General features: G+C 43.9%; 4 protein-coding genes and 1 pseudogene across 40 annotated transcripts; 2 read left to right on the top strand and 3 right to left on the bottom strand.

Annotated features, from left to right (window-relative positions):
* Nucleotides 1-40,760: 40,760 nt before the first annotated feature.
* Kcnma1 (potassium calcium-activated channel subfamily M alpha 1) lies at nucleotides 40,761-736,103 on the bottom strand. 32 transcript variants are annotated; one of them, XM_060382116.1, is made up of 32 exons: nucleotides 734,583-735,704; nucleotides 531,986-532,147; nucleotides 391,417-391,478; nucleotides 342,057-342,080; nucleotides 328,386-328,479; nucleotides 327,475-327,586; nucleotides 278,153-278,228; nucleotides 268,984-269,059; nucleotides 267,500-267,670; nucleotides 265,915-266,006; nucleotides 249,686-249,796; nucleotides 247,730-247,835; nucleotides 245,871-245,953; nucleotides 241,914-241,983; nucleotides 235,418-235,573; nucleotides 206,262-206,371; nucleotides 194,250-194,318; nucleotides 191,885-191,896; nucleotides 184,529-184,615; nucleotides 177,559-177,635; nucleotides 136,733-136,826; nucleotides 123,922-124,045; nucleotides 118,548-118,772; nucleotides 114,970-115,162; nucleotides 83,710-83,823; nucleotides 82,852-82,932; nucleotides 77,818-77,948; nucleotides 60,879-61,073; nucleotides 58,479-58,597; nucleotides 56,588-56,812; nucleotides 54,216-54,244; nucleotides 40,761-47,890 (listed from the first exon to the last, which is right to left on the bottom strand). In XM_060382116.1, the coding sequence occupies exons 1-32, from the start codon at nucleotides 734,961-734,963 to the stop codon at nucleotides 47,739-47,741; spliced, it is 3,813 nt and encodes a 1,270-aa protein (XP_060238099.1). In that variant the 5' UTR covers nucleotides 734,964-735,704; the 3' UTR covers nucleotides 40,761-47,738. The 32 variants fall into 32 exon arrangements, with proteins under 32 accessions (XP_060238099.1, XP_060238097.1, XP_060238105.1 ...); XM_060382114.1 differs by having other exon boundaries at nucleotides 40,761-47,893; nucleotides 734,583-735,703; XM_060382122.1 differs by lacking the exon at nucleotides 82,852-82,932 and having other exon boundaries at nucleotides 734,583-735,706.
* A 108,694-nt stretch (nucleotides 736,104-844,797) lies between these two features.
* Dlg5 (discs large MAGUK scaffold protein 5) lies at nucleotides 844,798-956,097 on the bottom strand. 5 transcript variants are annotated; one of them, XM_060382151.1, is made up of 33 exons: nucleotides 955,309-956,055; nucleotides 914,384-914,452; nucleotides 907,206-907,368; nucleotides 905,613-905,756; nucleotides 904,680-904,863; nucleotides 891,429-891,688; nucleotides 890,053-890,365; nucleotides 885,232-885,416; nucleotides 883,570-883,695; nucleotides 878,863-878,995; nucleotides 877,985-878,112; nucleotides 877,160-877,335; nucleotides 876,789-876,892; nucleotides 872,870-872,962; nucleotides 870,368-871,375; nucleotides 869,177-869,300; nucleotides 868,705-868,849; nucleotides 867,313-867,425; nucleotides 866,611-866,700; nucleotides 866,241-866,391; nucleotides 863,501-863,560; nucleotides 862,705-862,867; nucleotides 862,435-862,568; nucleotides 861,675-861,824; nucleotides 859,947-860,130; nucleotides 858,848-858,996; nucleotides 858,016-858,186; nucleotides 856,069-856,262; nucleotides 849,665-849,808; nucleotides 849,312-849,439; nucleotides 848,211-848,320; nucleotides 847,594-847,703; nucleotides 844,798-846,522 (listed from the first exon to the last, which is right to left on the bottom strand). In XM_060382151.1, exons 1-33 carry the CDS (start codon nucleotides 955,610-955,612, stop codon nucleotides 846,419-846,421), a joined length of 5,814 nt encoding a protein of 1,937 aa, XP_060238134.1. In that variant the 5' UTR covers nucleotides 955,613-956,055; the 3' UTR covers nucleotides 844,798-846,418. The 5 variants fall into 5 exon arrangements, with proteins under 5 accessions (XP_060238134.1, XP_060238133.1, XP_060238135.1 ...); XM_060382150.1 differs by having other exon boundaries at nucleotides 870,368-871,387; nucleotides 955,309-956,054; XM_060382152.1 differs by lacking the exon at nucleotides 863,501-863,560 and having other exon boundaries at nucleotides 870,368-871,387; nucleotides 955,309-956,097.
* A 125,715-nt stretch (nucleotides 956,098-1,081,812) lies between these two features.
* LOC110556872 (galectin-3-like) lies at nucleotides 1,081,813-1,095,995 on the top strand. The gene is made up of 6 exons (XM_021650841.2): nucleotides 1,081,813-1,082,030; nucleotides 1,088,933-1,088,954; nucleotides 1,090,878-1,091,159; nucleotides 1,092,192-1,092,280; nucleotides 1,094,643-1,094,808; nucleotides 1,095,736-1,095,995. Exons 1-6 carry the CDS (start codon nucleotides 1,081,828-1,081,830, stop codon nucleotides 1,095,889-1,095,891), a joined length of 918 nt encoding a protein of 305 aa, XP_021506516.2. The 5' UTR covers nucleotides 1,081,813-1,081,827; the 3' UTR covers nucleotides 1,095,892-1,095,995.
* Nucleotides 1,089,288-1,090,714, top strand: LOC110556874 (Y-box-binding protein 1-like; annotated as a pseudogene).
* A 135-nt stretch (nucleotides 1,095,996-1,096,130) lies between the features above and the next one.
* Nucleotides 1,096,131-1,135,118, bottom strand: Dlgap5 (DLG associated protein 5). Of its 2 annotated transcripts, none has more exons than XM_021650850.2 (17): nucleotides 1,135,025-1,135,118; nucleotides 1,132,695-1,132,930; nucleotides 1,129,841-1,130,034; nucleotides 1,129,563-1,129,625; nucleotides 1,128,033-1,128,117; nucleotides 1,127,820-1,127,942; nucleotides 1,125,893-1,125,963; nucleotides 1,122,170-1,122,444; nucleotides 1,119,687-1,119,778; nucleotides 1,119,011-1,119,128; nucleotides 1,113,938-1,114,023; nucleotides 1,112,369-1,112,529; nucleotides 1,110,503-1,110,592; nucleotides 1,106,595-1,106,814; nucleotides 1,103,820-1,104,000; nucleotides 1,100,983-1,101,043; nucleotides 1,096,131-1,098,470 (listed from the first exon to the last, which is right to left on the bottom strand). In XM_021650850.2, exons 2-17 carry the CDS (start codon nucleotides 1,132,927-1,132,929, stop codon nucleotides 1,098,330-1,098,332), a joined length of 2,196 nt encoding a protein of 731 aa, XP_021506525.1. In that variant the 5' UTR covers nucleotide 1,132,930; nucleotides 1,135,025-1,135,118; the 3' UTR covers nucleotides 1,096,131-1,098,329. The 2 variants fall into 2 exon arrangements, with proteins under 2 accessions (XP_021506525.1, XP_021506524.1); XM_021650849.2 differs by having other exon boundaries at nucleotides 1,119,687-1,119,781.
* Between the last annotated feature and the right edge of the window lie 18,315 nt (nucleotides 1,135,119-1,153,433).

The following is a 1,153,433-nucleotide window of genomic DNA, read 5'->3' on the forward strand; positions in this document are numbered from 1 at the left end:
CCTGGGGAAAGCCAGCCCACAGCTTAAATAGCCTCTGGGTAGCCAACCCCAGCGTGCCACGTGGGCAATGTAGATAGGTACACATACATGGAAGCAAGTCAGATCCTCAGCCTTAGCCAAAAGTGGAGTTGTTTGTGACAGAGAGCACTCACCATCCGGAAGGCAGAAGGCGGAAACCAGCTCCATCTTTAAGGCGTGGCATTACGCAGCTCTCTACAGTTCCCCCTTTTTGTTTTAGACACATCAGGCAAGAGTAGAGGTCTGATCTCTGATATTAGAAATAAATTGGGACTTTGTACCGATGTTCATTTAGGTGTCATCCACCCAAAGAGCATCAGAGAGGCAGGACCTGGGGCATCAACCTGCATGCAATCAGACTTGCTCTTCTCTGGGTCGAAAGCAGTGCTTAGCCTCGCATCCTGAGCATAACATTTTAGCTTTTTATGGTAGCCAACCATGCTTGGGGAGACTGTCCTGCTTCAATGGCTGTAAAGGCCTGAATGATCATGGCTGCATTACTCTGTTGTGAGACTCTAATCTTGCATATATACCACAGGCAAACCAAGGAGACCAACACCAGAAGGCCTGCTAACGCTCCCATGCCCGCCCATTCCTTCAGATGATTCATGGCTGCAGCAGTCCATGATGATAATCATGTGGCTAGTCCTGCGTCTGTGACAATGGCCACTCTCAGCTGCTCCATCGTAGTATCGAATCCTCCAGTCCAATTACCTAAAATATAGCTAGACAATTGTTTAGACAGATTTGCAGCACAGAAAAAATTCTCATGTTGTATGCTAGTGACACAAAGTCCAGCATACTTTCATTGACAGCCAAGTTGAGCGATTTGCCATAGGGTATCAGTTTGCTCCTGCACGAGGTCAATCCTCTGATTGAACACCATCAAGCCTCCTTTTAGTTGAGCATTAATTCCTTTTTGTACATCTAAGGCATGAGCTACATTGGCTAAAAGATTATTCAGGGTCTGAGCACAGGGAAGGAAGAAACCGTGCTGCTGGGGTCACCTAGGGAAAGTCCAATTTTTTATTTTGAAGTAATTTCAAACTCATAAGAATGTTCAGGAGCATGGCAAAGCATTCCAACATAAATTGTGGCCAGAGCCCACAGATGCCAACAATATAATCAACAAAATCCAGAAACTAAAACTTATGGAATAGTACCAGCAAGTATATAGGCCTTAGGAGATTTTTTTTTTATTTTGTTTTTGGAGACAGGGTTTCTCTGTGTAGCCTTGGCTGTCCTGGACTCACTTTGTAGACCAGGCTGGCCTTGAACTCACAGAGATCCACCTACCTTTGCATCCCCAAGTGCTGGGATTACAGGTGTGTGCCACCACAACCTGACCACCTTAAGAGAATTTTACCAATTTGCTCACCTATGTCCATTTTTGGGGGCAGGATCCGACTTAATGTATACTACATTTAGGGACTTTGACTATAAATAGCCATTAATCAGAAAAACTTCATCAATCCTTGTATTTCGTGGTTCAGCTTGTTTAAAGAAACATGGCCAGTGATTTTATGAAATATCTCTCAACTTGGTCTTATCTAATTTTTCATACAATTGTACACACATATACATTTATATGTATATATAGTATATACATATATATGTATATATACATATATATATACATACATATATATTCCAAGTATATATACATATATATATATATGTATATATGCATATATGTATAATGTACACAAACACAAATGACTCTTATCCAATAATATCATTTCTGTGGTGTTTATAGTGCTTTTCTGTTTCCACTATTTTTGCATATTTATGAAAATATAATCTTGAGGCAGCACAGTCTTCCCCATTTTTAATTCATTTCATTGATTATAATTCTATGGAATGGCAATTCCTATTTTATTCTCTAAATTCTAAATCAACCTTTCCTTATCCATTATGCAATTAGTGTGTTTTGCTATTTTTCTTTTATATAATTCATGTGTTTTGCTATTTTTCTTTTAAGAAAAATGTAGTACAATATGGAAACTTTGTAAATAAATCTTTGCTTCAGATAAACTTTTTTACTTTTTAATTTTAATTTTTTATATTAATTATAGTTTATTCACTTTGTATCCCAGCTGTAGTCCCTCCCTCATTCCCTCCCAATCACACCCTCCCTCCCTCATCTCCTCTCATGGCCCTCTCCAAGTCCACTGATAGGGGAGGTCCTATTCCCCTTCCATCTGACCTTAGCCTATCAGTTCTCATCAGCACTGGCTGCATTGTCTTCTTCTGTGGCCTGGCAAAGCTGCTTCCCACTCAGGGGGAGGTGATCCAAGAGCCAGCCACTGAGTTCATGTCAGAGACAGTCCCTGGTTCCCTTACTAGGGAACCCACTTGGACAATGAGCTGCCATAAGCTACATCTGTGCAGGAGTTCTAGGTTATCTCCATGCATGGTCCTTGGTTAGAGTCTCAGAAAAGACCCCTGGCCCAGATTTCTTGGTTCTGTTGCTCTCTTTGTGGAGCTTCTGTCCCCTCCAGGTCTTTTTATCTCCCTCTTTTTTCATAAAATTCCCTGCACTTTGCCCCGAGTTTTGCTATGAGTCTCAGCATCTGCTGCAATACCCTGCTGAGTAGAGTCTTTCAGAGGCCCTTTGTGGTGGTCTCCTGTCCTGTTCCCTGATTTCTCCCTCTTCCGATGTCCATCCCTTTTGCCTTTCTGAGTGAGGATTGATCATCTTGCTCAGAGTCCTCCTTCTTGCTTATCTTCTTTAGGTGTACAAATTTTATTATGTTTATCCTATATTATATGTCTAATATCCACTAATAAGTGAATATATACCGTGTGTGTCTTTCTGCTTCTGGGATACCTCACTCAGGATGATCTTTTCTAGATCCCACCATTTGCCTGCAAATTTCATGATTTCCTTGTTTTAATTGCTGGGTACTATTCCATTGTGTAAATGTACCACAATTTCTGTATCCTTTCCTCAGCTGAGGGGCATCTGGGTTGTTTCCAAGTTCTGGCTATTATGAAAAAGCTGCTGCAAACATGGTTGAACAAATGTCCTTGTTGTGTAATTGAGCATATTATGCCTACGAGTGGCATAGCTGGATCTTGAGAAAGCCCTATTCCTAATAGTCTGAGAAAGCACCAGGTTGATTTCCAAAGTAGGTGTACAAATTTACATTCCTACCAGCAATGGAGGAAGGTTACCCTTTCTCCACATCCTCTCTAGCATGTATTGTCACTTGAGTTTTTGTTCTTGGCCATTCTGATGGGTGTAAGATGAAGTCTCAGAGTTGTTTTGATTTACATTTCTCTGATGACTAAGGATGTTGAACATTTATTTAAGTGTTTCTCTGCTTTTCTATAGTGCTCTACAGAGAATTCTCTGTTTAGCTCTGTACCCCCTTTTTAAATTGGGTTACTTGACTTGTTGCTGTTCAACTTCTTAAGTTCTTTATATATTCTGGATATTAGCCCTCTGTCAGGTATAGGGTTGGTGAAGATCTTTTCTCAGTCTGTAGGCTCAGATAAACTCTTAAGTTTATTCTTGTGCATGGTGTGAAATATGGGATTAAGGTGATCTTTCTTGAATTGGCTACTCATTGTTCCTGTAATTTATCCATAGGTCCATTTTGATTTAAGATATGGTCCCTTGACTAAAAGCATTTAGTTTTTCAGACACAGCCTCACTAAATAGCCAAGGCTATCCACAGGCTCCTGATTTTACTGCTTTTGCTTTCTGAGCACTGAGATATCAGGAATATGCCATCATACCCAGATGACTGATTTTTTTTAATTGTGTGTGCATGTTTGTGTATGTTTGCGTGTATGTGGGGGTATGTATGTGGGGGAGATTTCTTTGTTGGTTGCTACCTTAACTCTCTGAGACTGAGTCACTCTCTGGACCTGGAGCTCACTGATTGGCTACACTTGGTGGCCACTGAACTCCAGGGATCTTCCAGTCTCTGCTCTCAAAGACTAAGATTACAGAAGTGTGATCTGGTACCTGGCATTTTAAATGCATGCTGAAGACCCAAGTTTATGTACTTATGCTTGTCTCACAAGCACTTTATCCACTGAGCCATCTCTCCAGTCCTGGGAGATAGCTGGCTTATGAGTCAGCCTGGCACATTGAATTATTAAGGCCCTCTATAGAGTTAAACGCCTGGTAAAATGCCTTTTACTTCTAAAGGTGTCTGGAGATTTAAGTGTCTGGTAGAGTTAACTACTGCCTCTATTACTACCCCATATGTTGTCCTCTATGCTTGTTTCCTTGGCTCTGCTACCATGTCTGATTTTCAACATTAACTTTAAGATAAACAAGCATAACTTTGTGTCAAATTTCTATTGCTCTTTTCAGAACAATTGCAGGTTAGCAGCCCCCATTTTGGTGGAAAGTTGAGTCTTTTTATTTGAGAAAAAGAATGACATCTTTTCAAGTATACTTTTTATCTTTCAAAAGTCTTCCTAAATCTTTGTTTATAAACATTGTGCATATTTCTCGTTCAGCTTAGTCTTAGCAACATAGTCTTAATTTTGATTTGCTATTGTAAATGGAGTTTCTCTATCTTCTAACTGGCTGTTATTTGTGAATTTAAGAACTGTCGATTCTCAAGCATTGCTGTGATAGTTAAATTGCTGGTCAACTTAACTAGATTAAGAAACCCCCTGTAGGTAACATCCATCTCTAGGTATGTCTATGAAGGAAGTCTCCAAAGGCAATTAGATCGTGAGGACAATGATGTGAGAAATAGATATACTGATGGGTTCATTCCATGATGTATCATTGGGAGGTGATGAAAGATAGGAGTTAGAACCTAGTTGAAGAACGTAGGTCACTGGATTAGTATGGGAAAGGGAGGAAGCCCTTAGTGTAAGAAGTCCTGAGCATGTGTATATTGTTGATCTGAGCCAGCCTTGTCAAGACCCAAAGACCCATGGGAAATTGGCAAAGCTTTTTTCCAAAGGTGAACCTCCAAAGGATGGTAAGGCCTTCCTCTGGACTAGGAGTGGATGCTGATAGAGCAGGTAGAAAAATGTCTACTGTTCTCCCTCTGATATTTACAGCCTTTAGGCTTCTCCCTTATAGAGACTGCTCCTACTGATATTAGCTGAAGCTGCCTTCTTGTTCAACTTTATGCAATAACCCCATCTCTCTGTTCAACTGTCTATAAAAAACATGCTGAGCTACCCAGTGCTGGTAGCTCACCACCAGAGGGCCCAGTCCACATGCTTCCAGGGTCTCTATATAAACATGACTTTGTCTCTTTTATTAGCATATCATCTGCAAGATGAGAGGTTGGTTCATTCTTTATCTTTTTTTGTTTCCTCTTCAATATTGGTCATTGAACCTAGATCATTACAGAAGTCAGGCAAGTTTTCTAATTACTTAGATATTAGCCTTTAAGATTTAGCCCTTTGGAGGTTTGTTTGTTTTGAGATAAGAGTTTTACCAACTTGCATAATCTGGCTCTAACTCACTCTGTAGTATAAGCAAGCCTTGAACCTTCAATCTTCCTGGCTTTACTCTCCAATTACAGATCTGCATGACTACATGTGGCTCTGCTTTATGATTAGCATGCTTCTAATTTCTTTTTCTTGCTTTATTGCATTGGCTTGTGTTCTTAATAAGTGGTTGTGTAGTGGAGATAGAGGGATTGCTTGCTTCGTTCCTATTATCATGGCAAATCGCTCTAGTGCTTTGTCAAAGAGAGAATGTGAATTTATAGTAAGAATTTACACTTCTTATAATTAGAGTCAGTCAACTTAATCAGGAGTGAGTGATGAATTTGTCATCTGCAGAGACACAACATATCCTGAGACTTCCTAATGTAGCATGATAAATTAATTGATTTACTATTGAGTCAAGTTTGCATTCCTGTAATGTATGCCATTTGGCTATGATGTTTTATCTCTCCACAGCGAAACACTGTATTTTCATGGCTAATATTTTATTCCATTATTTTTCTTATGTTTAAGTTAATTCCTTTATATCAGTACTTGTAGGCAGTGTTGGGCTGTAATTTCTTAGTTGCAATGTTTTCCTCCTGCGTGTATATCACTGTGACATTTGCATTATAAAAACAAATTTTTCTTTCATTTTGAATGCTTTGCAGCAATATATGGAGCACGAGGACCATTTGATCTTTGAAGGTCTGAGAAAATTTGCTGTAATACCATCTGCCACACTATCAATGATGCCATCTGTGTGGATTCCTGCTTCTGAGGTAATTTCTTGATAACCTCTTTCTTTGGAAATTGGACTCTTTTTAAAAACATGTTCCATCTCTAATAGTGTCAATTTTGCTAATTCTATTTCATTAGAAAATTTCTATCATCTCATCTTTGGGCTTGTTTGAAAATCATGGTATTTTTTTCCTTCTTTATTCTATAAACTAGTGGTTTATATATTTTAATTTTTAAGGTAGGTCTTTGATCTATTAGTTACAGCCACACTTTTTCTATTTTCAATGCATTCATTATATGCCTAATACCTTCTTTTTTAAAAATTATTTTTCTTACATTGTTTTTATTTTGCTAATTTTATTTTTTTAACTTAGGATTTAATTTACCAGTCCTCATTCTGTTATTTAATTCTCCTTTCAACAAAAGGTTTTAAAAATCTTGTTTTTAAAAGTCTTTAATGCAAATTAGAACTATTTTGAGATTTAATCTCATTCTACTCATAATGATTAACAACAACAACAAAACAAACAAATAAATAAATAGCAATAAATTCTGGTAAGGACCTTAGAGTAAAAGTAACCTTTATTCAATGCTGATGGTACTTTATTGTGGTACAGCCACTATGGGAGTTTCTTAAAAAGAAGAAAAATGAGGTCAAAGATGAGTAGGTCTCTTACAATATTTTCTAATTCCAGCTCCATGGGATCCACCATTATCTTCAGGGTTCTATGGTCACATACCTCAGCATTTACACACACACACACACACATACACACACACACACACACACACACACACACACACTTTAAAATAGATCTTAAAAATAAGGCTGGCTATATTTAGTCCACAGCCATGATTTATAGACCTCTGGTCTAAATGAAAAGTCTAAAGATCAGTAAAACCTAGGCCCAAACTTAGGACTTCTCAAGAAATAATCAATGCATTCATTTCTCTATGATCTACTGACAGGGATCACATCAGAGTGCTAGAGAGTATAGACACTAGAGCCACATTGCTCAACTCAAACCTGATCTGACGCGTGGGAGCTTTTTGACTATGGACAAGTCCCCATGCTCTCTTCATGCTAACCTCTTCCACTAGGATGGAGAGAAGAGCATACATTCAGCACTATTGAGCATTACAGGAGACAGTCTTTGTGACGGTCTGAAAGAGAGTCTTGGTATAGGGCAAGTGCCAGGCCTATGTTGGAAAATAATAAGCTCTAAAAAGAAAGCATAATATTTTTTCTCTTATCCAATATCCACACAAAATGAAAGTAACCAACATACATCAGCTTTAGCACAGGTTTCATAAAATGACTGACAATTCCTTGGCAATCTTCTTGTCAAAAAGAAGAACCCCCTCTTCTTGAAGTTCCATGGGTTAAAGTCTGTATTGGTTAATAGAGAATAATGAAAAACTAGGTGACTCCCAAGTCCAGATCATAAATAATCACTCAGTGTTTGCCTTGCTTACAGACATTCGCATAGTACTCTAATACTCTGTGAAGTCTACAAGAAGCTCTTGCACAGGCTGGAGGTAGGGCTCATGCAGCAGTTATGCCCCTTGCTATTCTTACAGAGGACCCAAATTCACAGCTCACAGACATCCATAAATCCAGTTCCAGAGCACTCAGTGATAATCTCAACCTCCCTTCACAGGCACTGCATGTATTGTGGTAGACATACATAAAATACAGGCAAAATACTCATACACAGAAAATAAAAAGAAATATTTTTAAGGCCAAGTACTCTGAAGTTGCCCTGATGAGAGGAAGCACAACATACTTTTAGAAAGGGGGGTATTTAAGTCAGTGATCTCATCAAAGACCAGGCTCGCAGTGAGACATGAGAGTGAAAGTCTCACAAGAGTCCAATCCCGGCTGCGGAGTCCCTCACAGCCACTTCCCTCCCCCCACAGGAGGCCCTCGACACCACAGGGAACAGATAGGCCATAATCATTGATTCAGTCTGTATTCTGCATCCACAGACTCCACAAGCATAAGAAGGTGCTCAGGGCCCTATGGAAACAGGATTCTGTATTTGTTAAGCATAGACAATTAGGCAGCTTCTTCCCAGACCTTCCTAAGCTCGGATTACAATTCAGTTTATCAATGCTGGCCTTCCTTCATTTCTCCACGGTCTTCTTTTGCCACTCCCCTGGAAGCCTTTGTAATCATCCAGCGACAGAAGAAGCTGCACTCTGAGCCCAGGAAGTGCTGCTGAAGTCATCTCTAGGAGAGCACCTTAGGCTCGCCATTGCATGTCCATGGATTACTTCCATCTCCTAGGCTGGTGAGCAGAACTTACTCTGAAAGCAAGCTTGCCAATGAGAATCAAATGGCACAGTGGGCACACAACAAATGGAATTTATACTCTATTTATTTGGCAAGAGATATGGGGCAGAGACTAGTTTTCATCTCCCTTGTGTTCTAGTCTTGAGAAGTGTATTTGTTCAAAGAAATCTATCGTGTTGATTTTTCAGTCAGCAAAGGGGCTTTTTAAGTTTGTATGTGTTCTGCCTACATGCCTGCATACTCAAGTGTATGTAATTTAAGAGCAGTGGACCTGCCTGGTGACTTTGAAACAACTCAAGTGCCTGACATGAGAGCAAGTGACAGTACTTGGAACAAGGGAAGCACACTGAAAATCATTAAGTTGTGCCGTTGAGGGACTCCTCGTAACCATATTTATTTCTTAAGCGTAGTTTCCAGCAAGTCTTTCATAGGATTCATGACGGTGACCGACCTCTGTTATATTCTTGCTTCCGTAGCGTCTTCCTGTTCACCTCAAATATGGCCTGGGCTTACAGGGCACTTGCTACAAACACTGAAAGGGTTCTGATGGGACTCCCTAGAGCAACTTTTCAATTCTGCCTCCCACAGAGTCTAAGATATGGATTCTTACCAGTATAGCTTCCCGTGCACTTGGGGGTTGCTGTTGCCCATTGGGAACTAGTAGAAGACAGCTGGGGAAACATTTCCAAAGTAACTCTTCTGACCAGAGGACTCAGGACCCTGGCACAGCCTTTCCCATTTCGTTTTCCACTGCCTTGATGCGAGCAACAGTAGTAGCTAATCATAACCATGAGGGGGCGCTCCGGAGTAGGGTCCTGTCTGATACTGACTAAACCTGTCTCTGTAGAGGAAAGTGATTCTTCCACATGTATTGAACACTACAGGTTTTTTGTTTTTGTTTTTGTTTTTGTTTTTTATCATGGCTAGGAAAAGTTCTACATGCTATCACATTTCAAGAAGCAGTGGGTATCATTGGCAGGTGAACCCTAAGAGCAGAAGAATTTTATTTCCCTGACCTTTACAAAGCTTGCAAAAATAACAAAAGCCTTGAGCAGAAAATCACTTGAGAGCCCGGGCGTGCTTTACTCCCTCTAGAGAATGGTGTGATGTCATAGGCACTTCCTACACATCTCCCTGTAGCTTTGACCTGCTGCTAGCTTAGAACACAATCTTCTGCCCAGATCTCCACCACAACTCTCTGCTTGTCACTTTCTGTCACACACATACCACACTGAAACACAGAAATACACAGTGTACAGGAAGCCTCCTCCCTGCAGACTATTGTAGGATGCTGCTGTGAAAGCAATCACTAACCCTATGAACCACAATGGCTGGCCTGGTAAGAGATCACCGATGACACAATGATTGCACTTTCATTTGGGGGCAGGGGAAGGTAACCAAGAACTGTCTACTTAGAATTGAGGCCCACTCAAAAAGAGAAAACTCATAGTACTGCAAACCTAGACATGAACTGTATTCTTGAACCACAGATTCCATGAACATAAGAACACCCTTGGCGCTTTATGTAAGGATTCTGTAATTTGTTAAGCATAGACAATCAGGCAGCTTCTTCCCAGACCTTCCTAAGCTATAATTATAATTCATCTTGTCAATGCTGGCCTTTCTTCATTTCTTCATGGTTTTGTTGTGTCGTTTGAGCTGTAGCTGGAACAGTCATAGACTCTGGAAGTGAGACCACTAGTCCGTTTTCGTAAACTAATGCAGATTCTAACTATCCTACATGATTATCCTCATTTATTTATTTATTATATTAATTACAGTTTATTCATTTTGTATCCCAGCTGTAGTTCCTTCCCTCATTCCCTCCCATTCATACCCTCCCTCCCTCATCTCCTCCCATGCTCCTCTCCAATTCCACTGATAGCAGAGATCCTCCTCCTACTCCATCTGACCCAAGCCTATAAGATATCATCAGGACTGGCTGCATTCTTCTTCTGTGGCCTGGCAAGGCTGCTTCCCACTCAGGGGGAGGTGATCCAAGAGCCAACCACTGAGTTCATGTCAGAGACAGTCCTGACTTACTAGGGAACCCACTTGGACAATGAGCTGCCACAGACTACATTTGTGCAGGGGTTCTAGGTTACCTCCATGCATGGTCCTTGGTTGGAGTATCAGTCTCAGAAAAGACCCTGGCCCAGATTTCTTGGTTCTGTTGCTCTCCTTGTGGAGCTCCTGTCCCCTCCAGGTCTTTCTATCTCTACCTTTTTTCATAAAATTCCCTGCACTCTCCCCAGAGTTTTGCTATGAGTCTCAGCATCTGCTGTGATACCCTGATCAGTAGAGTCTTTCAGAGGCCCTCTGTGGTAGTCTCCTGTCCTGTTCCCTGTTTTCTCCATCTTCCGATGTCCATCCCTTTTGCCTTTCTGAGTGAGGACTGATCATCTTGCACAGGGTCCTCTTTCTTGCTTAGCTTCTTTAGGTGTACAGATTTTAGTATGTTATCCTATATTAAATATTATATATACCCACAGGTAAGTATGGTTCTCATCCTCATCAGTTGCTTTATTCAGGGGATGGAGACTATTACAAAGATCTACAACTGGCAACCATGAATGGTCCTACCTGCAGTCGGTACATCTACAACTCAACCTCTAACCAAAGAGTCAGAAAAATATCAGGTAAAGGGACAGAAAGATTTTAAAGCCAGAGAACCAGGAAGCCTGATACTATATAGTGTCTTCTAGACACGAGAGAGAAGCTGCTCCATGAAATCTCAACAAAAAGGCTATCTAAAGAAGACCTAAACAGTGACAATGCCGGTTGAGTCAGGGAAATATCATTACCCCACATCCCTAGATGAAGCGCTATAGGCAATAAATGGTTGCTGAGATGGATCAGTTTCTCCAGGAACAAGCCCCTCTGAAAGATTTTTGAACCCAAGTGTAACTCCTAAATAAATTTACATATAAGCAACACTAAGTCCGCTCTGTAGGTTGCACGTACACATACACACACACACACACACACACACGTGTGTGTATGTGCATGCATGTGTGTGTGAGTGTAACAAATAGAGAATAAGAAGAGGTCATGAATTTGAGATGAAGTTCAAGGTGGAAAGGTAGAAATGATGTAAATACAATATCATTTATGGCTTTAAAAATTTTTTTAATTAAAAGAAAAGTAGTGTCATGTGCATCTGAGTGCAAAGCATGAGTGTGTTCTCCTTGTCATATTCCAGTGCTTAGAGAAGAGCCTAGCATGAGAGAAAGGAGCCAGAGGGAAAGAGGAGGAAGGGAAGAAAGGGGGGATGAGAGGAGAGGGAATGGAAGAAAAAGGAAGAAAAAAAAGATAGGAAGAGAAGAAGGGAAGGGAAGAAAATGGAAGAAAGAAAGGAAGGGAAAGGAACAGAAGGGATTAAAGATGAACCAAGCTATGGTTCGGTGGTAGAGCAGTTGTCTAGCAAGTATGAGGCCCTGGGTTCACCAGCACTGTTTTAAAAATACAGGTCAGTGGAAGGAAGGAAGGAAGGAAGGAAGGAAGGAAGGAAGGAAGGAAGGAAGGAGGAAAGGAAGGAAGGAAGGAAGGAAGGAAGAAAGGAAGGAAGCAAGGAAGGAAAGAAGGAAAAAAGAAAGAAAGAAAGAAAGAAAGAAAGGAAGGAAGGAAGGAAGGAAGGAAGGAAGAAAGAAAGAAAGAAAGAAAGAAAGAAAGAAAGAAAGAAAGAAAGAAAGAAAGGGTGAAAGTAAGGAAGGTAGACAAGAAGACCAGAAGATTCTAGTTACCTCCTGTTGGTTGGTCCTGTGATTATGGAAAGAGAGACTCTGCCACAAACAACAATCAATGGTTGAATGCATAGCTCCTGATGGAATAGACACAATAAAATGTAGTTTGATAGTCACAGGCACTCACAATCAGAGGTGGACTGCACTACAGGCCAGTCAGGATCACATGCAGGTCACATGAAAGAAGAAAGCCAGCAGGAGTTCTGTGGGTGTTGGGCTTTACAGGGAGGGACATGGTAAGTAAGGTAACCCCTTATTTACCAGGGAGCATATGTTGCTTGTTTGACTGAGGGCAACTTTCCAAGTGAGGACCAGATAGCTTGCAGGAAGTTTGCTTTCTCTCTTGAGAGTGGGAGTGGAAAACGTTTCTGGCAGTTACCAGGAGCTCAGAGTTCACAGCAAGGTCCTGGATGCCCTGTAAGGGACAAAGATGCTGACATCTCTCTTAACTTTACTAGATTTTACAATATGGAGACTGGGGTGAAAGCCAGAAAGAAGAGGGAGAGAAGGATAGTGGAGTCCATACCTTGGTCTCTCACTTTCTCTAAGCAATGATCTCACTGGAAAACTGATCACCCTCAAAAGTTAGAAAGTGTAACATGACCAAGTGGGATGATCATTAGTGATTGGATGAGGTAATTTCTACACCAATCCTCCTTTTCCTCCTCCTCTTTCCACTCAGGCCTTTCATATAGCATAGTTGGCTAACAGTGCATACTGGAAACTGTTGCATTCTTTACTGATTTAGCTCCCCTTTCTCCTTAATTCTCCTTCTGTGTTCCTTCTGGGATACAGACTTGTCACTAACACTGCAGCCATCATCTCTGCACTCATCAGAGACGGGCAAGACAATCCTACTTACCAGCAACAAATCAGATAGCTTGTCTCTTACAGCGCCACTTTCCGAGGACTTCTTACACAGTTCAGTACCACTTTCTTTTCATCCACAGTTTCACAGGAATATTTTCATCTGCCATGCAATATTCTCTGTAAGCACTACTTAGATGGTGCACAGGCTATTACTTGGAATAAATGCCACAGTGGTGCATAGACCATAGACAGTGCACAAAACTGTCTTTCTGCTTTATGACTGTTTTTTTCCATTGTATTATTTAAACTGAAGATGTTCAGGGTTCCAAATAGCTATGTACTATTATATGTGGTAGTTGGAGATTGGTAGTTGAATCTACCCTAATCTGAATTCCCTCTGGGTTTTAGAGAAGATAGATGCTGTGTATGAAGCTTGTGATATTTTGTGCAACAACAACAACAACCCCCCCCAAAAAAAAAGCAAAAACAAAAACAAAGATAGATGTCCAAGTCTTTCTTATAAGTCTTAGGATTAAAAAAAAAAAAAGTGAAACCAGAAGAAATTGTCTGTGTGTGACAAGAATCAGACCTAGAGAGAGCTGGGTTGAACTAAATTGGAAAAGGTGTCACCTGAGGAAATCCAGGGCATCAGAGCCAGGGCAACAACAGAAAAATTCTTGAAGAGTCAATTGGTCGCCAAATGGTGGAACTGAATGGACGGTGAAAGGATTAGAACTGGGAAGCACACCATGAAGTTGCAATCCGGACCCAAGGCCACAGACACCCAGTAGACATGGGATCATGTGTACGATGACTGACTCCTGAGATGGAGGTGGACAGATAAGCTATGTAGCCACATTAGCTAGAAAATTATACTCTTTATTCTTCCTAGCATCTTAAGAATAAAGCTTAATTTCAAAAATGTTTCTGAAAATCACCATAAAATTTTTTGTCAATTGAGGCAAAAGGAAACCCTGTTTCTACAGTCTCCCCTAGAATGGTCAGTGGTGTCAAGGAAACACAGACCATTGTACATGATTCCTGTAAGCAAAGCAGCATCGCAGCCTGCTCTAATAATAGCATGACCACCTGCTAAGCAAAAATTCCCATGGGTGCACATTCATGGAACTTTGGTCCATAATTATCAGATCATTAGGTTTGCTTTATGAACAGGAACACTGAGATTCATAGCACCATCATTGCTTCATCCTCACCCCTGTGCTATGCCTCAAACCATTCTTAGAATCATGTTCTCAACTTGAGTGCACCTTCAGATTTTCCAAGGACATAGGGAAGGCATATGTGAAATCACCATGGGACGCTCTCTTCTACAAGACCAATGATGGTTATAAGTCCAATGAGAGTTGGAAATTAGAGGTGAAGGAAAAGAAGACACATGATTGTTACGGTGCCCAGTTTCTGTTGAACACATGCTGAGTAGCATGGGAAATACTCTGTCCCTCATCTCAAGTGTGGTGAAACACTTTTCTTAAATCATCTTGACACACTGAATCCTATGCTTGAGGCACCTCCACTCTATGGGATACATCTTCACTCTCTTTGGCTCACTAGTCAGTCTCTTAGGCATGTCTCTCCTTTCTTAGTCACCCTCATTTTCCCTACAAAGCTTCTAGTCTACTTTTGTGAAGAAGAACTTTCACCTACATTGTTCTTCCCCTGGACTCAGTTTGTAACTCATATTTTGCTTCTCACCCAGGTTGGGAATGTCCAACCAATGCCTGACCCAACCTGAGACTCACCCAATGGGAGAGAAGCAACCCACTGAGACTATTAACAACACTCTGCTATGCTTGCAGATGGGTGCCAAGCAAAACTGTCCTCTGAGAGGTTCCACCCAGCAGCGGATTGAAACAGATAATGACACTCACAGCAAAACATTGGGCAAGCACAGGGATTCTTGTGGAAAAGTGTGTATGGGGGTGGTGGTGAAAGGACATGGAGGGGACAGGAGCTTCATAGGAAGACCAACAGAGCCAACTAACCATGGCACAGAGGTGCTTGTGGAGACAGAGGCACCCAACCAAGGGCCATGCATGGACTGGACATAGGCCCCCTACACAGATGTAACCACTGGGCAGTTGGGCTTCATGTGGGTTCCCTGGTAAGGGGAATGGTAGCTGTCTCTTAAATGGACTCTATTGCCTGCTTTCTGATCACTTACCCCTGGTAGGGCTGCCTCTCCAGACCACAGAGGAAGAGGATTTGCTCAGTCTTGATGCAACTTGATGAGCAGGGGTGGGTTGGTATCTCCCCTTTTCTGAGGAATAGAGGAGGGGAAATGGGGGAAGAGAGAGGGAAAGGTGGAACCAAGAGTAGAGAAAGGAGGGGGCTACAATTGGGATATAAAAATAAATAATAATTTTAATTAAAATGTGAAAAAAAAGAAATTGTTTTTGTAAGAACAAAGCCAAAGATAGAGATTCCTAGGATAATGGGCAAAAGAAGAAATTCTACCAATCAAATAAAAAACACAAAAATGGAACACAAAGCATGTATTACAGATACAATTTGTCTTCCCTAAAGGGGAAGACAAATTCACAGGGTCTGGGTAAGCCAGGCTGAGGCTCACAGGGAAACCTGAACTTAGATTGGACCCTAAAGCCACTAAACTTCTGGGGATTACAGTACACTCAACTCTGTGTCAAATAAGTTGCTGTGCAAAGTTCCTTCATTCTCACCGTCACCCAAAGTAACAAATTATTATTGTACATATTTTGTACATCAGAAAATGAAGCTCAGAGGTATTAACAACCTCAAAAACATCACAGAATTTGAATTCTCAGCCATCTACTGTCAAGGATTTACCAATTCCAGAACACTGGCTTATCATTAATGAGTAAATAAAAAAAAATGAAGCAAACGAAAAATCTGGTGTGTTGTAACATGGATTACACAACCACAATGGAGAAGACCTGGTCAGATGGTAGAAACTTGTGGTAGAACACAGATATTGAATTACTGAAATTTATTCAATGTCTATTCAGTGCTCAGCTAAACAGCAAATTCTGTAACACTTCAACACAATCCTTTTGAAGTCAAAAGAAATATACTGAGAACTAGACATTCGGGATGCCCCATACAGGGCCTTGGGGATGGCAGCAAACACTCACAGCCCAAATGCAAGACAGGGAATGACTTCACACCACGGGCAGGATATCCAGTTTAACTTAGCTACTGCCTACTCAGCCTTTTAAACTATGAGCAATCCATCCTAAGTTAGATGTCTCTGGTCCTAAAGATTTGAAGTGATCAACGGGCTCAGAATATAGTAGGAATCCATAGCTCCTTTTTAGGTTCTTACAAATCCCCCATCGTGGACTCCCATATAGTGTGAGCAATTTACAATAGAATAAATTTGTTTTATTCTGGCTCAGTCTGGGTCTTGCAGCCCTTGCCTGTCTCCCTGTTGTTTTATTTACTCCTCAACCGTTCTCCTGTTTGTAGCTATTCCCTTTAGCTTTCCTTTTAAAGCAGGTCATTCTAAGGACATATATTGCGACGGCTGAGATGAGCTGTGAACAAGTACAAGACAGGTGTGGTTGGTGATTCTCTCTCTTCTTTGGGGCCTTTCTGAAATCTGACCCATAAAGAAAAACATCACAAGCTCAAGATTTAGGGCCCAAATTCTGATTCTGAGGTTGGTGTCATTCAGATGTATATCCCTGAGCAAGGCACAACAAAGCAGTTACTGAGTGAGATAAAGTGATTCAGAGTCAGCCTCGGTGAGCAGTAACTCACTAGGGGTGGGGGGAGACATTTTTGTAACCACTAAAATGTGTAAGGCCAGCCTCGGCCCTATATATTGCTGTTTCCCACAATGGCTGTTTCTAGGAAAATTCATCACCTTCACCATGGGGTGCTCAGGGCATTGAAAATTAGTCAGTTTGTTATATTGGTCTTGTTAACACATGTGGCAGAACATTAATACCAGATAATAGTAATCACACTGGTGTTAAATATTTGCAGCATGAGGGCAGTAGCTCTGACTCTCCCCCCAGTATATCTCATTGGTAGTGATACTAGTGGTGGCACCAAAAAAGATGAACTCTTTCGTCTGCAGATAGCACAAACACTCCAATACTGTGCTCATAGTTTCTATGTGAATACAATTAATTATATCTAGTACATGCTCTTTACTGCCAGGGGCTTCAAGTCACAGTGGTCAGAAGATAATAGCATATCAAAACAGGTTACAACATCCCCCAAGGAATCCTTGATGGGCGTAAAAATAGTTTTCTCTCCAATTGATTGACACTGTGGCAGCTGAAAATGATGGTCAAGCTTCTAGCTGTCCATTAAAAGATCTTAAATCAAGGAAGATGCAGCTTCAATTATTAGCTTCACATTTAGGGACTCTGATCAGCTGGACTGTGGATGGCATTTGGGGATGGTAAACTACAGGACCTTGGGGATCCTTTCAGCCGAATCCCTCAGAATAAGTACCTTGAGAAATTCTCCAAAATTTTCAGTATCTCCCAGTCAACTCCTTACAAGGACATAAATTGGAAAGAAATGTTTAAAGTAAAACAGCAGAATAAACTCTGGGTGGAAAAGAACATCCTCTAATGAGAAGCATTTGTCCCTGTCTTTATGTTAGACAAGGGAGAAAAAGTCCCTTAAAAACTGGACCATCTAGTTCATCCATTCATTGGGAAAAAAAGCAAGTGTTGGGTCTAATGAACTACTTCCTATTGTCTTCTAAAGCTCTGTACTGTGAGGAAAAGCTGCCTTGGCCTTGACTATCTCCTCCACTACTGTCGCTTCTGTGTTACTGCCCTAGTTTAGGCACAGTCTTCAAAGGTATGAATTTTCTCTTGAGTGTCAAAGTTTGGGAAACGAGATCTTGAGTTACTAACTGACACTCCATGAGACAGCCCTGGTAGACAAGGGTCTGCATTCTCCCTGCAGAAAGAACAGTGAACAAACACAAGGATTTATTATGAGGTGAAGGTCGCTCTACCATACCGTAAAAGGCAGTCCCCATGTTTTCTCATCCCCTCCCCCTGAAGGGGCAGACAGCCTTGCCAGGCCACAGAGGAAGACAGTGCAGCCAGTCCTGATGAGACCTGATAGGCTAGGGTCAGATGGAAGGGGAAGAGGACCTCCCCTATCAGTGGACTGGGGGAGGGGCGTGGGAGGAGAGGAGGGAGGGAGGGCAGGATTGGGAGGAGATGAGGAAGGGGGCTACAGCTGGGATACAAGGTGAGTAGATTATAATAAATAATTTTTAAAAAAAATTAAATTCACATATTTCTGTACAATACATGTGATGAGTTGACAGTTCTGTTTTCTTGCTTCTAAGTGTCCTATTTAACCAAAGGTTGAGGGAGAGGGGAGGGGCTGAAAAGTGCCTGTGATGAGTGCTGGAGTCCACAAAGAAAGGTTCGGCACTGTGTATTGGAATAATGTAGAATAGCCAATTGCCAACGCACCTGCAAACCACACTCTCAAAGTGGTACAGGAAGAAACACACTGGGACACATGATTATCAGTGTTGTGAAGACTTCTTGGAGGAGCTCATGTTTGCTCCAGGCTTGAAACATTTAAGTGATTCTGCATGGTGGAAGACATGAGCAAATGGGTGCAGAAAAGCCAGTGTGAGCAACTGGGAGCCTAATGAAGTGATAGCATATGATCATCATCCAATAGGAATACCTCAGCAAAGCAGAAAGGACACAACATCAAATTCTTTACTTCTTCAGTGACTTTTAAAATAATTCCTCTTCCAAGGAGCTGGAGAAATGATTCAGCAGTCGAAGAGTGCATACTGCTCTTCCTGAGGACCCAAGTTTGGTTCTCAGGACCCACTTTGGGTGGCTCATAACCACCTGCAACTATAGCTTCTGGATGATCTAAAACCTTTGGCTGCCATATGCATGTGCACATGCGTGCACATACAAATACCCCCCCCACACACACACACAGAAGGGAGAATTAAAGTAATAAAAATAAATCTAGGAAACTATGCAGTGAAGTCCATGACGTGGCGAGGATAAAGATTCTTTCTCGTTCACCTCCCTCCCTATATATGTATGCAACATGGTTTAAGGAACATGCTCTACAGACGTAAATTCTAAACCTCTAGTATTTTAGTGGTAATGGTGTTTAGGATAGCAATGTCATGTTTGTAGTGAAAATTTTGCAATTTTGGTTTCTTTAAAAAACACAGTTCTTACAAGAGTTTGTTTTCATCTTAATCCCAGGTGTGGGGATACGGGGTTGCTTCATAGCAGCTGACTGTGATTTGCCTCATGCTCATGGGTGATTTTGCCAGCTGCAAATAGTTTCTGTGATTGTGTGATTCTGGGAGCTTTTCAGAGGTTATATTACTGCTGGGGCATTGAGAGATTGAGAGGTATGTGTGGATAGGTGTCGGTTGTTGTTGGTCATTACTGATCACAGTAGATAGTGCAAAAAAGAAGCAACAACAAGAAGAAATTAGGTATCTCTATGGCAAAGATCTGTGGGCATTCCTGGCAAGGGGCCATCGGGTCTCACAGCCTGGGGTGACTTCCGCTGACATGACTGCGGAAGTAGTCGGGTGGAAGGTGTATGGTCTAATGTTGGGGAGCCTGCCCAGAGACCAACAACCAATGGCAGGCTCAGAGATGGTCGGGAGGAGCTTGATTGATCGCCCAAAGGAACATGATGTCCTAATTAGCAGGAAGTAGTCTAACGATAATGTTTTTCCCTTTTTGACCCCTTATTGTTTTTCGGGGTTCTCTTTCCTTGACTCACTCTTTTTTATCTCTTATCTAGTGTTAGGAGGTTGAAAGGGTGGAAGAAAATGGGTGGAGAATGGTGGAAGAAAGAAGAACCCGTAAAGTAGCAAAGAGAAGATACACATGTCACAGCTGAACATGATCTCAAGTACATTTTAATAACCTCAGTACTAAGCATTGATTAGGAATGTAGATAAAGAACACAGATGGAGAAGGAAGATGAGGAGGAAGAGGGTAAGAACAGCAACCTAGGCCTTTGAGCAACATTTCCTGAAGGAAATGAAGTTTGTTGTGAGTACTTGTGGTGGGAGGATTACATGTTCCCATTGGAGTTTTAGAAATAGAAAATTGCTAGTGAGACCTGGGGCATCAACCCGCATGCAATCAGACATGCTCTTCTCTGGGTCCAAAGCGGCTGACCCTGAGTGCAGTGCTTAGCCTCGCATCCTGAGCGTATCATTTTAGCTTTTTATGGTATCCAACCATGCTTGGGGAGAATGTCCTGCTTCAATGGCTGTAAAGGCCTGAATGATCATGGCTGCATCACACTGTTGTGAGACTCTAATCTTGCATATATACCACAGGCAAACCAAGGAGACCAACACCAGAAGGCCTGCTAATACTCCCATGCCTGCCCATTCCTTCAGATGATTCATGGCTGCAGCAATCCATGTTGATAATCCTGTGGTGAGTGCTCTCTGTCACGAACAACTCCACATTTGGCTAAGGCCGAGGATCTGGCTTGCTTTCATGTATGTGGACCTATCTGCATTGCCCCCGTGGCAGGCCTGGGTTGGCTACCCAGAGGCTATTTAAGCTGTGGGCTGGCTTTCCCCGGGGTCCGAGGATTGTTCAATGTTCCTGAATAAACTGCATTGAAAAAAAAAAAAAGAAAGAAAATTGCTAGTGAATACTCAACGGACAGAAAAAAAAAGGCGGGGCGAGAAAGGAGATTGATGAGGAGAGTAGGATGTAAAGCATGGAGTGCTGAGGAGAGTGGATGAAACTGAGCCAGGCATCTCTCAGGTTCTGTCCTATGCAAAGGTGTAAAGACTGTGCTCCTACTGATCTACGAAGTCAACAAAGAATTACAGATTTGGAATATAATATGGATGTTGTTCTTGATGTGGGAACATTGGGTGTCTGCACATTTAGGAGGATGGTGAAAAGGTTTTCAGAGGAGCTAGGTCCACAGCCACATTGATTAGGTTTGCTTGCCGCATGAGTGCAAGGGCTGGATCCCTGGCACCAACAGCTGAGTGTGGAGATAGGAGCTTATGTTGAGTGCTGAAGGTGAAGACAGCGGAGGATCCCTGGGCTTTACTGTCCAGTCCGTCTTGCTGAATCTGTGAGCTCTAGATAAAGTGACAGACCATCTCAGAAAGGAGATGGATGGGGCAGAGGTTATCTGAGTCTTCCCTTTGGCCTCCACAGATGTGTGCACATATCAAACAGGTGCATCTTACCTGTATATACACACACACAGAGAGACATGCAGAGACATGCAGAGAACGAGAGACTCATGCACACTCATGCATATAAATGTTTTTTTAATCTTTTCAGAGATGAAGACACAACAATGTAAAAGTCAAGCTACTTGATATAAGGAACAGATAAGGAAGAAAATCCATGAAGGAAAAAGGCAGAGAAAAGTCAGTAAGGAAATGGGATTATCTAGTGTCTATTTAAACCAAACACTGCTAAAAATTTCACTCCTCTCATGGCATTTATGCTTCATCATAAGCCTGAAATAATTTTATCCCACTTCATACATGTGATTGTGAGGCTCTGAAATAACAGTTGACATTTTCCTGGAAATTCTTTGTATCCTCTGGCCTGTTCCCATGTGGCATCCATGTGAGCACCGAACAGATGTTGAAAGAAAATGGCTTTTGATTTTAAAGAGCTTAGACTTTTAATTTTCAAAAATAAATAGCATTGGGAAATTTGAGAGCAAAGAAGTTTGTGCCTCTCCTCAGAGCCTGGGGAGGTTGGAAGGGCTGAGATATAAACGACACAATGTGTGCCCAGGGTGATGGGCCATAATGTTCCAGCAAGATGCGAGAGGAGGAGGGTTTAGGTAGAGCTGAGAAAGATCTTAATGAGCCCCACCCTCTAAAGCTGGGAGCATCTGGCTGACTCTTGTTCAATTTATAAATGCACGGAAATAGCTCAGACAGGGGCGTGTTGAGACCTTGGGCTCAGGGATGAGGGATGGCTCAGAGGAACAGACATAAACCAATGATAAAAGACCAGATGAGGACGGGCATTTTAGCAGGTAATCGTCTAAATGGATTCTGACTTATCGGGATCAGAAATCCTTAATTAAAACCTTAGAACTGTGTGAATCCCTAAGAACAAAGAAATAGCAACGAAACCAGAGGTGACTGGAATGGACCAAGGTTGGGTTAGGGATTCAACTCAGTAATGGGTGTTTGCCTAGCATAGAAAGGTTGTCACTCAGTCCCCAGCACCATGAAAAGTGAAACTCAATGCCAAGTACTTGCCTGGCAATGGAGGAGGCTTTGTATACTGGAGGAAAATAGAAGTTATATCCATCATACCTTTGACTTTTGTGGTCTCAAGTTTGCATCTGTAATTATCAGTAAGGCTTCAGGTCAGAGAGAAAAGGAAGCTGATTCAATAGCGCATGTGGCTAGGAAGTGATGGAGATTATCAAGAGGCAACGGTCTGCCTGCCTTTATTTGGGTTGCATACCCTCACTTCCTAGAATCAATGAGATGGTTAATACCACTTTTAAGTCTATCCAGGGAGTAGTCCTTAAGCCCAGTGGTTCTCAACCTTCCTGATGCTGCTTCCCTTCATACAGTTCCTCAGGTTGTGGTGACCCCCAAACATAAAATTATTTTTGTTGCTCCTTCATAACTGTAACTTTGCTACTGTTATGAACTGTAATGTAAACACTTGTGTTTTCCAATGGTCTTAGGTGACCCCTTTGAAAGGATCACTTGACTCACAAAGTGGTTGTGACCCACAGGTTGAGAACCTTCTCCCAAGCACTTTCTGTTCAGTTTTTTACCCCAATGCTAAGGGAGGGCAATAGCCCAAGCCATATGAGCTCCTGACCACAGGCCTCATCTGTACCCTGCCCTTCTTTTCCATCTGGGTAGCAGCCAAGTCATTACTTGGGATAGTTAGGAATGGAGACAGTAGTGAATGTGGCAAACCTTTGGTAACATCTTGTAGATATATTGAAAGAGAAGCAAAAGGCATCTCCACCCTGAGCATATCAAGATAGCAGGACATGTAAGGGAAAAGTCAAATGGAAGGTGATGTTGAGAAGACTAAGAGGCAGCTGCTGAGAGTATTGGTGACTCAACTAAGGTGACCCAAGAGGCAAAGTAGAAACAATCCAGGCAGTGGGGAGGGGACCAATGAGGAGAGGCTTTTGAATAAGAGATTTGAGGTTGCAATTTGCCCTGGGAAATATCAGGAGAGGTAGAACTCAGAATAGTCAGATAAAGATGTGATGGTCCAAGTATGTTTCTAAAATGGGCAGAAACAAAACTGTGGACCTCTTCTCTGTTTCACAACAGAGTCTATGTTTTCCTGAGTTGTTATTGGTTTTATATCATGAAAGGGATCCAGCCACTCCAAGTCTGGAAACAAATTACAGAGGAAAACAGAGAAGCAATGCCTCTCTCATCATTTTTTAATTGCTTTCATTCCACCATGGTCAATCTTCTATCCTGCTTTTCCCTGAATGTGAATAAATCTGAAATCTCATTCCATCTCCATATTTGTGAATTCAAATGAGGTATCAGGCTATGCACAAAACCACCTTCCTCCCCCCTTGTCTACCCAGAGAAATCATTTGACTCATGTGTGATGCGTTAGGCCACTGTCATTAACAATACTGTTGTCATTTTGATGTTCTCTGTGAGGCAGTAGGCTCTTTGAAGTTGAAAGCTAGAACAGACTTGGATAAATACTACTCCAAGCAGACTGCCATTGCACCATTATTGCAAGCAATTATTTCTCAGAGTGACACATCTGATAAAAAGTCAGCCACCTTCTTCTAGGAAGTTCTCAGTATATACAACTAGGAACTTCTGTCTTATTTCTTCTCTTTTAAATGGACAGAAGCTTGTTCCCCCTTCTCTCTTTTTCTTCTCTCTCTCTTCCTCCATCCCTCCCTCCCTCTCTTTCCCTTATTTTTCTTCCCTTTCCCTCCCTCACTCTTCCTCCATCAAGCCCTCCCTTCATCAATCCATTCATCCATCCATCCATCCATCCATCCATCCATCCATCCCTCTTTTTATCCATCTATCCATCTACCCATCCCTTCCTCCCCCTAGAGCCTACTTTGACCCAATTTAGGGCTCTGTGTCCATTTTGTGAATGGAATGGAGATTCCAGCTAGATGGGACTGTCTTCTGCGATGGGTTGTAGAGAAGCTGTTTCATTAGTCCCATTCAGATTGATTTGTGCTCATGCCCTCTCCAGCCTGTCATTATCCTGGACATAGTTTTCCTTTTTTGGTATTGAGAATAGAGACATGATATAGAAAAACTGAGCAGCTGCATGCAGAGAAGATTTAATGGTAGCTGAGCTGTTACTAATGTCATTATTTCCCATCAACACAGCACCTTGTGTGAGGCAGTTCTGTAAACATAATGACTAGTATTCCAACCACTCCATCTCCATCATAATGACCTCAGCTTCCATTATTATCATTGCTGCTTTTTTCTCTCTCTCTCAAATAGTAACACCACGAAACAGAAGTAAATCAGAGGCTTCATGGCTAATGTATTTGCAGAGCAGGACTGACACCAAGGAGACTGCCTTCCTGGCTATACACTGGAGGTCCAGGCAGCAGTACTAGATTCCAGAACTGGACAATTTTTAATGTCAGGCTAGATGTGGCTGCACGTGGTGGGGAGACTGAGTGTGCACACTGATGGAGAGGTAGTCCTAGGGCCAGGGGTAGAATAAAGTCCCATATCTAAATGAGATAGTCATGAAAAGGGATCTGTCGAATGGGGTGAAATAGATCTGAGAAACATGATTTTGTGTCAGAGAGCTACTAACTGCCATAATTTGGAGTTGACTATCAAGTGCTTGGCTCTAACATAACATAATAGCTAGTCTTTTCTGGTACAGTGTATAGATGCTTTACTCTACAAGGGAAGGTTTTCTGACATCTTCCCATCTCTGTCTCCAAAGATGATGTCACAGGAATTACAGGCATACGAGACACATACCTGCATTTTTTTCCCTAAAATATATGTTTCCTTGGTAAACTTCTTACTGTCAGTAGTGTATCAGGACCTGAAAATATTGTCTGTGCTTGATCTCATGACATGACTGAAGAACTTCCATTTAATCAGGTGATAGCAACCACAGCTGAAGCTGGAAACTGTGGCTTATATGGCATTTTAGAATGTTGATATTTCATACATGTGAAATTGTAAAGATATAAATACTTAAATATATGTGAACATAAAAATAAACATGCCATCAATGCATTTGAAGCCCATTTTGTGCCCTTCCCAAGACACATTTTGTCTTTTCTGAACCCACTACCCATGATTTGGTACCTGCCATTCCATTGCACATCATTATACTTTTACAGCCACTTTGATGATTCATACATGTGAGAATAGCATTGTTAAATATGTTTAAAGCTTTACATAAAATATATGGATTCTTCTAAAATTTTTCTCTTTATTTTTTCAATCTCATACTTCTGCTATGAGAATCATCAAAGTTGATTTATGTTGCTATGGTTCATTAACTTTTATTGCTCTATTGAAATGTATTTGACGAATATAACACAATCTGTCTATTCCCCTGTTGATGGATACTGAAGTTGCTTCCATTTTTCGCACACAAAAATATGGTCTGCCCTGAAAATATTTTGCCTGTTTTTTGTGCACTTCTGTAAGATTACCTGAATGTACAGCATCAACAAGTGGCAGAATGGCTTCCCTGCAAGTTACACACCTTCAAATACAATAGAGATTGCTATTCTGTCTCAGTGAATCAATTTCCCTTCTTCCCCAAAGCTCTGAGTGGCAGGTGCTGCAAATTCATGCTAAGAGTTGGTGTTGTCAAAAATACTAAAGCATTTAAATGGAAACCTTTTAAGCATTACAAAATAGAAATATGATACTGTAGCAATGGCTCATCTGTTAAAAATGTATACTGTTCTTCCAGAAGACCCAAGTTTCTGTTCCCAGCATCCACACTGGGCTCACAGACACCTGTCACTCCAGCATGAAAGGATCTGACACTCTCTTCTTGAACAAGAGTTACATACAAACAGACACACACACATAAATACAAATAAAACTTTATTAAAGAAGAAACTAGAAGTATAGTATAATGGGCCCTCTACTTTCTATCAATCATTTAACATCAAGAATTGTCACTTCTCAGCCAATGACATTTCATTTGCATTGTATCTACCTCCCCAACCTATAACTTTTTCCATCTTTTTAAAATATTTTATTACAATTTATTCAATTTGTATCCCTGCTGTGACCCCCCCCCCTCATCTCCTGCCATTCCACCCTCCATCCCTCTTCTCACCCACATCCCTCCCCTAGTCCACTGATAGGGGAAGTCCTCCTCCCCTTCCATCATCAGGAAGTCTCATCAGGACTGGCTACATTGTCTTCCTCTGTGGCCTGGCAAGGCTGCACCTCCCCTCTGGGGGAGGTGATCAGAGATCCTGCCACTGAGTTCATGCCAGAGAAAGTCCCTGCTCCTCTTACTAGAGATCCCACTTAGTGACTGAGTCTATGGGCTACATCTGAGCCAGGGTTTTAGGTCCTCTCCATGCATTGTCCTTGGTTGGGGTATCAGTCTCTTCAGGGCCCCCAGGGCTCAGTTTTTATGGCTCTGTTGATCTCCTTTTGGAGCTCCTGTCCCCTCAAGGTCTTTCAATCTCCCCCTTCTTTCATAAGATTCCCTGTACTCTGCCCAAAGTTTGGCTATAAGTCTCAGCCTCTACTTCTATACCTCGATCAGTAGAGTCTTTTAGAGACTGTCTTCAATAGATCAGGAGAAGACAGGGAACAGGACAGGAGCCATCCTATAACTTTTAAGCAAACTGTAGACATAAAAGTCACCATTTAATCCCTAATTCTTTAATTATTTTATAACTTTTAAAAGATTTTTATCTTTTTCCTTTAACAACTATAGTTTTATTTATTGAGAATTTCATATATGTATACAATATATTTTGTTCATATCCATCCTCTTTTTCACTTCCAACTCCTACTGATTCTCTCCTCTAAATCATGTGCCTCCTAACTTCATATCCTTAAGGAAAATCTACTAAATCTAATTATGTGCATAGGCACGGGTCTATCCAATGAAGCACTGACAATGTACCAGGAGCCACACTCATGAAGAAAATTTACTCTTCCTTCTTCAGTGGCAATCAAACTGCTAATAGCTCTTTAGCTAGGGATGGAGCCTTGTGTGCCTTTCACACACTCACACAGCAACGCTGCTTGGCTTGGTCTTGTGCAGGTAACCACAGCTACTGTGAATTTGTGAGTGAAATGGCTCAGCCATGGCCAGAAAACAAAGACAGAAGTCCTCCATGATCTGTGGTTCTTACGAACTTTCTACCTCCTCTTTCTGTATGATTGATCCTTGAGGTGTGGGAAAGCATAGCTGTTCCCTTAGGGTTAGGGTATGAGGTGATTTTAGTAAATGACCTTAATGTTATTACTTATTATTTGAATAAGTAATATCTTAATAGCAAACTGTGGTCCTCATCAGCTTTGTTGTTGTTATTGCTGTTTGGAGACAAACTCTTGTTATGTTGCTAAGGCCAGCCACGACATTTCAGTCCTCTGATTAGTTGTCTTAGTACTGGGATTACAAGTGTGTGCCACTACATCTGTCATGAACATGAACAATAATATACTTTAACTAGCATTGTGATGGTTTGAATAAAAATGGCCCCCATAACACAATGAAGGCAGTGCTAAGAGGAAAGTTCATAGCACTAAGTGCCTTCAAGAAGAAATATGAGACAGTGCATTCAAGCAACTTAATGGCTCACTTAAAAACCCTAGAAAAAGAAGAAGCAGACACACCAAGAAGGAGCAGACGGCTGGAAATAATCAAACTCAGGGCTGAAATCAATCAATTAGAAACAAATAAAACAATTCAAAGAATCAATGAAACCAAGAGCTGGTTCTTTGAGAAAAATCAACAAGATAGACAAACCCTTAGACAAGCTAACTAAAAGGCAGAGAGACACCATCCAAATCAACAAAATCAGAAATGAAAAGGGGGACATAACTACAGACACTGAGGAAATCCAAGCAATCATTAACACTTACTTCAAAAGACTATACGCAACAAAATTTGAAAATTTAAATGAAATGGACAATTTTCTTGATCGATTCCACTTACCAAAGCTAAATCAGGACCAGGTAAATCACTTAAATAGTCCTATATCCCCCAAGGAAATAGAAGCAGTCAGCGAAAGTCTCCCATCCAAAAAGAAGCCCAGGACCTGATGGTTTCAGCGCAGAATTCTACCAGACATTCAAAAAAGAGCTAACTCCAGTTCTCTTCAAACTATTCCATAAAATCGAAACAGAAGCAACATTACCAAACTCATTCTATGAAGCCACAGTCACCTTAGTACCTAAACCTCACAAAGACCCAACCAAAAAAGAGAACTTCAGGCCAATCTCCCTCATGAACATTGATGCAAAAATACTCAACAAAATACTCGCAAACCGAATACAAGAACACATCAAAGATATCATCCACCATGACCAAGTAGGCTTTATCCCAGGTATGCAGGGGTGGTTCAATATACGGAAATCCATCAATGTGATCCACCATATTAACAAATTGAAAGAAAAAAAACCACATGATAATCTCCCTAGATGCTGAAAAAGCATTTGACAAAATCCAATATCCATTCATGTTTAAAGTATTGGAGAGATCAGGGATACAAGGCACATATCTAAACATAGTAAAGGCAATATACAGCAAACCTATAGCCAACATCAAACTGAACGGAGAAAAACTTAAAGCAATTCCACTGAAATCAGGGACAAGACAAGGCTGCCCACTCTCTCCATATCTCTTCAAAATAGTTCTGGAAGTCCTTGCTAGAGCAATAAGACAGTTGAAGAAGATCAAGGGGATACAAATTGGAAAGGAAGAAGTCAAATTATCACTATTTGCAGATGATATGATAGTATACGCGAGTGACCCCAAAAACTCTACCAGGGAACTCCTACAGCTGATAAACACCTTCAGCAAAGTGGCCTGATACAAAATTAACTCAAAAAAATCAGTAGCCCTCCTGTATACAAAAGACAAAAGGGCTGAGAAAGAAATTAGAGAAACAACACCCTTCACAATAGCCACAAATGACATAAGGTACCTCGGAGTAACCCTAACCAAGGAAGTCAAAGACTTGTATGAAAAAAATTTCAAATCTCTGAAGAAAGAATTAGAAGAAGATCTGAGAAGTTAGAAAGATCTCCCATGCTCATGGCTTGGCAGGATTAACATAGTAAAAATGGCCATCTTACCAAAAGCAATCTACAGATTCAATGCAATGCCCATCAAATTACCAACACAATTCTTTACAGACCTGGAAAGAAAAATTCTCAACTTCATATGGAATAACAAGAAACCCAGAATTGCTAAAACAATCCTCTACAATAAAAGATCTTCTGGAGGTATCTCCATCCCTGATCTTAAGTTGTAGTTTTAAAAACTGCATGGTACTGGCATAGAAACAGAATGGTGGATCAATGGAACCAAACAGAGGACCCAGAAATAAAGCCACACACTTATGGACACCTGATCTTTGACAAAGACGCCAAAACCATACAATGGAAAAAAGATAGCATCTTCAACAAATGGTGCTGGTCCAACTGGATGTCTACATGTAGAAAAATGAAAATAGATCCATACTTATCACCCTGCACAAAACTGAAGTCCAAGTGGATCAAAGACCTCAACATAAAACCAGACACATTAAATCAGCTTGAAAAAAAGTGGGGAATACCATAGAACTCACTGGTACAGGAGAAAACTTCCTGAACAGAACACTAACAGCACAGGCTCTAAGAACAACAATCAATAAATGGGACCTCATGAAACTGAAAAGCTTCTGCAAAGCAAAGGACACCATCATCAAAACAAAGCAACTGCCTACAGATTGGGAAAGAATCTTCACCAACCCTTTATCTGACAGAGGACTCATATCCAGTATATATAAAGAACTAAAGAAGCTGAAAAGCAGCAAACCAAGTAACCCACTTAAAAAATGGGGAACAGAGCTAAACAGAGAATTCTCAACAGAAGAATATGGAATGGCAGAGAAGCACTTAAAGAAATGCTCAACCTCATTAGCCATTAGAGAAATGCAAATCAAAACAACCCTTAGATTTCACCTTACACCCATCAGAATGGCCAAGATGAAAAACTCAAGTGACAACACATGCTGGAGAGGTTGTAGAGAAAGGGGAACCCTTCTCCACTGCTGGTGGGAATGTAAACTTGTACAACCACTCTGGAAATCAATTTGGCGCTTTCTTAGACAACTAAGAATAGCGATTCCTCAAGATCCAGCCATACCACTCCTGGGCATATATCCAAAAGAGGCTCAAGTACACGAAAAGGACATTTGCTCAACCATGTTTGTAGCAGCTTTATTTGTAATAGCCAGAAGCTGGAAACAACCCAGATGCCCCTCAACTGAAGAATGGATGCAGAAATTGTGGTACATCTATACAATGGAATATTACTCAGCAATGAAAAATAAGGAAATCATGAAATTTGCAGGTAAATGGTGGGACCTGGAAAGGATCATCCTGAGTGAGTTGTCCCAGAAGCAAAAAGACACACACTGTATATACTCACTCATAGAAACATACAACATAGGACAAACCCACTAAAATCTGTGAATCTAAAGAAACTAAGCAAGAGAGAGGACCCTACCTAAAACGGTCAATCCCCATCCTGAAAGGCAAAGAGGATGGACAGCAGAAAAAGAAGAAAACAGGAAACAACCTAGAAACCTACCACAGAGGGCCTCTGAAAGCCTCTGCCCTACAGACTATCAAAGCAGATGCTGAGCCTGATGGGCAACTGTTGGGCAGAGGGAAGGGAATTTTAGGTAAGAACTGGGAAATAGTAAGAGCTGGAGAGGACAGGGCCTCCACAAAGAGAGCAACAGAACAAGAAAATTTGAACACAGGGAACTTCCCAGAGACTCATACTCCAACCAAGGACTATTCATGGAGATTATCTAGAACCCCTGCACAGATGTAGCCCAGGGCAGCTCAGAGTCCAATTGGGTTACATAGTAATGTGAAGAGGGACTGCCTCTGACATAATCTGATTGGCCTGCTCTTTGATCACCTCCCCTTGGGGTGGAGCAGCCTTACCAGGCCATAATAGAGGACAATGCAGCCACTTTTGATGTGAACTGATAGACTAAGACCAGAAAGGAGAGGAGAACCTCCCCTATCAGTGGACTTGGGGAGTGGCATGCAAGCAGAAAGGAGAGGGAGGGTGGGATTGGGAGGGGAGGAGAGAGGGGCTTATGGGGGTATGCAGAATGAATAAAGTGTAATTGATGAAAAATTTAAAAAAAGAAAAAAAAAGAAAAGGTAATTTAAGAACCTTAAATGACTTTCAAAAGTGGAGGAAAACATGGAGTTAGTCAATTTACATGGAGCACGTCTCGCCCCTGGGGGCAATGGTCTCCTGAACCTACTCAGACCTCGGACACCACCACTGCTAGTTCTAGAACTGATGCAGGATGTTCCAACGAGGGGGTTAAGGCTTCTCATAATATTTCCTATAAGTCCACACCTGTTTGTTTATAACCCCCATTTTTATTCATTGTTAGCCAGATAGAGCCAAGTAATTGTGGTAATGATACTTGCTTTTTTGCCCAATGCTGGAATGCTAGTGAATTTAGGTATGCCCTGGTTACTCGCATGCCTCGCTGGGTGCCTGTGCCCGTTGATGCCCCTCACGCTATGTCTCTCCTCAGACAGAAAAGGGATCTTGGAACTACAGCAGCCATTGTTACTGCCATCTCATTGGCGGCTGTTGGAGCTACCACCGTGGCATTAGCCATGAGTCATAATGTGCAGACTGCTCAGACCCTGAATAATCTTTTAGCCAATGTAGCTCATGCCTTAGATGTACAAAAAGGAATTAATGCTCAACTAAAAGGAAGCTTGATGGTGTTCAATCAGAGGATTGACCTCGTGCAGGAGCAAATTGATACCCTATGGCAAATTGCTCAACTTGGCTGTCAATGAAAGTATGCTGGACTTTGTGTCACTAGCATACAACATGAGAATTTTTCCTGTGCTGCAAATCTGTCTAAACAATTGTCTAGCTATATTTTAGGTATTGGACTGGAGAATTCGATACTATGATGGAGCAGCTGAGAGTGGCCATTGTCACTGTAAATTCTACCAGAGTGGGCGCAGGACTAGCCACAGGATTATCATCATGGATTGCTGCAGCCATGAATCATCTGAAGGAATGGGCGGGCATGGGAGCGTTAGCAGGCCTTCTGGTGTTAGTCTCCTTGGTTTGCCTGTGGTGTATATGCAAGATTAGAGTCTCACAACAGAGTAATGCAGCCATGATCATTCAGGCCTTTACAGCCATTGAAGCAGGACAGTCTCCCCAAGCATGGTTGGCTACCATAAAAAGCTGAAATGTTACGCTCAGGATGCGAGGCTAAGCACTGCACTCAGGGTCAGCTGCTTTCGACCCAGAGAAGAGCATGTCTGATTGCATGTGGGTTGATGCCCCAGGTCCTGCCTCTGAGAAAAAGGTATCAGACGGGTCTGATGCTCTTTGAGTGGATGACACCTAAATGAACAACAGTACAAAGTCCCAATTTATTTCTAATATCAGAGATCAGACCTCTACTCTTGCCTGATGTGTCCAAAACAAAAAGGGGGAACTGTAGAGAGCTGCGTAATGCTGTGCCTTAAAGATGGAGCTGGTTTCCGCCTTCCACCTTCCCGATGGTGAGTGCTCTCTGTCACAAACAACTCCACTTTTGGCTAAGGCTGAGGATCTGGCTTGCTTCCATGTATGTGGACCTATCTGCATTGCCCACATGGCACGCTGGGGTTGGCTACCCAGAGGCTATTTAAGCTGTGGTCTGGCTTTCCCCAGGGTCAGATGATTGTTCAAGGTTCCCGAATAAACTGCATTGAAAAAAAATAAATAAATAAAATAAAATAAAATAATGAAACTTTTGCTTGGAGGACTCAAGGGTAGATTTTAATTGACAGAAGAAACTTCAAATTTGAAAATACATTGGTAAATATTATATGTGCAAGGGACAGAGGAAGAAGAAAGATGAACATGGGGCTAGAGAAATAGTTCAGAGTTTAAAAGCCCTTGCTGTCTTGTAGAGGTTCAGAGTTCAGTCCTATAGTCCCTACCTACAGTGGGGTGCTCACCATCATGTGTAACTCCAGGCCCATGAGTTTAAAGGTCCCCTACTGTCCCCCATGGGTACTTGTACACATTTGTGCATGTATACACAGGCACACAAACATAAATGCAAATAAAATAAATGTTTTTTTAAATTACAAGTTTCATAGAAATGGTGGCTAGATGCTAACACAGAAAACATAGTCATCAATCTTACTAAGCTTGTGAATATGAGAGTTACAATAATGACAGGCCTGGCCCACTGGAGCAATGGTGGCATAAACATTATGGGAGTAAACAACCACTTTCTGATTAGATTTAAGTACTGTTTTGCCAGAAAAAAACCCATACCTGACGCCATGCCTGAGCCAAAAGCCTATAGTTACTAGGGGAATGAAGAATCTGCAACTATTATTTTGATAAATGGACATGGCATTAAACTAATTCCTAATGACTTATTGTTGTAATCATAGATGAATTCTTCTCTAACTCTCATCAGGGAAGCTTCTGTTTGCAATAGAAGATGACTATTATAGCTGGCAAAGAAAATAAGAGACTGCAGAATGTTCAGCTAAAAGTATAACGTAAGTACTGCACCCCTTCTCCCAAGGCTCGGGGATCACTACGGAAAAGGAAAGAGAAAGACTATAAGAGCAAGAGGCCAGAGTTGACTGCATGGTGACAGTATATTTTCAGGACACAGCAGGGCAGCTTCACATGTGAACTCACAGTGGTCATAACAGCACGCATACCTTTGAAAGACCCAGCGATACCACATTCCCCTGTGGAGACAGGAGTTTTCGGAAATCCCACCCTGAGCCATAGAGCTATTATCTGATGTCAGTTACTGGGAGATGAAAGGGGAGTTTTCTCTAAGAGAGTAGACTCTAGTTAGTCAACCATGCTCTGGTGGAAGGCCACACACCCAAGAATATTTGGGCAACACAAAGAAATCTTGATGAGTAAACAAAAGGAGTCAGGACAAAGAGTTGGGTGGATAGAGCAAGGGTGGTCATGAAAGAGTTAAAACACATTGTATGAAATTAAGGAATTAAAAATTATTTTAAAACAATAAAATTTTAAATAATTAAAGTGTTAGAATAAAAAATGTTCAGTGTACTACAAAGGAAAGTAGTAAGGAAGATACAGAAGAAAATTAAGACAACATAAAATGGAAAAAATGTGATATATATTTCTTTCCTATTGCTGTGATGAAACACAATGATGAAGAGCAACTAACAGGGGAAAGAGTTTATGTTCGCTTACTTTTCCAGAGGCTTAAGAGTTCATTATGATTGAGATGCATGGCAGCAAGTGGCAGGTAGTGGAGGCAGAAAGCTGAGAGGCTACACCTCAGCTACAACCAGTAAGCAGAAAGAGTGAACTGGAAGTAGGATGCAGCTACATGCTCCCATTTCCTGCCCCAGGCGGCATACTGCCTTCAGCAAGACCACACCTCCTAAAGCTTCCCAAGGTATGCTACTGACAAGGGACCAAGTATTCAAACCTCTGGGTCTAAGGGGGATGTTTCATTTACACTGCCACAATGTAAATTAACTTAAATTGATTAAGGGCCCAAATGAAGAAGTTGCAATTGTAAATCTCTTAGGAAAAAAAGAGGAGATAAGCCTTCATGATTTTGGCTAGATTCTTTTAAAAATAGCATAAAAAAAAACATAAACAAGTAAAATAATAATAGAAAAAATTACTTCTTTAAATATTGGAAATCAAATATTAGCATTCGATTTTCCTCTCTCATTTTGGAAGACCATTCTCCTTTTTATTGGCATAATTTATTCCTAAAATGTAAAGGCTTATACACATACACCCTCTAAAGTTAGAATGGATCACATGAGTATCAATTTTATTAACTGTATTATTCCTAGTTCAATATTTTCTTCTTTCTTAAATCAGTTTTAAGTAGCTTTTGTTAAGATTTTAACTACACATAAAATTTCAGATTTGTTGGCTTAAATGGTTTATACAAGCTTTATTGTTTTAATTATTTTTTTACTTTTTTAATTTTTCAAATATTCGTTACAGTTTATTAACTGTGTATCCCAGCTGTATCCCTCCCCCTCACTCCCTCCCAGTCCCGCCCTCCCGCATCTCCTTGTTTTAATTCTTAACTACATAGATAACTATGCTAGTGTTAGCCTGACATGTTCTTGTTCTTTTTTAGTTAGCTAATATGTGTTGGGGGTTGGTCTCATGCTTGTATTTTGATTCTGATTACTGACCTTTAAGATCTCTGGTTACTGCCTCATACACCTATCCTTGTTGGGTAAACCTGCCTAAGACATTCTTCCTGACCGGTTGATTAAAAGGCCTAAAACCTGGGCAGGGCAGAATGGGGTTCAAGAGAATCACAGGAGACAGACAGACGGGAAAAGAGGAGGAAGGAGTATGTCAGGATGGGTTAGAGTGGGGAAGAATCCACATGGGCCTGGAGTAAGGACTCCAATAAAGGCATGGACAGGCCCAGATGAAGAATAACAGCAAATATTTCTAAGATTATGGATGGAAAATAGCCTAGATGAGGCTGGTTAAGGAGGACTGCATTGGATCACGGCTGGAAAATGGATGTTGATGTTACTGAGACAGTGTAGGCAGAGTATCTACCTGGCCCAAGGCAAATAAGGCAATTAGAAAATCTACCAGGTGTCTGTGTTTTATTTTATTGTGAAAGTGAGTTAAATAATACCACTGTACTCATTATAGCCTAATAATAAATAGTTGTTAGGACATACCTTTTTAATTTACAACAACAAAAATGAATTTGCATAGTTTCTTACTCCCAACTATTCTAAATTGTTTTCATCAATGATACTTTTGTACACCTTAATTTCAGGTTTTACTTTTAGAGCATAGGACTTTTTATAAGAAAACAATAAGGTAATAAGGTTAGCCCTTCTTTTTCATTGTTGGAATGAAGGGCTTCCCACATGCTCTGTGTGTATTCCAGCACTGAGATCCCCTCATGCATGTCACTTCTCTGTATAATATGCTCCATCTCATACTTTGCTTCATGTTCTCTACTCCTTCTATCTTACAATCTTTTCTTAATGTTAACCTCTTGTTATACGTCTGTGTTTGTTTGCTTTGTATTAAATGTGTTCTTTCTGAACTTTCAAAAGGAAGATACTCCACTTTAAGTACCTCAGCATCAATATCTCTTCATAACTTATTTCCCCCTACTCTGGTAAATTATTTAGTTTGTGAGGAACAGGGAAACAACTATGGTCCACAGATCACAATTCTTGGGGCTTTTAGCTTTGGCCTCATTCTTGATTCTACTCAAGCGCTAACATATTCATCTACAGGGAAGTAGTGATCCTATCCATTAAACAGAACAGCTCCAAAAGTTAGGAAAGCGTGGGAAGCAATCTGAATGTCCTAAAAGGTACATGTATGTATTCATATACATATGCATGTATACATTTACACACATATACATATATATGCATATGATATATAAAACAATATAACACATTCTAGAATATCATATTAACACTAGATGTGTTTCATTATTGTAGTTTAACACGCCTACTTTATTGTTTTTAATGGTCATGTTCTAGTTTGCTTTGTTACTGTGACAAACACCATGACCATAAGGCATTTACAGAACACACACAGCTTGTACTGTAGGTGAAGACTGCCACTGTCCTTGGTGGTCATCCAATGGTCCTGCTATCTCCTAGCATGTCCTTGGTGGTCATCCAGCGGTCCTGGGGTCTTGACTGAAGCTGAGGCTGCACATTCATCAATGGCCTCTCCTGACATCCCATGGTATCAGGCCTCTGCTGCTCTCTACAGCTCTCTCCACAATCCCTTCATGCTTTCAAAACCAGTTACTATAGGAGAGACTCTCACACATCTCAAAGTTCAGCTTCCAGTTTTGGATGAAGCCTTGGCCCTCTGTAGACCATAGTTTCTGTGTGCTGACTCTACCCAACACTTCCCGGAAAATTTCTCCACAATGATGCTGGCTGCCTATTAATTACAACTCATTTTTTTAAACCCAGCTAACTTGCACAGATTGTCCCAGTAAAGCAAATGTTTCACTTCCACAGATTCTTAACAGAAATACAATCGAACAACAAACCCTGGCCAGGATCAAAAGCCAGGCCTCCACCATTTTCTCTTCATTGTACTCTGGACTGTCATTGAAGTTCCCACAACAGCTCATTAAGATCTTAGCACTCAATGGCTTGTCCAGCCTAAAGCTCCCAAATCCTCCACCTTCCCTCAACATAAAATACATAGTCATACATAGTCATACATAGTCAGGTCCATCACAGCAAAACCTCCCATTCCTGGTATGAGCTTCTTTCCTAGTCTGCTATGACAAAACTCTGACCAAAAGCCCGCTGGCTGGTTCTCACCCTGTTTTCTTATACCAGCAGTAAATCCAGCACAGAAGTGGCACTATCCACAGGGTGCTGAGGCACTCTACATTATTTAGCAGTGAAGAAAATGACCTCAAAATATGTGTACAGGCCAATCTAATGAGACAATTCCCCTTGAGAGCCTCTTTCCTCGTTGTGTCAAGTTGACAACAAAGATCAGCTATCACACTCATTATGCTGAGTAAATGAGATCTATGTGTATTAGTCTAGGAAGTGTTTTTGTTTTTAATTTTGAAAAGCATGTAACAAATTCATTTTTGTAGTGAGAGTGCTCGCCTTGCCTGCGCACCTTTTCTGGATAGTGGGTTCCTTGTGTTCCCCACCTTCGCCTGCATTGGGAGCCTTAGCAGATCTGTAAGTATGAGATTTCATCATTCCTCTGGTGGCCCCGCCCCAGTACCATTCAAAACAGTGTTATGCCCAATGTTTGCATTTTGATCTTAGCCTCCTTTTATCCCTTTAGCCATCTATTCTATCTGCTGTATGATTTCCTTCCAGACAGAATCTTTACCATCTGACATTGAGAAGTAGTTGATATTGATCTTGGTGAATGGTCTCCTTTGTTTTTGCTATAGAGATCTCTGTACAAATCCACCTATATTTTGTTTCCTTACCAAATGGAAAAAATATGTTCCACAGTCATTGTGCCCTGTTGGCCAGGCCTACTGTTTTGTAACTCACTGTCTCATCTCCTTCATTTGGCTTCTCTGTCAGTGTAGATCTTTTCCTAATATTTCATCCTTTATGCACACCCCTTCACTGGAGCTGACTTGGCAGTGGAGTTTGACTAACTAAGGAGACCGACCATATGCTCTGCAATTACATCTCCCCAACAACATTCAGATTTGTTAGCAAATATTGAGAAGACAAGTTGAGACTCTGGAACGCAAAGAGCTGTGAGGAACTGGCACATTGTAAGAGGTAATTCTGCAGTTTCTCACTCCTGGAAATGAGATCTAGTTGGGTCTGCTTTTGTTTGAGGTACTGCCTCGGCTTTCTGTTCTATTGCTTTGATAAAACATTGACCAAAAGCAAATTTGGGGAGAATGGGGGTTTTCCTCCTTTTCCTTCCTTCCTTCCTTCCTTCCTTCCTTCCTTCCTTCCTTCCTTTCCTTCTTTCTTTCTTTCTTCCTTTCTTTCCTTCTTTCTATTTTTTGGGGGAGGGAACATGGAAGCAGGAACTGAAGCACAGACCACTGTGCTTACTGGCCTGCTCAGCTTGCTTTTTTATCCAGTCCAGGCCCACCTGCCCAAGAGTTGTACTGCCCGCCATGGGCTGAGCCCTCCCACATCAATCATTAATCAAGAAAATATTCCACAGACATGCCCACAGGCCAAACTGTTGTAGGCAATTCTCAACTGAGGTTCCCTCTCCCCAGATGACTCTAGTCTGTGTCAACTTAGCAAAGACTAACAGGCATAGGTATCCAGAGATTTGGTTTTCAAAGTATCAGTCAATTAGCTTATCCTGCAAATAGCTTAGCAAACCTTTTGTGTCTTCACAATGGCATACTGCACTCTCTCCCACAGGTGATCTGATAATTGATTGCTTCTACCCCTCCCCAGATGATAGATCCAGAATTATACTATTTTATATTATAGTGTTACCAGATGCCAATAAAAGAGTGTAAGCATTAATGCTTGGCTAATGAAGGTTACAATCTCTAATGATATTAATTATCAGCAGGCTCTATACAATGTATCCATGGAACCTTCTCCCTAGCTTCTTCTTTTCCCAGAAGCAAGGTCAGTCTTAGACTAAAAGGGCCGGTGTCCTAAAGAGACTTTAAATTCACAAGATTCTGAAGATCTAAAGCATGGACTCAAATTGCAACATTGTTATTGGATGTTGTTGACTTGGAAATGAAGTTTCAGCTATGGCCTTCGGGAATAAGAAGGCCCAACCCATTAGCAAGCTTTACCCACTAGGTTTTTATAAGAAAGGTGGGGAGACTTTGCTTGTCTATACAGACAGCAAGGAAGGAGAGCTGGCTTGAGGACAGGGTACAAGTGAACCCATGCTCCCTTGTCAAGGTTATATAGCATATAGCCCATGTCTTTAGAGCCCTACATTCTGGAGCCCTCTGTAGCAGTATATGACTCTAGCCCAGTGTGGCCCAGCATGACCTTAAACTTTTTTTTAAATTTATTTATCTTTTATATTAATCACAGGTTATTTACTTTGCCCAGCTGTAGCCTGCTCCCTCATTTCCTCCCAATCCCACCCTGCCTCCCTCATCTCCTCCCTGCCCCTTTCCAAGTCCGCTAACAGGGGAGGACCTCCTCCCCTTCCATCTGACCCTACCTTATCAAGTCTCTTCAGGACTGGCTGCAATGTCCTCTTCTGCTGGCCTAGCAAAGCTGCTCCTCCCTCGGGAGGGGAGGTGGGGGTCAAAGAGCTTGACTTTAAGCTTTTTAACAATACCAGTAGCCATTCTTCCCCAGCGCTGCTCATGGAAGTGCTGGGCAGCATCCTAGCTCACACTTGCAGCTGGAGAGGCAAGTTGGCCGCGGCTGCTGGTCCACAATTTTACCTTCACGGGAGAGTGGGGGTTAAATAGGAACTTGACTAACCCTCCCCACACCCTATGTGACAGTTACAAAGACACAAACACTCCTTGTTTTAGAACACAAATACATAAATTTTTAATCTGCGAAAAATACAAAATGAAACCATGTACAAGTTATGTACAAACCTTTTTTACAAGACAAGAGAGTTATCACTGGTTGTTACAGATGACAGAGTTGGGTAGGTCATTTCAGAGCACCAGCATTTATTCTCTTCTCCAGTTCCTGTCTGGTCACATAATTCATCATAGCCACAGTCACCATGCCAGCAATCAAAGTGTGAGAGACAGATAAATAAACCACGCTCTTTTCCCTTAATGAACATGTTGTAGGCTGACCTATGCATATGTGTACTTATGAATTGGTTTGTTTTGTTTTGTTTTTCCTTTGTCCCCTGATGAAATTCCAAATGAAGGTTTTGGTGTTAAGTGGGGGAAAAGGCTCTTTTTAGCATCTGCATGGTGGGATGTGAGCCAAATACTTTAGGCAGGATGTGATTGTACCACCTGGGAATGGAGCATTTTTAATTAGGATTTCCAGGCAGATCTGGGTTTATGTTTGAAATGTTGCAGTTCTGGTTAAATGTGTACACAGCGGAAGGAAAAGAAGAACTGAGGTACTGGAGTGGGGAAAGGATCTGGTTTAGTGTAGACCTGGGGTTTGATTTGTCTCAGTGGAGGGGCTCCCTTCCCTGATGACTACCTCATCAAACTGACCCTAGATCTCAAGGGCAGGAAGCTCTGTGTTGCTTTGGCAGGCACATGTGATGTGTGTGTACATGTTCATCTAAGACTCTAAACAGCAGGGCTGGTGCTGTTTCCTAAGACAGACTCTGGAGAGCTTGAGGGTCAGCTTTGGAGAACAAGAAGAAATGCAGAAATTCCTCAGGGGATAAACAGATCTGGGGAAAATTCTTTTCAATTTAACATTCAGCCTAGAAATAAAATCCATTTTCACCTGGCCAAAAGGCTCTCCTGTTTACCCTGGCCCAGAAAAGCTGTCAGAAGATGGTGACCTTTGCATTTTGTGTATTAAGATTTTTGTAACTACAAGAGCCTGGGTGTACTGTGCATGAGAGATGAAGAAGAGTGGGATGATGTGAACTGATGAAAGGAGAGACCAGCTCAAGACTCCTCTTTTCATAAACACTTCAGAAGGCATGCTGATAACCTAGATGCCCTGTGTAACCTCCATTTTCCATGGTGTAAAAACTGACAGAGTGGCCTGCTAGTTTCCCATCCAATCCAGTCCTCATGGCAACAGAAGATAAAGACAAAGGGAAAATTGGTCCTTCCAGTCTGCCTCATTACTTCCGAGTCACCATTTCAGATACTGTTCATCTCAACTCTCATGGATGCCTCTTTCTCTCTAACTTTGCATCCCTCTTTCTGTTTCCCAGTCTCCCTTACTGAATAGATCTTCTGTCCTAATGGCATCAGCTTGGTTTGCTCCATTGAGCCCCTGTTAACTTGGCTATAGCCTCAGACACTTCTACTGACCCATCATCTAAGCCTATGCTTTCTCCTTTATGAACTCAGCCAGGCTTCTCCTTTTATACTTATCTCATGCATTTGTATGGGGGATGGAAGAGGTGGCTTTTCCTAGGGCCAGGGCCTGCCAGAGCATCTTCTCAGCTCTCTCTGTATTCCCAGCCCAGGACACCTTCATGGTGGGAAAGGAACTCTCCCCTCTTAAATCAGAAAGAAGGCAGCCCATTTCTTAACTGTGAGAATTCTGCTGACATGCTTCATCTTCTCCTTTTTCCTGTCCCTCTGTACTGCTCTGTCCTCCGGGTCTGCAGTAAACATTCCCTTTATATAGAACCTGTCAAACTCACACCCAACCCTAAAACCTAAGTCAAACTGTCATAGTGCCCCATCCAATAGGAAGTCTTTACTGAATGACAGTTTTACATAACATGTCTTCTGTTCCCAGGAAGGGGCAGAAGCTGTCCAGCAGCAAGTACATGGCGACTACTTGATCAACTAATGAAATCATTGATCCATCCATATTCCAAAATGAGCTGGGATGGTGGCTCTCAGCTTTCCTAACTCTGAAACCCCATCTGTTCACAAAGCTTACCTAACTGCTTCAAACCATAACACTGCTCATTCCTTTAACTCCTGCTCGCTGGAAGACACTGTTACATACATGCTTACTCTTTCTCTACTGGCTCTTTAGGGCTCCCCCTTTCAACTGATTTTATATTTACTGCAAGCAAGACTGTGTTATACTCCTCCAGCTGGATACATTCATCTGACAAACGTGTTGGTGCTGTCTACTGAGTTCCTGACAGGAGACCTTTGTAATGCTAGCTAAAAAGTTAAAAGCCCTGCATTCTTGATTATGCTATGATTTGTCTGCCTGCTATTATTATTATTTTAATGTCTGTATAATAGTAGAGCCAGCAGGTTTCTTTAAAAAAAAAATCTGAAAATATATCCTTCCCTTTAATTTAGGCAGTGGATCCATGGCTACTTTAGCAACTGAGTACTGAAGGGGTGCCCTCTGCGTGGTAGGGAGAAAATGTGTGCGGAAAGTAGGGGTTCTGCATGGTGAGCTGTTGCTGAGTGCAACCCACAGGACTTCGCACTGCTGAGAGAATGTTCAGCTAAAGAGCTGACATTCCAGAAAGAACTGGACATCTCAAAAGCTTCAAGTTCTAAACAGTACAGTCACTACTTTCCATGACCCTTTGTTCAGATCTTTCAGTGACTCTTTATGGCTTTCTAAATCAGTGTGCCACTTTTAATGTGGCTCTTCAACTACCTACTTTCTAGCTTCTTCCATGAAGTCTTGTAATGGACACAAACTTACTACTGAAGGTAAGTTGCTATTTCTATCAAAAGCACCTTGATAACAGTAAATCATAGCTCCTTAAGGCCATTGGAAAGTCCTCATGATCCTTGTGCCTCCAGTCAAACCAATTATTTCCTACTGGAAAGTCTTCACAGCCCAGCCAATACTGGGCTCCTATCATTTTTCCCATTCATGGTTCAAGAGAGCCTTTTTTTCCCCATTCCCAGGAATCAGCTCAAGCCAGGGCTACTTCCAGCATTGCAACTGCCTCGTTTTGTTCTCTCTAACTTTTTGATGTACACTCTGAGATATCCATTTTCAGGCCCATTATAATTTTCATGCTTAAAAGCACAGTTTAAAAGGATGGTCTAGAACAGAGAGTCTAAAGGAGAATAATTTCTCCATCAAACCATTTGAGACTGGACTAGCAGGGAGATCCTAACTCTTGTAGGACTAAGGGCCTTTCTCCACATGGGTCCCTTTCCTAGTTTTTTTTTTTAAATCACTCTCACCATAGGTATTTAAAAAATGAAATTAAAATGTCCTCTACATTCCCTTATTTTAGCGATAATTTTGGATAAATAACTGGCCATGCATGGACAACAACCAGTTAAGATAAACTTGGCTTAATAACCAAAATAAGTCCAAAGGGATTCCTCATTTCATCAAGTGATCATGAGATTTAAGTGAGAAACCATAATTATAATGGAAAAACAATCATTAAGAACATGGGGTAAACAGCAGAGGCAGAAAGAAAATCTAATAGGGTTGAAAGTAATATTTTAGTCTCTTTAAGTTTTAAAAATGATGGATAAATCCTTAAGTAATAAGGGCCATTGTATCCACTACTTTACCACCATTCAAAAAATCACGAAATATGAATTAAAAAAAGAAAAAACAAACAAAAAACAAAAATCAGGCAGATCTTGGGCTGCCACTCAGTGTTGAGTGAATTTGTGTGATCTCTTCATAGTCAAGATGACTCCAAGTCACTTATCTGATACTTTTCTTTATAATTTTTTGCCTCTTTTTATCCTTCTTTCAACAAGGTTCTCCTTGATGATGAAAATGATAGATCAAAATTACACTAATGTATGTAAGCAGCAAAACACATCGTGTTAATGAAAGCAAACCAAAGAAACTGGAAATGAAATGAGAAGTAAGGGGGACTGTACATTGGAGGACATTAATGGGAATAACAACAGGAGAGTAGGAGTGTCCAGATTCTCTCTATGCACTATTAGAATTGTGCTCTAGAGATGAAGAGACTATACAAAGCTGTGCTGCACCGAGATTTAAAGAGAGACCAGAATGAACAAAACTGGCTCATCAGTAAGGGGAGTGAATCTGAATGGAAACCTTTGCATCTTGACTGTAAGACTTTCCAAGCTGAAAAGCATAGGAATGAACTTGACAGTTCTATGTCCAGAGCAGAGAGTGGATACTCTGTTCAGCTCAGAAATGCTATGTGGGTGACATGGACAGAACAGACAGCTCTGAAAAAGATTGTCTCCAAGGGGTTGGCTGAGGCAAGGCAGCTACTGCCTTTGTCAGTCTGACAGGGACCTGAGCCATCTCAACAAGCCAGCCTCATGTTTAAGTCATTAAGACTTGAGGATTTAAAGAATATTTTCATAGTTAGTAGCCAATTGTGTAAGAGTGCCTTTGAACCTTAAAATCAGGCACCGTTCAACAGTTTTTGTTTTCCATACAAAAGAGTTCTAATTTTATGCATTTTCTCTTTCTCTACTTCCAACTCAACCCAAACCATCTAATTCATTGATTAAAGTCTATCAACACTTAAAAACAACAACAAAAACAAAATATAACTTGTAGAAAGATGGCTGTTCTTCCAGATGACTTAGTCACAATCTCTTTTTAAACATAAAACACCTGAAGTGGATGTCTTCAGTTGGTTATAGCAAGGAAGGATATTTCCAAATATAGTTGCTTATACGGAAGCACATTGCCTCCATGAGAAAAATGGTGATGGGAATGATGTACTCATACACAGGTAGATTCTGTTTTTCAAATGATCTGATTTCCAAAGCACCCAAGCATCATTAGTTTGCCAAGATAGCAATTCTGGACCTCAGCCAAGGACTGGAGATCAGCGCCTTCTAATGTGGAATATTCCAGAGAGGACCACCACTGGCCTAAGGAGAATGTGGTTGGGAAGACTTGGAAAGATGATGTTTTATTCTACACAGGATTCAGAACTCAACAAATGAAAACAAACTGGAAACTTTGGGTGTTGTCTTGAGCCCTGCAGTTATTTTAACAAATGTTATTTCTGCTTTGCCTGATATGCTGTGCATTTTTGCAAATGGGGCCACCATATGGTCATTTTCCATACCACCTTTGAATCATGCTTGATTTGTTCCTCATATATTGCTCTCTCTATCTTAGAAGGAAATGGATTTCTACTATGTTGGGTGTAGAAAGCTGCTTGGTGAACTGAGGGAGCCCCTTACTATAGAAACTATCATTGTAGCCATTGTGGTTAAGAAGTAGACTTAGATTTCAATCTCTAGCTGTGGTGGGAAATGAGGATTATGCCTCTGCTTTCCTGCCTTGCATGGAGTGGAGTGCTGAGAACACTATTCTTCCAATGGAAGATTATTTAGGGAAACAACATTGGTTGCCATAGGAGACTAAAGAACTAAGACAAATTCAGACATGGTTAGTGAGGATGAGTGTGAGGAAGAGCCTACTCTGGTTCAGAAGGAAATAAGAGCGTGGATTGACATGAATGTACTTAGGTAACCCCAATGCAAAATCATGATGCTCAAGGAAGTCTTAGCTTTCAGGAATGCTGTCAATATCCTGGCAGTGAATTCTCCCCACCAGCACATTTGAGTTCTGTTGGAAACCAAGAAATGCTTATAAGCCTGAATATAGACTGCTGACGTCCATTTTAGCCTGAGTAGACTAGTGATTGATTATAAATATTTTTGTGTTAACAATCCAATCGGACACACATTATTCACAATACTTTTATAGAACTAATTCTACAAAACGTGACAACAGAGTAACCACAGTCCGACAAGTCACTGCAGGACAATGCCTACAAGGTGGAAGCACTACTACAGTGGCTCTGCAGGGAGCAGACGGAGGTGGAAGCTCAGCTTTGCCTACACTGGTAAGTGGGGTCCTTACGGACATATGTTTTCATGGTGATCGCATTGCTTTGCTCTGATCTGATTTGTACTATCATAGCTAGGTACCACAGAGTCATGGCCTAAAAAGTTAATGGAAGAGATGTCACAGGAGTTCAGGGGCTATTTTGGTTAGTTTGGAAAAGTGTCCACATTTTACATTTTTAAAGAAAAAAAAATCACAGTCACACCCATGCTTCTCCAGAGACCCTGATGATCATATCAAAGGTTGATCGCTGTGAAGTTGAAAGACCTTTTGAGTCATTGGAGTGAAACAGTTGCTGAGGTGACTATACACTGGGCATGCATGGGACAGCAGAGCTGAGACATCACAATTGAATCTGAAGACTAGGAAAATCTTTTGACCACAGATTGAAGTGGCTGATACATTTATTTCACTGCTGGTAATTTTCAAAGGCCTTTTTCTAACAGTCTATGTTAAGAGCATGACTTACTTTCCTTTTGGTTGTTATTGTTTTTAGAAAGTATTTTAGTGAGTTTGAATGTTTAGTCCCAGCTACTCAACCAAGGAAAGCCAGCAAATGAAAATTTGAGCAAAAGTCATTTCCTTGACAGTAGACATTGTCTGACTTCTAAACAAACAATTCCTGATAAGCATGAGTTCTTCTTAGATCCCATTGTTGTGTAAAATTATTCATTCATGTTCACAGACTTTCAGGCTAAAAGCTCTGAGTGGGGAAAAGAACTCAACAGATCCTCCCACAGAACTTGCTTGGGTGACTTAGAAGTATGAAATGAGGAGCATAACAGCATGGAAGAGGCCCCACTGTAAGAAGGCCTGCCCTTGGGCGCCTCTGGTTCACAACTCTCACATTCTAGGTGTGCCTATAACCCTCCCCCATATCTTGAGCTGGCTGCTGAAACCTGATCTGGCAGCTGCAGAAAAGTTGCAAGGAGCTCTTTCCTCTAAATATATAAACAAAGGATAAGAGATGCTGGAGGAAAACTGAAACTACAAAGATAGGACTTTCAACTGTGGAGATTAATAAGTTTGATTTGTTAAAAGCTGGTGACAATGCAGAGCAAAACACACGCCAATCGAGGGGAGAGGTAAATATTCATTTCTGTTCTTTTTTTTTTTTTTTAGATTTCTAAAATATGTGTGTACATTTTTGTCCATCTTAAATCTGATTTTTAGTAATCCATTTCCATTAGTTACAAATTGGGGTGGTGACCATCATTCTCCTCAAAGAAAAAGAGAAAGAAGAGAAATGTGCATCCAGGAATCTGGCCACTCACTCATTTTGACTTTGCATTGCTGTGATATATGGAAGATATCTGGCAATGAAAAAAAAAAGAAAAATATATTTTCTTTCTAATAAATAAAAATAATTTAGAACACTAGAAGCTATACATGACTATTTAGTATGTTCATTTATAAATGAAATCATTTTCTTTTCCAAAATACATGGAAGCAATATTCAAGGCAAAGAGAAAGATCTGTCTAACTTTATTTTTCTTGCAATTCTTGCTTATTCTAGTGTTTCCACCAGTGATTCAGCATGTAAGAGGAAGAAAAGTCACGTCACCATTTATGAAGTTTGTCAGGCTTTAAAAAAATAGTTCTGGTCTCCTGGGAGTCAACATTCATCTTCAACTTCTCTGATTGGAGGGATCAGGCTGCTTGTGGACTTATATTGGTTGATCTGGTTAACCGTGTGGGTGCTCATGGGCTTGATTTGAATGTTTCTCGGATAGGCATTATCCGGCTCATCTGTAAACCATTTCTTTTCTGCTAAAGGGCAAAATGGATAGAGAACAAGAAGGAGAAACGAGAAGCTTAATTAGTCCTAGGCTGAGCTTCTGGAAAGTTCATTGAAAATGCATAAAGGTAATCAATAGAAGCTGACAGTGAGTAATTGCTAAGACAGTGCAGTGTATAGAAGCCCCCGGAACCTGAACCATGCCTCTCTTTCCTGTAGCAAGGGAAGAGCAAAATGAATGTGCTCCTGGAAGGCACTAGGAGTAGACCACCCTCAGGGAGTAGGTTGGAGTAGATGGACACCATCCGGACTGCAGAATAAGCTGTCCAGATTCTTTTTGCAGTTTCACCTCTTCCCAGCCTTTTCTCGACTTTGTTACAAGTAGACTCAAAGGCAGATGTCAACTGTACCACTTCTGTCCTGTCTTCATCCTTTTCATGGTTTTGGGGAGGCAGCATCTTAAAGGAATCCCACAGGATTTGCTGGCCAATGAGAGTGATAATAAGAACAGGAAACTGTTCTGAAACAGAGTTTTGATGTGGCTTTTATATAAAGAAAGAGAACTCTGTGGGTGTGGAGTCATGGAAAGAGTTCCAGGAGGCAGGATCTCAGCTGACTATAACAATGCAAGCTGCGAGCAGAGAGCTCATGGAAGCTTGCCATTTTCCTTTCCACCCTAAATACACAAATGGCTGAGAGAGAATGCTCGGGGCCTTTGGGGTCATTGCAGAGGGCAGCCTCTTGGCTGAGCTATGCTATTCACAAGGTTCAACTCTAATCTATGCCCCTTTCTAGGAATGAACTCTACTGAAAAATTACCCATGTGTACAGATAGGAAACAACTGGGAAGTAGAACTTCTAGCTCAGGGGACTGTAGGCTTCATTACAGTGACTTCGGGAAAGGAGAGGGCAAGAAAGACAGCTTTCAAACACATTCACTGCTCTAGAGACAATGGTCCCTCTGGCTTCCATTTTTATTGAGTATGGAGCAATTTACATCTGCCTTGTGTCTGGTTGTAGAACTACCCATTAAAATGATTGCCTAGCTGGCTCTCGTGTTCTCTCTCTCTCTCTCTCTCTCTCTCTCTCTCTCTCTCTCTCTCTCTCTGGGATGCATGTGTGTGTGTGTCTGTCTGTGTGTGTGTGTTGGCTCACAAATGAAGCATCTGTAATTAGCGCATGATCACTTTGCTTTTTCCTTCTTGTTCTATATTACAACCACTTCCTGTTTCTTGGCTCCTCAGTGTGGCTACCTCTGGGGCTAGGGAAAAGCCTAAGAAAGGTTCAGGAGTTCCATTTAGCCCTCAGGACACTTGCTTCCTCTCATGTACCTCATTCTCCCTATGATCTCTCCTGCTCTGGCTCACTCACCTATTATAATTAAGTTCACTTTGATTTGAACAGATTGGACGATAGGAATTCATAATGCTACATCCTCACAGTGAAACTAACTGATTAAGTGCTTTAAATTATTCCCCCTGACAGAATGATAAAGTTACAATCTGTTCTGAGATGATCTACAGCTTGCCAGCCTCCTACAGCTTCTTTCTACATTCATTTATCTTTTTGTCAAGCAGAGGTTTTTTTTTTTTTCCTTTCCCTAAGCTTCAATTCCATAGATCTTTTAAAGTCATCAGCACATCTGAATTATTAATGAGGCTTTAGAGGCAAGACTCCTGATGGGCTGGTTAAAAAAGGTTGTATAGAAATCTGGGACTGTGTACACATCAAAATAATTTCAGCTCCATTTAAAAAACCATTTAGTTCAAGTGTGACATAGATGAACCATTATGCATTTGTGGAAACCAATTTTTTGTGATCTACGATTAAACTAACCTTTCAGAGAAGAGTAAAGTGTGATGGTTATCAGGCTTTAAAACCATTGCCAGGTCTCTGAAACAATTCCCAACTACGACTTTCTCAAACAGCTTATGTGCAGAGACGGCACTGAGAGAGGAGCCTGGTGTTCCTGCTCTTTGCCCAAGCTGCCCTTGGCACTGGCTGCACAGTTACGCTGAATTATTTTGCTGAAGGGATTTAGCGCTAGGTTGTGTGTGCCAGGTAGGAAGAGTAAGTCTTGCTGATGAAAAGGAGGATGTGTTTTGCGTGAAAGACCAAACAGCTACAATTTGCTGAAAATTTTACAACTGCTGCAGTGAATAATTGTTGAGAATTTAGTATTTACAGTTCAATTCAAAGGGGGCAATTTGACCTTTCACCACGGAGAGGATATCAATTTCCTCCAGCTGTCTCTAAAAGAGACAGCATTATTGGCCGTATTTAAGCTTCTTTCTCTTTAAATTTCTTGCCAAAAAAGAAAGTATAGGCAGTCTTGCCCCTGTGGTTTGAGACTGCAGCTTCAAGCAAGGAAAGGATTGAAGGGTTGAAATGTGGTTCTCACTGTTCCTGAGAAGATGCTGTTTAATTCCAGCGTCTCCTGAGCTCTAAATACCTATGATGTGTGAGGCGTGATCAAGTAAGATGTTGAGGAAATCAAACTAGCCACTACAAAACTGGGCACTAGAAAGAGGATTCAAAGCAGGAATTCAAATAAGTATGGAAGTGGCTAATGGAACCCCACTCTAATGCATAACTTATCTCAGTGTTCGATGTGTTCTTCTTTCACACCTGAGAGAAAAAGTTTTGTGATCTGTGGGGGACTTCTTGGCACCAGACCAAACAAACAAACAAAACAAAACCTAAACCTTATCTGTGTTTGTTCCTAAACTTCCTGTGGGTGATATATTCACGGAACCCTCATTCTGGGGACACTGTGTGACCTGTCAGGAACTTTTTTCATAAGGCAGTTAGCGTTAGGGAGAGAGTGACATGTTGCTACATGTGTTAAGCTGCTATAACAAAGCGAAGCTGAGAAAATAACTGGAGATAACGTGACTGCTGCACTATGGAGAGTATCGTGGTTACAGACCAACTAAGCCTCTGTGTACACTGTGGACAGTGTGGAGGAGGCCAGTGAGGCGGCGCCAGCTTGCGGGTCAGAGTCAAGTGAACCTGCTTCTCTCCCACACTCTCTGTCCTGCAAAGCTTATGGAATGTATCGTATTGTCATTCATCTTTTATAGACTAGGGCTGGAAAAAAAAAAAAAACATTCCTAATCATTTTGGCCATGTCAACAGAACAGGTATCAGTGACTCACTACACATTCAGCATCTGTCATATGAGAGTTAAATGTGTTTACATCTGTGCTTGCTGAGTAGACTGGCTGTAATGATTGCCTAGGCATTAGCTTTAAGATTAGCACTGATGTGAGTATGATGCAGGCATGGGTTGTACCTCCTGAATGTTATGTTTACAAATGAAGTTCTTCAATGGAGAAGCCAGAGGCAGAGGCCTAGGGTGTATAAACTGAGGGCTGGCCTGAAGAATGTAGATTGTGGCAATAGAGATGGCATTGGGGGAACTTGTAGGTAGTCTTCATCTGGAAAGTGAATGAGAGGAAGGGATAATATGATGTTATGCTGTGGAGTTCAGGACTAGGACGGAGTGGGTCTTTGTTTCTGAAGTCAGTTTTCACCAGTGGGATGTCCTGCCCCTTGGAGAACCACCTGAGTCTTCCATTGCTAGTATAAGGAAATGACAGGGTTTAGAGAAAGGGTTTAGACTTCTTCTGAGAGGGCTGAGTTACCCAAAGCTCCACAAGCAGAGGGAGAAACAGCTACACTGTGAACTCAGAGCTTCTGCTGACTCTGGGTTGTCAGTGCTGTGGGCTTTCGACTTTCCACACAACTACTCCCCAGAGAAGACTGCTAAAAGGGAAACTGATAACACAGTAAAGGCACTTGGGAGAGCTGGCTTCTCTGTAGCACCACACACTGAGGCTTTGAGAGCAAAGGCATGGATTGAAAAGATCCCATTTGGATAGAGAGGACAGTGAGACAGCAGTGGCTACAAAGACCTCCAACCTTCAAGGGCAACTCCATGTTGTTTCCTGAATTATATTTCTATGGTATGTTTCCTGTGGTCACAAAACCCTGATGCCTCCCAGGCAAAACTATGCATCCCATCTCTTCCTCTTCTGTCTAAGCAAAACACAGCCATTACATAGACGTAAGCATAGTTTCTACCAGACTCAGACAAGTTTCCTTTGATCTCACTTCTCTATAGTGTACCATGATGAGTGTCCGTTTCTGCATCCTTACATCCAGCCAAACCCTGAGGAGACTTTCCCCTTGGGTAGCAGGAATTTCTCTTGCTCGCTTCCACGCTAAGTCTCCTTATGGAGTATACTCAACCAGCTTAGTGGCAGGTATCCACAGCTACTTCTTTATCGTATTATCACAAAGCAGGGATTGTCTGGTGGAAGCTGGTGGAGAAATTGATTCGTACCCTGTCTTATCTTCCTCTCCCGGAAGTTTCTGTACTTTCTTGTTCATTAAGGAGCCTGTTGCTATAGGAACCTGGAAAGTTGCTATAATTGTTTCTATTGGGATATAGACACCTTTAAGGCATTCCCTATGCTGAAACACAGTCAGTCAAAGGTTCCTCTGGTCACCTAGGATCTCGATAACGCTGCCAACAGGCATAGTCAGTCTCTCTAGTCACTAGTCTCACAAGGCTTGTCCCCTGGCTTGGAGGCAGAATCTGGCTCCAAGAGCCTGACACCAGCAAATAAGCTATATCAACACCTCAGGCATTAATTTCCAGTTTTCCAAGAATAAACCAAGGGAATGCAGATAAATTATAAAATAGTTTTAAAATGTAAAAACGATTTCAAATACATATTGTGTATACCTACTTTAACATCCGGAATTATGAAGGCTTAATTTCATAATGGAATTTGAAACATCTCCATACTATGGAAACTGGAAAGTGCAAGGGTTCATTTGAACTGGATTTGAGAAGGACCCCAGTAGCAGCTTTTAGGAATGTTGACACTTCCAGTTATAAGACAGCTGGTGCAAAGCTTTTCCTCCTGCTTTACCAACTCACTTCATCTGTCAGCCCTTTCCTAAGCCTGGGTAAGTCAGACCGAATGGCTCACAAACTGCTTAGTTTTCAGAATTGGAACTATCACAGACTCCTGAGCTGTGATTCTTATTAAATGTGCGTAATTTTTTCTCTTCACAGTGTTCTCTCACTTTCTACTATTTCTTGTTTGTTTCTAGTTTGGGTGAGGGGAAAGTAGGGGAGAGAAAACATATGAAGAACCCATATGCCTCCTTCCTAAGGGAGCTTCTGTTTTCCTAAAAGAGGGAGTTTGGAGTCAAATGAAAAATGGTGGAGGAGAATCTTCACTCTATTAAGAAAAGTATAATACAGAAGTTTCAGCTGGTAAAAAAAAAGTCATGATACCTTTGCCACCATCAAATATATCAGTAGTCACCTCTCAATGATGTGCAATTACCCAGTGGGGATTACGTGCCCAAAGACCGGGGAAAACTCTGAAATTTCATCTCAGGTCATAGTCTGTTCCCATTCCAGTCAATTCCAGTCTGGTTTACTGGGGCCAAGAACCAATTCCATTAAAAAGACACTTTGAATTTACTTCTGTCTGCCCCATTTGTGGTTGGAATTTAACAAACATCTGAAAGGCAGGTGGCAGGAGACATATAAGTATTGTCTAGACTGAATCATCAGTCCCTTCATAACTGGCCATGCGCTCTCAAGTTGATTCACACAGCTCAACAGCTTTGACTTTCGTTCATACTGAGTACACAGGAAAATAGACCAATGCATTTGCCATTAATAACCCTCCTACTGAAGATGAAAGGAGGGTCAACTATTAACAGAAAAGCACATTCGCCAAATGGAATAGCTGTGAATACTTTACAGAAACATTTATCAACTGGCATCATTGCTTGATTTGGTAGGTCTTGCCAAGATCAACACAGAGATGTGAACAGACCAGTGGGGACGGGTTTGGGCAGTGGTGGTGGGGGAAGTGGAGGAAGCTGGGTTTCTCAATGGGAAAATGCTTTTGGACTTGGGACAAGGTGCCAAGGTGGGCAGGGAGGCCACGTGCAGAGTTGAAGGCCAGCCAGACGTAGAGAGGTTACCCCCGATTACCCTACCCCAACCCAAGAGCACCAACACATACTCTAAGGGGTCTAGCCATAGCAGCAGCACAGCCTCATTGCGCTGAGCAATTGAGAAAGTAGAGGAAGAAAAAGAAGAAGGAAGGGAGAAAAGAAGAGGAGGAGGGGAAGGGAAGGGTGGAGAAGCAAAACAAAATAAATAGAACCACAAACAGAACAATTTAAATAAAAATAAACAATAACAGAATAAAATTTGTAACTCCTTTTTTTTAATTCCACAAAAGTTTCACAAGGACAACGTTATAGAAGAAAACCCCCAGCAGTGGCTAGGTCATGCAGAACCATTAATTGTCATACCTTGGCCCATTCTAGTCATCCTTGTCGCACTTTAGAGAGAGAAGTAAGCTATGTGAGTTTTACAATGCTTTTAAACTGTCATATTTCCTGTTGAGCACTTTAACTGGCACATTCTTATAGTTATAAATGTTCTGAGGGCATAACTTCATAACCTCCTTTGCAAAGAATGCATGAAGATCTCTCACGATCCAAAACTAGGGTATATGTATATATATAGTTATATATATAGTTATATATATATAGTTATATATAAAGCGATAGTTATATGTCATATGTAAATCAAAATACATACGGACAAAAATAATTTGAAAAAAAATACTTCGACTCACAAGACTTTTGAATTTACATGTATACAATGACTCCCCACCCATTGCTGGTTGGAGTACTGCACTGCCCCTGCCTTTGGTATGGGGGGAGGTGGAGGTTTGGACAGAGTCTCACCATTTCTGTCAGTAAAAGTGCTTGTCAATCACACAGCAAGCAAATCTCCAAAACCATCATGCTGGAGGGGACAGGGGATTCAAAATCTAAACCCAAACATTCACCATAAAAACACCTTTAAGAAAGAGATGCTAAAGCTGTGACAGACTTCTCCCCCTCCTTCCTACCCCCTAGTCTATCAACAGATTCCTAAGTAAATGTCTCAAATAGGTTCATATGAACACAAGGCTAATCTACCCATACCAGAATTTGGTTATGGTAAAGTTGGCCAATTCTTCAGAACTCCTATGTTCCTAAAACATAATTTGCATGCATAAAATAATGATAATTGCATATTGGGGAAAAGGTATCTGTCTACCTTCCCTCTCTTGTTGACTAGCAGTTTAAAAAAGAAAGAAAGAAAGCAACAAAAGAAAAAATAATTACTGAAATGTGTTTGGCTCACTGTTGCTGCCACCTAATTCCCATCTTGAAAATGGCAGGGAGAAGCTCTCTCTCTCTCTCTCCTGTCACTTGCCTACCTATGTGAATTGGCTGTATGTTAAAGAGGTTGCTATGCTGAACTTTTCCTGCCAGCCTTTTGCTTTGGGACAGAGCATCATATAGCTGTGCCAGCAATTTAACTGTGGTTGCTAGCTTTTGTCTTTGTTGAGTCAACTTTGGCTCCATCCTCCTACATCCTGCTTTATCTAGCACGTCAGCTCCTACAAAACAACAAAAAAAAAAAAAAAAAAAAAAAAAAAACCATTATCTGCCACTGGGTCTGTCTCCCTCTTGCTCCACCAAAGCCCCAGCCTGAATTCTATCTGAAATTGGGGCCCTCGTTAGTCAAACAAAGGGGAGTAAAAAGGTCCCTTGAGAATGCATGGAAAAATACTTGCTCTTTTCTGAGCGCTATTTATTCTGTACATAAGGTAAGAGATTCACCTTTTAAAGGATGTAAAAGTCCCAGGAAGACAGTTCTTAATGACTTACATCTGATATTTATGATACATATGGCTTTTCATCCCAAATGTCAAAAGGGAAAGAAAAAAAAAAAAAAGAACAACAACAACAAAAAAAAAAAAACAACTAGCTATCCCTATGGCAGCATAAGGAGACAGAATAACAATTTAATATGCAACCAAACCTCTTTTCAGGTAAATGAAATGACTAAGATTTGATACATCTAGAAGTGGAAACCTGTTTTCTTTTTTTCTTCTGTGTTAAAATTAGAAACATTAGCTTGAACTCCTGAAAGAAGCTGGCTCTGAGACAAAAAGGCTTTGGTGAATAAGTAAAAAAAAAAAAAAAAAATCTCTGATGCTCTCTCACAAAGTGGAAACTTAATCATCTTTTGTGCACACTTTGAAAGCTTTTCAAATGTTTTGTGAAACTTCAGCCCAGAGTGTAAATAATCAATGCATTTTCATTACTTTTGGTTGCTGGTTTTAAATGATCATATGCTAACTTATTCTGTGTGTGTATAAAAACAGAGAGAAAAGAAATAACAAAAATCAAAAAATCAAAACCCAAAGCATTCTGATGATCTGGATAAATCAGAAAAAATCTGCTGTGCCTGACTGACCCTGACCCCAGGTGCTCCCTTCTAACCTGTGAACTCATTCCTGCAGTGAGCTATTTATGTCTGGAGGATGCTTTTGGGTTATATTCCCCCTAGAATCATAAATAACTTTTTGGTCCGTCTGCTTATTTGCTGCTGTGCTCAAGGGTTTTATGGTGGTGAAATAAAAATGACAACCACATGCACACTATCATACATATGCAAATGTGTAAAAATAAAAAAAAAGAAAAGAAAAGAAAAAAGAGGGGGCTCTAGGGAACAGGAAAGTTACTCTGCTGGAATACCAACTGGGGAAATGAGTAGCAGATACAGTTTCACACACGGTGCCGGCGGGTACACATATCAAAGCCGCTCTTCCTGAACGTACTTCTGTTTATCGCGGGACTCCCTGGACTTGGGCCGGTTGGGTCGATTTGCTGTGGACGGGATGGAGTGGACGGAGGAGCTCTTCTTACTGGAGGACTGTGAGGAGTGGGAGGAATGAGACAGGCTGGCTCGGGATTGGCCAGCGTTGTGGTCAAACTGCATCAGGCAGAAGATCAGGTCTGTCGGTACGAGCTCAAACTCGTAGGGGGGATTGGTGATGACATACCTGGACAGAGAAAGCGAAGGTGTCACGGGCTGAGTTGAGTAGACACATGACTTAACTCTTCCTGAACTTCAAAGAACTAAATGCCTGGCCGCTTCATCTATGTGAGGAACTGAATGATGTACTCGGTATAGTAGCTTCAAATTCTCTTCCAAATTAAAGTAAATCTTCATGTTTAGCTCAACAAGGCAGCCAGAAGCCCAGGCAAAGGTGACAGGTTAGAACTGGTAACGAAAAAGCCATACCATAACTCACATGGGCCATATGCATGTTCCCGTACAAGGGTCAAGTTCATGACAAATAATGACCTCACTTCACTGTAACTTCTATTCTCCAATGTCCTGCCAGTCACAGACACAATCTCCCTGGTTAATGAGGCCTTAACCCCTTCTCTCCATTAGATCAAGCTTTCTCTGGCTGACACCAGCCACAACTACAGCCATCACCACATTGCTTCTGTAGCAGTGGATGGCAAAGTACGGTCTCAGAGGCCCCCACGGACTTCGGGAAAATGCAGTTGTTGGTCTAGGGATGTAGCCCAGTGGGCGAGCATTTGCCATGCATGCAAGAGCCCTGGGTCCAGTCCCTAGCACTGAAAAGGAGGAAGAAAGGAACAAATGAACAAATTGGAAACAAAAGGAAAAAGTTTTAGCAGCCTCACCCTGTACTACTGAATCACAAGCCCCAGAGTAGGGCTCAGTAATTCAATCTTTGGAAACTCTGCAGGTAAATCTCATACTTACTGTAACACAGGAATGTATTACTCAGCAACAACTTTTTTACTTATTTTTATTTCATGCGCATTAGTGTTTTGCCTGCATGTATGTCTGTGTGAAGATGTCAGATCCCATGTAGAACTGGAATGAGAGAGAGTGGTGAGCTGCCAAGTGCGTGCAGGGGATTGAACCTGGGTCCTCTGGAGGAGCAGCCAGTGCTCTTGACCAGTGAGCCATCTCTCTATCTAGTCTGCAACAATTTTTAACTCTGGCTAGGCATTATAACCCTCAAGCATTAAATAAATAAACATTTTTATATAATTTTATGTATTAAAATTGTTACATATAATTGATACATAATTTTAAATATGCATGTATATTTTTCCCTTTTATACAACTAAAACTAGTGTAATCACAGTATTTATTTAAATCCTCAGATGATTGCAATTTATAGATAAGAAAAACACCTCTATAGCACTGTTTCTTAGAGTACACTATACAAACTTGTGGATTTCAGTAATTCTAGAATATACTGTCAATGTTTTGCCTGCTATGAGTTTAATTAAAGCATATCAGAAATAAAATATACAACTAGGATACCCAAACTGTCAAATATTTTTGTTTAAGGTGATAATATAAAACGTTTCTTAAAAATAAATATTTGAAAGAAAGTGAGTCAATTACAAAACCTATGAAGCAAAAATACCATCAGTGTGAAGTATCTTCACACTGGAACCAAAGACAACTCCTCGTCAGTACAGCAGTTAGTCGGCCGCCTGTCACATGAGGAACCAAGGAACCCATGCAAGGAACCAGAGCTTGGGATTCTAACTCCTGTAATGTAGGCACTGTGTTGAAAGCATGCACATAGAGGCCCTTGCCTGCAGGAGACAAGAGATATCATTGATGCCATTTCTTTCAGATGAGATGGCCAAGAGGTAGGACATACTGACCTTTTTGTACACTGGCTGGGGGTGCTGAGGTGGGCATCTCTCAGCCGGTAAATTCCAAAACAAAGCATATTATATGTTTTCAGAGCTTTGCAGAACAGATCGCCATAACAACCACCATCCTAGGAGATAACAAAGAGACCAAGAGAAACATCAGTTTTTATTTGCCTGGGAATCAAGGACCAAGGGGGTAAAAAAGAACCTTTTCATAAAAGCTTGTTTTCCTATCTCTGGAGCAGGAGGATTGTGCCAAGAAACTGTAGCTGAAGACATCAGCATGTAACAGCCTGGACTCAGTACATTTGACTGTTGGGCTCTAACAACCATCACAGGAGCTTCTGCATCCACACAGTTCTAGCCACAGCTCAAACAAGCTTCTCTCTTCCCTCCATCTAGGTGGAAGTTGTGACATTGGAAGGTCTCAGTGTATAGCTAGAAAGAAGAAAGGAACCTTGCAAAGCAAGGATTATATACCCCCCACCACCACTCCAGCTCAGCTGTGTCCACTGTGATGGGACCTTGTTGTCAAATCTGCCCAAGTGATAATGAAAATCACTGCAAGAATAAAAGAGCACCCCACAAATCCTATAGTGATGACTCTTTCTGATAAGGACTGTATGAAAAGCATAATTTGCAGACCTCTGAGATGTCTAGGGAGAAGCAGATGTAGGTATCTGCAGGTAAGATAACTGGGACTCAAGGTACTTATCAGTTCATAACCACACCCCAAGTTCTGGGACTTGACCCAGAAGATGAAAACAATGTTTTGTTGGAAAATGTAACGAAAACTCTGGGCTTCATACAGACATGTGACTCCAGGTAGACTTTATGACAGAGTGGCATGACAGAGTGGATCCATTAGACACAGAGGGACTATATTTGTCTTTGTTATCACTGGAATTTCGATGATAGGCATCATATTAGACAACAAATGGTCCCACACTTTACAATTATTGAATACAATAATTCGACTCAAATGTATTGGTAAAGAAGTGATTAAAAAAAAAAAAAGAGTCACTGATTGTGGATGTCGCCTTTCAAAACAGCCCCAGACTAATGGAGGTCCTGGAACACATGCAGGCATCGATGTGTTACAAAACAAGGCATTTTTCAAATTGGGACATTCTGGACATCACTATTTTTGTGCAATAGGTATAAATATCCCCAAGACACATGGTTCTGCTTCCTAAACACATCTATGAAGGTGAGTTTGGAATAAAGGTCAAGGTGGCACACTTTGTGGCACACTTTATGGCATACAAAGTGCCAGACATAAACAAGTACTGAAAATCCAAAGGGGAGCTTGGGGAAGTGTGACTGGGTCCAGATTCAGAAATCCTAAGACCAAGGTTTTTAATTAGAGCTATCAAGACTTTGACGGTGCCAGTTGAGACCCCACCATTTTGGCTAATAGTTCTGGATACTCATGGCAGTTTTGATGCTTCAAAACCCACCAGTACCTGGATGGTACTGTGAACAATAACTGCAAAGAAGCTGTGTCCATAGAGACCAACTGACTGACTAGAACTGCAATACTGTGGTGAGATTAGAATCCCACAAGCCTAGAAGCTCATTTCCTTATATCAGGCTAGTTCTAGCCCTCTAGAACAGCCATTCTCTGCCTATCTCCTTGTCAAAACATCTTGTAAGTAATAGAAACCTTTCAAAATCTATTAACTTAACAGACCACTAGCTTCTTCCAGCCCAAAAGCTAAGTATGTATTCAGATAGCATCTGAAGTTTATATGAAAGCTTCCCCCATCTTGCTGTATCTTCCTATCATGTGCCCACCAGTGTATTTTAAAGTTGCCTCAATTATGGCTTTCTTGTTTTATAAACCTATATGAGTTCATGAAACTGTTTCCATGTGGAATTCAGAGTGCTGAAGTCTGTGTTCCTGAGCCAAGGTCCCTCAAAATGGCTCCAGAATAAACTATCTCTTAGTCCTTTTTAAGATGAGAACTATAATTTTTGTGTCAAGAGTATACAAATACTAAACTCTTGACAGCAGGTTTGGGGCCCAGCATCCCATGCTCACGCTGAATCAAAGCTGAGAAGCTCTGAGCTATGAAGACCCTGCTAGAATCCTTTTCAAGCTTAGTTATATGTTCTCAGCACCTGCCCCTTTCGTTTCTGGGAAGAAAAGACCCTCAGCTCCAAAGCCAAGATGCCTTGGTGTAAATGTCCATACCTCAGTTGCCAGAGAGCAACACATCAAAGATTTGGTAGGAGACTTTGTAGGAATATGTGAAGTATGAGGCCTGGCAAATAGGATCCCATAAATTCTATCTCTTTAGTCTATTTAGCATCAGAGAAACACAGATACCTAGCTTGTCACCATCTGACACAGTTCATTCAGATCACGCTTGCTGGGCTCAAGAGTTATCTAAGCTTCAGACTCACCCCCAAGTCTGCAAAAGGCCCATCCAACAGGGCTAACTGGGCCACTCGGCAACGGTCCCTGTTGGCCAGTGTCTGGGGAGTGCTATAGCCTCCTCGAAGTGCATTCTCCTCAGCAATCAGAGCTTCAAGCTCTGGTGTGGCTCCTCCTGTCACCAGGGTCCTTATCAGGGTGAGGATATTGTCATTGAAGTATGTCTGTGGGAGGAAGGTAAACAAGAAGCATTCTTAAGCAAATACCCGAACATCACCACAGCTGACGTCCAAATTACAACTTCTCTTGGTATCTCCCATGTTAAAGTTCTGGCCTGTCTCCTCAAATAATTTTCTGTGGGAAGGGAAAAGGCAGCAGCCTCTTTTCTCCATTCCTTTCTCTCCCACTTGGTTTTGCTATGGAATCCTTACTTAAAATAAAATTTGGAGGATTCTTCTTTAAAGGGTGGCACCAAACAAACAAACAAAAACTGGTATTGATAAGTATGCAAGTACTGCTTTGCCTCTGTAAGCCTAAACATCAACTTTGACATAATAAAATGCAGCCTGTCTGGGCTGCTACCCAAAAGAGGGCAGCCTCTGAGAGCCTGTCACCCATATGTTAGGAGGCCACCCACAAATGGCACAACTCCTTTCTGTTTGGAATCAGATGCCAAGAGAACCTTGAATGCCACACACTCAACAGTTTATCGTAGACTTTGATAATGATTGGACCCAAATGTCCTCACCAATAAATCATATGAGCTGAGTGTCTTGCGTGTATGTTTTGGTTTTTGCAAATAGCCTCAGCTGTCTGTTGAGGCAAATAGAGCTGATTAAAGAACTTTCCTCTATATGAACATTTCCCTCCCACCTGTTTGGAAGGAGGCAACAGGGCTTTAAAAAAAAATCAATACAATGTCTATGAAAAGAACTTAAAACGATGTGCATTGCCTAGCTGAGTTTGAGAAAATACCAGTTAAAGGTGGTATGTTCCATTTTCCTGCATGAGGTGAGGGCAAAGCATCTAAATAAACACAAACCCATCATGGCTGTGGCTTTTGAAGATCTATGTGTCTCTGGGGTAGATTAGTAAAGACAGGTATGTTCTTATTTGCAACTTCTTTGAGAGTGTACCTGGCAGTGCATCATAGGGACCAAAGCAGACATGGATGAGTCCTCATTCCACATTGTCATTAGCTCTGTGTTTTCCTGAGCATCAGAGTTTACAGTCATTAAAACCAGCATGGTTATTAAGATCAAGTTTATATGCAAAGAACTCCACACGTGCTTCTAGGTCAAGAAGATGGTGCTGAGGGGCCTGGATTTCATATTGCTTAATGAAACACTCAACCAAAGAATACAGAGAATTTCATCTGCAAAGAATCCTGGGGAAGTCACACAAAGGCTATCCTGCTGAGAATTTATTCTCAATTCAGCTGTTCCCTGAGGTGGACAAACAGAACTGAGGACACCCAAGGGAGTACATGCAGGGAGGGGGTAGGCAGGGGCTAGGGTCAGGCTGAGAGTTTAATGTTGATTTCTTTCAGAAGCTGTGTGGCCTTGGAACACTACAAAACTTTTTTGGTCTCAGTCATCACCTATAAAATGGAACATCAAAGTAGTTATAGGATTCCTGATTATTAGCACCCTCAGGGACTGAGAAGAAGCTCAGGGCCTGGGAAGCACTGGTAAAGATGTCTGATTGTCGTGATCACTGTGGAGGAAGGGACTGTTGTGGATGATGGACAACAGAAACTCTCATCCCCCAAAATCCCTTGATTGTTCTCTTTCCTGTTTGAGATTTTGTCCTAGAAGCTGGTAGGCCATTATTGTCCTTCCTCTTGGAACAACTTATTTCTCATTCAGTCTCAGTGCCCAAGCTCCCTCTAGACCAGTGGTTCTCAACCTTCCTAATGCTGCGGCCCTTTAATATAGTTCTTCATGTTGTGGTGACTAAGTCATAACTGTAGTTTTGCTACTGTTATGAATCATAATGTAGATATCTGTTATGCAATATATCTTATATCTTATATATCATATATCTTATATATGTTAAAGGGTCATTGGACTCCAAAGGGATCATGACACACAAGTTGAGAACCACTGCTCTAGACTATGGAAGAAAAGAGTGAAGGTCCTTTCCTGCGGACGACATCCTGGAGACTGATTACACTGATTAAAAGTACAGGGCTTTCAGAGACTGAAGCACTAATCAAACAAGCATGTATGGAACTTAGGCCCCCGACACATATGTAATGGATGGGCAGCTTGGTATTCATGTGTGTTCACTAGCAAGGGGAGCAGTGGCTGTTTCTGACATGGACTCAGTTGCCCGTTTTAGATCACTTGTGTGTATTTGGGCAGCCTTGTTTGGCTTCAGTGGAAGAGGATTCACTTAGTCCTGACGCAACTGGATGTGCCAGGTGGGTTGGCAATGGAGGGACTCCCCTTTCTGAGGAGAAATGGACGGGAGAAGAGGGTAGGACTGGGAGCAGAAGACGGAGGGATGTGTTTGGAATAAAAAGTGAATAAATAAATAAATTTTAAAAGTTAATTAAATAAATTAAAAGGGCACACAGATATTTCCCGATGTTTTCCCTGTGGTCATATAAGCCTTTCTTAGAGGCAGGGGAATATCCTACCAAGGCTTGTCTACCATATTGAAAAGGGAGACCTGGACACAGAAGGGACAAGTGCCTTTGTATTCCAGTTACATTCTAGACTAATGGCTGTAGATAATAAGTAGATGGCAAACATTCATGACCCTATTTGCTGAAACACTTAGTACTCCTTGCCAAATTATAAAGAAATGAGGTACATTTTTCTTTCAAAAGGAAATCCTTTTTCAAGATAAAATGCAGAAGAATCTTTTTCACTGCGTAAGTAGTCAGTAGAAAATATAACCAGCCAAAGCATAGAGATTAAGTGATAGAAAGTGATTGGCGCCAACTAGCCAGCTATAACATTCCTTCCAAGGCTCAGGGAACATCCCACAAGAGAGGGCAGAAATAAAAGAATACAGGAGGTGTGGAAATATAAACCAAAAAGAGATTTTCTGGACATGACATAGCCAGTGTACATATTGACTATGGCTATGGTCATCTGCACAAGAAACAACAGAACAAAACTGGACTAACTAATATTTCATCATGGATAGGGGAGGAGCCAGGGAGGCTTTACCTCTCCTCGAGGAACTATTGGTAATACCTCAACAAAAACAAAAAAATACAAAACAAGACACAAAACACCCATCTGGGTCCTAGCTGAGCATCATGCACACTGTTGATTCCAGCACTCTGGAGGCAGAGGCAAGTGAATCTCTTGTGAGTTCAGCTTGCCTACACAAAGAGTTCCAGGACAGCCAGGGCTACATAGAAAGACTCTGTCTCAAAAAGAAAAACAAAACAACAAAACTCAAATTTGATTGATGACACTTGTCATATTGGTAAAGCATACTTTATTCAGGACTCTTCACTTAGATATGGGGACTAATGGAGCAAGATGTTCCATTGAGAGAGAGAGATTAGATTCTGAATTTTTTTTAAAAAAGGAAAGAAGTTGGATGTGCAGCTAAGGGACTTGTAGAAACAAAGATGGTATCATTGGATAGACAATTACTGAAGGAGTCAGTGTTAGGGTTTGAACGTTTCCCACAAAATTCATGTGTTAAAACTCTGCTTCTTAGAGGTAAAGTATTGAAGTTGAATGTTTATACTTTGATTAATACCATTACTGTGGGAGTGGGGTATTTTTAGGGAGTGGGATTCTGATAAAAACATGAGTTTCGGCACTTCTTTCTCTGGTGTAATCTCACCCTATAATAACTTTGGACTTCCTAATCTCTATACCTGTGTAAATAAATACTTTCCTGAGGTCTTTACATATTTTTTACACCTAGAGCTATGATAGATAGCTCGAGGAAGAGCTATCTATCATTATCTTCAGTGATGTACCCACTGAAAAGTTTCCTTGCTCCAGGAAATATCCTCCTACCCAAGCTTAGGCAAGACACTCTACTTAAACTCAGTGGACCGCATACAAAATGAACATGGAAAAGTAAAAGTGAGACATACTTAGATAAAGAGTTTCAGTGGGACAGGGAAAGGAGAAGAGGGAATAAAACTGACTAAAATTCATTTAAATATAAATGAGTGAAACTGTCAAACAAGGAAAAATGTAATAAGGAGCTTCTAGAAAAATTCAACAATTTATACATAATATTTTAAAGTAGATGGGCAGAAAAAGGAATCATTATCATGACATTTCTTGACATGACATTGCAGTGTAGAGTCTAGTCAGTTAGGAAGAAATACAAACATTCATATTGGAAAGGAGCAAAGAATATCTGTACTCAAAGGTGGCATGACCCTGTATAAAGAAAATCCCAAGGAACCTACTGACATGATCATAAGTAATTAGGGTTCAGTAAGACTTCAGAATACAAAACCAACATGCAAATATCAAATATTTTTAGGAATTCTCAATAAACAAGAAAAATTTAAGAAAGCAACACTATGTAACATGATTAAAAATAATAAAATACTTAAGGAGGTATTTGTTCAAGTTCTAGTGCAGGTATATACTGAGAGCTTTACAACATTATAAAAAGAGATAAATGAAATCCAAATAAAAGGGAAAGATATCCCATGTTCATGGATTGGAAGATAAGACTAAAATATAAATAAAACCCTTACACATTATACAGATTCAAAACATTCCTAACAAAATTAGAGATATTTTTTAGGAAAAAAAAAAAAAGGAAAGTGAGTTCAGAATTTTAGGAGACATAAAATGTTACATTGATCATAAAAAAAAAAAAGCAACGAGAACTAAAACTAAAATTGGAGGATTCCCAACCTCTGATTTAACATATACTAACATACTGGCATAATAACCAACATATCAGCCAATGAAACAGATTCGAGCATCTATAAATAAACAAACAGAGCTGCTGTGAACTGACTTTCGATGAGGATATCAAGAAGCTTCATTAAGAAGGAATTGTCAGCCACATGCGATAGCGAATGCCCATAATCCTGACAATTGGTCAGGCGGAGGCCAGTGGATCTCTGTGACTTTGAGGCCAGCCTGGTCTACAAAGCAAGTACAGGACAGAAACTCTATCTTAAAAAACAAACAAAAGAATTGTCTATTAAATAAAGTGTTGCATCCATATGGAAGAAAAATGTTGGACCTAATCCTCACAACATGTATAAAACTTAACATGAATCAAAGACCTAAATGTTTCACCTAAAACTATACATTGCTCAGAAGAAAAAGTAGTGGAAAATCCTTATGATTTTTACATTGATACTATCTTAGATAAGACATCAAAATCATAGGGTACACAAGAAAACTTGATAATTTGTATCTCATAGCATTTAAAAGTTATGCATTGGAAGACATGTAGAAAGTGAAATTTTTCTGTAGAATTATATAAAATATTGCAGAATAATGTATCTTATAAGGGTGAAGTATCAAGTGTTTGAAATCCTCCAATAACACAACAACCAAAAGGCAATAAACTTGAAAATTAGAAAAAGGATGAGGCTTCAAAACAAGGTAGACAAGTGATCAAAAGCCATAAAGAGGCTCAGTATCAGTAGGCATAAGGGAAACGTAAGTCAAAATTGTAGCGAGAGATCATCTTTACCCTCTGGGATGTCTGTGATAAAACAAGTGCAGATAAACAGCAAGAACTGGTGAGGATATGGAGAAATGGGAGCCCTTACAAACTTCCAGGAGGACTTTAAGTGACCCAACCATTGGAAAGCAGTCTCCAGTTTCCTTGGTGGGTAAACGCTACCTGATTATACACAAGAGAAATGAAATAAACATCAGAACAAAACCTCATACAGAGAAATTCACAATGGCATCATTTGCCATGGTCAAAAGTACTGGAAACAAATACAATGTCAATCAGCTAGTGAATGCGTCACAGAGTGTTATAACCGAGGAATCAATATTGTTTGTGCATAAAAGAAATAGAGTGCAGCCAGGTGCCTTAGTGCACACCTGCAATCCCTGCACTCAGGCTCAGAGAGGCAGAGGCAGGTGGATCTCGGAGAGGCTGAGGCCAGACTGGTCTACAGAGCAAGTCTGGGAACAATGAGGCTACACAGAAAAGCCCTGTCTTCACACAAAGAGAAGAGGAGGAGGAGGAGGAGAAAGGAAGGAAGGAAGAAAGGAAGAAAGGAAGGAAGGAAGGAAGGAAGGAAGGGAGGGAGGGAGGGAGGGAGGGGGGAGGGAGGGAGGGAACAAAGGAAGACAAAAGGAAGGAAGGAAGAAAGGAAGGAAGGCAGGAAGGAAGGAAGGAAGAAAGGAAGGAAGGAAGGAAGGAAGGAAGGAAGGAAGGAAGGAAGGAAGGAAGGAAGGAAGGAAGGAAGGGAGAGAGGGAGGGAACAAAGGAAGACAAAAGGAAGGAAGGAAGGAAGGAAGGGAGGGAGGGAGGGAGGGAGGGAGGGAGGGAGGGAGGGAGGCAGGCAAGAAGGAAGGAAGGGAGGGAGGAAAAAGGGAAAGAAAGAAAAAAGGAACAATGGAAGGAAAGAAGAAAGAAAAAGAGAGTAACTAACACATGCTACAACATGGATGAACCATAAAAATAAAGTAAGATTTCCTTTATATGAAACACCCAGAAGAGGCAATTCTGGAAAGACGGGTATAAATAGCAGTGGATTCTCAGGGCTGAGTGGCTAAAGCTGTAAAGGAAATGAGGATAGATTTCTCTTGAAAGTTATAAAAATGTGCTAAAAGGACTCCTTGGGGATGTTTATATATGCTAAAAAAAACTCATAAAATTGTATACTTGGGTGAATTTTATGGTCTATTAATATTCCAATAAAACACTTCTTAAAAGAACTGGTTAAAAGATAATTACATGGTTAAAAGATAATTATGTTTGTAATGGCTAAAGTCTTGTGTGTGGAGTTGTAAGCTGTGTAAGTACACACACATGCACACGTGCACACATGCACCCACATACACACCGTGTGCATGCACATATTTGTTCACACATGTTTGCATATAAGCACGTGCACATGCATATGCATACGTTCACCTGTAAACACATACACATGTACACAATGCACATATATAGCAGCGCACACACATACATGTACACATAGAAATGCACATACATATATGCACCACCAGTACACACACGAACACACACATGCTCATACACACACAGAATCAGTAATGTGGAGCACATGTTTTATTGTTAAAAAAAACCCAGAATCTAATAAATTCTGAAGACAGAGATGGACATGATAAACAGTAGTGTCCACATGTTAGAGGTTCAAAACAATTCAAGACGCTATGACAAGAAAGCACTTCACATTAGAGCAACCCATCCTGAAGCATAACGTGAATCCAAGGGCTTCACCAAGATAGAAGACAAAGCCAAGCCCTGTGCCCAGCGGATATTTGACTTTAAATTATTAAACAGTGATTGAACATCTTAGCCAGAGTCCTCCTTCTTGGTTTCTTTAAATGTACAGATTTTAGTATGTTTATCCTATGTTTTCTATCTAATATCCACTTTTGCATGAGGTGAGTATATACCCTATGTGTCTTTCTGCTTCTAGGATAGCTCACTCAGGATGAGCTTTTCAAGTTCCCACCATTTGCCTGCAAATTTCATGATTTCCTTGTTTTTATTGCTGAGTAATATTCCACTGTGTAGATGTTCCACAATTTCTGTATCCATTCCTCAACTGAGGGGCATGTGGGTTGTTTCCAGCTTCTGGCTATTACAAATAAAGCTGCTACAAACATGGTTGAGCAAACGTCCTTGTTGTGTACTTGAGCATATTTTGGATATATGCCTAGAAGTGGTATAGCTGGATCTTGAGGAAGCACTATTCCTATTTGTCAGAGAAAATGCCAGATTGATTTCCAAAGTGGCTGTACAAGTTTATATTCCCACCAGCAGTGAAGGAGGGTTCTCCTTTCTCCACATCCTCTCCAGCATGTGTTGTCACTTGAGTTTTTGATTGTTTTGATTTATATCCATGATGACTAAGGATGTTGAGAATTTCTTTAAGTGTTTCTCTGCCATTCAATGTTCCTCTATTGAGAATTTTGTTTATCTCTGTACCCCATTTTTTAATTGGATTAGCTGATTTGTTGCTGTTTAACGTCTTTTGTTCTTTATATATTCTGGATATTAGTCCTCTGGATATCAGAAGAAGGAGAAAACAGGGAATAGCACAGGAACCTACCATAGAGGGCCTCTGAAAGGCTTTACGCTGCAGGGTATCAGAGCAGATGCTGAGACTTAGCCAAACTTTGGGCTGAGTGCAGGGAATCTTATGAAAGAAGGGGGAGATAGTAAGACCTGGAGAGGACAGGAGCTCCACAAGGAGAGCAACAGAACCAAAAAATCTGGGCACAGGGTCTCTTCTGAGACTGATACTTCAACCAAGGACCATTCATGGAGATAACTTAGAACCCCTGCACTTCTGTAGCCCATGGCATTTCAGTGTCCAAATGGGTTCCATAGTAATGGGAACTGATTGGCCTACTCTTTGATCACCTCTTCCTGAGGACAGAGCAGCCTTACCAGGCCACAGAGGAAGACAATGCAGCCTCTTCTGATGAGACCTGACAGACTAGGATCAGAAGGAAGGGGAGGAGGACCTCCCCTATCAGTGGACTTGGGGAGGGGCATGGGTGGAGAAGGGTAAGGGAGGGTGGGATTGGAAGGGGAGGACAGAGGGAGCCACAGGGGGGATACAAAGTGAATAAACTGTAATTAATAAAATGAAAAATGAAAAAAATAAAAAATTGTTAAACGGTGAAGGAGGTGACCAGCAACACTCATGTCAGAAAGAAGGTACAAAATTAGGTAAACTGAGACTTCTCTAACAAACATAAAAGACATGTCACCTAAGTTTGAAATGATACTTTTGTTTTGAGAATTCTATAGGATAGAAAACTGCCAGTTTAATCTGTGAAAAATAGGAATGTTTCTGGATCTGTGAGTACTAACGAATTTATTCACTTCCGTTTTAAAGGTTTTATTTTAAATCATGTGGGGGGGGGTGTGCAGGAAGTGGTCTGTGGAGGCCATGACAGGGTGCCTAAGCCCTGGAGCTAGAGTATCAGGCACTTCTGAGCTGTTTCACTAGGGTGCTAGGAACCAAGCATGTTCCCAGAGAATTATGGTATGGTAAGAGTACATATTAGTAAAGAGAAATTTTAAGTAGAATCTAAAAAGCACTGGGACTCAAAATCATGTTAAAAACACAGACTCAAACTGACAGATACATCTGTATTTTGTGAAAAACAAATTCTTGACCTGAAATTTTTTCTATTTTATTTATTTCATAGATTTTTTTTACTGTGAAAATATTTATTTTAAGTTATAAAAGAGGAAAGGAAGTATAAAATAATTACATTAAAACACAGCTAAATTATTCATCTCTTTTGATAGTCACTTCTACACAAGAAGTATTTGAGAATTCTAACTGTGAAATTGTCAAAATAAAATAAAATATATTTATATGACTACCTACATATTAAAACATATACATTTAAAACTATCATAACACAGTTAAATGTCCTGCTAGGGAAAACGACAACACAGAACACCACAGTATATGAGACGGCATTTGCACACTCATAATGGAATTGTGTGGGCATACTTGCTCCTGGGTTATATTCAGGAAAATATGATCATGAGCTTTACAAAGGTTCATATCTGCTAAAAACCCAGAGGGTTTGCCTCAAAAAAATGGACTGTTACTTGTTCCAAGATTCAAGTCAAAATGCTTGATCCTGTGTGCTACAGTTCTAGATGAGGTCTCTCCAGCTTGGTGCTATTGAAAGGTTGTAGAACCCTCAAAAGGTGGAACCTGGAAGAAAGTCTGGTCATTGAGAACACAAAGGATTGTGGAATTTTAGCCGCTCCTTTCTGTCTCAGCTGTCAGAACCATGAGGGAAACAGTTTTGTTCCACTACAGCATGTACTATAATGCACTGCTTCAAAAATGGCCCGTGGCAGTCAGGCCAACCAGTCATGAGCTGACAGCTCCAAAACCATGAGCCTAAACCAATCTTTCTCTTACCTAAATTGACTATTTCAAGTATCTATTACAGTGACTCAAAGCTGAGACAAAGGGGTGTTATTGTAGCAAAATATTTTGAAGTATCCAACAATAGAGTAAAAGATTAATAGAGTAAAAGTAATAGAGTAAAAAAGATCCTAAAAGAGAGTATCATAAAATCCTGTAGAAGCTTTGCAAATTGTGACATTTAAAAATACAACATGATAAATTCACACAACAAAATATTAACTAAAAAGAAAGAATTAACCAAGATTTAAAAGTTCTATCTGTCTGTCTGTCTATCTATCTATCTATCTATCTATCTATCTATCTATCTATCTACCTACCTACCTACCTACCTACCTATTCACCCATCCACCTATCTACCTATAAAAACATATACATATATACACCTAGTTAAAAAAGAATCAAAATAGTAAACACTTTTCCTTGATCTTGGGAATAGAGACCTCTTAACTATTTTTCTATGTTCTTGTGCCTCCTAAAATTTCCAAAAGGAACATAGCTATCTTTCTCTATATGAAACTGCAGTCCATTTACTTTAAATAATGAGTATGATAGAGTTACCTGCTGGAATACACAAATAAAGTCAAGGTGGAAGGATATAATCTGGTTGAATTGTTAGGATTTTAACTCAACACGTATACCTTTCAGTATCGAAATGATTTATACAGAAATACTGGAGTGGCCTGCGTTTGTATGCAGTTCAGAGAGAGAGTCTCAAAATTGTCCATCAGTGGTTCCACTTGAAAGCAAGAGACAGGGTTTCACAGTTGATTGAACATTCAGAATCTTTGATCAAGCACTGTTTCAGGGCTTTGTTCAGAGGAAGGGTCTGTTTCAGTATCTCAGGGCAAAACAAACACTAGGGCTACAAATGTCAACTATCAAAGACTATCCTTGTAGATGGTAAAGCAGCCAGAATTCACAATTATGTTATAGATTAACAAAAATTCTGGCACAGAGGATTTACTGAGTGTGGAGTGAGATTATAAAGGGCAGGCATGGACTTCTGTCTCTCACATTCTTCTGCTCCTCCAGACTTTGCCATGCCCTACCATGTCCACAGCAGATGTACTGGGAGCCTTAGGAGGGACTTGTGTGTGAAACCTATAGACCAAAAGGAATTAGTCCAGAGACATCCTGCCCAATCCTGTGTCATCTTGTTGGTGGGTTGCAAAAGAGGGATGAGTTAGAGTTTTGTTTGGTGCCTGCAATCAGAAAACCTGTGCAGTCTAAAGAATTCATAGGCATCTTCTTACCGTGAAGACAGGGTCAGCACTTTCTCAGGAAGGCTTTCTTTGTAGTAGAGCAAGCCAGCATTCTGATTGTGAGTTTTTAATTTCTTATTATATTTGTTTGTGTGATAGTGTTGGGCTATGGTGTGTTTGCGGAAGGCAGAGAATAACTTTGGGGGTGTTAATTTTCTCTTTCGTGTGAGTCCTAATCAAATTCTCATGTTTAACAGACAGGACATTTGCCTCTAGCCCACCTCACTTGTCCCCTATGATACAGTCTTTAATCCTTTCTTGGCTACTCAATAGCTATGGGAATGGGAAAATTACAGAAGTTTTCCAGAGGCTTGGACCCCTCATCCACATTAATGGAGAAGAAAAAGAAAAATCACAATTTTATAGACTAGTGTTAAACACGAAAATTTGTGTAATTTCCCATATGTAACTAGTTCTCAATGAACTGTAGCTTATAAAAAAAGAACAGTCACCTCTTAATGCAGCCAATTTAGAATACACCCCCCTGTCTGCCCCTGTGTTCTCATTCTAATAAGGAAGGCTGCCTTCAATAGTACGTGAAGTTCCCTTGACCTCTAGTGTTGGGTCCCTGGGTCATGAAGGGCTGGAACAAGGGTCAAGGAATTGCGGAAGAAAATGCTAAATCCGCAGCGCCGCCTAGCCTACTGTGCGCTGGCCTCTGTGGGCACCACTCCACCTCACCAGCGCATCTTCCTGCTATTTTTTTTTTAAGTATAATTACTGGAGCTTATGTTTCACAGTTAATGCTGTCAAGCCTTTTAAACTAATTGGTCTTTTATAGAAAATTTAACTGAAAATTAACACATCTTTTAATAACATTGCCTTAACTTTAATGGCACTCTGCCTTTCGTCTATAATTGCACTAAAATTGTCATTTTCCATGTCATATCTGCCATATTTTATATTTGCTAGTTTTCTTGGTGTGGATTTTTATTTTTAGTATTTTTTTTTCCTCTCATGAGCAATGAGCACTATTTCAATTATTTTCTCCTGGATCTGCCTTGCCTGGTGTAGCAGCAGGGGGTATGTTCTTGGGTCCAGTACAACAACCTGCTGTTTGCTGCTCAGACACAATACTGCTGTTAGACCATCTGCCTTGGCTGCGCCTGTGGACTGTGTCTGCCTGTGAGAGAAGGAATGGAGGCTCTTGGATGGAGGAGAAGAGATGAGTCATGAACAATAAATTGCTGGCGTCTCTAGAATGGCACTAGAATGGTTTATCCTAGACTGACAGCTGAGCCTTCAACATAAGGCTCATCCAGGGTTTGGCCCCTCAGGAAGTTACAGTACAGACAGAAGGCCAGGTGGACTACACCCATGGTACCCAGTCCTGCTAACACAAATCTAGTTATTTCTGACATCAAGAGGCCAGGTCCTATAAGACATGAAAATACAGAACATCTCTCCTGTAGACTTCTGACTCATCTATCCATAAAGTTTCTGAGTCTTATCTTTCTAAAGCAATGGTTCTCAGCTTGTCCAATGCTATGACCCTTTAATACAGTTCCTCACTGTGTGATTCGAAACCATAAAATTATTTTCATTGCAACTCCTTAACTGTAATCTTATCATTGCTGTGAATTGTAGCGTAAATATCTGTGTTTCCCGATAGTTTTAGGCAACTCCTCTGATAGGGTCGTTTGATCCCCAAAGCAGTCTTGACCCAAAGGTTGAGAACGACCTTTTAAAGTATGTGTGTATGAATGTGTACAGGAGACAGAATAAGTAAGCAGACACAGCCATATATATGTGCATGTAAATAACAAATCTTTGGCTTTGTTTTCATACATGTCTGCTCAATGAAAGACCTTCACATCCCTGTGTCCTTATCCAGTTACCACAAAGGCACACAGAGTTGTTCACAGCACACTTAATTAACAGTTGGTCTCAACTGAATTCCAGATGATAGGGGTGCAGGGAGAGAAGCAATCTGGGATCATCCTGAAAACTTCATTTCTCAATTGAGTTGTTCTCCTTAAAGAAGAATTATCCATAAGGATAATTATTCCTCCCATCATGGGGTTTCTGTTGTCAGCCTGTTGAATAGAGCCAAAAGGATACTTCTGACATAGCCCTATCAATTACAGGAAGGTCCACAATGAACCAAAAGCATTATTCTTTTAGCAAAGTAGGAAGCCAGTAGGAGTTGAGTGATGAGAAGTGATTATCAGGGAATGTTGATTCCTTGAATGAATGGCAACGTAGGGAGTAGTGCTGGGAAAAGGAGTTCACTAACATCCAGGGAGATCTGTGTGGGTGCTGTGATGGTGCCTGTGTATAGATGTTGGTGTTTGCAGGAGCCTCGTTTTAGCCCTTCCTAGCATCAGTCTTGTTAATTGAGATCTAAATTTTTTTTCATAAATGAGGTTAGGGTGGACTACAAAGAAATCCCAGGTATTATTTTGGCTAAAATTTTGATCGGTGACTTGAAAAGTTACTGTAAGTGGGCCTGTTAATATGCCTTGCTCCAATGTTTAAACCTGACTTGTTCACACTATGGTCTGAGAGATCAGACCACATTGCTTAAGTGTGTCACACAGCTCCTGGCCCTCAATAACTAATGTCACTGATGATAAGTATGAGGAATAAGTGCGAGGTTTCAGGAACCCTTTTCTCTAGGCTAGAATGTAAAAGAAATGCTGCTTCCAGGCTATCATATCTATATGGCCCAAGCCACTTTGTCCCAAGCACTTCAATTTGGTATTAAAAGAGGTTGGGGATGACCTTTGAAAATAATTTTTAGAAGTCAGTTCATCTCTTATCTGTGTTTCTGAGAACTGAGTCTCTAGTGATGCTATCAGTGGTTAGTCTGCAACTCACACCCAGGTGTGCCCTGCCTCCACTGCCCTATGGCCATCTCAATGCTGTTAGTGATGCTATCAGTGGTTAGTCTGCAACTCACACCCAGGTGTGCCCTGCCTCCACTGCCCTATGGCCATCTCAGTGCTGTTAGTGATGCTATCAGTGGTTAGTCTGCAACTCACACCCAGGTGTACCCTGCCTCCACTGCCCTATGGCCATCTCAATGCTGTTAGTCACATTCCCCTTTGACTATGTAGAAGTTTCAGTTGCATCACTTCTAATTAGCAGCTTCATGAGTGTTTGGCTTGCCCATCTGCACAGCTTCACTATTAGAAAATCCTCAGTAATTTATGAAAACATACCCTTAATAAATGATATATCTGGTCCAACTTGGAGCACATTGACCTTCTGTGCATAAACATAAATGTTATGAATTTGAGTTTTAGGGCTGGGGACATGGCTCAGTGGTTAAGAGCACTGCCTGCTCTTCCAGAGGACCTGAGTTCGATTCTCAGCACTCACAATTGTCTGTAACTCCAGTACCAAGGAATTTAACACTCTCATACAGATGAATACACGCAAAATACCAATGCATGAAAAATAAAATTAAATTGAAAAATTACAAAAATAAAATTGAGATTAAAAAAACTCTTCCAGTATTTTATAGTTCTGAAAAACAAAACAAAATTAACATATATATGTTAATTATATATACATATCTATACATATATAAATATACATATCTATACATATATAAATATACATCTATATACCATTAACAGCATACTTGCCTTTCAGTAAGATCAGTGTTCTAAAATCTCTGGAACTAGGATCAGAAAAGTGACATTTCTAAAGAGACACGATCTGGCTCCTCACAGAGAACCTGGTTTATACTGACCATGTCATGCAGTGTCTACTGTCCTCCCCAGCCTGCTCAGGAGTTTCTGTGAACTGACAACCTCACCAGCAGCTCTAGGGTCAATCACAGCATCTCGGGAAACCGGGGGGGCCTCCGTAGGGCCCACTGGTTCTTCCCATTGGCTTAAAAAGCCACAGTCAACCTTCATCCAGATGAAGGTTATAATTATTTTAAACCATAATTCTGACATTTCATTAAGATATGCATACATTTGTACCACATTTGGTAATATAGAATAACCTAAATTTGTCTCTGAAAGCCCCATGTCTTCCTCTTTCCTCACACAGTAATCCTTTTGGGATTAGTTTTAATGAATAGATGATAATAATGCATAATTAGCATATAGGTTGCTTAACACGATAAAGAGAACAAACTTCTTTAGCAATGTGAGAATATATGTATGGAAAAACACCCTCAGAGCTATGTTTACAGTTTAGTGTGCTCGATAAAACTCTGTTCCATGGGTTCTACAAAGGTCAGTTTTTATCCAGCCCACACCCCCATTTTCACAGTTTGCCAATTTGACTATTGCAAAATGAAGAGCATCTTCTATCTGGTAAAGAAAGACACTATTGAGAACAATTTCCAGTACCTGTCGTGGCTCATTCTAAATGTCTGCTGTCATCTGTTGCAGTGAATGATACTTCCACTATGCTGAAATCCACTCTTAATTATTAATTATTGGGGGATTACAAAAAAAAAACAACAGGAAAACAAATGGCTTGACCATTTGATACCTACCGAGTTAATAACTTGATAATATCAACATTAATATTATCAAAATATATTGATCATCATCAAATAATATTAATATTGATATCTAAGTCAACAACCCCTTTTCTTTATTTTTCATTCTTTATTTTTATCATTTATTACAATTTATTTACTTTGTAACCCAGCTTTAGCATCCTCCCTCATCTTCTCCCAGTCTCACCTTCCCTCCATCTTTCCCCCCTATGTCCACTCATAGGAGAGGTCCTCCTCCCCTACTATCTGACCCTAGCCTATCAAGTCTCATGAGGACTATCTGGATCCTCTTCTTCTGTGCCCTAGTGAGGCCACCTCGCTGGGGGGAGGTGATCAAGGAGCAGGCAACTGAGTTAATGCCAGTAACTACACCTGTTCCCCTTACTAGGGAACCCACTTGGGGACTGGGCTGCCCATGGGCTACATCTGAGCAGGAGAAACAACCCCTTTTCTTTACCATCATTCTGTGCCTGCCTTTCAGCAGAGAAGAGATCTGTGCCTGGCTCCTACCCAAGGACCACTTATTAGTGACAGGCAGGGACTTTGGTGTCACCCTTGGTATACTGTCCTTTTTACTATTCACATTCAGGCTATTCTAAATGTTCCCAGTTTTGCCAGTGAATACTTAAACCCACCTACCTACCTGTATCACTGTCAGCACTGTCCTCCCTCCAGCTAGAAGCCATGCTTATATAGATACCACCCCCAATCTTGCCTGTCCAAGACATCTCCACCTAGCCGACAAAGCAACTACTTTCAGACATGAACCTGACCATATCACTCTTCAAGCATGAAGTGGACTCAAACCATGAACATGACTTCAATATCTTCCCTGTCCCTTCTTCATTGTGGCTTGGTTTGTTTTGTCTTTCTTAAAAGAGCCTCACATCTTGGTATAAAATATTTATTTCCTTAAGGAGTGTTTCTCTTATCCAAGCCATAGCTCTCCCTGTCTTCCCTGAATGTTGAGGAATTTATAATCAACATTTATTTAAGTGATTGATAAGTATTGGTATCTTTTTTAGAGAGTAAAGTTCATGAACTTCTGCTCTTTCCCATGCGCAGCTCAAGATCTTGCCAGTGTCTCCTACCTTGGATATGGTCCATGGGTGTGTATCCCATCCCTTGAGTGGAGAAAAAGAAGCTAGACAACTCACCGCACTCATGAGTGAGTCCAGGACGCTGACGGCAAACGCTGTCCCACATGCAAAGGGCTGTGTGAGGTACAGCTCTGTGTCAGGGTCATCGTCATCATCTTGGTCCAAAAACTGAACATTAGTATCATTCACTAGAAAAGGCATAAAATAAGAATTAGCACTGAAGACTATACATGGGTTAGTGAAGCCAGAGAGATACTAAGTGGCCGGGTGAGAGACACCAAAGTACTGCAAAAGAAACAAGCATGGCAGAAGCTGTTGATGGCTCCTGGGTTTGGCCAGCACTGGACTCAATGGTCTGCTCCTACAATATTGCTTTAACTTCTAAGACCTGGAAAGCAATGAGGTCAAGCAGACTTGCTCCATGCCAACTGCTAAGGACTGGCAAAAACAGGTTTGCTCCACGGCAACTGCTGACAACTACCAAAATGATGGTGTTGACCAGTCCTTTGTTATCATGACCAAGAAACACCCTAGGGCATTTTTTGGTAGCCAAGTCCTTTGAGAGATGGACATAATTTGATGATGAGTAGGCATGCTGAGATGGTAAGGTTAGCCGCAAAGAAAAGAAAGCAACTTATTCAGAAGGAAAAGCAATGGACCAGAAACACAGCAAGGGCAAACGGCAAGAAATTTAGCCTCAGACAGAACTCACATCTAATGGCAAGGATGGGCCTGGGTAGTACCTGGTGTGCCCAGCCTCTGAATAAGGCCCAGTGAATCCTACTGAACAATCAGGAATGGATCCTAAATGCCTCCTGCTGTTTTCTGACTTTCTACGCAAACCTGCCAGCACTCTCTTTCCCTTTCTAAACAGCTCTGTCTTCTCTATGTTCTAGAAGACATGGTCAGGGCGAGACACCTTCCTTCACTGTCATTTGAGAAGCCCCCAAGGACTCTTCTCCCATACACCCACAGACTAATGAGTTGTGTTCCTCAGATGTCTTTAACTTATAAAAAAACTAAATTATAAATTAACTTGTATTCCTGTCTTGGCTTGAGAAAGTGATGGGGGAAGTGTGGAGAGTTGGGGAGAGGTATACTTGTGATATCAGAATAATTAATGTAGTTGTAGGAAGAGAACAAATGAGGTTTCCTTTCTCCAACTTTTTTCTGAATCTATCTGCAGCTAATTGGCTTTCAGAGAGTTATTGTTTTAAATTTTTAAAGGAACTTTCTTGACAACTTTCCTTAAAACAACAACAAAAACTCCTTTTGTTTACTGTATGAGTCAGAATAAATTATAATAGGATAAAAGGCTAGGTGTGGGATTATTTTTAAATTGACACCACCTTCTGCCCTCCCCCCAGGACAATGACTCTGATCGAAGCAAATCTCTGCTGTGATTTTTCCAAATTTGATCATGTTTGGGTTCTAGTTGTCTCAGTAGCAAGTGACTTACAGGATAGCGGGTGAAAGCGTCCAGGCTGATTTCGTCACCAACTTCTTTGGCAAAGCATTTCATGATTCTGCCTACAGCTAAGTTGCTCTCACTGGACAATGGGAAAAGTATGCATTCTCTCAAAGACTCCTAAAAGACCAGATTTGGTGAGTTTGATCCAGGACCTAGGGCATGCCATGCGCTGAATAAATGGAAGGTGCTATCACAATTACCTATCAATTAATTACATTATGAAAATGTCCAGCCTGTCTCTGCTCCTCTCAGAAAGACTAGAGGCTTACTTAAGAACCCACCAAATGGTTCTGTTAAACTGAATTATGGTAAGTCCTAAGCTGCCTCCATGCTTATTTCATGTTCAACTTTTAGTTGAACATGTCGTGAACTGTAGCCTTACTCCATGTGTAAATTACCTTATGTAATAGGTAGCTTGGAATCAGCCAATCACAAGTGGCTTAGTGTTCAAACTGGATTCAAGTAAGACAGGTTTCAAGACTGTCCAAGCCTCATTTTTCTCTCTCATCTTTTGCTTCCTTTTCTCTGGATATATATCCTGTTCTTATAGTGGGCCAAATATGAGGAACCATTTTGTTATTGGCCCATGCCCTACTCTAGAATTATAAGTAAAACAGATAAGATTTCTAAACCAGGCAGGGTCGAGATGGCTCCAAGATTAAGACCACTTGGCTGTCCTTGAAAGGACTCTGCTAACTTTCTAGCTCCAGGGAACCCAACATACTGCAAACACTCATCCACATACAAGAGAAATATTTTTTTTAAGATATCAAAAACCAGGTTTGTTATAATTTTGCCTTACCTTTTTCCTGTCTCTGTTTCTCTTTGCCTCTGTCTATCTCCATGTTTCTCTTACTTTGTCTGTCTGTCTCCCTTCTCATCAGTGTCATATATCCTAGGTTAGCTTCAAACTCACTCTGTAGTGGAAGATTAGGGTAAACTTTGGATACTTTCCTTCTACCTCTATAGTGCAGGGATTATGGGTGTGGACTATCACATCCAGTTTATGAAGTGCTAGGGATTGAACCCAGAGCTTTGTTAAAGTTAAGCAAGCATTCTACATCAACTAACTAAATCCCAACTCCTTAAGTTTGTCTTCTGATATTCTAAAAGTATGTTGTAAGGATCACAGTATTTCTACTCTGGGAATCAGAAAATGTAAGCCTAGAGCTCAGATGCATTAGAATAAGGTTTTATTTCTTCACAACAGCAGCTGATGATGTTTGTACCATCATTCCAACTGGAACAGTATCTCTTCCTTCTGTATAATGATACGGGGAAGAGATGGCATGACATTCGTGTGGCCCCAAGTAGAAGAAGCAACTCTGGATATTCAGCAATCTAACAGTATAGGCTACTGAAAGAAGATGTCAAGGTAAGAGCCAAGTTTCAGCGAAGAGCTTGCCTGCTGTTCTGGGATTCCCAATTGTGGAAAGGTAACAGCTGGAATCCATGCCCATTTCCCAGAATAGCAACTACATGGGTAATAAGAAGTAGCAAAGACATTTCCCCAAAAATGGAGGTAATCAAATATAGTTGGAAAATAGTGTGTTAAATAGCTTCAAACACAGTTCTTTCTCATGGAAACTTCAGGAGTCTTTGTCATTGGGAGTACTGGGATGGATGAGAATTGGAATGTTACAGTCTTAGCATAGATTTGGCTTTGGTTGCCTCTATGTCTTTGTATGTGTTCATGCACATGTGTATTTATGTCTGTGTTCATGTGGAAAGTAGAGGTTAACATTAGTCCTCTTCCTCTGTCACTTTCTACATTACTTTCTGAGGCAGGGTCTCTCAACTAAATCTGGAGCTTACTAATTCAGCTAGACTACCTGGCCAGCAAGCCTCAGGGATCCTTCCATCACTGTCCCAAGGGCTGGAATTACAAGATACACACTGCCATGCTCAGCTTGGATATGCATGCTGGGGGTCAGCACTTAGGTCCTCATGGTAGCACAGCAAACACTTTACCCCATGCCAGTCTCTTCAATCCTGTCTCTGAATCACTTAACAGGCATGTTTGTAGCAATGTAACAGAGCACACATCTTAGGGCAGGTGACAAAGACTGAATATTTGCAGGGGTAAAATTAGAGAAGGAGTGATATGAGGATAGTGGTGTGACTATGAGAGAAACTAGCCTTAAGATTAGAAGGAAAAGTGGCCCAAGCTCTAAACACAAAGGAAAAAAATCTGGCAAGAAAGAGCACCGGGGGACCTGATAACCAAACTGCTGCCTTGTATCCTGAGCCCCAAAGCTTTTTGCTTTCCTTTTCCACTAATCAAATATCAGGATGCTCTAGTCAATTAATAGCACGTGGATTCCAAATGAAAAAAAGAAATTTTTGGCTTGACTGTTTTAGGAAAACTGCTGTAGGTATCTGTACCAGGGACATTTGGGTGAATTTTCCATACAGTATTCTGGGGTACATGAGCTTACTTGGTCTTTTGTGGTCCTATGGTCCTAAGAAGAGCAATGGAGAAAACCAGGCTTTTAGCCAACAGCACTAAACATGAAAAAGACACCTCTCCTGTTGTTGGAAACAGAAAATAGTGTGATATTCCTTAACCTGAGTGAATGTGCCCTGACAAATAGCTCTGTCCGACAACAACGCAGGGCTACATGGTGGACAATTTATTCCTTCTTTTCTAGACACCTCACAAGCAAGATTACTGGGTTAAAAGCCTCCTCTCTTATTTTGAAATATATTTGGGGGCCAAGAAACTAGAGTGTTCATTTCATTTGTGAGTCCTATGAAGACAGGTGCTCCCCACTCCTCCTCCTACATCTCTGCCAAGAAGTCCTTTGTTGTGTCTATTTAGAAGATCAATCTCCAGTTCTGAGAGCCACTGCTGATGGGTGCCCTTCGTGGGTTATTAACCAAGTCATGGGGAACCATGGAAGAGCCTGACAACTGCAGTCATGACCAGGGGCCTTTATCTTCAAGATAAATCTGCTGTGAGCCTCCCAGGGAGGGCTTTGGGCCAGCAGGGCGGGGCTCAGAATGTAGGGCCTGTTCTGTACCCTTCTTGTAATCTGGCTTTAGTAAGAAAAGATCTCCTGGGAACCAGCTGCTTTTTATGGCTTCAGAAGAACTTCTGAGAAAGGGCCTAGTAGGGGGAAAAAGGCAAATAAAGTCAGAATAAAGAAAAATAAACAGCTGGAGGGAAGGCACTCTCTAGGATTTCTTATCTTAAAATTTTTATATTTCTCCTTTGACTTCCTCTGAGAGCTGTGAAGACATGTCAGTCAAACTGACAGCATGTTGGAAGAGGAATATAGGGAGGAGGCAGGGGAGAGGGAGCACTTGTGGGATTTTAAAGAGAGAGAGAAAGGCTTGGGCCACAGAAGATGAATTAGAGCAGAGGTGCTTTGGCAGCTACCGTCAGGTGAGGTGGGTGTGATCAAAGGTTTACTGATGCTGTGTGGGGAAAAAAATCATTAAGAAAGGCCAGAACGAGACAGTCGATTCCAACCAGAGCCACAAATAAAACACATTCAAAGCAGTGCCATGGGGTAGCCTTTCTGTTACAGCCAGTGAAATGAAGCCAATGAGAGTTGGAAACACCGAGATCACAACAAAAGAAAATACTGATGTCAAGAAAGGCAAGCACTTCTTACCCAACTCCGTTATCATTAGAATGTGCGTCCCACTGTTTTTTTCCTGATTGACTGATACCAAAGGCAACTTGCCCGGTTTAGCTAATTGGATATGGCATTTAAGGATCGGGGAAAGGGAGTGGAGGAAAGTACAGAGAAAAAGAAAAGAGTGAGGGAACAACAGAGGAAGCATTCTCAAGCTAAGACAATAGGGAGTCTGTATTGTCTCAGGGTCAAGAGCCATTCAGGAGTTTTATAACTTCACACAAGCTGCGAGAGAATGGCATGGGGAGGGCAGAAGTTGGATTCTATTGGCCACAGATTATAGCGCTCAAACCTCCATTCATACTTCTGCCATTCATTGAAAATTATCTTTGGCGAGAATCTCAACTAAGACAGGGTCAAGATGGAGTTGATACATAGCAGAGCAAACACACATTTGACCCAGTTCTCAAAGGGGATCCATTCTCAGATGGAATCTGCTTTGACCTGAGGTTCTGAGCAGAGTTTCAACTGTAGGAGCCTCTGAAACAGAACACTCAGAAGAGGCACCTTCAGGAAGAAGCCGCTAAAAGAACTTTTGCCTCTTCCCACCCTCCTTCCCAAATAGATGCCCCGAATTCAAAGCCATTCTCATGCTCCTTTGAAAACAGTAGCCAGCAGGAAGGAAACTGTCTATTTGTCTCTTAAGAAAGATAGAGCAGTTTCTCCTTCAAATAACCTGCCATATCTATACTTACGCTTCATCTTTGCTCTTTTACCCCAAGTCCCATAGCAACCTATGATGCCTAAAAGGCTAAAGGACAGGACAACTTCCTTATATTCTCCATGGTCTGACAGACAAAACACCCACCCTCCGAGCTGACAATGCCCCCCTACCGAGTTCTGTGATGATGGGGATGTTGACTCCTGTTGTGATGGAAGGCTGGCGTAACATCCCATGAACTGGGCTGTTGTCAGGCGATGATCTGTCCATTCCAGGAGGTGTGAATCCTAGTGGGGAGAAATTCAGAGAAGTGGAATTTCTGGAAATGATAAAAGTACGGCAATCTACAGATTCAATGCAATGCCCATCAAATTACCAACACAATTCTTTACAGACCTGGAAAGAAAAATTCTCAACTTCATATGGAATAACAAGAAACCCAGAATTGCTAAAACAATCCTCTACAATAAAAGATCTTCTGGAGGTATCTCCATCCCTGATCTTAAGTTGTACTATAGAGCAACAGTTTTAAAAACTGCATGGTACTGGCATAGAAACAGAATGGTGGATCAATGGAACCGAACAGAGGACCCAGAAATAAACCCACACACTTATGGACACCTGATCTTTGACAAAGACGCCAAAACCATTCAATGGAAAAAAGATAGCATCTTCAACAAATGGTGCTGGTCCAACTGGATGTCTACATGTAGAAAAATGAAAATAGATCCATACTTATCACACTGCATAAAACTGAAGTCCAAGTGGATCAAAGACCTCAACATAAAACCAGACACATTAAATTGGCTTGAAAAAAAGTGGGAAATACCCTAGAACTCATTGTTACAGGAGAAAACTTCCTGAACAGAATACCAACAGCACAGGCTCTAAGAGCAACAATCAATAAATGGGACCTCATGAAACTGAAAAGCTTCTGCAAAGCAAAGGAGACCATCACCAAAACAAAGCAACTGCCTACAGATTGGGAAAGAATCTTCACCAACCCTTTATCTGACAGAGGACTCATATCCAGTATATATAAAGAACTAAAGAAGCTGAAAAGCAGCAAACCAAGTAATCCACTTAAAAAATGGGGAACAGAGCTAAACAGAGAATTCTCGACAGAGGAATACCGAATGGCAGAAAAGCACTTAAAGAAATGCTCAGCCTCACTAGCCATTAGGGAAATGCAAATCAAAACAACCCTGAGATTTCACCTTATGCCCATGAGAATGGCCAAGATCAAAAACTCAAGTGACAACACATGCTGGAGAGGTTGTGGAGAAAGGGGAACCCTTCTGCACTGCTGGTGGGAATGTAAACTTGTACAACCACTCTGGAAATCAATCTGGCGCTTTCTCAGACAACTAGGAATAGTGCTTCCTCAAGATCCAGCCATACCACTCCTGGGCATATATCCAAAAGAGGCTCAAGTACACAAAAAGGACATTTGCTCAACCATGTTTGTAGCAGCTTTATTTGTAATAGCCAGAAGCTGGAAACAACCCAGATGCCCCTCAACTGAAGAATGGATGCAGAAATTGTGGTACATCTACATAATGGAATATTACTCAGCAATGAAAAATAAAGAAATCATGAAATTTGCAGGTAAATGGTGGGATCTGGAAAGGATCATCCTGAGTGAGTGTCCCAGAAGCATAAAGACACACATGGTATATACTCGCTCATATAGACATACAACATAGGACAAACCCACTAAAACCGGTGCATCTAAAGAAACTAAGCAAGAGAGAGGACCCTAACTAAAATGTCCAATCCCCATCTGGAAAGGCAAAGAGGATGGACATCAGAAGAAGAAGAAAACAGGAAACAACCTAGGAACCTACCACAAAGAGCCTCTGAAAGCCTCTGCTCTACAGACTATCAAAGCAGATGCTGAGCCTGATGGGCAACTGTTGGGCAGAGGGAAGGGAATTTTAGGTAAGAACTGGGAAATAGTAAGAGCTGGAGAGGACAGGGTCTCCACAAGGAGAGCAACAGAACAAGAAAATTTGAACACAGGGAACTTCCCAGAGACTCATACTCCAACCAAGGACTATTCATAGAGATAACCCAGAACCCCTGCACAGATGTAGCCCAGGGCAGTTCAGAGTCCAATTGGGTTACATAGTAATGGGAAGAGGGACTGCCTCTGACATAATCTGATTGGCCTGCTCTTTGATCACCTCCCCCTGGGGGGGAGCAGCCTTACCAGGCCATAGTAGAGGACAATGCAGCCACTTTTGATGTGAACTGATAGACTAAGATCAGAAAGGAGAGGAGAACCTCCCCTATCAGTGGACTTGGGGAATGGCATGCATGCAGAGGGAGGAGGGAGGGTGGGATCGGGAGGGGAGGAGGGAGGGGCTTATGGGGGGATGCAGAATGAATAAAGTGTAATTGATGAAAAAGTAAAAAAAGTACGGCATACATACAAAACCCTCATATGTTATTGATAGGTCATCAAGTATCAGGATGAACTCTGAGGAGTAATTTTTAGGACATTATAGGAAACCACTTAAAGCCATTCTAACTTACTCTGACACCTTCTTAAAAATCCAGATCAGTATTCCATTGTGTATATGTACCACACCTTCTGTATCTATTCTTCAGTTGAGGGACATCTAGGTTGTTTCCAGATTCTGGCTATTACAAATAAAGCTACTATGGACATAGTTAAACAAATGCCTGTATCGTATGGTTGAGTGTCTTTTGGATATATGCCCAGGTGTGTTATAGTTGGATCTGGAGGTAGCACTATTCCCAGTTTCTAAGAAAGCACCAGATTGATTTCCAAAGTGGTTGTACAAGTTTGTACTCTCACCAGCAGTGGAGGAGAGTTCCCCTTTTTCTACATCCTCTCCAGCATGTGTTGTCACTTGAGTTTTTGATCTTAGATATTCTGATGGGTGTGAGATGGAATCTCAGAGTTCTTTTGATTTGCATTTCCCTGAAGACTAAGGATGTTGGGGATTTTTTGTTGTTGTTGTTGTTGTTTCTCCACCATTCAATATTCCTCTGTTCAGAAGTCAGTTTATCTCTGAATCCTATTTTTTTAATTGGATTATTTGGTTTATTGTTGTTTAATTTGTTACATTCTTTATATATTCTGAAATACTACTCAGCTATTAAAACAAGAAAATTATGAAATTTGCAGGCAAATTGATGGAACTAGAAAAGATCATCCTAAGTGAGGTATCCCAAGAAGCAAAAAATAAGCATGGTATATATTCACTTATAAGTGAATATTAGCAATATAATATAGGATAACCATGCTAAAATCTACAGACCTAAAGAAATTAAACAACAAGGAGAACCCTAGGGAAGACACTTAATTCTCATTCAGAATGGCACACAGGATAGACACTGGAAGGGATACAAGAGAGGGAACAGGATGGGAGCCTACCACAGATATCCTCTGAAAGACTCCAACCAGCAGGGTACTGAAGCAGATGGAAGGACTCCTGGCCAAAATTTAGACAGAGTGCAGGGGGTCTTATAGAAGAAAGGGGATAGAGAAGCCCCACAAGGAGGCCAACAAAGTAAAAAAGTTGGGGCCAGCTGGGGGTTGGGGGACTGCAGAGACTGATACATCAACCAAAGACCTTATATAGAGAGGGTCTAGAACTCCTGCACAGATATAGTCCATAGATAGCTCAGTATCCATGTGGGTTCCCTAGTAAGGGGAGAAGAGACAGTTTCTCTTGGTTGCCTGCTCCTTGATCACTTCTCCCTGGTGGGGTGACCTCGTCAGCCCACAGAGGGAGAGGATCCAGATAGTCCTGATGGGACCTGATAGGCTACAGTCAGAAGGTAGGGGAGGAGGACTTCCCCTATCAGTGGACTAGGGAAGAGGGATGGGGGAAGAGGGAGGGAGGTTAGGTTGGAGAGGAGTTAAGGGAAGGAGCTACAACAGAGATACAGAATGAATAAATTGTCAATAATAATACTAATAAATCCAGACCACTTCAATATTTATCCTGCTTATAGTTTCCCCTCTCCTGTCAAATAGTTAGCACTGTGTCTAGTTGCCCCTAGTCAGGAAGGACTATATGACATACAAAAGACTCTTGCATGTGAAAATCGAGCAAAGAAACGCATTACTTCTGGTAACTGGCTTTCTCTTGTCCTTCTCTTGCCCTTCTCTTTCCAAATGACATCTACTCTGAAGACATGGGTCGCTATGGAGATGGAGTCCAAATAGCCATCTCGGACAGCTGCCTTGACCCATAAAACATTCTGAATGGAAAAGAATGATGGTTGTTTAAAACCATTGAAATGTTTTGTTTGTTTGTTACCCCCTAACTCATTCTGCCAATTCTCTTTAGCCAGCTGATTGCATCTCCTACTTGGTGAGGAACTTAGGCCTGGGATTTCACATAGTTCCTGCTGTGAGATGTGAGAGTGAGTCTGCTCAGAGACTCAGAGAAATCCCCCCCCAGCATTGTTTTATAGGCTTACAGTTCCAAGACACATGACATCTATCTTCCAAGTAGGTTGAACATCCATAGAATAGAATAACTTGCTGAGACTGTCTGAACTGAGAAATAGAACTATCCTTGAATTCCTGAAGTAACCGACCTGGCACTACCAAAAACTCATGAGATTTATGAAAAAAGTAAGATTTGTGGTATCAAGTTTAGTAAGACACCATCTGAAGCACACAGCAACAGAAGCTGTCAGCTCTGTGCTAGCATTCATTTTGGTTTGGTTTTAATTTTCATTTTTTTAATTGAAATAAATATTTTTGGAAATAAGGTCTTTACTATGTGGTCATGGTTACTCTGAAACTCATTGTGTAGAGCAGGCTGACCTTGAACATGCATCAATCCACCTGCCTCTGTCTCCTGAGTACTGGGATTAGAGGTATCTGTCACCACACCTAAATCTTTGTTTCTCATCTCTATATGGGCTTAACAGTGAATGAGGGATTTAAAGGCATAAGGACACTTGGCTTGGTTTCCAAATCAAAATTCCAAATTGATCAAAGACTATATTTTACAGATTGTCACCACTTAGCAATGGGACAAGGTTGGGCTGAGTCTGACATTTGGGAATGTCTGGTGTTCAATAATTGTCTATCCTTTGGGAGGTTCATAAGCACAAAATGCCACAGACATATAAGGGGCTTTCTCATTTTCTCTTCTTTATATAAATAATCTATCAAGTGCGATGCTCTCAGGAAGAACACAAAGTATTACTTAGTATCCATTTCCTGATTGCACTTAATTTTTTCATAATATGATTACAGCTCAAACAGACCAAGTCACTTTGAATGAGTTAGTGTCCATTCTTCCTAAATTTTGGAATGTGTCTGTTTTCCAGCCAACCGCATAACTAGGAGCATGTATTTTAAATGTTAGCTGTTTCCCCCCCCTTCAAACAGTGAAGGGGAAGAAATAAGCTGTTTTCATCAGAAGTTGCATTCAGAAGCATGAAAAATTGCAAGTGACAGCTGTGCGGATTCGGTGGGTGTGACGTTCTTGAATTTCTTCAACTTGACAAGCCAACACCTTCCATCGGCAATGCTAGATGCATAATACATGGCCTGTATTTGACATCCATCATCAGATGCTGACTTGAGAAAATATGGCTGTGTTCCTCAAGGAGTAGCACCCATAAAGCAGGCAGAGATGCAGGTCCTACGGTGTTAGGAAAGCCATATTTTGTTGCAGAACCTGCCACAAGCCAATACATCCTTTTATTTTAGCTTATTTAAAGATTCCATTTTCAGCTGTGAAAGACTCAATTCCTTTGCATGAAACCATCACTTAGAAATGGGGTGCTTGCTTCCTAGGCCTCTTACATGTTGCTTTCATATTCCATTTCCTTCAGTCATCTCCAAGGCTGCTTCCATCAGCATCTGCAACTGACAGACTGCGATGGGTAGCCAGACACTCCTCCACTGAAAGTCTGTCCCTCCTTCATGAGTGACCCACAACAGGATATTAATGTCGACAAGAGAGCTTCCAACATATCACACCTCTTCCTATTTTGCTATTTTTCTGCACTCACACTTTAAGAGAGGAGGGCAAAATTTTAAAAGTGTAGATTTTCCTCCCTTCTCTCTTATAGCTGTATTAACGATGATCACCCTTGATTAACATTGTTTTCTCTCTTAGGAGCTCTAAGACAGAAAAACTATGGTCTGGAGTGCCAGGGTGATACAGACTCCCTAAATGACCTTGAAGAGAAGAGGAACCCAGGTGTATTCCATCTGAGGGAATGAGGCAGGGGCTGACTTAGATGTCATCCCAACAATGTTCAGGTCTTTTATTGTTGGATTCACTTTATATCTTTACATTTAACAACACTGGTGTTCGTTTGTGCAGGCCTGGATATGTGGTACATACAACAGGGATCTGCAGCCAGAGAGCAGAAAACATGGGAAATGCTCCAACATGAAAGACAATCCTTCATTTTGCCAAATAGAAATTATTAATAATGTGACTGTTAGAGAGCTAGAATGGGAGACCTCACTTAGAAAAGATCCAAGTTGAATTGTGGACTGCCAAAGTGCTTGTGTAGGTTCTTGATTCTTTAATATGTTAAGGCTGCTCTCCATGGAGCTAGAAAGGACTTCCCCGGCCTACTGCCTTTCCTTCCAGGGAAGCCCTGTCATTGCTATCCACTGAGCACTGAGCCCCACCACCTTGACCGACACTGTCTTGGGCCAGACATTCTCATTTCACGTGCAGTGGGAGAGAAGTAGGCCAGAATATTTCCTGCTTGGGAAGACTTCCAACTTATGTAGAACAGGCCTGACTTGTAGAGAAAAAAGATAAATTAAAGGGACTTTTTAAGAACATAGTCTTGAAGCCAGATATCATAGATTCAAATTCTTGTACTTCTCTTTCCAAAGTCTGTTAAATTTTAAAAAATATTTTTACTGAGTTATTTTGCTATCTGGGTATTTCATGCTATTACTTTTACCAGTACCATTTCTTATCTCTCTTCCATCCTTCTCCATCTTTTTCTAGGATTCATAACTTTTGGTTTTATTTTGTAACCCATTTAGTTTAATTGGAGCCACCTGTGTGACTATCTTTTGGAGCTTTGAGGGATTACCAGGAGTTACCATGACTAAAGGCAATGTTTCTCCTCATTGAATCAACCAGGAGTGGGTAATTCAGTAGAGGCCAGAGTCCCTCCTCCATCCATGCCTGACTGTTGGCCACTCCATTCTTGTACAGACTCAGCAAAGGCATCTGCGGCTGTTGTGCCTCTAGAACTGTACTAGCCATGCTTTGTAGAGATGTGAGTTCAGTCATTCTCATTTTCAGACTCTTCCATTCTCTCTGTCCCTTCTTTCACAATGCCTCCTAAGCCTTACAGAGGATGATATACACGACTTGCACTAGCCTTGTAGATACAAGCACAAAATAGCCAATACTCCCTCCAAGTCTCGGATTCTTCATCTAAAGCCATGTCTAAATGTGCCATGTCTAGGATGACTGAAGCAAGCACTCAAAGGTACTGTCTACCAATGCCAATATTATACTAGGTACTAAACAAATACTGGTAGAGCGTCCCATTAAGACCCTTTCCACTATGGAAAGAACTGAAAAGCATTTGATAGATTTTCTTTAAAAGATTTCACAAAGAAAATATCTTAGAAAATTAATAAGAAGAATCATATTGATGTATTTGCTATAAATAGACCAGTCCAACAATAATAATAATAATAATAATAATAATGATGATAGGAATGATGATGATAATAATAAAAAACAACAACAATAACAACAACAATAATAATAACAACAATAATAATTAAGCCAGAACTATCTTAAGAAGGAATCTGGATAGTAAGAAGGCTGGGGATTTTTTAGGGTTATAAGAATCTGGTAGCCAGCCTTCACACATGAAAAGCTCTTAATTCCAAATAGCAACTATTGACTTCTTCTAGAACCTTCTGTTTTCTAGATCGAATCTCTGTTCCCATTAAGTAGTTGTAAATCATTTGCTTCTTGGATTCCTGAAATCATCTGTGTCCGTGCCTCCCTCCCCCACTTCGGCATCTGTGCTCCAGCCGCATCATCCCTGCTGGACCAAACTGAAAAGGGTCACCTGCAGATGATCTTTTCTGGATGTTGGTTGTTTCACAGACTGAACAACAACAACAACAAAGGTTTCAGCCAGGGAGAGGAAAGGGAGGTGAAACATCAGTTAGTGAAAAGTTCAGAGCATTATTCTTTAGTAAGGGTGGCTTGGAACAAAAGAATTTGACATAAGCACTTGGATGGCTCCTGCCAAGAACTAGGAGAAAAGACAGCAAAAGGTAACATTAGCAAGGTTTTCATTCATTAAAAAAAAAGTTTCTTCCTGCACCTAAGGCCCAGGGAGTATTGTGGAAGAAGGGGTAGAAAGACTGTAAGAACTAGAGGATCAGGGAGTTTGCTGTGAGATTGTGTCTCCTAGTAATGTCAGAAGCTACACCCATGAAGTCTTGCCAACATGTTTTCCCAAATGTGAACTGAACAAGGATAGCCTCAATGGACAAGCCAAACTATATGGAAACAAGCCCACAAGGCCTCATTCCTATGTAAAGAACTATAGGCAACTAAAGAAAGCTGGTAGTGACAGGTCTGAGAGCCACAGACAGAGTTTGACCTAGGAGTCCAAGCTGTGTGTTCCGTGTCCTGGCTGTGTATATCTTATCCTTTCCCTTTTCGCCATCCCCCTCTTCCAAGCCCTGCCAGGGAAGCTTGAGACACAAGTCAGTCTAACTTTCTAATTATTGTTTTTACTTTTAAACAATAGCATGCAACAACTGGGGCCCGTTACATTCAGGCTTAACCTGCTTTGGTATAGCAGCCTGCACAGCTCAGTGTGTATAATAAATGCTTTATTACAGTACTTTTCCATGGGGGCAACACAAAGTACTTTCTAAATCTTCCCTAGTTAAATCCCCAAGCCTTCCCAGGGAGAGAGGGAGATGGAAATTCTTATCAATCACCTCCCCTAGAATAGATGGAGAAATGAAGGTAAGTGCTTCTCACACCCCCATAGATTTAACATAAAGAAATTGGCTCAAAGGGTGAGCCAAATTATCTTTTATTGTGTGCATATAAATGATGGTTAGAAATCCATATGCTACGTTAAACTAGGGAAATAAATTAGGCCCAGTCATCAAGGTTCGCTGAGACAGGTATTCAATATGAAGTTGTAAAAGGAAAGATCACCGTTAAAAATGATCTATAAAGACATGTTAAAAAATCGAGAGAAACATCTCATGTTACATCATCTAGGAGATGAATTAGATTTCCTGTTAATGCCAGCAAGGAAAAAAAAAGCCCAAACCAAATGTCAGATGAAGTGAGGATCAATAAAAATATTTTGATAAGTAAATGCAACAGTGCTATTTAACACATGATTGGCAACTGCTGAAACATCAATTATCCAAATTTCCCATTGCTGCTTATGGGAAAATTATGCAGATTAGAACTTGATTAGGCTTATATCATGAGACTCAATTTAGACTTTTAATCTATTAAGCTCCAATAAATGAGGCATCTGAATAGCTCCCCTGAGCAACTACAGTAATAGCCACAGCAGTCATTCCTGCAGTATGTACGCCAACAAATTTATCAGCCGCCCAAGTAAAGAAAACTCCACATTGGAGAGGGGCAATTGCTTTCTAACTTGGAGGGGCAGAAATAATACATGCCTATAAGGTTGGTGTGGGTAAGAGATTTTTGAGAAAAGAAAAATCCTGACAAAGAGAAGAACCTTACATTAACCTTGTGATAGACAAATTTTCCACAGGTTTTTCAATGGTGTCCAATCTTGGAATCTGGTGTCAAGGACTTATGCAATTAAAAAGTTTTTTAAAGAGATCATTTACTGACATGCATATTCTCCTGGCATTGCTCAAAGGAGACTGCAGCTGACTACTTTCTGGTCTGCAGCCCCATGTGGCCCCAACCTTCAAAGGAAGCTAGAGGTAAAGGTCTAGGAATAAAGAGGGAAGCTCTCCTGCCAGTGTTTGACTTCATGTCTTTCTGTTTTGTGCCGTAAACCTCTGTGTTTTGCATAGAGGTTAGAGCTTGCAACTCTCCTATCCAGAGCAGAGCAATGGAGCTTGGCTTGAAAACCATAGAGATGATCCTCTGAGACCAAAGTCAGCACACTACCCAGCAGTGATGCTCCACCAGTCATTCTATGCTAGAGATACAAGAGTTCAGATGAAGAAAGGGAGATTCAGGACAGAGACATTATTGGATCCAAGGTCACGGATCCAGTTACTGGCTGACCGAAGGCAGACAATACATGTCTGTTGCCCTTTGCACTCTTCAGCTCTTTCATCATATGAGGATCCCATTCTACAGCAGTTGTTCATAGTGTGGAGATATGAAGGTGTGCAAATTTGTTCTCCTTTTGGACAGTGAAAACAGGAATCAGCTAGATCTCTGACGTTATGAGACTCACAAGAGGTACCCTTGGTAGTCTGACTTCATCATCAAACGTTTGTGCTCTCCAACTTAAGGCCTTCTATCTTCCCTTAGGAACTCTGGTAGAAGATGCTAAAGACAGTGAAACTGGATCATGGTACCCTGGCTCAGAGGATAGTGTTTTACACACAAACATAAGGATTAGAATCCAGATTCCCAAAGAGACAGAGATCCTCCTGGCAAACCGGCTAGCTAAACTAGTCAAATTGGCAGAATCAGTCGGCTCCAGATATCTTCTGTGAGAGTTCTTGCCTTCATAAGTTAAAATAAAGAGCAACTGAGACAAGCACCTAGCATCAACCTCTGACAGCCTCACTCAGGGGCACACATATAGAAATATGCATACCTACGCATATGGATAACACACACATGATACACACAGGTATATGTATACATGTACACTCACCCACATACACGCACAGGTGCATGCACACATGCATCGATAACACACAAACATACATACACACACAATACTCAGATGAACACACTCACATACATGTGTGCACACACACTCACACATACATATACATGTGCACACACACACATGCGTACACACATACACAGATGCATGGATATCACACACAAGCATACAGACACACAGACCCACATACACACTTAGAGTACATGGCCAGAGGACTGTAAACTGGGGCTACAATACTAACTAGTATTCACTAGTTCACCTTGTGATGAGTTAGATAAGGAAAGTTAATCAGGAGGTGAAAAATGAAAAATCAAGCAAATCCCTGACATCTCACTACTTACATGTGTGTTACTGATTTTCCCTTTTTTTAACGTATTACTAATTACATGTATGTGTGTCTTCTTGTATGAGTAAGATCATCTGTGCCTGAGGAGCCAAAGATGAAATCAGATCTCCTGGAACTGGAGTTATAGGTATCTGTGAACTAGGAACCAGACTTAGGTCCTCTGAAAGAACAGAAAAGCACTGAGCCACTGAGTCATCTTTCTAGCCCGTGTTGCAGGTTCTTTTGGCAAGCATATGACTTCTTCAGTCAGTTCCACACATGCTCATGAGTACTGACCGGTGACACAACCTGAGTTAGTATCCCTTCCCCAATTGTTTTTACTTGCAGTAAATGCCACTGGTGTTTTTCATGATGTGATTTTTGTAGAGACTGTATTTCACTGGCACTTTGGGGAGACAATGCCACCCAATGCAAAAAGTGTCATGTCCTTTTTCCACTTTGCCTCTGGGATCTGATTCAAAGCACAGCCCATGAAACCAACCAATCAAATGACCTTCTCTGAAGCTGTTTGCCTAGTGTTCTTTGTAAGATTCATTCGGCCCTCAGAAATCGCACTCACATGAAACAAATTCATTGTCAAGAGGCACCCCTTAAGAAGTCTTTCTTGTTAAAGAATGTATGCACTAATATTTGTTTCTGAATGGCCAGGGACAAAAGGAAGAAAGGAAGGAAGAAAGAAAGGGAAGAAAGTGGGAGAGAGGGAAAGAAGCAGGACAAATTAGGCAGGATCCAAACATAACTAAAAGCACAGGTTTGGGGGAAGCCTGCTGTCTCCCCAGCCAGCTGCCCTCATTCACGCAGGCAGAGAGTCATGTGGGTCTCTTCTGTTCATCTACTGATTTTTACTTCCTCCTCATTTGTTTTTTAACTTTAAAGCAAGATATACTTTGTCGATATGAATCAGAGGACTTAAAATTTTACCTGCTCTTTGTTCTAAACTATTTTGCTTTGGAAAAATATGTATATAGCAATTATTCCCCTACATTAATTACATGGTATAGTGTGTGTGTGTGTGTGGGGGTTCTTCACAGTTCCTGAATAACCCTGAACAAGAAACAACATATGTGTCAAGCTTTAGGAAATCAACTGTGTTAAGGATTCATCCAATAGACATGTTACAAAAAAAAAAAACAAAAAAAACAAAACACCACTCAAGGACATTATAAACTAATGTATAATCCAAAGTTAAAATGTATTTTTATCTATAGGAGCAACAATGTGTCAAATTCCTTATGTTTGAGCAGTGAATTGGGATCCTCAGCTAGGGACATGGCGCAGGCAGGAAAATGAGTCAAACATCTGACTTGGAAACAAGAGCTGATTCTAATCCCTAGAACTCCTGTAAAATATTTGGGTGTGGTGACACACATTTGTAAAATCAGTGCTGGAGATGAGCAGATCTCCAGGGCTTACAAACCAGCTAGTTTAGCCTTCTTGGAGAGTTCTAGGCCAGTGAGAAAATCCATCTCAAAAATAAAAAAAAGTAACAATGGACAGTGCCTGAGGAAGCAAGAGGCTGCTCTCTGGATTCCATACGCATGTGCACATAGGTGTCCACACACATGCGCACACATGAATCACACATATAATACACATAGAAAAGTTGTAAGTATACTGTGTCTTCCTAAGATTTTCTTATATGAGCTCTTAAATTTTTTAAAAGGAGTACCCCTCATTTAGGTAATAAGAGACAATTTAAAAATTACAAATCAACCAAAGGCAAAAAAAAAAACAAAAAACAAAAAAAAACCCCATGATCCCAAAGCCTCGTGTGTGGACTTTATGGGCTGAGAGTAATACTGTTGACATGGCAACTGATGCTCTGTAGGATTCACAATATCATTTTGAGAAACTGAAGTTTCAAAAGGAGCCTGGCCAGACTGAGGCTATACCAGTAAAGAGGCTTGAGACAAGAGCCGAGGCAATACCAGCTTCCCAGGCTTGTTGTTTCAAACATCCCACTACTTTGTCTGAGCCACCAAATCTCAAAGCCTTGGAGTGGCTAACCCACTTCAAACTTGCTGTCTCCTCCCTTCCTTTTTGAGCCAGCTTTTCAGTCACTTCCTCTGGGAAGCCTCAAAGACATTCTGCCCCTGCACTGAGTTGCTCTGCACAGCTGTCTTCTGAATGCCACCGTGCCCTTTCCATCACTGTTTCAAGATGCACAAATTACTACTGATCACATGGTGCTTACTACAGGCTAACGTTTATACATGCTTTTTCCATCTTATCCTCTTCCTTGTCACCTACCTAGTGGACCCCTCATTTCAATATGGCAGAGACCAAGTCCAACTTTTCCCCATTATTAGCTAACTCTTCATTCCTGCTCTGGGCAGCTCTTCATCTTACTGCCACCATAATAGGATGAAGGATGTTTGGCTACTAACATAAGATCTCATCTTTCATGATAGATTGCATTTCCAGTAAACTGGAGGTTTGCTATGTCAGGGAACAAGCAGACATATACATTTGCAAGAGGGTGATGTGACGTGGGTGCTAATAAAACACATAGAAATCCACCCCCTGCCTGTTCCCAAGATTATATAGCATTTTGTTTCCATTACATCAATTTTTTTCTTCCCCTTTTGTGAGCATTAATCAAAGAAATACAAAGAGCTCGTTAAAGTGATAGATTGACTGGGAATGTAACCACCTTTTCATTATAAACAGTCCCTTTGCATTCTCAGGGCTGTAGGCTTTGTTTCCCAGCATTTGTCATGTAGTTCAAATGTCCTTTTACATTTAAAACTACCAAATGCCAAATGGGCCCCAGTTGTTTTGTTTAGTGTGAACCAATAGCCAAGCCAACGTAGAAAAGCCACACAAGAAAACTCAAACAACCAACTATATCTTAAAGACAAAGAGTTAAGTGGCAATGAAAGATGGGGTTACCAGGTAGACAGTGGATTGACCACATAATTCAGAAAACAGAATCACATCACTGACAACCCTCCAGCAGCTGTATCTGAAAGGTCCTAGAGCAGTGGGTCACAACCCCTTTGGGGGTTGAATGACCCTTTTACAGGGGTCACCTAAGACGATCCTGCATATCAGATATTTACATTATGATTCATAGCAGTAGCAAAATCATGGTTATGAAGTAGCAGTGAAATGATTTTATGGTTGGGGGTCACCTCAACATGAGGAACTGTATTAAAGGGTCACAACATTAGGAAGATTGAGGACCACTGTCCTAGAGAAAGGGTGTGTTGGACAAGAAAGATACCAAGGTGCCAAGCATTTAACAGACCTTTAAATAAAAATATTTATTTATTTTATCTTCTAGAGGCTAAAAGATATTCTGTATATATAGTTATGCTGGAAGACAGATGTACAACTGATGTTTTGGATCTCGAAAGAACAGAGGTGTGCCGGCATACACACAGTATTTACCACAAGAGGGTATGAAGGGTACCAGCTTCATCCTCTGAATCCTCTCTGAATGCCCCCATGTATGGCATAAGCACTAACTACACTTTGACCCTAACCCACAATCAGAAATGAACTCTAACAGACTTATTCTTGAGCTTTGCCTTTTTCAGTTTCTAATTATGTGAGCTTGGGCAATTTAATTTCTATGTCTCAGTCACTTCATCTGTAAATGGAATAGTAATATGCTATGAAACTTTTAACTTTTAACACAATACTAAGTACTTCTAAATTCTAACTTCTTGCATGTGTATGTATATGTGTGTATGTTTGTGCATGTATATGTGTGTGTGCATGTGTGTGCATGTGTATATATTGGCTATAGGTCAATTACAAGTGTCTTTCTTCAAGATGCCATCTACATTGTTTTATTTGATTCATGGTCTCTCACTGACCTAGAATTCACTAATTAAGCTAGGCTGGCCAACTAGCAAGCTCTGGGATCCACTGTTTCTAATTCAATAGTGATAGAATTATAAACACTCACTGCATGGCTGGATTCTTTACATGGGTTTTTGGTATTGAGCTCAGGTGCTCATGCTTGCAATACAAGCAGTTTACTGACTAAGCTATTTCCCAGCCTCTTTAACTGCTTATTATTATTAACCACTCATTATTCATCAACAATTGGTTATTGATCTGACAGAGAAAACCAAAGGCATGGATTTTAGCTCAAATAAACCTCTCACTCTTAGGAAACCCATACAGGTATTCAACACATAGATTATTCTTGTTTTTTTTTCATATTTAAAACTCTGAGTATGAGTGCCACATAATATATAACATTGGAAAATTTTAAGTCTTAGTTTGGTCACTCAATAGTCATGAATTAGCTCTCACTGGAGTTGCTTTCCTGTTTGTTTGTTTTTTTAAGTATTCTTTAGGATTCTATCAACAAACATAATAACACCTACATCTAAGACACACATTGTCCCATGACAGCCAAGCAGCTGGCAAATCACAGACCTGGGCACAAAACCATATTATCTTCCAGGAGTAGCCCTCAGGCATGGTCCCCTCTTCCCTCCGGAAGTCCTGCATTCATTCCACTAACAAAGCATGTTCACTTGCTGCCATGTGGTTATAATTGTGGAAGTTGTGATGGCCCCAGGTCCTTCATTTATGGGAATGACTCTGGAGCCCCTCTCAGCTCTCAGGTACAGGTCTCTTTCAGAAATCCATGCACCCACAGAATAAGCTAGCCTGTGAACCGGCTCTCCTAGGATGCTTTCACAAATTCTCATGCCCAGACTTTTTTTTTCTATTCAGTTTTTTTAATTAATTTTTTTATTTATTATAATTTATTCACTTTGTATCCCAGATGTAGCTCCCTCCCTTGTCTCCCCAAATCCTGCCTGCCCTCCCTCCCCGCTTCTCCTCCCATGCAGCTCCTGCAGTCCACTGATAGGAGAGGTCCTCCTCCCCTTCCATCTGATCCTATTTATCCCCTTGCTCAGTGCCCAGACCTATGAAAAGAATGTACTTTCTTAGAAGTTTCTCTAATGGCCAAAAAGGCCATAAATAACCATTTATTAAACAAACAGTATGGGCTAAAGAAAGAGAAACTGCCACAATTAGGCCCCCGAGGCCTCCTAGCACAGCAGCTCATGGCTGTAGGACTCACCTAATCCTGGCCATACATCAAGAGCCCCTGAAGTTCCTGAAGTTATCTTCATAATCAAGATGCTATTCTAGCCATCGAGGGCTTTCAAACTATTTTTAATTTTAATTTAAAGAGCAATTAAAGAAAGACAATGGATACGAGGGATAATAAAGTAAGTGATTAGCAGCATGCAAACGACAAAGGCTTAATGATAATATGGCGTTAGTCTCCAAAGGGCTTGTTGAGAGAGAGCCCTTTCTACATGTGGCTGTTCAGCTAATGCATCTCAACCCACAATTACAACATTGCTGACACCATTAGCCAGCAAAACAACATCACTTGGTGAAATCCTTGTTGTCTCATTAAAATGGAAAGGGTCAGGTAATTTACCAGCCTTGTATGTCTAGTTTTGTTGTTGGTAATTAGCAAACATTACCCAGCATGGACTCCCGCTGGGAGCTGGAGAAACTTTGTAAAATATTAAAGACGAAAGTCTTTGTATTTCACTGGAAAATTGAAAAGAGATGCAGTCACACACCACGTGCCACTCCCTTGCATGAACGGAAAGGGGAGGAAACAAAACAAACAAGAAAACCCAAAGCCAAAAGAAACCCGGCCCACCAGGAACTCTTTAACTTAGAGAGGACTATTGAGAACGCATCAGGAAGCCGTGGCCCTAATCAACACCCGAGGCAACTGCTGTGTCCTGGTCACCAACATCCTCACTCCGCTAAAGGGTTGTTGAGGAAGGGAGAATAGGATTACTTCATCTTGACTCTCCCCTCCTCAGGTCTTCTGAATGAGCCTATCAGAAGCAGAAGGAACAATTATTTTAAAAGTTTTGTTCTTCAGCTAAGCATGGTAGTGTATACCTATAAATCCTAGTGCTTGGGAAATGGAGGCAGGATCAAGGTAGTTCAGAGTCAGCCTGTACTACAACAGAACACTATCTCAAAAAAAATATTTTTGTTTTTCTCTTTTTGTTCTTTGAGATGCTATATAAGCCAAAAGTGTTTGCTCAAACAATATTAGATGAATATTTTTAAGCTTGGAGATTGAGGAAATATGTCTTTAGGGCCTGACTTCCTGTCTCCCAGCTTCTTGGGGAGAAGCCTCCTCACAGGGGGACTGAGGCCCCACCCCAAATGCTGGCCAATGCTGGGTGTGCTGTCAGGGAGCAGAACGGGATCTTATTTTTTAAATGGGATTTTTGGAACATAAAACACATTCCAATAAATGTGAACTGAAAATTATGAATTCATTAAACGACTTTGGTATCTTGTGCTATATATAATATTTATACTCCGACTACTGTAAAATATGCTTTAATATCTTTAGGCAACTATAAGGACTTAAATATTTATAAAATGGCTAAAGATAAAGTATGGCCCTCTTATTCCTACATACAGATGATGTAAGGCTTGCAATCAAAGACAATAACCCTCTCTGCCCATTTGTCATCTTAAAGGAGCCGATCAACCTCCTCCCTCGTGCACCATCTACATAAGAGCTGTTTCCAATGGAGACGACTCTAGAGGAGTTTGTGCCTTAAAAACTACCTAGAGTGCTATACTTCACAGAAAACAGGGCTTTCTGAAAATAGAGACAAAACAATAAATTTGCAAGCAAAACAGCTCCAAGAGGGGCCTCAAAATACTGCTGTATTTATCTCTGGGACATGTGAGAATGGGAGGCATTTTGATTTAATATTTCATAACATAGACACAATTGCTTCTTTGCATGGCATATAATTAATGCCCCTTGCAAAGAGTTGTTTTTCCCCTTTAATCCCCAGTATCCTAAATACAAATAAATAGATGAGAAATACTCTTGTGATAGTAATGTCTTTCTTCAGCAGTGTAGAATTGTCCTCCCATAATCACAATAAAAAGAAAGCCACCGTGAATTTATAATCACCTGGAGGCCTATTAAAGGTAGGTTTAAGTGTGAAACCTCAACCATGATGCTCTCATCATTTAACCCTCTTGCTTGCTTTTAGTCCTGTGGTCTGACTAATTTTCAGAATTCTTTCCATTCCTATGCCAATCGGGTATTCAAAGAACGTCTTGTGCCCATCTGTGTGGGTCTCCCAAGTGGCTACTTCCCTGGTTGCTTTTTTGTGCTCTCTTTGATCAGTATGTGTAGGGTGGACTGGGAGCCATGCAGAAGTTTGTAATTCCAAGTTTAGGTCTCATTATACCTGCATTTTAATGAGGTCTGTTACATGCCATCCAAACTTCCCAGCGATCATCTTCACAAGGCTTCCAGTTCTATGGAGAGCAAGCTTTCATGAATCATCAATTAGGTTATGAGGTTTGGAAACAGCGACTGTGAGAAAGCAAGGGACTGGATCAGTGCTTCTCAATCTGACTTCCCGTGGGAGTCACTGAAGGATGCACCTTATCACCCAGTACCTGATTATATTGTTGTGGGATGCAGCCTGAACATCTCACGAATTCTTACAGATCGCTGAGATAGCCACACTGTGCATTCAGAAACAAATCCAGCCATACATGCCTGACTAACCTGTAAGCAAGGCACCAAGAAAACCTCATGGGGAGGGGACAGTCTCTTCAATAAACGCAGAGAGAAAACTGATTCCCAATTGAAAAAAAAAGAAAAAAGAAAAGAAAGAATGAATAAAAGAAAGAAATTGGATCATTTTCCTGTACTACATAAAAAAAAAAAATTAACCCAAAGTTGTTTAAAGACTTGCATATAAGACCTAAAGTATGAACTTTTAGCAGAAAAGATAGGGAAACAACGCTTCAATGTGGATTTCAGCAATTTTTGGTTTTAAATAAAACAGCAAATCCCTGGAAACAAAAGTAAAAATAAACAAGTGGAATTGGTCTAAAACTAAAAAGCTTCCATTTAAGCAAGGGAAACCATCAAGCAAATGAAAAATCACTGCACAAAGTGAGGAAAATTGCTTGATAACCAGTTATGTGGCAAGCAGTCAATAACCCAAATAAATAAGGAGCCAGTGATAAACAACTGACCTGAGTCAATTCAACACGTAAAAATATCTTGACCAAAAAAAAAAAAAAAAATAACCTTATTTTTAAAGGTACTGTGTGGATAATACAAAGGCCCAGACATTGTTTACAATCTGGTAGCAACCTGATCCAAAGGCGAGTAGAATCCTCCATGAGAAAAATAAGACAGAGAAATTGAAGAGTTTGTCTGGGCCTAATAGGTGACAGAGATAGATTCAAACCCAAGTTATCTGTCCAAAAGTAACCAACTCATGCAATGATTAAAACTGATGGCTGCCCAAAGCAGTCTCATGACATATCACATGACACCATGCCATGTGCATGGCCTTAAATATATAGTAGACAATATTTACTAGATACATGTAACAAGATGCTCATTGATAAATATACCGGTCTAAAAATAAGGAGATAATTTTTCTCTAGAACATTCCATAAAATAAATTGAAGCATTTACGGCTCAATGATATCTTCAAAGTGCTTTAAAAGGCCCCAAACTAAGTCATTTGTAAATTAGATATCTTCTTTGCAGGGTTACTTAGGAAAACATGGTTTGAGAACTTCACATGAGTTTTGGCTGGTAGAAGGAGAGATAGAGGCAAAAATATATTGGATGGTTGGCAAGGCTCTCTTGCTAGCTTGAGGTACACATGCTATTTTCAACATGTGGATTAAATCATGTCTCAGGAAGCTACAAATGGCTCACATTAGGAACTTTACAGGGTGCTCTGGAATGTCCCAAACCCTACATCATTAACTATGTGCATCCAAATGATGCCATTCAGCTTATTGTACATGTCTCTGTCACTTCTGTCTACAGAGATACCATTAGTTTCATCTGACAGGAACAGAGACGTTAACCTCAAGTGTAAAGGAATTGTTCATTGATCCACAATCCTTCCTTATCCAGAATTTCATTGCTAGAGAGAAGAGAGGGAGGGTGAGAGAGAGAAAAGCATAGGGAGGGAGGTGGGTGGGAGAGAAGGAGGAAAGCACTGAAAGAGAGGAGGGAGGGAGAAAGAGAAAGAGGGGGCAGAACAGAGACAGAATCTATAGGGTGACAGAATTCCTCTGTCTTCTTTGACTATATAACTGTGCATGGATTCCATATTACTATGAATCTGGACCATTTTGGGAGCTGAATAAGGGGGCTCCGGCGAATAGAAGCTTGTGTTCATTTTCACCTGATGCTTTTCTACTGAACCTTCTACCTGGGAAGCAGAATCAGTAGATAAGCCTGAAAATATTTTTGAACATTTCTCTGTAAAAGATAGTAAGAGTCAGCATCAAATGTTCCATAGTAGTCATCTTTGGAACTGCCATTTCCATAGTCAATCCACACTGAGTGTGCACATGCATGCATGGGTGTGTTCATGGTCAGTAAGGTGGGCATGTGTGTGTGCACATGATGTGTGTGGAGACCAGAGACCAACCTAAACTGTCTTTCTTTAAGACCCATCAACTTGGTTATTGAGCAGGGCCCATTGACTGGCTTGAAGTTCATTGACAAGGCTAGGTTGGCTAGCTGGCTAGCCTCATGGACCCACTTTTCTCTGCCTCCTAGCACTAGAAGTACAAATGCATTCTACTAATCTGTCTATTTTACATAGGTCTGGGATCAAACTTCATGATTGCATGATTACATGACTTATTAAGCCAACTCCATAGCTCATTCAACCCATATAAACAGGAGAATAAAACAGCTCAGATAAATCTATTGTTCATGAAGAGTCAGCCCAACATTTTGCATTTCTTCCCACTCTGCTCTGGTCTGCAAAAGACTCAACTCAAAAGATTCCCAGTGTCTACTGTTGTGGTAGAAAGAGCCAGTAACCCTTATCCCACAAAAGATTCATTAAGACAAAAAAATAAAGCTTTAAGACAAACTTCAACCCTTTGGCACAAAGATAATTTAGGGGCAAGGCAACATATTTCGGGTACTTTCTTCCCTGTAATGTTTATCCTCAAAGATAGGCCAGAAACGTAGGCATACAGAGTCAAAGCCCTTTCTCATCAGAACACAGTTAACACTGGTCTTAATTGGAGCAGGTTCGTGTGGTCAGAAAAATATCTTCTTTACAATTATACTGTCTGGGGCCCAGCTCCATGTGTTCTTGACTAACTCAGATGTTGGAAGAGATGCTTACTTTTCTGAGCCCTACTTTTTCATCTTTAAGATGAAGAATGTAACTTCTGCCTCAGCAGGTTTCCAGGGAGATTATAAAACATTGTATGTAAAAGTGGGGGTGCATAGCTCACCTGAACAAGCTAGAAAGAAATTCCAATTTTAAAAAGCGGCATGGACAAGGCATGCACATCTGGAGGAGCCAGCCAACATGCGACAGCCTGGCGTTTAGGTGATGAGGTGAGGCCACTCCCAACACTATGCCACATCTGCTTTCTGTCTCCAAAGCTAAGATTCCCTTTCCCTCTATTGTTCCAGGCTGGGTAATAATCTGCGTGGAGATGTCAGCTGCTCTGCATACAGTTGGGGAAAGAAAGATAATTTTTTAAACTTCATTTTCCCATTTTCATCCCCCAAGAAAACATTTGGAATGGGGAAGATGGCTCCACTGGTAACGTGCTTAATAAGCATAAAGACCTGATTTCAGATTCATGGCACCCAAGTTAGCAACAAGCAAACAAACAAACAAACAAGCAAGCAAACAAACAAATCCAGGGTTCACACTCGGTTCAATGAGATACCATGGCTCAAAATCAAAGATGTAGAACAATTTAGGAAGATAACTGATGTTGCCATTTCCTCTCCTCGCACATGCCCCTCCTGGTACATGTACGCCTACCTGCATGTTCACATGCACACAACACACACTCACTCAATACCATCACGTTTGGAAGCATCCACTATGGGTCAGAAGGGAGTTCCTACTTCCCAATCTCATGTTACAATGGCTTTTGTCAGTCCCTATTTCTCTCATTGGAAATATTATCACCAGAACAGTAAGTGGTGGTCTTAGGTCTTATGTGACAAAATACGCTATATAGAAAAAATTCTTCTCACTTGAGGCCATTTACAGAATAGCTGCAACTGCTGTGTCACCAAACATATCAGCACCAGTGGGCTGAGATTCATCTTGTAAAGTCTACAGAAGAAATGTAACAGAGCAGGCTCCTCTCTGTACTTGAGATCCTCTCAGAGCCCTAAGCCAGACTTTTTTTATTGTTTAGTAAGCTTCTTTAATGAAATGTACTACTCTTATTATAGAGGATTCCAAATAGGATCTAAATCACAAACCAATAAAAGAAAATTATTGGGCTGGGTATCTAAAGTTACTACCTAGAGGCTACTCCAGTGTGGTATGTATAAATCTCTAAACAGTTAAGTAGAATTGTCTTTCTGGTTTTTGGGATGGTAGCCAACAGCCATTTCAGTTACAACGGAAGGAAAATATTTTAGTGCTGAGCTTTGTTCGTTCTGTGGGAATAAAGAGAAATGGCGCTCCTCCACTGCCATTTCAGAATTGAGAGAGAATATTGTGGTAATGAAATGCTGTATAGGAACAGCTAAAAAAAAATGTTCCTCTGATTTCAGGGAGGGAAACTGGATAGGAGGAAATGTGCATAGGTGTGCCTACAATCTTCATGTGCAGAAGCCAGGCCCAGAGCAGTAGAAGAGCAGAAAGTGGGAAGGGCAGATGTTGAAGAGTGACACGGGAGTTAGGGATAGGGTGGTCCGTCGCTCTAATGGAAACACCAGATGTGTAGATGCTCACCCTGCTCTGGCCACACTGTGCCTTTAGACACAAAGACAGACCATTCAGGAAGGATGTGAACACTTCCACTAAGAGACCCATGACCCCAGTCCTGCCAAACACCACAGCTCTCCCTCGGGAGCGGAGTTACAGACATATAAAATGCAGAACTCTGTATAATAAAAACCAAGAAAATTCCAGAGACCCTCAGTTATAAAGGACCAGAGGGCTCATCTCTTTCAGTCTGCCTCTCATCACAGAGATCATGGTGGCCGGTAACCTTCCTTTAGTACATGATGCTAGGATTCTCACAATCTCTGCAGACCCAGTTCTGTTGCCCGGGAATGACTTCCTTATGTCAGGTGAAAAGAAAAGACTAGTTCTTTCCTTATTAGCTGCTGGCCCTGCTCTTCGCGCAATGGAACACAAGATACAAAAGACTGTTTAATTTGTTTATCTCAGCCATTTGGTAAGTGGCTCATTCACGCATTCCTCATTCTGGCTATCCTTTTCACACAATTATTTTGTTTGTCCCTTGTCCCCCTTCAACTTGTCATGGCTTTTGATATATCCTTCTATTGGCCAGGACAAAATGACCACTGCTTCCTGTAAACTATACTTTCACCAGCAAGACTACTGAAGCATCTCCTTAGGGAGAGCTTGCAAATGAACAGACACCACCTTGGATTCCTTCCTGTGAGCTCTGTGCCTGAGTTCCAGCCTGGGAAAGTACTCAAGAAGTTTGCTTTTGTCATCCAGTGAGGTATAGGTCCTAATCCACAGCATCTCTCACAAAGGGGAAATAGAAGAAGTCACTATAGCTTTAGATAGTGGAAGGCTGGAGAAACAGGCGTGCTTGTGTGCATGTGTGCCTACATGTGTGTGTGTGTGTGTGTGTGTGTGTGTGTGTGTATGTGTGACAGAAGTAAGAGACTTTTAGATACATATTGCGTTTCAGACCAGACTGGATACATAAGACCCTGTCTCAAAAAAAAAAAAAAAATAGTGGGAAAAAAATTAACATCTGGGGTTTGATTTTTGTGCCCCTTCCCTGGCATGTAAGGGTCTGGCCTCAGCTTATGATTCCCCAGATGCAACCAAAGTGCCTTTGGCTTCCTCTCTATAAGGTGGTCTTCAGACCCTGCTCTTTCACTATTCCCACTCCTTCTCTCATATATTCATCATTCTAGAGCATGGTAAGAGCTTCTCCTGAATTCGAGGTCATGTCCTCGCATCAGTTTTCAGCCCCACCTAGATTTCCCATCAGGTTCCTGAGGGACCTAAACCTGCCTGAAAACAAACCCTCCCATGCTGCTTCCCCCACAGCCCTGTACACCCAGGAAGTCTCTGAGGGACTAGCATCACTGACCTCAACTAGAATGTTAGGGAGGAAACTCATCCTTGCAGTGCTTCTTGCTACAACCTTCCTTCTTCTTCCACTTCAAAACCCTAGTCTTCTGTCTAGATAAACACATCCTTCCCAGTGTCCCTGAATTCTCTTTCATTTTTGTCCTAACCAGTGCTTTACGTGGCTGCCAGATCAAACTCCTGAAAGCACAATTCCAATCCCATTACTCTCTTGCCCTGAAACTATCTGTACCTCCCCAGTGCCTACTGAATCATCTATGGTTTTCTAGCTCAAAAACACTTGCAAAATTGTTTACTGTCTCTTAATCCAAAAATGAAGAATAAATTACTTAAAAGCACCACCTCCATTTTAGTCTTATCACTCTCTGTCATTATACATACTCCATACTCTAGGCAAGTCCTGCTTCTCAGTATCCCCCCAAAGGCATCCTCCTGTACCTCAGCTCCTCTTCCCTTCCTCTCTCTGTCTCTGTCTCTGTCTCATGTTTTTTGTCTCTACCTGCTGAAATCTGTTTTTCTAAGTGTCTCTCTTTCCTCATCAATCATAATTCTATATTTGTATAGGAAGGAACCAGACTAGACATTCGTGTTCATCATATCACCAACAAGGCCTACCACACAGTCTGGCCACACATGTTTGTGGTATTGTATAGACACATATAGGACATGAAGCACATAAATACAGAGCCTACAACAGGGTAGAGGCAAGGAAGGCCCTTTAAAACTAGTATTCAAAGTGGCCAGGAGTGGTGGTAAATGCCTGTAATCCCAGCACTCAGGGAGGCAGATCTCTGTGAGTTCAAGGCCAGCCTGGTCTACAAAGTGAGTCCAGGACAGCCAAGGCTACACAGAGAAACCCTGTCTGGAAAAACCAAAAACCATAAAACAACCAAACAAGTAAACAAAACCCAAGATTCAAACAGCCCAGGCATTGAAATACAAAGAGGAAGTTTCTTCCTACAGAGACTCAGCTTGCCTCAAGGACAGGCCCCTGCTGGCTTTGGGATATACAACAAGACAGTGTTGGTTCTCAGCTGTGTCACCTCCCAAAGTTATGTGCTGGGTAACTAACACCTGTGCTTATCACTTAGAGATGGTGACAGAAGCAAGGTTGGCGAGCAGAGCCAGTGGGTAGAAAACACAGCTTGATGTGCCCACATTATTCCCCTGCCACTTTTCCTCCACTTGAAGATTTTCAAGTTCAGAGAAGGCTAATATGATTCAAAAATATGCAAGGAAAAGAGAGATCATCAAACTGCTGCAAATGTGTTCGTCAGGCTAGTTGGCCCAGGAACTTCTCGCTGCTTCTGCCATCTCTGCCTCTCACCTCACCATTGGAGTGCTGGGATCACAGGCATGAGCCATTGTATCCAGCTGTTGAAGAAGGTTCTGGATCAAACTCACGTCACCAAGGCTTGTGCTGTGAGTAGTTTTATTTTGTTTTGTTTTGTTTATTGGTTTTGCTAGAGGAGTCTTCTTCATGGCCTGAGGTATGCTATTTCAACTCTGCTGGGTCTGCTGGGATATAACTCCAGTTACCTTATTGTTTTTGTTTTGGTCTTTTTGTTATTTTGTCTTTTTTTTTTTCCAGAGCTGAGGACCAAACCCAGGGCCTTGCGCTTGCCAGGCAAGCGCTCTAGCACTGAGCGAAATCCCCAACCCCTATAACTCCAGTATAAGTGAAAAAGCATCTGCATCCAGGCAAAGAATGGAGCCCTTTGCTTCTTATAAACCTCCATCCAAAGCCAAAGAACCCTCCATCTTCACATCAGCACTGAGGTAATGCTGCAGCCTGTGCAGGCTAGCCTCATGGTTCCTCATGGTCCTCACTAATTCAAAGTGATGAGGAATAAATTCTTTCCTGCCTTCCCTAACCCACATCTTCTCCTTAGTCCTCTCTTCTTCCTCAGATTGCATGGCCATCAGCTAGCAGCCCACTTCAAAGCCCATTCCCAGCTCCTTATCCATTGTCTCCTTGTCATCCACTGTCCTCAGCAACCATCTCTTCTGTACTTCAGATCCACCTCCATATATGCCTCGCTTCACTCTGATACCACAAAGCTGCACAGCGATCCCCATCTCATTTCCCAGGAATCCTTTTCCACAACACATGCCTGCATCCCTTCCTCCCTTTAGCCAATGCCAAGCTATATTTTTCAAAGATGAATTTATAACTGCCCTGATCTGACAAACGTTGGTGGCTTTCCCCAAATCCATATCCTTGGCAAGGCATAATATTATCTTCTCAGACTAAGAATTTCAGTTATATAACCGCTAGCCATATAAAACCATGTCTTGTCATTTAAGGGTGAAATGCCCCACAGCTTAGGCTCATGTGTTTACTCTCCTGTCCCCTTAATGATGACCCTGCTTGTAAAGGCCGTGGAACCGTTAGGAGGTAAAGCCTTGCTGGGGGAAGATCACTGTGGGTGGACCCTGAAGTTCTATAGCCTGGTTGCACTTCCTTCAGTCTTTGCTTCTGGACTGCAGGTGCTATGTGACCCATTGGCCTCTTATTCCTGTCACCATGCCTTCGCAACCATGATGGAGTATCTACCCATGAACTCTGAACCAGAGCAACCCCTTCCTCCCCTTGCTTCTTGCCCATTATCTTCTCTAGCAATGAGAAGAGCAGCTAATGATACTGAGGTTTTACTCAATTAAAATGAAGTAGAAGAGAACATTCAGTCCCTCTGTCACATTCACACCAGACCCCCATCAAGAGCTCAAGAGCCACATGCATTCAACTCATGCTCAGCTGTCACCTCTTTGGGGAAGGCTTCTAAAGACTTGAAAACAAATAAAATAAGGCCCCTCTCTGTGTTCCTCTCCTGCAAACCTGGCCCTCTTTACTTTGTACTGCCATTGTCCTCTAGACACTGAGATCCTTGGTGCTAGTGAAAGGCTGAATCCAAGCCATTTGTGTCCTGTAGAGTGGCTGGTGCATAGGGGACACATATTTATCCCTTTTCTTAAGAGAAGCCTTGACTGGAAGCAAAAATAAGGTGCAATATGCTCATTTCACATTTTTATATTAAAAAGAAAAAATAAAAGAGCCACTCCACCACAGTCTTTCATTTTAGGTACCATCCCAGAGGCTCTCCAAGAATGAACTCTGCCTCTGCTCTTCCCAAGGATCAGACCTCCTTCTTGTCTTTTAGAACCACAGGGAAATGGGCTGGCAAGAGGCACTATTGTACCAGCTGATTTAAATGGAAGTGTTTTCCCCAGATAAATGTGTGCTAAATAATACACCAGCTCTCCAGCCAAAGGGAAGTGACAGCACTCTGCAAATAAAGGCACTTAGTTGCTGGTAAAGAGCTGTAAAGTGGTTCTGAGCTGATGTTTGCTGACCAGCAAGAAGCAGCTTCACCTGCTTTATGTAATTGTCACTGCAGTTTTGCCTGCTGTATATTAAAACTGCATCTCATAGACCCAAATGTCACATCGAATATACCATCCCACATGGAATATGCTACCTTTTGCTGTAATTGTTTGTGACAACCAGCCATCACATCTCTCTTCTCAGAAAGTGTCTGGTCCAGAATCCCTAGGCTGGGTCAGTTCTGACACCATGTGGGCTAGAAAAGTGACACTAAATGGAAAGGTGAAGAGAAGCAAAAGAAGAGGAGACCCAATAACATGCTGTGGCAAGTACACAGACACAAATCCTTCCCATGGAGGCTGGACTTTGTCAATGTTAATGTGCCCTTTTCCTGTTCAGTTGTAGCACATTAGAACAACTTTTCCATTGGCTACATGAGTACTCAGCCACAAGAGCACAGCAGGTGTCCTCAGGCCACATTTCTGGACCCAGCTGGATTTTGGAAAAACAAAACAAAACAAAAAAAAAATGGCTCATGTATAGGTAAAGGTAGTTGTAGGGGTTTATTGAGGACCACAGGATACATCATGATGAAATTGGCCTGGCAAGTGTGAGAAATCTAATGATTGTCACTCAGGGGACTTGAGATATATTTCCCAAAATACAAAGAACAACACAATGCCTTTATTGCCTGTAATGCCAGCCTATCTTGGAGTATGGACTGTCCAAATGCCTGGATGGAGAAGAATATCTGAACACACCAACTGGGCACACCAGCTAGTCAGAGAAGGCCTAGACAGAGGAAAGAGCAGGGACATTCCCCTCCCCTCCCCAGCCCATGGGAAGAAGGGACTCAAAGAACTGGTACAGGGTAAGTTCTAGAGTACAGAAGAGCCACTTCTTGGCTTTGAGAATTACAACGGACCATTGCCTTTGGAATACCAGAGTGATGCCAGAGGGTGATGCAGATGCCAGTGCCAGGGCAGAAGAGAGGGTGAGAAAGAAAAGTGAAATAAAGGTTTGCCTACCAAGAGCTTCAATATTGTCCTTACAAGCAGAGTTGACTGCTGGGCTCCAGGGCTACCTGCTGAATTCCACTGCTGACCTGAGGCTAGGAGAAATGCTGCCTGTCCTCATCCTCTAGTGCCCTCTGTTCTTGGCATAGCTTCATTCATTCAGGCTACTAGACAAATACTATATGTTCACTGTTGGCTGTTGACAACATATGGCTCCTTCTTGCTATTCAGGATGCTGAGACATCCCAGATCAAGGCTTTCTGATTTATAAATGGAACCCTCTCCCTATGGCAGTGGGGTTGTTACATCTTTCTAAGGTCTCTTATATACAGGTACCAATTCTTCAAGAGAGCACTCTCTTCATGACCTAGTTGCCTCCTCAGGTAGCCACCCCCCCAGACCATCCTATTTAGGGTTAGCATTTCAACAAACAGCTGAGGTTCAAACATTCAGACTGCTACAGCACATGCAGTTTAACATGTAAAAGAACAGTCATTCCTTCTTTTAAGAGAAAAAAAGAATGCCTCTTCTCACTTTATATCTCGTGCTAAAATGTACTCCCTTTGATTATTGCTAATTTTCTTAATATCAAGGCCTTTGAGAATAGGGGAAAGGGAGTATTTTGTCAACCTGGACATGATACAGATCTTGAGGGGGGATAATGTTTAAATGAAATCAAGTGCAACTCCTATGTCAAGTGTACATATAACATATAACTACACATTGGTAGACCTTGAAGTCATGTTTGATCAAGAGGATACAGACAGGCAAGGGAAAGGGAGGGCTTTCTGCTTTCTCCCACTCTCCATATCTCTACCCAAGGGGAGAACTGTTCCTTCCAAATCTTTTGACCCCCCTTGCTATTCCCTCCCCAGGACAGGAGGCATGTCTGAACGAGTTGATCAGCATGTTCAGTGTGCTGGGTTTGTTCGTATGAAGCTTCCTTCTGCTTTAGAGGAACCTATACCAGTCACCCAGGGATCTCATTAGAATGCAGAACTGACAGGTAGCATAAGGCAGGCCATGGAAAGATGCATCTCCAACTAGCTGCCCCGGGTGATGCTCACACCAGGGTGAAGGTGGGGAAGCCAAACTAAAGATTAGGGGCTTAAAGGCAGATACCACACACCAGCCTGCTGCGTCCAACGCCTGAAAGGTGAGCTTACTGTCTTTCTACATCTGCTCTCCCCAGTGCTCCCTAGGCAAGTTGGGCAGGAGGCAAGCTCTTTTCCTGTGTGTGCAGCTTGGGTGTTTCTTAGGGCTTTGGCATGTTGTTGTCTTGCATGGCTGCACCAAGATTTACATTTGGGAATACCAGGTAGGATGGTGGGATGGAGAGACCAAAGTTAGGCCTGAGGTAGAATTATGTCAGAAGAAAAAAAAATGGAAGCTGGAAGTGACTCAGTTAGAAGTAGAGATCGATGTGGAACCTTCAGAAAGGTTGCAGAAGCACAAGTCAGGGAGGCCCTGATTCACTGCTCCACAGGCGGCAAGTGGTGTTACGGCCTGACCTAAAGCTGCTGTGAATCTCAAGACCCCCAGGGGAGGGCTCTGCCTCTTCTCCCAGTCCCCAGCAGCAAGGTCTCTGACTCTCAGAGCACCGGATCCTCAGCAGGCTCTCAGGACACGCCCCCAGAGTGGCTTTGATCCTCACAGCTGCCCAGGCTCCACTGCAAAGCTGTAAGGCCTCTCCCTTTCTTTGACTTCCCCAGTCCCACCCTGGGCCTTCTGTTTCCCCAGCCAGCTCTTCACAAGGGCCAGTGCAAGGAAGAAAACCTGCAGCACAGAATTTTCAGGTACTGTGGTGTTTGGGTTTTGTTCCAATGCCGAGTAATGTTGGGTCATTCAAAGATAGCAGAGCATGGGGGTCTGAGCTCCCTGATCCAGTCAAGCTCTCAGAAATGCCTGCATGTGGATCTGCCAATAAGGAGCTTCCTAACTCATGGGCTTTGCTTCTTGAAATGATGGGAGTGAGGCCCCTGATTCAGTAACCACACCCACCCAATAAGCCTGGCATGACCCACATGAGCTGTCATTCAGAGAAAAATGTTTCATCCCCAGTCCTTCCCTATCCTGATTTCCAAGGTCATTCCTTATGGGGTTACTTGCTGTGCCACTTCCCTGAGACTACAAGATGATGACTTTACTTGTAACCACCTATCCAGGATCCCAGAGTAAATGACAGGGAAGATTGGAGCCAAGAGAGAAGGCAGCTGTGTGCCATTTCAGGCCTCAGTGCCTCCTCTAGGAAAATGCACAGGCTAGCAAGCATCATTCCTTGCTTCATAACTACAAGTCTCTGTACCATATCTTTAGACATCTCCACCCTTATGTCAGCAGAGTCTTGGATGTGACCCTAACCAGAGCAAAGCTTCACACTCTTTCCAGCTCAATGAAAAAGGACTCACTGGGAAGGGGCAGAAGATCGTAAAAATGGTATTTGTACAGTGTCTGGCACTTAGGTAGTGACTTTGGCCATAAAACCCATTGTTTGCAAAGGCTGAGTGGGTAACCATTTAAAAGCTCTTCTATTGCCTCAAAAGGCAACCATCCGGGGGAAGGAGACATACATCAGGGTTCAGGTTTGCATCTTCAGATGGCAGGAAGAACAGATACTTCTCTGTAAGCCATTGTGGCGACCAGAGGCTTCATTGCCAGACAGGCTGATGTGAGCCTCTTTGAATTACTGAGTGAAGGATATCCCTCTTGCCAGGCCCTGTCCCCCATAGGCACAGCAGAGAAGTATTGCAGTCTGTCCTTACCTTGGGAATTAGCCTGCAAGACCCCGATGCTGTCATCAAACTGCATAGATTTGATGTTGAGTGACGCCAAGATGCATTCCTTGTCCTGAAGCGAAGTATCATCAATATTATTCTGATTGGCTGACAGGATAACGCACATGTCACAGAGGTTGATGTTGACAGCCCTTAAATCAGCCCGACTTAATGGCGTACCCTTTGGCATGGGGGGAGTGGAGAGAGAGAGAGAGAGAGAGAGAGAGAGAGACAGAAAGAGAGAGAGAGGGAGGGAGGGAGGGAGAGAGAGAGAGAGGGAGAGAGGAGGGAGAGAGAAGGAAAAAATAAAAACAAATTAAAGATTGAGCAGGAGCTTTGGGACATTATTTAACAACTATCTTTTTTATGTCTTGACATTAAGCTGGCCTAACTACATTTCAGGGGATAAGGGCTGCACGCTAATCTAAAGGGTAGCCGGTGCTGATGGCAGCATTTCAGGCCAGTTCTCAATACTCAATCAAGCTATTACTAACAAACGCGAGACGAATAATGCCAGGGTCTACGTCTTTTCCCTGCCTGGAAATTGTCTTGATTTAAGTAACTGTCCTGTGGCAACCTCTGCCTTTCAGAACATAACAAGGGGGTGGGTTTCAAATGCCTGTTTATTTAATAGCAGGTCACTTCCATCTCTGGAAACAGACAGCATAGCCAACTAAAATTTCTAAAGCAGCCATGGGGAAATCAGGAAAGCAGGGTGTGATGAGGTGGGGCTCACGGCTCTGCGCAGTTGGGAGGCTGCGGGAGCCAGTGGAATTAGTGTGCATCTTGCAGAGGGGAGAGAAAAAGGGCAAGCTTTGGGCCATAAAATTTTATTGCATATTTTTTAGTAAGAAAAAAATGCCAAGGAAATAACATAATTATCCAGCAACATAAGAGAGGCTAAATATATTTTAGACATGTATACAGTAGGCAAGTTCTATCACAAGTACAGCAAGAGCCAGCCTTCCACACACTCACTGGGCTGGAATAATCTCTAACCTAAAGTAAGTGGTGAGGAAGTAGGGATCTTGAACAATTTAAAAAGTACAGCTCCATTTCTTTGGAATAAATGTAGCTACTTGAAGTAAAAATTATATATTTATAAATATATGTAAATTCAAAAAGAAAACTCAGGAAAAACTATACACTAAAGTAATAACAGTAATTACCTCTGGGAGAGCAAAGGATGAAGTGGAAAGTTTGCCTCTGATTTCATATACTTCGATATTGTTTAAATATTTTATAACAAGAACAGATTTGTATATTACTGGTACAATTAAAAATAAATAAGCCAGTAAACAGAGTTTTTAAAAATCCCACAACAATGTGAGACAGTAGAAAAACCTTTGTAGATCCAAGGTCCATGACAGAGTACACCATGGATATGATAGGATGGGCACTCTCACACACCCTCCTCCCAAGGAGGATCTAGAAGAACTACCTGGGCATCCCCTGTCAGAGCTCCCAGAAGCCACACAGCATTATTCTGGGGGCCCCATTCAGCCATAAGCATCCCTGATTCTCGAGGTTGACTTCAGCTTGTGTATATGGATACCCAAGTTGCCTTCAACTTATAGCCTGTATCAGCCAAGTGTTTGCCAGCTCTGCATACATCTCCTCTTGTTCCTACCAGTTTATGGGCTTTGGGAAAAAAGATCTGGATGAGAAGCATAGAGCCCATCAACTCTTCTTTGTGACTTAGTGGAAGTCATGGTTCCATTTAAGCATTCCTAAATATTGCTCTAAAGTGGAGCCATAGAGAAAGGTATGTAGGGCCATAGGCTGGTCTAGGCACTGGGGCAGTATCTTGGGAGAAGGAGTAAAATGTCATCTTTTATGATCTCTTGGTACACGATTAGGTGTGACCAACTTTCTGTATCATACTGCCAGTGTATAAACAGCAGCTGTCTATATCCATGTTCCTTTAATTTTCACCTTGTAGGAAGCCCAACAACAATTGTGACCTAAAGGAACCTATGTCCAGTTGTAGACATGTGATTTCACACCACAAGAAACACCGAAGGCATATATAGAAAGGTTTTGTGTTTCTCTGGGATGCCCTTATATGAATGACACAGTTTTAGACAATGAAGACACAGGTCAAGGCTTAGCATGTACAACTTTGCTGTGCTTAAGTGTGCTGAATTTGGGTGGATTTGTAAAGACTCTGCAAATATAGGACTCATCTGAATTTCAGAGGCAGGTAACTAAACGTGGAAACACACATAATATGCACAAGTACCGAGGTATCCGCTCGTGCACCTACAAAGCAGTTCAGTTTTTACAGAGCTACATTCAGAGTCAAGGGATTATGTGATATAGCATAATCAAATTGATCAGATATCTGAATTTAGCAGTGTACATACAGTATACGTGTATGCTTCTCTAGTGAGTGAATTGTAACGGGTGATCATCTTTAACTCCTGGTATACTTTAAAGTAGTCAGAGTTTGGTCCTGTGTCCATAGGTGATCTGTCTAATGTTTTTTGCACTTTTAGATATGTATGGATGACTTGTTGGACCAGGCATTATGGAAGATAGATAGTGGCTGCACAAGGGTGCTGACTGTGGATAGCTCCTTATATATCTTTTACATTATATTGCTTGGCTCCTGTGGTTGCATTTCTAAGCCTCTGGAAGCTGATAAAAAGTAGAGGAAAAACAGACCCCTTGACAGCTAAGAGGCTGCATAGTCCTCAATTTTAGGTATGAATTGATAATAAAAATAGCTGGAGGATAGGTAATATTTTCCTGAATTTCTGACATAGACAGCCACATAAAATTTTGAAAAGAATTAATATTCTATAAGTCTATAATTCTGTGGAGAATATATGATAATTAGAAAGTGGTCAGCTATGTGACTTTTAAATCAGTCATCCCACATCTTTATACTAAATTGTAGAGTCCCAAATTGTCTTTTGTAGATTGCTATCATAGTGATCACTGTAAATAAATAAATATATATATATATACACACACACATATACACATGTATATATATATGTACATACATATATATGTTTTTACATGTATGCAAAGTCATGGAAAACATTTCTGGTTATCTAAACAAAGGGTGAGCAAATACTGGCCCACAGAAGAGGTGTGGAATTCCACACAGTAGAGATAATTCTGCTCTTTATTTATTTGGTCAATATCAGAAGGAAGATAAGGAAGTTCAGAATTTCTCCAAGCATTAACTATCCCAAATTAAAATGCCAACAATAATTTTATATGTAAATTCTTGGTGCATATACCAGAATAGAGCAGCAATATAAATTTCACCTCAGAAGAAAGTTCAGACAGTGGCATATTAGTGCATGTGGTGGTAGCTCAACCTTGCCCCCGACAAAGGGATGAACTTGGCTGAAAATTCTTTTTAATAAGGCCTCCCAGGGTTTTCACTTTCTTAGCAGAGCACAGAGGAAGGACTGCTACATCCTCAGGCCTGTAACCGCACAAAGGAACAGAGACATGATCAAAGCTCCAACAATTAAAGCCACCTGGGATTTCCTCTTGTGAATGTAAAGATAAAGAGCAAAACATCAAATAGTGTGACCTTGACTCACAGGCAATATGGACACTTTGGGAAAGTTGTGCAGGGTTTCCCACTCTCGCTTGAGGTACTCGATGGAGCCCACAAACACGATGTGTTTGAGCTCATGATAGTGAAAATTGCTAGCACGAAGTGGCATCACCAGGTTCCGGAGGCCAATCAGGGCCGAGCTGACATCCCCGAAGATGCAGACTACGACATGGCCACTCAGGACGGTCATGGCAGCTTCGCTTCGAGTCTGTGACAGAGAGAAGCACAAGAGAATCAGAGAGAAGTGTTCACAACACTGGCATCAGGAAAGCATCACCCCTCCAAAGGAGAAGGCCAACGTTCTTTGGACACTTACTGTGTGCCAGTGCTGTAATTTACGTGTTGGCCACGTGTCCCCCAAGGTCCAACTGTGATTAATGTTTTTTGCCTCCAGAGTAGAATTTGCATGGTGGAGTTTTGTTGAGTTGAAGCCTTGTTGAGGTCTTTAGATTATTTATTGGGAGGGTGGGACAGTTCATGTGCAACTGTCTGAGAGTTTTCATGTGACTCCTTGAGTTCCAAAGACAATCAGTATGGAAAGAGCAAACTGGAGATACCCATCTCCTTTCTCTCTGCTCATGTTTGCTTCTTTACCCTCTTTCTAAGGTCATCTACCACCTCACCAGAGATCAGGCAAATGGGGCAGCCTGGCATTATACTTTGAATCTCTTAAACTGTGAGGTACCTTTTCTCTTTATGAGTTAGCTGTCTCAGGTATTTTATTATAATACCACAAAAGCACCCAATACAGCTATTATTTGTACTGCAGTAAGACAAGTGTTTGATTTTAATTCATAATAATAGAGAATAAGTAATTCTTCAATATCATATTTAAAATTTCACAAGGCACCTGTTCTAATAGACAAAAGTATATCAGGAGATGTGGGGAGGTAGGTAAAAAAGTAAAACTCAGGTTACCATGTGGCTGTTTGACAACACCATTTTTTAGGCAATCAAAAGCTGGTTTAAAACTCCCTATCCATCATGTTAGAGAACATATAATCTTTCTACTAATTTTAGTGCATACATTAAGTATACATGTGGAGAAAGCACTGTTTTTTCCTTCTCAATTGTATTTATTATACCAGAAAGCTTACAAGACAGCCATTCTTTTCACTTTGTCATTACATGCATGTTATACACTCATCTCTACTTTGTACAAGGACACATATTATATTTATGTCATAAACTCCTAAAAACATACATCTACACATTACTATCTTTTTGAACAATAGGAAGGATACACTACATAGACTTGTAAGCAAGAGACAGTGCATAGTACTCCTTAGGAGAAGAAAGAGAAGAAAAGCAGATGTTATGTATGTGGGAAGAAAGGGCGTGTTAGTGTTCATGAAATGGGTGATAAACTGTGAGGTGGTGATGCACACCTTTGATCCGAGCACTCAGGAAGCAGAGGCAGAAGGATCTCTGAGTTCAAGGCCAGACTGCACTACAGAGTAAGCTTTAGGACAGACCTTGTCTTGAAAAACCAAAGAAAAGAAAAAGAGAAAGAGAAAGATAAATAATAATAAAATGAGATACTTTTAGGCCCTTTTGCTAAGATGATGATTAAATGTTCTAATTCATTGTTTGGTCACAGATGAAATTTGAGGTTCTCTTCCGATGTTTTAGTAAGGTGGCCTAGCCTATCACTGTCTCAGTAGATAGGTAGAATGTGTTATCTGAAGCCAAAGGATGTCTGCTGCAATCTGTAGCCTCGATCTGGAAATAACAGCCTATTAGCTTCTATGTGTGCACTGAGCTAAAACTGGTTTTTAAAATTCACAATGACTAAAAAGAAAATCAAAATTAGGAATGTCATTATAAGTGATAATAATATAAAACTTACATTCTACTAAAGTTTTATTGGGACAGATCTAACTCATAATATTTAGGTATTTTCCCTGGCTGCTTTCATGGAAAACAGGGTTGTCAGTTGTGATGGAGATAATATGCCCTATGAGACTTAAATCACTGATATGTCCTTCAATGGAAAATGTATGCTGACCCCATGTTCAGACTTTGGGGTTTTCTGAATCATTGCTGGAAGGGCTTGACATATAAAAACCCACAAATAGTCATTTTAACAGTCCAGAGGCCAATCAGTAAAGACACAGGCCAGTGTATTTCCTCGGCCCCAGATCTGTATCTACAAAGATGACAAAGGAAGAAATATGCTTTTGTTGTGGAGGACCCCATTTGCCCAGGAAATGCAAATTGTTATCTGTCCATTGCTGTTCTTTTGTTCATCCTATAGATGAAAAGGACAACAGAATGAGGTCACGATGGGGTGGATATTTGTCTCTCCTTCTAGTCAACACCTTCATCATGCCTGCTATCTTTCTTGATCCTCATCACATGCTCATAAGGCCCCGTGGGGTTCACAATGCTTTGGGGGAGGCATATTAATGTCCACTGCACATACCAACCTCTGCTTGATTTAATCCCTAGCACCGACCAGTGTATTGATTGCTTAAATGCCAATATTGCAATTCACGACAATGTCAGGGTTATTACAGTAACTCCTGGGAAAGGAAGGAGCTAACTTTCATTTCCTGGTCATTAGAATAAAGCAGGAGCTATCACCATTGCTGGCTTTCCAGAGTCAAGGGAAACCTGAAATACAAGCTCTAGGAAATGTCTTATAAAAGATGACCAAAGAGGCTCTCTGGGAGCTCCCATTGTTTCTCACCACTTTGTGAGGTAGAAAATATTATCCAAGCTGCATGGAAGTACTAGTCCCTAGAGCCAGAACAGAAAGATAAGCCCTCTTGCCCTCTTAGGTGCACTGTGATTGGGGCTCCTAAATATTTTCCATTGGCCTGGTCACCTAAGAAGCTAGTTCCACTCCATAGAGAAGTACTAATGGGGGTGAAGGATGGAAACTGGAAATCGAAGAATGCAAAAATGAGCTCTGTACCATGGGCAGAATGGCCCAGAGACAGAAGCTAAACTTAGGAGCTTAGACCTGGGCCAAATATCTATTCTCAAACATGCCAGAGCTATATCCCCTGAGGGTGTGTGGAAAGCTCCAGTCCTGCACCTCAAAGCTGGAAAGCCTGACTTTTCCATGCTTGAGACCCAACAGGAAAACATTTCCAGAGTTTCTCTGTGCACCCTTCAGTTCAGAACCTATTTGTACTTGATGGGACTCCCTGGCTGCTTTAAACCTAGACTGAAATTTATTCCACAGGTCTGAAGAAGACTACAAAGTCTTCTTCTACAGCACTCAGACTAAAAAATATTGTTTTGTGCTTCAATTTTATATCTCCGTTCCAATTAGAGAACTGTTCCTTCTATATCCAAATCACCATTTGATTCCTATATCCAAAGGCCATTTGATTCCTGAACTCAGTGACAATTCCATAAGCATCTTCCATAAGTGCTTCCAAATCTCCCCCAGACCCCTGTTCTTCTCATCTACTCATCGGATTAAAACTTCATCTACTCATTATGGTAGAGGGGTCTCCTTGGATTCTGCTGCGTCAGTCTAGACTCTGTCCTTTCCAAGATCCTGCTTTATTTTCTTCACAAAACCCTTGGTTCACACCTAAATCATTCTCATAGACTCATTCACCTCCCCCCGGTCTTCCTTCTGCCCCACTAGAATACAAGGCTTGCCCTTTGTGTCTCAGATCAAGAACAATACTTAACACATTCTATATTTGTTATCAGTGTTTCCTTAATTGATGTTGTTTTTTTAGATGAACTCATCTCCCTAAATTTCTTCCTCCTATAAGGGGATATTGATCACATGTCAATAGCACGCTCTATGCAGAATGTTGAGTTGAAGCACCAGCATATAAACAAACCATAGGTGACCAACCACAGAGCATCTAAGTGGTTAGAATCGTCTCCTCTCCTGGAAATCACATAGTGGCTGTTGACTGGGCATTTTGACTTAGTGCTGGCAGTTTTAACAAATCTGAAATATCTCCTAGCACAAGGCTGTATTGGCTCATAATGCTCATTTATAATTAATTTGAAAACACACACACTATTTAAAACACAGTGGGGAAATCTAGTGGACTAGTGTACAAATCACAGTGAGGATCTGTGTGGTCCTTCCTAAGGAAAAGAGGACCTGAAATAGCAAATGATAGGAGTTTTCCTAGCTGAAAAGAGGGCAGGCTCAAGGCCATCTAGGGATTAGAGGCACAAGAGCCCTGTCTGATTGGCCTTCCTGACTACTAACCCACTTTTTGTGGATTAGCAAGACAACAGACTCTAGGGAAGCCAGTGTAGGCATAAAACCCCAAAGCTGTTAACAGGACAAATGCAGGGGAATGGATTGCTCTCTGTACTGACTTTCCTGGGACAGAGTGAGGGAAGCCTGCTATTTCCAGAGCCATCTCTGAAACTATCCCTGAAGTGAGTCAGGCTCTGAGCCACTTCATGACAGTGGACCATGGTCCTACAATGTCATCCTAAGCAGATGCATTTGCCTATCTGTACCACATGCTAGGTTTGACTGAAATGTGTTAGGGTAAGAACTACTACTATAGGTCTGGAGAGATGGTTCAGTTGATAAAGAACTTGTTGTGTAAGCATGACCTGAGTTTGATTCCTGGTGTCCACATTAAAAAAAAAAAAAAGCTGGATGTAGTGGATCTCCAGAATTCTAGGGCTAGGAAGGTGCCCCTTGAGACTCAGTGGCCCACTGGCCTAGCTGAACCAGTGAGTTCTGGGTTCAGTGAGAGGCCCTCAACTCAAAGAGAAAGTAGAGAGTGATGAAGAAATATACCTGACGTTGGACTCTGGTTTATACACAAGTACACATACAACACAACAAAACAAAATATATAACAGATAACAAAGTAGGTAATATTCCTATTTCTTCATGGAATTTACAAATAATCATGATGATAACAGCAGGTTAGCAAAAGGTACAGCTGTGGAGTCTTGTGTTAGATTTTCACCACAATTTTATGAAGTTAGGGTCATTCTCGTCCCATCTTCATACAGATGAGGTAATTAAAATGCAGTGTCCAAGAATTGGCCTAAGGCCATGCAACTACCAGATGGCAGGGCCAGGCTCTGACCCCAGAGTCACCTGAGGATCAGGAATTATGTGCATCCTACCTCCCACAAAACCTTGCCACAGCACACAATCACTGTGTTCTGATAAAAATACAGATATAGAAGGTTCTGCTCTCAGGAGAGAAAAAAATATCTGCTCTAAGCCCATCTTCTGCTCAGAGATCTAGCTGTTTCAGTCTCTGGTCAGAATTTTAGTCATCAGAAATAGCTAGTGCAAGTGACAGTGTCCTCTACTATTCAGTTAGAAAAATCTTCATTCTGAGCAAAAGTCACTCTGAACAAAGGAAAAGGAGACCTATCCCATGACCCTCACTCACCAGAATGACTTTCTCAATCTCCTTGGGTGCACACCAGTGAAACATCCCAGTAGAGTCGTACTTTTTCACATTGGAATCCATATTGTCAATCTGATCATTGCCAGGAATTAACAAGGGGTCATGCCTGAAGAGGAAAGACAGGAAAACCTAAGTGGAAAATGTGATAAATTATAAATGCAAAGGGTCCCCCGAGTTACATCTCAGAGGGGATGACAGATGCCAAGGAAGACATTGTCACCAATGGCCATTTTATCTTTTACAGAGTATATCCTTTGAAAGACAGCTGTCCAAACCATGTACCCTTCTGGAAGGGTACTTGACTTTGTCAGGTAGTAATTCTGCCTTTTTCCTGCCCATTTTGCAAATGGGCTTCATGCCATTTTGTGGGTTAAGCTTCTTTTTTTATGACTATCTCATTCCTTGTTGTCTCATTTTACCAGCACACATTTTCCCCAACACACACACACACAAACACACACACAAATACACACACACACACACACACACACACACACACACACACGCACACACCCCAAAGGTTTGCTATTAGCATTGGCAATGAAGAGGAAGGAATAGGAATAGAGCCTCACGCTGGCTGACTGGCATCAGGATGGAAAGCCAATTACTTGCTCTTTCTGACTACAACTTCTGACGCGATGCTCTTCGCAGTAAAAGCTTTAACAGGCTGCACTTTAAATATTTTAGCAATTTGCCCAATCAGATTTTGCTCTCCCCGGCTGAAGCCCTTTAAAGATTCAGCAGCGTGTCACTTCAGAGCAGATTGACTACCAAATGCCCACATCTGGAATACATGATTTCAATACTAAACAACACCCTCTCTCTTCGCCTTGACAACTGTATCTGTGCTTAACTGTCCAATGACAGGCCCCTCATCCCCACCCTCATTCCTTGGATGAGAGCCTTGAGCTCAGATGTATCTTAATAAACTTGTTTCAAATTCTCAAGGCTACATCCACTCCTTCTGGAAGGATGGCTGTAGAGAGGCCTTCCCTCCCATGGGTTGGCCCGGTCTAACTGACAACCTGAGGAATTACAATAAAATCAGGCAGATCTACCATGCCCATAGTATAAGAAGCAAGCCCCAGAGCTCAGGAAATACTCATTGTCTGTGGCTCTGTCTCTGATATGGTCATCAGGCAAGTGTGTGGGAAGTCCTTGCTGACCTCTACAACATTGACCACATATTACTAAGACATTATCCCAGGCAGACCTATACTGCAACAAATTATCTTCCTTAATCAAACTGTCAACCAACAACAGAAAACAGAAATAAATTAAAATTTCAAAATTGTATAGTGATGTTACCTTTAAAATGATTTATTTCAAGCATTTATTTATGTTTTAATAATTTGCCCTGACAATTTCTCATTGCTCTGACTATCGAGAGTAGGGCAGCAATCTCTCTAATTAAGTTTCTGGATATCTAGCATGACTTGTCTGTTTTGCTTTCCACACACAGAGAAGATAGGAGACCCACTGTCTATATTTTTATTCTCAGCAATTTGCTTTGAGGCCACAGCAAATGACAAATGTCATGTGATACGATCCTGTGGAGTCATCTTCAAGGAGCATGCTAGATTACTGCAGAAACTGTCACATCTGATCTTTAAAGGAGGAGAACAACCCAATTCAGAGTAGCATCTCGGTGGCCCAGTTGTTGACAGGTCTTGAGGGGCTATAAACTACCAGGACACCTCACGAATATAAAGCTGAGTCCAAACATGCTAAAATAAGAGTCACTGAAATGGATTGGCGGGTAAAGGTGCTTTCTGTGCAAGCCCTGACATTTGAGTGTGATCCCTAGAAGTCGTGTAAGGTGTTAAGAAAAATTGACTCTTTGTGGTTGTCTTTTGACTTACACACACACTCAGTTTAGTAAATGAGGGATTTTCTTATTCAACTTTGACAAATCTTTAATAGTTCCATAGCTATCTAGCATCTGTCGTAGGTAGGTAGACAAAAGCTATGATAGAGAAGTGGCTTAAGAAAAACAGTCTCTTCTCAAGCCTTGAAGAGCACGATTTAGGGTACAACAAAATCTTTGCCCTGCCATGAAGATAGAGTCAAGTTCAAATTCTCTTGCCCTTGTTTGTTGTTCAGAAAGGTGTTAACTTCCAAATGCCTGGGACCTATTCCCAGTACATTAAGGTCTTAAAAGGTATTATAACTATATTCACATCTTACCAGCTGGATGCCAAAAATTTGTTTTTAAAAATATATGTCTTGGAAGAGAGGTGGTGTGTTTTGGTGAGGAACATTTGGTTCTTTCTAAAAAGTATTATGTCTTAGTAAGAGTGGCCTATAACTATCCTAGAAAAGAAGAAAGATGGATGGTCAACTGCCCATCATTGTGAGGAAAAAGGTAACAGTGAATGATAATTATACACTAAGGCTGAGGTGTAAAGAAAGAGCAGCTATACCATGAGTCTAGGGATCTGAGCCATGATTTATGATCTAACATGCAGAATCGTGCAGCAAGTCTCAGAGGAGCTCCACGTATACTCTATCTCCCACACAGACCTCTGAATCTGGCCTGGATGATTTCAGTATACACCATCTAGGCTTTCTCACAAAGGGTCTGATCTGAGAAACATGAAAAACCTCCCTGAATGCAGACATTTACTTTGAAGACCAGACATGACACCTGAACGTCCAACTTCTTTTCTTAAATCAAGTTATCAATAAACATGAGACCCTCCCCCATTCTGAGCCAGAAAAGGAGGCTGTAGTAATGTCAAATGGAGGTTCACCTGTAGCAGAAAAAAGAAAACATAGGTCAAATGTCATAGTACACTAGGGTGTGTGCTATAGAAAATTAGCATGCAGGGCAACATGAAGGCTTCAAGAAAAGACTGTTTATTCCCCATTGGTGTGTGATCACAGAATTTTTGATGGAAGCAAAAGCAAGAGTTGACCCTTTGAGAAGAGGACCATAGGAATAACTGACAAAGCTGTGAAGTTTTGAAGTTGTCCCACCAGCAGCTATTAGAATCTACTCAAAGAAATGAGGTCTAAGTAGCCACAAAATGGTATCTAAAAGTGATGGCTAGAGATGTCTAGTATTCTATTGTTTAAAGTAAGCCACAGAAGACTTTAAGCAATTGTAGGAGAGATTCTCAGATGGGAACTGGAAGTCAATAGAGTATGAGCCAAATGACGCATACAGAAATCAGGTAAATCAGCATCATGCCTCCAGAAACAAAATATGTTATATAAAATAAAAAATGAGGGGGTTTGTTTGGTTAAGGTACAAGAACTGGTACTATTAGGAGTGACTTAGCTACAAATGTTAGTGAGCCGAGAAGACCTTCAGATTTGAAGCAGTGTGTTCTCCTTGGGGAGAAAAATAGGTGAATTTTGAAAGGATTAGGCCACTGTTGGACTGTGAAAGACTAGAAGGTAGTGAATTGGTAAAGAGTGGTTGTTGGAGAGTGAAATTAGGAGCATTGAAGTCTTATGAATTTACAGTTCCATTAAAGGCCATGTTTACCAGATTCTGCTCTGAGGGGGAAGTGGTGCTTGGACTGTGAATATTCCTAGTGTCATGAGAATATGTGATTACTTTGGGCCAAACAGGATGGATTTCTTTACCACGTCAGTTCCTGTAGCAATATCAAGTGCCCTTCACTGGCTTATGCTGTCATGAGACCCTTGGCACAGGTAGAAAAAAAGGGGTAAGTGTCTCCAGGTTTTTCTGCCTCTTAAAATAGGTATTCTCCAAATTGTCCTTCTAGAAAAGAGCCCTATGCATTTGCCATTGAGCACACCAATCAACACTGCTGTGGTCCAGGGAGATGAGGAGGAACCAAGCAGGTTGCTTTGCATGGGAAGGAAGATCAGGGGAAACATCTCTGAGCAAAGCATCCCAGCATCTCCAACTTGCAGGATAATGATGATTGCAGGTCTACTTGCAAAAGCCTCAAATAAGCTCTAGAAGACCTAGCAGAGCTGATGACCAGCACTAGCTCCTACTAGTCCCTTTCCCATATTGACTGGGTATTTCTTCAACCCACACAGCAATCCACAACTCTCCTAAGATGCTCCATAATTAATTTACGTCCCACTTGTCACTTATGACTTGCCAGAGCCCTTGTTTTTTTTTTAAGATTTATTTATTATTTATACAACATTCTACCTGTACACTAGATCTTACTCTAGATGGTTATGAGCCACCATGTGGCTGCTGGGAATTGAACTCAGGACCTTTGGAAGAACAGCGTTTATTCTTAACCTCTGAGCCATCTCTCCAGCCCCACCCTTGTTATTTTTTAAAGGGACAGAAAATGAATGTGGTGGATTACAGCTATAGCTGCTATTTCACTGTTATGGGCTAGAGTATGCCATCTGTATGTTGAGATCCTCATTCTTAGTACCCCAGAATATGACCATATTTTGGGTGATACTATTTATAAAACTAAGATCACTGGGGTGGTCCTAAATTTGTTTTCTTCCATGTACAGAGTGGAAATCTGACATTGACAGAACAGGAGCCACAGTAATGTCAAGAAAGAAGAAAGATCTGCAGGTTATGAAGAGAGTCTAAAATGGGTCCTTCTCCAGGACCTCAGAAATAACGAGCCCTTCTGAAGTCTTAACTTTGAACTTTTAGGCTCCAAAACTGTGAGAAATAAATTTCCTGCTGCTAATTACAGGGCTCTACTTGAGTGGTAATGTTCACAGAACGTTAACTGGCACTGGAGGACAGTAAAGATGGCAGCCTTACCTAGAGAAAAGATGAAGCCTGGTCAAGAGCTAGTTAGTCTGCTTGCTCAGCTGAACTAAGAGTGGTTTTTTTTCTCGGTGGTGTTTAGTGATTGATACCAATAAAGGAAAGAAGCCACCTATTTCCTCTAGGCAATTCATGTGGTGAATTGGTTACAGACTCTAACCTCAGAGGAAAAATGCCTGACTTCAAACCTTGGCTTGCTCCATACTTCGCAAGTTGTACCCTGCCTTGATTTCTCAATCTGTTTTAGAATGTTAAATACAATCATTAAACCATAGATTCAATTTAGGGACTGTATAAGCAAAGGCACATTGTGCATAGGACTGATTGTCAGCAAGCTTTTAAGGCTACCATCCCTACTGTAGTATGCTGTTGGCTTCGCATCTAGTCCTGCTTTGGTGGCTCTGATTATGGTCAAAGGAAGAAAGTAAAGTACAGAAGGCCAACGATAAAGATATAGCACTGCTTCTGTTGGTTCTCCTACTGCCGTGACAAAGAGTTCCCGTATGTTGAAACCTTATAAACGTCACCATGCTAAAATTTTTCCCCACATATTGTCATTTGGCCATCATACTAATACTCATAGGCATTTTCTGTTATTAAAAGCCCATGAGTATAGATGGGAAATAGTCTAGTGGGGGGTGGGTGGAGCATAGCCCCAGCAGCACTGTGAGGGAGCAGAGGGACAGCCTTTGAAAGACCAGAGCCAGGCCTGCTGGTCTCCCCCACCCTCAATCCCTCCTCTAGGAGGCAGCTATGTCTTGTCCTCTCCCCTGCAGCCCGATCCTCAAAGCCGTAAAGAGGGCAACAACATGAGGGGCGTGCATGAAGTGCGCAGCTTGCTTGAACCCTCAGTGGAAAATTACCCCGTGAGCCCTGTCAAGACAACGTGCTGAGGAGAGGCTCAAAAATCAATTAAGGCTTGTGTGAGTCCTTGTCATGTGCCAAAGATCTGAGGGCTGGTTTAGGAATGCCCACTATTTATAACACAGCAGCCCCAGAGAGCTGGGTTCCTTTTGTCCTCTGCTCCTCGCCTCTCAATTCCTACCTCCAATGTCCACAGCTAGAAATTAAGCATGCCTGACTTCAAGAGGAGAATAAAAGATCTTTGTTTTGAGGGTATGCAGAGCGAGGAATGCCACTTGCCATCAATTAATCTCAGGAAGTGAACTAAATGCCCCGCCACAGCAGAAACACAAAAAGCTTGCCTGGAAGACAAGAGCCTAAAGCTAAACCGCAAATCCCTTCCCAAGCAAACCTGCTGTGATGAAGTCGAATTATATTTTAAAGAGTAGAGTTCCCCTTACAGCCAAATACAGCAAAGCCCAGTTTACTGTGCAGCTTTGACTTCAACACTGGGCTTCAGAAACTTACATTAAAACCCAAGGAACCCAACAAAGCTCAACAAAGGGAAGTTCCTAGATGTTTTTAGAATTTTACCCTTCTCCCTGGTTAACTTTTTAGGACCTAGGGTTTAATCACATGGGAAGGCCTTTTACATTACCACAAACATCCCCCACAGATAGAGACTAACCCCATCCTGCAGTGGCCTTCCAGAAATGGGCAGCAGGGTGAAATGTGAGCATAGCACCCCACCCCAACAAACCTTCCATCTAAATGACAGGTGCTTCCCCTACAGAGTATATCTGGTATCAGATTCCACAGTTGCAGGGTGTTAGACTTCATCTTCTGCTCAAATATTTGTCCTCTGCTTTAGCATCTGTGATTCTTTCCCTGACAGAAGTGTGAGCTGTTCTCTCAGGTAAAAGAATTTGTGTCTGTTTCATTAGATGGTGAATTTTAGTAGGACCAGATCTTGCATTTTTCTCCCCCATGCATTTTTAGCAACCAGTAGAGGACACAGTGGATGTTCAATAAGCAACCAGAACTACAAGAACTAGTCAAAAAGTTCTGCTCTTTGAGCATCCCTAGACCTACATGCATTCCAGAATGGATGTGCAGCAAGAGTCTGTTTCTTTTGTTGTCTTATAATGACTTGTTCTGGACTTCCCTAATATTTCTCAGATATAGACAGTGTATTTGAGTTAAGACAGATTATATGCCATTAAGAAAGGCAACATGGTGGGAAGGAAGACTATAAAGTTTGTCTTTAAGCAATCAAGGCTTCCTGGAGTTTGCCTGGAGCCAGCTGCCCTAACTGCACAGCAGGTGAGGATCAGGTGTAATGTCCTTAGTGGTTCAGACAGATACTATTAATAAGGGAATTACTTAGGGCTCCAATGCAAAATATGAAAACTTCTGAAGGACGTGTTGTATCATGTGAAGTTTCTCTAATTTCTCTGTTTTTAGTAAGAAGATGGTTTTAGCCTGACTTGTCCCACTCCTTTTAGCTCTTGGTAAATAAATAACATTTTCCCTTCTGTTACGAGGATCCTAATTTGTATAATCTGGCACCTGCCAGAAACCTTCAACTCTGCATCAACCCTCTTGACAGCCATCATTGCCTCCGAGATGTGGGCTTTTCTACGACTCAGCAGTTACTGTCTTCCTCCAGGTGGACAATCATGGAGCCACCTGGGAAAACATGGGCCCCTCTCTAATTGCATCAGTGTTTCCCATTTCCATCGAATTCAGCATCTCTTACTAGGCTCAGATGAAAAGAATGGAAGTTACTGTTCCACTGTGGAGATGGCTTAGGAGCTTGGTTCTGTATGATGCCTCTGAAGTGACAGGACAGGATAATGACCTTCTGCTGAGCACTAACTTGTCCTGATTCCCGTGTCAAGTCCATCCAAACCTTGGAATCACGACACCCATGATTTTTTTTTCTTCTTTGGTCCCATGGGGGACTGTCACATGCTGTTAGTTTGTGCATTAGGGGAAGAGTTTATTTAGCTAACCTGTCCCTGCCTTCCTTCTTTTTCTGCCCAGTGGAAAAATTGTGATGGTGGCATTCTATCCCCAACCCCGAGTGGGCTCCAGGCCATTTTGCCATTTCCTATTATTAGAATCTGTCACACAGGCAGGGTCTGATGTGAGAGAATCTAACAAAAGGGCCCCATGAAAGGTATGAGTCAAAAGAGAAGGGATATGATTTAACAAGTAGATGACTTCATTTCACCTAATGATCAGTCAGTGCCCAAGAGGATAATGCATTCCCTCCCATCGTAGTCCCTTCCCTCTCAGGAAACTGAGGTCTAATGCTTCCTGGGTCTCCAGACATGAAGCGTTCCTCAAAGTGCTCCATGTCTCTGCTTTGGGCATCATCAATTATCTGTGCCAGCTTGAGTAAGAGCTATCTTTTTTTTTTTATAAATTGTCTACCTGACACAAACCACATAAATAAATCTTCATGTCTGTGTTTCTCTGTTTTGCTCCAGATCTCAGGACTGATATCAGAAATCCTACATGACCTTCTCACTGCCTAATTTGGGCCTATCTACAGTTCAACAGCAAGCTCTGAGTCTCCTGATACCCAGAAAACACTGACAAAGGGTAGAATGGGGCTCCCTCTTATACAATCCCTCCACAATTTATGGTCACAGAAAGGCCCTGATGGGGGACTCCACAGTTACCCTTATACCATAACCAATGATCTTCCCACACCCAACTTAGGGTGTAAGGGTTTCCTGATACCTACAAATGGCAAGATCCTCCATGATTGGGAGACCAGAATACACACACATTTTCAATTCCAGTGATGTTACTCCATCACTGCAGGCATCCTAAGCCATGTACAGTGGTCTGAGCACTGTCACTGTTCCTTTCTGATGATGTGAGACTTCCCCAGATTTGAGAGCCTTCACCTTCCTATGCCCCAGATTCTTGATGTGTCATACAGGAGAGCTATATTTGCTCAGAGCGCTACATTATCAATGAGTTTACATGCTCAGCACTCTTGAAATAATACCTGAGCAACCATGAACAAGGAGGTAGTAACATCAGAAGAGGAGCTCCTCTAAGCAAACTAGACTTCCTTCATCCTTCACAAATCAGCTTGGCTATACAGAGGGACAACAGTGTTCACAGACATGATAAGCCATTCTTACTCGTTTGTGTGGCATGGGCTTGCCTATCTCATTTTGAAGAATGGAACTCCCTCTACCCCACCATACTTTAGATCCCTCAAAGACTTCCCACAACACTTTAAACACAGTAGGTCCTCATGGAACATTTTTGTGGGATGAGAATCTGGGAGGTGAACAGTCACCTGAGGGACACAGCCTTTCAGGGTTCCCTTTTAGAATATGAGTGAATGAGTGAATGCCCAGCTATGAATTCTTATCAGCTAAGAAAGAACAACTTCTTGAATGTGTGTGTGGACAACTGAAGGGGGTTCAGCTGGAGATTCTGTGTGTGTGTGTGTGTGTGTGTGTGTGTGTGTGTGTGTGTGTGTGTGTTGGGGAGGAGGTGGGGGAGGTTCATATACACATGGCTCTGCCTTAACTGTTCATCACATAGCAGACTGACTTGCTTTCCTAACTTTCTAGACAGCTTTCAGTGAAAAGGGATTTATGAGGTTCTAAGTTAAAAACCTTTGGCTGAGCTGTTCAGAGACAAAATTCTTGCCCTCCTGCAATTTACAAAGCAGAAACCCACAAGTAAGGGAGAACTAGGCAACAGGTGTGGTGATCTGGGCAGAAACTACAAGTTCTTCCAGGGACTCCAAGAATCTAGCACTGAAGGGGCATGGCAGAGAGGCAGAGAGCACAAGGGACTCAGGGAACACTGTGGCTCCCTTCTCAGTGGCAAAGGTTGTCTGTCATTGCGCATCCCTCCTTGCTGCTAATGGCTCTGGCTGGCTGTGAGGGCTGTTTCTGTCAGACTGACTAAAATATGTACTACTTTCATATTGACCACACACACACACACACACACACACACGGCTGTTCATGAAATGATCATACAGAGAATGAAGTGCCACTAAAACACCAGGGTTAGCCTGGCACCGGAACAAATGGAGAACCATTAGTGGAGAGTTCCCCTCTTTCTCCAGGCAGACAATTTGGAGGAAGGCCTCATACAAGAGGCTGTTTTATCTGTAGGAGCCAGGGTAGTAAATTACAGGCCATTTCAGGCCATTCTGGGCTCTGGGTTTCTCTCAAGCTGTCTGTATCACCACCCATAGGCCACTAAAATCTGCCCACATTCAGAATGATTAATTCTGCTCAAAAGTGAGGCACAGAACCATGCTGGAAAGCTCACTTCAAATAAGTCATTAGCCTCTTTATGGATTTTGCGGGAGGGAGGCTGCCATAAGGAATAGGACCTGGGAGTCTCATCTCTTGAAGAGTAGAAAAGAGGATGTTTGAAAAGGTAGGAGGGAATAGGAAAGAATGAAGGCTCTAGAAAGCTCAGGACTCAGGATCCTCATTGGCAAGGCTATGCTTCCCCCCCCAAGGTCAACCAGAAGGCCCTTTGGTTGGATCCTTCATTGCTAGTCTAGATGTGCAGGAAAACGGAGTAAACTCAGCAGAGATCTTGTCCCTGTTTCTCTGACATTAGATGAAGGATGTTAACCACTTGGGGGGTGGGAAATAAAGTCAAAAACAAAGTGGGGTATTTCAGATACCCTGACTTGCATGGGCTGGTGTGCCTCTGCTTTAAGCCATGATGAAGACCATTGTGAGCAGGTGAGATAGCGCATCAGATGACTGTACCTTTGGTGGAATCAGCAGCCCACAGGCATCAACATGAGAAGCCTGAGTTCTGTAGCTCGGCAAGTTTGGGCTCACCACCTGACCCCCGTTTAGCTATTCTGATGTACTACGAAGTAGACAGCTCTGGCCTGGGATGACTGTCTCCCTCAGCCCCTCTCAGGCAGGCAATGAAAGCAAGATCCACTTTGAAAATTCTCCCCCATCATGCAAACTGACATGGGCATGCTTTTCAAAAACCCACAGCCAATCTGTTGATCATTACTTATTTACAAAGGCCTTCAGGCAGAAAGTCCTGTAAAAACCGTACTTGATACGGTATACATTAGCTTTTTCTGCTTATGGAAAAAAGTCCCCCCCAAGGCTACCTCAAACCATCACTTTCTATTGCACATAAAATGTAGCACGTAACACTAAAGTATTTAATATATATGGTATAATATATCTACAGGAAAGGCATTTGTGTAGAAGTATGTTACCCTGGATTTGGTAATTTGATGTTTTGCTGAAGGCTACGACTTTAAACAGCCTCCACCTCTTACAGGAGACCTGTCATCTTGGTACCCAAGAGCCAACAGAATAAAGAAGTACCCTTAAGCAGCGAAACTTTGACACAGCTTTGAAGCATATGAAAACAGTGTAACTCCTCAGAATTATTATTACTCAAGATCAAAGCAAGGAGTCATATTTTACATAGCAAACAGGGACAGGGAATTTGGCTCCCAAGGTTTCACATTTCTCAGATTCTTCTTTATTTATTTATTTGCTTCTCTAAATTTAGGCAAAAGAAAGCACTTGGGCTTTTTCTTCTTTAAATGGGGAAAACTATTAGCATTAGATAAGCCAATGACCTAAAGGTGAGTAAATAGGACTTGAATGTGAGGCTGACAACTGTTGTCATAAAACCCAGTGGCTTGGCAGTTGGTGTTTTTTATTCCTTCTCATAAGCTGTAAACATGTGTGTAAATCAGTAGAGCACCAGCAAGGCTGCACAGAAGAGGCACAGGACACTGAAGCCTTTCATAGGAGCAGAGAAGTGTATGTGTGTATGTAGGGAGAGAAAGGGCCAGGAAGATCTACCACTGGAAATCCATGTTCCCAGTGCCGAGACCCCATCTGTGTCCCAGTGTCTCGGTGGACACAGAGGAAGCAAAAATGCAGTGAGGAAGTAGGGAGCTGAAATCAGCGTCTCTCTCTCTCTCATACACACACATACAGATATATGGAGATCAGAGGTCAACCTCAGGTGTCATTCCTCAGGCACCTTCCAACTTTTCTTTTGAGACATAATCTCATTGTTGTAGAACTAACCAAGCAGTCTAGGGTGACTGGCCATCAAGCCCCATAAATCCATTGGTCTCCCTCTCTCCAGTCTGAAGATTACCCGTCAGCCTATCTACCTAGCTCCTTCCCAGTACCTGTGGATTGTGGGGATCAAAGTCAGGTCTGTATGTTTGTAAGGCAAGTACTTTACTCTTTGAACTATCTTCATAGGTCCTGGAATCATTCTTTGCCATTAAAGTGTTGGAGAGTTAGAAGGTCTGAGAAAACAGATGGTGGGAGTGGGAGACAATCAAAGAAACAAGGGCGACACAGGATGAATTTGCCCTAACAGAAAGTGGTAGAGTTGTACTGAAATTCTGTTTCATTTGCTATTTCTTAGATGACATCATAGTTTAGAAATGGGAGGAGGAGGAAGGGAAGGTGAGATAGATGGAGAAAGAGAGGAAGGACGAAGAAAGGAAGGAAAGAAATGAAGGAAGGAAGGAAGGAAGGAAGGAAGGAAGGAAGGAAGGAAGGAAGGAAGGAAGGAGAGAGCAAGCACACCCAGTTCCATAATTAATATTGCTTTTAACCTGAGCAGAACTGGATTACTTTTGAACTTTGCTTTGGCAAGACCACGGGATTATTAAACTTTTTTTTTCTCAGTCAAAATCAATTAACAGAAATTTGATTTCCATGGACAGGATAAAAGGAAGGTAATCTTCAGGTTCATTTTTGATTGTGATGATACATCTCACATATGGCCTTAAGTACAGAAACCAGTCCTCAGAGAGACTCCAGCAGAAAGAGTCTTGCCGCAGGCAAACTAACCACAGGGTCCCTCTGATTGGTTCCCAGTGTCATTAGTGCCACTGCTGTTTAGTAACTACACACAGACAGGACATGGTGACAGCTAAGACTTTAAAGCCTATGTATTTTTCAAACAGCTTTTCAAACTGTTTTTCGTGACAGAATTTTTTCAGCTCTATCATTAACTGCTGACAAGCTGACAGAATAAATACTCCAGCCTTTAAGAAGCCATCTAAGGATCTCGCTCCCCTCCCCCATGGAGCAGACTGGGAAGGGAGTTCTGGGCCTGGGCTTGGTCAGGTGGGGAGGCCAGGGAGGGAGCTGGGAAAGTGAGCATGCTGGGGTTGGGTGGGGGGTGGCGAGATCTGCTTACCTCATCAGCTTCGGGGAGGAGTTGGGTGAGTTCCTCATGCCCCCATTACGTTGTTTTTTTTTTGGTGACAGTGTTGGCGGCTGCTCATCTTCAACTGCAAATACAGGCAGCTTGTGAGATTATGAACAGTTTGAGGGCAGACTTTGAAACACAGGCAAGATATCAAAGGACACACATTCAAGGCTCAGTCACTCACTAGAGAGTCACAGCTGTCTTTAGAGGCCCCCATGACAAAGACCGGACGTGTTAGTCAGAGAGGCCAGCTGAGAGAAGATTGAAGCAATATGGCTTTGTGCATCAACCCTTGAGCATGCACTATGAGCACACTAGAACAATCTATAACTGCCCTGGCATAAGAAAAGTTAGAATAGTGATTTCTCTACACATGAAAATACATGTCATTATTCTTGCATTAATTTTGGTTAAGAGTTAATACTTTACTTGGTTGAATAATCAAAATAATTTTTCTTGTAACCAAAATGAGAAATAGAGTTGTATTTGAGGTAGCAGATTAACTGCCAGCCTGCTGCTTCCCAGAGTGAACCAAGTTAATTGGCTCCCAATCCTTTCACCCACAGCAAGAGCCTTAAAGAGAGGCAGGGATTCCAGGCCTTAGCCGCCATGTTTCACTCACATGTTTCACAATGGGCTGGGAACGCTAGTGCATGTAGGCTCAAGAGTCCCCAGCCCAGCTCAGCTCTCTTCCTTGCAGCTGCACCAGAGAGGGTTGCTGGTGCTGGTGAAAAGCACTGGAATGAAGGAGGAGGTTGCCACTGAATGACACCTCTTAATGATGTGGTGGCAGCTGGGCACAGAGGATAGCAGAGAAGCCAGAAACCATAGACTGCTCTCCAAATGTTTAAACCACACAGACCACTGAACAACGCGAAGCTTAAATCACATTCACTCACAGACAACACAGCGCACTGCACTCTGATGCTTTTGCCCAAAGATACCAACTAATAAGCATTGGAGATGGGTTAGCCTGCACCATGCTTTTTTTTTTTTTTGAGAGAAAGCTGCTGGATAATTAACAGATACTTGCCCAGCCTGTCACCCAACAAAATTCTAGCCCTGCTCTCCCCAGCCCCACACAGTCCAGGCTAAAGCTGTAATGTTGAGAAGGAAATTTAGGATCCTCGGATTCTTAGAGCTGATTGTCATACAGAGTAGGAGGAAACAGCCCTGAAACTCAGAATGCATGTAAGTTACCTTAAAGCTAAGAAGAGAAGTATTAGTAATGACAACATCAAAAGAAGCCTGGTCTATGTTATATGTATATGGTATATGAGCCTCAGATGGGGGAGAGCAGCCAGCTCAGCCACTCGCTATTGTCCAGGAGACCCATAAGAGAGCATGCATCCTACAGTACTTCCCTGAAAACCCTACATAAACATAGGCAGTTAGGACACACAGCACCAAAGGGATTCGAACATTCTAACCACCCTCCAAATTTGCTTTATATGCCCCTCTGTTCTACTGTCAGTTACCTCATTCTGACTGACCCAAGGCAAAGGACAAATGAATGGTGTGACAAGGTGAGGGAAGCACAGATGGAATCAAGGCCAGGAAGAACCTGAAAAGCCTCACAACCCATTCCCTCTCCCACCTGCTCCCTCCTCCACTCCCACCCCCACCCTAGGCTCCACTCAGACTGAGACCCTATCAGTCACTTAGTGCTCCAGGCTGAAACTATGTGGCTGGGAGGATATCACATCTTATCAGAAATGAGTATCCACAGCAAATCACACTGAGACTAAACAGCACTTAAAAGATTAAAGGAAATAAATACAAGCCACATAAATGGTATTGAAAAAGAATCACTTAGACTTGATATGCATCTCTCAGCCAGCAAACAGGCACTCTGGGTTTGACCTGAATTCATCTTCCTTTCAGAGGACAGGGGGCAGGCATCCAAAGCAATTCAAAGTGTGAGTGTGTGTACGTGCTCACACACACGCCTAAGTTCACTTTTACATTTCCTGGCTTAGGCTGTAGAAGGAAGCCTCGTGTTGATTCTTAGCATAACACAAGGCCACCTTTTAGTGCTGGCCACTGTTAAACTGCACCAGGGTGACCTGGATGCTTGCTAGCACACTACTTACCTAAGTTATGTTTGAGTACATGAGTATGTTTATCGGGGGTACAAATTGTTCTCCTTTCACAAGCTTACAGTGCTAACACCCGAAAAGGTCTTTATCTAGCCGAGTTGACAATGGCTAGCTTTACTCAAGATCACTACATTACCATGGCTGTGGCCAATTATGGAAAGAGTCTCTATTAGTCACTTTCACTGGCTTTTCTGCTGGATTCTCTACTTCACCTTTCCTTCCCCATTGGTTCTGGGCCTCCAGTAAAGTATCCTCTTTGATTAAACACCCACTTCCTTTTTCCTGTCACCTCTGTTTGCTGGCACTGCTCTTCAGGTGGGAGATCTGCAAGTTAATATGTGTTAGCTAGCTCTGGGGAGACACCTCATCGTGGAAAGAGTGTTATGCATGCTTCGATGCAAGGAAACTATTTATTTTCATTGTGACTCTGAGAGATCATCCATCATAATCATCGTGCATTTAAGCTTGGATTTAGTCACTTCAGTGGAACCATGTTCCAAGCTTCACTCGGAGCCTGGAAATCTGTTCCCTAAAGAGCTGGGATGGAAAATGTCCTCAGCTTAAATATACGAATGCTGTGTAATAGAGAACATGACACACGGCATAGGTCTCACAAGAGGATCAGAGATAAGTTCTCTTTACTATGTAGGATATAAAACATATTTAATTATTATCTTTTCTTTGGATTCCACCAATTTCTGCATATTTACAGAAAGTAGATCTGGAAGAACTTTTAGCTGAGCTCTAAGATATAATTCTTACCTCATAGCTTCTATGACTACGTGAGAGAAACAAAAATGGAATTAAAACAAAGACTTCTGTTTACTCACTTTCATGAGAGACAAACATGCTCAAAGTAGCTCAAGTGCATGGATACTCACAGGCTTCTGTTTAATCTGCTCTCTAGCTAATTGCAATATACCTTTCTAGCATCTTTCCTCGCCTCCATGAAGAGAAAGCTGAATGAAGACAGGCTCCTTTAAAGAAACCTGAATTACCAGCTTCTTTAAAACACAAACAAGTTCGGGAATCTAATGTGGAATTTTTATAGGAGCCAAACTCTCCCAGTCTTCAAGCCCTCATAAAATTCAAGGGCTTGTTTTTGCACATCCCTGAATATAACACTTAATGTTCTGCTGTAACTTCCCAGTGCTTTCCTGTCTAATAGGCCCTGAATCTAACAGTTTTACAGTTTGGGGAGAAGAGTCAGCGTTAGGAAAATGCCAGGCAGGTCTAATGAGGCTTCAGATCCTCTGGTTTGCACCGGAGTTTAATTTAAACTTACAATGATGTTTTAACATGTTTGCGTTTTCTTGACTAAAGAGGATTCATTATTTCGGTGACATAACCTCCAGACAATGCTCTGGGAATTGATTTAAGATGTGGTGGTAATTCCAACAGCCGTAATGCAGGGCTGAACATCTGTAACAACATTTCATTCCACTTTTCATCAGCATTCTGTTTTTAAGCAAGAGCAAAGCAACATCTTTCAGAAACACTGGCCAGGGTCCTGGGCTTACTTCAAAATGATCACATATCTTACTCAATTTTTCAAAAAGAAATCCCTGCTTTTTTCTTCCTTTCCAGGCTACAAGTATTATGCCAGAGTCCACTGGTGTCTCTTGTAGAGGTCCTTGACGTGAATGGGCAAATGGACAATGACCACAACTTTCAGGTTGCCCCAGTAGCCTGATACTTACATGGGATGAATCCACCAGTCCCCTCCAGCCTGGGGCATTTTCTCTCTTGCCTGCTTTCCCCATGAGATTAAGGAGGGGGTGGTGAAATGAAGCTCTGAGATTTAAAGGTGAGTTTGTTGGCTGGAGTTAAAAAAAATAGCTCAAAGCAAATAAACTCAGAAAAGTAATAAAAGGCAACAACTCATAAACATGAGTCAAACAGCTATCTCCATTACGTTATTAATCACCACATCTGGAGTAACCCACATCTGCACACACTTAGCAGATCATTAGTAATGTCATATTCACACTGGAGTCACTCAGAATCAATGGCATGCATAGTGGCTTGAACACAAAGGCATCAAGCTGAAGGGGCTTCCTACTGAAGTCAGGGCTCAAGCTTGTAGTGGGGGAGTGGGGTTGCTTTAATGATTAGCCATTGTTTTTTATGGCTTTTCTGTTTCAAATTTCATGGCCCAAACAAGCTAAATGCATGCCGAAAGCCACAGTAGTCCTCTCTCTTCTTCAGCTGAGCTTAGTGTGTTACAGTGAAGGTCAGAGGGGTCCCAGGCAGTTATTAAACAATGGGACAAAGCCCAGCACTCCTTCACCTGACTTGGGCACATGTTGAGAGTTAGGAGTTGCATTCTTGTGCACAAATAGGTCTTTTTGATAGTGTGCTCTAGCTTCAGCCTTGACTGCCAAACAATAAGGAGAGAAGAAAATTGACATTAATCCCTAGTGAAATCGTTCATTACAAAAGTTACCAACTGATTTTTAACACTAAATACAACCATCATTTTGTATTAGAATGGAGGTTTCTCCGTCATGGCTAAACAGCAGGGTCTTTTCTTTCTCTCCCCCAAGCCTGCCCCATGACTTCCTAAAATAATTTCTGAAGGGGTGACATCCAAAACTTTAGAAGACATTCTCCTTTGTGTAGAGACTTCCAAAAATAAAGGGTCCCACTTTTCCCCCAACAACACACATGGACACACAAACCAAAACAAGTTTCACAGCAGCATTGGGGCTATTACTTTCTGGCTAGTGCTGGAGAGAGTCCTGCTCAATACTGCTTACATTTCAAGTATTTGTGTCTCATTGTTAAACTTGCTTTTCATCCCAGACTGTCGGCCTGATCAGCCATGTTGGTTTTGATATCATTGCTTCACTTGGTCTAAATCTAAATGCCATGCACTGGACACCCAGAAAGAGTACTGCAGAGGGTTTAGGGGTAGAGCTCACAGGTACAGTGCTTGCTTAGCATGTGTGATGTCCTGGTTTCCATCCCCTGCATCAATCCCTCAATAAAGATAACAAATAAAAAAGGAGAGGAAATGATGTGTCACACTTCTCATCTGTGACATCAGAGAAACGCAGGTACTTTCTAGAGTAGTCTTGTTTGGTATACAGCTGCTCTCTGACTAACACTCAGGGTAAACAGCAAAAGCACAAGTGCTAGGGTAGAGTTTAACAAGAGTATACTTCCTTTTTTTTCCTCTAAAACATACCACAGAGGCCCCAGTAACATTGTCATACTGCGAAGAGGTCACTGTGGACAAAAGGTCCCTGGCTGACTGGATTCCATGAATTCAATAGATGCCTGAATTAAAAAGAAGTCTGAACTAATTAACACACAAGGCTTTATAATATGGATGCAAGAAAAAAACGGATATTAAATGACAGAAGGGTGCTTCACCACTGGCAGCTCGTCATATACGCAGGAGGTGGGTGTTTCCTTAAGAAATGACAGAAAAGCAATGATAATAAACCCCAGACATATGATAGCCCATGGTGTGGGTGATCCAAACTAGCAGCTGACTGCTGATGCAAGATGAAGCCTGTAGTTAGGAATTTCCATGAATTCATCACTAAGCATGGCTAAGATAGACATGCCAAGAAGGGCAGTGGGCAGCTCAAAAATCAGAGCACAGAGGTCTTAGAGAAGTCATCCTTAGAGTAAGACCTTCTGATCTGTCAAGGGACAGAGCATCAAGAACTCTTCACAGTACTTCTACTAAAATCAACCTAGGAAAGTAGTTGTGAAAGATCATTGCAAAACATCAATATGCAAATAACGAAATGATAAAGCCTTACTGTCTCAAACATACAACACTCTAAAATTGAACAGCCACATCTTCCTGTACATTAATCCAGGTGGGCAATCTCACAACCTGTAGCTGAAAAAATAGGAAACAGATTTATTTGGAAAACTCGGAGGGGGTAAGTTATTAAAAAAAATCTGTCATTACATAAAATGAAAATGGGAGGCTTCATTGCGCTAACGGCACAGGGAACACCCACCCATGGAGAGCTGGGAGGGCAGCGAGGGGAGGGTTTGTTGGTGCTTTGCCATTTCTGGCTCTTGTAGAGCTAATAGAGAATGGGAAGGGAGACTTTAGGGAACAATAGGTTCCGCAGAAGTTAATCACAGGGTAGATTTCCGCCTCTATTCACTGCCTAGGAAACCTGAATTGTGTAAGTTTGAGTCCATCAATATAGAATTAATGAAGGAATTCAGCTCCTACATGGGAGAGAGAAAAAATACTACATGAATATGTTAACAGAATCCATGTGACCTTCACTGTAATTTCTTTATACAAATAGGAATAATGGGTCTTCTAGAATCAAACTAGATAGACTGTGTATACCTATTGTATCCACAAGTCCCAGGCCAATCGGATCTCTCAGGGAACAGGCCTCTGCCTCCTTCGAACCATGGTAGGAGAGCAGTGTTCCTTGGAGAGCCTTGCATCCAGAATCTCAGGTCATATATGTCCCCTGAACTCCAACCCTGCTATAATTATTTGCCCATTGCTCTGCCCTGTTCAGCATTCAGCAGAAAATCCCTTTCAGAGATCTGGCCGCCTTTGGCCCCTTTCTTTCTTAGAACAGGCTGTCTTCTTGCCTCAAGCACAAAGAAGCCTCAGGTGGAGATCATTGTAAATTAGCCTCTCAGCAACAAGACGCAGAACAAGGGAGTTGGAGGAGGAAGCAATTGAACAAGGAAATGCAAGACTATCCCTGAGTGACTCCAGTGGAATCCAGATACTGGGAAGGCTATAGGAGCAAGAATTTGATTTGTTTGAACCAAACAGGGGCAGGACTGGCACAAAACTCAACAAAACAGCTTAACCCTAATGCCCTTTCTTCCCTTTTCTGCATCTTGCTCCTCAAACCAACCAGATAGGAAGGCCTTCAGGCCAAAGGCAGATTTGATTCTTGTCTGTAGCCCTGATGTGTGGTGTTTGTGTCTGGTGGGTCATTTAGAGCATAGATGAAGGCTGCTCAGTTCCCAGCACCAATGGCTGCCTTCTTCTTGCCCCTCTCATAACCAAAGGCAACTGTTAGATGACTGGGGAAAACTATAAGGATAATATTTACTAAAATATTAAAAATATTCTAGCTAGGCATGGGAGTGTATGTGCCTGTAATCTCAGCACTCGATAGTCTGAGGCAATAGGGTCATGGGTTTGAGGACAGCATGGACTCTTGAGAGTACCAAAACCAAAACAAAACAAAATCCCAATTTTAGTCTCTATAAATAAAATTGTATGTGACCAGAGCCGCCGTCATTTGTTTACCTGTTGTCCATAGCTTCTCTCCCTCTATAACTGTGTTCAGAACTACATGACTTCAATAGAGGCCACATGGCTACAAAGCTCCAGACATTAACTAGCTGACCCTTCTCACAAAAACTGTGTTGAAGCGTGCAGCAGGCTCCTCCGCACATCTGTCCAGCTTCCTACCTTTCCAAAGGACACTGTCCTTTCCCACATGCACAAATAAACAAGCAATAAGATAAGGGTCAATGTCTATTTAAAGCACACAATCTGAGGACTTCGAGACATAGAGGTCATTTGGTGACACTATTGTCCTTATGACAACCCTCTATAGGCCCTGCTAGTCCCCTCATGCTTGAAGGACTTGAGTCAGGTGAGTTCCACCTTTTTCAATAAAGCTAACTTAGATTCATCCACCAGGTACTCTGAGAGTCAAGGCGAAAGCCCGTCTGCTGTGAGTAATTCCTCGAAGCTGTCAGGATGTGCTGCCAGTCCACCCTGTGAGAGCCCGTACAAGACAACAGATTAACCATTAGAGTAGATATGTTGAAAATATACAGCTTCAACCTTTCCCCGGCTAGCTCAGAGCGATATACAGATGATTATTTCAACCGTCAGCTGCCGCATAGATTTAAAGCCCTGCACGGTAACTCCTGGGTTCATCTGCCCCTTGTCAAGCTGGCACAGCGCTAGTTGGAGGCTACATGGTATGGCAGTTTCACTGCGAAGCCAGAATGATCCAGACGGCTGCTGTCTCTTTGTTAACAGGAAGCCAAACTGATGAGTTTGTAATGCATTTCTTATCAAAGGTAGTTTCAGAGAAGAAAATGCACCCCATCCGTTTGGCAAGTATTTCACAGAGGCTGGATTATAGGCTTTAATCAGGGCATCTCCATTATTTTCTTGAAGAAATAGACAACCCAGCATCCATTCCATTAAAATCATTTCATGCCAATGAATTATGTATTTATGAATTTATAATTACCCTTGGTTCTCTCCTTCCTGCCGCATCCTTAATAAAATCATCATCTGGAGCCTACAGAGCCATGGTGCTTAATATATGAGCATCTTTATTTGTTTGTTTGTTTTTAAGGTTAGTGCTAATATTTTTGAGCCTCGTATCTAAAATTATCATTGTGAATAACAGGATTGCAATTCTCAGCTCCTATGTTTAACAAAGACACAATAAAATGTAATGGAATGTGTGGTATCCAAAATCAGACTTCCTTCAATATGGCTCATTATTGTGTAAGTTTGATTTTACCATGGATCACAACAGGGCCCTCTCATATTATCATGAGTAATATCCCTGTTATGAGGTCAGACATTGTTCTTGGCACACTGGAAGGGCTCACATGAGTGGGCAAAGCTGCTAGCTTACTGCTGGCCATTTTGTTTTCCTCCCTGTTAGATTCCATGGCTAAACACTGGCATTACACCATTATTCATTAGGCCATCCTTAAAAAGATAAGATTTTCTTTGTCATGGATATTCCTCTATTTTGATTATTTAAAGATATTACATTATATTCCTGACTCCTGAGATTTTGGATATGCTCTTAAACTTTCACCCTCTTCCCATCCTGGCCCAGCCCATTTCTCAAGGGCATTTGAGCTGCTGTTTCCACTGCCCCACAGAACTGTACAAGGCAGACACAACCAGTGTGTTATTTTTTTGGATCACTTCACGCTGTGTGCATGAGATTGCTAAGGACAGCCTTTGCAACACAGGCTTCCTCCTGGGTTTACAAATTGTCAGATTTCCAAAGGAGTGGGGAAAGGATCGTGCTGCCCAGGAACCTGAGATTTGCCACCTGCCCAGGGTGAGAAACAGAGAAGAGAGATGGGGTTAGGCCTCCTGCAGACGTCATGCAACCCCACGTCAAACTCTCCCAGCTACCGCTATGCTGGTTTACATTTTCACTTTGGGTTGCAAGTTTTTATTAGCTTGTGTGTTTTGACTGGTATCTCACCTTCTTTCTGTTTTCTCCCCTCCCCCTAAACAACTTCAAATTAACACGATGGGCAGAAGATGTCAATCATGTTTTCATTTCCACTTTCACTTTGCTGCTTATGTTTTTAAAATTAATGCTTGCCTCACTGGCTCTGCCTTCTAAAGACTAGCCTCAAATCCAACTGTGTCGACATGAAGTTGTTTTCTAACCCATATATTATACAAATAAAGATCATTAATATTACCATTATCAGCTCATCTATAAACACCATATCTGCCATGGAGTCCATTGTATCAAGAGCCCCTAGAATCCTAATATGTATTCCAGATGGTTACATGATATTTCTCTGAAACTCAGATAAAAGCATAATGCATAGATTTTTAGTGCAATTCAGGTACCCAATGACGAATGTCCTGACAGAACCTTTTAGAAATATGGTATGTTTTTAACCTTGGGAGGCAAAGAACAGTTGGGACTGTGATTTTACACTGAATACAACATTTAGTATGTTTCCTAGGGACAATTCACCTTCTGAAGACACTGCTGAACAGTCAGATCATAATCCGCTTCTGCTACAACATGTTGTCAGGACACAGCCTGCACAGCATTTTAGAAATACAAGTGGGTGGCTAGCCTCTTCTTTCTCAGCACACAGTGAGGACAAGGTTTGGAGGACAGAGGCAGGGCTGGAAGGGTTCCAGATGTGCTCTGGTCTCATCTCCTTTGGGCTCAAGACTACACTAAAATAAAAAACATCAAAGCCAAAAGCAGAGCTTGGGTCTGCCTAGTGTAACTCAAACCATCAGTCACCAGAACCCTGCCCATCAAATGAGCTTGAGGATAGGGGATCTTGGAATTATGTTACTTGTCTAAATGACAGATCTGACCCTCGGTGTGTGTTTATCTGTCTGTATGTGTTTGTCTGTGTGTCTTGTGTGTCTGCATGCATGCTCTCATGCTCATATCTGGAGGCCAGAGGGCAACATCAGATATCTCTTTCAATCTCTCTCACCTTAGTTTTGGGGACAAGGTCTCTCACTAAACCTGGAGTTCAATGATGTGGCTAGACTAAGCTGGCCAGCAAGCTCCAGGGACTCTCCGCTTCTGTCACCGCAATACTGGGATTGAAGGTACACTGTCACACCCAACTTCTCAGGCAGTTGCTTGGGAGTGAACTTCTGTCCTCATGCTAGCAGAGCAGGAACTCTACTAACAAGCCGTCTCCACAGCACTCTGAGCCTCTTTGAAATTCCAGTCTCAGAATAGTTACTCAGCATTATAAGCTCTACTGTCTTCCTTGGCAGAGATCTGAGAGCCAGGATACTCTGTAACAGCAGAGGTCACGAGGCAATAGACAGCATGAGAGCAAACAGTCACTGGGGTGCTCTGCCTAGCCCCACCCTGCTCATCTATCAAACTTTGTAGAAAGACAACTTTTTTCAGCCAGAAATTTACCCACAAAACCATGGATTTAAAAATCTTGCAGGAAATGAAGTATCCACCCTAGGAAAACCTCTGTCTTATAGGGCAGGGATTCAGTAACTGGACAAATACCTCACTGCTGTGTAAGGTAACCCCACACCCGAGCAAGGGAGACAGTCTTCGCTGTCATTTCTTTAATTGCAACATCACCAAGAAAGGTCGGTCTAAACGCCAGCTGGTGTTGAGTGGCAGGAAGGTTAGGAGCTATGTGTAAGGAACTGAAGCCACCCGACTGGGTCCAAACCTACTCCAGTTGGCTTTTCTATGCAATGTGAACAGTTCAGGTACCTAGGCCCTAGGGATATTCTGAGAATAAACAGAAAGTGTGAAAAGCGCATTTGACTAGCTCTTGACTTGCTACACTCCCACTAAGCTTTCTCCATTACTGTTTCCTTGGCTTGAGGGATAACTTGGAAGTCTGTTATGAGAGCCTCCACATTGTGTGTCTATTGGCTTTCAATGGCACAGCACTCCATTTAAATGGGCTCACACTTTCTCAGCACCTCCCCACAGGCAACTGATTCTTTGTTCAACTCGAAGAATGAGTCGGATAAGAATGAGTCCTGTATCAGCCCCATCCTTTGTATTACATTCAACTGTCACCTTTGAACCATGTTTACACGGCCCCAGTGAACTGCTTGGACCAAATAATTAGGTTTGCCAAGTGTCATAAAACAAAGCAAGGCAGAAAACTTTTAAATGTGCTCACCTGGAGGAGGCTGTGACAAATGAAATTCAGATGGAAACATGGAGAAACCCCACTGTTTCCTGTAAAGTACAGGAAACTGGTGCTGCCTGAGTGTGAGGGGCTCTCTCCTGGATGTCTGGTGGGGGACCATGGATGGACACATGGTGGCAGGGCAGGCAAATGATGGGATAGGGGAGGTGCTTCTTCTTCCCCACTGTATCCTCCCAGTCTACCCCCTTCCAGGGACAGGCTACACTTGCCCTTTCCAAGAAATGTCCCTGTATAATATAGAGCCTGCCTTTCTTTAGGACTTTCTTGGCTCTTCTCATCTTATTCCTTGTCATCTCCTTATTTAGTCCTGTTATTCATTTGTTTCCTGTTCTAAGGTGTCCTAGACTTTGAAGTCCCTCTAAAGTCATTTACAAGTCTCTGAATCTCCCACAGGATTGAACCCCTGGTGAGGTTTACTAGTACATTGATCCTAGTGGCTAGAGCCAGCATGGCAGAGGGAAGGAACACAGTCTCACAGTCAGGAGCCCTGGCTTTTTGTTCCAAGGCCTAGATCTTATATGTGGCATCGACAAGACACTTCCCATTCTAGGGGATTGGAGTTCACTAACTCTAAGACTTGTCCAGCTCTGCATAGTGAGGACTTGAGCCCGAATGGTGTCTCCCATTATGTAGGTAATATGAATGGAGCCAGCCATGGACTAAAGGCCACATAATAACTCTCCAACACTTCCTACCATACTCAAACTACAGAAGAGGAAAACAAAGATTGCTGTGCCAAGGAAAACCTGATTTGCCTTGATGATTAGAGACGCCTGGCTTCCAAGGAAGCGAATCAGGGAGCTTCACTGAATACAAATGCTTGAGTCTCCTGCCTGTCTAGTCAATCAAAACTGTCTAGTCAACCAAAATATTGGACTGAAGATATAGTTCAAAAGTAGAACAAATATCAGGCAAACACAAGTTTCTAGGTTCAATCCCCAGCACTACCGAAAGAAAGAAAGAAAGAAAGAAAGAAAGAAAGAAAGAAAGAAAGAAAGAAAAAGAAAGAAAGAATTGAAGCAAACAAACCCTTGTGGCATTGCTTTTTCTTGTATTTCTTTAAAATCTTTTAAAAGAAATTCAATAAGAGAGAACCACAAGTTTAGCTGGAGAAACAAGCCAGTTTCATCCAAAAATATGAAATATACAAGTTATATAAAAATAGCCATACAAAAATGTTGTTCAATAACATCACACCAGAGCTCAACAAACACCCTAGACAATAAGTGCTACAGAGTGGGATATTTGTGGAAAATTAAGATTGGAAACAAGAATGGGATGGGAGTGAGTGTCAGCCTAGTTTTCTGTGTACCCCAGGGCTGAGGGTCCCCTGGGGATGCACACCATACGTGGAAATAATGTATAAAGTGGCAATAATGTGTGGGGAAGCAGGTGGGTAGAGGCAAAGACTTGAGTAAGCAAAGACAGGGAACTGAAAGAAGACCAGTGTGACTAGAGCAGCCAGGGTGTCTGAGCACATAGCTAAGGGGACATGGATACATACCACAAAACTCCACATCCCAGGTGACAGACTTGAAAGAGTATCTGGGCAATCCAGATCTCATTAAAGGTTCTTCTCCTTTATCCTAACTGCTCGGACTGGAAGTGGCTGGGAAGCAAATACCATTGAGAAAACTATAAAAACCTACTCAGCTCAGCCTGCTCTCCTCCAGGCTGCTTCAAAGTTACAAGGGATCAGAATAAGACATAGGTAAGTGTGCACAGCCTAACTAACTGCAGAGGTCTGATTCTACAGTGGACACTCCAGTTTATCCTGATCAGGGGAACTGACAGCAAAATAAATGGCTGAGCCCCTTGGAGAAGGGTCCTGCGGGTTACAGGGAGCTGACACCTTACCGAGCGAGCGGTCAACCTAACCTTGACTCTGAGGTGGTTATCTCCTGTCTTCAGCTTTGAGTTGATCCTGTCCTCTGGACAGAGGTCTGGAAGGGACTTGTTTTTCCTGAAAGCTGATGACAATTGTTTCCTCAAAACCCGTCAACAAAACCAGTTCTTGAAACAGTCGTAGACAGGGACCTGCTTCCCTAGCTTTCTGCCTTGTGGTTTGTTTGGATCAATAACACTTTGTGATGGGTTCTGTCAAACCACATGGGCAGGTCAAAGGCTGTACGGCACTGGCCAGCACCTACCACACCTCCCTCGCCTGCCTGAAAGTTTTAAAAGATCAATACAGAAAGCTCTAATGGCCACTCAAAAAAAGTATGTATTTCAAGTTTCTAACAGGTAGAATAATGGAGAATAGTTAATTGGTCATTCTACGTTACGTTTAAATGTTCCTTTTTTATAACCTTAATAAAATGCCTGTCTCCAAAATAGGTCAGTGTTATGCAGATGCTGTAGTTTTCTTTTCTTTTCTTTCATTTTTTAAAAGATGTAGCTATTGTTTAAAAAATAAATTTTAAAATAGTAAATATATGTGTATATATGGATAAAAATTAAATCGCTGCTTTTTCTTTATTCTTTATTTTTTAGTCATGTTTGGCTCACTAATAATATCCAGGTTGGAAAACCAACCAACTTTCTTATAAATAACTTTACTAAAATCTAAAACAAGATGTAATAATAAACCCTTATCCTATTTGTCAAGATTTAGTTCTGGCCCCAGAGAGAAAAGCAACACCCTTTGGTGAACAACACCCTTTGCTAATTCTCTGTGAAAAAAAATCAAGTTAGACTTATTTTCATTAGAATATTAATCCAGTACATTGATTATAAATACACCCTTCACATCCTGATGTGCACTGTGGGAATCAATCCAAAGAAGTAAATAGATGAAAGACGAAACCATTCCTCAGAAGAGCAATGAGATGGTGGAGGTGAGGCAATCTGAGGGTGAAACTGGTTTTTGTGTCTTTTGTCTTTTGGAAATATAGTGAATGTTTATTTTACTGGAACGCAAGTGGGCATTCTACTAGGCATCCTGGATTTAAAGAAATGTTGTAAGTTGAGAGGTGTTGTTTTAATGGAGGTATATCTCTTACAAAAAAGAGTTTCAGATATTAATCTTATAGAAATAAAGGCGAGAATCCAGAGAAAGAAAAAAGCCGGGAAGTGAAGCAGAGGATAAGTTGATACTATCTGGGAGGGAGTGGTTCATTTATAGGGATCCACCGCCACCTTCTGGTCAATTCTCATTTCAAGTCCCTCTGATTTGAGGGCATCTATCTCATAATCTAAGCATAAATGTGCAGCTGTATTTCTCAAATGCTGTTATATGTAAGAATTTTATTGCCCGTCAGCAGATTTCTAACACACTGGTTGAGGCTTAATAATCTTCTATTACCTGAAGTATGGGTTATATAAAAACCCAGCATGCTAATTGTTGACAAACCAATTCTAATATATAAAGCACTATAACTCACCCAGTAAATACCCACATATATCAGCAGAGAGACTTTCTTTTTGTTCTAACTGTGTTATTAATACAAGTTGATCACTTAACATGTGACTCAGCTCATGCATTTCAATGAATAAAGAAATAAGAGGCAAGACATTCCCCTTATTAACTCAGCCCCTTCCTTTATTTACAATGGAGAAAGAAGAATCATTTCCTCCCTTTATGGAGAACGGGTACCTCAACCACAAAGACATCCAAGAAATTTGTTCATATAGCAAAGCCTGAGCTATAAAAACCTAAGATCACAACTATAAGATGTTATATTGTTTTACATGGCAGTAGGAAATTTGTGGAGAATATATGTCACGGATACTGTGGGCAGAGAAACACTACCTGTCATTTTTCAGGGGGTGGGAAAAGATCACACAGATGTGCTAGCAAAGGAACACAGTAAGGAGAAGAAACGGGGATGTGATAGTATGTCTGATTATATCTGCAAAGGAAACTGTGAAATAAATTAACACCCGAGTCCCCATGAGATGCGGCTGGTGGCTCCATGGCCAGCAGTCAGTGTGAGGTAGGGAAGGCTTTCTGCTCAGTAATAAGAGAACTAAAGTGCAGGCTGTGAATTTGGTGGTGATAACTAATGGCCATGCCACTTAAGACTCTGATTAAATCTCTAACAGGGAGAAAAAAAAATAAGAATAACAAAAGACTCTAAAGGACAGAAGAATGCAATGGGGTTTGTATTTTCACTAGGAAAACAAAAACCCAAATGGGATCAAAGGCCCCCAGGAAATAAAAAATGACAATTCCTCTGTTGCCCTGATCTGATCTCAAGCCAAGCTATCATGTGATAATGGCGTGGAGCTTTAGGAAATGGTACAGCTGTTCCTGGTGCGAAGGAAGGACGGGAATGAGATGGCTCACTCAGCTGAGGGAGACACTCTAATTTCAAAAAGTGATTGAGATTTAATCTCTAACAATTTCAAACTAGCTCAGGCAACAATCAAAAAGGTGTTTTTTAAAGACACGGATGCAACTGTGATTGTGTAAAATCTCTTCATATTCTCCCGCTATCTGGGTCAGGCATGGATATAGAGACTCAAATATCAGAGGACTCTATTTGAGCATGTAGTCACTCCCACCAAGGACACAGAGAAATTGTCCAAGAAGGCCATAAACATAGGCAAATGGTGGCATCTGTCTGCCACGTGCCGGGGACCCAGAGTTGCCAGGTGAGTTACCGGCAGAGGGTGAAGATCTGGCAAGGTGTGTATGGGGGGGCTGAGTGTGGTGGGGGTTCCTTCTAGAGGACTCCTGAGCTCTCAGGATCTAAGCTTCGAGTTGATTCTTACTTAGTAAGTGTGTTAAGCCAGTAAGGTAGGTATAGTCTAGGCAACTGGCTGTTGCTAGAGTGATTACAAGAGCAAGACTTTCCTCAGGAGAAAACTGAGTAAGTGCAAATCCATGAGGAATAAGAGGTAGATTAAAAACAATGTGTTTGCGTTAGAAAACTGAAGTCTGGATTCAAAGGACCTCAAAATGACATCATCCAGGAAGTAGTGAAATCTTGCCTTTCCAATACACACCTCTACCCACAAAGACTCTGGTAACCCAGTGACATAAGAAAGGCACACAGCAGCATCTTCAGATCAACCACAGAGTCCAAACACCACATGATTGTCAGCAGAGAGAATCAAAGAGAGGTGTCTCCTTTACAGAAAGCAGAAATCAGTTCTAGAGTGATCCATCTAAGAGTTTTCCAGCAGTCCAAGGAACTAGCTATTCAACTACAAATACACTGTTCAAGTCAACGTAAGGAAATATGAACTAACATATACTCAATAAGCCATGAAGACACATTCTTGGTAGTTTCTGTGTCATTCCCAAAATATCTGCTGCATTCCTATCACATTCTTGGCTACTGCATTGCAGAAGGCCCAGAGTTCAAGGGCCAATGTAGCAGTTCTCATGTGTTGGTAGTACTTGAATCTACATTCGTCTACTCATGAGGGTTACCCTACATGGGGATTATGTGGACTGTTACAGGCCTTCAGAGGAGACTCAACTAATTCTGACTAATTCTGACTTGAGGTTTGGGTATAGCCATCCAAGATTGCTTGCCAGAGTTGGCAATACTCAAAAACTGAACCGTGAAAGCAGAGTCAGCAAATGTTTCCCTGAACAAGTTAGATGGTAAACATTTTGGTTTTCAGGAGCCAAATCTCTGTTGGAACTACTCCATTTTGCTGTGAACCCCAAATGCAGCCAGGAACAAAAGGCAAATGAATGAGTGTGACTGTGTTACAGTCAATCTTCACTTAGGAATGCAGGCTGAAGGCAAGATTTGGTCTAAGGCCTCAGTTTACTAAAGGATAAGCTTTAATTACCTTGAAGAGGCCAGGAAAAGAACAAGGAAAAGGGAAATATCACACCAATGTGTAAGTCAGAAGGACTGTCATGGAAGATATCCAAAGAAAACTTATGTAAAAACTGTAACTGCGAAAGCTAGCTGAGATCAAACCATAAAGGAGTCCCAGTGCCATGTTGCTAAGTGAAAGCTAGAGATTATCCTAATGTGACAGATTATGACTGGTTGTCAAAAAGAGCCAGCAATATATATATATATATATATATATATATATATATTATATATATAAAATAACTGGGCCTGGTGACTCACTTATAATTCCCAGGATCTCAAAGGCTAAGGCAAGGGGATTGCTAAGACTAGAAGGCCAGTCTGAGCTACATAGTGAGTTTTGGAACCCTGAAAACAACCCTAAAATTCTATCTTATCCCTCTTTAAAATAAGATAACAACAGTTAAAGGTTTGTGCTTTAAAACAATATGATTAGGGGATAGGCATTTAGCTTGGGGCTAGAGCACTTGCCCAACGTAAATTAGGCCCTAGGTTCAATTCCAAGCACAACAGCCATAGTAAATTAATAAATGCTGTGCACCTACTCAGAAGTGGGCTGGGGTGAGGGAGACTATTTGGAGAGACATAGTGGTAGATCAAGCAAGAAAGACTGAGCTCCTGAGGTTGTTGGCACTCACTGCCCCCAACAGTGGTAACAGTTTTCAAGTATGGCTGAGAGGCCAAATTAGCTATTGCTAGAATAGATGAGAGATCAAAACTGTGCATGGATACTCACTCAACTACCAGCCCTGTCCTTATGTTAGATCTACTTAAATAGAATAGTGTAAGGCATAGATAGGTCTAGCTTGGCTTGCTCATAGTACTAATGTCCCTACCCCAAGAAATCCAACAAGGGGCAGAGACAGAGAAAACCACAGGAAAGTGGTGGCATGATGCCTCTATACCAACTGTTATCACAATTTCATGGAGGCAAAAAAGAAACATCATGAAAATGAACTCTGAGAATCAGAAAGCAAAGATAGAGCCTGTCCTGTCTGTTCTCCTTGGCTTTCTCCTCCAGCCTCTTCCATCCTTTTCCAAAAGCATACTGAATTCACTGATTCTCCAGGACCATCTTAGAAGTGGAAAAACCACAAAGATAGGACTCCACTATGACCAAAATGATCATATATCTCTGTGTATATATGTATGTATGATCATCATCTGTATGACCATACAAATGGGGAAGATAAGAAAAAGAGACATTCTGGAAACTATGTGGAGACCTTGGGCTGAAACAGAGGATGCCTACTCTAGAGCTGCCCAGATGAAATATCAATGCCTTAAGAAGTGTGATGTTTCATATCTCATAAAGCACCAGTCTTACAGCAGCAATCAGTATCCACTAAGTGTCCACGTGATGACCATATCAAACCAGGACCACATGGGACTTACTTCAAACCCTCCACCCCACAAAACAAATCCCCAGAGATTGTGCCCCTCCTCTATCCTCCCTGCTCTAAGGTTCCTCCTACTCACACTTTCCTGAACAACATTCAAGCGCCTAAACATTCCCTGCTAGACTCCCAGAAACTGGGCTAAACAAAGCACTTATCAGGCACATACCATCCAGTCTACTTTTGGTCTGAAGATGTGTGTCCTTGTTTTCACCCCCACACTGTACAAATTATGTTCCCGAACACCAGCAAGAAACAAAATAAGGCACAACTAGCATGGCTAGTTTGGGACAGTTGGTGGCTGTCATTCATAAGGTAAAGGTTGGGTATCATTTGAGTGGTATGACTATTGATAATACTCAAATCACTAGGACTCAGATAAACAAATGGTGGGGATGGACATCCTCTGTCAAGTTTTCTCCTCAAGGGGGAAAAAATGACGCAAGGCTTTAGAATAAGTTCATCACAAAGAGCAGTCCTCTGAGCTTTCTCAGTCTTGCCCAGCCGAGGAGTCACAACCTAAGAACAACACCAGCAAAGGTTCAGTCTTTCCCTACTCAGAGAATTTCATTCTTTTTTCTTTGGAGGATTCACTAGAATCCTGGGCAGACTTCAGAACTTTGAAAGATTTATAACAGCAATATTGAAATTAAAAAACAAACCCAAAAACTTTTGGGCTCTATTCAATGAGAAAAATAAAGAGAATAGAAGTTCCAGGATTTCAAGGGACATTAGAGATAGCATCTTTCAGTTCCTTTATTTTACAGATATTTGACAAAGATTTCTGGGTATTCAAGATAGGAAGCAACTTCCTAGGAAGATTGTAGCTGCTTCGTGCAGCTTTTGTAAGCCTATTTCTGTTGAGACTATGATTCCTTGATCTGAAAATTAAGTAAATTGATTCTATTTTAATTTTATAGCCTGGCATGCTAAGCTTTTCAACTCTCCCAGCCTCCACCCACAGGCTGTCTCTGCCTCTAATTGATTTGTCCTTTCATAAAGCTAGCTGGACAAGACTCCATCATATGAAAAGGAAACACATTAGCTATAGTCAAAGTGGCTACTTATCATTATTCCCATCAATATCGTGAGGGATGGAGTTCTTTCCATCTAGGGATCACTCACTATGTGATTTTGGTCAAGTTCATCTTTTCATGTGTTAATGAGTGATGATAATAACAATAATAGAACATAATGCTTAACATGTGCAAGGCAATCATGTAACAAAGGGTAAGACAGGGAGAGAAAGAGAGAGAGAGCACACCTTCTGAGCCTGTGTGTTTATTTCCTTACAAACCCTGAGATAAGTTCTAGTATTATACAGATAGGGAAGATAAGGTAGAGACACGAGAGATTAGAGACGCTGGGCAGAAGTAGATGTTGCCTACTCTGAAGCTGCCCAGATGAAATGTTTTGAAAATTATGATGTTCCATATCCTCATAAAGCACCAGTCTTACTGCAGCAATCAGTATCCACTAAGTGTCTACCTGATGACCATATCAAACCAGGACCACAATGGGACTTACTTCAAAGCCCTGCACCCCACAAGACAAAACCCATCATCTATCTTCCCCTGCTCCAAGGTTACTTCTAGGATTTCAATTTTCAGTTGCCAGTGAGATAAGTTAGCTTACTGAATTGCGAAGAGCTCCCGGATTTCCCTCTTATACAGACATGAGAAAATATAAAAGATGTCTGTTTACATGATGCTCACCATATCACAACTCCTTTTTCCCTGTGTACATTATAGAATACTACACATCTCCATTTCCACCCTGTTTCTTCATGGAAGGTCACCATCCCTCCTTTGTCAGCAACACCTGTTTATGGTTCTAACTTTGAAGCATCCATAGTGGAGGTCTTGTCTCAGTCCTATGTGTAACATGTTCTGTGTGGAAATGTGTGCTCTTCTGCATTGAAAGAATGGCCAGCGCAACCTTGACTAAATACAGAGAGGATCTCAGAACTGCAAGAAGATAAGTGTGGTTGGTGTTAGCTGAGGAAACTCTGAGAACAAGCCAGGAAGCTGAGAGTCCCTTCCTTGTCTTGAGTAGAATGAGCCAAATAACAGCTTTTACAGAAAGTAGGTATAAACACCTGGCTTTTGGAGTCTCTAAAGTGGGAAAAAGTGTCACCTATGTGCGGCTGGCGAATTAGATCTGCCTACCTCCCTTGGAGCCATGAAGAGCCCTAAATGTTCCTTCCTTTAGGTAGATGTAGGTGAAGATGGTGACACCTTTCCCCAGTAATCCCCTGTTCTTATTCTGGTCCTACCTGTTGCTTCATTTTGTCCATTCTGACTCCCATGAAAAATATTCAGATCCACTGAAATTAGTAAACGTAAGTGGAATATCAAAACTCTCTGATATTCTAGAATGAATGCTGTGTAGGATCCTCACCTTTCTTGATTAAAAAAAAAATAACTGGATCTTTGCCTGTACAATTTTTTTCCTATACACCATTTGCAGATTTTCTCTTCCAGGGTTTGTTCTCCACAAAGAATGATGACCGTATGTACACGCTGATAACTTTCAAGTTATGTCATTTGTTCCTTACTCCATTTCCCCTATTAAGATTCTTGGGCATTCCAGCTCTTGCATGTACATAGACATATTCTATGGTAAGCTGCTTAGAGAGCTTTAGAACTTCATGGATCTGTGGTGAGTCTGCTCCTACACCTATGCCTTCAAGGGTGAAGAATCCCTTCATTTATTCATTCTTTTTCTCATCAAATATTTACTGAACTGGAATCCTTCAGGCCATGTTCTACACAAGTGTTCCTGCCAGTACACGATGCCAAGTTATGGTACCAGCATGCTAGATTTCTGACTGACCATGGAGGGAAACAAGGCAGCTCCTATGCCTATCCTTGATTGAATGAACTCTAACTCTAACGGGTTTCAGCCCAGGGTATGTCCATCTGGCTAATGTTGTCCAAAACAAAGAGCACTGTAATGCGAGGAGTCCACACTGCTCCCAGAAGGTGGCTCATGTGCCTTGGTCTACAGATGCCCCTGTCACCATTTACACATCTGGCATAGCTCTGGCCACTCTTTTATCACCCACATATCTGGGATGGTTCTGGGTCTAAAGCTGTAATCTTGTTATGTCATTTGAAAGTCTGAAAGGTGGTCAGTCCTGAGCTAAATGGACCTTAAGAGTTCACTTTGAGTTTGTGCAGTATCTCTACTGAAGTTTAGGGGATGCTTGGTACTCATTTTGTGTTTGAAGGGGCTAGGACAGGGTCTTCCTAGTTAACTAGAAGAGTCCAAAGGAGTTTTCTTGTACTGTTGCATTTGGATGTGAAAGAAATGCATCTACCAATGATGTTCAAATGAGATGGTCAAAGAAAAAGGAGGAGGAAAAAGAAGAAAAGGAAAGTAGGTAGGTGGGGAGGGGTAACTTTCATTTAGAGCTCATCTAACCTGATCATAAGAAACCTGTTTCCTAACAACAAGACTCTATATACACGTAAGCAATCTTACTTCAGAACAAGCACTGCCCAGGCACATGAAGAGGTCTCTTCAGTCCCCATTGTTTAGAAAACGGCTGCCTTCATTCTGTCTGTCTTTGTAGACTTTATATAGAGGGAAGCAGAACCCTTGTAGCAAATGGAGGATTGTCTGGCTCAGCATACTGGTTAAAGGCGAAACCCTAGAGAGGGGAGGCTAGCAGGAAGCTGGCTGGTGGAGTCCAATCAGCCACATTCCACTTCCAGAAGTTGGCATCTTTAGCACGCACAGCCTATCACTGTGGAGAAATTCAAGGCACAAATACTTTTCCAAGCTGTTTTTTAATGATTCTTTAGGGTCAATGGTGCACACAAATGTGAAAAAAAAAAAAGTTATAGACACAGACATAGAGACATGAAGAACACAGAAAAAAAAAGGTCTTATGCACAAAGAAATAAAATGGAAAAGAAAATTGTGCCATGATCCTTAGAAACGTCACATGCTGTCCAGGATTTTGTGTGGCAGTACTGCTGAGGGAAATGTGTTTTGTATTTCCACTGGAGTAGGGCAAGTGGTTGAAAACTGCAGTGGATTTTCAGTGAACAGGATGTGAAGTGCTTATTATTTTCCCCTCTGAAGATGTAAGGAGACATGCTGTCTCCCAGAGAAAGATGGGAGGAGAAAAGCCTCCCTGCCATACTAGGAGATTTTCAAAAATAATTTCCATGATCTGGAACTGAAGCTACCACATGCAGCTGCAGCCAGGACCCTTAGGGGTTGGTCATGTGGCCCAGCTGGTGGCCCCATTTGTCCGCTGCTCTGCCTGAGCCAATACTGTCACATCAGCCTTTGAGCTGCCCACCTCTGTCACCTTCAACAAGCTCAAGGTTTATTCAACTGGAGAGAATGGTATGTGGAGGAAGAAATGCTGGGTAAGAAAAGGAAATAGATGGAGTAGGGCCAGGTAGGCCTCCAGTCCTTGCCAAAGTTAAATAAATGCCCTATCAGAAAGAAAACTCCAAAAAGCTCAAATAGGAACACCAAGGGCTACTAGTCAGTTGGGGAGAATCAGGCTTAAGAAATTTCACTAATAAATGGAATTCAACTGCTCCAGAGCCATCAATTTGGTTGTTTTTAAAGAGACTACAACTTATTGAACTAGTATTTGGATAATGGCCTTCATCTGAACCTGCTGGCTCTCTACAAAACCTCCCCTTTCAGAGCCTCCTTAGAATACCACTTTCCCTCTTCCCGTTAGAGTCCCTGGGCTTTCCCCTTCTCTTGTTTGGAGTGGGAGGGTTTCTCAGTTGTCTCTTATGGAAGCCACTACTGTGCCCCTGTTGGTTCATTTCCATGATCTGACATCTGTAGTGAGAGTTCTGGTTTCTTTTAAGAATCCAGTTATGTTATGTAAACATGTTTTTGTTTTAATCCCAGGTGTGGGAAATGGGGCTGCTTTAGATTGTCAATAGCAGCTGACTATTTGCCCCATGCGTGCTCTAGCAGGGCTGATATTCTGCCAGCTGAAGATAGTTTAATTCTGGGGACTCTAGAGAGGATATAAAAAGACCAGAACCCCAAGAGAAGAGGCATGACTCTTTCTCCTGCTGGTTTCTGATCCTGCTGCTGTTGTTGCTAGTTTGTCAAGTGAGTGGTCATGAGAAAAGAGATAATAAGAAGAAATTAGAGATAGCCTGATAAGAAAAAGATTGGACTTGCTCCAAGGAACTCAACACCCCTAAACAGCAGGAAGTATTCTAAAAAGATATCAACCACCCCCTCCTTTCCCCACTAACCTTCTGTCTTTCTTACCTAATGTTGGGATGTTGGGAAGGATTGGGGTAGAGAAGGGTGGTAGATATAAAAATCAAATAAAATAGATAAAAATATGCCTACAGACGTCTTAGTTACTTCCTATTGCACTGCAAATGAAGAATAGCACTCTTGGCTTGGTCTCTACCAAAGCCTATTTTACCCTTCCTTTCTCCTCTCCGCAAACTCTAAAGAATGAATCCCAAGACTTATGGGTGGCCACTTGCCTTGCAAGGAGCTCTAACATTGCCCACATCTATTTTCATCACTGCCATCTGTATCTCCTTTTCATCCCTACAGAGATGAATTGACTTTATTCAGTAGTGAAAAGATCTAAGTGCCTCAACTTTCCCATACCATACCATACCAACATGTTTTCAAAAGCCCAGCTTTACCACTGCTTCCTTATGAAATGATTGAAACTATACAAATGAGGTGCTTTACAGATGCCTCAGTTTACAGCTGCAGCAGCCAGCAGTGAGTGCCAACTACCTGTGACAGAGGCAAATTGGTATCTGTCGGCTGCAGTAGCATCTGCAAGGCAGGAAACAAAGACCATATACATTTTAAATTAAAAAACAGACCTGCTCAATCTTGCTCTCTTGGCAGAGTACCTTGTATATAGCAACATGGAGACAGTATTGTCTAATCCTAACAATGATCCAAGTTAACCAAGTAGCCATGCCCTAGTATCATATTAACAAGCCTAGTCCTGTTACGTACAGAATTAAAGATATGTGGGTCCATGCTCACATAAAGTAAGGGCACCATTGTCGTTTCAAATTGGGAAAGGAAATTCTCACCAAATTTCCCTATGCCTTTTCTTGTCAACAAACATGACCTGTCTATTCAGCTACTCTGTACTTCTGGGCTTGGGTGGAATCAAAGATGCCAAAGATGAACATCTTTACTACAAGTGCCACAGAAAATATCCTAATTGTACCAAGCCAGATGATAAGTGCTTATCTCAGATGATAAACTAAACAGCTAAAATGATAGGCACCGTATAAGGAAGGAGCCTCTCAGTGTGTGATGGAGAACAGAGGTGCCACACATAGACTGCTGGTTCCCCTGTGGGTGGTATCTAACAGAAGGATGCCTAGAAGCCTGTGTAGCAGCCCACAGTGTCTCCTGGCTGGCTTTATACAACTGTTGGTCTAATGCTAAATTGAGATAATGCCCAGTCACATCACGACAAATTAGCCACAGACACGTCATAGCAATCAACTGGAGAAGGAGGTATCCTGAATGGAGGCTGGGGGATTCCTGGCTCCATAGCTGCATGCTCCCACAGATGTCTCTAAAAGCCTCTTCCCAGAGGCCCATTTAGAGAGAAATTAAATCCAACTTTGACTTAATTAACGTTTTAAATGATAATGAATACAATGTAGATTCATAGGAGGCATTTACATTGTGTTGTAAAATTGATAAAAATTTAATAACTCTTTGTTAATAAGTTATGTCTCCCCAGACCCATAAAGCCTAAGGCACTGCAAACTACAGACTTGGTCTAATCCATGCTCCTGGTGTAGGTAGGAGGGAGAGAGATAGACTTGACATTTGCTCCAAGCCTGTTCTAATTCAACCTCTGCTTGTTCATCAGCAGTTTATTTCATCAAATAAAGGTCAGGATTTGGGCTGAAGGCGGTGCCTTGACAAGAAGGTTCAAATGAGGAGCAGGCTGGCCCTGGCATCTTTCGCCCACTATAGTGGAGGAGGAGGAGAAGGAGGAATGAAGCACTAGCTAGCTACATCTGTCTTCCACCATGGAGGTAAGAAGAATCCTTTGCTTTCTGGTAAGAGCTGTCAAGGCCAGTATCCCAACAGCCAGCCACTGCCTTAAAATTTAAAAAAAAAAAAAAAAAAAGCAAATATAATTTCCATGTCACCTTGCATAAGGACCTCTGTCTGGTGTACATGTGGTATTTCTTCATTTGTCTTTAAAGGGCCAGAGTCATTTATTATAGCACAGAGCTCCCAGAAAGCAAAGAGTCTAAGTGACAGGGTACATAGAAAGGGCCCTTTCTTCTTCCCTCATTCTGGCCTTTTTACTTCCTGTCTCTGTCTCCTGTCAAAGGATGTCCTTTAAAACTCTGACTACTTTGCCTACTGTGACATTCCCTTCCATCTGAACACAGTGCACTGCCATACATTATTTGCTTTAAGGGATTCAACAACCTGTCTGGGGGCAAAGTGGATCTCTTACTGCAAATCAGCTACTTCCCCTGAGGTTGGACTTGCAAATACCAACATCACATACTGGGTGAGCACTGAGCTTTGTTTGGTGTTCTTTGCAGACAATCAATTTTAGGAGTTATTTTCCAAGGAAGTTCCTCACAAAGGTTGGTTTCTGCCTCAAACATTACTGACTCCAGAAGCTGACAACTGTGCATCAGGTAACACATTTCCTGAAGGAAAACATCTTTCTCTACCCAATGTGCATACACACATACACATGATGCAAAAGTCATGCACAATTTAAAGTTAGCTTCAGTAGTTTTCTCATGTTCTGTGGAACTTTGCAGGTAAATGACTGGTGGGTGAAAGGTGGCCAGAGGGATCACAGGTGTGCTTAAGCTAACCCTAGTTCCCAGTGCAAACCCAAAGGCCAGCTTTTCTTTTCCTGCTTGATTAATTTGCTTATAGCAGCATTACTGACAGACTGTCACCGGAATCATGTCAGGCAGGTCCAGGCAGGTCCAGATCAATAGGGCCTTTCACTGTCACTACATCATAATTTTAATTGTCCCTTTCTATTATACTTAGCAACCAGACACCAGGCAAGACTGGAATAAGAATAAACTTCCACAGAGAGAAAATGTCCACTCCACAAAGTTATATTAGACAGAGCAGAACTGATTAGAACCTACATCAGTATTGATGTATGTGAGATTTTGTTATGAGAGACATTCTTTTTTCTGTACTAGAACAGAGACTTGTAGAGAAGTTAAATGCTCACAATCCTGGTATCTTTGAAGGGAGCTGACATACTGCCAAGACCATCTGAAATACAAATAAAATCTACATAATCAGAAAATAATGCTGTAATTCTAAACTTTAATACTGAACACTAATTCTAGATTTCAGTGTTGAGCCCTGTTCTAGACTGTAATAATGAATACTCAGCCTAGATTTAAATATTGAACAATTCTGCCTATGTACCCTCTATGGTCAGTATTTATCCTAGTTTTTATTTTTATTTTTTATGTGGGGTGTGGGTGAGTGGTTGGTGTGAGGGGTATGTATGAGTGAGACAGGGTCTCTCATTAAATCTGAAGATAATTAATTTGGCTAGGCTGAATGACAATGAGGCTCAGGAATTTGCCTGTGTTTTTACCCATTAGCCTACAGTAAGTGCGGAGTTACGGTCATGAACCCCCACGCCTGGCTTTTAAAGTGGGTTCTGGGGATCCGAACTCAAGATTCTCAGATTCTCGTGCTCGCACAGCAGGTCCAACTGAGCTATCTCCCCAGGCTCCTGACACTTAAAAACAAAAATCTTTATAAAATTAGCCTGTCCTCTCCGAAGGTCTTATATCCATGGCTTGGCCCCCATCTCCTTGTGAGGGCAACAGAAGACAAGTGGTCTCCTAGCACCAGCCTTCACAAGGACTGGTCCTCGGTCGCAAGCCATGCCTCCAAGGAGAGTTGTTAGTTGTGTCAAACAGCACCTAGAAGACAGGTCTTCAAAACCTTGTGAACACTTTTAATATATTATTACCACCTCTGGGAAACAGCTACTTCCCTTTCCACTTCAGAAAACATGTAATGGGGCTTTGTGTTTCAATTGAAAGTCCCTTAAAACGGAAATCCTTTCCTTTATAAGTTAAAAAAAAAATGCACAGAGGGAAAGACAAGGCAAGAGAGGAGAGAATTAGGCAGTCTCCGAAACACAACTGGCTCAACTGGAAACCAGGCGACCAAAGCAAGCTCCATAATAATGTAATGACCTTTAATGAGTGTCTTGGGAAACAATACAGCCCTGATGTAAAAGACAAAGGGCAAAACCCATCATGGTTCTGCTGACACTAATTTAAAATGATCTTCAGAACAACTAAAGAATGTAAGAGAAGTAATCTGATCTGCCCATGTGACCTCACTTTGATTCCAGGGCCCTTCTCCTGCCATTTCTAATTGTGAAACCCTCTCCATTTCACGTCTGCTCATATTTAATGAAAAGCCCACTCTCACCACTGCTCTAAGAGTCAATTTACTCTGTCAAACAGACACCCCCCAAGCCACCACCCGAGTGGGGTGCCCGGACATTGCTGTGGCACTCTGCCAGGGTGATTCAGCAGACAGAAGTATTTTTTTTAATTGAAGAAGAAGGGCTGACATGGGACTAAAAAGGGTTCAAGTTGGAATGGATTTTTCTAACTTATTATTAGTGGTCAAAGGTGAGTGGTCTCACACAGGGTCGGATGAAATCTGCCTTTGTGTGATGAAGTGAAGACGGTGAAACAGAGAAGGCAAGCCACCACTAGTGCTGTCAATACCATTTAAGGCCTGAATCCTGTTGTCTTTCACAGTGGGGGTTGGTAATGGAGGGGCAGGAAGGATGGCAGTATTGTGAACAGGATCTTTCTGAGAGGATGGGATATTCTCACCCCAAGATTTTCTTCTCCTGGCCTCCATCAACGTCTGGATTAAATTGCGGAGCCAAGAAATCCCTCTAATTATAGGTTTTCTTAAGAAAGATGGAAATTGCACACAATGGACACCATGAGCCTCAAACGGGGACACAGATTTTTACTGTGATTGCAGCAGATGGCCAGTGTGCCAAGACATGACCACAGGACCTTAGCCCAGAGCCAGATTGGCTCCTTAATTTTTCCACCAAGTCTGTGGCCAAGGTTTTAGAGAGTAGCAGTTACTTAAGAAAAGAAGTTATGCCGTAGGCCGAAGAGGACTGCCAGTCACAGAGATGTGTCCCAGGGGTGCCACCACAGCTTACCCCATTTTCTTCCTAACCAGCTTGTGTTTGAACCGGAGGTCATGTTGGACATATAGGCAAGTTCTTTGTATAGTTGTAACATGGGTCACCTAGGCTACATAGCATATGAATAAGAAAAAAAATTCTTGCAGGAAAAAAATAAAAGGATATAGACTTAAACTGAGCATCTGTAAAAACAAATTAAAACTAAACCAAATCAATCCAAAAGTCCTTTCTAAAATTTTAGGCCAATATGGTTGGCGCAGCCCATAATACCACTCAGTACCCCCATTAAGTCAACTTTTAAGTCAGTTTGGTCCATCAGCACATCTCAAGAAGCAATGCATTGTGGATCAGAGAAGATGACTCCCTGGTCTCAGAACTAGCTTCTAAATGCCTTCAACACACAGCTTACAGACTTCAGACTTAAACTGAATGTTGGCTTTGAATGTCAGCACCCGTCATGGCCGCACACTCTATCCAGTGAAATTAGTACTCTCTCCTGCTAGATAGCCCCTGTGGTCACAAGTATACCGTGTTAGGACTATCTTCAACACAGACACTGGTGACTTGCCCATGTGCAATTGTCATGTGCTCAAAAACTAAATGTTCCTCTTCCTTGTGGTAAGTGTGAACCACCACAAGAAAAAGAAGCTCAAGCACTTTTGATTATTTAGAAGAGGAAATGCATAGAAGGCCAATGTAGCACCAAGAACTGTGCTGGGTCCCTTAAAGAGAAATGGATGAAGCAAGCAGCGAGAGAATCATCATCTCTTCTTTCCTATGCTGTCATAAACAAGAGTTCATATTTCAAGAGCATCCAGGTCCTCATGCAGAATTCAAGCTCTTCTGCCAGTGGACATCTTAATATTTCAAGCCAAAGCGTTCCGTAACATCACCTACCAACTGTGCCAGCCAAATGAAAGCAGGAATGAGGGTGATCACAGGAATTTGGTTCATCAGACTGAGCAGCTGTCAAACACATGACTGTTACAGCTTCTTGCACAGGGAGAAGCCTGGCAGTGACAAAGGCCTAAGCTATAAAGGGAAGAAAATCCTGGAGATTCAGGATTTAAATCTTTGTTATTTAGATTCATGACTGCTGCACAATGCCTTGGTTAAGTGGGACTAAATTGTTGGGGAAATATGAGATGTTAATGAGTGTCTCAGGAGCCTCCTTTGAACAAACTAACTTTTTGAAAAGAAGCACTAGAAATTAGCAGTCTATGGAAGTTGGCATATTTAAAAATAAATATTCTCTTAAAGAACTGAAGACATCTGGTACTGAGTAATGAGACTCAGGTGAGAAATACACAGGACAAAATTATATGTGTGTGTGTATGTGTGTGTGTGCATGTATTTGTTTATATATGTATATATGTAGGTAGGTAGGTAGGTTCATATATGCAAACATCGGCATCTAGATGATATTGTATTTTTAGCTGCTAGCAAGCCTTTTCTCCCTATTCCTTTTCTCTATTCTTTTGATCCGCCCCAATTAATAGTCACTTCTAAGCCCAAATTTGTGCCTTTTTACATATCTTCTACTAAAACAGTGCTTGCTGTCATGACTCTTTACTTTCTATTTTCATCTATTTAGACAAGAGAGAGGAAGGCTATCAACGGCTGTCACATGCCAGTCTTGTTCACTATCATAAGAAGCACAAAGGTCAGAAGGGAAAGCCTTCTCATCACATACACAGTTACATAGGTGGCATGTCATCACATACAGGACCACAGTAGGAAGGCAACACACTAGCTCAGAAGACTCACAGGATCACAGGGCACAACACAAGACAGGGCCGATACCACAGACAAGCACAGACATGGAACTGTGTGTGTTGAGGTTAAACTTACAGGCACGGAAACTGGTGGAGCAATCATTAACAGAGACAGAAGAAAGCGGGAAGGCTCTCTCAAGGGTGTCCACGTTACCACGCACACGGCCTGACATGCACGAGCAGTCACGCTCAGAACGTCCGCAATCAAAACAACATGCTCGTCTCATTCTCTTGTAGATGGACATCTTGGCTATAACCATGTAGTTGGATGGGAGGAGAGGAAGATCAGCAGTTAATGGCAAGGTCACATACAGCAAGGCAGCTGGAAGGGCACTGGAGGATTGAACACAGGTCTTAGTTCATGTTAACAGTCTTGACCCAGAAAAAAATGCAGTGATTGTTGGTGACAGTTTGGTTGTACATCAAAAAAGCAGTGAAAATATAAATTGCCTTTATCGTCCCCCAAGGCTGTTGCATATTATTTTTGTCCCCTCGATGGAGCGGTGACCACAGGAAGAAGGCATGGCTGAACACATCCCAGTTCTTGGATGAAAAAAAAAGAGCAAATTACAGACAGCAAAAAAAATGCAATCACCATTCACCCCCTGGCACAATTAACGCAGGAGGACAAAAGAGACATACAGCCAATCAGTTAAATGAATTGCTTATTTGATACAATAACTGGTTTTTGTAGGATGCAAACGTATCTCTATGTAGGCTTTCTCATTTCCATCATTTCTGGGCATTAGGCAGAGCCTGGGACAAGCTCCCATCAAATTAAATGTGAAACGATTACATGTTAATATCAGATGTGAGGATGCTTTTGCTGAACTTCCTGGGAGTGAGTTTACATGATAGCTACAGGAATTTAAATTTACTCTTGACAGAACAAATATCCAAATCTGTCCATATAAGAAATGCCGCTACTCAAGGCTAACGCTGCATAAAGGAAGTTCACAAATTAAAAAAAAAAAAAAAAATCACCCAAAGCAAAGTGAGATGTTGGTCTCTTGGAATGCTTTTAGCTATTTGTGGGTGTATCATCCATGAGAGCTGCCTTTTCCTCCCTGCCCACCGGAAAATCAGAAGGCTTAAGCATACTACTGATTTGAGCATACTATTTTCCTTATGCAGAAAACATCAGCCAAGAAACATTAAACACATGAAATATTTGCCATGTGAAATATCTTACTGGCATTTTCGGGAACCCTCAGTGGTTCTTTTAAGACCCTAGCATAGTGTGAAGGTTAGCTACTGACCCAGTAGCCACCTCAAATACTTCAAATACCGATGCGCAAACTTTGTTAATGTCCCCCATTGTTTCCTGTTTACCCTGTGGTCAATTTATATTTCAGTACAAGAGAAGCCATTGTACTTCATTTTGATGGTACAACAGGCAAACAAACATGTTTCCTTCTCACTTGGCAGGAACCCCCCTCCTCCTCGCATAGGGCAGCAGAAGAACTTACAGATCTTTCAAGCATCACAGCCAAGCCCTGAACTTGACCAGGGTGGCTTTGTCTCCACACCCACCCTTCCTCTACACACTCTCTCTCTCATTTCCTCTGTAGGGAACAGTCCTCTTAAAATATAGCTTCTGTTTCTCCCTCTTTGGATGTTAGTGTCACCAGGAAAGGGGTTCAATCTCCCAAATGGGTCAAGCCCTGTTCTAAGACCTTCATGACTTGCCATACAGTGGGCTTGTCAAGCAAGGGGAACATTATGGATGTGGAGAGCAGGCACTGGGGGGAGATGAATGAGAGGCCTCCAGTGGCATCTCCATTCCTGTGAACAGGCTCACGGTCCCAGTGACGTGGTCCTTTTGCATCTTAACTAAGGCTGCTCTTCAGATTAACATGCAACCCCAGTGCTGTTCAACTTGCAGTATGTTATTCTTTTGAGCTTAGCTTTTTACCAAAAAATTAAAAGCAAAAATCTGCTATAGCATTTGAGTCAGAGGAACTGGCAGGCATGTTGCCAATGTCCAGGCCACCCCAATCAACAACAGTGGCTAAAGTCAAAAATGGGAGAACAAAAATCTTCAGTAGAAGACATGAAAATGAATTTAGCTGAATCTAATCCAGATCTGGTATACAACACGGAAAAACCAATCTCTTGCTTTTTCTTTCTTAACACTTTAGCTGGACATATTGACTTGTTACTTACAAAAAAGGAGAAAAGTGGAGATGATTTTGTTTCATTTTGTTTGTTTGTTGTTTCACTGTACATAAATTATTTTGAAAGTTTTTTTTCTTTTTTAAATCAAATGCTGTAGCAGAGAATCTCATCAAACTCAAAAATGCGATGTTTCTCATTAGCAACAGTCCCTGGTTTTCATTTTCAGACTGCCATTTCGGGTTCATGCATGGTAATAGAATGTGACACATTTATGGGGAAAGAAAGTTCATATATATATACATATACTTATATATATGGAAGGGTAATAGGTAACTTAGGAATCTTTTTTTTTCCCATAGAGGTCAACCCATCACAAGGGCAGTGGAAGCCTCCCACTTCCAAAAGGTTCAGAAAGGAGCATGACATCAAACCAGTGGCTTTCAGGGACTGTTTGCAACTGTCACGGTTGGCTGTTCTGGAGACCATGCACTGTTGTAAAATTTCATATTGTTAGCATGCAGTAACAGGCTGCAACTGGTAACCGAGGCAGCAGAAACCCATTTGCTATAAGAAGATTAACTGTTAATTATGAGCAGTCACATTCCAAAGCGGCATATGCATAAAACAGGAAACATGCTATTACTCGTCACTCTTCCCCAGTCATTTCACACTCTCCCCAAATGCAAAAGAAAAATCTCAAAAGACAAAGAGCCTACACACACACACACACGCACACACACACACACACACACACACACACACACAGAGAGAGAAACACACACAGCAGCAGCAAGAATGATCAACATGAGGCTCAGACATAAGACACAAACAATTAAAAATGATTGAGCCCCACATATTGACAAACCTTCATGAACTACAACATCTAGAGTAAAGATGGCCAGTTAAGAGTGTGTCCTTTTCCCCACCACTCCAGTCAGGTATGTTGTTGCCTATATACTTCTGGGTCCATTTTCTAAGAAGGGAGGGGTGATTCTGACCTTCCATCCCAAAGGAGTGATCCACCAGGCCTAAGGGATGGATTCACAGTTAAAAGATTTTCCTCTGGGCCATTATTACTCATGGACAAGGTCAGCAATGAAGACCTAAGATCTGCATCCCTTGGGGCAGGTGTTCCAGAAAGTGTGGGCATTCTATTCTTGGGTTATAAAATAAAATTATACAGGTAGTATATCACAGACTTCCTACCTTGGGAGTTAATTCTCCATCACCTTCCCCAACTCCACAGATCCCTAACCCTTTGCTTTGGTTTCAGTGAATTACAGATTCCCAGAACCTTCTTGGTGACTGTTTTCTTTTCTACAGCCAATTCAGGTTAGATGATTCATTTCATGTATCAGAAAGGCACTTAAAACCTCTGAGGTTGAGTTTCACAACCTACTTGGAACATTTCAGTATCTATTTAAAACACGTTTCTCATCTACTCCTGGTCATAAAAGTGTCTCCTCTCCATTGGTGTTTGCTGAGTTCCTTTCTTAGCAGCCATCCATTGCTCTTTTTAGTCACAAGGAAAAAAAAAAAAAAGGTTCGCTATAGTGTGAAGGCAAAGCAAAGTAGGTCTGTGAGGACATCTAGTGGATCACTGTGGGAGAGCAACTCATTAAGGAGGAGTGATGGAGATCTTGCTGGAAGGAGAAGTGGGCCTTGCTGTCCCTAAGCATTGACATGCTTGTGGTGCTATTTTAATTCAATGGCTGCTCCAATGTGTGGATGTTTAGGGGCAATGAGGACAAGTGGATGAAGGTTCCTGGAAGAGGATGCTAGGGCAGTCACAGTGGTCACTTGCAAGCACATTGGTTTTACTGAACTTGCTGATGGGTCTCCACGAAGCAGCTTTGCTGTAGCCTCTTGAGAGAGGAACTGGGCAAGAGTGCATCCCTGAAGGTACAAATGGCGTGGCTACTTGTCACTCTGTCTTGGGGTTCTTGGAAGTTTATGCTCTGTGAATTGCCCCCAAAGGCCAACTTAAGTCTGGGAAAGAAGAAATATAAGCCTCCTGGGACTTCGTTTTCTCTTTGGCCCACAAAATGTTCTTGTTCTTGGACCAGTACCAATGACTTGAAGAGGTCATGTCAGTGCCAAGAATCTGATCTTGGGTCTCACCTTCCTCTAAAAAAAAAAAAAAATCTATGTTTGAGCAGTCTCATCACTTCAGAAGAAAGCTTTTATGTGCTTTTCTTCACAATAAAATGAATATTCAGCCAATATTTCCATTATGACTTCCTAGTAGTATTTAATGGAAATCATCAAAGCTATCTGTTTACTCTTGAATGTTTAAAATGGAAAGCTTTCTCAGACACACTTGCACAACTTTTCCTCTATTTTGAAGTCCACGATGATGAGAAATTAAACCTGCTGCAGATGTAGCACCGTCACTTCTTTTTCCTTGGGACACACTGATACAATCAGGTGTCAGGCCTTAGGTCCTCTGCTGGTTGGCCCTTCTGAGTCAAGTCTGGAATGGAAGGAAGGGTTGCAGCCCATGCTGTCTGTAGTACCATCTGCCTCCAGCATCAGAAACCAAGTGGCCAGCCAAGTTACAATTGCAGAATCTTAATTTGGGGGGTGGATTGGAAGGGAGAGGAAAAGCAGCCTTGCTCAAGAAGCCCAGATGGAGGTTTCCAGCTGTTAGAGGAAAAATAATTTAGGTCTCCAAGGGAGCAAATGTAAGAGGAGACCAGTGTGAAAGAAAGAAAGCAAGAAAAAGGCCATTAAATTAAGTCACACTTCTCAGATCACAGCCTCACTTTTTAAATCAGTTCAACGAAGGGAAGCATTGTTTCTTAGCACAATGTTTAAAGCTATTCTTCAAGGGCTCAGTAGCAACCAAAATTATATGCAAAACCCTCTACAGAAGAAAAACCCACTGAGGTTTTTGTTTGAGGTATATTGTTAGATGTAACGCTAGGAATCACAGGTTCTTTCAAATCCTGTAGATGAGAAATGATGTCTTCACTTAACACACTTCCTCCTGTTACCTTCTGGAGAAAAACAAAAGTCTTACACATGGCTTTTCACATTCAGAAAAAGGGAAGGACAGAGCTTAAAGCCACCTGGAGCATACACTCAGCTGGCTGATTCTGCTCACAACAATCTCTCTGGAGCTGGGAAATGTGGGACAGCTTGTCACTGGATCTGTGTGTTGATTGGCATAAGTAGCCCTCTAGTTCTCAAAGAGTGCTAGAGTATGAAGTTCTGAGAGTGTAGAAGTAATGCTTTCCCATACTTCTGCAGAGCCAATTTGGGTAGAACTGTGTGCTGTATTGAAGAAGGTCATTTTTGTTTTGTTTTGTTTTGGCATTACCCAGAACATTATAAAATTTCCAAACAATGAAGACTACCAGAACTCAGGTGGTAAACTTGCTTCTTCTTCTGCAAAGGAATATGAGAGGCCTGGGCACTGAAACAACTCCATATTCCAGAGCCAATGAACTCAATGGGTTGTAGACTGGGTCTCCTTTCTGTTTCCATGGAGTCTTGTGTTAGTAAGCCAAGACCCAAAGCTGTAGCCTGGTATCCAGAAAAGCACTATAGCTGTAGGTCACATATAGAAATATTGGCCTTAGAAACCACATCTGGTTGAAGATGAGGACCCTATGCCTTGAGTAACCTAGAGAGGTCTAGAAACTTTTTAAGATTCCTACATGGCTCATTGATGGAAAATAGTATTATCCTTGAATTAACTAACAGGTTTTTTTTTCTTCCTGAAATAAGCACATGGATTCTCCATGATGTCTAACATTCCAGAGAAACTACACAGGAACCTCTGTGTATTGGCAAAAGGAGAAGTTGTATTTGAAAGCAAGAAAAGTTCATAGACTCAAGGAAATAATTACCACTGGTCTCCAGGAAGGCAGATACTTACAGTCTCAAAGGAGTATTCAATTAAATCTCCAGCAAGCACCTTCTTGTACAGAGAGGCATATATAATGTGATCAATGCATTCCTCTCTCTATGGAATATCTTTATGATTATATATAAAAATACACATTTTTACATATAAACTACTGGTGCATATCATATATATATCACAACTCAGGAATATATATGTAGCCTATGTTTTTCCTTCAGGAGAGGAATTCAAGCTCCATAGCAGGGGAAAACAAGTATAGTTTATCAAAGGCAAGCATGACCATGACCCCAATGGAGAAAGCATCTAAAGCTAGAGTGGTAATTACTCCAGCATAATCAGTGTCCCTTAAAAGTCCTAAGGAAAGGCCTTCAAGAGAAACATACTGTTGTCAGGGTCTTATTTTCGAATGGAAAAATAAGACTATGTCCAGAGCTTACAGGAGGCTGGGGGATGGGTGGATGCGTGGAGAGTGGGCTCTGGGCACTCTCCAGCTCCTGGCTACTCTACAAGGACTGTGTAGGGGCATGAGCGAGTCGGGGCATGATGTCACTGCTACATGCAACACAAATACCAAAAGGAAAATGAAACTAAAATCGTACAGAACAAAAAGTATCTCATCTAGAGAAAGAGCAGGAGAACTAGACTCTGGGCTGCTAGGAACCCATTTACTCACAATAGATTACTACCAGGGTGCAGTTAAAATAGAGTAGGGGCCGTATTCCAAGGCAGCAAAGAGGAAACAAAATAAATCAAAGATATGTCAATGATTATAAATTAAAGGAAATTCCTTCACACACATCAATCTAGACATGACTTGTCCCCTAGGAGTCTACCCTTGACTACATTTGAGAGGGCAGGAGGGAAAGAATAAATCATTAGACAAGGTTTGCGACACAGAAAAAGAAAATGAGTAAATGGTTGCATCTGAGTGCTTGCTCCTTGGCTAGACATCTGGGTTGGACTTGCTTCCTGGATGGATGGAGCGCTATGAAGACAGGGAAAGAAATGCAGAGGTTAAACTATACTACCACCACAGGGTCTCCACAAATGGAATGTCCGTACTCCATATGTCTTTGATAGAGGACATGAAACATTGAAGGTTACTGAACGAGAAGTAAGGAAGAGGGTAGGGAGGGACTAGGAAATAGAAACTGGGTAGGGGCAGGAAGGTTAGTAACAGAGTCTGGAGACTGTCATTAGTTTTGTTCTCATGAAGTTGTATCATACCATGATGAATTATTAATTGCTGCACTAATAGGTTTGGATGAATAACTGGGTGGGTCAACTGTCCTTTCCAGTTTTGAACACCAAAAAAATGCCTGGCCAGTGGCTTAGCATTTCTCCATATGCTATTAACAATGCTAAGTATTTCTTATTTAAGTTTCTTTGCAGGAAAACATATCTTCTCTGATTTCTTCAATGCCTGACCTACATGAAGAAGGTTCATATTTAATTATTCATTTTATTCTAACCCAGCCATACATATCTGCATCCTGCCCTCCAGGATATGGCCTTTTAATTGGGAATAACAACATTTAGACAATTCTGATTATTATCAAATATTAACCACACAGCCCATGGCCTTGTCACACTTAACAGTAGCTTGGCAGAAGCAATCCTTTTGCAGCAATTGTGCTGTGCATGATGGGAGATCATACATTTCACCAGCTTAACCTACTGTAAGGGAAATAAAGGGAATAAAGTTATTGTAAATAATTGTGTGCTTTTCACAACAAAATGGAACTAAAAGTTCACTGTTGTTTGCCTAACTGGAATAAAGATAGGGAAGTCAAGCCCTTATTTGTAAGAACTTTAAAAGGGGTATGCTATAAGGTACTATGGCGTCCTATGAAGGAGATTCTAATTACAGGGAGAGTGAATCAGAGAAGTTCTCTCCTTGTATTTTCTCTTCCATTCTGTCTTCCTGAGTGAATCCCGCATCCAGCCACAAAGGAGATTTTTTAAATTGAGACCTGGTGATGCTATCTGCTTTCTCGAAATCACCTGGTATCTTTTGGGCATAGGACTAAAATCCAGCTTCCTGGCACCATCTCTGACTTCTTGTATGATCTCACTTTGTACCTCTCTCTCCCCAATGCCATAGACCCCATTCACCCTCTAAAGAAAATGGCTTTCTGATGCTAAGCCAATTCCCTTGCTTTTCCTACCAGTGCATCTCACTTCCACTATCATCTCCCAATGGAGCTGCCAAGCTATGAAGCAGTAGTCATCCTAGAAGAACCCTCACATCCTCAGATAGTCTTTTTCTCTTTTCTTAGCATGTGGCTATCTATGAATTTATATATTTGATAACATGATACGCTAGATGGAAGGTTTGGAAGGGACCTTATACACCATTCCATCACTGGCACCAAGAAGAGACCCTGTATGAATAGGTTATTCAAAAGCATGTGAATGGCTGCTCAATTAGTAGCCCAGAGTCTTGCCACTTCACTAAGGCTCCCCAGGGATTAATTTGCTTATAAAAACATGCTTCCATGGATTATTGACTTCAACATTCTCCTACCCATTTTGCCCCCATCACCACTCTGAGAATTTCTTACTATGGAGAGCTTGCTTTGGAGTTCTTTCTTGTCCACTTCTATTCTCAGGATGACATAGTCCTTTTGATAGAAATGACTGTGACGATGCCTGCTGTGTTTCAAAATTCCCAGGTACATGGTGAGAAGAGTGGGTGATGTCTAGAGCCTGGGGGTTGACAAGATGGTGGCCTTTCTTCTTTACCTTAAACTCATTCAGATGCTGCTCTTTTTTGAGGGTTGAAAGAATCAGGAAATTCTTCTGAGTATGGTAACAGAGTTTGGGGAAGCAAACCATGTATGTTAACAAGCTGGCCTCAGCTGGTGTGCAGAAGGGAGTCTGAGAGGATGTCCACAGAAACTCCTCTAGACCAAAGACTGCCCATTGGTATTTCCCAAGAGACCAAATTATCAATCAATGTTCGGCAGCACCATCTTTACATCTTACGGGCCTAACACGTGTCCCTCAAGCAGCACAGTGACAGGACCCTTGGGCGGCGTACCCCAGGTTTGACCAGTTTATGCTTGGAAGAATGTATCTGTTTTATAAGGGTGAACTTTCGTGACCCTCTTGACCCTCATTTAAGCTAAGGTTATCCTTCCCCCTGCTTGAAAAACCAGGACGCTGAGAACATAGCACTAAGAGAGGTCTCATAGGTCTTGAATGTATGAATGCTGGCTGCATGGCTCTCAGCAATTTCAGCCTCTCGCTAAACTTGGAAGGGTCATTGTTTCTTTAACAAGATTAAATATATGCCTGCTAATGGTACTGGATTATGGTTAGGACTAAAGCAGCCAACATGAGGAGCTTTTAGAACCTCAAGTCACCAGGGAAGGGAGAGTATCATTGCATTCATTTTTTCTCTAGGGTTCAGAACAATGTATATTGGGCTGTATGGTCTAATTGCTGCAAAAGGTTGGGCCTCCCCAAAGCAAAGACCAGTTTATAGCATGGTATCTGTGGAGATCATCAGCCAGTGTTCTTGAGTCACAACTGAGGGTCAATAGGAAAGCTGTGGTTGAAAACAATTGAGACAGATTATACTGTAAGCTTTTGAGCCCTGTCCAGTTCGCCCCATAAAGCAATGCACTTGGGGACAGCCTTTAGGACATTGGTGGATGATGGCCACTAGTTTGGTCCTTAGGGTGATTGAAGTGTGAACCTTACAAGAATTCCAACTGAAAGGTAGTCCACTCCTTTTATTTTGAGAATGTGTTCCTTCTAGGACTATATGTAATGTTTATATAGGGACCACCTATGATACTGGAAATTCTTATATAAAAAGCATTCCCACTTCCACAGTTAAAGGTATCCTCCATTTTACCCATGATGCTTCACTCTGTAGGCCAGAGATGTCTACATCTAGAGAAGGGAGCAGTAGGTACTAGATTCCCACCTGGGCACTGACTCATTTATTTTCATCTTCTGCTCAAAGCAAGGACAGCTATTTGTTTCATATTTCTTTAAACTGCTGGGTGAAGTATAGAATAAACATATTCAAGAGAACACTTGGTGTTTGATGTTCCTCTAATAAGTAAAGGAGAAGGAAAAAGGAATTGAGGGAAGAGGAAGGAGAGTATGAGGGGAGGGAGAAAGAAACACTACTTACGCCGCCTGCAGCCACATTTCTTAATTCTTTTGGGATCTGTGACGTCATCATGACAGGCCTTGCAGTAAAAAAATGCCCTGGAGAAAGAGAATGGAAAAACTGACACATCTCATAATCCACCCAAGTAAAATGAGTACCATGTTTCCCCGAGGTGGTGCCAAATTAATGAAACATGCCAGCTCTAATTTCCTTTCATCTTTTGAAAAGTTTAGACATTTGCAGACAGAAATGTTTGTTGTAAGACCATTCATTTCAAACGCAGGATTCTGTGATTGGAGTTGGTGCTTCTTTTTATAAACTTTCATTTGCAAAGAAATGGGGTGGAAAGGTCTTGTTGGTGTGACATACCAGGTCTGTGACTGTCATTTCTAAGAAGAGCACTGAGTACTGGTCTTTGGAATACATGGGCAATCATCCCTAAGTCTTTGGAGTGTAATTTAAATAAAATTCTGAAATCCTAATGGTCTAGTCAAATATATATTAAAGGGGAAAAAGGATGACAACATTCAATCAAAAATAACTATACCTTTGTTATTTCAAAAGTACCTTTCTTTATTATCCAGAGATGGCTGAGAGTCAGTGGAGGTAGGAGGGACTATAAAGACAACTAATGCAGTAGTTCCTATCAAACTCTCTCCTGATATTAAAAGCCCACTTTATTCCAAAGCTGGCTAGATCCATTCCCACTGTGTCTTGTCCAAGCATATACAATAGATAGAGTTTTGTTCTCTCCATGGAGTCTGACTCAGCTGGATACCGGATTGGAATGGGGTGTGGAATGGTTGGGTTGAATGAGCCCCAAGAAGAGGTAATCAACAATAACAACATCCCCTAATCTGACTTAAGTGTCAGTCTGGGAAGCTAAAATGAACTGGTTGTGCCAAAGATGATTTGAATGAGAAGAACTAAAATGATCTGAGCACAACTCAACATCAGTGTCAAAAGGAATAACATGGGGACCTGGATGGCTGTGCTATGCCTTTCCAAGTTGAGATGCTACAGAAGCACGGGCATACAAGCACTCTGCTATTAATTTCGGCATGGGAGTCAGTCAATAAGTGACAGGAGATACTCAGCTTTTTGTGACTATATTAAACATGCTTTTTGTTAGACAGTTCCACCCAGTTATAGGCTGATGGGAAGTGCTTGACCATATTAGGCAGTCTGGGCGAAGGTCTGAGCTTCGGTAGGTTGCAAGCATTTCTGGCAAAAGCTCTTTTCAGATTATGATCGTTAATTGGGATGTAACCCCATCATAAGTAGAGACGCATCTGTACTTGGGAGGTAATAAAATTTACTGGAACAACCTTCCAGCCCTCTGGATCCAGGAACTAACAAAATCCTGGGCTTAACGCCTTTACCACTCCCAACATGAAATTGAGTGCCAGAAATAAACAGGACTATTTCTCGATGGAGGCCAAAGAAATAAACACAATTCTAGGTTCTTTTATGTTTTCTACAGGGTTTAAATTCTACATCAAGTCCAATGCTCCTTCAATTCAAGGGGCTCCTTCAGCATTTTTTAAAATGTCAGATGTCATCATCTTTGCAAAAACGGAATGAGCAGCTGTTTGCCCTGTACAGCACTTTGGTTAGGAAATCAATAGATGGTCACCTGCCTTGAAACAGGAGGGACAAGAAGAAGCGTCCACTTACTTGGGGCAAGTAAGTTCATATCCACTTCCTCTGGCCAACTTCTTCCCCATTAGATGCTCTCATGGGTAATAATGATGCCACAACACTAATAGCTAACACTTAAGGGGGCACAAACTATAGGTCTAGCATTGCTCTAAACATTTAAAAAGCATTAATATATTTGGTCTTCAAACAACCCTTTGAAAGAGGCTTAATTATTACCTCCACTTTACAGATAAGGAACTAAGACAGGGAGAGATTAACTGGCCTATTAACTAGCAGAGTCTGGATTCAAATCCAGGAGTCAAAAGTCTTGAATATGTTCCTCTGAAGAGATGGAGAGATGAACCTGAATGAACTAAAGCTCAATTCTTTATATCTAACATTTGATTTTAACTGACAAAACTATATATATTTGTGAAATACAATGTGATGTTTTGAAGTATGTGTAGGTTATAGAATGGCTAAACCAAGCAAAAACAAAACAAAACAAAAAAAAAACGCATTCTTTCAACTACTTGTTACTTTGTATGTGAAGGGAGACCATTTAAAATGTACCCTAAAAGAAAAATTGCTAAAAGCAATTTGCATGAATACAATACATTGTTTTTAAAACAACAACCTATGGGCCAGGGAGATGGCTCAGCAGGTAACAGCACTGGATGCCAAAACTGACAACTTGAGTTTGATCCCTGAGTCCCATGTGGTAGAAGGAGAAAAGCTGTTCTCTCACCTTCCTTCAAGGTGATTAAATTTTCACATCTATTCAACACAAAGAAATAAGTAATTGCAAAAATAACCTATTTTAAACGAACTATAGTCATGACATTGTGCAGTGATCTCTTACATTTATCCTCTTGCTTAAATTAATGTTTTATGTCCCTTGACCCTCATCTCCCCAGATGCCCCTGACCCAGCATTTAGTAACCAGCATTCTATCCTGTACTTCTATGAACTTGAATTTTTAAGGTTTCACATATAAGTGATACTGTGCAGTGCTTGTCCTGCTGTGCCTAGCTCCTTTCACTTAGCTAAATAGTTGTTTCAGTCACACTGAGGAGGCTAATGAGGGAGATGAGCCAAGGACTAAAGGTATTCATGATGACATGAAGACATCTGCTACAGATGAAGGAGGCAGATTCTTTAAACTTCAAGACGATTTTTTGCACAAGTGGCCATTCTTTGGGAGCTGCCCCGCCCATGGAAGCCTTCATCACATTCTCCTGGCAATGTCCTTCCTTTATAGTTACCCTTGTAAACTCAGTGATACTGAGAACAAAACCCCACTGATCTTGGTTTAAAGCCATGACTAGAGATTACAGGGGCCTTTCCCCACTCTTGGTGTTTTCTCTGTTCTTCTGGTGCTTGTCTTTTCATTCAAAACAAAACAAAACAAAAATTCAAACCCTACCATTCTCTTTTTCCCCTCAGCTCACACACCAACAGAAAGACCCCCTCCCCATCCTGTTAGGCTAGCCTTAGGGTCTCCTTGTCCTCTGTTCTGCTGCGCTTAGCTAGGAAAAGTAGGCAGGCAACTGGAGGCGGGAAAGGATGAGTTTGCTTTCTGGTAGGCTGTAGACTGGCAGCAGAAACTTTTTTCACTGGAATGCAGAGCTCCCACTGAGCAGCTGTCAGTCCTACGCCACTGCCTCTACTCTCCCAAGCTTCCACCAAGCCTTTTTCTCTTTGTCCCTGCACTTCCACGCTGAAAGCTGTTCTCATCTGCAGCTGCCTGTCAGATGCTTTGCTGTCTCTCATTGACTTTGATAGTCTTGCTGTCCACAAGCTTATATGTCCCCCTTTACAAACTTTTGCTCTTATTTCCCACTTAAGTGGGTCATCTATTCTGCCCTACTGATGTGGGCCCATATTGATATATCCAGCTCTCTTTTCTCTAGAACTCCAGACTCTTGGGTTGACCTGCCTTTATGATGATACTATGGTATGTTTAGGACCAATCTTCCATTCAAGCCCAGATAGAATTCTTCATTTCTCCCTACCTCCATTTTCCTCTAGTTTTTTCTCCATCTCAGCAAGAGGGATCATTATCACTATCATTCTCATGCTTCATGCCCCAGGTCTAGGCTTCAATCTTGGTTCCTACTCCTCCTTCACGTCTATGCAGTTCAGGAGTGCACATTATAGGTTACCCAGAGTAGTCTACATGGGCGTCACGTGCCTCCTCCGTCTCCTCTTCCTCCATAAATGGCCAGCACCTCCCTACATTATTTGAATATCTTTGAATATCTTCCCTCCTCTCCTGCCCCATCAGAGGCATGGAGAGTGACCTTTGAGAACATAGGTCTGATCACACCTCAACTACATCCAAAGCATTTACATTTTATTCTATAACGAAGCCATCCTCTTTGTAAGTGTCCAAAGAACCAGATGCAACCTTCCCTCTGACCTCTCACCATTTCCATCCTCTGGTACTCTCCAGGCCAAGCTGTGTCAGGTTGTCTACAGACAATGAAATCACCATTATCTCCTTTTCCCTTCTGCTCTTTGCATAAAAGACAACTTCCCTTCATTTCTATTTATGTTTAGATGCCACCTTCTTGGAAGTGCAGCCTTTACCAACACCCAATTGAAACTCTTTCTTTTCTTTTGAATTTTCTAAAACACTGAAATTCTCTCTTTTATAGAATGTGAACTTCAGAACAGCAAATAGGTCTGTTCAAGACAATGGTTTTCTTAGGGAAGCCCCATTATTAAGACTCCTTGATCTAAAACAGTCACTGGCTATAGGTAATGCTTTGAAAATAGCTTAATGGTGCCAAATTTAGAAGTGGGTCTTACTGGAACCTCCCAAACATTAGCCAATGTGTAGATATCTGATAAATAAATAAAATTAATTAATTAACTAATTAATTAGTTGATTAATTAGCGAATGCTTCCCAGTTTGGAGTATTCCATGTTTTTAAAAGAAACCAGAAGTCGAAATTTTAACATAAAAGTAAACAACTTTTATTAACTCAGCAACCAATCATTTTTAATTATGACTCAAACAAAATATGCATCTTTAAGAGAGGTAAGAGAGCCACTGTACTGCATTCTAAAGTTATTTAAGAAGGGAAATATTTAGGGACAGTAAATAAAAACATATGATCAAACTCATCTCAAAGTAACCTCTTTATGCAATTGGATGGGTTCACCTCTCTTTGTCTAAGCATTGCACCTTGAACTTCACACAATTCAGACTCCACTAACTTCTCTTGTATGTCTTTTTTTGTTTTGTTTTGTTTTTGCAGCCACAGCAGAGGGTAAAAACCCAACAAGAGAGCATCATAATCTAATTTTCCATTTTTTTTTCAAAACTTGTTTAGTTTCATTCAAATTTCCAACATCCTTCTTGCAGTTTTCTGCACTTTTCATCCAGTTGAAATCCCCTAACAGACAGTATTTGCTCTGACACATCACACACCATGGAAAATTACAGGCTAGAGTTGTAGCTGATGGTGTCAGCATGTATTTGTGAATATCATAAAGCATGGAAACGAGACATATTACATTCCCTAATATAGGACTTAATTTGTTTCCTGGACTGCCTGGTATTTGTGACATTCATTAGTGAAAGAGGCAATAGGAAACAGAATTACACAAATGGGAGCTCAGGTTGAATTTGCTGTTTGGGAGGTGTGCCTGATGTATGGTTAGCTGTGTACCCAGTCTACTGTGCTTAAAGCTGAGATGCTGCTTCAGGCTTTTGCACTTCATATCTGGATAAGGACAGAACTATTCCAGAGCCCCTGGAGGTGCAGCTCACCAAGACACTCCACTTTCTTTTCTCATCTGAACTTCCATGTAGGATAGTCCTGATGAATTCCGGTCTCAGGATACCAGATAGAGGTGCATCTGGATTTAACAATGTCAATCATCCTCCAATTTCCAGAAGTAAATTATTATTGGAGAGCTCAGTTATTTAAAAAAAAAAACTTTCTCAACCCCATGTGTTCTTTCCCCTGGAAGCTTTTAAAGCCAGCCTGGCCCATTTACTATAGTCGAATGGGAAGAAAGAAAAGCCTGACTTTGTCAAACATCATTGTTTGTCAAATAAAGATCGGCATAGCAAGACTTTGCAAATACATTCTGTTATTTCTCATTAGCACTATGACTGCACAAACTGGTCAACCAGGCCATGCTTTAGTTCCTTCCTAGACAAAAAAGAAACTTATAAAGTGATGGCTTAGCAGTTAGGAGCACTGGCTGTTCTTCCACAGGACCTTGGTTCAATTCCCAGCACCCACAGGGCAGCTCACAACTGTTTCTAACTCCAGCTCCAAGGGATCCAACAGCCTCACACAGACATCCATATAGAAAAACCACAAATTCACATAAAAATAAATAAGTTAAAAAAATAAGAAACTTGTAGGGCTACAGGTGACTGGATGATGTCATAAACACAAAGAAACCCATTAGTATCCAAAGCAGTGATTGACAATGGTGCACAGTAGGCTCTCATAGGGTGTGTTGGCCTTTTACAGATAAGAAAGCCAAAGTTCTAAGCATTTTTTTAGACTGACTTTTATTCCAGGGTTATTTTAGAGGATTAGCATAAGGAATAAAACACACACCTAGCAAAGGCCTGGCCATGAATGGGAACTCATTGGAAGACAATGGGACTCCATAGAGAATTGCCAACCATCATCATCAGTATTTACTTAAAAGATGTAACACAACTGTTTAGCTGAGTGACCTGTCGGGCTTACTTGTTTCATATTTTCTGAGAGCAAAAGTTTTGCAGAGGGCAGAATAGAGTCATATTTAAGAAGAGTCTATACTGATATGCAAAGTCCTATGATTCCCTAAGCAACTTAAACAGGAATAAAGACACTAATAAAAATTTCATGAGACGCTGAGCCTGGTGTCAGCCTCACACCAAACCCAGAGAGGTTCAAATTTTAGCCACTGCTTAGAAAGTTGCAAACACCAATAGGGGAAGTTTAATGTTCCATCTGAAATTAATCCAAACTATTGGAAATTCTACTTGGCACTTACAGCAGGAGATCTGTAATATACAAGGACGTTTACCCAGACACTAGTAAGAAAGTAACCTCAGACAAGGGTCCAGATGTCCTGTAGATCCCATTCAGAGCAGGCAAGAATCAGAGTGACCTGAAGCCACTTCTACTTTCCAGGCCTCGGTTTCCTTCCTTGTAAGATGAGGGAGTGGGTAACTAGGTTTTCCCGATTCTGACTGCGGGAAGACATAGCCAAGGAAGCAGCTGCAATAGTTCCAGAGTTAGAGCCTTGGACATATGGAAGCACATGGGCCTTGGTAGATCAAAGTTTTTGTGGCTGGATCAGAAAGGAAGGAAGGTGAAAAAACGCTTACCTTTTAACTTCTTTGGCATCACTTGCGATGAAAAATCCTAAAGTACCTTCTTGGATCTTAAGGTGGTTCCCAGGGTTAATTAATATTCTGCTCAGTGAACAGAAACAAACAAAGAAGACACAAGAATGAGCTCATGTTCAGGATAAAACCTAGATGGTAACACTAGCCTATCGTTATGATGGGGCCCCACTGGTCTAATGCTTGCCCCAAAGATTATTTTCTTCAAGCCTGATTTTTACTGGCCCGAACATCTAGTTCAATCATGCCATCATTTAGCTCCAGGTTGCATACTCCAAGTCAGGGACATCAAAGCAGATCTTGGCCTTAGAGTCTGAGTTTGCTTAACAGAGTTATTTTGCTGCCTTCAGGGGCACCTGAATAGAAGAACAGTTCTTCAGGATGCACCCCATTTTGAAACCGATTTTGATGGCCAATATTGAAACACTGTCAGCCTAATGAAGCTCTATGTATACCCATTCTTTCTTAGATGATTAGCATTAATGGGACCCCTATATGGATACAGAAACATACATATATACATACCATATATTTCCATGGGGAATGGTACAAGACACCTGTATTATATTTAATGCAGAAAGAAACTTTACATTTTTGGAACTTTGATAAGGACATGGAAGTAGGCTCCATGAAAAACCTGATCTACACAGTGGTAAAGAGAGCTACCTTTCCTTGGCTACCTGCAATGATTCCAGACTGCTTTTAATAACAATGCACAGGTTGTGTGAATAAGATCTAAAAGTAGCATTCCTTCACTGGGTCATGCCGACAAATGAAAATTCTCCCTTAAAAAACAAACAAGCAAGCTAAACAACTACCTTGCCTTGCAGGGATGTGTGAATGGAAAAATACACTGTCTTACTTCTATGTGCTAGAAATAGCTTATCTGACCATGTTATGTTTGGGGTGGCAGTAGGGATAAATAGATCCTAATCTAATAGACGGAAGAAACAAACACATTTTTGCAGATCAAAAGCAGAATACTAGACTGCCTTGTGCAAAAATAGTGATGAGGCTTTGAACTTAACAAGTGTCAAATTTAGCACTTGAAGCAAAAGACAATGGCAGCAATCTCTGAAAAGCTACTGATTAAGGTAAGAGATATTCGGAAGAGATATTAGCTGCCCAAAACAAAATGGAGGTAGAAAGTAACATGTGATCTTTGTCTAGTGGTGAGACCATTCCAGAAAAACCACTGTTGTCAAAGGAGTCCTCTACCTGCAGCAAAACAGGAAGGACCCGGGAAAACTTCTTTTCTGTTGGGTGAACCATGATAGATCATTACTGTAGAAATCACTGTTTGTGGTTGCAAGCGCATCCACCATTACCTGTAACAAGACAGGACAGCAGGAAATGGGGCTTGTATCATTGCTGTTATTAACTCTAATTAATAGCAGAGTGGGAAGAGTTCACTGCTCTGCCCCAGGTCTCCCAGCAGCAAAGAGAGTCCTTCCAAATCAGAAGCCATCAGCCTGCTCTGATGGCCCAGCAGACCAGCCTAATGACACCCTGCAAAAAGCAGGGGCTTTATAAAGAGACCTTATAATTAATGTCTCCTCAGCTAACCCCCGCACTCATATCAAAAGCCCTGAGTTGGCAATTATGAGGGGAAGAAGTAGGAGATTATACAGCATTTTTAAATAGATAAATAAATGTAAAATTTTGTGTGTTTGTGTTTGTCAGAGTGTGAGACTATACAGTTTATATTGATTTCTTTTTCAAGTCAATTAAATAAGGCATTTTAAATTACAGGGTTCTAGACCTTGTAAATGTTTGGTCCCTCTCTCCTGAAAGGCAGTTCCTATGTGACTGCCTCTATAATCAGAAGTGGGGTTCATATTCTAGCTCCCAGGTGGTCAACATTAGGCAAGTCCCTAACCCTCCCTAGAACTCAATTCTCCTATGAGAAGAGTATTAACACATAGTTCATTGTCAAAGAACTAAGTAAGATAATATCTAAATGGTTCAATACTTTTTGCTTATAGTTATTTTTATATTTTTTAATTTTTATTTTTACTAATTCCATTTATTCACTTTGTATCCCCCCTGTAGCTCCCTCCCTCCTTCCCTCCTAATCCCACTCTCCCTTCCCCTTCTCCACCCATGCTCCTCCCCAAGTCCAATGATAGGGGAGGTCTTCCTCGCATTCCTTCTGATCCTAGTCTATCAGGTCTCATCAGGAGTGACTTCAATGTCTTCCTCTGGCTTATGGTTATTTTTATCATTTTACTCTTTCAAAAATGCACAAGTATATTGCATTTCATCAAAGGTCTCCTGGCTTGATGGACTGGAACAATGTGCTTCTTATCAAAAAATAAAAATCCTGTGAGATGAAGGATTAAAAAAATACTATATATGACATAATAACTCACGAGTTCATCTATTAAAAACATTCCCACACATTTCTGGAGCCTTAAAAGTATATTCCTAAAAGTTGGGAAAGTCTCCATTTTGCTAATACAAACCGAATAAACTGTAATTAATATAAAAAATAAAATTTAATAAAAAATAATTCGCATAAGAATGCAAGAAAGGCTCCCAAGTTTGGAGCAAATGGGTGAGTCCTATCAAAATTTGAACAACAGAATATGAAAGGTAAAATTTGACACACATTGATTGTCTTGGTAAAATGTTTGCCCAAAGAGCTGCGTTTCCTTCCCTTACGGTTTGTGCAGCATTATCTGTACCCCATAAATGCAGCTACTGTGTCACTGTGAACCACAGTGATCTCAAGTTTCCTATCAAGAGACTTATTTTCATTTCCTCCAGTTTCTATCTGCACTGAACAAGAACTGGCCTACAGTGAGATCCAGAGATTGGCAGTCTAGACAATGCAGGTTAAGGAAATTTACTACAGTCTTCAAGTATCTTTCAAGTGAGTCAATGTGCTGGAGCACAGTGGCTTGGTGATGGCAGAGGGCACTCTGGTGTGCAAGTCTTAGGTTCCCTAAATGTTAGCAAAGTACTTAGGTGTGTGCATCAGCCCTAACCATTGGGTCCTGGCTCTGGGCATTTGGAGGCTGCTAAGCGTCACTCTCCTAATCTATAAAATGCAGTATGTAATCCCTGGCTGACAGTGTTTCTAAGAGAATAAAGGAATATACTCTATGCACTAAGGATACATTATGTCCTTAATTTTTGGCCTCTATAAGTATAAGGTTGGTGATTAAAAAAGTAAGTGTAAACAAATCCTTGCAGCCCCACTGGCCTGCTCTCCATTTTTTCTTTGATGTTAACTTGTGAAGCGGTGGTTTCTGTGCAACATGTAGAAATGAGCTACTATACAGTCACTTTGAGCTACACATAGTCACTCCCAGTCCTTGAGTTTTATCATGATGTATAAGATATAGATGGCTTATTGCCCCTAAAGCTCTTTGTGATCCTCAAATGTCCTCATGTTCTCAGTGCACAGGGTAAGAAGATTATATATATATGTCAGTATGAAGTCTGAGATGGGTATGAAGATTAGGCTAAGACAGGCGTAGGGAGGTGAAGGATTCAAAAGAATGAGCCTAGCTCTTGAGATAAAAGAAGGAAGTTCATGATTATGAGGTACTCCATGCCAAATAAGCTAGATGCATTTCTAAGGGTGGGGAGGAACAGGCCTCTGATTCCAGGGGCCCACATATAGGAAGCTTCCTCTATGGAAGTTTCCTGTATAAGTTGCAAGCTTCAAAGATTCTTCATAGAAATACATTCCTGATTTTAGCATTTCAGATAAAATAACTGTTATCTACACTCCAAATGCAGAACATTCAAATAAAATGCTAGGCCCCCTCTTCTTGGAAAAGTAAATAGATAAGAATTTTAGGCAGGAATAACTTTTTCCTCACCCTAAAAAATGATGCCTAGATTTAAAGTTTGCTATTGCCTTTGTACTGAGAATATGTTAATTTTTTTTCCAGATATCTCTGATCTTTTTAAAGAGACTATTCAATGTCAAGTTTGTTTTATTCTTATGGGCTGCCAAAAGTCCTCCTCCCCAAGCACCACTTTTAATCAGTTCTCTGGCTCCAATTTGGTCTAAGTCATGAGCTTATCAGAGATAAAACACAAGATGTGTCATAGAGAGAATCAAGGAAATCTCTAAGAGAAAACTCCTATCAAGAGAGGCTTCTTTCCCCAGATATCCATTAGCAAAATTCCAACAAGGACATCTTGGCAGGAGGAGACATTTCCCCATTTTGAGGAAGACATAAATTATCCTCTTTTTTTTTTTTCTTTTTTTTTTTTTTTTTACCATGACCTTGCTTATTTTAGTTGAAAATGCTTTGTGACAGTTGGCAGCACAGGGCTTGTGTGGTCCCTTCTCTAAGAGTTTTCCCTCATTGCTTCTTACAGTTCTGCAGATAGTCTTATTCTTTGTCTCTATGCCCTCCTTAAGAGCAAAACATACATTTTCTATAAGGAACCACTGTTTATTGGAAGACTGAGAAACAGGATCCCTCCATTTATGTTTGAGTTTTTCATAGTAGAGCGTGGAGTCCTATATACTATAGGTATTTTGCAGAACTATAGAATGAATGAAAAACCTATGTCATTGGCTTCACTTCTCAAAGTTTCTCTTTTCTTCTCCAGTAATGAAATCAGCAACTTTATTCCTTCAAAAACTCAAACTGTAGTTCTCATCAGTCAGGATATCAAAGGAGTGACCACAAGTATTCTTGTGGATTGGCCACCAAGCTAAAGAGTTCCCACAGGCAATATGTATAAAAATGCAAATATGCAAATATGTAGACAGTGAATCATTTATGTAGATGGAGCAGTTGGTTTCAACACTGAAAGCACAACTCGGTACAAAAATCCATGTTTCTGAATGCAGAATATATCCACATGGAATGGGCTCTACCCAACAGCAAATATCTGTATCAGGACTCTATGGGAGATACTACCTTACATTTTATTTTTCTGGCCATCTCATGTTTGAACTTGGGGCAGTTTAGACAATCAGGACTAGGTTAGGGAGAAATCTTCTTTTTCCTCTGTCTAACATTTAAGGTGCAACAGTTGCAGATTATTTTGTTATCCTTCCTTCAGTCCTCCTAAACCTTACTTACTGTTTGAGAAGACTGCCAATACTTTAACTAAAACATATCTTAAAGCAGAATTTCATCCACCATGGACAAATAGAATAGGTGTGTGTGTGTGTATGTGTGTGTGTGTCCCATCTTCCTACCCACTTCAGGCATCATGTACCATTCCCCAAGCAATTAAGAAAATATCACAACTTCTGTGGGGGTAGTTTATACTTGAAAACACTATAGTCAGTTGTGTCTAACCAGATGATGGGACTTCATTAAATAGAGTAAGCAAGTCAGACCCATTGAGGAGTTCAGTTCATGCTACGCCCAGACGAATCACACCACTGAGAAGATGTCTTTCTGATCACTCAAGTTCATATACAATTACTGTCAGCAGGAACATCATTTGAACCAATCTGTGTCCCCTCTCAGGAAGCCCAACTGCATTGCAGTTTGTACTGTGTTATGATACATCTTAGGGGAAAAAAAAACCCAAATCTCAAACCTCATCACCTCTCTGGAATTTTCCATTTCTTCTGGGCTTTACAATAAGAGCTGCTAGAGTCCAATACAACTAGACACATGCATTTACATTAGAATATGTGTAGAAGACACAGTTGTGTATTCCATGCTTTAATATGCATAGGCCCAGTTCACTTACATACACAGACACCATAATTAAGGTTGCTCCCAGTTGGCCAGACTCAAATGACCACCACTGTGGTCCACTACAATACCGGCGATATCTGGCTTAGCCTGAGTACACATCAATAATCTTAAAAGTAAAAGTTTAAAATTTTTACATTATACAAAAGACTGGCTACATGAGAGAAGATAGAGAGGGCTGATCTAGGAAGGATCACACTGGATCTGTGGTTCTGGGAGCAAGCCATACTTTCTGGTATACTTTAAGACAAGTCATGCCTACATCACAACATGCCTTCACCACAAAGTAAAAGGACCAAAGGCCAAAAGCCAACAGCAGAGGTGCAACCACTGTGGACCTTTGAAGATGCATAGTGTTGCAATAACTTCTCGCAGTTGGATCATATCAATAATACCAAACTGACAGGAAGCCACCTCTATTTATTCACATCTACTCAAAAAAAAATCACAAAAGATCAGACATTGGATAGAGTCCCAGACAACACAAACATAAAGCACACACACACACACACACACACACACACAAGTATAAACACAAACACATGACAATGACTATAACCATAGACAACACAAACATACAGCACACACACAAGTATAAACACAAACACATGACAGTGACTATAACCATAGAGAAAAACATGAACATGTTGGCATTGTAGTAGTCTTTTTTCAACAGTGCTGTCTTAAGAGAATGCATTACTGAAAAAAAAAACTATGCTGAAAAATGTAACAACAACAAAACAATCACCCCAACCCCAAATCCTGAAAATGCCATTGATGATAATTCAGTCATGCTCCATGCAACACAAAACAGCGGCAAAACAGGATGAAGTTGCATGGTAAAAACTTAGATACTTTTAGATACTTTCTATTAACAATTATGTCCAAACACACAAGGAGAAAAAGCCATAAATTTGTTCCAACAAACAATGCTTAGGGTAGAAAACGAATGTGATACCTAGGCAGTTCAGTATCGCACTGCTCAAAAAAAATTAGATAATCAAAAAGAAGTCAGCCCAGACAAGTTCAAGAAAAGGAAGAGGTACAAGGGCTTGGCCTCTGCTTTGTGGGTAAAGGACAGAAACTCTGATCTACAAAGTGAAAACTCAACAGAGGGAGGAGGAGGTCACAGGGAATGTGGATATGAGATGAAGACAAAGGGGCACCCGCATCTGATGGACACCAGGACAACATCGGGACGATACAGATAACAGACACAGAGGGCTGGAGAGAAGCGTCCTCCTTTTCAACATTAATCCGATTTGTTCCCATCATTGTATCTATGATCAAAGACAGGATTATGCCTTTCCATTTATTTATTTATTCGTTCATTCATTCTTTTTTATTTTAGTTTTTCTGCAAAGAAGTTAGTGCATCAACCAAAATAATCAACAAATCAAACAAGGACAGCAGCAAGCTACTTTTAGGTATTCTAGTTGGAGATGGGTGACATATATATGTATACATATATGGATATATATGTATATGTATAGATATAGATATACTATATATATACTAGACAAGGAAATGAGATTATATATCTACATATATAATCCCTCTCTTCTTGAGTTCTTGGCAAATGGTTAGTCCTGTGGTTAGGAGTGAAGACAGAGGGTGGAGGTTGGAAGGAAAGTTAACGAAGAATGCATACCGCTTTCGGCTTCTGCAAAAACGACAAGAAAAGAATTTCAAATCAAACAATTTGATAATAAACTGACTGACACCAGGAGGAAGGAAGGAATAAAACCTTTGTTTCAAATCATTTGGAGAATTTGAGTGAAAACAAGGTTTATCAGCAAAGCATGGAAACAGTATCATGGGTAGAACCAACAACAGAGAACGTCCTTTAACACAGGTCAGAGGTAGGAAGGTGGAAAGAAAAGTGGCTCCTCTCCATTTTTATACCTGGTCCATTACAAAATTTGAGAGGAACAGGATTAAGTTTCTCACAAGGATTAAAAAAAAAAAAAAAAAAAAGGATGGTTTTGGATTTAAGATGTTCTGTTGGCTGAGTCCTGTGTTTTCTTGGTATGATCCACATTCCCTGAAGCACGCCTTTTCCACAAGCACTCACGTGCTTCCACACTGAGACCAAGCCACACTGAGGATTAATGCTGGCAACTGCACACAGAAAGCCAATACAAAGCCAAACAAATTCTCTCTCTCTCTCTCTCTCTCTCTCTCTCTCTCTCTCTCTCTCTCTTCCCTTTTCTGAGACACTGGGGTGAAAACAAAATCCACAGCTTATATTTCTAGACATGGCTTTGTTGAAAACAGCTCAGGTTTATAAATCAGTGAGGTGAGAGGGCCTATCAGAGGGAAGATGGTGCCTTCCTGGAACCTGGAATCTTAGAATGCTGCCTGATTGGAGAGGTGCCCTCTCTTTCCCTGCAACCAGAGGGAGCTTGCTGGCTGGCTGGCTGGTGCTCGTGGCTTGGTGCAGACCTCTCCTCCATAAATAATTCCAAAAGGTTCAGAAAGCACTCATTGACATTAGCACCACCTACATGGTGACACAAACTTTTTATTTATTTATGTTTTGAGAGAGATGGACAAAAGCGATAAAGAGAGAACACCCAGATCCACAAAGGTGTACTGACTTGGCATCACAAACATTACCATTTGTAATGCCCCCTCAAAAAAAATCAAGGACTCCACAAACATGGGTCCAGGTGAGGTTTGGTATAAAGAGAAGCAAAGAGTAACCTCAGGAAATTCCACTTTAATTTCTGAAAAGCAAATGTTGACAGAACTTCTCTTGAGTTCAAATAATACTCCAATATTAATTCCTTTGCCAACATGAAAAAGAACAATGTATCCTTTCATACATATTTTTTAAATTGCTACCACCATGTTCTACACATGGCCACCAAATCTACCATTTTATCATCCTCTGCCTGGTTGATTTGGATTTTCCAAGTAAGGAAGCATTTGATCAGATTGACTATGGACAATCTGATCTTATGGTTAAGAGACAACACAGCATCCACTTGCCTATGATCTAGCATTTGTTTTGTGTCATAGACACAGACTTGGAAATGTGCAGTGTGTGTGTGTGTGTGTGTGTGTGTGTGTGTGTGTGTGTGTGGTCATTCATCAAGATCATGAAAACTCCTTAAATGATGCTAGCAGAACCTGGCAAGTGTTGCCCTGCATTCTGCTCAGTTATGAAAGTGGGTGTTGGGATAGGCTGCCCTCTGCCCTTGTGAACATGCAGGGGCAAAGTCATTACTAGAGCAGAGACAGCACTTGGTTACATCATTTCAGAGAACAAAAGCCAGGCTATCTTTCAACCAGCTCTCTTTCTTCCAAAATTATGACTAAGAGTCAAGGATCAAAGACCACCTATGTTATCAATAATGCATGTAGGATCCCCTCAACCAGATTCCTTGCTCCTACAACGCTCCCATCAACCAGCAGTAAGGTCATGTATTGACTAGGGTGTTATCTATTTCAACCAGACCCTGTCCCTCATCGGTCTGATTTGCACATCATTAAGGGAAAAATAAATAAATAACGAGAGCTCCTGCCTCAGAGCTCTTCTCTCCTGGCTAATTTACATGAAGCTGATATTCTGCCACCTGGATATCGGCTGCAATGGGAGAAACACATATGGTACACAATAGACTGCTTGCAATTCAGCTATTGAGTGAGCTGGCACCTTCCCTCACGGCTCTGCTGCAGGCTGCTATAAAGAAGGCCAGGAGCCACCTGCTTTTTGCTTACAGCAGTAAAAGGAGCTTCAAGAGGGGGTCCGATCCTGCCTTCTTGTGGAGAAGGCATAGCATAGTGGGTGGAGCTACTGATAAGGCCTTCCTCCTCTCCTTCAGGGAAATTGTTTCAGCATGCCCAGGAGGGCATGGGATGACAGGCTGGTCTGGGATAGAAGCTTCAGTGTCTTGAAATGCATTGCAGGGGTGCTGCATTGAGTTCCAAGCAAATAAATCATACGTAAGAAAGAAGAAGTGGATGAACCTTCCCAGAATACACACTTCCAACACAAATTATCAACTTACCGGCTCTCCCGATTGGCAGACTTGTACTCAATGGCTATCATCAGGAGCTTAAGCTTCACAAAACAGAGCCTGCAATGAGATGGAGAGGCCTCTCAGTAAGTGCTCGCCGACAGCAGAGTCTCATAACAAACACCTTATGAACTTCCAGTCTCCTGACATGGTCATTATCCAGGGGATCTTCAGTCTACCACCAGGTGCCAAAGGCAGGGTCAGTAAAGTGATGCCTCCCCATCTTCCCTATTAAACCTTATTTCCCACAAGTGATAAGGTACTGGATGTTCAAAGTGCAAATTGGGCTCTGGTCTGGATGTCTAGACACAGACCCCAAGCAGAGATTTGTGCCTGGGGATTTGCACCAGCCAGATTCATTAGTTACTCAGTCGGGTAGTAAAATGTTAACTACAGGGGGAGGCAGAGACTTGGAGCAGGGCAACCTGTTATTTGGATTCCATTTCGGTCTTTTGTACAAATGGCTTATATTGTTGTTCAGAGCAGACCCCTGTGTGCTTGGAATGATGGTAATAATACTTAGCCTCCGTCTAAGTGCCCAGCACATGACTCCAGCTTTGTCACTCCTGGCTCCATCCAAGCTGTCTCACCTCATCTGCCCAGAGCTCTGGGCTGCAGACCAGACTGCTCTCTGCTGGCTTGTTCCCACCTTGCTGCTTTAAGTCCTGTACCCCCTCTGTACCCCCAGTGTCTTCTCTTCTCTTCCTAGCCATCTTCCCAGGTCACATGTAATCTAATTTCCAACTCTAAACTATTGTTCTCTTCGCAGATTTTATTTCCAAAACCTCTCAAACTCCTTGCCTATATACTTATCCTTCAGCTTGCAACTGAGTTTCCACTGGCTGTGACCGCTTCTCATAGTTTTGGGTATCTGAGGATTCTCTACGTCACCACAAAAACATCATCATGATGTTTGGAATTTCCCCACAGTGAAACAGGGTGAATGGAGTCACTAACATAGAGAGACTAAAAAAAATTCTAATCACTGTGTCTCAGCTCCAAAAAGTGTGTGTGTGTGTGTGTGTGTGTGTGTGTGTGTGTGTATGTGTGTATAAAGAGATATCATAACATGTTGGAATATAAAGGGCTTCAAGGTTGTGCTTTTCATGTGCAGTAGAACATTCAAATCAAAGCTTAAATGAAATACATTACAAGGTGGCCTAATTCAAAACGAGCTTTGAAAAATGTTTTAAGATGTGAGGGCCACAAAGAATAAGATATAAAGCTGAAAATGATATAGTACAGTTTAGATTAAGATGTGCACTGACTGTTCAAAGAGACAAGAGCTAACATGCAGAAGAAATGAACCATCTATGTGATGCATCACAGGTTTCTACAATAAACAGCACTGTATATTTTAGGAGATTTTAAAGAATGAAACATTACTCAAGTGACAATGAAGAAAATGAGCTCTAGTTATTTAGTCTCAGCACTGTAGAGAGGAAGAAGCATTAGGTCAAAGGGTAAGGTCTTCCTTCTAACCATCATCCTAAGCAGGAGACACTATCCCTCTATCAATAGCTCTGTTTGTTTAGTGATAAAGCTAAGACCCAGATTATTCACACAGTCCAACTGGTGGTTAAGAAGAGGGCTCGGCTGACACCTGGAGGGAGATACATCTTTTCTGTGTCTTTTTCTATTGGGAAAGAACAATTATAAGTCAATATATCAGTGAATCAATAATGAATTTCTAGCTCATGCTCAATCCTATGTAGAAATAAAACAAGTTGTGAGGATAAAGAGTAACTGGAAAATGGGAGTGTCAGTTCAAGAGGAACACCCTGCAGAGAGAACTGGAGATGAGGAAATGGGAATGAGAAGGCATGGTGAAAGGGATCCCTGGAGGGTAGAAATGGCAAAAGCAAAGCCCCGAGACAGGAGAAGGGTCTAATTGTTTGAGAACCAGACACAGAGCCTTCAAAGCTGGCATTGAAAGAACAAGTCAAAGCAAGCCACGAGTGGGTCGGAAAGCAAGGTGGGTGAAAGGGCATAAGAACTCTGCTTGCCCCTACAAAGCACATTCTGCTTCTTCTAAGTGAATGAGAGACATGGAGTTGACTTGACTTTGTATGTGGACACATGTGAGTGAAGGGTGCATGTGCACACTGGGGAGGCCAGGGGTCTACTTGAGTGGTGCTCCTCAGACATTATTTTATGAGACAGGGTCTCTCACTGACAGATGGAGATCACTGATTCTGCCCATCTGTCTGGCTGGTGAGCTTCATGGATCTTCCTATCTCAGCCTCCCCAGCACTAGGATTACAAATGCACATGCCCAAACCTGGCTTTTTACAAGGATGCTAGTGACCGGGCTCAGATCTTCATGTTTGCACACTGTGCATTTTACCACCTAAAGCATCTCCTCGTCTCCTGTAGTTAGTTTTAAATGAAAAAAACGACTTAAGATATGGTAGTCATAGAGATGTGCTTTTTTCTTGCATGGGAGGTTCTAGCTCCTTAGTATTGTCTCCAGCGGATAGTCATATTTCAGAGGAACACTTCCATGCAATGCATCTGGGCTCTGCCTGTGATGTGAAGGCTTTGTGCTTCCTGCCAGTGGCCTAATAACCTGGACTTTGGGGTGGTTATACAGATCAGTTTTGAAACATCAATGCGAGTAGCACCAACTATAGCAGGGAAAAGCTCTTAGTTTTCATTCCATAGCACTCTACTAACTCGTCATGCAGCTCTTCTTTCTGGGGTTTAAATTGTTTGAAAAAATTGTATAACTTAAGTATTGTTTGTTGAAGCAAATTACCAGGTTAAGTACACACTATTGAATGTAAACAGTAGTCAAAAAATAAAAATCAGTAAGAGAGCTGAACTCAGCAGGGATCATGCAAAATTAATTTGCTCATGTCCTATGGAAAATTGTCATTCTCACTTAGGACTCTAGTAGTTCATGGGATCAAAGATCTTAATTGGATTAATTGGATTGGTGTGGATTTAACCCTACTGGTGGGAAGGAAAGAATGGTTCCTAGTAAGAGTGCAGGCAATTGCCTTGGGGCATTCAGCTAATATCTAATGCAGTAAGTGTGAATGTCTTCGTTCCTAATCATCACAGCACAGAGCCATTTACCAGCTGAACATAAGAAGTAAGAATCTTGTCAATCCAATCTAGGCAATCTTATACACTGAGTTACAGAGGATCATGAGTTGTCATGTGGGTACTGAGATTTGAACCCAGGTCCTCCAGAAGACCAAGCATCTCTCCAGCCCCGCCTCTTCATCTTATATAGAAGACAAACTTAATTCCAAGGAGAGAAAATCCACATGCTCAAGGTCAAATGGCTTTTGCATTGAAAAAAAAAAACAAAAACAATAAGTGAAGATGCAGTCTCCATGTGATGTGTGCTGATGTTCCTCATATGAACAGAGAAAGCCACATGAAGCCCAACATGTAGTTGGCCCATGCTGTTTGACACAGTATTCTTTCAGAGGCGGGAAAGAGACACTAACATGTAATTTTATATAAAAATAAAACTGCTTTTTCAGCTTTTCTTTCTTCCCATCAAATACGGTCACACTAAAGCCATCCCTCATGTAGCTAAAAGGGACCCCTCACGAGGTACACTTTTTCCAGTGTCCCATGGCACCCATCTCTTCCTACCACTCAGACTTCCTCCCTCTTCAACTTTATTGATGTCTGCCTCTTTATATGCCTCTACATTTTAAATATTGCTCAATCGGGTATCCCTTCAATATTAGCAAACTATACTGAAAATAAACCATCAATTACCCTGAAAACAAAAGTATGACTCTCTTGGAGTGTTCAAATAATATTTTCTGTTAGATCCTGCCACGGAGAGCTGGCTTAAGTACATAGCAGGGGTGTGGAGTCTGATGGGAGTTTCAAGGGTGGTGGTGGAGATAAAGCCTACACAAGCAAAATGGGGGAGCTGATATAGCACTCATGTGAATACTTGCACCTCCCCACACACATGTGCTAAACTTCTCTAGCATATAGGGCACATGCTTTGCCTCCCTGGCATTCTGCAGGTGTAAAGAACCAGCTTTTGATGGAGGTCGAATAAGCAAATGGAATGAAGAGACAGGAGATGCACAGGAATGGCTAGAACAAAGGAAAAGAAGCAGAATAGAGATCAGAGCAGGGAGGTGTGGTGCAGAATCCTAAAAATCTCATCTTGCTTGTTAGATGCCAACAGACTGGGAAAGGTGCAAATGGAAAGAACAATAGATAATAATCACGATAAGCTCTGGGAATGTAATGTTTGCCTTCCAACCATTAGGCCATGGTGTGAATCTAATTTGAAAATACAGAGAGCTGTTTATTCTTGACCTCTTCTAGAGCTTGTGTTACAGGAGGGCACACGCCTCAGAATGTGTGGGCAAATGATCCAGAGTTGATGTCCTTTGGGTGAACACTAACTCACACTGTTTTCTTTTGGTAAAGCAGAATGGCGCATAGGCTACCTAACATGATCTTTATTCCTCTGGCTGCACTCTTCAGACTGTAGCATATATAGAACTGATGTAGAATCAGGAAGCACAGTCATGGTTAAGGAAAGAACAACAACAACAAAAAAGCCAGAAAGCCTCACAGTGTAATAAATAAGACAAACCTAGCCATAATTTAGTGAGAGTTTAATTCTTTGTTTCTAAATAGAAATTTTCCAATACGTCCAGTGTTAGAAGTTGTCACTAGTTGCAAAAATTACAGGGGAATAAAAATCACCTTTTTTTGCCTCTAAGAGGGGGGAAAATGCCACATGTCACAAAAAGGTCTTAAACCAGAAATCTGCAATAAAACTGTTGTAATAACAAGTTAGATTGCTTTCCTGATAATTATTAAGTAGAGGTCTACCAAATTTGACAATGCCATTATACAAAGCCCTCTTTCTTTTATTGCCAGCATCATCTGTTAACTATAGTATTTTCAGCCCAGATGTTCCTGAACAAAGGCTCTTAAGAATTAGAGTCCAGCTGTCTCTAACTACCCAGAGAGAAATATATTGTCCCTGCCATCAAATCAGTCCCCTTGACTAGAAAGATTACTTGCTGGTGTGAATTAAGCATGGAAAGCTGTCATAGAGTTTGCACCTTCCAGTGGGCTTACAAAGTGGATATAAAGACGGGGCTGAGAGCAAAGGACTCTACCATCAGGAAAGTGGCAGACAACAGAAACAACAGCTTCTAAACTGTCTAAAACCATCAAGCCTTCTAAGTCCAGCTCTCCCTAAAAGCAGCGAAATCACAGTGGAAGTGATGCAAACACTGTGTACTGGTAAACAAGGGCTTTGGGAATGTGAGGCTAGAGTGAAAAATAACCATATTCAACTTGAATTGGAAAGGGTAGTTTCTAGAGATGAGACTATCCACTTACAATATATGTTCTAAACAGCAAGACTTGTAACACTAAGTACCAGGAAAGTAGAGGCGGTTTGGCCTGTTAGTGGACATGATATCATTATCCATTTCTTTGTAGCTTCAATAATGGTGGATGGGAAGGTTACACCTATTCTCTAATACAGGTATATCCACACATGTCTACAACATAGAAACGCACACACACAGTATCTTTCTTCCCTAAAAGACATTTAAATTCAAAATAATTTAATTCTTTGATTTGGGAAGTTAGCATTTTCCTAAAGTGCTAACAAATGCCCTGTAGGGGAAGTTTTACTGACCTTCTTCCCCTGAAACAAACACCATAGGCTGTAGCTTACTCTGCACCCTCAGCTACCTGGTGAGATCCTAACAGCTAAATTCTTTGCCTGATGCCTTGTTTGAGAAGTCCAGACCTGCTTCAGCTTCTACAGCTGTGCAGGATTTCAGCAGGGTTTGTTGCTGGTGCTTTATCTGATTGTACAGGAAGAACTGCCTGCCACTCTCTCAGTTCCTGTAGTGGACATAGTTAGCAAAATTACACTCACTTCTGTGGTCATGTATGTTCAGTCCTATTTACAGAACTCCCAGCATAAGGGACTAGATAGCACCATATCTGACAGGAAATATATATATATATATATATATATATATATATATGCCTTAAGTTTTTATATAAGTTCTGTTGGCACATGCCTTTCTGAAGTCAGGTTACAGGAGTTTACCATGGCCTTGTTTGCCCCTTTTGAGACTGGAAGGTCCTTTTTAAATAGTCAATAGAATTTTGTAACCCAAGTGGGCACTGGCCAAGGGGTCCTTCTTTGTCTGAGCTATACCAGTTTTAACTTTCCTTGTGTGTAGTTCTTTTGAAATATTTGTCCATGCAAGATGACACAGGCAAAGAGTCCAATTTTCTGAATTCCAGGCACATGGAAGGCAGGTGGATAAGCGAGGAAATAGAAAATCCCTTCCGGAGTCTTCCCTGCTGGAGCCAGTACAGGAGCATCCACACTTTGCAGTTGGGCTTGAGGGCTGGGCTGTCCTTCAGCACAGCCTACTGAATTCCCCCAAGTTACCCAAGCACTAAATGCTCAGCATCAAAGCTGAATCTTAACTGCTCCATCAGCTGCACAGAGACAGAGAGACACGTCGTATTTTAAATACATTTCTTGTCCTAATCCCCTCTGAGCTGTAAAATCTCATACAATTAAGCTTTTATATTTTGCAAGTGATGAATGACTGACTAATAGGCTCGCTGTGAGACCTGGGACCTGGAACTCTCTGTTCTTGCCAACCTGATTGCTGAACCTGCTTTCTTCCAGGTCATCCTGCCCACCTTCTTCTCCCACCCCCACCTACCTGGGCATCCTCACCTTTGCTAGCTCCCACAATGAAACTACCATCACTATTGCCCCACAAAGCACCACATGTCAAACTGTAGCTGATTTGCCTCTTTTTTCCCATCTACAAGGTTCTGATTAGAAAACCTCAAAGGAGCATGTGTGTTGAGAAAACTCCCTATGGTACTGTGCATTTCAGCTTCTCTATTCCCTTGGGGATGTTCCCCTTTCCCATCAACAGAACCCAAGTTTCTTACAGGATCAGTTTGCATCAAAAGGCATCTCCTCCAGGAATCCATCCTTGGCGTACAGCAAGCCTCCCCAAGAGCCCTAACACTGACACTCTAGCTGCATGAATTCCCGCATGCTCCCCGAGGATGGGCATGAGCTCCCTCAGCCCCACTTTCAAACTCTAAAGTTACCACTGAAGGGTAAACAAATTCTTTACTTGGTATTCAAAAGAACTGTCATCAACTTTCCATGCTTAACAGTTAATCAAATCTAAGGCAACAAAACTGACACAATGGTAAAACTATTCCAATTCATTGAGTTTTTGCCCTATTGACTTGCAACTAATAACTGCAGAATTTACTAAACAGTAAAAGTAAAAAAAGCTGAAACTGCCACAGTGTCTATTCCCCCATTCCTCCCTCCCTCCCTTCCTTCATGTTAATATTTGATGGGAATAGGGTAGAGGGAAAGCAGAGGCAAGAGATAGGAAAGATACTGAGTGATGAGGAACCTCATCGTGTGCGCCACATCTAAGGACAGACGCCTGGTGTTATCACAGAAGTACACAGAGACGAAGACTCTTAACCCAACAAGTGGTTAGCCTGGGGCCTGACCTCAGTCTTTGGTGGCTTCATCCCATGAACTGGACAGTGCCATCTTGTGTGAATTGCTCAAGAATAAGGCCTTTTTTAAGGGCAAATATGGTTTTAAAATTCTAACCTTCCTGAAGGCTTGTCATTGCCCATCTGATTTTTACAGGCACTTGCTGAGGAAGGAGAGGAGTAAGAAGGGAAGGAAGCAGGTGGTTGCTGGTCTTCAGATCCCAAAACTGTGGCTAAGAAGGAAGCTGATGCAAAAGCTCTGATATTTTTAAAAACTGTATGTATATGTGAACATATATAGATACGGTGTAGGTACCACCTACCAAGGAAGAAGAGGGCATTAGACTCCTTGGAGCTAGACATTTTTGAGGCGGTTGTGAGCTGCTTGAGTGGATGCTGAGAACTGAACTTGGGTCTTTGGAAAGAGTAGACACCAGATATCAGTCCTTAGACTTGGTGTACACTATGAGGTTCCTCATTCCTCAGCCTCACTGCTGAGTCACTTTTCCAGCTCCAAAGACCCAGATCTTAACATAAGCTTGCAAGATGTGAGCCCACCTGCAAGTCTATGATTTGCCTCTATGACGGGGCTCAAAGCAGGATACAGAAGCTACTAGAGTGTAGGGTGGTGTGCTGGAAGGATAGGGCAGTTTCACGTGCTCAGATTTCAGATAAGGGTCACCTCACTTGTTCATTTAAAAAATAATAATGCACATTTTAAAGCCTTACTCCAGATTTTAACATCTGGAGATGAAGCATGGATAGCATTTTATAAGTTCTCAGAAAAGCATTAATGAGCCAGCCTTCAACTGTCACCTACTCCAAGCTGTTCTCAGTTGCACAAGACCAGAGGAGCATTAGAACCATGGTTCTGTCCTTTGTTTTCTAAGTGGTTTTGGAAAGGTACCACCAGGTCATCTGAGTCTCAAAATTTCAAGCTAAGGGGACTCTTTTGTACAGAATGCCATATTTATACTATTCTAATACCCTGCTTTGTCAATATAAATATTACTCATTTTGGGAGTTATCTGGGAGACAACACAGATGGAAGGTTGGGAATGATTGTAAATTTTGTCTTAATTAGCATCTGGTTTCAGAACAATGCCCCACCTTTTGGTGACACAGAGGGTGGAATCAAAGAGTTGCCCCCATGGCTGGAATCTCATTTTGCACACAGGAGACTCCTCAGCCTGAAATATTGAAGAACTTGCTTTCAGGGGCCTCTGTCTCTCTGGCAGCACCCCAACCCTTTCTGTTTTCTTCAGAGATGACCTTTAGTTTCACCTGCGCACCTGCTACCTTCTCTTTTCACCAAAGGTCTACCCTGCCTAACTTCTGAGAAAACTCCAAGTTCTCTCCAGCAATGATCTCACCGGCTGAGTGGCCTACGAGAAGAGCAAATTTATTTATTTCCATGCTTTGCAACATCATCAGTTGCATATTGTTTTAGTGTGGTACATAATTATGGAAACCACTCTGAAAATCTGTATATTTTATCTGTGCTTTATTATACCCAGAATATTCTCCGATTATTTTCCATTTCCACAAACCAGCTTAAAATATATTTGGGTGTCCTTTATGTCATCTTGAAATTGAATAGCCAATTCTTACAGTAATGAAAACACTTAGGCGGCAGCCTGGTGATATACAACACTACACTCTAATTACGGCTGCGCTTTAATTAACCTGAATTGAAGAGTGTTATCATTAAACTGCTGGTAACTTTGAGTTATGGCTTTTCTTTAATTTAAAGTAGAAAACACAGATAATTAAGCCTCAAGATAATCAAATGCTTGAAGAGAGCTTCAATGTTTTGGGTTGTTCCTAAATCTCATTAAATGTCCTTTCTTTATTGATTAGTCCCACCTCTGCCGAATTGCTGCATTAAAGGAATAATAGCACCAGGCTGAACACATTCTCACTCACATCAGAAGTTGCATTTTTTTTTTCCACTCAGAAGCTTTACTGAACAAATAGTAAATTCTCTGACAACAAGGTAGGTCTAAGAGATCTTTACCCTCATTAGAACATGCTCTAAAGACAAAAATCAATCAAGGGAAATAATTCATATTTTACTAGTGTTGTGCCTGACAAGAGCACTTCCAAGGAAGCTGTCTCGGCATTCCTGGCTGCCCCACCCTCCTCTTCCTCTTTTAAAGACGGTGGGCGAGAACTGCTCCTCTAGAGGCTGGAACTGGTATACATAGCCTCGGCATGCCAGGCTCTTTCACGTGGTTGGAAAGGCAGTGGGCTGACCTGGGCTGTTGTCACTCCATTCTGCTTTAGGAGACAGCATACACAGCAACTTCATTAAACAAGTGGGAGCCAGTTAGTGTTTGGCAGAAATATGGATGCTGTGTGGCCAACTTTGATTTTAAAGAGAGTATAGAGATCCAGGTTTTGTTTTCTTTATTTTGTTTTGTTGTTTTTGTGAAATACTGTGGTACAGAGATACTGGGAACTTGAACAAATTAAACAATGCCAACCCATGGGTCCAGTGCACCCTCTGAGTACCCACCCCAGCTATTGCTTTTAGGGGGAGAATTCCTTGACCTTAGTATTAAAAAAAAAAAGGGACTCTTTCCAGAGGCAAAGGAAGAGGGGGGTAGAAATGCTGGAAGTGACAGAGAGCTTCCCTGGGCATGCTCCTGCCAGGCACAACACTAGTTAAGCCAGAAAAATTAACAGCCAAGGAGGAGAGCTTTGAAACTTCCCAGCTAGCATCCCTAACATCATAGAGCCTCTCTGGGTGCTGCCAACACAGCCTGGATGCTCAGACCACCCCTGTATTGACCACAGAGGACTTCCAAGGGCCTTCTTAAAGAGTCAGCTGCTTCTGCTCTCATTGGCAGTTCTGACTTCTCTAGACTTCCTATGGAAGCAGGCTATGTAGCTGACTACAGAAGAGAATCATCTCCCAGCATCTCTAAATGGTTAACTTTGTCCAGCACAGAAAGAGAAATCACTCTAAGGGAAAGGTGCTTACGGGAGTTACAACAGGGCTTCCATTTCCAGAAAAGAACTCCTTCTGAATCAATTACCTATTCACTTTTCCAGTCCATTTAGCATTTAAACTATCACTTAGAGACAGTGTGAGAAATTTCTGTAAACAACCAAACCATTTTGGAGTGCTTGGGGGTTTGGGCCCAGAGACTGGCAGAGAATACCTGCTGTGTTCCCTGACAGGAATCTCCATTCCTCCCTTCTGCACACAGAACAGAACAGAAGTCCCAAGGCCCCTGGCTTTCTTTTACTATGAAGGGTTCTCAGGTTTGATTTAGACTTCCTGGTCTAGAATACCAGTTGGTACATTTAGCTGGCAAGCAGAAAGCACAAAGATGGGGTCTTGTCCCTCAGCTCAGATCCACCTGTTAGCAGTTTTTATCAGTGAGAACATAGATTCGCTTCTGCAAAGGATTCAGGTAGTAGTGGGTCAGGCTTAGGGGTCCACCACTTTTAGAGTTTGTATTCTCATAGGGAATATGCCCCTTGTTTGATTTTACTTCAATTCATACATGATAAGTGGTGAATCTGGGGCTATCGTCATGCCTCAAGGTATACTCTAAAATTCCCAAGACCAGGGCAACAGTTCTTCCAGGGGACTCAGGGTAAGGCCTGCTGCAAGTGCTCTGGGAACTAGTTCAGGTTCTTACTATTTGAGTATGGTAGCTGTTTCAGTGCCCAAAACGACCTTTTGTTAAAAAAAATTAATTTTAATTTTATTAATTACAGTTTATTCACTTTGTATCCTAGCTGTAGCCTCCTCCCCCATCCTCTCCCAATCCCACCCTCCCTCCCTATTCTTCTCCTATGCCTCTCCTCCAGTCCAATGATAGGGGTCTATCTGACCCAAAAAAGACCTTTTTAAGGCCTCATTCTGTACTCTTGGCAACATAGTTCCTCAGTAAGTAGGAAAAGCACTTTTAATGTCTTGGTTAGGAAAATATTAAAATTCCTTTTATTGTGGAACTGGTAAGATTTGATTTTTCTCTATAAAAAGCAGATAAGGGCTGAGAGTGAGGCCCTCGGTTCATTCCCTAGCACGATAGATAGATAAATAGATAGATAGATAGATAGATAGATAGATAGATAGATAGATAGACAGACATAGATAAATGAATAAACTGAAATGAAACAAAATAAAACCAGGGCCACATGAGTTCTTGTCACCTTTCAAAGGCTTCTAACTCACAGTAGTGTTACTTAAGATGTGCAGACAAACTGTAAAAATTGTAAGTTTGTATAAATCAGAGATTCAATCTCAAGATTTTAGGACCTAGAGGATAAATTAGAGCCAGCATAAAACTTGAAGGCAGGAACCTTGTCAAGAAATGTTTGCTGTCCACAAACAGGACTGAGCCCACAGGGACCCCTCACTGAGCGTCAAGTGTCCCAAACAGTGTGAGCAGAGGTGGGAGGCTGTCCTCCAGACCCACCACACATCCCTGAGAGGCAAAGGTCATCCAGTTAACAGTCACTTACTCACAAACAGTAGGGAAGGACAGACCCACGAAGGCACTGGAGAGATATTCTGTGTACATTTCATTGGAGACTCCTTCCAAGTAGTATTTCTGCCATGTGTCCTCCTCAATCTAAGAGAAAAAGGCACAGGAAGAGAGTTTAAAGTACAGCCACAAAGTGACAGAGGGGAGCTGGAGTTACAGCCTTCGTTAAACAAGTAAGTGCAATAGTGACACAATGACCTTCCTGGTGGATAACCTTCTCAGCAGCTAGGAACAAACCCACAGCACCCACTCGAAGCTTCCAATGACCCCAAAGGTACGGAGTTCAGGTAGATTTCCTTGAAAGCACTGCCTTGCTTTAAAAAATATTTAAGTGTGTGTGTGTGTGTGTGTGTGTGTGTGTGTGCATGCATATGTGTGTATAAAACGCCGTGTGACTCTGTGTGTGTGTATGCATGTGTATGAGTGTTTTTTTGTCTATGTCTATGTGAGAGTACGGACATGTGTGTATGTGGGTGTGTATGCCAGAAAGGGTGTTGGATACTGCAGTACTGGAGTTACAGGCAGGTTACCTAGTTTGCTATGCGAGTCCTAGGACCAAACTCTGGTCCTCTTGATTTTGGAGCAGACACTCTGAATGACCGAGACAGGTCTCCAGCCCCTTGATTTGCTTTGAGCCTGCATGATTTCTAAGGCTTATGGGGACATGAGATCCCTCTACAATAATGTTGGACAAGTTGTGGACTGACCCGAATTTCTGGAAAGCAATTTTGCAGGCTTTTTTAAAATTCATGAAACCATATACTCTTTTATACAGGTCTCCCAGGTCAAATATCCACAGTAAAGAAACAAATACTTAGGTAAGATAAAGGTGGAGTTGTGGGCTTGTGCCACCCTTGAAACATGTTTCTACATCACAAGCACATATACATACCTTTTCTATCCATGAAATATTAAAAATAACCATAGGTCACATGGAATTTTAAAAATCAACGAGGAAGCACAATGAAATTTTTCTGTTCTTTTATTGATGTATATCTGCATGTGTGAGTGAATGCCACATGGATGTGGGTACCAGTGGAGACCAGAAGAAGCATCAGATCTGCTGGAGTTACAAGCAGTTGTGAGCCACCCAATGTGGGTCCTGGGAACAGAACTCAAGTCCTTTGGAAGGGTAGCAAGGGCTCTTAACCACGCATTCCTCTGTCCCAGCCTGTGATTTTGTTTTTAAAAGTTCTCTCTGGTTTGATATTTATAGGGCCATATAAAAAGTCTAGAGATATTTATAGCGTAATAGTTTCAATTATTTCTGAGTGGTAGAATACTATTTGTTAAAATAGATTATGTATTGACTGACGACTTTTATACAAGCACCTACACACACATACATGCATTATACTGTATCCACATATTTTTACTTTGGGGGGAAAAACAAGATGTTTTTCTCACCCTACTTAGAATATCACAATAACCAAAGTATAGTTTCTGAAGACACCTAATAAATCAGTATCAGATGGAAGGGGAGGAAGTTCTGCCTTATCAGTGGACTTGGAAAGGGGTAAGGAGGAGATGAAGGAGGGAGGGTGGGTTTGGGAGGGAAAGAGGGAGTGGGATACAGCAGGGAAACAAAGCTAACAAACTGTAACTAATATTAAAAAAATAAAAATTAAAAAAAAAAAACAAAGCCCATTAGCGGCACAAACAGAATTTACAGTTCATGCCCTGAATTACCCCACACAAATATCTCCTGCTAAGAGACAATGTGGTAGGTTGTACATGAACAGAGAGGGTTTGTTATATACAAGTACCCAGTATGGGAACTGCAACCCAGCCCTTCATCAAGGACTCAGAGCTCAAACACGAATGCATTCATGTGAGCAGGCAGCAAAGAGAACCACTGATGTTGAGCTCAGCTGGGAGGGGAGTTCAGAGCAGAAATCATCGCTTCTATTATAGAAAGTAGAAATGTCCCAGGCTACATCTTCTTTCTGTAAATAGTACATGCTGCTCCCCACATTTGTATCCTCACCGTATTTTTAACTGTAATGTACAGACACATTTCCCAGGAGAAAAATGAAGGAATGGGACCAAAAGGACTTAAGGAAAAGGTACCAAAATTAATTTTCTAATCACTCAGCAATCAGTCAACGGCAAAGCATTTCCTGAGGCAACAATTTATCCCCTGGCTGTCACATCAAATGCCAGCTGTCTCCGAAGAGCTCCTAGCAAGATGAGCAGGTGATGTGCTGTAGGTCCTTATTCATCAAACACACAGAGAACCCTCAGTGAGAAAAGAGAATGAGCCACTGGGCTAGCTTGTCTACAGCTCTTATGGTTTTATTTATCCCCCCTTCATGATCTAATTTTTCAACCAGTCTAGTTGAACCTCCCAAGCAAATGGTTTTACACCAAGCCATGGGCAGACAGCCTCACTATCAATGTGCCTTCCAACCAGAACCACGAGCCGTGGCTCCCAGCAAAGTCACTCCTCCCTGATCCCAATTCTGCATGTGTTACTAATGATAGGTCAGGAATGACACCTTTTATTTTTTGTGTTTCCCCTGATTAGAAAGAAACTGTGTTTCTCTAATACTAACAGCTCAGTGTTTAATGTGAAAAATTCAATTCTCCTGGCTGGGGTGTATAACAGCCATGGTGATTTCTGTTCCCAGTGAATTAATGTGCCAATAAGAGCCAAATAATTTTGCAAAAACTACACCCTTACCTTGGGAGCCATACAAATGACCCTGTATGGACATTATCAAATGTCCATCCTTATTTAATTGAAAATAAGTATACTGTCTTCCTTCAAATAGATGCTATTTTATATACCTCAAAAATAAAGAACTGCTTATTATGTTAATAGCTGCAATAAGATGAGATAAGCCATAACATCTACACACTAATATTGCCCCACAGAAGGTAGAAGGTTAGTGTAGCAACTCTCTACTTACTATTTGCCAAAGTCTATCTGAATTCTCAGTGAATACTCCTTCTCTGGTAAGATGCCATTTTAAATCATAGAAATATATAATCAAAACTGGTTAGTAATGTGTGAATGAACACTTGCACATGGATATTACACAGTATGCTGTCCCTGTCAGTTTACAGTGTGTTTTTCTACAACGTTGTGGTGCCATGAACTGACCAACACTATCTTAGACCCCCTAAAAACATATTTATTCTGACAAAAAAGGAAACAGCACACACAGAACATGTCAAACGTTTTACTACAATAATAAACATGAAATCAGAATGTATGGGTGCTTGGCTGACTTGTATGTCGAGTTGTTACTAAAATAACTAGAGTCATTTATACTCATTCCTTAAGAGTGTTGTCACTAGGGAATAGTTGATGGAGTTCTACATGCTCTCAGTTCTAGCTGAAAAGAACAATGTTGAGGTGGTAACAGGACCCCATCATTGGGGTTCTGATTCTCCTCTATTTCCCTCAATGTTCATTGCCCATGGACATATTCTAGTGTTGCTTAAAAGGGCATATGGGTCGGGCATGGTGGTGCACACCTTTAATCCTAACACTCAGGGAGGCAGAGGCAGGCAGATTGCCCTTAGTTTGAGGCCAGCCTGGTCTACAAAGTGAGTCCAGGACAGTGAAGGCTACACAGAGAAATCTTGTCTGGAAAAAAAATGGGGGTGGGAAGGCATATGGGCATGTGGACATTTCATCTCCATTCCTTCTAGCTCTAGTATAATTACAGATCCTTAAAACAACTCACTGAATTAAAAAGCCAAAGGAGAGACGAGCTAGGCCCGCAGGATGCCAACTCACAAAATGGCTGCTTGTGCAGAGTTGTAGGGTGGATACGCTGGTGATAAAGTGAGAGCCAGAGGAAAAAAAGCAGAGACAAAGGATGATTCGCCTTTCCAAAATGTTCTTCCTTCTGGCCAAATGTCTATCAGAGCCATACTCTTTGGATAGTGATGGGGTCAGCAGCCTTTCTGGGAGCTATGCTGGATTTCAAGGTCATCACAATTTGGCATTCTGTTTTTATGGCCTATTTCAGGGCATGATTTCCAGAATGAGGAAACAGAATGAAAGAACCTCAGATTTTTCCAAAGGCTTCAGAGTGATGCAAATTAAAACACATTTTTTGAGATTTGAAGGAATGGCAGGTAAGTGGTTGCTTTGACCTCGAATGAGTAAATAAACAACCCTAAAGATTAACTTGAGATGCACTTGGGCAAGATTTTTTTTATTTATAGATAGAGTAAATTTTATAATCTTAGACATTATAAACGACAACCCATACAAGGCATGCAGAGAAGAATTAATATTAATCACATGCAAAAGCATTTCAATACTTATTATTTCCCCCTATTTTGTTACCCAAGCACAGATTATTTCTGGGGGAGCATGAAGTGCCAAAGAGTTTGAAGGTAAAAGATTTAATAGAAATACTGACATGGAACTTTTTCAAAAGAATAACTATGTAGAAATTACTTAAGATACTATTATCTCTATGACATGAAGCTGGTAATATTTCTGGTATGTAGGATTTTCTTTCTCTCTTGTTTTCCTCTCCAACATAGCAAAGGTGCTTTTGTTTAAGACACATCAAACCATTTTAAAGACTGGCCTATTCATTATCCACCCAAATAGGAATTTGGTTTTGCAATCTTGCTAACAGTTCATAACATCTTCTGCTCCAAATAATAATGTTCTTAAAATCGCACTCGAAATCACTCTAATTGGAGTAGAGGAGCAAGAAGTGATAATTCCCATGAACTGTTGCCCCAGCCACCAGCCTTAGCCCAGCAGGTAAGCCTAGCACCTAGGACTTTCGAAGGAGCCGTTCTCAACACATCTGATGGAAAAGAACCAGAGCTTTGTTTTCATTTCCGAGATGTGTTATTTTGGTAGATCTGAATGTTAAAAAAAATTTTTTTTTTTGAGTAAAAGTGAATTACAAGAGGTAAAAAATGAGAAGGTAAGACACACGTCAAGTAAGGGACCAAAATCTAAAATCACTAGATCCGACTAACATAATCAATCAAACTGTTTCCAGATTCTTACTTCATTTTCTGTCTTATCTCCTGTCAAGTAAGCTACAAACATCTCACAGCACTTGCCCATGGACCATAGGCTGTATTTGAAATTCTACTGGCCCATAATACTGCAACTTCTTATCTTTACTTTCCACACACAACTTCCCTGAAGTTAAAAAGGTGGAGGGGGGGTACATTCAGCTGAGATTACAAGGTGAACTGAACAGAACTTACTACAAGGTATTACTTGGAACCAAGGTGAAGGGTGAGGACATTTTCTGGTAGGCTCTTTTGAAGAAAACATTTTTGTCTTGAGTCTCTACTGCCTGGGACTGTGCATGGTACATAGAAACAGTTTGGTGATATTTTTGAATGAATAAAAAATTGTAGAGTACAGGATTTAACAAAACTAACTTTTTAATTAAATTTGAAACTTTCTGTTTTTATTGTAACATTTCTTAGAATATTTAACTACTAATACGAACTATAAATGTCAAAGAGAGAAACGCTCTCTGTAGCCACAGAACCCTCTATTTCAAGGAATAGGCTGTGGGGATGGAAAATGCTAAGCTAAATGCTTCGCTCTGGTCCCCACGCTGGCACAGTGTCTTCTTCCATCTTCTATCACAACCATATCTCCCTATGGCCATTTTTCATTGTTAAGCTTCTCCCTTACCTGCTGAATTATATGCCACCTTGATTTTTCTTATGTTTCCTGTTATTTCACCTGCTATCATGGACAGTTACAGTCCCTACCATGTGAAAGCAAGTCATGAGCACTAGATAATCCATATCTAATACCTGCATGGTACGTGGTACATAGCAGGTGCTCAGGTTATGTTAGTTGGCCTCTCAGATCATGTGATCCATCAGACATCTGACCAGAGCAGCAATGAAGTGTAAGAGGAACACAAGGCTCTCCCTTGTTAGCTAGCTCCTTACAGAAGGGAAAGGCTGTCTCATTAACTCTGTCATTCGTTAGTAGGGCAAGCAGCATGGTAGTATGCAGCTTGGAAGTGCTCAGTTAGTATTGCTGAGTTGATCTAAGTATGAGAAAACCAGAGAAAGAGACAGAAAGTAGCAGGCACAATTTTTCCAGATGTCTAAGCATAAGTAAGCATGGATAACTTTGTATCATTTAGTGTTGGAGCATGAAATGAACCAATTTTGGCCTCTTGATGCTGTAAAATTCTGCAGTCTTAGGCTTTAGCAAGGAGGTATGTGTAATGGGGTCATTTTGAAACTTCCCAGGAAACTTCTTACCATGAGCAATTATTTTCCAGGAAATGCTGTCATTACACAACTTCTTGGGCTACTTAGCAAGTAGCTTATGGTCTCTAAATCCTAAGATCCAGTGATTTAGAGGCTTGGGGTTGAGAGAAGGAAGGCTCCAGAACCGGTGTTTTAACTGTCCTTCCTTCCTTCTGTGTGTCCTACTTCATTTCTTTGAAGAGAAGTACCACCCTCCTTGCCTCAGCCTATGCCATCTTCCCCAGGGGACTAAGTCCTCTTTGCCTCTCACTGTTCATATTCCAATGTTAACTTGAGCAAAAATTCAAGAGCAACAGACTTATCCCAGGGGAAACTATATTTGGCAATCTCATCACTCCTAAGTTCTGAAAATGAGTTTGCCCCCCCATGCATCTTTAAAAAAAAAAAACTGAGATAAAAGGAAGTTGGACAGAATGAGGCACTTTAATTGGTGTTGGAATTATGATCTTACTTCTGTGTGTTTGTATGTTGTCTACATGTGTTTGAGCACATGTGCAGATGTGCATGAGTGTGCTATGTATGTAGAGCTCAAAGACTGTTGATAACTTGTATCTTCTAAGTCAGTCTCCATGTTATTTTTTTGAGGTTAGATCTCTCCCTGAACCTGGTAGTCATCAATATAGCTAGGCTGGCTGGCCAATGAACTCCAAGGATGTTCTTATATCCACACCTCCATCACTGGGGTTACAAGTGTTCATGATCATACATGGCTGTATTTATCTGTATGTGTGTGTTTGTTTATGTATTTAATGTAAGTCCTAGAAATTAAAACTTGTGTTCTCAGGCTTGTGTGGAAAGCATGCTACTGAATGAGACAGTTCCCTATCCCCTAAGCTTACTTTTGGTGACACAAACCTTTGGTGTGTTTTCTAGGTCATTGAGAAATCTTTTAGTAATTTAGACACTATGATGAAAATCCACTGCTTTTAAGAACAATTTCTTAGCAATGGGTATACCTGGTGTTTTACTTCAAATCTCCTGAGAGACAACCCCCACCCGCACCAAGTCCAGTACTTCCCAAACTCTGATATGCATGTGTCTTGCTCAAGGAATCTTGACAGAATGTAGTTGCAAATGTCACAGTCCCGAGATAAGCTGCTAGGTGATGCTGATGCATAGAGATCACGTTAAGTGGCAAAGTATTATTCTCATAAGCAGAGAAAGAACAAGGGACCAGGAGTCTCCATAATGCCTTTGTGGACTAGAGATAAAAGAGACTCCATTTGCAGCCTACAGGGTTTGAGTTAAAGACAGGAAAAAAATGATACCCATAAAATACGATTGGAGGCAGTTACAGGGAAAGCTTGTACATAATCAGGCACAAGATGGGCCTCCAAGTGTTTGCGTTGTTGTGATAATTAGTCTAAACATTATTTCCAGGGTCCAGATTCATCTAGTTAGTCTCTTGCAATTGATCCGATGACCTCACTAATAGCTCAGTTTCCATCTGTATATGTGCTGTACAGATTCAACAGCAACATAGATGTCTATATTTAATTCAATTAAAAATAAAGTTTCAGAAAATGGCCCTGATTTGCATCCCTAATTTCTATTCAACTTTTCCATTTTAGGACACAGTGTTGAACGTGAGGACAAGGACGCTTGCCAACCCAGTCCCATTTTAGTGACAGCAGGTTCTGGATACTTATGTCTCCTATCGCTATACAATATGGCCTAATAAAGTCGAGCCAAAGAGACTAGATTTCATTTCAGAGCAAAGGGTTTGGTCGTAAAGTTTTGCTTTCTGGCTGAACAGAGCCATTGCAGCCTCAAGCATAAATTGCACTGGTTTTAGGTATCAGGGTGATGGGGAAGCCAAATGGGTTATTTGTGAGCCAGGTATCAAAGGCAGAGTCATCCGGCTTATCATGTACTTGTAATCTGGACCATCTCTTGCCAGTTAGAGAATATTTTCAGAGGAAGATAGAAGTGACTACTAATCAGCCTCACCGTGTAGGCATCTGATTCAGAGAGTGGACATGGGCAGTATACAAATTACTGAAGTATTTAGCTGGCCTTAGCTATTTTCTTTTGGAAGAAAGGTAGCCATAATTCTAAGTGTCCACTGATTGGAGTAATGGAATGGGGATGTGCTTAAGCCTGGGAAAACCCTGGCTTTGAATCCCAGCCTCACTGTTCCTTGGCCAAACTGTATAACCTTTCTTACCTACAAAATGACAGTAGAGCTAGTGCTTGCCCCTACAAAGGCCATTCAAATGAGGTGATACATACAGTGCACCAAGCCTGGCAAATGCATGTGGCATAGTGACAGTGTGTCATTTACTGTCCCTTTGTAGATGTTCTATAAATGTCAGTGGTCATTGTGGATGATCAGTCATAGTGGCACTGGTGGTGGTGATAGGATTATGAAGATCTTCCCGTTGTTCAAATGAACATAAGCTGGGCCTGTGATTCATGACTTTCTATTACTTGGCTGTTGCTAGAGAGGGCTGGACTGTCACTGTTCACTGAATGGATCCTCTGGATTAAGAAGAAACACATTAAACTCTGCAGAAGTGCATCTCACCCTCTGTAGAGTTTCCTAATGGCTACAAGGACACATGATGATGAGAGAGGAGTGATATACTTGGAAAAGGTGACAGACAACCTCCCCAACAGGAGGCATGGCATGGTGGGTGGCCCCGATAAAAGAACACAAGATGGCCTAACCTGGCCTTCGCTGGCATGGATGGTAACCAGGCTAGACTGGCCTAGACTTCCAAAGGGAGCCTAGGTCTAACACGACCTTGCTGGCCTGAATTAAATAGGATGAAGCTGGGTTGAGAGATGATGCTTGCCATCGATTTCAACAGATGCTTCTTCTGCTTCATTTTTATCCCTCATCTCCCTATTAAATGGCCTTAGTCCTTACATCCAGCCTTACTTCCTGGGTTTATGTTAAACTGATACCTGAAAAATCTTCACCCCACATGATGGGCTTGCTAATAAACCAGCAAATTTTCAAACACGGTGGGTGTGTGTATGTATGTGAAGTATGTATGTATGTATGTATGTATGTATGTATGTATATACGTATGTATGTGTGCATGCACATGTGTGTATAAATGTGTATGTGTACATGCATGTGGAGACAAGGAGATAACCTTGGGCATTGTTCCTCAGGTGTGATCTACATTTATTTTGAGACATAGTCTCCCAGTGGCCTGGGACTCACCAAGTGTCTAACTGGCTGGCTGCCAGGCCCAAGTGTCTCCAGGGGTTAGGGCTTTTGTGCCTAGCTAATTTCCCAAGAACCTTAAGCTTTTTCTTTTATTTTGCCAGACAGGTAAAGATCAGAAGCAGAATAATGTACCTAAAATTTCACAGACAAATGCATCTTTGTGCCCATCTTTTGTACCTTGTCTTGCACACCATCCAAATGGCCCACATTTCACAGCAGAAAGGATGTGGGCTGTGGTGATAAACTTGGATACCACCCTCATCTGCAGATACATATTCATGGAGAAACAGGTGTAGACGCACCGAGACCTGTGGGTGATCCATTTTTTTACCAGAAGTCGGTGGCTACCTAACTCCATTCTGAAAAAGGCGTCAGGATTCCTCCTTTGCTGGATCTTTCCTTACTAATCTAATTAGTTACCTTGTTTGTTTGTTTTTGTTTTTTGTTTTGTTTTGTTGTTTTGGTCTTTTTGTTATTTTGTGTTTTTTTTTTTTTGTTTTTTTGTTTTTTTTTTTCCAGAGCTGAGGACCGAACCCAGGGCCTTGCGCTTGCTAGGCAAGCACTCTACCACTGAGTTAAATCCCTAACCCCCTTACTAATCTAATAAAGGAAAATGAAACTGGCCTTCTCATTGGCAAATAAATGTTAGCTGAAACAAGAAAGCAAAGCAAACCCCTTAGGAAATAAAAAAAAAGAGAGAATGAAAAGGAGTGGACCCACTACCCTAAAGACAAATGCTATAAATGTAGAAGCTAGCAATAAACACAGACATATGTAGGAGGACTGTATGAATATGAAATAGCACCCCACTCTCGTGCTGACAAACACCTATTTCCCAGTTGTTGAGGAGGTTTGGGGAGGTTGTTAAAATTTTGAGCTGTGAGGTCTGTCTGAAGTAGGATGTCACTAGGGGAAGGCCCTTGAGAGAGTACCATCCATACCTAGTTCTTGTCAGCCATGCAGTGAACACTTCCCCATAGCATCTTTCTCTACAATTAAGTCCTGCCTGCATACACAGAACTAAGCTATTAGGGACTGAACTCTCAGAAGCCATAAGCCAAAAATCTTAACTTGTTTCTGTTGGATATTCAGTTACAGTGATGGGAAAGGAACCAGCATGCAGAGTGAACTCTAAGACTTCTTACATAGCAGATTTAGTGGGCACAGACATGTGCTCTTTCTCACAGGGTCAGAAATGGCTTGTTTATAAACATGATACGGCAAAAATAAGAAGAAGTATTTCCAACTCACACAATTAATTCCATCTACTTTCCACGCCCTAGTGAGCACAGACTGCAGTCCTCAAGACAGGACAGCAGTATCTCTGTGAACTTGAAACACCTACCAAGGGGACTTGTTGCAGTGAAATACATGTGGCGGTTAATAGTAAAAACTACAAAAAATATCCCCAGTTGAAAAGTTTTATAGAGTGCCGTTTTTCAGCATGGCAGATGGAAGCTTAAATTGATCTCAGCACCTTTTTTACTGATGTCCCAACACTTCTCTAAATCATCCAAAGGGTTTTGCAGCTGAAATAGCCATCTCACATAGTTCTACCAGGAGATATCTTGCTGCCACCTGTCCAGAAGCTTGTCAAGCTTTGATAGACACAGTTTGACCAAAGGAGGTTTAGTTCAAGGGTTCCCCAAAGAGAATGATTATTGACATGCTGCAATGGGTGGTGTTGATAACAATGCAAAAGAGGCAATGTTCTTTTTCTTTTAAAGATGGGGCAAGCAAGAACAGTTTCTAAAGAGTTCCTAGGTTTGGGTGAACTGTTGTAAACACAGTCTACCTGAACTAAGTGCCATAAGTCCCGGACAGAATACTTTTGCAGCTATTTTAAGTGTCTGAAAAATACATAGTAACAAAAAGGCCAAGGAACAAGACTACAGCTGGAAATACCACCAAAGCAACAATGCATTTGTCATTGATTTCCCTGGTATCCTCTGGACTGGCCTCAAAGCAATTCAAACCTGAAAGTGGCCAACATACTGTGAACAGAGAAAGCTCAAGAAGTCTCTATACTGACTCTGGGAACAGGAAAGGAAATGACTCAAACTCGGAGGGAATGAGGGAAATCGGTGTTGTTTTTCCATTCTTTCCAGCCACTTATATTTAAAAAAATATAATTTATTCGCTTTACATCCTAAGTGTAGACTCCTCCTCATCACCTCCTGGTCCCATCCTCCTTTCCTCCTTCCCCACATTCTCCTCCCCTAGTCCTCAGAAATGGATAGCCCTCCTCCTCTATCATCTGACTCCAGCCTATGAAGTCTCATTAAGACTGTCTTCATCCTCTTCCTCTGTGGCCTGGCAAGGTCCCACCATCACCACCAGGGGGAAGTGATCAAAGAACAGGCAACAGAGTCCATGTCAGTGATAGCCCACATAAAGACTAAATTGCCTATTGGCTACATCTGAGCAGGAAGTCTAGGTCCTCTTCATGCATGGCCCTTGGTTGGTGTATCAGTCTCTGCAGGCCTGCATGGACCCAAAATTTTTGGCTATGTTGGTCTTCAAAATTCTTGGCTATGTTGGACAGAGCTCCTGTCCCCTCTAGTTTCTTTTATTCCCCAACTCTTTCCTATGACTCCCTGCACTCTACCCAAAGTTTAGCTAAGAGCCTTAGCATCTGCTTCAATACCCTGATAGGTGGAGTCTTTCAAAGGACATTTATGGTAGGCTCCCATCCTGTTTCCTCTCTCCAACCACTTCCAGTGTCCATTCTATTTGCCCTTCTGAATGAGAATTAAGCTTCCTTCCTAAGGTCCTCCCTGTTATTTAGCTTCTTTAGGTCTGTGGATTTTAGTATGGTTATCCTGTATTATATGGCTAATATCCTCTTACAAGTGGATATTTCCATGGGTGCCTTTCTGGGTTCTGGGATACCTCACTCAGAATGATGTTTTCTAGTTCCATCCATTTGCCTACAAATTTCATGATTTTCTTGTTTTTAAAATCTGAGTGGTAGTCCATTGTGTAAATGTACCTCAATTTCTGTATCCATTCTTCAGTTGAGGAGCATCTAGGTTGTTTCCAAATTCTGGATATTAAGAGTAAAGCTGTTATGAACATAGCTGAGCAAATGTCCTTGCTGTATGATGGAATGTTTTCAGGTCTATGCCCAGAAGTGTTACAGGTGGGTCTTGAGGTAGCACTATTTCCAATTGTCTGAAAAAGCTCCAGATTTATTTCCAAAGTGGTTGTACAATTTTGCACTCCTACCAGCAGTGGAGGAGTGCTCCCTTTTCTCTACACCCTCACCAGCATGTGCTGTCACTTGAGTTTTTTGTCATTCTGATAGGTGTAAGATAGTGTAAGAGTCATTTTGATTTTCCAGCTACTTATTTTTGTGCCCTGAACCCAGGCTATTCAAAGGAGACAGTAGCATTTGTGGAAAAAACAAAAACAAAAAGCAAAAAACAAGCCAGAAGAAGGTTAAATGAGATAGAAGGGTCGTTCATGAGACCTTGGTCTCAGTAGAGTGAAAATGAAGCCCTGTTGCTTCTTGTTGCTCCCTCTCTTTCTATTAGTGAACCCCAAATGTAGAAAGTCTGCAACACAATGAAATATCTAAAATCTCACCTGTTTCCTGGGTAGAGAATAAAAGAAGGAAGGACCCATAGAATCTGAAGATGCTGCAGCGATTAAAGAGAAAGATCTCAGAAAAGCAGCCCCACAGAACTACTTATGAGCTTGCAGTTCACTCTGTCTTACACCAGGAGACCCTCAGTGGATATAGACTTGAGAAAGAAAGCATCACCCCGAGTCTGACAGGCAAATCCAAACAGTACATCTAAGCCTTTAAGATAAAAAACAAAACAAACAAACAAACAAAAAACAGGAATTCACAACACACAGAATTCTGAGAAACACTTGTAGCCTAAATCAAACTCAATTAGATGTTGACCAAGATTAACAAGAATCTTAACAAGATTCAGAGATTGATAATAAAATAATACAAATATCTAGGATACAATAAAAAGTAAGAATAACCAAGAAAAATTGTAACCAAGCTATCATGGGAAGACAATTGGCAAGTGTCAATATTTCCATGCCAAAAAAGCACTGGAATGAGCTGATAACTCATCACTCACAGAAATGTTCTAAAGGAGATTATATTTGTAAAATGATGATGATGATAAAAAGGCAAAAAAAAAACACCTTAGTAAAGAAAGAAGTGTGGGATGAAGAAAAGGGTCACAAGTTAAGAGTGCTTGCTATATAATCATAAAGACTAGAGTTCAGGTTCCAGCACCATGAAACAAGCTGAACATTACAAATGAGATAGCAGAAAGGGACAGAGACAAGAGGATCACTGGGGCTTGCTTCATTCCAGCCTACCCAAAAATATAAGTTCCAGGTTAAGGAAGAGACTATATCTGAAAGAAAATAGGTAGAGAGTGACAGAGAAGAACACTCAGTGCCATGTCTGGTCTTTGCTTGTATTTACAGGCTTGTGCATATATTCATATATATATTCATAAATAATGAATAAATAAATAAATAAGCAAATATTAAATGCTCATAAAGAATAGAATAGAAAATTCAGAATTGAAAAACACCATCACTAAAATATTAACTGGATGGATTTGACAGCATGAAGATGGTAGACGGTATCAATTAATTTAAATATAAATTTTGTAGTTTGAGCAACAGAAAAAAAGTATTTGAAAAATTCAAACAGAAAGTTTAAGTCTTGTGGAACATAAAAAAAAGAAAAGATAAGCTCCATCCTTCTCGACCTGGGTGTGCTAAGAGCCAGAGAGGGATGGTACAGGGAAGAGCGACCAACACCAAGTTTCACCAAAAGAGAACCGCAAGAAGAAGGAGCTAGAAGAATATGCCCAGACACATTAGAAAGACAACAGAAACTTGGAGAAAAGAGGGACCTGAATGGATTCACAGGCTAAGAAGTAGTAGAGGACTAGGGACTTCTCACCACAAACCAAAGAAACAAGAAGAACATTTCTTAAAGACCTGGAAGATAAAAACTAGAGAATTCTACCTTCACCAAAAATGTTCTCTGGGAATGTAGCTGACCTAAAGGCCCTCTCAGGAAAAGGAGGACAGAGCCCGCTGCTCAGAGAGGCTCTAACAGAACTCACTGTCAATGCTGATGGAATGGGAATGACAGCAGAAGAGTTGGGCCACCAGCAAAATACAGAAGCATGGAGATCATAAGCTTTGGGATGAATCCAGAAGGCTGCAATCCAAAAGACTTGATGAATGATATAACATCACTCAAGCAGGTAACACCGATGCATAATGCACAAAACTAATAGAGATGATGAGGGTTAGGACTGATAAAGTTTTATACTACATGTGAACAGGTACATGTAAGTAGGCTAGGTATGTGAGAGAAAACACTGACAAAATACAGCATTAAAATTCTGGACTAAAAACAGTCACTAATAATTGTAGGGCTGATCTATATAATGGCTACATAAGATGTGTAATGTTTATGTGTGCCATTATTAAAAATGGGTACACATTCTCATATTTATTCACTGTATTAATAAATAGTTAATTAAAATAACCTTTAAGACAGTGTCCAAATAACCTCAAATAGAGGAGGAGCACTAAAACACAGGAACTAATCAGAAAGCAACTAATAAAGTATTCAGAACAAATCCAAAAATACTACTTTAAAGTTATAAATAAATGGATTAACACCACCCATGGATAAACAAAGATTTAGAGAATGGGCTTTGTAAAAAATAATCTACCTATGGGGTGTATAAGATAAAATAACTTAGAATTTATTGATGTAGTTGGGTTAAAATGAAATCAAAAGGGAAAAGATATGCATTTGGGCATGAGAGAATGCAGTTCACAGGTGGAACATTTACCTGGCATGTTTTAGAACATCAATCCAAAAAGAGAGAGGAGAAAGACATTTTCAACCAAGCACTCGAGAATAAAAGGTTTTGTGCCTACAGGAACTAATATCTGAAGTATTCTTCAAAACAAAATTAACAAGAATAAATGGAGACAAAGTTTTATGAGGAAACAGAAAGTTCATCAAAACAACCCAAGTTAAATGTCCCTAAACTGGAAACTCCCAAGTGCTCCAAAATCTGAAAGATATGACATTATGGGAAGAAAAATGAAATCTACCCCATGAAATTCTTTCCTGTCCAGAATCAACTGACAACTAAATTAAATTGCCTTTGTGTCATATGTGTAAAATACATGTCAAACATAAGTGAATTCTATGATTTCATTTGAATCTCACCACCAAGATATTTCACCATGTATGTACTAGTATTCTAAAATCTGGGGGTTGGGGGTGGGGATGCAGTGCTCTTTTGACACCACACTGGAAAATAAGCAATGAACTTCTAAATGTCTCATGAACCAAACTGTACTAGGGTGAGTATGTACCTGTATTAGTTGTTTTCTCATGGGTGTGACAGAAATCCTGGCCAAAGCAACCTGAAGAAGGACAGGTTGACTTGGGCTTAAGGTATGAGGAGATATAAGTGGTGTAGACATTTTGAATAACGATTGGCAATTTCCTGTAAAGCCAAACAGAAACTTGCCCTTATAACCAGCAATCCCATTCCTGTGCATTTACTCAGACAAAGTTCTATACAAATATTTATGTCAACTCTTGTTATGACCCCCTTCCCCACCAGAAAAAAAAAAAAACAAACTAGTAATAGCTAGTTGCTGTCCCTGTCCCCTAAATAAATTGATAAACAAACCCGGGTACATCCATAAAAATGTCATATCAGTAATCAAAAGGGAATGAAGCATTGATACCTGTAACAACTTGGATGGAGCTAAATAAAAACAACTCTGAAAGAAAAGAACCCCATTGCATGTCACTCTCATAAAACTCACTGGAAAACAGAGGACTGCAGTGAAAGATAGTGGATCCCTGGTCATCAGAGGCTAAGGGTTTATGGAGTCTTAATTTGTGACCCAAAGTGAGAGTGAAATAAGGAAGCACGGGGCTTTGAAACTATTCTATGTTCTGTTGTGAGGTGATATGTGGCCCTCCACATATGTGTGAAAATATGTGGCACAGGACTTGGATGAGAGCAGTCATTCCAGAGTCTTGGTGGGACCACATAATTACGGATTTTCCTTTAATGGAAAACAGCCAAAGAAATGCTGGATCTAGAAAGCAGATTTCTCCACGAACACTGGGGATTTCTTTCTTCACAGACTCACCCCCTACACCCCAAATTGTTTGAGTCACTTGAATTCTTTTATTGTGATTAGAAGAGGTTGGAGAGGATTAGGGCTGGACATAATTTTTCTTCCAGAAAATTTCAGTTTTGCTTTTTGTTACACTAGTTAACCCTTCAGGGTCTGGCTTCCCCTTTCTTGATGTCTTCTGTGTGCTGGATGCCCTCTGCACTGCACTCTGGCACACTCACCCATCCTTCAGATGGTCAGGACTAAGTGATCTTCCCTTCACATCCCCCACCTCTAACAAATATATTAGAAAACCCCTTTCCTGCTCAGTTAAAGTGAAACTGTAGGTAAAGATATTTCTGAGCTGCCTCGTATGAGTGCTAGAAATTGAACCCAGGTCCTCTGAAAGAGCAGCATGTGCTCTTAAATGCTATGCCATCTCTCTACCTCAGGAAACCATTTTAGTTTTCATGCTGCATAGTTTGACAGAGTTCATAGAAAATCTAACATACTACTTTTACAAATATTTCAAAGTAGTTTCTGTTCTTAGAAACTATTGATTTGAGTATACAAATGAGCAGTGTTTGCAGCTCAGACACTTTTCTAGGGGAAGAGGTATATACTCCTGAGTAGGAAAGTGAGCTAGCACCATTTGGTGAATTGCTAGCCCTGGCCTTGCCATTCCCCAACCAGCTGGACAGAATAAAGTGAGGATCTTTAGTAACTCCTTGTTCTCAAGATGGCCAACCCCGAGTCACTTTCTTTTGGTCAGAGAGCTTTGCTATTTCGTACTTATCCAATTTTCCAGGTGTTGTTAAAAAAAAAAAAAAAGCTTAATTTTCTGGTCAAATAAAAATTAATTTGAGTAAAAATGCTTGCAGTGTCAGAGGAGGGATGGATAGCTCAGAGTTTAAAAGCACTAGCTGCTCTTGCAGAGGACCTACACTTAGTTTTCAGTACCTATTTTGGGGGAAAAACTCCACAGGCACCTGTAACTCCAACTCCAGAGATCTATCTGATGCCCTCCTCTGTCTATGCCTGTGTGCACTGCATGCACACGGTACAATCGCCATCAGGCATACACACAAAATTTTAAAAACAAAAAAGATAAAAATGGATAATAAAAAAATGTACAACTTATAACCCCAAAAGGACTAAGCAAACTGAGGGGACTCATAAATTTAAAGTTCATGACAAAATACCCCACGTATTATTATTTTTTCCTTTCCAAGACAGGGTTTCTCTGTGCTGTCCTAAACTCACTTTGTAGACCAGGCTGGCCTCAAACTCACAGAGATCTGCTCACCTCTGCTTCCTTGAGTGCTGAAATCAAAGGCATGCAGCACCACGCCTGGCTCCAACACAGTAATTCAATGTTTACTCCTGGGTTTGGACTCCCAGATACATAGAACAGTTAACTGAAAGCCCTAGATTCCACTTCATTCTTCTGCATGGACCCACACTTGGTGTGACTGTGTCACTAGCCAGCAGAATAAGTGAATCTGAGGTTATAGTCCATATGGCTTATATAGCGTTTGGAGGTTTCTCACTTGAATTATTGCTGACAGTGAGGGTGAGGGAAGAAGGAGGAAGAGAATAGCAAGAGGCAGCTGGAAGATCAGGAAGGCCAGGTGGATAAAGCCTGTGGCATACATAGGAACATAGGCAATTAATTAATCGTTTTGGAAAGGGTTCAGTTTAATGTCAACAGGCTCGATCAAGGAAATGGTCTTCATTGCACATCAATGACAACATCCTGGTAGATCATGGGGACCAGAGAGAGCCACAGCTTCTCCTGAGTTGTCACATTAAGCCCTGACTATTGTGGCTTTCATGGCTCCACACTCCCTGAGCACGAACTCTGTGTGTGTTATATAATTTCTCTGCCCTGCCTTCCCCTTTGTTCAGTCCATGCCAAAAGCTGAATAAAAGATTCCATATGCGATTACAGCTATAAAACCAAAAGGAAAATATTAGATGAAAATATAACATTTTGGGGTTTCTGAGTTTGTTTTACCTTTAATGCTAGGCAGACAGTTTACACAAATCATTTTGCTGCAAAGTAAAGAATAATGAGTTAAATGTGTTCCCTGTCACCGTCAATCATGTAGGTTTGCTTTTGACTGACCGAGCACATGAGACACATGAAATGACTTTCTAATCATGTTAGATGGAGGGAGTTGGGGAAGATGGAGAGAGAGCTGAAGCTTCTTTATTTTATTCAGAAGTTCCATTGACATTTTCTGGCAATCTTCTTACATGCGGCACGGCCTTCTCTTTGCTAATAATGTTTGCCTTGAGAATTTGTAAAGGTCTGAGAACTCCTTAATTCAATGTTCTAGAAATTACTGGGGCCATGGGGGAACGGAATCCCTGTTAATAGCTCATGGATTACTTCTCTCTTTATTTGAAATAGTTTGCATGGAAGTTACTCAGCTTTAAGTTGGGCATGAGAGATCGTGGGCAGTGAATGGTGATGCCAGCGAGGGCAGCATCTGTGGCAAGGCCTCTAATCTAATGAGACTAAAGTAGGAAGGGGAAAAATGCATGATCATGCTGGCCCAAATGGGATACTGAGATTTAGCAAATATATTTCATTTTGGGGGTGTTTATTTTGATCTGTGAATTTAAACAACAAACTGACTATATTTTTTGGCAGTCAAGATGGTTTATAACCAAACCTAACCAGCTTCTTTGCAAGCCTTGCCAAGGATTATGAAGCTTTGCATTTCAAGCTTCTATGCTGAGCTGAAGATCTTTAATTGGGCCACTGAACCGCACACAGTAGCAGAAGAAAATGTTTCAGAACCCAAATCATACCAAATTCTAAGTCTCTGTTAGTCTGGTCTCCACACCCAGCTATTGGTAACACAGGCTGGGTAGGCTAAGCTGAAGTCCATTCATTCTAATTCATTCATTCATTCATTCGTCCATTCAAGATGTATTATTGAGCACCTGATACCAGTTGATAGCTAGCTACAGAGGCCCTGGCTTTCCATTGCCTCCATTTCACAAAGGAAAGGAGAAATAAACAAAAACAATGACATGAGAAAGGAGCAGACCAATACATAAAGCCAGCAGAACACCTGTCTCTCTGTAGTGTGCAGGCTAGGGTCATGGGAATTCCTAAAACACAATTCCGCTGCTTTACCACATAGAAAATTATCACTCCAGAAAGAGAAGAATGTCTATATCCCTCCTAGAGAACAGGAGCACATGTGACATTTGCCCTCTAAGAAGCCCTCGGGGGCCCAGAAAACCTTCTAAACTTAGTTTCTTCTTGATATTTCTACAATTTGCCAGAAATGCAACTGAAATATTAAATGTTCCTTCATAGATGGTGTGCCATTGGGGATGAGGCTTATGCTTGTAATCTTGGCACTTAGGAAGTAGAGGCAGAAAATCATATGTTGGAGATGAACCCAAACTACATAGTAAGACTCTCTCAAAAAAAGAAGACACACACACACACACACACACACAAAACAAAACAGAACACAGACATGGCAGAATGCCTACTGAGCATGTGCAAGGTCTTAGGTTAGAGCTAGAGTGTGTGACACAGAAGAGGTGACATACAATCTTCATAGATTGAAGACTTCAATATTGTAGAATATAAATTTTCCAAAGGTGATTCAGAGAGAAACAAAGCCAAATATCTGACTTAGAAAATAAATTAGAATTCTTAGGGTACCAATAATATTGTTTCTTACTTTGGGCCCTGAATACACGGGAGTATTGAGCTGATGAATATTTAACAAATTAAACATTTATTACAAATATCCTTTTCTGTTTTCATACTATAATTAAAAAGTTTTTTTTAATCCCTTCACAAAAAACTACCCTGTTCTTAAAGATAGCCTCAACTGAGAAATTTTACTTTGAGCAGAGACAGAAGGGATTGACAGAAGTCAAGCCTCTACTTAGGGGAAGAACATTCTAGATAGAGGGAATGCAGCAAGAATAAATCCTAAACCAGGAAAGGGAATGTGAGGGACACAGGTACAGGACAGCACTCGGGACACTGGGGCCAGTGAGATCACATGAACCTGGCAGACAATGCTACCAATTTCTTGGTTTTGAGGAGTTTGGATAAAAAGGATAGGCTTACACAAAAGGCTGAAATGGTCTCATGCATATTTGAGAAGATTGTTGAGAAAACATACCGAACCTATACCTGAGCATCTAGAAGGCTGATGTCTACAGAAAAGATTGGATCTAGCAGTATAACCTAGAACCCCTGCTCAGATATAGCCCATGGCAGCTCAGTATCCAAGTGGGTTCCCCAGTAATAGGAACAGGGACTGTCTCTGACATCAACTCAGTGGCTGGCTCTTTGACACACACACACACACCCCCGCCGCCCCATGAGGAGGGAGCTGCCTTGTTAGGCCACAGAAGAAGACAATGCAGCCAGTCCTGAGGAGACCTGATAAGCTAGGGTCAGATGGAAGGGGAGGAGGACCTCCCCTATCAGTGGACTTGGAGAGGGGCATGAGAGATGAGGGAGAGAGGGTGGGACTGGGAGGGAATTAAGGAGGGGGTTACAGCTGGGATACAAAATGAATAAACTGTAATTAATTTTAAATAAATAAATAGGAAAAAAAAGAATGAAGTTGGTAGGAGGTACTCAGATTCTGGGTCTAGTTTCAAAATCCAATCAGGGTGTTAGGCTGATTTGAATCTGGTGCTTGAGAGTTGGCGTGGAGAATCCAGAATGACTCTAAAGGTTAGTATTGGGAAGGATGGCATTGTTGTTTTTAGATGGTGACATGTAACTGGCAGGCTCATGGACAAGAACAGGGCTTCAGTTCTGGAAATGCCAAATTTGAGAGGAGATGCTGCATTCAAAAGGGAATGCTGAGTGACAGTTGCATCAATACTGCTGAGCTGTGGCTACAGGCAAAATCTGAGAGTCATCTGTATATCTAAACAATATGAAAATATTTTATATTCCCAAAGAAGCAAGAGCAGCTGTATTGGGAACTATTTTCTCAGGTACGAGTCTGCAAAAGCACCCCATTCTCAGGATGCCATTTGTGCTTTGAGCAGTATCAGCCATAGCTTGTGGAGTGAAGAACATTTGTAGATTACAATCTTCTCTGTGGGTCTACATTCTGAGGCGTACTATTTCTTAGCATTTTCTCCATGATCCCAGCCTTATCTGTTGCAAATCTAGCCTGACTAGAGATCCTGAAAATCCCCACATTCCCAGATGAAGATGAGCTATGCTTCTGGCATGCTGTCCTAGACATAGATTGTAAAGTTTATGTCCATCAAAGAGATAAGAGTGGGTGGTCGTGATAGTTAATTTTATGTGTTAACTTGACTGGGTCATGAACTTCCCAGGTATTTAGTTACTGTTCTAGATATAGCTGTGAAGGCATTTCTGGTTGCAATTGATATCTGTGAGGTGGTGGCATAAAAGAGAGTATCTTTCTGCTGTGGGTGGGTATATCCAGACATGCAGAAGCTATAACGGAACACAAATTAGGAGTTACTAAAAAATTTGTTCTCTCTACTTTACAGTCTTGGACTAGGGCATGTGTCTCTTCCTGAGTTTATATGTGGACTGAAATCTATACTAGGTCTTATTCTCAGATCTTCAACCTTATTGACACTATCTCTATAGCTCTCCAGCAGCTCCAGTGCAGACATTGTGACTCAGCTCTCATGCCAAGTGTATCAACTTGTTGTAACCAATATCTCCCTGTCTTGATTACAAACAGGTAGATGATAGAGGCATGCATTGATTAGTGATGGGGACACATCTGAAATAAGGCTCTAGTGGATATTTTCATCGTGTAAACATCAAAGTATGTTCATATACAAACCAAAATAAGACTGAACATCACAGAAGCTTTTCAGTTTCATGAGGTCCCATTTATGGATTATTGATCTTGGAGCCTGTGCTGTAGGTATTCTGTTCAGGAAGTTGTCTCCTATGCCAAAGAGTTCAAGGCTTTTCCCCACTTCTTCTTCTAACAGGTTTAGTGTGTCTGGCTTTATATTGAGGTCTTTGATCCACTTGGACTTTAGTTTTGTGCAGGGTGATAAGTATGGATCTATTTGCATTTTTCTACATGTAGACATCCAGGTAGACCAGCACCATTTGTTGAAGATGCTATCTTTTTTCCATTAAATGGTTTTGGCATCTTTGTCAAAAATCAGGTGTCCATAAGTGTGTGAATTTATTTCAGGGTCTTCTATTTGATTCCATTGATCCATCAGTTGGTTTCAATGCCAGTACCATGCAGTTTTTATTACTGTTGCTCTATAGTACTGCTTGAGATCAGGGATGGAGATACCCCAAGAAAGCAAAGGACACTCCAGAACAAAATGACTGCCTACAGATTGGGAAAGGATCTTCACCAACCCTATATCTGAAAGAACTAATATCCAGAATACATAAAGAACTCAAGAATTTAAACAGCAGCAAATCAATTAATCAATTAAAATGGGGTACAGAGCTAAACAGACAATTCTCAACAGAGGAATATCAAATGGCAGAGAAACAGTTAAAGAAATGGTCAATGTCCTTAGTCATCAGAAAAATGCAAATCAAAATGACCCTGACATTTCTTTTCACCTTACACCCATCAAAATGGCTAAGATCAAAAACTCAAGTAACAATACATGCTAGAGAGGATGTGGAGAAAGGAGAACCCTACTCCACTGCTGGTGGGAATGTAAACTTGTACAACCACTTTAGAAATCAATCTGGTGCTTTCTCAGACAATTAGGAATAGCACTTCCTCAAGATCCAGCCATACCACTCCTAGGCATATATCCAAAAGATGCTCAAGTATACAACAAGGATATTTGCTTAACCATGTGTGTAGAAGCTTTATTTGTAATAGCCAGAAGCTGGAAACAACCCAGATGCCCCTCTGTTGAAGAATGGATACAGAAATTGTGGTACATTTACACACAATGAAATATTACTCAGCAATAAAAAACAAGGAAATCATGAAATTTGTAGGCAAATGGTGAGAACTGGAAAAGATCATCCTGAGTGAGGTATTCCAGAAGCAGAAAGATACACAGGGTATATACTCACTCATAAGTGGATATTAGATATATAATATAAGATAAACATACTAAAATCAGTACACATAAAGAAACTAATCAATCCCCATTTAGAAGGGCAAAGAGGATGGACATCAGAAGAGGGAGAAAACAGGAAACAGGACAAGGGCCTGCCACAGAGAGCCTCTGAAAGGCTCTACCCTTCAGGGTATCAAGGCAGATGGTGAGACTTATATTCAAACTTTGGGCAGAGTGCAGGGAATCTTATGAAAGAAGGGGGAGATAGAAAGACCTGGAAGGGACAGGATCTCTACAAGGAGAACAACAGAACCAAAAAATCTGGGCACAGGGGTCTTTTCTGAGACTCATACTCCAACCAAGTATCATGCATGGATATAACCTAGAACCCCTGCACAGATGTAGCCCATGGCAGCTCAGTGTCCAAGTGGGTTCCATAGTAATGGGAACAGGGACTATCTCTGACATGAACTGATTGGCCTGCTCTTTGATCACCTCCCCCTGAGGGGGGAGCAACCTTACCAGGCCATAAAGGAAGACAATGCAGCCACTTCTGATGAGACCTGATAGGCTAGGATCAGAAGGAAGGAGAGGAAGACCTCCCCTATCAATGGACTTGGGGAGGGGCATGGGTGGAGAAGAGGAAGAGAGGGTGGGATTGGGAGGGGAGGAGGGAAGGAGCTACAGGGGGGATACAAAGTGAATAAACTGTAATTAATAAAAATGAAATAATACAAAAAAGAATGAACAGCACCACACTATATGTGACTCCTGTTGTATATACAGTCTGCCACTGAATGAAATGCCATTATATGACACATGTTTACACATACATACATACACATTCAGACATCACATACACAAATGGTTTGGTTTTGCCAGAGAGCCCTGATTCACTTGCCTTCTCCCAGGACAACCTCCTGAAGCTTGTTTTCTTGAGAGCCTGGTCCATTCTTGATCGTGTGACAGGCTAACCTAAGTGAATGTCTCATCTGTCTGATGCAGTAACTCTGGCCCTAACAGAGCTGGCCAGAGAGAAAGATAAATAAGACCCCTTGACAGGGCTATGTGAACATGTGCCCAGCCATACCCCACCAGAACAGAAGCTTTCTGAATCTTACCAGGGCCATAAGCCTATGGCTGTATTATGCATGCTGCCTGAAATAGGTCAGGATATATGTGCCTCTGGAATCTCTAATGAATCAATGGTCTCCATAACATGAAGCCCATAAAGTAAGCCTCATACTAAGGTGGTTATACTTGTTAAGAAACTGTCTCATCCTTTATTTTCTTTATGTTCTCAGGGACACACCTGGAACTGAGCCCTTGGGTTTGTCAGTTGTAAGCAGGTGTCTGCAGTTCTTTCAGTGCACAGTGTTAACGTGTTCGTCCCCATAAAGTGAAGCTAATGGCTGTGCCACATGTAGGTGGGGCATTAGGAGAGTAAAATAAAATAATATAGAGAATTTTGTTCAAGGCTTTAAAAGTAGTTAGAAGTCAGTATATGTGGGCAATTATTCAAAGGTCTTTATCTTTCCAGATTCTAAACCAGTTTATTTTTATACATAAACTTATACAAACACCCACCAATATAATTCCAACTAAAGATAATAAAATTATTCTCTTTATTTGGGCATGTCTATGACAGAATATCATAATCAAGATGAGTTATAAAAGGGAGCATTTATTTGGTTTACAGTGTCAGAGGGAAAATCCATCATGATGGAGAGCCATGGCAACAAGAGGTAGGCATGGCAGCCAGAGCTGGAAGCCGAGAGATCACATCTTTAACCACAAGCATGAAACAGAGATGGCAAATCAGAGTAAGTAAAGCTATGAACTCTCAGAACTCACCCCTGGTGACATTATTCCTCCAGCACGGCTGCACCGCTTTTAACCTTCCCAAACACTGCCACCAACTGAAGACCAAGTGTTCAAATATCAGAGCCCCTGGAGTATATATTCTCCTTTAGACCACCACGCTAACATTACAAATTGTCTGCATTCTCATAACTGACTTCTTTTACAAAGAAACTGCAGATTGTTTGCCATGCTGCAGTGTATTCTCTCTCTCGCCTGTGTATGTGTGTGCATGCGTGTGTGTATAAAAAAATGAAAAATGAGCAGTGTTAAAATAACTGGCAATTTCGAGACCTATTTTAAATGTGCTTAACTGGAAATTTCAATGTTGAATGAGAAGCAATTTTAAGAGTCAGTCAGTTTCATAGAGAAGCAAGCACATACACAAATACACAATTTGCTGTGTCCAAGAACAGTTTCTTCCAGTAAGAGTAATAGCTCAATTCATAAAAATGGAAGGTCAATGCCCAACTTGAAACTCTACAGGCCGACCAGGAAGTTAAAACTACATAGATTGAAAAACAAAAACAACCCCCCAAAAATCAACAGCATGAAAGTATGGCCCACTTATTAAGGGCTGAGGTGATGGCAGATAGGCTAAACAAGTCCATTGTCTTGGTCTTTCCAGAAGACATTAAGGAGACTCTCCCTGTAATCTGAAAGGCCAGTGGAAGGACATCAGAGAGTGTGGAGTAAACAGGATGTCCTAGGCCACGAGATAAGTACAGTCACCAGAACATCTGCTGGCTCTGATTATGGGACATCCAGGGTAAAAATGAATCCTTGCTGGTGAAAAAAAAAATGCTTAGCTTGCCCTGCAAACAGCCACAGAGCTATAGGACCCCTGGGTACCAACTTGGTCCTCTTTCAGAAAGGTATCAGATGCAAGGTTAGTATGGATTTATAAATACCAGCCCATCTTAACAGTAGAAGAAATGCATTGAAGCATAAATGGAATAAATCAAGGATGAATAACCATGGGGGGAAAAACAAAAAGCAAAAATTTCTACAGTTATCACCAAAGTTAAAGAATTCATTACTCCTAAAAAGGTAGTTTAAAATATCAATCAATTCCAAAATATTTAGGTTCATTCAGAGGTAACATATCCAAATGAGGACTATGTTTTAGAAGGTATTGTTTTTTTTTTTTTTTTTTTTTTTGGTGGGGAAGCCTAGGTTGGAGCCATTGAGAGTGACTGGTAGAGGGAAAAGTAATTATCCTCATATCCTAATATGCTCATCTCTAGTCCGGGCCATTTTTGCAAATTCTATATTCTAGTGTCAGCTCTTCTGTTAAACCTCACTGTCTTCAGTTTTGGCCTTGGATGTTTAGTCTCCTGTGCAATAAAAGGCCCCGATGATACGCTGTTAAGAATCTTGCCCATCACATCCCTTTGAGCAGAAGCAGAGTATCCTATGTTCTGCAGAACGAGGAAACAGACACAACCTTTCTGGGTCCAGGGAGAATTTAACTCACATCTTCCTTTGGCTTCTAGAGACACTAAGCATTCCCAAAGGATAAAGTGCTGCCAAAGCTTCCTCCAGGTGAAAAGGCTGATGAATTCTCTGCCATAGGATATAGGGGCGTTGGGGAAGGAAGTGATTTCTGTAAACAAGAATCCATTGACAGATTCCCTTCCCCACCTGCACTCATCCCAAGCAAAAACATGCAAATGCTTTACAATAACACAGAAAACACACCAAGAATAAGATAACAGTCTGATTTCCGTAAAGGCCTAAGAAGGACGAAGGCTCCAGGATTGAGGGGTAAGCATACATAGATGACAATATAGAATGTGGAATGCATTAAATCAGACTGCTCTTACTCTAAATTTTAAAATGTAGGAAAGGAAATCATGTTATTTGTAGGCTATGTCCTTAGCAAATCTTAACACAAAGACCACCTCGGTGTCAAAAGGTCATATCCAGAGAGTTGCCTCGAAGCATGGGAGAGCTGGCCCGGGACAGAAATAATGCAGTAATATAACCCTGGGAGGGAAATGTGTTTTCAGTTATACCAGGGCCCAGTCCAGCCTTTCCCACAGGCTCTTCCTAAATAGAAACTTGGCAATGGGATTAGTGAAGCTGGAAGAAACATCGCTGGCTTTAGAGGTGAGGCCCGTCAGGGTCCCGAGGAGAGTCGGGCAGAAGTTCTCTCTGCTGGTAATAACACTGAAGAATCAGTGTCACATCCATTTTATTAATTTTCTTGACAGGCAGATCTAGTTACCATGCAGGCACCACAAAATCAAAACATACGCATGTCAAGTGGCCCCATCTGTGGTGGGGCTCTGCCAAGGCCCATGTCACATCAGCACAAGGAAGCAGAACTCAGTTCCTCAGACCATGTACTGGGTCCTGTGAGCAAGCCTCTGCTGGACGGAAACCACCCGAGCGCCACTGAAAGAGCCAGGGGGGTTCTCTTGGTGACAGTTCCTTACCCTAGGTCTGGACTCGTTGGACTGAACAGACAAGTCTTGGGAGACACAGGGCTATATCTGGCTTTGGTGCTCCATCTCTAGTCACAACCACACAGATCTCCCTGCTACTTTCATTTTTGCCTGCATTCAGTTTCATCTAGGCAGGACAAAAGCAGCCTGGATTAAAGAAGACATTTAGAGGCACATAGTGACTTTTTTTGTAAGTGGGTTTGAGTGAAGCTTTGTTAAGCTGAGGCCTTTTGGGCACAGAATAAGTACAAGAGAACCTATTTTAAGTCAAGATGTCATTCGCTATGAGCACTGCTACAGTGCTGGAAGCAGGGTCCAACACAAGTTATTCTTTAAGTCAAACTATGAGAAGTACCTATTGGTTAAATAATGCCAATGCCAATGCCAATGCTGTAGGTACAAAAGGTTAAGACCTGGCACATTCCAGCTCTGAGCAGCACAATCCACAGATACGGTGTCCCACCTTGACGGCCTTCGTCTACATTCGAGGAGCTTGCTTTTTCAGGCGCCTAGGCTCAGAGGCACTCAAGGCCCTGGGCCCTGGAAAGCAGAGTGGGTCCATTCTCTCTCCCTGAGTTGGTCCAGCAGCCATCTGGAGACGGGGAGAGGCTGCCCAGTGAGCTTTGACAGGGAGATGAACACACCCAGACTGCATGTCTCTTGGGGTAAAGACTCAGTTCATCTTTTCTTTCTCCATTCAAATAGCCATGGCATGTCAGCCTTGCTGGCCTCCTTGATTGTGCAGAAGTAAATAAATGAATTATGTTGTTGGGGTTTGGGCTTCAGCACAAACACATGGTCTGCATTTATCCACACAGTGAGAGGTCCACCAGCCACTTGATATAAAAGAGGAAAATGATAATTCTTTTCTTTAGGCACTCTGGTGCCATATGGAATGTATATAAATCATATTTTTGTTTTAACAGCGGAGGCTTTGTTGATAGATAAACATGTGGTTTATCTAAAAAAAAAAAAAAGAGAGGACTGTGCTTTGAACAATCATTTAATGGCCACGGATGTGCCAAATAAAAATAAAAACATAATTTTGAAAGGAGCTGGCCTCGTTCCCAAATCTGTAACAAGGAATTTCTCCTCAACCAGAGAAGTTAAAGCCCGTCGATCTGTTTTGAGTTTAAGCTGTGCTCTACTCAACCCCACGACAAACGGAATCCTAGGCTAATGTGCTCTAATAAGACAAGACGTTACCTTTATGAATGACCTCATAGAGAAGAGGTTGGCAAGCATTGTGGAGAGGCCTTGAGCCAGACAGCTCTGGGCTATGAAACCCAACTTGAGCTCTGCGAGGCATATTGCGTCATCACCTTCTTTCCAATTCCAGCTGGGGATGTTAAGCAGATGGGCCTGCGGGGAGAAGAAGAGGTATGAGACCCTGTTCTGCTCCGTGTCTGAGTGTCTGAAATCTCTCCTGGGAACTGCTGCATTGTCCAAGGACACTGGGTCATCCAAACTCATCCCTTCTTCCCTCTGCCTGTTGTGGGGCTCCACACTTCTGTTAAGAGACTGGAGCCTCTTGGCAACATTGCTCTACACTCACCAGGCCCACATCCTCCTCTCAAGTTTGCCAGATTCAACCCAGAGAGGAATTTTTCTCTTGTGAGGCATACCAGTCCCCAGTATTAAGAAGTCTAGTTAGCTTGTTTTCAAAGTGGCTCTCAAGTAGTATCAGACTGCCAGATGTCTGTGTGTCTGTGTGCACTTGAATTTTTTTCTGTATTCTCAATACACCAGATCAGCAACACCCCAAACTTGAATAGGTACCTGCCTACCTTGCAGTGTGTATGAAACCACAGTTGTTGGCCCTACTGTGCTAAGTTTCCACCTGAGCAGATTTGAGGTGGAGCTGGAAGACTTGTAACATGACATGTGGGAAGTAATGCTGCTTCCCTGGAGGCTGCTGTGCTGCACAGACACAGACATCCTGCAATGTCTGGTGCATCGTGCTATGCCACAGTCAGGTCAGACCCCAACTCACAGGGCCAGAGGCATGATCACACCATTATCTGTTAGCGGCATGTGGCAGAGGGCTGACCATGACGGTGCAAGCAAAAAAGCTGAGACTCAGGAGGTCCTCTAGTATTTGGGGATGTACAAATACCAACAGAAGAGAAGGACAAGACCTGAATGTCAGGGTCAACAGTCATGTGCAGACACATTAATTATATAAATTTAAAACAAGAAGCCAGATATAAGAAAGTGTCAGAGAGAGAGAGAGAGAAAGAAAAAGAGGACGGGGTATAGCATTTACATGTGTAGGTAACTAAAACCTCAATTAGAGGCCGTGGGATCTGTGAAATGGAAAGCCAAAATCTGCTTGTTACAAACTGTCTTCAGAGCAAAGGAAATAAACTCTTTATTCCTATAGGAACAGGCCACATTCCTTCCACAGGTTATGATCCAGTTTTAACAAGGAAATGATCAACTGAATAATGGCCAGAGAAAAATGATGACAACAAGAAGAGGTGAGTGTTTTGTAAAAGTTCTTTTAAGAAACTGTAAGAAGAGACCAAAATGCCCAAGATGCAGAGAGACAGCACCCTCAGGAAGACTGGATGGTCATCACATCTGACTTCCTCAGGTACTGCTGTATCTATATTAGCTCTGCCCTACTCTGTTGTTGAAGCCAGAATTAGGAGTGGCCTGGTATATATTAAAGAAAGAAAAGGGTTTTGGCTTGTTTGAAAACGGAACTTTGTAAGGATGAAATTTGTCTAATAAATAGAGAAGGCTACTAAAAAAAAAAAAAAAAAAAAAAAAAAGTACAAGGTCTTTATCCCCAAGACTTAGCAGTTTTCCAAACTGCTAGAGTAAATCATGCTTTGTAGAGGAAGTTGAGCCAGAGCCCTTCTAAGTCCCTGTCCATGCCAAGACTCTATAGTTCTGACATTATCTTTGCACACACACCAGCAAATGGGGAGCAGCAGCAGAAGTTTCTCTTTGCTTTCAGAACAACAGAGGCCAACTGCAATAGAAGGATGGAAGACTCCATTGCAGAAACAAAGAGCAGAGCCCAGACTTCTTTGCTCTGCTTGGAGAAACCCTACTCCTATGAAATGCCTGCTTGCAAAACCCACTTCCGTGACAGTCTCCAGTCCCAAGCCAGCAGTGCTTACTGCTGGAAGAATGACTGCTTGCTTTCTACCCGGAGTATGGGTAAAACATGCCTGTGTGTGGCCACAGAGGAGTGTGATATGTGTGGAGCTGAATAACAGAGGCTCTCTGCACATCACACACTCATTGCCAACAGATAGCCCCACCTTCTTGCCCACGTCTCTCTTCATTCTTCCTTGGATTAAGAAGTCAGCTTTTTCATTTTACATCCCTGGCATGGTATAAAAGACATCCATCCATGTGGAGAAATACTCATATGAGAAAAATGATAAATTACATCCAAGTAATGAACATGTGTGTGACAAGAAATTTGGGTGGTCTGTTGTCTATAGACACCACATAATCTCCATGCCATCTGCAAAGTAAGAATCAAAACCTTGGTGAAAGTCTATCAAATCTCCATGCCATCCAATATATGCAGTTTTGGCATGTAAGCCTTGGGTCCCTTACACCCCATGTAAAAAGTCATGTTCATTTCAAAGTTACTGTGTCTCCTTTCATAGTATTTTCATTGTATTTTTTTTTCTAGCCATAGGGTAGGAAGTGAGGCTGAAGTGGCAATGTCCAAGAGGGAAGGCTATGTGCAAGAACCAGAAACAGGATATTGACACAGGGATTCAAATTCTTTGCTTTTGGAAACTTCACCCTCTTTCATTTGAGGGAAGTTGGGTCTGGTGCAAAATGCCAGCATTTACACACAGGAATCTAGAGACAAATTCTTTCTAACTTGGCAAAGAGAAAAGGCGAGGTTCAACATTAACCACACCCTCTCTCCACTTACGCAACTGGACCATCCTTCATTTCACAGAGGAGGACTGTGAAAATATGCTGTTCCAAGACATCACATAAATGCTGGGCACATTGCCTTCTCTTATTACATATTCAGCCTTGGAGAAATACTGTGAAAAACAATAAAGTCGAACAACAATAGTACTCTGTGGTCTGCATCTTCAGTCAATGTCCACAAAAGGACCATGTACCAAGAGCTTCATCCCCAGTGTGATGCTCTATTAAGAGGAAATGGAGCCAATGGGAGTCAGAGTTTACTAGGGTCTTTCGGTCACTGAGAGAATTGCCTTCTGAGAGACTAGCAGCACATCAGTCAGCCCTACCTTTTTGGTATGTAGATATGAATTGATCCATTGTCTTCCATCAGTCTCTCCCAAAATGGTGTGTTGCCTTATCACATGCCTAACAAAACAAGACCAACTCATCATGGCCCTCAGCCTCCAAAAGTTTTACTTTGTGTATTTGTTAGAGTGACAGAAAGCTGCCCATGATGATTTGTGCTGTCAACTTGTCAGCATCTAGGATCATCTGGGAGACAGGCCTCTGGGCATGCCCGTGAAGGATTATCTTCATCCTGTTAACAGAAGTTGGATGATCCACCCACTGAGGGTGGCACCATTCCCTGGCTGGAATCCTGGACAGTATAAGTGAATAAGCGGAGCTGAGCAACTATCATGCATTCATCTCTCTGCTTCCCAATTGTGGATGTAACATAACCAGTTACTTCAAACTCCTGAGCCTTGAGCTGTGAGCTGAAACAAAGCTCTCCTTCATTTCGGTGCTTTTGTCAGAGTATGTTATCACAGATACAGAAAAGTTACGAAGGCACTGATTAACACAACTATGTCCAACATGCCAGCATAGACAATGAGGATGTTCAAAGAACTGTCATCTGTACTGGGGACTTGGTGTCCAAATCAGAGACAAGAGCCTCTTTTATTGGATTCTTTTGTGGAAAGAAGAACTCCATTAACAGGTGAGTTATTAGGACTAACACTTTTCCCAGTGTGTCATACATTACCCTGTGTTTGAAGAGCTTTAAACCATGTACCTGCATGTCAGCTGATACAGTCTCTTTCCTTCGCATTCACAGATGGCCAGATTTTAAAAGTTCTCTCTATGTAACTTAGTTACTATAAAGAGATCCGTTTTGGAGAATACCATCCTTCTTCCAGGAACCTCTGTTTGGTTCTGTGGAGTACTGTCCCATTTAAATAGAAGGTGGCAGTTGGCCATTCTGCCTAGTTTGCTGGCTTTTGAGTGACCCTGATAACAATTGGGCTCACCAGAGTTGATTGGCCTAGAATAGAGCTTTGATTCCTGCTAGTCTAAAGTAACACTGGGATGCTAAAACGCACAGATGGCCCAATGAGGACTAAATGAGATAATGGATGTCAAAGCTCTTTTAAAACCATAAAACAGGACACAAATGTCTGCAATTATTATGATGACAAACTCAAGGCCAGCAGTTTTCCTCCATCCCTCTAGGCTTTAGAATATCACCCTTGCTACATCATAGTGGTTTGACATTGTTTTTATTTCAAGCCCTATGTCCAATTGTGGGAGCAATTACTCCCTCCAGAATATGCTCTTAGTGGCATATTTTTCACACATACATCAAGTCTTCCCTAAGTGCACGCAAAAGTGGGTGGCATTCTATGTGCATCTTGCATCTAGGATGGGTACAGAGAAAAAGGCCACAAGAAGAAAACGTTGGAAGAGAAGAAGAGTGTGTGAAAAGGGTAGGTGGTAGCATCTCAGGAAACTGCAAAATTGTGAAGTGGTGGGGGGAACTGTCTACTCAAAGCAGACTAAGAATAGTCTAAAAAATAAAGACAAGAGGACTTCTCACTCTAAAGGGGAGATGTGAAAGGAAAGGAAAATGCCATTTGTCAAAGTTACTCTATCTCTGTATCCTTACTAATCTAACAGTGTTCTGAAAATGATTTTGCCTAACCCAGAAACCCAAGTAGCCTGGGGTGTTTCTAAACAAGATGTGTCTTAAGAAAATAATCATGGGATTGTTGATGTCTTCATCACAGTGTCTGAATGCTTGTACTGGAGATTGTGTCCAAGACAGTTGGTTGACTGTGCTCAGGTACCAGCTTGCTCTGAGGCCAATCAAGTTTCTTTGAGTTTGACAAGAACTACACAGTTGAAATGCTCTTTAATTTCTTGAAGATGCTACATCAGCACCCATTGGAAAGAGAAGAAAAGGAACTGACATCTCTTTCTAAACATACAACATTAATTTTCCTATTCAGTCTAAATTCAGCCAAAAATCTAAACAATCGCTTAAAGCACTCCCACACTAAATGAAATTTCAAATCACAAATGAAAGAAGGAGTGTTCCTTGCAGCAGGAGCTGTCACCAGTCATAGCCTCGCTAATAAAATCCACCTCCACCTACAGGGGCTGCCGTCAAGAGCTTCTCCGGGTTGATGGCTGTGAGTTACTGATAGTCCCCTTATCTCATCCGTGAGTTTTCAGGGACAAACCAGGCAGTTGCCTTCAGTGCCCACCACCAAAATCCACTGCCTGGAGAGTAGCAGAATTTCCAATAGAGCCACCTGCTGAGGGCCGGGCAATGGTCGGCACTGGGCAGCAGTTCCAAGCAGTGGGCCAGTTGCTGACAGCAGGACCTACTCAGCAATGGCCTCTGATGGGCCTCCACACAGCAGAATGGGCCAGCACTTGCCAGCAATTAAGAAGTAATGGCATGGTGCTGGTGGCATTTGGCAGAGTGGGGTTTTCTCTGGGTTACCTGATGGCTTGTTTTGTAGAGAATATGGCCTAAAAGATGGGGCATGCTGTCACACATAACCCTGCAGGGAGTTATTTCTGTTCAGACAGGATGCCTGGCCTCAGGTGCTGAGATGCCACCAGTTTCTAAGCTCCATTAAGAAGACAACTGGTCCCAGATCAAGTAGAACAAGATGCCACCTTCCCTCCTCCAAAGCTGTCCATAGTGTGCAACCACAAGCTGAGTGAAGGAGTGCTGTCTGTAGCTAAGAGACCTTCAACTCAGATTCAGTGGGAGACAATCCAAGGGTAGCCACACTAACCCTCATGTTTGTGTTCTTTCTGACTAGCCCCCACTGTAAGCTGTAACACTGGGAAAGTTTTTAAATTATAATCTTTAGATAAACTACTACTTCCCCAAGTGTAACTGGGCAGAGTCCCATTCTAAATTGGAGGATGATGCCATGTTCTGCTTTCTCTACCCAACTGTGTTATGTTCCTTCAAGTGCCCCTGGTCACACATAGAGAAATCCTATAGTTTATCTGGTACACTGTCTACACCTTGCTTCATTAGTCTCTAAGGACACAAGATCAGATTTTATCTTCACAGTTACCTACCCTCTGAGTAGCGGCAGGAAGAATGTTAATTACAGAATAGATATTCAATAGATATTGACTGAATGACTATAGGACATAGAAATGCAAGTTGTTGTAACTTAGGTATGGACAGGATCTAAGGACATGTCAATATTTCTGAACCAAAGGGTTCAATGGCTTCTTCCTGAATGAGTGAATTTAGTACAAGAAGGCAACAGAGGCACTTCCTCCCAATGACCCCACCACAAATAACAAGTTGATTGACGTGAAAAAATGTCCTAGGGAGACATCCTAACTCTTGTATTTCTTTGCCAGGCCTCAGGGCATGTGTACAAGTGTGTTTAAATGAGTATATGTGTATGTGAGTCTGTATAGGGAGGCAGAAGGTATTGGGATCCAAGCTCTGAGGATGCCTTCAGGCCTCCTGAAGAGTCTCACCACCTACCTTGTTATGATACTGCAGCATCTGAGTGATGATTCTGATTTTCGGGTGGTAGTTCTTTATGGAGATCACTCTGAAAGAGAGAGAACCAGAACTGAATCAGGCTCTGTATAACCCAGAGTATGATGGAGGGTTCATTTGATTAGGTGACTCAGGTTAAATCAGCAACCAGGGCCATCCATGGGGCTTTGGGTACCAGTCCAGAGAGAAATGTCTTCTCCTCACCATAGCCAGTAATAACATGAAAAAGAAATGGCAAAGTAGTCATTGGTGTATGTTCTAGGAATTACAAATGAACCCTGTAACCATGTGATGGATAGAGGCTGATAATCAGGACTCTACAGCCAGACTTGACTATAGAGCAAGTTCAAAGCTAGCCTGGGCTACATGGTACTGCCTTAAAAATAAACATGAGGGAAAAAGATGAGGGACTCCTGTGATGCCTAGGAAGTGGAGTAGGAACTTGAATGGACTGCAGATGGGTAGTTTTGATGCTTATACACAGGTAATGCAAACCCAGACCTTATGTTCTGAGGGTCTGTAGTCTCCCACTCCCCAACCTAAAACCTCTGCTCTGCATCCAGTTAACAACTTGAGACAATGATGACAACTCAAACAGGCCACCTGACAAATGGCTCTGATTATCACAGATCCTTTGGACAGTTTCATAAATGTGATTTTCAAGCAGATCTCTTGGGATATGATCAAGGACCCTTCCTTGGCACAATGATGACTTAAAACATCAGCACCCTAGAGACAGTGATCTGGTGGGCAATCCCCTCTGATTGTCCTCAGTCCTTTGCTGAGTCTGGATGATTCCACCAGCCAACCTTCCCTGGCATCCCTTCTCCAATCAGTCACACTACCGCAGGGCAGAAGTAAGGAAAGACATGAATGGAAACACCTGGCTTCCAGCTCCGCTATTGTGCTAATGAACCTGGTGGCCCTCGGAAATCCCTGGGCTCTGTGTTCCTGCCTTCTCTTCTGGACACTGGGGTGACGGTACCGGTGTTGCTCACTTCACAGGCTTGGTATGAGGAGCAAATAGGAGACCAGATGTTAAAATGCTTTGAAATCATTAACAACCCTCTCCATGTGTAAGTTATGGTTTTTGTCATTACCAACCCTGTCAGAGGTGACATTGTACATTTCCTTCTGTGACAAGGAAGGCTAAAGAATGGAATTCAAGAGAAAGGCCCACCTCCTAAGCCTCATCAGGAATGCAACTGCAATTATCATACCGCCCCCACAAACTTCCCACCAAGCTCAACTCTTCACTTTGCCACCTTTTCTGCAAAACTGGAGAAAAGGCAAACAGTTGCGTCATCTGAAAAAAACTGTAGCCACTGAAGTTGGAAGATGTTCCTGAGAAAGCCTCTCTCTGTGCACATCCACCCTGGGCTTTGCACTAGAAGGACTTCCTCTCTTACTTTTGAGAGCGTGTCTTGTTGGCCTCTGCTTATAACCCAAGGCTTCTGAGCCTCTGTCAGACTCTCCTTGCAGTCTACAGCGCCAGCCAGCTCTCTGCATTAGCTCATTTCAAATGGCTCTTTGACATTTTAATTTCAAAAGCAGCAGATTGGTCTCATTAAGCTAAGGAGGAATATACAAATAAAAGAAAAGCTAAACCCAAGTTTAACCCTGAGCTTCCTGCTCCTTTTTGGGTCTTCCTCCTGATTCTCCTTAGTGGATGGCTTAGTTACTTTCCTGACCCAGTGAGTTCTATACCTTGACATCCTGCCATTCTCCCTGGAACAACATATGTGTTCTCATATTAACCCTTCATACTCAGAGTTTGAATAAAGCACTCCAGTTATGAGAAATACCCATTTCAAAATTATTCATTTCTATTTGTCACCACTGAAAAGAAATAAAGTATGCATGCTAAGAACTTTTCTGCATGGTTAAATCCATGAGCTATATTCTCCTGATTTTTGTTTGTTTGTTTGCAATAAAGGAAAAAGATGGAACCTTGTGCCTTAAAGGGCTACATTTTTATGAATTCAAGTGACAGAAAAAAAAATGTGTCAAAGGGTGGAAATGCTAGTTAGTTCAGAAAATGACAAGGGGCACTTTCTAGACTGAAGTTGACCTGCCCCTTTTTTATCCTCTTCGCAGCCTGGCAAACCAAGTCTTTCTGGACTTTATGCACAGATTTCCTTTGGCAATGGGAACAGAGCCATTGCCAAAGGGAAGTAAGTGGAAGAGAGAAGATGGTGTCATATGGCCCCTTCTAGACCTAAGATGCTGAAGGGAGGACTTGAGCAACCTAAGTGCACCAGCGGAATTCCTCGGCCTCAATGATGGGAAAGTGCATGCAACTACTGAACACTAATTATAGCCAAGATGAAGGAGTCACAAGTACTGTAAAGACCCAAAGGCAACTTCCCAAGCCTCACCTTTAGGTAAATCCAAAATAGCAAGCTGGAAGCAGCATTTAGACCAGGTCTGGTCCCAAGGATTGATGTTCACTATTGAGTAAGTGTTGTTGGAAGTGCAGTGGAATGAAGTATTTCCTTTAGTCCATGCTATCTCCAGAAGAGTCTCTTTGTTATCCTCACCTACCTCAAGTGACTATTCTGAAATTTACACCCAGAAAAGACAAATTCTAAAAGGATTTTAGCTAATGAGAATAAAATGTTTGGAGGTCTTTTTTTTTTTTTTTTTTTTTGGTCATTTTATAGATACAGAACAGGATGACAAATCTGGGTGGGAAGAACAATAGCTAAAGAAAAAAATTTTTTTTTCTGAAACAAATAGTACATTTAGGCATTAGAGTCGGGGTTAAAATTAAACTGAGAGGACTAGTTCACCCATGTGCAGAAAAGGCACAACCTTAATGGTGTTCTAGGTTATTTTCTCGCCAGAGCACCATGATCTGTTAGGGGAAGGAGGAGAAGGAGAAAGAAAAGAAGGAAGTCAAGGCAGGGGAGGAAGAGAAAATGAGGAGGAACTTCAATCCAAATAGGATAAAGAAATTATATAATTCAGTATCTTGGAGATTCTTGCTAATCTTAAAACCACTGAAGAACACTCATCTGGGAAAACTGAAACAGGCTAATTGACCACTAGCTTTCAGGATAATAACCTGATATAGAGATCCTGGGGAGGGACTACCAAGGGGTTTCTCGGCCTCAGCTATTGAAATTTTGGGTTAGATAGTCTTCTAGATAGGGACTGAGCTATGCATTCTGGGAAGCTTGGCAGTGTCCTTGGCCTCTATCCACAAGATTCCAGCAATACCATCTGATAGTTGTATCAAATGCAAAGTTCTCCACATATTGCAAAATACCTTCTGGAGATAAGACCCTTCTCTAGTGAAGATATCTTGGGTCCAATTCCTTTCAGATCACACAATTTTTAAGATACATATAAAAAAACGAAGGTTTCATGGGTATGCATCTACATGTGTGGTATAAGTCCACAGGAGGCAGAAGCCAGTGGTGTGTGGTGCTCCTGAGATGTGGACCGCCTTGGCGTTTTCAGACAGGTCTCTCAGTGACCTGGAATTCATCTAATTAGGCTAAGCAAGTTGGCCTGTGAGGCCCAGGAATTTGCTTATCTCTACTTCCTAGTACTCATGTATGCCACTGTGATTCATTAAAAAAAAAATTTAACAACTGAGCCATGCCTCCAACCCTGTGAGGATAGCACTTTGATTCAGACCTGCACCCATCTTTCCTTTTCTGTTCTTTCTCTAGGAATCTGAAAACCAAGAGCAGCTATGAGCACTGGACATGCTATCTATGAAGTCTGAACCTCCTGTCAGTGCTGTCCTGTATGTCAACACTCTCTCCAGCTCTATCAGCTCCGTACAGGAGCCACTGTTGGGTAGTTCACGAAGAAAAGATGGTCCACCGAGACAGTCCTCTGCAGACCCCCTTCCCCCTTAAAAGGCTGCATGCAGGCTACTGGGAGACTAGCCCAGGGCCTTCCCCAGCACCTGACACCCTTAGTTACCTCATGATGTTGGAGGCATCTTCTGCATCCGGGTCAGCGCAGTACTTATTGGCAAGGATCAGGCACGCATCTGCTGACTCTATCTGAGAGACCAAAAGGAAAAGTCATAACAAACACAAATATATAAATAGCTACACACAATTGCAGCCTTTCTTTGTGAATATCATTTGGAGAACTTGGTATTTTGAAAGGAAAGGAAAAAATCCTGAAAAATTATAGTTTTGTCAGAAATATAGATTGTAGGTCAGGTTCTTGTTAAAAGATAGATTCCAGCATGAACCTGAGTAATTATGCTCTTCATTTGGCCTAGCTGCTTCCAGACATGTTTGCCAAATTTCCTCATATTTACTTAATTAAGCCTTTCAATCTCATCCCCACTTCCTCTCTTAACTCTCTTGTGCCATCGTCCTAATTTTTCCAACCAGGAAATGGAGGTTGGTGGGTTGAACTCTTTCCCTCAGGTTATCATGTGCACAAAATAGTTGCAGATTCAGCAACATAGACGGAATCATCAAGGGGCTAGAGAGGGGGCTCAGTTATTAAGAACACTTGTGGCTCTTGCGGAAGTTATAAGTTCAGTTCCCAGCACCTACATGGTAGCTGGAAATCATTGATAACTCCATTTCCAGGGTATCTGACTCCCTCTTCTGATCTGTAGGCTTCAGGCAGTAGGCAGTACACATACATACATGGAGACAAAACAGTCATTCACACAAAGCTAAAATGAGTAAATCTTTTTTTTTAAATCCTTTATCTAATCTTGTGCACATTTTCATTATATGTGTCCTGATAGGAAATCAGAGCCTTAAATAGAAAACAGCTCTAGGCTGTTTGTTGTTGTTGTAGTAGTTGCTCATTACTACTCAGGTATTCAAAAGACAAATAATTTACATAAATGAAATGATAAGTTACAGATGGATCCAAAAGGCAACCTACTGACTTATCTTGATGTTAGCCAAAGGGGGGAGGGGTTGTTCTGTAGAGGGACCGTGAGTTTGATGTGCTAATAATTGCTTGTGTTTAAATGAGGCCTGTGAACAAAAGCCATTTTCTCTGAACTTATGACTTGGGTCATGTCTGGATAATATTAAGATGAACCAGTCTACATAAGCATGAGTATTCTCATGCTAACCTGGGTCTGCAGCCTCTCCTGCTCATAATGTTATTCTTACTAAATTGTTCCAGCATTTGTTAGGAGAGTCATGGTTCCCTCCATGGCATGTCACACATTGTCTCTTGATTTCTTTAATAATGTAAAGATTTATACAAATCCTTTCAGGTTTTCTATGTTTGCTGCTACCACAACTACAGAACTCTTTGGTGAACACAGTCAGCATTTAGACTTCCATGGGTTCACATAATATTAATGAACTACCAATGGCATGCAAATGTTGAACACACAACAACTGCATTAAGCGGATAGAGTAGCAGAGGTCACTTCATTGTGTCCCTTCCTCTTCTAAAGCCTGGCATGTGCATTAAAGCAAGAGGACAGTTTGTAGGAGTTGGTTCTCTCGTCCCATCAAATAGATCCTGGAGATTTAATTCAGGCTGTCAGGCTTTGCAGGGTAACATTCCCACTGGACCACTGGGATGAGATGGTCCAGACTGAACATTTGAGTCTTACTTTGGGAGTAGCTGGTCTTGAAGAAAACAGAATAGTAATTTCTATGTGAAAATTAACCTGAGTGAGGAGTCCACTGTGAGTCAGCAGAAGAGCAAGGTCCAGAGGCCAATGAAAGAGTGAACCAGGGTTTGTAACATCTGAGTAATCTCATTAACAGTTAAGGAGCTCTAACCCTGGCTACTGAGAATCATAGCCCATTCCTGAAGGAGTAAAAACATTTATTTCTCCTTACCTTGACTCTGGCAAGATCATGTGGATTGAGGACGGAACCCTGATAAAATTCCACCTGAGTAAAATGCCGTTTGAACAGAGCCTCAAGCTCAAGGTTAGGGGAGATACTGTGCAGACAGAAAAGAAACAGAAGTTGAAACAACAGAGTGGGGATCTCAGACTCCAAAGCTTCCTTCATTTTAATTTCCATGTAAAGACCTGAACAAAGGCCCTGACCTTCAGAGATGCCTCCTTCACTGCCCTAAAAGAAAGTCTCATATTTAAAAGAAGTAAACCACTCACTCCACTAAAAATCAACCCAGAGGTGTCTGGGTTACAAATTTTTGGGACAATGTGATAAAGCACCTTCCTCTTTGTTAACACTGGCAAAACCAAAGCTGTGGCATCAGTTTGATTGGTCATTATATGTGTCAACTTGACCGGCCCACCTTGGAAGGCCTAGATTAAAGTGATTTCCAGCCATGTCTACGAGGGCTCTTTCCATGAGAATCACCTTTGGGTCAGTGAACTTGGGTAAGCAGAGCTCCTTCCTCCACTCGAGTGGAGGAAGCAAGGATCTAACAAAAGGGCAGAAAAAGGCCACAATTGTCTTTTGCTTCCTGACTGCCTATATACAGCATGGCATCTCAGCCCTTGCATTCTTCTCTGTGGACTGCAACTTCACATCACTGGTTCCCTTTCCCTAAGGTCTTCAAGCTCTAGACTGAGTCATAATATGAGTGGGGTTTTCAAGTTGTAGGTATGGGAATTCTCAGCCCTCAGAATTGGGTGAGCTTATGTCTTACCAAGGGTCTTTCTCATAAATGGTGGGAACTACTCACGGGCAAATATATCTATATTGAGGGCTGTATCCTTAAGTCAACTATATAGCCCAATCAGGCTTTCTTTCACAATAACAGATGACTTGTCTTGAGCATTCCCTGGAAGGCTAACTGGGCTCTGCACACTTCACATGGATTAATTTAATTCTTACTGCAATCATCCAAGGAGGTAGAATTATATCTTCTCTTCAGAGATGTGGGATCTGAGCCACAGGGAAGTAAACTAACTTGCCCAGCCATTCATTGGTTAAGTCAGGATTCAGACTAAAGATGTGCTGGGCACTGACTGTGTCTATGGATTACATGAAAATCCATCTACACAGAACCAGCCTTGGGTACCACATAGAGACTCAGAGGAACAACAGTGTTAATACACCTAATATGCTGTGTAATAGTTAATACTGTCAACTGGACGGGATCCAGAATCATCTAGAGGACAAGCTTCTAAGCATTTATGTGAAGGACTGTCTAGATTGGCAGCGCCACCCTGTAAGCTGGGCTCCCACACTAGACACAAAAGAAGAAAGCAAACTGAGCCCCCGAGCCTCCCTCTCTGCTTCCCGGGCACAGAAGCAATGTGAGCAGCTGCCTCACACTCTCACCCTGGACTTTCAAACTACAAGCTAAAACAAATCTTTCTTTCTTTCTTCCAGCTACTTTTTTCAGGCGTCTTGTCACAGCAATGTAAAAAGTAACCCTGCTTCTTCTCCTGTCCTGCTTGGTCCCTTTTCAATAGTGATTAACTATCCACACAATTTTATTAATTATCCTACACCAGCTCTGCAGACACATCTGATTGCACAGCTCCACACTGATGAAGGCACAAGAGAGGTGACGTGAACCACCAGCGAATTCTGCTGTTAACTCTTTCAGAAAGAAACTCAGCCATGGTCCCAGACCATGTTACTGGAGTCTGTTCCAACCCTGGACTAGGGTGTTGAATCACCATCCAAGTGTTCTAAACCAACATCCCCATTCTTGTGGAAGACTACCCCTTACCTAAGGAGCGAGTGGTGATCATGGCTTAGTCAATCCTGTCCCATTTTCAGCCACCCCCATCTCTACTACACCCACAGGCACTCAGAGAGAAGCTTGTGATTAGACAGAGGGATTTAGTGAGAGCAATTGGTTCTTACTTGTGAAGAAAGACAATCTCCACGTTGACATCATCCCGGTCCTTGTGCAGAAAGTCCTTCAGGAAGTTAGAAACACTCTCCAGAGTAATGTGTCCACAGACCACAATATGCCTGCACAGGAGAGGCCTGTTAGTGCTGGCCAGACCCAGCAACATGACCCTACATCCCAGTTCCTGACAAGGCAGAGGAAGTGAAGCAGCTGCAAGGGCAACATCCATTGCCATCCTCAGCCCCAGCAAACCCAGCGCCCATCCCCAGAGGGTCATGAGGCAAAGCAATGACGCTAACAGTTATTCAGAGGCTCTGGGACAGAAAAAAAAAACCCACAAGAAACATATGGCTGCTCACCTGATGCTTCACGAAATCCTATTAAAAGCCTAGCCACTTGGCCAAGTGGTTTTATGCATTTAACAATAAGTGGCATTATGCTTGTGCTTAAATGCTACATTATCAAGTCCCTTGCAGATTCCTATCTCTCCCTTTCTGCCCACAAAGCATCCTCCTGGGAGATTTACTGCAGCAGTCTTGGTTTATGACATACAGCTTATCAGGTAATGAGATAACAAATCTTGCTGAAACGATGATTTTGTGTGTAAGAAAGCGGACTTTTATCAGGGTGGCTAATGCGTGGCTTGACACGTTATAGGCTCGGCTGGCCATAAGCAGTAAAAAGGAAATTTTGCATTTTTCCACCATAACTTCTCCAACAATGGGGGCATGTAACACTTTACAGTAAGTGAGCATTACTCAGGGCTAAATGGAGATGGGACGCCCACGGAATAGAAGATGAAGCTGCATGCCATGACTGTGTCCCCAGAGGGCTGCTGCCTCAGGGTGCTTGGGACTTTCACAAGAGCCAAACTAATTCAGCTGAAGACCCTTCTGTTAGGCAGAGGCCAGGGAGACATGAATGTGAAGATGCTGGCTTTGTCCTAGGGTAGTTTGAACTTCTGTTTCTAGAAATATAGGCTTATCCTGAGGAAGTGAGATCCTTTCCCAGAGCCTTTAAGACCTGCAATCACTCCAATAACTTTTCTTCCTGAACCAGTGTGACCTTAACATCAGTCTATCCTTGGCTCACTTAGATTTGCTTCATGATGCTCAATCACAAGACTATGATCCAAGAACTTGCCCTAAGACCAAAGAACTGTGGCTCAGCTATGAAGCTACAAGCATTGGCTTCTATCAAAGAAACTGAGCTGAATGGCTCAACGCAGACTCCTCCACTCACTACATGCTGTCAGTAGTGGAAGGTCGACCTCTAGTGCCGGTTAAGACTTACTTGGCCAGGCAGTGAACATGCAGTAAGGCAATTTCCCAGGAAAAATTCAGAATAGCCAGGTCCTTTGCCCTTTATAATTGCTCTGTTCACATTGTAATACAGTAGAAAACTCATTGGCTGCAGGCAGCTAATAATAGGGGGCAGCAATGATGGTTTATGCGATGTCCCATTAGACATCATTACCAGAGCCTGCCCTGTGTGGTAATTCAGTGCTTGACTAAGTATGTGAGAATGATGCAGTAAACTCACTGGGGAAAGGATAATGGTGCAGAACAAAGAGCAAATCAATAATATGCATGATGCAGTTAATAATATTACCATTATGGACTGTTATTGTTACAGTAGAGCACTTAGCTATCAGGCAAGCCTCGGCCATGAAGGGGAACAAAGAATGACAGTGGGGTGCTTCAGAAGAGACATCCTAGCATGATCATATCATCTTGTCAACAGCATTGGCCAAGTTAAGAACATCACTTAGCCACTCACACAAATTCCATGCCCAACGCCTTGTATCACTGATCCCTTCTGACTATATGGCTGTAAAATATATCTGAACTCATAAGATAAACAAACAATTTGGAATTTTACAATTTTTATTATATCTTAAAATATTTTTATGGCATAGGCATATATATGGGCAAAGAGTAGGTAAGTAGGCACATTTCAAATAAGATTTATGATTCTGAGTTGAATCTGAAAAGTGTGGCTGGACAGTGACCAAGACGAGATTTCCCTTCTGATGTGAACTCTGCACAAATGACAGCGAGGTTACCTGGTACCTTCTAATATCCTGCACAAAGACACTAGGATGAAGAAATCTAACTTGAAGACGTCTCTGCAGTTGAGGCTGTGGTTTGGATGACAGGATCAGCCAGGTAGGCAAGAACTCCAGTTCCCTGTTTTGATGGCATGGGGAGGATATCCCAGATGAGCTACTTCTTCCAGTCCATACAAGGAGAAGCTGAAAGGTCGAGCCCACCTTGCCAGGCTCTGCCTCAGATACTGCAAACTTTAGGGCACTACACAGACTTACCCCTGGTTATTATTTCAAGTCACACTCAGATGAATGGTGGCTTGACACAGCTGAACATTTGCCCTTCCTGTCCTGTACACAAAAAACGGAGTGAATACCTAACAGCCCCCCCCACACACACACACGCTGCTCTGAAATCATTCATCCTAAGAAAGATACATGTGAAGTGAAAGGGGAGGAGATGAGCCCCACCCCAACACATCGTCTTTGGATCAAGGTTCAGATGGCTGATTTATTCAGCCTTAGAAAAAGTCAGGGTTCTATTATTTGAAAGTGTGCCGGGTACATATAAAATATATTCCAATGCAATCAATATTATCCCTTAAGCCTTTAATTAGCTTTCACTTCTCTTAAGAAGTAAGTAGACAAATGCTGGCAGGAGAGAGGAAGGGGAAAAAAGATTGACTTTTTTTTTTTCATTTGGTGCTAGCTGTCCAATACCGTGCTAGACAACTGAAAAAATATATCTTTTAGCTACAGCATGATTTCTGGGATGGAAGGCAGTCCTTATCAAAAAAGGAAGAAAAAGATCTTCCTTCAACATAATTGGTATTTTTGCTAAAAAAAAAAAAGGGGGGGGTTCAAGGGGAGGGGATTGATTGAAAGCAGATTGCCTTTTTGCCCAGGGAGAGTTATTAGGTACATTATCATGGCAACCTTGAAGAAGCCATATTGTTCCAATCTGTCCTGTATCTGATTTGAAGATTTACAGCCTTCTCCCTTTTGTGCCAATAATCATTTCCCCCCATTTTGATTTCCATACAATGGAAGTTATCAGGGAGCCCACATATTGAAAATGTTTGAATGTCGTCAGAACTGATGGATGGTGAGATGATGCCTCTCTAGCCCTGTATCAGCCTTGGAAGATGAGATCTGGCAGCCCATGTCTGAGAAGTGCCAGACACCCTATTTGGGGAAAGGATGGCAAATAGAGAAAACACTTGAAAATCACATCCCACACGCAGTATTTTGGGGAGGGCTAGTGTTTCAAAAAGAAACACAGTATTTATTATCCCATCCATTCAAAATATGATTGAAAATATTTTATAATTGAGAGCAGAGTATGGGCTTCTTGGAGGCAGCGAATATTTATAGGGTATGATTTAAGGAAGGCCAAAGATTCTTGTCCAAAATGATCTCTGCTGACTTCCACAACACCAACACACCTGCTAGGTGAGATTCATATTCTGATGTCAGACACTAATTAATTAAATAGTCTTAGACAGGTCTCACCAATTTTTCATCTTAGGAGCAACAATTCAGAACTTTAGAGGCACTGTAAAGATTGCTTGGTTCATGGGGTTGTCTCTAAGATTTACTTAGAGAGATAATACATGGATGCTCTAGCAGAGGAGCCTATTGTCAGCATTCTAAAATGGTAGGGACCCTGTGACATCTTTACACCAATACAAAGCATGTGGCCCATATAATTCCTTCTAATCCTCAAACAACTGCATGTTCTTTCCATCTGCAAATCTCTGGGTATTTCCCCTAAAGCTGCTTCTCTGAGATGCATCTTTGATGTTCACAGGAAGTAAAAGTAGCTGACCTAAGATGCAGTCCAGGTTTAGACTCCAGTGCTCAAGGAGATGAAGCTGATAGGCATGGGATTGTACCTTTCATCTTCTGCTCCCTCCAGACAGGCAGGGATGGCCAATGCATAGAAGAGGAGGTATTGCAGGAGTTCTTAGAGGTTCTGAGGATTATTATGAAAATGAGGTGGACAGAGATGAAATTCCCTTCACACACCACAATTTCTCAGTATCTCTAAATTAGGCTACACCTGATCAATTGGCCCAGAAGACTCACAGAAACAGTAAGGAAGGAACACAGAAATCATCAAGCCACTCTTCATAGACTCTAAACCAAACTTTCACTTTAGTCATACACTCTGACAATTCAAGGAGCTACAAAAGTAATGTAATCATCTGGCTTAGACTTTGCTCTCCTGTGGAGGAGAGGACTCTCTCACCAGCCCAGGAATCTAAAGGCTAACACAGAGATGACCCACTTACAGCAGGAGTTATTTAAGTGGGTCATACTGAGAGTTACTAAAGCAATTCTCTTCTGTGGCTCTGATGGTAGCCTCTTTGAACCCAATGTTACTCTTCATACCTGGATTCCAGGTGGCTTGAGCTCTTGGACTTGTGAAGATAGACAACAAATCTAAATCAATGACCATTTCTATTCTAATCTGATGAGATTTGTGGGTGTAACAAATCGAGTTTGGTGAACAGATATTTCTGAGGCAAAGCTAACATAAATGTTAGCTAATAATAAGGGCTTAGATAGACAATCCATCTAAATGTACAAGGAAGTGTCTTAAATATTAACACAATTGGAGCAAATGGAAGTTGGTGGAAGGAAGTTGTTCATCCCGTGTTGGTGCAGAGTAAGGGCCCCAGACAGCGGGTTAATTAGGGATAGGAAGCATCTGTACGATGCAGAACAACAAAAGCATCTTGCGGTTGAGTGTGATTGCGTAGTAGTAAAAGACCAATGAATGACTATACTGAACTCTCTCAGGGGCACCTAGGAAAGTGCCACTCGCTTATGTTAATCATCCCCATATATTTATGACTGCCCTCCTCTTCCTCCTCTCAGCCACTTCCACCTCTAGAATGTGGTCACATATGTTCTTCTCAGTTGCCCTATTTTTGCTGTTTGGGTGGGCCAGAAAGGCCAACATTCCTAAGTTAAGTGCCAACCTGTTTCTGAAGTCAATTCCATGCATGTGTTTTAGGGTGGACTTAGGACAGAAGGTGTAAGAAGAGGACAGGGCTTTTCAAGGCTCCAGGAATGGGGCACCAGGGAATCATTGGAGTCAGTTTAGCTTGATGAGAATGAAAAATCTACACACTTTCTACACACAGCTGGCAGTATTTCTGAGCACAAACCATTTTTACAACATTCCACATTTCACCATGACAGGGTGTTGGCAATAGGACCCCACTCACATTTCCAGGTGTATCTTAACTTCAGAGTATCTGTGGCTCATACTTCCTCTACATACTTTACATTCACGCCTATGCCCATTCCATAAGAAAGCAGGTTTAGCCATTTGGGATAGGTGAGTACACACCAAGGGCAGAACAACCCTCTCTATTTGATGCCTTCTAAAAAGAAGAAGCATCAAATGTTGTGGAAAGGACCCCAGCTAGAGATTAAGAGACCAGGGAGTAGGCCAGCAGGACCTGGAACCATTCACCATAAAGGAAGAGGCTGGCAGGACCTCATCCACCAGACCCTTACGAATCCCTATGGAGTGCTAGCTCCCAGCCTTTACTCTTGTTCTTGTCATCATCTTATCTTGTCTAGACGTCTGTGATTGCTTCCTGATTGATTTCCCTGTTTACTCTCCCCACCTTTCCCAAACTCCCAAAAGCCGAAGAGCAAAGACTAAGGCAAATCTGACCACAATCAGGTCTTCCAAGGTCAGGGAGGTCTTAGATCTCTCCTTAGCCAGGCGGATAGTGTAAAATGCATGGTTCTGGGCTGTTTATTTTTAAAGATACTATATCCATTTTTACTGGAACACGTATAAAGAACTTAAAAAACCCATAGCTATCCTGTCACAATAAATCATATAGAGTAAATTGAAAATCCTATACAGCTTTTTCTGAATACATTGCACTCACTTTGTCAAAGAGGTAGATGAAATGTGGCATGTATTGATCTAGATGTCTCTGTGAAACTATAATATTTATATCAAATCCATATGCTGGACTCTCTTCTGTCTTTCTGCTGAGCCTTCTAATCATATCTCTCTCATCCCGTCTCTCCCCAGCACCTCTCACCATTAGTAGCCCCCGATGTGAGGTGATGGGGTTTTAAGGAGTACTTGGCAAGGAGAATGGGTAGCATTTTATCTTACAGAAGTAGGGCAGTTAGAGGCCCATCAGATAGCCACATGGTGGCCAGTACTCACAGCTCATGTTTGCCCTCCTATATTGAACTTGAACTTTCCTCACGCAAGCTGGACTTTACCTCCTAAGTCACCCAGCAATATCTTTCTGGCTTTTTGTCCTATGGCAACTGGCCCTGAGTTGAGTTGTGCCTTCAGAACAGCTTCCCTTTAGTTCTCTCCTTTGGACTCCTGATCCCATTGCCAAATAAAAAGTAAATTGTCTTCAAACTTCTTTCTATTTTCTTTACTGAAAATCTGTTCCCAAGTTGGTCTTCACTGTGGAGAAAGGTTGTCACCAACAATCAAAGCAAACTTATTCCAGCCTGTTGTTCGTATCTTCCAGGATCTAGCCCTAGTGCGGCATGCACACAGGCACACAGACACACACCATTTGCTTTCAAGACCTATTTGCTGGAAAAAAAAATATGCTTGGCTTGGACACGAAGCCAGAGGAAACACAGTCAACATTTAACAGTAAACTGCAAGAATGGCTGCCCAATTCAGCCTCCTGGAATCTTCTCCCAAGTCCATAAAGGAACAAAAATGAAAACAAAACAACAGACAGTACTTATGCCAACAATCCCAAAGCTGACTATAACTATTTCCTGTTAAGAGAAAGAAGGAAAGAAAGAAAGAAAAAAGGAAGAAAGAGGAAAAAGGAAAGAAAAGAGGGAGGGGTTAACAAGAAGGCTTAAGGCAAAAATAATCTACTCTTGGCCACATCTACTACTTTGCTAATGAGAAAGGAAGGGAATGTGATCTGCCCCCTGGTGAGGAAGAGAACGGAGCAATCATCTCATGCAGATGTCAACAGGAGTATTCTGGAAGAGGCAGTCTGTTTTAGTGCTTTACTAAATGGAGCTAACAAACCCAAAGAGCTCAGCAAAGGCACCTTCATGAAGCAGAGCCCAAAGGTCAGGCAGCAGAGCATTGGATGACCCAGCAAAGGAAGCTAGGGAGCCCTTTCCCAGAACTTGCTACACTAAACTGATGCATTTTGTCATTTGTAGCTAAGCACTAAACCAGCCTAGAGAATCCACCTTTCCAAACCATAATAAGCTCTCCATAATCAGACAGTACACAGGATCAGAGTCAGGCTCTGGGTAAAGAATGACCACATATCGTTGTAGCTGGTAGCCTCCATGGAGTATGAGTCCAAGACTTGATCAGTTCAGAGAACCTCAGCATAGGATGCTTCCACCTGTCGGGCACACACCATTCCTTCTGTCAACAATATCTCATTTTCAATTACAGAGGGCTTTGTTATCTCTAATCAAGTTTCTATATCCAAGCAAGCCTAATCACTGCTCAAGTTAACAGTAGGAGTTGAACCATGCTGGCTGCAAAATCCTGTAATGAGTAGCCAGAAATTTCTGCTTCCTGAATCACAGACTGTCATGTCTGGCTGCTTTCTGTCCTTTCTGAGAGCTTGCCCTTCAGATTTCCTCTGGACAAGGCACTCCAACATTAAAAAAAAAAAAAAAGAAGAAGAAGAAGAAGAAGGAAAAAGAAAAGGAAAGAAGGAAGGAAGGAAGGAAGGAAGGAAGGAAGGAAGGAAGGAAAGAAAGAAAAAGAAAGAAAGAAAGAAAGAAAGAAAGAAAGAAAGAAAGAAAGAAAGAAAGAAAGAAAGAACTTAGAAAAAACATTTCTGTTGCTTACAACCATAGAACCATAAGGGGTAGATTTGTTGACCTTTGCTTCAGTTTTTTTCATTTAATTCCTTTCTTTCCTTTCAGAGAGAGGAGTTTGTACATGTATATGTTTTTGTGGGCACATGTGCATGTGGAAGCCAGAGGTTGGCATCAGAAATCTTCCTCACTCACTCTCCACCTTATTTTCTGAGTCAAGGTCCCGCATGAACCTGGAACTCACAGGTTTGGTTAGGCTAGATAACTAGTGAATTTAAGGGGTCTGCCTCTTCCTGACTCCCCAGCTCTGGGACTAGAGATATGTGCCCCTGTGTCTGGATTTTAAAATACAGGTTCCAGAGATCCAGCTCAGGGTCTTCTGATTACACAGCTAGCCCTCCCACAACTGGATCATCATCTCACAATTGTGAAGCTGTCTCAAGTTACATTGATCTTCCATGGGTCTCCTTAACACACTCAGCCCTCTTTCATTCATCTTATCACCTGGGACTCAGCGACCCTTAGCCCTTTTAAATAAAGCCAGCTACCTTTGACCTGACCTTTCCCATCTTAGACAGTTTCCTTTTCTGATAAGCATGTTTCTCCCTTTAGATCAAAGATGCTTTGCCTGTCTCTACCTGCTGCTGCTGCACCTGGACAAATACAGAGAAGACTGATCCAGACAGGCCAGCCTTACCCTTCAGGAGAGAAGGTTGACTAGAAAAAAGAATGACTCCAAACATGTAAATAATATACTTTTTTTTTCCTTTGGGAAGGGTTTTGATTTACAAGGCGAGCCCTATTCCTATTCCTACCTCTCATACTACTGGGACTGGCTTACTTACAGTGATAACTTGATACATCCTCCTCTTATCTCCCATTACCCCCAAAGGGTTGGGTATCCTCTCTGAGGATATTCAAACTACATACAGATGGTTCCCCCCAAAAGGGCAGGGTCCATTTAGAAGTTTTCTACTTGACTGAAGCCAAAGGCTACTTGTAAAATCATTCTGTTCAATTTCAACCGACAATAAACAAATTTCATGGGTTATCTATTTTTTTAATGACGTTTCTATGTTAGACAACCTTGCCCACCTGCAGGCTAATGAAAGCGCCTGAGGTCGGCAGGTCTAAACTAGCATGCTCACCATGTTAAGTGTTTCAAGTGAGTTTTATGTATGTCTGGGCAATTTTCCAATTACAATGGGCTTTTCAGGAATAACACCATCTGAAGTTGAAGAGCATCTCTATGGGCATTAGCCTCTATAAAATAACAGGATCTGCAACTCCTTGGGGACTTGGAAGGAGCCAAAGACTCAAAATCCTGTTGATGCATGACACATCACAGCAGGATGCTTGTAGAGCCTTGGAAAAAGCAGAGTTCCTAATATCATCCCCAGGTCCTTGGCCCTTGGCCCTTGGCCTCTCCATACCTCCCCACCACCTCTTCCTGGGTTCCTTATTAGATCTGTAAGATGTTAGGCACACTGGCTTTCTCTTGTCACCTTTGCCCTAAACAGATCCAGTGAGCACATTCTACAATCTGAGTTGTCACATGCTGTTAGGAATATTCTCTTTAATGTGCTTCCTGCCTTCATGATTATTTCACACCTTCATGATTTTATTGTACCAAATTCCTGCCAAAAGAACATTTCACTGGGATGATGTCCCTACATAATCAAGCCCCCATTTAGCTGCCACTGGCTCCTTTGATAGTTCTGATTGGACAAAGGCTCACATACTCTCCAGGAGAGCAACAATCATGAATTCTCTCACTCATTCTTTTAGCCACAGAGCCCAGCAGAGAGCCCTGGCTCACAGTAGGCTCTGGATAATTGTTAAGCCAATGTGTTGGAATGGGTGTTTTCCTAAATGTTTTATATGTGAGCTGGCATGACCCTTTGGCATCAGAAAAAGCATCATAAAACTTCTCAGAACGGCATACATGTATCTCTGATATGCCTTCACATCTCCTTATTGGAATGGCACAGAGTAGGAAGAGGAGATGACTTTTATTGACGACTGGTACTCACATTCAGAACAAGTCTCCATGGTGGTGGGGGAAGGAGCAGGTCATTGCCATGCAATATCAGTGCTGTGTGGAGGCTCAAGCCTGACAGCAACAGAATCAGATTTCCACAACTTTCACACTGCATTGGCTCCTATAATATTTTAATACAAAGAGACACTGGTCTTGGCCAGTTAGAAAGTTTGCTGTTTTATTTTCAGAGCATGGTGACTCTTGGTGGAATGAACCCCAAGTCTACGAGGAACTGCTTGTCACAGCGCTGGAAAGACTTCTATCAGAATGAATGGCATGGCAGAATGACAAAAAATAGGGTGTCATTTAGTCTCGGATGCTTGCATTTGTTCCTGGGATTCTAAATCTACCCAGCAAGGACTCACTCCATCAAATGTGAGACTGAGCAGAAAGAATCTTTGGGGATTATAATTAGAAAAGTCATAATCAGAATTTCTTTGTAAATGGAAGCAAGAATATTTGAAAGCAAAAGTCTAGGTTTGAATTTTTTTTTCAAGGTTCCCAGTTCATCTCCCACCTATATTTCTATTCTTGTTTGGAGAACAATAGGTGGAACATTTTGATAAGTGTGTGGAAGGGAAGAAAGACAGCAGGGAAGGAGGGCAGAGGGTAAGCATTCATCCCATGAGCACTATCAGAAGATTGATTGACTATGCAGCCAAATCTCTTTTCAGGAGATGTTCAAGTTTGAAAAGGACTAAGGATGTGGCTTACAAGGACCCAAAGCACATGCCAAGGTGGAAGTATCCACATCCACACCCACCAAGACTCCTGACATTGGGAAGGACTATCTGGGAACTATATTATGTGAGACATCTGATGACAAATGCTTTCGGATTTGCCCCTCAAGTTACCCAATTTCAGAAGTCATCAGGGGTCATTTTCCCAAAGTATGAGGGCAATCTCATTTTTTTTTCCATTTTTTCCCCTTTCCCTAAAAGTTTAATGCTAATCAAAGCAGAATCCTTAATCAGTTCAAGATGGTCTGTCAACTTGAATTATCTATTTGTCTTCCTATTTACTGTATCTGTCTGTCTACAATTCTTTGTATCTTTGTGAAAATCAGTTATTAGGGCCCATGTTTCCTTCTGACTAGAATCGCTACCAGATGAACCTTCTTGGTGATATGTTGATGATTTGCTAATTTATGGTTTTTAAAATTTAGGAATCCTGAGATATTGCTGGAGAGTCACGTGGGCTACAAGAGGAGAGTGCTGAACGGCTTTCTTGACAAGAGATCAAAGATTGTATAAAATACAAGACTTCAGCCCCATTTCAACCTGAGCTATGTCTGAGACAGAGAAATCGTAAACGACATCTTATAGGAAACATCCCTCCCAAGAGCAGTCCAGCCCTCGCAACCCAGGGAGAAGCGAGAGCGAGCGTCACCCGAGCTCCACATAAACAGGAAAGCAGGCCTGTGGTATCAAGCCAAGATGACAGCACATGAATCAGCCCAAATCCCACTCCTGTACATGGGAGGCCAGGTCCTGAGAGCAGCAATAGCATCGCAGGAAGATTCGCTGGGATCCCAGGCAGGTTTAAATAAACTTTCAAGCTGAACTTCCCAAACACTTAGCTGGTCAAACAGCACAGGCTCTAGAGAGAGCAGTGGTACCTGTGGAAGGTTTAATAGGTGTGCTGGAATGTATCTGTGCCTGACGCCTGGCATTGAGCAGGCACTCAATAAACACATGTGGAATGGATAAACATGAAGGTGTGACACGTGGTGATGCTCTTTAGACCACAGAGAGGGTAAATTGAAAGAATCTTTGTAAGGAAATAATGATATTCTGGCCTTTTCAATGCTCAGCTTTTTAAAAAATGGCCTGAAACCACTGTAGGTAAAAACTGAGGGTAGGGAGGAGATGGAGGGGGACTTCATGCTGATCCAAGGTAATAAGTTGGAAAAACGAAACACAGAGCAGAGTATGAGAAAGGGAGAGAGCACATACGTGAAAAGAGCAGTCTGGTTTTGAATAAGAGGAAGGACACAGCTAAACTAAGACCTAGTCATAAGAAACCAGACAGAGGCATACAGTCCTGTGCCTAGTGGGCAGAGAGCAATGCCCAAGCAAGTTGGAGATTTTGAAGACAATTTAATTCTTCTCTGCACCCTTGGAACATTGGGTCCAGATGTGGGTAGAAAATGGACCTCTTTAAATAAATTCACCGTTATCTCTTGGAAGTTGTGAATGGCCACAACCACTCAATATCAACCTACAAATGGCAGAATTTTCCTACGTAAAACATTATGGGTTTTCTACATACATGACCAACATTGAAGCTCCAGAGGTGGCTTTCTTGTACTAGGTTTGACGGTAATTACCACTCCCCATTCTAGACTGGGGATGTCCCCATGGAAATTTTTCTTCCATGCTAATTGTACTCAGTTTCCTACTCTCCTTTGTATACCCCTTGTCTTTTATTATTCATATCTCTCCATAGGTTCTCTCAGCCTTTGGCTCCCAAATATCTACAGAGCCCTCTAAACCCATCCTCTTGGTGTCCCAAATACCTGGACCAGGACTACCTCAGTTTGGGGCCACTGAAGCCAAATACAAGGCTTGGGAAACACAAGGTCTGGATGGCTCCTCAGCTGTACTGTCTCTATCCAGGGGGCTACAGCTGATAGATTCCTCTCTGTAGCCAATTATTTTCCATGGCCCTTGGCCATATGACCTTGGACCATGATCTTGTCAGTTCTCATAAACTAACCAGGAGTAGAATGAATTACACTCAAAGGAGAAACCTCTGGGGGAACTGTAAGAGGCTGTGGGGGGAAAGGGACAGTAAACTAAGGATCCCAAGGCCATGGGAGTCTCAGTGTCCCCCATGCCTCACCACCTCTGAGCGGCTTTCATTGTACATGAAGGGAAGAAGGCAGAGTCAAAGGCCTTGGGAGGCAAGCTGAGCTATAGGAGGGCTACTATACTGAATAAGATTTAGAGTCTCAGCCCAAGAGGCTAATTGTCCCCAATACTTCAAACTTGGATAATTTTCTGATTGAACCTTTTATTAACATTCAAGTCTCTAGTACTGATAAATGAAGGGACATTGCAGCTGGTACCTGCACCTACTGCTGGGCTGAATGACCTGAGATGTGATGACTAATGAAAAGGTTGAAGTAGGCCTCAGCAGGCCTCACCTCACCTTGATTCTATCTAGGCAGGGATGAAGTTTTGGGACTGTAGCAGCAAATAGTTACATTATGCCAAACACATTGATTAAAACTCACAAGGAAGTGCCAAGAAAACCTCCATCATCTCCAATATTTAGATGTAGCTGTTGTATCATTCAAGCCCTAAATTCTCTATCATTCCTATTTTTAATTTGAATAATTTTTGGATTTCAAATTTTTTGTGTCTCTGCAGTTTATAGGTCCTAAGTTACTTTCAGTTGTCTGACAAGTTAATGTCTTATTATAAGTGGTTACTTCTGAATAAAATATGCACATACAAAAAGATCCTCTTAACTATGTATACATTCATGTTGTTTTCTAGGCATTTGCTGAAGTCAGTTCTGGGGGGCAGCATGTGTACATGTGTGGACGGGAAGAGTGCATGCATTTTTGCATGTACAAAAACTCAGAAGTGCTGCCTGCTATTTTAAGAGTCTAAACTCCAGCTCTCAACAAAGTTAAGCCCCTTTCCTTTTGCAAATGCATTTAATTTTATCTGGAAACTTTTTGACGTTCGAAATAGAACAACTGTAGTTTCTCATTATGTTTGCTGCCAGAATCCATGCTTCGTTGCTCAAGTAAAGACCTTATATTGCTAATTACTACCACATGCCCATATCCCAAGCGAAAGGAAACTTATTGATTCTGACAGCCCATTCTCTCAACACTGAATTCCAAATGAAAACTCAAATTTTGGCCAAACATAACATTTCATCAATCTTGTTCTACTGACTGGAAAAACAACATCAAACAAAGGGTGCTAATGGCCCTTTATTACCGTTCCTTTCCCAAGCTTATATTTTCTGATGAAAGATCTAAGTGACCAAGGGCTTCTTTAAACTACTTGGTAATTAGCTTTTGAACCAGGAAACAATGCATAAAGTAAAGGGAACAGCCCTGGTGTTGATGACAGGACAGACACTATATACTACAGAGTCCAGGGACATTGGAGACCCAAAAGAGAACATTAAAAGCAAAATGCATTTTCATAAAGGGACAAGAAAAAAAGAGAGAGATGGGGAGAGAAACCAGGCTAAAAGTGGTGATAAAAGATTACAGAGCCAGAACGAAACTGGAGGAGACTGTGATCTAAAGTCCTCAGCAGGTGGGGCTTTAGGGGGACAGGCTGGACTTTAAACCTGACCAGATCAGACCAGGGTGGGCCAGTGAGAGCCAGTCTCAGAGCCTCATTCTGGGCCACCCATCAACAAAATCTGTCAGTCAACAGCCCACCCATATTGGCCCACAAAATTACTGAAGAAAAAAAAAATCCCACCTGGGAATGAGAGTCAAGAAATACTTTCAACTTAGATTTCAAAGCAATTGATTTTATTGACGTCACTGGGGACAGGGATAAGGATATGCTGGCTGAAACCGATGGGCTGGGACAGCTGTAATGAGGGCCTGGGACTCTCGGGATGCCCTCTGCTTTACAGAGACCTGCCCATATCTTAAAGGAGCACTGAATTAGGAAGCTGTTTTCCTGCTGGCTTGAGATAAATGACGGAGGGAAATCTTTGGGCTCATTTGGCCTTTTGGAAGCAACCGATGGCCCAGACATCAGAACAGCTTGGTTCTAACCTCATCCAGGGTTGTTAAGATAATAGGAAGGGGAGAGGCCTATGGGAGGAGATGGAAAGACATGCTGCCTTACTGAGAAGACGCCAACTGGCCACTTTTCCCACTGTCCTTTGTGTCTATGAAAGGAAACTGCTGTCCTGTGGGTAGTTCAAGGAAATGAGCCCTTTCTCCACCTCCTCATTTTCTAAACAGAGGGCTGGACACCTGAGCTCAGGATGTGTTGGACTCAATAATCAGAGAGAGGCTCCCTGGGCTTTGTCCAGCAGGGCCAACTGTCAAGATGGGAGGCACAGCCGTCAGGGAGGAAAGACATTTCCTTCAGTCCAAGTTCTTGTTTTCTTAAACTAAGGTAATCATTTGGCAATCAGTGAGAATAAGTAACAAGATAAAAGAGTTTCATGATGAGGAACAGGAGATGGGCATGAATGCCACAGTTTTCTACATTTTGATAGAGATGTGGGTGTCTGTGCTTGGTCTGTGTGTCAGTCCACATCCTTCTAGGCATACACAGAGATGTGGCCATTGATTCTACACACATTGTACCCTGAAACAAGAACACAGCTGAATGCCTCCTGAATGCTTTCAAAGCAAGTATTTACTGACTTTTGAAGATGGTTGAAGGCGGCCCATCCTCCCACCAACGCTCCTCTGTTAAGATGGCCCTCTCTCTGGCAGAGGACCGTGAGAATAAGGTTCCAGCATCAGCATCAAAATAAAACTTCTGGTCCCCGTTGGACTCATGCCCTGATATTGATGCTGATAAAGTGACCTGAGCACAAATTGAAATAGTTCCCAAGAAGAAAACCTTCATGTTTGAGAAATCAAACAAAACACACATCACCAATTGCCTGTGGCACCCTGACAGCATAGCTGTAATACTTCCTGCCCAGCAGGCATTTCCACTGTGTAATGAGACCCTTTAATGACAAGGTGGGGAGCTTACTGGCTCAGAGAAGAACGGTCTCCTTGTGGCCACAGACATTTCTGGTAGGAAGGATGGCCAGGCCTTGCCTTGTGCTGCAGTCTGGCCCACTTTAGTGCATGTGCCAAACCTACCAGGGGTAACGAGGTGAGGAACCAGAACTTGATCGTATCACTGGCTCATGAAATGAGCCTGGTTTGTCTGCTAAGGAGGAGGGTAGAAAACACGGTTCCAGATACACACACACCCCTTTAAATAAATTCACTGTTATCTCTTGGAAATCGTAAATGGCCACAAGACCTCTCAAGATGGTCCAGCCATCTCCCATACTCTGAAACCATGCCCCTGTAGAACACGCTCCCTCCCTCAGGGTGGGCCGGGTGGAGGGAGGGGCGTGAGTCAATGCCGCTGCTGCAGGGACTCCTCAAGTAACTCAAGCGCAAGTCCTCAGGTGCGACTGACTTACTTTCTGCCTCCATGTTTGTTAAAAGTCCCGCCGAATTTATTCCGATTCAGGATGAGAGCAGCAATTTCAGGCACGTAGCGGGCAAACATTGCCTACATGCATGAGACAAAGAAACAAGAGCCGAACAGAAATGGCATGCAGAGAGGCTCCTATGTCGCGGAGGCCGCGAAAGCTCTTGGCATACTTACTTTCTTCCACTAACCGCGCTATAGGAGCCCCCGTATTTCTTGCGGTTTCCTATTAACTCTATGATTTCAGGGACGTAGCTGGCAAACATGGCCTAAGGAGAAGAGGGGAGACAGAAGAGAGACTAAAAAAGACAGGCCAAAGAAAGGGTGACCGTTTCAGAAGGGGAATACTAAGATCTGAAAACACAAAAGGATTAGACCTGTGAAGGTGTGCGCTCTGTGTTGGATTACACAACAATAACAGGACAAAGGGGAAGCTCCTGAAAAATACACAGAATGGAACAAACAGGAGTTGACCTAGACGACTAGAAAACGACAAATATAATGGAGACAAGAGTAAGTGAGCTGACATCTTCTTCCTGAAGAAAAGTAGGTAAGAGGCTTATAGAACTGGTGAAAGCACACACACACACACACACACACACACACACGCACACACGCACACACACACACACACACGCACACACGCACACATGCACACACACACGCATGCACACCCACATACACACATTGTTTGTCGAAAGTTCCTTCCAAATAACACTCAAAGAAGAATATTTTTATGAATGGCTAAAGGCACTAAACACTAAAAGAGTCTTAAAAATAAACATTTCCCTTTACAATGACTAAAAAGCACAGGAAGTCAATTTTGGAAATCATACAAGAGGAAAGGATAGCAAGGGGACACGAAACTGCCATGTTTTGCCCAACAAAGACTGTCCTGTGGCTGGATGAAGAGGTCTCCTTAACTGCGGGCCCTGCAGGAATGCTGGTAATGTCCACCCCCACACACGTTTATATACATTTTCAAAATGTGTGTGTCCTATGCATACAAGGCAGACAGAAATGTATGCATCACTTCATATAAATGTGTGCGAGGCGCACATTTGTGACAGCTGTCTGTGACTGAGATTTTAGTCACTTACCTCACACCACCCCCCACCCCCCAAAATCATACTTCATTATGAGCTACACTCAAAGACAAAACGCATCACTTGCCTGGAAGCTCCCTGCACTTACGTCATATGCAGTGGTCTCTTTCTACATAGGGACCAGTGAAACCAGTCACAAGCAGAGGCATGGAGTGGGTTTTGGACAGGGTCATTTATATCTATAGTGATGTTTCCTAGACGAGGGGACTCTGATCTCGAGGGCGGGACCAGCCACAGTGTTTGTTGGAAGTTTGAGGAGGGACATAAAGGGAGGGGGGACTCTTGAAACCGCCAACTGTCTACCAAGTCTAGACAGCATCTAGCAGTCAGCAGCAGCAACTGCGTGGAATGCTGAACCCCCTACCAAAGGGCCCGCTCAGGTATTAACGGCCTGCTCTCTTACGATGAGCAGGTTTGTTCTGAGCTCTGCAGCTGTCCTCAATGAGGACAATGTGCCTGGGTCTGCGGAACAAGCATCAACATTACACAAATGCACAACATCACCAAGGTGTTTGGATTTAGTTTGCCTGGTTGCATTAGGCAGTTACTTGCTTCCAGTGCAGAACACATAAAAACACAAAGTTGAAGGAAGTGGGTAGTAGCAAATGTTAACAACCATTAAAAGGGAAACAATAAATAAGAGGGTTTTTTTTTACCAGTCCCCCGAGGATGAAGAAGACCATGAAGAGGCGTCCAAGCGTGGTTTTTGCATAAACATCCCCGTAGCCCACTGTAGACATTGTGACCATGAGTAAGTAGACACATTCCCAGTAAGTAAGTGCCTGGTTGTTTTGGAAGTTTTCCCATGGGTCCCCTGAATTCTCCACCTACAGCAAAAGGAGAAGGGGGGGCGGAGAGAGAAAAGAAATCTGTCAGATAGCCATACCTACGGTATATGTGAAGCAGGAACCCTTAGAGCTCCAGAGGGTATTTTTACATAAGCTTCTTATTTGCGGTACAGAATAGGTGATTCTCACTAAGGCCAGATGCCTCAGAAACCCTCAGCAGGTACCAGAGAAGAGGAAGTAGATATAGCAAGAGGGACTGCCCTCAGCCTGACCTGACAGGGTGGGGGAGGAGAGAGCAGGGATGGGGAGAAACATCCCTGGCACGCTTTCCTGCAGAATGGCGATGTTCCTATGCTTGCCGCCCCTTTACGCCATTCCCTTGCAGGTGTGAGATGTCTCTTTCTGCCTTCCTCTTGGAAACTCCTGCTTATATGTTAGACCTTCAGCAAAGGGTTCCGCACTGCTCATCATCTTAACTAAAGACACCACACCCAACTCCACATCTTCTGCCTGAACCCCAAATGCCATCTCCACGACTGGGACTGCTTGACTCTCTTGGATGAAGCCCACTAGCAAGTCTCTTCCAGCTTGAGAAACTTCTCTCGAACAGGAAGAGAGACCTCTTGAGAGCGGCAGCCACACAAGCTCTAGACTATAGGGCCTGCAGACTTATTCAGTTAAGGGCCATTGAGTCAATGGTTTCAGCCAGGGCTGCAGAGTTCCTGAGGTTTGCACTGCTGCTCAGCTCTTTGAGTTACGCTCTCTGAAGGCAGGCAAGGGAAATCTGCCTTGGAGGGGCAAGAAAGGTTTGGCTTAGTAATAGCTTTCAAACAGTCATTGATTAAAACAAAACAAAACAACAACAACAAAAAAAAACATTTGGGAGGTTTGACACAACTTGACAAATCATCACGAAAGACAGTCAAAGGCAACATTTGTGGGAGAGGAGGAGGAACAGATGCAGGGATCTGTATTTGTTGTTTACAAAGAGCCTTGTGGTTCAGAAAGCACAGGGCCAGACTTTTTCTGAGCATTTGCTGTGGAGGCACTGCCATCTTGTGGCCGTTTGAAGTTATTGCATTCAGAGTAAAAAAAATTAAAGTCTCCCTGAAGCAACACAGGTAAAGCTGAAAAATGCAGGTTGATACTGTGAACATTACTCACCATCTGGAACGAGGGTGGGGGTGGGGTGGTAAAGAATAGGGAATCTTGAAATTTTTGTGGTTTGTCCCTCTTTCCTATATCTACAACTAACTAAATTTGTCTCTCTCCAAATAAACAAATATTAAGTAATAAAACAATTTAGCAAGGGCTTGCTCAAGACCAGTCAGGACAGCTTCACAGCTACTTACCAAGTGGATGAATCCAGCTGCAGTCAGCCACGTGCTGATAAATATGGACAGCAGATTCACCAGCTTGATGGAATTACTGTGCAAAGGAGACAAGAAGAGTCCCAAAGTTACAGAGAAGACACATTTGGAACTGCCTGGTGGTGTCATGTGGTCCTCTGGGGAGAGACAGGCTGCTATCATCATAACGGAGTCTGGCTCAAGGAAGGTGAGATACAGTGGTCAGGAATGAGGGTCTCAACAGGCCCTCTAGTACAATCATAGCCAGGCCTCGCAGTAACCCCTCAAACTGTGTTAAAACCTAACTTGTCTGAAGCAAAACTCTTCCAATACATGTGTATGTGCAGCACACACACACACACACACACACACACACACACACACAAAACCAGAAAGAAGAGTACATAAATTTGTATGTTCTCTACCTGTATATCTAAATATTCTGACTCATTTTCCTCAATGTGTTTCTTCTTTCTGATTGTATTGATGTTTTGTTTGTGCCACTGTGTGTGGACACCACAGCAGAACCTTTAATCACTGGACCATTCAGCTCCTAAGCAGGACACTATACATAGAATCATTATGCTGCTGTGTTGAATGAAGCAATGGGACCTAACACACGATCTTTATTTAAATGCCTCTATTTGTTCTGAAATTCTGTTTAGAATTGTTCCCATCATTTTCACCAGGTAGAAAATAATCTCCCACCTCTTCTTCTCCCATTACTGGCCCAACACAGCTCCTGGGGACAGTAGCACTTCGCTGCCCTCTTTCTGACCATTTCTTTCTCTTGGGTAACATATTATTTACATTTCAATAGCTTGGGAGGTTAATATGGTGACACCTGAGACTTTCGAAGTATGTACACAGCAGTAACTCATGCTGCGTGTTTGATGTATACTGACTAAAAAATCCTCACACGGCTGTTCAAGATCATCTGGCAGTTAGGACACTCACCAGCTGTACTCAGCAGGCCACACAGTTGGAAATGGAACTGGGGCCATTTCAGCCACTATCAGATCTATTCTACCAAAGTCAATAGCGTAGTCCCAATGAGACTACCTTCATCAACGGCTGACGGTGTTTGGATCCTGAGTGTACCTGAAAGACCAGGATGGAGGCCTATGGGTCAGCCGAGGATTTTGACGGAATGTCTCCCAACAAAGGCTGTCATCACTTGTCCTGGGTGAAGTTTACACTTACATAACTGAAGAGAGGAATCCACGGTCTCTGTTTGTCCAGAGTTGATTCAGACAGCACAAGACAAGGATGAGTAAACACTTCCAAAGCTGGGGGTGAGACCGGCCTTTTGAGATGTGTGGGATGAGACCCTGCTCGTCTGACCATGTGCCAGAAAAGCAACAGACTGTCCATTCTTGGTCCTTTCCAGAAATACCATTGTGTAGTCCCTGCTGACTGCTGAAGCTTTGATGTACCAAGCACGATCCTGAGTCCTTTTCTCTTTTCAGAGCCTCATCCTTCACTCTAATGCAGGTGGTTGGCTCTGACATTGCTGTCACCACCTAAGAAACTGAGGCTTGTTCTGCCCAGTTCACGAACCCCAAAAGACCAGGAATAACTAGACTCCACTGTAAATACACGAGGTTCTTTTTTATTGTAAATTACAAGCTGCAGCTTGGGCCTACACAGCCCGACCGCCAAAGCGGTGGGAGCTGAGCACGCTGCACCCAGGTTAATTGGGTGATATATAGATTCTGGTCCCTCCCAGCATGCCCAAGGCAGGGGCAATTCCTGCCTGGCAAGCATCTATTGGTCAAGATGCTACATTTTGAATTGATTGGCTATAGGAAGGTTCCCAGACCCTTAATGATCTGGTGTCCCTCCCTAGGGGGATGGTCCAGTTTCCTAGCAACTGTATCTCTAGTGGGTGGGGAAAGAATGCAGTGAGGTGGCTCTTCCCCTCAGGGCATTACTAAACTTCTTTACAGTACCTACTTTAGGTCTTAATAATAGCTGCTACTTTATCTTTTGGTCTCTCATTTCCCCCTTACCCATGATCATTTGATGACCCAATCTTGGGTCTTCCAGATATGACCCCTTGTATCTCATAGATTTACCTTTTTATAATGGGATCTGAGTACCATTGACCATGACTACAGGTGTCCCTCCCTAGGGGGGGAGGGTCCAGTTTCCTAGCAACTGTAATAATAGCTGCTACTTTATCTTTTGGTCTCTCAGGCTTAGGGAGCCTATGGCTGCCTGGGAAATCATAGTGGCTAAGTGGTAGGCCACATGTAAGTAACTTGAGGAAACAGAATAAGAAGCCACAGGGACTTTGTTTTCATCCTGTGATTGTCCATCATCTCTTCCTAAGGGCCTATCTTCCCACAGCTCCTGGGATGGATACTGGGGTGTCAATCAGGAGCTCCTCCCTTTACTAAGCAGTCCCAAAGAATGTGGCCAGTAAAAGCCCTTACCAAGAGATAGGCCTATTAGACATACCTTTCAGGAATTACATGAAAGAGCACTCTAGTCCTTTTCAAAACAGGTGGAGAGAGATTGAATCCCCAGAAGGGAAGCTGAACGGCTGAGTGCAGATATGCTGTAGGTTAGCCAATTCCCCCGAGGCCCCGTCATTCCTATACATGACAGAAATGGCTCACATCCACAGTGTTCACTAAGAACATACTAACTGGCGGTGTGCCTCCACTGTGGCCTGCTGTTGTAGTTAGCCCCTGGCTCTAGGTGCTGCGGTTCAAAGTCGGCACTCCTGAGGGCGAGCATGGCTGTGCCAAATCCTGACCTTCAAACCTTTTCCAGATATCTCAGGGGTCACTCTACCCTTTGCTTTCTCTCAAACTAAGCTCTGTAGGTAGGAATGGAGTAACCAACTAACAAAATAATGTGTTTAACAGTTTCTGTCTTCACCTCTCTCCACAGCTGAGGCAAACTGAGACCCTTGCCTCTTTGTTTCATGGACCCATCTGGAGTCCTCTTTCTTGGCTTCCAGAGTCCTCTTTATCGGAAGGATAGTTCCATGAATCAGAGATGAGCAGGGTGGAAATGAGACAAGCAGTGCCTATTGAATGTCATATGAAGTAACCCTGGCAAGCTCGCCCTGTCTCATCAGCTGGGTTATCACTACATGCTGCTCCCAGGAAATTTCTCAATGGAAAACCAGAGCAGTTAACCCAATTTCCTGTCTCTACCTTTCAAGCCCCCTAAACGCAACCTGATATTGAAGAGGAAGAAGGAGGAGAACAAGGTAGCCTGTGGCAAAGGGAGAGGGGCTGTGTGCTGCTTTCATTTTCCCAGGGGAGAACTCAACACCTAATTGAGTGACTTGCCCACTCCCAAATCCTTGGGGCCTGAAAGAGCACCGAGCCATCAACAACCATGTGGAGTCCTTTCAAGATATTAAATCTGTTGACATCTCTTGGTGCTTTGTGAAAATGGCCTAAATATGGTGATTATTAATCTCTTAATGACTGTCACTGGGATATTAATGGTACTTAAGGGAGCTCTTGCTGTGTGCAGAACATTTAATCATGGTTGCTGAAACAGATCAGGCTCACTGCTGAAATCTGATTATTTGTACAACATTAGCATTATCAGAGATTGCTCATATGAGGAAGTAGACTTTCAGATTGAACACTACATCCAAGTTAATATGTGAAAGCTATGTGCGAAATCTGCAAGGTTAACCCTGATGAATGCTCTCTGCCTTAACTGATGTGGACTTTGTCATCTTGAAGACAAAGAGGGAGGAATTGCCAGGTGAATGTTGTGTGTTTGTAGCAAAAGAGTAATTGGATGTGGCTATGTGCAGCCTGCATGGCTAAGCCCAAAGGCCTGGAGAGAACATGAAATCATCAGGAGATACAACGGTGTAGACCCTGCAAAGTATAGTTCCTTGCCTTGAAGGAAAGATTGTGATCCTATCATGAAAACCTAGGGCCCTCTTTTTTTAAAAAAGTCATTTTTGTGTTTCCATGGAAACTTCTGAGTTCCTATGCAAGGTTGTTCTGATTTGGTCTATGGCTTAGCTTCTTTTCTATTGCAAAGATAAGACATCAGGACTAAGTCAACTTGTATGAAAGAAAAAAAACCCTGTTTTTTGAGGGCAAGTCTGTAACCATCATGGTGGAAAAGTAGGCATGGCACAAGAGCAAAAGCGGGGAGCATTCATCCCTATTAGCAAATAGGAGGCAGAGAGAGATAACAGGGAATGATGTGAGCTTTTGAAACTTTGAAGCCCACCTCCAGTGACATACCTTCTCCAACAAGGCCACACCCAGTAATCCTTCCCAAACAGTTCCACCAAACTGGGAACAAGTATTCAAGTATATGACACTCTAGGAGTCATTCTCACTCACATCACACAGTAGGAAATGACTCTCAAGGGCATATATGTTAAAAGGACTTGGTCCCTAAATGGTGGCACTATTTTGGGAGGTTCTGAAAACTTTAGAAAACAGGGTGTAGGTGGAATAAGTATGTTAAAAGATGTACATTTATGGTGGCTTGTCTCTGATGCCTTCTTCCACTCTCTACTTCCTTATCCTCTCTCTCTCCAGGTAGCTATGAGGTGACCAACTTTGCTTTCTCAGGATGCTCCACCTCACCACCATGTAGGAGCAACAAAGCCAGCTGACCATGGACCAAAACCTCTGAAACTCTGAATTCAAATAACTCTTTCCTCCCTAAGTTATTTACTTTGGACCTTTGGCACAGTAATGAAAATCTGACTAACACGGAACTCTAATCATAGACTTAAGTAGACACAGTGAATTGTCAGTGGGCAGGCAGGAGTGTGCTGGGAGTGAGAGTCTGACTCCTAAGATTACAGCAGGTAAAGCCAAAGCTGCCAAGGGTTCATCTGGGCACTTACAGAACATAAAACACATTCTGGTAAACTCTGAAAATGTCTAGCCACTTTGAAAAAAGAAGCAACAATTTACCCCTGTCCCTGTCTTTCACCTGGTTTCTGGTTGAGGGAACAGCCACGTGCCAACATAGTTTGTTGTTGTTGTTTTGTTTTCCCTTTTTCTTTTCAGTACAATATTTGCTGAGTAGCCACAAATGTCCTGAACTGGAGAGTTGACTAGACTAGGCCACACTGAGATTAATAAACTTTGAGATAAAAAAAGAATGAAGCAAAATCATGTGTCAGGCCTGTCCCTTAATGATCTCCTTGTCCATCTTCCCTTGTCCCATCTGTACTGCTCTGAGGCCAGGCACTCAGGCCTTCCCTGGACTTTCGTTCTTTTCTGGTCTTAAGAGCTATAGAATCTTAGATACTTCAAACCAACTCAATACAACTAGTGGAATCATAGATGTTTAAGAATGTTGAGTGTTCATCTCTCCTAATTAGAACCCTTCAACATCGACATCTTGTTGTTCAAATAACCCGTCAACCTAAGCAACCTCATAGTGTGTCCTCTACCTCACACCCCCTGTAATCTCCATAGCAAATGTCCTGCTCCATAAACTGCCTTGGAGCGATTTCTGAAGTTATCTACGTACTAAAGGTAATTTCAAAAGGGCTTCCTGCATGGTTTGCTTAGGTGACTAGTAGTGGGTGTGCATATGGGCTCTGCAGGGGATGACACTGGCATGGAAGAGAGCCTCGGCTGCCTGAGCACACCAGAGACGGGGTGTTGTACTTCCCCTTTACACTCTTCCACATGGTACGAATGCTCAAGGGGAGCATGTGCCACTTAACAGTTAGAGGAAACAATAAGGCAGTTTTCATCGTGGGAAAACATGTACTAGGTAATTCATGTTTTAATAAACATTATTGATCCTGTTCAACAAGATGTGGGATTAAAGCCCTTAAGCAGATTGCACTTGGCTCTCCTAGGGGAGAAAATGACCCAACAGCACTGAATATTGACCCACCAGCTTGGAGGATGATTGAGGAACTTCTGAAAGCTCCTGTGAATGACCCAGAAACTCTAGTCTACCTTTATGGGTTATCTTGGGATAACTGCTGACTTATAGTTGGAGGACCTGCCCTGATGCTGGCTATGCAGTCCCGTGACTGTCCTCCTGCTCACCCTGGTTCCTTCTGCTGTTCTCCTCATTTTTCACCCCTGTCCACTTCACACTTACTATTGTGTCCAGTTTCTTTCACTTCTCAGCTGGATGGAGCAATGGAAGAATAGAAAATATAACCACAATTTTCAAAGCATTGTTTTCATCACATCTGATGTCTCTCTCCTTACCTAATACCACGGACTGGCGGAGGACTGACGGAGGACTGACACAGGAGAAAGCTAGACAAAAATCCCCTAACAATGGTGACACAGCTTCCCTGCACCACCTGCTGCCATAAAGCCACCATGAGTACACAGGACTCACAAGAGAATCGTCCCAAGCTCTAGAAACCTGTGGCTTCATGTCTTGTATGGAGCTTTGAGAAACTGAAGGAAGAAGCAAAGCACAGCTGGTCACCCCAAGGGTAGGGTACCCCAACATGTCTAGAGTTCCCACAGCTGAAGGAGGTGCTTCCCTGGACCCGGACCTGGACACCTGGCCTTTGCCTACTTACCCTAAACTTACCCTCCTTTTGTCACCCACAGAATGCTCAGGACCATGACATGGTCAATAAATATCTTGATTGAACTCAGCCTGCCTTCCCTACCCTTCCTGTGACCATCTTCTGCTCTCCCCTGCTCCACCAGAATGATAGATGCCTAATTTTTCTCCTTGGAAAGACGCTTCCTACTGCACAACATCTGCCAGGCCTAGCACAGTGACTCAGGCCTACCACAAATACCTCACAGGCCTGGGCTCACTCCTGTTCTAATACCTACCATTCTGACAGCACATCTGGTTTTGAGTTCTCACTCCCACAAGACCTTTGGCCACAAGATTTGTTGGAAGACTTGCCATACACATTAACTTTTGTATACATAGATGCTCATTTTAGACTCAGGGCCCATACAGCCACCTGATTCTAACTTCGAACAACATGGACCCAGGACATCCACAGCGTAGGGTTTTGAAGAAAGACTTTGTCTGAGAGTAGAAATCTGCCTCAGTGGGAAGTGGGGGTGTAGAGGGCTAGGACTGCAGACACCAAAGTACTGCTGCCCTGCTGGAGCACTGTGGCCCCACCCGCAGCGGCACAGTCCCCTCTTCCCTCAGCCAGCTGCTTCCCCTTTCTTCAGCCTTCACTTAGAAAGTGAGCATTAACTCCACAGCTACGAAGAGGCTCTCCAGGGCAGCCAGGCACAACTTCCAAATCTAAAAGAAAGGCCATCTTTGCTGAGGGGTGGGAGATGGGTGAGTGCTCTCGCACAAGGCTAGTGAAGGACTTTGATGGCACTGAACAGTGATGCAGAGAGATGTACATGGACATGAGGAGGCCTGGAGCACCATTCTCTCTGCTTTACTGCTCAGAGGGCTAGAATATTCCCAGAATCCCAGTGTCATAGAATACAAGCCACATTCATTTATGAGGTAAACGACAAGTAGAAGACAGAGACTGAGAACCTCGGAGGGCCTGTGAGAGCATGTACATGGTTTTGTTCTAATGCCACCCTACTCCCACCCTGCTAGAACATGAATCTTCAAGTCAAGGCCCCAAGTTTGATACTGGGCACTCACCAACTCTCCCTGGGGTGGGGAACATGTGACATGTGAATTGTGTCTTCATGTGACTCAATTCGGTATATATTAATACTAGATATGCTAGGTTTTGTTTTGTTTTGTTTTGCTTCACTTTGCTTTGTTTTGAGACAAGGTCTCATATGTGGCCCTGGATGACCTGGAACTCATTGTATAGATCTAGCTAGCCTCAAATTTGCAGAGATCCACTTGCCTCTGCCTCCTTAGTGCTGGGATTAAAGGTCCTAGTTAGGTATTCTAGCTTTGTTAATCATTTCTAGTTCAAAAGCAATATAAGAGTATTGCACAAAAGATCTATAAAAAAGTTAAAACTTAAGTCTACTGTCACTCATAGAAAATTTTAAAAATTACTATTTAATAATGATATCATAAAGCAAAAGTAGAGAAGCAATAAATTTTTACCTCAGACAATAAAATATATAGGGACAGGGCATACCTTAAGAGTACTTCATGGCCCTTTTTACATTTTGACCTGCCTATAGAAAGTGAATTTTATCTCTTTTTTATACAGATGAATAGTTGGAAAAGGGGATAATTTGGGATTAAAGTAAGGAACAATAACAAAATGAAAGCAGACTTGTTGGATATATCAAATTCAAGAAGCTGGGTACCAGGTTTCATGACTAGGAAACCAACATTGTGTTCAAGCCCTCAAATGACAGGTACATTAATAGTACATGACACAAGACAGAGGTGTCCTGATTTTTGTCACTCATCAGACACTTTAAGGCCAACAAAAGAGGAAATGGAGCATTAGAGGGTCTTCTTAAAATGTCATTTCCGAGTGGGGGAATTTATGAGCTGTACTCACTCCCCATTAGCGTGCCTCTGACCCTCTTAGCGTGTTCATCAGCGCAGGCCAGGTTTCAGACCAGCGCTGGGCACTGAGAGGTCATCAGGCAGGAGATCCCTTGGGGAACTTCTGCCCCATCCTGGCTGTGTTTTCCAGATTATAACGTAGTTAGCAGAAGCTGTCATTGTGTATCTGACTGGAGGTTTTTAGGGTTTCCCCCACAAGGCAATTTACAGAGCACACCCCAAGGGCTCCATGGATATAAAGTGAAACAGCTCAAATAGACTTAGAAATGAAATGATTTTCTGTTTGCCATATGAGGTTTGTGATTGCCTGTCAAAAAGCATTGCTTCTTTTGCCTTTATAGCCAAGTTCAATTTCTTATTTAGTGGTAACTAAAGGGGCATTTAGGACCCAGCAGCAAGGACTTCCCAATCAATGAGCAAATCCATCCCTCATCCACTATGTACCTCTCCCAGGATGCTTATGTTGCAACCTCACTTGGTGCTCAGATACCAGTCATGTGACCTTGCCAGACTGTATGTATCCTCTTCCCCGCACAAATCTCCACATCTCCCCCTTTCTCTCATTTCTCCCTGGCCCTGCAGAAGAGAATACTGCAAGCTCTACCTTAGCAGCTTAGCTCTCCAGCTCTGTGATATATCACTCTTCCTGTGAAGAATGTAACTCTATCGTTTTAACACAATAAGAGCAAATGCCCTTGATATTTACAACCCGGCCCTAGGGAACCAGATGGGCAGAGGACAAGAATGAATATCTTACCTTGTCTTAAGGATATTCAGAAACTGCAAAATTTCTGAAAACTGTATCAGTCTGAGAGCTCTTAAAAACCTCAAGCCTGGAAAGAGAAAGGAAACAGAGGTGTTATTTCCAATGCTTGGTTGTCATGCTTATGGCCTGCTGTCTGAGTTACGGCCACTCGGGTCTGCTGAAAAGCTGTGGAGGCCTTGCAAAAGATGAATGTTCCAGTACCTTGGACCTGCTGCTTCATTTTGGTTTTCCACAGATTTAATCTTAGCTGGGAAATGGGCTTTCTTTTTAAACGTGAGCTGTTTGAAACCGCGTTAAGGATCGAGCTAGGTGAGAGGGTCCACATTAAAGATTGTCTTCCCTGGTAAGCTCTGATGTACTAAAGCCCCATCTGAGCTCCCCAGTGGTCTAGCAGAATTTGGGTCTCTGAAATATCCTGGGAACTGTGATCACTCAGGGTAACCCTTGTGCTTAGGAACAGATTAAGAATAAATCGGATCACCTATATCTTTGAGAATTTTTTTTAATCTTTATTTTTAGCCCTGACAGAAAAGAGACTACAGCCCAGAAAGTTACCTGTGTTCTATAATATTTATACTAAAATAGAAATAGAAATAATAAAATAAAATAAAACAAAATAAAATGGAAGAAATAAAATAAACACAAGTTGGTAAGAGCCCATGCTTCACAACTTCAGGGTCCCAAACATTACTAGTTCCGTTCTCACTGATGCCAGCCAATCATTTTTATATCCATAGCCTCTCTTGAACAGAAGAGTTACAGCTTCCAAGTGGAGAGGGACAACAACCAATGAATTGTTTTAGATTCTGTTAGTAACAGGGTACCATGTAGCCAGGCTGGTCATAAAAATTATTCTGTAGTAAAGGCTGGCCTTGAACTCCTGATCCTCCAGCTTCTATCTGCCAAATGCCAGGATTGCAGCAGCACTCCACCACACCCAGCTTTTTCTTTTGTCTCTTCTTTTTTTTTTTTTTTCTTCTTCAAGGGCCACTCTAGTTCTATCTAAGTAAAAGCCATGTGACAAAAATATTCTGAATCAGCCATGGACCCTAACACCATGTATGCCTTTACCACCACTCTGCAGAAGGACTCCCCAGATGCCGTCAGCCATCAGCAGGCTTTGGGGTACCCGTGCCCATGGGATGTGCTCTCTCAGGCTTTCAAAAGCACCTCAAGTGCCAGGGGTGCTGCTGAGTACAGGGAGTGAGTGCACAGCTGAATACATAGCAGGAGAGCTTATTCTGTTCCCCTCCAAGGAGGCAGGGAAGGAAGGCTCCTCTCTGCTGTGAAATGAGGCCATGAGATGAACCATGAGATTCACTCACTACTCCAGAGTGAAGCCTGGGGACCTTGTCCTTGAACAAAAAGTGTTCTAACTGGCCCATTGTAGAACTGTTTTGTTGTTGTTGTTGTTGTTTTTAATTATACTTTATTTACTTTTCCCCCCTCTAGTTCCCTCCCTTCTCCCCTCCCAATCCATCCCTTTCTCCCCCTCATCCACACACTCCCCTCTCCAAGTCCACTGGTAGGGGAGGGTTTCTTTTTCTTCCTTCTGATCGAAGACTGTTAAGTCTCATCAGGACTGGCTGCATTGTCTTCCTCTGTGGCCTGGTAAGGCTGCACCTCAGGGGGAGGTGATCAAAGAGCAGGCCAATCAGTTCCACAAGGAGAACAACAGAACCAAAAAAATTGAGCACAGGGGTCTTTCCTGAGACTCATACTCCAACCAAGTACCATGCATGGAGATAACCTAGAACCCCTGCACAGAGGTAGCCCATGGCAGTTCAGTGTCCAAATGGGTTCCATAGTAATGGGGACAGGGACTGCTTCTGACATGAGCTGTTTTGATAATAAGTAAAAATGAGCCTACAATCCAGAGGTGAGAGTGCCAGGCTCACAAAGGATGAAGGAGAACATAATAATGGTTCAAAGGGAGCATTTCTCATCTGAGGAGAATTAATCACTGTGAACAAAGATGATTTTTAGGAAGCATGCTCCTACTTTGCAAAAGAGTATTTACATAGTTTTTATTAACCAGAACAGGCAGACATGAGAATCTAGGTAGGTGAAATGAAAGAGGTTTGGAAAGCTGAAAACGCAGTCTTACCAGACTAATGGAAGGTTGCCTAACACTGCTGAAACCTGAATCTGAACAGAAACTGATTCAAAAAAGTGAAAAAGACATAAAATGTGAGTAAACACAATGGGGGTCACAGAGACCCAACAGAGGCATGAAAGGGAAGTACAGACAACTCCAATGTCAGAAGATAACAGAAAATAATTGCCTAGAAATGAAAAAAGAGTCAAGACGTATCTTCCTTTTGTTGTTGTTGCTGCTGTTTTCAAGTTTCGAGTATAGTAATCAAATAAAAAACACTGATTATAAAGCATCAGTGCTGGAGGATACATTAAAACAAGAAGTGCCAAATGCTGGCATCTGAATCTTAAGTGTCCCTCTAAGTTTCACACATGCTCAGATGAGAAAACTTGGCCCCTGGCTGTGGCACCAGTGGAAAGCAGGCCTCTGAGAGATGGGGCCTTACAGATGGAAGCCAGGCCATTAGGGGAATGTTCTAAAAGGAGATATTGGAACCCCAGCCCCCTCTTCTCTCTTTTCTGCTTCCCAGTCTCCATGAGATGAGCAGCTTCAAGCTACCACACACTGTGCACCATGGCACTGAATCTGAAGCAATGGCCAAATGACCATGCACTGAGACCTCCCAAAGCACGAGCCCAGATCCATCTTTCCTGTCTCTCGATTGTTGGAGGTATTTGGGCACAGATGGAAAGCTAACACAAACACTCAGAAATTCTTGACAAACAGTTTTTAACCTAAGGTTTTGGTAACCACTCAAATAGTGCTGCAAGACTGAAACCAACAGCAATGAAAACAGTTTTTACTTTATTTTGTTTTTCACAATTTATTATTTTTTTATTCATTTTTCATCCTGGTTGTAGCCTCATCTCTCTTCCCCTCTCAGTCCTGTTCTCCCTCACTCCCCCTTTTCCCCTCGCCTCTTTCTTCAGAAAGCGGGAGCTCCCTTTCCCATCCACCCCAGCTCGTCAAGTTGCATCAGGAATATAAAGCATCAACAGCATGTGCTGTTCCCCTGTGGCCTGGTAAGGCAGCCCTGCCAGGAGAAAGCGATCAAGAAGCTAGCAAATGAGTCTTCATCTGATACACTCCACACTTCCCTTACTGGATGACCCACATGAAACCTAAGCTGCCCATCTGCTACATCTTTGTAGAGGGCCTAGGTCTTTCATGCATGGCCCTTGGTTGATGCTTCAGTCTCAGCAAGCCCCTCTGGGCCCTGGTGGTCTTCTTGAGGAGCTCCTTGCACCTTCAACTCCTTTTCTCTTTCCTCCCACTTTTCCACAAGACTCCCTAAGAATCACCCAATGGTTGGCTGTGAGTCTCAGCATCTGTTTTCAGAGCTGGGTCAGGCTCTAAGATCAACAATTAATGAGACCTCTTAAAACTGAAAAGCTTCTGTAAGGCAATAGAAGGAAACAACACGGTCAATAGAAGGAAACAACAATCTACAGATTGGGAAAAGATCTTCACCAGTCCTACATCTGACAAAGGACTAATATCCAAAATATACAATCAACTCAATAAATAAGATACCAATAAACAAAATAACCCAATTAAAAAATGGGGTACAGAACTAAACAGAGAATTTGTAACAAAGGAATCTCAAATGGCAGAGAAGCACTTAAAGAAATACTCAACTTCCTTAGTCATCAGGGAAATGCAAATCAAAATGACTCTGAGATTCCTTCTCACACCGGTCAGAATGGCTAAGGTCCACATCTCAAGTGACAGCTTATTCTGGCAAGGGTGTGGAGAAAGAGGAACCCTCCTCCATTGCTGGTGGGAGTGTAAACTTGTACAGCCACATTGGAAATCAATCTGGCGCTTTCTCAGAAAAATGGGAATAGTGCTACCTCAAGACCCAGTTATGCCATTCATGGGCATATATCCAAAATATGCTCCACCATACAACAAGGACACTTGCTCAGCTATGTTCATAGCAGTTTTATTTGTAATAGCCAGAATCTGGAAACAACCCAGCTATCCCTCAACAGAAAAATGAATAAAGAAACTGTGGCACATTTACATAATGAAATACTACTCAGCTATTAAAACAAAGAAATTATGAAGTTTGCAGGCAAATGAATGGAATTAGAAAAGAACATCCTGAGGAAACCCAGACCCAGACCCAGACCCAAACACACACACACACACACACACACACACACACACACACACACGGTATGTGTGTTTTTCACATATAAGGGGATTTTAGCCATATAGTACAAGATAAGCATGCTATGAGTCATAGACCCAAAGAGGATAAATAACAAGGAGGATCCAAGACAGGATATATAAATCTTACCTGGAAAAGGAGATAGGATAGACAGACGTAATGGCTGAAGAGAGGGAACAAGGTAGGAGAGAGGGCACAGAGAGTTAAGTGGGTGGAGAACAGACCTGGGGAGAGCAAGGTGAGCAGGCAGAAGGAGTGTGGAAAATGGAGACATGGAGGGTGGGATCTCTGTGACGAGCAGGAGACCTAAGTCAGGGTAGGCTCCTGGGAGGATATGATGGAGACTCAAGCAGAGGCTCCTGGTAGCAGAGACCGTAGAGACTGAAGAGGATACTTTTTAACTACATTAGCTTCCCAGGAGAGGGAGTGGAATTTCAAACCACCCACAAAAACATCAATCCCAAATTTACCCCCTGCGTAAAAGATGCTCAGGGATAAAGACAGGATAGAGCAGAGATTGAGGGAATGCCCAACCAATGCCTGGCCCAACCAAAACCCACCCTCTGGAGAGTGCCAACACCTGACACTCTGAACAATACTCTGCTAAGCTTGCAGAGCCTGACAGTTTTCCTCTGAGAGGCTATAAGCAGCAGCACCTCAAAACAAAAAACATTTTTAAATATCCTATCTTTGTTTTCTCAGGTTGTGCAAAGCAGTCAATTAACCAATCAACCAATAAATCAAAGACATTAAATTAGGTCAGAGGTAAAGGGTTGGAGAGTAAGTTTCAGACTTTAAGCTACCCAGTGACCTCACAGTGCCATATGATGAAGTGACCAACACAGAGCATGAAGTAGCCAGCTGGGATAGACTCACAGTGACACGGCAGCTGTTTCCAGCTTAGCTTCACACAATGTTTGTGTGCACACATGGATATGCATATGAATGTACATATATATGGAACCAAAAGTACAATACTGCTGCCCTAAACTTTGAACTGAACTTTTTCTTTTTATTCCTAAATGCTGGATCGCCACATATCATTGACTTACAAACATATGATACAATAAAGGATTTTGTTCAGTGGAGGTAGGTAAGTATGAAGCTAGGAATATAAGGAATGGAGGGGGCACAGAGCCTACCTAGATCATGGTTAGCTTTAACTGTCAACTTGACAAAGTTAACAAAGTTAACAAAGTTCTCCTCTGAGAAGGGGGAACTCAGCTGAAGAATTGCCCAGATCAGACTGGCCTAGTGCCATATCTGTGAGGCATTCTGTTAATTGTCGATTGGTGTAGAAAGGACCAGTCCACTGTGGGCAGTACAATCCCTAGGCAGGTGGGCCGGGGCTGTATAAGAAAGCAGGCTAAGCAAGCCAGAGACAGGTAAGCCAGGAAGCAGCATTCTTCCATGGCTACTGCTTAAAGCTCCTTCAAGTTTCTGCCTTGACTTCCATGAATGATGGCTATAAAGTATGAATCTTTCCTTAAATTTCTTTTGCTCATGGTGTTTATGACAACAGAAAGCAAACTAGGACAACCTATACCCTTGTTAGAGAAGCCTGCTCAGCCAGCTCTGAGAGTCTTCCTAACAGAAGCTATCCAGGAGATAGTGCATAACAAAGAGAAGTTACGGAATTGTGGGGGTGGGGACACTTGGGCTCTCAAGAACGTTTTCGTGGAGTGGAAAGTATAGGAAGGCATGTCCCTGCCAGGGGAAACCCAGGTACTGTGAGACCAAGATTCTTGGGAGCTGAAGAGAGAATGGCTTGTTTCTCTGAGGCCTCTAGAGGTCACTGTCTTAGCATTGAGTCTCACTAACAAACAGAAAAAGTCCTATGTGGGATATAAACATCAGACCTTGGTCCACAACCTAAACCCACAGTTCACAACAATCCCCTAGTGGCATCTTAATCTGGAGCTCTTGGGGTCTCTGCTCAAAATTCTCTCTTCACACAGAGAAAAGTCAAAGGCCTGTGGACACCTAAAGTAATGCCATGCTATGATTTTAAACAAGAAATGTCCCACACAGGCTCATGTATTTGAACATGATCCCCAGTTGGTAGTGTTGTTTGGGGAGGTTATTAGCCTTTAGGTTAGAGCCTTGCTTGAAGAAATATGTCAACAGGGGCAGATTTTGGAGGTTTATAACCTCACCTGATTTCCTGTTCTTATTCTCATTCTCTCTGTCTCTGCCTCTCTTTGTCTCTCTGTATCTTTCTCTGTGTTTGTCTCTGTCTCTCTCTCTGTCTCTGTGTGTCTCTCTCCAGCCACCATGCTTTCCTTGTCTGTCTACATTATAATGGACTCCATGGCTCCAGAACCCTCTCGCCTTCTCTAAGTTGCTTCTGGTCATGGCATTTTACCACAGCAGCAGCATGGTAACTAGTACACACCCCTCTTGAACTGAAAACTCCTACTTTCATCATTTATTTGTTTTGGTCTTTCTATATGCATACATGTTTGTATGGTGAATGTATGTGTGTGTCATGTGTGGGATCCCTGTGGCTTGCTGCCAAATCTAGCCAAATCTATTAGAGTCAGATTCAGTGACAGACCTTGTCTCAAAAAATAAGGGAGACAGCAAACTAGAAAGACATTAAACATCAACCTCTGCCTCTACATACGCGTGCATAGATATGAATACCTATGCACATGCACACACACACATACACACACACACACCTGACATATAGTTATACTATCATTTTTAACTATTAGTAAAATAATTATGTTGAAAATAAAGCAAATTTGTATTATTGATCACCTATTTTTAATTACTTTCTCTATAAAAGCCTTGTCTTTAAAATCTCTGCAACAGACGAGAAGAGCTAAGGATATATACTACACGTGTGTACATCATACATATATGTGAAAACAATAGGGCCAGGTTTTATACCCAAATATGTCAAATTGCACCCAAATCCCAGACTTGTGGCCACTGACCTGAACAGACATCAGCAGACCATTTCAGCTCCAAACTGGGCTTAAGGAAGCTGTGTCGGTTTTTACTATTGTAGCAAAACATCATAGAGAAAATCAATGTTATAAAGAAAAGGCTTATTTTGGTTCTGTTCCAGATGTGTAACCACCTGGTTCTTGGCCTGTAGTGAGCTAGTTCAACATCATGGGGTATGTGTGGTAGAAGAAGCCAATTCAGATTACTATGTGTGTTATAGTGTATGCATGCACATGTCTACGGAGGTCAAAGGTAGATAAATGTATTAGTTTCTGTTCATGGACTCCATGTTGCTGTAAATAACTTGTAAACATGCAGGTATGGCTTCATTGCTTTGAAATTCTGTTCCTGTGGATAGAACATGGAGATTTAGTTGGCTATATAAATTTGGAGGCATTCCAGGCTCTTCCAGTCAACACAGGAATCCCCTGGACTTTGTAGATGCTCACACCCAGACTAAGTGAGTCTGAGAGGGGCTGACACCGCGTGCTCTGAAGCAGCTCTCTGCTGAGGTAGGGCTGCTGGTCAGAAGATCACATGGGGACAAGACCCTATAGGATAGCAGCTCCCACCCCAGACTACTGCATCCACAGGGTGAAGAAGAAAAGCCAGTGCTGAGTGCGTCACCAGCCCAAGATACTCTGACTTAATATTAGTCAGAGTATAGTTTGGGAACAGAACATTTTAAAGTTCATATTCTAACATGTAACCATGTTTGGGAACCTCTGGTTAAGGGTACCTTTTTCTTTGTAAACCTTCAATTTATCACTCCATATTGGCATTTATTTATGCTGCCTAAAGAAGCATGCTTTGTTTCCACACCTCCCTCACAGCAAACTCCTGTGTATCTGAGTAATTGCTGAGTCACGCAAAAGCCAATAATTCACCCACTCAGCACACTACCTGCACATATAAACTCAGGTTTGAGGAACGTGCTATTTAGCTGCCAGTTAAAAGAAAAGAACAGAGTAATGTGTTATTGCTTATAGCATAGAACGCTCAGCATTTCGCAGAGATTCGGTGGGGGATAGTTTTAATGGCATGAATAGCATTTATTATTTCATGTTGTGATTAAATATCAGAACAGCAATATGGATTAACAGTGATAAAAATTCTGAGTCATTTTATGAAGGCAAGTCATAGCAAAGAAAACAAACAAAATTAAGACCACAAAACTGAAAAATATACTAGTGGGCTGGTTCTAAACTTTGGAACTTCAGGCTAACAAAGAAAACCATTATAGGTGAATAACTGAGAAATAAAATGAAAAATACAGTGATCACTTCCTACTCAAAGATCCCATACTCATTTAATTTGTTGTCTTTTAATTTAAAAACACATTTCTTACCAATAGAGGCAAGAAAGCAGAGGACAGAACCCTTCACGGTTCTCAGAAGAAATTACTTTTGCCAAGTAATAGAGATACTGAGTTGAACAGAACAAAAATAATTCCAGCAGAAATGGGATAGAAGAACCAGTAAGAGAAAACATAAAAGCAACTGATTGTCTCTATGTGCAATGAGGTTTTTTTTAAATAATAAATAACAGTAATCTAAAGTTAAAATCTCTAGGGCTAAATGGAAAATGCAGAAAGAGAGAAGCCAATAGAACAAAGAAAGAGGTGCCAACATTTGTGTCTTACTTCAAAGGAAGGTATCATGGGACATCTGTTTACCTTCACATATATTCACACTCATTACTCAATAAACTATTCTTTAATAACAACTATTGAACAATTACCAAATCTGACCACATTATGAGGCTACAAGGAAATCTCACTAAATGCAAACCACGCTAACCATCTAAGTTAGATTTACTACAAATTATGAGAAAATAATGAAAGAATAAGAAAAATGAGTAAACAGAGCTGGAAATTGTGACATGTACCTTTAAGCCCGGTACTTGGGGGGCAGAGGCAGGCAAGTCTCCATGAGCAAGGGTCCAGCCTGTTCTACACAGAGAGTTCCAGGTCCGCCAGGGCTACACAGAGAAATCCTGCCTTAAAAAAGAAAGACGAAAGGAAGAAGAAAAGAAGGATTGAATGAAGGGGGAAAGAAAGAGATAAAAGATGAGTAAACTGTAGAGAAATATTCTATTATATAATATACGAATTTAGTGTGAGATAAAGAAGTAATCACAAATCAAGTGTGAAGTTAATTTTCAGGATAACTGGTCAACAGTGGGAAGGAAATTCAGTCAGTTTGTATAATAATTAAAAATGCCTCAAGTTTAAAAAAATATAAATAATAACACACACACACAAAACCTAAAGAATACTTTCCTTGCATGCTTACTAGATCATCTAAAACAAGTGATGAAAAGAATGAGAAAACTTGTGAAATATCAGGTTTACAATTATGAAATAAGATCAAATTTCTGCAAGTTTTAAAACAAAGATTCCCAGATAAAAATTATACAGTAGTGAAAACAGTGCAACAAGGATAATTTCTGAATTAGGGTTACAGTTCAACAGTAGAACACATACGCAGCATGTGCAAGGCCCTTGGCTAAATCCTTACTACTCCAAACAAGTTATTTGTTAAAAATAATTTCTTTGAATGTAAAAAGTACTCTCTACCCAAAATATGGAAACAGAAGATCATAGAACAGAAAATAGAACTAGGAAAAAACTATTGAATCAATTATATTTGATGGAAGGGAAAGACATTGTAACCCATGTAAAACTCAAATCAAAACATACCAAAGACTTAAATGTAGAGCCAAGATAAGAACCACCCACGTTCTAGTGTGGGTGGGTAGATTTTAAGGAGGTCCATGTACACTGTGGAATAGAATGTAGACAGAGCAGTGGAAGAAAAGCCTGTTTCCAACAATACGGATGAACTGGGAGGATATGAAGATAACCCAGATGAGAAGAGATAAATATTGCCTGGTCTCACTCATTCACTGAACCTGAAAAAGTCAATCTCATAGAACTGGAGAGTAGACAGATGGTTCCGGGGATGGGGCAGCTGATTGAGAAGCAACTGGTATTATGCAGCCCTCGGATGTAAAATTTCAGCTAGACAAGAGGAATCAGTTCAAAAGACACATCGTACAATGTGCTGACTACAATCAATACGTCTGCTGTAAAGATGCTTTTGAAAGTTTAAAGAATAAAGGGAATGGAAACTATTCAAAATGCAGTAACTGCTATATTTATTACACATCACAACTAGCAATACACGAGTTTTCATTGGGGAGATGAATCTGCAATGACATACATAGTCTTATAATTTGAGGGTAGAATTACAAATTGAAAAAAAAACTTTTTTAGAAGTAATTTGATACTATGAACCAAACGAAATCCATTTCTGGTAACGAAGACCAAAATGTTATAACAAATACTATAGGAGCAAAGATGTTCGTTGCAAAATTATGCATTAAGGAAAACAGAAAGCATCTTAGCATTACAAGTAGGCCTCTTTAAGTATAGCATAACTTCTTTACAGACATTATACATGCATAAGCATGTAACAAGAAACATGACTGTAGTGTTAAGTTGCAGGAGGACATAGAAATCAGAATGGCAGGTCCCAGGATCTAGGGAGGGCAAAATCAGGAACTGTGCGATTTCTACCTGCACTTGAAATACTGAGCCTTACACCCACAGGCAAGTGCAGGTCTCGGCCCTCATCAAAGAAGCTCTCTTTGCAGCAGACAGAGAACCACAACCAGTCAAACTGCAGAGAACAACCAATCATGGGGTTCCTGCGACCAATGCATACAACATAATTCCTGCACTCAAGGCTCACTCAGAGGAAACCACAGAAAAGGAGGTGGAAAAATTGTAAGAGCTGGAGGACCCAGGAAGTCTGCTGTGATATTATGCTTCTTAGCTTCTTATGTTTCTACACCCGTTATGCCTCAACAATATGGATTTCTAAACAGAGCATGAACCAACAATAACAGTAGACATGCTAACGAGGACTGGGGAATCCCAAGGGGCCCCACATGAAGAACTACAGGCAGCCAATGACCGCTGAGAAAGGGAAAATTAGTCTTCCAAGTGATAAGCCCTGGAATCATAATCACACAAGTTACACTGAGTGCACTGACTCATCAGGCATTTATATGTTTATGCATTTGTGCATATAAGCAACAATAGCAATAAAAGAAAAAGAGGCTGTGAAAGGGGGCAGGGGGAGGTAAGTGGAAGGGCCTAGACTGAGAAAGGGATGGGGGAAAATGTTGTGATTGTATCTTAATAAAATATATCAAAAAGAATTTAATCTTTGGAAGACATTCTAGATGCCTGTTGGTAACAATGCAAAGCACTACTGAACTAACCATACACTTAGAAGTGGTTAAGGTTGTCGGATTTTAAGTTCTATGTTCTTTAGCACCACAAGTTTTCAAGGGGTCGGGGAAATGACTCAGTGGGTAAAAAGGGTTGCTGGGCAAACATGAGTACCCACGTGAAAAGCCAGCCGTGGCCACACTCGGGCTCCTGGAAGCACAGTGCTGTGGGAGGCAGAGACAGGAGGCTCTCTGGGGCTGGTCAGCCTGGCCAGTCTCAGCGAGGGATCTCTCTCAAAAGTAGAAGGCGGAGAGCAGTAGCATAGGATACTTGACACCCTCCCCTGGCCTCCTGTGAGCACCTCCCACCTGCACGTGCATACCTCACACACACACATAAACCACACATACAAACGTGTGTTTAAACTTAACTTTGAAAGGTTCATTTTTATTTTTAATTATGTGTAAGTAATGTGTGTGTCTGCATGTAGGTATGTTCAAATGAGTGCAGCAACCAGAGAAAGTCAGAAGAGGGCGACAGACCTTCTGGAGCTGGAGTTCAAGGCAGCTGTGGTTCACCAGGTGACCCACATAGGTGCTGGGAACTAAATTTTGGTCTGCTGCAAGAGCGGTACATGCTCTTCTGAGCCATCTCTCCAGACGCTTAATCAATTAATTTTAAAAAAGCTTTTTGAAGTAACAATTTGGACATGTTTTTTTCAAGAAGACAAAAATGTGAACACAAACACATATTTCCTAAGTAAAACTACATAATATAAATGTATAAAAATTAAAAGTTACATAAAATGAAAATCATTATTTTGTATTGGTTATATAGGTAATAGGTTGTATTACCTATTACCTGTACAAGATTGGGTGTAGGATTTTTGTTTGGGATTTTGATTTTGGTTTTGGTTTTTAGATTTTACATTTTCTAATGTTTTAAATAACAGTAACATTAAGCTTTTAGATGATATTTACTTTGTGGTAGTGTTCTGATGTCATGGCAGGTCAGGACTGCACCCCAGGTTTTCTTGGCTCTGAGTCCTGTGCCTGTACCCAAGATTTAGTCAGTTGAGGCCACTGGCTGTGGGTAAGGGGGGACCCCAGTCAGTGCTATACTCTCAAAGGGTTAAACTTGATGACCCAGGCATGACCCCAGGTTAGAATCACCTGAGAACTAGAGCTATAGGACCTCAGTAATAACTGAGGACAGATCAAGAGATTTAAGTACATTTTCCTAGCTGAGGAATTTGCAGAAATAAACAGATAAATGGGTAATTGATTTGATCATTCATTGTCGGGGTCCCTGGTATCTCAGAAGTTCTGTAATTGTGAGGTCCTGAGAGAATGCAGAGCAGAAATCGCGTGAACAAGCACATCTGGCCTGAGGCAGAAAGCCTGTCCTGGCTTTGCAATTTGCTCTTTCCCTTTCACTCCTTAATCTTTAAATCCAAAGCTGGAAGCTTCTAATAAACCTCTGTCATTTCCAATCCCTGCAGCCCCATGCAAATCCCAGAGAGTAATTATTTTTGTGGTATCTGACAAGGTCACTGTCATCTGGCCTTGCAGACCAGGGAAGGGTAAATCAAAATTAAGAGCATTAAAATGAAAAGGGCTGCACAATGCACAACAAGGCTTCTCCAGGGTGCTCCCACACACTTAGCCATCACACCTCCACCTTGTAGCCTCAGCTCGGGTGCTGCTGGGGCTGACTGCTCTTTAGTCCCAACCTAGACTTAAACTCATGCCTCTCCATCCTTGGTAGAGGGGTGGCACCTGTGTTTCTTGCTTCCAAACCTTCCTAGACCTTCATTCCTCTGGCTAGAAAAGGTGTATGTAAACACTCCTTGCCTGTGAAACATTCTAATCTTTTCCCAGGGTGATAGCACAGGCTGCTTTGATCCCTACCTTGTTTCAACCCTGACTCCCGTCTGACAGATATTAAACATCAGGCCACATTCAGAGCGGGATCGACACCTTCCCATTGATCCATTCAGTGACTCATACATTCGCCCACATATGCCTGCTGATTTCCTGCCCTGTACCAACCACTAGTCACTGCACTAGTCACTGATGGCTCAAGGATGGTGTGCCTGCCTCTGGAATTTTCTGTGGAAATAGATGAGCCAAGAAGAAGGGATGTCATTTTTGAAAAAGAACAGTCATAAGTTTACCACTTAAACACATGCAAAAATGGCTTCTTCCTCCCTACGGCTAGAACCATGATCCGAGGTACTGTGACCTTTAACTGGGCCAAGAGTTGGGAAGCTGGTCTTCCTGTTTCACTTTGCTCCTCAAACCAGCAGGCTCCTCTGAGACCTTGCAGAAACAATACAGCTTTTCTGATACCAATACTGTACAGAGCACAAGGCTCCTGGCCAAGAACCCTCACACGGCTTCCATCTCACTGATGTTCATCCTCCCACCCCTTAGGTCACACTAGAAGGGTCTCTGCAGCCTGTTCTTTGTTCGTGTATTTCTCGCCACCGCCCTTCACTCTCTCTCTCTGCGCCACCAGCATCCCACAGTTCATTTTCAGCACAGGGCCTCCCCTTCTGCTTTTTCTCTGTGGGGTGTTCTTTTCCCAGATCACGGTAGGGTGAATCCCAGAGCTCATCTGGTGAATCCCTCAATTCCATTACTCTATTTATCTTCACAGTATTTATCTCCATCTAGTTTACTTTCATAATTGATTTGTGGACCATTTCCTACTTATTCCTATGAACCATAGTTTCTCAATGGGAACAGGTGCCCATTCATCTCCAGCTCGTCATCGTCTAGAACAATGGCCCCCTGAGAAAGAATGAACACATTCACGAAAAAAAAATCCTCTCAAGGAAAAGTCAAAAGGGTGCAGGATAGTAAGTTAAACCCATAGGTTTAATCCATTACTAACTATTCCTCAGGCTACAGTGTCTTTTCTCTTGAATGTGCCATTCCTTGTACCTCTCTTGCTAGCTACTTTCACACTGGTCCTTACCAATGCTGCTTGTTCCAAAGCTCACATCAATTCTTTGCAATAAAGGAAGAAGGAATAAAACAAGCCAATAGACACAGTCACATGAATATTTCGACTCCAGATAGTTCATCTGAAAGACGTCCTTTTTGTCATTGCTAATAAAAAAGATTGACTAGACTCACCCATCACTTGCTCACTAATTGGAATTTTGCTGGGCATAATTAGATTATGCAGGGTTATTTGAGCTGAGCCTATCCACATCAGAATTCTAAGCTAGTTTCAAGGGGACAATATTTCATTTTAAAGAAGCTTCCGGTACTGCTGATATTCTTGAAATAGAGCTAAGACTGGGATTTTTTTTGTCTGAAAATGTAAATTTAAGCCATTTATTTAAAACTGTTATGCATTATAGATGGCCAGACTAAACCAAATCCCTATTATTGGAAGGTAGTTGAGAAAGGAATCTCTGCCTAAAGGTTTGGCTCCTGCTGAGTACAGATAATGAAGCATCACACAAGGCAGGCAGGACCACATTGCCATAGTCCCACAAAAGGATGGAAGAAAGTAAACTGCAGCTCTTATTGCTTCTCTGGAAAAAAAATCATCCATAGCTTAAATGCTTCTTCAGGAAACACTGATCCACTAAAAATTACTGCCACTTACTAAAAGAAGACAGCTCCAGGCACCTGCCAAACTTTCCCAAGCGCTCTTTTTAAAAGCACAATAACATTCAGGAGAACTAGAGGCGAGTCCAATCCATCTAAGAAGAAAGGCAGAAATTTCACCCTTGCCTGGCACATTTTGGTATGGCAGCAAAACAGGAAAAAGAGGTGGTTCCAAGCCTACCCCAACACACACAGCACAGTACTTCCTTACATGCCACGCCATGGAATGGCATTGCCTCTGGAAGTATGGAATACTTTGGGAGAACGACTATAGTTAGGAAGAACCTTACCCCAAGAAGCACAAACCCTGCTGCAGGCCACCAGAGACTGCCACAAGTTCTCTGGTTCTTCCTTCTCAGGAGCCGCTGGCCCAGACCTCACTCTGTAGCCCTTGTGGAACAAGTCGCCCAGAGACTTCCTGCGACGCCTGCTGGGAGTGTGCACCTCGGTGGTGGTGCCGCTGGGTGGGTGGTGGTACACCAGAATCTTACTGGGGATCATGGTAGAGGGAGAGGAAGGCTGAGCTGTAGACTCCCGTTGGTTCTGTTTGCGCTCAAGCTGATGTTCTAGAAAGATCTAGGAGTTTGTGCTCCTCTGGCCTGTGCTGCAGACAAGTTGTTTTGCCCATGCAAGGTGTTTCAACAGCAATCTGGGTCCTCTCCTACCACCAACGTCCTTGCAAGTGGACTCAGATACACCAGCCATATCAGGAAGGCTAGAGAGGGGCAGGGGAATACTCAGACACATTATGTCCTACAAGCCGATCCATCAGTTTCACCCTGGGAATTACCATGTAAGCTCCTTTGGACATGGCTTAGGGGATGGGACGAGAAAAGGCTATAATCCCCCAAATCAGTTGTTACAGAACAGGATGTGAGAGGGTCTGCAATTTGGGACCCAACAAGTCACATTTTTACGTTAGTGGTCTTACTTGATAATTGGGGGTTCATAGAAAGGACTTCTTTTTAAAATGTAATACATAGTTAGAAAAACTGAAAGACTCCATTTCTTCTGTCACGCCATCCTCTACCAACATAACTCAATTATGAAAATCCTCTTCTACAAACTGGTAGGCCAGAGAAGCACTCCGCTTTGCAGAGGAAGGTGGGCTGCGATCCTACCATCTGTGCTCCTACCCTCCCCCCACTCCCTCTGTCCTCAGCATCTACTATCATTCCTAGCCTAGCCTTGGTTTTGCTCTCTCTCCCTTAAACTTACTGCTCAAGCTCATGGCAGCATTTACAGATACAGGCTTTCAGAAGAGAATTGGGTTTAGGTGAGTCCATGAAGGCTGAGCCTCCCTGATGCAACCAGCATTCTTTTAAGAAGGTAACAGCAAAGGAGTTCCTTCCTTCTTTCTATTACTTCAGCACTCTGTGAGAAGCCCTTAGCCTGTTGCCCTGATTTCAGAATCCAGCCTCGAGAACTGTGAACAAATAAATCTGTGCTCTTTGAGGCAGCCAGTCCAGGGTGCTATGGCAACCAAAGAGACTGAGTCTCTATCTCCAGACCAATGTGTACACAGAAATACCGCAGCCAGAGCAAGAGGAAAAACACTAAAAATATAAACAAGGACATACTTAGGTTCTGTAGGTTACCATAACTTGTCCCTATCACTGTTTGCAGACCTCTAAGAGAATTAGAATAGCCAGGCAGAATATTCAACCTAGGCATAGCTCTTCACCAAACCACTGTGGATAAAGCATGGGTAACACATGGAGCATTAGGTTGGACACTGAGTGCCTCTGCAATCTAACAGGAACATTCAAGTCCATGAGAGGTCAAATTACTATGGGAGAGAAGAGAATAGAAAGGTTCTCTGACAGTGTAGTTACTTAATTATTTGGAAAAAAATCTCCTTTCTACATGCTACATATATGTGTCTGAGCATGGAACATGCTGTGATGTACCTACCAGAAAAGGCTTCACAGTGCTTCTGAATCATAATGACTGAGTAGCAGGGAGGCAGTTGAACATAAACGGCAAATTAAGAATGGTGTCACACTGGCTTGCTTCCATGTATGTGGACCTATCTGCATTGCCCACGTAGCACGCCTGGGTTGGCTACCCAGAGGCTATTTAAGCTGTGGGCTGGCTTTCCCCAGGGCCCGAGGATTGTTCAAGGTTCCTGAATAAACTGCATTGAAAAAAAAAAAAAAAAAAGAGTTGCCTTGGAGCCAGTCTTGAAAATACCTGACAAAAGGGAGTCATATGAAAGGGGAGGAGGTCCTCCCCTACTAGTGGACTTGGAAAGGGGCAGGGAGGAGATGAGGGAGGGAGGGTGGGATTGGGGAGGGAATGAGGGATAGAGCTGGGATACAGAATTACAAAATGTAACTGAGAAAAATAAAATTATGGAAAAGAAAAAAAAAAGAAAGTCAGAAAAAAAAAAGAAAACAATCCAATCAAAAATTGGCACAAATAAAGAATTCTCAAATTTTGAAATACAAAAAAAAAAAAAAAAAAAAGAATGGTGTCACAGGCCTTTAATTCCAGCACTCAAGACAGAGACAGAGGCAGAAGCTCTGTGAGTTCAAGGCCATCTTGGTCTTGATAGTAAGTTCCAGGCCAGCCAAAGACACACAATAAGACCTTGTCTTACACTCCACCAAGGACCATGTATGGATATAACCTAGAACCTCTGCTCGGATGAAGCCCGTGGTAGCTCAGTAACCAATTGGTTTCCCATAGTAAGGGGAACAGGGATTATTTCTGACAGAAACTCAATGGTGGGCTCTTTGACCTCCCCACCCCCCAAGAGAGGAGCAGTCCTCCTAGGCCACAGAGGACTTTGCAGCCAGTCCTGAATATACCTGATAAAACAGGGTCAGATGAAAGGGGAGGAGGTCCTCCCCAATCAGTGGACTTGGAAAGGGGCAGGGAGGAGATGAGGGAGGGTGTGGGAGGGAATGAGGGAGTGAGATACAGCTGGGATACAGAGTTAATAAAATGTAACTAATAATAAAAAAATAAATAAAAAATAAAAGCAGGTACTGACAGAGATGGTAATTTCTAAAAGTTGAGACAACAGTATAACAAATGCCTTGAAGATGGAAGAAATGGCCTTGTTTTGGCTTGAAGAAAAAAATCTCACTGTGTTTAAGACAGAAATAAACATGACAGGAAGCTAACTCTGCAATACAATGTTGTCAGAAATGATGGATAGAAATACAGGTCCTATGGGCACTAAGGGAATAATAGGAAAATATGAAGAATATTATAATACAATTTTGACAACCAAATGAAAGGATTGTGTTCCATTAAAGTACAACTTTCTCAGACTGATATAAAAAGAATTAGAAAACATAAACATAAGTATTTTTGCTTTTTTAAAAAAATCCAAATTTCAATTAGAAGCATACTCACAAAGAAAGTTTCAGATTGACTTGGTTTCTATTGAAGACATCTCTCAATACTTATGGAGAAAATTATACCAGTCTTACTTTTTTTTTTTTCAGAGAACAGAGGAAAACACTTCACAACTTGTTTCATGTGGACAGAAAAAGCAGAATATCAAAACCTGGTGAGGGCATTATTTATTGATAAGATATATTGACCTGCATTTTAAATAAAATTCAAAACTTGTTAAACTACAAACCACAAGAAAACATTTATAATAAACTGATATATATAATAGCTTATCAAACTATAGATCAAAACTAGATAGCTACTACTAGCAAATCATTATAACAGCTAAAATTAGTTTAAAAATACATTAAATGTTTTTATTGTGGAGGTACCAGAGATCAATAACCTAAGACTTTGCAGTAGACAAGCACTCTACCACTGAAGCACAGCCACAGCCCCCATGCAAGTTAAATAAATGAGAACTCCCAACCCAGGAATTTGATCTTGTACTTTCTCCTCCATCCCAAGGCTCTCCGGTCTAGCTAGACTACCCCATGTGCTGTGCGTAGAAGCTCTGTCACAACAGGACAATATGGTGCTCTGATATCAGCAACACAAGTTCCTCGCATCCCCATGAAATATGTTTTGGGCTTCTTCGTAAATTCCAACAGTATGGGGATGACACTGACACATGGGCCTGCTAGTGCTGTGTGGATCTTGATGCCTCCTTTGAGGAACCATGGTACTAGGTCTGGAAAAGTTATTCAAACCTAGTCTCAGCTCCCTGATTCTAAAAAATAAAATCTCCCTGATGAATTTGAGTTTCTTGAGACTTTTAAAAGGGAAATCCCAGAGGGAGAAGCCAGCTATCCCAGTTGTAAGGAGACTGAGGCAGGAGGATCATGAATTTGAGGTCAACCTGGCCAGCATCATGAGTTCATGGTCAGCTTGAGCAACCTGTCTCAAAAAAAATTATAAACAATCAAATAACCAAATGTATGAATATTTAAAAGAAAGTCCTCTGTTCTATACATATATACAAGAAGTGATGGCTCTTCTCTCTGAACGTGTGTCTACCGAGGGAAAAAACAACAATGGCAGAGGAACCAAAACCCCAAACTCTGTCCTATACACATACTTTGCACTCCTCCTCCCAGCCTTTTGCAAGTGCTTCCCAGCATCCTTTGCCCCAAGGACTACCAGGAGGCTTTATTTCTGAAAGTATTCAGTTGCCAACATGCAGTGGTGACTTTCATCCACAGACTTTGTGTTGAAAGCCTTGGTATTTCCCTTCTGCACCAGATTTGTTTCTATCAGAGAGAGATAGTCAAGACAAAAGAACAGGAGGGAATTCATTCATTCATTCATTCATTCATTCATTCACTGAAAAATACTGATGAAACAATAGATTCGGATATGGTTGACCGGCTCAATGAAGTCATTCTTATCTCTCCAGACCCTGTGATAGTACATTCATTCAACCACAGATTCTTATTAAGCTCCTATTCAAAGAAAAGAAAAGAAAAAGGATTTAAGATCTGGGTTAAGGAATTTCAAAATAGTTCAGTTTCCCTGACTATAAAATGAGAATAGAAATATTAACCTGATGTATAGAACTGCTGTACAGGACAAACAAATAAATCTTTATCTGTTACAGTTGTCCCTGGCACATAACACAAGTGTTCCAGATACACTATTAGTAATATGAGGCAGATATGGGGCCAGGCAAATAGGAGATACAAATGTGAGTTGCTCTCAATTACTTATTTCTCAAGGAACTTGCCATCTTGTAGACAGCATTAAAAGCTATCATTGCACTTAGCTAGGTTAGTGCTATAGTTTGGATGTCAGATTTCCCCAAAGATCCACTTATTAAAATCTTGGTCCAAGATGGCACTAATGGGGCAGTGGGACCTTTAAGAGGTGGGATCTAGTGATGGTGGGGTCTTTAGGTCACTGGGGATAAATGGGGAGAGCAGGACATGGGCTGGGTTCTTTTTCTTCCTTGTGGTTCCTAGCCATGAAGAGAATGGCTTTACCATGTGCTCCTGCCACAGTATGCTGCTGCCTTTTCACAGACCCAAGAGCAATGGGTCATGGACTGAGTCCCCAAACCGTGAACTAGAAATAAAGCTAATGATCAGGTACCTTTAAAGATGATGGCCTGAAGTTTTATTTTAAGGGAATACCCAGAAGACCCTTTAGCTCACTTTTCTTGCATGTTCACTGGGACTAGACAAAAGTACTGAATCCTAGCTCTGCTCTTCTGTGAGAATGCAGGCTGGGTCCATTATACCTCCAAGCCTCCTACTGCTAAAGACAGCATCCTCCTCCTAAGGATAAGACTGTGACAACTAGTGGACCTCATGTGTGTTTTCACCATGTAGAACATACCATGTTCTCTAAGGCCCTTGTGCTTGGCCCCTTTTTCCTTGGGTCTAATGGATTGTTTCCCAATTAAAACAAACATCTGAGAATTGCTGATCTCACAGAGGAGAGGAATCAAGGGAGGAAAACTATAAGGGGCAGGGCTGGTGCTGAAGCCAGAAGTAAGCAGATGCCTATATCTACTGTTGGCAACTGTGAGTTCTATATTTAGCCAAGTAAAGACTCACCCAATGTCTGCGATCTGAAAAGCCAACAGCACAAGTGTAGGGCTGAATCTACTATAGTCGAGCCCATATGATTTATTTATTATTTGTGCTCTTAAAAGGATTTGTGCTACGATTTATTATTAGAGCTCCAGACTAGTCAAATTCAATGCCTTTGTGTCAACCTCTTTTGTCTCTCACTAAAACCTGGGACGAAGAGCCTGTCTTGTTTGCTTAATTCTCAAGATACAAGGGAAAAATGCTTCTCTTTGGTCTTTGAACTACTCAGTAAACTTTTGGCCAGTGACGCCAGGCCAACAGCCCTCCTCTCCTTCTCCCTTCTCTACCCATCCCCCCTCCTGAGTACTAACTACCTTGATTAACTAGGTAGGAGTGAGGAATCATATTCAGCGTACTCCTCATCTCCTCCTCTTCATCAGCTGGCAATGAGCATCACCAACTTGCTGGTCCCCAGCGTTTCTGCTATCTCCAAGGAAATGGTCTCAGAGGCATTGTGGGTGTTGGCAAAATATGTGTGATATTGGGGACAAAAGAATCCAGACTCATCTAATCTTCTTTCCTCTTCCCCAAGAGATCAAGAAGAGGAGTGGAATAATCCTCTCTAATCCAACTCCTGTAGGGAGCCCCAACTGGGAAGCTGACACATGGCCCTGGGCTTCCTCCCTGACTAACATTTTGACCTATAAGTGACAGATGGCCATCTGAGGCCACTGAAGTACCCATAGATTTGATCTTTGAGATCTGTACTTCAGCCTACCGCAGGATCCAATTCCACCTACATGGTTTAAAACAAACAATAACAACAATAAAATAGCATGTCTGGAAAATACAGAAGGATAAACCCTAGACTTTCTAAATGTAGTAGGGCTAGACATTACATTACTGCATTCCTCAGAACCAGGAAGAGAGTGAGAAGGCACCTGAAGTCAAAATTTAAGGAGGCATTCCTTTTTGCAGGCTGACTCTATACTTGAATAATCTTGAGAATGGGAGCCTCCTTAATGCTTGCATTTAGGCCTTTCTCTTGCTCTACCCTGGCCTCACCCTGCCTCAGCAATGAGTCTACAGTGGAAGTTCATCTCTGAAATGGACTTGTACCTCCTGTCACCTGTAGCAAGGAAGAAGCATATCGGTTATAATAATCACGAACAGAAAAGGCCTACGATCAACCTTATCCTAAAATTAAATTCAAGCAGAGTGTCTGTGCCAGAGGCTTTGAATAAAGACTGAGTGGCTAGGTGAATTATGGCTTCAATTACAGTTTACAAAGAACAGAAGTGATTCTTCCAAATGGGAACTCTTGATTTAGCTCTATTAAAAAAAAAAAAAGTCAGAAAGCAGAACACTGAAGAAGCATTTCACAAGAGCCTGAGATTATTGTAGGATTAAGCTATGTTTAATTCTGATGCTAAAAATTAATGTTAGGTGAACTTGGGAAATGGACATAGCACAATCTGTTGAAGGAGGACACTGATTTGACAGAAGGTGTTGCTCCGCTGTTGTGTTCCAATGCTCTGCATTAACACCATCCATCAACCTAGAAAATTCAAACCAGTGACACCACTGGTTTAAAATATTCTTTTAGGCAGCATCATTCCCTGTTAGGATAATGTGTTCAAACCCACTTAGCACCATCTCTGAAAATATCCATCTCCAATCACACCCTGCATCCTGTATCCCAGTTGGCCCCTGGATACAAGAAAGTCAGGAATCTCAATGTGAATGGCAGGCTTCATTAACCTACAAATCTGTCTGCCTCACCCATTCAGCGAGTGACAAGAGGACGGAGACTGACATTTCCATTCTTTAATGGAACCAAGAGCGTCATCCTCCTGGTCACGTGGAAACAAATGACACCCTAGATATCCTCATAGCGTATCACCTCCCTGATGAAGATGGATCTCTCTTTAGTACTGGCTCTTGATTCTTGTGCACAGTCCACACATGACAGGAGGAATCTCACATATAAGAGAAACTCCAGCAACCTGGGCTCGAACTATGAAAATGCCTGCCAACTCATGATTTATGTGGAGATAAATAAGGTGCATTTACCACTTTATCAGTAGCAATAAGTGGAGTCTCCCCACCACCGTGGAACCGTGAGTGTAAATGTATGTCATACTCATGTTGTGGTTTAGACTGCTTTTGTTTTGTTACCAACAGCCTGTGGTGTAGGCTTGCAAATCAAATCAAACCACCATTATTCTGGACTGATTATCCAATTAGGGAATGAAATAGGCCATCCTTTTCTTCTTCTTCCATCACATGCCTGCCTGGTAGTCATTGTGCTGACTGCACGGAGGACCCATGGAGGAAATAAACAAGTGTGTATTTCAAACCCAGTGAGAAAAGGGGGAGGATATGTAGAGCTGGAAGAAATGAACTGATCAGCAGTAAGCTGCAACATCCACATTACACGTTAAGTTCTTTCTGGAGAGCTTCTCAGTCAGAAACACTGTAAGGCATTGTGCTGTCTCTCAAGTAGCATAAATAGTAACCCCCCCCCAAGCAAATAATAATAATCAGTAACTAATTGGAACACCCTTTACGTTTTAAGAGTGCTCAAAACCTGCAGATACTGCAAAAACACCCAGTAGCTGGCAATTTAAATTTCTTTCCATGAAAATTCTTTGATCAGCACTGCCAAGAGAAATAAAAAGACAATCAAGAGTAAACTCGAGGTCACTAGTGACTGCGGCAACTTGAAGAAGTGAGTGGCCTCTACTCTCAGGAGTGCTTCTGCTCACTCACAGTGTAGCCTTCAACAAGCCACAGTCACCCTTTGTGATTAGGTTTCAGAGTCAGGAAGGACCTGAGAGTGTTGGTAATAGATGGTCTTAAAATGTCCCTTCCAGATTTGTTGTAGCTTGGATCTGGAATATACCTTAAAATCTCCTGTGGTTGAGAAGCTGGCCAGTGAATGTCAGGGGTCTGTTTGTCTTCTATCCCCCAGCACTGAGGTTACAGGTGTGCACTACCACACCGGCTTTAGCACCGCTGCTGGGGACCCACACTAGGTCCTCAAGCTTGTGCAGCACCACTTTCCTGACTGACTGAGACATCCCCCAGCACCAAGGCTAAAGGCTAAGCTGCCAACATGTGGCATTACTGGGAAGTGAGGAAGCCTTTGGTGACTGAGGCAACAAGGGAAGACTGTTTGATCCTTGAGATTGTGCCTATGAAGGAGCTATTGAGACCTAACTCCTTCCTGTTCCCCTCATTTCCCAGTCACCAAAAGGTGAGCGGTTTTGCCTTGTTGAATGCTCCTACAGAACCAATAGTAACAGAAGCAGCAGGCCATGCACTGAGACCTCTGAACTGAGCCAAATAGCCTTTCTGCCTTTAAGTTGCTTATGTTAGGTATTTTGTCAAAGTAATAAAAAGCTAATACAAGATCAAGTTTCTCCACTCATGTGGCTTTCTACTTCAGAAGGTCATTCAACCCACAAAGAAATATTGGTGCTAAACAAAGCAAGGGAGAAAAAGAATGAAAACGACCCCCATAAACCTGCACTCTCGATGGTTCCTTTGCAACCAGGAACAAACAGGAGCACAGAATCTGTCCTGGAAACTTGTTCCTGGCTGCTGCAGTCTCTGCCCTCCCAGCTGGACCGGATACAGTTGAAGGCCAGGGCACTTGGCTCATTAGAATTCCTAATTCCTGAATGATCCCACTCACACCGGCACCACAGCATTAGAAACAAGATGCTACATCTCAGCACATTCACCTTGCGGATAGATTGCTTTTTATAAATGCTAATTGTACTTGCTAATTAAGAGAGATTTTTATTATCCCAGGCAGCAAAATCATTGAATTGGCAAATCTTGCCATTCTTCTTCTGCATGTTTCACAAAACAGATCTGGTTCAAAATCGATCTGCTGACTTGCTTTCTTGGGGTTTTAGAGGCCACAGAGGAGCTGATTGTCACAGTTCTGCATATGGAGGTCAGTCCAAGTCTGATCAAGAAAGGTATCTTCCGATTTAAAGGGGATCAAATTCCCATCGTGGGAGAGTTTGTGGAACTGTGTGATTACTGTGGCTAAGGGCAGGGATTGTGAAGAGAGGTCCGAACTTATTTATTTCTGCATATTGCTAAAGATACAGGGTTCAAGACTGTCTTTTACCTCTTGTCATATTATCACCTAGTATAACAAAAAGTCATGTAATACGGACTTGATTGCTGTGCTGATTAAATTGAAATCTTGGTTCTGCCATTTATATACAGAGACCTAGTAAGCCTTCTGGAATTTCTCTCTTCCTCTCAGTGTGTGAGTGTGAGGATTTTTAGCTGTTGTTTTAGAAAATGAGATGTCACACTTTGTACCCCCAACCTGCCAAGCCAAGCCTGAAAAATGGATCTAATTATGAATGGTTTATTTGCGAGTTGGTCTCAGGAGGCACCAGGAAGGGAAGAAGGGACAGGATGGATGGGAAAGTAGCAATAAGGAATTTGTTAGCAATCAAACATCATCATAAGCAACAAAGCAAAATGCTCCCAGGAACTCTAGCAGCCAGTTTCTGCACATAATTGTTCATGGACATATGTATGGCAGAGCTTTCCCACTGAGCAGTGCATGAGCCAGAGTGTTAGCCAATCCCTGACCACCTTTATCCAGACCTTGCTTGAGGAGACCTGTAGGAGCCCATGGCTTGGAGGAGGCCCACAGGTAACATTTGATGACTGCACAAAGGATACAAAGAAGAGCCTATGGCCACCATGTGAAGCCCAGCACATGAATGAAGAATAAGAGCCAACTTCTACTGTGGCTAAACCCTTCTACAATCAGCTTTTAAAAGTTCCTTTTATCCCCACAACGTCTTATGAGAGGAGGTTTACATCAGCTTAGAGGAGGAGCAGAGAAAGGGTGGACAATTTTCTTAGTTACCTGGGCATCTGGGGATAAAGAAGAGATCCAAGGTGACACAGTCCAGCTCCAGAGGCTGTTTGTTAGACATCCTCTGCCATGTTCTAAGCATTCTCACTTACTGCCCAGGCTATCTCTCCTATCCTGTTCCAGAAACGTCAAACTTCATGACCCTGAACTTCAAGACAAGCACCTTTGTCCCCAGGGAAGAGCTGAATAGAATTAGTAGATGCTGTAGGAAACACAGCTGGCTTGAATGTTGGATACTTAAAAATACTTTGCTAAGACCAAATAAAATTGGGAATCGCAGAACCAGAAAGGAAGGTTATAGAACCCTGACAAAATAAAGAAGTCAGCATGACTAACAAGTGAGGGAAAGGAGCTAGAAGGAAGGCGAATATGGTCATATTCTCTTCATTCACAGCCAAAAGACAGTCCACATCATAGCACATCAAACACTAAACTTAAAGGATAACACAGCTCTGTTGTATTGCTTTCCTATACCCATACTAGCAATTCTTAAGAACTAAAGCTACCAATTCCCATTTCTCCATTTTTTTCTATGGTCAAGTAAACTTAAATTTAGCAGTTTTACCTTTAAAAACAGGCATACTAGAGCCAGGCTTGGTGGTGGATGACTATAATCCCAGCCCTCATGGAGGCAGAGGCAGGAAGGTCATTTAAGGTCACCCTGATCTATAAAAAGAGTCCAAGACAGCCAAGGCTACACAGAGAAACCCTGTCTTGAAAACAAAACAAAACAAAGCATACAAACAAAAAAATAGGCATACTATAAGATCATTTTATATAACTTTTTGTTTGTTTAATTTTTTAGCTGAGAAAGGGTTTCATACAGTCAAGGTTCAACACCCAATCCATCTGCCTCCAACCCCTAACTGCTAGGATTATGGGCATGGGCCATCATGCCTAGTTTGTTTAGCTTCTTCCTCTTTCTACATCTACAATGATCTTCAAGGAATGGAGTCAAATTTTTTATTTTTATTTTTTTCTTATCAGTTACATTTTATTAACTCTGTATCCCGCTCCCTCATTCCCTCCTAATCCCACCCTCCCTCCCTCATCTCCACCATGCCCCTTTCCAAGTCCACTGATGGGGGGGCTCCTCCCCATTCATCTGATCTTGTTTTATCAGGTATCTTCAGGACTGGCTGCAAAGTCCTCCTCTGTGGCCTAACAGGACTACTCCTCCCTTGTTTGTTGTAACTACTTCCATTTCTTTTTTAAAGTAAAGTATATGAAAGTATATTGAAAATACATATTGAAGATGCCCTATAAATATTGAAAAGCCCTACAAGGCTTTTTATTCAACCCTATAAAATAAAAGCCTCAGAACAAAATAAGAGATCCCTTAACTTGGGCTAAGTAGAACTGGATTCATTTTATGAATAAAGCAAAACACTTGACCCTTTGTCCTTCCCTTGAGGGGAAGCGAAGATCCATAGCTCAGTGGTCACCAAGGAGCTCCCAAGTACAAGGTTGTGGTGTCTCCAAGCTCTATTGCCTTTAATGGGAACAATACTCTGGGGCCTGTTCCAAGATGGCTGGGGCCCTGGTCACTGCATCACAAACACATTTCTCCTTCTCTGTTCCAAGCTGCAGTTCTTATCATCACTTCTGGCACTCACAGGGCAGGGGCAGACAAGGACAGAGCTGACAGGATCAAGAATCAGATGTAGAACCATGTAGCCTTGTCATGGAGGAGGTTGGAGTGCAAACAGGAATGGAAACCAGTTTCTAAAAGGAGGAACCAAAGGAGAATGACTGCAAAGACAGAAGGGAGATCAGACAAAATAGGTTGCGGGAAAAGGAAGTCTGAGTCAGGTCACTGTCCTTAAGCTTTATTGGGGTACAGTCAATGGCAGGAAGAATAAACAGGGAGTGTAAGAGAAAAAAGGTGAGTCTGGTCACTGATCAAGGTTAAAAACTGTAACACTTCCTTTGAGCCTAACAATAATCTCCTTAAGTAGCAAAGACAAAAAGCTTTTCTTTATTATAGTGAGGGTAGCAGGCTTACAGAGTTCTGCTTTGCTGTCCAAGGTCATTCCAGAGTAGTCACACTGTAGCCTGGGCCTCAAGGAAGTTCCCATCCCAAGCCCAGGACTTTTCTCTCCTGATTGCATGGCCAAAAACTCTCTTCTCTGCTCTTCCACCTTCTCAAAGAAAGGAAATACACTCAGAATTCCTTCTCCAGCAGTCCTGGCTTGCTCCTAGTTGCTTTCCTCTCCAGCTGTATAACTGGAGTCAATGACAAACTAATGTTGCAAGGAGCTTGGTATTTGTAACTTCTAACATGTCTTGTTGTTTGCTAAGGAAGTTAAGCTTTTGTTGTGGTTAAGCCTGCCTTAAGGCCAAGCTTAGGGGGCTGCCCAGGTTTCCTATCAAGGGGAGGATTTTTAAAGTGACACTTCTCTCTGGGTGACAAAGACAAGCAAAGAGAGCCTGAGTACTCTAAATACAGCAGCCCAATCTGCAAAGATGGATATGGTATTAGAATTCCATACCACCCCATCCCATTTCACAGAAACCTCAGTAATGACTGACCAACAAGAAACCCTTCTTAAACAACGTAAGTTTAAGCCAAGGATATTTTACACTAAAATAGCACTACTTTATAAACTGTGTGTTATGTGAGACTTCCTCCTATTTGTTTTCAACGGACCTGCCTATGTACATAAATTATACTGTGGGCTAGAAAACATGACAAAGTGTGAATTACAAGGTCATAATTTTACTAGCAATTTCAGATGAGACTATAAACCATCCAAAGTCTGAAGGTGTTCTTATACACTTTTCTTTTTCTCCTAAGCTCCCAGAATAAAATCTCAAACCAGTTATTGAAAGGTAGTTCATTTTTTGCTTCTGTTTTAGAAAAACAATAGTACCAAAACACCATCAGCTTTTTCCTTCTGCAGTGTATTATGGTCATTTTACTTTCATTTAAAATAACTGGGCACCTAGTCTTGGATAGATGTTTCCTCAGCCTTCTGAGAAGGATGGGCTTTGTGTTGGCCTTGGACTTGGAAAGCTTCCCAGAGCTTCATCATTCCTGCCCAGGGCTCACCTTGGCAGATGTAGAGATGACCTTGGACCAAATGGTCCTCTTCTGTCTGACATGGAAACATTTCTCCTGTGCCTTCTGCCCTTACCTTCCTCCTCCCCTCAACCTCAGTTGTGCCTATTTTCTTGTTTCCTCATCATTTTTATGTCTTTTGGTTCACTGGAAGGCATTAATCTTTGGTTCGATCTGCATGTTCTCTCTTTCTCTAGCTAGCAAAGTCCAATCTTAGAATCTATGAGCCCATACACCCAAATACTGCCTTTCCTTGCACATCCTTTCCTTTGGACTCTGGCTGTCTCTTTTGTGCTTGCTCCATAGCTCTGTTCTGCCATACACTGAAACTGTTATGGAATCCCTTCTTTTTTTTTTTTTTTTGTTCTTTCATTCCTGTGTGAATTCACCAAACTTGAGTAAGGGCTTTCCTGTTAATAGTTACCTAAGACTTAATGCAGAGCTGGGGACAAAGTATGGATATAATAAGTGCCTACTGAGTGGACCATGATGATGTGAAATGAAGTGTTGGGTGTGAGGACAGGTAGGAGAGTTCAACCGCTAGATATCTATAGGAGGGATTACAAGAGAAGAATTTAACAAGGTCTCAGCCTCCATTATTCCAGTGATTGTCACCAGACTAGAGCCATACACTCCTGCTCCTGGCAATAATATTGCAGCTCTATCAGCTACCTCCATATAGGTTCTTGGGAATATGTAGATTAAGCTACTCACTGGACTTCCTAGATAATCTGAGAATTTTCTCCCATCTATACTTTTTCTCTTATGGAGCCATGTCCTCCCTTGCCCCTCCATTTCATCTGGACAAACTCTACCCATGTTTTAAGGCTCAATTCAACTCTAGCTCTCCCAGAAGTCCCCACAGCCACAGGTACATCCACATATTCTCTACTTCCAACACACAGTTTCCATGGCACCAAAGCAGATAATAACTCATTCCACTAGAAGGTGAGCTTACCACTTCCTGGAAGAGCAGGAGTATCCTCTAGCTCTTCTGCCTTATTAAGAAGGTCACCAGTTTACCAAGCTCTTAATGATGGACCTGGTTATGCTATTTACTAGTTGGATAATTTCCTGGACTAATCACCTCTTAAAACATCCTTGTCCATATCTGCCAAATCACGGGTAACAATGAAACTCACTTCAAAATGCCAATCAAATTATAATGGCTTTCCCAGAATGTTTTCTCAATGGACCGTCTGTGTAGATGTTGTGTGCTTTATAAATGTGCCTCAGTAAACTCAAGCAGCCCTAATGATCCCTGATTTCTATTGGTCATCAAGGCCACTCAAGCTTGGCACCAAGCCTCCTTTCAAATTAACAATTGAAGAGATCCAAGCAGGAGACCCAATAACCCCTAATTTAGGACTGCATTCACTCTCACCAGGAAATACAGGCAGGGAGCTGACCCCCGGCTTGTGATTTATGAGCCTAGTTTTCAGCATTGTCCAGTCTCCACACGGTGCTTTCATTCACTGAATATGATCAGGTACTGCTCCTGCCAGAAACAGTACAGCTCTATCAACCCCCTCCCTACCCATACTCACAAATACACAAATATCTAGACAAAGCTACTCACTCCATCCTCTAGGTAGCCTAAGAACATTTTTCAACTGTCTAGCCCCTTATCTGGGCATGTCCTCCCTTGTACCTCTTTGAGGGAAACATTGTCTGCCTGCTCCATGACCCATACCTGCATGATGACCTTCAAGAGTCTGAGATAAGAAAACAAATAACAGCAATTTTACCATTTTATCTGTATTTTTTATTCAGAGCTTGGTGAGCAAGACAGGTAAGATTTTCTCATTTGGATTCTTATAGCTGGTTGGTTTAATATTGATTATCTCATTGTGTCAATCACTTTATGATCTGAGAAAGAGTCAAGCACATAGCTCCAACATCCAGTTACTATTCTACCAAGCTGGACACCATTGTGTGCGTGAATAGGTGACCAACATATGGCTGATATTCAAAGCAAACATATGTCTGCATTTAAATGCATTATCTTCTCCTGTGTGGTTTCGGTGCTACTACTGAACACTTCATCATTTCTCTGTTATATTTACTCACCAGATGTTACATTCCCATTGTAGACATGATAGTTTGATTTCTCATATCCATAACTAGATCAGCCTACTCCTGGCTGAACAGTGTCTTACATTTCACAGTGCACACAAACACAGAGCTGTGATCAATATTGATCTGTTGGATGAATCATTTATTAATCCCAAATTATATCGCTAAATCCTGTCCTTTTCTCCCTGACTTCTTTTCCAGCTCTCAAGAGACACAGGTTCTGCTTACATTGTTATTACTTTGCACTGTGATAAAGGCACCCAAAATTGGCACTCTAGGTGGCTCAGATCCAAGCATCCTTTTATGTAGAAAAAAACTGCAATCCAATGAGCAAGGAACTATAAAATTGATGCAGCTAAGGGAATTATTCCCCATACAGATAATGCTGTGGACCAAACTGTTCTAATAAGCAAATAAAATCTCTCAGACAATTAAGCTCCTGTTTAAGGCCATTTTGCCTTAGGATTCCCTAAAGGATTTGGGAGGATTGCAAAGTTGCTGGTGACAGAGGAAGAAATTGCTAGCTGGAGCTCATGCTGCATAGATTATTGAATTAAGGCAGGCCCAAAGCAGACAAGCAGGAAAAATGTGATGCAAAATTTTTCAAGGCTCCAATCTTACTTCTGCTTTATTTAATAATTTTCTAAGCTATTTTTATTTTCAGGAAATGAAATAGACAAGACCAAAAAACAAAAAACAAAAAAAAACAAAAAACAAAAAACAAACAAACAAACAAACAAACAAAAAACCCGAAAAACAACTTCACTGTTTTCTGGCTGAAATCCAGAGAGAGCATTTGTTTTCATCTCTGGTTTTGATCAAGGTAGAGAATGGGAAGAATAGGGTCAAATGAGGAGAGAGAGGATTTTTTCCCTAACTCTTCCTGATCTTTAAGGGGAGTTGTCTGAAAACACACCAGAACTCTCCAATGAGCAACAAATGTACTAGAACACGTGGCAAGCTGTTAGGCATCAAACCAAATTAGAGGGCACGAGGAAATCACCCCATGGCCACTTTGTTTCCAACCTGTAAATAAGGAATGGCTGAAAGACACTGATGGCACATGGAAGGCCTAAGTGTCCTCTTGTGCATTCACTGGGCAGACCTATGGGTTCTTGTTTACCACAACGTTGTGACTCCCTTCAGAGCCTGAACTGTCAAAGATAAGGACCTCTTCCACAAGTTGGTGACTAACCAGAAGTCTGTTGGTACATCCAGTGCCTAGGACAGAGTGTGGCGTACAACAAGTGCTCAATAAAACTTGAGTGGATGAATGAGTTTACTAAAGCTTCATAAAATCTCTGCCCTAACCCTGGAGCGCAGCCTTCCGCAGAAGAGCAGGTAAACTGTGTCATGCAAGCACACTGGGATCATCACCAGCTTTTGTACAGCACAAGAGCTAAGAACGTGTTTTTCATATTTTTAAGTAGTTAAAAAAATAATGTTTTATAAACCTTAGGATTATATAAATTTCCTATTTAAATGTCCATGAACAAGTTTTTTTTAATTGTCATTGTACATATTTATTGTATATGGTATACTTTCACATACGGACATTTTTATGTAATTATACACTTCCCATTGGCCATTCAGTCCATAGTGTATGAAGCTGATTCCAGGCCACCGTGAAAGGTTGAACAGTAGTAACGGTAACTGGATATTCCAGAAAGCAGAAGATATTCAGTACCTGGGAAGTCACAGACACTTTCGCTGACCTCTTTCCTGTGGAGCAGGAAGTAGGCAGCCTGACTATCTGGCCACTCCATTGTCCTTTCAATGCATCTCATTCAAAATCTCTCATGTGTCCCAGTACACCACCAGTTGGGAGACTAACACGGAGGTGCTTGATATGATGGAACCTGAGGCAGGAGCAGCAGATTACCTCACAAGCCCTCTGTGACTGCATCCGTGGTGACGCACTCTAGCGCTGCATAGAGGGCCACTCTCTGATACATGCCGAATTGTTAAAATCACCACAGAGACTAAACTGCAGAGTGCTGAGGCGGATTTCTTTGACCCAGCTCTCGTTTATGCCTCTGAGGACATTTTCATTCTGTTGGCTTTCTCTTTGGGATTAAGTTGTAACAAAACACTTTTAGATCCTCATCCTCTTTCTGATCAATAGCACCTAGAAAAAGGCTCTAAACACAGTAAGGGCACCACAGCTGAGTAAACCCAAGAATTGATTTCTACAAGAGAAATTCCTTAACACCCGAGGCCCTGGTGTTTTCGTGAATAAGAGAGGTTTACTGTTTCTAGGCCCATCCTATCCAGTGCTCTGTGACTCCTCATATCCCAAGAGCTGGCCCTCAGTTTGGCTTTCTGATTTGTCACCTCTGCAGACATAAGGCAGCCTCCCTCTGACTTGTCAGCCTGAGGGATCCTCTCCTAGGTAACACATGAACCCCGCCCAAGGCAAGGTAGCCCACACCAGTCCAGCCAACAATGAACAAAGAATAAACCTTGGGGGTTTAGGGAAGGTTGCTCAAGGTCTTTGGGATGAATGGTGGACAGGCTGAAGCCCGGAAGCAGGGAAATCAGATCCTACTGACTTCGGTGATCAGCCCGTCATAGGTAAGCATCAGAAGACTTCCACTTGTATCTCTGAGTTGTTATTTCAACAGGAATGGCTACTTCAAAACACATTCCCCACCCATGAACACCACCCTCTTCCTTTTTCTCCCATGTACATGTGACTGATTACTTTTGTAAAGATTCCAGAATATCAGGAGCCCCTAAGGCTGCTTTCAGTAATCCTTCATCACCCCTGTGTTCTGGAAAAACTGGCTTCTCTTTGCCATCCAGCCCTTAGAAAAGTGGTTTTGCTGATGTTTCCCTTGCTCTGGTATGTTCTGGGTCCTGCAGCCATCCCAACTGTGCTCCCAAGAACAACCACACCATGATGCCTGCCAGTCCTGGAATAAGGAAGCCAACTACTCTAGTATGTTTCCCTGGAAAACAAAACAAACATGAAGTTCCCATATAACAGCAAGGAATCTGGAAGATTCTACTTCTTCTTGGGTCATGGCTCTGACCCTCTGCCACAAAGTGAACACTTCTTTTTCCATCTTGAATGCATTCCTTTGTACCAGTCAGGGAGTCAAAGAAACCAATAGAAATGCAAGGTCAGGCACTGAGAGGGAGGAACAGTCAGTATGAGGAGATGGCTTAGCAGGGAAAGTACTCGCCTTGCAAGCAGGGAGGTCTGAGTTCAATCCCCAGAACAGTCTTTTAAAAAGCTGGGTGCTGGGGAGGAGTTGACAGGAGATGGATAGATACCTAACACATCCTTGCACACTGAGAGTTATTGGTCAGTAACAGACAATTACAAAAAAAAATAAAAATAAAAAGGCGAGCTTAAACCAAAGTACGTGTGTGTGTGTGTGTATGTGTGTGTATCTGTGTGTGTATGTGTTGTATTCGAGAGAGAAGGAGAGAGAATAAAACAGAAAAAGGTTTCTTCTATAAACAAGTTTATAGGAGCAATGACAACTCGGGGTAAGAATATTCAGAACTTTTTTTTTTTGCCTCTTGTATTATACAGCATCCGTTTGTTTACCATATAAGAAGTATCATTATCTTCCACAAAAGACACCTTTGGGACTGACCAAATGGTACTCAAAGGAATACCACACTAACACGCCTTCCAGCAAGAACGTCTGAAATAATAACACTTATGAAAATACAAATCCATCCTAGTACTGTAGTTATGGCTCATAAAAACTGTCCTACTCTACTGGGGTACAAACACTGTGACTAAACTCAGGGTTTTTATTGCTGTTTTTTAAAAGTTCCTATGTCTGCCTATTCTTTTGCATTTCAGTTTTTGTTTTTTTGGTTTGTTTGTTTGTTTGTTTGTTTTTTTGGTGCTGATAATTTGACATGTGAAAAGTAGTGACAGACGTGTTACTATTTCTTTCAAACTCAAAACCAGTTTTGTCAAAGGACAGAAGAAAGACTTAAACCTGAACAAACCTGGGCAAGAGCACTCTACTGTAGTAAAACCAAGTGTGAACTTTACGCAGGAATCAGGCTAGATTGCCCTTGCCCTGCCCTTTGTCAATTTAGACAAAGATGGGGGTGGGTCTGTGGGGCGCCAGTGTGTGTACAGCATGAGCATATAGGCCAACTTAAACTCACATTCTGTCTGTATTTCTTTTCTCTGGATTCTTCTTGTAGACTGGGGGGTCTTCTGCATTGACTTGTAAAATTTAAAAGTTAGGGGCCTAATTTCATCTGAGGTTTCAAGGAGACAGACTTCTGAGGATGCCATTCCCGTGTTCTGTCACTAGGTGGCAGAACGGCTTAACAGATGCAGTGGTGTGGAAAAATGCACTGCAGCTGAAGCGGGGGACCAGGAACAGCCTGGGCTGCAGGAAGAGGAGGCTCCCCTGGAGGTCTGGTCAGTGCGCAAGAGGACTAATGCCTCCCGTGTCTTCCATGAGACCTCCAGGAGTCTGCTGGAGCCAAGCTTTTTCTTACCGCCTACATGGGTACTGGTCCTTGTGAAAGGAGGACGGCAGTTGGATAAAATAAACAGAAACCTATTTTGTTAAGCCAGGAATAAGCAGTCTCAGACAATATGCCCTTAGCTTATAACACTTGAAAAAAAGATTTCTGACCCTGTTTCTAAAGTCAGTGGAAAGGCTCACTCATCCTACTAAGAATGCTTGTTGGTTTAATTATATGTAAGGTGATATAATGTGAGGTGGCTGACACTGCCAGCAGGTACCAGATTATAGGCTTGGTAGTAGATTCTGGGCAGCCAATATGGTAAGAAGGAAAACAAGCACTATCCAGAGGACACCAGGATGTCACATGTCTTGAGCAGATAAACAATGCTGCAGCCTACACCAATTCCCAAAGGTAAGTCCTGAGGACAGGAAAACTGACAAGGAGAAGAAAGAAAGGAGTAGGGTATGTGGGAACTGAGGAAATGGCTCAGGAGTTAAGAGCCATTGCTGTTCTTGCAGAGGACCAGAATTCAGTTCCCAATACCTACATCTTGCAGCTCATATGGCAAGTATCTTTAGCTCCCGGGCATCCAACATCCTCTTCTGTCCTCCACAGTCAACCTGCATGCATAAGCACTCTCTAACAAGCACACACACAACATGTACACAAGTGTGCGGTGCGCACACACAGCAGCCTTTAAAAGAAGTAAGGAAATGGAAAAGATTGATAGCTAATATACATTGAAAAAATGTCAGTATGGGAAAAGATCACTGAACAACCCTTTAAGAAATATTCCCCTATCCCCCAACATCCACTAGAGAGACTGGCTTCTTTAGATCATGACCCAAACCCTTGTTATCTCCCTTTCCCTATGACTACTTGGGTTTGTAGCTTGAGTTTACCAATTTCTCTCTCACAATAGGGAAATCATATTCACACCTTAAACTCAAGCCTAGTTAAGCAACCAATACATTATAACTATACCTTCTTTAAAGTCTGCTATCACCAGAATATGATGTCAATGTCATAGCTATGTAGAGTTTTAAAACCAGGGTTTACACTACCATTAATTAAGTGAAACACCCCCCAAAATGAGGCTTGAGCCCTTCCTGCTGGGGCCCCTTGCTGTCATCGTGTCTCAGCCTTTATTATGCTTGCTTGGTTTCCGTGTCTTATCTCACTGAAGTGGATTTTTCAAGATACCTGTTTCTCAACATTTATGGAGGCTAGGACTGATCAATGTATTTCAACTAATAATTCAAAATTTAGGCTATGAGATCACGAAGAGCTCAGTCCACATTTTTGCGGTGTCAATGTCTTAGCAAATAAGACAGCTACCTTCTCCAGGTTCTCCACTTACCTTTAGAGCTTGTAGGAGGAGCACTAAAGGAAACAGACAGATAAAGATCTTATTCTGATATCTACCATATAATACACAATAGTATAACAACAGCGGCCAAACAAGTTTTTTTTAACCACTATTACAGTTCCAGTGATCTCAGAGGAAAGTTCATGCTGCATTTATCAAAACTGATTTGTAGCTATTATGAGTAAAACTCTGTGCCAGCCATTTAGAGGAACACAAAAGAATACATAATGGATCTGTTCTCAATAGGCTTTTTGTAAAGAACAAGGCAGTAAATGGTAGTGACCCTAGTTCTCCATATTGCCAAAGACAATATGTAAATGAATGAGTGAGGCCGTGATTTAATAGAAAACCTATTTCCAAAAATAAACAATGAAGAGCTGGGAAGTTCGCTCAGTGCCTCACTGTGGATAGAGCAAGAGGACCTGAGTTCAATTCCCTGCACCCACATAAAAAATTCTGGGCACAGTGCCTCCTAACAGTGTGGAGACTGAGACACAGTAGTCTCTGGGAATTGCTAGCCAGACAACCTAGCCCAACTAGTGAGCCCAGGTCCTAGTGACTCTATAAACTAGGTGGATGGTTCTTGAATAATGAACCATCAACGAGAGGTTAACTCCACATTCATTCTCTCTCCTTCTCTCCTCCCACTACCCCCCAACACACACAGCAGGCCAGTTGTGGTCCAGGACATGCACACATCACTTGTAGAAATGCAGCCTCATCAGAGATGATTCACAATGAGTAAGGGTGAATGGCTGCCAAGATGGTGAAATGTGGAAGTCACAGGTATGAAGTATTTGGACAAGCAGAAGTATGTGGACAAGCAGCTTAGTGGCTGGTAACGCCTTACCAGCTAGCTAGAATCCAAAACAAGATCTATAAAAATGCAAATCATAAAGTTCAAGGGTGGACAGTGCAAGACAAAGGCTGGAATTTTGACAATAAGGGCTCAGTCAAGCCTGGTTATGGTCATGCTGCAATTGCAGCTACTCTAGGAACAGAAGCAGGAAGATCACAAGCTCAAAGACTGTCTGGGCTTAATGAGTTCACAGTCAGTCTGGACAACTTAGTAAATGCCTGTCTCAAAATCAGAAGTAAAAAGGGCAACTGTGGCTCTACCTCAATGGGGAAACAAGAGTGTGCAGTAACCGAGGTTCAGTGCCCAGTATTAAAGGAGAAGAGGAGGAGTGGTAGAGGGCAAGAAAGGGGAAAGGGAGAAGTAGGGAGAATGGGAAATAAGGGTTAAGGGGGAGAAAGGCAAAGAGAAGGAAGAATAATTGTTTTCTGCTGTACTTCCAATCTGGCCAGGAAATACTATTTTCTGTGTTCCAGGAAATAGCAAGTTAATTTTACCCTTTGTCAGACAAGCTGATACACTGTTATTTTACTTGAGAGAGAGACAGACAGACAGAGAGAGAGAGAGGCTGAACTCTGTGATTGTGTATATATAATCAGAGTCACTTATTTCTATATAATTCAGTTAATAAGAAATACATCTTAGGAAAAGGGAGATACTTATCATGCACCACGTAGCTCTATGCCCAGGCCTACACATCTCCAGGGAAAATGAACAGGAAAGAAGAAAGCTAGTTAAAATGAGTTATCCTAAGGGAAAGAAGGGATTGGGCCCTAGAAGAGCTCTTCCTTAGACTAGAAGCCTAAGGAGCTCTATCCTTGACAAAGGAGACATGTCAGATCCCAGAGAATGGAAGACACATGAGTCTGGACTCTCCCTCCTCAGTCTTCCCTCCATAATCTTCAAACATGCCATAAACTGGCCCTCACCCAATCTTAGGAGTTTGGGAGGAAGAACATCAACTAAACTTGCTCTGGAGATCACAGAAAGGAATATGAGCCAGGGATCCCCTCTCCCTGGAACCCTGGACTTGGAGGACCTTTAAAGGGAACTCCACAGAGGGGATCAAAAGACTTTCTAAAAGGGCTCCTCTGGTCAAATTGAAGTTGTAACGTGGGATATAATATGCTAGGCATATCTCAAGATGTGAATGCTTCTGCTTTAATCCCCAAAGCACTTGAAATAAGGGATTTCAGTAAAACCTGACATTTGGGGGCATAAAACAGCAATGTTGGAAGTATGAGAATTTTGATGCCTCTAGCATTGCGGGCACTGCTAAAAGTCAAGTTCAACTTCATGGTAAGATGGACCCACAGACCTTAAAGCACAGTTCCCAGACCATTAGCCCCGGAATCTAGTAGGAAATTCCTAGGCCTCCACCCTTACACACCACCTCCAAAGCACTGAATCCTAAACTCAAGATTGTAAACCCAAACCTGTGGTTGAACCAGATCTCTGGGCGGTTCTGATAGGCACTGAGGTTTGAGAAACAGTACTCTAGAATATTCATCTATGGTCATCCACGCTCTGTAGAAGTGCTCATTACTTGTCTCTAGAGAGCCTGACAGGAGATTTTAGAGGGGAATATTCTTTTTCTAAGGTTACATATATGTCTCTCACTTAAGAACCATCAAGTGAGGGATTTCTCAATGCCGGTTACATACTGGACTTCCTTAGGGAATTTGAAAACATTCTGGTGGCTTAAATCAGGATATACTCGGGCTGAGGTACCGTCTGGCCTCAGCAGAAGGAGGGCTCTGTGTTCTCTAGGACTCTCTAGAATTCTTCCAAGGTCCCTTGACCCTGCATAAGAAGCACCTAGACAGTTTGCAAAAGCATCCTTTCATTTCTCTCTTAGGAAGGCAGGTTTGAAGGTTTGGGTTGATAGTTTTCGTTTCTAAGTCTCCAGGTCTGCAGGCTCAGAGGTGGTACCTTCAATACTAATCCCCTAGGAGGAAACCAATCGCCTTTAGAGCCTTGTAACCCACTCTGCACTGGGATCATCAGCTCTCCTTCACATTCCTATACCATATCATTATGAGTACATTTGGATAAATCACTGGCATCTCACAAGGCAAGATGCACACTTCCATGGTGAGCTCATGTGTACCAGTTGAATAAGAGCAAGTATGCCTGTGAGCTCCTAAGCAGTATTCAGTTCTCAGTTCCTCAGTTCTTGATTCGTTTTCTAGGGCAAACCATCAGGCTTAGCTCTCAGAAAAGAATTGAGACCTTTATTATTGCTTTTTAAAAAAAGATACTGCAAAGGTAAATATGTCCAGTCTCAGAGATTTAGATTGCCTGAGGAGGTTGTTCAAATAACACCCCCAGTGAAGCAGAACCATCTGAAGAGATGCTGGAATCCGTGAAAACCTCCTACTGAATTCATTCCTTGAAGACATTCATTTTAGGAAGTTATTTTCAATTTGGCATATAACAACCATGCAAGTCAATGAGGATTTAGAATCCCCGCTCTCTATGGAGGGCATCTTATTTAAAGCACATCCCTGACAAAACAATATCAAGGGGGCACAACTGGAAATCTCTTTGAGAGGTGTAATTTCTCCAGAAGCAGATTTAGCAAGTACAGCAGCTACCAGAATGGCAATCAGACTTCTGAAATTCATCCAAACTTTCTCTGGCCTGTTTCACCGGGAACAGAGCTTAGCAGCAAGCTGGTTTATCTCACCACACTTCAGTGACTTCAGTCACACTTTGGTCTCCATGCTATTCCTAAGGTTCACGGAATTCCCTCTCTCTCAAAAAAAAAAAAAAAAATCAAACAAAGAGTATGTGTGTCTCCATGTCTTGGCCCCTTTAGGCATCTACCACAAAATACCTTTGGCTGGGGAACTTATAACAACATAGATGTATTTCCCACAATTCTGGAGGCTGAAGTTTCACCAGGTCAAGGTACCAACGCAAGCAGAACCTGGTAAAAGCTTGTCTTAAAGGAGAGATAATACCATTCTGGGTGCCTCATTTTCATGACCTAATCACCTTCTAGATTCCACTGCTAACACCGCTGGACCAGGGTTAGGCTTCCACACATGGATTTGGCAGCACCAATATTCGGAACACAATAGCACATGTCTCTAAATGACGCCCTTGCAAGTCAGGCTAGCAGCAACAGCATTAACTACTTTTTTATTAATTTGGGGATGAATTTAAAAGGAACCTTGCTTCTCCCTCTACAAGGCCAATGGTGAAGAGAAGAAACAGTAAAAAGCCAGCTTAGTCAAAGAAATAGAATTAGCTCAAATTAAAAACAAACAAAACAAACAACAAAAAACAAACAAACAAAACATTGAGTCACTTTCCAGCTCTTCTTCCTTACTTTTCCCTCTCAGCTGGGACCATGAGAGACACCGTGTCAGAAGGTCCCTCTGGTTTTGTTAGAGCACTGGAACAAGGGGAGGCTGCGTGTCATAGGCAGTTTGGTTGGATGGTACCCCCTTTGTGCGGAACTATAACAGATGGGGGTGTTTGAGGGGCAGCACGGTATCACGCTGAGGAACCTGGACTTTGGGGGTGTTGGCTTGACCACTTAACTTTGTGATTCTCAGCAAGCGACTTAACATTTACAAGTCTTGGTTTTCTCAAATGGACCTAAAATGACATGCATTTAAGACTTGTTTGGCAGAGTGCTTGAGCCAGTAATGCATATGCACAACTACAAATACACCCAGTTGTATTTTGTTTACAGAAGCACATTTTCTTTAGAGTTGTAAATTTCATCCTTTTTTCTCCTTCCTCCCTAAAGACAGGTACACATGATAGGAAGAAAGGAAGCCATACTCGTTCCTTTCCCCTATGTATTATCATTGCTAGTGCGTTGTTTTGCTTTTGTTTGTTTTGAGTTTTTTTTTCTTTGAGTTTGTTTCTTTTTTTTTTTTGAGACAGGGCCTGACTATGTAGCTCTGGCTGTCCGGGAACTCACTTTGTAGACCAAGCCAGCCTCAACATCACAGAGATCTACCTGCCTCTGTCTCCCAGGTGCTAGGATTAAAGCTGTGTACTACTACTCTAGGCCTCCTACCGTTGGGATGACAAATGTTGGTCCCTAGGACGCACCTATTTTATTTTTAAATAAAGCTACATGCTAAAGGGAGGGGGTTACTTGGAAAGTTTGGGCTGAGAAACTGAATTTAGTAAAGAAGGAAGTTGGGCCACATTGGTAGGTGGTGCAGGTGACCTTGGGGGCTCTGGAGACTGCCCTTCCAGAACTGGGAACTCTTGATGGAGGTAGAGGAGATGGCAGATCACAGTGGGAGTTTAAGATAAACCCGGTTCTCATGAACCAAAGCCCACTAGCCTACTATTAGCCTACTACTTACTGGCAATACAGAATTCCAGAGCCATCCTCTAGGGGGAACCAGAGACCTTTCCTTTGTTCTTCCCTGCATTTAAAGGGCCATTTTACAGCAGAGCAAGAAGCCTGAGAGGCTGAGGCTCAGAGTCAGGCCCAAGGCTTCTCATATATGCATACATACATGTATATATAAGTGTATGTATGTACATGTATATACATGTGTGTGTATATGTATACATATACATACATATATGATGCCAAAGTCTTAAATGTACTTGATTTAATTTGGGCATTGGAAGATGGTGGTTCCTTAACAATGATTTTTACCTAATGCTCTCTCAATCATCTATTCAAGAAAGTTTTGTTGTTATTGTTTTGGGTTTCTTTGGTGATGGTTTTCTTTTTCTTTATTTCTTCCTTTCCTTTCCTCTTTCCTTTCCCTTTCCTTTTCTTTCCTTTTTCTTCTTTCCTTTCTTTCTCTTTTTCTTTCTTTCCTTCATTTGAGACAGGGTTTCTCTGTGTAGCCCTGGTGTCCTGGAACTCACTCAAAGATCCACCTGCCTCTGCCTCCCATATCTTATTAAAGATACACCACCACCACCCAGCTAGGAAAGTGTTTTAGAAATTACCATTTTAAATTGCATGTGTGTCAGCCTGCATGTCTGTCTGTCTGTGCATGCACACTTACTCTTCCTCCCTGTGCAGAGACCAAAAGACAACTTGTGGAAATCGTTTCTCTCACCCCACCCATGAGTGTCAGGGTACCTGCTTACCCTTCATTGGTCCCAGAACAACTGTCTAATTCTTTTAAAAATAAACTGCAACCAGGGGTTACTGTTAAGTTTCAAACCTGTGGAAAATGGCTGAGATGCTTATTAAAATATCAAAGCAGTCTCTGGCCTCCAGGTTTTCCCAGCATAAGCCCCTCCCATTCCTACATCGCAGGGTATGGATGGCAAAACCTCACCCCCGCACCCTGAACTGCATCTCTTCCCCCAGAGGCTCTTTCCTATATAACCCACCTGTCCCTCCCCTGCTTTTGGCCTCCTGGCTGCTGTGCCTGGTTCCTTCCTCTCCCCTCTCTCCCTACCCCTCTCCCACTCTCCCAACATGGCTCAGGGGTGTGATCACTCTGGACTCTTCCAGATGTGTCTACTTCTGACTATACTCTCATAAATACCTGCAATAATAATTTTCTCCTCCACCATACCTAGGAGCAGTCATGTCCTTTCTTTCCTTTTTATTTCCATTTTTGTTCAATTCCCTAAAAATCAATTCAAACTTTTGTTGAATTCCTTTGTATGTAAAAATTTCCTGCATATACAAAAGTGAAAAATCATGGTACTTCCCCATCATGGACCCATATTCTAGCATCTTGAGTCAACAGAACTTTCTAGAATGATGAAACACTTTATATGTACAATTTAAAGTATTATAATCACTAGTGAGAGGGAATATTGAAATGTTAGTAACATTGTTGAAGAACCGTATTTTGTTGTTGTTGTTGTTGTTGTTGTTGTTTGTTTTGTTTTTTCGAGACAGGGCTTCTTCATGTAGCCTTGGCCATCCAAGAACTCACTCTGTAGACCAGGCTGGCCTGGAACTCACAGAGATCTACCTCCCTCCACCTCTGCCTTCCTAGTGTTGGAATTAAAGGCATGCAACACCCTCTCCTGGTGAAGAACTGAGTTTTAATTTTATCTAGTTAAAATCTACAATGACACTTGTCTTGGTTGGAATTTTTTATTATTTTTATTTTTGTCAACTTGACAAAAGCTAGAGAGTCATTTGAGAAGTGAAACTCTCAGTTGAGAAAAACAATGCCTCCATAACATTGCCCTATAGGTAAGCCTGTTAGCCTTTCTTTTGCTTTTTTATGATTGATGTGGAAGGGCCCATTCTGCCACCCTTGAGCTGTATAAGAAAGCAGACTGAACAAGCAAGGAGGAATAAGCCAGTACGTAGCACTCCTCCATGCATGGCCTCTGCTTTAGTTCCAGACTCAACCTCACTGAATCTGGTAGGGGAAAGAGCTATGAGCCAAGGACTAGGAGAGCTGTAGAAAAAAGAAAACCATGGTTTTTTCCCTGGAGTTCTATAGAGCCTTGAGAAAGAAGCCAGACACTGAAGACATGTATGTGTCTATATGTGTGAGTGTGTGTGTGTATGTGTGTGTTTGTGTGTGTATGTGCATGCCTGCATGTGTGTCTATATGTAAGGGGTACACATATAGAGTGTTTGTGCATGTGTATACATCGATGTGTATACATGAATGGAGGCAGAGGACAACCTCCATATCATTCTTCAGCTGTCATCACCTTAAAACAAAACAAAAACAACAAACTAGGGTCTTTCACTGTTTTAGGCTGGGCTGGTTGCCTTCTGCTTGGCCAGGGCTCCACCTGTCTCTGTTCCCCCAGTGCTGGGATTACAAGCATACACCACCATGCCCAGCCTTATAAATGGGTGCTAGGGAATGAACTCAAGTCCCCATGCTCATGGGGAAAGCATTGTTTACTAATGGAGCCATCTTCCCAGCCCTTAAAGATACCCTTGCCTTACCCTAGCCAGACCCAAGTTGGACTTCCAGGTTGAAGAACAATGACATAAGGCACAGAGGTTGTCCTGAGGCACACCATTGTGATGATGGGTCTCTATGGCAGCAGTAAAGAGCTGCAGCCATCCCCCTGGGGAGGAGAGGCTGATCTGGCCCAAAAGAGAGACAGATCAATGATACTATCTTCCATGAGCACATGCTGCTCTCTCCCCTCAGTGGCTTCACTTCCTCTTCCCTGCCCACCTCTGCCCTGCACTTCCTGCCTCAGCTGAGACCCAGAGTTCCACTGAGTCCTCTGCATACCAGAGACACACATGAACACAGTAGCATGCAAACAAGCATGTGCACACACGCACATATACAGACACACTCAGATGCTCACGTACACACATGCTCATGTGCGCACGGTGCAGCTCTTACTCCTCTGAACTCCCACAGGCTTTCTGCTGTACCTGGCAATTCTGGACTTAATTACACAGTAGCTAATGTTACCTACTGTCATTTCATGTCTGTTTATCTTGTTTCCAAAATAAGATTGAACCTCAGTCTCCAAACAGGAACTATGTTTCATCCTATCTTGTTTTCAAGGACTTATATGCGTGCTTGCGCACACACACACACACACACACACACACACACACACACACACTGTTTTTAATCACCTTGTCACAAAAAAGAACACTTAAGCCTATATTTCTATGTAAATATCTTCAGTTTTTTTAATCCTGTGACGAACTCATTTTTCTTTTTTGTACTAGAGTGCTCTGTTTTCTGACGGATTTTGTTGAAGGTGTTAAGGTCTACGGTTGGACCCTGTGTGGATATGACAGGGTTATAATTTTGCACTCACAGTTCCAGTCAATATGGCCCCAACCATGTCCCCCATTCTGTCGGTCTGAGGACAGGGGTAAAATCTGTTTGAAATCACAGTGCAACTAACAAAGTGGGAGGCTGTGTCTGTGACACTCATAACCCGGTGCTAAGCACATAACTGATGCTCAATAAAATGAGTTAGGCAGGGCTGCAACTGTGACTCAGTGGGAAAGCACTTGTGTAGCAGAGCTGAAGCTCAGGGTTTCACCTCCAGCACTAAAATAATAAAAGGCACATCAGACAACTGGCCAGTGAGTAAGCGTCTCCTAGTCCGTTTCTCTAACCACAGGAGCCAACCATCCACACAAACATCTCTGCTCACAAAGGAGGCACAGCTGACATCTTCTGCGGGTAGAGTTCCTAAAAGAACTGGCGGCTGAGTTGTCTCCAGAACATGTTGTCCATGTCTCAAAATAAGATCCACCTCTCATTTCGGGGTGCATTAATTTTAGTGGTCAGGGCAAGGATTTCATAAAGGAAACAATGAATGAGCCCAAATATGGGAACAGGAATTAAAATTAGCAGTGCCTTGCCATCTGCAGATGACACAGATGCCTCCCCGTCCTGCTGCCTTTTGTGGGGTTCCACTCTGCTCTGTCTGCTCCTTTGGTGCTTTAAAATGTGGAGGGCAGGTTAGTGAGTGAGGCTGGGATAGCTACTGGCCTGCTAGCAAAGTTTGCACTATGCTCATACTGTGTAACTACCATGAAAACCCTGTTGTAACCCTATGAGGGGGCTGCCATTTTACAACCTTTTACAGGGAATAACACTGAGAAAGCAGGAGTGGGAATAGGTGAGGTGATCTTGCACAAAGGGACCCAATGGCTGAGGAGAAGCCAATTGAGCTGGGACAAAACAGAGAGCTGGGTTCTGATCTATTTCTCTCTGCTGACTGAGTTCACACGGAAGCCCTTGGTCCTCTGCAAGATCCACAAGCTGCTATAGCCATAGAACTTGGCACGTACCCTGCCAGCTCTGAGTACTTCTCTGGTCCTTGTGACATTTCTAGAAACTGGAGGTGGAAAAGGAGGAGTGTGAAAGAAGCGATATGGGGATGCGTACTCTTAAATAAGATCTCGCCCTGTCCTCCCTTCCTGCCTCGCAGGATGAGTAAGTAGAGATGGAGGGATGCCAACAACAAGCAGGAGTAGGCACAGCCTTTCCCAACTTGGTCCTCAAAACTCCCAGTCTTTCAAGGTTAAGGACAGGAGCCCAATACCAGAAAAAGAGTGTAGGCATCATGTCCGACTCGGGTAAATTGACCATTCAGGCTGTGTGAACTCAGGAGAGACAACGAGCTTCAGATGTCTGACCTGTAACATCGAGTGATTAACAATTGCTACTTTATAGGTCCCATCTGAAGATGGAGCTGAGAGGCTTGGCAGTGGGTCCCACACCGAAGCATTTGAATGCCCACCATCGATGTGTTGACATGGTACTGTTGAGCGTCTTAGGCCAGTATATGCAAATGACATATACACATTCCTGTACTGACATTTAGAACGGCAACATGGTATGGGTTGTGAACTGGAAAAAGACAGAGGCCAGGCCACTGGCATTCACTCTTGTTTTTATCACCATGGTTCCAGCAATACCATCTGTCTCCACCCTCAAAAGTTTGTATAGCATTGGTGCAGGCTTATTTGTAGTATCTTATCCCAAATCCCAGACAGTGAAGGCAGTGTTCCTCCACTTTCACACCTAATGGTCCTTTTCCTTCTTTGTAGAACTGTTTCCTGAGAATGTTCATTTGTTTCTATGGTGGCTCATCAGTTCAATGGTTGTTTCCCAGGGTAGTAACATACATATTAAATCAGATAGAGGAACTTTCTGGTTTAGGCTGAAGGACTCCTACATAATAGGCAGGAAGGTTTGGGATCTCACTCAAGGGCAAGAGTGGACAGGTTCTTTTCATTGTTGTGGTTGTTGCTATTATTATTAATCTCATAGTCCAACATGCTATTGTTCTGCTTTCAGTTTCAGCATTGATGTCTCCCATCAGACTGCATCATTTACTGATTTCTTAGGTCCACAGTTTCCTACCCCTCTCAGAAATATAAGGCAGGGCTCTCTATGTACTTCACAGGCTGAGTGACAAAACGAGAGACTCAGGTCACAAAACCAGTCAGCAGCTCAGCCGAGAAGGTAGAAGTCACAGTTCATGGACACACTCAGGACATATCTGCATGTGGCTCTGATGATCTGGACACACTAACCAGACACCATTTTCAGCAAGCACATCTCAGAGCTGAGAAGAAGACTTTTCCACTCAGCAGTAAGTGGTTATAATTAAAATGAGAACCCGGGGTGAGGGTAGGGGTGGGAGGAGTGGGATCTAACAAAGGACATGCACACACAGACATGTGCACTTACACACATACATAGAGTGTGTAGGTGATCACTCTATGTTATATATTAGAGACGCTTATGTTCTAAAAATATGACAGTTGTTTTCAAACCCAGGGCTTTGCACGATCCAAGTACATCTTCACACAACATTTTTAGAACATTACCTAACAATGTCTACAAAATAAATTATTCATGCTCTTTTACTCGGCAGTTCCTCTTCTGGTAATATGGAAATATCTATAGAAATGGAATTTCACAAAAACACGGATAACGGTGTTTATGAAAATATTGTTCATGGTAGCAAGGAAAGCATCTAGGTATTCCATTAGCTCCTATGGCTGGGTCCACTATAAAACAAGCAGATAAGGGAATCTTTCTGAAATGGCTAGCTGAAGGGATGGCCACTATAAGAGCTAAATTGCAGTGAACTGTAGTCATTTAAAACAATTTCTTATAGGAACATCACCACTCCTCTCATGTGTGGCTGTAAGTGCACGTCAGTTTACTTGTGTGTCATGGATGAGTTTGCAGATGTGTTATGTAGCTTGTTAACACTTGGCATCTAGGGTTGGGGGTGGAGACCCATGGACAAAAGGAGAGGTGCCTCCTTCTTTCTTTGTTGGTATTTGAAAGTTTTCAGTGGTTATAGTAAGCATATGTAATTTTATGAAAAATATGAAGTTATCCCTCGTGACCGTCAAACAATAACCAAAACAGAAAACCTGAAAGGATAGTATTTATTGGAGTACTCAATAAGTACTCCAAACTCTATTTCAGCCTGTTCTTCAGTCAACATGATGGAGGTGGAATTCTTTTTATGTTGATTAATATGTCGACACTGCCTCAAAGGAGGAACTTGGGCTTGTCAATAAAATGTTCTCTGAGCTCGTTAGTTTCTGTGACTAGTCTTGATCTGGGAAGTGTCCTGCTGAGCCTAGTACCAAGGAACGTTCTCCCCTACATAAAGAGGGAGTTAAGTAGCCTGTGATGCCAGAGTGACTTGAGATATTTCATCTGGTCCTGCCTCATCCCAAAAATTTAACTATAAATAGATCCCCACCAGGAGACAGAACCTAACTGTGGCAGGTAGGTCTTCTGGAGCACCAGAGCCTGTCACTCTGAAGGTTGGCCTCATTCCGATGGGCTTCTTTAACCAGTCCTGACTTTCAACTCCTGAATGACAAGTGACAGATCCATGAACTGCAGAAGTCCTAGCTGTGACAGTGATGACTGTGGGACTTCAACAATGATAAAACTGTATTGTCTAAAGCACCAACTCAGCAGATCTTTCTGGGCTGTCACCATCCATTTCTGAAACTCCACTGTCCACGGCCACACATGAAACTTTCCTTGTATAGCAACATCCCAGCACAAGGGCCCTTCCTAGACCCTATGTTCTTAATCCATCCTGCCTTAAGAGCCAGTGAAAATGCAAAGGAGACTGACTTACCAAGCCAACTTCTGTTTAAGTACACAGACACAAACACTGGAGGGACTGTGAAGAAATCTACTACAGAATTCACTTCCAGCCAGAACCACAGCTTATCATTGGCTGCAATAAACTGGGGGAAAAGAAAAATAAGACAGAGAAACAAAATGAGAAGCACGATGTCAGAATTTAATGTATGTCCTTTTGTCAAAGGATAAATGTTGGGTTTCTTGGGGGTCTAGAGGGTGACACTCTGCTCTTCTCATATTATTCTGAACATCAATCACTAGCTTGCTTTGGAAAATCCATAGCCTTTTATAGGAAGTGACAACATGCCACATTAGCGTTAGAAAATGATCAGGCAATATAATTTTCTATGGTTTCCAACAACCTCACTGAGAAGGTTTGAATAATCACACCTTCCTTGTCCTTTCTGATGTAAATATAACTTGAAGAAAGCACATATATATGCATTCACACTTAGATGCACAATTCAAATTTGATAGCAAGCTCTCCATAACCACAATCAAGTATAGATTCCTAAATCCCACCAACCTTCACTCCTGGTTGACCCTGATAACTGTAATCTCAACACTGTTAAATATAAATTTGTGAGCTTGAGAATTTTTTCAGTTTACTTTGTAAAAACACATTCATGTTTGAATAGAGAGCTGAGAAATACTGGATCAGTGAAGGTATCATTGTTTCAAACCCCTTCCTTGAACCCAAATGAATACATTATACAGAAAATTCTCAGCTATGCAAAGAGCTTTCCCACAGACCCAAAACTAGAATGCAGGCATCCACCTGCATGTTCATCTACATGTCCACCAAGGAGACCCTGACAGACCTTGTCTGGGGGAGCAGTTATCCTTGAGTTTCCAATGCTCATGCCCCACTGTGGTAGCACTGGGAGATGCTGCCAAACTTACCCGCAAGCCAAAGTAGAGAAGGAAGAACACGTTGAAAGCCATGTCGATCTGTAATGTGAAATCTTTGTAGAAATTCTGGCAGGATTCTATTGGGCTATTAGACAGGAAGAAGAAAAAGCAATAGGTAAATAAAAGACAAAGGAATCTTATCACAGCTTTCCACAATGCTGAGAAACAGTGTGTGGGGTAGAGGACAAAATGAATGTTGGCTGAATAAGACATTTGGTCTTTCTACCCCCTGTGACCATCAAGCAAGCATTGCCAACGGGCTTTCCATTCAACCATTCAGTGTTTTGTTCCTTGATTTGCTTGGGGTGGTGGTGGTAATTTTATATATTGCTTTTTTTTTGTAATCATCATTCAAGAGTTGATCTAAGATTCTAAAGAGGATCATGCAGACACCTTGGAGGAAGGACAAGCAGGAAAGGCTTCCAAATTCCTTGATCTCATATTAACCCTTAAAGAACTGATTTCATCAATTCAAAGGACTCATAATAAGGCTAAAACAGCAGGTCCTATATCCTCCAGCCCATTAGGAGTGGAGCCCATTTTCCAGCAGCCACATCTGGATCTTATAAAAGACATTAGTAGACTGATAAAGGACCCGGGAGGAGCATCTCAAGAAAGCCTTGGAGGAGAGGATCCTTGTTACTGTTCTGGCTAGACTAAGCATGGACTTCCTGTGTGGTACTCTGCAGTGGGGAAGGGAACAATGTTCAACAATAAAAATTCAAGGCCATAAATTAATGTATGGGAGCAGTACTCTAAGGGTTAATTTTATTTGTTGTTGGAGTTGGCATGCAGGTTAATGGGCTTCGTGTATGTGCCAAGCAGCCAATGCGCACCCCCAGCACACTCTACTTTGTCCAAGAGTTGGCAGTTCCAAAGAGTACTACTATACAAACTGGTTCATGGCTTCCATGAGACTTCCCACAGCAAACTGATTGGAGAATCAGTATGTGGACAGTCCCAAAGTTTGGGCCAGGTGGAAAGCAGCAAAGCCTTACAGACATCTCAAAACTACAAAAGAAATTCCAGTATATTGCTGTCTGTAAGCAAAGGGAAGCACCCAGGCCAGGAATAGAAAGACAGTGAGGTGAGGAAAAGGAAGAGAGTATGGAAAGAACCCCAAATCCTTCTTTAGATGGGAAGCAACATGGACCTCTCCTCCCAGGAGAAAGGGAGCTGGAGAGGTGCAGCAGGAAAGGTTGCTGAGCAGCGATGCCACCATAGACATCATTGCATAAGATACCAGTTAGTATAGTTGTACTTCAACAAGGGTAATGCTTGGCTGTTCAACAGGCAAGAATCAGTGCAGCCCAGGAATGCAGGGCCCACTCTGAGGCACGATAGGTCAGTCTATGGGAACCTTCAGTCACGTGACATGCACTGGCTTTCTCCATTCTTCATTGGGATTACAAATCAAACATGCCCTTGTCATGTCCCAAAGCACCAATATGTGTTAACCCTACACACACACAGGAAGAATAACCTATTCTTGCATTTACAAAGTAAGGAAACTGAAGAAAAGCAATAGAACATAGTTCTTTTACAAAGGAAATGACAACTGCCGAGTTCTCACTAAGGTGGGGAAGTGAGAGGAGAGACAGAATGGAATCTGGTTAGTTTAGTGCTGAAAGGAGGCAGGAACTAAAGCTTACAAAAAACAGTCTACCCTTGTTCATTGCTTGTTCCCCACCCCCTACACACACAGAAGCATGCACTTAAGTGAAAACTAGGGCTTGCAGTTAACAAGGGACAGGTCTACAATTCTTAAGCTATGGTGTAGTATAAGAAATAGCAAGAGAACAGTACATTCCTAAGATACACATGAAGGTTGACAGGGTAAGATCTCTTGCAGATCCCAAGGACCTGAGTGGACAGTATGCTTCTCTGTGCTAAGGGAGCCACTGGCAATATACACTACTGAAAATTAAGTGGTGTGTGCGTGTGTGTGTGTGTGTGTGTGTGTGTGTGTGTGTGTAAGAGAACAATTGAGTGAGTCTGTGAGAGATTTGTAGATAAGCATTGCATTCATGTGCTCAACTGTGCTATCAGAAACTTGGTTTCTACATTAAACATATATATTTCCTATTTTGTTGTGTACACTGTCAAGAGAACCAAAGGAAAGCCTTGGGTCCAACTCTATGAAGGAAAAACCAAAACTACTTGACTAAGTCCAAGCAATAACTTTAATATTGCCTTTCCAATAACACTTGATAGAGACATTGGCAGCATTTGAGGGATCTCATGAGTTCTATGAGCCCTATTAATTTTATGAGTTTGTGGGTTCATTTGGGAGTTTCCTTGGGAGATTTTTCTGGACTGTGGTAGAGAGATGGCAGTTTGGTGTCACTGAGGTTATATTTTTGTTCAACATAAGTAGGATTAGATATTCGAAAAAAGTGTAAGCAATCAAGCTATTTTTCTCCATTGTTCCTTGATTTCCTGGTCATGTCCTTATGAAAAGGACTATTGTCCAGTGTTTAGGCACACAACAATGAAAGGACTTTAATCCACAGGATGGCATGTTGAAAACCATGTTTTCAAACCTGAGCACCACACCCCCATTTACAGAAGATAGTACAGAAAACAGACAATGACCTTGTCATTGGTTATTTAAAAGTTTAGAACTGATTTCATCATTACCATTCACCTCCTCACCATCTACTGAGTTCTGCATTTTGAGCTAAAACAATAAAACAGAAGTTGTGCTGCTGTTTTGAATGGCTGTTCCTCTGGCTAAGGTATGATATAACAGGAACACACCCTGAGGACAAGGTTGGAATGAGGGGCAAGAGATGGGAAATTCTTACAGGAAAACTGAACTGAGCCTCAAAATGCAGGTGGAATCAAAGCATTTCCAGGATATATTTTATGACCCCTTTAGCAACTTCTTCCTGCCACAAGAGTATCAGGAACAACACCCTGCGTGGTTTTTAAAGTGCCAACAGATTTATCAGGATCCCTTCTGAGATAAATCCTCTGAGCGCCTATAGTTCATGCTTTCACACAATCAGAGACCACAGAGTGGAGGTACCAAAGGCCCATTATTTTGCTCCCTAAATGGAAACAGTCCATGCATTTCATTGATCTTTCAAAAAAGAAAAGCCATAACTCAACAACCAAAAGGTTGGCCCATCAGTATTTGTTTATCTCCCCAAGAGACTTTCTCTTAGTGATTAATACTCATTGCAGGAGGAAACTGAAACGGAAGCGTCTCTTCTGTCTCATATAAAGCATCAGAGTTTCCTTGTCTACATCCGCAGATGGCAGCAGGGAAACAGTTCTTCTATTTAAAACTACAAAAGAAAGTGACTCTGAGTCACATTCTTAAATTTAGATTGCCATTCTGATGAGGCATGCCCACATCAGAATAGGCTTTAGGTGAACACACGATGCCAGTTGGGGGAGGGATTAAGAAAAGAGTCCAGTTCTAACTCTGGTAGAAGCAATCTGGCCAACCCTAACTCATTCCTGGTTGACAGGTCACTAGGTAAGAAAGAGGATGTAATACTTGGAAGATGGTGGACTTCTCACTCCTTAGTTCCCACAGTCTATACAGATCGGGGGTGATACTGAAGCCTTGGGAACATTTGGTGTGTTAACCAATAGTCAAAGATTGAGGACCTTTGCAAGGAGTCCCCACAAAAAGGTTCTTTCTGATAGGACATGCGCAATATAGGAGGACACTGACTGAAATATGAACTTTTTAAAATAATTTTTAATTTTTATTTGTGTGTGCATTGGTGTTTTGCCTATGTGTATATCTGTGTGAGGGTGTCAGATCTTGGAGTTACAGACAGTTGTAAACTGCCATGTGGGAACTGAACCTGGGCCCTCTGGAAGAGCAGTCAGTGCTCTAAATTGCTGAGCCATCCCTCTAGCCCCCAAATACGAACTCCTTGAAAGCACATGCTTAGCATATAATTGTCTCCAGAGGAAATGAGACACTCTGTGTGGAAAAAATGTCTCTTTCTACATCTACTAAACAATACAACTTTCTGTAAATACCCTTGAGAATGAAGATGCAATAGAATTTTCTGGACTTGGCCTGGAAACTTGTCAAAGCACAAGGTGAGGGCTTTCCTGGGTTTTCTTTCCAAAGTCTATTTTTTGGAGTCCTGTGTCTTCTCAAAGAGAGGTACTGACCCTTCTCCTTCTGTTTTTCTACCTCATGCCTTTGGGTGGCCAACACCATGAAGATATTTTTCCCAGACTGTGGTTCTCAAACTTTGGCTTCCACCTGGAGAGCTTTGCCAAAGCTTGCTAGGCCTTAGCTCCAGAGTTTCTGAGTTACTACTCTGGATTAGGGGTCTAAGGTTTTTGTTTTGTTTTGTTTTTGTTGTTGTTTTGTGTTTTTTTAGTTTTTTTTTTTTGTTGTTGTTGTTGCCCAGAACCTCACTTTGAGAACCACTACTTCTGAAGAGTTTTCCAGCAACTGTGCACTAATTAGAGCTGCCATTGCTCACGAAGACTCCAATTCAGAAAAGAAAAGAGATGATTAAGCATTTGAGCCCGCCCTCAGATAACCAGCTGCATGCCACTTCACTAATTGCTAAGATCAAGGCTTTGAGCAGATATTTTCAGTTTCAGATATGGACAAGAAGGAAAGAATTAAAAACATACAGGGACATAATTATAACATCACCTTACATGCTTTGACAGTGGATGTTCCAATTAACAATCAGAGAGCACCTGCTGGGCACAGTCTCAGTTCTAGATTCTAAGGGAAAAATGATGAAGTCTGGATGCCAAGGGGTGATGGGGACAGTAGTTTACAGGAAATAAGGAAATGCCAAGTAGCTTTGGAACGCAACAACAAGCATCCGAGATGATGTAATAGGGAAGGGACTGGTTGAGAAACAAAATAGCACTTTGTGCAATCATTTCTAACATTCAAATTCTTTCCACTCTTGAAGGCTAGCCTCTTTTAAAATTGAATGGGGGCCCTTTCCACCCCTGACAGGATTATGGCCCACCAGAGGTCACATTCAAGACACTGGAGACATGAATCAAGTCAATAAACTTGATGATGGCAGACTCTACTCCTCTGGCTCACCTCTGCAATGTTTTTAGATTAATCTAATTAAAAGATGTCACTCATGGAGCATTAGGGACCATTCTGTCTCAGATATGAAGTCTGAAACTGGCTATGAGGAAACTCTAAAACCCATCTCATTCTGAAGTTCTTACTCTATAATTTCTTTTTTCTTTAGGTCAAACTCTTCATTACCACAAGCTGGTGCCTTTGCTCCTTCAGGAATATGACCTGAATATTTCCAGCTCTAAATCTCTGCTTGTGCTGTGACCTCTCCAAGTATTCTCAGCTCTATGTTCAAACTTTAGACAGCTTTCAAGGCCAGCTTAAAAGTTTGACTTGTGTGTCTTTACAGATCTTCTTTCATCTATGAGTTTCTTTCATTTTAAGTGGATACTGGAGCATACACTTAAGAAAGATTTAATAATTTTTATTTTGTCTATGGGTATTTTGCCTACATGCGTATCTGTGTACCATGTGCATACACTGCCTGTAGAGGCTAGATGATGACATCAGATCTCCTGAAACTAGAATCACAGATGTTTATTAGCTGCCATGTGGGTGCTGAAAATTGAACCCAGGTCCCCTGGAAAAGCAGCCAGTGCTCCTAACCACTGTACCATCTCTCCGGGCCTTCACAGGTGAATTTATACAGCTTCAGGAATGAAGAATGACTCAGTTCATACTCAAGTCTTCTTGAATTCAACCGTATAGCATTTACACATAATAATGAATTTGATCCTTACAAAAGAGTTAGATAAAATACATATTTTGTTAAAAATCTTTGATTTGCTGGGCAATGTGGTACAGACCTATAATCCCAGAACTCAGGGAAGCAGAGGAAGGTGGATCTCTGTGAATTCAAGGCCAGCCTGATCTACAAAGCAAGTCAAGGATAGCCAAGGCTTCACAGAAAAACCTTGTCTTGAAAAACAACAAATAAAAAAAAATTTCATTTGCAAACAGAAAATGAGAGGCTCTAATATCTACCCAAGTTCATATGACTGAGTTGTTTAAGTTGGGATGAAGCCCAAGTAACCTTATTGTAAATTCACATGACCCTTCCAGATGGGATTCTATGTCCTTGGAAAGGATGTATTAAGACACAGTATCTAGTATCAACAGAACATCCAAAGAGGCTCATGTAAAAACAAGGAGGTACACTGCGAGGCCAAACTGCCCTAGCAAGGCTTCATGTGTTTGTCAGGTTGTCTGGGAAAATCCAAGGGAAGCTGGCCTGTCTGAAATTCTTCCCACCATTGTTCTGTCAAGATGAACATATGGGATGTTAGTCACCCCAAGAAATTCTCCTTGGGATCTGATTGTTTATGGTGTTCCATCTATAGAGAAAACACCCTCACACTTACACACTTACATAGGACAAGTTTCTAGTTATCGTCCTGGAAAAAAAAACCTATTCCAATTCATAGTCTCTCTCTTTTCTCTCCCTCCCTCCTTTCCTCCCCCTTCCTCTCTTTCTTTCATATACCTGTAACCCCAAATGTGACAAGAAGATCAAAATTTGGAAGTCATCTTTGGGTACTTGGTGAATTAGAGGACTCCTTGAGCTACAGGAGACCCTGTCAAAACAAAACAAAACAAAACAAAACAAAACAAAAACAAGCAAAACGAGTATCATAAAAGCTGATAATATTTGAACCATTGTACACTCACTTTTAACTATGGACTGGTGAGATTAATAAATCTTGCATGCCATTTATCTAATAAAAGTAAAAGAAAAGATGATATCAACTCATCTATAGCCACTGGCCAGTATAGATCTCAGTAATGTGAAAGGCTTTTTTTTTTCCTCAGTAATGTGAAAGGCTTTTTTTTCTTATATTCGTTAAAATGAGTGCCTCACTTTACCTGTATATTAGGATGAAATGTACCTGAATATCTAGACTATCAAGACTAATTTTAAAAGAGAAGAATGTCTTTGCAGTGCACCTGAAACTATAAAATAGTGTTATTATTCACATAACTTCAGGTCTCAAAAAATGTCTTGTGAATGCATAACAATAGTGGAGCTAGTATGAGTGACAGGATGCTAATTAATCATTGAGACAGCTTAAATCTCCAAGCAGACCATTGCCTTCTAAGCTGGACAGCATCCAGGGCATGGAAGAACCCAAGTTGTACCTGTCTTTGTATCTTTTTACTTTCCTAATGCCAACTTTTAAGCACCTGCTCAGAGTTACACACTCATGAATTTATCTTTCAGGGTTGGAGAGATGACTTGGCAGTTAACAACATTTGTTGCTGTCTCAGAAGACAGGGGTTCAGTTCCCAGAACCCACATGGTGGCTAACAACTGCCTGTAACTCCAGTTCCAGAGGATCAAACCCTTCTCTGGTCTTTGCCATCACTGCATGCATCCATGTGGGCACAGACATGCATGCAGGCAACATACCCAGACACATAAAGTAAAAGTAACCAAATCTAAAATTAAAAAGTCTACCTTTCTATTACCAGGGTTGGGCATATGTTCAAAGAGTACTGTTGTTTATATTTCTTTTCTAGCATACAGAATCAAGTCTCTTCTGTCTATTATATTAGGACTTTATCCCAGAACATCTTCTAAGCTTCTACCTTTGACAAGTGGGTTGTAATAAGTGCTTGATCAAAGCTAATGATAATTATAACAAACAGGCTCTTTGTTTATTTAAAAATCTTAAAGCATTTTTCCTAGACATTGGACTTGTTTTGCATTCCTCTTAAAGAACATTGCAGTTGTTTTAATGTAAATAGAAAGTACTCTTTATCACTCTATAGTATAGATGTACCATAATCCTAGGCCCACTTGTTAAATGGCTTTATCGGGAAGTCCTTTGCTATGGTCTGTGCTGATAATTTGTTTATCTTCCTGACAGCAGCTTTTAATTATGCTCAATGATAAAATGGGACTCGAGAGCAATAAACACATATATCATCCTGACTGTGCAAAAGGATGACATGTGAACCTTCACTGCTCTGTGGACTCCTTATGTGCTCTGTAAACTTAGCTTTGAGCAATAATGACAGCAGTGGATCTCAGAGCATTTGCATGGCACAGGGTATCTATCTTGGTAATTAGTCCTAAGAATAAAGCATTCTTCTAGGAGACAAAGAAAATGACACAGATTGCTGATGAAGAGACAAAACATGTCAGTTCTTTATGCACTGGAATTCTCAATGAAATACACAGATAACTTGTTATCACAAAATAAGGTAATAAGAGCCTTGCTATGTTCCTATAGCACCTTTTAAATTCTCTCTAAGAATTTAGTATCTGTGCTGGTTAGTTTTTGTCAACGTGATACAAATGAAGATGTATCTGGGAAGGGAATCCCAGTTGAGGAACTGCCTCCATCAGATTGGCCTATGGGTGTGCCATGGAGACATTGTCTAAATTACCAATTCACGTAGGCAAGTCCAGCCCACTGCAGGGAGTGCAGGGGGGCCTGAGCTGTGTAAGAACGGTTGATGAGCAGGCCAAGGGAAGCAAGTCAGTAAGCAGCCTTCCTCCATGCTCTCTGCTTCAGTTCTTGCCTCCAGGGTCCTGTTTGAGCCTTTGCCCTGGCTTCCCTTCATGGTGAATTATAATTTGTAAGGTGAAACAAACCCTTTCCTCCCTAAGCTTCATTTTGGTTGGTAGAAAGAAAGAAAGAAAGAAAGAGAGAGAGAGAGAGAGAGAGAGAGAGAGGAAGGAAGGAAGGAAGGAAGGAAGGAAGGAAGGAAGGAAGGAAGGAAGGAAGGAAGAAGGAAAGAAAGAAAGAAAGAAAGAAAGAAAGAAAGAAAGAAAGAAAGGAAGGAAGAAAGAGAGAAAGAAAGAGAGAAAGAAAGGAAGGAAGGAAGGAAGGAAGGAAGGAAGGAAGAAAGAAAGAAAGAAAGAAAGAAAGAAAGAAAGAAAGAAAGAAAGAAAGAAAGAAAACTAGAACAATGTCTTATCTGTGTCTATATTTACCCTCATTCTATACACACATGCACCTGAACCTTTTAAAGGCAGGACATAGGAATTACAAGTCAACCTCACCAGCAATGGGCAATGGATTGTTTTAAAGTTGGGTAGATGACTCAAAATCCTAGATTTATCATCTATCACCTGTATTGTGTTGTAGAAGTAACATGACCTCTCCAAGCCTTGGTTTTCTCGTCTGTAAATTGGGGATGAAGAGACAAAATTTAAAGGCTTCCATAAGGAGAAAATCATGGATACATTGGTATTCAATCAATAATATGTATTTACAATGAATGGTGGTGATGACAGTAGCAACTACCAAGGGAAAATGCCCCCACAGGCAATGATCCCCAATGAATGAAAACTGAGAGGATTAGTAAGTTGTATGCTCTATTTCCCCACTTATGTCTACACTGCTGAGTCCTTATAAAAGACTCTGATGGTATGCAGCAAGCTTTTGATTGGAGATCTCACTACCACACAGTGACAGTCAGATATCAGGATAATAATTTTGGATAAAATTAAAGAAGAAACACAGGGAAATGATATTCCCAGGAAGACAGCCATACTGTGTCATAAATGTTAAATAATTAACCAAGATTTCTTAACAGTGAAAAGCATGAGTCACTTTAATGAGTGGCTCCTGGGAGGCTGGCCACTCTTCTTCCCAGGTCTTTGGCTCCGTTTCCCCTCTGTTGGCTTACTGTGTAGGAGAGGCAGAGAAATGAACCAGTCAAACCATTCCTACATAATCTCTTCTAGCCAGACTCCCATAAATGTATTCTTCACTGTTAGAACCCTGGAATGATGTCCAAGACAACCTACCCACTAATGCTTATTTTCTCTAGCTTGACTACAGACTGCAATTATTTCAATCACAGTTGTTACCAGAGTGGAATTAGTGTTCATATTTGCCAGCAACTTTTATGTAATAAATCAGAGTTAAGCTATTATATAAAAAAGTCTTGCCAAACAAGAGCTGCTTGCTGCAATTTTTACTAAATTGTCAGTGAAATTGCAATGGATGCACTGCAGTCACTGACTTCTCTGTCTCCATGCATTCTAGCCATTTCCCCTTTAGCACACTCTCATTTATCAGAAGGGAGGAGATAGAAAAGAGATTATTTAATTAGTACTAAATGCATCTTCACTGAGATGTATGTTCCAGATACAGATGAGGAGGGCTTCAAGAGCAGGGCTCAAGGGTCATATGTAGGTATGGGGGTAGCAGGCACACACACATACACACACACAAAAGGCATGTGCATATATGCGTCCAGAGTCCTGCAACACAGACATATGATCTGGCCCAACCCCAATTCCACCTTTTTGGTCTCTCTGCCAAATGGGATAGCTTAGGTGGGTCAATTAGCTAAAATAAATTAGAAACAGGCCAGAAAAAAGTCCCAGGTTAGGACAAAGAGCTGGGGACTCTGGCATACAGCCTGGCATGTGATTGTGACACGGGCCCACAGACTACTCTTCTTGTTATACCTGCCTTGTGCAAGAGGTACCTTGACCAGGGCAAGAGGATACATCAAACCACTGTGCTTTCTGCTTATATGTCTTCTCTCTGGACATTAAGCATCACACATGCATTAAGAGGTTCAGAGACAATCATTTCTAAACATCGCTAACCTACAGGCAGCCACAACTACACACTGGTAAGCAACGATCCAGGTCCTCATTCATGAAGAAACAGCCTAAAAAAGGAGTTTTAAAATAGCTGGTGTCAGTGCTTCTCGATAAGTGCTCACACATATGTAAAAGTGGAAGGGGCTGTTGTGGAAGGAAAGCATGAGCCCTTTGCATACCCAAAACAGCCTGGGAGGGTGACTTGGACCATGTGTGCTGGCATTTCATCCCATAATAAGCTTTCAAATAACCATGACTTCCAGCTGTTATAGACAGTGATCAAAAAATGTAGATCAAACAATTCTTTGTGAGCCTTCTCCAGATGTTAGACTTTTACACATGGCGGTCACTCACTGGTTTGTGGCTTAGGTCCTCTCCCATGGCCCTGATACCTTGCCTTTGGAACTGTAACCTCACTCTAGTTTTACCTACGAGGACTTACAGAGGGAAGATCAACTCACTCACACCCTCACTCACTCCATAATTCATTTTCTGACACCTCCCAACCATGTCTCTCTTGGAGCAGTCCACTCGAGGTCTACAACAACAGCCACTTTTAGTGCTGATATTAGGAGCCCTGATAGCATCAGGAGTTGGTGACAGCAGTTCCCTTTATCTGTTGCTTTTCTTTGAAGCCTAAAAAGTGATAACCAGTAACACATACACTCAGCCTGGGATGAATTCTATGACAGTAATGGCTGGTAATAGCTTTGTTTGTGGTACCCTGGGGTTGTTTGTTACTGGGAATTCTTTTTAAGACACTGGGAGAGACCTGGCAACAGTCTTGTTGACATCTAGCATAGAAAACAATTATACATTTATTGCACAAGGAAATAAAATAGCTTTGCTTTAGCTCCATCTTTGGCTGACAGCAGAGGCGTGAATGTTTTGTTAAGTATTCCTATTTAGGAGTTTTTACAGAGCCTGCAGCATCACAGCCAGAAAGGACAGTCTGAGATGTTGTGATTAGCCATCATGAATCTGCTGATCACAATGGAGGGAGAGACATTTCTTAGGAATGTCATAAAGCAACCTGGGCAGTAAAGAACAAAACTATGGGGATCAACGGGGCAAGTTACCTTCAGAATAAAAGTGTCCCTGTTAACAGGGCCAAGAGAATTGCTTACTAAACCCTGTACTCATACAATCACATTTCCAAGCATATGCTATCTTTATTTACCTCATGGAATCAATATCTTAGCTCAGAGAAGACTTATTTTCCTTCATTTTTCCCCCTCTTGCTGCTGGTTCACACTGGAAGTCATTTATTTATAAAAATCCATTTTATCTCTTCAGGCCGTAGAGATAACTCTTACCAAGTTCTCAATGGTGTCCACTCGGCCTCTGAATCTAAATTTGGAGAGTATTGTAAGGTAAAAGCAGCAAGTTTCATCCTGCTGCTGCTCCTTGCAGTGCTATTGCTGCCTCTGATTTCTCTCAAGTGTTGTTTTCTATATCCCTGTGAAAGCACAGCAGTGTCATCTGAGGGTGCCCCAGGAGCTGATTTCTCAGGACTGTCTCCTCTGCCACTGTGAATGGACCCTCTCGTACCTACTCTGTCTCCCTGCAGCTATCACATCATTGTAGCAGGAAGCAATGTGTGTTTCCAGGAACAAAAAGAACTATTTCTTTTCTGAAGAGCCTCTCAGCGAGACTCAGAGGGTTCCTTTCCCAGAGGCCTAGATAGCAGCTCTCCTCATGGTGAGTGCTGGGTCAGAATCACCTGCCTGAGCACAGCTGTCCTCTAATTCCATCCAGGCTCCTTTCACAAAGGAAAACACACTCAAAGAACCTCTTTAGTGGTTGCCCAAACATGTTTGAAATTCTAAGCAAAGTCCCCTCTTTCAGTGCGGTGAATAGGATATGTCAATGAAATAGAGTGTAGAAGGGGCTTAACAGTGCTAAGCCCCTGGATATAAGAAATTGAAAATTCAAAGGGGGAAGGGGAGGCAAGAGGCCTCCAGTTTTGTTTTAGTCTAACCGTTGGATTGCATAGTTTTAGTCTATGTGTGCCTGGCAAGCTACTACTATGGAGCTTTCCTCTCCCACTGTGGGATGATCAGAGCCAGGTGACAATCCACTTTTATTTTCCTAAGTTCACAGCTTGTTTGTCTGCAACTTAAAACACCTACTTATGTGAAATGACACCAGTCATGGATCCAGCAAGATTGTCCCAGCCGTCAGATTTCACAAAAGTCCATACCGAGAATACAAGACAGAAAGACAAAGTAGACATTTCATAATAATGATGAAAAAGAATTAAAAGAGCATTTAAAGAAAGCCATCACTGGCCCTCTAGTAAAAGATGTATTCAATGAGGACAGAAAACAATAACTATTATTAACCAATAATGCTGAATAAAGTGCTGACGTGCTTCAGTGAATATAAATATCCTTTATAGTACTAACCTTTTATATATTTTGAATTTGAATTAGTGGTATTGCTAGGTTAAGTAAGCTATGTGCAAGGTAAATAAGTGTATTTCTTGGGGGAATTTATCTTACAAGGTAGATTTTATCAAGTTGATGTATTTATCAGATCTAAGAAAACACAACTAGGAAACATTGTTCAGGAAGCCATGAGAAGAGGTGGGGACCAGGCACTGTGAGCACATCCATGCTTAGTTGGGAAGGCACAGAACTGACCACCAGGTAAGCTGCTACTCAGAAACAGACCTTAGCTTCCAAATCTCTGGTCAGGGGCCGTATTGGCATCAGCCTAACATGAGACTTAGTTAACTCTTTCGCAATGCTCCAGTCTTGAATTTTCATGGCATGGAGTGGCTTTGGAGAGTAGCAATGATTTGAGGGCTCCCGAGGATGTCTAAGAGGAAGCGTATATCCCAGTCCTTCAATGTGTCAGAATTCTTGCTGCTTCAATTCCATGCATGCGTCCAGTGCTTGCTACATTCAGAGCTCCCAAGAAAAGCATGTCGCATGCATGGGCAGTGCGGGGAAAGGACCTGGTTAACCTGGAGGCAACAACCAAAAGGGTGAGGTTTCAGCATGCAATGAGAACCACACTTGGTCTTAGCCGCCATGCAGAGAAGACCTACATCAGAGAGTCTGCTGTGCGGCTCCTGGGCAAGAGTCGACATGAGAGAGGCGAGTTACTTCAGCAGTGACAGACACGGGCAGAAAAAGGTTCAAACCACTCTAAACAGAACACTGTACAGAGCACTGGCATTTCACACGAGAAGAGGCAGCTTGGGGCCCACAAGGGGAGAGACAGGGAGGGGAGGACAGAACAGCGTCCCTCTGATTATATGGTTTCCTTGTTAGCCCTTCATATGCATGTGTTTTTATACAGTGTCTTTTGATTTGATTTGATTTGGCAAATAACCTCATGACATCTGCCATAATTGTTTAGATATTTTGGATATTTGAGAGGAGCAAGGTATTGGTGACATAAAGATACACACCATGATTTCCTGTTGGGATACTTTATTTCAAAAGCAGTGCTGAGGTTAGGTAGATAAGTAACAGACAGTCAAGTGCCAACATCCTTCACATTGTGGTTTCAGAGTTCATGGGAGTCTCCAGGCCGATTGTGTTGAGAACCCAAAGCTTGTTGAAAGGCAACATCACCCCTAAAAGACACCTATCCCTGGTAACTTCACTCCCACTGAAGCCATTTCTTTTTCTTATACCATACATGGGGAATGGAACCTTAGATAGAAGTGACATGCCTTGATACATTGTTTTAATTAAAAGTGACCAAGCAGCAAATAAGTATTTGAAACGTTTAGGTTCTTCTCTCTGTCTCTGCCGCTCTGTCTCTGCCTGTCTCTGTGTACACTTGTACGTCCTCTGCTGTGGAGGCCAGAGGACAAACCTGGGTGTTGTCTCTCAGTGACTGCCCACCTTTTGAGAGAGGATCTCTCTCTTGTCTACAGCTCACTCCTTGGATTATAAATGCAGGACACTGAGGACACTTTTTAAAAAGTTGGTTCATGGAGATCATTTTCAAGCACTTACATTTTTTTTTTCTTTGAAATAGGAAAGCAGCAGCATTTGAGGAAGGGCCCCGAGCTCCCTTCAAATGTCAACGCCATAGCTGCTGGCTGAAGAATGCTGTCAACCAAACTGCCTGCCCCACAGAATCTTGGTCTTTCCCCCTGCCTGTGCTGCCTTCTGGGACCTCAAACATATTGGGCACAACTCATGGAGGTCTGCACTGTAATCCTAGCAGTGCAATCCTCTCCCACAGCTCTCTCCAGCTGGAAGAAGAGGGAGGAACTCAGTTTAGTTGTCAATTACTCCTTTTAATATGCTTTTCTGTTGCTCATAGCGTATGTGGACCATGATGGCAGCTGTGATAAAGACCTGGACACCCTGTGAACAGACAGGACACAGTATCCATCTGCTCACAGAGAGCAGAACACCCTCTCAGACCTGAGTTCCACCCAAACATAAAGATAAATGCATCCAAACAGAACACACAAAACTATTCATTTAACAGGTATCTCCAGAGTTCTTTAGAGACAGGCATTCCACTCATTGGAAAGATACAGAATTTAAGGAAACACAGTTGACTCTCCAGAATAGTATATTCAAGAGGGACTTGGTTCAAAGTTCTACATTTTCTGGCTGCAGACAATCTGTGTATCTCTCTTGGCTTCGAAGTCCTCACTAACATGTAAATACAACTCATCAGAAATAGACACATAAATGTTAAGTGCTGTGACAGTGGCCAGCTATGGTGAATGTTATGTCAGCGGAAACTATTGTGATCTCTAAAAGTCAAATCCAAGAAATGAACTCGAGGTCTCTGTAATGAGAGGACCATCTCTGGCTGAGTTGAGATAAAGTTTAAGTAATGAATAGAATAATGAATAAAAAATAGATCTGAGAGAGAAGGTGGGTGGAGGCACAGGAATGGAGGGCTAAGTGTGGCCAGAGGTTTGGATGTACAACAGGACACAGAACCTCACTATTCTGGAGCTTAGTGGCCTGTAGGACTGGCAAAAATTAAGGGTAGGCAGAAGATGGTGAAGCATTTATATGCCCAATCATAGGCCTGACCTTCATCCTGGAGAAAGCAGGAACCTGAAAGCTTAAATGTGGAGGAATAGCCAGTTTATCAAATTAAATTCCAGAAGAAAAAAGTTACTTTGCATGTTTTTAAAGTTCTGTGTATGAATGTTTGCCTGCATGCATATATGTATGTGTATCAGAAGGCTAGAAGAAGGGATCAGATCCCAGAACTGGAGTTACCGTCAGTTGTGAGCTGCCATGTAGATGCTAAGAAGCAAACCCAGGTCCTCTGTGAGAGCAGTCAGTGCTGTTAACCTTTACTCCATCTTTTCAGCCCCGACCTATGCAAATCCTAAGGTGTAATTCTTTGCTATGGGCAACCAATGCCACCTTGTGGAGTGGCTTTCTTCAGAGACTGGCACTGTCAGAGTTTCTTTAGTGGCAGGATCATACTATCACCAAAGCAGGTACCTGAACCACAGTGGCCCTCCATGTCTATTTCTGGGGTCTTTGTGTCACAAAGAAAGGAAAATGCATGGCCCTTTATCTTTTGGAAGAAACTACATTACTAAGAAGCTACTATAAGTGAAATGTTTAAATGACAGAAAAGTATTCAAGACAGGCATACTTTGAACAGGGACAGCTGTGTAAATAGACACATATCTATAATGATAGGCACACTGTGTGTGGTCATACTCAAGTATATGGAGAAGGTATGGCTAGCATTTTCTCTGCATCCACAGCTTATTTCCTAAAGAACCTTATACCACTAGAACATTAAAGGTTACTTATAGACTGGAAACCAACTGCTAATCATAACCCAGGTCCTTTTGGGGTTTGGTCATTTCAGCTCCCAGAAGGATACTTGAAATATTCATTCTTAGAGTGAGGCTTTCTTTTGGTCAGATGAGTAAGAAGGAAGATGGCATTTTCAAAGTGAATTTTCTTTAAAGGGCAACCAAGTATGTTTATGACCATTTATGCTCAACTTTCAAGTGTGACCATGATAGAACTCTACCCCCTTATCTCATAAAACAGAAACAGGAGAGTGTTGACTCCCTGTTGTCAAGACTATGTGATCACAGTTTGCTAGATTGATTTACCTTCATCCTAAGTCCCTCTGTCTGTAGCCTTAGAGAGTAGAAGCCATGATGCCCTGAAGTCACCATGGAAACAGAACGAGATTCCTCATATCCACAGCCACTATGGTGCTCAGTAGCCATTCGGTCCGGGATTGCTCAAAAGGAAGGAACACTGTTGGAGAATGGTTTTGGGTGGTCTTTTGTCTCTACCCACCCAGGACACTGTAACAGTGGTCTCGAGTTTTGGATTGGAATCCCTTTGGGGGTCAAATGATACTTTCCCAGGGGTCTCCTAAGACTACCAGAAAATACAGATATTTACATTATGATTAATAAAAGTAGCACAATTACAGTTATGAAGTAGCAACGAAGTAATTTTGTGGTTGGGGATTACCACAACATGAGAAACTGTATTAAAAGGTTGCAGCATTAGGAAGGTTGAAAATCACTGCTATAACAGATCTTAAGTTGAAAAGATCCAGTCTTTGTAGCTGCCAACTCCAAAGGATGGAGGAAGGCTGGGCATTATCCTGGGCTGCCTGGTGCCTGCTCCCTTCTCTCCCAAATGAATAAAAGTAGGAAAACCTAACAAACTCCTCTGCTGGCCTGTCACATACAAACTTATACACAGTTACCAAATGGAAAAATATAAAATAACATCAGAGTACTGTCACCTTCCCCCAAGTGACAATGGTATTTCTGGGATAGAAATTGTAACCATATGCTGAGATGCATAGCCAAACTTTGGGCAGAGTGCAGGGAATCTTATGAAAGAACGGGAGATAGAAAGACCTGGAGGGAACAGGAGATCCACAAAGGGAGCAATAGAACCAAAAAATATGAGTACAGGTGTCTTTTCTGAGACAGATACTCAAAACAAGGACCATTCATGGAGATAACTTAGAACCCCTGCACAGAAGTAGCCCAAGGCAGCTCAGTATCCAAGAGGGTTCTCCAATAATAGGATTAGGAACCATATCTGACATGAATTCATGGGCTGGCTCTAGGATCACCTCCACCTGAGATGGGAGCAGCCTTACCAGTCCACAGAGGAAGACAAAGAAACCAGTTCTGATGAGACCTGATAGACTAGGGTCAGATGGAAAGGGAGGAAAACCTCCTTATCACTGGACTGGGGGAGGGCACGGAAGAAGAAGAGGGAGAGAGGGTGAGATTTGGAGGGAGTGGGGGAGAGGGTACAGCTGGGATACAGAGTGAATAAACTCTAATTAATAATAATAATAATAATAATAATAATAATAATAAGCTCCTACCTGTATGCTCCAGCAATGCCATCAACAGAAACAGCTCAGGCTCTGTCTTCCCTACCATCCCACTGTGAACATAAGGACCTCCACACACCCACATTTCTTAGGAATTTCAGATAAGTACATATCAAAGAGGAGGCACTCCTCCATAGATAATGGCTTAATACAGATTAACTGAAATCAGCAAGGGTTCAAGGGCGCTTTTATTGTGCATGGTTTGGTAAAGTAAAAATACGTGTTTTGTTTTGTTTAATTTAAAACCTATAATCCTATGCTTAAAAGCAGTTGTCTGAATAACAATCATTTTCTTGTTGTTGAATTTTAAACATCTTGAAATTTGCACTATTTTAAAAAATCTACTAGTGACTTAATGTTAACATTAGTGTATCTTTTTTAAAGTTGTTTCTCTTATTTCAAATTCAGTTTCTCAGAAGAGAGGTACTTTGTGCTGCCAAGAGAATTTTGTTTGCCGACTGAGGAGTTAGTGACACAAATCAACAAGGGACAAAATGCATCAATCTATATGGCAAGCAAGCATAGTATACAGCTGGCAAAATCCCCTCATGTTATCGGCATGTGCCATGACTCCCCGTTGGGACAATAAACTTTTGCTATGTAACAGAAGTATTGGAGATGTGGTGGTGCACCCAGAAATTCTGTACAGCTTTCATGATCCTCTTGTAGGTATTAAGCTATTGTGAAATAAGATTTTCATTTCGCATGTTTACTCTTGCACAGTGCATGGATTCAGTTCCTAGAAGCTCACAACTGTCTGCAATGACAATTCTAGAAGATCTGATGCCCTCTTCTGGTCTCCATAGGCACTGTACAGGCAGAGTACACAAGCATACACAAGGCAAAACGCATTTTAAAAAATCTGTCCTTTACTTGTTTGGCTTTAATGTATCAAAGAGCCAATATAATGTTTATTTGTGGTTTAAAGAGCAGGAAAGATCTGCAAATGAGGTTCTTTAGAGAACCTATATTGAGCACCTGTTGCATGTACGGTAGCATATAGAAAATATACAAAAGAGGTGAAGGAAGCTACAGAGATACATGCCAGCATCAACTGTCTCAAAAGGACATCGATTTAAATAAAAGCATCATTTACTTACCACATGGATTTTCAGAGACAATCCCTCAAGACAAAATCAACTGTCAATAAGCAAAGTCATTAACATAATATGAGAAGCTAACTCATGGGATGAAGAAGTCATAGGAATTTGTTCAGGTAAACAGACGCTGGGCAGCATTGGGCTGAACAATGCTGTTACCATCACTTCCCCATAAAACTTCCAACACTTGCTATTTCAGTTTATCTTTTTCTTGCCTAAAACTCTATGCTAACCTTACTTACAAGCCAAAAACTGATGTCCACTTAAGATGCAAGAAGATATGAGGGTCTACCCTTACGAGGAGTAACAATTAAAAAGAGATCCAACCAGGAATATCAATCATGGAATCACAGAGAAGTGACAAGGTAAAAGGAGAGACAGGTGACCTTTAGAGTTCAGGCATCTATAACACCTTCTCCCATCGCCCATGGGTGGCATCTACTCTCCCTACACTTGTTCTGGCCAATGCTGTTAGAAGTAAATTCAGGGCACAAAAGGAAGCCATAAAGACAAATCCTTAGACACCAAAGTTTTTGCAAAGAATGTGGCCATGGATTTCCCATCTTTCTGTGAGAGATGACGAAAAACAGAGAAATGTGCAAAGCCTAAGAAGCTCCTGGAACTGAACACCTAGCAGATGAGCAACCAGAAAGAGCAGATCCAGCCCTTCCTGAAATAGAAATGTCCCACTGCGGCTGGCCACCTGGAACTTCACCTGCTTGGGATCCTAAAAAGCCAGGAGCTTCCGCTTCTCTGTTTAAATAATGAGCAACCAGAACAGCTCGACCTGGGAACAAACTAGTTCGTTATCCAAAGCATTCCCCAAAGAGCTAGGAAACATCTGCTGTGAAGAAGGGGTCTTTCCAAATTATAATTACTTTTTAAAGGAATGTCTTAACCACCGAATAAGAGAAGGGTCCCAGGGATCTAGCAAGCTACAAGAATACACACCAGCTAAGGACTGGTGGCTGCTCCGCCCCAGTTTGAATGCATTTGGGTCTGAGCACTTAGCTCAGCGGTTACCACCTCCTGGAAGTCTTTCTGCATCCTCACCTCCCTTAGAATTCATTGAGCCCCTTTCTGAGTTCTCTCTCTCTCTTCACCAGTGAATCTTAGCCTCCATCACCGATACAGAGGTAATTTGTGTTTGTTTGTCTCTCCCTTCCCTGCTGCACCTGGTGCTCTTTGCTAGGGTTGTAGGAGGCTGCACAGTAGGCCTTAATAAGGGTTTTAAGAGGAGGAGAGAAATTAAAGGACAGAGGAAGAAAATAGAAAGACTCTAGAAAGCAGATAATCTGTGAGCTACTATACCCAGTAAAAAAAAAAAAAATCGCATCTTCCAAAGTGATTCTCCAGAAACCCCAAATCAAGTATAGATCAAAATCTAAATCATGTGACGTTTGTGTTAGCCACATTAATGCCACCACCAGATGCCATAAGAACCTCAGGAGATTGATTTATGGACTCCTTCTGTGCCCCAGGGAAAGTAAGGGTTCTTTTACCTAACACACAACACATTTGAGGATAAAATGGGAGAATGTCCTTCTTGTAGGTAGCCACATTCATCACCCAGTAAGTTTACTTGTTCTTTTTAGCCAAGAAATGCCAAAGTCCTGAACTGTCCTGCCAGATTTGAATACTATATTAGGAGGGTCTGTTCCAACAGGTTTGGAATCTGTTTCATTAGCTATCACAATACTAAATTAATTTCTTAAATCAATAGATAGCCATTTCCTCTTTATCTAAACAGATTTAAAACAAGCAACCCAAAATTTGAAAAAAACACACAAAAAAAGAAAATACATCTCCCTTTATTTAAATTAAAATTACTTTTTGTATATTTGTGCTTTAGTTTAGAAAGCTGAACTCAAACTTGAAATTAAGCAGGCTAGAAGCATGAGCTAAAAATCTAGAGGTGTATATACATAGGAAGTTAGGAAATCATCTTGGGTCTATCCCACTGGTCTACTTCTTCAGGCATCCAACACAAAGAGACAAGCAACAGTCAGAAAACACACTAAAAAACAAGAAAGAATTTTAGATGAGGTTTTGGATATTTAGGGTCTCTGTGAGAAGATACTAAACTTATTAGATATAAACTAACACATTCTAACTATTCAAGTTAAGTTGACTATGATGTACTCTAGCCTACAAAAATAACAGAATCTATGTAATCTTAAACATAGATGAAGAAAGCACCTAGCATACTCCTTTTTGCACACAAAATGAAGAAGGTTCTACTAGAGAAAGCATGGGCTTCAATCATTATATATTGGCTATTTTGTTTGTCTTCTCAACTCAGCCTTGATTTTGATGGATAGTTTCTTTTGGTTACTACTTTTTTTTTTTTTAGTGTGTGTGTGTGTGTGTGTGTGTGTGTGTGTGTGTGTGTGAATGTGAACTCACACAATCTCTTGCCCATGTTTGAGGTCAGGGGACAGCCACAGTGGTCAGGCCCCCTTCCTTGTTTGAGACAGGATCTATATGAGTTTTCTCTCCTGCACATGCTGGCTTATAATTTTACTGTTTCTTCCTTCCATTTGTCAGGAAGAACTCTGGGAATACAAATGCTCATGCTACATACCCAGGTTTTTGGGCTCTTAGGATTTGAATTCAGAGTCTCATGTTTATGTAGCAAAACTTTTTACTCCCTGAGCCTTCTTCTTAGTCCATCATCACTTTTTCCAAGTTTCATATGTATAAATCAGGATTATTTTGCAAAATTACTATAAAAGTTATAAAGTTGTCACTAGCTCCTGAAACAGTGTACTATCAATAGGCAATTACAAAAACTATTTGTAATTATTGTGAGTAGAGAACTAACAATGTTGCCCTGACTTCTTGAGTAAATGGAGTCCTATTCAGGAAATTCTTAATTATAGTTACATGTCATCAGCAACCACAAGATGGTATGAATTCATACACCACTTTTGTTCAAATGAAACATGACACCGTGGCATAAATATAAGGTAGCTCTGCTCAGAGTTATTTGCCAAAGAATAAAGATTCACCATAAGGAGGGAGACTGCATGGTTTTAGTTAAATCTTAAGAATAATCATAGTGAATAAAATCCTTTTCCTCAGCTTAAAATGTTATCTATTAGCACTAAGGCAAATTAGGATAACTTCATTCCTGTGTGAAGCTGAAAACAAACTTTTTCATCTCCTCATGCCCTAAAATTCACTTTTTGCTCAATTAAATGAGGTCTCAAATTATCCACATGACATGAAATTCTTTCTGTTGTCTTGGTAGAGACAGTTTAAAATTCACTGAGTATGGTTATTTGAAATGATGCAGACTATGGCAAATTCTGGGACAGGGTTCCTAGAAAGGGTTCATTTATTGTCAGCTACTTGTCATCACTGTTGAACATAAAGCTTCTACCTGCTCTGGGGAAGGTCTAGGTAGAGAGCACAACTCTTGACTCTATGAGTTTCCACACCAAATCTACACCTTTCCTACAAAGCTCCAAATACAGTGACCCTCCATAATTTTCTCCAGACCCCAAATTTTGATTATGTCTACTGAAATGCAGGAACCTTTCACCCAGGCCTAGATGAGCCTTCTAACTAGTATACACTCTGTAAACAACCCTAAACAAATAAACTGACAAAGGGCAAAGAAGAAGGAATCCTGGAAAAGATTGAATGTTAAAGTCCTCAACCAATTTTACTAAGCTAAGTAAGTACTAGTTTGCAAGTACTTTCCCTGTCAGGTCTCAGTACTAGCATGCGGCTGTACTAACCCCAACTCCTATCTATATATAACTTTTGTACCCACATAAAAGGAGTTTCATCTCTTTTATACTAACAGGAGTCATTTGATAACTTAATCGTCTCTATTACACACTTTGAAAGGCATCTGACATCTAATTTTGAATTATAACTAACTATTACTCCCAAGCTCACTTCAAAGTAAAACAGAATTATCTCTTTGTCAATTGCTTATCTAGGTTAGGCAAAGAAAACAGTGATAGTCTGGCCCATGTTCCAAGTTCCAACTAATTGAAGAGTGCCATCACTTCAGTGTTTAAACTTAAAGTGTGCTTATGACGATGGACATTGGTCTGAGTTCCACAGATACTGGACTCTAGGTGCAATCTGCTATCCCAGGATTAGGATCTCCTCTCATCCAGTTCAGGGGCTCAATTTCCAGTCTCAATTACTACCCACAAGACCTTAACAACTTAGGATCACTTTCTACTTTGATGAAGGAAATCACAGTGATGTTACTGGATGGGATGGTAAAGGCAGATCGGCAATAGAGTAAATTCCCAGTAGCTAGAGACACAGCCTTTATGCCTACAGAGAGAAGCTTATGGAACCAGAATTCCCAGTGGCTGACAGCTAGGTGGGAACCTGACTAGTGATCAGGTGATAGACACCTACTCTGTGAATGGCCACAGTGGCCATGGTTGGTGTTGGTCATGTGGCAGTTGCTTTACCCCTCTTTACTGATGCTTATGCAGAATCTGCTGCGATTCCTACACAAGCACCAGGCATTTTGTAGACTCTTGCCTTGGGCCTATGAAAACCAGGCTTACAGGCATACCATAATGCTTAAGTGGGACAGGTCCAAGATAGATTTCAGAGCTCTGTTCTACAGCACACACGACTCTAACCTTCTGTTGAGAAAAGCTAGCCAAGAATGTCCAGCTCCAAGCTGAGAATGAGGAATGCAGATTGTATCTTCCTGGGAAGTTCACTGTCTGCGTATGAGCAGTTATCACTTTGCTGGCCTTTAGAACATGGCTGAGGTTGCCTCATCCCAGGCATCAGTCTGTCTTCATTCCCAGTTCCTAACAAAGTGAACTACCGACCACCAGCCTGTTGAAATCCTACTGACAAGAATCAGTTTCTCCTTCTTGGTTCTGGTGCCATTTCTGAAGATGAGGAAAGACCTGTGAGCTGTGCCATCCCAGTCCAATTTCCTTCCCAAGTTCCAGTTTTCCAGGATTTGCTTTCTAGGATTTCTGTTACCACAGTACTTCCTCACGCTGGGTGTCATCTTCTTGAGCTGTATGCTGACCTCTCCCTGGGCAAATCTACATGCGAGACTGAAAACCTTCTTTCTGTGAGATAGCAAAGCCAAGTGACAGCATTCCGGAGCACTGCAGAAACCAAAGGGCAGATGGAAATATCTGGAGAAAAAGTCACTGAGCTTCCATGGTTCACTTCAGAGGTATACATGAACAAACATGCAGGAGAATGAAATGGACACACAGGCCTCTAACTGAGATCTAAAAGCAGAGTCCCCCCTCACACAGCTGCAGTGACTGCAGCTCTACAGCTTGTTAATTTTTCATTCATGCATGACCTGGGTACACTGTAACCGCACTGTGACCCAAAACAGCACGGGGCCTTATTTCTGCAGCAGTGTTGAGTGCACAGTAGATATTATGTGTACTTTTATACCAATCCAGATCCTGACAACCTTTGTGAAGATCCTAGGGCAGAAGCTGAGCAACTCTGGTGCTCAGTGGTTTGCAGCACTCAGCCAAGCTCAGTGGATAATTTTCCCTAAGTCTATATGTGCTTACGTGGTACCTACCAATTGTATTTTCTTGGTAGAGGGCAATTGTAGCGTGCCTACTATTCCAGATGTGTTCCTAACCATCACCTTTCTCCTTTGATGCAGGAGCAGCAGGCGGCAAGGGCTCTTTATCCGGCTGAGGGCACAGAGGGCAGTAGTCACTCTTCGTTAACATGTATCAGCTGCACACACTCATAGTGTACAGCGTGCAGGGTGCTGTAATTAGCATTTTCTCGTCTTGGTCATTTCTCTATGTTGGGAGCCTTTGAACTCCACTCCTGTAGATCACCACAGGTTACTCCACTATGCAGTGGGACACCAGAACTTATTCATCCTATCTGTCTGTTTCCGTATCTGCCCTCTTTTTATTTCTCTCACTCCCCTTCCTCCCTGCCCAGCCTCTAGCAATCATAGTTTGTCACTGAATCAACTTTTAGCCTCCATATGCACAAACATGTGATATTGGACCAAATATCAAGTTTCCTGACTATTCAAATTTTGTCTCACAAATTATACTCAAAGACGTCCTAAGAGGATACTGGTCTTAGAGTCTTAACTTGGAAATGACACCTTCCTGCCCAGTTTGTATGGATTTGGAATACTGGGTAGTCAACCTCAGCATCTATACTTGGACTTTCTAGGTGTGTGTGTGTGTGTGTGTGTGTGTGTGTGTGTGTGTGTGTGTGTTTGGATAAACTGAACGTGAAGCAAAGAAGAAGTCATAAATACTAGAAATAGTTAGGCAAACAGGGCTAAGGGTCAATTTATCAATTTGATTGCTCTGCCTCAAAATACACTGTACACATTTAACCAATAATTGTCACACTTGTTCTATCCCCATTCTCCATTCCACTCCACCTTCTATGCAGACATCTCTGCTTCTGTCCTCATTCTTGCTGTTTCTTTCTACCATTCTCAGTAAGCTATGCAGGAAATGGAATTAATCATGGCAAGGGGGATGTGACATCCTTCACTCAGTTGGTACTCTCCATATTTTCTTGGTAAAAAATATGATTTTTCTTAAAAAAAAAACTTCCTAATGAGTTGATTTCCTGCCATTATCCTTGAAGATCTACTAAGATGATATAATTCCTTCCACTTAAATATTGGTTTCAAAAGCCTTCTTCTGTTTTCTATTCTTGTTTGTGGGCAACTGCCGACATATGCACAATTCTGGATTTTATTTTAAGTAGTTTGTAGTTGACTATAGTTTATTTGTGCAATTGGTATAATTAAATCTAATTATATAATTGGTGAAAGACTGAGTAATCACATAATTAGAATGTGCAATAATAACTGTTTCAATCCCATTGTTATGACGTGCAATGATACAGTTATGATGTAGAACAGTGAGATAACATTCACAGGGTACCCTGCAAAGAAAGGACCCTCTTGGCCTCTTGGTACTCAGCAAAGGCTGAAGCCCTGGGCAGCGGCTGTCAGTATCTCAACTCGGACTTCGTCTTCATCACCATCTGCTAGTTTAACCCTGGAGAGTGACACTCTGAACAGCACTCTGGAGGAGTGCTCATGGTCAGACACTCTGAGACCCAAACTACCAACCTGCTGTACCTGAAGCTCAGAATGGACCGCAAGTTCCCAAAACTGTCATTTCACAGCTGTACTAAATTTTAAAAATTCATTGAGGCCCAAGAAATTGGGCAGCAAAGTACTTCATGATTATACACACTATCACAAGTGGTCTTAGGGAGGATGGCAGGGATAGGGGTGACACTCCGGGTTCGGTCTTTCTTAGGCATAGGAGCACTTGTCACCTTCTCAAAAGAGGGCATGGAGATAGAGCACCAGAACGGTGCTAGCTCAGCCTTGACTCTTAGTTGGTGGAGAGCTATAACTTCCCTGCAGCCTATCTTCCCCTTCCAGGTCCCCAGGCTGGATCAGGTGAGCAGCAGCAACTGTGACATCTTCTGCTCACTCTTCAGCACTGCTAAGCCCTCCTGTTCATGTCCTCCACTTGATAGAGCTCAGAGAACTCCACAAGCCCTAGGTCCCCCAGCTGGCAGCCCTCCGCTCTGAGCCTTATTTCACAGTCCTCACTGCATTTCTGCAGCCCACCAACCTTTCCTCCGTGCTACCTGGTTGCTGCAAACCTTTAGGTGAGGCTACATGACTGGTTTCTCTTTCAGTTTGTTCTTCATAACTAATAATGGTAAAACTGCCTTTTTTCTCAGATTAGTTTGCTTCCCAAGTTTCCAAGGCTACTACCTCAGTTTTTGTTTTCTTTCTTTGCACTTAGTCTGTTTTCTTTTACTATAAGAAAAAGCCTGAGTCTGGGTACTTTATAAAAATCAACTTTTTTTTTTATTGTAAAGGGGAATTTATTTTCTTATAAAGGTTGGAAATTAATTGTGTTTTAAAAATTTACTCAATATGTTATAATTTCAGTTTTTTAATTAAATTTTTTTTTTACATAAATTACATTTTATTCATTTTGTATCCCAGCTGTAACCTCCTCCTTCATTCCCTCCCAATCCCACCCTCCCTCTCTCATCTCCTCCCATGCCCCTCTCCAAGTCCGCTCATAGGGGAGGTCATCATCCCCTTCCATCTGACCCTAGCTTATCAGACCTCATCAGGACTGGCTGCAATGTCCTCTCCTGTGGCCTGGCAAGGCTGCTCCTCCCTCAGGGGGTATGGCCAAAGAACTAGCCACTGAGTTCATTTCAGAGACAGTCTCTGTTCCCCTTACTAGGATACTCACTTGGATACTGAGCTGCCATGGGCTACATATGAGCAGGGATTCTAGGTTATATCCATGAATTGACCTTGGTGTGGTTGGAGTATCAGTCTCAGAAAAGACAACCCCTGTGCCCACAGTTTTTGGTTCTGTTGCTCTCTTTGTGGAGCTCCTGTCCTCTCCAGGTCTTACTAACTCCCCCTTCTTTCATATGATTCCCTGCACTCTGCCCAAAGTTTGGTTATGAGTCTCAGCATCTGCTTTGATACACTGGAGCTAAACAGAGAATTCTCTGTAGAGGAATATAGAATGGCAGAGAAATACCTAAAGAAATGCTCAATGTCCTTAGCCATCAGGGAGATACAAATCAAAATGACCCTGAGATTGCACCTTACACCCATCAGAATAGCTAAGATCAAAAACTCAATACATACTGGAGAGGATATGGAAAAATGGGAACCCTCCTCCACTGATGGTGGTGGGAATGTAAACTTGTAAAACCACTTTAGAAATCAACCTGGTGCTTTCTCAGACAATTAGGAATAGCACTTCCTCAAGATCCAGCTATACCACTCCTAGATATATATGCTCAAGTTCACAAGGACATTTGTTCAACCATGTTCATAGCAGCTTTATTTGTAATGGCCAGAACCTGGAAACAACCCAGATGTCCCTCAATGGAGGAATCGAAATAGAAATTGTGGTACATTTACACAATGGAATACTAGTAGGCAATTAAAAACAAGGAAATCCTGAAATTTGCAGGCAAATGGTGGGATCTAGAAAAGATCATCCTGAGTGAGGTATCCCAGAAGCAGAAAGACACACATGGTATATAGTCACTTATATTAGACATATAACATAGGATAAACATACTAAAATCTATGTACCTAAAGAAGCTAAAAAAGAAGGAGTATCCTGGGTAAGATGATCAACCCTCACTTAGAAAGACAAATGGGATGGGCATTGGAAGAAGGAGAAAACAAAAAGCAGGTCAGAAGCCTACCACAGAGGGCCTCTGAAAGACTCTACCCAGCAAAGATCAGCTATTTAACTTGTAGTTCAAGAGGGTCCAGGTACCATTCTGGCATCACCCCCATTCTGGTAAGGGCCCTAAGGAGAATGGTATCATGATAGTGAAAGAACATCTGCAGAGGGATCAAGGTAGAAAGCCAGAGCATTGGAAAAACTCCAACTTGTAACCTCTGACTTGGCCACACCTCTGAAAGGTCTCACCCGTTCTCAGCATCATCACACTAAAGATCAAACTCCCAACGAAGGAATCACAGGTAACAAACCACATGTAAATATAGAATGTCTCTCCTGGTCCCTTCCTGTATCAGCTGAGCACCCAGAAAGTCATGCCCAAAACGGGACCAAGCTTCACTGCTTTCTTCCCACTAGCAGCCCACCTACCCAGCACCCATACATTTGTAAGTACCATCTTTTATCCTTCCTTCTTCTCATAATATACTATGCCCACCTAAATAAACTTTCATCCTGCACTGTCAGAATTGCTGCGGCAATGATCCCGGTGCCAATGCACAACATGGCTTCCTTCCAGAAAACTGTCACAGGCTCCTGGACTCAGCCTGCCTGGCAGCACTCACCTTGTCATGCACTAACTCTTCACTTGTCTGAGATGCTGACCATATCCATGTGGCAACTCCACAGGGAATTCTGAGTTCCTGTCTTCCCTGCCTTCAGACAGTGGCTGCCTCCTCCTCCCTGAAGCAGTCTCTTGCCTGGTGTCCTTCTGAGTATCCTGCTCTTTCTCAGTTATGCTCTTCCTCAGTTTCCCATCCAGGTTCCTCCTGCTTTATTCTGCCTTTAAATGTTGGTAAATCTCTCATGATCATCCTCAGACACTATCTCTTAAACCTTTCAATGTAAAATGTTCCTCACAGTCTTGTGTCCCAAGCTGGCTGTTTTGGGAGGTTGTGGCACCTTTGGAGAGGGAGGCATGGTAAGCAAAGATGGGTTACTAGGTGAAGACACTGAAGGTACTGTACTGGCTGGTTTTGCATGTCAAGTTGATACAAGCTAGAGCCATCAGACAGGAAGGAGCCTCAGTTGAGAAAATGCCTCCATGAGATCCAACTGTAAGACATTGTCTTCATTAGTGATTGATGAGGGAGGGCTCAGCCCATGATGGGTGGTGCCATACTTAGGCAAATGGTCCTGAGTTCTATAAGAAAGCAGGCTGAGCAAGCTGTGAGGAGTAAGCCAGTAAGTAGACCCCACCATGGCCTTTGTATCAGCTCCTGTTTCCAGGTTCCTGGCCTGCTTGAGTTCCTGTCCTGACTTCTTACAATGATGGACTATGATCTGGAAGTAGAAGACAAAGAAACCCTTTCCTCCTTTTGGTCATGGTGTTTCATCACAGCAATAGAAACCCTAACTAAAGCAGTTCCCTTATCTCACTTCCTGCATTTATCTGATTACTTCCTGTTTGTTGCCCAGTGTGATCAGCTGGGTAACAAACATAGGTTTGGCCACATCGGCCAGGATGCTTTCCCTGTCCTGCCACTGTGAGCTCAAATAAATATCTGGGTTGCTTGTGTCAGGCACAGTCTCCATTATGAGAAAAGTGAGCCAAAAGAAGAAGAAGGAGGAGGAGGCAGAGGCAGAGAAATGGGAAGGAGACTTGCTGAGAAGAACAGTTCCACCAGGAGAGATATGGAGGAAGAGAGGGGGAGGTACAGGATGTGTAAAAATGTACCATGATATAAATATATGATGCTATCAAATATATCAATCAATTAATCAATCAATCAACCATCCAACCAACCAACCAATATCAGAGCCCAATCAGGGGATAGAGAAAAGGAAGAGGACTGGGTAAGGGGTTAAGATTGAAGCCCAGAACCTGACTTCCAATCAGGCAATTTTCCAACACTTTACAATCCCTTGAAACATCATTACTAAGTTTCACAGTTGTGAAAACGTGGCAGTTTCCTTTTAAGAGGTTTGGTGATAATGTCAGCTACCTAGTAAAAGCCAACATGTGTCTCTTTGTTAAGTGCATCATGTAAGATGGCTTCAGGCCAAGTTTGGTGTTTTTTTTTTTTTAAATAATGCCCAAAGAATGACAAGCAAGTAATATATGACCATCTACTCAGCTTTGAGGAATGTAAATTACTCAATTACTCAATGAAGTTAGCACTAACCAAAAAAATGAGCCATTATTTTATGTATCACCAAGAAAAAAAAACATTGGCAGCTCAGGCTGCAAGAAGACACTCATCATAAGAGATTTATTTATTTCTTTATTTTACATATTCACTTATAAGAGGCTATGTCTCTTTATACTTCCCGGGCCAGCCTAAAGTTCTTGGGTTCACAAGCTCTTCCTGTCTCAACTCACCCTGTAGCTAGAACTACAAGTGCATGCCACCACACCTAATTCCTTTGATTGCTTTAAATTTAATTAATTTATTTTTGAAAGAATATTTTTGGCTACCTCTGAATTCTCTACCTTTTGTAAGTGAGTTCTGTTCTCTAAAACAGCTGCTAAGAATGAAAACATGGATACACTTCATGATGACCTACCATAAAATGGGAACGAAAAAAGAAAAAAAGAAACACATATACACCTAGGGAGATAATGCAGGCTTTTATGCTGCATATGTTTCTATAGATATAATATACAGATCAAAATTATTTACAAACTAACTCCTATTTTAAACTCAACAAAGAGTGTTGTGATGGAGCCTTGCTGTGCTAACTTTTAAACAGGGGAAAAAAACAACTGAGAAGTGCCAGTTCCCAATCTCTGTTTTAAACTTAGTTCTTTTTCTCTTTTACGTGACACCCACCTATACAGACTCACTCCATACCCATCTGGTGCTCCTGGTGTGTAGGCATATCACGGGCACCAAAGTGTTTCATAAATAGTTACCAATTTTACCTATCTCCCCTGCATATAATGGGCATCTTCATAAATCCTTAAATATATTCCTGAACTCAAAAGAAGTATCAAAAAATTGCTTTCTAGAAGAGAGAGAGAAAAAAAAAGATAAAGCCAGTAATGGAATTTGTGGTTGGCAGAAGCTGTGGGATTTGGGGTGAGGAACTTAGAGATAAATAGCCTATGTTTTGGGCCACCAAAGCTCTGCTTTGATGCCAGGCTGCCTTGCTCCAAGCTCTTCCTTGATCAAGGCCAGACCTAGGAGTCCACCAACTGTCAGAGCCATCTCCCCCCTGGCTCTCTGTAGCTTTAAGTCTCTTCTGCAGTGTCTCCAGGAACTGGCCAACAGGATCTGGGATGGAAGGGCTGCCTTCCTTAGAACTAGGCCGGAGAAAATGTTTTCTCTTTAACTTACTTCCAAGATTTCAGGGCATTAAATGGGAAACTTGTATTGGAGGAGAGGGGAAAGGAATGCAGGTCATCCTGTGCATCTCAAGGGGCCACTGTAAGATACTTTCTCATCACACAAAATGATGGAGGATAACAGTTAACCTGCACTGTCAATTTGACTGGGTTTGGAACCATCTAGAAGTCACATCTCCACACTTTTGTGAGGCATTTCCAAAGATGTCTGACTTGGGAAGGAAGAGTCATTCTGGATACAGGCAGCACCATCGCATGAAGAAGGACATCACAGGCCTGAATAAACCAAAAGAAAGCAAAGGGCACACAGCACTCCAGCCTGCTTTGTTTCCTGTTCCTGCTTATGGACTAGACTCAATATGATCAGCTGCCTTGCACTCCAGCCACCATTCCTTCTCTGTCCCAAGAGATACAACAGATAGTATCTCTTGAAGCACAGACCCAAAATAAATCCTTCTTTCTTTAAGTTGTTCTTCCAGGTCTTTTTTTATAGCAATGAGAAAAATACTAAATAAATGAGGTTGATTGTGTCTCTCTCTTCCCTTCTTGGTGGGATAGAAAGTCTGCAAACCTAACATCAACCAAGCTCTTATATATGATATTTTTTTTAACGAACTAGGCAAACCTTCCAATGTCTGCCAATTAGTCTTGCTCTGGGCGTGTATGACTTCCATACTCATAAGGCCACCTGCTTTCCTTTCCCTAGAAACTAGAGAATTGGGGACTTTGGCATCACTGACAGGCCACTAGCAAGTAGGTGGTACCCAAAAAGGCCAGTTGAAGCTCAATGAAGTCATCAATCTCTCTCCCACATGCACTGATTTTAATAGGCTTATCAATGAAGATGAATCACCAGGTTCACAGGAAACAGTAAACTCGGGACTTGAAAAGGAATTCCTGGAGGATGGCACTTAAACCAGGAGGCCTGCACAACTGTAACTATTCACAGTGTGAGCAGTGTTTACTCCTTGTTACATGCTCGGCAGCCTGTCTTTGCCTCTGTCCTTCTCCCCACTGTCCTTGTCATCCTCCTCTCCCGTCATCACTGCTTAGTTCTCTCTTCCTGAAGATCCCAAAGGAAATTTCTCAAAAATAGCCGCTCAAACACTCAATTAAAAAATAAATAAATAAAAGAGTCTTTTCCCAAACGTGTGATCCAGAAACATCTTTGAGTCTAATTAAAGGCACAGATGAGCCTCAGGGGCCCCATAGACTTCATGAAAGGCATGAGAAACTGTAAGTTGGGGTGCTTCCCTTCTATATACATACCCAGAATTTAAGATTTTCATTAAATTTTCAGAATCCAACATCTCCCCTACAGATGTGTTAGGGTGGTGGTGCTTCAGGCCTTTAATCCCAGCACTCAGGGACCCAAAGACAGATGGATCTCTGTAAGTTCAAAACCAGCCTGGTCTACAGTGAGAGTTCCAGAACAGCTAGGGCAACACAGAAAAAGTCCTGTCTCAAAAACAAACAAACAAAAAACCAAACAAACAACAAGAAGAGGAAGAAGAAGAGGAGGAGAAGAAGAGAAAGAAAGAAAAAGACAAAAGAAAGACTATTAAGCTTCAAAGGACTAACCTGTGCCTTCTTAACTCTGCATCTAAGAATATTCATGGTACCGCATGAAAGAGCCTGGGCTTTGCAGACTAAAAAACCCAGAGTTCTAATTCCAGCTCTGATACTTCTAAGTTGTGTGAATTGAGACAAATGTCATAAAGTCTCTGAGCTAGAGTTCTGCTGATGATGATCATGACCTCCACAGACCATTGGATTGACAGAAAGAGGCAGCTCTTGACTCTGAGAAGAAAAGATGCCTTGTCTGTGAAGGTGCAGCAAAGGCTCTGTGAAAGATTCAGGTCCCTGTGCTATAAACGACAGCTGCTAAAACCACCAAGAAATCCATGAAAATAATAAAAAGAAGACTCAGCCTTGAACACCACTGTGAACTAAATACCATCTATAGATTTTATGGTGATAGAGCGAGCTAAAATAAGTCTCTAACCCTCTACTTTTTCCTTACCCTGAATCTCCTCACAAAATGTGTGACAAAATGAAGTCTGGCCATTTCAATCAGGTAAACTGTGACACTGCACTGGGAAGCACTGAGAGGACCCAGGAAAGCCTGTGTAACCAGGTGCCAGGGCCCTGCTACAAGACCCAGCTGATCCAGTGTCAGCAGCCAGCTTGACTCCAGCTTGGCCAGTTGGCTGTCTAATGTGAGTGGGAAAGTTCTAGATCCTCTAGTGACCTGCCAGCACAGATGCAATGATTCCAGGAGCATCCTCATAAACTGGCTCTTGCCTTATTGACCAGGACTCAGATTCAGAGAGATTGGGCCAGGAGAAAACTGAGACCAGAGTGTTCCCATTCCATCCTTGACATTTCTATCGCTAGAGGTAAAGTCCTACCCTCTCCCAGAAAAAATGAGCATTGGTCTTAGGAGCTGAGATGAGGGAGAACAGTGAGGAGACATGCTGTACCTTATGAGCTAGCGGGTGAGGCATGTTATTGAAAGGCTTAGGAACAGTGAAACAATGCTAGGATTTCTCTTTCTCTTATAGAATTATCATCTGGAAACTATATATAGTGGGTGTGGGTGGGTGTTTATTTTTTAAATCTCATCATGTAAACTAGAATATGCTACCTTTTCAGATGGCACTAACTACTGTCCCTTGCTCATTTGGATGCTACCAAAATGATTCTTGAACATCTAGGTTTTCAGCTTTAAACTCCTTATCAAGAGTCCCAGTCCTCAGCTACAGAAGCTGTCAGTGTTACAAAAGTAAGTTGAAAAGTGCAGGAAGGTGGGGATGTGGCTAGACTCAACCAAAAGTGAGACTCTCAGGACAGTGGGAGCCTCTAGAGATACTTCCTTGATTAGCCACATAGATATTAGGACTGGAAACTCAGGAGCCAAGGGTCTGAGGACTAAGACACAAGGAGTCACAAGGCAAATGCTACTCATGAGATCATGTTCTCAGATATGGATCCTTTGCCCTCCCTCTCACTTCAACTGGCATGAGCTCCCTTCGTTTGAGGTGTCAATCAGCAAATCAAGGAGAGCTTTATAAGTAACACAGCACAAAAAAGAGTACATTGGCACCAAACAGATGTCATAATACAAAGGTTATGGAGGGGGCACAAGTCCTGGTCATATGGGTTCACTTGCTGGAGAGCCATTAAGTGGCTGTGGGGTACCTTCACAAGTTAGTGTATCTTCCCACCATCCCAAAATATCTGTTAGAGAGAATTCCTATAGCAGGTGGCCAGCACAAGCCTGAAGGCCCCAGAAGGCTGCAAGCATTTATCCACCATGTGGCTTCTATGTGTTTGCTACTTAAGTTCAGACCCAAGGACATGATTGCCTTCCATTAGCCAGTCAAACTTACCCACTCTTCTCCCTCCATATTTGCTGTATTGTGCATGTAGTATGGACCCAGACAGGAAACCAGGACACTTTGCAATGATAATAGTCTTTGGGCTCACTCCCACACAAGGCTGACACAGATTGACATTGAGTCCCTGAAGCATGGGTTCCCATGATACAGATTCGGAGGATGTCCTTCATCTTTTGTGTGGTTCTGGTTTTAGTTTCCCTCACCAGACCTTTTCACCTAGAACATTCTGATTATGACAGAACCACCTCATGGGCTTAGGGTGAGGTTTTATGAATTAATAAGAAAACAAGATGTGGATGAGAACATGCTCGAACACAGTGCAAGAGTCAGCATCTCTTCATTGCTATTGTATCATGGCTACCACCTGTCAAGCTCCAGGTGAAAATGTGAACAGCTTGATGGCAGAGAAATTTGCATATTCTCTTCAGTGACCCCAGGACTGTCTGATATATGCTCAGGCTCAGTAAATGAATGATGGGTGGATGGACAAATGAGCCAATGCAAATAGGCACTGAATTATTTACGTAGAGCATTGCAAGGCTGTGGAAGCCTTCAGAAGCTCCTCTTCATGGTACCCTGAGACAGAGGAGGGCAACAACTAGTGTCATGCTGCACAAGGAGGAACAAAGCAATGTGAGGATGGACAAAGGGAAATGGATGTTGTGTCAAAGGAAATATGGCTACTTTTCCAGAAAGAAAATGTGGGAGGCAGAGCATTGACCACCTATCTTTAGTGGCTCAAGCAGATTTCCCCATGCAAGAGAAGGAAGTAGTAAGCTCTCAGGAGGCCCTGTTACAAAAACCATAGTAAAAGCCAATTCTAATGTCCCCAGTAATCCTCTAGGGAAGGCTAGTGGGTCTTCCTCTCCTATCTGGCAGCCTCCATCTCTCAGCAAAGGTTTGAGTATGGCAGCGAAGTCACCCTGCCTCTCTGGGCCTAGCCTCAGGCAAGGTTACAGGAGAGAGTGCACCACAGAGTAAGCATCATTAGGATTTGTCCTTCCTTGGGTCTCAGGAAATGGTGGGGACCAAGGACTGGCAGGCACCAGACATCATTGAGATACAGGTAGTATGCAAAGGAATGTACCAACTTCGAACCTGGCACAGCCAAAGTCCCTCTGATAGCACTATGGTCCCCTCTTATAGGACCAGGGCCCTGACATAACAACACCATGATGGCACCAACTCTGAGCCCAGATTCTACAGGTATTAACATGACAGTGTCCCAGGGTCTTTGTTGCCAAGTGATATGCAACATGTAGCACGTGATGGTTGCTGCAACATGCTCCTCACCTCCCAAGAAGTCGAAGAGGAAGAAGGACCCTGTTTAGCTGGAAAAGGCAAATTCTAACAGTCGCTCATGATTTTAGATGTGGTATTTTAATCTCTTTTGAAATGCCAAATAATATTAAAGGAGGGCATTCTATTTTTACAGTGGTTCAGAAAGGGTCACAGACTAATGACAGGTTGAGAACATTGCCTGGGGGTTCTTGCCCTGGCTATGTGTACGCATCCTGTTCTATTCATAGCTGACATTAGTTGCTGTGCTCCTACACAGTCATACGTGGAAATACCACCATCCAGAAGAGAGAGGCAAATGCAGCCTTCCCCTCTGAGATCTTGAACATTCTGAACTGCGCTTGTTTCTCAGCCATAGCTGATAGGAGCTGTTCAAACACACATGCCAAAAAACCAAATCCCCTGCCTCTTTTTGTCTTTACCCACAAGACCATCCTGGCCTCAGATCTCAGCCACTGCCCCTCATCCCCCAAGCCTGAGACAGTAATAGCAGCGTTCTCTACAGCCACAAACATTTGTCAGCATGATTGGGTGAGGTTTAGCAGAAAAGCAATTTCTTTCTGGGAAAATCCTTTATCATGGACAGTCTGTCGAAAACAGTCTCATTGCAAACCCTTCTCTGGGAGAAAAGAACGGACAACTGGCACTAAGTGATCTGCAGCATGGCCACGGGGAGTCATTCATCTTTTGCTTGCCCAGCCCAAGAATGGACGTGTTCAGCATTGGAGAGAAATCAGTTATAGCTGCCCCAAAGGAACTTCAGGTAAAAGGTGAGGGGCTCCTGGGACCACCCATACTTCAGGATGTACAATGAGAGACTGACTCTGCTCTCCATTCTACTCATGGCCTGAGTTCAGAAGTGGAAAGGCACAAGTCACCAGTGGAGGTTCATCCTCCCCACTCCAAAACAGGCTCCTTTGGCACTGTCTGTTTAGCTTAGAAGCCAGACTTCTTCTTGGTGTGTAAGTAAGAAAAGGCTTATTGCTTTTCATAATTCAACTTTTCCTCTGCCTGCGGCACATTTTCCTTGCCAAACTATAGAATGGCATTTATAGCATATTAGATAATTACTATGTGTGTGCTGTTTCCACTGACGTCAATGCTCTAGAAACAGAATACAAGGCAATCTGAGGTCCATGGAGACAAGAAGCAGAGAGATTTCCCCACTATATTCTTGCCTTTTGTGGGGGAGAGAATTGTTTACAAATAGAAAAAAAGTTACACAACTCATTCATTACTGAATATCTGCCCAAACTCAGGTTCTAGTTTATGGGTCTAGTAAGTTCTAGAAGATGTTTGTGGGCTCCATGGTTTTGTGGTTTTAAAATGTTGGCATCAGGCAGGGGCTTGGAAGGAGCTGTCAGTGCAAGTTATGATGTAAAGGATGAACTATCTTAGAACCGAATTAAGACAGTCTTCTTCATGGATGTGTACTTCCTACCCAGCACATCACACATGGCTATGCAGCCATACTATACAAGTTTTGGGTCAATAATAAATCACCAAGTTTGGTGCATGAGATGTTTTCAGATGAAACTCTCCTCCAATTGATTTTATTTTGTTATTTTCTTTTTTTTGTGTGTAATGATGCCACCTCTTTTTTTTTTATTAATTACAGTTTATTCATTTTGTATCCCAGCTGTAGCTCCCTTCCTCATTCCCTCCCAGTCCTACTCTCCCTACCTCATTTCTTCCCATGCCTCTCCCCAAGTCAACTGATAGGAGAGGTCCTCCTCCCTGTCCCTCTGACCCTAGCCTATCAGGTCTCATCAGGACTGGCTGTATTGTCTTCCTCTGTGGCCTGATAGGGCTGCTCTCCTTCAGGGGGAGGTGATCAAAGAGCCAGCCACTGAGTTCATGCCAGAGAAATTCTCTGTTCCCATTACTAGGGAATCCATTGGGAGACTGAGCTGCCATGGGCTACATCTGTGCACAGGCTCTAGGTTATCTCCATGCATGGTCCACTTTTTATAGCATTTTTCAGAGATGTTTCCAAAATATTTGGAGATTGTTTCTATTGCTTTCATTTATAACATTTCGAAGACCAGGGAAACATACTGTTAAATTGTTTTTCATACAAAATATACTGGTCAGGCATTACAGATTGAAGACTTGCATTCTCAAGCACATCTAAATAGGCAATTTCCCTGTTCTCTTGTCTTAATTTTTTTTTTTTTCAGTGCAGTTTATTCAGGAACCTTGAACAATCTTCTGACCCTGGGGAAAGCCAGCCCACAGCTTAAATAGCCTCTGGGTAGCCAACCCAGGCGTGCCACGTGGGCAATGCAGATAGGTCCACATACATGGAAGCAAGCCAGATCCTCAGCCTTAGCCAAATGTGGAATTGTTCATGACAGAGAGCACTCACCATCAGAAAGGTGGAAGGCGGAAACCAGCTCCATCTTTAAGGCATAGCATTCCACAGCTCTCTACAGTTCCCCCTTTTTTGTTTTAGACGCATCAGGCAAGAGTAGAGGTCTGATCTCTGATATTAGAAATAAATTAGGACTTTGTACCGATGTTCATTTAGGTGTCATCCACCCAAAGAGCATCAGACCCGTCTGATACCTTTTTCTCAGAGGCGGACCTGGGGCATCAACTCACATGCAATCAGACATGCTCTTCTCTGGGTCGAAAGCGGCTGACCCTGAGTGCAGTGCTTAGCCTCGCATCCTGAGCGTAACATTTTGGCTTTTTATGGTATTCAACCATGCTTGGGGAGAATGTCCTGCTTCAATGGCTGTAAAGGCCTGAATGATCATGGCTGCATCACACTGTTGTGAGACTCTAATCTTGCATATACACCACAGGCAAACCAAGGAGACCAACACCAGAAGGCCTGCTAACACTCCCATGCCCGCCCATTCCTTCAGATGATTCATGGCTGCAGCAATCCATGTTGATGATCCTGTGGCTAGTCCTGCGTCCACTCTGGTAGAATTTACTGTGACAATGGCCACTCTCAGCTGCTCCATCGTAGTATCGAATTCTCCAGTCCAATTACCTAAAATATAGCTCGACAATTGTTTAGACAGATTTGCAGCACAGGAAAAATTCTCATGTTATATGCTAGTGACTCAAAGTCCAGCATATTTTCATTGACAGCCAAGTTGAGCGATTTGCCATAGGGTATCAATTTGCTCCTGCACGAGGTCAATCCTCTGATTGAACACCATCAAGCTTCCTTTTAGTTGAGCATTAATTCCTTTATGTACAACTAAGGCATGAACTACATTGACTAAATGATTATTCAGGGTCTGAGCAGTCTGCCCAGTATGACTCATGGCTAATGCCCGGGTGGTAGCTCCAACAGCCGCCAATGAGATGGTAGTAACAATGGTGGCTGTAGTTCCAAGATCCCTTTTCTGTCTGAAGAGAGTCATAGCGTGAGGGGCATCAACGGGCACAGGCACCCAGTGAAGCATGCGAGTAAACAGGGGATACCTAAATTTACTAGCATTCCAGCATTGGGCAAAAAAGCAAGTATCATTACCACAATTACTTGGCTCTATCTGGCTAATAATGAATAAAAATGGGGGATATAGACAAACAGGTGTGGGCTTATAGGAAATATTATGAGAAGCCTTATCCCCCTCGTTGGAACATCCTGCTTCAGTTCTAGAACTAGCAGTGGTGGTGTCCGAGGTCTGAGTAGGTTCAGGAGACCATTGCCCCCAGAGGCGAGATGTGCTCCATGCCAATTGACTAACTCCATGTTTTCCTCCACTTTTGAAAGTCATTTAAGGTTCTTAAATTATTTTTCCCTTTTTTTAAATTTTTCATCAATTACACTTTATGTGAAATTCTGAGTTTAAAAGAAATAAATGATTATAGCCCACCTACATGTAGAGATTAAAGTTTGAATTCGATCTTGTACCTCTTGCTACCAGTTTAAAAGACCATGCTAGTCTAACCTCCTTGTGCCTCAGTTTCCTTATCTGTGGAATACAAATGACATTCATATTTATTTTCCAGTCTGTTATGAAGCTCAAAGGAAAAGATATTTATGATAGGCTCTTAGTATGGAGCATGCCACAATGAAAGCATCTTGAGAATTATTCCAGAAAATTTTCTGCTAGTGATAACTGAGGGACATACCACTTTTGCCACCTGATCTAGAGTTTCTAGAGTTGATGGAAAAGGTGCCCAAGAGATTAGTGGAGAAGGGAAAAGGTGAAAAAAATCGAACTGCAAGATTGGAATCAGAAGAGCACTCAGAGGAGCTACCCATGAGAGTAAGAAAATAGGAATGAAAGATTCTAAGACCAGAAGAAAGTCTCTGAACTGCTAGGAATCTATCAGGACCTCTTAATGGCTTTATGCAACAGATTTCTTCTCCCATTCTTTCCCCACGTCAAGTATAGCCTATGCTAAACAAAATTCTCTTAAAAGATTTATTTTTTTAACTGTGTATATTATGAATATACACATGTACACATGAGTGCAGATGCTCCTGGAAGCCAGAGGAGGGTACCAATGCCCTGGAGCTGGAGTTAGAAGTGGCTATGGGCCACCCAGCAAGGGTGATAGAAAATGAACTCAGATCTTCTGCAAAAGCAACATATGCTCTTGATTACTGAGCCTTCTCTCCATCACCAACAAACATCTAATAAATATGGAAACAATACCAATTTGTAGATATGCAAAACTATTAGCCTGTCCAAGTGTCATCTTATTCAATAACATGCGAAGTTCCCTGGGCACCAGGTCAAAGCACCCTTATTGCTTTGCTTACTCCTCCAATTTTTCATCCACTGTGGGGGCTCAAAATTTCCACCCAAGGCCTTTGTCCACAACATTCATTTCCTTTATTATTACCTATGTGACTGCAATACCCAACTCTTGCAGATCTTCATGACCTTTTCAACTACCCTTAGGAAAGTTTGATTTCTCATACTCTATTGGAAGATCCACATGCTTAAACAAAGAAAAGCATAACTCACCGCAGAAGTGACTTCTCTGGGATTTAGCAGATGGCTACAAGTCATGGCTAGGGATGAATGCATAAAACACAAATAATATATATACCATTGACTTCTCCAAAGAAAGTGCTGTCGCCAAGAGATTTTGTGTTTTCCAATGAATAAGAAGTCTGTGTTTGGGAAAGAACGTGAGCAGCAATAATAACCACAGACAAGATGAAAAGTAAACAAAGGGGGCAACCCATGTAGGAATAGCATGAAACTGCTTAGCTTTGGGATCCCTCAGCTATCACTGTTTCTTTCAAAAACTCCAACTTCAGCATACAGTAAATATATTAAAAATTAATTAACCATGATTTGGTATGAGAATCCATTGCAAAGAATATACTTTTTGATGAGGTTTGAAAGCTGACAGACCCATGCCTTCTCTCTTACTGGTGTGCACAATTTCTTCAGAGTGGGAAAACACCGAAAAGCCTGCTTTGCAATGTCTGGGCTGTACTGCATATTTCTTGGATGAGAATGAGCCATGTACTTCTCTACATTCAACCAGGAGTTATCCAGATTTGTTGGAACTGTCATGGTTAAAAATCAGTCCATTGTCTTTTTTTTTTTTTTTTTTAAGGGACTGGCACACAGGCTCCCCAGGGGAGCAGGACTTGAAAAGGAGAATGGCATTGAGGAAAATAAATCATCCAGCTCCACTGGGAGCCATCCAGGTTCTGTCTCTTTGGCTCTGGGCTCAAGTACAGGGAAACCCCCCTCCCTCCCACCCATTCCTGAAGAAGGATTCTGACTGGCGATCACCCCTGGTGCTACCAGTCCTGTATTTCCTGCCTTCAGAGTGGGTTAGATCTGTGGCCTCTGGAGATGAAGCAGATGACCTCAATTTACAATTGGATTACTTTTTAAATTTCTAAAGCTCCTTCATTGTGAAAGCCCAGCTCTGCCTACTACACCAAGTGATTCAATTTGACACACCTTAGATGGAGAAGTCAGCAAGGCTGGGCTTCCCTACGGGACCCACAGGCGGAGAAGACAGGACTACTCTCTCCATTATTCTGCAGACCATCTAAGTCCCACTGTGGCCGTGCAAAGCACGTTCCTCCCTTTACTATTTATACATGCAGCTGGGAAAACTATTTGGGGAACACATCTTAGGAACATGAGTTGAAGTTGAGTCTTTCCTGGTTAAGTGGAGATCTGCTCCCACTGAACAAAGCTAAGCACAAACATGAAAAGTCACAGCGTTGGGGTGAAGGCAGGACCATGGTTTTTCCCTTGATTCTGATTTCTGCTTTTTATACCGTCATTGTGTGTAGATGAACACACATGTAAACATATGTATGAATGTGTATCCAGATTCACATTCTGTGGCTTTACCTATTAGATGATACAGTGAAATCAGTTATCTAAATAGCTCCTAACATAGCTCTCCCAGGGCTGCTGCTGTTTAAGTCAGCTTCTAGTTCTTCTGTGTTAAATTTCCATTGCTTTAACAAAATACCCGAGATAGACAACTTAATAAGAAGAAATATAGGGCCAACAAAATGGGTTAATGAGTAAAGATGTTTGCTGGAAAAAACAAAGACTTGGGTTCAATCCCTGAGACCTCTGGTAGAAAAAAACAAAGCTGACTCTCACATATTGTCTTCTGACACACCTCCATAGGTGTACTGTAGCATGCAACTATCTCCACACATACACATACCCCCCCCAAAAAAAAACTAAATAAGTGTAAGTTTACAAAAATTAAAGAAGAAATGTTTATTTGGCTTATAGCTCCAGAGCCTTCAGTCTCTCTCTCTCTGGATCCTTTCACTTTTAGCAGAAAGTGCATTGCAGCTGGTGTAGGAGCTGAACTCCCTTCATGGCAGCAGGGAAGCATGTGCCAGTGTTTCCATACCTTCTTCAAAGACATGCCCATAAGACCCAACTCCTAAAGGATTAACCACCTCCCGATAGCTCCTCAGCCTATCAACTCTTTAACATGGGCCTCAGACAGTTTGGCTTATAACCGTAGCACTCTTGATACTTCTACAGAGTGTAACTGTGACTCAGGCCTTCTGAGAGAAAACTATCAGCTGATGAACTCAACAGCCTGCGAGTCCCTCTTTTTCCCTTAATTTCTATCTAAAAGGAAGTTAGTAATGGAACTATCAATCTCTCATCGAAGACTAATGAGACAGCTTTCCAAATATTTTTACCTTTTCATTTCCCCCAGCCAGAATTTTACCTTATAACAATCTTATTGAGTTATAACTCATGTATCATATAATCATGTACTAAGGTACATGATTCAATTGTTTTTAGCAGATGCAGACTTGTATAAACATCCATAAAACCAATTGTAGAATACTTTCCTGACCTTAAAAATAAACACTGCAGCATTCCACTATCAACCCTGCTGTGCCTGCTAACCCTGTCCCTGAAGCCCTAAGCCAGAACAAATATATTCTTGTTTCCATACAGTCCCCTGTTCTTGACGGTCAATATCAATGGAGTCACATATGAAAGATCTTTCCTCACTCTTCCACATTAGTAATCAATGGTTTCTAGGTTCATTCATGCTGTGAAATATGTGGAAACTTCTTTATTTTTTATAACAGAATCATATTTCATTGCTTGGACATATCACATCCTCTTAATCCAATCACCCATTGATGGATATTGATGGCACTTCTCACCATTTAACTATTATGAATAATTATAAACACTCTGTATAAATTTTGTGTGGACAAATGTTTTTGGTGCTCTCAGGTAAAGACTTGGATAGAAAGATTATTTCTGAGAAATGTTCTAGAGCTTTTATGTCATCTTAACAGCAACACACAAGGATTGCAATTTGTCCATATCCTTGCTGGTGTTTGTTCTGAGCTTTTTTATTGTAGGCGTCCTAGTAAATGTGAAATGGTATCTTGTGGTTTTGATTTGCATTTCCTTGATGACTAAAAGCTGAAAATGTCTTGATTTTCCTTCATATGCTTGTTGGTCATATGTGCATCTTCTTTGGAGAAAGATCTATTCATTAGCTCTTCCCATTTTAAAATTAGGTTATCTTTTCATTGCTGAGAAAGAAAAGCTCTTTATGTAGCCCAGATTAAATACATGTCCTGTAAATATTTTCTCCAGCTCTGTGGGTTGTAGCCTTCTTCACTGGATCCTCGGACACACACAAAAAAAAAACTTTCACTCTTACTGATGTATCTATTTTGTGGTTATTGCTGCTTCTGCTTATGGTATTATGTTCAAGATTAATTTTCAAATCTAATGTCACAAAATCTCAACCCTTTGTATTAGCTTTGATCTAGTAGGGAAAACTCTAGTCCTCTGTGAGTTAATTTTGCTATGGTATTGAGTTAGTTACATGTGGATATACAGGCTATCCCATTACTACTCAATAACAGGTTACTCTTTACTACATTGAAGGAGCCTGTTGCCTTTGTCAAAAATTTATTCAACTATAGCAATATGGATTCATGTCTAGATTTTTAAGTCTAGTTCATTGATCCTTATATCTAGAATAAACTTTAAAAGGCAGAAATCATTTTATTCATATGTCTGAAGCCAGAATTCAAACTATACCATGAAGAGCACAATAGTCTTTGGGTTCTTGACCTTGGCCACAGAGCAGCAGTCTGTAGAGTTTGTTTATGGAATCCTCAAACTTGAATGAGAAAAATGACATCTTTATTTTCATAGCCTCTAATTCAAATCTGGGGTTTTCTCTCATTAAAAATGGAGGCAACCAATGGAAACTGAATGACTTTGATAACAGTAGAATCACAGATATCATTTACAGATGAGATTACAAATGTGGCATAACTCTTCAAACATATTAATCCTGCTGATGACTTACATTGGTGTGTTATGTGGATAGCTACTGATAAAAATGTCTTCATCAAGAATTAAGCATACCAAAGCATAATTTGTTTCTTAGATTCTAATAACTGCATCTAAATTTCCTTGTAATTCAATGTTTTATGATAGGTTTTTATAAGTTAAAAATATTCTGACAAGGGAGTCATAGATTTCATTAGATCACTAAAGGAATCCCAAACATACACACACACACACACACACACACACACACTTGCGCACACACACACACACAATGAAGAAATCTAGCTTCCTTCTTTTCTGAGACTGATACTCCAACCAAGGACCGTGAATGGAGATAACCTAGAACCCCTGCTCAGATGTAGCCCATGGCAGCTCAGTATCCAAGTGGGTACCCTAGTAAAGAGAACAGGGACTGTCTCTGACATGAACTCAGTGGCTGACTCTTTGACTACCCCCCCCAAGGGGGAAGCAGCCTTGCCAATACTTGCCAATACAGAGGAGGACAATGCAGCCAGTCCTCATGAGACCTGATAAGCTAGGGTCAGAGGGAAGAGGAGGAGGACCTCTCCTATTATTGGACTTGGAGAGGGGCAGGGAGGAGATAAGGGAGGGAGTGTGGGATTGGGAGGGATAGGGGAGGGGGCTACAGCTGGTATACAAAGTGAATGAACTATAATTAATATAAAAAAATAAAAATTTAATTATAAAAGAAAAAGAAATCTAGCTTCCCTCATTATCAGTATTATTTTCTTCTCCATAGTTATCATCAATGAAATCATCACATTTATTTATTTGTCAATTTGTGAATTTGTCTCCCCTTTGACACTAGAATATAAGGTCTGAGAGCTTCTAATAATGCCTGGCACATAATAGCTATTCAATAAACATGAGATACAAAGTTATCAATCATTTTGAAACAAGAGCTAAACCACTGGCTTAATGAAAATGAGGATTAATGAGGTCAAACTACTGATGTGCAATTCATTGTGAAAATGATTTCATGTTTGAGCCACCATTTTCATCTAGTTTAGTAAACACCAGTGTGTCCTATGCCCAGTAGCAAGTACCTGCAGTAATTATTATCCATGTTGACAGCTGAGGAAACCATGAGTCAGAGAAGTTTAGACCAACACAAGATCTCCCAGTTAGCAAATCACAAAGGGATGATCCATAGCCAGTCTATCCACACTTCGCTACAATGTGATGCATCTCATGGGGGCGTGGAATAGTAATGTTAGAGACAGGAAAAAAACTTGCTTATTGTTCAACCAAGAAAGCTAAGATCCCATGAAGTTTTAAAAAAAATGCCCTAGAATGCAAAGTTCAGCAGATGTTTCCAACAAAACGTTCTTTCTGCTCTCAGGTTTAAGGACCATGGCAGAAAAATGCCTGAGCAGAAACACAGAAGAACCAGATACTTACAGGTCACTCCACGTGAGAGGACACGTTTGAGCCACCATTGTCACCCTGTTTAATAAACACTAGTACACCCCATGCCCAGAAGTAAATATTTAGGGTACCATGTGCCCAGTAGTAAGTGCCTTGCATTCATTAATAAATTATTGTCTGTGTTGGCAGTTGAGGACACCAAAAGTCAGAGGAGTTAACATCAACACATGCTCACTCAGCTAATGAATTACAAAGTAATGATCTGGGCCCATTCTACCTGCCTGAGCAGAAAAGCTTGCCCCTTCAAACACAATGAATACCAATAAGCATTATCCAAAGCCTGTTCACTCCTCTCCTGGTGTCAGTTTGCATCTCTAAATATTAAGATGTGGCTTCATCAGGTGAAACATTAAGGATTTTATTAAGCTGAATTTCAATTGTCCCTGGTTAATGGTCAGGTTACAAAGAGACAGTATGGCCCAATGGCAGGCTAGATTTGCTTTTTTATTCCCTAGCTGAAGGTCTCAGAGTTATATGACTTTGACTTTATCTAGCCTTACAGGTATGGAAGTTAATACCTGTGGAGAGACAGGTATTATCCTTTAAGGCCATTGAGAGTTACTGGAGAACCATCTATCAGGTCTGCATAGAAACAAGACATAAGCAATGTCCTTATCACCCCAGAGCAACAGCAAAAGGATTGGAAGCAAAGAATTCCTATGACAAGGGAACTCTCTGCCTCTAGAGCATGCATTCAGCCCATACCTCCTGGCCAATCTCCTGATTCAGGCTTACCTTACTGATAATACAGTCTACAGGTATATAGGTTTAAAGAGCTAGATTAAGACATATATGTTTCCAACAGTGATGGTGTCCACATGAACAAAACCTGTGGGAATTAAAGTTCAGCAAGTTGGGTTTCCCTCATTTCTGCTTTTTGCATCGGTGGTAGAAGAAGCCAATTGCAGACTTTCCTGGAAAAGGCTGTACACTGGCCTTACTGCATGTCTTACATAGAGGTTTTGTTTGCTTAAAGGAAACTCCAACCTTTGAGTCTGGCTTCTAGGAGGCATTTTTCTAAGGCTTTGGAATGCCATATCTGGTAAAAACTGTCTTCACCTGGGTGTTGGGCCAACCAGATAGGCGTGGTTTGATTCTGGAATGTTTAACAGTGTGATTTGAGAAAGCAGTGTGGAGAGGCTAGCTAGCCATGGGCATAAACACCCAGATTTATGTGATTATGCCCAGTTAAACTGGGCTCTGAGGCTGATGTGGGCTCCCAGTTTGCATGTGTGCATGGCATGTGGGCACATGTGAATAATGCAACCACCATGTACCTATGTGTGGAACCTTCTCAGGCTCTGCTCTGTGCACATCTTCCCTTGGCCAATTTAATCTTGGTCCTTTCCCTGTAATAAACTGTCACCATGAATGCCTTTACTTTTTTGAATTCTGGGGTCCCCTCTAGTGAATGCTGAAAGTGGTTTGGGGCATGCCCTTCCACCTAATTATCAATGGAGGTGAAAGCTGAGAACAGTCTTGGGCTGTGCACCTTACCCCGACTTCTGTATTAGGTGGTTGCTTTGGACCCAATGCTAGCCTGCCTGCCTTCTTCCCCAAGGTCCCTTAAATCCCTGGAGTCCAGAAGGCACACACTCTTAGAGACTCCAACCTGGTGGTTCTCAAGCTACATTTAGCCAATATGCTCAGAAATGTTTTACATTACAAATCAGAACATAGGGTCAATGCATCTAACTCCATAACTGAAGCAAAGGTACATAATATTATCCCACACTCCTGTCTGGATCTGGGTCTTCCCTGGCTCAGTCTCACTTTGTGAAACAGCTGCATCTTTGAAGACCTGTTGCTGTCAGGAGCCATACATGAATTGAGATCTGCCATTTCAGAAGCCTTGTAGTATTCACTACCCCATAATTGACCACTGCACCACCTTCTAATATGCATTGTTTTCTTTCTTGGTTTTGGTCTCTTGATACCTTTCCCTAGTAAGACCAGTTAAAAGCCTCAAAACAAACCTTTAAAAGACAATGCTAATGACATCTGATGTCCCGAGCTACACTCATGCTTAGTTCTGTGCCGAGTGCTTTCTCGTGCATCCTTATTGCTATTCCTCATCACTACAGTCACCCCATTTTACAAAGGAAAAAGCTTACATCTTAGAAATATTAACTAGTTTGTTCAAGGATGCACAACACAAAGCAGAATAGAATTAAACCAGGAAAGAGTTCAATCCTGCCGTGAATCCACAAGGCGGCATCTTTTGCATCAATCTTCCTTTCTGCAGAGAGCCTCTCAGCATAGTGCCTGCTTCCTCAGTGGAGAGGGGCACTGGGAAAGCAATGGGAATGCACAGCACTAGCCCCACCAGTCTTAGAAGGAAGAGGTTGGACAACCATTCCTATTGCAGAGGAGCCAGAATCCCTGACCTGCCAGTACACAGCTCTCTCAGGCCTGTCCGTCACGGTTCCGTGCCCTCATCCCAGAGGAGTCTCCTTCTTCCAGAACACTGGTCAACCCTGCATGCTTCCTACTGCCTCCCCTTCCCCACACCAATTAAAGTGTCACAGCTGGCTGGCTTAGAGACAGGTGAGGACGGGAAGGAATCTGGAAGAGACAGAGAATTCAGGGAAGAGGGGGCCTCTCACAGCCACAGCTGCTCTTCTGCTTTCTGTCAAATTGGTCTGAAGCCTGGAGGATGAACCAACAGGGGTCCCCAGTGACTCCACAAACTGAATCTTCCTCCTTCAGGCTGGTCAGTAGATACATCTAGATGGAGAAATAGCAGCTATTTATATCTGTTTGAGTTCAGTGGTGCCTGGGCCCTGGCACAGCATGTGGAGTCTCAGGTGACAGGACCAGCTGCTAATTGCTTGCACCCCCAAATCTCAGCTAAAGGAAGATCCTTTCCTCAATTAACAGGTAGAAGCTCATAACCATGAGAGAAGCAGAAAGCAAAGAGCTCTTAGATTGATCCACCAGTATGCACACTTTATCTTGGCTCTTTTCTATGCTGCCTCACGGTAGTAGGGGACACCAGGAAATCCAAGGCCTCCCTCAGTTGGTTATTTGAACTCTGTCTCTTCATGACCAAGTTCCCAATCATTAGGGTATAAGAGCAGAGTGAACAACACTTGGACTTGATGTGCAGATAGAAGGGACAGGGGTTTCCAATTAATCTCTGTTCAACCTTTAGGATTCTGTATACCCACAGGATGCCTATGTTAGAAGAAACTGCCAGGAACTAGCAAAAGAAAATAGATTTGATAGAGCAGAAGCCATCGGTGTGGGATCCAGGGACCAATTTTAGGGTCCCTGGAAAAGAAAAGATTCTGTAGCATCTGTCTACTTCCCAAAGAAGGGTGAGCTTGACCCACAAACCATCATATTCATTCTATTCAATAAGCTACACACATTGCCTTCCATGTTTTCACTCACTGAAGCGCTAACTGCTCTCACTCACACCTGCTCCAAGCCTGTGTGCATGCTTGCACACATGTGCACAGCCTCCCTTCCTACTTCCCCAGCCTCATCCATGTCTGGTAACAGATTGTGTTTGAAGGCCCCAGCAGGCTGCCTGGCTGCCTGGCACATGTCTCAATTATTGATGTAGCTCTGACAAAACTTGCTTGATTATTCTTGCCTATGCTATTATGAAGAGGGCATGGCCCATAATGCACTCCTGGCTTGCTTCCCCCTGCTGCTCGAGGAAAAGCACAGGTGGAGACTCCTAATTGCATCCATGTTCTTTTCACCTTTCTCTGCATCCTGTCTCTGCAGTTCCTCCAGATATCAATATCAAGTGGATCTCAAAATGAGCTATGGGTTTCTCTCTGCATTTTCTGGCAAGGGGTGAGGGTGGAGGTTATAGAAAGCCATCGCTTCTCTTCTATCATTGTGTGGGCTCAGAACACAGGACAGAGTGTTCTCATGAAGGATAAAATGAATCCCAATACTAATTGTCTTGTGCTCTTTCTACAACTTGGTCCTCTGTGTGAGGACTGGTGAAAGAAAGCTTGGGTGTTTTTTTTTTTTCCCATGCAGAAACCAGCCTGATGGAATGGCTGGAGAGAAATCAAAGATACCATAAGATTATCAATAGTTTGCCTAGCTCGGAAGATATCTGAATACCAGGCTCCATGTTCAAACAAAGTCTGTTGTTACACTAACCTGAACTGCCAAGTTTCTATTCAAAACACAAAAGTTCCATGACTGAAGTGAAGCTTGCATTGGGTATTTTATCTGGAGAGCAAGTTCCCAGACATACTTTCATTGTGTTTGAAGAGACAACACCTTAAAATTTACCAGGAAATATTTAATGCAATACTCAGAAAATTGTTATTTTTAGGCTGAGGAAAATTGTGGTTATGATTTATCTATGCCAATTTGTACTTTCTATCTATTTTGTTAGAAATAAAGCCTAGTTTGGTATAAAGTGTCCATTTAGCAAAATAAATCAGAAAAGCCTCTAATGGTCATTGACACTCACACATTTAGTATCATCAAGTCTGTTCTGGTCAAGATAATCCACTAGCAGAATAGACAGATTTGGGCTTCTCATAAAGAATTTGACAATTGAAGGGGGTTATGTTCACTTCCATTTATGTCCTGGAAAATACTCCCTGGTGACTTAGCAACCATGTTTAAAAGCTCTTGCAGTCCTTAAACAAACAAAGGAGTATGTTTATGGGGTTCTAAAGACGTTATTTTCAGAGATGACGTAGGGGTTATGATATGTAGCTTTGGGGCTTTACAGTAAGTCACAGCTGATTTATTACTGTGGCATACAGTACTTGCTTAGGGGAAACTGAGAATTTAATTAAGCACTATTTAAAAATGTGTTTTATGAGAAATAACCCCTGGGCACATAGAGACCTAAGTTTCTCCATCTTGGAGGGAGAAAGGACCATTTTGGGGGAGGGATGAAGGAGCAAGAGTTAAGAACATTTCTTGGCACCCCTGGAGCTGAGCTAATTCAAGAACAGAAAGAGAGAGTTTAGAGTAGAGGTTGAAAACAAAATCTGGCCTGCAGAGGTGTTTTGCTTGGCTTGCTGGCACTGTGAGAGTTTTATGGCAGTGGCCAGTGTTCTTAAATTGAAGATACAATTTGTAAGGCCAGTTTTCTCCCTTCCCTTTGAACTATCACAAGACCTGACCACATGATTCTGTATTTCTGCTTGAGAAAAATTGGCAGCAGTTGGTTCTACTTTAGGAGATACCCCAGAACCCAGCACCTCATGTTTCTCATCAGCTCTCCCCCAACCATTTCTAACAGCTCTAAATAATTGTCTATCTGAACTTGAAGACGTCCCATGAAGACTTCTCATGATGGCATAGACTTGATCTAGAACTACCTCTAGGCATGCTGCCAAGTATTATCTACAGCAGGTTAAGTGAGATAAGAAGACTCTGCTGTGACTAGGACCATTCTTTTGGTTGGGCACCTGGACTATATAATATGGAAAAAGAAGATGAGTACTTGCATTCATTGCTGTTTCTCAATTGTGGATGTGTTCCAAGTTCCTGCCACAATTGACTGTCCCAAAAAATAGTGAAATAAACCCTTTCTCCCTTGAGTCACCTTTTCAGTGTATTTTTATTATAACAGGGAAAGAAACAAAGACACCTCTTAAGCCAGGAAGGCTCATTTTCATATACAAAGATTGAAAAGCACACTCTTGCCTAAAAATCAGCAGGAAAACAGGATTGTTAAATTTTCTTAAAATTTTGATACATACATTGACCCACTGATGTTAATGTTGCGTTGTTGCAATTGGAATGTCATGAAGTCACAAGACAAAGCTGGAGGCAGAGGCAGAGGCAGAGGCAGGAGGATCTCTGTGAGTTTGAGGCCAGCCTCATCTACAGAAAAAGTTTCAGGACAGCCAAGACTACACAGAGAAACCCTGTCTCAAAAAAACAAAAAGAAAAAAACTTGGAAATAGAAGATTTTTTTTATCTTATCTGCAATAACTATGACATTGGGATGAATATGATACAGGACATCTTTCTTGGAGAATATTTGCTTCACCATGAAAACTTCTAGAAGGGTGGGAAGGACAGGGTGGAGAAAGCATAGTCAAATTTTCCATCAGACATGCCAAAGACCTATAGTACATCCTAATGTTCATTCCCTTAATATCAGATAGAGGAAATAAAACCAAATAACAAGTATTTTAAATACTGATAATTAATACAACTTAGATTCATTACACTTGTCTTAGATCAAAGCAATGGTAAAATATAACAGTTAATATTCTTTATAAAAAAGAGGACTCTACAAGCAAGAGCACCTAGAGTAACAGGAGAGTCACCAGGGGTGTCTGACAAACATTGAGACAAATGCCACATCTTGGATGTGGAAGTCAGAAGACAGCTCATGGGACTTGTTTCTGTCTTTCAAACATGTATATCCTGGGAAACAAATTCAGTCATCAAGATGCTTGCAAACATCTTTACCTTCTAAGCCACCTCACTAGCCCTCTTCTGGTTTTTGAGAATGTCTCATGTTGCCTAAGCTGCTCTGGAACTCACTATGTAGCTGAAGCTTGTCTTGAACTCCTGCTCTTTTTGCCTGTACATTCTAAGGACTGGGATTACAGCCATGTACCACCACTGTCTGTCTAAAGCCAACCACTGCCCTAAGAGGCTGATTTTAAGACAGAGTTTTGTTTCATTTACTAGAGATAAAAATCATGAGGCCAATGTGAAGACCATAGTTCGAGTCTACTCTTAGGGGTTTTTGAAAGAGTTTCTGTCTCAATTAAAAATCTCCCTGAAAGTCAAACATCCCATTGTAACAGGTCAGTCTTTCAGATAGCTCATCAGCCTTCAGTATTTACTGTCACTGAGTAGCAGTTGAGAATATATTGCCTGATGAAATCTTTTTGTTAGTTGGTTTGATCCCTTTTGAACTTTGTACTGCCTAACTTTTATGAAAAAAAATAATATATATATATATATATATATATATATATATATATATACAATTTAAACATCATGATAAGAAAAACCTGTACTTACCCATGGTAGTCAATGCTTCCTAATGTCAAACATGGTTGGCACTCAGTTAACTGACTATTTAAGACTCCCGGTACATAAAGCCTAGCCTGTCTGGTACTGCGATGAGCTGGGGCCAATGTCCCATGCTCTGCTACTACTCTATTAGATTTTTACATTACTAGTACTAATATGTGCACAAGTGACTGTGCACACACACACACACACACACACACACACACACACACAAATAACTACCTCCCAAATATTTTGAAAAAGGACATCAAAAAGTCCCAAGGGCATTCTTGCTGCAAAGGATTCTATTTTTAAATCACAAATGACTCATCACTGGTCAGGGTCTTCCCAAAGTGACAATTTGTCATGGTGTTAGGACAGAGGACAAGGGCTAAAAGAGAAGTCACACATCCTGCAGCTCATAAAACCCAAGTTGAAGCTGTAACAGCTGCTGCCACCTAGTGCCACCCTGGCTGGCTTTGTTGTCATGAGCACTGCCCTTCTGTTTGGATTACAGCATTCTGAGCCAGTGTTTCCCTCCAGCTGGCTCACGCTCTGGCTTACAGCTATTTTTTAATGCATGTCTGCTGTGACTTTGGGGACAGCACTAGAGCCAAGATGTCACTTCGGGGGAAGACCCAGAAGCTTGTGACATAAACTCAAATTAATTACAGAATACAAAGTAAGTTTGGAACCTAAAGGGATGTGTTCCTTCACTTGTCCTCAAACAAAACCATCTCTTAAAAAGTTACCAAAGTGCTAAGAGAGTGCTGGGTCATCCAAAACATTCTTTTTAAATCCTGGAGAGCAGTGAGAAGGGCAGAAAACATTCATTCTAATTTTTAAGGGTGGGGTAAATACAGATTTATAGTCATAGTTAGGAGAGTATTTGCACAGGGAAAACAAACGAGCCATTGGGCACAGTGTTCTTAAAAGTAATGCTTAGCAAATGCCAGAGACAAAGCCAATGGAGCCTGCCTTGTCAACTTTCCACAACAAGCTGGATGCTTACTTCTCTAGAACTCTGAAATGGGGTTGAGAGGTAGGCAAGGGAAAACAGACAGAGGGACAGGAGGACAGGCAGATAGGACATACTGGCAAGATAGAGAAGTGTGGTCAAAAAGGATCAATCTTTTCCACCTAGGATTATCTCTTTTTTTTTCTGTACTGAAAGTCTACACCATGATGAAGACCCACAAGCCTAGAATTGGCACAAAAGATCAATATGCTTTGCTTTTCAGTAGGCAGTAAATCATGAGGCATCTTTGCTCATGACTTAAATTTGGTAGAAAGGACCCAAGAGATCGAGGAGAAAGGGGTCTGAGGTTGAAGAGCTCTAATTTCAGACTGTAGCACTCTCCCTGTCTGGTTCAGTGACCTTGAGCAGATGACTTAACTTTTAGTCACCTCTAGAAGGTAAGGAGAGAAATTCTGAGAGACAAACTCAATTTAATGTTACACAACCAAAGAACAGACCTCGTCCTCTAAATCTACCCACATGGAAGTAGACATGTCAATAAGTTGTCTCCATCCCCCTGCATCTTCTCCACCTATCTTTTCTACCAAATTTACCACTAATTAAAGAAGAGGATTCTGGGATTCCAAGTGGTACCAAATATTTTTAAGATGTGGCATCATATGTTCCTTGAATGAAGAACTGGTTTAAGGGGTCCCTATGAATACTAAAATCCGCATATGTTCAAGTTGCTTATTTGAAACTCTAGGACATTTGCATACATCCTTCTATACACTATATAATCTCTAGATTCTATATAATACTTAATACAATGTCAATGTTCTATTGGTAGTAGTGTTGTATAGGGAATAATGAAAAGCAAAGTATGTCTGTGTATGTTCTATAAAACTGGAATTGGCTCAAACACTATTTTCAATCCACAGCTGGTTGAATTCTCAGATATAGAAGCTAACTCTGTTTCTAAGTTGTCATTGCTATCAAACCTGAAAGCTTTCTCTGATTCATTTCTCCTACTCCCAAGAGAGTCCCCTATACTTGCTAATAAGCTGCCTGAGATACACTCATACTCTTGATACTTGAAGATGCCCTTTTACATGGTACCCATGGGACTACTTGCACAGTGAGGAGTGAGGATGCAGAGATTATCTCAGCACTGTGAAAGGTAGAAGGAGGAACTCTTGAGAAACAAATAAAGTCAATCCACTGTTCCAGAACCAAAGAAGAGACCCTGTGCCCTAAATGTACCTATATGGAAACAGAGTTTTCAAGAAGTTGCCTGCTCTACCCCTCTATGTCCTCTCTTCCTGTCTTTGCTACCATGTTTATCTCTACTAATGAGAGAATGGCAACATGAAAAACTAGATGATGAAGAAAGGTTGGGTCAGGGCTCCTTACACATCACAGAATTCAAAGGTGCCATAGGAGGTTAGATTCTGACAGGGAATGAAGACTCCCATTGGGAGTTATTTATGGCATCTACCCTAAAGGCGTACCCGCTTTCCCATCTCTCAGAGGCAGACCTCCTCCACCATCTGACGCTTTTTTCAACAGCTGCTGGCTTTCCTGTTGTATTCTCCCTCACAGATGTGCAGTGCTGCTCTGAACACCCTGCCCTTGAACTTTCCCTACCCATAATTTTCCAACCCAAAGCCTGGCAATAAAGATGTCACTGAGGGAGGGTGAACTTTGGTGGGGGGTATTGTTGAAAAGAAAAGAAAGAGATGTTTCGTGTGCATGGTGATTTGTGTTGACTTCTGGAACAAAGGTTAAGTGCATGTCGCGCCTTTTCAAATAGAGGAAGAAGGTGGAGTACAGGAGCTAATTATTCAGAATACTACCCAGAATGACCCGATTCATTAGAGGAAGTGAGAGCTAAGATATTCCTAGGCACTCTTCCTTTCCCTATGCCTGCCTTAGCTACCCAGCTGGCCATGTTGAAATGCTACATAAAGTTGAAAAGGAAAGCTACCGCTGATCATTCTGAAATCTACCAAGGGAACCCATGACCTATGCTGCCCTCACATCCCTGCCAAGTGGTTGGCCAAGAGGTGGGGCACATTGGAGGCACCAAGTCAACATCTGTGTATGATGATTTTGAACAAAAGTAATGAAAGAAGCAGGATACATACTTTTTTAACCATTTTAAGACCTTCCAACAAAACGTTTTGAAAGCCAACTTTCCCTATAATCTGTTAGTTTAATAATACTAACTTTATATGTGAATCTCATGCAGCATAATGCAAAACTGTAAAAGATTAAGCCTTGTAACTCTGTAAAGGATATATTCAATTAAGGAGAAAAGGCATCTCTCGTACCTACTTCAATGTGTCAAATAATATGCACAGCAAAGTAGGTGTGGGTGGGGTGGGAAGAATCCTTCCTTGGAAGGGGTCCTCTGGGTATGAGGAGCCCTGAGAAATGGCCATCAGCTTCCCTGTGATCCACAGCAGATAAAAGGGGAAGGCCGGTGACAAAACTTTCCCAAGAGCTGTCTGCTATAGACTTGGCTCTTGGGATGAGAATGGGGATACAGAAGATAAAGAAAAGAAGATGAATGACTTGACAAGGCAAGGTGAAGCAGTTCCCACTCTTACAACATCTGCCTTGAGCTCTTCCTATAACTTCTCTAACCTGGAAGTTCATTCCTTGACAACTGCAAGCGACAGTGGGGTTGGGGAAGTCGTCAGGGCTTTAAAATGGGATCCTGGCTCCACTGCTTGCTAGCTTTGTGGCTTGAAGCAAATGTTGGAGTTCCAGACCTTTAACTAGTAAAGTGGGGATGATAATGCTCCACTTAGGGTATTAGATGAAGCCATTGAAATCATGTGTAATGTGCTTAGTTCTCTAATTCACATACAGCACTGTGATGGGAATCCAAATTCTCTTCACCCTTTTATTATTTTTCAAATTTGTTCGTATGTACGTGGTTACATGCATATGTCTGAATGGGCATATGCATGCAGATGTGTGTGTACATGTGTTCACAGCATGTGGAGGCCAGAGATTGAAATCAGGTATGTTTCTCAATTGCTTCCTGAGATAGAATTAGCCACTAAACCTGGTGCTCACAAATATGGATAGGATAGCTAAGGGCCCCCCTCAACTCAGCTACCCCTTAGCACTGGGACTATAGACACATGGTACCTCACAATGGTATTGACAATCTGAACTCAGGCTCTCATGCTTCCGTGGCAAGCATTTCCCAATTTCCTGATTCTCACCTTTAGAAAGAAGATTTGGGGCTAGAGAGATGATTCAGTGGTTAAGAGCACTGGCTGTTCTTCCACACACACACACACACACACACACACACACACACACACACACACACACATATATATATGCATGCATGTAGAAAACTAATTTTATGTACATAAAATTTTAAAAAGAGAAAAAATTTATCAGATAAAGAAGAGATTAGTATTTATTTGAAGAGGAGTGGCAGGTAAAACTGTAAAACCATGAACAGGTTGGGCTAAAGCTCTAGGTATCTGAATTGTAATAACAGGATCAGTTATGTTTCCAGAGACTAGGGAAACAGTCTGGTCAGTTTCTATAGCAAATGTGCTTACAGTTATCTGTAACCATACTTAACCACAAGCACTGCCACTACATGGAAAGTATTTAAGATTTTCACATTGAAGCTGTAAAAGTGAATGAATGAATGAATGAATGAATATAAAGTGAACAAATAAATAAAATTGATGAAGACCAAGAAGAGGCAATGAAGCAGTTGGATAGGATATGCTACAAAATTTGTGCTGTGGTTTCCTTCACCCTCCAATGTCCATCTCACTCAAATAGAAGGGCTTAGACCAGAAGCCAAGAGCGAAAGCTGGCAAAGCCAGCAGGCACCCCCATGGTGCCCCAGGCATTTTGGTGCAGATAGAGTCATTAAGGAGATTTTAACAATGCATAACCTTTCTGCTTCACTCTGCTAACAGCAGGTGGTATGCCTTTCAGAATCCAGGCTGCTTTGAAGTCGCCAGTGAGCAGGACCTGACCTTCATTTCCAGTATATGCTGCATTAAATATTCATAATCCGTGTAACTGAAGCATAAGAAGGAGCAGCATTTAAGCATGAATCAAAGGAATAAATATCTCCCCACATGTGAGTCATCCTTTCCCAGAATACTACTGGAAAAAAGCAAATGCACAGAGCTTTGAGAGCTGCTGTGTCTTCCTACATTCTCTTAAAATTATGGAAAGGAGCAGCAACAGCTGCTGCCTTCTGCCATATACGAGTCCTGACCCTCCTGCTGACATTTTGAGGTCTCTCCACCTCTTACTTATTCCATGCCTATTTGGTCTGGAGTCAGGCAAGCAACACTGACATTAACACCATAGGACATTGAGGGTCACATATGAATTGGTTGCACAATTAAAATATATGGAATGTGTATATATATGTGATATATATGTATGTACATATATTTTGTGTATGTAAGTATGGGCATATATATGCCACAGTACAGGTGTAGGGGTCAGAAGGAAAGTTTCAGGAGCATGTTCTCACCTGGTACTACGTTGAGGCATAGTCCCTCTTGTTTCTGACGCTGGACTGTGGACTCCAGGCCAACTGGCTCATGTGCTTCTAAAGGATTCTCCTCTCTTTGTCTCCCATCTGGCCACAGGAGTGTTAGATTTACAGAATGACATCACTACTTCCACCTTTTAAATGTAGGTTCCAGGGATTAAATTCTCGTAGTCAGCCATATGGAACAGATGCCTTTACATGCTGAGACACCACTCTGGCCCCTGGTTTTATATATATATATTATTTTTAATATATTATTAATTATTTTAATAATATATATATATTATTTTTAGTTTTTGCTTAATAGAAATCAGGGTGGATAGGGAAAGTTTCTGCAGAATCAGGGTCAGAATTAGGAGGCGGGGAATTTAGAGAGCATGGATCTTTGAAGGGATTGCAGGTCTCATAAGGTATTGAAATTACACCTGTCCCAACCAAATCTTACTATAACATTTCCCTTTGTTTGAATCTTCCCAGCATTTTCCACTGGAATGATGGAGCACCATTTGAACTGATTTAATTGTGACTTTCTTTATCTGTTGGCTCTAGGAGAATCTTTCCCAGCTAGATGGTAATCACAGGAGCTGACCCAAATGATTCTTCTCATAGAGATTACATTAAAAAAAAATGAAGACCCAAAGGAGGACTTCTCAAACACATCACTGAAAAAGACCTAGTGGGGACCTGTCTGTCTTGGACTAAGAATTGAAGAGCAAAGATGTGTGGATATACTGTAGTCAAATAAATTTTGAAAGGTGAGGAAGACCACCAATTACAATCACTCGTGCTAATCACAAGGTTAACCTGAGCTTTCTTGCCTTTCTGCTGACTCACTGAGGTAGAATAATCATCCACTTGGCTTGCCCATGTGCATAGTCTAAATCAGCCTCTCTGAGAGCAGCTGGTTGAGTCTACCCCTGGGACCTGTATCATACGGTCATCTGCATCCTTTGCAGTTCTCTTTTTAAATCTTTTACATCATTTCTCTGTGTGTGGCATATGCATGTGTGGTACATGTGCAATCAGAGATCAGTAGAGAATGGTAAGTGTACTGCTTTCTCACCCTTGGACTTATTCCTTTAAGGCAGGGTCTCTCACTAAGTCCAGAGCTAAAATGGCTACCAAACAATCCCAGTGGTCCTCCTGTCTTCATCCCCAAAGATCTAGAGTTACAGGCACACAGGACCATGCCCAGCTTTTTAGGAATGTCTTAGTGACTTGATCTTGGGTCTTCGTGCTTGCTCAGCAGATGCTCTTACAAATCCAGGTCATCTCCCTAACGCCTCTTTGCACTTCCCAAAGGGCCAGGTACAGAAAGCTTTGCATCTTGAGCTTTCCTAACTGGGAGATGTCCAATCTACCAAGTGCGTGAAGACAGCTCTGGTTAAGTGTACCAACAGAACAACTTTATAAACCATGTCATTCCAGGGACAATCACTCAAATGTATTTATTTCCACTAATACAAATTCATCTCAAGAATTCCAGGCTTTTTTCCTCTGGGCAACAACTTGGTATAATTTTTAAGAGAAATTTAACTTGCTTTCCAAGATGGCCAGCCAAGCCATTTCTATTAAGCCAGAAGTGGTTTTGAATGAAAAAGGTAAACCTCAAGAATTTGACAACTTTTCTCAGCCTCATTCCATTTGTAGTTTATATGTAGAATTTTATCTCATTCACTGAACTTGATTGCAACTGGATTAATGAGTTGCATTTAGTGTTCTGACTATGACCCTGTAGACTTTGTGATCACAAAGGTAAAGCTATATGTTTTACTTTAATTCATCTCATAACCTGAGCATGCTTGCTGGATTTCCATGAAAAGATAGAGGATTCTCTGTGTAGGCTGATCACCGACTTCTCCACAAGTCAGTGTCTTGGGCTATGGCCGCAGGGCCAGCTGAAGAAGTAAAAATGAAAAGTAGAGTTGCATATGTAGCAACAGGTGTTCTGTTAAACAAAGTCTGTTCTGATAACCACACAATTTGCATAGTTTAGGAGGATAGAAAGGCTAAAGACATACTAAGGAGAAGGAAGACAATCTCATGTCTAAGATTACTGGAATTTTTGCTGGGGAAGTCGAAAAACAGAACTGAAGGTCAGCTTTGGTATAGACTCTTTGCAGGTTCCAAAAAGAACCAAAATCACTGAGGGTGTCTAGCATTAGCTTCAGGAAGGCTTAGCGGAGTCAGGACTAACCCCAAAGGGCTGGAGGCTGGGAAGGTAGTGGTGAAGGGTGTCAACCTTGGGGAACAGCATGTTTAGCCATCCTCCCCCAAGGAAGGCCAGACTCTGTGAAACCAAAGATTGCCTCCTAGTAGACACAATTTTAAAAAAAGACACCATCCAAACCCATCCATGAGCAACATTTTATTTCCATGACATACACAGAGGCAGAGAGGGAGACAAAGGAAAGGGAGGCACAGTCAAGGCATCTGTCCTTTAGCAGTTCACCACACTCACCTTCACATAAGAGTGTGCTCTTTCTGGGGCACACAGACTACATATCCGAACCTCTTTCCTAAGCCCCAGCACAGGTGTTGACAGGGTGTGTACCCCATGACCCCTGGAGAGAGATTGGAGAGAGATGACCAAGGGCTTGAGAGTTCCAGGTCACTTCAAATGTGGTCCATAATTTCCAAGTAAATACGAAAAGATGGCTTACCTTCACTCACAAGATAACTGGAGACTTCCAGACTGAACAATGCTCTTCTTTCTTCACTGCGGATTTCAGATGAAGAGAACACACACAATCTTGTCCCCTGAGGATGCTTAAAGGACCCACAGCTCATGACAGGTGAGGGCCCAGTCTTGTGTCTGCAGTAGGCTAAATGATTTCTAAAAGTCTCATGCTTGGCAGATTTCAGACACGGATGAGTAGACATGTTTCTTTTATTTTTCCTGATTTGACAGTTTGGCCTCCATAGCCAAATACACAAAAATCCCCTGGCTAGTGACCAGATAGCTCTGGGAAATTTAGAATTTATGTGTGTATGAAATTGCCACCATATTATACTATAGGAAAATGAGCATTAAGCTCAAAATTGAGGTATGCTGGAGTCTGTTCCAAGAGAAACACAAAGCAGATGTCTTGGGATCAAAGTATAGGATCCAGTCAGGATTAGCATTAGAGGAATGAAAAACACTCTCAAAGGTAGACACTGAGGCCGGCAAACTCATCCTTGGCTAGAACTGCCAAGTCTGTGTCATGACAGAAAAGCAAATCTATCCCCAGATCTGTGTGTCTCAGATGCTGTCAACTATTAGATTGCAGTAGGATAGTTGGACCTAGTAATGTATCCAGCAGTCGTACCCAGAGCAATTAAGGGTAGCTATAGTGACTGGTCTCTTCAGTCTCCCTGAAAGTCTTCACCATCTATGATGCAGATCACTAAAATGCCACTCAAAGGGTCTGTGTGAACACCACTCTCCACAAGTTCTCAGAGAGTCATAGACCTCCTCTGGGAGTCCTCATGATTGTCTCATCCCATTTCCTTAGTGCCATATGTGAAGAAGCACAGTGACCATTGACTCAGCTATCAATTTATTTGGCAGGTGAAAGCCTAGCACTAGACTGTCTAATCTGGCTTCCAATATGATCTACCCTGGATGAGAAAAAGATCCTATGACTGTGGCCAGGATTGCTCAGACTTATCTGTTGGACTCTGTTGCTCCCTTCCAGAGGTTGCACATTCCTGTCAGAACCCTCTTAACTTCTTGGCATCTTCAGTAAAACACTTCATCAGGAAACAGCTCATTACAAATAAATACCCAACAAGAAGGTTTGGTTCCCCAGTGCCTCTCCCTCTCATACCAGCAGCATCAACAAAGCCCGTCTTCTGAGAGAATTTTTCCCCATTCGTAAATGCAGCACAGAGCAGCCCTGCCTTCCTCCAAGTCTTCAGCACTCAGGAGATTGTTGCAAAGGCTTGTTAAATTAATATGTTCATCAATGTAAGGGGTCGTAATTGCCCTAGAAAAAAATAGGCAAGACAGCATATATGCATACTCACTTTGAGGAGTCTATGAAGTATATTACAAGGGCACCAATGCTGAGAGCAAAGACTAACACCACCTGCAAAAGAAGATAAACGTGCCATTACTTAAGGGCTGGGACCAGACTGTTTTCATTTCTGAGTGGCAGAAACAACTGCTTGGAGCACACAGTGCTAGTACCTTGAGGGACCTGTTTCCCATGGCATGTGCTCTCTGACCAGTGGCAACCCAGACATTGACTCTTCACCTGGCGGTTGGAACAACCTTGCCCCTTGCCCCTACCTGTAAAGGTCCATGCAGACTTTTCCCTCCTGTGTCTTTAGATTTTGATTTGGCCTCTCACCTTAAGGACCACAGCTGAAGTCAATAAATTTCAGGGGGAAATGGCGAGTCAAAAGACTTGGAAGGATAAAGTCTTTCATTCTCTACCTACCCTAGGACTTAAAGAGAATGGCCATTTTTAACAGCTTTGTTGGGGTATAAAATACATCCATTCTGAGCATATTATTCCTTAATAACTTTTGGAAAATGTATTAACTTATGTGACATCACCGTGATCCAGTTTCAGAACACTTTTTATAAGATCGTTTTTTGCTTGTGAAATTAATCCCTGTTCTATCCTCTGAGCCCAGACAGTCACTAATCTGCTTTCTGTTCTACATAAGAAATATCCATTTAAAAAGCACACATTTGCTACTACAGCTGTCCCCTTGGGTACATGTGTGAATAAGTACTTATGTACATACACACACACACAACTTCTAGACAGATAAAAATTTGTTCAATTCTGTGTGTGTTTATCAGACTTCTCAAGTGTCTAGGGAAACCATTTAAGTGCAAAAAAGTCAATTAGGTCATCCATCTGAACAGTTAGTTATATGACAATCTCTAACCTTTTTTACACTTGCTCAAAATCAATCATCATGAATATAAAAGACAGCTTTGGCTTCTCCTTCAACACACACCTGTCACATAAAAGTCCACTGAATGAACCTGTAGCAGATTAGGCTGCTACTGACATTTCTATACCTCACTCAGTGTTCCAATGTGTACATTTCATCTTTCACAATGGAAACGATTAATGACAACAACCAACAATTAAGGCTGAGAATAGAAATGAAATAGCACAGCCACACACCATGCCTGCCTGCTGTTTGTCCCTTGTTCTTTAGATATACTCAACTCCTAAACAGACTACAGGAACGATCCTTAGAAATGCCAGTCTCCCCAGGATTCATAGGTGGAAATGTGGCTGGCATTGCATAGACAGAAGTTAACTCCAACTTTGCAAAGAGTAGGTATAATCAAGCATTAGTGTGTGTGCGTGCATGTGTTTGTATGTATATGTATGCATGTGTGTAAGAGGAAATCATACACTCCAGTGTGTTTCTGTGTATGCTACTATATCTGATTAAAACAATGCAACATGCATGTAATATTCATTTAAAGCACTGCAAACCCCGCAGGAACCACAAGAGAAAGATGACCAGCTAGCTCCACAGTGTAGGAAATAACTGGGCGCAACACAAGGAACCTTCAGTGTTTCCAGCAACAGCCAGCTTTCTTTCTCAAGAACAGTGGTTAGAGTACTACACCATTGGGGTTTATGTCATTCTTCCACTTTGCTTTTCAAGTCAAGGCTCCCACTGGATGCAAGGCAGCTTCTGCTATCTATCATCGCCAGCCACCAATAGACTAGTTCTTGGCTGGCCTGCCTCTGCTTCCCCTCCTCACATAGGTTCATTCACAGCTTGTTGCAAAAGATATACAGGAAACAAAAACATAAGCAGGCCTCAGCTTTTCATCCTAAAATGAATAGCATCAGATTAATTTTGAGCTGTGCTGCTATTTCTGAGCCATAAGCAGTTAGATCCTGGCCCTGACCTCATTCTCAGAAAGCCGCAAAGAGAAAGGGTGTGATCAGAACAGAGGGGAGGGGCCCCTTCATTCATAAACAGCTGATCAGGAACAAATCCCTATCCATTTAGCTCCATGTGTATGAACGCAGAGCTTCTGTCAGGGTACACTAAACAGCCTTATGTCACCAAATGTTCTATCTTATAAAAGGAAAATCAAAGTCCTTGCAAATGGCACCTTTATTCTGTAAGAAGTTAGAATCTCAGCACTCCTGTGAAAGCAATGTTTTTCCAGCAGCAGGATGGCCAAAGTGACTGACACTAATTTGTCCTAGTTGCTTCCACTTGGGAATAATGTGTCACATATTTAAGCAAATCAGTGACGAAAGTTTGGAATACACCCTGATGGGCTCCTAAGACTCAAACAGCACCTTCAGAGAGGTTAAGAACAAAAGGAACATGGGAGGGACATGATCCCCACAACACCTCCGCTGACTAGACCGAGGTTTGGATTCTGTGTCCTGCCAGAAGGCTTTTTCCCTCAGAGACATTGGGGAATCCAGACTGTCCCACCCACCAGAAGCCACCACAGGCAAATAATAAAATAATAATAATAATAATAATAATAATAATAATAATAATAATAGAATAGTACTCAGTAAGAAGGTGACATGTGCATGCAGACTTTAACTTACTACCACTCCTTGTTATCATGTCAGGCTTGACTGCACTCTCAGCCTAAACTCAGCTCATGCAGAAACTTGGTCATGAAAATATGAGCTTGACAGACTCGGCAGGCAACATGGCTGTCTCAAAGCCTCCTGAGCAGAAGGCATGATTCTCCTTCTTTTGCCAGCTTTCAATGAAAATATTCTAATTTAAAAATTAAAAAAAAGAAAAAAAACATGGCCAGTGGGTAAAGGCAGTTGCTGAGCAAGCCTAACAAACTTACTGAGAGTTGAAACCAACCCCAAAAAGCTGCCCTCTAACTTCTGCATCTGGGCTATGGTGTGTGTGCCCATACACACACACACACACACAAACACACACACATACACACAGTGTTAAACAAAGTCCTAGGAGGTTCCATAATTAGTAGTCAGTTCTTCAGGAGAATGTACAGAGAATGTCTGTGAAAGCTACTGAAGGCCAACTGTCAATCAAGAGATGAAGGAGGAGCAGGGACATTATTGGTTCTTTTCTCAGTATCTCTCCATTCTCCAACTAGTAGTTCTTTATACAAGTTACAGCTACCCTCATATTGCTTTAGTGCAGCACAGGTAGCCTCATGAAAAGGAGAGTAGAATTCCAAAGGATAGGGAAAGATGGCCCTAAACAAATCACAATCTCCCCCAAGAGCACAATGCATGTGCTCTTCAGCAGCTAAGTCATATACACCTTTAAAATGACCATGCCTTTCCCATACATGGTATGCTCTAAGAGCTCATTTGCTCTTTGTATGTCATGACACAGGTTCTGTCTTGGGAAGCTAATGCTCCCAAGACAGACAAATCACCCATGAGATAAGGACAATAATCTATGAGGTTCAAGCTCTGGAGCATAGGTAATCATCTTGCTGAAACAGATAGGTCTCAAGGCAGCAGAGGTGACCGTGACTGACAGGTCAGGGCCTTATCAGAGCACTTTGTAGGCCTCCTCTCAGGACAGGAGCTGAGATAATGATGAATGGGTGACAGGCAGGACTGTCCTTTGAGTAGTACGTCTTCACCATGCACATCTCTTGCCCTCTATTTAAGCCTAAACCTCATGTCAATATCACTGAAACAGACATGGGGTCAACTGGACTATTTTACAATACCAAACACTGAGTCTATTTCCAGAGAGCCAGATCCACTTAAAAGAAAAAAAGAAAGCAACTTGATAAGTATCATTGGAACAATGGAGCATGACTCATCTATTCTCAGAACCCAAAATGAAACATGACAAAAGAATGCCAGGAACACATACAGTGTATTAAAAAAACACACACACAGTCCATCCTACTTATCATGAAGAAAATATGTATGAACTGAAATGAGAGTATGAGACTGGCAGCCATCTTCCTGGATGGAAATCCCAGCAGGCCAAGAAGATCTTTCAAATGCCTAGGCGGAAAAATGTCATGAAAATGAAAAATAGTATGGCTGAGCACAGCATATTCCCCTCAGTGTTTGAAGCTGCTGGGGAAAGGCAAATTTAGTGAAGTTGAGACAGGCAAATAGCACAGGAGGGAGGGCCAAAAGCTATAAAGCAAAGACTGAAAATTAGCATATAAAAAACAAACTGGCAAAGAGGAAGGCTGGGAGGAAGTTTAGATGAGGCCAACAAACTGGCAGCTGGCACAGGTACGAAAGGTAAGGTGTGAAGGTGACCCATGCATCATTTCAGAACTAAACAGCACAGTCTTGGACGGAGACTTAAGATGCTAATGGGACATTAGACACATAAAGTAGAACTACATATGTGTAGAACTATACATATCAGATAGAGCATGCACAAAAAAACAAATTACGCAGATGGTCAAAATGCCTGTATTATGGGATGTGAATGCTCAAATCCTTTGCACACCATGGCTGCTTATATCATGAATTCTCTTTGATCTAGTTCACTTCCTCCATTGAAGTGGACTCTTTCTTAATAAATTATCTCATTCTGCTAACTGCCATCTATCTATCTCTGTGCAGTTCTTTGTTCAGGGACACAAGAAACTACGGCCTCCGTAGAGTCAATAGCAGTAGGAACCCAGGCACCATGTCGAAGAGGAGGCTCTTCAGAGATGCCCTAGGACTCCCATTCCAGTTGTCAGGTTTGTAATCCTTCTTGTAGGAGTGAAGGCATGCTAGGACGCACACTTCAGTCTTCAGACTAGCGAGACAGCGGACCTTCAAGGAATTAGAACTTTCCCAGAGCTGGTGAAGGGAAAGACTGGTACCCTGGTGCCAACTGGACTAGGAGCTTGTCTCAGGACATACTGGAGCCAGATACTCCATCATTGATGGACAGGACCACACCTGACCACTGTACCTCTTACCTTCCATTTAAACTTAATCCTCCTGGCAGTACCTTGAAGATCAATGGGGGGAGGTGTCCACCCTCTTTATTTGTGTCTCTTCCCAATGTGGTCACATAAAACTCTTTTCTTTGCTTTTCACCAGTTCTTACCTCTTTACTTGGCTTACTGGTAATGTGGTAGAAGCTAGGTGGTAAGGGCTACCTTGTTAGGCCTGCAGGGCATGGGCATTGGCCCGAGAGAGTCCAGTTACAGCCTGAGCCACACACTTAAAATGAAAACTTGAGGCCACATGGGCCTCCAGAAATGGACCTGGAACTGTGGCTCGAAGCAGTCAGACATCTGGGTAGTTTTCCTTAAAAAGCAGAGGTGGATTCTCCTAGTAAGATGTCTTGGCAGGCATAGGTGCTTACTGCCAAATCTGATAATCCCAGTTTGATCCCTGGCATCCACAAGGTAGAAGGAGAGGAGGGACTTTCCTGCAGCTGACCTTCACAGGTATGCAGAGGTACACATGCCCAATAGCTCAAATAAATGCAAAACAAAACAAAAAGAGCAGGAGTGTCCTTGCACCCTCCTCCCCCAGTACCTGAAATCACAAAACAAGGGAAGGAGAGCTAGGCCCCTCCATTTTTGTTAGGCTTGTCTCAGAATTCTGACACGCAGTCAAGAGTGGTATTCCTGAATTAAAGCCGTTAGGGAAAACCACTTAGCTCAAGTCAGAGATTAATTCACAAATGTCGCCTTAACAATTAGCCTATTAGAACATAAGTATGAGGCCTGCAGGCTTGGGGAATCTACTAGGCGTGCTCCAGAAAGTCCAGAGAGGAGGAGGAATTAATTCTTTCTTTGGCGAGCTTTTGTACATTCTCCTCAGCTCACAGCAGAACAAATGACCCTAATTAATGATGCTATGCGTTCAATATAGAATCTGGCTACTGGCAGTGGAGACTTTTCTTGAAAAAAAAATAGTTTTGCCTATATGATGCTGAAGGCATCTGGTCTTTTAAAAAATTAAGCTATAATTTATATGTAATAAAATTAACTATGTATAGAAAAAAATGGACAAATTCTCAAGGCAAAACAATCTGTTTCCAGATTGTTTTAGAGAATGCATTCTAGCATCTAAACTGCAATGTTGAATCCAATGATTCTTTTGGCTGGTTTTTTTCAAGACAGGGCTTCTCTTTGTAGCCTTGGCTATTCTAGACTTAGATCAGATGGGCCTTGAACTCAGAGATACACCTGCCTCTGCCTCCCTGAATGCTGGGATTAATGGCATGCACCATCCACCTGGCTCAGTTTAGAGAATTTAATAACCCCAGTGAACATTTCCTGATCTGTGATGTGCAAGGCCCAACGAAGAGACATGAAAACAGGAAGTCAAAATAGTAAAGTCAAGCTGCCCTCTACCCTCTACAAGCATGGAGTACTGAGGCTGAAGTGAATTGGGAGTCTCATGAATATAAGAAATGTCCTACACATAAACAGACTCTTTGAGAGGATCAAGTTTAGAAATATGACCACTTCCAGGCCAGTCCTCATAAATGGTAGAGTAAGAGAGAAGGGGAGTGGACAACTCAAGGAAAAAATATTCCTGATGTTCCAGGTGGGCCTGTGCTAGAGAGAACAAATCTCAAGTTTGGAGTATGACAGCATGTGGCAAGAAGAGGCATCAGGGAGCACAGGGTCTTACTAGGCAGCATGGATGTCCTTAGCATGTCATTTCATCTCCCTAGGAATCAGTTTCCCAGTCTGTGAAATGGGCAGATCAGAAGAGAAATTTGTTAGGGAGGGTCTTGGGAGGCCACTGACCACAGCACATAAATGAAGAGTTTTCATCTAGAAAAGGCAGTGCCCTTGTATGCCATCTGGATAGGCCTGGTGTATAATCATAATGCAGAGTGATGATTACAATACCCGTCACAACACTGGCGTCCAGGAGTCTTCTCCTGTCAAATCAGATGCATGAATCACTTGGATGCACTGATTCACAGTGTGTGTCTGAAGCACCAAAATCGATAGCTCACACAGCATGTGAGCTCCCCGAGCCAATGTAATTTATAATGAAATGGGAGGGGTGTGCATAGGTCAGCTTCTCCCCAGGTCCAAGTCTCAGCTCTGCCACTGCTATACAGAACAAGGTAGGTTCCACCGCAACCTCCTCTTCATGCGTCTAGGCGTCCATGAAAAGCCTAGAGATGTTCTATGCATTTTAACCCCCAAAGTTGACTCTGGATCTCAGTGTTCTTTTAAAGGAAAAAAAAAAATTGGGGGCTCACATCTTGATTACAAATCTATCAAGTGCAGTAATGTTTTTTCTTTCCTAAAGAATTAATGTTTCTCCTAAGTGGGTATACTATTGAGATCCAAAAAGGCACTCTTTTGATCATAAATTTTAAAAGATTTGTAAAATATAGAAGAGGTATTTTCACCAGGCCATGTAGAGAGCCAACGGTCTCTTAAATTTTTCACCTGGTAGTCTGACACACTGCATTTGATTTATACATGTGTGCAAACAAATATGATAGAAATTAATTCAGCAGAAACACAAAACTCCAAAGAACAACTGAAAGAGAAATGTATTCAAGAAGAAAACAGGCAGAGGAAACAGTGCCTTCGCGGGGTCATTTTACTCCAAATGCACAGTGCTTCCTTTGGGAGCTCGGCTCTGTTGATCCACACGCAAGGATTAAGCGTGAGACGCACTGTGGTATTTAGACCCGCTGTTATCGGTGGTATCTCGTGCTGGAGCTGGAAGCCCAATCTTGAGCATGCCAAGCACACACTCTGCTATTAAACTGAACCCCTAGTCCCAAATTCACACATAAAGTAGCCCGGCAGAAACGACGAGGATTTTTACAGACAGCTATGAGAATCAAGTGATTCCCCAAATGCAATCCCATGAATCTTGGATATTTGGACACAGAGAAGGGACCTCCACCAATAGCTTCCAATCATAACTCAAGTATGGAACAAAAACAAAACAAACACACACAACTCTGACAACATCGAAGCTGTGAAAACCCTGGTCATTTCTTCTGGCTGCTTCTCAGACTCCTTCCCTCTCTAGATCCCAGTTACTGTGGACATTCAGTTCTTGTCATTCAGCACTCACTTTGTCCACCCTTTCCTACTGCAGGGCCTTTGCACAACCTGGTTTACCTTTCTAGAAGTGTCACTTCTCATAAGCTACCTAACCATCAGAAGCCTGTTCCACAGTCATTTCCTGACCGTCAATATAAGAAATGGCCAACAAATACAGTTTCTTTGTGGCAGTCAGCACTCCAGCAATAAAATATTTCTTTACTGTCTTTTGATCAACATGTCTCTCCTATGCTGGAGTGCAAGTGCTCTGATGGCAGTGTGTGTCCTTTGTTGACAGGGACTTGATTACATCTTCTCTGATCACCAATGGTGGACCTCCATCAATATTTATTAGTCAAGTATGTGCACAGCATATGCCTCTCTTTATATTTTTAAGCTGGGTCAGCTCAAAATGACCACAGTTAAAAATGAAGAGCCGGAAAGCAATGAGATTCCCTCTTAACACAAGCTATGCAGAACAAGTTTCTTATAAATCATACATCTGCTGCCAGAGAGACAAAATGAAATGCAATAACTGGCTTTGGGGGAGGACACAGATAAATATGATAAATATGACTAATACAGACAGAGGTGGAGGGTGTGGGTTCATTTTTGCTTTAAATGTTCCCCAAAGAAAAATCTGATATCGATTACAAGCTAGTTGCCTAACAACATTTTCCTTCAAAGTGAAAGTTAAACTAACCCCAGGTGCAGAAGAGAGCTTCTGCAGGTTGGTGCTCCCTAGTCATGCAGGAGTGCTCCGGCATCCTGGCTTTGGTTGCCAATAATCATGGCATTTGCCCATATAATATGTTCCTCTGGAGTATCAATTTTTATAACTCAATTTAAAATCCCTGAAATAAGGAAAAATAATTGTAACAATGACTCAGAAAATGGCCCTTAAATTCCTCTCTTTCCTGAAGCCTTGGATTAATGACACTGAAATTTTATGCCATTACCTCATAATACTTAAAAGGATGCATTTTCCCTAATATTACCAATAAGCCTTAAAACTAATGCCCTAGGAATCTACATGAACACTTCTATCTGAGATCTGAAGTTTGATGGTCCTTTTTCTATCCAATTATTGAAAAATATGGGGGAAAATTTCCATCTGTTGATGAAACTCCCAAGTCCTTGTTAATGAGTTTTCTGAGAAATTGCCTGGCTTAAGCAAGTATGGGTTTTGGCCAACTGGATTTTTAATTTAATTAGGTTTATAAGATGAGAAATCATTTATAGCCCTGCCAGGTCAACCCTTGCCACTCACTGTCACCCAGGATTAAATTTATAGCCTTCTTTGCCCTACTTCTCAAATCTTGCCAGCTTTTAGATTATACTAAAGTCAAAGCTGGGATTGAGCAGAGATTCAAATAGATTTTGGCCACTTGGTTCAGAAGGGATTCATTCACACTGGCAAAAGATCAGCACAGCCAAGGGTCCACAGGCAGAAGCATGTATGGAAAGGATGAGACATGCACATACTCTGGGCTACTTTTCCATCTTGAAGAAAGGGAAGTTCCTACTTCTGTCTCTACGATAAACACCATGGCCAAAAGCAACTTAGAGAGGAACAGTTTATTTCGTCTTACATTTCCATTGTGGAGGCAATCCAAGGCAGGAACCTGGAGGAGGAAACTGAACCAGAGGCCATAAAGGAACACTGCCTACTGCTCTGTTCCCCGTTGCTGTCCCAGCCTGCTTTCTATGCAAGCAGGACCACCTGCCTAGGAGTAGCACCACCCACAGTGGGCCCTTCCACATCAACCACTAATCAAGAAAATCCCCCTTCAAACACACACAAACATACCCAGAGGCCAATCTTGATCTAAAGCTATTCCTCAGTTGAGGGTGCCTCTTCCCATGAGACTCTAATCGTCAAGTTGACAAAAACTAACCAACACAGAAGAGAGTCCATGCTATAAGGTTTTGCGGAGCTGTTACATTAAGTGAAAGTAGCCAGCCCCACAATCAGACAAATAGGAGCACATGATTCCGCCTAAGAAGTCCCTTTAGTGGCCAAGTTAAAAAAAGATAGCCAGTTGAATGGTGCTTACTAAAGAAGAATATTAGGTTACTATTAGTGGGGGGAAGGGGACAGGAAATCATTGTCTGATGAAAATGAAGTTTTGATTTAACAAGATAAAATCTCTATGAGAGGATAATGGTGATAACTGTACAATTTACACATACTTATTGACTTGGAAATGGCTGAAATTATTGGTCATATAAAAATACACACATGTATGCATGCACATACACATATGTATACTTGATAATATTTTTCTGAGCATCTGCAAGTAGAATCTAGAAATATATTTATAGTGAAAAATGCACACACAATCACTCACATAAGAATCTATTTAATAATCTACTTTTGAATGCAATGGGTATTTCTAAGAAACTTTCTAGATACAAGTGGCACCTCCCATGACTTTTCATTTCATTTCCTAGTAAGCTGAATCTATTCTCCAATAGCTACAAAGATAGGCAAAGGTCCACAGCTTTCCTTCCCACTCCCCTCCTAGTCTGTTGCTAGGAATCAGAGCTGTTGTGAGTTTGTGGAAATCAAGATTATGAGTGGAGACAGAAGTTCCTTTGGCTTTTGGTTACTACAGCTATAACTTTCAAATATGATTCTGTGTTTGAGAAGGCCATGCCCTTAATCCTATAAGCTCTCCACAATACAACCATGCCCCCAAAGAGGATAGAACAGACACAGGGCATCTGTTCTGTTCTCCTCAAGGCTAGTTTGCAGTATTACATGGTCAAAGCCTCTTCATGAGTTACTGGAACATTAAAGGCACTCCTACAAATAACCTCAAGTCTCCCTTTTCCATGGGAGTGGTTTTCAGCCACCCATGGTCTTGCTTTTAAGAAGGATTATTGATGTACTCTAGGAAGTACAGCCACCCAGGCCCCCCAAATATTAAGAAAGCTGTCAAAGATGATAAACAACATCCAACTATCCCACACTGATGGCAACACCCAGTGAGCTCTAAAATGTACTTCTGCCCCAAGCTGGGCCTAGCCACAGGTGTGCACATCCTCTTTAGTGCCTCTGGTGATTTTCTTCTCTTCAGAGCCTCCTGCTGACAAAAGCAAATGGGGTCGACTTGGCCACTGCGGTCTAGGCTGAGAATGACACCAGCCAGTCCTTCTGGCAAGTACACAATAGAAAGAAATCCAGCTCTCCAGAGGACAGCTTCCCTAGTCTGCCCACTTCTGACGTCTCTCCCTCACTCAAAATGATATTTTTTTATTCATTATTGAATTTAAACAGATAAGCAACCCTTTCTGAAGGAGAAAGCTTCAGCAGATAGCATCCCTCACATTGCTCACAAATCTACTCCCACAGCCTGGGAAACTGGGAGATAACATCAGAGGCACGCAGCCCCGCATATAGAACTATATGTGTCCTGAATGAGGAAAGCCGCCTGCACCTTATACTGCACTGCCACAGAAAGTATAGATTATCAGCCACTATCCCAGCCACCACCCTGCTTTCTGCGACTGAGTCACAAATCCATATCACCCGCCAAGCATCAGAAGACACTAAGTAAACAGGGAAGCTAGAGCTCTAGCTGAATGGCTGCAGCCATCGAAAAGACTACACACACACTTGTATGGGGCAAGTTTGGGGTTAGAAGATGTGAACATGGCATTGAAGTGTATACTCTCAGCTTTTCACTTCTTTTTCAGACAGAAGGTAAAAAAAAAGGAGATGGTGGAATACCACTTTCAAGGTCACCTAGTAGAGAAAAGGAAAGTGAATGAGGTCAGACCCACCTCATACCTCAGGTGTGACAGGCAGACAAGGCACACAGTAGGCATCAATAAGGCAGAAGGCAGAAGATATGTGGAGAATGTTTTATTTTATACATTTAAGAGCCTTGGCAGTTGTCAGGAAAAAAATCAGAATGTAGTCAGGCTTATGGCATAGCTTTTTTTTCTTTTTCATCTATGTTTCGAATTCATATATAGGGAAAGCTGTCACTTTTCAGGGACATTCTTCTTGTCACAATCTGGTTGCATATCTCAGCACAGCCTCAGTCTGATGGCTGAATTTCCCTCCTCATCTGATTCATTAAGAGACCACCAGGAACAAAGGCTCAGTTGTATAAACTTCTGTATCATCCTACAATTCTTCATTCATTCACTGAATGAAGTTGCCAAGTGTCTAATCACCACAAGCTGATGGCTGACTGGACTGTTCTAGCTCTAGGAGTGTCGGGTGCCCTCTTGTGGCCTCTTCCTTTGGTGGCTCACATGCAGCATACACTCAGTGTGGGCACACTAACAAATAAATATTAAAAATAAATAAATCTTTAAAGGTACACTTTCAAATAGCATAACTCCAAAACTTTGACAACTCAGAAATCTGCATTTGCAATCAGTATCTTTTACTCCCTTCCCTTATAACTTTAACTTATTTTGAGGGAGATCATTTTAATGAACCAGACCCTAAGGGTAAGATTGTAAGGGTCTTTAAAACCCAGTTTTCACTTCAGAGCAATCTGGTCAACATCTCTGAAGGTAAGACCATGACATTGCTATTTCCTTGGTTTGAAAAACTTGGAAGTCAGAAGCAAGAGGTTCAGAAATTCACAGTCAACCTCAGCTACACTATGAAAGTGAGGTTAGCCCTGCACTAAATAAGATGCCTCAAACATAAAAATAAACAGGGAAAAGGTGGGGAGGAAAAGGGAGATAAGGAGTTACATGATGAGAAAGAGGGAGGACGAAGGAAGATGAGAGAGAAGAAACCAGAAACTTATCCAAGCAATTCCAGGATGTGGTTGCATGTATGTGAAAGGCACGGCCACCTGAACAGAAGCTAGGAGGGATTTAACACAGATAGGGTGAGTCACAGTCACGAGACTGGCTGTCCGGGAGGATGAGGTCTCCATGTCTCTACAGCATGATCCGGAAGCAATACCATCAGTTACCTTGGACAATCAGGAGCCAATCTCTGATTTCTTGTATATACACCCACACTGTTCCTTGACATTAACAGCAACTACAATCTGGGCTTGGGAGATTCAGACCAAAGTGGATGCCAGAACTGAGTAAGAACCTGGCAGTGAGCAGGCCATTTCCTGCCACCTGGATTTAAGCAGCCTTAGGTGTTTGATCAGCCTGTTCCCTGACTCTGCCGGGATTTCTGAAGCAAGCACAATTCTGTCATCTCTTGCTTCTGGGCGCCTCTGAAACCAGATATATGGTCTGATCAGACAGACCATGAAGGACCCTCAAGCACGAGCATAGAAGGACAGTTGCTCCCTGTGCAAGCATCCAGCATGGCTAAGAAATTGCCAAGGGAGAAAGGTACATGTGGGCAGATGTGGACTGTGGCCAGATCCACATCGTCTTGAGAAAAATGTATATCACATGTAATACATGAGAGTTCCTACAGAGCTCTCTTATGGCATTTTACCTGGAAAGCCTAAGAAGCAACACTTGCTAGTCCTAGGAACAGAAACCAGAGTTAATTCAGTGAGGACACAATAGTCCGTGGAGAAGAGGTTCATAAGAGCATGGCTCAGAGCTGCCAAAACACAGTGGGGATTTCCTGTTGGCTCTGTCCACTTCCCAGAGACATAAGAATGAACTTCCAACAGAAATAGAATTCAAATCAGGGTGACATCTTAAATGCTCTGAATTGTCATCTTAAAAGCAGAAAATAGAGGCTAGGGAAATGGTTCTGTGGTTGGAGTATACACAGCTCTTTCATACTTTAACTTTGTACTGAGGTTGAATTCCAAGCACCCACATCTGGTAGCTCACAACCACTTGTAACTCTAGATCCAGTGGCTCGACACTCTTTTCTGGCCTCAGATGTCACTCTTACTCATGTGACATTCCCACATGTGCATACATGCACACGTGCTCACACACAACTAAATAAATTCTAAAAACAAATTCTAAGATAACAGTCATTCTCAAAATACTTTGAATTTAACCCAATATACACAAGATATTTTATTTTGCCAATAATATTAAGAATTAAAGATATTAGAAATCATTCATATACCAAATACTCCATTGCACTTTAGCCATGTTTATAACCATGTTACCCTACTTCACAATGCTTATCCTATCACATGAACAGTAGCCTTACCCAAGTGACAAAGTTGTTTTCAATAGGAAATGTATTTTGTATTACTTCTGTTTTTAGGACTGTGTTTGAATTAAAGTCAAATAAAAAGAACTCAGCTGCTCTAGCATATTTGGACAATGTTTCATCATGGCTGACTGATAGTTCTCAGACCCCATAAGTAAAGAAAGGAGGTCCTGATTCCTTTTACCAGTCCAGGGTGACTATATCAAAACATGGATGTTTCTTCCTGTCATCAGGACAAAGCATAATGTCCAAAAGACATAAACCAGTAACAAGCCACTTCCCAGTAAATTTGAGATGGGCTGAGCCTCTTCTGAATTACTCCAAACAGTGTCTGGGAACACACAAAAAGGCAGCTAAAAAACAGTTAAAGAAATACACAGCACAATGGCTGCTGAGCTGGATATTGAAAGCACTGAGGTTTTCTCTGAAGAAGGATCTCATCAGAAGATGCTCAAACCATCTCTCATCTGCAAAGAGACAACCAGATTGCTCCCTGCCAGTATCATTCCTTTCTTCACCTGAGTCCTTATTTGAAACAGAGCTGTGCAGCTCCATGCCTTGAACATCTGTCATGTTCTAGCCTACCTTTCTCCATCCTGCAAAGGACATATTCTGGGTTCTCCCAGTGTAAGGAGAACATGCCACTTTTTAGGCAGGTGGCCTCTGCTCACTGAGAAATGACTTCAGGCCAGAGGTCCCTATAGCCTCCCTAAACTTGTATGTAAGCCATGGGTCTGAAGAAACACAAACATACACAGAGGTGAGCATAGTTCTGTGCTGACCCTACATATTTCCATCACTGACTTGTATTTTGTGATGCAACTCCATTTGCTTCTATACTTGTATGTTGCATGACCATAGGAGAACTCTTTAAGAAGTGTTTTCATCCTTACTGTATCCCAGCTCAGTATTGTAAGCATTACACACAATTATTGAGTAAATGAACAGATGATTGACCAAATGCCCTTCATGATGTTTGGATTTCGGCCTCTCTTTGTTTGCTATTTCAAAATACTTCTCATTTTGCACTTTGAAGGTCCTCAATTCCATCGAATCTGATATAAATCTGTAACAATTTTTCTGCATATGTCTAATTTTCCCAAGTAGACTCTAAGTCCCTTAATACCAAGTCACATTTTGAAGCTGAGAACTACATCTTCTCATGTCCAGCTTAAGAGCCAAGCCTTATAATGCTTGCCAATGAATGAGTACAAAGGATAAAGTGAGATCTTGAGTTAATTTTCTTGATCACACATAGTGGAATATATCTAGAAATAACAATTTAAAATAAAGTCAATATATGTGTGTGTGATAACATATTTGTATATTTGTTATGTTTCTCATCCTAATTAAATGAAGCTATTTTTTTTCAACTATTCTCTTGTTCAAGAGTAGAAATGTAAAGAACAGTGGCAAATGTTAAATCATTAAAGTCAGATTTCTTTAATTATAAGGCAATGTTTCAAAAGAAAAAAAAAAGCCTTGAGTCATCCTTAAAATCCCCTGCCAGGGTTATAACACGCTACACTGAAAATGGCACTTATCTTGGTAAACACATTTCCATTGCAAGTGATTGGTCCCAATAAAGCAATCCCTGAGCACAGAGCTGACATTTCTTCTAAATCTCCTAAGAGGAAAAAAACACATGAAAACTTAATAAACACCAGAGAGAAGAAAGCTTGAAAAGCTTCCTTTATTGGATAGGACTGTCTTCCTAAGCACACAAGGTCTTCAGGGCCCACACTATTTTCTGACTTCAAACTCTTTGTAGCTATATTTTCCAAGACTTACTATAAATTAAATTATGGCCCTAAACATACATTTAGAGCTCCTTTTTTCTTCTTTTTCTTTCTCCTCCAGCCTCTCTCTTATTCTTCCTTTGTTTCTATCATTCTAAGACATACATAAATAGGCTAGTTACATACAAACACAGATTCAGTTTCCCCTTGAGAGTTGAGACACACAGACCAATCGTGATTTGAAGGGGAAGGATGGAGCAAAATTCAGTAAACACTGAATTATTTTCTAAAGTACTCATTACACGAAGACTCTATTAGGATAATCTATTATGCTTACAAGATGAACTGAATTCATATTCATACAACTTGCCCATTCCTAGAGAAATAGATAAAAGCTGTAAAGCAGCCCAAAACATTTGTGGATGGATATTTTTACAAAAATCAATACATGAGATGTTAATGTCAAATTGAGACAACAGAAAATATGGTCCAAAGCAAGGCTTCTATCTCCAATAAGAAAAAAGAGGCAGAGCAGAAGGTGGAAGGGAGGAGGGAAAGAAAGAAGAGAAGAAAGAAAAGCAGGAAGAGGAATTGAAGAAAGAGGGGAGAGAATTATCAATGAGGCTGGGTTAAGTAAGGAAGCGCTAGCAGAAATTCCCCTAAGCTCTAAGGGAGGGACCCTCAAAGGGTGGAAAACAGCCGTTTATAATTGCACTTTTCACACATATATATTGATCTCTCATTATATGCTGGGCACCAATCCCAGAGCAAGAGATGCTGCAGAGCAAGGAGAGAACTCCCCCCTCATGCAGCTGATAGTAGTAAGACAAAGACCTACCCCTTCTTCTACTGAGTTATAAAGAGCCAGATACAACTGCAAGTCTAGCTGCGTGTAGAAGAAAGGCAGGGGTCCAGCCTTGAGTTCTGCAGGTTTTCCTTTAGTAGGATGGCTACAATTCCTCTTGGCTTTGTGAGATTTGTGTTGCAAACAGGGAGCTTCCTTCCGTTCTTGCCATTATTAAACACAGGGATGCAGATAACAAAACATAAACGATTTCTCCCAAGTCTTTCAAGTGGGACTCTCCCAACTAGAGCCTGCAGGTGAGGCCAGCTTTGACCCATACACTATTTGTATTCCTAAAATGCAAATAGAATTTACATCATACATGAATGCAATGCAGGCTTCTTCCAATACCTGAGATCCACATAAATGCCCGCTCTGCTCATATCCCTTGAAAGAAGTAAATGCCCCCTTATCCCCTCTCTCTCTGGGATGTGTTTAATCAGGATCCCATCCCATTCCCAGTATAGGAACCTACAATAACCAAACGATGTTACTGAGAATCAAAACCAATTTTCCTGTTAAAAATGTGATTGTTGCCCTAATCTATCTGTTTCCTTGGCAGTGTTCTGGATTAATTTATTGCCCAATAAAGCACACACTAGCAGAGCTGCTGAGTGGCAGAATCCCACTGTTTCATCCAAGCACAAGCAGCCTGCCTGAGCCAGAAGCACCCTTATTTCATTTACTATCCCAGCAATGGGGTGGCAGGCTTACTTGCTTTGAGGGAGTGCAGGTAATTAACACTTATCCATTGTCAGAAGAGATGGAGTGGATTTGGCCAGTCAGTCAATAGCCATAGGGTTTCTTCTCTTCTATTAGATGGCAAACCTCACTGCCACAGAACCAAAGAAGGAAGGGGGAAAGGATGGGACAAGTGCAGTCTTCTTTCATGTTGCCTGCCATTGCTGCTGATGCCCGCCCTTGCTTCCCTTGCAGCTAACACACCAGTCTGTAGTACAACTTCTTCTCAGTCTGCAGTACAACTCCGGGGCAAGGAGTAGCTTATGTGTAGAAGGGCTTTTCACTCAAGAATCTCTTTCATGGATGACCATGGAGCAGACCACATAGAAGGAGGCCCTTTCTATTTGGAAGGCTGGTGCCTCCAAGGGGCTGGACCAACTGAAGGCTCATGGGATGCTGAGTTGCTTCAGGATCCCAGTTTTTGTTTGTTTGTTTTGTTTTGTTTTGTTTTTTTCCTTTTAAGACAGGACAGGAGTTCTCAGTGTAGCCCTGGTTGTTCTGGACTGACTTTGTAGACCAGGCTGGCCTCAAACTCACAGAGATCCTCCTGCCACTGCCTCCCTGAGTGCTGGGATTACAGATGTGTGCTACTGTGCCTGGCTGAGGATCCCACTTTTGACTGTGTTACTATTTCCAGAGAGAAAGAGAGAGAGAGAGAGAGAGAGAGAGAGAGAGAGAGAGAGAGAGAGAGAGAGAGTTTGTGTGTTGGGGGAGGTAAAGGAAAGGGAACTTGGAAAATCTGGGCTCCTAATCCACAAACCATCCAAAGAAAGAAAGACATGTTCACAAAGGCAAGGGACCTGAACACCAAGCAGTAACACAGTCTGGATTCAAAAGCCACTGAATGCTACTAAGAGAAGGAGCCAAAATAACCTATCCCTGGACCTGTGTTGTAATGGGGGAACCAGGACTCAGTGAAGAATGGACACATACCATGTCTTCCTATGAATTAGACACTTGGAGACCAGATGAAGAGGATGAAAAGTTCCAGAAGTCCAGTGGGCCTGCCTTTTACTTGCTACAAGCAGAAGTAGACATGCCTGGCCTAACTTTTCCTAGCCACATAAACCCACCACACACATGGGCTCTTCTTCTTTAGGAAGGCCCCACACACACTTGAAAACCACTGTCCTGTGGTCCTTTGTACATTATCTAACCACCAGTCTTTAGGTTCTTCTTGAAAACAGCACCTCTGGTTTGTAGATGTGGATCATAGATCTGAGCTTCAACTTAGATCTAGGCTTGGTAGGTCTAGTAGCATCACTTCACCATCCAAGGAGCTTCTCAACAATCCTCAGACAGTACTGAGTCCTTCATATGTTATGTTCTTCCCGTATACCCTGCAGCATTGCCAGAGAGTAGCATGGTCACAGTGTCCATCTGTGTTGTGTGACCTGCCGTTTCCTTTGCATTGCTACCCTTGTGCTTTGGCCATTGCTAAGTAAAATGAGTTATCTCAATACAAGTACCATGGCACAGTACAGTGACTGGATAATCAAGATGACTTCTAGGTTCTAGGTTACTGTCATGTCTGTAAACATGCTAGATATGCTGATTTCCATCAAAAGAGAGACATGGCGGGAAGGCACATGATTTTGTCTTCATTCTGCTTCTCAGACCCATTCATTGCTGTAATTATCCATGTACTGTTTGCAGAAGATAGCTGACAGACTATGAAGGCTAATGCTTATTTGTTAGTAAACATCTAGAATCACCTAGTAGAAAGACATCTAGGTATGTCTATGGTGTCTTTCTAAACTAGGTTAATTGAAGTGAAAGTCTTACCAATAATGTGGGTAGCGCCATTTCATTGGCTGGGGTCCTAGGCTGAGTAAAACAAAGAGCAATATGAACAGCAGTGAACAGTAACATTCATCTCTGTCTGCTTCCTGACTGAGGAAACCATGGGAGCAATGGTTTCCCACTCCTGTCTCCATCCCTTTGTCACCAGGATAGGCTATATCCTCAAATCATGGACCCAAATAAAACTTTTCTTCTCCAAGTTGCTTTTTTCTTTACTTATTTTATCATAGCGATAGGAGAAGTAACTAATAAAATAGGTAACTGAAACAGCAGAAAGACATAAGGTGGAGCTACTGTACTGGATTCAAAATGTTATATGGAATGTCAATCCAAGCTTTACATATATTGAACCAGTATCAATCCAAAATCGAATCCACAGAGGGTGGGTACCTAAAGGGCTGTAACTGGGCCCAGCTTGAGATTATGTCAACAACAAAATAAATATAATTATGAGTAAATATAACAAATATGTAACAGATTATAACATATTAATAGAAAAAATGAAGTACACATTTTATTTTATATTATTTTTTTGAAGTACACATTTTATACCAAACCGTACTCTAAATATTTTGTTTACATCGCTTCATTTAATTGCCACAAATGTTTTATTATCCCCACTGAATAGCTAAAGAAACTGAGATTCAGCCTGTCTGGCAATTTCCCCCCAAACCTCATAGCTATTAAATGGCATACAGCTGGGACTTCCAAGCAGCCTTTCCTGGACAACTGCATGGCTAGTTGTTCTCTGGTGGCATTCATTCAGGGTCAGCAGAGATGTTCTCAGCCACCCACCTTGCCTTTGGAGGAGAAGTCTCTTCCATACCCAGGGAAGCAGAGGGAGGATGAAGAACCCAGAGCAGCCTCCCAGTGTTTTCAGTGCTGTGATCTAGATAATTAATTCTTGAAAAGAAGGAGCATTCCATGGGGGCTCAGATGCCAGTGCCTTAACAAAGTCACACATAACAGAGAAGCTATTCCATGGTCATATATCTTTTTTGATACTCTAAATGACTGGTGTCACGTCCATAATGAAAGGAATTCACCTACTTGTCAGAGTTCCAGAGACACTGCAGCTGATCCAAACACCAGCACTCAGGCTTTGCCCACCAGCAACTGGTCTCCAGGAAGTTGAGAGTAGCATTTATCCTGGAGCTTATTCCTTAGGTTTGCATAGTCATTTAAAGGACCCAGAGCAGTCTTCCACATAACTGGCTCTGCCACCAAAATGGATCCAACAGGCCAGTCTCTCACCAGTCCCACTGTACTGACATAGATCCATGGCACCATTGTCTTCTACCACGTTACGGCAGTAGCCTAGCTGCAATCTATGCTCTTGCACTTGACCCTAAATGCTATAGTGGCAGAGGGCCATGGTGTGTTGCTAGTAATAATGCCTCCTTCTACCATACTCTGCATGGACACAGGATATTGAATCTTCCTTTTTTCTAAGGGTTCAAAGAAACCCAGAGCAATAGAGATCCTTACTTTCCATACAAATAATGGCAGGTTTATAGCCTCCCATGAATCAATGTCAAGAGCTGTTCATGCAGCTCACATCCCACCATGGCCATCCCATTCAAAATGAGCTCCACACATTCCTCCAGCCTATCTCCTGGCAATATGTATAGAATTGCATGCTCTGTTGCAAACCTTTATGACTATCTATGTAACTTAGATAATTGGAAAAGAATTTGCTCAGAACCTACTGTGATTCTGACACCTGCTAGGTGCTATGGAGCACAACAAAGAAACATAAAATGTGATTCTGTCTTTCTAAGAATACGTTTCGCCCATGGGGAGACAAATGAATGCTTCACAGATGCACAGACAACCTTATCAGATTGTGTATGGCTGAATGGGAATACAGGCGCAGAGCTAGATGATAAACACCTCAGGAATTGAGAAGCAGATCAGCAGTGTGGCTAGACTGGCTGGGGAAATCTGCTGTCTAACACAGTGAAGTGATCAATATGTGATATACAAATGAGTCTTAGCACCAGCTCCCCAAAGGCAGCCAATACCAAGTGCTCAGAACTCAACAGCTTCTGCTGTTCCTCACTCTTACAAAATGTAGCCTCAACTCAGGATTCTGGAAATGCATAGTGACAAAATTGTTCACCATGAAGACCAAATTTGTTCTCTCTGCCACATTGGCTCCCCCATAGAAAAACACAACAACTAAAGCACAGCATATAGGATTTAGTGTGATGAAAGTTCATAATCACAAGACTTCAGTTGTTCAAGAATATACCAGAAAAAAAACCTAAGGGACAGTAAAGTCATAGCTAGAAAGAAAGTAACTATTGCAGTTATGAGCCTTCACCCCTCTGCTGGTTGGTTTTCTGATGTGAAGCGGATCAAATGGACAGAGCATATTACATTGCTGATCTGCTATAGCTGCTCCCACAGAAGTGTTTTTTCCTCGTAGAGAATATTCCTAAGAAGCCCCTTGTGATTAATAGGAAGAGTCAGTTCTAGATAAGGAAGCCTCAGAAGGATTCTTATATCTCTTTGCCCCACTCCCTCTTCTTTTTTACCATCTGCAGTCAGTACAGCCAAGGAAATCCATTAAGCTTTGGCAAGACTGCTTTTGAGAAGTTCTGCTTGTCTATTAAAACATTAAGAATAATGACCACATCAACCATTGTTATGACTTGAATCTGCAACAGGCTCAGGTTTTGACTATTTAGTCCCCAGCTAGTGGTGCTACTTCAGAAGTTTCTAGAAACTTTGGGAGGAGGTGGTATCTTTAGAGGATGGGTATCTTTGAGGATATACGTTTTCTGGCCACATGCTGTCACTCTCTGCTTCCTGGTTGGCCATGTTGTGAACAGCTGTCCTTCTCCATGTGTTTCCATGGCCACAAGGTCCTACCCACATACATGGGACCATATGACTAAGGACTGAACCCTATGAAGCTGTGAGCCATGATAAATCTCTCTTCCCTTAGGCTGTTTCAGTCTCAGCAGCAAGGTGTGTGTGTGTGTGTTAATACTTGACAAAAGGAAAACTATGGGCTGAGTACTTGACGCTTATGTCACATTTTTTTCAAAATAAACAAACACAAACACACACAGACACACACACATGTGCACAAAACAAACAAACAAACAAACATTATAGTATTTGAAAACACTTCTATGAAGGGTTCCTACCTGCTACAGGGAAAAATAATGGTGGGAAGGAAGAAGAGATTAAATATCTAGAAGACAATTCCTCTGGGGTTGGCTGTCCTAACCCCACACAAAGGCAAAGGACAAGGCTTAAATAATTAACAATAGTACTTAGCACTTAACAGGTTTTACCATGGAGCCATGAATAAACTTTACAAATAATACTTAAAATACATATTTTCCTGACTCTAATAGGCAAGGAGATAAATGACAAGCCCAAAAGTCACACAGAAAATGCCAGAGCATCTTAAGAATAAAATCCAGGGGCTAGCCAGGAGCTTTGGCCTACTCCTTGCAATCTCAGCACTTGGGGAGGCAGAGGCAGGCAGATCACTGTGAGTTCCAGGCCAGCCTTGTCTATATATATATAACAACATCTTTTGGAAAAGTAGAGTAACATTGAGACTATAACCCCTGAATATTGGTCTATCAACTATGTCTTTCAAAGCCCATCAACCTCAGTACCTTAACAAGTTTCCGATTCTTCCCTATCCAGTACAGAATATCACTGATATTTGTACCAGTTGGAACAACAGACACCTGGGTTCCCCTGTGTGCAGAAAGCAGGGCACATTGTTCATTTCTGGAAACACACGATGCTGTTAAGAATGAGGTCACGGCATATCCCAGCTTATACCTCTCTGTCTATGTGATTCTTACTTTACGAAAGTGATTTCACTTCACAGTTCCATGCATTGTAGGTAAATGACAGCATCTCAAATAATTCCTACTGACACACTTAAAAATTCTACCCTTTCCAGTAACAGTTCTAGTGACCTCTCCATCTGCTGGTGCAGGGAGAGTTTCCCCATCCTTTCTCATCCATTTTAATATTCCTAATCTATCTACATGCCTGTTCCTTTTAACTGAATATGATATCTGCCTGGTTTGCCCATTGATCAAGCAAATGAATAAAATCTTTAGCATCTACTGGCTTTGATATATGGAACTCACAATTGTAACCTTTCATAAAACTTATTTTTTAATACCAATGAGACCTCAGAAATGCTCTGAAGTTGGAAACAGGATGGAGCAGCAAGAAATGTCAGAACTCAGATGGAAGGTGGGAAAAAAAACAGAGTGGTTGAAAATTCCCCTTGTTTGTGTAGATAGATATAGCTGAGTGTAAATGCTGTAAGTTTTTTTATGGGATCAAATTCATAGATTAGAGACTATTTCTAACTTGGTCCACTATCTTATCACTACCTCAATCCTTACTCTAATAAAAGATGTGTTAATTGTGCCCAAGACCTTAGCAGCAACTGCTCTTAATTGCTAAGCAAGCTCTCCAGCCTTAGCTCATCATTCCTCAAAATAGGCTGGCCTTGACACGGAACTATTAGTATTATAATATTATAGCAGGATCAACCCAAACTTCTACCTGAAGGGCTAGACACAGTTCTGGAATCTTTTTCTTCTTGAAAGGCTGTTATACTAGAAGGAAAACTGAACGAAAACTGAATGAAACACCAACATTATTTTCCTACAGCCATTTGTAATTGCCTTTTAGAGCATTCTTAAATTAGGGTTATAATAGCTCATGATAAACATTAATTTATTTTTCACAATATCAGAGAATAGGCATGGCATACTGAATATTTTCCTGTTGTCTCATGAATTGGTCTTAAGTGGCCTCATTTATTATGAATTTCAGGATGCTTTAACAACTTGTAGAATGAGTTAATTATGTTCTTGGAGGTTTAATGAGATCCACCAATTTAAGTAATAATCTGATGGTCTTGGACTTGACCCAGGAAACTTCAAAAACAAGGAATAAATGCACCTGGCTGAGCTGAATATGAGTGTATTCACAGGAAGCACATATTCTCCTGCAATCTACATAGCGAATAGGGAAGAACATGTTTGATGGACTTTGAATCAAATCCTTTAAAAAATCATTCCTATCAATACATAAATATTGATGTATATGTAAGCCAAGTGTATTCCATGGGTCCAGGGACTCTGGTTGTCCATATTGTGTGGGAAAGAGTAGTAAAACCTTATTTACAATGAACCCACTGGGGATTCCAGGGAATGAGCTGATTTTTTCTATAGGTAGGAAGAAGGAAGGCAAAAGGGACACTGGCACAGAGATGGGAGTTAGGATGTCACACAGAGATTACCCTTGGTCTCAATCACCTAAATGTAAGGTAGTATAAAGATTTTTCTTTCTTTTCTTCTTTAATGTGTATATGTGCATGCGTACTTGCAGGAAGATTCTCCGTGTATGTGCGCATGCATGAGCACATGCACGTAGAAGCCTGAGGGCCTCAGTAACACTGTCCATCTCCTTCATTAGCCTGGAACTCACCAGTTAGGTTGCGTGGCTGGTCAGTGAGCCCAGAGAGCTTCCTGTCTCTTCCTCCTCAGCACTAGGGTTGTACGTGTGAACCATCATAACCAATATTTTCACATGGGTTCTTGGGATTTGGCTCAGGTCCTCTTGATTGGAAGGCAAGCACTCTACCTATAAAATGAGTTATCTCCACAGCCCTCTTTTGTATTTCCCTCACTAGACTCTCAAGTTGCTGGAAACAGGCTGGGGTGACTCGGATCTTCTCTTAGCACACTTCCCAGAGGTGAGCATGTCCCATGAAAGGTGACAGAAGACTGCCAGGGAGAGAACTCACATTGTCTGTGAGGACATCCTGGCTCTGTTCCTCAATGGTCAGGCATCACTGGAAAAGTCAGTTTCTTTATCTTTAAAATCAATATACATTCATACATCTCATTGGGGTTGCTTGATGACTAAACAAGATGCATGAAAAGTGCTTACTTAGCAATATGCCCCCACTGAAGACAGTTGTCCAGGTTCACAGCTTCAGGGAAGATTCAAGTCTTATGGTTCTAAAATCAAATGATCATCGTGGCCTTCTGCCAGCTGACACACACCTCCTATCCTGACAACATGTTTATAATGAGTTCCTTCCTTCGCACTTCATATACTTTCCTTCTGAATTTGCTTTGAAAGGAATTTTCTATTGCTATCAGAAAAGGACACATCATCTTTCTGGAGAGAAATCCAAAATATACAGCAGTAAAGAAAACCCAAATCAGTGAAATGCTCTCTGTAGGCTGTCATCTCCCAGAGGCTTGAGGCTGACTCCTCATGTCGAGAAGGATGGCAATGACTGGTGGACCTTCAGGGAGACTCTCTCCCCATAGTCAGGAAAATGGAAACAGAAATACATCCTTCTTATTGCATAAGTCTGAGCTATCTGACACTAGGTCAGGGCACCACCCCAAGTCATTCCACATGCCCCTAGTAATATTCCATAATGACACTTTTAGTGGCTTCCATTGCAGTTCTTGATAGTTGAGAATAATTCTGAAACACTTGTAAGGAAGGATCCCACTTAATTCTAATCCATTAGCTTCTGAAACTATAGAGTGAGACACTTAAATTCATGAAGTTTACAGATCTGTAATTCCCACCAGCCATAAGTCACAATGTTATTAGCTCATCAGTAAATCTTTGACAATCTGACTAAGGATGGTGTGTGCATCAGGGTTATTCAGGCTTCACGCTTCCTTTGTCAGACCACCCCTGTGACATTAGGTTTCAAAGAAGATGGCTCACACTTTCCATCTCTGTCTACAAAATGCACACATATCCTTTAAACACCATAGATGAGAAGCATCACTGGCTAAGGATTAGAGTAGACAGGTAATCACGTTTCATCCTGAGCTAAGGCCTTCATCCTGTGCAAATGCCACATTCACTTAAAGGAGTGACCTCGTGGTAGGCAGGAGGAGATCACACACTGCATGAAAACCTGCCTGTTCAGCAGATCTGAACTCACTCAGGCCCACAACCAGTTCACTTATGCTTGGGCCTTGCATTGCTACAATAAAATAAGTGGAAACATAAAGATGAAGGGAAGAGTCCCAGAACCCTGGGAACCCTGGGTGTCCCAACTTTCCCCTATATGAGCAAACAAAGAGATGACTGTCTTTCAGAGGTAACTTAGAAGCAGGACACATACACCCACAGAACATTGCTCACATTAATGGGGCTTTGTACCAAGTCCGTGCAGGCTACCCATCCATAGAGGCAGGCACTAGGTCCACCTGAATTTCACCTTCCCTACCTGTCATATATACTCTAGAAAAGCAGATGATGATGCCTAGTCCAAGAAGGTAATAGGTGACAGGAGAAGCCAATTTGAGATGCTTAGTTGAATGACAGTTCATTTTTATGGACAGCTGGGAGTTCATTATCAGGCCTGTGGACTGAGCAAAAGCCAAAACTCAAAACACTATCTGAGCATATACAAAAATATATTGCGGAATCACATATGCTTTTTTCTAGACAGAGTCAACACGAGGATAGTCAACAAGGAGACAGAGATTTCCTGAGGCAGGGGAGCCTAGCCCAGGACACGTACGAAAGCAGGAGGCTCCCCGGGCTCTCATCTCCTAACAGCTCTCATGTGTCAGCTCAAAGGGATGACAGGTTCTTGGCTCACTCATCATGTGGGCGGCAAGCTCTCAAGGCAAAGGCAGTCTCCATTGCCTTATCTTCAGCTCCCTATTAACAAACTTGTCATCACTAAGCCAGGTTATTAGTCACTGAGACAATTTGACTGAAAGAGCCAACAACAGTGGGACACAAGAAGGCATGGATGAACTGGCCAGGGACCAAGTAACAAAGATCTCTGTTATCTCTCTCAGTTGGCAAATGGATGGCTCCTGCTAAACATCTGGTCCAGCTAAGAACTGGCCTCTTCTGAAGACAGGGGTGTCATTAGGCAAATAAATGAACACAGCAGAAATATGGTCAGAACTCAAACTATCTACCAACAAGCAATGTCCCTCTCTAGTGAATTGCAGCTGTTGATCAAACACTTAATTACTATTGTCTAGACAGGGCAGGAGAGTCCAAATTAATAGAGATTTCCAGTCAGCAGAGTGCCCAAGAGAAGATGGTCTACGCAGCTAAGCATCCAGCTCTGCAGTGTGAAGAAACAGGCAAGGAATCAAGGGAACATTCCAGGCCTGGAGGCCTCGAGACACATCCATGAGCCTTCAGAGACCTCACTTTTCACCCTATGAGAACAGACCCCTAGATGACCAGCAGTTCTCAACCTGAACAGATCAACATACTAGTTGTGGCCAAATCTTGAGTCCCCCAGGTTAACTTCTAGTGAAAGTCTGCTATTTGCTGGCTGCCTGGCATATATTTATTGACTCATTTCATCTTTCAGTAAGCCAAATGGAGGACATAGTAATGTCATCCCTATTTAACAGATGGGGAAGCCAGGGCTCAGGAAGGTTGGCAGGGGAGCCAAGACAGCAGACAGCCTGTACCCAGAAATGCTCCCCAACAATTGGACTCTCCATAACATAGTGATTCTCCATAGGACTTCATGGGGTGGAGAATATGCCTCAGTTTTTAAAGTGTTTGTTACATCGATACAAGGCCTGGATTAAAACCAACATGAAAGCCAGGCATGGTGGCTTAAATCAGTATCTACATAGCATGACAGTAAGAGATGGGGACATACCCAGAACTCACTGGTCAGCCAGTTTAGCCAAATTTGTGAGTTTCAGGTTCATTGAGGAGACTGCCTCAAAGATTAAGGTAGATAGTGACTGAGGAAGACACTTGACATAAACCTCTGGCTTCCACACATCCATATACTGCACAACAGATATGTGTGCATGCACATACACAAATACAATTTAAAGAATAGTTCATAGCAGCTATCTGTTCCAGTACGTTGACTGACTGACCAGCAAAAAAAAAAAAAAAAAAAAATGAGATTTCAAATGCAAGGCTATTCTGACTATACAATAAGCTTTCTAGAGAGACAAAAAGATACAGTTTATTAACACAACCCGAGTTTGTGTCTCAAAAGTAAGTGTCATCTGCTGGCTGGGCCAGAAAGGAGGTTGATTGCTGCTACATACAGACCAGGTGACATAACTACATTCCCTCACATGGTTTTGGAGTCTATGATTCCTCCCTGCTTTGAGAAAGAACATTATTAGTTACTGTTCCTTTTGGGGGGAGGACCAAAGCCCTGCCTGGCAGCTGTGACATTCCTGAGCCTGAATCAGTGGGGAATGTGTGACATATTTTTCTCTTCCAGCTCCCTGGGAGGTCTTCTGCTGGCTGTGAAACAGAGATCTCCGAATCTGTTCTTCAATTACCTCTGTGGCAGGCAGAAACGGCTCTGTATCTACCTTGAGTCAATCTGTCTTCTATTCTAGTGCAGATAGCTCCATTCTCCCAAAGGCTGAGGTATCCTGCAAGTGTGAGAGGATGTCAGGTTTCCAGCAGGCATCACAGAGTCCTGAATGCTGATTACCAGCAAGCAGACATCTGGAACCCCAGCTGGCCTCCCTGTGCCTTTACAACTGCCAACTGTGCTCAGGTAAGAGACTGGGCAGTAGCAAAGTTACCAAGGGCCACTAGGTGTCACTGTCTGGGACAGAAATAGAGGAAGATCTCAGAGCCAAGTCCTAGAGGAAGAAAGTTGTCATTTAAGGAGCTACTGAAACTCTTCCAAGCTTGAACAATTGACCTGATACACAGGATCCAAGGATGTCTACTGTCCCAAGTGTAGAAATAGCCAATCTAACCAGGATCTGACCTAGATGATTTACTAAGGCTTCCTTTTGTAATGGTTTAATGGATGTTATTTTAACATGGCACAAACATAGCAGACATAGTCCCAAACTATGTCTGCTATCTCTGCTACAAAGGACTTTACATAGAATTATTAAAACACATATTGCAAAAACATTTTCCTTCACAATAAAACACATGCCCCAACATGAGTATTCAAGTGCATCTTTTCCAGTTTCTACTGTCAGCTGAGTAAGTTTTATTGATTCTCTTCAACATGGGTATTAGTACTGAGAACACAAACAAGCTAGTCTCAAAGGTTCATATACTGTGGGCTCTATTTATTTGACCTTTGGGGTTGCTGTTAATTCACTTATTGAGCAACTATTAACTATGATGGTAGGCTGCCATCAAACCCAGAATTCAGAGCCCTTTGGGTGCCAGGGTTATAGATAGACATGCAACAGCATTCTACTGAAATTCCCTAAAAGACAAACCGATAGTGGTGGATGGTTGCCACGGATCAGAGTCTGATGGGTAAAGGGATCGTTCAAGTGTGCGTGCTGATTTTGGCGAAGGCCACTGGCACACACAGATGTGCTAAATTCCATAAGCTGCTATACCAAAAGAAAACTAGTCATTCGTGACTGCATAACACTTTTTAAAAAAATGATAGAAAATATTTTAAAAGCCCACAAATGGGCTAGCTGCTCTTTTTGTTTTTTTCTAAATTGGGTAACATTTAGAACACTGTGGATGAAATATTCAGATTTTTAAAGGGATGTCACTGAAGTAGAGGTTAGATGGAATGACATATTAAAGTGATTTTAAAATGCAGAGGGCATGGAGGGTGGCAGGGAGGCCCAAAGAAGCCAGATCAGTCTACGGTGCTCTCTCACCCAAGGATAGCCTGAGGCCTGGGTCACCCCCCCTCCTGCCAGACAGCCACTGCCCTTGGGCTTTAGTGATGGTGCATACGGAAAGGGGACTCTAAAAGGAGGTTATGTCTTCCTATACTTTCATCCGAATGAAATTATTTAAGTGCAGAGATCCACAGCTGAGAGGCAGCTATTTTCCATCAACACTCAAAATAGGATACATTTGTCCTTCAAAACTGCATGGACTAAGGTCATGAGTAAAGACTGATGAGTCTGCGGTCTGGTGGGAAATTCCACTTTCTGGTGGCTCTGTTGGTGCCTCTGAAGAATAGCACATGACTCTGCCTTTGAAGGTGCAGGGAACAAAGATACTTAACCAGTCCTTTGGAAAGGGTGAGAAGGGGCTGTCATCCTAAGCTTGACTGAACCTGGTTCTGGGATCTGCAGGGGAGAGGTTAACTGACTTGAAAGATGTAGCCCTTTCCTCACCAGTGTCTCCTGAGACTATTCAGGACACGCAACAGAAAGATCCAGAAATTCAATACATGGGGTATCTCCCAGACACATAACATTCTTCGAAAGGAGTCCTTCGCCTACCCCACTGTCATATTAGCAATGTGGACAAAAATGGATCATAACACACACACACACACACACACACACACACACACACACACACCATCACCACCACCACCACCACCACCATTCTACATGGGAATATTCCTCTCTCTTACCAATCACACTTCTTTGCCTCTGAATTTAGCACCGGCCCCATAGGCTGTTACTTTCACTTCTGTAACTCAACTGGAGTTACTTTCCAGAAATGCCTTAATTATAGGCTGGTGTCATTGTTCCATTAGAGGTTTCAATTGAAGTCCCTGGGTTCTAACCTGCTGAGATTTCTTGTAATAAAAGGTACTTACAAAGCCTTGATAAAGCACCAGTCAACTCTAACATTTAAACAGGAAAAACTAACATTTCTCAAAGTTCAACCCTACTGCAAAGCTCTGGGTGCAGGCACCCAATGTACCTACCATAGTATAAAGAAGTAGGGACAAAAAATTTATGTTATTCATAAGTGATCCACATACACAAGTTGAAGCACATTACAAGCTTTTAAAAATATATATATATATATAAACAACCCTTATAGGAAAATTTATGAAATATCTGTGATTACTCCTTTAGAGGGGCAAAATGTCACCAGATAAAAGAGATGTGCCAATAAATGACAGCAGCTCCAACCGAACTCTTCCATAAAGGAACGTCAGCAGAAAATAATCTGCCATAAATGCAGAAAATGTGGTGGACTACCATTGGTATCTTGGGATGGGGACTCTGACCTCTTCTTCAGTGTTTGGGGTAAAGACAAACATTTTCAAGTGTATCATATGTGCTGTTTCTTTACTTGGGTGTTTTCTTCCATTATTTCACACTGCAGGCACAGTGTTCTGAAGTTCACCTCATGAACAAGTCCAGAAGCCCTTATGTGGGATGAATCCCTTGGAAATGTTGATGGGATTCGTTCCCATCTGCCTTCCTCTCTCAACACCCTGACTTCAGGGTGTATAAAATCCTGGGCTCCTGGAAGATTCCCAAACATCCCAAAATTTGAAACTGAACCAAGTAATGAAAGTTTAAAACTGGCTTCAAAGGAATCTGTTAAGGAACACAATACTGTGCACATAAAAGTGTCAGTGAGTCAGATGAAAGAGCTCATGACACAGCAATATTTCCAGAAGATGAGACAGGAGGCACGCCAGGCATACAGACTTCTGGGGTAACAGGGGTGCTGCTACAAGAGCCCCATCACCCAGAACTTGGGGTGCTAGAGTGTTACTGTCTAGATGGAATGGGTCCTTTCTTAGAGCCAACATTGGAAGTGCCTCATCAGAGCAGGTGTACTCCATGTGTTCTCCATTCTGTGGTTGCTCACTGAGGATGTAGGGGAACAGCTCAGGTGGTGTGTGCTTGCCTGGCATCTCAAGAAGGCCCTGGATTTGATTCTCAGAACCATGAAAACTGTGTGGTACTTGCCTATAGTCTCAGCATGAAAGGGTGGAAGTCATCGTTGGCTCCACAGGGAGTTAAAGGTCAGCCTGGGCTATGTAATTCATTGTCTTGAGCAATAAAATAAATAAATAAATGAAAAGAGAAGAAAACCAATGACTGTGAGAGATGCTGGCAGTGAAGTTCCAATCATTAGAATGTTCTCAGACATTCTAATGATTGGTCCTCACAGCACCTTATGTGGCTCTTGACTTAAACAACCAGAGTTGTTTCTTGGCTACCCTTGCCAACTGCTCCCTTTGGTTCTGCCAATGGAGGTGGCCCCCTGAAAGGAAGGGAAGAGGTGGAGTCAGCCTACCTCTCTACCTTCTTTAGCAGTAACAGTAGTAACAGCACATTCTTCATGATCTGCCCCCACTTCTGAAATTCAAGCTCCAGCCCTTCTTCTGCTAAGACATAAGGTGGCTTATTTGGATTTTTATTCCTCCTAAGGAAGGATACCTAGCTCCCAGTGACAGTCCCTCTCTGGAACTACCTGGTTTTACTATCTGGAACCTGACCTCTACAGAAACTAAATAAAGCCAACTAGATCCCTACCCTTTAAAACTCACACTTGAGCAGAAATATGACAGGCCATGAAAAAAACAAATGAGCAAAGAATAGTTTCTTGGAACTACAGACAATGAGGTTATAAAGGAAACTAGTACCAAGGTCACAGGAACAGGGGTTTGGGGTAGGACAAGCTGTGTCCTAACTAGAGGACCTCTCAGATGGCTGAAATCTGACTACAAAGGAATTCACTTATGGCAGGCCAGGGCTTGAGCATTTCGATACAGCAGGGCGGAGGTCCTCAGGCAGAGCTAACCTGGGACTGAAGGCTTCAAGCCCGCCAGCATGGGGTAGTGCGCAGGCAATGAGAAGCTAAGCAACCTGTAACGAAACATGAGACTGGACTGGGGTTAGGGTATGGCAAGGCATGGGGACTTTACAACAAATTTGATTAACTTTTTGGTCTTTCTGGTCCTATAAATATTAGAGACTCATGGATGCTAGGCAATTGCTCTACTCCTGAATTTTATCCCCAGCCCTTGTAAGTTTTTGGAAACAGTGTCTTATTATGCTGCTGTCCCTGAACTGATTCTGTATGTCAGGCAAGTACTAAGCTTATGATCCTATGGCCTTAGCCTCCCTACCAGTAAGGATTATAAGCTCTAACAGGTCTGGTTTGACTCACACTTTTCGTATGTGCATCTGTGTATGGGTAAGCACATAGAAACCAGATAACCTCAGGTGTTCATCCTCAGGCATGTCATCCAGCTCCTTTGAGATAAGTTCTTCCATTGGCCTGGAGTTTACCAATTGTGTTTTGCTGGCTGGCTACTCGGCCCCAGGAATCCTTCTGCCTCCACCTCCTCAGTGCTGAGGTTATAATCTTGCACCACCCAGCACCTTCCCATGAGATCTGAGAACAGAACACAGGCCCTCATGCTTACAAGGCAATCACTTTACTGACTGATCTACACCCCCTGCCCTTGACTTATACCTCAAAGACCACTTTGATCATTGCATAGAGAGTTTTCTTCTTTGTCCATAGACAAAGATTTTCACCCCTGCTTTGCCAAGTTTCTTCCTTGTCCAAGGCAATCACCTCATCTAGGAGGGAACTAATCCACCTTGTGATGACCATACACAGAGACCAAAAAGATAAACCCCAGCTTTTGAGGTATGGTCTTATGAGATTATAGGTCCCATAATATCAGTGTTATCAAGTCCTGATGTCAAAGAAGGAAAAAGGTAGCCATTGTGTACATGAAATCCTTGCCATTTCTAGGGTCATAAGACATTCTATGTGGTTCTTGTTGAAAAGACTCCAATACCAGCAAAGACTTATATTGTGAGACAGCATACTGTGTGGCCTAGACAGGGAGTCAAACACACTCTGTAACCAAGTCATATCCTTCCTGGCCACTAGAGAGATGCCCAGTTCCAGGTTTTAGTCTGCTTTCTGCACCTCCTCTGTTACATCATCCAGGCCCTTTCTCATTTCTTCCAAGTAACAAATGCATGCTACCATGTGAGGCTGAAGGAGAGAAAAACAATAGTAATATGGTCCCTGTAGAGCCTGCCTTGTGAGGTGCTACTCATCTGGCATTTGTGTTGTTTGCACCTTTAATCAGAAGGCTGTTAACATAGCTCTGCCAGGTTCTGTACACAGTTTTTCTCTAATGAAGCATCAAATCTCTTTCACAAACAATATCTATGTCACATAGAAGCCAGTCTGGCCCTAGCAAGCATGGCTGCAATCTCCCTGCAAATGGAATACCTCTTTTAGGTCTATCTGACCCAGCACAGTGCCACCACCACAATGCTTCAATCAAAATCTCTGTCCTATGTCACTTTGTGACTCGGAGAAACAAAGAAGCATGGTATGGTGGTGTTCCTAGCATGTGGCAGAGTATCTTCATATCTGCTAGGTAATGAATATGTTATGAGTCAATGCACAGATCTTGGTGGCAACCCTGCCTGTGGGTCTGCAGTAGCTAATCCATGGCAACCATGGCCATAGAACCCACCCCACCCTCCAGTGTTAGCTACTCCCCAGAGGGCCCAGTAGCTAAGTCTGATATATCTGTGATGAATGCCCAGGGGCAATCAGTGCTTGGCATAGCATAACACTGCTGAGTATGGGGTGAAGCTAAACCCAGGCATTACTCTCCATCAAGGTGTAGTATTTAGGAGCTGTGGAGATGGCTCCATAAAGGAGGCATCTACAACAAAAGCCAGAGAACTGGTGTCAAGATCTTCAGAACCTACATAATTGATGGGCAGCCATGGTAGCCTGCTTATAATTCCAACCTTAGAAGGCAGAGGCAAGGGATCCACAGAGAAAGCTAGCTAGTGAAACTTATCATATGGACAAGCTCTAGGCATGGCCAAGGGAGCCTGCTTCACAAAATAAGGTAAAATAGATATCAGAGATTATTCCTTGGGCCTCCAGATACTGTCATACACATGCACTGTCAAACATACACATGCAAAAATGTATACACACACCTGCACATGCACACACTCGTACAAACATACACACATACACACTTGTGCATGTACACACACATACACACACATGAGAAAGAGAGAGAGAGAAATGGAAAAACATGGTACCAACATAGCCTGGGGCACAAGTACACTGAGAGTTTCCCCACAGATACAGTGACATGTTCATGCAAAGACAAATACAAGAACAGTGTTTGGTAGAGCTGGAGGTTAGAAATGGCAATGTTACAGTCTATAACAGCCAGCTACATACACATATGTCCCAAGGTTACCATGACTCTGGTTTGATTTCACAGATGCTAACGCTAAATGTATTCCACATGCCGGAAATCATCCACCAAACTCTGAACATGGGTCTTTTCCTAGCTGTGTCATATGTGGAACCATATATTCTCACAATGATGGACAGCAAACCCAACTTAAAGTCACCAATCAGGGAATACACTATAGTATGTTGTGTTTAAGAACCATGATGCTCAGTAGCATGTATAGTAAATGCATGTTTGTCTTTCATATTCTTTATATGTGAGGAGTTTGTCTGCATACAGCTCTACCACCAGTAAAGGGCATTTGCATCCCAGTACACTGAAGCTATATAAGACTGTCTAGTTGTTAGCATGAGTAGAGAAATTGACCCTGGTCCAAATATGTCACTGGGAGATACAGCAGTAGAAAATGAGTTATCACTTGTGGGTTGTATAAAAGACCCGTCTTTATTTTATGTCTATGAATTTCATGAATGTATATAGAAAAGCATGTTGTATGTGTGCCCAGTGCCCACAGAGGCTGGAGGAGGCTGCTGGATCCCCTGGAACTGCAGTTACAGACCGTTGTGAGCCACCACATTAATGCTGGCAATTAAACTCAGATCCTCAGCAAGAGCTGCAAATGCTCTTAACAACTGAGCCATCTCTCCAAACAAAATGTCATTTGTTTTTTAAATAAAAAATATATGAACATGCATTTGTATATTTGCATAAGTTATAAACCTGTCTATATGTGCCTTCCCATTGAGAGAATACCTCAAAATTATTAACTGTTTTAACCTCTAGAAAGCTAGGCATGCATGCAGCTCTAGAAATGAGATGAAAAGATATTTTAGCTCTTTGACAGTTTCTGTTTTATTCATATAAGAACATACTTCATATCTTAAAAAAATATTTAGACATACTAAGAAAAAGCAGGGAAGAGCCTAGAACTCATTGGCACAGGAGACAACTTCCTGAATACAACACCAACAGACTCTAACATCAACAATCAATAATCAATCCATCAACAATCAATAAATGGGACCTCATGAAACTGAAAAGCATCTGTAAAGCAAAAGACACTGTCATCAGAACAAAACAACAGCCTACAGACAGGGAAAGGATCTTCACCAACCCTATATCTGACAGAGGGCTAATATCCAGACTATATAAAGAACTAAAGAAGTTAAAAAGCAATAAATCAAGCAATGCAAATTTAAAAATCCAATTTAAAAATGGGGTATGGAGCTAAACAGACAATTCTGTGTAGAGGAATATAGAATGGCAGAGAAACACTTAAAAAAATGCTCAACATCCTTAGCCATCAGGGAGATGCAAATCAAAACGACCCTGAAATTTCATCTTACCCCCATCAGAATAGCTAAGATCAAAAAACTCAAGTGACAATACATGCTGAAGAGGTTTTGGAGAAAGGGGAACCCTCCTCCATTGCTGATGGGAATGTAAAACTTGTATAACCATTTTGGAAATCAATCAGGTGCTTTCTCAGACAATTAGGAATAGTGCTTCCTCAAGATCCAGCTATACCACACCTAGGCATATATCCAAAATATGCTCAAGTACACAACAAGGACATTTGGCCAACCATGTTTGCAGCAGCTTGATTTCTAATAGCCAGAACCTGGAAACAACCCAGATGTCCCTCAATGGAGGAATAGATACAGAAATTGTGGTACATTTACACAATGGAATACTTCTCAGCAATTAAAAAAACAAGGATATCATGAAATTTGCAAGTAAATGGTGAGTTCTAGAAAAGATCATCCTGAATGAGGTATCCCAGAAGCAGAAAGATACATACGGTATATACTCACTTATAAGTGGATACTAGACCTATAAGATAGAATAAACATACTAAAATATGTACACCTAAAGAGGCTAAATAAGAAGGAGGACCCAGAGTAAGATGATTAATCCTCACTTAGACAAATGGGATGAACATTGGAAGTAGGAGAAAACAAGAAACAGGACAGAAGCCTACCATAGAGGACCTCTGAAAGACTCTACCTAACAGTGTATCAAAGCAGATGCTGAGACTCATAACCAAACTTTGGGCAGAGTTCAGGGAATCATATGAAAGAAGGGGGAGTTAGTATGACCTGCAGAGAAGAGGAGCTCCACAAGGACCAAATATATATGGGCACAGGGGTCTTTTCTGAGACTGATTCTCCAACCAAGGACCATGCATGGACATAACCTAGAACCCCTACACAGATGTAGCCCATGGCAGTTCAGTATCCAAGTGAGTATCCTAGTAAGGGGAACAGGGATTGTATCTGACATGAACTCAGTGGCTGGCTCTTTGACCTCCCTCCTGCCAAGGGAGGAGCAGCCTTGCAAGGCCACAGAGGAGGTCATTGCAGCCAGTCCTGATGAGACCTGATAGGCTAGGGTCAGATGAAAGGAGAGGAGGACCTCCCCCATCATGGACTTAGAGAGGGGCAGGGAGGAGATGAGGAAGGGAGGGTAGGATTGGGAGGGAATGAGAGAGGGAACTACAGCTGGGATACAAAATAAATAAACTATAATTAATATAAAAATAAAAAAATAATTAAAAATATTTAAAGTAGTGAAAGTAAGCCCTCAAGACCTGAATAACACCAAGAAACCACTGACCAGATTTTGTAAAAACAAAAGAAAACAAAAACAAGGCTAAATAAAACACAAAAGGAGTAGATCCAACCCAAATGGACCACTCATTGCAGACATCATGGAATCAAACTGAATTTGAATGTAGGGATCTGTGTCAAACAAACAAACAAACAAACAAAAAAAGCAAACAAAAACGAGGAGATTGGCAGATGCCAATCAGTGGAGGCCCGCCCAGTCCATTTGATCCTTGAGAATGGAAAAGTCTCTCATGCTTTTAACCCCACAGAGAAGGCAGTTGTTAGAGAACCCATCAGTTCCTGGTTTCCCTCTGCTCTTTTGAGTCCTTCTCTGAGTAGGAAGTTGACTTTGGCTACTTGACTCAGCTGAGCCCACGCTATTTCACAGAGGGAGGCCGCGCCATTTATGCTCTAATACAAACCACTTTGACAAGGTTCCTTTGCAAGTAATTGCTACATCATGTGGCAAAGGGGGCTCTCCTGGTAAAATTAAGCTGAGAATCTTCAGATGTGGGTGGGGGTGTCGATTCTGAAGGATCTGGATGAGCCGGATATGATATTATTTAGAAGGAGGCATGAGGTTTAAGACAATGTGAAGGCAATGTGATGGCAGAATCAGAGGTCAGAGTGGTATGGAAAGGGACTAAGAACAAAACTGCAGGTGCTCTCTAAGGACCAGAAAATAAAGGAAACAGACTCCCAGGTAGAGCTGCAGTCAGTCCTGCTCATACCTGGAATCACCCAGAGATTGCTATGAGAATTCTGACTTCCAACACCCACAAAGTGAGTTTGTGCTTTCTAAGTCACTGAGCTTGTGGAGATTTGTTATAGTAGTGTCTAGCATCTAAGAAGAAGTAAGCATACCTTTGAAAGGTGCCAACTTCACAGGACAAGAGGGGGACCACCAGGTAGGCCTGTCTCATGTGGCAACTCCTCAGCCTCCACCAGACTTCCTATGGTACAAAAGCTCTGGCAGAACCTGGTGAGTAGCAAGCATATGCTGGGAAATGACAGAACACTCCTGGACAGTTCCATCATCCCTGTCCATGGCAAGAATTCAACTTCATGGCTGTCTGCACGGAATGGCCTGTCTACCTAGATCATGTGTCAGTCCCACTGGTCAAACAGGTGACATGGTGCTATAATGGCAACAGATGAGAAGTCTTCCTGCCCACCTGGTGGTGGGGTTTAAAAATGTCAAAGGAGTGTGTGGGGAGTTAATATGAAGAACAGAGCTTTTTCTGCACTTCCCTTAACCCCAATGCACCCAAGAATTTCCAGCGAAAAGCACATACATTTCGTTTCAAAAGCTAAGATCACCCAGCTTGTAAAGGCTGAAGACCTCATTCCTGTGAAAGAGGCCTAACTAGGATTCTAAGTAGCTGTGAGTAGGAAGGCAAATAACTACAGCCTACTGATGGTCTCCAGAGCACTACAAAGCCAGGACTCAGTCCCACTGGCTCGTGCTGTAAGGATACAGTCATACCACGTGGCAACCCATACCTAACCAGACACAATCTGGGGCTCGGCCAGTTTCACCTCAAGGATGGAGCTAGCATTTTCAGGCATTTTTGATATGAGAGTGATAATTACTCAAGACACAAATAGCAGATCCTGACTGGAAACGTCACAGCTGTTTTCTTTTTCCACTTAGGGAACACAGATCTTTATCGCTTTCTTTCATTCAAGTGACAACTCCGCTCTGGCTTGGTGATTGCTGTGCATGGTGCGTGGTGCTGCTTTGCTGATTTATAACCAGTTGAATCACTGTCTCATTAAGTCAAAAGAGATTAGTATGGGAACCTAGTTTGTAAACTGCAAGACGATGCTACACACATGTCTGGAGGCAAGGCTACCCAGGCTTTAAATATACTCCTCATTAATCTGCTGCTCTTTGAGGCAGATGGTAGAAATGAGACAGCTTGTACCTATGAGAAGACAGGCTGGGAACAACACAGCACATCCTCTCCTTCAGCCAGGCTGCTGTCCTCTACCTGAGCTTCCTAGTTCTCAAGATTTGAGCAGAACAAACACAGAAAGAAGGGTCATTTCTGTTTCATTTCTCCCGCACACATTCCAGGAGGACACTTGGTGAAGATATCTTTGTGTGAGCTGGCCCTCGCATACTGGAGTCCTGCTATCAACAGCAAATGGGATGAACTTGAAAGCAGTGACTGGTACTCATCCCAATGGACTTTTAGCCATGCTCTTCTTCATATGGCAAGCTCTAGAAGTTAACAAAGCAGCCATTTGAGTCATTGCACCTAAGGTAGATCCGTGCCTTGTAAGAATGCAGCAATAACTATAACCTGGTGCATCCTGCTAAACTAGAGATCATTTGACAACAAAGAGAACAGTGTCCATAAATGTCCCCAGAGCCCTGTATGATCACATGAGTTTTGTGGAGCTCACTAAAATAAAGGTTGACACTCTACTACAAATGTGGAAATGACATTTTAAATTGTGACAAATGAGGGGAACTGTGGCACAAAGTCTGGGATATCCCTTCTCTGCCTTATTGCTACCATCTATAATCCTCACCCTGTTTTTAAAAAACCATGCTTTCAACATCAGCCCCATGCTGCAAGGCTTCTAGTCCTTCGCTACTATCTAAAAGTTCCCAAAGACCTCCTATTTTAAGTCTTGTGTGTGTGGAGGGGGTTCCCACTTCATCTGCTGCTTTGACTCACTGAGGTAGCTGAACACAGCATCTGTATTTCTCATCTGCTCAGGGCCTGCAGCTCTGTCACCCTTGGGCTCCTCTCCAGTGAGCCTCAAAAAATGGTATTTCACTTTTTGGGTCCAAATGGAGAGTTTCTGAGAAGTTGCCATAACTCATGAGGCTTTGGAAACAAGTTTAGGTTGTTTTTGTACTTTCCATTACCCGGACTGTTCTGGAATGCAGTGCGTAAGTGCCTTTGCTTGCTTTCCTCACAAGTAGTTCAAGACAGGGGAAAAACAAAAGAGCAGGCCTGTGCAAGAGAGGGTGTCTTGGGAAGCCAGGTGCTCTCATTCTCTGAGTGCCCTGCCATCTCCATGCCCTGTTCTGCTTCCACTGAGCTTCAAGACTCAGATCAGCATCAAGAGCCCCGGAACTGAAAATCCCACTCAGGCCTTCTCCCTCACCTCTAGCCACAAACAGATCCAGGAAATGTATTTTTTTTTCAAAAGCTGTCCAATAAGAAAAAAGAACTCCTAGAAGTCAGAGAAAGAGAGAGCTCTGACAGTGTAGTGCTTGCAGTGGGAGCAGGACTTGTATTCAGTGTCTAGAACCCACAAACAAACAGGTGGGGTAGACGCATGGTTGTGATCCCAGCCCTGGAGAAGCAGAGACAGGCTGAGGCCTAGTGCTTTCTGTACAGACAGTGTACTCTAATTAGCAATCTCCAAGCCACTGAGAAGCTCTGTCTCAAAACATTATACATATATATATATATATATATATATATATATATATGTGTGTGTGTGTGTATGAATGTGTGTTACTTATAATATATTTTGTTTTTATATATGTTGTTATATATACATTTTATTGTTTTGATATATAGATCCACTTAAAGAACACAAAAGCATTGTTTTCATATAGATAGATGTTATACAACTATATTTGTTTTATGTTATAACACACACACATACACACAGACCCATTTTGTCACAATTTAAAAGTTCCTATATTTCAGCTTGCACTCTCAATGATAATACTAAGCTGGGTTTAAAATAAGTTACCAGAGACCCTGTTCAGGAAGACTGACCTAAAGCTAGAACTAACAGAGAAAGAGGACACTCATGGCTGTCATCAACTACACACACACACCACCACTGAGAGACAGGAGGCTGATGAGATGGTTCTTGGTGTTCTTACAGAGGACCCGGGCTCCATTCCCAGCATTCACATGGTCGTGATGGCTCATAATTGTGTACCACTCCAGGACCAGGGAGAGGTAATGCTCTAACCCGACCTCTGCAGGCCCCAGGCCACATGTGGTACACCTACATACATCCCAGAAAACACTCATGCACATAAAAACAAAATCCACCAAGAACTGAGTCAGTGGCCCCTGCTTGGTGTTCTGATCCCTCTCCTTGGCTTGGTCACTCACTGTATGTCTCACCCTGAGCCTTTACCGAATTAAAAGAAGCAAGCCTGTAGCCTCAAGGTGGAGTGAGGGGCCTCACGTTGAATTTCATTCTTAGCCACTCCCTAAGCCAGGTATCACCTTGCAGTGCAATGCCTTGGCATTTAGAGGACCTAGAGCCTGGATTAAGGGACAACAAGAAGAAAACAAGCCTAAGAAAGCTTGGCCTTGGCCTTCAAAACAGTGTCTGAGCTGCTTTTGAAAACTAAACTTCCAATTCTGTCCCCATGACTGATGAGCTGTGGACTATCTGTGCATGAGTTATGTAATCCCTCTCTAAGCCTCAACTTTCTCTCTGGTAAAATGGAGAGAGTAGGGGCACCTGTTCACAGGTAGAGGCGTTGTGAAGATTAAATGAGCTAATTTATGTGAGGCAACATATCATTATGTAGTTAAGTTCAATTCCAAGAATCACATATTTTCCAATATACAGTGATTGTGAAATTGCAGTCTAGTTCACACTCTGCATATTGTAATATATATTTAATACCATTTTCTCCATCCCAATCTTGCCCAAAATGCTGGTATTAAGTTGCTAGTGCATCTTAGCAATCAAGATATTCTCAAATGAAGACCACATGATCTTTTTCTTACTGTCTCCTTGCGAGTAATGGATTCAAAGTTCATAACACCTGCCATCAGAAGGACTTTTGCAACTGACTCTCTACTGACAGCCATGGGAGCAGAGGTGGCTTGCAAGCCAGCACAGCCTTTCTGCCCTGGCCGCTTGGGATGTAACTCTTGAGATCCTTGCCAGATCCTTGCCTCAGAACCCTGGCTGTTCTCTATGATACTGGAGAGCTTACTGGCCATTAGGAATGAAGGGGTGCTCCCAGTTTATTTAGTGGCTCTGGGCAAAATGTCTCCATTAATCTGTAGGTATCAATTCCCAGACACCCCCACAAATAATACAAAAATGGCCACACCTAGTTTGAATTCTAGGAGAATCAAGACTTCACTGAGTTATAAAACTGGAGGTTCATCCCCTGTGTGTGCCTTGGTTGCTGTGAGGGAAGAAGAAGCCCTCAGAGGCAATACTCTGCCAGGAAATTAGAAAACCTGCCTTCAGTTGAGCCTATCCTCCCAGCCAGCTAAGGTTCCATACCTGCACATTTATCTATTTTGAATTGTTGAAATTCTGACTTACAAATGACCTGATTCTCTAAAGCAACCATGCTGAGAAAAAGAGATAACTTTCCTGTAGGCTTGATTCCATAAGAAATGGCAAACTGTGTGGATCACCATCAGGAATGAATTTCTTCCAAGGCTCTCTGTAAATTGTGTCCGAGTTAACACAATCAGTTCAGAGAGCTCATTTTTCCTCTTGCACCCATTTAGCCTTCCTCCTTACAATGGCTCTGCTTCTCTGTACCTTCTACCCTCAGATTTCAGCCAATCAACATTAGCACTCACTTAAAACACCAAGACCCGCATCAGAGAACGAGCATGAACTGGCTCTGACAATATTTTAACGGAACCCCTTGAGGATTAAGAGTACATTTCCATGTGTTCAGCATGGAAATATTTTATCAGGGTACTAAATGTTTAATTCCCTGAGAAACTGGCAATTCGGTAAAAAAGAAACAGGAAGCATAGAGATGTTTTTAAATCACAGCAATAGGGCATCTCACAACACCTTAGTGTCTCCTGTCCATCTGAAAGCCCTATCTAGCTACATTCAGGGAGGCTGGTGGCAAACTCATGTCAATTAAAGACAGAGGATGCCACGTCTCATCCTGCCACACAGGCTTGGGAGCAGGCTGTGGAGAATCAAGTAGAGAAGGGCTATTAAATCTTGACGGTGCACCATGTGCTTGCCAGTGATGGCTGGGTCCTCCCCGAGGGTTAGCTCATTTAACTGTCTTCTCAACGAAGTGGGAGGCAGAGATGTTATCCAGACATCCTTGATGTCCATAATGTCAGCACAAAAAAAGACCTGGGAGTTTTTTCCCTATATCCTCTGGCTTCTAAGCCTCTCTTTACCAGCTTGTTCTCAGTTCATGAATCCAGATCTGAGGAGGTTCGTGGCTCTGAATTTCCCACCTAGCCACACCTTCTCTCCCTGTCCTTGGGCACATTACTTTATTCCCCAGTTTCTTCATTTTTTTTTCAGACAGAAATAAATAATACAGGTGTGTGCTCTGCTATGAACATGGAATGAGTCTACTTTTGGGGGTGTTGGGAAGCCTGAACAGATGAACGTGTTCCTTTTTTTTTTTTTTTTTTTTTCATTACTAGCGTGGACACTAGCCCTGTCTCTCAAGGTTACACTTTTTAATAGTATCTTTTTTGCACCCCTCTATGATAGATCCTGATTTTACCTCATTCTTCATGGTTCCATTCTCTTGCCTAACTTTGTCTCCTCATATATACTGAAGCTGACTGAGGACGGTTCTTAAATATAGAAGATCTCCAAAAGACGGCTACGTAATACACCATCCACTTTCCCAATCCAACTGTCATTCTAGAAAGGCTCCCAAGCAAAGTCATTTGGTCTAAACCCCATGCTTCCATAGAGTTACTTAATTTTCCACAGTGGATCCCAGGCAGGCAGCACAGTCCCTTGCTCCTATAACCTAATATTTCCCTAAGTGTGGTGCATAGACCAACAGCACTGGCACCAGTATTCACTGGAGCAGTTAGACAAGCAAGATCTGGGGCCTTGGACACATAAGCTCAGAGTTTGAGCCAATGAAGTATTTTTCCAGGATCAGTATTCTTACTCACCACATATGTTTTTGGTCTTCATCAACAATGAAGTGAAGCATGAGAGACTGTGATATGGGTATCACCAGCTATGACCCTCTGTTGGTTTGAACATCATCAGTTTTTACATTAAATTACTTTATTGCCATTGTCAGATATGATCTTCAACACCAGAGACAAGACTGCCATCTTCTTTCATATCATCATGATTTGTCCCAAATGAATGACAAACACATCACAAACAAACATTAAGCAGCAATGAGGCAAGCTGATAGGCAATGGGTTTCTTAACCAACTTGCCAATGTTCCTGCACATGAAGATAAAATGTGTGAAAGGGAAGGGAGCAGAAGGGAAAAATAAGACTAAGAAATAATAAGGTTGTCATCTTTACCCTATAGTTGTTTCCTCAACAAGGGACTCTTTGAGAAATGACAGAATGCATCTTGGCATCTGTCATACAGAAAGAGTCAACACATGTATTTTAGAGGTTCTGGCACCAGTATCCCCACACCTCTTTTCACCTGATTCCTTAGAGTTTAGTAGCAGTGAGTCCCTAGTCAATGAATCAGAGATCATCATGACAGCCAAAGGGAGGAGGACTCTTCCTGCTAGCTTGGTTTTAGAAGATGCATCTTTTGTGGGGGGAGGGCGATGTGAGTGTTATGACAGTAAACTTGTAAGTAGAGACTTTAGAGGTGAACAGGCAAAAATCCATCTAAATTTGTCTTAAGTCCACCCAATCTTGGTTATCATTGGCCCTTGAGTGATCAGTAGTTAAGCCTAGTTACATTTGTTTCAAGAGGAAGACTGACATACATGCATAGGAATGTTACTCACACTCTTTTTACTCTGTACAATGTGGCAGAACCATGTCTGGTGAAGACTTATCTTCCATGTAGGTTATGCAAAGTCAGCCAGTAGTTTTACCGAGGTGAAATTTGAAGACAGGAAAAGATATATGGGTTGGTGGAAAATGCTCTTCTACTGTTTTCAAGTGGGGCTTGTTGAAGAGGTAGAAACTGCCAAGGGAGTTTGGGAACAACTAAAAGAAGAGTTAAAAACTGTCTCCAGACTAAATAGAAGCAGGGGTTTGTAGGGCGATGAGCAACAAAGACAAGGCACCTGAGGGGTGGGAGATGTACCAATGGTACACAAACCTAGTTACTTGGGAATTCCCGAAGACCCTGTGCAGCCAATGTGTAGCACAGCCCAACCCCAGATGAACTCTGGAATGCTATAGTGGCCATCTTAATGGGAACATCAGTAATGGCTGGCCTGTGGCTGGTAGCTTTCTTATATCTATCAACTTTGCACAATTCTGAAGGAGTATTGCAGGGAGTAACTTGGTCTCAATAGAAGGTCACTGTAGGGGAGAGGTCTCCAGCTGTAAACACCCTAGAGGAGGAAGTCTTTGTTGCTAGTTTGTTATACACATTCTCACAGGGACCAAAGGAAGGCTTTCGGGTGGGGGCTGGGCTTTGCCAATTTCCCATAGGTCCTTGACATGGTCATCTCATATCAAACAACACGCATTTACTCTGGACTTTTCTCTCTCCCTATACACAGTCAAATAATTTAAAAATAAAAGAAACTGTACATCAAGTTGTAAGTCACGTTAACCTCTACAAGGACCACAGTTACAGACCAGCCCGTGACCTCACACTGCTTGAGACTTTATCACTTGCCTTTTCGTTCTCACAAACTTTACCTGCTTATGTTTCTAGCCTCTCAGGCCTTTCCCCAGTCCACAAAACTCTCCCTTATTTCAGTCTGATACAGTATTTTCTCTCCATTTGTCTATATAGCTCAAACTTCAAATTCCGCTCTGCCTCTTAACAAATGGTAGGATTCTCCCCCTGTGACTTATTTTTGCTTTACCACCTAAAAAAGCAAACTCCTAGAATAGAAAGCCCATGACCTCATTTTCTCTCTCATTATACCTTTGCTGAGAACTGGACTGTGAACAGATATCCAAAAGGTTCTGATAGACAGAAGAACCAAAACACTATTGTGAGCAGAGTCCACACCATGCTATCAAGTGATCTTCACAGCTGAAATGCCTCCGCTCAGGCAGACATCTGCTATATGCAGTCTGCTTGAGGACAGGGCCAAGTACAGTCCCCTACTAAGTGTTTAATTTGTCTTTTCCAAAGACAAATAGTACAATCACCACTTGAAAAAAATCTGTTCTCTTCCGTCCCTGCCTCTGCAGCTGCATTCTCCTGTCTCAGCAAACCCCTAAGATACCTAATGTATCCATGTCCCTCACTCGAGAAAAAATGCCAGGGGAGAAAATAAGCAGCAATTGGCCAAGGCACCTTGGATCAAGTCACAGCAGACTTGCAGAAACGGCTGCAATGGTGGCCCAAAACAGAAAAGGGATATCCATCAGTTGGAAGGTATGGTGGTTAGCAAATTGCCAAGAAGCAGGTCTGTCCAGCAGGTCTATTGCAGACATGTGGTGTTGTTCAGGCAGGCTTAGCTCTTAGCAGTGGGTACTGCTCCTGAGAATGCGACAGCCACACATTCAGCATGCAGGTGGACAAGGTTTAGCTCCTTGGAGTCTAAGTTGATAAAACAACTACCTTACCTCCTCAGTTATCATCTCTTCAAATTCCACAGCAAGCTCAATGCTCGAGTGTGAGCAGGAGGCAGCTACCTTCCTTTGCTGTGTTCTCAGATCTTGATCCAGTATCTGCACTCAAAAGACTACTGAGTCTTTTGCACCCCTCTATGATAGATCCTGATTTTACCTCATTCTTCATGGTTCCATTCTCTTGCCCAACTTTGTCTCCTCATATATACTGAAGCTGACTGAGGACAGTTCTTAAATATAGAAGATCAAAAAATAGACAAATTCCCCTCTTAAAATGAGGCAGTATCATGGACTCTCAGTTGAAGTGACTTGTCCAAGGTCACAAAGCGCAGACCTGAGTCCTTGCTGCTCATCTCATACCTCTTCACACATAGCCTCAAGCAATATGGTACAATGAGGCTAAGGATTACAATGAGGTAGAGGGCTCACCTCTCACATATAATGGTAATTATATTCAGCTCCACCCCAAGCACCCTTACAGCCCACATCAGTGTGCATTCCAAATGACAGGATGAGTTTTTACTTCATCTAAAGTCACGAGGCAAGGAAGAAACTAAGGCCATCCGGCTGATCAGTCTGGAAATAGACTGTACACTCAAGACTGCACCAAGCCCTGAGCCCAACCTCAGCTGGATCTTGCCTAGGATACTGTTTCACTGGTTTAAGATTCCATTTCCTGTTTTGATCCAAGACCCTAAGGAGGAGAAGGCTCTAGGAGTGACGCTGGGGGTGAACTAGAGAGCTAGTGCACATCCACATGTATCACAATAATGATACTCAGATTTCAGTCTGCCTACAACCACCTAAAAACTCATCTGGATGCAGAGGCTGGAGTCCATCCCTCATCAAGGGGACAAGAATGGAGCCTTAGAATCTATAATTCTAATTGGTCCCCAAGGTGATACTGGCCCATAGACCTCACCATTAGCTCAGAGACCATTTGAGCCCAACATTTCATTTTACTAATATAAAAGATCTAGGAGCAGAGAGGCTATGATGCCCAAGGTCACTCACCACATCAGCGACACAGTTGGGAACTGGCATTATAGATTTCCCTTTGTTCTTGCTGTTTCAGACTTACTTTGAATCACCAATTGGCCCCATCACTTTATGAACTAAGTCATTTTGAATACTAAGTGCTTTTCCTATTTCATCTCCTTTATCTTTGTAATCACCTTTGAGGTTAGGACACTGGCTTTATTTATAGAGGAAGAAAGGGAAATTCAAACAAACTTCACAACAGCAAAATTATCCTGAGACCATATGCCAAAGAGTTGAGCTGGAGTCCACCCAGCCCTGCCTGACCCATGCGAGCAAGTTCTCAGAAGAAGAAGTTCTCACCAAGTTCTCAGAAGAAGAAGTTTCCTGCTGCAACTTGCTGGAAGTAAAATTTAACAACTGCAGCTCTCAGGGAGAAGCCAAAGCCTGGGGCAAAATAAAGATAGAACACACTGGGCAGGTGTGATTTTTAAAACCATGTCCAAGAGAGCCACAGGAAAAGGATCCTGGAGCCACAACTCCTCCAAAGGCAGCTTGTCCATTTCTTGCCAAACCTTTCAGGGGTTCAAGGCCTAGATCCATGAGTGTGATGCTACAGATGTATAAATTCTACCCCCAAAAGTCCCGAGGTTCTCTCCAAACAAAATTAATAGCCTGCAAACTCTAAATGGGTGATTACAATCTATAAAGCAGCCAGCAAAATGACTTCATGGGGATTCATATTTATTCCCTCCCACTGATTTCCACTATAAATTTGCTCTGTTTATGAGTAAAAAGTTTTCTCTGCTATGCTCCTAGGCATAATACACCTCTACAGATGGAAACATCTGGCTGAGTTGTTCAGAGCTTATTTTGCCACTGGTGGTCTTGGTCAGTGAGAAACACTGCAGAACCTTCCAGGAAAGCTTGAAACCTGAAGGTCTCTTGTTTAACTGGCATCCTGTGAACATGTCCTTAGAACCTTCTAGGACTGAAGCCAATAGGGTAGGTCATCCATCTCTGGATTCTCCAGAAGCAACATGTCTGGAGCCATCCTCCTTGTGGTCTTGGACCTCAGAGTGTAGTAGAATGTACAAAAAAATTCCAAATCAGGATCCAAGTGTGGTTGTTTCCAGACAGCTCCCGTGAGTGGATAGGAGAAAGACATAGTGTGCTAGTCAGCTTTCTGTTACTGTAACAAAATACCTTGAGAAAATCAACACAAGAAAAGCCTTCTAAGGATTTAGAGTTTTCAGCCCATGATTTTTGGATGCATAGTTCATGGGGCTGGAGTAAGACAAGCCACGCAAATCATGGCAGAAATAGTGAAACAAAGAGATGGAAGAAGGATGGATTGAGAGATGGAGAGAGAAAGAACAGAATTTCACAGTGCTCTTGAAGGGTACATATGTACATGTCCCTACTACATGGGCAAGGAACCAAGCATCATGGAGAAGTCTCAGAGGACTCTGGGAAACCTTCCAGATACAAACCATAGCAGATTAGTCCGTTAAACAAACAAAAAACCAGTACAGAGACAGGTCCAAGAGCTATATAGATACACTGAACGGGAGTAGCATGCTAACAGTGACATTCTTAAAGGGCAAACTGGAAGAAGATAAGCAAAACTGGGGCAAAGGTTTAAAAAATGAGGAGCTGCCCAAAAACCAGTGAGCCCCAGGGGCAGAAGCCAGTTGCTCACTTTGGCAAGTCACTTTCAGCAGCATACAGAATGAAAACTTTTCAGGCCAGACACACATGTAAGGCCTGTAAGGTTCTCTTCTGAAGATTTCCTTTCTTAAGGATTTGCATGACAAGGATTTTCTTCTAAGTTCAATGGGGACAACTGGCAAGCTTTCAGAAGAAAATTAACATGTCTAGAAAAGCATCTTAGACAGATTCTTGCTGGCTGCTGCAGGGAGCATGCTCCTACTGGAAGGGGACTTTAGGAAGGAATGTCAATAAGCTTTTTAGGACGCCATTGCAGCTGTCTACACTACTGCTAGTGTAGACTACTGCTAAGGAACCCATCTCACAGGTTAGACTGTCTGAAGCTATCTGCCTCAGTTTATGCAAAAAGGGTGTTGCACCAATAAGAAAGTAGGTCACCGTAAAGAGCAAAGTGCTTGGAGACAGCTCAGGAACCAAGGCCATAGCTGGAGGCCCTTAAGAAGCCAGTGCTGGTACTAAGTTTTCCTAGCCAGGCAGACATGTGGTCTGTAAACTGACAAATAAAGAAAATCCGCTATCCTCTCTTTCTCCAGGATCTTGAAGCAGTGGGCTCCAGGTTCAACAGAGGCAGGGCTGGCTGCAAAGGAAGGCGGCTTGACCTGGCTACACTTCCCAACAAAGTTGCACTAGGCTCCTGCAGAAACAATCTCTCCCAGGCTGCTAAGTTTTGTCTTTCTAGGCTCCAAGGGCATTATATCAGACTTCTGCACATCTTACTTCACTTAAATGCAATTTTACTATGGCTATTATATATTCTTCATCAATATCTAGTAATTGCGTGTTCATTGCTGACATTTCACAAGAAGACAAAGACACCAGAAGATGGGCATGGTGGCCCCACCTATTGTGGGCCACAGGTGAGCAACTGCTGACCACCAGGACTTTGAAGAGAAGAAGATACTTCAAGGGACCACTGTGACACAGATGTATAAAGGGACAGCCTGGGATGGGCTGATGGAGTGGCCTTTAAGGCCTGCTCAAGATACCTGTTACTCAGCAAGTGCCTAGAGACTTTGAACATTTGACATGAAAATACATCCCCAGTCTTCTCACACACACTCCAACCTGAGTACCAAGCTAGGTACAAAGTGGAAGAAATCAAGGTTCCTATTTAGGGCAGCTTCTCCAGGCAGCCACGACCTGTTAATGATATCTCTCCTGCTGCAGAAGGAAAGCCCCTGTGCTCCAGCCCCAGACATTAGCTTGGCTTAAAGAAATGTGTTCCCATTCAGTAACGCCGGCTGTGATTCCAGGTAATTCCTCTAAGTGCGCTCTTAAATCCCAGCAGCTGTTCCAGATCACGGCAATGAAGATGATGCCGGCTGCTGCCCTGCCACAACTGGGGAAATGATGCAACCAGCTGGCGGCTTCCTAACACCGATATGCTACCAAAACAGCAGCCCAAGAGGGTCACTTCATGTATGGGTCCCACCACCAGCAGGTAGGCCTCTGCCTGCTCTGAGTCAAAGGGTGGAAGGCTCAAAATTGCAGCCCTATTCACACACAAGGTACCAGGTTACCCTTATTCTTGAAAGGCCCCTGAGGAGGAACTGTGGATGAATTCCCAGCTCCCACTCATGTTCAGAGTATCAGAAAGATGCCCTAGACCACACTCAACAATGACAACAACAACAAAAGGCAGGAAGGTCAGGCTTGAATTCTGATCCTCCAATGGACAATGGAGCATGTGCCCTTGTACTTTGCAGTTCCCAGGTCTCTAAAAGCTACTTCCTCTTCCTTACTCAAAGGAGCCTAGCTAGCTCAATTGTGTTTTCCCCACCCACGTGTTGAGTGCATAAGTACTATTTTGTTATCAAAGTTGCATTTCCTTACTGGAGCCAGATCAGCATCTTTGCACCTGTGGCTTAGCTTGGAAAGGATTTTTTCCCATGACGTCATGCAGAATGTGTAACTGACAGAGAGAACTACACATGTGTGAACACACAAATCCTCACATGTTCTTAGCCCCTGAACCTGAACAACGCTCTCAAGATGTTTCTGTCACTCCTCAGATGTGGCCAGTATTTCCCTGACAGCAGAATAAGTCTGTGTAAGGAGTTTCCATTAGAACAAAAACAAGTCCTATAAATTAAAGGTGGATCCAGAGAGATGGCACAGTCAGTAAAGAGCTTGCCTTACTAGCATGAGGACCTGAGTTTAATCCTAAGAACCCATGTAATGAATAGCAGGGCATGCTCACACATGCTTATAATCTCAGTGCTGGAGAAGAGACAAGCAGATCCCTGTGGCTCCACATCAGTGAGTGACCATGTCTCAAAAAAAAAAAAAATGTCAGCAGTATCTGAAGAAATGACATTCCAAGTGACACATTTTTACATGTGTGCAGTTCCCTCTGTGAGTTGCACATTTTGGCATGACATTATGGGAAAACCCGTCCTAAGCTAAGTCACAGGTGCAAAGATGTTGATACTGATCCGGTAAGAAAATACAATTTTAATAACAAAAAAACATATTTATGCACTTTATTGGCATGTGGTTGTTGCAGATGGGAAAAGACAATGACAATCCTAGTTTCCATGATTCCATGTACATACACACATGTATATACATACACACACACACACACACACACACACACACAATCTTTATTGCCATCATAAAAACTTGAGACTTGAAGTACAAGTTCAATGCTTACTGCATCAACCACAGTTGCCCTTAAGCTTCATCCCATAGAGAGACAAGCTTTGGAGACAAAAGGCAACATCAGGGCCCTACTATGAGGTAGACAGCTTTAAAATAAAGCACTGTGAGACAGTAGAATAAATTAGAACAGGAGCATCTTATAAACAGAAGGGTTAGGATAGGCATGGAAGCAGAGAGACAGAAGAGATGACCTAAAAGAATCATCCCACAAAGCCTGTCCTCTCTATCCCCAACCCCACGTGATCAGCCCCACCTTAAATGGAGGATTTGGGAGACTGAAAAACTGAACATTCTCATCACAGCTACTGTCAGATTCTGGTGTCTGAAGACCAAAGTCTGCTCTAAAGATCCATACATCCTATTAGGATTCTGGCAAAGAGAAATCATTTGGGGAAAGCAAAGAGAACTCAATGCCCACTTGGTCCCTCTTTGCTGAGCCGGTATAATTTATGTTGAAGACATCAAGGGTCCCAGCAGCCTTCTCCTCTCATAAGTATTGTGAATGGTCCCTGTGCCCCCATTAAGGCCCAGCACTGGAACCAGCAGCTGCCAGCAGAGAGCCACAGCCATGGAAAGAACAGTCTTACTGTGCTTTAGGTTGGTTTCCATGGCAATGGATGCTCCTTCATCCCTGTCTTTCAGCTCCAGGGAAGGGCAAGGATACCCAAGAGAAGACACAGTAGAAATGAGAGGAAAGAAACATGATGATAAGGTCTTCAAAACCAAAGCAACTAATCCCCCTATCTTGGTAGTCACAATTCTTGGCAAGCTTGGTCAAACTATTTGTACTTTGGCTCTGGATCTTGGTTTGTTCATCTGTCAAAGAAAAAGCTGGGACAGACATGAGGCCACAAGAGCATTCTAAGTATTTCAAGTGCCAATGATCAGTCTCACCAGTCCAGGCACTGAAGGAGCATGGCCACCTGCAAATACCCTGCCTCACCCAGATAGCTGCAACTTTCTCATTTCCCAGGTCCTTCTCCTATTGATTAAGGTCAGCTGTCATTCCAAAAGATCACCTCAGGAGAACCATCAGACACACACCTGACAATGCGTGAGTTTTCTGGCTTTCAGGTGGCATGATAATTGAGCCAGAATGTCACAGTGCCACCTTCAACCCCATGACTGATTACAGGGTTCAGGTTCTAGTTCAGATGCATACAGTCCTCTAGATAGTAACCAGTTATGTTAGCTCAAGGGAAGAAACTCCTGGGAAGAGAGCACTTCATTTGGAGTGCTTCAGTGAGGGGAAAGCATGAAGAGAAGGAGGAGTATTCCAGGACACACAATGAAGTGCTGCTGACACAGCAGCCCCCTAAGGAGTGTTTGAACTGCTAACTCATTGTTCAAAGGGGAAACAAGGAGCAGCAAGGAACAAGGGTCCAGAGGATGGACACAGTGGAGTGAAGAGTAGCAGGAGTTACTCTCCAGAAATTGATGGAGTGGGAGGGAGGGGGTCCTTGGGGAGCATCTTAAGGCGCCAAGAGTTCTGGAAGGTCTAGCTTCCAGGCTTAACTCACATTCACCTCATCTGAATCTGGATTGCTCTGTGAAGGGTTACCTGAGGTTAGGAAATGGTTAATGGAGCTTGTATGCCAGGCTTCCCTAAAGTCTAGCAGTAAGCTGAGCTAAACCTGAGAAATCTGATTAGCTTCCAACTCTGAGCAATCTCATTTATGAGGCCCTGCAAGTTGGTCTGCAGGATTAGTGGTCCATGGACAGGACAAATCAATATACAACAAGTAATTAAGGAACATTTCTCTTCCCTTTAAGCTACTTGCACCAGTGTACAAGAGGAGACAGTGCTTCCATAGCATTTTGAGTCCTTTATTTATGTTCATTCTGTGGTCATTTGCAGGATGCAATTCTCCTTGCTAGTGGAGAAACGATTCGGGGCTAAATTTTCACTCAGCAGCACAGGATGTGCTAGACACACTGATCAGGAGTTCCCTCTCTCCCAGAAAAACCCAGAGCAAGCAGCTGCTGAGATGGTGGCTACCCTGTGAAACCTGTCTCCAAGAGCAACGGCTCTGTTTATTCACGTATGTACAGCAGAGCCTCATGCAATACCTGGACTGTGAGTGATGAATGGAATGAATGAGACACTCAATGAATAGTGCATTAATTACAGATGGTTTTCAGTCAACCAACAATTTAACGGGGAGCCTGCTGCACATAAAATTTTATACCCCGAATATTTAGAGTGGTGATTTACATTGGATTCATAGAATTTAGGGATTGAAAGTGAATTTTAATATAATCTGATCTGGTGTTTCATGGCTGTTGTTGTTTTTTGTTTTGTTTTGTTTTGTTTTTAAGTCAGAGGTCAGTGCAACCTGTTAATGGAAGATGAAATTGATTTAGTGAGCCTTTACCATCATTTTTCAAATAGAATGAGAATAGAACAAAGTGGAGGAAAATCAAACAGAGTAGAATATATAAGAATGGGAAAGCTGGCCCAACCCCCTCCTTGGCTGCAGCATCAGGTGAGCTAGCCGGCCGTGCTGGAGACCTCGTCTCATGTTGTGAGCATGGGAGGGCTGGTGGGTTGACCAACTCAGCTACCACTCAGACCCAGATGGAGGCTTTGAGTTGGCCCAACCACCCCAACATCTACCTCATCTATGAACTGCTGGAGCATGTGAAGGGGCTGGTCCTGCAGAGCCAAAGCTGCAGGACTTCCATGACACAGGGCAACCACGAGATATTCGGTTGTCCTGGCAAGGATCCAATATTGATGGTGTAGTAGAAGCCGGAGGCCTCGAACCAGACCAATGACTTTTTGCAATGAACACTTTTAAGAAAAGATGTTTGGACAAAGATGTTTGGACACAGTCTGTGTGACACACTGTGACACACTGCAGCTTCCAGGACTAGCTGAGATTTTTGTTTTCTTTTGTTTTTGTTTGTAATTTTCTTTAAGGAGGGAGGTTGCAAGGGTGGAGGGCAGATGAGGAGATGAGTGGGACTAGGGGGTATGATGTGAAATTCACACAAAGAATCAATAAAAATTAAAAGCAATGATGATAAATAAAATTTAAAACAATACTCCAGAACATAAGCTATCAAATTGTATCAGATGTAGATGTGTAGAAAGGGGAAGCATGGATAAGCCTAGTTTTGTATTTGTGGGTATGGGTGTATGTCCAGGATAGGCTGAGTCTAACCAAGGCTGAAATCCATTTAGGAGGGTGTCTTTACCTCTCATCCACATTCATATCTGCAGTAAGTGAGTTACCAGCCTTTGACACCCCTTCCACCACAAGTAAAAGATTTCATCCCTAAACCCTTGCCTTTCTTTTATATAGACAGACTATCTATGGCAATAAGAGTCCAAACACCACAGGAAAAAAAAAAAGTCTCCTACACTGAGATAAACTTCTATAGGCTGCACTACCTGAGGTGAAATCTAATGGTTTCCCTCATGACAGACACTCGGAGATTTTAAAGGTCAGTTGTACCCCTGCTGAACAGCTTGAAAAATAGTAGGAAGAGACCTCTGTTCTTTCCAGAATTGCCTCTAAGCTGTTGCTTTGTATCTGCTCATTATCCAGCTTGTTTGTGTGAACAAACCCAGCTTGTCAATGACCCCTGGAGTGAGGCATTGAGAGCCTTGAAAACATCAGACCTGCCTCTGTCCTGCAGCTGGTGTGGACTACAGACTTGGTAAACCCACTCCGCCTGCATCCAGGTGATCTCAAGTCTTTCTGGACGTCCCCATACCATCTGTCCAAAATCTCATACTCACATGCAAACTAAACACCAGTGCCTTGATTCTTTAGATGTGAAATAAAAGAGCCCGAGTGAACATTAGCCTCATCAGCAGCTTTTACAATGTTGTTCAGAACTACCACATCATAGACACAAAAATGGAATTACTTTTATGAAGCAATAGTAACCCAACTAGGTATTACACACTATATAATGACGTTCCATTTTATTCTATTTGATTTTTATGGCATTAGTGGTGACTGGCACTTAAAAGTCAAAATGGTAGAGATGAGGGTATGGGAAGTTTCACAAGGAGCCCATTTCTATTCATGATGTTCAGCTGTGCACTTACATTTGGTGGTGTGTAAGGGAATGTGCCAGCGTGGCAAGCTGGTGCCCTGCTGTTTTGAGGATTCACAAAGGAATGGTCCATCTCTCTTATAAACCCACAGGGAAGCTCATCAACAAAGACAGTGTGAGTCTTATGCACAGCACACTAATAGCTATTACAGATACCAGATTATTTTTGGCCTTTTCTTGACACTAACAGGGTAGCAGCCATCCCCTGAATCCTCTGAAGATTTGAAAACAAAAGCCATCCAAGGATTAAAAGTTAGAAGCAAAGTTTGAATGGTGATTCTGTTTTTCACTTCTCACCCAATTTTGAAGAGTTGCCTTTGGAGAACCACGCTAATCAAGTAGAAGTCGAATCAATCCACTGGAGACATCATCTGGCTTGCAAAATTGTCTGGCTGTGTTACACCACAGCTGTTCACAGTGACATGGTTCATTAAACAATAAAGTCTTCATCAGACACTCCTCCTACTGTACTGGGCTTCATCAGAGCCTACTCCACACACCACCACAGAAGCACTGCCTTACTCAGTGTGTGATGCCACCCATTGGAAATGGAGCAATTCAAGGGTTAATTTTATGTAATGTTCCATTGGCCCAAACTTGTAGCTTGGTCATATCAATTAAAAGCCACTACATTTTCTGTGATAGAAATTACTGTCATCAGACATCATACTGGACAATGAGTTCCCTGTAGGCAGGGACCACATTGCTTCTTTATATACCCACTGCTAAAGTAAAGTGCCTGGCATTTGAAAAGCACAAGACAGAAGCCTAGTGAATCAAGAGGAAAACGACAGAAGCACTCCTCATGGTCTCGCAAGCACAGTATATAGAAGCCAGAAAGTGCCCCAATTGCAATGAACATTTGGTGTCTCGAGTTATGTCTCCTTCCTTTCTGGTCTCTTTAATTTTCCACTTGACTGGGTTAAACTGCTCAAGTCTGCATAAAAGCAGACAGGATTCATAAAATCCCCTCTGGCCCCCCAAAAGGTTCAACAACACCAATTAGGCCGCCTCCAAACTCAGAGACCGTGCTGGGTGGCAGGGCACATGTGCCAATCTCCAGCTTCCTGAAGAATCTCATGGTCAAAAGAGGCCACCAGAAATTGAGCTACCAAGAAGTGGCCATGACCTTGAAAATTTCTCTCCTAGCAAGAAGTCAGTGATTTGACTTACGAAGCTTAGAAATGAAAAGCTGAAACAAACCTGGAAGGTTTATTGGTTTACATGGTGCAGACCAGCTCAAAGCTGAGTGTATGTCAGAATCACCAAGAGGGCTTAATCCAACTCTGATGAGAGTGTGTGCAACCTTAAAAAGTACCAGCCGATGCTGGTACTCTGAGCACCTCATTTTGGAAAGCACTGGTTTAGACTGTCCAGTGTCTCAGTTGGAGATTGGAATCTACCAAAGCTTATAGTTTGAAGCAAATTATTGCAACTCTTCCAGACTCATGATACCAAGTGTCAAACCAAACCACCAAGAGCATCTTTCCCACCAGGTCAAAGAACATTACTACTTAGGTAGAACACTGACAGGTAGAAGGGGCTTGATGCAAGCTAATCACTTAGGGAGAAAAGGCAGGGAAATGGACAGATGGAAAGACTCTGGGACAGGACAGCTGGATATTATTAAAGTTTTAGTGCAGCCACTACTAACTTGCTATATGTTCCTGAGCACATAAGGCCACCACTCTGAGTTTATGCCCTCCTTAGTAAGGTAAGGACATTGAACATTTTATAATGTGATGAGCTTAAAAGCTTCCAAAGATCCCTTTTTCTGACTGCATTGTATATCACCATATATGAAAACAGCTTCCCAAAATATTGGTACCACACCTCAGAGTTCCCACACCCCAGCCAAATAACTGGGAGTCATTAGGATGGGGTCTTTGAGGTCTCAGAGGTTCAAGCCACACACAGTCTCTCTCTCTTCCTGCTGCCTATGCTTTGAGATGTAGAACTCTCAACTTCTTCTCCAGCACCATGTCTGTCTGTGTGCCACCATGCTTCCCATAATGACAATAGACTAAACCTCTGAACTATAAGCCAGCCCCAATTAAATGTTTTCCTTCATAAGAATTACTATAGTCATGGTGTTACTTCACAGCAATAAAATCCTAACTAAGACCCTCCCAAAGTATGTTATACTAGGTATGTTTTTCCACTATTGAAGGTTCAGAGAGGGAAGTTCTGTTGGAGATGAGGACCTCATTTGAGGTTATCAGTGATTCCTGTCTCATCTCATTGGCTTTTTCTGTGATTGAACTGAGCATTTCAGACCCATACTCACTTTGAACTTTCATAGCCTAGCGTAGCTATCCCCACTGTGCAGAGTTGGACACTGAGACTTAGAGAGGTCAAAAGTGCTGTTCAGTGTTATACAGGAGCATTATCTAGTGTTATCTAGTCACAGGTCTTAGACTCTGCACTCCATAACCATATGTTTCTCAAGATATACAGGTGTCACGGGGGCCCCAGTGAAGAAAACCCTCTTTCCCGGCATAACATCCACTACTCCATGCTGTGGAGTATAGCTCACCTGTCATTCTGCTTCTCCTAGGGAGGTGCTTAGAATCACAGGCCATATCGTCATAGAGGTTGGAGGCACGCTTCTTGACATAAGACACAGCACATAGCTAACCCTCTTTTTAAAGAGAAAAAAACTGTACATAATGTATGTGTGTAAACACAAGTGTATGGGTAGGCAAAAGTATAAAGTTGGCACTCAGTGCTTTCATTTGTGGTTTTCCATTTTATTTATCAAAGCATGGTCTTCTCGTGAACCTGGTATTTGCCAGTTCCAGCTAGACAACCTGGCCAACTTGCCCTGGAGATTGCTTCTCTCGCCCTCCCAAGTGTTGAGCATACAAGTGGCCCCAATGCCTGCTTGGCTTTTACAGGAATTCTAGGAATCTGAACATAAACACTGAGCCATCTTCCAAGCCTTGGTCAACTCTCTTTGAACCCCTTTCTTTTTCTTCTTCTACCTCCATTATTCCACTCTTCTCCCTGTCTTTGTCATTTTCACTCTTGCTAAGGAGCTCAGACTAGCCTCAGACTCAAGGCTTTCCTTCCTCAGCCTTGTTAGTGCTGAGTTATAGGAAATAGAACACTAACAAGTGAGATATGCGCTAATGAAATGAACATCGATAGTTTCCATTTGCATCCTAGAAGTCTATAGAGATGTCTCACTTCCTTACTCCTCTCTTTTGAGAGAGCTACAAATCAGGATAAAAAAAAATCAAGCTGCAAGTTATCTAAGAAAAGAGAAAGGTGGAAAACAAAGAAAAAGACAAACCAGTAAAACCCAAGGAAGGGAAAGCATGCATGAAAGTGGCATGAAACGATATTAGCAACTGCTTTTCTTAGACATCGAGTTCACCTGAAGCCTCTTACATGTATAGATATATTTAATCTTCAGAACAACTCATTGAATGGATGGAAATGTGAGACATAGGAAGTGACTGAGCAGAAGCACTGGGGTATAGATCCAAGACAGGGAGCACCAGAGCTCAGATCTCTACCTGTCTATACTTGCTGCCTCCAAGGAATGGGCATGAGTTGTATACCCAGGTGACCCATGAACACAACAGCCCAGAATTCATGGGAGAGCTTGTCCAGGGCCAGAGAGCTCCTGTGACTCCAGCCTGAAAGGCCCCAAATTCGGGCTGTGAGGAGATGCATCACAACAGCAGCAGCTGGAGGTTAAATTCTGAGTAATGAACATGTTATCCATCATAGTAGAATTGTTCCCCCAGAGAATTCAAGTATCATTTCACTGTCTTTAAATCAGAAATGCCTTTACTGTCTTGCTAGCATATGCAAAGGGTTGGCAGCTACTTGACAGAGAAGAGAGCACAGCTTCCATATATGACGGACTAGATGGTGCCTAATGATACCAAGATGGACACAGCTCTCACAACTCTGAGAGCTGGAGTGATATATCCATGCTGTCCAGGTCAAAATCATGAGAGCGGGGTGTGCAGAATTGTTAGAGGCAAGCTATGGGTCCCAGACAAGGCAGTCCTGGAGATACCACTTTGACAAGCCAGGGCCTTTCTTTGCTGTACCTATAAACCTAAGATAATATTTTCAGCCTAGAGCCCCTCAAAAGATGACCCAAAAGCAGCAAACTGAGTGTAGGATCCAAGAGAACACTTGCAGTGGCCAGAGGCAACCCCAGGCAAGCAGGCAGCCAGAGGTGGAATGACGAAAAGTAGGTTCTTAGTGTGGAACCAGTCCCATCAAAGGTCCTCCAAGAAGAGGTGCAGAACACTAAGGACTGTGGCCTGTCAGCCACCAAAGGAAGAGGATCACTCTTGGAGTAACCATTTGCACTTCCAGCCTGCCCCTTGTCTCACGGAGACAGCTGTGTCATGGGCATGAGCTGTAGAAAGCCCTCTGTAGGGACTGCATGGGAACCGTATTCAGAGTTCCCTGAGATCAGCTGTTGGGTACAAGAGGCACTGCTGGTATCAACAATAATGACAAGGGTGACCATCACTGGCCTCAGGAATACAAAAAAGATCTGCAGTCATCCTGAGGATGGTTGGAATGGTGACTGCCACTACTTCCCAGCATCTATGCCTGGTCCCCCAAACCTGCCACCTGAAATTCAAGGAGTCCTCTTCAACTGAGGATCCACTTGCCTCCCCACTGAGCCCTGAATATGGTTTGAAAAAAAAGCCCAAGCTGACAGACTCCGTTCAGTATCTTAGAACGGGAGGGACAAGGGTTTCTGGGCTGCTACATCCTCAAACCCTCACGTGAGCATCTAACCACTTGGAGTCAGAGGCCATTTCTTACATAAAACATTAAGAATAGTATGCATGGTAGCATAGTAGTGTATGTATGTCATCCCAGTTCAGAAATAGGATGATCCCCAGAAGCAGAAACAGGAGTTATCCCTGGCCAGCCAATCTAGCTAAATTGGTGAGGCCCTGGTCCAAGTGAGAAACTTGTCTCAGAAACCAAATATATAGTGAGGAGTGATTGCCCAGATTGACCCCTGGGCTCCACATGCTCGATCATCTTCACACACACATGTACGTGCTCTCTCTTTCTCTCTCTCTCTCTCTCTCACACACACACACACACACACAAGTGGGGGTAATTCACACCAACCTTATGCAAAAAGTGGGAGGGACTCACACTCACAGCTCCACAGTTACTGAGAGTGCAGCCACCTCCATCTGCAATCCATCTGTTTTCTTCAACCCCTCTGCTGCCTGTCTGCCATGCCAGGCTCAACACTCTCTGTGGGTCCGACCTGGGTCATGCACCTGGGTCTGACAGTGCTTAACCTTTGACCCTTGGGATCCATATACCTGCCACCTCATGTGTTTTATATTCCAAAGACGTGTGTTGTGTTTTCCTATAGATTAAAACTGTTTGATCAGTATCTTTAGGTTGCCAGCTTATAAACATGGCCATCCCTTTAAACCCAGGGGACACATCCTATAACCCGTAGCAGATGCCTGGAAACACAGGAACCCTACAAAGTACCCTCTGTATTCCCTGCACTGCATACCTAAGGTAAAATGTAACTCATGCACAAGGAAAGTCAGAAATTAATAGCTATAACAAAAAATAAAATAGAAAAGTTGTTAAGAGTGCACTGTAATAAAAGTAACTTAAAACAAGAGATGTTGATTTCTGGAATTTTCCATTTAATACTGAAGGACCATGGTTGACGGAGGGAAGTGAAACCCGGAAACCATATCACATCCAAGTAACCATGCTAGGTCCTGAAGCTCATGAGAGCAGATGCTCTGTATGTCACTGGTCCCTAGCTTCATCCTACAGTCTGTCATAAAATATGCACACTGCTAAAAATATAGCAGGTGAATATCATACAAATGCATTTACATGACACCTTCCCACAAAGTGCGGCCCCCAGCACTGCAATCCTCTTTTCCCATTTTGTTTAGAAAAAGTGTGTGACAGTATGGAAATGAGAATAATCAAATGAATGGAAAAAAAACCCAAAAAATACAGAGACCCTGAAGCCAGTGTCCTGACTGTTATCCCTGTCCCTTGCCTCCTCGTGGGTCTGTCATTTGCCTGCCTGATGTACCCCGTCAACTCACAGTTTGGGTTTTCTGCATTGCCACTGCCATTGGTATATCTGTGGGGCTGATCCCCTTGACCAGCAAATAATAGTTGAGGAAAGATTTGTATCCCTCTCTAAGAGCAACTGATTCCCTGTTACTTTAAGGGGCATACAAGTCAACTGTAGCCTGTTGCACACTCCACAGGGAGAGGCCAACACATGCTCTTCCTGCATCTGGTCACCTGAAAAAATACCTTGAGCAACCAAGTACCTACTTTGTCCAGAACCATTTGGGACTCTGCAGGTGACATACAAAAAGACATATTGCTTGACTTTGATGAACGTATTACCTTGGAGGGAAAAAGGCAGGTGCACGAATCTGGTCATTAGCTGTCCCTTACTCATTCTGTACCTAACACGAAGTGTATGGCTTCTCATTTGGCCTAAATGATCTTCACCTTAACTTGACAATTCTGTGACACATTCCTTCCTGTCCCCAGAGCACTAGTGGAACACCACTCTACCCCATATTCCCACATATAGATTCTTAGGAATGATACAAGCTGTTGAGTCAACCAGGGATGTGAGTTGCACACTTGATGGCAAGTCCTAGACTTAGAGTTCTTAGTTCCTTTCAGAATTACAACTACAGCTTTCTTCTTCACCAGCCTTTCTCCTCAGAGCCACTGAAGGTAGAGATGTATTCTAAGAAGTTCAGGCTCCTCAACTCTCCGCTGAATCCTCCTTAACCCTCACCTTCCTCAAACAGAAATCAACAGTAACTCTCACAAATGCCTTTATTCTTTCCACTCTCTAGATAGCCAAAAGGATGGTTTGAAAGGTGAGCATGGCCAAGTGGTTTTCTTGGTCAGTATTCTACAAGCAATGCTGATTGACCATTGCCTCTTGCCAAGATGAATTTGTGTGTGAATACTGTCCATGAGCTAGATCAGGGACTGCAACAAAGACTACTCATTCTTTCCCCACCCATACCTTCATTACTGATACCTATACTGAAGGATAAATAAATCTGCCAGGCATGGTAACTCACACTTGTAATCTCAGTACGCAAAAGATAGGGGTAGGAAAACTGCAATAAGTTTGAGGCTAGCCTGGGTTACATAGCAAATTTCTGGTCAGCCATGAGTACCCAGTGAGATGATGTTGAGGGGATGAGTATGAAGAAAGGAAGAAAGGAAGGAGGGAGGGAAGGAGGGAGAAGGAGAGAAAGAGAAAAAGAGAGGGGGGCAAAGGGAAATAAATGAGAGAATTTGTATTATATCACTACCGTTCAAGTTACATATTACTGCAGCAGACTCTCTGTGTAAACATTCTACAATCCCTGAAGAATCTCATTGACATGTGGCTTTGGATGATAAGCTGAGGCTGAGACCCTGGGCAAATGTGGAGAAGAAAGGAGGACTCCAAGTGTCCAGGGATCTGTACCTTTGAGTCAAACTCTTGTCATACACCTCTTATAGCCTCAGCAGGCTGCCTACTCCAGCCTCCAGCCATACCATGCCCTGGGCAAGAATGTACAGATCTCCTGATTCACACCCTACCTTCCTTCTATCTCCTTCTTGACCAGCCCCATTTTAGTATGGAAGACAGGTCACTTTCCTGTATATAACATGACAAAGATCCAGCCTGGGAATAGGGGAAAAAACCCATACACTGTTCTAAAACCTTTAGAAATCTTGAATTTCATGTAAAAGAAATTAATCCCAGAAGACCTCAAGGACATAGCAAGGCAGGTGCTTACTGCTCAGCCCGTGAAAATATAAATCTTTCACCACACAAACCCACTTCACTGTCCCTCCAGGGCTGCTGGGATGAACAGCCTTGCCAGCACTCAGTTACACTCACGCAGTCAGCTGAACCACCTCCCACCCATGTCATCCACTGAACCCACGTGACCTATATCCTCCCAGGAACTCTGTATATCAAATCACAGATCCTATTACACTTTGCCCCCTTGAGGCAAGGTGTTCCCCTTCTAATTCTTCACTTACATGTATCTATTTGTGCAGAAGAGAGAGTGTCATGGTGTGCATGTGGATGTCAGAGGACAAGTTGTGGGAATCAGTTCTCTCCTTCTACCGTGTGGGTCCAAACTCAGCATTCAAACTCAGGTCATCTGGTTTGCCAGCAAGTGCTTTAACCCATAGAGCTCTTCCTCTAGTCCCTGGGTCATTCTCTTTAATCAAACCACTTCCAGGGGTGATATACCCTTTACCCCTGAAGGATAAGCATCATTCAGGGAGAGTCTTTCAACAGGTGCTAAGTTTTGATGGACAGTAGTACCTCACGCTGCATGTTCCTCTGTATACCACATGTGTCAAATGGCCTCCTAAGTCAACCCATTTTGCATCCAATTTCAAATAAGCAACTTTTGCCTTTCCAGAAAAAGGAGCAGATGAGATAACTCTGTTTGGTGTACAATTTCCCTAAGGAGGAAACCAATTCTCCCACAAGCAGAAGCCTGGCTCCAAGAGGCCGTCCCAAGGATATTGTCAGTGAAAACATGCATAGCACAGCTTGTTATTAATCAATTAATTCACAGCCAGCTTTGTCCCGAGTCATCCAGCAGACAGAGCAAGAAGAGCTTTGCAAGCTGCGTGCATCTGAATTAATATTTTTAAATGGCAAAAGCGTGTAATTAATACTTTCCAGGAACACATCCACACCAGATCAGGCAGTGTTGTTGGTTATTTTTCCCCTGTCCATATGCCTGTTTTTTAATTACTTTTTAGGAGAGAAGGCAACCATTCTAAGTTTGTTTTGCTTTTTTTATTTCTTTTGTGACTCAAAATAACCATGTTCTTTCTGCTTCAGTAAATCATTACTGCAGCTTGAGAGGATTCCTGGAAAGGAAAGGTCTAGTTCCATTCAGATTTTAAGAGGAGAAACAACCTGCAAATAGTAGAATTGAAAGATTCACCCATGAGGTCTGCCACAGGCAGATACCAACTGCATTGACCAGGGAAGGCAAGATTATACAATGGAAACAAAGAAACCCCAGAAATCTCAAGGCTTCAGATTTAATCCTTGTTTTATTTTTTAAAAAGTTAGATTTATTTTCATTTTATGTATTAGGATATTGGATACATGTATGTCTGTGTTTCATGCCTGTAGAGGGCAGAAGAAGGTGTTGGGGCCACTGGGACGAGAGTGGAAGGCAGTTGTGAGCTGCTATGTGTGTGCTGGGAAACTAGCCTGGGTCCTCTGCAAGAGCAACAAGTGCCCTTAGCTGCTGAGCCATCTCTCTAGCTCCTAATTCTTATTTCTTAATCATGCAAAGTCCCCTTGTGTCGAGATTTCTCCAAGATTACAGCTTTGAAAAGAAATGATGCAGGGATCAAAGCTGGTTTATACTGTGGCTCTATTGTTTCAACATCCAGCCTCTATCATCTCAAGGTGACACAGAAACTGATCAGGGCCAAGATACCAGGAAAACTTGGGGAAGGAAGTGGGTGTCCCAGCAGCAACCAGTGCTCTATACTTCTGAAGTCCTGCAGTTAACATAGCTCAGCAGACCTGGATGCTCTTGTTGTCTAGCCATCCTATGTTCTGGTCCAGAGATGCACAAATAACAGAGAGAAAATTGGGGACATCTGGGTAGAGAACAACAAGGGATGGAGAATCAGGCATTGATTCAGGTTAGCAGTAAGGCTCACAGCCATTGTTTTTGGTCATAAAGAACCCAACTGTTAGAGGCAGAAGTAACATATAAAGGTTCATGGTCACTTAATGTCTTTCTATATTTGTTATGAATTTTCAGAATTAAGAGGCCCCATGATGCTATTCTGCTTGACACTCTGCATTCTACCCATTGAAGTTTATACTTAAAGTTCATCATCAGATAATTACCAGAGGTGATAAAGGGATACAGAACACGAAGATTCTCAGCAGATATGTGTACAAATGTATCAGAAATTGAATGTTTTCTGATATTCCCTTTGCCAACAGGAACTCAAGTTTTAGAAAGAGAAGAGAACATTACAATATTGTCAGTGAAAACATGCTCCCACACACATACCCACCCCCTATCCCTATGTGCGCGCACACACACACACACACAAAGACTGTGGCTTAGGCATTACTATAGACATCTTGAAGACTCAATAGAGATAGATACATTCCATTGTTTCAACAGACCATGGGGTTTCTGCCAACATGGAAGATAATGTCTTTATCTTCAGAATATCATGGTTCAACAAAGAAGGAAATGGTCTCACTTGGGAACTGATTTCTATGAGTTGAATTTTTTTGTTAGTGACAAGTTAAACTCTCCGGAAGGATGTTTATAGACATCAAAGAGTAATATGAAACTTGGCACATTGTCAGTATCTAAGAGCCTAAGGCTTTGCTTTCTTCCATAGAATAGGACCTGCCTTGCTCACCTCAATTAGCCACTGTGAAATGATAAAGGAATAGAGGTCCTGTAACGTGAAAGACCTATGTAGTCTTGGTTGACCTTGAGTGAGCAAGAATCTTGTTCCTTAAAAACAGAAGGACAACTCTTAACTGTGAGGAAGGAAGTGAAGGCCAAAAATGCCCCTACTGGGGAAATTTCATTGTAAATGCTCCTCTGCCCGAGAAAGGGTAGATAAACCAGATCATTGTTCCCAAACAATAGAAGAAAGAGTGGTGGCTAAAAATAAACTGTCAACGGTACACATTTTAATTCAGTCAGTCCAAGCTAGAAAACCCCAGGGAATTCTGGTTTTCAGTCATTTTGTAGCCTTTGCACTACAATGTCTAAGGTCCTCACTAGCATGAGAATTTCATAATCTGAAAAGGTTTTCCCTGAGGATCAACACAATATTAAAGTGAGAATACGGATCAAGTAAGGTCAACTCTATTCTAATACGCATATGTCCCTTAAAAAATAAAAGAAATAATAAAGTGTGTTGGGGCTAGGAAGATTATTTCATGAGTAAAGAGATTGTTGCACAAGTATGAAAGCCTGAGTTTGATCCCTGGCACCCACATAAAAGCCAGGTGTAGGAACAAGAGTGAACATTTAGAACTGTACTGCTAAAGATAGGGGGAAAGAAAGTAGGTTCATGGTGTTTACTGGCCAGCCAGTTTAGCCAAAATGATGAGCTAGTCAATGAGAGATCGTGTCTCAGAAATGGAGTCATAGGGGAAGACATTTGACATTGACCTCTGGCTTCTGATTGCATATGTATGAATCATGTACTTGCTCCCACACACATACCCACCCCCTATCCCTATGTGCGCGCACACACACACACACACAAAGACTGTGGCTTAGGCATTACTATAGACATCTTGAAGACTCAATAGAGATAGATACATTCCATTGTTTCAACAGACCATGGGGTTTCTGCCAACATGGAAGATAATGTCTTTATCTTCAGAATATCATGGTTCAACAAAGAAGGAAATGGTCTCACTTGGGAACTGATTTCTATGAGTTGAATTTTTTTGTTAGTGACAAGTTAAACTCTCCGGAAGGATGTTTATAGACATCAAAGAGTAATATGAAACTTGGCACATTGTCAGTATCTAAGAGCCTAAGGCTTTGCTTTCTTCCATAGAATAGGACCTGCCTTGCTCACCTCAATTAGCCACTGTGAAATGATAAAGGAATAGAGGTCCTGTAACGTGAAAGACCTATGTAGTCTTGGTTGACATTTTGGTCTAATTACTCTTCATGTATTTAACACTTCAATCTGTGTTCCTTCTTGCATACAATTGGAAATCCAGGACAGGATGGAGACAGCAGAAGGAACACAAAAAATCCTATTACAACAACATACCTAACTGCACAGGTTGTTTGGGTTTGGCTACAACTTCAAGAATACCAGGGAAGAAAATGTCAAAAAAAAAAAAAAAAGCAATTCTAAAGCTTTTAAAATTCTAAAGCAATTAAAAGCCTGAGGATTTTGTGTGTGTGAGGTAGGGGACTGGGGGATGGTAGGAATAGACTTTGAACTAAGTAGGTGCCTCATTTCATTATCATGTTAATTTATATAGTCAAGACCACATCCTGGAAAGACCACCAAGAAGAGGAAAACAGAAGCAGACTCAGAATGCAAACACCTCATTGTTGCAGTGCAATAAACCAGTTCACCCTTTTGCTAAATGTCAAGTTAATATTTTTCTTGGAGCCAGCTGCATCTCTCCCCTCCTTCGCTCCACAGTAACTGGGGCTCCAGGAATGGGACCCTGCCATTCAGCAGTGCCTAACCTCAGCACAGGGAACTGAAGAGATCAGTCGTGACTGGGAAGCGAATGCAAACAGAACCACTCCAATTGCAGAAATAGCACTTGGCAGTCATGTGCTCTGGCTTTGGGGAGCGTTGATCTTGGGCAGCTAACCAGTCCAGAGAATGACATTAATAAGGCTCCTGTCCCTGTTTCCATGAAGAGAATAAGCAGGAATGGAGAGAAATGGATGAAACAGCAGGCCAGCTATCAACTGCCTCCAAATGAACTAGCAGTGAATGCCTACCGGAGCCCATTTCCAAACTTTCCATCATCAACACACTATCTAATGACTTTTATCCTCACTCCTTTCTGCCTCATCTCTGCACTGATACTAAGGCGGCTTTGACTGTGATTCACTGTGCATGCCTGCTTTGCCTCCATAGGCCTTTTTAGTATTCATTTATATTGTATATGGTAAGTTCTTGGCCTCACTCATGAATGTACATCATGTGCATGCCTTGTGTCTGCAAAGGCCAGAAGAGGGCATCAGATCCTCTAAGAACTAGAATTGCAGATGGTCATGCGACATCATGTGGGTATTGGAAGCAGAACCTGGGTCTGCTATAAGAGCAGCAGATGCATTCATGCTGTCAAGCCATCTCTGCAACCCTTCCATGGATCTTCTTATCTTCAGGTCATTTTCTACAGCAAAAGTAGTGTCACCGAAATAAAGCATCTGCCCAGGTAAGTTTCTAACTCACAATCCTTTATGGCTTTTTCTGGCTTGTGATATGAAGCCAAACCCTTGGCACTGCATATTGAACTTGACCCCATTCCTATGACCTCACCTGCTTTCTTGAGATTGGCCTTCATCTGGCCCGTATTATCCAAGAGAGTGGCTGTCTGATTTAAGGGTCTCATTCCTCATTTCTGAGTACAGGGGTCTGTCTATCAACCCAATGCTCAGAGCCTAGAACAGAGAATGTCCAGCAGTGATAGCAAGATCAGACCTTCACTCATTCTCCAGACTTCACATGGTTTACAAGTCTGAAAGTCATTCTTCCTTCAGAGAATGCCTTATACATTGCCATCATCTCCATCCTTTCTATTTCCATGGTCCTAACCATCATTGGATGATCAATGCATTGTTTTTCCTACCACATTTGCCACTCCCACAGAACATGAATACTATTCTGTTTTTTGCTAAGCATCTGTGTGTCCAATTAACTGGATACCAAAGTAGGGCTTCATAATAGGTCTTTGAGACTAATGTATAAAAACAACTAATAATAAGTTGACAATAAGCATGGTAATAATACATGGCAGAAATAAAGCATGTACCTTACATCCTATCACAGATTAAGTGCTTACAGTAGATATGTTTGTAGACAATAGTGTAGAGGTGGTGGTGATAATACTGGTGTTGTTGCTGGAGGATGAGATGGTTTTTGTGATGGTTATGATGGCATTAGTGATGGCAATAAGAGTGATGATGATAGTGGAGGTAGTTTTGAAGATAGTTATGATGAGCTGGCATTGGCAATAATGGTGATTATGAGATGGTGGGCACAATACTAGTGATGATGATATCAATGTTTCTGTTGTTGGTGGGAGTAGAGGTGATAGTGAGAATGATGGTAGAGATGGTATTGGAAGTAGTTATGGTGGAGCTGGTGCTGGTGATAGTGGCAATGATGATGAAAATAATATTAGTGATGGTAATTGTTATGATAATTGAAGAGTTGGTGATAGTGATAATGATGGTGGAGTTGGGTGGGGTGGTAGGCATGTTGTTGATGATAATGATGGCAGAGTTGTTGTTGGCAATAATGTGAGACTGATGATGAAGTGGCACTTGTAGAAGTAATGATGGTGATAATGATGATGAAGGTGGAGACAGTATTCTTGACAGTCGAGTCCCAATAAAGATACAGGAAGTAGGGACAGTTACTCACCCTGTATATTATCTTCATAAACTACTAAAAATACTGCACATTCTGATGCCAGAAGACAAGACAAGGACACTCTACTTCCCATAGCCTTAGAAAAGTGGCAAGGATTATAAATGGAATTAAAATCTCAGGCTTAATGCCTTGGGTCCTGTCCATGGTCCTGAAAGAAAACAGTAGCCAAAGGCTGGTGGCCAATTCAGCCTTTTATTTTTAGTTTATCCTCTTTAATTTAACCTTTATAACCAGGTGAAAAATTCATTGATAAAAGTAGCATCAAAAGTAATGAGAAATATATACATTTACGGACATAAATAGCAATAAGAACTCATGAGTTTTAGAGATTGTCAAAGAGGAAAAAAGATTTGATTTAATTAGGAATTGGGCTTCCAATTACTTATGATTATACTTTTAATTCTAAATTTATTACACATACACACCCTTCATATTGGATCATGAAGCTAACATGGATCACTTGGAAAGTGACTGGTTCTTGCAATGGACAGAATGCATACACCTTACCCAATTCATATGTAAGATCCCAAGCCACAGTGCAGTGATATTAGGAGGTGGGACCAAAGGAAGATGGCTGGATCACAAGGAGGAGCCTCAGGTATGGACTTAGTGACCTTAGATAAGATGTGCCAAAAAGTATATAGCAAGAAGGTATCTGGCTCTTACCACGCACTAATTCTGTCTGCAGCATGATCTTGGGCTTCCCAGATTCTACAATCATAAGAAATAAATATCTAATGTTTACATTCTCCAGGCTATGGTGTTCTTGTTATAGCAGATCTAATTGGCCTAAAACGATCTCCTTCTGCTCATATAATAAACCACACTTTGGTATCCCACACTGAATTAGTTCTCTAATTCCCCGCAAAGCAATGGCAGAGAAAGTGTACTAAGAACGAGACTCTAGGATTGCAACTCTAACTCCTGAAATCTAATCCTGACTCTATCACTAATGAAAATGTGACTGGGGAAAGTTCCTTTACCTGTCTGTGTCCAAATGTATTCCTCTGTAACAATAACGAAAATTTAACACTCCATTCATGAAGATTTTTAAGATATCAAAGAAGATAATGCACCTCTGAGACAGTGAGACGGCTTATCAGAGAAAGGTACATTACTGCCAAACCTCTGTTCAATCCCCAGGAAAAAAGAGCCAACTCCCTCAAGCTGTCGTCTGACCGACACATAGACACAGCGTTGTACACTCACATGCATGTGCACACACAATTACATGCAAAAATAGCATAGTAACATAAAGTGCCTAAAAGAAAGTGCTGCTACATGGTAGAACTCCGACTAGGGCCATATGTTAATACTGTTAATACTACACAGTCAATCTTCCATCTTAAATTTCAGGAACTACAGAACAAAACCACAGAAGAATATGAAAAAGCAGTTGCGACTTTGTTTGTGAAAAACAAAAATACACAAGTTTTTCCAAAGTGGCTATATTGTGTCGCATACTGTTAAGTCACCAAGAAAGGGTGCACATAGGTTCTGTGCTATTTTATATAAGGGAATTTTGCATGAGGGGATTTGGGGCTCTGCAGAGGTCCAGGAACATTCCCCCACAAACATACAGAAACCCACTGGTAACTTGCTGTCATTATTATTTTCCCAAGTTAGGATGAATAAGAAAGAAACTGTTTTCCCTCCTTCCCTAGTGCACCTGGGTGGCCTCTGTTTTCCTTCTTTCTAACGTTTAGCTCCTCCCACTCCCTTCTCAGCAGATTGTAGACAGATGATGAAAAGCTGTAGAAACTTTGTTTACACACTAACTCAGTCAAGAAAAAAGACAAAGACCCCAGAATTTCTTACAATGGGAGAGACTAGAAATCACACAGGCCACAATACTCCCTAGAAGCTATGGCATGCTCTGTACCCTCCATTCATAATGTAACATAACAGCTCTATACTTTCCTTGGACAAGATTGTGCCACCCCCACCTGCCTTACCATTCATCTGTCAGCCTCTGAGGATTACTGGGGGTCCAGCGCTCCCACAGATGCATGGCTTACCAAAGTTCAGGCTTTCATTGGCAGGCACCTTTGAAAAATGTTGGCTGTCAGCCAGGACCCAGATACTCCAGGAATCAGCAAGGGAGAGCAGCAAAAACATCCTCTTCTGATCCTAAACCCTGATGGTCACCTTTCTTCCGTCAGTCTCCTCAATTTCCTTCAACAGCAGGGATCCAGAAATATCCCCATTTCACAAAAAGTATATCTGTGGGAATTGTTATAACTCAGTATTCACACGGCTACCAGTCAGTGTCGAGTCCAGAACAGGCAGCTGGCTATGTAGGTAGTAGGGGTTAGTGGGCAAAGCAAATGGCAAGAACATCATGAAATCTCAGTTCCACTACCTGCTACCTGCGTGACCTTGGAAAAATAACCCTAACAAGGAGGGCTCAGGTTCCACACCCTTCAAAAGGAATACCCTTCACATCAGGACTTGAGCGTGAACAGTTATGTGGCACAGGGATGGAGGACAATGCTGGCTGGCATCATTAGCCCTATTGTCAGTTCAGCTAGTCCAGTTATCTCTTCAATATGTAAAGTCACGTGGAGCTTAAAGTAAGGAATGCAGCAACACACTGGCTTCACCTGCATCCCAGTACCTTGCTGTCCTTGACAGTATGCCTGCCAGCCACAGGCATGAACCTCAGAGAACTCACTTATCACATGCGATTTCCCTGGGGTCACTTTGGAATCCCATGCTGGCCTAGATCAACCCCTTTGGTGCTTTCCCAGGCCTTTAGAGCTGACTGGCAGCAAGTCTGAGTATGAGGAATGGAGTGCCTAGTAACAAGCAATAACCCCCTCATCCTCGTGTCTAATCTAAACAGCACTGCTCCATGACAAATGACATCTTGGCAACAGAGGGTCAATGATACATGTCTATTTCCATGAACAACCATCCCTGTCTTTGCTAAGTAACCTCTATAAATGAAATGATACTGAAGAGGGAAGCAGTGAAGGGCATTTCTTAATTATTGATACTCAAATAGCACTTGAGTTGGGATTGAGAAGACAGTTAACCTGTGCCCTCTCCCAAATTTTCCTGGGGAGTGCTTTGAGGTCTTAAAAATATATATTTTGGATTGTCTGATCATTTGGTTTACCCAAACTGCTAGTGTCTTTCATTCAATAGATGACTGAGAGAGATCTACAATTAATTAAATGATACCGTACACTAACATGAGATCCAATCACATCTACACGGATAGTACCTGTCACTCTTCAGGATCGTAGATGCATGCTGAGAAACAGCATAGGCTCTACTGTCAAGAAAGGAAGAGCTCAATGTGGGACACAGATTATACAAACAAGTATAAAACTCTGATGATCCAGGGAGCTGTGGCTGTGAGAACACTGATGAGGGATGCTTTCTCTAAATTTGGGATTTGAAGATGAGACTCCAGTAAAGGAGGAGAGAGAAGAATACTTGAAGTTGCAATGCATCAAATGAGGTTTTGGCCTCATTTGTAACTGAGTTTGGGGGCATGAAGCAATGTTAATATGCCCTAAATGTCACAACTCCCACCCTTGCCCAACACTATCCTTGGCTTGGTCAAGTGCTTCAAGCTGAGCCAGTTGCTGTACCTTCTACCAACAGTATTAGTGTTCTGCCCATGGGACACTGAGAATTTGATGTCTCCTACTAATTCAGCTCAGAAACCTCCTCCCCACCTGTTGCTGGAACATTAGCTGCCTTCACCTGTGTCCCTGCATGGCAGGGTGGAAGCTCTGCCATCTGCCTACTTTCAAGCAGGGGACACAGGAAGATCTGGGGGTAGGGTGTCAGTAGGTAGACAGTTTGTAGAAACAGACACAGAACAGATTTGCATGTATCCATGGGGTGACAATAAGGAAGTCAGGAGGACCAAAAGAAGAGAAACAGCAAAATTAAAAGAAGAAAATCAACAACTCAGAAGAAAGCCATTTAATACAGCCTGATTCTGACTTCTAAAATCCAAATGAATGCAAAGAGACACAGGACTCCTTCAACAATGAACTGGTGAGGTGGAGGAGATGGCTCAGCGGATAAAGTGCCTGTTGCACAAGCACGCAGGATCCACATGGAAAGCAATGTGCCTGCAATCCCACAGCCAGGAGGCGGAGGCAGGGGTAGCCATGGAGCTTGCAGGCCAGCTACTGTAGACAATTTGTGAACTCAATGTTCAGTAATGGACATTGTCTCAAACACTGAGGAGGAGACTAATAAACAAAGACAGCCAACATGAACTCTGACCTCTACAGATGCAAGAACCTGCATATACATGTGTATACATTCTCCACACACATACATCAATGATCACATGTTAGTCTAGTTAGACAAACAGAGCTGGGTCTCTTTAACATGGAAGGATGAAACTGCTTAAATAGAGAGCACACATTTATCAGCTGCCCTAAACCAAAACCATTTCAGCTCTGCTTCTTCTCTGGAGTGCCAGGATGGCCTCATATGTTCGGAGAGCATCTTGGCCTGCTCACCAATTCCAGAAATGGAAACAGCAGTGGCACAGAGCAGCAAGAAAATCCTGTGAGCTTCAGCTGCTTTTCACAAAGGGATATAGATTCTTCTCTCAACAAACTATGTGAGTGAACCCCAGGTCCTATCAAGAATGGTCTGCTAAATGTTTATAGTTTGGTAGAGCAAACTATACCACTACAAACCAACCATCTCTCTCTCTCTCTCTCCCTCCCTGCTACCCTCTCTCTCCATTCCACCGACACACACACACACACACACACACACACACACACACACCTTTGTGTGTAAATTCAAACCAACTTCCATATTCTAATGTAATCACAACACTTCTGGGGCTCAAAATAATGCCCACAGCCTTATACCACTTGCTTGAGGACCTGGGCTCCTCTTGAGGAATCTCTCCAGGCTGACCAGGTACAGTGGAGTATATACCAGAGAACAGTTCAGATGAGATGGGCCTGTGCCTCTTTGGGATACTAAGGAACCACTCTGCAGCTGCTAGTGTGTTGCTTACTGAGGAGAAGAGTGTGATATGTAAATGTGTATAACTGCTACACAAACAAGTGATGTATGGTTGGTTCAGAAACCAAGCAGGGAGTTCCTTAGAATGTTGTGGTGCCCATGTCTTTGTCTTACCACTGTCTGCAGTATAGAGTAAGGCCCCATCATGCATTTGATAAAAAAATAAACAAAGGAAAGAAACACATTAGGTGAGTTGCTGAAACAAAGAAAAGTAAGCTCCAGGAGGCTTGCTCACATTCTTCAGAGACTGGTCAATTGCTACTTTCATACAGGGGCTTCCTTATGAGAGTTTCACTCATAACCATTGCTCAGCACTCATGCCCCTTTGCCGTTTTTCTCCCTCCAGGATGCTCTTTTCTTACCTGGTATCAACATCAACTTGGAAATATCTGGGTGTTTACATACTATGATGTGGCCTATGTCCCTTTACCCACATTTCCATCCCCATTGCTGAGTCCCAGTCTGTGGCAAAACTGCACTGTACATTTTTACCCACTGTAAGATGCTTTCAAATTCATTCTACTTCTAAGCAAAAGTGATTGGAGTTGTTCCTGCTCCCTGGGCCAATGGTTATTACACATAAAAGTTAATCAAAAAATTAAGATGTAGTTGAGGATGTTTCTTCCAAAAAAATGTAATACTCTCATCTTCTATATTTTAAAACTAATAATAAAGCCCCAATATATCACTTCAGCTTCCTTGAAAAATCATCATCTTTATCATTATCATCTTCATCACCACAACTATCAGACATCATCCACAATGTAAGAAAACATTTCTCAGTCCCCTGATGAGTGCAGCGCCCTTTCAGTGGCAGGTGTCTGGGAGACCTGAATGACGCATTGTGGTCCTTGTCTTTAACTTCTCATGTGACAGAAGCACTAAGCCCACTTCTATGGGAAATACACACTGAATATTGAGTGAGAGGTTAGTAGACGCTGCCTGATACAAATACAACAATCACATAAAACCAGATATTATTAAATGTTCTAATAGCATGCCACAAACAAAAAGAATCAAACAAATCTAATTTCAAAATTTTAAATAATAAATCCAAAATATCATTTCAATATATACTCATATTTTAAATGCTAATTTTAATTTTTTGTGCTTAGTTTTGAAATATGCATTTGACACAGAACCCAAGCTCAGGTAAGCTACAATTCAAACGTCAAATAACCCAGCTCCTGTGGGATGAGAATTGTGGCTGAACTCTGACCTCTACATAGGCACACCCACATGCATGAGAGAGGCAGGGAAGGGAAGGAGGGAGGGAGAAAAAGAGGGAGAGAGGAGAAAAGGAGATAGGGAGAAAGAGAGAAAAAAGAGAGAGAGAGCCCTCAAGTTGGGAGTGAAGATACAGAGATCTCAAAATGACTCATGGTCCAACCCACCAAGTAGCTTTCCCACCACAGTCTCTTCTCCACATTCTCCTAGGCATCCAGAAAAGATAAAACCCCATCTTACCACTCATGAGAGATCTGGGTCTGTGCCCACAAGCAATGAAACAGAATTCTTCTGATCTCAAAAGGAAAGTGTATTCAGGCCTCAGGCAACCCCAAGGACTGAGAGTTCTTCTCAACCCTTGCATGCATCTGATTCACCTGGAGAGAATTTTCTAAGACACCACAAGCATGCACCATCAGATTAGAATCTCACTGGGCCAGAGCAAGGTCTGGGGATTTGGGCCTGTCAGAGGTTCCCTAGATAATGCTAACGTGTATCTAAGCCTGAGAGCTGGTAGGCTGTGCTGAGGACTCCAGAGCAGAGGAAAAGAGACCACACTTTTAACTGAAGCCCTAAGCATCACACTTCAGTCGCAGACCCCATAGGATCCACGGGAAAGATGCACCAGTGTGCAGGCGTGAAAGTCAATGTTCTCACAGGCTATGTAAATTTTATAACAAATGGAAAAGCAAACTCAAGCCATGTCAAGTTTGAGTCCTAAGACTCATGGTCAGGCCTCCTTAACATCCTTCAGTACCCTCCATCTCCCAAGACTCATGGTCAGCCCTCCATCTCACCTATCAGTACCCTCCATCTCCATTCCCCCAACTTTAGCTCAAGATAAGTGAGCTCATGAAGACTAACTGGCTGAAAGGATGCAGAGCAAGCTTACAAAAAGCAGGAGCCAGCTGAGTAGTGACAGAAAAGCATCTTTCGTAACTAGCTCCTGGGAGCCTTGGCAAGAGATTTTTATATTGAAAGAGCACATGAAAAGAGGGGTAGTAATGGTGACCTTGTTTGGCACCAAGACATCAATGTAGTGATAACATAGGTACCCCCCCCCCAGACAACAACATAAATCTTGGTAGAAAAAAAAACTCACATTAAAAAACTTTTTTTTTACAAAGAAAAAAATCTGGCCATGCTGGAACAGAAATCAGTCTTGCCTGACAGTATTTAAATTAAATGTCTGTGAGCCTGGCTCAGAATTTTTAGTGAAAGGAGAAGCTATTAAAAAAAAAGTCAATGCAAAAGATTAAAATTTAGAATGCTATTTTAATAATACCCAATTATACTCAATTGCAAATGGCTGTCATTTTTTAAGCTCCACCAATTTGAGGACACCTGAAGGATCGTGTTCGGAGCCTGGTGATAAGAAGGCTGAACTCCCAGGCCCAGCACAGCACGCACCCAGAGAAGATATGGGTTGCTTATTCAGGAGTTACTAGGAAGACCTGGCTAGAGGGCCAGTCTGAGACTGCTTTCCCGTCTGTGGACTGGGGACATGTCTTGCCAGGAATCAATAGCATAGAGGGTCATTAAAGCTCTATAATGGGCAAGAATACATCATACACATTCTACATATGCTAAGACATACCTCTATTAGGTCACTGGCTAACAGGCTATCTCCTAGAAGCTTCTCTACTCTCTTCTCTAAACCAGAGGGCTAGCTAACAAGCAGCTAAAGTGCTTGGCTCTACCACAGAGTTTTCTCAGAATGGTCCATTAACCCTGAGGCAAGCCAGCGGCCCCTTTGGTAGAACTACCACCTTGGGAGACTTGGCTTGTTCCACGAACCTGCCAAGGTAACTAGCACGTAGAGACTGAGGCCTCTAATAAACAGCTGTAGTTCTCCCATTCAATACACTCCCTCCAACAAGGGTGTTGATTTCAGTTGGGCCAACCAATAAGGGTTTACCAGACAGCATGATGAGATACAGATGGAGGGATAATTGGACTACTTCAGAGAAAAAGGCAACATAAAAATTAACTGCAACTGAAACTTGAGAAATTAATTTACTATCTTCATTCTCAGTGTCCTCAGGGTCATTCTCAGTGCTGCAGGAAGTGCTCCCCACTCTTAATGGTCTAGGCATACAAGAAGGCTACACTTCCCCAACACCTTTGCTGTTGAACTCAGCCATATGATCTGTCTAGGCCAATGATACGTGTTTGATTATATTGCTGTTGGTAAACACAACGACCTAAATCAACTTGGTGGAGGAAAGGTTTGTTTCAGCTTATATTTCCAGTTAATAGTTCATCACTGATAGAAGTTGGGGCAAGAACTCAAGACAGGAACCCAGAATAGAATCCATGAAAGGAGGCAGCCTACTGGCTTACTCACAGCTCATGCACTTGGCTTACATATATAGCTAAGTCTCACCTGCCTAGGGATGGTGCCATCCACAGTGGGCTAGGCCTTCCCTCCTCAAGCATCAGCCAAGACAGTCTTTCACAGGCATGGCCACAGGCCAATCTGATTGAGGCAATTTTTCAGATAAGTTTCCCTTCTTTCCAGTTGACTCTAGGTTGTTGCAGGTTGGCAATTCAAACTTATCAGGCCAATATGACAACAGAGGTGGCATGTTTCACACTAGCTGTGCATAATTTTTCTTGTTCTCTTCCTTCAGGGACAGAGGAAACACGTGTTAAAATAAAGGCGTTAGGGGTAGGAAATGTAGTCTCCAGATGCCTTGATTTTAATATACACTGAGCAGTATGTGAAGCTACAGCTTGACGAGAACTCTGTCATGGTGACCACCAAGGTTAGGGCTTCTTTTGTTACTGAAGTCTACCCTTGCTGATCCAGGCACATCAATAAAAGCTGCTGCCTCTGTCATGATGCTTACTTGGGCTGCCTCTCCTTTAGGGCCAGTTTTTATACCGCCAGGAGGACCACTGCGGACTCCAACGAGACTCATCCCATGCTACCTGCTCTGAATACACTCCAGAATAGAAACAGTTTGTGACAAAGCAGCTCTCTTCTAGCAGGAGTGCACACACCCTGAATCCTGACGGCCTCCACTGTGAAACAGGGCCCAGGGCTGACAAGTTAGAACTGCTGTAAGCAGCAAGTGGGGAGATGAATCTGAAGTGCCTATCTAGGTGCCTGGCATATAGTAGGTGCTCAAAATATGCCACCTGCTCCAACTCCCTTCAGAAAGCAGATCTAAACATGAAGGAAAGGGCCAGTTCTTCCCTCCCCAGGCAAAAAGAGCGTTTGTCCCTGATTCATTCTACATAAGAGCAATGTCTCCTCTAAACCAGAAAATATATTTTAGCCTTTTATGTAGAAGTACAGACACACAGCATGCTGGACTTTGCATAAAAGGAGCGTGTTACTTAATGCATTTGTGACATTGAAATCTCAGTAGGGAGCATAGTTAGGTGAAAAAGGTGTTTACAAAGACCCCATATGTGGGCAACTAAGAGACACTGGTTTAAAGACATCTTTAATCCAAACACAGGCAGGCTCTCCGGGCCCCTTATTCTGAGCCTCTTATTGCCATTGCTTATATTTCTTCTCTCGTGTGTATTCCAAATCAGTAAAATATTTTGAAAAATTCTGTCAATTTCACACCCCTCCCTCCTGCACAGCCTTGACAGCTTTTCTCTATTTCTTTGCTGATCTAATCAGCTATTCCTCTGGGATGTGAGCCATGCAGGTGGCTACAGAGAAAACAAGCTCCCCAGGAGCTGACAGACTGGCCTTGATTTCCAAGACACGACATGTGAAACGAGTTCAGATTATTTCCAGAACATAAAATAGGGATGGAGTGAGCATTCTGCCTCCCCCATAGTCCTATATCAGGTCAACTCAGAATGGGACCTTGGGTCAAGGATATCCCTACAACTACGAAAGAAGTAACTTGTCTTTTCTTCAGGTAAAGGTTACAGGTGGGATGACTTGTTGGAACATAGCAGACTGGCCCCCCAGTGAAATTCCCATGCAGTCTGTCCTAGAGACTGGAAGACTCAGTAATCACATTATGGCTTCCTTTGCAGCTAGGAATATGGACGCCACACATCGTCTTCTGCAGAAGTATGATAAACAGGGAAGACAAGCCAGTTTACTCTGGTATTGCCCTTCCCCCCTGTTTCCACTTTGAATTAGACCCACAGGTGGAAGTTGCCTATTTCTCAAAGAGTTGAGAAGATCTAAAGATGCCCCCATTTAACATGATTGAATAGTATCTCTGGCTTCTACTCGTGAAAAAAGTTCTCTGTTACTTGTAGCTCAAAGCCTCTTATCTAATACTGAATTCATGAGTGAGAGGCATAATGGAAACTGCTGTGTCTCTCAGTATCAGGACACAGGTAGCCCACAGACAGTTTGCCATACTTCAGATCCCAAGATCAGAGCCCCTTTGCATGGACTGAACATAGCATCAAGTGGACCTAAGTCCTTTGCATGGACTGAACATAATATCTAGGATAATATCTAGTGGATCTAGGTCCTAGCCTTGACTCACTATAAAGCTGTGTGACCTTTAATAATGTTCTTTTGGCTTTCTAAATATACATCATTTTTACTACAACATGAAATTGACAATAGTACCATCTCTGTAGGATTACTGCAAACATTAATGACAAATCCAGGGCTCATGGCAAAGTCTGCACCATTCTCCAGTCTTTGTACTGATCATGATGGCTCTGTGATTTCCCTTGACAAGTCTGTGTCTTGAGTTTGTCTATTCCAGTTCCTATTTGTCTGTTTGCTTGCTGGATGGCTTGCTTTCCTAAGAATTTTCCTGTTCCCCAATCTCTCTAGTTCTTTTTTTTTCCTTTTCTGTTTCTTAAACTCTCTACACGTGTCTCTGTCTACCTCTTTCACCCTCCTGCCTCACCCCTATTCAAGTCCAATAGAGTTGCAAAGCAATTCCCTTCAGGCACAGTTCCCCAGACACAGTGGTACCTGTCCTCTTTGAAAACAAGGGCTCTTGCTGTAGCCACCAGGTTCTAAGACTGTGAGTTGAAGGCCCTGTTAGCCTTTAGCTTCAACTTTCAAGGTACTCACAGTATGGGACATGCTTCCCAAATGTGTCATGTCCCTGAAGGCTTCCAAAGGACAGACAGGACCTAGAGCTCACGTCTGACTCAGCCTCTAAATATGACATCAGATCAAAGTACCAGAGCCTTTCAGAACCTCACTGTCCACTCTGTGTTGGGAGATCTCCTCAATATACAGTCACTGCCACTAGAAATTAATTGGTGACTTTAAAATTAAACATCATTATACAAGTAGCAAATCCTATGTAAACCCTTTCCTTTCCTCAGCAGAGAGACTATTGAATTGGTTTCCAGAAGAGGAATCATGGAATCCTGTTCTCTCTCAGAAAGTACTTCCTAGGTTCACAGTCAGGATTCAGATGTGACCAGATTTCTGCCACTCTGACATGACAGTAATGAGGAACAGAAGGGTCAGGGTCACATCCTATAGTGGAGAAGAGGAAGTCCTAGTGCAGTAGGGGAAGTCAGAAAGAGACCTGCTACTCTCTGAGGACTGTGGTGCTTCCTAATAGGACTCAAAGCCAATGCAGAGAACATTGGAGGGAGTCACAGAATCCCCAGGACCTACCTACTGCCCTCCTAGTCTATCACAAGATGCCTTAGCGGAACGTCAACTATGGTGTGTATAGAAGATATCCATCTAAAAACGTCCATTGTCCAGATGGAAAGCAAGGCTTCTATTTTAAAGCCAAGACCCAAACTATGGATGTTCCTTCCCTCTCCCTTCCTAAGCTCCTGCCACATGAGGAAGGAAGTTTCTCAAAAAAAAAAAAAAAAAAAAAAGTAACTACCAAGCAAGTGACTTTTGTGTGAAGCAAGTTACTCTGAACACTCTGTGGGCTGTATCACTGAGATCCTCATAGCTGCCTTAAGCTATAGTCCTCTCTCCTCTCACGTCACAGAAAGCCCACAGGGAGGATGGCATGTGTCCAATGTCACATAGCTACTAAATAGAAAAGGTACCATTGAACTCTAGTGACCATACCCTTCCTAAAAACATCAACATTATCTTCAAAATAGTTTTTACTAGCCTTTTCCTCCTACACCCCTGGCCATTTCCTTGTGAGCCCCCACAGGCTGCTATCACTATGATAAATCAGTTCAAGTTCACATCCAGGCCTTGACTTACATGCCACTGGGACTAGCCACCACCCAAATATTTTCCCTTAGGAAAAAAAAAAAACATAAAAGGTGCTGTTATCAGAGGCCAAGGCTGCTTGTAAACTACAGAGGTGACATGAGGTAAGTTCATTTCCCTCCTGCCAAGAGACTCAACAAGGCTATAATCAGAAGCTAATGTGTGCCTGTGATTGCACCCATCACAGGGTGGCGCAGAATTGAACAAGTTCTCCATCCTGGAAGAGCAAAGCAATGCCCCATCACTGGCAAGTGTCACTCATTTGGCCAGCAGACATTGGTTTTTAATAAAATTGTGGAAATCTTGCCAAAAGGCTGTGAGAAGTACAGAAAGCAGCAGGGCAGGGCCTTCCCAGGCCTCAGAAAGGTTCCATATTGAAGAAAGGCCTTGTTTCCACATAGGCTGGCCATTTTCTTTATAGCCTCTCTTCTAGGCTCAGTGCTTTATGACTTCTGGGCCTACATACTGAACCTGGTATGGCTGTACCCATTCAGTTCCCAGGCTCCTTCAGCTGAGCCCTAACTCCAGATGCACATGTCATGGAAGTCCCAAACAGAGGACAGGCTTTCTTTTTGAGCAACACTGCATTTTTACCATAAACTAAACACTTTATTGAGAATTATAATATATGAAGAGATCTGTTTATTTGAGGTCACACATGTAGTAAGTTGTACTTGAACCTGATTCTAAAGTTCATCTTCTTAAGTAGTCCTTCCAGTTATCCTGCCTAGATGAGATGACACAATTCTACCCTGGAGCACGAAAGAAAAGATGGGAGGAGCAGGAAAAGAGGATCCAGGTGCCTTGCTGGCCAACTGCATTCACTTAATTCTCTCTCTCTCTTTCTCCTCCACCCCCTCTGTGTGTGTGTGTGCAGTGCAGGCCGTGAACTCCTGCTCCTCCTGACTCTACATCTGGAGTGCTAGGACTTCAGGTATGTGCCACCATGCCCAGCTGTGCACTTCTGAGAACTGAATCTAGGGCTATGTGTACACCAGGCTGGCACTCTACCATCTAAGCTATAGTGTCAACCCATCCACTTTTTATTCATATTTTTATCAATACCTTCTTGCCAGATACTGTTCTAGGTGCTAAGGATATAGGGAGGGACACGGATCATACATAAAGGTACCAATGAGGCAATTTCAAAAACAATTACAAATATATTCAAGAAAAAAAATTAAAGCCCAAGGGACCAGGGCAGGGAAAGGTATGAAAGTTATTTTAGACAAGGGAAAAAAATAACTCCAAAAACTGTTCAAAAGCAGACCTGTTCACAATGGAGTAACTCCATTGTTCAAAGGCTTCTGCTTGAGGGAGAGAAAGAAAACCTAAGCCAGGATTAAGGTCTAAAGAGATGTGGAGGGAAGCTTTGCCATCTTTCACTGCTGCACAGTCTGAAGAGTGGACCACCCTACACATAGAGCTCTTCATTTCAGACTGATGAAACTCTGGGAGTCCCACATCCTGTCTAATGGTTGGAACTGGGAAGTGTTCTATAAGCCTCACTGAACTGAGCCCAAGTTCACAGGGCACAATAGTGCAGACAGCAGAAATGTGGGAACATTCCCACCCTAAGAGGGGAACCCAGCCAGGCTGAGCAGAAAGCCAGCCACGTAAGAGGAGAAACTAGCCAGGCTGAGTGGAAAGCCAGCCATCTGCTACCAGGGATTTCATAAGATCTTCCAAACTAATGACCCTTAATTTTAATTCAGTTCAGAGGTGAGTGGATCAGGTGAAGGAAGAAAAGTGAAAAGGATTAATTCATCTGTCAAGGACATTTGGTATGGAAAACTTACAAAGATGAATTCATTTGTGAGTCATAATAATCTGCTACCAGAAAAAGCAATTATCTTGAAGTTTATTTGGCCCCAGGATCAATTTTTCTTTAACTGCTCATCTCTGTCCTGGAAATCCAAGGAGTCAGCCTCTCCCTGTCTAGGTCTCTGTCTCTGACCACCCTGCCTCCCCCTTCTCCTCCTCTTCTTTTTCTTCCGCTCTTCCTCCTCTTTTTTATCTCTCTTTGGTAAATTCTGATAACTTGTTCATCTCACATTTTTCAACAGAACTGCCCCTCTCCCCCCATCCTCTCTACAGAGTATTTCCCCTTACCCACAGTCATCACTTCCTACCATCTTTTGTCATTTTCAAAGCACTTATCACTGTCTTGACTTTACATACTGATTCTTTTGCTTTGGGGGTGACCTGGTTCTTCTACTGAAAACACTGGATGAGTAAACACAGAGCCCCTACCCACCATCCCTGACTTCCAGCCTCACACCAGACCAAAGGCAGCTGAGAGACTGAGACCATAGAGGACTCAGTGGGCAAAAGACACTAAAAGCAAGCACACCTGCCTCTCAGTCTGTGTCAGTCCTCACAGCAACTTCCTTTTATAGATGCTAATATTTCCATTTTACAAGTGAGGAAAATGAGGTGTAGAGGCTAAGGAAGGAAGGAACTTGCTCAAAGTTGCACAGATAATAAATAAAACTGACAGATTTCAAAACCAAATAATCTGATTCTAGAATCCACCCTTTTCTGACTTCTGTATTTAAGAAATAAGTGTTGATTGAGGAAATTAATGAGTGATAACACAACAGCTCTTTTGGGGTTCCAGTTTTGCTTCTGGGACATGACCTAAAACTTTTTATGTGGTTGCATCTCACTCCCATAGGCCATATTCATTATAGGGCCTGTTGAAGGGCTCACACTCAGAACCACATGCCACTTTCCAGCTCTGCTGTTGCCAGCTGGTGGTTCTGCTTCCATGATTTGAAACTGTGCATTTAGAAGCTCCAAAAGCAAAGCTAAACTGAAGACTCTGAGGGGGTTTCTGACCTAGTGGGTCTAAACCATCTGGGTCATCTCCCTTTTGCCAAGAAACTAAATCCTAGTAACAGCATGAAATAGGGGCTTCACACTAGTATCTACCCCCCAAGGCCAACAGACAAAGGCAAAATAAATGTCCTGAAGAACCTGAGATAGATGATAGAATGGAAGGGAGGCAAACAACAAACCGTTCTTGCTATCTAACAGGTAGAAGAGAGATAAGCCAAGGGGGTGGTTAGTGAGATACTGTTACTGACACAGTATCACACACATGTAACCACCAGGCTCTGCAACATGCTCTGTCCAACTGAAGTTCCCATGACCTGGCTGTATGTTTCTATTTGGCCTCACTGTATCCATGCTTTAAACAACATGTGCCAAACAGTCAGTGCTCCATAAATAATTCCTGATGAGTGGATTGAGGATCCCTATCCCCACACTTGGCTCTGCTTTCAACATCTCCTCCTCCACAACTTCTGGGTGCCATTCAATTGGACCCATTGGACATATTCCCGTACTGCTGACACTGGCTGCATACTCCCATCCCCCATGACGTGTAGGTTCTCTAAGTCACCAGGGCAAGAAAGGCAAAGTTGGGATGTGAAGGAAGAACCGTAGAAGCTATAGCACTGTGGAGTGCAAAATAGCTTTTCTTATTGCATCTGTTACTTCACAGATTCAGGCCAGCTCCAGGTGATGCTGCTCCACTGAGCAATTTCCAGCGCAGTCATGCAAAAGTCAAGCGTGCTTTCACCACCATGAAACAAAAACATCCTGCCTGCATAGCACATCCAAATCAATTCTCCCTCAGTTCTTACCCTTCACTCTGAAAGTCAATTTAGAAGGGGAAGCATGTTGGTTACTAATCTTGGACTCTCCTTCTTATTAAAGTGTCTTACAGCTGTAAGGTCATTTGTTCTTCTCTTGTCCCTCAGCCTGAAGGGCATCTCCTTTGGTAATTGTTAACTAAAAAATTTCGGAGAATTCAGATGTGGCTTACATCCTGCTATGTTCATCCATCCTGCAATCCAATGGGAACCCTCCACTCAACTGGAGAATGGTGGGATTCCTCCTTAATAGAAGAACATAGCCCGATGACTATGTACAAAGATATGGTCCACCATGTGTGGCAGAGTAAACACCCTGGAAAACCGAGCTATATGCCTGTTCCATTCTCTTGAAAGAGAAAGGTTGTCTCTACCGAATGAAAAGCACTACCCACCATAGACATGATTCAAATGCCCATCATGAGGGCTCTGCAGATCATGGAAAGCAGTAGTGTATGAACACCACATGGACCCTACCACAGAGCTGTAAAGAGGAGTATTGCACAAAGGTACTTCTATGGGACAAAACTGCCAGGGTTTGAATCTCAATGCCATAGCCACAATGTGGATTTATGACCTTGAATGAGCCACTTAGTCCCACAAAGCCTGTTTCCCCATCTGAAAAATACTGTAGTGTATCTATCTGGTTATGGTATAAGGATGACATGAAATCATACATAGAAATTGCTCCAACACAAACCTAACAAATTGTCATTTGTTTATAAAAACTTATGCGGTGCTAATTAAATACTAGGCCATGCACTTGAACCTTGCTAGTAGCTACAGTAAATCAATAATAGTACCCCTATTTCACAGCAGGCTGCAGATCAAAAGAGTTAATAACCTGTGCAAAGGCATAGGCTAGGAAGCTAGGAAGGTTAGCTTAGGATTTGAACTCAGGCCTCACTTATCTACAGCAGGAGAAGGCATGTGGAAGGTGCCTCCTGCAAGAGCTGAGACTAGGACCTGTCTTTGGGCCCCACTGTCAGGGACTGCTTCACTGACAGCTCTGCAAAGATGGTTGAAGATCTTGAGCTCCAAGTTAGCATCCTGGGTCTGAATTCTAAATATGATGTGTGACTCCATGTCTTCCCTCCACACTCAGGTATGCCTCCCCTTTGACCTCTAGAAAGCAAGAAGTTGTAACATTAATGTAAGACTATTGAGAGGTGAGTAAACCATGCAGCTTTGTGAACCTTCATCTGAAGCAGGATCAGTACACCACTTCATGAGGAGAAGTCAGTAACCACGCTCAGCATGCTGCCAAGAGCTTCCAACAAATAATAGCTGATGGTACTGTAACTGAAACCAGCTAACACAGAGAGAAGCTACCATAGTTTAGAAACTACACTGAGTTTGACATAAGCAGATCATCCTTATGATGCTTCTGCAACATGGAATATTTTAGTCCATTGATAGATGAAGAAGCTGAGGCCGGGGATGGTTGGTTTACCTATGCAAGGCCACAAGATCCTGAAAACTTAAAGGCTTGCTTACAGATTGGCTCAGGCGGACACACATTGCACATACCCTGTAGTTTTACTCGGAACCACTGGAACAAACAGGTCCATTACTTTAGAACTTGTGAGGTCTTCAGTACATGAATATGAATGAAAGTAATTACAAGGATGGGGTTTGAAGCCTTCTCCAAACTTTGAGAAGAGAAGCATGTACTTCAGTATGATTTCAGAAGGATCATATCTGAGCCTTTTACTCTAGATAGAACAGCCTGATATCACTTCTTAGAAATACTGAACACAAGGTAAGAGAAGAGAAAAGGGAGGAATAAGTTGCTCTTATATTCCATACCATGGGCTAAATACAAACAAGCGTGTCTGTCTGCTGAGCACATGCTAAATGAAAAGCCAAGATGTCCCCTAGGAAGGTTGAGGATCAGAGGAAGGATATCATCAAGCTTACACAGTCCTGGCAAACTGAGTGAGACTCAGGTCAGAACCTTTTTGGGAATCAATAGTGCTTTGAACACAAGTACACCATCTCCTTGGGGTGATGGTGAAAAAGGAGGCTTTCCTAGCTCTACCCTTAACACCAGCATGCTCCTGAAATGTGGTTCTATGATACCCTTAGCAGATAAGTATATGGAAGAAAGTACTGAATATGCCAGTAGGAATCTGACAGAATAGGACTGTGCTCATTAGTCATGGAACTTCCCAAGGACTCCTGGAAACTGCCACAAGCAGGTAAAAGTAAGCATTCTGATCTGAGGACGGACTATTCTTTGGAGCACACCTTTGCATTGCTGGATATACTGTCAGCAAATCTAAAATCTGATGCTAAATTCCTTGAATTTTTGAAAGACTGAAGCCAGGAAATCTTTCCAAAACATTAAAATGAGCTCCTTCACTCTGCAGTCACTTCATAGCACAGTACTGAAATGTTCCTCTCTATGGTCTGAATGTGTGTGTATTCCCAATTCATATGCTGAAATCTCATCACCATTGTGATTGCATTAGAAGATGAAGCTTTGTAGAAGTGCTGGAGTCAAAGGTGAAGAAGCCCTGTGAATAAGATGAGGCCCTAAAGGTGTCTTCCTTCACCCTGACTACAAAATAAGATATCATCTAAGGATCAGAAATAAAGCCTTACCAGAAAGGAAAGCTTCCAGCACCTTGACCTTGAACTCCCAGCCCCTTCAGAACTATAATAAGGTTCTGTTATTCATAAGCTTCCCAGCATGTAGTATTTTGTTCCAGCAGCCTACTGAACCAATGCTCCTTATGTTCCCATAGATGGGGCAAAGGGTGATGTAAGGCCCATCCCTGTGATAGCTATAAAGACTCTGGGAGCCAGTGAATTGTTTTCAAACTCATGGGTAAGTTTACAGGTGAGTTGGGGCTGGAAAATCAAGTCAGTTCCTCTTCTCCTCAGCCTCTTCTTCATAGGAATATGGTCAACAGTTCTTTTACATTAGGAATCAACAAAGAAATCATTAGTCAAGGTTAGAAAGAAGAGTCGGGTTTCTCTGGTTTCAGTTCATATTAAGGCTATAATGGCATCTTAGGAGCACAGTAGCCACTGTCTCTAAGATGAGAAGGTAGCCTTTTCAACTTGCAGAGACATTTGGGAAAACTTGCTACTATCAGTTTTAGGAGCGTCATACGTTGTATGTGCCCATCACAAAGGTCTGAATTACAAAGGCACCCAGAAAATGACATGTAATGGACACGAGAATGAATGAGTCTTTAAAAGGCAACTATTCATCTTTGTTAAAAATATAAATTAATCTGCTATATGATGCTCGCAGCTGATACCTCTAGTCGTGGTGAGAAAGGCTGAATAATTGGATGGTCCTTGAGCCTTGAAGGTAGGCTGGAGAGGAGCTTACAGGTATTTGCAGCTAGGTAAGAGGATTTGGGGTAGGCTGGGGACTCTCATGCACATCTTTAGCACATAGTCCAAGATGGATGCTTACATATGCTCAGGAGAGTAGCCAGTGCTTACTAATTCTAATTTTACCCCAAGAAACCTACCTAGAAATCAAGTCAGTTTCTATTAATGTTCCAGGGTGAAGGGGATAGATCAGATAGTAAAGCACTTGCCTTGCAGGCATGAGGACCTGAGTTCAATTGCTCCAGAATATATGGGGTTTTGTTTGGTTGGTTGTTTTTTAAAGCAGGCATGGTGGCTTGCAATACTAATGTTAGCTGTATGGGTACAGAGACAGGTAGATCCCTGGGGCTTGCTTTATTGCCTACTTGGAAAGTTCCAGGCTAGTAAGAGACTCCTTCTCAAAAATAAGTTGGACAGCTTCTGAGTATCCTCTGGCCTGTACACACATGAAGATGCACATACATCTGCACATATATGTATACAAAAGCAATGTACTCTGATCTAAAAAAGACCCTATCAAGATTCCAGTCCCTCCCGCATTGTGATCTTCTACAAGTCCCTTCCCCTGTGTTCTTTTCATTACAAATGTTTTTTTAACTGGGCTCGATAGTACTAGGGCTGCCCTCTCCTTCATAGCTGTCTCCTTCATGCAGGAACAGCCTCATTGACATTCTCACAGAGTCACTGCGAGGCTCTCAGAGTCATATCTGATGTTTGTGTGGACTCAGAAGGATGAGACTCTGGGGACGTGGGACTTGCTTATTGGTGACTCAGGGGCTGACTCAGCTGCTGGGGGTGGCTTGTGGGGGTGGGACATTAGTCCAGCTGGCTGGTCTCCACCTTTTTTTCTCCTCAACCACAGCTTCATTGCCCTACTATACTCTACTTCTGTCTAGTCAACGAGTCATGTGAATCAAAATCCTGAAGAACCAAGAAATAACTTCAGAAACCTCCAAGAAGATGCTTCTAGAAGACTTTATTCAAATGACTGTAAAAATGTAAGTCATGATTACATTATTCTTGGGATATGCTGATAGTATTATAAATCCTCAAGAATTTTCTAGGTGACAATACTGAAGAAAATCTCATCTTTATGAGATCAATTGACATAGAGATGGCAAAGCCAAAACACACACACACACACACACACACACACCTATCATAGGTTGAGATTCTCAGGCTGCCTCAGTAAACTCAACTACCGTGATATTTAGACAAGAACATCTTTTTGCTTCTGAGATTCTAACCTCTGGAAGAATTGAGACATTCTCTGCCAGACTCCAGCTCACTGGTGAGTCAGCCACAGATGATGCAGAACACCACAATTCCCCGGTACTTGTTAGAAGCTCAGAGCACTGTCATACAGACACATCATTCCCTACATGACCTAGACTCTGTCCCTCTGATCTCAGATCTCTCCAGGCAGGTGTGGTGTTTCCTTCACTTCATCAGTCTATCCAGGCAGCCAATGCCACCACCCCACGCTTCCTTCCCAAGCAAAAAAATTAAAAAGCCTTGTCTGAGGATGTGAACTCAACTCTGCAAACAGACTTAATGAGTCATTCTCAAAAGTAGGCCTGAAGGGTCCCTGAGAGATCCACAGGCCTCTTGCAATATTCATGCAGCCATGTTCATCTCTTTGGATCTATTATCATTGAGTAATCTATTGGCATTTAACAATGAAACAACAGCAAACAGCAGCCCAAGGCTATCCAAAGCAATTCTATTCTTTCAATAATGTCTGGTCAGTGTGTTTTGGAGCTGAATGACTGGACCAAGTTATGTGTAGTAGATTTTTCCACTAGAGTGGTCCACAGGCAGAAAATTTCAAATTCAGGTTGGATAGGATTACTTAAATGTGTTGACCAGTGCTGACTTCTCAGGTAATACACCTGAATACTCTTCCACTCTGACTTTCTCACACCACCCAAGGCAGTTAACATTGAGAGAAGACATATGTATTACGCTGTCAAAAGGTAGGGTACAAAAAGAAAAAAACTACTCACTGACATTCTCTAAGATGATTTCTTTCCTCTTTTCATTAAGTACCAATACTAGATCAGGAAACAGTGCTGATGCTGGATCAGGAAACAATTTATTTCTCCTGGTCTAAAGGTGAATTGGTGATGCGAGGGGAAACACAGTCAAAGAGTTAAGAAAGGCATACTGGATACTTAGTGGTCTATGATACAATGAATCATATACTATGAATGGCCAACACTTTTTTTCCTTTCTACTGATTCCTGGTTAGACTCATTAGAATCATTTCCCCATTAATAGAAATGTTCACTCAAAGGACATTCACATTTAGCTATTGAATACTTGAAATATCACTAGTGGAAATGAGGAAAAGAAGTTGTAGTTCCTGTGTATGTGTTCGTCACGTGTGATGGCACATGTGTTACAGGAGCATGCACACATGTATCTTCAGTGTCATCTCTCAACAATCATCCACCCTGTTTTTTTTTGTTTGTTTGTTTGTTTGCTTTTTTTTTTTCTTGCTTGCTACACAAGGTCTTTCATGGGTCTGAGGCTCACCTTATTAAGCCGGGCTCAAGGCTCTGCCTTTCTCCACCTCCCAAGACCTGAGATTGTAAACACACATCACCAGTCACGGATTTCTTTCTTAAACATCAGTTCTGGGGATCAAACTCAGGTCCTTGTGCTCATATGGCAAGCAGTTTACAGGCTGAGACATCTCTCTGCCGTCAATTTGTCATTTCATTAAAATACAAATAAAATGTAGCTAATATCACTATAGTAAACAGGGAACTAAGCCTAAAACTCAGAACCTCACAGGATGTTGCATGCATGTTGATAAAACAAATTCTTCTCTTTCTGGGTGAGCACTGTATGTAGCCAGGGTCTTTGGAATATGGGCGAATAGAAGTCCCAAGTTTCTTGCTGCTCTGGCAAAAGCTATTTCTGGACTACTCCTCTAGGTACTAGAGCAGAGCATCCACTGGGAAGAAGAGAGAGGACTTGGAGATGAAGAATCAGCCAAAGATAGAGACATATTAGAGGCAAAATACGGCTGCAGCCCTGCCAACAGGTTGTTAATTCAATATGCAACAGCCCTCCTGACATCGCTGGAAAGCCGGTTGCCAAGCAGGGAACATCAGTCTCTTCATGTCTATAGCAAACACTCCCTTGAATGCAAAATTACAACTTGGTGACTATGTGGGATCCAGCCCTCTGTATTTTTCATGAAGCTTAAAGGAGATTAATGGGACAATCAAGATATTACGGATGAAAACCACATGCATTTCAAATGAGACTATGACAAATGGCTGAGAAGCCTGCAGAATAGACAACAGGAGTCCTGAACTGGGGAACACTTTACCATGGTATATATCCTCACCCTGCAAATTACCCCTGGCCATAAGACAGCAAGAGAGCATATGGCCTTTCCCTGGCATCCACAAGACAGGAAAGGAGCATTGTCATTAAGCAGTTATAAGGTCTGAGGGGACAGTGTTGGCACCAAGCACTACAGAAACACATACAGCTCCATTCAGATGAATCCCATTATTATTAAGCAGTTCAATCAACATAATAATTATTATAATGGCTGGGATTTATCAAGAGTCTCTTATATGCTAGACAATCTATATGCAGGGACTCTAAGGCTCTGGGCAACACTCCATGGTATTATCTGTTTATCCATGCTGATAGTGCTTAGAAAACAGGAATACAAATGTTTTCCATGTATTATGTAGGTGTGTGGAGATACATAGTATATGTATATAGAGGCAGATAAATTATATATTCAATTAACTCTTATATATCTAATTGAAATACAATTATTTGTAATTAAACATTATACATATATAAACTGCAGTGCAGCTACACCTGCATGCTGGCTGTTCTGTTGACAAGCTAGCCCTGAGCTTATGCCCCACTCTACTATGGACCAAGCCTGGATCAGTCACTAATTCACTCAACATGGGGCTTTCTTCTTGTCCTTCTAGCTTAGCTAGGAGGATGGAAGATGGTAGCTATTTTTGTCCTTAGTTGTTTCATCAGTGAATGGTGGAATCAGTGACTGTCCACATCATAGGGTTGAGGTCCATAAAGCTGGGGACAGCATGGCAGCGAGTGACAGGCATTTTGGCATGTCTGGAAAGCAGAAAGCTATCTTATTTGACATCAAGCATGAAGCCAAGAGAGAGAACTAAAATCAGCCTGAGGCTTTTAATCTCATAGTCCTCCTTCAGTGAGGCATACTTCTAGTGAGGCCACACCACCTAAACCTCCCTGAATAGTACCACCAACTGGAGACTAAGCATTTACATACTGAGACTGTGGAGGACAATTCTCATTGAGATTATAGTTTACATATAACTTGCTACTATGAGCCAACAGCCTCAGACACTTCTTATCGATGCACGGCATTTTAGAAAACATTTCCCTTCTCTTTTTTGCTACTCCACAACTGACAGTAAATTCAGCTACCCTCCTAGAGAGGGGCAGTGATCTCACCCCAGTCGCCTAATGAATAAGGCACTGGCCTCCTGCAGCAGGGTAGTGGTGGTAGTTTTATAAGTATCGAATCACCTGTCTTCTTTAAAGACACCTCTGAACAAACCCAAGGACAGTCTTTGTCATGACATTCTAGATAATTCTGTGTGTTCTTTATACCATTGTGCTACAAACCTTATCATAGACCAAGAAAGAATGGATCTTCTTGGACAAAGCAGTAGACTATAAAGAGTGACTAGAGTGAGGTCACCATGGTGACATACAGAGATGGCAAGGTAAAGTCTGAGCACCACAAATGTGAGCCAGTGGTATGCACTTGCTTGACTTTCCACGAAAGAGAGTCTATATGGATGTAAGCACAGACCATGGTGAACACATCATTGATGCCTTCGCCTCAGTACAGATACCTTCTCAGGATCCGCTGTTCCCTTTCTCATGCCATCAACAGCCCATATTTCATTTGAGAATCCTAGCAGTGCAAAGACAATTGAGTCTCTCAGTGCTCTCTATCCTATGAGAACAAGGATGACTTGTGCCAGGGCTGGTCTAGTCAGAGTGTCTCTCTTTCATATGCTGGGATTGCTAGGACTATAGTGGGCTTCTTTCCCGCTGGGCACTGTAAAGGAAGAATGCTTCAGTAGCACATGAGCTTCAGGAAATCTGAGGGGACCCCCTGAAAAGCCAGTATTTGATTGAGACATCGTAGTTTTTAAACCAGACAGCAAGAAGGAAAGAAATTAGATAAGGAGAGGTCTAGCTAACAGATCAAGCAGCCCCCTAAGTCTGCTCAAGTCTGTGCTTTCCAATTAGATGAGATAATAAATCCATTTTATTATTACAGCCAGTTTTTTAGATTTCTATTCTTTGCAAATGAAAGCACCTGAACAAATACAAATGTGAAACTTTAGGGCCATCCATCTGATGAATGAGGAGAAAAGTTATGGGTGATTTCACATTTCCTGATCCTGACAGCTCCATCTCACACAAAACTCACGCACTACCTCATTAAAGAACAGACTTCCCACACCATCTCCACAAGGGAAACTCCTACTCACTCATCAAGACCCAGCTCAGACGTCCCTTTCAGTTTCCTAGACTATACTCAGGCAAAATTAATCACTTCCCTCTGTTTTAATCCCATTGGAATATATTACTCATTCACTTGTGTAAATATTAATGCAAAGCAATTACATATAGCTCAGGAGCAAAGAACATGTCTTTTTCATCTCTATGTATATCAACCCACACATAGGAACATAGATGCTGAAGGTTCTGCTTGGCATGAACTCAGCAACATGCTGCTCTGGCTATGTTTTCTCTCCTACAACATATGCACGGACTATTACTAAGACATGGCTTCATATGTATCATCAATCAGCTGCCCAGGATATTAGTAACTATGTAGCAACAGGCAGTTATAAGAATTTCATTAAAATTTGTAATAAAAAGTAAAATTAAGTTGATAGGAAAAAAACATTTTAACACATTTAAATATATTATGTTTAAATACATATAAATATGTTTAAATACATTTAAAAAACTTATCAAAACTACTGGCTCAGTATTGATAGCCCAGACTAAAAGGTGGAAGCAATCTCTTAAGTCTATGGTTGGGAAAGAAATAGATGTAGGCTTAAAACCTGTCTTTGCCTTGACCTATAGGATCAAATCCATGTTGTTAAATTGGGCTCGAGAGGCCCTTTCAACATGTAGCAACAGGATGGCAAAAGAAGTCTGCCGATAACAGGTATATTACAGGAAAGACAATAGACAGGAATAATCATAATGCAAATGTGGGTCACCCCAGGACTAGCCTCTCAAATTCATGTGACCAAACCATATCAGAGTAAATAACTTACCTTCAGTGATAGGCATCAATTGCTGCTTCGAGACACAAAACTTGGCCTTATCCTTTGTTCTCCATCTCTCTGGTTCAGGAATGTCCCCATCTCTATCCTGAGAGTACCTGCCCAGGCTTGCCAAACCCAGGTGGACCACTGGATCTCTCTTCCTGAGGCTATTTTCATTGATTCTAGAATATGCATGCCAAATGACCTGAGCAAATAAAAGTCAGTTCCAAGACTCAGCAGAAACAACTGTATGTGAAAGAGAAGCTGTCTTCTCACTAAGGGTTTTTCCATCAGAGGAAAAACTGGATATGACATGCATTTGATTCTGTTATGGGGCCTCACATGGAATAAGCCAGTAAGCACTGAAGTGACACAGAAGGAAGCCTATGGAAGTGATGAAAGGAAAGCTAGAGGGAACAAATTATATAGAGAGACACCATAGCATTAGTCAAGTCACCTACATCCACAAGACAATTCTTGTTTGCTGACGGCCATTTGGCAACCTTCCAAAGCCTGTACAACCTTCCTTTCCTCCACACATCCAAGTCCCAAGCCCACCCCAATCCCTTTTCGCTCAGCCATCTTACCCATCTATAAGTTCCATATTCCCATGCCTTGGGTATATAATAAAATTTGTGTGTGCTTTTTCTATTATCATTGTATTGTCTGTTTATTTCATGGATGGAAATCATCCAATCATACAATCTCCAATACATTTAAAATGTCTCTACATCAACCATTTGGTCCATCACCTTCCCTTCACTTCTTTAACTTACGCAACTTCAACCACATCACAAAATTCCCATAAGAAGCTCACTCAAATAATAAGCCTTTGTTTTAGTTAGCATGTCTTGGTTTTGTACCTGACACTCATGGATATAGATGTTAGGGTTTCTTCTGTTAGTTTTCTCAAGAAGGGAGATACCTTTCATCCTATCTGACCACTATGAATTAAAACTGGCTATCAGCAACTACAGAAATAATGGAAAGTTTACAAATTCATGGAACTTGAACAACTCACTGCTCAATGACAAAAAGGTTGACAGAAGTAAGAAGGAAATTTGAAACTTTTATAATTAAATGAATATAAAAATACAACATAACCCAAGCTATGGAACACATAAAAGCAGTTCTAAGGGAAAAATTCATATCAATAAGTGCCTACATTAAACAAAAACAAAACCTGGAGCAATGTCATATTAATAACTTAATGACACACCTGAAAGCTTTAGATGAAAGAAGAAACAATATTCAAAAATATTCAAAAATATATGATGAAAAGTCAAGCTCAGGGATTCAATTAATCAAATAAAAACAACAAAACCAATAAAAATATCAATAAAATGAAAAGTTGGTTCTTTGAGAATATCAAGAAGATTAACAAACCCTTATTCCCTATGTCCTTTTGAGTGCAGTTAACTTACATGACTGAAGTTTTCCTTCTAATCCCTTCTGTAGAGCTAGACTGGAAGAAGAAGAAGAAGAAGAAGAAGAAGAAGAAGAAGAAGAAGAAGAAGAAGAAGAAGAAGAAGAAGAAGAAGAAGAAGAAGAAGAAAGAAAGAAGAATATCAGACTTAAGACTAAGAGTCAGAGGTGTTTGTCTGGTTCTGATTAGCTAGAACCCTCTATATAAGGAATTCGTCATTCCTCTAACAGGAATGATGAATTTAGCCTTAGTGTCAAAATCCACTCTTGGGTATTACATTCATCATTTTTCATCTCTTCTATACCCCTGCTTTCTCACTAAATGAATAAAAAAATGTTTCTTCCTTGATAACCCTGTAGGGTAGAGCCTTTCAGAGGTCCTCTATGGTAGGCTCCTATCTTGTTCCCTGTTTTCTCCCTCCTCTTAAGTCCATCCTCTTTGCTTCTCGGAATGGGGATTGAGCATCTTAGCCAGAGTCCTCCTTCTTGATTAGCTTCCTTAGGTGTGCAGATTTGGACAGAGTATAGGGAATCTTATGAAAGAAGTGGGAGATAGTAAGACCTGGAGAGGACAGGAGCTCCACAAGGACAGCAACAGATCCAAAAAGTCTGGGCACAGGGGTCTTTTCTGAGACTGATACTCCAGCCAAGGATCACTCATGGAGATAACCTAGAACCCCTGCACAGAGGTAGCCCATGGCAGTTCAGTGTCCAAGTAGGTTCCATAGTACAGGGACTGTCTCTGACAGTAACTGATTGGCCTGCTCTTTGATCACATCCCCTGAGAGGGGAGCAGCCTTACCAGGCCACAGAGGAAAACAATGCAACCACTTCACATCAGGAGACCTGATAGACTAGGATCAGAGGGAAGGGGAGGAGGACCTCCCTTATCAGTAGACTGGGGGAAGGGCAAGGGTGGAGAAAAGGGAGAGAGGGTAGGATTGGGAGGGGAGGAGAGAGGGAGCTACAGGGGGGATACAAAGTAAATAAACTGTAATTAATAAAATAAAAATAACTTAAAGAAATGTTTCTTAAGCAAACACCTTCATTGATTATCTAGTAGAGTTCTTTGCTTTTCTGGAATATGTGAGTTACTTTAAAAATTAACTTTCCCCTGAGATGGAGTAATTTAAATTAAGGGAAAGGCTGGTATTTCTTAAAGTCTTGATTCCTTTATTCAAATTGATGATTTGTAGATTCCAGAGACTGTCACTTCTATAAAGACAGCTCTGGGTTGCACTCCCAGGTACAGAGTTCCTTCCTTGCTGAAAAGAACCAGAGAAGGATGACTCACATGTATGATCTGGGGAAATGCAGAAAGAGCAATGAGAGAATGCAAATGTCACCTTCCAAAAGAAAAGAATGGCTCCAAAATAGAGCAAAACAAGGTGAAGCAGGCTGCAGGGTGGGGGTCCTAGAAGCATCCAGTCACAGAGACAAAAAGAATCAGAGGAGCTAAGAGAAGAAATCTGACATGACAGCCTTTCCTACACAAAACAGGTGAGACCTTTCCATCCTCACTTTCAAAACCTGACTCCACAGCTTGTCCAGAGCATGCCACACAGTACTACCCTCAGCCCAGCCTTCTCCAAAGCAAATCTCTGAACACCCTCTAGATTATCAGCCTGGATTCATGGAAAATGGGCAGCAAATGGTCAAAATAAGATGATGCCCAATGTTAGAAACATGATGTACCTGTAAATTCTTTCCAAAGTCTTCCTACTAGCTTAAAGGACTTTGTGCCTGGCCCTCCTTTCTCTTCTGACCCTGACACACATATTCTTATCTGCATTGCTCTGACTTTTGCCTTAGAAATAATCTCAGGTAACCCATTTCTCTTACATAACAGCAGGAGTCCTTAATACTTAGTGTCAACCATGTGTGCTGTACATGCACACACTATTTACCCAAGTTCAGGTCCTTGGAGATAGCAAAGGTCAGGTAAGGCACTTTCTAGAGCAGACAAGGAGGAAGTGTTGTCCTGCCAGGTCCTCCCCAATGTGCTCAGGATCAGCCTTAGCCTTGTCCCAGCCCAGAGAGATGGTAGTACATACCACCCAATAGGCATCACAGAATGTAATCCCACTACTTGGCTCTCCTTTGCATCTCACTGTTTGGAATCTTTTAGCTCAACTCTTCAGAACATCTCAGCACAGAAAAGGTTGCTTCTACAAGACTTGGTAGCAAGGGCTGTGCCCGGGGAGGAGGCAGTAGAAATAGTGCTATCTGAGCCATCCTGGCAATGACTGTACAGCCATGCTCTCTGTGTTCAAACCAGCACTGATCCTTTGAATGTGGCATCTGTCAAGGCTCAGTGAGGATGACAGATATCTCTCTGCTCCAGGAACAAACAACACAGCCCTGTGGGGGTGACAAAAACAACTGCAGCCAAACCAGAGTAGAGGGGTGCTGATCTCCAGGAATAATCAGAACAGGGTAGGAGGCAAAGTCTACCGCACACCTGCTCTCCTAAAGAAAGTGTGTTCTCATTATGAGTGTGCTTGTGCCTCAGTGGCCTCATTCATCAACAGATGAGCTGTTCAGTCAAGATATGTCCAAAATGAGAGCCCTTCCCTCCATACACACAACTGCTCAGTTAAACCTATAATTAATCCCCCTTCCATGGGAGATATCATCTGGGGGAATGGTGAGCCAATTTGAAGCGTCATCATCCTGAGTCAGCTCTAATTCTGTGTCCTGATTAGATCACACACACACACACACACACACACACACACACACACGCTCAATGTACTGCACAGGTACGTTGCAGCTGTTCAGTGGGTAGCTGCTGAATGAACAGAACAATTGCAAGGCAACTAGGCGGTGAGAAGCAAAGATATGAAAAAAAGGAAACAACTAAGTACAGTGAAATGATAAGAATAATTAGAGACATCAACTACAAAGATGGAAAATAATCTGATGAAAGTACACAGGAGAATCATCTCATTATACATTCTGAATTATACCCATGATGTTTGCAATGTTTCTTAGAACTGACTCAACACTGAAAAAAAGGATACCCCAGGCCTAAAAAAATAAAATAAAATAAAATAAAGCATGGTGTTGTCTTGGAGAAGAAGAAAGATAAACCAATAGATACAACACAACGGAATAAATGATCCGGGACAAAAGCCTGGGGCTAAAATGGTAGGAGCTTTCTAGAGGCACTAATGACCAGAGGACCTTGCAGAAAGGAAGAGCCTAGGGAAACCCGGGGAACATTGTTCACAGGCAGTGCTGAGCACTGTTCCTCTTTGGACCCAGATGCAAAGGGTAGCAGTGGGGCTTCCCAATCTCTTAGGCCACTTTTGCTTCAGTCTCTGAACTCTCCAAGAAGTGGAGACAGCCACATTCAGCAGATTCTTACACTGCCTTGACCTCTGCAGTGTAGGGAGGGCCACTTGGGACAGCTGTGGATTCAAGCATCTTCTGCCCAAAACAAGGGGTTTCAATCTTCCTTGGATGTGGCTGACTTCTTGCTATTCAGTTTCCACGTGTGTTTCTTATATGTCCAAAGAAAAACACAGGAAGAAACTGAGTCAAGCCATTTTGATTCTGCTGTAGCCTGTAAATTTACAAAGAACCTGAAAAAACAAAGAAGCAGCCAGAATTCCTGCAGGCTACAAAGAGAGGATGAGGAGATGAGGAACATGGCTCAATCAGAGGTCCAGGGCTTTCACCATCAAGGTTCAAAGAACTGGAATGATTCTTGGAGCATCTGAAAAAGAGACCTTGGGCTCCCAAGTTATAGGGAAGATGCTTTGCTGAATAGAGCTGGTATTTGGAACCATTGGGATAAGAGTTTGAGCTTTTAAATCAGTAGCCTTAAAGCTCCTTGACCCTTGCTAAATCATTTAACCACTTTGAACACTTGTGTTTCCAACTCTTTTGTAACTCTAATTCTTGTTGTGCAGGGAAACTGGTAGAATTAAATGTGACCAATTCTAAGTTTCTGCTGGTAAGAATGGGTAAGTGGAAACTGCTAGCTATTTTTTTAAACTGTTAGCTATTTTAACTATTAGTATCACTTTCATTCTCATCATCATTATGTGCTATAGCTCAAGCCAAGCCCTATCCTCCCAGCTCTGAATTCTAATCCCCCTGCCTCAGAAGGCAAGAATGAGAATGTCCATTGTAGCATGGGCTAGAACTAGAAGAATCCCCGGCCAAGACTTCTTTGCTAGAAAGGCATTATGCCACTTGCCTGGAGTACTATTTGGCTCTCAGTAACAAGGATGCTCCTGGGTTTGCTGCTACGAAGACAGGGTAGGTGAAAATCTAGCAGAAGAGAGGCCATAAGTCATTCCTGCCTAATTCTTCTACAGCCTCCCACAGCCACAGCTATGGCTGCAGAAAGGAGGGACACAAATAGACTAGGTAAGGCACTGGTTCTTGTTAAGAGTACCTGCTCCAGGTGAAAATGGGAGCCCCATCATCCTTGTGAATCTCCATGTGAGACATTATTAAGGGCAAAGTACAGGATGATGCTGGGCTGTGAGAAGCAGGACGAAGACACTGGCATGAACAACCAAAGATGAGCAGACAGCAGTATGAGCAGGTACCTCCCCAGCCCTGCAAACAAGAGCCGTTGGTACAGCTTAGGGCAGTGACAGTATTTCTTACCCTCCCCCAGGCAAACCATGGCCCTGTTCTCTACTGCCTTGGAGCTGTGCCCATCTTTCTTATCTGAATCCAGGGTCTCCCTCAGCAAGCTGCTGGCAATAGAGGCTACCTATTAACACCTAAGCCACCACTCCTACATGCTTTACTCCCTGAAGATCTTTCAGGTCCATTATCCCACATAGCCTATAGGAGGCTGGGAAAAGGAAGGCCAGAATGACCCTGCTTCATGAAAGAGAGGCTGGCTCCTGACAGGCCAGAAGCAAACCTTCTCACATCATTCTCAAGATGAAGGCCATATACTGGGAGAGGATGAGTCAATGACATTGCCTCATGTGCTCACACACTAAGGAAGCAGGGATAGGCTCCAAAACATGGGAGAGTCAGGAAGACTTGCATCCAGGTCCTGAGTCTACTAGCATGTTTATGCCTTTAGCAAACTGTCACCACTGTGAGCCTCAGTTGTACCATTTGTATAAAGAAGCACTACTGGGAGAGAAACATGGGATGATAGCATAATAAAAAGTACCTGGAAAATAGCAGACTATTTAAAAAATTTATTTATTATAATTTATTCACTTTGTATCCCAGCTGTAGCCCCCTCCCTTGTTCCCTTCCAACCCTTCTCTCCCTTGCTTTTCTCCTCCCATGCCCCTTCCCCAGTCCACTGATAGGGGAGGTTCTCCTCCCCTTCCATCTGACCCTTGCCTATCAAGTCTCATCAGGACTAGCTGCATTGTCTTCCTCTATGACCTGCTAAGGCTGCTTCCCCCTCAGGTGGAGATGATCAAAGATGATCAAAGAGCCAGCCACTGAGTTCATGTCAGAGTCAGCCCCTGTTCTCCTTACTAGAGTACCCACTTGGAGACTGAGCTGCCATGGGCTACATCTGTGCAGGGGTTCTAGGTTATCTCCATGAGTGGCCTTTGGTTGGAGTTTCAGCCTCAGAAAAGACCCCTGTGCCCAATTTTTTTTTGTTCTGTTCTCCTTGGGGAGCTCCAGCCTCTCCAGGTCTTTCTATCTCCCCCTTCTTTCATAAGATTCCCTTCACTCTGCCCAAAGTTTGGCTATGAGTCTCAGCAGACTCTTAATCAGTAAATGTGGGAAGCTGTACAAAGACACCTCAGACTTGGCCATGTAGTCCACAGAACAAGGCTTGAAGGATGTCTCAGCCACTGTCTATATGCTTAGATCATTTTTCTATGAGTCTCCTCACCCAAAGACCCTGTCTGGTAGAGAGCTCATAAAAAAGCATGCAACAGTAAAATTGACTTCAGACTCCACATAAACCATCTGCTCAACTACAGAAGGGACAGTATAAAGAGAAACTGCCCCTGTTACCCTCCAAACCAAACCAAACTGAACCACTATACTCACCAAGCTGAAGCAGCAAGAAGGCACACATGGCACTTCAGCTGCTCACAGTTTACCTGCCAGTGCAGAAGAAATGGAATGCTGGCCAAACTTAGGCAATCTCTCAGTGAGGACATGTTCCCAAGCGCACCAGCATCCACAGGCCTTGAGATAAACAACTCAAAACCTACTTGCAGTGGGAGGTGAAAGTAGTTTGTTTCTTAAAAAGTCCTTTTCTGCATATGATGAAGTAAGCTTCCTTGACCTCTTTCCCTTAACCTGCCTGACACTTCACACTTCCAATCAGTTGTGAAATAAAGTCATCAACTTGGAATTCTGAACAGCTGCCATTTTTGGAATATCTACTCTCTAGAATTCTCAGCCATGAAGACATAAGAAAGCCTACACACATTCAGAAGAGCAGGATTCCCAACCCCCAGAGACTCTAACACCAATGAGCTGTTTCAGCTTTACCACAGAGACTGGAGACAAGAAGAGCCAAAGACACTCACCAACAGCCACTCCTGCCTCATGTCAGCCCTCAGCATTGTGCATAAGCTCTCCCCACAAAAAAAAAAAAGCATTTGTGTTCTAAATAGCTCTTCTTCAAGTTGACTCCATCTGGTCTTAAGAAGCAAAATTACTCTAGCACTTCCTTCTTTTCAACCCTTCATAGTTTTCCATGCTACCCTGACCATGCCCTAAGGCAAATTACCTCCATCTTTTCTCTCCTACTTTCCTGTTAGTTTAAAAAGAAACCTATCCCCATGTCTTTTGGTTCTTGATTACCCTTCCCACAGGGTAAACTCTGTGAGGTCAGGGACAAAAATTTTATTTCTTTCACCAGTTTACCACAATGTGCTGGGTCCCATAGATCCTCAACTATATAATCTAGAAGAAAAGAATTCAATTCCCCAACATCTGCCTTCATTTAGTCACTTAGATCTCAAAGGCCAATTTTCAAAGTTCCCCCAAACCACAAATAAAGAAGCTGCTGCCTGGTGAGCTTCATGCTAAAATCAGGAGTTAGCAACATAACCACTTTGTATGCAACTCCAAGTGTCTTAGCTACTTTTCTACTGCTGTGATAAGACACTATGATCAGGCAGCTTCCAGAACAGTATATTTGGGACTTTACAGTTTCAGAAGGTAAGTCTATGACCATCATGGGGGGAAGCATAGCAGCCAGCAGGCAGGTATGTCACTGGAGCAGTAGCTGAGAGCTTGTATCTTGATCGACAGTGGGAAGCAGAGAATACTAAGTGAAGCTTTGGAAACCTTAAAGTCTGCTCCAGGGGAACACATCCTCCAACAAGGCCATACCTCCCAATCTTTCCCCAATTTTTGTATCAAATGGGAACCAAATGTTCAAACATATAAGCCTACTAGGAGCCATACTTATTCAAGCCACTACAATGTGAGTACACACATAAGTGGGGGGTGCATGTGCCAGCCACAAGGCTGACTTCAGTCACTATTACCTCATTTTTTGAGACAGTCTCCACTGTCTTGGGACTCACTGATTCTCAGGCTGGCTAGCCACGAAGCCTCAAAGTTCCATCCATCTCTGCCTTTCCAAGGCTGGAGTGCCAGTGCACCTGGATTTTTATACGGCCCTCCTGTTAGCTCCTGATTTTCAACATGACTATTTTTTTGATGAGTGAATACTGATTCCAAGAGGCATGTAGCTTGCCATAGTCTTACAATCAGTGAGTATCAAAACCAGAATTAGAAGCTTGGACTCATTGCAAGTTGATACAGGCTGAGTGCCTCAGCCTGAATGGAGGAGCAAGACTTCATAGCATAGTATCCTCCTTATACCACAGCAGGGTGGGCAGGGTAGACCAGAAGGCTGGATTGGCCTGTTTACCTGCTTTTGCTTAAAAAATTTTTACTTTATGGCAGTTGCTAAAATTACTTATCTATAATCAACAGGAGCCATGCTACAATCTGAACCTGCTTTCAGAGCTGACTTCTGTTCCAATGGAACTACAATGAATCCAATCTGCTTGGGGGGAAAAAAAGGAAATAAAGGGAAAGGCTTTTATTTTCTGTGGCATTCTAATGAAGGATTGATTGAGGTTTTATGCAGCTAGGAGAACACTGTCAGAGAGTAATTGTCAAGAAAAGTGAAGGGCAAGATCCATCTGAATTGAGAGAATAACTATGGTTACTAAAAGAAGCAGAGTAATTGGAGCAAGTGATAGAGAGGCCTGATCCTCAGCATCCAACATGAGAAATCTGGGCACCTGTTCCTACCCCAGCTCATCTCACTCACCTCACTACAGACAATGGCTTCTCTCTAACTCTAAGCAACCCAGAGAACTTCCAGAAACCTTTGAGAGATGGTTTTATTGACTTGTTCATAGTCATTACAAGGTAGGTGACCACTTCAGAGGACTAAAGCCCAGATGTTCTAAAGCAAAGGAGGATTTTTTAGCTGGGGTAAAGAAGACACTTGGGCAGATTAGCCAATACACAAAGATACAATACTATCCATTCATTATATGTGTGTTCCCATATTATATGGCCACATTAGCTAATTTCTTTCCTTTGATCTCTACTGTGTCTGTCTCTGTTCACTTTGTTATATTGACCCTTCAGTCTGCATGAACTTGCCTCCAGCTGCTTGCTTTATGATGAATGGTTCAGGCCATTCACCTCACTTCTCATGGAGATCTTGGTGGACACTAATAAAATAAAATCAACTCTCTCTCTCTTCTTGGACTACCAACCTCTCTAACCTTAACTCCCAATATGTCTTTAAGATAGTTTCTAAAAAATTGAGAGTGTGGTAAGGACTCCATCTAGGTCTCACATAAGTACATAAATTACAAAAAGAATAAGACATAATAAGGGCTTGAAGAAAAGCATCAACTCACACAGACTGCGATGAGGTGAGTAATTTAGCGTGTCTTCCTTATTCAACTACTTATTTAGTGTGTCTTCTTTATTCAACTCCAAGGAGGTACATTGTGAGTTGCTGGGAACTGGGCACATGAGCTTTAAATCTATTGCTGTAAATGACCTGGTCATCAGACTATAGAAACAATCAATGGACACCAATAAACTAGACTCTCCTCAGGGAGTTCATGCTAAGAGAAGAAAATACCTAAAGTCTAGACCAACCAGAGAGGAAAGTTTTTTTTGTGAAGAGATTGACAACTTGTTAGACGACCTTACAGAAGAGAAAATGATGAGTTAATGGTGGGTGGGACCATATGTTAATAGGGCACTGCCTAGGTATAGTAACTCTGACACTTTAGCTAAGGCTTCTCTTCATTTAAGGATGCCTAAAAATTGGCTTGACCAGAAGCACTGAATCTTTGTCCCTCCCAATGTTGACATATTGACCAAATCTCCTTTTTCAGCTTTTTCTTGTTGTTGTTTGTATGGATGATTTTCAAACATAGTTTCTCTGTGAAGCCTTAGCTGTGATGAAACTCACTCTATAGACCAGGCTGGCCTCCAATTCAAGAGATCCACCTACTTCTGTCTTCTGAGTGCTAAGATTAAATGTGTGTACCACCACCACGTGGCCTATAACTTGGCTGTTTTACCTGACTTACTGTGGACAGGTGGATAAGTAGACCATTCCGGTTTGATTGGTTAAAGAATGTTACCCACCCACCCCCAAGTCTGATACATGACTACTTCATTACTAGAACTTTTTATCTTTGCTGTATCACACAGACTGCAAAACTCTAGACTAATGTGATTTCATGATGATGATGATGGCATGGCTGTAACTGGACTTTGCTACTTTGAGAGACCTTTCCTCCACCATTCTCCACCATTTTTCTTTCAACCTTTCAAGCTCCTAACACTAGAAAAGAGGGAAAAAAAGAATAGAGAGGGGAAAAAAGAGAAAGAGAACCCTGATTAAAATCAGGGATCAGAATGGGGCAGTGTTATGGTTAGATTACTTACTGTTGATTAGGGGCATTGAGTTCCTTGGGGCAAGTTCAATCTTCACTGCCAGAATATCTAATTTCTTTTTCTTCCTGTTTCTTCTTTGTACATGACTACTTAACAAATCACAACCAACAACCCACCCCATCTTTCAGGGCCCTAACACTTATATATCCTCTGAAAAGACTTCCAAACATCACACAATCACAGAAACTATCTGCAGCTGGCAAACATCATGCTTCTGCCAGAGCACGAGGCAAATCACAGCCAGCTGTTATCAAGCAACCCCATAGTCTCACACCTGGGATTAAAATGAAAACATATTCTTATAAGATATCTGTGTTTTTAAAGAAACCAAAATTCCAAAATTCTCACTACACATGGTTATGGAGGTGGTGATGGGACGGTAAAGACAGTGAGGCTGGCACACACAGCAGTGATGGTGGCGGTATTAGTAATGGTGAGAGTGACTGCTTTAATGCCACTATGGATCTGCTTTCCACACTCACATCTTTATATGTGCAGGTGCACCTAAGTTTTTAGTAGAGTGAGATGTATCTTCTGGGATAAGTTCAGAGGCTCTGGCACTAAGCTGGAGTCCTTAGGAAGCAGTGTGTTTCATCTCTAAGGTGGATGTGTTCTGGCCCCCAGCTATAAGACTGTGTGAGGCACATAAACTAAATCCTGTGAGCCTGGTACTGAGTAAACATGTGTTCTCACAAGAACTGAAGACCAGTATCTACAGCAGAAGAACACAGCAGCATGGAAGCAAGGGGATGTGCCTGGTTCCATGAAGCATTCAGCCAACATGTGTAGATCCTGTCTCTGGAGTCCTGAATACAGCTTAGCCCCAGCGCCCTTCACAGCCAGGGGAAACAGAAGTAGAGATCCAGCCTGCATCTGACCAGGTAGCCACTGACCTATAAATCAAGTCTTTCTCAGACAAAGCTCTTAAGGTGAACTACATACTGGGGCAATTTTTTAAAAATTCTCATTGTATGTGTGTGCATTATGTATATGTATATGTATGTGTCTGATATATATTTGTGTGTGCATAATTGTGTGCCCTTGCATGTGTGAGTACAAAGGTCAGAAGAGAAACTCAGGCATTGGTCCTTACCTTCCAACTTATTTGAGACTGAATTGATTTGTTGTTCATCACTGCCAGCCTATTTGACCTGTAAACCTCTGGAGATTCTACTGACTCTGCCTCCCATCTTACTAGAAGAGAATGGGATAGGAGAGTGCTGCTACACCAGCTTCAGGTGGGTGCTTGGGATTAGAACTCAGGTCCTTGCCCTTGTGTGGCAAATCTTTTACCCACTGGGATATATCCCCAGACTGGGATTTTTTTTTTCTATAAGTTTTTCGGCTGTGAACCTCTGTCTAGATACAAATAAGGGATAATGAGAGTCTAGGTTCCTGTGGTCCTGGCCCCATGTTTATCAAATCAATCTGATAAGTGCTCCAAGTTTGTTCCTTTTCAATGCTGTAGCATCCTTCAAGGATAGAGGGTCACCTTAGTACTAACTTTCATGGAGCATTTCTGGTGGACAGACTTATCAAAAGGGATGGTTCAACACATTCCTTGTACCTTAGAGTTTCTTATTCTGCCTGATAAAGAAATCAAACATCAGTAGCCCATGCTTTGGTTTCCTCCTGCACTCTCTGAAGCCAGAGATAGTAAGAAAAGGAGAAGAGAGAGAACATATGTACACATACGAGGAGCATCTAATAAAAAAGATCTGTGACCTCAAATCCTTCTTGATGACATGGGGGCATCTTTACTTCTATTTCCACCTCCCTCCACTGCTAAGACAGAAACACAGCTGCACAGCTGAGAGGACATGCAGTCTCCAATCTCTAAGGGCAATCAAAGTTCTCCTTGTCTCTTTCTGTGGCTCCTTGGAAATGTTAAATGCATGTCTCAGCTACAGCAGGATGAGACATGACATATTTGCAGTCAAAATATGAACCAGTTGAATGTTGTCTGAAGATAGCAGTTTCTGTTATCTTTTAATGGGTTTTTGAGGAAAGAGTTGCTGATGTAGATAAAATAGATATAAAACTTAATGCTTCAGCTTTGGATGTGCACCAACCACAAGCAGGCTAAAAATAGACTTAATGACATCAATAATACTTCTCTTTGAAGCTTTGGGCCATTTGGGGTGGGAGTTGAGAATATCCAGAGAGAGAACAGAAGGGCAAAGAGTGATGAAAACAGCAAGTGCTGCATGCAAGGCATCCAGAGCAGGACCTCAGTGGCAGCCTGGTTGGAAGGCCTCTTCTGTAGACAGCCATGAACCTGTTTCATGCACAAAGCACATCCACATATGTTGAAAACAAAGGGCTCCCTGCAAGGCTGCTACCTTCACTCTTAATACCACTGCCATTGCCTGCCTGAGGCTGAGGCATCTCTGATTGCTAGCTCTTTGGTGGAGGTTATTACTCAAAGGACCTTTAGAATCATAGAATCCCAACATAGATAATGCCTCAGTGGCAGAGGCAAAGCCTGTTAATGCTGGGTCAGAGAAGCTGTGGGGCTTCTCTGTCTTGTTCTTCTCCAAGAAGGAGAAGATCTATACAAGGATACATGTATAGGGTGGATTCAGCATGGGTCAGTGTGGTGGCTAGATATGCAGGAAAGCACTTCAGAATCTTGTCCCAATCCAAGTCTGGCCAATGACCATCTCTGTGTCCTTGATCTTGAAGACGAAGACGAGTCTCAGTATTGTGTGCTTTATAGGAAGTTTAGAGTGTGAAACACACACACACACACACACACACAGTACCTGATGCTCAGAGACTCAGAGAGTTCCTGTGGAGCACCTGTGGCTCTTGTAGACTAGGTGTCCCCACCCCTAGTCTGTATAACATTCTTGTCACTGTCTCATTTATGAAGACCCTGAATCACTCAAATGAGGGCATCTGGATTAAGTGTTAATTATCTGTGCTGCTCACATGTGTAGGCCAGCACTGCCTAGTCTTCTTTATAGACAGAGAGGAGAAGAAGCAGAAATTATTCTGTTCACACTGAGTCGGACACCCTGGCTCCCGGACCTTCATTTCCCCTTTTGTCTGTTCTGGACTTGAGATTCTTGGCCAGGGTGAGCTCTGCGCACCACATGTGACCCCTGGTCACAACACCACATAGCCCAGCTCCCATTCTTCCTGGATCCTTATTCAGTTTCCCAGGTTCATACTGTCCCTCTGCCACCTGACACTGTGACACTAAGGACCTTCAGTGACTGCACCAGCTATAAAGAGCCACAGGTTGGGAATTCCCCTTCCATAGACGAGAGGACTATCTCTGGACCAATTTAGATTGTTTTTACTATTGACAACATGCAAAAACTCAGAAGACTTCATTAAAGTGTCAATGTCTGGCTCCCCTGTGGGGGTGGGGGGATTTAGTCACTGTTAACCAGGCCTCCAGGTCAGCTGTTCTCACAGCTGGGAAGACTATTGTTCTGCTGGTCAACCCTTTCCTGCATGGCTCTCCTGGCCCCTACTCACACCACTAGGAAATTGAGGTCCTCGGCAAGACTCAACCCTGCGCCCTGCCACCCTTCGTATAGCACCTCCTCAAGTGCTTTCCCTGGAGATGGAGTAAAAGTCGCAGCTTCCAAATGCTGCCGGGGTCTGTGGGCCTACCTACATCCTTCTATGCTCTTTAGTCTACCTGAAGTATCCCCTTTCCAGAAATCCCTCCTCTCCAAGTATGCCACAAAAAGCTCTCCTTCCCTCAAAGCCTGAACTGTTAAAGACCCCATTTAAATAAGGGCAAAGGCTGACATGTTGCCTAAGTTTCACACAAGTGCTGGCTAGTACTGTTTGGTCTGCTTTGTAGACAATGAGGAACACAGGCTACGCATTCACTCTGAGTCAGACACCCTGGCTCTCTCACTTTCCTTTCCCTCCTGTTTGTTCTGGCCTCACAATTTTTGGCCAGAGTGAACTCTGCTCAGTATAATATGTGACCTCCAGCCAAAGCACCACATGGCCCTGCCTTTGCACAGCTCTTCTGTGACCAGGCTCTGTCTCTTCAGCCAAACTGCCAACCTTACTAGGACATCATCAGGTGCTTGAACTTGTTTGCCCTCCTAGGGGAAGGCTGGGGGCTTATCATACAGAAGGTTCTAGGCACTGGTGAACTGTTTGGTCAGGGATTGCTATTCAAAGGTTCACTCATAAAAGGGCTGGACTTTTACCAACCTTTCTATTTCAATCACCTTTCTCCCTCCCTGCCCTTCAATACAGCCAAGGCCCTAGCTCCTGAAACCATTACAGATGGATCAAGATGGCTTTCTGTCATCTCCAGGACCCCTGCATTCATTCCTCTGGGCCAATCACAGAAGGTGGCCTGTGAGAGATGCTCAACATGTGCACACTTAGTGGAAAGCATTTTACTCCTTCCTCTCCACACTCTACACAGGCAATTTACTGAGCCATTTGTTTCCACCAAACAGCCTACAGTCTTTGAAATCCCAGGTTCATGCCTTGCTCCCAGTCCTTTCCTATCGCTCTACTTGGCCAACTGCCCCCCATGCACCCTCACCTTGCCACTGCCCCTTTTCTGGCCTCTTCCCTCTTTGCACATTTGCCTGTCACTGTCTTTGTCAGATGGTAGTTTAATTGTTTGCCAAGGCCCATCTCTTTCTTGCAGGTCAAGCTCTTCTGTGTCCAGGACTCTGTGACCTTCTTACATTGCCCTGCCTAGCTCTAAGTCATAAGTGTGCAGCCTGGCACAGTTATATCACAAGCCTCATTTCTCCAGTGAAGAATGGAAGCAAGGACACAAGTTTTCTGCACCCAGCAGGAGAGCAGAAGGTAGGAAGCTGAGGGGCAATTCCCTGTGGGAAGACTTGATGCCATCATCAATTTAAGACACAGAAAGGAAGCATGCCTCGTTAATGCCACAGGTAGAGCATGATTTACCAATCCACTCAGAGAACACTAAATTCTCTAGGGGAAAGAACTTTCCACTCATTATATATTATGAATTAAAAAAAATGTCCAGATTTTGGAGAGACAATGTTAACACTGTAGTAGAAATACAAAAGATTCATTTCCACAGGAAATGCAATCTCAAAGTTTATATCTCTATTCTATTGTAAGACATCAACCTGCTTTTACCCTAATCTAGCAATTCATCCCAACACTTTTTTCTCCCAATGCCTAGGAACCTCACCTTGCCACCATGCTGGCTCCCCCAGCAATAAGCTAAGGGAACTATCAGACATTACACATTCTAAACTTGTATAAGTCACATTTCCCATGTTTTGATTTTTGTACCTTGACACCCAGCTTGCTGCCAACTCTGAATGTGGGCAAATACCTCTCCCCTAATGTAGAAACAGCTTCCTCACTGATAACATAAAGAAATAAGCTTGGGTGAAAAAAGTGAAAGCCCTAGGAATCACTAACCTCAAGGCAGAATCTGAAATTAATTTCCACATACCACTGAATGTCTCCTGGAGTGATTTCAAAACAACAATGTCAACAGCTAACACTTACATAGCCTTAGACATCCAAGTATGTACACCACTTCATTCTCAAATAACAGAAAAGGCGGCTGTTGCTTCCAGCGCTGATTACTGACAGGTGAAAGCTGAAACTGTGTGTTTGAACCAGGGCACACTCTACTCTACCCATGTGTGCTTTCATTCAACTTTTCACTTGCATGCTTCTCCCTCTTTTTTTTTTTCAAACCATCCAACTAGCACAAGACAAGATGGCTCCCACCTACCCTACAGATTTCTCTCATGGACAAAGAAGGCCTTTAGAAAAGAAACCCACAGCTTCTAGCTGGTGGCTCAGAAAGCCGTTGTGGAAGAGATGCCATTCTGAGCGCTCCCTTGTTGATTCAAGCGGGACTATTTATAGATGAATCAACAAACCTCCTCAACAGAAGGAGCCATGGCCAAAAGTCCTGCAGGGGAGGAGGGAGACACACACAGTGACCAGAAGACCATATTGGAAAGCCACTAGGAAGACATGGGAAATTCGGTTGTTTACAGGAGACAGAAAGAAGAACCAATTGGCCTCCACATATGTCAGCAGCTAATTCAGTATCTCCACGTTCTGCATTCTGAGCACCTTTACAACCACTCAAACCTTGAGAATCTCATGAAGTGGAGCTCATAAGAGATAAACCCCTGCTCCAGGCACCACCGAAGGCCTGCCCTCTTAAAAGGTAGTGTTGTGAGTAATGTGGAGTGGGGTCGCCTCTATCTCCAGCCTCTGCCCAACCCTAGCCCTGAGCTAATCAAAGCAAGTCTGGGCTCGCTTTACAAGTAGTTGTAGAAGATGTTACATCAAAAGACTAGCAAATTCCAAATATTTAACAACCAGAATAATCCTTCCATCCATCAGTTCAGTAATTCTATCCACCAAAAAGTAAACAACAATAAAATACAAAGCTATTATAGTTTCATTTCTGAGCTGCAGTCTCATAATAAACATGCCATGGCCATTTACAGCTTGCAGCTCACAGCTCTCTAAACATTTACACATTTCCAGCTCTTAATACATCCTTGGCTGTGCGATTAAGTGACAGGTCACAGGGTAAGATGGCAGCAAGGCTTTGAGTTCAAATTCCTCTTCGGATGTTTCCCAAATCTGGTTTCATTGGTTTAAATGGAGCCCTCCCTTGTGGTCAACCAGTACTCCATGCTCTGAAATCCTGAGTCATACATGATCTACACAGCTTGTCCTCTTCTAGGTCTGTGAGTCCGAGCGAACACAGACCCCCAAAAGGCACAGACATAAGACCATGTTAGACTGAATTCTATGGGAATTTAGTGGGGGTCTCCATGAGCCCTGAGGTTTGGTGGGTACCATGAAATCTCAGCACTCAGATTCCCAGGGAGGAGGCTTATAGCCATGCCTTTTAAGTGCTTAAACATGGCTTTCCTAGGTTCATAGTCCTAAACCATATACATGCAACAGCCCTGCCCTTTGAGAGTGTACAGTCTCTTGGGAGACTGAGGTGGTATTTACAGAGTGTAGCAATTAGAATAAAACTATGTCTCCCTAAGAGTGCTGAGAAAAGTCAAGGGGTAAAAAAGGCTGGTAGGCTGGGGAAGCAGTGAGGACTTTGTGGAGGATGGAGAGAGATACACAACACATGTGGTAACTGCAGAGCCAAAGAATAGACAAAGAGGTGACACTGGAGACAGTCAAGTGTGGCAAAGGAAGGCTGAGGGACTGAGGATCCCGCCACCACCTCTGCTCGGCCCTCAGTGACACAGGTGATTCTAACCTCAGGAAAACAAACTACTTTTGGAGTGGGATGTGAGTGTGGTTCCTAAGGCCTTCCTGGCTTGTTTTGTGATCCCTGGACATTGCTTAACATGGCAGTCTTACCTCCCTCCTTAAGAAAGCAAGACTGCTAAGAGGACTCGCCCAGGGCTGCAGATCTGACACCTGCCCTAGTTAACTGAAGTGCTGCCTTCCACAGCCCTGCATGAGACCTTGGGATGCTGGCGTCTGAGGCACAACTCTGCAAGCCCCTTACAGACAGACACACTGCCTCTAAGACTTCGACAAAGCCCTGGTATAGGCAGAGAGCCTTCCAAGGGAGCATTGGTGGGGCTCAGTTACCAGAGAGATGCCCAGTCAAGGCTTTGGGGGCAGCCAGTCTTCTATCACTAACTGAGGATGAAGAATCACCCAGTGTCAGGCCATTTGGGACAATGCTGAGGTCCCTTTGAGGTCCTGTACTCTCCAGGGAGTGGTGGAGGTTTCCCCATCCCCGCACCACACTCTGTGCCCTTCTCATCCTTCCCCTCCTCCCTCTTGGAGTAGTAACACAGACCCTCTAATAAATATCTGCTCAGGAGCTGCTTTTTAAAAGTATATTTGACTCTATAGAGTCAATAGAGAAGAGATGCAGTTACCAGGGAACAGAGAACACTTCTCAGAATATAACAACACAATAGCAAGATGGATGCATGCTTTGAAAGATCTCCACAAACTAAAAAACAGATATGAATTTTAATACTGGTTTATAAAAATGTAAATGTCAGATACCAATAAAACATGTTAAATAAAAAAAAAAGTTACCTGCAACACAACTGGTCTGCATTTGTGTCTGTGTCTGAAACGAGAGCCCTGCTGTAAATTGCAAACACTCAGTTCTGCAACTGTCCTGTCTTCTCTGTCTTCAAGGTGTTCTTTCTCCTAACATGACTGAAACTGGGGTAAGCAAAGGGACATATGGCAGTGCTGTGACCAGAGGGCAGCCTGAATCCAACCTTAGGAACACAGACACCATTCATCTGTCTTCTTACAGAGTCTGGTATATTCTAAATAGAGGTTAGGCTTTATGTACCTTCTCCATCACAAATGCTCCAGGCATATTATCTCTATGCATTGCAAGGGAAAATAGCTTTGGGCAGGATAACATATGGCTGTGGACCCTGTCAATAGGGGGCCCTGCAGCAGGACAGCACCATCTTCACATACTCTAACCCAGGAGCCAGAGGTGACCAAATGTCTCAGGTAAAAGTATATGATGTCACACCGTTACTCGTGGGGATTTTTGGAATATTTAAATAGCCATCTCAAGAGAGTACCTGGCTCCTTACCAATATTGGAAGAGCCAGAACATTTTTTTTCAACTAGAAACATCTGGAGAGAAGGGAGGTTAATGGGAGCTAAGCAAGTCTGCCCAGAATACATTCCAGAACAGTTTGATCCTGGGCTCATTCTGTGCCTGAACCTGCTGACCCTCCAGAGGTTCTGACTCATATTACTCCAACCTTTGGCTACATAGGAGGCATCACTTCTTCCCACCTCACCTCAAGTCTTTTCTCTTAGGCCATCCACACTTTGCTGAGGGTTACTCCCTTTCCTTTGAAAGACACAGAGACACCTATGAATGCCTTTTAGTTGTCTCACAAAAGGAGTGGTAGGCCCTCAAGAGATTATTGTTGAATGCTTACTTCCACCTACAAGAGGAAGGAAGCAGTGGCACGAACTAGACAGGACATTCCCGGGAAGTAGACAAGCAGACATGCCCTCTTCTCTGAAGGGATGGCTTTCTAGAGTTGGCATAGCATCATGAGCACACTGTTGAAGTGTTCAGGATCTCACAGAACTCCTTGGGTAGGGCACATGATGGGAGCACAGCTCCTGTGATGATTTATTCAGAGTAGCTAGATTTTTAACAGTGAACCCAGAGCTCCAGGCCTCTAAGAGTATAAAAGCCATCACTTCAGAAGCTTTGGCTATTGGAGAAGGTCTGAGAGTGTCAAATCCGACCACTGAGCTGCTGTGCAACCGCCAGTAAGTTACACAAATATTCTGATAGTAGGTTCCCTTTTGTGTGAAGAATATAAGAATGCCTAGCACCTAGTTTACTTGAAGGAAAAACAAGGTAAAGCCCTCACAGCATTTTATTTCCTTCCTGGTTCACAGAGCACGAGAAACATGGGCTATTTTCTTTAGAGGCCCAAAACCCCTTTTAGCACCAAAACCAAAAGTTGAGATGCTGCCTCGGGGCAGATAGAGGCAGGAGGCTTCAGATCACACAATTCCTCAGCATTTAAATCACTTAATACCTGAGAAAATAAGCCACTGCCTGTAAATGCTTTGTGTACTCATTCACATGGAGCACCCTGGTCCACACAATCCAGGGCAGTGGCGAGCCAGCAGGTCATGGAAGGAAAATGTTCCTACTTGATGATCGGGTAGATCCTTCCATGAGGACCCATGTGAATATGCACAGCCAGCATCGGCACCCTCTCATAATGCCCCCCCAAAGACACAAGTCTGGACTGTTCACCTGCCAGATCTGAATACAAGAGCCTTAACAAGTGGCAGGGAGCAGGGTTCTGTATGCAAATTCAAGGCACAATCATCATCACCATCAACTTTCCAATCTACAGCCAATGCTCAGCAGTAAGGATGTAATTTCAGGACAGGGCCATTATTCATCATGAGAGCATCTGTGCCATATTGTAAGAGATAGTGCTTCTCCTCATTCTCTGATTCAAATTAAAAGTCTTACTCTGTGGCCTCTGTGTGTGCACACATTTTTATTGTTCAATTACAAACTCCAGGATGAGATGCTCTGACATCCTCGGTAATTGTCTGGTTTCTAATCAGAAGTCCCTGGTTCAGGGAAGAAGCCCATGTTTCATCTATGTGGGGAAGAGCAAGGCTTTCTCATGACAGAGTAAAAAAGAGTATACGTTTAATGATTTCTCTGTAAGATTAAATAGCAGATAATGCAGAATAGCAATAGAACAAACACAGGGCCACAGGACTTCCAGACCTCCCCATGCCAGCAAGAACCACTGTCCGGTGACCAATCATAATGTTTTTAACTAAGCAAAATGACAACTTGGTTTCATCAAACCTTAAAGTCATTATCTGTTTTAATTTGAAGTCTAAAATACTCTCCACCCAATAAGCAAGGAAGAACTCACTTAAATTCTTTTAAATGAACAGTTTCATGGTACTAACAGGCACAGAGATGAAAGAAGAAATTAAAGGAAAAGGAACACAGACATGGTAAAGCATGCATGCTATATAAGCTCTTGGGAAATGGAGGCAAGAAGTTTAGGAGTTCAAGGTCAGCCTTAGCTATACAGCAAGTATGAGACCAGCCTGGACTATATGAGATATTGTCACCCTGCCTCAAAAGAATGAATACACACACATGTTAGGGGGCAGAGACAAATATATAAGAGAAAAAAGGAGCAGAATGCACAGAGAGAGGCATCTAGAGAAACTACAATGATAAAACCAGGCATTTGGAGGAAAACATACAACAGGAAAAGAGCCATGAAGAAACAAACTCTCCTAAAAGATGTTCAGGTTTTGAAAGCATATCAGAAAAAGTCACAATTCAGGCTTTCATCTACAACTGTAGAGCATGACTGTTGCCAATGGAATGAGATCCAGCTAATGGCTGACAGTGTCCCACTTTGTGCCCCATCCTGTAAGGCTGGGTCATTTTCAATAGTAAACATACAGTGCCCACTTGGGTAGCATTGCCACTAGGATCGTCACTACTAAGGCAAGTTGGCTAGCCACCCACACTGGTTGCCTCTCCTGTAGACACTGTAGACTGGGGAGGAATACAGGACCTTCTCTCCCTGTTGTGCAGAGCTACAGATATGGCTAAGTGATTAAAGCACTTGCCTGTCAAGCATGAGGACTAGAGTTTGGATTTCCCAGAATCCACATAAGCACTGGCTAGGCATAGCAGCCTACATATAATTCCAGCCAAAAAGGGGAGACGAGGAGCTCCCAGAGCAAGCTGTCCAGCAAGATTAGACAAATTGGTGAGCTCTCAGATTGGTTGACAGACCCCAACTCACAGAATAAAGTAAAAGAATGTTGATGATGATTTCAGACATTAAGCTCAGGCTTCCATGTATATACAACAGGTACACTGGCACAAACACACACACACACAACATTCAAATACACACACATATGTGCATGCTCACTACATACACACATGTGAAAATGGAAAATGAGGATAGCACAGAGAACACACTTGTTATCCATACTGAGTACTACAAAAAAAACATTACCAGATTTTGTTAGTGAGGGCTACAAACCACTACTCAGAGGTAATGATGGGGGTATGAATAGAAATAAAATACCAGATTTGCAGGATGTCACACTGTCCCCAACACACTTTTCACTTGTGCACTGGGGAAATGTCATCCTCTCTCCCCTGCCCTCTGTGCCCTTCTCTGTAGAGCACAGCAGAATCACAGGTGTCTCTGTAGCACCTTATAGCACTGAGCTTCGGCTTCTCTCAACAACGGGGCAGTGATCTGAAGGAAGAAGCTTGTTCGGATCTAATGAAGACATTTTTTAAAAAATCACACAAAAACTGCACTGTGTTCCCAAGGAGCCCTCCATGTGTGTTCCCATTCTCCTGAGTTACCCTCCAAATCCTCTCCTGACAGACATTAACTCCTAAAATAGGTCTTAAAGTAAGAGTCTGAGGGCAAGACCAATGGGGCCCTGAGTACGAGACCATTAGATGACCTGACTGCAAATGCCTTCTGTCCTGGAGCTGGGCAAATACGGTGGCCAGACAGAGGTCTATCAATTCCCACTGAATGGAGGTAGCAGAAAGCAGAGGACTTTATCTTCACAGACCAGTTTTCCTCTTTCTTCTCTTCCTCGAAGCTGCCTCAAGGCTAAGGAGGAAGTTCTTTTGCTAGGATGTTGCCTGGAAACCATATGCCAAGAGTCTCCATTTGTATCCAGCCAAATGCTCCTGTGGCATTGTTCCTTCACATTTAAGCTGTGGAAGGCAGGGCAGGGAGGTCTAGAGGACTGGTTCCCAAAGCATTCCCTGGTGACCACTGGTCTTGGGTCTTCTTGTATGTTATAAACATGAGCACATTTTCCTGAGTGCTTCACCGACAGCTCTGTGAAACAGCTGCTAGTGTCAGTCCCATTTTACAGGTAAAGAAATTGAGATTCAGGTGACCTCATCCAAGGTCACCGAAGCCTTCAACTGAGGTGGAATAGCTCATTCATGGCTTTCTATTTAGCCATGAATGCTATGAACCAGTGTTTTCAGAAGAAACACAAGACAGAACATGTTGTCTCTGTCTCTTCTGTCTGTCTGTGTGTGTGTGTGTGTGTGTGTGTGTCTGCCTCCCTCTCTGTCTCTGTCTGTGTGTGTGTGTCTGTCTGTCTGTCTTTCTGTCTATCTGTCATAAATTTTCCTGCAAGGCACTTATTTTTACATTTAATTAACTGATGATTTATTTATAATTGTGGACAGACTTAAGGATAGATTTAATTTCAGGTAGGGTAAGAAGCAGTCAAACTGTGTACACTGATGCTCGCACACATTAACCTCCTTGTACATTTTCCTACAGGTCAGTGGCTCTCAACCTTGCTAATTCTATGATGCATGCCTGCCACATACAGTTCTTCAAGTTGTGGTGACTCCAAACCGTAAATTTAATTCCTACTCCATAACTGTAATTTTGCCACTGTTATTAATCATAATGTAAATATCTGATATGCAGGATATCTGACATGCCACCCCCAAAGGGGTCATGACCCACAGGTTGAGAACCACTGCTATAGGGCATTAGTGGTGTCTGCCTCTAATAGACCTCATCCCAACTCCTTCTTCAACTGACTTTGTTCACGGATGAAGGTGATGGAAGAAAGAGTCCTAGGTAGACCTCAGTTAGTCAAGTCAACCATGGTGGTACTTTCCCTTTGTCAGCAGTTGACTAATAAGCAAGCTGGTAACTCAGCTCTGGCTCATGGGCTACGTGTGAAGGTGTGCTGAAGGCTTCTAGAAATGTGGTCCAGGAAGACTGGAGGAGATGGTTCCTTTCCTGAAACACTTTTATATATTTCACAACATATATGCATATACATTTATATGTACATATTTTTATATATGTATATTTTATTCATTTTGGTAAAACACACATAAAATGTGATTTTAATCATACAGTTCATTGGTATAAGCACTCATCTACTTAAGAGACACATTTTTTAAAGATAAAATGAAACTGACTCAGTGTGTTAGTTAAAACAAAACAAAACAAACAAAAAACAGAAAAGAACACAAAGGCAGAATAGAGATGTTTTACAGAGTGTCCAAAGAGCACTAGGAAGAAGTTAGGATGGTTATGATCAATACATACATTATGAGATTATTACATAACAAAAGATGTTTTAAATAATTTTAAAAGAAAAATGATGACAATATTGTTTATTTAAGTAACCTAACTAAAATGTGATTATTTTTCTAGATGAAACCCAAACCAGGAATGTGCTCTGTCACAGTCAGGCTAAGTATCCCAGGTCTAGCACATCTTAATTCAGACAACCATCTCTCAGATTCCCAGAGCCACCTTGGGAGAACAACCCACCAGGTCTTCGTTTCTCTGCTTTCTGTCTACTCTTCCAGCTCAGACACATCCCTAGAGCACAGCAGCACGCATGCTTGTGTAGGTCTGTGCGTCAACATCAGCTCTTCAGGTCTGTGACTCAGTGCAGGAGCCAAGATGATGTCTAACTGTAAAGGTTCTAAAACAGCATCTCTAGCTTCCCCAGAGATCACCATCACTGCGCTGACAGACGGAACGAAACGAAGTCTGGGGCTTGAAGGAGAATATTTTCTAGTCAGGCAGACCCTGTGCCTCCACCAGCAGCTTCAGGGCCCAACTCAAAGGTGAGCATGGCCTCAGAGGTGGAGGTAGAGTTGGCACCTACGTAGGCATTGGGTCACTGGCAGGTTGTGCCAATAATAAACAACACACCTATGTGCAAAGAAGGAAGCGTGCATGCAGGGTTAAGCAAGCAGTTGCCATGGAAACCAGCTGGTCTCCCTCTCGAGTCTTCCCTGGCACCTTGATCATTCAGCGGCTGATGGAGTCCAGTGGAGGGGCATTGTGCCTGTCCCTATGGAACCTTCCAAATGGGCCAATTATGATGAAAGCAGATTAAAGACGGAAGGATGACGTAGCTTTTCTATTCACTGTTGCATCCACGTTTTATCCTGGATATGACTCAAACGAGAAGAAGATAAAGCCAGACTTGCCATAAAAGGAAATGTCTGGAGGGGATTAAATAATGACAGCAGAGTGAGGTGGAAGGCATCTGGACATGGTAATAGAAGGGAAGTGGCCAGGAAACAAAAGCTGCCCCAGGTGTCCACTACAGAAGCTGTCCCACTGGATGGGTGGTGATGACCTCAGGGTGTGGTATCCACCCAACCAGACATAAAGGCTTTCCTCTATACAGCAATATCCCATATATTTCACTCCTCCCAATATCTACACACATACACATACACACACACCACTACACACACAATACACATATAAACACACACCCCACATACACACGCACATTGCACATACATATATATACACATATACACACATTTACACACATATATACACACATATACACATACACACACACATACCACACATCATACAAACACACACACACACACACACACACACACACACGGTGCAAAGGGACCACTCTTCTACTTAATGACATCTCTAACGTTCTTTCTTTATTATGAGACGGAGTCTCACTAAGTTGTCCAAACTGGCCCTGGGGGCTCCCCCTACCTCAGCCTCCCATATTGCTAGGACAATAGGCCTATGGCACCAGGTCTGGCTCTCCCACTCATTAGTAAATAAGAAGTACACAAAGCAGCAGAAGGAATGAAAGCCACCCCATCCCAGGACCCCAGTCCAGGTCTATTGAACACATGATCTTCCCCAGAATAGTAAAGAGTTTCCACGCCTTTGTCTTCCTCACCTGTAACATGGGCATAGAAATAGACTAATGCTCATCAGTTGCCTTCACTATCCTTGCATTCTTGTGTTTAACACTGGCTTACACTGGGTGGAGAAAGCAGATCTCTTTGTACTGTGGTTGTCAGCAACTGCCAAGTAGAGGGCTTGGTTCATCCAGATACATTAGCTGGATATGAGGATGAAAATATTCCCTCTTCTCCCCTCTCCCATGCAAGACAAAAGGGATTATAAAACGAACATGTTTCCTATTCTCAAGGAACCTACAACTTACTATATTTGATTAATAAATAAATTATATAATACTTAGTCTGTGCCAGCTACTGTTCTAAGTACTTTACAAATATTGGGGAATTTAATCTCCATAATAACCCTGTCAAGCAGCTACTCCTCTTGTCTGTGCCTGGCCCCACTAGTACATGGTAGAGCCAAGGTCAAACAGCTAGTCTGGCTCAACAGCCTGTGCTTCAGACATGTGTGTAGGTAAATTATAGACAAGACTGGTAGATTTCAGAAGAGGAAAACTGGGTACTGATCTTGAAGATGAGGTCAGATTTGAACCCACAAATAAATGGGGGAATACAGAGGGAAGGATGGTTAGAAAGAGGATATATGTTAATCATTTGTAATAAAAATCTGGTCTTTAATCCATACAAAGCCAATGAGGAAACCTAAACAGAGCTGATTTGGGGGAAATTTCACTGGTAGTGACCCACAAAATGGACTACTGAACTAAGGAGGACAGACGAAGCACGTGACACACATCTAGTCGGGTTGGTAAAGGAAGAAGTGAAGGCTTCTCCAGGACTGTGGTGAAGGAAGCGGTGAGGGCCAGCCTTGGCTTCAGCTGGGAACTGATATGTCAGTACCAGTTTCCGCCAATCACAAAGGCCAGGGGCAACTTTCAGAGAGAAATAATGGCATGCTCTTGGCCACCAGAATGGCGTGGGGCAGGATCGCTGCAGCCACAGAGTCCACGGGTGCTGGAGCTGCACGTAGAGTCGGGGAGAAAGTTCCCCACTTGCCTTCACTGGCTACTTACTGCTCATACAAGTCAGACCTGAGAATCTTAGACACCTCAAATGTAAAATATGGCCCCCAGACATGGAACTGCAGGCTGTCCTACTGCTCATAGATTGGATAAATCACAACCCTAGACTCTAAGCCAAACTTAGGTCTTCCAGATAATGGGCATTCTATTCCAATTCCTATTATATTGGAAAGAGAAGAGCAAGCACTGAGCTCGGATGGGAGTTACAGTCCACGAACGTGATCAGTCAGCCTTCTTGAAAACTGCTCCAATGGCTTGAAATCCTTTTTGCCATCCCAATTTTGCATAAGTCCCCAGAGAAGTCTTTGTCTGATATCACAAGGAGATGAATGTCAGGGTGAGGGTACAGCAGGTAGATTCATAAAACCAGTAAAGGGAACTTGGCTTTCACAAAGCTGAGGCTTGCCTGGTTATTTGTCTTTCATATCTGAAGCCTTGGAATTCCATTTTCATCTTGATGGGGACAATAAACTCTTAGCAAACTTTTATGGCTCCCCAGATGAAACCAAGGACTCTGCCCAGGCTTCCTTCCTACAACCCAGGCAGACTCTGAAATTCAAGTCAGACCAGAAACTGCTCTTGGTCAGAGGCAAAATGTATTTATCTTTGTAGGCACAGCCATTAAGATGTGAGCATGAATAGCTGAAGAGAGAGAGAGAGAACATTAAGGGGGGACAGGAAGAAATAGGAGCTGCTGGCTATGGAAAAAGAAGACCATGACGCCATCAACCCCCACAAGCTTTTTATGGTACGGGGGAGTAGGGCACGGGGAAGGCAGCTGTGGAGATGAGAGAATGGACCCCTGGAGTGGGTTGGGAGAACTCTGCAGAAGGAGGGCTGAGACTGGCTCATGCTGAGTGCTGAAAGAATTTAGGGAGTGGACAAAACACCAGTGGAAAATTGTGCCTGCATTTCTGTTTGTCTGTCGAAGCAATGAGGCTCTAAAATCCACCCCTTCTGCCACTCCAAATACTAAAAAGAAGTCTCCAGATGGAAAAATCTCAAGTCAAGCTGCAATATGAGAAGAAATTTTTAAAAGAAAAGAAAGAAAAAAGCTCACACAAGAAGCTCACACAACGTTCCTGGTTCTCTGAGTTCTAACATACAGATCTGACTTATCTACCTATTGGACATAGTCAGGAAACAGATTCTAGTCGCCAATGCTTGGGACTAAATGCATGACATCAGACAAACTTCAGTTTAAACATTAAGAAAATGCAAGTAACATGGTTTCAAACAGCTAAGGCAGAAAACAACGTTGGTCTAAGCCTTCTCACATGTCAGAAATCACTAACCAATCACACTGTTTAGGGCAGAGCCAACAGGCTCTTTGTTGCTGAGCAGTAAATCTCTGACAAAGCTTTCTCAGTAGGGCACCTCCTGAATGGCCCCAGGAAGTGAAACCTCCCTGGATTAGATCTCTTCTAACCCTTAAATACTAGAGCAGGAGACCGGCCTGTGTCCTGGATGCCGTTAACCTAAGTCCTACCTCATTTTGTTGTTGTTGTTGCTTTGTATCTTTAGTTATTTTGCTTCTTTTCTTCTCTTTTGGTCTTCTTTCCAAGACTTAGCAATCAAAATAGAGTGACAAAAATACAGCAGGGAGCCTCTTCATTTGACTCAAAGCTGGAGCCCAAATGTGATCTATGCCTTTACCCCCTCTACACATTAGATTCCACCCCAGCTCTGCTCAAAAACTCCCCCAGGGGCTGATGTCCACTCTAAGAGGTACAGAATTGTATCTCTTTTCGAATACTTTGAGATCAGGCATAGCTGACAGCCTTAGGAAGTTCAAAGGCAGTTAGTTATGACTCTCAGTTCTTTTGAAAATTATTAAAGAGTCCATAATTAGAAATTCAGATTTCTTTCAGACTCCTGAGAACAAACATCTCTCCTCTAAATAGCTTAATGTGTCTGTTTAATGTACACAAAATTATTCTTCAGGAAGGGGGGCTGTTTTTCTCATTACTTTTGCATCTCTATAATATACCACCTTTGGCAATAGGATGAGGAATTCAAGTCTGATGAAATTAAATTCCACAGCAGAAATTATAAGCACCAGAGGCTGTAGCTAAAACAAATTTAAATGAAAAAGAAATAGATTCTTTCCCCCCCATTCAAGTTCCATCTTGATCTTTCCATCTCAGTCCAGTGAGGAAGAATTTTATTTTTTTCTGAGTGTCTTCCTGAATTTTGTCTATAAGGTTTGTTCAGTAATATAGCCATAAGCCCTAAAGCACAACTCCCTTCAGGCCAGGAGACTATGGAAACTGGTTTCTGTGCTCAACCTCTCAGGGGCAAAGAACCAGCCAAAACCCATGGCTTTGGAAGCTGGGAAGGAAAGAAGAAGCACAATGCTTTGTCATTAAGAACCAAGGGAAGGACAGCCCTTCTTCCCAAGGATATGGACAGCTTTTGCTTAGAATCATGTTAATTAAACAGGAGACACTTGAAATAGCCCACTGAGGGTTTGTTGCAGTTGTTTTTCTTCAGCTCATCTAAGAAGCTAACTCGAAGCTTCACTTGGGAAATTCCTGTACTCTGAACTGCATGGACCGCCCACAGTGTTGGATGCTGTCACATAACTTTGGGAGGTGCCCTGTCCAGGCTTTCATTTTTTTCTAGGCCCCCAGAGTGTGCTGCCTTACTCCAGATTAACCGTTCCTTGCTCCTCATTCCTGACTGTCTCCAGCAGTCATTCTTATATGAAATGTTCATGGGCGTTCATGGGCGCAACGATAGAGAAGTTTCTGCCTCTGGAAGAGAAAGGAACCTTCAAGGACTGCTTCTGTGGTAGAGAGGGCCATCTGTCACCTGCAGTCTACTCAAGCAAAGGCTGGTGGAGAGACCTTCCTTGACATAATTGTAGGCCAGTGGAACTGTCACACTTCACATGGAGTCATACTAGGGATGCCTTAGAGAAGCCTGACTGTAAGAAGATAATTCAAGATGGGGTTCTGTCACAGTTCTGTGGGTGAAGTGTTCCCCACAAGCTCATGTTCTGATACTTGGTCCCTATCTGGGATGCTGTTTCGGGAGGTCGCAGAACCTTTAGGAGTGAGGCTACGTGTGAAGAAGTGGGACCTGAAGGGACCCAGCCCCTTCTGGCCCACACACTCTGTTCCTTGATCTCTTTGGGCTATGAACAGGCAGGCTCATGCTCCAGCTACCAGCTCTGATCAGCCACAGGCATCACTAGGCCTTCCCTGCCACAACAGACTGACTCTGGTTTCTCAAACCATGAGTGTAAAAAAGGCCCTTTCTCTCTGCTTCTTTCCAGGGATTTTATCACAGCACCAAAAAATAACTAATACAGGCTACAAAGCTGAAGCATCTGAAAAGAAGACAAGGCATGATGGTGCACGCCTTTAAGCCTAGCACTCGGGGAGGCAGAGGGAGATGTACCTCTGTGAGTTCAAAGCCAGCCTGGTTCTACAAAGTCCAGGACAGCCAAGGCTACACAGAGACACTCTGTCTCAAACAAAAAGACAAACAAACAAACAATCCAACTTCCCAGGATCAGAAGGTATAGGCACTCCTTCCATGGCCACAGTCCTTTCTAGAGAGATACTCCACTTCTTACTTGTATATTTGTGTGTATATGGAAGAGATTCAGACAGGAAAAAAGATCAAAGGCGATGAATGGAAGGCAGTGGCCCTACCTCTCAGGGACTGTTAGCCATGGGAAGAGTTTTAGATTTTAGACCACTCACTAGTCTGAGTAGAAGGCCAGGGAGACACTTGGCAGATCTATCCTACATCTTCCCAATGATACCAAAAGCCCAGAAAAAGACTAATGTGCAGCTTGCTCAGTGCGGAACACAGGGCCAAGTGCGCAGCAGGTCTAAAGCAAGTCCTCACTGCCCTTTCCCATTGTAAGTCAGTGGGGAAGGAGGAAGCACAGGGCTTGGGGAGCCTGCAAAGGATCAGACTGCTCATAAACTCTTGGCCCTCCTCATCCTACCCAGAGAGACTCCCGAGGTCTTCACTTGCTGAAGATCACCTGGGAAGGTCACATCAGAGGCAGGACTAGAGCACAGCTTTCTGCTCTAGATAGTTCCCAGACAAAAGAGATCTGGTTTTCTTCTGTATGTAGACTGATCTCAAGGAGGGCCTAGAATTCCAGAGGCCCAGAGAAGCACGTAGCATAAACCTAAGTGAAAATCTGGGTGGTCCAGAGTTCATCAAGCAGGCTAGACTGGGTGGTTATGGAGCCTACAGACCTGCCCAACTCTTCCCCTCAGGACAGGGATTATCAAGAGCGTGCTATCACACCTGGCTTTTTTATGTTGATCCCTGAGGTTAAACTTAGGTCCCTGCACTTACAAAGCAAGCACTTTACCAAGTGATCTGTCTCTCCAAACTGTCCATCTATACCTTCTGGAAAACTCTGAGGTGGTTAAGAAACTAAGTTACCCTGTCCCTGGCATAGAGGGAAGCCATAAAATCACGGCAACTATTCCAGTAACACACACACCAAGCTGTGAATTAAACAGCTTCTGAAAACGACTGCTTTCCTTTTGCAAGTTGTCCTCTAGGCAGGGACAGAGGCCCAGACAGATAGCTCTCTGAGTGCCCAGCCCATGAGGTCAGTTCAGCATAAACTCTCTAATAAGTCCATCTCATCCAGACCTTTCTTCAGAAGCAAGGAGGATGGCTGGGACCCTTCTCTAGGTTCTTCCAAAGTCCATGCCATCCTGGGAAAAACAAAGTTCACAGATCAACAGCTCCAGCAGGATTTGATAGCAGGCAGAGACCAGGCAACTACTGTCCCCCGAAATACCAACTTTCTGTGATTTACCCTCTGTTTCTTGCCACTAGTGCTGCGACTGTGGACAACTATGGTGGGTGACGGTGCTTTCTATCCTCTTTCCTTCCCAGTGGGCTATTCCCTACTTGCCTTCGAGCAGTTGCTCTAGCCACAGTCACAAAAAAAGAGTGGGGTGGGAAATAATAAAACGGGAAAGAGGGTGCTGAGGCCATGGCTAAGGTAAGAGTTTCCTGAGCCTTAATCGCCTGGACCCTGGGCATCCATGCCCATGAAAGGGCCAGTGTGACTAGTCCATTTACTTCCTGGCTTAACAAACAAGAAAGGCCCGATGATCTGCTTGCCTAGAGTGGAGGCACACAGGTGTAAGGAAGCTTGAATGCCCCAGGTTAAAATCAGAGCCCATGTCCTTGCAGGCTTACACACTGAGACCCAAGCTCCCACCCACAGGTTTCCGACATCACCTGTCCCAGCTGTCCATATAAGCCCATGGCTAATTTTATGAACTAAAGTTAACTGGATGTGCAAAAAGAGGAGCCTGGCACATAAGAGGCTTGGGTGCATTTAATTAAGTATATGAGTGTTCTGAATCCTTCAGATAGACAAGAAACAACTAGCAAGCCCTCATTTCTTCTCTATCCAAAACTGGGAAAAAAAAAAAACACAAACATTTATAATAATAAAAATTCCAAGGCCAAATAGTGGCTTTTGGTTGGTGTCATCCCCCCCCCCAAAGTTGTCTTTTCTGGAAGATGCCTTTTTCTGGAACCTGACTCACTAAATGGGGCTTCTAGTCCTCCAGATTGGAGTGTTTAGGGCCCACAGGCACGAGTCCGTCTGCCTCCTCCTAAAGATAGCCTTGCAAACTAAACTTGGATGCATCAGCTCGCATGTGGTCCCGGGTGTGAGTTACTTCATCACCGTCAGGGTCTCTATTTTTGAATCTCTCTACTAAACTTTCTCACAGCTGGAATGGAGGTTCTACGGACAGTCACAGCCCACAAGAGATTCTTCTCTCAAACAGCCACATCTAAACCAGTGACAGTGGAGGCTTGAGAATCCAGGTGGCAAAACACTGCCAGCCCTGAGTGGGAAGCTCTAACCTGCCCATTCCTCTCTGCACCTCCAGGGGGCACCAGCTCTTGCAGGTTGGAAGGAGGGAAAAGAGAGGAGGGCAGCAAGGCAGAGGGCTGGCTGACCTTAGGCTTGTAAACATCTTTACTCAGCCCCTGGGGTCTAATACCAGAGACTCACAGGATCTGAGACCAGAATCAGAAACACCAAACACCGAGCTCCCACGTCTGCTCAAGGGGCTGACCAGCTAAACTCTGTTTCACAGCCTCTGCTTCCCACCAGCATCCGAGCCAATACAAGCATCCTGTTTTTCACTTTGCACCTTTTGTACTGTGCACTAGGTTACCTGCTGCCTGAATGGTGGCTTGATTCTAACTGGTTGTCCGGGATGTCTGACAGGTTGGATGGAGAGCCCAGACGACGTGCCTCTCATGTACAGCTGAATTTATGTTCACCCACATCTTCCGCCAAAGCACCATAGCTCCCCATGCCCTTTCAATGGGCCTATGGCCACTGCCTGCCAAATGACTGTCACACACACCTTCTCCTGCACTGTGGTAATATGCTTACTGAAATCAGCTATGTACCCTGTCAGGCTCACTCTGTCTCCAGAGAGGAGTGGACATGGAGACCATACTGAGTGTATTTGACCCTCTTTCCAGGAGACTGATCTGTTATCCCGCCAAAGGGTTTCCGGTGACACACATGCCCACAGCGTAGAGCCCTGGGATCTAAGCACAACCTTGCCTCTGGCCTTTGGACAGCTCAGGGAGGCTACATATGAGGTAAAAATTTCCTGGCCAACTTGACAATAGTGAGTCAGGCTGGCATGGGCCAGGCCAGTCTCTGAAAGGCCAGACCCTGGATGGACCTGAATGAAGGGTGTGCACAGAACAAACATCAACTGACTAGACCCATACTAGGGACTGCTAGCTACACCCATAACCACCCAGCAGCTTTGCTCAGAGCTCCTGGGTCCTCTGAGAAAATATTGGGTTTAGAGAGGCCTCAAGTCTGCTCTCTCTTTCTGCCTCTGGAAAGGATTTGCTCTCCCCTCCCTGCCTTTGTGGCTCTCCATGACAGCCTACTGTAATATGGTGCCTGGGCTGACAAGTAGCACAAACCATAAGAGCCTATGCTTATTAAGCACTAACTGCACAAGAGGCACATTTCTGGCACTTATTCATGAACTTATAACCATAACAGGAAGATCCAGAGTCTGACATTATCACCATCATCAAGATGAGGAAATTGTGGCTTCAAAAGATGAATCAACTGGCCCAGAATGAAAGCTCTGGGGAGGGGTTAGAGGGAGACTGCAGTCTGGCCGCAGTCTCCGCTTCAACATACACAGAGGCCCTCTGTATTCGAAGGACCACACCGCAGCAGCTCCTTGCCAAGAATACAGGAGAGTTGTTGTTACAAAGAGTTCTGTCTCACCTCCTGCTATGTTCTGATGACCTGAGAAAGTGACTCAAGGAGCTGGAGAAAGGAAAAGCCCCAGTCAGATCCCTGCTTGAAGGGAGGACCTTCTAGTTTGCAGCCCAATAAAGGCTAGGGGGTGATAGTTCCATTAGAAAACACCAACAAACACATGGGGTCTAATTCCAGAGAGGTAGATGGAAAAATGGTTGACATGAAGACTAAAGTAGGCACCCCGCCCAAACACACCACCCTTCACTTGGACATTTCAAGGTAGAGGAGTTACAGCACCATGAGCAATGTCTGGGGACACTGGTGGGCCATCATGAAACTCTTGGACGAGAAGGATCTTCCTCTCTCCGGAGCTGTCTGATTTCTGAGTCTCTCCTTCTTTTCCCCAAACGCTCTGGGGAAGCCAGAGGAATCAACCTGCCAGCTAGTAAAATTAGCAGCTGGTCTTTCACGGGATACCCTGGAGAGCTAGGCACACTGAGTTCTAGCTGACAGGCCAGGAGCCAGTGTGGGCTGAAGTGCCCACCTAACAGACTTGCACAAGGAGAGAGGGAGAGAAAAGAACTGTGTGAACATCTAAGGAGAAGGGTCTGGAGTAGCAGGCTGCAGGTGGGCAGCAATGTGAGAGGGTGTGAGGTGACCTTGCTATGACCTTCTCAGACACAGAATGTACCTCGCTCTTAAGCTGAGTCTGCTAAGCCCAACAAAGAGCTTGCTGGCAACTTTGAGGCCACTCAGCCTGGCTTCCGTCTCTCCCTACTCTCCACAAAGGATTATGTTGAGTTTGCAGGAGTAACTTAGAAGTATTGCTAAAAGAGTGCAGAAATATTACTTCCTATCTATTACCTTGTCCAGTGGGCAACTTGAAAACCAGTCCCCCTGGTCACTCTGGTAAGAATTTCACCAGCTTCGTAGAGGGTGACAAACTTTTTCATTTTGGAGCCAGACTGTAATTATTTTTGGGTGTTTGGGACTCTATGGGTGCTCCTCAGGTCTTCACCGGATTGTGTTACAGAAGAGGTCACAGACACTACGTCAATTAATGAGCCTGGCTGTATAACAACTAAATTTTGTGAACAATGAAATTTGGATGTTGTATATTTTCCACTTGTCACAAAATAGGCTTTAGATTTTTTTTAAAGCAATTTGAAAATGTGAAAAACTGCTTTTCACCCCTAAGTCATATAAACAAGGCAGGGAGCCACTCTGGCCCACATGCTATAACCAGCAGATCTACGGTAGGTTCAGCACTGTCACCCCTGTATCCCAAGAGGAGGTCCACAGGGAAGTAAGAACAGAAGCTGCCGGGGCTACTGACATGGTTCCATAGGTGAACATGCTTGCTACCAAGCCTGACCACCTTGTTCAAGACTAAGCACCCAAATGGAAATGGAAAATAGAAAACTAACTCCAAAGAAGTTGTGTTCTGAACTCAATATGTGTGCTATCCCATGCCTTGCCCTCACAATAAAACAAATAGATGAATATAACTTTTTAAATAATAAAAAAGACTGGAAGGTTGTGGAAACATAATCTTTGTGCTTTCCTGCTCCAAATGCTTCTGCGGGCATCTATATGTCGGCACGAACAGGCAATCTCCAAGATCAGATAAGAACTGAAGTCTGTTCAAGTTCCCAGAAAACCATTTTTATACTGAGGCGTCTCTCTCTTGCATTCAATGCCACTTAATTAAAGCAATGCGGATGAAGTTGACCCATTGTCAGTAGTTATGGCACAGAATACAATTGTGAACATCTCTAGCAGCACTTCACTGCCTGCAGTGGGAGCCTGCTTGGCACAATCACTCCTCTGACAGACATCTTCCATCTGAGCAAATGGTACTCACGAATCACAGATGTCGTAACTCCGGTGCCTCTTCCACCAAAGTCAAACAGTCATTTAATCATATAAAATATAATACATCATTTTGATTTCTTGACTAACACCAAAGTACAATTGCAGGATAAAATAACGAGGCACAATTTAAGTCCTAGTAGACAATTACTATGTGGCTCATAAGAGCCAAAGCCCCTCTGAGGGTTATTCACACCAATAAAACCTGTTGACTTTCAATAGCACAGAGAAGGGCCAGGAGCACATTTCCACCCAGAATGCAACCCCACAAGATTCCTAATCTTTCTGCTCCACAGAGTAACTGCAGGTGATATGACAATTTTAGGTAACTTTGCAAAAAACATGAAAAAATAAAGGATGAAGAAGAAAATGGACGATTGTGCTGTGTGCAAATTTGCCACCAAGCTCCACAGATAAAGAAAAGTAGAGAACACACATGAGAAGCATGGCCAGCATCAGCAGCCTCAGGAGCAAGTAAGAAAGGACAGCGATGCGTGTCACTCAGCAGAATCACGATGTCCATGTGTACCCCCCTCAGTTTCCCTGATCTAGTGCCACCTTCAAACAGTTCAGCAGTGACAGCACCCCAATAACCCATTATTTGAAAGGCATGCTGAGTATGTATTTTCTTTTGAGCCCCTGGAGATAAAAATAAAATGGCTCAGGCTAGGTACATAATGTGTCAAATGCCACCCATGTGACCTATTTAGAAAGATAAAGGGTGAGACTGGCATTTTGTTTCTCCATACATTGATAAAGCATCCCCTAGACATTGAAGCAAATAGCAAATGTTTTCAGTTGGTGGAATTAGATTTGCATGTCTCCTAGAGCAATATTCTAGTACAGCAGCATAAGCAAATGGGAAAAGTAACTAAAATAAATGATGCTAAGGGCTTTATCTTTGCCTAAGGAGCTGGTGGTTACTGTGTTGGGGAAACCGGTTTTTGTTTTGTATTGTTTTGATGTTTTTTTAAGATTCACAAAACACTGCATCCATCATAGGTTTGACAGAAAATCCAAGCGATGCAAACATGGTTTAGACCTTAAGGTGAAGCTATTGTTAGCAACAAGACAGATTTCCTACAGGCAGTTGTTCTGAGATTAACATGGAAATGAACATGACTGTTCAGAAATGAAACATCTGTGGAGATTGTGGGAGTGTGTGTCTCTACTTATGTCTACATCCTTCTTTCCTCTAAGTGAGTGACTCATCACTATCACTATCACTCTATAAGCCTCTCTTCACTACCCTTTCATTTCTTTATAAAGAAAGGGGATGAACTGTACCTTGTGAAAGAAATCTGGCCCATCATCAATAAAACTTTATTGAAATACAGTTGTACTGTGGATGTTTGAGGCTGCTTTCAAACCAAAATGGCAGGTAAAGTAGATAGCATAGAGTCTGCACAGTCCAAAAAGCCTAACATGTTTGCAACAGGAACATTTACCAACCATGAACTAAAATATGTAGTTCATGGTTGGTAAATACATATATATGAACTAATATATATATATATATATATATATATATATATATATATACACTTTAGGTTTATGAGTCTACAGAGTACAACCAAACAAATAAAAACTAGCCCATGGGTTTCTTGCCACCTGTCTTTAGAAACCACTTCAGCCTTACAAGGATTTAATGAAACCCTAGCTCATGAAAATGTACAGAACACTAACAGCATACATATAAATGTCAAATAGGAAAATAAGGAACTTGAGACAGAGAGGAAGAGAGAATATAAACAGAGACTGGGGGAGATGTTCCCACATAGAAGTCAGACCTGGGCTTCTCTGTGTTCACATGAGCCAGTCAATCTTGGCTCACAGCAGCCACCAGAAAGAGACATAACTCCTTTCCAAATTTAGAATAAGCATGGTGTTAGCTGATAGAACCATGATCTCTAGTAAAAGCAGCTTATTTAATTTCTCCATGAGTGTGTGCCTGAAGTAAATAAGGTGAAATGTAGGCAACACAGTCCTCAGCAACGCCCAAACATTCGGAAAGAAACCTAAAGACATCTTTCTATGTATTGAAGTATCACTGAGCGTGGGCCAACTTCATATCCTAAAATGGAATTTGTCAGTGATTCTTCCAACATGTTCCAAAATTCTAAAATAAGCATGTACTGTTCTATGACCGTCCATCAGCATCTGTGGGAGAGTGCTTCCAAGACTCTCTGTGGGTACCAAACCCAGTGATGCACAGTCCCTTTTATAAATAGTGTAGTACTTGCAGATAGCCTACGCAATCCCCCCATAGGCTTGAAACCATCCCTAGATTACTTGTAAAACTTAACACAATATAAATGTGATGGAGATGACTGCTCTACTATGTTCATTAGGGATGATTAAAAAAAAAAACGAATGAAAAAGAATAGGGCACATATTTATATTTCAGTGAGTTTCAGTTTTGCCCCAGTATTTTTAATAGGTGTTTGATTGAATCTATGGATGATAGACTTGCAGACAGAGAGAACTAACTTTGCTTTCACAGTCTTTAATTTGGAAGAAGAGATGGCTCAGTGGTTAAGAGGTGGTATGCTGTTGGCACAAGGACCTGAGTTCTATTCCCTAGAACACCTTGGTGGAAAGCCAGGCATGGCTCCACATTACAACCCTAGAATGGTGGAGTAGAAGCAGGGACAGCCATATCAGGAGATCTCAGTGGTCAGCCAGCCTAGCCAAAATGGTGAGTTCCTTTGTACAGAGAGAGTCCCTGTCTCAAGGCAATAAAATATGGAGGAAAACAGTAGGTGACTTGCTCTGGTCTACATATCCAAATACAGAGGCACAGAAGCCCACATATTCACAAACATATCACACACACACACACACACACACACACACACACACACACACCCATTGCTTTTAATTAAAACTTTTAAAAGAAAATATTCTTTAATTTAAAAAGGGAAACAAAGGAAGCAACAACCTTATTCTGCATGGCATCATTCTGGGATAGTATGGCTCAAGCCTATGCTTCAGAAAAAAACTCTGTCCATCCAGTCTTGTGGAGTTTTGGCTGTGAAGCCTGGTTCTAAGGAGAGAAACTGAGGCTGGGAATCTTGAGGTCAAAGAACTGACCACTTCGGTGCTGCGGCTCCAGGTGAATGGTGCAGACCACCTGTCATTTCTGGTATGAGACTGTGCAATTACCTATTTAATCCAACAGTATGAGAACCTCACACTTGGTTTTTTATTCTTGCTCGCTGTTTTATGCCTGTATGTAGCACACAGCCAGAGCGGTTAAGAAATCACCATTTATCAAGTGACTGTGGTGCGTTACCATCAAGATCAGTTGTTACAGATAATCTGGGCTACTTAGCCAATCCTTTCCCAGCTGGACCTCATCCACCATATTCCAGCCTTAAGAATCTCACCTGTAACAATCAGACAGGGGAAGAGGGGCTCAGATGTGGAGGCTAAGCTGCTGAACATGTATCAAGGAAAACAGATTAAAACTTGAAAAAGCAAACTGAACAGACGGTCTCTAGTATTGGTTTGGTCCCACTGTCACAGGGATAAACATCTGGACAGCTCAAGACAAACACAGCTTTGGGCTCAGAACAGGAAGGGAAGCTTTGCTCTGTGTGTCGGTAAAATCTGTGTTTTTTGCAAAGCCAAGCTTTGCATTCTCCTCAAAGACTCCTGAGACCCTGCTCTGCATTGTGAAGATCTCTTACTTCAAGGGGACTCAGCATCCAGGCAGGACTTTCTTCAAGGAGACCAGAGATCATTTGACACCTTGGACAGCCCTAGGCGAAGGGATTGGGATGAACATGCATCTACCTGTGAGGGTCAGGACCTGGGGCATCAGACCTGGCTAACAGTAATGTCAGATAGTTACACTCAGAGCAGCACCTGCTAGTGACTTAGAAAAGGCATTGTTCTACGTAGGCAGTCAAGATCCAGAAGGATCATGACTAAGCTGAGTACCTGAAGTCTGTGTAGCTAACCAGCTGACTCTGCCATTAATAGCTGCTTTACTCTCTGTTTTCAAAGCAAAACCCCTCCCTCCCTTCATTTTAATTAGTTGTAAAGGAGACATGTATTCTTTGGTAAGTCTTCTCTTACTTCCTTGCGATGAGCCCCTTTGTGATGTAACTGTTAGTTGTAATTGTCAACTTGCTACAAAGTTGACTCACTTGGAAAGAGATGAGGGATTGTCTACTATGGGTTGGCCTGTGGACATGTTTCTGGGGAATTGTCTGCATTAAACTAACTGATGTGGGAAGAACTGCCCACTGCAGGCAGCACCATTCCCTAGGCAGGGGGTTCCGAAGTTTCTAAAAGGAGAAACCTAGCTGAGTACCAATAAGCAAGCAAGTAGGCATGATGCATTTGTTTTCTCTCAAGTCTTGACAGCTTCCTCGAGTTCCTGCCACCTTGGCTTTCCAACGTTGTGGACTGTAACATGGAATTAATAGCTAAAATAAACCCTCTCCCCCAACTTGCTTTTTGTCAGGTTATTTTACCATAGCAATAGGAATGAAACACCCTTCAAACCAACAGCTATGTGGGATATGTGAGTGAAAACAATGGCAGAGCCCATGTCTTCCAAATGATGGCAAGGGACAAGGCTGACACAGTGTCTACAGGGGTCACAAGATACTATATAGTGTGACTGATGGCACATTAGGGGTGTTGAAGTGTTTGGGAGGTGCTTGGCCCTATGCACCCCAATTGTACAATATCACTCCTATCTTCCTCCTGTACTTGTGACCTGCTTACGCTTCAGCCTTTGTCTTTTCCTCCTGTGCTATCATTGGAGTAGCAGCTCACTACCCTAAGTAGTCTCAGGATCTCCCAGCTTTTGTTTCCCCCTCTGAATACATATCCCTGCCCAGGTGGCTGTACAATAGCCAACCATAGCACCCACTGTCAAAATCTTCTTGTTCTACAAACTCTGCCCAAATTCTCTAGCTTGGTATTTTCAACCCGGACAAGCTGTCTCCAGCCAACATTCCAGGCCTTGTTTGAACACGATGCCCTGGCGTTCTTGGCCCTCAGCCTCACTGGACAACCCTCCAGAGTTCCATAATGTACCATGTTCTTCTGCTCCTACAACTTGCTTTCCTTGAAGACATAACTTCCTCCCTTTGGCTTTTAAGATGCTAATCAAATTTTGAAAAGGGAAACTAAACAGGAGGAATAGGACTTATGACTCGTGTGTGTGTGTGTGTGTGTGTGTGTGTGTGTGTGCGTGTGTGTGTGTGTGTGTTTGTAGTGTGTGATGGCACATGAGTTACAGGAGCATGCTCACATGTATCTTCAGTGTCATTCATCAAGAACCATCCACCTTAGCTTTTTGTTTGCTTATTTTTACTTGATTGCTTGTTTGTTTTTTTACACAAGGTCTCTCATAGTCTGGAGCTCACCTTATTAAACTGAGCTGGCTGGCCACTGAGCCCCAAGGATCTGCCTTTCTCCACCTTCCAAGGTCTGAGATTGTAAACACACATCACCAGATATGGATTTTCCTTTTTAAACATCAGTTCCGGGGGTCAAACTCAGGTCCTCATGTTTACATGGCAAGTATTTCACAGGCTGAGACATCTCCCCGCCTCCAAAGTCCTGGGATGCGCCATCACACTTTGCCTTTCTCCAATTTTGGTACACATCATTGAACCTGGGTCCTGATGTATGCTAAGCAAGAACTCTACCACTAATCACTCTCAGTGTTTATTTCCCACCTCATCAGATAAAACCTCTGGCACAGAGCTGGTACTTGAGAACCCTCAGCTGGTTCTGATGAATACATTGGAATTTGCTGTGATGACCTCAGATAGGAGCAACTATGGCATCATTCCCTACCTGCCACCCCATGTCTGCCATAGCCACGGTAGTGTACGTTATATTGGAATACTATCATGTCAATTTATATCATGTCAATACATACATGTCAATGACAAGTATGTCAATTTCTGCTGGATGTTTTGCATACCAGTTTGATAATTTGATATCGTTCTCCTGCATGTTCTTTTCCCTTTCATTTTGGCTTGCTTTACACTTAAGCTCATTCATTCAAAATTGAAAGTACAGCTATCATAGATCATTCTTATGATCGTGCAGAACAGCTACCATGTGTGTGAAAGGCATGGCCTTACCCCTGTCACACAAGCTCATCCAGACCCAGAACCTGACCTCAACTGTGTTCCAGGCAAAGCCTATTCACACCTATTTCTTTCTGTGTGAAAGAACAACAGAAACCTAGTTATAAAATGAGAAAAGGAGATAGATGATAGTGGTCCCCACATACAGCAGCAAGCCACATACAAATCCTCATCAGATCCTCTCCTGATTCACGAAAGAAACAACTATCCTCATGTCTTCCGCCTTGGAGCAACTGACTTTACTAGTTTCTCTGTGTTCTGAAGTGACAACTGCCATTCCTTCTCTTTTAAAGTTAGTCTTCTCTGACACCAACATGACTTTATGTTGGAAGGTCCCTTGGATCCCTAGTTCCTGTTCTCCTACCATGTGGCTAGTCCCTTGAGTTCCTCAAGTCCCTTCCCTCTCCCTCCAGCACTGTGTGAGACACCTATTCCAAACAATTCTTACCCCACAGGCTCACAAGGCCAACTGGTGAAGCCAACCTCTCTACAAGCAGGTAAGAGAAGCAGGATGTGAGTGGGGAAGACGCAGTGTGAGTTCCAACTGTGGAGTCCTTAAGTGATAGAAATGGGGCACCTAAGAAATACAAGAGTTCAGCATGCATACACACACACACACACACACACACACACACATTCACACATACATACATGCGTACATTCAGACTACATATACACACACTCTCTATTTGTCTCTCTCTCTCTTAGAGGGAGTGTGGTGAGGATAGAGAGACTCCTGGGTCCCGGACTGACAAACTCTTGACACAGTTATAGTTTATGTTGCTATGTCCCACCTTTTATTCTAAGATAATCCAGGTATAGTGTGTGTATGAGTGTTTTTGTGCGTGCATGTGTACATCTGTTTTACTGACCGAGAAAGTTCAGTGCATCCCCAAGCAGGTTGTGAATGCATGATGCTGGTCCACTCTCTGTAGACAGCCCCAAACTACAGGCTTGGATATGTTTAAAGAGTGCCATACTGATTTGTGAGCTCAGTAAGCACTGGCCACCCACCCCACTCGGCCTCTAGAAAACTCAGAGCATCATCACCTCTCCCAAGCAAACCCCCTATTGTAGATACAGGACCAGGGACTCACCAGGACTCTGCCAGTCAGTGTCTGGGCGGATATCATCACCCCTGCCCAGTCCTTCACAGACGTCATCCAGCCGACCTCGGCTGCCACCACCTCCTCTTTTTCATCCACTGGCTTGAGAGTACCATCTGCCTGGCTGGAGCCATTGTTTATCTTCTGGGCCTCCTGGCAACAGAGAGAAATCAGAGTTGAGACCAGAGAAACAACTGGATTTAAATAATATGTCCTCCCACAAAGAACCAGAACCCAAAGGGGTTCCCAGATGAGGGAATATACCCCAAAGATACTGTGGTGGGAGAAGAGAGATGGCTAAGGATTTTATTTTCTTTAATTAGTTTTTTTTTTTAATCAAGCTGTGGGTAAAGCACCTTCCATGCACATGTGTGGATAAGAGTCTATCCTTTCCAAACCTATGTAAAAGCTGGGCCCAGTAGACTACATCTGTAACTTCAGCACTCTTACACAGAGAGGGAAAGCCAAGACAGCAAGATTCCCAGAAACTCGCAGATCCACTAGCCTAGTAACATACACAAGTGGGACCAACACAAGAGAGGTCTCATGGCTAACAAGGTAGACAGAGAGGGATGATACCCAAGGTGGTCCAGGTCCTGTCTCAGGCAAGGTAGATGGAGCACACAGAAGGTGGTGCTCTGGCCTCCACATGCATGCAATGGCACACAAAGAATCCTTTTGATAAAGTTCCTTTTAGAACATCCTTGTGACAGAAAAAAAGGCTGGAATTATTCTCTGATCACTGTAAAGGAAAATGCAACAGTCCTGTCTCTGGCCACAGAGCATTTAAGAGGGTTCCCAGTCAGCACAAAGTAGTCTCTGCAGAAACTATTATGCTTTCGTACTGCCAACCCATCTCCCTTAACTAATTTCCCATCCTTTCCTCTCCAGCTACGCCATGCAAAAGGGATTCGTGATGGCCCCTCAATGATTCTAACAGTGTTCACTCCTCAGTCATACATTTGCCCTGGCAATATCCCCGGCATTTGGGTTATGAACTCTGCCAAGCCAATAAGGCTCAAGTGTGGTACATTTTCTGAAAAGATAGAGAAAGTGACCCTTCCATGAAAAGGAAAACAGCATGGAGGAAAAATATGATGGGATACTAATGCCATCCTCTGAATGCCTTGATCCAGCTGGGTCTAAAGCCCAGGTCTTTGAGTTAGGAGAAACAGTAAATTTCCCCTGCAGAAGTAGAAGTATGCTTGAAGAAGGAAGCCTTCAGATACCCAAAGCCCACATGAAGCTGCAAATGATACACCTTTGCGCACGATGCGCCCTGAGCCCAGGCTGTTCCCAGGCTGCCCAAGGCTTGCTTCTACCTAGTTTTCACCCGTGCACTCTTGACTTCTCACTCACTCCCCTCTGAAAACACCAACACTTTTTTTCCAACACCAATGTTTTACTTTACTCTAGTCAACAGCACTTGAACCTTTTAATATACTCTATAGTTCACTCGTTTATTTTATTTCCTGTCCCACACTCCAACACTGCTGTCTGTTCCCACACCTCTCACAGTCTTAAGCACAAAGCTAGCACAATAGACATGAATGAAATTGGGCATGGTGGCACAGACCTGTAATCTCAGGAGGCTGAGGAGAGAGGATCATCCACAAGTTTGAAGTCATCCTTGACCCCAGAGCTCAAACAAGCAAACAAACAACAATAAAAAGCAATCTAAACTGAATGAATGGCTATAAATAATTGTGACTATCTATTCTTTGTCACCTCCAGAGCCTGGGTTTCAGGATTACCAAATAAAATACAGGACACTCAGCCAAATTTAAATTTTAGGTAAACAAATATCTTCATAAATATGTCCAAAAATACATGGCTTATACATAAGCTAAAGACTCGTCATTCATCTAAAATAAAATTGAACTAGACACATTCTCAAACACCCACTGTGCTTATTAATGCAGATGGAGATGTAAAAAGATGTCAGAAAATTATACTCATCCTGGTATTAATTTTCAAAGAGAAAAACACTAGGAATCACTGTGCTTTGGACTAAAGTAGGACTAGGGAAGGGGAACCAAAGGCAGAGGTAGAAACCTTCTTCAAGGAGAAGGGTGGGTGCAGAGAGACCTGGGAAGTGGGAGAGGATGGGAGAGTCACTCAGCATGAAGATGCTCCTGACTTTTGCTTCTCTCTAGCTAGCTGAGTCTAGCCCCAGTGGAGCAGGCCTGAGAAGCTGAGGTTACAGGGCTGGATGCCCATGGTATTTTACTCCCCAGTGTTTTAAGCTGTAGGAGTTGGAACAACGCCAGTGGGAGCCTGGGAGGGGAAGGCCTTGGGTTACCTGCTGATTGTCATGACATCTGCTGCTCAGGCCTCCTAGGCTAGTCTCAGTGGTTTATTACCTGTTGGGGTCTAAGCCTCAAGGGGAGGGATTCCAAGAGGACTGCTGTGGTGAAGGATGTGATGCTTGGTAGCCATGGTAACCAAGATGCATATTCAAAACAGAAATTTAGCCTCCCACCACCTCGGGGACTGCCCTATGAAAGGGGCCAACGCTGCCTGCTCCCCAGAACTAAACACTGACCAATGGCACATAACACAGACTCAGTTACAGAGACCCAGAGTGCCCCACCTGCACCTCATGTCTGACACTGACACTGAGTAAAGCACAAGGTGCATTCAGCTGCTCAGAGTGCAAGACCCACTCCAGACCTGCAATTTTATCTAATGATCATGCCTGAGTTAGAGGGCCGCAGGCCTCGCCAGTCCAAAATACATCATGCATCTTTACTCCAGCACTTCCTGCAATCTTCTTCAGCCAGAATCATTTGCTACTTTCAGAACAGGTCAGTGAACAGTGAGGGCTGAGGGAAAGATAGGCTTTCAAACCAAAGGTTTTGTGTTTGCTTCTGATTGTTTTTTGAGAAAAGGTCTCAAGAAGCCTCAAGTGTCTCAAACTAGATGTGTAGACAAGGATGACCTTGAACTTCTGGGCTCGCCTGCCTCTACATGCTGAGGGCTGAGGTTATAGGAATACACCCCCACTTCCACTTTATGCGGCACTAGAAATTGAACCTATGACTTTGTACACACTAGGCAAGTACACTACCAGCTGAGCCACACATTACACCAGCCAACCGGTCTCTGGCTGCCACCTAGAGGGCCAGTTTCCTGCTGACTGAACCTGGTGCCTCAATGGACAGACACATTTCAGTACGGAAAAGGCCCAGAGGCAGGAGGCAGGGAGTCCCCTGCAGCAACCATGGTTTTAATGCATCTATAATTCACAGCACAAGAGGTATACAGCACATAGCATGCTATTCCGCCAACCCTCTTACCTATTGTTTTACAAGGCATTCATTATTTTAATTGCTTTATGATAGGCAAGGAAAAACACAAACTAACAGGAGATAATGCCCTTGTTATTATTTGCTTACACTAGATGTTGTGAGCTTAATTACCACATGTGGGAGGCAGGACTGGGGGAGGGGCCACAGAAGCAGGGAGCTACAGCAAGCCCTGTGCCAGCCTGCCTAAAGGATTGCTTCAGATATAGTTACTGCCAACTTGGGGAAGTCTGTGCCGGAAAGGCAAAGTCCTGCATCCTTCTACTGAAAATGTTTTAATTCCACACAGCAGAGGAAAGGGGTTAGACCTGAAGGGTTAAGTGGCACTGCAGGGGTCATGCACTGGGTTAGATAGAATTTATTAGAGCAGTGATGGTCCCCATTTAAGAAGCCAGAACTGGGTTTTAACAATTAGGAAGCAAAAAAATTTCTGTGCATCCATCCTTCTTAAGTACTATAAGAAATCCAGCAGATAAGTAGAATTTCATAGACGGCTTTAAAGTTCCAGTAACTGAGTGCAGGTGTCACCTGGGACAGCAAAGAGCCTGAGGGTTCAGGCTATGAGTAGAGAGCCTATTAGGATTAGGATTAGGCTCCACTGGGGCTAGACTCAGCTAGCTAGAGAGAAGCAAAAGTCAAGAGCATCTTCATGCTGAGTGACTCTCCCATCCTCTCCCACTTCCCAGGTCTCTCTGCACCCACCCTTCTCCTTGAAGAAGGTTTCTACCTCCTATTAGTTGTTTTGCAAAAAGAAGGCCTACTCCCTGATCATGTTAGCTCCAAGCATCTGCCTCCTGTGTACAGAGTGGGAAAAGCATCCCATCTCTGGGAAGGTATAGAAAGCACAGTGGTGTCTGTGGTCCTAGCAAAACCACAACTTTCACAGCTGCTTCCACTGGGTCCTGGGAAGGCCACTGGTCCAGAGTGAGCCTCCACAAGGTGACAACAGAATGATAAACTCTTCTGTAGGTTACAGCAAGACTGTGGGACCCCACCCAGGACAGCTAGGGTGGAATTCCCACACTAGGTAGGCCAAGCCAAGTCCTCTCTTAGCTGCATCATGGCTCTCAACTCCATTGGACTAACCTCTCCCTTCCAAGAAAGAGAGACGGGACCAGATTGAGGACCAATTTCTAGGTCCCCAAACTTTGTTCTTCCTTTTATATTTCATGGCACACTGCCTCAGAAGGAAGACACATTTTGTCCTGAATGGCAAAGCACCCATCCAGCTAACCCAAATTCTCGACTTCCCTGAAGAAAACCCCGCCACTGTCCAGAAAGGATGACCTTGTTGGCAATGGTGACCAGCATACAGACCACCTGTTGGGGACTTGAGCATATCTACCAAACAGCAATATAACTTAAGAAGGAACCCCAGAATGTTGAGTGGAACAAGCCAAGCTCAGAAAGACAAACACCACATTTTCTCTAATGTATAGAATCTAGATATGAATATACACACTTAAATATGACATGAAAGTAGAAAGACAATTTGAAAGGGAGAAGGGGACCAGTAGGAAATGGGGAAGGGGGAACAAGTATATACACAAATATGCAAATGAAAACATCATGATAAAACCTACTATTTTGTGTGTTGCTTTTTATAAGAAATACCAAAAAAGAAAAAGGCTTGGCAACTTCTTAGGATACTACCCTTCTCCTTTGCTATACAGATGAGAAACAGAGGGCTAGGAAAGAAACTGTGTGGCCCATCACCCAGGCCAGCCAAACAATCCCTTCCAAGTGGCTCTCTTATCTCTTGAGTTTCCCCAGCAAGAGGACTGCTTCAGATACAGTCACTGCCAAGCAGTTCCCCCTGCTACCCAAGGCTGAAGCCTTGTCTAGTGTGTGGAACCTATGGGAGAAACCTAACCTTCCCAGAGGGCTCAGCTTTCCTTGCAGTGAAGACCACCCTGGCCTGACACATGAGAGTAAAAGCTAGATTTGATCCCAGGACTCCCTCTTCCCATCTCCCAACCCTCGGCGGTCTCTCTCTGTCTGCCAGACTTACTGAACTGGACCCAGTACATTGGGGATCTCAGGTCTGTGGATTCAGGAGAAAGATCTCTGAGAAACTAGACACTAAAAACCAAGGTCAGTTTTTTAGGCAAATCATTTCACTTCCCCAAACTCCGGTGTTCTTTTCTGTAAATGCTGAATTCCACTTGCCCTGCCCGTGATTCTTGAAGAGGCCCTGATCACACAGAAAAGAGCACTTCCCCAAACACAGTTGTTTTGCAAAGAGAAGGCAGTGAGACACCCCTGTCTTCTAGGACAAGGCTGTTCTCAGGGAGAAGAAAACAATGCAAAGCCCCACAGAGCACAAACCTGAAATGCAGCTTTCTTTACCCTGATGCAGAATGCACAGTAGGGGTCCTTTCTTTTCTTACCACAAGGGTGTTGCAATGACAAATCAGAGGGCTTGTGCTAGAAAAGCCCCCTGCTAGAGAGGATATGAGCAACTGTCACAGCTCTCTTGCCTTTGCCTCCTGACCAGGATGTGTACACAGACACATGTTGGCACTTCCAAGGGCCAAGGTCACCATAAGCACCACACCCCAGCAGGTATGACAGGAGCCAGCCAGTGCAAGCAACTGAAGAGGTCCACCTCAGGAGCTGCAAGCGTGGAACAGGTTTAATTATACCTCCGGTTTTGGTTGAATAATTCCTCATCCCCTGCCGGGAAGAGCAGTTTAGGCAATGACCATCTGGAAAAAAGAATGTAGGGTTTTGTTTGTTTGTTTGTTTGTTTGTTTGTTTTAGAGCTAGTCAGATCATTTTGTCTCTGTGCCCAACATCCTTCTGAAGTCCCCCTTTTCCTCTCTGAAGACCAGTGAGTCCTCACACTGTCCTACCGTTCAATCTGTCCCAGTCCTATCTGTAACCACAGTGTCAGTGTCTGAAACCCACTCGCGCCTCTGCAGCGGCACTGGATTCCTTGTTCTGGCAGACTGTCCACAGCTACTTCTATTTAGAGGCTGTTAGTGCTGATAGCTCCCTTGAGCCCAGTATCCATACAATGCTCTCCTGGGTGGAGGGTTCGGACCCTCAACTGATCCCTGAACACCCTTTTTGGAAATATCAACCCAGTCCAGGTAGGGTTTTCATTGTCTACCTGGAAACCTATATATTTTCATCACTATAGTGAAGCTCCATAGAACAGGCCCCTGTCAGTTTTACAAATTGAACACTGCAGCCTCAAGTTCAAATCCATTTTAGTGGAGTAGAAGGAAGAAGAGGGCTGGCAAGGAGGAGGGAGGGGGCAAGGAGGATGGATGGGAGGACAAGAAAGAGGAGGAAAGAAGAGGTGGGGAGACAAAGAGGAAAGAGATGGGAGAGGGGCAGGAGGAAAACAGGAGGGAAAAGAAGAGGTAAGGAGAAGGAAAGAAAAGAGAAAAGAAGAAAGGGAAGGGAAAGATAAAGAGGGAAGAAAGTGGTTGGGAAGAAGAGGGAAGGAGGAAGGACAGGATTGGTGGAGAAGGAAAGGGAGAACCTAAGAGAAAGAGGTAGGTGAGGGAAGAAAAAGGGACAAGGAGGAGAGCTGCAGCAAATGAAAGCTAGCTCTTGGCAGGCACAGGATCTGGGTAATATTAGTAGAAAGCACAGTAATGATAATGACACTGCTGCCATTATGAGCATGATCACAGCAGTCCTATGAGGTAGGTGCTAATGTCCTCACTTAACAGATACAGGTCTAAGCAGCTGGCCCAAGAAGACACTGTCACAATTTAAAGCCCACTTCCTGACAGCAAAAAGAAGGCAGGGAGGAACACAAATCCATCCTGCCGTCCCAGGGGCAGGTGGAAGTGATAGGAAGGAATTGATGTAGGAATAACGGACACTGCTAAGGTCTGGAAACAGTCTGTCATCATTACCAGTAGGCATTGCACCCACTTCCGGTACTGTATGTACCTCACGGGACCTTCTTCAAGGTCCTTAAAAGGCTGGTTAAATCAAGGTCAGAGAAACACCATCCTTTGTCCTCCAAGAACCACTTCAGAACCATAAATCCTACTTCAAGAAGTCAAATGTCAAATTGGAAATAAGTATGGGTGTTGACAGGCTGGACAAGCCATCTGCTGAGGGCTGAAAGTCTCCATGTAGAAGATCTGACTGTATCCCTTGCCCTTCACATCCTCAGAGGCTCAGTGCTCTCTGCCTGGGCTTTGATGTACTAGGCCTTTCTTTCCCTGGCTGGGCCTTACACTACCTGAGGTTGTGATCTGAAAGTGAACCACTTCTCCTTTCCTTTTGGACTATCCAAGGGGCTCAGTGCATCTCTCATGCTGGAAAACTTACGATGGAGCCTCTACTTGGGACCCTAGAACCAAAGTGTAGACCAGATGCTCCCCTCCAGAGAGCCCTTGTAGAAGTCATGACCAAGAAACTTCCATCTGCTGGGCCTCGTGGTCCCACTGTGTTTCCACATTTTCCAGGTTTACACAATAAGCTGTTTTTCCTGAGCCCCCCCCCAACAGGTTCTTGTCAGAGTTTTATTGTTCCATATGTGAAGACCCCTTCCCAGCTATACTGCATGCCTTCCTCTGGCCTGCTCCCCATCTCTCAAGCTGAGCCAGGAGCCTAGACACAGATGCCTTCATCTGGACATACAGCAAAAACTTTTTTCCTTCCAGAGGGATGGTGACAGGTGGTGGAACTGGGCCTGGCCCTGGGAGGTCTCTATCCTGCTGTCAAAACAGAGCCCTCACCTGGGTAACTAGCAGTAGTGAAATAAACCCGTAGTCCTCTGTCCTAGAAAGCCCAGTCTTTTACGAGGGACCATAGAGAACCATGCAAGGAGGGCAGAGGAGACAGGCTCAAGTTCTGTGACAATGGGATCAAAACATCTTTGATCAGTTGCCCCCATCAAGGCTCTGTGCCACCTACACATAAGTGAATGTGATTTTTTTTTGGGGGGGTGAAATTTCCATATGCCAATTTCGGCTTTATTGCAAGAGAATGACCATGACATTCTGTAGCCTATCTTCTCTGAAAACTCTGAAATACCATAATTCAAATCTTTCAAGAAGAGGGGGTACTTCCATGCCTCCACGAAAAGCAACACCCTAGTTCTGTTCCCCTGGGGTTCCCCAGACCTACAAGTAGAAGAACTGTCCTCCTTTCACGCCCACTCCAATGCCAGTGGTGGAAGAGGAAGCCCACCACAGGCTCGCAGACATCCTGGGCGGGAGGAGAGCAGACTGTGGGCATTTCCCCAGGTACCAGTAATCCTGCATATTAGGGCATTAGGCAGATTACCAAAAGCAGCTCAAGCAAGTAAAGCATAATGTGGGTGCCGCCAGCTGGGGTGTTCATAGCCAGAGTTCTATGAATGGACAGCTGAGAGGAGGTGGCCACTGGAGACTCTAGGAAAGAACTAGGGCACAGGAGCCCTCAGGTCCCAGCCAGAGCTGGTGCAGAAGGGCAGCAGAGCTCATCCCTGCCCTTGGGAAGTACAGCTACACATCCTCTCTCCAGCTGCTGAGAACTTCCTGTGTCAATAATAGCTACAGAAAAACTCATCCCCATTGATCTTAGGGACCCGGCATGAGGCCATCCCAAATGGCCAGCTGGTATTCTTGCTGACTATTGGGCCACAGCACCAGGGATGAGGCACCTTGTCCACAGATTTGGTTCTCAGAAGCTTAAAAATAAGCTCAGACAAAGCCCGCTGTTCCGGAGTTAGAAGGCCACCAGAGTGTACCAGGCATCCCTGGCACAGCCCACATGGTTAAGGAATTTTTAGCCGTTGCTGTCCAGGCGTACCAGACACATTCTTTTTCCACAGCTCCTGTGTGAACAATCGCACTTCAGAAGTCTTTGTGGTAGAAAAAGGCGACAGTAGAGAAAGGCCAAGCGACCTTTAACAAAAGCTCACTATCTCTGCACCTCACAGTCTCGTGTCTCGGAATCGAAGGAGCTGTGTAAACTCTCCCCAAGGGTCTTGTATAGCTATGAACCACCTTGACCTTGTAGCTTGGATTACAGGTCCCTCACTGTGCTTGTTCCTGGCTCATCTCTGTCCACTGCATGTCATTTTCCTCACTGGGGACATGATGAGTGAGGGCAGGGATCCTTCCAGCTCTTCTCAGAGTACTTTCTAAGCCACTCCTAGTCTGCCAAGTTGCACAGGGGTAGCTGGCCCTCAGAAACTTCTTGGTCCCCTCTATCCTCAATAATACACCAACTTGGTTGTCTTACTTCAATGTGCGAGACCATTAGTAGCTAGACTGTACTTTAAATCTGATCTACTCTAAGTCTAGAGGCCAGGTTCTTCTTTCTAGCTTATGATGCCTAGATAGGCACAACAAACTAAGAATAAGATAGGCACTCTCTCCAAGAGGCTATTTTTTAATACTACTGATGTGATTGTCTTATACTTGACAGCTTCTAAGTAACAATATAGCATGGACACCTAAATTGGGTTTTAGTCAGACATGTAGAGAAATGTCCTAAGCTAGGGATTGCCAAGCTGACCCATGAAGCATAAGACATGTTCACAAATGCTGATCTTTGCCACTTCCAATTAATAAGTTATCCTTCAAGTTTGAATGGTAAATACATGTATCTTTACAAAATTATGATGACTGACTCTTTCAACTAGTTTAATGTTAGGGAAAAGAGTAGAAGCCTAGAGTTTGCTGTTGGGGCCTTGGAGATTTGGAATGGTTTAAGAGATATTTCCTCTATTACTCCTGGGTCAGGGTATCCTTGGGCAAGTCCAAGGCAGCTAGCTAAACTGCAAGGAGCCAGACACAGAACTGTCAATCTGCAGGGCAGACCCATGGGCCCTACAGAACCACCCAGATAGAATGGCTCCAAACTGGCTAGACAAGGAACCATCAGAGAGCCCCAGCTGGAAGACAAGCTCAAATGTCTAACCACAGCAGGCAGGTCTAAGGCAGGGCCAAAGGTTCAGCTAGATTAGTAATGGAGACAATTGTCCAAATGCTTTGTACTGTCTCTGCGAATGCTGTTAGCAACACCACAGTGAAGCACTATCTTCCCATGTTAAAGACGAGCAGTCGAGGTACTAGGCAGGTCCCTGTGTAGCACAGAGGCCTTACAAAGCTGCCAGAAGCTCATTGCCCACAAATCCCTTTTCTTTATGATTTGCATTTTATGGGCACTTTCCTGTCTCAAGGATACCATGTAACACTACAAAAATTGCTTTCTTTTCTGAAAAAGATTAAAATGACTCTCAGAGTGACAGTGCTGGAATACTTGGAGAGAGAGAGGGCCACCAGGGACCTTGGAACACGCATGACCTTTAGGTATGAGGAGCTGAACACCATAGGAGATTCAAACTTGAAAAACAAGAAAATCATAAAACACAGATATAGAGTCACCAAGAATGAAAAGTGGATGAAGGAGTTGTGAGATGGCCAGGCCATGTCAGAGTCACAAAAGTCCTTTTCCCTGGCTCGACCTTACTGAACTGTGCAACCCTGATCAAGTCATCTCATGTTATCCCAGCCTTGGCTTCCTCACTGGCAAACCAGGCCAAATACTTCCTCAAATAGTACCTGTGAGGGTCACCATAATGACAATAGTAACAAGATGCCCGGAAGTCTGTGGATGGCAATTAGCACTTCCTCAGTGCCAGATGATGCACTTGTATGACCTTGGCCATGCTCTGCCCACCAGGAGGTTAGTACCCATTATGTTCCAAGTAGCAAACATGATCTCTGTCCAGTTTCCCAAAGCAGAAGCAGGATTTGCTCAACATGAACAAGAGTCTGAACCACTAGGATCTGCAGGAAATCTCCATGTCATGTGTTTAGGAAAGAAATCAGGGACCTTCATGCCCATGTCAAATTAATTTTCTTGACTCAGGCAGAGGGAAAAAAGACAAATTGTGAAAACATAGGTGTGAATCTGGATGGGACCAGGGATTTGTCAACCTGACAGGATCTAGAAACAGTAGGGGACAAACCTCTGTACGCTCCTTTGAGGAATTACCTAGATTAGGATAAGTGAGGTGGGGAGACCTGCACCCCCCCACCCCTAGTGTAAGCAGCAGCATTCCATGGGCTCGAGTCCCACATCCTGTAACAAGAGGAGAGCTGAGCAGCAGAAGTCACAGCTCTCTCTGCTTCCTTGCTGTATATGTAATGTGACCAGCTAGTTCATGTACCTGATGCCGTGAGGTACCTGTGTGATGAGCTGTGCCTTGGAACTGTGAGCCAGAGCAAACCTCACCCTCCTTAAGTTGATTTCAGCAGGTCTTTTGCCAAAGAGACTAGGAAACTAAATACTAGAGGGAACAAATGAAGGCCCTGAGGAATGGGGGTCTTATGGTTATTAAACAGGTTTGTTCAGTGGGTCAGAAAGGCAACAGTCTCTTCACATCTAACCTCCTCCTAGCTCTTCAACTGGCTACCCAGCCTCCAGAGAGAAGTCACAGAGGGGAAGAGGGAAAAGGTCAAGAGTTAGAGAAAAAGAGAAGGAAAGAAGTGGGCCTAGTAACACATGAGATAAAGACCATTGGGTCCACAAGGGACCTCAAGCCACATAGTAAAAGGTTTTGTGAGGTGGCTCATGGGTATGGTCATTCCACAAGAGCTACAAGGAACACAGAACCGCACTGTCCAGGACGCTGTCTGGAACGGAGAGGCCAGCATTACTAACGTAGAGAGCCAGGGATAGACAGCTGACGCTCTCTCCAGAGAAGAGCTGTCTTTTTCTTTGACATTATGCTATCACTTCTTTGTTGGGTATTAACATGCCCTTTGAATAAAATGACAATGATGGTAGAACTGGCATTTGACAGTTTCTTTGTTAGGCCTTTGCTTGTCGAAATAGGAAGTTGGCAGCCTTGTGAAATTCTTTCTGTGTTTTAAAGTTTAATTGACTCTCCCAGGAAAAGTCTAAGCAGCACTTGCACAGCACAGACCCTCATTCTACAGATGGGAAAATGAAAGCACCTAGATGTCATACTCAAGGAAGCCCAGACTGTGTCTGACACCTGTCCTGATCAGAAGAGTCAGAATCTGATGAACACACTCTTGGGCCTCAGAGCTTGAACATTCAGTGATGCCTGCCCACAGGACAGAGGGAAGAGATCACATGGTCCCCAGAGTGTGGAGCCACTTCATAGGGTCTCAGTTTCCAGTATCATGTCCCCTTGCTGTTACTATGACAGGAAATGCAGAGATAAGACAACCTCTCTGAAAACACCACAGCTGTCCCATGGCCTCATGCCATCATTCAAGAGGAACCAGTTGTAGTACATTCACCAGCTCATAGCAAGTGTGGTGAACATCAAGGAGAGACCCCTCTAAATAGGGGAAGAATACAGAGAAAAAGTGAGTAAGACATAAACAATTGGAGCCACTGCCTGTGCCCAAAGTGACACAGAGCCTTCAACCCCTTCTCTGCTTGCTCTTGTCCTTGCAGTTCCTGGCAATACCTTCTTCACACTGTGTTTGTTCTCTAGCAGTCACTATAATGCAAAAGCTTAATGAGGACTAGTTAGGGTCTTTCCCTTATCTGTTCAAGCTATATCCTTAGGGTCCTGAGTGGTGCCCTGGCCCATGGTGGGGTCTTTGTGGTATGCTGAGAGTCTTTGTGGTATGACTGAGTAGACCTTGTTTTGTTCTTGTTTTCCTTTCTCACTTATAGTATTTGGAATCTCAAAATCCTGCTGAGCATGCCCTGTCCAAATCTAAGAACTGGAAGCACTGGAGGCTCAACCTTATAGCCCCCAGCTCCACCCTTGCTTCTGCGCCTGCACCCGGCTCCATGCTGAACTGCTCTGTCTCAGATGGCATGACGGGACCTGGTCCACCTGACTTCTGCACTTTTGTGTAGGCCATTCCTCTCCTGGGACACATTCCTCTCCTCTCTCTATTTTCCCCTATCTTCATTCTCCATGATCAAATCCCAGGGACTCAGTGAAATCCTCCCTATAGATCTATTTCTCTACAGTTCCCCCTTTCTTCCCCATCTTTCCTCCAGTGCCCTGAACTTCTCTGGTATTTCAATATTGGACAGGGCTAGAAGCCCTTGTTTTCTTCTTATGCCTGCATGTTGTAATGTTCCAACTCTGGAGACTCCTTGAAAGAGAGCCTCTATGCATACACACGTGTGTTTGTAGAACATGTTCATGGCTGTGAGAGTTCCCCGACAAGCAGGGATATGCACTGTCTTCTTCTAATCAGTGCCTACCATATACTCTTAAGGCAGGGTCTCTCACTGACGGGTATATCACCTTTTCCAGTGAGACTGGCTAACCAAGGAAACTCCCTGGATATACCTGTCTCCACTTTCTACACTGGGGTTGCAAACATACAGAATCCTATCATGGTTTTCACATAAGTACCAGGGATTCAAACTCAGGAGTCCATGCTTGGGCAGCAGTCACACCTACCCCAGTAAGCCATCTCCCTAGCTCTTTTACTTTTTTAGACACACAAAGTATATGGTATGTACCAGTATGATGAAGAACCATGCATTGATGAATTTAAAACTCCCACTCAGTAGACACTGCAAACACAAGCACAGTCCCCAGCAGCGAAAAGCTAGCTAAATTAGGCCGGCCTCCAGGACTCTCAGCACAACCTGGGGCTGTTGCCTTAACTGTCATTCCTTTGCAACTGTATTGTTGAATGCAAACCCAAATCCAGGCACGACCAGATGACATAAAGCCTCTGAGAGGCACATGCTTCACCAGGAACGTCCATCACAACAAGATGAATGCCCTTGTTTACAAAAGGAGTCATCCTATCCCAGGAAAATTTCCACTGTGATTTAGGACCTAGTCAAGGATCTATCTGCCTATAGAACTCACCAGCTGAGCATTTTATGTGCCTTTTCCATTTGCTGAATTTGGGTGGGGTCTGGCTAAAAAGCTGTAATAATTTGGCTATTCAACTGCATTTCTGTACATGTAACATAACCTCCATTTGGGGAACTAAGGCCTAGAAGGACAGAGAAACCTGATGAGAGAGAAAGCTGGCACAGTCAGTGATCAGGCATATAGGAGGCAGTTAGTACCTACTTCTCTAAGCCATCCAAACTTCATCCAAGCCAGTCTCTGGCTGAGGTCAGAAAGCTCAGCAACCCAAGAACCTGAGTCCTCACTCTAACTGAATCTATGTTCCTGGCACAGCAGCCAAACAAGAGACTAGTGTTAATATGAAATTTAACAATTACTTAACAGTCAGGAAAGAGGCAAAGGGACTTTCATTTCTGTGGGGTTCAGAAAACTTCTGTTCCTTCTAGAAGACCTGTAATGAGACTAAGAATAGCCTACAAAAGCTAAGCTGTCTCCCTGTCTACTCCAAGCCCACTGAGCTCCTCTGTGGAGCCTGGGACCCTTCCAACCCTAGATGCTGAAAGAGGCTAGGCAGCTGAGAGAACATCCTTTCTCCAGGAAGGCTTTTCCAAAATTATATCAGGTTTCCTTCTAACCAGCTTGCCTAACATGGTTGAGGAATGTCTTAGAAACTGGTGTGATTCAGTCTGGCTTTGGATGAAGTTTTCCACCCAGACAGAACACACTGAGTATCTGGAAGCATCGGTTTACAATACTGGGGCATTCAACCCTTTCCTTGTCTCTAGACTGTGATCAGGAGGACATGCTTGCAAGCAGCAGGTACAACCCTTGGATGAAGGCAGAGAAAATGTGTTACAGGAAGCCAAAAGGTCTTATTCCACACATGTGCATACAGAGGCCTCCTCCCACCCACCTCCCTGCTTCCCTTCAATTTTGGGAATCTGCGGATCTGATTTCAGTGTACCCATTTTAAATACCCAAAGAGCTACTGCTGGAAGCAATGTGGTACCTGGGCCCTGAAATGGAGCACATACAACTTTCTTAAAAAGCAGTTGAAGAGCAGAACACTTGTGTTCTGTCCTGTGAAAGCTGTGTTCTTTTTCAGACTCAGTGCCTTCTACAAACACAGGTTTTACCCTAGAGGAACCCTTCCATAATTGCTGGAAATACAGGCTGCAAACTGTTTACAACTTGATTGTCTAGTTAATTGAGTTATTTCTAAGTTGTTGGTTCTTCCAGATTCCCACCTAAGGACCCACACAAACTCCCTAGACAACAGGAAAAAGTACACAGTTTATTGTGACACAGAGGGTGTGAGTGCTGGGAGGAAGAGGGGTCGGGCAAGGAAAATTCAAATCTGTGAAGTTTCTTCCAACCATCGGACAGCAGTAGAGAGACAAGCCCAATGGGATGGGGGCTGCTGTCTACACATTGTGGGCATCAACTTAACAAGCGTCCTGCCAACCTCATGTTCATGTAGCACTGCCAGCCCACCCCTAACACTAATGGATATGAGGGTATCTTTTGTGTGAGCAACTCCATAAGTCAGATCACTGCTTTAATTCCAAATCTCAGTTTTCCCCTCTGTGCAGCTGGCTCTTTATGTCTAGGCAGAGATTATGGCAACTAGTATTTCTTAGTCTTATAATATCAGACACAAAGAATCAGCCAAGCAGAAGGAGTATGTATGGAAGCTTCTGAGAATACCATTTATATGACTCCTTTGGCATCTACTGAGGATTGGTTCCTAGACCCTACATCATTAGGATACCCAAATCCTCAAATGTTCAACTCCTGTTATATTCTGTCCCCTAGAGGTTCATCTTTTGCAAGCTTGGACCCCAATGAGATAACATTTACGAGGGGAAGATAGAAGAAAGTTGTTAGATTATGGGCACACTGGCCATGGAAGAGATTAATGCTGGTATCAAGGGGTGAAGGCTGGTCTCTCAAGAGTGACCTGAAAAAGAAGAGCAAACCTGGCTCTTGAACCCATCCAGCTTCCTCTGTCAAGGCTCTTCCATTTGCTGCCATCATAATGCCATCCATCATTTTCTGGTGCAGTCATAAGGGATCCCACCATGTTCTGGCATAGTCAGAGGGACCTCAGTGAAGTCAAGCAGATGCTTTTGAATCTCTATGTGCCGACTGTGGTGGTTTGAATAGGAATGACCCCTATAGACTCCTGTGTTTGAGTGTTTGGCCCATAGGGCACTATTTGGAGGTGTGGCCTTGTTAGAGTAGGTCTGTTCTTGTTGGAGGAAGTGTGTCACTGTTGGGGTGGGTTTTGAGGTCTTATATGCTCAGATTATGTCCAGTGTGGCCTACAGTCTCCTCCTGGCTGCCTGTGGATACAGATGTAGATCTCTCAGATCCTCCAGCACCTTGTCTGCCTGCATGCTGCCATGTTTCCTGCCATAACAATAATGGACTAAACCTCTGAAAATATAAGCCAGATCCAATTAAATTTTTTCCTTTATAAGAGTAGCCATGGTCATGGTGTCTCTTCATAGCAATAAAAACTATAAGTAAGTCACCATCTTCATAAAACTCCTAGGTCTAGAGCAGAAAATGAGTGAATGCTTAACGTAGAATGGCATACTACTTGTATATAACCTGCATTTGTCTTCCTGAACACTTTCGACTCTTTCTTCTCTTGGCTATTTAAGTACAATGCAAATGCTATATCCATGGAACAGCTACAAGAAAAAGACTACAATACACACCCACTTTCTTTCAAATACTTTCATTCTATGGCTGGTTGAACACATGGCTACAAAAGACCACAGTATTTTTTGACACAGCAGATAATGACTTAGATTTTCTCATAACTATCAACTTGTTCATACTTTAAAAATATTCCTTTCTGTGGATCTGTTTTACTTCACTGCTTTCACAAGGCTTTCATAAATTAATTGGACAAACTGCTCTTAGGGCACCTATGTTCACTGCCAGCATTTATGAAGTTTCTCCTGGCACAGGAGGAAAGGCTCAGACCACAAACAGCCTGTGTCCTGGCCCTGCACAGCAGGGGGAGGAATGAGAAAACCTTGGTGAAAGTCATTGGTCCTAGAACACAGCCAGGGGCCAGGACACTAGCCAGAAGGAGAAACTGAGAGGTCAGAGGTAAATACAGTCATGGAGGTTAGGACCCCAGAGGACTTGTGGAAGTGATAGTGTGTTTCTGGCTCCTGTTCAGGTCTATGCCTATAAACAAGTTCATGGTAAGAGGATGTGAATCATGGTCTGCACCTGCCTGGGGAGGCTGTGAAATGAAGCAGGCATGACCCTGGAGAAGTGAGGGATGGGGAACATGCGAGCAAGTGTGCACACGCTTCCTGCGGCCTTAACTTAAGATGTCAAGAACATGAAGCAGTCAAATATCTGGGTCATATTTTCAAACCAGGTAGGGAGTCCCAGAACCACTGCTTCAGCCCTGACCAGGGTCATGGCTTCCCTAGTCTGATCCTGCACCCACGTGCCCTGTCACTGGTCTCCATTTAACACATGTTGAATTAATTACTGTCCTCCCTTTGCCAAGTTGTACATATTCTTCAAGGCACATTTTAATGGTTGCCTCTACCAGGAAGCTTCCCGAAATATCTGGATCACAGTCAGTGTCTCCCAGTGGAGACTTCCCCTCTGTCCCCCAGTGTAACTGGGTCCCCTGTCATCAATCCTCATTATATTAGGGAACTGTGGCTAAATCCATCCGCCACCATGTAAGAATCTCATGATCATGCACTGGAGAATGACAGTACACAGAGACTATGGTTTCATCATAGGTGTGCGACAAGCAATTAGTGTTTTTTTGTTCCTCCCCCTGCTGTGCAGGGCCAGGACACAGGCTGTTTGTGGTCTGAGCCTTTCCTCCTGTGCCAGGAGAAACTTCATAAATGCTGGCAGTAGACATAGGTGCCCTAAGAGCAGTTTGTCCAATTAATTTATGAAAGCCTTGTGAAAGCAGTGAAGTAAAACAGATCCACAGAAAGGAATATTTTTTCAGTATAAAATAATTAATAGTTATGGAAAAATCTAAGCCAGAGGCCAGGAAACATGAACCTGAGATTGACAGGGGTGTGTAGGCCAGCAGGAAGAAGGGCAAGCAGCACTAGGAGGTTGAACATCTGCGGTACTTTCCACCTTCCCTCCCTAGATGACTACCCAGCTTCCTACTTCTATTCAACCCTGGTGCCCACACTCGCTCCAGGGCTGTGCTCATTCTTTACAATGACACAAAAGAGGCTTCAGAGCATTTGATCCATCATCTCACACCTGTGCTTACACTCTTTAGTGACATCCATAACTTGCTAAGTTAAGTCCAGAATCTTCAGGAACCTTTCCTGTGGAAGGAAAGGTTTGTGTCATTATTGAGGGGAGTCAAGGCAGGAATCTGGAGGCAGGATCAGAAACAGAGGCCATGAAGAACACTACTTACTGTTTGCTGCTATACTAATGCTCAGCTACCTTTCTTACACAGCCCAGGCCTACAAGCCTAGGGATGGTGCCACCCACAATGGGCTGCATCCTCCTATCAATCAAGTTACCAATCTAGAGAATGACCCACAAACATGCCCATGGGTCAATCTGATGGAGGCAGTTCTTCAGCTGAGATTCCTTCTTCCCAGATGTATCAAGTTGACAATAAAGATTGGCCATCACACTCAGAATGGCCCTCAGACATGCTCTGGAGTAACTGACCTTTGCTGGACATCTGACCATGCCTCAGGAAAGACCACTGATGGTCTCTCTGTCTTAATGAGACATCTACCTTGGAACTTGCTTCCATGCCTCTTCTGACTCAGATCTGCATGTATTATTCCCCTTCTCCACCTACTCCAGTATCACCAGGACTCAGTGAAAGCTCCCAACTGTATAGTCCTCACACTTCTATCCAGAGCTTCCAAAGCATTTGCAAACACAAGGTTAATGCGAATGTTGCCAGCCTCTATTACTATAGGAAAATAGATAATCGGCTTGAAAGGGGAGGGGAAAGTTGGTTGGAACCAAGAGGTTCAGATATTGCAGTCTGTGGTCATTTGGTCCTGTTGCTTTGGGCCTGTGGTAGCACAGTACATCTTTGTGTAGCATGTAGCAGAAGAGGCTTGCTTACCTCATGGCAGCCAGGAAGAAAAAGAAAGAGTAGGATGTGCTAAAGAATCAACCTCCCTTTCAGGAGAATTCTCCATTATCACAGCTTCTTTCTACTAGGCTTCACCCCTTAAAGGTCCCTCATGTCCCAATAGGACTACAGGCTGGGGACCAAGCCTGCAATGTCAGAGATATTTTAGATCCAAACTATAGCAGCGCCTCTCTGCCTCACTAGACAAGGTCCAGCAAGATGTGATGGTTCCTGCTGTGGGCAACCTGGCTATTGTTTTTGTTTCTGTGAACCACAGGATCACTACTACAGTAATTTAATTCTGCCGTTGTGTGGTGAACATGGCCATAAATGATACATAAGCACATAAATATGGCTGTGTGCAGGGACTGAAGCAAAAGGAAGAACACTGTTTACTGGTTTTGCTCCTCATAGCTTACTCGGCCTGCTGCCTTACACATCCCAGAATCATCTGCCCAGGAGTGGTACAGACCACAGCAGGCTGGGACCTCTCAGAGCAATCAAGAAAATGCCCCATAGATTTGCCTACAGGCAACCCTGATGGAGACATTTTCTCAGTTGAGGTCCCCGTTTTCCAGATGACCCTGGCTTATATCAAGTTGACAAAAATACTAGCCAGCACAAAACCCAACATGTCTACTTCCTCTCATTAGCACAAGAAACCCTGATCCAGCCCTCCTTTTGTTACCTCTAATGACTCTCAATGTGTCCCCCAAAAGATTTGCCTCAATCCTAACCCACAAAACCTAAAGAGATGGCCTCATTCAGAGAGAGTCTCTGTGGATGTAACTAAGTTCAGATACAAACCTACTAGGGGAAACACACCACCCCACCCCACCCCCACACACACATACACACACAGGGATGAAACCATGTGAAGTCACAGATCCAGACAAAGACGGCATGATAACAAGGACACAGGTGGGAGTTATACCGTTGCAAGCCAAAGACTGCCCAGAAATGCCGAGTGTGTTGTCAGCAGCAGAAACACTGGAGGGACATAAAGAAATATCTCTACAGATGTCCCAGAAGCAGTGGCTTGGCCACACCTTATTCTCAAACTTCTGGTTTCTAGTTCTGGAAGATAATAAGTTTCTGTGATTTGACATCACCACTCTGTAGTGTTTCACTGCAGTAACCCTAGGTAACAGCACTCTCATATGAAGATGTAATGCACACCAAGATGTAGTGCCTTTTCCTCACTGAGGGACCATGTGAATGATAAAAGGTACAATGGGATTAGCCCTCTGCTCTTTTTATCACCAAACCTAACCCCTGGCTGTTGGCACAGGGGTCTCTTTCTGGAAATTAGATATCTAATTAATGGAATGTTCTATGGGATTTGTACCTTGAGTTTGATTTTACCAGAAATTATGTTATTATGTTTTGGGGCTGGAAGGGAGACAGGGAGGAAAAGAAAGCGAGAGAAAGAGAGAGGGCAGAAGAAAGAGAGAAAATGTGAGCATGAATGAGTAGATTAGTGAGACTTGGTTGGCTCCATCCTGGGCTCAGCAGGCCTTACTTTTCATGGGGAACCTCCAGGAGAGGATTATTCAGTGACAAAGACACGGCTTGTCCTCTGGGTCTGAGCTATAAATGCCATCTCTAATACACATGGAAACAGCTAAGCAGTAGATATTTTCACAGCCTGAGCACCCTGGTTTTAGTCACAAATTATAGCCCTCTCCTCCTAGAAAAAAAAATTAGGGGTATAATTTTTATTTTCAAAAAGATTAGAGCAGACAGAGCTCTGGGCCTAATACCTTAAGAAGGATCCAAAATAAAAGAATATAGACACAGTTTGTCATTGCTGATGGAGAGGAAGGAGACCTCCGGGGCTGGGGACTTGATAGTCTCAAGACTGGAAGCCTCATAATAAAAGGTCAAATCAACCAAATGCTTCCCTCCCTCTTCTACCCATGCCAACCTAGAGCTAGCTACCCTATCACATCTGAAAGCTTCCACCTCTTTCAAAGATGGGCTGTGTCTCTGCTGCAACAGGCCACAGGGCTCCTGGGTACATCTCCAAGTTCAGGACCCATAAAAAATGGAGGGGTATCTGATGCTTTCAGCCAGATGGGACAACCCCTCCCTTTCCCTTGCAGTAGAGAATTCAAACCCTCATGCCCCTAAAGCCAGCATCCATTTTAAACATCTACTGGCTTCATAAGTACAACCTTAGTCTTTGGCCAACAGTAGGGGCTTCTGGGATACCAACTCAACAGCCTCTGAGGGCAGAATTAAAGATTAGGTAGCTAGGAGACTGGCACAGAGCAGCAAGAGCCACAGGAAACAGGGTGACCATGCCAGCTAACTGGGAAAATCAGACAGAAGGTTCACAATTCCATGTCTTAGCTACAGTGAGCTCAAAGCCAGGTGGAATTAATTAATGAGACCTTGCTGAAAATATAAAGTAAACAAAAGGGCCGAGGCTACAGCTCAATGGTAGAGCCGTTGCCTAACGTGTGTAGGGCCCTGGGTTCAATGGACAACACTACGGAGGAAGGGATAAAATAATTTGTAGTAGAGACTGACTCTCCTGGGTTTGCACCTGGGCCTCATTTTGTTTGTTTTTATATTAAACTTAATTTGCTGCACAAACTAGAACAAGTCAAAAACCCTCTGGAAACTCAGGTATCTGAGCTACAAAATAGGAGTAATTATAAATGCACTGTAGTGGCTTTAGGAGGCTCTTGAGAGATTGAGGCATGTCAGACACATGACTGCTAATTTATAAAGCACTGTGTGCCAAGACTGAGTCTAAGCAGTGGACCTTCAGGAGCCCTTCCATCCTTCCTGGCATGTCTGACAGCTTGCTGTGCAGACGAGGTCTGGGGACTCAGATGGGGCAAGGCACCTGCACTTAGTCACACTGTAACCGTGAAGTCAGCCCAGGCAGGTGGACTCTGGAGCCTCTTTCCGCACTGTGAAGATCTGTTCCTTTCCTAAAGGAGCTGCTGGCGCTATGGGGTGAGTGCTTGTGTTCACTTAGCTATTCAACAATTCACCTGTGCATCTTCCCCCAAAAGCAGGGTGCTCACAGCAGGTTCACATACAAGGGAACACAGTCTTTCTAGGAGTTGAAGATCCATCAGGGTAAATAAGACAAGTGCTTCAAAATGAATACTGTGAGAATGTGACATTGGCAAGGAAGACAGAACCTGGTGGAAGACCTGGGGATGACAAGAAATGAGTGTTGGTGGCAGGCAGATTTAATGAGGGCAGTGGTATGTCTACAAGCCTTGAAGGATGGGCATGGTTTTGACAGATGCACACAGCACGGCTGAGTCTAAATTAGGGCCCCTCATTCTTCTTCCTCATGGCAACCCATCCACCCTCTGCTGCACTCACTGCACTTTTATTGTCATGGCTATTTGCAGATCGAGTTGTTTAATACTAATCTCCCTCAGCAGACCCCAAGCTGGGGAGAAGGAACAGTACGGTACAGTGCTATGTTCTCCACTGTCTCTGTGGAGCCTCACTTTGCCCTGGGCTAGAGAGGACACAAACTTTGCTTTTGTGTCTGAGAACAGAGGGTGATCTTTAGTTCCCTGGTGTGGATTCTTTTAGCTAAGTACCTTAGACAGTCCAGCAATTCTTGCGTCACTTCCTCCATAGTCAGGGGTTTTGAACACACCTGAGTCTGCTGGGCTGAGTGTCCTGCTGGGACAATACACTGGGATCTGTTTGTCATGGGTTTGTCTCTCTGTCCAGACAGAGCCTTCATTTCTGAGCCAAGAGGTGGAGAGGTGGAGCCCAGAGGGGAACAAAGCAACAGCTGAGCATCTCTAAATGGCAGCCCCAGAGAGTCAGGACCATGTGGGTCCATCAGCAAGCCTATAGGATAGTTTGGGGTACTGTGCAAGCCAGGGGCCTTCAAACTCTCCCTGTGCCCAGAAGGGGTAGAACACAGTAGTACTTTCCCACCAGGACCAGGAAAGGGCCAATGCCGAACAAACACAAGCTGTGATGGCTAGAACAGGGTCATGGGCCTCAGAGCCACCCAGCTTGGGCCAGATTTGCCTCTCCTTACTTTGGTCTCCCCATCTGTGGAGTAGGCATAATGCCTGTACCGTACAGTTAGACTGTGGAACATATCTGGACAGCTCTATATAATATCTAGACTATACCCATTCCCTTTGCTCCTCAAATAGTAATTACTGATACTAATTATGAGAAGACAAATCTCAAATGGAGTCATCTTCAACAGCTTGCTGTGGTAAGGCTTTCCTCTGGGCACTCAAACAAGACTTACTGATTTATTTTTATATAATACACGAAGGTTGCCCATCATGCATTATCCTGAGCCCTCCTTAAATACCAACCCACTTAATCCTCATCCACTTCATGCAGTATGAAATATCATTGCACACAGCATCAATGGAGGGGACAAACTCAGCACAGAGAGGTTTTGAACTGCCGCAGAGCAGTAAGACGCAGAGCTGAGACTCACAGCCATGTGGTCCATCTTGGAACTCATGCGGGGTAAGCACGGCGTTCACTGTTGTTTCCTGGTCTATGTTTCCTACCCTAGGCTCTCGTCTTTTCAGCAGAGCTGGTCTCTGACTGGAAGGGGAACTGGACATAGAGAGGGAGGGCCTTCTTCTGGAACACCTCTTCAGACCCCACAACACCTCGCAGAACCTTATAGAGCAGCTCCCATCCCTTCTTCCTACCATACCTGCAAGCCCTGCTGTACCCTTTGTCTTCTCCAGCAGCGACAGGAAGACCACGTGCCACACACCTTTTGAGGAGCATCCACCAGGAGCCCACCTTCCCTCAGGGCTTGAAACTCAATGCCGTGACCTGAGGAAGGAATGTGCATACATACACAGTAGCCAGGCTGTGGAACAGAGAAGAAAATGTGGACCACATCCGTGATGGAATATTAGTCAGACTTTATAAAGAAGTAAACCTGCTACTTAAAATGTGAATGGAACTAGAAGTGATGTAATCCAGGTACCAAACGACAGATAGCATGTGATGTCCCTCCTATGAGAAATCTCAAGATGATGATCCCAGAGAAATGGGGTATAGAAGAGCAGTAATCAGAGTCTGGGGTGGCGTGGGGTGAGGGCTGTTCCTGGAGATCATTCTACAGGTCTGAATTTCAGACAGGTAGAAAGTATCAAGTCTGGGGTTCTATTGTACAGCAAGGTGATGGTACTGAATACTGTACTCAGAGTTTCCAAATACCTAGAAGGTTGTTTTTAAGACAGAGTCTTGCTATGTAGTCCTAGAACTTGTTAAGTGGACCAGGCTGGCCTCTGCCTCCAAGTGCTGGTGTTTAAAGTGTATGTCACCATGCCTGACTCCACCTAGAATATTTTCAGTGTTCCCACCACAAAGTAATGAGAGATGTATGAAGTGATGGGTATGCTAATTGCCTTGACTGGATTACTACATAATGAATTCATATGCTGAAATGTCACACTGTCCCCCATAAACATATGCAGGCACTGTGCATCAAACAAAAAAAGAGCAAAATAAAAAATTCATGTCCTACATGGTAGCACATCTATATCTCCTGCATCAGTAAGTGCATGGTGGGATTTGTGAAATATAGCTTAGCACTATTATAAGGGATGTGCTTCGCTATCTTTTACTTTTGTCTACTAACACAGGTTTCAATGCACTAACTTGATTTTGTAATCCACTTAGGGATGTTCTCTACAGCCTGGAAATTTTTCTTAGGGGAATTCAGTTCTAATATTCAGCTCAAGCAGTTTCTAAGCACAATGCCCAGACATTCTTCCTAAAGGCTGGCTGTGAATACCATGATGCCTGGGTGGAATGGACACACTCAGATCCATCCCCCTAAAACTCCAAACCCTGGTTAGAACTCTGAGCTATTGGAAAATCAGTGCCACCTGGATGCCAAGAAACCCTCATGAGAGATACAGAATACAGAGCTTAGTTCCAGCATCTAACTGGGCTCAAATCTCCATCCTGCTAGCTACTGACTCATACATCCCTGGACATGTCTGTAGCCTTTCCTAAGGCTCAGGACCCTCACTTGAAAAGGTGATGTTCAAAGCCACTGTATTGGTTAGCTGAGAGGATTAGCTGAGACCAGAGACCACAGCTATGCAATACTGAATCTATGCTGTTTGCTGGCATGGGAGATCCCACCCTTCTCTCCTTCCCACAAACCCGATCAAGCATCTTTCATCCCCTCGCTCCATTTCCATAGTTACCAGTTCTGCAGCTGTGGAAGAAATAGCAACACAGGACATGAGCACACTCACAACACTCTAATCCAGTAAAGGCAAGGCCCAGGCTTTTGCCCACTGTCATCATACATCACAGAAGATCTTTCCAAGGAAGATGTTTTCCACCACCCTCTCCAAGTCTGCAGTGTGGATTTCACTTATTCAGTCTCCTGTAACAAAGCTCCCAGCCCTGTACATGATGAGTTAGTTACTTTTCTTGTTTCTGTAACAAAATGCCTGATGAAAACAACTTCAGGAAAGGAAGGTTTGCCTTGGCTCTCAGTTGGTGAGCACAGCCCACCATGGTGGAAAATCATGGTGGCAGGTAGTGACACTGTGCCCACAGCCAGGAAACAGGGCACTGACCTCTGGTGCTCACCTCTCTTATGCCTTTATATTCAGTCTAGGATCCCAGCCCATTAAATGATGCTGCCCAGATCTAAGGTGGGTCTTCTCACCTCAGTGAACCCCCTCTAGACATTTCCTAGCAGATATACCAAGAGGGCTGCTTCCTGGGTGATAGTGGGTTTTGTCTTCATAAATAAGAAGAAAGAGATGTCAAATGTGAATGTGGCCAGCCATTGGAAGTTCCTGATGAGGGACAGGTGGGTGACCAATCCCTTGTGGATTAATTATTCCCTGTGCTGCCTTTCAAGGCAGAAGCAAATCACTCAGTAAATGGGCATTATCCTTAAGATTAACAGAGCCTGATGAGAATAGCCTTGATGCAGAGGGAGGTAAGCAGGGAGTGACTTTCCTCTTTGGCTTCCACATGGTCCCCTGGCAAGAACAAGCCTCTATCACGAGAAGAACCTAAGGTTTAGAGAAGCTACTTAAGAGTGAAGCCATACACAAGGTCTGCTGATTTTCTTTTAGTTGTCTTGATAGAGCCCTGCTGCATATACTGATGTATGTCCCGCTTGGATCTCTGCAGGCCAGCCTCTGATGGGATTTCCACAACCTCCTCTGGCTGGGTTACTAGGGAAATGAAGGACCAGTGGAATCACAAAAGCCTGGGTACCCACAGTACTCATAAAGACCATCTGGGATTTCAAGACTTCATGAAGATGATTAATCTGAGAGGCAGAATCTTGGAATCTCAGTTCTGTCTGCGGGAACAGCTCTTGGCAGACACAGATAGAGCTTTGAAATCCAAGTTTCTCAGGCAACCGAGCAAAGCCGGCTTCCAGCTTATCACTGGGGAGAGAACAAAGACGGGGAAGGCAGGGGCATCACGGTCTTCTCACCATCTCTGAAGCCCCTGGAATGCAGAAGTGCCAGCCATGGTCCCTGAGTACATGGACACATGAGCCTGTGGCTCTAATGCCAGGGTTGTCAGAGTGTCTGTAAGGATGAGTTGGATGGCCACAGCTCTCCTGTCTATGAGAGAAGAATGTAAATCAGGGGGTCCAGTCATGCCCCAGGGTGAGCTAGCTAGTTTATCAGGCTGTGGAGGGTCACCCCCTGATAGAGGCAGGGCCTGAGGCTATCCTGATGCCTACTTCTCAGCCTCAGCACACTGGCTGGTTAAGGAGGTGTCTCTCTACCATAGAAGGCTTAGAAGCATTTTCTGGACTTCATCACTAGATGACAGTAGCAACCCCCACTTATATTTATAACAACTGAGAGGCCTATGGAAATTAATAAATAACCCCTAGGAAGCAAACCATCACCACTTTAGATGCCCTAGTCTAGCCTCACAATTGCCAGTGAGCGTAAGAAACAGGAGTTCAGTAATTATGAATTAGGCTATGACAGTGTCCTGTCACCTAGGTATGATTTGGTGATTTCCACATGTTGTAGTTGGATTGTGAAATGTCACCATAGATATGAGTTTCTACACGTGGTTCTCAGGGGGTAGCCTGTTTTGGAAGACTGTGGAACCTTTAGGAGGTGGAACCTCACTAGAAGAAGGGGATCACTTGGGGTGGGTCTTAAGGTTTTGCTGCCTGGCCCCACTTATTGTCCTGTCTCACCACTCCATGCTGATGTAATATGACTGACCATGTCATGATTCTGCTACCATCTCTTCTCTGCCACAATGGATTGTATCAAGAATGAGCCAAAAGAAAACCTCTACTTCCTCACATCTCTCTGTCAGATATTTTAGTCACAGTAGCGAGAAAAGTAATTAACATGCTATGTGAATATACCAACGGCTCTGGAATGTTCTGAAGAAGACTCAACTTTGTTTAGCCTCATATTTTACACAGTTTCCCAGACAAGACCCAATCCTAATATTTATTTCTAGTATTTCTTTCTTTGTTTCAAAGGTGATAACACTCCAATGGCTGTGTTATGGAATCTTAGATACTTGTAACATACCAGGCCACCCAGCTTTCTCATTGACCAGTGAACTTGAAACAAGTAACACACACTTTATCTCTCCATGTCTTCATGATGCATAGCAAAGCTGTGACTAGAACCCCCTGTGCAGTCCCTCCTGTTGCAGAAAAGACTTGGAAGTAACCCACAGCACTCAAGATGCAAGAAAGTATCTTCCAAGAGCCACAGTACACTTTTCCTCAGTTCTACCATCATTGTTTAGTAACTAAAGCATTCTACAGATTAACCCAGGGAGCACACAAAGCAGCATGTTGCATGGGTACTGTGAGGAGGCCCTGACTATCATATCAGACAAAGAAAGCTTGGCTTCGGGGATCTTATCCACTCACAGCTCCTTCTGCCATAGCTTACCTGACTATCTAAGAGCAGTTCCCATAAGCCAACATCTTATGGATACAACACACCTTTCATTGTGTCAGAGCTGACAATTAAGTTTGAAGAAAGAAAGAAACCATCAGCCAACAAAGGCCAAGACCTCACCTGACAATTTCCTTTGATTATAATTCACAGATCATCAATAACACAACAAAAGCCCCCATGCCTCTCTGTCCTTTTTATTTCTTGGGTCATATCCCAGGCTGCAGAGCCACTTGCCTCTCTGTGACCCCTGGCATGTCCAACTATCCCTCTGTGATGTTATGCCAGTCTGAGAGATGAGACTGATTTTCTAACTCAAACCAGCTTGTCCAGTGTCTGCCCCCAAAGGTAGCACATCAAGGTGCAGGCTCTGTCACTCTGGCCCAGACAGCACATAGTGGCTTGTTATTTCCTGTCCTGGTGGTTTTAGAAGCCAACACATGGCACTGAAGAAGCCATAGAGAGGTTCCAATGCTCAGATTGCAAAACAGAACAGTAACAATCTGAGTAGGAAACAGACCAAATGGTGTGATATTTCTTTAATTTTGCACAGGGATTGGTATATAATCAAACCCACAAATCTCTACTATTTCAAGGATACTCTTTCAGCCCTGGGGAGGACAACAGTGTCCCGGGACTTCTCTGAGCCTCCTTTAACTTTCCGAGCAGAAAGATTCGAGGACACAATGAATACAAAGTCTATGTGTCACCGGACTGTTTGGTACAGCTCTCCCAGTTCACCTGGTCCCAGAGAGGCAACAGAGCAGAGAAGATGGCCAGCACTAGCAGGCCACTTAGCAGAGGCTAGATGCTCTGTGGCCAGAGAGCAGCAGTCCACAGTAAATGCAGCAGCAAATGATAGTGACTTGCAGGTTTTGTGGAGCCTGAGTTCCAAGGCAAACAAATGACAAAGGAATAGATGCTGCAGCTGTGACTCTGGGCCAGGGACTAGAAGGCTCATAGTAAGACACTCACACTCTCAGAATATCAAACTCAAGGCTGTCTTTGCTCCTCCTTCTTTTCCTCCTCTCCCCTCCACACCTTCAGGTGACTAGCATTAGGCAATGCCAAAAGACAGGCTAGAGGGACTTTGCTTCCTTGATGACTGATGGCTGTGATCAAACCCCAGACCATTGTATTGTATTCTTTCACTCAGCCACCTTTTATGGACCTATTCTAGGCACTAGGCAGTTTCTGGCGACCAAAACAAGATAGCCTTCACCCATCTGCTGCTGTTCCATTATGATACCCTCTAAAACCTCTAAACACAGCAGAGACATCCACATAGCACATGTGAGACTCACAACTGCTTCAAGATCACTGCACACTTAGAGGTTTGTCCAAAATGCATCCCGTTGGCCACATGTGTCTGAGTACAGATAATACACATATATAAAACAGCACGAGATGCCTTCTTGATTATTTTTGTAACTTGATAGCACAGTCCTCAAGTAAGAACTGTATAGATGGCAAAGAAGTGTGGCAACATCAAAAGGTTGGGTACAGACTGGAGAGATGGCTCAGTGGGTTAGTGGCCTTGTAAGGTGACTCACAACTGTCTGCAATTCCAGCTCCAGAAAATCTGATGGCCTCTTCCAATTCTACAGGTGCCCATACACATGTGCCATACACACCCAGAGACAAACATAAACTTCATAAAAATGAAATCCTTTTTTTAAGGAAGGATTGGACATACCTGCTGGAGCCATTTTATACCCAGAACCAAACCTGCATGCAGACCTCAAGAAGCAGCTCCAGTGAGGACCCTCAACACATTCCACCAAAACATGAGAAAATGAAATTCCAGAAGAGACAAAGTTAGATGAACTTGATGCAGGCAGAATGCAGTGCCAACCTCACCATCAGAAAACTTGGGTCCCTGACTTTGACCTGGTATTTGCCCCACTATCATTTTGATAGGCACTTTAAGTCTGAAATGTTCAGGTACAATTGGAAAAAAAAAACAGTTAACTGATCAACCTTTTTGAAATTAGTAAGTAAAACGTAGAAGACTTCTATCATAGACCCAATAAGAGACCTAAGGGACAGGGCAGGAGCATCAAGAACAGAAGGACTGCAGGGACCAAGGAAGGATCTGGGAAGTGTCAAGGCCAGTGGTGAATCAGAGATTAGGGAGACAAAACCTCAGGACACCTCTTTCAGCTCCAGATGAAAAGAACAAACATTGTTCTTAAAAGAAAAGAAGCAAAATGCAGCATCTGGTTCTCAAGATGGGCAGGTCAGAGAGGAGGCCGTTAAGGAATTAGGGAGTGGTGATGTCTCTTTTAATTTCATGTTATCTGAGTCATATTAGGCCATAATATGTCTCCCCTGTGTGACCCTGCCCCAGATGAACCCTCTCCCAAGGTGCAGTATGCCTGCCTTTGTGCTGTATGACTCAGGTTATCATGAACTCTAGGGCAAATACTGGTGTGGGAAGACAATGAACACCTCTAGCTAATGGACCTCCAGCCCAAAGTTAATGTTAAATAATTTTCCCAGTGAAACTGCTTCAACAGTGTGTCACAGCCTCCAACTTCTCCCTTTCTTATCCCGCACAGAGGACTCATATGCCAGGCACCATCAGGCTCAAGCTTCCTTCAGCTCTGGTCATAGGAGGCACTGTCCACATACCCAAGCTGGTCCTACGGCTTTGTTGATGATCAGAGGGTGGAACACATGGTCAGGAATGCCCAAATGGCCTCAGTTTCTAGAGCAAGTTCCCTGAGCTGGCTAGTTCTGTCAACTTTACATAAGCTAGAGTCATTTAGGAAGAAGGAACTTGAGGTGAGAAAACGTCTTCACCAATTGGCCTGTAGATCAGCCTGTGGCATTGACTGACTGACTGACTGACTGACTGACTGACCGACTGATTGATATAGGAAGGCCCAGCTCATCACTGTAGGCAGTGGCATCAGAGGGCTGGTGACCCTGGGTGCTATAACAAAGCAAGCTGAGCCAGTAGAAGAGCAGGCCAATAAGCAGCAGCGCTCCATGGCCTTTGCATGAGCTGTTCACTCCAGCTCCCTCCCTGCCTTGCTTGAGTTCTTGCCCTGACCTCCCTCAGTGATGGACTATGATGTGAAACTATAAGCTGAAGTGAACCCTTTCGTCTCAAGTTGCTTTTGGTCACCGTGTTTTCTCACAGCAATGGAAACCCTGACAAACACTTCCCATGGAGGTACTGACCAGTAGGAAATGGAGTAGCATGCACTACTGCTTTTTCGCTTTAGGGGAAAATGAGCTGCTGTGGATGCACAGTATGGAACAGCACCAGTGGCAATCAGAGGAACATGTACTAGAGTGACAGCTGTCATCAGGAGCCCCTCTTCCCACAGAGCTGAACACCCACCCACACCATGGCTAAGCAGGCCACCTGTGTGCTGTGTGACCCATCTCAGCACACCTGCACACTCAGCTTGGGAAAAGGAAGCCATGGCTTGTATCTCTTTTATGGACAGTGATGTTCCTCTTTATCTCCCCACTCTCACCCTCACCCCAAACACAAATACATCTTGAAGTTCAGGCTTCATTAATCTCTGTTCCACCCCTGACATTGACCCCTCTCAGCTTCTACAGGAATACATCTCTCCCCCAGTGAACCCGTAGGCCTATGCCACATGCCATTAAATGCCAGGATTAATAAATAAAAACATGTGTGCAGTAGGAGTGCTGCTGCCTAGCTGAAGGACCCAGCCACTTGGTACTGTCAGTGGAGTTTGGTTCACTCAGAGGAACATAGTATCTCCTCAGCACCTCCTCCATGCACTTCCCACTTTCTGTGCTCTCTGTATGCCACTTGCACTATTAACTACCTGGCCTCTTTTGTAAAACAGGCTTATTTTACTACAGAAAACACAATTTACTGAAACTTTTTTGCACTGCCATAGATGAAGACAAATTTTATTTTAAGGGGAAGGAGGTGTCAGTGAGACGCTCAGTGGATGAAGAAGCTTGCTGTAGGACCTGATGATCTGAGCTTGATCCCTGGAACCCATGTGTCCTCTGACCTCCATGTTTATGCATGCAGACACCCACACATAAACACACATGCACACATTTTACGCCACAAAGTAAACACGTTTAATTATAATACTTTTTCAAAATAGAAGATAATTTTCAAATATAAATGCAACCCAAAAAGAGAAGCAGGTTGGTAACTTCAGCTAGATGTCACTACTGCCTGGCAAAGGGCCCTTGCTGGAGGCTGGCTCTTTGCTCTAAGAGGCAGGAAGGTGGCGGGAGTTCAAACAAGAGGGAAGAAAAATGAGAATGGAGCCACCTGCTCCTGGGTGCTCAAACGCTCGTCCCTAGGTGGAGGCTGACACACCCTGCAGTGTGTAATTCAAGAAACCGTGAGCTCTAAGCAAACGCTGACATTTCCCTAAACATCCAGATCTACACCACAAGTTCATGGCCTCATGTCAAAACAAGCCAAGCATACCCACAAGAAGGGAGGCTGCCTGTGGGAATCTGCTGTCGGAGGACAGAAAAGCCCAGGGAAGGCCTGTGACTGAGCTCACAGCCCTCCATGCTCTGTCCTATGGAGGGATCAAGAACAGTGAAAACAAAGAGGCTATGCAGCTCTTAGGCCTCAGGAGAGCTGACGTAGTGGAGATGAGGCCAGATGCGGTGGTGCACGTCTTAACCTCAGCACTTGGGAGGCAGAGGCAGACAGATACCTGTGAGTCTGGAGCCAGACTGGTCTACATACTGAGTTCTAGGACAATCAAAGCTATATAGTGAGACTGTGTTAAAAAAAAAAAAAATCAGAAAAGTAGAGACAGGCTGGGTGTGTAGCAGGAGGGAAATGGCTTGTGAGAGGCCAGCCTGAGCTACCCAGCAAGACTGCCTCCAAAACCAAAGATTAAAATAACAACAACAAAAGAATATCAAACAATGACTCAGCCAGTGGAGGCTCACAGGTACAGAAACACATCTGAATGAGAGCCCCAAAGTCACCTGCCAGAGGCCTGCAGGAGCCCAGCCCAGCACAGAACCCCGAACCCCGCCTTCACAGCCAGCAACCTGGTCCTGCCTCTCTATCCATACCCAACTCACATCCATTTCCCCACAGCCCTGGTACAGCTGGGCTAGAAAACTCAGTAGGCTAAACCCCCAGGCTTCCTAGGTTAAAAACCTATGTTGGGCCTAACTATTAACATTATTCAAAGATTCTTCACTTACCGGAAGCAACACTTGGTGGTCCAAGCTGACCTGAGCTGACTTGAGCTAACAAATTATTAACTACTTGGGAAAATCTCAAACTTTAAAGGAAACTCCCTGGGAAAGGAAGAAACCCAAGTTCGGCCTCACTGGGTCACCAGACTGGCTATTAAGTGCTCCAACCACACTATCTCCCTCAGTTACCACCCCCACCCCCAATCAGCGTTAAGACTCTCCATTCTCCAGAACAGAAAAGACAGACACAGAGAACTAAGTGTAGGCGCTGAAGGTCACACAGCCACCACTGCACTCAGAACTGGGGCTGCTTATAGCAGCATATGGCATGACCTTCCCAGGAAGGGCCTTGGCATTCTGTCATCATCCTGTGCTCAAGTCTGTCCTCCAGGCACACTGAGCTACAGCTGTTTGCCAAAATAAGCATGCATAAATGCTGAGATGGCCACAGCTGTCCTGTGCTACATACAGCACAGTGGGGTGACCACAGTTCACAGCGATTTATTTTATGTTTTAGGAAGGGGAAGAAAGAGAGGAATTCAAAGGTTCCCATTGCAAAGAAATCATAAATGTTGAAAGAAATGAAAATGCTAATTACCAAGACTACTGCTAACTGTCTGCACACAGCAGAGCACCAGCACACGGCATCCCATAAACCTACAGAACTCCTGCTTGCATGCATGCATGTGTGTATGCATGTGAAGTTCTCTATTGCTCTCCATCTTATTTTTTGAGACAGTCCATCACTAAACTTGGGCTTCATAATTTCAGCTGGCTGGCCTTTGAGTCTTAGGGATCCACTGCCTCTGTCAGCTCCCCTATGCTAGACCAGTACCATCATAACTGGCTCTTACATGGGTGTTGAGGTCAAACTCAAGTCCCCATACTTGCACAGCAGGCACTTTGCCCACTGAGCCATCTCTACAGCTCTAAATACATACAATTCATATCTATCACATGCATACACACACAAACACACACACACACAGGAGCTGTGTGTATCAGAACTCTGGAAATGACTACATAACAATTACTGCATGTCAGAGATGCTAAAAGAAAAGTCCTCGAAGAACCATGCTAGATGGGGTTAGGATTCTTGGCACCTGCCTCCCCACTTCCAGGCACCGATTCTTTGTTTTGTTTTGTTTGCTTTGTTTTAGGGTGGGGCAAAGTGAGATTACTTTGCCCATCTTACTCCCAATATCTGCTTCCCTCCTGCCTGCAGGACTTATGACCTATTGGCCGGAAAGACAGTGAGAGTCCCTAAACTGAGGTGGGCTGCGTCTGGATGGAGCATATCTGGATATCACAAGAGACAATGCTTTTGAGAAGCCAAGCCTAAGAATGAAACAGGAACAAACAACAAAATTTCCATTGAAGGCTCCTTTGTCCTCAAGGACACCTCGTTCACAGAATGCAGGGTGAGGAGTTCCTACCAGGTCATGAGAAAGTTATTCAAGCGTTAGAAAACAGCTTTTTTCTCATGCCTCAGGCCTAGTGAACACTCGGCAAAAAGACCAGGGCCTGGGAGGACTATTATGGTAGTGGGCTCTGATGTATACATGTAGAAGTCCATTTAACCCTCAAACAGCTGAGGGAGACACCTCAACTTTTCAGGTGGGATTATATAGAAGTTGGTACATGTGACATTAAGGAAACAGGCAAACACAATGTGACAGTCCACAAGGTTACATCCAGGAGGAAATTTTTTGTAAATGCTATTTATAAACTTCCTGTTGACCAAAAACACACTGGGAAGAGATGAACCATGTGCATTAGCACAGGGCTCTCCCAGCACACCAGCTTCCTCCCATTAGCCAGGCACCGACCCTGCATAGCCACCATATGGTCCACCAGCCATGCAGCCCTTCAGTCCTGGACCGCCTGAGTGGCTTAATTATTGGATGGTTATAAATAGAAGTACCAGACAATAGACTTCATTCTCAGTTTAAAAAAAAAAGCCAAGACCCCCATTTACCCATCTTCCCTCCACCTGAGCCACTGAATCCCAGAAAGCTACAGGTCCCCCGGATCTGCTGGGCCCACCTTCCTGGCTTCAGTGGCCATGCTCAGTGATGGGGGACAGTCACGTTTGTTGCACTGAGTGGGCTTCAGAGAATAGATCATCCAGGAGTACCTAAAGGGTTCACAATCTGCCAAGAATGTCCAACTTTTTGACATGTTTAAGGTGACCTTCTTGTCTACAAATGTGCTGGGCAATTCTCCTGGTTTTCCTGGGCCACAGGTTCTAAATATGTGATTCTAGTTTGTTGCCCAAGGCTCTTTTTCTCTTAACATCTGCTATAGTGCTTAGCCTCTATCTAGACTCAACCCATTCCCATACTATAGCAGCTGTTCCAAAAAGTAGGTCCCTCTACATACAGGCAAAGGAAGCTGGGTGACACCCCTCCATGGCTGCAAGAGAAAGCCTGGGCCCAGGGATGCTTTTCCCCTCACCATCTTGACCATTGCAATGTACCCCCATCAGCTTCATCATCTCCAGAACAGGCTCAGCATTGTACATGGATGTCCTGTTGCCCCAACTCCTAGGCTGTTCTCCCCATCCACAGCAATCCCAGCAGGATTACAGCTTCGGACACAAATGAGCCTGGTAATACTTCCTGACAGTTAGACTTCCAAGAAGTGTCTCGCTTGCTCAGTGTCTATGTTTTCTCATCTGGTCAGTAAGTACACTACTCTGGCCTCCCAATATGGCTTATGAGGACCAGTTGGGAGACAGAGCAAGACAGTCAAGGGTACTACAAAGGTCTGGCACACTCCAAGTGCTCAATGAGGTATGTCACTGGTGGCTTCTACCAAGGTCCATGGAATTCCCAGTATCCCAGATACACTGGGCCCAGTATATATACTCTGCCAAACCACTGTTCTTCCTCCTTCTTCCCTGCCATCCCTCTCCCCAAAGAAGCAGCCAGGTGGCCTCAAAAGCTTACCTATGTATCTGAGACCTTGGTGTGAATATGAATAAGTTTCCCTGAGCATCTGATACCAGCTGTTTACCTCTGTCATCTGGCTCAGGAGTTCTCACTGCACACAGATGACCAAGGTATGAAGCCTGTCTTCCTACTTCATGTTTGCTTTTCTGATAGCATATTACTCAGTCACATGATACAGTGGCAATGGCTTGATATGAGAATGGGGATAAAGAGGTGATCCCACACTGACAGGCAACTCTCTGAGTGAAGAATTCCCTAGGGCCCATAAAACCCCACTCAGGAGCCAGGCTGGCTTGCCAGGGAAGTGGAAAAGAATAACCCAGGGGTCCAAGCCTCTTTCCCAGAAGGATGGTTTCAATGGTACACACAGGCTTCTGGATCCTGCCTGAAGATGCTGGGCTTTCACCATCTTGAAGCCCATGGTTATGCAGACTGAGTTGATCACGGACTTCCATCAGACCCACCATAAAACTCCCATGGGTGGTGGTAGTGATCTGAAAATTTTCAGGTTTCAGCTGAATTAGGCTTCACAGAGACCACAGAGATGGGTGAAATGTGGCTAGAAAAGAGAACACCATTCCTTCCTCAGATACAAGACCACAGCATATAGAGAGATCATAGTCCTACATGGGTTCTCAGGCGTGACACAAAAGGTGTGTGCTTGGAACCAAGGCCAAAGTCCAAGTCTTATCTGAACCACTCCTTAGCTGAGAGAAAACCAGGATTCCTTTAACCTCTCTAAGCCTCAATTTCTTCCTCTGAGAAATAATAAGCACTAAAAATGCCTTCTGCAAGAGACTATCTTAAGACCAGGCTACAACATAGAATGGTATGGAGCAAATATATAACATAATTCACTTGCTAGGGCCAGCACTTGCCAGTGTGCCCAATTACTGGGATGACTTACTCAGACTCCTGCTTAGGGAAAGGCTCAGTTCTGAGACTGACCTGAAGCTTCTCAGGAATAGATTCTCCAAAGAAGAGCAGCTTGGGGCGAAAGAATGGGGGCGGGGTGTACTTTCTCTGTGCAGAAGCTGCAGGCAGCAGATGAAGTACAGTGTAGGTGACCAAGCAGCCAGATCCCTAAATAGCAACTAATCACTGTGATTGGAATTAATAATGAAGCTGCACCTGGTAGCTGACTTGAGGCTCCCATAATTTACCACCTGGCAAGTATATTCACTGTCTTACCCATGCATCTCAGCTGTAAATACCAGGATGGCATGCACTGCACCTTGCCTGTCTGCTATGTCGAGAGGCATTGTTGTCCATAAGCTCTGTCCCAGGTTCTCAGTACCATAGAGGTCGTCCCTAAACCGCGCAGGCATCCCCACAGCTTAATATTTTTGTCCTGGTAGGCTCTGGGAGCACCTGGGAAGCCTTCTAAGGCAGGGAATGCTCCACCAAGCAAGTGTAGTGATGAACCTAGAGTTCCTCCCTCCAAGCCACGGTCAAGAAAGGGATTCCCATTCTGAGAGGCAAGAAAGGTCACCAGCAGTACTGCACAGAGCAATTTTAGCACATCATGTTCATTAATGGAAGTCCCGTGTGTGTGTGTGTGTGTGTGTGTGTGTGTACGTGTATACGTGTGCTCAGTGCAGGTGTGCATGCAGGCATTTGTGTGTATGTGTGCTTGTATGTCATCAACCTCAGGTATCATTTCTCAGGATCTAGCCACCTTGTTTTTGGATGCTAGGTCTACCCACTGATAGCTGGGGCTTGCTGATTAAGCTAAGTTTTCTAGTGAGTAAGCCTGGGGATCTTCCTGTCTCTCCTTCCCTAGTACTGAGACTGAATGCCTGCCACCATGCCTGGGTTTTTGCAGGGGTGCTGGAAATTGAATTCAGGTTCTAATGCTTGCACAGCAAATATTTTACTTGCTGAGCCATCTCCCCAGCTCCTATTAAGGAAGCTCCACTACCAAGCACTTAGAGTAGAGGAATAGTTATCAAAGCCTTTCAAATTTCCTTATAGGACTTGGCATCACTCTGCATCCAGAGAAAGGTAAAGAGGAAGAGACCCAAAGCTCGGCCCCCACCCAGGTACAAGCTGGCAGTTAGCAGCCAGCCACCTGGCTTGATGAGTGCTGATCTTGAATAACAGGAAATTCAATCATACCAACAACCTGCTTACTGTCCACAGATGTCACCAGGGACATCAGTCAAGGCTCAGGAAGGCCAGCCTGTGGGGTCACTCTATCCCTCCTTCTTCGTCACATCCCAAAATACCATGATGACAGTCAAACCAGGACCTCCCAGGACATACAGAGGAAACCCAGCTGCATGTGACAGGAATTAAAGGTGTGGCCCATGTTTGACAAAAGGCAGTGTGGGTTAGAGGGTAAAGGGCAAACAGGCAGTGGAAATGAATGGTGGCAGTGGGAAAGAGGGACAGACACTGAGTAAGGTTGGTGGCAGGAACCACATTACATGTCCCAAGTGGTGAGGCCTCTGTTTCCTGTGCACGTGGACCTTCTGATGTCCAGGGAGTCTGAAAAAGAAACCTTGGTAGCTGATGGGGCAGAACAGCCACTGCCTGCGAAGATATGAGAGCCTTGAAGCATTTTGAGCTGTGTCTCTCAGACAGGCTAGCCTGTCAGCACTGTGTGATTCCCAAGAGGAGTCCATCTGTTAGCCATTGGGATCAAGTGGCCTCAGGCTCCCTGTGCCCACCTCTGTAGGTCTCAAGTAGTTGGGACCTACAGGGTTTTAAAGGCCCCGTCACCTGTCCAGAAGCTACCCCAGCCTTCTCCAGAAGGCATCATTTCTTAGAGATCCAGACTCATGAGAAGAGTCAGATGTTATGCCCAGCTGTCCAAGGCACGTTAGCTCGAGGACAACATATGAAGGTCACACTCTAAGTCATTTGGAAAGCACATCACAGGTTGATTTTTCTTTAAGGGTCGGAGACAACAGACTTCAGTGGTCATCTGGAAGGCAAACTCCTAAAGGACTCAAAGGAAGAGGTTCCAGCCATCTCCCAATGGGACAGTCTCCCAACCCAGTCCTCTCTATAATGCTTTGTACGTTGGTTCTCACTTCTCTGCTCTCTGCCAACTCCACACACCTGCTCAACTGTTCTGTCCAACAGGAAGGTATCCCTGCCTGTTTGTCTCTCTGTTTTCTTATCTCCTGAGCCTTATCTTTGGAATCACATGAACTATGGGATCCTGAAGCAAAAAGCATGTCATGGACAGGAGCAGGCCCTGTCTCCTATACAAGGATCTGTCACCCAGTTTCAAGCTGTAGGTCAGCAGACAGCCCCTGGCAGTTGCGTTCTTCAGTTTCAAGCTCAGCTACAGAGAATGGTTTTGCTTAAGGTTATCTTCCTAGAACACAATACTTGGTGAGTGGCCTAGGGTACAAGAGGCCAATGTCACCGAGATATTCACTCCAAGGATTCCTCTGAGTAATGGTACCTTTTGGGTATTGATCCCCAATAAACTCAGCATGTGTTTCTAGATAACACCCAGTCCTTTGTTTCACCCACAGATGATGCTGAACTGACCTTTGACAAGAAGCACATGGAGGTCTCTCGGTGAAAATAAAAAGACAAGAGGCCAGGGACATGCAAACCTTAAGGCCCTTGCCTCACTGGCTCCCCAGGGACATGCAAACCTTAAGGCCCTTGCCTCACTGGCTCCCCAGGAATCTCAAGGCACAAAAGCCACATAGAGAGACACTTCCTGTAGGGTGTCTTTGATCCTAGGTTCCAAAAATGTGGCTTACTGGTACCTCATTGTCTAGAGTGATAGTTTAGCCATTTGTTCCCTGGAAGGTTAGCTTTGGTGATATTTCCTCAGTAATAAACAGCACTGCTGATCACAGCATCAGCCAGGATACCATGACAGTACTGTAAAGACTAAAAAGGTAATAGACAGACCTGCCATTAAAGCAATCCAAGCCCTAGGACTACTAAAGATGCTTGCAGAGTTAAGAACAGCATCCATAGTGGGGCCCAAGCTATCATGCCCAGAGTGTTGAGCAGGTGAGTGTTGCAAGGGGCCACTTAACGAGTACCCATCCAACTAGGGTTTATTTTATCTGAGTCTTTTTCCCCTGGGTTCAAAGTTCTCAGGAATGAAAATACAAGATTTATTTGTCCCCATGGGGTTGTCAAGAAGCTAGCTAGTCAAAGAGGTAGAAAAAAACAGAGGAAGATGGTTCACAGGTTCACCTAAAACCCATAAGCTAGCTAATCTGTCAAAGAGGTAGGTCACAAAGCAAAGCTTGCAGACTTTGGCTCTGCTAGAAGCAATGCAGTCTTTTAAGAGGTCATACCATTGAGCTTTCTATTGGCTCAAATCTTAAAGTGATCTTGCAGATAAGAGCTAGTATCTATAAGGAAGATAGTTGTTTCCTAGCACAATTTTAACTTGAGTTTGAAAACTGCACATTATAGCATAGGCAGCTGGTCAGTTAACAATGGGAAAAATGCCTACAAGGGGCTGGACCCTCTGTCCACACTCACTTTATCCTCAGGACAGAAAACAAGTGGGCATAGATTTAGTTCTGGAAGGAGGAAAACCCTGCTGCGTGAGCAGGTAGCTAACCCAGAGACACAAAGAGGGGCAGAGCCATCTGAACTTGAGCTCGTGTCTGCCTGGTTCCTGCTTTGGCTCTAGCCCAGGTTTCTTCTGTGGAGAAAGAAGGCATGTAACTTTCTCTTGTGCGCCTCCATAATACTCAAATGTTTTGTAACAGCAGGGACAGGCTTTCCTACACAATTCCATAAAGCTTCAAAACAACTGAAATAATTCAGAGGTAAGAAAAATATCTCTGTTCTACAGAAAATTGTGTCATAGCTTGACAGTTTCCACCCACAGCAGTACAGTTTCTCTCCTTTGCCCTGAGACTTGCCTTTCTAGAAATCTATCCTGAAAAAAGAAACAGAGTTAGACAAAGTGGCGAGTGTGCTGTGTGTGTGTGTGTGTGTGTGTGTGTACATGCATGCCAACTATCTTAATCATGCCTGAAATGTTACTTAATAACATTGTGAAAACATGCTTTTAGTAACACAATGAAAAACTTTTAGTGTCCAACAACAAAAAATGAAAATAGGATATGTTTGTGATTTGTGATTGACTGGGGTGTGTTGGGGGTACTGATGATTCTTAAATACTTTTTGAAACAGTAGCAATAGGGTGGGATGATTGCCACAGGCTTCTGTGTTTCAAAATAGCAAAGTAGAGGCTTGGGGGGATGGCTCAGTAGGTAAGAACAGCTGTTATCCAGACAAGAGGACCTGAGTTCAAATTCCCAACACCCAGGTGAAAAAGCTAAGCTTGGCCATGTGTGCCTTGTGGTACAATCATTGGTGGATAGAAACAGGCAGATCCTGGGAGCTCAGCAGCCAACTAGCCTAAGTGAAAGAGGAAAGTCCTAATTCAGAGGGAGACAGACCCTGCCTTGAAGGAATAATACAGAGAGATTGAGAAAAACATGTGACAGCCTCTTCTGCTTTTCACATGCACAGGTCAAGTGTATACACGTACATATGTACACACACACACACACACACTTATCAAGTAGAAGATAGATGCATAGCTCAGAGGTACTATACATGGAGCCTGGGGTAAGGGCACCAAAACCAAAATAAATAATACAGAGCTAACAAACGGGCTGAGTATTGGTGCATAAACATGCTAGCACATACTTCCTTTTCCCAGAAGAACACAAAGAATGTACAAGAAGCATGTATGTCTTCAAAGAGGTTTTGAGGGCTAGGGATGAGGGGGAAAAATAAAGTGTTCACAGTTTATACTTTTTTGATTACACCAACTACTTTTTTTAATGAATAAGTTTTTAAAATTTTACATAATATCATTCACTCATGTTTTTAGAGAAACTTTTGTTACATAATAAAACATGATTGGTGGCTGCAGAATGACAGATGGCATTGGTTTTATATACATATATAATTTTTGTATTTTCAAAGTTTCTTACAATAAACACATAACTGTATCATCATTAAAAGGCTTGTTCAAACTTTAAGCTACTCTGTTAGACAAAGGAGCATCTGTCTCTAATAATTCCCTTGGAGAGATTTATTTTTTTTTTTTTTAATTTTGCTAGTCATGTCTTCCCTCAGACTCACTGAAGATAGTCCAGAGACACAAGGGCCCCATGATTTACTAAAAAGACCTGCAAAACAAGAATAATAAAAATAAACAAACAAACAAACAAAAACAACAGCAGACCAACCCTGACTGGTTTAGGTGGAATTCTAGCTGAAACCACATTCCCTTAGCACTAGACTTGTGAAATACAAAGTGATCCTGACCCAGAGGTCCCAAAGTTAAAACAGCCAACAACCTTACTCTTCATTCTGAGAATACAATGGCTGAGAAGATAATAAAATGAACCTCATGCACCTGCAAGTGCTCTGTCCGCCAAGGAGAGGTCACGATGATGTACTGTAGGTTGACGAGATGGTCCCGGTCTGGACACTGCCCCTCAAAGAGGAGCAATCCAAGCAATAGGTAAATAGGCGGAGAGTGAACTGTTACCCCAGGAAAGAAATGACCAGAACCCTGGCCTCAGGAGTCATGGAGAAAGGGTGGGCAGCTCGGGTTTAGGGGAAAACTCCCTTCAGTGAAGAGTACAACAATGCCTTCCAGAGGGCGGGTCCACGGGCCGGGCTTGAAGTTGAGGTACACTCAACACAGGACAGGTGTGCACCCCACGATGTAGGCCACCAGCACCACTCGTGAGCCGTATGTCCAGGTATCATCCATCCCACGCAGCCGGAAAAGTTGTCAGACACAGCTAGACCAAGGCGGCTACATTTCAAGGGACCTATCTGCCTCTGTAATTCAAAGCCAGAGGAAACAGATTTATGGATCATAAAATGTATTTTAAATTTCTATGACTCTCGCCACCAGAAACCAATTCTAGCAAGCATTTTCCTAAGGAGCTCTTGGCTCTGATTAAACATCTTAGTTTGTGTTCCCTTCCCTCACCCCCAACTGTGCTCATAGAAGTGGAGAGGAAGCAAGCAGCCTATATTTGTTCAATGATCTTCACTGCCTTAGACATGAGCTGGCATTTCAGGAGACCTCAAGATGTCCAAAAAGACAGTGTCCTTCTCTTAGCCATAACTACCTACAAGTTACCAGATTTTAGTCTTATTTTCACTTTCTCTACTCCTGGACAGCATAGCCCAGGTCCCTTGTGAAGCTCCATCAATACTGATCGTGTTTCATGGTCATTCCTAAACTATGTGTGGGACCCTACAGTGGGATGTAGGGTGACCAATCACATGGAGAGAAAGGAACTGAGTGGGGACAGTTAGGCAGAGGCTGAGAAGGTGAAATATGACTAGGATCCCACAAGAGTTCTCTTCTAGGTGGGCTCAGGGGTTAACTTTTGCAAAACTTGATTAGAAGATGCACTAAGTGCATTCATCTAATTGAGCATGAAAGACATATTGGATGGTGATGAGGAGGCGAGGTGACAATCTATTTATAATCAACAAGGTTGTATCTAGCAGTTGGGATAATTATATACTTTGGAATGCAGAGGAAAGTTTCTTTGTAAGTGGGAGCTGAGAAACCTTGTCAAGGAAGCTTGCATCTGACCCTGAGCTGGGCTTCCATTGACCAATGGAGATGAAGTCATCTCCAGTTTCCCTTCTAAATGTGACACTACTCCAGAAGTGATCTGCCTCCTTTTGTTTCTGATGGTGCTGACTTGTCCCTGATCCTCATTTAAGAATGAGGAAGCATCTCCTCTTTGTGTGTTTGTGTGTATTCATGTGGATGCAGGGTCACATGGCTGAGCATGTACACGTGTTTGAGTATGCATCTACACGCCAGAGGTCAACTTTGGGTGTCTGTCTCCAGCAGCTATCCTCTTTGTTTTGAGACAAGCTATCTCAATAGCCTGAAGTTTGACAAGCAAGGAAAGCTGGCTGGCCACTAAACCCTAAGTACCCCTGTCTCTGGGAGGTGCCATCTCTGGGCTGAGTTTGCGAGTGTGTGCCACCACAACTGCTATTTTGGTGTGGGTTCTGGGGACTGAACTCAGGTCTCCATGCTTACATGGCAAGCTCTTTAACGACTGAAATACCTCATCCCTTACAGGTTTGTGTCGAGTTTTGCTCTCAGGTATATGCTAACTGAGATGTTGATGAAGATGCTCAATACCAAAGCATTTTTTGAGGAAGGAGGCTCAGATCTTAGATTTGGGAAGACTCTGTATTCCCATCTGGAAAACTGAATGTTGCTGTCTATGTGAGAGCCACCATGAGGGCAAAAGCTGGCCCAAGTGGAAATCTAGTCCATAGGAACAGCTCCCTGTCACTCATCAAGTCACTCATTGTTGCATTTTAAGGGAAGTAACAGTAAAAGATACTCCCCCAACAGGTCTACCTATATCCCATAATAAACGCTAATCTTGCTTTGTCCCATGGGTTACCCCCAGCTGAGGCTTACGTCAGTGACCAGTATTTACTTGCATTGTTCAGGATTCCCAAACACTGAGCTTAGCAATTCAGTCAAATAGTATTTTCAAAATAAGGTCCAAAATAATCAGAATGGCTGTTTCAGAGCCCTGATTTTCACACCCACTAAGAGAAGATCAGGCACAAGCAGTTGTAGGATGTAAGGTCAGAAAGTCTTCTGCAAGCCAAGGACTATGCAAAGGAAAGAACAGGAACTAGACTACCCTCCTACTTCACACAATGGAAAACATCAGAAACACACACATATTTGTGGTAAATTTTTAGATCCTGAGAACTCAGACAGGGTAGGGGAGCCATCCCTGAGTGGGTTGCACAGCTTCCCACCTAAAGATGTCCAGGCCATAGCACAAAGAGAGGAAGGGGCCCTGGCTTCCTTACCACTGAGATGATGGGGTGGAGGGATTCCAAAAGGGCTGAGGAGAGCAGGGATTGTAGGGAAGAGCACCAGAAAGTAGAGCAGCTTGAGCAACATGCTAGAGATTGACATCAGGACCCAAGTCTTCAGCTGAACATCAACAGCCCAGACATGTGTGACCACTACCAAAGGCAGAGTAGAGTACATGCCCTAGTTTACGGTGGGCTTCAGATAGTCTATGTTCCCCTCAAACTCCCAGGGCACCAGGTCAAATTCTGAGAAGTCTGAAAAGGGAGCCTTAGATTAAGGTGCTGTCTTACCACCTTAAAAAAAATGGCAAATCAAACTGTTGCCACACAGCCCAAGACAAAATGCTCAAGAATATTTATAGAAGAACTAAACCATCCAGCACCCAAATTGGTAAAACCCTGTGTCTGGAATCCAACCAAAAGCCACTAAGGGTCAAAGAATCAGGAAGACTCAATGTAAGACTGAAAAAGCTATGCAGAGGCTCCCACTGTTGAGGTGGAGATAGGAAGATCTGTGACTCTGAGGTCAGCTTGAGCAAGAGTGAGCTACAGGTCTACCGAGGCTACTACATGCAACTCTGTCTCAGTAAATATCTAAACAAGTAAATACTCCCTAAACTCATGATAGCTTTTAGAATATGGTTCAAGACCCTGCAACACAGAGCCCCTCTAGCCCTACAAATGTACTTTAAAGCACTTACTCAACTCCTTTCAAGAAAGTGGCTCTTTTTATTATTGTTGTTGTTGTTGCTCTTGTTGTTACAATGCCAGTCATGCTATTCACTGTCACCCATCCCAAGAGAGACACTCCCCATCTCACTCATCTTCCAATACCATGTCTATAATTTTATAGAGGTCACTGCTCATCACGGGCCATTTTCACTGATTTTAGCTGAGTGTGTTTCAACATTCCAGGGCCTTTTTCCCCTCTACTCTAAGTTAGAGTCCTCATGGTTTAAGCTCTACCTGTCAAAATCAGTCTATCAATGGCCACTACACAGAGATGTGGCCTCCTCCTCTGATGTTCTTTCTTCAGCTAGAGACTAGTGACTTAATTCTTTAATTGGTGGAGAACACTCAAACTGCCATAGCTGGAGCCTCCCATCACTCTTGGGTGATGTTCCTTTTTAAAGTCTTATTAGACCTATGGTAATCCTGAGCAGCAAGAACCCCATAGGTAGGCCCAAGCATCTCAAGGCTGTGTTTCTGAATCAACCATGATGTGTGAACAGGATCAAACATAATCTGTCTTTCCCATGGATCTCCTAGCAAAAAGAACACCCAAGACAGTTGTCCAGGCCAATGGAGAGGTAACCCCTACAAGCACTTCTTGGCAGTCTGCCTACACACCTTCCTTTTCAATGCCATAATCATCTTCAGTTTAGATAGTCCAAAGGCAGTGGTCCTCAACCTTCCTAATGCTGAGACCCTTTAATACTTGATCTTCATTTGTAATGACCCCCCCAGGACAAAAACAAATTATTTTTGCTACTACTTCATTAACGGTTATTTTGCTACTATGATGAGTTACAATGTAAATACATAATATTTCTGATGGTCTTAGGTGATCCCTGTGAAAGAGTTGTTTGACCCCTCAAGGGGGTTGTGACCCACAGGTTGAGAACCACTGTCCCAAGGAATTATTACAACACTTCAGCTTTGACTTCCTTTGTTTCAACACATCTTCCTTTGTTTAAGTGAAGAATCATTTCTTGGATATCTGCGACACTGCAGGCATCGGCTTAGCAACCGCATATATCAGAACATCCAGCCAACCCTGGGAGGAGGTACAGGCAGATGTCATTAGCCCTATGTAGGTGAGGCCCATGGGAGTGGGAATTAGAGTGGAGTGAGAACATCAGTCATCCAAGCAAATGAAAGGTGAAACTAGAAATTGAACTTGGGGCTCCTGGAAGCAGGACTCTCAGGCCAGCTCTCACTCACTGGAACTTGGGGCTCCTGGAAGCAGGACTCTCAGGCCAGCTCTCACTCACCAGAACTGCAGCACTAAACTGGCCACTGTGTTAAGTAGTAATGTCCACACCTCCTTACCTAGTGCTCATAATTCCCCAACAGAGAGTGTTTCTTTGCAATCTCATTTTGTAAGTTCCAAAACCGGGGCGGGGGGGGGGGGGAGAGGTTTACCTAGATCAGCACCTCTCCTCCCAGCCAAGGTGGCAGGGTAGCATAGGCGAGCACAAGCTGCCACACTAATTCCCTCCTGCCATACTCAAAAGCTACCTCCAAGGACTTTGCCATGAAGCCTGATTGAGCAGAAGGCTCATTCCCTGTGAAATAACAGGCCGGGAAGTGACTGCCCCTGGGCCAGAGCTAAGGCAGCAGAATGGATCCCTCCCCCTTCACTGCTGTGGCACTGGGTGGAAACTGGGTCAGAACGAGCTGGCCCATTCATTTAATCCAAGCTCCCCCTCTCCATTCAGCTTTTAGTCTTCAGAGCTTTCAGTCCAAGGAAGCACTATTTTCTCTGCAAAATAAACAAAATAAATTAAGCCCATGCTCTTTGATCTGGGCTTTTGTGTGGCTGATGGACTGAGCAGAAGCAATCTGCTGTCTTCCTGAGCATCTCAGAAACAGTGTACAAATTCCGATGTGGCACCAGGAGGCAGAAAGCCAGCTCCCAGCCACCTGCTGAGCACCACAGTTCAATGAAGCATGGCTTAGAATAAAGGTCTTTGCCCCCCACTCACTGGCCAGGGCAAGAAGAGCCTGCGTGAAGCACAACAGCAGGAGGCCTGTGCAATGCTGCTCTCATTTGGTTTCACCTGCATCTACATTTTTGTTTTCCTCATTCCCACCCACTCTCCAAGGCTACGTGTGGGCTCCTGACCCCATCTGACAGGACACTAGAAAGAAATATCATTATCTTCTCATTCTTCTCACATCTCCCAGTGCTCTCTGAGACCTGTTTCTAGAGGAGCTTGCATCCTCACCCTCATTGCTCTCTACTGTCAATCCACTCTGCTTATCTTCTTGGATCATGGGACAGTGAGAAAGCAGGTATTCACATGTCTGTTTTCTTGTTCACTTTCTGATGCTGTCCCTTGCTCCATGAGCAAGGACAGATAATATCTTAATGAGCACTGTTCTTGTAGCAATTAGCAAAACCCCTTACAAATGCAAGTAAGGAAAGGAGATTGAAGGAAGATGGTAATGTTTCCAGAGTCAGAACTTCCTGCAGAGACAGGGAGCTACCAGTGTCTTCCTCTACAGTCAGTGGAGCCTAATTGGCAAGCTCCCTTTCCAGTGAGAGACCCTGTCTCAAAAAGCAAGGTAAAGAGAGTGAGGAAGATGTTGACCTCAGTACTCTACACACACATGGGTACACAAATACATGCAAAACAACACATACACATGTACAAGTACACAGATTAAATAAATAATAAACCCCTAGGAAGCCCAGGAGGTTGGGTGGCCCGCAAGTGTCACACCCCTTTGAAGGTTAATCTTGACTAACCTTGTTAACTAGACTAGATTGAAAGACACATGGGTGATTCGTAAAGATCACCTCTGGCTGTACCTGTGACTGTACCTCAGATCCTTGCAGCTCTGATGTAATGGATATTCATAATATGATGTCATATTGAGAGATGGTGAAAGGTAGGAAGCCTCGTTGTAGGAAGTAGTTTACTGAGGTAGGTGTGCTTGGAGACAGCATCCTGCCCTGGCTTCCTCCTGTTTTATGCTCCCTTTTCTCAACTCCCTGGCCACGACAGTGTGAGCTGCCCTGCTCCTCTACTCCCACCCTGCCATGCTGCACTCAAACCTCTGAAACTGTGAACCCAAACCCATCTCTCCTTACAATAGCTTTTCTTTGATATTCCTTCACATCAATGCAAAAGATGAACAGCCCCACCCTCACCCCTACTGGTTCAATTCCAAAAGAATTGTTATGTTTTACAGGCTTCATGATCACCATCTTAGTGAGCTGTCAGCTGACTCTGTGGACAGGGGAAATGAATATAAGGCCCTTGAGCAGCTACAGACCAAATCATCTCATTCATATGAAACTAGCCTGGAGAAATTTACTTCAGTTCTTATTGGGTAGCTCATGCTAGCTGCCAAGTACTTCTTGCTAAAAAGACCAGATTATGGAAACAGGAGACTCCTTCTTCAGGTAAAGTGTGGCAGGAAAGCCAGGCCTGTGGCATCAAAGACACATATTGGATTCTCTGCGTAATGTGGGAGCTTCCTATACCCAGAAAAAGAGCAGCTGGGGGACAGTACCCAGAGGGTCCCTCTACAGGCCATTACATTCTCACTATGACAGACAAAGGCTTATCTGTCATTTGCAGTCTCACTTATAGGCTTCCTTGTTCCTCCCTATCATTCTTTAAAGCAGGCAGGGCAGGCATCAGGCTGGGGTGTGGGTAAGATTTTTATGCCTGAAGACTGAGACACAGAAAAGTTTATCAGTTGGCCAAAGCCACACAGTCACACAAAGACAGAGCTGAGGTTAGAACTTACCTTGCATACACAGGCAAAGGCAAGCCTCAGCATCGGGCTAGTGTGACTTTTCCCAAATGAGGACAAGATGAGAATATCATTATAAATTGAATTATGAAGTATTGACATTCAAATTTTTAGGCTTCAGGAGTGGGAGTTTCATATGGTATGAATGAGCAGTTTGTTTGGATGGCTTTCCTAGGCAGGAAAGGAGAGTAAGAATGGAGGGCAGGAGTCCATATGAAGTTTGCTAACAATGAAGACATTGCTGCAAATGATCAAGGCTCAACCACACTGGGGACCTGTGGGATACAAGGCCAAATAAAACATGTTGCTTTAAAAAGAACAAAAACAAAAACCAACAACAAAAAAACATCTAGTCTTAAGACCTATAAGACGTCTCAGAACATAAAGGTGTCTCCCAAGAACCTGACAACCCAAGTTTCATACCTGAGACCCATGTGGTCTGCCTAGAGAAGTGACCCCGGCAAGACACCCTCTGACCTCTGACCTCCAAATGTTTGTCATGTGTATATTTGTTCCAATCAAGCCAGGGCTATATAGTGAGACCCTATCTCAAGGGATCACCCAAACAACAAATTCAGTTCCTCAGTTCCTAGTTGCATTTTCACACAGGGCTGATGTCTACCATACTGAACAGTACAGCTGAGATACAGCCCTATCAGAGTTTTGTGGGCAGAGGCCAGTACAGGGTGAAGCCCTTCAGAACTGCACCCTTGACAGGGTGTGGGGGACGGTGGGCATAGAATCTGATACATTAATATCCCACAGAGGTCTGCCATTGGCAAGGGCTGCTCCTAGTCCTGCTCACTAGGTCATGCTGGGGGAGGCAGGACACCAACACAGGAACCACTGCGTGGGACAGGAGTGGAGAGTGCTGGAGAACATGGGGAGGTAGCTGCTTCAGTTCCCAGCACTTTGGCACATGGTGGCTGCTGTGCCAAAGCCCCTGAGGAAGCACCTATTTGCATAGCTCTGTGTCAACACGAAATGCGCACCCAGGACCTTCTGAACATCAAGAAGCCATGCTCTCTTATATAGCACATATGGAAGGAGGCACAACTAAGATTTATGATCTGCAGCAGTAAACAAACTATAGCCTTCCACAACCACAAACACTGATCAAAAAGCTAAATTAGGAAATCCAGCAAAGCCTTTGAGAGCAATGCATTTTTTTCTTTCTTGTTCAGTTTTTTAAGTTTATTTACATTTATTTACTTCATATCCCAAGGGTGCCCCCTCTGTCCTCTACTCCCAGTTCCTCCTTCCACTCTCCCATTCCCCCCAGAAAAGGGGAACTCCCCTCAGCACATCAAGTCACATCAGAACTGAGCATATCCTCATCCACTGGGGCTAGGAACAGCAAGCCTGCCAGGAAGAAGTGATCCAAACGCAGGCAATAGAGTCCATATTAGAAAGAGCCTTCCCCCCCACCCCCACCCCGCTCGCCAGGCAACCCACATGAAGATCAAGCTCCTCATTGGCCACATATGTGCCTAGGCCAGACCATGCATGCTCTTATAGTTGATGTATCAATCTCTGGAAGCCCCCATGGATCTGGGTTAGTGGCCTTTGTTGGTCTTGTGGGGTTCCTGTCCCCTCCAGGTCCTTTCATCTTTCCCTGCACACTTCCACAGGACCCCGGGAGCTCCGCCCTATGCTTGCTGTGCTGCCTCTAAGAAGTGTCTAGAGCTTCGCTGGCACAGAGGGACAGAGTATCCCCAGCTGCTGAAACAGGTCTTTGAGAAGAACCAGCCTGGTCACAAACCTCCAATGTCAAGGAAGACTTGCAGGATCAGCACTCAAGCATGGCTTCCATTCCTAGGCTTGCTCAGCAGAGCAAAGTGGCCACAGCCTCCATGGACTCTCTGCAGTCTGGAAGCCTGAGCTCATATTCTTAGCTCCTACTGCTCCTGTGGCCTCAGTATAGTCTCAGGTACAGATACCCCCTGAGTTTCTTGTCTGTAAAATGGGTGGGAGAGCAATGCCTGCACAATAGGGCCGTCATAGTGTTCATGTTCATGTCTTAAAGCAGAGATGACGAGGTTTTTCCAAAACAGGCCAGACTGTAACTATTTTTGGCATAGCAGCGCTTGGTCTCAGTCACAATTTCTTGCTTTTGCTATGGTAGTCGCAAAGAAGCCCCAGACAAAAGATACTTAAAAAGACACCGTTGTAGCTTTAATATGAAACGTTTCTTCACAGATCATGTGTCGAAGCCTTGTGCCCTGCTCTGGTGCTACTTTGGGAAGTTATAATGTGACTTAGGATGTGAGGCCCAATTGAAAGAAGCAGGACCCAGGTATATCTTAGCCCTGGCCTCTCCTTGGGATTCTTCTTTGCTCCTGGTTGTCAGGAAGTGATCAGCTTTTCTCCTCAGCCCCTTTCTGCTGTGATGATCTGCCCCACTGTGGCCCAGAAACATGGAGCCAGCTACCATGTACTGAAACTTCTCAAACTGTGAACCAAGGTCCCCTTCCTCCTTTGAGTTGTTTTCCCTGGCATGCAGTCCTAGGGACAAAACATTAACAAACACAGGTATATGTGTTTTAATAAAATGTTATCTACAGATCAGGCAGTGGGCCACATGTGTTGTGACAGCCAATAGTTTAATAACCCCTTCCCATGAGGCCTGTTGTCCACTGAGTGCTCCATCAATGTTTTCCAGAGAAATAAAGTATCCTGTGGCATCCTGCTTTTCTTGACCCACTCTCACCACACCCCAGAGCCCCATGCTTGCTGTATGCTGCCCGGCCTGCTATTTGCGGGGTGCTTTCTTTTATGAGAGAATCTGGTTGTGCATAAGGTGAAGAGATTAGTCAGCATCTTCACTGTAGAGGTAGGAGAGCCGGACTCTAAGAAGTCAGTGACCTTTCAAGGTCACACATCAAGGACAAAAACAGGACCAGTGCAGGTGTCCTGATTCTTAATCCAGTGTGGCTTTCCACCTCACGGTTGGGAGAAGGCATAGATCACCGGCAGTGTGAGCTCCCTGTCTGCTATTTGTCCATTCCCGGAGATATTCCACCATTAGCCTAGCTCCATACTCACCTCCTGCCTCAGGTTTTCTGCAGTTGTCTTATAAAGCCCATTCCCTACATTGCACAGGCCTAGGTCACTTCGGAATCTTTTATGAATTGTGTGGGCCCTGTTATGTGCTTAATGAAGCAGAGTTTAGTCTTTTCCCTTCCACTATGAGTTCTGAGGAGACTCAAACAGTCCAGAAGAAGCAAGAGGTCTTGTTCTGTCCTGGAGCCACAGGTGGATCCCAGAGAACCTTTAAGCTGGAAATGCAGTCCCATCACTGAGGGGACACTGCACAATCCCAGTCCAAAGTACTTCACCTGCAGATACATAAGACAACATAAGCATGTGCACCCAACTCACACAAACATGCACATACATGTTTGTGCATAGTTATACAGCATATGTGCAGCTGCAAACACAAACACACATATACACAGTAACACAGACTCATGTGGGCACACATACACACAAACATACACATTTACACAAGCACAAAGGCAGGCACATGTATACACTAACACATAAGTACATGCATACTGACATGTTCACAACACATAAACATATACATGCATTAATAGGACACACATGGATACATGTACACATATAAATATAAATATGTTCACATGTACACACATACACACACAGAAGCATGTAAACACATACATGTTCACATACATACCTCTAGATGAGTAACAAACTCATAGGATCCCATATATACCTATCCACACACACACACACACACACACACACACACACAGTCATACACTTTCACACACACTTACCTTCTGCACAATGTTTTAGCTTTTCCCTTACAGACAGATATGTCATGCTTTTCTAAAAAGAAATATAAGGTCCCCAAGAAAGAAACTGGAGCCTGCTCACTCTCCAGGGCCTTTTACCACCCATAGCATCCTACTTGGTACCATGAGCTCATTTGTTACACAAAACTAAATCAGTGGGGCTGTCACCTCCTTGGCCTTAGGTCTATGGAAAGCATGTAGTTAAGATGTCTGGGATTCCAAGCAAGTATCATGGGCCCTACCCACAAGGGTTTTCTGCACAGCCTAGCTTGGGAACCTCAGGCTCTTGGCAGTGATTTGTTCACTAACACCTTTACCGGAAGTGGGAGAACCATGATGAAATTTAAACCAAGTCATTTGGCCATTTGCCTGGAGCTGGAGTCAAAAGGTCTCCTGGGCTGGCAAGGGCATGGCAGAAACTACTGGCTAATGTGGCCCTGGCCCTCGGCCAGCACACTGCATTTCTCCACAAATAAAAAGCACAAGCCAGGACCTCTCTTCTATCTGAGAGTGACATGGGTCACAGTCCCCACCCAGCTTCCCTTCAGAGCACCATCTTGCCCAACAGTAGAGAATTCCATGTGGTTGGAGGATATTGTTAATCTGATTGACTTCCCCCACTCAGCTGAGGTGCAGGCTTTAGGAAACTTGATTCATAGCAGTGCCATGCTGCACCACCCAGAGCTGGTCCCAACCCACCCTATGCCTTAGTTTCTTTCAAATGCACAAAACAGGAACGGGGGCTGTGGCAGCAGCCAAGCTCTCCATCTCAATGCTGAGAACACAATGCTAAGAAAGAACTCCACCTGACCTCCTTCCCAAGAGATGGAACCAGGAAAGGGACAACTTACAGAAGCCCTGGGAAGAACGTTCTCTGGCAATGTCTCCCCAGTGAGCATGGGGAGCTGCTCTGCAAGTTAAGTAATTGATGAAGCACACTCTAAAAATACAAACTAGGTTAGCACTCAGGGTGGTTCACTCTCCAAGAGAGTTAATTCAGGCACTCGACTCTATGGAGAGGGAGCCATGAGCCCAGAGCAGCAGACTCCTGGCCTAGCTGCTCCACCAAAACTAGCTGAGCTATGCTGCTCAAAGATGGAACAGGAAAAAAAAAAAAAAAGCGGGCTGCAGCTAGAAGAGCCGGTGAGGTTGACGTTCTCAGACCTTTTGTCAAAACGACAGCTGGACAGCTGCTGGGGCCCTAACCCAGGCCACCCAAACATGCATTTCCTAAGGGAATAAGCAATTGTACCTAAGGTTGAGGAAACAAGATGAGGGGTCTACCTGAATGTGCAGTGCCGTTTCACAAGAAAAGCTGGACCATTCTGGGTGCTGGGTTGGGGGTTGACTGACCCATGTTTCTCCCTCTTGAATCTGGAAGACTTGAGCCCAGTCCTTTGTCTCTAAGCCCTTGATCTAGCAGAAGGGACTTGCAAAGGAGATTTCTATTCATTAGGCTGCTGGAGCACAGACAAGCAGGAGGGGCACACATCCTTGAAGGGCACACTGTGGTTAAGGAGAAAGCCTCATGATTTTATATTAAGCCATAATGTCTCTGAATTAAAAAAAATAACTAAAAAAATTACACAGCTTCTTGTTAACAAGGAAGGAGTGAATATGAGTTAAGTCAGAGCCTCATACCCAAAAATCCAGGGCTAGCACAGTCCCTGAATACAGGCATTTAAACCGTTAGGACTGATTTTTCCATTTGAGTTATGAGCTTTTCGAAGCTCAGGTGAAGTGAGTAGGTCAATGTCACACAGACAGTGAAAAGCAGAGACAGAACAAGGTGCCAGGCCCCACTCTCTATACAAATGCTCTTCCTTTGGAGTGCTTGTGCCCTTGATAGCCAAGGTCCCCAAAGACCTCCAGTAGGTGGACCACATATGCAAGAGCAAAGAGCTTTATTCGGGCTTAAGTTCAGTCTCTCCACCGTCACCAACACAGTGGATCAGAGAGGAGTGCCCCAAGCAACTGCATGTCAGGGTTTTATTGGGGTTTGAGCAAGAACTGGGAATTTCCAGCTTAGCAGTTACATGACTGGGTGACATTCAGCAAGGGCAAGCTTGTTACAAAGTGATTGGCTAACAAACATCACAAACCACTGAGCAAGAGATCTAAAGTAAAGGCCATTCTAACAGAGGTCTGGGTGTTCATCTCAACATAACAGATTTAAGCCTGTCATGAGAAGAAATAACATCACAGAACATTACTAAATGATTGCTAATCCTGCCTCATCAATCTCATTTCTGCCCTCCATGAGATCCAGAGCCTGAGATGTCCAGCCACCAGGTTTCCACCCAGAATTGTGGTTGTCTATAAACTGCAAGACCCGTGAACCAAAGAGCAAAGTCAGATAGCCACTTGAGCACACCTCTTTTACAGACTATGCTTAGAAGGTGCCAGAGCATCATGGGACTACTAGGACTTTTGGAGTTCTAGACACTTAAGTTTTAATACAGGTACTGCTAGCTCCTGGCTACCCCCACCTTGGATAAATCACTTCAATATACTGAACTTCCCCTTGTTCATCTGGAAAACGGTGACAAAAGTGATGGACTCTGGAGGCTACAGATATAAAAGCTCATACACAAAAGCTTTGTTGGATTCAAGTAAACGGCAGGTATCTAATGAATGCTGGCTGCTTCCACACACACCCTGAATGTGAAACAAAGCCAAACTGCTTGAAGAACATTTTCTGCCCTCACACGCACACATTAGGTTTAAAGAGTGGGCCAGTCCAGATAGATTCCCAGTTCCACCCCTGAGCTTCACTGTACAACCATGGGGGCACTGTCTATTATACTATGGCTGAAATGCATGGTGTTCCCTGGAGCTAGGCAGTCTGTTCCATTTCTGAAGCAATGAAGTTGTTCATGGGATGCGGGAAAAGAAAGGGCAGGCCCAAATCCAGCAGGCAGCATGAATACAGACACGGTTGTGGGTACCTAGCAGAGACACACCTTGGTCAAATGACGCAACAGGAACTTGCCTCTGGCTATTGCAGCTGCTAGGAGTTCAGAGTCAAGGCAAACCATGTGGTCCACACTGGCATCCATTCATCTTTATGCTTCACCTTCCTACACCCTTGAACATTCTGCCTTTTCACCCCACATTGCCAGGATGGGCTCCACACCCAGCCCTCTTCTTTCCTAATGAGACAGTAAGCACACTATAATCCTTATGAGCTGATCATGCCATGTAATAAGAGCCTAGATGGGCATCATCTGCTGGACACCAAGTAGCATACTAGGAACACCACTCAGTCTCCAAAACCCTATTTTTTTCTGCTTCACATCAAGACTGACATGACTACCTGTGCTCAAATATATACAACAAACTTATAATAAATCCCAAGAAAGGGTTGTTGTATCCTGTAAAAACCAAAGGCTTCACTAGTCATGGGAAGGCTCTTGTGAGAGCCGGGCTGAGTCTAGCTGGGTAAGAAATTAAGGTCCAGACGGGTGAGAGAAAAGAGAGAATATGAGCATAACCACAGACACACCTCTTGCAAGAAATCTCTGCACACTTGGATGCCCATCCACAGCAATGAAGACTGACTGACTATGCATTGCATGACAATGTCCATGAGTACCAAGAGTTATCACCTTGGATTTGAAAGGCTGGAGAAGGCAAAGTTTAAATCACAGAAACACAAGTCAAAAAATAAATACAGGAAAAAGAGAGAGAGAGAGAGAGAATAATGGAAGAGAGTAGAGGGGAGAAAAAGGAAGAAGAGGAACCAAAAACAAACAAACAAAAAAAGAAACCTACAAATGTGGTTGATCAAATGTTCTTATTGTATACTTGAGCATATTTTGGGTATATGCCTAGAAGTGGTATAGCTGGATCTTTTTAATAATTTATTTTTATTAATTGCAGTTTATTCACTTTGTATCCCAGCTGAAGCCCCCTCCCCTATCCCACCCAATCCCACCCTCCATTCCTCTTCTCCTATGTCCCTCCCCCAGTCCAATAATAGGAGAGGTCTCCTCCCCTTCCATCTGACCCTTGTCTATCAGGTCTCATCAGGACTGGCTACATTGCCTTCTTCTGTGCACTGACAAGGCTGCTCTCCCCTCATGTGGAGGTAATCAAAGAGGCATCCCCTGAGTTAATGTCAGAGACAGTCCCTGTTCCTATTACTGGGGAACCCTCTTGGACACTGAGCTGCCATGGGCTATATCCTTGCAGGGGTTCTAGGTTATCTCCACGCATGGTCCTTGGTTGGAGTATCAGTCTCACAAAAGACCCCTGTGCCCAGATTTTTTGGTTATTTTGCTCTCCTTGTAGTGTTCCTATCCCCCACCCCCAGGTCTTTATCTCCTCCTTCTTTCATAAGATTCCCTGCACTCTACCAAAGTTTGGTTATAAGTCTCAGCATATGTTTTGATACTCTGCCGTGTAGAGTTTTTCAGAGGTCCTCTGTGGTAGGCTCCTGTCCTGTTCTCTGTTTTCTTCCTCTTCCAATGTCTATCCCGTTTGCCTTTCTGAATGAGGATTGAGCATCTTACCCAGGGTCCTCCTTCTTGATTAGCTTTCTTAGGTGTACAGATTTTAGTATGATTATCCTATATTATGTGTCTAATACCCACTTATAAGTGAGTTTATATCATGTGTGTCTTTCTGCTTCTGAGTGAGGTATCCCAGAAGAGGCTGGATCTTGAGGTAGCATTATTTCTAGTTTTCTGAGAAAGCACCATATTGATTTCCAAAGTGGTTGTACAAGTTTACATTCCCACCAGCAATGGAGGTGGGCTCCCCTTTCTCCGAAACCTCTCCAACATGTGTTGTCACTTGAGTTTTTTATCTTAGCCATTCTGGGTATAAGGTGAAATCTCAGAGTCATTTTGATTTGCATTTCCCCGATGACTAAGGGTTCTGAGCATTTCTTTAACTGTTTCTCTGCCATTTGATATTCTTCTATTGAGAATTCCCTGTTTAGCTCTTTACCCCATTTTTAAATTGGATTACTTGATTAGTTGCTGTTGCTTTACTTGTAATAGCCAGAATCTGGAAACAACCCAGGTGTCCCTCAACTGATGAATCTATAGAGAAATTGTGGTACATTTACACAATGGAATACAACTCAGTAATTAAAAACAAGGAAATGATGAAATATGAAAACAAGTAAATGCTGGTAACTAGAAAAGATCATCCTGAGTGAGGTATCCCAGAAACAAAAAGACACACATGGTATATATTCACTTATAAGTGGATATTAGACACATAATATAGGATAAACCTACTAAAATCTGTACACCTAAGAAAGCTAATCAAGAAGGAGGACCCTGGGTAAGATGCTCAATCCTCATTCAGAAAGGCAAATGGGATAGACATTGGAAGAGGAAGAAAACAGAGAACAGGACAGGAGCCTACCACAGAGGGCCTCTGAAAGACTCTACACAGCAGGGAATTAAAGCAGATGCTGAGACTCATAGCCAAACTTTGGGTAGAGTGCAGGGAATCTTATAAAAGAAGGGGGAGATAGAAAGACCTGGAGGGGATAGAAGCTCCACAAGGAGAGCAAAATAACCAAAAAATCTGGGCACAGGGGTCTTTTGTGAGACTGATACTCCAACCAAGGACCATTCGTGGAAATAACCTAGAACCCCTGCAAGGATGTAGCCCATGGCAGCTGAGTCTCAAGTGGATGCCCTAGAAAGGGAACCAGGGGCTGTCTCTGACATGAACTCAGTGGCTGGCTCTTTGATCACTCTTTGGTAAGGGGACAGCCTTACCAGTCCACAGAAGAAGACAATGCAGCCAGTCCTGATGAGACCTGATAGACTAGGGTCAGATGGAAGGGAAGGAGGACCTCCCCTATTAGTGGACTGTGGGAGGGGCATGGGAGGAAGAGAAGGTGGAAGGGTACAATTGGGAGAGGATGAGGGAGAAAGCTACAGCTGGAATACAATTTTTTTTATTTTTTACAAAATTGTAATAAATAAAAAATTGAAAAAACAAACAAACAGAAACCTATGCCATGGAAAATTGACCTGAAAGAACAAAGAGCTCAAGGGGTCTTCTATTCCAGACAGGGAAAGGTACCATGTTATAAAGCCAGGCAACCTCTATTTGACATGCACCACTACCTCCAGGACCCGTGGCCTTATATATCCATCCATTTAAAAGCATCATCCACTCCACATGTTTCCCAGAGGCCTCCATTCAATGCCGGTGTCAGCTTTCATCTGCATTCACAGCTTTCGGCCACAATGTTGGCAGGACCAGGCTTCACACCAAATGAATGCATTTCAATCCTTTCCTATCGACTGCACTTGTGTACCATGGATAGTCTGTCTCCAAAGCCATCATCTACGGTCAGGTTTGCTGGGCAGAGCTTGGTGGATGTGATGTTGGGCAATTAGTTCTGGGGAGGGGTGTTGTCCCTGCCACCAGGGGATAACTCAACAGCGTCCCAGGCATGGCCATTTATTTGGTCTGACTTAGTATTCAGCCTTACAATCCAGGGGCAGGACTCTTTGGTGCAGCAGCAGAGGTGTGTGGACATCTAGAGCTGCTGATGTCCATAAAGGTCATCTTCTGCACCAGAGCCTTCATTTGCCCAGAGGGAAAGTCAGCTTAAAGTGCTGAGGCCTCTCCTTGGTCACTGCTGCTGCCTGGCAAGGTCAGGGCAAGCTGCCATGTATCAGGAGTCAGAGATAAGAGGGCAAAGGAGCCCAGAAGTTTCAGAAAAGCTGCCCCCAGTAGCAAAGAGGCACAGAAGGACCCTGGCCAAATTCTACATCCACAAGAGCCTCACTGACCTTGAAATAAGCTCTGCTGAGGCTAGAAATGGAGCCACAGAGATACCCTCATGGAATGGGAAATAGACACCGACACTGAGAGCCACCAAGTGCAAGGTTTTCTGCTGTTATCAGTGCTCATCCCAGCCCTCCAGGACAGACAAAAAGCACATTGTCAGACAGACAGGAAATGGTGATTATCCTCTGAAGAATAAACTCCTATTGTGTCTTGGTTTTTGTTCTTTCTTTTTTCAAAGAGCTCATTTATTTAACCATGTAAACACTAGTATAACTTGAAAAAGTCTACTCTGACACTTTTTGTCTTTTAACCCTGTAAGAACCAGGAGCCTCTCTAAGACCAAAAACTCAAGTGACAACACATGCTGGAGAGGTTGTGGAGAAAGGGGAACCCTCCTCCACTGCTGGTAAGAATGTAAACTTGTACAACCACTCTGGAAATCAATCTGGCGCTTTCTCAGACAACTAGGAATAGCACTTCCTCAAGATCCAGCTATACCACTCCTAGGCATATATCCAAAAGAGGCTCAAGTACACAATAAGGACATTTGCTTAACCATGTTTGTAGCAGCTTTATCTGTAATAGCCAGAAGCTGGAAACAACCCATATGCCCCTCAACTGAGAAATGGATACAGAAATTGTGGTACATCTACACAGTGAAATATTACTCAAAAAAAAATAAAAATAAAAAAAGGGAAATCATGAAATAAGCAGGTAAATGGTGGGAACTGGAAAAGATCATCCTGAGTGAGCTATCCCAGAAGCAGAAACACACACATGGTCTATACTCACTCATATATAGGATAAACCTACTAAAATCTGTACACCTAAAGAAACTAATCAAGATGAAGGACTCTGGATAAAATGCTCAATCTCCATCCAGAAAGGCAAAGAAGATGGACATCAGAAGAAGGAGAAAACAGGTAACAAGTTAGGAGATTGCCACAGAGGGCCTCTGAAAGGCTCTGCCCTGCAGACTATCAAAGCAGATGCTGAGACTTATGGCCAACCTTTGGACAAAGTGCAGGGAATCTAATGAAAGAAGTGGGAAATAGTAGGATCTGGAGGGGACAGGAGCTCCACAAGGAGAGAAATAGAACCAAAAAATCTGAGCATAGGGGTCTTTCCTGAGACTCAACTCCAACCAAGTACCATGCATGGAGATAACCTAGAACCCCTGCACAGATGTAGCCCAGGGCAGTTCAGTGTCCAAGTTGGTTCCATAGTAATGGGAACAGGGACTGTCTCTGACATGAACTGATTGGCCTGCTCTTTGATCATCTCCCCCTGAAGGGGGAGCAGCCTCACCAGGCCACAGAGGAAGACAATGCAGCCACTCCTGATGAGACCTAATAGACTAGGATCAGAAGGAAGGAAAAGAAGACCTCCCATATCAGTGAACTTGGGGAGGGGCATGCATGGAGAAGGGGAAGGAAGGGAAGGATTGGGAAGGGAGGAGGGAGGGAGCTACAGGGAGTGATACAAAGTGAATAAAGTGTAATTAATAAAAAAATTTAAAAAAAGAACCAGGAGCCTCTGCAGTTAGACTGCCTGACTCCTAATCCTATGCGACAGCTGACAAATTGTTTAGCTTCCCTGCACTGTTATGTCAGTGCCAAAAATCTATGAGGAAGTCCTCCCCTACCCCTGCCCTCTCCATACACACAATATATGTCAGAATGTAGCTGTATGCAGAGACAGAATCTTCATGAAGATGTCATGGAGGTTGTCAGGATGGGCTCTAATCCAATGTCACCAATATCCTTATAGATAGAGAAATCAGGACACGGAATTATAGAGGAAGATGCTGTCTATCAACAGGCCAGTAAGAAATGCTCCCTCACAGTCCTTGGAAGGAACCGTCTCTGCTGATACTGACTCCTTGGTCTTGGACTACCCGCCTGTGAACTGTAAGAAAATCAGTTATGCCATGTAAATCCCTCATCCACAGTGCTATGCTGCAGAGGCATAACACCCCAAACCTCCACAGTAGCCAGTAGTTCCCACAGGGAACTCTCCTCACAGGAATGGGTGAAGGGCACTTAGCAGGTACCAAGACATATTCTGTATTGTTTTATTTCTGAAAGGGAGCCTTCACCTGCCCTGGTCTCTGCACATCATTTCTCTTACTTACCTCAGTCAAGAAGGACACTAACATTACACCACAGCTTAGCACTCACTGGGCAGGAAAATCCCTTCACAAGCCCCTCCCCCTCCATACCCCTTCTCCCTAAATTTCTCAGAATGAAAGAATATGACTTCCTACTTTGCAACCACTCACTCTGCTCCTCAGTTTAGGACCTGCCAGCCCCATGTACCTTACACCTGATGTCTTCCAAGGCCCAATAAAGACTCCCACATCCCCTGCACATCATCAGGTAAGCAACTTCAGATGTCTCTAGAGGCAACTGAAGGACCAACTCTGGGCTATTCATGTCTTCCAATTCATGGAAATTAGAAACCTCCCACAGTAGCTTGAAAAAGGAAGTCTTCCCTACGAGCTCCTGTGTGAAGAGGTGGGAGCTGATACCCACTTGCATGGCTCCCTGGATACTCCATGACAATACAGCCGAGTAGAGACAGCGTCATAAATGTGCCTTGTTGAAAATTTTGTCTTAAAGAGTCCTGACTATGGAAGTTGACAGAAGGGACTCCTTAGGGACCAGAATGAGTTTACTAGAGGTCACGACAAAGTCCCAGGGCTGTGTGAACTTAGGAACAGCTGCCCAAAGAACAGCTGGGGAAAAGCCTGTAAAGGGAGGGGCACAAAGACCTTCACAAGGCAATGGGGTCTGGACTCTTCACTCTCAAGCACAGATGTTGGCTAAACTAAAGCCCTGATGCTTTGCTGCCTCAGCAAGTAGGAAGGCTTGGATACCATGGATCCTTCCCAAACTGAACAGCACTGTTGCCTATAGTTCAGGTTATTTAGAACCCAGGAGTTAAAGCCACTCTGACTCAGGAAAGAATTTTAATTTGTTAATGCATTTTCCTGATGATGGGTTGGGGGAGTGGATGACAATTCACAATGGATTTGATGCCAAAAATCAGCCACAGAAGCCAGGAAGTAGCTAAGGGCTCTTTGGTGTCTGCATCTGTGGCAAGGAACAGCACAGCATTCTTTTTTAATTTTAATCAGCTAATAGCAAAGATCCAAGGATGCTGCCAAGAGTCTGTTGGCTCACCAGCCATGCAAAACACAAAGGCAAGGTTTGGGTGCTTCATGCACTCCTGGAGCCTGGCTCTCTACTCTCTGAGCATCTTTTGGAGGGAAGCAGGATCGGATCGGGGCATAGGCAGAAACCTTAGCACCATCTGTACTGGCCCCCAGCTAGAGGATGGCAGGAAATACAAGAACTAAAAAGGTCAACATGGTGAGGGGCACAGTAAGGAAAGTATGTTCATGTTTGTTCCACGCATGATTGCGTAGAGCTCACACCAGGCCTCAGACAGTGAAGACGGGGGAGGGGGAGGGCTAGAACCAGCCCCCACGCTGCTCACGATATAGCAGCAATTCTGGTTGAACAAAGTGGGGAGATGACCCCACAATGGTGGCATTGAAGATTCTCACTGGGTGCAGCAAAGGAAAGGTGTGGCGCTGCCACCCACAGCAAAGCCTCAGCTGAAGGAAATGAAGGTCCTGGATGAGGTGGAGCCCAAGAAGGGACATCAAAGGCTACCACCATGTCTCAAGCACCAAGTCACTCAGGGAGTCTGTGCTGCGTGAGGCTGCAGCACGCATCTCCCCAACACTTAGCTGGCTCTCACAGGCTCCTCTCTGAATAGAAAAGAAACACCAGTTCCCAAGTCTTATTTTAGCTGCAAGCAGGGCCAAAGAGTATAAAGAAACCTGTCCCCACTAATCCTGATCATACTGAATGTAGCTTTTAATCATGTTCAAAAGCCTGTCCACAGGCTCTGCCACCTCGCTGGCTCTGACTTGGGAAACTCTCATCTTATTTGAAGTGACCTAGTCTCTCTAGAAGAGCCACCAAAAGCTCCTTCCCAAGAAACGTGATTTCTAGGTACTTGTTTTGTGCCCAAACTTGGATTCTCCTACTTGGTTTCTTAAAATAATCTAAGCATGACTACGCCAGCTGCGGAGAAGTGGGAACATGCTTGCCTGCCCCAGAGACACACTGCTGGCTTGGCTACAAGTATATACCACATGCTACCAAACAACGCACCACACACAGACTAAACAACCTTCCCCTACGCATACAGATTACATACAAACTCCTCTCACTACTCACCCCACACTACACACATAGTGCTCACCCTGTCCCACATTACACACACATATGTGCTCCATACATATCTACATCCCACACACTCCACACATAGACACTCACACTGTACATTAGACACTAACACTGTGCATTTACACTCACACTATACATTATACACTCACACTATAATTCTTCCCCATATACATTCCACATACATGCACACCAAACACACACATACGTCACAAACATTACACTGACTATTCATACATACATATCTTTTTTACACATTATACATAATTCATCCATACACATGCTACCAACACACATATGTATACTACATACATTATATATACTCACATATGCCTTGTACATACGCAAAAACACATTGTATACTTTACAACTTTATCCTCATACATTCTACACATGTATATGGTACATATGTACGCCACACAATCACAGACAAACACTACACCTACAGATGCTAATACATCTTACACATAAAATTATACATATACCATATATGCCAACACTATACTCACACATACGCACACTCACACACATACACACATTCAAACACTTGCAAACATTCAGACACACGTTCACTTCACACACACCTACACATACATTCACACACTCATATTCACACACACACATTCATATACACATATACTCATACGCACACTCAAACACACTCTCTCTCTCTCTCTCTCTCTCTCTCTCACACACACACACACACACACACACACACACACACACACACTTCTGTTCTCTGGCCTTTAGGAGAAAATAAACGACATTAGGAAACAGCAGAGGAAACAGCTGTCTGGACAGCTAGCTGATAGTCCCAGAACATCTCCTAGGAAATACCATCTAGACTCCAATTCTTCCACGTTTGAAACCTACTCTATCTCTTTTCGTTCTACTGTTGTCTGACCCTGCGAGACACACAAGTATGCAGGCAAAAGCAGCTTCCCAGAAGTAGCGGGTCACTCCAGAATCTGGAGTTGGCCACAGCTCGCACCCAGTTTCCCTCTTAGGAGAGCAGGGGAGGAGAGCATAGCCTGAGGAGCCACACCATGAAGGCTTGCTCAGGCTTTCACAATTGGCCCGAAAGCACTGCCTCTCACAATGGCCCAGATGCTGTCACCACTGTGATCTAGGGCATCCTCCTTGCACAGGATACACCTTCCACATGTGGCCTCAAGGTCAGAAGAGGTTAAGTGGTTAAATCTGTCCTCTCCCTGGCCGAGGGGCATGTACCACCCTTCAGTCATGGCCTCCATGCAGAAACTCCTCACTCTTGGGCTGAGCAGGGCAAGATCCTCACACCAAATCTATTTCCCAGAGATGGACATGCCAGAGTGAGTAGCTGATCTCCTCCCCTTACTGTGGCTTGAGTGGGATCACCAGAGGGGCAAAGTACCACTACTCATAGAAGGAAGAAAGAAAGGGAAGACCTTTCTATCAATACCTAGCCATCATTTCTGTTCTTCCACTCTCCCTCACCCTCCCAATCAGGTGGCTGCTAGGTCAGATGTAATCTGTTTCCTCCATAAAGACCCTCAAATAAGTCTGTTGATATCAATCAACCAATCAACTCCACACAGACCAACAGCTGTGAGTAGAACAAACACTAGTGTTCTTGCTGGACCCAGAGTGAGACGTTCATATCCATCAAGATGGAGGAGGCCAGCAGCTCCTGCAATTTCCTCCTAAATTAGAAGTCCTCTAGTACACAGTGAAGGCTAAGAGGGGCAGTGGCCCTGGCCTTGAGGTCAGAAGGGCTAAGGTGGTTAATATGCCCACTCTCTTGCCCAGGGACATCCAACACAGGGCAGGAGGGATCTAGAAAGAGACAACAATTTGCTTTCCAGTAGAACCTGACTTCTAAGATATGATGTCAGAGCAGAAAGAGGAGCTGAACATCAGAGATAAGCTTTGAATGGTGGGCTGGCATGACCTTTCAAATTCCTTCCAACCTTGAGAGCCTCTGGTTCAACAGACAGAATAAGAAAGCCCCTGGAGACCTCCAGTCACCTGCCTGCCTGCCGGGTTCTCCTCTGGGTCTAAAAATAAGATTTCCAGAGCTCTGATCCAAATTAGCTCCTTAATAATGTTTTACTGTGGCTATAAATATGCGTCTTTGAGGGCCAGCTGGTATAACTATCTTAATCAGCTATGCTTACTAGAAGGACCACCAGCTTCCCCCTCGGCCTTGACAAAAAAGGCTGTGTCCTCTCTGACCTCAGCAGAGCTGATCCCTAGAATAGTCACAGGGATGAAGCTGGGCTTCATGACCAGTCCTCCACCTTCCCCTCTCCAAACCCTGTGACTTTCATTTTATGCAGGGGTCTCACACTATCGCCTGCTCACCAGGAATTCCATAAGAGGACAGGGTTTTAATTGCCACCATCTTCAGGGTCAGCAAGATCATGAGTATCAGACCCAGGATAGTGTAAAAGTATGTTTTGAGTTCTGCCGTGTTTCCCTAGGCCCCCAGAATAGGCCTGCATTTGGAGACAGGGCCTTTAAAAAGTTGATTAATACAAATGAGGCCATCGGGTGGGTCTTAGTTGAACACGGCCAGTATCCTTATGAAAAGCAACACACAGGGGAAAGACCAGCTAAAGAGAGAGAGAGGGGACAGCCACCTGCAGCCTACTTCCAGCCTCTGTGACTGGGCAGCCACAGAATTCTGTGTTTTAAGAACCACCACCACACATACCGATGGCATTTGTATGTCCTGACAAACTCACACAGGGTAGGCTGCATGGCTCATCAGGAGGTTTCAATGTCTCCCTTTCTCTCTTTCAAAAACTGTACCAACCAAGAAAAACGGAGACCTGGTACTCTCTTTAATTTGTGTGTGACTCCCTGAGGTGATTCCAGGGAAAAGAGAGTCCAGGGGTATAGAGCAGAAAGGTCATTGTACCCCAGTCAGGAGAGCTGGTAGGTTCACAAGGTTGGTGGTCCTTAAAACACATGCATCTTAGTTCCCATCGCCTCACGAGTTAGCCAGAACAGTTGAACAGAATGACTCCTAAGATACTCCCTCCTCCTCGGATCCTTCCACACTTCAAGTTCTAAGGCTTCAAGGCTCAGTAGCAAGAGTCAGCTGTGACACACGAACCAGGATGGGAGACACCCTGTGGCAGAGAGTGGGACACTGATAGGCCACCGTTGCTTCATGACTGTTTCAATGAGCTAGTAGAATCAGTTCCTAGCCACACTCCTCCCTGTCTGGCCATGACCCTGAAGCACAGGTATAAACAAGCTATCCAGAATGTCAGAGTTTTGTAACTGTAAAGCAACCTTTGCCATTTCAGGTAGACAGGAGGAATAGTGGGTGTCTAGTGGTTTCTCGGGACTCCACACCCGATGGAATCCCCAGAAAGCAGGATAAGCCTTCAGATGAAGGTGGGGTTGGCGTGGCCCTCGTCAGTCCATCACAAACTGCTACACTCTTAGAGATAATGCAGCATTGTGGCATCCCAAGGGAGGCAGTGAAGATACTGCAATGAGCCCCTTTTGGCAGTGTCAGGGACGGCTACAGTGACACTCAGAAGGTCAACTCATAAGCTTAGCACTGTATTTCTCACACAGATTGTTCACCAATACTGTCTCTCGGGAGTCGCAATGCCCATTTTACAGATGACGAAGGTACTACAGCTGGGGGAAGCTAAGCAAAATAATGAAGTTGGATAGGAAAAGAAAAAAAATACCTTTGAATCTTACCTTGACCTAGAACAAAGATATTTAATATCTCGTTACCAAATCATGGAAGCCAGGCAGTCAGCATTGGCAAAGTCACAACGTGATGACCCAGAACACACAACTTGAACATTTGGTGGGTTGAAATAATCTCCGAATTGAAACAGCTCTTGGCAATCATAGATCTGATGACCCCGGTGTTTGGCCAGGAAACCGAGGCCCAAAATGTCACTTGCTCAGGGGCCTCAGCAAGCCTCTGGCAGGGGAGGGCCAGGCTCCTTCTATTCACTCCCTGCTTTGTAGTTTTTGAGTTGAAAACATTCCTCTTTAACAGTGTACAAATGCTGAGAGCAAGGTCTCCTGGCATACCTGTACTGGGGCTGCAAGGAGACACGTGTACCCCACTCATGAACATGGAGCCTTCTTCTCTACATGCGACACGGGCCTCCTGCTCTGGGCAAGAAAGCAAATGGACTTAGTGCTGCCCTCCCAGGATGAGGCTTCTGGGAGCCGCTCAAAAGGCTGAAATTAGAAATTCTAATTATTAGAACTCTCAAATGAACCAAAGGACAATTTATAATTAGCACATGTCAAAAGGCCACCCCCAACAGCAATATAGGGTAAGCCAGAAAACCAAGATAGCCTCAGAAAGGGAGCAGGGAACAGCATCTGTTCCGCTTCCGCTCCTCCTTACAGTCCCAAATGAATCCATCCCGTTTGTAAGCCCCATTCCTTACTGCTAGTTCTGTGACCTTGCCCTAGGTCGGCCCAACATTGGCGTGGAGGTGGGGCGGGAGGGAGTCCCTGCTCTCTAAGAACCCTCCTCTTGTTCCCCAACAAGAGCCTTCTGAACAGGAATTCCAGGATGCAGGCAGCTCTGAACCCAAATGAGAAGCTACGTAGAGGTCCTCATGGTTTCTGTCCTGAGATGTCTGTAAGGATATAAAGATTGGCTTCCCTGTGAGGAAGAAAACATCTCCATGGACTAATGATGTCATTAGCTGTTGCTCTAGTGCCTGGCGCTCAATGAATGAATCTTCTGCTGACTTGTGGGTCATTGATGCCTTCTCAGGCATTTCTTAGCCATTAATCAGAGTACTTGAGATTGAAGTAGTGGAAGATACAAAATCAACTAAGCCATGGTCCCACCCTCTAGGAACTCACAGGAGACCAGAGTTCATAGATTCTTTACTGTCTCAAGAAGAGCTTTGTGCTGTGTGGCATGTGTCCCATAGGTCAACATGTCTGGCCTTGGCCTCTACGACCAGTCACAGACTATCCCCACCTTTTAGATACTATAGATAGTACTACAAAAAAACACTTGGTAAACACAACAGGCTTTCTAGGAAGAACAAATGACATAACGCATCACCATCCCATGATCCATGGAGACTCAGCTGGCTGCAAGGAGAAAGAGCACTTGTGTTTTTCACACACATGAACCTTCGATTACACCCAGCTCTTTAGACAAGCATGTAGGAAAAACTTTTATCATGGCTGTGCTTGCCAAAGTGGCTTCTAGAAGGTGACCTATTTTTCCATAAGATATGGTCAAAATAACATCTCTAATGCCTACAATGGCAAGAAAATTTCACTCTGTGAGCAAATGGGCTCTGGCGAATAACTGTTGCGAAAGCAATGTGTTTAAAAAGGATTTAGGGCTTACATCCTGGCTTAGTCAGAAAGAGAGATGAATGAAGGATGTCTGTTGTGATCAAGGAATAGGAGAATGATGGTTGGTCATTTATGGCCTAGGCAGATGACATTCCCACACTCCTGACTCTATGCCTTTACAGTATGTCTTGAACCCTCTGGTCATAAGAGTGAGATGTACTGACCAGTCCCCTGACACAGATCCCTTCTGTGAGAACGATTACAATTAAGTTGTTTCACCCAGCAAAGCCAGACACAGCTCTAGCAAGAAATTGCTATTTTTGGAAAAATGAGCTGTCCCTCTGCCCCTGTTGATATGTGTCAGGTGGTCTCAAGCATGCTATTTATGAGCTGCGAACAACAATATGCAAATCTGGGCTCATCAGCTTAGCCTCACAGTTGCTGGCCACTATTATACAGAACCACCACAGCTAAATACATTCCTTCATATACCAAATGCCATGGAACCTTGAATCCTATTTTTTTAAGTCTTTTCTACTTCCTGCCTTTATCTCTTCTCAGGACAATATGTTCTCTGAGCTTAATTAAAGCTTAACATAACAGGAGTTCCTCTATTCATCCAAATAGTAACTGTTTGTATTTTAAAATGTAAGTCTCACTTGGCAAATCAGGATTCAGTGCAGCGTCTGTCTTTCCTTAATTGTTCTGCTCATGATTTTATAAAATTAAGAGATGTCTGTACCAATTGCCAGCAGACCCGTTGCAGTCAACCCCATGGAAAAGAAAAGCTGAGCAAATAAACACTCTGATCCTGACTGAGAGGAAAGGGGAACAGACTGTGTCCAAGCCCATCCACAACATCATCTGTGCCCCAGGAATGCTACAAACAAACAGCCTGGGTGAGTCACTGGAGTACAGGGATCCTCGAGCGATGGATCCTACATTTTGTAGTCAGAACCACAGACATGGGGAGGGGGGAGCTCCAAAACCTACTAAGCCAACATAGATGTGGAAATGGAGCTGGAGAACAAATGCAAATGCCCACCTCCTATAAGCCAAGGATGTTTAATAGAGACAGCAGCACTGCAAAACTGTGCATGTTAAATCTCACCTCTGTACAGTTATGATCTATTTTGCTATGTTAAATGGCTGCACAGTCCATGTCTCAATGCCAAGGAGAATATCAACAAAGTATTTTTCTTAGAGTAAAAAGCACACCTTCATGCACACTGAATATACTCAGGATTACAAGGAACCAACAGGACAATGGGTATAACTCTGGAAAAAGATAGTGCATTAACAATCATAACAGCCACAAAAGAATCCCCAAACACTAAAAAGCAATAATAAAGGAAAGAGATGAGTACCCATATAGCATATTAGCATCTCAAAATGTTGATAGAGTCTCAGTGACAGAGATGCTTAACAGATGATGTCAATGGAAAAGGCAAAACACCAAATTTCATGCACTCTAGGATCTCATCATTACAAAGAAAACTACACAGTAATAATGTGGAGAAAAAAAATAAAGCAAAAATATGAACAATGGTAGCTGTTTCTTCTATGACTGTGGAGGAATTATTTCTGCTTCTTTGCATTACTCTGTTCCTGTGAGAGGTTTCCAGTGTGCCCACAGGACCTTTGGAAATAATGGGACAGTCATAAGAAACAGAAAAGAATGTGGATAAACATCAGTCATCCTTGTTGATGTTCATAAGGAGACAGATCATTTGCTTTTATCTGTGTAGTGCAGCTGGTCACAGAGATGCTGACCACAGTGTAGACACAGGCCCCTGGTGCTGAGGACCAGCCCAGTACTAGGCAAACAGCAAGTGGCTAATAAAATGTATGTAAGGAAGGATCAGAGAACATTCAATCTCACCTTCCTAAAGCCTTCATCCTTACCTTACCCAGAATATTAGTATCTTAGAGTTTCTATTGCTCTAATAAAACACATGATAAGCAACTTGGAAAGGACTTACTCTGCCTTAGAGCTTCACATCACAGTCTGTCACAGAAGGAACTCAGGACAGGAACTCAAGCAGGGCAGGAACCTAGAGGCAGGAGCTGAAGCAGAGGCCATGGAAGGGTGCTGCTTACTGGTTTCCTGGGTCATGGCTTATGCAGCCTCCTTTCTTATAGCACCCAGGACTGTCAGCCCAGGGGTGGCATCATCCACAAAGGGCCAGGCCTTCTCACATCAATTATTAGTCATGATAAGAAACCCCAAGCTAGTCTACAGGCCAATCTGGAGGGGTCATTTTCTCAACTGAGGTTCCCTTTTCCAAAAGTACTCTTGCTTGTGTCGGGTTGAATGAGTGAGACAAGACATGGCTTAGCCTGCAACTCAAGCACCCCCTGAAAGACTCTCTCATCCTTGTAGACAACAGAGATGAAGTACAGTAGTGCCTCTGCCAGGCAATTCTTTGTCCTCTGTACAAACTGTGCCATTAAATCCTTAACACACCTCTGAGGCAGACACTGCTGGGCCTTTTTGAGACAACTGGAGACTAAGACCACTTGAGATCAATACAGATAACAAAGGTGCCAAATTTGCCACCAGATTCAGAAGCTGCACACTGGCACACTGACCTCAACTCTTCACTCTTCCCTCTGGCTGTTCACCATGGACAAAAGCCACTTCATGCCCTCCTGCTGAGCTGACACTGCATACAACATTTTCTGACTTGTTCTCTAAGGGTCTTGTCTTCCCTACCAGGACATGGTTAACCTTTCACGTCCTCCTGTCTCTCTCTTGCTTCCTTCTGCCACACTGATCATACCTTAGAATTCCTCAGGCTTCCTACGGAGCCACCTGGAGATTTCTCAAAGCCTGCCACCTGGGATCTCAGGGACACGTGCTCATTGATTAGCTGATTGAGGAGGGTACAGATGACAATGGTCCTATGGGCATCGTGGCCTGAAAATTAACACAGAAGCTGCAGGGGGCCCATTGACCTTGCCAGCCAGGACACTAATGTGCATCAGCTGTGGTGTGTGATGAGCTACTGGCCAATAAACTGGAGGGCACTGAGATATCAGGGTGTGTCTCTTACTTCCCACTGGACCTGGGCTGGCTACAGGCCAGAGACAGGAAGAGTCTGACCACGTGGACTCCCGATTGGCTTCAGTGATTCTATTCCAGCTGCTAATCTGCAATTGAGAGTCTGGCACAGTGAACCAGGGCTCCTGCGGGCAAATCCAAGTCACAAACCTGTGGTCTGAACCTGCCACATACGGGACCTCCAGCAAGCTCAGCAGAACCATGTAATTCCAGGTGAGCTCAGGGTATCCAGGAGGGGCTTGTTTACTTTGTGAGGAGATTAAAGCACCGTGCAACAAAGGAAACCGTCCACTCTCTGAGAAAAAAAAAATGCAACAGAAGTGGGCCTGGGAGAAGACACATTATTCATGATGACATCCTTTAGGTCTGAGCATGCTCCAACATGCTGCATGGGGAAGAAAGACTACATAAAGCAATGTAATCTAAATTCTTTTGGATTCTACAGATTTTCCACAGGCTCTAGGCCATCGCCTACCCTGTGCAGGTTTCCCCTCCTGCCTTCCCCAAGGACCCTGCCTGCCCACAGTTCTCCAACATTTTGAACCTGTGTGACGAACACATGATAATACACATACCTGATGCTCTTCTGATAAGAGCACATTTTCCTTCAGTGTAAGAAGTGACCTTTTATACTTCTTAAGTCTCATTAAGGAAGGAGCCCAAGAACCTTAAATTAATAAATAAATGAAGGCACTTGCACGCTTGTCAGTGGATCAGGCGGAGCCCAGAGTGAAGCTCAGTTTACCCCCAATATTTTGGAAAGAAGGTCAACAGTGGTGTTAGCAATGGCTTAGAACCTTCTTGGTGCCAGATGCTAGTCATGTGATATGGTTTTCGTGCAATAATCACACAGGTAAGGTGGTATGGTCATTAGTACTTCTATTTGATAGGTTAGAAAATGAAGATCGGGGGATTACCAGAGGCTGAGAACACTGGAGTTGGGATCTACTGAGACAGTGTTTTGTTAAACCATTAAGGGGCTATTGTTCTGAGAACTACATTGTTCAACAAAACTCAAAGTATCAAGAGCCTCAGAAGCAATTGTGAGCCTGGTCATTCTATGGGACTCAGAACCTGAGGCCAGGCAGAATGGCTGCCCTGAGTTGTCTTTTGCTAAACTGCTGGTTAGACGGTTCCCATCCTTCAGTTTTATTTAATCAAAGCAAAGAATTCATAAGAATCTGCAAGGAGTCATTCATCAGACAGATTTAATATTTGATAAGCCCGCAGTTTAATTTTTTATGGTTCCAGTGAGTGGAGAGAAGAGCTCTGAGGGAGGCTCCCACCATCCCTGGGACAGATAAGTGGCTGCCCCCAAATGCCAAAAGCTGATGCATGAGGAGGCTCTGCTCCATGCCACATGTTTCCCTAGGATGAAACACTGTTGCTGGGATACAGAGCTACAGGTTACAGAGGGTGCCTCCTCTATAACCTGGGAACAGAAAACTGGGGCCATCACAGACCACAGACCACAGACCCAAGCCCCGCAAACATCCCCTCTTCAGGAAGAGAACATAGCCTTCTCCCCCTGTCCGCCACCTGGGCACAAGAATGTGCTTAAAAAACACAAAGGGAAGGAGTTCCTGTCCTTTGGGGGCCACCCATGCCCTTCCTGTGGCATACATCCCAGCCACCAAAGTTCTTCCTTACTGGTCAAGAGTTTCTTCTGACTTCTGGGAGTCAAACAGGAAGAATTTGGAGCCACACAGACCTGCTCTCTGGCAGAAGCCTCAGCCCTTTTATTAGTCCCCAAATTAAATTAGAGCAATTTCTGTCTTTCCTACCTCAAAATTCAACTCTTGAAACATACAACCTAATCCTGTGTGTGTAAGCATGTGCATGTGTCTGTGCATATGTGTCTGCCACTTTCTCCCTCCTCCGTCTTCCCCTTTTCCTACTCTACCATGTTACAGCCCAGCCTGTATCCACCCTCTCTCTTCCTTTCTCTCTCTGTCTCTCCCCCACCCCTCCCTTTCCTCTCTCTCTCTCTCTCTCTCTCTCTCTCTCTCTCTCTCTCTCTCTCTCCTTCCTACTCTGTCTACCATGGTACAGCTGGTATCTAAGAGTCTGATCAACATCCACCCAGACAGTTTGTCTCAGGGTTTGAAGGGAGCTACAGAAGAGACTCTCACAGCAGCAGTCAGCACACATTTCAGCTTTAACGTCCTTTTAATCATCCAGAAGCCAAACAGTTTAAGAGCAGTCTCTCTGCTCTAACCCTCCTTCCCCTGTTAACCTCCGTCCCTTCCAGGAAACAGATGCAGAAGCAGCTTTCTAGCAAAGTATAGAAATGCCCCTACAGACCTCACTTCATTTTGCCCCATCCCTAGTCATCAGCAACTTAATGGGGAGACATAATAGTGGTAGGAGTACCCCCTTCATCAGCACAAGCCTGTGGAGACAGGTTGTTGAGGAGGCAGATGTGCTATGGGGTCAGATGTGTGTAAGGCAGGCTTGTGGAGGTGGGTATGTGTAAGGTGGGAGCCAGGTGCTCCCATCCTCAAGAAAAGTCATGATTCTCTTGCCTCCAACTCCCCATCTTGTCTCTGCCTTGTGCTCACCTGCCAGGCTCTCTGGACTCAACGCCCAGACAACAATCTGACAGCAGCCTTCCAGAAGCCAGAACTGTCAAATCTGGACCATTTGCTGGAGATGGACCTTTAGCCATTGAAACCTGCTATGGAAAGACTGGGGATGGTGAGTGGAGAGGGAAAGCTGTTTGCCCATTTTCCTCACTTAAGAGGCTGGTGAAATTACGAGCAAGGATTATCTCCGCACAGGGACAATTCGTGTTGTAAAAACAGCACTGGGATGTCAAAGAGAGCAGGCAATTTATTTGCTGTCTTGGCACCACAGCCTAAGCAATTATCATAACAGCTAATGGACAGAATGAGACACCATCACCATCCTTTCATCCTGGAAACCAAAAGGGCTTTTCTTGAATGGTATGTGACATTTTAGGGACTACTGAGGACATGGCCTAAGATGACCAGGGCCAGAAGGAAGAGAAATGCCATAGGGACGGAAGAATGTGACGCATGGGACAGAAAAGTTCTGAGTCCTGCTTGCAGATCCAGCCTACCAGAACTTCTTTTCTCTCCAGCCTCATTTACTGTTTAGACAGAGAGGTTGAATTTTCTAGAGAAAGCATGGCAGAAAATACTTCATAAATGACCTTATTATTTTTTCATATTTGATTGTTTTTTGTTTTTGTATTTTAAGTACAGGGTGCTTTAAGGATCCTATCTGATCCTGTTCAGTGGGTGGTGTTACTCCTATTTTCTAGGCAAGGAGACCTGGAAGGTCACAGAGGTCAACAAGGGAAGAACAGGGAAAGCGGACATTTCTGGGCCTTCCTTTAAAAGGCGCCTGTTATAACGAAGGAATAATCACACTAACCAAGGCACCTGGCACTTCCTCTGTGCCCTGCCTGATCTAAGGACTTTATACCAGTTAGCTCCTGTTTTGAGCCTTACATGAAAGTTAGTAGAGAGGTGTACTAACTGTTTGTCAGATGAGGAAATCAACATTGAAGGACCTAGGAACTTAGAAGGCCACAGAAATAGCAGAAGGCAGAACCAATGTTAACCCTACTCCTCCCTAAGTATCTACCAGAATGGTTTTCATCATGGTGTCCATTATAACCACCTGGAAGAATGGTTGTCAAAGGATGCAGTCCACACTGCCCACCAGAGTCTCTGGACAGCTGACCTGGGGGCCTACAGGGACAATGAGTTCATAATCAGTGTTCATGACCCCAGGGAAGGACCCCTACTTGCAGAACTTCTGCCGGTTCTACCCTGTTCCTGTCACTCAGTGGCTGGCGTGAAAATCGAGGTAGGGAGGTGTGGAAGAGTATGACTGCAAGTAGTTCCCTCTCTGGTCCACAAGATGACACTCCCTTAAATAGCATCCATACATGACATTTGAACACCAGATGCTCTAAGTGCCAGCCTGGGGATGTGTGAATCATACTAAACTCACTCCATTCTCCTAGAAGGGGGTGTAATGTCCACTCTCTCCAACCAAGCCAATTGATTACCATTACAACATGATGTTGGAAAGAACAGGGAATGCTATTGTTAAACATATATGAGTATCACATATGCCTATCACATATGAGTATCACGTTTGTCTGCATATGCCCAGCATGTGTCACATTGTGCCAAAGCACATACAATGATCGGTGCACACAGAAATACTCATTTAAAAGGATGATGGGAAATACAATTGATAGCTCAATACTTCCTTTCTATGTTCCAAAAGATAGCCTTGTACAGCCTGTTTTTGGAGAATGCTAGTCTAGAATTCAGTGCTGCCATTTCTAAGGGCTGGCTGTGACAGCCTGTGAACTGCCTCTTGCCCCTGGGGACCAACATCTCTGGGTTGTAGGATTGAGGAAAAGCAATTTCTTCTTTGTTAGTTAAGCCCCTGGAGGAAAGATGACGCCAGTGTAAGGCTCACTCAGAATTGACAGGTTTCTCAGGAAGCCAGACACTGGATGCTAAACCTTGGAAGCCCCAGGACAGCTGGTACAACTGGTAACTTCAAGTGTGGACATGGACCTAGCAAGGTCTGGATGACTGTTTTTCAGCCCTACCATGATCTTGACCTCTGCTGTGAGGTCCAATCAAGTGATTGCATTTACAATTCTTGAGTCAACTTTCCCTTATTATGGGATCATCTCTCCAAGGAGGATGAGAAGCAGAAAGGTGTCCTGAAAGATGGCAGCTGCCTCCAAAAACCTGTCAGTCATCTAAAGGCAGACAGCGGGAGATAGAGCCCTTGCTTCCAGAGGGCATGGAGAAAGGAACATCGAATCAGGGATTAAAGAGTAGTTCCTGGGATCTCCTCCAGTAAGAATAGATGATGTTCAGAGAATACCATGTGGACCAGGACACTGGCATCCTTACTGCCAAATGAGGTAGTGGCCATCTGGTTTAGGTTACCCAGTACTGAGGGGTCTTCCAGTATGTCAGACTTTGGATGTTAAAACCCTGGCAGCCCAGAGCCAGCTGGAACAATTGGTAATGCATGTACCCAGCAAGGTCCAGGTGATGGAGTGTTTATCAGCTCCACTGTGACCCTAACCCCTGCTGTAAGGTAATTCAAAGAGAGTTGGAGGGTGGCTGGAGCCAAACACTGTTCTCAAGGGTGATGTAATCCTACCAAGATAGAACAGACATAACAATAAAAATACGCCATCTAGTACATCAAATGTCAACATCAGATAAAAACAGATGCTGAAAAGAGGACATAAGGCAGGCAGAATGGGCCAGGATGGATGGCCGAAAGGAAGCTGGGATGCAGGAGGCAGAGATGGTACGAATGGGCCACAAAGTCTCTTCTACCTCACCTGCAAACCCTCCGCCTCCTGCCCCCATCCACGGCAGCAGACTAGAACTCTCTGTCAGAATCCAACCTCTCGCTGCCCCTCTCAAATCCCAGAGCCTCAGTGTGCTTGTCTGTAACATGAAACCAAGCCCACCTGATTTGCAAGTTTTTCTAGAAACTGAAGGAAGCATTCCATACAAACAATTTGACACCGTGTCTTAGAGATCATGTTCCATAAAGCTTCATTGTTCGTAACCTCTCTTGCCCTCTTCCATCTGTTCACAAACCAGGAGTATTATAAAAGGACAATGCTCGAAACCCAGAAGTTTTAAGCCAGCGAGCCATTAAAATCAGTATAGCACACTGAGTCCTGCTCCCGCTTGTCACTCCCAAAGCCAGCCAATGAGAAATGTGAGAAGAGAGTGAGGGAAAGCCAACCTTCACCTCAGGCCAAGCCTGAGAGTTTCCCCTGCTCTGTTCAGACAAGAATGCCTTCAGCTTCCAACTAAAACTCAGTGCCCCCTCAAGTCAGAGGGGCTTTGCTGGCTCCCTAGCCCATGCCTCGGGACAGAAATCTGCTTCAGGAACTGTCCCCTTAGACCATGACAATTTCCTAGGTAAACATTAGCTCAGGATGACTTAAGACTCTTGGAAAAGAACCCTCTTAGAGCAAAGAGGCAGGTCTCAAAAAGCCCGTATGTAAAATGTCACCCCAAACCTCAGGTAGCATACTGGTGCTACCTGAGGCAGGAGGTGGAGTTCAGGGAGGGTCCGCTCCTTATAAGTGCTAGAATTAGACAAATGTAATAGAATTCAATGGCTGAAATCCCACTATTAAGCATTCATTTCAGCCTCATGGATCAACTGCAGAGATGTGCTGCATGGGAGACAAACATGGGGATAGACATGAGGAGATCTCACTATCCATCAGAGGATTCCCCCACTGCCTCCTCATTGCACATTTCAACTTTGTGTTGCATCTTCAACACAAATCCCTAGTAAAAGCAGTTAAATCAGGTGAGAATTTGGGGGAGGGGAGGTTGAGGTTTTTTGTTTGTTTGTTTTTAGTTTTTATTTTTTTAAATAGTATCTCATGTAGCCTAGCCTGGCCTCAAATCACATAGCCAACGCTAGCCTTGAATACCTGATCCCCTGAGTTCACCTCCTAAGTGCTGAGATTGTAAGTGTGTACCACTAGACTCTGAAATCCTTTTCAATGTGCAGTTCTCTGTTGGGGCCACTCTTGTGAATTTGGTATCACAATGTAGTACAAGAGACACAATGGGTATACTGTGAAGATTTTTAAAAATCTAAGTAATGAATATTTTAATAATAGCAAACCTGAAGTATAAGACATTTGCAAAAGAGCAATAACTTAAGTCAGTCATTCTCAAAGTGTGGCCCTAGAGCAGTAGCAATATATGCAGAGTAGATAGAAATGCTCAGATCTTAGACCCTACCCCAGAATCTGTGGTTCGGAGAGTCCTGAGGCCAGGGTGGTTCTGTGTGTTTAAGCATGGCCTCCCAACAGTGTAGGTGCCCACTTAGACTTCAGAGCCAGTACTGTTGTCCTGTACTGTAAGACACTTCCTTTAAAATGTGCAACTTCTGCAGGCACTCCCTCAGCAAATTCTTTTGAACATCTACTCCATAATGGTCAATGACAGTCACACACTGGACATCAGGTGGATACTCAAAGATGGTATGTAGCATGCTGAATCCGCCAAGCAGCAATCTTGTGCATTTTAGAATGTTGAGTAGCGTTTAGTACAAAACCCCTCTAAAAGAATCTCTAAGCAAACAGGAAGAAATGCTACCTGGCTAGGACTTACAGATAGCTGTTCTCCGGGTGTGGCTACAGACGTGACGTCCCTGGTGGGGAGCACCTTGCTGCCTGGACTGTTAACGTGTGCAGGGGAAGTAGCTGCTGGGGCCTGACTGCCACTTGAAGCCTATTTTCTGGGCTGCTGAGGAAGCAAGGCATGCAGAGGGCCAGGCAAGAAGGGTGGGGCTCCTGTTGGCCAGCAGGAGCTGTCTTGATCTCAGAGGGAGTATCACCCTACTCTGTCCTCACCTTCTGAGCTAGGTACTGCTGCCCAGCTCTGTATCCTGCAGCAAGCACCAATCTCAAGGGCCACACAGGGACAGCAGCCCAATCCTGGAAGGTGTTTCTCAGGCCCCAGGGCCTGGAAGCCAGCAAGAGAGGACACTCTGCTCCTAGTTCAGCAAAAGAATTGCCATGACTTCTGCCTGCTCTCTGTTCCAGGGACATAGGTCACTTGCTGACACTTCACTTGAACTATCCTCCAGTTACAAAAAGGGACTGCTCACCACCCTCTCAGTTTACAGACCATTTCACCCCATGTAGATGGCCAGCTCCTCCCCTAGGCACCTGCCAACCCAGCGCCCTGGTGACTACTCACTTCTCATTGCCACCACCCATCACTTCAACAACAAAAGAAGACAGACATCTTATGTGAAACCCAAATGAAACAAAGCCATCCTCTATTTCATCTGCTCGACCTACAAACTGTATTCTATTAGCAAGCACAGAACAGTAAGACCTGGACGTCTCAAAGCAGAACTCAGAAAAGCTTGAGAGAAAATGCCTGGACAATGGCCTAGAGTAAGACCTCATGAATGTAACGATAGTTTGGGTTTTGTTTTGTTTTGTTTTTTTCTTCCACAATGGGACAAAGGCTTCTAGAAACAAAAGAAGTTCTGACCTCAGGTATTCAGATTTAACTTTGCATCCTAGCCCTGGCTTGCCATCTTGACAAGTCAATTTTCTTCCTTTAGGGGTCTACTCTCCATCGTTGGACTTGGGTAGACAGTCTATCCCAGCACTGGGGCTATTTGGTTCAGGCAGTCCTTTAGGATGGCAGCTGTCTCAACATGATGGAGCAGTGAACAGCATCCCTATTTTCTCATCCATTAGATGCCAGGAGCACTCCACTCAACTGTATCAAATATGTCATGTGATCATTGCTCCTGTTTAAGAACCCTTGCATGGAGTGGCTCTATATCCTGATGTGCACACATGGATTTCTGGGAAAGATTCCTTTTACCTATAAAACTCTTGCAATGAGCCTAATACAGAATATGAATCACCAAGGTCTGATTACATGACAACTGTACAAAGCGTACCTCTATTCATCCAGGTTTCCAAAACTGACCAGCTAGTGCCTAGTAAATAGACCCATGGTTTTTTGAGAGCTTCACCACAGTAACTACTTGGCAGTACTCAATGAAATTGCCAACACCTTGATGAAAGGCAATGATGTATGCTTCAAACCCAGCTTCCATGGGCTCACAATATTGAGACAATACCAGCAACTATTTGCAGGGTGCTGTTACAGCTATGTCCATGCCTGGCAATGGGGGTCACATAATCCTCCCAATAACCCTAAGAGGTTGATGCTATGACAAACTACATTTAACAGTTGGAGAAACAGGTTTAGAGAGGGTAAAATCTTTGCCTAAAGTCACAGAGCCTGCCTGACTTTGGAACCTAGGATTTTTCCACTACATCAATGTGTTCTTTACATATAACTTCTGTGAGAAACAGGGGCTAGTGGACTTCCTGGTTCTCCATTCTTTGTAAAAACTCATAGGCTTTACTCTCCAGAACTATATAGGGCCAGCAGACATGCTGAGGGCACATTTTCCACACCAAGAACCCCACTTGTCATGAGGATGCTACACACAGATACCCCCTACTTGTGACAGAATCATGGTTCAGTAAAGCCATCATACGGTAAAATAATGTAGAAAAGATATATCATGTCTTGTACCAAGCAGTGGGGGCTCATCTAGCCAGAACACACTCATCCACTCACACGTGGGCAGAACCGTCTAACACGAAGCCAGTTTGTTAGTAACTAGCTGGCTATCACACATGATCCAGGGAACACTCCCCTAGAAACTAAGCAGAGGGGCACATGTAATTAATACAGCTTAAAGCACATGGGACCTGAAGAGTGTCAGAGCCCTGGACTAAAATCAGTCACTAGACATTGAGCAAGTTACAATAAAGATGATGGAGTCACCTAAGGGCCCCACTAAGAGCTATGACTCATGGCTGCTGCCCAGCATCATGGGGAAGATTTCATGTCATATACCATTTACTGGAAAAAGATAAAAATTCAGAGTACAGTAACTGCTGAGTGTAGATCATAAATAGCATCCTAAGCTTGGTGTCCAAACAATACACCAACTTGTAAACATTCTTTCAACCTTTTTGTAACTAGTACCTATTACAGGGCCAAAGCTAGAGCAGGCACCCTCATGATGAATGTGCTAGTTACATTTAGTATGCCCCATGCAAACCCACCTCTCTGGATATAAGTGATTACAGGGAAAACTGGCTGCCACCCTCAAGTGACCTTAGGCCTGTACCCCAAATTCTCAGCAGCAGCATCACTCGGCTTTGTGGACTTCCTTATAGGATTCCACATTCCCTTGGGTGTTATTAGCAAGTGGAGAGTTGGAGATATGAGTGACCCAGTTGCCTGGTGACACAAAGGACTGGCCTGGGAGACCCCCTGAAGAATTCCTGGAGCTCCTCTCAAACTCCAAGTGTTCACACCTTCAGTTACTAGGTCACCTTGAGTGGGGCCGCCACACTGTTCTGTGGCCCACTTTCCCCCTTGGATAGCACGGTGAGTGAGATCCCCCCCCACGGCGTGCTATTATTACCTGGCACACCAAGGAATGAGGCCAGCGCCACAATAAGGCCACCCCACCCTCCAAGATTCTTCAAAACTCTGCTGCTTGAAGCAGGACAAGGCCACGGAGGCAAGCAGCTCCGATCTGCCAAGAGCTGTAGGATAGAAGGAACTGCAGGGCGACCCAGAAGACACCATTCCAGGACACAGAGCAATGAAAAGAGGGACCAGAGGACAGAACACAGTGAAGAGTGGGCCTCACTCTGGGAAAGACAGGCTTAAAAACCATATGCACACATACTACCCCATCCACACCGGTAGGGGCTGTAATTTTAGTAGCCACTCAGCCCAGGAAAGCACTTCGCAAGCAGTTATTTTGGGAAATGCTATTAGCCACCGGGTTATTTTTAAGGTCCCTTGTGTGACAGGCATTTATGACACAAACAGCAGCTGGAAGGCAGCAAACCCATAGCTCTGGATGCATCCAGGGCCCAAGGGCTAGTACCTCAGAATAATCCTAGCCCCACTTAGAAGGAGGGAAGAAGCAACCATCTCATGGTCCCCAATACCTCCACCATTCCAGTGGCTCCTGCTCTGCTCTCCAGTGATGGGCTACTGCAGTGTAGATCTAAGAAGCCACTCTGACCCATAACGACCTTCAGAGACTGCTCATAGGTCCAAACCTGCAAAGTCCATAAGGATCCCTCATGGCCTCTCCCCATCTCTGTGTCCTCAGACTCTGCTTCTAAAACACATTCCTTCAGCTCTCTGTTTTCTCTCAGATAAGGGACCCCTCACAAGTGTGTCCCTTTCCCCACCTCTCCTAACTCAGTTCCCTCTGAGCTCCACATTCTGACCTCTTTCATAAAACATCTGTAGCATTTATTTGTTGGCCAGTGCTGTGGTATTCTATTGCATGGTATGGCGACTACAGAGTGTGGCAATGGACTGTCTATTCCAAATATTCAATATGCCCCTCCATAAGGGAGTGACCAATGGTTAAGGTGATGGATATGCAAATCACCTCTATCTGACCAATGTATATATGTCTTTATGTATACTAAAATAACACACTGTACCCTTAAGCATAAAGAATTATCATGTACAATAAAAGAAAATTTCCACCTTATTAGTATGAGCCATCTGATAGCTTTCAGCTTTGATCAGCTGTGTGGAGCTAGTTCTGTGGAAACAGCTGCTAGATGCTGAATGCTTAACATGAGACAGGCATCATTTGAAACCCTCTACAGAACTCAATGAACACCTCTAAGGACCACAGTCAGCAGTTACCATCGCACCCTTATTTTAAAGATTAGGAGACTGGGCCTGGGAAAGAAGCTATGTGGAGCTTTCTTGCAGGTTGGTATTTATGCCAAGACCAGAGAGCAAGGCTACTAAAGGTACAAATGCAAAGGAGGACTGCCTGGGTTAAACCCTAGTTCTCAGCACAGAACCTCAGGTAAGTTTCTCACAGGCAGTTTTTTGCCTTTATCGTTTAGTGGCCTCCCACACGGAGTGAATGAGCAGACCCTGACAAAAACCCCTGGCTGGTGCCTGGCACACAGCAGTGGAGGTGAAGCAGCGGTGTATTTAGAGTAAGATTAATCGCTCACCTACAATGCACGAGGCACAATTCTAAAGCATTCTGCGTGCATTATCTTATTTGATGCTTCAAAGACCTTGTAAAAGTTTACAGAGCCATCAAGCTTAAGGAAGTAAAAATCATTCACCTGAGGTCAACACTAGAAGGTGGAAATTTGAACCAAGCAGTTGGGACATAAGTCTGAGTTTATTAACCCAAATTCTCTGCTGCTTGTCTTCACAAACTCATCATGTCTTTAGATCCCCCACTGCTCCTGGTAGTGAGCTGGGCCCCTAAAACACACATAACAATAGTAGGCTCTGGCATGGCTGGCTGATTACAGAGACTGCCTGTGGACTAAGGCCTTCCAGACCCTTCCAGGACACTGTTGACCCGTCACCCCTCTCTACCCTACCTCGAAGCAGATCCCATGAATAAAATGCAGAAGCAAAGCGGTAGAATACTTAGAAAGGCCTCACAGGGATTCAGGGTGACAATAAACTACCCACAGAGATCCAAGGCTCAAAGGTCAGGAATCTGGTCCCAGCCAGCCAAGGCAGGCACTATGGTATGTGGGAGGAGAAGCCCAGCCTGGTAGGCATCGAACGTGAGCTGGAGAAAGAACGAAGGGAGAAGGCAAGTCCAAATGAGCTGTGCATGTAAGTTATGTGTGTAGTTCAATTTTAGGCACTGGGCAGATCTGTAAAGCTCATCGCGCTCCTACAGTTTCTCACAAAAAGCCAAAAGTTTAACACCATACCAATCAATCAACATAGGTGTGCCCAGAGAAGAGTGCCCAGAGCAGGGAGCTAAGGAGCTGGGGGAAGAGAGTCATTCCTGGCCTGATGGCTTATGATCTTGGCCAAAGAAAAGACCAGCACCTCCGGGAACATTCATAGCAGACACCAGTAAACTCTAATGTGATGCCAATTAATTTACCAGATTCCGGTGTACCTATTATAAGCTGTGGGGGTGGGGGCTTTGTCTCCCAGAGTCTGGGATACCTTCCCTGGGCAGTGCCAGTAAAACACTGATATAGACCTGCTGGAGACAGTGAGGAAGACAGTCCCAAGCAAATGCCCTTCCGTATGCACAGAGGCCTGGCCATCTAGGTGTGAAGGAGTCAGCTAGAGCAGCTAACATCGCAGAAATGAATACCACAGGCTGAGGAGATGGCTCAGTGGGTAAAATGCATGCTGTGCAAGAATGAAGACCAGTGTTCAGATCCCCACACCTATGTAGATGCCTCACAGGAATGGCAGCCTACAATCCCAGTCCTTCAAAAGCAGAGACAAGGAAACTCTGGGGCTGGCTAGACTAGCTGAATCAGTGACCTATAGGTTCAGCAAATAGAGTGGACAGCAAAACAACTGATTGATGTTAATCTCTGTCCCTCACAATCATACACAGACTCATGCAAGCATACCTAAATAGAGGTACACCCACATACATATTATCATACACACGAGTGCGCACACACACACACACTCACACACATACACTCACACATACCACACTCGAATATAGTACTCAAGCTCACATACCCACACACATGCACTCACATACATGCACATACACAAACACACACACATGAATTCATACACAGGAACTCACACATACACACACTTTTGAGCACACACACATTCACACACACATATGCATACACACACTCACACACATGCACACACACTTGTACACAAACACACACACACACAAACAAGGAAGGAAATAATGGATAAGGACAACTCTAGAGTGGCAGGTGCTGTCAGAGTGCTGGAGAAACTTGTCACATGACATATGACATTGAAAGGCAGCTTCTGTTCAGTCTAGGTGTCTCCTCAACAACAGAGGTGCAGACTCCGTGACCCAGTGCCAGCTTCAAGCTGGGCAGAATGGGTGGTCAGTAGATGCTGAGGAAGGCTCTGCAGAAGGGTGGCCTGGCTGCTTGGCTGAGTCTGACATGCAAGACTCCTTGTCTGGGCCACCCTCACTTCCATAACCCTAAGACCCTGGCTAGGGGAGTCAGAGAGGAGCTGAGCAGAGAGACATACAGGGAGGAAGGCATGCAGTCGTCTGCCCACGGGAGCTGCTCAGAGCACTGGTGGCTCAGAGAGCACTTTCCCACATAGTCTTGTCATTTCTGCAGAGTTCAGAAGACCACACAGATGATTCTGATACCAACAGAAGTGGTTTCCCATAGAGAAGGAAAACAGGATCTTGGCAGGTTGTTTAGTTGTAAGGGCTCTGTCCCTTAGTATCCACAGAGGGTAGCTTAAATCCCAGACACAGTCTCTTATGTCTGATGCTCCACAGCCCAAGATTAAGGTGTCTTATTCCGCAGGACCTGGTGCATACCCAAGGGCAGGATATAACATGCTTTTTAGTGACTTTCTCTTTGTAACCTGGACCAATAAGTATATTAGCCAGCAAGAATCCATAACCTCTCAACCCTTGCTTTCCAGAAATATCCAAATTGATGAAAAAGCTAAGTTTTCATGTTTCTACATCTAGAATGTTTCTCTGAGAAACCTATAGAAGACAGCCAGCCTGCAACACCCATGAGAAGCTAGGAGCCCATGCCATCCATGTGACCCAAACCTAAAAGAAAGCCATAATGTTTGAAGAAAGAAGATGGAGGCTACCTTAGCTGTCCTCACTGGCTAGGAAAGAGCTTCCCAGATCAGCAAGGCCTGCCCAGGGAGGTAAGCCAGGCTGGGGGAGAGAAGTTGCCCAGGCAGGAATCCTCTTATTCTTGTAGATCTGTGTGTTTACACAGTGTGTGTGTGTGTGTGTGTGTGTGTGTGTGTGTGTGTGTATCTGTCTGTCTGTCTGTCTGTAAGTGCACTGTGTGTGTGTATGTCTGGGTGTGTCTGTAACTGTACTGTGTGTGTATATCTGGGTGTGTCTGTAAGTGTACTATACTGTAAGTGTTCTCTCTCTCCCTCTGTGTGTATAGCAATGCTGGGAAGCCCCAGGAATCACATGGCTAGTATATCATAAGAATAGTGGCTGGAGACAGGGGGGCCGGTTCCTGACACAGCAGGTGGCAGCTCCAGGAAGGAGGACAAGTTTGAGCACAGTTTGTACCTGGCATGGTGGCCAAGTCAAACAGCAAGCCAGAGGAAAACAGTTGGCACCCAGTGCAGTGGCTTACCAAGTCAGAGAAGTGTTGTGGGGTTGAATACCCACTGGATCTACAGATGGCTCTGGCTGTCTGGGGTGGCCTCGCAGGTGGCTGAACCATGTGACATGCCCTTCTTTAGCCAGTGTCCTGGTAGCAGAACCACATGGCATTCTGCAATGAGGTGAACAGCTAAGATGATCAGGGGAGTCAGCTTTCCCTGCTGTGGGCAAACACTGACTGCATTCATGATGAAAGCCGCAAAACGCAGCCATCAATCCTGTAAAGGCATTTGTAAACATCCAAGCAGAGACCACAGAACTCAAAGAAAAAACTGGAAAAAAATGACTGCTTAGTTGGCTCCAGTGGTCACCCTGTAATCTCAGCAGGACTGCTAGGGAATTGAGGCTAGTTCTGACCACACAGTGAGCTCCAAGACAACATGGGCTACCTAGTAACTCTCAAAAAGCAAACAGGGGAGGGAGAGACGGCTCAATGGTTAAGAGCTCCTGTTGCTCTTGTAGAGGATCTGAGTTCAATTCCCAACACCCATACTTGGCAGCTTGAAACCAAATGTAACTCCAACTCAAAGGGACCTGATGTCCTCTTCTGACTTCTGAAGGCATGAACACAGATGCATGTACACACACACACACACACAGACACACACACACACACACACACACACACCTACACATGAGTAAAAATAAGTTTGAAAAATAAAAACAAACAGGAAAACAAAAGAATGACTCCAGAAAAAAACTATGACCAAGGGCACAGGCTCTGCTGTACAATGGGGTGGACTCGAACCCAGGCCTCCCTCTGATAGTACCTGGATGGCGCAGAGTAGGGCTGGCACACATTGCTCCAATCCACTTGATAAGCATAACCAAAGCACATGGCTCTCAGCCTCACTCTACCAATTCAAGAAGGAACATAGAGCAGATAAGACACTCAGCGCACTGCTCAGCAAATGACTCAAGCACTGAGTCCCTGTCTGCAGTCAAAGCCAAGAGCACTTACTCCAGATTCCTGATGTGCAAGCACCCCCAGGAGGAGAGGGAAGAATACTGAGAGAGAAGTGGAGCCCTGAGAAAGCTGGGAGACAGATCATACAAAAGGGGCCCATGCAGCTAGATCACTATGAACAGAACCGAAAAAATAAATAAAAAAGGAAATAGAACACTATTGTCCAGAGCAGAGGATAGACCTAGCTGTGAAGGTCAAGGGACATCCATACTAATAAGCAGGCGTATCTGTGACGTTCCACAGCACCCAGGCAGAAGATGGCAGCTGCGCTTTGGAAGGAGAAAAAATCAGCAAGTGTCTGACTGGTTCACAGACCATGGCGGGGCCACACACTGTCATTAACCTTAAAAACAAAATGCAGAGGCTGAGGATATGTATGACTCAGTGGCAGAGTTTGCTTAGCCTAGAGGGGGTCCTGGGTTCCATCCCTGACAGTACTACAAAGCAAAGGAGGAAAATGCAATGAATCAGAGCAATTGTTCCAGAATGTTCTATAGGTGGTGTTTCATAGGCATGGTTAAGACAGTGATCAACACAAAGAATTCAGTAAGAGTAGATGTCCACGGGAATAAAACTCTAGCAATCATCCCTAAGATAAAGCTGAAATAACTCTCAACACTGGCATCACAAATAAAAATGAATGTGAAAGCTAAGACTTAAGAGAAGATAAGAACATAAAAATGATAAATAGAAGTTTAAAATATTAGCCTACACAGTGAAACACAACCCTAACTGTAATGTTCTTAGAGGTGGAGAACAGAAAAAAGACACTAGCTACAAGAGATGGCATGACAGCCTGTTCAGTAGCCACCAGCATCATGAGACTAAATAGTACCTCTCATATCTAAGGAGCAGGACAGGTGGAGCCAACATTTCCATTTGCTAGAGAAAATTATAAAATGATATTTTAAAATGTTGCATTATAGAGTGACAACAGAGACTGCAAAGAAGCATTTAGAAGAGGGAAGGGAACCAAAACATATTAGCTGTAAGAGTAAAAATAAACAACATTTTATATAGCATAAAACAGATAAAATAATACATGACAAGTTAATGTATAAAATTATTTGTCTTGTGTAAGAAATGTACCCTGTACAGATTGATAAAAATAAGGTTAAAATTGAAATAATAGCCAAATATACATCAGGCAAAAAACTAAACGCCAGTATGGGGGCACTTGAGTCAAAGCAAGTAAAATTCAAGGCAAAGGATATTAAATATGATGATGTGGAATCCAGGTAAGGGAACATACACCTGTCATCACAGCTTTTAGGAAACTGGAAGATCAAGTGTGTGAGGCCAGGCTAGTCACATAGAATGACTCTGTCTCAAGATCACAAATGATAAGCAATCCCCAGAATGCATATAGAGCAAGGCATGGTGCATTAATTGTAATTATTTCAGCACTGGGCAAATATGACAAGAGCTTACTGCCCAGCCAGTCTGGCCTACTCAGCATGATCTAGACTAGTAAGACACCCTTCTTCAAAAACAGCTGGGAACAGTACCATAAGAACATGCAAAGTAGACCTCTGGCCTACACACACACACAATGTATCTGTGTAGACACATGGGTACCCACATGAAGTGCACATGCACACACACACATGCATATGTCTATGTATAAACAGACACGGGGGGTGGGGAGGATATGTCTAATGAATAGATAACGTAAGAGAATGCAGGATGTTTCATGTTGTTAAGAGTATAATCCAAAATGAGCATCTGAAAGCCCAGGATCTTTACACACCAAGGAAGCAGACAACAAAATCAGAAGGTACAAATGACAGAAGCACAGCTGCAAGAGGAACAGTTCTCCACCCACAGCTGCTTTTCCTATATTAAGACCTTAAGCTAGAGACAGCTGTGAGGGGCTGAGAAGGATGTCATTCATGGGAAACTCAACCAGCCAGTGGCCAGGAGAGAACAGGTAGAGGTGCCAACCTTCTAACGTGTTCTGCAGAGGTAGAAACTGGGACAGAAAGCTGAGTAAGGAATGTAAGGAAGAGGTGGGCCTCAGACCTTGGCCCCACCACCACATGGAAACATAATTCACACACCCCTAGAACCAGGACTCCACATAGTTCTGGTGTAGGCTCAAGGCTGACAACCGTCTGCAACGATGAAGTCCGAGACTCCACGAGAGCCAAATCATGTCCTCTTTCACCACTGCCAGGTGACATCGGTCAACTTGCTCGGCCTCTCAGGGTCTCAGATTCATCAGTCCTGAACAGAGAAAAACACTAGCTCCTTCCTCTTGAGTGGGTATGGTTCATCTGACAATAGCCTGCAGTAGGCATGCTCACTAGCACCTCTCTGAGTTCCATGGGAAAGGAAGAACAGGTTGAATCCCACTGTTCATCACCACCCCTGACTCAGTAAATCCTCTTCTGCACCCACTCCTCTGTGCCTGTGCCCCAGGAAGAACACACACACACCCCGACAGCAGATCTCTGCCTTGTCAGAGCTGGGTCCTTCCCTGCTGCATCAGGAAATGCTGTATTCCCGCTCCCTGGGGCTCTCCAGCTGGAGCCTGAAGCTGGTGACTCACTCATGGAGCCTGTCATCTCTGCCTTTTTCCCCTCCCACACGGCCTCCACCTTTGCCTCTAGGTCCTCGCTACTTCAAGCACAATGGCTCTGCAGTGTCCTATCCTACTCTGGTCTCTCAGAGGATAGGGAGCTGGCACCCCATCTTCTGTCTAGGAGGCTTCTTGTGTTGCCTTACGAGGTAAGCAAGGGACCAGCATGACATGGAAATGAACTTGGAGGCAGCAGAGATGGCACATCCTCCTGGGCCATAGGCACAGAGGAGTGAGTGAAGAAGAGGTTCGCTGAGGTGGGAGGGCGGAAGAACAGTTACAACCAAGGCTCTTTTCTGCCCTGAGCTCAGAAATCAGAGGGAGCTGTCCTTGAGCTTCTCACTGTAACACTCTGGCTGAAGGAGCCACACACTCACAAGGGAGGGGATCAGCCACAGTAGATCCTGAGGTCAGCATATTGAGGTCAGGTATGGCCTTCAGACTGAGGTCAGTGTGTCCTAGTGAATCAAAGTGACCTGTGGGGCAGGAGATGACTCTTGGTTCCTAAAAATGCCATTCCTCTCTGACCTGTCATGGATTTCTCTGGCACCAACTGTACGTCACTGTGCTTAGCTCACACAGGTAGCTACAGGTGCCTGCAGTGACCACCAGGGTGACCTCACCTGCTAGAAGAGACCCCGGCAGCACAGAGGCTGCTAGGCAGCCCTGAAGTCACAGAACCGAATGATCCAGCTGGGAGGTCTAAACCCCACAGGCAGCTCCGAAGCAAGCTTCCAGCTGCCGCCCCGTGCTACCATTAAAACCCAGCAGTCAGGCACCTGGGAGAAGAGAAAATCGTGAGGCATGCTCCCCACACACTCCCACTCATCATCTGTGACACTGGAAGCACCTCTTCTCTGCTGCACTATTTTCCAGGGGGGGAGGTCCATGTCAGCACCTCTTCATTCATGGCCACACATGCTGAGGAAGAGGGGGAGACAGATACCAGTGGTCAAGCCACCTACCTCTGTCCTCCTTCCTCTCCTAGAATGCCTGTCCCTACCCTTGGCTACCCACCTGATCCGTGTGCCTATCTCCTGCCTTCAGGAAGCTCTCCATGCAAACTTCCTCCTCCTTTGCCCATCCTCATCCCAGATTCTCTGGAGGAGTAAAACCCCAGGTTTACCCCTAAACCATCTGAGTTGATCATCCTTATATTTAGCTGTGTAGCTGTGTCTACTCTGTAAGCAGACATTGAGTCCCCATGGGTCACATCTGTAGACACTCAGAGAAGGGTTGGAAATCTTGAACTGAGTTCACATTTGGCCTCAGTGCTTACCCTCCCTTTGCAATTGGGCATGCCATGTAGTAACACCAGTCCTCAGTTTTCCCCCCCGGGGAATGGCAATGATACTGATCACCACCTTCCCACGCCGCTGTGAGAATCACACAAGATCACATGTACAAAAGCTCCAAGCATCTCCAACACAATGTAAACTGACTATGCCTGGATTAAGGGACTATCAACAACCACTGGGCATGGTGGTACAGCCTCTAATCTCAGCACCTAGGAGCCTGAGTGAAGGCAATCACTACGTCAAACACTGTCTGGGCTGCAGAAGGAATTAAAGGCCAGCTTGGATAGGACAGATATTTGTTTTAAGTTTTTAAAGGGTTGAGGGATGTTGTAGAAGGTCTTCATATGAGGCCCTGGGTTCAGTCCCCAAGGCTACAAAATACAAGGTAAATTAGATGGCACCTGGTTTAAAAATTGATGAGATTAATGATGACTGAAATACCATTAGCACACAATATAGACTTTTTCGTTCAGTTTTCCAAGATTTCTTGGTGATGTTATTGAAGCGGAAGACAAGGAGCTCTTTTGGTTAAAATGCTGGCACTGTATCAATCTAAACCCTCTAGGTCATGGGGGAAGGGCAGGAGCTAAAAACAGACTCTTGATTTTTAAAAATGTAGTAACAAAATCCATCTTTCAAACAAAAACTACCCTGTACTGAGTCTTCTCTCTCTCTCTTTTTTCCAGAAAGGGCCTTATGTATCCCAGGGCTGACCTTGAATGTCTGATCCTCACTCCTCTACCTCCTCAGTGCTGGATTGCAGGCATGGACCACCATGTCGAATCTAAGCAATGCTAAGGATTGAACCCAAGGCTTGTTGCGTGCTGACCAAGCACTCTACCGAGCTGTATCCCCAGCATGAGTCAGAACAATAATGGCCACCTCTCCCTTCTTGGACCATATTTGGGACGTACAATCATTCCACCACTTAGATACAGAGCATTTCTATTTATGCGCTATCCATATACTCAGCTGAGGTATTCCCCAAGGCTCAATAAGGATCCAGAAAAGTCCAGTAACTCCATTTTAAGTTAAAGGGAATCCTCATCTCACAATGTTTTAGCAAATGTATTTCCTAAACATTCTGAGCAGAACCACTGGTGTCAGGTGCCTGGGAGCATTGTTGGATCCTGCATCCAGCTATCTAACAGTGGCCTGATTCATATGCCTAAGGCCATGCACAGGTCATGTTTGAAGGTCATTGTAAATGGTCCTCTGTCCTCAAGAATAGGTCACCCAGGCCTAGAAATATAGTTTAGTTGGTAGAGACCTTGCTTGTCATACAGGAAGCACTGGGGTTTGATCCCTGGACTCCATAAAACTGGGACTGTATGGTGGTTTGAAGACAGATGCCCCACACAGGCTCATAGGGGGTGAGGCACTATGAGAAGTTGCACACTTGATGGAGCAGGTGTGGCCTTGATGGAGGAAGTGTTGACACTAAGGGTGGGCTTTGGGGTTTCAAATGCTCAGGCACTGTCCATACTCTCTCTGTTTCTGCTTCCTGCCAATTCTGATGATATAGTGCCAGCTACCTCTCCGGCACCATATCCGCCTATATGCCACCATGCTTTCCACCATGACAATAAAGGACTAAACCTCTGAACTATAAGCCAACCCCAATTAAGTGTTTTCTTTTATAAGAGTGTCCATTGTCATAGTGTATCTTCATAGCAATAGAAACCCTAAGAAAGCACGGCAGCATCCACCTGCAACCCAACATGGAAGGTGAAGGCAGGAATATGGGAAGTTCTGGGTCATCCTTGATGGCACACTGAGTTTTCAGTCAGCCTGGGCTACATGAGGATCTTGTTTCAAAAACCAAAACCACCCTTGAAACTGCTTCTAAAAAACCCTAAAAAAAAAAAAAAACCCTAAAAAAAAGCGAACGGCTGGTGATTCCCACATCTGTACTCATAGTAGGCTCTGTAAAACTATCCACTGCTGGGAGGGGTCATCACCCCTTAGCTACAGGAAATCAAGTGTCAGAAATGTCACATCTCACTCGAGTTGTCATTGCAACTGTCTTCGGCATTAGGAGTTTTGTCCATTAACAATTCAGACACCACAGGAGGTGCAGGCCACATGCCAATGTTCACTTTAACTAAAAGGTGTGGGAAGGTACAGGAGGGCAGGGCACAGGCTTCTGGATACAAAGTCTCTCATTGTCAGGGTCCAACCTACCAGCATCATCAGTCAAATTGTTCCCAGTTGTCTCTTCTTCCTTATCTTTCTGACAAGAGCTAGTTTCTTCTCCTGACGCTGATACAGGGGCCTGAGCTTCACTAGCTGTGTAATTACATGTGTTTTTCACAGTGGTATCACATTCCCCTCTCTCTACTGGGAAGAAGGCAGAAAATGAAAATTCCCCTCCTTCCCCCAACTGTCCTCTGCCTACAGTGTCTGCATAGTTGGAGGAATCTGAACCCAGCTCCATCTACTTCTAAGTCTAACCTGTTGCTGCTGGCAGTATCTTATACCCAAACAGCCATGGCTGGGAAGCTGGTGCTAGGGAAACTAGCAACTGAAGAAGACTTCAGCCAGCTCATATCTTTCATATCCAGAAAACAAAGAATAAGCCTCTCTCTCTCAGTTCAGGGTACAGCCTGGAGCTGGAAGCAAGGATGCCCATTTTCCACTGCTGGTAGAGTCTAGCCTATTGCATTCTTTCTTCCTAAATGCATAAGAATCTCACTGTTCTCCGTGCTGTGATAAAGCAGAGACAACATTAAAATATATTTATTTCTAGACTTTGCAGAAGATTTATCTCTCAAAAAAACAAAACAAAACAAAACAAAAAACTGTCATACTACTGCATCTTTAAGCATTACCCCAGAAGGCTCCAGGCTAAAGTTACAAAGTATAGATCTAAAAGACCAGGGTCCTAGACAAGCCTGTGGCCATCTGTTCATTCATGCCATCCACTCATTGATTCAGAGCCCAGAGGAGACACAGTCTGGCAGCTGAGTTAGCAGTTCTTCAGTGCACCTCCTTTTCTACCTCCCTGAGGTATCACAAGCTGAGCAATGCCAATCCAGATCCATGCTACAACCCAACAGGAGAAGTCTATGAAGCCTAGTGCAAACCAAAAGGCAGAGGAGGGTAGAAATAAGATTGACAACATGAGACTCCTTCAGTCACCAGCTTGTTAATGTATCAACTCTCCTGAGTTACTGACCATGTGCAAGTTGCCCCACTCTGCAATGGAGAGCATGCAGAGTGAACCACAGCTTCATAAGGAAGTAAGGTTGGACTCTACAACTCCTAACAGAGGGCCTAATGAGAGCTCTGAAAGAGGAACTGGTGTGGAGGCTATGGAAGGGAAAGCTGGTTTGTTAGAACCGAGAGAGACAGGTTGATTTTGGAACATCATAATCAAGCTATTGGGGAAACTCAGCTATGAACAAGTGGGATTTCAAGCTAAGCAAACAAGGAAACAGAAAGAATAGAATGCACTAAGCCAAGAGGCAGTAAATAGAGGGAAGCAGAGAGCGGGCTGGAGTCCAGAGACATAGAGATAAAACAGGGAGAGATTACGAAGGCCTTTAAAAAAAACAAGAAAGGAAATCTGGGGTTTCTGTTTCCCTTCAGCTAGCAAGGGGCTCCTGAAAGGATAATTGGTGAGGAATGTGAAATAACCAACATTCTAAAAGTTCAGCTGGCTGGTGAGATATGTGACTAGTGAGAAATGAGAGCCATGGGGCCAGCTGGAAGACCAGTGCAGAGGTCATGAGCAAGGTCAACAGAGGCTTCCATGGGACAGGAGGCAGAGTGAAAGGAAGAGCGCACTGCCAGGTTCTGAACCCCCACTGGAGAGCGACAAGGGGATCCTAAAAGCCACATTTCTTGGGGGAGGCCATTGTTTTCCCCTTCTCTGCTTGGGGGATGTAGTTTCCCCCCCTTGTCATTCTTGATAAATTTAACCCCTCAGACTAATGTGGAGAGCTAATTAGATTTTCTTCAGGCACAATTAAGGGCACCAATAAGGAGCCCCTAGGACAGAGTTGGGCCTATAACTTACCTTGCTTGTCTGTCACCTCCCTACTGGTAAAATGCCTTTAAAGTTGCCTTTCTAGAACATTTCAGAATCAAAAGAGGGAGTCTTGTCAGGGTTTTCTTTGTCCAAGAGAAACCAAGGACACCATCAGGGTACATGTTCTTACATACAGAATTTGTGTGAGAGAGAAAAATAGAAAGAGAAATAAGGAAGAGGAGAGGGGGTGAAGAGAAAGAGGAGAGGGAATGAGGAGGAGGAGGAGAGGGAGTAGGCGGAAGAGGGGCAGGAGGATGAGGAGAGGGAGTATGGAGAAAGGTTCCCTTGCAGCCTTGGGTTCCCAGCCTTCATCCTCTTCCTCACTCCTCCCACAACCATCACAGAGCTTCATTCCAGAATAGTCCATTCAATCCAGACCAATGTTTAGACTGTCAGCTCAAAATAAGAACAGAATGCTATTTCTCCAACAGGTTGTAGGAAGCCAATCTTTGTTTCTATAATCTGCCAAAAAGAATTAAAATTTTCTTTAAAAAAAAAAAAACAGAAATTCTATGTAACTTCTAAATTGCTTTCTTTTTCTCCATATACCTCTTCTGTCCCTCCACCACATTCTCTCCCTTCTCTCTGCCCTCACCCTCATCCCTCTCCTCTCCATCCTCTCTCGCTTTTCTTCCCACTGGTCTCATCCCTATCCTCTGTGTGTCAAAGGGCTGGAAAGCATGTGTTTGGGACCAGAGGCCAACCTTAGGTGCCATTCCCCAAGCACTGTTCGTTTTGTTTTTGTGAGGAAGGGTCTCTTTGGCCCAGGTCTCACCAAGTAGGTTAGGCTGGTTGGCCAGCAAGCAGCAGGAGTTCCCCAGCCTCTGATTCAGCACTGGGATCACAAGCATTCACACTGTGTCCAGCCTTTTTCACATGAGTCTTGGGGATAAAACTCATACAGCAAGCACTTTCCCAAGTGGGCTTCTATTGTTCATTCAAAGTGTGAACATGGATGGATGTGAAGGACAGTATGCCAAGTGAGGTAAAAGAAAATCATTGTATGATCACACACACAAACAGAAGAGAGAGAAAGAGAGAACACTAGAATCCACACTGAATATGAAATATTGGTTTGCAGCAGAAGAGGAAGAAGGTGAAAGAAAACTATAAAGTATAGGTCAAAGGTCAAAAGACACTAGTGTAAACACATTGACAGAAATCTAATGTCCAATATTTTTCTTAAAGATCTTGCACATTAAAGGTTTCTGCTTTAAAGGTAAATGTGAGTTGCACTTGTACTAGGAGAGCTGACAGAGATGTTAACTAGCTTCCTTTGTGGGACCAGCTTACTGTTTGAATGGCTCTCACACAGTCGCGCTGCAAACCTCAACTACACATAACCAAACTGCTTTTGAAAAAGCAAAAAGAGCAAATGTGTGGGACAGCAATGGGGAAGGAACATGCTTCCACCTGTTTCTCACCCTGTTCACTTGGAAAAGGAATGAGCCTGAGAAACAAGGTACAATTTGTTTCTTATCCCTTGAAATGCTGCATCTCGGAGCAGAATGGAGAAAAACTGAGGGGAGCTGCCTCACTGTTTGCTATGAAATTCGATCTGAGGGCTGAGGGAACATCACCCTGGCCCCAGCCAGAGCTGAACTCTCATTCAGCCTAGATAAAAATCACTAGACTGGAACCAGAGCTTGATATCAAGGGATTACCTGTGAACTGGCTGTTCTTTTCCATGGGCAGCCTCTGCATGCCCAGGGACTGAGCACTAATCAGGCCTGTCCCTGCACAGCTCAGAGGTACTCACAAGTTTCAGGGCACACAGGCAGCACCCCAGCCCTAAAGACTGTGAATGGGCCTTTCCTTCTCTGTATCCTCCCCCAAAGTCTGCAGGAAAGGGGACAAGGTCCTTGAGAAAGGCTACTTTTTTCTCACCCACTTTGGGTGAAGTTTCCTTTCTGGAAAGCAAGTTGGCAAAACGACTGAAGAATCTTTAAAAAAACACATATTTCCTTTGGTCCAGGGAATCCTTCTCTAAGAACGTGTCCTAAACACAGACAAAGCTCTTGACTACAGCCCACCCAGTCTGTAACAGTGAAACCTGAAAAGTCACTCAGAGGACCAGCCACCTCAGGCAACAGTTAAGAATTGTTGCCACATTTACTTGGAAAAGTACATGCAGGTAATCCTGGTGGAAACAGGAGGATTTCCACAAATCCAAGGCCAACCTGGACTACACAGCCAGACCCTATTTCAAAAAAATTTCCTGCTAATGAAATGAAAGAAATTAGAGATGATCTAAGCACACAAAGGGAGATACAAAATATGTTCAGATATCTGCGTGCAGACATCATCTGGGGTATGTAACTGTTGCTCTCACCTCTGTACTTTTGCGTGCTCTGGGGCATGCATACATCTGCATGTGGGTCAAGTGCACATATGGACACGTAGAGGCCAGAGGTCCCAACGGAGCATCTGCCTCTGCTGACCCTCATCTTACGTTGTAGGCAAGGCTCTTTCACTGTTTCAGCTCAACTAGCCGGCCCGCATACTCCAGGAGCCATCTCTCTCCAACCCCCGAGTCCATAACGAGGGCAGTTAGGACAGCAGCTCAAGCAGATAGTGAGCAGAAGCCTGGGACTCGGGGCCTGACAATGTACCTTTTTAAGAAATCCTCAGAGGAGTTAGAAGTTGCTGATCGATGAAGCACCTTTTGAGGAACACAAGACCACAGAAAAATCTGCCTACGTCATGCAGCACCCCACAAAAAAAGAAAAAGAAACAAGTCTAATTCAGAACTTAAAACATCCATTATTTTCTGGGAAAAATATTCTTCATTTTTTAAAAATTATTTAATGTGTACCGGCGTTTGGTCTGCATGTACTTCTCTGCACCACCTACTTGTAGTGCCCGCGTAAGCCAGAAGATGGCGATAGATCCCGGAACTAGTGTTCAGGTGGTTTAAGATGTCCTGTGGGTACTGGGAACCCAACTGTAGCTAGGGGAAAAGTGCTTAACCTACAAATCGCATAGCTCTGCCACAGCCTAGCTGAAGGACCAGACACAAGTTGGTTTTTGTTGTTGTTTTGTTTTTTCTCCTTCACTAAGACAGGACCAGTAAGGGTGACACCTACTCATAGAACTTCTGTTGTATCAAGATAAAAATGGCACAGAATGTTCGAGAACAGGCTTGGTACCTAGAAATGACTGATGGTCTTGGTTATTTTTAATAACTTATTTTATTACTACCTCTCCTGTCAAATGGCCCAACATCTATGTACTTATGGGTTACATGTTTTAAAGCCAGTGGCTAAATGAGACACTGCATTGACTCTTTTCCCCCACTCTCTGCCCAGGACCAGCATATGTCACACCTGTTGTTTTTGTGAATCCCATGTGCGACCTCATACTGGCGGTCCTTGGAAGGGACTTGTGCATATGGCCACCCACAAAGATCTGCTAGCATTGGCTGATCACTGTCCTGGAGACAAGCCAAGCAAGTGTGCTGAGTGTTCAGAGGACAACAGCAGCACGTGTGAGCCCCCATGCCACCCACTGAGATGGCTCCCAGGACTATATATACAGGTATCTCTAACCCAGGATCTCAGTAGGGGACCAGATAGATTTGTAAAGAACAGATCAAGTCAAAGCCAGCTCACAACTGGTGTCATAGGAGGAAGAGGCTGGGAATCAATGTGACTACACAGAGAGAAAAGGGCCAGGCCAGTTGTGAGCCAATGGATCTCGCAGCCATGCAGCTTCAGTCCTATCACCACCTTGGTCTGGGGCTTCCAGCCTCCAGATAGGAAGATGGTGACTATGCTATGCCAACCCCTCTCCTGAGTACTGTCTCACAGCAGCCATACTCCCCACAGATGGCTCCCAGATAAGACCAAACACCTGTCTGACAGTCAGGGTAACCTGCCTCCCGAGACTCCAGGCTAAGACACAGAGAGACAAGGAAGCCCTTAGACAGTAGTGCAATTTTCAGCTGCAATCGACCCCCGAGTCTGTCTTTGCTACTTTGGGGAACCTCTTTCTTCCTCTAACAGGGCTGCTGTGCAGGTTGGGATGGATCCAGTTTGAGCTGAAGTCATTGTTCCTCTATTCCTTCTCACCAGAACCCTCTCAACCTTCTCTGGAGCTCCCCCGCTTCCATGCTTGCTTCCTGGCTTCATCGCCACCAACTGAGCCTTAGCAAATTCTAATTAGGTTGCATGCATGGCTAGCTAAAGCTGTCCAACAATGCTTATAGTACTACAAGGAAAGCCAGCCTCCTCACTGATGCCTACGAAGATCCATAAAAAACAGCCCCCAGAAACCTCCTGGCACAGCATCATGAGCTGCACACTGCATTTAGAGAAGTGTCTGTGTGGTCTGAAAAGGGCAAACACTTTCCCATCCTACCCCAGGACCTTTGTACATGCTGGTCCTACCTAAAGAGTCTTCCTTCCAATTTCCACTGCACCGGCTTCCTCTCCAAACATCTCCTCCTCAGAGAGACCTTTCCCACCACCATCAAGAAATAGTTTTTATCACTTCACACCATGCTGGCTGTCTTCCCAGAAGTTAGCAGAAACTGACATCACCTCCAGAAAGGCATCCTCCACTGCTGTCTAAAGTACTGTAGCACATCCTGGATCTAGCACTTTTCTCAGTGTATGTATGGGGGAAGGGGATGTGGATGAGAAAGCCCTGAAAACTGTAAAGGGTGCCAAAGAACTAGCCAAATGATTCAAAGAGGGAAAGGCATCAGGAAAGAAAGCATGCAACCACTGGCTGAATACACAAGGGCTTTAAACCAAGGAGACAGCCACAGTGAGGCCTCACTCCTGCCGGAACTACCCTGTTCCATCAGCCATGAAGGGTGTATACATTGCAGCAACTGTAGCTCTTCTCCTTCCCTGTTGGGAGCCAGGCAGCTGAGCACCCTCGTGAGGACCGGGAAGGGAATCCCAGCCTCACCAACAAGGCTGACTCCCCTCCCCACCCCCACTCCTACCCAATCCTTGAGCCACACCCACCTGCATCTGGCCACTTCTCCTAGCAAAACTTCCTTCCTGCCACCAGCCTGGGGCCTGCACACCCTAGGTGGGCGGGCTCATGATTCACAGATGGCCTGTCATTCCCAGTGCCAGCAGAACACAGGCTTGCCTATCTTTAGATGTTCCACAGACTTAATAAAATCAATTTACCTGCCTGGCACAGAAGCCAGGAGCTTCCTGATAAATTCAATGAGCAATATGAGGTTTCCCCCTCGGTATGCCCTGGTACATCAGGCCTTTCATGAGGTCCAAATGGAAAGTCAGTGGTGCTCTCTGAGGTTCAAGAGCACCCCTATACCCCAAGGCATGATATTCTGTCCTTTGGAGCTAGCCAGGTCTCAGAGGAAGCTGTAGACAGAGACCCAATCCTGTAACTGCCAACAAGGGGAGAAAAGTCTGCATGCCCACCCACCCAAGTGGCCCACTCTTCTATCACATTAGACCAGCTTACCCCCAAGAATGTGGCTTTGGTATCCTCCTTAGAGTCTGGACCAGCAGTAAGACCATCTTGGAAGGGAAGTGAGTGCCTGGATGAAGGTGAAGGGATCCTGGTTGTGCGAAGGGAAGTAGTCTAAGATGCTCAGTCTCAACAGGTATCAGATCTGCTCATTCCTCTCAATAAACACTGAGTACTGGCTTGATGTGCAGACCGGGACAAAAGAGAAGCTGGGAAGCGTGAGACAGGAAGAAAGGAGACCTGCCCCCCAACCCAAAGCCCCACCTCTCTACCCTTTCATATCTCCCAATTCCCGATGCTCAAGCTTTTGGATGTCCTTGACCTCTGACATTTACCCTACACACCCACATCTAGAAGCCAGCATTACAGACATGAGAGGCATGTTCTCTATATTGTTCAGGGATGGTGCCTGAAGCCCTTCCCCCACCTGTTTCTTTCTGACCTCAGGGGAGACTCACTGGGATTCTCCAACAGAAAAGCCAAATAGTGCTAGCTCCTATCCGGGCTTTCAGCAGAATAGAGCTCATGAGACATTTGTGGGACTACACAGAGGCTCACATTTGTGTCTTAATCCAAAGAAGGTGTTTCAGGGTCAGGGGGTGAGTTGCAACCGTTGTACCTATTAGCCAAGTTATCATGAAAGGATACAGGCCACCAGTGTAGATCTTCAATCATTTTTATTAAAAGAGTGAACAACCCAGATATTTTACACAAAAACTTTTGCTTTGTGAATGAAGACAATAAATTAAAAAAAATAATAACTGCAGAAAAAAATAAATACATTGCAGAGCCTGATTTTGCTCCCCATGAAACTGAGCAGGGTGTCAGCAGCACTGGGAAGATCCGGGAACTTCTTTCTCCTCTGCCTCTTCAGAAAGGTCTCCATGATTGAAATCTACACACACAGCTCTCACCCCAGATGACAGCCAGGAATCATGGAAGCAAACCCGAGGGGAATCACCACAAACCATACTGCAGGTGCCACTGCCCAAGGACTGGGACTCGACTATCCTCCTGCTTCCCCTGATGCAGGACCCTGCCCTGGGCCTCACCTCTCCTCATGCTTGCCCCTACTCAAGACTGGCTCCTTTCCCTCCCACTACCATACTCCCCTTTCCATACCCTACTTCCATGGTCCGTGCATTCACTTAAGCTCCCACCAGCCGTGAGCCCCACAAAGAAGGTCTGGGATTTCCATTTTTCAGCTCTACAGCCTTACACAGAGCCTAGAGCTCCCAGTAGGACCAAGTAACTCTGTCAAAAGGCAAATGATATCTGAGCACCAGCCTGAAGAGAACTCCATACATCCAGGGGCTCAAGAAGATTCCAAACTTTGTAAGTGACATGTGTTGACTTTGTAAGTGACATGTGTTGAAGAAGTCTCTACCATTGCTGAAGATTCTACCCGCTTCCCTGCTATAGCCAGCACTCATGCTTCCTCCTCTGACCCCAATAGCCCTTATGATGGCTTTTCAGAGGCCCCTCATGAGATGAGATCTTCCTCTTATTTTCACTCATCCCCATCCCTGTTTCAGGGGTCCTTTTGTGCCATCACCATCAACCATATCTTGTCTTCTTCTTCCTGTGAAGGGCCTGTTCCTACCTCTGAAACCCCAAGCTCTCCAAGGCAGGACTATCTACATTGGTCTCTGCTGTGGCTGGTCCCTCATACAGGCCCTAACACATGATAGGTACACCCAATGCATGTGCTATGAAGAAAGCCAGACATTTCTGAAGAGTACTAAACAGAAGCCAAGCCCTGTGCTTGCGCATCAGGTAGACCCTGAATCCCCTCCTTCCTTTCTTCCCTCTTCCTGCCCTTCTCAGTAGATAGGATGCCTACAGAACTCTCCACTCTTGCCTCATCACATTGCTGTGTTCTCGTGTGGCTGTGCAGATCGGAAACTCTTCTGCATGAACAGGCTAGGTGAGGAAAGAAGAGGAAAACCTCTGCAAGACAGCCTTATCACCCTACATCCCAAGGAGCTGTCAATGTGTGGGCAAATGGGCACCCTGAGGAATAAAGGGGGGAAAGACTCAACATTAGCCTCTAGCTCACATACACACACACAGTCTCAAACAAACAAACACACACACAGGCATACAACATATCCACACATATACATGCAAACATATGCACATGCACATGCACACTCCTCGTATAAATCGAAGAGTGGCAGTCCTATCCCAGCTTAGGAGGAATTCCCCAAGCATCCATTTTCTTGTGATTTTTGAGGCAAGAGGGGCTCTGTTCAATTCCCCAGGGAAGGGACAGCTCAATTAGGAAAGGAGGCACACTTAGCTGCCTCCTGACTTCAGCCTCAAGGGCTACAGGTCTGTGGTCTGATCTCTCTGCCTCCAGCAAGCAGGGGAAAACCAAATCACGGTGGAAGCCACATGCACTTTATTAATGCGCTCTTTGAGAAGATGCCTCCTGTTGCTAAGCACCCGCTGTACACACAGGGTGGCCATTAGAAAGTTAATCATGGAAAATGCTGAGGTCTCTTTCCCCAGCCCTGCATCTCTCAGCTCCACGCTACAATTTCATCTTCCAGATCACGTTACAGGGCAGTGCTATTGGCCCCATCCCTTCCCTTGTCCTGGGCTTTTGTGACCTTTCCATTAGCTTCCAGCCACACGCCACGTCAGCCCTGAAAAGCTAGCTGAAAGGCATGCTGGCTTTGGCGTGGGACATCAGGCTGACATTTTCCATGCAGCCTCACCAGCCAGCCAAACGCTCAGGAGGATTAAAACAATGTGCTACAACACCTTTGGGAAAGGGACAAGATCTAGTCCCCACCAAGGCAGCTGATGCTATCCACACACCATCTCTACCCAGAGGTGACAGGCCAGAGCAAACAACAGCTTCTCCGTCCTTGCTCTCATGTCTCCCACGCTGGAGAAGCTGGCCAGAGATGCAGTCCTGTTTTGAGGGCCAACCTGTAAAACACTTAGTTCTTACAAGTCAGTCAACACCCCACTGAGAGATAATTGATTCTTTTGTTTTATGATTATTTTCAGGGCTAGCTCCCATTTCATGAGTCTGGACCATCTGAAGTGAGGCTGTTAAAGAGTCGTAATATCCCTACCAAGATCAGGCACTGCCTGCTGCTGCCTCACCAACCTCAAGGCTGAATCATCATGGCTTTGATTACTAATATTCAGAACAATAAATAATACAAGTGATTATAAGGTATGGGAAATTCTGTGATTACCTCAACATCCAGACCTTGCCTGATTACACATAGAATGGGAAACAAATGTGCTAAGATTCAAGTTTGGAATCTTCTGGCAAGAGAAGTGCCATCTGCTTGTGGCACTATAAATCTGAAAGAGACCTTGCATGAAGAAACAGCATGCAAGGTCAGGCCCAGTTCAAGACTGTCCCCAGAAAGTCATGTTATTTGGCAGGGCCTTGTAGGTAGACAGGGAAGATTCAACAAAATGGCAGACTTAAAGGGCTTGCCGAGTTCCTGGCACACACAGGCAGTCTCTAAGTATCTGCTGCCAATATCGTGGGCTAATTCACAAAAATAACAACTTAGGTAGGTAGTAAAGATGTACCTGTATCTGTTCCCCATGCCAACCCAGAAATAGTTCAAAATGGCATGTCTCTAGCTGTCGCTTAGAAGGCCCTGTGTCCAGAAAGTCCTTTTATGAAAGACCTGGCCACCACATATTATATCCAGCCTAAGCCACAGGAGATATGTAAGCCTCCATGCTCACTCCAGCACCACTTCAGCCTCAGCCTGTGAGGCATGCAACAGCCTTTCTTAGGATCAGCAGGAAAGGTGGAACCGGAGCCCAGACTTCATCTTGACCAATAAGGTTCAAGTTGGTTTCAACCTCATCCCTCCTTCTATAGCTCTGGCCTACATAAGACATCAAAATACCAAAAGGTTCAGCAAAAGTCTTCCCGCCTTCTCAGCAGAGATATTCTCTCAAAGCCTAAGAACTTCTGATTCACCTGCTCAACAGACTTCTGCTGAGCAGCCACCGTGTGCCAGGTATTATACGCAATGACTTTATGCTACGATCTGCCAGGGAAAAGAAACCACAGTACAAAGGGTGAGAACAATAAGGACCCCAGCCAAAGAGACGTACACATGCCACCATGGCACGTTCTCAGGGAATGTTCTAGAGGTAAGAGTGCCACTAATGGTTGAGCACTTCTTATTTAATAATACATTCTCTACAGAGCCATGGAACAGACCATTTCCAGCTCAGGAAACTTCTCTGAGCCCCCATTTCCCTTTTCTCAACTCCCTTCTCTTGCCCTCATCTGCCTCCCTCAGTTTCCACACAGGTACTTATGGAGCCAGGGTTCCTCCCTTTGTGATGATGGTAAAGCAACCTAACTTTGCTGTGCCTCGGTTTCGTCACCTGTCAGTTGTGGTTACCTGAGAGCCATTTCTCAAGGCGGAAACCCTTCACCCAGCCCCCAGCACACAGAAGGTGCCTGGCAAAGTGGACCTCATTACTTCTTGTGACCATTGGCATCTCAGTAGAGTTCCCTTGTCCCAGACCACTATGAGTGAAGTCTGTATAGATGACACCCTGGTGCTTCTAAATCCCAGACCCCTGGCCTTGGTTATCCCTAGACATACCCAAATTCCAAGACCTCACTCTATGGTTGGGGAAAACATAAGAAAACCTGGAACTTTCCAGAAGTTCTGGCTAGTCATTTCAATCTGCCTCTACAGGTGCCTTTCTCTCCCACCCTAGGAAAGCCAGAGCAGGGTTGGGAAACTCCACACTCTCAAGGCTGTGTGCACCTGTCTAGCCGTGTGCTGCCCCAGATAATTCTTCCCGGATTTTGCTTCCCCAGATGTGTTTTGTCTCTTTAGTTTGCCTCTCTTCCCCCTCAACAACCATTACCTGCCTCAAGTCTCCAGTAGTTTTAGAACTGAGGAGCTGCTGGGGGCTACAGTCAAGGATGCTAAATTGAACGTGAGATAGGAAAAGCAACTTGGAGCATTTTCCCAGCATCCCCTCACTCACACCTCAAGCTGTCACTCCTGAAGGGCTGCAGTGAGTGCTGTGGAGGCAAGGCTGATGTTCAGCCTCTTTCCATCTTTATCCAAACTTTTGAGCTGTGCTGAATTCATGTCCCACAAGAAATAGGTCCCAGAGCAGCCAACGGTTGAAGTGGATCTCTTGTTTTCCATTGTGAATGTACAAAACCACAAGTGCTGAGAGCCTTAAGGGGCTCAACTGAGGCCTTTCCCTCCAGTGAACTATACACACTTAATACCAGCACCCATCAAAAAGCATAGTATGTTTCACATCAGAGTGTAAGCTCCGGTCCCATGGAAGAGCAGATTTCTCCATGGGACAGTATAAAACCCAGCTCCTTCCCATCCACAGGTGGAGGGGCTCTTTCTTGCTCAGAATTTTTTCAAGCGTTTTCCAACGGCTCCCACCTGAAGCAATATCACAGCGAAGCTAGTACACATTTCATCTCCTCTGCTAAACGAGGGCAGCCTAAAGAAGAGAAGCATTGCCTACCCCAATGGTCCTCATTGCTACCACTTCCTCTTGACATCAGAGTCAAGTGCAGGCCTAGAACACCTGTATAGTCATGAGTCCAGCCTCAGCACCAAAATATACATCATCATCAATAGCACAGACAAACACACAGTATCTGCCAGAATTTTGAGCACAAAATAGTTCCTTAATAAACATCCACAGCTTGTTCAAATGAATTGCCTTGGAACCAACCAAGTTCAAGAAAAAATGGAAACAGACAAAATGTGTTATATAACTAGAACTTACCCCAGGTAAACAAGCCATTGGTAAACACAGTTTTTCCTACTTTGAGCTTCCCTAAGTGAAGAAGACAAAGACAAGAGCGAAAGCGGAGGATCCCTACCTTGGCAATGTGCAGGAAATGCTGTTATCTGGAAAGAGAAGATGGAGTGCAGAAATGCCAATGAAAGAACAAGTATTCTTTATCAGTATGGAATACTGGCTTCAGGGAAGGTCGAAGATCTTCTGAATTCACTGCACTTTTTGCTCAGGTTTAAGGAAGAATCATAGGCTTTATGGTAGGCTCACTCCTCAAAGGAAATTAACCAACCATTGCCAGCCTCCCACCCCCACTCCAGCTAGCTTCCTCCTTTTATAAATCCATGTGAGCCTTTAATTTAATTTTGGACAAGAGGCCAAGATATACTCCGCACAGGTCACAAACACCAGTAGCAACATGTCGCTAAGACCATCAGAATAAAGGAGGAGAAGGACCCAAGGCTTCACCCATATCACTGAACCCTTGTGCAGGTGCTTTTTCTCCCCTGACTTTTATGTTCTACTTATAAGGAAAACATATCATCATTGTAAGCTAATAAGAGTTGGTGTTTCTCATTATTTTTAGTGAAAATCATCCTAACAAATGCAGGTAGCCACCAATTTGGAGAGAATGCAAGCCCCCTAAAGACTCTTTAACATCAAATGTCTACAAATGGCCTAAGACACCATTCAGATGGAGGCCACCCTTCAGCTAAATCCTTGGCATCAGTCAGTACCATTCTCATCCTGACACTTCTCAAATGCTTGGATTCTGGCCAAACAGCCAGGTCATTCTCAAAGGTAGCAGCAATGGCTGGTTCCTCTCCATAAAGCAGGGAGGAGGGCCTCAAACCCTGCTTTGGAGGAAAGAAGAAGAAAAGTCGATACCAGTACCTGGAAGGCTAGAATTTGTCATGTTGGTTCTTCTGAGCTTCTGAAATTTTTGTGATGTTAATACTTCATTTTATTCTTTGTAATGCTTTCAGTAATTCTGAGAATTTCTTTTTTAGTTTAAGTTTATTTTTTATAATTCACTTTACATCCCAATTGTAGCTCCCTTCCTGGTCTCCTCCCGGGCTCACCCTCCCTCCCTCTTTCCCCATATCCCCCTCCCTTATTCCTCAGAAAGGGGGAGCCACCTCCCCTACCATCTGACTCCAGCCTGTCAAGTTTCATTAGGACTGCCTGCATCGTCTTCCTCTGTGGCCTGGGAAACCCCCACACCACCAGGGGGAAGTGATCAAAAAGCAGGCAACAGAGTCCATGTCAAGACATCCCCCACTTCCCTTACTAGGGGACCCACATGGAGACTGAGCTCCCTATGGGCTACATCTGAGAAGGGGATCTAGGTCCTCTCCATGCATGGTCCTTGGTTGGTGCATCAGCCTCTGCAGGTCTCCTTGGGCCCAGATTTGTTGGCTCTGTTAGTCTTCTTATGGAGCTCTTGTCCCCTCCATGTCCTTCTATTCCCCAATTTTCTCCTTAGCATCAGCTTTGAGCCCCTGCTAAAATAGAAAGATCTCCCATGCTCATGGATAGGTAGGATCAAAATAGTAAAAATGGCCATCTTACGAAAAGCAATCTACAGATTTAAAGCAATTCCCATTAAAATACCAACACAATTCTTTACAGACCTTGAAAGAACAATTTTCAGCTTCATATGCAAAAACAAAAATCCCAGAAGAGCTTCTGAAGTCTTGTCCACCCCTCTCTACCCCTTTCTTATTTAATCTTTTGGCTAGCTATGATTGCAGCAGAATCCAAGAAGAGCTTATAGGCTCCCTTCTCTGCTTCACCTCTACCTTTCTTGCTCTTCACTCTTTTCTTCAACCCCCCTTCCTCTCTTCTTTGGTCAGTAGCCAAAGCAACAAAAGAAGCAACCATTCAGCCAGTCATTCAGTGCCTCCCTCCAAACACCTTCCTTAATCCATGGTCATTGCCCTTCCGGAAGCATTGTGTACAAATATAGTGAGCAGCCTTAGAGGGAAATAATGCTACCACATACTTCTGTGAGCACGTCATGGCCCTTTAAGAGGAGGCCACTGTTCAGTTCCATTCTAGGCCACATCTCTGGTTTCAAGACCCAGGTCTCCTTACTGCCTCATGCAGTATTAACATGCCCTGGCACACTCCCAGCTTTACATTGTGAGCCATAATCACTGGAGCCAACTTCCACAGGACAGACTGGTTTGGGGTTCACTCTTCACTTCCCTAAGGGGCCATCTTCATATCTGTGGCTGGGCTAACCTCTTCCCAAAGAATCCCCACCCTCAGCCATACAGAGTAATAGTCACAGGCTCTTGGAGCAGCTCCCTGTGGCCTACTCACACCGTGAAGAGGAGATACACTGTCCTGTAGCAGTCATGATGTGGGAGAAGGTACCCTGGCATGCCAGTGTCAGAGTGAATCAGGTCACCCCTGCAATAGGGTTTAAAGTAGTATGAACAGCTTATAGGCTAGGGAGTCCTAGAGACCCTGGAGCATCTGATGAAGGGGGTCACACCCCACTGCCCTCTACTTTCCTCTAAGATAACAGAGTCTAGTGGCTCTCTATGGTCCTATGCCAAGGAGAATTCATAAGACTTTTCCTCCTAGGAAAAGATAAGCATAAGGCTGGTGGGAGAGAAAAAGAAATAATAAGGAAGAAATGCAGGAAAGAAAGGAAAGAAAGGTAGGTACAGTTATTTGGGCTCTGGGGTCTCACATGGGTTCCACACTGTATACACAGCCTCCTGCTGCAAACTGGGAGGCCTCGGGGACTCAGCCTGTGATGCTAATGTTGGAATTCTGTCTCTGGGGCACATAGAATATGCTGGGACAAGACTCAACGCTCAAGACACTGTTCAGGTTCTCAATCCAGCCCCACTTTCAAACAGGAAAGCCTCTCACAGAGTATCATGACCTGGGAAACTAGAAGGTCATGGTCATGGTTGAGAGTAAACTGAGGCTTGGATGTGTAATTCCATCTAGTCCTACATGGCCTCAGATTCCTTCTCAATTCCTTTTATAGGGAAAAGCTAGCACTAGCCCTCTCCTGCCACTCCTACCCAACCTGAATCTAATGAGTTTAGACCTATCTTCAGAAGACAGAACTTGGAAGCCAATGGCAAACCACTCACAGGCAAATAATTCAACATTATAGGCACTAAACGGGGGATTTTTACAACTCATCACCTCTTCCCAAGTGTCTACACCATTGGCTTTCCAATCCACTTACCTGCATGTGAAAGCCAAAGTGCCGGCAGTGACGAAGAGCACATAGAATTATACATCTCAGTCCAGGTGGATCTTGCACTAGGAACTGTAACAAAGAAGCTGCTAACCACAATAGGAGGCAAGACAGGAAGAAAGGCTTTCCAGGGAGAAGACAGAAAGATCACTTCACCTGAGCCACCATTGCTGTGTCTCTAGGTGAGCCAAGTTTTCTCTGGGTCTCTTCTTCAGTTTTCCATTCATAAAATAATTGTATATAAATCCACCTAAGTTTTACACAAAACGACAGATCATTTTCAAGACCTCTTCTGGCTCTCAGGCTCTAATGCTACAGCAACCCACAAGTGCCTGAACGGCCAGGCAGAATCACCTGCTAGGCTAATGGAATACAGGGTTGCTCCACTGCCAGCTTCTTCTCTTGTGCTCTTTGACAGCAGTGCCCATCTCCTCCTCCAGAAGTTAACAAGAACAGAAAGAAGTTTTCATCTGTCACCTAAACTAGGCTTTTGTATCACTTAGCACAGCAGTGCCCATCTTTCTGGCTCTGACCATGCCTGCTTGTTTTGTTCTAATAAGCACTACACATTGTCCTTTAAATCAACTCAAAACTTTCTCCATTTTTTTTCCTTTCAAACTAGAGTTGTCTTGGGCAATAATATCTGTGAAATCACGAGCTCAAAGTGCTACTTCTATTTTTTCACAAGCGCATCCAAACACACAAACTATAATAAGAAAAGTGTCTGTGGCCCTCCCTATGGCATCTTGTTTGCCACTGGCTCCAGGGGGAGGGGGAGAGCACTGTGGATCCCAGGCAGAGCCCACTCAGTTTTCATGGGCAACGTCTTTAGTTCAGAGCCATTTTCTACCTTCCTAGAGATGACACACAGAGAAGCTCGTGTTTAGGTGATTCTGCCAAAAGCAGTGAGCCCAGCTCTAAGCACAGATGTGCTCAATTCCAAATCCCAAGACTTTGCTGCTCTTCTGAGTGACTGTCCAGCTTGTCTGCAGGCTACAGGTGTGAGAAAAGTCAAGCGACAACCTTTACCACGCATTTGACTTAATCCCATCCTAACAACTTGATAGCAAGATTTTCCACAACAATCTGAAAGGAGACAGATTCTTGTATACATAAACAGGGCTTGTAGCCGGATGGGAATGGTCAGGGGATATGCTGGAGGAGTCCTGACCCATGAACCACAGTAGCAAATGCCAACAAGGTTCAGGTTTATTCCCCATGAGGGCAGTGCTAGAGTCCGGCTGTCTGGATGCCAGCCCTCCTCAAACACATAGCTTAGTCACAAGGGATTCTGGCTATGCCAGCATGTGACTCAGCCACATCCATCAGGCCCCCAGGGAAAACAAAGGCAAGATCACATGAGTGGATCAGGGATACCATCTCAAAAACAGAGATAGCCAAGCTTTCACATAGAACCACCAACACAAAGGGCTTCTATCTTAGCCTGGAACTCAAGAACCAAAACTCAAGGGCTGGTGGTCAAGGTCATCTTATGTAACCTCTCATAGAACAGTAAGAAAAAGCCAGAACCAAGAAAGGAGCAGTTATGACACACCCAAGGGCGCTTAGCAGTGTCAGGGCAGAGTTGGAAAGAAATGATGCCATCTTGGGCCACAGCCAATGCCTGGAATGTCCAAGCTTTATGCAGAGTTAGCAGCCACAGGTCTTACACTTATTTCTGCCCATGAGGCACTGATGAGATTGTCAATTACAGCACTATCTCCTAAATTCAGGAATCGATAAAGTGCAAGTGGAAAGCCCAGTTACCCATATGCATTCAACAACAACAAAGAAAAATGAAGAGGGAAACCAGCCAGTGTATCATCCCTGGGAAGTGTTTTCCAGCAGCAGGTCAATAAATGTCAGAAATAGTCTAGAAGAGGAGCAATTGCAAGAAGATGCCCCGAGTCCTGCCTGTGGGAAGAAGCCAGCCGCCATCTCAGCCTGAATGGACTCCCCCATCAGTCATGCAATATACCAGCGCAGAAGGATCTCCCAACAGGCATACCACTTGGTTCCAACACCAAAGAACTTTAAACGGGTTCCCAGTGGGCTCCCAGGTGAGCCAGACTCTGGCAAGAGAACAGAGACAGCTCTATAAACAAAAAGAACAGAGAAAAGGTGGTCTACACAGACACCTGATGGGTGGAAAGGCACCCAGGTTACTATTTCTTCTCCCATTTCATACTCACATTAGTCAGGGAGTCAGCCCACTCAAATTAGCTAGTTCACAATAGTGAATGATCCCATGAACTGAATGGCTTGAAGACAAGATTCTGATTCCCTGAGTTTGTTTCCATGGCAGTGGTAGATGATCCCAGCACGTCTTTACAGTGTCTTCCTTTCTGAGATAAAGCAATGCAGCCACATAGAGAAGAAAACAGGGCCAAGATGGCTCAAGAGGGGACAGTGCTTGCGGCCAAACCTGAGTTTAATCTCTAGGACCAACACAAGATAGAGGAGAGAGCCAGATCCTATAAGTAGTTCTCCTATAAGTGTCACCTGTGTGTACCCACACACACACACAGTAAATAGATAGAAGATAGATAGATAGATAGATAGATAGATAGATAGATAGATATAATAAAACATTTTTAAAGAAACAAATGACTTTTTAAAAAGAACCCCAGATGGTCAATGTCAAGCTAAAATCAAGTGTAAAAATCTAGACCTAGGAAAACATCAGCTGGTATTAAGAATTCTTCACTTTCAAGCCCAAGCAGCCTAATGATGTTGAAAGGGACCCAGAAGGCTGTCCTGCCCTGTGCATATGTTATCCTGACAACCCCAAACCATTCTCAATCTTGTGCTGCTGCCATTTGTAACTAATTAATCTTACAACTTCTGTTGGAAACTTTATTGTGCTGCTTGAAGCATTGGACGTATGACATATATATACACATGTGTATATGTATGTTTGTGTATATGCGTTGAGTAAATGTCTCCATATTTCTGATAGATATCACATATGCATTTAACAGATAGGCTGGCATCTATGCCCTCTACCTTGAAAATCACTGAGCATTGTCCTTGGGTCTCTGGTGTCTGACAAGGTCTTGTCATACACATAAGTGTCAGAAAGGTCAGACACATCTCTAACTCCAAAGGCAGCAAATATCCTGGGAATGCTGACAAGCCAATACAGGTCAAAGCCTACATGACATAGGAAATGGAAGCTGGGTCAGTCTAATTTCCAATCCCTGTTCAGTGGTTACATAGCCTTAGACAAGTCATTTCTCTTCTGCCAGACTTGTTTCATTTGCAAATGCAAAAGGAAGACAGCAACCCAGGAGTGAGACCACCAAGGCTAGAGGCAAGAATCCTGAGGACTAGAGTCATAGCTCACTGCAATCTACTTCAGTATGGCAGTCTCTGCCCCTCCCCTGTTTCTCTGACACCATCCTGCAAGTCTGGCCCAACCCTGTGAATTGCTCCAGTCAGTAGCCCTAGTGAAGGTTGAGGAAATAGCTCACCACCCCCAGCTCTACCCTAAGCCACAGACAAGTGTCCAACCACAGCATGAAGGGCCTCCCATAACCCAAGATATGGATTCACCTACAAAGTGACTGTGCATGTTAATAGTATCAGGACCACCACAAAGCAAGAAACCACCAAGAGCTTGTGTTCTCTTCTATCTTAGAGTGGGACCGACTCCGGAGTCACCTACAATCTTTCCATCCCACTCTGTGCTTCTCTCTATTTTCTACTCTCATCTGCCTTTGAATGGAAATAAAGTTTAAAAAACTAGTAGCCTAGGAACAATCTATTATTAAGAATATAACAACTCCTAAAAAGCCATCAGAATCCCAAAGCAAGCCAGCTCCCTTGTCACCAAAGTCATCATGATGGGCCATGTGGACCATAAAAACCAGCCAGCTCCTATGTAGCCCTGAACATTCTTACTGCTTTCCCTTAGTTTGGTTTGGCTTGAGGTGTGTATGTGTGTGTGTATGAGAGAGAGGGAGAGAGAGAGAGAGAGAGAGAGAGAGAGAGAGAGAGAGATGTTTCCTTTTTTGTTTTTTGTTTTGTTTTTTTTTAAAGACTAGGCAAAGAAGAAACGGGCTTATGTGACAGTTACTAGGATAAACGAGCAGACTGTGGGCAGACTAAGCCTTTGCAAGGCACTGTACAAAACATACACATGCATACATACACAATCACGCACATGCACATATGCACACATACAGTATATGTGTGGTATCTTGAACTCTACATATATTCACATCTATTTTCAGACCACCAGCTTCCAGGAAAACCTACAGCTCTTTCACAAGACAAATTCTCTTATAGCATCTTTCGCCACTGCAGAGCAATGAGGGCCCCTTGCTAATAACCTCTACCAGTTCTTGAATCTTCATAATCGTTGTCTGGACTTCTGAGTATGTGATATCTGAGTTAGAATCTAAGCTTCCCTGCTTATCAGTTGTATGGCCTTGGCAAAGTCACTAACTCTTCTGAGCCTATTCCCTCAAGTGTGCCTGTAAAAGTAACAACCATTGACTCAGAAGCTGATGTAAAGTTAGTATTCACTGACCACACTCATAATTAGTCCTGAATGCCATGAGCCCATGGGTACCTCCTTCTCTCGGCATCCCCAGGCATTCCCGTGTCTCCTCTAAACAGCCATGTGTTACTGCCTGACCATAGATGGGAAGGATCAGGTCTAGAACAAGCTCGTAGGTTCACATTTGGGACCCAGTGCACTGTGAGCACTGGCTGTTCAAATACTAACTGCATGGAACACTTAGCACAGGAGCCACTATCAGGTCCTGCTCAGCCCAGCCACCTCCTCCCGACACACAGTGCCCTGCTCCTTCATGCCACCATTTTTAGCCCTGCATTTGCTAGTGGGTGGGGCTGGATGGATCCAACAGAGGCTGAAGACAAGGGTCTCAGAGAAGAACGGAAAACTCTGAGCCTTCCCCCATCCAGTTGCCAGATCCTTGCCCAGTTAAATAGCATGCACCCTGGACCCTCACCCTTCAGAGCTTACAAGGCTATTCTCTCAATGGTCTTCATCCATCTTGAGTAAGCACTGGGAGATGAAACAAATCTTCAGGTTACAAAGTACTCAAGTCAGGTGGCTTGTCTGAGAGCACATGGGGCCTTCTGATCCCCAATTTGCTGACATATCTATCACCACCTGCCTAAAATACAGCGGAGGCAAAAAGATGTAACCCCATAGATGGAGCCCAGCTTTGTCAGAATACCTCACACTCCCATCTTCCTCCTAGCTCTTGCCACTCTCAGGATGCACTAGAGATTGGCAGCCCCTGTCATGGGTAATGTGAGTAAATGCCTTTACTGTGGTCAGCCAGTAGTCCCCACCTCCCAGCATTCCCCACCTCCCAAAGAATCTGTGCTGCCATGGCCACAAGTGGCACACTGCTGCATCATTCTCAATTTGAATTAGTAGAAGAACAGTAGGAATGCATGTGCAGAGCCTGGTGGCATTCCTAAAAATCACCAACTAGGAGGATATAGATTCCTAGCTGCCTTATCGCCAGCACCCAGGAGAGAATAGTGGTGGGAAGTTGCTGCCTCCAAGACCACTGTGTTATGTAAAAACATCTTCCATGGAAAAGCTCTACTTCTTCCCCCATTCTAGAGCACCCCTTGCTGTGCTCCTGATTCATCAGCAATTGGTCCTAGAATCATCAAGATCCACTTGACCACCCTAGGAGGCCACTTGCCAGGCTAACCCACAGCCAGAGCTATATGGAACAGCGCCAGCCTCAGGTCAGAGGTCACAATGACAGACACAGAACCAGATTTTAGCAAAACAAATCAAGGTTAGGATGTTTTTAGAAGGAAGTTCAGTTCATACCCGTGTAAAAGCAATCAGTTACTATGTGCCTACAATGTGCCAAGCACAGTAGAGTAGCTGACTCATTGATGAGCTGGAGAGATGGCCTAGTCAGTGAAGTGCTTGTCACAAAAGACGTGAGTTCAATTCCCAGGATCTATGTAAAATATCCAGGTATGGTGCCGTATACCTGTAATCAGTCTGGGAGGCACAGACAAGAGAGTTCCTGGGTCTTGCTGGCCAGCCAGTCTATTCTAATCTTAATTGACAAGATAGGTTCAATAAGAGATTCTGACTCAAATAATAAGGTGGAGAGCAACTGAGGAAGACACCAACATCTACCTGTGGCCCACACACACATTCACTTGTACACACATAATCTAACAGTGAAAGCTCAGGAAGACATTTTACAAACAAGAGAATTCATGACAAAAAAATGTTGGCATGAGCCAGAAAGCAAAATGAACTAGGATACAGTTCTATCTCTCCCAGCATTCCGTTGTTTGGGAAAAAGCTGGTACTATTCAGAAAAAAATTTCTTCTGGATAATTCTCATAATGCTCAGGTTCTTTATAACATACTCGTGGATAAAAATAATGCTTCGTGGGCCTTTGGGCAAAATGATGACATTAATATTTATTGTAGTGTTGCCAGTAGCAAGAGGGACTCTAGTCACTGGAATTCTTAGGCATTCTGAGACAGGCATTGTAATAGAGATTACATGAATTAGTTTAGAAAATAAATGGTGTCACTTTCAATATTCCTAGAAAATTTTGTGGTTAAGTACATATCTTAAAAGTTTAGAAGACATCAAAAGAAAACAGAATAAAATTATTACCATGTAACCAGCACAGGAATTATCCATCCAACAGAAGAGAAAAAAGAGAAAAGAGGAGCTAAAACAGATCAAGTAAAATTAACAACAACAACAAAAAGACAGTCTGGTTGTAATCCTAATAAACATAAATGGATTAAATTTCCCTGTTCGAATATAGAAATGGTCAGACAAGATTCAAATGAAACAAAATTGGTTACAAGGCATATTTAAAATGAAGCCTTAATAAAAGGCACACCTCTGAAGAATTTCTGCTTAATTTGAAATGAGAAGATCTACTCCTAATCTGGATCTTTGAGGGAGGAAGACTTACTTTTAATTCAGATATTTAATCCAGCTTTAATCTGAGCTACACCTTTTACTGGAAGCCTATACAAGGACATGGAAGAAGGAAACTTTTGCTCTTTGTCTGCTTGCTCTCACATTGATGGCAAATCAATTTCTTCACTGGCATTAGAGCTTACTTCTTCAGGATTCCAGCATATTCTGAAGACCATTTATGACATTCAGCCACATTGAAAGAGCAACTACTGGATTCTTGAACTTTCCATCCATTTATTACTAGCCGTTGTTGGATTAGCTGGACCACAGCCTGTAAGTCACTGTAATAAATCCCCCTCACATATGTATATGTATATATATATAGAAATTCATTCTATAAGTGCTGTTACTATAGAAACCCTGACTAAAGAGAGAAAATACTGTATCAAGCAAAAGAGAAAATTGATGTTACCTATAATTAATAACACTTAAAATTAATTTTGGTTCTCAAAATAGTGCAAGGCAGATATTAAATCCCTACTTTGCTTGACAAACAGAGAAGTTAGGTTACTTAGTCAAGCTCACACAATCAGCAGAGGCAGGAAGATAATGCACATTTAGGTTTCCATTACTCCAAAGATCATGCTTACAGTACAACACTCTACTGTTGTAGTCACGTGTCCTTCAGGACTATCCAGTGGGTAGAAATACACAGTTCCCTAACCAAGGCTTAGAGTATGTGTTAGGAAAGTCAAGAATGGGCCCCCAATCACTGAGGAAATAGGGAAGATCTACTGGCTAGAACATCTGAAGCAAGGGGTCCTGACAAGAAAAAGGCCATCTCCTGTGCTTTGAAAGTAATCATCTGTCTCCACAGACCCATGTCTTTGAATACTTGATCCCCAGCTTAGTGGCACTGTACGGGGAGGGTGATAAAACTTAAGGTGAGACCCAGCTGAGAAAAATCACCAAAGCCAGATTCTCTGAGGATCCATTATCCCTGGTTCCTTCCCATTGCATTCTCTTGTTGCCCATGTGTTTTCACGATGTAATGGGTCCCACTGCAGGCTCTCACTGCCATGAGCTTCACCACAAGCCACAGTGTTGCCTTCCTTCACTGGTGACAATAGCAAGAAAATGAGCTAACAGACAGCATCAGTATTTGAAAAAGTGTCCAAAGTGCCTCTAAGTGCTCTCCCTGAAAACAACTTACCTACAGCAAACTCCAGGGCAAGTCTGCTATAAAGTGTGGGGTGCCAAATTTGGGATTATGGAGGACAGAATCTAGATGATGCTTCAATGTCATCCCTCTGGGTGAATTCAACTGTGTGTGTGTGTGTGTGTGTGTGTGTGTGTGTGTGTGTGTGTGTGTGTGTGTTGAGGAAAAATATATATATTTTTTTTTCAAAAAAAGACATGATATGAGGAAGGATGACAGAGTCACAATAATAGCCTCTTTAAATACATAATTTTAGAAACAAATACCAAGAAGGAAGGCCAGTGGCAATCAAGCAAGGAACTACCACATCTTTACACCTCTGAGATCTGAAGTGAAGACTAGGTAGGGGTGAGTATGCTGAGTCAGGCACCCACACACACACTTCATTAACCACAAGTATTAACTATGCCCATGTCCAAACACTTTCTACTGATAGCTACACTTTGGAGAGAGGCAAAGTGTGGGTATATTGTTATCCCCTAACCCATTTTGGACCTCAACAGGGAGAAAATTAGAGCAACAACTTGAAAACGACTAGTTAGGTAACTGAAAAATGGCAACATATGTCAAGAGCACTCCATCACAGAAAATGGCATACCCTCTTTAGTGAGATGAGCAATGGGGCAGGGTAGAGTGCCCATACGAGGGAGCACAGCTCTGGGTCTACCCTCAACCCACAGATCCCCCTAAATCCTTGTCAGCATCAGAAATTATCTCAAACAACAGGCACCAAAGCCAAGGTTTCAGGACAATCTCCAAAGACTGGTCATAACATAGTTGTTCACAGTACCAGAGCAATTATGATGAGATAGAGTTCCTAGAATTTGAAAAAAAAACAAAAACAAAAAACAAAAAAAAAAAAACATAAAAGCATTTATAGGACTTGAACCATATTTTGTAAAGGGAAAATAAGTCACACTGTGAATAGAAGCTGAAGAGCTATTTCCAGAACAGGCTAAAGAAACAATAAATCCCTTCTCAATGCTTAGAGCTTTAGACAAAATTAATAAGAATATTAGTGTAATGAAACAAGTTAGGCTGTAAGTCAAAGAAGCAAACCAAAGACCAAAATAGGAGAATTTCAAATTGCTAAATAAATTAGACAGGAAAATGGCACCTAGACTCTGAACTCCTGCACAAGGAACACAGCCCTGGGATTTACCAATATTATCCATCTTAACAGTGTAAAACTGAAGTCATTTCTGGATAAGGAAGAAGGGGAGAGACAAGGGGAAGTCTGCGAGTGTTAATTGCTTCATCTCGTACAGCACGGTCTCCAAAGTTTAAATCTAAATTAGTTATTAACAGAAAGTAGTAGGTTCTGACATCAAAGTAGAAGGAGGGCTATTGAAGGAGAGGGGAGAGACTGGACAAAGGGGTGGGACATGGGGAGGAAGCCCAGTGAGAACAAAGTACTCTGGAGATAGTGTCAAACTTATACCAGAGATATGTATATTTACTCCTTGATCTGTGCGCTCAGTCCTCATCAGTGCCAAGCGTCTTCGTGTTATGGACCGCAGCTAAGGCAGAAAGCCACAGCTGCTCAAAGTGCAGGAAGTAAGTGTCTATGGGGCGCTCAGTAAGGAATGAGACATGTGTCTCACTCATTCTTCCCCAAGGCTCAGAAGAAACTGAGGGAAGACCTGGTGAAAGGTAAGAGGTAGAGGCTAGGAAGGACCCAGTGAAACGTCTCCTGGATAGGATGATGACAGAGGAAGGATTGAGTCACACAACATTCCTGGGGGAGAAAGGGGACTCAGAAGACCCCACCACTAACTAAAGGAGCTGCTGACAGTGGCCAGGGAAGGAAGAGTCAGTTTTCTTTAAGGGTGTGAGCCCTGGTAGGCTGCCCATGCTCAGTGAATGAGCTCACACCCAGGAATACATGGGTAGTTCAAATTGGACTCAGCTGGGCATTTTATTAAAGGCCTTGAAACTAGGAGAGTGAGGGGAGGGTGGCCCCAGAGGTGTTAGGGGGAGAGGGGAGAGTGACTATGATCAAAACATATTGTATGACTGTACAAAATGTCCCCCAAAATAAAAATTTTTAAAGGACAAAGTATGCATGAAAATGCCGAAAACCAAACCAATAAATTAGATTTGAAACCTAACTTCAAAAAAAGAAAGAAAGAAAGCAGTGACTTCAACTTCCTAATATTTTTTTAAACCACAATGACATATTTTTAAAATACCTATTTCAACTAGGAAACATTTACCCAAATCAGAACTTCCTTCAAGTGTGTTCATTTTCTCTCAGAAAATTAAGCAAGTGAGTTAATATTCAATGTCAAAATCAAGATGCAGCATGTGATCCGGTTCTTGTAAAATTATTTCCATAAATCTGTAATCTAGTTATCTGGGTATATCTTCCAATTTTCCAAATTGTGGGACAGGGGACATGAAGTATTGCGAGCTGTCTATGATCGCTTACTTCTTAGGTATTAGGATGTTAAGCAATTACTTTTTAATTTTCTTTCTTGAGCATCACTGTTGCTTGAATTGCTAACATACAGTAAATATTTCAGAACCAATTTGTCCAAGATCTCTTAAATGTTCCTAAATGATTTTCAACCATTCACAAGGAAGCATAAGTACCAGTGAGTTTCCAAGCCACCTTCTGAGAAGCTGCTCACCAAGCTATTGCCCAAACTGCAGTGGTGTGACCTGTTCGCCGTTCCTGGTGCTGCGGCCCACTGCAGAGCAGCCTCCCATTGCTCACAGCACTGCAGAGAGTCCTGCTGCTGAGGTGGTTGCTAGCTTCTGGTGATGATCCCTTCCATTTGCTGAGTGGCCTTAACCACAGCTAAGGTGCCCATCTTCAGATCCTCAGAGCAACACTATATGGTTATGAAGATCTGAGAATTTCATCCATTTTCTGTGTTAGGAACTGGGGCCCAGAGAAATGAATTTCCCCAAGGTCCTCAGCAGAGCTGGGCTTCAGTTCACATTCTGTTTGAGTTCAAAGCCCAGGTTTTTAACAGAAATGCTTGGCTAGAAATTGATGCATTATATAGAACCCAAATCTAGTTTGTTTCATATTGGATGTGTGTAGATGAGTATGTGTACACACTCAGCCATATTACATGTGTGTAGAAATCAGATGTTGACATTAGGATGTCTTCTTGAGTAATTTCTTTACCTTATTTTTTTGAGACATGGTCTCTCACCAACTGGGGCTTGTTTAGACTGCAATAAGAGAATTCCAGATCCACTTGTCTCTGCCGTCATCAGTTTTACAGACATATGCCACCATGTCCAGATTTTTGGTTGTTAGGAATCTGGACTCAGATCCCCATACTTGGGCAGCGAGCACTTTACCCTCATCAACCCATCACCCCAGCCTGCCCCAAACCAGTTTTTCTGGAACTTCTAACTAATGTCACACACTTGGGACTCGAGGACACATATCTAAAACCTTTCCCATGTGGGAGGAGCCTTCCAATACTGAAGGTCATAAATTATAAGGCTCTCACCTACCCATCTTTTTCCTTCCCACCCAATGGATCCCACAACAGATGCAAAAGGTATTGAAGAGAGGCTGCATTTCTTTCCTTGTGTGTGATGAAGTCACTGAGTGAGCAATTTAATTAGAACCATGAAGTTTCCAACATGCTTTTATCTATATGCTACCCTTTACATTCTGCTTTGGGGAATCCCCAATAGCCAGGTTTCTTGGGAACTGTTCCTATGAGAGTTTCAAACCACAGACATCTTCCAACTCCCCAGGTTAATGGATAGGTGCTGCAGTGTGCCGGAAGTCATTTATATTTAGCACAGAAGTGTATTATAGGCATTTTTCAATTTATCTTCCTAATGATATTTTCTAAGCTACTCATATTTAAATGAGTTTCTACTCCCATAACACCACTGACTGACAGTGGAGGGAAGAAAGTAGGATAAAATGCTAAGCACATTTTCTACCAAGTGTGAATCCTCCAAGAAGGAATTGTTGAGCGCCTGTTCTTTGGCTGGGCAGGAGGGGATGAGACCCTGTAGGGTTGTGGGGGAAGGGGGCCTCCTTCAGAATTATAATCTCCCCAGAGTCTGATCTTCACATAGAGAAGCATCAGCCTCGCCAGCTGGCTACACACACTGTCTGGTGTATCTCATGCCAACATTCAAGGCATCTGGGCATGGATTCCCAGCCTGACCAGGAACATTCTCCCAGGACTGTGAGATTCCCACACGGTCTTATTCTGGGAAGCTTGCTTCTAGATAAATATCACACTCCCTTGGTTTTACACAGAGCTCTCCATCAAAATGCACACCTGTGTTGGCAGCAGGGTTATGGACCCAGGCCTGGAAAACATGGCCTCATGCCTGGGAGAACACGCCTCGGCATAGGAACAGAGACCCAATATAGCTCAGCCCAGACTGAGTAGTCACTGACCTGGCTACCCTGTCCCTAAATCCCCTCTTCAGCGACCTTGATGCCATCTCCTTTATGGCCTAAAGTCCAAGCCCCCCAGTGTATATACAAGGTTCTCTATTCCCTCACTTTTTCCAGGCTTGCTATCCTTTGCAAAAGAGGGAGACACTCCCAGCCACAGCCCAGAAGGAACCTCCACAGGAGTCAGGCAAAAAACAGAGACTGAAATTACGTTTTCTCACTCTCCTTCTGTTTGAAGGAAAGTCTGTGTGGGGCTGGCTGTGATCACACACTGTCTGTGTAAGTGAGAGAGCTATCTCAAACAGCAGCTGCCTCCTCCTCCTCCTCCTCTTTCCCTTCCTTCTCCTCCTTGCTCTCCCCTCTCCAAGCCTTCAAGACTTCCCTCCTCCATTGGTATTCCAGTTAACTGATTCACAATATGCAATTCTTCATCCCCTCTAACACCACTAAGAACCCAAAAAACCCCAAGAAAGAAAGCATAGGTACAACTCCATATAGACACAGAAAGCAAGATTCTGTCAAAGGTCATGCTTCGACAGAAGGAACATCATATGGAAAACAATAAAGGGACAGTTCAGCCTTGAGGATCCTACTAAGACAAAGACAGGGCAAGACAGCCTCTCAATCAGGGTCCTAGACAACTGCTGCCCTCCGCTTTGTACCTATCCATACAAGGTCATCCATGATCCTGAGGCATGGTCCCCTTCCCCTGTGCTGCCTGGTTGCCATACCCAGACCTCAGTGTCTCTGAGGGGAGATGAAGAGGCAGCTGACTCACAAAAGACCATTCAGTATGCAGTAGCCTGTTCTGTTGTTCCATGCTTATTCCTACTCAAGAACATTGGCACTGTGCAGCTCCCTGTCAGGTATGTACCCAAAGATCTACTACATGCCACTCTGCTTCATGACCAATAAGTAACCAGTGTCCAGTACCAGTGAGGGCACACCTCACACATCCCTCCTCCCTCTTCCAAGCCAAGAGCCTGAAGACCTGAGGGCCACCACACAGACAAGAATAAATGTAGTACCAGAAGCCATTATCTCACCACCACATCAAATGTTTGTTCTAAAACATGCCCATAACTTGATCCAAGAACCCAGCCCAGCCTGGAGAATCCACCACAGCAGAGGACTAATGCTCCTCTGTCAAAATAAAAGATGTTAATAGCAAGGGTGCAGAGCTGGGAGTTGCCCATATTTCCATCAAATTTCCTGTGCAAAGATGAGCTGGATTTCTCTCTTGGAAGATAGTGCCTCTGACATCCAGTCATCTACCCCCACACACATACCCAAGCTGTTCAAGAGCACCATCGCTTCCCCAAGAGACTTCCACATCTTATTATAAATTACACACTGAGGAATGGTGCAGGCTTGGCCGAGTGAACAGAACTGGTTGGTTATATTTTACACAACCTACTAAGCCTTAAATATTATGCTTTGGCTCAAACAGCCCTTGCCTTTCATTCTTCTTGGCCAAGAATACAAGTATTTCAAAATTTATGGTAACCCAACCTCACCCAAGACAGGGCCTCCCATCCAGGCCCACCTATGTGCCTTTCCAGATCAACTGGAAACTGGGGTGAAAGCCAGCCTTCCCAGACATAGCAAGTCTTCAAAGAAGGCACATATTTCTAGAACCTTCAATACCCTTTCCTGGGTGTATTTATTGAAAAAGGCTGCAAAGAAGAGACCAAGGGCAAAGTTTTTCCTGTAGATTATCAGACCCAAGTTGTACCCAAGAATAGCAAGCCAAAATGGGCTGACCCCAAAACCACCACAAAAAATGGGGGCAACAAAGCAGCAGCCTTGGACCAAATCTGCCTGCCATCTTTGAACAGAAAGCAAGTTTTATTAGAACCACTGTATTCATACGTTCTGTGCTCTCTACAGCCAATATGCTACAAAGACATCATGGAGTAGCTGTAGAACCATAGCCTGCCACAGCTGAAAATGGTTTGGCTTTTATATTAAATAAATAAATAGCTGATTCTTGGGTTACAAAACTTTCAAAAGTGTTAGGACTACTTACTGAGTTGGGTTTTTGTTGTTGTTGTTCTGTTTTGTTTTTGTTTTCGCATGTGTATTCATGTATGTATGTGGTTATGGGGAGAGATGCGTGGTGGCCTAAAGCTAATGTCAGGAATCTTTCGAGACCACTCTTTGAACTGTTCATTGAGGCAAGGTATCTCATTTGAACCCAGACTCCATCAGAACAGCTATTCTTGTCAGCCAGCTTGTTCCAGGAAATCACCATCTCTGCCTTCCAAACTCTGGATTTACCAGCCATATCCAGACAGCACCTATGTGGGTGCTAGGACTCCAATCTCTGGTCCTCACACTGACATGGCAAGTGCTTTACTTTCTAAGCCATCTCCCCAACCCCTCTTAGGCCTTTTAGGGGTAATATCTCTAGGATATATGGGTATTGCAGGAAAAGAATGAGAAACAATGATCCTTGAGACCTTTTCCAACTGTGCAGGAAACTAAAAAGGGGACCAGGTGCCTGACACCCAGGGTTTCAGGTGAGAGACAGAGATTCACAAGGATCATTGTTCCACCTCTAATAACCAAGGGTTGCATGTACCTATTCTAAGACAAGCTTCACTGCGCCCATATCCGCCCAGCTCCTAAGTAGCCCAAAGCAGACAATGCCCGCTTCAGGAGGGGAGCTGGCCATATGTTCCATGTCCACTCAGCTCAGGGGCCGAGAAAGGCTTTCCCAAAGCTATCCCTTAGCAGGGTTTTATTCAGCAAACAACAACCATCTGCCGGCTCCAGCAACTCTGATCCTGACGTGTACCCGGGGAGGCCCTGTCCTAGTGTGCTTCTCTGCTCCTGTGATAAACACTGACCAAAAGGAACTTGGAGGAGAAAGGGGTTTTTCTCTCTTACAGGTTCTATCAAAGGGCCTGTCTTAGTTACTTTTCTATTGCTGTGAATAGACACCATGACCACAGTGAGGTGGCAAGGAAAGCAGTTAGTGAGGAGCACAGGACTGCAGAGGGATAGAGTTCATGGTTACCACAGCAGGGAGCATAGCAGTGGAACAGGCAGGCCTGTTCCCGGAACAGCAGCTAAGAGCTACACCCTCATCCTCAAGTTAGAGGCAGAGAACAAGAACTAATTGGGAATAGTTTAGGATTTGAAACCTCAAGACCACCCCCAGAACACACAAATTCCAACAAGGCCATACCTCCTAATCCTTCCCAAACACTTCCACCAACTAGAGACCAAACATTCAAATATATGGGCCTATGGGGCCCATTCTCATTCAAATCACCACAGGAACTAAGGCAAGAACTCAAGGCAGGAACATAGAAGTAGGAACTGAAGCAGAGACCATGAAGGAACACTGCTTAGTAGCTTGCACACCCTGGGTTTGCTCAACTACCTTACTTATACAACCCAGGAGCACACCTGTCCATGGATGGCATACACTAGAGCCTCCTATATAGATTAGCAGTTAAGAAAAGGCTTACAGGCATGTGCACAGTCCATTCCAATGAAGGCAACTCCTCGGTTAAGGGTCCCTCTTTCCAGCATGTCAATTGACAACTGAAATTAACTGTGACACCAGAGAGGTAGCAGGGCATATCAGCCTCCATGAAGCTAAACTGACAGAATCTCAGCTTTTGGCCCCTATGATTCTAGGCTTTTGTTTTCTTTTTATCCAGATGGGTTTATACCACATGCTACATTTTATCCCCAGTTCTCAGTCCCTCAATTCATAATTGCTAACTGTCTCCTATGAACCAGACCACTTTCTAGGCATCTGAGATAGAGCAGCTCCAAGAATGCTGGTTGCCTCAAGGAGCATACAGACTAGAGACAATTCTAAATACTATAGATGTCTGAACCTGAACATCACAGCCACCAGCAATGAGCTATCAGTGATAGCACAATCAGGCTATCGGGCACATGTATCTAAACACTATGATCTCCTGCCTTCAGTAAGGGGAATGACGGTGGTTGCCCATCCTGTAGTTATGCCAGCATCCTGGCTGGCAGTACTAAACTCAAGTTATGCCAAATCTTTCTCTTCCAATTATCACGAAGAGGAATGCCACGAAGCAGGTTTCCCTGGATTGGAAAACTCCTCTTTTCAGCCATGCTTAGCATTGGTAGCCTCATACCTTCCTCTTTTCATGCAGTCCTGCTGGCTGGGGATCTAGAAGCTAAGTGGTCACGGGACCCAGAGAGAGCCCGACACGGCCCGTTGGGCTTGGAGAACATAAGGATGCTGGGAAAGGCTGTGATCTATCTAGCAGAGAGCTGGCTGGTACCCGCTGTGATGGTTCAAAGGGGTGTGCTTCAAGCTTCGTTCTCAGGGTGGAGGTGTTTGAGAGCTACAGCCTAGTGGGAAGTCTGTCACATGGCGAGGCTCTGAAGGAGATGTATCGGTCCTCATTACTGCTGCTCCTTTTACTCGTTCATGATGGGAGTGCTAGCTTAGACACGTGCTCCCACTGCCATGTGCAGAGCAATCCCACGGGACTGCCCGACCTTGAGCTTCCAGAACTGTGAGCCAAAATAAACATCTCTATACTCCATAAGAACCCTGTGTCAGGTATTTGGATACTGTGACCAGAGCTGACTGAAGGATCCTCAGTTTGATTCCCTTTTGTTATTCCCAGGATTTCAGTGATGCCCTATTGAAGTGTTCCAACAAGATTGTCAGCACAACATAAGGCAACAGGTTGGAGAGTCCTGCACCTCATCTTAGACTCCCATGGCTTGAGAGAAGGGACACCACCTTCAAACCAGCCTCCCCATGGTGGCAGTCATAATAGAAATTTTCCAGAGAAGGGCAAAAGTGAGACCGTGGGACTATTCAACCATGTGCGCAGACCATGTTCCCCACGGGGACTGCCAGAACTGCTTAATTCACATACCCCACTGCTCCTCTTTCATAAGAAGATGAGAAGACAAGGCATGCAGAGCTGTATGCAATCCTAGGATCAACAGGGACACCCCCTACCCCAGCCACTCTCCTAAGCCTGGTGATGAGGCTCATGTCTTCAGTGGTCACTCCAGTGCCAAGAAGAGTAAATGAGAAAGGTGAATGAGGAGGAAATGAGCATTAGGTTAGGAGGGTGGAGGCCTGAAGAAGATGGAGTATATCAGTCCACCTTTAAAGGTTCCGTCTGATATGAGCTCAGGCTGGGGCTGCCTTCTCTCTCCCATCCTCTAAAGTGTAGACATCCCTCACTGCTCCCAGGCAGGGCCACAGTAGCCATGGCCATCTTCCTTCTGCTCCTGAAAGCCAGAAGTCTCTGGGATCCTGTGCTCCTTTTGAAGCTTTGGGCTTTCCCCATTCTCTCCTGGCCTTTTTCTCTTGGTTTAGCATCCTGGCCTAACACCTGCACAGCTGTTATTCTTCATATTTTAGCTTTCTGAGTTCATGTGGACCCATCGAACTCAAGAACTAGAAGGCACCTTTGAGAACATACCCAAGCAAGCATTCCAGATACAGGCATGCCTCCCTCTGAGGTTGGGAGTGGGGGGAGGGGGAAACAGGCTGGCTGGTTCTAGGCAGAAGCACGACTGTGTAGATTCCCTCAGAGCAAATTCTTGGAGGAGGGGAGTATTTTAAAGCTAAGATGCTGGCATAACTATTGCGTCTTGGAAGGAAAGATGGAAATAAAACTCCAGACCTGCAGAACAAGGACTCCATGTAGAGTGCTCTTTTTATGTGTTGCCCTCACAAGCTAAGCAATGCCACAGGCTTTGCCCCTAAGCTTTACCTCCAAGATGTAAGATCCTCAACCAAGGTTTTGGTGGTGGAACACAGAAAGCTACTGAGGAAGAAACTGAAGCAGAATGGAGTATAAAACTGACTCAGAGATACAGGGAAACAGTATTTTTATGCAATATCGTGTATGTATGAGAGAGAGAGAGAGACCCCATACCTATATCATTAATTTGATGCTGCTCACAGCATAGGATGCTGGATTTGGTACCTGCATTTGAGATGAGAGATGGAGGAGCAACACTTCACCTTTATCTCTCACTCCTCTTACAAATTCAGATTCATCCAGCATCAGCTACAGAAGCTCCCCAGCCATGGTGGGAACCACACAGAGGTATGCCAGCAGGGAGTCCTAGAGTAAGTTCCCTGTGGGAGACCTGAGACCCCCAAACGAAAAGGGGGCACAGGAGCAAAGTGGACCCACAAATCCTGAGCCTTATGGAATAGTATTTCAGTTGATATCACTCTCTCTATCCCTTGACCACCTTGTTCCTCTCCAAGAAGCCAGGATGTAGGGCAGTGTGTAGCCAAGATGAGCCCCTGATTAAACCTTTCTGCTGAGCACGTCAACGCTTGGAGATTCTAGACAGAGTGTGACTGGCAGCCTTCATCCGTGAGAAATGACCTCTGCTCCAGTGTGGTCTGTGTGGAGCGCAAGAGGAGTCAGTCACGTCCCGCTCCCTAGCCCAGCTCAGCTCCTCTGGTGACACAAAGGGGACATCATGGTTCTCATCTAGTCCATCTCTCATGGACACCATCTGCTTATTAGTACTTGCATGGCCCTGCCCAACTGAGAGGTCAAAGTATGGAGCGAAAAGAAAAGCAACAGAGGCTTGGAGTCACTGTGGGGAACTCCTCCCCGAAGATCAATGCACGATCCCAGAAAGGAGCTGTGTACAGAAGGCTGGGAGCCTGGCTGGCAGAGGAGGAGAAAGAAACCCCATCAGTGAAGTGTGCCAGCACTAAGGGGTCCAGAAAACATGATGAAGGTGTCACGTGGGGACACCTGGATCATCCTGGCTTCTGCTTCTGGAAAAGGCACAGTGCTGTGGGTAAAACCAATGAGCTCTTTGGGGATATGACAGCTTCTGAGACAGGACCCCAATTCCTCTCTTTCCCAGCTCTGTGATTTCAGTGTCCTTCTCTGCGTCTGGCTCTCTTTCCTCTTTTGGAAACAGAAACAATATGCCCCACATTTCAGGGGGCACTTAAAGTGGGTAATACGAGGCCCACACCTGGCTGCATCTGTGTAGCAGCTATGGTGACTAGCTGGCAGAGGCACACACCCTGCTCATCACTCCCCCTTTGCTCTGTGAATTTCAAATGCATGCCCCTCCAAGAACACAGAGTTTTATCCTTCCTGCCTTGCTCTGGACTCCATGGTTTTCTCTTGTCACAGATACCACATGCCTGGGGAACCCACTGTGTCATGGGGCAGCTCATGATGTCATTCACAGTGAGGAAAGTCTGGACGCAGTGACTATATTGCTATGCCACAAATAGCTGGCACAGCAATAACAAAGTAGCAACAATAATCTAGATATCATTCATTCAGTCATTTTAGAAACTGTTCTTTATCTTTTACCCATTCGGGAAACCTATTTTTGATTTGCATTTTTGAAAAGGTGTCCCATCCATATTTTAAATGGTCCCATATTGGCTTCATGAGTTAATGGCCCTTCAGGCCAGGTAAGTGTCCTCTCCTGCCAAGGTTAGAAGGGTAGCATCTGGGAGAGCCGAGGACAGGGCCAGAACCTGGCAGCAGTGGCACTCCTGGGTAAAGCCAGGCTTTCAATGCCGAGCCTAAGATGCATAGCAGTACCCTGAGGGCCTGTTCCCAGGTTTCTTAGTCTGAGAATCCAGTCGTTCGGGTGCAATGCCATCTTGCCAGCGCTAGGTACCACTTTGATCCAGAGGAAGGCCCTGAACTATTCATCTAGGAGCCTACCAGCCATGTCTCCAAGACATCCCTCCTTCAGAAAGCAGCCTCTGTCCCAGGGCTGTTCCAAGTCATACCCTATAGGGAACTGAGGCCCAGTAATCCCGACCCTAGGTATCAACATCAGCTGCAAGACATTTCCAGCATACAGCTGCACTACCAGGAGTGGAATTCAAAGTGACCAAAAGCACAAAAGGCCCTTCCCACAGGAGTTATCCTCCCCTCCCCATGCTGCCTGGAGGAATAGAGCCCAGGCACAGAAGCCATGGTGGAACTAAGTTTAAATAATACAGATCTCATATTTCACTCTGAACATTCCCAATGAAAAGGTTCAAGTAGGGATCAATGCCTTTTGTTGATGTTCCAGTGGGAGACATGGAACCAACGAACCAAGGTCACTGTGAATAGATACTGAAAGGAGGAGCCCACAGGGTTTCTCAGCTGGCAACACTAGCTCTTCAAAGCAGACCTAACAAATTCCTTGGGGCCAAGCCAGGCCAGATTTTCCATAACCATGACAAGTCTGCTATTTTTCACCCTCTGAAAGCCTGGGTGATGCCACTGCCACGGGGCACAGCAGAGACGCAACCAAGACTCCCTGCAAAAGACTCCAAACAAGAATGTAATAGTTCATCTCCAGTAAGGTAAACCAGATGACACAGAAATCCTGAGAGCAGTTTGGAAAAAGCCCAGGGAGGAGACCCCCACAGACCCCTGGTCTCTGGCTGGAAAGGCCCCCTTCCCAAGGCTGCCTGTTCCTAGAAGGCCATTTCGTTCAGAGACTCTGTATATAGATAAATCATGACATCCCAACTCTATGGACAAGGCAGGACCTGAAGTCTTAGGAACAGTAGAAAACATTAAGCAAGGGAGAATGAGGAACAAAGAAGGTGTGCTGAAATGGCACTAACATCCCTAGCTTCCCTGATCATGTGTAAAAAAAGCTCCATTCAGAAGAAAAACCATTCCCTAGGGAGAACTCCCTGTTCACCTCTGTTTTGCAAACTGTGGCTTCCCTCAGGGTGCACACAGGTAGCCACCATAAGAAAGTATATCAGAGTCTCTCCATCCAATCCAGGCTGAAGGAGAGTGTTTCACTGGAACATTGAGTGGCCCAATAACAGGGGAACCAGAGAAATAGCTACTACAGTCGCTGATCTGCTTCAGAAAGGGTCCTCAGGGCCTTTCCTTCCAGGCCAGGGCAACCACATGACAAAGTCACAAATCCCTATAGAGTGTCTTGAGGCTTCATCTGAGCCCAAATAAAACCCAGAAGATCAAAGATCACTTCTGGCTATTCTAAAAAGATAGTATTAAAAATAAAGAACCTGTAAAGTGGGGAAGAGGGCCTAGAAAAACAGATATTGGAGAAGAGACCTTAAAAACAGATTCAAGAAACATACTTCCTTCTAACAGGAAAGGAAAATGTTTACTGAATTGACATACCACTATCACCTAGGTTTTTCAAGCTTGCTTCTGAGCTGAATCTTAAAAACAGTTGTACCACTCTTTTGCTTTTTTAGATAACAACAACAAAAGCTTCAAATAGCCTCAGTCTGTGTTGTCTTAGTTTGTTTTCCATTGCTATGATACACAACATGACCCAGAACAACTTAGTGGAGGAAAGGGTTTATTTGACTTAACCTTCCATCTCCTAACCCACCACTGAGAGAAGAGCTGGGGTAGGAGCTCAAACAGAAACCTAAAGGTAGAAACTGAAACAGAGATCAAGGAAGAGCATTGCTTCCTGACTTGTTCTCCTTGGCTTGCTCAGAACCATTTTTTCCCAGGGGTGGCACCACCTCCAATGGGGCTGGGCCCTCCCTCATCAATCATTAATCAAAATAATAAAATTAATAATAATAATAACATATGTGTGTCTACAAGCCAATCTGATGGAGGCAATTCCTCAAGTAAGAGTCCCTTTTTCCAGGTGACTCAACCTGACTCAAACCAGGACCCTTTGCTGAGGTTAGAAGGGATGTATGAAATAATGTAAAAACATCCCGTTGTAACACTTTAGAGAGTAAACTAAAGATGAAAGAAAGACTGTTCAGAGGTTCAAGTTAGATGCCTTGTGCCCTAGTGGCATTTACCAGTAAAGTTGGGGCTTGGGAAAGGCCAGGAATCCTGGTTGTATTCTGGAGCCTTGGGGTCGTTCTGGAATGAGCTGGGTAAAACTCACTAAGTTATTATAACCTTGATCATCACTACATGAAAATTAACTGAGATCAACATTGAAGCTCTTAAGGGTCCACAACAACATGCAGGCTCCCAGAGGCATTCTGAACACACCTCAGGGAAGGCTGTGTTACAATCTATCTCCAGCTCAGGCATTCTGAACACACCTCAGGGAAGGCTGTGTGACAATCTCCAGCTCACACACGGGTTTCAGACAACAAACAACTTCGGTCAATGCCTGTTGCTAGAATCCCTTCTCTTGTGATGTAAACAACCACTACCCTTCCTCCCAGAGTCTGTACAATAATCCAAGGTAAGACTTCACCAGTGTGCACTCTGGAGAACCAATGAGTTTATTAGGCTTATTTACAGTGCAATGTGGAGGAGGTGGCAGGCAGGAACTTTAAAGCAGCCTAGCTGGAAGAACTGATGACTTCTCCATGGCTATGTAAATGGAGGGCACTTCCTCCACTCTTAGCCACTCCCATACCTTGGAGCCTCTCTCAGAGATCCCAAGGCCAGGTGCAGATAGAGCAGAACTGCATACAACTGGTAGGGAGGGGTGTAGGTATGATGTTCTTTTGAAAGGGAAACACTTTGCCCTTGTTCATTCAAATGCTGATTTCTCTCCCCCACTCTCGGGTTTCAATCCGACATTGCATTGTGATACTTATTCTAAGCATCACCTGTCTCAACTTTGTGTAAACATGCCAAAATAAAGCAACCAGTCACAATGTTGCACAATGGTAAGGAAACAGGAAGAGAGGGAGGAACCAGGGGACAGAAAGAGCAGAGAGCTGGAAGAACAGAGGCAGGAGAGAGATCTTGGAATGACGTGGAAGGATGGACTGGACCTAATATATCACTAAAAGCAAGTATAATGTAGGAAATGTAAATGTTAGGAAACTATGAGGTCTCAGAGGTTTAGGATGGAGTAACTATTGCCCAGCATTGTGTTCTAGGTTAATTAAACAAATCATAGACTCTGTGTGGTGATTTAGTTATACAGCTGTTCAGGACTAACAGCAGCTTTACCAGAAGATATATCAATAGTAAATATTAACCGATACTTACAACAGAGGGATGACTGAATACACAGGTGAGGGTCTCATGACCCTTCCCATCCACTCTGTCCAAAAGGGAACAACAAGCTCAGGCTGCGATGACCTTCAGCAAGTGGCCCAAACACAGAGGAGGTGGAGAGACGAAGCAAGTCTGAAGATGTGAGTTTATTTTCTCTGAGCCCACACGGTAGAAGGAAGAACCAAGCGCTGCATCTGCAATCAGTCTTTTGCCCTGGCACGTCCCTCTTTTCCTCTCCCCAACAAAATTTAAAAATATGTAAGGTATAGAATGGTAGAGGAAGATGCCCAATTTTGATCTCTAGCCTCTACACATACAATCCCTCTCCTACACAGTAATTCAAGGATAACTCTGGGAGTGGTTGGGAGGGATTGGAAGCTCTGATTCAGGAGACAGAATGCTGATGCCTCTAGTGTGCTCTCTATGGTGGGGACAATAGTGAAGACAGAGAAAACACTAAGTACCCGTGTCCCCTTTGTCACAGCACAATGACCACCTGCATCAGGTAGAAACCTGGATCATGGAAAGAAATATGAGCCACACCCACTCAGCGCTGAGGACAAAGAAGAGCATGGACATCCGGGACATGAAAACTGCTAGCCAGCGGTCTCATGTCCCACTACAGACAACCATCCTCCATCTACATGCAACAGCCGCATTCATGAAAGCCAAACTCCCTAAGAGAATGGAATTCCTGGGCATTTCCCCAGCTCCAGCCATCAATCATAAACACAACAAAAATTAAAATATTAAAGAAAAAAAAAACCTGAAGTCTCTCAAGGGTCTCCTGTAACCCCTACCAATGCAGACTGGAAGCCACTGAGGCAATCAGCACACATTGTGTTTGATGGTCCTCCAGCTGCAGTAGCTCACTGGTTTGAGACTAATATAAATAACTCCCTCGGATAATGCTGGTAATTAATTCTGGTCAAAGAGCAGGAGATGAATGTGACATCCACTGCGTGCAGAGAGCACAAGAGGCAGGTTTTTGAAAGGTACAGAGAGCTACTCAAGGAGCTCACTTCCACAGTGCTTTGCAGAGAAGTGGGGGCTCTGGACTCATTACTTCAATGCTGAAAGCTGTCAGTCATTGTCAATGGGCAGTTTAATATTGCCCTAGAGCTTTCAGGCCCACTATGAATCAAGGCCTACAATTAGCCCTGTGACTTTGGGTTCATGAGTTAGGGGTATTCTCCAACCGGAAGGATGCAAGCGTCTCATAACCAAAGTGTGCCCAGCTTGTGAAAGATGTAAAAGTACACATACCCAACCAGGGTATACCCAGAAGAAAGCCTGGATGATTCTGGATCTCCCAAACCCCTGCTGTCAAAATGTTTCAGGCTGTCTGCGACAGTTAAATTCAGGCTGCCTAGGAAGGACCACCTCCTTATACAGTCCCCTAAGTAAGTAGGCTAACATTCAAGATTGGGCTCCCAGAAAGGCTGTACCAGGCAAAAGGCATTTGGGTGCATAAATACTAACTCATGTCACTAAATGAGAAAAATGTGGTTCAATGAACCACAAAGAAATATATATTTTTCTTTTATCTTGAGAGGAATAATTCACAAAGCTTTCTCAAGCTCTTTATCTCATTTGGTGTTCACAATGAATCAATGCAGTGGGTATTCTCAATATGCTTGGAAGGTTAAGAAAAAGGTTCAGAAGGTCTGAGTCTGGTTGACTCCTGAAGTGTTCTTCATTCTCATCTTATTTAAATTAAGTCAAAATTCATTTAGTGTGTCTTGGTTAGCTTTCTATGATTGTCGCAAATATCCAATGACCAACTTATAGACAAAAGGTGCATTCCAGCTCACAATTTCAGGCTTCAGTCCACAGACAAGTGTTACTCTGGGCCTGCGGCAAGCTGTCAAGCCACGCACAGCAAGATCAAGTGGCAGAGCAAAACCAGCACATCCCACTGGGATGGGAGAGAGGAAAATATGAGGAATGGGCTACAATCCCATAATCACCTCTCTATAGTGCTTCTCTGGGGACCTGCAATACACAGGGCTTGGGGAACACTTAAGATCCAAAATACAGCAGATTGTGAGTAAGGAGTCTGCCGTATGCTTGCTAAGGCCTGACAGGTTACTTTTCTTGGGGACTTCAGCCCTGGAAGACTAATCACTTCCATGCCCTGAGCCAGCCCGGCCCAGCCGAGCCCAGCCCAGCCAATCTGCTATCTGGCAATACTTGGGAGGTCTGTGGACTTCTCCTAGCTAGTCACAAGAGTTTCTGGCCAACAGTGGTCTCTTGGGGCAACCTAAGACAACAGGGAATGAGTGCATGGAATCCTATAAGGTGCTTTTCCATCTAGATGGCATGCAGCCTTGCCTTCTAAGTGGCTCTGGCTCTGGAAATAGGCATCGTATTTCCTGGATGCTAAGTAGCTGGCTTTTCAACACCCAAGAGTTGTGCTCAAGTGGTCTCTAGAGCCACTGAGATTCTCCCCAGCAGAGAAGATGTGAGCAATTGGCTCCTCAGCCCTGGCCAGAGTGCCCTAAGGAAAGATACCCAGTCCAAGGCCTTAAATTCCCACAGCAGACCTTGTCTCCTCCCAAGTAGCTTCTCGTCCAAGCCATACAGTCCAAAACAAACCATGGGGCCATGGGCCCAAGAGAGCCTTCCCCACACACACAGCTCAAGTTCCTCCCCTAAGTCCTCTGCTCTGTAGCCAGATTTCACATCCCCAGTGGAGTTCCATGTGTCCTCTGGAAAAAGGAAGGAACATGTATTTGATGAGATTCAGGAACAGGTGACATTTTCTCCTATCAATGCAGCCAAGCCGAGTTTTTTGTTTTTGTTTTTGTTTTCTGTTGTTTAGTTTTGTTCTAGTCAGAGCTAGTATAGATCCTGGATGAGACACAAACTGAAATGAAATGATACAAAAATATGACTACATTTTCCCAATAGAAGCTACTTAGGTAAGAGCTGCTACCAATCACTGAGAACTGATTGTCAAGAATTGTTCTAGGGGTTTACCTGCATTATCTCGCCAGATTCAGAATGAAGTTATCTCGCTTGATGTACACAAGCCTCCTTCGGAATCTATAATTCTGCACACATGGATTCAGCCGACTGAGGATTGAAAAATAGCTGAAACAAAATTGTGCCTGTGCAGAACACAGACTTCTTTTTCATGTCCTTATTCCCCAAATAATGCAATAGCACAGCTACTTATGCAGCACTTAGCTTGTATGCAGTATAAGCAATGTATAGAGAATTGTAAGCATACAAGTGGCTGTGCACAGGCCACATGTAACAAAGCCCCGTGAGGCAAGTTCTTATTAACAGCACACAGAGAACTATCACATTGATAGTGCTTTCTCTATTCTAAATAGTTCACATAGATTACCTGATCTCACCATCAGTTCAAATAAAATGCTGTTATCCACCCCCCACATACAAGGAAGGAATTGAGGTGACAAAGGTTGCATGGTTTGCCCAAGGTCACACGGCTAATAAGTGACAAGGGTCAAAAGCATGGGCCAAGACTTAGGCTGTCCCCTTTTCCCCCACACACTGCTTATGGTAAGCTTTATTTACAGGTGCTAAAAGATACTCAGAAAAGCTGATTCATTTGCATGGACTCTATGAGAAAGCTACGCATGGCCCACACATTTAAGCAATTAAATGTGTAGTGGAGCACATGTTAGGGGATGAGAAGCCGACAGTCACAATCTTCATCTACAAAGCAAGTTCTGAGCCAGCCTATACATAAGATCCTGTCCCCATGAAGCAGGAATCCTCACTTAAGGGACTGAGCCTGCTATGGGTTAAAGGTCTGCCTGGGATGTACAGTAAGACCCTCACAACCCTCACAATTAATTACATGTAAAAGGTAAGACAGACATGGTTTTCAAGAATAGACCCAAGGGCCAATGCTCCATGCTGCGTTGTCTCACAGGATGGTCCAGAGGCCTCAAGGGTCAAATCTGAGAACAAGGTCCATTTGAAGGCACCAGGAGGTTTTTAACATACTATCAGTTGTGACTTCAGTAAGCTGAAGTCCGCCCTCCCAACCTGAATACTGTATGTTAATCACAGCACTCAGGGAGTGAACCCAGAGTGAGTAAGATTCAACTGGAGAGATGTCTTTCCGGTCAAGAGCACTGGCTGCTCTTCCAGAAGACTTGGACTCAATTCCCAGCACTCACATGGCAGCTTAAAACTGCTCTAGTTCCAGGAGGGCCTGATACCTTTACACAGACATACATGCAGAGAAAACATCAGTGCACATGAAATAAAAATATATTTTAAAAAAATCTAACACTCATTTTATGGGTAAAGAACGAAAAACTGAAGAAAGAAGCATCATGCCCCACACATACAGAAGGCATGTGACTGGGTGGAGATGAAAGTGATGAAAGTCAGGTACCCAGACGCGAGCTGTGGCATCATACCAGCCACACGGATTTAGTTCCATGAAGACATATCAGTGTACGAGTCGGTGGCCTGGCCCACAGAAAATGTGCCATACCCTGACAACCTCTGGGGCCTAAGACACAGAAGTTCTACCAGGGGCTATGATGGCCTCATGGGTATTCAGTATTTCTAAGTGTCACCCTGGATTTTGTATGACTGATTTTAGCACCTGTCGGAGGTGGCTTCTAAGTTTAGACCTGACATTGGAGACGGTCTGGTGCACAAATGTAAATTTCCTCAGGAACAGTTGTCAGAAACAGCAAAACTGACACAAAACAACTGTTTCTTCACACCTTGACAACACTGGGCTGTGAAGCCAGAGGACCACAAACAAACAAGGTTTTAGCCATCTTGCTCTACAAAGTTCACGTGAGCTGTCAGGACCTGTCTGTTCTTGGGTGGGGTGCATATACATGAGTGAGGGGAGGTGTATTTATATGCACAGGCATGTGAAGGCCAGTGGGAAATCTCAGGCATTGTTCTTAAGGTTCTCCCCCTCCCACACACACGCTACTGGCCTGAATTTCACCAAGTAGGCTATTCCTGCCTTCCACTGAGCCCCAGAGATCTGCCTGTTTCCATGACCCACCCCCAGTGCTGATTACAAACACCAACTATCACATTGGCCTTTGCTAATTTTTAATATAGGTTCCGGGAATTGAACTTGGGCGCTTGAGCTTGTGCTGCAGACATTCAACTGATCATTCCAATTGGGTCAATACTGTTTTTTGTTTTGTTTTGTTTTTTTTAATAGAACTCCTAAGAAGTCTCCACTTTTTAATTCCACTTGTCAGTATAGTTCCCTAGGCCCTTTGTTCTCTCAAGAGGTTTCTCATCAACCAATTGGGAGCCTCAGTCATTGCTCATTTGGGGTGCTAACCTGCATTTTATGTGATACAGCCACATTGGTGGAAGCTACCGCTTAACTTTAATCGCCTCTTCCTTTGCCTTCCAATTAGTTGCTTATATCTAATTTCACACATGTTCCCTGCACTCTGAACATGCTAGATGGATGGAGGAATCTCTTTTAGCACAAGACAGCTTGACAGAGGGGGCACCACAAGGCAACAGAGAGGTGAGACACATAGTAGATGTTTACATACAACTTCTCATGGAAACGCCTCATCATCCTTTGCCCAGAACAGATAGGAAAAAAAATTACTCATATGCCCTGAAATTTTCCATTCTTGATCTCAACCCAAAGGTGACTTTTTTATTTTTAAACTGAAGCCAAAAAAAAAAAATCAACTATTTTTGATTTGTGCCCAGGCTGAAGAAACACGCTTTGTTCTTGTTAAATCGAGGTTTAACACGTAGGTAGCTCCAACAGCTGAGCTTCAAAAGCCCCAACCCCTTCCAACCAGCTAGTGTGCACAGGGTGGTGCCTTTGCTTTCATTGCAAAGCCGGAAATCAGCAGCCGGCCTAAGAGGGCACTGGGATTCCACTGTCTGTACTCATTGTCCCCAGGTCCACTAAATACTTTAAAGAGTGGTTTAGGGCTCTGATATTGTTAGGTAGAATGGTTGGACCTGGAGCTTTTCCTCCTTCCTGGATGACAAGAAATCCTTGTCTTTAATTGACTGCTATTCTCCCAAAACCCCACCGAAATACCATCATAAGGAGCACTGAGGGGTCCACTAGCTGTTATTTGTCTCCAGACTTGGTTCTCTTTGTTACGATATATTAAAAAATATGCATGCATATAAGAGATCTGGTATGAAAGATATTTATTTGGGCGAAGGAAAACAGAAGAGAGTTAGGGCCTGAGTGAGCCACGAGGGCCAGAGGCAGCACCAGACAGAGAGACAAAGGCAGAGAGAGCAAGAGAGGAAGGAGGGAGAGAGAGAGAGAGAAGAGTCAGGGGTCCTTTTATCCCAGGCCAGTGGTGAACGAAGATGACATCACAGGTGCATAAGCAACCTGGGAGTGGGCTAGTGCATCCGCCCCTTCTATCTTTTCCAGCTCTAGGCTCACCTCAGTGTTCTAATTCCTTCCACCGCTACCCTAATCAGCTGTTCTACTCAGGAAGGAAGGGAAGGATTGTAATGACCACATGAAAAAGAGGTATGGGTGCAAATCACCTTTGACCCAAACAGACCCAGCCACACCATTTGAGGTGGTCCTCAATGAACTGCCTGTAACGCATCCATGAACCACCCCCCCCATCTTATTATTTACCCTAACACATCCCTTCATAGTGCAGGACCAGTGAGGGTCTCCACGGTGATAACCCATTATCAATCCTTCTGCTGAGCTGCATGGCAAACTCACAGCATGAGCATGCCACTGAAGAACTATGTGCCTGGGAATAGGCCACTGACTCATTGCAAGCCAGAGCACTGCACATGTCCTGCCTGTTCCACAGAATTATGATCGAAAGGGGCTGGAGACGTATCTCGGTAGTTAAGAGTATGTAGTGCTCTTGCAGAGAGCAGAGTTCAGTTCCCAGCAACCAGGCTGGGCAGCTCACAACTCCTGTAGTTCCAGCTCCAGGGCATCCAATGCTTTCTTCACTCAATGCTAATTGGACTCAAGTGTGCAAATCCCCCCTCCACCTCCTCTCCCCCAAATACACACATCAATACAATAGACTGTGATAACAAAAAAGAGGAACCAGGGATCTGACCAATAAAAACTCACTTGGATTATTCATCACACAGGAGAGAGCTAATGGTTTGTTTGTTTTTAATGGTTAAAATCCAAAAGATACTGGCAACAAAGAAAGTGGCTTATATGGGGCAGAAAACAGAGAATAAGATCCATGAGGCTTGAGACAAGGGCAATTGCACAGCAATAAGCAACCAGAAAAGGCTTCCTGTAAGAGGAAGGCTTTCTACACGGTTGTGGTTCTCATAGCACCGACCACAGGTACTTTGGAGCATGTTCTTTTTCTAGATCCAGAACTCCTCAAAGGCCAGAGACTGTCTTTATCCATCCAGGCTTTCCCAGCATCCCCCATGTATCATACTGCCTCATAACAGATCAGTGCTAAGTAAAAAAAACAAATAAATAAATTTGGTATGGAGAAAATAGGGAGCTAAGAGGGAAGCCCAGGTAAAAGCATGTGAGTTTAAAAGGCACTGATGGGGCTTGCTGTAAACATCAAAGTAGAGTGGAGATTCACAGCACCAAGAAAGAGGGGGAGTCTGCAGAGGCAAACCCCAAGGCAGAGGGTAGAGGGTAGAGGGCAGAGGCCTGCCTTCTGGACACAGGTAGCAGCGAAGGCGTTCAGGGAAGGGAACAGCATTAGATTACCTGCTCTCTGGGGAGGTGGATTCTGGCAATCAGGGAAACCTAGAGAAGGAAGCTCACAAGACAAGCTGTAAGAAGGGCCACCACCCCATAGCCAAATCATCAAAGGCCACCTCAGGAACTGGTCCTTAGGTCCCCTCTTGTCCTCTCACCTCACACCAAGCACAGGTTCCTGCAAGTCTGTACCTTATTCTAGTCAGTTCTTACTCTAGGCCGGGTGGTTGCATTTTTAGACAGCCCTGATAACCAGCACTCCCTTTAACGGATGGAATGATGGGATGGGGGAAAACTCCACTTGTAAAACCATTTACCCCAAGGGCCTGTTTTCAACAATGTTATGAAGGAATATGCTAATACAGTAGTTATACTGATGATCAAAAGAAAGTGGAAGTGAAAAAGCTGGTGGATTCAACTGTAATTCAAAACACTGTGACCTAGCAGATCCTAAGTCCAGAGCAAGAGCTGAGTGGCCCAGAGCTAGTATGTGCAAGGCCCTGGCTTTCATCTCCAGTAACACACACATAGAAATAGATCTTGGTGGGGAGCCACAGTGGACCATCTATGTTCCAAAACAGGCTTTGTGCCAACCAGCTGGGTGACCTTGGGCAACTGAAATCCTATGAGTCACTTTCCCCAATGTTAGGGACAGTTCCCACCCAAGAAAGTCGGCATGAAAATCAAAGGCGTTGATAAGGTAGGATACTTAGCGACTGCTGAGGGAACAGTGGTTAGTAGCCCATGGCTGCAGTGGGAGCCCAGCCTTCAGCAGAGGCCAACACTGTTCCTGAAGCAAGCAGGAGCTCCTAGCATATGGCTGTCCCGGTGGTATGTCAGTGTGAGCCTCCCAGCCCCTTTTACCCCACTGGATGGAGATGAGCGTGCTCCCAAAGCTCCGCAGATCACCATGCTCACCTCAGACACACACGAACAAGCTGATGTCTAATGTCTCCTCTCCTTTGCAGATCTCCAAACATGTGGAGGGGTACGGATCCCTGAAACATTCCTCGGGAGTGTTAACACTGGCTGCTCTTCCAGTGGCCCTGGGTCCAGTTGTCACCACCCACATGGCTCACAACGATCCATAACTCCAAGTCCAGGGGATCCAACACCATTTTCTGACCTCCAAGGACACTGCATGCCCATGTATGCAGGCAAAACATTTATACACATAAAATAAATTTTGAAAAAAATCATCTTTTTTTTAAAAAAAAAATACTTCTTGCATTTCTCCACCTTTATTCCTCTCTTCTGCTGCCCTGATACACAGAGAAGATTAGGCAGATTAATAAATATTTATTTATTTATATATTTACTATATGTATTTGTTTATATTTATTTATATGGTTATATGTTTACTTATATGTGTATTTAAATATGTTTGTTTATTTATTATATTTATTACAAATATGTTGTATATATTTGTAAAGTGAAATTGCAAATAGAGGCCTTGGCGGTGACTGCTGAGGAATGTATCCCTTGGGCTCACTGTAGACCTATTCAAATGAAATCCCTCTAAGAAATGTCCTCCTCCCACCCTTACAGAGCCCTGACCCTAGTCTTCCGATGGCCCTGATCGCCCTAGGACCCTGCTGTGGGCAGTATTTGTACCCTATGAGGAGCACTTCTCACCATGCACAAATGCTGTGGGAAGCATTTGAAAATAGGGTTTCCAGTTACCACTGGCATGCCTGGAGTGTCCTGATGCTGACTGCAGCTGTCTCACGGAAAGCCAATGACGTCATCTGCAGGCCTAGCCATGCTAAGTTTCAAGGCTGTGCTTAGCAGAAGGTTCCCTGCAGGCAGAAGTCCTGTCCTTGGGGTGAGAGGAAGCTGGCACTGTCCAGGATAACTCCTTTCCTTAGGGTAGAACTCCACTGTTACAACTCAGACTCACAACAGGAAAGGATCAAATGTCATTCCAATTGTCCACAATAATGCATTTGGCTGCTTTTAAATTTTTACCATATGCCTCATCTTGTCCAGGGCCCAGACCTGAACAGAGGAGACTCACTACCCAGTTTTTTACTGCACTCCGTTATGGTATGAAATAAAAGAGTCTCACTTCGCTCCACTACAGAGAGAATAGGGAAAGAGAAAAACAAATAGGGCAAAGGAAGATGAGGATAGAAGAACACGAGAGGAGAAAGAGGGGAAGGGATAATTTCCTCTTCCTCCTCTCCCTGCCCAGGGCAGGGTAATGGGGACACCCCTGTCAGATCTTGTCCTCCAGAAGACCTAACCAAGGGCACAGGAGCAAGAAGTTTGCAGGACACTGTAACAGATTGGGCCCAGAGCCCTAGACCAGAGTTCAGCCTCAATGTAGAGCAGATGTCCCAAGGGTTGGGATCAGATTAATTGGAATTTGCAAGCTGTGCCCAGTTAAGATCCGTATCTGTCACCATGTTAACCACATTCAGGTCCCTCTTAAAAATCAGAACTCTGCCATCCATCACCTCCCCGGAATGGGGAAAGCCTGGCTTTCTGGCTGACAGCCTGCCCTCCAGTAACCAGACTCTTCCACTGGCTTCGAGATAAATGTGGGTGACATGACTCTTGAACTCCTGGGGCAGAGGAGGGTGTGCTCCTAGCAATCACGAAAATATTCCCTTCCTTGGTGAATTTGATTAAACAAAGAAGGGTCGGGTTTGCGTCAGCACAGTGGCATATACCTTTAATCCCAGCACTCTGGAGACAGAGGCAGGCACATCTCTGATTTCCAGGCTAGATGGTCTACCAATCAAGTTCCAGGACTACTAGGTGTGTTACACAGAGAGACGCTGTCTCAAAACAAACAAACAAACAAACAAACAAACAAACAAAATAAACTGTAGGGTTCTTCCCAGGGGTGAAAGAGGTATGTGGGATCATTCAGGCTCTAAAATCAAAGATGTGAAAGGAAAGAGAAATGAATAACTACATCAAGCAAACCCTTCTGGAAAATGTAAGGCATATGAAAATGTGTGCAAGAAAAATTTTGAGAACCCAAAGTTACATTGTAACCTAAGTTTTCACAGCCTGGAAGGAAAACACTCAGATATAGACCAGGCCTTCTTGGGACAAATCTCTGTTTTCTCTCCTATCCCTTAGGATACATTTAATTAAAAAAGAAAAAGTGTTTGACTTCTTTCCAGATAGGCTGTGCATGCCTAACATTCATCAGGTGAATCTAGGAGACATATTATGCACCATGACCAAACAGTGAAATTTCTGTGAAGATACCTATAGACTAAGCTGAATGAAAAAAGATCATAAATGCCCAAGAAATTAAGTAAAACTACTAACATCCAGAGTTTAAGGAGATTTCAGAATTTGGAACAAGTTGCCAGGAACACTGATAAATGCCTCATGACTCAAAATACTTTCACATCTAAGTCTAGCAACACAGAACTTTTGGGAAATTTGGTCATTAATATAGAAGTCCTATCGTATTGTTTATGATAAAAACCAAAACCACATACCATTTGCTGAAAAGAATAATTTCAGTATGTTATCATGTTTTTCATATCTTGATGTTCTACTTGTTTTTCTTCAAATCTCCATGGATTTTTAGTGCTTTCTCCTGATTTCTTTAAATGTTTTCCAGGACACAGCATCTGCCCCCAAAGGATCTCATTTCCAACCCACTCCCTGCAGCCAGCGCTGGGGTGGGTTCTGTGGATAAGCTAAACCTGACTTAGCTTAAGCCTAACACCCTCAGTCGATTCTTTCTAGACATTTAGATCAGATCCTTTTTCCTGGGACGAACTTTGAGCAAATTCATCTATCTTTAATCTCAGGAGCCCCGTGTTTAAGGCCCTTTTAGACAGAAACCGTCAAAGCTTGGAAAATCCCAAGCCTTTTGCAAGGGGAGAAAGACTCAGCTGCGGGGCTTTTGTTTGATTAACAGCAATTACCAAAAGTGCATATGAGTTCGTAGTCAGCAGATCCAGTTAAAAAGTATGGAAACATGAAGAGAGGAAAAACACAGTGTACGAAAACAAAACAGTGAAGGTGGGGAAGCTGCAGGCCCCCCGACCGTGTGCTTGTTATTCTTCGTCTGTGGCAAAGCAGCCCTTTTCTCCCACAGCACCCAGTGCGCCTCTGGTGAAGCAAGCATTGGATGTGGGAAGAGTGTATATAGTTCTGGAATTTTAAAGAAAACCACCCCATGTAGGCAGATACCAATCATGACTTTCCAAAGTGCTTCATAGCCATCACTCAAACTGTGCCCACCAACGCCCGCAGAGTCAAACTCTTAAGAACTGGTCTCTGTGCTTTCTGCTATCTGCCACTATTTCCTTTCACAAGGCATGCATTGATCATCAGTAACACACTCAAGTGTATCCAAAGGTCCCTCCACCCAAATCTTCCCAGACTTCAGACTTGCTTTAGAATTTCGATTCTTTCAGATTTGAGTAAGTTAGTCAAGGCAATCTAAGAGATTTGTGCTGGGCCGTGACGCTTCAGTGAAGACATATCAGATGAAGCTGATCAAAAAGATCATAAACGACCAGGGAATTAAGGAAAAATGCTCACATTTGGAGTTTGTGGGGACTTCAAAGTTGGAAACAAGGTGGCATGAACCCCCAAATACACTGTGTCACTCAAAATACTGCACACTGTGTCTTGCAGCACAAAACTTGGTCTCAAAAGCCATGTTCAGGTTCTCAGAAGGGACAAACATAAATAGTGACCAGCAGGAGACAGATGCCTGGACTAGATGGCAGCTAGAGGGTGGATGGGCAGGTCCGAGAGCCACACTATACAAGGTGTTCGTGACAGGAGGGAAAAGTGTAGGCACAAAACCGCAAAGAAGATAGCAAATGGCCCAGGGACACTCTGAGCAGTCTCCAGGTGCATGGGGGTGGGGTGGTAATCCGAATAGCTTCATTCTATCCCAGATTTGTAACTAAGAGATGGGGCTTGTAAGATCAAATGTTGGCTTCTTCTGTAAACTGAAGAGAGCCAGATGATACAGGAAGTTTGTAAAAGGCAGGCCTTGGCCTCATGGACAATCACAAAGTCTACTAAGTGGGTTGCAAGCAACATTTTTTAAGTTGAGATAGGATGGAATGATTGGGTGATGAAGTGGGATGAGATGGAGTTGGGTAGGATGAGGTAGGGTAGGATAGGATGGCATGGAATATTTCTATACCTCAACTCCACAGGGAGAGAAATTCTTATGCTCAAATTCTAGACTCAGGCTATACTCCTCAGCCCTTATAATCCAGTAACTTCTTAAAAAGCTACCTCAACCTGCATATCATATAAAGGTTACCTATTGTTTCATGGGCTCTTGTTTCCATGAGAGCTATGTATGTATGTATGTATGTATGTATGTATGTATGTATGTATGAGCAGCAGCACAGCATATACTTACACAGTACATGTCTACACATGCATGTATGTATATATAAATGTATATATATACATACATATAAAATATGGACGTGTGCAATGTGCATCGTGTACATTTCCTCATTTCCTACATTAAGTTGCCCTCTAAAACATCCCAGATTTACTGTGCCAAATGATGACCTCCCAATCATTTCAGCAGGAATACATTATAAACTGATTTTTGCGATATTCTGTAGCCTAAGCCCTCCATCATAAAGCCATCCCAAACCAAAAACAGAATCACAAGATACCACCAAACCCTTTGTTTCTCAGCCTGTGCTCTTGACATGGGGTCCAGGCTTCACATTTCTTTCCTGCCACTCATCCCCTGTGATACCCATATACCTGATCTCTGGGCCTCTGCTTTCCCACTTGTGAAATGTAGAGATGAACCCCCACAGGCCTATACTCTTCATGTAGAATGTGGAAAATCATCGCCCTGGATCCCTGAATGGTGGTTGAGAGTCATATGAGTCCATTCTTAGAATGCTGCTTAACAGTTTCGACTCTAACATCAGATTTGTTTTTCAAAAGGTTTTAGTTTTGGTTTTGTTTAGAGTTAAGGTCATACCATACAACCCAAACTGGCCTGAAATTTGTTATATAGGTTAGGCTAGCTTCAGATTTGCAGTTACAATCTGCCTCCTGAGTACTGGGTTTGTGAGCATGTAGCCCCATGCCTGACTTAAAATAAGTTCATGAAGTCTTTCAGCATCTGCTGTTTCAGGTGCCTTTGGTGTCATGAATGTTCCTTGCTCCCTGGTTGTCATACCTCATCGTTGCTCTCAGGAGACCCCAGCCCCTGCCTGCTACAGGAGCTGAGATGGAGACCACACCACTGCTCCTTACCCTCAACCCCTAGTCTTTGCAAGTCTAAGCTTTTCCACTCAATAAATGATGATCAGACTCTGTGTTTGTTGCCCAGCCTCCTGGGAAACGGGCAGTGGCATGGCAAAGGGATTACTTTTGGGTAAATATTTCTCTAAAACTCATTCTTTGCTACCATCCCCAGTACTCAGAGTGTGGGAGCCGACTCCTCCCAACAGCTCCATCATCCTAATTTGAGGGAGCCTGAGACGGTGCAGGGCAAATGCCCCTACTCAACATGAGCCCCAGAACTGCACATTGGTAAGGACAGATAGTGTGAAAGGAGGAGGAAGCATAAGCCTGGACACACAGGCGCTGGCGCTGTCCTTTCTCAAGCAGGGCTGCTAGTTACATCAAGCAAGCATGGTAGTGTTGAAAGTACTTACTCTCTGGATCAAGAAGCTACATAATTGAGGTGTCACCCTTGAGGCCACAATGGGTATCTAATCTGGCCTCGCTCAGGAAGGGTTTACAGCTGTTTCTTTGGGTACAGAAGGAAACCTTTACCTCTGCGCCTCTTTTACGTCTCAGGGGACTCAAAGATCATGCTTCCTAAGGCACCTGCATGCCCTGAAAGGCAGAAAGGAATTCCTTAACCTAACCGACAGCCCAGGAAAGAGGCTTAGGATACCACCTAAGGTGCTGATGCTCAGTCCTAGATGCACACTAGAACCATGGGAAAGCTCTTCAGACTCCCAGTGTCCCTGACACACCCAGGTGCTCTTGAGTTCCATCCAGCCATTTGCCTCATTGCCCCTGTTGTGATCCTAATGTGTATCAGTGCTGTCCTCCCTGACTGAAGCCTGTGCTCACTCCAGAGGGCTTGCTCTTGGCAATGGGTAACGCTTTAGAGTTTCACTCTAACAAGCTCCCAAGCAAAGCTGATGCTCCCAACCTAAGGAAAGAACATTGAGAATCAGCCCTCAGGGCCCATGGGCTGACCTGTCTCCTCTGACTGGGGAGAATGTTTGCTGGCTGGAGAAGCACTGACCTAGAGGGCAGTGCTCCTTGCTCTTCCATGTACATGCCTGGGGACTTAGTGTACAATCTGACTCAAGGCCAGAAGTGCTGGGTGCGACACCTACTTCTAGAGTAGCAGGGCTCTGAACTAGAGTGCCTGGCTCCCACGTCTGCATTCTTCCCTCAGCCTCTCACTGCAAGCAGGTCTTCTCCAAGCAACCATGACTGCATGCTCCTGACCTACCTGGAGCCACCGGAGAATAAGTATGTCCTTCATTTAGGAAAGCCACCCAAGCATCGAGTCTCACCTTCTCTGAGTCTCTCATCTTCCATACAAAGCAAACCATGCCCTCCATCTCTCCTCCTTCTTTCTGTGTCACAACAGAGCTGGGACATGTTTCCTAAGTGCTTAACATGTGCTATTTACACTCCTTGCCACCCAGAGCCCCAGCCAGGCACAATAACAGGGACAGAGGGCAGTCAGCAGTACAAGAGAGGGTGCCATGGGCCCCAGTGGGCAATGAGGTGAACGCTAGAATGAGGGATACCAAAGGAGAAAGACACGGGCTCCTATGTTCAGTTTCTTAGGACTTCCAGCTCTCTTCCTCCTGGGATATTGACCCAGTCTACAAGTTAGATCTGCACTTGCCAATGTCACACAAAAAGAGAGCAAGAACATTGTTTTGCATTCTCTATATGTAGTGTTCTGTAGGTATGTTCTTCCCAAGACCCAACCAGGATATCCTGCAATGCTCAGCATTGTGGCACTTGACTAGGATGGGGACTTAGAGATTTGATGTGACCTGCCACACATAATGTAGCAGAGCAGAAACTAAACTCCAACTTAAAGGATCCACACTCAGATGCCACATAGCCCTGCCTCTATCAGCGGAGCTGGGAGGGACAACGCCCCACCCTCTTCCAAGAACCGAGATTTCTTTTAATGTATTATTTCTTGCATGGGGGTTCGGAGTACACATGCCATGGTGTTAGCGTGGAAATCAGAGAACAACCTGAAAGAGTTGGTTCTCTCTTTCTGTAGTGTGGGTCCTGGGAACGATCTCAGGTCATCAGACTAGTGGCAAGCGCCCTCATCCGCTGAGCCATTTCATTGATCCCAGGCTTTTATATAAGATGCTGGACTCCCTGGAAATGTGTGCCTCCAGCTGTATTTGTACCACTTCATATGATAGTTAACAACCAAGTTTCATTATTCTTAACATACCAGATATTCTAAATTATATTTGTGTAATACAAGTAAACTGTGCAGTCCAGTGGTAAATCCTTGGTAGAGGGATCTCTTGATAAATGTTCACTGCCAGGGGTTGTGGGGAAGGTACCGTGAGGTACCGATAGCATGGTCAGCTCATCAGCAAGCCTCCCTCAGGACCAGAACTACATTAAATGAATGGGTTAGAGCATCCAGCAGCTTGAGATGGCACAGCTGAGCACCTGTAGTAGAAATATAACACAATCCCTAGGGAGGCCTCCAGAAAAGTAAGGTTCAACCTGGACTTTCTCTTTCATGGATAATGTGTGCTTTCAGATGGTTTCTCTGGGACCATTAGTGCTTTTCAGTTCTGGCAACTAACTTCTACTGGCAACTCCCAAGAAAATCAAAACACCCCGTCTTCCAAGGCTCTGAGGCTAGAGTTTTGGTCTGATTCTGCTTTTGACTACACCAATGGCAAAACAAATCCATCTTTGCCCTGGTTGGGTTTTGACTCTTGAAATGAATGAGTTAGCCAGGCCCATCACTGAATTCTCTCTCAGCTCAAAAATCCCAACCATCCTCAAGATACCAACATAGGGTCACTTACACTGTTCCACAGCACACCCCCCACAACAAAGCAGGAAATTGTCATTGCTCTTGGCTATAATGAGATGATGAGAACCTATTGCTGAATAAACCACACACTGTGTTGCAGGACAAAGAGAAACGAATTGGAATTAAACTGTAATTTTCCTCCCTGCTGGATAGCTTTAATGGTGCTGAGAGGGGTACTATATACACTATTAAGAAAGGAAAGTTATCAGTGGTCTTAAACAGTTTGTTTCTACTCACATGCTTCAAAATTGGTAAAATAGGCCCAGTGTTATAACAGTGGCATGACTATCATGGAGGTAACCAATGATTTTATGTTTGGACTTAAGGCTTATTCAACAGGAGGGAACTTACACCTATTACTGTAAAACCTTGTTGAACCCTGTGGCTGGGAGGGTCCCAAGGGAGAACTCTTAACTGTCTTTCTAGGCGGCCATGTTATCAGAGTTGACCACCCATGTTTATAGTCGCAGACCGGTGCTGCTCTCAGTGTCCACTACAGCAGGCTGTTTGCTCTTGATTCAGACATTCACAGCTACTCATAGTAACAAGGCTAAGTGACTGTTGTGTTCTGGGCCCTAAACCAAACATCTATGTCAACACCCCACCTCAAGGCTCAGAGAACACTGAAGAACAGCAGGGGGGAGAAAATGTAAGAAGCAGGATAGGCAGTTCTGCAAGAAAAGTCTTCTGGATATGACATGCCTGTCAGATTCAGGAACTCACTGCAACTATGATAACCTGCATAGGACTGGATCTGTCAAAATCCCATCATATGGAAGGGATTTCTGAGGCCTCATCCCTCAGTCAGGGCCTGTGTGCAGTTGATGGTTGCTGGGGAAATGAATGTCATCGTTACTGGTGTTGTCAATAATAAGTTGCCTGAGCTATAGTAAATAACCACCACTATGATCATAAGAACAACCAGAATTATTAGTAAATTCAGGGGGTCACAAAGAAACATATTAAAGGAGACAAGGCTTATTGGAAAGAAGGATTTCAGTGGAAGAGGAAAAGGGATGAGGGGGTGGTGAGAGTGGTGAAAATAATGAGAATTCTTTATATATGTGTGTGTGTATCCTTTATATGTCATTTATACGGAATTGTGAAAGAATAACAATTTTAAAGTTAACATACAGATTAAATCCTGTGGAGTAGATGAAAAACCAGGAAAATCTACAGAAGAGTTGAGGAGGTGAGCAGCCCAACCACAGGCAAGCAGGAGTAAAGAATGGCCAGCCTCCAGCCATCTCCACAAAACAGAAGCAGAAACAGACTGGTGCCACGTGTTGCCTTCAGTCTCCAGGGGTTCTGGCTACCCAGAGCCCTGGTTCACTGGGACACAGGGATTTTCTTTTCAAAGACCTCCATGGGCTCTCCATGACCTCCTTCTGTGTGACGGCCTGGCGTTAACACCGGTGTGCACTGTTTCTCCCCCTCCCACCCCCCAGGGCTGAGCTTCATCTCTAGAACCCCTGACAGGTGCCAGGCACTGGGCCCCAACTGTTGACTCTGTGAGCCATCTCAATCCCCAGGCCTTCTTCCTCTCTTTTTGTTTTGTTTTTTGTTTGCTTGCTTTTGTTTTTTGACAGAGGGTTTCTCTGTATAGTTGGCTGTCCTGGACTCACTTTGTAGAACAGGCGGCCTCGAACTCACAGAGATCTGCCTGCCTCTACCTCCCCAAGTGCTGAGACTACAGGCATATGCCACTGTGCCCAGTGGCCTTCTTCCTCTGAACCGAGCATCAAGCTCTGGGAGTCTCTAAGGATCTCCCTTTTTTTTTCCTCACCCATATTGAGAGCCACTAAATCAGAGAGAGGCAAGCAAATGGGGGATGAGCTTTCTTTAGATATGAGTCACTGGTGTTTAGCTAAGACAAGAAGAGGATGAAGAAAAATTGAAGAAAAGGGGAAGCTAGCCCAGAGACCTCACAGCTTCTGGCAGCTTCTGAGAACATGCAGAGTTACAGAAGCCAGGTAGGACTGAAGAGTGAGTCCAGTGCCAGGGATGTAAGGCATCAGAAGCCATGGAAAGGAGCCACAGCATTATCCCACAGCCCAGGTGTCAGCAAACTTTCCATAATGATGCCTTCTGATTACCCAACTCTGCCACTGTGGAGCAAAAGCAGCCATTAAGATACAGAACTGAATATGTGTGGCTGTGTTCCAATAAATTTTTATTTATAGACAGAGAAATTGTAATTTCTCATGTTCATGTGTCAAAAAATAGTATTTCTTCTTTTGGCTTTTCCCAACCACTTCAAGATATAAAAGCCATTCTTAGCTCGTGGGCCACAGAGAGAGATAGGCAGGCAGGCAGGCAGTCTACCTCTGCCAGCCCCCACCCCCTGGAGAATTTTATAATGGTTTAGGTAAGTAAAGGGAAAGATCCCAGCAAAGGAAATAAAACCTAGACATGTCCCCCTGTGCAGTGGTTTTTACCTCTGCATTAGGGGAGAGAGACAGGTATTCCAGAACCATTTTCATCAAAATCATAAGCCACTGCCTCCTATGAGTGATAAATTAAAAATGAGCATGCATGCCAAGCTTGCATTTGGATAACACCTTGCATTTGGATGCTAGCGAGGAAAATCAACACAAATCATTTTACCCCTCTACACACATGGATCAACTTTTCACAAAAATAACTTCAGCATAAATAGCCTAAATATATATGTATATATAAATTTATATGTATAAATTGACTTTTTCTCTACTGGTCCTCCTCCAAGCTTCCAGGTAAGTAAATGCAGGGCAGGGTTGGCCTGTCCAGTTCTCCTTTTCGGAGTCCAGAAAAGCATGTCTCGACTGTGCGTGTACATGGTGAGGTACCCCTTCCTCCTTCAGACATCTGCTCTTGGCAAACCCCAAGCAACCAAAAGCATAGGATAAAGCCTAGAGCCATCCCTCCAGCCGGGCCATTGTTGTAGCTTTCCTGAGACTGAAGATAAAACCTGTGTAACCATGCAGGTCTCAAAATCATCCAGGTTCATGCTTGATTAAACGTTCTTTGGCTGCCAACATGGCTCTTAATGAATCTTAATCAAGGGCCCCCTGTTTGCACTCTGCACTGAACTCTGTACTCAGTCCCATTCAAGGTTTGGATCACACAAGGATTCCACCAACTTCTAAGTATACCCACCCCAGTTATACATTTTGGGACTTGGGGAATAACCACAGATTGAGGCCAGGGACCCACTAGAGCAACTGTGAGTCGACTCTAACCAAACTCTGTTGCTCACCTGACCTTCACTTGTCCCTACTTTAACAGGAGGGCCACAGTGCTTCTTGGGGTCTCCTGAAACCAGTGTCAATTCAGAACTAGTGTCCAACAGACCTCAGAAAGTCTGTTTGTTTCCTTTTCCACAGTATACACTTAGCCTAGTAAAAGGCCACAGCTCCCTCTGGGGAAGGATGGGAGAAAGGCTAACAGTTAAACTTCCTGGTATTATTTTTTAATGTTTTTTAATTTTTTTATTTATTACAATTTATTCACTTTGTATCCCAGCTGTGATAAGCCCTTCCCTTATTTCCTCCCAACCCAGCCCTCCTTCCCTCTTCTCCTCCCATGCCCCTCCCACAGTCCACTGATAGGGAAGGTCCTCCTCCCCTTCCCTCTGACCCTTGCCTATCAGGTCTCATAAGGTCTGTCTGCATTGTCTTTCTCTGTGGCCTGGTAAGGCTGCCCCCACCCCCGGGGGGGGAGGTGATCAAAGAGCCAGCCACTGAGTTCATGTCAGAAACAGCCCCTGTCCCCTTGCTAGGACATCCACTTGGAGACTGAGCTGCCATGGGCTACATCTGTTCAAGGGTCCTAGATTATCTCCATGAATGGACCATGTATCAGTCTCAGAAAAGACCCCTGTGCCCAGATTTTTGGTTCTGTTGCTTTCCTTGTGGAGCTCCTGTCCTCTCCAGGTCTTATTATTTCCCACTTCTTTCATAAGATTCCCTGCACTCTACCCAAAATTTGGCTATGAGTCTCAGCATCTGCTTCAATACCCTGCTGGTTAGAGTCTGGTTAGAGATGGTCAGAGGCCCTCTGTGGGTAGGCTCCTGTCTTCTTCCTTGTTTTCACCCTTTATCCCATTTGCCTTTCTGAATGAGGACTGAGCATTTTACCCACAGTCCTTCTTCTTGGTTAGCTTCTGTAGGTGTACAGATTTTAGTATGATTATCCTATATTGTATGTCTAATATGCACTTAAAGGTGGGTATATACAATGTGTGTCTTTCTGCTTCTGGGATACCTCACTCAGGAAGATCTTTTCCAGTTCCCACCATTTGCCTACAAATTTTATGATTTCCTTGTTTTTAATTGTTGAGTAGTATTCCATTGTATAAATGTACCATAATTTTTGTATCCATTCCTCAATTGAGGGGCATCTAGGTTGTTTCCAGATTCTGACTATTAGAAATAAAGCTGCTATGAACATGGTTGATCCTTAATCATCAGGGAAATGCAAATCGAAACAACCCTGAGATTTCACCTTACATCTATCAGAATGGCTCAGATCAAAAACTCAAGTGACAATACATGCTAGAGAGAATGTGGAGAAAGAGGAATCCTCCTCCACTGCTAATGGGAATGTAAACTTGTACAACCACTTTGGAAGTCAATCTGGTGCTTTTTCAGGCAATTAGGAATAGTGTTATCTCAAGATCCAGCTATACCACTCCTAGGCATATATCCAAAATATGCTCAAGTATACAACAAAGACATTTGCTCAACTTCATGCTATTCTAACAAGATCTTTTGTCAAAGACACCTGGCCCCCCTTCATTCAAGGGGTTCGAGGTCTGGGTTCATCAATAGTGTTGTTGGAGTTAACCCAGGCAATGGGACACCAGTATCTGCTTGCCATCCATTACACTATTAGCAATGACATTCAAATGCCTACTTGATTCCATCCTTCTAAAGGGCAATGCCAGGTCTGATATCAGAATATATGTAAAACCAAATCTATACTTGTAACCCAGGCAGGACAAAGATATCATGGCCTGTGTCAATCTAGCCTTCATGGACAATTGTATCTCCCCTGCCTGCTTTCTTGGAGTTTGGCCTTCTGCACACCATTTCTGCTTAGTACAAAGCAGCTCCAGGTTGCTGACCAGAACAGCTGCCTGGGGCGTGGCCTCTGAGGGATACCTATCCAGGCCTGCCTTCTCCTCTAACTGTAGACACCTTTATCCTTAATAGATGAAGAGACACTTCAAACACTATCTCAATTCCAGCATGAGAGAGAGAGAGCAAAATGGAGAGTTGATGTGGCGAGCTGACATTTAGCTCTGATCTCCCGACAAGAAAGCCTGCTGCAGAATAAAACCTACTTTTAAAAATTCCACAAACCAGGAGATATACCCTCAGGATGTAGCTCTGAAGTTCCACAGCTCTGATTTTCCAACTGTTGAAAAGCTTGGAAATTTCTCTAGCAAGATCAAAGGAAACGCATCTCCAACCTGGACCCACCAAAACAAAAGCAGAGTCCACGCCAAAGTCACCAATGATGTCATTGTTGACACTGAGGCCAGGGCACTGGTCCTGGACCTAGTCAGGCTAGGTTTGAGTCTTGGTTTGCATAATCTCTAGCAAATTGCCTTGAGTAAGTTTCTTGACTTCTTCATAACTCAGTTTCTTCCTCTGCAAAACAGATAGACCAATGTCTGCCATATGAGATTATTACAATGAATCAAAAAGTAAATGTATGTAAAAAAGAGCTGAGCAGTTGTCCAATAGATGTTATCATGTATAAGCTCCATGTAGAGTCTTGAAATAAAAGTATCCTACCCAGGAAATAATTCCAGCTTTGGCCTGCCTGAAATCATTGCCCTCTGCAAGTTCTGGGTCAAGCAAGCAGTATATTTATTGATCTTCCTTGGTCATCTCAAGTACTTCCCCTAACTAGGATGCCCATGAAGACAATTCACAGAGCCCTCCTTCCTCAGGGTCCTCCCGGACGTGGAAGTGGAGGAAGGAAGGAATTTGGAACCCTGTTTGCTTCCGAGGGAGAGCGTCAGCCCACATTAACAGAGAAGTGACTATGTAGAGAGGAGAACCCCCTCGCCACACGAGGCAAAGAGCCAGCCAGGGAGGCTCTACTTCTCTGCCATTCATCCTCAACAACACTTGCCACCAAATCCAAGTGCCAATGCTTAGAGCAAAGTTGGCTGTGGCAAGATAAAGTGATTCCAGCACCTTTTAACCCTCCTGCTTCGGTCTCCAACAACACGGAACCCCAATCTCATGTTGGCCACATATACCACTCATAGTCTCAGAACTGTCATGATCAAAGACACCTCACTGGCAAACTCATAAGCAAGGCCTCTCTTGAGACCACCCAGAACTTGGACTTCATGTTCTACCACCTCCTCCCTGGCTGTGACCTTTGCTTCTGTTCCCTGGGCATACAGACTGAGCTTCCTCTGGTCAGCTCCACCCCGACCTCACCATAGCAGATCTCACAATGACCAGCTGAAGTTCACCAAAAATAAGGTCAATGACTCACTGGCCCAGTTATACAGAAAGATGGATGGGGACACACATGGCCAGTGGAATCCAGATCCTGGCAGACACACAGTAGACAGTCTTGTGAGGATCACTTCTCACATGCAATACTATTTCAGAGGCAGACAGTGCCTCTGGGTCCAGGTTGTAACCACAGGAGCATCTTGTCCCAAGAAAAGATAATTATTATTCATTATAATAGCATGTTTGGCCTTGAGATCCAGGCTGTCATCTTTTACCGACCTCTAACATAAACACAGCGGTGACCAGCTCCAAAGCTCAGAAGAGGGAAACTAGTTCATGAACCTCTTGGCTTCCCATGTAATCAAAGCTAGGATGCCAGGTCTCTTTGATATAACCTTCTTGGCCTGTGGCACAACAGACTGAGATATGTGTTAACTTTTACAGCTCTGGAGCTACTTCAGAGGCAACCATTCTTGTCTGTCACTCTCCTTCTAACTCCAGCCTCTGGACTGGCTCCACAAAAGGAATGTGACCCTAAGTGACAGGTGTTGTCAGGGGCTAGATTTATGGAATAGGGTGAGTAGTCTCTGTGTCCAGGTTCAACATCATGTTCATCACACTTCACCAAGGATCTCATTTGGTAAGTATTTGTTGGTTTCTTTAATTGCTTAGTTCAGTTGCAAAAACACAAAAAGTAGGACTTGTGTGTACCCTGGCAGTAAACAACTTGGGGTCAGACAAATGATGTCAGTCCACAGTGATGTGCATTCTGGGTCAGCTGCTATATTTAAGGCACATTGGGTCTCACCATCCACCAATCTAACCCCAGTGACCTGTGCTGGCAATCTAACCTGCAAATAAGAACTTGGGTCTATGAGCCTTGATGCATCTTCACTTGCCAAAAAACTTGGACAAGCTCAAGCCAGACAAAATTCACTCCCATCTCTTTTCTTGAAGGAAAAGAGGTGGGAGTGAGATCCTCTTTCAGAGTAGCAAAGTCACCTTTCTTCAATGTTGTGAGGCCTGGTATATCTATCACAATCCAGGCAAGCCCCACATCCCAGAACAGTTAGCCAAGAAAAACTAAACTCAATTGATTGGGTTTAGTTTTTGTTTTCTTTTTCTTTGAAAGGTGGAAGGACATGAAATTGGATAGGTGTTGCAGGAGGATCTGGGAAGAATTGGGGAGGTATGAATATGATCATAATACATTAGATAAAATTCTCAGAAAATTAGTGAAATAATTATTTAGCTTTTTAAATGTTCATTAAACACGTTCTGCACTGTACCAACTTGTTCTGTTTCTATCACCTCGTCCATCACTGTTTGTAAGAATATGTGCATACACATTTCAAGACTGAGCTCAACTGTCATGTCCTCTAAGGAGATTCACAGATTCAGTTCACACAGAACTGCTTTTCTGGCCCATTTGAGGATGGGCAGATTGTATGGTTGGTTTTGGTATAGGACACATAGGCCTGAAATCCTGTCATTACAGCCTGCTGTGTAGGCATATCACATGACCCATCAGACCAGGAGTCAATGGCCAGGTCTCATGCTTGCGTGCTTTCCTCAGTACCAAGTGAGAGAATGATTATTAATAGGCAGTGATGTTCCTGCAAAGACACTCTCCAAAAGTCCCCCCTAAAACTCCTTTCTCATTGCATATATGTCAGAAAGGCCTTCAAGAACTTCATGCTTATCAAGGTCAAAAGCCTCTCTGAAGCTGCACACATAGTGTGACAAATGCATGCTTTTCAATACACATTTTCTATCCTCTTTTTGTAGCGGGGGATCAATGCTCACCAAGCTGAAGTCAGCGCGTAATACCATCCATCTTCAATTGCTTAGTTCAGTTACAAAAACACAAGAAGTAGGACTTGTGTGTACCCTGGCAGTAAACATCTTGGGGTCAGACAAATGGATCCGATGGAGAATCATTAAGTTTCACAGTCATCACAGTCAGACAGATTCACATAGCCCCTCTACTCAGTGATTCTCAGCACACTCATGGATCTGGGGATCATGGACTAGTAATAGCACTGATGTGGGTTATTGCTGCATGTTGAACAGCCTCCTCTGATGATCTATATGAACTACATTCTGAAGCCTGCATGGGCCACACCCTACCATTCCATTCGCAGAAGAAAAAACAAGAAGTCCAGCTTCCAATAAGTGACGATTTCTGCCCCATCTCGTGAACAAAATAGAGAGATGACAATGAATTAAATGATCTGAGTCCTTACTAGTACCTGCTAAGTGTTATTATTTATTTAAAAGCTAATAATCATCTCATTTTTTAAATTAAGCAAAAAAGTCAATATACTAAATTAGATTAAGACAAAAATTAAAGGAGTGAAATCACAGAGAAGGAGGAAAGTAAGTTTTTGTATCCATAGTTTTCTCCCCATATAAAACATGCTGATGAAACAACAGATAAAAAGATTAATCCACCTGCCATAGAAATTATAACTGGCCAAAGTATAGGCTCACCCCTCTCTGTGGATGGTTGGAATTGTTGAAGGAAGGAGACAGGGCTCCTTAAACTAGCCTTCACTATTGACTCCTAACTGTTCTTATTTCATCTGTTTTGTTTTTTGTTTGTTTGTTTTTTGTTTTTTCAGTCACCCTATTGCTCAATAAAATGACAGCATGGCAGGTTCTAAACAACCTTGCATAATGTTTCCAAACACAGCACCACTTGAGCTTGTGGTTTCTGGACTACTGCTCTCTGCCACATAAGGTCCAAGCACTCTTTTTGCTTAAAGACTCAATGCCAAGGTTGCGCCATAACACCCTACAGCAAGCAAGAAGCCCCTGAGGCCTCCCAGAACAGGCTTGTATAAACAGGAGGTGTGACTCTTGAGATAGACATGAAACATTTGTTCTCTTCTCTGTGAATCTTAAATGAGGAAACAAAACTCATTATACAAGCTAACCCCTCTTCTACATTCTGAATGGTCCAAACACACTCTGCTCTGCAGCATGCACTTCTATGGTTTTGTGTGGATGGGACCAGCTGGAGGCAGAGGAAGGGAGAATGGAGCCTTGTCTCATGAGCTTACAGAGATCAAAGTAACAAGAATAGAACTAGCATGCCAGTGTCTGCTGGTCTGAGGATCTCAGCAAGTGGACTCTGTGCCTGGGCTGTGGGCTCCTGGGCATCCAGCAACGAGGATCTCTTTGATACAATGGATGGAAGACACCATTAGAGCAGCCCTCACTAACCAGTCCCAGTTCTGCAAAATGGATCTGGCTTCCCAAAGACATCATACCATGTCCTTCAACAAACACTTTCTAGCACCCAGCATATACAATATTAATTATCCCATTGCCTTTACATACATACAGATGAACTACTCAAAGAGAAGGAAGGTCTAACTGTGCAAAACGTTTGGTTTATCTAAAGACATAAGAAACAAACTGGAAAGAAAACAATGCTGTAAGCACTCTTAAGTTATTACTCATCAAACTTTTTGTCAGAATTACATTTTAGGAGCATGTTAAGAAGTAAAGAGATGCCCTGCCACCCTTGGAGAGTCTAATTTGTGAGTCTTTAATCTGGGCCCCTATATTTTTAATAAGGAGTCACAACAATTTAAAATTAACATAAAATACTACACTAAGTGGTGAGACAGGCATTCATGTTGACTCCATGAAGGCCATTCATAAGTGGGATCTATAGGGGTTAATAGGATCTAGAAACGAGAAGGGAAGAAAGACTCAGTAAGAGACAAAGCATCTGAGATCTGGATGGTATGTCATCTTCCTACCCAGAATCTTCTATCCGCACAGTGTGGCTCCAGAGCTTCCACAGGCTGCCTTCCCCTCGAGCAGTAACCTGTGAATAGCTCTTAAAGGGATTAAAATTTCCAACCAATATGGAAATTAAACACACTCACGTAAACGCATCACCATCACCACCATGAGCTACACCAGCCAGAATTTAATGATTTAACCTGGTAAAGTTTTCTGGCCCTCTTCATGAGCTTCTGTATCCTGAAAGGCACCCATCTGTTTCCATACAGAACCCTAGTGAAACTCAAATGAAAAAGCAGGGTGGCCACACACCTCATTTGCCCGCTGTGTTGGTGCCAGACATGGAAACAGAAATAGAGTCACGAAGCCCAACAGCACCACCTTGGTCAGAGCTACTGGGCAGGGAGCAGGCGTGGGCAAATACATCAAGGCAGGCAGGACATCCAATAGAGAACACATCCAAGACTCAGAGTGAATTCACTGACCCCAGCCAAGGTCGATTCCAAACAGAGCCTTAGTCAGCCTCCTTTTTTTTTGAGGGCTCATAGTCTCCTGGCTCAAGTGGCTCATGGTACAGAGGGCTGGAAAAGGCCACAAGTGAGGGCAGATGCCAGCAGGGAAAGGAAAAGCAAAAGACATCACAGAGGTCGTACAGTTGCGGCAAGCCACTGCACACAGGTCTAAGGCCCACATACAACCCACTCAAGCTTACCCTCTTCCTCCAGGAAGACTTCTTGGATCCTGCTCATTGGTGGTAACCTGTTTTTCCTCTGAACACTTAGAGTATGAATCTGCAGTTAGGCAAGACCACTGGCTGAACAATACTAGCATTACTGCGAAGTCACTGGAAATGCAATGTGAGACCCCAGCTCACACAAAGTGTACATTGAAACAGTGGGACTCAGAAATCTGTGTTCTAACAAAGTTCTATTGGTATTCAAAAGCAGGCTGGGGTTTGTGGGAAGGCTGAACAAGATTCCAGGTCTGTATTAGCAGCTGGACACTGGAGCTTCTCTGTATGTCTCTATGTTCCTGGTTCTCAAGGAGTACGTTCATGGCAGAGCTCAGCTCTCAGGTACATTTCCACAGCATGCCTGGGGTGAGTGCTCACAGTGAGTTCATACTCCACCAACACACAAGCTATAAAGAAATGCAATACTTGGGCCTCCACACTGAAAGGATAAGAGGAAGGCAATCCCAGAAGCCTCATTATTCATATGGCTTTTGCCAATAACAAGCTTTTGTTTCTTCTTTCTTGAGAAGACAGTCCACTGACATCAAGAGTTCACTGCCTCCACATTCACTCAGCAAATATTGACTGAGAGTGGGTGCCAGGCATACAGAGGTTTGTGAACATGAGCAAACCAGAAAGACAAGATCCTTGCTCTGAAGGTACTAACATTCCGATTAACAAAAGACCCAATAAACATGATAAAATCCATACATGTAAGCTATGCAAAGATACAGGACAGGAGCAAACACAAAGAGTCATGTATGAAAAGGTCATATGAAACTCATTTTTTGTGCACTAGTCCCAAATTGAGGGACACTCTAAAAATTTTTTTAAAATGCTAACTAATACAAGACACAGTATGAAGAAATTGGATGCAGTAAAGACACAATAGATACATGTATGTGATACATGAATGTGATGGTGAAATCCATTATTTTGTATACCAGTTGAAAATAAATTTAATTTATACCAATCAAATAATACCAACTGAATAAAATTTAAAAGGTAACAGACACACCCAAAGACATTCTATGAAATGAGCTAAACAAAATTCTTGGCAAATGTCAAAGTCATGGAAAAAAAAAAGATGAGTAATGGCTAGAAGAAGGCTAGATAGATATTAAATGGGATCCTGCAGCAGATTCTGGGAAAGACATGCAGGGAAGCTACAGACAAGAGAAATCCTGACTTTGGTGAGCAGTTTAACACCAATGTGAAATCCCTGGTTCCAGAATTATCAGGTTCCACAGTTGTATAAGATATGAACTTTAAGGAAAGCTGGCCAAAGGGTATACCAGATGTCTCTGTACTAAAATTGGGAATTTCTTAGTGTAGTATTCTAGAAGATGAATCCACTCAAGAAAGCCATATCCAGGGAAAAACAGCTGCTACACACTGTGTTTTTAAGCAGAGGGACACCTCATTTGCTATATGGGCAAGACCCTGAGCCAGGACAGGTGTCAACCAAAGGTTTAGCAAATGAGACGAAGTCAGTTTTTGCTGGATTCTGAACAGTGTGATGCTGGGTTCCTCTCTTTGGATGGAACCCCACAGTGCTATAGCTGTGCCCCACATGGGTGGAGCCTCTAGAAAGAATATGTAGAAGGATAGCATATAAAGAAGATAGGAGTTTAACAATGTCAGGAACAAAGCATCTTCTCCTTCTTTGTCTGGGACCAACCCAGATCTTGTCTTTCCAGAAGTTTCTTTAGCTCCTTCTTCCTTCCCCTTTAGGTCCGATGACCCAATATTCTTAACATCTCTTCTGGGCACTGTCCACATACTTCTCCAGAACCTCATGAATCAGGCTGCAAGTCCACCAAATGACAAAGGAAGAATGAATGTTCTATCCAAATCCTCCAATTCACAGTGCTTTAAGAGAAGAGAACAATGTAATCTAAAAGCAAAACAGCCCACTACTGAGAGCTGACAGCCTCAAACCATGAGTTCTAGAAGTCCTGACCAATCTCTCTCTGCCAGGTAGCAGCTCCCCACCTGTACTGTGAGCCACAGTAGTTCACCCCAAGACCCTCCCCCATTCACACATCCTATGAGGAGGAACATGTCAAATGAAATTATGCAGGGTAATTGCAGCTGAAAGGTAAAACATGAAGTTGTGATGGTAGCCATGGCAAGCTCCAAGGGCTCCCACCCCAAGTGAGTCATCAGGATCACAAATGACAGTCACTGCTATTAATATAACAATACCTTAAATTGCATCTCCATTTACGTGGCACTTTTATATGCATTATCTCATGTGAGCCTCATAAGCACCCTGTGAGAACAGCAGGAAATATGTCAGATCTCTTATACAGAAAAGAAAACTAAGTTAGATAAACATTTGATTATCAGTGCCAGTATTGGGCCCAGAACATGGGTCATGATATATGCCTGGTACCATCTTGCTGTCACAGCTGCTTGTGACACCCATGACACCACCCATCACTCTGCCTCTACAGGATTTGGCCAAGCTAATTCATACAGGGAAACACAGGGATGTACTCCCTTGTCAGAAAGAAAGCTATCCAAATGATGCCTAGGCTGTCTCATACTGTCCATCCAATGGGCCCCTGGGAGCACAGTCCCCTCAGAGATGAAAACACCCTACATTTGCTTCCCTGTGGCTCAAAATAGAACTGATGAGACATCACAGCTGAGCTCACTGAAGCATCAGATGTCTCAAAAATAATAAAATAAAGGAATGTGAGAGTGTGAAGGAAAAGCCCCAGTTTCAAGGCTAGCACCCCACACAAATGACGAGAACAGAAGGATGGCCAAAGTTGGGGTGAGGGGGGATGTACCCCGAAGAGATGCCAGGTCTCTAGCTGTTCTATCCCATCATAAGACGCGTTAGCTAAGCCTTCCCACAAGTAGTAACTCTGTCATCCCCACCATTTGGCTGCTCTCTGTAAAGGACACGAGACTGCTTACACTCCTGTCTCCCACAAGGATAGAAAATGTGCTCCAGCCAGCCTACAGTTTCCCATCCATAGGCCGCCCATTTCTCCCACACCCACCATCAACAGAGCCTGCCTTGCCAGGCAGACCCAAAGTGGATGACCACTGTCATACTGGAAAAGGCCAGCCAGGATGAGAGCTTGGCTGCTAAGCTGGGTAGCTGAGTAGCCAGTCTCCCAAAGAATAATAGTGTCTCCCCAGACATTAGTCCCCAGGGTTCTAAATGGAGTTGAAAGCACTGATGCTACCTCTACACAAAACTGTGCAGACAGTGCAACCACACTGGAAGAGTCACTAAAATTTTTCTAAGTGGCACACAGGCACTACAACACCAGGGCATACTGTGTGTCTGTAGTCAAGACTGATGGCCAGACATGGCAGTGGTCTTCATTCCTCTGGCAGGTGGAGCATGAAGCTAAGTCCTGACCAGGGGAGTATGGATACACACACACATACACACACACACACACACACACACACACACACACACACACACACAGGCATGCCTGCACACATACACACACATACACCACACCACACACACTTACACACACTCAACACTCCACCTCTTTTCCCTTCTGCTGACCAGGACCCTGAGTGTGCTGGAGACCTAGACAGGGCAGATCCCCAGACAGCAGGACACTGCATCCTCCACTAGAAGGTCGAAGAGCATCAAGAGCATCTACACCGATAAGAATAATCACGTTATGAAGGCGGCATTCACTCTTTTACCATGTTTTGTTCCTGAAGTTAAGGGTCATTTGCTAAAGCCATTGTGTCACCTGGCCTAGCCCATTACCCAGCAGAGTAATTATCAGAAAACATAGTGTGATTATAAATTCAATCAAACAAGACAAGGAATTTCATAGAAAACAGCAAGGTCTCTCCATACTTCCGCAAGTCATTAAAGAGAAAAACTGAGATGCTGTAAAAGACGAACCCAGGCAGATGGACTCCGGGGGCTACCAGTTCTCTATCACGTCTGCATCTAGGCTCTCTGAGGATTAGTCTACAACATGCACAAGCACAGAACAGCCCCATAGTTTACCAGCTCTCATTTTCTCAAACACCCAGACTTTCACTCCTGGCTACAGACCTCTTGTCAGACAAGCCAGCGCTTCTGATCACAGTATGGAATACCTCTCCAACACAGGCAAGCCATGCTGCAAGGGGTCAGAGAAGGAACATTGATCTTTCAGGAAAAACAAAAGGCACAGACTTGGCAGCTCACAAGTAGGAAACAGAAACTGCTTTTAATGTTTCACCGTCATTTGGGGGAGTATTAAGAATGGAACCCAAGGCCTCATGCACACTCAGCAAGCATTCAACCAACTGAGTTATACCCTCAGCTACAAATATTGCTTTGGGACACTGAAAAAGGTGATTGCCCCTGGTCATAAAGAACCAATGCAAAATGAAGTTGCACACAGCAGTCGTCTCATTTATCAGATTCACAAATTTAAAATATGTGCAAGCCCCCAAGTTGCATGTAGTATGGGGAGACAAGGCTCATTTGTACCACAGGCCAATAGGGACACCTCTCTGGAGGTCAATTTAGTAGTCTATCAGTATATAAACAGAAAATCAGTTTCAATTCAGTCTGTTCATCTCCTAGAAATTGACCCAACATGTATCCTGGTACATGTGCAAAAAAACTCATGTGCAAGATTAATCATTGTTTAAACTGCAACAGATGGGAAACAGCCTAAATGCCCGCTGGTACAATCCACATGAGGACATCAAACAGATGAAAAGCCTACCTCAGAGTTTACAAGAGTTGGTTCTGCAACACCCAGGGGGTGGGGGAGGAGTCAGCAGGCACAGGTCCTCAAGTCAGGATGCTGCAAGGCAGCCTTACCCTGAAGACACTCCAGGAACATGATTCAATATTTGACAAGGTGTGAATCTGTTTCCATGCACTTCCTCAGCATTATGCTTATTTTAAGCACATGGAACATTAGCCGTAATGCAGACAACACGACAACAGCTGTGTTTCCATCTTCCTCATTGTCCTGATGTCACAGCCAGTGAATATAAGCTCCAAAAATGAACAAGCCTTGTCATCCTCAGCAGCATGCTCTAAAAAGCCACACACACCTTCCCCAGATGAAGGATTCTGAGCCATCTCTCATAACATCCCTCAGCAAGGACTGGCTAGTGAGTACTCCAGGGCCAAAGCCAGGCAGCTGAACTCAAAAACAGAATTTGATCCCCCAAGCAGCAACCTTTTAGGAGAGAAAATTTGCAGCATCTGTCAGAATTAAGTAGAAACACCCGCCTTTCAAATTAGGAGCTCCTCTCCCAGAAGAGGGCACCAGGTGGAAAGGCAGTGCACACCAGCAGGCTGCTCAGGTCACAGCATTACCTCAGTGGGCACTCTACAAACAAGCTGCAAGTCCACTGAAAGAGGAGTGAGGGCGCCGGCATACTTGCCACATGAGATTCTGTGGTTGTTGGAAGGAGTGGGGAGCCCTTGGTGATTAAATAAGAAATACAAGTTGCCAGAAGTTTGTCAGACCCTTTCCCACAAGGCCCTCACCTCTCTGCTCTCCTCCAACTCCTCCTGCTCTGGGCCTTCATCCCTACCACTTTTCCTCATCCCTCCTTGTCCCTACCTGCTTTACTCTGCTCTAGTAGACAAGAGACATGACCAGACAGCATCCTGCCTCAGGACCTTGGCACTGACCACAAGTCCCCTTTCCCAGAGATCTGTATGGTTTTCCCTCTGCTTGTCCTTCAGACTCCTTAAGAACCTACCTCAGTGAATCCCACCCTTGGATCTCCAACTCCAATTACAAGAGGGAGCAAGATGGCTCAGCAGATTGAGGCATTTGGCCTTCAAGCCTGAGGAAGATCCTAGAACCCAGGTAGCAGAAGGAAAGAAACACATGTTGTCCTGTTACCTCTACACACTCACAGCACAGAACTATGACCTTCCCCTTATGCATACACACGACAGACAGATAGACAGAAAGATAGTAGAGAGAGAGAGAGAGAGAGAGAGAGAGAGAGAGAGAGAGAAGATAGATGTAAAGAAATAAGGAAGGGTATGTTTTCCTCCTTGATTTTTCCCTAAAGCACTGGTGAGTGCTTTAGACACTTTGCTGAGAGCTTGTTCTACCCTCTGGACTGATTGCTTTGTAAAGGAGAGGACTTTTGTCCACCTTACTCCCCACTGCATTCCCAGCACCTAGCACGGAGCAGATGACACTTAACAACTCTTACTGGGTGAGTGGAAAACCTCCAGATATAACTCAAGTCTGAAGAAATGAGTGGAGGAATCTAGCAGAGGATCCCATTATGAGAGGAGTATATGGCAACTGAGAGCCACTGAAGAAGAAATAAGGCTATATTGTGGCTTACCAATTTCACTGACTGTAGGAGAGACATAAAAAAAAAAAAAGCAAAGTAGGAACAGGGCTAAGAAGAGGCAGGGGAGCAGGGCGTGGTGGCACACACCTATTCCCAGCACCCGGGAGGCAGAGGCAGGTGGATCTCGGTGAGTTCAAGGCCAGCCTGGTCTACAAAAGTGAGCCCAAGATAGCCAAGACTGTACCAAGAAATGCTGTCTCAAAAAACCAAAGACAGAGAGAGATGGAGAGAGAGAAAGAGAGAGGGAGAGAGGGAGAGAAATGGGCTGACAAATGAAGAGAGGAACCCAGACCATGTCTAACTGCTGCTCCTTCCTCTCTCCCCTCAAGCATCTCAGCCCAGCATTTTCAGAGTAAAGCAGACCCTCCCAGGGTGAAATGCAGCCCACATTAAGAGGAGAGTCTGGCTGCTGAGTTCACAAAAGAAACCAGAGTATGTGCTGGTCCTAGAAAAAAAAAATACCCCCAGACTATCCTCTTACCATCTTGGCTGATACTGCAAATGGAGCACAAAGAACTCGTGAGACAAGACACACGGCTAGAACCTGTCAGGTCTGAAAAGGGCTGCATTCCGGCAGCAAAAGGAAGGGTTACAGCTGTGCCTCTTCACCAAGTGACCTTGACCAAAGTCATCTAGTCCTTCTAGAACACAGGCCCTTCCTCTGTTAAAGTAAAACTAAAACCTTCCTGTCTAGGTGCCATGTTATGTGCCTGTTAATTCCAGTACTCAGGGGGCTGAGACTGAAGGATCAACAAGGTTGAGGCTAGCTTGGTCTGCATAGTGAGTTCCAGGCCATCCCAGGATATAAAGTGAGACTTTATCTCAAAAACTAAATAAATAAATGAGTTGATTAAATAGGATTTGAACCTGGCTTCATAGATAACATGCTTGCCTACACAAGCGTGAGGACTTGAGCTCAGATGTTCTCTGTCAAATAAAAAGCAAAATGCAGTAGAACACATCTGTAACCCCATTTAGGGGGGGGGGGTTGAGTCAGGTCCTGGGGCCCACTGTCCACCTGGTCTAGCAAACACTCCAGTTTTACTAAGAGACCTTGTCACAAAAAAAGGTGGAAAGCCACTGATGAAAACATGTAACGTCAACCTCTGGCCTCCACAGTGCACATGTGGGCAAACACCACACACACACAAACACACACACACACACACACACACACGGAGGGGGTGGGGAATAATGCATAGTCTGTCTTGCCCAGTGGGTGGATGTATGTGAGATAGCACTTTTCCCCACAGGCTGGGTAACATCAACTTGCTCAGACCCAACTCTCCACAAAGCATCACTCTCTTAGGAAGCCATGCATTAAGCCATTCGACCTTTGGCTACCTGGCTGAACTCCATAGCTTCTAATAATTTATAGATTTAGAGTCTAGGCTTTCTTCCAGCCACATGACCAGATCCGAAGCCAGTGAAGACACCCTTATCTCTTCCTTTCCAATGTGTATGCCTCTCCTGCTCTTCTCTTATCTTATTGCACTGGCTCAGACCTACAGTTCAATGCTGAAAGAGAGGTGATACCGGGCACTGTCTTATTCCTAATTAGAATGGAATGTGCTACAGTTTGGATCCTGGTGTTCCCTGAAGGCCCTTCCAAGGCTCACATCCCAGCCTATGGTGCTATTGGGTAATGAATAAAAGGAAGTTAGACCATTGGGGGAAGAGGATGTGTCCATAAGGAGGTAACATCCCAGATCTCTCTCTTTCTCTATAACAGTGGTTTTCAACCTTCCTGGTGCTGCAACACTCCATTACAGTCCCTCATGATTTCAGCAGTTTGGAAGATCAGCACATTGGTAGACACCTTTCATCTGCATTGACAGAACTCTAGAAATCACTGGGATGCTAGAAGCCAAATGCTGGCTTTCAGCATCATAAGGAGCAACCCTTGTGACCCTGAGCACACTGTCACTCCTCCCTTAGTCACCAGATTCCACCAACATTACCCAATACATGCACCCTTCCTCTCCCACTGTAGAACTCTCCGTTTTGCCTTGTTTGTTTCAATCCTAAACTCTAACTAGGTCCTAAAACTCCATAGGCCTCCCAAAATATGGATGGGACATCAATCTATATGTAGGTCACTAACAGCCCATCCTCTAGCCTGAACTTGTACCATGGGAAGCAATTGATGATATCATTTTTTCAGGATCCAAAAGGTGCTCTCTGTCCACTGGGGTACTTCTAGAGAGGTAGACATTCCCTTCTGGCCACTGGCCACAAACACGGGATCTTTACAGGAAATGGAGATGACCTAGGGTCTCCCCAGCTTTTAATGGTGTCCATGAGGCCAAGCAAAAGTCATAGGAGAGTGAAGGAGAAAGGAAGACGGAAAGAGAAGGAGGAGGAGGAGGTGAAGGAGACAGGGAGAGGGAAGAAGACAGACAGGACTGATTTAGCATCCTCAAGCACCTGACATTCCTTCAGTCCTCAAAACTGCCCTTGTAAACATTAGAATACACTGACTTCTTGCAAAACACACACATTCAAACAGCCTTGTTCAAGGTCCTGGAGTCAGAAGGTGACAGAACCCAGGTGTTATTAAGGACCCCAGATCCCAATCATTACACTTACTCCATGCTACCTCTTAGCCTTCCAAGCTACCGAAAATCAGACAGCTTGTCAAGCTGCTTAATACAGCAGCCTCTACATAATGGGAGCTTAATGGCGCTCCCCAGACTGACATGGTCAAAGGTGCTGCTCACTGAGCAACCGCAATTGTCTCATCTGCAAAGCAAAGACCAGATTTCATTCCTGCCCTCACACACAGTGAAGCCTGACAGGGAAGGCTTTCACAGCTATCCCTTTTCACCTCCCCAAACACCTTCAGAAGTGGGAGCTGAGCAGGGAGCCTGTTTCAGCCGCACACCTCTGAGAGACAGGGAATGCCATGGAAGATCACATGTGAGGGTTCTGTGCAAATCCCACACTGGACCAGTAACTCACATCCAGGAACAGCAGCCACCAAATATCATCTCGGTGCCTCCCATAGCCCTCTGGGCCAAAGGGAATAACATCTAAGCAGGTCGTTTAAAAGCAAAGATTCAGACTGACAGAATGGCACCGAGGGTAAAAGGGCACTTGCCACCAAGCCTGAAGACCTGAGCCCAGTCCCTGAAATCCTCATGATGGAAGAGAACTAACTCTCCTCAAGCTAGCCTGACCTCTACATGCCCACTGTGGTACATCTCCTTAGCTGGGGACACCTGAAATGGACATTTGCTCTCCTTTCAAAATCTGAGCACCAAAATATCTGTGGGCTACTTATTTCCATCAGCTCCAGAATAAAGTGTCTTCTAATCTGGGTCAAAAAGAACAGTCAGGGGGACTTTAGAGGCCACAGCCTAATCTCAGTAATCTGTTTATTGTTGGAGATCATCACCATGGTGCCTCACCTCCTCACCAGGGCCAGTTTATTTGTCTGTGACTCAACCAAAAATCATGTGGACCTCAAGGACATAGGCTAGTCCAGAGAGATAGCAAACTACTTGGACCCAGAGCCAAAGCAAGTGCCACATCAGATGTTAATATTAGGTCCAAGCAATGCTGAGGGCTGAGCAACGTGTGCAGTAAGGCCCCTGTCCCTTGGTCTCCAAGATTCGTGGCCCCTGAAACACTAGCTGTTCGGAATCAAAACTACCACACACCACAAGGAGCTGAGAATGAGGCATCCTCCAAGCATTTCCCACCCTCTTGCGGGAAGGGATGGCTTCTAACTAAACTCCAACTCGTGAGACGCTCATAACCACCAATGCCTGATATCAAAATCTTGTGTTCCTCCCACCCTGGCACTGCAGCCTGGCTTTGGAAGTCACCAACCTTTCAGGTTCCACTAACTCTAGTGTCTGCTGCCAACAACTATGTTCAGTGACAGGGCTCACTATAAGAGATGTCTTGAAGCATCATATCATGTGACACCATTAACATGAGATGACCACAAAGCAAGCAGTAGACTAGAGCCAGTTTAGTAAGCTGAATTTGGGAGTAATAGGGGATGGGGAGAGACAGTTAATGAGAAAGACGGACGGTTAAAATGTTTTACAATTAGATAATGGTGGTTACCCACTCTGCATAAGCTTTATAGCATACGGCTAATGTCTTCATAGAATGACTGCTTTATATAATTGACAGGATGTGAGGATAGATAATTAGGAGATTATTCATGCTCCACACCTCATCACTGTCATCCCTGTACTGGATCCCCTCTTTTCTCCACATTCTTGGCAGATCTACGGTGTGGGGTCAGCATCGCACTCATCAACCTGCCTTTGTCCATATTATCTCCAGACAATGGCCACCCATCCTAGAGTAGAGCTGACTACTCTTTAGCAACCAGAATTTGCCAGATCTAAGGGAAGAAAATCAGAAAGGGGGGGGCATCTGCCTCCTCCAAGACGCTGGAGCCAGGAGGGAGAGAGACTGCGAGCCCAATGGTTGACATCATCCAGGCTGCTCCTCCTTCGTGAAGAGAAAGTGCAGTCAGTTCAGGGCTTCAGGCATGGCCGACTTCAGAGGAAAGCAAATCAGGCATAAAAACTGCTAGAGGTTCCATTAGCAAGACAGAGCAAAAAATAGGATTCCCACATCCCCTGTTGCCCTCCGGGCCCCTCATATTGCTAAAAATAAAGCAACAAGCAATAGTATTTGCAATGGTAGAGTTCTCAGGAGCTTCTACAGAGCTAGACTTGCTAGGGGCCTTCTTCTTTTCCCCTGGCCTCCTGCCTCCACCACCTCAGAGTGCTACCAGGAAAGGGACTGGTAGAGATGTGTATATAGTTATGAGGCTGGGAGGTCCCACATGGATGTGGTGAACCTAATCTTCACTGAGCTTCAAGTCAGTGAGAAACCTTGTCCCAAAAACAATGGTTCCTAAGGAACAACAACACACATATACACACAGGAATATACAAATGTTACCCCACATCAAAGTTGAATAGCAACAGCAAGGACAGGATTTGAGCTGGTGTTTTTTTGTTTGTTTGTTTGTTTGTTTGTTTGTTTTCCAGCTCTAAGTTAAGGCTAGTGGACACTAGCTTGCACGGAGCTATCACTTGCAAAACTTTATAGTAGCACAAGAGGTTTTCCTTGTTGGACAAGTGAAGATAAAAATGGAGGTTTGACTCCAGAAGCATTCACTTCAAATGAAAAATAATCCAGGGGCACAGTGAACACTGATGACGTCTCTGCCTCCAGCCCTGATAGTAACTTACATCAGAGTTTAGACAAGTTGTTCCCTTCCTCAAGACTAACAGACAGGAAGTGGGAAACTAAAACACAATGCTTTCCTCTGAGACGCCTGGGACTGACCAGCTCTTGCCTCATCGCCTCACCATCACCTCTCATGTGGCTCAGATGTAGTGTATGGCACTACAGCCTATAAAGGGGCTGGGAAATCTTGGGTGTGGTTCTGAGCACATGGAGCCCCATAAACCAGCCCTGTGGCCAAGGATCCGGAACAGCCATAAACTGCTGCTCTAGCAGCAGATAGATATCTTTGCTGGCTGCTGCACTGGCCGACACCCTGTGAACTGTGAAGGGAGGGCTGCTCCCCAGCTCAGGGACCCTGCCTGTTTGCAATCTAGGGACACAGGTCTGAGAGGCCGCCTCCAATGCCACCTGGCAAGAAGGGTTTTCTTACTGAGTGCTGGACAGGTACAGGAGACTGGCATCAGGAGGGTCAAGAGGACAACGGGAGAGATCTGGCACCATGCCTTCTGACAGGAAGGGCTTTAAAATGTCCCCTTCATCTCTCCCACCTAATCCCTAGAAAGTATCCCAGCAGGTTGGACCTGATTGTCATTCACAGATGAGGAAACTGAGAAGCCACACAACTAGGAAGCAGCTGGGATCCAGGCCAGGATGCTGAAGCCCAGCTGTGCCCTGGCCCCAGGTTCCAGGAGAGGAGGTTGGACAATGGCACATCAGGGTGCTGCATGGGACTCGGAGACCTCTCTGGCCTTAGCCCAGCACCTCCAAACACAGAACACCCAGATCTCCTGAGAAACCCCCTTCTAAGGCTGAGCCAGTTCCGGGGGTGTCTCTCTAGCCCCAGCTGAAGGATGGAAGGAATTAGGTACCAACTTGTCCTCCACTTTCTGCAGAGCTTCTCCCCGCCCCAGGCCAGGCTCCAAAGAAGCTGGTCTGCAGGCTCACTTCAGTGAGGATTCCCAAAGCGCTTGCCAACTTCTCACAAAGCAGCCACTGCATCGAACAAATGCTACTATAATTAAGGTGCTAGCCGTAGGGTACTGAGATTCATAGGTCTGCAGGGGCTGAAGGATAGCTCAATCAGGTAAGTGCTTACCTTGCAATCAGGAAGACCTATGTTCAATCCCCAGGACACAGTGGGGATTGTAATCTTAGTTTCGGGGAGATGCAGACAGGCAGATCCCTGAGGTTTCACAGCCAAGTTAGCCTAGGTTAATTGGCAAGCCCCCAAGTCAATGAGAGACCCTTCTCCAAAAACAAGTTGGAAGGCACCTGAGGGAGAGCTCCCAAAGTTGACAAGTACTCACAGACATAAACTCACACATACACAAAAAGGATACACAAGCTGCAAAATGTTAGCTACAAACCACTGAGCTAGGATGGAGACCATACTCCTTTCAGCAATCAGGGACAGATAAGCTGCAAGTGGGTGGGTCCACACCACTGCCATCTTCCAGTCCCACAGCCACCGTCTCTTGCTCTAGGATGTTTTCATTCTGGACACCTTCTGCTAATGGTCCTCTCCTCTGCCTAGGTTTCTTTGTAGGTGTTGGAAGGTGCGGGGTAGCCCGGGCCCACCAGCATTCCACCACACTTCTTTACAAGACAGAAATAGAGCAGTTAGGAACAAGTACCTCCCCCGGAGAAAGGCCCAGGTCTATAGCAGCACCTATCCTTAGATGGTACCCAAGATACCCTAGAAAGACAAGTGTGCATCCACAGTGATGTGCCACCAAGCATGGGGTGATAGAGTTTGGATCTTAAGTGTCCGCCACAGGTCCATGTGATAGAATTTACATCCTCAGAGTGATACTATCAGGAACTAGTAGGGTCTTTGAAAGGTAGAATCATGCAGGAGGTCTTTAATCATTAGAAGTGAGCCCTTGAAGGAGATCATAGGACACACACACCCCATCACTCTCATTTTTGCTTCCTGGATGTGAGGAGATGATATTGCTACCCAAAAGCTCCTGCCACGGTATACTCAACACAAGCTCAAAACAATGAAGCCAATTGACCACAGACAGAAACCTCAAAGACCATGAGCCAAGATAAACCTTTTCTTTGTAAGTTGATTATCTCAGGTATTTGTTAAAGAGACAGAAAGCATGATGTCACCCCACCTCTAGATCTCCTTGGATATCATAGAGCCTCCTTGTTGGAAGCAGGCAGACCTATCTGGGGTTTATGTTAACCAGCCTACAAACTTTTGAAAAGTCTGGGACACCAAATGACAAAAGCCTCTGAGAAGTGATATTCACAGACTCTTATAGCCATGGTTGGCTGGGTTTCATTCACTCCCAGGAATCACTCTACCCTGAGGCCACAGGTCAGACAGACTCACCTAACCAGCTGAGTGGGTAATGAGATTTTTAGGTGACCTTTTGTCAAATACTCAGTAGGGTTTGTCTGCTAGAAATGGCAAAATGACAAAAAGAAAACTCATGGAGTGAGGAATGAGAGCCATGTCAGAAAGGGGTATGGGTGAAAATCTAAAGAGACCCTGAAGAAGCCAGCTAGTCTCAGTGGGTGTGAGAAGGTGAAGACAAGGAACTCCAGAAGTGGGTGGACTGCACCATAGAACTGGCCACTGCCTGCCGAAGGACTACTCTTTTGCCCTATTTCCAAAGCCCTGCTCCCCAGTTCTCCAGGCTTCCTGGTTCCTTCACCCTCTCTATCCCTTCACAAGGGCGTTCATTTACACATAGTAGTAAGACACTGGGCCCTGGTTCCCCTAAAGCCCACTTCCTAATCTAGGTTAATCCTGATTATCAGTGGAGAATACCCATCCTGGATATAGATGGCACCTCTTAACAAGTGGGGGGGAAGGGGTTTACCAGGGAACAGAAGTGTGAGGAAGGAGAACATTGAATAACAGCTTTATTCACATTCATTCTCATTCCTCTTCCCTTTCCTGGCCATGAGGACCCACCATGATGGCCTAGCACCCTTAAAACCATAAGTCAAAGTAAGTCCTTTCTCTTTTAAGTTGTGTGTGTCCAGTGCTTTGTTAGAGCAGCCAAAATCTATTGTTACTGCAGGAGACTATGACTGCTGCCCTACATGGCACAAGGCACTAGATAGATATGCTTCAGTGATCCTGATTTGGGGAGATCAGCCTGGTTGTGCAGAGGACCCTACCTACGATTATAGATCCTGCCGGACTAGGAAGGGGAGAATTGAGGATGAAAGTGGAGACTAGAGCCATGTGCTGAGATGAAGGAAGAGGCATGGAGACAAGAAGACACAGAGGCAAGAAGGAGATCTCCCTTCAGAAGCCTTGACCTTGGACCAATGAAACTGATTAAGACTCTGACCTGTTGGAGAACAATTTGTGTCGTCTTCTCTTCTTTATCTAGTACTGGGGATGGAACCCAGGGTCTTAGTCAAGCTATGTAAAACACTCAAGCCAGGGTATTCTCTCAGCCCTTTATTTTTATTTTAAAATGGGTCACACTAATTACCCAGGCTAGCCTTGAGAACTTGCAATCCTCGTGTCTCACCTTCTTGAGTGGCTGGGGTTGTGGGTATGCAACACCATGCCCAGCGGTCACACTGTCTTAGGGGACTGAAGCCTGTGTCATTGGTCACAGGAGGGATGTGAAACTGGTACACACAGTCACCTGGGAAACACTTCACATGATCTGTATGGCTCTAGCCTATGGAGGTCAACTGATGACAGACAGATGCTGCCCTGCCCCCACCCCCATAGCTTACAAGTCATCTGTTTCCTTCCCTGTCTGTCTCCCGCAAATCTGAGCAGCTTGCAACCTCTACCCCATGCTGGGGTGGGCTTTTCGGTGACACAGCTGCCTTTGAAGCATGTGCTCCTACAAGCTCCTCACCTGGGGTCCTGAAACTACCCCCCCAGTAAACTCACTGGTTCATGGAGCTAGCCTTGGGTGAATCATTTGTTTGATCCATTGTCAGTGCCCTACCTGGGGTAAACAGACATTTTTGGCATCTTTCCAAGAAAAGTCGCACAGCAATCATGCTACACGTAACAAACATTTACAGTTCTTATCTGTCAACTCCGTTTGTCTGGCATGTGTCTGGTGTGCAAACATATATGCTTGTTTATGACAGCCAGAGGTTGATGTTTGGCACCTTTCTGGATCACTTGTCACCTTAGCTACTGAAACAGAATCTCTCATTGAATCCAGAAATCATGGGCGAGGCTAGGTAGTGTAGCTAGCCTGCTTGCCAGGGGGATCTACTAGCTCTGCTTCCCATGTCCTAGAATAATAGGTAGGTCACCACACCCACAAGCTTTTATGTGGATGTTGGGAATCCAAACTCTGGTCTGTGCGGCAAGTGCTTTATCCACCAAACTGTCTCCCTAGCTCTGTTGTATTTGAAAATTTTTAAACCAAATTTTAAGATAAAAATTAACAGGATGCTATATTTTCATTCATATTAGGCTATGATCCACTAACACCTAGCCAACACAACTGATATTTAAGAGAAAGAGCATAAAAGTTAACAATCAAATTGTCCTTTAAAAAAAAAAAAAAACTCACTGAGCAGTGGTGGCTCACACCAGATCTCCAGCATGGTCTACAGAGCAAGTTCCAGGACAGCTAAGGCTACACAGGGAAACGCTGTCTTAAAAGAAGAAAAAAACCTCAGCACTCAGGCCTGATTAATCATATGAGGAAGTCAGAGCTTAGGTTTCAAAAGCAACCACAGACAGAGATAAAGCCCCATAATCTGACACAGCCTTTTAGGTGAACATACCCCACTCCTCCTCTCTGTCTATTGGTCTCTCTGTCTCTTTCTGTATGTCTCCCTGTGTCTTTCTTACACACACACACACACACCCACCAACAGAGGCTGCAGGTGATGCTTAAAGGTGATGCTTAGGAGAAGCCAACTGGAAAAGGCAAAAATAAGCATCCCCAACTGTTCCTCACTACTGGGTTCACAAACCTCCATGTATAAGGGATTCAACTACCCCCAACTTCTACTTTCCCACTTATAGGCCCTGCTTTCTCTCTGGAGTCCTTAAAGTTCTGAAGAGACAGGACCATCCAAAAGTCCTGGCCTCAGAAAACCCTCAGACAGTCCTCAGACCCTGTTTCAGGAATGCTGGGACGAAAGTGCTTTCATTCAGGTGAAGCATGAATTAAACATGTGCTTGCTGGAGTGAGAACAGCAAGCCAGCCTCCAGATGAGGGCAACTATAAGAAAAGCAGGTTGGATGAACCTTACTAGGTCCTTGAAGACACCAGACAAGTTCAAAGTCCACAAAACAGTAGAGCAAGTGTTACCCTGCTGACCTAGTTTAAGAACGATGGTAGCAGAAGGTCAAAGTGTCAAGAGCTAGGGATCCCACTAGCTTCCTGCAATCTCCTGGCTCCACTGCTCATAGCCAGGTAAAGCCAGGACAAAATACCCTCCCAGAAACAAATGGTAGCTACCAAACAAAGGCCAGCCACCAAGCCAAGCTCCTGCAAACCCCTAAGGAAATAGGTGTAGTTCTTGACTATGACCAGAGACTCAAACACAGTTCTTCAAAGTCGTGGGTAACGCATCACTCAGCTGCTCACAAAATCCATCATCTTCCCTGTTTTCTTTCTTCCCTCCCTCCCCACGCTGCAGGAATTTAATGCATGAAACATATTCTTCCAGCTGGGGAAAGCAAAAGACAAGTCAAAGACCCATGAATATTCATCTTCCTTTCCCTTGTGGAAATCAGCTTTAAGAAACCTTCCTAACTCCGTTGCCTCCCAAAGCCTCACAGTGCTCACATGGTCATCCAGTCATTCTACCTGAATACAGAATGGAACCCAGAATCCTTGCCTCCACAAACCAGCGCTGCCTGTGTACTCATAGAGGTGACCTTCCCCAGCCTGTATAGCTGACATCTGGGGTTAAGAACCCTTTGTGAGCAGGAGGCCTCCATTAAAACAATGAAAGTCAAATAGATCCATAGCATCCTTTCCATCTTTTGGGTTTCTTTGAAGCTAAGAAAGGCCTTGAGTAAGGCTCCCAATGGCCCCTCTCAACAGCAAAAAGCCTTTCTAGGACATTTACTCCTTAGAAGACAAAGTTGTTGGGGATGATTTCTGAAAATTCCTCACCTTCTACCCCGACACTGCACACAAGCATACAAATGGGATTCAACATCTATTGTGCAAACAAAATACAACTGGCCTGGAACTCTTGCTTATGCACTAAGACTGAATTTTTCAATGCCTGAGCTCCTTTTTCTAGCTTCTGGGGTGGCTCTTTTGACCTCAGGTGATGACCTTACTATTTTGCACCTCAGCTACTAAATACCTGTCTTTCAAGGGTGCTCCGAAACCCATCAGAAGCAAAGTGGCCAGCCGTGGAGGTCTACCAACTCTGGCTGTGCAAGTGGGCCAGCTCTGTCTACATTTGTGCTTTCTGTGACCCCCTCCATCTCTCTCCAATGGACCCAGTGCTCCATTAAAAATCTCCAAGTTTGTCTGGCCGAAAAAGAAATGCCCTGGTCTAAAAATCAGACCCAACCGGGCAGCCAGTGAAGCAGGAAGGCCATGGAAGCTTTTAGGCTGACTGATTTCAGCTGGCAAGGAGGCACATGGGCTAGCTCAGAGAGGTCAATTAGCAGTCATATTCCACAGTTCACCTTTGTGCTCTTATTTCCTAACGTGTAGCAAAACCCAGCATGGCTTCATCGCCACAGGTCACTTTTGTTCATGCTAACATCACCTCCTCCATCCAGTTGGCTACAATTGGACTCAGTGCAGTACAAGGAGGAAGTTGGCCTCTTTCAGCGATGGCTGGTGGCTAGCTGGACAGAGGTCCTTTCATGGTGGGAATGGGGTGAATAAGAAAACAAATTTGTGGTTTCATCAAAAACAGGTGAAGGCTGTCTGCTGGCAAGAACTGTTATCCTCCGCTTGCTTCACAAAAGCACACAAAATGTCCTTTCTTCTGGGCAAGTCAAGCTTGAGATGATTCCAGAATATTCTGCCAAGGTATCAGCAAAATGGGGGTAAGGTAGCTTTGGAGTTCCACCCTCAGGTCACCCACATCCTGCTAATGCCTATGTCCAGGAGGGAATCTCTTCTTCTTCTTAAAGCCTGGGGTCTAGGGAAGGTAGTCTAAAAGGCTCTACTTTGGCTTCCAGAAGTAATCCAATGTCCTCAAAGCTCAAGAAGCCTCAGACAAGGGGATTCACCACCCAAAATACAAATGTAACTAACAAGAGATGTCCGTGAGTGTTTGCTGAATATGCATTTGTTCTCTGAGTCACTCAGCATCTCCTAAGTACCCACTTGTGTCTCATGTCACATGCTCAGAGCTGAGAACACTGAGACAAATAAAGACACATATCCTACCTGGCTCTGCACTCCGCAGCCCAGAGAGTGGGGACCGCACAGGGCCCCATCAGAAGCTTACAATCTAGCCACAATCCTAAGCATAGGAAGCAATCTGGAATCGTGAGCCCTGCCTCATCCTCACCTACACAGTGCTTGGTGATGAAGTTGGCCTCGAATTAACTTCAACTATGTGCCACCTGTGTGCCTGGACAGACACATGCTGACGATGGTCACCATCTTCTGAGCATGTCTCCCATGATGCATGTAGCTCTGTGGTCTTCCACCTATAGCTACAGAAAGCGGGAGTTCAAGAAGGGCTGGAAAGGACCAGCCAGCTCTCCAGAGAAAGCAAGAACTAAATCTCAAGTACCTGTCTCCTTTCTACCTCACCACACAGATGAAGGAGACCCTGTCCATTCCTCACACAGCCTCAGCTCCACTGCAGGTTCCCCTGAAGGCACTGTAAGTAACACTCTTGGGGCCCTCTTCCCAGCCTGGTCCGAGTGTGGGACCAGAGGCTAATGAGCAAAACATTTCTTTAATTCAGACAGTGGCAAGATGAACCTGACATGAAATGGGAATGGAGGTGGGGAAGAAAGTCTTCCGGGAATTCAGTGTACACAAACAAGTTTTGTGTTCCTCAGTACACATAATCCTCAACAAAAAAGCAAAGTTTAAGGATAAATACCAGGTGCTATGCAATCCTTGAAGCAGGTGCCTGAGCCACCTCTGTGAGTCAGAGATGGATTCCTAAGCAGGGCACTGCCATAATCTTTTTTGCCTGGATGGCTCAGGGGTGCTTCTGGCCTATCCTCGTCTCCTTATAATCCTGTGGAAACACGGCTCCTAAGGCACACAAGGGCCACCAGGCCCTTCTTATTCTGGCTTCTAAACTCTAGAGCCTAACAAAATTCAATCCTATGGGAGAAGCACCTCTGCCCCCAAAAGCCTTCCACATTTTGGCATTGTCTCCATCTGTCTGAGAATATGGACGGTGAATATGGAAGGACAGAACATTTAAGAGCAAAATCAAGATTCACAAAAAACACAGGCTATGTTTAGAGTCACAGAGGAAATTCAGAATTGTCTCTTGGAATCACCATTTTAGAAACCGCAGCTTTCTAAAATAAATACATTTAAAGTGAAATCTTTGAAACAGAGTTTCATTGTAGCCCAGGCTGGCCTCAAATTTGATATGTAGTTGAGGATGACCTTTGAATTCCTGATAATTCCACCTCTATTTCTCAAATGCTGGGATTGTAGGCATGTGCCACCTCATCTGATTTATAGGGTACTGGATATTAACTCCAGGTTTTCATGCATGCTAGGTAACTTTTCTACCAACAGAGCCACAGCCACAGCTAAAAAGTAAGGAGGTGTTTTGCAGTCCAAATGTTTCCTCTCTGCTTCCTGTAGTCTCCCCTTCCTCCTTCCTGAGGTGATAGTAAGTATAGGGTCAGAGATAGAGGGAAAAGGGCATCTCTGTTTTTCTTTTGCCCAAAGCACTGCCTCTGCTATTAATGCCCAAAGAACAATGTTCACCTCCTTGCTGGCCTTTAGATGCCGAGTTCCTTCCAGGGTCCTCCTCTTTCTCATCTTAGCCATCTAGACCATGATAACTGAGGAAGAGAAACCATTTAAACCAATGGTTATGAACTTTCATAACCATTGAATGCTGCAACTCTTTAATAATTCCTTGTGTTGTGATGACCCCAACCATAAAATTATTTTCATTGCTACTTCATAACTGTAACTTAGCTGTTATGAATAGTAATGTAAGTATCTTATATGTAGGAAATTTTATGTGAGACTCAACCCCCCAAGGAGGTCACAACCCACAGGTTGAGAACTGTTGATCTAAACTAACAGCCATTTGTTCAGCACTTACAGGATGCAAAATGACATTGAATTCTCTCAAAAATTCCATTGGCTGGTATTTTGGGTGCTCAGTTTACATACAGAGATTGAAGAGAAAAACACTGGTCAATACTCCCAAGCAGGGAAGGGCTGGGAGTTAAGTTCACATTAGTCTAACTGCTAGACAGACCAGGCTCATAGGTTCTGAACTTAAGAGGCCCAAACTAACTCGCAGAGTGAGGGCTCCCTCTTTGCATTTCGGGGATCAATGGACTGATGGGGCTGCTGTTACAGCTGCTGACCTAGCCTGACTGATACTTGCCGGTAGTTCAGTGTTCTCATGACCACCACATGCATCACAGACCAGATGCTATAATGTAGTCCATGAGGAATCAGTGACTGTGACAGAGTGGGTGAGACAGGAAGCAAGCAATACAGAGAACACTGATCTGGAAGAAGCAGGTTGGCCAGAAGCCGTACTGCCTATGCTTACGGTCAGCCAACAGTTCTCCACAGGGGAGCATCTTGGGAAAATGTAAAAATGTAAAGCACATAGTATGGGTTAACAAAAGCTGAGCACACACACACCCCGCCCCCGAGACAGGGTTTCTCTGTGTAGCCTTAGCTGTCCTGAACTTGCTTTGTAGACTAGGCTGTCCTCAAACTCACAGAGATCCGCCTGCCTCTGCCTCTCTGAGTGCTGGGATTACAGGTGTGCACCACCGTGCATTGCCACAAACAAAGAGTCTTTTCTGTGTAACTGGGAATTAGAGGATCCAGTTCCAAGATGACCATGCACATCTAGTGCACATAGACTCATTCTCTCCACTCTCCCCTGGACTCACTGCACTTCCTCTGCCTTTTACCTGTCTCCTTTCTGCTCCTATAACATGCCTTCCTCCAGGGCCTCTCCTGGGGCCATGGACTCACACGTGGTGGTCTCAGAGCAGTCAGATATCCTGTAAGGCCACCGTTTTCCCGAGAGCAGGTGTCCCAAGAGACAAACAGGGAAACACCAAGGCTTCTTCCTACTCAGCCCTGGAAACTACACCAAGTTTCTTCAGCACCATTCCACTAGTTCAGCCCACTTCACAGCTACTGTGAGTCAAAAAGGGCAAGACCAAAGAATAAATCACAGGAGCTGAGGGACCTGCGGCTCACCCACAATTATCTGTGAAGACCAACTGACCCAATGCTATCTACCAACACCTAGATGCACCAATGCCCTTCAGGACCACAGCTAGGCATAGATCCAGAGACAGTCCACCAGTTCTGTCCACAGGGAACACTCCAGCGGGACTTGGAATGCCCGCTGTTGCAAATGCCCATGCAGACCAAGAAGGAAAAGAGAGGCTGTCTAAGGAGAGAGAGAATCCCCCGCCCTGGGAGGTACGCTTCTAATCTGCAAGGGGCAGGGAGATGGGAGGTTGGAGGGGAAGACTTGGACCACCTAAGGCCATGCAAGGCTACCTCTACTTTTAGTACATCTGGACTTTCCTGTGCTGTGCCATGTTATCCTCAGGTCTCCTAGCAACAGGAGCATAGATCTGGGGCACTCAGCAGCCATGGTCAGCAGCTACAGAGAGACACTGATAAGGGGCTTCTGGGTGAAGAGCTGCTCAACACCTCAGGGCTGAAGAGAGGCAGCCTTGTCTTCACTGCTTTCACCTGCCCATCTCACCCAGCCCAGAGAAGTCTGCCAGCCTCTGGAGCCGTCCTGACTATACACAGCCTGGGATGGGAACAGCCATGGCCTGGGTGAGAAAGGGCTGGCCTCTGACAGCTACTCCCACTTCACACACAGGATGCTCGCTGACAAACACCTGGGACACCTGGGAGCTGTGGGTGGCGGCTGAAAACAGCAGAGCTGGCAGCAGAGAAGCCTCTTCTAAATCCTCAGGGTCTTGTTATCCGTCACCCGTGGGCCATAGGGATACATCTGGCTGCTATGTGTACATGAGACCTTCTCAAAGGCCTTATGTGTAAAACCAGTGGAAGCCGGGAGAGCCCACTATGTCAGGGCATGAACACAGTGGTCAGAAAGTATGGAAACAGGCTGTTGGGGGCAGGGGTACTCCACTTGGAGGGTGGCACCAACCCCACAGCTGCAATGGGCTCATCTGGCCCCTCCCTCCTCGTCTATTCCCTCTGCCTTTTCTGAATCCCCTGTTCTTGGTATTCCTCTTACTCATTTTGACAGTAGGATTACGGGCAGTACACTGTGTCTCTAATTTCTTCTGTGTGTTTATTGTACTAACCCAGCTAGCTGCTTGCACAGACAGGCATATGGATACACAGGTTGTGCAGTGCACAGCTCCAGAGGGCACTGCTCATAACTATAATATCTGTGGGATCCCTGCAATCATGCAGTGTGGCCACTGGAATTACAGAGAAGAAAAGTCTCACATGACTCCACATCCCTCGGAAAAGGACAGTCTTGTTTGCTAACTGACCAGTTTGCCTTCCATCTCCAAAGAGTCTGCCGACAAGGCTTAAACTATGCAAGGTCATGACACCCAGCTACCTAGAAAGAGATCCAGATAGAGGTACAATAACATATTTCCAGGCTAAGGAGGTGCAGAACACAGGAAGTGATCCTTCCAAGACCAGGGGGACCACACCCCCAGAGCAGTTCCCTGCCACATCATTCCAATAAGCCAAGGAACTGGACCTGTGCACCTCACTTGCATGGCTTCCTTTCCATCACCAACACTTTCAGAACGTGAAAGAAAGGGGCCAGTGAGATTGCTCAGCAGTAAAGGCATCTGCTCCAAAGCCTGACAATGTGAGTTCAATTCCAAGAACCCATGTGATGGATGAAAAGAAGAGAGTTTGAGGGAGAATCAGGTAGCATGAAGAGGTGAGAGTGTAGTATGCACCATTCCACATCAGGATCTATAGTTCTATGGCTTCATGGTAAGACTTGGCTGGTGGGTGTCCAACTTCTCTGCTTCTCCATGCTCCGTGTGTGTGTGTGTGTGTGTGTGTGTGTGTGTGTGTGTGTGTGTGAATTCTGTCTGAGGTAGAAAAGAAGATACAGGTAAACAGACACTGGGGAGAACAAACAGCAAACATCTCACTTGCTGGTTTCTGTTTCCACCGTTAAAATCATTTTCAAACTCTGCCTGGCATTTAAATAGCATCACCCCTGGAGATGGCTGCTGTGGTTTCATTACTGTCTGTGTTCACCAAGCACACATAGAAACCTTCGTGGTTTTATTAGTTTCCTTGCAACTCAGGAGAGAGTTGCATGCTAGCATTTCAGTCACTGGATTAAAGGCGGGATCATCTGAAAACAAGGTGCTCATATTGTCATGTCACTGGAAAAGAAAAGAAAATCTGTCATATCTCCCTCCAGCCCATGAAACAAGCACTCGTTTCTCTACTTGCCATCTCTGCTGTCTAAATGTTCAGTTTGTTCTGCAAAGACATATTTGGAGGGTGTTTTCATCACCAAAAAGACCCTATGGAGAAGGAGCTATGTTCAGGTGTAAGGTGTTTTGCTTTGCTTTGTTTCCTCTTGTTTCTGTTTAATTGTTTGTTTGTTTGGTTGGTTGGTTGGTCTGTAACGTGAGATGACTCATGTGCTGAACAACCCCCAAAGCAGCCTGGTACCTTGGGAATCTAAAAAGTCTTAACATCATCTATCTGTGACAAGTTAAAATTTAATATGTGGCCTTGGTAACCAAATCAAATGCACACTAGATGATCTGTAAGAGCAATCCCAGTAAGTCCCACTGTGCTGGCTGCTTACGGTGGGGGTACAGATCTTGTTTCAGAGAGCACTTATGAGTTTGGGGGTCACCCTCCCAGTGCTTGCTCCAGCCACAAAGGCTTTGTAACCTTACCCAGCTGTCAGCAGCTGGAAGAGCACAGAGATGAGCCTGTGGCTCAGGGCTGCCTTTTAGGTTGAGTTAAGGAAAAACTTCAAAGTGAGATTCTCAGGGACTTCTTTTCAATCAAACACTGCTAGCCTGTAATCCTGGCCTATTTATAGACTACAATCTAAGATGACTTTGACTTCTCTCCACACCAAGAATCAAAATAAAACTTCAGTAGTCGTGCAGCTATGTCATCAAAAGTAATAACAGAGTCACAAAAAGCTAACTTGGAATGTTTTCTTGTTATTTCTTCTGCTCTCACATAATATATTCCAACCTCAGCCTCTCCTCCCCCCACTCTTCCCAGTGTCCTCCAGACCTCTCCTCTCTCCCAGATCTGATATTTTTTTTCTAAATGTAGGGTGATAGTATTTCCAATGTCCTCTGATCTTTAGGCAGAGCGCAGGGAGTCTTATGGAAGAAGCAGGGGACAGAAGGACCTGGAGGGAACAGGAGCTCCACAAGGAGACCAGCAAAGCCAAAAAATCTGGGCCCAGGGAGGCCTACAGAGACTTATGCATCAACCATGCATGGAGAAGACCCAGCCCCCTGCTCAGATGTAGCTCATAGGCAGCTCAGTCTCCATGTGGGTCCACAAGTAAAGGGAGCATGAGCTGTCTCTGACATGGACTCCATTGCCTGCTCTTTGATCACTTTCCCTTGGCAGGCTGGCTCTGCCAGCTCACAGAGGAAGAGGATCCAGGCAGTCCTGATGAGACTTGATAGGCTAGGGCCAGATAGTAGGGGAGGGCAACACCTCCTTTCAATGGACTAGGGGAAAGGGATGGGGGATTGAGGAGAAGAGGAAAGGAGGATGGGACCAGGAGGAGATGAGGGAAAGGGCTACAATCAGGATATAAAGTTAATAAATTGAAAAACAAATTAATTAATTAAGATTTATATTTACTTTGTAATTGTGTGTGGGTGTTGGAGGATTAGAAAACAGTGTGAGTATGTGTGCTGAAGTGCAGTGCCCCGCAGAAGCCAGAACCCCTGGAGCTGGAGTGACAGGTAGCTGCAGAACCTGAGTGCTGGGAACCAAGCTCGGTGCTCTTCAATAGCAGTGAGTGAGTGTTCTTAGCCACCGAGCCATCCTTTAGTCCCACCTCACACTGAGATTCTCAAGTATGCCTCCTCATCAAAGCCAGCATTCAAGTCTTGGGAGTATGTCAATCAACGTCCACTTTTTTGATTTTTTAGTAGAACAAAATCCACTGTCTGGGTCCACTGTCTCAAGTAATGGAATTCTTGAAAGGTAAAAATGATAGCTTTGAAATTGACTTAAACGGCTTTGTACTTTAAAAAGAAATCATTAAATCAAGAACAATTTATATTTGAGAAGACCAAGACCCAGACAATGCCTTGTCTAAGACACAATATCTATCTTATGTCACATGTCAAAGTCAAAATTTTAAGATGGTTCAGCCTCTAACTCTCCTCTAAGAGCGGAGATAAACTGGAGCTGCTGCCCACTGGCAGAGTGGCTGGCCCCAGGCCCTGAAATGAGTGTCCAGCACTACAGAAATCCAGTAAGAGCAAACACCAATTAAACAGACTGGGCAGAAAGAGGATCGCTGCTCTTTCCACAGTCGGCTGTGTGGACCCTACCCAGCAAAGCCAGAGTCCTCACAAGGGCCTGAATGCCCACAGGAAGAAAGTGAACACCCATAGCCAAACGTGGTCACAGCATAAAAGGGACCCAGGGAAGTAAAGAGACCCATGGACACTACTGGTCTTCTCCAGGGGCATGATTTAATTTGTAGAAATATTTACTTTCCTTGTAGAAAAGAATGTGGTGTGTGTGTGTGTGTGTGTGTGTGTGTGTGTGTGTGTGTGTGGTGTGTGTTCAGTGCTGGGGATCAAACTGGGAACCTTTGCGTCTTAGGCAAGTGTTCTACCACTGAGTCACATCCCTGGGCCCTGTTCTAGCATTGTCTTAGCCTAGACTAGCCTTAAAATCAAGATGCTTTTGCCATAACCTACCAAGTGTTAGAATTACAGAATTATTAAAATTACTAAAAATGAATACAGCGTTGCTCAACCTTCTTTGAGCGGGAAAGGTGGTTCAGCAGTTAAAGTTCGGTTCCCACCACCTACGTAGTCGCTTACAACCACCTGTAACTCCAGTCCTAGGGGGGATCCAATGCCTTCATCTGGCCTCCAGAGGCACAGAAACATAAACCTACACATGAAATAATAAAATAAAAACTTAAAGTCTACCTTCTTGTTTCTCACTGTGCAGTTCAGTAGCAATAAACATATTCAGATTGGTGTGCAACTATGCTCAAAAGTTTTTCCTCTACAAAACTACAAGTCTGTGCCCGTTAAAGGACTGATCTCCCTGCCCTGAGGAGCCACCTGTTTGTAGGACTGTGGCATAGGTGCCTCACAGGGGCATTGGCCCATCTTTCGTGTCTAGGTTCCATCACCTAGCTCGACATGCTGGAGGTCCCCACTCAGGGGTCTCTGCACGAGGGGGCCCTTCCCTCTTACAGCCAAGGGTGTGCACAGGACACATTCAGCTTCTAGGAGGTTCTGGGTGGTTGCCACTTTAGGCTGTTATGGGTAATATGGCTTTTAGTGTGAGCGCACAGAAATCATTTGGGTCTTTGTTCTTAAGTTACGGGGCATAGAACCAAAAGTGGAAATACTCAATCATGATAGTTAAGTTTTAATTGTGTAAAAATCCTCCATTCCAGCTTCTAAGGGTTCCAATTTCTCTACAACCACTCCAACCTTTGTGATCTTTCTGGATTTGTATTTTTTACAGTACTCATCTCAGCAGGTGTAAAATGTCCTTTTTTGGTTTTTTGTTTTTTTTAATGCCTCTGTCTGGCCTACATTTTCTACATTTCTGCATTTTCTACAGTACTCAAGATTAAAGTAAAAAATAAATCATATGAGGAAAATAGGTTACAAATGAATATAAGAAATGAGGTTTTTTAAAAGAGCATGGTAAACCTTTGAGTTTTTTTAAGAGCAAGGTAAACCTGCTCTTAAAACCTGCTCTTACCAAGTGGGTTACATAGTAATGGGAAGAGGGACTGCCTCTGACATAATCTGATTGGCCTGCTCTTTGATCACCTCCCCCTGAGTGGGGAGCAGCTTTACCACAGAAGATGACAATGCAGCCACTTCTGATGAGAACTGATAGACTAAGATCAGAAAGAAGGAGAGGAGGACCTCCCCTATCAGTGGACTTGGGGAGGGGCATGCATGCAGAAAGGGGAGGGAGGGTGGGATCGGGAGGGGAGGAGGGAGGGGCTTATGGGAGGATACAAAATGAATAAAGTGTAATTAATAAAAGTTAAATAAAAAAATTTAAAAAAAAGAAAAAAAAAAACCCTGCTCTTAAAGAGCAAGGCACTCCTTAAAAATCCACCACCTGCTCAGCTGTGGCTGCCAAAATGCGAGTAGTGGCTTTAATTTCCAGGCCACTAGCATGACTTCTTTAGGCACTGAGAAGGAAGTACAGAGAGAGAAGCAAGGATTGGCTTCTGGTGGTCCATGATGATCATCAGAATCACTAGCAGTTGGTTATTCCCTGCTACTTCCAAATCTTTCCCCCAGCCCCTGGGACCCTCATCTTTGTACTCTCAGCTGAATGTCCCTGGATGGCCATTTTTCCCTATCAGAGTTCCCAAAGCCTCAGAAAGAGAACGTAAGAATGATGTCACAATGTCTGGAGAAGTGTGTGAAGTTCAGAGTACTTGCTGCTCTGCCAGAGAACCCAGGTCCATTTCCCATCACTCATATCAAGCTTGCAACTCCAGCTCTGGGCAATCCAATGCCCTCTTCTGGCCTCTGAAGATACCCACACTCATATGAACATATCCACACACAGACACTTGTTTTGAAAATGAAATATTTTTTTTAAAGCCACTGCAGCACAGTTGCAAAGCAGATATATCAGCTTGGGCTGGGCATTACACAATCACTTACACTCTGCATTTTCACAGAATGTAGTCTTCTGTGGTGGTCTCCATCTATTGCAAAGAGAAGTTTCCTTGTACCCACAAGTGAGTGTAATGTTCACCTCTCAACTGCTATTTTTTTTCTTAAAAGAAAATGACCCTTATTCTGAACCTCTGTTCTAATAGCTTATAATTTAAGGCATCTTTCCTTTTAAGAAATGATATTAAATTGCTGCTTTGTAAAAATATCCCCAATAACAAAATAAAGACTGTCAACTCACTCAAAAAAAAAAAAATTCACTGCAGCAGTGCTCCCTAAAGAGAAGCCCTGTTCTCACGGTGTAGGATAACAATTGTACAAAAATAAGGCCCATAACTCTCAATGTCAGGCCACAGGGCCACAGAGCCCAGTTAATTGAACAAAACATCTGTGAAAACTTGCTCTGTGACAGAAACAAAATCACTGTGTCCAGTGTTTTCCTACTGGTCTTCTCCACTCCTTGGAGGTGTGGCAACTGGACGTATTCAAATAGGACCAAGGTGAAGGGGCAGGAAACAAACTGTGCCAGTTGCGCGTGGATGCAGCCTCTCACTCCGGGGAGAAGCACCGTTGCTCCTAGTGTGGCTGTCTCTGTGTCTTTCCACACACCCCGCCTTCCCCTGCATGCTTCCGGGTTTTTGTTTGTTTGTTTCCTTCTCATCTCTTTTTCTAGCTCTTCTTTACAATTAATTTTTAGTTAACACACAAAGATGTGGGTTTCATGTGACATTTTGCATACAAACATTCCATTATGCTTTACTTTTTATTTGCCCTTCCTCAGTACCCTCCTCCATTCTTCACTCTTGCTGGTTCCCTTCCTCCCTCCAAATAGTTTCTCCTTCCACTTTTATCACAAACACACACACACACATACACACACACACACACACACACACACACACACACTTTAAATCTAAATTCCATGCATGAGAGAGAACATGGGATTTGACAAAAACAGTTTGTCTCTGTGAGCCCGTGTTGTTTTACCTAACATAAGGATTTCTAGTTCTTTCTGCATTTCTCCATGCAGCATAATGGGGTGCCACAGCAGTAGAAGGAAGCCCAAGAGAAAAGGAGAGATAAGATGCTGGGTGGGAATAGGACAATATTTGGTTCTAACTGGTGGCTCCATCCAAGAGAGTCCCAAAGATGTTCAATATCAACATCTCTTCTGTCTTTTAGGGCTCAAAGAGCCTATGCCTAGAAAGCAGAGTTCAGCCCCAGCTTCTTAGAAAAAAGACTCAAACCCTACATCTGGATTCCTGGCATGACCCCAAAATCATATCAGCCCTTGGCTGAGTGCAAGGCTAACTGTACAAAGGAAACAAGCCTTGGAAAACCAAACCCTTATCAATGACGGGCATGAGCCATTCAAAAGGAGTGGCTGTGGGGACTGGAGATGTAGCTCTGTTGGTAGAGTAGTTACCCAGCATCACAAAGCCCTGGCTCAGTCCCCAGCACTATATAAACCAGGTATCATGGGGCAGTCTGTAATTCCAGAAGTGAGGAGATGGAGGTGGGACATTCACAAATGTGAGGTCATCGTCTGCTACATGGTGAGTTCAGAACCAGAATGGGCCTTTAGGGCCCATGAAGAACTAGAAAATAAAAACAAACTCCACCTACAGCTCGCATCAAGACTAACCTGATCTCCAAGGGTACAGTTATCAGGCAGACTGTAGACTAGCACTTCCAAATGCTGAGGACTAGAAAGCAGGTACCCTCACCATCTCAGGGGAGTGAGGGACCCAAGAAGTTACAGAAAGGACAAGGTGCCTGCGTGGAAGCACCACAGGTAAGGTCACTCGATGTCCCCACTGTGTAGGCAATATCTATACACCACCCAACTCTCTGCAGTCCAGGCTTGCACTCAGAGTTTGAAATCTACTACTCTGGGCTTGCTCTGAGTGTCCCAGACATGGATTACAAGCAAAGAGGAACAAGAAAGTCTTGCTAGGTACATTCTAAGGTGGGCAGTCGTGGTCTGGGGAGATCGTGTGATCGTGTGCACTCATCCTCTCTGCTTGGGGAGCAGAAGAGCTCCAGCACTTGGGGAGACCTCAAAGGCCCCACCCTCCATGAGTTGTGGTTGTTCTTCCACCTGAGTGTGATAAGCCAAGCCCCTGTTTGTTGCCCACCAGACACATAGTTTACAAGTCACCATCCACTCCAACTCTCCCAGGCCCCAAGTTCACTCCCAGACAAGGAGAAAGCAATTCCCGTTCTCTCAGTAGGACAGGAGAGCAAGACATGGCAAGGAAACCCTGATGAATATTCAGACTCTCAACTTGAAATCCAGGCATGTCAACAACAGAGCTATCATGGCTGAACGGCTTTCTACAACTAGAAACAATTCTGAAAAGAATATCCCAGAAATCTTTGCCCTAAAAATCTCTTATGCAAATTGCATTCTGGTAGGCTGAGCGGTGGCTCAATGCTTAAGATTTCTCTGCGCAGAACAGGGGCTGTCTCTGACTCTGTTGCCTGCCTTTGGATCCCTTTCCCCTAACTGGGCCACCTTGTCTAGCCTCAATAGGAGATGTCCTAGTCCTGCTCCAACTTGATATACCAAGGTGGGCTGATAGCAATGAGAGGCCTCCCTGTCTCAGAGGAGAAAGTGAGGGGAGATGGGGAGAGAACAGGAGGGAGAGAAAGTACCAGTGGAAGAGACTAAGAGGAGAAGAGGAAGCGAAAGCTGTGATCGGGATGTAAAGCAATAAACAAAATAAAAGTATACATATGCATATATATATATATATATATATATATATATATACGTGTGTGTGTGTATGTGTGTATAAAGACTTATCTCTGCTCTTTCAGAGGACCTGAGTTTTGTTCCCAGCACACACGTACGGTGGCTCACAACCACCTGTCACCTCAGCTCCAGAGTATGGGACACCCTCTTCTGGACTCCATAAGTAGCATATATCTACACAAACACATGAGATTATATGTAAATAAAAATTATAATGATAAATATTTAAAATAGTAATGAATAGTAATGTTAAAAATATAAATTAAGGCTCCAGATAGCACCAGGTACCAGACAGACATTATTTCAAGTCACAATCTTTCTCCCTCCCCCCCACCACAAGGCCTCACTCTACAGCCACCTGGAACTAAGGGTCCTGCTGTCTCAGCCTCCCAGTTCTGAGCTTTACAGGCATGCTCCACCACAGCCAGCTTCAAAATTCTATTTTTCATTAAAAAAAAAAAATTCTTCTGTTCTTCAAATTAAATTTGGCCATAGCAGAATTATGCAGCACTTCCTCTAGTTTCTTCTGCCTCAGTGACAGCATTGTGCTATAATATGTGTCTAAAGGCCAAAATTAAATGGCTCCAGGTTCCACAAAAGTTCCTAGGAATGAGCAACCTCTAAGGAAAAGAAAGCAAGGGGGAAAGGCAAGATGGAAGGCGGAGAAGAAAAGGACATGGACTGCTGCTGGTCATTTTAAGGCTGGAAGTCCACTGGATCTGGGTCCACAAGAAAACCTGGTAAGAAGGCCTATAAAACAGCATGAGAGAAAATGTGAGAGTCAGGGTTGGTGGCATACATCGGTGAAGCATCATGACTCTATGGCCAACCTGGGCTACACACACACACACACATACACACACACACACACACACACACACACACACACATGCATGCATGTAATTACATGCACACACACACATGCACACGTACAGGCACACGTAATAAAATGGAAAAAAAAATGTTAAGGATATAGCTCAAGCAGTAGAGTAGTGGCCTACCATGCTCACGGCCCTAGATTCTATTCCCAGTACTGCAAAAAAAAAAAAAAAAAAAAAAAAAAAAAAGTAAATATGATATTTTAAATAATTTCAGCTTTGGCCATGTACAGAGGCATTAGTCACACAGGTAATGAGATCGTACAGGAAGATGACTCCCAGGCTCGGCTTGAGGATGCTAAGTATTTCCATTCTGGCCCTAGAGTGCTAATTACATTTCCAAATTGGCAATTAGACATAATGTCCCAAAGACAATTACCAAATAATGCCAAACACAATGCAAATTCCATCCAAACAAGAGCATCCTTTTGAAGCGGCCCCTCGCCCAACTCAGCCCCCTTGCACACAAGTGCCCAAGCAAACTAAATCTGTCACCCACTAGACAAGACATCATAGTGGCATGATTAAGTAAATCTAGAATGAACCAAGCAATTTATAATTTCATCACCAAAACTTGTCACCAAATCAAGCCCATGTCTCTCTCTTTGTCAGAGCTTCTCAGAAGTCTCTGACAGTTGACACCCAAAAGTAGAAGGATGGGCCTGGGGAGATGACTAAGTCAAAAGGGTCTGCCATGCAAACGTGAGGACCTGAGTTTGATTTCTAGGACCCATGTAAAAAGCTGGGCTTGTAATCTCACTGCCGAAAGGGTGAGATGGGCTCAGCTGTTATACTGGCCACCCAGCCAAAACTACTTGGTGAATTCAGACCAGAGAGAGAGAGGAGCTGTCTCAATAAAAAGCAAGGTGGTGCTGGCAAGATGGCTCATCTATAAGTGTGTGCTGAGCAAGCCTGATGATGTGAATGTAATCTCTGAATAATGTAGACAGAGAAGACTGACTCCTGATCATTGTTGTTGGACCTCCACATGTGCCACAGTATGAATACACAACAATAAGTAACATATATAATGTATATATTCACACACATATATATACATTACACACACACACACACACACACACACACACTGGTTTTTCAAGATGGGGTTTCTCTGTGCAGTCTTGTTTGTCCTGATCTCATTTTGTATTACCAGGCTGGCCTCAAACTCACAGAGATCTGCTTGCTGCTACCTCCCCAAGTGCTGGGATTGCAGGCGTGCACCACTGCTCCCCGATAACAAATGAAATTTTTAAAGAAAGGTGGGGAATGACTAAAAGAATGACACCCAAAACTGTCTTATGGACACCACACACACACACACACACACACACGAGACATGAATGTGCACCCACCACAGTCCCCACCAACCTAAGACATCTTTTTAGATGTCTCAATTCCTGCCCTCAAGGATTCTGCAGACAGCTCAGGGGTCACCTACAAGTCTCCACACACCATGAGAAGGGACCTGAGTTTTAGCTCAGATCACTCTGATGGTTCTGAGTCCAAGAGATCAGAACCAGTCTTCATTATTTCTCTCCTGGCACCCAACTCAGTTTCTAGCATAGTAAGCTCTGATAGCTTACCAACAGCACTACTATTAACCAGAAGATTTGAGGGCCTCTGGGAACAAGACCCTTCTTCATATGGCTACAGAAACTTGAGTAAAAACTCCTTCTGGGTCTCCCTCCTTTGACAACATAATAAACAAAGCACATCTAGGGGAAAGTCTCTGACAGTAGCAGCTGTGAAAACCCTTGTGATGTCGAGAAAGAGAGCCACGTTTCACTGCTGTCTGCTAGAATTCTTGAGAGGTACAAGGGGAGGGTACTCCTTCCCCTGTCAGATCCCCTTAAAGTTGAAGCCTGCCTGCCATTTGGTAAAGTCCACCCAAGACCCTGTGGAGAATGTCCTGGCTTCAACCCTTCCAGAAGGAGTAGCCCGCAGCTGGCCTCCTGGACCACCCCATAGTATGCAGCCCTGGCTGTGGCCTTTAATTTTGCAAGATCGTGGTTTGGCTAACTTGCTACCCTGGACTTCGGGAAGCCACACCCCTCACTGTGACCAAATGGCAAGACGGAAAACTCACACATTGGCTGGTAACTGGCAGGCCACACCCTGAAAACCTCAAAATGCCACCCTGGCTACCACAAGCAAGCCCCAAAGCCACAGGCCTGTGGGCTCTTTAGGAGAGGGTACCCCAAGAGTCAGCTTTCATAGTGAGCATCCAACCCAGCAGCAGCCCCACCCTCCACCCCAAAACACCTCATCTAACTCTCTCACCCTGACTGCCTGATGTCAGCAAACCTTCCTCTTTTGTCCATTCTGGCCCTTCCTGCCATAGGAGAGCAAGGGATGTTCATGTTCCATGAACGGCCCCTGCCATTCTCGCACATCAAACTCTGCATAGCATAGTGATGCCTGCCTCTTGTAGAAACACAGCCGCTCAGGCCATCCCCGGGCCTTCTGCATCAGACCAGATCCCCAACCCTCCAGGTGATCCCTGCACACATGAAAGTTGAAGATTTCCACTCCAGCCTTTGCAGACAGAAACCTGAGCCAAATAACATTCCTCAGACCTTCTTTCCACAAAGCTTTGTCTATGAGGATAGGACACTGAATTTCCTTCTCAATGAGCCCAAAGCCAAAAATACGAAGACTCAGGACATATGGAAGAGGGAGACACTGTTGGTCTGCTCCTGCTGTGTACCTCAATGGAATTTCAGAGGTTCCACAGGAGACTGGCCTTACCTGACCCTCAAAGATTTCTCTGTAAGTCTCAGAGTTCCCTATGATGCCCCAGGGCTACGGTGTCACTGCACAAACACAACCGTTTCCCACAAACCCAAAAGGAGTCTCTCTAGAGGCTCCACAGCTCTGAAGTCCTGAGAAGGTAGTGTTGGCGGCTGTGATTCACAGATTAACACAGCCATTGCCACTGAGAGCCAGGGCACCCCTCCTGCCCACATTGGGAAAGAGGCCCTGGCATTGTAATCCAATGCCATCTTGACTGCCTCAAAGAGAGACAGAGAAAGAAGGGGAGAAGAGGACGTAAGCAAGCAAGCCCTAAAGCAAGCACTTATCCCTGCTGCAAAGCATCTGTTGACCAGCCCGGCTCAAAGAACACAGCAGCAAGGCAAAAGCAGGGGCACTTGGCATGGCCTCCCTTCTCTCTCAGGCCAAAGAGCAGGGTGTCTCCTCCTCTGCTCCAGAAGCAGCAGCAGGCCAAGGCTTGCAAGGAAAGCATGGACCCCATGTCTTCTTGGAACAATGTGCAGTGTGAGACTAGTGAAAGAATCACAGGACTGTACTCTGATTACAAGACTCAATCTGAAGGTCAGGAAACTGAGGCAAATGGCACTGAAGCCCTGGCCAATGTCGTAGACTGACTCTTGGTCACTACATGGCAGAGCAGAAACCTGGGGAAGGCTGCTCAAAGCAAGGACAGGCTCCCTACCAGCCAGACTTCTGCAAGCCTGTGATGAGATCTTCCGAAGATTCAGCCAGGGCCCTCACTACCAACTTCTTCCAAGGTAACTTCAAGGGCAAGGGCTGGAACACACTTTAGGAAATCCTGCTTGTAGAGGCTGCCAAGGAAAACCTGGTTTGGGTACACGGCCCTGTGCAGGAGACTGCAACATCTCCGGGCAGCAGGGGGTGGGCCTAACTCTGGGAGATCTGACCTGGGCTATCCCTGGAATCTGCCCTCTTCAAGGACATGTTGAATAGCTACATCTCCAAATGACTGTTACTATGTTTCCCTTCTGCCCGCCCTAAATGTCCGAGACACCAATACCACCAGTGCCTACACACAATAAGCCTATCATCAACACATCAACCACACTGTCAAGGCATCCTCCATAGATCCTTCTTCAGCACCCTAATGTGCAGCAATCCAAAGCCGGGAGCCGGAGTCCCGGTGAGGTTTGGGACAGGCTATTTGACTCGTGAAATTAGTTCTGGAGGCTCCTTTTGGCTCCAAAACTCTGTTCTAGCCTGTGCCCTTCCGCAGCTATTGTTTAGTGAATCAGAGAAAACAGCTTCTCACTTGGTGGAGTTGTGGTAACTCTCACTTCCAAGAGGCCTGCTAGTGCCAGGCGCTTGTTGGGCACTGTGTACTGTTATTGATACAAAATAACAAAACAGTAGAATTCTACAAAGTGTCAGTGGGCTCCTCTGACAGATGAAGAAATAAGGCTAGACCTCACAGTCAGCCAAAAGATACCCTCCTTGACTGGGAACGCCAGCCTTTATTCTGGGTCAATTAACTAATATCCATCAAAAATAAATAAATGAGCAACACAGACATGGGGTGGAGAGACAGCTTGGCGGCGAAGAACACCTACTGCTCTTACAGAAGACCCAGATGTGGTTTCCAGCACCTACATGGTGGCTCACAGTCATCTGAATCTGCAATACCAACCCCCTCTTCTGACCTCCACTGGCTCCTGAATGCACCTGATGCACTATATATACTCAGACACAAACATAAAACAAAGTAAAAATTTAAAAAAATAATAAGCAAAGAGAACAAGCAGTCTGGACAAGGCCAGGTCAGGTCCCCCTTGACCAGGGCCTGAGAATTTCTCCCTGGCCACCCAAGTGATCTGACCACAAAAGAATATGTGAAGGTCATTGGTGCTGGCATTTGCCAGGACAGGACGAAAGGAGGCACTAGGGCCAATCTGGAGTCTACAGTTCCAGGGTGCTGATGTCGCAGTCCTGACTAGATGCACCAGACCAGACCCTGGGTAATTACCAAGCCATAATGGGATCTGATATTTATATTAGTAACCAGCTTGTCAGAGAAAATGTGTTGTTTTCTCAGACATAGCCATGGAGACAACACCTCAGTAATTCACAACATGCAGCCCATCCTTGTCCAAGCCCCAGGCTTCTATAGGGAGGATAGCCCTGCCTGAGATTATCAGTGAGGCTATGCCTGGCCACATGCAGGTCCTGCAGCAAAACAGAGTCCCATCCACAAGTGGCTTGTTTCCCCCCAAAATTAAAGAGAAGTAGATCACAAGCTAGAAGATGAACAAGACAAGGAAACAACACAGAAGTGGTGAGGAGCCTGATTCCAGAAGCATCTGCAGAACTACAAAGTCCACTGAGCTAATGTCTTTCCCCACAACGCCCTGCTCTTTTCATTATCCTGTGTGGGGTTCCAAGGCAGGAAGGGGTCTGGAACCCAGGCGGTCCACCCGTCAGATTTCACAGGAACCAGAGAGGTTAAATGGCTTATCAAGCCTCTCGAGAGCCCCCCTGCCCACTACAATCTAGGACTGGACTGAACCTCAAAACGTCATTGCCAAATGACCAGTACACACTGATAAAACCCATGGTAGTGGAGAAAAGCAATACTATACAAACACTCAGAAAAGAACAGTGCTGGCAAGACTGTGTCCACCTTCCAAAAGGGGGGAGTGTATGAGGTTTGCTGTTATTGTTTTATTTCACATTACTGGCTGTTGAGACAGGCTATGGCTACCTAGTACAAAATGACTTAAAACTCATGATCTTCCTGCCTCTGTCCTCGAGTACTGGAATTACAGTTCTAGGTGTCACCACACCTAGAACAAATGTTCTTCCTTACTCCCCCAATTCCCATAAAAAGTCCACATTTTTTTTTAATGATGAAGTCATTAGCTATGCTATTTGGAGGCCAAAGGTACAAACAAGCAGAGGCTCCAAAATATATATCCACAATCTTGGGTTCCTTCAAACAAAAACTGTGGTTCCTGGAGAACAAATACAGAGGATTGAGAGCTCCTGCTGAAGCATGTCTCCCTGGGAGTTTCAAACGCTGAGAAGACACCTTCCCCAGAACTCCAGCCCCTCAGAAACTACACTGGGCATGGGTAAAGGTGGGTAAAGAAGTCTCTGTGGAAAGGCAACAGAGGCTTTCTTGGGGAGACGAGCAGTACAATCATTCTAAACTTGTGCTGAATTCTTTATTCTGCACCACATCTTGACAAAACTACCAAATACTTGAAAAGCAAGGGGGGGGGGTGGTAAAGCAAATGCAGAGTCCAAAAGGTAGAAAGGAAAGCTTCATCTACCATTGTTAGGTACAGGGAGTTGAGCACACAATTTAATTGAACTAATCAAGAGGCCGGTATTAAGAGAACTGGGCATGATTCTAAAAGAACTTGTAATATCAAAAAATAGCTTGATGGTATTCTGTTTTGTCCTTCAAATCAACCACAATTATCTCTCATTCCAGGTTGATTCTGTATGAAAACTCTCAACTACGTGCACTCAGCTGGTCTTGAAGCTAAAAAATGTGTAGAAAGACATGTACAGATTGTTCTTTAATTATCATTTCATAAAACTTATTTTTTGAGAAAACTGACAGAAGCTGCACTGGTCATTATTTAGGAAAGAAATGCTTTATGTAAATTCTCTAAGGAACATTTCATGACAGGCACTGCACTAGCACTGGGTACCACCTAAAGTGAAGAGATGTTAGACACTGCGCTTAGAACCTCGGGGTGACAAAAGTTTTCACGATCAAAATTGCTCACCTTCTGAAACACAGGCTAAACCAAACCACTTTCATATAGAAAATATGTGTGAAAGACCAAACTGTGAGCTACCCACCCCCCAAAAGATAGTTGCCAGAACTCAACATCTGAGGGAGACACTCTCAGGACTAGCTGCAAGTGGAGAAAAAGGAATGAGAGAGTAAGAATCTATAATCAGTCCGTCGTTAGGTCTGATCAGGCAGAAGGCATCTCTGGGTCTGGCTGAAGGAGCCTTGCTTAATCTGAAGGCTTCTCGTAAAGGCCAGCAATCTTTCTCCTTGAGAAGAAAGGGGGAACCTCTATCTCCAAGAAGCCAGCCAGCCACCATTTGAATTATTCAGAGCAATGGGAAGAGGAAGCAAAGAAGAGTGGTTTTTCTTTTTCCTCCCTTATTCCAACACACCAGTATTTTCCAAAACACAAATGTGCTGCCACAAACACAGCTGAGCCCAGCACCTACGGTGATGTATAATTAATGACAGGGTGCTGCTTCGGTTGCCCTTGGCGTTCAGTCAGCCTTCCTCCTAGCCTAACTCTTCTTAGCAGCTGGAGTTGCTACAAGTTGCTGAGCCCTGGGATGTCTGAGGGGGTCCCGGGATTAACTTAACTAGAGCAGGTGAGAACATTTTGGGACCAAGATGAGTGTCTTACACCACCCTCCCAGATAGTGCCCTCCTTCAAAAGTGTGGGTGCTGTGAAGCCCTCTTGAATGAGAAAAAGGCACCCAGTTCAGCTACCTCTGTTTTTCAGTTCTTTCTTTTATTCATTCTGTAGTTCTCTCTCAAACACTGCCCACCCCGCTCCCCCACCTCTAGACAGTGCTAGGTGGTGGGCAGAGACCCCTCTAGGGACATGGCCACAGCCCAGGAGTCAGCCTAGCAACCATACATCTAAAATGTGAGCCCTCGTACGGGTGGGCGTCTCTGCTAGGAATAGCTTGGGGCGACTTCCAGCCAAATCAAGCGCCAAGAAAAGCCTGCGTAAAGGGGGGGCCCTTGGACTCTGAGAAGGGCAGCCTGGAGCTGTCGGCTGCATTTGCGGGGACCAGAGACCCAAAGCGGGTGCCCTGGGAGGAGAGTGCAGAGGTTTCGAAAGTACTTGGGGTAGGGGAGTGTTCGACAAAGAAAATGTAGAGGATGGAGTGGGCGGTGACCTCAGACTCGCAACCACGCCACGTTTAGAGAGTGACTCTTATGGGCTGATCCCCCTTTCTAGGATGGGTATTCCCAACTTTTTATTGACCCTGTGCCCCCACTTTCTCCAGCCATGATGCTCCCCCAGAATTCCTAAAGGCAAGAGATTTTTTTCCCCCTTGCTCAGAGGACCTGCCCTTCCTGGGACCCCACGAACTCATCTCCCCAGACAAGCCCCTGAAGTATAAGCTGATCTCCCTGGCTTGTCCACCCTGAGGACACTGGTCGCAGCCGGTGAGCGGTGGCCCAGCATGCACCCAGGGTCTCCCCGCTTCCTGTCTCCCCGCGAGCTTGCTTCTCCTCACTCCGCACCACCATACCCGAGAGGCACATGTCCACCCACCCCGGCCGGCCGCAGCCACCAATAACCCTACAGTAAACAGTGAACTAAAGCGGGGGGCTGCGTCCCCGAGCGCAGAGGCTGGGGTCAACTCCTCACCCCTGGCGCACAGACCGGTGCCCCAACCCGAAGGCGCAGGGACAGGGGAGGGAAGAGCGGGCGGCGGGGACGAGGGAGACAGGGACGGAAAGAGGGAAGACGCGGTGCGGAGTAAAGAGGTGGGCTGCAGGGGACGCTTAGAAGCGGCGGGGATGGCGCAGGGGCGGGCGCCCGTGGCGCGCGTTACCTTCGTCTTGCCCCCGCAGTGGCAGCAAACGGTCCACAGGTACTTGAGCGTCCGCCAGAGCAAGATGATGAAGAGGCCCCCGAAGAAAGTCACCATGGAGGAGGCCAGGAAAGCCCACCACATGCGTTGGCCCCGACTGTCGCACGGCACCTCCATGGTCACCGGGATGATGAGCGCATCCATCTTGGGCTCGTGGACCGAGGACGAGGAGGAAGAGGAGGAGGAGGAAGAAGAAGAGGAGGAGGAAGAGGAGGAGGAGGACGCGTCTAGGCTGAGATGGTTCGCGTGAATATTGCTGCTCATTCTAAGACCGCTGCCTCCACCGCCGCCGCCGCCGCCGCCGCTGCTGCCGCCGCCGCCGCCGCCGCCACCGTTTGCCATAGCTAGCAATGCGCGGCCGGCGCAGGGGCTCGGGGGAGCTCCTCCCGCCGCCAGCGCCACCCCGAACACCCATCAACAGCCATGTTGCTGCTACTGCTGCCGCCGCCGCCGCCGCGGAGCGCGGGGAGGGGGGCGGGGAGGCGCCTGGGCTCGGGGTGCTGTGCGCGACCTGGCGGGGTGCGCGGAGATATATACAGCCAAGCGCCGCCGCCCGCCCTCCCCCGGGCCGCCGGCCCGCCCGGGGGGGGAGGGGATGAGCGCGGGCGGCTCCCACTCCCCGACCCCGGCCCGGATCGCCCCCGGGACTGCGCGGAGCACCGAGAGCCCAGGGGGCGCCGCGGGCCGCCGGCGCCCGGGGTCTGTGCTGCCCGGAGCTCCGTGCGCCCGATCCCGAATGCCCTCGGCGCCGCCCGGCCCGCCCGGCGTGCGCCACGCGTGTGCGCTGCGCTCCGGCCTGGGGTCCCCCGCCCGGCCCCGCGCAGCTCTCGGGTGATGAGGCGACAGCTCGTTAGGATCGGAGAATCCGCGCCCTCCCACCCGGGCGTGCCCGCGCCACCCTTCCTCCCCCGGGCTGCGCTCCGCTCCTGGATCGCCTCCTCCTGCTCTCGCCGGGCCGCGGCAGGCCGGCTGCCTGCCTCGGCGGTAGCTAGCCTGTGCTCTGAGGGACCCCCTGCGGCCGGGTCTCCAGGACCCCAAGCCTCCTTGGCCTCTGCTCGCTTCTTCCTCCTCGCCTCCTCCGGCTTCTCCTCGGCTCGGTTCTCGTAGCCCAAGCCTCTTCAGCGCGCGCCCCGCGCTCCCCGCAGCCGCCAGCAGTGGCAGCTGCAGCAACTGGAGCGGGCGCGGGCTCCAGCCGCCCGAAGCTGGAGGGAGGAGGCTTACCGGGGGGGACTCGCCAAGGCTTGGGGCTGAGCAGGGGCAGCAGCAGGCCGTTTGGAGGTGGTCGGGAATGCTGGCCCCCACTTCCAGGGAACAGGGTATAGCGCCCCCAGCCCAGAAGCAGGACCTAGTAGGTGTTGCGCCCCCCTAGGAGGGGCTCGGAAGGGTACCCTAAGGGGAAGCCACCAGATGCCCTAGGCCAGTTTTCCCAAAGGCGCCGCTAATGGGAAGGGGAAGCGTAGCTGGCCGTCAACTCGATTCCATGGGAAACTGCCCCTAGGTGCTCAGCCTTGGAGGCTGAGAAAGACCCTAGCCAAGATAGTGCACCTGCTGACTTAATAGTTGTCCCCCGTTTCCTGGGTGCCACAGCGTGTGTTGCCGCAGGACAGGGGCCTCTGGAAGTCTGTCGGTGGTCTGTGACCTCAGACAATGGCAGGTAGAGTTGCTGTTGTTGTTTCTTATTAAGCAGTATGAGAGCAGACAAAGATGTCAGCAACCTGTGTGTTGGTGTGGAACAGGGCTGAATGGGCAACGAACGGTTCCTTACAGGGTCGCTTCCCTGTTCTTTCGTCTGGACTTCTGTGGAAGGAGCAACTGGACGATGCGCACTCTGAATTCAGGCTTGCCTTTCTACGTTTCTGGATTCCCCCTTTTTCTCCCCTTTAAGAGGAAGGACTCCAAATTTGTTCAACAGCCCCAGTCCCCCACCTCCCAGCCCCTCTTTGGATGCACACAGAAACTGCCTCCCTCTGGACACTGCTTCTCCTGTGCTAATTAAAACGAAGATGATCGCTCTCCCCTCATTGCCCACAGTGATTTCCCCAAAGTTTCCAGCTCATTAGTTATAGCCTAATTGGAATTCTCAGGTTCCTTTCAACTCTTCTATGGTAAATTGGTCCAAGTGAGCCTCCTTACCTGAACAAGCTGCCTTTACCTAAATCATTGGTCAGCTGCACCCTGGCCCTAGGATGCAGGAAAGGACCAAGGGAGGCCAAACCTGGCAGTCACAGAAGATATCTGAGTCTCAAATTGGTTGGTACATTCCTTGGGATCGGTATACATATCCGTCAGAAAAGACTTAAGGCCAAAGTCATAGGGGAAAAGATGGAGTTAGGTAAAAGTTCCTGACTGTGTGGTACCCTGTACCCTGCACTGCCCCCCCCACAAAGAAAACAGTATATAAAGGAGGGCCAGCAAAGCAGCTCAGCTGGTAAAGTTGCTTGTTTCCAAATCTGACCACCTGAGCTTGATCCCTGAAACACACATAGTCAAAGGAATAAACCTAAACCTACTCCTGTTCGCTGTTCCCTCGTGCCCATGTGCTTGCCATAGTGCACAGTCATGGTTACATGCACATACACAGAGAGAGAGAGACAGAGAGAGACAGGGGGAGAGAGGGAAATAGTTTCTTTTTTAAAAGAGAGCTATAAATGACATTTTCTAGAAGGAGAAAGTGCCTCAGTCTCCCCTTATATCATTCACTGATGCTTCCAGCATCATCCTTTGAGCTCAGAAAGCTGCTGCTATGCAGTTCCCACCCATGCAATGGCCCTGGGTCTTTTCCAGCACGGGCTGGGTGGTTGAGCCTGGAAAGGCTGGGGAGAGGTGCAAAGGCCTGTGGTAACGAGGTTTACTAGCCTTCTCACTAGCTGCCTCTGTGCCTTCACACAGGAGCTAGGGACTCTCCTTTACTCCAAGATTTAACATTTAAAAATCAGACATCCATAACAAAAGCCAGCAAAGGATGGGTGCTGCCCCACCCCCACCTCTCACTGGTCAGTAAGCCTTCAGAATGTATTCCCACAGTAGCAAAGACTGAAACTCTACAACCTCTAGGGCTTTTTTTAAATTTTATTTTCTGTTTCTCTTTTTTTCTATCTAGGTTTTTTCTAGCCAATGCCTACAACCTAGATCACCCTGAAAAATAAAAGTATGAGGTAACTTACAAGAGACCAGTGACTGCTGGGCCTTCTGTCCTCGCACATGTGAAGAGCCCACCTGTGTTCCTACTCCATCTTCATCGTCGTTTACTCAGCACCCTTCCAGAGACTTCTAGAAGGCCCTGAAATACCCACCCCTCAGCCCCCATTTCTTTCTGACCTCTTGCCACCACTAACCTTGCTGAAAGAAGCTTTCAGCATCACTAGTGTTGTTCAAAACTGACTTGCTCGGAATTCGTCAGAGACCCTCCCTGTCAAGGTCAACATCCTGCTACCCTTGTAACTGTCCCTAACCATCTACCTGAATGACCTGACTGTAGACACAGGACGAGTATTACTGATTACAGGAATAGATGTCAGCAGGCCTCTGCCCAGCTCTCATCAGACATTTAGGAAGAGGTGTTTCCTAGGCTTCTTCCTAGGAAGAAGCCTCACGTTCAAAAGGAGACTTGGTTATCACACACCTGTGCTGTTCATGCCTAAGGCTGGAACAAACATGGAAACCAGAGTCGGGACACAGAGAGAGCTTGGTGAGTAATGTGCCTGTGCACATGTCTGAGAACCAAAGTTCAGCACCCACATAAAAGCCAGGAAGGGGGAGATGCTCCGGTAATCTCAGCTCTGGGAGATAGAGAGATACACAGATTCCAGGAGGGTTGCTAGACAGAAAACAGAGAAAGGAAGAAAGAAAGAAAAAAGAAGGAAGGAAGGGAAGAAGGGAGGGAGGGAGGGAGGAAGGAAGGAAGAGAAAAAAGGAGGGGTAAGCTCCAAATTCAGTTGAGTAGACCTGTCTCAAAATTAACATGGAAAGGTGATTAAGGAAAACATCTGACATCTGGCCTCTAAGCATTGGGCAAGGACACACACACACACACACACACACACACATCCCATGAACTGGACAAACTTGGACCAGATCTTCTGACCTCGGTGCTTTGCTCATAAAGTGTACTCTGTGGGAAGAAGAAGGATTGGGAGCCCCTGCCTCCACTTTGCTGCTCTGCATACCCACACAGCTCTTCAGAGAGAGGGCTGGAGCAGGTCATGCAGCTTCAGCGATCCCTGAGCTGTCTGGAGCCTTGATGCTGTCACCCAGAGAGCCTCACTGACCGCTAGGCTGGGGCCAAGCTCCAGAGGGGCAGACCCCAGCCAGCCTGCGTAGGCTCCGATACCCACACCCACCCAGCCTGGGAAATGGGAAGCTACAGACGTGTCTACAAATAGCCCCAGAGGGGCGCTCTCTACCTGCCGCAGGTGTGCATACAGGCTGGGAATTGAGGACCACTGTACAAGAACTGAAAGTCAAAACAAAAGCGGAAACTCACAGTAGGGGCCATTTATTTGTCTGTAAATGCATATAAAAGCTTCCCAGGCCCCTTAGCAAATGCAGGTGTGTCTATGGGCACTTGCAGAGCCAGCCAGGGGCTTCAGATCTGTATACCATTCTAAGCTGGGCATTCCCAATGGACTTCAAAAAAAAAAAAGAAACACATGAAACTAAGCGCATAAACACACAAACTTAAATTATGGAATGATCAAAGTCCAACGAGAATGTGAAAGGCTGTTTGCACAGATATTGGTGGAGTGTCACGGTTAAGAGGCTTTCTCTTCTCCAGCCTGAACCTGGTCAGTCCTGATCCTCTGAGAGCTCTTTGTGAATCTGCTTGGGAGACTCAGTAATACCTCCTTAAGTGATGTGGCGCCCTCTGGTGGCACTTTCTGGTAGCCCGCTACTTGGTGACCAGTCAAGAGGGGGCTTGTTCATTCAAAAAGCGTGTTTGAGACGTGAACATTTCAAGGAACATTTCACAGTAAAGCAAACAATGTGGCCACAGGAGTGGTGACCGTGGACTTGGATGATAGTGGTCAGAGGATACAAGCTGCTAATAATGTTTGGTATACTTGAGGGTGAACACTAAGGGTCTAACCACAGATACATATAAGGCAGCACATACACTAATCAGCTTGAGTTAGCTGGCTATCTATTTCACAATGAGTAGATATTGCAAACAATTCTATGCAGCATACATATATGCAATTTTTGTCCATTTAGGAAGTTTTAAAGCTGGAGAGATGGCTCAGCAGTCAAGAGCACTTGTTGATCTTAAGAAGCCTTGCGCTGTTTCCCAGTACCCACATAACGGTTCACAAGCAGCCAGTTCTGGGGAATCCGCTACCCTCTTCTGATCTCTAAAGGCATCAACCCCTCACGTGGTCCACATATATGCATGCAGGCAAAACATTCACTCATAAAATGAATATTTGTATTTCTTCAAGTAAAAGTGAAGAAAATTACATTTTGGGTGACATTAATTATCCACTTATTAATTCCATACCATAAAGCGTTGGTATAAAGGTGGATGAGAGCTCATGTCGTCACCACAATACAATCTGATGCTACACCTTAGCTATGACTGCCATTGGTGTCTCCATGCTTCCCCAAGGAAAGAGGCAGTAAAGCACCTCCCCTCCAAGCACGGGAATCTAAACTTGGCCCTCAGAAATCCTGTGCATATTTTTTAAAAGGGGGGAGGCTTCATTGAAGTTTGTTTAAAATCGTAGATCTGGGCAGTCAGAGGCAGGCAGATCCCGGGGACTCGCTGGTCTGTCGCACTAGGCCAGAGAGTAAGAGACCGCTCAGAGAAAAGTGGGAAGATGTCAAGGGAACGACACTCATGCACACGCAAACACAACCATGCTCTTTCTCAAGAGTCCACAGCACTCCCTGCCTTCTCACCTTTTTATGATCTACTTGCAGCAGAAGAAAGAAAAGCAGCTACTCTGCCACCTTACAGATCAGGGAAACCGTGGCTGAGCCCTCCCATCAAGCTACTGCATGAGCCAGGAGTCCTCTGGAAAAAAATTCTGATTTATAACTAAGGACGAAGACCACAATGGCCCAAATCTCAAAACTATATCCAAGGGCCTTTGGGCTTCAGGAGGTTGGAGAGACTAAGAAAGCAGCTCTGAGTGGGTTCAGTTTTCTTTTTATAACAAATTAATATTTACTTTATTGCAATTTATAAGAACAATTAAGACTTAAGTCTTCATAAAAGGGCACTGAGTCGCCATGGAATCCCGCCACCCAGAGGTAACCCAACCACTCCTGATACTCGATGATACTAGATTCCACTTTTCCCTGTGGGTGTGTGTATGTTTGCAAAGTAGAGACTACATTGAACATGCCACATTCACCCTAATATAAAACTTCAAGGATTTTTCTCTGCTGTTGAAGAGCCTGGAAAACATTAAGAAAAATCACTGAGCAGAAGTCCAGCAGATGGCATACTATTGATATGTGGCTTATTCTAAAATTTAATGTATTTAAAAATAAGCTCTAAAACTGTGTGCAAGTCTCATACAGGAGCAGAGTGGTGTCAGAGGCTTCCACAGATATCCTTGAATCCTGGCCTCTGTAGAAGCCTAGCTGAGACCAGATGACCACAGGGTCCTTCCCAGCCCCTAACTACACCACACACCCCACATCAGCCCATTCCTAACAAAGAATTTAGAAGTCAGGGCACAAGAGTCTCAGAGTAGTTGTCTCCTTTTCTAATACATCAAAACCATTGCCTTAGCTAGGCATAGTGGCTCACGGCTTTAATGCCAGCATTTGGGAAGCAGAGGCAGCCAGATCTCTGAGTTTGAAGTCAGCCTGGTCTACAGAGTGAGTTCCAGGAAAGTCAAGGTTACGGAGAGAAACACTGTCTGGAAAAACCATACAACAACAAAAAAACAAACAAATTAAGACACAATTGCCTTTAGAGAAGAGCACTCTGCTCTTACCATGCCCTCAGTCATAGTTCCTTCTGCTGTCCAGATGCAAGCCAACAAGGATTCTTATTTACCCAAGATGGCACCAAAGCCTGCACTGTGTTTGATAGAGTCAACTCAGGAGCCATGTTTGAGTTGGACGGCGCCTCCCATTTCCACCCTGCTGGACTGCCAGAAGACAATTCTGCTCATGCTTCCCTCCCTGTCAACTCTGCCAACATTGTCTCTGGCAGAACAGCGGTGTTTTGAGCCTTGCCTCCAAAAGGCTTCCAGAGCCAGAGTTCATTTTCTTCTATGGTGCTGAGAGAAAATTACGGGAAGAGCCTCTCTGTGCTCCATGTGTGCTCCAGGCTTCCAGAACAATGCACTGTCTACTCTTTTCTTTCAGGTTCCTAGTTTAATCTGTGTAGAAGCTCTGGTCTCAGAGGTGAGAAGTCCAGCACTCAACTCCTTGACCTGAGTTAATAAGAACTCTGGGATACAAGACATAGATGAAGCAGAGAACTTATTCCTGCTCCTCAGATAAGAACAAGGCTGAGGGCAATCTCCCTGCTTATAAACCCTCCTAGGAATAAGAAGCTATTGAAGTCAGATGTCTCAGTGGTGGCTAGGGATGGTTTCCTGGATTCAAATTCTGATTTGTGCATATTGAACCTTGTTTTGTGATAATGGAGTCTGAGGGGCTTGGGAGGCAGTTCAATTGGTAGACAAAAGTGCCTGTAGCACTCACATGGGAAGTGAGCAAGTTCTGTCCTCTGCATCTACATAAAAAGCCACACACGCCTGCCTGTAATCCCAGTGCTGGGGAGGCTGTGACAGGAAGATCTGTGGGGCTCACTAGCCAGCCTGTGTAGCCACAGTTTTGAATGACAAGTGTAGTGAGAGACCCTATCTTAAAAAGTAGGGTGGTCAGCAATTTAGGAAGATACTAGGTGTTGGCCTCTGCCCAGTGAGTGCTTGCACACAGGCATGTTTACTTGCAAACACACACACAATGGTATCTGTAACAGCAGTCCATTCCATCCTTTGGCTTCAGTATTCCCACAGTTACCAAGCTTTCTACTTTCCAAAAAGAAGCTACAATTCTAGTAGCTCAAAAAGATTGTGAGACACGGAGTTTTATTAGCAGTAAGGTTGTTTGTATGAAACCAAAAAACACATCTTTGCTTATCTTTCCAAAACAAACCAAACAAAATCTCAATCTAGCAGTGCCCTGGGAGACATAAAAGAGTGAGCTCTAAAGGGACACTAGGCAACAAACTGGTCTCTGAGTTCAAGAGGGAAGGACATCAAATGTGCCTCTGGAAAGGGCTGGCTATATTCTACAGAAAAATGCTATGAACATTTCAGAATGTATTCAACTTAAAGCTAAGATTGCTCCCTGTGCATAGGAATCTCAGAGGTGATCTCACCTTTGCCCCAGACTTGCATCCTTAGGTCTAGCTTTGGAGGAATTTTTCAGGACATGTAGTTGTCCTACAAATCCCAAAAGACAGCTGAAGATAGTGGTGACCATCCTCAAGAAAGTACACACACACACACACACACACACACAGAGAGAGAGAGAGAGAGAGAGAGAGAGAGAGAGAGAGAGAGGTGTGAACTCCAGGAGCTGAAGCCACGACTTCCTGACAACATGGAGAGCCTCACCAGCCTAGGGACCCCTTTGAACACAAACATTAGGTACTTCCAGAAAGATACCGTAAGTGCTGTGCAGGTAGGACAGGATGGAGTCAGAGACAGATGCTTCCCAGCATGCTGTGAAACCTCCCTTCAGGAACAGTCTTTGTGAATGATAAGACACTGTGTGACACAGGTTTTCCAGAAGATGCTCAGCTGAAGGAAGGCATACAAACTCTTCCTTTTGGTCATCTATCAATCTCATTTTGTTCTCTCCTTATCACAAAATTGAAAGCTGTAAGTTGAGCAAAGAAAGCCACAAACTGCCCTAGCAGCTCTGGGAACTCACTGAGTGATGGATAGTCATGGTCTTAAAGCTTTTTATCTGACTTGCTCTCTGCTCTTCTATCAAGTCCTGTCTTGGTGATGCCGTACGGAGACAGATTGGCAAATGTGCATAAGTGGCTATTTTTTTTTTATTTCAAGGCATATTCTGTCTAAAGTCCAATGGCTCAGATGGGAATTCTAGCCCCTCTACTGTGTGTTTAGAAACTCAGTGCTTCTTAATATGCTAGCCTATGGAGATGGCTGTTTATTAAATCCAATGGTTTCTCATAGAGTGAGACCTCCGGAAATGGCTTTCCATTAAAGTCATGGGAGCATTTGAGTCCATTTGAAAAGCAATCTAAAGACTATAGAATCTATCTGCTCATCACGCTGTCCAGAGGGCTCTGCCCACTCTTTCGTAGCTTCCACCACAGAGAATTTTGGGAAATCCATTCCTGGAGCAGAATTTGCAGGCAGAGAAATGGCGTGGAGACACAGCACACCCTTTCTTTCAGGCCAGCACGCCCACTGGTGAGGTCGACACCATCATGGACCCTTCATGGACAAACAGACTTAAGGTGCAACATTTCCACCAACTTTCTGAAGACAGCTGATGTGCTGGCCAGATCGCTCTGCTGTTTTCCCCATTGCTTAGCAGACACTAGTTCCCAGCCAATTTCCTTCATTCATTTCAAAAGGGAAATTCCTGAACACCACATCTTAGACCATCAGCACCGACACACATAGAAGTAAAATGGATATGGATGAATTGAAAACAAAAGTAGATAATGGAAGTATGAAAGGTGGAGTAATGAATGAAAACAATGCCCTTGCGCCAGAGCTTGGTGCTAAGCATTCGGCTCTAACCTGAGGCAAAGACCAACTGGAGACAAAATGGGTTTGGGAGAACAAAGTGGGGTGTGCCTTTCTCATTTAGTTCCAAGATGGGAATAAGTGATGAAATCATCTTTCACTGGTTGGCTTTTGGGAAATATTGGACATTGCTACTTGGTTGGATTTTAATGGATCCACTATGTAGATCTAGAAAGTGAAACCCAAGAATGTTGAGCAAGTACCTCATCCAGACTCAGAGAGCTAGTGCCTGCAAAGGTGCTTCCCCCGATGTCACTCTGCTCCACCTAGGCCTCCTCAGTGAGAAGGGTGAGGCTTTTGTCTGACATGTTCCTTTTAGGCTTGAGACAGTGGTGTTTGAAGATGATTGACAGTCTGCCCAAAGTCTCTTTGCTGCCAGGCCTGAGATGAAGTTAGCATCCTTTCCTGTACCCTTTCTGCCTTTTTTAATGCTACCTGGGCAGCAGATGGGCCTGCTGGGGCCTGGGCAATGAGTCCTCCTCTCCTCTTTCCTGTTCCCAGCAGGTCTCTGAGATCCTTTCTTGTTGATATTTCTTTAAAATGCTAATCTGGGTCTCCAGAACTCATGGAAGACTTTTGCTCACACAGAGCCCCAGTGTGGCTATGCCCCTGCAGTTCACCTGCATGTGGAGCCTCATAAGTTCCCCAGCTGGTAGCAAGCATGCCGGGAGCCCTTTCCCATGTCATCTGGGGCTCTAAGCACCTGCTGAGGCCAGGGACCCAGGAACCCCAGGACATACCTCCACTGGGCTTTAAACACAGTGGGTACAGCTGAGAGCTCATCTCTGAGCCTCTCCCTGGATCTGGGTCGGATGTGGCATCAGACCAAAGCAGGAGCTTTGAAGCACCTTTGTGGATAGGTCCTGGGGTGATGGGCAAAGCAGGATCTTCTGTAGGCTGGGGAGGTTGGTAACAGTAAGGGAGGATGCAAGGGGCTGGGGGTCACACTGTGCCTTTGGAAGAAAGTGGCAGAGGGGAGCAACATCCTAGAATAGGAAAGAAGAAGGGGAAAGTGTTGGGAAGGGACAACATTCTAGAACAGAGAAAAGGAGAGTGAATGGTAGGCAGGGACTGACATTCTAGAACAGAGAGAAGGAGAAACAAAAGTAAAAGGTGAGAAAGAGACACAGAACTAGAGAGACCCAAGAAACAAAGAGAAAGAAACATAGAGCTCCAGGGCTGGTTACCTCCTCCTGGCATTCTTTTCTCTGGGACAGATAGGGTGTGTCTAGAATAGGTGGCCCAAAAGCTTCCAAAGAGTGAAGCAAGTATGTACAGTAAAATCACAGAATCCTGATGGTACATTTCTGGCAATTATGTATGTATGTATGTAGGGATAGATAGATAGATAGATAGATAGATAGATAGATAGATAGATAGATAGATAGCACTTGCTCACTCTCTCCTCTCACTCTCTCATTTGCACTCTCTCTCTTATGTTCCTTGGGAAAATGCATGCTTGACATGTGGGATGTGCCGGCTGAGCACACCCTTGGGATACCCCTGTAGCATAATGGCCAGTTACATAATGCCTCAGGATTGTACTGGTTGTGGGCGAGAGACAAGGAACGCTGGGTTGTGTGTTAGGAGATGGGTACATGGAAAGGTTTCCCTGCGTTATGTTCTCATCACTACAGTGAGGATTGGTAAGATCAAGAGCCAGCAGAAACAATATCCAGAAATTGCATCCCACGCAGGTGAGCCTGCAAACAGCCAGACTGGCTTCAGCAGCAGCCTCAGGTGTGATGCCTTTCATGGGACTCCCACCTGCCTGGGGCTCCTGGCCAGGAAAGTGAGCAGAACATTGTCCTCTCCAGGTTAGTGGGCAATGCTCTAAAACCAAGAGAGGGAGAGAAGGCCGGTGTCTCCCCAAGTCCTGTTCTGCTGCTCTAGCATCAAGTCCTTAAATCTATAAAGGAAAATGTATTTTTTATCAATTAGGAATAGATTTATTAAATGCCCCCACACTCTTCCTTGGGCTTGGGAGGACTGACAGTTTCCTTGAACCAGATCTCCTGCCCACAGTTTGTTTTCCCCACTATAACAAGGAACCCTAAGCCTCGTGGAGTAAAATACATGATATCATAACCCAGAAGAAACACACAAGTTTTTGCACACAGCTGGATTCAGATGTCATCTCTGCTCTTTCCTTCAGGTATATAGGTTTCTTGCTTCCTTAAATTTCAATGTCCTCTTCAGAACAGGGAGGATGAAATTACTTCCTTGATGGTTTAGCATAAGGATCAGATGAAAGAACCCAGGTATAGCTCTAAATATGGTGTCTGGTACATGTAGGTTTTGGCCTTTCAAACCATTGCTAATAAAGGCAGAAGAGTGGCTATATAAGCCTACTGGTGCAATCTCTGCATGCATACAGAGAAGTGGCACCTTCTACCCCCATGGATCATAGTCATGACTTTCTGCCTCAACTCAGGAGTGGCATGAAGAAGGAGTGGCATTCTTCATGCCACTCCTGAATGGCATTCGTTGATCAGTGTTGTCTTTCCATTTTCCGACTACAGGCTTTTGAGATTCTTTTGTTCCCTTTCCCAGAATCTTTTCTCTCTTCTCTTCCCCCCAGGCTATCCAGTTTTCGTGTATAGAGCATAGGTCTCAACAACAGTGAAACTCCTACAGAACCAAAATCTGAACCAAAACAAGGGCTTACTCCATGAGATGGAACTCACACCTGGCACTGTTATCGGACCACAAACCTGCATCTAGGTAGGTCGTAGGCCTATTACTATCATTCTGCTAAGTGGACATAGCATTACAGTGAATCCTAATGATTTATTGCTATAACCATAGATCATCTGTAAAACCCCACCAGAGAAGCTTCTTCTTGCAGTAGATGGGATTAACCCAGAAGAATTCCACTGATCTGTGTGCATAAAACAAGAGGTCATGGAATACTTAGTCCCAAATGGGTTGTACATACCACACCCATCCCCCAAGGCTGGCAGAGCTTCCTACAAGAAGGTTCAGAGAGATTGTAAGAGGTGATGGGTAGCTTCCGGGGAACCGTTTTCCAGACACAATGAGGCAGTAGCATGTATGAACTCGCAGTGGTTGTGAGAGCATGCACAAGACCTACACAAACTCAAGCCAGAGAGAATCTCAGTAAGAATGGAGGAGGTAAGTATAAAGTCTGCCCTCCTAGCTGAAGACTTACTGACATTTAATAGCAGCAGGGAAATGGAGAGTCAGTTTTCTTTGATGATGTGATCCCTGGTAGGCCGAGCACACTCAGTCCAGGGCACACCCTACTCTCTAGAGTAGTAAGGGAACAAAAACTTGACTGAGAATTAAAAAAAACAAGAAGCCGACTCAGAGCTGGGATGGTAAGGAGGGAAGAATGGAAAGGGTAGAAATGGGAGTAGTCAGGGTGAGTCTAATCAAAACTGTTTGAAACTCTTAAAGTACACACACACACACACACACACACACACACACACGTAAGCACATGTGCACACATACACACACACATAGAGGAAATGTAGTTGAAAAGCAAAGTTCATTGCCTGGCTTTTGCTGGGGAGACAAGGACAAACATCTATTCACCTAGATAGGGTACCAACAGTCCAGAGAAACAATTTCACCGAGTCACCCTCAGTAAGGCAGTGGGTTTATCAGGATTTTCCATAGGGATATGAATGAGTGTTGCTCATAGGAGCAGAGATGACGTAAAGGCACTGTACTGCTGTACCGCTGAAGTGCCGACCCCAGCGTGGGTAATGACTCGCAGACACGTCACTTCTCCCTGCAGGACTTGCCGGCAGCTGCTCTGGTAGAGAGTCCCCTCCCAACACCCAGCAATTGCTACTGCATGTATGTATAGAAAGGGGCACCGTGGACCTTACGCTTCAGAGGCTCCATGAGACTTACAAGCAGTGTTTACTTCCTGAGCCTTGATGGAACATTTTAGTTCGAACTGGGAAGAAAAAGCTACCCGACAGACCTACCGTCTTGCCATTGTTATATCATCAACAAACACAAGTACGTCTTGGGCATCTAATATGTACATGAATATGTATTAACTACTATGAATAAAAAGGGAGACGACATAGACTCAAGATGAAAAACCTGTGGAGAAATACCCACAATCATGAGCCCATGTCTAGAAAGCCAGAAACCCGTGGCAAACCAGTAATATGATAAGAGACCTCAAAAGTAGCACATTTAAAATTGTTTAGAGTCAAAAGAATACATCAGGTCAAACAGAAGCTACAGAATTATTAAAATATGGCCACAGAGGAGGGGAATTAGCATGTTTGATCCAGTTGACCTTCAGTGATTGGCCAAGTAGGAAGAAGTCTGAGAAATATACTCAGCAAATAAAATCAAACTGGTAAGGAGAGAACAAAAGCCAAGCACGCCACAGACAGCTCCAGAAGATGACCACAGAGGGCGTGGAGCAGTGTACATGGAGATGGTGGCTGAGAACTGAAAACAAGAACCAATAAATTCTAAGCAGAATAAATTAAAAAAAAAAAAAACCTTATAGAGCTAGGCATGATGGCACATACTTGTAATCCCAGCATGCTGAGCTTTAACCACAAGCTTGAAATAAAGCATCTTCAGGTTTGAAGATTACTGTCACTCATAGAAATGAAAGTGTCCAAAGGTCAAACTTTAGGAGGAAGGAAACAAAACCTGGAGGGAATTAGGAAGAGACAGCATCAATGAGCAAAGATCACGACAAGCTAAGACCAGATAAGCATGAGCAACATGAAACAGCACTGGTTTCCAAAGCAACACTGATTTTAAGTATAGATGGGGGTGACATCAAAGCGAAATGAAACCAACATCCTACTAAACAGCGTTACATCAAGGTTAAATTATGAATGGTGTTGATATTGTTAGGTCAGTCAACATGTTAAAATGTTAGAGGTAACCTCCGAAACAATAAAAAATGAACTGTATGGCTCCCAAATCTATTGGCAATGAAAAGAAAACTGTTGAAATAGAGAGAGAGGAAAGAGCCTAAAGCAGAATAAAGAAAAATAAAACAAAATGCTAGGATACAGCCAAACTCCCTTGAAGTTATGGCAAATGCAAGTGGATTCAACTCACCAGCCAGAAGAAGCACTTGACTCACATTACTTGACAATCGCTGTTTTCTAGAAATATAACTATAAGGCACATGCCCAGGAGAGTTGAAAGCAGAGGCCTGGCAGAGAAGACCTGTCAGACAAGCTTCAACCAAAAGAAAGCAGTTTCAGAGCTACCATATCAGCCCAAACAAACTTTCGGAAGACAAAGACATGCTGGGTGCTGTGGTGCGCGCGTACACTTCCAGAACGTAGGAAGCTGACGCAGTAGGATTGCTATGGGCTCAAGCCATCCTGGGCTAGACTAGAACTAGCTAGACTAGCTAGACTGAGAACTCCAAGCTAGACTGGGCTTCAGGGCAAGACTGTGCCAAAAACAGCATCAGACTATAGAGACCTGCAAAGCCGCCTTGTCAGTTAGGAACACTGCTGCTCCTGCTAAGGACTTGGGTTTGATTTCCAACGCCCACATCAAGTCCACCCAGCTGCCAGACATTTCAGTCCCAAGGGCGTCCTCTAGCCTCTGAGGGCACCAGCATGCACGTGGTCCACATAAACTCACACCCTCATGTACATATAAATAAATACAATTTTACAAAAAGACTCTGCAGTGCTAGGGAAATGACTTGTGGGTAAAGAGTTACTGTACGAGAATGAAGCCCTGAGTTCATATCTCCAATGTCCATATGAAAGGAAGGCATGACTGCATGTAACCCAGGTGCTGAAGGAAAGGGGGTAGATCCCAGGGCCTTCCTGGCCTCAGTCTCCCTGAATTGGTGAATTCCAGATTCAGTGAAGAGACTCTGGCTCAAAAGATAAGGTGGAGAACCATAAAGGAAGACATCCAACATTAACCCATGACCTCTACGCACACAACCAGCACACACACACACACATGAACCACACACATATGCACATATACCCACATACACATGTAACGTACACATGTGTGCATGTATCACACACATACATCATACACATGTGTGAATGCACACATGCACACACATATCACACATTCATATACCATATACACATGCATACACACACAAACACATACACACATACACTACACACACTTACACCACACAATATATCACACGCACACACACATGTACACGTGTGCACAAACGCAAGAATATAGAATAGACATACATGTAGTGATGAGTGGGAAAGGAGGAGTCGGTGAGAGGAGAACAAATTCTACGAACAAATACACTAATGAGAGAAGAGGCCTAACACGCCTCAGCCATTCTAAGTCAGCTGAGCTGGCAGCGTGGGTTGTGTGGTGGTGGCTTTGGTTTGTATTTTGTCTGCTCAGGGTTTGGTTTGTCATGGTTTTGTGTGAGTGACAGAGGTTTGCTGTGCAGCCCAGGCTATTTTCAAATTTCACAATCCTCTTGGCTCAGTACGGTGTGTGTGTGTGTGTGTGTGTGTGTGTGTGTGTGTGTGTGTGTAATGCACACGTATGCTCCTGTGAGGTACAAGTTCCTCCTTACACGCAGAGACCGGGAGAGAACACTGAGGTCTTCTGTCACTCTCTGCCGTATTCTCTCAAGACTGTTTTTCCACTCTACTGGCTGAGTGATGAGGCTCAGATCCTCCTGTTTCCAAGTGCCACCCCTCACACTGGGGCTATAAATCCGTGCGAGGGCACCCGGCTTTTCCGTGAGTCTGGGGATCCCTCTAAACACAGGTTCTCATGTATGTGCGCAGCAAGCATTTTTATCCACCAAGTCATCTCCTCAGCCCTGGTGGGGTTTTCCTTAAGTGTATAGTTTTGGGTACCGAGATTGCAGTCACCACACTAACTGTCCTATGTATAGCCTTCCCTCAGAATCCTCGGAGGATGTGTTTCAAATCCACCTAGAATACCAAGCTCCACAGATGCTCAATTCTCTTATATAAAATGCTGTAGTATTTGCATATGTCACACCCTATTTTAAATCTTCCCCAAATTAGCTCACAATGCTTGGTGCTATTTAAATCATCATAGAGTACGTTATTGTCTGTGGACTAATGACAAGAAAACTATCTGTACATGTTTGGTATAGACACCTTTTTAAAAAATATTTAATGCATGGTTGTTTGAATCTGCAGACACAGAACCCAAACATATGGAAATGCTGACTGTTTCTTCACGCTACCACTAAAATAAACTTTGCCATGCAGGTGCGCTGTATTCTGTGTGATTTTTATGGATGGAAGACACCCACTTCCAACCAGTCTCAGCTATGAGTAAGGACAGAGGTGGAGCACCTAATAGAAGACCCCAGTGACAACCCTATTAGGCCACAATATGGTTACACGCTATGCCTCCTTTCCAGCCTCTCACTGAATTCAGAAGCCTTGACCACTGGCCTTCCCAGCCTGGAGCGTGAGGTGTCAAATCAGAACCCCTAATCAACATCTACTAGGGTGAGGAGGAGCCCTTCCTACTGGAGAAAGGAATTCCTCAAATCCACAAGAGATTTTCTGATCTTGTTTACAAATGAGGGCATAGAGGCCAGGGGACTTGCCCAAAGATCCCAGTGCTCTGAACTGGTGGCTAGCCAAACTTCTGAATTCCTCCTTCAAAAGCTGCATTTTTTTTTTCCTGCAAGTATCAAACTGAGAACTTTATTGGGAAGGTTCTCAAGATACATACTAATTAATGATGCTAAAGTAACTGCAGTATATAGAAACAATTGACCTTTTTTCATAGTCATTAAAACCTTTGGAACAAGAACTTGAAGCCAATTTAATATACACTTAATATATAAACATATACGAAGTTTTTAGACTCTTAACAATTTCATGTGTGCATTGAATTTTGGTCATTTTCACTTCCTGTCATCCTTTCTCATCCCCTTTTCTCCCACTGAAATCTTTTTTCCCAACAAGCCCCCTACTTTTGATATCCTTTTATTTTTAATCTCCTAAATTCAGCTACGGCTGCTTGCATGAGCATGAGTGGGGAGTTATTTACTGGAACACTGGCATCTTCCCAGCAGCGACAACCACTGAAGACACTGACACTTCTTCCCGAAACTCCCATTAATGGTCCACAGTTCCTCAAGCGGGAGGGAGCCCCCTCAGCCCCTCCCCCATCTGTGGTGAAACGGTAATGTGTCTGGTCTTATGCAGATCATGTTGAAAGTAACTCCAGCCGCTGTGGGTTCAGGAGCACAAAGTCCTTGTCCTGGCCATCCTCTGGCTCTTACATTCTTTCTGCCCCTCTTCCATGATGTTCCTTGAGCCTTGACGGGTGTGAGAGTTCTGTGTAGGACAGAGCACTCCGAAGTCACTTGTTCTCCGCACCTCAACCAGTTGTGAGTCTCTGCATTAACCACCACCCACTGCCTGAAGAAAGCGTCCCTGAGGAAGGCTGGAATCAGTATTGATCTATGGATATAAACAAGTATCTAGAAGGCTGTTTGATCACACTCCATTCAGCAAAACACAGTTGTAGATATTCTCCATAGTCTATAACCACCCCAGCCATGAGCTCCTGACCAGGTTTACAAACTAGGCATGAGTTCTGTCCTGCAAATCCAGTCAGAAAGCAGGTAGCCATACCCCTATTCCACTGCTGGGTGTATCTTTCCAGGATGGTTGTTACTGTAGTTTACGTTGTCCATAGCCAGGTACGACTAGTTATGACTTTCCTCTACCATACAGTACCTTCTGACACTCTGAAAGTTTGCCAACAAGCAGAAAATTGCCCAAACTCAGATCCATCTTGATTTCTCAGGGTCTTGTAACTCAGGTATGTGGTATCTTCAGCAATGGGGTCTCATGATGTAGATCCAATAGATAATCCATGACGCTGTAATGTTTTAGGGACCTTTGGAGCCAGCCGTCCTAGTCGACAGCTTGTAGGGAGGCATGCCACACTTGGTACTGGAATTTTCATTTAATAACATTTAGTTTTTGGAAAGACCATTATACACCCATGCAAGATGTCTCTGTTCAAACATTTTTAAATTAATATTTTTAATTAGCTGACAAAGCAATGGCTTTTCATAAAGGAGGAATCCTTTTTTTTTTTTTTTTCCTTGCAAGGTCTCTCAGTAAACCTGGAACACACCATTTTCGATAGACTGTCTGAAGAGTAAGCCCCCAGGATCTTACTTTTCTCTGTGCACCCCTGAGCCACGGGGTTATAGATGCCGACTTCTGATGCTCAGCTTCCACATGAATGCTGTCTAACATCAGGTCCTCATGTTTGTACAGTAAGCACTTTTCCCACTGAGCCATCCTCCTTAGCCCCAGGCTTTTTTTTTTTTTAAAATCAGTTCAGAAAGATTGAAACCAGTTCACATTCAACCAGCGTAAGTAGCTAGGATGTGTCAGCCCGTCAAAGAGCATAGTCTGCTTTTAGCTATGTGGGTCCCACTCAGAACCGATCAAGAAATGCCACCAGAGTAGAGCCATATACCAGGTACTGTATTGTGCCCTAGGGATGCTCGCTAAAGTGAGCTTTTGTCCTGGATCCTTGGAAGTTCAAAACAGATTCATAAATTGAGACTTCAGTTCAACCTCCTTGTGGATGCGGAGACAGAGTGATTCAAAGGGCCTGAGGGCACATCAGCAGGAGAGGGCATATAAGGGAAGAGGAAGTCTGACTGGAAAGAAGGTAGGACTTTTCTTACCAAGGACAGGGAGAAGGAAAGTACTTGGGCTGGAAGGAGCAAGAGCAGAGGCTAACCTCGTGCCCAGGGGCACAAGTAGCACTCCATCAGAGGAGTATCGCAAGCGCAGCGGTTTTTAATCAGGGTGATTTTATCACCTTACTTCAAAACTGGCCACATGTAAAGACGTTTTCGTTTGCCAGGTGATTGCTGCTACTGGGATCTTTGGGGAAGAAGCAGAGATTCACTGTTAAACACAGCTCAAAACCAAAAGGACCCTGTCTTCCCAAGGACACCACAAGAAAATCCACAGCTAACCTGGTCTCCCACAGCTAACCTCTGGGGCTCACAGAGGCTGAACTGAACCAGGGAGCCTGCATGGGTCTGACCAAGGCCCTCTGCATATATGTTAGAATTGTGTCCCTTGAACTTCATGTAGAATCCTAACAGTGGGAGCTGGGCTGTCTCTGACTCTTTTGCTTCCTTCTGGAGCCTTTTCCCTGCATACTGGGTTGCTTTGTCCAGCCTCCATTAGGGAGAGGTGCCTAGTCTTACAGCAGTTTGATTTGCCATGTTTTATTGCTTATCCTTGGGAGGCCTTCTCTTTTCTGAAGAGAAATGGAAAAGAGTATGAAGAGAGGGAGGTGGGAAGAAGACTGGGAGGAGAGGAAGGAGAGAAAACCACGGTCAGGATATAAAAGTAATAAAAATAAATAACCAATTAAAATGTAATACATAAAAAAAAAAACCCTGACTTGGTTGAACTCAAAGCTCAAACTTGAGGACTGTGTGAAATTGGGGGAACAAGTGCTCACTATGGGAGACCAATAATACTGTTGTATCCTTGGGCTGCTCCCAACAGCCCCTGCCTTCCTTGAGGCAGTGACAGTGCAGCTGCACTGGATCAACAGGAGAGGCCAGTCCTGACCCAGACAGATTGAGTACGGATTGCTTCTCGGAGCCAGCTTGCCATATCTGTATTCATCTTCCATTTATGCTTGAGGAACCCAGCTCTGCGTTCCTGGTCCCAAAGGAAAGAAACACAGAGGAACTGCATTCCCAGGAATCAACACAACCCTCGGTGTTTATAGGATTTGACTTGTCTGCCTAGCGCACAGTGGGACACAAGGAAGAATTTGAAGGTGTTACCAAGCACTGCAATCAAGTTTCTCTTGTAAGCCAGGATCATTTTCTCAGGGAGTATTAAGCACCAGGTGGAATGGTGTCTTTATAGCCACTTCCCCTATTTAAGAGATATGTTCCTTGAGGGAGATGCCAGGAGCTGGAAGGGAACAAGAGCAAGAACCTTTGATGTCACAGGCTCAGTTCTGTGCTGAGAGGTTTGCTGAAGGCTGCCATAGGAAAGAGAAACGACCCACAGCACAGGCCAATAAGAACCATATCCTTTACCCTAGGGGCCCTTCAGACCTCAGTGACAGACCAGAGGAAGAACTGAGGAAGCCAGGACTCCCAAAGCTTCTGGTAAACATCCCCGGGTGAAATGTGCAGATAGGATGTCTTGCCTAACCGAAGTCCTTCCTGTCCCCATTACAGCCTATGAGAATATTGTTTATAATAAGAAATATATTTCATCCCCATAGTGGTTTCCTGGCACACAGCTCCTAACCCACCTTCTCCTCTCCAAGAGAAAGGCCCTTTTGTATGCTAATGAGATGAATAGTAGTTGGCTGATTGCCAAGGGAACTGACCATGGCCTCTTTCAACTCCAGGCCCTGACTTCCAGGAAGAAGCAGGCTGAGGCTGACAATCCCCATTGCTCAGTGATATTACCATTTGTGCCTATCAAATGAGGCTGCCTGGTTCACAGAGCTTCCACATTGCTGAACGCTGGGAGGTGACTGGCAGGTGGCGTATCTACTGTAGGAGGCTCTGGAGTTCCAAACCACATGTCTCATGTCCCAGTTTCCCATGCCTTGTCAGTCCATGTGTATCTCTTCCACCTGAGGGCTCTTTCCTTCTAGCAAGATCCTTTATAAGTAAAAACTATATCCCTGAATTCTGTGAAATATCTAGCAAAATACTGAACCCAGAGAGGGGCTTGAGGGAACCTCCAAATCTGTAGCTGGAGGGCCAGGAACAGAGGTCATAACATGGGTCAAGCAACTGGTATCTGAAGTAGGGCCATTTTCGAGAACAGGACTGAGCTTGTAGCTGGTAGATAGAACTCTCACTCCAGACAGTGTCAGCACTAAATTGAACTACAACACACTCATTTGGGGTCAGAGATCTGCTCAGTAGAAGGAACAAAAAATCATACACATTTTGGTGACTAGAGGTAAAATATTTGGTGTCAAGTGAAGATGGAGAAAGAAAAACAGCTGTTTTGTCCCATTGCAGAGTTACCACTGATGTCTTTGTAGACACATCGCTGAGCCTCAAGATCTGTCACTGAGGAAAAGCTAACTGCCTGCCAACAAAAAATTTTAAATATTTTTATTGATTTATTATTTATTACAATTTATTCGCCTTGTATCCCAGCTGTAGCCCCCTCCCTCATCTCCTCCCAATCCCTTCCTTCCTCCCTCTTCTCCCCCCATGCCCCTCCCCTAGTCCTGTAAGACCTGGAGTCTCACTGCTCAGGAGCTCAGGATCGCGCCCTTCCCAGGAACTCTCACAGACCACAACTCGATGCAAAAGCAAGAGGTTTTATTGCTATCGCAATAGAGTCACCCCTCCAAAGACAGGAGACGACCCTGAACATGCAAAGCACAGGGTTTTTATACCTGAAAATCAGATCACTTTGCTCTATAGTTTACAGCTGGTTGTAGATAGTTTACAGCCGGTTGCTGCTCAGAACAGTTCACCCCGCTCTTCAAGAGCTTTCTGCACCTGGCTTCAATTCAAAGAATCATAGTTGTTTCTCATTCCCAGGTGGTCCCTCAGTCCACTGATAGGGGAGGTCCTCCTCCCCTTCTATCTGACCCTAGCCTCTCATGCCTCATCAGAACTGGCTGCATCCTCTTCCTCTGTGGCCCAGCAAGGCTGCCCCCTGAACTAGGAGGAGGTGATCAAAGAGCCAGCCACTGAGTCCACGCCAGAGACAGCCCCTGCTCCCCTTACTAGGGAACCCACATGGAGACTGAGCTGCCTAAGGTCTACATCTGAGCAGGGGCAAAAATGTTAGCAGAAGTTTCTTCCTGAGAGGAGACTGGTTTAGCCTACCTGACTTGATCCTGGGATTCCTCAGCTACTGATTTCAGCACAAAAAAATGCACACCCTTTTCTTCTATTCTTAAAACTACACCAGTGCTAGATCATGTGGGAAATCAACTGAGATGAAGCCCATGGGACACAATAGGGGCATTTGTCCTGCAACACATTTGCCTGTCAGCCTCCAGAAGACATCACATAACTTTCCTCCCCAGAGAAGCATCAGCATGTCAGGCCCTGATCTCCTGTCACATGTGTAAACTGTTGTGAGAGGGAGAGGGAGCAAGGTCTCCGTTGTGGCAGCATGTACACTGCACACCGTGCAGGGCACACATGCACGCCCTGCTGCACACAGCCCTGCAGAAGCTTTAAGGAGGGATTCGTCTCCTTCTGGAAACTCCACAGCAACAGGCTTATGTCCCAGATGTGAATTTAGCTATTTCTATCTTTAAGTCCAATACTATTTTTGTGTCACAACTTGTTCTCAACTCGAAGTCCTTCCTCTGAAGGCAATCAGGAGATGGTATATAGCTGTACCTCTGAGACTGTGGTTTTAAATAGCCTGCAATCTAATTATTTTTATGACCAAACTTTTATTGAGCTGCGGAGCCACCTCTGGGACTGTATAATTACCTGACTCTAGTTGCAGTTTTGAGGGCTTGGCTCTCAAAACATCAAACACAGGAAAATGCTGTGTATGTCTCTCTCTCTCTCTCTCTCTCTCTCTCTGTGTGTGTGTGTGTGTGTGTGTGTGTGTGTGTGTGTGTTTGGGACATTCATGCTAAATTATTATTAAATCATTACTATGTTCAAAGATGTGTTCCATAACAATCCTCTTCTGGGTCCTATTCAGGGTGTTGGAGCCAGCATGGTAATGGGTGGGTATTTGAGGAGGGCTTGGAGCCACCACAAGCCGCACTGTACACTAATCATACACTTATCCACATATTGTAGAAAAATGAGTGTAAACATCTCCTGAAAATAGAATGATAACAAGGCTTGTGGCAGACTGGCTGCTGTTAAGGCAGCTGACTTTTCCAAGAATGCTATGAGGGAGAAGACTCCAAAAGAGGTTGCTTTCTTGGAAAACAGCCTTGTCAAGTCAGGGAAGTTATGTCAAGTCTAAAACAAGGATGTAACATACCAGCTGTGACCTAGTAAGCCCTGAGAACAGTAACTGTATAGTCGTGCACAATGTAGTGACATTTCAGCCAATAATGCATCAAATCCATGATAATGGTCCCGTTATGAGATACTGCCCAGTGACCTCAGAGCTGTGATCCTGCAACAACCAAATTGCCTACCAATTCCTCTCTCAGCTAAGTATTACAGGATTATATTGTTTTCTCACTAGTTCTTTACCTCTGTGTGGTGTTTTAGGGCTTACAAAGGGCTCTGAGCTACAACTGACCTGAATGTTCCTTGGGGACTAGCTTTCATAGTACCAGAAAGCCATGCAAGCAACAGTCCTATCCAGCTATGACCTGTGTGAACCATATCAATGACCAACATGGCAAGATAACTCTGAGAGTGCAATAGTGACACGCATGTCTTGGCAGTAACCAACAGCTCTCTAATTGGACTTAAGACCTGATTAATAAGAGGTAAACCATGCCTGGTACTGGAAACCAAGCTAACTACTCAGTGCGAGTTAAGTCTAATGAACAATCTAAAATCACTAATTTACTAAACCAGCTTAATCTCTAACAACAGTCTACAACTATTTGTCTCTATATCCACAAATGAGTGTAGTCTACACCCCTCATCAAGAAAATTTCTCTTTGCAATAGAAGGAGACCAGTTTAGAAAAATGCAACAAATCAAGTTCAGAGTTGTGAAGCCCAGTCCCAATGGATACATTTACAGAACTCTCCCAGCACCTAAGGCTCAGGAAACATTCTGGAAGAGAGGGTGGAAAGACTGTAACATGCGGAGGAATAGGGAATTTGCTGAGAGATTGTTTCTCCTACTAACACAGAAGCTGCACCCATAAAGCCCCAGTGGACGTGCCAGACTGAATGGGGGAAAGTCCACAAGGCCTCAGTCTCACACAAAGAACTGTAGGTAACTACCGAAAGCTGGGAGTAGGAGAGGTGGCCCTGCCCAGCAAAGAGCACACCAATTGGTTGCCCAGTGCCAAATGGTCAGACTTGAGACTATATTTACAAGTAACGTTGTACAAATCAAAGGAGTTGTAGTTTAGAATATACATGTGTATACCCATCATAGATGCATGCGGTAACGATTGGTAGGAAAAAAGGCCATGAATTTGAAGAAGAGCAGAGGAGAGTGGAATGTGAGAGGGTTAGAAGGGAGAAAAGAAAGGGAACAATGTAATTAGATTGTGATTTCAAAAATAATTTTTAAAAGTCACTATTATAACCGTTTTTCAGAAATTCTATATATGTGATTCCTCTTCCAATGACTGCTTGCCTTACCTTTTTGCATATCTTCCAGTGTTTCTTCTAAAAATGTGTCCTTCTGCTGAAAATATATAAATATCACTGGATAATCTTACTAGAAACTTTTGAAGATTAATATATAGGAACTCTCTCTCCTCACCCTCCCTCCACCCTTCTCATATACACACAGTTACATTATATGGTATAGCACTATCACATTTTAACAGCTTCTCGAAAACTATATAAAAATGTGGTGTCTTTTCAGTGCCAATCTTCTATGGTTCCTGACACTGCTACAATGTCATTGCCATTTTGCACATGTAGAGGCAAATGAATAAATTTTTAGAAGTGTAGCCATTAAGTCAAAGCTTCTGTGACTGTACTCAACACTGTTGAATACTCTCTTTTGGGATGTTACCTGTGCTGGTTAGTTATGTTTGGTTGCTTGGTTTTCTTGTCAGCTTGGCAAAAGCTCATATAACTCAAATGGGAAGAGGGTATCCTACCTGAGGAATTGCCTCCATCAGATTGCTGTAGGCAAGTCTGTGGAGCATTTCCTTTGTTAATGACTATCATGGGAGGGTCCAGATCACTGAGGGTGGCACCATGCCTAGGCAACTGGTCACGAGTTACATAAGAAAGCAGGCTGAGCAAGCCAGTAAGAAGCACTCCTCTATGATATCTGCTTCAGTTCCTGTCTCCAAGTTCCTGCCTTGAGTGCCTGCCCAGGCTTCCTTTCATGATAGACTATGATTGGTTTTTGTAAGCCAAACAAACCCTTTATTTCCCAAGTTACTTTCAGTCATGGTGTTTGTCAGAGACAGAAAAGCAAGCTAATACTCTTGCCACTCTGTCAAGCACCATCTAAGGAAGCAATTAAAGATTCTTCATTGTCACTTCCACCAACCACCCTTCCTTCATGTCAATAAATGCTAACTTCAGACAGTTTCTTCTCTTTCTTTTTGTCTTCATCATTTTAAACATATGCATGTGATTCAATAGTGAGAAGTGTATTTGCAATGTTGTTGAGCCATCATCCCCATCTACTTCCTGAATACTTTCACCTTCCCAAGATGAGGCTCTGTACTCATTGGCCGTTGCTTCCAACCCCCAGCCTACTCTGATTTATGCTGGCATGTGTTCAGATAGCATGACTAAAAGGAAACAAAGCCTTCTGATGTTCTCCCAAATGCCCCCAACTTGCATACTGAACCATAATAATCATTCAGTTGGAACAAAGGCTTGCTTTGAAGAATGAGATATCAGGCTTGGAGGGAAAAAAATCTCCTGAAAAGGAAGGGAAGTTTCACATAAACCTGAATGACTCTTCTATATATAGCTTTCTGTGTGGGCTGGTGAAGGATGCTGGAAAGGGCACTAGTGGTAAGATATCTCATGGTGTTTAGGGACAAGGGGCTCAGAAGACACCCTGGGACGAAATGATTTATTTTATCCTCTTCCTTGACTAAGGATGAGTCTAGATGTCAGATATAGGATAGGGGATTTATTTTGCAACCAGAAAAATCCTTTATCTTTTAAGCCCAGCAGTTCATTATGCACACCGTCACCCTCACTGCCCTCTCCTCGAATCTTACTGTCTTGGAAAGGCTCTTTTCCCGAAGCTTCTGAGACTCACAAGGTGTAAGTGTGGAGGATGGGAAAAAGAGGTCTGGGAGAGAAAATAAGGTGTCAGTAAGTGCATGGGACACTGATGGAGACAGTGAGGATAACATGCTTAGAAAGAACAGGTGCTTAAAGGTGCTGAAGACAGTGGCACTGATGCTGTGGGTGACAGATTCTAGAGACAGCCACTTGAAAGGCCCCTTGGCTCCTAAATTTGAGCTGTCCTGTGTCTTTATCCTGACATAGAAACTACCCTCCTTCAGGTCCCATCTGTGGGTTTTAATTCTACACCTTGCCACTCCCCTATGTGCTCTCCTAGCTATCCACACGCTAGCCATATCCTGGTGTTTTCCTCTTCTCCAATCTGAATATCCTATCATCCTTCATGAAACCTGAGGAGACCCTCATCAAGCATTCTGATGGATGGAGACGAGGGGTGCAGGGAAAGAGCAGTATCTTTCCCCTGGAGATGAGAAAGGACGTAGGTGAGGGGCAAGCAAACATTGATGGGCCCTGACTTGCAGGACAGGGTGAGAAATGAGCAAGTGCTTATGCCAGAGGCTCAGGGGAAGAGCTCCTCAGCTCTGTCCTAAACAACGATGCTCATGGGTACCAGTGCTGCACTATTGGCTTGGTTATCTCAAGGGATGCCAGGGCCTGTTAGGTTTCTATGGTAAAATCACTGGGAATCTGTTTAACTCTGTAGAAACCCACCTAAGTAGGGTATGAAGCAAGTGTCACAATGCCCACCTAAAGTGACCGTCTGCACCTGTGTAGGAGGTAAGTCACACTGTCGTATGTAGACTTCGGCCTCCATGGTCCAGGGCCCAAATGTTACCCTGATGCAGAATGCTTCCTGCTCATTTTCTGTGACAATTTGGTAGTTGTAGAGGACAGAGCAGAAGGGAAGTATGCAATAGACTGAGGAGAGAGGACAGTAAATATGGGTCCACTCCCTTCTCCATATCTGTATGTACCCCAAAGACTAGAAGGGAGCCACAGCACCTCCATCAAAATCTAACTGCTGGAAGTTGACAGTGCTGACTCTAACCATTGCCCTGGTTAGATGCTGGTAGATCCCTGCTATTGACCCCAATTATGTATATTTGGGGCTTTTTTTTCCAGACATTTTTTTAAGTCTGTGTTCACTGCTGCAACTCAGCAGTTGAATTTCCTAAGTGTGCATTCATTCATTTCTACTGAAAAACTCTCCACCCAGTAACCTTCATCCTTATACTGTTGTTTATACCCACAAGCCATCCTAGGGAAAATGCCATGCCTGCTGACATCCTCTTCTCTATATATCCCTGCAGGAATTTCAAGAGTTGGGGGTAGGTATCCTCTTTGATATCCAAAGCAAAGCACTGAGAAGAAAAGTATAGAGCCACTGGTATCCCCTTCTCAGAGTTCACATACTAGTAAACAAAATGATAATCACTGTCTCCCTACTTGCTGCATACAAGCTATCCGGATGGTATACACAGGTCCTGGTTCTCTATGGCCTGGTTTTTTCCGCCTGCCTGGAGAAATTCAAGTAGCCCACACTGGGGTGGGAAAGGGTTCATCTTCAGAGTGTATGGGTGGGTGCTCAAGCTCACCTCCCTAGAAGTGCTGTGTATGGCTGCCAGTTGTCCCCTCCTAGGGCGGGCTTGTACATTCTTCCTAGCAAAGTTGATCTTCATTGATGCTCTGCAATTTCTCTCCCACCCACCTGCTCTTTTCCTTTTGGGACTAGAGTGCCTTCTCTGGTTAGCTCATGTGAGTCCGTTCTACCTACTTTGGTCAAACTCTACTCCTGCTTGGTCCTCTTCCAAGACAAATGCAAAAGCCACGGGGGGCTGGAGAATTGCCCAGGCAGAGAATTGCCCAACAGAAGTTCAATTAATTTCTCAGGTTGCTGTCAAAGCCTTGTGCAGCCAAGCCTAGCAGGGACCCTGGCTGGCCTTCTGCATAGATTAAGGATGTTGGAGGGTCTCTACTTGTGCCTTTCAACATGAGAACCAGATCAAGACTCTGAGACTCTCACAGACACAATGGGGACAAAACTTTGGCATTCTTCAATTTAAGAGTCAGAAATGAGCAAGTGCTTATGCCAGAGGCTCAGTGGAGAGAGTTGGAGCAGTAGGTAAGCAAATACTTAAGGCAGAGCCAAAGTTAAGTATGCAAGCTACACAACAAAGAAAGCTTTATCCAGGGCTGGTCCTGGCTACCCTCTGATTCTGACCATCCTCAGATCTGCACAACCCATTCTCCTGCATCTCCAGTGGCCGTAGGATTTTTATAAAAGTGGACAATGGACTGGTACAGCCTGAAGACCAGTTCTAAGCCTCATTTCCCTATACTGCACCTCACTTAGCATGTGTTCAAGGCCAGGTAACTGTGCTCATGCCCGTATAATTGTCCCCAAATTGTTCCAACTGGCCTTTCTAGGCAGGAGCTCTTCACAGTTAGCCCTCATGTGGAGATGCTGAAAGATGAGTGATTATTTGGGGGAAATCATTGTCAGCAAGAAAATACAACTCTGATAGGACATAATCGAGGCCATGTGTTAATTACAGTCTGCAAGATGCTCTCGCATCATTTCTTCAGCACAGCTCATTAGCATTCCAGCCCTGGCTCTGTCATTACTGTGGACTTGTTACACTGTGCAAAGAAGAAGGCATTCCAAATGAGAATGATTTAAGGACTGTGTAAACATGCCCACACCCAGGTGGTAAGCAAACAAAAGCCAAATTTTGCTTTGGATCCAAAGTGCCATATGTCTATCTCTGAAAGCAAGAACACATATGTACCCACCACATATACCCTTCAAACACATACACCACACAAATACCACCTAGATACATATACCCCACTCATATTCACAGCACAAAACACACACATCCTTACCACATAACACACACAAACACATGCACATGCACATACCACACACAGAAACCACACACACACATCACACCACACCATATACATACACACAAGTGCACGAAAGCAGGGCTTTCTTATCTTTATTTATGGTTGTGAGCCTAGCCTTCAAGGACTGAGCCATCTATCTCTCTAGCCTGAAGGCAGAACTTTATATCAACAGTTTGTAAGCCATATCCCAATGCCTCCTGATTACATTTTTCTACTTCACTTTTTCTTCGTATTCCTTTTTAAAAATCCACAAGAAATTACCCCTTAAAACAGAAATTCTCAGTAACATGTTTGTTAGTATTTCCTGAGGACCTGTGTGTGCTCCAAGTCTAGACCTGATATCCCAGGAGGGCAAGAGAAAAGAGCCAGTCCTCTGGATACCCCCTCTTAGAGGAAAGGAGGTCAGTGCTCACAGAAAAAAAATGAGCTAAAGAAATAACAGCAGGAGAAATGAAGGGTGCCCACCTCTGAATTCTCTGGGTGCCCTGAGAAGAAAGCATCCTAGACATATGAGGGGACCTGGGCAAGAGAGAAAGTAAGAGAATGAATACGAGAGAAACAGAAAGACCATGAGAAGACAGAAAAGATAATGAAGGAGAAGGGAGAAGGAAAGAGAAGAGGAGAGAGGGAGAGTAGAAGGAAGAAAAAGGATGAAGAGAAAAGAAGGAGGCGGTGTGGTGATGACTCTCATTGTCTGCTTGACTAGGTTTGGAATTACCTTGGAGACACACCTCTGAGCATGTCTGTGTTGGTGTTTCCAGAGAGGAGTTTCTAGGGAGGGAGGAGGGTCCTCCTCTGACTGTTGGCAGCACCAGTCTATAGACTGACCTAAAAGGGCAAAGCCATTTTCCATTTGAGCTGAGTACCAGCATTCCTTTCTCTCTGCTTTGCTCTGCCCGGGTGTGAGAAATATCCTGCTGTCTCACTGAGTGCAACAGAACGCGTCCCTTGAACCATGAAAGGGGCAAAGCTTTCCCCGTTTCTTGTCTGTTATTCGGTCACAACAACAATATAAACTATAGAAAAGGGGGAATATGAGAGAAGAGTCAGGAAGAAGATAAGGCTGATGTTATGAAAGAGGAGGGAAAGAAGATGTGGAGAGAGAGAAAGACAGATGAGGAAAAAAAAAACCACAAGTGTACTAGGGTGAAGACGAGGGAATGCAAAGTAGTGGAGAGCTAGAGATGATCCTGGATATTACATAAACCATTTGGGTGACAAGAAGAGGTGCTATTTTTGGTTCCTCAAGCAGAGAGTAACGTGACAGAAGTTAACTGAAGTGACTTTGAAGGTCAGGTCCAGGGCTGTGCCCATCTGTTGGATAAACTAAGCAAGCATAGCCTCGCAGGGTCGTCATTTGTCTAAGAAGTAAAAGGAAGCTGACTGGGGCAAGTGAGAGGTAGGTCCATGTTTCCAGGTTGTGTGTGCATCAGTGATAGGGCTTCATAATGCTTATGTGTGCTTCTTTTTCTTTGGGATGGAGTTGAGTAGAGGCTTGGAAGAAGGCTCACTAGTTAAAGTAAGTGCCTGATGAACAAGCATGAAGATCTGAGTTCAGATCCCCAGTGCCCACATAAGAAGCCAGGCATGTGGTGCCCTCTGTGAGTCCACACTGAGGGGAAGGAGAGAGGTAGGTGCTGGGGGCTCACTGACCAGCAACTCTAGTTAAAAAGAAGAGGTCTGGGCTCAGCGAAAGACTCTGGTAATAAGAAAGAAAGGTATCCCAATGTCAACCTTTAACCTACATGTTTGCCTTCCTGTGCACACATAAATTAAAGGTAAAGAGCTGGGGTTAGGGAGTTCCTGGTACCCTTGACCTCACGAAATGTGAGGGGATATGACTCCCACACTATTATTCCACAATTTTCAGGCTTACCTTCTGGTTGGCAGGACCCTTTCCTGTCATGAGATTCCCTGACAGTTTTTTTTTAAACCTTTTCCAGGGTATGTGTATTTATCACACACCCTGTTCACTTATCACCTAGTTTAAAAGGATCCAGATTCCTAAGGGCAGCAGTTTCTCTTCAGGCCCTTTCATCCCTTGGTAGGTATGAACTGCTCTTTCCAGCCAAGTCATTTTCAGATCTAGCCCCAGGAGGCCAGTGCAAGGTGAGCTCTGAGCAGGGCAGGAAATTGACAGGGATTAGGGCCAGGAAGGGGACACCAGACTCAGTTTCACAGCAACCTTCAACAAGATATTGGATTGCACATTAAAGAGCTATTGATGGAGATGGGAATGGGAGGCAGGCAGCCCTTTGGAAAGTTGGAACCCTGCTGGATTTCCCAGTCTGACAGCAACACTGAGGCATGCATCAGAAGGCTGTAATGCAGGGTGGTCACCCAGTTCGCTCCCTCAAGGGGAGTTGGTGGTGAGGTAGTATCTTATACCAGGACCAAAGAAAGTAAGCCACCAGCAAGGCTCTCTCTGTATCTTTCTGCACCTTCAGGTTTTCAGGGCTGCTGGGGGACCCTCCTGGCAGAGACCCACATTAATGACGCCTTCTTCACAGACAATCCGGCAGGCCCCAGGCACTTCTAAGGATACATAAACCTGCAGAGGCATACAAGGAGTGGGAGTGAGGCGCAAGCTTGACAGGGGCTGAGGGAAAGCAGGCTGGGAAGGAGAGTGAACAGTAAACATGAGTTAGTGAAAAGCCCTGTGACATCAGAATCCAGCCTGGCCCTGAGTGCCGTGACACGTAGGCTAAATTTTATCGGCAGCATCATTTGCCAAGGTCACCCTTCAGGGAGCATGGCCTTCGGCATTGCTGACTCAGAAGCTAGTCTTAATGCAGAGCCTGGGTTTAATCCCTCTCATCTCTCCTTACTGCCAGACAAAACTGTTTACCCTTTCCTTGGTGAGCCAGCTTCCTCCCTTGGTGCCTTTCCTAACGCCTTTTCCTGCCATTTTAACCTGGAGATAGCCACCCCTCATTTTGTCCTGTTGGAATCCACATGTCACCCTGGAATGGCTCTCTGTTGTATTTAACTATGAATACTTTGGGAAGCGTAAGCATCAGAGTTCCTAGGTAGAACCAGATCCTGACATTGGTAGGTAAGAAGCACCTAGTAATCCCCTACATCTCTTAGACTCCATTTTCTGAAGGTCATTAGAGCTAACTTGTGACATAAGCTAGACAGTAAGTAAAATAGTAACAGCATGGGGGCCCGGTGCACAGTGGGTGCTGTTGAGAGCACAGACCTGCCGAAGAGATAAACTGCGTGTCCCTTAATATCTCTGGAGACACCTAAACATGGCTAGAACAGGGCTATGGGAGCAGGGATGGCTACCAAGTACCCAGTCAGCAGTATGCCAGGTCTGACTCACTCTCTACAGCATCACCAAATCTGTATCACTGTTCCCAGAGGCTCCAGCACCAGCAGTGGAGGCCTGAAGTCCAGGCTGCTTACTGTGTGCTCTGTCTCAATCACACCACCACCTTGCCTCCTGAGGCTGTCCCTGACTTACCAGGTTTCACACATGTCTACCCTTTGCTGACAAGGGCTAGGTCAAGAGCACCTTCTGGGGGCAAGACAACTCTCACTTGCCCCCTCCTTGCACCTAAGCCAGAAGCTCTGAAGAAAGTCTTGGTTTCATTATCAAAGTGGAAAATCTTCACAGCTGCTGCTCTAAGGGATAGTCAGTTATGAAGCAGCCCTGCCCCATGGAAAGAACCAGAAGCCAGTGATGCAATCCTATTCTGCCATTCATGAGCTGAGCCAGTCTCTTAACCTCTCTCGATGTCCTTTCCCAGATGTTCAAAGTGACAGTGGGAAAAGATGCATTCACAGAGGGTTGGATGAAAGGCTGAGGGTCCTGAGCCGGTAGGAGACAGTTTTCAACAGGAAGCACTGTGAAAATTGATGAGCAGCTATTGCAAAGGGCGCCTTTCAAATCAGGCAGTCTGAGGAGATCTGCGAGCCTGTCCTTTCTCTAACCTGACAGTGAGTATATGCTGCCCTGTGTGACAGGCCATGCGTAGGCTGAGAGAAACAGCAGAGAAGGAGGGCAGGGCTCTGCCTTGGAAGAGCTCACAGCATTCTCTTCAGGGAGAGATGTTGGGTGTGTCACAGGATATGTAATTAATGTAATGAGGAAGAGAGACTCTCCTTCGTCAGTGTTCATGGGGGCGGGGGGAGCCTCTGTTGTTCCAGGACTTTCTGTGAACACTGAAACCTTGGATGATGTGCTCTACACATGGCGCAGTATGTGTGCACAGAACCTGTATGCTTGAAGCCATGTCTAGATAGCTTACATTGCCCAGACACATAAATGCTATAAAAATGAAAGTTCAGGATGTCTGTGTTTAGTGCAGATACATCCTTCTTAGAATGTATTTAACCTGCAGTCTGTTGAACTTGGATATAGAGCTTAAGGACCCATGTGGCAACTGCAGGTGAGGATCACAGACTATGTGTCAAGCAGGGTGAGACTACAGGAAACCCCCCCCCCTTTTTTTTTAAAGAATTGTTTACTGGACATATGTCTCAGTGGTTGAAAGCACTGGCTGCTCTTCTGGAGGACCCAGGTTCAATTCTAGCAACCAAAGGGTAGCTCACAATTGCTTGTAAATCCAGTTCCAGGAGTTTGACATTCTCATCTGGTTTCTGCTGGCACTGTGCATTTGTGGTACTCATACATACATGCAAGCAAAATTATATACATACAACATATAACTAACTTTTGAAAAGGTTAATTTGTGTATTTGTTTTATGTGTATGTACCTGAGTGGATGTCCATATATCACATGCATGCAGTGCCCACAGAGGCCATACGAGGGCTTTAGGTCCCTTGGAACTAGAGTTACAGGTAGTGCTGAAGCATCTTGTGGGTTCTGACAAGCCAATCCAAGTCCTCTACAAGTGCTCTTGACTGTTGAGCTATCTCTCTAGCTCCCAGAGAAGACTTTCCTGGGTAGGGTCACTGTATTTCCCCAGAGGCTTCCTGCAACATGCTGCCTTCCTTCACTGAAAGGGTTTAACAGCAACCAGCATCACTGTCAAACACTGCTCTGCAAGCACAAACCAATGCAATTAGACATGGAAAAATCAGAGGTAAGTGTATTAAAGAGGAGGAAGCAATTTAGTCTGATTTGCAAATGATTTCGTTGTATGGCCAAAAAACTTTAAGAGCAAAACAAAAATTCATTTGAATAGCTTTTTATACAAACCACAGAGGATTAAGAAAATATTCTGGAATGAAAAAATGTCATTTGCAGTAAGAATAAAAAAAAATTTTAAAAACTCATCAAAGAATAAATTTACAAGTACAGTACAAAATCTCTCTAAAAAGAAAACAATGGTAAGCATCTGTTAGAAATCTCAGTAATGCTTAAATAACTTACAAGATACATACTCCTGAATATAAACTTACAGTGTCGTAGAAATTTTAAGTTCTCATTCAAAGCAATTATGGCTAACGTGTCAGCATAATTTCTTTTGACTAAACAAACTTTTACTCTGTAGTTTATCTTGGAAAAAAACCTGGAATAAAAATACCCTGGAATATTATGGAGAAAAATGAAGAGTGGTGTCCTACCAAATTTTCAAGTGTATTTATCCTAAACCTACAATAATTAGAGCATTTCAGTCTATTGTAGACTACCATTCACGAAGCAGAGTATCACCCAGAGGTAAGCCTATTGAAATTTATATATTATAAAGGTATGTCTCAAGCCAGTAAGTTTTCAGAAGGTCATTCAATAAGTGCAGTTGGAATAGTGGTAAGAGGGATTAAGTTGAAACCCCACTTCATAAGTTATATCAAAATAAATTCCAGATGGTCTTAAAATTTAAATGTAAATCATATATTTTTTTAAGTCCCTAGGGATGAAAAATGGATCAGTATTTAAGAGTGGTTCCAACTCTTGCAGAGGACTTAACTTTGGTTCCAATACCCAAGTGATGTGGCTTTGAACCATCTGTAAATCCACCTTCGAGGGATCTGATGTCCTCTTCTGGCCTTGATGGGTATTCACACCCAGGTAACATACATTCAGACACACACACACACCCACACACACACACACACACTTAAAAAAATTATCTAGAAGTATCCACAGGGAGGAGTACTTGACTAGCATTCACAAAGCTCTGGGTTTGTTGACACCTAATATCATGAAAGGAAAGTTCCACACTTTATTTTATTTTTAAAATAATCTTCAGATAGTGATTCTCTCAAAATATAACATAAAACCTTCAAGTCACTGAAATATCAATTGTGTCTTTGAAAGTTAACTGATATGTAAAAATGATAATAATACGGAAAGTATCAAAAACAAGCACTAAATATATCTAGAACAGAAACTCAGCGGGGTTTTAAAGGAGACTCGGTGGTTAAGAATAGTTAACAGTGCTTTCCGCTCTTGCACAGGACCCTGGTGAGGTTCCCAGCACCCACATAGCTGCCAACAACTGTCTGTAACTCCATCCATAGGGGATATAATTCGCTCTTCTGGCTTCTGTGGGCATTCTGTTGTATACATAAATTCATACAAAGACACACATACACATAAAAATAATAATTACATAAATCCCCTTTAATTATATAAATTCAAATAGACTGTATTTTAATTACTAAATAAAAAAAGGCCTAAGATGTTTAAGACTCAAGTGTAGTGGTGATGTTGACTAAGCAGTCTAGCAAGACCGTTCTCATCCCCACATCAGAGGCCAGGTTTATGCAGCCCTTCTCTGGGTGCCATAGGGGAGAAGTGATGGGAAGTCCCAATGGGACTTAGCAGTAGCGTTTATCATCTATGCTCAGAGTCCCTTGACTGGGATGTAGCGACATGGCTTCACCTTCTCTAACTCAGACCCCGACTGGCAGTCTCTCCTGGGATGATTCCATACAACATAAAAGAGAGCACACATTTCCAGTCAAAAGTGAGCCATCTTGGCTGCACTGTGAATTTCTGCCCCGTGTTAAAAAAAAAAGCTGAGGACACTGAACTGCCATGGGCTACATCTGTGCAGAGGTTCTAGGTTCTAGGTTATCTCCATGAATGGTCCTTTGTTGGACCAGTCTCAGAAAAGACCCCTGTGCCCAGATATTTTGGTTCTGTTGCTCTCCTTGTGGAGCTCCTGTCCTCTCCAGGTCTTACTATCTTCCCCTTCTTTCATAATATTCCCTGCACTCTGCCCAAAGTTTGGCTATTAAGTCTCAGCATCTGCTCTGATACCCTGCAGGGTAGAGCCTTTCAGAGGCCCTCTAGTAATGGGAACAGGGATGTCTCTGACATGAACTGATTGGCCTGCTCTTTGATCACCTCCCCCTGAGTGGGGAGCAGCCTTACCAGGCCACAGAGAAAGACAATGCAGCCATTCCAGATGAGACCTGATAGACTAGGATCAGAAGGAAGAAAATGAAACCCTTCTCTACCAGTGGACTTGGGGAGGGACATGGGTGGAGAAGGAGGAAGGACAGTGGGGTTGGGAGGGAAGAAGGAAGGGAGCTACACGGGGGATACAAAGTGAATAAATTGTAATTAATAAAAATAAAATATATATTTAAAAAACTGAGGGCAAATATTAAAGTCTAAACTATCTGGCCCATATTAAAGTTTTGTTTCATTGTATGTAAAAGCTTTTTTTTTTCTTTGATTGAAGTAGCATCCAGAATCATTTGGTCATTGGCACTAATATATCTTGAGATCTGAATAATGAAAAATAACAAATGTAAAGAGGTTGGCTTGAAGTGCCTGGCTAGTTGATGGTCTTCAATTAATCATGGCCTTCCTATTATGGTACTATCACCTCCCTCACTACCCCTCCTCTCATAAAAGCATACCAGACTGCAAAAGTTAGCTGGCTGCACTCTGCCTCTCAGCTATCTGTGCTGAGTTAGTAATTAGCAGATGTGCCTGGATCTCAGAGCCAGGGGACGGCAGTGATTCGGTGCATGGCTCTCCCCAAGAGAGGCATCCCATGGCCACCTGCCACCTGGTGCCGCAGAAAGAATCCCACCTCTAACGTTCCCAGCAGAGGCCTACTCTGGTTCGCGTGTTTGTTAACTATAAATAATAGCTTGGGTTATTTCTCTTTACTCAGTGGTTCCTCCCTGTGAAAGGTGAGGACTGGGGACTGAGAAGGTGACTTCCTAGTTAAAAATGTGTACTGTTCTTGCAGAAGGCTTGAGTTCAACACCCATACAACTACCTGCAACTCTAGCACCAGGGACTCAAGTGCTCCCTTCTGGTTTCCATCAGCACCTGAACTTCCATGTACATACGCCACACACAGGCACACAGTCATACACATCATTAAAAATCAAAAAGTAAATCTTTTTTTATTGAAAGGACTAGGTAGGGTCTGCTTTGCATTTAGCAAGTACATCCTGAGACCCACTGTGTGTGTCTTCATAGCTTAGGTGATAGATAACATTCATAAATAAGTCATACCGACTCCTTTTTGCAGCTTACTTGAAAGCTTCACTGGTCTAGGATCTTACTAGTAAGGATCCTTGCACAGTAATAAATTTTCTACTTCTATTACAGCATACTTGGAATGGGTACTTGATTTAATTTTTAAAACAAGTTTGTAACTCATAGTTCTGAGAGTTCAAGGGCCCTGAAACCCTCACAGTGAGTATCATCTCAATGGCAGTGATCCACTGGAAACTGAGCATATCGCTGAAAGATAGAAAATGGGAGAAAGGGGGAGGGTCACCAGTGAGTTCTCCCTAGGCCTTAGAAGTCCCACTGCCTCTCAACATCCCTACATCAAAGACCGTGCTCCCTCCCCCCAAAAAAATATCTGGGCCCAGGGTTCTTTTCTGAGACTGATACTCCAAGCAAGGACCATTCATGGAGATAACCTAGAACCCCTGCTCAGATGTAGCCCTTGGCAGCTCAGTCTCCAAGTGGGTTCCCTAGTGATGGGAACAGGGACTGTCTCTGACCATGAACTCAGTGGCCAGCTCTTTGATCACCTCCCCCTGAGAGTGGGGAGCAGCCTTAGCAGGCCACAGAGAAAGACAGTGCAGCCAGTTCTGATGAGACCTGATAGACTAGAATCAGATGGAAGTGGAGGAGGACCTCCCCTATCAGTGGACTGGGGGAGGAGCATGGGAAAAGAAGAGGGAGGGTGGGTGGGATGGGAAGGGAACAAGGGAGGGGCTACAGCTGGAATACAAAGTGAATAAACTATAATTAATAAAACAATAAATAAATTTTTAAAAAAAGACTGTGTTCCCAATACATGAACTCTTGCAGGAGAAAGTACATCTAAATTATTGCAGCACGCTTCTTTTCCCCTGGAGTCCTGGAACTTGATTCCCAGAAGCTCTTCCAATGTCTGTTTGCCAGTGTCTCTAAACAGTCACACAGCAGTTCATCACTGCAGCTTTGGGCGTAGACACAAAGTTCCTTAGGAAGAGGGTAGCAAGGGGGTTGGAAGAGAGACCTAGGCCCGAGGAAATAAGGTCATGAGCCACACAAGAAGTGGGCTCACTTTAGTGGGGCTTCCAAAACTCTCCTTATCTTTACTCTGATGGCCGGTCTAGATTGTGGCCAAACATATCTCAGGCTAACACCAAGAATAAGAGATCTTTTGAATATATTCTGTGCTAGCCAACCTCGGAGCACAAAAAGTCAACTCATGCAAAATTCACATAGTCAGGAACCATGACATAGTGGCCAGGCACATGAGTGCTGCAGCCTTGTACCTGGCTTCACACTCCAGCTTTCCAAACAAGGTTTGTGATAATTGATTGATGGATAAATGTTTGCATGGATGTGTGTGTGTATAAATGAATGGGTGGATGTATGTATGGATGAATGGATGAATAAATGGATGGATGAGTGGATGAATTAATGGGTACATAGGTGATGGGTAGATGGATGAATGGTTAAATACTTGCACAGATGGATAGATAGATAGATAGATAGATAGATAGATAGATAGATAGATGCATGGGTGGCAGGATATATGGATGGTGTGTTTATGGATGCATAAGTGAATTGAGCATGCATGCATAGGAACCTTCAACAAGCATTTATCTATAATGCAAGCACTAAGGACTCAGATTTTTTTTTAATGTTACTTGCTCTCTGGAACTAGAATTGACACTTAGCCTGTAAAGTATGAAATGCAATTGTTCTGTGAATTACAATTACCCAGAATAGCTATAGATTCGGTGCTAATTTTGCTATTACCATGCTGAGGAACCAGACTCAAGCCAACCAAAGCTGGCCACATAAGAGCCAGAGCTGGAAGGACTAGAAAGTTTGGAAAAAGGGAAATGGAAGAACAAGCCCTTCAGAATCGCTATACATCATCAGCAGTGTGAATACACATCGCATATTGGATACTGTAAGAGGCCTCCTTACCTGTAGTCTGAAAATAATAAATAGAAATCAACAATTCACAGGCTTTTTGTTGTGTGTTGCTCTGAGTGACATGATGGGCTCTCCTGCCATCCAGCTCTATCCTGCCCAGTCCCTGCATGATCCCTTTATTCAGTGTGTCCTTGCTATATGTATATCTTCCCTATTAGTCCCGTAGGACCCCGGTTTTCAGACCAACCACCCTGGTATTACAGTGCTCCTGCCCATAACCTCTGTAGAGCAGTCCAACGCCGAGTCAAAGTGCACACATCACTCGCTCTACTTAATCACATCACACAAGCCTCCTCTCTCATACTGCAAGATAGGGAACGGGAACAAGCACAGTATCTGACAACACTTTGAGAGAGGTGAGGGGTCATTTACAGGAAATGATTTCATGGTATCATCAGAACTGTTTCTATCGTTAGATATTGTTCTTAATTTCTTACTATGTCTGATTTACATATTAGACTTTACCATAAGTAGGTACAATTAGGAGAAACCATAGCATGTATAAGATCTGATCCTATCCAAACCATTGGAGAGTTTAGGCAAGGGTGGGGATACTAGAACGTGGTTTTGCTTTATTTTTCACTGTTTTATCTTTAAATGAGATGAATCCAAATTTCAATGACATCTTCTCTTCCAGGGTCTTTTATATCGTCTAAACACACTTTCTTGTCCCCATGTGTGAATGTAATATTCACACAGTGAACCGGGGCAATTTCTTTCTCCCAGATTAGGGCTCTTCATCTTCATCCTTTGATGTGTGGATAAAACAGAGACAGGGTGTGGAGAGATGATCAAGAGAATCCAGAAGATTCAGGTGCATACATGGGAAGTGCAAATCAAATCCACAAAGACATCACTTCCCAACAAGATACATGAGGGAGAAACTGTAACCCCCAGTTGCATTCTGCTGGAATGGTGGGGTGAAACTGATAGGAAAATGGTCTCCCAAAGTTTTGAGGTTTTTGTTGTTGTTGTTTTGTTTTTAAGTCAGACACAGAATTACGCTATGACTTAGCAATTTCACTCCTAGGTACATATCCCAAAGAAATTAAAACACAGATTTTCACACATAGAGATATTAGCACAAATGCAAACAACAATATTATTCCCAAACTGGAAGCAATCGAAATGTCAATGGACCAATGAACAAATGAATGTCCTTGATGCAGAATGCAATGGAATGTGATTCTTCAACCATACAAGTGAATGGAATGCTGATGAAGGAGTGAACCTTGAAAATGCTACACTGAGTGAAAGAAACCAGACCTGAAGTCCACGTATTATAAAAGTTAATTTCTACAAGAGTGGGCAGGAACGAGCAGGGCAGGGAAGGGAAAGGGAGAGATAGCTCCATGGTTAAAAGCATTTACTGTTCTTACAGGGGACCTAGGTTCCCAGCACCCACATAGTGACTCACAACCAATGCCTCCAATTCCAGGGGATCCAGTACCCTCTCCTGGCCTCCACAGGTACACGCACAGTACACAAACACACATGCAGGCAAAAACAATCATACACAAAAACTAAAATTAAGTTTTTAAAGGCTAGGAAGGGGCCAAACTGTACATGCAGAAAGCAATTTGCAGTTTAAAGAGGGATCCTATCTCAGAAACAGGTCTGATAGGAACCAGGTCCTCCTATGAAGTCCTTACCTCACATGAGGTGGAAGAAGGATTACAGAATTTTTTTTCAGTGATGCCTTAATAGGGATGCCTGCCTAAAAGGGTTCCTTACAGTAGCGCCTCTTGTACATAATCACCTACTAATTTACCTTTTGCACCTCTGGCCTCGTTTTCACAACGTGAGCTTGCTTGAGGCCAGGTGTTGCTGGGCTCCAGCACAGGTGGTATGCTTAACTCCGACATCTCCCCTGCTGACCACCTCTGTAGGAGTGTTTCAGAGCACCGTGCCAAGTTAGACACAAAGCCCCCAAACGAAAGCTTTCTGATCCTCTCACTCTCCGTGATAAATGGATACTCCCCTCCCCATCCCTTAGAAAGTGGCCCAGAACCGAATCAAGTAAGGCTAGACCCCATCTCACAATCCGAGGAAGGAGGCAGACAGTAATCTTTTAATGGAATCCTATTTTTCAAACTGACAGTTACCCTATGTGAGGCTCTCAATGGGGCCAGACCAAAACCAGGAGAGGTGGGGAAAACAGAAAGGTTCGCGGTCTGAAGACACACTCAACAGGGATGCAGGCTTTCCTTACTCGGCAGGCAAATGCTCTGGATGGAACAAGGGGGTGGCAGCACCAAGCACTAACTACCCATGTCATGCCTGAGAATCAGGAAGGCAAGCTTCTGAGCCAAGTTGGGGGCAGGGGAATGTTGCAGATGCTAATACTAGCAACCATTGCTATCCAATCAAAAGTCTTGTTTCACAGCTGCAGGCATGGGACTGCAGAGTGAAGGTCATACTCAAGTGGCCCATTGGTGAGTAGGCCTGGTGACCACCCAGCATTTGATGAGTTACAGGAGGAGAGGCTGCTCACCACTCAGTGTATTCCCAACCCCTCTAATGGTTTCAGAGAGCGTTATTTGGAAGGTCCTTTCTCAGCAGCTGACTGGACCAAGTCCACAGCAGCCTACACCTGCCTTGTTCTGACTGCACTGCTCCAGCTTGTCATATGGGTATTGTGGGTGTCGGGGTTACTCTCTACCCATGGCACAACTATCTGGGCTCTTTTATAGGGTGAATTTTAACTTTTCCTGAAACATGTTATAACTTGTATCCAAAAGAATGAGTTATTTACAGAGAAAATGGTGTATGAATAATTAAACAAATCACAGATGTGTAAAAAATATATCATGATTGGGATGGAGAACTAATGTATCTCAAATCTATGACAGCCATGAGAGTCATCATCCTGTATCTGTCTTTGTGTCTCTGTGTATCTGACTCTGTAGCTCTGTCTGTCTACTCTGTGTCTGTCAGTGGTCAGTGTCTGGCTCTGTCCATCTCTGCCTGTGTCTTTGTTTCTCTGTCTTTGTCTGTCTTTCGCTTTCTCTTTATCTCTTTCACACACACACACACACAAACACACACACACACACAAAACCTCTGCCAAACACTTATCCAGTCTCAGCTTTAAAACAAGCAGGGACAAGCAGGAACGCTTACTGTCTTTCTAGATTTTCCTAACAACAACCAGCTGCCCCCACCATGCCTGTCCTGGCCCCGTACTGTGTTGTGCACTGGGAGTTGACCATCCTTTCCTGGTATATCTAGGGCTGAGCACATAGGTAGCTAGTGATCAATACAGATTTCAAATTCTTGACTAAAGGCCTATTTCATGAGGTGGAACTCATACCTACCACTGCTTGGGTGTGTTAGGCCCAGCAAGAGCCTAAATATAAGAAGGTATGAAGAGAACTCAGGAAACTAATCATCCATCGATGCAAAAATGCAAGAGGTTCCTCTTGACCATTGTGCAATGGGGTCACCCCTGCTGGTCAGCTAGGAGTGGTACCGGGAGACAAAGACCTTGGGTTTTTAAAAGACACAAGGTGGGAATCTACTGGGGTTGCCTTCTTGGTGAATTAGGATTGGATGAGGTGTTTAACTTTTAAAATAATTGGTTAGTTCTGATCACCCTTAGGTCCAGTCAGCCCTCTCATAAATATCTGATCTTCAAGTCAGTTTGGAATTTCCTGCCATCCACAGTTAAATGTGGGAGGGTGATTAACTCATCCCATGTCTGTTCTGAAGAGTGGGGGTTGCAAGCTTTGGATCAAAGGTCAGGCGAAGGATTGGGGACATTTGGCCCAGTTTCCATCTCACCAGCGCCAGCCGGTGATTTTCTCTCCGTTTAGTAGAGATCTCTGCTTGTTCTCTTCCTTATCTCTGCCCTCACAGATGGCTAATGTCAGGAACTTTTACATTCCTCGGCTCTCTGGAGAAGCACTAAGAGGCTTTAATTAACATGGGCCTAAAACTTGCAAATATAAGTTATAAGGCAATTAAAAGAAACATAGGTTAAAAAGTTAGTCTGATTTTTTCAGGTGACCAAGAACCTGATACTAGATAGCCCAGGGACCTAGGGGAAAGCCAAATACTACTATTATAAAAATAAACAAACAAGCAAAAAAAATCAATCTTAATAATATGCTGCTATACTCATAGAGCAGTGCCTTGCTCAGCCATTATTAGAGAAGCTTCCTCCTGCAGCAGATGGTAACAAGCATAGAAAAATACAGATAAATATTATGCAGAGAGTGAGAGACCTAAACTGGATATCTTCATTAAATCCCTCCTCTCAGGGCTCACGGCTCAGGGAATCCCATGCAAGAGGCAGAGAGAGTATAAGAGCCAGGGGGATAGAGGACACCAGGAAAACAAGATCAACGTGCATGTGAACTCACAGAGACTCAAGCAGCATGCACAGGGTCTGTACAGATCTATACTAGATGGGACCCTAGAAGTGAGAGGAGAAATGGACACATGCCATCATCCCTAACCCAGAAGCTATTGCCAACTGATAATCACTTTCAAATAAAAACTTAGTTTCGTTCAAAGGAGTCTCCTTGGGGAAACAAACTACTCTTAGAGGCAGGCTGCATGCCGAGCAGTAGATGGCCAAGACAAAACAAGCCAGATGGCATCTTTGGAGGTTCCTTGTCTCATAATGCTATGTCAAGACTTTTACTCATTTTTTTTACATTTTATCTTATTTTTAGTTATGTAATAGATAATATTATGTCAATTTGACACAAACTAAAGTCACTTGAGAGGAGGGAACCTTAGTTAAGAAAAATGCCTCCATAAAACCAGACTATGGGCAAACCTATAGGGCATTTTCTTAATTAATGATTGATGGGGTGGGCCCAGCCCATTGTGGATGAAGCTATCTTTAGGCTAGTGGTTCTATAAGAAAGCAGGCTGAGCAAGTTGTGAGAGCAAGCCAGTAAGCAACTCCCTCCATGGCCTCTGTATCAGCTCCTGCCTCCAGGTTCCTGCCCTATTTAGGTTTCTGTCCTGACTTGCTTAGATGATGAACAGTGATATGGAAGCGTGAACCAAATAAACCCTTCCTCCTCATGTGAAGAAGTTGATTTTGTCATAGTGTTTCATCACAGCAAAAATAACCCCAAGTACAACAATTTGTGTATGTTTTTACTCTCTCTTTTTACCCTATAAATCCTGTGTATATATTATGACTTCTGGTTTAGTGGTTTTACAGGATTCCTGATGATACAAACACGTGAGTCTCTGTTTCTTGTGCCTTCTCATGGCCTTTTTTCCTTCTGTTTGTTTGATTTGTTAAGGAGTCAACTTAGATCCAACAAATCTCAAGTACTAGGTGAATGCAGATGTCAAAAATTTATTGTAATCATGCTGCCACAATTGATCAGAACACACTCAAGAACTGAACTGTGACCTAGAGCCAGAATGCTATAGAGCTTTTAAGTTTAAAACCACAAACATCTGTGCCAAGTTACAGCTACATTTTTCCACCAATCAGGATTTAGGGTTGGGGAACTTTGTTAGGAACATGCCTTTGGGGTAAGCACACTTATCCTGTTCCCATTGGTTGTATTATTCAACTGTGGTAGAGAGGCTTGCCTAGTATTCATGTCTCAGCTTGCCAAGCAGGATATCAGTTACCCAAGGAAGTCTTGGGAACTTCAGCTATATTCTACCCATATTCAAATAGAAGTTTTATTCAGAATTGCTTCAGTTTGGTTCCTTCTTACAGTTTTGCCCAATTCTAATGTTAGGGTTATTTTTAACTTATTTTATTTTATTATTATCTCTTAGAAGCCTGTTTTATTTTTGTTTTTGTTTTGGTTTGGTTTTTTTCCCATAATGAGAGACGGGAAGGAGGTGGATCTGGATTGGAGGGGAGGTTGGAAGGAACTGGGTGAAATAGAGAGTGAAGGGAAAGCAGGATAAAATAAATCAGGATATAATATATAAGACAAACATGTTTTCAGTAAAAGGGAAAAGCTATTTCAAATCCTAGTGAGACAAGTTGTGTGATAGCCAAAAGTTTCCAGCTATAAGGAAACAGCTTTTTCTATTTCTAACCCTATGTGTTTAGGTGGAGTGAGGTGAGAAAGGACCATGCAGGCCAGCCTTGCATGTAGTAAACTGTCAATGTACTGTGAATTTCAGGGCACAATTATTCTGGCTTTCCTTTATGATATAGGTTTCTATTTTTCTGAGATGTGTATTTTTGTCCATAAGAGTGTGTTATTAAAGATTATTATTATATATGTAAAAAAATGATACATTATTGATATTACACATTTTACATGTAATATATCACATATTTTGTACTATTATATACTAATGCATATTTTGTATTTGTTGTTGTTGTTGTTTTGAGACAAGGTTTCTTTGTGTAGCCCTGGATGCCCTGGAACTTACTTTGTAGACCAGGCTGGCCTCGAAGTCACAGAAACATGTTTCCTGAGTGCTACAATTAAAGATGTATGCTACCATACCTAGCCATACCATTATCTTTTATTATTGAAGGATTATGTACTATTCTGGTCTATAAACAATTCAGTTCACCACCCCTACTACAAACTGGAACAGCATTATCAGTACAGGTGGATGATTTTGTTGCCTTGCTCTGCAGTCCAACTTAGAGACAATTGATGGTAAGAACTAAGAACAGAGTCTCCTATATAAGGGGTCTTCTCCAAGTAAGACTTTTCTAAGACAATCAGAACACTCTGGGATGACCTGAAAGGTGAAAGGCCCCTTTCTGTGTGATTCGTGTTTGATTGCCATGTGTTCCTCTGTTTCTGTGATAAGTGGCATGACCAAAGCAGCTCCTGGGGGAGGGTCACTTCATCTGACATGTTACAATGCACCATCAAGAGATGCCATAGCAGGAACTCTAGGCATGGAGGAACACTGCTGGCTTGCTGCTTCTCTTATACAGTCCAAGCCCACCTGCAGAGAGATGGCACAGTCCACAGTGGGCTGGGCCCTCCTACATCAGTTAGCAATTAAGAAAACACCTCACAGGAATGGCCACAGGCCAGTGTGAGAGGGGCAATTCTTTAGGTGAGTTTCATCTTCCCAGGTGTATCAAGCTGACAAAGACTTGGCCACCAGGCCAAGCTGATTTGCCACATGATGACTTGTTCAGATCTCCACCAGTCTGCATCCTATGCTTCCTCCAGCTGCACAGCGTGGTCTCTGCTTGGAGGGCTACCAGGGTCCGTGGCATTTCTGACATCCCTGCCAAGTTGTCTCAGGAATTGCCACTTCCTACAGGATTTCTCAGAGGTGGCTTTCACCCACTGCCACGGAGAAGCTAGTGCTGGCACCATCTCCTTTCCAAAGCCCTGCTGGCCCAGGAGAAAAGGCCCCATTGGGCAGGAAAGAACTGGACCTCCTGAACACACTTCTCGGGCATCATCCTAATTGTCTGTGTGAGCCTTTGTCTTACTTGAGATTTCTAATGCCCTAATCAAAACCAAGTGGGGAGAAAAGGGTTTACTTCATCTTACAGCTTGTAGTCTGTCATCCAGGAAAGTCAGGAAAGGAACTCAAGACAGGAACTTAGAGGCAGAAGCCAAAGCAGAAGCCATGGAGGAGTGCTGTTAACTGACTTACTCCCCCTGGCTTGCTCAGCCTGCTTTCTTATGGGCCCCAGGACCACGAGCCAAAGGGTGGCCCTGCCTACAGTGAACTGGGCCCTCCCATATAAAAAAAAAAAAAAAAAAAATTCACCACAGGCCAATCTAGTATGGTGGGATAAGGGATATGTTTTCTTTTTTCTTTTCTTTTTTTTTTTTTCTCATGGGAGAAGACATGTTATTCTACTTTTCTAGTACTAAAAGAGAACAAAATATTTTTCATATGAAAGTATTACTGAAATGAAATTGTATAGAGAATAACATGAACTTTTGGGTATTACTGTCTCTCGCTCTCTCTTTTCCTTTACCATCCTTCATTTTCTGTTCATTATCCAGAATCACATACTTTTACTAGGTTACGCATAAAGCATAATTTGCAGGGATGTGTTTTCTTAATTGAAAACCTTCTTTCTAAATGACTCTAGCCTGTACCACACCGACATACAAAACACAAGAGCAAGAGCAAGGTCTGCTATAGAAGTATGTTAGCCCTCCAGGGCCAGCCCCTGCTTTTCTCCACTGCATGCCATGCACGACCCTGTCCAGTGGGCTCAGAGGGTCTGCTTGCTACATATGCCTCATGAGAAGGATGCCTGCCCATCACTTTCTGGCCTTGCTAACAACTGACTTGCATTTTCAAGGGCATCTATAGTCCTCTAGTACCAGGTGACTCTCTGCACCCTGCCCCATCGCCCCTTCCAAAATCAACCTCAGGGATCCTAGCTAGTATCTCTAGCAGCCCCATGAGTCTCTTTCCCAGCTGTGCCCCTCAAGGACTTCTTCCTGGCTGCAGTGTCCTCAGCTGCCCTGTGTCTTTTGCTTTCATCCAGTTCAGCTGCCAATCAGTACACATCAAAGTGAGCAGACCGGAGGCAGGGGTCACAATAGACTCCAGGATTTGCAGATGAGCTTTATCCCGCTGGGCACTGAAGCCATCCTCTGTCTTTTTGATGGCTCAGGATGTCTCCAGCCTTGAGCTATGACATTTACCCTTGGGCCCTGCCCCCAGCTCTATACCAGCAGGGCTCCTTCCCTCACCCACTGGACGTCTGTTGAAGCTATAGGAGGCACAGAGGTTCCTGTGCTCACTGATAAACACGGGGGGGGGGGGGGGGGGGGGCCTGGAATGTTAAGCACACAGAGTTGTTTATTCAAAGGAGGGAATGTGTAACCTGATATCTGCCCGGAGGGCTGAGAGCTGATGTGGTTAACAGCCTGGTGACCTTGAGACAGAGACCACACTGACCCCGCCCCCCCAGCCCCTCATCCTGAGCTCATCTATAGAACCTGTCAAAGAGTTTTGATGTAATCACATCTTAAGCTTTATTGTGCACATGAGATTGAGTTAATTTTCACCGGAAAATTTTTGCCAAATTGTGCTGTGCTTAAATATGCCTAAAATAAACTACTCGGGGTCAGACTGTCAAAGTTTGAACCAACACTGGTTACTGAGTCATAATGAACTGAATTACTGCCTTTCTTGCCCCTCGGGGATCTGCAGACCTTTTTGGTAGCCATTGCCAACCAGGTCAGAGAGACACTGCAGTCACAACCCTTGTCCTCTAGGCTCTCAGCATAGGGATTGCATCTGTGACTGCTTCTGCTGCTGACAGGCTTTGGAAGAGACTGTCTGAGGAGTAGATTGTGGGCACCTGAGAATTTTCTAAGTCCAGTTATAAAGAGTTGTGCTTTATTTTTGCTATTTAAACCTTTTCTTCTCCCTCACTGAAGCAAATACTAAATGTAGCTGTGTATACTTTCCATGATGTTGTTTGTGTGTGTGTGTGTGTGTGTGTGTGTGTGTGTAGGTGGAGACCAAATATTGACATCAAGTATCTTCCACTATCACTCTCTATCTTGATTGGCTAGATTGACTGACAAGTAGATCTCTGGAGCTCCAGCCAACCTTGCCAATCAGTGAGATCTAGGTCCACTGGAAGATCCTGTCTCAAAATCTAAGGCAGAGCACTAATGAGGAAGATACATGACATTGACCTCTGACCTCAAGCACATGAACGTACACATACAAATACATACATGTACTGTTATACCCAGTTCGGGAGCCCCCAAAAGATCTCCAGGAATTGACTCCGTTGCAAAACACATGAGGGTCTTTTTATTGAAAATTACAAGTTGCAGCTCGGGCCTAGACAGCCCCACTGCTGAAGCGGTGGGAGCTGAGCGCCCCGCGCCCAGGTTAGTGGGGTGATTTATAGATTTTGGTCCCTCCCAGCATGCCCAAGGCAGGGGCAATTCCTGCCTGGCAAGCACCTATTGGTCAAGTGTTACATTCTGAATTGATTGGCTATAGGAAGGTCCCCAGACCATAATGACCTGGTGTCCCTCCCTAGGGGGTTGGGCCAGTTTCCTAGCAACTGTTATCTCTAGTAGGTGGGGAAAGAATGCAGTAAGGCGGTCCTTCCCCTCAGGGCATCAACAGACTTCTCCACCCACATAGTTCAGCCCTTAATAATAGCTGCTAATTTTTAATCTTTTTGGTCTCTCAGTACCACATATATACACACTAATAAAGTACAGATGCCTCTGGACAGGCTGTACACTGACACTGAGCTGAATTTGAGGGGACTTTCTAGAGTGACGGGAATATTTTTTGCCTAAATTTGTGCATTATATTGTGTGCAAACTTTACCTCCAAAAGACAAAAAAAGTTACTGCCATGCTGTGATGTAGAACATTCTGCAGAAATGGAAATGTGTTAGTGAGAATTTTGGCTTCTTAAAAAAACAGTTATGTTTTGTGAATATGTTTTTGTTTTAATCTCGGGTGTGGCTTACGGAGCTCCTTCAGATAGTCCATAGCCTCTATGATTTGTCTCCTGCTCTAGGAGGGGTGGGATTTTTGTCACCTGCAAATAGTTTACGTTTGGAAATCTGGGGACTCTGGAGAGGGTAAAAGAGAGCCCCGAGAGGGCTTGTGGCAGCTGCTGCTCCCCCTGCTGCTGCTGCTGCCGCCACTGTTGCCGCTGCTGGTCCCTGCTGCTGTTTTTTTCTGTTATTGGATTGGTGTTTGCTGGATTGCTGGTTGGAGATATTCTGACAACAAAGATTAGACTTGCCCCAAGAAACTTGATGCACCTAATCAGCAGGAAGTAGTCTAAGGAGAGTTATGGCCCCTTTCCCTTCTAACCTTCTTTCTTGCCTACCTAGAGTGAGAGGTTGGAAGGGATTGGGGTGGTGAAGGGTAATACATATAACCCACTAGAGTGGCCAAAAGCCTGGCCACAAAAGCATTCTATGAATTGCTCAACATGATAGCCACTTTCTAAGCCATAAGGTAAGATGGCTACTGGATTTGTTCTTACTGTACACAGACCCTCACAGATCCTATAATGATTTTCATGTTAAATACAAATGCCGTCTCTAGGATCAAAACAGTTAAGGGACTTGGCTAGAGTCATATGTCAACAAAATGGCCAAAAGTAGGCATCCCAGAATCACCCTATCCTGGGATGTGACCTTATTCTCACAACCTAGAGAGAAAGAGAGAGAGACAGAGACAGAGACAGAGACAGACAGAGAGAAAGATACAGCGAGAAGACAGAGACAGACAAAGAGAGACGCCTTAGAGCTGGTTAAGGAGGGTGGTCCTTAAAATATTAAAAGAAAAAAGTCTCTGCCAGATGCCAGGTACTCACAAACACTCTGGAGGGACAAGCTTCCTAAGGAGATGCTTTTTGTCTGGCAAGCATAATACTGTAGTCTTTTTTTTTTTGTTTTTTCGAGACAGGGTTTCTCTGTGTAACCATGGCTGTCCTGGACTGGCTTTGTAGTCCCGAGTGCTGGGATTAAAGGTATGTGCCACCACTCCTGGCTTGTCCATTTTTACATTTTTTTCATTTTATAAAATCCTTAAACCCACAATCTCTTATTTCATCTCCACAACCTGGAAGAGGGCCAGCCTTTCTCTTCATTCCCTTCCCTCCTCCCTCTCTTACTCTTCGCCACCCTTCTGTCTGAATGGGAGGCAACAAGGAAGGCACACTAGTGAAAGATTTATCCTTGAGTCACACTTCCATGAATTCTCATTTGCCGGGTATGTAACTTCAAAACATGATGCATTTTTTCGTGATTTTCTTTTTTAATTTCATTTTTATTTTTATATTAATTACAGTTTATTCACTTTGTATCCCAGCTGTAGCAACCTCCCTCATTCCCTCCCAATCCTCCCTCCCTCCCTTATCTTTTCCCATGCCCCTCCCCAAGTCCACTCATAGGGGAGGTCCTCCTTCCCTTCCATTAGACCCTAGCCTATCAGTTCTCATCAGGACTGGCTGCACTGTCTTCCTCTGTGGCCTGGGAAGGCTGCCCCCACCCCCTCAGGGGGAGGTGATCAAAGAGCCAACCACTGAGTTGATGTCAGAGGCAGTCCCTGTTCCCCTTACTAGGGAACTCGTTTGAGCTGCCATGGGCTACATCTGTGAACATGATGCATTTTTATCTTTGACTCAGTTTACCTATCTGTAAACTAGTACTTGCTATGCTGGGGTGTTATGAGAACTAAATAAAACAAGACAAATAAAGGTATCACAACAATGACAAATATGATGATGATGATGATGATGATGATGATATACCACCCATTGTAAATGGCAATCACAAAACTGGACTAGATACTAGATCCCAAGAGGATAGATACTGACCAATATGGGTGACTACTGAAAACAGATGACTCATCTTTCTTCTGCTCACAGCTCCAAGAAGTTTGCTCTCAAAGTAGAATGTCCTTCGTTCATGAATCTCTCATTTGAAAACTGTCTCCTTCCTAAGTCAGTTGTGAACATGGATCACCCAGACACTCCTCTCCATCTTTCATGATGGGTCCTCCCATTACAAGCGGTGTGTCAGCCTCCTCTCTTCTCTCTGGGATGCAGTCAAAGGGAATGCACAGGATTAAAACAACACAGGAGAGAGGGCCCCTGAGCCCTCCTGTTTCACCAGTAGCTTGTTAGGTGGAGAAGACTAAAAACCCCCAAAATGGTAGTGGGACACACACACACACACACACACACACACAATCTTTAAACTTTTATTTAAAGAATGAAAATAAAGTTTCCCTTTGTTCCATTTACTAGTAGTCCCTTCCCCTGAAGAAGGTGCTGGCCCTGTTTTTATTTTTATATTTCATTTTTTGTTCTTGCTATAAAATGCCCTTGTCTCTGAGCTACACAAATTTCAGGCTGATCTCTGAATGATTCATTTTGTCACTGAAATTTCCAGCTGGTAGATATCACACCATTGACCCATGGTCCAAGATAGATATAGGCCACTGGGCTTGAAAGGGGGCTATATCTTTAGCATCCAAATATCCTGTCTCAGCCACAGGAAACATACTCTCCTCATCTGTCAAATATGTTCTAGAAGCCTAAAATTCATCACAGTGGCCAACACTCACCCACGCCAACACCAATGAACCAAGCAAGCACCTTTCTGCCCACCAATGTAATCTGCATTACAACCCTCTAAGGCATGTTCTCATCACATCTAGGAAAATACAGACTGCAAGGAACAAATAACTTGTCTAATGTACCCGTTTATTCTCTACAAAGCTCTAGCCTGGGCCAGAGCCCTGCAGTAAGCCTTGCCACAGAGAAGAGTGCAGACGTGTTCCTCACTCCCGACCTCCAAGCTCATGAGCTCCCTGAGAAGCCATGGTCATGCACAGATCTTTTCTGTATGTCTTAGACTGACTGCCCAAGATGTCTAGACTCTAGAGGGATCTGTCTCCTGTAGCTTAAAACCTACTGTGCTTTCTGGAGCCAGTCTCTGAAAGTGCAGCCTCCAGAGAGTCTTCAAGCACAGGGCAGGTGGGCCGTGAGTGTTTCTCCAGGAAGCTGGGGACATTTGTCTTTTGTGGAGGTAGAACCTGTTGCTGGTGATGCTTGATAGTCAGCCAGATGTTTCCTCTCCAACCCTAACACAGCGTGCCCACACTCCTACTGGCCCCAACAGATTCCCTTCAACCACCTGTGCTGAAGCAAGTCCTGTCAAGGACAGAGACCTTGGGCAGCTAGCATAGGGTAGCTCATTAAGGACCTTCCTTCTAGGATTAATGAGGAGCCTCTACTCACAGACCACTGCCTTTTCTCATCCTCCTACAAAGAACCATTTGCTAAAACTCTCCAAGTCTCAGGTTTTCATATTTGTAAAATGAAGTAGTTGTCAGGTTCAAAAGAAACTCAGGACAAATGGCTAACTGTGGTGCTTATTAGCATAACAAAATGCTTGTCTCTAGGCTCTCTCAGCAAGTACCTACTATAGAGTCTCATGCTGGCATCTGTCTTTTCATAGCTTTCTCACCTCCTACCCTAAACTTCTCCAGTTGATGGGCTTCCCTTCCCCCAATTTCTAGTTCCTATATAACTGCCATTTTGGCCTTGTGCTCTTGGTTCTCAGCTCTCTCTTGATCTTCGATGTGTCCTTTGCTCCCTCTCTTCTTCCTCTTTTTCCACACCCCAACTTCACCCCATGGCCCAGTTCAGTCTACTGGCCATGTTTACTACTTTCTCTCTCAGCTCTCGACAAATCCAGATGCTTTTGGCTGTACTCTCCCTCATAGCTACTATAAAAACCTCTTCAATCATATTTTGGGGTGGTCATGTCCTCATTTTATTGAGTAGTCACATCTCTTTCATAGGGTTGCTGGCTTTAAAGATGACATGTGTGACTAATCAGAAAGTTATCCATAACATAAACCTGCATGGAGCTTGGGAAGGTTAGCCATGACAGAGTAATGCCTTCTAAGAGTTAGGGGTACCTGAAGACACAAAGGAAAGCCAACTGCTTTGTTCAAGTTTAAAGGTTGAACACCAGCTTCCTCTGGTGAAAGCAGAGATGAACAGAGGCAAAAGGACCAACAGCTTACTGTGTCTTAGCTAGGGTTTCTGTTGCTGCAATGAAACACCATGACCAAAAAGCAAGTTGGGGAGGAAAGGGTTTATTCAGCTATGCTTCCACATCAAAGTTCGGCTTTAAAGGAAGTCAGGACAAGAACTGAAGCAGGTCAGGACCCTGGAGGCAGGGGCTGATGCCGTGGCCATAGAGAATGCTGCTTCCTATTGTTTCCCGTGGGTTGCTCAGCCTGCTTTCTTATAGAACCCAGAACCACCAGCCCAGGGATGGCGCCACTCACATGGGCCCTTCTCCATTGATCACTAGTTGAGAAAATGCCTTTCAGATGGATCTCCTGGAGGCATTTCCTCAAGTGAGGCTTTTTTGGTCTGGTGACTCTAGCTTGTGTCAAGTTGACACACAAAATCAGTCCATATATCCCCGGACTTTCTTCGTAATGTAAACGAGCCAAAGGGGACCCACTGTCTCATTTACTCTGTTATGCTCTTCCTGCCTGCTACCACAATCACCTTTCAAACCATTTGGGAATAGCTGGTCAAGCAGCAGTATCCTGGAATACTGGGAAAGAGTAACCCCGCACTCTGCTCCAGGGAGAGAGATATTGATGCTCCAGGAAGCTTTTTTAATCGTGTTTCCCCAGCTTCTTCCTTGACTTCTCCCTGACTCTGTAATGGAGAATTAAGATGTCTAAGAGGAGCTGTGACTTATGAGCTGACACTAGTGATAAAGATGAGTAGAGGGGTCTAGATCAGTGTGTTTGGAACTGGAAAGACATCTTTTGTGTTCTTTGTCCACTCTGAAGCATTTCAGAGTGAGTTTGCATTCACCCAAGTTTTTGACCAGTCTAGGTGAAAACTGAAGCCAATGATGATAAAACAGACTCCGAGGGCCGCAGCTACCAAGGACGGGGTCGAGGCTGACTTGAGCCTCAGCAGCTCATGTTCTTTACCTCTGCCAGCAGTTCTCGATCGATTTAGCAGAGTGTGCCATAAAACACAGGAGTGGCTAAATGAATATTCATCTGTGACTGCATTATTGCATTTGGATGGCATGCCAAGCAATAGTTACTAAGAGACTTACATATACTGTCAAACTAAACCTATAAAATAATCTTATAGTGGTTAAAATTTCATTCTCTAGCTTCCTTTCTGTTGCTGTGACAAAAACACTAACCAAAAACAACTTTGGGAAGGAAAAGGTTTCAACTGTCAACTTATCGTCAATCCATCATTGAGGGAAAAAGAACCTGGAGCCAGAAACTGAAGCAGGGTCTCTCCCTAGGCTGGAAGCTCCCCATTTGGGCTATGCTGGCTAACTAGTAAGCTTCAAGAATCTGCCTCTCCATCTCTCCACTGGAGCTGCTTGTAGCCATGCCTAGCTTTAACATGAGGCCAGAGATTTGAACTAAGGTCGTCATGCTTGCATGGCAAGAACTCTTATCCACTAGCTGTCTCTGCATGCCCAATGAAGTCTCTCTTAATCAAAGTGCCTTAAACCAAAGCTCCTATTCTCAGACAATAACTATTTCCACCATCTTAAACATATTTCAGTTAAGATGCATGTGACAAGATTCAAAATGTCTGCAGAGTGGTTAAAGGAGGGGAAAAAAATCCTTTCCCTAGCCTTTGGTTTATTGACAGGGGTGAATTGCCTCACAAATATGTCAGATGTGAATCTACCTGAAGGAACAATTTTGTGGAATCTGAGAATACCATGCCGAGGTTTGAGAAGTATCATGTTGTATAGCCATGACCTATCCATTCCGAGGGACATAAGCATAGGAACAACCTTGACGTGTGTCAGTTCCCAACCCTGCATTTGCCTTGAGTGTTAAGCTGAATGTAACTGTGTGTGTGTGTGTGTGTGTGTGTGTGTGTGTGTGTGTGTGTGTCTTAAAGCCCAGGCCTGAGATGGCTCATGAGGATTTAAGTTTGTAGCCTCAAGATCCACAGAAAGGCGAAGCACGCCAGTGCCCACCCTTAAGCCCAGGCAGAGACTGGGGATGCTGAGGGCTCATATTCTTAACGCATAAAGGCAGCAGCTATTGCAACACACAACCTACAATCCTAGTTGCTGATATGTCACTGAAACAATGAGCTCTGGATTGATTGAAAGATCCTATTTCAAAAACATAAAGTTGACTAGCCGGCATGGAAGCACCCGCCTTCAGTCCCAGCACTCCAGAATCAGAGGCAGGCAGATCTCTGGGTTCAAGGCTAACTTGATCTACAGAGCCAGTTCCAGGTCAGTCAGGGCTACACAGAGAAACACTGACTTGAGGGGGGAAAAAAAGGTAGAAAATTATAGAGGAAGATGCCCAAGGCCAACCTCCGACATATACACGCTCACGTACTGAAGAGCACACACACGGAAACAGCATACAGTGCTCTGCCCAAAAGTGAGGGTTATGTGTTAACATCTAGGAACCACACTCATCTCTAGAATTCTGTTTTATCTTCACTTTGGCTAGTTTCTCCCCCTTCACTAATTTCTTACATGCTTGAAAGATGTTCTATTGAAATGCCTTTTAAAGTGCTGTGTGCTGGGATGGAGACACAGCTCAATGGGTAAAGCACTTGCCGGGCAAGTGTGAGGACCAGGGCTTGAATCTCTAGAACCCACTTAAAGCTGCGTGTCTGCAACTGCAGTGCTCTTCCAGCAAGATGTGAGGCAGGGACAGGACAGTCCCTGGACTCTGCGGTCCAGCTAGCCTGCTGTATAAAGCACAACAGCAAAAAACAAAAACACAAACAAAAAGAGACCTAGCTGCAAACATAGTGGAACCGCACCAGAGATTGTCCTCTGACCCCCACAAGGGTGCTGCACACACCCAATCTGCAGTCAGGGTGTAAACACTAGTGCTCTGCAGGCTTTCGACTTCTAAGGCCCAGGACTTTAGCCCGTACTGTGATGGCTCCACCCACCATTAATACGGGAATTCTTAGCTCAATTAACTCAGTCTAGAGAATCAGGCCCTCACAGGCCTGCCTAGAGGCTAGCCTCGGGTCTGTGATACAGCACAAGTGTGCCAGAGGGTTACTTCCTAGGTGAGTCCAGACAATACTCACAATATTAGCCTTCACAATGAGTAAGGGAAGACTGCCATTGTTCTATGATGCATCTAAAATGAAAACATGTCAGGATAGCCCCCAATATTCCATTTCTCTCTACCCCACCCCTCCATCCTGCTGTTCGGTCTTATCTGAAAACTTTTGGTTTCCCAATACTCTGTGGACATATTTCCATGCCAGTTTACATAATGTCACCACCTCTCTTATGACAGTACACTCTTTTATTAACTTAGCCATTATGACGTAACTAAGGCTTTTGTTATTAAAATGCTACTGTAATTATACTGGTGTGGATTATATTTTATCAACTCACAGAGGCTCAGTTTTACACTTTCAATTTTGTGAAACCTTATAATTGACTGACAGGTGGCTGCCTTGGGCATACCTGTCCACCAAGCTTGTCATGGCCAATTACAGTGTTGCTACTTTGTTTAGCAATAGACATAAATTACATCAATTATGTCTTGAGTTTAATTATCAAGTTTTTTATAATGGTTATTCTGTGAGTTGACAATGACACAAGGAGTAATTGTTTATTTCAGAATCCATAGAAACAAAGAACCAATTGTTAAGCCAACTATCAGCAGGATGGGTTCCGTGGCTTGAAAGCAGCTGTCGACTCCAGTTCCGGGGATCTGCCACCATCTGCTGGCCTTGTCGAGCACTGTCATGCATGTGGTGCAAGCTCATACTCCTTAGCTCTCACACATTCACATAAAATTAAAAATGTTTAAAAAATAATGTTTACAGTTAGGCAAAACTATATTAATGTTCTGAGGGACATGAAAAGGAGTTTCTGTGGTGCTGGTGCTGGCAAACTATGGCGATTGCGTTTGGCTGCTTTTCCACTCTTCACTGAGCTGCACGAGTTTTCTTAGGGCATTTCTGTGAATGTGTGCCAGCTGTCAAAATAAGCAACTTGACTGGGCTAACTGCCTTGGCCATGAGGGCTAGCTTTGCCAGCTGCAATATTGGGTAGATATTGTCCAAGGTTTAGACGAAACATGGAAAGGCTTGCATGCACATTGTAGCATTTAAAAATACCATGCTGATAAATCAAATTGAAATGCATGTTTGTTGATTTCCCAACTATTTTTTTCTGTGTGTGTGTGAGCAGCAGTCTACACCAGCACTAATTTGTAAAGAAAAATGGGGCAACTGATAGCCATCTGAGATGACCTGGAGTACCGTCTTTTTTATATTCTACCCAGAAATTGAGAGGGGGATTTACTCTAATGGCTGACTTATACATGCTTTATAAGTCAATGATTTCCTTGCTTAAACAAATTGAAGAAATCTAATCAAATTATTAGCTGTACAGTATTAAAATTGTTTTAATGATACCTTATGTGATTTTAGTAGATAGATTATTTAAAACCCAAACAGCTATGACTAAATATACCCCATTCTTTCTGCGACCAGGGTTCTTCATGCTTATGTCTATAAAAACAATAGGAAGAGAAAAAAGCTGGACCCTGTCTTAGTCAGGCTACAGGTTATATTCTACTATGGGTAAATGAACTAATTAATTAGAAAAGTCCCCACTCATCTGATTAGCTAATGTGCTTCTTAACTTTGCCACTTTTCGGTTTTTTTAAATAAAGTTTTAAAATATGCTTATGCTCTTTTAATTATGTATCTTCATGAAGGTTGTATTGTAGCTCAATCAAAGACACATTCTTTTTTTAATTTTTATATTACAGTTTATTCACTTTGTATCCCAACCATAGCTCCCTCCCTCAATCCCTCCCAATCCCATCCTCTCTCCCTTCCTCATCTCCTCCCACACCCCTCTCCAAGTCCATCGATAGGGGAGGTTCTCCCCCCCCTTCGATCATACCCTAGCCTATCAAGTCTCATCAGGACTGGCTTCATTGTCCTCCTCCTCTATGGCCTGGCAAGGCTGCTCCCCCCTCGGGAGAGGGGGTCAAGGAGCCAGCTACTGAGTTCATGCCAAGACACATTCTTTTAAAAGATTTTTAAGTTGAAATTTTGCGTATGTGTCTACAAATACACAATGGTACACAGGTGGAGGGAAGAGGACAATTTGTGGGTGTCAGTCATCTCTTTCCACCATGTGGATCCCTGAGCTTGAACTCATGTCTAATTTGGCAGCAAGTGCCTTTACCCACTGAGCCTTCTTGCTGGTCCCCTTCAAGATGTATGGTTTCAAGAATTATGAAAATGTCTTACTATGTATGTGTGTATGATTTTATTATAGAAATGCCATCTAATATGTGCTAAGAGAGTTGGGTAAGATGTAGAAGCTGAGTGACAGGCAGCTGGCCAATCCAGGAAGTGTATGCTGCACAAGTATGAAGCCCTGAGTTTAATTTCCCATCACCTATGTAAAGGTCTGGTAATCCCAGTGCTGAGAAAGTAAAAACAGATGGATTCTTGGAGCCTGCTGACCAGCTGGTCTAGACAAATCATCACGCTCCAGCTTAGTAAAAGTCCCTGTCTCAAAAACTGAGACATAAAGTGTTTAAGACACCAAACATCAACTTTAGGGCCTCACAGACCCCCACACAGCCAAACATGTAAGCACACTTCCCCCTAAAAGACACAATGAGTTAGGCTGTGGTGGCATGGCTTTAATCCCAGAACTCATAGGCAGGTGGATCTCTGAATTCAAGATCAGCCTGGCCTACATAGTGAGTTCCAGGACAGCCAGGGCTACAGAGAAACCTTGCCTCAAAACATAAGAAAGAAAGAAAGAAAGAAAGAAAGAAAGAAAGAAAGGAAGGAAGGAAGGAAGGAAGGAAGGAAGGAAGGAAGGAAGGAAGGAAGAAAGGAAGAAAGGAAGAAAGACAAAATTAAATATACAATGATACAAATACTATAAGAGTTCAAAAAGAAATCTATTTAAAACATAGCTGTTGAACGAGATTGTATATTTTCAAATAGCCAGTGGTGACTATTGAATTACTATTTCCATTATTTATATAAAGGAATAATTTATATTTCCTTGAATACATTGTGTGTTCACATGTGTACAGGTGCTTGTGCATGTGTGTGTTCCTGTGGAGGACAACTTTGTGTGTCATTCATCATGTACTGTCTACATTTTTAAATAAACACTTTATTTAGTGTTTTTGGGTCTGATCTACTCCTTTTCTCTCCTATCCCCATCTCTACTTTTTCCTCCTAACTTTGGGTTCACATTTATTCCCCCCCACACACTTCTTCTTTACTCCCTCCCATCTTCCCTCTCCTCACTAAGGTACACTTAGCACTGCTTGTATCACCATCAGTGTGGGACCATCTACTGAGTGTGGGAATCCTCTCAGAGGCTGTATGCCTGAAGAAAACTGCCTCTCCCTATCCAGCAGCCATCAACTGTCAATAACTCCTAAGAGGGTCTTTCATTGGCTTGGCACTTGCCAATATGGATAAGCTGCCTGTCCAGAAGTACCAGGGATGCTCCTGCCTCTGCCCCCAGCACAAGGATAACAAGTGTACACTACTTTGCCTGGCCTTTTCCAAGTGTATGTTCTCAGAAATTAAACTTGGGTTCTCATGCCACCCTAGAAAGGACTTTGTCAACTAAGCTGTCTCCCCAGCCTTCTGGCTATATTTCAAAGATCAGTGTGATCAAGAAGTCAGAGCTATATTCTGCAACTATTTTAAACTCTTAAATTTTTAGATGTTGCTGTGTGGTGGTGGCACTCATCTATAATACCAGTACTTGAAGGCTGAAGCAGAAAGACTGAGAATTTAAGGCCAGCTTTGTCTACACAGTGAGACCCTCTCTCAAAAGAACACCTCTTAGCTGGTAACAGAAAATATTCAAATTTTAAATGGACCAATGGTTTGTTATCTTGCATACATAGAGAGGCACAAGCTTGTGTCAACTCCTTGAACTCACCAAATGTTTGGGAGCTTTCTGTCCCTCCGTCCCACCACCTGCAAGGCCCAGTTATTGCTACTGAAAATCCAGCCTGGTCTGGGAAAAGTTACAGTCAGAAGCCTGTCACAGGTGTGAAAATTAGGGCAAAGGTATGGGCCACCAGGACGCAAAGGGGTGATGGGGGAAAGGGAGCCCTTCAGGACCAAGAACAGACTCTGAAGGACCCAAATCCTGGGGACTCTCTTTGCCTTCATTACAACAGATGTTTTGAGAACTTCTCTGACTACATGCTGCCAGTCACTCCTAACAGTTAAGGAACATTGAGAATAAGTTTTCCTCTTGGGCACATTGCCAAGAGTCCTGTTACCAAGGGGAGTGAGAATACATAATTGACAGGTAGCAGATTGCCACAGAGACACGTCCACTAACTAGCAAGCAGATACCTACCTGTCAACATAGTTACCCTGGAAGGGCATTTGCCAACGATTGGTCATTCGGTGGAGGCTTCAGTTTATTTCTGCACTAATTTAACCTTAAACATAGTTATGTTTTACTCTTTTTTCCTGTTGTTTGCTTGCTTGTTTTGAAAGCGAGTCCCAGGAGGTAGCCTAGGCTGACCTCAAATTTGCTATACCCCTGCCTTAGCCTCTCTAGTGCTAAGATTACAAGCATGGGCCACCATGCTTGACTAAGTTAAGGAGGAGGCAAGCTGGGGAAAAGAAAGAAAAAGCCAAGACTTCTTCTGGGTGACAGACTCACCAGGGCAGGATTCCACCTTCACTGCCCCTGCCCCTGTGGAGGATCCCTGCATCTCAGGTTGGCTCCCCCTGGGATAAGGAAGAGGCTCATTTGCAACAGAGTCTGGGGTGATTCTGAGGCACATGAGTGGGGGCTGGTGATTACAGCTGCTGTCTTCTCATCCCCCGGACCAGTCCCTTGACCAGCTCCCCCTCCCTTCTTCCTTCCTCACCTAGCAGGCCTCTGACCAATTCTTCCCAGACCACCTCACTGGATGCAGCTCAGGGTTGGTTTGCTTACGTTTTTCATTGCAGTGACAGCATGTGTGACAAGAAGCAACTTCAGAGAGGAGAGGTTTCTTCTGATTGGTTCTGATTGGGTTGATGGACTATAAGTTCATCAGGCTGGGAAAGTCGAGGCAGCAGGTGGCTACCTAGCAGTAGGATCATGCATCTGAGGACTCTCTGCATCTCAGGGGACCAAGAAGCAGATATGAAAATGGCTGCACTTACCTGGCTTTCTCTCCTTTCTCTTTCTGGTCAGTCCGGGAAACCAGACCATGGAAATGGTGGCCTCTGCATTGCTCCACAGAAGGGGATTTTCCTCAGTCAGTCATCTCTGGAGTCAACCTAACAGAGAAGCCCAAAAGTTTGCACCACTAACAACTCTCCCCTTTCTATGATTTGTACAAGATAGTTATTGACAACCACACTGATTAAGCCAATTAAAAGATTTAAGTCCTTTATATCGATGGCCAGACCAAGAACAGACTTTAGCCTCTTGGGCACCAAAACACACCCACAGATGCACACACACACACACACACACACACACACACACACACACACACAAATGTCTCTTTGTGCCCAAGCTCAAGGATAAAGAGTTTTAAAAGGCAAAACCCACAAAGACATATCAGAGTAGATCAGGGTCAAATTACCATTGAAACCTTCATTCCTGGCCAAGCAGAGCAGTTATTTTAGATACAACTTGTCCAGTATTTTGATTAACACATCTAGACCATGGCCAAGACCATGGAAAAATCAAATGTGTGGCCAAGGCAGATGTGACTGTTGGGCACCCTGCTAAAGATGTGACTTCCAAGGCACCCTGCTAAAACAGAACTGAAGAAACCTGTAACTGGTGTTATAGACAGGCACAGAGGGGCTCAGTAACCTCTAACTAAACACAAAATGGAGTTAGAACAGGATGCTGTGGCCTTATATCATGTTCCTGTGTGTGTCTCTGTGTGCATGTGTCTGTGTGTAACTGTGTGCATCTGTGTGACTGTGTCTTTGTGTCTATGTCTCCTGTGTTTTTGTCTGTGTGTGTACATGTATCTGTGGGAATCTCTGTGACTACATGCTTGTCTGTCTGTGTCTCTTTGTGTCTATGTGTCTGTGTTCCTGTATCTATGTGCATTTGTGTGTCTGTGTGTGTATATATATCTGTCTGTTTCTCTTTGTGTCTGTCTGTGGCTCTGTCTGGTGTATCTGTGTATATATTTGTGTAACTATGTGTGTGTGGGTGTGTTTGCCTGTGTGCATTTGTGTATCTACATGTGCCTGTGTTGTGTGCATTTGTGTGCAGATGTCTGCAAAGACCAAAAGAGGATAGCAGTGTTCTCATAAATGGCCCTGCCATCTTCTCTGGAGACAGTTTCTTACTCAATCAGGAGTCACCACTTATTCTCAGATAGGCTGGCAGGCAGCAAGTCCTAGCAATCTCCCCATCATTCTCACCACTGAAACTTCAGGGTTAGAGGCACGTGTGGCCATGCCTGGCTTTTTGCTCGGGTGCTAGGATCTGAACACAGGCCTCATGATGCACCACAAGTCCTCTTGGCCATTGAACTTTGTCTCCAGACCCTGAGGTAGTTTTTTTTTTTTAATCCTATCAGTCAATAAATGAAAATGGCTATCACATAGGTCATACAAGCTGATCCCCTCATTGATTAAATACTGAGGATGATACTTGGGGTGATGACCCAAACTGCACACCAAGACAACGACAGCCAGGTTATCTGCACATGTACTGTATGTGAGTGCTGAGAGTGTGTCCAGCCACTCCATTCTTCCACAGAAGGCATCAGGGTCCCCCTGTAACACCAGCAGACAGGGCTCACCCCAACCATTGTCATCCACCAGGGCATCTTGGAGACACTTGAGGAAAATGAGAGTTGGGGTTATTTGTATTGCTAAGAAACAGGAAGGAGGGCACCAGCAGTAGAGTAGGCCAGCCTACAGGGAGCAAAGAGGGTTATGGCTCAGAGATAGGGAGGCTTGCCTAGAGACAGTATGACCTGCATCTAACCTATAGGTTTTCACCCAGGCTCCCCATGTACCTAAGGGACCCGTGTCTATGGGCAGTCATAGTCTGTCTCTGTTACTTGTTTGTGACTTAATGGTTACTGTCCCCCAGCCTCAGATGCCACGGGATCAGTACAGTGTGCTTGTTTGTTGGGCTCTCTGCTTCGTTTTTAGACCCTGCTGAGGTGCCACGCTGTGGTGCTCAGCTGATCGTGGATGAATGAATGAGTCCAGTAGGCTGCTCTCAGGTTACCAATTCATTAAGGAAAACTCTACAATTCTCTTTTTGCTGCTGCTGCTGCTGCTGTTTAACATTCCTTTCTTTAAAAAAAAAAAAAAATGGAGCTGGAGAGGAGTTTAGAAGTCACTGCAAACACTGGCAAACACTGGGCCTCAACTTTCCTTTTGCAGAATAAGGGGTGGACAGCAGAGGGCATCAGTGCCACAAGGCTCTGAGAGGCTTCAGGCCTCCTGTCTTCCAAGGCACCCTGCGAAACAGAAATGAAGAAACCTCGTAACTGGTGTTATAAATAGTCCTCTGTAACCATGACCAAAAGCTCCTCCAGCCTGGAAAAAGCTGGTTTGGCTTACAGATTTCAGTCCATTGTCAGGGGAGCCGAGGCAGGACCACAAGGCATCTGTTCAAAGCAGTATTTGTAGAGGAACACTGCTTGCTGGCTTGCTCAGTTACTTTTCTTGTACAGAGCAGGCACACCTGCCTAGGGATGGTACTGCCCACAGTGGGTGGGGCCCTCCTACATTAGCAATTAAGAAAATGTCCAAAGGACATGCTCACAAGCTGAAATGATGAAGGCAATTCCTCAACTTATACTCCTTTTCTTCAGGTGTCTCAAGGTTTGTGTTAATTTGCCAGATGAAGCTAACTTTGACAAGTAGCTACCTAAAATATTGCATGCCTTCCATTTTTCTGTATGGAGGTGAGAGTGGAGAAGAGGGGAGCCCCAGCTTCCCAGAACCCAGGGCTTCACATATACTACACATATGCTCTAGCACTGAGCCACACCCTAGTCCCCACATTGCATCCTACATGCCTGTGTTTTGACAGGTAAAATTATGCTAACCTGGGCATCTCGTATCCCATCAGGTAAAATCCCTCCTTGTGCTCATACACTGGTTTGGAAACTACATGCAAAGTTTAAGTCTGGATCCTTTTGTAGTTGGGGTCCTGCTTGAAGAACTTTCCCTGCCTCCCCAGGCTGTGAGAAGTCACAGATCCTGGGTTGTTTGGATTTTTCAAATGTTGTCTCATTTTCCTCAAGTGTCTCCAAGATGCCCTGGTGGATGACAATGGTTGGGGTGAGCCCTGTCTGCTGGTGTTACAGGGGGACCCTGATGCCTTCTGTACCCTCACACATGGTACAAGACTGTCTTAAAGTCTCCGAAATGCTGCTTTTCCAGTGGAACCTAGTTCTGTTCCTGTGTCAAGCTTCTCACGATCACCTACAGCTCAGGTAACCTCACCTCCTCTTGTAGACCACAGGACTCTTCTCTGCCTGCTGTGACAAGTACAACATAGAAAATTCAACAGGGCACAAGCAGACTGGCCTGCCTAAGGCTTGGGCAGTCAGTGTGCCAGGCTCTTTTACCTCAGGCTTGCCCTTTCCCCTACATGGAGGAAAAAGGAGACCAAATTAGTACAGGGTACACTGCCTCCTCCTCCCCTGCTCCATTCTCTCTCCATCTCACTCTTGCTTCAAGTCTGTCCAGGCCTAGATATGGCTCATGAACAGCAGAATATTCTCAGCAGGAAACTGCTGAGAAGCAGGCTGGACAGATGAAGAAGCAACAGCATGACCAAAAAGTGGCTGTTCTGGCTGCCTTGAACTCAGCTGCCCAGCTCGTAGGACATGGTGCCATCCACTCAGACCTTAGAGTAGCGCTGTGACTGCTCCAGTCCCTCAAGCTCCACTCCCTCCAGGGTTTGGCTGATGTTCAACCATAGAGTTGTTTGATGTGAATTCATGACTCGATGCCTTCTTTGACTTGTAGACTATCTCAGACCTTATGTTCCAAACCTATAGCTGCTTTTTAAAGAAGCTATTGAAGAGCAGAGACAATGTGGCTACTGAGAGACATTTACTTATGCGGTTCCTTTTTGGGCTTCTTGCAAAGAGCCTGTGAAATGTGTAGATGTTGGAAAACTGGAAGATCAGCCAGATCCTTGTGTCCTAGTTTCAGTTCTGTTACTGCGATAAAATATCTCAACAAGAGGCGAGTTCAGGAAGGATGTGTTTGGCTTGGGTTACAATTCCAGGACCATCACTGTGGGGCGGCCATATCTGCTGGAGTTTGAAGCAGCAAACCCACAGTAAAGAGCAGAGAGGGATGCAACTCGTGCAAGCTTCTTGCTAAGCTTACTTTTGCCATTCTTGCACAGTTCAGGGTCCGACTGGTGAAACCATGCTGCCCACACTCAGCGTGGGTCTTTCCATTCAGTTATCCAACAGAGAAAACTCTCTCATGCAGCTGTCCACAGGCCAAGCTGACCCAGGCAGCCCTCACTGAGACTCCCTTCCCAGCTGACTCTACACTGTCGAGGGGACAATTAAAACTAACCATCACACCTTGCTATAAATATTGACTTACTATTATTATGTCCGTTCCTATCACGTAAAATAACTCAAAAAAGCATTACTTTGATTTTGCAATATCACAGGATAAATGGTTTTGGAACGTCTATTCTTATTGGCTTTTGGTATAAAACTAATGAATTTGTCAGCTAGAATTGCACGAGTCATTCTCATTGCACTACATCAGTTCAGAGGCAGGTATGTTCAGAGTTAGACTCAGGCATTGAATTGCACATGAGATTTTACCGGCAGCTAATAGCCAAGGTTGAAGAATAGTAAACTATGGCCATGTGCCAGTGCCTATTTGTAATTGTCTCCCATGCTTGAAACTGAAAAATGTGTCCACCTGCCCTGCCAATCAGGCCCCACTACAGATAGATAACAAACTCCTAAGATGGGCTGGATTGTTGGTGAGTCCATCTGAAACCTTAGGTTCTTCAGTAAATGAAACAGTCATTAGGTCTATTTAATGCAAAAAAGGATGAAGCACATGTGAGCTGACAAAGACCCAAGACTTAAAATAGATTCTTGGCATTGTTCCTGCTCATTAGATTGACACTGAAACCTAACTTCTGAAGGTGTCCAGGAAAGTTTACTTAGCTGGTTTTATCAACGTATGTTGCACTTGGCAGAAAGATTGGAATGATCTATGGCTAAATCCCAGAGTGTTCTCCCTCTTTCCTCAGATGAAACTTTGATTTTAGGAACTTCGTTGGTTACTAAAATCAAAACTTGTGTGTGCAGCATGATTTCTACTCAGACTGGCATAAAAATAGACCAATATTCATGATCTAAGGATGCAGAGTGGTTTTGCTTAGCAAGGTAAGATAAATTCTGCACAATTTTAGAAAGATTACTTTGGGGACTGGAGAGATGGCTCAGTGGTTAAGGGCACTTGTTGCTCTGGTAGAGGACCTGAGGTCAGGTCCTAGGATCCATGCCACTTACAACCACCTGTAAAACCAGCTCCAGGGGACCCAGTACCCACTTCAGGCCTCTGTGGGCACCTGCATACACAGGCACACACAGAAACACACATGATGATATATGTATATATTTACATATACATATTTAAGTTATCACTGAACTTCTGTGAATGCATGCATAAGTGGATTTGGGTACATGTTGCTCCCACGGAACCCAAGTAGGATCATTGGGTTTCGACAGATACCAGGAGCCTGGCCAAAAAAGATACTACGAGAAGAGTCACAGCATTAAGGAGAAAGTGCACAAATGGGACTCAAGTGGGCAACTTTGGGTGACCTTACAAGATGAATCCCAATGATAAAACCAAAAACTGATGATAAACATGATGGCTTGCCACCTCTCAGTGGTTAAAGAGTTTGGTGGGGACGAGCCTGGTGGACCTGAGCTGGATGGGTGCAACACTGGGTGAAGGGAAAGAGCAAACACAAAAGAGTTGTCCTACCCACCCATACGCTGTGACACCAGTCCCGACAACAATGACAGTTCTGATCATATTTTTTAAACAAAAGGAAAGCAAGAATAAGAAGTGTGACTCAGAGGCGACCGCTGTGGGCAGTGGTTCCCCGCTGAGGATGACGGACATGCATGAGGTAATAAGCAACAGTGCTCCAGGGAGATGCTATTCCCTTCCAACGGGAGAGCAGCAACAAACGCAGCCTCCAGAGCCAGTTTCAGCTGTTCCCGGAGAGGGCGCCACACCCAGGCAGCAGGTGTGGGCCGATGAGACGAACTTTCTTCTGGGGCGGTCAGTGTGCTTTCTCTCCTGTCAGGGTCCATTCCAGAAACACCCCTCCACCCCCACCCCAGGATCCCGCTCACCTTCAATTCCACTCAAGAATTAAGACCTTTCGGTAGCTCAACCTGAGTAAGGGAACCCTAAGCAGCTGCTGTCCATGTATGCCAGGTCCCGTGACCTAAAGGGCTCCCTGGGCAAGCTATCCCCAAATCTCCGAGTTAAGGAAACTGAAGCTACACGTTCTACAAAGTTCTGAGCCTGCAGTCTGTGTCCCAGAAGCCGGCTGACTGACTCGCAGAGGGTGCTGATTCCCATCATCGACTGGTGTTAGGGTCTGGAACGTTTGTTATCATACGGCACCTGGTCTGAGGCATGAAGCCCTTTTTTTTACCATGACCTATTTTTCTTCTTGGAGCTGTGTGTGTGTGTGTGTGTGTGTGTGTGTGTGTGTGTGTGTTACAGTCGTTTATTTATTTATTTATTTATTTATTTATTTTACTTAATCAGTGGATGTGGTTTGTAGGACATACAATGGTTCCCTGTCAGAAAATTAAAATTTAGGTCATGAAAAATAGAAGTTGACATTACAGTGTTGGCATATTGACCCTTGACAGGATGCATGGAGAGCAGCAGCATAAAAATGACTTTTTGTGGTGCTCTTGCCCAAGTTTTGTAATCTCAGTCTAATCATGAAAATTCCAGACAAGCCCACCTTGAGGAACAATGCAAAAGAATGCACTGTGAAAGGACACAATGATCGGAGGCAATGTGGGGGTCTCCCCTAAACCTGAAAAATAGCATGAGAGAGGAAACTGACAAAATTCCAATAAAGCCTTTGATTCCCAAATAATGCTGAACTTGGGTTAATTCCACTGTAGTGTACTAGTGAAGCATTATGGAAAGCCTAGAGCCAATGCCATACATTAATGAAAAAATGCTCCCTTCCCTGCGACTGGGAGGGGTCATCAGTTCCATTCACATTATTTTCCTAAAGGTCTTGGCCATTACAATAAGACATGAAAATAGAAATAGGCATCAGATTAGAAAGAGATGAAACTGTCTGTATTCATCATTGGTATGCTTAAATATGAAGTCCTGAAGGACTTGCACAAGGCAGCTAAAGTTAATGAACAGGACACAAAGCTAAAGTCACAGGACACAAGGCCAACATACAAAAAAACAAGGGCATTCCCACTTTATAACATTTAATAGTAAGTAATTATGTCCAGTAGGGCAAAGCAGCAGCCAAATGGGATCTACTCATAAGTTATCTAAGATATAAGCAAGATCTGCACACTTAACAAAACCTACACAATTTTTTAATATTAGATACATTTAGATAAATTTTTATGGACAAAAGGATCAAATTTTGTTGTCAATTTTCCAAAAATCAAACTACAGATTAATTGCAATACTTATCAAACCTTATGTTTTATGTAGAAATGAACAACCTCCTCACTCTAAAATTTATATGAAAGTGTAAAGATCCTAGAACATCATTTGGAAGATATGCATTGCCTCATTTTTTTTTTCAGATAAGATCTCACTATGTACCCAAGGCTACCCTGGAACTCTATGTAGCCCAAACTGGCTTCAAACTTATGGCCTTACTGCCCCAGCCTTGCAAAAGCATGTGTGAGCTTCCATGCTCTGCTTTACACAGCCTGACCTAGAGATTCACTGAAAAGCTAGAGCAGGGAGTTGGCTGAGGGTAGCTTTGGCATTAGTGGGAAACATAGTCCCCAAATTGCCTCCAAATATGTGTGATCACTTGATACAAAAGTGCCAAGATACTTCAGTGACTGGTCCTGCAACACCATATGGAAAATGGTTCAGAGGGTGGGGGGAATGACCCCAGATTTTATTTCCTTCACATGAGCACTAACTTGAGATGACTTGTGGAATGTTTCTGTGTTCATCATCACACTCACTAGAAACAACCTGAGCCACAGTGAACAGATAAGTCGCTGTGTGTAGGAGCAGTAGAATGTTATTTAGCAAACAAAGGTCAACTATTGACAGGTACAATATCAACAATGTCTGAGTCAAATCCAGAAGAGGAGTTCTAAAGAAGAGAGATGGATCCACAGTTAAGAGCACTTGCTGCTCTTAAAGAGGACCTGAGTCTATGTTGGATTACTCAGAACCACCCTTTTCTGGCCTGTGACAGCACCAGGCATGCTCATGGTATATACACACACATGCAGGCAAAATGCCCATCCATATAATTTTAATTGAGAATGTAAGACACATACACACAAAATTTTTAAAACTTCTGACCAATGAAACCCAGTATCTTATAGGATAACTAAAAAATATTAAAAACAGCCTGTGTGTGTGAAGTCCTAGGAAAGGCAATGCCCTTAGTGATGGCTGAGAGACATTACTGCAGAGGGATTAAATTTTTAGTTTATGTATTTTGTCTCCATTTCTGTTTAGGCACCACTTTCATGACTTGTACCTACAGAGGCCAGAAGAAAGGGTTCAGTTCCCTGGTTCTAGAATTACAGGTGGTTGCAGGTAACCGCATGGGTACTGGAAATCAAACCTGGGTCCTTTGGAAAAGCAGTCAGTGCTCTTAAATCTCTGAGCTATCTCTTCAGCCCCCTTAAATGGTACGTTTTTTGATGGATCTATTTTATTACACCCAGATAAAGAAACCGATGTTTAAAATTTTACCATAGGCCAGGCACAGCGGCACATGCCTCATCAGCACTCAATGGACTGAGGCAGGAAGATGGTAAATTAGAGGCCAGCTTGAACAATCTAGCAAGACTCTGAAAATAAGCAAGGGTTGGATATGTAGCTCAATGATTTAGTTCTCAACACTAAAACTAGCTAAAAACAAAAACTAATTCCAGATACGAGTTTCTCATTCTATCTTCACTCCAAAACTGTTTCAAAGCTCATCTTATCAGATTTAACACCTGCCTTCCACAAATTTGGAAGGGCCCAGGACTCAGCATTTCAAACAAGCATCTTGGAGGAATCTGGTTTGGGTCCTCGGAACACACTTTGGAAAACGTGTCCTAGGTGAAGCCTCCTGGGTTAGAAGCAATTCCTGTTCGTGCATCTCTTCCGGGCTCTGAGATTTCCTCAAACCCACCATTCCCAATTTAGGAATGAGAGTGGCCCTGGAGCTAGGAATAGCAAAGAATAGACTGTAGAAAACCGTAAATGAGTTCAGAAAAAGGATATCAAGGGCCAGTTTAAATAATGCTGACAGGCCACACCCCTCGGCTGAAGGATGCAGTTAAACAGTCACTGTCCTGCTCACCTCCCTGAGTCAGGTGACCACCAACTGAAAGTTCTTGAATGACTGTTAATCATCCATTGGCAGTTAGTAGGCTAAGCCCCAACGCCGTTGCTGGGAAACCTGGCTTGGCAATGCACTGGCCCCATGGCCCAGGTTCAGAAGCAAAGCATTCTGGGAAGTCTGGGGTTCCTGTTCCCCCTCCCTGAGTCAGGCAGGATGCTGAGCTGGTAGGAAAAGCAGTAGTCCCTCTTCAGGGGCTTAAGACATCTGATCTCAACTGCTATCCAGCAAACAGAGAAGCCTTATGGGACATCTTTCAGAGTCTGGGTCAGCAGGAGGCCTCTGGGCCTCTACAGGGCTGAGAAGAGTTGCATCAGAGCCACAACTGAGGCCAGCGTGAAGGGAATGCTAGTCCATCTCACTTTGTGTGTGACATGGAGATTCAGCAATGCTTGCATATGATCTATAAGAATAGTCTAAGATACAATGGGACCAAAGTTTGTTACAGAAAATCAAAGAGGGGGAAGCAAAGTGAGGGAATGGAGAGGAAGTAGGGAAGCGGCTTCCGGAGGTGGGAGGAACTAACTGTACAGTGCATCTTGGGTCTCACTGGCAGCCGGAGAAGGGACCAGATGAGTAGCACTGGACAATGATTAGCGGAATGAAGCCTCGGAGCCATTTTTGTTATTTTTAAGGAAAAGAAACTCCCCTCCTGAGTTCTGAGCAAAGCATGAACCACAGCTTCTTGTGTTTCTTCCCACCTGACACAGCAGCAGTCAGCATCCATAGCAAGGGGAACACTGACTGCACAGTGACAGCGGGGTGGGGTCCCAAATGAAAAAAATAAGGGAAAAATAAGTTCAGCTCAAAAGAATTCGCCTGACCAAAAGTGAAGGCCTCATTTCTAACACCTCAAACCTCTAGACTGGGGACCCCTGGAGTCACCTCCCGCTTTCTGTCCCCCCAAGGGAAAACTTTTTGTATTTAAAGTTTTTTTTTTTTTTCAGTTGAATTTGCAAACTCAAATCAATTCACCCACACAGATGGGGAGTTTAAAACAGTGAGTGTCCTGACCAATTACATATGGGAAGAGACAGGTTGAGAGAGATTTTGACCTCTTTTAAGTCATTGGTCTCTTTCACAGTTACTGGTACCTAGCACTCCCAAAAAGCGTGTCTTGATGCCAAGGGCCAAGGCCTCCCTGCTTTATCTGGAAGCCCTTAAATCTTGCACAAGGTACATGCTCAATGAACCACTAGGAATTTGATCCAGGTGGACAGAGAAGTTACAAGTAAGAAGTGACAGCACTGTTGTGCTCACTAACAGCTATGATCAGGAGCAGGAGAAGGCACAAGATTTTGTGGAATTGCTCATATACTGGTAGATCTCCCGGAGGATGTGGAGTGGATTAGAACCCTAAAAATGATATACATATAATGATACAAATACAAAAATAAGGCTCAGCCGGAGCCTGGGGAGCATGGGCCCCTGGCAGGGGATACAAGAATGTTCAGTGTACATAAACCAGTGACTAGTAAACATAAACAGGTGACCAGTAAGGGTGTCAAAGAAATAAGACTTGGTTTAGATTAATGCTAGGTGACTTGGGGGATTTGGAAAGACCAAATAATAAGGCAATTAAGGCAGAAGGAATACAGAGTTGGAGGAGGAACATGTTACAGGGGAGACAGGGAGCACACTAGACCAACTGGGTGGAAACCTTACAAGGAACGGATAGAACAAGGAAGGCTTGGTGGCCTTGATGCCACCGAACAGACTTGGTGTATGTGGATTACATTTTGATTATAGGATCCATGGACCTTCATTTATTTTTAACTGTAGCACAATATTTTGAATTTTCCATTTTAAAAGTCATTAACCTGACTTTATGATGCAAGGCAATGAAGCAAGATAGGTTTGCAAAGGCCAGATGGGATTGAACACAAGTAGCAGAGGAAACCCAGGCTGTGGCCATGTGAGTGAAAATGAAAATACCAATTGTATGGTTTTGGGAGATTTGGGGACCAAGAGGGAAAGGACTCCTAAGATGATTTTTTTTTCTGAATATAAGAGAATCTCTGGGGCACTAAGAGATCGAGAAGGCTGAGGAGGAAGGTAGGCTTGAGGAAAGTTTGGATTAAGATAACCTGAGACATTTGGGTATTTGAGATGATCATCTGATGCCTGAGAATGCAGGGCTAGATGATAGACGAGAACCATGCGATAACCCATTTACTCATTCAACACACACTTGTTGGTAACCTCTGGCATATCCGGCCCTATGGTTGGTGTCAAAAAGGATATAAAAGAGGGGGTGTGCCTCCCTTTGAAGAATTAAGTATAGGCTCTCAAGTGAGAAAAGACAGAAGCAAACATAGTAGTGGCTGGCCACTGGACAAATGGACTATTGACCCAGGAGAGGTGCTGTGGATTCTGTGACTCACTGTCTTTCCAATGTCTATATGGCTGGCCTGATTTACCACATGGTAATCCTCTTCTCTCCTAATCCACTGTGTCCCTCTGCAAACAGCAGACTCATCTGAAGAGAATAGCGTCCTTAGAGATCACAAGCATCCTCTGGTCAGACAGCCTTGAGGAAAATGGGTGGATGTCCACATAATAACTATGATGGAGCTCATGGAATGGAGGGGCAGTAGAGGTGGAGTATGGATTGGTAACTAAACCATGTTTTCATTGGCGGTGTTAATGGGGAGGATGCAGAGAGCAGATCTGATCATAAGGTGGTCCCACGACCTTCCTCTTTCTATGTACTCTGTCCCTGTCTGGGATGAAATTTACTGAGAGTTGAAAGCTGAAGAGGAGGTCAGGGAGGAGGCCAGGAAGGAGAGGTGGGTGGAAGAAAGGAGGGTATCTGGGCTAGGAGAAGAATGGAAGAGACTTGGTTGTTCACAGAATGTGAACCAAAGCCCCACATTCCACCTGTAAATGTTTTCTAAACAACAAGCCAAGAACATTTTTCATCACACCTTCCCAATGAAGTCATCTCATGAATGGTGTGTGTGTGTGTGTGTGTGTGTGTGTGTGTGTGTGTGAATTTCTACCACTAAATGTGGTATTTGTATTTGTCAGTTCCCTTTTGGAGGATTGTGTGCTTCATAATACCCCTTTTGAACTTGCTTGAATGCACATAATACAGTTTGTAGTATGTAATGTTAATTTTAGGCATGTCAGAGAAAAATTTATCACCATCAAGGGTAATCTGAAAATACCACAAGGCTCGAAAACCTTTTAAATAAACCTATATCAAGCAGTGGGTCACACACTTCTGAAAAAAGAAAAACAATAAGCTGCCCCAACACCTAACATAGAGATGGTCATCACCCCAGATACTGAATCTCTGCTGTTGTAACTTTCAATCTCTTCTTGACTGTCTTTGATGCTGTAGGAATTTTCTTTGACTTCATAAACTGAAGAGACACTGACCAAACTAACTTGCCTGCTTATTCCCACTCAGCCACCAACATACTGTAGGATGTGGAGGCCATGAATAGGATTTATTATGATCTCTATAAATGGTCACACTCCCCTCCCCCACCTCTGTTGTACTGATGGAGAAGATGGCCCATCTGACAAGAAGAACTGGTTTGCTTTTGGGTCACTGGGACTCCATGTCATCTGCTGGATATGCTCAGAGACATCCAGCCTCTTAAGGGACTGTAGGCCTCCAGGGTTTTGTCAAGTGACTTACTGTTCATTATCAATGCACCAAAAACACTGAAAAGTCCTCACACCAAAGAATCCCACCTTGCTCCTCTTCAGATATAAATGAGACCAGACACTTAAGGCTATCCTCAACCAGAAGAAGAAAAGAATCTTGGTCATGTAGTTGGGTCCTTCATGAAATATTTAAAGTGACTGACATTTTCACCTGAAATATTTGAGTCAACTGAATGAATGGCCATTTGGGCCTCTATGTAGCTCTGGCAGGTGCCACTGGTTGCCAAGGGGCAAGATAAGAGGAACAGGCTTAAGAGAGAGAGGATACTCTGATTCCACCAGATTCCTCTGCTGGGTCAGCGTCCTGTCTACTTCGGCAGGCGCTGGCTCTCCTCCCCCAGTTGCTCCTTGTGGTTCAGGTCTGAGTTGTACATGGCGACCACATCACTTTACCTCCTCAGAAGTATAAGATGGTCTCTGGCCTTGTCGTATAGCTTGAAGATCCATTGATCATAATTGTGTTTTTATGCCTGGGGATCAAAGGGACCCTGCTTACTGCTGGGCAGGGTGGCCCTGCTTACTGCTGGGCAAGGTGGCCCTGCTTACTGCTGGGCAAGGTGGCCCTGCTTACTGCTGGGCAGGGTGGCTGTGGCAGACCTCCTCCTCCCTGTCTAAGAGGACTAGCGACAAGGCGGGAGTTATCTTGGGCCCTCAAGTACTGAATAAGCTTACAGGCATCCAGCCCAAGGTAAATGTCTGGAGTTCCCCAGGGCTCCAGTGAGTGAAGCCTTGGACCACATCAGTGTAGCAAAGCTGTTCACTGAAACATCAAAGAATTCTACCTTCCTCTGCTGAAGACAGACATTTATTTGCCTCAACACTTATAGCTCTTTTCAATTCACAACAAAAGAGGACCTCAATTGAAAGCACTGCCCTTTAGTTTACTGAGTATGAAAGTTTGGGGCAAACAAGTGTCAAGCAACTGCAACACGTAGCAAAAGCCACTAGTTTCCCCTTCCAGTTTGGAATCCTTTCCCAAAGAAAAACGTCCAGTGTTCCCAATGCCTGGGAGGAAGTCCAGCCACTCAGGTAGCGATGCTAAGGCGAGAGGGGCAGAGTCAGCAGGGTCTGAAAGGTATGTCTTCATTGCTTTGAATCAGAAGTGGTACACTGGCTTCAGCTGTCCTGCAGAGGCTGTGGGCAGACACTGAGCCTCCTGGCCTGATGGCACACTAAGGATGCTTCCAGCTCATCCCTGATCAACTGTCCCCAGGACCCTACAGCCAGGCCCAGTTGAGGCTATAAACATCACTACGCTGAGTGTCAGCAACCCCCACACAGGCCAAGCAGCCTGGAGCTGGAGGCACAGCCTGATGCCATCTCGCTGCCACTCACTTATCAGTGAACTCCATGTAGCTGAGGCTGGTAGACAATGCTTCTGGGTGTGCTCTTCTGAACCCACAAGGCCACTAGATCCATGGAGGCAAGAACTTAGCCTTGGGATCTTGTTCACAGAGAGTCAGTCTGAGATATCAATGGCTTCAAAATAGTCTGTGATTTCTTGGGTATATGTTGGGATGTAATAAGTATCTGTGTATGTCTTCTGTAGGCCTTCCTGTAAGGACTGTGGATGGAAATTGCCTCCCCTTTCTCCCTCTGGGGAAGGATGCTGAGCCTGGTAGTGTCACAGCCCACTGAAGATTTGGCCTACAATGGGAAGCCCCTCCTTGGACTGGGCCTTCCCTCACAGGCCCCTCTGCACTCTGGGAAGGCTTCCCCTGCTGAACCACTGCTTACTTTGCCACAGGGCATCCATCTCCTTGGCATCTTATTTTTGAGACATGCTTACTCATATGCTTAGAATTGGCCATTTCTATTTCCACTTTCAATATGGAGAACAGAGGAAAAACTGGTCCTGCCAACCCATAGTTTGTTTGCACTTGCTGTCTACATTGTCCGGCTAGACCTTTTACTTCTCTATCTGCTTTTTTGTTTTGTTTTGTTTTGTTTTCCGCCTACTTGGTCCTCAGTTAAGTCAGTTCAGACTGCAGCAGCATCTCTAACCACAGGATATTATTGTGGGCTGTGGCCTTAATTTCTGATGGATGTTCTAAAACCTAGGGGGGAAAGTGGCTGGGGTGTGGGAAAGATGGGGGCCTGCCCTGTCAGCTTCTACCTCCAATAAGCTCCACAGTGCTGGATGGCCAGAAATGATCTTCTAGCTGAGTCTGTACCCTCAGGGGAGATTGGCCACAGTGCCCTGGGTCTGGAATTTTTTATCCTGAAGTTTAACTGAGGACTACATCCCTTTATACTCCACTAACAGCATATCTCCCAGCTTTACCACGTTGAAACAATAACAAGGCAAAATAGTGACCATATGCCATGGTGCTCAGCCACAGTCCTGTCTGTCACATTCCCACAAGGCCCAGTTACATGGAAACTTTGCCACATCTGCCTCAGAGAGGGTTTCCTGCAACTCCTGCACGACACCTTGCAACTGCTTTCCTAAGATTTCCAGAAACGGTTTGCTGGTTCTTTCGGGGCCTATTGCCATACTATCTTTGATCTCTACATGTGTCAGGAGCTCACCTGGCTTGGAGGAGACTGGTGTTAGTCCTTAGGAGTTACACACTATCCTGTTCCTCCTCTGATCCAAGCAGTTTTCACTTGGTCTTCTGTAGAAACATCACTCATGCTTCAAGTTCTAGCTCAAGTGGTACCCTCTCTGGGGAGAAAACCTCACATCCATCTTGGACATGGTCTTGATCTCTTCCCAGCAGGGCTGATTTCCACCCACTCAAACCCATATTCCCAGGGGCCAAGACTAGGAGAACTGGAAAATCCTGAGTTTGTGTCCTGAATGGCCAGGGTAAGCCAGCAAGGCTGTGAGGTCCAGGGAAAAGGCACAGCACCATGAATCCCTGACAAAGGGTCATTTACTTGAAATAGCTAGTGAAGAACATGGAGGCAGAGTCCCTGGGACCTTTCGTGAGTCTCCTAGACTTGACACAACAGAAACTAGAGTGGTGGGGCGAAGGGGATCAGATGGGCCTTTGGGTATTTGTAGAGGTTATCTCATTCCCATTCACAGGGTTTGTTGCAGGGTGTAGGTAGCTCAAAGCCTCTGGAGGGAAATCTCAAGGCCCCTGGAACTTCATTGCTGATGCCCACGTGAGCCGCACTCTACACTGAGCGGTACATTCTGTTGTGTTCATACCCACTGGGCCTTCTGCATCCTCAACTAGTGCAAAGGTCCGGAATCATTCCTGGAGACTCCCTGCTACACTTCAGTTGTCCAAGGGACCCTCAATCCTATTTTCTCTGGGGTGAAAAAGAATGAGACCCTTAGTTCTCACAGTGAGAAAGGTGGGCAGTCCAGAGATTTCAGCAGCCATGGTCATCAATATGACCTACAGCTACTTCTTAGCCATGTCCCTGGCTCACTATCAACAGTGAACAGCAAACCCCTCTTTCTTACAAATAGGATGGTGTTCTTGATAGTTTAGACCCCCAATAACAAGATCCCCTTTATATGTAGCTAACAATGTGGCCTCACAATGGTCCTCAGTGCACTTGGGGAAATGCAAGCCTATGCCCTCCCAAGAACACCCTTATCAGATGCTCTCATGTTCTGCCACATTTTTGTCATATTCCCAAAAGAGCCAGTTGCACCAGCACTTGGCCACAGCCACCTTATGGGGGGGGGGTGTTCTTTAGCTCTTGGCAAAGTAACTTACATTGTTAAAAAAAATTCACTTCCTTTAGGTTTGGCCAAAGTCCACATTCTTGTTGTCTTTGATCTCCCCATCTCTCTGCAATTTATCCAGCTTGGAGATAACCTGGTCACACTGGCTCACTCACAGTGATCTTGTACTTGCTACATGCAGTGACCTGCTTCTCCTAGTACTTTGTGACTCCTTGTGAATTCTTACTGGCTTGGTCTTGGTTTCTGTCAGCCCTGACTGAAGTATGGCCTTGCTCAGATAGTATACAAAACTTGGTCCAGAAAAGCAGCTAGGCCATAGGGAGAGTAAAGACTGGGGAGCTCCAGGGGCACTCACTATCTCCCAGATTTTAAGCCAAATGCAGTGACCTACACTTGGAATCTTGGCTACTCAGGTCTGAGTCAAAAAGATTTTTGAGCTCATCTCAAACACACACGTGTGCACACACACATTGGGAAACCACACTGCTGTTCACTCTTGGAGAACTATCACAGGCATTCACACATAAGAGATGTAGGTGTTCACTGTCAGTTTGTGTGTGGCTATAATAGAAGCGACTCTCCCACCTTTTCTACTTTTGCTGTTCTTCCTAACTTTCTATAGCATTCACTGCTACAATATTTAAACACCATCAAGGATACTTTATTGTTTTTAAGAAAAAAAAGTGAATGTTTACATAGTGCAACAACATGAAAAGGGGGTGTCATAAAAATCCTGTTGCTCAAGGTTCCCTATCTACACATGGCAGACAGCTTATTGTATCCTGGAAGACTCATCACAACCATATTGTCTCCCATAATAAAGGAGTCTTTCTTCAGTAGCAAGATTTTGGTTGCTATAATGGCGGCATCCACACCATTCTCCAGACTGCCTGACCAGCTCGTTTTGCACACAGCAGTAGTACAGCTTTGTAACACAGGCAACTGGGCAGGTCATGAAGCTAGCTTTGTCCTCCTGTCTGGAGTCACCTTGCACCAGGTAACATGGAAGTTAGAGCCTACAACTCTAGTACATTTCATGAGATGTTTGTATAAGAATACTGGTCCTTTAGGGTCTCCAACACCAAATCAAACCAGACATGTTCCCTCAGGACTTGAGTTTGGGACACTACATCTTGTCCTTTTAGGAACAACACTCCAGTGAGGACTCTGATGGGCCCTGCAGCATGTGCTCTGCTCAGGTTCAACCCGGTCGTTCCCAAATGTGCTTATACCAAGAACGCTTCTCACTGAAGACTGGCAAGTACTACAGAAAGCCCCTGCTCTATACAAGGATTGCTGCAGTACTATCTGAGGGTGAGAATCACCTCCAAAGAAGGTGTTTCGGAATAAATACAAAATAAATATGAATAAATATGAAATTTTCCCATGTACTAGGTGGGCAGCCATAACAAAGGAGACCTAAGAGACAGGGTACTCAGAACACACCAGGAGGAGGAAGAGGACACAATTTTCCAGACAAACTACATATCAAAGATATTGTTTCCTGGGCAGAAGCTCTTGTTGACTGGACCAGTGCAATACTCTGAGGTGTTTTTTCCCTGGCTGTGACTGGGGACCTTACAGAGATGTCTAGAAACCCACAACAGACAGGGGCTTCAGGCACAGAGTATCCATTTGATGCCCTCTTCCCTTTTCAAGGCCTCTCTTACATCCTTGGGGAGGGGACACTGGTACTACAGCTGTATGGCTCATCCCTCTGCCAAGTCTGCATCTATGCCTGGTCCGGTAGCTCAGGCTTGTGAGTTGTGCATGGAAACCTTCTTCAGTAGAGCATCAGAGTCTACCTTGACTACCTCCAGCTTGTTCATGGCTCTGCCATACAGCTCTTTGGTGACCTCTTGTGCATTATTATACAGTAATAGATGCATATCAATGGGCCAGGTGGACAGGGCAGATCTCTTCCTTCTCACCTCTATATCTAGAGGTTGGACTGATGAAAAGGCAGGAGTCACCTTGGACCCTCACTAGCAGGGAAATAGCATTCCCTATGCCAAGTGTTGGATAAGCTCAAAGGCATCTCGTCTAAAGTAAAAGGCTGCAGCTCCCCCGGGCTTTGGTGGGTAACTTTATTGCCCAGCATCAGTAAAGTCAGAACACAAAAGAATCAGTTCCACTTTTCCATGCATGGATAGAAATGTGTACAAATACTTATAGCTGTTTGCAACTGGAAACAGAAAAGGGACCCTGGTCAGACAGCAAGGTTCTTTTGTTTATTAAACATGAATATTGTGGAGACTGAGTGCCTTTGCATCCCCTATGTAGCTCCAGCAAAGGTCACTAATTTATTCTTCAGTTATGGATCACTTTCTAACTGCCCGGTGCTGCAGAATCCCCGGAAGCTGCTATTGTGCCATCAGAGCAGGCATAATCTGATACTATCTTCCCAACAAAACACTGCAAAAGGTGAATTATTTAAGCAACATGACTTTAATGCATAGCTGAGCCTGCAAGAAGATAAGAGACCCTCCCCACTACCCCAGCTTCCCACTAACCTACTCAGGAGCCAGACAAGAGAAGAAATGAAAACTATGGATAGTTCTTGTAAGCAGCTATTGATAGATGCCAAAGGAGAGAAAGAGAAGGGAGAGTGTGTGTAGGAATTAAGATATCATTATGATGGAAGCCTTGACCTTGAATACAGACCGAGGGAGAAGACTAAAGTCCCCTCATGACTGGGGCCTGTTGGGACTAAGATGTTCCTCACTCAGACACACAAAATTGTAGCTCAGTCAGAGTGATACTCTCAAATACAGGATGAGCTTTTAAAGGTTCACATGGGGAAACAAGAATATGTCTGCCTTAGTCTGGATTCTGAGCAGAGAAGACTTTCCCAGACAGGGTCTAGGAAAACTTAGAATTTAATACCACCTATGATACCCTTTATCTATTATCTGTAGGGGTATCTCTGAGGTTATAATATTCCTAGAGAGCCAGCTATAAATGAACAGAAACCTCCCTGGGATCCACGCATACACCTAGTCTCATGAGAGTACCACAGATGCCCAAGGAGGAAGAAGCATACTTTTACAACATACCCTTGGCTGGTATCTTCTTCCCGTATAGACACTGCTGCTCAATACTCTCGTCACAAAGCAGAATTCCACTCGTAAGAATCGTATTACTCTCTTTCACAAGAAGGGGCACTGAATTCTTAGCACTTGCCACACTTTTTTTGTGTGTGCTTGGTACAGCTCAGTGTCATTAACATATACAACACAAACCCTCACTTGCAGTCTCGTGCTTACTAATGATGCTCATAATCAAAGCCTATGAGCCACCTCATACCAGAGTCAACACTAAGTAAGGTCCAAGCCTCCTGGCTCCTAGTCTTTTGCCTTATTTTTGCTTCTTTTTTTCTCTTTCTTTCTTTCTTTCTTTCTTTCTTTCTTTCTTTCTTTCTCTGACAGGATACCAACCTTGTCTGCAAGAAAGCATCTGGGGGAGAAGTTGATCTGTTTAAAGCTATGATTGATGCCCAAGACAGATAATGCCTCAATGGATGGTTATCATTTGACTGTTTGTTGGATATATGATTCAGGTAGAGAATGTGTGAGGATAGGGACCAAATCCTGAGGTTTAAAAGGTGGGCAAAAAAAGGTCAGTGAGACTCTCATACATCACTCAGAATCTGAAAACCCCAAAGATGGTAGTGAACATAAAGTGTACAGGAAAAAGCATAGCATAAGGAAGGCTCTCTCTCTCTCTCTCTCTCTCTCTCTCTCTCTCTCGCTCTCTCTCTCCCTCCCTCCCTCCTTCCCTCCCTCCCTCCTTTCTCCTTTCTCTCATCCTTATTTTCTTAGCAGCTTTTTGTTAAATGGACTATATTTTCGATACTCTGGAACGAGGCTGAATGTGTGGATCCTCACCCCTTGCTCTGGGTGTGAAATGACTGGCCCCTTGCAGGGCATTGGCATAACACTTGATGACAATCAGCATCTGAAGAGCAGAGCTGATGTCTGATTCCCAAGTACTTGGTGCCCATCAGCATTGTCAGATGGTCAAGGTTTATCCCAGGCAATCAAACCAATTCTGAAGTATGGTACCAGGAGTGGGTCCATCATTCTCTGGACCCAGTATATGGCCCATACATACAGCTCAGCAAACCCACATTCAAGAAAGCAGGAATGAGGAGAAGAGAGCTAATCGATACCCAATGGGGCACTGAATGCCACAGCCATGGGTAGCCAGGGCCATCAGTGTCCTGGAATTGGTCCCTGAAAGTAGGTAATACCGCTAGCATCATCCTATCTCATGGCTCACACAGCCACAAGGCTCTTCTGAGGGAGGCATTACTTGTGCTGTGACACTAGCACATCCCTAAGCCTGATCCACTGATGTGACTACGCATGCAATTGCAGTCATGGGACATGACTTCCCTGCTGAGGCCAAGCATTTAGAGACACATGGAGAAGCCTACAGAAGTTAGACAGCAGCAGGCAGACAGTGGAAATGGAGCACAGAGCCTCTTGCTGCTACAGCATGCATGCTCACGGGACCTGGTATGCCCTCAACTAGTTCTGACTAGTTCTGTGGCAATAGTTGCCCTGTGACCCAAATAGAACTCAGACCTTTAAAGCCTTTTTAATACTGGGGACTGAAAGAGAAAGGGCTACAGCAGGTACGGAAAGGGAGGAGCATTTATGATAAGCTGTGAAATCTCAATATGCATAAGCAATAATTCCCACCTCTGGGAGCTCTCCAAACCTCATACCTCATAAAGGCATTGCTGTCAAATTTCATGGCCACTTGTGGTAAAAGGGGAAGGGGTGAAAGGGATCACTGGTTTCCTACCTCCTCAAATCCACCTCTAATCCACTAATGTAGTCTCCTTCTGTTCTTTTTGGTCATGACAGGCATCCCCTTCACACAAAACTTATAACTGGAGGAACACAGTGCAACTTTAAAGACACACAGCAACATTGCCCTGCCCACTTTCTTAGGGTGTCAAGGGCTCCAAGGTTTGCCCCTAATCAAGACTTTCTCAATTAAGAGTATGACCCTTTGAGCCTTTCCAGCCAACCAACTCATTACTGTGTTCCATGTCACCATAGGGAATGATAGCAAATTGGGGACCCTATAGAGGAGGCAAATCATTCCCCAACCACTCCACTGGCTCTGTGTTCCAAAAGTGTTTTACTTATCTTTTGTCTGGTTCTACAGCTGAATCCTATGCCAATAAGGATTACTGCCAAGAATGATTGGGGGAACTCCACCCCCACTAGCCCCAAGATTAACCACTGTGGACCTTGGCTACTTGTCCCATGTCTAAAATAAACCCAACATAACAATCCTAGACTAGAAATGACCCTCCTGTCTCATCTGGGAAAGAGGAAGACACTTCTAACCCAAACAGCATAAGCCAAGCTGAAGAGCTCGGTGAAACAGAGGAGTGAGAGTCCTGGGAGCCAGGCCTTGGAAGACAGCCAATTGCTGGTGTATTACCCTGAATCCAAAACCACAAACCTCTTAGAACAGGGACTATGTCTTACTGTTGTTCCTCTGTGCCCGGCACAGGTGTTTAAGGAGGAGAAGCAACAAATGATAACCAAGATCCAGGAGTGGCCAGTGTGAATGGACATAGCCCAGATTGCCCCCATCTCCTGGTGTAAGTGCCAGCCAGTGCTTACTTACCTAGCCAGGATCTCCTGACTATGGTTGGTGGAATGAAAACCAGGCCCAGATTGGAGGGGGTCTCAGCAAGACTGAGGCTTCAAAAGTTTATTGTAAGCAATCAGACGTTTTATACCCTTATCAGAAACAGAACGATGGCTGTTGCCAGGATACAATAATGTTTGCAAGCTATACAGGGTAAACAAGATTAATGTCTAAAACTAATTGGCCTGCCAAACTTCATATGCTCCGCTGACTTCTAGGGACATAGCACAGCAATACACAGGTGGCCTGAAGGCCTCGCTGCCTGAGGGAGGGCCTCTGTTTCTCCAGAGCTGAAAGGCACACACTCTAACCTGGAAAAGCGATGACACATGCCTCTCAAGGCAGCCAGAACAAGCCAACTCCTTGCCTCCCTGCATTCTGGGGTGGGAATTTGAGTGATGACAGAAACCCACTGGCTCAATATGAAATCAGGGTGTCTGGGAGCCCTGGCAATAGCCCTGGCAATTGTTTTCCATCTGGAAACAGAGCCCCTATCCTGACCTCTTGTCTGAGAGGAGTGTGTGGGGAAAGACTTTTAATCCATCCTCTGTGCTTAGGCCCATCACTTGAGGGTCCTGCATTACTGCCAACACCTCCAGTAAGGATACAGGACCTTTTGTTGGAAGACAAAAGCACCCTGACCTGGTAGCCAAAGGGTACAGGTGACCTCATATTTTCTGTGGGTATGTCTTACCTTCATAGCTAGTGTTGGGATTCTAGAGATTAAGAAAACTGTGGTTGTTCCTCCCCACCTCCACTTCACTACCCAACCCCCAGCCTATGGCACAGGACAGGGCACAGAGAGTCTGTCTCAGTTTCTTCCTTTTCCAAACAATAGTCCTAGAGCAGGAGAAACCTACGCTATTCTTAGAGTTTCCTGTCTCTCTCCTACTTTCTTAAGAAATTATCTGGGATCAAGTTAGCTCTATGCCTATTGGTTTCATTTATTAAATGACGATAAAGAGCAGCTATTTTTCAAAGCCATTGTGAGGTTACAATGCTATGTACACAATGCCAAGTCCATGATCGGCCCTGAAGAGACAAAGTACAGCAGCCACTAGCTGTAGCCATATGTGCTCCTTGCCACTGCCTACCCCGACTTCCCCAATTACACCATTCCTGCTGCAAGAGAGCAAGATGCAAACAGGCAGGAGACCCCCCACAGGTCAGAGGACCCAAATGGTCTTTCTAGACTGCATCCTCTCTGTCTGCAGTGCTGGTGTAGAGCTTAGAATGTGTGCCTGAAACAGTCCTTGCCAGCCTCTCACCCAGCTTTCTGGGAAGTGAAACACAAATAATGATGAACACCAAGAATCAAATGCCATCCAAGGGCCTAGCAGGAGTTCTATATGCAATGTCCCATCTAAGGACATTTTCAACCCTTTAAGATGCATTCTTTTCCAATCTCTTTTGACTGCTTCAGATAATTAAGACTGTTCGACATGATACTCTAAACAAATAAGGTGGTGTCACTACATATTCTCAGCTGCTTTATAAGTAAAATATTCTATAATTCCTTTTGAAATTTGAGTAAGTGGGGAGCTGGGGAGATGGCTTCAGCAGCTCAATGCACTGGCTGATCTTCCAGGAAACCCAAGTGACCTACAACCATCTGTACCTCTGGCTCCACCAGATCGAACACCCTCTTCTGGCTTCTGCAGGCACCCAAATACACGCATGCACCACACACACACACACACACACTGAAAAAAAAAATCACTAATTAAAATTAGAGTGGTAACATTGGAGAGTGTAGCTCATTAGTAGTACAGCATTTTTCTAGTGCTCAAAGTCCTGGGTTCAATCCTCCATAGTGCAAAAACAACAAATACTAAAATACTAACATGGAAGAGTTTGATCAGACTTGCTTCTGTCCACCGCCACCACAGGCCATCACAGAAGTGTGACACGAGGAAGTCAGTGCATGCGCAATGAGGCAAAGGGAGCTGGGAGTGTAGAGAACAGGGTCCTGACTCTGGGCTCATGCCTGTGGCTGTGTACAAGGAGAGGCTGTAATCTGGAGCTTCTGTCTGCACCAGTTAGGGTACAAGAGAAGTCAGAGCTTCAAGAGGTATAATAAGAGCATCAAACAGGCTGAAGGCATGGAATGAGAATAGAGAAAAACTATACACATTTCCTCCTGTTTAAATTTTAATCAGATCTTTTTATTTGATATATTTATAATGAAAATAATAAAACACTTCAAATAAGTGCATTTTTAAAAGGGAAAGGTAAAAACAAGCAAAAAAAGGGGGGGGGCAAAACAAAGCAAAGCAAAAACCTTGTTGAACTGGAATTTAGTGTTTATGAACACTTTAAACTGGGTATTTATCCTGAAATTCTACTTCAGGACACTTTAGAGAAATAGTAACATATAAGTGAAATAATGAGTACCAGTATTGTAGCATCTTATGCTAAGCATGTCCATCATAGTAGAACAGTTAAGTAGACTACAACACATAAAACTATTGGCATACTAGTCAGCAATGAAAAAAAAATCATTTGAACTCCATATCCTATGCCTATACCAATTGGGTCTGCTGCCACAGGAAGAAGAGCAAGAAGTAGCCTTGGCCAAGGCGAGTCACAGATAGGAAGCAGAGGTTGGTTACCATGGGCAAGAAGAGTGGGGATATTTGGGGGAGGGAGTAGCCACTCTAAAGGCATGTATGTACATGCAAGGCCTGCCCAAGACCAAGAGGACGAGAATGATAGAGAACCCACTCCCACTCCCAACACTGAAGAGACACAAGCGGCAGCTGTCCACCACTGAAGGAGGGGGGGAGCATAGACAGAGAACCTATCTGTGGTGCAGTCATAACAGGGCTGCTGAGGACTGAGGGTGCAGCAGGAACACAGTGATGCTCTTGACACCACAGCGTCCCTCAAAGATAACCTCAGCCTGCTGCTGCTGGATTGTGAAGTCTGTGGTCTCCCGAGGTAAATGCACTGGGGGAAGCTAGTCCAGCCCTCCACAGTAAAAGCTGGCAGAAGAGGCATTGTCCACCTCTAGACTCAAATTCTGCGTCTTCAATTTTTCAGTCTAAGTTCGTAATCAACACTAAATGAAAATTATTAGATAATTGGTGTCAAAAGGATGGAAGGATGTCTCAGCAGTTAAGAGCAGGCACTGCTTTTGCAGAGGACAGAAGTTCAGTTCCCTACATCCACAAATGGATCACAACTCTAGCTCCAGGAGGATCCGACACCTCTGACTTCTGTGGGGCACCTGTGCTCACATGCATATAGCTTCCCATATGCACACATACACAGTCACAATAAAAAATTTAAAATTTAAATGGTTACTCTAACTGTATAGAAGTTCATTGACATACATGGCTGGACCCTGTGCCTGGCTGATCTTGATGTATGATGCTTTTTATTGGTAGATTCTTTACAATAAAATTTTAGTTCTTTTATTTTTAAAAGATATTAAACAGAATTGAATTTAGAGGTGGCAATGACCTTGTCACTATCAGGCAGAGATGTGTTAAATGACCCACTTGAGCCCAGCATTGGTAGCACAGGCCTTTAATCCCAACACTGGGAAGGCAGAGGCAGGTGGATCTCTCAAGGCCAGCTGCATCTACAGAGAGTTCCTAGACAGCCAGGACAACAGAGAACCCCTTTCTCAGAAAAACAGCAAAACAGAATCCATTTGCAAAGGATTGAAAGAGGGCATCTTTGGCAGCTCAGGCAGGGAAAGAGAAATAAGCCAAAAAAATACTGGATGTCATAAATTTAGTGTCTGAGATGAATTGATTTGACAGGCACATCAGCAGGAAGCTGGAAAGCAAGGAAAGAATCACTGAGTTCAAAGACTAGATCAATTGGAATGATCTAATTTGAAGGGTTGAGATGTAGCTCCATGAAGGAGCTTAACATTTAAAAGGCTCTGGTGTCTGTGCCTGATACACGCGCGCGCGCACACACACACACACACACACACACACACACAGAAAGAAGAGAAAATCTAAATTGATAAAGAAGGAAAAAAAAAACAGTAACTCACAAAATATCAAAGAGTTGGCAGACACTCTCTCTAATATATTTGAGACAAGGTCTCATTATGCCTCCCCAGATGACCTGGAACTCTCCATGTAGAGAGGCTCACCTGGAACTCCAGAGACCTATCCATCTCTGTCTGTGTAGTGGTAGATTAAACTCACTCACCACCATGCCTGACAGCCTAAAACACATCAAGCTCCAAAAGGAAAGGAGTTTAAATGCATTCAAAGAACTAGTGGCTTTTTTTTTTTTTTTCAAATTAAATTGTGAACCACATGCGCGAAGAGCTCCTGCAGCTCAGAAGATGATCAGATGCTGTCTTTGCAGTAACGAAAGAAAATTCACCAGAGAGTATGGGGTGAGAGTTGAACAAGGAAAAAACCTCTTTGGAAAAGGAAGGTGAAATTTCTCCAAGAGTCAGAACAGAATTGTCCTACAACCAGCCGTTTCACCCTTAGTGATCCAGTCAAGGGCAGTGCCCTCGCTGGATGGAATAGTGCTTGTCCAGCATGCTTTGAGGAAGACTCGGGTTTAATCTCCAGCCCACTCAAACAAACAATGAAGAGAGAAGGAGACATTTCCCACCGACCATTGAGTTGTTTTAAATTTCCAACTTGCCCCCACCCCCAGCCTCAAACAAAATTCTTATTCTCTGGAGGTTCCCTAAAGCAACAAAATAGAGAATGCTCTCCCAGTCCACTACGTGGCCTCTCCAGCCCATTCTTGCCCAGAGACCTACCTGTACTTCTCACCTTGACTGTCTCAGCCGGAGAACTTCAGTCCTGCCCACCAGGAACAATGGCCTGTGTCCCTTGGGCATACTTCAGTCTTAACTCACCGATTCTCCTTGTGGGAGCTCAAAGCCAGTCATTCTGAGTAAATGTCATGTAGGCCACTGCAGCCTGAAGGTGTGACAAAGAGAGGAGTTTCTCAACGGCAAACATCCCCCAGCACTATTTTGAATTATTCCTCGATCAAGAATCCTGATTCTGGTTCCCAAGCCACAATAACTTAAAAGAACCCCTCCACAGATATGGAGTGGGTCAGCAGGGGGCCCAAGATATCATTTAGAAATTTCTTTGTGGTTAATTTTTAGTTAGCACACAAAATGACATATTTCATTATGATATTTTCATATTGTATTTGTGTGTTTCATTTATGTATACATGTATATAAATGTAAATAGATTAGTACTTTGTTCTTGAACGCACCTACTCTGCATTACCCTTCTCTTGTTGTTTCCCTGGCCCCCTCACATGGTCCCCCATGTACTCTCATATCATAGATATAAATGTGTGTTGTTTGTGCAAATATACATAACACGTACATATACCTATATATATATGTATACACACATATATTATATACACAGATGCTGCATAAAAGATAACATTTGTCTTTCTGAGTCTGGCTTATTTCACTTAACATGATGGTCTCCAGTTCCAGCCATTGTCCTGAAAATGACATAATTGCATTCTCTTTTGTGGCTGGATAGAATATGAATCTTGTGGATGTATACCACAAGAGTACTTTATTTTTGTGAGGACAAGGCATTTTATGGGCTGGAGAGCTACTACCCTGACTTCTTTAAAAGAATGCTGCCTCATTCTGTCATTGCATCAACTTGAAAAACTGCAGCCTTAAAAAAAAAAAAAAAAAAAAAACAAAACCAAAAAAAAAAAAAAAACAAAAACCTACCTGCTATCAGGCCTGCTATCATGGCTTGACTTTGACTGACTCCAATCCTTCAATTTGTTCTTTTACCATGTTCTGGTGGTTGTGGGGGAGGGAATATAGTCAGCTCAAACCTTCAGAGTTTATACTTTTGAATGAGGTATGCTCTGGATCTCTCCCGTGAAGGCTTTATCAGATAGAAACTAGTTTGTTCTACTGTTTCAAATTTAAAATGAAATTTATATGGGGAGGGGGCATGTTCATTTACTGAAGCACTAGTCTCAGCAGCAAAAAGGTGACATGTCATCTGCTGATAGATGAATGGATGATGTGTTACAGCCACACAGTGAAATATCCAACCTTAAAAATGAGGTACAAATGCCATACTGCAAAGGGACTTCTAAAATGTGAAAGAAGCCAGACAACAAAGTGCCTTATTTGAACTACCTAATATTGGCAAATCCATAGAGCCTGAAGGCTCACAGTGGCTTAGGCTGGGGTGGGTGTGGGGTTCTGGGGTAGACAGATGAAGATGCTTTGGTACTAGACAAAGGTGACAAGGTACAGGTGTACCAAAGTGTAGACTGTAAAGCTAAGCACTGCAATTCTAAGGGAATACATGGCCATGCTGTTATGAGAGATGGCTTAACAAATAGTGGTAGTTTTATAAATGCCTACAAAGAAAACCTAACAGTAAAATTCACTTCTGGCAATTTTTTTTAAAGAAATATTTTAAAATTTTCAATTATGTGGATATATGTTCCTCTATGTGGGTATATGCATGCGAATGCAGATGCCATGGATGCCTGAAAAAGGTATCAAATATGCTAGAGCTGGAGTTACAGCCAGCCATGAGTCACTCAATATGAGTTCTGGGAGCCAAGCTTGTGTTCTATTAAAGAACAATATGTGCTCTTAACCTTTAAGCCATCTCTCCAGGTCCTTAAACGATTTTTGTTTTGAAAGAGTGAAAAGAAACATTTTCCAATGACTACAGGATGAGTAAAGTTATTGTCCAAGACCTACACTGTAGGAAAGACTGAAGAAAATTGTTCAAGCAGAATGAACATGATATCACATGGAAAACAGGGATCTGCACCAGAGAATAAGACATAGGTATGGACAGGAGAGGAACAATGAATCCATTTCTTCAAGTCATTGGCTCGCACACCTGAGCAAGCCCCAAGCTTACCAAGACCCACTGCAGCACTGCATCTCTTCACACTACCCAGAAGCACACTATTCAGACCTGTGCCATGTACACACTTGAACTCAGATCCCCAAAGTTCTAACCTCTCTAACCTCAAAGTTCTAACGTCCTTCTGAGACGCCAAAACATTGTCGCAGTGATACTCTTTTACTGCAGTAAGTTCACATAAACTGAGTTTTGCCTTTAAAATAAAGAAAATACAGTACACACAGTACAATTCTGTGTTTGTATAAAAAGATATGCCTATCTACTCTGAAAAAGATCTAGGCATGTCCCTACAGCAATCCTACTAACAAAGAAAGGGTGTTTGTTGAAAGGTTCTGGAACAGCAGGGGACTTTTCTTCTCTGTGACTCTTTTTATTCTTTTATGTTGTTGCCTAGATGCCCCACAACAAGTATATATTATCTTTATGGTTTAAAATTTCTAGTTTCCAAAAGGAAAGAAAAACTATGACAAAGGCTATATTGCTGTGAGTCCAGAGAGAAACGTTTGACACAAACTGTCTCCTGGGTCAAGGATTATTCTTTGCTAGGCTGGATAGAATAGTCAGGACAGATGTTTTTATAAAATGCACAACATTCTTGTCTTATTGATTAAGAAAAGTCAAGAGTCCTGATTCTACTCATGTTTGGCCTAATGGGCCTACCCACTGGAGCAGAAGTCCCGCCATGGTGCACAAAGATTATGGAAAGAGTCCCTTGCAGAGGCAATGGGAGCCTAATGGTGTGTTTTCAGTGCCATGAAGCAACGTATGGGACAATGGACCTAGCTGGAGTGCAGAGGCAGACAGAGCTTCCTGCCTGACTGCACACTGGTAGCAACCAGATCATCTCTGAGCAACTGTTCCCAGAAACCTACCTCAGCCAGGCCCAGACCAGATTCTGAGCATCGCTACCTTCCCACTGAATGTCAGTGACTCTGGCCAAGCAGCCTGAGATGGAAGCAATCTGACACCACCTCACAAGTGTTCCTCAGTGAAGTCCATACAGCCTTCAATGCCATACAAGGTGGATATACTCCTTGAGAGCATTTCTGTGCCTTTCCACATCCCAGAGAAAGCATCCCTTGCTTTGTCTTTGCAGATGGGATTCCCTGAGACCATGGAGCTAGGTGATTCCTTCTATGTCATAGGAAGGACCCCTCATTACTAATGCCCTAGTGAGAAAAAAGATCTATACTAGGACATAATTCTGTCCTCAGAGCAATAACTGACACAGCATCCAAAACAGCAAATGCAGTTGGTTCCTATACAGCCATGCCCTAGGCACAGTCAGAACCCCTCACATTTTCCAGACTGGCTTACAGAGTTACTGAGGAAGGTACAGTGTGGCTCTGTTGGTCTCTGAGGCAGGCAGCCTTGGGAGGAAGCTCACCAATAGTCCATCATTTCTCCTACTTTTCAATAGCTTCATTGAGAAATGAAAATTAAATCAGAACTTAAGATTATCTTTTAGTTGTAATGTGTATGATATACTCAGTGGCCATCTTGGACATGGTCTTGATCTCTTCCCAGCAGGGCTGATCTCCACCTACTCAAACCCAAGGGGCAAAGCCTGGTAGAACTGGAATGCCCTGTGTTTCTGACCTGGATGGCCAGGATGAGACAGCAATAGAGCTGTGAGGCACAAGGAGAAAGTACAGTATCATGCATCCCCTGGCAAAGAGTTGCCTTCTTAAAAATTGCCAGTGAAGGGCATGCAGGCAGGATGCCCAGGGGCCTTTGTGATTCCCCTAGAGTAGCCCTATGTGGGGGTGAAACCCAAAAGCCCAGATAGAAATTGAGTAGGGGGCTCTGATGGGCCTTTGGATATTTGTAGTGTTTACCTTGTCTTTCTAAAATACTTTAGGGTATTTCATGGTTTGTGGCAGAGGTGTAGTACTTGGGGGTAGGCTGTGCTTTGAGTATAGGCTCATGGTGCACTTTGTGTTTGATTTAAACCAACTGGGCCTTCTGCATCTAAAATTATTACACAGATCCAGGGGCATTCCTAGAGACTACCTGGTGTTCTTCAATTGTCAAAGACACCTCGGACTTGTTTTTCCTGGGGAAATAATTGAGCCTCCTAACATGTCCTGGCAAGAAAGTTGAGCAGCAAAGAGATGTCAGATGCCATGCCTTAGGCCACTAACATGACTTAGAGATGCTTTGGAGCCATATTCCTGGCTCACCAACAACCACAAAAGCAAGTCCCTAACTCTTGCTAGCAAATAGGATGGTGTTCTTGATGGTTCAGATCCCTCAAGAAGATTACAAATCACTTGACAGTTCCTTTCATATACTGAGCTACACAAGTTTGTCTTCTTGGCTCTTCTGTGGTCCCAAAGCCCCTTTAACACATCTCCTCCCTGAGTAACCTTTCTTTGCTGTGGTACTCAGTTACAAGGCCTAGGACTCAACCCAAGGGAAGCTCGCCTGCCAGGAAGAATCATACTGACCTGTCTCTGTGAGCTCAGAGCTTTGTCCAAGTCTTTTGACTGACATGTAAGGTAAGGTTGCCCTCTCCATTCACACGGAGGCATCTAAAAGAAGCTTTTTTCTCCAGACATTCTTCTGTAGTCAAAGATCTTGCCTCAGGTTTCAACCTACACCCAGAAGTAGCACGGTGTTGGAATACTGGAACTGTGTTGATAGTGTTTGAAAAGAACACCTTCACAGCCAAAGAGCCTGCCTGCATCTGTGGAGAGCTAGTTACCTTGGCACAATGAAGTCTGACATAGACTTCTATAATTAAGCCCGTGAAAAAGACTTTATTTAGTACCCTAGTTCACCGACAGCCAGCAGTAGCCACTGTGGAAACAAGTACCATTGGAGGATGATACTGGAGTGGCAGAACAGGAGAGGCGTCAACCCAGCAAGCTGCCCAAAGCTGAGGGCCTGTTGTGAGATACTTGAACTCTCATCGTTGTCCTAACTGCATCATTGCCCTAATTGAGTTGGCTTCACACTCTGAAGGATGATGACTACACCAATATTACCAGTACACTGACTCACAGTGCAGTACTATGCTAGCTCCCTAATGGCAACCCAGCCTCCTCCATGTTGCAGGTGGCATCTCTAGAGCTGCTAACCCATGGCTTCTACTAGGCCATGCATGACATAAGCCAGGTGGCACAGAAACTGCCTTGACATCTCAGGGATGTGTTCCCTGGGTAATGGATAAGGTGGCTGCAAAAGCAAGTAGCTCTGTCCTAAGGAGCAGTCATAGGTATGCTTCAGAGTCCATGTCCTTCATTGAAACTAGCTGAGTTCAAGGATGGGTCCCCCATGGTCCTAATGGGCAGCTCTTTTTCCTGTGACTTCCTCTTGCAGTGGCCAATGGGGATCTGTTCTGAAAATGCTGGTACCCTCCTAGGCTCATCACTGCCATTCATGGATAGCCACCTTCTTATCAGCCCTGGCAGGCATCCTAGGAGAGCAGAGAAGACCCTGGGCCTGTTATTGTCTGCACGACCCGAGACAAGTTCCTCGACCTCTTTGTGCTTCAGTATCTGCCTCCTTTGGGGTGTTAACGGAGCCTACAGGGCTGGAATGAAGGGTGAGACAGTGCACAGTGTGTGTGTGGGGGGGGTTGCTGTGTGTGTGTGCTTGATGCACAATGAAGGCCATCTGGCTATTGTTAAGATCACTGCTTTCTTAGGACATCATATGGAGTTCTGTCTCCTGCAGCTGTTTTTAGCTGTGCTATATAACTTTTTTTAAAATTTGGATTCAACCCCTATGAGACAGAGGGGCTCTCCTTACCTAGGACTCGACCCTCTTACACTTTATCCGGTATATAGGTATTGAAAAGGGATGCAGGCCCTGTATGCTGGCCTCCAGAGGCTGGTTCTCAAGTCATGGTGCCAGCAAAAGCCTGGAACATCTCTGTCAAAGAAGAGCAGACCTACTGAGAGCACATGAGGCTGGTAGACAATGCCTCCAGGGCTATTCTTTTGAACCCACTAGGCCACCAGGTCTAAAGAGCCAAAAACGGAGCCTTGGAATCTTGGTCACAGAAAATCAGTCTGAGACATGACTCTCATTTAGCACATAACGGTCTATGATTACTCAAGCATAGGTTCAATGTAATAAGCTGCTATGCATGTCCTTTGATAAAATTCTTGGAAGTCCCGGATCATGACTGGACACAAACCTACCTCTGGAACCCAGACTAAAGCCAGTCATGAAGCTCAAGGTCAGAAGAGACCTAGGTAAGGCCTCCCAGCCACCAGTAAGAAGCCCCTGCCCTAACTCAGCCCTCCTTACACAGCCCTGCTGCTGCGGGACTTCCTAGAACTCAACACCTCTATCTCCTCACTGGCTGACTGTGTGTGTTCTGCTCTTGAGAGCTTGACTAGCTCAATTCTTGTCTGCAGCTGGTCCTGCCCTGAGAAGACTTGGTCTGGCTAGTCGCTCACTTGTTGGCACTTGCTGTACACATCGTCCCACTACACTTTGCAATTTTCTGCCTGTTTTTCTCCAGCTTGGTCATCGCTTCAGCCTGCTCCAACCCCAGCAGCTCCACTTTCAACTGCAGGATGTTGTTTGGCTGTGGTCTTACCCTCTTGGTGGATTGTCTCCAGAGCCAGAGGAAGGTTGGCTGAGACATGGAAGGGGCAGGCGACCTAATGCGTAGCCATCCCTGGCACTGTTACACACACAGAGGCTCAGTTCTGCTCCCAGATGAGTGGATCTGCCTCTTCCGGGGCTCCCTTCAGCTCCTGACATAATGTCTTGTAATATTTTCAAAGGATTTCAAGAGTCTTCCTGTCCTTCCTTCCCAGGCCCACTGACACGCTGTCTTTGATCTCCACCTCTGGCTGTGCCCTGTCTTGCTAGAGGATAACCCAGTCACATTGTTTCATGAGCTTGTGCTTACTGTGCTTGTGTACATCTGTCTCCCCCTTGTACTTCTCTGACTCCCAAGTAGTTTTTGCTTACTTGGTCTTCTGTAGAACCCCCAATTCTGCTTCAAGTTGTAGCTCAAATGGCATCTGTTCTTGAGAGACCTCTTCCCACTCTGATGGCCTGGCATATCCAATCTCAGCCTTGGCTGGGGCCCTGGATATCACTTTTTTCCCCTGTCATCATCCTGATCTTTGGCCTTATAGGCCATTATAGACCTTACAGACTTACTGGGTCTTTCCCAAACTTTTGTTGCATAGGGACCTAAGATACTGACTGGCACGGTGTTTAAAAAAATAAAAAAATATACTTCCCATATGTTGTTCTCTTGTGGGATACCTTCAAAGAAAAGCAGTCTGGCCTTGAGCACACACTCAGCATGTTTAGACAGGAAACACAATGGTAAACTCTAAAGGCAAGAGGCCAGGCAAGTATCAACTAGAGGGCAGAAGGGAGAAACTATGGTCACTGTCTCCTTACATCATTTGTGATGCTCCCAATAGATATAGGCCTACAGCTGCCTGAGGGCACCTGTACCACATGCTTTCACAATTTACAACAATCATGTCACCCTCCTGGAAGGCTCAGTCCTTATACTTGACAACACTGACCTCTGGATAGGGTGGGCTTTTTATAGTCCTCAGCACAGTACCTTGAACTGCTGTTGGACAAATTTCCAGAATCTTCCTAGGGTCCATTGTCACATTATCATTGATCTCCACTTCTGTCTGAAGTTTGTCTGTCTTGAAGATAACCTAGTGACTCTGGTTCATTCTGAGCTTGCATTTGATGTATACACGTGTCTACACCTCTCTGAATTTCTCTGCCTGTATTGATATTTGGACATGCTGGAGGTTGGTGCCCAGTCCTGTCCGCTCTGACTGCAGCAGCTCCAGCTCCCACAGCAGGCCCTGATTCTAGGCTATGACCTTGGTCACTTCCTGGTGGAGTGCCTGTAAGTTGGGTGAGGAAGTGGTCTGGAAGTGGATGGAAGGAGGATCTTCCTGTCCTCTGTGGAGATGCTGCCCTCTTGTCACATTGTTAATTCAGGTGGAGTGATACAAACCTGTGGTCCTAGCTGCTTAAAAGTTTGAATCTAGCCTGGGAGACATAGAGAGAGCTTGTCTCAAACACACACACACACACACACACACACACACACACACACACACCACACGTACTGATTCTCAGAAAACTGTCCATTAGAGGCATCTACACATTGAAAAAATAGCTAAGAGAGGCTTAAGTGCTATGGGTGAGCAGAAGCAATAAAAATGGCACTCACCCCCTTCCCAGACTCTTCTGTTCTTCCCAGTTTTCTACAGCACTTATCAGGGAAAAACTTTTTTTAAACTTTAAGTGTTCACACAGTACAATGCCCAAGACATCTTGCTTAAGGTTACCTGTCTACATGTGGCAGGCAGCTTGCTCTGTCTTGTCATGGCACATTGCACGGCTTTCACGGATTTCCAGAAACTTCCATTGAGTACCCTACCTCCCATGGAAAATGCTCCCTTTTTGGCAGCAACTGCTCCATTTTTTTTTTTTTTTTCAGATTTACTGGTCAACCTCCTTATGTTGCAGATAGTAATAACACACACACATATATAGCTTTACAACCTGGGCAACTGGTCAAGGTCATAAGTCTCTTGTTTGCTTCTCCTAGCCACGGGGCTCTAGGCACCCAGGCAACATACAAAATGTAGAAATGCCACACTTAGAACAGCATTTCCCCAAATGTGTACTTGACAACACTGATCCTGCATGGGGTCCAATACACACACATACACACACACACACACACACACACACACACACACACACACAGAAGCAGTGTTTACTGAGGACTTGAGTTTGGGAAATTGCATCCTGGGCCTCTTGGGATCAGCTACAGAACACTTTAGTGAAGGTTCTAAGAATTTTTCAAGTTATCAATCCCCAAGCCTGCTCCTACCCAGTGAACACATCACAAGGGAAAACTTATAAGCCTCCCGAGAGGAGAGTTAGGACCATGCAGGAATTCAGTATATGCAGTACTGCCTGAGAGTGGGGCGTTATGTCTCTAAAAGTAATGTTCCTGAATAAAAATAAAATTCTAGGGAATGCACTACCCTGACAATTAACTTTCCCACCTACCAGGTGGACAGCAGAGAGGAAGGTTTAAGGGGAGATCTATGCTCAGAACACACAGAGCTCTGCTTATATAAATGCAAGATGGATTAAGGGCCAAACCAAATGTTTCCTGGGCAGTTCTTGGTGACTGAACCAGCACAGTATTATGAAGTGTGGTTCCCTGCCCTGACCCCAGCTTTGACTAAGAGCCTTAAAGATGACCTGAGGCCATAGAGGTTAAAAGTCCTGGGCAAAGAAGACCTATTAGGCTTCCTTCCTCTTCTGCTTACTCCTAACCTGGGCTCCTACCTCCTCTGAAAGAGTTCACAGCAGTGCTCCAGTGCCTCTGCTGGGTCAGCATATCTGTCTGCTTCAGTAGGTTCTGTCTCTTCCCCAGTTGCTCCAAGAAACTCAGATTTGAGGTGTACATGGTGACCTTCCTGCTATACCTCTTCCACAAAGCAACACAGTCCTTCTTGGCTGCCCTCAGCTTGCCCCCAGCTGTTGTAGGACAGCTTCCTGAGGTAGTCTGGTGACCCATTATGCTTGAGCATTTGGGAAGAGGAGGGGATTGTGCTTACTAAGAGGCAAGGTAGGCAGGGCAAACCTCACTTCTAGTGGTAAGGCTGATGATAAGGCAGAGAGGGCCTCAGAGCAGGTTAGGGGGTTATGAAGTCTGACTCATAGGCCTGGCAATTATTCTGGACTGACTCATTAATGGAGACTCTTTCTCAGATATTTACTCTGAATGATACGGACAACCCTTAAGCACTACAGACTGTGCTGTGCAGAGAAAAGCCATGGCTCACTGGAAACCTGCATGGTTAGAGAGGCTTGCAGCGGCATCCTAACTGGTGCCTGGAAACTCGGGTGCAAGCAGCTCTTGTGGCAGACAGAAACCATCACCAGATGATACGACAGGTCTAGACTACACAGTGTGGCCACTGCTGAACACCTGCTTTCTTCTGGGAGTCTGGAACTTCCATCCTTGCTGGCCAGCAGGTACCTGTTGCTATCTCTACACATGGCCTACTTCCCCTCTAGGCCAGGCATGCTATGGCTCCTAAAAAAGAAATATCCCATGGGACGTAAAAGTGATATGCTAAGCCATGATATCCCGTCTGTATGCTGGGGGACCCAAACTATAGGCACCAGGGGCCCATGTCCAATATAAACAGTGCTTTCCAGATATGGATGCTTCGACTTCCAAGACTCTGCCACCAATCCAGTGTGCTGTTCAATCAGTTTCCCTAGTCACAGACACTCATGCACATTTGACCCGTCCTTTCTCTGCTTCCCAGGGGAGTGTGTGTGTATGTGTGGAGGGGGGAGACACAGGATGCAAGGTTGACACCAATTCTGGTCAATGTTGAGGCTGAGGTCTGAGGCTCGTGACATGAGGATGCTTGATGCTCAAGCGGACAGGAGAAGTTCCACATTTGGGATGTGATGTAAAGGGGGAGGGCACCACTGAATCTGCTATCGACACATGAGCCCATCATATGGCTTGTAATCCTGACCCTGGGCTCCATATTGTCTCATGTCCTCATAGCACCTGTTAAGGGAAGGGTTCAGGAAACACTCACCCACTGACTGAGATGACTAGAAGCTGAGCCCAGGGGACCCCAGAGAAGCTGGGCACTGGAAGGAATCCTGGTTCTTATCATTGTTGGGAGCCCAGGACAGTCATGACAGTTATTTTGGCATTAACAAAAGTTTAATGAGATCATGCCAGAACTATTCCAGAACAGGAGCACATGCCTCACTTCCAGACCAAAACTTGACAGTTACCTCAGTGATGCAGGCAACTGCTTTCGTCTTTCTCCAGGCCACAAACCGTTTCCCAGGGGTCTTAATACCAGGCAAAGTAAGTGTCCTCATGGATATACTATCTTGGAGTAAGCAGCCAGTGGCACCCAGAATGACTGAAAAACTCAGGGTCAGGGAGAAAGAGTATGTCCAAGGGTCATTTAAAACAATCACACAGCTACCACAGAGGCTTCGGGTAAAGCAGTAGCTTTGGGCACAGTTTAGATGTGACAGAGAGGCTAAGAGGAGAGGCACCTGACTTCTTGGTGAGCTGGTAGAGCCTAAACTCAGGCCAAGGAGGAAGAGAAACCACTCTGAGGACACTGGAATATGAGCACCCCTGTGGTGTTTACCGAGGTAGATGCTGAAGGGCAGTGTGCTGGAGTGGTGGGAGACTCTGATGTCAGCCGGGTCTCTTTAGGCCCGTGGCTCAGGTCCAGGCTGGGGTTCTTGGTATTGGACAATGCAAAAGAACTAGGAAGGTGAGGGCCCAGGAAGAGGACAAAGACCAGATCAAAATACAATAGGCCTAGGCCTTGCAGACTATAGGTTAACAAACTGACCCTAGCCACTAACAAGGACCTTCAAGCAGTAAAAGGACCACACACTAAGAGCAATCAAGATCACCGTATGGAGGAAAGAAACGGTGACCTCCTCTGTTTTTTGTTTTTTTGTTGTTGTTGTTGTTTTGTTTTCGTTTTTTTTGTTTTGTTATTGCTGTTGTTCCCTGCAATAAGTTTTCATTTCCCCAAAAGTAAGTTGCTGTCTCACCATTACACCAAAAAGGAAAGGGAAATTTGGTGGAGGTGAGATTGTTGCTATTCTAACCCAACCAATCAGCAATGGTTTATGTAACCCTGCATGAAGACAGTCTGAGATCCTATAGCTTTTCCATGTTCATGGATAAAAGTTGGAGACCCAATTCCTGTATCAGAGGGGATACATGAGAATCTTAAAGCCCAGCAATAGAGAAGAGACCCCCACCCCATTTTAAAGTTGTGGTCTAGCTCTGGGACCCTCCCTCACCTGGAGGAGTCTGTAGTACTTGCCAATAACTTTACTTTCACTTTGCCCTCAATGCTTTTCCTGTTTAGTTCATTAACTGATGGAGCATAAGAACACAACTGTTACCCACTCAAGATGGGGCCTGAGACACTTCCCTGGGATACCACATGAGGTCTAATATTTACTCCAGAGGTTCTTAATAGATGGTGGGTCCTGCATAGGCAAATAAGAATTAACCAGGCAAAATGCAGACAGAATAAATTAAGGCCAATTTAAATGAAAATAGCAGGAGTGTAGCTGGAATTTGCTACTTTGTGGGTTCCTTACTCTCTTCCACCCTTTTCTACACTTATTCCAACCTTCCAACCACCCAACACTAGGTAGGAGAGAAAGAGGGAGAGAGGGGAGAGGAACTATCATTATTGTTAAACTACTTCCTTCTGATTAGGGGTGAAAGTTAAGTTCCTTGGGGATAGTTTGATCTTTGCCATAAGGATATTCAATTTCTTCTTATGGTCCCTTGACTTATTACAACAATAGCCACTAGCAACCACCACCACCACCGCCAGCAGCCACCACCGCTGCCCACAAGCACGCTCAGGGTTCTAGCGTTTATACCCTCGCAAGAGTCCTCAGACTTCTAAATGTCATATACTTGCAGGAACTTTCTGCAGCTGGCAACACCATGCCTCTGCTAGGGCACAAAGCAAATAAGTCAGCTGCTTGGACAATCTGAAGCATCATGTCCCACACCTGAGATTAAAACAAAAACATATTCCCATAACATTTCTGTGTTTTAAAGAAACCAAAAAATTCTCTCATTTCCCTCTTCTTTCTTAAGCCATTAATTGTGCTGTGCTTTGTGAAAAATACAAAATATAAACAAAGACATTTTTTATGAATTAAATGCCTTATGAATCAGTGATCAAAGTTTTCAGGAGACCTCTCTTGCTCAATTATAAGTTTTGATGGTATTCACAGCTTTTAACTTCTGCAGAAACATAAGCAAACCCGTATCCCCAAAACAAAACCTTTGCAGGCTTCCATTCTGACATTAACATGTCCTTATCATACATGTGCTGCTAATTCCAGAAGTGGCTTGTAATTTTTGTTGCAGAGCCATGAGCCTGGCCCCTAAAGCCATTTCCCAGTGGTAAGAAATCTCCTTTGATATCTCTCTTGTACCTACACTCACTGGTCCAATGGCAGCCCTTGCCACATTGCATGCACACCCTGAAAGCTTAGGCCTTCTTCTTTCTGTCTTGTATTTAAAAACCCATTGCAGCTAGAAATGGCTTATTCACTTTCCCACACAAAGTACTGTATTTCTCACAATTAATGCACCCAGCATTTTAAGATCTGACACCTTTAGTGACTTCATCACAGTCTCTTTGCAATTGACTGGATTTCCCACAATTGAAGTAATGGACATTTTGCTATCTGAGACCTTTAGCTATGGCTAGACCTATGATCTAAGTATGGTACACATGAGAACCATTATCAGTCATTTCCCTTACCCATTTGTCCACAGGTGCTGCTCATGCCTTTAACCACCTAATAACTCTTTTTACATTCAGTATTCACATTTTCATATGCTAAGGTTTCTATCAACACGTGTCATGCATCAGGGTCTGATAGGACTTTGTTCATAGCTGAGACTTATTTTTGTAAAAAAAAAAAAAAATCAGTGAAGGTTTCTCCAGAGTCTTGTATAATATTTGTAAATGAGGTGGATTTTTTCCAAGCTCAACTTTGTCCCAAGCTCTTAAAGCTGCTAAGAGAAATTGTTCTATTTTAACATCAACAAATTGAATCTGTTCTTGTGGGTCAGAATACGGCCCTTTACCCAGCAACTGATCTTTGATGAATATTTGACAATATTTGTTCTCCTTGCTCTATTTCAATGTTCAATATTCAGAGCCTCTTTCTTCTACCACGTTAACCTCTGTGACTGCTGAGTGGCCTCTAGCACAGCTGTTACCAGCCTCTTCCAGTTCTGGGAAACAATCTATTTCAGTAGTCCAGTTACTTAGAATTTGTAACATAAGGTGAATGAATGCATGCCATAAGAAATCACGGCCTCTTTAAAATGCCTTAGATCTATCATTCTATAGGATATCACCCTATTTCATTATAATCATGATCCATACCATTAGCAGGTATGTGCTGTGTGATTATTGGGAAAACTGAGGGTGGTTTTACAATCCCAGGCCACCCCTCTTCTCTTCCTGGCAGAACAGTTAGTTTGAGATTAACCCTTTCCTTCAAAATGAGCTGTTTCAGACTTCCTTTGACCCTGTTGCCCTGCATGGCCTCCTCCTCCCAGTCATATACCCAGAAACTCATCCCATTAAGGAGCTGTGGGGACTGGGGGAAAAAAAAGTGCATGGCACTGGGTGGGGCTGAGACCTGCCTTCTAGCACAGTTTGTTTCCCTCTTTCCTCCCAGGGGAAACTCCTGTTCTCTCGCTCAGTCACTGGGTCTGAGCCTTTTTAATCTTTTTGTTGTTGTTGCTTGTTTGTTTGTTTTGTTTTTAGTGCTACTTGCTTCCCAAGTGTGTCCACTTGCACCCAAAACCTCTCCAGTTGCACAGCCAACTCTGCAACCCTTTCAAAAACAAGAGAGTAGAGTTTTTGGTTTTCCCATTTCAGCCATTTTATTGTTGTTTTGTTTCTCAGGTCGCTCCACTTCTACCTTAAACTTTTCCAACTGCTCAGCCACTCTCCCAATATTTTTGTTTTTTTTAAACAGAATATAGGAAAAGGAAAAAACAAAAAACCAGAAAAATCTCCTCTGGGTACAAGGTGGTAAATAGCTCAGTAGTAGCAGTCACACTAAACCTTTTGCTGATATCTTGAAACAAAATATCCATCCCTTCTTTTCCTGCTGTTTACTCTACAACATTTGAAATCAGAGTTCCCATTCTGTCTAGCTTTCTGGGTGCCACTTGTATTCTATGTTTGCTACTTTGTGGCTTCCTTACTCTCTTCCACCCTTCTCCATCCTTATTCTACCCTTCCAACCACCGAACACTAGGTAGGAGAGAAACAGGGATAGAGGGGAAAGGGTCTTCATTTTTCTTAGACTACTTCCTGATGATTAGGAGTATCAAGTTCCTTGGGGAAAGTTTGATCTTAGCTATCAAGATATTCAAGTTCTTGTCTCTTTGCACATGACAAACCTCAACAAACTGTAACAACAGCAATCAGCAACCAGTAACAGCAGCAGCAGCAGCAGCAGCTGTCACAGCTACACTTGGGGATCTAGCATCAATATACCCTCTCAAGGGTGCCACGAACTCTAAACATCACACACTTGCAGAAACTGTCTGAATCTGGCAAAAATCATGTCCCTTCCTAGAGCACGAGGCAAATCATAGTCACCTGCTTGCGAACAATCTGAAGCAGTACCATGTCCCACAACTGAGATTAAAACAAAAACACATACCCATAACATTTCTGAGTTTTCAAAAAAAAATTCTCACTACACAGGGTCTTGGCTCTTTGGACATGGATATTCCTAACACTCAGAAAGGGTCCCCCAGGAAGATGTATTAGGCTATGCTAAGAGCAATCTCCTCCAACTAAGGACATGCTGACTAGAAAATAGACCCAAAACTGAAGGGAGTGCCCTTAGCACCATATCTCTTATTTTTTAAACTCATTATGTGTATGGGTGTTTTGCCTGCATGTGTGTCTATGTACTCTGTGTGTGCCTGGTGATTGAGGAGGCCAGAGGAGAGTGTCCAGCTCCTTGAAATTATAGTCAGTTGTGGTGCTGGGAGACAAACCAGTGTCCTCTGTTCTTAGCTCTTAACTGCTGAGCCATCCCTCCAGGCCCATCCCTTCCTTTCTTCCTTTTTATTATTAATTTTATCTATTTATTTATTACAATTTATTCACTTTGTATCTCCACTGAAGCCCCCTCCCTCATCTCTTCCCAGTCCTATTCACCTTCCCTCTTCTCTCCCTATGTCCTTTCCTTAGTTCCCTGACAGGGAAGGGCCTCTTCCCCTTCTATCTGACCCTAGCCTATCAGGTCTCATCAAGGCTGACTGTATCATCTTCCTCTGTAGCCTGGCAAGGCTGAACCCCCCAGGGGAGGGTGATCAAAGAGCCAGCCACTGAGTTCATGTCAGAGACAGCCCCTGTACCCCTTACTAGGGAACCTACTTGGAAACTGAGCAGTCTATGGGCTTCCTTGAACAGGGGGTCTAGGTCCTCTCCATGTATAGTCCTTGGTTGGGGTATCGATCTCTGCAGGGCCCCTGGGCCCAGGTATTTTGGCTCTGTTGTTCTCCTTATGGAGTTCCTGTCTTAGAGGTGGATTCTAATGCTCCAAAATTGAACCTAACACAGTTTCCTACATAATTAAGAATTAGACTCCTCTGAGTTATAGAAGTTTGATGCAGGATAGGACCTTAAAAACAAAAAAATAACTTGACTTTTTTCTCTGCACTTGAGCATGATCTAAATTTGAAAAAAAAAAAAAGAAAGAAAAAAGGAAACTGGCCTTTAGAGGTAGAGATCACTCATAATATTGTCCATTCTACAACTTGGTATCTTTGTAAGACAGGGTCAAATTTGCCAGGTGCCTAGCCTCCACTTGCAGGGCCGTGTTGATTGTGGTTACCAGTTTTTACATAAGTGTAGCTGGGGAGCACACACAGGTAAAGGCAGACACCTCTGAAGCCTTATCCTTCTTGGTTATGGGAGCCATCCATACCCATAAGATGACCCTCCAAAATCAAGTGTTCTCTCCCTGAGAGCACCCTGAGGCAGGTAGGAAAACCATTATTGAACTTTTGTTAATCTCTTTTTCCAATTATGACCCAACAAATAATAGGGCATCTGAATAAATCTATACTGGCTCACCCTTCCTTCCTTCCTTCCTTCCTTCCTTCCTTCCTTCCTTCCTTCCTTCCTTCCTTTTCTTTTGAATACAAGTTCTCTCTCACTATGTAGCCCTGGCTGGCCTGGAACTCATTACGTAGATCAAGCTAGTCTCAAACTCACAGATATCTACCTGTTTCTCTCTTTTTTTTTTTTTCATACAATATATTCTGATCAGTCTTCCCCACTTTCCCACTCACTTAACTCTAAGGCCTTTCTTTTTCTTTTTAGAAAAAAAAAACAGGCAAACAAGAAGATTAAAAAAAGAAATATATATAAAAACACAACCCATAAAACACAAATCAGAAACCATAATATACAAGCAAAAGACCAGTAAGACAAAAACAACAACAACAACAACAACAAAAACTCAAAACAAACCAACATGAGACAAAAAGTCTTCAAAAGTACCATTGAGTTAATTGTGTGCTGGCTGTCAACTCCTGGGCATGGGGCCTGTCTTTCAGTGCGGTTAATATAAGTATGGAGTCTCAATGGAGAAAACTAACTTTTCCTTTGCAAGTTGCTGTCAATTACAGATAGCATCGTGATTAGCTATGACAGCTCATGTCCACATCCCCCTTTAGCCATGAAAGCTTGTGTCCATGTCTCCTCGCAACCCCATCTGACTTGAACCTGTGGTGGCACTGTGCATGCTATCACAGTCTCAGTGAGTTCACATGTGTGTTGGTCCTACTGTGTCTGGAAGACACTATTTCCTTGGTGTCATCCATCCCTTCTGGCTCTTACAATCTTTCTGCCTCATCTTCTGCATAGCTCCCTAGGCCCCCAGTGTTCACGGGTTTGGTGAAGACATCCTATTTAGAACTGAATCTTCCAAAATCCCTTACTCTTTGCACATTGTCCAATTGCGTGCCTCTGTGTTAGTCCTTATCTACTGCAAGAGGAAGCTTCTCTGATGATGGCTGAGGCACTGATCTATGGAGATTGCAGAATACTGTCTGAAGACATTTTATTACTAGGTTCCTTTAGCAAAACAATACTATTTGGTTTTTCCCTAGGCCCATAGTCTATCTTGTCTCAGGTTCTTGGCTGTCCTTGCAGTGTTAGGTGTGAAGTGTCAGGCGTCAGGCATGGGTTCCATCTCATGGAGTGGGCCTTATATCCAATTAGAGTATGGCTGGTTATTCCCACATTTGTGCCACTATTGCACCAGCTCTTGCCAGTGAGTGCTAGCATTAGCTTAGCGAATGTGAACAGTGTAAAAGAAATGTAGTCTCTTCTATCAAAGAATTAATCAAGATGGATGATAGACAGATCATAGATAAATAAATAGATGGATGATACAATAGATACAAATAGGATAGATAGACAGACAGATGGACAGACAAACAGAATAGATATGAAGGATAGGTTAGATTAAAGGACTACAAAAGTTGAAGAAGAGAGTCAATGGAAGGTTGTAGTGAAGAAGGACCTTGCCTACCCATGCTTCTGTCTCTGGAGCCCTGCCCTCCCTGAGAGGACCATCCTTCCAGTGCTGTCTCTGTGACCCCTCAAGCACTACATTTCTTTGTTTCTTTTAATCCTTGACATATATGACCCAGTGAGACCTCTGGTTCTGTCAATATCAAAGGGGGTGGTCACTCAAGTTCCCAGAATAAACCCCACCATCCCACAGCTTTATTGTCAATTTCAAGACTTGCTCTTAGCCAGGGAGAAAGGCCCAGCCTCCAGACCTGCTGGGTTCCAGCTCCCATGCCTCACAGTGACATTTCTGCAAGTCTTTACTTCCAGAACTATGCCCTCCCCTGCATTCTAGAATCCTAAACCATGGCATGGGAAGTGACCTTAGAGGTTGTGGTTTGAATGTGAAATTTCCCCCAGAGGTTCATGTGTTTGCACAGTTGATCTCTAGGTGGTAACATTGTTTGTGAAGGTTGTAGAACCTATAGGAGGTGGAGCATTGATTGGGAAGTAGATCACCAGGAAGTGGGTTTTGATGCTGTATAGCAAGGCCCCAGTTCCTGTGTCCTCTTCCCTTCCCTTCCTGACTGCAGAGGCATCTAGCCAGCATCCTGATCTTGCTTCTATTCCTTCCCTACCATGATGCAACGATCCCCAACTGTAAGCCAGAATAAGCCCTTCCTCACACCACTTCCTGTCAGGTTGTTGTTCACAAGGAAAAGTAACTGATAGGCCACCCATGTTTCACTCTCTTTGGGCACAAATACCAAGGCTGAGGGTACCACGGTCATCTTGACCTTTCAAGTGTAATCCAAGCTATGCCATGCATGTCCTAGTTGGGCAAAGACCCTTGTGGCTGTGGCCACACTGGCTGTGGCAAAACAAACCTTGAAAGCTCACATGTCCCCTCTTGTGGCTGCTTACAGCATAGCCATGGGGCTCCCCTGCTAGTCCTCTGTGCCTTTAGAAAAGAGTCTGTGGCTATCAGCATCTGGACAAGACAGGGCAAGCCGAGCCCATCCCCCTTCATGTGACAGCATTCCACACAGCTCTGTCGGGTGTGAAGGCCATGCTGGAACTCGCTGCCACAGGAAGGAATGAGGGCATCAACACTAAGCCTGCCCCTACCGGTCTGACCACCACACTGGCAGGGGCTTTGGCAGAGCATCTGTCCCTGGCACCCACAAACAGAAGGTGCAGAGGAGAACTGGGGAGACTGATCAGTAGGTAAAGCGCTTGGTGTGCAGCCATGAGAACCAAGTTCAGATCCCATGTTTAAAAAATGAAAAGAAAAAGAGCCAATGGTGGCAATGTAAATATGTAACCCCAGAACTGTGAAGGTGGAGATGGGAGAATCTTTGGGACTAAAGGGCAGATAGGTCTAGGAAATTAGTGAGCCCCAGGTTCAATGAGAGGCCCTATGTAAACAAACAAGATAGTGCTAATGAAAGACTCTTGACGATGATCTCTGACTTTCACATACACACACACACACACACACAGGCAAGTGTGAGCATGGAAGCACACACACACACACACACACACACACACACATACACACACATAAAAAAAAAAAGGAGTAGCAGAGGCAGGTTCTACTCTAGACCTGAGCCTGCCTCCTCATAACGATAGGCCATGCCTCTCTGTCCACTTTCCTACTTCTTCCAGCACTTGGTACTCAAACTTACCTCCTATATGTAGGCTGCTTCTGGGGCTCTGCAGTTCTGAGTGTCACAGAATGACTCTCTGAGGTTTTTATAACAGTGTCCAAAGCCATGTAGGGCACTTCCAACCCGAGGCTTCATACAGCACACCAAATGTGGACACTCTGGTTTTCCCCCCAAGAGGCTCGTCCCTCTTTGCTGTTCAGTTCATCTTTGCTTCTCACAGCACAGCTTGACTCCTAACATGAGGACCAGAGGGGTGCTCAGCTGCAGCCCTCAACCCAATGCACCCCTTGGCAGATGACGGAGAGCATGACGGGAGTCAGGCAGAGGTGGATGCTTCAGATAATGGCCAGTGATTGTCAGTGAGCCTTAATCATGAGCCAGAGGACTGCAGGCTCCAGTACAGCATTGGGGCCCAGTGGTGAGAAGCTACACAGGCCCCTATTCACAGGAACAACTCAGGCCTGGTTCTGGAGTAAAGGCGAGGAGAAGGAAGAGGCTACATGCTGGTTAAGCAGAATGGCTAGATAGCCATCACCAGAATCTGCACACATAGGTTACACAAACTGACCTTTATTTGTTGTACTGAAGTCTGTTTTGTTTTTGATACAAAGTAACATTTTAGTACAGCACTCCTACCTGTCAGATCCATGCCTGCCTGCCTGCCTGCTGAACACTGAACCAGGCCTATGACCAGGGAAATAGCCCCTGTCCCACAACTGTGTGAGCAAGACCTTGAGAGTCATGTGCAGCTATTCTCAGTTGTCTGAGCTAGAAAATGTGTGCCTCTAAGTCACAGAATAGCCTTGAGGGCTGCAACTGTCATCTCTCTTTTTTTTTAAACAGCTGTGCAAGAAAATATATCCCTTTGTAAAAAACGTCAATAATGGCTAAACTACAATCTAACATCTAGAATTACAAAGAATAAAATGAAATCAAGGATATTTTTGCTAGTAAAATGAAATGTTAGGAACGGTATTAAAATATAGGTCCTACCCCAATGACATGTGGAACCCAGTACAGTACCTATCAAGAGGACACACAGTTGAAGAAGGGACAGCATCAGCTCTTTAGCAGATCTGGCATCAGAACAGTAGGGGCAGGGGCAGGGATAAATTTAAAAACACAAACCAAAACCCAGAAACCCAACAAAAAATGGAAGAGTCCTCGTGGAGTTCAGGTTGAGAATGTTGTAACCAAGATGTAAAAGCTCCCAGATTTTCTTCTTACGTTTTCAGTAGACCAGTCTAACCATTATACCCACTACAAGCTCTCATTTCAAAGTCTGCAACATGAATAGTTCCATGCCAAAAAGAGCTGGCACACCCATGCGCGGTAAGGGTTACTTTGCAACCATGAACTGACAAAGGCTGCTGGGCATCTCAGAGTCTAGAGGGAACTGATGGCATGCCCATGCCCCTGCTGAGAAACCATGAAGCCCTGTGGGACTATTCATGATGTTTAATATAAACAGCAACTGGAGAAGAAACAAGAGGCCAGGAAGGCAGGAGGAAGGCCAAGAGGTGAATCTGCAAGAACGCCAAAGCTGCCTTCCCAGTGTGGGAGGAAAGTACTGCCATGTCAAGTTGGCCCCACCAAGGCACTGGTTCTGGTACCAACAGTGGTCTGAGCACCTGAAGTTGTGATGTCTTCCAGGAGAAGGGCCACAGAGGAGCAGGAAGTCTGTCAAAACTCTGGTCCCACTGACAAGAACCTCCTGTAGCAAAGCAGCCTCCCTGCCCCCAGGTTCTAGAATTGTCCTATGTAAGACAGGAACATCAAACCAACAGGGAGTGAGTGACAGAGGGGTCGGGATCAGGGGCTGGGCACCAACAACATGGAGCCATTCAAGTAAACATAGACAACCAAATACTTAGAAAAGCTTGTAAACTTGTGATCAGCAAGGTCCTGGGCACAGCACCCCTGCTCGGCTGGCTATGGGAGGGTCAAGTCTGTCGTGTTTCTGCTTTTGTTTTAAAGAGCACGTTTGAGTAGTGCCATCCACCAGCTGGGCCCAAATCTTTGTGGTTCTCCATTTAACAAAGGAGGTGTTCCTGAGGTCCTCCTGGTTCTGGGTCCTTCCCGTCTTGTCCACAGACAGACCTCTATTGGCTGGAAAAGAGCCATACAGCTGTCCCCACCATCCGGTCATGAAGGTGCCTCTGGCACAGCTTTCTGTTAGGGTGGGCAAGCGGGAATCCACAGGACTTTACTTTGCTCTTGGCTGACCATTGCCAGTATCTGAGCGCAAATGACTGACAGGGCTCCACCCTGGACGACCCCTGCAGAGAAGCCCATCAAACACAAGAAGGTTAGGTCAGCTCTAAATAAGACATTCCCACCCACGAAGGGTATGGAACACAGCCTGTGCTCCTGTTAGCTTGTCTGGGCTCCTTGACTCTCTCCCAAATGATCCTCCTCCTTCAGCAGGAAACTGGGCAAAGGAGAAATCGCCCCCTTAGTAAACTGACAGTTTACAAACTGCCCACCACCATGGCTGGGGGAGGCAGGGCAGGATCTGGCCTGCCCTGTCCTGGGGAATGGAAATGAACACTGGGCAGCATGTTAGGATGACCCCACTTGCAGCAGGGCTCTGCAGGGGGCAGGCAGGAGCTGGGGAAGGACAGGTGCCCAGGTTGGCAGGCTAGCAGTACTCCAAGGCACAGTGGACAGAGGACCAAGTACATTCAGAAAGTAACACAGTTTACATAATTGTATTTCTACTTAATAGTAAATAAGTTTAAGTTTGGGCATTTTTTAAAATTTCTTTTTTCTATTGGTCTACTTGTCTGTGATAAGCTGGAAATGAAAATGGGACCAGAGTTGTCCCCCTAGAAGAGCTTACCTAGATCCTAACCCTTCTGTGATGTGCTAAAGTGGCCCCATTAGCTCCTACAAATGGCTGATTTTGCCCAGTAGAGTCAGGGAGGCGGGAAACATTCATCCACAGGGTGGCCCATTTGGCAACTGGAGATAATGAGACTGGCTTTGCTTTACCAACCCCACCTCTCCCTTCACCCCCCAACAAGAGTGACCCTAGGCAGCACTCGGGATAGGCAGCTGCCTGCACTACGGGTCTACCTGGGTTCTTGGGGTTCCCAACTTGCCTGGGGTCACTGTAATATGCTGCTGAGTGTTTGTACTCAGACAGCTCCTACCACACATTGCAGATGAGGTCAGACCATGCCCAAAGGACAGTCTGTGTAACCCCGCCACCTGGAACAGCTCGGACACTGGCCTGGGTCTGTGGGCAGAATATATAACGAGTATGGGGCAGCCCAGCCCAGCCTGTCATCCTTAAGAATGTCACCTGGGGAAAGCCTTGGCACCTGGCTGGGCTAGTACCCACTTACCTGTGAAGTACCTGCTATACTCCTGATCGATCTTCTGTGCTGTCTCAAATTGTTCTTTGGAATGCCTCTGTGTCACCTTGTCCCTTAGGTAGACAGGGTCTCTCTGTTCCCTGTAAGAGCAGCCAGGGAAGTAGAATGAGTCTTGAACCCACCTTCCTTCCTTTCTTCCTTGGTCCAGAGTGTCAGGGGCCTCCATGAAGACAGGAGAGGGCTAGGTACAGCAGAGGATGTGCTTTCCCCTATATCAATAGTCTCTAGGCTGTATGGGGAACTGTGGGCCGACAGGAAATCTGGGCATCCCAGTACCCCAATACAGGGTCAAAGCTGGCTCCAAACACGGGCACCAGGAGCTTACCAGCACAGAGCTGGACTTAGCTCAGGCTACCCAGTTCCTCTAGCCTTCTGTACAACATGCTGAGAGGAAAGGGGATGGGACAGAGGTGGAACTCTGCAGACAAAGCTAGCCACAGTCTGACTGTGTGGTTGTACCCTAACAGGGAGGAGGTGCAAAGTCTGGCTGACGCTGCCTCTGCATACAAGTCCAGGGTCAGAGGGGAGTACTGTTGTTGCAGCATGGGACTCACCCCAGCAGGAACCCAAAGGGGCCAGACACCTACTTGATGTGCTTGGCGCTCTTGTACCGGATGAAGATGACGATGGGGTAGATGTGCATGTGGTGCAGCCTCTCGATGGCATGCGGGGCTATGTCCAGAAGACAGTGCCGGTTCTGAGGGACAACGGTGGAGAGTGCACATGGAGGGCAGGCAAGAGGACATATCTGCTGCCCCCCTGAGGACCTACCCTTGTCCCACAGAAGTCTACCTTCCTCCACACTCAAAAATACCAAGCAGCACAGGCAAGGTTTCTGGAAGAGCACTTAAGACAGGAAATCTTCACCGGGGGGGGGATGATTTCTCTCTCCCCATCCACTGACGACTGCTGAGACATGAGTGGGAAATGGCCATCGGCACACCTCAACGTGGGGGCTTTCAGAGCCCCACCCACCATACCCTGGCCTCACCAACTTGTTACACTGAACAGGACTGGGGACTCTAGGGCCTGTGGTTGGAGAGGAGAGCCACAGCTCTGTGTGGCTATGACAGAGTCCCTCAGCCTCCAGGAATGAGCCCAGCCTAAGAAAGACCATAGACATACTTTATGCAGCTCTCTCCATTGTTGGGTGTGTTTCCTAACTGAAGCTTATCCCCATCAAAAAAAGTAATAAGCATTTCCAACTGTGAGCAGCTCATACTGTCTGGTGGGAGAGGGAACCACAGCCCAGAGAAGTAGCTGGAGGAGCCCAGAGGCCAAAGTCTGAGGAACAATTAGGAGTGGCTACTTTGTTAGCAAACTTGAAAATAACTCACTCCCTGGCAAATGGACTCTAGAATATCAAAAGCAACAAGAGACACTACTCTTGGCCTTTCTAGGGTCAGGGACCCATCTATGAAGGGTCTAGGAGAAGGCCTCCCCAGAGCTCAAAGCTCTCCTCAGCACCCCTCAGCAAGCAGAGGCTGCAGGCACACAAAGTGCTGGCGACTCTTAGGTCCTGCTCAGGGATCTGTGCATTAACGGTGAAGGCAGGTATCTGTAGTATCCAGGAGGATGAGACCAAGAGCAGGAGGCCTCAGATAGGTGAGCTAGCTGAGGATTAAGAGCGAGGGCAGAGAGTCCCAGGTACCAGTGGAGCCTAGCCCTTAGGCCAAAGCCCTAGGTACCTTTTCTGTGATCTCCTTTATCGAAGCCACGGTGGTAACATCAAAATGACCACTCCTCCGCTTGTAGTCCACAAACAGGCAGTCTCTGACACCCCGCTCAATGGCTTGCTGGGAGGCCTTCATCACCTCTGTGTAGTAAGATGCATGAGTCAAGTACTGGGTGCATAGAAGGGCCCAATGCAGGGAGCAACATCAGCATGGAGACTACACTCCTGTCTGCTTTCCTGAAGAGACAGAGGGCCACTGGGGGAATCTGTTTGCATCAGCAGGACCCTTAGACTCTATGCCAATTACCCTGCACAGCCAGGAAGGTAGGTGAACAAGGACAGACACATCTGGTGGGCACCCCTTACCAAGCGGGCATCTGCAGAACTTGCCGGGTGCCTCATTTACCAGCATCTCTTTCACCACATCCAGTAAAGGCCCCAGGATGAGGACAGGCCGAAGAGAGGTACAGTCCACTTTCTGGACCCGCTGATAGGCCAGGCTCACTGAGTCTGAGAGACAGGGGAGAGAGTCAAAGGCCCAGCTTGGATAGAGGAAGAAAGCAAAGCTGGACAGCCATGCCCAGACCTTGCTCATCTATACAGGCATACTCCAACCTTACTTACCTGAGCAGGTCTGTTGTCTTTTGTCTCACAAAACCTGGCCAGCTTGCCTAGCTGTATCAGGACTAGTCCCACATCTCAGGTACACCAGTGCATGAATGATCACTAATGAAGTCATTCAGGAAAGTGTATGAGGCCCTCTGCCTCTGAAGACACTGGGGACAACTGATGTCCAATCATTTTACCTTTTGTTGGACTGCAGGTCTTCCTCAGTTATCCCACACCCACTGAGCCCACATATCTGCTCACTAGAGACATAGCTCCATGGTTCAGAAGCCACAGCATCCTCCCCAGAGGTAATGAGATTATATCTTTGGCCCCTGCCCGTGGATCAGAAGAGGTGGTGTTGTGGTGTTGACAACTCTGAGGAAATGCCTGGGCCAGCAGGCAGAAGGAACCTGGGTTTTGAACACCGGGCTACTTTCCCTGGGTGGCCCACTGGCTCAGACTGTATATGACAGACAGATGAGCTCCCTGTGAGGCTGCAGCTGCTACTCTCTGGGTTAGCTCTAGTGATCAAGCCACCTTCCTAGTTAACACACAGGTGACCCACTCCCCACCACCAAACGCACAAAGTTCTCACAGGAAGAGATGGTCAGAAAGCTGGCAGGCAACTGCCTTCCCAGAGACAACCTGACGGTGTACGTGGGCTTCTCAGACACACAAAAAGATACAGAGTACCCAGTCCCTGTCCTTTGGAAGCTCCTGCCACCTGGGGCCACCAGGTGATGAGGGCACAGGCAACAGGCCGATGAACAGAGGGTAGGACTCTGTGGGGTCTGCACGCGTCTGTGGAGGTACTCCATAGAAGGCTGCTGCAGCACTAACTGGGAGCATGAACCCCCATGCTCTGCAGAGACCAACCCCATGGCAGAACAAAGAAAAATAAGTACAGACTTGCCTCAAAATACCCATCTAATCCTGTGTGTTTGCAAGTGAAGATTGATTACATGAGTTTTCAGATGGCACTTCTGACCTGGGGGCCAGTTGGTCTCTAGTATACACCCATGACCATGGAACACTCATGCACTGTCTCTTTTAAACAACTGGAGCCATAACCAATATTGTTGCTGTACCCCCACACACACACTAGCCTCCTCAGATGCAGTCATCACTGTGAGCTGGAAGAGTGTCTTTCCACATGACTCAATACTGTAGGTTGATTTTTATAGGTTGAGAAAAAAAAACCTAGTGAATATTGTGTGTGAATATGTATTTGCACACGCATGTGTGTGATTGTGTGTGTGAATACGTATATCTGTGTATGTGTATATATATGTGTGAGAGAGAGAGTATGTGGTGGGGTTAATGTCCAACAATAGTGACATACTATGAATGGCTTGTAACTCCATCTCTCCCTCAGACTGCTTCTGGAATGCATCACAGGAATTCATAGCCCTCACTTGAGGATTCTACAATAGTCCATACGCAGGTAAAATATAAGCCTGGGCAGAGAGCTGCTGTCAGAACATTGGGGACTCAGGTAGAGTATGCAGGAAATATCCACAGCAGGTGAGACAAAAATGCATTTACCTGAAGAGGCAAAATTGCAGGGGGAAGGGAGGGGTGAGAACTAAGTCTGGGGAGCTGGGTAAGTGCCTGCTATGCAAGCATGAGCACCTGAGCTCAAATCCCCAGCACCAAGCAAAGAGCTAGGCATGGCCACCCAGCTATCTCCCAGCAATGTGGGGACAGAGACATGAGGGATGCTCACTTAGTTCCAGGTTCAGTGAGAGAAAGAAATAAAGCAAGTCCTCTGGCCTCTTTGAGTGCAACCACAAACACACATGTGCACATACCATAAATGATTCACTCATGAAACAATCTCCCCAGCTCTTTGTATAGCATTTTTCTAATTGTGTATTTTTCTAATGTGGGGGTGTGGGTGGGGTGTGCATTCTGTGTGTGTGTGTGTGGAGGGGCATGCTTATGTGTGTGCATGAATGGATATACATGCACACATGTTATATATACATATACATGTATATATATATCCACTCACAAGAAAATAAACACAGAAAATAAAAAGGACTAAGTGTAAAGCAGAGGCTTCCCCTGAAGCATTTGCCAAATTCTTAATTTCTTCTTCTTTTTTTTTTAAAAGATTTATTTATTGCATACAGTGTACTGTCTGCACACCAGCAGAGGGCATAGATCTCGTTATAGATGGTTGTGAGCCACCATGTGGTTGCTGGGAATTGAACTTGGGTTGTGAGCCACCATGTGGCTGCTGGGAATTGAACCCAGGCCAGCCCCCAAATTCCTAACTTCTAAGGAACAAGAAGCTGAATGTGTAAGAAAAACACAAAACCACAGAGCAGAAGGTTGCATGACTCTTGGGTGGAAGAGAAGGAGTGCCCTGGAGAAAAGACCACCACGGAGCTAAGACCCAGGTGCCAGCTCTAGGGGTCAGGGTGAACACCACACTGCACAGAAGCTGCAGCCCTGCCCAAGGTCAGCTCAGCCTCTCATTGGAGCCCCGTGGCCACCAGTGTTGGCTCCTGAGGCACAGGAAGGCTTAACTCTCATCTTTAATACATTTCCTGTTCTTGACAGTCTAACAATTTGCAGGCATGTTTATGAAGCAGAGTGAGTAGAGCAAAGATGACTCAGAGGTGACCAGCCAGGAGAGCATACCACGTCTTTGATAGACAAGAACTGGGAAGTCTTGGCAGGAGGACAAAAGCCTATTGCAAATAATCACATGGAACTCTGACACTAGGTAAGGCAATTTCTAAAGACATTGGACATCAGAGATGAGCTGGACAGAGCAGGGCAAAGTCAGTGGCAAGCAACGTGGCAGGCTGAAATAGTGAGAGAAAAAGGGTTGGAAAAAATAGAGAAAAGCATGCAGAAGATGTGAGACCAACAAGATCTGGTTAGCAAATTAAGAGGCATGAGAGGGGTGAAGGCCATAGAAGCAGCTTGAAGAAAACAATGGCCTAGAACTTTCTCTAACATCAAGCTGTAAACATAGCTGGGTAGCAGAGGTCTGATGCTGGGAACAGAGACAATGCCAAAACCCACCAGGCCTAGGGGATGTTATCTTCAGCATAAAAACATTAACAGCAACACTCCCAGAAACCTTATTTGGTAGGTCAGAATATGCCCCTGAGAGAGCTGGCTCGCCTCCTGATCCCAACAACCTGTGACTACCTTTTCTAATGAGGTAAAGTTCTTCTGAGTTTTTTTTTTTTTTTTTTTTTGGTCGAGCTTAAACGCCATCACAGGTGTTCCCATTGGATCAGGAAATTTGTAGGCAGACACAGGTGGAGAAGGGGTTGTGAAGGAGCAGAAAGAGGTTTCAAGATAACAGTGATATTCCCACAAGCAAAAGAATGTTGGCAGCCACAGCTCAGAACCAACAGAGGCCAGGAACAGACCTTCCATTAAAGCTTTGCAGGGCAGTGGAGGCTGCTGGCACCTTGACTGTTTGTGGCACCACTCTCAGACATAGGGCTTCCAGAATTAATATAAGCAGCCATAAATATAGTGTGTGTGTGTGTGTGTAGGCTAGGAGCTGACACTGGGCGTCTTCCTTGATAGCTCTCCTATGGCATTTACCTAAGTACTGGGGAGTCTAAACTCTGGTCCTTAACACTTGTTCAGTGATCCACTTGCTTTATTAATGAAACAATCTCAGTTCCTTGAACAGCACTTTTGTAATTGTGCATGATGTGTTCGTGTGCATTCATGCCATGTGTGTAGGGAAGAGGAAACATTTATAGAGCTAGTCCTTTCCTTCCACCTTTACATGAGTTCAGGGAATCAAACTCAAGTCACCAGGCTTCCTTGGAAGACTCCTTTAACCACTGAGCCATCTCTCTTAGCTCTGAGAATCTTAAAAGCGCCTAAGTAAAATAGAGTCGTCCTCAGATTCCAGCTTTGAGTTCATGGATTCAATCAATTAGGGATAGAAATACTCAAATCAGGTATAAGTACTCTAGAGACACTTTAAATATGTAGGAGATGCACTTACCAGAACACAAACAGATCTGGGTATCTAGGAGGCTTAGTACCAACTCCCTGACATACCATAGTGTGGCTGCGGACACCAAGTTAAGATTCTATATAGAATGGAAGTTCTGGAAAATGGTTAAATATTACCCAACAATACTGAGAAAAATGCGTCACCAAGCAGAAAGCACACATAAATGTTGAAGGAAAGTAGAAAGATGAGATCAGACAAACAGACCCGAAGAAAGGAGTGAACAGCAGGAGGGGTGAAGAGAAACTGTGAAAACTGCTTATGCACATTGGGTGACAATAGGAATGCTATGGAAACTGGGATGGTGACCTGTGCTTCCAACTTCTTAGGAAACTGGTCCAAGTGATGGCCTGGCTAGCAGGCAGTCAAGGGTATGTGGTAAGGGCAACTGAAATCCCCCAAAGACTACAAACTGAAACCAGCAAGGTAAGAAAAACACTTGAGAGACAAGGAAACATAAAGAGTTGGACCAGAGAAACAACAACAAAAAAGACAGTGTCTGCCACAGTGACATTTTAAAGTCCTGATTACATAGTGACGATCTCTGCTTTGCTCACTTGTATGGCATCTACCTGCCATCCAGCCACACTTTGCTGCTCAGGTCATACTTTGATACAATGTGTTTAAAACACAGCCTGCCACAGTAAGTGAAATAAATGCTACCCTGCCCTACTTCAGGAACAATAAAATTCTAAGGAAGTTCAAAGTATGAGCTTTTTTGATGGCCAGAAAAAAAAAAAAAAAAAAAAAGTCAAGTGTGTGGAGACTAAGCAAGAGAAAATGGGAGTAGAAATCAAAACATCACACACTATAGATTTTCCGAAGGGAACACTACTAGAAATCAGGACATTTCTTGATTACAGAGGGTCATTGCAGAAAAAATAGAGTAACCCAGAAGGCATATGCCTAACAATAGTTTCAAAATGTGTGGTGAGGCTGGAGAGATGGTTCCAGTCACAGGCTGTCCTTTCAGAGGAATGGGTTCGGGTCCCAGCACCCACATGATAACTCACAACTATCTGCAAGTCCCGAGGTACCTGACGCCTCTTCTCATCACTGTAGACACTTCACACACATGGTACACACACGCAGGGCAAACACTTTCATACACATAAAAAGTTTTTTTTTAATAAACAGTGCAGAACTTCTAAAGAACTGACAATGGATACATTCACTTGCCCCTCAATGAACAAATTAGAGATGGCACCTGTGGAAGACAGAAGTGTCTGAGAGCATAGCCCAAAAGAAGGAAGGAGATGGTGGTAATCAAGAAACACAAGAGAAACCTCGCAGTAACATGACAGCAACTTACTCTTGTTAATGGCAGGACTTTAAAGCATTTTAGGCTTTAAAGGTAAAAAGGCAAAACTGAGCCAACATCACCAAAGGACTACTGTTCATTTCTACATAATTACATGCATAAAATCCCACAATAACGCTCTATATTGTACAGAAACTAAGAGTGGACTAGACCTTCCCATGATGACAGGGATCATTCACTGTGCTTTTTTTTTTTTTTTTTTTTATGTAGCTCAGGCTATCCTTGAACTCACAAGAGATCTACCTGCCTCTGCTTCCCTACTCCACAGCTCCAGCCTGGTTCTGGTTCAGTATCATACTGGGAAGGACCTTGTCAAAATCACTGATGTATGAAGTAAAAAAAGCTGAAGAGCAACCAGCATAAGAGAGATGTAATGTGTGAAGCAGAAATCACATCTGCTGACCGACCCAGGGCCTCTTGATGAACTTGGAGCTTCACATTTCAGCAAGGCCGGCTGACCATGCACCACCCCAGTCTTCATTCCCTGTGCTGGTGTCACAGACACACCACACCTGGCTTGGGTCCTCAAGCTTGCATAGCAAGTACCTCACATGGAGCCATCTCACTTTCCTCCCAGCTCCTGAGGAAGCTTTTTTTTTCTTTTTTTGCTTTGACTTTCTCCTTGAAACAATGGTACAAATAAACATGGTGGCCAAGGGGAGACCTTGAGGATTAATGTGGCATGCTGTACTGACACTCTCAGTAGGTAGAACCATCCTACCAGCCTGAATGTCCACCTCCAGACAAGTACCAAAAAGGCAAGTAAACTTTGTGAAGTACCCGTTGTGAAGCGTTGACGTCCCTAGCTCTGGAGGCCATTGGAAGGAGCCCAGCACTTGCCTTCAAAGAGCGGAATGGAGTCACTGGAAAAGGTGTCCAGGGCGAGCAGGTCCTTGCCATCTTTGGACCCACTGCGTTTGTGTTTATGTCTCCTTCGGAAGAAGGAGCGGCGTGCAGCTGCCGACAGTGTCTTTGCTGTGCTGTCATCTTTGACCTCGGACATGCTGAGCCTCCTTGAGAACTCTTGGTCCATCCTGCAGTCACAGAGAATGACAATGCTGGGAGGGCCATGGCGGGAAGAGTAAGCTAGGTTCCTCTAACTCCCCACAGGCTCCTAACTACTAGCCTTTCCCATGCCCTAGGACCATCAGGTATCACCATGGCAACAAGAAGTTCAGGGTCCAGCTTCAGAGCAGGTAAATTCCTACCAAGCTCAAGGCAGCTGGTGCCCAGTAACACTGCTAGCTGTGCTTCTTGCCATGGATGGTATAAACACTATAGCTTGTATGATCATGAACCATGTGATTGCATTTGTATTAAATGCCTAAAGGCAAACCTACAGGTTTTAAATGTGGATGACTGGCTTAGGACTGGGGGTATAAGTGATAGTGTGTGCTGTGATTTAGATATGGGTTTTATTTACTGTGATACGGGTCCATATGCTGTTGGGGGCTTCATTCCCAGAGTAGCATTACTAAGATGGAGTACTGAGGTGTCTTGAAAAGACTGTGCTTAGTGGAGATTGATTAGGTCTCTACCCTCAGAAGGGATCAATGAGATCCTCTCAGAAGCTCAGTTACTTCTTCCAGTGGTAGGTTGGGAAAGAAAGAATAAACCTGGCCTGAGTCTTCCTACTTTCTTGTGGTGGTCTGAGTAAGAATGGCCCCAAGACAGAATACTTGGTCATCAGAAATGGATTAAGAGGTGTGGCCTTGTTGGAGGAAGTGTGCCACTGGGGGTGGGCTTTGGGGTTTCAAAGGCCAAAGCTAGTTTTCCTGTTGCCTGTGGATCCAGACATAGAACTCTCAGCTACCTCTCCAGCACCATGTCCGCCTGTGTGCCACCATGTTCCCCACCATGATTATAATGGACTAAAACTCTGAAACTATAAGCAAGCCCCAATTAAATGCTTTCTTTTATAAGAGTTGCTGTGGGCATGCTCTCTCTTCACTGCCAATAGAACACTAAGACACTTCCTGTCTTGCCATAGGATCTCTTCCTTCTGCTTCCCTACCATATTGTGACGTAGCCAATGAGGTCTTCACCAGCTACTCAACGGACAAAGCCACCTGACTTTTACATTTTCAGCCTCCAGAACTGAGAGAAAAACAAATCTCTTTTTCTTGTGAATTTCTCAGCCTCAAGTATTTTATTATAGCCAAAGAAAACAGACATAGGGTAACACAGGTTAACAGCTAATTGGGTTCCTTTCAGAAGTGATTGAACATGCTTTAAAATTAACTCTGGAGGAGCTGGCACTCTGGTCCACTTGATAAGTGCTTGCCTAGCATGCTCAAGGCCCTGTGTTCAATCCCCAGCACCACATAAACTGAGTGTAGTGGTAAATGCCTATGATTTGAGCACTCAAGAGATGGAGGCTGGGAAACCTGTTCAAGCACCTTGGCTACATAGGAAGTTTGAGGTCAGCCTGGGATACATAAGATCCTATCTATTCTATCTAATCTATTTATCTATTTAATCTATCTGTAAATAAAATAATGGTGGAGATGGTTGCACATATCTGTGAACATACAGGCCGCTGTATCAGTCCCTTGGGTATGAGGATCACAGCCTCATGACTCCAGAAGAAGATAGTCTGCCTCCTGCCTTGCCCTGACACTTCTGTGCACTGACGCAGCCTAGGAGCAGCTTTCTGGACAGTGCTCTGGGCCACGTGTGCTGAAGCTGCAGTTCCCAAAGGCGTCAGTCCCCTGCAGCCCAGGCCAGTGCCACTGCTTGAGGTCCCGCTCCACACTGCTGGGCTGTCTGGAGATGGAGAAGACTTACACATATTTGCTGGGAATCTGCCCACGCTGGATCTTCTGGGCATTCTCATCCAGCTGCCAGGCCATCCAGGACCCAAACATGCCCTGAGGCAATGTGTCATCCACATACAGGATGTCATCTTTCTTAAAACTCAGTTCAGGCTCCACCTCTGCCAGGCGGTCATATAAGGCCCTAGACCCGGAATAGAGGACACAGGTTGAAGAGGTCATACCACACACCACGTTTGGGGGGTACCCCGAAGAGGCCAAATAATCTCCTTTACGGAGGAGGATAGAGATAGCACCTTTTCTTCTCTAACACAAAGGGCTCTTCCCACTGGAGAAAGACTTCCTGCACCCCTTCCTTTCAAACATGTTCTATCTGCCTGTCTCTAAAATCAAAATGACTGCTTCCTGCAGACTGTCACCTCCCTTGGATGGAAACATGTCACTTCCCACCTGCAAAACAGGAACTATTACTCATGCACGTTTTCACCTCCTCTGTGGTCTCAGATTGTGGGAGACATGAAAGGAGCCTGAGCCACTCATGGAAGATACCCGATGCCGTCCCACATCGGGATTCCCACAGGACCTACAGGTACCATGAACACCTGAGATCTACACACACTGCAGAGAACTCGGGGGGCTCAGGGAAGGGACCCACAGGGGGAAGGGGCTCCAGGTCTCAAAATCCCTGTAGTCTTGGCCCACTCCCCCCAAAAAGGATCTCATATAAGCAAAAGCAATGGCAATGATGGCCTGAGCGCTGGAGGCAAGTATTCCAGGGGATCCATTCACCCTATGAACTTTCTACAGAAAGCCCCTCCCTTGGCCCTAATCCTCACTACTGGTACCTGATATAGAAGCTGTCACCAGGCAGGCCCTTGACTCTGGTGAACTCCTCGTGGCGGTACTGCACCTTCAGGCGGATACTATCCTTAGGCTTCAGCATCTCCACATAGACATCCTCCACTGTCCTGCTGCGCACATCCAGGTTGCCATACTGACCAGGGACAGGGTACCAGGGTCAGAAAGACAATGGCAGGGATAGCTTGGGTATTGTACTCAGGTTCCGCGACTGTGCCTGGTCTGAGACTACATGCCTCCCCACTACAGGTCTCCACAGTGCCCATGTCCTAGCTGACTTCCTGGCTACTAGATCCATTGGAACCACCTAACAATGAAGATCTCTACTTTCTGCTTCTAAAACCATGTCTTTATCACTGTGCTGGCTAATTTTATATCAACTTGGCACAAGCTCGAGTCATTTGACAGAACAGAATTCCAATTGGGAAAATGTTTCCATGAGACTGGGCTATAGGCAAGCCTGTAGAGCATTTCCTTAATTAGTGAACAGGCCCAGCCCATTGTGAGTGGGGCCACCCTTGGGCTGCTGGTCCTGGGTTCTATAAGAAAGCAGACTGAACAGGCCACAGAGAGGAGGGCAGGAAGCAGCTCTCCTTCATGGCCTCTGCATGAGCTCCTGCCCAGGTTCTAGCCCTGTTTGAGTCCCTGTCCTGACTTCGCTCAGTGATGTTACCTGGAAGTATTAGCTGAAATCAACCCTTTCCTCTCCAAATTGCTTTGCTCATGGTGTTTTATTATAGCAACAGTAACCCTAACTAATACAGCCATCCATGTGTCATTTCCCCAGGAAATGGGGGACCCAGAGTGAGAGAGAAAGAGAGCCACACCATTCGGCTCAGAGTCCTATGGCTCAGGAGACTGAGCACCTCCCTCTGGCTGTCCCAGATAGGAGCCAAGGCTGAGCCCTTAGGTTACTTCCGTAGCCCAACTCACCGCCCAGGAGCTTGGCAGTGTCCCTCACCTACAACAAATAACCTGCCTTGACAAGTTTCTGGGTGAAGTGGAATTCCATACCCCATGTCATGTGAGAGGACACAAGCTGACAACAAATGAACGTGGCCTGTCACACGCAGTGGCGGAACCCACCTCCAGGATGAGGTCCCCTGGCACAAGGCCATCAGGGCCCCTGGCAGGACTGTCGTCTTCCACCTCGGCCACGAACACCCCGTGCAGGTTCCCGCCACACAAGTGCACCCCCGGGTCCAGCTGGGATTTCTTGATGAAAACTATTCGAGGTTCAGGGGTCTTCTTGCTGGTATCTCCCATAATCCTTTTGGGGAGAAAAGTGAAGTCCTTAACATGTACAAGGAGAGAGGCAGGAATAAGTGAAGAGAGCCATGGCCAATGCCCTGCTGCTTGCTTCACAGGTCTGGACTTCTAGAGAGCCAGGGGGCGGGCTGCTCACAGGCACTCCTTTCCTGACTCAGTAGAAGGCTGGAGGCTGAGACTGTGAGAAGAGATAGAAGAAAGAGGGCAACAAACAATTGAGTGAGAAAACAGGAGGGGACAGAGCTAAGGGCAACACCCATGCTCTGGGCTCAGAGCCCGAGGAGGCACGCCTTCCCAGACTGTGCTCGCCTGCCTTGGCTCACTGTTCAGAGTCAGCTCACTCAGTGACACATGCCAACTCATTCAGGGGTTCCACCATCAAGAACTCAACAGTCACAGGTAAAGCTGGAAACATAGTGAGGAAGCCATGAGTGGGGTATGAATAAAGAGCCCAACCCTGGTGACAATTTGCCTGCAGATAACTTGCAGTGGGAGTGATCCCCAGACAGAGCTACTTCATCCGCATGACACTGGCACTGTTTTTGGAGAAGTGGAAATTCTAGGGTAGGCTGACACAAGGCTCCCATAAGAACACCTTCTCTTCCTGATACTACTCCCTTTCCTAGCTTCTATAAAGGCCCCCGTGTGCTCACAAGAAATGTTCATACCTAGCTGACAACTCTCCCTGCCACAGAGCTCAGCTATGCTGCCTCTCACAGCACTGCAGCTCACTGTACTTGCCAGGGCCCTGGCCATACCTCAACACTGCCCCCTGCTGGCCAGAGCCCTGGGGCTTTCCTGGCTGATAAAGGTGGGATGTCTGGAGACAGAATGGACGAAGGAAAGAGGGAGAGCAGTTTAACTTCTTTAGGTGTACAGATTTTAGTAGGTTTATCCTATATTATATGTCTAATATCCACTTATAAGTGAGTATATACCATGTGTGTCTTTCTGCTTCGGGGATACCTCACTCAGGATGATCATTTCTAGATCCCACCATTTGCCTACAAATTTCATGATTTCCTTGTTTTTAATTGCTGAGTAGTATTCCATTGTGTAACTGTACCACAATTTCTATATCCATTCCTCAACTGAGGGACATCTGGGTTGTTTCCAAGCAAGGAAGACCCTGGGTAAGATGATCAATCCTTACTCAGAAAGGGAAACGGGATGGACATTGGAAGAAAGAGAAAAAAAAATAAAATAAAACAGGAATCAGGACAGGAGCCTACCACTGAGGGCCTCTGAAAGACTACCCAGCAGTGTATCAAAGCAGATGCTTAGACTCATAACCAAACTTTGAGCAGAGTGCAGGGAATCTAATGAAAGAAACACAGATAGTAAGACCTGGAGGGACAGGGGCTCCACAAGGAGAGCAACAGAACCAAAAAAAAGGGGGGCGGGGGGAGGAGAGCGGCACATGAAAGAAGATAAGGAGAAGGAAGGGAGGGAGGAAGGAAGGAAACAAGATAGGCCTGGTGTGGGATCTGTCCCACTGGGGCAGTTGGGCAAATGGATACCCACAGTATGACTGCTTATGCTGACCTGGAGCTGGGGGTGCTTTGCTTTGCTGGGGGAGTGCCAGGGCCTTCATCCTGTTCCATCAGTGGGTCAATGACAGAGGGATGATCTGCAGTCGAAGCACTGTTGCCCTGAAGAGTAGAGTAAGTAGTGGCAGGAGGGTCCAGGTGGGAGCTGGGGGTGGAAAACAGAAGAAATATGATGCGTACAAGCAGCCAGAGCCAGCCCTCATGCAGTGGCAACAGGCGCACACTGTGAATAGGGAGCCTGTCTTCATACACTGAGTCCTGAAAAGATAGACACACGAGGAGTCTGGCCTTGTGCCACCTGCCCCACAGGGTCTGCCCGTCTCCAATCAGGGGCTCTCTCCAGAGATGTCCAGCCTAGAGCACATGCAAAGCTATGTTCCATTCTCATCTGGTTTCATTCTCTGCCAACCCATGTGTGGTGTCTCTGTAGGACATGTAGCCACTCCTGTCATTTACCCTAGGACCCACAGTTTAGAGGCAGGTATAAGCATGTGTCCAGTGTTCGCTCACAATAGAGTTAACCACTGAGAATGAATCCTGTACCAGGGCTCAGCCTTTGGTTACCACAGTTCCACCCATACCCCTAGTTTCAGGAGAAGACATCCTATCTCTGGATACCTTTTGCCCAAATTCGAGGTGATTGATCTTCCCTAAATGGAAGAAGCATCTCAAAAACTTGGAACTGGCATTAGGTAAGTAATCATCTTTTGCACTCATGTCTCCATCCCAGCCAGGAAGGATCCTGCGAAGCTCACCTGGAGCGGGAGTGGCTGTTGAGCTGGTGAATGTGTGGGTTATACTGGGCCAGGATGGTGATGGTATCACACTGCTGTCCGATGATGAGCCGAGCCTGTTGCTCCGTGGCACTCCTCAGGTTTATGCCATTGAACTGGGAAGATGCCCAGAGTGGACTCAGTGATGTGCAATGACTGAGGCATTGAACATGGACTTGGGAACATAGGAAGGGAGGAAGGAAGGAAGGAAGGAAGGAAGGAAGGAAGGAAGGAAGGGCCACTCCCTTTTACCTCAAGTAACTGGTCACCATACTCAAGGCCAGCCTGGTGGGCGATGCTCCCTGTGGTCACCTTGGAGACATAGATACCACCCTTCTCTCCACTCACAATGGAGATTCCCAGAGGTTCTGATCCCTTCTGCACCTTCACATGGCGTGGCTCCTCCAGGAAAGGCCTGGAAAATAGACCCAAAGATTTCAGGGTCTTGGATCCAAAGCAATAGAATAGGAGGCTGGGATCTGGCATGCAGTGAGCAGTGTGAAGGAAGGCCCAGAGCTCAGGTGTTCTGATAATGATGGGAGATGGCAAATGGGCTTTGGACAAAGGCATACAGTTCTGAAATTGCATGCAATACAAACACAACACATCCAAATAAACACAGAAAAGACAGAGAGTGGTTCGTGTAAACTATTACTATGGGATGCAAACATGTGCGCACGCGCGCACACACACGCACACATGCGCGCACACACACACACACACACACATACACATACACACACACATTTATTTGATGAAAGGATCACCTCAGGATATGCACTAGGCATATCCCATGGAGGAGGTTCTGAAGACAGCCAGAACCTGGGAAAAAAGAAATAGCTCTGCAATTACAGTCTCTCCCCCCAAAAAATGCTATGAGTAGCCAGTTCTTATATTTAGGGATCCCAAGGGTGAAAATGAAGCAGCTATAAGCCATGAGAAGGCTGAGGGACACCAGAGCAAGGAAGTGCCCATGCATTTACTGGCCAGGAGCTATCCTCCATATCCAAGGGCATGAAAGGGTGTGAGAGCCTCATGTCAGGCCAACCTCAGAATCCTCAGTGAGGAGGACCTGGGCCTAACGGCTACAGGCAGTCTCAGAAGGAATCTGTGGTGGAAGAGACACATGGACAAAGGTTAGAAGAGAAGGGGCACTCCGAGAGGCACCACACACTTGAATAGACAGAAGACTCAGGGCTCCGCCAACGCCTCCCGCTAACTGCAGCTTCACCAGCCAGGGCCTCTGGGTCTCAGTCAAAGGCTGAGGAAAGGGAATTACCATTCCTCCTAGGCTCTCTCTAGAGCCCATGAAAAAGTCAGGCCTCAGATACATGTTCTTGTCACTACCGTGAGCCAAAGAGAACGTCCACAAAACTCAGAAGAACTCAGCCTGGGTCGCCACAGCTGTGTCTTTGAATACCAGATAGTAAAATGCTTTTTCCTCCTAATTAAAAATTTTTTACCTTTATACTTACTTATTTGTACGTACAGATGTGCATGCACACATGTGCTTGCCATAATGCACATAACGGGATAAGAAGACAACTTTTGGGGTGGGGTGGGTCAGTTCTCTCCTTCCATCACGAAGGATCAAACACAGGTTTCTAGGTCAGGCAGCAAGTACCTTTATCTGCTGAGACGTCTCACAGTCCCACGAAATTCTTCATAAGCTGTGCCGACTCCTCCCCAGTACCTGGAGGTACTTTCACTTCCTAACCCCACCCTCCACAGTTCTTCCTTTTCCCTGCCAGTGCAGGCATCCACAGTCAGTTCTGCCACAAAACATGCACTAGAGTACCAGGCAGTTTAGAGTTATAAGGACGCTTAACAGACAACCATCTAAAGAGCATTCTCATAGCCTACCATAAGAAGACGATCTGTGGACAGTCAGAACAAAGGAGAAGGCAGGCCTCGTTTCCATGCAAAATTCCTCCTCACCCAGTGACTACCCTTTCCTCTGTCCACATTAACATAGCATGTTTAGCTCCTGTTGCCTTTAATCCCAGCACAAGGCACAGGCAGGCAGATCTCTGAATTTGAGGCAGCCTGGTCTACAGAGTGATTTCCAGGACAGCCAGGGCTACAGAGAAACCCTGTATCAAAAAGGGTGGCCAACTCTAACAGTGTCACATAAAAGCCAAGAAGCCAGGGCTGGAGAGATAATTCCATACTTAATAGTGTGTATTACTCTTTCAGGACCTGAGTTCAGTTGTCAGCCACCTGTAACTCCAGTGCAATGGGATCTGAAGCCATCTTCTGACTCCAAGGGCATCTGTACTCATGTGCACATACCTCAACACACAGACACACAAACAAAGACAAAGCCAGAAAACAGTTCCCAACGACCCTATGAATCAGGGTTTCCTGACATGGAAAGATGCAGAGAACACACTGTGGGAGGGAGTAACTCCACTTCTCACGACCTGTACATGTCAGTCTATGTCAGCATCCCTGCATGGACGGCCTCGACAGAGGGCCTCCCGAGGAACATGAACAATGGCACTGAGCAGAGGGGAGCGATTCTCTACTTCTCCCATCTCCCCGGCCTACCACAAAGCTTCTTCAGAGCAACAAAGCTGCTTTGTAAATCAAGTTTATGAACTTTAATTAATAATATTACAAACACTCGATAAAGGAGCTGTGTTATGTCTATGAGTAAAACAGACATTAAAATCTCTACTATGTATATCAAAAGATAAACAGCTATTGAACCTCTAGCTGGACTGGTTGCATGTAACTTTTTTTTTTCTTTTTATTCTTTGCATTTTCCTGATTTTCTCTCATGAATTTATGACAGGGAACTCTGGGCTCTGGATAAATAGGAGGCTATTGCTCAGGTCACACAGGCTACAGTCATCTTTAACTGCAGTGTAAGCCTCAGTAGGGCAGGACTCACACCTGGCTGTCTCCCAAAGCAGGGAGCTAGCTGATGGGTGTGTGGCTCCTGTGACAAGGCCTTTCTACCTCTGAAAAAGACACTTCATTTGAAGAGGCATCAGACCTCAGCAAATCCACCCTCCACACTCTCATGTACATCACACAGAAAGGACCCCTGAACACTTCCCTGGGTCCTGTGGCTAATGCCCTAGAACAGGACCCTGGAGCTAAATACATCTGTTCCCCTGGGCTTTCAGGTTAATACTCACTGGGTTTTTCTTAAAAGTTCAGATTTTTAAATCAAATGTGACCTCCCGTATTTATTTACTTAGGTTTTTTGAGACAGGGTCTTACTATATAGTAAGACAGGGTCTTTCTTGGCTGTCTTAAAACTCACAGAGATCCACCTGCCTATACACATTTCGTGTCTCAAAAAAACAAACAAACAAAATCTTTGGGGACAGGGCAAAGAACAAAAAAAAAAAAAAAAATCAGCAAACCCTACTTGGGGCCAAAGACCAAGTGTTGAGAAAAAGTCCTGGTTCTAGCTAAGACAGGCCAGTCACTAAGTTTACATCACAGAATTCACACAGGTGGTCCGCACATAGTCCACTCTGGTAAAATGTAGCTAACTGTAGGAACACTCAAGCAATTGAGACTTGTAACAGTGTTGTAAATGGGCCTGGCATGCACTAAGCAGCACCTTGATACCCATATCACCTCCAGGCCATCTCTCGCATCGCCCTTGGTCACCACTTGGGGGAGGAGCCTACTTTGCCCTGTCCTCACCTGCTGGGTCTCTAACTCCTACTGTTTCTACAGTGGGCCTTGTACTCTCTGGACTGCCCCATTGCCAGAGCAGATGTCAAGTTCCCTGGGTTGCCTCAGCCATAGGTGCTCATTCCACTCACCTGTCCTTTCTCCGCTCCCCATGGGAAGGGTGGTTGACGGCAATTCTTGGCAATGTGGAGGCTGAGGTCTGAGGCTGGCTACAGGAGGACAGGGTATCGATATTCAGTGGGGACCGGGGAGGAGTGCTGCATTCAGAATGTGACAATGAACCTGCCAAGAGAGAAGGGGTGGACATGACTGGATCTGCCATCTAGATGTAGGCTGTGTGAGCCTTACCCTGTGCCCCGGGCCCTGACGGTGGTCTCCACACTGCCTCCTGTTCCCACAGCAACGGATGAGGGCTAGGTTCAGTCAACCTTCACCAACCCACTGAGATGACTAGAAGGGGACCCAGGGGAGTGGGCATAGGAGGGAATGCTGAATTCTCACCTCTGTCAGAGCCCATGACAGACCGGGGATATCTTGGTGTTAACGGAATCTTAATCCGCTCAGCCTTGAACTGCAGGTTACTGGAAGACCCTGTTGTTCCAGGAGAAGACATGGCTTTGTGACTAACCAACATCCCTCTGTCCTCACCACCACTCAGTGGTCAGCACAGTAACACACAACACCAGTTGAATATCCCTAGGAAAACGAACCATGGAGAACTACAGAGAAGCAGACAGTTGGCTCTTCACGCTAGGAGGAACTTAGTAGACCCAAATACTCCGGAACAGGAGTGTATGCCTTGCTTCAAGCCCCAAAATGCAGCAGTACCCTAACTGCTGCAGCAGATGCTCCATCTTGTCTCTGAAACCCTAAAGACTTCTCCCAGGGTCTTGTTACCAGGCAACATGACACCTCCCCTCAGGGTTACATCCCCCTCCAAGTATGTATCCACACAGGACACCCAGAATGACTAACTCAGGGTCAGGAAATAAGACCCTAACTAAGAGGTCATCTGGAACAACCATCATGGAGCCTGTAAGCAAGAACACTGGCTCTGAAAACATTATAGATTATGACAGACGGGTCACAAGACAGCGGCCATGCAGAGGAGAGAGCTAAGCTTAGCTTCTGGAGGAAAAGGAGTCATGGGAGCAGCCCACCCTGAGATCTGGTTATGAAAATGAAAGAACCAGTAATAGTTACCAAGGCGAGCACTGGAGGGCAGAGAGTTGGAACCCTGGGAGTTTCTCATCTCAGAGTAGTCACTATAGTTCCTGTGGCTCAGGTCCAGGCTGAGGCGTCCCTGGTGCTGGACACTGTGAGTGAATCAGAGAGATGAGAGGCCCTGGCGCAGTGCTAAGACCAGACTTGATCACCAGGGAGAGACACAGGAAGTAGCATGGACTGCCTATGACAGAAGAGTGAGGCGTCCTTGCTATTTGCCTAGGATAGCAGACTGACCCTAGTCACCTCGCACAGAGATCATCTGTTAAGGATCTGTAAGTAGTAAAGTGGCCACACAAGGACCAGTACTGGAGTTGGATGAATAGGGAAAAACAATGTTCTGCCTTGTGAGCCTAGGAAAATGGTCTGAGGGGAGGCTGGATGTACACCGAGGGTCCTGGAAAGGGTGGTGGTGTACCTCAATCAGGATAGCATGCCAAGATGTGGAGCTAGTGGGCGGTACTCAGGGACCACCCACATATGGCTGATGTCAATCCCAACAAGGTGGCTTTGGTTGTGTAATAACGACATCTCTTCCCTGCTTAAAACTCCCCAATGGTCTCCTATAGGTCTTTCAGAGTTTGTGCCTCAGGTCTGGGCCTCCGCCTGACTCACTGTCCCAGCTAAGCCTCCCCCGCCTCCAGCCCTGCATGCTTTCCAAATGCACAGCTGTTTTATTGTTTCACGTTGAGACATTAAACCCAGGGCCCTTTGCACACAGGCAAGTGTTTTATCACTGAGCTACAGCCCAGTCCCTCTGGCTGGTCTTTACTTTTCTTCCAGTCACAACAGCTGCTCTTCTGCCTTGGTACCCTCTGTGAGTACTCAGTTTCCTAGGCGCCCTCTTTCCAACCACAGCCCAGTTGTCACCCTGTCTCACTGTCTTGGGGCCACTCAGAACCCCATGTTTTCACTGTGTATATTCTCATCTGTCTGCCTTCTGCACTGAGCACAAAACCCCATGATTGGGAAGCTGCCTTTCAAGTTTACCAAGGTCAAGTTTGCCCTTAAAACCAAAACAACCACTGGAACATATTAGGTGTTCATTAAAAACTTGGCAAATGAATGAGTACAATGAACTTGAGCCCCACCCCCCATCCTTTTTACTAATTTCAGATTTCTTTTTTAACAAATTAAGTGGTGCTCTACCTAGTCAGAAAAACTTCTCTACTGAAATTTCAGCACTGGCACCGGATATGCTATCACCATCCCTTGAATACCAGGGATCTTCTAAGCCTAGCACTACTCCCTCAGCTCTTTCCCAGCTTAGCCAAAAGACTTCTTTGTTCACAAAGCCTTTGTGCTGCAATAGCTCTCCAACCAAGAGATTGGATATCTGGTACTGAGCAAAGTGTAGGTGCTTTGGCATACCTGGGAGACAAGCCCTGGGGGCCAGCATCACGGGGCACGGGTGGAGAACCACAGGGAACCACCCTATGGCTGCGCACAGTATAGATGGGGTTCCGCAGAATGGAGCTCACAGTGGTGCTGGGAGTCATGCTCCGGGGAACAGTGCCTAGGAATGGGCTGGGTCAGAACAGTGGTTCCAAAACACCCAGACAGCCTTGGACTGACTCACGCTCTCCCACAAACACCAGGCATTCACAGTCTTTGGGGGAAAAGGATTCTAGGTAGAGACTTTTAGCCACCATTTTGCAGTATGGCTTTGACTACTCGCCTTTCCCCAACCATAAGAAAGGAACAAAGAACACATTCAACAGAGACAGGACCAACAATCACAAAAAGGGCAGAAAGGGCAGCAATTATGGGCTAAATACATGTGACTGTACATCCCTATGAGCACACAACAACCCTGTTCCCAGCTCCTGTCCCAGCAGCTTACCCACAGATGGCCGGTTGGGGTAGAGTAAGGGGTTGCCATGGCGGCTAGCATGTCCTGGTGAGTATGAGGACCACTCCTGGACCTCTGGGGAGAGCTCTCCACTGGCTGGAACACATTCCTGTTCCTGCAGAATCAAAGGCAAGAGTGTCTGTTGGGGAAAGTGAACACTCACCACGTTTGCAAGCTGACTTCTGCCCCCTGCACCAGCAACTCCCACTCAGGCCTAGGAATGACCAGGGGTTAGAGATATGGCCCATTCATGGTGCCTGATACCTGGAAGCAAACAAGGGTTTTCTCTACAGGCCCATCAGAAGACAAACGCAGAGAAAGGATTTGGCTTTCAGATAAACAGACTGTGGAAGTGGAAGGTGAGAAGGCATGCCTGCGACAGGATGTGCAGTGAGCAGTGTGCACTGTGCCCTAGGAGGCTCAGTTCTCAGCAACATCCCCTTCTGGAAACTTCAACACACACAGCTGGTTTGCCCTAATAACATTCTTTTCCCCCAATCTTTTTGGGGCAAATCTGTTACATAGTTTTTTGTTTTGTTTTTGTTTTTACAAGCTCAAAAACTTCTTTAAGAAGCAAACCAAAGGGGCTAGAGAAATTGCTTAGTAGTTAAGAGCACTGGCTGCTCTTCTAGGTTCTATTCCTACCACCACATGATAGTTCACAACTGTCTATAACTTTAGTTCTAGGATATCCGGTACCCTCACACAGACATATGCATGCAGGCAAAACCCCAATGCATATGAAAATGAATAAGTCTTAAAAAAAAAAAAAAAGGCAAACCAAACATTATGCTCAGGTAAGTGTTCCCTTGGTGTCATTTCCTACTACCATACATACCCCATGACCCTTTCCCAACTCCTAGAAGGGACTATTACTCATTGGCATTGACCTGCCACACTATACATTATTATTATTATTTTTTTTTTTTTTTAAGACAGGATTTTTCTATGTAACAGCCCTGGCTGTCCTGTAACTTACTCTGTAGACCAGGCTGGCCAGGAACTCACAGAGATCCACCTGCCTTTGCTGTGATTAAAGGCCGGTGGCACCACTGCACCCTAACCTCTCTTAAAGGTACACAGCAGCAGCAAAGGCACCAGCTCTGCACAAGCCTGGGAAACTGTGTGAGGGTGCTTCGCAGGCTCCCACCCCAGGCACTTGGGCCCCAGCCCAACCTCTACCTCTAGGCACTGAGTAGGAATCACTACTGGAGCGATCTTGGGCCGAAAACTAGGAGCAGACTTTGGCCGGCGTCGCTTCTGCCCCAGTTCATCCACTTTCTGGGAAGTGAGGTCCTCATCACAGGGCTTCTTGGCAGGCAGGTAGGAGGTATCTCCATCCCCTTCAGAGTGGTAGCTGGAGGCGATGCGGACCCGGGCCTTTCGAGGAGGTGAAGCATGCATGGGTTCCCCTGGGTCCATGTTGGGGGGTGGGGCACTCGGAGGACTGGTGGAGGGTGAGCTGCCCACCAAAGTGGCCTCTGATTCAGAACTGGTCTCCAGCCTGTGTTGGAACTTGATAGAGTCACTTCTCCTTGGGGGTTTTGGGGGAGTCAGAGACCCCACCCTCTTAGAGGGCTGGGGGGAATGAGCAAGCCCAGGGCCTGGAAGCAGGTAGTCTATTTTGGGGGGCGTCTGTGGGCGCTTGAAAGTATTTGGGTCAAAGATGGATTTCCTCTGCTTGGGTTTCTTGTACACGGAGAGTTTCTCAGGCCCTGTTGTGGAGCTAAGCACAGCCTTGGGCCAGGTCCCGCCAGTATTGCAGCTCTCAGGCTCTCTCTTATCCAGAGGAGCCTCTACTGCTCCACAGGGGCCCACCTCAGTCTCAAAAGACAGCGGTGGCCGCTGGCTCTGCACGTCCACCAGCCCATAGCCACGTTCTGCAGAGGCATCAGAGCGGAATGAGTTCAGACTACGCTCAGAGGTGCTAGGACAGGCTTGGGGGGAGGTTGGAGAGGAGGCTCCAGGGAATGGCTTGTGCAGAAAAGAACCGCTGCCTCCAGGGGCACCCAGCTCCTTCCTGTCCTCCAGCTGGTCAGCATAGAAGATGTCAGTCTGCGTGGAGTTATTGTGCTGTAACAAGTTCCGTTTGCTATGTGCCTGGATCTCTGGTCCATGGGCTCGGCAACTCAGCATCCGATCTGAGTCCTTGATATTTTCAAAGATGTTCTGGCCACTCCATGAGGAGCTCTGGGGAAACACCTGAGTCAGGAGTGCAGAGGGGTGCGAGAGAGAAGGTGAGATGCTATTGCTTACAAGTGCCACTGGAAACCATCTCCAGAATGGAGTGATGGAAAGTAATGGCCATGGCTCCCTGAGAGAGACAGATAGACATAATGGGCACACACAGATGTACGCACATATCAGTGTCTAACTGTGAAGTTTTCTCATGCGCTGGCTATGCAGAACTCATAAAAGCGATAAAATCGTGTCGGTTTTGAGGACTAATCTGCAGCCACCTGCGCACTGTAAAAGACCCATTAAGCATAAAGGTAAATTAGTCATGGTTACCCAGGCAACGGGAAACTAACCAGGACTAAGAGGTGAGCTTGCAGGCCACAAAAAGACACAGAAGAACCATGTATGAGTAAGCAAGCTTATGTGAAAAAAAGGCCCCAGCTACACGGTGCTTTTAAAAAGGCAGATAGTCTGGAGACAGAAAAAGGACTGATGGTTCTTGGAGGCTTGACAAGTGGCAATGACCAAGCAGGACATAGGAGATTATTAGAGCAGAGAGACTACCTGCAGAGTACTCTAATGATGACCATGTTACTATACGTATGTCCAAACCAGTGGTTCTCAACCTGTGTATCATGACTCCTTTTCATATGTGACAGCCTGCATATCAGACATTGACCTTACAGTCCATCACAGTAGCAAACTACATGTATGAAGTAGCGACAAAAATATTTTTACGGTTGGGAGATCACCACAGTATGAGGAACTGTATTAAAGGGTTGCAGCATTAGGAAGGTTGAAAACCATTGATCCAAACCCACAGAATACACAGCAACAGTGAACCCCCATTGAGCTATGTAGCAGTGATGACTCATCATTTGTATTAAATGTAACCCACAAATGCAAGGTGTCAATAAGAGGGGAAACCTAGGCTGGAGCCTCACATGAAAAGACACACAAGAACAATCTGCCAGCCCAGATGTTCTGAGAACCAAAAACAATCCCCCAACATCCATTAATTTAAAGGAGTAACTTAAAAAGCATCTCTTCGTGAACTGGACAGACCCATGTTCCTAAACTTCTATTGCTAACCTTTTCAACTATTTAGAAAAGTTGATATAAAAGTATAATGAGTGCCCATAAGCCCACTCACCAGATTCAACATTTTACCAGATAGTCTTTAGAAATTTATACATATCTCGGTATTTCCTCAGCTAAGAACTTCAGTGTAGCACCACATATGACCATTCTCCTGTAAATTCTAAGGCTGCTGCCAGGCCAAAGGAACCTACCCATCTCTAGGCCATCAGATTGTCCAGTCCAGATTGAAATGTGCCCAGCAGGTCTCTATAGTACTGTTTTTCAACAGTCAGGTTTCCCACACCTGCATTTGGAAATCAATACACTTTCCCCCAAGGATCCTGTTGCCCTTGAGAACCAGCTCAGGTGCATGGAGCTGAGGCTCTTCTCACCCTCCCAAAAGTGACAGAAGTGCCCAGTGCCCACCTTCAGGAGGGAGAGGGTCAAGGAGTCTTGACAGCTGCGCAGCAGAGATTCACATTCATTCAGAGACTTATTGTCCAGTGCAATACCGTTGATCTAGAGCCAAAGAGAGAGCTGGTCAGGCCTATTGCTGGGGAGGACTCAGTGATCCCAGGCTGCCAGGCCAGGAGCTGGGCCTACCTGCTCATCCTGGGACTATTTATATAAGGAGCCAAACTGAGCGGTTAGTGAAGGAAAGCAAGACCCTCCCTAGCAGCACGTGGAGCCAGATAAATACCTTCTGAAGCAGGTGAAGCACAGTCCTAGCATCACACTAGATCAGACCAGAACACAGGAGACCCCAGGCCGACATCCTGCTGTATGATACCAGCCTACTCCCTCATGTGTAAGTGGCCAGGAAATACATACACCTCCCATAGGTGGGGGGAGAATCGAAAGGAAATCATGGATATGAAAAGCTTTTGTGACATAGAAATGAAATGACATACCACATGAAATGAAACACTCATTGTCAAAGGGAATCAATACCCACTCCTGGAATGTGTCATCACCCATCACGAGTATGGCCAAGCATTCTCTAAAAAAGCACCTGAAGTAGTGACTGCCTACCCTGTGCTACACCTAGGCCACAGAAATGAAAAGAACTAACTAGTGGGACACAGAGCACTTGTGAGGCTCTCATAGGATAATGCTGAGTGAATAAAGCCTTCATGGAGTCAGAGTCTATATGATGCCATTCATAGTACACTTAACTGTCAGGGTAAGAGACTGTATGTGGCCAGGCAGTGGTGGCACACACCTTTGCTCCTAACACTCGGGAGGCAGAGGCAGGACTGTTCTGCAGAGTGAGTTCCTGCACAGTCAAGGCTACACAGAGAAACCCTGTCTCAAAAAACAAAACAAAACAAAGAGACTGTGTGTGTAGGAAGGGACAGCTATTGAGAGGAGGCAGAAGGAAAGCCTGTGTGATAAAGAATACATGTCTGCAATGTTTATACAAAACCACTTGTGGTAACACCACTGAGAACTATGCAGACACAGCACACCAGTGTCACCATCTGGCCTTAATATAGGGGATACAGTATGGATGAGATGTAAGACCTCCCTGTACTATTGTTACAATATCTCCTGGTCAGGAAAGGCCCAAGAGGTCCCCAAATAACATAGGCTATTGTCATTGCTTTTGGTTGCCTATAACAATTAGACGGTAAGATCCTGTTGCTGAACACACAAGACACTTACGTTGCAGGGCATGAAAACCCAGGCTTGTACTAACTGGAACACTTCCTTCATGCTGGCCAGCTGTTACAGGGCTAGATGGTATTATACAGGCTGCTGGAGGAGAAGTCATTAATAGTATTGCCCACCCTGAACGCTATAGTATCAGCCTGGCAGGCAAAATGTGATGAGTGGTGTAATAGTGGCATGAAGGTTATGTGAACAGCCAAATGTTTCCTGACTGAATCTGAGGTCTGATCCAGAGAAGGGAATTCATACCTGATACTGTAAACCAAGACCATGCTTTTGGGGGTTTGTTGTTTTGCTGAATGGTTATGTTGTCAATAACCTTCTAAATACTTATGTTTATATTTATAGTTTTGTGCTGCTTTCAACCGTAGCCAGAGAAGCCTCTTTCTGCAGTGGACACTGGTTAATGTATTATTGTCTTATAACTGACCAAAGTGCAGAGAATAAGTGACTGCTGAGTGCTCAACCTTAAACTGAGCATCTCAGAGAACATAGAAAAGAGGTTACAGAGAGGAGGCTGGAGAGATGGCTCAGACAAAGTACTCAAACACATAAAGTAAATAAATCTTTTTTTTTTTTAAGATTTATTCATTTATTATGTTATACAGTGTTCTGCCTGCATGTACACCTGTACGCCAGAAGAGGGCACCAGATCTCATTATAGATGGTTGTGAGCCACCATGCGGTTTGCTGGGAATTAAACTCAGGACCTCTGGAAGAGCAGCCAGTGCTCTTGACCTCTGAGCCATCTCTCCAGCCCGTAAATAAATCTTTTTAAAAATTCAAAAAGAATAGATAGATGATTCTTGAGAAGCAACTCTCAAGGGTGCCCTCTAATCTCCACAAGTGCTGGAACACTGCATATGCACATCTGTACATACACGTACCCATATGAATACACATACCACCATCTCCACACATAAAAGCTAAAAAGAAAGTATCTACAGAATGTGATTATATTAGGAAGGGCAACTGATGTGTTTTCCTTGTATGCTGTCTCCATTTTTAAGACATTTTCCTGTGGCCATGCTGTTTTAAGCACTGGCTCTCCTCAAATCTGAAGAACATTGGCAAGGATGTGCAGTGATGAGCTAGCTCTCTCCATCAGGTAGTAGAAAGGCTGACAAGAGTCATGATCTTGGAACACAAGGGCATAGCAGCATAGGTACTCACTCGATGCCTATGCACTGTGACACAGGGAAGCCCACCCAGGGACTTACTCCACAGCACGTTCTTGGAAGGCCCCATGAGGGGTTACTGCAGCCATTGAGCACCATGCATACATGCAAACATGCTGCACTGGACTGGCTAGCAGTCTAAGCTGACGTCCCTGAGGAACCAGGTGGAGGCTGAAGATGTGCTCAGTGCAGACATCTCGACTAACACACATGACACTCTACACCCTAGCTTCCACCCCAACACCACTGACTGATTATAGTCATTTAGAAGGAGCCACCGGCAGATCCAACGACATTCATCTCTCTAGGACATGAAAATGTAAGGCAAACAAATGAGCATGTTATAATTTCAAATGAGCTATAAAACAAAACCAAACCAGAGGTAGACATGCTGAAACCCTTCTGGAAGTAAACACAGTAAATAGTTAACCATGGGTTTTGTCAGCATGGGAATCCATAGATGTGACCAGAACCAGATAACATGCTGTTACTACTCCCTTATGTACAACTGAAATTTCACATGTGTGTCATGAAAAGGCACATGTGCTTTCTACCTCAGCCTGTTGGGCCAAAGACTGACATACACAAGCCCTGCTACTCAGCAAATGCCCACATTTCTCATCTTGTACGGACATGAAGCGATCCAGAAGCTGTCATACTACAGGTGAGGCTCACTATGGGCCCTCATACAACACCAGATGGTAATCACTTTATATGTCCATCAGAAAGAGGCAGTTTTAAGTATATATAATCAAGCAGCCCAACCTCATGAGGTAGGTACCGTTAATGAAGACTGATTTGGAAAGCCACCCATGATGTAGAATGCAAACTGCAGATCCCACTGTCGTGTTTAAACACAAATGCTAGAACCCTATACATACACATAGAGACTTACATGAGCACTCGAGATCTGGGCTGGAGGCACCTTCCATGTAGGGGCAGAGTTCTAGGAGTGGATTCAAGAGAGAAGGCCAACGACTACTTTTTGCTCTATGTGTTTTTTTTTTTAATCATTTGACCATTTTACAAACAGTTTTTATGTTGGTACTTATAAAACAAAAAGCCAATAGAGTAGGCATACTATTCAGTAAAAGTAAAACATATCTTTAAACCAGTCACAATCACTCTGAGGCAGGAGGACCGCTTTATCTTCTTTGAAGACATACATCCATGATTGGAAAAGCAAATCAACACAGACACTCATTCTTGGGACACTGTTCATTACAGGCATCCACACATTGAGGAGTACTTAAGAAATGCTTAATTGCCATCAGTGTGCGGCAGCAATAGAAATGAGTCTCATCTTCCTCCTACACTATTCTGTTCTTCCTGACGTTCTACAACATTCACTCCCACAGCATCTCAGCACTTTCCTTATGAAAAAGTTTGTTGTTGTTGTTGTTTTCCAATGTTCACACAGTGCAATACCTATGACCTCTTGTTCAAAGCTGCCTGCCTAAACGCAGCAGACAGCTGGCTCTATTTTGGAGTCTCACCGCGACAATCCTGTCTCCCACGGCGAGGGATCCCTCCTTGGCAGCTGGGCTTCCAGGCACCACAGCAGCGGCATACACTCCATTCTCCAAACTGATGCCACTGTCTGCAAACCAGAGGAGGGCAACGGATGACCAGAGCTGGCTGCTCCACCCCAATTCTGCCAACTACATTCATCAAAGGGACTGAACCCCACTCTGTGACATGCCCCACCAGGGAGCTCATCACACCCCTGCCTGGGTGACCTCCCACCCGGAGAGCACCTGGGCTGCATTAAGACAGCATCAACATGAAGTTCTGGGAACAAGATGATCCTGCAAACACGGTCTGTCTCCAGCAGAGAGGACGCCTGCCATATCTCCAGGCCTATTACCTTTCTGTCCACAGAGGTTGATGTGCAGAGGTGTGATGACTTTCCCACCCAGGGACTTCCTCCGCCTCACGACCATGTTGATGGCTCCCTCTCCATTGAGGAGTGCCTTGATGGCCTGTTTCTTGTCCTTGTTGATGAGGTCCACATCATTGATTCTCAGTAGCCAGTCGTTGACCCTGAGGAGGGACAAGGCCAGGCAGGCAGCCACTCAGACCCAAGGACCTATAGCTGCCTCTCACCATCATGCCCATTTCCAGGCTCAAATGTCGGCGAGCAGGTTCCCTGCGTCCACACTCAGGAGGGTTTCAGCCTCCAGAGCATATGGTTATAAAACTTACAGATGCTGGCATTAGACAGCTTGGCTTCAAATCCTGATTCTGCCACTTACTAGCTGTGGAACCAAGCCCTGCTGCTTCAGTGCCCTCTTCTGTAAGGTGAGGCAATGTTTGTACTTGCCTCAAATTATTAAGATTAATGATTAAGAGATACAGTGTGTATACCAGCACTTGGCAAGCAGTTAGAAAAGTGTATCACTTTATCCTCTTCACTATTTCATGGAATGAGCAGGCAGTGCCACATCCTACTCTCATCATGTGCTCCTGAGTCCTGTGCTCCCCAGAGAAGTAAAAACACAGCTTCTGGTACCTGGAGAAAAACCAGATTCAGGAGGTCACAAGAGGCAGTTTCCTTTAAGAGCATCCTAGTTGAGCTTGGGGCTTTAGATAGCTCTGTGAGTCCTCAAATGCCAGGACATGCTCATTTCCCTGCCATCTTTCCTCTTGCTGTGTTCTTCCCCTCCAGGGCCAGGACCTCCTCAGCTCTTACCTTAAGCGACCATCGGCGATGCTTCCTTTGTCCACTTTAGTGACAAATATGCCACAGTCTCCCGGGAAACAAGGCTCATTCACGCCTTCTGCCATGTCAAACCCAAGTGCTTTCAAGTCAACATCCTCCTGTCAAAACAGCACCTGCAGATGTTTACCAAGCTGGGAGGAGGAATACCCTAAAACCCCAAGTGAGGCACTCAGTCTTGAGATGGACATGTACGAAGAGCTGCGCCTGCCACTTCCAGCCACTGCAGTGTTGTCCCTGGTCTTTTACCAGGGCCCTGCCTTCCATGGGATTTGTCAGCACCACCATGACACAAAGGAGTGGTATAACCCAGCTTGGATGGTGTGCTGGCTAGTTTTACATCAACCTGACATGGGAGAGAGTTATTTGAGAGATGAAAACCTCAACTGAGAAAATACCTCCATTGGGTCCAACTACAAGAAAGCCTGAAAGGCATTTTCTTAATTAATGATTGTTGGGGGAGGGCCACCCACATTTTAGGTATGGCCTTCCCTGGGTGGCTGCTCTGGGTTCTGTAAGAAGGCAGGTTGAGCAAGCTATGGATAGCAAGTCAATAAGCAGTATCCCACCATGGCTCCTATCTCCAGGTTCCTGCCCTGTTTAAGTTCCTGTTCTGACTTGCTTCAGTGATGAACAAAGAAAGATATGCAAGCATAAGCCAAATAAATCCTCAGCTCCCCAGGTTGCTTTGGTCACGGTGTTTCATCACAGTAATAGCAACCCCAACGAGGACAGATGGTTACAGGGAAAAGGGGAGGAAGGCATGAAACAAGACCAGGGCCATCCTCTACTTCCCCAGAGTTCTCGTACCCAAGAGAGTGGACAAACACAAGCCATCCAAGGCAGCTTACCGTCTCTCGTTCAAACTCCACAACTTCTGTTTCCCACTCCATGGAATCCGTGTCGATGGCTGAGTCGTGGGAACTGTGGGCCATTAGCTGCCGGAACCGGGCCTCCTTCTCCAGCTGGCATTCCATCTGCTCCCTGTGAACAAAGAGAGCTGTGGCAACGGTCCTTTCGAAGGGGAAACCTCTTACTGAATCATGGCTCCCAACTAAGGCAGCCTCTCCTGAAAGCAAAGTGGGGCTCCTTCCCCCAGTACTCATACTTCCTGAGAAGCTACGATGAACCTTTTTTGAATTATCGGTAGGTTTCCATAATAGTGTTTTGGTTTGTTTTGTTTTTTTTTTAAACATAGACAGTCTCCCCAAATTTAACTAGAGGTTTAAAGCAATTTAGGTCAAAGGCCAGCAAGAGGCTTAGAAATGTAGCACAGTGCTACCTAGCATGCTTATCTAGCATGCACAGGTCACTTTCCAGACCAGGCTGGCCTCGAACTCAGAGACCTGCCTGCCTCTGCCTCACAAGTGCTGGGACTAAAAGAGTATGACACCTTGTACACCTGGCTAATTAGCCTTTCTTAAAATCAAATTATGGGTGGGGAAACATATGCAGGTGTCCACAGCAGTCAAAAGCATTAGATCCCCCATGGAACTGGAGTTCCAGGGGATTGTGAACTGCCTGAAATGAGTGCCTGAAGCCAAATCAAGTACTCTACAAGAGCAATGCATTCTACTAACAGCTGAGCCATCTCTCCATCTCCCTTGTTAGTCTTAATTGTCAGCTTGACTAAATTGAGAATTGCCTTGACTAGTAGTAACAACTATGGGAATGTCTGGGAGGGTGTCTCTAAAGACAATAAGATAATGAAGGGTCTCATTTTACCTACAGATCAGACCTTTCTCTGATTCCTAATATGATAGCATTACTGGAAGGTGAAAGTAGAAAGTGGAGACTCTAGAGGAAGTAGGTAACTGGGAGTAGGTAACATGGGTCCTTGCCCAATGCCATGCTCCAGCTCCTTCTTGAAGTCCCTTTTCTCTCTGTTTCCTAGACCCCATTAAGTGGGCAGCTGTGCTCCACCACATGCCCTCCTCACGCCATTATATTCTGCCCAAAATCACAGAGTCAGGCAACCATGGACTAAGATCATCAAAACCATAAACCAAAAAAAATTCCTCCTCTGTTGGGTTGTTTGTGACAGGTATTATGTCCCAGACACATGAAAGGAACCAATTTAAGAACATTTACCTAATATTCCGGAGGAAGAGAGTTAGGCTAGCTAATGCTGTCTCCGAAAGGAAATACAAAGTGAGAGGTGGTGACACGGCTGTGAGGATAGACACACATGCTGTGCAAGCCTGAAGACCCAAGTTCCATCCTGGGAGCCACACTAAATAGCTGGATATGGTGGCATGCCCTGATAGCAAAGCAATCCTACAGCGAGATGGGAACAGGGGTCAGGAAAATCACCCAGAAGCTTACAGCCTAGACAGGCTAGAGCAGACAGCATGCAGAAACAGGAGACCTGTCTCAACAAGATGAAGGTGAAAAAGAACTTACTCCTCAAAGTTCTTCTCTTAACTCTTGACATCCTCTATCTCTCTTTCTCTCTTTTTTTCTCTTACACACACACACACACACAATTAAGAATAAATAAAGTTTTTAAAAGAATTACCAGAGAGGAGTCACTCAATTTAAGACTTCCTCAAGCAGCTATAATGGAGTCTACATGATAACACACAGATCAAAGCTATGGAATAAGGGCCCTAAAAATATCACCAAATGATGCAAATGATGCAAAAATAATTCAAAAGGTCATTCCTCTAGTCATGATTTGAGCAGGTCACCATCCATACTTTACCATGGGAGTAGGTGGAGCCATAGAGGTGGCTCAGTGGTTAAGAGCACTGACTGCTCTTTCAGAGGACCAGAGTTCAATTTCCAGCACCTACATGGCAGCTCACCACCATCTATAACTCCAGTTCCTGGGAGTTATAGACCCTTTTCTGGCCACTGCTGGCACTTGTGTGTATCAAACAGATACACACAAACACACACACACACACACACGCACACGCACATGCACACACACAGAGAGAGAGAAATAATAAAATAATTCTTAAACAAAAAAACTCCCCTCAACTTAAATCTCATACCTTTAAAAAAAAATTAACTCTAAGTATATTCTACATTTAAATGTAAAACAGAAAACATTTTGAAAGAAGCCATGTATGGTGGCACATGCCAGTAACTCCAGCACGGAGAAGGCTGAGACAGGAGGGTAGGGAGTTCAAGGCCAGCCTACTTACTATGGTAAGACCCTGCCCCCCAAAAATCAAAGGCTCAGGGTGTAGCTTGGTGGTAAAATGCTTGGCTAGCATCTTAAAGCTCTGGTTCAAATACCAGGTCTAGGGAAACAAATAGCCTTAATGCTGAAAGTTACATGAAAGGCTTTTTAGATATGATACATAATAATTTTTTTTTTAATTAACAACTTGGACTTTATCAAGATAAAAAAATTTAACTGTGGGGGAAATTCATTGAAGAAGATGGGAAAGAAAGACTGAGAAACCTTATCACAGAGATGTGACTGACATGTGATAACCTACTTTCTAATATCTGGGCCCTGGCAGCCTTTGAATTCATCTATGCTGCCGACTACATACAAGTGGCTTACTTATGTCTCCATGAGAATAGGATACCCAATGTACCTTTGCCCTTGATGCTCTCAGGTATTGGATGCTTACTCAACCTCCTAGCCCTTCTGGGCCTCCATCCCATCCCCACCAGAACAGTGTGGCCCAATGCTCCACACTGATGCTCAGAATGTTCTGCCTGTCCACAGGGGATGCCTATGTTTCTCCAGACTGAAGGTCCCCAGGGCAGCAGCAGGGACATCCTTAGCAGCAAGCCATTAGTGACAGAATTTAGCAGAAAGAAGCTGCAAATGCAAACATGACGCATGAACAAACAGAACCCGGTGCTTTTTACATGTTCAAACAAAAGGAAAAAAAACTTCCTTCTGAACCACACTCTGCAGCATCAAGGGTTTCCCTTAAAATGGATCTTTCTTTTCTATTTCAGTGCTAGATGAAATGAGAGCCTTGCACAGATGTTGGTATAATGTTCTTTTAAAATGTATATGCCTTACCCTTGTTAATTCAAATGCTGATTTCCCCACCCCCAACTCTCTGGTTTCAATTTGGATATTGCATTGTGATACTTACTCACTATAAGCATCCTGTCCCAACTCTTGTGTAAACAGGACACAAATAAAGCAACTGGATACAATGTTGTGCAATGGGAGGAGCCAGAGGACAGGAAAGAGGGGAGGAGCTAGAGAACGGGGAGGAGCTAGAGAACGAGGAGGAGCTCGAGGAGAGGGGTGCACGAGGAGAGCAGAGCGGGAGGAGAGCTTGGAGGACTTGGAGCATGAACCAGACCTAAGATTTCACAAAAAGCAAGTATAATGTGGGAAATCTAAATGTTAGGAAACTGAGGGCATGGAGGTTTAGGAGGGAGTAAATATTGCCCAGCATTGTGTTCTAGGTTAACTAAAAACCCAGTCTCTGTGTGGTGATTTGGTTTTACAGCTGCTGAGGATTAACAGCAGCAATACCAGAAGTTAAACCCATAGTAAATATTATAACCTTATACAACACACAGACCATGCTCAACCAATAAACTACATTCCCAGCTTGTGGGATTCCATACCTGATTCCATCCCTTGTTCCATAGCCTACACGTTGCTTCTGAAGCCCTGAACTGTTCCTTAGAGTACTCAGCTCCCTCTAGTGTAGATTATCTCATATATGAAGGTATTGACCTTGGTAGATATTACTGAATGGGAGGGAGGGAAGCTGTCACTCCCTTCTGAAAGGATTCACTCCCTGTGTGAAGTCTGGGTGTCTTCTATACTTGCACACGTGAACTTCCCACTGTCCACTTATCACATCAGCTTTAGAAATATCACATGATGAGCAGAGCTGTTGACTCCCAGGTAGAGTCTGAGACTAGACTATAAGAGTTACTGTGTTCTACCAATTTCAACTATAAACTCTGAACTTTGTATTTTCCATCTACACTAAGGACCACCAAATGTCTAAATGGCCCTCTTGGAGGGTGCTGCGACTGAGAAGAAGGTGTCCAGTAACCTCAACAGCTTTCCAAACAGGCATCTACAAAACACGGGTAGAACAGATAATGGCACCACAACTACAATTCTCTGGAAAACTGTCTGCTGTTGCTTCATTTGCTTAGGTGTGTGCCTCTTTTTCTCTTTCTATGTTCTCTGAGCCCCAATACTGCAGCACGGTGATCTGCTTAGTTAGTGCTGTTTGCTTTGTGCCTCTCAGGGGCCAGGAGATACTCAATACACTCTTGCTGAGTGAATAAAGGAATGAATAGGGAAATGAAGAAACTAGAAATGATGTAGGCATGTCCATCCTCAAATGGACTGCCTGGGAACAGTACCTTCCTTCCCATGTGCCTTGGTATGAGTAGCTTGTCCTGTCTACATGAGCTTATCCATGAGCTGGTGCCCTCTTCTGTGGACTACCAATGTTTACACCCATTCTGTATCCTAGCACAGTGAGGCAGAATGAAGGGACACTGAGACAAGTCCCTACTCAGTGCACTCAAGGATGCCTCACCGAAAAGGGAGAAGAGATAGTCTAGACATGAGCCCATCCCAGGCAGGTAACACCCAAGCCTACTTGAGTTCCTTAAGTTCACGGCTGACATCATTCTTCTGCTTCCGAGTGTCATCCAGGCTACGAAGGGCTTCAGCCAACTCGCTAACGGCCCGATCCCGCTCTCGCCTTAGGTTGTCACACAGGGTCCTGGTAGAGAAAGAAGAGGTCAAGGTTACTGTGAATGGCAAGAAAGGAAGAAGGGCTTGTGGTCTGGACCACACCCCCTGTCAGCCCCGACTTCCGAGTTTCAGTCTAAACAAAACAGGCACAAAAGGTGTGCATGGCCCCACCCAGGCCAGCCCATAATATAACCAAAGACACTAGTTCCCATGTGCCTGGGAATAAGGCCCACATTCTACACATCACTCTTCTAGCATGAGCTCTGTGGCAGTAAGGGGCTCTCCTTCGTAGTGAGGCCCCAGCACTTGATGGGCTTCGGTGCTCCAACACCAGTAAGTTCCTTAACTGACCATGTACAGGGCTTTCTACCTTTGCCAGTACCAGCCTGAGGGACATTTAGCCAGGACTCAGCCCTCTGTGTCTATAGCCCTGTTTAGGTACAATACGGAAGCCTGATGGGACTCCAGAGAGAATAGCGGGAGTGGAATCCAAACCATTTCATCTACCTAGAGAGGATACACAGCCTACAGCAGGAGGGCCTGGGCCATCTCCAAAATAAAGTTCCCTACGGCTGGTCCCCATGCCTCCACCGCCCAAATCCCATATTGCCTTTATCACAGTCCAGCTCAGGATCTGCTCTAGAGGAATACAACGAGCAAGCCACAGCAAGAGCAAGCAGGAAGCACCCAGAAGACCTCAGAGCTCTTCCCACACTGCATACCAAATACCTAACTAACCTCTATCTTCACCTCCTGACCCTCCCTGCCAGTATACAGTTCTGTCCCTCTCATAGCCTCTAGGGGTGTCCCAGCATCCCTCAGTGACCAATTTACCTTATCACTCCCACCATCCCTGGTTCTGCCCCCCAGCACAGGATCTTATCCACACTCCTTTGCTTCCATTCAAGACCCTCAGAACAGAACTCAAGGATATGGTCACCCTACTCCTTGTGATTCTCCACACCATGACCTGGCTACACTCAAATCTCTCCTCACAGAACACACACACACTCCCTTTCCATCTGCAATGTCCATACTTCCTTTCCTGCTGAAGAAACTGCACTCAAGCTTCAAGTTCAAGCTCAGATGGACATGATCCTGGGAGACTTCCTTTCACCCTTAGTGGCCTGCATGTCCCATGACAGCCTGGCTGAGGCCCTGGATGTCACCTTCATGTACAGTCCCCCCTGACCCAGAGCCCTTCCTGGCACAGATGCCTGGGAGTGTCCTCTAAGCTCCTGCTGCTCAGGAACCTAAGACGCCAGCACAGTAGATATCCAGCAGCACACTGAGAAAAAAGCAAACACATTTCACACAAGTGGCTTCTACCAAGTCCTTAAAGGCAAAGGTGGCTTTGACCCGGACATAACACACACTCAAGATGTCTACAAGTGAAGCAGGAAGGAAATACAATACAAAATTCTAAAGCCAAGAGGTGAGGAAAGAATCAGCTAATGGGGAGAAGGGGGTAGCTGTAGTCCCTGCCTTCTTAATGACTGACCCTGCCAACAGACCTCAGTGCACAAGAGAAACAGAGGACAACACCCGCCCCAGAGCACCTTACCGGATGCTGTCACGCTCTGCCACAATCTTGTCCCGCTCCTGAAAGGCCCAGTCTCGGCGGCACTTGGCCACGTCTGCTTCCTGGAGGGCTTCCTTCAACTCCTGGCACAATGCCTTGCACTGCTTTCGGAGGATTTCCACCTCTTTGTTGGCTCTCCCAGCATCCATGCTTACTGTGTCTTTGATCTAAGGGCAAGAGGTTGGTGAAAAAGGTTACCCAGACTTCCAAGCTGGAAACATTACCAAGTTCAGAGTTGGAGCCAAGGCTCAAGGAAAGCACTGGACTCAGGTATCTGAGACACACTAGCACATGTCTCCCTAAGCACCCTTTGCTTAGGATGCTAGCCTCATTGAGCACAGGAGGTGCCCATGCACAGAGAACCAATCCAGGTGAATGAGGTGGCTCTCACCACATCTGTCTCCCTTTGGTTCCCATGGGCTCCTCAGAATTGGTAACCGCTGAAACAAATTACCCTAAAACACTGCTCCTCAGACACCTTAGTGACATAGGGGTAGGGAGATTAAAAGTAACAATGGAACTAGGGACCCAAGACAGTCCAAGTGACTGACCTCTGCCAAAGCCCTCAATTTTGTTGATGACACACTGTAGGAACCCGGAAGTGATTTGCCCAAGGTTCTACCCTTGCTGAGAGACCACTCTCACCAGACCTTCCTCTCCACCCTCTCCTGACTTCTACAGCAGTTATCCACCTCCAGGCACTCAGCCTGGGGACTCACGCTGCCATCCTTACTGGTCCTGAGGCCCCAGGTGCTTCTGAAGCCTGGGCTTGGGAAGATATGAGCTGTTTCAGAAGCTCCTCACCTGAAAGAGGGCCATCAAGAAGGACCCAGGGCCTGTACCCCAGTCCTCAGCAGGTATACTACCCGACCAACAGCCCTAGGGAAAAAATATAAAAGGTGTGTGCAAGAGAATATGACTTCCAGGAGGATAGTGTTTCTATTTTGACGCCTTCCTTCCAAAGCACCACTGGCTGCACAGCCGAGCACAGCTCCTCAAGTGGACACAGCTGCACCCAGAGGCAGTGGGACAGCACAGCCAGCCAGGGTACCTCAGATAGGCCTTCTTTTTTTAATTTAATTTTTTTCTTCACAATTTATTCATTATATATCCCACTGAAGCCCCTTTCCTCAACTCCCCCCAGTCCCACCCTCTCTCTTCCCCTCATCCCCTTCCCCTAGTCCACTGAAAGGGGGAGTTATCCTCTGCCATCTGCCCATAGCTTATCAAGTCTCATCATGACTGCCTGGATCCTCTTCCTCTGTGGCCTGGCAAGACCACATCACCAGAGGCAAGTGATCAAAGAGTAGGCAACTGAGTTCATGTCAGAGACAGCCCCTGCTCCCCTTACTCATGGACCCACATGGAGACTGAGCTGTCAATAGGCTACATCTGAGCAGGTGTGTGTGTGTGTGTGTGTGTGTGTGTGTGTGTCAGGTCCTCTCTGTGTATCATCCCTGGTTGGTGCATCTTCAGGACCCTCTGGCCTCAGAATATTTAGCTTTGTTGGTGTCCTTGTTGGACTCCTGTCCCCTCCATGCTCTTCTATCCCCCCTCCTTCCATAAAACTCCCTGCTGTACAATACAGGAGAGCCATACTAAAATCTACAGACCTAAAGATGTTAAACGCTAAGGAGGACCCTAGTGAGGATGCTTAAATCTCATTCAGAGAGGCAAACAGGATAGGAGCCTACTATAGACCGTCCTCTGAAAGGCTCCACCCAACAGGGAATCGACAGATAGCCCTTCTATGGCACTGTACTCTACTCAGGGGAGTAAGCAAGGACCTGGAAGAACTTTGCAAAAAAACATCTCCATGAAGACACTCTGAAGCCAGGGAATCAGATGAACCAGAAGGCCTACTCAGCTGACCCTGGACAGGTGGCCAAACAATGTGGTCATCATTCCCTAGGGCCGTATCACACCTGAGAACCACAGGTCTGGCTTCCTTTTGGCTAGCGTGAACTAGAACAATGTGTGGAGAAATGGAGAATGTTAACTGGGTGGTTAGCTTCTCCCCTGCTGCTTGCTGACTCAGAACAATGCCTGGAGAAGATTCCTGCCTCCGCAACAAGCCATCTGTCACCCAGCCAACACCCCCTGCATAGGCCCAGAGGACTCCAGACTAAAGGGCATGCCTGACTGCCTGAGTGCTGAGTACCAAGGGCTGAAGGCTGCAGCTCAGACGTCAAGCCTCCACATTAACAATGCTTACCACTGGATGCCAGCACCGGGGAGGTACTGGGTGTTCTTCATACTTCTCTGTATGACCTCAGCTGACACAGGTAATTTCTGAAATCTGAAAATCCCATGGAGCAGGCTTGCTGTCTTATCACAAGCTCACCTTGTATTTAACATTCCATGAGCTTTTTAGTCTGGTGACCAATTTGGTCATTCTCCAAAGAATTTTTTTTTTTTTTTTGGTGTTGTCACTGTAATTTTCTGACTTGATATTTACATCCCCATTTGTAATACATATGCACTCAAAAAGGAAGAGATGGACTACCTAGGACATTTGCCAAACTTTAGTGCAATAGATTGACTAATTAAACATTCCTTTATAGATGGGCACAGTAGCATATGCCTTCAATTTCAGCACCTGCACTCGGGAAGCAGAGGCAGGCTGATTTCAAGAGTTTAGTTCCAGGCTAGCCAGGCTACAGGGTGAGACCCTGTATGAAAGGAAGGAAAGAAAGAAAAAGAGCAAGGAAGGAAGAAAGGAAAGAAGGAAGGCAGGAAGGAAAGAAGAAAACTTGGTTCCTTTACATAATTCTCCTTTCTAAGATTTTATCAAAGTTGGACAAGAGGGTAACTCACTGATAGAGCAGGTGATGCTGCAAGCAAAGCCCTGTCCCCCACACGCACACGCGCGCACACACACACCACAAATAAAAACAAAATGTTGTTGCACTACATGCTTCTCTTGCCATCGGCCCTCACCTCAGTGGTCTGGGAAATATCAATCCCTCCATATGGGACTGTCACTATTGATCCATTTAACCTAGACAAACAGTTGCATGGGGCATGTGCTCATCCTAAAGGGCAATAATGAAAAAGACTCCTATCATTCCAACTCTGCAAAGACTAACTGCTAACTGTGTTTTCTGTTTGCATCACCCAAAAACCATCCTTCAAGGACAAATGTGACCATCATATCCAGTTTCAGACAAGGGCACAGAGGCAGGACAAGAAGATGTGAGAAGTCATGTGACTAAGGAAGGCTCAGACTCCAGTAAAGGATCTTTGTTCCTTCCTTTCTTCATAGCCCCAACCTGAGCATAAGAGCAAGTGCAAGTAGAAAGGCCACTAGTGTCAACTTGACACACATGAAAAGAGGGAAATGCAACAGAAGAATTGCCCACATCACATTGGCCTGCAGGCATGTCTATGGGCATCTGTTTTTTCTTTTTAATTTATTTTTTAGATTTAATCTTATTTTTGAGCATGTAAGAGTGTTTTGCCTGCATATATGCACGCACATTGCATGTGTGCCTTGTGCCCACAGAGCCAGAAAAGGGCAGTAGATCCCTTACAAATGGAGTTACAGATGCTTGTAGGCTGTTATGTGGGTGCCAGGTTCTCTGGAAGAGACATTTTCTTGATTGCTAATTGATGCTGGAGGGTCTAGCTCAGTATGAGTAGAACCACCTAGGCAGGTGGATGTTAACTATAATGAGAAAGGTAGCTTAATGTGAGCCTGCGAACAAGCCAGTAAGGAGCATTCCTCCAGATGTTTTGCTTCAAGCTCCTGCCCTCTGGAACTCTTGCTCCCACTTCCCACAGTGATGAACTAAAACCTGTAAGGTGAAACAAACCTTTCCCTCAACAAATTGTTTGGGGTCCTGGTGTTTATCACAGTAACAAGAAGCCAACTAGACAGGTAGCCTGGCACAGTGATCTCTGTAGAGTGTCCATGCCAATCTTCCTGACCTTGCTTTCCACTTCGATATACCACTTTGCACACATGCATCCTAACAGACCTATGCAGAAAATCAGAAGCATAGAGGCATGAATCAAGAACAGCTTTGGTGGGGGTGGAGGGATAACCCAGTATTCCCAAGTCTAGAGACTTTGTCAAAACCACAGCATGACCCAAGGATAGAAGGCAGTCTCCATACTATCTACATCCCAGCAGGGCACACCTGGAGCAGAAGGGACACTTATCAGTGGTGAGGCAGGGATGGCCAGGCAGGAAAGCACACAGGGGTTAAGCTGAGAGGCCCAGGCCTGCTGCTACTTAATACGTCAGTCCCCAACTCTAAAGGGACTATCCCAGGGAGCAAGGCTTTAAGACAAGGCTAAAAACTTTCAGTGTCCTGTAAGAAAGACCATAAACTCCTCTAAGTACACAAATGGTTGGTAGGCCCCTGAGGGATGAGGCCATCAGCTCTATGCAGCTAAGAACTTTGGTCTTGGGACCTTATTCATAGAGTCAGTCTGAGGCAATTCAAGATGTGCCAGGATTACTCATCTGTAGCTCTCCACTTTACCAGAATGAGTAGCAGATTTCTCCCATAATCAAGCTTCGTTGTTTTGAAACAAAAAACAAACTAACTAACAAACAAGCAATGTCAGTGTTACAGCACAGGAGAGGCAAACATGGCCTTGTGGTGATTTATATTCAATCATCTCATAAAACAGTCCCACACTAAATTCAAACACCAAACCTAAGCTCAATAGAGACCTGAAGGTATCTCAGAATCGAGCCGTCGGTAACCTGCGAAGAAAAGCAGCTGCCACTCAGACCTTCTCATCCCACCCTCAACAACTCTGTGACCTCCTGCCACGCTGTGCACTGCCTACCTGCCACAGGGCCTCCATCTCCTTGCTGGCTGCCTTCTTTTCCGATGTGCTGCTCTTGAGCTTGGACTCAGCCAGCTCCACCTCTGTCTGTAGCTTGTCCAGCTCAGAGATGACCTGGTCGCGCTCGCTCATGATAAGCTTGTACTCGCTGTACACAGCATCACGCTCCTCCTTGTATTTCTCTGACTCCTTGGCGGTTTTCACCTGCTTGCTCCTCAGCTCTGTGAGCTCAGAATGTAGTAGCTCCATCTCCCATTGTAGGTCCTTGTTCTGGGCCGTGGCCTTGCTCAGCTCATGGTGGATCGTCTCAAACCTGGGGAGGAAAATGTGAGGTGGGAGGAGCAGGGACCCGCCATGTCAGCCGTGAGGTCGCTACCCCCTGCACCAGCCCCACCATGCTAGACAGTCAAGCATGAAGTTTTGACTGAGGTCATTCTCTGAACCCCCAGAGAGAACGGTCACGGAGTCCTAGTGCCCTGGGCCTGGAATGTTTCTTGCCCTTTAACAAATGCCAGAAGTTGAACTGAGGAGAGCATACTCTCCACTATACTAGAAAGAACAGTACATTTCTTCTATAATAAAACTACATTACTTTGGGAAAAACACACACACATAAGCACACAAAACAAAACAATGCTAGAGCCACAGCATAGGAAGAACAAACATGGCCTCATGATGACTTACTATGCAACCACCTCATTTTATAAATAGACCTAACACAGCCTTGCAACAAGGTCCTTTTGCACAGGAGTCACTTTGCACCCAGGCAATATGCAAGATAGAGGCTGTCGTGTTGGAGCAGTATTTCTTGAGATATGTGCCTGAGAACTCCAGTTGTCCAGGGGCTCAGCACCAAACAACAACAGCCATGTTCGCTGAACCCTGTAGCAGAGACACCTGTCTAGGTTCAATCTGGCAATTTCTAAATCTACTTATATCCAGAGAATTTTCACAGGCGAGAACCCACACACTGCAGCAATGTGCTGCTTGCAATACTGTCCAGGTGGAAATCACACATCTAAAAACAATTGTCTTTAATAAAAATGAGATTTCAAGGGACACACTGCCCTGGATAACTACCTCTCCCATTTGCAAGGTGGGAAGCCATTAGGGAGAAAGAGGTTTATAGGGAAATCCAAGAAGCAGGTGCTCAGGACATAGCAGGGTGCTCAGATGGGAAGAAAGGAGATAATTTCAGAGCTAGTGCAGTATCAAACATGATGTTCTCATTGACTGGAGCATCATAACATTCTGAGGTGGTTTTATCCTGGAAGGCTTACAGATGACAAGAAGCTCACCAAAGAAAAGGAGCCCCAGGAAGAACCCACTGTGCTAACCCCAACATACAGTGCCTTGTGCCCAGCCTGGGCTCCTACCTCCTCAGAGAGAGAGCACATTGGTGCTGCAGTTGGATGGCAGTGTCCCTCTGCTGGGTCAACATCTCCGCCTGCTTTTGCAGACGCTGGTTCTCCTCCCCCAGCTGCTCCAGGCGGCTCAGGTCGGAGTTGTGCATAGCGACCTTCTCACTGTACCTCTTCCGCAGGGCATCATAGTCCTTCTTAACCACCTCCAGCTTGTCCATGGCCGTGTCATACAGCTTGTTGAGGATCTCTGATGAGCCATTGTGCTTCAGCACCTGGGGACCCCAAGGACTCATGTTCACCAATGATTGAGATGGGCAGAGCAGATATTTCCCTTCTTCTTTTAAGAAAGTAAGAGTTCACCTTGGTCCCTAAGATGGTGGGGGTGTCATGGTGTCTGATCTTGCTAGCACTGCACTCACAGGGGGCCGACCCATTTAGATTCATTCTCAAATGTTTGTGTTCCAGAGAATTCCTAAGCTCTATGAAGCAAACTATTCTATGCACAGGAAGGCTATAATGACTGCTCCTGACTGACTGGCATCCTGGAACCTGATGGTGAGTTGTTGTCGAGTTAAGAATCAGCCCAGACTGAGTTTACAACTTTAGTTCCTACTAAGCAGAAAGGAGCTGTAACCAGCACCCAGGAAAATCTAGACTCTGCCTGTCCATTGTGCTTCCTAAAAACTGAGAGTGCCGTGTGTGCTGCTGCATCCCCATGCTGGAGATCAGCTGCATCTGGCGTGACTCCCCTGGCAGAAGACCTGGGAAACATGGGCCTGGTTTCTACTGGGTTTACCCCATGTCCTTTTTCTTCTCTGTGTTGTATCCAATGGCTGCAATTTTACCCTGTGGGGATGATGATTATATACTGAGTCTTGTGCATCCTAGCAAATCAAAGAACCTAGAGATGATTTGAGAGACTTTCTAAAATAAGGCCATAAAATGTCCAGTGGTGTTCTAGGTACTGGCAGTGTGGAGCAGGACAGAAAGAGACTGTGCCCTGTGGTCCTTTAATCCCAATTAAAGGGAAAATGCAATCACCAACAGAACAAGGACAATGTCTTGCTAAATTAGCACTGGTTTTCAAGAGAATGAAAAAGGGTAGTATCATGTGCAGGAGACGCTTCTGAGCAGTGCAGAGTAAGAGAGAGGAAGGTTGGAAAGGAGCTATTGCCTGCGGATGTCTTTCTAAGAAAGTGATTTCTAAGTGAAGATAACAAAGGAAAAAATTAGCCAAAAAGCCAGGATACAGCCAAAGGCAAGGACACAAGCACAGAGGCTACTGGACAGACCCTCAGTGTTATGCAAGGAACAGCAAGAAGAAGATGCAGAATAGGCCTAACCCAGTAGAAATGGAGGCTTTAAGAAGCATTCGCAAGTGCAAGGCTCACAGGGAAGACTGAGTCCTGAGGACATGGCATACTGTGGGAGTCTATCAAGCAAAAAAGAATTCTAGAGACAAGCATGGCAGTGCTTGCTGATCATCCCAGCACTTGGGCAGACTAAGGACTGGAGCAGTCTCTCAGTTCAAGGCCAGACTAAGCCAGCTAGCAAATATCATGCAAATGAAGCAAAACTCTGTCTCAAAAACAATAACACCCCCCCAAAAAAAAAACAAACAAACATACAAACAAAAACCCAAACCCCAACAAGAAAAACAGAGAGAATATGAGCACAAGAATATGTCCTACTGTGAACTATAGGCTGTTCAACAAGAGAAAAACAAAAACAAAACAAAACAAAAAACTAACAAACATGAGAAGACTGGGATTTCAGAGGTTTTGCCTGTTCAAGGATCCTTAGCCCTAGTGACTCACCACCTCTGTGGGTTTGCTTCCTTATTTCTCAAATGACAGGACAAAACCGGAAAGGCTGGCTTAGCCCCTGCAGCTCCTACAGCCCAGGAACAACCTTGTTCACCATGTGGGCCCTGAGTTATCAACACTATCTTTGCGTCCCAGACAGCCTCAACCTTGAACTGTGGAACATTTCCTCTGGAAACAGAGGAAATATGGAGACAGAAGGAACAACTCATTTAAAAACAGAATGGTGTGACTAAAAGCACTGGCTGCTTCTGCCGAGAACCCAAGTTCAGTTCCCAGCACCCACACAATGGCTCAATAACCGTCTGTAATTCTAGTTCCAACACCCTCTTCTGCCTCTGCAGGCATTGCACATATATGGTATGCATACATACGTGAAGGCAAAACATTTATACACATAAGATAAAAATGAATAAATGAAAAACCAGGAGGCTGAAGACATGGCTCAGTGGTTCAGAGCACTTGTGGCTCTTGTAGAGATCCAGGTTTGGTTCCCAGCAGCACAGATGTCTTGTAACTCCAGCCACAGTGGATCTGACACCCTCATCTGGTCTCTGTGGGCACCCCCACACACACACATATCCACATGCACACATCTACACAAATAAATACTAATTTTTTTAAACTAGCATCACACAGACCACTGACCTCTCTCTCTGAGAACCCTGGCTTCAGATGCCAGGGCTGCAAGCTGCAGAGGAAGGCTACCAGAAGCCAGCTCTTGCCACCTCTTTTCACCCTTCATTTTTCCTCTGTTTGTAAGAATGTTTGCAGCTTAGGTTTTGAAAATATTCCAGTTTTCCTGTTTCTACTTATTGAATTCTTAGATTACTGGATGTGCTAGCTCTCTTTCCTGTTCTTTTCAGAAACTACTCCTCTCAGACGAAGATCTTAGGACATTGAAATATAAAACTTATTTATAAAGTAGAAGTTAAAAACCTCACTGTATTGTTGAAACACGTTTACACTCAGACATAAACTGGGACTAAGAACCATTCTGTCACTAAAAAATCTCCTTTAGAAGGAAAGGAGGATGGAGAGGTAAAGAAGGGTGGGAAGAAGGGAGAGGGGGAAGAACAGCAATTGCAGCAGAGACAGAAGCCGCATTTTCTGGGCCAGTAATCCCAGCACTTAAGAAATAGAAGCACAAACATTAGAAGTTCAAGGTCATCCTCAGCTACATGTCAAGTTAGAGGCGAGCCTGTGTCACATGAGACCTTGTAGAAAAAAACAAAACAGGTGCTGGATAGATAGGTCAATAGTTTAGCTCACTTGCTGTTCTTGCAAGAACCTGAGTTCAGTTCCCAACACACACACACGCACACATGCACACACATTCCAGTTCCAGAGTACCTGCTGCCCTTCCTTGGCACCTACCCACATGTCAAGTGTGCAAACTCATACAGGTACACAAATATATACATAAATTTTTTAAAAGAATAAATCTCTTTAAAAGTTTGTAAAGAGGGATTCTGTCTGCAACTCATACTGAGGCATGAATTGCTTTCTCTCCTTTCTTGGGCTTAAGAACATTTCATTGTCTGGACATTCTACATTGTTTCACTGTCAATGGTCCCCAAGGTTTCCATTCCCCTCTGAGCTATTGTACAATAGTCAAAATTTTAAGGTATTGCCAGTTTCAGTAGCTAATAAGTGGTTCTTCACTTAAATTTTATTTTGTATGTATGAGTATTCTGCTTGCATATATGTCAAAAGCACTACATGTGCATTGCCTGTGGAGACCTGAAGAGGGCATCAACTCCCCCAGAACTGGAATTACATACTATTATGAGACACCATGTGGGTCCTGGCAATTGAAGTATGGTTCTCAGCAAGACCTGCCAGTGTTCTTAACTAAGCAATCTCTTCAGCCCCAGACCTTCATTTTTAACCTTCTAATCCTGATTTTCCAGCATGACTGGGCACCTTTTCTTTGTTTATGGATTATCGATCTTTGTCTTCTAGGATCTCCCATTTCTAACCTTTGGTTTCTCTTCACCATCTCCTTTCACTTCTAACCCAGTACCTCTTGTATGCTGGGTAAGAAGTCTACACCTGAGCTGCACCAGCTCTTTAAGAGTTAGTTTTAAATTTCAGCTACCTTCCCTGGGTATATTTATCACAACGATCGTCTGCCACTATGTGGCTTGTGGTGTGTTTCATGCCAACATTTCACTCTCTGCCAGAGCAAAATCCATCAAGAACGCCTTCTGTAGTTTGTGCTGCAGTTGCTTTAAGAAAGTCTCTCTTTCTTGCCTTGAGATCATAAAGTTATCCTCTTGTTATAACTTCTAAAAAGTATTTGTTTGTTTGTTTCATTTAAAGCTTTTAATGCCTTTAAATACATTTTTGTTCATGGCTTCAAATGGACAGAGAATTATATTTTCTTCCTCCGCCACGAACCACTGACCGGTGGAGACTGGCATAAAGGGGCAGAACTGAACACAGGTAGACTGTTCAGGAGCAGGCAATGAGCTTCAGAGGACATGGGGACAATCTCGACAGTGCCACCACTGTGGCATGAGAAACCATCCCACCAGGATGAAACTCACCAAGGTCAATGGAACCCTTGCTTTGAACCTGTGTATGGAGAGGTTTTGGCTTATGCAGTGGATATTGCCATGGTAGACAGATACCTCAGATACTTCATTGAAGACTGACATCACAGCCTGTTGTGGTAGCCTTTAACCCAGGCATTCGGGAACAGAGGCAGGTGAATCCCTGTGAATTTGAGGTCAGCCTGGTCTACAAACAGAGTTCCAGGAAAACCAGGATTATACAGAGAAACCCTGTTTGCAAAACAAAACAAAACGACTCCATTCATGTCCCACTCTCTAATCCTCCTCTGTCCCAGGCAGGGAACAAAAGCATTGCTACCATAGTCTGAGCTCCCCACAAGAGGGCAGCTGTCTGGACACAAGCTCTCCAGCTTTCGTGAAGAAACACCCATTTTTGAGGCTAGCCCGGAGGCAGCATTACCTTCACTAGTCCACAATAGACTCTGGATTTTGTATCACTATAGCTCATCCTTTTACTGAGAACCAATTTCCCAGATGCTCTAACTTCGAGGAGCTTAGCGCAAGGTATGCTGGACAAGCCAGGCTGATAGGATAGGCTTTCATTCCTGGTAAGACACGTCAGGCCTAGGGAAATGCTGAAGCCAACCCAAGTATCCTTTATAATGCTTAGCACAGCCCTGACAATGTGGTGAGTGGTAGGGCCAAAAGAGACTAGTGAGAGAGAACAGACCTACCCTGTTTCCAGCTTGGTTGCCTGCAGGGTTTCCTGGGTGTAAACATTGAGTGAAAAGGTCTTGCTCGCTGTAACCAAAGTTCTACCTCCCTGAACCTCCTGGCCTCTGCCTCACTGCAGCCTCAGGGAGGCATCCACTCCTACATAACAGCATCCAGACCTTCAAAAAAGACTCCCAGGTCCCAAACATTTCTCAACTTCCCTCACAAGAGCTTAGAATCAAGCCTGCATTTTATCATCAACAGCCTCAAAAGATTAGAGTGAACCGCAGTCCTGTGAACTCCCAAGAACTGGGAGAGATGCTATCTGCCAGTCTAGAATGTTTCCTGTTCATCACTAGAAAATTACGTTCTTAGCGGAGGGTTACAAACACACACAGAGATATACATTCTTTCCTGTTGCTATGAAAACAAACAAACACCCTGGCAAAAAGCAGCTTAGGAAAGAAAAGGGTCTATTTGGCTCACAATTCCAGGTTGCTGTTCACAACCTACGGATGGGAAATCAAGGCAGAAACTTGAACAATACATCCACAGTCAAAAGCTGAGGGAGAGAAAACACAGATTTTGACTGCTTGCTCTCAGCTCGCTTTCTTCACGCTTACTTTTTTCAGGGCTCAGTCTAGAGAATGGTGCATCCGGTAGTAGGGTGGGTGTCTGTTGTTATAAAGAAAGAAAATCCCAGACATTTAGGTTTACCATAAAGACTCAGGAGCCAAATGCACCCAGCTGACCTTCCTGCTCAGCTCATGTCTTGAAGGAAAAAAGCCAAAAACTAAATGCTAAAAACCAAAAGCCCAAGGCCAAAACCTTGCTAGCTCACATGACAGCTGAGGAGAAAAAAGCCAAAAGCTCTAAGCCAAAAAACTCTTTCTTCTTCTCCACACTGTCTTAAATACCCTTTAACTCAAAGTCCCTCCTTTCTGTTAAATCTCTTGTCATCTGGTTACTTGCTCCTCTTCTTGACCTAGAGTTAACTTTATTAAATCTGGTATACAGAAAGCTCTTAGATTAAAGGTGTGTGCTAGGGCTGAACCTCACCTTAATCACCTGTTTACAATAAACAGAAAGTTCTTGGATTAAAGATGTGTGTGTTAGTGCTGAACCACAGAAAACAAAAGACAGATTTCCATAGTTCACAATCTCCAGGTTCACAATGGGATCAATATCCTGCAAAAGGTGGGTGTTTTGAACAGGAATGCCCCCCCCATAAGCTTATATATTTGAATGCTTAGTCATCAGGGAGTGGCATTACTTGAGAGGAATTAGGGGTATGGCCTTGTTGGAAGAAGTGTGTTACTAGGGGTAAGCTTTGGGTTTTCAAAAGCTCAAGCCAGTCCCAGTAACTCTCATCCATCTGCCTGTGGATCCAGATGTAGAACTCTCAATTTCTCAAGCACCACATCTGCCTGTATGTTGCCATGATACCAGCCATGATGATAATAGACTAAACCTCTGAAACTGTAAGCCAGCCCCAATTAAATGTTTTCCTTTATAAGAGTTGTTGTGAAAGTGAATAAAGTGTAATTAATAAAATAAAATTAAAAAAAAAAGTTGTTGTGGTCACCGTGCCTCATCACAGCAATAGAACACTGGCTAAGACACTAGGCCAATGAACAATCAAGGCGATCCTCCACAGACACAGGCCAACTACGCCAGAAAAATCTAAGTAGACTCCTGTCTCAGGTGATTCTAGGCTATGCCAAGTTGACAGTTAAAACTGAACAATACACACACACACAGAATTGTGGTCACATGTTCAGCTTCCTAGCTAGAGTAACAGAAGAGGAAAATATCTGAGATACCTTGAGGAAAAAAAAAAACAACTTTCAGGGATTAACAAAGAACAGTTTGAAACTAGACATAGAGCAAGGAGAAACACAAATCATCTGATAGAATTGATTAAAGAAATGTATGTTGCCTTGGACACAGAAATTTTATAACAATCAAAATTTTAAACACATACACAAGGGCCAGCAAATGGTTCAGCCTATAAAGGCACTGGCTTACTGTGAAGCCTAAAGTGCTGACCTGAGTTCAATCTCAGAAACCCACATGGTGGCAGGAGAGAAGCAACTCACCAGAGCAGTCCTCTGACTTTCATACTGCCCTGTGTGTGTCATGTGAGCACATCTGGCACCTACTGAATAAAGAAGTTTAACAGTAAAACATGTACTATACTCACAAAACAATGAGAGATACATTTGTGTCAATCGACTGTAATATGGTAGGAGTTTTGACAATTAAAATAGTCAACATAAGGAATGGAGATCAGACATCAGTAACAGTGAAACAGTATAGGTTTCTGGACAATCAAAGAAAAGGACAATGTAAGCAGATCCATAATACATTCACTGTAGAGACAATAAAATAAAACAAAAAATTAAGACAGACAAATTTGGGAGAAGAAAGAAAGCTTTGTGTGTGTTCATGTGTGTGTGTTAAAAACTGTGACAAGGATATATGCTAAGGATGGTAGATTTTGGTCACTTCTGCAAAGTAACACAGAGCTGAATTTGGGGTGACTTCATCACTGTTTTTAGAATTTTCTTCTTTTATAAACAAAGAGTGTGTATTAGTTTAGTAAAGGAAGGATGGTACAAAAACACCCTGTACTTTGCTTTCCAAACCTAGGAGCTTCTCAGTATACCTGATTCACTCCCCAGAAAAATCCAAGATGACCCATTTCCCACCAAGGAAATAGAGGGCTAGGTTTCAACCCTCAGCTTCCTCCCCCTCAACTCATACAGACAGGACAAAGCACCTGTCAACAGCTCTCATGCAAGCAACAGGGGTCCAAACCCAGGGCCACCCCCTCACTGGGGGCAGCCTCATTTCCTCTGAGATAAATCATGCAGAGGACTGGAAGGCCCCACAAATCCGTATAGCAAACATACAAGTCAAATAGCACCATTTACCCTGCAAGGGCCTCTTCAGGTTAACAAGGCGTGGGAGGAACCAGGCAACAAAACTAGCCTTGTCCAGTGAGGCTGACCTTTGCCTTTAGGCCCAGTGAGGAGCAAGTCTGTGGCCATGCCACATCACCTGCTCCCTCTGTTGGTAACCTTTCCACTACCTGGGCAGTGTCTGTGAAGGTGAGAAGGCCAACAGAGTAGAACAGGGGCCGGCAGCGCAAAGCCTCCACCACCTCTCCCTCTGGCAGCCTAGCCTCTCTCTGTTGGTGGGTCCCAGGTCAGCACTTGATGAAAACACAGTCTAGCCAGGCGCGGTAGCATAGGCCTGTAATCCCAGCACTCAGGGTGGCAGAGGCAGGAGGTCTCTGTGAGTTTGAGTCCAGTCTGGTCTACAAACTGACTCCAGGACAACCAAGGCTACAGAGAGAAACCCTGTCTTAGAAAACAAAACAAAACAAAACAAAACAGAAAAAAGAAAAAGAAAATACAATCTAACTAACCTGAGCTGGGAGCATCTATGACCAGGACCAAGCACAGCACACCCACAAGAGCCTACCCACCAAGGGCCACAACTATCCCAAAAGAAAAGGAAGCAAGTGATGCCATAGGAGTGGAGAAAGAAGAAAGGCCTTCCTATAACATGGGTTGGGGAATTGAGCAGAGAAGGGAGGAGAGAGAGATGTTTGAATGCATGTGAAGCATGTAGGTCTTCAGCAGAAAGATAGGAAACTATATTCCCCGCCCCCCCAGCGAGAGATATCATCATCATCCTCATCATCATCCTATATTTTCATTAAGGGTCTCAGTGCATTGCTCAGGCTGGCCTGGAACTCACAATCCTTTTACCCCATATTCCCAAGTGCTGAGATTAGTCATGGGTCATCATGCCCAGTAATGATTTTTTTTAAACAAAAATTGCCAAATGATTTTAAAGTTTGTCTATATGCATTATTTTCATGTAGAATAATACCCCACTGAAAGGCTGAACCACATTATATTTTTTCATTTGTTGACTGATGGACATCTGGGTTATTTCTACTTTGGGGCTGCTCTGAACAATGCTACTACAATTCTTATGCCCCCTAGTTTTGTATGCACACCTTCTTCCAGTTCTAGAATGGCTGGTCACCTGGTCATTGCAATTCAAATTTCTGAAGAATTGTGACTGGCTACAATCACAGGGTTACACCATTTTACACCACCAGCAAATCTGAGGGTCCTCATTTCTCCCCATTCTCTAGGAAGCAAGCCACTTTTAATTTAGAGTGAGCAAATTCAGAATAAAAGCAGTTACTGGGTCATAAACACACACACACACACACACACACACACACACACACCCTCCTAAACCCAGAAGGGCCGGGGAGAAAACTAGCTTGTTGCAGCCCCTTTTCTGCTACAGGGGGAGAGAGTAGGCCCTCCCTGTAGTCTACAAGGATCTTGGAGCCTGCCAGGCCAGGCTCTGTTGCTCTTGCCTGCACTTATTTCCCCTTCCAGGAACCTTTTCCATCCTGAGACTCACTGATCCCATAGTTACATTACAACCTAAGTTGGACCACACAAAACTAAGTCCCCAAGAACGAGATCAACAAATAAAGCCTCCTGACAACTTCAAACCCACCTCATAGCTCCCTTCACTGAGCCTACCCGGGGTTCTCCATAGAAGAACTAGATTGAAAACAATTACCCCAGGGAAGTACTTTTTCAATAGAATACAGTGGATAATGGAAAATTCTGAAAATAGCCTCAGCATCAATCAATAGGAGGCCAGCTAAATCAAGTGCAATGTTTTTCCAAAACACAATATTCCTTATAAAGGGGAATCTGTCCTAAGAGAGCATAATGCACACAATCTATTCACTAATGCAGAATATGCAGAGACACACTGCATGACTTTGTGTTGTGAGATGAATCGGATGTGAACAGCTCTCCAGACACACAGAGAAACCTGAAACATGCTGGGAGTTACCTCTGTGCAATGGAAAGAAACAAGTTTTCATTTTATTGATAAAATGTCTTTGCTATTTTTTACAAAACACATTAATTTCACAAAAATAAAAATTATAGAAACAAAAATAAAGTCATGTCCATCTTATTTCTTAACACCCGAACGCTGCCATGCAGCAAGACAGAACAAGACAGGGGTTACACCTGGGGGACACAGAGGAGGAATCAAACCTGCTGGGGTTGGGAACTGTTGGGTGGGGGCAGAGGATCCACACAGAGCCACAAGGGACTGGCGTGAGGAGGGCGGCTAAGGAGGACGTGGAGGCACATGAGGACTGGCAGAGTAAGGAACCAGAAGGTGCAGGTCATGGTGGCTTGAGACTGTGATCCCACAACCTGGGAAGCTAACATAAGAGAAATGCATGCTCTCGGGAAGCCTGGGCCATAATGAAAACAAACAAAATATCTGTAACTGGGCTCTAGCTGATTCTCACTGCTGCTTTAAAGGGGAGTTATGAAAATGACAAGGAGTGAGGTAGAATGAATGTGAGCTGAAAGTGGAAGTGCTGTGTGCGCGTGTGCACATGTGCATGTGAGCGTGTGTGTATGTGTGTGAGAGAGAGAGAGAGGAGAGAAAGAGTCACAGCTTTCACTATGTACACCAAGATGCAGATGTGCATGGCAAGGAAGTGGTCAAGCAAAAGTCTATGGGAGACGTCATGAAGAAAAGTGTGAAACGTTACTTCATTTATTTTCTGTGTATGGGTATTTTGCCTGCACGTATGTCTGTATACCACTGTGTGCCTAGTTCCCATGGATGCTAGAAGCAGGCATCAGATCCCCCGGAACTGGAATTACAGATAGCTGTGAGTCATCATGTGTTGGGAATCAAACCTGGATCCTCTGGAAGAGCAGCTAGTGCTCTTAACCACTGAGCCATCTCTGCAGCCCCATGTGAAAACATTAAAAGAGACTGTGCTGTACTGCCCAGCCCGGTGATTTCTTGCTTAGCTTTGAGGGTCACAAACTTCAATCAATCTCAGTTTCTGTCTGTCTCCCCCACCCCCCCGTCTCACTCACTCTGTTTGTGTGTGTGTGTGTGTCCAACTGTGTCTATCTTTCTCACTGTTTCTGTGTGTTTGTCCATTGTCTCTCTCTGTCTCTCAGTCTGTCTCACTGTTTCTGTGTGTGTGTGTGTGTGTGTGTATGTCTGTCAGTCTCCCCCCTCTGTTGCTCTCTGTCCCTGTCTGTCTCTCTATGTGTGTGTGTCTCTCTCTGTGTGTCTCTGTTTCTTTCTCTGTATCTCTCATTGCTGGCACTCTTTCTAATGAGAGACTGTGGGAAAGAAAGATGATATTCCAACACCCACACACAAACTAAGTACTCAAATCATGCTTCGTTTGGGAGATGGGGAGTCGGTTTGTACTTGTGACTGATGATATCACAGGTGAACATGGACCTCACTGTGCAATCCTGGACAGCCTTCTACTTCAGCTGAGATTAGAAACACAAGACACTATATCTGGAAGATTTTCCCTCATAATACTTTTAAATATCACTTTTCCCCCCATTAAAGGGAATGAAGGACTACTTGGAAAAATAAATGCTTACACTGGAGGCTAAAGAAAAACTATAAAATGAGCCTGGGATGGCTGGTAGGTCAGAGACTAAGGTGACAAAATAATACAGGAGATGCGTCAAAAGGATAGAGAAGTAAGCTTGGAAGGACCAAATGGGCTATAAAACAAAGAGTAAAAGAGGGGGGAGAAGAGAGGGTAAAAGGAAGCAAAGTAACTACAGTTGAGAAGCCTAGGAACACTAGCTTTTGAGTGGCCAAGGAGAACAACATCAGGAACAGGCCAAAACCTAGCCACAAACCAATCAACAAGGTTCCAAAAGGCTTTTCTCATAGTCACCAAAGGTGGACAGACCAAATCAAGCCATGAAGTGAGACAGACCCAAAACAAGGGCCTCCTATAAGACAGCTGGTCTGTAACCTTCAACAGTATCCAGGTTGTGAAAGTCAAGCAAGGTCTTAAGAGTCGAAGGAGACCAGAGAGCAAAAGAAGGATACAGTGTAGTACTTCCTTGTGAACCAGGTCCCTTACTAAGAAAACACATCCTTAAGGGGACTAGAGGGATGAGGCAGAAGGAATGGGAGATAGAAAATGGTGAATGAGGGGTGGAGGAGGTGATCAATTTGCATGGGCAAAAATGTCAAAAGGAAAATCAATATGCTGTACAATTGATAAGTGCTTTAAAAGGACTCATTGCTGGCAGAGATGGATGGGGTCCGTTGCTTAGATGGTGATAGTGAGTTGATGCTGACATTAGCAGTTCTGTCACAGAGTAGAATATCCTTGTTTGTAAGAAATATACATTAGTGTATTAGGGTGATGAGGTATCAATCACACTGGTAAATATTATCTTGGGTGCAGGGCAAGGGTTCAACTAGTACATTAGCAAGCCATTCTACAGACTTATAATAGTTTCATAATAATTATTTTTTAAAAAACTCAAAAATGAGCAGAAAGCAATGAGGACATTTATGCTAGATGGACAGGTGAGTTTAGACCAAGCACAACAGTATTTTCACGAGAACCCATGATTCTGCTCTCTATCCCTTGGGAACTAAAAAACGGGAAGAAATTTTTCCTTTGAAGCCTCAAATTTCTCAGCCCCAACCCATCTCTCATAAGCCCTTTCCACATACACCTCTAGACTCCAAGATCTAGGCTAGGAGAACTTGCCAACAAAACACAGAAAACACAACTGGCAAACTGCTACTCAGGCTTCTGTCAGTTGGGCAAGGAAAAGAGAGCACATTGAGCTCTAACAGGAGGAAGAAAGGCCACATCCTACCCAATACGATGACATGAGAACCACTCATTTGGCCTTTGTATAGGGGCTCTTCTCCTTGCAACCTGCTTTCCACCTGTGATGTCACATGACCTGCAATCCAAATGAGCCACAGGCCTCCTGTGTCCTATTATACCCTAAGGTGCATGCCTCAAAGCACACCGAACTTGGTAGCACATGAAATACTCATAATAACAGGCAATTGTGTGACTATGTGAGTAGTCTGTCTTCCTCATAGGGCTACAGCTTCTACCAGAGCAAGGCAGTTTGTTTGCCGATATTCAGGTTCCTCAATGGAAACAGACTTCCCAGAAACACTTGTAAATGGTCACACAAATGAACAATTTGGTAAGAGTTTGGATGGCTGGGTGGATGGGTGAGTGAGTGACTAGATGGAGGGTCAGTTACACAGGCAGATTGGGAAGGGAAGTAGCAGACTTTGGCCTGCCCCTGGCTGTGTAGTCCTACCTGTTGCTGCTGGGCCCGGAGGTCCCCTATCTCCTTCTGGTCCTCTTCCCTGAGCCGCTTCATGTCCTCCCAGGACTGCTGCAGTAGATTCCGCTCCCGCAGCAGCTTCCCGTTCTCCCGTCTCAGCATGTCTACGTCATCCTTCAGCTGAGTCTGGTCACACAGGAGCCGGCTGTGGAGGGTGCTGAAACCCCACAGAAACACTTAGCTCTGACCAATTTTTTCCCCACACCCCATCTCCAGGTACCATGGGCCCCAAGTCCCCAAAGAGATCAAGACAGTGGCCATAGGAGCCAGGCCAGCAACACTCGGAGGGAGGCAAAACCCAGAGAGCAAGTAAACTCCAAAAAGACTGAACCCCAGTTCTGAAAACCCCAACACCAAAAGGGATACAAATATCTCCAAGGAAAGGAGATAGCCCCAACCTGTGCCTGTATGCCCTGGGGCCTAGAGAAACATGGCAGATAGAGGGTAAGTACCCTCTGAGTTAGGTCAGGAGCCCCAAGGAGAGAATACCCAATCTGCCCATCCCATGAGAATAGGCTGTAGTTAAGCCCCAAGCCAAGATCCAGGTCTTGGACTGCATGACCTCTGCTGCCTGTCTTAAATCTCTCTCTCTCTCTCTCTCTCTCTCTCTGTCTCTCTGTCTCTCTGTCTCTCTCTCTCTCTGTCTCTCTCTCTCTCTCCCTCTCTTTTTTAAATCTACAAGCTTCTAGGCTATCAAGATAATGCTGGGAGGGGATAACAGTCTCTTTCATATGTAGCAAAACTAAGTCCAAAATGCACAAGTCCTCTCACAGAAGAAAGACTGCTTGCTAAGTGGCAGGCACACAAGGCTAGAACCAGAGCCCCAGACTCTCCTGTCCAGAAACTAAGAAGGGCAGAAGGTGGCTACTCCACAAGTGCTGGGGCCTCTCCCAGCACAACACTCACTGATAGAAGTCTGTCTCCTTGGCCACCTCCTCGCACCTCTTCAAGGCGTTGGTGTGTTGGTTCTGTAAGCTCTGCAGGTCCGACATGGCCCGCACACACTGGATCTTTAGCCTCTCATAATCAGGATTCAGCCTGTGGTAGGGCCTGGCCCCAGGAGCAAAGAACCCCATGAGCACAGGCCTCAAGGATCATTTGAACTCAGGCTGGGTCCTGGACTACCCCAGCCCAGGGGATGCCACAATCCTTGCTGCTATGTACTGCGACCTCCTGGTGTTTATGAAACTTGTTATCCTGGCTTCAGGTGGCAGAGGCAGGGGTACAAATGGAGGGAGCCATGGCTTCATGAGCTCCCCCAGTAAGCCTGGAGGGGCAGAGTAGCTCTCTATGTTCCCGGGAGTCTAGGCCACAGCTCTGGGCTCACCATAAACTGTAATGATGTCCCCTGCCTTCAGAACAGGGGTTGTCCATTCTAGGTGGCTATTACAACACCGATGCCCAGAGCACAGTCAGCATACCCAGGGAGGACAGCCAATACCAGGACAGCTTTATAAACTCCCCAGGGGATTCCATACGGTGCCTAGGTGAGCACAGGGCACAAAAGCCACTTTGCTTATAAGGGGCTCCAAGGCTTCAGCACTGGCATTACATGAAAACTAAGAGGCAAGTAAATCCTCAGGCCCTGCCACAGAAACCCAACTCCCAGAATCGAGGGAAAGGAGGGAAACTGCATCCTGCTCTTCGGTAGGCTCTCTAGGGAATGCTGGTGCATGGTTCCCTACAGAAGGCTGAGCCAAAGCTTTCGCAATGGGTACAGATACTAAAACTCCCAAAAATATTTTCTTCAACACAAAAAGATGCCATGTAAAATGTACCTTTATAAGATGCCTATAGGCCAAGAACAACACATAGGTTTACAAACCGCAGAAAGGTCCAGCCAGCTTTGCAGCAGACTGTGGTCTTCAGAGAATTATGCAGGTTGGGGTCTTCAGGGAGACAGTGTATGTGTGTGCACACCTATGAGCACATACACATGCAAATATGGGCCCAGCAGTGGGATGCAGCAGAATGAGGGTACAGAGGAAAGCTTACTCTCTCAGCACTGAAAGCACAGGACCAGAGAGCAACAGTTGAAAGTTTCAGGTACCCTATAATCCACTAGCAAGCACCAAGTAACCAGGCCCCTCCAACTGCCACCAGAAGCACCTACCGCACAATCACCTGTGAGGCAAATACCACTGGTAAGGGCGCTGGCCTAGATGCTCTACCACAAACTCACAACACAGCGGGGCTCTCAAGGAAGCTACCACTTCTCAGGGTTCCCTCAGATGCATGATGGGAATACAGAGGCTCTTATTTTCACTTGGAGAAGGCATAAGACATACAGAGAGAGAAAGAGAAAGGGAATGGAAGAGAGAGAGAACACTGCACCCACCCAGGCTTAAGGTTCTGCACCTGGGTAGCATCCCAAGGTGAGGCTTGGATAAGGGGACACCTTGGAGATGAAACCTCCAGAAACCATGGAGCTAAGGGGAAGTGTCTCCAGATGACACAGTAGTGTCAGGACAGTCATTGGGGAGCTGGGACAATGACTACCTTTTGTCAAAAGTGGCTCCATGGGTGGCGAAGGCCAGGCGCTTGCGAAGCTCGTTCCTCTCACGAGTCATCAGCCGTAGCTGAATGGAGAGGTTCTCCACCTTGTCGTTGGCCTGCTGCTCGGTGAGGAGGGGTGGTGGAGATGATGCCTTCCCAGTGGTCCCTGTGGGTAGGTAAGCACAAGTGAACATGCACTTGGGTGCATTCCCAAAGTGCCAGCATTGTTCTGACATCTTGGCTTATTCAGCTACTCATGAAGCAGTGATGAGCCCTAAGTCTTCCCACTGCATGGCACCAAATGGGACCAGTCCCCACCAGCTGCTGCAGGAACACCACTCCTACATAGTAGGTTCCACTGCAATTTCTCTTCACAGATGAAGTTGGCACCAGGGTCTACACCATCAAAAAATAATAACAACAACAAAAAAAAAAGAAAACAAACACATATTTTCTAATGCTCTTAGGATTCTCCAACCATAAATTTATTTTTGTTGCTACTTCGTAACTATAATTATGCTACTCAGCAGTGTCTCAGTTCCTAAGATCAGATCACCAAGAACATATGTTTTCTGATGGTTGTGACCCACAGGTTGAGAACTGCTAGTGTAGACCATCTGGTCCTGGCCAAGGACCCTGAGCATTCCCACTCTCTCCCCAGCATGGATTTCACATCTCTAGAATGGAATTGTTTGGGGCACTAATCTTTGCCTGCCTTGGACATCTGGACATGCTCTCTATCACCCACATGACAAAGAAGGCAGGACAGACCACTCTGGGCCCCAAGCAGAGGCCCAAGGACAAGAGCACACTTGGAGCAAAGTGAATACCCCAAGGATCAGGGCAGCTGCCCAAGGCTGGGACCCACAAACCATGTCTCCATCCTCTTTCATTATGGCTAGATATGCCACTCAGTTTCTACTGCTGATCTACTGCCTCTGGACCTGCCCAAGCCAGCCCAGGCAAGCTGGCTTGGAGAAGGCTGGCAGTTATAGCTTATGTGATGTAGGTAAATCCTGAGGCATGCCTTCTTCACCTGTGCTCAAAACCAAAAACAAACAAATGCCTTACATTTTATGAAGGATGACAATCACAGATGACTATGAAAAGATCCAAACAGATCTCTAAGAATCCAGACAAAACACTTCACCCCAACTGTCCCCAGAAGAATTACGATGGCCCTTTTATAGTTAAGCTAATCAGTATGTTCACCTGACACCTCACCTAACTCTTGGAGACCCAGGGTGGGGTCAGAGGAGCTCACAGCATCCATCTCAATTTGGGGATGTCGTCAGGGAGGCTGAGTCATCCCAGAGGTCTGACCCTTGTCTCCCCAGTGCACCCAGACATGCAAAGATAATATCATTCACCTTCTATCTGTGGGGACCAAACAAACCCCTTCTAATCCTTGTTGTCTGATGGCTCATACAAACCAAATGCCAATTAAATAAAAAGTGAGCCTTGCACCTTCCAGGGGCTCCAGGGGTCAGAGGGAACTGAATTTGTCATGGTATGAGGAGGAGCCCTAGGGCTGGCTGGCCAGATGGACTAGACTAACTGGCAAGCTTCAGGCCAGTAAGACCCTTCCTCAAATAAGGTAGAAGGAAGCACAGCAAAGGCTATCCTCTGGCTTCTACACACATACCCTTACACATGCACAGGCATTCATGCATAAACATATCCATTTTTACTTATTTTTAATATTTTTCAGTATTATTCCCATGCTCTCCAGCGCTGGAGAACGTGCTGAGGATGGGGCAGCCCTACAGCGCAATGCTCACCCAGAATCCCCCAAACCTACACGACCAGATTATCCTCCAACAAGAATACGTGTGTCCCAGTAGCAAGAGGAAGCCCAGACCAGGACTATGGGCACAATAGCCACATGCTGTTAAGTGTGAGCAGTGGAACGGCAGTGAGCAAGGCATGAAGCAGAACCCATTCTCTGCCCACTAATCAGCTTCTCTACCACCATACACTGCTGAGGATCAGTGGGCAGCTAGGCAGCGGGGTAGGCAACTGGCCGTGGGCTCTTTGCCTCTGGCTCCCTCAGGCTTATTCATGCAGGCTGCATGTTTGACTTCAGATTCCTTGAGCCTGTGGTATCAGAAGCCAAGTAGAAAACTAGCACTAGCCAAAAGCAGGGGGATGGTCAAGTGACATTCCTGACAGCTCTAGGCCCTGGCTGCTGAAGATGGTACCAGGCAGGGAAAGAATATGGTCACCAGGCTCACCAAGCCAGTCTTATAGGCAGCCCAGGACCACCCAGAGCTGGCAGGAAAGACCTGGTCCTTCTCCTGAGCAACTGCTTCTTGCAGCTCCTGAGCTCCACTGGAGAATGCATACCACCCACAGCTGCTGACACAGCAGCCTAAGGGAACACAATTAGCAAACACATGCATGCATACACACACATACACACCTCCTAGTGGTTCTGCTGTAATGTTTGGGCATCAGGTAGTTATTTATATCTAAAAGAATGCCTTCTGGGTGAAATTCAAATGCTCCTACTGGTCTCTATCCTGAAGTAGGTGAAAGCAGGGTCTCTCAGAACAGCAGCTGCAGCCTTGCCACTTACAGGCTCTCTGGCTGGACAAACTAACAGAACCCTCCACTCAGAGTCTGCTCGTCAGGATTCACTGGACCTTCCCCAGAACCATGCTTTTCTTGCTGTATTCCACAGGGACTGAAGGCCAGCTTCCTTCTGCCTCCCTCAGGTCTTTCTGTGTTCTCTGTTCTCTCAGTGTATGCAGCAGGCATGGCCTTGCGAACATGCTCACAAGTAATCCTTACTTCCTGCAAGAGGAAAAGCTGTCCCCACAAGACTAGGTAACATCATAAATGTGAGAATGTTAAGGTTTTCCCCAGGATACAAAAGACACAGGGGCTGGAGATGTAGCCTGACTGATAAAGAACTTGCACAAGGCCCTGTGTTCGACCCCAGTACTGCAGAAACCAGTGTCATAGAGTATACCTGTGATCCTAGCATTACAGTGCGGGAGTCAGAAGGATCACAATTGCTAGGTCATCCTATAATAAATTCAAGGCCAGACTGAGCTGTATGAGGCCCTGTCTCAAAAGAAAAAAATATAGATAGACAGACAGACAGACAGATAGATAGATAGATAGATAGATAGATAGATAGATAGATAGACAGACAGACAGACAGACAGACAGACAGATCGATAAAGGCTGTCTAGGGAAGAAACTGCTGAGATCACGGGAATACTCCTTGCCTCTCTCCTTGACTCCTCCCCCAACAGAAGGGAAATTACCCTTTCAGGAACCTTCCCTGGAACACAAAAAATCCCTCAGCTTCTCTCCCTCCCACAAGCCAGAGATCCATCTCTCTCGTACAAGAGAAACCACCCACTACTTCCATCTGCAAGAAACTCTAACTAGGAGTGTCTCCTCCCCTCCCTAAAGCTTCTCTACTTACTCAAGATACAAAAGACTACTGCAGAATTGGGTCAGGATGCATGGGGAGAAGAAACAGAAGCACAGGAGTGCACTCCAGAAGCTTCTCAGAGCTGGTTGCAATGAGGATGGTGGTCCTCAGAGAAGCCACGTGCCAAGCTGATGAAAATTACCCTCCAAGAGGCCTCAGTAGAAGGACACTATAGCTACCATGATGTTAACAAAGGAAGCTTTTCCAGTAGCTATGAAAAAAAACAAAAATAAACAAACAAGCAACAACAACAATAACAAAAAAAAAAACACTTCCAGGCAGAGCATGGAGCTCAATTGTGGACGTAGAAAGTTGAAGCAGGATGACTGGCAAATGAGAAGCCAGCCTGGATTACATTGTGAGATTTGGCAGCATTCCTCCCCCCCCTCCCACCCACCCCTCAAAAAACAAAAACAGACAAAACATTAAGTTTAGGATCTAGCTCAGTTGGTAGAGTACTTGCCTAGCATATATGGAGCTCTGCATTTGGTCCCCACCACTAGCACAAACTGTCCGAGGTTTTGTACACCTTTAAATCCCAGCACAAATGAAGTAGAGGGAAGGGGATGAGAAGTCAAGGTTCTCCACCCAGCGAGCTCACAAAACCTGGGATACATGAGATGCTTGTACTGGTTAGTTTCCTTTTCAACTAGACACAAACTAGAACCACCTGGGAGGAGGGACCCATAACTGACCAGTCTAGCCTCTGCTATGTCTGTGCAGGAATTGTTCAATTATTGATGCAAGAGGGCCCAGTCCACTACTGACAGAACTGTTTCTCAGGCAGTTGGTCCTGGACTGTGTTAAAAAGCTAGTTAGAAGCAAAGGGGAGCAAGCCATTCAGCAGCTGTCATCCACAGCCTCTGCTCCCTGCTGAGTTCCTGCCCTGACTTCCCTTTGTGATGGACTTGTAGTTACCTGGAAGTATAAGCCAAATAAACCCTTCCTCCCCAAGTTGCTTTTGGTCATAGTGTTTATTACAGTGGCAGAAAGCAACCTAGGACAATGCTGTCTCCCAATCTTAACCTACCGCCCTCCTCTGTTGAAGTGCCCTTCACTGTTTCATCTTAATACGAAGCAAGACAGTGGACGTGATCTCTCTATTCTAAGGACCTTGTTCTTACCTTTCCTAAGGTCCACATAAAAAAAAAAAAACAAACAAGAGTGGGTACCCATCTGACCTTGCAGGCACCACCCCAACCTCCGGTGTACCTATGACAAGCTCTGCCTCTCACTAGCCATGAAGAAGACCAGTCTGGTCTCCTCAGTGGATGATATGTTGCCTATCACAGACATTGCACGTCCCACCCAAGCAGAGTGGACTGTCTAAGTGCAGACGGTGAACTCTACCCCAAGTTTCTGATCGTTAGATGCTCAGGAACCTGCATCCCTGATGAATGCTCAAGTACGCTGGCCCTGGGTCCAGGCTTCAATTACAGGCCTAGTTGGGTCAGCCCAGTAACTCTGTTGCCCTCAATGAGAGAAGATCCTCCCCAGGGTCTCTAGGAAAGGCGCCTTTTATCATATGGAGACCTTACAGGAATTGGTTGTCTTCTTCATCTGGATTGTCATCTGTGACATCCAAGATAGAAACCCCTGGCCACAGGTGGCCATGTAACTCGTATAATTGAGAAACTAGAAATTTCACTATATTTTTAAGGCATTTAAACATGAAGAACTACTTGGCAGTGGCCTCATATTGGACTTTACAGCCCTGGGTGCTTTCAAGTCTGGATTATGACAGCTAAACTGCTGTTGTAGGCAGTTTGCTATAAGCCCAAGGGGGCAGAGCCCCATCCTGATCATAGCCATGCCTCTAATATGAGGTCACACATTTCCTTACTGGTTAAGGAAGAGGGTGTGGGTGTTCCGCTGTGAATAGTAGAGAAAGAAAAGTAAATCCTGTGAGCTTGAGAGGACTGACCAAGGAACACAACCAGCTCTTGCGTGAAAGAACTGGGCACAACCAGTGCAGGCTGAGCTTATGATGGAACACACATCAAAGATTTGTTCTGACTGTTCATAACTGTCAAGAAGTATCTGGGGACACTGCTGACCCTCAGCACAAGAGCTAACCTACCTTCAAGTTCAGCCCATTGAGCTAGGCATGGTGGTACATGCCTGTAATCCCTGTACTCAGGAAGCAGAAGCAGGAAGACCTAGAGTTTGCAGTTTGTGCTACATAAAGACCTTCTCAGAAAAATACAAATCCTGTCTTCCTGCTCATGCTCAAAATGCTGACAGAAGTAGTAAATGCTTGATGAAGCAGAGTTGCTCTCTGGAGCCCCTGTGAGATCATACACGCTCCTTGGAAAGGTGTCATTGCCAGCTCAGACTGACAATGTGAATGTGTCTGCAATATCCACTATAGATGAGAAGAGCAGCAAGACACAGAAAAAAGAAGCCTCACTTCATCCTACCATACCCATAATCAAGTTGTAATGCAAGACTCCCTGGAACATCCTTCCTGAACTCCAGATGCCATGAGAGCTATGATGTGCTCCTTTCAGATGTTGAAATCCTAATCCAGAAAAAGGACAACGGGAACCTTATTTTGAAGCCTAGAAACAGGGTGTTTATAGATGAGCAACTTGAGGCCACAATGGACGGGACAGGCCTTGGACCTGGTGTGATTAGTACCCTTAGCACATTTACACACACACACAAGAGAGAGAGGGGGGGGACAGAAAGACAGACAGGAGGGTTGGAGGATGACTAGGCAATTCATGAGGAAACCTACTAGAAGAATTGCTGGCAAACTGTCCCAAACCCTTGAGAGCACACAGCCTTGCCAACTCTCTGATCTTGGACTCTGACCTCCAGACCTTTCCATGGCCGAAGTCCCAGTCTATGAGACTCCACTAAGGCAATCCGGGAAGACACACTCAGAGCCGACTCTTGGCACCTACTTGCCTCTGATCACACTGTCTTCCCATGCTCTAAGAGGTCGTTTTAGTCTTTACCCTGAGCTCTAGCAGCCAAGGGGCCACCACCTCCCCTGTGCACTACTTCACACCTGGTATGAAGAGTTCAGAAATTGAACTGACAGGTGGGATGTCAGTCCTAGCTGGATTAGGAAACTAAGGCTTGCTACTTCCCCTCTGTGGGTGTCAAATTTCCCATCTCTCTGTAGCAGGAAAGCACAGTGACTGGACCAAGATCTATGTGACCTTTCAAGTCCAAACATTCCAGGACTCCACAGAAGCTATCGCCCATCCTTCACAGCCATATGGGACACGGGGGCTTCCAATAGAGGGGTCCAACACATGGCAAAGGTCATACACAGAAGCTTGGGAAGGTTAGATAGTCATACAACCTTCCTGCCACAGCACATGTCAGAGAGCTGAGATACAGTTGGTCTCTCTCCTGGGCTCAAGAAAACATCCATTTCAGCATGGACTGGCTACTTTCCCAAGACAACACACTAACCCTGTTACAAAGGACAAGCATAAGGGTTCAATCTTAACAAGAAACTTTTTTTTTTGGGGGGGGGGGTTGGTCAGACTCACTAAGTCTAAAGAAGCGATGAAGCAGACAAACATGCCTCCAACACCTACCTCTCTAACACCAAAGCCAGACTTTTGTTGACAAGAGAAAATGAGAATGGCATCAACAGAGGACCTCACACATAATCAGATAGAAGATTGATTCCCTTGCCATGGGAATCCCTTCTAGGCTGTTCCTGTTCCAGACCCAAGCCACAGCCCATCCACTCTCCCCAGGAAGTACTCACCCACACTGCTGAGGGAGCTGCTGCTCTCCGAGTCTGAGGGCATGATGGACAGGACACTGTAGGTGGAGCCTGGAGACAGAAAAGGAGACCAATATGTTACTAACCCAGAGGGCCCCTTATCCACAGCCCGATCTCTGTTAGGTCAGCCTGCTGCACCAGAGCTGGGAATCTGGAGTCACAGTCAAAAGGGAGGGATGATGGCCAGTATCTGGACTTGGCACAGTCTGCCCACCTTTCTTCTTCACACTTACACCCTGCTGCTCTAGAGTCTGAACAATGGGTCCAGACTGCCTCTGTCCCACACGACCACCTGAGTTTCAACCCCATGGTGGTTGGTGGGAGGAGAGAGCTGACTCCACAAAGCTGTCCTCTGACTTGCGTACACACATGCATGCACTCCTGTACTCACATGCACATAAAAACACATGCACACACAATAATAAAAATAAAAATAAATTAGTAAGCTGCGGGTGCTAGAGCATGCATCCCAGCACTGGGGATGAAGTAGGCGGATATCTGAGTTTGAGGCCAGCCTGATCTGCAGAGCCATGAAAGCCTACACACAGAAACCCTGTTTTGAAAAATACCAAAAATAAAAATAAATAAATAGAATTAATAAAAACATGGCCATAAGGATGACTCAAAAAATGAGAATGCTTGTCACCAAACCTGAGAACTTGTGTTCAATCCCCAAGTCCCATGTGGTGAAAGGAAAAATCTGCTCCCTGCAAGTTGTCCTCTGACTTTTGCACACATGGTATTATACTTGTAAGCTCTCCTCACACACTAAGTAAATGTATTAATTATTTTTTAAAAATAAAAAAAATCAAGTTACTAAAAAACCTTATGAGCAATTTCAGTGTCACCAAAACAGAAAGTAGCACATTTTGTTTGGTGTGTCCCTCCCACCCCCGCCAGGGAGGAAAAGAAGAGCAGAGCACTGGGGTTGAGAAGGCACCTAATCTCTTTAATTTACAGTGTGCACACCACTATCAGGGGTTGGCTGCAAATATTTTTCAATACCAGATGCAACCTGCCAGCCTCGGGAATAACCTGTGGGTTGAGATGTCGGCGGGCAATACTGGCATACCGAGCCAAGCACCTGGCCTCTAGATGCTGGTTCCAACCTATGTGAGGAAAAGGTTCAGCCTCACACAAGGTCCTGTCCCTGTCTGCTTGCATCAGTGACATTTCACACTAAGGAGTGAAAACCAAGTGTGTAAATTATTCTCTAAGGCCACAGCTGATGCAAAACTTAAAGAACAAGGCAAACCAATGCCACTGGGAGACTACACTGGGTTTTACAGAAAAGCATATCAGGCAGGGGTGGCAGGTTACCTAAAACAGGTACGAAGAGGAATGTTCTGTTCCTAGAACCAGGTGGGTGAGCACAGGGTTTGCTATAATGACTTGAACAAGCCTTAGGGCTCTGACATTAGAAACTGCTAAGAGACACAGTGGGGGTGGGGGCGGACAGGGAAAGGAAATGAAAAGGAGACTTAGGGCAGCAGGTAGCTTACTTGTAAGGAAACCTCACTATGTCCAGTGGAGTAAAGGACACCTGAGGGGACAGAGAAGACTGAGTAGGGGATGAGGGGACGAGGGGTTGAGTAGGGGATGAGGCCTAGCAGGGAGTTAGCTGGCCTGCCTATATATCAGACAAGGAGATGAAGAGAGAGAAAAGAGAGTTCAAAATACACTGGGGGAGCAGGAATAGGCCAGTGACCAGGCAAGGACTAGTGGCCTCATCACTGAAATTTCTAGGAATCTGAGCAGAGTGGGGGTTAAGCAGGAAAGGGGGGGGGGGGACTAGGTAACCGGGCAGGTGTCTAGTCTTGCAGCAGGACACTCCTAGGCTGAAATGTCTCCTCTAGCATCTCCACAGCAGGTGACAATACTGTCTGCAGAGGGAAGGCAGCAGGGGACTCGGCACTCTCCAAGCATGATGTCACAAGGCCATTTGTATATCATTTGCTGGGTTCTAAAACCAAAATCTTTCCTCTATCTATGAAATTCCATGATCCTGCTTTTTCAAAGAAGCAGCAGCAGCAGCAGCAGCAGCAGCAGCAGTAGCCAAGTTCATGCTCCTGTATTTCAAGTCCCACCCACTTCAGTAGTCCCTGGCTTAGAACTGAAGCTAACCTTGAACTCCTGATCCTCCTGTCTTGGTCTACCAAGTGTACCACCACCCTGTTTCTGCAGTGCTGCAGAATGAACCCAGAGCTTTGTGAATGCAGGGAGACTGAGCTGAAGGCCAGCTCCACAAGGGCTTTGGCTGTGCATTTCACACTTAGGCACTTGTGCTTCAGAAAAAGGGACACTGCGACTTTTTTAGTTAGAATATTAGCTACACATATGTATGGCATATACATGTCATACACAGTTTGATATTTCAACACAAACATGCATAGATATGTCACAGATTGATCATCAACAACTACAGGTGACATCCGTCATCTCTCAAAATTCTTATTTCTTTTTTTTTCAATAATTTTATTTAGAAGTTATAACAGAATTGCATTATTCCCCTTCCTTTTCCTCCTACCAAACCCTCTCATATACCCTCCTACACCTTGATCTCTTTCAAATTCAAGACCTATTTTTCTTTAACTGTTACCACATATATGTGTGTTTGTGTGTGTGTGATGCTGATCAGTCTGTATAAAGTTAGTTATATGCAAATTTTAAATCTCTTTTACTGCATGGTACCATTGAAGTCAGACACAACCAGGCCATCCAAAAACAGCTGCAAGGAACAAGACTCTAACAATCACATTTCAGTTCTAAACTCAGGGGCCATCTTTTTAGATTATGGGAACCAGGAAGGCTGGCCAGCTGCTATATGGTGGATTGTTTTGAAAAGACACCTACTTGGGAAAGCAGGCACAAACAAATGCTCCCAGTCACACCCCCGCAAGTCTGTGCTCAACTCAATGCAGCCTGGCACTTCAGCCTGTACTCTGTAAACTACTGCCAGAATAGAACGCTCGCTTCTTTCTCTTACTGGTATCCACAGTGTCCCATCTTCCAGGAAAGCAGCTTGCTCCCCACACACATCGCCTCCTCCTCCCCACAGCGTATTTCCACTCTTAATTAAGCTTGGCAGATGCCCTTTTTCCTCCCTGCCTAGTGTCCTCCCCAGCTGGGGGAGTACATTTCATGTCTCTGCAACCAATACATTCTGTTCCTCTTCTGTTCCCAAAGTCCTGACTAGGCTATGAGGCCTGCCTGGGGCACAGTGACATCTTTATCTGCATCTATGGGCATCATCCTGGCCCCTCATCACAGGAGCTGGCAGGGCTCCTTGCCCTACTAAGGCTGATGGGGGTGGGGGGGAATAGTAACTGATTAAGACTGAACAGGACCCAGTTTTCACAATGTTCTTGGAGCCTTGAACGTCATTACGGGGAAAGGGCCCAAAGATGGCACTGTCTGGGCAGTGTTTTGTCTTCACAACTATTGTCTTTAAGGCCCTATGTGATCAGGACTGTTAGTAGCAGGAGACAGAGGGTTTATCTCCCTTCTCCCCTCCCCATTCCCCAGCCTAGTCTTACACACACACACACACATGCACACCCACACACTACACAATGTCTTTTCAAAGCTGATAGCTTTCTGAGAGACAATTATCTGGCGTCACCTCCCTCTGGGTTTTTAAAATCAAGCCTGAAGACCTACAGAAGTCCCACCTCAGCATAGCATACTTAGATGTCCTGTCCAGCCCATCTGTCTGCAGTAGCCATAAGAATGAGGCAATTTCCTGATTCCCTGAAGGAACTTCTGCTGTATCTAACTGAAGCCTAAGGCATCCTAGAGAGCTTCTATGGAGGAGGACCCTCTCTGCCCAAAAGCCCAGGTCACTGGACACTGCAGAACAGCCCAGCTTCCCTCACACATGCCACCTGGGGGCCAGCCTGTGATAGTCGAAGCAGATGAAAGAAACCCAAATGGCATATGCAGAAACATTGCCACAGAAGACAAATTTGAGGCCAGCTTCAGATGGATGTGTAAGCTTGAGGGTCACCTATATGGGTTCTCTGCCATCTGAGAAATTGCTTGGGGACCTTAGGACCTGAGACCACGTCGCTAAGAAGCCTGGGACATGTGGACACAGACCAGTAGTGCACAGACCAAGGGCAGGAAGCAAGATTAACAGAGAGACAGGAGTGGCGCTACAGATGGAAGTTTCCATGGAAGCCTGGGGAAAGTAGGTACCTCTGGGAGACAGCTGACCTAGCGACACTCTGGAACTGACCCTCCACAAGCATTATCTATGTCCTTCAGAGGAGCTCAGGTCTGCTAATTCTGCTATGGTGTGACTCAGTCACACTGGGTCACCAAGAATACTTCAAAAGAACCTTTAGAACAATAGTGATAAGGGAACTCCCCTGACTCCCAGGTCCCTTTCTGCAGGCTGCAAGGGCCAGGAAGTGTCCTTTCACCCACCCCTCCATTCACCTGGAAATATAAAGGGCTGGGTGACTCATGCTACCACCATGGAAACCCAAAACAGCTGAACTAGTATGCAGAGGTCCCTGACCACCAGGTACCCTGAGATATGGCCACAGACAGGCTAGCCCCTTTTACTTAACCAACTGAGGAAATGGGCTTGCTACTCCCAAACAGCTCTGAGACCCCAGGACCATGGCTGTCAGCAGCAGGTGCCTGCCCCACCCTGCTGTCCTCCTACAGCCCACACCTGAAGAACTATAACTCACATGCCCAATCACTCCCCAACTCATACATGTCTCTGTAGGGCATTGGGTCAGTTGAGAGGAAACAGGCTCAGAAGCTCCAGAGGCTGCACACCTGCTAGAAGCATCAAGAGAGAATACTCAGCTGAGCCCCTAGGCCAAAGGAAATGTAGCAACTAGAGCTCAGAGGCCAGCACCAGCTACCCTGGGCTTATCTCCCAAATCCACCGTTACCTAACCCTCAGGTTCTCTATGATGGAAATGCCTTCCTTGGAAAGGTCCTATGAGGACCAACTTAATAGCTCCATAAAGAACACCTGAAACAACACCCAACATGGCCAGCCCCAAGCACGAGCTATTGAGCTCAGATTCTGGTGAGCCAGCCTGTGGTAGGCCCTTCCTACCCTGCCCTTCTGCACTCTTGCATTACCTAAATGGAAGGCTGCGGCAGTGATGAAGTCAGTCCAAAGGGAGACTGCAGATTGCATGCCACTCTCTAATAGTTACTGATAGCAGCTAATGGGTCCCTAGCCTAGTAAGCGCTAGGACTGTGCGTGCTTCGGCTCACACTGCAGACACTGCTTCATTTAACACCCACAATGACCCAGAGGTCCTCATTAGGCTCATTTTACAGAGGCAGGAACCAAGGCTCTCAAACTTGTTCAAGGTAGAGGTAGTAATGGCAAACAGGACACAATCCACACACATGCTACCCTTCGAGTCTGGGCTCTCAGGGCTCAGGACATTCTAGAGAAGAATGGAGAACATGGACCAGCCCTCACTGGTGAGCCCCTCTCTCCCTGACTATGGAGATGAGGAAGAGGTAAGTGTTGAGAGCCACTGTTTGCTGCTCACCTCCTGTAGTGCTGGGGTAGGGAAGCCTCCTGAAGAAGTGCACTGAAGGCAGCCCCTGTTCCAGGATGTACACACTGAGGCCCAACACTGGAAGCTGACAAAGCTCAGGCATTTCAGGGAGCTAGAAGAGTGGTGACCATGGACTGGAGACGTAGCACATACAGTCTAGGGCATGTCAGAGAGGGAAATCCTACCTACCCCATGCATCAAGGTGTCCATATAAGGGTGACAAAATGCTGACTACCTCTGTGCACAGCAAGTTAGTGATTCAGACTGATCCTGATTTGTCCTTGGTGTGCACAACCCACTCAAAGCAACTGGGCTTGTACGTTAGGATTTGACATTGGTTCCTCCACCCCTGGAGAAGACATTATAGTGTTCTTTGCGAAGTTTGAGAACACGCACCATCAGCTTGGTCAAATAGCACAGTAATGGTGCATACCTTTCCCCTTCTAGGTCATCATAAGGACTATCAATCTAACCTGCAAAGGTGGCAGGGTGTTCACTATCCAGGCAAAAGGGACATGTACCTGTTGGGTGGACAGTGGCCCTGGGGGAGCAATGGGAGCACAGTGTGCCTGAAGCTTTGTGCTGCAGATGTTTAATCTGGGAGACAGGAAGGACCACAAGAAGCTCAGGTCAGTTTTTGCCTCTGTAAGCCCTCTCAAATCTGTAAGCCACAGCATGAACAGGAGAGAAAACAAGCCAGGGTTAATAGAAATACACCACCTTCTTGCTTACTACTTGCTGGTCTGCTGGGAGTGGGGCACTTGGTGTCTGTTTTACAGGATGAGAGTTCAGGTCAGACAGCTGCTTCCCCGCCAGCTGAAGGCTTTGGGGACGCCACAAGCAAGTGCTTGAGCTATGGGGAAGGCGAGGAAAAGGGGGGAAGAGGTCTGGTCCTGTTAACCATCACCAAGGAGGGCCAACCTTTAATACTGCCTTCTGTCTTGAAAACAAGCCTGACTTCCTGCTGTCAGTCTTGACTGGGACAGGTGGCATACCCAAAAAGGTACCAGAGGTGCAAAAAGAGGTTGGACCACAATTATGGAGAGGGAGAGCAGGAGGAGTGAGAAGGCATGTGGGGGTAGACCAGGGGTCAGAAGCTTCTTACCAAAATGCAAAAAAATCAAGAATGTTTATTTATTAGTAATGACTGCAGCCACACCTGACCAAGGCCTGCAACTGGAAGAGCCTGACCACAGTACCACTGCCTTGGCCTGCACTGTGCCCAATGTGGACAGGGTGGAGAGTGACCGCCAAGTTCCTCTGTGCTCTGGTCAGCATTACCAATGGTCAAACCTGTCTTGAAATAAACTACCTTAGAGTCCTAGAAGCCACACAGAGAGGATGAAGATCTCTGAAAGGTCTCTGCCTTAGCCATCTCCCATACAAGAGAAGGAGACACCTCCCTGGATCTCTGGCCTTCCTGTCCTACATGCTCCACTGCCTTCCATCATCTCGGGGTGTCAAGTGGCTGCGAATCGGCCCACTGTGTGTCCCACTGTGTGACTCTGAGTTGGCTGCTCCCTTCTGTTTCTTCCTTGCTTATTGAAGAGGAAGAATACTAGATGATGAGAGGATGCAATGAGTAAGAGTACAAAGAGGCAACAGCCTTTGAACAGCTGGGCACTCACTAAGCTCTCCAAAGCCCTGTCTCAACAGCCTCCTAGGTAATGCCTGCAGGGAGCAGTGAACAGACATCAGGGCCTGTGCCCTGACTCAGGCAGACAGTCTCCAGTCCTTGTTCAGCTCCTGGAGGGATCACTGGTAGAAAGCCCTTTATGAAGAATCTGTGTGCCATTTATTACAACCCTCTCTCCATGTTTAAATGAAAGCCTGTTCTTGCAGTCTAGAAAAGCATAATGGTTGTTCTCAATTATCACTCTGGGGGGTACCTGAATGGCATTAATTGAGGTGAGACTGTCTACCCACTATGAGTAGCACCGTTCCCTATGCTGAGGTCATAGGCTCTAATAAAAAGGAGAAATTTAGGGATAGAGATGAGCAAGATACATATTTAACAACGAGAAGAAGAGGACAAGGGAGGGAGGAGGACGCTGAGCATCCGTTGTTGTTCTTTACTATGGTGTCACGCAATCAGCCACATCAAGCTCCTGCTGCTGTGACTTCCCTACCATTATGGATTACAACCTCATACTATGAACCAAAATAAACCCTTTATCTCTCATGTTTCTTTTGTCACGGGTATTTTACAGCAACAGGAAAAGTAAGACAGGAGGCCTTTTTTCCCTTTCCACCATTCTGCCAGCCTGGCCTGCTCCAGGCTAGCTCTACCTTCCCTTATATATCTGTTCTGCTGCATGCTGAATAAATCTACCTTCTCCTTCAGTCCTCACTGTCAACTGCATGTGTGCATCAGCCAACCAACGCAAGAGAAAGGTAGTGGGGTCCTATACAAAGTGCCTCCCCTTGATGGGCATGCCTATACTGGGAAATGGTTCCCACTCTAATGCTCAGGAAAAGCCATCAAGATGGCTCAGAAGGTAAAGGGATCTGCCATCAAGCCTGACACATGTGGTAGAGAGAACCAATGCCCTCAAGTTGCCCTCTCACCTCCACACCTGTGCTATAGCTGGCACGCACACACAGTAGCGTACTAATATCCAGAGCATATTAGAGGTCATAGTGATACAACAGAGAATAACACAGATAAAAATCTCTGCTGCTACCCCACCACCACCAGAGCTCTTGTGAGCAATGAGGAGATGAAATAAAGAAATACGGGAGGGTTCTCTGAGAAACTCATACCTGAGCAAAGACCCCGAGGGAAGTGTAGGAATGATGGAAGAGGACTGTTCCAAGTGTGTGTGTTGTGGGGGCGGGGTACAGAGGCCCCAGGCCAGCTCGTAAGAAGGCCCAGGCAGTCTAGATGGGGTGAGCTTCGGGTGTAGTGAGGTCACAGGAATGTTGATTCAGGTGACCTTACAGGCCATAGGAGGATGTAGAGCTTTCCTCTGAGAAAGAAAAGAAACCTCCAGAAAATACGTATTTCTTTTCTTCTCTTCTAGTAACCACTTTTCCTTTCTATACTTATTCAAAGTACAAAACAAAACCCTTCCTCCTATAAATATACACACAAGGAAAATTAAAAACAGCTGAGGGTTTAATGGAGCTTGTCTGGTATGCATAAGACTCTGGGTTGAATCCCCAGCACCACATATACCAGATAAGCGACACATGTCTGAAACCCCAGTACTCGGAAGATTCAAGGTTTGAAACCAGCATGAGCTACATGAGAAAGAGGAGGAGGAGAAGAAGCAACAGCAACAGCAAGGGCTGAAGCTGGGCTGGATAGTGTACTCCTACAGTCCCGGCACATGACAGGAGAAGGTATGGAGCCAGTCTAGGCTTCAAAGTGAAAAAGAAAGAGGAGCCAGGGAGTAAGGAGATCACTTAGAATGTTCCCCTAAAGTGCTAGTACAAGGGGCGATTAGAGGTTGACCCAAAAGCCAAAGGTAAAAAGAATGAGAGAACGAAGAACAGAGGAGGGTGATATGCTCAGCAGTGCTGCTGTATTTGGTGGGGTGTCCAAGGTGGGGACATTGTTAACAGGGACAGAGAACTGCAAAAGGACTGGTTTTGTGGAATAATAGTCACCAAAATTTACCAGTTTGAGTGCACCGAAGAAAAAGCCTCCATGCTGGGTAGGTGGCACAGTGCTGAAGCACTTGCCTCCCCATGCTTCAAGGCCCTGCTTTCTACTCTCAGCACTGGAAAATAACCTAGGCCATGAACCCTGTGACGACAGCCTCTTGACACTTATGCTGCAGTCCCAAGATAGGGAGACCATGCCAGCTGAAGCTAACCCACTTAGGAGGACATCCAAGTTAAGCCCAAGACGAGCTGGTGATGTGGCAGACAGAAGCAAGAGAGGCCAGATCCCGAACTTCCTAAACAGTGATGGGTAGTGACATGGCTATAGTCTGGGCAGATGTGCCTGTGAAGGCAGGAGAGAGAAGACTTTCTGGAAGAGGGATAGAAAGAGTAAGAGAGGGACACGTTCTAGAAGGCACCATGAGATCTTGAGGAGGGCTGATACACATCAATAGAAAGAGTGAGAAAGTTAAAAAAAAAAAAAAAAAGCCAGGTATGATGTTCCATGATTGTATCTCATTCCTGGAAAAGCAGAGTCACGCGGATGCCCTGGGCTCACTTGTTAGCCAGTCCACCCTCCTCAGCCAGGTCCAGACCAGTGAGAGAGCCTCTCTCCCTGGAGGTTGTTCTCTGGCCTCCACACATATACACATATGCAAAAGACACTATGCGGTAGTCATGTGAAGAGTTAGGTGCTCTCCCAAAGAAGCAGTGAAGGAGGCAACTGACAGGCCTTGATTTTCCCACTAAGGAAAGGAAGGGCTTATAGTAAAAACTAGAAACCAAAAAGGGCATCTAGAAAGAACCAATACCTCCTTGTCTGAAGCACTATGCTTAAAAAGCGTGAGCCCACATCTGCAAGGGAGCCCACAGACATTAGTGAACTCTACTGTGGGCAAGATGGAGAACTGAGTATCACCCCTGGGTTTCTACTGGCTAGGCCTCCTCTAGAAGCTATTTTATAGTGTGTAGTGCTTAGCAGGCTCACTATAATTAATTGCTAATTGGAATTAAACTCCAAGAGCCAATCTGTTCTCCAAATCTTTCTTTTGAAGTTTTATTTTATTTATGGGTATGTACATGTGCCCACAAGGGACAGAAGAGGGCACTGGGTATCTGTAAAACTGGAGTTAGAGACATTTGTGAGCCATCAGGGTGTGTGCTAGGAGCCCAATTCATAATTGAGCAGAAAGTGCTCTTAACCTCCACGCCTCTTAAATGACCAGGACTAAAAAGAATCCTCCAGGAAAAATAAAACGATACCTGTCTCTTTACACTGATCCTTTCTGTAAAGCCCCGCCCAAAGCACACAAAATTCTGGTCCCAGATGTCCTCTCAGATAGGTGACAGGTGTGAAATTGCCACTCCCTATCATCGAGCACTTGGCGTGAATTCTCCAACAGTGGCCTTCAGAGAAAAAAAGGCGGTTCCCAAAACTGCACAACAATGACTCGTCCAATCCTACAGCTCTCACTTGTTCTCTCTGCCACTCTCACAGCAGGAGCAAAGAGTTTCCAGGTGAGCAATGGGCTGCCACAGCCACACACTCATGCAGGGACAACAGCTGTACAGTCATCCTCCAGCCCCACCAAAGCAGGACGACCAAGCATGAGCAAGCACCTTCCTAAAACCCAGAGCAAAGCTTCCATACAGTTCAGCTTCACCTCAGCGATCTCAGTGATCCAAGTGCTCATGTGGACTTTAGCCCAAGAGCGTGGCCAATCTCATCCCCAATGACCAGATGACAGGTCCAGCCATGCTTCCCCAGTACAAAAGAAAGAGCTCTTCCAAACTTCTCAGGCATTATCTACCCAACAATGTCTTCAAATTGTCCAGAGACAATCACAGGAAATGGGGAAGGGGAGCACAAGTATTTCAAATGCACAAGAGGATGTGCGTTATCTTTTACACAGGACCCTAGGGAGAAAGGGTTGATCTTGTGCATTAAGAGAAAAATGAGAATATATTTCCCTATTTTGCGTAAAAAACAAAACAAAACAAAACCCCACATCTGTAACCACAAAGGACAGCAAATGAATCCACAGTATGCCAGTCCCCAAAGATGCAAAGCAATCCTAAAACTTGAGCCTTTTGGCCATCTGAGGGTAGGCCCAGTCTCTTCCTTCCCTCACAGGGTCTAGGGTGACCATCCACTCAGTACCTAGGCATGCCAGGCTGTGTATATCCCACCCTAGGATAAAATGCCACCATGAAACACACGTCAAATATAAATAACACCCTCAAGCTTTCAACATACTGGGGAGAGAGGTCTTGCCCCAGCTCCATTCTGTGGCTAAGAACCCTGAAGCTCTCAGGGATTAACAAATAATTACCCAGGATTCCACAAGCCAAAAGCCACTTAGATGCACCATCCTCTGAACCCTAAACATGGAAGAATCACCAAGCTGCCTCTGTTTAGGAAGCCCCACACCAGCCTTGCCTGCTCCTCACTCATGAGGCTGCTAGACTGTTCTTGCTGATGCCTAGGCTGATGCCATTCACCCCATCCTGCCCCTAGTGCAGCCCCCAGCGTATACGTATAGTGTGAAAAGCTCTTTACCATATACAATTCTGTAAGCCCTCTTTTTTTCTTCTTTTAATTGGGGATATATTGCTTTAATCAAAAGGGGGAAAAGTCATTATTTAGGAAATGTAAACCAGTGTAGTTAAAATATGCTTTTGAATCTTCAGTTTCTGTGCAAAGAAATTAGGTTATTAAAAGGAATGTATATTGAAAGACTACTAAGAAAGGGGGGAGGGAGCTAAGTTGTCATTGCCAATGTCACATCAGCTGAAATGAGATAAAGGAGGCAGAAGCATGGCGACTGAGGCCAGTAAGGCTGCTTAGGCCACCACCAGAAAATGTCTACTCTTAAGCACGTTCCATTTCATCACATCTCAGAAAAACAAAGAGGAGACCTAGAGGGGCAGACAAACAGGTCCCGCAGTGACAGGCAGCAAGTGTGCTTGTGGCAAAGCAGCCACCCAGAGCCCGCCAGCGATCTTCATCTGAAACATTCCGATCTCTCACGGCAGACAAGGCTCCAACAACAAGTTGCCGTCAGGAGCAGCCCTACAAAGTGCCAATTTTCATATTTCCTAGGGCCTGAGGGGCCCCAAGCTTCTTGGCTTAAATGGAAACTGTCAGATAGGATTTTGTGTAAACACGCAGTTTCCTGGGGGCAAACACTCTGAGAATACAACTTGCTCTTTCATTTTCTGACAGCTTTTTGTATGCGGTGGTTACATCAAAGATGAGACAGGCCAGTAGGGACTGCTTATGGGATGCTAGCACAGAGCAAGCAGGAGTACATGCAGGAAGAGCTGAATAAATTGCAAGGCCTGGGGGCATGGGGGGAGAATGAAGTGAATATAGGGGCTACTCAGCTACTCCTCTCCTCCTCCCATAGCCCGTTTCCCTTGCCTCTGTATTAGCATACCCTAATTCCTGATGACCTGCAAGGTCTTACAGAAAGAGCTGGCACAAAAATATGAAGAAAAAAAAGTGACAGAGGATAGCAAAAGTCTTGGATAAACAGAACTGAATAAAGAGCAATACCAACAGGGCTGGAGAGAAGATTCCGTCAGTAAGGTGCTTGCCGTAACATGCACTAGAACCTTCGTTTGATCCCCGACACCCCCACAAAAAGCTAGAACATAAAATAGCAGGCCCCTGTAGGCAGGCAGGCCCCAGTGATTGGAGAGGTGGAGACAGGGGGATCCCTGGCCTTGCTTGTGAACCACAGTAGTCAAATCTCTCTCTGGGCTCTGGGTTCTGAGAGAGAGAGACAGAGAGAGAGGAGAGAGAGAGAGAGAGAGAGAGAGAGAGAGAGAGAGAGAGAGAGAGAGAGTGTGTGTGTATGTGTGTGTCTCAAGAATACAAGGTAGAGAGCAGCTGGGGCAGATAACTAGTGTTCAGATCTGGCCACTACATGGAGAGAGACAGACAGAGACAGAATGAATAATTAAATCTTCACCGGAGTTTATAGACAAGGTTTGTTAATGACACCAATACTTCTGGAACCATTTGAAAGGGCCAGCTACTGTTTTTATCCTAAGACCCTTTTCTGGCTCCTCCTAAAACCACTTCAAAATACAGATAGACATGTTTAATTCTAACACCACTGCACGTGGAGACAATAGACTCTGCAGTGAAGGCATCGCTGAGACCCATCCTGACTTGTCAAGAAAGACATTTTCTTCTCAGGTTTCATGTCTCATCCTAAACGAAGTTCATCTTAACTGTGTGTGCTTTCACAGTACGTGCTGTTGCCGCTTTGGGGATGGTTGTTGCCGCTTTGGGGATGGTGAAGAGTTCCTTTCAACAAAGGAGGAAGAGTTGCCAAAATTGACACATTGTAGTTTCCAAAGGTCTCATTTCCTTACATTTAAGGGGACAGAGTGAGCATCTGACCAGGAAGATGGTCAACCCCCGGGTGCCCCCCCAGACATGGGCAAGAATGGAAACCAAGTCTCTAGATACAAATGGGAAACAGTCTCTATTGTAAACAGAAAGGGATGGGCAATCCCTGAGACTGCACCAGCAACATGGAGAAAAATGGAATCTGTTCTGGGTACCAGTTCCTAACTGGTTGCCACAAGTGCAGACCCATGGTCAAGCTGAAACACCCTCCACCTACCACAAAGGCCATTTGTTTCCCATGAGTGCCTAGAGCATTAGTGGAACCAGTTGGCCCAGTCAGGAGTTGTGACCCTGGTGGATGGGTGGTAACAAGGGTGCCCTGTGACCACACCAGATAATTAGTAAAGTAGTATTGAGTTACACAGTCTAGCAATTTACCTACCAGGTGAGAATATGGTTAGCATTCTGCTTCCAGATGCCAGAAGGGGTTAGGTGGGGTTAATTACAAGCTAATGCACCTCTGCTTCTATACACTCAGTGTGGTACCTTGAGACACTAGGGGGTGCAGGAGAAAAAAAAATGTGGTCATGGCTGGGGATGTAATTCATTTGGCAGAGTGCTTGTCTAACAGGTGTAAAACCCTGAGCTCAGTCCCCAGGACTGTGTAAAACTAGAGTGTGGTGGCACACACCTGTAATCCCAGCTCTCAGAGGTGGAAGCATGAGAATCAAAGGCTCTAAGTCATCCTCAGCTATACAGCAAGTTTAGGCTAGGCTACATGAGACCCCATCTACAACAAAAAGCTCATGGGAAAAAAAAAAGGTAACAGAAAGGAGGAAATGAGGAAAGGAAAGGGGAAGGGAATGAGAGGGGGTGGAAGGAAAGGTTAGGAAGGGGAAAGGGGAGAAGGGAGAAGGGAAAGAAAAGACCTGGAAGGGAGGAGAGAGGAGGGAATGTCAGGGAGAGAAGAGGGAGAAAGAAAAGGGGGGAAGGGAGGGGAAGAAAGGAGAGGGAATGACAAGGAAGGGGAGGGGAGGAGAGGGAAGATGCTCTAAGACAGACACCTGGACCCTATGGAAACATAGCAGCCCAGCACTCTATCTCAGACACTGCAAGATTTCTCCAACAGAGCTTCAGGCAGCTGGGTAAGCAGGTATAGACAACTCCCCTCCCACAGCACTAATGCACAGGCACATGACCTACCTACCAGCGCGACAGCTCTACCACCTGCTGACAGTATGACCTGGACCAAGTCTCCCAACACAGCCAGAAAGGTGGACCCTAAGATACCAGACCCTCTGCACTCCTATACCTCCCTGAAGGACAGACCCACAGTATGGGTCCCAAAGTGTCCAGTCTCACCCTGCCAGTCCTTGTGACGCCACAAGTCCCACACATATATATTCACAAGCCACATCTCAGACCAGGAGTGGCAGCAGTTTGCAGGGGCTATTCCAGCTAACAAAATAATATCCATTCCTCTTTTGCTTACAACAGCACATCTCAGACATGCCCTCAATCTTCCTTCCCCACGACCCACAAGCAGCAAGCCAACATGGGATGCAGGCAGAAGCCAAGTTGCCTTGTGAAAAAAACACTACCTGGACAGGCAAAGCCATGATGTTTACACACCAGAGAATGAAGGCCTGCTTGGATAGAGATAAATGTTTAGAACACAACCGATTTTTCCTGCTTCTGTCTGAAAAGTGTGTTCAAAACTTGGCTGAAACTATATGTGCCTTATCTAACTTCAAAGAGAACACTGTCACCAGTGACAGTCTCAGAATGTTAAAACAAAGACCAACTAGTGTAGTGTAGGCATCAGGCAGATAATGAAACAGATCCCAGCAGGATGCTGCCTACCTCTGGGATCCCCTTGGATGCTATGCACCATATTACCACTGACTGCTTAACAAGACAATGTCACTCCAATGAGCTCCTAAACATCGGCGCAGTTCTTCATTTAGCTCTATAGCCCCAGCCTCTCTCGAAGGGCCCTGAAGCAACAGATACCCAGTACAAGGTTGCTGTGCTTCAAAAACAGCACATTCTCTATAATAATATACATGATTTTCTAATCTGCCAGTGTTTTACAAGTTAATGAAAAAAGTAAGGACTGGGAGTACAGCTCAATGATACAGCATGTGCTTAACAAAAACAAAATTCTGGGTTTTCTCCCTAGCACTAAAATATACATAAAAGTAGAGTGTGCTGTGTAAATGGATGATCCAGTCAGCTGACCAGAGACACAGGTAAGCCGAGCTGAATCTGGAGCCACAGCTTTCTCCTTCTTAGCCTAAACACGGCGGCCACTGGACAAGTGAGTGAAATACCCTGAGAACGGTAAGACCAGTATGCTGTGTGGCCCTGGGACAGTTAAAGAACCAAACCTGGATCCCACCCTGTCTCCGACATTAGGATGCTGGTCATATAACCACCTGTGTTCAACCTCAGTTTCTTATATTCTTCATCAAAAGATAAATGTCACCTTGCTTACCTGCCAGGATCAGGACCAGAAGAGAAAGAAGGCAACACAAATGTGCAGTAAGGAACACACACACTTCAGCTTCAGTCTCCTCAGAGCCCCCAGTAACAAAACCTTGTCTTCTTCACCTACCAGTTCACTCCCTTCCTCACTCATCCTGCTAAACCATGTGGATGGACAGACACCAGACACCATCAGCTCCACTTTACTGATGATGGGAGAACAGGTCCCAATAAGCTTCAGAGGTATATCGGCAGTGCCACAGAAAACCACACACTAACTCTCATTTGAAACCTGGACCTTTTGAGGGAAGCACCAAGAGTCACTGTATGAACCCTCAGTGTCCACAATTCATGTCTGGCTGGGCAACAAGGCCCTCAGCCAATTTCGTGGATGCAACAGACAAGCATGAACATAAACTGTCCCATGCTTGGGTACAAAAAGACCGGAAGCTCAGTGCAAAGGAACATTGATAACCATACCCTGTGGGCTAGGACTCACCCTATTTCCTAACTCTCTCTAGAGCGAATATGAACAGTAGAGGGTGCGATGAGGGTAAAACCAGAACTACTCTCCCTGAGCTAAGTCCACTCCCATCTCACTGCCCCTGCCTAACAGTGGCCATCTCATGTGCTCCTCGCACATGAGGGTTACCTTTCTATCCCTTAGGAACTAGAGTAAGTGGTCAACCCCTCCCCCCTTCCTAAGCACCAAGTCACTGGTTCCTGGTTTACAGGAAGCTTGGGGAGGTGTAAAAATGCCGAATCCTCTGTGTCACATGCCTGGTGGTCATGTCTACCACCTACTTGGAATCAGGACCCCTGACATGTATATACACAGCAATGATGCAAACATAGGCAGGATCTTGCTACTAGTGCCTGACTGCCTGCTCAAGAATCCCGGCTCATGAGCTTATGACTCAAACTATTCTTTAACCAACCTGTTAGCTTTAGTTTCCTCGCCCAGGGATGCTACAGCGTTCACAGCCCAGGACTGCTGGTAAAGCACCATCTTCCCCAGGCGCCAAATAAACAGCTCCCTCTGAGGTCCCCTTTTTCCTTCTTCCTTTTTTTTTTTTTTCCTGTCCTTGCCCTACATGGATGCTTAGTTGAGAAGACCAAGTCACAACCCCAAGTAATCTTTTCTTCCAAATACACAGGGCTGCTTTAGCCCTGTCAGTCACTGTTCATTCTTCCTGGAGGTCTGCTTTAGGCTTTGAGGTCTACAGGCAGAGGTAAGCCCAGGCTCATTGGCCCCTCACTCATAGTGAATCCTTCTCTAACCCCCCACCCCAGCCATCCACAAAGGCTCTTCAAGACCCTCCTTGCTAGCCTGGCAGCTTTCTCTTGGCGAACCCAATTTCAACTTACCCCTCCTCCTCCAGTCTGTGTTCGCCCACCTAGAGGTCTTGCCTGCTGTCTGCTCTTTCCCGACCCCGAGGGCAAAGCTGTCTCCGTACTTAAATATACTGGCTTCACTTCTCTTCACGGACCCTCCTCAAGGCAGCCTCTCGAGAAGTGACCATGGATTCAGAGAAGGGAAGCTGTGATCCAGCACCCAGCCTGACCCAGTCCTATGATGGCTCATTCCATGTGGTTTCTCTAACAGTGGCACAGAGCAGGCCCTGGCCAACAGACCTGACTCAGCGCAGCAGGCCAAGCGAGCTTATGTGCTCCCTCCCCTCCTCTTTCCCCTCACTCCCCCTCTCCACTCATCCTGGCCGTCCTCCTCCCCAGGCCGTGTGCTGTTTTGATATCAAGGACCAAGTAAGATAACCAGCTACTAAGACCAGCCACCCTACCCCAAAGGCAGGAGAAGTTCTCAGATTCCTAAAAGACACTTCTGGCTTTTCCATCTCAGGTCACATGCTCTGTAATCCTCAAGGCAATGGGACATTTCAGCCCTGGGTACTTGAAAATTCAGTATACTACTTTAAGCTGCCCAGACACACATTTGATAAACCAAGCAATTCAGAGCACACAAGCCAACTTCACCCAGGCACTCTGGAAAAGTCTCTCTAGGGTCTGACAATAAACTCTCTAGAGCTGACCTTGCAAGATTTGAGGATTCTAAGACTGCCTGAGAGGATGGCAATCATGTATAAAAATCAGTATCATAACAATGTATTCTAACAAAGACATGTCAATCACTGGCAGTCAACTTTGGGGTTTTTTTCGGGGTGGTTGTTTTTGTTATTTTGGTTTGGGGTTTTGTGTTTGTTCATTTGCTTTTTTTGAGAAAGGGTTTCTCTGTGTAGCCCTGGCTGTCCTGGAACTTATTCTGTAGACTAAGCTGGCCTTGAACTCAAGGATTTACCAGTCCCTACCTCCCCAGTGCTAGAAGTAAAGGTGTCCACCACCATACCTGTTCAACTTTGATTTTTTTTTTCAATGTAACACTAGCACAGCAACCAAATTCAATGTTTATTAGAGGCTCAATTTAAAAGAAAAAAAAATGAGGATGAAGAGATGCCTCAGAAGTTAAGAGCACTGGCTGTTCTTCCAGAAGACCAGGTTCAATTCCTAGTACCCACATGGCAGCTCAAAACTATCTATAACTCACACCCTCACTCAGATATACAGGCAGGCAAAACACCGAAATATGAAATCAAAATAAATAAATTATTAAATTATTTAAAAAAGCATGTGTATGAAATAGGGGACGAGAGATTAAAAATGACTGTAAGGCTAGGTGTGTGTGTAGCTCTGTGGAGGAGCACAGGGCCCTGGGCACCAAAAAGAAAAGAAGAATGGACTAACTAAAGAATATGGCTACATCTGGGCAGAATTTCTTGGATGTAACTACAGAGATGTATCACTCAAACAGGGACAGTATCTTCTTTCAAGCATGTCTTAGTGTGACATATTTTCCAGGGTTTAGAGTTAAATGTCTTAAGGGCTACAATTCTGACTTACTTGCCAGAGAGGAAGAAACTGATGCACATAGCCAGAAGGGAGAGAGAAAATGGAAGGGCCCAAGCAGCTGCTAAGCCTGGTGAACTCCATGCGGCTCACACGAGTGCTTTCTCCACCCTTCTGACCTTTCAGGGGATACGCAAATTTCCAAAATGCTACTTGCAGTCTCAATGTTTGGGGAGAACTGAGGCAGGAAGATAGTGCATTTGAGGCCAGCCTGTTGGAGAGAACAATGTTGGTACAAGGGAAACTTAACAAGACAAAGCAAAGAAGGAAAGAAGAGGGGAAGAAAGTAGAGAGGGAAAACCTGCAGAAAATACTCCAGAGGCCAGACAGTTCACTTAACTGCTGGTTTAAAACCAAGCCGATAACACTGCATGAGTCACTGTGTTTTGTGTACCCCAATAGAAAAATATTACATACAGAAAAATTTATAGTGCTACATCTTACTTGCAAAATAGAAAATATACCAAAAAGAGCATGGTTTCCAGAATAGTCTGTCCCCTTGCCTCCAGGTATCTGATAATGGTCAAACACGAGGCAGAGCCCCCTGTTCCAGTTTCACTGCCCACCAACAGCACAGCCCCACAAAGTCCCGACTGCCTACTGAAGATCTAGGAGCAGGGCCACCAAACACAACTGCAAGCAGGCTGCACAGGAGTTCCTCCTCATTCAAGGAGGACAGTGACTGCTGACAGACCTTCAGATCTGGCCTGGCCTAGCTGAGGTGACCCAGAACTTCCCTGCAGCCTGCCCTCTCCAAAAACTTGGATTTCTTTCCACACTGTCCACTCTCCACCACACTTGAAAGGCAGTGCCATTGGTTCTTTGCTTTACCTGGAAAAGGCAGGAAAAGAAAGCCAGTCAGTCCTGTTGGAAGTGCTTGCTAGGACTGAAGAACTCTGTAAAAGAAGTTAGTGACAAAAAAGAAAAACAAAACAAAAACAAACAAACAAAAAAAGGAGGGAGACAGGTCGCAACAGCATCTGGAGAAGTGGGCTGGCTGACTGGCTTCTAGGTGGAGCATGGGAGGAGACACAGGAAGGAGCCAGAGGGGAGCGGAAGCACAAGTACCAGGACAGGGCTGGAATCTAGAGGGCTGCCTGGGGCTTGCTTACTAAAGCTTGCTGCAGCCCTCCAACAGTTATCTTTTAATCCGACCCTGGAAGACACCAGCTGGCATCAGTGCAGAAGTAACTCCCCAGGGCATGTGAGTCACCAGGCTGGACTCCAGGTCTGTTCCTCAGGGCGGGGGACCTTGCCTTGTATACCTGAGGAAATGGCCCCTAGCCCTGGAAGGACTGGCTTCTGGGCTGTGCAGGGTCACTAAAGGCTGGACACCAAGATCTGAGAACGGAGACTCCCGCAGATTATGAGCAGCACACCAGGATCTTCCTCTCACCCAGATAGGACGGAGGTCTGCAGGCTGCTGGGGTATAGGCAGGCAAGCCCTACAGGGTGGAGAGTTCTGAACGACTAGGGACAGGAAGCAGAATTGCCTTGGTGGCCACTCCTCCATACTGCCTGCTGATCAGAGGCCAGCCTGGAGGGCACTGTCCCACTGAGGCTGCAGGACCCAGCAGCAACTATCTCTGTGGCTCTCTGAGATGCCCTGTCCATATGCTAGAACACAGGCCCAAGGACTTCGATACATACACACCCCCACACACATTCTCTCTCTCTCTCTCTCTCTCTCTCTCTCTCTCTCTCTCTCTCTCTCTCTCTCAGAGAAACTGGGAAGTCTTGAGATTAGCAAGAACAAGGTCAGATGTAACCTGTCTTCTTAGCAACACAGGTGTTGGCTCCCTGCCCTGAATCAGCCAGGACAGGGCAGGAGGCTAACCAGGCCTCCATGCCGAGGAGCTCACAACTTCCAGAAGCAGCAGTCCCACCAACCACCAGCTCCATCACGGGTCTCTACCTTGTGGGTGACAGAGACCTGCCAGCAGAAACTGGTGGCTAAAAACTCCAAAACCTGTCTGAGCATGTGACTCACTCCTGTAATTACCACACAGGAAGGCCAACATAGGAAAACATACAAGTTTGCCTGAGCTAAGCTACATAGTAAGTTCCAGACCAGCAAAAGCTACAAAGTGAGACCTTGTCGCAAACAAAAGGAGGAAAAAGAAATCAGCTTCAAACCTCACACCACCCCATGTAGCTCAATTCCCACCCCAGCTCAGTGGAGTGCTCAGCGAACCGAAGGAGCCGCAAGATAAACCATGATTCCACTAGCATGGGATGGGCAAATGGCTTGGCCTCACTGTGCCTCCATCCCCATCAGTAAAGCTGGAACAGTACAGATTTTTCTCTAGCAATACTGAAGAATTTAATAAAGGGTCCCCATGAGTTCCCTTGCACCACAATGAGTGCTGACCATGGTCCAATCACACCAGCGAGTGCTATATGCACAGGCTCTAGCCCAGCTTTCTGCCCACTGCTGACACTCGCCTTCCTCTGTCACTGCTGAATTATCACTCAGTAAGTGTCCAGCTCTGTGGCCTACTTCAGGAATAGCTGGCTTGCTAGGGATACACATCTAACCCAGCCTTTCTCACCAAAACCTCTGCCAGGGGTCCAGCACTCCCTCGGTGGCCAGTAGAGTCAGAGGTAGGATAATGACACCAACATGATGTTGGTCTTCAGCTTTTTCTTCTTAGGGTTGCTACTACTATGATAAAACACCAATACTAAAGCAACTTGGAGAGGAAGGAAAGGGTTTATTTGGCTTAAAATTACACATCACAATTCATCATCAAAGGAAATCAGGACAGGAATTCAAGCAGGACAGGGACCTAAGCAGGACAGGAACCTGTATGAGGAGCTCATACAGAGGCTATGAAGGGGTGCTGCTTACTGGCTTGCTCAGCTCACCTTCTTATAGAACTCAGGACCACCAGCCCAAGGATGACCCACAATGGGCTGGGCCCTCCTCCATCAATCACTAATTAAGAAAATGTCCTACAGGCCTGTCTATAGTCTGATCTTAAGACGCATTTTCTTAATTGAGGTTCCTTCCTCTCAGATGACTTTAGCTTATGCCAAGATGGTTGAAAACTATCCAACACACATGCCAAGACCCCATACCCCAAAGCATCTTCTCCCAGATCACATGGTTGTCTTTAATATACACAAACAGGTGAACACAATATGAAAGGGATGACATACTGTTAAACTTCCTCTTTCACAACCTCCCATGGCTCTCTCTGGTATACTAGGTAGAAGAGAGTCAGGAAGTTTCAGTGAGCATTTGAAGAAAGGAAAGCACACAGTGAGCATCTGACTGTCTACTGTGTATTATCTATTACATCCTTTAACAATGACCCCTAGAGTCGGTCTTACCACCTACATTCTACAGATGAGAGCAATGTGCCTAAGCCATGCCATCCAGAAGCAGCAGAAGCAGATATGGAGGCCAAGTCCAAGGCAAGGCCCCTACCGCCTACCCCCAACTCATCCCCTCCCTGATCAGGCCACCGTTCTGCGGCCTCAGTGCTCACCATTAGCCACTGAACACTCAGAAATATTCTATTCTGCCAGCAGACACCTACCTGCCATTGTGATGACCTTCTGTCAACCCTTCAAGGCCAGCTCTCAAGTTACCTCCTCCATGAGATTGAGCTTCACCCCAACTGTGTTTAAAAACAAAATCAAACTTTTTCTCTCCGCTGTCCCACAGGTGTCTTGTCTCTACCCTCAAGAGAACACAATTTCTCAGGTCCAAGTTGCCTGGTTTTCATCAGCTTCCTGCTGTGGCTAGACCTTCCTGACACCACTGTCATGCATTAGGTTGTCACGAATAAGCAAATAAACATACGCTACTCTTCTAGACTTACAGACTCCAACACACAGAACAGGCACAGCAGACCTGACATTCACTGGGGCAAGTGCTAAGCAGAGGGGCTGGGCTCCTAGGAGTTACACTGGCTAAGATTCATCTCTGGCTGGCTAAACCTAAACACTTTGTATAGCAACAGCAGGATCCGCATGATGAAGCTTCAGCCACCAAGAAAACTCCTACACAACAGAGAAAAGTGGTCCTGTGAACTGTGGGAACTATGTCTGAAAAAAGCCTCAGGGCCTTCTCTACATCCTCCTATACTGGCTCCCTACCACCCTCATTCCTAAGACAAGACACAGAAACAAGTTATAGATGCAGCTACCCCGAAAGAGGATAGGGTGGGCTAGCCTCAGCACAATGCCTGGCTCTAACTCTGTATAGCACTTTGTGGAAAGAGGAAAAAAGACGAACCTTCTGTCCTGACCCACTTTTCTCTGAGCTCAATTCCCAGAGCTGGCAACACAGCCCCAAAGCCAACTGTAACATCCTTCTCACCTGGTGATGTTGATGAGAGAAACCCATGTTTACATTAGGGCACTCCAGACTGATCAAGTCTACTCTGAAACTTCCAGTTCACAGATGAGAGAGCTGTGTCCCTGAACTGGGCAGGCCTCGTCCACTAGCACCTGACCTGCACACACACTCACAATTGCCTGAAGATAACAGAACACACGTAACCTCTGCACCCCTTCTTAGATGGCTAGAGACACTATGCAGATACGACACATCTTTCCCTAGATCCCAACCAGGGCTGGAAACTGGGGGTGTAGCTCAGTAGTACAGCATTTGTCTAACATACCTGAGACCTGGGTTCCATCCCCAACACCACTGCAAAATAAGTAAATAACGAGATAATCAAAACAGCCTCCTGTGGAGACCAGCCCACACCTTGGTTCTGATCCAGGAAAGCTGGACAGGATATCTTTCAGAAGTTCCCAGGTGATTCTGAATGAGTCGTTCCAAAGACTGAACCTATAGAAGATGAGTTCCCAGCTCAGCAATCTGCCTACATCCTTGAAAACATTCACACCATTTGACTCCAGAGTACTGCTTCCACCTGCTTATCAGTGGAGCAAAGATGTAGGTAAAAACCAGTGTGTAAGGAGCTGATCATTACTTCCATGGAGAATGAGGAACTTTCAGGCAAGGACATCACTTAATGTGATCTATGTTTTTCTTCTCTTAAGAACTGTTTATGATTAGTTTTGTTGTTTTGTTTTGTTTTGTTTTGTTTTTTAGACAAGGTTTTGCTGTGTAGCCTTGCCTTGGCTGTCTTAGACTCACGTTGTAGACCACCCTGGCCTTGAACTCATGGAGATCCACCTGCCTCTGCCTCCCTGAGTGCTGGGATTACAGGCGTGTGTCATCATGCCTGGCTAGGATTTGGTATTTTCAACCAGTAAAGTCTATATAAATATTTCCAAATCAGAAAAACCCTACAACATGAAACACTCCTGGTCCCAAACATTTCAGTCCAAGGTTACTAGCCTATAATTATTTTTTGAATGAGCAATCTTTTTATTTTAATTACTAGCATTACACATAAAATCCAAGCCTAGTTTAGTTAGCGATAGAGGATCTGGAAGAATCACAAGTGGTACCTACTTTACTCGAACATGAATGACAGAGCATCTTCCCTGCGGTGCCTGGGAAAGATAAGGTTGGTTCCCTTTGAGCAGCCCAGCAAAGAAGTTCACCCCTTCCCCGAAAGCACTAGATACTGTGTTCTGGAAACTGAAAGGGCTGCGCCTGGTCCTGAGGAGGACTTTTTTTTTTTTTAATATCCTAAAACTAAAGTTTTCTGATTCTCTATGTTATGCACCTGCAGTACAGGGCATCACAAGCTTGACAAACGTGACAGTGAGCATTTGTCTTTCCAGTAAACTGTCTTATAGGACAAGCACCACACTCCTCCATTATGTCCTCCAGGAGAGGGCAGGTTTGGCAAGACTAGCTGACACATGTTCACAATGCCAGGTTTAACCTCAGTGCTAGTTCACTTCTTGCTCTATAGTTACCTGGATGGTCATCTAAAAGGCTTCTGTCGCCACTGCATCTACTGTCCTGTGAACCACAGCCATTCCACCCATCTCCTGGGTAGCTTATCAGCATGGCTAGCACTAGAGTTAAGGCCACTTTGTGTGAGCAATCTGTCTGAGGTTGCTAGCCCCGCCTAGGCCCACAGACGCCACAGAGTCAGAGGCTAGTAACAGAGCACAGCTAAGGCTCTCTCAAGAAGACAGAGCAACAAGAAAGCAATGCGTTTCTTTCCCCTTGTCTAACTTATTTCCTCTAAGCCCAGTTCCCTACTTATACCACAGATGTGAAAATAGTCTGTGTTCTTGCAAGGTAGGTGGTGTTTCATGTTATCAATCCTCTCAGTCTGTTGCTTACTGTGTCACCCATCTCACTGTTGCATACATTTCTGCCAAGTGTTAAGATTTTTTTGTTTCTTGTTATTGCTGTTTGAGACAGGGCTCACTGTGCAGCCTTGGGTTGCCTGAACTCTGAAGAGCAGGCTGGCATCGAACTCAGGAATCCTCCTGTCTTGGCCTCTCGAGTACTGGAATTAAGTGTGTGCACACCACACCTTAAGCATTAATTTTAAGAGGTACCATATCACCTATCAGGTATGCATCACATCTATCCCATTGTACCATGGCCTTGGTGACTGGAGGCTCACACTCATCCACGTGCACATTCTGCTCTCCAGGGATGAACACCTACAAAGCTGCCTCTCCAATATAGAACAAAGCAGTAAATAACCAGGACCTTTGCCTCCAGACTTGCAGGAAAACTTGCAGGGGTGACACAAGGACTGAATCCTCAGGGCAAGGTTGTGTTGAAGGTATTCTGGGTCATTCTGAAGTATTTCTGGGGCAGCTACAGCAGCTGAGGTTGGAGTTTCCACAGCCCTATAGTAATGGCTACTAAATAATTTCTACCTTTTAGTTCGTGCGCGTCTCAGGTGTAGGAAATGGCCAGAGCTCAGTGTCACCCCACACCACATGACCCAGAGAAGAAAAAGAAAGGCATCTATCATGGAGAAGCAGAGCCAGCACAAAATGGAAACAACAAAAATCTCCACTGTTGGAGTCAGGAAGATGACTCTGTGGATAAAGCATTTGCTGCTCTTCAGGGGCCCAGATTCAGTTCTTGGCACCATGTGGTCACTCACAACCATTCTTGACTCCAGAGCCAGAGGATCTGACACACTCCTGTGGCGTCAATGGGCACTGCATGCGGTGGCGTAGAGATATATATGTGAGCAAAACACTCATTACATAAAATAAATCTAAAAAAGAAATCTCCACTGTGAATTTGTGGCCTTGAGGGGCCACAGGCTGCCAGAGCAGAAAACTGCACACTAACTAACAAGCTGATTCCATCTGCTCCAAGGGACCAGGTCCCTCCCAAGGAGGCCAGCTGTTGAGGCGGGCAGCAATGGCTCAACCCTTATTTACAAGCATCTGGTCATATCACCAATGCCTATGACGTAAAACTCATACCACATGCCACTGACCACATGACCTGCCAGCCCCTAAAGTAGTGTACACCTGTTCAATGAGTCCCCACAAGGTCAAATCACACTAAAGGTCACAAAACACACACAATCGTCCTGCTCACTTCATTACAGACCAAACTTCTGCAAAGTGTTAAGGTGGAGAACACAGTGTTTTTAACCATTATCTAAGTGAACAACTTGTTTTAAATGTGACATTATAGAGACATGTGTCCTCAAGGTGGCACTGAACCCCAGGCTTGTGGCTCAACTCATTTTTGCCTTTGCGGGGCACTACCTGCAGGACCTCAGGTAATAACTCTCTAATTCTGTCAATATCAGCCTCCTTAAGTCTTCCCACTTGCGAATTAGGAAACTGAAAATGAGAGGGAAGGCAGTTTACACTGGTACCAGGACCTCAGATCAAATACATCAAACTACCTCCCGAGTACCCCAGACATCCCTTATCTGTGTCCTCACTTCTAAGTTTGGATAAAGACTCCTGCTGGGTTGCTGGAGAGATTAAAGAAGAATAAGATTGTAATAATAATAATAACCGAGCAAACACTCCATGCAGCACTAATATCCATCTGCTGGGCACTCAGCCACCTAGAGGCATGTGGCCACTTCCTATGACGTCAGACCCCCACCCTTCCTCTCTGGAATGGGGGAGGGCGGAGCAGCAGAATAGATTCCACTTCAGACATCACAACACCATGACCTACAGAGAGTACAGGTAGCAGGGCATAGACACAAGCCTAGAGAGCTAGTGCTCAGTTCCCGTTGGTCACCTCGCTCCATCACGTCCTTTTACCCAGAGGGCAGATCCACACATGGCACCATATCACAGTCTCTGCAGAAGATTCACAGATGCTCATGTCCCAACACTGCAAGCAGCATTCTCAGGTATGAAACTTAGGGAACGCTGCCATTCCAAGACACTCACCAACTCAGAGACAGCCAGTCAGACCTCTCAGAAGACTGGGAAGGCCAGTTGCTCTATGTCCTCACCTGCCTCCTTCTGTCCAGAATGTCTTCCTTCCACACAACACAAACCACAGTCAACAACACTCCTTGTCCAGCCCCTGAGAATGGCTAGATGTGGTCTTCACAGGCTGTAGCCCGAGGCTGGTGAGCCTGGCCTCATTCTTCCCAAGTCTCCCAAGTAAATGTCCTGTACAGGAGCCTGAATTCCCATACAGAAAGGACTGTCTGCCGTGTCTCCAAGAACAGCCATCCTTTGCCGTGAACGCCACCCTCACTGCCTCTGCCCCCTTCCTTCTCCCCCCAGCACCTTCCAGCCTTCAGGCTCTGCAACCAGTTCAGCTTGCCACACGTGCCTCCCTTCCTTAGGAGCCTTCCCACGAGCCAAGGCGCTCGCCTGTGTTCCTAGACACCTGCTCATTCAGTTCGGACTGTCCATGAGATGATAAACTCCATGGGGAGGGAGGGCAAGAGCCTTCTTTTACACACAAAACCTCTCCCCATAGCCTAGAAACTACAAAACAGGTTACAAGCAAGAACACAATAAGCCAGGCTGGCAGCTTCCCGGTTTTCTGAAAGTGCTGAGACTAAACAAAGGAACTCTTTGGGGAACACCAGAATTCTCGTATTCCTATGAGAAGAAACAGATTGGTACTCAGTATGGGTATGAAGCATCACTCATGGTTAGTACTGAAAAACTTCTCATCCTCAAAGCCTCAGCACTTAATAGAGTCTGCTACAAAGCAGTGACCAGAGGCAGGCGGACAGAGGGAGAGAGGCATGGATAGACAGACAGATAAAATTTGATGTACTGGGATCTGCTCTAAAGTGTGATTCTAGTGCAAGAGGCCCATAAGTGGGACCAGTTTGACTTAGTCTCAGGAAGCTTTTTGTATGTGGGAAGCTGGAGGCAGGAGAGTCATATGAGACTTGACCACTTCCCACAGAGTTGGGGTAGCTGACACTGTACTGTTCCCTCTCCGTGGGTCTGTAAAACAGAGCAAACCTACATCCATATATATACACCCTGACATATATATTGTGTATATATGTCATATACATAACATATATATTGTGAGATATATATATATATATATATATATATATATATATATATCACCCTGACATCTTCTATCAGAAATGAGAAGGAAAACATACGAATGTGGAAGCAGTCACATAAAGACCCTGAAGTTCGTCCAGATCTAGCTACTGTTTTCAGGGAAGGGCTGTACAACTCCAAGTTGGGATTTTGTTTACTTTCTCCCTTTCTTCTGGATCCAGTCCCCCTGAAGCCAACCATGTGGTTGGCCTCTGACTCAGGGTCTGTGGGCCTCCAACATGTTATCTTTGGAAAAAGTTTTTCCCCTGAGACCAGAGACTCAGCAAAGCTTTCCAGATTGAACTTTGACCTATGACTAAGCACCAAGGAGTCATGAGTGGCAGTAGCAGAGGTTTTTGCTGCATCACAGGAAGAAAGCCATACAGATGCTCTTCTTGCCAAAGGCAGGCCCATTCTATGACTCAGCACTAAATTTAGACTTCATGTTCTGGGACTATCCAAAGCCCTAATCTGGCAACAGGTGCTCAGAACCCAGTAGCTGAGTGCAAAGGGGACAGGATGCAAAGGGGAGGGGTCTCCCAGGCTCGAGACCCAGAAATCTCAATGGGGACATTCACAAGAAGGCCTGCAGGAGAAAACAAATGCAGCCTTTATGAAAAAACTGACAAGGACTCCAGCACTTGCCAGCCTCAGAGCAGCTGCTGGTGGCCTGAGTGAGCAGTGGAACTCTCAACACTGGCCTAGTTTGCCCAACTGTAGAACACAAATATCAACCGAATGGGTTGTAAAGGATTGGGTTCATGCCTGGGAATAAAGCTGGAGCACAGCGCAGCACACTGGGGTATCCTGTTACTTGCCCATGCTCGCGGTTAAGCCAGGCCCCACAAAGGAAAAAGCAGCCCAGACTTCCAGACATCCTGGCCAGGCTGATCCAAGGTGGGAAGGAGATCTGGGTGCAGGTCCGACACTTTGCACTCCTAGTTTTCCTGTGTAAAACAGGAACCTGAGCAGACTAGTCTCTAACATCCTTTCTAGCCATGTTCTCAACGGTTGAGGCTGCTTAAAAGAAGGAAGTAAGGGCTAGAGACATGGTTCAGGAGCTAAGAGCACTGGTTGCTCTTCCAATAGACCCAGGTCCAGCTCCCAACATCCACATGCAGTTCACAACCTTCGATGCCCGGGGGAACCCAGGTCTTTGAGGGCATCAGGCACAAATGTGGTACATGGACATGCATGCAGACAAAAGACCAAACACACTAAATAAGTAAATAAATGATAAATACTTGAAATGAAAATGAAGTCATGAAAACAAGTCTATCCAGGAAAGAAGAGAGGTGACCTGAAAAGAACAGAGATGGTTGCAACTATTGAAAATGCCATCATGCTACTTTCAACATATGGCATCTTAACAAATTACACTTAACATTTACAGATATAAAGGGAGCTGGCAAGATGACTCAGAGGGTAAGGCACTTGTCTCCAGGTCTTATAACCCACATTAATTCCTGTAATTCTATGGTCAAAGGAGAGAACATATTTCTGCGGGTTGTCCTCCGACCTCTACATATGCACAACGCCTCCCCAACACACTACACAGAAATGAAATAAAAATCATGCTTCTTTCCATTTGTCTGCTATCTTATCATTTTTAAAAAATGGCTAGACAGATTTTCACCACTTGTGGAAAATATTTTGACAATAACCAAAAGAAAACAGATTTATTTTCAGGTCCAGGACCATCTCAAAGAGTCTGACATGTACCATGTAGACATGCAAACTGAGAGAGAACACTGCACTTATAAAAACACAGACCTAGGGGCTTGGAGAGACAGCTCATGTTAAGAGCACTGGCTGTTCTTGCAGCGGACATGAGCTCAGTTCCCAGCACCACAGATCAGCCTTCAACCAGCTCTAACTTCACTTCCAGGGGATCTGACACCCCTTTCTGACCTCCATGGGCAAGCAGGCACACTTTTAGCTGGCATACATATATAAACAGGCAAAAAGATGCAGTCACATAAAATCAAAAAGTCTTAAAATATAAAAATTGACGTAAGACACCTTTGTTGAGTGACAAGCAGGGCAGCAGCTGGGGTGCGGAGTTGCTTTGTCACAGAAAGCCCCATAGCATACAGGTCTGTCCAGCCAGTCAGACCCTTCCATGGGCAATTGTCTCCAGAGAGCTGCTTCCTACACAGGCAGTTCACAAGGGTTGGTTAATGTGTCAAGGAGATAATGGTTCTTTTATGCCATGTAGGGTGGAGACAGCTAGTGACAGTGTTTTGTTTTGTTTTGTTCTGTTTTAAGATCAAGAATTTTTCAAAATTGAATGAATGATTAAAAATGAATAATAATAAATAAATGAATAAATAAATAAAAGGGTGACTGCTATTCACAAATGACTGACAAGCTGCCCAACGGGGCTTCAATGTACTCTCTACATATCACTGTCCTGGGTAGCAACGACTGGTTTCTCATTAGCCTCACTGGGTCGTTTGTCATTTTAAAAAAGTTCACATCAAAAAGAAATCTAAAAAAAAAAAAAAAACAACACAGAGGAAATACATGCAAGCAAAGCTCTGCAAAAGGCAGCCTCTGGGAGCAGCCATGACCACCCCATGAAGGAAGGTACAGCTCTGAGGCAGCTCTTCTCTCTCCAAGCATGGGGCTGAGGAAGGGGTCTCCACAGAGAGTTTTGTAAAAGTACCCAACCTGAGCCTGATGGTGGTACATGCCATGCGTTCCAGGACCAGCCTTCATGATGAGACCCTGTTCCCTCACCTCCCAAGATTCTCATGATGACATCAATTACTGCAACAGCTGGACCTTGGAAAAATCCACATTTAATTTAGGTGCTGAGACAAGGAAAACTGAAAAGCAGCTTGGCATAAGAAGGCTTAACTGATCCAGAGGAGCGTGCTCAGAATGAGCCATAGCCCCTTCACGGATCATGCTGGTGTTGGGGCGACCTTTGTGGGTCCAGCACTTAGCAGAGCAAAGATAGTAGAAGCAGGGACCAAGCACATAGTGACAAGTGGTGGAAGGAAAGGGCACACACACAGATAAAGCTGTGACTGTGGCTGTAACCAAAGGCCATGCTACCTCATTAACCAGGAAATACCTTAATATGGGGAGGCTGGGGCAGACGAGGGTGAGTGCTGGCTCTTTTGAGACAGACCTGCGATATTTTTAAGTGAAGTGAAATGCTAGCTGCAATTTGTTTTAAACTTTTAACTGCAGGGATCTGCGGTTGCTGGAAGTCACTACAGCTACAGGGCGGCTCATCCAGTCCATTTCTATTTGCTTAAAAAGACAAAACATTTAAAGTGGGGGAGGTGGGAGAAAGGGCTTTCCTTCATTTGAGCTCCCTCTTCCCTCCCACTGTCTCCCCTGAGGTCCCTGTGCTCACCTCTCTCACCCAAAGAGCAACAGCCTCACAACCTCCTCGGTATCCACCTGAGAACAGGAAACTACAAAAGTCCTTGTCTCAGGGCCAAAGCCTCAGGAAACTAGTCCACCAAAGAGCCATGGCCTCCTTACTGATGGACACCCTGGCTTCCTTCCTCATGGCAGACACCCCAGATTTGCCTGATCAGCTTCTGTCATACTAATCCCATATATGGCCTGTGTCCCATGATGCCTTTTGAGTCTGCATACAAGCTGAGGCTGTTGCTACACTTAAGGGCAAGCCACTATCAGCAGGCACAGTGACAGCCGCCCTCTCCAAGATGCTCAGAGAACACTACTGGTCCCTTTCACAGAAGGGAGAAAGGAAGTCCTGAAGGTTAAGAGGCTGCTGGAGTTGCAGAGTTCAGGATGGAAATACTAATATGTAAACCTAAATTGCCAAGCCCTCAAGTGTATGGTCACGGCTTTCAACTATCTCTAGTCCCAGAGCCTTGCTCCGCAGCTCTAATCCCACCTACAACATCCAAGCCACCTGGACCATCCAGTCATTCATCCAAGTGAACCATCCTCCATGTCTTTCTCAGAACAGAGACTAGCTTCTTTCAAAAGCGCAGCAAAAACTTATCCTTGACTGACAGTTACTAGGTCTCCCCAGACCTGTAGCAGCCAAGCCACCTGAGCAGTCCCCACACATCCTCCCAGCACCCCTAGAAGCCCTGACTTGTAGTCCAAGGCCCAGTCCTGCAGCTTTGATCCTGGAGAAAAGCATCTCAAAGGATAATGTCCATGAAACCAACTTCATTCTGGTTAAGTATCATCAGGCCCAGTAAGAAGATGTACCTAAATCTGACAGCTACAGGCCCCAGAACTACACATGTCTAGTTCAGCTGGCATCAGAAGCTACAAGAAGGGAAACGTTTATAGCTTGGGTGCTACAAATAAGAGAGGGAAAAGGACAATGGGTAATACATGCTCTGTGTCTAATGTTGTGGTTTCTGGGCTGTATTTCTCTGAACACTGATGCGTCAAGATGTCCCCTTAGAAAAGGACTTTGTGGTCAAATCAGTCTGGAGCCATTCTAGCAACGCTCCAAAGCACACTGGCCCACAATTGCTCTCAAGAGCTCAATATTATGGAGTTAGGCCTGCTCGAAGCAGCACTATCTGAATGCACTGGACCACAGTCAGGCCAAGGCAAAAACAGCATCCTTATCCCATCAAACCAGTGCTCAGAACATGTTTCTGAGGAGACATGTTTCTGGGGAAACGCTGACCCAGCCCTTTTGAAAGAACATCTTGGTTAGAGGTCTGGACTCAGGATGAGAAAGCAAACTAAGCCTGAGAGTTCTGAGAAGCAGAAATGCCCACCATATGTCAGGCTCTTCAGGGTGATGATATAAGCGCTGCAAAGCAGGAGGAAAGGAGTCCTCCAACCTTGGCTTTGAGCTCTAAATTCTGCTAGAATGGTATGGTTGAAGTCTGGGCTCAAAGGAGTCACCAACAACTTCTGAAATTAACTCCTTTGCAATCCAAAGGAGCTGCCCAACAACTTAGTAACAAGTATTTGGAAGGGTATGCATGTCCGTGTGTGGGAGGGGGAATGCCCACACATATGCAACTGCATGTTACACTTCATTTTTGTCAAAAGAAAAAGGTTAGAATTAGGCCTCCACCCCGCCCAAAGTTAACGTGTGAGGGACAAAAAGCAAACAATAGGACAGGTCTTTAAAAGTTTGCACAGGAAACTGCTATATGGTCCCACCTGTCCACTGAAGCAAAGACTTGTCTAATGGATACTATTCTACAAAATGGAGAAGTTCCATAAGCAGATGATGATACGGGCTGCCCAACAGTCTAAAAATGCCAAATACCACCGAAGCACACACTTAAAGTGCTCAGACTAGCTATTTTCACAGTTTATACTTTGTTGTAGTGAGAACAAAATGGCTCACAGTAAGTATTATGGTATGAAACTCTTACTACAATTAAAACAAACAAAATCATACGAGTTATGACCCTTAGACTGAAATGAATGTCAGTCATCATGCTCCCTAGTATTAGAGGGCTGGAGAATCCACACAGGACACCCCAAATACTTGTTCAGGTGAAAATGTTTCTGCAGTACTTTTGTGGAATTCAGCCTCAAAAATATCACCTAAGACATAATGCAAAGATTAACAATCTATTCCAGGGGAATGATGAAGAGCAAAAAGGAGGTGAAAATCCAATTTTCTCTAGTTCTATTCCATTTAAAATCCCCTGCTAAACACATCAGGCACCCCATCAGGAAGCAGCATAGCTCAGTATTCCTACTCTAAGCCAGCTGTCTCTGCAACCCACAACTTCCCAGGAAATCACTGCACAGCTTCCCTCCCACTGGGGCTGCAGAAGGCACAGGTGCTTCATATAAAGTAGAGCCAAAAAGAAACAAAAAAATAAGAGAGAGAGGGAGAGAGAGAGAGGGAAAGAGAGAAAAGTATTTCTCCTACTCTACTTGCTTTTTCAGGAATTAGAGAGGCAGAGAAGCCAAAACCACTCAAGACTAACAACGAAGCAGATTAACAGCAACCTGATGTAGAGCTGAAACCACCCCACAGAAATCCACTCCAACATAACCATCACACCTCCAGGACTACAAGCCTCCTGGGGAGTCCTCAGAACCTCCACAGGACTGAGAAACTCCCCAGTCAGTGTTTCACCAATTCTGTTTTTGCTGTTGAACAAGGGCCAGGAAGCCAAGAGGCTCAGCCAAGGTCAGGATGGCACTTAAAAGCAGTTCCCACATGGGGGCTCCTCAAGGACAGCTGGCTGATGTTGGAGTCAGAAGAGGAAAGGTTGCCTCACACAACTCGGAGCAGCCAGCCCTACTTTGCTAGTACCTGCTGGGTGACCTTGAAGACTTCCGTCACCAATGTCATACCATCAGCTTCCATCACAGACATAGCAAGAGTGGTAACATTAGCTCAAACAGGCATCGAGAATATGACAGTGCAGGCAACTACCTCCTGGAGATGACACTGCGCTTGAGATCCATAGCCACAGAGCCTGCAACCCTGACACCTGTTCAGTGTTCACAAGGAGCAGCAGCAGACCTTCAGCAACCTGTCCATTTCCGGTCCTACTGCCACCATTATGTGGCATGGTTCACCACACTAACAAAATGCCCTTCCTTTGTTCTCACCGCTGATTGCCAAGCAGCACCCTGAAGGAGTGAGTGTTTTATAATGGCTATATTTGGGCTGAGCTCAGGAGAAGGAGAATAGGACCCACAGTACCATACACAGAGGAGAGAAGAGCTTCCAAAATGGCAGGCAGGGCTCATTCGTCCTTTGGTCTAACGTCTCCACAGGCTTGCTGACAGTATGGTTAATTAGAGGCCTGCTGGGAAACGCATGAGCTACTAAAATTGTCCGAGTGAACCATCATTACAAAAAAAGGATCAGATTTTGCTTCATTGTAAAATTTCCATAAAAACTCCCAACTGCAAGTATTACAAAAGGAAGCTTTAAAAAAAAAATCCTGCTTTGTAATTCTTAAAGTTATCTTCATCATTAAGCACAGAATTCTCCCAGTTCCAAACTTTCATTTCCCCTGCTAAACATTCAGCTATTAAGATCTATCCAAGCAAAAAAATAAGCCCTTGCCAACCTGTGGCAAGGACAGGGGCAGGTAGTACAGGGCTCAACTTCCCCAGAACAACACTGACAAAGGACAGAACTGGAGAGTCGTAAGGGGACAGTCCAGGCCCTGTTCAGTGACAGTCATTGCTGGGGAATGAGGAGGAAGAGAAAGAGGAGGGATGTTTGCCAGGCTGGGGTATTTATTCAACTTTTTCTGAGGTTTCCTCAGGTTCTTCTGCCTCTTCTTCTCCATCAACCTTCCTGGGCCTGGAGCCAGGGGATTCAAGGAGGTGCAGCAGGGTGAGGTCGTGGGGATGGGAAAGGGCTAACCTTGGCGTTAGCATCCTAGAGACCCTGGGTATGGCCCAGAATATAGAACCCTCTCAGGAAAGCCTGGATGAGACTAGAAATCCAGGTCACCTGACGTTAGGGTACATGTAATAGGTTTCTACAAGTTTAGATGACCACCAGCCTTTCCACCACCAGGAATTGTCTGAAATGATGTAACGCAGCAAAGACACACATTTAGGAAAGCTAACTGTCCTGATCAGGGCCTGGCCACCAACAGCCCACTCCAGCAAGGATCTAGACTACTCATTTTACCAAGGATGGGGCCAGGTGTAATGTCTTTACAATAATCCTGCTGCTCATCTTCCTATACAATGTCTTTACAATAACCCTCGTGCTCATCTTCCTATACAATGTCTTTACAATAACCCTCATGCTCATCTTCCTATACAATGTCTTTAAAATAACCCAACTGCTAATCTTCCCTTGGAGAAACTGTTTCTTTAAAAACTGCCTTGTACTAGAACAGGTCACTAATAATGAAGACAGAGTCAAACCAACCTTAGCCTTATAACTTTAGTCACAGCTACTCTGCCTCAAATGAGCACAAAGCCCTAGTCAAGACAATCAGCATCCTTTGAGAAGATTTTTCTGCCAGGACTGACTGGATAGAGCTGCCTTCCTTCCCTTGCTAGGACCAGGGAACATAAAGCCCACCAAGACCTCAGGCTCCATTTCAGGCCTCTAGAGAAGCTCATGAGATTCAGATGGCAATTATCTCCCATCTGCGCCAAGGTTTTAGAATATGCAGGCGTATGTTCCCTAACACTGGTGTAATGTTCTTAAATAATTATGTTTAGGTGATTCCACTTTATATGACCATCATGGAGTTTGCTTATGGAAATGTCACTAGATTAATATAATTTTATGAGGCTACTGTCAGAAATGTGGCTTGTAAGAAATGGCATTATGACTGTATTACATATCAGTAAGTGGTCCTTTTTGCCTAGGATGATTTGAGCTAAAGTTTCATGGTGCCCTGAACAGACAGAACTGCAACTTGCCCCCATTTAGAAACCTCTCTCAACCAGGACACTCAGGTTCCTCTGCAGCTTCTCTTCAAATAACACAACTTTGAAAAACAATGCTGGCTTGAGCTTATACTTCTGTCTCTTCCCCTGCTTATCCCTCAAGGCAGAGTGGACTGAGCAAAAGTGGCTGGTAGCCAAAGGCAGCAGACAAAACAAAGACCCTGGCCATCACCACAAAATAATAAATACCCCACATCTGGCAACACAAGCCACCCACACTAGTCTCGGGAAGAGCCTTGCAGGGCTACTCCTTTTGGAATGGAGAGAGGGGAGTGTAGGCCTGGTGGGTCACACCTGCAATCTCAGATTCAGAAGGCTGAGCAGCAGGCTGAGCAAAGAGGACATCCACAAGTCTGAAACCCGCTTGGGCTACAGAGGAATACGCCATGTCCAAAACAAACAAACAAAAAAGAAAAGACAAAACATGAAAAGGGCTTCCATCCTTACCTACAATGCCAATATTTCAGGGAACATCCAAACCTCTGACTAGACCCAGGGTTACAGTCCCTGAGGCCTCTTTGACACCCATCCATTCAGAGCCAATGTCAATCCTCCCTGTTCTGGCTCCTGTATTCTCTACAGTCCTTCCAGTGTCTGCTGTTCCCCCTCAGGCGGCTGGAGAGATGGCTCAGCGGTTTAGAGCAGATGTTGCTCTTGCAAAGCAACTAGGTTCAATTCCCAGAACCCACTGGGCAGCCCACAAGCATCTGTAACTCAAGTTCCAAGGAATCTGGTGCTCTCTTTTGACCTCTGCATACACACAGTTTACCTCCAAAATGCAGGCCAAACACATATGCACATAAAATACATCTTTAAAAACTCAGGTGTGGTGGTGCACAATTTTGATCTCAGAACTTGGGAGGCCATGGCAGAGGCACGTGGATTTCTGTGAGTTTGGAGCCAGCCTGGTCTACAGAGTTAGTTCCCAGACAGCCAGGGCAACAAAGAGACTTTTTTTTCTCTTAAAAAAAAAAAAAAAAAAAAGCCAGTCTCTCCTCCATTTTTATTTCCACTTCCTCAGCAGATGATCCTATGCCATGCTCTTCATGTTGGTGACAGCAAGTCAACCTCTTTCTAGGAAATAAAAAAAAGGCACAGGAGGAGGGAAGGGTTATGACTACTCTAAGCACATGGGTGGCGAGATCCAGCAGGTGGCCAATTTCTGTCTTCCAGCCTGGCATAAATTAATTTAAGAAGATGTCCATGCATTTAGATGGCAATTAGTCAAAGCCATACTGGGCACAGATGAGAGTTCTGGAGGAAGGTATACACTACAGTTTATAAGAGCGCAACAAGGCTACTGCTGTATCTGTCACTCAATAGATCTACCTCCCCTTAGGTACCCCACTGCCCAAACAAGGCCTCAAGAGACATGGCCACACTCCTGTCTGCCTGCACTGCAGCCCTCCAAGCCAAACCCGAGGAGCTGGATACCTTATTCTTCCCTGAAGACATTTTGCCCCCTGAAGACTGAAGCAGGCAACAGGGTAACCTGAGCCCCGCCATGCAGAAGAACACCCTGAGGCCCAGCACAGAAGTAGAACCCAAGGATCTCAGAGGAGAATTCACATGTTCCAATCAAATTCACAAGAGAAACACTAAACGGGTAACCAAATTCAACTCTGATACAATAGAAGACACAGGAGACACCAGTTGCCTTGTAAACGGCAGTTCTCACCTCCCACCGTCACCAACTGGGACAAAGGAATTAGTTCCTTCCCTGTAAATCCATGTGTGAGCAAGATATCAGAGTTCTTCGTGGCCAATAATATCTTGAAAGGGTGGTGGGAAGGCCTGGTCATCTAACAGGAGGAACCACCCAAGACAAGAAACAAAAGGGGGGCTCCTGGTGTCTGTCACCTCTGTGCCCTCTAATCTTCCTGGTGCCTGACACTGGCCCTGAGAACTCAATGTAATGAAGATACTAGGACACCACTCTATGACATTGGGGTGGCCAAAAGTCAGCGATCTGTGAAGCTAAGACACAACATGCTCAACAGCAGCACATCAGACTCAGAACAGGAGCCCCTGCTTCCCCCAATCCAACCTTGTTTTTCTTGAGTCACAGTATTACAAAGACACACAGACACTCACTGACTCACACACCATGTCACTCTGCTCACCAAATCCTCCTTGATATGTCTTTCTATATCAAATGCTACTCCAGTTTCTTCTAACCTATTAAGTAGATGGAAATTATTTTTCTAAGGATTTCATGAACCTTTTTGAAGCAATAGAATTCTGATGTGTAGATAACCCAATCCAAAAACCACAATCCTAGGGGTAAATCTCAATCCCATTCTTTGGAGGTCAAGAGACGTACCCTAAAAATCAGACTAGAGATCATACCTTCTCTACAGGACTTGAAGGGTGTGCTTAAGAAATGATCTGTCCTCTAGTTTCTCTAGTACAGAGATTGACCCCAGGGCTGACACACATACACATCCCTGTGAGGACTTCTAGGCTGCCCTAACTTCTGTGTTTCCTCTGAGAGACTCATGTAAACATATCTCTGATTAACCTCCTCCTTCAAAAATAAATAGATAGAAGCAATAAGAAAGGAAAAGTCAGTCTGATAAGGTCCTTTCTTCTCTTAGCTGCATGTGACAGTCCCTTCTAAGCAACTTCAAAGGGATAGTCAAAGAGACTACTACTGGCTTTGCCCAGGAATTCCAAATAAACCATACTTTTAGGGACAGAATGCAGGTCTGAGAGACAGAATATGCAAATGCCAGGAGTCCCAGGGGAAGGCAGAAGGGCATTCAAGAAATGCTGTTATGTGTCTTGTCAGTTTTGCCTCTCTGTATGTCAGTTTTCTCCAGCTAGAAAGGACTGTTGAGATGGCCCGTAGAGATGAGAACTGCTCCCAGGGACACCTAATAAAATCTCTACCTTTACAAGTGCAGCTTTTAACAGTCCCATAAATGGGTCTTCTCAAACTCTAGCCCACAAGCTGCTAGGGGCAGGTTTTATTTTTCCAGCTCTCTTCATTCACTAGTCTTTTACATATGCGTCTTTATTGGTTTTATTATTTGTATTGATTCAACTTAAAACAAGAACAAGACCTAGCCAAGACACACTTGCTGTCTCCAGGCTCTGAATATGTTTTCATAAATCACAAGACAGTAATCCTAAATTCTTGGTATTCAGTATTTCCTGGGCCTTTTAACCACGGCAAGCCACAGTTTTCTCTCTGGCAAAGCAGGAATAATAGATAGTTCACATGCTGTTAACAGCGCTTAAAAGTGATAAGGTAGAGCTCCTGCCACAACAGATACTATACATGCCTGCCCTCATCCTTCCTCTGCACCATGCCTTTTTCCTTGTCTAAGAGGCTGGCTTCCCTCTCCCCAGCCCAGTCAGGAGAGTCCTACAACTAGTCACAAACTCCCAGCAGTACCCCTCCCCCTACACACACTTACAAATCAGTCACTTCCAAGAGAAAGAACACAGGGATCCAAAGGGCACCACTCAAAGGAATCAGTCACCAGCTCTCCTCCACCAAGAACTCAGAGCTCTCATGGAGGGCACTGAGCCACAGCAACCACTACTAAGATTTTCCCATGGTGCAATGCAACTTCCTCAACTTTTCCAGGCCCACAATTTCCAAAGAAACCGGGGAAGGAGTTGTGCATAATTTACAGCAAATCTGGGCGAGCTAGGAGACTAAGATCCAGCGGGGGAGAAGGAAACAGACACAAAGTGAAGACTCGAGTCATCCTAAAACCGGGTGGCAGAGATCAAAACTTAAGGAATCTGCCCTTGGCCTATAGACCCTTCCTTCTGATTGCAACCTCTGGCTAAAGAAGGGCTAACCGACCTTAGTTAGGGCTAAGTGAGGAGCTTAGAAAAGGGGCTGACCGACATCCTTCCAAAGGTGTCCTCCGACCTTCAGCCCGCCACAGGACCTGGTGGCCTCCGGAGGACACTGCAGGAGTGGCAACAAGGGGAGAGAAGACAAGGCTCTCGGTGAGGGGTTATTGTTCCCAGAAAACCACAGGACCAAGGCAGAAGGTGTGAATTCGGTTCCAGGCATCTGTCCCTCGCACGGTAGGCTAAAAGAAAAGGTGTCACCCGCACCATACAGGTACAGCAGTGGCCACGACAAGAGCCTCGACAACCCCCCACCACCACCACTAAGTGAGTTGAAGAGAGAAGGGGTGGCCAGAGGGCAGAAGGGGCCTCTCGGGACTGCCACTCACCAGCGCCCTCTGCGGACTGCGGCGGTCCGACGACGCCATTCAGGTAGAGAATGGGCAGCAGGTGAGGCTGAGTCTTCTCCAAGGCGGCTCTCAGGTCCTGGAAGTGGTCCTGCTCCTTGGCCAGGAGCAGCTGAAGCAGCAGCTCCGCCTTGGCGCCTCCCGCCTGCTCGTCCAGCTGCCGCCGCTCCCCTGGGCTCAGCGCTCCCGCTGCCTCGAGCAACCCGAGCACGGCCTCCACCTCGGTCATGGCCTGAGCCAGGCTCTGCTGACACTGGGCAAGCAGCTCCCGGCGCTGCGGCTCCATGGTGGCGGCCCGCGCCGCCCGGCCCCGCCCCGCAGGAAGGCGCCCGGGCTCCCCGAGGCCGGCGGGCAGCACGCCTAGCTGGGAGGCAACCTAGCGCGCCGGGATTCCCGAGGCGGCAGGAGCCATGGGCCGAGGCCTGCGCGCCTAGGGCCGGGACGACCAGACGGCTCTCAACGGCCGCCTCCCGGGCTCCGGGGCGCAGCCATGTTGGCTGCGGCGGCGGAGGCGGCGGGACTGGAAGAGGAGGAGGAGGAGACGGAGGAGGAGGAGGAGGCGGAGGTGGGGACGGCGGCACGGGCGCGCCCCAAGGCCTCGCAGCAGCTAGGCATGCCCCCTCCCGCTCTGCCCCCGCGCCCACCGCCCCGCCGCACTCTGCGTTCGCCGCGGGGGTGGGAGGTGGGGGGAGTCGCTGGGCGCCGGATGGCTCCGGCCCGGCTCACCGGAGCTCCCTCACCGCCAGCCACACAGCCGCGGCCCGCCCCTCTGGCTTCTCTCCTCCCCGGCCCGCCTTCTGCCTGGTGGAGGTGGCAGGCAACTGAAGCACTGGGCAGAGAAGTGTCCAGACCCCGCTAGTACTTAGGCCCCGCTATTGGGAGAAACAGCCCCCACCCCGTTCACATACTGCCCCTAATCCAAGGTCTTCTGACAATTCCTAAATAAACCAAGGACGCAATAGAACCCTCCCCGACTTAGACATCTCCAATTTAAGACCTCTCCAGAATTGATGACCATTCCAACATTTTCTTAGAAAATCTCCCAATAAAATCCCCCAACCTTCCTAACAATTACTAGCATCTTGCTCACCTGTAACAGAGCTCCAGGGTGAAAGGCAGTTGGATGTTTGCAGGAACTGGGGTGTGCATAAAGAGCATGTTCTGGGGGCTGTTGGAGCTTTCTGGCAAGACAAGTGGTCATCTCAGTGTCACCCCAAGATTGTCACAAATCATAGTTTCCTTGCTCCCCATAATGACTTCAGCCCAAAAACATCTACCTTCCATGACAGCCCTCTGTGCACAACCATTTACCTGGGTCTGAAGCCAAAGCAATTGTCTCCAGCAACCTCTCCCCAGCCCCAGTCCTGGTGTGGATCTGCATCCCAGAGAAGACTGCAAACGTGTGCATTAGAACCACTGACTCACTTGCTAAGGCTGGCCAAGAAGGCTTTCTATGGCACTGTCACCCAACACACAGGTGTGTCACATGTCCTTCTTCTTTGAGAGAAACCATGGCTATTTATAGGGCACACACTGAATAAGTGACGAGAACAAGAGAACCAGCCTTAGGTTGCTCTGTGCCTCAGAAGGAGGTTCAAGGTGTCAGAGAACCCATTACCTCTGCCCATCTGGTTTTTCCTCAGCGGAAAGGGGACGAGCAGAGCATCAGGCCAGGGGTTCCCAGCTGTGGCTTCAAGAGTAAGTTCCACAGGGTCACTGCTGCGCTGGAATAATCTCAGCATTATTGTGAGCATGTGTTTCTGGGCTGGGCTTGACTGATGGCTTTATCACTTTGTTTGTTTGTTTGTTTCTCTGTGTAGCCCTGGCTGTCCTGGACTCACTTTGTTGACCAGGCTGACCTCAAACTCACAGAGATCCACCTGCTTCTGCCTTCTGAGTGCTGAGATTAAAGGCATGCCCCACAAGTGCCCCACCTTTTACCACTTTCTTAAGGCTTCTATAACCCAACATAGATTCCAATATGGTGGAACAAAAATATTTGAAGATCCCTCTCTGTTCAGATAGCCTGGCTTCCCTGACTCAACAAGGTACCCTAGTTTTATTTTGTTGCTAAGACACATCCATGACCAAAAGCAATTTAGGAAAAGAAAGGATATTTTTCATCTTCCACTTCTAGGTCACAGTCCCATTGCTGAAAGAAGATAGGTTGGAACTCTCACTCAGAGCCAAGGAAGTACAGCAGGAATCTTGGAGGAATGCTGTATGCTGACTTGCTTGCCAGGTATATGCTCAACTAGCTTCCTCATAAGTCCATCACTCCTTGCCCAGGGAATGGTATCACCCATAGTGGGCTGGCCTCTCCTACCTAATTACCAGTCAAAACACACCCATATCACATATATGTCCATAGGCCAATCTCATCAAGTGGCAATTAATCCACTGAGATTCCTTTTTGGGTGATTCAGGCTGTGTCAAGTTGACAGTTAATTCTAACCAGGACTCTGGGATTTAGGGGGATGGAGGGTGGCTGCTACCATGGTGCTTTGCACAGATTTCTGGATCATTCCTCACTCCCCTGCCCCTATGTACCTTCTCTCTGGCTGGCCATTGCTTAATCTGAGAGCAGCCAAAGACCATAACTCATCTCTGAGGTTCCAACCTCAGTTCTTATTTGAAATAATAGTCCTACATCTAGGTGAAGAAGGGAAGGTGGAAGTAGGGAGAGCGTGGAAAAGTGAAAATTGGACACTAATCTTGTTTATGAGTAGAACAAACTAAGTTCCATGTGCAAAGGATTCTTGAAACAAAGGAGCAATTATATCCTAGTAACTACCAAAAGATGGTGAAAAGAGGTAGTAATTGTTCCAGGAAGCCTTCCTAAGAATCACTGAGGAGGCACAGTTGGTAGGAGGACTTCCTCCTAGGATCTGGGCAGTGGTGCACACTATTTGGTTGAGTCCTTTATAAGATGCTCTTGAGGTTAATATGAAACATAAACTCTTAGTGAGAGAGCTTGTGGAAATAGTTACTGTTTTAGGGTTGCTTTAACCAATCACGGTGGCATGAACTCGTTTCTGTAGCTTTTTCCTCCCTAGAAATGGGATCTTTACAGGCATAATCCAGTTACAATGAGGTCATACATCATTAGAGTGGACTGATGTGCTTACAAGAAGGGGCATGGGGGTGGGGGCTCATGGCAAAGCCACTTGCTGCCAAGCCTGAAGACCTGAGTTGGATTCTCAGGAACCACGTGGTAGAGGGGGACCCATCTTCTATATGTTGTCCTCTGACCTCCACATGCACATGTGGCACATGCACACACAACCCTCCCTCCACACACACGAGTAAATATGTCTTAAAGGAAAGAAGTGTTGTGCTGGGGTGATGGTTTGGAAGGTGCTAGCTGCACGTCTGACAACTTGAAATGAGATTCCCTGGAACCTATAGTAACCCCAGACTATAGCACATGTCTATAATCTCAGCACTATTCCAAGGACAGACAGGAGAGATGAGAGACTCTCCAGAGGCTGAGGGCCAGTTAACCTGGGGGTACAGTACAGTGACAAACAACGAGAAAGATCCTGCCTTAACAAGGTGCAAAATGGAGATTTGTTTTTCTGTCTTCCACACACACATACGCCATGGCACACCTATACCTTCATACATGAATACATATGAACTTGAGTAGAGGAAATTTTTTTGAGACCAGATTTCCCTGTGTTGCAGTGGTTATCCTGAAAGTCACTCTGTAGACTAGGCTGGCCTCCAGCTCCCTGAGATCCCCCTACCTCTGCCTCCCAAGTGCTGCAGTTTACTGCCTAGCCAAAAATGCATTCTTCATTTTTTATTTTATTTATTTGTTTATTTATTTTTTGAGCTAGTGTCTCTCCATGTGGTCCTGAAATTCCAGCTGCAGATCAGGCTAGCTTTACACTTAGGGATCTGCCTGCCTCTGCCTCCTGAGTGCTAAGATTAAAGTTGTGTGTCACTACCACCTGCAAAATTAAAAATTTTTTAAAGGGAAATTTGGACTCAGACACCTCTGGGGCAGATATCACATGAGGGGTAAGAGGCTGGAGTAATGAAACTGCAGGTCAAAAGAAAAGACTATGGGACGTATAAGAGCCAGAAGCAAGGCCTGGGAGAGATTCTTCCTATTGGCCCTTAGAAGAAACCAACTTGGCAACCCCTTGTTTTGGACCTTTCTCCTTAAGAACTATGAACTGGTAAGCCTTCATTACTTTGAAGCCTAGTTTGGGTCTGGTTGTTTTGGAAAATGTAGGAAACCCACACATGGCAATTGCAATGAGAAGTTATGAAGGAAAAGACAGTGTGGACTTTGAAACCACCCATCACCTCAGTCTTCAACAACCTAAGAAATTCTCTCTCATTTTACTCACCTTTCAAACAGGTACGGTTGCACACACCTAATCCCAGCACTGGCGTAGGCAGGGGCAGATGATCTCTGTGAGTTCTAGGGTAGCCTGGTGTACAGCCAAGGCTACTCAGAGAAATCCTGTTGGGAAAACAGAGTCAAAATCAAAACAAAACAAATAAAAAAACAACAACATAAAAAAACAAAAGGAAACAATAACAACAACAAAAAAAAACCCTCAAAATCTATGTACCCACCTTCCCTTTGATTCTAAAAAAAAAAAAAAAAAAAAAAAAAAAAAAAACAGAGACAGTCTCTCTTTCCTTGAGAGAACCCACATTCTGGACTCCACTCACACAGAGGAGCACATACTTCTGCCAGGCCTCCTCCTTTTGCCCACAGAGGACTGGGGCTCAGCATTTTCAGCGGTCCTCCTTTGTCCTTGTTTTTCTCTCAGGAAGGAATCATTGCCTGACCTCCTATCCTATGCAACAGTGCTCCATAGATGGCGCTTTGCAATCTGTCTTCTGACGATAATTCCCACAGAAAACGGTTATGTGGGCTGGCAAGACAACATAGCCATTAAGAGTGCTCCCTGCTCTTGCAGAGAACCTGAGTCTGATTCCCAGCACCCACATCAGACAGCTCACAGCTACCTGTGACTCAAACTCCAGGGTGTTTGACACCCTTTCCAGGTCTCCAGGGGTACCTGCATGATAAAAACAAAACAGCACACACACACACACACACACACACACACGAGAGAGAGAGAGAGAGAGAGAGAGAGAGAGAGAGAGAGAGAGAGCGCAACTGCTCTCTCCCACTAATCTGAATCCACCTCAGAGGTCCTTTCTTGCTTCCTCCTTCAGAATCTCCCATTCCTCCTCACACCATCTCTCCATCCTTCCCCTTCCACCCCACCCTGCAATGCCCCTTTCTGTCCATAGCTGTTTCCAGTCCTATGTCTATCTCCCCATGCACTTTCCCTCCTAAGGAGAAAGCATTTGGGAGCTAGACTTAGACATTCCTTGGCTTTGTCCCCAAGCTGGTTACTTACCTTTTTCTGAACTTCCAGTTCTCCCACCTTGGCATACACACCACTCTTTAGTAGGGTACCTAGGAAAATTAAGTGATAGGACATCTACACAGCCTTTGACAAGGCCCAGGACCTGGCAGGCCCAGAAACTTTATAACACAGAGCTCATGCAGGCAACTTCTGCTGGCCAGGGTGCTTGACTCAAAGGCTGGCTCTGCAATGCATGAGCTGGGGAGTGCTGGGTTGCATTCTGTGCCTCAGTTTTCTGTGTGAAAAAGAGATGGGATTCTGACAGTGGTCTCAGAGTGTGCCCCAGTTTAACGTAAGTGCTCTTCTAGCCTCCCTCTGAGAAGACTGCAGAGTGGGAGGTGACATGTAGCAACGAGTTTTTCTCACAGGATTTCAGTTTCTTGAGTGAAGAGTCACAGACTTGCACCTGAAAGAAAGATTTGCATTTATCTGTGTTCATGTAGTAAATGTGGGGTAGCTATTTTCCACATTGTTCCCTTCTCTCTCTACCCCAGTCCCTTTGGCCATACAACAAAATCATATACAGGTCACAGGAACTGAGGAAATGCATGTGGTACATGTTATGTGCCAATGGATTTTTTTAGTTACTCAATGAACATATGAGTGAATGAAAGAACTAAAGTATTTAACATTGAAGAGCCATGTGGTTTGGATAGAAATGGTCCCCAAACAGCCAGGCAGTGGTGGCACACATCTCTAATCCCAGTACTTAGGAGGCAGAGGCAGGCATATCTCTGAGTTTGAGGCCAGCCTGTTCTACAGAGTGAGTTCCAGGATATCCAGGGCTACACAAAGAAACCTTGTCTTGAAAAATGAGAAACAGAAGGAAAGGAAGGAAGGAAGGAAGGAAGGAAGGAAGGAAGGAAGGAAGGAAGGAAGGATATAGTCCTCACCTCATAGACTCATGTTTGATTGTTTGATTGCTTGGCCCATAGGGAGAGGTACTATTAGGAGGTGTGGCCCTTTGGGGGAAGTGTGTCACTGTAGAGGCAGCCTACTATGGTTACAGTCTCTTCTGCTGCCTGTGGGTCAGGATGTAGAACTCTTAGCTCCTCCAGCACCATGTCTTCCTGCATGCTGCCGTGCTTCCCACCATGACAATAACAGACTAAACCATGGTCATGGTTTCGCTTCACAGCAATAAATCCTAACTAAGACAGCCTACCTTTGGTCAACAAGGTATGTAGAATTGTGGTGAAGTGTGTACTTTGTATATAAGAGGCCTAGTTAGATCCCTAGTACTGTGAAAAAACAACAACGACAATACAAATAATTAATTACTAATTAAGAACACTACAAGGATTTCAGCGAAGGAAACCACCACTAAAGGGAACATTAGAAGTAACCCAAGAGAGGTTCACAAACTCTCTCTGATGCCCCATAAAGTGATGGCAGGTTGAAAGCTTCCTACAGCATCAAGAATTCTTTGGAGCAGCCACCACTGGCTGCAAGGATCAGCAGCACCCCTCTTCCCTGGCTAGCCAGGTGGGCTAGGGGATTCTGCCAAAGATGCCCCCGCTCAGAAATACAGACCTGATCTAAGCATCTCTAAGTGTCAGGCAAGTTGATCCTTGGGGAGAGTCTCTTTAGGTTCTCTGCAGACACAGGCCTGCCTGGGAGTGTTAACCCTTTGGTTCAGGGAAATTCTGCATGTTTTAGCCTAGTTGTCACTCTGCTTGCTAAAGCCATTACCAACCTTTTGGCAAAGGCCTCTTAGCTACTTTCATTTCAACTTTGTAATTGTCTCCTTTATTAACATTTGTCAGTATTGTTACCACTGCCAATTATTTCTCATTGTAGTAGACACACACACCAAATACACCCATATCCTAACTTCCTGGAACCTACAAAATGAGTTTTTTTAATACATAATTAAAGGGTCTTTGCTGATATAGATAAGGTTACCAGGTTAATGAAAACTAAGAGGCTGGCTGGGCTGAGGTGGCTTAGGCCTGTAATCCCAGCACTCTGGGAAGCAGAAGCAGGCAGATCTCTGTGAGTTCAAGGCCAGCCTGGTCTACAAAGTGAGTCCAGGACAGCCAAGCCTACACAGAGAAACCCTGTTTCAAAACAAACAACTAAAAGACTGAAGCTAGGCAAAGTGGTGTATACCTCTAATCCCATCCATTGGGAGGCAGAGGCAGGCAGATCTTTGAGTTCCAGAAGGCATCCTGGTCTACAGAGCTAGTTCCAGGACAGCCAGAGCTGTTACACAGAAAAATACTGTCTTGAAAAGCAAACAAAAGAAACAAGCAAAACAAAAATCTGAGAGACTGCTCTGGGCTGTTTAGGATGGACAAGGCCACAGAAGGCAGAGAAATTCCTAGCATGGGAAGCAAATGGTCTGGCCATTATGGGATATTAGACAGAGCATTCTGGGTACCAGAGATGGATTCTGAGATGGTGGTTTCTATCTGACCACCAGCAAGGAGAGGGAATCTGGGAGAAAGGACCTGGGCTTTTCCAACAATCTGAATAAGCTTCAAAATGTTCTCCCCAAGGACTCCCATTTAAAGGCCAGCTGACCATTGGCCTTTCTACATTCTGCCTTGAGCTAGACCCTGAACAGGGAAACTAGCCAAGCCAACCAGGGCCTGAGGTATAGAGCACTGTGAAGTACTGAGTGAATACATACTACGTAGGGTTGTGCACGAGGAAATCCTCATATGTCAGGAAAGAACATTTAAATAATTATTGATTCAGTGCTTGCACTGTGCCAGGTACTAGGCTAGCCCTGAGGCTGTCCACTGCACTTTGCAAAGTTAGAGATAAGAAGCAGCTTGCTAACCTCAAGCCAATTGTTGTTCCTCCCTAAACACAGTTTTTTCCTCTGGATCCTCAGTCAGGATTTATCCCTCCAGGAACACACACACATACATGCACACCACACACACTACAACCAACAATCCGTCTCTTAGGTGCCCACCTTTAGGTATCCCTCCTCTTGGATAATAGTTTTAAGCTGTCTTTGCTGGTGTACAACTATGATTCTGGTCATGGCATAGCAGTTACCTCTTGGAGTCAGAACACCTTTGATGACTGTATGAGACCTGTACAAGATTCATTGGCTCCACTAAGGTTCTGTCATGGAGTAGAGAGGGTCTAAGGAGGCCCCATTTGTTGGGATCCATAAGCAGGCATCTCTATGGCCAGCCCCAAGAGTCCTGACAAACTGGATATCAGGCATCTGTGAGGCCACCTATGGACCACCTGAGACCACCTGAAACCACCTGCACATGCTCTGGGTCACCTTAAAACTTATAACTTTGCTGCACAATCCTAATATTGGTGCATTGGCTGGGAATAGGCACTTTTTGAGGCCACACCATGTGGTGATTGCTTTTGGCGCCAGCACACCACTGGAGCTGCTGGAAACCTATTTCATTTCAAATCAACCCACAACCCACTTTCAGGCAACCAGATTGCTACGTCCTACGTGCAACACCAGCTGGTTTGGTGAATTCCCCTCAATGGTCAGTATAAACGTCCCTTTTGGTAGGGAAAGACTGAGTTTTGAATGTCCGGCAACTTTGTTGTCCTTTTTAAGACAGAGGAACCCTCAATCATGGCCTACAAGCTCCTTAATGCAACCCAATCAAGGTGTTTTAAAGCTTGCTGGCTGTGTGTCCCACCTGGGACCAACTCAAAACTACCACTGACAGCTTCTCTGGTGACTCTGTCAAATAACCTCACTTCACCATTTGCTAACTGCCCTGACTCAGATGTTGCCATAACCCCCTACCTTTTTTATATCGCCCTGTTTCAGGGCACCCAAGACACACTCTGTAGGAATGCTAAGTTCCTTAGAATGTAATAAAACTATAATCCTTGATACCTTATCTCAACCCAATGCTCTACTGCTAATAATACCTCGATTATTTGTGGTACTCAGGTCTATCATCGTCTGCCTGCTGGTTGGTCAGGAGTTTGCACACTGGTGCTCTTCTTCCCCAAGCTGGGGGTGATAAATGAAAAGGAGCCCCTGCCAATTCCGGTCCTGCTGTCCAGCAGGGTAAGAGGGCAGTTCAAATCTTGCCCCTTTTGTTGCAGGAATCATGGCAGCTGTCAGGACCAGGACAGCAGGTCTAACCACCTCACCAACTTTATATTATCAGCTTTCTTCCGAGTTCATCCTGGACCTCCAGCAAGTGGCTCAAACAATACTTACTCTCCAAGGACAGATCAACTTACTGGCAGCAGTAGTACTTCAAAACCGACATGGATTGGATTTCCTCACAGCTAAAGAAGGTGGCCTTTGCATTTCTCCAGGGGGAATGCTATTTTTATGCCAACCAGTTGGGTATAGTAAAACACAAAATCCAGCAACTCCAGACAAATCTACAAAAGTGAAGGGAACAGCTGGAGGCGTCTAGCTCTTAGGCCTTCGAGAACCCCACATGGAAATGGATTCTGACCTTCCTCACACCTCTTCTGTTCATCTCTCTGCTTTAGCTTTTTGCACCCTGCCTTATTACCTTCCTCTCTACATTCCTCCAACAACAAATGCAAAAATTCTCTAACCAAACCATTAATCAGTCACTCTTACAGGATTATCAACCTTTGCCCACAGAACCAGATGACAATGACCTTCCAATTGACCCTGATGGTGGGGACCAGCTATACCCTGAGAATGACAATGCCCCTAATTAGCAAGAAATAGCTTGAAGAGCAAAGGTTGCCCCTATGCCCTCCCCACCATCACCCCCTTTCTAGCTCCTCACTTTTTAATAAAACAAAAAGGGAGGAATGTTGGGATCCCTATGCAGGCATCTCTACGGCCAGCCCCAAGGGACCTGACAAACCAGATATCAGGCATCTGTGAGACCACCTATGGACCACCCAAGGATCACCTGAAACCACCTGTGCATGCTCTGAGTCACCTTATAAGAGAACTCACACCAACTTCCCTCTCCCTCTCTCTCTTGCCCTAACCAGAGACAGTCTCTGTGACCCCCTTCCCCCTCCCCTTAATAAAACCTCCCACATGGAACCAGCCACGTGGCATGATTTGTGAACTGCCTTGTAACTTTGCTGCACAATCCTAACACCACTCCTCCTTGAGGATGAAGACAAAGTTAAGAATATTGTTAGACGAGCAGGACATAGTGGTGCATTCCTGTAATCTTACCACTGGGGGAGGGAGAGGCAGGCAGTTCTCTGTGAGTTGGAGGCCAGCCTGGTTAACAAAGTGAGTCTAGGGCAGCCAAGGCTACACAGAAAAACCCTGTCTTGAAAAACTAACCAACCGACAAAAATTACTGGAAAGAGGGACTTCTCAGGCCCTTTCCCTAGAATTTTTTTTCTTTCTTTCTTGTTTTTACAATGTATCCATTTTATATCCCAATGGTAGCCCCTCCAAAACCTTGTCCCTGTCCCACTGTCCCTCCCAACCCATCCTCATCCCCATCCCCTAGTCCACTGAAAGGGCGAGTCCTCTTCCCCTGCCATCTGACCTTAGTTTACCAAGTCTCATCAGCACTGCCTGGATCCTCTTCCTCTGTGGCCTGGCAAGGCTGCACCACCAGGGGAAAGTGATCAGAAAGCAGGAAACTGAGTTCATGTCAAAGCAGCCCCTGCTCCCCTTACTCATGGACCCACATGGAGACTGAGCTGCCTATGGGCTACATTTGAGCAGGGGTCCAGGTCCTCTCCATGAATGGTCCTTAGTTGGTACATCAGTCTCTGCAGGACCCCCTTGGCTCAGGAATTTTGGCTTTGCTGGTCTCCTTGTGGAGCTCCTCTCCCTTCCATGTCTTTCTATCTTCCCTGTCTTCCATAAGACTCCCTGCGCTCTGCCCAAAGTTTGGCTCTGAGTCTCTCCATCTACTTAGATCCCCTGTTGGGTGGAGTCTTTCAGAGGACATCTATGGTAGGCTCCTGTTCACTGTCTTTCCCTGCTTCTGTTGTCTGTCCTGTTTGCTATTCTAAATGAGAATTAAGCATTCTCCCTAGGGTCCTCCTTATTGTTTACCTTCTTTAGGTCTGTGGATTTTACTATGGTTATCCCATATTATATGGCTAATATCTGCTTATAAGTGAGAATATACCATAAATGTCTTTCCGTTTCTGGGTTACCTCACTCAGGATGAGCTGTTCTAGTTCCATCCATTTGCCTGCAAATTTCATGATTTCCTTGCTTTTAATAGCTGAGTAGTGTTCCATTGTGTAAATGTGCCACAATTTCTGTATCCATTCCTCAGTTGAGGGACATCTAGGTTGTTTCCAAATTCTGGCTATTATGAATAAAGCTGCTATGAACATAGTTGAGCAAATGACCTTGTTGTGTGGTGGAGCATCTTTCAGGTGTATGCCCAGGAGTGGTATAGCTGGATCTTGAGGTAGCACTATTTCCAATTTTTTGAGAAAGTGCCAGATTGATTTCCAAAGTGGTTGTACAAGTTTGCACTCCCAGCAGTAATGGAGGAAAGTTCGCCTTTCTCCACATCCTTTCCAGCATGTGTTCTCACTTGAGTTTTTGATCTTAGCTATTCTGATGGAATCTCAGAGTGATTTTGATTTGCATTTCTCTGATGGCTAACACTTAACAGTTGATAGGAGCAATTGCTTTTCCTCAACAGTACAGTCACGCACAAGTTGCCGTGCTCTCATAAGAAGCACCAGGGAATAAAGGAATTAATGCTCAACTAAAAGGAAGCTTGATGGTGTTCAATCAGAGGATTGACCTCGTGCAGGAGCAAATTGATACCCTATGGCAAATCGCTCAACTTGGCTGTCAATGAAAGTATGCTGGACTTTGAGTCACTAGCATACAACATGAGAATTTTCCCTGTGCTGCAAATCTGTCTAAACAATTGTCGAGCTATATTTTAGGTAATTGGACTGGAGAATTCGATACTACGATGGAGCAGCTGAGAGTGGCCATTGTCACAGTAAATTCTACCAGAGTGGACGCAGGACTAGCCACAGGATTATCATCATGGATTGCTGAAGCCATGAATCATCTGAAGGAATGGGCGGGCATGGGAGCATTAGCAGGCCTTCTGGTGTTGGTCTCCTTGGTTTGCCTGTGGTATATATGCAAGATTAGAGTCTCACAACAGTGTGATGTAGCCATGATCATTCAGGCCTTTACAGCCATTGAAGCAGGACATTCGCCCCAAGCATGGTTGGATACCATAAAAAGCTAAAATGTTACACTCAGGATGTGAGGCTAAGTACTGCACTCAGGGTCAGCCGCTTTGGACCCAGAGAAGAGCATGTCTGATTGCATGCGGGTTGATACCCCAGGTCCCGCCTCTGAGAAAAAGGTATCGGACGGGTCTGATGCTCTTTGGGTGGATGACAAGTCCCAATTTATTTCTAATATCAGAGATCAGACCTCTACTCTTGCCTGATGCGTCTAAAACAAAAAGGGGGAACTGTAGAGAGCTGCGTAATGCCGCGCCTAAAAGATGGAGCTGGTTTCTGCCTTCCACCTTCCCGATGGTGAGTGCTCTCTGTCACGAACAATTCCACATTTGGCTAAGGCTGAGGATCTGGCTTGCTTCCATGTATGTGGACCTATCTGCATTGCCCACGTGGCACGCCTGGGTTGGCTACCCAGAGGCTATTTAAGCTGTGGGCTGGCTTTCCCCAGGGTCAGATGATTGTTCAAGGTTCCTGAATAAACTGCATTGAAAAAAAAAAGAAAAAAAAAGAAGCACCAGGGAAACGTATTGGTTCACTGAGTTCCATTTGGATGGACTATTTTGTTTCAATCCTTGGTGCTCTGTCTGGGATAAGAAATCATTTTGTTCTCCCTCTTCAGAAAATGTTCCTATAACTGCTGTATCCTCAGTGCCTGGTATTCAACATTCCCTCAGAGAGGCCAACGATACAAACACATGGCAGCCAGGCTCCTGTCACACTTTGCTTTGGGCTCATATTTGTGGCAGCATCCTCAGTGGATCAATGGGGAAACTTCTGAATAAAGAACTCTAGACACTGGGTCTTGCTATAGGCAAAGTGAGAAATGCGATGCAGGGCTCCTGACCTGCATCTTTTGTTCTGATGGCCATATCTCACTTGAGTGACTGTTCTAGAGTAAGCAAGCTGTGTGTAATGTAAGCGTGTACGTGAAAGAGGACAGGCAAAAGTACTGAGGGCCGACAAACACTGTCTATATGTGCATGTGAGTGTGACTGCAAACTTCAGGAGTGGGAGTGTGAGCATGTGGGTGGCTGTGACTGGAAAGCATCCTCCTTAGGGCCCGTTAGCCATCCCTCCTGGGAAGTGTAGTAACATCTAAAAAGGGTTCCTTAGAGGGATTAGCCCCCCACCCCAACTGAAAATGGAATTCTATGTAACAAAGTACCATGTTTCCCACAAATGTTTAAGAATGTTTTGTCTATGAAATAATCGAGGGCTGTTTGGGGCAGGAACTTACTTTAAACCTGGCTCTCTGTAGCTGTGTGAACCCTGGAGATATTTTCCTACCTCTTACTTTGTTCCTATTTGGAGAATGGCCCAAAGCCAAGTGCCCTTCGTTAAAACGTGAATGTAGGACAGGCCTGTTTCCAGTAAAGATTCTTGCCCAGAGGACATGAGACAAGGCACAATCCTGGGCTCAGAGATTGGAAGTCTTTGACAACCTTGCATTAAACCAGAGGATGGATTACCTAATGGTTAATGACTCCATGCATAGCTATTGATTGAGTGTCTGCCCTGTGCCAGGTACTAGGCTAGCCCTGAGGCTACCTACTGTGCTTTGCAAAGTTAGAGCTAAGAAACAGCTTGCTAACTCCAAGCCAATTATTGTTTCTCCCTAAACTCACTGTTCTTTCCTCTGGAGCCTCAGTCACGTTTTATCCCTCCAGGCACACACATACATACTACAGCCAACAATCCATCCCGGCTCCCCACCCTTAGCTATTCCAGCTCTTGGTAAGCACTCAGGAGGAGTGTATTCTACAGAACCCCATTTGAAGTCACACTCTAGAGGGGCTCTCTTTGTGAGAGTGTCTTCCTTAGTATTTCTTCCAAAGGAGAATAGTGAGCAGTCTTCTCTGTGAAGTAAGCTAGGTAGACCAGAACAGCAATTTCCTGATACGTCTGTCTTCACTGGCGCTCAACTGTCTTCAGATCAACATGTAGGTTTTCTCCTGTTATTGCTTCCATGCTCCAACAACTGTAAAATAAAAGTATGGTTTCCTCTGTGCCCTCTCTACCTCCCAAATAATGACACAGAAACCTACTATATATCTTAATAAGCTTTAAAGCACCATATTATCTATTCTTACTCATCTACTCTGGTCTGGACTATGTCCTAGCTACATGCCTCATTACCTGGCATCCAGTCTCACCCTGAATGTTCCTGCTCCATTTTTGTCCTCATGGGGTTTCCTTTTGTCACACTTCTCATGGCAATCTTCTCTTCCACTTTCTTATCTGTCCTCCACCTGGGACCCTTTAATGGGGATTAGAAGTCTTGTTTTAACTCGTCTCTCCTGCCCAGCTATTGGCTGTGTAGCTCTTGTTTGGAGTTTTTATTTTCCCCTTTTCTTGAGACAGGGTTTCTCTGTGTAGCCTTGGCTGTTTTGGACTTGCTTTTGGTGACCAGGCTGGCCTCAAACTCACAGAGATCCACCTGCCTCTGCCTACCTGAGTGCTAGTATTGTAGACACTCAGCCAAGAGTATGTGCAGCTCTTTACTAATCGATCAGAGATGATAGAAAACATTTTTTACACAACATTGAGACAGAAGATTCTTCAATAGTAATGACAATGCCCATGTCTGACTGCTACCACATCTCTGCACAGAAATCAGCGTCTGTATGCAGCATGCACCACACCATCCCCAAACACTACTCTATCCCCTGCCTGTTTAGTATGCCTCCCTGGGGCTGGAAGGACTGTTCTGTGGTGAAGGCTACTTGCTCCTCCTTCAGAGGACCTGGGTTTGTTTCCCAGTACCTACATGGCTGTTTACAACTATCCATGACTCTAGTGTTAGGAAATATGATACCTTCTTTTGTGCCTTTGGCACTAAACATACGTGATCCACATACATCTGCTACATGTTGGCAAAACACATTTATACAATAAATAGAATGAATATATCTGAAAAACAAAATAATTGGAAATTATCCCTGTTGCTAACATTTCTATTTCCTTATTACCTGAGAAAAGTTCCCTAATTGCAGGACCCAAAAATTATTCCTTCTTTCCTTTGGAAAGGTTTATATTTTTGCTCCTTTTTTGTTGTTCTTTTATTTTTGGAAACAGAGTTTCTCATTGTAGTAGCCCTGGCTGTCCTGGAATTCGGTCTGTACACAAGCAGGCTTTGAACTCACAAAGATCCGACCACCTCTGCATCAGGTGTCCTGGGATTAAAGCCAGCACTCCCTTCTTAGGTTCTCCATGGAGGGAGAACTTAAGTTCTTCAGTGGAGAGAACTGTGTCAGCTTTCTTTGTGAACTGAGTACTTCTTTGTTCTTTTTAACACTGACATGTCAGCCACTGTCCTCCTGCAGAGCAGTGCTCTGAGTTTTTGTTAGTACAACGAACAGGGGAAGTAGAGATGATCCTTGTTACTTTCTCAGAAATAGACAAGAAGTCCAATGAAGTCACCTCCATTTCTCTAATGTAGACCAAAGACTTAGCTCTGAGACCCAGCGACTCCATGAATGAACACAGCTCTGGCCATGAGCAAGTCAGAACGCTGCCCTTTTCCTGAGCACCAAGATCATGGCAGACCCTATTCTGATACTTTCTCTGCAACCCTCATTGCCTCTTCCCAAGAACAACCCGGGTAGGATAGTCTGACAGGCCCCTGTATGCAGAAGAGTGATCTGAAGTTCAGCATCTGACCCCTCCCACCCTCCTGGCAGAGTTGCCTCCTGTCATACCTGAACAGCAGTCTCTCTGCTGCAGAAAGGGGCTGAGAAGTCTACAAGAGCACTTTGAAACCATGAGAACAGCCCTGCTTCCAAAACAATGAGGCCCAGCTCCTGAGGAACAGACTAAGACTCAAAGGCTCTCCTGTCCTGTGGGTGTGGACATATGCAAACCAGATGCAAATAGTCATGTGATCCTTCAGGTTCTCAGAGATGAAGTGCTGCAGAGCCAGAAGCAGCTTCCTGGAGGAAAGAAAGGCTGCAGCCTAGAAACTCTGCCTGGAGTAAAGATAGAGCTCATGTCGCCCAGACCCGTTCTTTCCTATCCCTTTAATTGTCCTCTGTCCACCACACGAAGGTAGCAGTTCTCCATGTCCCCTACTGAGGCTTAGAGAGACCAGTCAGGTTGGTCAAGATGGAGAAGCTGGAAAGTGGGAGGATCCTCCTCCTCAGGAAGCTGTCAAGGTCAGTCATCTGAGTAAGCCTGTCTGTGTAGCAGCAACAGCTGGGAAGCAGCTGCCTGATAAACATGGCCATATTTGCAGCCCAAGGTGGATCCAATGGGGTGTTCCCCAGAGGGAACATAAACAAAGACAGGCAAGGTGCTGAGCCTACAACAGGGGCCACCTATATGCTTCCTGTTGCAGGGTTTGAAGTCTTCTGAGAGACTAGACTGTGCCTGTCAAAGAAATGAGCCAGGAGCTGGAACCATGGCTCAGGGGTTAAGAGCAATGGTTTACTACTCTTCTGGGGGCCCTGGGTGAATAAAATGAGGACATGACCACTCCAACCTGTGGTTGTGGAGAAATTCATTGTAGATGTGAGGGAGAGAACAGCCAGTGGCTCCTGTAGGAGGCCAGAGCAGGGAGGAAAAATAGTACACTGAACATGGCCAGCAGACTGAATCAAGCCATGAGAGAAGAGGGAGAGAGTGAGAGAAAGAGAAGAGAGCCGGGCAAGGACACCAAGAGCCAAGAGCAGAGGACCAAGAGATCCAAGAGAGCTAGAAAAAACCAAGACAGTCCTGGCCAAAAGGCTGGGTCATGTAGCAATGAGAAGCTGGGAGAAGGAGAGCAAAGGCCCTGGCCTGCTGAGGTTCAGGCCTGAAGGGCAGTCAGAGGAGCTGAAGTACTGAGTGAGCCTGGCTGCCAGGGTGAGCTTTGGTATGCTAACAGGTGCCACAGTTAGCCTTTGTCCCAGGTATCTTTGCATCCAGACACTGGGTTCAGTTCCCATCCTACCTTGGGCAGCTAAGACTCCAGTTTCAGGAGATCCAATGTTCTCTGGCCTCCAGACACACACTGTGGTGCACAGAAACTAAACCAAGTCAAGCACATACACATGAACACTAATAAACAGATTTTTTTAAGACAGTGTTTCACTTACTTTGTAGCTCTGGTTGGCCCGGAACTTGCTAAATCCAACAGGACGGTTGTCAAGTCATAGAGGTTCACCTGTCTCTGCTTCCCACATGCTGGGGTTGAAGACTTGTACTGCCACACTTGCCCTTTCCATCCCCACCAAAAATAAAATCTTAAAAATATTTCTAAAGAAATGAGGAGCAACCAGTGTAAAAGCCAACCCACTGGAGTAGCAGTCAGTCCAGGAAGTCACACTCCTATTGAAACTGCCCCCAAGTGGCCAAAACTTGATCAACATCTACTAGCTTGCCAGAGTTTTGTATTCACTGGCTTTCCCAATTTTTACCCAGGCCCTCTGCATTTAGACCATGCAGAGCCATATCAGAAAGACTGCAGTGAGCAGGGCCCCAGGAAGGACAAATGGAAAAAGCCCAAGCTGTTATTCTGTGCAGCCACACAGGACTCTGTCTACTTAGCCGACCTCTATCTGCCGCTTGATCAGGAACAGGGCACACTAGCTTGCCTGTCCATAAATCTGTACCCAAGGCCAGGGACAGTGAGTGCTGCCCTCTGCTGGGGCAAGCTGGAAACTTGTAGCCTGTGTTCGACTCACCTGAGCTAGACAATTCAAACTGATCCTCATACCTCCCCCTGGGCGCCTCAGGTGTCTTCTCTGTGAACTGCACAGTAGTTTGGAGGATGGATCCTTCAGGAGGAAACTTCCCTGGGTTGTTGGAAGCCACCATGTATTCCCCACCTCTTGGGACCCTCCAATCTCAGTTCAGTTGCCTCTGAGCATACCCTGGGTCTGGTTCCTTCAAATTTATTTCAGGGAGGAGCCTGGCACTTAAGCAGGAAATGTGTTTCATTTTGCAGGTGGGCTTCTCCACAGGTCTCTAAGCAACCAGACTGTGTCCTAGTTTTCCTCAGTGCTGACTGGGCAGATGAGTAAGCTCAAGAACCTTTTGGGAAAGTGCAAGTTTCAGCTTAACCCTATGAGAAGCAAGAAGGCTCAGAGAAGTCACACACAAACAAAAAAGAGTGACTATAAAATAATCCTAGCCAGCAAAAGCCTGCCGTGGCTTGGACACTGGTTCTGTCCTCCCATGTCATAGTTTTCCTCTGGTTTCAGGGATTGTGAGCTGTACCCTACCTCTCTGAGCCTCCTTAATTCAGGGAGGCGGCTTCTCTCCTCCTGCAATGACATCTACCCAACACTCCCCCCTCTTCAATACCAGACAAGAGCAAAGGGACCTCAAGTCTCAGTGTGTATCCTATTGCATCTCAGTCTCAACAGCTTCCCATCAGAGAATCTCAATCCTCAGAGCGACCCTCTGAGATATGAACCATTATTAGTCTTTCTACTGAGCAAATGGGAAAACTTGAGTTATGGAGGAGCCAACAAATAAAGAAAAAGGGGGACTAATATACATATCCATGGTAGAGAGCAGCCTGGCATACTCAAGTCCCTGGGTTCAGCATTCAGCACTGAAAAATACATTAAACCAACCTGAAACTCTCTCTCTCTCTCTCTCTCTCTCTCTCTCTCTCTCTCACACACACACACACAAACAAACACACACCTGTGCAAGTCATAAATTTCCAAACCCAAGTCTAGCTTCTTTCCCACCAAAGAAATGTAGAAATTAACTCTTTGGGGTACTCCAGAGTTGAAAGACTCATTTGAATTTCAGAGCAATGAGGGTTCTCTTCTATTCTCAGTTTATTTTGGCCTCAGAAATATGTTTGATTCCCAGACATAGGCAGCTGTCCCTGATAGCTTTATGGCCAGAAGCAAAATGATTCAGAAAGAGACAAGAATGATATTATGTTCATCTTGAATTAGCTGTCCTTAACTGATTATTATTTCCGGAGTCTGACACCAGGTCCTGTATTTTAGTCATATTTAAACACAGCATTATTTTGAAAAAAAAAAGTGTTCTGATTACAATTAACTAGTTGCATGTCTACAACACAGCTTAAGACATGTTTACATGGAAGCTCTTTTCCAAGTCCATATGGAATCTCCCACAAGGATGGGTAATGTCGACGGAGAAACAGTGCTCAAGAGTTAAGGTCTGGAGAGAATGACTGAGGGAAATATAATGCCTGTGGTAGTCAGGATTTACCAGGCCCTAAATAAGGAAGAAGTCACTTAGGCTGTTGTAAACTCCAAGTGACATCTCTCATGACAATAGATTTAATAAATTTAGAAGCAATGCTTGAGATTTAGGGGAAAAGTATATTGGATAAAGAAACATAATGTCTTCTGATATGGGTAAAATCTGCCTCTGCAAATTGCAAATGCTCATCAGACTGTAAACCACATCTTTTCTCACCATATCAGGAGGGAGACTAGTAAACATCTTTAAGGTTTAAATCCGTATGATTAACTTTCTATGCTTCTCTAGTACTCATCTGTGTGCACAGAACCTTTTGGGCTCTGAAGTTCCTTTTTCAGCTCAGAGCAGATATATCTCTAGCCTGTACATGAGACACCAGAGGGGCAGGTTGACATCCAGATTGCTGGGCTTTGGCACAGACCCTCAGGTCAGGCCCTCTGGGATACTAAACCTTCATGTGTCCCATAGAGACTCTTATCAGTAAGACTCCAGTGAGCCAGGACCCCATGAAGACTCCTCCAGAAACAGTCAAACAGGTTTGTGACTGTGCTTGCATTTAAGCCAGGGGAGTTTCCCCTGACTGCTACCTAAGCCCTTCATATCCAAGCAATTGTCTCCATGCTCTTGGCTATGCTCAGTGGCAAAGGAGGGGTCTGCCTGCTCTGGGAAACCTAGGGTGGGTTGTCAGATAGAACAAGCTTTCTGCCCTCCTATTGATGCCCCTTTTAGGAGCCAAGTCCTGAGAACACAAAGGGCCATGTCAGGCCACATTTCTACAGATTGTCAACTTTGTGTTGAGGGATTTTAATATAGGAACATGGCTTCTCTGGCTGGAATACAGACAGGCCTTGAATTCCAGGAGAGAGAGAGGAAAGCAATTGGCTGAGTAAGCCCAGCCTGTTATAGAACAAATTTCAGGTAAAGAAATTTTTTTTTCTTTAATCCTAGCACTCAGGAGACTAAGGCATGCAGATCTAGTTCAAGTCTTTTTTTTCTTTCAGGAAGTTAGGTTGAGTCAGTGAGTTAAGAGGCAGTGCAGTGGAGTTGAATTATTAGCAGTTCAGTTTATGGAATTCAGAGGCAGTTTTTACTGGGAGAGTTTTACAGAGAGAGGTTGAAGAGAGAGCAAGCTAGACACAGGTGAAGACAAGATAATCTAGAGAATGAAAAGGAGCCAGAATATTAGAACAGACTGCTAGAGTTAGTTTGAGGCCAAGAAAAGCAACTCAGTGAGAAACTGAGAGAAGCCAGGTTGAATTAGTCAGCTGGGAGGGGATTTTGAACCAGAACAGCTGAGTTGAATCAGCCAGCCACAATTCAAAAAGATCTGGAAATGGTGATCTTATTCAGCAGTAACTCTCAGAGGCTGAAAATATTCTAGTCTTAAATTAGAGTGTACAGTAGCTGAAAGCTTCCAGGACTAGGCCTAGCTTAGCAGACCAGGAAGCAGCAAACCTCTGAGACAACAGTTACATCTGGGGAATAAAGTTACTGTTACAAGTGTGAAGGCAGGCTTTCCTTTATTTTTATTTTTATTATTGTTTTAGATAGGGTCTTATGTACCTCATGCTAGACTCAGACTCCTGCTCCATCCCCCTCTATTTTCCTAGTGCTGGGGATCAGAGGCATGTCACCATACCCCAAGAGCTGGTGGCTTGTCTTTATTGGATGTTCCTTTCAGTGACATCCCTTTCTGCATGCTGACACTGTAGGAACGTTCCATAAGTGTCAGCTAAATGAATAAATGAAGGGCAAAGGAAGACAGACTTGTTAAAAGCTAACAGGGATCCAAGCAGAAAGGCATAGGTGATAAATGGAAGTGGAATGGGCCACAGCCAGCAGGGAAGGAAGGGGAAAGGCTTTGTCCCCTGTACTGTCACAGCAGTGTCCATGCTTCTTCACTGCAGGTATCCGTCCATTCAGAAAACATCAAAGATGGCATGTATATTGTCATACATATATCTAGGCCTACCTCTTCCCACTGTAAGCAACAACATTCCAGAATAGCTAAAGCACCTGTCCCCTCTCTAGCATAGTGCTGGTAGCTTTCCTTTTCTCATCCAACTTCTGTGTGAATCTGCAGGGAAACTTGCTTTTTCTACATCATTCGGTCATGAATGTTTATGTCATAAGACAATACAGTGTTTAGAGTTGTCTAGTTTTGGAATCTGTGTCCAAAGTATTTAGTAGATTTATTTATTTGTATATGTACATGCATGGGTATGCATGTCATGCCATAGCTTATGTGTGGGTCAGCAGACAACCTGTAGAAGTTGGTTCTCTCTTCCTACCATGTCCATCCTAGGGGTCAAATTCAGGTTGTAAAACTTGGCAACAAGTGCCTTTATTCAGTTAGTCACTTCTTCACTCCTGGTTTTGAAAGTTCTTTGCTTGTGCTTTTTCTTCTGTGGTTAGATGTATGTGTGTGTGCAACATGTTTTCCTTTTTTGTACTATATTTAGTGTATCTGCTTTTATTTTGAGTTCTTTGATCTACTTGGACTTAATTTTTTTGCAAGGTGATAGATATGGATCTAGTAACACTGTCCTTTTTGGTGGTGTTGGGGATTGGACCTAGGGGATTCCTTCATATGTGTGAAGGAAACATTTTACCACATATATAATCTTTTCTCCTTTTCTCCTTTCCTTTTCTGATTTCCATTTGTGGTTTTTATGAAACAAGGTCTCATGAAGCTCAAGATGGCCTAAATATCCTGAACTTCTACTTCTTGAGATTCTACTTCTTGGGATTACAGGTGAACAATCACATCTGGGAAATACTTTGTTAACTGTGAGACAGGGTCTTGTTAAGTTTCTCAGTCTGGCTTGTGAGCTTGCTTATCATTCTGCTCTCTCTCTCTCTCCCCCTTTTCCTTTTCATTATGTGTGTTTCTCTGTGTCTCTTTCTCTGTCTGTCTGTCTCTCTTTTGCTCTCTCTCTCCATCATCCAAGTAGGTGAGATTACAAGACTGAACAACAGGTCAAGCTAGGGCTACTTTTAGAGCCTACTTTTCTGTGCCATTTTTGCCAACCTCCTCTTCCAGTCTTTGTCTGATTTTCTAAGTCTGGCTTTTTCTCTCTGGGCTCTCATATGGAGTTCCAACTGTTAGAACCAATGAAAATGATGATGTGCACAGCAGGTTTTATATGAAAGAGATTTCCTAGATGAAGATGAAGACAGAGAGAGAAGGAGAGAGGAAGACATGATGGGGGAAGAAAAGGGGTCCCTTGACAGAGCAGGGAAGAGGCCAAGAGAGGAGAGAGCAAGAGAGAGATAAAGTGGTGGGTTGATTCTTTTAAAGACTTACCCACACCTGCCATGTATGGCTACCTGGTGGGGGACACATGATGACATCATAGGTTGCTAGGCAACCCAGAAGCAGGCTGCCTAAATACTAACATTCCTCCCTTTTTCTAGAAATAAAAAAAATGAGAAGCTTGGGCTGCTTCTCATGTAAGACAAGTTAAAGCATATAAATTTAGGTTATTGGAAGCAGCCCTTAGTTGCCATGTAAGGGTAGGTAAGAGAGAGAGAGAGAAAAAAAGTAAGATCTCCAAAATGTCCAGATTACATGGTCAAGAGGAGGAGGGGAAGCTCTGCTTGGAAAGGTCAGAGTAGAGAGTTGCCAGCCACATAAGGCATCAGGTAGGGACTGAAGAATGCTGGGAGAACCTGGAGCTACTTGTCCTGGGCCTGAAGCACACCATTTCCACCTTTTGTTAGTAATAAATGACTAAGGGGAGTAGATTCTCTTCTGGCTACTTCATGCTGTCACTGGGGGTGCTGTAGGGAGGTCAAAAGGCTGAAATGCTGGCCAAGTCAAGGAAGATCAGGCTGTTTTGATGCTGTCCAGGATCTGTGAGAACATCCATGGCTGGGAGGGAAAGTGCAGATCCAAACTGATAGAAGCCTGTGAGGTCAGACTAGAACACTTGTGGTAGCCACTTTGGCACTGTTATGGATACAGGAAACATCTGTGTCTGGCAGGATACTGAAGCATATATATATATATGCAGAAGATAAATTTAAATAGGTTATAGAGAAAATTTTTAGGTGTACATTTAAAACTTTTGGGAGGGCAAACAGAGGTGAAAGGTTTGGATCAAAGAGACTTGAACATTTACCAAGTCCATTTACCCAAAAGTCTTTGTTTTGGATCTGTCATCTAAGGAAATTGAGGCCAAGTTTGTTTACAGACATGTGTAAGCTTAGAGGCTCTTAAAGCAGGCACTAGGTGTAGAAATCTGAAATTCTCCAGAAGACATACCAGAGGAGAATTTGGATGAATGGATGAATGGACTATTCCCATTGGTAGGGTAGGAGTCAGTGACCTTCCAGAGGCATCCCAAAAGTAAGGGTTGACTCAGTAGAGTAGTATGGCCCTACCCGACCCAACAGCTCATCAGCGTTGGCTAAAGACCAAGGGCATAGCTGCCTGTAGGAGACATGGTTTATCTAGTGCTAGGATTTTCATAGACAAACATGATGGGTGGGGGCATAGTGCATGTAGAAGGGAAAGAGGAAGCCCTAAATGGAGGTCAGCAAAAAGGGTCAACTGTGGTCAGTGAAGACAGTAGTTGGTGGTTCCTCCATCTCAAATGGTAGTAGGAAGTTGCTGGATGCTCAAAGGTCAATCTTTCCCTACTAAGAGAGGTGTTTATGCTGACCAGTGAGGCGGAACTCACCAATTCAGCCGGTGTTGCATGCAGGAAATAGCCATCTGGATGCCAGAAAGTGGGTCTTGGGAAGATTTGAAATGAAATAGATTTCCAGCAGCTCCAGTGGAGTGCTGGAACCAAAGGCAACCACCACACAATGTGGCCACTGAAAGCACCTATTCCCGGCCAATGCACTAATGTTAGGATTGTGCAACAAAGTTACACAGTGCGTTCACAAATCACGCCATGAGACTGACTCCATGAGGGAGGTTTAGTAAGGGAAGGGGGTAGTTGGAGTGGGAGTGGGAGAGAGGGAGGGAGGGAGGGAGAGAGGGAGGGAGGAAGGGAGAGAGAGAGGGAAAGAAAGAGAGAGAGAGGGAGAGAGAGGAGGAGGAAGAATGGTGCAAGTTCTCTTATAAGGTGACCCAGAGCATGTGTAGGTGGTTTCAGGTGGTCTGTAGGTGGCCTCACTGATGCCTGATATCTGCTTTGTCAGGTCCCTTGGGGCTGGCCATAGAGATGCCTGCTTACAGATCCCAACACCAACTACTAACTCTTTGACATAGAAGCACTTGAGAGGTACAAAGTTTAAAGTTAGAGTCTTAGGGCAGCATGACTGAGGTTCCACATAAAAGTTTAGACAAAGGACCGGGTTAATTGAGACATGTCTGGCCCACTGCAGAGAGTAATCAGGCTTGCACATTACTTCCTACACTTAAGAGATACCGTTTCCTGGCAACCCACCCAGATGGCCCTTTGCTTGTGAGCACAGAGTGTGCTAATCGCTCGTCTTCCCTAGCAACAGCTAAACAGCACATTCCAGGTGTTGCTCATCATCAGGTATCCCCCAGGTGGCCAGGCCATGACCAATTATTGTCTTGGTGCCTAAAGTAAACCAATCGTTGCAAAAGTCCATTTCTCTTACCCAATCATGTACGCCAAGGCTTGGAAACTCCAAATTTGCTGATTTTCCCTTTAAAAACCTTGTTCCCTTAGACCTTAGGGACCCATTCCTCTTATGCTTCAACAGGAAATTTCGACCTGGGTAAAAGCTTCAGTAAACCCTCCTGTGCTTTGCAACAGACTCGACTCCTGGTGGTCTTTTGGGGTCTCACAATCTACGCACAACACACTGAATCAGAGACATAGGCTGGATGGCCACACATCCAGGCCAGGTACACATTCACAGGGTACTGTAATGAAATCTGAACTCCTTGCCACAAAGACCATTCAAGGCTCCTCACTACTGAAAACATGGCTGAACTAAGCTTGCCCATGTAGGACATTTTGTGACCAAACTCAAGCTGCTGAAGCTTCACCTGCAATCACTGCCCAACAGGACCCAAAAAATAACAATGAAAACTATCATTTTAGTAAGAGGAGGCATGACCGCTGTTACAATGTCTATTTTGATCCTTTTCTTCTACTCAGCATTTCTGTCATTCATTCCTTTCAGCACCCTTATGATGTTGGTATTTTTTTTGTTATTTTTAGAGATGAAATTAACACTCAAAGGGGTCAGAGATGTTTCTCCAAAACCGTAAAATTACTGACTATGAGAAACAGGAATCTCTAGTCTGGTCAGATTTGCTCATCTTTCCACCAGCTCTGCTCCATTTCCTTCCTGACCCTCACTTCTGCCTGTTGCTCTCTGCTTACTGTGCTGTCCTTGTCCCTGTTACAGCACTTTATACCAAGCCTTCAACAGATTATCAGTGGTGACCCATAATATCCATATATGTCATGGCCTCCTCTTCCTCTCTGCCCAGGTGAATTTGGGTGAGATGACAGAAGGAGATATATTTTTGTTGTCACATGGAGTTTTAGAGGCTAGAGTAGTGGCTGGGTTTGTTATTTTGGTCCCAAGAAAGCACAAGAATTCAACTTTCTCCTTATCCTCTCAGTACTAGTTATTTATTCTTTGATGTTTTCTATATCTTTTTGAGAGTCTCTCTACAAAGCTGCCTTAAACCATCAATTTGAGATCCTTTTGCCTTAATCTACCAAGTGCAAAGATTGTAGGTTCCACATAGCAGCCATCTTAATGGGACTGAGGAGGTTTGCTCCTGAACTGAGGTGAGACCCTGGTGTGTCAGAGCATTTATGATGTGAATGTGAGTGTGAATGAATCAGCAGTTGAATTGGCTTTGCTTCTTAGGATTTATTCAATGGAGAAAGTCTCTGAGGTGAGCATCTTCTCCAAAGAAACTGAATTTGAACTGTTGTATTGCAAAGCTGCTACAGTTGATGGTTTTCCTCTGAACCTTAGGGGATTTGGTTCTACCTACCAGATGTTCAGTCCTCATTGTGAGTAGCTTCTCTCAAGGATGAAGTCACCTCCCTAGCCTGTGCACAAGGCAAAAAAAAAAAAAAATGCTAAGAAGGAGGCCTGTTTGTATGTAAAGCCAACGATCCAGCTCACAGTAGCCTGAGAGGGATGTTCTGGAGGGCAAGGGCAGAGCAGCAGCTTGGCCAAGAATCTCTTCCCACCCAGTTTGCTCAGTCATGCAGGAATTCTTGCAGGTCAGCTTGCAAGCTGAGTTTCCCAGGCCTCTGTCTCTGGAGAGTTCCCCCTGGATGCCTGCAGGCTAGTGCTAGGCTGAGTCACTTCCTCACCTTAATTCTCTCCTTTACATTTCTTTTCTCCCCAGCTTTACTTGGTACCATCTGATTGTGGGATGTCTGGGGAAGCACAAATGTGCCGGCTGAGCTGGCTGACCAAGTCTTACACACAGAGCTACATGCAGAGGCAATAGGAGAGGCAGGTGTCTTCTGCAGGCTCTGGAGCTTGCATTCTCATCCCTTTAGCATGCTGGTCTCTGTGCATGTGAATCTAGCTCCAGGAATTAAAGCAACAGTGGGGCTGTGGAGCAGGGGCTGGTGCAGGATGGAGTAGAAGGTAGACATAAAGTAGGCAGAGGCAATGTCAGCTTCAGGTTTCAGAGGCTGCAGACTCACCTACCCTTTCTTAGGAGGCTCTCCTCTTCAATCCCTGAAAGAAAAGGACTGATCCCAGAAGTCCAAGTTCAAAGTCATGTCCTGTGTGATTGCGCTATAGTGTGAATGTAGTTGTCCAAAAATGTGTACTTGCTAACAGAGTCTGAGAAGCCCGAGTTTGGTTCCTCCAATCTGTGAGATGACTCTGGGTCACTGTGTGGACAGAGTTTGCTCACCCATGTTTTAGAGGTGATTTTGTGCGATGTGAGATTGGTGTGAGGAAACAACTTAGCCAACATGGAAAATGATCAACAACAGTTGCAAGAACAGTTCATAGATGACACTACAGTAAAATAAATCCAAATGCAAGAGAAACCAGTTGGAAAGGGCCCTCCCATTTTCCCTGGGAACTACCACTGCCACCCATGCTGTGTTCCTCCATCTGACCTCCTTCGTGCTTGTTCTATCTAGCAGCTTTACAGCCTGTGGTAGTAGTGCTAGTGGAAACCATGAACTCTCCTACTCTCTAAGCTGGGGTCTTTCACTTGGCCCCTTTGCCTCCCTCCTCCTGTCAAAGTAGAGACCACAGCGCTCTCTTCTGTGTTTAGCACCCCCCTTTCTCAGACCCTCCACCTGGTAATGATTTCCTATGGAGTCTCCCAGGTGTCTCCATGGGGACATTTCCTGCTCCAATCTCCATGGCAACTCTTCAAGTTGCCATGGTGACGTGTCAGTGATTATTTGGAGACCCTTAAATAAATCACCCATAGTAGTATATGCTAGAAGCTTTTCGCTCTGGTTTTTTGTTTCAGGCCAGGACTGGGGCCCAGGGTTCTAGGCAGAAATGGGCGGGAGGAAGGAAGGAGGGTTATTGCCTGTTTTCGTGGACCTAGCTATATGAAGGGCCCTCTCTGCCACAATTGTAATGGGGTCTTCTGTGACAAAGTTCAAGGTCAAGAGGCCTCTGGCTTTGTAGTTGTTGAATAGGGGGGTTCTGCAAGAAGTGGCAATCTAAGCCAGGCTTCTGATCAGAATGATAGATACTATCATAGGAACCTCAAATCTCTAAGCTGGGATTCTGGCAAAGTCTGCTGGGCTTCAGGACACTCACTTCCTGATCTAAAGTGGGTTTTGAATTTACTTCCTTACATGCATTTTGTATGTATGTTTGTTTGTTTGTTTGTTTGTTTTTGTGCTAAGAATGGAACCCAGGACCTTCCATTTGCTCTATCACAGAGCCATGCCTCCACCTGTTTTTTATGTTTTTTTTTATGTTCCTTTTTCAAAATTACTGTTGTCTTTTTATTTTTATGAATTATTATTCTGTGTATGTGCACAAGTGGAAATCAGAAGACAATTTTATGGGGTTCATTTTTCCCCTCAATGTTTATTTAAATTCTGGAGATTGAACTTAGATCTCCAAGTTTGTGCAGCAAGCCTTAACCTGCTAACTTGTGTTATTTTATTTTATTTAACTACCTGTATTGTTATTTTATTTTATTTTTAGTTGTTTTCTTAATGTTTATTTTATTATTTTATGCATATAGGTGTTTTGTGAGCAGGTATATTTGTCCACCACATGTGTGCCTGGGGTCTGAGGAAGCTGGAAGAGGGTGTTGAATTCCCTGGGAGTGAAGTTTTAGAATCCATGGGCCTCCATATTATTGCCCAGAATTGAACACTGGTCTTTTCAAGAGCAGCCAGAACCTTTAACAACTGAGCCAATTCTCAAGTCCCATTTTTTGCTTCTGGTTTATTCATTTATTTAAGATAGTATCTAATAATGTAGCGCTGACTGGTCTGGAACTCACTTTGTAGACTATACTTACCTCAAATGCACAGAGATCTGCCTGCCTCTTCATTCTGAGTGCTGGCATTAAAGGCTTGAGTCATCATGCCTAGCTTCTGTCTTGCATTTTTAAGGTGCTTACTGTACACCAGGCCCTGTGCTAGCATTAAGGATCAGGACTATATAACAAAGCAAACATCATATTGCTTATATCTCCCTGGGGAGATAGACAGCTAGCAAATGAAACTCACCCAGCTTATATGGAGAATCCAGTGTCAGGGTTTGAGGGCTAAAGATGGCTAGATTCACTGCAGCGCACAATGACACCAGTGCTGGCTGGCATGTGCATAGTCACAGTCATGGTCATGGTGCTGAAGACAAATCCAGAAAGGGAGGAGGGAGAGGCATGAGGTGGGAATTGACCAACACTTGCTACTGAGCACTGATTAGCAGTATGTGTTTTGCCAATGCATGCAAACAGAATTCCACCTCTGGATGACTCCTGAGGCTTGTAGAGTGGTGACTAGAACTTGAGACTTGAACATTCTTGTCTAGGTCCATTTCTGCTGGACCAGTGGGTTTATTGTCAAGCTTGGGCATTCATGTCTGCAGGTAGTATTTTAAAGATTGCTGAATGAGGAGCTGAGACAGTGCAGAATTGCTGAAATTTTTTCTTGTATTTTCAAAATAGTGTGTCTCTCTGTGTGTGTGATGCATGTGTGTGATGTGTGTGCATATGTGTTTGCATGAGGATGAGCATGGGTGTTTTGGGCAGAGGCTGGCCTCAGGTGTTAGTCTTCACCTTCTCCCTTGACCCAGGGCTTCTTCCTTTTTACTGTGGAGGGACAGGTGTGTGCACGCCATTCTTGCACGTAAAGTTCAGAGGGAAACTATGGAGTTGTTTCTTTGCTTCCATCTTAACATGAATTCCAAGAAACGACTTCAGGTTGTGAGACCTAAAGGCAAGCAGTGTAACCAACTGAGCCATTAATTGGCTCCTCATTGTTGTTTTTGCCCCTGTGTATACCCGGCTAACTAGACCTTATGTTTCTATTGATTCTCTTGTCTCTATGTCCCAGCTCACCAAGGGAACACTAGGATTAGAGATACACAAGCTACATGGCTTTACATGGGTTATGGGGATTCACACGTAGGTTTCATGCTTGGTAGGAAACTTTACTCAGTGAGCTAGTTTTTCGGAATGGTTCTAATTCTTTTTCTCCTCCTTCTCCTGCTGCTTCTTCTCTTCTCCTCCTCCTTTTCTTCTTCCTCTTCCTCCTCATTATTATTACTTCCTTTTGTTTTTGAATTTCATTTTAAGAGTTGTTTATTTATTTACTTATTTGTTTTTTGAGACAGGATTTCTTTGTGTAGCCCTTGCTGTCCTGGAATGCATTATGTAGATCAGGTTAGCTTATAACTCAGAGATCCACTTCCTCTGATTTTGAGTATTGGGATTGAAAGCATGCACCACCACTTCCTAGCTCTTGTTCTTATTTCTGTTTGATGTTTTGAGACAGGGTTTCCCCGTGTAGCCCTGGATGTCCTGAAAATCACTCTGTAAACCATGCTGTCCTGCATCTCAGGGGGATCTGAATGTCTGTGCCTTCCAGTATTGGGATAAAGGTGTGTGTGTCTGTCTGTCTCTGTATACATATATGTACACTTTATTCATGAAATGTAGATTCTATTCACCCCCAAAGAAACGCTTCCCTTAGTGAAAAATACAAGTTTCACAAATGGTATTCATGGACACCTGTGTGGAGGATGGAGTTTGGAGGACTTAAAAGCCCCTATTATGCCTCCTGTTTTTGTAGGTTACAGCTCTAGATGTAATTGGGTTCTTAATTTTTGGTCCTCTGAAGCCCATAGGGCTACGATTGAACCTAGGGCATTACGAATGCTACTCTACCACTGAGCTACTTCCCAGGTCTGAACTCCATTCATCTTCTACAACAATTACAAGGCAGGGAGGAGGAAGAGACTCAGCTACAAATTTAGCCGTTTGAAGGCTGGTCCTTAAGAATGGCTGACAGAATGCTTTAAAACTGGAATGATTAGCTATCTGGGAGAGGAAAGGAGGGAGCCTCAGTTCACACTACACTAAGAACAGTTTAATCTGGGAAAGGCTGGTGTAAAACTATTGTTTACCTGCACAATCACCAGTAGAAAATTAATCTACCATTTTGGTAGCATTTAGGAACCCAGCCAAACACTACACAGAAGATACACAGGTGAGTAAGGCAAAGTCAGTCACATACTCCTTCAACATACCAAGATGGACAAGGAGACCTATTTAATATAATACTAATGTGGTAGTATGGCCTAGACCAAGTCTCACCTAGTTTGTACTGTGTCTAAACACGGCCCTGTGCTTCTGTGAGCTTAGAAATAGAGGTGAGCCATGGCAGAGAGTAACCAAAGCTTTTACTCTGGTTCTGTCTGCTGAACTTTTAAAAGGCCTGAATTGGTAGGCTTGGGAACCCACAGGGTTACTTCCTCCACACTCTAACTCTCTGACTCACTTTCAGTCTCAGAAGTCAGATCATTCCATAAATCACAAAACAGTCACCTGGAAGAAACCTTTTCTCCATATACTCTGAGATCTGCCATGGTAACATGGAGCTTCGATGTCTCTCATGTCCCAGGCTTGCACAGGCATGCTCTCCTCCAGAAACATGTGGCCTGTGCTTCAGCTCCGTGCACTGTGGCTCCTCTGGAGCTTCCTCCCAACCCTGCTTGACTGGAGATGGGTCCCTGTCATCAGGGAGTCATTACCACACCCCAGGCTCCAGGAGGGTCATCTCAATTCTGTACTTCATCAGTTGTGCCCAATCTATACTGTCCTCCTCTGTAACAGGTGACAGATCTTCTCCAAACCTGACAAAAAGACTGCTGGGACATGAGACTGAGAGCAGTAGACACACCAGAACCCTGCAGAGATGCCAGGCAGCCTCAGATAATCAGTGCCTACCTCATGGACCTGTCCATACTAATCTCTAGAGTCTTTTTCACTTGATTGTGGGTAATTGACTCCAACTAATAAAGCATCTAGAGCTTGAAGGACAAAAGCCAAGCGCAGGAGCTGGTGTGATTGCTAATTGTTTAAGAGCATTTGCTGCTCTCTCAGAGGACCCACAAAGGTGCCTAAGAATCATCTATAACAGAGGATCTGATTCCCTCTTCTGGCCTCAGACAGAACTGCATGAATGTGGGACACATATCGATATAAGATAGCCCAAACATCCAGTCACATAAAATAAATAAAATTGAATCTAAAAACAAACAGCACACCAAATGCATGGTCAAGACCAACAGTAGCTATTAAAAGCTATTTCCAACATGACTTTAATGGTCATTATCTCTGTTGTGTGGTTATTACTGATGCTGTATTGTAAAAAACAGAAAACAGAAACAAGAACAGAGACAGATATCTCTGGGCTTCCAAAATTATTTTATACTTCCTTAATTAATGTTTTTATTTCCTGAGAAGCTATAAAGCAATACAGGTGTATTTATTAATAATTTAGACCACATGACCACTTCATGAATGTGTGTATGTTGACTAGTATATGTCAGGGGTCACAGAATCCTTGATACAATGGATACAATAGGGTCATTCATCATAAAAGTGTATCCACACAGTAAGCCAAGCTATCTACACTCAAGACACCATCCCCCCTGTATAGCCCTGGATGGCTGGAAGCTTACTATGTAGCTCAGGTTGACTGGAACTTGCAGAGATCCATATAGATGTGAGTTCTTAGTTTATAGATGTGTGACACCGCACCTGACTAAAGAAGCTCATCTTAACTGTGAAGAGTTGGACATTACCTACTTTTATTTATAAAAATGCATTTTTTCTCAAAAAGGTCAGTAAAATGACAAACAAAAGTTATGCTGAGCAGCAGGCTTTTGCTGCAGATTTAGCAGCACAGACCTCCAGCATTTGTCTTTCCTTGGATATGCAAGTAGCATGGTTGATACCCATTTTAAAAGTTTTAACAAGTACAGTCATGCCTCTTTGGGGCTTCATATGTCATGCTCTCACCATGGCTAAATATGAAACATGTTACAGATTTTGGCTAAAAGTCTTTGGAATTGACTTTACTCATCTCTACTAATGTATCCTTGAATGCTCATCATGGCAATGGTTAAATGACACTCCCAGACTCCTCCTGGAGGCCACGAGCTCTGGATATGTCTCAGAATTTCCCTTAAGTCCTCCCTGGTGCATCCTCAGCAAGAGAGAAATCCCAATCTCCGTGTGGAAACGCACCTCACAGGAGTACCTGAGCCATGGCATTTGTTCTGCTCAACCCTAACAACTTCTACGCTGATAAATGTCTGAAAGTTCATTTTTTTGATGTGGACTGTACTATTTTTTTTTTGTCTGATACAATTTCTATGAGCCCAAACGTCCCTGGTGTTTTCCCTGAACCCCACAGCTTTGTTCCTTTTTCTGTAGCATCCTGCATATACTCATGCAGGTCTGGCTGTCAACTGGCTTCTGAGCCTTCTGCCCTTAAAACTTTGTCCATCCACAACTCTCTGCTTTTAACTTTTTTCATTCTTTCATTTATTTTTTGTTTGTTTAATCTCTTTTTTAATAATAATTTTTATTTTTTTATTAATCACAAGTTATTTACTTTGTATCCCTGCCATAGCCCCCTCCCTCATTCCCTCCCAATATCACCATCCCTCCTCATCTCCTCCCTGCCCCTTTTCAAAGTCTACTGATAGGGGAGGACCTCCTCCCCTTCCATCTGACCCTAGCTTATCAGGTCTCTTCAGGACTGGCTGCAAAGTCCTCTTCTGTGGCCTAGCAAAGCTGCTCCTCCCTCGGGGTGGGGGGTCGAAGAGCCAGCCATTGAGTTCATGTCAGAAATAGTCCCTGTTCCCCCTTACTAGGATACCCACTTGGAGACTGAGCTACCATGGGCTATATCCGAGCAGGGGTTTGAGATTATATCCATACATGGTCCTTGGTTGGAGAAACAGTCTCTTAAAAGACCCCTGTGCCCTGATATATTTGGTCCTTGTGGAGCTCCTGTTCTCTCCAGTCCTTACTAACTCCCTCTTCTTTTATATGACTCCCTGCACTCTGCTGAAGGTTTGGTTATGAATCTTAATATCTGCTTTGATACACTGCTAGGTAGAGTCTTTCAGAGGCCCTCTGTGGTAGGCTTCTATCCTGTTCCTTGTTTTCTCCTACATCCAATGACCATCCCATTTGTCTTTCTAAGAGAGGATTGATCATCTTACCCTGGGACCTCTTTCTTATTTATCTTCTTTAAGTATACAGATTTCAGTATGTTTATCGTATCTTATAGGTCTATATAAGTGAGTATATACCATGTGTGTCTTTCTGCTTTTGGGATACCTCACTCAGGATGATCGTTTCTAGGTCCCACCATTCGCCTGCAAATTTCATGATTTTTAATTTCATAATTTTTTAATTGCTGAGTAGTATTCCATTGTGTAAAAGTAGCACAATTTTTGTTTCCATTCCTCAACTGAGGGACATCTGGGTCATTTCCAGGTTCTGCCTGTTACAAATAAAGCTGCTATGAACATGGTTGAACAAATGTCCTTGTTGTGTACTTGAGTATCTTTTGGATATATGCCTAGGAGTGGTATAGCTGGATCTTGAGGAATCAATATCTGAGAAAACATCAGATTGATTTCCAGAGTGGTTGTACAAGTTTCCACTCCCACCAGCAGTGGAGGGTTCCCCTTTCTCCACAATCTCTCCAGCACATGTTGTCACTTGAGTTTTTTATCTCAGCCATTCTGATGGGTGTAAGGTGAAATCTCAGGGTCGTTTTAATTTTCTGCTTTTAACTTAAGCTGTTGATAGTGAAGGATCTTAGGTTCTGAGGTTGAAGAATTGCAGATCCTCTAACTGTCCCTGGAAGTTTGAGACATGAAAAACTGCAGCCAGATGGAGTCCAGGATGAGGCAGCAGAAGTTTCTGAGATGCTCTTTTGTACTGGGATTCATTGAGAGTGTTTTTAAAGCTATGAGACTCCAAATGTCACCATCCTTCTGTAATCCCAGGTATTTATCAAGAGAGCCAAGGAATATTGAATCCTCTTTGTGGCCTTGGGTTTGACTTAATCATGGAAGATACTCACTCCTCAGATCCTGGATAAATCCTGCTCTGCCACCCACATGAATATCAAGTTTTGTATTGATCAGATGAATGTGATATCTACAGTCCTGCACAGTGACTCATTCTCTGTGTTTTAAACGCAAACACCAGTAAAAAAAGGGGAACATCAGGTTCCCTTCTTCTTCAGACATGCTTCTTTATGATACCTCACCACAACAAAATTACACCAATTGCAGCCAGTCACATTTTGGGTTACGATAAACCACATGTATTGTGATTCTTTCTGCTGGAATCGGGGCTACATGGTTAATAATTAATAAGTTTTTTACTGAAAAGTCAGTAAATGGTAATTGCTGTGACAGAGTTATTCCTTTTGAGGGTCATGCCTGAAACTCATCACCTGCAGACACAGCATTGGAGGTAACTCAGGCCGTGCTCTCTGCAGGTGATGATTGCTGTTACAGTCTAGTTGTGGTACTGTCATCTGATGCACAAAAGATTCCAATATGTCTTTCGTTTATACCAAGCTGGATGTCGTAATTAACTATGTGACTGTGAACTGACCTCGTTGGATGTAGGGTACTAGTCTGCCTCTGGATGATTTTGGAATGGTCCCTGCTACACACATCCCTTACAGTGGATGTTCACATGATCCAGCAATACCAGACAGTAGCTGTAGAGCTTCAGGACTTTATCTGAAGTTTCACAGACGACAAACAGGCTGGTACTTCCTATACACCCGTGTCTTCTCACTGCGGGAAATCATTGAGCACTCTGAGAGACACTAAGAGATATTTCCTGGAGAATTGCCGCCCTCTGCTGGTGTAATAAACCACAGCCTTGACTACCTGACCTGAGAGTATGTGCTTCAGCAGCTAGATTCAGTAAAATGTTGCCACACTTTGCTCCTTTCAGTCAACATTTGCCTGCGTGTGCTTGTTCAAGACCCAAGAAACCCATTAGAGAGCACCTGCTCTCCACACAGGTCAAAGGCAACTCTGAAATATTCTCTACAAACCCTTTCTCAGGACTAGTCACTTCAGCCTGGGTGCGAACTGCAGATTCCCCAGTCCCTCTCCAAATGAAGACAGCAATGCTGAGCAGGAGGAAAGAAGGCCATTGTCACATCTGTAGCAGATTATCTGCAGCTTCTGCATGTCACACAGGCATTCTGCTGCAACACAGCACCGAAGAGAGAATCATATTATGCTTTTGGGTGTGGTGTGCCTGGATAACAGCTTGACATCAATAGGGTTCCATGACAGATTTCCCACCACATATGGAGGGCAACTCTAAAGGACTCCAGAGGACTCAGTCAGCTTGCCAAAGCCCTGGACAGTAACTGATGGAGTAGCTGTTGTTCTCCAGCATGTCCTCTCTCCAAGTGGTTGTGCTCCTCACTGGGACCACTTACAGCTGGACGTCAGGGTTCTGAAAAATTCTTGTCTTGGGTTTTCTGTACCTCAGGCTTATTTGTGATGTTTTCTTTTCTTCTGGAAGAGTGAGTCAACAGAAACATTGATCATATTGTGCTTGTATCACTTGGAGTTCCGTTGGTATTTGCCTCACTGTTGAGTTCACTGTTCAAAGGACATGTCTTTTTTGAGGAATCCTTTATCCTTTAGTAGAAAATGGTATGCTTTCAAATTGTCTCCTGCTTCCTTTGGTCTGCTTGTTTCTCTGAATTGGTGGTGTCAGAGAAGGAAAGTTAATCAGACCCAGAAGCAGCTTGAGGAAGAAAATCCACCCCAGGGATTCTGTGGTTGCTGGGGATGGGGCTGAGCAGGTGGATACTGATGCACCAGCTCCTTCTGCAGGACATTCTCTTCCTGGGCTATGGCCAGGACTGGCTTGTGAATCATAAATCATAAAACAGTCACCTGGAAGAAACACTTCCTTAATATACTCTGAGATCTGCCATGGCAACAGGGCAGCTTCAACTGTTCCTCTCATGTCCCAGGCTTGGAAATGCATGTTGTCCACCAGAAACATGTGGCCTGTGCTGCAAGATCCATGCACTGTGGCTCCTCTGGAGCTTCCACCCAGAAGTGCAGAGCTGGAAATCTTTTCTTCTCATCAAGAACGATTCATAATCCCAGCACTCAGGGAGACAGAGGCAGGTGAATCACTGTGAGTTCAGGTCTGTCTGATCTACAGAGCGAGTTTAAGACAGCCAAGGCCACACAGAGAAAGGCTGTTTCAAAAATCAAATAACAAACAAGCAAACAAAAAAAGAGTCTTTACCTCATCTCACCCTCTAGGAGGCTCATGTTAATTCTATATTTTATCTGAAGTGAGTCATGTATAATGTCATCCTAAGTGAGAGGTGAAATATCTGTTTCAAACCTAAAAATAAGTGATGCTGACACATGATCCTGAGCCCAGGTAGAGCAGTGGGGCCACCAGTGCCTGACAGTATAAGACAATCAGCACGTCTACCTCATTGAACTGTCCCTACATGTCTACAAGGACTTCTCCATTAAATTGGGGTGTTCCACTCCAACTAACACAGCACATATGCTGAGAGGACAAAAGCCAAGTGCAGGAGCTGAGTGATGGCCCATAGTGTAAGAGCATTTGCTGCTCTCTCAGAGAACCCACAGGATGCCTGACAATCATCTATAACAATGGATCTGATTCCCTCTTCTGGCATCTGAGAGAAATGCATCAGTGCTGTGCACAGAAAAACAGTGATCAAAACATCCATTCACATAAAATAAATAAATCAAAATCAAATAAGCATAATCACAGCATACAAAATTTATGCTCAAAGCCAACACCTACTATACAAAGCTATTTCCCAACATGACTCTGAAGGTCATTATCTTTATTGTGTGTATATCACTAGTGCCGTATTGCCAGAACTAAGGCAGATAGCTCTGTGTCTCCTGATTTCTTTCATACCCTATTAGTGAATGCTTGTATTTCCTGAGCAGAAATAGAGCAATACACGTGTATCTCTCAATAATGTGATCCACAGGGCCAATAATGGGTCTGTGTTACAGAGTATTCCCTTCAAGGGGATGCTAAATACATGACAGCATGTATACAGTATGGTACTGATGTCTTCATAAACGATGTATCCAAGGAATAAGCCACACAATCCACATACAAGTTTCCAGGCCCCTGCTGGGTTTTGCCCCTGGATGGATGGACAGTCCCTTGTAGTCCTGGCTGCCCGGAATTTACAGAGATCCATCTCTGCCTGTTAGTTCTCAATTTACAGAGTGGGACAGAACACCTGAGCAAAGAAGATAGTCTTTGGAGTGAAGAGTTAGAAATCATTTTCTTTTCCTTTTATTTTTTAATTTACAAAAACTACATTATTCTCAGAAAGGCTTTAAAAGAACAGTCAATATAAAGAGTGAATAGCCTTAGTAACTTTTGAAAAGCAACACTTAGAACATATAACACAACAAAAACAAAATCAAAAGCTAAACAACTAAGAGCAAAAACAGAAAAGAAACCTTAAACAAAACTTATGCTCAGCAGCATTCTCTGACTGCAGATTTGGCAGGACAGAACCACAGCCTGTGGTGGACTTGAACACTTACTGGCAAGGGACTCACTTCACTTCTTTCAAGGAGTGTTGTCAGAAAATGATAGGCAATCAGATCCAGAAGCAGTCTGCTCCCATCACTGGATAGAAAAAATTAGGGCCTATTTATACAAGGGAATCTAATTTTGAGGAAGAAAACCGGTCCAAGGAATTCTGTTGTTCACCGAGGCTGGGCTCAGCAGGAGGCTCCTGATGCAGCAGCTCCTCCTGCAGGAGGCTCTCCTCGTGGACTGTGGCCAGTTCCTGTTCAACGTACAGCTTTTCAGACCTGGGCAAGGAAGACAGTTAAGAAACAGGTGAGGACCTGCCATGTCAGCTGTCAGGCTATGACTTCCCACCACCTCAACGGTACTGGTCAGTCAACATGATGTTTTAAATCATTGTAACTCCAACACATAAGAGTCACACCATAGCTGGACCTAGAACTTTTCTCAGCCTCAAACATATGTCAGAAGTTTATCTGAGTACTTGATGTTCTCTGCTCTATTAGGAAGAACATGACTTTCTCCTTCATTCCAGGGGCATCATATTTTTTTAAAGTAACCTACCATAGTCAATTCTGTATGAGTGATATGTGTGTTATTCACAGTGAGGTACAGGTGGACCACATCATATTATAGGAAGATATAATATAGCCGTGCAACCTGTGTACCTGAACAAGGTCATGAGGCTACCTCAGTCCTCCTGCTCAGGAAGCACCATGCACCCAAGCAACATGCTAAATAGAGGAGCATTTCCTGAGTTGTGTTCCTGCCAACAATGGCCCTGAATAGGCTCTGGCACCAAAATGAAACCTGTGTTTTTCTAAGGCCTAGAGCTGTCAGACTACATCCTTGCTCTCTATGGGAGTGTGTTACTGAGCATTCCCGTGAGGATTCAGATCATCCCTTCAGCAGAACCATCTGCCTGGCTTCATCCTGGAAACTCCTTTTTTCAGTATTCTATTCTCTTTAGAGAACCCTTCTCACAAAAATGGGTAAACACTGCAGAGGTCAGGGCTAAAGGGTGGGAATCTGATCACTTCCAGGGGCTGTTCCTAAATAAAAGTACAACATCAGACTGGTGTGGTATGCACAGCTTGTTATCCCATCACTTGGAAGGCAGAAGCCTGCAGCTCTTCGTGAGTTCAAGGACCAACTGCTAACAATATACTAAAGAACTCAGAAGTGAGTCACAGAAACACATTGTTTCCTGGGTAAAAGTTCTAGTTGACTGGACCAGCACGATACTTTAAGGTGTTCTTTCCCTGGAGGGGCTCTTACCCTAGCTGATGAGCCAATGCCCTTAAAGACAGAGAATCCAGGTACAAGGAACCCATATTGCTTCACTCTCTCCACCCAGCCTGGGCTCTTACCTTAACTGGAAGATCTCAAATTGATGCTGTAGCTTTAAGTCTTAAGATCCTTTCCTGGAAAGCCAGCTGCTTCTGCTTCTGCTTCTGCTTCTGCAAGTAGTGTAGCATTTGCTCCAGTATTTCCTATTCCTGTTTATTACAAGATGGTTTTCTCAGTGGAGGGTTGCACACAGGGATGTACACACTGTCATACGAGAGCAAGCACATACAGAGGACCAAAGAGCTTGCTGGACAGACAGGTAAACCACAACAGCCAGCTTCAAGGGAAGTAAGAAACTTTGTTGCAAGGTAGAAACTGGCATGAAAGAAACTGAAAGGCCTCCTCTAGCCAATGTACACAAGCATGATGGTCTACACTGCCCAGAGGCTTCATGATATAAGAGCATGGAGTTTAGACTCAGCACATAAGCTCTTTCAGAATAGACTCACAACTCTGCTATACATCCCTTGGGAAGTATAATGGCTTTGAAGAGTTTGCTCTGCTTGCCAGACCATGTTGATGGTTAGAGAATTTTTTGCTCTGAAGCCCAAGTTTCTGACTTCATCTAATTGTGTCTAAAGTCATTTGCACATCAATTGTTATCCATTATAAGACTATAAGGGCCAGGAAGAGAGAACAATCCAGGGACACTCACAGCAAACAGGCTTGGCAAGCTCTATTTCAGGCATCTGTCACTGTGAACCAAGATCTGGAGAAAGGGAAGAGATAGCCTTAGAGTGAGGAAGAATGGAGAAGGCCACATGACAGCCTAAATGATGACAATGAGAAGCACTCATTTGGCATTTTCACTGGGCTTTTCTTTTTGCAAGCTGCTTCCCACAAGTGATGTCACAAGACCCTGTCAGGCAAAGTAGTCACAGGACCCAGAAAGCACCAATGATCTGTGTACATTGCACTCCAGCTATCCAGAGAACATCTAATTGTGGGATATCTCATTCCCCATTCTCCTCTTTGGACTGTACCTTCAAGCAGAACAGCAGGGTATGCTTGCCAGTAATCGATTTTCTCACTAGCTAATTTCCCAGAATCCTTGTGGATTGACAGAGAAAAGAACAGTCAGATAGCATGAAGTGGACAGATGGTTGGGAATGTAGATTAGAAAGTAGGGTGATAGAAGAAATCTCAGGTATGTGGATGAGCAGACAATGAATCCAATGGGCAAATAGTCTCAGACCTGGTCCAGTTGCTGATATCCTTCTCTTGGTCCTGACAGATCTGCTGCATGTCCCCCAACTTGTGCTTCTGCAGGACCCAATCCTCTTGCACTTTCTTGTTCTGCCTCAGCATGACCACTTTCTTCTTCAGCTGAGTCTCCTCCATCAGGAAGCAGCTGTGGAGGTTGATGGAAACACCTTTTGAAGAGTAAGCTTCTGCCAGCCTCCTCCTCCCCCTGCCAGTTGCTCTTGCCATCCCTATCTTCTTGTCCCTATCAACACCACAAGGCCCAACATTTCCATGAGGACCTAAGAAAGTGAGAGCCCAATACAGCCATGCCTACTGCAATAAGAAGACTATAGAGAACAGCTCATTCATGAAAGAATAACAACTGCTAAAATCCCCAACAGTAATAGGGTTCCCTGTCCCTCAAAAATAGGGTTCCCTCAAACCTGTCCTTTACAATCCAAGGTAACAGGGAAACATAAAAAAAAAATTAGGTGAAAAATGCCCTCAAGATAGGAAAGAAGAACCAAGGGGAGCACCTTTTATCTACCTGTTCTGTAATACTCAGCTCTGTAAAACCCTGCCTGAGTCCCAGAAGCCCAGGCATGCCTAACACCTCTCTCATGCTGTGAATTGCTTTCTATCTAGAGGCTCCTGAGTTTCCGATGAAAATCCTGGGAGAAGCTAACAGTGTTTCTCATTCTTAGCAAAACTAAATACAAAAGGCACAGGCAGGCTGACGGCTAAGAGTCAGAAGGGCTAGAACAAGAGCTGGGGACTCTCAAGTCCGGAAGAAACCCTAGCAGAGATGGCCATCCCACAACTGTTGGCGTCTTTGACAGGAACTTACCAATAGAAGCCAGTCTCCTTGTCGAGCTCCTTGAAGTTCTGTGAGGCTACAGTGCGCTAATGCCCCAAGCTCTGTGGGTCCAATATCACCTCATTATGGTGCATCTTGACACTCAAAGGATGTAGCCTGTGGTAGGGCCTGGCCCCAAAATCAAAGAACCCCATGAATACAGGTCTCAAGATTCTCATTAACTCAGGCTGTACCCTGGCCTACCCAAGTGCAGAAGATGCCACATTGTGGACCCTCTCTGTACAGGTCCATTCTGCTGCTTGTAAAACTTGTCATCCTGACCCCAGGACAGCAGAGGCTATGGTTGTGCAGGTGAAAGATGCCCTGGCTGCATGAATTCACTCAGTAAGCCTGGAGGGCTGTCTGGCCCATTATAGTCTCAGGGGGCCCTTCCACAGGTCTTGGCCCACCAGTACCCTGTGATTTCATTTCTCCTGACTTCAGAAGAGTGATTCTAGATCCTGGGTGACTATTTCTACAGAGTCAGACATAATTATGGGTATGAGACCCAGCCTCAGTACAGCTTTATAAACTGCATAAGGGATTCTACTGGGCCTCTAATCTGACCACATAGGCCAAGTACAGCTTAAATTGGGACACTCAGAGTTCAGCACTGGCATCACATTGAGACTGAGACCCACAGTCCCCACCTCAGACCACTGGTTCCATGAGTCTAGAGGGATACACAAATATGCAAATATGTATGTACACACACAGACACACAAACACAAGACAGAAAGAGATGAAGAAAGTCAGAGACAGCGAGCAAAGTGGGATAATGAAAAATTGCATCTCATGCAGTTTCTCAAGATTATATGGCGCAAGGAGAGGGATGAACAGTGCTGAGCTCCAGGCCTTCCTGTCCTGCACTGAGATAGACCATGTGGGATGAGGACCCTACAGCTGCCACCAGGAGCTTCCAGCATTAAATCACCTTCCGGGCAAGTAAAATTTCTCAATGTAAACTCATATCTCACACAAGCCAACACCTATCAAGGCCCTTCCAAATGCATGCTGGGAACTCTCTCTCCACTGCCTCAATCCCCATGTTGTGTGACTTGGGGTTTCATTTAGAGGAAACATAAGTGTTTTTTTTTAGATATCACTCCTGCCCAAGCTTAATTTCCTGACTCTCCTCTTAGAAGCATTTAGGGACACCCTGGAGGTGTCCTTAAAAGGATTAGATGAAGGTGACTTTGCAGACCCAAGACTACCATCAAGGGGTTTAAAATAATGGATATCTGTTGTCCAGGGATCCTGTGATGAGGTTCAGGTGATCTCACAGCTCATTTCTCTCCATGGTCATCAGCTGCAGCTGAGTGGTCAGCCTGTCCATTTCTGTCTTCACCTGTTTCTTGGAGGAGAGCTTTGAGGGGGACCGTGGCCCCTTTGGAGAGAACAAAAGTGAACTTGCATAGTGAGAAGGCTCAGAGGATGGACAAAATAGAGCATGCCTAGAAGCCAACGACAAGGTTTTAAAGATGCCTGTTCTCTGTATCTCGGATCTGCCATCACTGTTAAAAATTGGGTATCTAAGCAGTCAAGTATTTCCTCTGCTTCCCTCCTTGTGCTTCAGGTGAACACATAGATGGTGTCTTCAGCTTATTCAATAACCCACAAGATGCAACATGGCTTCTGAACCTCAAAGCTTTCAGAATCCCAGAGAATAATGGCAGAGTCCATAAGCGCTCAGGTTCTTTAGATACACAGAGCTCCTTCCATGTCACTCTATGACCGTATTTGTGTATTTGACAGTCATGCAGTAGCAGAACATGGTCAACAGGCTGATAACTTCCTCCCAGAGACAGACCTAAACACTCCAGAGCTGACGATGATTCAGTCTCTGTCTAGTCCACTGCCTCTGACAGTTTGCCTGTACTAGAAAAATGTCTGCCACCCACAACTACTGACTCAGAAACCTAAGTGTGCCAGGGAGATGTGTTCCAAGGAGATATGAGTACAAGTCATAGCAAGGAGCACATTTCTGTCCCTATAATTACTGTCAGAGAGCCACAGCACCAAAAAGAAACCTGTGCGAGTGAAGTGTAGTGGTGCCCTGCCCTAAATTGGGAAATGTTAAACCCTCTGTTGGTATAATGTTCTTTTGAAATGTATCTCCCCCCCCCCACTCTGTTTTCAATCCGGATATTGCATTGTGATACTTACTCTAAGCATCCTGTCTCAACTGTGTGTAAACAGGCAAAAATAAAGCAACTAGCCACAGTGTTGTGCAAAGGGAGGAGCCAGAAGACAGGAAAGAGGGGAGAAGCCAGAGGGCAGGAAATGAGTGGGAGGAGAAGGGGGAGAGGAGAGCTTGCAGAAAAGAGCTGGGGAGAGATGTTGGAGGATGTGAAGCATGAACTGGACATAATACATCACAAAAAGCAAGTATAATGGGTAAAATCTAAATGTTAGGAAACTATGAGGGCTTGGAGGTTTAGGAGGGAGTAACTATTGCCCAGCATTGTGTTTAGGTTAACTAAATAAACCCAGTGTCTATGTGGTGATTAGGTTATACAACTGTTAGACTTAACAGCAGCATTACCCAGAAGATAGTTAATAGTAAATATTAATCACTGCTTACCACAACCCTCCCTGAACGCTGATGGTCTCCTTTTGTCCCCATGTTACACCACAAATTCCCAATAAGAGTAAAGCTAAGAACCTGTAGTAAAACGGCTTTGGCCTTGCCAGCTCCTGGCTTTGGGGACAGACAAAATAATGTTCTGGAAAACATAATTTTCATGACCTATGTGAAGCAGGAACATCCATTTGCTTCCCAGAGCATCCTGTTCCACTGCCCCATTACTGGAGCTCCCACCTCAAGCCACCTCCTCTAGGAAGCTCCCCATCCCCTGCTCAGGACTCACTGTGCCTTCACCAGGACAACATCTTTCTTGATATTTTAAAATGAGATGGAAGGCCAACTGTCTTCTGCCTCTCTTTGGTTTCGCTGATGTCCACATTCTCTTTCCTTTTTTTTAATTTTATTTTTAATTTTTTTATTAATTTTATTTTTTTATCAGTTACATTTTATTAACTCTGTATCCCAACTGTATCCCGCTCCCTCATTCCCTCCCAATCCTACCCTCCCTCCCTCATCTCCACCCTGCCCCTTTCCAAGTCCACTGATGGGGTGGGGGGCTCCTCCCCATTCATCTGATCCTCTTTTATCAGGTATCTTCAGGACTAGCTGCAAAGTCCTCCTCTGTGGCCTAACAGGACTGCTCCTCCCTTGGGGGGTGGGGAGACCAAAGAGCCAGTCATTGAGTTCCTGTTAGAAATAGTCCTTGTTCCCCTCACTTTGGGAAACCAATTGGTTACTGAGCTACCACAGGCTACATCTGAGTGGAGGTTCTAGGTTATATCCATACATGGTCCTTGGTTGAATGTCAGTCTCAGAAATGACCCTGTGCCCGGATATATTTGGTCCTTGTGGAGCTCCTATCCTTTCCCCATCATACTAACTCCCCTTCTTTCATATGATTCCCTGTACTCTGCCGAAGGTTTGGTTATGAGTCTTTGTATCTGCTTTCAAAACACTGCTAGTTAGAGTCTTTCAGATGCCTTCAGTAGACTCCTGTCATACGTTCAATGCACATCCCATCTGTCTTCCTAAATGAGGATTGATCATCTTACCCCATGTCCACTCTCTTGATTATCTTTTTTTTGGTGTATACATTTCATTATGTTTATCATATCTTATAGGTCTTTATAAGTGAGTATATACCATGTTTATCTTTCTCCTTCTGGGATATTTCACTCAGAATGATCTTTTCTAGATCCCACCATTTGCCTGCAAATTTCATGATTTCCTCCTTTTTGATTGCTGAGTAGTATTCCATTGTGTAAAAATACCACAATTTCTGTATCTATTCCTCCGTTGATGGACATCTGGGTTGTTTCCAGGTTAGGGCTATTACAAATAAAGCTGCTATAAACATGGTTGAGCAAGTATCCCTTTTGTGTAAGTGAGCAAAGTTTGGGTATATACCTAGCAGTGGTATAGCTGGGTCTTGAGGGAGCACTATTCCTAATTGTCTGAGAAAGCGCCAGATAGATTTCCAAAGTGGTTGTACCAGTTTACATTCACACCAGCAGTGGAGGAGGGTTCCCCTTTCTCCACAACCTCTCCAGCATGTGTTGTCACTTGAGTTTTCCATCTTGGCCATTCTGATGGGTGTGAGGTGAAATCTCAGGGTCATTTTGATTTGCATTTCCCTGATGGCTAATGAGGTTGAGCATTTCTTTTAAGTGTTTCTCTGCCATTCGATATTCCTCTGTTGAGAATTCTCTGTTTAGCTCTGTTCCCCATTTTTTAATTGGATTACTTGGCTTGCTGCTTTTCAGCTTCTTTAGTTCTTTGTATATACTGGATATTAGTCCTCTGTCAGATAAAGGATTAGTGAAGATTCTTTCCCAATCTGTAGGCAGTCGTTTTGTTTTGATGACGGTGTCCTTTGCTTTACAGAAGCTTTTCAGTTTCATGAGGTCCCATTTATTGATTGTTGCTCTTAGAGCCTGTGCTGTTGGTGTTCTGTTCAGGAAGTTGTCTCCTGTGCCAATGAGTTCTAGGCTGTTCCCCACTTTTTCTTCTAACAAATTTAGAGTATATGGTTTTATGTTGAGGTCTTTGATCCACTTGGACTTTAGTTTTGTTCAGGGTGATACATATGGATCTATTTTCATTTTTCTGCATGTAGACATACAGTCGGACCAGCACCATTTGTTGAAGATGCTGTCTTTTTTCCATTGAATGGTTTTGGCTTCTTTGTCAAAAATCGAGTATTCATGGGTGTGTGGGTTTATTTCTGGGTCTTCTATTCAGTTCCATTGATCCTCCTTTCTGTTTCTTTGCCAATACCATGCAGTTTTTATTACTATTGCTCTGTAGTACAGCTTGAGATCGGGGATGGAGATACCTCCAGATGATCTTTTGTTGTTCAGGATTGTTTTGGAGATTCTGGGTTTTTTTATTTCTCCATATGAAACTGAGAATCTTTTTTTCAAGGTCTGTAAAGAATTGAGTTGGTATTTTGATGGGAATTGTATTGAATCTGTAGATTGCTTTTGGCAGGATGGCCATTTTCACCATGTTAATCCCACCAATCCATGAGCACAGGAGATCTTTCCATCTTCTGATATCTTCTTCAATTTCTTTCTTCAGACACTTGAAGTTTTTCTCAAACAGGTCTTTCACTTGCTTGGTTAGTGTCACCCCAAGGTACTTTATGTTATTAGTGGCTATTGTGAAGGGTGTTGTTTCCCTAATTTCTTTCTCAGCCCTTTTGCCTTTGGTATACAGGGGGGCTTCTGATTTTTTTGAGTTGATTTTGTATCCTGCCACTTTGCTGAAGGTGTTTATCAGTTGGAGGAGTTCTCTGGTTGAATTTTTGGGGTCGCTCATATAAACTATCATATCATCTGCAAATAGTGACACTTTGACCTCTTCCTTTCCGATTTGTATCCAGTTGATCTCCTTTAGTTGTCTTATTGCTCTGGCTAGGACTTCAAGTACTGTGTTGAAGAGGTATGGAGAGAGTGGGCAGCCTTGTCTGTCCCTGATTTCAGTGGGATTGATTTAAGTTTCTCTCCATTGAGTTTGATGTTGGCTATAGGCTTGCTGTATATTGTCTTTACTATGTTTAGGTATGTGCCTTGTATCCCTGATCTCTTCAAGATTTTAATCATGAATGGGTGTTGGACTTTGTCAAATGCTTTTTCGGCATCTAAGGAGATGATCATGTGGTTTTTCTCCTTCAGTTTGTTTATGTGGTGGATTACATTGATGGATTTCCGTATGTTGAACCACCCTTCCATGCCTGTGATGAAGCCTACTTGGTCATGGTGGATGATATCTTTGATGTGTTCTTGAATTCAGTTTGCAAGTATTTTATTGAGTATTTTTGCATCAATGTTCATAAGAGAGATAGGTCTGAAGTTCTCTTTTTTTGTTGGGTCTTTGTGTGGTTTAGGTATCAGGGTGACTGTTGCTTCATAGAATGAGTTTGGTAATGTATCTTCTGTTTCTATTTTGTGGAATAGTTTGAGGAGAATTGGTGTTAGCACTTCTTTGAAGGTCTGGTAGAATTCCACGCTGAAACCATCTGGCCCAGGGCTTTTTTTGGAGGGGAGACTGTTAATGACTGCTTCAATTTCCTTGGGGGATATAGGGCTATTCAGTCTTTCTACCTGATCTTGACTTAATGTTGGAAGATGGAATCTATCAAGAAAATTGTCCTTTTCATTTAGGTTTTCAAATTTTGTGGCATATAGGCTTTTGTAGTATGACCTAATGATTGTTTGAATTTCCTCAGTGTCTGTAGTTATGTCACCCTTTTCATTTCTGATTTTGCTGATTTGGATAGATTCTCTCTGCTTTTTAGTTAGTTTGGCTAAGGGTTTGTCTATCTTGTTGATTTTTCTCAAAGAACCAGATTTTTGTTTCATTGATTCTTTGAATAGTTTTATTTGTTTCTAATTGATTGATTTCAGCCCTGAGTTTGATTATTTCCAGCTGTCTGCTCCTCTTGGGTGTATCTGCTTCTTTTTTTTTTTTAAGTTTTTCAGTTGGGCCATTAAGGTGCTTGTATGTGATGTTACAAATTTCTTCTTGAAGGCACTCAGTGCTATAAATTTTCCTCTGAGCACTGCTTTTAATGTGTCCCATAAATTTGGGTATGTTGTGCCTTCATTTTCATTGAATTCTAGGAAGTCTTTAATTTCTTTATTTCTTCCTTAACCCAGCTGTCATTGAGTAACAAGTTGTTCAGTTTCCATGTGCGTGTCGGCTTTTTGTTATTTCTGTTGTTGAGGTCCAGCTTTAGTCCATGGTGGTCAGATAGAATACAAGGGATTATTTCAATCTTTTTGTATCTGTTGAGGCTTGCTTTATGACCAACTATATGGTCTATTTTGGAGAAGGTTCCATGTGGTGCTGAAAAGAAGGAATACTCTTTTGAGTTTGGATGAAAAGATCTGTAGACGTCTATTAGGTCCATTTGATTTAGGGACTCTGTAAGTGTTTTTATTTCCCTATTTGTTTTCTGTCTAGTTGATCTGTCCCTTGGTGAGAGTGGAGTGTTGAAGTCTCCCACTATTAAGGTATTAGGATCAATATGTGATTTAAGCTTTAATATTGTTTCATTCACGAATGTAGGTGCTCTTGTATTTGGGGCATAGATATTCAAGATTGTGATGTCCTCTTGGTGGATTTTTCCTTTGATGAGAATATAGTGGCCCTCCTTATCTTTTTTTATTAACTTGGGTTGAAAGTCTATTTTATTAGCTATTAGGATGGCTACTCCAGCTTGTTTTCTGGAACCATTTGCTTGAAAAATATTTTTCCAGCCCTTTACTCTGAGGTAGTGTTTATCTTTGTTGCATAGGTGTGTTTCTTGGATGCAACAGAATGTTGGATCCTGTTTCCGCAACCATTCTGTTAGTCTGTGTCTTTTTATTGGGGAGTTGAGTCCGTTGATGTTGATAGATACTGGTGACCAACATTTGTTACTTACTTTTGATGTGAGGTTGGTGGTATCACTGAGTTTCATTGCTTGTATTCTTTTGTTTTTGTTTTTGTTTTTTGTTTTGTGTGTGTGTGTAGTTATCTATTTCCTGTTTCCTTAGATGTAGTTGTTTTCTTTGGGTTGGAGTTTCCCTTCTAGTAACTTCTGTAGAGCTGGGTTACTATGTAGATATTGTTTAAATTTGGTTTTGTCATGGAATATTTTGAATTCTCCGTCTATGTTGATTGAAAGTTTTGCTGGGTATAGTAGTCTGGGTTGGAATCTGTGGTCCCTTAAGGACTGTATGATTTCTGTCCAGGCCCTTCTGGCTTTCATAGATTCTGTTGAGAAATCTGGTGTGATTCTGATAGGTCTACCTTCATATATTACTTGGCCTTTTTCCCTTGCTGCTTTTAGAATTTTTTCTTTGTTCTGTAGGTTCAGTGTTTTGACTATGATGTGACGTGAAGAATTTCTTTTCTGGTCTAGTCTACTTGGTGTTCTGTAGGCCTCTTGTATGTTTATGGACATCTCCTTTCAGTTGGGAAAATTTTCTTCTATAATTTTCTTGAAAATATTTTCCAGACCTTTGAGCCTGATGTTTTCTTTTTCTTGTACTCCTATTATTCTTAGATTTTGTCTTTTCATGGTGTCCTTGATTTCTTGGATGTTTTGTGTTTGGAACTTTTCTGATTTTAATTTTTTCTTTGAGAGACGTGTCAATTTTCGCAAGTGTATTTTTGGCTCCTGAGAGTCTTTCTTCCATCTCTTGTATTCTGTTGGTGATGCTTACCTTTGTAGTTCCTGATCTTTTCTCTATGTTCTCAAGCTCCAGGTTTTTCTCTATTTGTGTTTTCTTTATTGATTCTAATTCTGTTTTCATGTCTTGCACCATTTCCTTCATCTGTTTGAATGTGGAGTCCTGCTTTTCAATGACAGCTTCTATTTTTTTGTCCATTTCCTCTCTATGTATCACTAATTGTGCCTCTATTTCTTTGGCTATAATTGCCTGTATTTCTATGAGAGCTTTGTTTATTTCTTCTTTATTTGTCTTCATTTGTGTGGACATTTCTTTGAGAGCTTTGTTCATTTCTTCTTTGTTTGCCTCAATTTTTGTGGTCATTTCTGTGAGAGCTCTATTTGTTTCCTCTTTGTTCGTCTCAATTTCTTTGGCTATTTCTCTGAGGGCTTTGTTCATTTCATCTTTATGGGCCTCTAATAGCTGGAGAAACATAGTTTTGAGGTCGTTTTCTTGTATATCTAGTGAATTGAAATGTCCATTGTTTTGTGGGGTTACTGGTGAGGTCATTATGTCCTGATTTTTGTTGGGTGTGTTCTTACGTCTGCCTTTAGCCATCTGGTTATTTATAACCCTCACTGTTTGTTCCTCGAGTTTGTAGTTCGGGCTATGATCGTCTCTTTCTGTTTTCTGGACTGTTTTTTCAGGAAGATGAGAGAGGTTCACTGGTTTGGGAGTGTGCATTGTGGTTTCAGTTTTGCCTAAGTAAGGAATGTGACACTAGCGCTATTCGCATGTGCTTTTAGCAGACGCAGTGTGCATGTGCAGATTCTCTGACTATTGCAGTGGCCTGCAGGCCACTATTATGCAGTTCTGTCTGAGATCCAGGGATTGTTTGCCTGGATTACACTGGTGGACCCACAAGGCAGAGGCTTCAACGTTGGGGTCGCTATCCCAAGAATCCCTATGATACCCACACTAGGGGTGTGGGTAGCAGGGATCTCGTCTGGTTGCTTCTGTGGAGAGGCCCTGGGTCTGGGGCAAACTCTCCTTAGAAGGCTCACTCACTCTCTTGCAGGACCAGTTGGAATGCACAGGGGTTCCCCTTGCTCTCTACTCTCTGATTTGGTCCTGCTGCGGGAAATGCGTGGGTAGGCTAACAGTCAGCTCTGTGGCACTGTGGCCGCAGGACTCCGTGTCCACCTTTCCTGTGTGCTGCCTCTCTGTCCTTTCCCTCTGTCTGGAGGGGTTATGTTGACTGGTCCCAGGGTAGCACGGGAAAGAGTTAGGTTGAGTGTTCTCAATCCCAGATCCCAGGCCCAGATCTCTCTGCCAGAAGCAGCCTAGCGGAAGAACCTATGTTTGCTGATCCCGAGAGAGTACCAGGTATGGTTGAGTGTCCTCAGATCCAGAGCTTGGGTTTCTCTGCCAGGGGCCGCTAGGTGAGCTGGAGAGGGGGTGCTGTGTCCTGTGGCAGGCTGCCTCTCTGTCCTTCCCCTCCAACCTTCCCCTCTGTTAGGGCAAGCTTATGGCGGTACTCTCAGGGGAGTGCCAGAAGGGGTTGGGACTTCTCAGTCCCGATCCTGAGCCGGGGTTTCTCTGCCAGGGGTCGGGAGGCCACCAATGCTAGGACTTGGTGCTAGACCTTATTGCACTGGACCCGGGAGAGTCTCAGGACGTGTGGAATGACCACAGTCCCAGATCCTGAGCTGAAGATTGTTTGCTAGGAGCAGCCGGCAGCATTGGGGTCCGGGTGCTGTGACGCCGCTGTGTGCCTCTCTATCCCTCCACTCCACCACGGCAGGGTTATGGCGGCATTTCGGGGAGTGCCCAAAAGGATTGGGTTTTCTCAGCCCCGATCTCGGTTTTTTGTTTGTTTGTTTGTTTGTTTTTGTGGGAGCTGCAGCTCTCGCTGGGGCTGGGGTACAGACAGTGTGGTCTGTGGCAGATTCTGCTGGATGCCTCCTGCCTCCTCCGAAGAGGGAGTAGGGTTTTGGGTGCCGGGAAGTGCCTGGGGATCACCTCTTGGGGTGTCTCCTCCCAGAGGATTCTGGCGTGACCTGATTCTAGATGGACTCAGATCATGGTTAGTCTTTTTCTTCTTGGAAGTCTAGATAACTCTGTTCTGGGTTGATCAGCCCCTTCACTCACCAATTTCTGCGTTGCGGGTCCTCTCCCCTTGAGCTAAGCTGCACACTAGCCACCGCCATCTTGGAAGACCTCCCACACTCTCTTTCCTAAAGAGACTTTGCAGTCTTACCCACATGCCTGTTGATGAGACCTAGAGGCACTGAATGAGTGCCCTAAGAGCAGTTGATGTTGCCACAACACTAGTGACATCACAGGGGGTGCCATGAGCTCCCCTGGATACAATAGAATGTAGAGAAAACAGACTGCTGATGTCCTGGGGAACAGCCACGGGGAACCCTGCTGATGTTCACCTTGTATTTACCACTAGCTGAGGGGCCCTGTCCAGGAGACTCTCCAGGGACATTGCCATAATCCACCACCTACTTTCAAAGCCAGAGATTGCTCTAGCCTTGATTAGAAACAACTTAGCTCTTCCCGAGTGAGGAACTGAGTGGTTCCTTTCCAAACCATGCCCAGGAATGACTCCTTCTTTCCTCAAGACCTTCTATTCCTCTATGTGAGACTGTAAACAATAGTGAGATCTCACAACAGGATGAATGTGTCAGAGGAATGGTCTCATGTCTCATGTGTACAGGTGCTTGAAAGCACATCCAGGAAGAGCTTGCTGTGTTGGTTTACAATGTGGGATGTTTGTTACATGGTACAGTCACAAAAGCCATGTGCCTGGTCTTTGAAAAATATCTCCACATGCCTTAGCAGATAGAGAATGAAGCCACCAGGGTGCTGGCAACACTGTGATGAACTATTGGTAGCGGAAACTGAAACAGTGGAGGCATCAAGAAAAATAGTCCTCAGGCCGAGTGTGGGACTTCCCACCAAGATACCAACGTCTGATTCGTTACATTCCTCTGTGATTTACATAGTGAGATACTGTCTGAAGAAAGAAAAAAGTCACCAGAGGTGGGTAGGACTGTAAGTTAGACATAGCTCAGTTGGCATCATGACTGCCTAGCCTAGGATAGGTTAAGGAATTTCCAGGAGGAATCCAGGCAGATGCCTCTGCTGCAGTGAGGATCAGAACATTCCCTGAAGTGTTCTGTAACGTGCTTCCATAGAAAGCCAGAATGCAGGTTCCAGCTCTAGGCCTAAGGAAATTCAGATTCCTATTGGGTGTCTGAGCCTCTGCCAGGCTGTTTTTCTCAGGCATACAACTCAATAAATGCTGCTCCAGCATGACAGGCTCTATCTTGCATGATGCTCGGGTGCAAGGTGCTTCCTCATCAGGAGGAATGAGCTAGGCTCATGACCTTGTTCAGTTGGGCCGGAAGCATGGCTCTATTATGCCTATCTATAGAATGATGTGATCCATCAGTAGATTATCATGAATACCGTGGATATCGCTCATATGCTGTTGACTATGGTATGTTACTTTTGCAAAATGATGTCCAGTAATGTAGGAGAAAGTCGTGTTCTTTCCTGTAGAGTGGAGAACATACAATACTCAGACCAACTTCTGGCAAGTGTTTAAGGATGAAAAGAATTCTAGAGCCAGCTCTGGAGTGACTTATTCCTTGGTGTACAAGCAATGACTTCAGTCAAAAGCCAAAGTCAAGAATGGACTTTGAAATGAACTTTTGGGCTAGAAGTACACATCAGGAGGCTCCTGATGGTATCAGTGTCTATAAGACCTGGAGACACAACACCCATGAATATGTTGACAGCAGTGACCACAAAGAACTCAGTTAACCTAGTACTGCTTGCATGCTGCCTGGGTTATGAAGAAAGGCAGCTCAGGGAACTGGATCCACTGATGAGAGAACATGAAGAAATTTAATGGGCTGAGTTGGGGTGTGAGAGCTGAAGCAAGAACCTGGCCAATCATTTAGCAATATGATCATGAAGGAGTGTGCTCTTTGCTCTCAATAGTGACCTCTAACCCAGACCCTATTCCTGACAGCATCTCCATGAAAGGAGGCTTTGCCCTGCCTCAGGGACTGCAGTGTGCAGTGCATGGACCTCTTGCTGGTCTCCATGGAATGTTGCACACCATGGCCTCGGTGAGAACAGCCACACTGCCAGATTTCTGGGTGTAGATGAAACAGCTCACCATTTCGGTGTTTGCCAGAAAGGCGCTAAAGTCTGCAGGACTCCTCGACAATACTTTTCACCATGGTTTTCTGAGTCACATTTCAAAGTTACCAAAGTCTCATAGGTGCACACACACACACACATCAAGATCACAGAAACTGTTTTGGAGACTGGGAGTCTCAGGAAAGGAACTCAGTTCCGTAGGCTTGCAGCATGTACCTTAACATGCTGAGCCATCTCTCCAGGCAATCACTTCAGTCTAGGTGTGTTATAAGCCACATACCTGTATTTATGTTCTCTCTATATGTATCTAGGCTTTATTAGCAATGAACAGATTCCTTCCCCACCAAGAAAGAAAGCTTGCCCTAGTGAAAATACATGTCAACTAATGGAAACCATGGAGGACTGGTTGAGAGTCTGAAGCTGGGAGCACTTAAAAGTGTCTATGGGACCTCCCCTTCTCTTTCAGCTATAGCCCTACTTATGTTTTGGTTTTAAATGTAAAACCCTATATCCCCTAAAGCTCAGATTGAATTTAGAGCATTGTACATGCTAGGCAACCACTGTACCACTGAGATACAGCCCCACATCTGAAACTCTGTTCATCTTCTACAGCAATTACAGGGCAGGCTGATGAGTACATTCAGCTGGCAATTTGGCTGTCCCAAAACTGGTCCTTGAATGATATCAAGACTCAAAATGTTTAGCTATCTGGGAGAGAAAAGCGGGTTGGGGCTCAGTTCACACTGTCCAATAAGGACAGTTTTTCCTGGGAAAGGCTGATGTAAAAGTATTATCTACCTGCACTAGCACCAGTAGAAGCAGACAGATTTATCTACCCATGTGGCAGCATTTTGGAAGCCATTCAAATCATATCCAGTTCCAGGCTCCTTCAAGCTACTAAGATGGACACGAGACCCACTCAATGGCATAGTAAGCAGGTAGTGTGGCCTGAACCTAGTCTCACCTAGTGTCCAGAGTGTCTACAAATGCCCTTTTCCTCTAGTGTGAGCTCAGAAAGAGATGGTGACCTATGGCAGATAGCAACCAAAGTTCATACCCTGGTTCTCTGGCTGCTGAGCTTTTAAAAGGCCTTGTTTGTCAGCCACTGTCGGGAACCCACAGGATTACTTCCTCCACACATTAACACTCTGACTCACCTGGAGTCTCAGAAGTCAGATCGTTCCATGAATCATTAAATAGTCACCTGGAAGAAACACTTTCTCCATATACTCTGAGATCTACCTTGGCAAAAGGACAGTTTCAACTGTCTCTCTCATGTCCCAGGACTGTGCTCTCATGCTCTCTACCAGAAACATTTAGACTATGCTGCAGGCTCCAAGCACTGTGGCTGTTCTTTTGTTCCCTCCCTCAACTACTTCAAAGTAGATTCCCCCCCCCCATCAAGGTTTTGGCAATATCCAGGCAGAGGCAGACGTGGTGTTCAACAAAGGATCTGAGAGTTCAGTGTCTTGATCCATAGGCAGCAGAAGGGGACTGTGCATAACACAAGGGGTAGGAGAGCAAATATAATCTCAAAAACGGCCTCCACATTGAGGAACCTCCTTCAACAAGGCCACACCTCCTCCAACAAAGCCACACCTCCAACAGTGCCTTTCCATATAACCAAGCATTCAAACAGATGAGTCTTGGAGGGCCATACCTCTTTAAACCACCAGAGACAACTTGCTTTTGCTAAGTGAATGTGATCTGATTTAAATGTCACTTACACACACACACACACACACACACACACACACACTTCCCCCAGAGCTCACATTTGTGAGAAAGCCAAAGGTTCTTATGAAGAAGCATTTGAGGTCTGTCTTTGTTTTCTGGAGTGATCTTCGGTCTCGCTGTACCCAGCTACATTCCACTCTGACAGGTGTAGGGGCATATTCTGACCTTTGTCATACCCAGAAGAAGATCCTCAGACACCGTAGGCTGAGCTATGCCCGTTTCTCGCCTTGTCACATTGTCTCTTTGCTAACAGCTCCCGATTTATAGCTAGGCACAAGGCCACCCAAAAATTGATCCATTGTCCAGCCTCCTCAGATCTGGTCTGGTTACATAAGAACTGGCTGAAGGGACATAAACAGAAGTGTCAAGACACCGGGGGGGGGGGAACCTCTCTTAAAGGTCAGGGTCCCCTCTTTCTCTGGCTGGAAGGCCTGACACTCAAGTGGCTACAATAGACCAAAATGAATGAGGAGGCACCTACCTCAAGGATGGCGGGCAGTGCTGGTCAGCTACTGTATGAGCATCCAATTGTCCACTGGATGTTTTGTTTAGTTTTTAGTTTTGTGCTGGAGATGGAACCCAAGGCCTTGTGCATACTTTTTGTGTGCACTACCACTGAGCCACTGTCCTGTGACCCTGCATGGATCTTTTGTCAGAAAAGAAAAACTTATGTATTTAGGACATTGTCAACTATACATTCAGTTATTTTGTTACCTGAAGGCTGGAGCCTACCTGCTTTCTCCTGCCATCTCTAGAAGTAAAACTTCATTCTTTTCAGAGCAGAAAACTGAAGTTCTTTGCAATTTATTTCACATAATTCTTTCTGTATGTGTTGATGCCTGTGTGTACACATTCACACAAATGTGGACATACACATACCACTGCTCCAGTGGGAAGTCAGAGGACTGCTTGTAGGGTTTGGTTCTCTCCTTTCTCTCAGTTTACCTGGCTTGGCAACACATACTTTTCCAAGATGAGAAGACTCAGCAACTACAACAATTACTTTCTAGAAGAAGGTCAGCTCCAAGATGACTTGATTTCTTTACCATCAGGTATTGACTTAGAATACAATGGCAAGACCTTCAACGTGCCTGTGGGGCGGGGAAGTGAAAAGGAGGAAATGGTTGACACTCAGGACTGAATCCTCAGAGCATGGCTTTGGTGAAGGTATTCTGGGTCATTCTGAAGTATTTCTGGGATAGCCACAGCAGCTGAGGTTGGGGTTTCCACAGCCGTATAGCGATGGCCACTGGCAATTTCTACCGTTCTAGTTCATGCATGTCTCAGAGGTAGGAAAGACCAGAGCTCAGTGTCACCCCACACCACACCATCCAGAGAAGAACAAGAGGTATTATCATGGGGAAGCATAGCCAGCACAGAATGGAAACAACAAAAATCTCCACTGTTGGAGTCAGGAAGATGGCTCTGTGGATAAAGCATTTGCTGCTCTTCAGGGGCCCAGATTCAGTTCTTGGCACCATGTGGTCACTCACAACCATTCTTGACTCCAGAGCCAGAGGATCTGACACACTCCTGTGGCGTCAATGGGCACTGCATGCGGTGGCGTAGAGATATATATGTGAGCAAAACACTCATTACATAAAATAAATCTAAAAAAGAAATCTCCACTGTGAATTTGTGGCCTTGAGGGGCCACAGGCTGCCAGAGCAGAAAACTGCACACTAACTAACAAGCTGATTCCATCTGCTCCAAGGGACCAGGTCCCTCCCAAGGAGGCCAGCTGTTGAGGCGGGCAGCAATGGCTCAACCCTTATTTACAAGCATCTGGTCATATCACCAATGCCTATGACGTAAAACTCATACCACATGCCACTGACCACATGACCTGCCAGCCCCTAAAGTAGTGTACACCTGTTCAATGAGTCCCCACAAGGTCAAATCACACTAAAGGTCACAAAACACACACAATCGTCCTGCTCACTTCATTACAGACCAAACTTCTGCAAAGTGTTAAGGTGGAGAACACAGTGTTTTTAACCATTATCTAAGTGAACAACTTGTTTTAAATGTGACATTATAGAGACATGTGTCCTCAAGGTGGCACTGAACCCCAGGCTTGTGGCTCAACTCGTTTTTGCCTTTGCGGGGCACTACCTGCAAGACCTCAGGTAATAACTCTCTAATTCTGTCAATATCAGCCTCCTTAAGTCTTCCCACTTGCGAATTAGGAAACTGAAAATGAGAGGGAAGGCAGTTTACACTGGTACCAGGACCTCAGATCAAATATATCAAACTACCTCCCGAGTACCCCAGATATCCTTATCTGTGTCCTCACTTCTAAGCTTGGATAAAGACTCCTGCTGGGTTGCTGGAGGGATTGAAGAAGAATAAGATTGCAATAATAATAATAATAATAATACTCCATGAGTAAACACTCCACGCAGCACTAATACTCACCTGGTCATCATCCAGTCACCTAGAGGCATGTGGCCACTTCCTAGTACGCCAGACCCCCACCCTTCCTCTATGACATGGGGGTTAGGGGGAGCAGCAGAATAGATTCCACTTCAGACATCACAACACCATGACCTACAGAGAGTACAGGTAGCAGGGCATAGACACAAGCCTAGAGAGCTAGTGCTCAGTTCCCGTTGGTCACCTCGCTCCATCACGTCCTTTTACCCAGAGGGCAGATCCACACATGGCACCATATCACAGTCTCTGCAGAAGATTCACAGATGCTCATGTCCCAACACTGCAAGCAGCATTCTCAGGTATGAAACTTAGGGAACGCTGCCATTCCAAGACACTCACCAACTCAGAGACAGCCAGTCAGACCTCTCAGAAGACTGGGAAGGCCAGTTGCTCTATGTCCTCACCTGCCTCCTTCTGTCCAGAATGTCTTCCTTCCACACAGCACAGACCACAGTCAAACAAACAAACAACAACAAAAGAAAACATAACAAAACACCTTGCAAAATCTATTTACCCATCTTTCTTTAACTCTTAAAAAAACAAAAAAAAAAAAATGGAGAAGTCTCTCTTCCTTGAGAGAAGCTACTCCACATTCTGGACCCTCCACTCACACAGAGGAGCACACACTTCTGCTCTGCCAGGCCTCCCCTTTTGCCCACAGAGGACTGGGGCTCAGCATTTTCAGCGGTCCTCCTTTGTCCTTGTTTTTCTCTCAGGAAGGAATCATTGCCTGATCTCCTGTCCTGTGCAACAGTGCTCCATAGATGGCACTTTGCAATCTGTCTTCTGACGATAATTCCCACAGAAAATGGTTATGTGGGCTGGCAAGACGACATAGCCATTAAGAGTGCTCCCTGCTCTTGCAGAGAACCTGAGTCTGATTCCCAGCACCCACATCAGACAGCTCACAGCTACCTGTGACTCAAACTCCAGGGTGTTTGACACCCTTTCCAGGTCTCCAGGGGTACCTGCATGATAAAAACAAAACAGCACACACACACACACACACACACACACACACACGAGAGAGAGAGAGAGAGAGAGAGAGAGAGAGAGAGAGAGAGAGAGCAACTGCTCTCTCCCACTAATCTGAATCCACCTCAGAGGTCCTTTCTTGCTTCCTCCTTCAGAATCTCCCATTCCTCCTCACACCATCTCTCCATCCTTCCCCTTCCACCCCACCCTGCAATGCCCCTTTCTGTCCATAGCTGTTTCCAGTCCTATGTCTATCTCCCCATGCACTTTCCCTCCTAAGGAGAAAGCATTTGGGAGCTAGACTTAGACATTCCTTGGCTTTGTCCCCAAGCTGGTTACTTACCTTTTTCTGAACTTCCAGTTCTCCCACCTTGGCATACACACCACTCTTTAGTAGGGTACCTAGGAAAATTAAGTGATAGGACATCTACACAGCCTTTGACAAGGCCCAGGACCTGGCAGGCCCAGAAACTTTATAACACAGAGCTCATGCAGGCAACTTCTGCTGGCCAGGGTGCTTGACTCAAAGGCTGGCTCTGCAATGCATGAGCTGGGGAGTGCTGGGTTGCATTCTGTGCCTCAGTTTTCTGTGTGAAAAAGAGATGGGATTCTGACAGTGGTCTCAGAGTGTGCCCCAGTTTAACGTAAGTGCTCTTCTAGCCTCCCTCTGAGAAGACTGCAGAGTGGGAGGTGACATGTAGCAACGAGTTTTTCTCACAGGATTTCAGTTTCTTGAGTGAAGAGTCACAGACTTGCACCTGAAAGAAAGATTTGCATTTATCTGTGTTCATGTAGTAAATGTGGGGTAGCTATTTTCCACATTGTTCCCTTCTCTCTCTACCCCTGTCCCTTTAGCCATACAACAAAATCATATACAGGTCACAGGAACTGAGGAAATGCATGTGGTACATGTTATGTGCCAATGGATTTTTTTAGTTACTCAATGAACATATGAGTGAATGAAAGAACTAAAGTATTTAACATTGAAGAGCCATGTGGTTTGGATAGAAATGGTCCCCAAACAGCCAGGCAGTGGTGGCACACATCTCTAATCCCAGGACTTAGGAGGCAGAGGCAGGCATATCTCTGAGTTTGAGGCCAGCCTGTTCTACAGAGTGAGTTCCAGGATATCTAGGGCTACACAAAGAAACCTTGTCTTGAAAAACGAGAAACAGAAGAAAAGGGAAGGAAGGAAGGAAGGAGGGAGGGAGGGAGGGAGGGAGGGAAGGAAGAAAGGAAGGAAGGAAATAGTCCTCACCTCATAGACTCATGTTTGATTGCTTGGCCCGTAGGGAGAGGTACTATTAGGAGGTGTGGCCCTTTGGGGGAAGTGTGTCACTGTAGAGGCAGCCTACTATGGTTACAGTCTCTTCTGCTGCCTGTGGGTCAGGATGTAGAACTCTTAGCTCCTCCAGCACCATGTCTTCCTGCATGCTGCCGTGCTTCCCACCATGAAAATAACAGACTAAACCTCTGAAAATGTACACCAGCCCCAAATAAATGTTTTCCTTTCCAAGTGTTGCCATGGTCATGGTTTCACTTCACAGCAATAAATCCTAACTAAGACAGCCTACCTTTGGTCAACAAGGTATGTAGAATTGTGGTGAAGTGTGTACTTTGTATATAAGAGGCCTAGTTAGATCCCTAGTACTGTGAAAAAACAACAACGACAATACAAATAATTAATTACTAATTAAGAACACTACAAGGATTTCAGCGAAGGAAACCACCACTAAAGGGAACATTAGAAGTAACCCAAGAGAGGTTCACAAACTCTCTCTGATGCCCCATAAAGTGATGGCAGGTTGAAAGCTTCCTACAGCATCAAGAATTCTTTGGAGCAGCCACCACTGGCTGCAAGGATCAGCAGCACCCCTCTTCCCTGGCTAGCCAGGTGGGCTAGGGGATTCTGCCAAAGATGCCCCCGCTCAGAAATACAGACCTGATCTAAGCATCTCTAAGTGTCAGGCAAGTTGAGCCTTGGGGAGAGTCTCTTTAGGTTCTCTTCAGACACAGGCCTGCCTGGGAGTATTAACCCTTTGGTTCAGGGAAATTCTGCATGTTTTAGCCTAGTTGTCACTCTGCTTGCTAAAGCCATTACCAACCTTTTGGCAAAGGCCTCTTAGCTACTTTCATTTCAACTTTGTAATTGCCTCCTTTATTAACATTTGTCAGTATTGTCACCACTGCCAATTATTTCTCATTGTAGTAGACACACATGGAAGACACCTATGTCCTAACTTCCTGGAACCTACAAATGGCTTTTCTTTGCATAATTAAAGGACCTTTACTGGTATTGATAAGGTTTCAGAGTTAATGAAAACTGAGAAACTGGCTGTGCTGGGGTGGCTTGGGCCTGTAATCCCAGCACTCTGGGAGGCAGAGGCAGGCAGATCTCTGTGAGTTCAAGGCTAGCCTGGTCTACAAAGTGAGTCCAGGACAACCAAAGCTACAGAGAATCCCTGTCTCAAAACAAACAAACAACAACTAAAAGACTGAAGATGTGCAAAGTAGTGCACACCTTTAATCCTAGCAACTGGGAGGCAGAGGCAGACAGATCTTTGAATTCCAGAAGCCAGCCTGGTCTACAGAGCTAGTTCCAGGATAGCCAAAGCTGTTACAGAAAAACACTGTTTTGAAAAAAAAAAAAGAAAAAAGAAAAAGAAAAAAAAAGAAACAAAACACAAATCTGAGAGACTGCTCTGGGCTGTTTAGGATGGACAAGGCCACAGAAGGCAGAGAAATTCCTAGCATGGGAAGCAAATGGTCTGGCCATTATAGGCTATTAGACAGAGCATTCTGGGTACTAGAGATGGATTCTGAGATGGTGGTTTCTATCTGACCGCCAGCAAGGAGAGGGAACCTGGGAAAAAGGACCTGGGCTTTTCCAACAATCTGAATAAGCTTCAAAATGTTCTTCCCAGGGACTCCCATTTAAAGTCCAGCTGACCATTGGCCTTTCTACATTCTGCCTTGAGCTAGACCCTGAACAGGGAAACTAGCCAAGCCAACCAGGGCCTGAGGTATAGAGCACTGTGAAGTACTGAGTGAATACATACTACGTAGGGTTGTGCACGAGGAAATCCTCATATGTCAGGAAAGAACATTTAAATAATTATTGATTCAGTGCTTGCACTGTGCCAGGTACTAGGCTAGCCCTGAGGCTGCCCACTGCACTTTGCAAAGTTAGAGATAAGAAGCAGCTTGCTAACCTCAAGCCAATAGTTGTTCCTCCCTAAACACATAGTTCTTTCCTCTGGATCCTCAGTCATGATTTATCCCTCCAGGAACACACACACATACATGCACACCACACATACTACAACCAACAATCTGTCTCTTAGGTGCCCACCTTTAGGTATCCCTCCTTTTGGTTAATAGTTTTGAGCTACCTTTGCTGCTGTAGAACTATGCCTCTGGCCATAGCATAGCAGTTACCTCCTGGATTCACAACACCTTTGATGACTGTATGAGACCTGAACATGATTTATTGGCTCCGCTGAGGTTCTGTCATGGAGTAGGGAGGGGCTCAGAAGGCCCCACTCCTCCTTGAGGATGAAGACATACTTAAGAATATTGTTAGAAGATCAGGCCATAGTGGTGCATTCCTGTAATCCTAGCACTGCGGAGGAAGAGGCAGACAGATCTCTGTGAGTTCTAGACCAGCCTGGTCTACAAAGCAAGTCTAGGACAGCCAAGGTTTCACAGAGAAACCCTGTCATGAAAACCCAACCAATCTACAAACAAAAATTACTAAAAGGAGGGACGTCTCACAACCTGCCCCTGGAAAATGTGTTTTTCTCTTTGTTCTTTTTCACAGTGTATTCATTTTATATCCAACTTGCCGGGGCCAGCCGGGCAGAGTCGAACAGTTCTTGAGTTGGGTGTGAGGATTAAAATTAATAAAATAAACACACGGGACACAGGAAACTTTTTAAAGGTCCAGACTCGACAGCCACAGCAAAAGGCAGACTGCTGCAGCAAGCAGTGCCAGCAGCAAGTCTCCCATCTCTGCCTGCCTCCTCTGTCTCCAGCCTTCTGACCACTTTATTCTTTGAGTAGTTGCTTTTTGCCAATAAAACATCTCAGAACAATAGGTTAATTTGCACAAGGAGCCTGAGGAAGAGGTGTAACCCTCACAAGCTATCCCACCTGTTGTCACAAACAAAAGGAGATGGACTTGCAAGTTCTCCTCTGCCATTAGTAAAGGCCTCCTAAAAGCCATCTCTCCGCCGAGATTTAAATATCAAAGCAGGCCGCTGAGTCATGGCTCCTGACACCCACTGATAGCCCCTCCATCATCTCATCCCTGTCCTACTGTCCCTCCCTCTCCACCCCACCTCCTTCCCATTGTCCAATGAAAGGGGGAGTCCTCCACCTTGTCATCTGAACCTAGCTTATCAAGTCTCATCTGGAATGCCTGTGGCCTGGCAAGGCTCCACCACCAGGGGAAAGTGATCACAAAGCAGGCAACTGAGTTCATGTCAGAGACAGCCCCTGCTCCCCTTACTCATGGACCTACATGGAGACTGAGCTGCCTATGGGCTACTTTTGAGCAGGGGTCTAGGTCCTCTCCATGCATGGTCCTTAGTTGGTGCATCAGTCTCTGCAGGATGCCCTTGTCTCAGGAATTTTGGCTTTGCTGGTCTCCTTGTGGAGCTCCTCTCCCTTCCATGTCTTTCTATCTTCCCTGTCTTCCATAAGACTCCCTGCACTCTGCCCAAAGTTTGGCTCTGAGTCTCTCCATCTACTTAGATCCCCTGTTGGGTGGAGTCTTTCAGAGGACATCTATGGTAGGCTCCTGTTCACTGTCTTTCCCTGCTTCTGTTGTTGATCCTGTTTGCTATTCTGAATGAGAATTAAGCATCCTTCCTAAGGTCCTCCCTGTTGTTTAGCTTCTTTACATCTGTAGATTTTACTGTGGTAAATATCCCATATCATAACGATGATACTGACTTATAAGTGAGTATATACCATACATGTCTTTCTGTTTCTGGGTTACCTCACTCGGGATGAGCTGTTCTAGTTCCATCCATTTGCCTGCAAATTTCATGATTTCCTTGTTTTGAATAGCTGAGTAGTATTCCATTGTGTAAATGTGCCATAATTTCTATATCCATTTTTTAGTTGAGGGACATCTAGGTTGTTTCCACATTCTGGCTATTATGAATAAAGCTGCCATGAACATGGTTGAACAAATGTTTTTGTTGAATGGTGGAGCATCTTTCAGGCATATGCCCAGGAGTGGTATAGTTGGATCTTGAGGTAGCACTATTCCCATAATTTCTGAGAAAGTGCCAGATTGTTTTCCAAAGTTGTTGTACAAGTTTGTACTCCCAGCAGTAATGGAGGAAAGTTTCCCTTTCTCCACATCCTCTCCAACATGTGTTGTCACTTGAGTTTTTGATTTTAGCTATTCTGATGGGAGTGAGATGGAATCTCAGAGTGATTTTGATTTGCATTTCCCTGATGGCTAACACTTAACAGTTGGTAGGAGCGATTGCTTTTCCTCAACAGTACAGCCATGCATAAATTGCTCTTGTAAGAAGCACCAGGGAAACCTATTGGTTCACTGAATTACATCTGGATGGACTAGTTAACTGCTGTATCCTCAGTGCCTGGTATTCAACAGTCCCTCAGAGAAGCCAATGATACAAACACATGGCAGCCAGGCTCCTGTCACGCTTTGCTTTGGGCTCATATTTGTGGCAGCATCCTCAGTGGATCAATGGGGAAACTTTTGAATAAAGAAAGAACTCTAGACACTGGGTCTTGCTATAGGCAAAGTGAGAAATGCAATGCAGGGCTCCTGACTTGCATCTTTTGTTCTGATGGCCATATGGTGGTTGCTCCTAGAGGATATCTCACTTGAGTGACTGTTCTAGAGTAAGCAAGCTGTGTGTAAGCATGTACATGAAAGAGGACAGGCAAAAGTACTGAGGGCCAACAAACACTGTCTATATGTGCATGTGAGTATGACTGCAAACTTCTGGAGTGGGAGTGTGAGCATGTGGGTGGCTGTGACTGGAAAGCATCCTCCTTAGGGCCCGTTAGCCATCCCTCCTGGGAAGTGTAGTAACATCTAAAAAGGGTTCCTTAGAGGGATTAGCCCCCCACCCCAACTGAAAATGGAATTCTTTGTTTCCCACAAATGTTTAGGAATGTTTTGTCTATGAAATAATCGAGGGCTGTTTGGGGCAGGAACTTACTTTAAGCCTGGCTCTCTGTAGCTGTGTGAACCCTGGAGATATTTTTCTACCTCTTACTTTGTTCCTAGTTGGAGAATGGCCCAAAGCCAAGTGCCCTTCGTTAAAACATTAATGTAGGACGGGCCTCTTTCTAGTAAATACTCTTGCCCAGAGGACATGAGAAAAGGCACAATCCTGGGCTCAGAGATTGGGAGTCTTTGACAACCTTAGATTAAACCAGAGGAAGCATGACCTAATGATTAATGACTCTCTACAAAATTATTGAGTGTCTGCCATGTGCCAGGTTCTAGGCTAGCCCTGAAGCTACCTACTGCCCTTTGCAAAGTTAGCACTAAGAAACAGTTTGCTAACTCCAAGGCAATTATTGTTTCTCCTTAAACTCAACTGTTCTTTCTTTTGGAGACTCAGTCACGTTTTATCCCTCCAGCAACACATACAAACTACAACCAACAATCCATCCCGGCTCCCCACCCTTAGCTATTCCAGCTCTTGGTAAGCACTCAGGAGGAGTGTATTCTACAGAACCCCATTTGAAGTCACATTCTGGAGGAGCTCTCTTGTGAGAATGCCTTCCTGGGTAGTTCTTCCAGAGGAGAATAGTGAGCAGTCTTCTCTGTGAAGTAAGCTAGGTAGACCAGAACAGGAACTTCCTGATTCCTCTGTCTTCACTGGCTCTCAATTGTCTACAGGTCAAACATGGAGACTTTCTCCTGTTATTGCTTCCATGCTCCAACAACTGTAAATATAAAAGTATGGTTTCCTCTATTCCATCTCTAGCTCCCAAATAATGACTCAGAGACGACCTAGTATATTTATTAATAAGCTTTAAAGCACCATATCTCGGCAGATACTCATCTATTCTAACCCATCTACTCTGGACTGGACTATGTCCTAGCTACATGCCTCATTACCTGGCATCTAGTCTCACCCTGGCTGTTCCTGCTCCATTTTTGTCCTCATGGGACTTCCTTTTGTCACACTTCTCATGACAACCTTCTCTTCCACTTTCTTATCTGTCCTCCACCTGGGACCCCTTAATAGGGATTGGAAGTTCTGCTTCAACTCTTCTGTCCTGCTCAGCTATTGGCTGTGTAGCTCTTGTTTGGAGTTTTTATTTTCCCCCTTTCTTGAAACAGGGTTTTTCTGTGTAGCCTTGGCTTTGGTGAACAGGGTAGCCTCAAATTCACAGAGATCCACCTGCCTCTGCCTACCTTAGTACTGGGATTGTAGCCACCAAGAGAAGGGGCTTTGCAGCTCTTCATTAATTGATCAGAGATGATGAAAAACATTTTTTACACAACATTGAGACAGAAGATTCTTCAATAGTAATGACAATGCCCATGTCTGACTGCTACCACATCTCTGCACAGAAATCAGCATCTGTATGCATCATGCACAAAATCATCCCCAAACACTACTCTATCCCCTGCCAGTGCAGTGTGACTTCTGGGGGCTGGAAAGACTGTTTTGTGATGAAGGCTACTTGCTGCTCTTCCAGAAGACCTGGTTTTTTTCCCCAGTACCTACAAGGCTGTTTATTGTAACACCCAGTTCATGAATCCTCAAATAACCTACAGGATTTGAGTCCGATAAAAAACACAAGAGGGTCTGTTATTACAAGTCTGGAGCTGGGTGGCTGCCCTTTACAAAGACAAAGGGGGAAGCGATCCCCAACTCAAGGAGAACAAGATTTTTAAAGGGACAAAAGGCAAGTGTGGAAGTGCAAGTCTTGACATTACAGGATTGGGTAAGAGGGTCTCTAGGGAAACTGACCTTTAAAATGATTGGTATGTTTTTAGGCACCAAATCTGCAAATGGTCAGGCCTGGCTACCTGGGGGACACCTGACCTCTAATACTGCCCTGTTAGGTGCAGGTTAGGCTGTAGCAAGGGGGAGGGTATTTAGCACATTCCGTGGGCTTTCTTAGGGGCCACGTGACTCCAGTCACACCCTAAGGTTTATCTGGGTGGGAGACTGCTGCTGGACCTCTGCTCTGAAAGGACTGTGATCTGGTGATTTTGCCCCAGCCCCAGGAATTAACTCTAAGTTTTTGAACTTCTCATTCCCCCCTTTTCAAGAGGATAGTTTCTCGAATCTTCAAGATATGCTTGAGTCATTTAGCTTGGTGTATGTGTGTGGGGGGGATTACCTTTTATATCATTGTAGCTGCCAGGTAGGATCAGGGACCGAGGATCTCATCTTCTGTAGGTGCTTCAATTCTGACTGTGGGGCCGTTGACAATAGGGCAGTCATGTGTGTGGTCTGAAGCTCTCAGTATCAGTGTGAGATGAGTCCTATTGAATCCATCAGCTTATATGGGTGCCACAGGTTGGTTTCATCAAGTATAACTCTGTCAGACTAAACACAGACTAGGAACAGAGTTATTATTTTGAAGGGAAGGGGAATTTATAACTTGGTATTGTTCTCAGTCATGGTCAGGTGTTAGTACTGCAAACAGCACCATTAGCTGGATAGTCCTCAGTCTCTGCCTAATGTATGCCATTAATCAGTTCATCAAATATGGCTCAACAGTAAGTAATAATATTAGGTCTGTGAAAGGGCCTAAGAGAGTGGATATCAAAGTGTGAACAACGGAGACATGTTGAACCAAGATTCAAACCATCCTGTCTTGGCCTCTCTCTTCTTACACCTCCATTCTAAACCTTCCCTGATTTTACCAGTGACTCTCTTATCATATCTCACTTATTGACATAGAAGCAACATTCTTCCTTGAGCACTGCACATAGCCCTCCTTGTTGCAGAAACACCAAGTAAAGTCTTCTCCTATTCTGGAGGACAACCTCTGCCAAGGAGTCAATGCTCTGTTCAAAGTCTGTGATAGAACCCTCCTATCGAGGATAACTAAGTCTATAGATTGCCTCAGCTGTCCAGAATGCTTATCCTGGAGGACCAAGGAAGAAATACCTGTTCCTTCTCCTGCTGCTATGAGTCCCAGCAATACTGCTAGAGTGATAGCTGTAGCTGTTATGGGTTCCCTCTTATTTCGTATGTGATTCTGGTCCAGTCAATCAAGAGCTGTGAGGAACTCTTCATTGTTATGGTAAATTAGTGAGGGAACCAATTGCACTAGTACACAGTAAGAATCTGAGAGCAGCTTGCTGTAGGTGCAGGGGGTCAAGCCAGAGGAACAAGCCCACCAAGCATTATTGGGAGATACTAAATATTGATCCACTCCCACCCCAGAGTCAAGGTCTGGCCGCAGAGGGTTTGATGGGTGTCTGGGACTGTCCCCACACAAGTCCCACTTCCTGAAACTAGCTGGAGAGTAAGTCTGGCCTGTGGAGGTGGTTGCCATCTGCAATTGGTCATATCTATGGGTGCCAGAGATGCTGTGCCTAAGACAGTACCGTATTCATCTCATAGGACCCAGGTACTGTTTACGGGGACATGTGGATTCCAGGCAATAGTACATACTGTTAGCAGACCTAAGATGATGAAAAGGCTTTGGATAGCTTGACACATAAGGGGTTGTCTGGGTTGCAGTGTGCTTTCCATTCTTGGGCAGCAAGAGTCAGGTAGTCTTCTTGGTTTGAGAATGGGTTGGCTGGCCTAGTGTGTGAGTAGTGAACCCAGGCTGCAATTCTGTCAACTTTAATGGCAGTTGGGGTAGTTAGCAGGATGATGTATGGTCCCTTCCACCTGGGCTCCAATGTGCTTTGTCAAAAACACTTCATGTAGACCCAGTCTCCAGGCAGGAACTTGTGGGGTTATGGGACTGGGCCTGTTTCATAGAGAGCACACAGTTTAGGCCAACCATATTTATGAGCCCATTGGGTAGCTCTGACATAGAAGATCAAGTCTTCCTCCTCTATCTCAGCAAATGCATCAGGCTTAAGATTAGGTACAATGGGGACTGGCATTCCATACATACTCTCAAAAGGAGTCAGTCCCAATTGATGGAGAGAATTCCTAACTCTATACAGGGCAAAGGGGAGAAGCATCACCCAGTCACTGCCAGTCTCCAAGGTCAATTTAGTTAAGATCTCTTTTAATATTTTTAATGTTCTATTCATTCTCTCTACCTGACCTGAACTTTGGGGTCTGTAAGCACAATGTAACTTCTAATCTGCTATGCTCTGACTTACCTTCAACACAGAAGCCAGCCCATTATCTGACCCTATCAGATGGGGGAAGCCATACCTGGGTAAAATGTCTTCCAGTAATTTTTTGGCTACTGCCTGAGCAGTCTCGTCCTTGTTGGGGAAGGCCTCAGTCCATCCCGAAAAGGTGTCCATGATTCTAGTAGATATTTGTACCCATATATTCTGAGCTTGATCTCTGTAAAATCAACCTCCCAGTAGGCTCCAGGTCTCTTACCTCTAAGGCGTGATCCTGGGTGTTGTGGTCTGTTCTTGGTGCTGGTCAGCTGGCAAGGTTTACAATTAGCAACAGTGTCATCAATGGTCTTATACATGTCTTTAAAAGTTACTTTGGATTGTCTCACAGTACCTGTCATTCTCTTAAATCCCATGTGAGTGACTGAATTTTTCTGAGAATGACTCTAGATAGAGTTGGATAAGACTAACTTACCGTCAGTTGTGTGCCACCAAACATTTAAATATTGACTCGGGTTGGTTTTGGGCCCATGTTATTTCCTCTTCAGTGTATTGGGGTTCCTCTGGCAAATTTGGGTTAGGCGACTCTGGCAACATCATTGTTAAGATGGTGGCTTCCTCTTCTTGCAGCACACTGTCCTTGGCTGCCTTATCAGTCCGATTGTTGCCTCTGGCTATTTTGGTGGTTCCTTTTTGGTCCAGGGCAATGAATAATACCCAACTTCTGGGGAAGCCATAGGGCTTCAAGGAGTTGTAAATTTTCTTCTTTATTTTTTAATAGTTTTTCCTTCAGCTGTCAAGAGCCCTCTTTCTTGGTATTTGGCTCCATGCACATGGGCAGTGGCAAATGCATACCTACTGTCTGTGTAAATATCGGTCGATAGTCCTTTGCTCAGAGTAAGGACTTGGGTTAAGGTGATTAATTCAGCCTTTTGAGCAGAAGACCCTGGGGGAGGGATTGAGCCCAAATTACCTCAGATTCAGTGGTCACTGCCGCACCTGCTCGCCTTTGACCCTCATGGATGAAGCTGCTCCCATCTGTGAACCATGTGTGCTCAGCATTTGCCAGCAGGGCATCCTTCAGGTCAGGTGGGGTGCTGTGGACCTGAGTCAAGATCTCTTCACAGTGATGCAGTGACTGCTCCAGTTCTGGGTCCTGCAAGAGGGTCGCTGGATTCAAGGAGGCAGGGGGCTGGAAAACAACTCAGCCAGGATTAATCAATAGGGTCTGATAGTGAGACATTCGAGCATTGTTCAACCATCGATTGGGTGGCATGGGGAGTGGTCACCATCAGATTCTGGCCCAATGCCAGCTTATCAGCATCCTTGACCAGTAGTGCTGTTGCTGCAATAATGTGCAGACAAGGGGGCCATCCAGGCGCTACTGGGTCCACCTTTTTGGACAAGTATGCCACTGGACGTTTCCAAGGCCCCAATGTCTGAGTCAGGACTCCCTTGGCAACCCCTTTCCGTTCATCCACAAACAGATGAAAGGGCTTAGTGATATCCAGCAACCCCAAGGCTGGTGCTGACAATAGGGCCTGTTTCAACTGGCCAAAAGCCTGTTGCTGTTCTGAAGTCTCTTAAAATTTTCAGTCTCTTTTGTGGCTTTATAAAGGGGCTTAGCTATTTCTGCAAAACCTGGGATCCAGATTCTGCAGAACCCCGCCAACCCTAGAAACTCTCTTACCTGATGGAAACTGTTTGGGACTGGAATGCTGAGAAAAGTCTCTTTTCTGGCTTTGGAGAGCCAGCATTATCCTCCTTTCAGGATGTAGCCAAGGTATATTGCTTTAGTTCTGCAGAGTTGTACCTTTTTGGCTGAGGCTAGGTACCCTAGGTCTCCCAGGACTTGTAGAAGCCTCTGGGTCCCTTCCAGGCAGCTTGCCTGGTCCTTAGCTGCCACCAAGAGGTCATCTACATACTGGATAAGGATAACATCCGGTTTGTTAACCCAGTACTCCCGCAAGTACTCATGCAGGGCCTCATCAAAGAAGGTGGATGAATTCTTAAATCCTTGAGGTAGGTGCATCCAAGTCAACTGTCGGTTGATGCCTACCTCTGAGTCTTACCATTCAAAAGCAAAGTATTCTTGGCTTTTAGGTGCCAAGGGGAGGCTAAAGAGAGCATCCTTCAGGTCAAGGACAATGTACCAGTCTCTTTCAGGTGGCAGGGAACTCAACAATGTGTATGGGTTAGGTACAGTGGGGTGATTGTCTATCACCCACCGGTTGACTTCCCTTAGATCTTGGACCAGCCGGTAGTCATCTGAGTTGGGCTTTTTAACAGGCAGTAGGGGAGTGTTCCAGGCAGACTGGCAAGGCCTGAGGATCCCAAGACTGAGTAGTTTACAGATATGAGGAGTTATTCCCCTCCTTGCCTCCAGAGACATTGGGTATTGTTGCACCTGGGCAGAATCTGCGCCTGACTTGAGTTCTGCAAACACAGGTTGTTTGGCTAGCCCCATTCTCCCTGTTTCTGCCCAAGCCTGAGAAAATTCCTCCAGCCAATGATCCAGATTTTTCTCATGACCAAGGGGCTGTTCATACAATTTGTATTCTGATTCTGAGGCCAGGCTGACTGTTAAGACTTGGACAGGCTTCACTTTATCATCTAATAATTGAGCTCCTTCTGACCCAAAATGTATCAGGACCCTCATTTTGGTCAATAGGTCTCTCCCCAAAAGTGGGTAAGGGCATTCTGGGATTACCATGAATGAATAGGTTACCTATCCCATCCCAAGTCCACAGTTCTTTGGGTAGTCCATGAATATTGTTTAATGCCAGTGGCCCCTTGATTTCTTTAAAGATAGTGGCCCCTGGCCTTCAGGAGCACTGAATGTTGGGCTCCAGTCCCCACCAGAAAGTCCAAGGGTCTCCCTTTCACATTTAGGGTTACCCTTGGTTTGAGGAGGGGATCCGAATCACGGACCCCTCCATCCTCCTACTTCTCCATGAACATAACCTTAGTTCGTGGATTTTTCCTGGGACAATCTTTTATCTAGTGTCTCTCTTCTTTACAATAGGCACATTGGTTCTTACCTAATGGTGGCCTGTTGTGTCCCTCCAGCTCCCTTCTTCCCACTACTCACTGGAGTTGTTGTCTTCTCTCTCTTGGAGCAGAGGCAGTGGCAGCCAGGAGTACTTTGGCCAAGTCCCTATTCTGCCTTTTCTCTGCTTCGCTTCTGAACTTTCCCTACTGTTATACACCTCTTCTTCAATCTCTACTAAGTCCCCTGGTGACTTTTCTCTTTTTTCCTAATCTCTCCTTTTTTTTTTTTTTTTTTTTTAATATCTGGTGCTGCCTGATTAATGAAAGCCAGGGCTACACACGACTTCTGATCAGAATGCTCAGGGTCATAAGGAGTCTATAAGCCTCCATAATACTCTCTAGAAGGGCTGCTGGTCTCCCATTTTATCCCTGTCTAACATCACAGACCTTGTCCAAATTAGTGGGCCTCCTTGCAGCCACTTTGAGAACTGCCAACAGAGCCTGACGATAGACAAGGAGGTGCCTCTTACCTTCAGCCCTACAGTAATCCCAGGTAGGTTGGGTAAGAGGAAATCCAGCAGCAATATCAGCTTTGTTCTGAGTTGGAACACCGGTATTTCCTGGAACATGTTTCCGGGCTCCTATGAGGACACACTCCCTTTCTTCTGTGGTGAAAAGAACCTACAGTCATCCCAGGTGGGCTGATGAGTAAAAATCAGTTTCAAAGAGGTCAGTTAGGTCTGTTGTACTCTTGGAAAATTTAGCATTTTGGGTTCTCCAATTGTGAAGGTTGACTGTGGCAAATGGCCAATACTGATGGATCTTGTTTCCGTGTTCATCCATGGGCCCAGTGGCTCGCAGAGGCAGAACCATGGAATCTGCCTCTGTTTCCCTAATTAGGGAGGCCACCCTTCAGCTCCGGGTGCCCTGAGCCAGTCTGTCTGATAGGTCCAAGGCGGGCTGCTCAGGGGATGCAGGTACCGGTGCCCGTGGTAGTTCTGGGGCCAGTGCTGGTAGTCCCTGGGGCAGAAGAGGAGGCTTGTAAGGTGGGGGTGGGAAAATCTCATCCTCTGGTGTGCTATCCTATAAGATAGGGTAGAGGGAGGGCAGAAGGCTTAGGAGGTGTCTTTGTCTCTGCGACCAGAGTTTTGGGACCCGCATCTGCATCTGTAGTCGAAGGAGTCTCTGTAAAAGGAAGATTGTTAGCAGGTGGAAGAAATCCTTTGATCCAGGGTGGGGGGTTCAACACCAAATCTTTCCAGACTACTATATAAGGAACCTGGTCAGGCTGTCCCTGTGCCATCTGAAATACTTTATCCTCTACAGCCAGAATGGTGGGAAGATGGAAAGTGCCCTCTGGTGGCCATTTGACATTAAAGGTCTGTCATCCGAGCTGCAGTAAGTAATCATTTTTCCCTTTTTTACATATGCCAAAAGATTGTGAGCTCTTGCTTTAACCTCTTTGAAGTGGATGAGAACCAAGTCAAGGGGGCCAGAAGTCATCTGTCCCATAATGTCTGTCACTGTCCATTAAACACAAAGACTCACAAATACAAGAAACACAACAAGAAAACAAGATGGATAAAATATCTTCTCCGAGTCTGAAAACAGAGACGTAACCAGGCACTCATCACTAGTTCATGACGGGAAAGGTGAAACATCAGGAGGAGTCAAAACTTCCTCTAGAATGGGCCTGGAGTCCCTTTCTGTGAGAGGTGCTGTATCCACCCCAAAAAGATTTCCCATAAAATAGAGCTTCAGATTCCTGCTCTGGCCTTTCTGCCACAGAAGCCTCAGAGTGCTAGATGGCTCTGGACCACCTCCAAAAATAGAGGAAGTTGGGAGATTGCTCTCCCACTTCAGCAACTGTGATTTTAATATGTCTATTTAATCACATCTACCCACTCATTACAGATACCCCGAGGCAGAACAGAATAGAGGAACCAACCAACATGCACAAAGACAGAGACAAAGACCAAGGCACAGGCACTTACCGGCTAATATAAGACCCTCTGGATCAGAGTCCTGGGGTCCTTTGGGGCCCCATAATCTCAGTGGGAGCCTCCAAGATGGAATACCAAGTTCATGAGTCCCCAAATGACCAACAGGATTTGAGTCTGATGCAAAACACACGAGGGTCGTTTATTAAAAGTTCAAGCTGGGTGGCTGCCCTTTAAAGAGACAAGGGGTAAGTGACCCCCAACTCCAGGAGAACAGGTTTTCAAAGGGACACAGTGCAAGCAGGGAAGTGCAAATCTTGACATTACAGGATTGGGTAAGAGGGTCTCTAGGGAAGCTGACCTTTAAAATGATTGGTCTGTTTTTAGGTGTCAAGACTGCAAATGGTCAGGCCTGGCTACCTGGGGACATCTGACCTCTAGTACTGCCCTGTTAGGTGCAGGTTAGGCTGTAGCATGACGGTAGTTTAGCACATTCCATGGGCTTTGTTAGGGGCTATGTGACTCCAGTCACAACCTAAGGTTTATCTGGGTGGGGGGCTGCTGGTGGACCTCTGCTCTGAAAGGACTATCTGCTTTGATACACTGCTAAGTAGTCTTTCAGAGGCCCTCTGTAATAGGCTCCTGTCCTGTTACTTGTTTTCTCCTACATCCAATGACCATCCCATTTGTCTTTTTAAGAGATGATTGATTATCTTACCCTGGGTCCTCTTTCTTCTTTTTCTTCTTTAAGTGTATAGATTTCAGTATGTTTATCATATCTTATAAGTGTACCTAAGTGAGTATATACCATGTGTGTCTTTTTCCTTCTGGAATACCTCACTCAGGATGATCGTTTCTAGATCCCACCATTTGCCTGCAAATTTCATGATTTCCTCATTTTTAATTGCTGAGTAGTATTCCATTGTGTAAAAATACCACAATGTCTGTATCCATTCCTCCACTGATGGTCATATGGGTTGTTTACAGGTTATGGCTATCACAAATAAAGCTGCTACAAACACGGTTGAGCAAATGTCCTTGTTGTGTACTTGAGCATCTTTTAGATATATGCCTAGGAGTGGGATAGCTGGGTCTTGAGGAAGAGCTATTCCTAATTGTCTGAGAAAGCGCTTTTGGCAGAATGGCCATTTTCACTATGTTAAAACTACCAATCCATGAGCATGGGAGATCTTTCCATCTTCTGGTATCTTCTTCAATTTCTTTCTTCAGAGACTTGAAGTTTTTTTCAAACAGGTCTTTCACTTGCTTGGTTAAAGTCACCCCAAGGTACTTTATGTTATTAGTAGCTATTGTGAAGAGTGTTGTTTCCTGATTTCTTTCTTGGCCCTTTTGTCTTTGGTATACAGGAGGGCTTCTGTTTTTTGTTTGTTTGTTTGTTTGTTTGTTTTTTGAGTTGATTTTGTATCCACTTTGCTGGAGGTGTTTATCAGCTGAAGGAGTTCTCTGGTTGAATTTTGGCAGTTACTTATGTATGCTATCATATCATCTGTGAATAGTGAAAATTTGATCTCTTCCTTTCAGATTTGTATCCACTTGATCTCCTTTAGTTGTCTTATTGCTCTAGCTAGGACTTCAAGTACTATGTTGAAGAGGTATGGGGACAATGGACAGCCTTGTCTTGTCCCTGATTTCAGTGGGATTGATTTAAGTTTCTCTCCATTGAGTTTGATGTTGGCTATAGGCTTGCTATATATTGCCTTTACTATGTTTAGGTATGTGCCTTGTATCCCTGATCTCTTGAAGACTGGGTTTTGGATTTTGTCAAATGCTTTTTCAGCATCTAAGGAGATGATCATGTGGTTTTTCTCCTTTAGTCTGTTTATATGGTGGATCACATTGATGGATTTCCGTATATTGAATCACCCTTGTATGCCTGGGATGAAACCTGCTTGGTCATGGTGGATGATATCTTTGATGTGTTCTTGGATTCAGTTTGCCAGTATTTTATTGAGTATTTTTGCATCATTGTTCATAAGAGAGATCCTCTTTATGTGTCTCAAATAATTGGGTAAGCATAGCTTTAAATCATTTTCCTGTGCTTCCAATAATTGGAGTATCCATCAATTTTGGGGTTTGCTGGTGAAACCATGATGTCCTGATTCATTTTGAATGCGTTCTTTCACTGACCCCTGGCCATTGGTTTATCAATAACCTTCCCTGTTTGTTCCTGGATCTGCACTTCAGACTGGTACCGTCGCTCTCTGGCATCTGGAGAATTCTACAGGAAGCTGAAAGAGGTCCGTGGCCATGTCAGCGTGTGCAGTCCCTCTGATTCCCAGAGTGGGTGTGTGGGTGGGAGGGGTCCGATGCCTGGCCACTAGTTTAGAAGGACCCTGGATCTGGGGCTCTGCAGACACTCAAGGGCGCACGCACTCTCAAGCAGGTCACATTGGCAAGGATCGGGGTATCAGGGTCTCTACTCTCTGGTTTGGCTCTGCTTAGTCATATGCAGGAGGACTGATGTGCTCTGCCAGCTCAGTGCTGCTGCAGCCACCAAGTTAGGAAGTCCAGCTGCAGCTGGAGACTGGGATGCCGGTCCAGATGCCTTCTGGGAAGTCCTGGGGGCCCTCCACTATGCTCTCCAGACCTGGGAGGCCTAGCTGGCTTGGCAGGTCTGCTGGATTTTGGTGGCTATTTGGCCTATTATCTGACACCGAAGGTTTGGGCGGGCTGTACCATCAGTGGCTGAGAGTCTCTGCTTAGTCGGTATGGCTGCTCACAGACCTGGGACACAGGGAGGATGGTGCGTTGGATCTGGGACTCCAAGGCAAGTACAGATGGCAGCTGTGGCTGAGGGGCCAGGAGCCCCTCCTTAGCCAACACAGTCCCCAGGCAGTGAGCTCTGAGCTGAGAATCTCAGTGAGCTGGCTGTGCTGAGGAGGAGGGAGGCCTGAAAAAGGGGAGTGCCCGGAGATCAAAGATTCTGTTCTCTCCCTCCCCAAACAAGTCAGAGGGTGACCCGAAACCAAAGTTCTCACCTCCTGCCATGTTCCCTCTCATTTAGAAAGCCTCACCGCCGTTACCTTGGATTCAGTCGTCCTTCCACTCACCAACTCTGGTGCTCCAGCTCCTCTGCACTCAGAAACTGTGCGCGCTCGTCGCCATCTTGGATCCGCTCCCACTTCTTTTGTCTTAGGTAATAAACATACATGATCCACATGCATATGCTACATGTTGGCAAAACACACTTGTTAAGTAAATAGAATGCATAAATCTGAAAAACAAAATAATGTGACTTTATCCCTGTCTCTAACATTCTGTTTCCTCTTTACCTGAGAAAAGTTCTGTAATTCGAGGATCCAAAAACCATTCTTACTTCCCCTGAGAAAGGTTTATATTTTTGCTCCTTTTTTGTTGTAGTTCTTTTATTTTTTGGAACAGGGTTTCTCTTTGTAGTAGCCCAGGCTGTCCTGCAACTCACTCTGTGTACAAACAAGGCTTTGAACTCACAGAGATCAGCCTACCTCTACATCCAGTATCCTGGGATTAAAGCCACACTCCCTTCTGAGGTTCTTAATGTTATAAACCAGTGGAGGAAACTGTGTCAACTTTCTTTTTGAACTGATTATGTCTTTGTCATCTTTTTAAAATAGATGCCTGTATGACTAGATTCTCACAGAAATCAAAGAACAAGGAAACGGCATGTAATTCGTTACTTTACTCATCTCGTGACAAAAGTGTCTCTGGAGCAGCTTCATAGAGGAAGGGCTTATGTTAGTTCACAGTTTAAGTCCATCATAGAGGGAAAATCATGGTGGAGTTCATGGTGATAAACATTGTCAGCCACTGTCCTCATATATACAGGGCTCTGAGGTTTTTGTTAGAAGGATGAACAGGGGAAATTGAGATGATCCCCGTTAATTGCTCAGAAATAGTCCAGAACTCCATTGAAGTCACCTCCATTTCTCTAATGTAGAACAAAGACTCAGCTCTGAGACCCAGTGACTCCATGAATGAACACAGCTCTAGCCATGAGCAAGTCAGAACGCTGCCCTTTTCCTGAGCACCAAGATCATGGCAGACCCTATTCTGATACTTTCTCTGCAACCCTCATTGCCTCTTCCCAAGAACACCCCAGGTAGGATAGTCTGGCAGGCCCCTGTATGCAGAAGAGTGATCTGAAGTTCAGCATCTGACCCCTCCCACCCTCCTGGCAGAGTGTGCCTCCTGTCATACCTGAACAGCAGTCTCTGCTGCAGAGAGGGGCTGAGAAGTCTACAAGAGCACTTTGAAACCATGAGAACAGCCTTGCTTCCAAAACAATGAAGCCCAGCTCCTGAGGAACAGACTAAGACTCAAAGGCTCTCCTGTCCTGTGGGTGTGGACATATGCAAACCAGATGCAAATAGTCATGTGATCCTTCAGGTTCTCAGAGATGAAGTGCTGCAGAGCCAGAAGCAGCTTCCTGGAGGAAAGAAAGGCTGCAGCCTAGAAACTCTGCCTGGAGTAAAGATAGAGCTCATGTCGCCCAGACCCGTTCTTTCCTATCCCTTTAATTGTCCTCTGTCCACCACACGAAGGTAGCAGTTCTCCATGTCCCCTACTGAGGCTTAGAGAGACCAGTCAGGTTGGTCAAGATAGAGAAGCTGGAAAGTGGGAGGATCCTCCTCCTCAGGAAGCTGTCAAGGTCAGTCCTCTGAGTAAGCCTTGTCTGTGTAGCAGCAACAGCTGGGAAGCAGCTGCCTGATAAACATGGCCATATTTGCAGCCCAAGGTGGATCCAATGGGGTGTTCCCCAGAGGGAACATAAACAAAGACAGGCAAGGTGCTGAGCCTACAACAGGGGCCACCTATATGCTTCCTGTTGCAGGGTTTGAAGTCTTCTGAGAGACTAGGCTGTGCCTGTCAAAGAAATGAGCCAGGAGCTGGAACCATGGCTCAGGGGTTAAGAGCAATGGTTTACTACTCTTCTGGGGGCCCTGGGTGAATAAAATGAGGACATGACCACTCCAACCTGTGGTTGTGGAGAAATTCATTGTAGATGTGAGGGAGAGAACAGCCAGTGGCTCCTGTAGGAGGCCAGAGCAGGGAGGAAAAATAGTACACTGAACATGGCCAGCAGACTGAATCAAGCCATGAGAGAAGAGGGAGAGAGTGAGAGAAAGAGAAGAGAGCCGGGCAAGGACACCAAGAGCCAAGAGCAGAGGACCAAGAGATCCAAGAGAGCTAGAAAAAACCAAGACAGTCCTGGCCAAAAGGCTGGGTCATGTAGCAATGAGAAGCTGGGAGAAGGAGAGCAAAGGCCCTGGCCTGCTGAGGTTCAGGCCTGAAGGGCAGTCAGAGGAGCTGAAGTACTGAGTGAGCCTGGCTGCCAGGGTGAGCTTTGGTATGCTAACAGGTGCCACAGTTAGCCTTTGTCCCAGGTATCTTTGCATCCAGACACTGGGTTCAGTTCCCAGCCTACCTTGGGCAGCTAAGACTCCAGTTCCAGGAGATCCAATGTTCTCTGGCCTCCAGACACACACTGTGGTGCACAGAAACTAAACCAAGTCAAGCACATACACATGAACACTAATAAACAGATTTTTTTAAGACAGTGTTTCACTTACTTTGTAGCTCTGGTTGGCCCGGAACTTGCTAAATCCAACAGGACGGTTGTCAAGTCATAGAGGTTCACCTGTCTCTGCTTCCCACATGCTGGGGTTGAAGACTTGTACTGCCACACTTGCCCTTTCCATCCCCACCAAAAATAAAATCTTAAAAATATTTCTAAAGAAATGAGGAGCAACCAGTGTAAAAGCCAACCCACTGGAGTAGCAGTCAGTCCAGGAAGTCACACTCCTATTGAAACTGCCCCCAAGTGGCCACGACTTGATCAACATCTACTAGCTTGCCAGAGTTTTGTATTCACTGGCTTTCCCAATTTTTACCCAGGCCCTCTGCATTTAGACCATGCAGAGCCATATCAGAAAGACTGCAGTGAGCAGGGCCCCAGGAAGGACAAATGGAAAAAGCCCAAGCTGTTATTCTGTGCAGCCACACAGGACTCTGTCTACTTAGCCGACCTCTATCTGCCCCTTGATCAGGAACAGGGCACACTAGCTTGCCTGTCCATAAACCTGTACCCAAGGCCAGGAACAGTGAGTGCTGGCCTCTGCTGGAGCAAGCTGGAAACATGTAGCCTGTGTTCGACTCACCTGAGTTATACAATTCAAATTGATCCTCATACCTCCCCCTGCGCGCCTCGGGTGTCTCATCTGTGAACTGCACAGTAGTTTGGAGGATGGATCCTTCAGGAGGAAACTTCCTTGGGTTGTTGGAAGCCACCAGATATTTCCCACTTCTTGGGACCCTCCAATCTCAGTTCAGTTGCCTCTGAGCATACCCTGGGTTTGGTTCCTTCAAATTTTATTTCAGGGAGGAGCCTGGCACTTAAGAAGGAAATGTGAACCTTTTTCAACTGGGCATCTCAATAGGTCTCTAAGCAACAAGGCTTTGTCCTAGTTTTCCTCAGTGCTGACTGGGCAGAAGAGCTTTGGGAAACTGCAAGTTTGAACTTAACCCTAAGAGGAGAAGCAAGAAGGCTCAAAACAATCACACACATACAGGAAAGGGTGACTAGAAAAGATTCCCAGCCAATGCCCTGGCTTGGACACTGAGCTCTGTCCTCCCACGTCATAGGTTTCCTCTGGTTTCAGGGACTGTGAACAGTACCCTACCTCTGTGAGCTTCCTTTTTCCTTTTTTTTTATTTAATTATTTTATTTTTATTAATTACAGTTTATTCACTTTGTATCCACCCTATACCTCTCTCCCTTCTCCCCTTCTAATCCCACCCTCCCTCTTTTCCACCTGTGTCCCTCTCCCAGTCCACAGATAAGGGAGGTCCTCCTCTCCTTCCCTCTGATCCTAGTCTATCAGGTCTCATCAGGAGTGGCTGCATTGTCTTCTTCTGTGGCCTGGTAAGGCTGCTCCCTCCTCATGGGGAAGTAATCAAAGAGCAGGCCAATCAGTTCCTGTCAGAGACAGTCCCTGTCCCCATTACTATGGAACCCACTTGAATACTGAACTGCCATAGGCTACCTCTGTGCAGGGGTTCCAAGCCATCTCCATGAATGGTCCTAAAGTGGGGAAGAGCCTTGAACTCATTGGCACAGGAGACAACTTCCTGACAGAACACCAACAGCACAGGCTCTAAGAGCAACAATCAATAAATGGGACCTCATGAAACTGAAAAGCTTCTGTAAAGCAAAGGACACAGTCATCAAAACAAAATGACTGCCTACAGATTGGAAAAGGATCTTCACCAACCCTGTATCTCACAGAAGGGTAATATCCAGAATATATAAAGAACTCAAGAAGTTAAACAGCAACAAATCAGTTAATCCAATCAAAAAATGGGGTACAGAGATAAACAGAGAATTCTCAATAGAGGGATATCGAATGGCAGAGAAACACTCAAAGAAATGTTCAATGTCCTTAGTCATCAGGGAGATGCAAATCAAAACAACCCTGAGATTTCACCTTACACCCACCAGAATGGCTAAGATGAATAACTCAAGTGACAACACATGCTGGAGGATGTGGAGAAAAGTGAACCCTCTGTGAGCCTTCTTTATTCGGGGAAGCAGCTTCTCCTTCCCTGGAATGACTTCTACTCAACACAGCCCTGCTCTTCACCATCACACAAGAGCAAAGGGACCTCAAATCTCAGGTGGAGCCAACTGATCCCCGTCTCAACAGCTTCTCATCACTGAATCTCAGTCCTCAGAGTCACCCTCTCACATACGTACCATTATTAGTCTTTTTACTGAGCAAATGGGAAAACTTGAGTTATGGAGGAGCCAACGAATGTGGCAAAGAAGGGGGTTAATATTCATGCCCATGGTAGAGTGCAGCCTGGCCTACTCAAATCTCTGGATTCAGGGAATGTCAAACCAACCTAAAACACACACCACACACACACACACACACACACACACACACACACACACCAGTGCTAGGCACAAATTTCAAAACCCAAGTTTACCTCTTTCCCACCTCACTGTACCTTCCAGGAATATTTCCAAAGTAATGTGAAAATCAACACTTTGGGGTACTCCAGAGCTAAAAGACGCATTTGAATTTCAGAGCAATGAGGTTTCTCTCCTATTCTTGGTTTATTTTGGTCTCAGAAACATGGTTGATTCCCAGATATAGGCAGCTGTCCCTGATGGCTTTATGGCCAGAAGTGAAACGATCCAGGAAGAAACAAGAATGAAACTCTGTTCATCTTGAATTAGCTGTCCTTAACTGACTATTATTTCCGGAGTCTGACACCAGGTCCTGTATTTTAGTCATATTTAAACAGCATTATTTTGCAAAAAATAAAAAAATAAAAAAAAAAATAAAGTGCTCTGATGACAATTAACTAGTCGCATGTCTACAACAAAGCTGAAGACATGTTTACATTGAACCTCTTTTCCAAGTCCATATGGAATCTCCCACAAAGATGGGTAATGTCGACAGAGAAACAGTGCTCAAGAGTTAAGGTCTGGGGGAGTGACTGAGGGAAATATAATGCCTGTTCGAACCCAGATTGACCAGGCCCTAAAATAACATAGAGTGAGTCAGGTTATTGTAAACTACAAAGGACATCTCTGTTAGGATGGAATAAATAAACTTAGAAGCAATGCTCCAGATTCAGGTAAGAAGCATACAGGACAACAAACAAACATAACTTCTGGGTGATATGGGCAATACCAGTCTCTACAAATTGCAAATGCTCATTAGACTTTAAACCACACCCTCTCCCACCATTTCTGGAGGGAGACCAGTAAACATCTCCTTTCTTTGAGGGTTAAGTCTGTGTCTTTAACTTCCCTGGCATCTCCAGAACTCATCTGTATTCACAAGAAACTTTGCTCTCTGAAGTTCCTTTTTCAGCTCAGAGCAGATATAGCTGCAGACTGTGCATGAGACACCAGAGGGGCATGCTGACTTCCAGGTTCCTGGGCTTTGGCACAGACCCTCAGGTCAGGCCCTCTGCGATACTAAACCTGCATGTGCCCCACAGAGACTCTTATTAATAAGACTCCAGTGAGCCAGGACCCTATGAAGATTCCTCCAGAAAGAGTCAAAATAGGTTTGTGAAGGTGCTTGCATTTAATCTAGAGGAGTCTCCTCTGACTGCCTTGCTAATGACAATTACTTTTTTAAAACCTTTTGAGAATCCTTTTGGAAACATATCAATACAGTTACAGTTTTTAGGCTTGTCTTTAATACAGTAAGGTATATATGAGTTAGTCAGCATCTTATCAATTTCATTTATTTTGTATTATTTAATCTTTTTTTGCAAGCAAAAATTTATTCTCAGGGTCAGTCATATACTTAATTGACCAGTACTTTACAATATTTTTCTGTATTCAATGAATACATTTGTATGTATTCAATGAATACAACTAATGTGAGCATTAGCAGGTGATTATTTCCATGAATATAATGGAGTCAATGGCTGAACATGCTCTTTTATAGTGTTAGGGAAAGGAGGTCCCTACCTATTTTTATTTAAGAGACAACTATTCCTCAACTTGAAGCACAGAAGGTTTCAGAACATCTCTACCCGCCATGTTCTGGCTCCAGCACCCCCGTCCCTGGCTTCACTGGTACTCATTCATCCCAGGGCATCCCCAAACTTGCTGTGGGATTTACTGATCACATGGCCAAGGAAGACTACTTTTTCCTTTTTTTTTTATTTTTATATTAATCACAGGTTATTTATTTTGTATCTCTGCCATAGCCCCCTCCTTTATTCCCTCCCAATCGCACCCTCCCTCTTTCATCTCCTCCCTGCCCCTTTCCAAGTCCACTGCTAGGGGAAGCCCTCCTCCCCTTCCATCTGACCCTAGCTTATCAGGTCTCTTCAGGACTGGCTGCAATGTCCTCCTCTGTGGCCTAGCAAAGCTGCTCCTCTCTCCGGGGAGGGGGATCGAAGAGCCAGCCATTGAGTTCATGTCAGAAATAGTTCCTGTTCCCCTTACTCACTTGGATTTTGAGCTACCATGGGCTATATCCGAGCAGGGGTTCGAGGTTATATCCATACATGGTCCTTGATTGGAGAAACAGTCTCATGAAAGACCCCTGTGCCCTGATATATTTGGTCCTTGTGGAGCTCCTGTCCTCTCCAGGTCTTACTAACTTCCCCTTCTTTCTTATGATTCTCTGCACTCTGTCCAAGGTTTGGTTATGAGTCTTAATATCTGCTTTAATATACTGCTAGGTAGAGTCTTTCCGAGGCCCTCTGTGGTAGGCTTCTGTCCTGTTACTTGTTTTCTCCTACATCCAATGTCCATCCCATTTGTCTTTCTAAGTGAGGATTGATCATCTTACCCTGGGTCCTCTTTCTTGTTTATCTTCTTTAGGTGTATAGATTTCATTATATTTATCTTATCTTATAGGTCTATATAAGTGAGTATATACCATGTGTGTCTTTCTGCTTTTGGGATACCTCACTCAAGATGATCTTTTCTACATCCCACCATTCGCTTGTAAATTTCATGATTTCCTCGTTTTTAAGTGCTGAGTAATATTTCATTGTGTAAATGTACCACAATTTCTGTATCCATTCCTCAACTGAGGGACATCTGGGTTGTTTCCAGGTTATGGCTATTACAAATAAAGCTGCTATGAACATGGTTGAGCAAATGTCCTTGTTGTGTACTTGAGCCTTTTTTTGATATATGCCTAGGAGTGGTATAGCTGGGTCTTGAGGAAGAGCTATTCCTAATTGTCTGAGAAAGCGCCAGATTGATTTCCAAAGTGGTTGTACAAGTTTGCATTCCCACCAGCAGGAGAGGAGGGTTCCCCTTTCTCCACAACCTCTCCAGCATGTGTTGTCACTTGAGTTTTTGATCTTAGCCATTCTAATGAGTGTAAGGTGAAATCACAGGGTCGTTTTGATTTGCATCTCCCTGATGGCTAAGGACGTTGAGCATTTCTTTAAGTGTTTTTCTGCCATTCTACAATCCTCTACAGAGAGTTCTGTTTAACTCCGTGCCCCATTTTTTAATTGGATTACTTGATTTGTTGCTTTTTAACTTCTTGAGTTCTTTATATATACTGGATATTAGCACTCTGTCAGATATAGGATTGGTGAAGATCCTTTTCCAGTCTGTCAGCTGTCGTTTTGTTTTGATGACAGTGTCTTTTGCTTTACAGAAGCTTTTCAGTTTTATGAGGTCCCATTCATTTATTGTTGATCTTAGAGCCTATGCTGTTGGTGTTCTGTTCAGAAAGTAGTTTCCTGTGCTGATGAGTTCTAGGGTCTTCCCTACTTTTCTTCCAACTGATTTAATGTGTCTGGTTTCATGTTGAGGTCTTTGATCCACTTGGACTTTAGTTTTTTGCAGGGTGATAAGTATGGATCTATTTTCATTTTTCTTCATGTAGACATACAGTCAGACCAGCACAATTTGTTGAAGATGCTGTCTTTTTTCCATTGAATGGTTTTGGCTTCTTTGTCAAAAATCAAGTATTCATAGATGTGTGTGTTAATTTCTGGGTCTTCTATTCGGTTCTATTGATCCCCCTTTCTGTTTCTTTGCCAATACCATGCAGTTTTTATTACTATTGCTCTGTAGTACAGCTTGAGATCAGGGATGGAGATACTTCCAGATGATTTGTTGTTGTACAGGATCGTTTTGGAAATTCTGGGTTTTTTGTTTCTCCATATGAAGTTGAGAATTTTTCTTTCAAGGTCTGTAAAGAATTGTGTTGGTATTTTCAAGGGAATTGCATTGAATCTGTAGATTGCTTTTGGCAGAATGGCCATTTTCACTATGTTAATACTACCAATCCATGAGCATGGGAGATCTTGATATCTTCTTCTCTTTCTTTCTTCAGAGACTTGAAGTTTTTCTCAAACAGGTCTTTCACTTGCTTGGTTGGAGTCACCCCAAGTACTTTATGTTATTAGTGGCTATTGTGAAGGGTGTTGTTTTCCTAATTTCTTTCTCAGCCCTTTTGTCTTTGGTATACAGGAGGGCTTCTGATTTTTTTATGTTGATTTTATATCCAGCCACTTTGCTTAAAGTTTTTTTTTTTCAGTTGAAGGAGTTCTCTGGTTGAATTTTGGGGGTCGCTCATGTAGACTATCATATCATCTGCAAACAGTGATACTTTGACTTCTTCTTTTCCGATTTGTATCCCCTTGATCTCCTTTAGTTGTCTTATTGCTCTAGCTAGGACTTCAAGTACTATGTTGAAGAGATATGGAGACAATGGGCAGCCTTGCCTTGTCCCTGATTTCAGTGGGATTGATTTAAGTTTCTCTCCATTGAGTTTGATGTTGGCTATAGGCTTGCTGTATATTGCCTTTACTATGTTTAGGTATGTGCCTTGTATCCCTGATCTCTCCAAGACTTTAAACATGAATGGGTGTTGGATTTTGTCAAATGCTTTTTCAGCATCTAAGGAGATGATCATGTGGTTTTTCTCCTTCAGTTTGTTTATATGGTGGATTACATTGATGGATTTCTATATATTGAACCACCCTTGCATGCCTGGGATGAAGCCTACTTGGTCATGGTGGATGATATCTTTGATGTGTTCTTGGATTCAGTTTGCCAGTATTTTATTGAGTATGTTTGCATCAATGTTCATAAGAGAGATAGGTCTGAAGTTCTCTTATACTGTCGGGTCTTTGTGTGGTTTAGGTATCAAGGTGACTGTGGCTTCATAGAAGAATTTGGCAATTTCCTTCTGTTTCTATTTTGTGGAATAGTTTGAAGAGAATTAGAGTTTTCTCTGAAAGTCTGGTATAATTCTGCACTGAAACCATCTGGCCCTGGGCTTTCTTTGGAAGGGAGACTTTTGATGACTGCTTCTATTTCTTTGGGGGATAAGGGACTATTCAATTTTTCTACTTGATCTTGACTTAATTTAGGTAGATGGAATCTATGAAGAAAATTGTCCATTTTGTTTAGATTTTCAAATTTTGTGGCATATAGGCTTTTGAAGTAAGACCTAATGATTGTTTGGATTTCCTGTGTGTAGTTATGTCCCCTTTTCATTTTTGCTGATTTGGGTAGTTTCTCTCTGCCTTTTTGTTAGTTTGGCTAAGGGCTTGTCTATCTTGTTGATTTTCTCAAAGAACCAGCTCTTGGTTTCATTGATTCTTTGAATAGTTTTATTTGTTTCTAATTGATTGATTTCAGCCCTGAGTTTGATTATTTCCAGACTTCTGCTCCTCTTGGGTATATCTGCTTCTTTTTTTCTAGGGCTTTCAGTTGAGCCATTAAGTTGCTTTTATGAGATATTTTTAATTTCTTCTTGAAGGCACTTAGAGCTATGAACTTTTCTCTTAGCACTGCCTTCATTGTGTCCCATAAGTTTGGGTATGTTGTGCTTTATTTTCATTGAATTCCAGGAAGTCTTTAATTTCTTTCTTTATTTCTTCCCTAACCAAGCTGTGATTGAGTAGCGAGTTGTTCAGTTTCCATGTATGTGCAGGCTTTTTGCTGTTTCTGTTGTTGAGGTCCAGCTTTAGACCATGATGGTCAGATAGCATACAGGGGATTATTTCAATCTTCTTGTATCTGCTCAGGTTTGCTTGGTGACTAACTATATGGTCCATTTTGGAGAAGGTTCCATGAGGTGCTGAAAAGAAGATATACTCTTTTGACTTGGGGTGAAAAGTTCTGTAGACATCTATTAGGTCCATTTCATTTAGGGCCTCTGTAAGTGGCCTTGTTTCCCTGTTTTGCTTCTGACGGGATGACCTGTCCTTTGGTGAGAGTAGAATGGTGAATTCTCCCACTATTAAGGTGTTGGGATCAATGTCTGATTTCAGCTTTAATGTTTCATTTACAAATGTAGGTACTTTTGTATTTGGGGCATAGATGTTCAAAATTCTGATGTCCTCCTATTGGAATTTTCCTTTGATGAGAAGGAAGTGCTCTGCCTCATCTTTTTTGATTACTTTTTGTTGAAAGTCTATTTTATTAGATATTAGGATAGCTACCCCAGCTTGTTTTCTGGATCCATTTGCTTTAAAAAAAGGGCTTTTTCCAGCCCTTTACTCTGAGGTAGTGTTTATCTTTTTTGCATAGATGTGTTTCTTGGATGCAGCAGAATGTTGGATCCTGTTTCCGCAACCATTCTGTTAGTCTGTGTCTTCTTATTGGAGAGTTGAGTCAATTGATGTTGATAGATAGTAGTGACCAATGACTGTTAATTCCTTTTATTATGGAGTTGGTGGTCTTACTATGATTCATTGCTTTTTTTCTTTTAATTTTTGTTGGGAAATTACCTGTATTCTATGTTTTCTTTGGTGTAGTTTTTTTCATTGGATTGGAGTTTTCCTTCTAGTATCTTCTGTAGGGCTGGGTTGCTGTGTAGATATTACTTAAATTTAGTTTTATCATGGAATATTTTGTTTTCTCCATCTGTGTTAGTTGAAAGCTTTGCAGGGTATAGTAGTCTGGGTTGGCATCTGTGTTCCCTTAAAGACTGTATGACCTCTGCCCAGGCCCTTCTGGCTCTCATAGTTTCTGATGAGAAGTCTGGTGTGATTCTGATTGGTCTACCTTCATATGTTATTTGACCTTTTTCCCTTGCTGCCTTTAATATTTTTTCTTTGTTTTGTAGGGTTAGTGTTTTGACTATGATGTGATGTGAAGTATTTCTTTTCTGGTCTAGTCTATTTGGTGTTCTGTAGGCTTCTTGTATGTTTATGGACATCTCTTTCTTTAAGTTGGGAAATTTTTCTTTTATGATTTTCTTACCACGGAACTCCTACAGCTGATAAACACCTTCAGCAAAGTGGCCGGATACAAAATTAACTCAAAAAAATCAGTAGCCCTCCTGTATACAAAAGACAAAAGGGCTGAGAAAGAAATTAGGGAAACAACACCCTTCACAATAGCCACAAATGACATAAGGTACCTCGGAGTAACCCTAACCAAGGAAGTCAAAGACTTGTATGAAAAAAATTTCAAATCTCTGAAGAAAGAACTAGAAGAAGATATGAGAAGATGGAAAGATCTCCCATGCTCATGGCTTGGCAGGATTAACATAGTAAAAATGGCCATCTTACCAAAAGCAATCTACAGATTCAATGCAATGCCCATCAAATTACCAACACAATTCTTTACAGACCTGGAAAGAAAAATAATCAACTTCATATGGAATAACAAGAAACCCAGAATTGCTAAAACAATCCTCTACAATAAAAGATCTTCTGGAGGTATCTCCATCCCTGATCTTAAGTTGTATTATAGAGCAACAGTTTTAAAAACTGCATGGTACTGGCATAGAAACAGAATGGTGGATCAATGAAACCGAAAAGAGGACCCAGAAATAAACCCACACACTTATGGACACCTGATATTTGACAAAGATGCCAAAACTATACAATGGAAAAAAGCATCTTCAACAAATGGTGCTGGTCCAACTGGATGTCTACATGTAGAAAAATGCAAATAGATCCATACTTATCACCCTGCACAAAACTGAAGTCCAAGTGGATCAAAGACCTCAACATAAAACCAGACACATTAAATCGGCTTGAAAAAAAAGTGGGAAATACCCTAGAACTCATTGGTACAGGGGAAAACTTCCTGAACAGAACACTAACAGCACAGGCTCTAAGAGCAACAATCAATAAATAGGACCTCATGAAACTGAAAAGCTTCTGCAAAGCAAAGGACACCGTCATCAAAACAAAGCGACCGCCTACAGATTGGGAAAGAATTTTCACCAACCCTTTATCTGACAGAGGACTCATATCAAGTGTATATAAAGAACTAAAGAAGCTGAAAAGCAGCAAACCAAGTAACCCACTTAAAAAATGGGGAACAGAGCTAAAGAGAGAATTCTCTGTAGAGGAATACCAAATGGCAGAGAAGCACTTAAAGAAAGGCTCAACCTCACTAGCCATTAGGGAAATGCAAATCAAAACAACCCTGAGATTTCACCTTACACCCATGAGAATGGCCAAGATCAAAAACTCAAGTGACAACACATGCTGGAGAGGTTGTGGAGAAAGAGGAACCCTTCTCCACTGCTGGTGGAAATGTAAACTTGTACAACCACTCTGTAAATCAATCTGGCGTTTTCTCAGACAACTAGGAATAGTGCTTCCCCAAGATCCAGCCATACCACTCCTAGGCATATATACAAAAGAGGCTCAAGCACTCAAAAAGGAAATTTGCTCAACCATGTTTGTAGCAGCTTTATTTGTAATAGCCAGAAGCTGGAAACAACCCAGATGCCCCTCAACTGAAGAATGGATGCAGAAATTGTGGTACATCTACACAATGGAATATTACTCAGCAATGAAAAATAAGGAAATCATGAAATTTGCAGGTAAATGGTGGGATCTGGAAAGGATCATCCCGAGTGAGTGGTCCCAGAAGCAAAAAGACACACATGGTATATACTCACTCATATAGACATACAACATAGGACAAACACACTAAAACCTGTGCATCTAAAGAAACTAAGCAAGAGAGAGGACCCTAACTAAAATGTCCAATCCCCATCCGGAAAGGCAAAGAGGATGGACATCAGAAGAAGAAAACAGGAAACAACCTAGGAACCTACCACAGAAGGCCTCTGAAAGCCTCTGCCCTACAGACTATAAAAGCAGATGCTGAGCCTGATGGGCAACTGTTGGGCAGAGTGAATGGAATTTTATGTAAGAATTGGGAAATAGTAAGAGCTGGAGAGGACAGGGTCTCCACAAGGAGAGCAACAGAACAAGAAAATTTGAACACAGGGAACTTCCCAGAGACTCATACTCCAACCAAGGTCTATTCATAGAGATAACCCAGAACCCCTGCACAGATGTAGCCCAGGGCAGTTCAGAGTCCAATTGGGTTACATAGTAATGTGAAGAGGGACTGCCTCTGACATGAACTGACTGGCCTGCTCTTTAGTCACCTCCTCCTGAGGGGGAGCAGCCTTACCAGGCCATAGTAGAGGACAATGCAGCCACTTTTGATGTGAACTGAGGGACTAAGATCAGAAAGGAGAGGAGAACCTCCCCTATCAGTGGACTTGAGGAGTGGCATGCAAGCAGAGGGAGGAGGGAGGGTGAGATTAGGAGGGGAGGAGGGAGGGGCTTATGGGGGGATGCAGAATGAAAAAAGTGTAATTGATGAAAAATTAAAAAAAAAGGAAAAATAATTTAAGAACCTTAAATGACTTTCAAAAGTGGAGGAAAACATGGAGTTAGTCAATTTACATGGAGCACGTCTCGCCCCTGGGGGCAATGATCTCCTGAACCTACTCAGACCTCGGACACCACCACTGCTAGTTCTAGAACTGATGCAGGATGTTCCAACGAGGGGGTTAAGGCTTCTCATAATATTTCCTATAAGCCCACTCCTGTTTGTTTATATCCCCCATTTTTATTCATTATTAGCCAGATAGAGCCAAGTAATTGTGGTAATGATACTTGCTTTTTTGCCCAATGCTGGAATGCTAGTAAATTTACTAGCTGGTTACTCGCATGCCTCGCTGGGTGCCTGTGCCCGTTGATGCCCCTCACGCTATGACTCTTCAGACAGAACAGGGATCTTGGAATTACAGCCGCTATTGTTACTGCCATCTCATTGGCGGCTGTTGGAGCTACCACCGCGGCATTAGCCAGGAGTCATACTGTGCAGACTGCTCAGACCCTGAATAACCTTTTAACCAATGTAGCTCATGCCTTAGATATACAAAAAGGAATTAATGCTCAACTAAAAGGAGGCTTGATGGTGTTCAATCAGAGGATTGACCTCGTGCAGGAGCAAATTGATACCCTATGGCAAATCGCTCAACTTGGCTGTCAATGAAAGTATGCTGGACTTTGAGTCACTAGCATACAACATGAGAATTTTCCCTGTGCTGCAAATCTGTCTAAACAATTGTCTAGCTATATTTTAGGTAATTGGACTGGAGAATTCGATACTACGATGGAGCAGCTGAGAGTGGCCATTGTCACAGTAAATTCTACCAGAGTGGACGCAGAACTAGCCACAAGATTATCATCATGGATTGCTGCAGCCATGAATCATCTGAAGGAATGGGTGGGCATGGGAGCGTTAGCAGGCCTTCTGGTGTTGGTATCCTTGGTTTGCCTGTGGTATATATGCAAGATTAGAGTCTCACAACAGTGTGATGCAGCCATGATCATTCAGGCCTTTACAGCCATCGAAGCAGGACATTCGCCCCAAGCATGGTTGGATACCATAAAAAGCTAAAATGTTATGCTCAGGATGTGAGGCTAAGTACTGCACTCAGGGTCAGCCGCTTTGGACCCAGAGAAGAGCATGTCTGATTGCATGCGGGTTGATACCCCAGGTCCCGCCTCTGAGAAAAAGGTATCGGACGGGTCTGATGCTCTTTGGGTGGATGACAAAGTCCCAATTTATTTCTAATATCAGAGATCAGACCTCTACTCTTGCCTGATGTGTCTAAAACAAAAAGGGGGAACTGTAGAGAGCTGCGTAATGCCGCGCCTTAAAGATGGAGCTGGTTTCTGCCTTCCACCTTCCCGATGGTGAGTGCTCTCTGTCACGAACAACTCCACATTTGGCTAAGGCTGAGGATCTGGCTTGCTTCTATGTATGTGGACCTATCTGCATTGCCCACGTGGCATGCTGGGGTTGGCTACCCAGAGGCTATTTAAGCTGTGGGCTGGCTTTCCCCAGGGTCAGATGATTGTTCAAGGTTCCTGAATAAACTGCATTGAAAAAAATAAAAATAAAAAAATTAAAAAAAAATTTTCCGGTCCTTGGAGCCTGGAGTCTTCTTTTTCATCTATTCCTGTTATTCTTAGGTTTCATATTTTCATGGCATCCTTGATTTCTTGTATGTTTTGTGTTTGGAACTTTTCTGATTTTACTTCTTCTTTGAGGGAGGAATCAATTTCAGCAAGTGTATCTTCAGCACCCGAGATTCTCTCTTCCATCTCTTGTATTCTATTGGTGATGCTTACCTTTGTGGTTCCTGATCTTTTCTCTAAGTTCTCCAGTTCCAGGGTTTTCTCTGTTTGTGTTTTCTTTATAGATTCTAATTTTGTTTTCATGCTTTGCACCATTTCCTTCATCTGAGTGAATGTGGCTCCTATTTTTTTGTTTGTTTCTTCTCTATATGTCTCTAATTGTTCCTGTACATGGGCAGTTATAGTTTTCTGTATTTGTTTGAGAGCTCTGTTCATTTCCTCTTTTTCTTCCTCTAATAATTGCATAAGCATAGCTTTAAAGTCATTTTCCTGTGTTTCCGCTGAATTAAGATATCTATTGATTTTGGGGGTTGTTGGTGGGTCCATGGTGTTCTGATTTTTGTTGGGTGAGTTCTTATGCCTACCTTTGGTGCCATGGATCAGCCCAGTCGGCCTCCCGTCTCGGGAGAACAAGGCTTTGGACAGGAAGACACGGTTTCGGCGAAGAATTGACAGACAAAGACACCTTGATGGTTTTGACTCTGCTGCGACTTTACTGAAATCAAGCTAGTATTTTTATAATGATTTTACAAAAGGCACCTCAAAATTGGCATACTTCCCAGAACATTCAGACTTTTATCAAGAATACAAAGTTTACATTTTAACTCAAAATGCAGTCAAACATAAAGCAGTGCCCACAAGAAATCTTGGCCTAAAAACTTTTTGATCAGAGCAAACAAAGAAAAAGAAACCTCAAATGCAGTTTCATTATTGCTAACCAGTGAAGAGGAAAGTCAGGAGCTAAGTCAGATGCCTGCCAAAGTCTTTCTCTGTATCAAAATCTAACTACACCTTTGTTAGCCTTCCTCCCATATGTCCTGCTTAAGATTTACGATCTTCCCCAGGAACAAGGCACTGAAGGGAGGGGAAACTCCCGCCAGCTGCACCTCTCATGCTATTTTTTCTTAAGAAGGAGCCTATTATTTTTTTTTACTAATCTTAATGCCTATTAATACTAAATCTAACTCATTACTTTTCTTAAACTTATTCCTTTTACATTCTATTTTTATTAAAGCTTTAATAATCTACTAATAATAAATTTCTTTATAAAACTAGTTGTGCTGTTTCAGGAGTCACAGAGAAAGATCAAAAAACTCATTAATCCAGCCCCAGAGCCACAACTGAAAAAGCATAGAAATCTCAGAATACGTCTCTTTTCCAAGTGGGATGAGTCTGCCAGGGACCTTCCAGGGAGCGAATTTCCGAAGAAAGCGTATCTCCCACCCTGTAGCACATGCTACTATGGCGACACTGGCGTGGGTGTTGGCACTTTGGCCATTTGCTTATATGTGATCTTCACTGTTTTTTCCTTGAGTCTGAACTTCAGACTGGAACTGTCTTTCTCTGGTGTCTGGAGTATTCTTCGGGAAGATCAGGGACGTCCAGTGGTTTTTAAGAGTGTGTGTTGTTGCTTTAGTTGTACCTGAGGGAGGAAAAGCCGCTGGCAGATTCGTTATTGCGAGGGAGTAAGTGTGTGCGTGTGTGATGCGTGCACGAGCGTAAGTGTGTCTTGAAGAGGAGTACTAGAGAGTGTAGGTGCTTGGGATATGGGGGTTGGGAGCAAGCACAGGAGGGGATGTGGATGCTGGCGCGGTTAGCTGGCACAGATTGCGGGCACAAAGCGGCTGCACAGGTTTCCTGAACACCCAGTGGTCTCCAATCTGTGGAGGGCTCTGCAGGCTGGACTCTGAGGTCTGTGGCTGACGCTGCGGGGGACAAGTACTCTGTTGTGGGCTCTGTGTGCCCAGCCCTGTGCTCTGTGCTAGAAGCTGTGAGCACAGCAGGCTGGGCTCTGCTCTCTGAGTTGGGAAGCGCTATGTGCTTCCTCTGCCACTGCCCCCTCAGGCAAGGCTGGAGATTGGAGGTCGTGGGGAAATGCTGGGGTTTGAGTGTTCTCAGTCTCAAATATCAAGGAGGGAGATCTGTGCTTGGAGCAGGCAGCACTGTGCGCAAGCAAGCTGTGTGCGCTGCGGGGTGCCTCCTCTGCTTCAGCTGACAGTTGTGTTACCTCCACTACTGCCTCCCTGTTGACTGCAGTACCTCCACCGCTTCCTCGGCTGCAGGCTTGGCTACCTCCATCGCTGCTTCCGCCCATTAGGGGGAAGTGCCTGGGAATTGATTTCCCAGGAGAGGTCCACGAAGATGTCCGTGGTTAACCTGTGTCCTATTGGACTCAGATCAGGGTTTGTCCTCCTTCTCCCCGGACTCCTCGTACCGTTGTTTTGCGTTCCACAGCCCCTCAACTCACCAATTTGGAGTTTCAGCTCCTCTGCATACGGTGTGCGCTGGTCGCCGCCATCTTGGATTCCCCAAACATACTCTTGAAATAAAACTTTACAAATTTCTGTGTGTATGATTCTTCCCCCCAAGATTAGTCATTGCAGTTCATTGTGGAATTCAGGTACATTAACTTTGGTGAACAATACATTAAGTAATTCTGATGTGACTCCACAAAAGGTACAGGTACTACAGCTGTCATGGATAAAAGCACTTGTCTCCTATGCAAAGGGAAAAATTAGAGCTGTGAGAGGATGTCTGGAATCTGTAGGTAGCCCACAGAGCAGTCAGTATTTGGAGAGTCAGTGTCTAAAGTCTTAACAGCCAGCTCAGCTGGAAATGCACACGTGCTTACCCAGGCACCAGGTGACTTCATGCTCATGTCTTCCTAAGAAAGGGAGAGAAAGAGTGGTAACTCCTCAGAGATGGATGTGTCTTCCCAGGGGAAAGCATTGGGGACATGGGACTTCTGGAGGCATCTGTTTACAGCACCTAAATGAGGCTGATTGGTAATTTCCACAGTCTGTCATTTTTTAACTTCACTTATCTTTAACCACTTTGGCCTCTGTTTCTTCCACAGCAGGATAGGAATAACACCTCCCTCACAGAGTTCCAGGGATCATAGAATGATTGGAAATGGGGCTGTCAAAACTGAACTTTGTGTGACCTTCCAGGGCCTTTCTATTGAACCTAGTGGTGGGAGGCTATGGCAGGTTTTCTGCCATGATGATTCTTCAGGGTTCTTGCTAAAGAGGCTAGGATGCAAGGCTCTACTCATGGGCCAGTTAACGTGATGTAGAGGAAAGTTCATTTTCTTAACTGTAAAGTGGTTTTGATGGAGTTTGATGAGCCATCCATACTTGCAACCAACTTTCTGGAAAATTAAAAGCCATTTACAGCTCAAAGAACATGTACTGAGAATAATACTATTGCCTGTGTAATCAAACAGCTCATTTCCCTATCTCCTCCACAACCCTAGTTAAACACTTGTTCATGAAATAATATTTAGGACAAAAGCAGCCTATTGTTATGTCAAGTGTTATCCCTGTAGCAGCTTGACTCGGGGAACCCTAGAAGACTTTCAGGGAGGAGCAGGGCTCTCAGACGAGCCTGGGCATTTAGAGCTGCAGTCAGATGGTGAGGGGTGTTCTTACACTGGCTGTGATTAAGTGCCTGGGAATTGATTTCCCAGGAGAGGTCCACGAAGATGTCCGTGGTTAACCTGTGTCCTATTGGACTCAGATCAGGGTTTGTCCTCCTTCTCCCCGGACTCCTCGTACCGTTGTTTTGCGTTCCACAGCCCCTCAACTCACCAATTTGGAGTTTCAGCTCCTCTGCATACGGTGTGCGCTGGTCGCCGCCATCTTGGATTCCCCAAACATACTCTTGAAATAAAACTTTACAAATTTCTGTGTGTATGATTCTTCCCCCCAAGATTAGTCATTGCAGTTCATTGTGGAATTCAGGTACATTAACTTTGGTGAACAATACATTAAGTAATTCTGATGTGACTCCACAAAAGGTACAGGTACTACAGCTGTCATGGATAAAAGCACTTGTCTCCTTAGAACAGGAATCTAGAGTGCTCTTTTTCCTTAAACCTTTCCCATATCTACTTCCCCTTTTATTTGTTTGTGTTCTTCTTAAATGGCCAAATCTCTAAAGTTTGTCAAAATGAGAAGTTATTTGTTACTATTTGTGTTTTCATGGAGGTCTGCATGTTTTACACATTGTTTGTTATAGGGTCATGTGTTGGTAACTTGAAAATAGACCAGCTATGTGTCTTCTGGACACAAGTTCTGAATACATGTAGCCTTCCTCCTGCTCCCGTACATCACATGTAAACTGTGTCTCACAAGCTGGAAGTTCAGCCATCTGAATTTATTTGATTGGCATGAACTGGTTTGTACAATAAACTGCAGTGCATGGTTTTGTTTTTATTTTTTTAAACAAAATTTGACCCAAATTTGTTTATCCCTTAAGCACATTGATATCTCCTTCAGTTACTGACTTTTCAGTTGCCTGTGCCTACTGTTTTTGTCTTATCTCTGAACAAACATTACTAAGATATTTTTCTTATTAATTTTTATTTTTTATATTAATTATAGTTTATTTACTTTATATCGCAGCTGTAGCCCCCTCCCTTATTCCCTTCCAATCCCACCCTCCCTTCCTGGTCTCTTCCCTTCCCCTCTCAAAGTCCACTGACAGGAGAGATACTCCTCCCCTTCCATCTGAGCCTAGCTTATGAGGTCTAGCCAGGACTGGCTTCCTCTGTGGCCTGTCTAGGTTGTTCCTCCCACGGAGGGAGGGGAGGTCAAAGAGCTAGACACTGAGTTCATGTCAGAGACAGTCCCTGTTCCCCTTACTAGAGTACCCACTTGGATACTGAGCTGCCATGGGCTACGTCAGAGCAGGGGTTCTAAGTTATATCCATGCATGGTCCTTGGTTGGAGAATCAGTCTCAGACAAGATCCCTGTGCCCAGATATATTTGGTCCTTGTGGTGCTCCTGTCCTCTCCAGCTCTTACTAACTCCCCCTTCTTTCATATGATTCCATGCACTCTGCCCAAAGTTTGGTTATGAGTCTCAGCATTTGCTTTGATACACTGCTAGGTAGAGTCTTTCAGAGGCCCTTTATGGTAGGCTCCTGTCCTGTTTCTTGTTTTCTCCTACATCCAATGTCCATCCCATTTGTCTTTCTAAGTGAGGATTGATCATCTTACCTAGAGTCCTCCTTCTTGATTAGCTTCTTTAGGTGTACAAATTTTAGCATGTTTCTCCTATCTTGTAAGTCTAGTGTCCACTTATAACTGAGTATGATACTATGTGTGTCTTGCTGTTTCTGGAATACCTCACTCAGGATGATCTTTTATAGGTCCCACACAACAGAATGTCTAAGATCAAAAACTCAAATGGCAACACATACTCAAGAGGCTGTGGAGAAAAGGGAACCCTCCTCCATTGCTGGTGGGAATGTAAACTTGTACAACCACTTTGGAAATCAATCTGGTGCTTTCTCAGACAATTAGGAATAGTGCTACCTCAAGATCCAGCTATACCACTCCTAGGCATATATCCAAAAGATGCTCAAGTACACAACAAGGACATTTGTTCAACCATGTTCATAGCAGCTTTATTCATAATAGCCAGAACCTGGAAACAACCCAGATGTCCCTCAACAGAGGAATGGATACATTTACACAATGGAATACTACTCAGCAATTAAAAACAAGGAAATCATGAGATTTTTTTTTTCTTTAGAGTTAAGATTGCCACACCACCTACAGCAGATGATTACCAAACCTCCTACATTGTGGTTTCTGTGTGAGAATCTAAAAGTTTGTGTCTAAAATTGGCACATATAAGAATTGACAAAGGTTACAGAACTCAATTAAATTCTTGGTCATTAAGCTTTTTGTTAGGCAATTACTGTGTGTCTAATAACACAAAACAATTTTAACTTGTTAAGTATTTTTTAAACATGGCCAAAATGAATTTTATAAATTGAATACTCTTTATCATAAGCATTATCATCATCGTCGTTGTCGTCATCATCATTTTGCTGCTGTAACAACTAGTGGTTTACGGTGTACTTGAGAACATTAAAAGTGCAAGCAGTAAGAAGACCCCAAGAGCTGGGGATGTAGCTTAGTGGTAGAGGACCTTTGTTTGCAAGGTCCCGAGTTTCATCCCCAGCACTGTAAACAAACAAGAGCCAAGAAGCAAGACTCTAGAATTTAGTAGCACCAACTATTTCTAAAACAATAGCCTAGAATGTTGCTTACACAGTCTAGGATCCATGGTGCCAGCCCCAGACATCTGGAGTATGGTTTTTAGCTGTTTAGGTGGATCCCACATTCCCCAAAGTTTGTGATTTATGTTAAATATTTTAGAGTGCGTATTCTGTTAATTACTGTTTCCTGAGTTATATTCTGCACTGTATGTAAATGCTCAGCTTGCCATATTTATCTTTTGTGGTAAATTGTATTTGTATGGTTGAGTAGGTGGGAAATCTTTTGCAGAGATGCAAAAAAACATTGACTTTTTACTTCCCACTGCAGGAAGTTTAAAAAGACAGCATTAACTTTTTGTACATTTTTTTCTTATTTCCATGCAGATTACTCTTGCTTTATTAGTTCTTTGGTTCTAGCAAAAAGAGTGAGTTTGCTTAAAACTTGCAAGGGCTCCCATACCTGCCTGTTGTTTTTGCTTCTCAAATCTGTATGGGTTTGCAGCCTTCATTTTTGTTAAAATCTGAATTGATTGGCTATTTTGTTCCATCCTCACAGAGGCATACAGTCTTTGTATACTCTTAAAGAAGAACAAAAAGAAAGTAAAGGAGGTTATCTATCTTCTTTATCCTCGTTTTCTATGAGTTTGAAACAAAAGTATGAAGGACTACAACTAGAAGATAAGACATTTAAATAGACATCCTTTTTCTGTTTTAGAGACACTTAAGAGACTGCTCCTTGTACCGGGAGATACTTGTATATGTTTCTATTGTTGCCTTGAAATTATTCTTTTATTTTGTAAGGCCTATAGATACTATCACATTTAAAGTCTTTAAAGTTATGTAGTTTCATGCCATGAGCCTCTGATGTATTAAAATGGCAACCCTACATATTTAATTCTCATGTTGAAAGTTTTGTAGGTGAATGCCTGCCTATTTAACAAGCCCACACAAGACACAGTGTTGTCTACTTTGTCATAGTCCAGGTTCTCTTGAAATGTGACACAGTTCAAGTAGCTTAGGTGCAGAGAGACACCAGAAATTAGATGCAGAAAGGCATAGGTGCAGAGGCACCAGGAAAAGTGTCTTTTACTGGCAACTGTATCCTTGATGTGGAAGAGAAGTTACTATTCAGAGGAAGGCAGCTTAAATGGATGATGTTCTGTGTATCATTGGTAAGTTTCCTTGTGCTATTGAAAATGTTCAATTGTTAAATGCCCAGTTTGGTTCCACACTTGCCTGACATTTCAATATTGTCTTCTAGGTGGACTTGTAAGAACCGAATGAGAATAGATGTGTGTATTTGGGTCTCTCAGGTGTATTTGGTTTTGTTTTCCTGCAGAAGTTTTGAACTTTAGTTAAAAATTGTGTGTGTTATTTTTAAGAAGCGACTTTATTTTTTCCTCTAGTAAAACTGTGAACACATTTGCCTTCTGGAGGCAGGGAATAAGCTATGGATACTGAAAAGTATTACAGGTTGTGCTATGTGCCTCCATAGTGTGTTTATGGCAAATTTTTTTTTCTCTCATCAACTTGAAACTTAAAAGCGACGTTTTGGTTAGGTTATATACTGTACATCAATCTAAGCAAAAACAGCAGGTTGTTTTCTTGAGCCACTAATTGTTTTTCTGTTTTTATAATTTTTTATACTGATTGGGTCAAAGATGGTCAGTTTATACTGAATGAACAGCACAACATTTTGCCACAAACACATAGCATCGCTTAAACATTGTGTATTAACAACAGTTCTTTGTAACGGGTTCAGTAGTGCATTTTGCACTTCACTGAGTTACAGGTTTTTAACCTGACAGTAAATAAAATGTCCTTTAACTGAAAAAAAGAGGATATTGAATTTCCTTGAAATGAAGTTTTAGAAGCCATGAGCCCCCATTGGTTGACCAGAATTGAACACTGGTCCTTCCAAGAGCAGCCAGTACTCTTAACTATGAGCCAATTCTGAAGCCCTCTTTTTGGTTTTGTTTATTTATTTATTTTTCTAGACAGTGTCTAAGAAAGTAGCTCTAGCTGTTCTCAACTCACTCTGTAGACCAGGCTGCCCTCAAACTCACAGAAATCTGCCTGCCTCTGCTTTCAAAGTGCTAAGATTAAAGGCATAGCCATCATGCCCAACTTCTGACTAGGATTTTAAAAGTCATTACATGCTCTCTGCTAGCATTGAGGATGATCACTGCACAACAAGTCAAACTTCACATAGCTTACATCTCCCTGGGTGTAAGCTAGACTGATAGCTAGCAAATGAAACCCAACCAGCTTAGATGGAGGCTCGAGTGTCAGGATTTGAGGGCTAAAGATGGCTAGATTAGCTGCAGCCCACAATGACACCAGTGCTGGCTGGCATGTGCATAGTCACAGTCATGGTCATGGTGCTGAAGACAAATCCAGAAAGGGAGGAGGGAGAGGCATGAGGTGGGAATTGACCAACACTTGCTACTGAGCAGTGATTAGCAGTATGTGTTTTGTCAATGCATGCAAACAGAATTCCATCTCTGGATGACTCCTGAGGCTTGTAGAGTGGTAACTAGAACTTGAGACTTGGACATGCTGGACCAGTGGGTTTATTGTCAAGCTTGGACATTCCTGTCTGCAGGTAGTATTTTAAAGATGGCTGAATCGGTAGCTGAGACAGTGCTGAGTAGCTGAAAGTTTTCCTTGTATTTTAAAGTAGTGTATCTGTGTGTGTGTGTGATGCATGTGCCTGATGTGTGTGCATATGTGTTTGCATGAGGGTGAACATGGGCGTTTTGGGCAGAGGCTGGCCTCAGGTGTTAGTCTTCACCTTCTCCCTTGACCCAGGGCTTCTTCCTTTTTACTGTGGAGGGACAGGTGTGTGCACGCCATTCTTGCACGTAAAGTTCAGAGGGAAACTATGGAGTTGTTTCTTTGCTTCCATCTTAACATGAATGCCAAGAAACGACTTCAGGTTGTGAGACCTAAAGGCAAGCAGTGTAACCAACTGAGCCATTAATTGGCTCCTCATTGTTGTTTTTGCCCCTGTGTATACCTGGCTAACTGGCCCTGACATTTCTATTGATTCTCTTGTCTCTATGTCCCAGCTCACCAAGGGAACACTAGGATTAGAGATACACAAGCTACATGGCTTTACATGGGTTATGGGGATTCACACATAGGTTTCATGCTTGGTAGGAAAGCACTTTACCCATGAGCCAGTTTTCTGGAATGGTTCTAATTCTTCCACAATTTCTTCTTCTTCTCCTTCTCTTATTCCTGTTATTGCTGCTGCTCCTGCTCCTGTTCCTTCTCCTTCTTCTGAAGCTTCTACTTCTCATACTTCTGCTCCTATTCCTGCACTTGCTCCTCCTCCTTCTGCTTCTCCTTCTACTTCTGCTTCAGCATTTTCTTCTGCTTCTTCTTCTTCTGCTTCTCCTGTTTCTGTGCCTGCTTCTTCACATTCCCCTTCTTCTTTTCTTCTTCCTCATTATTACTATTACTATCATTTTTAATTTTATTTTTAATTTTTATTTGTTATTTCAAGACAGGATTCTTTGTGTAGTCCTGGCAGAACTAGAATTAACTATTTAGACCAGGCTGGACTTGATCTCAGAAACACACCTGCTTCAATCTCCTGAGTACTGGATTAAACCACCAATCCCCAGCTCTTATTCTTATTTTATTCTTACTCTTATTCTTATTCTTAATTGGACAAGGTTTCTCTGTGTAGCCCTGGATGCCCTGAAAATAACTCTGTACATCAGGCTGGCCTGCATCTCACAGGGATCTATCTGTCTCACCTCCCAGTGTTGGAATAAAGGTGTGTAAGGTGATGACCCAGGTTTCATTATACATAATTTTAAGATTTATTTATTTTTATGTGCGCTGGCATGTTGAAGGTCGAGCCAACTGTATTTTAAGTCAATACAGGATGTTAAAGAAATCAAATCATCTTGTACCTGACCTTCTTTTAGAGAGTAGCTGTTGGGGTTGGTAAGTCTTCTCATCTTGGAAAAGTATGTGCTGCCAAGCCAGATGACCTGAGAGAAAGGAGAGAACCAAACCCTACAAGTAGTCTTCTGACTTCCCACTGGAGCGTGGCATCTGTGTGTCCATATGCATGTGTACACACAGACAGGCATAAACACATACAGAAATAATTGTGTGAAATAAATTAGAATGAACTTGAATTTTCTGCTCTGAAAAAAAAATTGAATTTTTCCTTCTAGAGATGGCAGGAGAAATAGGTAGGCTACAGCTGTCAGGTAACAAGATAACCAAAAGTGTAGTTGACACTACCCTAAATACATAAGATTTTTCTCTTCTGACAAGAGGTCCATTCAGGGTCATGAGTCAATGGTTCAGCGATAGTGCACACACCAACCATGCACAAGGCCTTGGGTTCATCTCCAGCACAAAACCCAAACCTAAAAGAAACATCCGGTGAACCGTTGGAAGCTCATACTATAGCTGACCAGCACTGTCAACCATTCTTGAGGTAGGCGCCTCCTCATTCATTTCAGCATAATGTAGCCACTTGAGTGCCAGGCCTTCAAGCCAGAGAAAAAGAGAGGAGAACCTGACCTTTAAGAGAGATCCCCACAGTGACTTGACACTTCTGTTTACACCCCTTCAGCCAGTCCTAATGTAGCCAGATCAGATCTGAGGAGGCTGGACAGTGGTTCAACTTTGGGTGGCCTTGTGCCTAGGTATAAATTGGGAGCCCTGCTGTTAGCAAAGAGATGGTGTAACAAAAGGTGAGCAACAGGCATAGCTCAGCCTATGGTGTCTGAGGATCTTTCTCCTTCTGGGGGAAGGTCAGAATGTGCCCCTACACCTGTCAAAGTGGAATGTAGCTGGGTACAGTGAGACCAAAGATCACTCCAGAAAACAAAGACAAGACAGACCTCAAAAGCTTCATCACAAGAACCTTTGGCTGCTTTCTCACAAATGTGAGGCCTGAGCTGTGTGTGTGTGTGTGTGTGTGTGTGTGTGTGTGTGTGTGTGTGTGTGTAAGTGATATTTAAATCAGATCATATTCCCCTACCAATAGTAAGCCATCCTTGGTGGTTTGAATAGGTATGTGCCTCATAGACTCATCTGTTTGAATGCTTGGTTATATAGAAAGGCACTGTTGGAGGTGTGGCTTTGTTGGAGGAGGTGTGGCCTTGTTGAAGGAGGTTCATCATGGTGGAGGCCGTCTTTGAGATTGTATATGTTCTCCTACAGTTTGTGTTATGCACAGTTCCCCTTCTGCTGCTTGTGGCTTAAGACATAGAACTCTAAGAACCTTTTTAGCACTATGTCTGCCTCTGCCTGGATACTGCCAAACCTTGATAAAAGAAAAAAATATTCATCAAAGTAGTGTAGGGAGGGAACACAAAAGCAACCACAATGCTTGGAGCCTGCGGCACAGGTGGAAAGCATGAGTGTGCCAGCCTGGGAGAGAAGAGAGACAGTTGAAGTGGAGGAAGTGTTCTTTCCAAGTGATTGTTTTATAATTCATGAAACGAATCTGACATAATAAGACTGGAGGTGAGTCAGAGAGTTAAGGTGTGGAGGAAGTAATCCTGTGAGTTCCTGACAGTTGCTGGCAAATCAGGCTTTTCAAAAGCTCAGCAGCCCAAGAACCTGGGTACAGCCTTTGGTTACTCTCTGCCATAGCTCACCATCTCTTTCTGAGCTCACACTAACAGGAAAAGGGCCATGTGTAGACACTAGGTGAGACTAGGTTCAGGCCACACAACCTGCTTACTATGCCACTGAGTGGGTCTCGTGTCCATCTTAGTAGCTTGAAGGAGTTTGGGGCCAGTTATGCCTTTGGGTGGATGGCTAAATCATACCACATGGGCAGATCAATCTGGCTGCTTCTACTGATGCTAATGCGTGTAGACGTTGGTTTTATATCAGCCTTTCCCAGGAGAAACTGTTCTTAATGGACAGCGTGAACTGAGGCTCCTCCTTCTCTCTCCCACATAGCTAAACAGTCTGTGTCTTGAAAGAATTCTCAACCATTCTGGGGGACCATTTTGGGGGCAGCCAAATTGCCAGCTGAATGTACTCATCCAGCCTGCCCTGTAAGTGCTATAGAGGATGATTGGAGTTCCAAATGTGGGCCGTAACTCACTGGTAGAGTAGTTGTCTAGCATGCAGAGTGCCCAAAACTCAATCCTACTCTAGGGAATGAAGGGTTTAAAATTTTTAAACCCAAGGCTATCCAGGGATGTAGCATTCAACAAAAGGGGAGATTCCTTAGACACTCTAAAGTCCTCCAAACTTCTGACTCTTCCCCCGATCCCCTCTTGGTCTCCATTAGTTGACATGTATTTTCACTAAGGCAAGCTTTCTTTCTTGGTGTGGAAGGAATATGCTCATTACCAATAAAGCCTAGATACATAGAGAGAGAACATAAATGCAGAGATATGGCTTATAAAACACCTGGATTGAGGTGATTGCCTGGAGAGATGGCTCAGCATGTTAAGTTACTTGCTGCAAGCCTATGGAACTAAGTTCCTTCCCTGAGATTCTCATGTTAGAATAAACCTTCCAAAAACAGTTCTGTGATCCTCATGTGTGTGTGCATGTGAACCTATGAAACTACCATAACTTTGAAATGTGACTCAGAAAAACATGGTGAAAAGTATTGTCGAGGAGTCCTGCAGACTTTAGCGCCTTTCTGGCAAACACCGAAATGGTGAGCTGTTTCATCTACACCCAGAAATCTGGCAGTGTGGCTGTTCTCACCGAGGCCATGGTGTGCAACATTCCATGGAGACCAGCAAGAGGTCCATGCACTGCACACTGCAGTCCCCAAGGCAGGGCAAAGCCTCCTCTCATGGAGAAGCTATCAGGAGTAGGGTCTGGGTTAGGGGTCACTATTGAGAGCAAAAAGCACACTCCTTCATGACCATATTGCTAAATGATTGGCAGGTTTTTTTCCTCAGCTCTGACACCCCAACTTAGCCCATTAAGTTTCTTCGTGTTCTCTCATCAACTTGATTGTCAATGGATCCAGTTCCCTGAGCTGCCTTTCTGCATAACCCAGACAGCATACAAGGCGTCCTAGGTTAACTGAATTCCTAGTGGTCACTGCTGTCAACATATTCATGGGCACTGTGTCTCCAGGTCTTATAGACACTGACACCCACCAGGAGCCTCCTAATGTGTCCTTCTGGCCAAATAATCCAGCTCATAGTCCATTCTTTTCTTTGGCTTTTGACTGAAGTCATTGTTTGTACCCCAAAGAGTAAGAGTCACTCCAGAGGTGGATCTAGAATTCTTCTCATTTTTAAACACATGTCCGAAGTTGGTCTGACTGTTGTATGTTCTCTGCTCTACCAGAGAGAACACCACTTTCTCCTACATTACTGGACATTATTTTGTAAAAGTAACATACCATAGTCAGCAGCATGTAAGTGATATCCACATTATTCATGTTCAGCTACTGATGGATCATATCATTCTATTCTATAGATAGGCATAGTATAGCCTTGCAAGCAGCACACCTTAACAAGGTCATGAACCTAGCTCAGTTCTGCTGAGGCACCTTGCATCTAAGCATCATGCATGATAGAGCCTGTCATGCTGGAGCAGTATTTCCTGAGTGGTATGCCTGAGAAAAACAGCCCTTCCCAGGCTCAGGCACCAACCAGGAACCTGAATTTTCTTGGGACTATAGTTGGCAACTGCATCCTGGCTCTCTAGGGCAGCCTATACAGAACACTTCAGTGAAGACCCTGGAGCAGAGGCATCTGCCTCACTCATAAAATCCTTAACCTATCCTAGGCTAGGCAGTCACACTGCCAACTGAGCTATGTCTAACTTACAGTCCCAACAACCTCCCGTGACTCTTTTTCCTTTCTTCAGACAGCATCTCACTATGGAAATCACAGAGGCCTGTAACCATTCCGGTTTTGGTATCATTGGTGGAGAAAGAACACCACACTCAGACTGAAGACTTTTCTCTTAGTGCCTCCACTGTTTGTTTCCTCTGCCAATAGTTCATCTCATTGTTGCCAGCACCCTGGCATTCTCTATCTGCTAAAGGCATCTGGAGACAACATTCAAAGGACAGGCCCATGGCTTCCCTGACTGTACCCCCTACCAAACATCCCACATTGTCACCAACACAGCAAGCTCTTCCTGGATGTGCTTTCAAGCACCTGTACACACAAGGCATGGGACCATTCCTCTGACACATTCATCCTGTTGTGAGATCTCACTATTGTTTACTGTCTCATAGAGGAATAGAAGGTCTTGAGGAAAGAAGGAGACATTCCTGGGCATGGTTTGGAAAGGAACCACTCAGTTCCTCACTCGGGAAGAGCTAAGTTGTTTCTAATCAAGGCTAGAGCAATCTCTGACTTTGAAAGTAGGTGGTGGATTATTGCAATGTCGCAGTAGGGCCACCTGGACAGGGCCCCTCAGCTAGTGGTAAATACAAGGTGAACATCAGCAGGGTTCCCCGTGGCTGTTCCCCAGGACATCAGCAGTCTGTTTTCTCTACATTCTATTGTATCCAGGGGAGCTCATGGCACCCCCTGTGATGTCACTAGTGTTGTGGCAACATCAACTGCTCTTAGGGCACTCATTCAGTGCCTCTAGGTCTCATCAACAGGCATGTGGGTAAGACTGCAAAGTCTCTTTAGGAAAGAGAATGTGGATGTCAGAGAAACCAAAGAGAGGCAGTAGGCAGTTGGCCTTCCATCTCACTTTAAAATATCTGGGGGGGGGGCAAGATGGCGGCGCCAGGAGAACACTGAATCTGAGGAGCAGGACAACATTTTCCATACAGTGACCAAGAGACTGAACTCTGGGCCCTAAAACAACAGCGATCGTGTTTCCCAGGTGAGAGGAAACCCCCACAGCGTGGGAATCAGTCAGGTCCACTCTCAGGTCACCCAGCCAGAACCTGGTAGAGAACCCGAATCGCACAGGCACTAGGTCACCAGACCAGAGCCACACGCCTGCGTGTCCCGATCACCTTCCCAGGCTGATCGGTGGGCACAAAAACACCAGAGATTGGGAGTCCCAGTCACAAGAAAAACCCCAGGGGAAGGAAAGTAGCAGGACTGGCCACAGGTCACCCAATCTTTCCCTGGAAAAAGTCTCGCAGACTGGTGGGTAAGAGCCACCACCACTGAACTGGGCTCCAGGCGCCAGTGCCAGCACGGAGTGGCTGCGAGCCAGCTCTCTAGCACAGATGGAGCTTTGCGCCCTAGTGCAACAGAGACTGGGAGATCCTGTCGGGAGAGGGCCCCACAGGGAAGAAAGGAAACAGTGCTGACTTGGGCCACCCAGGCTTTGCCTGGGGAAGGTCTCACAAACTGGTGGGTACGAGCCGCCATCACTGATCTGGACCCAAACCGGGAACACAGAGAGTTGTTGGGCACCCAGCTCCCGCAGACTAGCAAGCAGGCGTGTGTACCGCCAGCCCAGAGACCTGCTTTGTACCAACTATTCCTCACAGAACTGTGCACCCCAGGACACCAGAGACTTGGAGTCACTGTCTGGAGAAATCCTCACAAGGAATGAAGCAAAGGGGACAGACTTAGACCACCCAGTATATCCCCAGAAAAGGTCCCGCAGACTGGCCCAAATCAGGAACCTGCTGTGCACCAGATAGCCTGCTGTTACCAGGAGAGCAGTACTCACCCGCCACAGATTACTGCTTGGGTACTGGGGCACAGAGCCCCAACCTCAGACCTACAAAAGCCCGGGCACCCTGAGATCAACCCCCAGATACTGCTCCAAGGGGCAACCAGTTATCCCTAACAAAACCGACCAAATCACAGGACACACAGGTTACAGCAGCAGATCACTAAATTCACAGCAAGAAACAGGGCAGCTGTCTTCAGGTCTTCTCCCGGTGAGAGGAGAGCCCTCTCAACTAACAAGGACCACAGTTACCATTCAGGTCTCTACACCTGAGGTGAGCAGTGGCAACTCCTGAAAAACACCAGCCATCCAGTTGACTATACCCAAATAGCTGAGAAGGCTTCCTTCAAGAAAAACCATCTTCCTGCCAAAGGGATTCTCTCCACCACAGGATTCCAGGAACCACCAGAAACCAACTCCAAACACCTAAGATAACCCAATGGATAGAGGCCAGCATGAAAGTTTAACCAACAAAAGCCAGAGCAATATGGCATCTCCAGAACCCAGTTATCCAGGGGCAAGTAGCCCTAGACACCCAAGCATAATTGAAATTCAAGAAGATGACTTAACATATATGATCATGAAGAGGATAACAGAGGAAACAAAATGCGTAAAGAAATAGAGGAAGATAAAAACAGATTATGGCCATCCCTAAAGAAATAGAGGAAGCTGCAGCCAAACAGTTTGTGGCCTATAGAGAGGAAATGCTTAAATCACTGAATGAAATAAAAGAAACAGAGGATTGTTCAAACAAACAGCTGAAGGAATTGATGGAAAAACAGGAAAATACAGTCAGACAGGTGAAGGAAATCAACAAAATGGCTCAAAACCTGAAGATAGAATTGGAAAAATTAAAGAAAACACAAATGCAGAAAATTGTGGAGAGAGAACTTAGGAAAGAAAACAGGAACTTCAGAGGTTAGCATAACCAATAGACTACAAGAGATGGAAGAAAGAATCTCAGGTGTGGAAGATACAATGGAAGAAATAGATGTATCTATCTGTCAAAGAAAATGTTAAATCTAAAAAATTCCTGACACAGACCATCCAAGAAATTAAGGAAAAAGAAGATTCCCTGCTCCAAGGACCAGAAAATATTTCTAACAAAATCATTGAAGAAAATTTCCCCAAGTTAAAGGAGAGGCCAATAAGAATACAAGAGACCTATAGAACACCCAATAAATTAGACCAGAAAAGAAAATCCTCCTGCCACATAATAATCAAAACAGTAAGTATACAGAAAAAGAAAAAATACTAAAAGCTGCAAGGGAAAAAGGCCAAGTAACATATAATGGCAAACCCATTAGAATCACACCTGACTTTTCAACAGGGACTATGAAAGCCAGAAGGGCCTGGACATATATCATGCAGACCCTAAGAGAACACAGATGTCAGCCCAGGCTACAATACAGCAAAACTCTCAGTCCTCATAGACAGAGAAAACAAGATATTCAATGACAAAAACGAATTTCAACAATACCTACACACAAATCCAGCATTACAGAAGACACTAGAAGGGAAAAAACAACCCAAGAAAACTAGCTACTTTCAAGAAAACACAGAAAATAATTAACCTCACTACAGTAAAACAAAAAGCAACCAAGCACACAACCATGTGACCACAGCCAACATCAAAATCAAAGGATGTAACAGCCACTGGTCATCAATCTCTCTCAACATCAATGGACTCAATTCTCCAATAAAAAGACACAGACTAACAGAATGGATGCGTAAACAAAACCCAGCAATCTGTTGCATACAAGAAATACACCTAAGTCACAAAGATAGACATTACCTGAGGGTAAAGGGTTGGAAGACGGCTTTCCAAGCAAATGCAGGAGTAGCCATTCTAATAGCTGATAAAATAGACTTTCAACCAAAATTAATCAAAACAGATGGGGGTGGACACTTCATACTCATCAAGGGAAAATTCCAACAAGAAGACATCACAATCCTGAACATCTATGCCCCAAATACAAGGGCACCCACATTTGTAAAAGAAACATTGATAAAACTTAAACCACACATAGATCCCCACACATTAATAGTGGGAGACTTCAACACCCCATTCTCAACAAAGGACAGGTCAACAAAACAAAAATTAAAGAAACAATGTCTCTAACAGAGGTCATGAATCAAATGGACCTGACAGACATTTACAGACCTTACACCCAAACACAAAAGAATTTACCTTCTTCTCAGTACCTCATGGAACCTTCTCCAAAATAGACCATATAGTTGGTCACAAAGCAAGCCTCAACAGATACAAGAAGATTGAAATAATCCCTTGAATCCTGTCTGATCACCATGGAAAAAAGCTGGACCTCAACAAAAACAGAAATAGCAAAAAGCATACACACACATGGAAACTGAACAACTTGCTACTAAATGACAGCTGGATTAGGGAAGAAATAAAGAAAGAAATTAAAGTCTTCCTAGAACTCAATGAAAATGAAGACACAACATACCCAAACTTGTGGGACACAATGAAAGCAGTGCTAAGAGGAAAGTTCATAGCATTAAGTGCCTTCAAGAAGAAATTTGAGACAGCTCATTCAAGCAACTTAATGGCTCACTTAAAAACCCTAGAAAAAGAAGAAGCAGACACACCAAAGAGGAGTAGACAGCTGGAAATAATTAAACTCAGGGCTAAAATCAATCAATGAGAAACAAATAAAACAAATCAAAGAATCAATGAAATGAAAAGCTGGTTCTTTGAGAAAATCAACAAGATAGACAAACCCTTAGCCAAGCTAACTAAAAGGCAGTGAGACACTATCCAAATCAACAAAATCAGAAATGAAAAGGGGGACATAACTACAAACACTGAGGAAATCCAAATAATCATTAGGACTTACTTCAAAAGTCTATATGCCACAAAATTTGAAAATCTAAATGAAATGGACAATTTTCTTGATCGATTCCAAGTACCAAAGCTGAAGCAGGACCAGGTAAATCAATTAAATAGTCCTATATCCCCCAAGGAAATAGAAGCTGTCATCGAAATTCTCCCATCCAAAAAAAAACCCCAGGACCAAATGGTTTCAGCACAGAATTTACCAGACCTTCAAAGAAGAGCTAACTCCAGTTCTCTTCAAACTATTCCACAAAAAAGAAACAGAAGAAACATTACCAAACTCATTCTATGAAGCCACAGTCACCTTGGTACCTAAACCACACAAAGACCCAACAAAGAAAGAGAATTTCAGGCCAATCTCCCTTATGAACATAGATGCAAAAATACTCAACAAAATACTTGCAAACCGAATACAAGAACACATCAAAGATATCATCCACCATGACCAAGTAGGCTTCATCCCAGGTATGCAGGGGTGGTTCAATATACAGAAATACATCAATGTGATCCACCATATTAACAAACTGAAAGAAAAAAAAACCCCACATGATAATCTCCTTAGATGCTGAAAAAGCATTTTACAAAATCCAACATCCATTTATGTTTAAAATATTGGAGAGATCAGGAATACAAGACATATATCTAAACATAGTGAAGCCAACATACAGCAAGCCTATAGCCAACATCAAACCGAACGGAGAGAAACTTAAAGCAATCCCACTGAAATCAGGGACAAGGCAAGGCTGCCCACTCTCTCCGTATCTCTTCAACATAGTTCTGGAAGTCCTTGCTAGAGCAATATGACAATTGAAGGAGATCAAGGGGATACAAATTGGAAAAGAAGTCAAAGTATCACTATTTGCAGATGATATGATAGTATACATGAGTGACCCCAAAAATTCTACCAGGGAACTCCTAAAGCTGATTAAACACCTTCAGCAAAGTGGCAGGATACAAAATTAACTAAAAAAAATCAGAAACCCTCCTGTATACAAAAGACAAAAGGGCTGAGAAAGAAATTAGGGAAACAACACCCTTCACAATAGCCACAAATGACATAAAGTACCTTGGTGTAACCCTAACCAAGCAAGTCAAAGGTGTGAAAAAAAATTTCAAGTCTCTGAAGAAAGAATTAGAAGAAGATATGAGAAGATGGAAAGATCTCCCATGCTCATGGCTTGGCAGGATTAACATAGTAAAATGGCTATCTTACCAAAAGCAATCTACAGATTCAATGCAATTCCCATCAAATTACCAACACAATTCTTTATAGACATGGAAAGAAAAATTCTCAACTTCATATGGAGAAACAAAAAACCCAGAATTTCCAAAATGATCCTACACAACAACAGATCATTTGGAGGTATCTTCATCCCTGATCTCAAGCTGTCCTATAGAGCAACAGTAATAAAAACTGCATGGTACTGGCAAAAAAACAGAATGGTGGGTCAATGGAACCGAATAGAAGACCCAGAAATAAACTCACAGAATTATGGACAGTTGATCTTTGACAAAGATGCCAAAACCATACAATGGAAAAAAAGATAGCATCTTCAACAAATGGTGCTGGTCTAACTGGATGTCTACATGTAGAAAAATGCAAATAGATCCATACTTATCACCCTGCACAAAACTAAAGTCCAAGTGGATCAAAGACCTCAACATGAAATCAGACACACTAAATCTGTTAGAAGAAAAAGTGGGGAAGACCCTAGGCATCATTGGTACAGGCGACAACGTCCTGAACAAAACACCAACAGCACAGGCTCTAAGAGCAACAATCAATAAATGGGACCTCATAAAACTGAAAAGCTTCTGTAAATCAAAGGACACCGTCATCAAAACAAAACGACTGCCTACAGATTGGGAAAGAATCTTCACCAACCCTCTATCTGACAGAGGGCTAATATCCAGTATATATAAAGAACTCAAGAAGTTAAAGAGCAACAAATCAAGTAATCTAATTTAAAAAATGGGGAACAGAGCTAAACAGGGAATTTTCGATAGAGGAATATTGAATGGCAGAGAAACACTTAAAGAAATGATCAACCTCATTAGCCATCAGGGAAATGCAAATCAAAACGACCCTGAGATTTCACCTTACATCCATGAGAATGGCCAAGATAAAAAACTCAATGACAACACATACTGGAGAGGTTGTGGAGAAAGGGGAACCCTCTTCCACTGCTGGTGGGAATGTAAACTTATACAACCACTCTGGAAATCCATCTGGCGCTTTCTCAGACAACTAGGAATAGCGCTTCCTCAAGATCCAGGTATACCACTCCTAGGCATATATCCAAAAGAGGCTCAAGTACACAATAAGGACATTTGCTCAACCATGTTTGTAGCAGCTTTATTTGTAATAGCCAGAAGCTGGAAACAGCCCAGATGCCCCTCAACTGAAGAATGGATACAGAAATTGTGTACAACTACACAATGGAATATTAGTCATCAATGAAAAACAAGGAAATCATGAAATTTGCAGGTAAATTGTGGGAACTGGAAAGGATCATCCTGAGTGAGCTGTCCCAGAAGCAGAAAGACACACACAGTATATACTCACTCATATAGACATGTAATATAGGATAAACCTACTAAAATCTGTACACCTAAAGAAACTAATCTAGAGGGAGGACTCTGGCTAAATTGCTCAATCCCCATTCCAAAAGGCAAAGATGATGGACATCAGAAGAAGAAGAAAACAGGAAACAAGTTAGGAGCCTCCCACAGAGGGCCTCTGAAAGGCTCTGCCCTACAGACTATCAAAGTAGATGTGGAGACTTATGGCCAAACTTTGGGCAGAATGCAGGGAATCTTATGAAAGAAGTGGGAAATAGTAAGATCTGGAGAGGACAGGAACTCCACAAGGAGAGCAACAGAACCAAAAAATTTGAACACAGGGGTCTTTCCAGAGACTCAACTCCAACCAAGTACCATGCATGGAGATAACGGAGAACCCCTGCACAGATGTAGCCCATGGCAGTTCAGTGTCCAAGTGGGTTCCATAGTAATGGGAGCAGAGACTTCTTCTGGCATGAACTGATTGGCCTGCTCTCTGATCACCCCCCGTAAGGGGGGAGCAGCCTTACCAGGCCACAGAGGAAGACTCCTGATGAGACCTAACAGACTAGGATCAGAAGGAAGAAAAAGAAACCCACCCCTACCAGTGGACATGGGGAGGGGCATGCGTGGAGAAAGGGGAGAAAGGGAGGGATTGGGAGGGGAGGAGGAAGGGAACTAGAGGGGGGATACAAAGTAAATAAAGTGTAACTAAAAATTAAATTAAATTAAAATTTAAAAAAAGAGGCATACTGGTTTACTACAAACCCTAGCAACTGTTTGCCTTTATAGAACTTTTTGATTATTTACGGAGGCAACAGGAAAATTATTTTTATTATAGCTATATAGTTCAAAAAATAGTCATGGTGATTAAAAATAAAATACATAATTGCTTTTAAAGCAAAAGGAAGAACACATTTATGTATTATAGCCAATGAAAGTAAATAAAATGTGACTAGTTCTACACAATACTCAGCCAGGGCTGGAGAGATGGCTCAGAGGTTAAGAGCACTGTCTGTTCTTCCAAAGGTCCTGAGTTCAGTTCCCAGCAACCACAAGGTGACTCACAAACTCAGCTAAAAGTGCACCTTATAGAGATTTCCAGTGTAAACCTGAGTACTGGAAATACCTTTCAATGACTAGAAAAAGTTCACCTTTTTCTGGGTCTAATAAATGTCCAGTATTTATATGAACTTTAATTTGTATTGTACTATATTTCAGTATTGGGTCCTTTTATAAGCACAATGCTACCTGGGCTCTATTATTCTATGTTTAAAATACACCAAGGAGACCTCTATTACTCTCACTAATAGCCATTGTTAATATAATTTCACCCTGAGCTTTCCAGCTCCCAATTCTTTTATGTTCTCCTCTCTAATACCTAGCGACCTTCAAATACACATAAAGTTAGGAAACATAAGTTTCATTGCTCTCCCTTGCTTATCCAGGGAGTGGTAGGTGAGAAAACCAAAGCATGTCTGCTTTTGTATAGACTAAACTATATATAATATAAATAGCCTGGTTACAGATGATCATCCAGCCATCCTACTTGGGAAAGGGAGGAAGTTTTAAAACACTGCCATCTACTGTAGAAGTCACAAACTGCGTGGACATTTTATGAACTAGGAAAGAAAATATAAGAGACAATGTCATATCCTGCCATTCCCACCTCTATTAGTAAAGTGCTAAGGATGGCTTCAAATAATACTTAGAGGGTAATTGTTGGCAAGAGAAGCACTGCCCATTAAAGGTAAGTTTATGTCTGTGCTGCTGTGACAGCTTTGAGAATAACCAGCCTTGTTCAAGGGCAAGATTGAAGACTGCTTGTGATCTCTGATGTGTCAAGCCTGGTATGAAACCAGTGTGCTTGGTATAACATTGCTATCACTGCCCATAATTCTGTTCTGACACACCAAATAATAATCACCTTGAACACTGAGTCCAAGCCTAGTTTTTAAAATATCCTTCCTTACAAATCCTTCAGTGAAACTAAATAGATTTTCCTCTGGCTTCTAGAGTCCTTGAAATTTGCAGTTCAAGGAAGGGCAAACAATTATAGCACAATGCATAGAGATAACCAATCTTTTTCTGTATATTTTCATTATAATGAAGCTCTTTCAGCAGATAACTTAGTTCAATGACTTTCTGTATCTCCCTTGAGTGTGTAAATTTGGCAGAAATTTTTATGAGTATTATCTATAGGCCCTTTATCACTCTAACATTGGGGAGGGGAAGTAACATTGAGTAAATTAAAGGAAGAGAATATTCTTTCCTTGTTGAGTCTCTATTTGTCTAGGGGAAAAAAAACTATTCTCTAAACCTCAATAAATGTTATGTTTGTCTCTCAAAAACAAAACAAAAAAACGTATACTTGAAATCAGAGGGTTAGGTACACTGAACCAATGCTGTAGTTCAGAGCCAGTCCTTATTAAAGGAGTCAACTATACCATGTAGATACTGTAACAAATTAAAATATATTAAAACTAAAATGGAAAAAAACTACAACTAGCAAAATACATTTTTACCAAAATTACATGGATTATCAGAAAGCTTTGAGAATGAGAAATCTAAGATTTATTGAATAATTCCTATTCTAGAGGACCAAACTCTATCTAAAAAAAAAAAAAAAAAAAAAAAAAGAAAAAAGAAAAGAAAAGAAAGAAAGAACCTTGGTTTGTGGGGCGGGAACAATGGCGCTGTGGCTAAGAGCACTGGCCCCCTCCAGAGGGCCTGGAGATTCTCAGCACCCACACGGAAGCTCACAGCCATCTGTGACACCGTCCTCAGGGACCTGACCCCCTTTTCTGTCTCCTCAAGCCTCAGGCACACAGACTGTGGAAAGTCATTAATGCAAGCAAAACACCCACACATAAAATAGTTAAAAATAAAGAAAATTTAAAATAACTTTAGCTTGTAAATAGTCTTGTCATAGGATTATTTACAAGGACATTTCTCCGTGGGACACAATGAGATCAACCAACAGGATTTAAAGCACATTTTTCCAAGTCAATTTAGTTGTTACTTGATATTTTGGCATTTAAAAAAGTTGCCTCAGCACTCAGGGAGGCAGAGGCAGGCAGATCACTGTGAGTTTGAGACCAGTCTGATCTACAAAGTGAGCCCAGGACAGCCAAGGCTAGAGAAAAACACTGCCTCAAAAAACAGGAAAAAAAAAAGAAAGAAAGAAAAAGCATAGGCCCTTCCAAAGGTCCTGAAGTTCTATTCCCAGCAACCACATGGTGGCTCACAACCACCTCTAATGAGATCTGGTGCCTTCTGGCGTGCAGGTGTACACGCAGGTAGAACGTGGTATGTATATCTTTTTAAAAGTTAAAAAAAAATCTCAAAGGCCAATGTGTCAGTCAAAGTAAAAATGAATAACATTTACAGGAATAATACCTTTAAACACACATACTTTACACTCTCTCTCTCTCTCTCTCTCTCTCTCTCTCTCTCTCTCTGTGTGTGTGTGTGTGTGTGTGTGTGTGTGTGTGTGTGTGTGTGTTTAGGGGCCTGGAGCACCTATAACTCCAGTGCTTTTGAGGGGCAAAGGTGAGAGAATCACTGGGGCTGGCCTCCAGCCTAGCTCCAGGCTCACGGAGAGAGCCTGCCTCAGAGGAATAAGGCAGGGGGATAGAACAGGATGCACAGCCTCTTCTTCCTTCTTATATACACACGCACAGGTGCACAGTCCCCTCCTACACACAAAACAGCAGAAACAAAGGAAGTAGGATGAAAGTCCAGAAAGCCAGCCATTGGTGGCATATGCCTGTGGTCCCAGTACCAGGAGGTAGAGTTAGAAGAATCAAGATATTCTTGAGTATATATGCAGTTCACAACCAGCCCCAACTACCTGAGGTGGCCCTGTTTGAAACAAATGAATAAAATAGAGGAAAGTCCTCTGTGTTTTCTGCCCAATCAGTTCTCCCCAACTTGCTGCAAAGATTTTGATGGTTGCTGGCCAGGAAAAGCTTTGAGAATTTGCCTATTGGGGTCCCAGCATGCACATCTGTAGCCTGTCTGTCCTGTTTTCCACACCCTGCCACAGCCCTGGCAAGGCCCACAGTTCTGTTTGCAGTGTGAGCACTTTTATGGCAGGGAAATGATTCTTATCAGTAGTGTCACATGTACCCCCCACCAGCTGCCCCAGCTGTCCCACCAACAGCGCCACCTGTCCTACCAGCTGCATCACGTCTCACCAGCTACCCCACAAACCCCACCAGCCGTGCCACATGCCCCACCAGCTTGCTTCCTTCTCCATTTGAGCAACACTCACTCTGAGAGAACGGTTTTGTTATTGTTTTGTCTTTTGAGACTGGAGCTCACTATGTAAACTCATTAGCCTCAAACTCACATCAATCCTCCTGCCACAGGTTCCCAAATATGGGCTTACAGGCACAAGACACTACTCTTAGCTGTCATTTTGACTCAAGTCTTTTTAGCCTGGGAGGAACAACTTATTGAGCAAGCCTATGCATTCCTGGGAGGGGGCGGGGTAAGAAGAGCATGACTGGGGAGTAGAGAAAAGAGCAGTTGCTGAAGGGTGTGTGACAACAGTGCTGGAGCCTGCAGCAATAGGACAGGGAGAACTGATGAAAACGGATCAGGAAAGAAGGTGGAGGGTCTGTGAGAGCTCACAACCCAGCTTCGGGGGGCTACCTGGAAGGTCCACTCCAACAGCAATTCCCAGAAAAGACTTTCCTAACAGAAGTTGGGTGTCTGGTTTGGGCTTCATGGGGAAATCCTGGAGCATGAGTTATGTAGCCATGTGAAAGGCGTGGAAACCAGTGCTTTCTGGCTCATGCCTGATTAGCACTCACAGTCCTTCCCAAGCCAGTGGGGGAGGAGAGTGATGCTCTGTCCTGGTTAGAATGCCTTTGTAGCAGGTGACAGAAAACAGTGTTAGTCAGTCCAAGCTTTAGACAAGAAATGCCAAGAAAGGGTCCAGGGTGGGGCGGCCAAGAGTGAGATGCACAATCGAAATGCAGACCTGAGATCGGGTATTTCAATATGTCAGGACTGCACCTGAGGCTCGCTCCTCCTCCAGCAGAGCCCTCCTCCTCCCTCTCCCCATCCTCTTTCTCCTTCTCTTCTTTTCTCTCTGCCTCCTTCCTTCTTTTCATTTTTCTTCAATAGGATCTTGCTAGCTAGCCCCAGCTTAGATCAGTTCACATGCTTCTGTCTCAGCCTCCCAAATTCTATCAAGATCCCTTGTCTTTTATTTTAACTTTTAAATTAAAATTTTAAGTGAGGGTACAAAAAAAAAAAAACACCAGTTTTGAAAAAAACACACCATTTCTTTGTTTGTTTGTTTGTTTTATTGTGTATGTGACTGAGCATATGGTGTGTGTGTCTGTGAACATGTTCCAGTGCCTGTGTGTGACAGTCAGAGGACAACCTAGTGGAGATGGTTTTCTCTTTCCACCATGTGAGGCTCTGGGGCCCAAAGTATGGTTTCCATGATGTTTTTTCTCATACGTGTGGGTTATTATACTTCATTCTAATCACCCCTCCTTCCTTTCTGCCACACTCTATCCTCCATCAAGCCTCTTTATCCCAGACCTGTCTTTACCCTTCACATCTAGAGACAGAGAAGGTTAACACTGTCCAGGGTCAGCATCCATATACCTGCCCGATGTCTGTCAGGGCCCAGACATACACTCCCAGCAGGAAACTCCAAACACTGAGACTGTGCAGGTAGTTTGCCTCTGAGTCCCCCAACACTAGTGGGTCAAGAATCGATAGCAGGGCCTGGCCTCCCCTTCAAACATGGCAGGAAGCTCATTCAGAAAGAAATGAGAAGCCACCTAATGCGTACCTTCCTGTCTTCCTGCTCAACTCACTGTTCTCGCTGCCCACTTCCTCCTGTCTTCCAGGCACCCTTCTCAGTACTTAGGTCTCAGCTCAGCTATCATCTTCTAAATTGCCACTGGCCATTTTAACTAATAGGACAATTACCTCCTCTAGTCCTTTCTTGAACCTAACTCTCAGTACCTTTGGATGTGACTGTATTTGGAAACAAGGGTCCTTAAGGAGCTGAGGCAGTAAAAGTGGGGTCACCAGGGTGGGCCCTGATGCAGTAGGATGACTGGTGTCCTTACAGAGAGAAGACTGGGACGTGGAGATGTATACAAGGAAGAGCATGTGAAGATCCAGAAAGAACACGGTCATGTCCAAGCCGAGGAGAGAGGCCTTAGAAGAAACTTTCAGATGTATGAAATTGTCGAAGAATAAGAAAGGGCTAGGCCACAGAGGAGGACATTGCAGCCAGTCCTGGTGAGACCTGATAAGCTAGGGTCAGATGGAAGGGGAGGAGGACCTCCCCTATAAGTGGACTTAGAGAGGGGCAGGGAGGAGATGAGGGAAGGAGGATGGGATTGAAAGGGAATGAGGGAGGGGGCCACAGCTGGGACACAAAGTAAATAAACAGTAATTAATATAAAAAATTATAAAAAGAATATGAAAGGATATTCCATTACAGAAGAAGAGCCAGTCATGGTGGTGCACAACTTTAATCCCAGCACTTGAGAGGCAGAGGCAGGTAGATCTCTATGAGTTTATGGCCAGCCTGGTCTATGTAGGGGGTTGTAGGTCAGCCAGGGGTACACAGTGAGACCCTGTCTCAAAAAGAAAGAGGAAGAGGAAGAAAGGAGGAAGAGAAGGAATTAACTCACTGTTCTTGGACTTCTGGACTTTTTTTTTTTTTTTGCAAGTAAGTTTCTGTCGGTTAAGCCACAGCCTACAGTACTCCACAACAGCAGCCATAGCAAACTTTTTTCTTCCTTTCCGTTGCCTTATTTTTTGTCTACTCACAGGGGCAGCCGACATGTGTCAAATGCTTAGTCCTGGAAGTGGCCTCTGTAAGGGGCAGCCACAGGGGTCAGGTGTGTTGAGCTGATGTACATACCGAGGCCCCAAGCTCCCTGGAGATGCTGTGGAAGGAGTGGAGTTTCTGGTAGCTAGTGCTAAAGGCCAGCTTTGGTTTGGCTTGTGGCAGAAAAAGGAGAGAGGTGACTAGAGCTAAGGCTGGCAGAAAGAGGAGCTTTCCACCTTTGACAGCACCTGGGCTACCTGTGATTCCTTCATTCTGTCGGCTTCTCTCCACGCTTGCTGGCTGAGGCTGCCAAAGCATTCTTAAGGGGGCTTGGGCTGCTGCCTGGCCGGGGAGGCTGTGTAAATCACATTTGGTACCTTGCTGCCACTGAACCCATTTTTTGTGTTGGTTAGGTTTTGACGAACTTGTCTCTTGAGTTACAAGGAGTGGGTTTGGAAAACAGCCAGGGCATAGGTTGGGTAGCTGCTAAGCACACTGAAAATAAAGGACCAGCTGCAGACAGCTGAGATCTTAGCTGCAGATAGCAACAGTCCTTTGGCTCCAGAACTGTAAAGTATTCTGTCTTCAAGGCACAAATTTTGTCCCCGTGACGCCTAGGCTCACCTTCTGTCCTCAGAAGCCAACTATGAGCATCACATACAGCAAATGTCCCCAGGTCAGCTCTTCTTGTCACGTGTCGCCTAGTGACAGGACATAGTGACAGGATTCGGACACGGGCAGAACTGGAAAACTTGCTGTGGGAAGATCTTCTACTTTCCCTTTCCCTGGTTGCTCTAACAATCTGCTCTCCCTGAGAGCTATCAAGGTGTTTTTGTTTATATTTCCCCAGGGCTTCATGCTTTGTGGGACATCCTTCCTAATTTTGCACAGGGTAGCTAGTTTCTCAGAAAATTCTCCTCCTGGCTTTATTTCATATTTCTTCACACTTTACTTTTTTTTTCTCTGTGAAGTCTTGGACTCACTTTGTAGATCAGGCTGGCCTGGAACTCACAGAGATCCACCTGAGGCGTGTTCCACCACGCCCAGCCATGCATACTTTTTATTACATTTAGTTATGTGTGTGTGGGAGGACATTGTGTGCGATGTGCATTGAGTGGAGGTCAGAGGGCAGCTTACAGGGGTCAGTTTTCTCCTGCCGTGTGGGCCCAGAGGCTTGAACTCCAGTCATGAGGCTTGGTGGGAGACACCTTTACCTGCCAAGCCATTTTTAAGTTGATTTTAGATTTTAACATGATTTTAGATGTTCATAATTTTCCTGTTCTACTTCTGGCCTTCCTAACCCAATCCTAATTTTTCTATTTAAAAAGTGACTGACTGGTTCTTTTCCAGTCTCTTTCTCTGTTTCTCTGTCTGTCTGTCTGTCTGTCTCTCTCTCTCACTCACTTACTCTTGTGCTCTCTCTCTCGGGGATTTCCTTTGCTTTATTTTTTCTCTCTCCTGCTTTCTCTGTCTGAAGTTTCCTCCTTCAGATACCTTCCTGACCTTCCACCAGCTTCCTTCAAGTTCCTCCTCGCACTGTGGGTAGGAAGCTGTTCTGAGGCCTTTTCGTGACTTTCTGTTCATTTGTTTATCAAGTGAGAGTCCCCAGACCTCCATAACAGAAACCAGGTGGCCTGTTACTGAGGAACAAGGTTAGGCTTGTTCCTTATTTCAAACATCAGTATCTAGAAGTCATTCAGTGATAGTTTATGAGACTGCCTTTTACATTTATTTTGAAAGAGTTTATATAGGCTTTGGGCTGGGTTCTAAAGTCATTTACTGCACATATATAGATTATAAACTCCGGGCACTCCTTGATATAGTAATCCCCTTTTTGCTAACTTTATTTGGCATGTAATTGGCAGAGAAATGTCCTTTACAGTGGGGCAGTGAAGAAGTAAGTCTGATCTCATGATTCAGGCCAGTGTAAGTAAGCCTTCTCAGTAACAAAGGTACAAGTTTTATCTATCCCTGAAAATGACCAAAGATTACCCGAGAGCCAGAGTGTGATTCATCTCTTATCTCCATAGCAACCTATTTGGCTGTCCGCTTCCAGCAGCACTTAGAGAGCGTTCTTATGACTCAACATTTTACAGGTCCAAGTGTTTTCCTAAGAGACAAAGGACATTCCCGTTGCCCCATCCTGACCGATGCCCCCAAGCTAATCAGCTCCAGATGACTCATTCAAACAAATTACCAGACTACCTGTGTAGAGGAGAGTTCATGGTGTCTGAATTCTTCTCCAGCCACCCAGTGACTTCCTGGTGTGAGCTTAGAGGGGACACAGCAATGGATGCCTGAGCAGCAGCATGCCCTGAAGAGCTTGTAAATCTACCCGAGGGAACACAGCAGGCCTGCTGGCCCAGTGCTGTGTGCTCACTTCCCCGGGGTTGCAGGAAACTGGCTGAGATCGTTCATTAATATGCTCGTGACTGATTAGTTTTAGAGACTGCAGGAATTCTAGAGAGCCAGGTGACAGACATCTGGACTGCTCCGTGGTTTACATAAGCCAGTGTCTACAGTGGCTTTTTGGGGGTTTTCGTTTTGTTTATTTGTTTGTTTGTTTGTTTTTAAGACAGGGTCTTACTGTGTATCCTGGTGGCCACAAATTCCTATACAGATCAAGCTGGCCTTGAACTGCCTGCCTCTAAATCCTAAGTGCTGAGCTTAAAGGCACGAGCCACCATACCTATCTACAATGATTAAAAAAGAATACCTTCACTTATTTCTAAAATTTTATCTGTCAGTTTTAGCATTTTAAAATACATTTATTTTTCGCATGCATGTGAGCATGTGTGTGCAGGTTAGAGGACAACATTCAAGAGTTGGTTCTCTCCCTTGCTCACGAGTTACATGGATCAAACATACGCTGCCAGGCTTGGTAGCAAGCATGCTTACCTACAGTGATTCTTTTAACTAGTGGTTTTTGTTTTGTTTTTACAGATAAATTATGGAAGTTAGTATTTGTGGGTTCTGCTCCTCCTGGGGAAGGGGCTCAGAGAAACAAATTGTTTTCTCAGAGTCTGAGATCATTTGGTTTTCTCTACAAAAAGAATCCTGTCCTGGTAGCACACACTTGAAATCCCAGCACTCTAGGAGGCAGAGGCAGGCGGATCTCTGCTTTTGGTCTTCCAAGTGAGTCCAGGACAGGTACATAGAGTAACCTTGTAGAGAAGGTTGTATAGAAGCAGTCCAGCCAAGGCTACACAGAGAAACCTTGTATAGAAAAAAACAACCAACCAACCAACTAAACAATCAAACAAAAGAGTCAGCGACCAGGTGGCTTGTTCTGTAGTCTGGGATCCAACACCAAGGCAGAGTCTGTTACAGAGTGACTTCCCACCCTGCCCTCACTATGAAGGCCCTGCCTTGATTTTTTTTTTTTTTTTAATTTTTATTTTAAGGTGTTGGGAGAGTCTCCCTGCGTAGTTCAGGCCTTGAACTCCCAATCCTCCTGAGTACTGGAATTATAGGCATGAAGCACCATATTCAGTTCTTTTATCTTGGTTATTTGTTGTTGATTTGTTATAGGGTCTCACTATGTAGTCTAGGCTGGTCCTAACAGACCATGTTTGAGAAATGGGTTTACTTTGTTTTTTCCTGTCCAAGACACTGAAGTGGGGTGTAGAAGAAGCCAGGAAGAAGCCTTCCCACCCCCTTCCCTTCCTTCTTCCTGGCTTCTTCTACACCCCACTTCAGTCTCTTGGAGACCAAGAATCTTCCTTAATCTGCCCCCAAATGTCAATGACCTGTGGTAAAGTCCTCTAGTTCCCAGTGGCCTGTATCAGATCACACACACACACACACACACACACACACACACACTTCTGACTGTCGTATAAAATCTGCTTGCTTTTCTATCACTTTTGCTTCTCTCACCCGATGGGAGGGGTACCTTGGCCGTTTGAGCACAAATGAATCTTTCTTTCTACCCATGGAACAGTCACTCCATTTTGGTGGATTTGTTCTGCCCTTGCTTGCAAATCCCATTTTAGACATGAGAAAATGTAGGTGTAGAGAAATAACTACAACCATGATCACGGTGAAAGTGTGTTAGAGTGCAAGAGTTTATACTACAGTCCCTCTGTCTAAACCCCAAAGGCTTTCAGACAGCTCAAAAGGAGACAAGCTCTTGAAGAATCTGAGTCAGACAGGAAGCTCTGGTCCTGGGCTGTGTTAGGTCTGAAAGATCAACTTGTTCTTCCACTGTTCAGAGAGAATTTCATCTGTGGTCAATTGCTCTTTACAGTTCTGAATGGCTGATCATAGCGTTTCCTAATGTGAGCCTTCTTACAAGGGTGGCTGTTCCTTGTAACAACTTTTCAAACAGACAGAGCTTCACCCTGATTTAACTGTTCCTTGCTGAGCAGTAATCCCCTCCAACCTTTGAGAAAAAAAAAACAATTCACTCTCTCATTCATTCATCCAGTCTCATTCATTCATTAATCAACAAATACCCACTGAGAACCTACTGTGTACCTCAGTCTGAGAAGATGAAAACACCAAAACTTGGGGTATTCAGACCCAGCAAAATCCAGAGCAGGAATGAATGCAAATGGGGGAGGGGAATGCCTCTTACATCTCAGAAGTGTCAGGGACACCTTCTCCTTCCCCTCACTGCGCACTTCTGGGGAATGCTTCGCGTGAAGGAAATGGAGGCAGGATAAGACCAGGAAAGGCAGCTCCAGACTCGGGAGTCGGGTGAGCCTGGGATTGTGTGGGTGCGGACCGTCGGGGCCCACTGCCGGGCACAGATGAGGGGCACGGGCTGGCGGGCGTGTCCCTGTCCGGCTTGGGGAAGCTCCGGGGTCCGCAGGGCGCGGCCCAGCCAGGCGCCTGCAGGGCGAGGGATGCTGCCCGCCCCGAGAGGGCTGGCCGAGCACAAGCGTATTAGAAGCGCCGAGCCACGGCCCTGTTCCTCCAGCAAGCGGAACGGCGGCCTGAGCACAGTGACCAGGTGAGCGGCGCGGGGCGAGGGGACGGGTGCTCCCAGAGCACCAAGAAAGGGCGCCGCTGGCGGGATAGCGGGCGGACCTGGCTCTGCAGCCCGGGAGGCGATCTTCAGGGTCCCAGGAGCCCTTGCACAGCCCTAGCTCTCCTTCGGGTAACATTCGGAGAAAGTTAGTCACAACTAAGTATCCTGGGGGTGGCGGGGTGCCGACGGGCATAAGCACGCCTCGGAAGCCCTGGCCACCGAGATCCACCTTGCAGCTGGCTCCAAGCGGTTGGTTACCCCTAGCATGGCCATGGGAACCAGGTCCCCCTCTCGGCACCTTGGGGGGCTGCCTGGAGTCTCCCTAGGAAATCTTCTGGGCTCCCGGCTTGGCCAGCAGGCTCCTTTGGTGCACCTGCTGAGCCTTCAGCTAGAGACCTTGCTGTGAGCTCTACCGGGCTACAGCCACTCCCTGCTCGCTGACCACACAGAAAACAGACTATGTTTGAGAAATACCCAGGCCCTAGGGCGTATGTGGCTGTATGTAACCTCTAAATTTTTTGCAAGCCAGGTGACTCATCTCTGCCCGGTGTGGAGATTTGTGCAATAACCTCTAAACCTAGGAAGCCTGCGGTGTAGTGGTGTTTGTGTCGGAGCGCCAGCCTCAGCTGGACGCTTTTAAAAGTTGGATTTAGGTTAGATCCATGAATGGTCCTTGGTTGGAGTATCAGTCTGAGAAAAGACCCCTGAGCCCAGATATTTTGGTTCTGTTGCTCTTCTTGTGTCGCTCCTGTCCTCTCCAGGTCTTACTATCTCCCCCTTCTTTTATAAGATTTCCTACACTCTGCCCAAAGTTTGTTTATGAGTCTCATTATCTGCTTTTATACAGTGCTGGGTAGAGTCTTTCAGAGGCCCTCTGTGGTAGACTCCTGTCCTGTTTCCTGTTTTCTCAGATGTAGCCCATGGCAGCTCAGTATGCAAATGGGTACCCTAGTAAGGGGAACAGGGATGGTCTCTTAGCTGAACTCAGTGGCTAGCATTTTGAGTGCCTCCCCTGGATGGGGGAGCAGCCTTGCCAAGCCACAGAGGAGGACAATGCAGCCATTTCGGGTGAGACCAGATAAACTAGGGTCAGATGGAAGGGGAGGAGGACCTCCCCTATCTGTGGACTTGGAGAGGGTCATAGAAGGAGATGAGGGAGGGACGGTGAGATTGGGAGGGGAGGAAGGAGGGGGCTACAGCTGGCATACAAAGTGAAGAAGCTGTAATTAATATAAAAAGTAAAAATTTAATTTAAAAAGTTGGATTTATTCTGAATTACATGTTGCTCAAACACGAATGCCAGGAATCAGAGATGCGGGAATCGATGAAGCAGGCATTGATTTAGGATTCCAGCTAACCCTAGTAGGAAGCAAGTGATTCCTAGTCGAAAAAACTGGAGTATTTGTAAATTGGCCCCTGGGGAATAGTGTTTCTAGATACTGAGAACATCTGGATTTAGTGACGTGGCCAATTCTGAAGAAAACAGTAGTAATCGGAGTGTGGAGAAACTCACCAGTTCCTGAAATTCCAAGTCATTTGCATCAAGTTTTTGTATTTCCATACTTCTAATTTACTTTCGTGGGGAGGGGTAAGAGGGTCTCACTGCAGCCCAGGCAGGTCTGGAACCCACTCTGTAGCCCAGGCTGGCTTTCCATTTCCAGTCCTTCCGTTTCAGTCTCCCAAGTGCAGGGTTTAACAGTGTTAAACTACCCCCCCCCAACCGTTCCCATAAAACTTGAAGTTTAATGACAAAAGTTTGCTTTTCTGCGACAATGGTCTTTTTTGGGGGGCTGGGGGGAAGCTGCCGGTCAAAACTTGAGAGTGGAAGAATTTCTAGTTCAGACAGGTCTTCCTATGTGGTCTAGGCTGGCTTAAAACTTGTGATTTTTCCAGGCCCATACAACCACACCTAGCAATTGTCTCCTTCACTTTTTTTTTTCCTTTGTTTTGCTTTTGTTTCTTGAGATGAGATCACACAACCTTGGATGGCCTCATACTCAGTACATAGTCCAGGCTGGGCTTGAACCCATGACCTTGAAACCCATGGTTTCAAGCAGTTTCCTACATGCTGGGATACTTGTCTTTGATGGGGACTAGTTTCCTAAATTCAAAATGTTTAGGAGTTTGGTTTAAAATCTGAACTTAGTCCATATTCTGGAGGGATTCTTTGATGGGCCTTTCAGGCATACACTTCGAGATGTTTAAGGGAAGGCTCACTAAACTGTGTGCAAAACAGAACTCCTCTATGGGTTGCCTGGATAAACTGATAGTGTTTATGTAGAATGACGGAGTCTATTCAGGGGTTCATGATCAATGAGATATTTTACTGTGTCAAAGACATGCACAGGGCCTTTATTTATTTCATTATCATTTTTCAAGATGGGGTCTTACAGGTAGCACTAGCTGAAACTCCATACATAGATCAGGCAGGCCTGGATTTATGACACCTGCCTGCCTCTGCCTCCTAAGAACTTTTCCTTGGGTGGGTGTGGGAGTTACGTGTGTCTGTAATTCCACCATTCAGGAGGCAGAACCCAGAGAATCTCAAGTTCCAGCATAGGCTACATTTAGAATTCCAAGCCAGCCTAAGCCACACAGTAAGACCTGTTTTGAAATAACAAATAAACTTACTTCTTGCCTGTGAGCTCAAGTGGCCTAGACTGGACTTACTTATGAACCAGGTGCCTATTTGCTGAGCACCCTTAGTAGCCAGAGCTTACATCTTCACTGCAAGACACCTATGTCCAATTTGCTGCTGACATGCATTCTTCCTTGACTGACACTCAGCTTTTCCAAAGAGAGAAAAATCAGGAACCGAGAAAGCACAAAGTAATTTCATCTTCCTCGATGTGAGCCCTAGGAGTGTCCTCTCAATCACTGTGGCTTTGGGAAGTGGCCTTCCCACAAAGGAAACGGACGCCTTGCCTAGGTTCCTGTGGAGCAGCATGGGGAGGGCCCAGGGTCACTACCTGCTGTTTTACAGTTTTGTTCTTCACGAACGCGAACGGAAGTCCCTGAATAGCAGAAGAGTCAGTGGGAACCCAGACAATTGAGTGGTTGGCAGGTGGGCCCAGCAGAGCATGGTGCACTTGGCAATCCTACTACAGGAAAAGCTACCAACAAACAGCCGACCACATGGACTTAGACTTAGATCCCTCACCCAGAGCTGCACTGATCTGCTTCTGCCTGCTGCTTCCAAATGTGGTCTCTCCAAAAGAGACCCAAACCCTCCACTCTGCTTTAAAAAAATATCTTTCGTGAATTTTTCTTTTTTTCCTGTGGTTCTTCAATTTTTTTTTTTTTCTGGTTCTAGAAGTGAGTGATAGAATGGAGTTTATACATTTATGCTATCTGTAGAGAGGAAAGAATTTCTTACATTTGATAGTTTGAAAAGAGCATGTTAAAACCCTTTTCAGAACATAGATCTGAGCCAGGTTGCATGCTTTAGTCCCAGCACTTGGCAGGCAGAAGCAGGCAGATCTCTGAGTTCAAGACCAGGCTGGTCTCCAAAGTGAGTTCCAGGACAGCCAAGGCTACGCAGAGAGACCCTGTCTCTAAAAACCAAACCAAACAAATAGATCTGGAGCCAGGAAGATAGTTCAATGAGTTATGACACTCGTCACCAGGACTGCTTGAGTTTATGTCCTGGGGCCTGCATGGTGGAAGGCGAGAACCAACTCCTAAAATTTGTCTTTTGACCCCCTCACACAGATACCGCTATAGATACAAAATAAATAAGTGTACTTGAAAAAAGCTCTATGTGGGGGCTAGGGAGATGGCCTAGTTCTGCACAGCAGGAACACCCGAGTGCAGGTCTCCACTTCTACAAAGCTGAGAAGGGCCACAGGGTCCTGTCCATACTCCTGGACTGTAGCTGTGGAAACAGGAGGGTTCTATGGCCTCACTCACCAGCCATTCTAGACAACTGGTGCACCTCAGATTCAAATAGAAATGGCCTCAAAAAATAAGGCAGAGGGTGATTTCAGAGGGTATCTGGATTTCACCTCTGGCCTCCCATACACAGGCATTTGTACTTTCACAGACAGGTATGTAAGCATACATAACAAACACACACACACACACACACATACAGAAACCCACACACACACAAACCTCAGTTTTAAAACAAAGATCTATAGTTAGAGGTGACACAAATAAAACAAATACTGGTTTTGGAAAAACACAATTTATTGGTTAAAATGTGGTTTTTCTTAGCAATATGATTGTACACAATGGCATTCTGTATTCAGTATCCTGTGTGTGGAATGATTCACCATGTAATGGCCAAAGCTCAATCTTATTTTAAAATTTGTTTACTATTTCACTATGCTATGTAGTTCTGGGTGAACAAGCCAAAGAGTTTCTCAGTGAGGTTACTAACAATTTCAAAGGATTCAATCTTAAAACTTCAAAAATGCATGGTTTTAAACTAGCATAGAACAAACTTGCATTGGGAGTCAGGAAACTTGGGCCCTTATCCCCAAACTGTCAATGAGATGGCTTTGGGACACTGAACTAGCTCTCTGAGTTCCCCCTTCACAGTAGGGGAACTCAGAGAACTCAGTCTCATCAGCTTGCTAACAAAGTAAAAACAGGTCTGTGAGAGTTTTCTGGGAATTGAAAATCACCATACAAATGCAGGGAGGGCATCAGCATCCTAACAGCCCATGGAATGTGTCACAGTGCCATGTCAAAACCATCATCCAAGGCCCATGTGAGTCATAGTGAAATCTGCTGTCTCTACGATTGCATTTGGTCAGACTAGAAAACGGAGCAAACCAGCCCCAATCAAAGGCTTTTCAAAGAACAAAGAAAAATGTAGAGTGTCCCTTATGGTTTCTAGTTGTGCCACTCTTCACACATAATTTGAGTGGTGTCTATCAACAGAGAACTGTTTGAGGAAAATGTTGAAATTAGGTTGTTTTTTTCACTCACATGAAATTTTCACCTGAAACATTATCTAACAGATTTCACCTTCAGACTTAAAGAGTTTAACATGAGCCTTCAAGCCTCTTAAAACTGTCACATGCTTAAGAGAAAAATAAAAACTATTTTCTTTCAGGGGAAGTGTTTCCTTTTTTTTGGTTTTTGGAGACGGCCCTGCTATGTGGCCTAGGTTATCCTTAAGCTCAAACTCCTGCCTCAGCCTTTTGGGTGCTAGGATTACAGGTGTGCAGCCTCACGGCCAGCAGTGATTGCTCCTGTTTTTGAGACAGGGTCTGCCTGCGACGCTCGGGCAGCCTTTACACTTGGGACCCTCTTGCCTCAGCTTCCCCAAGGCTGAGAGGTTACAGGTGCTTACCATGCTTCCGTGAGAACTTGGCTGGCTTTAAAAACGGACCCTCCTGGTTGGTTTTCATTGCCCTGTGCATGTGCATTTAGGTAGCGATAAAGGCAAGCAGCCTCCATTGGTGGTTTGAGGCTGGCCTCAAACCCACGGCAGTCCTGCTACAGAATGCTGAGATTACAGGCACGAGCCACCACACTCACCTAAGAATGGTATTTCTTGGGACAACTGAGTAAACCCACCACAGCTGGGCAAACGAAGTCAGAAGAGATTCTGATTTTTTTTTTCCAAGGTCCAGGTAATTCTCCTGGTAGCAAAATGACTGCTGTGATCTGAGCTCAGATGGAGCTCAGCCCCGTCAAAGCTGCCCTCTGCTGGCTGCTTGGGCTGCTTAGTGCTGCTAGATGTTTGCCGAGCTGATGAGCTGAAAATTTAATCCCCAGCACCGTGGGGGGGGGGGGGTAAGACACGAAAAGTTTCCAAACCAACCTGCCCTCTGCTGCATTCTGAGGGAGCTGGTGAAATGGGGACAGGTTCCAGGCGTCTTGTGCTTCTATGGGAGGCACAGCGACCTGAGCAGGAGGAAGCAGGGTGTGTCTGCAAACCAGCCCCGTGGTGGCTTTGTGCAAGCAAACCTGTTTGGCTGTATCCCGGCCCCCAAATGCTTCTGGTCACATTGCCACCTGACTCACCCTTGTGCGGCTGCTTTACTGCTAACTGCCTTATTTGGTATAACAAGTACCCTTTAAAAAGCTAGGCACAGTAGCTCACACCACAACCAGCAAGGCTGAGGCAGAAGGATCATAAGTTCAAGGGCAGAGTGGGCTACACAGAAAGACTTTTCTAAAATATAAAGCAAAACGTCCCCAAATCCAACCAACCAAAAACTCCCAAACATCACCTGTCCACCAGGGCCCCGGTCCAACACCATCTCCCTTCCCAACTCATAAGAAAGCTCTCAGATTTGCATGTCCCAGCAGAGTCTGGCAGCATTGGTCACACCCTTGTGTGCATGTCCCCCTTCTGGGCTGTGGGTTCTGTGATTATACGGAAAGTGGTGGCTCAGAGCAGGCATCAGTGTGTGCCAATGGAGGTCAAATAACCAGGCAGCATGTCAGCTGTTTTTGAGAGCTCAGTAGGAAGCAACACACAGCTTTCCCCCCAGAGTCCTAGGAGGGTGGTGGCTGGGAAGAGAAGAAGGCTGTAGTGTCCATGAATCCTTCCAAGAGTAGAGAAACCCAGGGAGGAAGGCAGCCTAGCGAAGCTGCATCTTGTACTATCTTTCACCTAGAGAAGAGGCAGGAAATTCTCACCCTGCTCCTTGCCCCTCAAGGGCTTTCACTCTCAGGCTTCAGAACACAACAAGCTCCTGACATCAAGGTCTGACTTCACAACCCAAGTAGGTTTGGAATTTAGCTAGAATGTATCCCCCGCTCCTGCACAAGATGTTTTCAAGGGTCCTGCACCATTGACTTTGGCAAAATGACTGTAGACTAACTGGAATTGCCCATGACCTAGTTGGGTTGCTAAATCTCATGAAGGTTTGCAAAGTCTTTCAGGCTCAAATAATAATAACCCCCTCTGGCTTCTCTCGTAGGAAAATGGCACACAGCTTTTCGGTAAGCATTTCACGTCTGTTTTCCTAGCCCCCCCCCCCCACACACACACACACTCACCGCCAGGCTTTCCCTTTGGCCCTTCTAGCGTGAAATTCCCCCAGCTCACTTGTACCCTCAGCACCAGTTAGCTGGAGGCTGGCTTTTCCCTCGGGAGAGTCCAGGGAGAGCCTCGGCAGCACTGACTACCCAGCACGTAGACTGCTCATGCGCACACCTGCAGCTGCGGAGGCTGATTAGAAAGCACGTGTTTAGAAACACTCAGTGCCTGGGGGAAGTTAGAAGAGCTTAGCTCTCCCTGATCCTCGACGATGAGGCCAGAATAAAATCAAATAAAAAACCAGCAGAGCAGGAGAGAGCCCTGAGAGCCCCACCGCCACTGCGGGCCTAGTCACCAGCACACCCTGGGAGGAGCCGTCACCACTGGCCCCAGTCACCACCACCGCACCCACGAGCAGCAGGCCCAGACCCAGGCCTCAGCGCCGCCTACACCAAGGCGGCTCCAGGGGCTTCTGGGTAGCAGGGGCAAGGGCCTCACTTCGCGGGCCTGCCAGCCGGGACAAGAAAGTCATCGCAACTAAAGTTTTTGGGAATAGTAAAATGGTTCAATGTAAGGAACCGATACGGTTTCATCAACAGGAATGAATGACACCAAGGAAGACATATTTGTACAGCAGACTGCCATAAAGAAGAATGAGTACCTTCACAGTGTAGGAGATGGAGACTGTGGAGTCTCACGTTGTTGGAAGAGAAAAGGGCGCAGAGGCAGTGAATGTTACAGGCCCTGGTGGAGTTCCAGGTTACGGCAGTAAATACACAGCAGACCATAACCGTTATAGACGCTACCCATGTCGTAGGGGTCCACACAATTACCAGCAAAACTACCAGAATGGTGAGTGGGGAAAAGAACGAGGCATCAGAAAGCGCTCCTGAAGGCCAGGCCCAACAGCGGCGGCCCTATGGCAGGCTAAAGTTCCCACCTTACTACATGCGGAGACCCTATGGGCGTCGACCACAGTTTTCCAACCCTCCTGTGCAAGGAGAAGTGATGGAGGGTGCTGACAACCAGGGTGCAGGAGAGCAAGGCAGACCAGTGAGACAGAATATGTGTCGGTTACAGACCACAATTCAGCAGAGGCTCTTCTCGCCAAAGACAGCCAAAGATGGCAGTGAAGAGGACAAGGAAAATCAAGGAGATGAGACCCAAGGTCAGCAGCCACCTCAAAGGCAGTATCGCTCCAACTTCGATTACTAACAAAGACGCCCAGAGAACCCTAAACGACAAGATGGCAAAGAGACAAAAGCAGCAGATCAACCAGCTGAGCAGGGCCAGGCTGAGTAAATGCCGGCTTACCATTTCTAACATCATCCGGTCTGGTCATCCAACAAGAAGAAACGAATATGAAATTCCAGCAAAAAGAAATGAACAAAGACTGGAGCTGAAGACTAAGAGCTTGCTTTTTTTCCCATTGACCAAATACACTAGAACTGTTTGCATTATCTATGCAGCGTGGGGTTTTTATTATTTTTACCTAAAGATGTCTCTTTTTGGTAATGACAAACATGTTTTTTAAGAAAAAAAGAAAAGCCTGGTTTTTCCCAATACACCTTTAATAGTTTTTAAATTGTTTCACATCTGGTCAAGTTGAGATTTTTAAGAACTTCATTTTTAATTTGTAATAAGTTTACAGCCTGATTTAAAAAAAACAAAAGCCAACAATAAAGGTTAATAAAGGTCTTAAAAAAAAAAAAAAAAAAAAAAACAGCAGAGGATCAAACCGAAGTCTTAGGTCCTTGGAACTCAGGAGAGTAGAGCAGGCAAGGGCTCTTTTCTATTTCTCTGCTTCTTAGATCAAAATGCCTGTAGTCCCTGAACTCTATTTGGTGAATGAGCCCCAGCCTCTAATTGTCTGTCTTTCTTTACAGCTTAATAATACCTTAGCTGGACCTGGAAACCCAAACCCTCAGGGATGGCCTGCATGGGGAAACCAGCCTGGGGCTGGGGGCTACCCAGGGGCTTCCTATCCTGGGGCCTACCCGGGACAGGCTCCTCCTAGTGCCTACCCTGGCCCAATGGCCCCTGGGGTTTACCCCAGACCTCCTGCACCAGGAGCCTTCCCAGGGCAACCTGGGGGACCTGGGGCCTACCCCAGTGCTCCCGGGGCCTATCCTGCTGCTGGCCCTTATGGTGCCCCTGCTGGACCACTGGTAAGAAGGAAGAATTGTTTCACTGTCATTAGGACATTAGGGGAAATTATGCTTTAAGCCTGCTGCTCTGAGGCATGTCTCAAGGACCAGCCACAGAGAAGTATTGGTCAAGTGGAAAAAGGAGTGTGTTCATATTAAGTTTACTCTGTCACTTGTTAAGATATGGCATTGATAAAGGTGCTTTTAATAAAATCAGGTTAAGATTGTAGGAATGAAGCCAGGCCTGGCGGAGCACACCTCTAATCCCAGCACTTAGGAGGCGGAGGCACAGTTGTATTAGTACTAAACACTAGTTGAATGAAGTGGCTCATACTTCTAACCCCCCAAAATACTCAAACCAGGGCCACAGGAAAGGAAACTGATGGGCAAGGGGCAGGGAGACACCTCCAGAGCAGCTGTGCAAGGAGCCTTCCAGTTCACCTATCCACAGGGAGCAGCTCCAGGAAGCACACACGAGACTAGTGCAGATCAGGGCTAGAGATCAACGTTTGGGGCAACAGCCGAAGCTAGGAGGGACCGTCATGAAGGAGAGACCAGGGGCAGGGACAGAGCGCTGGTGTCCACCACATCTTAACCACGTTGCTCAACACTTGTGGCCTGAACTACAGAAATGCTCATTCAACATATGCTCATGTGCAAAGCATTCTGCTGGCGACCTGTGAGCACAGAAGCCCCAGGTGACACAAACCTTAACAAATGGAGAAATACAGTATTGTATGTCATGTGTCAAGGGACCTATGAAAAAAGGCCGTTGATTAAGTCTAGCTTAAAATGTTACCAAAAGGATTCTGTATGTGTTGGAACAGGCCTGGTGACAGCCCAAGAACATCTGTTCTTTATTTGTTAATGTCCCAGTTAACACTTGTGCACACAGGGAACGCTGCCTTTCATCTTTTTCTGCCCTGGGATCTCCAGAGGCTTCAGAATCTAGAGGGTTCCATGTTAGCATGGATTCTAACAACATTTGCTATGCTTTACTTTCCCTGAGAAAACAGCTGCTTTATTGATACACCCATCCTTGTTTACTCCCAGCCAGTGCCTTATGATCTGCCCTTGCCTGGAGGAGTCAGGCCCCGAATGATGATCACAATCCTGGGCACAGTGAAGCCCAGTGCCAACAGGTACGGAGGGCGTGGGCCACCACATGGATTCCCCCCAGCTAGTGCTTGATGCCGTGCGATTGTTCTGTCAGAGCGAATGACCACATCCTCTACTCTGTATTTTGGTGTGTGTCATATGCTTTGATTCTCATAAGTGAGTGCAGGGCGAGGGCCATTGCTTCCCCTTTTGACAGACAGAACTAAAGCTCAGGTCTTACAGTTAGTGAATGGCAAGCTGGGAAGCCCAGCCTATGGTGTGACTATCATTTACTTAAAGGGTTTGAGAAGATTCTACCATGTTTTAGTCAGTGTTCCATTGCTGTAAAGAGATGCCATGATGGCGACTCTCCTCATAAAGGAAAACATGTAACTGGGGCTGGCTTACAGTTTCAGGTTTAGTCCATTATCAGCATGGTGGGAAGCATGGCAGTGTGCAGGCAGACGTGGTACTGGAAGAGCCAGGTCTACATCTTGACCCACAGGCAACAGAAGGAGACTGTGTTCTACACTGGGTGTAGCTTGAGCATAGGAGACCTCAAAGCCTGCCTCCATAATGACACACTTCCTCCAGCAAGGCCACACCTCCTTGACCCTGTGGGCCAAGCATTCAAACACATGAGTCTATGGGGGACATACCTATTCAAATCACCACAAACCTGTTAAAGGTTTCATCAAAACAAATCAACTTTTGCCACTGGAACTGTTTTGATGGAGATGGACCAGGCTGGGATGAGGTAATTTAGGATACCCAATTTCTAGTCATCCAGAGATGCCTGAGCCCAACCATCGCTTCTAGTCATATTTACATAGTATGAAGCCAAACACCCAGAGCAAGCTACTCAATCTGTCCCTGAGATTAGTGGTGCCATCAACACTCCTGTAACCACTAGTGTGTCTGTCTCTAAGTCTTATGGACAAAAGGTGCACATTCTAGCCATCTGCACAGGTTTATTCAATAATTTTTAAGTGGGGGATTGGGATGTGGTGGTGCACACACACCATCCTAGCTTGTAGGAGAAGGAAACAGGGATTCTAAGTTCAAGATCAGCCTGGCATATAGAGAGATACATATAAAGACTCTGTCTCAAAAACCCAGAATGTACCAGTTTGTATCTGGTAAAGGAACGGGAGCCACATTCTGTCACTAGACAGACACAGCTTTGATAGGCTGATACTCACTCCTCCAGCTAAACTCCTCTAGTTCTGTGTGGGAAGTGCTGTTCCAAGCTACGCTCCTTTCTATGCGGCCTAGAGAGATGCTCAAAGCCCCATCACATGACAAAACTTGTCTCACAGTAAATACTCTCTTATATGCATGTATAAGTTATATACACTTATTATTTTCAAAACAGGCATTTATACAGTCTGTTTCAACATAATGCAGAGCTACACAGTAACATTCATAATTAAGGTTAGTGCTAGATAATTTAGTTCCAGAAACACTCGTGATGCAGCCGGACTACTGACAGCCCAAAACTGATCCTCAGTAGTAAACAGAAAAAAAAAAAAAATTGTTGTGTGGCCCCACAAACACTCTAATAAACTCATGGGAAAAAGGTAACTGTGTGACAGAGATGGCAACCTCAGTTTGCAGAAGGACACAAACACTGTGGTCGCTTTCCCTGACAGCTTCCTAAGTTCTTCAGAAGCTCCAGAGAATCAGGCCAGATCCCACATGTCAGCTTCTAGTGTTACTGTAGGGAACACACATTCAGAAACCCAGGAGCTGGGCCAGTCCCACCTCATAGCATGACTGTCCTGACTTTACAACAAAGCAACAGGGAAGGAAACATTAGCTACATCTGTGCATCCCTGCTCTTCTGAGCTTTCTGGTTAACCACGGGAAGGTCGGGTACTTGGTGGTTCTTAGGGTGCTGGCTTCCTTTTTAGGTATTAAGAGTAATGTATCAGGGCAGGAAAGAGCCACTCTTACTTATAGCAAGTACAAAATCATCTGAGGATAAGTCTAAAGCTACGAGGATATCTAGAAGGGGTTGCAGGAGTACACAAGAGTCTGTCTGTGAAGAGAGGAGAGCACTACAATCAGGAAGGATGGCGCCAAAGTCAACAAATCCCCACCACCACCACAACCTCATAAACAAATGAAAACCAAGACAGCTGGTGACACACACTTGGAATCTCGGCCCGTGGGTGGCCAGCCTAGGCTACATAGTGAGATCCTGTCTCAGTGAACAGACAACACAGACTGTCCCGCTGCACTTTGGAGTTCAGCACGGTAACGAGAGGTTCACCCTGCTCTATTCAGTGGGAACCGACGCGCTGGCTTATTAGCTTCCTGGACAGAAAACCACTTCCTATATATTCCGAGAGGATATTCTTGACTGGGTACACCCTTTAATCTCTGATTTCTGGTTTAAAACAGGTTTGCTCTAGATTTCAAGAGAGGGAATGACGTTGCCTTCCACTTTAACCCCCGCTTCAATGAAAACAACAGAAGAGTCATCGTGTGCAACACCAAGCAGAACAACAACTGGGGAAGGGAAGAGAGACAGTCAGCTTTCCCGTTTGAAAGCGGCAAGCCCTTCAAAGTAAGTTCTGCTGCTGCTGCATGCTCACGGTGTTCTCTCAGGAAGGGCCCTGGCCAGTCTTCCCCCACACCCAGCATCCAGGCTTAGCAGGCTGGGAAGATAGGCAGGAGCTGCCTCACCATTGCCACTCCAAACTCTAACAGTGTGTCACTTTTATATATCACAAAACTGCCACTTACAGAAGGATTTAAGGGCGAATGTCCCCTAACTGTGGGGAAAAGTATTTCCTGGCCTTTCCAAAACTTGCTATATATCAACCAGTCCTATAAATCAGTATTTGTCATTAAGGAGTTCTTATGTTGCTGTTTTAGGCCCACTAAAACTTTGTTTTTTTTCTAAAAAAACAAAACAAAAATGGGGTTTCCTTGGGTAGCCCTGCCTCTCCCTCTGACAGCTGGGATTAAAGGCATGCACCACCACAGCCAGGCTAAAACTAAATTTTTATGTAGGCAAACTAGGCTTTTATGTTTCCATTATCTATCCTGATAACTTTTCTTGGTTTTTTGAGATAGGATTTCTCCGTGTAGTGCTGGCTGTCCTGGACTTGATTTGTTGAGCAGGCTGGCCTCGAACTCAGTGATCCCCCTTACCTCTGTCTCCCTGAGTGATGGAAGTAAAGGGGCGTGCCACCACACCCGGCTCCTTCTGATAATTTTGATGTTTTTTTGTTGTAGTTTAAATCTGGCAATCTATATTCATTTTTGCTATTCAGTTACTGTCTCTGGATCTTTATCATCCCACAAATAAAATAAAATGCTGGACTTCACGAACTCAGGCCACACTGGTTTAAAAGCAATATGTATTTCTTTGTCTTTACACTGAAATTGACAAATAAAAATTATACACAGACCATATGTCCTAGAAAACACATATGGTGGAATGCTTAACTTGAACTACTTAACACATGCTTTTCCTGACCGTTTCTAGATACAAGTCCTGGTTGAAGCTGACCACTTCAAGGTTGCGGTCAACGATGCCCACCTGCTGCAGTACAACCATCGGATGAAAAACCTCTGGGAAATCAGCCAGCTGGGGATCTCCGGTGACATAACCCTCACCAGCGCTTCACACACCATGATCTAATCCAGAAGGGCCAACCCCTGAAACTGGCTCTGAGCTCATCACGAATGAAAGAATTTACATTTATTCCTCCTCATCCTTCCATTTAGTAAATATTCTCATGCTGAGATGCCTGCTTTTTATTTTTATTTTTTCTGATACTAGGTATCAGATCTTAGGAACTTTGGAATGCTAGGCAAGTGTTCTATCACTGAGCTCCACATGCCCAGCCCTTTACTTTGTATGTGTGTATTTGTGTATGTGCAGCTGTTTCTTGGAGCTGGAGTTACAGGTGGTAGTAAGCCGCCTGTCTATGATGCTGGGAACCAGACTCAGGTCCTCTGCAAGAGTAGTTCCTACTCTTAACTGCTGTGCCCTTGCTCCTGCCCTTTTGACTTCTGAGAGGGGATGGTGTGGAGTTGTCCACTCAGGCCTTGGATTTGCGGTCAGGCCCATCGATGCCTGCTTCGTTTGCCTGTCTTTCTATGCTTTTCTTGGAGCAGTGTAAGTAAAGAAAAACATGTAATCTTTACAAACCATCCCGAAATACACTGAGAAGAGTGGAGACAGTTCCCCAGCAGACCCTCATTGCTGGCAACTGGGATGCCAGTTACTGAGCACTCATTGTTGGGTGGTTCCAGGTGAAACCAGACTTATGCACTTATGCATCCTAGGTTCAGCCCAATTCAGCCACAGGAGATGTGAGGCTGCTGCCAGCACTGAGTCTGCACACTGTCTTGCACATGGTGACATGCAATGTAGGCTTTGTTCTACACAACAGGGAGCAGGCTGCTCACACCAGCACCACTGCAATCAATCTCAGGCTCGGTTTAAAGGGCAGTCATGGACACAGTCCTGAAATCTGGTGTGTAGGCTGTTTTAAACCGTTTTTCTTTTAAAGCCACAGGTCACTGCCTTCAAATCAGTATTCAATGCCAATGCGACTTTGTGTCTTGGTTTTTATGTACACCTTTTCATACCTAACCTTTCTAACTTTGCTATCAGCAAGCTCACAGATTAGGAAAATGTCAGAATTCTCCTTGTTCTACAATATTATCTCCTCTAATACTTTAAACTGGTGAATGCCACAAGCTAGCATCTCAGGAAAAACAGAAATCAAGAGGTGTGCAAAAGCAAGCGCTTTCAATCAACACCTGAACATGCAGAGAGCTGGGTATCTCCTTCCCCCATGTAGATTCCAGGCATCAGCCTCACGTCAGCAGGCTTGGTTCCTTACCCATCAAACAACCTCACCACCCATAACTTTCCATCACTCACTACTGGGCCATTCAATCAGTCTTCATCTTTTGGAAAGGGAAGGCAGTCTACGAATATTTTCTTATGCAAACACCTTATGTAACGTTCCAATAAATTGCTTGGGCTTCATAATAAATACCGTCTTTCCCCAAAGCCAAACACATCTACTTCTGACATCAAAAGCAGATTGAGAGCTGGGCACAGTGAGGCGAGCCTGTAATTCTAGCACTCTGGGAAGGCAGAGGCAGGCAGATTTCTGTGAGTTCAAGGCCAGCCTGGCCTACAAAGTGAGTCCAGGACAGCCAAGGCCACATAGAGAAACCCTGTCTCAAAACAAAAACAAAAAAGCAGACTGAGGTTTCTCTTGAAAATGCCTAATCCTAAACCTACAAGATTCTTACTATTGTGCTGAATGTCTTCTTCCAAAGCTCAGCTCATATTCAGACCAACAACACAGGGTCTGGCTAACAGGATTTGCTGCTGCGAGCTGTTGCTTGGAGCACTGCACTTTCTGTTTATCTTCTGCAGGGTGGGATATGTGTGTGAAGGAAGGGCTGGCACATGCTACACGAATGTGGTAGTTGGAGAACAACTCGTGGGTATGACGGCAAGTGCCTTTATCTTCTGAGCCGTCTCCCTTGTTTTACAATCACAGAGTTAAGGGTTTATAAAAGAAAAGGGCTGGAGTGATGACTGTTTTTAAGTGTGTACACTGCTCAGGACAGCCACCTGAGGCAGCACAAAATATCCTGTAATTTCAACATTTTTTTTTTAAAGACCTTCCCCAACAATCTTTTCAATTGTAGTTGGCTCTGTTAAAGGGAAAATTACCAGAGGCAGCAAGGATTGAAAAGTAACTGTAATAAATGGACTTCATGATCCAGAAAACTTTATCTAAAGGAATGTAGGAAATCAAAGCTATTTGATGTCAACAGATACAGGAGCCCAAATGAAAAAGTACAAAATGAGGGTGCAGATGCAAATACTCGCTTCACTTTTAACATTTTAAATAACCTGCAGCGCCTTTACAGTCTTACCCCTAAAGTGTGTCTTGATGAACACTGAACATTAAAACATTGTGTGATACAATATAAACAGACAAACAGAAGTGAATACCAGTGCATAGCTCTAAAATTTCCAGCAGCTTAAGAACACATCGGAAAATTAAGGATGTGAAGTAAAAGCTGTGTAGAATTATCTTTAAATTAAGAGTCCTCCTGGTGTTCTTTACTTTGGGGTCTTAGAGGTGAGAAGACGATGAGGTCATCACCAAAGGAGAAGAGTCGGGCGTGCTCTTGCTGTCTGGTCTCCTCCTGCCGGCAGGGGCTGGTGCAGCTTGGGGCTGGCTAAAGAACACATTCAGAGAAGTCACTGAATCCACCATCTAGAGTTGCCCCGAAAAAATTCTCTACACTGTTAGTTAATTTAGTGCCGAAGAATAAGTAAGTTTCCCTATGTAACAATAAAATTATTATAACACAAGACCTACTGTAAACCTTTTTGTTTGTTTGGTTTTGGAGACAGGGTTTCTCTGTGTATCCTGTCCTGGACTTGCTCTGTAGACCAGGCTGGTCTTGAACAAAAGAGATTGCCTGCCTCTGTCTCCCTGGTACTAGGACTAACGGTGTGTGCCACCACAGCCTTTAATTAAAAGGCATACCATATACTTTTACTTAAAAAGATGACTAATATGTAAATGGACTTTGACAGCATATGTAGGATGGTTTCAGATTCCGCAAATCCTAAGCCATGTAAAGCACTCAGCGGTCTTCTACCTACTGGGATCTTTTTACCTTCCCCAGCTAAGCCCTATTTCAGTTTCAAATGATGCTGTTTGAAAAGCACTAATCTGGGCCTAAACAGAGAGCTGCTTATGTACCTCATGTTTACTATTTATGGAAATGGAAAAAAATCTTAGACAAGTATAAAGTACTAAGACCCAATAAGACAATATAACTGGAAAGCACCTATGATCATATTACAAAATAATTTTCAGATTTACTTATATATTTAAAATCAATCATTCAGAGATGAGACCTAAGAATAGGATTAAATCAGGTTTGATACACAAATTAGCCTTACATTGTTGAAGTCTCTAACCTAAATTCCAGTTTATGAGTAAAGAAAATTGAGACTAAGAAAAATGTTCATAGCAGAACATTTTTGCTCCAGACACACAGGGCAGCCTGGAGCCTGACCACAAAGACAGTACATGTGCAAGGTTCACAAAAGCAGAGAAAAAAATCCTTTAGGAAATAGTTGCTTATAGAATACAAGCATCTGCTGCTCCTTAATTCTCTCATTGCTTTAATGGATTGCTTGTTTCTAGTGAATGCATGCAAGGGCATATACATAAGAGTATATGCACAAGAGCAGAGAGGTCACAGAACAGCTTGCGGGGACGGCTTCAGTCCTTCTACACTCTGATTCTGAGGAGTGAAGTTAGGTAGTCAGGCTTGCTCAAGTGCCTCTACCTACTAAGTCATCTTGCCAGCCCTGTGAATGTCTTATATTCCAGTATTCAGGACTAGCAAACGAAAGTCATTTCCTGATTCACTGCAGCAGCTGGTCCTGCAGTCTTTCATGACAAGTCAGTAAGCTGCGTGAGACTCACCGGAAAAACCAGGTGACAAGGTCCTGTTCCAGATCATTGAAATGAGACTATCTAGAGATTGGATAAAGCCGCAACTATCAACCCAATAGGAAAACAGATTTCTGAAATGATGGTATATTTTGCAAATATAATAATTTCACACTGTACTCTTAGTAAGAGATTAAGTATGTGTGTGTGTGTGTGTGTGTGTGTGTGTGTTATGCCTATATACCCATGTCTGCATTAAACTAATATGGGAGGGAACTTTTACAAGAAGACGTCAGAAGTGCTAACTAATGTTTAAACTAAATTTTCAAGGAAGACATTACTAAAAGTAAAGTCTGGGGAGCTTAAAAATAAAATAGCAAAAGCCTGATGGTGGTGGTACATGCCTTTAAGCAGGGGGATCTCTGTGAGGTGGAGGCCATCCTGGTCTACAGATTCAGATTGAGTTCCAGAACTGTCAGGGCTACAGAGAAATCCGGTCTCGAAAAAACAAACAGCAACAACAGAAAATCTAAAGAACACCCTGAGCCCCACCAGCTTGCTTCACAGCACCTGCACAGACCATAGAGAGCACAGGAATGGAGACAAGCTCCTCAGCAAGCATCCACACTCAGCTCAAAGCCTGGCAAATTTTTTGTGAAGAGAAAATAAATTCTAAGAGCAAACTGGACCTGGTAGCTTCCAAGGATGCTGGGGAAAGAAGGTTGCAGTTCAAGATTTGCCAGGTCTATACAGTCATAGAAGGAAGATATAATACGCCGTATAGCTATGATATCAAGTTTGGTTAAAAAAAAAAAAAAATAGAGGCCAGGGCAAGAGAAGGTTAAGAGCACTGGCTGCTCCTCCAGAGAACCCAAGTTTGATTCCCAGGAGCCACAACCTTCGGTAACTCCAGGTCCAGGAGACTTGACACCCATTTCTGGCTCCAACAGGTACTACATGCACATGGTGATTGATACACATGCAGGCAAAATGTTCATATACATAAAATAATTCTAAAAAAAATTTTCAAAAGAGGCCAAAGATCACTGATTCTTCCTCTTGTTCACTACTTCTGTATTCATCTTGATGTGGCTTGAAGAATCCAAAGAGGGTATGGTTTCAAACAACCCAAGGGCCATTCAAATGAGAATGATGACTGCATGACTCACTTAGACTTAGACTTCCAACAGAAATTGTTATTTTTTCTGAGTGTCTCCATTAAATGTCTGGCAAAGGCAGATGACACCCTTGGCTACCTACCAACACCTTGGACTTACACGGTCTATGTCACTTGGATCTTGTTCTCTAGGACATGGAGTGTCTTCTACACGACTGCACCTGAAACAAACAGTGGCATTATACACAAATAAACACATCACAGCCACTGACTTTTGCTCTGAGCCCATCCTTCACGGAGTCTGCTAGTTTGCATAATGGGGTCAGACACAGAGCCTGGCCCAGGAGCCTGTCTGATCTGTACAGACTGGACAGGTATTGTATGATGGCCATGCTGACGGTGTACTCTTTCCATGGAAGTTCCCAGGACCCTTTCCATGCCGATCACTCAAGCTAATATGGCTCCACCTGCAACATGAGCCTTAGCCAGAGCCGCATAGCTAGGAAAAGGTGGAGAGGAGGCTGCTTCTGAAGCAGAACACCTCTATTTGTGCACCAAGTTTGGTTTTTTGTGTAACAGTCTTGCTATGTAACCCACGCTGGTTTGTCAGTGTTCCTGCTTCAGCTTCCCAAGTGCTGGGACTACAGCTGTGCCACCATGCCTCCAAGTTGGCTATGTTTACCTGATAGTATAATTCAATATTTTAATCATAAATTACGGAGAGACCAGATCTGGACATGTATGTACCCACACACATACAGACACAATAGACATAAATAAAAATGTAATTGAACAACAAAGTACAGGGCTGACAGAGTACTTGCCTAGCATGTATGAGGCTCTGTGTCCAGTTTTAGGACTACCAAAACACCAAATCCAAGAGAATGCCACAGCCAAACTCATTCTTTTGTATGTTAATAAAAGACAAATTAAGAAAATTTATCTTTCATAATCTCTTCAGGGATCCACAAGATGGTTCCTAGGTAAAGGAGCCTGCCAACAAGCCTGATGACCTGAGTTCAACCCCTGGAACTCACATGAAAGCTGTCCTCTGGTGCCCACACATGCCAGGGAATGCATGCGTGAATCTACACTTTCAAAGCAAATAAACTGAATAAACTGAACGCTAATTTCAATCTCTTCAAAGTCTGTGTTAAAATATGCTCTTCCAGAGAAGAGATGGAGTCTGCTGTTCTTACAGAGGAAGAGAGTTTTGTTCCCCTGCTACTCAGCTTACAATTGCCTATAACTCAGGCTCCAGGAAATCTGAAGTCCTCCTCTGGTCCCTGCGGGTACCCACACATGTAGCACACAAAATTACACAGCCCCTACAGGTACTCACAAACATTATATATATATATACACATACATATATACATACATTATATATATACATACATATATACATACATTTTATATATATATGTAATATGCAATATATAGATATTGCTCTCTTCTCCACTTTTATGTTGTTTCTAGGGACTGAACCAGGCTTGCAGAACAAGTGCCTTTACCCACTGAGCTATCTTGCTAGCTCCAAATTATCATTTTGGGGAACAAGTACTTATAATATGACTCAAACACTATTACAGATCTTCCTAATATAGATAATAAATTATAAACTATAGAAAGTAGCATGATAATAAATTGGTATATTACAAAACACAGATTTTTATAATACGAAAAGTATTTTTGTAGCCCTGAAGGATAAAAATGCCCAGGTGGATCTCTGTGAGTTCAAGGACAGTCTGGTCTACAAAGTAAGTCCAGGAAACCAGGGCTTCACGGGGGGGGGGGGGGGGGGGGAGAGAAAGACATTCAAAATAGTTAAAAACTTTCATGTGCTTCATGGAGCCTGCCTCTCCACCCCCAACCCCATTCCCTCCCACAGCCTTATGTATTTACTGTTTGTTGTTGTTTTTTCCAGTGAGGAGCGCTCAACACTTTCCAAACTTCAGATTAGTAAAAAGCCCAACATCTTATTTAGACATCAGATACAATTTTATTTCCTACTTGTTTCAAGTTCTTTTCCCCTATCATATGCGCTGCATATTTATTTATAAACCACTTATAAGGACAGCTTGGGTTATTTTGATGCATTGTATGAAGAATTGATCAACTGAGCAATTCTAAGATGAATTTCATTAAGACACCACTTCACTTTTCTCACGCAGGACCTGACGTGGCTGTTGTAAGGGATGCTACTAGTCAATAACCTGAAACGATGTCTAGGTTGTCTGCACTCACTGGCTACTTTCTATAAAGACGAGCACAGAAGTATGTGCCTCTTAACCACCCAAAAGCAGCAGAGCGCTCCACTTCTGGAGCGGAGGAAAGTGAAGCTGAGCAAATTAATCTGCCCCAAATTTTCCCAGCTGGTAAGTCATGTGGTTGGTTTTGAGCTCAGGTTTGCTAAGCACCAGAGGACACCATACTGTTCTTTTTCTCCCGTGTATTGCACAATGCACTTTTGCCAATCTAAAACTGACCAACTTCAACCTTTCTATTTTCTTTTGTTTTAAGAGAGGCTATGTGGCTAAGGCTGGTCTCAAACTCCTGATTAGATAATCCTTCCACCTCAGTCTCCTAAAAGGCTATGACTACAACCACCATACTTGGTTCCAACCTAAAATCTTTTTTTTTTAGATTTATTTATTTTTAATGCATTGGTGTTTTGCCTCCATGTATGTCTATGTACGGGCGTAAGATCCCTAGAGTAGGAGTTACAGATGACCATGCGGATGACTGGGAATTGAACCCAGCTCCTCTGGAAGAACAGCCTGTGCTCTTAACCACTGAGCTATCTCTCCAACCCCCCAACCTGAAATCTTAAATCTGTTTCCTCACTTAGGAAAGAGCAAGTCTTGCCTACATGCTATGGAATCATATGTGAAATTTAATTAGAAACATATGGCTGTCACATTTTACCACCTAAGGCATATGAAATGATAGTTCATATCAACACGATTAAACTCATAATGCACATTAGAGAAATACCTGCTTTCAAGAGTATCTGAAAACAACGTCTTATCAACATGTTCACTTTCGCTGCTCTGATCAGGCTTCTCCAGTGACATCCTTTGTCTTAGAAGGTCCCCTGCAGCCCTGCTCTCAGGCACAACTCTGTTGGCAGAATTAAGTGTTCCAAATCTTTGAGAACGACGCTCAGAAGAAAGTACTAGAAAAAGAAAAAATAACCTCCATAGCAAAAGTCCTTTTGTTCACTTTTTATTCAGAAAGGCAGTGCAAATCCTACTAATTAGGACTTCTCTCATCAACATTTGTTAAAGTCAAGTGTCAAGGACATTTTGTATAAGAGAATTAACACGTTGGACTATGCAGGCAGTACTTTGGGGCTGAAGATGGTTCGGCAGTTAAGAGCACTAGCTGCTCTTCTAAAGGAACCAGGTTTGGTTCCCAGGGCCTCATGGTGTTGCACAACAGCTGTTACTCCAGGTCCTAGGGATATGACGCCCTTTTCTGGCTTCCAGAGCCAGACACACATTGTACAGATAAACATGCAGGTAAAGCATCCATCTACATAAAATAAAACATTAAAACTTAAAAACAACATAAAAAGAGGTGCAACTATGACAATAAAAGACAATAGTAAGAATATTTTAGAAGATACAATGTAAATTAGCAAGTGAGCTATTCCTTAGATACCCAGAAATAAATGTTTGGGACGAGAGCGAAAACACAGCGGCAAGGTGACACATGTCTTTAATCCCAGCACTGGGAAGGAAAAGGTAGGAGGATCTCTCTGAGGTCGAAGCCAGCCTGGTCTACATATCAAGTTCTAGGACAGCAAGGGCTACATAGAAAAACCCTGTCTCAAAAACAAAACAAGACAAAACCAAACAAATAAAATCCCCCCCCAAAGCAAAAAACCAAACCCAGTTTGAATAAGAAGTTCCTTTGATCATTTAATCCAGAATAGTATTGATGAGATCTAGCTTGAGAATAACCAAAAAACAAAACAAACAAACAAAAACAAACAAACAAACAAAAAAACTGGAAAAGCTGGGAACTTTCCCCTAACTGCTAAGTGCAGAGTACACCCTCTTCCCTCTGCCCCACCTCCCCCGCCCCAGGACTCAAACCTCACAGACAGTCAGACAGTTGCTGAAAAAAACCCAAGGATATAGACATAGGCAGTCCTTGGCACATTCACACAGATGGTTGCTGGAAAAGCCCCCAAGGACACAGGTCAGGGCAAGCAATCCTTGGAGAAACTGCAAAGCAGGCAGCTTAACCCTGAGCAGGCTGGCCCATGCACATAGCTAGACCCAGGCTATCCACTGAAAAATTGCCCTGTTGCTATTTCCAAAGTGCCTATAAAAACCCTAAGCTTTTGTTCCTTGAGGTCACCTCTCCTTATGGTACGGGAGACCCCAACATGTTGGTTTCAATAAACATCTTGCTGTTTGCATCTGGTCTCCATGCCTTTCCTGGTAACGTACGACTCCCACGAGTCTTACAGTATTTCCTGGGACAGCTGAGACATGGGCTGTATCCTGCTGTAGAGGTTATCAGATACAGCTGAACATGAGTTAGTACATGGAAATAAGGGAACAAGTGAATATTTATAAATACATTCTTGAGCTACCGGCTTCCCCTCACATGGCACTGGAATGTCTGGTACCAGAATCACAGTCCTGGCAGGAAGTTAGAGAATGATCTCACTGAGAATGAGCAGCATACAGAACATCTGTACAGCGATGTGAAGTGGGGACTGGTGGCACAAGCCTGACGCCACCACCTCTTCAGAGGCCAGGCCAACAGGACTACAGCAAGTTCCAGGCCTGATGAGTTCAAGGACAGCCTGGGAAACTTAGCCAGGCCTTGTCTCAAAAGGGAATTTCAAAAAGGGTGGTTACAGTTCTAAGGACAAGTGCTTGCCTAGCATATGTAAAGCTGAGTTTGATCCCAAGGATCTCAAATGCAGTGAGGTACAAGTTTCCACAAAATAGCTCAGTTGCCTCCTCACCTCTGCTATGCAGAGGGGCTGCAGTCAGCTGCACAGCTGAGGGAAGTATGACAGCTCCAATTCCTTCTGCATCTTCATTCTAACCTAACTTGTCATGGAATCTTACAGACAGTGTGACTACATGGCTATAGACACTATGATATCACTTGGAAAAAACAAACATGATCTTAAAAGATAAATCATGCACAAACCAATATGACCACACCTCTCAAAATGAGATTTGCAGAGCTGGAGAGATGGCTCAGAGATTAAGAGCACTAAGAGCACTAGCTGGTCTTCCAAATGGCCCTAGTTCAATTCCCAGCAACCACATGGTGGCTCATAACCATATATAATGAGATCTGGTGCCCTCTTCTGGTGTTAGGAATACACGTAGGTAGAATAATGTATAAAAAAATAAAAAGAAAGAAAGAAAGAAAGAAAGAAAGAAAGAAAGAAAGAAAGAAAGAAAGAAAGAAAGAAAAGAGAACTTTTGCTGGGCAGTGGTGGCGCATAACTTTGATTCCAGCACTCAGAAGGCAGAGGCAGGCAAATCTCTGTGAGTTTGAGACCAGACTGGTCTACATAGTGAGTTCCAGGACAGCCAAAATTACACACAAAGAAACCCTGTTTCAAAAAACAAACAAAAAGAGAGAGAGATTTGCATATTGGTTTGCTAGCACAGAGTCTACTTGCTAGAAATCAGTGCACTTAAATCTTTTCATATGAAAATTATTTTTCACCTTTTACTCAAGCCCTCATTTGGCCCAAATATTTTCTCTTACATCTTAGCAAACACAAACCTGAAAATGATTTAACAGGACTCTCAATTCTGAAAAATCCAGCATCAAACACTATTTTGTCAACTTCCTTTGGTGTTTTCACAGTTGCCCCTTGGGTATGCTCTTCCTGCCTTAGTCTCTCTTTCATTGCATTTTTTATGGCAGCCAGACGGTTTCTAGCTGCTATTCGTCCATCATCATCCTGTTTTGCTTTCGTTGTTCTACCAGGCACAGTTTTTTTCTGCAAAGAGAAACAGTGGTAATTAAGGTGTGTTCATTACCATCCTTTTCCTGTTCCTTTGGTACTGAAGATTGAACCTACATAGCAGGAAATCTTTCTACCACTAAAGTGAGCTGCAAGCACTTTTGACTTGTTATTTTGAGACAGGGTCTCACTAAGCTGTCCCAGCTGGTTCTAAATGTGCACCCATTCTATCCTCAGGACCAGATGAAATTAAAGGCAGCATCATCCCAACAGGGTATCATCTTGTATGGTGGTTGATCCTCAGTTAGGAGAACTGTTTGGGCAGAACTGGATGTGGCCCTGCTGAAGGAGGGGTGATCTTGCTGGAGGAGGTATGTCACTGGGGGTGGGGGGCTCAAAATCATCCATGACCTGAGTTCCAAGGGACCCAACAGGCATGCATGTGGTTCATACACATACATGCAGGGAAAACATTCATAAGAGAGAGGTAGTGTCTGGGATCTGTACCCTGAGCACTTAGGAGGCCAGAGGAAGACTGCTATTGTGGACTTGGATGAGAGCTGGACTCAACACGTCTTAAAAACACCCAATGGCATGGCAACGGCATTCTTCTGAGACAGGAACCAGTTCAGGGAAAGGGTTTACTGAAGGTACTCTCAGACAATGATGAGCAGAACTTGAGCCGGAGCTGTAAGTGTTGTACATAATACAACCAAGAGGTAGGTTAAGATGCACAGGAGCAGGGACTAGGGGGACTGGACAGCTTTTAAGAGAGCTTACTGCTCTTTCAGAGGACTGAGTCTGGGGCCCAGCACCAACACTGGGCTGCTACTAGCAGCCTATAACTCCAGCTCCAGGGCATCCAACACCCTCTTCTGGCCTGAAAACCCACACACATAAACACATCTGGGATGGAGGGGGAGGGGAAGACTGCACAGGAATGGCTAGGCTGGGTTAGCCATTAGTGGTAAGGCATTTGCCTAGCATACATTAGGTCCCCAGTTCAATACTCTCCTATGCCAAAGACAAAAAACTAAATAAATAAATAAAACCCATGAAAAATATGTGTGAACAGAGAAAAGAGAGTTGAAGGGAACTCCGAATATTAAATATTTAAGGGATAATGCAAAACAAACTTGCAAACATGCAGCCTGGACTGTGGTAAGTGCACTAACCATGTCAAGAGAGAGGGCAACAACAAGATTAAAGTGCACACGTCACATCTCTAATAACTTCAGTAACTAATTGGGCAAAGAGTGACGAGACCGGTGAGGGACACACAGTAGAGACGTGCATGCTTTTCAGGGACCTGCGGCTGAGGCGGAGCTGAGAATGGGGGGGCGCAATCAGACAAGTGAGCAGGCAAGTTGGCTGCTTCAGTGTGATCAGGGTTAGATCCTGAACACTTTTAACCAGGGAGTAACAGAAAATAAAGCGGCATGACAAACTGAGAGAGCGCGGCGTGAGTTACAGGCTGTGTCAGTAAAGTAGAGGTAAAAGGTTAGTGTTATTCCATTAACAGCAGCCTTAAGGGCCTGGTGTACAGCTCAGACATAAAGCACTGGCCCAGGGTACATACTGCCCTGGGTGATCCCAGAACAGAAAGTTCTCCCAACTAGTAGACTGACACAAAGCAGCAGAGAGACATCTGGAGAGCACAGGCAGAATGGCAGCTCTTACAGGACAGAGCCTCCAGTACATTATTATTTTGAGAGCTAAACTCTCAAATAAATACTCCCAGGGTGTCAGGAGCAGTGGTATAAGCCTGTAATCCCAGTATCCTGGAAGCTGAGGCAGGAGGATTCCATGTTTGAGTTCAGGCTGGGACATCTTGTTGTGGATATAAACGTAGTTTTATTTTAATCCCAGGTGTGGGATGTGGGACTGATTCAGATGGTCCACAGCAGCAAACTATTTGTCTCGTGCAGTCTCTGAAAGAAGCTCTTTGCCAGCTGCAGACAGTTTAAATCTGAGAACTCTGGAGAGAGAATAAATGCCAGGGCCCAGAGGGTGTGGAGTAACTCCAAGAAAGAACAAGGCTGTTGCTGCTTGCTCCCTGCGGCTCCTGTTGCTGTTGATGCAGTGAGACAGAAGTTGGAGATCTCCTGAAAGGAGGATTGGACTGGCTCCAAGGAACCCTACTACCCTAACCAGCAGGAAGCAGCTAAGAGAACTGCACCCCCTCCCCCACTAACCGTTTCTCTCTCCTACCTGGTATTCGGATGTTGGAATGGATTGGGGTAGAGTAGAAAGAAAGATATAAGAAATGTATACAAGAGGTTTTTTTTTTTTTTTTTTTTTTTAAAGTACACCAACAATACCTACTGAGACCCATCTCAAAAAAAACAAATATCACGGTACTAGCCCCTTTTAGAAATAACATCCTTAACTATTATAGAATATTTGATATTTATTCAACCATCTAATCTTTTCTTTCAGATCCTTGCAGTGACATTTCTTTGGGATGAAACAATGAAGTTTCTTTTAATACTTTAACATTTCACACTCCTAACACAAAATTCAGAACAGTTCTGTTTGCCTAACACTTTACATACTATAAACCTGAGTTTATAAATTACGTGTACTTCGGAAATCAGAAGAAAACTGGCAATCTCACAAACCTCAAGAGTAAGATGGACTTTAAAACAAGGTCTTAAATTCACATACATATGTGAGTTTAAGTGTGAGAATTTGCAGGAACACAGGTGCCCCAGAGTCCAGGAGAGTATCAAAAGCTAGAGCTGGAGTGACAGGCCACAGTGAGCAAGCCTGTGCGTGTGCACAACAGTGCTTTTAACCCCAAAGCGGACTCTTAGCAAAGCATGCTTTATAGAAAATAGAAAACCTTATCAGCATAGTGACGGAACACAGAAACTATCATCCTGCAGTCTGTTCCATAGAAGCATGTAAACAGCGAGGAGGTGTATCCACCCCATAAGAGCATGGATTCTGCGGTAAGAAAGCCTAGAATGAAATCCTTGGGCAAATGATTACATCTTTTGTAATATTGGATTTTTTTTTCAGCCATAAATTGTGGACATAGCACCCCTCTAAATGGACTGCTTTAAAGTGTAAATTTGGAATTTAGCATAAACAAAGCACGAATTATCTAATACTATTGCAATTACAAACAAATACATAAATATAGGATGTTTGTTCTGTTTTTCTAAGACAGTGCTGTGTAGCCCTAGCCATCCTTGCTACATAGGACGCTTGCTACATGGCCCAGGCTGCCCTTGAATACATGGTAATCATTCTGTCCCAGCCTCAAGAGCTGGTATTGCAAGTACGCCATACACCAAGTGTCGGCAAAGGTGCAGGTCTCAGACTAAAACACCACCTGCCATCTACCTACTGTTTAGGAACATAAAAGTGACCTAGGCACCTCAATTCCATCACACATCTCTTATTTTCTTCTCTGTAGAAATAAACATCTTATATTTCATGTTGATGATATCCTTACTTTTCCGCCCAAAGGCAATCAAAATGTAATAAAGCAATATATTAAATTTAGCTTGTGAAACAAGAAACCCAGAGCAAAATATTTTCAAAGTTTACATGGTAAAGAACCAACACCTCCAAGTTGTCCTCTGCACCCCACATGTAATCCATGGCACAAACAGACTACCCCACCCAACTACCCACACAGATAAATATATTTTTGAAAGCAAAAACCAGAGAAGACTCCATGCTAGAAATCTGAGTAGAAAATGCACAAACCTACCCGGAGAACTTTTTTACTTGGATTGTCATCTTTCCATCCAGATTCCTCAAGTTTGATCAAGTTGTTGAATTTCTGATTTACATCATCTACCTGTTAATAAAAGCCCAAGTTCATACAATTAATGCTATGTTAAAATTGCTACTTTGTGACTTTAAAATGATTATGTTAAATGAACGGAAAATGACAACCCAAAGTCATGGATAGTTATTAAATTTAAAATCCTGTGTGTGGGGGTATATGTGCAGTTGGGTGATGAGAGAGCAAGCAAGAGCAAGCAAGCAAGCAAGAGAGAGCACACAACAGAGTCTCACGTCAACCCATGATGACCCACAACTTGCTATATAGTCCAAGAACATACTTGAACTCCCAATCCTCCTGCTCCACCTTCCAAATGCTGGGGTTATCTTGTTTTTACAGCAAATACTAATCATGTTGTTCTCAGCACTGCACACAAATCATACATGAACACATGCTGTGTGGTCCCAAAGTCACCATCTGAGTGTTTCCCGACATTCAGAGTATGTTTAGCTTTGCAGACAGCCACCAAACTGTCCTCTAGCCTGGGCCTCCCATTGGCATTGTTGTTCCCGCGTGCTGCTCGCTCACCAGTGCTCACTGTCAGTTTTGCACTTCTGCCATGCTAACAGGTGTCTGGTTGGCTGTCACTCTATTGCTTTAATTGCTAATTGCCTGGTGACATATGATGCTGAGCATCATTTCAGATGCTTACCATTCCAACAGTCACCATCTGTTTGCACTCTGGGCTAAGGCAGACCTTCAGGTCTTCCCCAAAATCTTTAAATTGGGTTGCTCATCTTCAGGAGTCCTTTCTCACTTTTTTAAGGGGGAGGAGGAATGGGGAGGAAACCCTCCAAATTCCAAATCCAGAGATGAGGAAGAAGGTACCAAGCACTTGCCTGGCAGAGGGAAGGCCTCAGCTTAGGTCCTCAGCATGACACCAGAGAGGGGAAGACCCCCAGATAAAATGTCAAGGTATTACACATAATCTATGTTTATCCTTCGGTACAGTTGAAACCATATGTATATTCTTTATAATTCTGAATACAATTCTGAAGGTAAATTCTATAGAATTACTTTTCCAGGGTAATGGGAGTAAAGGTGAATGCTGCCACACACAAATGATCTGTTTGCTTTTTTCTTCCTTCAAGATTAATTTTATTTTAAGTATATATGTTATGTGTGTATGCCTGAGTATACATATGTCATCCATGTGAGTATGGGTGGCCATAAGTGGGAGTAGGATCCATGGCACCAGACTTATAAACTTGTAAACTGTCTGATGTGGGTGCTTGGAACAGCAAGAAGAGCAAGTGTTCTTAATTGCTGAGCTATGTCTTCAGCTCCATATATACGTATATATACATACATACATATGTATGTATGTATATGTATATATGTGAATATGTGTATATATAGTTTGTTTGTACATGTATATGTGTACATATGTATATATACACGTTTATATATGTATACATACATATATAGTTTTTTGTTTTTCGAGACAGGGTTTCTCTGGGTAGCTCTGGTTGTCCTGGAACTTGCTCTGTAGACCAGGCTGACCTTGAACTTGGAGACTCTGCTGCCTCTGCCTGGGCTTACAGGCATGCATCACCGTGCCTGTTCTGCTTGAGCCTCTTGGTCATTTCTGGCTACAACAGGGATTCAGTCACTGCACTAACTCACTCCTCACACGTGCAGTTATCAGACTCTTTGACAACACAGGGAGAAGACAGTGCAGCTTACATGGGGCCTCCTGATAGCTCAATTATTACATCCTAAGTAGCTAAATTTTCTCCCATTTTACTGTTGTTAGAAGCAAATATACACAACATACCTGACACATACCTGAAAACTAACCATATCCCAAAATCCATCCAGATCTGTACAGGTGGTCTCCTTTTCACCTCGTTTATATTCACAGTTATCCACCAGTCCTTCAAACTGTTTGAATCTCTCCTTAATGAGGAGTCTGGTTTGACCAACTGCTGTTCGAATAAGATCTTTAGCTAAACAAGTTAAGAAATGAAAACAGGCCTTTATAGCAACCCAGACAACTGAGACTTAACTTAGAGCTTATAGAATCAAATTCTCACACGAAAACAAAAACAAAAACACCCAAAACACTTTGCCATTGATACTGAACACTAGTTCCTTGCTTCAAGTACCAGTAATAATTAGCAGAGTCCATCCTTAATCATACAGGTCTTCACAGTGAATATCATTCTCTTTTTCCTTGTGTTATATTTTATTTATTTATTTTATCAACTTTTTTTAAAAAAAGATTTATTTATTAGGTATACAATGTTTTGTCTGCGTGTACACCTGCATGCCAGAAGAGGGCACTAGATCTCACTATAGATGGTTATGAGCCACCATGTGGTTGCTAGGAATTGAACTCAAGACCTCTGAAAGAGCAGCCAGAGCTCTTAACCTCTGAGCCATCTCTCTAGTCCTAGACTTGCATTTTAAGAGACTTCAACCGCAAACAAGTTAAAATACATAAATATCCAAAGACATCATGATGTACTTTGTATACATGAGTTCTCCAAATATGGTATTAAGGATCTTTGCTAAAATTTGTTTTCATACTGATTTGAATAATTATTACTCAAAATATACACATACCTATATTTCTAAACAAATAATTATTTCGTGGTTGTTGTTTTGTTTTAAAGATTTGTTTATTTTATTTTATATACACTGTTCTGCCTGCATGTACACCTGAACAACAGAAGAGGGCATCAGATTTCATTATAGATGGTTGTGAGCTACCATGTGGTTGCTGGGATTTGGACTCAGGACCTCTGAAAGAAGAAGCAGTGCTCTTAACCTCTGAGCCATCTCTCCAGCCTTTGTTTTGTGATTTTTTTGTTGGTGGTGGCAGTAGGGGTTTTTTGGCTTGGTTTGGTTTTGGTTTTGGTTTTGGTTTTTTGTTTTTTTGAGACAGGGTTTCTCTATGTAGTCCTGGCTGTCCTGGAACTTTCTTTGTAGACCAGGCTGGCCTTGAACTCAAGATCCACCTGTCTCTGCCTGGGATTAGCATAGAAATATTAGGGAACATATGTTAGATTACTCTTAGTATTTTGAAGAATTCTCAAACTACAAAGCTGGACAACACTAGAATTTTGATATTGAAATGAAGGTCAAGCCCTTGCTTAGCAAGATCCTGGGTTCAATCTACATTACTCCTACAAACAAGAGAACAAGCCTTACTTCACACATCATCATCTTTATGGTCAGGTGTGTGTGAACACCTGTAAGCCCAGCCCTTGGGAGGTGGAACAGGATGACCAGGAGTTCAAGGTTACCTTCAAGTACCTGCCAGCCTGTCCTGATAGAACCTCTCAAAACCAACAACAACAAACAACACAATGACAACAACAAAAATCAAAACTAAGATAATTTTTTTCTTACCATCATCAGGAATGTCCAGTTCCAGCTTCCTATCCCACTCCAGGCAGTATGAGGTTAATCTCTCAGTTTCTGATTGGAGGATTTTTCTAAAATTGTCATATACATTTAGTGTTCCAAGTGTCGCCCACCTTAGTTCAATCATACTATTTTGACATTTTAATACTTAAGACTAGAATGGTTTAAAACAAAGATGCATCAGGCAGTAGTGGTATGTATGCCTTTAATACTAGCACTTGGGAAGCAGAGATAGGTAGATCTCTGAGTTTGAGGCCAGCCTGGTCTACAAAGCCAGTTCCAGGACAGGGACAGCCAAGGATACAGAAAAACCCTGTCTCAAAAAACAAAACAAAAAGATTTTTAAAAATCAGAGGAACAAAAAAATTAAATAAAATACTCATGATACTAATTTTGGAGACATGTGTTATGATTTAATGAACTAATATACTAAATATACTTAATATACTAGCACTCATGAAAGACACATTTCCTATCATCATATACCTTGTGTATGTCCATTCATCTATACCTAAAATTTATATTGGATGGATGATACCAAGAACCACTTTTCAAGCCACTTTCTGATTTGTTCTGCTCTCTGCTCAGAGGCTGACTAGAACCCAACACCCCTTGCTATTTAAGACATGCTCAGATACTCTTTATGGAACTCAGGACAAGCAAGCGCCAAAAGCTGAAGATAAACCTGTGGAGTCTAGAATTAAAGTTCCAGGGCCTTGACTGGGGTGCCGCAATGCACACCTGCAGTCCTAGCACTGAGGAAGCGAGGTAAGAGTAAGTCAAAGGCCAGCATGGTCCACAGTGAGTGCCAGCCAGCTATGGCTGAAGAGCAAGACCCCGTCTCAAAAAAGAAACCAAGAACAAGAATACACAGCAAACCCGCTCCAGAAGGGTATAAGGCCTTACAGAGTCTAGCGATTAGATGGGTTTCCTGCTCGAGTCAGTTTTGCTTAGACAACATTTGATGATGTCTAGAGACTTTTTTCTTTTATTGAGATTTGTTGTTGATGGTGTTTTGAGATAGGGCTGCTTTCTCTGCAGCTCTGGCTGTCCAGGTAAGACTAGGCCAGACTTGAACTCAGACAGATCTACCTGCTTCTGCCTCCCTAGAGTGATGGTCCAAATGTGTGTCCCACAACCAGCTGGCTCTAGAGACTTTTTTAAAAACAAGGTATCACTATAGAGCCCTGGCTGCCCTTGATTCTCCTCCCTTATGCTGAGACTAAAGGTGTATGCCACTGAGCCTGGCTGCTTGTCACTATACGACAGAGATGCTCCAAACACTCAACAATGTACAGAATGGATCCCAAACAAAAAGTGCATAATCTAAAATGTGAATAATGCTAAGGCCGAGAGCCCTAGGCCTACGAGGAGTTAAATCTGTGTTCATACAGACATCCCAGAGGGCAGAGAAATCAATACTTCAAACATGCTCCAACAGTCCACATCTATACATCAGGTATACAGTCCACAGGTATACATCAAAGAATTGAAAGCAAAGTCCTAAGGGCATTTTTGCACACTCATGTTCATTGTAATTGTAATCGGTAAAAGATGGAAGTGAGCCAAATGTCATTACAGCGAGGTGTGGTGGCACCAGGGTCAGACACAGAAGGATCAATCGACATCAGAGACTGCGATAGTGAGTTCGGGGCCAGTCAGGAAAACACAGCATGACACGGTCACCAAAAGAACAAAAACAAAACAAAACACAGAAATGCAAATGACAGATATGTGGAGAAGCTAAATGTGGTACATATGGAGCACTGTTTAAGATGTGTTTCCTTTCACGTGTTTGAGTGTTGGCTGACATGTAGTAAGTGCACCATGTGTGTGCAGTGCCTGTGGAGGACACAATCGGGTACAGGAGTCCTCAGATTGAAGTGACAGCTGGTGGTGGGCTGCCAAGTAAGTGCCAGGAGGCAAACCCCTCTTAATGGCTGAGCTCTCTCTCCAGCCCAGCTCCCCATCCCCAGTACTATTTAACCCCGAGAAAGGAAAACTAGGGACAGGCCTCACATCTGTAATCTCAGCACTTGTCAGGCATAAACAGGAGTACCTCCCAGGAGTTGGAGGCCAGTCTGGTCTACAAAGTGAAGTACATGTCAGTTAGGACTACACATTGAGATCACAACTCAAAAAAGGCGGTGGGGAAGAAATTCTAACATTACAGATCAATCTTAGGGACACTATGCTAAGTGAAATAAATCAGTCACAAAGGCAAATAGACCCTGGCCTGGGATGGTAGAAAAATGTCTAAAACTCTACCAATCTGAAAGCTGATTCAGGAACATTTCCAGTCTCAGGAAAGCCTGGGCTACTTGAAACCATCTTAAAAATAAATTAAAGGCCTGGGTGGTGGTGGCACACACCTTTAAGACCGGCACCCAGGAGGTAGAGGAAAACAGATCTCTGAGTTCAAGACCAGCCCAGTCTACACAGTGAATTCTAAGACAGCCAGGGATAGGAAAAGAGTCCCTGTATCAAACAACTCCCCAATTTCCCCCCCAAAAAATTAATTAAGTAAAGGCAAACAGTGTATGATTCTATTTAATTATGTGATACACTAAAAAAGTTGTAGTGACAGACATGGAGAAATGGCTCAGTGATTAAGAGCAGAGACTGCTCTTCCAGAGGTCCTGAGTTCAATTCCCAGCAACCACATGGTAGCTCACAACCATCTGTAAGGGAATCCAAATCCCTCTTCTCGTATGCATGAAAACAGAGTACTCACATTAAATAAGTAAATAGATCGTTTAAGAAAATAAAAGTTATAGAGACAGAAACTAGAACAGTGCTTGCCAGGGGCTCTCAGGAGAAATGAGGATTTGTCTGGTAGAATACAGAAGATGAACGTAATAGAGACGGGGGGAAGTGACAGGCATGACACTATGAGCATATTTATACCGGTGAGCTGGACACTTAAAGCAAAATCTGCATGATGTACACCTTACCTTAACAAAAAAAAAAAAAAAAACTGAAAGAATAGCAACACAAACCCAAGGGAGATAAAAAATCAAACCAAAACAACACAAACAAGGTACAGGAGGGGAGTGGGAAGATTACCCCACAAGTTCCCTGATAAGGAAACCTGAAGACAGTTTTGGTTTTTGTTTGTTTTAATCTCTTTTCTTTTGAGACAGGGTTCTCACTCACTATGTAATGCAGGCAGGCTCGCCTGAAATCTGAGAGTCTCCCAAGTGCTAGTATTATAGGTGTGAGCCGCCACACCTGGCTCAGTTTTGAGTTCTTAAAAGAAAAATTAGGCCTAGAGATGTAGTTCAATGATAGAATACTTGCACGGCAGGAGCAAGGCTCTGGGCTTAATGCTCAACAGAGGAAAAATCAGAAATGATAGGAAAAGAAAAGGTTTATTGCTTACATTCAACGGACAAACATAAAACCACAATGGCTGAAGTACCAAGGAAGGATACATGCTTAGCTCTGACAGTACGTAGCTGGATAAACTGTTACCTCAGTGGCACAAGAGACTAGTGTACATCTCCAGACACCCTTACATTTAAAAAACTTCACTGCAAAAACAATTCAAGTACTTAGTAACATGAAATAGCAGGAAAAAGGTGATTAAAACAGAAGATGGCTCATCAGTTACAAGTACTGGCTGCTCTTCTAGCGGATCCAGGTTTGATTCTCAGCACCCAGAAGGCAGCTCATAACCATCTGTAACTCCACTCCTAGGTGATCCAAAATCCTCGTGGCCTCTGCAGGCACCAGGCACACACCCAGTGCACTAGCATACATGTAAGCATGTTAGCATACGTATTACAAAACAACTACAAAAGAGGACAGGAAGATGGCATGTCCTCTAGGTGATTAACAAGATCTAAAATACGGCAAGGACTTACCTGGGAAAATGAGAGCCTTAGACACTACTGGACAGAATGCAATCTGAACTCAGTATTGGTTTTGTTTGTTGGTTGGTTTGTTTTTCAAGACAGGGTGTGTCTCTAGCCATGACTCTGTAGACCAGGCTGGCCTCTAACTCACAGAGAGCCTGTCTCTCCTTCCCAAGTGCTGGGATTAAAGGCGTGTGCCACTACCATCTTAAAAACAGCTCTGGTCCCCACTGATGACAGCTGACTGGGGGCAGGGGAACAGAGAGTCAGTTTCCTTTATAGGTGTGGCTCCTGGGAAGTCAAGCATGCTCCAGTGGATGGCCCCACAACCCAAGTATAAGGACAGCACAAAGAGAAGTCAAAAAAAAAAAAAAAAAAAGTCTTGGGATGGGTTTAGAGGTAGATATGGACCAGGAAAGTTAAAAACAGATGTTGGGGGTGAAACTGGTGAAAATACATTGTATGAAATTCTCAAAGGATCAAAATAAGGTCAGGCTGGTTTTAGCCAAGGATGACCTTGAACTCCTAATTCCCCATGCTCTATCTCCTGAGTGCTAAGATTACAGGCCCAGGCAGTTTATTCAGTTTTGAGATCAAACCTAGGACTTCATGAATGCTAGGAGGTACATCACCAACTGACACCTCAGCCCCCATTAGATAAGATGCTTTCTCCCTTCAGCATTGCTTCAAGAGTGAACCGCTGAACCCTGTTTATACCAGCTCATTCCCACAAAGTACCCCAGGATAGAGCAGGACAGTTGAGTATTATGTCCCACAGATGAGAAAGTTTCCAGGTGCTCAAATAGAACGTTATCAACATTTAACACTAAATAAAAACAAACCAGTGTATTGTACAAGACTTTTTTTATATTTTCAAAGGACAGTAAGTCTGTATTTGTCCTCAAATACATTATTTATCTCTCAAAGTATTCACAAAAAAAAAAAAAAAAAATTAATGCCTAATTGGAAGGGTCAAACTATGGGGTTGGGAAAGACACTTCCCTCGCATTTGCCTACCCTTTGAATAGAAAGCATATTATTGTCAAACCTATTAGAAGAAGTTAAAACTGCAAAGTGAAAAACACCGTAAGCCAGTTCCTCGCCACTTACCATGTTAAATATTTATGCGTAAGATCAAACACTTTAATTTAGGACTAAATGTTAGGCATAAATGTAAGTTCTACAGTAATAAGAGACAAACCTGAAATAGGGCACATCGTGCTGTGGCTGACCTTCACCTCCTTCAAGTGACGTGACGCTCTTTACGGAAAGTCGGTCTGAATTGCAAGTGGAAGCTTCCCTTTGACTTAAGCCATACTCTATGACATGAAAAAATGTTCATTAAAGAACAATTCCTAGAATAACAATCCTCACAAGAGATCTTTGAAAGTCCTTCAGTTTTACTGATGTTAAACTTTAAAATTTTGTCATCCTCCCCAAGCTTTTCTGTCTCCCATCTACATGGCAACTTCCCTGGCCTTGTTCCTTGGGACCAGTGAACCTGCCCAAGAGCTGCCCCCAACAAAGCCTGCTTTTATATCTTAATTTTGCTTGAATTGACCCATTTAGTCAGCGGAGAATACCTATCAGAGCCCAGAGGTCATAGGCAACTGTCATTCCTCAAGTATTCTCCACTTTCTTGCTGAGAGGGTCTCTTCCCAGGGCCCGGAAGGCCAACTGTAGTGTTCCCACCTCCCCAGTGCTAAGTCTCCCAGCTCTTGCCCCTCCCACAGCAGGCTCTGTCCTCAGGCTCCTAAGCTTAGTGGTTGTCTCCCCAGCTCCTGATCCTCAGTTTCTAATTCATCCAGGCTCTGGTCACATCACATGAGCCACCTGGTGAAAGCTCTGCAAAATCATAAGCCAGAGAAATACCATACCTTCACTACTGTCTGTTAGTGACTCCACAGCAGATCCTGAGCTATTTGATTCCTTCTGTACCAAGATTTCATTTGCTGTATCTTGAGCTGTACTGCTAGAACAACAGCAAAAAATATACTTCACAAAACAAGGAAGTTCACATATATGCAACTGAAAGAAATAAGATACAGTTTTTCTTTGTGTTTTTTTGGTCTTTTTTGTTTTTGCTTTTTGAGGTTTTTTTGTTTGTTTGTTTTTGTTTGTTTGTTTGTTTTTTGAGAGTAGGCCTCTTAGGTAATTCACCCAGAGTTGCTTTTCTTTAAATTCCTATCCCGGCATGGGGCTGCAGTGTAGGCTATAGAGGCCCAGTATCATGGATGCTGGGAGAAAACGCCACTATTTGGGGTTTCTGTTTGTTTTTGACATAGCCTGCTATGAAACTGAGACTGGCCTCAAACTTTCAATCTTCCTCTTCAGCCTTACAATGCTAGGACTGTAGGCATGTAACAGCCAGCCTGGCTTTAAAAATACTTATTCCGGACCTGGAGAGAGGGCTGCAAGGTTAAGAGCACTGCCTGCTCTTCCAGAGGTCCTGAGTTCAATTCCCAGCAACCACATGGTGGTTCACAACCATCTATAATATGATCTAATGGCCTCTTGTGGTGTGTGGGTGTACATGCAGATAGAGCACTCATATACGTTAAGTAACTGAATGAAAAAGTCTTTAAAAAAAAAAAAAAACAAAAAACTAGGGCTGGAGAGATGGCTCAGAGGTTAAGAACACTGGCTCTTCTTCCAAAGGTCCTGAGTTCAATTCCCAGCCACCACATGGTGACTCAACATTCTATAATGTGATCTGGTGCCCTCTTCTGTCCTGCAGGCATACATACAGACAGAATACTGTATAAAAATAAATAAATAAATAAATTGTTTGGGGATGGAGAGATGGGTCAGTGGTTAAGAGCACTGTCTGCTTTTCCAATAGGACCTGAGTTCAATTCCCAGCACCCACATGGCAGCTCACAACTGTCTGTAACGCCAATTTCAAGGGATCTGATACCTTCACACTAAATACAAATAAAAGAAAAATTTTTTTAAATTAAAAAAAAGAAAAAAGAAAAAAAAACTAATTCCAGCCAGGTACTGGCAGCACATGCCTTACATCCCAGCACTTGAGGCAGAGGCAGGAGGATCTCTGTGAGTTCGAAGCTAGTGGTCTACAGAGCAATTTTCAGGACAGCTAGAGCTACACAGAGAAACCCTGTCTCAAGTATTAAAAAAAAAAAAAAAAAAAACTTATGCTGGGCAGGAAAATTTTAAACCAAAATGAGAATAGCATCTTTATTACAGTAGGATTCAAAAATGTTGAAACTTTTAGTGTAAGATTAGAAATCCACAACCGTGGATGCTGCTGACTGTTTTCTATCATGTGCAGCCATCTCATCTTACAAGGTAACTTTGTCTTTTCTTCTGAAGATTCCAACTGACCTTCCTCTTCCTACTTTACAGATGATTTTCTCCTACTATAGGCAGTTTTTTGAGAAGAAAGGCAGGCAGGGTCTATACATATGGCTCCCGGTTTGGGAGGACATCCTGCTCTTGCAAAGGACCCATGTCCAGTTCTCAGCACCTCTTCAAGGTGGCTCACACCTGCCTCTGACTCCAGCTCTAGGGAGGCCTGATGCTTCTGGCCTCCACAGGAACCGGCACAGACACACATATACACAGATATTCAACTAAAAATCATAATATTTCCTAACAAAACAAACAGGCAGGCAGGACTGATTTAAAGATGGCAATATTCCTTTCATAAAAGAAATTACTTCAAGCCAGGTGTGGTGACACATGCTTATAATCCTAATTTGGGAGGCTAAAACTGCTTAAAACACAAATTGAGTTGCTATCTCAGCTCCGCCAAAAGAAAATAAACAAAACTAAGGGGTTGATAAGCACTTGCCGCTCTTGAGGAGAAATCTGGGTTCAGTTCCCAGAACCCACATGGCAGTTCACAACCATCTGTAACTCCAGTTCCAGTCACTGCACATATGTGGTGACTTACATACATGAATGCGAAACACCCATGCACATAAAATAAATCTTTACAAAAGTAAAGAAGAAGGCAAATCTTACTTACAAGCTAAAATTAAGCCATCTATTAAAAGCAAAAAATGCTGGACAGTGGTGCCTGGTCTACAGAGCAAATTCCGAGACACTGCCTTGAAAAACCAAAAAAAGGGGGGAGGACCTACATATTTATGGTGAAGACAATTCATAGAAAAATCCAAAAACTATCAAAGATATTATTGTAGGCTTTTGAAGAACTTTATCAACAATTTTTTATGTGTGTGATCTATTGTTAGCATACATTACTAACTAAACACAGTGCAGAAAAAAAAAAGCAGAAATGTAAGACAAGCATTTGCTACTCCTTTTTAGGAAAGTGCTTATTATTAAGATTATTTGTGTATTAGTATTTGTGTCTGCTTAAAAAATATTATCTTACTCTTTTGGTTTTAAAAAGTTCCAATCACAACTGGGTGTCAAGAAGGCGTTGGCACTTCTAGGACTCATGGGAGCCACTTGATAGATCTTCAGCCCACGCGGTGGCTGAAATACCCAATGCTTAGGTGCAAAGGAATCTCTTTCTTTCACTTTTGCAGGAACTGTCTTAGGCAAGCTTTCCATTTCCTGGAGGACTCCACCTGGATCCAGTTGATTTGTTACACTGGTTTGTGAATCCAAACTCTTTTTTTCAGTCTCAACTTTAGAAGAAATGACCTAGGTATAAGCAAACAGAACAGAGCTGGAATTTCTCTCCCAGGAACGTATCCAACCATTGAAAAAGGAAACACAAGGATACAGAAATTGTGGTACATCTACACAATGGAATACTACGCAGCAATTAAAAACAAGGAAATCATGAAATTTGCAGGCAAATGGTGGGATCTAGAAAAGATCATCCCAAAAGCAAAAAGACATACATGGTATATACTCACTTATAAGTGGATATCAGACATATAATATAGGATAAACCTACTAAAATCTGTACACCTAAGGAAGCTAATCAAGAAGGAGGACCCTGGTAAGATGCTCAATCTTCATTCAGAAAGGCAAACGAGATGGACATCACAAGAGGGAGAAAAAAGGAAACAGGACAGGAGCCTATCACAGAGGGCCTCTGAAAGACTCTACCCGGCAGGGCATCAAAACATATGCTGAGATTCATAGCCAAACTTTTTGCACAGTGCAGGGAATCTTATAAAAAAAGGGAGAGCTAGAAAGACTTGGAGGGAACAGGAGTTCCACAAGGAGAGCAACAGTAACAAAAAAATCTGGACACAGGGGTTTCTTCTGAGACTGACACTCCAAACAAGAACCATGCATGGAGATAACCTAGAACCCCTGCACAGATGTAGTCCATGGCAGCTCAGTGTCCAAGTGGGTTCCACAGTAATGGGAACAGGGACCGTCTCTGACATGAACTCATGGGCTGGCTCTTTGATCACCTGCATCTGAGGTGGGAGCAGCTTTACCAGGCCACAGAGGAAGACAAAGAAGCCAGTCCTGATAAGACCTGATAGACTAGGGTCAGATGGAAGGGGAGGAGGACCTCCCCTATCATTGGACTGGGAGAGGAGCATAGGAGAAGAGAGGCGGGTGGGATTGGGAGGTGATGGAGGAAGGGGCTACAGCTGGAATACAAAATGAATAAACTATAATTAATAAAAACAAAAAATTTAAAAAAAGGAAACACAAATAACAAGAGCAACAACAACAAAACAAGTCTGGCAATGTGATGGCTCGTGCTGGTTGGAATTCAACAGGATTCAAACTTTGGCCACACCAAAAATGCCTTTCTTAATAATAAATAAATGCCAACTTAGTAAAAAAGGGAAAGTGAGCTGAACACAGGCACTCATTGCTGTTTCCAACATATCCAGCTACCTCAAGACTCCACAGCTAGGTCAAACTGTATCCTTGAACAACCTGTTCCCTCTTAATTGCTTTGGTCAGGTATTTTATCAAAGCAAGACAAAAAGTTACCAAGAGAATATCCTCATGCATAATTTGAGACAAAAATGATTAAAAATGTATTCCCGAGGGTTCGGGAGCTGGCGCAGTACTTGAGTGTTTATTGATCTTCAGGGAACTAGCAGTTGATTCCCAGCACTCTTGCCAGACAGCTTACCACCAACTCCAACCTCTATCTTTAAAAAAAAAAAACAAAAACAAAAACAAAAAAACATATACTGAACCAATGCTGTAGTTCAGAGCCAGTCCTTATTAAAGGAGTCAACTATACCTTGTAGATACTGTAACAAATTAAAATATATTAAAACTAAAATGGAAAAAAACAACTAGAAAATACGTTTTTACCAAAATTACATGGATTATCAGAAGGCTTTGAGAATGAGAAATCTAAGATTTATTGAATAATTCCTATTCTAGAGGACAAAACTGTGTAAAAAAGGAACCTTAGTTTGTGGGGTGGGAACAATGGCGCTGTGGCTAGGAACACTGGCCCCCTCCAGAGGGCCTGGAGATTCTCAGCACCCACACGGAAGCTCACAGCCATCTGTGACACCGTCCTCAGGGACCTGACCCCCTTTTCTGGTTCCTCAAGCCTCAGGCACACAGGTGGTGCAAAGTCGTTAATGCAAGCAAAACACCCACACATAAAATAAGTTAAAAATAAAGAAAACTTTAAAATAACCTTAGGTTGTAAATAATCTTGTCATAGGATTATTTACAAGGACATTTCTCCGTGGGACACAATGAGATCAACCAACAGGATTTAAAGCACATTTTTCCAAGTCAATTTAGTTGTTACTTGATATTTCGACATTTAAAAAAGTTGCCTCAGCACTCAGGGAGGCAGAGGCAGGCAGATCACTGTGAGTTTGAGACCAGCCTGATCTACAAAGTGAGCCCAGGACAGCCAAGGATAGAGAAACACTGCCTCAAAAAACAGGAAAAAAAAAAAAAAGCACAGGACCTTCCAAAGGTCCTGAGTTCAATTCCCAGCAACCACATGGTGGCTCACAACCACCTCTAATGAGATCTGGTGCCTTCTGGCGTGCAGGTGTACACGCCGGTGGAACATGGTATGTATATCTTTTTAAAAGTTAAAAAAAAAATCTCAAAGGCCAATGTGTCAGTCAAAGTAAAAATGAATAACATTTACAGGAATAATACTTTTAAATAGGAATACTTTACTGTGTGTGTTTATGGGCATGCATACCATGGAATGGGTGGAGATTAAAACACAACTTCTAGGTGCCAGTTCTCTTCTTCCTCCTCATGAGACCCAGGAATCAAGCTCTGGTCATCATGTTGGATGGCAAGTGCCTTTACCCACTGAGCCATCTCGATGGCCCCAGAAGATAATCTTAATGCTACACCCTTTAAGGCCCAGTGGACTTAAAAAGATTCACTCTCCATTTCCTTCCTGGGATTTATATTTGATATGCAATAAGGCTTTAGACAGGTTTCTTGCTCTTCAGCATGAGGGTTTTTTTTTTTTTCCTTTTTCTTAAAAGTTTAAGGTTACATTGTAGACCAAGAAACTAGAACTCAAAATAGTTCCTTTTTTTTAATGTATTTTATTTGTTTGTTTGTTGATTTTAAGTGTGGAGGTCAGAGGACAACCTGCAGGAGTGGGTTTTATCATTCCACCCATGTGGGTTCTGGGGATTAAGTTGAGGTCATCAGGCCTGGCAGCAAGCACCTTCACCTGCAGAACTGTCTTGCAGGCCCAGGTCCTTGTTTTGTTTTTCTTGAAGATCTCATTGCTAGATGCTGTCAGAAACACTTGCTTACTGAATTAACAACTCTGTATAAGAAATTCCATTTCAGAGATGGAAAAATAAGGTCAAATTACATGGCGTGCCCCAAACATTCAGTCAATTAGAAGCACAGGAAATAACCCTGGAATAGCTGAATACAAGCATCTATCCATCAAATGGTTCTTGCAAAACAGTCTCTCCACTCTGCTGTTCACTCCATTTTCTCTGCTAATCAGATTGCACTTTCTTTACTCACAATTCTGAGACTAAAATACCTAGCCACCAGCATCAATAACTTGTGTGCTGCTTCCTTAGAGATCAAGGATTCAGCATGTATGTGGGTTAGTTCTCTCAACATGGTCTCATGGTTCATTTCAGATTTATGAAAGGAGCAGTAGGATGTCAAAGCATTGAGAAATGAGCAGAAGCCTGTACTCTACCTTGTCAGGCTTGGCTTCTTCCTTTTTTACGGGTCTCCCTCTACTTGGTCCCATTCTTTCTGATACAGTCTCTAAAACAAAAAGTAGCATATCCATTTTAAAATAGACAAGCAATGCTACATTAAAGTTGTAGAGGTGACCTTCATGTTGTATTAAGTTGTGTCTCTGAATATTCCATTGTTAATTGCTGAACCTGCAGTGAGCTAAATGGTAACAGATTCTGGTATTGTCATTGCTATTGAGGAATCTCCTGTCTCAATGCTGTGTAAAAATTGCTCCCCAGTTATCTCTAATTAATAAAGAACCTATGACTGGGCAGAGGAGACAGTAGGTGGGACTTCTGTTTCAAGTCTAGAGGTGCCAGGTAGGCAGGTAGACAGGTAGGTAGGTAGGTAGATAGATATAGAGACAGATAATAGAGATAGACAGAGACAGATGATACAGATGGATGGATGGATGGATGGACAGCTACATAGAGAAAGAGGTTGTCCATCAAGAATGATGGACCATGAGGACAAAGATGGAGCAGGAGCGGCCAGGTGAGACAGATGGCAAGCAGCATGGGGCACAGGCTGGGAAGTAGCCAAGACAATACAGATGGGTTAGAACAGATCAGTATCTACACAGCTGCAGTTCACTAAAGCTTATTAATAATTAATAAATGTATTAATATAATAATTAATAAGACTTAATACATTTATTAATAAATGTAGTAGGTCTCCATCTCATTATTTGGGAACTACAGCAGGCATAAAAAAAACCATTAATTTCAACATACTGTACTAGATAATTTGGTAAAGTATGGAAGAAGACCAACTTAGGAATGTGCATCTTCAACTTTTATGATTACAAGTCACTCTACTAAGGGACAAAAAAAAAAATGAAATTTCCTGTCAAATACAAATCATCTTTTCAAAATGAAGGTGTTTCCTTTCTCTTTTTCCGATTACTAAACACATTCTCATTATTAAAAAAGAAAGCAGAACCAACACCTCTTACTGCCAACACTAAACCAACCGACCAAAACAAACACATGCACATGCCTGAACTCCAGCACCTCCCTGAAGTCTGAGGCAACAGGACCAAGAATGCAGGCTGGCCCCGGCTACATGGTGAGACCTGGTCTCAAAACAATCAGGGATGGAGAGACAGCTAAGAGATAGGAGCAATGACTGCTCTTCCAGAAGGTGAGTCCCAGCACTCATGTGGAGGTTTACAACCACCTGTAATTTCAGTCCCAGGAGATCAGATGTCCTCCTCTGGCCTCCATGAGACTAGTCACACATGTGGTACACAGGTATACATGAAGGTAAAACCCATACACATACCAGGTGGTGGCGCATGCCTTGAGTCCCAGCACTTGGGGAGGCAGAGGCAGGCAAATCTCTATGAGTTTGAGGCCAGCCTGGTCTATAAAGCAAGTCCAGGACAGTCAGCGCTACAAAATACCAAAACCAAAACCAACAAGAAAAACCCACATACATAAAACAGACTAAATCTTGGAAAAAAAAAAAAAAAAAAGGAAGGAAGAAAAAAACAACAAAAAACAGTCTGGAACAGCAGTTCAGCTGGCACTGTGCTTGCTGAATGCCAGGGCTGGTCTGGAACAGCTGTATGTAACATTATCTGCAGCCAGCGCTAGGGAAGCAGACAGCTGGATCCCTGGAGCTTGATGACTCTAGCTGCACTGTCAAGCTCCTGGCAGACTATAGCTCAAAAGGCAAGGGTCAGATTAACTGAGAAAGATACCCAACATTGACCTATGGCCTATACACAAATATCTCACCCATGATCCCATTAACAATTTGATATTTCAGCATGTGTTTCCAGTACTTTTTTAATTATTACTATCATGTTCTATTTCAGGGTCACGTTCCTTCTGTCTTTCTTGATGTTTATAAAGTGTGTTACTGTGGACTCTTCTTACCGTGAGCAGCCCTTGTGACTGGCCTTCGTACAGTAGAGGAGACTGTCCGGGCAACCTGCTTTGTACTCTGAATAGAAGCTGATCCGGTCACTGTCCCCGACCTGGACACCAGAGGCTGTGCAGCTGGGAATAATAATCCAATCAGATGCTTTTCGTCATTCCTAAGCTATTCCGTGGCAGCACCACATTCAGCATCACTGCTCAGAGTCCTACCTTTTTTCTCTCTGTCCACTATTTTCTTCTCAGAAGGTTGTCTTTGGCCATATCGGGTTGCTTGAGGAACATTCTTGCTGTCTACCTGCGAAGAAAGTATGAACTTTGTTAAGCTTTAGAAGGTAAAATGATCAACAAAGAGTCAGCAGGTCAAGAGCAGCCTCAGCCAATAGGGAAGAGTCTGGCCACATGGGACCCTGTCTCAAAAATAAAGCCTTTAAACCCAGCACTCAGGAAACAGAGGCAGGCAGGTTTCTCTGAATTCCAGCCCAGTCTGAGCTCCAAAGTGAGACCTGCCTCAAAAAAAAAAAAAAAAAAAAAAAAAAAAATCTTTCTATGCTCATTTGAGAATTCTGAAATACTAATCACAACATTAACTGAGGCTTTCTTGCCCTGAGATAAGGTCTGGTTGTGTTGCTGTGTTGCCTAGGCTGGCCTCAAAGTTGAGTGCTTAAGCTACCCCCTGCCTCAGGCTCACAAGAAGCTGTGAAGAGTGAGTGCCGTGGGCACCACGGTCTAGTTATTTGCCCAGTGGTACAGAGCACGCCAACACGCACAGATCCCTGGGCGCTGTGATCCCCAACACTGCTGGAAAATAAAATCAACAGCAAAAATCTCCCAATTTTCTATTTCTCCTAGGGCGAAAGGTTCCCCCCACTCCCAGGGTTCACTCACTTCCTTTAAGACTACACCCCGACATGTAGGAATCTCAATAGTTTCCATGACTGCTCCAACTAAAATGTTATTCAATGCTTGCTCTTATTGCCATCTCCCATCCGACATAAAATATATAATATATACACTTACATATAATACACACACACACACTTAATTTCTAGGCCTACACTATGATCCATAAAGCCTCAGAATTTTGTTCAGTGCTGTATATATCCCAGAGGCTAGAGAAGTCACAGGAATGTGGCAGTGACTCCAATCTGTTAAAAACATAATAAAACTTAGCTTCCTTACTTAACAAAGTGTCACTCCATTTCCCACCCAACATGCTTCATCCTCTCCCCAAACCTTCATTTGTTGCTGTATTTTGAGCATCTAACCCTTACTCTGCGCTTTTCATTGTTCTGTATTTCATGCAGTTAGCTTGGAAAGCATAGTAGCAGCAGAATAAACAGCCACATAATGATGAAGTATGGGACAGATTACGTAAGAAAGTATTTATATTTTGAGTGAAAACTTCCTTGACATTTAGCCAAAAATTACTCTAAATCATCATTAATTTTTATACCTTCAATTCAGATAAAGCATTATGTTTATATCTGGGCTTAGGTTTAAAATGGAATTTTAGCTGGGCCTGGTAGAACTGCCTTTAATGCCAGCACTCAGGGAGGCAGAGGCAGGCAGATCTCTGTGAATTCCAGGCCAGCCTTGTCTACAAAGTGAGTCCAGAACAGCCAAGGATACACAGAGAAACCCTGTCTTGAAAAACCAAAAAAAAAAAAAGAAATTATAAACTTTGAAGGGGAAAAGGCACAATATGTTATTTTAATAGCAATTATCTATATACATTGATACCTTTGTCTGTTCCATATGCACTTTGGCCTTTGATCTCGTTATCCTCCCACTATACAGAAAAGCCTTTAAAAACAGCCAAAAGAAGATCAATTAAAAAACAAACAAACAAAAACAAAACATACTGGCAAAATTTATCCCATGCATCAGTTTAAAATTTAAATTTTATCCTCAAAAACTTATGGCATAAAGATACTTGCTAAGTTAAGTATCGATTTTTTTTTTTATTTCCAAAGTTAAAGGAATTGTTTGTCTATTTCAGGTTAAAATCATAAATGGACCTTTTCTGGTTCAGCTTTAATGCTCCTCTGGTCTGCAATGAGAAAGCCAGGCACAGTAGGTCTATAGAGACCAACTTTAAATACTCCACGTTTAGCTTTCTCTCGTTGCTCTTTTAATTTTTGAAGCTGCTTTTCTTCTTTGTACTTTTGAAGAAGCTGTTTCCGTTGGTCACTCAGAACCATATTCGCTGACCCTAAGGGAAGGAGGGGATCAAACAGTCCATAAAACATTACAGACAAAATATCACATTTCTAAAGGCACATTTTGTCTAACTTTATCTGCTAAGAAACGTTTTTGGTTGTTTTTTTTTTTTTTTTTTTAATTTTTATTGTATGTGCATTAGTGTAAGGTGTCAGATCCCTTGGAATTGGGGTAACAGACAGTTGTGAGCTGCCATGTGGGTGCTAGGAATTGAACCCAAGTCCTTTGGAAGAGCAGACAGTACTCTTAACCACTGAGCCATCTCTCCAGCCCCTAAGAAACGTTTTTAATCCTCAGCATTCTAACAGTTATTTCAGATTCTAATCATTTTGAAATTATATTCATTGTGTATGACTTCATTTGCTCAACCTTTAAAAAAATAATGGTATACTGATTACTTTAGGCTAAATTGCTCAAAGAATTTCAGAAAGTACCATCTGGCCTGCCTTTGCCTACAGGCAACAGCCTGGAAATTTCTTTTGACATATGGCTACAATCCATCACTTGAGAGGCTTAAGCAAGAGAAATGGCAGGTTCTTGGCCAGCCTAGGCCAGACAGAGCTATCTTTTGAGACATGGTCTCCAAAAGCAAAAGGTTCTTTTGGAAGTCCGGAGTATAATTGAGTGATAAAGCACTGCTTAGTCGCCTAGTATGACTGAAGCCCTGAGGCCAATCCCTAACAGCCTACAAACAAAACAATAGCAAAATAACCATTCTTTGGGAGGGATGTCACTCACACACAAAGCCCAAGATGACAGCCTTCCTTACTGGGGCCGCAAGGATCTGAACCAACCAACTCTCTCACTAGCTTTACCTCCCGGGCCCAAGTGTATCTCTTGGTGACAATCTGCAGACTTAGTACCTTGCTCTGTCACTCCTTCACAAGCTTACTGAACTTTGGTCTAAGAAGCATTATACCTTGGTCATGCCTTTGGATTTCATTCTCTTTATGAAGACAACACCCCCACCACATAAATTTTATACGCTTTTCTGTGAACTGGCTCTTGCCTTAATTAGGTTCACAGGTCTAGCCCAAGCACATATAAGTGGGCTCTTGCTTTGCTTACTTCAAGTTGTTCACTTATTCCTAATGTACATGGTTTTCTGTTGGATAGAAATTACATCTAAGGGTCTTATTAGACTGAAGTTCAAGCTTTAAAGCAAAACTATGTCTTAGATGATATATCAATTCTCTTTTGAATCTATTTCCCCCTCCTGCACCTTTTGAGCCAGCATCTTACTTATATAGCCCTGGCTGGCTTTAAGCATGCCTCTGCCTCTTGAGTACGGGGATCAAAGGCGAAAGCCACCACATCAGGCCACACAATTACTCTTTTTAATTACCTCTCCTTAAATGCCTAATAGGGATCATAACTTCAACATGTCTTGCAGCAGGTTGTGCTTACATATACATGTAAGGATATATATATATAACAATAATAAAAGAAAAAGACTATCCATTTGAGAGGGAGCCTAGGAGGGTTTAGAGGGATGATACCTGAAAAGAACTGCAGGGAGGAGAGTAGGGAAGTAAAGCAATTCTATTTTAATTTAAAATATACTTTTAAAAAATAAAAATTTTAAATGTCCAAAATTGAACTCATCGTTTTTAAAATACCCTTCCTTAAAAACTACTGTTGTCTTCTAAAACAGTCACTGAATATTTTAGTTGTGCTCAGACAAAAAAGAAAAAACAAACAAAAAACCAAAACAGTCTTTCTTTCAAAACTCTTGGATTCTAGGCCTTTTTCCTTTCCTGCCAACTCCTTAGCTAAGTTGCTATTTTCTCTCTCCAAACAGACTACCAGGCCTGTTTCCTGTCTTCTTCAAACGTGCACTAGTGACCTCAGGACAGAAGAGAGAAAAACCTGTGACTGCTGCTTTGTCCAGTTCTTGCCCCCGTGTTTCTTCAGAATCACAAGAATGATAAATCTGAAAAGAAGGCTGGATTCCTTGGTACAGACTATGATCTTTCAGTACCAGAGCCATCCTTCACAAAACCAGGTTCCAGTGCACCAAGTGCGCATGCCACACTGAGGCCAGGAAGACAGACTGCAAACCTGTTCTTACACGAGTTTGATCTCTGGAACCAACAGACAATGGTGGAAGGAGAGCTAAACTGCCCAAAGGAAAGGTGTCCCTGACCTCCACACACTCATGGGAGAAAGTGTGCCCCACTACCACCCCACGCCAAGTCCCATTCCCACTTCCCCCTGCTTTGTATTACTGCTGTTTGGTTTCTGATACTTGCTGTGTAAACAGAACAACACAGGACTCCAGTGACTCCTGGCAAAGGTGAGTCACACCTCAGCTCTCTTCCTCTGTCCCTGTAACAACTCTTGCCTTCTACGACACTATTTTCACTGTTTTTATCTTTGTTTTTGACATCTTCTTTTTTGTGGCGCACACCTTTAGTCCTAGCACCCAGGAGGCAGAGAGGTGGATTTTCATCTTCGAGTTCAAGGCCAGCCTGGTCTACAAACTGAGTCCAGCCTAGCACCCAGGAGGCAGAGAGGTGGATCTCTTCGAGTTCAAGGCCAGCCTGGTCTACAGACTGAGGCCAGGACAGCCAGGGCTGCACAGAGAAAGTATTTACAATTATTAAAAAAAAAAAAAAAAAGAAAGAAAGAAAGAAAAAAAGCTTTACTTACTTGTTTTGGTGCAGGCCTTTTCTGGAGCGAGGTCTTGGGATGTCTCAAGTATATTACCAAGATTTTTACCCTCCAGTGGAATGTTGACATCTTTCAAACCAAAGCGTCTATTTCGCTCATGTACCTTGTATCTGTTTTCCTGCTGAGATAGTGACTTTCTGTGAGCAATCTCAGTTCTGATCATTTCAATGCTTACATCTTTCCGAAGTCGGCTGGCAAAACGTGATACAGGCATCCTGTCAAAGAAGAGAAATAGACATCAGCTTAAATGGATTTTCATCTTATTATTTAAAAAAATGAAAATCTCAGGCCAGGCTGTGGCAGCTCACCAATACTTGAGAGGCTCATTCATGAATTTGAGGACAGTCTGGGATGAAGAGTAATGACCTCTCTCAAAGACCAAAATAAGTAAATAAAAACAATAAAGATTTCAGTCCATCTCAAACTATTTTGCACTCCTTTGAAACAAAAATATTAAAACTCACAACGGAATAAACTGAGTAAATATGAAAGTAGAAAAGTTATCAAAGATGAGAGATACCATAGCCTGTTTTGGGGGTTCTGAGTAGGAAGCTGCTCAACAGATCAAAATGAAGCAGAGAAAAACTATAATCTAGGCTATAGACACGAGGTACCACAGAAGGTGGAGACAGAGAAAGTAAAGAGGTAACGTTACAGAATGACTTCTTTAATCTTCCCCTGAGGATGAATAAAAGAACCTCTGCTTTTCTTCTCAATTCAAAAGCAAAACTGGTCTGGGGCAATGGCTCTCAGTCCATGGAGGACCCCTTCCTTAGAGCCATAAGGACCTGGCCATCTCTAACACTCATGTAAAGGCTGGGCACAGCACTCAGCAATCCAGTGCTGACCAGGGCAGAGACGGGCACTTGGCTCCCTGGGGCTCTTCCGCCAGCAAGCCTACCACAACCAATGAGCTCCAGCTTTAATGTGAACCGTCTCAAGAAAATAAATGAGAGGAGGATGACTGCCATTGACCCCTGGCCTCCACATGCTCACCAGCACGAACACACACCTGCACAAAACATACATCTAATACACAACCCGCAAACAACCTTAGCAATATCGATTGGGAATCTGACACAGACGGCTCAATGGAGTTTAAAGCCAGACTAGACTGCAGAATGAAATATGACTTGAAACCCACCTACACCCTTCATTCCAGTTACACCCCACTGTGATGAATACACTCTTGTGATTGTAGCACCTGGCTAAAGTCAGCCTATCAAATACAGTGAGACCAAAAATCACAAAACCAAGACAAGAGGCTCACTGCCAGCCTCAACTACAAAGGGCATTGAGGCTGGGGGGAGCTACACAAAACCTTATTCAAATCCTCTCCCCACCAAAAAAAAAAAAAAAAGAAAGAAAGAAAAAAAGAAAGACAACAAGGCAAACACAAGATAGCTACTACAGAAAGAGTTTAAGAAAAACTCAGTAATACGGATAACCTCACCGGTTTGCCCCATTAATTTTGTCCATCCCCGTGTTTTGCAACCGTCTTTTCTTTGTATGATCTTTGATAAGGTATTCAAGCAAAACACACGAGGACAATACGGACTGCCGTATGTTCCCAAAAATATTTCTATCCTAGTTTGCTTCCTGTTATGATTAAAGGCGACCAAAGCCTGCTTGGGGGAGGAAGAGGTTTGTGTGGCACTCAGTCCATCACCGAAGGAAGAGGAGCAGGAACCCCGACGTGAGAACCGGAGACCGTAGAGGAACGCTACTTACAAGCTGGCTGATTGACCCCATCTGGGCAAGGGGCTAATAGCCACAACGTTCTATGATTAGCGCGAAGATCAAAAGTTCCCCTCGCGTCAGTTCCCTTGCCAGCGCTCTCGCCTTGCTACCCGGGATTTTAAAACACGACGAGCTTTAGCTTTTAAGACTTTCAGTTTAATACTTACAGGTGGTGACACATGACAGCGTCCTCGGGAAAGGCAGAATCCACTGCCACCTCTGGGCTCTTGTGAGAGGTCATTGGCCTAGGCGTCGGGTAGGTTCTCGTCTCTAATACTTTGTTAATGCTTTACGACAATCTACTACACTTTTCGTGCCACTTTTTCCCCCAGGATTTCTGTTTATTGACGTGTACCTGCACAGTGGTGTCAGGAAGAGCGTGTGGGCCCTCCTGGCGCTGGAGCTCCAAGAAGTTGAGCTGCCCGGCGTGGGATTCTGGGCTACCTTGGGGCCTCTGCAAGAGCAACTGCTGAGCCACCCCTTCCAGACCGTTTAAAAGGCTTTGAGACGGGGTCTCCCGTAGCCCCCGACATCCTCCAACTGGTCCTCGAACCCCCGAGCCCGCTTACCTGAAGCAGCTTCCGGACCGGTCCCGACGATCCCGCAACAGAGAAACCTCCGCAGATCCGCAGGGGCGGCGGGCGGCCCTGGCTGAATTGAAACTTCCCGCTGCCGGCTGCCGATTGGACGGACCTTTGCCTACACTCCCGGAAGCTCCCGCCCCTTCCCCTCCGACGAGGCTTGCGATAGGTCGACTCTATGCGACGTTTGAATTGTTTGGAAGACGGAGGGTTGGAGCGGGAGGCGGTGAGGGAGGCAGTAAACGGCTGGGCGGGGAGGCGAGGCACCGGCCCGGCGTTGTTGCCGGAAGGAGCTTCGCTCGCCGCCTCTCCAAGCGGGTTATTCCCTTTTCATCTTAAAAGATTTTTTTCGTTTATTTATTTGTTTGCTTGTTTTGACGTTCTGCCTTTCCTGGAACTCACTATGTAAACGAGGCTTGACCTCGATCTCAGAGATCCTCCTGCCCAGAGATGGGATGCAAGGTGTGAACAACCACGTTCAAAAAAGAAAATGGTTTTAGTAGGTTACGTGAATCCATTTATTACATTTCTGTTTCCAGCCGACGGTAAAATTAATGGCTGCCTTAGAGGTCAACTGAGAAACACAACACACACACATAAGCCGGGTCTTGCTCATGAGATCTCAAGAAAACAAACAAAACCTTGGGCTAGTGCAGCTGTGCGGACCTTGTGTTCACAGATTAAAGCGTTATCCTGAAGGCACTGGGAAGATAAATTAGGAAAGCATTTGTAAGAGCTTGGCTTTTGCTTTTCCCTGCCAACCTCTTGGTACAGAGTATGCCTGCGACTCTAACATCAATGAGACCTCTAAGACACACAAAAGAAAAAAAAAATGAAAATAGGTTATTGACGTAGTATTTATGGTTGTGTTGGACCTGGGGGGGGGGGCTGAGGACTGACAATTTCACCACTCCTTTTCCCAAAGTCGGGTTTTCAGAGGATAACCCCATATTGGCTTTTAAGGTCCCTTCTAAGGGGAAGGTTGATAGCGTTGCTGTGGAGATAATTGGCTGTTGGCACCTAGTCAGAAGAGTGGGGCCTCGGGGCTCAAGGCTGCCTGTGGGCTAGATAAGTGATACTAGCACCTGACCGGAAGAGTGGGGCCTCAGGGCTCAAGGCTGCCTGTGGGCTAGGTAAGTGCAAGACTACCTCACGCTGACCAGGAGTCATCACAGGAGTTCAGCAAGGTTAAGGCGTGGGGATGCGTCATGAGGTCACAAGTTCAGGTAGGTTGAAAACATGGTTTGCAGGATACATTAGGCTTAGGACACAGAAACTTACCCTTGTAAGGTGCGGAGAGTCAATCATAATGTATGGCAATGTGGCTCCTTAGCAACAACACAGCTCCTGTTTGGTTTCAGAGTTATTTTAAAATGCTGAAACTAGGGGCTGGAGAGGTTAGTTGCCTTGGCAGTTGAGAGCACTTTCTTGCTCTTGCAAGAGGGCCCAGGTTCAATTCCCAGCACCCACATGGTGGCTCACAACCATCTGTCACTCCAGTTCCAGAAGGTCCATCACTTTCTCCGACACACATGGTACACATACATATCCAGGCAAAACACTCAAATGCAGAAAACAAAAGAAACCGTAAAGAGTTTTAAAAGAAGTTAAATTTTTTTAATTAAAATGTTCAGACAGGCTACGGTGGTACATGATTTTAATCCTGGCAGTCTAGAGCCTGTCAGTTCCAGGACAGTGAGATCCTATCTCAATCAAAACAAAATTGAACCAGGTATGGTGGCACACACCTGTAGTCCCAGCACTCTGGGAAGCAGAGGCAAGCAAATCTCTGTGAGTTTAAAGCCAGCTTGGTCTACAAAGTGAGTCCAGGACAGCCAAGGCTACACAGAGAAACCCTGTCTCAAAACAAACTACAACAACAACAACTTAGGAACATAAGTGAAACCATTTTGTGTAACTTAAGATCCACTTTGTGTGACTTAGAATATAATGCCTATAAGATAGGAGCTTACCACCAGGAAGCTCTGATAAGAGCTGGGCCTCAGAACCAAACTCTGATGTGTCAGTAGACCCAGCCACATGGCAGCTGGGTGGGAGCCAAACCTGAGGCAGGCCTCTATATGCTAATGACCTAACCCCCAGGTGGCATTGATGTTAGTAAACCACCACCAAACTATGAACCCTGAAAGCACAAAGCTACCACTCAATGGAATGATACAAAAACTGCAACTTTAAAGATAGTCTCTGGGCTCTCACAGAAGCACTCCCCAGACACGGCTTCTATAGACTCAGCATTGATACCCATGGACCAGAGGACTTGAGATCAGCCAGTGTGTGACCACTGAACTGCCACCCCTGGCACGGTCCCTGGGTTCACACTTGCCTGCCTGTCAATGCTCGCCACTGGCCTGTGCTCTCAATGACCTCCATTAGTGCCTTCCTCCCAGCCTGCCAACACAAAGACTTCACGGCTGATGGGGCTAGAGCCAACAAAGCTCCTGAAGCATCCTCACGAAGAAGATTCCCCAGCAGAAGCCTGCAGCATTTCCTGCCCAAGTTCTCTGAGTAGTGGGCTATCTATTTAACTTTTATAATAGCAAGGAATTACAGGGAATATTTGCATGACTAAAATGAGCATATTTATGTGAGGGATTTTAATCCAGCAACATGGCTGCTCTGGCAAGGGATCACTTCCAAAGACCCTTTAGGTCTATGTGATTAGACTGAAATACAGACTAGCTTTTAATCCTTGGAGATACAGGCATGAAGATCTTTGAGTAAGACATAATAGAACTAGAGTTTCCAGAGCCAGAAAGCAGCAAAACTTAGCAGCTTCTACCGTGTGACTCTGGCTTCAGAGTCAAGAATAGAAGAGGTTACTGGGACAATTGATGCTGGTTAGCTGGAGTGAAGAAATTAGCAGTGAGGGATTGGTGTATGAGGATGGGACTGGGAAGAGAAGAGGGAGTGGGTTATGATCAGGCTGTAAAAGTGATTAAATAAACAAAATAATGAAAAATAGGAAAGAAATTACCAGTGATTAAGAAGAGAGCAGCAGCATTGAAATGTAATTTTCGGGGAGGTGTTTTCTGAGAGCACAAAGAAGCTGTGTTTCACAGACAGACCTCGTGCTGGCAGCTGGACTTGGTAATGTGCAAGAGTCACCCATGTGGACTGGCTTTGAAAGCCTGAAGGGGTCATAGAGAGTAGCTGAGCTTGGCACTGTCAGAGCCTGAGAGAGAAGCCAATTTGAATCAGTCAGCTGGGCAAGGCTTCTGAGCCAGAACTGCTGAGTTGAACCAGCCAGCCAACAGTCAGAAAGAGCTAGAAAGGTTGAGCTTATTCAGCAGTAAGCCTCAGACACACAATTAGATCTGGCAAATAAAATTTTCATTTTTGAAAGACAAATCTTGTGTGAACATCCTTATTGCCAGGTGTCTCACAGCCCACAGGCCATACTCTCTGCAAAAACGAAACATATTGTTTTTAAAATCTTTTTAAAACCCAGTCAGCTGGGTATGGTGGCACACAGCTGTAATCCCAGCACTATAGGAGGCAGAGGCAGGTGGATCTCTGTGAGTTCAAGGCCAACCTGGTCTACAAAGTCCAGGACATCCAAAGCTACACAGAAAAACCCTGTCTTGAAAAAAAAAAATTCCTGAGACCAGGAGCTGGGTGATGGTGGCACATGCCTTTAATCCCAGCATTTTGGAGGCAAACGCAGGTGGATCTCTGAGTTCAAAGCTAGCCTGGTCTACAGAGAGAGTTCTAAGAAGAAAACCTGTCTCTAAAAACAAACAAAAAATGCTGCGACCAGGAGCTAAAGAGATGGTTCAGTGATTAGGGAGCACTTACTGCTATTGCACAGGAATGGAGTTCAGCCAGTCAGGCAGCCTGTGTAACACCAGCAGCATCTTCTGGCCACCATAGGAACCCACACACATGTGCACATATCTGCACATAGACACGTACATTAATATTTAAAAAGAAAATAAAAGCTTCAAAATGAATAGTGGTCTTACCTCCTCTTGGGTAGCTGTTAGTTATTGATAAGTATAGAAAAGGGAAACTCATTGTCTTTCCTTGGTATCCACTGCTGAGTGCAACAAGGATGACCAAGGAGGGGGGAAGGGTCACAAAGCAAAATGGAAAGGCACAAACACTTAAAAGAGATTTGTAGAGATCTGATAGACTAGGATCAGAAGGAAGGAGAGAAAAAAAAAAAAGAAGGAAGGAGAGGGGGACCTCCCCTATCAGTGCACTTGGGGAGGGGCATGAGTGAAGAAGGGGGAAGGAAAGTGGGATTAAGAGGGGAGGAGAGAGGGGTTTATGGGGGAATACAAAGTGAATAAAATGTAATTAATAAAAGTTAAAAAAAGATTGGTAGGGAAAGGATCAGGGAAGAACATGCATTCATTAAAATCTTTAACTGTTGTCTCTTGATAATGACATGCAGGGGAGTGTCTTAGTCACTGCTCTGTTGCTGTGAAGAGACACCATGACCAAGGCAGCTCTTTTTTGTGTTTTTAATTGTTGTTTGCTTACAGTTTCAGAGCTTAGTCCATTACCAACACTCAGGGAGCACGGTGGCCCACATGGTGCTGGAGCAGTAGCTGAAAACGTATACATCCTGATCAGCTGATCAGCAGGCAGAAAGAGAGCCCTGCCTTGGAAAGGGCCTTTGAAACCTCAAAGCCCACCTCCTGGGACACACTTTTTCCAACAAGGCCACACCTCCTACTGCATCTAATCCTCTCCAACAGTTCAAGTCCTGGGTAACTAAGCATTTTAACATATGAGGACATTCTCATTCAAATCTCTGCAGCTAGGTTGGTGGCTAATGCTTGTCATCTCAGCATTCGGGAGACAGAGGCAGGGGAATCACTAGTTCCAGACCAGCCTGAGCCATATAATGGAACTGTCTCTTTAAAAAAGTACAAAGAAAAATATTAATTGAAAACTGTCTCACTTAAGTTTCTATTGCTGTGATAAAACACTGGGCAAAAGCAGCGTGGGAAGAAGATGATTCACCTGGCCTGCATCTTCCAGGTCAGAGTCCTTTGAGGGAAGCTGGGCAGGAACCTAGAGGAAGGAACTGAAGCAAAAGCCATGGAGGAACCCTGCTCACTACTGGCTTACTCCTCCTGGCTCCCTTAGTTTGCTTTCTTATACATCTCAGGACCACCTGCCCAGGAAAGGTACCAACCACAGTGAGTTGAACACTCCCTAAGTAAGGAAATGTCCTTACTATTTCTTTCAACTGAGATTTCCTTTCCCAGATGATTCTAACTTCTGTCAGGTTGGCAAAAGCAAACAACAACAAAACAACCAAGACATAACCTTGCACATAATTTTTTAGAAAATCACAAATAAGGGTGAAGATATAGCTCTTTTGGCATAGCTTTTTCTTGGTGTGCACAAGACTCTGGATTTCATTTTTAGTACAAAAGAAATTAAAAGGTGTAGAAAAAGTTGGTCCAAGTGAAATTACGACTTAAACATTCATTTTATGTTTTTATGTGTATGGGGGTTTTGCCTGCACACGTGTCTTGCACCATGTGTGTCCTATGTGCCCTCAAGGGCCAGAACAAGGTGCCACATCCCCTTGCACTAGAGCTGCAAATGTTTGCGCTGCCGTGTAGACCCTGGCAACTGAACCCAGATTCCTCTGCAAAATCAGTGAGTGGTCTTAACTGCTGGGTCATCTCTCCAGCCCCTGAAATTAGAAAGTAAGATGATGGGAACCATTTCAAATATGTAAATAAAGATGGTAAGTATAAATGCTAGCAAACTAGCAATTTGATGACAGATTTTTTAATTGAAAAACCTAGATATTTGATGTTTACAAGATATATTCTTGGGGCTGGGGAAATGGCTCAGCAGTTAGGAGTACTGGCTGCTGGTCCCAAAAACCTGGGTTCAGTTTCCAGCCGCTCAATATTGTCTGTAACTCCAGTTCCAGGAGATCTGGCACAGACATACATACAGGCAAAACACCAATATACATAAAATAAAAATAGATAGAGAAAGAAAGAAAGAAAGAAAGAAAGAAAGAAAGAAAGAAAGACCAAAAAAGATATATTCTCAAATCCCAATGATATAGTCTAGAGGAGAAGGCTAGTCTATAGAACCATAGACAAATAAGCAAAGGAGAGATGATAGGGGGTGAGCAGTGTCCATCTGTAATCAAAGCTAAAGAAAGGCAAGTGCATGAGGATCTGGAGTGTGAGGCTGCCCTGGGCTAGGAGATATTATCTCAACAGAAACAAACAGACAAATAAAACTTCTGTTACAGATGGAAAGGGGTCTTGTTACAATGACAAAAGTTTTAGTTTGTCAAGGCTGGGCAATTTGCTTTTCCAGAAGACCCAGGTTCAATTCCCAACACCTACATGACAGCTCACAACTATTTGTACCTCCAGTTCCGGGGGATCTGACACACACACATATTAAAACAATCTGTAAATAGATGAAACAAAAATGTTATATAGAAAAAAAATGAGAAATTTCTACCATTATTGTGAAAGATTGTATTGTTCAGTTTCTAATACCATAATGTACTTTCCAAGGCTGGGTAGGAAATCTGTATAGAAAAGAGTTTTGTTTATCTCTTTGCTCTGAAGACAGAAGTCCAAACAGTGGGACACAGATGCTGGTCAGAACTGCTTGAAGATCTACCTGGTGTCTGATGGCATCATAGTGGGATTACTATAGAAAAAGAGAGCACAGAGCACAACAGGAAGCCAGAGACAACCTGACCAGTGATAAAGCCCTGGAGAGCCACACTGATGGCTTCAGGGGGAATGGTCTCAGTGACCTCTCAGCCTCCCATATATATATATATATATATATATATATATATATATATATATATATATACACCCACATGTATACATATATATATACGTATGGGTGTGTGTGTATATATGTATATGTTTGGGTGTTTTGTTTGCAGTTATGTCCATTTTCTATGCACATGCCTGCTGCCCATGCAGGCCAGAAGAGGGCATCAGATCTCCTGGGACTGTAGTTATAGATGGCTGTGAGCCACCGTATGGATTCTGGGAATCAAATTGTGGTCCTCTAGAAGAGCAAGGACTGCTCTTAAATACCAAGTGGTCTCCTCAGACCTAGCTCCCCACCCTGAAACCATACATTTAAACCATATCCAAGCTACAGCAGATTTAATATGTTCCTCATAGGCTCAATGAACAAAATTTTGGCAGTAGACAAGAAAATGTGAATTTGATAATCAACACACTTGAACAGAGAAACCTACAACAAGAAGGAAACATTATTTTCCATCAGCACTCAGAGCACACTAGATCACAAAAAAACACCAGCAAACTTCAGAGAGCAGACATCCAATTAAATTAGGAACTAAGACAAGAAGAAGATAATTTTATGGTGGTGGTGGTGGAGTAGCTGCCCCACTCCTCACCAGCTACAGCACTTGGCAGGGCTGGTGCCCTCTGGCCCTGCCCCGCATCTGTGGTGTGGTGACATGGGTGTCATCTAATCCTCCCCTCCCCCGCGCTCACACCCTCCCACCTATGGCAGGCAGGAGAGCTGGTCCTGGCCCTCACCTGGGCAAAGTGGGAGAGCAGGTCCTGGTGGCACTGGTGCAGGAGAGCTGGCCAACTCAGCTTCCATCCAGGCCCAAATCCAGGGCTCTGAGTTGGCTCACCCCATAAACCACCCCATCTCTGAAGTGCTAGAGCATGTGAAGGAGCTAGCCTCACAGATCCAAAGCTGTGGAATCTCCATGACACAGGGCACGAACGGGATGTCTGAGAGGAGTTCTGGTGAGGATCCAGAGTTGGTGTGACAGACGCTGTAGGCGTTGAGCCAGAACAATGACTCATTGCGATGAACATTTGCAAGCGAAGCTCTATGGGCAAAAGAGTGTGGTGTGCTGTGACACACTGCAGCTTCCATGGTGAGAGGTTAATTTTATTTTTAATCATTATGTTATGTTTTGTTTTGTTTTGTTTTGTGGGGGAGGCTACAAGGACAGAGGGTAGATAATAAAGGAATGGGGAGATAAGTAGGATTGGGGTGTATGAGGTAAAATTCACAAAGAATCAATAAAATTTTAATTAAAAAGGTAAACTTAAAACTCTATTAATAAATAATGAGAAAATTAAAATGTCTAAAACTAAGTTAAAAGAATGAAAATAATGCAAATCAAACCTGAGGGGCTGAAAAAAATGACTCATTGGTTAAGAGAACTTGCTACGCTATCATGAGAACTGGAGTTTGAATCTTAGCACCCGCATCACGTCATTCTCAAAGACTTGTAATTCAGCTCAAGATCCAACACCCTCTTCTGGCCTCCAGGGCGCCTTCACACATGCATGTGCACACATACACACAACACTGTGATAGTGTGTGTGTGTGTGTGTGTGTGTGTGTGTGTGTGCGTGCGTGCGTGCGCCATGGTGTGCCTGTGGAAGTCAGATGACGGTGCTGACTTTGGGCAAGCCTTGGGAGGTGGGGCTTGTCTAGAGGGTAGGCCTTGAGGATTACAGCCCAGCCCGGCATCTCTCTGATGCTGACCCACTGAGAAGTAAGTGAGCAGCTACTTGCTGCTTACTGCTCCACTGCCCTGCCGAGACGCACTGCATCCCCTCAAGCGTGAGCCAGTGTAAACCTTGCCTGCCTTGAGCTGCTTTTTGTTAGGAATTTGGCCACAGGGATGAAAAAATACCTAACACCACGTTCAATGGATAAGTACACCCTCTACAAAGGAGAAGACTGAGTGTGAGCTGGAAGAATTCATCCAGTTCCTTAAGGGTTTTGCCGTTTCAGGAGCAGCATGCTAAGCCTATGTGATTAATGATGACAATATCTTACTTCTTTTACTTGGGGTCTGGGTACCCTTGTGGTTATTGTTTGTCCTGTAACCCAAACTGGCTTCCAACTGGCCAGTAATGAGACTAGCTTTGAACTCCTGATCCTCCTACTTCTGCCTCATAAATTCTGAGATTACAAGTGTGTTCCACCATGTCCATCTTGAAGAAGAAGAGGAAGAAGAAGAAGTAGTTGATGTTTATGCTTGTGAGATGACTCTTTGGACAAAGATACCAGTAGAAGGAGAGAACTGACTCCCTGAAGTTCTCCTCTGCTGGGAGGCAAGAATGCAATAGCTCAAGACAACTCAGTAGCTGGTGCTGGTTCAAACTTTGAGAGTTGTTTATTTTAGGCTTCTTTAAGTAAAGCACAATCTGGTAAAAAAACTATTCTTGTAATGATTAGCTCAATCCCACAGGCACGACAAAGCATACCTAAATCTCTCTGAGGAACAAAGTAAGCTGAGTACAGATCAGATGTGACTACATCGAAATGCTTTGTAAAGTATACATAACACTTTCCATAAAGATACATACAGGTAAATTGTATAGATTTACTGAGAAAAATTATGAGACTGGATCTCAAAAGTTTTCATTCACACATATTGCACAACAGTCACCAGGCTAGAAGGTATATCTGCTCTAGCCTTCCGGGCAGAAGACAAGTTTTATATTCCTTCCCTTGAAGGAACAACCATGTATGACTAACATTCCAGGTTTCCCTAGCGCATATCCATGGGCACAAAGAACTTCATGGCCCTTATAGCCTATTGACTTCCACATATGCACCATGGCATACATGCATCCAAACCTCTGCACCACATAGTAAACACACACACACACACACACACACACTCAGGAAATTAATAAAAATGTGTTAAGAGGTACCCACCAGAGACGATTACTTGGGTATGACTTTAAGCTGATAGAAAGACGTTATTAGCCAGCTGATGAGTACACTGGGTTTTGGAGGACCTAGTGTAACCCAGAGCCTTCTGCTGGGAGCTTTTTTAAGCACAAAAACCATATTCTAGGTTGACATACTTCAATTAACAAGTGCAGTTAGCCAGAAATGAAACTACAGAATCCAAAAAGCATTAGAACAGTAGGGACTTTCCCAGAATCATGAACTTTGATGGATTAAGTCTTTGCTTTCATTTTGGATGGTGGTGCTGTCTATTTGCTGAGTGTTATGGCCTGCATAGTACTTTCATCATGGAGCTAGTTGTGCTAAGGTCTGAGAGCCTACAGAAGTCTGAGGGTCTGTTACAGATGTAACAAAAATAGTTCTTCTGGATCAAAAAACATGATTGCTTGTTGACAAAATAATTTTTTTCTTTTCCAAAAGACCACATGCTCACTAACTTTGTTTTGTTACCCTTGTTAATTTTTGTTATGTTATAAACAATTTATAGTTATAGCTTGTTTTTCTTTTGGAGAAAATTGCTCATTTGTAAAAAGGCAAGGAGTTTTTTCATTTTTGTATTCTTTGCTCATTCTGTATTTTCTGTATACTTACTCTGTATTTTTGCTTATTCTTTGTGTGTTTGGTTGCAAACACGCCATGGTGAAAATGCAGAGGGCAAAGGAAAGCTTATTGGAATCAGTTCTTTCTCACTCTGTGCTTTCCAGGATTGAACTCAGGCCCTCAGGCTTGGCATCAAGTGCTTCTAACCACTGGGCCATCTCATTGACCGCAGTTTTCCTTGAATATTTTTAGAAGTTGTTTATGATACAGGAGGAGATTTAGAAATGAATTTTCAAAGCGAAAACCCAGTACCCATGGGCATATTTTAGTGAATTCTTTGTTAACTGTATCTTATAAATATTAATGAGGCTGTGTTTTTAAAATAGCCTTATTTATTTTTAGTTAATTTTGTTAGTAAAGTGTTATATTCATAAATATAAAAATTAGAATAAAACGAGCCTAATATTGAAAAATTAAATCTCCTTACTCTGCCTCTTTCTTCTGCCCAGTCTGTAGTTCATTTCCATAAATAACTTAGGGAGATAGTTTCTATTTTCACTTTAATATATTCCTGCTCTTCAAGTTTTATCAGATTTACATAGAATCAATTGATTTTCCTCTGAACACTTAAGGTTTTATTATGACCTATTTCTCTCTCCACCTCTAAATGTTTGCCTTGTTTGTTTGTTTGTTTGTTTGTTTTTGGAGCAGAGTTTCACTAGATAGCCCAGGCTACCCTGGAGTTCATGAGCCTCCTGCCTGTGTCTTCTGAATGCACTAGTACCTCCTCTGTGTTTTTCAGACAGGGTTTCTCTGTGTATCCTTGGCTATCCTGGACTCACTTTGTAGACCAGGCTAACCTCAAACTCACAGTGATCCACCTGCCTCTGCCTCCCTGAGTGCTGGGACTAAAGGTGTGCACCACCACACCAGTCTTCCTCTGTGTTTTTATTACTATTTTTTATTGTTCTTTAAAAGTACTCTAACGGTTGCTTCATTTAAAAAGTGTATTAGGGTTCTTCAGAGGAACAGAACTTATGGAATGAGCTTATGAAGGGGATTTATCCAAATGGCCCACAGGCTGTGTTCCAGCCAGCCCAACAATGGCCATTTACAAATGGGAAGGTCCAAGAAGCTAACCCTTTCTGGTCCCTGAGGCTGAAAGTCTCAGCTGGTAGACTTGCTAGCCAGAGTAAGAGCGAGCAGGCAGAGGCCACGCTTCCTTCTTCCGTGTGCTTTAGGTAAACTGCCAGCAGAAGGTGTGCTCCAGATTAGAGGTGGTTTTCCCCAGCTTGAAAGCTGTGGGTTAAAGGTGGATCTTCTCACCTCAAAGATCTGGATTAGAAGTGGCTCTTCCCACTTCAAATGATTAATTAAAAAAAAATTCCATCAGAGATGGAAAAAACCCAGCCTTTTGGGTTTTAGTTAATACCAGATGTAATCAAGTTGACAGCCAAGAATAGCCTTCACAAACAATATAGCTTAAGTGTCTAAGTCTTGGCTTATCACATTTAGCATAGTTTAGCTAAGATAAAAGGGAATGCTACCATTTTCTTTCTATCCACCTTCCATTTTTCTCAACTACAGTTTGCATTGCTCTGACTTAAATCACTAAGACCAAGTGGGGGGAAGATCTGTTCTGCTCCCCAGTCTGAAGGGTACAGCCGTGGTTACTTGGCCCCATGCAATCGAGCAGCGCATGCTGGCAGCAGAAATGTGTCCTGTCCCCAGTGTGTGTGCCTGGGGAGATGTGTCATGCCTGGGGTGTCTGGTTCTTCGCCTCACAGTGGATAGGAAGCAGGGAGAAAGTGGTAATAGAAAAGGAGGCTGGGGCCAAGCCACACTGACAGTGACCTTCTTCTTCCAAGTAGGCCCCATCTCCTGACTTTCGCCATCTCCCACTAGTGACTTTATATTCTGAATCTATTGCGGAGATCAGAATCCTCAGGATCTAACTGTCTCGATCCCCCTCACAGACATACGCTAAAGGTGTGCTCCAATAGTCCTCTAGGCATGCCTCCTCCTCCTCCTCCTCTCTCTCTCTCTCAAATGCTATTTACAGGCAGGACAAATTTTGAGTTGAAGGTTTTGTGGGTGTGTTGGTGTCTGTCCCCATTCCTCTACTGGAAGTCTTTCCTGGCTACAGGAGGACTTCAGGTTCCATATCCACTGTTGCTCGTAGTCTTGCTAGGGTCAGCCCAGTAGACTCCTGGGAGTTTCCCTTGACCTAGCTTTCTGGCTCATCCTAGAGTTGCCAGCCATTCCCCCAATGATTTCAGTTCTTTCTCCCAGTTCTCTCTCCCTCTCCACCCCATACTTGATCCCTCATGCTCCCCTCTCTGCCCCCTCTCCCACCCAGTTCCCTCCCTCCATCCACCTTCCATGTCTATTTTATTTCCCCTTCTGAGTGAGATTCAAGCACCCTCCCTTGAGTCCTCCTTACTACTGTGGATTTTGGTATGGTTATCCTATATTATATGGCTAATATCTGCTTATAAGTGATTATATACCATGTGTATCTTTCTGGGTCTGGGTTACCTCACTCAAGATGATCTTTTCTAGTTGCATCCATTTACCTGCAAATTTCATGATTTCCTTGTTTTTAATTGCTGAGTAGTATTCCGTTGTGTAAATGTACCACATTTTTTTTTTATCCATTCTTCAGTTGAGGGACATCTAGGTTGTTTCCAGTTTCTATCTATTATGAATAAAGCTGCTATGAATGCCCTGCTGGGAATGGTGGCACACATCTTTAATCCCAACACTCGGGAGGCAGAGGCAGGTGGATCACTGTGAGTTTGAGGCCAGTCTGATCTACAAAGGGAGTCCAGGGCAGCCAAGGTGACACAGAGAAACCCTGTCTTAAAAAAAAAAAAAAAAAAAAAAAAAAAAAAAAAAAAAAAGAACATAGCTGAGCAAGTGTGCTTGTGGTATGGTGGAGCATCTTTTGGGTATATGCCTGGGAGTGGTATAGAGAGGTTGCACAAATTTGCATTCCCTCTAGCAATGGGGGAGTGTCTTTCTGCTCCACATCCTTGCCAGCATGAGCTGTCACTTGATGTGCAGGGATGAAGATAGAGCAGAAACTGAGGGAATGGGGAACTAATGAATGGCCCAACTTGAGACCCATGAGAGAGAGAGTCAACCCCCTGACACTATCAATGATATTTTGCTATACTTGCAGACAGAAATCTAGCATAACTATCCTCTGAAAGGCTTCACTCAGCAGCTTATGTAAACAAATGCAGAGACCCACAGCCAAACATTAGGCAGAACTTGGGGAATCTTACAGATGGGGGTAGGGAGGATTGAAGGAGCCAGAGAGGCCAAGAACACCACAAGAAAACATACAGAATCAACCAACCTGGGCACATAGGCGCTCACAGAGACTGAACCACCAACCAGAGAGCATGCATGAGAGGGACCTGAACCCCCTACACATATAAGCAGCTTGGTCTTCAGATGTGCAGCTTGCCTTGACGTGGGTCCCCTAAAGGCTGGAGCAGGGGCTGTCACTGACTGTTGCCTGTCTCTGGATCCCTTTCCCCTAACTGGGCTGCCTTGTCTAGCCACAATAGGAGATGTTCCTAGTCCTACTGCAACTTGATATGCCAAGGTGGGCTGATATCCATGGGAGGCCTTCTCTTCTCTGAGGAGGAAGGGCAGGGGGAGGGGGAGGGGAGATGAGAGGGAGAGGCTGAGAGGAGGAAGGGGAAGCTGCGATTGGGATGTAAGATTAATTATTTCATTGTTTGATTAATTAGTGGAAAATGGTATTTATATATATATATATATATATATATATATTTGAGTGTCTATGTGCTGCTGCATACATAAAGAGGTCAGAGAACAATCTCCAGGAACTGGTTCTCACCTCTGGTTCTCACAACTGGTTCCACCTGTTATGGAGGTTCTGGGGAATGAACTCGTGTCGTCAGGCTTGGTAGCAGGCACCTTTACCCACAGAGCCATCTTGTTGACCCTAGGAATTATTTCTTTCGTTCTCTTCCTTCCTTCCTTCCTTCCTTCCTTCCTTCCTTCCTTCCTTCCTTCCTTCCTTCCTTCCTTTTTCTTTCTTTCTTTTTCTTTTGACAGGGTCTCTTTTGGACAGGATTTTACTCATTAACCCTGTAGTCCAAGCTGATCTAGAACTCACTGTGTAGCCCAAGCTAGCTCTAAATTCTTTGGCAATCCTCCATTCTAGGTCTCTTGAGTCCCTGGGTAAGCCACCCAGGCCTGTCATGAACGTGGTTACCTGCTCTTTGATCACTTGCCCCTGCTCATTTGGCCTTGCCAGGCCATGGAGGAAGAGGATCCAGGCAGTCCTGATGAGATCTTATAAGCTATGGGCAGATGGCAGAGGAGAACTCCCCCTTTCAGTGGACTAGGGGAAGGAGATGGGGGAGTTGGGACTGAGAGGCGTTGATGGAGGGGACTTCAATCAGTATATATAATGAATAAATTGTGAAAAAATTAAAATAATAAAAGAAGAATAGAATAACCCTAGATTTGGTTGTCTAATGCCTGGATTTGTGTATAGTCTCCAACTAGCTGTGTGATCAAAATTATGTAATGTAATCTCTCTGTCTCTTAGACCTTTGTCTATTAAAGTGGCCACACAAGATAGTGATAATAAAACAAGGTATCTTATGGGAAAAGAAGCACAGAAAATCCTCTCAAAACATTTGAGGCTGAGCACATTACTGCAAGCCTAGAACTCCATCACTGGAGGCTGAGCCAGAAAGAAGGAGATATGGAAGCCAGCCTGGGCTGCACAGGAGAATTCATCCCAACAACCAAACCAAACCAGAATACCCTTTGAATCTGGGCTATAGTGAAAAATGTAGAGTGTCTAATAGCCACAAGGTCCTGAGTTTGCTCTCCAGCTACATAAAGCAAAACAAAAGAAACAAAAACTTTGAGTCAATATAAATTTCAATCATATTCTTTGCTTGAAAGAAAAGCAGGAGCCAGAGAGATAGCTCAGCAGATAAGTGCCCACACTGCTCTTGCAGAGGACTAGAGTTCAGGTCCCAACACCCACATCAGTCAGCTCATAACTGACTGTAACTCCAGCTCTACGGAATCTGATGTCCTCTTCTAGCAACAAGGACATCTGCACACACATGTGCACACTAACACACACATACAAATAAATCTTTGTGAGGTGTGGTGGCTCACACCTTTAATCCCAGAAACCTGAGGGAAGTAGAGGCAGGTGGCTGTCTGTGAGTTCAAGGCCAGCCTGATCTATACAGAGATGTTCCCGACCTGATCGATCGATCTATCTATCTATCTATCTATCTATCTATCTATCTATCTATCTATCTATCACACTTCATGTATCAACCAGACAGTGTCAACTACTATCCACTCGCAGCCAATGATGTTATAGTCACATTTCATCAAGTTTCTCTTTGCCCTCCAAAGACTGTTATAAGCCCAATTCCAAACTGCATGCCCCGTCCACTGGGAATCATTTTAGCATGGGCTTCAGAAAGTTCATTTTTTCAGAAGCACCTTTATTAAACTCTTGTCATCCTTTCAAGAGCTAACAGGCACTCACATGTGCATTTTCTCAATTGCCTCATCATTGTTTACAGTTATATTTGGGATTTTTCACATGGTCTACACATACAGTTTGGCTGATTTGTCTTTTTAGTCTAGTCTATAGCTATGCTGTTCAATACTGTAGTCACATGAGTCTGAACCCAACATATACTAACTAAAATTAAATTAAAATTCAGTCCCTTTGTGTTTGCCTCTCTACTAGCCTCCACTGTCGTTCCTCTCTGCTTCTCTGGTATCCATCATCCTTAATTCATTTTTTTAAATTGCTCTGTTGTGGCTGGAGGGATGGCTCAGCAGTTAAGACCACTTGCTGCTCTTGCAGAGGGCCAGCACTCACATGGAGGTTCTCAACTGTTCATATCTCCAGTTCAAGAGATCTAATGCCTCTTCTGAGTCCCCCATGGGCACCTGGCATGCACATAGTACACAGATATACATGCAGAAAAATATTCATACACATAAAATAAAAATAAATGAATCTTTAAAACAATGATTTTCTACTAAAATGTATAGATTTTCATGGTCTTGCTATTATCTTCTAAACAACATAGTATAACAACTGTTTGTGTACTATTTTTATTTTATTATGTATTATAAGTAATATGTAAATGAGTCACAGTATATGGAAGATAGTCATAGATTATATATAGAAATTATACCATTATATCCAAGGGATTTCATGATCTGTGGAAGGTCCTAGAACAAATGCCTTGTGGATATTGATAAATTACATTTATACTGTAATCAATTAAATTAATATTTTAAACAGGTAAATTACATTTATTATACATTAATATCTCAATAAAGCTATCTTTTAAATGTCTTATTAATCCTCTGAAAATTTCATACAACGTATTTTAATTATAGTCTTTCAAATCCTCCCAGATCCACTTCCACACCCCTACAAAGCCACCTTCCTGTTCCCTCTCTCTCGGTCTCTGACTCTCTCTTTTCTCCTAAGTTTAAAACCATTGAATCCAACCTGTGCATCCCAACTACTCTTGAGAGTAGGGTTTGCCCTGTAATGTGGTCAACCTAACAGGGTCACATCATTAGTCAAGAAAATTAACTCTCCCTCTCTCAGCAGCTGCCAAATGTTGATAGCTCCTTAACGTGAGGGACTTCATGCCTACCTCCCCCTTCCATGCTGGGATTTTGTATGGCTTGAGCTTCCACAGGCCTTATGCATGTCTTTACACTTGCTGTGAGTTCAAATATGCAGCTGCTCTGTTCGTGTGTGAAACCCTGTTGGCCTGAAGTCACCCACCACCTCCAGCTCTGACAATCTTTCGAAAAGATCCCTGAGCCTTGGGGGAGGGAACTGATAAATCCCATTTGGTCTCTGGCTCTTTGAACGTTGACCTGCTATGCATTTCTGTACTGATAGTCACCTGCAGCAAAAAGAGCCCCACTGATCTGGGACCCCAGGTTGCACCCCACTTCAGTAAAGGCACCCTTTTGAGGAGGTGTGTAAGTCTCTCCTGAGTGCAGAGACTCACAAGCACAGCTGAGTTTGACATTGCCCTCCTCATCTCTTGACCCTTCCTTCCTGACTGCCTGTGGACAAGCTTCAGCCCAGTCCTGTGGGAACGCAGCATACTCAAGATCGTATCTTGTCTCCTGCCTGCTCTGTGGACTTCAGGCTTGCTTAACTAGTTCATGATCCCAAAAGCCAATTCCTTAGAACACAGTAAATATGTTTAATTTCTTTGGTTGAAATCTGATTTTGAGAGATGGTGTGGCAGAAAAGTTTTTCCTATAAACACTCATTTCAAGAACCTAGGCTGGACATTTGGTTGAGGATTAGTGGGCTGTGGAATCTGCTAAACAGCAAACCCGCTTACTTTGGGAATAGCTGTTGAGTAAGATGTGTTCACTGCGAGGCTGGAAAAGCGACCTTGTGAAGGGTGGAGCGAACTGAGTCTGTCCTGTGTGGAAGGGAACTGCTGACTCTCTTCCCAACCATGGGCCTAACTTTATAAGATCAAATTCTAAAAGCCTGGAAAGCCAGGCAGTGGTGGTGTACACCTTTAATTCCAGCACTCACGAGGCAGAAGCAGGTAGATCTTCATGAGTTTGTAGGCCAGCTTGGTTTACATATCGAATTCCAGGATAGCCAAGGCTGATGGGGATATGCCCATTCATTTAGCATTTAGCATTTAGTCCATTTAGCATTTAGCATTTAGTCCATTCCCACACTCCACCCAAACAATTTTATCAGAGGAGAAAATTTTGAACTTGCAAAACAGCCAGAGTAATTGCTAGAGTCTTGGACTTTTACTCTGAAGGTGCTGTGGTCTGGATAAATGCTCCCCATGCAGGTTGGAGGCAAGGCCTCCAAGAGTGCAGCTGGGAAGTGGTGGGTCCTCAGGAAAAGGCGGCCTTGTGGTCCACAGACTCTCTCCTCCAAGGCTCCAAACTCAGCCCCAGCTGGTCAAGAACCAGGACCTAGGCAATTGTGCACCCAAAAGAAATTTGTTCTGTTTCTAAGTTAGCGGCACCAAGTATTTTATTATGGTGATGAGAAGTTCGCAGGGAATCTTGT

The sequence above is a fragment of the Meriones unguiculatus genome, chromosome 4 (genome assembly GCF_030254825.1).
Source record: "Meriones unguiculatus strain TT.TT164.6M chromosome 4, Bangor_MerUng_6.1, whole genome shotgun sequence".
Classification (NCBI taxonomy): Eukaryota; Metazoa; Chordata; class Mammalia; order Rodentia; family Muridae; genus Meriones; species Meriones unguiculatus.

Bases quoted from the DNA above. Each gene is read 5' to 3' on its own strand.
- Kcnma1 (XM_060382114.1), bottom strand. From the start codon at position 734,963: ATGGCAAACGGTGGCGGCGGCGGCGGCGGCGGCAGCAGCGGCGGCGGC. The intron at 194,319-206,261 runs GTAAGTGACTGT...ATCTCATTGCAG, and splicing joins TCCTTCCCTACTGTTTGTGA to GCTCTGTTTTGTGAAGCTTA. The intron at 124,046-136,732 runs GTAAGCAGATCT...TTTCCTCTTCAG, and splicing joins TCCTCCCCGAAGCTGATGAG to GCATGACCCCTTGTTAATTC.
- Dlg5 (XM_060382150.1), bottom strand. From the start codon at position 955,612: ATGGAGCCGCAGCGCCGGGAGCTGCTTGCCCAGTGTCAGCAGAGCCTG. The intron at 876,893-877,159 runs GTAATAGGCCTG...TCTGGTTTGCAG, and splicing joins CAACCTCTGTGGACAGAAAG to ACAGTGGCATCAGTTTGGAG. The intron at 858,997-859,946 runs GTGGGTTCCGCC...GTCCCTGGTCAG, and splicing joins CAGGGGACCTCATCCTGGAG to TATGGCAACCTGGATGTGCG.
- LOC110556872 (XM_021650841.2), top strand. From the start codon at position 1,081,828: ATGAGGGGCACGGGCTGGCGGGCGTGTCCCTGTCCGGCTTGGGGAAGC. The intron at 1,082,031-1,088,932 runs GTGAGCGGCGCG...CTTCTCTCGTAG, and splicing joins GGCCTGAGCACAGTGACCAG to GAAAATGGCACACAGCTTTT. The intron at 1,094,809-1,095,735 runs GTAAGTTCTGCT...GACCGTTTCTAG, and splicing joins AAAGCGGCAAGCCCTTCAAA to ATACAAGTCCTGGTTGAAGC.
- Dlgap5 (XM_021650849.2), bottom strand. From the start codon at position 1,132,929: ATGCCTGTATCACGTTTTGCCAGCCGACTTCGGAAAGATGTAAGCATT. The intron at 1,129,626-1,129,840 runs GTCCATTTATGA...CTGTTTTTAAAG, and splicing joins TTAAAGCTGAACCAGAAAAG to GCTTTTCTGTATAGTGGGAG. The intron at 1,128,118-1,129,562 runs GTATCAATGTAT...CTTTCTTCGCAG, and splicing joins TGCATATGGAACAGACAAAG to GTAGACAGCAAGAATGTTCC.